Source organism: Pleurodeles waltl, chromosome 8 (genome assembly GCF_031143425.1).
Source record: "Pleurodeles waltl isolate 20211129_DDA chromosome 8, aPleWal1.hap1.20221129, whole genome shotgun sequence".
Classification (NCBI taxonomy): Eukaryota; Metazoa; Chordata; class Amphibia; order Caudata; family Salamandridae; genus Pleurodeles; species Pleurodeles waltl.
The window spans coordinates 111318381-112471813 of NC_090447.1; the positions used below are offsets into that span (position 1 = coordinate 111318381).

At 44.5% G+C, this 1153433-nt stretch overlaps 3 protein-coding genes across 15 annotated transcripts; all 3 read left to right on the forward strand.

Moving 5' to 3' along the window:
- The first annotated feature begins 28402 nt into the window (after window positions 1-28402).
- Window positions 28403-727805, forward strand: GDPD5 (glycerophosphodiester phosphodiesterase domain containing 5). 11 transcript variants are annotated; one of them, XM_069203861.1, is made up of 20 exons: window positions 28403-28829; window positions 37441-37573; window positions 40750-40831; window positions 50645-50728; window positions 244490-244663; window positions 481411-481514; window positions 529756-529849; window positions 542474-542533; window positions 589477-589575; window positions 591343-591436; window positions 596285-596430; window positions 677986-678068; window positions 683724-683874; window positions 686088-686309; window positions 691820-691977; window positions 692657-692804; window positions 699082-699164; window positions 708291-708305; window positions 717768-717880; window positions 725123-727805. In XM_069203861.1, the coding sequence occupies exons 5-20, from the start codon at window positions 244547-244549 to the stop codon at window positions 725245-725247; spliced, it is 1812 nt and encodes a 603-aa protein (XP_069059962.1). In that variant the 5' UTR covers window positions 28403-28829; window positions 37441-37573; window positions 40750-40831; window positions 50645-50728; window positions 244490-244546; the 3' UTR covers window positions 725248-727805. The 11 variants fall into 11 exon arrangements, with proteins under 11 accessions (XP_069059962.1, XP_069059959.1, XP_069059963.1 ...); XM_069203858.1 differs by lacking the exons at window positions 37441-37573; window positions 40750-40831 and adding an exon at window positions 48003-48241; XM_069203862.1 differs by lacking the exons at window positions 37441-37573; window positions 50645-50728.
- Window positions 727806-780111: 52306 nt separating this feature from the next.
- KLHL35 (kelch like family member 35) lies at window positions 780112-871199 on the forward strand. 3 transcript variants are annotated; one of them, XM_069203871.1, is made up of 8 exons: window positions 812679-812821; window positions 813453-813477; window positions 815436-816329; window positions 827401-827585; window positions 836463-836581; window positions 845670-845858; window positions 854577-854765; window positions 865953-870644. In XM_069203871.1, exons 3-8 carry the CDS (start codon window positions 815437-815439, stop codon window positions 866139-866141), a joined length of 1764 nt encoding a protein of 587 aa, XP_069059972.1. In that variant the 5' UTR covers window positions 812679-812821; window positions 813453-813477; window position 815436; the 3' UTR covers window positions 866142-870644. The 3 variants fall into 3 exon arrangements, with proteins under 3 accessions (XP_069059971.1, XP_069059972.1, XP_069059970.1); XM_069203870.1 differs by lacking the exons at window positions 812679-812821; window positions 813453-813477 and adding an exon at window positions 780112-780249 and having other exon boundaries at window positions 865953-871199; XM_069203869.1 differs by lacking the exon at window positions 813453-813477 and having other exon boundaries at window positions 812715-812821.
- Window positions 871200-1128953: 257754 nt separating this feature from the next.
- LOC138249783 (uncharacterized) lies at window positions 1128954-1130504 on the forward strand. The gene is made up of 2 exons (XM_069203872.1): window positions 1128954-1129697; window positions 1129799-1130504. Exons 1-2 carry the CDS (start codon window positions 1129143-1129145, stop codon window positions 1130426-1130428), a joined length of 1185 nt encoding a protein of 394 aa, XP_069059973.1. The 5' UTR covers window positions 1128954-1129142; the 3' UTR covers window positions 1130429-1130504.
- Window positions 1130505-1153433: the final 22929 nt, after the last annotated feature.

Sequence of the window (1153433 nt, forward strand, 5' to 3'; positions counted from 1 at the left end):
CGGTTGGTGCAAAGAAGCTCTTACTAGGCTGAAGAACTGTGAATACTGCAGAAACGACAAGGGCTAGAGTCTTCCCCTTTGGAGGATGGATCCCCCACGCCTTGGAGAGTCGTGCAGAAGTGTTTTCCCGCCGGATGGACGCCAACAAGCCTTGCTACACGCAAATCGTGCGTTTGGCGTTTTTGGACGCTGCTGGGGCCCAGGAGGGACCAGGAGGTCGCAAATTGGATCTGCAGAGAGAGGGGACGTCGAGCAAGACAAAGAGCCCTCACTGAAGCAGGTAGCACCCGGAGAAGTGCCAGAAACATGCACTACGAGGATGCGTGAAATGGTGCTCGCCGAAGTTGCACAAAGGAGTCCCACGTCGCCGGAGACCAACTTAGAAAGTCGTGCAATGCAGGTTAGAGTGCCGTGGACCCAGGCTTGGCTGTGCACGAAGGATTTCCGCCGGAAGTGCACAGGGGCCGGAGTAGCTTGCAAAGTCGCGGTTCCCAGCAATGCAGCCCAGCGAGGTGAGGCAAGGACTTACCTCCACCAAACTTGGGCTGAAGAGTCACTGGACTGTGGGGGTCACTTGGACGGTGTTGCTGGATTCGAGGGACCTCGCTCGTCGTGCTGAGAGGAGACCCAAAGGACCGGTAATGCAGCTTTTTGGTGCCTGCGGTTGCAGGGGGAAGATTCCGTCGACCCACGGGAGATTTCTTCGGAGCTTCTGGTGCAGAGAGGAGGCAGACTACCCCCACAGCATGCACAAGCAGGAAAACAGTCGAGAAGGCGGCAGGATCAGCGTTACAGAGTTGCAGTAGTCGTCTTTGCTACTATGTTGCAGGTTTGCAGGCTTCCAGCGCGGTCAGCGGTCGATTCCTTATCAGAAGGTGAAGAGGGAGATGCAGAGGAACTCGGCTGAGCTCATGCATTCGTTATCTGAAGTTTCCCCAGAGACAGAGACCCTAAATAGCCAGAAAAGAGGGTTTGGCTACCTAGGAGAGAGGAAAGGCTACTAACACCTGAAGGAGCCTATCAGCAGGAGTCTCTGACGTCACCTGGTGGCACTGGCCACTCAGAGCAGTCCAGTGTGCCAGCAGCACCTCTGTTTCCAAGATGGCAGAGGTCTGGAGCACACTGGAGGAGCTCTGGACACCTCCCAGGGGAGGTGCAGGTCAGGGGAGTGGTCACTCCCCTTTCTTTTGTCCAGTTTCGCGCCAGAGCAGGGGCTAAGGGGTCCCTGAACCGGTGTAGACTGGCTTATGCAGAATTGGGCACCTCTGTGCCCAACAAAGCATTTCCAGAGGCTGGGGGAGGCTACTCCTCCCCTGCCTTCACACCATTTTCCAAAGGGAGAGGGTGTCACACCCTCTCTCAGAGGAAGTTCTTTGTTCTGCCATCCTGGGCCAGGCCTGGCTGGACCCCAGGAGGGCAGCTGCCTGTCTGAGGGGTTGGCAGCAGCAGCAGCTGCAGTGAAACCCCAGGAAGGGCAGTCTGGCAGTACCAGGGTCTGTGCTACAGACCACTGGGATCATGGAATTGTACCAACAATGCCAGGATGGCATAGAGGGGGCAATTCCATGATCATAGACATGTTACATGGCCATATTCGGAGTTACCATGGAGAAGCTACATATAGGTAGTGACCTATATGTAGTGCACGCGTGTAATGGTGTCCCCGCACTCACAAAGTTCAGTGAATTGGCTCTGAACAATGTGGGGGCACCTTGGCTAGTGCCAGGGTGTCCTCACACTAAGTAACTTTGCACCTAACCTTTACCAGGTAAAGGTTAGACATATAGGTGACTTATAAGTTACTTAAGTGCAGTGTAAAATGGCTGTGAAATAACGTGGACGTTATTTCACTCAGGCTGCAGTGGCAGGCCTGTGTAAGAATTGTCAGAGCTCCCTATGGGTGGCAAAAGAAATGCTGCAGCCCATAGGGATCTCCTGGAACCCCAATACCCTGGGTACCTCAGTACCATATACTAGGGAATTATAAGGGTGTTCCAGTAAGCCAATGTAAATTGGTAAAAATGGTCACTAGCCTGTCAGTGACAATTTGGAAGTAATGAGAGATCATAACCACTGAGGTTCTGGTTAGCAGAGCCTCAGTGAGACAGTTAGGCACCACACAGGGAACATATACATGCACACCTATGAGCACTGGGGCCCTGTGTGACAGGGTCCCAGTGACACATACATATAGGCCACAAACCTATGAGCACTGGGGTCCTGACCAGCAGGATCCCAGTGACACATAACAAACATACTGAAAACATAGTGTTTTCACTATGAGCACTGAGGCCTGGCTATCAGGATCCCAGTGAGACAGTGAAAACAGTGACAAACACCCTGACATACACTCACAAACAGGCCAAAAGTGGGGGTAACAAGGCTAGAAAGAGGCTACCTTCTCACCCAACCCCCCCCCCCAAACGAAGGACAATAAGGCTAACCTTGGCCAGTTGAGACTTTATTGTCTAAGTGGTGATAAGTAGAGAGTAGCTCTGCAATAGACTGGTTACTCCCTTTATCATCCACTATATGGTTACTTCCCTGTGGGGATGTAAACCACCCTGTTTGAAGTTTTTTAGCTAACCAACAATGCGAAGATGTATTTTCAGAGTTTCTATCAGTAAGTTTTAGTTTAGAGCAGTGGGAATTATCCACTGAACCTATTTGTAATGATGGAAATGCCAGACAGGGATGCTGTCTCAGTAAAGCCATAGCTGGGCAAAAACTTTGTCCATTTGGCTGGAAGAGAGAACAGGGATGCTGTTTCTCTTGAGTTGGAGCAGGGCAGGGATGCTGTCCTATGAGCTCCACACTAGGGCAGGGATGCTGTCCTAAGTGTTGTGAGGCAGTACAGGGTTTCTGCACTAAAGTTTCTCTGGGAGGGTTGGAGGGATGCTCCATGTTAACTAAAATGGTGCTCTTTTTGTCACCAATGTTAGTTATTCCACAGAGAGGTACTTCTACCTCAGGGAGTCCAGCTATGCCAGCTGATGATTCCCTTGGAACAGGTGCCACCCCAGGAGAGGTTTCTCCCACCACAGGAATGGTATCCTGAATGGTAGGGTGGTTAGGGGATACTGTGATACCCTTTTTACCTGTTGATGGAGAGGGATCCTGAGTTTTCAGGCCTTCTCTCCTTTGCTTTTTCATTTCACTTGAAATGAGAGGGAACAATTCCTCAGGGATGCCCAGCATGGCTGCATGGGCATAAAACTCTACATCAGCCCAACCTGAGGCCTCTAGGTCATTACCTAAGAGACAGTCTACAGGTAAGCTAGGTGATACCACCACCTGCTTAGGGCCAGTAACTCCACCCCAACTAAACTGAATTATAGCTAAGGGAAGAAACTTAGTGGAGTTATGGACATCAATAATCTTATACTGTTGTCCAATGATGTGTTGTTCAGGAGGCACTAGGTTTTCAGTCACCAAAGTGAAACTGGCACCTGTGTCCCTGTAGGCCAAGGCCTCAACACCATTTATTGAAACTGTCTGCCTGTACTTATCCATTGTAAGGGGACAAGCAGCCAGTGTGGCAAGGCCAATGCCACTAGGTGTGACAGAAACTGTCTTGGGACTGATTACATCAGTTTCCACTATGGACCCATAAGTGAACCCAACTACACCCTTTGCTTGACTGTTGCCAGCAGTCCCACCACTAGTACCACTACTGCTAGGGGCACTAGAGCTTGATGTATTAGTGGTGGTAGGCTCAGGGGGTTTACCTGGACAGGACTTATCCCCTGGCCTATGGCCTCTGTTTTTACACACAAAGCACCAAGGCTTTTTAATGTGTGCAGGTTGGGAAGAAGAGGAAGAATTTGTTTTATCCCCACCCTCTGAAGAGTGTTTAAGATTTGAAGTGGGATCTTTGGTTTTACCCTTATCCCCATGCTTATCTTGAGATTTTTCACCATCTTTCTTCTTATTGCCATCTTTGTCACCCCCTGTATGAACTTTTCTGTTCACCCTTGTTCTGACCCATTTGTCTGCCTTCTTTCCCAATTCTTGGGGAGAGGTCAGATCAGAGTCTACCAGGTACTGGTGCAACAAATCAGACACACAATTATTAAGTATATGCTCTCTCAGGATTGTGTTATACAGGCTTTCATAATCAGTAACTTTACTGCCATGTAACCACCCCTCCAAGGCCTTCACTGAATGGTCAATGAAATCAACCCAGTCTTGTGAAGACTCCTTTTTGGTCTCTCTGAACTTTATCCTGTATTGTTCAGTGGTTAAGCCATAACCATCCAGGAGTGCATTCTTAAGAACTGTAAAATTATTGGCATCATTTTCTTTCACAGTAAGGAGTCTATCCCTACCCTTTCCACTAAATGATAGCCATAGGATAGCAGCCCACTGCTTTTGAGGAACATCCTGTACAGCACAGGCCCTCTCAAGTGCAGCAAACCACTTGTTAATGTCATCCCCCTCCTTATAAGGGGGAACTATCTTGTGCAGATTCCTGGAATCATGCTCTTTTGCAGGATGACTATGGGGAATACTGCTGCTGCCACCATGGGTATCTAAACCCAACTTCTGTCTTTCCTTCTCTAATTCTAGAGACTGTCTATCCAAATCCAGCTGTTGCTTCTTGAGCTTCAGTCTGGTTTGTTCCACTCTCAATCTATTGAGCTCCCTTTCTAACAATCTGTCATCAGGGTGGGTGGGAGGGACATTTCTAGATACAGAGGTATGATGGGAATGAACAGAAGGAGACCTGTCTCTTACAGAGGGCACCCTAACAGCTTGGCTAACAGTATAATGTGAGAGCACACCATCAGTATGGTGTGATTCAACCTCTGTACCAACTATGCTAGACTGTCTAGTAATGGGCAGGCTGAGAAGTTTCTTTCCTGAACCTTTTCCTGGGGGAGTCCCTGGATCAGATTGAGAACCATTAGCTACTTTTTCAACAGATTGGGCACTTATGGCCTTATCCTGTACTCTAAGCATGTTAATTAACAGTTCTAAGGAAGGATTCTTCCCTACACTCAAACCTCTCTCTATGCAGAGACTCCTTGCTCCTTTCCAGCTAAGGTGATCATATGCAAGTTTGGACAGTTCAACATTTTGGCCTGTGCCAGACATTTTTAGAGAGAGTTAAAGTGATAGAAAAAGAGAAAAAAGTTTTCAGAACTTTTTGGAAAGACAGAAAAAAACTTTTTAAACTTTTAAGAACTTTTTGAAAGTTTAGGAGTACTTTTCAGCACTTAGAAAAGAGTGAAAAGAGGAAATGCAAAACTTTTTGGCTATATGTATATACACTGACCTTGTTTTGTATATTTTTCTCTTATGAAAAGTACAATGACAAGAGTGGTAAGTAGTCTCAAGCACTTATCCCACCGCTGCACAACCAATGTAGGAGGCTGGACTGGCTTGTAGTGAGTACCAAGGGGTACTTGCACCTTGCACCAGGCCCAGTTATCCCTTATTAGTGTATAGGGTGTCTAGCAGCTTAGGCTGATAGATAATGGTAGCTTAGCAGAGCAGCTTAGGCTGAACTAGGAGACGTGTGAAGCTACTACAGTACCACTTAGTGTCATATGCACAATATCATAAGAAAACACAATACACAGTTATACTAAAAATAAAGGTACTTTATTTTTATGACAATATGCCAAAGTATCTTAGAGTGTACCCTCAGTGAGAGGATAGGAAATATACACAAGATATATATACACAATAGCAAAAATATGCAGTATAGTCTTAGAAAACAGTGCAAACAATGTATAGTTACAATAGGATGCAATGGGGAAACATAGGGATAGGGGCAACACAAACCATATACTCCAAAAGTGGAATGTGAACCACGAATGGACCCCAAACCTATGTGACCTTGTAGAGGGTCGCTGGGACTATTAGAAAATAGTGAGAGTTAGAAAAATAACCCTCCCCAAGACCCTGAAAAGTGAGTGCAAAGTGCACTAAAGTTCCCCTAAGGACAAAATAGTCGTGTTAGAGGAAAAATGCAAGGAAAACACAAATCAGCAATGCAACAACGATGGATTCCTGACTGAGGGTACCTGTGGAACAAGGGGACCAAGTCCAAAAGTCACAAGCAACTCGGAGATGGGCAGATGCCCAAGAAATGCCAGCGGTTGGTGCAAAGAAGCTCTTACTAGGCTGAAGAACTGTGAATACTGCAGGAACGACAAGGGCTAGAGACTTCCCCTTTGGAGGATGGATCCCCCACGCCTTGGAGAGTCGTGCAGAAGTGTTTTCCCGCCGGATGGACGCCAACAAGCCTTGCTACACGCAAATCGTGCGTTTGGCGTTTTTGGACGCTGCTGGGGCCCAGGAGGGACCAGGAGGTCGCAAATTGGACCTGCAGAGAGAGGGAACGTCGAGCAAGACAAAGAGCCCTCACTGAAGCAGGTAGCACCTGGAGAAGTGCCAGAAACAGGCACTACGAGGATGCGTGAAATGGTGCTCACCGAAGTTGCACAAAGGAGTCCCACGTCGCCGGAGACCAACTTAGAAAGTCGTGCAATGCAGGTTAGAGTGCCGTGGACCCAGGCTTGGCTGTGCACGAAGGATTTCCGCCGGAAGTGCACAGGGGCCGGAGTAGCTTGCAAAGTCGCGGTTCCCAGCAATGCAGCCCAGCGAGGTGAGGCAAGGACTTACCTCCACCAAACTTGGGCTGAAGAGTCACTGGACTGTGGGGGTCACTTGGACGGTGTCGCTGGATTCGAGGGACCTCGCTCGTCGTGCTGAGAGGAGACCCAAGGGACCGGTAATGCAGCTTTTTGGTGCCTGCGGTTGCAGGGGGAAGATTCCGTCGACCCACGGGAGATTTCTTCGGAGCTTCTGGTGCAGAGAGGAGGCAGACTACCCCCACAGCATGCACAAGCAGGAAAACAGTCGAGAAGGCGGCAGGATCAGCGTTACAGAGTTGCAGTAGTCGTCTTTGCTACTATGTTGCAGGTTTGCAGGCTTCCAGCGCGGTCAGCGGTCGATTCCTTATCAGAAGGTGAAGAGGGAGATGCAGAGGAACTCGGCTGAGCTCATGCATTCGTTATCTGAAGTTTCCCCAGAGACAGAGACCCTAAATAGCCAGAAAAGAGGGTTTGGCTACCTAGGAGAGAGGAAAGGCTACTAACACCTGAAGGAGCCTATCAGCAGGAGTCTCTGACGTCACCTGGTGGCACTGGCCACTCAGAGCAGTCCAGTGTGCCAGCAGCACCTCTGTTTCCAAGATGGCAGAGGTCTGGAGCACACTGGAGGAGCTCTGGACACCTCCCAGGGGAGGTGCAGGTCAGGGGAGTGGTCACTCCCCTTTCCTTTGTCCAGTTTCGCGCCAGAGCAGGGGCTAAGGGGTCCCTGAACCGGTGTAGACTGGCTTATGCAGAATTGGGCACCTCTGTGCCCAACAAAGCATTTCCAGAGGCTGGGGGAGGCTACTCCTCCCCTGCCTTCACACCATTTTCCAAAGGGAGAGGGTGTCACACCCTCTCTCAGAGGAAGTTCTTTGTTCTGCCATCCTGGGCCAGGCCTGGCTGGACCCCAGGAGGGCAGCTGCCTGTCTGAGGGGTTGGCAGCAGCAGCAGCTGCAGTGAAACCCCAGGAAGGGCAGTCTGGCAGTACCAGGGTCTGTGCTACAGACCACTGGGATCATGGAATTGTACCAACAATGCCAGGATGGCATAGAGGGGGCAATTCCATGATCATAGACATGTTACATGGCCATATTCGGAGTTACCATGGTGAAGCTACATATAGGTAGTGACCTATATGTAGTGCACGCGTGTAATGGTGTCCCCGCACTCACAAAGTTCAGTGAATTGGCTCTGAACAATGTGGGGGCACCTTGGCTAGTGCCAGGGTGTCCTCACACTAAGTAACTTTGCACCTAACCTTTACCAGGTAAAGGTTAGACATATAGGTGACTTATAAGTTACTTAAGTGCAGTGTAAAATGGCTGTGAAATAACGTGGACGTTATTTCACTCAGGCTGCAGTGGCAGGCCTGTGTAAGAATTGTCAGAGCTCCCTATGGGTGGCAAAAGAAATGCTGCAGCCCATAGGGATCTCCTGGAACCCCAATACCCTGGGTACCTCAGTACCATATACTAGGGAATTATAAGGGTGTTCCAGTAAGCCAATGTAAATTGGTAAAAATGGTCACTAGCCTGTCAGTGACAATTTGGAAGTAATGAGAGATCATAACCACTGAGGTTCTGGTTAGCAGAGCCTCAGTGAGACAGTTAGGCACCACACAGGGAACATATACATGCACACCTATGAGCACTGGGGCCCTGTGTGACAGGGTCCCAGTGACACATACATATAGGCCACAAACCTATGAGCACTGGGGTCCTGACCAGCAGGATCCCAGTGACACATAACAAACATACTGAAAACATAGTGTTTTCACTATGATGACTGAGGCCTTGCTATCAGGATCCCAGTGAGACAGTGAAAACAGTGACAAACACCCTGACATACACTTACAAACAGGCCAAAAGTGGGGGTAACAAGGCTAGAAAGAGGCTACCTTCTCACAGTACCTTCCCCCGTAGGTCGTTCCACCTCTTCCTGATGTCATCCCTTGTTCTGGTGTGCTGTCCCACGGCGTTGACCCTGTCCACGATTGTCTGCCATAGCTCCATCTTCCTAGCAATGGATGTCTGCTGCAACTGTGATCTGAATACCTGTGGCTCTACCCTGATGATTTCCTCCACCATGACCCTTAGCTCCTCCTGTGAGAACCTGGGTGTCTTTGTGGTGCCATGGGTGTAGTGTGAGTGGTGTGTGTGAGGGTGTGTGGGGTGATGTGTTGGGGTGTGTGCTGTAAGGTGCGTGGACGGTGTATGGGTAATGGTGTTTTGGGGCTCTGGTTCTGTGGGTGCTCTTGGTCTGTCTCTCTCAGTTGTCAATATTTTTGGGTTGTAAGGGGTTGTGGGTAGTGTGGGTGTGTGCTTTATTGTGGTGTGGGTGTGTGGGAGTGGTGTGTCTATGGGTATCAGGTGTATGTAGTTTGAATTGTCCAATGTGGTGTTGTTTTGTATGTGTGTGTATTTTGAGCACGGCAGTATGTACCGCCAATGGTTTACCGTGGTTGAATGTCTGCTGCGGTGATTCGTGGGTCATAATGCTGTGGGTGTAGTTCTGTTGGCGTAATGGTGTGGGTTTTAGTACTGCCAGTTTATCACTGACCTTTGGGCTGGCGGACTTGTGTGTGTGGCTGTATAGTGACGGATTGCTATGTGTGGGTAGCGGTAATCCGCAGCGCCGCAGTATGTTGGCAGCAGTCGGCATGGCGGTAAGCCGGACTTACCGCCAATGTCATAATGCGGGCCATAGTGTTTACATATGATTGCATTGTAGAGGTCAGTGGAAAGGAAATCTGACTCTTCCCTGACATTTAAAAAAAATACATATCTTTTAAAAGAGACAAAGCACAATCCAAAGTAATACACACAGAGGAAGTGCCATATTTTTCCGAGGATACTGAGTTAGAATGCAAAGTCCAAGCAGATAAAGTGGGTCAGCAGAGCGGAAGAACCCAAACAGAAGAAAGGCTCTGGCTTCTAGGTACCACAATAAAACATGGTACTATTGACCTTCTAGGTACCACAATAAAACATGGTACTATTGACCTTCTAGGTACCACAGTAAGACATGGTAACATTAACCTTCTAGGTACCACAATAAGACATGGTACTATTGACCTTGGAATGATGGATTCCTGTCAGCTTCACCAGACTCCCTGTTAAAAGATTTGAAGAATGGTGAAACTTCATTGTAATAAAGGAGTGCAAGGTTCGAACTGAGGATCTTCACTCTCAACTAGGTGGTGACTGGAGTGTTAGTATTAATGACTGAAGAGTGCTAATTCAGTGCTGACCTGTAGAGAACTACCGCAGGATTATCAGGAAATTGTTGCACGTTCAGATGCTTTAAGATGTGATACTGACTCACAGTACAAAAACATAAATAGCTCAAGCATGCAAACGTATTGACAAGTTTGGCTTTGCCGAACGTTGCTTCTCATTTCCTGGTCAACTTCAGACCCCTCCTTTAAGCATTGCATAAGAAACTCCCAAGCACAAAACACTAACCCAGTCTCAATGTTTCCAAGGAGGAAGGTGTGCCAGAGACATATGCTGCTGAAGTGCACCATGTATCTTGTAAATTCATGCCCCTGACAAATTTAATGGGCACTGAAAGAACCTCTTATGTTTACTCAAATATATATTCATTCTGAAGGTGAATGGTTTGTGATAAAAAAAACTCCTGTGTTCCGCTGAAGGTCTGGTGAGATCCTTGACTACCTTCTGTACATTAAGGAAAGTACTATAGGAAGCTAAGAATGAGCAGCACGGTTTGCTTGGGCAGTTTCTTGAATGTTTTCGTGATCCATGATGCTGAATATTAGCCTGTTATTCGGCTAGCGTCTTATCCGCAGGCTGAAGTTAGCCTCTCACTCAGCTACCATCTTATTCGTAGGCTGAAGTTAGCATCTTCTTCAGTAGGCACCTTATTCGCAGGCTGAAGTTAGCGTCTTATTTGCCCAGCATCTTTTTCACAGGCTGAAGTTAGCATCTTACGCGGCCAGCATCTTATTTGCAGGCAACATTTTATAAAAAAAATCCATTTACTAAACATGAAATAATTCCACCAACTTATCAAACGTTACATTGCCAAACTGAGTAGGTTGCTTTCCAATTAAAACACATACCGATATTTTGTCTATTAGGTTTTAAACCCTGATTTAGATGCTGTTGATATGTTCATTCTGTTGCAACGGCGACAAAGTATACATACCACCAAGATAATGGTCCGCCCACTAAACATAAAATCAGGAGGACCTTAGGTTTAATCATGGAGAAGACTACCCCATCTCTGTCATTATTGAAACCCTCCTGCAGGATAAGGGCTGCTAGAAACAGACCTCTAATTCTGCCCACTGAATTTAAATGAGCAGAATAAGAGCTTCATTTTCACTGCCCGCCACCACTTGGAAAACCCTGGCAGTAAGGGCCAGTGAAAACTGCTAATTGTTCTTCTTGCTAAAAGTGATGGGAGCATTTTCTTTTTTGTTTTCAAAAAGAAAATGCTGCTTCAGAATTTTCTTTTTGAAAATATGAAAGAAAACAGTTTGGTGATGGGCTCTGTCATGTTGACGGAGCCCAGCAGCAAATTGTTTACAGCATTGACAGGAACCACCATGACAGTGGTTCCTGCCAATGCTTTAGAAATTACCCCCAGCTTGGCAGTCGGTTCTAAATTTGGCCTAATTGGTGGGTTGAACACTTGGGAATTCTCCACCCGAGTTCTCAGGAAGAATCTCTCTTTAGCTTTTGGCACCTGGGGTTGTTGTGTGCAGTATGGTTGAACCCAGTCGCGGCTCGCTGGTGTTACAGTGGGCGGGGCGGCACGCAGGAGGTTTGGTGGGGTGGGGGAAATATTAATAAAATTCTAAATATAGTAAAATAAAAAACGTACCTCCGCTCCGCACTGTGCCGTGACTCCATCTCCTCAGCAGGCAGGCACAGGCTCCCAGCCTGCCCTGCAGCCAATCTTGACGCTGCTCAGAGCAGCGTTACAATTGGCTGGGAGGGCCCAGCCAGGGCGCTCCCAGACAGACTGGGAGCCTGTGCCTGGTCTCGACAACCCGGCAACACAGTGCCGGGCTGGAGAGAGCCCAGTGCACATGTGTGTTTGGGCAGCCCGAGACGGCCGGCCAAACATACTTGCGCACTGAGGGGAGTGCTCTGTGCACTTCCCTCCATGGCTGTCATCTCCAATGCAGTTTATTGTTTTGTAGTAAAAGGTTTGTAGCTGCTGCCGCTGGCGGTGGGCGACTCTCCTCCACCATAGCGCAGGAGCCGCCACTGGTTGAACCCTTATTCCTTGACTCTAGTCGAACGTCAGCATTTCCGGCTGAAGAGCACTCAACAGGATTATTAAAAATGCAAACCAATAGCCCTTGAATCACAGACTTTGCAAAGCAGAGGTCCCCCTGCATTAGATACATATAAAGGCTAAAACACACAAGCACACAGAACTAATTTATAGGTTTTTACACACAAGTGCCAATGGAGATAAGATGGCTGAAGCTTAAACAGAGCGCACTCCAGGTACAGACAGAACTCACGAGAGAGAGCACATTTGACCTTCAAAAGGAAACAAAAATGTAAGCTTTGCAGTGGTGAGAAAACTACTTGAGAATTGTTGCTTACTATTGCTATTGCTAAGCATAAGAGTGGGACTATATTTGTCAGCCGTGGTTCATTTTAAAAATGTATGTGCCAGGGCCCTGGGTGTTTCATACGGGTCCACTACAACTGCACAACCCACGTCGCTTTAAACCTCAAGTTCAAGTCCAAGTTTTGTAATTGTTTAAAGATTATTAAACAGTTAAATGCTCCAGTAATTAGCTTCCCACAGCACCACCATGTGGTGGATTCTCATAAAAATGTGTTGATGTTTACAAATAAACGCTGGTGCTGCGCACCGGAAAACACCAGTGCTAATTAAACACTGTCAGAAGCAGCACAGCTTAGTACTACGGTCAGCATGAGTTAGTAAAACTCTGGAATCTGGTCTCTTTGGTGCCCCTGAGGCCTCTAGACTGGTGCAGGATTTTATGACATGTGGGCCCTTATGGGAACAGATCAACCAACTTCATCTTTTTCATGGAGTTGGCAGATCCTGGCCTTTCTATTGTTATCGCCTGACACACTAGCTGTAGGGGTCACCTCTCTTCTTCATTTCTACTTGTCACAGTGGATGCATGCGGCCAATAACATTCTCTCATGCCCTGTCTGCAGATCCTAGACTATCAGAATATTCATTCTGCACAGCAGTGACAAAACCTGCCCACTCTGGCTCTAAATCCCACAATGGCTGTGGAGCCAGGACTTATTGTCTCTAAATTATATAGCAGAGGCCATTAACCTGCGATCTGCGACTATTTAGGGGGTCCATGGATCAGGAGCAACAAAAAAAGTGCCATGCTAGTGCCATGCTAGAGCCCAGCATATTCCTCTGTCTTTCAAAACTAAAACCAAATTTTAATAGGCTCTAACCTTCCAATTAAAATTTACATTTCTAGTTCTGTATGTTTTTGTTTGTCAGTTAAATAAAATATTTCATATTTTGTGTATCTGTTTCTTGCATATGTGTTTCTGTAATTGTGTTTATTGTTATGAAGCTCAATTCATATAACTTGCTTAAGTGGGAGTACCTGGCTTCCAGCAGTGATTCAGAAGGGGGGTCCAGAGGCGTCAGAAGCTTAAAAAACATATTCTTTAGCACTGGCTGCAGATGTGAGCTCTCTAGCATTACCCCCGCCCACTGGCTGCAGGGGCTGTCCTCCCTGTCGGTGCTGGAGTTTGTTCTGTGTTATCCCTGTTAATCATCTATATATGCAAACAGAAGTGTCTCAATATGCATTGCTAGGAATTGAAATAGAATGGTCATTGTGTATAGTCCGTAGGGCAGAGGGAGATAACTCTGAAGTGTTAGAGGCCACCAGGTTGCAGTGAACAGAAATCAACCTTTTAAGAAATTAATGTTATCTACACTTAACAAAAAAGGACGCAGCCGGAAAAAATGGAAATTCAGCATTCCACTTGGACCACCTCTTCAAAAGCACACAAGCATTCTCTCAAGAGCACTTAAGAAGCAGGGCTGAGGGTCACTCCCACAGCATCCATCAGAACTAAATGTGCCATGGTTTCCCTTCCTGAAATATAGTTTTATGGCAAGAAGCTGTGCGCGTGGGGAGTTGGCCGCCGGCAAGAGGTTGGCTCTAGGGTCCGAAGGCTGTGTGTCACAGGGCTAGGTCAAGTCAGGTATGGTAATAAAATATTACTTTAAGTTTTTTTTTTTTAACTTAGAAATTCACCGAACAAAAAAAAAAACAAAGGCTAAAGTTAGGGAACAAATAAATGTTTGTAGACAGATGTAGTGTCTGACTTTTTCTGTGTGGCTTCTTGATATATCCAACAGCTGCAGCAGTGTGGTTCGAGGACAAATAGACATTTCTATTGGGACTTGGGGCATGAGGGGAGGTGTCAAGAGCCAGGAGACATGGACAGGACCTTCTGCCTTCTCGTCATCCATGTCCTTACCGATGGCCCTGGCTTCTTAAGGAGGGATGGAGCCTGTAAAGCAAAACAAAATATAGAGCAACCTGCATAGCTTGACTCTGTGTTTAGTTTAATTATTAGTGAATTAACCAGTTGTATTCATGGTGTAATTACTTAATAGCATTGATTCAAAATACTTCGGCCCTCATTACAACTTTGGCAGGCGGCGGTTGTTGTATCCACCGTGCGGCCACCAATGCGGCCGCACTCCCGCGGTGGCCATTAAGACATCCCCGCTGGGCCATCGGGGATGTCGGCCGCAACACGGGAGCCGGCTCCAAATGGAGCCGGCGGTGTTGCGGCGGTGCGACGGGTGCAGTTGCACCCGTCGCGCTTTTCAATGTCTGCTATGCAGACAGTGAAAAGCTCCATGGGGCAGTGGCAGGGGGCCCCTGCACTGCCCATGCCAAAGGCAGTTCCTACCGTCATGAAAAGGCTGGCGGGAGGGGGACTTGTAATCCCCTGGGCAGCGCTGCAAGCAGCGCTGCCCTGGGGGATTACAACCGCCGGGACCAATGTGGCGGGAAACCGCCGGGACCAATGTGGTGGGAAACCGCCGGTCCCAGTGGTGCGACCGCGGTGCTTCCGCCGCAGTCGTAATCCCCGAGTTGGTACCGCCAGCCTGTTGGCAGTACAAATTCCAGAACAGCCCTGGCGGTCTTTGACCGCCAGGGATGTAATGAGGCCCTTCATCACTAAACATTTATTGAGTGATCAGATTGTGAACTGTCAAGGAAACATAAGTATGAGCAATTTCAAAACATAGTTTTCAAAACAGTCACTGTGCGCTTGTAATGCAACACAAAGGAGGAAGACATTCACCAATAAGTGAGTGTGAGGAATACTAGACGATGTTTGACATGAATCACATTTTCTTGAATATTGATGTCTTTCATTGATGAAGGGACCATTCCAATTAATACCAGTATGTGTAAATGTGTATAATGGGAAACTGATGTGTTTATTGTCATGCAAGGGGCTCCCTTCTTTCCCCAAACGCATGACAGGAGGGTGACGAACACATGATAGAAGGGTGAGGACAGTGGTTGGCCTGCCTTCAAAAAGGCGTCCTGCATATGTGATCGATAATGCCTCTTGGTTGGACCTTAAAGATCCTTCACCTCTGTTGTGGAATGTTGATGCGTTTCAACCCCTGCTTCTGTTAAGAGTGTATTTTGGACAGGGACCTGGCCTCATTTTTTCCAAAAAAACATGGGATAGTGTCTGTCGCCTAAGCATAACTTCCTGTAAATTCCTTGTGAAGTATTGAAAGTGACATGTCTTTTATGACTGTGGTACTCCAGGTTCTTCCATTCTTACTGTAGAAGTATTCTCCCTATGAACTTATTAGAGCGGGTCTCGCTTGGTATCCTCCTGCTGATGCTATGGAGACAGGAACCTGATTTAGCTATACAGCCTTAGAGCCATGGGCCAAGATCTACACTTGGAATGCAGGAGAACTGGCATCACCTGTAAATCAATCCCGGTTCCACTCGGGGGCGATGCTACCATTGGTGTAGTAGATGCAATGGCACTGGGGATCAGTGATCTGAGGAGCCCATTTAAAGCTGATAATTGCTGCATTTTAAAACTTTAACAGCAGTCAATGGGGCTGTTTTCCATGCTTCCACTAGGGCCCCTGGCATCCTTGCTATGCTACTCCACTGCGCAAAGTTTGAAAATAAGAAATTATGTTGTGCACAACCCCAGTGGAGGAGCAAGGGTTCCATGACCCCCAGGGCAAGGAATGAAAGTCCTCCCTAACTGTTGGTCAGGTAGTAAAATACAGCATTAATCAGGGCTCAATGGATCCCTCATGCTTCTGGGCCCTAATGCTACTTTATCTGCTGCACCACTGATATCTACTCCCCTGCCCCGTCCTGGCTGGGATCTAGCTGGAGCTTAACATCTTTGTGCCATTGCAGTAGAAGGAAGCTCAGACACTCAGGTTGTTGGCACTTCGCAAGTGCTTAAGAAACAAACTACTACTGCCAGTGAGGTTGTTGACTTTTCCAATCCATATATGTAAGAGATATGAATGCACTTTCAGAATTTCAGATGTATGTGTCTGAGTAAATTACTGTAAATTACATTAGTAACCATTTATATAGCACTTACTAATTATTATTTCCCAACATAGGATGGCAGAGTGTTTTAAATCACACAGACACACAGAGGCTCATACAAGTGTGTCAGTACAGAAAATGTCACATAGGGCAATGAGGGTTACAAGGTTATGAGTCACATGTCATCCATGCAGGTAGGCATTACTTGTTAAGGGAGTCCTTGTTCTGGAGAAGCACAAAGTCAGGACTCAGAATGTATATGAGGTCTATAAAACCCAGTGGTTGGAGTTGTCTGTACCGATAAGTCTTCATTACTATCCAAAGGAACCCTTTTTAGCAACCGTAAAATAACAAAACATTGAAAAAAAACACAAGATTCTAATGCTTTGCAGTTGGAATGCAGCTCCTTGATGCCGATTCATTACTCCCTATGCTATATGGCAAGAATTGTAACTTATGCCATGAGGTAACTCAGGGATCTCTGCGGCAAAAGAAGTAACCCGTTGCGCAATCTCCATAAAATGAAAACCCACTGATGTGCATGTTTAAAGTTGTCGTCGCTGCAGGTTCCATAACCCTCTGTGTTATTTTAGGATTAGTCAAAGGTATCCCTGGACCACACAGAGGTCTATTCAGCAGGCAGTGGTACTGCCTTCGAGGGGCTGAAGTGATACTGCCTCCTAGAAATAAAGGGCCTCTTTACAACCCTGGCGGTCGGTGATAAAGCAGCGGTAATACCGCCAACAGGCCGGCTGTAAAAGAAATGGAATTTTGACCACGGCGGAAACCGCCAACACAGACAGCCACTTTAACACACCGACCGCACGGCGGTAACAACAAGCACTGTGGCGGTAACCGCCAACAGCCAGGCGGAAGACAATATACTGCGCACTGTATTATGAGAGGCCAATCCGCCACCTTTCCCGGGGCGGTACCAACGCCATCAAAAGCACGGCGGAAACAGTACACAGAAGGGAAACGACTCACCTCTCGAAACTCAAGGAAGAACCACGACTCCATGGAGCCCGAGTTGCACATATTTCCCATACTGATCTACCTCCTCCTACACCAGGAACACAAACAGCGGCGAAGACGACCACGGTGAGTACCACACCTAGCACAGAAGGGAGGGGGGAGGAAACAGAGAGTGACACACACATGCAACACCCACACCTCCAACACCATACACACAAACAGATGCAACAACATTACATACCCACCTGTATCCCTCAGGAATAACACAAGGACAAAAGGTGTTAGTATAGCCAGTGTAATAATAAAAATGTAGATAAATAAGTCCTTAAAGCACAAAACAGTATCTACAATATACACAAATGATGGGACAATGCCCAGTCCAAAATGTCCGTGGCCCACAAAGCCATAACACATAGGCAAAGGCAACACTTGACTCCTGCCTCAATACGGAAAGAACACTGCTGGTCAAGTCGAAGATACACAGGCACCTCAGGGGGAAGGGGAACGGGGGGCACCTCAGCCGGAAGATGGTACAATGCCACTGCTCCTGCAGGCGGCTAAATGCCCACTGCGATGTCCGGGGGAGTGCAAAGCCACTGTCTCCCAAGTGGGTGGTTTGCCCACTGCTTAGTCCTGGGGAGTGCAAAGCCACAGTCTCTCTAGTGGGTGGTTTGCCCACTGCTTGGTCCTGGGGAGTGCAAAGCCACAGTCTCTCAAGTGGGTGGTTTGCCCACTGCTTGGTCCTGGGGAGTGCAAAGCCACAGTCTCTCTAGTGGGTGGTTTGCCCACTGCTTGGTCCTGGGGAGTGCAAAGCCACAGTCTCTCATGTGGGTGGTTTGCCCACTGCTTGGTCCTGGGGAGTGCAAAGCCACAGTCTCTCAAGTGGATGCCTTCTTCCACTGGTTCTGGAGGGGGCCTTGTACCCAGTGTGCTTCATCCTGGCAAGGAGGGGGTGAGTGGATGCCTTCTTCCACCGGTTCTGGAGGGGGCCTTGTGCCCTGTGATGCAGATCCTGGATGGTGCAAGGTCACAGTCTCTCACCTGGGTGTCACACCTACAGTTGTTGCAGGGGCCAGGACGCACTACAGCCCATGTAGTCATGACTGCACACTGCTTGCCGGCGGTGACGGCTGCTCAGTGGTGGCAGTTGCGGGGATGGCGGCGGTGCTGTCAGTGGTGGGGGGAGCCTCAAGCCCTTCCCCTGCAGCCTCAGGCGGCTGCCCACTGGGGCTGCTGCTGCTGGCAGTGGTGCTGCTGGCAGTTGTGCAAGTGGCGGTGTAGGTGGCGGTGCAGGTGGCGGTGCTGGGGGCGGTGCAGCCAGTGGTGAGGGGAGGCTCCAGCCCTTCCCCTGCAGCCTCGGACGGCTGCCCACTGGGACTGCTGCTGCTGGCAGAGGTGCAGGTGGCGGTGCAGGTGGCTGTGCTGGCGGCGGTGCAGGAGGCGGTGCTGCCAGTGGTGGGGGGAGGCTACAGCCCTTCCCTGCAGCCTCGGACGGCTGCCCACTGGGGCTGCTGCTGGCAGTGGTGCTGCTGGCAGTGGTGCAGGTGGCGGTGCTGGCGGCGGTGCAGGTGGCGGTGCAGGTGGCGGTGCTGCCAGTGGTGGGGGAAGGCTCCAGCCCTTCCCCTGCAGCCTCGGATGACTGAAGTGCAATGGCTGGTGTTGTTTGCCCAGATGCTGCTCCAGGGCACCAGCATCCATCCTGCCTGCGGCATCTGTTCCTTTTACATTGGCCTTGGCAGCTGTTGTTCCCTTCCTGTCCTTGGCAGCTGGTAGTGCCTCCTTGCTTCTGCCAGCTGGTGTTCCCTTTCTGCCCTTGCTAGCTGGTGGTGCCTCCTTGCTTCTGCCAGCTGGTGGTGCCTCCTTGCCCTTGCTAGCTGGTGGTGCATCCTTGCTAGCTGGTGGTGGCTCCTTGCCCTTGCTAGCTGTTGGTGCCTCCTTGCCCTTTCTAGCTGGTGGTGCCTCCTTGCCCTTGCTGGCTGGTGCTCCCTTCCTTCCCTTTCTAGCCGGCGGCCCCTTCTTGCCCTTGGCCGGTGGTGCAGGCACACTCGCAGTGCTGACGGGTGCCTCCCTGGAGCCCCTCACACATGCAGTAGCTGCAGAAACTATAGTGGCCGTGGGTGGACTGGGTGGCTGACGTGCTGGCCTGGGTTCTGCCCATCCTGGCCCGGAGTGAAGGACGGGGGGGGAGGGGCAGTGAATAGGTCAAGGGTGGAGAGGAAAAGCCTTTTAGGGACACTGGGGCTGGAAGAGGGTGAAGGTTTGGGAGTGGAGGAAGAGAGAGTGGTTGTAGGAGGTGTCTGTCTGCTGTGTTTGGGTGCAGGTGCATGGGCTGGATGCTGTCGTGAGGTGGATGGCTGTTGGGTGTCTGAGCGCTTGCGTTTGTGGACTTTGGGAGGAGGGGGCTCAGACACAGTGGGAGAGGACACAGGGGACGTGTGCATGGATGTGGGGGTGGTGACTGCCAGTGAGAGGCGTGTAGTGATAGGCGTACTGGTGATGGAGGTAGTGGATGAGGATGTAGTGCATGCAGGTGTGAGTGGAGACGCTACTGGGAGGGAGGTGGAGGACGAGGAGAAGGGGGACGCAGTGGAGGCAGTGGATGTTGGTGTGTCTGCATCTGGATGGTGCTGTGGTGTGTGTGCCTGTGGGATGAAGTGGGGTGCTTGTGTTTTCCTGAGCCACTCTTGTGTGTTTATTTGGGTGCATGCTGGTCTGAAGGTGTGCTTGGGATAGGCTGGGGTTGAGGGGAATGGGACTGGGTAGAGGAAGTTGGAGGGGGGAGGCTAGAGACAGGGACAATGGCTGCCATTAGTGAGTTGGCCAGAGCCTGGAATGATCTCTGTTGGGCCGCCACGCCAGAGTCAATGCCCTCCAGGAATGCATTTGTTTGTTGCAAATACCCTGCTAGACCCTGGATGGCATTTAGTATGGTTGACTGCCCAACAGAGATCAATAGCCTCCTCACTGAGGGAAGCAGGGCTGACTGGGGCAGGGCCTGAGGTACCTGGGGCAAAGGAGATGCCCACCCTCCTGGGTGAGTGGGCACAGGAAACTCGCTGAGGGCTGCTGGGAGGGCGGTGCTGGTACGGGGGGTGGCGGCTGTACCTGTAGTTGGGGTGGCCACAGAGATGTGTGCCGCCGCCAGGGAGCTTCCGCCGGAGGAGGTGTCGCTGTCAGAACTGGCCCCTCCTGTTTCAGCCGTGGTGCTCCCCTCACCCTCTGTCCCACTGGTGCCCTCACCATCGGTGGATCGGCCTCCAGGCCCGTGTGGGATGCAGCTCCCTCCGTCGCCGGTGCCACTGCTCCTCCGCCAGATGATGCTAATGCACACAAGGATAGGGTGGCAAAACAAAAAGGGGGGGGGAGAGACAGAGGATACACTTAGTCAATGCCAGCAACAACAACACCGTTGGCACACACAACTCACAGGGAACAGCCCTATGCACTAGGCCATGCACTACCAGTTACTATGCTAGTCACCAGGCCATGGGGTAAAATGCCTAATGCCATTAGTAGCTCACCTGAAACCCACAGGACCCTGCCCAGTAGTAGATGCCCACTAGTATTATTGGGGTTGCAGTCAATCTAAGCCTGCCTATCATGGAACCTACCCTGCCATGTTCGTCCTGGCCTAGGGGAACCCACATCCCCCACCCAGGTAACACCTCAACGCGCACAACTTCATGATTCTGAATCTGTACTCACCCCCTTGTGGCTGCTGTGATGCCTTCAAGCGCCCATCCAACTCCAGATAGGCCACCGACAGGATGCGGAACATCAGGGGGGTAAGGGTATGACGGGCACCCCTTCCTCGTTGGGAGGCCAGCCCCAGCTGGGCCTCCGCCGTCTTCCTTGCCCAGCGGTGCAGGTCCTCCCACCGTTTGCAACAGTGGGTGCTCTGCCTGTCAAAGACCCCCCAGGGTTTGCAGCTCCTTGGCGATGGCACGGCAAATACCCTTTTTCTGATGGGCGCTGACCTGCAGAAAAAGATACATTAGAAAAGGTACTAGTCATACCGTCCGCTCTGTTACACTCATGGCCCACCATATCCCTCCCATCCCCTTACGCACAGACATTGCCCACCAGACATGCAGCACTCTGCCCAGGCCCCCTCAGCCTCCCCCCCTACACGAGGCTTACACACACAGCACTCCATATATTCATGCCCCACGCATCGTGCTCACAGTGTACTCACCTGTTTGTCTGGAGGACCATAAAGTAAAGGCATATTTCTGTTGGCGTAACGGTGTTGGTTTGGATACCGCCAGTTTATCACTGACCTTTGGTGTGGCGGACTTGTGTGTGTCTGTATAGTGGCGGATTTCTATGTGTGGGTCATAATACGCGTAGAAGTATACCGCCTCAGTCGCGGTATGTTGGCGGCAGTCAGCATGGCGGTAAGCGGCACTTACCGCCAATGTCATAATGAGGGCCAAAGTGATGGAGTCACAGATCCCCAGAGATAAAAGGCTGGTGTTGCGCACAATCATTGTTGGCTGCAGAAGAAGACAATACAGCCTCACCGGGCATCCAGACTGTCACCTGACAAGCCACAGTAATCACAAAGAGATGTTGTATGATTTGGGCCAGCTTCCTAGAAGCTGTGACCAAAGGCAAAGATTTGTGGACACAGGAGGTTTATAGGCTGATGTCAGAGTTGCCATATATGACTTTTTGGTTGCACAACTGAGCTACTTTTTCAATTTGTGTAAAAATGTATGACTTGTGAAAGCGCTCAAATACTATTTCAAAAAATGACTTTATGCTTTTTTCATGTATTGGACTATGGCTTTGTGATTACATATAGGGGAGGGGGTCTCTTTGATGGTTCTCTATATACCTGAAGCTGGGATGTGATGAGCAGGTCACAGGCAGCCTTAGTAGGCATAGCCAATGATATGCTGCCCACGTTGAGCCTTTTTCCCAAAGTCTGTGTTTGGAACACCGGCTGGCCCACTTGCTCAAACTGTGTGATCCTGGGCAAGTACCATTGTACTTTTAAGCCTTAGTTCCCATGTCTTATTATGACTGCGCTGAAACAATTCAATAGTGCTCATTGAAAAAACATGCACTAAAAGTAAACATATTACAGACAAGCATTTGACAGTGACATAAGAATATATTCAAGAATGAAGTTGTCAGCACACATTGAATTGTTTTCAGAATATTAAACAGTGCATTTTATGACTTATAATTTTTCTTTATCACATCACATATGATTCACAGTCGCAGAAGGGTTTATTCATTTTTTTCCCTTCATATTGTTTCTAACATAAAAATTAAAGATATGGAAGTTTTTCAGTGCATTAGGAATTATTCTTTACTTGTTTTCTATTACTAAGGTTTCTGTTGTTTTGATTTTGCAAATAAGCTATTATTCTATATGATTGTTTTAGGGAGGTAGCTGTGAATGTTTTTGTGTATTTGGGGTTGCACTGCACATTTGATTTTATACATTGGGTGGTTCTGCTGCACATTTGTTTACTGACGGGAAAATGAACAACTGACTAGTTTACAAAGGTATAATTTCACAATATGTATACTGTCATTTAGATGTAGCGAAAGACATTGGTTGCTCCATACTCTCACAAGCACCCTCCCTATATGCATCACTCCACTACCTGATTCGTCCCAGGCATGTGTTGTGTATCGTCTTGAGACAGTCTGACATTTTAAACAATAAGACTACATTCTAGGGATTATAGTTAAACTGGTCTCTGCTATATGTATGTGCCTAAAAGGCCTATCATGCCAAGTGCTGTGGTAAATAAAGTTGAGAGTGAAATTTTTGTTACATCATTTTAACGGGTAACTGATGTACCAAAAAGTGAACACGTTTGTCATCGACTCCACCCTATTGTTCATCTTTATCAGGTATTTCTTTACAGTCGTCAACATTTGACATACACTGTCTCTTCTTTCCTGATCCTCTGCCTCCATTTTTTCTTCCATCTTTCCTTCGGACTATTTTCCTTTTCTATGTTATCTTCCTTCCTTAATCTCTCCACATGTGTAGAGCCTATTATCTTAGAAGAGCTTCTCTTTGTATATATTGTTACTTGCTGTGCCATTCAGAGTGTTTTCTTGGAATGCCAATAGGTTTATTAACCTGATAAAACGGCAGAGAATGCTGTCACATTTAGCTAAATACAATCCTGATTGTTAATGATATTCCCTTAATGGTTTGTAACATTTATGGCCCTACTCAAACATATTGCTCCTTCTGGCGTACCATTACCCAAAAAATGTTGCAATATGATGATGACTTTTTTATTTTAGTAAGGGACTATAATCAAATAATGGATACTTTTGTAGATCATCAGTCCCCAGTTAAATTCATACCTCATAAGATGCACAAGCAACTTCATTCATTCCTTAACCAACGCCTCCTTGTGGATTTATGGAGATTATGTAATCCATCCAACAGGGAATTTTCTTTTTTCTCTCCACCACATGGTTCCCTTTCTAGACTTGACCATATCTTTATCTCTAAATTGCTCTCCCAAAACCTTATCAGCTCCACTATTGGACCCACGGGGACCTCTGATCATGCCCCAGTTATTACAGATTTTGATTTGGTCATGGTATATTTAAAATCTAACAGATGGAGGTTTAATAACTCACTCTTGCTCGACCCTGCTTTTTCCTCATTTTTTAATACTTTCACTGAAGAATTCTTTAACATTCATGCAACTTCCGATATCTCCCCTCAATTACTATGGGATACTTTTAAATCTGCATCTCGTGGACACATTGTTGACTTTGTCTCCAAAAAGAAAAAAATCCTATAATAAACAACATCAATCCCTATTATCAAACATTAAACGCCTAGAGCACTAATATTATTCTCCCTCTTCTCCATCTGATCTACAAGAACTAATTCATGCAAAATTGCAGTTTAATGAAATCTCTATGGATAAGGCTTCTTCTATTTTTCTTCATAGTAGTGTCCGCTACTATGGTGGTCGCAAACTTCAGATAATTCAAAGGTCAGGACACAACACCACACACTAGACTCTATAACAACTGATACAAGTAGCTCTGTTTTAAAGGACAGTGAGATTTTGACTGAGTTTGTCAAGTATTACCAAACTCTTCACACTCCTGAATCACCAGCCAACCCATTTCAGATTGATGTCTATTTATATGAAGTTAAGAACCCTAAATATGGGCTAGTTGATCTGCCAGTGGTACCTTTCAGGGCGCTACTATCTGTCTTATCCATAACGAGGGCAAAGACCCAGCTTTCTGCAAGAACTACAGACCAATTTCTCTGGTTAAAGTACATTATAAAATATTTACCAAATTGTTAATTCTATGTCTGGATCCCTTTTTGCCTTTGACAATAGGTCAGGAGCAGTCTGGATTTCTCAAAGAAAGACTTGCATCTGATAACTAGATTATTCTTTAATGTACCGAACAAACTTTCTCTCTTTCGTATTCTCTAGCGGCAATTTCTGTAGATGCAGAAAAAGCGTTTGATCATATAGATAAAATCCTTGTCTTGGCAAGGACTGGGACCCCCACTTCATCTCTCTTATCTCTCTACTCTGTCAATCCCCCACAGCGTCTGTTCTAGTTAATGGGAAAATCTCCAGCTACTTTCCTTTAAGGCATAGCGTTCGTCAAGGCTGTCCATTATCCCCCCCTTTTATTTATACTGGCTCTTGAACCCTTTTTTATCCCATATTAGAAATAATACTGCAATTGATGGATTCTGTTATAGAGATAAACACTTGAAACTTTCTGCCTATGCTGACGATTTACTCCTCTTCATTTCTAATCCCAAAAGCTCTGGATCTGCCTTACTCCACGAGATGGCTGGATTTTCCTCGGTCTCAGGATACAAGATAAATTCAAATAAAACTGAAATTCCTCCCTTACTAAATTTTGTTTCAGACAGTTGTTTGTAGTCACAGGATTTCGTTGGAATATGACTAAGATAAAATATTTGTGTATTTGGTTTACTCCTTCAATTAAGGACCCTACTACTGTGAATACAGATAATTGTTTAGATAAGGTTGATAAACTCCTCTTGTCATAGAATCTTCTCTATCTTTCCTGGAGGGGTCGTCTTGACTCCATCAAAATGATGATTTTACCCATAATTTTATATATTTTATCCATTACTCCAATGTGTATATACACCAGTTACATTTTTTATAAAGCTGGATTCAAGATTATCTAAATTTCTTTGAAGCAATAAAAAGTCTAGAATGTATTTTTCTCATCTTCAGAAATCTAAGCAAGACGGTGGGGTTCATTTTTGCAGATTTCCAGTTATATCATAAAGCTTTCTGCTTAAACCAGGCTTCTAGGTGGGTTTCTTTGGTGCGATCTTCATTTACCCCTTTATGGGTGGACATTGAACACTATTTTCTTCTTTTGTTTTCGCCTAGAGAAGTTTTGACCTTTTCCTCTAACACCTCTATCACAACTTCTCCACTTCTTAAACATACTTGTGCCCTGTTAAACCTTATTATCAGTCACAAATCATAACTCCTAACTCTTTCCTACACTCTCCCTTTGGTATAATAATCTCATCACTATTAATAATAAGTCCTTATCTGTCTGGTGACAAAAGGGCATAATATGGGACACAGATTTATTTTCTAATGATATTCCTCTTTCTTTCTCACAATTCCAACAATTGTTTAATTGACCTCGCTCCTTTTTACCTAAATATCTTCTCCTCGTAAATATTCTTCAGGATGTTTTCTATTCGTTACCAACTCTTTCATCTTCCTCGACATTACAATCCTCTCTTTGTTCTATTGTTACTTCTATTCTGAAGGCTTTGCCTATCAACAAACTTCTTCATTCCTCCACTACGACAAGACCTAAAACTAAGGTAGAAATTCAATGGGAATCAGATTTGGCATATGCCTGGACTATTCCCTTCTGGAACAAGATATGGGATAGGATCCACAAGATTTCCAGAACAGCCTCTACTTCACTATCACTGTTCTTTTTATATCAATGACTTTATTGTACCAACTGCATCGTCACTAAATTTTCCATGACCTCAATCACGAATGTTTGTCATACTATTATCATAATAGGGATCTCATGCTTCTACTATTCCATTGCCCTTCTACTGCCTCTTTTTAGGAAAAGGTTTGGTTCCAACTCACATCAATCATTCGTTTCCAATACCAATTATCTCCCTTGACACTTTTTCTAGGTACTTTATCTGAAGACATCAACTCAGACTTTGATCATTTGAGGCCGTTAGATCTCATGTTAGCTTTAACCTTTCAACAAATGACCCTTGCTTGGAAATGTTCATCCAATGTTTCCTATAGAGCGTGGTGGTATAATGTTTGTCATTACCGTAGGTTAGAGACTGCCTTTGCTGCATTGTACTGTCATTCTGTTAATAGAGATTTATATGGGTTACCATTAACTTCTGTTTTAGATTCTGCTGTTTATAACATACCAATTGTATTTAATCTGAAAACTTTAAACTGCCATAAGATGTTTTATTTCTCTGTCGTTGTTTCTCAATATTGTTTCTCAATGTTAATATCTGTCATTTGACTTTTAAATTACTATTTTTATCTCTCATCATATATTGTGTAATGTTGTTACGCACTGGTCTTCTCTGTGATATCCTTCCCGCTCCCCTCGTTTATTCCCCAATAATCTAATAAAATATTTAAAAGATTTTTCTTCTTATTAAGGAATTTGTATGCTTCAATGTATCTTTGATTTATAGCACTGCTTATTGTCACTCCATATTGTATTATTTTTATTTCCAAATAAAGCTGGTTTACCTTAAAAAAAAAATAAGTGAGCAAGGTCACCTTTTATGATCTCACCTTCTTGTGTTTCTAGGCGGAATGTTTTTCCCTCTTAATTGAACACAAATATTAGACCATTAAGTTGGTTGTTAAAGCAATTTCAGAAACATTTATTTAGCAAAGGTGTGTGTGTGCTGTGTATTGGGGGGTGCAAATAAGTGCTGGATTTCTGCAAGGGTGGAGTAAGTGGTAGCAGTTTAAAGCTTCTGCGGCGTGTTACTGAACAGTGCTGTTTCAGGGATTTTTTTTGGCGTTGCAAAGGTTTAACAGCTCCTTTGCTCCTGCCCAGTGGCTTCCTCGTGCCTTTCGACTACTGGTGACATCAAATCCTAGGACACATCTGGTTATGTCATGGAGGTCAAAGGTCACGGCTTACAGCTCGGCACCCCCCAGGAAATTCTAAAGTTGATCGTCCTGCTAGCAGGTGTATTAACCAGCAGAGTTATTCAACTGTTATACAATGGAAATTGCTGGATAAACAAAGATCGCAGCAGTAGATGTATTTAACCCTCTAATATATAAAGCAGATGCCTTAGGTGCAATTTGTTTGTGACCAATTAAAAAAGTCAGAACAGACTCATTTGTCCTTGCTACTAATTTCCTCGTGACAGAGTGTAAAAGAGAAATAAGGATATAAGTTGGTTGTAAGATTCCAGCCATTGTGGCTTCACCCCATTTCTGCTGTCACACCTTGGCTCCCAATTTATAGCATGCGGGAGTAAAAGCTTACTGTTTCTAATATTGCATTGAAGTCCTACTTTTTCAATGTTTTCCTCAACCACTCACTATGAGTACCCTTTGCTGAGTTCAGGTCTTCTCTGGGAGAATTGGGTGGGTGATACTGATAATTGCCCCAAATCTCCAGAAACACGTTACTCTAAGAAAGATAGTCCCTGGGGCATAGCTAGCTACAATTGGTGCAGTAGGTGCCGTGCACCCGGACACAGAGCTGGAGGAGTCCAATGAACCCTGGTCATTTCTCTTATTTTGCTACCCAGCATAAGTGAAATGGGACATTTCCCTTGCTACACAACTGGTTGCCCAAAGAAAAGGCAAACTAATTGACGAAAGAAAGTTGCTTAAGAAAGTGCACATGGGCCTTTTGTTGCAGGAGGTGTTGTCGACGGCCTCGGCAAGGCTTTCACGCGAAAAGGGCCAGCACGAGAACACAGCTCGCCAGTGGTAGTAAGCGCTATATAAATACTATTACAGTCCGGGAAGAAGGAAAGCTATGCTAAAGAGGTAGGCGCGGCCGTTCGGTACGTAGTACTGATTGGTCAGTGTCAGGGATTATGCTGATAGCCTTGAGTTTATCCGTCCTGCGCAGGGTTCTCATTGGTCACGACCAGGATAAGGGGCGTGGCTATTGATATGACGGCCTTGAAGTGTCCATCAATGGGGCGGGGCCAGGCGAGCTTGGCGTGAATGGAGGGGCGGCCGTGGGCGGGTCTTCCCAGAAACACGCAGTGGGGCGCGCGTGTGCCCGCCCCCGATCCTCACGAGAGCCGCCCGGGGAGGAGCAGCTCCAGCGGCGGTGCTACAGCTCCAGCCTGCCTGAGTCCTGCTGCCGGGAGCACCGCACCCCCGGGGCTGCTGCTGCGGGAGCCGCTGACACCCGAGAGCCCGCGCCCGTCCCTGGCTACAGCCCGAGCCGTGGGTGCCCCGCACCTGCCCCCCTGGGGGCTCATCCGGAGGTCAGGAGGGTGCCCGTCCGCATTAAAGGACCGTTATCTTCTGCACTTTCGCTTTGCTGTCTGTGCTCCGGGCGTTTACTTGAGTTGCCGGAGCAGGGGAGCTGCACTCAGTGGAAGGATTAGTTGTTTGGTGGTCACACTCCGGGTGGACACCGGAGGCTGCTGGGAGGGCTCGGTGCTGAAGGTGAGTGTCTTGGCTGTCAGTCCTGCATGCGTTGTCACTCCTGTTATTGCACCTCAAACTGTGAAGAGACCAGTGCGCCTGTAGCGCCAAGAGCACAGTGCGCCCGCTGCCCGATGGGTGCTACATGTCCCATGCACGGTGAGGGGAGACTGATAGGGGCTACCTGTCCCATGCGCTGACACAAGGGACTGATGAAGGCTACCTGTCCCATGCGCTGACAGAGGCGACTGATGGGGTCTACCTGTCCCATGCGCTGAGAGAGGTCTATAGAGGCTCGTGAGGGTTTCTTGGCGCTATTTTGGTGCATGATGTACCACTGTATGACTGGCCGGCGAGGGTTAGTGCATCAAGGCTTCTTACTGGTGCACTGTGCACGACTACGTTTTAGATCAGTGTGTGAAGGGCACCTGCTGGTGACTATATAGTGAATAGCCGGTAATTGATAGATAAACACATCTGCCCCCCTTTAATTTTATTTCACACATTGTACCTGTCGATTAGTCGATATACGGTGCCTACTGCCTGACGCTCTGAGCACAGTAGTGAGCACATAGTTTTTGCAGGGAGTGTGTATAAAGCACCTCGATTTTCATTGAATTCACGCAGTTTATTGCACACATCGTGGTACCAACTAGTCCGTACATTTATGGCCTTGATGTGTGTATGTATTCATACATTGTGCGGTTTGGTTTGTACAAGTGCACACAATACCTGCTGGTACATACATGTTATATGACGGTTAGCGCTCGAAGGGTGCCTGCTGGTGCTCGCGTGGTACCCGGTGGTTAGTGTACACAGGTTACTTGATCCGTGTGCCCTTCTCCGTTAGTTCATGCAGGATATCAATGATGGAGAGTATACACGGTACATACTGGCTAATTCATGCAGAGTAACCAGGGTCTTAATGCGGGTACCTGAACCCCGTGGCCTAGCCCCACCCTATACCCTTAGGCTCTGATTTGTGGGTCTAGCGTCAGCCAACACCTTTTGTTTTTTACTAAAGTTATACGAATTGTACACTTTTAGGAGCTTTACGTCAGCCCTCTTCATTCATTGGCCTTTTGTTGCGTCAGTCACATTTTCCTGGGCTCCACTACAGCATACGACATGGGACAGTGGGTCAGCCCACTTCAGCCAGTGTCTAACTTCACTGCAAAGGGCGGCCGTCTCCTCTTTCCTAACATGCAATGTAATTCCTCTCAGTGCCAGGGACGACTAAGGCAATGTATGCGTTTTTGTTGTTGCTTTTAGCCAGTATTCTTTCTTTTTTTTTATTGATGATGGGTTGTCAGCTTCCCCAACAATACAGTGCCACAAAAACCGTAACAAACAAAACAAGCATTGGCAAAGCCAAAAGGCTGTAGCCAATGCCATATCTTTTGGCTTTGCCCAAGCTTGTTCCTAGAGGCAGCCAGCCTAAGTGATCTTGTAGGCACCCCTCACCACATTTTAAAGGGGGGGATACTTTTTTCTGGTACTACACTACGGTACCTGCAGTTTAGCACATAGAGGGGAGTTGTGGGCTACCGTGTACAAGGCACCAGGTAGGTTGCTGCACACAGGGTTACTGGGTAGTTGGTGTTTGCGAATATAGGTGAGTTGCAGGTTATTGTATACAGGTCACTTCCTAGTTCACAAAGGGGAGCTGCAGATTTCTCAATGAAGATCATTTATATTCTTTTTACGTTTTTTTCAGTTTTATTACATTAAAACAGGTGCTCCATGCCATTTTGACTGGATACCCACTTAAAATAAATTTACATGGAGTTAGTCTAGATGACCTTCCGTACACACTTGTTTATCCTGAAAATGTGGGGTGGATCCAGTTTTCACATACCTCTGTTGGGCACCCATTGGACTGATAGACTGATACTGTGGTGTTCACAATGAGTGTAGGATCCATGCCATTTTTTAAAGATATACGCAGGAGAGAAATTTACATAAAATGGATTTTCATTTTGCAGGGACATTTATGTCGCGTTTCATATCACTGACAAGCCTTCAAAGCGCCTTCTGTGCAAGGCTAACATGATACTTCATACGTTTTGGACTATGAGTGCGCGCTTACTGCAGAGATCTAAATGATTATCGTGTACACGCGTCATTGATGGGACCCCCATAGACCATCACAAGACACCAAGCGGGCCATTATGACTTTGGCAGATGGAAAGGCCTGTCCGCCGAAGTCCTGACAGGGGCAGGTGGCCACCTTCCAGTGGGTCCCATTAAGACTTTCCAGCTGGGTCAGTGGGCCCAGGAAACTGTCTACAGCATTGTCTCCGGGTCATAATAGAGCCAGCTGCAATGCTGTAGTGTGTAGGGTGCACCCGCACCCATTGAGATGTTCACTGTCTGCATGGCAGACAGTGAACATCGCAACAGGGCTGGCCAGGGGGACCCCTGCACTACTCATGCCAAGAGCATGGGCAGTGCAGGCCCCCCTCCCCCACCGGGGCACCCTGCACCCCGTCTCCGGCATCCTTTACATGGTGGTGCTACTGCCATGTAACCGCTGGTGGAGAGATGGGTCGTAATGCCCAGAGGGGTGCTGCTTGCAGTGCTGCCCTGGTGGATTAGGACCGCCAGACCCTCCTGTGGGGAGTGCTGGTGGTCCGACCGTGGCGCTACCGCCACGGTTGTAATGTGGCAGTCGGACTGCCGCATTGGCGGCGGTCCGACCGCCACTGCAGCCCTGGCATTCTTAAGGCCGACAGGGTCGTAATGACCCCTTAATCTCTGTTTATATATTTGGATCCGTGAAAACATTCGGATTCATTTCATCAGACCCTACATAGGTTTTTGAATGTGGCAGCATGCAAGTATTTATTTAGTGGTGGAACGTTAAGAGGGGCTATCCCTCTCAGTTAGTCTACTCCATTATCTGTAGAAGGGGCAGATGAGATGTAGTTAAAAAACCAAAACAAAAACAAGGGTCACGGCCTTCCCTGGCAGGCACCTATCTGTCATTTTTGAGTTTTAGTAGTCAGATTGTCCAGTTTACACTTCCTATGGCTGTCTCTATTTTTCTATTTTGACATTGTTCAACTAGATGTTTCTGTAATTATATTTTGTGCATTTGTTTGTATTTACATCCCTTCAGCAGAAGCAGTGAATTTTAAAGGGCTCGGATTTCTGCTTCACCCCACGCTGAGCACCTTCAGGAAACCACCGACAAACCGATGGGGCAACCCAGTGCTTGGGAGCGGGGATATTTCTTGCAAAACTTCGAGACTTGAGGAAGGAAGTTGCTTCATAGACACTTTTTGTTTCGTTTAGTCGTGTCATTGTTTCCCAAATGTGATGTCACATTATTGTTACAGATCGCACTCCACGCTGCCTTGGGGGTGGTGGGAGACGATGCTTCTCAGGACCAAGCTTTTTCCTTCTGTTGGCGTGATCTTTCCAAGACTGACCATTGTACGGACTTGTCAGAGGGTGGTCGCCCTGTAGGAGCCCATGCCCTATTGTATGTGCCTTTATGTGTTTGTGTAGACCATGTGCGGAAGTTGACTCATGAGATGGCACGGCCAGCCATGTGACTGTCTGCGGAAAGCCTTTCCAGGAGCCCACAAGCCAGTGGTAAGTCGGCTGAATCCTAGGTGTCGCCTGAGTGATGGAGAGGCTAAACAAATTAACCGCTTGGTGTTGTAAGAGGCAGATCCGTCTTGCTTTTGTTTTTGCTTTAGGGTATGCAGTTATGGCAGATACATTGTCGTAGTCGAATGACACTGTGGAAGGGAATTGGTGAATTAGAGTTCTTGTTTAACGCAGCTTCCTACTAGCTAAATTCAGTCTCACCTCGTGGGGATTCTTAGGAGCGGAGTGCGCAGCGTGGTTAGGGGGGGTTCGATTGGCTGGGGCACAGGAGGAATTAATAATAAAATTACATTAAAAAAAAAAACGTACCTCTACTCCCGTGCAGCGAGCCACTCCTCTCCTCGCCTTCCGCATGCTGCAGACACAGGCTCCCAGCCTGCCCTGTGGCCAATCCTGACACTGCTCAAAATAGCGTCAGGATTGGCAGGGCGCTGCCAGGCAGATTGGGAGCCTACTGCGCATGTATGTTTGGCCGGCCAGAGACGGTCGGCCAAACATACATGCACAGTGAAGGGGGGTGCACAGCACTCCCCCCTCACTGCACGTCACCCAGGTGGCCCCGACCCTTTCAAAGAAAAAGATAATAAACATAGTTTATTATCCTTTTGTTTGAAAGGTTTTTTGCAGCTGTCGTTGCTGGTGGGGGGTGACGATCCTCCGCCCTTACGGAGGACCCGCCCCTGGCTAAATTAGAACTATTGTTGGATTATTTTTAAGCATTCTTCAAAGTCTCGTAAAGTGAGGCTTCCCAGGGTTTTAAATTTGTATTTATTGTTTCGGTTTATGTAGCAAGAGCCAGCATCAGAGCTTTATTCATAAATATGAGGCCGTCCAAGGACTACTGATGAAATGGTCAACTCTGCAAAAGTACAATAACTTACATTTGGTAATATAGGCCGTGAGTGACAAAGTGTTTGTTGCACCTAAATTGAACTGAGAAAAGCACAATCAGTATTTAGTTAAGTCCTAATCAGAATTTGTGGAATTTTAAGTTAATAAGTAATTTTGTACATTTAGGATTTGGGCAGGATCCTAGGTATTCCTGGGTGAGACAGACTAAAAGAAAGGAGAATTAAAAAAAAAAAAAAAGAGAAGTATCCCAAACTTGTACATTTGAGAGTTGTCATACCTTTTGCAGACAGTTACCCATCCTGAAAAAACCCACGTTTGTTTTCGTTATAAGCGGGAGAAAGTGTGTTTCTAGGGAGGAAATTGGAGAAACCATCCCATTATTTAACAGGGGTGTAGACAGGAATGTAGAATTTTATATAATATGTACTTGTCCGAGGCACTGAATTCTTCAGAAATCCACCTGCCCTGTAAAACAAATTCACTTGCTCCTTTTGGTGGTATGCAGTAAGTTGAACTCTTGAGGCAGCCTTCATATTAAGCCAGAAGTCCAATTGTTACATCTCAAATTATGTTTAGTCTCTTATCAGGGTTTAGATTTTTGCTTAGTTCAAGGCTTCTTTTTGATGGTGCATATTGGTGCTTTAATTGAAGTGACCAATTGCCCATAATACTGTTTCTGTTCTTGGGCTGCTCCCACAAATCAAGCTAATGATACAAACTTAATTTTTATCTTCCAGTTGCAAATTCCTTCACATTCACAGAATGTTTTACAATTTTACACATATCGTTTTTATGTATATAAACTTTATTTTAAGTTTGAAAGGAAAGTTTATTAAAATTACATATCAATCCATAATAAGACATCACAGTGAAACAATCATAGAATCCGAAATATGGATAAACTTTATTAATCTACTAATGCTTAACTTTTAAACAGTCTGGGATCACCTGAGTAGCGCTGAGAACCCCCAGAGGCGCTTTGAGTGATGACTGTAGCACCAGCAGGCAAATAATGCGTGCACAGGACATTGGAATGGCTTTCTATGGCAGTGGTGGGTTACTTAAAATCTATACAAATCCACCTAAGTGGTATGACGCAGGTTACCAGAGTCTGATTTTTTAAATTTATTTTTTCCCCCTACTGGCTTCTTGTGAGGTGGTAATTAGTGATAATGACGCATAAAATAATTGTAGGTTTCCATAATCTTTGTGTAGTTATTTCAGTGGTTTTCTTAGAAAGCGTTTACTCGTCTTTTAAATTACAGGCTTTTCTGAAGACCTTTTGATGCTGGTGAGGGGAAAGATTATAGAGTCTCCCACTCGAATGGCGAGAAATCTACTGCGAATGGTTCAGAGACATTGCAGCATGAAACGGAGGCTACGATTCTGTGTACCAGTTGTGCTTAATTTGTGGCGGTTCCAGTAGGTTGTGGGATCTTGAACTTCTATTTTGGGGGGCCAGGACTTAATTGTTTACTATTAGACTTAGGCCTAGGTCGAAAGAGAGAAAGGCATAAGAGCAAGAAAGGGGGAGAAAGATAATAAAAGTGAGATATGGAGACAGCAACTTTGAAAAACAAACCGAGAGTAAGATAAAGAGATTTAGAGATGCAATTGTTTTCCTAAGCAAATTGATGTATTTAAGTCTGAGCTGTCTGTCCCAGGCTGCCTGGCCCTGCCTTGCTTTGAAGCAGCAGACGTAAGCCAGGCAGTAAAGCAACTCTTTGCAACGTGACGCACAAGGGCTTACCGTGCTAAAGCCATTTGTTGCCATTGTAGTCTATGGTGGTATCTACTGTAGGCCAGTGATGCTGTTAGGTTCATGGTATGGGACATCAGAGTCTGCATCCCTGCGTCAGGCCAGGCATCGGTCATTCACCTGCATATATCCCACCCTACATCCTTTGTCACACCTTAGGTCTGGATGCAAGCACGTGTGATTTGGCACCTTGCCCTCGGTAATGATGTTATAATGCTAATCTTCTGTTTTGTTAATTGTGCAGAAACCCCCTAGTAATGCCAGCTTCCCCCACTGCTCCAGGCCGTGGCTGCAGGATGCTGGCCCCTTTAGAAGTGGAGCTGCTGTATTTCTCCCCCCTCCCCCTGAAATTGATCCGGAAGACAAGCAGTGTTTTGTTACTTTGCAAGTTGATCCAAATATTCGAGTCAAGAGCAAAGAGAGAAATAAGCGCTTGTAGAAAAGACACTTTAGGGTTACAAAACTGAACTTATCTTCATGCCCTTAACAGGAATGTCAAAAACATGAATTGATTTATGAACAATGAATTTTAAAAATGTTAAGGTAATGCATGTCAGCAATCTACTTCTTCTTTTATTTCACGTTTTGCTTAATCTGACATTCCCCAAGCGTGTTGGCCGTTTCATCTTGCTGTGTTTCTGTATTTTGTGTGAATCTTATTACTCGCTCATATTGTATACTTTGAGTCGTGCGGGGGTTTAGCATGAAGGGCTTTGATTTGAGAACTCCAGGGCCGAGGAAGCAAGGTGCCTGTTAGTGGGTTGGCATCTGCAGAACACACAATGTTCATGGACTTCATCTGCAATTGAAATTCTGTGTAAACATGTATGAAGGGGGTTCACACATGTCAAAATATTTACAAGTCAAAAGTGAAAGAAAATAAAGTGCTTAAATGTGAGGGAGTGCAGTGCGTGTTTGGGGGTTGTGAAGTGAGAGAGATGCAAGGAAGTGAATTCGGGGAAGAGTGAATAGAGGGCACTGACACGGAAAGAGAAAACTGCACTGACACGGAAAGAGAAAACTGCACTGACACGGAAAGAGAAAACTGCACTGACACGGAAAGAGAAAACTGCACTGACACGGAAAGAGAAAACTGCACTGACACGGAAAGAGAAAACTGCACTGACTCGGAAAGAGAAAACTGCACTGACACGGAAAGAGAAAACTGCACTGACACGGAAAGAGAAAACTGCACTGACACGGAAAGAGAAAACTGCACTGACTCGGAAAGAGAAAACTGCACTGACACGGAAAGAGAAAACTGCACTGACACGGAAAGAGAAAACTGCACTGACACGGAAAGAGAAAACGTTGAAAATGTGCAGGTGGACGAGATGTGAAGAGAAATAGGGCAAACAGACCTAACATAAAGTGCACATAACTGAAGGCCAGTACTTTCACTGGCATCAATAACACTTAATTCACAGTCTCCCAATTTCAGAATTTAAACATTTCCAATCACTGTTGTTACTCATTTATCTTAACCAGCTAACAACCACTGATAAACCCAATAGTACTGGCAGGGTTTACGTGTATGTCAGTTGCGTTCGATATCTGGATGCAATAACATCTCAGAGAGAAACTAAAATACTGGTTGGGTGGCACACTTTTAGAGAGCCCTTACTTTTGTCATGCCACTTCAAGGCCTGTTTGCACATTTTTCTATATGATTGATTGCAGCCGCGGGTGCTTCCGAAGCCTGGTTAGAGTATTTTCTTCCAAAGTTGATGCCGCATACAGTGCAAGACACTGGATGGGCACACACTTTAAATGGTCAGAAGTTGTTGCGCTGTACAATTTGCACATTACAAAAACTGAACATATGAATAGAGTAAGATATGAGACAGTTTTTTTAATGTGTTAAATATTTCAAGACTATACGTTCCCACTGCTTTATAAACCTTGCTTTCTTACTAAATTCATTTGCTTTAAATGCACATATTCCCAATCATTTTTTTTTTCTTTTTTCTGGAGGACCCCCATTTTCCCCCTCCCCGACGCCATGTTTGTCCGTTTTGCTTACTCATTTGCTTGCTACATAAAAGCCATACCCAAACTATACGCCCCACATTTTTCAAATGTCACCAGTCGCCACTGCTTGACAGACCAGAATTCAGCTTCAATTTGGTTTAACTTTACTAGCATCAAATGTTTTAATAGTATTGCCAGCATTTATAGATGTCGTACAACTAATGAAGAAAACGGGAGTATCAGGGCATTGCTCCTTTTCTGTTTTGATACAAAGGTATAGGGTTGACATGGTCGAGTTTACATTTCATGTCTAATCTCAGAAGGATGTGACATCTCTTTTTTGGTGTCTCTTCATTTACTTAGAACGAATTCCAGTTTCTTGTTGATTTCTGTTTTTAATGTGAACTCGTTTTCCTTCTCGTATCACTTCAGGAAGTGTATACCTGTGAAATCCATTTATCCTGGATGGTACAGCACAAAATTAATCTCTGCGGTCACACTGTGTGCAAGCCTGTCGTCCCAAGGTTCCATTTCTGAATTTCCATCTCCAGCTTGGGGGCAAGTGGTGAGCGTCTTTTATTTGTTTTTTTTCTCCATTTCTCAAAGAGATGAGATGGTCTGCTGGGCTAGAATTACTATGTTCTAACCTCCTCCCATCCACTTAGAAGTTCTTCTGTGCCATTTGTAGTGGGTGATGTGTTGGCATTCTGGTGCTTGAAGTATTTTTTTTTTTTCTTTGTTTTTTTTAGGATAGACTTTTCTTGAGCTCTAATACTGATAAAATAGACCACGCTGGTGATGTCCTGGTACTCTGGCAGTGTTTCTTTGTACAACATATGCTGTTTTTGTGTGTTGCATTTTTTGTGTTCGTTGGGTGCTTCATGGTGTATTCAGTTTTTTGTTACTTTTTTTTTATTCAAGTGCAGCCAAAAAGTGAATGTGTCTTAATGGTCAACAACAGTAGAAACCTTCCTAGTTTAAGGTATGGATACGTTCCTTTATCGGTTTTATGTAGTCCATCAATTTTTTTGCATATACATAGTCTGATTTGGCAGACGTACCAATAAGGTGCTTTCAGGTTCTTTGCTCAAATATGAGCGCTTTTGTAGGAGATTTCACTCCCACTTGACATGATTGGTATTATTTTAGGTCAATCTTTTTTTTGTAGTTTTTGTTGGATGCTGGTTTTCACAGTTTGTTCCTTCTAGAGTGTTTTTCATTAGTGATTTCATAACTTGTTTACAGCTGTCAAGCAGCAGTAAATGATGTTCGCATAACTACTAAAGTCACTCAGCCCTGAAAAAGAAGGGCCTTTTCAGAGTTTTTTTTAGCTGCAGAGAGAATGCTCTGCTATTATCAAGGGGCCCAAAACAGAGAAGAAGGAACAAACCCCAGCTCGGCTGGTGGTCAATTTTTGGAAGTTTGACTGGTGATCTTTTATAACATTACGCCCGTCTCCTGCTTAAGCCTAGGATCGACTATATTGTTCCCGTAACTCATAGTTCTGTTGTCACTTTTGCTAGAAGATAATTGCCAGATCATTTTTACTTTTACTGGAAGCCAGTGCAACTTGATGCCTATATAGGTGGCTTTCTTAAAGCCTTGTAGGGTTAAATTTCCAAACCAGTATCCATATTTGAAATTACCTGTTATAGATATGCCGAACTTGAGGAGTAACGTGTAATCAAATTTTGAAGGAGGGATAAAACCATTAATAGTTCACAAAATGCTGATATAGAGCCATGGGGAGGTAATTTTGACTGATGACCAAAATATGACTGAACCCTAATTGGCTTATCCCGAGTCCTGCAATAATGATGATATCGGATACAGACGTTGTTTGCACCCGACTTCACATTCTCAGTTGAGCCCGTCGTTTTTCCCTTTCGTTCTGTTTTTGCACGCTTATTTAGCTCGCTCAGAACAAGGGGCGTGAGTAGAAGACGTGGTGTTGCAGAAGAGAGGATCAGCCCAGTGGTTCTCGCCGCCAGTCTGTATCCAGCATCCATGCACCCAGCTTGAATTGTCAGCGGATCGGAATTCTCTTCCCTGGCTCATCAGCCGCCTCTTTCTTACGTTCACTTACAGATTTTAGCTCATTCCTTAAATTTTGAACACCATTAGGTTTTTGTTTTGTTTTTTGGATCATTCCGTAGCATAAAGAAAACCTTTCTATATGTCGGATTAGTTCCATTTAGATAGCAGTTCTCCACTAATTGATTCAGTTGTCCATCTAGGACAAATGTGGTTCTAAAACATAAAGGCCACTGTAAAGCGGGATCCTTTTGAAATTTTGATTAGTCGATCATTGTTGTGGTCATCTATATCAATGGACGAAACCTTATCAAGGCACCTTTGATTGTTTCTAGGATTTTTGACTGGAAGTATGAACTTTCTGTGCAAGTTTCAAACTTATATAGGCAATTTTTGTACATATACATAATGCATTTGCAGAAATTAATGACAATCCTAGATTTCTAGGTGTATACCTGTTCATTCTAATCCTAGTCCGGTCGATCTTCTGCAGGTTGACAGCTTCCTCTTTTAGATTCACAGAAGGCGTGTGTTTTCACAGAATGTTGGTTCGTTTTTTATCTTTACATGAAAGACATTTTTCAATTTGGAGAAATTACTTTCCCTGGGCTTCCTGAAAACAATAGAATGATTGGATCACTTTCCTACCTTAAATGCACACTGGCTTAAAATGAGTTGGAACTACATTAATGCATGAATTTAGGGAAGGAGAACCCTTTTGGAAATGTTTGTGAATGGCTACAAAGTTGTGACTGCCGCCCCTTTCACCATTTGTGCACTTGGAATAGATATACAAACAATTCGGGACAGTGTCCGGCTCCTTTCTTTTAAGGAGGGAACCTTTCAGAGGCTAAAATTCAGGACTTCAGTTTTTGATCCGCTTAAGGTAAAGTACTTCTGTTGCACCAACCATGAATGGTGGTGAGGCAAGATGTTTAAGCATTGGCCGGGTTTGGGATTGAGTGGATTAAGTATTGATGGGTTGGCTACAGAGTTAGATGTCATTTACATACTAGTGGGATGACCTGTGAAGTTTTCAAATGATGTTGGTAGTTTTAGGAAGCAATTACATTAAAGGAGAGAAAGGGGCAGTGTTGGGGGACACCCTCTTATTCTGTAGTACAGATAAAGGGTATATGAATTCTCAGACTGATCTGCTGTTTCTTGTGTTTTAGGCATATTTTGATTTGGTTTACGGTGCTCTTTGCGGTGTATGACATAGATAATTAGTTGATGATAATCTCACGACCATTGCTGGATGCAGTCAACCGGTCAGAACTGCATGCTTGCTCTTGTTTAAGGCTGCAAGAAATTTTCTAATGACAACCAAGGTAATCTTAGTTCTGGGATGAGGATGATTCCAGGGTTTCATTCATTTGGTAGATTAGTGTGCAGCAGCACAGTTGAGTTTGAGGCTGTTGTTGGCTTGATGTAAGGATCCAGGGGTTCTAACTATAGCATATTTGAGGTAGGTTGAAATAAAACCCCATGCCACTGGATACATTAATGGTTTTAAAGAAGTAGGAAGCCTGAGTTCCTTCAGTGGATTTAATGAATTTTTCAGGGGTTGGATCAATAGTGAAAGAAAATGCCTCATTGATGTTACTGTACTTAGAATTTCTGACACTGCAATTGGTAAGACAGGAGTATTCAAATTGAAGAGTGCATTTTGAATGTGCTCTGAAGGCAGATTTTTTTTTCTTCTAGGATTTGGCCTTTAGTTTGCCATCTGCGTAGTCGGAGCCTCGGCCCAGCTTCAGATCATCCCCTGTATGTTGACCTACCACAAGTAAGAACTCTATTTATCATGCAACAAGTGAATTTGCCACCAAAGAAGATTGAGATCTGGCCCCACTCTGTGCCCCCTTACATGCTATTTCCTTTGTGTACCCAGTCAGTACCCTTCACTCCTGGATGCACTCATGGCTGGAAGGCATAGGTCTACAAATCCACCAATCATCGCATCACATTACACTCCAGCTGCTGAGAGATCTTCAGGGCAAGTATGGGATGATCCAAATCCTCGGCAGTCACTGAATAAACCACCCAATTGTTTTCAGCTTGTAGTACATCTGAAATCAGAGCCACTTTTTTGGTTAGCCAAGTCTTCACAATGACATAGTGGCCTTTTAAACAAAATAATTTTGCCATAGCAATAGGGCCAACATGGGACACAAAGGGAGCTCTGCACAATCTTGACCAGCTGTTGTACCAAGATTCCTGACTAACACCTCTCATTGGCTAAGGCTCTATCAGGGTCAGCGAATGAGGGGACGAGGGGAAGGATGTGGGCTGTGCAGGAGCAGATGGCAGCTGAGCGCCTGTCGGAGCAAGAAACTTCAGTGCCCAAACGGCTGGGTGTGGAACATGTGAATTTTAGGCAAACATGAAGACGACCCTACATTGACCTAAATCCCCTACACCAACAGAGGGGTGCGAAAGGAGGTGGGTGGAAAGTGATGATACAAGGGAGATTTTTATATGTTTTTTTTTTTTTTTTTTTTGTACTGGAGTGACACTGATAAACCTTTAATTAAGCTGCTTCATTTCCTTCCTATTCTTTGTAGACACGGAATATTGTGTTTTGCAACTCTTCCAAACTGGAAGGATGCCTTTATTCATAAGCAGTAAGAAGTCTGTGCATTGTGAATGTCGCATGGTCTGTAGTTTTTATGGTGATCCAGTGTCAAAGACACTAGTAGTTGATCATTTAAGTATCTTTCGTCATTGGTAATACAATAGCTTACTAACCACTGGTGACAGATTCCAGTGAAGAGTAAATGGGTTGCATTTGCCTTACTTTGTGCTGGAAGTTTTGATGAGAGAAGAGGTTCTGGAGCAGAAACCAATCAGTAGATGAATGTTTCCCCTGAGTAACAACTTGATGAACACCAGTGATTCTGTGGGGAGTTTTGATTCACTTATCAAGCCGCGCTAACTCCCCAGACCTACATAGCTCATAGCAAACACAAGATTGGATAACCAGTGAAAAATATGACGCACATTATCCTTGTCATCTGCTTATGACTATCAGCAGAGCGCCCAGAGGGATAATAGAATCAGCCTTGCGATGGAGCGTATTCCCTATTCATGAAGCAGTGCTTGTTATTTCTCTGGTTATTTGTGTAGCACAGCCTTACATATTACTTGGAGTCTAGGCACTTCTTTTCAGAAAGAATCAGCCTTCTGCTCCGACAGCTTGGAGAATCACAAAGAATCCTAGAAGTATTTTTCGAAACTTATGACAGTCTTAGATTTTCAAGAGTACTCACATTAGCAAATTTACTCATTAAAATGTAATACTAGGTGGAAAGTGTGCATGAGTAAGTCATGATGAAATGTACCCTTTTTGACAGTGGAGAAAATCCTTCTCCCCCTCTGAATTTGTTTTGATGGCGCCCTCTCCACTTACCAGCCTGAGAGACACATACACCTCGTCTTAACAGTTGTGTTTTTATGTTTGTTTTCAGGCTGTAATCTACCCACACAATGGTTGAGAAGATTAACAAACATAGGAATTGGTTGGTGTTTATTCCAGTTTATTAGGCCATCCACTCCACCATATTGCCCCCTTGTTCCACTGCTAACCCTAAATTTACTGTGGTGAAACATCCCTTATAACGTCAGATTGTCCACTGTCATAAGTGCACTTTGACCTGCAAAAATTCTACCAAGTCGTTTACACTTGTGTGCACAAAACCTTTGAGAATTAAACCTTTGAATAAGGGCCACCTCCAGTTACTGCCCTGCATCTTGCAGGAGGCAGGGGTGTTGGCGTTTTTATTCACTAAGGGCAAGAGTATAAAATATTGAGGAGTGAGAAGATTGCACTAAACTGCTACTTGACTTAAAGCTAATGCGTGTGTGCTGGTGGCGTGCGTGGTTAAAAATAATAATATGCTCGTTGGCAACAATGATTTCCGTTTGGAAGCTTTTTCCTGGACCAGCATCCTTTTCTAAAAAATGTTTTGTTTTTTGTTGCTGAGATTCAGTCTTGAAGAAAAATACTGCACCACTCAGCAGCTTTGTTTTGGTATTAAGGAGAAAGGCCAGGATGTTGTATTAATTTGAGCAGATATTTAAAAAGTGGTTAGTAATCCGATTTATAAGACTATTAATGCATGGAGAGCAATCATAGAAGGGGTTATTGTTCCGGGAGGATCAGTGGAATGAAGAGAAGACTACATTGGATATTCTAAGTAGGTTGGCCAACGTTGGGCCTGATCCAGGCCAGGTTTTCAGGATATCCACATATGACGAATTAGTATGTGATGGTTTGAAATGGAACTAATCCACAGACTGTGGTTATGCTGAAATATGGCATGGATCCAGCACTCCTGGACCTATGTAAGATAGCCCAGTTTTAAAGGCTAATCCTAACTCTTGCTAAGCATTGTGCCCAAATGTTACCCACCTCTGAATCGTTCTTTTTGACGCTTATCTTTTATGGCAGTACCAACCTTCTTGCAGTGGCGTTGATGAGATACCGTGTTTTTGCAGCATGTCTCAGATTTTGCTTTGAACAGTTTTGAGCTCCTCTTCTATTAAAGATTGTGGGTTAGGGGAGAACAGGGGAACGCCATAAGCACAGCAATTATGATGTCTTGCTCCCTTTTGTGGACGGACAGTGTATGTGTGCTGTACCAGGTTTCTGATATGTGAGGTTTCCTCTGTTCCCCTCTTGGTTCTGTAGGGGTTGTGCTTTGGTCTCACTTCTGCTAGCGCCATTGAGGTTGGGATTCTCTAGGAACAGGCGGTGGTAGCTGGTGTCTGAATGGATTTAATAGCAGAATTCAAGGTGATGTCTAAGAAATTTGGGTGAATGGGCTGAATGCTGGATATTTCCCTGCTTGAGAGTGAGTGAGTTAGTCTGCTTTTGGGGTGTGTTGTAGCAGCTGGCAAAACATGAAAGTTTGCATTTCAGCTGGATACTTCCAACATAGGGAATATCCTCCCTCACCTTCTTCCCACAAACCCTTCTCTGTTTGATCAAGTTTGCAGTACCACCTAAAAGTGGCACCGAAGATTTGCACAAAAAATACTAGTCTTTCCCTGAGATAGTGGTTCACAGTCGCTTAGGTAGATTCTGCCTAGTACAGCCCCTGTTTGGCTGGTGGTGACCTGGAACCTCTGCCTGGGACAGTGCGGGAGGAAGATAGTGCATGTCAGTAGATAATATGATGAGGGGGATCATGATCGCATAGCTGTAGTGAGTGTGTAAGTGGGCATGGAGACCCACTGTGATTCCCTGTCTATTACCCAGATGGGTCATAGCTCCACATGGCTTAAAGGCAGGCTAACTTATGGCCTAGATTTCTAGTCTGATGATACTGCCAACCTGTTAGTAGGACACCCCCATAAAATCCTATAAGAGTAGCCTACTTGTAGTGGATACATCCTACATCTCAGTGGGTGTTTAGTGTTCAGTCCCTACCTCTCCATTGCTGTGTGGTATGAAGACCTCTTCGTACGCATCACAGAGCCCAGGGAATAAATGTTTGAAGAAACTCCAATATATGTATGTTAGACTTGTAAGTTTGAATTTTTTCTAGAGTGCTCACGGAGAAGTAATCTTTCTGAAATTAATCCTCTAGTCTAAAGTACATTACTGATCTGAATAATATCCACTGATCATCTGCAGATTACCTTGGCACTTCGAATGAAGAGTCTGGTAGTTTTCGAGTACAGGAGTTTCCTGGATCTCTGTAGCTAAAGTGGAATCCCACCGCACTAGTTCTGATAAGGCTTGTGTCTGGATCACCCACAGTCCTCAACTTGAGTTTCAACTAGCCATCTGTCTCTCATCCTCGGTCAGACCTCTAGCTTTGTTTTGTCAATGTACCCAAGGCCTGCTGCCTCTACTTTACTGTACAAATCAACCCTCGTCATCTCCTAATACTTTCTATCTTTCCACTTCCAGGTCATTAGGAGTCTCACCTTGGGTTTGTAATTCTCACCTATGATACAGACACTACTGCTTCACTTGAACACCCCGCCCTTGATCTTGGAGCCAAGATTTCCATTGGCATCTTTAAAAATGCTCTAGTAACTGCTGCTTCTAGACTGGAGGATCCCTCACTGTGCCATCATCTCAGAACTCTAACTTGAATGTGTTCACCAAGTAACATCTGAGCTAATAGTCTTTTTATCTTGTGTACTGCTTTGTGTCTAACCTAACACCATTTTTCTGTGTCTCTGGGTATTCTAACTGTCCCACTTCATTGTTCTTTGTGCCATATTTTCTGGACTGATTTAGAAAGTTTCGTGACAAATGCGACGATACTTCATTAGCAACCCTACAGAAACATTGGCTTATGAGATGGTGGGTAGAACATAAGCAGCATGTCCTGCCCCTCTAGTTCTGTACTTTCTTGAGATTCCTTGCATCTTCACTGAACAAGCAACAGTTGCAATAGTGTGCATCATCGCTTCAATTTATGTGTTTATTAGGGTCGTGCGTGTGGACCTAGCCAGTGGGGAAATGGGGCGCTTCACACAAAATTAGAAATTGCATTATGGCATTCTGGTTTAACGTTGGGAACGGGAGAATAGCTTGGGGGTAGGAGTAAGAGAACATCAGATCCACGGCTAGTGGAACCGCTGCTGGCTTTGCTGGTGGGCTTCTTAATGCAGGAATCTGTCCATCACTGGGTCACCTTTCAGGCATCAGATGGTCTGCTGGAAGCCTACTTTTCCAGCCCAGGCCCGCCATGCAAGGCCCAGTTGTCACCAGCACTGGGATCAACTATTGGCCCATATGCACAGGTAGAAAACGTCCTCAATGTCGGGCCATTAATTATTAAAAATAAACCCCCAGGTTTGTTAGTTTCTGATACGTAAAAATGTATGCTAGACGGGCCACGTCAACGTGGTGGCCCATTTGGCCTTCAGCTGTAACGGAAGTGCATCTCTCAAACTGGTAGACGCCATTTTGTCACCAAGATTCTCAAACCCACTGGCAGGGAGGGGTCTCTAAGTAGTGTTGGATCTTCTGGTGGGAAGGGTGGGGTTTGCAGAAGAGAGCAGTGGCCTCTGTAAAAGTGACTTTTAAAGGTTAAACACACTGGGCCACAGACAAAGGTGTAAGCAAACACCCCTGCATGTGCATGTCAATAGACCTCATTCAGTCATGAGACCCACTATTTTTTAAGCCAAAAAATTGCTTTATTTTTTAATGTCTCCTGCCTAAAATTGACTCTCCTTCAAAAGAAGTCAGTGAGGAAATACATTTTCCTGATTTTTTTTTTTTTTTTTTTTTTTTTTTTTTTAATCTTCCACATTCCTCTTCCAAAATGTTGGCATGTATGCTGCTTTGCAGTGAAAGGTATTCATTCATGTGTGCTGCAGGTGCAGTATTTGTTATTCTGTACCGCCCTGGGCAGATTCCCAGCTGAGGTGGTGTAGCCAAAGGTAGGGGGCGTGCAGGGGAAGGGGCAAAGATAAATAGACCTATGGCACTGGCCCCCTCTTGAAACACCCGGAGAGTCGAGGACTTCTGTCCACCCTGCAGGCTGGTGGGCCAGGCAGAAACTCACTCTGGTAGTATTAAAGTTAGATCGTGACCAGGTGAGTGTTCACATTTTTTGGAAAGAGAGCAGGTTGGTGTTGAGCCGGAGATCCCACTGATATTGGACATTACATAGGAAGTCTCATTATGCAGAGGGAACAGTTTTTTTTCTGCTCTATCTCATGGCAACAGAGGAAAGACTTCATGAGGCACCGTTGGAACTCTTAAGTTCACCTGGGGTGTTTCTGCACTCAGCCTTCACTTTAAATAAAACAGAATAAAGTTTATTTTATAATACTGTCTGTTCCAGCAGAACTGCTCGACCAACTTTGCAGCGAGACAAAAAAGGTCTTGCAACTAAATTCAGTGAAGCGTTGAAAAGATGTATTATTTTTAGATGGGTTTAGGGCAGGCATCATCTTTGATGCTAACAGGAATCTATGTGGTGATCTTGTTAAGTTCAGTACCTCAGGCGGAAATTGAAGGGCGCGAGAGAAAAGAAGGGCCATCCCTGGTCAAGCATTTTTGTGCCTTAGACATGGAGGAGGTCTTTGAAGCGGTAACTTTGAAGTTCCGTAATTGGGCTGAATTTAAATGAGAAGGAACATTCGGAACAAACCAGACTGAGATGCTAAAGGGATATCTTTTCCAAGAGAAAAATTGGAGCCAACCTATTTTGTTCAGTGGAGCTTACTTAGCGATAGGGGCTCCTTTGTATGGTACCAGAATATTGTGGATTTAATATTACTGTGCAAAAATATTGCAGTCGGAATATCAACTACTCAAATATTGCCAGCTAAGAATATATAGGTAGGTATTGGTTTACCATACTTAGCTCCACATAGAAGTACCTTAATGATATATAGCTTCAAAGTATGTAAAGGCAGCGGATAGCGAATCTATACTTATTTATGCTTCGCTTCATAATATTCTGGTAATGATATTCTTGTAAACTATATTAATGCTCACAATATGATAAACACCCCTGTAATATTTAACAACCCTGTTAGTTACCCTCACAGTTGTTGTTTCACTCTTTTTTTTTTTTTTTTCTGTCCCATTTTTCTTCACCGTCTCTTCCATTTCAGTTGCCCTCTTTGTGTGTGCTTTTACCCCTTTGTTTTTTCTCCACATTTCCTTCTCTCGTTCAACCTTCCGTATTCATCCCTTACTGTTTGTCTTTTCTGTCCCCTCCTAGTGGTGAGATATAGTACTGATTTAATGCCCCAGCTTTCCATTACTGCATTCCGGCGTGCACTTCCTCAAGCCTTGGTGTTGCCCCTGGGCATGTGGTTCTGGGACTGGTCTGAATGTGTATGTGTTGGTCAATGATATATCTACGTATTCTGTCTCTGCTATTGGGCAGTCCTCTCCTGGTGCTAGCACGGTCTGCCCCCGATCAACCTTGCTCAGTTTCATGATGGCTGACTATGTCTTTTCCCTCTCTTTTTAGGGTCGAGCCTGGGAGTGCATGTGCTTGTGCATGCGTCTCGTATGCGAGACACTCTTGTGTCCTGTAACGGGCTTGGAGCCCACCTGTCACTCACCATTTGTTGTGCGTGACACTCGTCTTTGAAGCCTCATAATTCGTCAAGGCTCGTCTGGCATCATTTCCGTTGCTCTGTGTGGAGCAGGGATGAAGCTCTAATTAATTTCAACTTAATTAGTGCCCGTTTGCTGCTCCCGATTGAGGTACTAGTTTGTTCATTTTAACTTCACGTGCCCGCAAACAAAAGGCTTGTGACTGGCAAAAACATGCCCAGCAGGGCAAACAAAATTGCAAAGTTTTTTATTTTTTAAATCTATCTTTCTTTTGTTTTTGTTAAGTCGTCTTTTCTCAGTTTTCACTCATAATTTCTTTTGTTTTTGCTTGTGGGCGCTGCTGCCAAAAGATGACATTTGTTCGAAATATGCAAGACCTATTTCATTGCAAATGCTAGTTTTAAATTACAATAGCACCTAGAGTGAACCATTGGGAGTTGGCCAACCAATCAGAATACTCTGTTTGCGGTCTATAGCTAACGTTACAGTCCTGCAAAGGGAGAGATCTCTGCCTGCCAGTTCCCAGGGTGCCTCCTGTGTACGGTGGGCCCTGGGAGCTCCACGGGAGCTGCCTCCCACCTGAATAATTGGGTGAAAAAATGGCTCCATTCTCCCACTGCATCTCATCGGTGCCCTCAGAAGCAGCCGGTCCACACATGGCTATCTGTGTACCTCTCCTTGCTTTTGATGAGAGAGCAGTCCAATCATCGATGTTTGACTGATTGGCCTGCCCTCTCAGCAGCAGCAAAAGGATCTGCCCAGAGGGCCATGTGTGAACTGGCGGAGTCTGAAGAGGTTGAGAGTGCTGCTGGGGAACGGAACTCATTTTTTCACCCAGTCTTTCAAGTAGGAGACGGCTCCTCCCTGCTTTGGGTGGGGTGAAATGAGCTGTAATGCCCTTTCTGTAGGGCTGTTAATTACTCCCCTGATATGCGCCCTGCCTGCTGATTGGGCCCATAACTGCAGGGAGGGTAATTAATAGAATATAATTGTCGACCTATCCCCCCCCACCCCCCGATTGGGCCCATAACTGCAGGGAGGGTAATTAATAGAATAGAATTATAGACCCCCCCCCCCTCAGGTTTGGTCAATTATCCTTTAATTAAAACATTGGAATGTCAGTACTTGCAGCGGGGACAGTGGACTGGCGGAGGGCCAATAATGACTGGGATAGCCCTTCTGCCCCAACATTCCATTATTTGTTACTTTGTTTCTTCTTGTTTCGGTAATACCATTCTACTCTCAGTGGATGGATTGTTCTCATGGCTTTATAGCGCTTCTGCCTTGGACTATACTCTGCTATTAGCCCTCTCCCTCGCTATTGGCCTGCGGCTTGATCATATAACTTATGAGAGGGCCTGTAACGACTGGTAAAGTCCTCGGCAGCATTGAGGAATGCTGTAGTGGTTCATCTGTGTAGGACCAATTTTAAAAATGGTACAGCTATAAAGTTCCTAAACACGCTTTATGTATATTTCAAAATGACCTTATGAATACGTGAATATAATTTTTTAGGAATGTGGGATTCTGAGCTTGTATGATTTATTGTTCTGTTCGTGAATAAACGTGCATTGAATTCGACCAGCACGCAATTCTATCTGTGGCCAATGCCTCGTGCGTGAACCACTTTCGTGTCATTTCCAGGAAAGTTGCCACATTTCTACATAATTATTATTATTTTTGGCACTTGCATTGTTTGTTCCCTTTCCTGTTCCAGCGCAGTTTTTACAACCTGGTGACCTTGTATTTTTCCTTCCTTGGATCTGCCTGAAAATGTGAATATTTTTGCTGTAGCGGCGGCGGGCGTTCATCTCAGCCAGAAACCGCGGGGGGCGGAGCTCTTGCATTTCTTCACAGGATTCGGAGGGTGGAATCTACTGCTCTCAATAATTACACGAGCCCGGATGTATTTAATGATCTGTGATGAAACGCGTAGAGAAAGGCCTGGTCGCGGAAAGCGAATGCTGCTCATGGAAATAATGTACCTCGTGCAGTTGAGTTTTCTTGAATATTTGATTATCGTTCTGTGGATGTTGTTTTTGCCTTAATCCGACTGATAACTGCGCACTCTTCCGAGCGTGGCCTGCTTTCCACAGATGAAATATATGGGTCAAATCTTATTTCCATGTTCAAAGATTAAGGCCTTGTTCGTGGTAAATTAAACTATTTTCCAGACTCATTTCTGATTTGCCATTTAGTTATCCTTTTGTAACCAAGTTTTCTGCTTTTTTTTTTTTTTGTTGCTGCCTTTGTCCTTTTTGCAGTCACGTTTTCCCTTTTTCCGATACGTTTGACTGCGAGCGAACTTGTTTTTCCTTTTGTGTCCCTCCTTCGCGCTCATGGCGGCCGAGGGGCTGTGAATCGGCTCGCTTATGTCAACTGTTTTTACTTTTCATTTTCAATTTATGTGGCAAGAAAAGTCCAGTTAGGAATTTACAGCACCAATAGCTCTAACTCGAGCAAACGCGGGACCTATTGCATTGCAAATGCTTGTTAGTTCTGATGTAAAAGAGGCTGTTTGATTTTACTTAAATTATATATTCTACTTTATAGGGTCTTTCAGCCAGCCCTCTTCGTTCATTTGATGAACGAACAAGAGAGAGAGAAGTGGAAATGGGCGAAGAGAAAGAAGAAGAAGTAAGAGTCGGCAGAATACAAGCAGGGGAGGGGAGGGGTGCAAGGGAGATAATCAGAATGTTGGGAAGCTGGGATGAGTCCAGTGGGGTGGGAAGAAGAAAAGTACTAAGCAAAGGATATAGGCCGCGGAGGCCACATTATGAGACGCCCCACATCCCTTTTTTTAAAACTACTATTCTGAATTATATTCTCCTTTGAAAAGTACTGTTGACCTTTATGTAACATCTTAGTAAATCACCCAAAGTGTGCCTAGACCTCATACACAATAAAGAAGTCTGTAATCTTAAGAATATTTTTGTTTATTTCCTGTACATGCCTGGGTGGATTTTCTTTAAATTGAGTATTATTATTATTATTCAAATATATATATTTTTTTTTTTTTGCATAAGTGAATAAATTGACGACTTACTGTTTTTATGCGTCTGCAAAACTTTACCAGTTTGTGGTGGTTCTCCAGTTCGTGTGTGGGTGGGGAGGGTGAAAAAGCTCCAAATTTCCAAAACACTGACCAATTTTGCAGGATCAGCCTTGCAGAAATTTGCAATAAAGTATTAAGTTGTTCCACATGCAGCTAATTACACGTGTTTTGCTTTTCACTGGAATGTTTTGCCCACCACCACTCCTGTGGTGAGTTACAGAAGGCTGTGTAGTTGCCCTTGAATGTGTCTCATGTGCATTGTTGTATCTCTGTTTCACGCAACAAATACCGCTTATTTCTGTCTAAGCGCTATTCTTGCCAGTCTTGCTGGATGGCTGAGTGAGTAAATGCTCATCATTGAAATGCGCAGTGATCTCCAAATCAGGAAGAAGAATCTTGACAATGCACTTTCAGTCTTCCATCCCTTTGAGACCACTGAATCAAGTCCCCATATCTTGGGTAACAGTAACCCTTGTTAAATTCAGTTCTTAGAAGCTGCAGAAGTGTGATTTGAAATTATTATTACTTACCCCAACAAATGACATACGCGTTGCACCGAAAGTAAGCTGTTATCTTTTCTTCTCTCCTATCCCACTCTAACTATATTTAGTTTTACTCTTCATAGTTAGTTGTTTTGCAGGAGTAGGGTTTCTACCAATCCTATACAGTGACTTTTGGTCTGTGAACGTCTGTGTGCAGGTACGGATCTGTAGCCCTGCGTGTACTGTAGATCCCATTGGATCTTTCCGAGTGGGGCTTGCAGATTTTCCCACAGTAGCAAACGATCCTCCTCTCTAGGTATGTCCAAATCTAGGATAATGACCATGGCAACATTAGAGGCTTAAGCTAAGAGACTGCTAGGGATTTCTGGAGATCAGCAGGCCTCGTTGGATTTTACTGTGTTTGTGGAACAGGCGTTTATTTATTAATTTATATATTTACAGTTTTATATAGCGCAGCTTCGACCCTAGGGGTGTCGGAGCGCTTTACATGAGAACATTTTGAATACATAAGATCTTTTGTTTCCTTTTATTGCATTTTGTTTCAGACCATCTTAAAGTTGCAAGTACAAGGCACAATCAAAAGAGTAAAGTTACTTTGAGGTAGTTTGAGTGTAAGGGCTCTTATTTTAAGTATGTTGCCGCGTACAAACAGGAATCCAGCAGCATAACATTCCACACCCATCAAGGGTACACTGCTTTGTCAGTTTAATTGTAGCAAATAACAAGAAAATATGCATATAAATTGAAGAACCAGCGATATAGCACATTGGTTCTCTGCTAGTAAAACTATACTGTCCAGTTTTCAAATACTTTCTTTGCATAAGTGGAACTTTGAACGGCCCACTCCGCAGGGCTGCTATGTGGAAACTGGGAACATGGCCTTTAGGTCCCTGATCTAGGTTTGCTGAAAGAAGTATAGTTGCCTCACTGCGAACACCCCCTGTTCCTCTCCTTCAGTGCTGAGCTCTACAACTCTTCTTGTTTCCTCTTAATTCAAGATCTCCTCACAGGGAGCCTGGGGAGTGGAGGGGTGTCACCAGTACTGCCTACCGTCTCCATTAGTTGTATGTTGTTTTTTTGTTTTTTTTTAAACATTTGTTTGGCTTATTTTTCTTGGCTTTTAGTTTTTTAATACCATTTACATATCACTCATCCTACTCACCAAAAAGGTATTTAACGGATTGGGGCACGTATGTGGCCACCATCTGATATTTTGGCTCGTGTAGGAGTTAAATGTTATAGATGTTTTTGATTCTTAGAGCAATGGGAGATGTACACAATTGTGTGCAGGATTACGCAACCTAGTGAACCAGACGCTTCACACAAACAATGTGAATTTCAGAAGAGTGTTTTATATACTTTGGCTCTTTGCGACATTGGATACCTTTATCTGAACGTAGGCATCCTAGTTGCCTGTATGAGGCTTTTTAAGGTGTCTCAGAGCTGTGGTTCCCTTGTTAGAGTGTGCAAATCTACAGATTGTGAACACAGCCCCCTTCTCACCTTTTCATGTTATGCTACAATCATGACTGTGCAGATGGCCTTTACGACGTGGTCGAATAAGCTAAATTCAGGACTCTCCGGAGGGCCTTCATCACCTGGTCATGTTTGCTAGATTCAGGACTTGAGATGGCCTTCAATAATGTTATGTATGTTAGATTCAGGACTCTGCAGGTGGTGCTAAGTATTTGATTACATATTCTGTATCAGCGTTTCTCAAGCAGTTTGTGAAAGTCCAAGCAGTAAATAAAGATGCCTTTGAATTCATGATTATCTCGTCACATTTGCTGCGCATCAAAGACAGAGGTCAAACCTCAGGCTGTATTTTCTGGAAAACTGCTGATAATATTTGTAACATGGGGATTGGTGTTTAAAATCTCCTCTCACTTTTCAGTCAGAGAAAACAAAATAAAGTGAATTATGTCACAATCTTGCCTGGATTCAGGAAGTGTAAAGGAAAGGGAGTAGAATGGCATTTTTGTAACAAATGACAAAATGTAAATACATGTAAATGAACTCTACACACTTAGTCAGGAAAGAAACAAATTACAGTTTTGTTTGTAATTCTGAAGTGTCACAGATACAAGGATTTTAATAAGATCAAAACAAATCAAGACACTTTATTTGGTGATGCACAAATGATAAATATTTACTGAAACCAGATTTCCATACATTATCATTTGTGTACAGTATAGTTTTATCATTATAGCTGTATGTCTGTGCATATTTAGTGGTAATTTCAGTAGAAAATCTGCCTTCTGTAAATAATAGAGCACTACCGCACGGTGCTTTAGTTGTATAAAAAAATTGTCCTCTTCATGTCCATTAAAGCTAAGTGGGTCACAGAGGTTTGAGGTTCTAAAAATTTTGTCGTGGTTCCAAAAGGTTTGTGAAGCTCTGTGCTAGATAAAGGACTCTGCAGATGACCTCCAGTAATTGGCCAGGTTATGTTTTTCACGCCGTGTGAACCTTAAGATGGCACCATTAGCTTAGCTTGCGGATATACACATTCTAAAAGTTCAGTTGATTGATGTGAATTTAACCAAAGAGATTGAGTAACACTTCAGGTTTACTCTCTTCCCTCCATAATAAAGTTAGTGAGATCCTACCGTGGCATTCTGCAAAGCACCGCTTATGTTCCGGTCACGACTAACTCCCATCATCCCACTTTGCTTCCTGTGGGATCCTCTAGAGCTGAAATGTCTCAGATGGAGCGCATATCATGTGTAGACATGGTCAGGCTGGCTTGGATCCCCCAAGGTCTCAACACGGTAGAACAGCTCTTGTACAAAATGTGCTTTAAATTGTATTTCTTCATAGAGCTGCAACATTGTGGCTCATTGGGTTTGCTATTAACTCTTCCTTTACCTGGACCTAAAACATGATGACTCTGATTCCTCTAAAGGTTGGTAGGACTCCTAACAATATAGTAATAAAGATTGTGGTGTTTTCCACAATTGCAGGAGAGGGGCTTACAGTCACAAGAAGCAGACTACAATCTTGCAATCTGAGGCTTGATTTGAGAGATCTCAACTGAAGTGACTGCTCTTATGATGTGGGCACTGCCACAGGAATGCTGTCTCGTGGCGCAAGCGTTAATGGTCATCCATGTGGTCTAGGGAAGGAGCATTTCCTAGAGCCTTTGAAACTTAAAATGGCTGGGAGCGGCACAATTTAATTGGAAATGAGGTCCAGAAGCCAGATACCCCTTGACAAGAGAACACTACCACCCTTAGAAGGAAGTTTGAAATGAGGAGTTGTGAGAAGGTCAGGATCATTGCTATGTCTCTACAGAAGCATTGCTAGTAATGTTATTTCTGCTTAGGAGTCCGTTTGTTAAGGCCCTGATGTGGAGACTCCTGATTAGTCACACTGCAGCACTTTGCAAACACTGTGGCACACACATCTGGTATGGTGGATGACCTGTACACAGTGAGTGGCAATAGGCTTGCAAACAAATTGATGGTGGTACCAAGGACCAGAGCTCTTTGGTCCTGGGATAATTGGCGGACAATGAGCCTAAGTATACTGATGTCATGAAAACAGCTGCTGACCTGTGCTCCTACCTGGGTGTTAGGTGGTAGGTCAGCTTTGACTTTTTTTGAGGTAGCAAGCTCGTCAAAACCTCCTTGGCATACAGAGTGGACAAGTGAGTTTATTAATTACAGCCAGGGGTTATGAGCTCTGTTTTCAGTCTGTTGAATGTTGTTTTTGGCTATCCACTCCTCAGTTCTCCTTAGGACAATTTAGAGAGTGTCCATAGTGCTATTACACCTAGAAACTGTGATGTACAGATAAGTGTAATCAGAGTAGGATTGGACAAGGGCAGATTGGTGACAAAGATCTCAAAAGTTGGGACAGTTTAAAGGTATTGAAAATAGGTGCTACTTGTGCCCCTCTCTGTCACCAGAGGTAAAAGCCAGTTTCATAGATGTACTTTCCCAGTTTGTATGGCTAGGATTGAGTTTTCATGAAAAAGGGCATAAAATGTTAAAAGCAGCCTGAATAACAAAGGTCACCGTGAACAGTTTATCTAAAAAGAATGAAACATGGGGTTAATCGCTACAGAGTGGTCTGGGTACAGTCTCTTAGATTAGATCTAACACCATTCTCTGGGTATCATTCTAAATGACTACAAGGCACGACAGTCATGCACTGAAACCAAATAGGTAAAAGACAGAAGTTTTTGACAAAAAAATAATTCAACCCTTGCTCTGTTTGTGTCCCACGTATGATCTGGACTGATATTGTACACTATGGGCATGAGTTAGAACATGGGTACTTGCCAACATGTTCCTAAGGGCCAAAAGGTTTGGTCTGTGGTGTGACCAACGGCTGCATTGACGCAGCAGCATGGCGGGTGGGGGTTGTTGTGTCTGTAACATGAGTGTAGGGGAAACAAAGCATATATATCTAGTGACTGAATTACACAGTGTGAAACCAGAACATCTGGGATCAATCCTGGATTCCCCACTTGAACAAATTGTGTGATCCTAGGCAATTGTTTTATTTGACTTTCTCTTCTTTTTCTTCAGAATCACATATAAGAGGACCCTGAAATACATGAGTTCAGGATGTGTGCATGTGTTTGATTTAATAATCTATAAAGTCCATATATATATATATATGTGTGTGTGTGTGTGTGTATATGTATGTATGTATATATATATATATATTTATATATATATATATATATATTATATAGATATAAATATATATCTCACTATCTTAGGCGAATGGCTTCTAACGCAAACAGAGAGCAAAGCCCAGATACCACATGCAGTGTGTTACTACAGGTTATCCATAGCATCGAACCCCAAGGCATTCCAGCTCCAGGTTGTAAAGCATTGGACTCGCACCACCTACACAATGAGAACCATTTGAACTTTGGGCAGGGGCATAGCTTGGTCAGTATGATGGTGGGGGGGGGGGTGAAGAGTTGTGAGCTTGAGATTTCCCAACAATCACCCTGGGACATTTAGTTAAAACACATTATATAACAAGAAGGGCATAAAGTGGGATTAAGGGGCATTGGAAAGAGGGAGGAGTGTGGATTGTTAAGTGGTAGTTAAAACAATATTTTTCAAATTACTCAACATTTTGTAAGGCCTTCAAAACATAGAGGAGAGAGAGTGTGTGTGTGTTTTTGTCAGTGTGTGCATGTAAACATCACAGGTGAAATCTGACCGACACTTCACGTTACCTGACTGAAAGCACTTGTACCCAGCTAGTTAGTACAGAATACACCCCAAATACTCCTCCTGGGGCTATGCTCCTGATTTTGGGATTGGAAATTTAAAGTCACTGAACGAAAGACCTCCTTTGTGGTCTTGGGTGAATTTGACATATGGACAGCACAACAATTGCCGAGTGTAAGTGAGAAGAATCACGCAGAACACCTGGGAGACGGCAGAAAGCTGGATAACTTGATCTGACTTTAGAAACGAGGTAGGGCCTTTATACAGATCTCATAATGAAGACTGGAAGAAAATGAGGTCATTAACAATGTTGACCTTGTATGACAGTAAATTAAACGACTCAGCAGGCACAGTTTATGGAAGCAACTGTTAGAGATGGCACTGGTCTCTGTTCCTGCAGTGGAACCTTAGTCTACCATCATGGCCAGGTTCCTCATTACTGGTGTAAATATTGATGAAACATAGCGGCCAGCCAGAGCTGACATCCCAAAAAGTGATATTTGGTGGAAGAGAAGAATCTCATACGTGGTGGGATTCTGTGCTAAAATGTTTGATGACCATCATCTTTTAGGCTCAGGATCATATGTGTGTTAGAATTTGGGTCTCTAGTTGGAAGATATATACACCCTTGTCCAAGTAGGGACCACAATCCTAGACAGGATAAGTCGCAACACAATCCAAATTATCCTGTGCTCACCCTCTGGTAGTTTGGCACAGAGCAGGCAGCCTTAACTTAGAAGGCAATGTGTGAAGTATTTGTGCACAAATTCATAAAGTAACACAGTGAAAACACCACAAAGAGTACTGCACACCAATTTAGGAAAATAGATATTTATCTGAATAAAATTAGCCCAAAATTACAAAAATCCAATATGCACAAGTCAAGATACAACTTTTTAAAGGTTTAAATGAGTCTCAATCCCTAAGAATCAGCTGTTGCATCCTTCTAACACACGGTACCTGGAATGCGTAAAAAAATAATGAGGAGATGCGTTGAAAAATAAGGTGCTGCGTTGAATTTTCCAGTGCGCCACAGATGATGCATTGTTTCTTTCCACGATGCTAGGGGTTGCATTGCTTTCAAGGAGTGCAGCCCTGGTTCCTCACTGCGGTGCAGGGATATTCTGATGCCCAGGAACGATGTGTTGAAAATCCTTGATGCGCTGGTAAGAAGGAGCAGGCACTGTGTTAATCCAGTAGGCGCTGCCCTATTTTTTATTTTATTTTTAAGCTGCAAGGCAGGGTATGCATCGATTCGTTTGTGTTTTTTTTTTTTTTTTACCCGATGCACTGGGATTTTCTTCTCTTGGGTGAAGTCTTTGTAGCCCTGAGACTTCAGAACAGGAGGTAAACTCAATCCAAGCCCTTGGAGATTACTTGTGGAGAATGCAGAGTCCTTCCATCAGAGTCCGGGACCAGCTGGCAGGAAATAATTTTCCTACCTGCTTCGCTAGGTCTTGAGCTCGAATGATGCTGCTATGGAGGTATTATAAGCTGGTGGTACTCATAGAAATTTATCACTTCAAATCATCTTTATATGGATTAGGGGCAGCACGGATCCTTTCTTTAAAACCTACTTCCTTAGTATCAACTCTGCAGTATTTGTTGGATCAGAGTTGGATGCGCACCGACTGGCCTCTTGGCTGCTGCCATCTTGGAAGAGAACCATCTGTTGATGGTAGTACCGAAGTCATGGGCATCAATTCACCAAAATGCGAGCGGAAGTGACATCACACAACATTCCATCTTTACTTGCACTCACACAGCCATGCTTACACATACACACACATTCACTCATGCACACGCTCACTCGCACATAAACACACACTCACTCGCAAACATGCACACAACATACGTTTAAAAGTATTTTTTACTTACCTCAGCTACCAAGGAGGTTCACATACCAGCTAACTGTATTCCTTTTTATATTACACTAATAGTAAATAATATATTATTCACTATTACTCTAATAGAAAACTGATTGAAAGGAAGGAAGTGGGGCCCCAAGCAACGAGCTGCCTCTGTGTACCTGGCACTGGTGTTGCCATGTGTGAGGCCAGGGGTCGCAAGGGTCAAGTTAGGGGTGGCAGCTGCGACCCCTAAATGAAGTCCATGACCTAAGGCACAAATAATAGCATGCAAAAGAGTAACTGTATCAAGAGCTTCTAAAAGATGGAAGATGCCAACACGCCTTGCCTCTTCATCATCAACTGGACAGCAAGTCATTTTTGTTAGGCAGAACTTTTCGAGGGTGAGAACGTGCGATGCAGTATTTCAGCAGTTAGATTAATCACTTAACTCTATAAAACAGAATTAAAACTTATTCCACAGCCTAGCTTGCAGTAGAGATATGGACATTGCTAGAAATCATAAACTCAACATCCCTGTGAGGCCTGCAAAATAATACCCATGAAACTGAGGGTACCAGATGTCTCCAAGTAACCAAGGATGTACTATTCCTGTCCTCAGTTTTTGTTAAACAGCCTCTAGCATTCTGGGAGCTGAAGTCCTAGTCGACTCTAGGTGATCCAGTTGAGCTAGCATACCTTAATTAAAAAAAAAAAAAGATTTGCAAACGAAAACCCGGAGTCCCGTTTCTTCCAACCTTACATTTAAAAATGTACTTTTGTCCCTTTCTGCTAAGCATTTGTACAGCACAAGCACCATCTTAATATACTTTGGATTTTACACCCCACACAACTTTTAGTAAATGTGTGCAGTTTGTTGTGCCTCACCTTGGAACCTCTATTATGTTCTAATTACCAACTGTGTTTTACATCAGTGATCTCACACCATCTGTGCTACGATTCATAAGATCGTCATTATTGTATTTCCTTGATACTAAATTATTTTGGCCCTCTTAAACAAGCATTGGCAATCCCAACAGGGCTGATCTTAATTTTTCTTTTTGCCTAATGCCGGCATTAGGCAAAATAAACAGAAACATGTATAAAAATGAAGGAGTGGCCCAGCAGCTCAGGCTTGCCAGCCACTGAAGGCTCACTAGCCACTGAAGTGGCGTCTTTCCCGATAGCAGTGCAAATGTGGCCAGCACAAATAGTCACATCACAAGACATTCAAAAGATGGCCTGGGCTCACCCACTGCTTCAGGCTGTATGCTGATGTGGATGGACACAAAAATGTGGATGACAGTTGAACAGACCAATGGAAGAAGAGGCCTGACCGGAAGGCCTGATGTATGTATATGCATAGGCATTTTCACCAGGATTTGTTTGGAAAATATAAGGTTACCGAAACCGATAAAGCTCTCTCTGGGTAGACCTAAAAATAGATACAACTTGAAACACCGAGTCTCCCAGTAAGTGTCAGAAACAATATATTTCGCATCTCCGAATTCAATTTCCTAAACATGATTTAAAATTGTCCTCAACATTGTTTTATGTAAGAGAAACAAAAGTCATATATGTTACATCAGGGGTGTCCAACATTGATACAGGTGGATTGTATCCATGGAAAGATTTCAGGATAGACACTGACAATGTTTCGGTTTAGACCAATTGTAAGCAACCCTATTTTATGTTGATGCCACAGAAACCTGGCACAAATCATTCCTTTCTGTATCTACCTTCGATACATTGTGTGGTAGTGATTGGATATCTTGGTAGCCCATTTTAGCAGATTTTGCATTTGGTGCTGAACAGTGCATTAGAAACCAAAGGAAGGGGAGTACGGGCATGCTAGGAGCCGTAAATCACATGCAGTCATTAGAAATAATTTCAGAAGCCCAGAACTGCAACCCCCAGATACAAGTGGTAACAAACATTGTATACAAAATCGCCAGTATTATCAATATTGTTTTGATAGTGGTAGTTTATTCTCGCTCGTCTTGTGCGTTGTAAGCAAAAGTAATTTTTTTTAAAGTTAATTTATGCAGGTATGTATACCAAAAAATATTGTTTTGCACATTTTTTGCCAAGTATTGTTAAATGATTGTCAGAACTGTATTTTTTTTCTCTTGGTAGAAGACTGATGATAGGTTCCTCTATAGTTCTATAGGTTAAAGACGTTGTTTTTTATGAACTCATTGAAAGGGTGGAGTCAAAAGAAACTTTTTTAGGATATCCTAGCTTGCCCTCAGTATCTTCCAGGAAGTAAAGGAAGGATGCTGTGGATGAAAGAACATTCTAGTCTCCCTGCAGTCATTACAGCAGATTGCCCAAGTAGTTCTTTTTGCGCTGTTAAATTTTTTAAATATTGTTTGCATTACTTAAAATATGCAATATTTCGAAAAGAAATCTGTGCACTTTATTTTGTATAAAATGATTTTGTAGCTTCTGTGTTATTGCGATATTTGCATGCATGCAGCTGACGTCTTTAGCAGCCAACACGTAGGTTAAGAAAAGCTTTAACCTTGTAGCTTGACAGAAGCTCCCGCTCTTGTACTTGGAGTGGAAGAAAAAAGGGAATTTGATTTCCTGCGCTCCCCGTGGGGTAAGCTGATAACATCTTTCTGATGTGCTATTGATTTGGGGAATTGTAGCTTTATCCAGAACTGAGTGATGGAGCCAGTGCTCTGAGATGTATTGATTTCTGCTGATATGATATTGTGGGGGATGGGAAGTGACCTTGTGAGGACAGCATCAGTGATGTACTAGACATGTACCAGTAGGTGTTTAGCTCTTGAACGTTCTACATGGCAGCCAGCTTCATCCCAGGTGAATAGGAAATGTCCCTGGATCTGAAGTCAACAAGAGAACTATTGATTGACTTATCTGAATGATACTGTGAGTTTCCGGAGAGTTAATCATGGTTTATTATTGTTTTGTTTGTTAAAGGATTTGCAGCGGCTGCCGCTGGCGGGGCGGGCGACGCTCCTCCGCCCTAATAGACGAGCCGCAACTGGAGTTGATAGAACCAACCGAGATTGTGAATTGTCCAAGTAATGATCAGGTCTTCTAATAGGCAGTGCAGGAGATCATGGTAATTCATTAACAACTCATTCTGGACTGGCAGCAAGGGCGTGCATTCTTGAAGCATGGCTCTGGAGAGACGGGACATAGGAAGTCATCACCCCCTTCTTGTCCCTTGTTCTAGTGCAGGACCTCCGGCCCCTCTCTTCTGCGGACTGTCTCACCAGTGTCCACGCATTGGCTTTACCGGGGTGTGACCCAGGCTGGGCACAGCTGAAGAATGCAGGTTTTGATGGAGAGTGAACCATCACTGTAGGGCTTGTTTCCACTGCGCTCCAACCCTAGTGTAATTGATGTAGTACGCTGCCTACTACGTTGACGTAATTTCATTGTCACTGTATGTGTAGTTGCTCTTCCTCCTCACTGTTGTGTCTTCTCATCCTCTTCACTCCTTCATCATCACTTTCCTCGCCGGTTTTACTCACGGGGAACCCACATCTCTAGTGTCCCGCCTATATTCTGTCCAACACACTTCCCTTGATTAAGCTTTTTTAATCACCCTCTTCCAAGTTTAGTTGTACCTAATCGAAGCAAAATGTTGTCTTACCGCGATTTTTGTTTATTTTTCTTATATCGCACTCACTGTAGAACTCAGTTGCTTCTAGGCACTCGAGCACGGAATCAGTAGACTTATCAAAAAAGTGTAAGGATTAGTGCCAGGCTGTTCGGTTTTGGTTACATAGACCTTGTGTGGTTGGCATTGGCCGTGTACAGTTGGCACTGACGTGGACAGGTGTTTATGCAGGTGGGTGAGGTATGACGACAGTGGTCGGACCCTGTTCGTCGGAGTTGTGCCTTCGGTAGTCCTGGTTACCGTGGCAACTTTTTTTTGTTTTTTTTGTTTACAGTTCATAAGAGTCAGAGTTTGCAAGGTATCTTAAACAGCAGCACACAAGCGGGATGAATACATGGGGCTAGAACAGGCGTGTTTTGAGCTTTGTTCTGAACTGCATCGTTGATTGGTTGTGGCAGACTTACCTGCGTGGATGTTTCCAGAGATGTGGGGCCGCCACTGAGAAGCATCAGTCACAGCTGTATTTGCATATGGTCCCGCGGGTGAGGCTCTCCTACTGAGCACAGGTTGCCTGGCGGGTGCATTTTACATGTTTTTTCTTGTAGGCGTCTAGGCGCTGTGCCTTAAGTGCATTTGAACTTGAGGCAGAGAGTCGGGAATGTAATTTCTGTCTTTTACTGGTAGCAGGTGCACGCTTCTGAGGTGAGCGCTGTAAATCGATGACTTTTTAAACCAAAAACCAGCCTTACCGCTGCATTTTTCACCCTTTACCTTTGAAGGCATGGAGCCTCAAGAACGAGGCCTTACCATGGTTGTATGTGAAAATCTCGAAGGCAGAAATTGTGCTCTGAAAATATCAAGGCCTAAATATCGAAAACCAAAATATTGTGAATGCAAGTGCATCTAGATAGGTATAGATTTACTATTCTCGATCTACGTCTATGCACTTTGAATATATATATGCATATATCTTCAAGAAACATATATGTGAAGAGAAGTATAGTGAACCTAATCTTACAGTTAAATACTTAACTGTGCGATATATTTCTTCTCCACATTCAGGCCTCAGTGTTTTGGCCTACAATGTTTTTAGGGTCGAGCCTGCGTTGCATGCGCTCGCGCATGCGTACCGCAGCGAGACGCTTTAGTGTTTAGAAAAGGGCTCGGAACCCTGTCGACGTCATGTCCGTGTTTTTCATTGGTTCGTGGGCTTGCCTATTAAAATCTGCTTGCTTTCATTAGTCGAAGGCATGCATACGTCATACCTTTTCCGGTGGCTAGCCCTCCTCGAGGGCATCGACCAAGTACAGAAAACATGCGAGGCTCGCTGTTTTCTGTCCGGCTCGTGGACTACTTTTTCTCTAATTTATTAGCGCGATTTCGCTTGGCAGAAGTCGAGCACTTTACATGGTTAATTGCACTTTTTCGGGTTACGTGCATAAATGCACTTTTGCCGATAGGTGAAAAGTCGGGTGATGAGTTTACAACGCTATCAGCTCTAACATGAGCAACCGCAAGACCCGTTGCATTGCAAATGCTTGTTTTCTCTTGATATTCTGGTGGAAAACTGTTGCCGTATTCCAGATGTGAGTACCCACAGACTCACCCTACTACTGGTGGTGGTGCTGAGGGGGTATGGATCAAGAAACCGCTAGAGTAACTGTTCCCTCCTGCCCGTCCTAGTCATCAGCTGGACACCTTGTCCTCTTTCTACCTCTGCTCCAGCAACCTCCTTACCCCTTCCTCTGTTCCTCAGTCCTTTTGGGATGTACCCCTATGCCGTAGCGCAATACTTCTTAGCCAATAGGAGCAGCCGGCCATCCTGTCCATTCAGGGGACCAATGAGTGAAGTGACCCAGTAATGATAACATATAAGGCCCTTCTAGTTGATGTGGGTGTCAAATAAACTTGTTGGAAACTAACGGGACTACTCCTCACATTGTTTCTTCTAGTCACAAAAAGTGCACATTAATCAGAATTTATTTTTTTTAAAAAAAGTTCACTAAGTTTACATATGTATGAATACAGGTCATTCTCAAGCACAAAAAAATGTAAATTATTACACTTTACAGTCCTGTACACTGAAAATTCAGACATACATCTTTTGAACAGGAAATGTCCAGGATGTTAAAACGGAATGACTGTCATTCAATAAATCACCATGCTCCACTGATAAGAGGGCCCTGAAGCATGCAGGTTTCAACCTCATTCAGTCTCTCCATGCCAGCCTACAGGACAAAGGGCTTTAGCCGGAGCCTGTAAAAGCACAACTTAGCCACCTTCAATCTTGCTGTCACCACTCCGTCTTATGTGAGTGCTCCCTCCATGACCAAACGTACAACTTCTCTTTTTAGTCTCAGCGCCTCACACGTGAATCCAACCTCCTTTGTACGGCTTCTTTCTCACGAAGCCTTGTCTTTCTCAATTGTGTTCTCCTCTCCCCAAATCTATATGTAGACCCTATCCATCCCAAAATGTGAATAATAGGGATGAGACGTGTTACATCCCTAAGGACTCTCAGTGGGCCTGATGTACAAAGAAACAGGTCGCACATAGTCGTCTTGTGTAAACTACGAACTAATAGGTCGTACTGCAAAATCTCCAATCACAGCGAGTCACAGAACATTCTACCCAATGAGCAATAATGAGGGGGGAAGGTCCCTTTTATGTCTTGTCTTGTGATTGGGAACAAGTTGGTAAACCCATTTTGTGATTCAGATAGGCTTTACCGAATCACAAGCTGGCCTTAGCAAATAGCAAAATGGACTTATCAAAAAGCCATTTTGCTATTGCAAGCCCTGTGATTTTGCAGATTACAGGGTTTGCAGCTGAAAAATGGTTTGTACAGTAGGCCCCACCTTTTATGATTTCTTCCCATTTTCATGTGCGGCGCAACGGAGCAGAAGTTTGCAGTCTGACTAGTGGGTACTCTCAATACAGGAATACAACATGACTGTTTCCTATTTGATTTCTGCTTGTCATTGCCACACGTGGTTTCCAGTCGTGCGTGTACTAACCACACCGCTCTTCTGACCTGATTGGGCGATGCAGAGCTCCAGTGTGCAGCACAAGGGCAGGTGAAGGGTTATGACAAGAAAGGACACGATGTACACCAGATCAACCACCCCCCCCACCCCACACACACACACACACACAACCGCATAAAATCACATGGGAGGCCGCTCTATCTGATCATTTTCAGTGTACACCTGTCCAGTGGCCACTCCCATCGCAAGCGGCGTCCAGCGCCAAGAGGCCATCCCGTGGTGAACTTGCAGCTACCTAAAGATTCCGAACAGAGCATAAAATGACCTAGGTGCAGAAATTCCTTACACTTGTTGCAAGAATCAATGCCTTTTAAGAAGAAATGTCAAATCTCGGTTACACGTTTGTTTTAAGGGTCTATTTTTTTTTTTTAAACCAGAAATGTCCTCATATTTTAGAAAGCATAATGGCGACTGGTTCACTGACGGTTAAAAAGAGCTGTTCATCGGAGTTCGGCTTTCCTCCCGCACATTTTCATCATAGGAGAATTGAATGACTGAAGAAAACAAGATTGCTCGGCTTTGAGACGGGGCCATTAGCGCAGACACTATACAGACCGCCTGAGTGTCGTGACGAGCGCGCCTCGAGGAGCGCGTTCCAGGAATTGTCAGTTTTTTGTGTTCAACAATGTGCTAATAAGGTAAACCATTAGCGCGCGAGGTTGAGAGGACCTTGCGTCGAAGTGATGGTAAAATTGTGCTTTCTCTCGGCTTCTGGGCGGGGGGACGCAGGCACTGAGAGAATGTGCGTAAAGAAAACCTGGGAGAAGTCCTGGAAATCGGGGCCTGATCTGATTGGTTTAATAAAAGTGATTATTCAGTTCTAAACTGATGTATATGTATGTATTGTTGCATGGTTGCCTGTTTATTTGCCAGCTGGTCACGCCCTTCCTTGCATATTTACATTCCTGGTATGGCACTTTAGAACCTAATGCATTGTGGGAGTTGCAGTTTTTGTTTTGATTCCGGTGGGCCAATTTAAGTAATCCTTATGATACTAATGATTATTGAACTCCCAGGTCTGCAAACGCTGGATCTTCTCACTATCAATGGAAGTCATAACGCTAGACAAGCCCTTGCCCTTCCTCTTGTTTCTTATTCAAAGGCTTGCCTTACCCAGCTCTTGTCTGCTCTTCCCCCGAATGGTATCATCTTTACTTGGGTCCTTCCACAACTCCGTTTTTAGGCCACAGCCTACCAGACAAAACAGCTGTCTGGTTCGCTAAAGACATCTAGGGGACATTCAGAAAGCGGAGCTGGGAATGCATTCTGCCCTTTTCTTGCCATTGGCTTTGTGGTTTGTAACTCACATTTTCTTGCTTTCCGTTTGCTGGCTTTATTTGTTTTAGGCTGTCCAGCTTGAGTTTGTACCTTCCCTTGCCCAGACCGTATTTACAGTATCCTTCCAAGTGCTCCCTTTCTGTAAACAGGCCTGTAAATCTTGTTCTTATTGCGTCACATTTGTTGTGCATTCAAGCCTGAGGTCAAATGTCAGGCGCTGTCTTCTGAGGATGCTTCTTTACTTTTCTTTTTCTGACTTCAAAGTGAGAGGGTTTATGTGACAATTTTGCTGGGTACTGGGAGTAGGAAAGTGTTTTTTTTTAATCTAGCCCACAACAACATTTAAATGAACTGTGTAAGTATTTCAGAATATATCAGAATTAGGAACACAATGAAGCACATTTTTTGTTATTTCTGAAGTGTGTTGGGAACAAATACTTTACTGTGATTGAAACAAATCATTACACTAGGTGCTGCTCTTCCCACACATTTTCGTCTGTGCACTGTATAGTTTTATTAGTGAAACTGTATGTCTGTGCTAATGCAATGGTCATTTCAATTGAAAATGTGATGTCTGTAATGGTGCTACCACCCTATGAATATTCCACTGTACGCCACCCCACTCGATTCTGCACCACTCCACTTTACACCACAGCACCTCCATGCCACTTTACTCTGTGCCACTTCGCTCTGAATCTCAGTACTCATCCCTGTACCACTGTCCTCTATGCCAAAACACTCCTCGCCACTCTACACCACTGCACTCTTTGCCACTGCATTCTGCACCACTCCAGACTAGGCCACACCAATCTACTCTGCACAACTCCAGTCTATGCCATGGTACTCTATGCCACTGTGCGACACTGCACTCTATACCACTGCGCTCTGTGCCAATACACTCTATACCAGTGCACTTTACTCTGTAACACAACTCTATGCCGCTGCACCCTACACAAGTCCACTGTATGCCACTCTAATTTACTCTGCACCACTGCACTCTATGCCACTGCACTCTACTCTGAAACTATCTTCTCTACGCCACTTTTTCCTACTCCACTCTAAGCCACTGCACTCTACTCCACTCTACTCTTAACCACTTCATTCTACACCAGTACACTCTGCACAACTGCACTCTGTCACTGCACTCTACTCTGCATCACTGTAGTTTACACACTACTCTGTGTTACTCTACTTCACCCTACACCACTGAACTCTGACACTCTACTCTGCAGCACTGCACTCTCTGCCAGTGAACCCTACGCCTCTTTACTCTCAAGTACTCCACTCTACGCTATTCAGTCTATGCCACATCACTCTATGGCATTCTATTCTGCACTCTATGCCACTCAAATCTACTCTGCACTCCAAACCACTCCACTCTGTCGCTTGACTCTACTCTGTGCCACTGCCCTCTGCATCACTCAGCTCTGCGCCACTGCATTCTATGACACCTCATCATACATAGCTGAATTCAATGCCACTGCACTCTATGCCACTATACTGTGCAACACTCTACGCCAATGCACTCTACACCAGTCCACTCTACGCCGCTCTAGTGTCTGCTACTCTACATGACTCTACACTGTCACTCCAATACATGATGCTCTCTGCCAGTCTGCTTTACAACACTACTCCACTCTTTGCCATTCCACTCTGTGACCCTCCATGCCACTCTTCTCTATACCACTAACTTTTAGCCATGCAGAAAAGCAGCCACGTTGGTGTACAGCATAGCTAAAGACATTGGCAAAGCCAATGATTCTTGCATAGGCAAGACCTATTTACTTTGCCAATGCTTGTTTCTTTTCGATTTAGCAATCTATGAGAATGCATGTGTTTTCCAGCTGTCTTTCTTGTGTACTTCTCATCCTCCACCTGAGCTCTAATCACTGTCTGTTGACGTGTGCTTCTTCCCCCACGTTGCTCTCTGGTCCCCGTGTTTCTACCACCGCCCTCACTTCTTCCCCCCACTCCATGCCACTGAGGATAAACATCTTCAAGCCCTGTGCCTTGACTTCGCACCCTAGTGCATTCTGGGAGTTAAAGCCTCAATCCCTAGCAATGCAGTCTAATGGTGAAAACTCTCACCGTAGAATGTTTTGTGAAAAGATTAATAGCGTTGTGTGCTTGTTGACATGAAGTCCACCGGTAGGAAGTCTCACTAACACCACGGTCTGTGTCTGCTGTAAGCACCATAGATAACTGCTTTTACCAACTTGAGAAGGATGGAAGTCTCCTTTGTTCTTGCCCTCAGTCAAAGTTATGACCTGAAGTTCATCACAGCTTATTTCAGCGCCCAGTATGTAACTCACTGAGCCACCCGGCTCTTCAGGACAGTGGGCCTTGGGGGGCACTCCTGTAGTGTGGTTCCCAGAAACACAGAGCTGGCGTTCCTTTGTCCTACAGGCAAGTTATTGTGAGGCCGAGAAGGATGCGCTAGAGAGGTTTAGCGACCTGTGTAACAGGTTGCATGTTTTCAGAATGAAAGATGTTCGAGGCTGGTGGTCCTGATTATATGGAGGCTGGTAATAGGAAATGTTTCCTGTGTGGTCGACTACAAGGCGAGCAGTGACCTCAAAAACACAGTTTGGAGACATCTTTCTGCTTCATTCCCTTGCTATGAATCTTGTGCATCATTGCTCTTGGTTTGTGCTTCTCCAGTAAATCTTCGGTCACAGCATCACTGCGGGAGTGTTGAGGGACAAAGTCTGAATCCGGAGCTCGCTAGCTCATCCTTCCGCCAGAGAGCGGCCTGCATCATTTGATTGACAGGTCACCCTTGAGGAGTGTGGAAGGACACGATGGGGCGCAACCCACCAGGCTGTGAGGTAGTTATCTGACCGGGTTTCAGCTGCTTGCAAGAGCAATTTTATGGTGTTTGCAGACAGGACTCCCTTTGCCACGTGCAGTAAAACCTTGCAGCGTTTGCATTTTCTCTGCTCTGTTGTGGCTTCTGCCCAGTGCTGAGTAGGTCGTCCCTCGTAGGGATTTCCCTGAAGAATTGTAGGCTGAGCTAATTGGCGCTGTTGTTTGTCAATAAAAAAAATATAACTCTTGTAAAAAAAAAAAAAAAAAAAAGTGCATTCGCCATATACTTTTAACTTGATTTTCCATTAGGTCTGATGTTTGCTTTTTCAATGCTTGTTTTGTGTTAAGATTATTTTTAATTCTTTATTGTTGGGGGAGTTGCCAGGCCTTCACTAATAGATATTTTTTTTAAATAACTAGAAGCAAAAACATGTTCTTAGTTTCAAAAAGCGCACATTGCCATAGTTGTACCTGCACGGAGGGAAACTGGCTAGTTTGTGGTGGTGAACTCTGGGTAGTACCCAAGTTTAGGTGGAGAGCCGCTCCGGTATAGCGCACCCTGCAACACCAGTGATATTCCAAATCTGCTCCCTCAAATGTCTGTTTTTCTAGCAACATCTTTAAGCATTGCATTTGCACAGCGGCTTCCACGCCGAGCTAGAAAGGGGCAAAGTCTATTGCAGTTTCTGCAGCAAAGTCTTTAAGGATAGGATTAGCACACCGAGCTGTCAATGACAAAAGCCTTTTACCACTCCAACTGAGTGAAGGGGCTTGCTTTTATTTCCAGACTACGAAAGGGGGGTTGGGAGGACTCACATATTTCCAGAGACAGACTGACCCCAAAAATTGCATCTCTCTTCTCTGGCCAGAGACAGTCCCGATTCCGAGAGGAGATCTCTCTGTTCGGTTTCCCAAGACCGACCTGGGCTCCCAAGGGGAATTGCTTCTATTTCCAGAGACAGACTTGACTCCTCAAAGTGTATATGAGGCTCTTTTCTATTTCCAGAGAGAGCTCCGGCTCCCATAGCGGTGTCTCCCTCTTGTTTCAAAAATAGATTTGACACACTACTTCCATATCGCAGTCCATTACGCAACCACATATTGTTTTTTTCCTTTTTGACCTTTTCTTTTTGCCTTCTGGAGTTTTTGTGCAACTTCTAAGTTTCATACACTATCATGTCTCAGTCTGGTGAGCCAGCAGCAGTTGACGCATATTTGGTGTTTGAGCAGGAGTGGCTATACGGTGACTCAGCTCACTAGGTTCTGCAAAGAGTTCAGGTGTCCTCTTAAAGGCCTAACTAGAAAGGAGGATCTGGTAAAGGTGCAGAGGGCCTGGTTGGCAGTCAGGGAGGCTGGTGAGCACGCAGAGATGAACAGTGTGGATCTGCAGGAGCAGAGCCTACATGGTGATTTTGTGGCACAACAGGATCTGCCTGGAAGGGAAGGCACCATCCAGGGCAGAAAGCAGTGTTTCTTCCAAGGGTCTGACCCCCAGAGGAGCAGGAGGACAGGCGGGAAGCTAGTAGCACACTTCGTAGATTGAAAGGCTCTGGCTGGAAATGGGGGCAAAGAAATTTGCCATAGAGGAAAGGAAACTGATCTTGACTCATGAGCTGAGCTTAAAGGAGCCGGACTTGAAAAGCAAAGCTAGCACAGATGGTGGTAGTGTTTCATCGGTGTGGTCTGAGAGAAGGGTGCACATTCCCAAGACTCTATGGAAAGAGTACACTGAGGAGGATGGCATAAAAAGTGGTCTCCGTGCTATGAGGCAGCTCTGCACATGCATGGAGTCCCTGAGAATGATTGGGGGATGGGCTTGTGCAACTACTTCACAATGGAAGGGAGGGACACCTTATTGGCACTAGGGGCAGCTAGCAAGCTCATCTACACTACCATGAAGGGGGCCCTTATCATTAGGTATGGCATGACACCAGAGATGTACAGAAAAAAGTTCAAGGAGAGTAGCAAACATGATTCCCAGACCTAGCTTGAGTGTGTGGATTCCTCCTACAGAGGAATGGATGGTTGGGTGAAGGGCAAGAGATAACAGATTATCAGGGGTTGTACAATTTGTTTGCAGGGGAGCACTTGTATAGTCTGTGTTTTCCAGAACTGCGCCAGCAATTGATTGACAGCAGGCTTATGGACCCCAGGGAGCTTGCTCAGCAGGCGAACCGTTGGGTGACTACCACAGTCCACAAGAAGTTGTATGTGGGAGACTCAGCCAAGGGTGGGCAGGGTCCTCAACAGAAGAAGGGTTGAGGGGACAAGGAGAAAAGTAAGGAGTTCTCAAAAGGGCCCCAGACCAGTTCCCAGGGTAAGTATTCCCAGACCCCTGTTGAGAAGTAGTTGGTGCCCTTCAGGAAAGCCTGCAGGGAAGGGACCCCTGAAGTGTTTCGCCTGTGGGAAGGAAGGGCATTCCAGGGGGAGTCCCAGATGTCCTGTGGGCAGATACTAAGGTGGCAAGAGTAGAGCTTGGGGAGGAGTTGGCCCCAGTAGTTAGTGGTGGGGAGTCAGCTGAGTTGACCCTAGTCTCCCTGGGTGAGGGTGAGGTGGTCCAGAGCCCTGGGACACACAGGAGCCAGAATGACAACTGTCTGCCGTCATCTGGTGTCTCACGAGCAGATAGTCCCTAATGTGGTCTAACAGGTTGTAGCAGTAGACAACAGTGGCCGCCAATGCTTGGTAGCTCAGGTTCCCTTTGATGGGGGAGGGATGTCTCAGATTCCTTCAGGGTAGCTGAAGTCCATCCGTGCCAGTTGACTGCCTGCTAGGGAACAACCTTGAGCATACCGCCTGGAAGGAGATGGAGCTCAGGCCGCACTTGGAGATGTTGGGATTGCTAGAGTAGGCATGTACGACAACATGGACCATGGGCGCCAGAGAGGGTGATCGGAAGGACCTGGAGCCTGAAACGGTGGCCAGGTTTCGTGAGGCTGTTCACCAAGCTGAAGATTTCTTTAGCTGGGTTTTTACTGCTACTTATTTTACTAGTGTAGTATTCTGCCCTAGATTTCATGGTCAATTTAGGATAAGATTTAATAGCTAATATATATACAACTTTAAGAGCGGGTCATATGATCTCCTCCAGGAGCGTTCTAAAGCTGTGCAGTGTTTTTTCCGGGTTGAGGGTCTCAGTGAACCAGAGAAACTTTGTACTTGTATAGCGCACTACTCACCTGTTAGGGTCTCAAGGCGCTGTACGCATACTGCTGTGGAACCCCTCGTGGCTTTTCCCTGTGAGGCACCCACTCCTGGGCAACCCCCAGGGTGAAGCCAGGCATTCAAGCGCTGTCAGGGCCGTTGTGGAGATTAACCAAGCTATTGCCCAGAGTTACAGAGTGGGACCCATTAATTAGATTAGGCCCTGAGGCGAGAATTATCTGGTCCAAGGGAATTGAGCCCAAGACCCGCCGAGGCGGGAATTGAACCCTGGTCCCGGGCCAGATCTCTGCATCAGGGTCTGCCGTTCTAACCATTGTGCCACACTTCTCCAGAGGGCAGCAAGTCTTATCTTTGATGAGACTCGTCTACAATAAAAGCATTTCAGGTGGAAGTAAGCCCACCATCATAGTAGAGTTAGCATTCTCTGCATTGTGGGGCAGCAGAGGGCAGGTAGCTTTGATGAACTGGCCCAGTTTTTGAAGATAGAGCTTCTGCCACAGTCACTCAAAAAGTATTTGGAGGGCGGCGTAGTCTCCTTGCAGGGGAGGAGTAAGGTCAAAGAAATCATAAAGTAGTCGGTCCACAACATAGGTAGGGGAGTTGCAACATGTAGGGTGTTAAGGTTAGAGAACACCAGATCAAAACAATGACCGGTGGGTTGTGGGGGGCCTCCCACAAGCTGAACTAGCTGCATAGCACTAAGGTCATCAAAGAACTTGGCAGTATTTCTATCCTGGGTGGACTCTAGATGGAGATTGAGGTTCCCAAGGATGTTGAAATTTGCCAGTTTGACGACCACAGGAGTAATTAAGTTTAATAAGGCCTCATTGAAAGCTTTAGGTGGAAGATAAATTAACAGGCCGGAGAAAGTAAAACTGTTGCTCGGGGAGATGGTGAAGAGAGTGCTTTCACAATCGGTAATGGTACACTGCGGCAGCCTACAGGTGTACACATCTTTATAGAGCACGGCAGTGCTGCCTCTGCCACTTGTTCTAATAAAGTTCTTTTAGTGGTAACCAGAGAGAAGAGACAAAATAGGTTCTGCATCTTGAGTACTGGCCCAGCTAGGTCTCTGTGAGAAATAGAACATGCAGAGCCCTATCATGAATGAAATAGAAACTATTGGTATGGTGTTTCATCAGAGACCAGCAGTTAACATGATGGAGCTTATAATCTGTAGGCCTAGGACGTGGTGTAGATGGCTGGCAAGCTTGGAAAGATACCTTGCTAACCGACCCAGGTGGACCGCTTTTTAAACTACAGGGCCCGTAAGCGAACATAGGTTCTTCAAAGGCCTATTTATGAGAGAAGCAGGCTTGCGGAGAGACTCAGAGTTTGGAGTTCAAAGGAGGAAAATATTAAGCTACAGTATCCAGAAGGGGCAGAGTAACTGGCCCCCGGCACCACCCAGGCACGGACGGGTGCAGATGGGCTTGCCTTTGGCATGCCTGCTGTGCGCGTCCACTGTGAATCCTCACCGCAGACTTCATTAAGTAGCACGGGAGCTCTAATAGGCTTCTTCAGGCTCAACTTCTGATTGGTTCCCCCTGAGCCAATTGCTGTGCAGCAAATAATCAACTGGAAGAGGCAGTGGGAAGTGTGAACAAAGATGTTCTCACAAAAACTTAAAATTGTTAAAGATTCACAAGCGTGGCGGCAAACTAAAGTGCAGTCAAGCAGCAGCGACAGTAAATGAGGCCTTCGTGCTAATCATGGTATCTGATAGAGACTTCTAGTTGCAGATTCCTTACCTTAGAATTTCCCCCCAGGCGTCAGACTGGATCCGGAGATTTTTCTTCAAGCAATACCCTTGTGCGTCGGTATGTGGCGTTGGTCGACTCTGCAGGCGTCATAGTAGCCATGATGATGTCGGGAGTAGTACATAGACACCGCCCTCGTGCAGTGACGTCAGTTCTTTTCTTTCCGCGCCAAACGCTGTTTTGGAATCACTCTACCAGATATTTCATTACCGAAGGTAAGTAAATTGTACTTTAGGTCGACTTCTTCTTTTACAAGGGGATGTTCGTTTTTTTTGTATAGAAAGCCTTGGGTGCCCGCTAACTTCCCCCCAATTACATTTATACTTGATTCAAGAGTTGAATGCTTGGCTTTTTCCTATACAAATGTGGTTTGAAGAGAAATTCAGGTGATCATATTTTCTGGGAAAGTTCAGATAAAAATATTTATTTATAGTCAAATTTACAGTCATGGCTGAGGCAGCGGCTTAATCCATCAAAGAAACTTTGGCACGCTCAGGCACCTTTCTGCCGCACTAGGAGCTCTTTGAATTTCTGCATTAATTGAGCATATTTTAGCAATCTCTGTAGAGGTAATTTCTGAAGTGTAGCAATTACTCTTGCTAATATTGCTGGCACTGAATTTTGTAAGCAGACCAAATCTAGATAAGAAACCGGGCACTGCCTAAGCACAAACTGGAAGAAACCCCCAATGGCTTTAGGGGAGGTGGCCTTCTGTCACCAAGCCTCAAGAAAAAATATTTTCTATATTTTTAAATACTGATTATTTGTAAACCTCAATTAAATTGTTGCCAAAACAAATCACATAGTTTCATGAAAAAGAATATTGGCTTACTGTTTCAGCACCTATGTGCCTCATCTTTGTTTGGAAATTGTTTTGTTTAAAAGTTGGATGAGATTAAGCTCACCGCTTGCACTTTTTTGCAAAAAATTCTAAATTCTTGCATTATGGGTACTCTGCTTTCTGCATAATCAGCATGGATGTGCTGCATCCTTGGGCCATGGGAGTGGCTATTGTCTCTTGAACAGTACAGTTTGTGGCTACCTACTACTGAGCCAATTTGGTGGTGGATACCCCCCGCTTGGTGCAGGTGTAAAGACTTATCTTTTCTGTTAGTTCTTTCTGGCATTCAATCTGTGTCTAGAAATCTCAGGCAGTCATAGCACAAAGATGCCTTTTGGTGAGTGTTGCGCTGTACAACTACCCCATTACTCACTAATTTATATTTTCGCTGCTTCATCTTTGGGCATGTGCACGGTGAATACTTACGCATGGTGGTTACTTATCCTTTGAACATAATTATGGTGGATTCTTCGGAAAATTATATATAGTAATGTGTTCCTTAGGCACTTGCTTCATGGCTGTTTATTGTTGGATATACATGTAATTGCTTCTTGCTCATGGGAAGTACATGTGGTGGCTACGTTTACTAGAGCAACATGCATGATGGTAACTTGTGTGGAATGGATGCCTGGCGGTTACTTATTCTTAAGGTAAATGCATGCTGGCTATTTATTCTTTGACTACGTGGGTGATGACTGCTTATTCTTGGGCTGAGGGGGTGATGGCTTTGAAATCTGACTGGTGGTTGAGTGACTTCCTCATTAGAGGTTTTCTTTTTGGAGCCAAAATCCTTAAAAAAACATACTAGCCCTAAGTACTGATGCAAAACTTATTGTTCCACGCGGTTACCTATGTAACCACACTTCTCTAGGCCACGGTATATACATACCACTGCTCAGCACCAAAATACCCTCACGGGTGATAGTTTGCTTTACAGATACACATGATCTAACATGACATGAAATGACGTAACATGCACAGATGTGTTCTAGTGCCATCTCTTCGGTCTAGTAAGCTACAGCTTTTAAGTGGATTAGTTTGTATCCAGTAGTGGTGGGCCACCATTGAGGTGTCCCACAGTGCTGCGTGTTCCAAGAGCAGATTGGGTATTAATGCTTTGCCACGTGCCTATCTTAATAGGAACTTATTTGGGCGAACGCCCTTAGTGTGGTCCCCATCTGCAATAACGTGTAGCACTTCCTCAGTTTCTTGGCGGCTATGCACATGTGAAACTCCACCTGTGAAGGTAGGATGTGGGAATCCCAAAACCTTTAATATGTACCATGGCAAGTCTCCATAGTAACTTAACGATATTCACCCCACAAAGGCGAGGGAAAGTCCCCTAACAACATCCTCTGACCCACCTTTTCATGGCACTCACTTAGAGTTTACTCCTTCCAGATCCATTGCAATAGCAAGACAATTAGCAATGCAGATCCAATCTTGTACATTAGGAATGCCTCATGAGAGCTTGAGAAACCACATCACACCCCACATCCTCTGTCTTGGCCCCTGCTTCAGATCCGACCTGCCCTAGGTTCGATACGTGTCTGGTGAATTTCTGGCACATGTGGCGGCTTGCACTGAGGTTTCTGGTTTTTAAGGTGATGTGTTGTCTTACTTGGAGAGCGTCCTAGGCTTGAGACTACATAAACATGTGAAACTGTGCTTGCTGGGTTTGCTTGTTGTGAAGAAAAATTCTCCCAGCAAGTTCAGTTTTTGGCTCTGCAACTAGTTCTGGCCAAACGTAGAGCCGCCATGATGTGGGAGGGGCTGAGCCTCCACGTAACGGAAGTATGGCTCTTGGATATGGGCCAATGGGTTATCGCGGAAAGGGTGGCCGTTCAGGAGTCAGGTCCGGTAGACCATATGGTGCACGGTTCAAATGTTAGATGAATGATGGAGACTGGGGATAAAAGAAGAAGAGATGCTATTCGGAGACCACCTTAGGTGATTAGGGTATGGAAAATAAAAGGCAACACGGCGGGAGGCCAAAAGTCTAGCACATGTTTCATGCAAAAATAGTACCACAGCATCCACTCAAAATCAACCTGGAGCATATAACTCTACAATCTATTCAAATTACACAGACTTTCATACACTTTAATCAATATACAAGTCAATTGGAACATAAATGCAGAATAGAAACTGTTCCTTTAACTAAACTAACGAAGGAGCAGGATCTTCCCACGAGAAGAATGTGAGGAGTCCTTGAAACACAGATAGTGATGCAGAAACATACTGCTGAAGGTTTATCCCAGATACAATGTGGTTATATAGCGAGCAGGAAATTCTCTTTGTAATAATTGTATTGTCTTTGTATATGATACAGTACTCATGCCTCTTTAACGTACACTACATGGTCCTTTATGTTCTGGTCCTCCACCATGTAAAACATTGTACTTTATAAATCTGGCTTGGTTACCACCGTCTCAGACCCTTCTGGGCACTGATAAAGCATCCTGCAGCATTTAAAGCTACTCACTAGACGCTGTTTTATAAAAAACATTTTAAAGATATTGTTTAGAAAATAGACAATATCAGAGCTTTTAAAAAAAATGTGAAACAGAAAAAAAATACCACCCACAGTTTAAAAAAAAAAAAAGTGTTTCTTAACTAGATACCACAGAAATCCGAACAGCAAAAAATCTAGATTAAAAATAAGTTCAAGTGTGGCTGATAAAACTCTTAGGAATTAACCTTGGAGTCAATATTGCCAGTGTTAGCCCACTTGGGTTCTAAGGCTTTCCACCGGAGGATAGTCACTGATGCCCACTGAGCGCTGGTGACCGTAGCGTGATGAAATGTCTGCCAAACTCATTAGTATTTACTCCCCAGATTTGCTCCTACCTGTTCTTCCCCCTCCTTAAAACAGACACCCTTTTTTACCTGCTCTGTGCTGCTCTTTCCCTGAGTCCTTCCATTTCTCGAGGACAAGCGTCCAGTTTTGTTGTTACTTTGAATTCGATGATCCACGACCCAGATGTGAATCACTGTTGGCTTCTTCCCCTCCATTTTTTTAGGGTCGAGGCTGCGTCATTGCAGCGAGAAGCTTTAGGTATTAGAAAAGGGCTCGGAGCCCTGTCAACGTCACGTCAGTGTTTTTCATTGGTTCGTGGGCTTGCCTATTAAAATTTGCTTTCATTAGTCGAAGGCATGCATACGTCATACCTTTTCCGGTGGCTAGCCCTCCTCGAGCGCATCGACCGACATGCGAGGCTCACTGTTTTCTGTCCGGCTCGTGGACTACTTTTTCTCTATTTTCCTAGCGCGATCTCGCTTGGCAGAAGTCGAGCGCTTTACACAGTTAATTGCACTTTTTAGGGTTACGTACATAAATGCACTTTTGCCGATAGGTGAAAAGTCGGGTTAGGAGTTTACAACGCTATCAGCTCTAACATGAGCAAACATGAGACCCGTTGCATTGCAAATGCTTGTTTCCAATTGGAAGGAGTTCCGCTTTTCCTCCAACTTTGTTTTTCTCCACCTGCAGCTGTTACTTGGTGTAATCCTAGAGTGTAGCGCAGGTGGGGAATAGTCCATCGCGTAGAATATGTGGCTTCAAGTCTGCATAGGCCCAATTGAAAAGGTGCAACCTGAGAGAACCTACCCAGTATCCTAATAGGAATGTTAGCGGTACAAGTGACCCAGGTAGCACTGAGCTTTGGATGAACTCTTGTGGACTTGGCAAAAGGTGGTCTCTGTCGCTTGGAGCAAACACCAGTACAGAAGGGCGAGGCTGCAATGACTGGACATAATTCACCAGATACCCTTTGTGGGTGTCTGCACTGAAGAAGACAATCTTTAAGACAAAACCTGTAAGAGGGAAGATGTATCCTTCAACCTCATCTGATGGCCTTGCACAGTGCTTCATTTGTAAATATAAAGGTGCCGGTGCCCAAAGCCCTCTTCATAAACACGCGGCTGCTGCTGCAATTCAATGTGTGAACATGAAATACTGAGGCGGAGTAATCCTGAGGCCATCTCGGGCCTCTTCAGTCCATTTACAGCCACTCCCTGCCCCTTCAGCTCACTCTTGCAGCTTTCTGCTTTCTCCCATTGTGACACTTTCTAGTTTTTCTCTTCCTCCCTCTTTCCCATATGGGTCTTTTGCTTGCAGCAAATGCTTGAGGCAGAAGAATAAGCCCCGGCCCTCAAAAATAAGTGCCAGTGCTCCGCACTGGAAACACCAAGCACAAATTAAGCACTGGCCTCGCATCAGTAACTGGAGTATTCCTGCACCTCATTCTGAGCACCTTGCTGCAGTTGGGGCAGGCACGGTGACACTGGCGGTAGGGCCAGGCTCATGCACATTCCATAGTCTCGGTTGTAGGCGCTCATACTGCAAGGTGATCTTGAATTGCATTGTTTTTGGATGTAGGGATGCACTTCATCAATTTAGAGGGCTCGACTTTCTCCAAGATGGAACAACGTGACTTCTCCAAACTTTTTTTCCCCTGTAGTATTTTTGCGGCACGTGAGCTGCAGTATCCGTGCTACCTAAACAAAGTTTTTGAAATGTTAATGACTGGGCACACATCCTTTAATCTTGTGGTAACTTCTTCAGGGCCACAAGCACACACAGTTTCGGCAGCTCCAGAAATTGGAATCAACTGTTCTCAGCTTCAGGCGCTTTTGCAGCCTTGAGGTCTTCTGTTTGGAGGATCACATGCGGTGTACCAGTGCTAGGGTGACCCGATTTTGAGGGGCAAAAACCGGGACAGGTCAGACATAAAAGAAGGACTAAAGACTTTACACTCACTTTTATATCTGACCTGTCCCGTTTTTTTTTTTTTTTTGCGTAGCGTTGTGAATGTGTGCCTATACATGTGTGTGTTTACACACACACACACACTCTCTCTCTCTCGCGCTCGCTCTCTCTCTCTCTCTCTCGCGCTCGCTCTCTCTCTCTCGCGCTCGCTCGCTCTCTCTCTCTCTCTCTCTCTCAAGACTACACATATAAAATTAGGGACTTTTGTTTAAAATTAAGAGAGGCGCCGGGACGCCAGGGAAGTCCACTTAAAACCGGGACTGTCCGGGGAAATCCGGGATGCCTGGTCACCCTAACAGTGCGCGTGCTGTCCCCCACGTGCACCGTGCAGCTATGAAGGAAGTCACTTCGTTGTACGCACTCCTCGGAAACACCCATCAAGCCGCATTATTGCAACACTTGAAACCCAATCTGAAAAGTTATCCTGCCTGGGAGCATTGAAAATCTGTTTCGGAAACCACATGGCTCTGTGGGAAAGGCAGGCTTAGAAGGGGCCCCGCGCCCTCCGGGGAGAGGGCAGGTGCCGCGGCTGTTTATTGGGGGCGAGACACCGGCTTGTACCCCCGCCAGAGTCTCTGAGTGAGCAGAAAAAAAAAAAAACTTTCGGCTTGTTTTCATGTCTCCTCAGCCTGTGTATGTGACCGGTTGTGGAAATACTTAGCTGCGGTAGAGTTGAACCACACACCAGTGACGTAAGAAAGGCCCCCGCAGCCCCCTCTGAACAGTGACTTAGCACGAGAGTTCCTGAGTGAGTCCGCAGGGGGGCCCTCCATGTACTTTGCAAGGGACCCCCCACCCCCACCCTAAGCTTCGTTACGCCAGTGCCAGACACGCGTAGTTGTGAGAACCGCTCCGTGTTTACTCACTCTTTTGGCGGGGGACAAGCATATTACGTGAGAGACAAACTGCAGACTCGGCGTCTGAGTACGTCTGCGGTGTGTGTTTAAGTGTCTCCGGCTGCGCTGAACTAACGTCTGGAGCAGGCAGGTATGTGCCAGCCAATGGCTACAACCTGCCGACAGCGTAATCACCACCATTAATTTCTATATTAAGCTGCCTGCCCCACTTTCCTGCTGGTTCTAAGAGCATTAAATAAGAAGTGGTACCATTGCGTAATTTAATGGTACTCGTTTTACCGACCAGTGAAAGATGAGCGGTTGAGTTGGCCTTTCAGGGGTTGGAACTTGAGGTTGGCATTTCACAGCAGATGTGCGCACCAGGGCTTCAAACCACACTGTTGGAGGCCTACTCACGCAGGCTATTGTGAGTACGTAAAGTGGTGCTCTTGTACCACTGCGCTTTTACGCACTCTCACGTGCGTAAGTGAATTGGCCACAGACATGTGAAACGGAGTATTAAGGGATTGTTCACCTACACTTAATACAGATAGAGAGGACTGTCCACTTCCTGCCTGTTTACTAATCGGGAATTGGACATTTTCGGGCAGATTCACAGAGGAATGCAAGAGTTTGTGAAAAAAATACCCCCATAGAACTACTTCCTGTACTCCTAAAGGCTTTTGTGAATCAGTACCCTTGCACTGGTGTGACAGTGGTCCCTGCACGGTGCGTGGGCGGTAGTGGAGGGGAGCTTCAGGGGAGCCCCTCAGCACAATACACTGTGTCCCTGACCTGAAAGCTCCTGAGTCAGGGGGGGCCCTTCATGTGCTTTTTCATGAGGACCCCCTCAAGTTTCGCTACGCAACTGCACCATTCTGCTTTGTTAATGCTTATCCATACAGTCATGCAAAATTCAAAGAGCTCACCTGTCTAGGAAATCAAAACTCCCCATGGCGCAGATTCAAGATTGTGCTCCTGTATGTCGAGAACACGAGGAGCAGAGGGGTGGGAGAAGGGAAGCCTCCGCGTTAGGCCCTTTGTTCCTACAGGTGGGCCCGCCTGTCAGTCCCGAGGGCCTCTTGTGTCTGCGCGACAGCTGCTTACCGTGTAATGTCAGCTGGAGGGTAGCCAGTCGGCAGGGCATCCAAACCATGGTCTTCATTTGTTTTGAGAGGCGGTAATGACCTTTGCAATTTCCTAGGTGAATTCGAGTTGATTGACACTGGGATGGGTGTATTAGCTGCGGTTTTCTTTGACACTGGGATGGGTGTATTAGCTGAGGTTTTCTGTGACACTGGGGTGGGTGTATTAGCTGCGGTTTTCTTTGACACTGGGATGGGTGTATTAGCTGATGGTCTCTGTGACACTGGGATGGGTGTATTAGCTGAGGTTTCCTTTGACACTGGGATGGGTGTATTAGCTAAGGTTTTCTGTGACACTGGGATGGGTGTATTAGCTGAGGTTTTCTTTGACACTGGGATGGGTGTATTAGCTGAGGTTTCCTTTGACACTGGGATGGGTGTATTAGCTAAGGTTTTCTTTGACACTGGGATGGGTGTATTAGCTGAGGTTTTCTTTTACACTGGGATGGGTGTATTAGCTGAGGTTTTCTTTGACACTGGGATGGGTGTATTATGGGTGTATTAGCTGAGGTTTTCTGTGACACTGGGATGGGTGTATTAGCTGAGGTTTTCTTTGACACTGGGATGGGTGTATTAGCTGAGGTTTTCTGTGACACTGGGATGGGTGTATTAGCTGAGGTTCTCTGTGACACTGGGATGGGTGTATTAGCTGAGGTTTCCTGTGAGACTGGGATGGGTGTATTAGCTGAGGTTTTCTTTGACACTGGGATGGGTGTATTAGCTGAGGTTCTCTGTGACACTGGGATGGGTGTATTAGCTGAGGTTTTCTGTGACACTGGGATGGGTGTATTAGCTGAGGTTTTCTGTGACACTGGGATGGGTGTATTAGCTGAGGTTTTCTTCGACACTGAGATGGGTGTATTAGCTGAGGTTTTCTGTGACACTGGAATGGGTGTATTAGCTAAGGTTTTCTTTGGCACTGGGATGGGTGTATTAGCTGAGGTTTTCTTTGACACTGGGATGGGTGTATTAGCTGAGGTTTTCTTTGGCACTGGGATGGATGTATTAGCTAAGGTTTTCTTTGGCAGTGGGATGGGTGTATTAGCTGATGTTCTCTGTAACACTGGGATGGGTGTATTAGCTGCGTTTTTCTTTGACACTGGGTTGGGTGTATTAGCTGCGGTTCTCTGTGACACTGGGATGGGTGTATTAGCTGTGGTTCTCTGTGACACTGGGATGTGTGTATTAGCTGATGTTTTCTTTGACACTGGGTTGGGTGTATTAGCTGCGGTTCTCTGTGACACTGGGGTGGGTGTATTAGCTGAGGTTTTCTTTGACACTGGGTTGGGTGTATTAGCTGCGGTTCTCTGTGACACTGGGATGGGTGTATTAGCTGCAGTTTTCTTTGACACTGGGTTGGGTGTATTAGCTGCGGTTCTCTGTGACACTGGGATGGGTGTATCAGCCGCGGTTTTCTTCAACACTGGGATTGGTGTATTAGCTGAGGTTTTCTTTGGCACTGAGATGGGTGTATTAGCTGAGGTTTTCTTTAGCACTGGGATTGGTGTATTAGCTGAGGTTTTCTTTGGCACTGAGATGGGTGTATTAGCTGAGGTTTTCTTTGGCACTGAGATGGGTGTATTAGCTGAGGTTTTCTGTGACACTGGGATGGGTGTATTAGCTGAGGTTTTCTTTGGCACATGGATGGGTGTATTAGCTGCGGTTTTCTTCGACACTGAGATGGGTGTATTAGCTGAGGTTTTCTTTGACACCGGGATGGGTGTATTAGCTGAGGTTTTCTGTGACACTGGGATGGGTGTATTAGCTGCGGTTTTCTTCGACACTGAGATGGGTGTATTAGCTGAGGTTTTCTGTGACACTGGGATGGGTGTATTAGCTGAGGTTTTCTTTGGCACTGGGATGGGTGTATTAGCTGCGGTTTTCTTCGACACTGGGATGGGTGTATTAGCTGAGGTTTTCTTTGACACCGGGATGGGTGTATTATGGGTGTAATAGCTGAGGTTTTCTTTGACACTGGGATGGGTGTATTAGCTGAGGTGTTGCCCGCTGAGACATACCTAACAATGTATATGATGCTCCTGTCTCTGGACTACTGTGTACTACCTAGTGGGCGGTGCATCCAACTGCAACACAGCTTTCATTGGATCTTTGGCTCCCTTTATTCTAAAAGCCCCCCAGGTCAAAGGTGACTTTAATGTATGAGGGGCTACGTTGACCACCCGGATGGCCAGTCCCTTTTTAGGTGGAGCACGCAAGTGCTCTGATGTGTTGTAAGCTATCTATGGGTTTTTAACCACCGCACGCTCATCACTATTACTTCCCTTTCAAAAACCCTTTGTTATCATTGGTAGATGCTTTGTTTGTCTCCTCTTGGGGTGGTTTGGTTACCATCTCGGACACCAACCCTGTTACCTGGATAATTGCATGTTTGTCGATACGTTTGATTGCAAGCAAACTTTTTCCTTTTATGTCTCAGCTTCTCACTCATGCTACTGGCGGACATGGCGCTTTGAATCTGGTCGCTTATATCAACTGTTTTACTTTTCAATTTCAATTTAAGTCGGAAGCAAAGTCCAGTTACGAATTTACAACGTTAACAGCTCTAAGTCGAGCAAACGCAAGACCCATTGCATTGCAAATGGTTGTTGGTTTCAATGGCATCTTAGCCCTCAGGCAGTAGGCCTCATGGCTCACTCATCAGACTGGTTGAACGCTCCAGTTTTCCTGTTAAGATTGGAAGTTGTCACTTTCTATGGTGACTTCACTGCACCATTTTCTTTTCCTTCACAATTTCTAAAACAGCCAAGAAACCCCATGACAAATTAGGCTTTGGAATTAAGTTACCCAAATGACTTTTGATTCCACTGCAGTCATTTCATTCATGTAGTCTCCTCTGACCCACAATTTGCCTTCAAGCGGGTTTTATTAATGTTGATGCTATTAATGTTGTTGCCTGGCCTGATGGGCTCCACAACCAAAACGCCTAGTAATTAGGTTCACTCCCAAGCTAGGTTTTTTTTTCCCTTTTTTTAAAATGTTTTATAACCTTTATTTGTGATTTCTGCAATTTGACATTCTTGCACCAATAAGACTACAATGGTTTGTTCCGCCACCAGCACAGTGAGCGAGTACCTCCAGCTGTTGGCAACATTGTATCGTGCAGTAATACACAAATATCGTCTGTAAGCGGCATGACATACCACGCCCCACCCCCAGCTAGTCGCTGCCAATCTCTTGTTCCCACCCATTCCAGTTGTCTCTGTCATGCATACCCGCTCCCCCTGCCGTTTGTACTGTGGTTGGATGAACGGTCGTAATCTTCTGATAGTGACCGTCTAGCCCACAGTGCCCCCCTTCAGTATCGTTCCTATCACGTTGGCCCACCAGGCCAAACTAGTTATTCGTAACTGGATAATCCCTTAGTAAAGGCTCTGAGAGCCTGGCTCTCCACACTGCTCTATAATCTGGGTGAATCTTTTTGGTTTATTCCACTAGCGCCAAGACACCCTTTCGGGGCATGAAGCACTGTACCACTTCACTTACTCATTCATTCTGGCCATGCAGAAAAGTCCAACATGTAGACATTTGCTCAAACACTGATTGGGTGGTGCAAATGGGCTGTGTCCCAGGCAGAGTGTTTTGGTCCCACTGCACTTATATCTTCAAACCCTTGTGAATCCGATCCTAATACTCTAAAGAGTCCAGCTACATTGATTGAATGAATGAATGAAAAAAAAATTAAGCGAGAACGGCTGCTTCCAAAGGCTGTGTCCTGGCCCTAAGCAGGTAGATGAACACCAGGACGTGCACTCTACATCCATGAAAAATCAATTTGGCCTTGAAGGCTGGCTCTAAAACTGTACTTCGAAGCTGGTGCGGCAAAGAGTTCATAGGCCAGCTGCCTGGAAAATGCCTTCTGACCACTCCGCACTCGGGTATCCTAGGAATTAAAAAAGTGGATTTTGTCTAGCTGAGCGGAGCGCCCTCTTAGGTATACATCTTTTAGCCTTTTCCAGTATGTAAAGGAGACCATTTTTATGTAGAAGTTACTGTAGATCAGGGATACTCAAAGTACGGCCCGCGGGCCTCATGCGGCCCCTCTGACCTTTACATGCGGCCCCTGGGGCAACAGGAGCACTGGGCAGCTGTTTGCTCGACTCTGCACTAACAAAAATATTAAACACACACACAATAAATGCACACACAATCATTTATTTCAAACTTAATTGGTGCTAAAGAAAGGAAGTAACTAGGGACTCCTGCACTTAACTTTAGAAACGCCTTCATTTTTAAAGACATCTTGCAGCATAAGTGTAAAACTAAGACAGTCTCTTCAAAATTTAAAAAGTGTATTTAGTTAACATGCAGAACCTTTTCGTCTTAGTACAATTTATTTTATCAGTGCATTGGGATGTATTCATTTAAAAGTGATACTTTTCAAACATAAATTTGGAAACATTCATTAGTTCCCTTACCCTGAGAACACCACCAATAGTAAATTAAAGAGGCAAGTCATTTGGAATGTGCACTTTATGGGTGGCCTGGGTTCCTATCATACATAAACAACATTATAGTTTATTAAATCAAACATAGAAGCAGGTTTTGTGCAGCGCACACCATGAATCATGTATTTCGAAGTCATCTGAAATGTGATAATGCTGAAAAAGGAGGGAAAGTGACACTAAACAATTGCCTAGGATCACACAATTTGGAAAAGTGGGTAGGCCGGGATTAATTCCAGGTTTTCTGTTTTCCCATTGTTTATTTCAGCCACTAGATGTATATCCTTTGCTTCCCCTACCTTGCCACCAATCCTCCTAGCCACCCCACCCGACTGCCACTGCCCTGGCATCAATGCAGCCCCCAGGCACGTCACAGACCAAACCTTTTGGCCCCTGGGAAAATGTTTGTGAGTACCCATGCTATAGATGATCATTAAAGTACTAAACTTTATTCTTTGCTTAAGTGGTAGCCAGTTACTTTTTTTTTTTTTTTACTAAACACTACATACCAAATGTTTACCACCTGTAAGCACTGCAATTAGCGTTAATCAATATATTTGTGCCACTTTACTGAGCTTGGAAGAGTAGGAAGTCAAGTTGGCCTTGCTGGAATGCAAACTTGTCACCAGCAGATTACAGCAGATGTCGACAGCAAGCGTTTAACTGACTAATCCATCGCTTTATACGTATTACTTACTAGTTTTTCATGAAGTTAGTACTTACTCCTGCAGTCTTAGTTATGCTTTCTAATCTGTCCCATTTCACACTCAAATCAACCATCGTCCCAACACACAGGCCAGACTTTCAATGACTGCCTCTTCCAGGGCCTTCAGACATCTGACCCTATTCTTGAAACACTGTCCCAAAGCCCTTCACCTCCAGTCCGCCCTGTGAGCCTCTAGGACAGGACCCAGTACTCGCATGTTACCCCAGTACCACAACTGTCCGGGGTAGTTGGAGCCATTAGCCAGAAATACCCAGTGTGTCGGTTGACATCTCAAAACTAAGACTGGAACACAGAAGGGAGCATTTTGCAAAACTTGGCCACTGTTTGAAAAGATCTCCACGCTTCGATGTCCGCTTTCCCCGGACAGTCCCGGTTTTTAGAGGACTGTCCCGGTGTCCCGACGCTTCTCTTAATTTTAAATAAATGTCCCGGTCTTTGGTACATAGGTCAGATCATCTAGGGAAGCAAAAGTTCAAGACACCTACAAAGTATGAAATAATTAAAGTATTTTATCTCTTACTGTCAGGCAACACAGTCCCCTGTCTGCTCTCAGCAGAAAGACGAGTGGGGAGCAGAGAGAGGTGGGTGGGGGTTGATGGGTTGTTTCCAGGATGGGAGGTCAAGCCATAGCTAATTTTATATAGGTAGTCTTATAAATGTGTGTTTGTACAGGGAGTGCAGAATTATTAGGCAAATGAGTATTTTGACCACATCATCCTCTTTATGCATGTTGTCTGACTCCAAGCTGTATAGGTTCGAAAGCCTACTACCAATTAAGCATATTAGGTGATGTGCATCTCTGTAATGAGAAGGGGTGTGGTCTAATGACATCAACACCCTATATCAGGTGTGCATAATTATTAGGCAACTTCCTTTCCTTTGGCAAAATGGGTCAAAAGAAGGACTTGACAGGCTCAGAAAAGTCAAAAATAGTGAGATATCTTGCAGAGGGATGCAGCACTCTTAAAATTGCAAAGCTTCTGAAGCGTGATCATCGAACAATCAAGCGTTTCATTCAAAATAGTCAACAGGGTCGCAAGAAGCGTGTGGAAAAACCAAGGCGCAAAATAACTGCCCATGAACTGAGAAAAGTCAAGCGTGCAGCTGCCACGATGCCACTTGCCACCAGTTTGGCCATATTTGAGAGCTGCAACATCACTGGAGTGCCCAAAAGCACAAGGTGTGCAATACTCAGAGACATGGCCAAGGTAAGAAAGGCTGAAAGACGACCACCACTGAACAAGACACACAAGCTGAAACGTCAAGACTGGGCCAAGAAATATCTCAAGACTGATTTTTCTAAGGTTTTATGGACTGATGAAATGAGAGTGAGTCTTGATGGGCCAGATGGATGGGCCCGTGGCTGGATTGGTAAAGGGCAGAGAGCTCCAGTCCGACTCAGACGCCAGCAAGGTGGAGGTGGAGTACTGGTTTGGGCTGGTATCATCAAAGATGAGCTTGTGGGGCCTTTTCGGGTTGAGGATGGAGTCAAGCTCAACTCCCAGTCCTACTGTCAGTTCCTGGAAGACACCTTCTTCAAGCAGTGGTACAGGAAGAAGTCTGCATCCTTCAAGAAAAACATGATTTTCATGCAGGACAATGCTCCATCACACGCGTCCAAGTACTCCACAGCGTGGCTGGCAAGAAAGGGTATAAAAGAAGGAAATCTAATGACATGGCCTCCTTGTTCACCTGATCTGAACCCCATTGAGAACCTGTGGTCCATCATCAAATGTGAGATTTACAAGGAGGGAAAACAGTACACCTCTCTGAACAGTGTCTGGGAGGCTGTGGTTGCTGCTGCACGCAATGTTGATGGTGAACAGATCAAAACACTGACAGAATCCATGGATGGCAGGCTTTTGAGTGTCCTTGCAAAGAAAGGTGGCTATATTGGTCACGGATTTGTTTTTGTTTTGTTTTTGAATGTCAGAAATGTATATTTGTGAATGTTGAGATGTTATATTGGTTTCACTGGTAATAATAAATAATTGAAATGGGTATATATTTGTTTTTGTTAAGTTGCCTAATAATTATGCTCAGTAATAGTCACCTGCGCACACAGATATCCCCCTAACATAGCTAAAACTAAAAACAAACTAAAAACTACTTCCAAAAATATTCAGCTTTGATATTAATCAGTTTTTTGGGTTCATTGAGAACATGGTTGTTGTTCAATAATAAAATGAATCCTCAAAAATACAACTTGCCTAATAATTCTGCACTCCCTGTATGTATATATATTTTACATATATATATAACACACACATGTATAGGCACTCATTCACAAAGCTACGCAAAAAAACGGACAGGCCAGATATAAAAGTGAGTGTAAAGTTTTTAGTCCTTCTTTTATGTCTGACCTGGCATGGTTTTTGCTCCTCAAAATCTAGGCACCCTAATTAAGGGGAGGGGAGGGGGTCTTTCTCATATTGTTGTGGTTAGTGAATATTGTAATAGAATAGGTGTTTAATTTCATAAACAAACAAAAAAGTAATTGAGGCCTTCTCATGAGCATAGAATCCTCACACCTGTAGTTTTGCATGGGGGGGAGGGCGGGGCTAGGCGGGAGGGAAATGAGGGGTTGGTGGATTGCGGTATTGGAGACCCCGCTCAGGTTCACTGTGCCTCCCTCCACATGCCTACTTTGTAATAACGTTGTGTGTGTGTGTGTGTGTATATATATATATATATATATATATATATATATATATATATATATATATACCTTTTTTTTTTCTTCAGTTCGACTTTACCCATGTAAATACTCTTTCATGATGGCCATTAACCTTCCCTTCATCAGTTTTTGCTCCGTGCTCCCAGTAGCACACACTACCTTTGTTTTAGGAATGCTGTTACAAGGTCTGTGAGTGGGTAAGCCAGTATTACAGGTTGCGGATGCCTCTCTAGTATGCGTTTGGTATGGCTGTATCACCGAAGAGTATCGGTGTCACCCTTTTGGAATTCCGGACTGCTGCGTCACCCGGCGTCCGTGTACTTGGTAAATGTTTGAAAGATCACCTGTTCACCTTGTATCGATCCGGAACACACATTTAGGGGCACAAGGGCGCATAATACATCCAGTTTTAGTGGCACGACTGTCTCCAGGGACACAAACGTATGGTCCTGTAACAGGAAGGGGGTAACGTCCTAGATGCTGTTCCCAAGGACAATGACTTCAGAGCAAATTTTAACAAACATCGAAAAAGCCAATAGGTCGAGGTTTAATGTGTCAACGTGTGCAAACACAAGCATTCACCTAGGTTTTTGTGTTGCGCATATAAGTGCTGTTTTGCACAGTAAGGTGCTGGAAAACGTAGCAAAGATTTCTTTCTGTATGTAATGCATTTATGTGACAAATGATTGAATGTGATGAGCAGCGTGATGACTCGGTGTACGTTTCATATGTAAAATAGCCACTCATGCATTTCAGTGGAAGTATTTCCTAGACAGAGGAATGACGCGCCAAAAAGCCAGTAGCATGAGGTGAGCAAGAAATACTCCACTGGATTTAAGCCAATGCCCACTCCGTGATCATGCCAAATAATTGGTAACAGTATGTCATGCTTGGATGTTAAACCAGACTAAAATTAAATAAATAATTTACAAAAAAAAAAAAATCCCAGCAAAGGGGTCCACTTGCACGTTGACGGTTTTTTTTTTTTTGCACTTGTTAATATTACGGCTTTAAACTTTGTTGTTTTAGGATTTTCTGTCATATTTTAGATCAGATTATGTATTGTTAGTTTCATATAATCTCATAACGTGCTCTGGTGCCAACTCCTGCGCAAAAAAAAAAATGAAAATAAAGAGTTGGGGGGTTTTGAACACCTAGTTGCCCCAGCCGTCAAGCTTTTTGGAACAGAAGCTCAGTTGGCAAGTAAGCATGTTTAAACACACACGTGTACACACTCCATTTATTGTGTGACGTGAATAATGAAAGGCACAGGCCGCACGTGGCAATAATCTAGATGAATAGGCCCGCACTCAGTGAGTGACTCGCCCAGGCGTCGCTGCTGGCGGGCCTCTGCTCTGAGTGAGCTTCCTTGCAGTGGGGAATGATGCTGTCTTCCATCACAGGCTCATGGCTGCTCCCTAAACCGCTGACACTGGCCTGTGGGAAGAGTTAGCCTTGCAGACTGAAGACTGGCGCCATGTTGCTGTGTGAACCAGAGAGTGGTGGGTTGTCCTGTTTCACCACATGAATAAGATCTTGACAGGAGTATGTAAAACGTAAACTTCCTTCTTCCCAGCACTGCCTGGCACCTTCCACGCTTCATGCGGCATCGGGTGCTCGTTCTTTGTCAAATTACATTATTTGTCACAACACAGTGCGTGGTAGAGTGGCGAGTTATAGTTGGTGTTGTCTGGTTAGCGAGCTGAAAAGAGTGTAACAAGGTCGGCTACTCAAAATAATTTGAAGGTGGTGGATAATTTGTTAAAGAAACTTATATCTATAAGTTTAGAATTTTTAACATTTCTTTGTAGTTTAAACTTGTTTTTTAGAGGGAAAATAAGTTTTCCTAACTATAACTAAACTTTAACCTTTGTTTCTTCATTAAATATCACTGTTTTAAAAAAACAAAAAAAATGTTTTTCAAATTGTAGATTCCAGTGTCGCAAGTGGGGAGTTATGTGGAGTGTCTTACAGTACAGTGGAGGAGAGAGTTCTAAAGTCTATTGTCATAGACTTGAGTATTGTAGATTGGAATTGAGTAGAGTGTAGTAGTGTATCGTACAGTGTAGTAAAGTGTTACATACTGTGTGCCATGGTGTCTCATATAGTGCAGTCAAGTATCATAGACTGGAGCAGCGAGTTGTACAGTGGAATGGCATGACGAACGGTAGAGTAGGGTGTCGTAGAGTGTTTTAGAGTGGAGTAACGTGAAGTAGAGGGTCATAGTGGAGTGTCGTAGAATACAGTGGAGTGGTGTGTCGTAGAGTGACGTACCATGTCATATAGTGGAGTGGCGTATTAGAGAGAAGTTGAGTGACGTGTCATACAGTAGTACAGCGGCCTAGAGTGGATGAGCATAGAGTGAAGAGCATAGAGTGAAGAACAGTATTGTAAAGTGGAGCTGCATACAGTGGAGTAGAGTGCCGGAATGTGGAACAGCATAGAGTGGAGTATAGTAGAGTGGGATAAAGTGTAGTGCAGTGAAGTATACAGGAGTGGGATAGTGGAGTAAAGTGTCAAATTGGAGTGATGTGTCCTAGGTTATAGTGATGTAGAGTGGAGTGGCATAGCATGCAGTCGAGTAAAGTGTCAAAAATTGGAGTATGGTGAGTAAGTGATGTAGATTGCAGTAGAGTTGTGTGGCATATGGTCTAGCGCCTTGAGACACTCATGGGTGAGTAGTTGCGCTTTATAAAAACTGATTGATTGTTTGATTGATTGATAGTTGATTTTTTTTTTAGAGTGGAATGGTGTGCAGTACAGTGTTTTAGAGTTTAGTACAGTGGATTGGCATGCAGTGGTATGGAGTACAATGTCATTGAGTGGTGTAGAATGGTGTAGTGGAGTACTGAATCAAAGTAGAGTGGAGTAAAGTGGGGTTCAGTGGCATACACAGAGTTGTGTACCGTATACAGTCGTATAGAGGACCAGAGTACCATAGAGTAGAGTAGAGTGTTGTGTGAGTGGCATTCAGTATAGTACAATGTTGTACAGTGGAGTGAAGGGGTATAGACAGGAGTAAAGTGTTGCAGTGGCAAACAGTGTAGTAGAGTGTTGTAGAGTGGAGTTACATAGAGTACAGTAGGGTGTGAAACAGTGGAGCTGCATAGAGTGGATTGTTGTATAGTAGCGTAGAGTGAGGTAAAGTCTTGTACGGTCGAGTGAAGTGGTGTAACGTAGTGTGGAGTAAAGTACAACAGAGTGTATTGGTATGTCATAGTGGCGTGGACTGTACTGGGGTAGCATAGTAGTAAGTGGCGTGGACTGTACTGGGGTAGCATAGTAGTAAACTGTTTAAATTGGAGTGGGGTCTTGTAATGCTGTGTCATATAGAAAAGTGTTGTATAGTTGGTTGTATATTGGAGTGTACGGGCATAGAGTGAAATTGAGAGTTGGACAGTGGGATAGAGTGAAGTAGAATATCACAGAGTGCCATGAAGTGTGGTAGACTTTTATAGAGTGAAGTTATATTGAATGGATGAAAGTATCATACAGTGGAGAAATGCAGAGTGGAGTGGCGTACACTTTAGTGGCATAGAGTGAACCAACATAAAGTGGATTGGAATATAGTGACATAGCATATAGTGGAATACTGTAGAATGGGCTGGAATGGCATAGAGTGGAGTGGTGTACCATGGCGTAGCGTTGGGTGGAGTAGGGTACAAGGGGTTAGAATAGATTTGGTTGGCATACATTGAAGTGGTGCAGCTTACAGTCGAGAAAACTGTTATAAAGTGGAGAGGCGTCTCACACAGTAGAGTGGAGTGCTGTGTCGTACAGTGTTGGAAACTGTTGTAGAGTGTTGTACGATAGAGTGTATGGGCATTGAATTGAGTGCAAATTTGGACAGGAGTGTACAGGGGTAGAGTCTAGTAGAGTGGGTTTGAGTGTAGTAGAGTGGAGTTATGTAGACTAGAGGAGAGTACTCTAGAGTGGTGTAGAGTGGTATAGCATATAAATACAAGGGTTTTCCCAAATCTCTTAAAAAAGGAGCAGGACGGGGACACACCAAATATAGAAAACCTAGAACCCTCCTTCAAAGTCCACTCCAAGACAGGAAAAGAGCTGATAATTATAGGCCACTAAAACACATAAATACATCACACGCATATCTCAATTTTGAAATATTTTTTTTTTTTATTGTTTGATATTGAGATGTTTTCTATTTGTTATGTATTTATTTGTACATAGGTTTCCATTAGCATGTGACCACAAATGGATCTTTCAATGGTACATGTAGTAAATCTGAAACTTTACATATGCAGTCTAGAGTATTCTTTGGGATTCCTTCCTACTTTTAGTAGGATTGTGCTACATACGATGGCCAAAGTGAATGAAAGGCAATCATTGTTATTGTTATAAAAAATGAGATTATCTTTTCCTAGAGCCCAATTATCATGTCCCCCAAATAGTAGTTTGTGTGGCTCATCTCCAGGGCGGTTTTTCATTTCGTTGATTTGGGGTGCATAAGAAAGATGTTTTTTGTTTGGATTTTTGGGCTACATTTATTTTGTGAGCCAGGAAGCATGGAAAGAAAACTTATGTAGATTAACCCCTAGGGTGCCTGGAATGAGCTGGTCTCGTCCTTAGCCACGGTTGGCGTGTGCCGAGGACGAGCCCAGCTTGTCCTGCACCCAACCCATGGGGGGAGCGCTAGCGCTCCCCTGTGGGCCTTCCACCCACTCACCCGTCAGGGATGGAAGGGGAATCGATTCCCCTTCCACCCCTGATTTCTCCCCATCGCAATGTGATCGGGCTGCAGAAATGCCCACTAGGTACCAGGGCTATTATTTTTTTTGTGTGTGTTTCTACATAAGGGGAGCGGCCCCTTGGGCAAGGGCCGCTCCCCATGGGGGGAAATAATTATTAGGCCTTTTCTGCCCCACCGGGGGCAGATTGGCCTATATTGATTAGGCCGATCTGCCCCCCTGGGAGGGGAGGGCAGAAGCCACTAGACACAAGGACTTTTTTTTTTTTTTTTAATGAAATTAGCATAAGGTGGCAAGGGTCACTCCCCAGGGGACAGTTTTTTAATTAGGCCTTTTTTGCCTTCCCCCCCGGGGGCAGATCGGCCTATATTGATTAGGCCGCTCTGCACCTGACGGGGGCAGAAGCCACTAGACACCAGGGATTTTTAAAATTAATTGTTTACATTGATAAGGGGAGCAACCCCTTAGGCAAGGGTCGCTCCCCTGGGGGGGGGGGGTTGTTTTTATGCCATTTCTGCCCTCCTTGGGGGCAGATCAGCCTATTTGTATCAGGGCAGTCTGCCCCAAGGGGGGCAGAAACCACCATACACCAGGGATTTTTTTTTGCGCCAATTTCACGCAAGGTGAGCGACCCCTTAGGCAAGGGTCGCTCCCCTGGGAGGCAAATTCATTTTAGGCCATTTTTGCCCCCCTTGGGGGCAGATCGGCTTATTTTTGTAAGGCTCATCTGCCCTCCAGGGGGGCAGAAACCCCACCAGACACCAGGGAAGATTTATTTTTCAAAAAAGAGGGTGGAGGCATGGCCATACCCCCACCCCAAATAAATGGAGACAAAGTTGTTCTACCCACCGGTGGGCAGATGAGGCAATTACCCCTGATCCAGTCCCCGGGCGTGGGGACAGAAAACCTACTAGATGCCAGGGAGTTCAAAACAAATAAAAAATAGTGGGCTGATGGCTACCAACCAGTATGGGCATGGTTATGTCCCACACCCCAACTGAAGGGGGTAACAGTCTTTCAGCTCTCCCCTGCACACTAAAACATGTTATCCAACGGCAAGCAAGAGGACATTTGATTATTTTGGGTTTTGGTTTTACATTTGGACCATGAGAGCTTGGCTAACTCTCAAAATCGTCCCACTTGGAATGGTCAGGGCTGCACTTTTTGGACTTTGGGACACTGCCATGTAGAAAAATCCACAAGACCTAGACACATCTGAAAACTAAACATCTGGGTGAGTCCAGGGTGGATGCTTCACATGCATCCGCACCATTTTCTTAGCCACAATGCCCTGCAAACCTCCAATTTTGCTGGAAATCGCACATTTTTCCCACATTTTGTGACAGAACCTTCCGGAATCTGCAGGCATCCACAAAATTCCTACCACCCAGCATTGTCGCATCTATACCAATAAAAATTCTGCCCCACTTGTCAGCCTAAAAATATTTTTTCTCAAACTGCCCTTTTGGACCCGCTTTGGTTCCCCCTCAATTTCGACATGTTTTTGGCTCTTCCCTATCACAGGCACTTGGCCACCTACACAAGTGAGGTATTTTTTGTGTGCTAAATTTGAGTTTTGCTGATGATTCTGGGTAAGAAAACACTGGAGATCCACGCAAGTCACACCTCCCTGTACTCCCTCAGGTGTCTAGTTTTCAGAAATGTTTGGGTTTGGTAGGTTTCCCTGTATGGCTGCTGCGCCCAGGGCCAAAAACGCAGATGCCCCCGGCAAAAACAGGTAGTTTTGCATTTGATAATTTTGATGTGTCCAGATAGTGTTTTGGGGCATTTCCTTTCGCGGGCACTAGGCCTAACCACGCAAGTGAGGTACCATTTTTATTGGGAGACTTGGGGGAACGCTGGGTAGGAGGACATTTGTGGCTCCTCTCAGATTCCAGAACTTTCTGTCACCCAAATTTGAGGAAAAAGCATTTTTTTGGCCAAATTTTGAGGTTTGCAAAGGATTCTGGGTAACAGACCCTGGTGAGGGCCCCTCAAGTCACCCAATCTTGGATTCTCCTAGGTGTCTAGTTTTCAAAAATGCACAGGTTTGGTAGGTTTCCCTAGGTGCCGGCTGAGCTGGAGGCCAAAATCAGCTGTGTTTTCTCTGGGAAAATGTGATATGTCCATGTTGTGGTTTGGGGCATTTCCTGTCGTGGGCACTGGGCCTCCCCCACACAAGTGAGGTACCATTTTTATCGGGAGACTTGGGGGAACGCTGGGTAGAAGGACATTTGTGGCTCCTCTCATATTCTAGAACTTTCTGTCACCGAAATGTGAGGAAAAAGTTTGGGGTTTTTTTCTTTCTTTTTTGGGCCAAATTTTGAGGTTTGCAAAGGATTCTGGGTAACAGAACTGGGTGAGAGCCCCACAAGTAACTTCATCCTGGATTCCCATAGGTGTCTAGCTTTAAAAAATGCACAAGTTTGGTAGGTTTTCCTAGGTGCCGGATGAGCTAGAGATCAAAATCCACAGCTAGGCACTTTCCAAAAAACACATCAGTTTTCAATGTAAAATTGTGATGTGTCCATGTTGCATCTCCTGTCGCGGGCATAAGGCCTATCCACGCAAGTGAGGTACCATTTTTATTGGGAGATTTGGGGGAACACAATAGCAAAACAAGTGTTATTGGACCTTGTCTTTCTCTACATTTTTTCCTTCCAAATCTAAGACAGTGTGTAAAAAAAGACGTCTATTTGAGAAATGCCCTGTAATTCACATGCTAGTATGGGCACCCTGGAATTCAGAGATGTGCAAATAAACACTGCTTCTCAACACCTTATCTTGTGCCCATTTTGGAAACACAAAGGCTTCCTTGATACCTATTTGTCACTCTTTATATTTCAGCAAATGACTTGCTGTATACCCGGTATACAATGAAAACCCATTGCAAGATGCAGCTCATTTATTGGCTCTGTGCACCTAGGGTTCTTGATGAACCTACAAGCCCTAAATATCCCCACAACCAGAAGAGTCCAGCAGACGTAACGGTATATTGCTTTAAAAATATGACATTGCAGGAAAAAGTTACAGAGTAAAACATAAAAGAAAAATGGCTGTTGTTTTCAGCTCAATTTCAATATTTTTTTTATTTCAGCTGTTATTTTCTGTAGGAAAACCGTGTAGGATCTACACAAATGACCCCTTACTGAATTCCGAATTTTGTTTACTTTTCAGAAATGTTTAGCTGTCCGCGATCCAGCATTGGTTTCACACCCATTTCTGTGACTAACTGGAAGGAGGCTGAAAGCACAAAAAATAGTAACAATGGGGTATGTCCCAGTAAAATGCCAAATTTGTGTTGAACAATTTGGTTTTCTGATTCAAGTCTGCCTGTTCCTGCAAGCTGGGAAGATGGTGATTTTAGCACCACAAACGCTTTGTCGATGCCGTTTTCAGGGAAAAAACCTCAAGCCTTCTTCTACAGCCCTTTTTTCCCCATTTAAAAAAAAAATAAGAAATCGCTGTATTTTGGCTAATTCCTTGGTCTCCTCCAGGGGAAGTGTAAGGAAATGCCTCCTTGGCATGGTTGCCCCCTGACTTTTTGCCTTTGCTGATGCTATGTTTACAATTGAAAGTGTGCTGAGGCCTGCTAACCAGGCCCCAGCACCAGTGTTCTTTCCCTAACCTGTACTTTTGTATCCACAATTGGCAGACCCTGGCATCCAGATAAGTCCCTTGTAACTGGTACTTCTAGTACCAAGGGCCCTGATGCCAAGGAAGGTCTCTAAGGGATGCAGCATGTCTTATGCCACCCTGGAGACCTCTCACTCAGCACAGACACACTGCTTGCCAGCTTGTGTGTGCTAGTGAGGACAAAACGAGTAAGTCGACATGGCACTCCCCTCAGGGTGCCATGCCAGCCTCTCACTGCCTATGCAGTATAGGTAAGACACCCCTCTAGCAGGCCCTACAGCCCTAAGGCAGGGTGCACTATACCATAGGTGAGGGTACCAGTGCATGAGCATGGTACCCCTACAGTGTCTAAACAAAACCTTAGACATTGTAAGTGCAGGGTAGCCATAAGAGTATATGGTCTGGGAGTCTGTCAAACACGAACTCCACAGCACCATAATGGCTACACTGAAAACTGGGAAGTTTGGTATCAAACTTCTCAGCACAATAAATGCACACTGATGCCAGTGTACATTTTATTGTAAAATACACCACAGAGGGCACCTTAGAGGTGCCCCCTGAAACTTAACCGACTGTCTGTGTAGGCTGACTAGTTCCAGCAGCCTGCCACACCAGAGACATGTTGCTGGCCCCATGGGGAGAGTGCCTTTGTCACTCTGAGGCCAGTAACAAAGCCTGCACTGGGTGGAGATGCTAACACCTCCCCCAGGCAGGAGCTGTGACACCTGGCGGTGAGCCTCAAAGGCTCACCCCTTTGTCACAGCCCAGCAGGGCACTCCAGCTTAGTGGAGTTGCCCGCCCCCTCCGGCCACGGCCCCCACTTTTGGCGGCAAGGCTGGAGGGAACAAAGAAAGCAACAAGGAGGAGTCACTGGCCAGTCAGGACAGCCCCTAAGGTGTCCTGAGCTGAGGTGACTCTAACTTTTAGAAATCCTCCATCTTGCAGATGGAGGATTCCCCCAATAGGGTTAGGATTGTGACCCCCTCCCCTTGGGAGGAGGCACAAAGAGGGTGTACCCACCCTCAGGGCTAGTAGCCATTGGCTACTAACCCCCCAGACCTAAACACGCCCTTAAATTTAGTATTTAAGGGCTACCCTGAACCCTAGAAAATTAGATTCCTGCAACTACAAGAAGAAGGACTGCCTAGCTGAAAAACCCCTGCAGAGGAAGACCAGAAGACGACAACTGCCTTGGCTCCAGAAACTCACCGGCCTGTCTCCTGCCTTCCAAAGATCCTGCTCCAGCGACGCCTTCCAAAGGGACCAGCGACCTCGACATCCTCTGAGGACTGCCCCTGCTTCGAAAAGACAAGAAACTCCCGAGGACAGCGGACCTGCTCCAAAGAAAAGCTGCAACTTTGTTTCCAGCAGCTTTAAAGAACCCTGCAAGCTCCCCGCAAAAGGCGTGAGACTTGCAACACTGCACCCGGCGACCCCGACTCGGTTGGTGGCGATCCAACACCTCAGGAGGGACCCCAGGACTACTCTAAGACTGTGAGTACAAAAACCTGTCCCCCCTGAGCCCCCACAGCGCCGCCTGCAGAGGGAATCCCGAGGCTTCCCCTGACCGCGACTCTTTGAAACCAAAGTCCCGACACCTGGGAGAGACCCTGCACCCGCAGCCCCCAGGACCTGAAGGACCGGACTTTCACTGGAGGAGTGACCCCCAGGAGTCCCTCTCCCTTGCCCAAGTGGAGGTTTCCCCGAGGAACCCCCCCCTTGCCTGCCTGCAGCGCTGAAGAGATCCCTAGATCTCCCATTGACTTCCATTACAAACCCGACGCTTGTTTCTACACTGCACCCGGCCGCCCCCGCGCTGCTGAGGGTGAAATTTCTGTGTGGACTTGTGTCCCCCCCGGTGCCCTACAAAACCCCCCTGGTCTGCCCTCCGAAGACGCGGGTACTTACCTGCAAGCAGACCGGAACCGGGGCACCCCCTTCTCTCCATTCTAGCCTATGTGTTTTGGGCACCACTTTGAACTCTGCACCTGACCGGCCCTGAGCTGCTGGTGTGGTGACTTTGGGGTTGCTCTGAACCCCCAACGGTGGGCTACCTTGGACCAAGAACTGAACCCTGTAAGTGTCTTACTTACCTGGTAAAACTAACAAATACTTACCTCCCCTAGGAACTGTGAAAATTGCACTGTGTCCACTTTTAAAACAGCTATTTGTGAATAACTTGAAAAGTATACATGCAATTTTGATGATTTGAAGTTCCTAAAGTACTTACCTGCAATACCTTTCAAATGAGCTATTACATGTAGAATTTGAACCTGTGGTTCTTAAAATAAACTAAGAAAAGATATTTTTCTATATAAAAACCTATTGGCTGGATTTGTCTCTGAGTGTGTGTACCTCATTTATTGTCTATGTGTATGTACAACAAATGCTTAACACTACTCCTTGGATAAGCCTACTGCTCGACCACACTACCACAAAATAGAGCATTAGTATTATCTATTTTTACCACTATTTTACCTCTAAGGGGAACCCTTGGACTCTGTGCATGCTATTCCTTACTTTGAAATAGCACATACAGAGCCAACTTCCTACATTGGTGGATCAGCGGTGGGGTACAAGACTTTGCATTTGCTGGACTACTCAGCCAATACCTGATCACACGACAAATTCCAAAATTGTCATTAGAAATTGATTTTTGCAATTTGAAAAGTTTTCTAAATTCTTAAAAGACCTGCTAGGGCCTTGTGTTAGATCCTGTTTAGCATTTCTTTTAGAGTTTAAAAGTTTGTTAAAAGTTTGAATTAGATTCTAGAACCAGTTTTAGTTTCTTAAAAAGTATTCCAACTTTTAGAAGCATAATGTCTAGCACAGATGTGAATGTGGTGGAACTCGACACCACACCTTACCTCCATCTACAGATGAGAGAGCTAAGGTCACTCTGTAAACTAAAGAAAATAGCAATGGGCCCCAAACCTACCAAAGTACAGCTCCAGGAGCTTTTGGCAGAGTTTGAAAAGGCCAACCCCTCTGAGGATGGCAACTCAGAGGATGAAGATAGTGACTTGGAGGGAAATTCCCCCCCTCCAGTCCTACTTAGGGAGAGCAGGGCTTCTCAAGCCCTGACTCCACAAATAATAGTCAGAGATGCTGGTTCCCTCACAGGAGGGACCAACAACTCTGAAATCACTGAGGATAACTCCAGTGAAGAGGACATCCAGTTAGCCAGGATGGCCAAAAGATTGGCTTTGGAAAGACAGATCCTAGCCATAGAGAGGGAAAGACAAGAGATGGGCCTAGGACCCATCAATGGTGGCAGCAACATAAATAGGGTCAGAGATTCTCCTGACATGTTGAAAATCCCCAAAGGGATTGTAACTAAATATGAAGATGGTGATGACATCACCAAATGGTTCACAGCTTTTGAGAGGGCTTGTGTAACCAGAAAAGTGAACAGATCTCACTGGGGTGCTCTCCTTTGGGAAATGTTCACAGGAAAGTGTAGGGATAGACTCCTCACACTCTCTGGACAAGATGCAGAATCTTATGACCTCATGAAGGGTACCCTGATTGAGGGCTTTGGATTCTCCACTGAGGAGTACAGGATTAGGTTCAGGGGGGCTCAAAAATCCTCGAGCCAGACCTGGGTTGACTTTGTTGACTACTCAGTGAAAACACTAGATGGTTGGATTCAAGGCAGTGGTGTAAGTAATTATGATGGGCTGTACAATTTATTTGTGAAAGAACACCTGTTAAGTAATTGTTTCAATGATAAACTGCATCAGCATCTGGTAGACCTAGGACCAATTTCTCCCCAAGAATTGGGAAAGAAGGCGGACCATTGGGTCAAGACAAGGGTGTCCAAGACTTCAACAGGGGGTGACCAAAAGAAAGGGGTCACAAAGACTCCCCAGCAGAAGGGTGATGAGACAACCAAAACTAAAAATAGTAAAGAGTCTTCTACAGGCCCCCAAAAACCTGCACAGGAGGGTGGGCCCAGAGCCTCTTCACAAAACAATGGGTACAAGGGTAAAAACTTTGATCCCAAAAAGGCCTGGTGTCATAGCTGTAAACAGCATGGACACCAAACTGGAGACAAGGCCTGTCCCAAGAAAGGTTCCACTCCAAACTCCCATCCAGGTAACACTGGTATGGCTAGTCTCCAAGTGGGATCAACAGTGTGCCCAGAGCAAATCAGGGTCCACACTGAAGCTACTCTAGTTTCTGAGGGTGGGGTGGATTTAGCCACACTAGCTGTCTGGCCGCCTAACATGCAAAAATACAGACAGCAACTCTTAATTAATGGGACTAGAATAGAGGGCCTGAGGGATACAGGTGCCAGTGTCACCATGGTGACAGAGAAACTGGTTTCCCCTGGCCAATACCTGACTGGAAAAACTTACACAGTCACCAACGCTGACAATCAGAGAAAAGTACATCCCATGGCAATGGTTACTTTAGAATGGGGAGGGGTCAATGGCCTGAAACAGGTGGTGGTCTCCTCAAATATCCCAGTGGACTGTCTGCTTGGAAATGACCTGGAGTCCTCAGCATGGGCTGAGGTAGAGCTAAAAACCCATGCAGCAATGCTGGGTATCCCTGAACTGGTGTGTGTGAAAACAAGAGCACAATGCAAGGCACAGGGTGAAAAAGTAGAGCTGGAGTCTGGAAAAATGGCCCAGCCTACCAAGAGAACAGGAAAGTCAGTTGGGAAACCAACTGCAACACAGCAAAAGAAAGGGAACCTCTCTTCTCAGGAAGAAGTTCTGCCCTCTGAGGGAACTGAGCCTTTGGAGCTTGAACCTTATCAGGTTGAGCTCTTAGGCCCAGGGGGACCCTCAAGGGAGGAGCTGTGTAAGGGACAAGAAACCTGTCCCTCTCTTGAAGGCCTTAGGCAGCAAGCTGCTGAAGAGTCCAAAGGCAAGAAAAATGGGACACATAGGGTCTATTGGGAAGATGGGCTCCTGTACACTGAGGCCAGAGACCCCAAACCTGGTGCCACTAGGAGAGTGGTAGTGCCTCAGCTGTTCAGAGAGTTCATCCTAACATTGGCCCATGACATTCCCCTTGCTGGACATTTGGGACAAACCAAGACGTGGGAGAGGTTAGTCAACCACTTCTACTGGCCCAATATGTCCAACATGGTTAAGGAGTTTTGCCTCTCCTGCCCCACCTGTCAAGCCAGTGGTAAGACAGGTGGGCATCCAAAGGCCCCCCTCATTCCACTTCCTGTGGTGGGGGTGCCCTTTGAAAGAGTGGGTGTGGACATAGTTGGTCCACTGGAACCTCCCACAGCCTCAGGAAATATGTATATCCTGGTAGTAGTGGATCATGCTACCAGGTATCCTGAAGCTATTCCCCTTAGGTCGACTACTGCCCCTGCAGTAGCCAAGGCCCTCATTGGTATCTTTACCAGAGTGGGTTTCCCTAAGGAGGTGGTGTCTGACAGAGGTACCAACTTCATGTCAGCATACCTAAAGCACATGTGGAATGAGTGTGGAGTGACTTATAAATTCACTACACCTTACCATCCACAAACTAATGGCTTAGTTGAGAGATTCAACAAGACATTAAAGGGCATGATCATGGGGCTCCCAGAAAAACTCAAAAGGAGATGGGATGTCCTCCTGCCATGTCTGCTTTTCGCTTACAGGGAGGTACCACAGAAGGGAGTAGGGTTCTCACCCTTTGAACTTCTGTTTGGTCATCCTGTAAGGGGACCACTTGCCCTTGTTAAAGAAGGCTGGGAGAGACCTCTCCATGAGCCTAAACAGGACATAGTGGACTATGTACTTGGCCTTCGCTCTAGAATGGCAGAGTACATGGAAAAGGCAACCAAAAACCTTGAGGCCAGCCAACAACTCCAGAAGTTTTGGTATGACCAAAAGGCTGCACTGGTTGAGTTCCAACCAGGGCAGAAAGTCTGGGTTCTGGAGCCTGTGGCTCCCAGGGCACTCCAGGACAAATGGAGTGGCCCTTACCCAGTGCTAGAGAGGAAGAGTCAGGTCACCTACCTGGTGGACCTGGGCACAAGCAGGAGCCCCAAGAGGGTGATCCATGTGAACCGCCTTAAGCTCTTCCATGACAGGGCTGATGTGAATCTATTAATGGTAACAGATGAGGATCAGGAGGCAGAGAGTGAACCTCTCCCTGATCTTCTGTCATCAGACCCAAAAGATGGCACAGTAGATGGAGTGATCTACTCAGACACCCTCTCTGGCCAACAGCAGGCTGATTGTAGGAGAGTCCTACAACAGTTTCCTGAGCTTTTCTCCCTAACCCCTGGTCAGACACACCTGTGTACCCATGATGTGGACACAGGAGACAGCATGCCTGTCAAGAACAAAATCTTCAGACAGTCTGACCATGTTAAGGAAAGCATCAAGATGGAAGTCCACAAGATGCTGGAATTGGGAGTGATTGAGCGCTCTGACAGCCCTTGGGCTAGCCCAGTGGTCTTAGTCCCCAAACCTCACACCAAAGATGGAAAGAAAGAGATGAGGTTTTGTGTGGACTACAGAGGGCTCAACTCTGTCACCAAGACAGATGCCCATCCAATTCCAAGAGCTGATGAGCTCATTGACAAATTAGGTGCTGCCAAATTTCTAAGTACCTTTGACTTGACAGCAGGGTACTGGCAAATAAAAATGGCACCTGGAGCAAAAGAAAAGACAGCATTCTCCACACCTGATGGGCATTATCAGTTTACTGTTATGCCCTTTGGTTTAAAGAATGCCCCTGCCACCTTCCAAAGGTTGGTGAATCAAGTCCTTGCTGGCTTGGAGTCCTTTAGCACAGCTTATCTTGATGATATTGCTGTCTTTAGCTCCACCTGGCAGGATCACCTGGTCCACCTGAGGAAGGTTTTGAAGGCTCTGCAATCTGCAGGCCTCTCTATCAAGGCATCCAAATGCCAGATAGGGCAGAGAACTGTGGTTTACTTGGGACACCTTGTAGGTGGAGGCCAAGTTCAGCCACTCCAACCCAAGATCCAGACCATTCTGGACTGGGTAGCTCCAAAAACCCAGACTCAAGTCAGGGCATTCCTTGGCTTGACTGGGTACTACAGGAGGTTTGTGAAGGGATATGGATCCATTGTGACAGCCCTCACTGAGCTCACCTCCAAGAAAATGCCCAAGAAAGTGAACTGGACTGTGGACTGCCAACAGGCCTTTGACACCCTGAAACAAGCAATGTGCTCAGCACCAGTTCTCAAAGCTCCAGATTATTCTAAGCAGTTCATTGTGCAGACTGATGCCTCTGAACATGGGATAGGGGCAGTTTTGTCCCAAACAAATGATGATGGCCTTGACCAGCCTGTTGCTTTCATTAGCAGGAGGTTACTCCCCAGGGAGCAGCGTTGGAGTGCCATTGAGAGGGAGGCCTTTGCTGTGGTTTGGTCCCTGAAGAAGCTGAGACCATACCTCTTTGGGACTCACTTCCTAGTTCAAACTGACCACAGACCTCTCAAATGGCTGATGCAAATGAAAGGTGAAAATCCTAAACTGTTGAGGTGGTCCATCTCCCTACAGGGAATGGACTTTATAGTGGAACACAGACCTGGGACTGCCCATGCCAATGCAGATGGCCTTTCCAGGTTCTTCCACTTAGAAAATGAAGACCCTCTTGGGAAAGGTTAGTCTCATCCTCTTTCGTTTGGGGGGGGGTTGTGTAAGGAAATGCCTCCTTGGCATGGTTGCCCCCTGACTTTTTGCCTTTGCTGATGCTATGTTTACAATTGAAAGTGTGCTGAGGCCTGCTAACCAGGCCCCAGCACCAGTGTTCTTTCCCTAACCTGTACTTTTGTATCCACAATTGGCAGACCCTGGCATCCAGATAAGTCCCTTGTAACTGGTACTTCTAGTACCAAGGGCCCTGATGCCAAGGAAGGTCTCTAAGGGATGCAGCATGTCTTATGCCACCCTGGAGACCTCTCACTCAGCACAGACACACTGCTTGCCAGCTTGTGTGTGCTAGTGAGGACAAAACGAGTAAGTCGACATGGCACTCCCCTCAGGGTGCCATGCCAGCCTCTCACTGCCTATGCAGTATAGGTAAGACACCCCTCTAGCAGGCCCTACAGCCCTAAGGCAGGGTGCACTATACCATAGGTGAGGGTACCAGTGCATGAGCATGGTACCCCTACAGTGTCTAAACAAAACCTTAGACATTGTAAGTGCAGGGTAGCCATAAGAGTATATGGTCTGGGAGTCTGTCAAACACGAACTCCACAGCACCATAATGGCTACACTGAAAACTGGGAAGTTTGGTATCAAACTTCTCAGCACAATAAATGCACACTGATGCCAGTGTACATTTTATTGTAAAATACACCACAGAGGGCACCTTAGAGGTGCCCCCTGAAACTTAACCGACTGTCTGTGTAGGCTGACTAGTTCCAGCAGCCTGCCACACCAGAGACATGTTGCTGGCCCCATGGGGAGAGTGCCTTTGTCACTCTGAGGCCAGTAACAAAGCCTGCACTGGGTGGAGATGCTAACACCTCCCCCAGGCAGGAGCTGTGACACCTGGCGGTGAGCCTCAAAGGCTCACCCCTTTGTCACAGCCCAGCAGGGCACTCCAGCTTAGTGGAGTTGCCCGCCCCCTCCGGCCACGGCCCCCACTTTTGGCGGCAAGGCTGGAGGGAACAAAGAAAGCAACAAGGAGGAGTCACTGGCCAGTCAGGACAGCCCCTAAGGTGTCCTGAGCTGAGGTGACTCTAACTTTTAGAAATCCTCCATCTTGCAGATGGAGGATTCCCCCAATAGGGTTAGGATTGTGACCCCCTCCCCTTGGGAGGAGGCACAAAGAGGGTGTACCCACCCTCAGGGCTAGTAGCCATTGGCTACTAACCCCCCAGACCTAAACACGCCCTTAAATTTAGTATTTAAGGGCTACCCTGAACCCTAGAAAATTAGATTCCTGCAACTACAAGAAGAAGGACTGCCTAGCTGAAAAACCCCTGCAGAGGAAGACCAGAAGACGACAACTGCCTTGGCTCCAGAAACTCACCGGCCTGTCTCCTGCCTTCCAAAGATCCTGCTCCAGCGACGCCTTCCAAAGGGACCAGCGACCTCGACATCCTCTGAGGACTGCCCCTGCTTCGAAAAGACAAGAAACTCCCGAGGACAGCGGACCTGCTCCAAAGAAAAGCTGCAACTTTGTTTCCAGCAGCTTTAAAGAACCCTGCAAGCTCCCCGCAAAAGGCGTGAGACTTGCAACACTGCACCCGGCGACCCCGACTCGGTTGGTGGCGATCCAACACCTCAGGAGGGACCCCAGGACTACTCTAAGACTGTGAGTACAAAAACCTGTCCCCCCTGAGCCCCCACAGCGCCGCCTGCAGAGGGAATCCCGAGGCTTCCCCTGACCGCGACTCTTTGAAACCAAAGTCCCGACACCTGGGAGAGACCCTGCACCCGCAGCCCCCAGGACCTGAAGGACCGGACTTTCACTGGAGGAGTGACCCCCAGGAGTCCCTCTCCCTTGCCCAAGTGGAGGTTTCCCCGAGGAACCCCCCCCTTGCCTGCCTGCAGCGCTGAAGAGATCCCTAGATCTCCCATTGACTTCCATTACAAACCCGACGCTTGTTTCTACACTGCACCCGGCCGCCCCCGCGCTGCTGAGGGTGAAATTTCTGTGTGGACTTGTGTCCCCCCCGGTGCCCTACAAAACCCCCCTGGTCTGCCCTCCGAAGACGCGGGTACTTACCTGCAAGCAGACCGGAACCGGGGCACCCCCTTCTCTCCATTCTAGCCTATGTGTTTTGGGCACCACTTTGAACTCTGCACCTGACCGGCCCTGAGCTGCTGGTGTGGTGACTTTGGGGTTGCTCTGAACCCCCAACGGTGGGCTACCTTGGACCAAGAACTGAACCCTGTAAGTGTCTTACTTACCTGGTAAAACTAACAAATACTTACCTCCCCTAGGAACTGTGAAAATTGCACTAAGTGTCCACTTTTAAAACAGCTATTTGTGAATAACTTGAAAAGTATACATGCAATTTTGATGATTTGAAGTTCCTAAAGTACTTACCTGCAATACCTTTCAAATGAGCTATTACATGTAGAATTTGAACCTGTGGTTCTTAAAATAAACTAAGAAAAGATATTTTTCTATATAAAAACCTATTGGCTGGATTTGTCTCTGAGTGTGTGTACCTCATTTATTGTCTATGTGTATGTACAACAAATGCTTAACACTACTCCTTGGATAAGCCTACTGCTCGACCACACTACCACAAAATAGAGCATTAGTATTATCTATTTTTACCACTATTTTACCTCTAAGGGGAACCCTTGGACTCTGTGCATGCTATTCCTTACTTTGAAATAGCACATACAGAGCCAACTTCCTACAGGAACCCACAAAGTCTGGGTACCACTAGAATCCCTACGATGTTGGAAAAAAAGGACTCAAATTTGGCGTGGGTAGCTTGTGTGGACAAAAAGTTATGAGGGCCTAAGCACGAACTGCTCCAGATAGCAAAAAAAAAATGGCCTGGCACCTGAGAGGGAAAAGGCCTGGCAGCGAAGGGGTTAAGATGTGTTCAGTTTGTTAGGTATTTGTTTATAGGTTTCCATTAGGATGTGATCATAAATGGGACTTTCAGTTGTTCACGTTGTAAATCTGATACTTTACATATGCAGACTAGTTTATTTTTTGGGCTTCCTTGCTACTTTTAGCAGTATTGTGCTACGAGATAACACTACATTGAAATGCCTTACAAGTTAACAATTTGCTTACTCTACTTACCTGCCATACCTCACAGAATCCTCTGTGCCCCCAATATGTAGTACTGCCAAATTTCATAAATACCCATCTGATGGTTTTTAATCTATGCGAAATACAAACGTCTATGGAAAATGCACTGGATTTGAAGCCCGTTTTGGGACCCCCCTTTTTCCTTTGCACTCCCTTGACCAAACACCGCAAAACTTTCAGTCCTTCCAAAATGAAAAATGGGACAGCAGTTTTGCAAAGTTTCACACACATTCATCAGGGTGCAAAGTTATAAAGGGACGAAAATCCTAAAATGCCTACATCTATCTATCTATCTATCTATCTATCTATCTATCTATCTATCTATCTATCTATCTCTATATATATATATATATGTGTGTGTGTATATGTATATATATATATATATGTGTGTGTGTGTGTGTGTGTGTGTGTGTGTGTAAATAACCTCTACATGACTTTGCTGGTCCTAGAATCCAACACTATAGTCCCAATTTAAGACTCACACTTTATGGCTGGGTGTCATGCACAAGTATTTATAACCATGGTCCCTGACACAGAGTGGCCTCTCCTATAAGGGAGGTAGGGCATCTCCTTTCCTACTCCTTTCACTCTTGAATCCTTTCTTAGACAGTGTTCCCAGAACTTTTCTTTTATTGTGGCTGGTTATTTTAGCATCACCTTTGAGCCCTTTGACCTGGACGACCTTCATACTACCCATGAGGAGGACATAGTGTGGTATGTTCCTCTGTTGGACATTCCCCCTATCAATAAGTGGTCATAAGCTGTGGTCCAGTTAAAGGCCTTAATGATCAAGTTTGGGCCAAGGGCCCTGACTTCAAGGACAAGATCTGACCCAAAGGACTGTCACACGTACAAGATTGGCCATTCGAGCAGATTGGACTGTTGTCTAGTTGGCTTAAGGTTGTGGCCACAACTGCCTTTTACATGACAGTGTTAGAGAGAACATAGAGCGACCACAATCCGCTTTCAGTGCAAATACAAGCACTGTGTAGGGAGATTCTCACAGGCAAAGATTTTACCTCAAGTGTGAGGGAAATAACTTTGATTAATGATAAACGCCACCTAAAATGGCACCAGCTGGCTGTTCGTCCTGATATATTGAGTGCAGTGAATGCTGATCTTAAACATGTTCTTGTCTCTATAGAGCAGGATCATATCGTTACCCATGACCAGTTGTTAGCATCACATACCATCTTTTTAGAGAGTATAGCAGCTCATCTTACCACTGATAGTAAACCTGTAAATAATAAACCTAAAGGGAAGAATTCCTAGTTTAATAAGGAATGCCACGTTAAATTCGTCATTGGCTAAAGCTGTTAAATCCAAGAATACAGCTCTAATCCCTACACTCAGGAAATTTTATAAGGTGGCAATCCGTAAAGCCAAGAGAGATCGGATGACCAATGCTGGGCGATGTTGCTGGATGCATCTTTTTCTGAGATTGTTTTAAATTCTGGAAACTGGTCGCACAAGGCTCTGATAAGAGGGCACTGGATGTCACCACGAACATTGCTCCTGCAGACTGGGTGGACTATTTTAGCCATTTATATTCTCTTTATACCACAAGTCTGGTTCAGGAGCCGTGTTTGGCCTCGTTTGACCAACCTAACTCTTCTTATTCTTCATCTAATACCCCTTCTACACAGATGTTCGCTTTGTCGGACATTGTATATTCACTTGATGTGGTTCAGCGTGGACGGGCTCCTGGTCCGGACGGTGTCCCGGCTGATCTGTTTTTAATTAACAAGGAATCTTGGTCCAGACATATTCTTATTGTGGTGAACACAATAGCATCAGGGGCTCCTAGCCCCGATTCCGGGAAGGGTGCTACAGTTGTGCTGATAAACAAAAAGGGAGAAAGGTCTTTACATAGCAATTGCAGGCCTATAAGACTGATAGATTGCTTACAGAAGGTTTGCTGCCAGGGTCTTCTTGGTAAAATTCAGGATTGGATGTCTGATCATGACATCCTTCACCCATTACAAGCTGGATTTCGCAAGAAGACCTCTACTATAGATCAAGTGTTTCGTTTTTTGTTGTTTAGCAATTGGTAAGGGCAATCTTTATGTGCCATTCGTAGATCTAAAATCAGCTTTTGATCCAGTCACACGAGCTGATTTGTGGAAGGTCCTTTCCAAAATGGTAATGCCCTCTCATAACCACTTGTACGTTAACATGAGGGCAATTATGCATGTGTTATGTGGGGTGACCAAGGCCAGCTGACAAACAAGATACCTCTCTTTAGGGGAATTCCCCAAGGTTGTGTGCTGGTGCCTACCCTATTTTTGGTATTTATTAACAATATTGTCCATTTCCTGGCCCAGGTGGAGACTAAAGCCTCGTCCCTGGGGTGAAATAAAGTCCTGATACTTCTGTTTGCGCATGACACTCTGTTGATCTCCAAGACCCCAAGTGGTTTGCAGAAACTATTTGCGGATGACACTCTGTTGATCTCCAAGACCCCAAGTGGGTTGCAGAAACTCCTAACTCATTTCCAGGAGTTTTGTCACATTCGTGGGCTGAAGATCAACACATCTAAAACCTCACTAATGGCAGTTAATCCACAGAAGTCATTCAAAGGGAATATTGTCCTGGGAGGTTCCTCACTCTAAACTGGAGTTTTTCGCTTATCTCGGGATAACAATCTCTGATAGTATGTCATGGAAACCACACATTACAAAAGCGGCAATCAAATTAAAGTGAATTACAGGTGTGCTAACTACAGCACATTGTGGCCCTCATTCTAACATTGGCGGCATATACCGCCTACCACTGCGGCGACGGCCGCCAAAAGACCGTCGCCGCGGCTACCAGCCGTCAGCCGTATTATAACTTCAGCCGGATTTCCGCCAGAAGGATGGCAGAAATCCAGCTGTGGTCATGCCGTCGGATGGCAGTAAGGTGGCGCTGCCATGCCATTAGACCGCTGCAGACGTATCGTGACCCATGATACGGCCTGGCGGTGTTCTGCTGGCGGACGCTGCTGCTTGCAGCAGCGCCACGTCCCGTCTCCTGCCAGAGGATCCCCTCACAAAAGGTAAGTCAGGTGCTCCGACAGAGGAGGGTGGCGGGAGGTGTTGTGTGTGTGGGGGGGGGGGTGTGTGCATGTCTGTGCGTGCGTGAATGCGGGGGGGTGTTGCGTGTTGTATGTGTGTGCATGTATGGATGTGTGAGTGCGTGTATGTTGTGATATGTGAGTGCGTGTGTGTGGATGTGTGTGAATGGATGTCTGCATGCGTGGATGAATGTGGGAATGAGTGTGTGAATGAATATGCATGAGTGAAGGGGGGTCTGGAGAGGGAGGGTGGGTGGGGCGGAAACCAGGAGAAGAGGACTGGGGCGGAGAAGACCCCTATCAGTGACAGGGAAGGGATTCCTTGTCACTGTTAGTGCCTACCGCCATGGTTTTCATGGCGGTAAGGAAGCCACGAAAACCATGGCGGTAGGCGGGGTCATAATCCCACAGGCGGCCTAGTGATGGCCGCTGGGCTGAAGGCTAAAGTCTCCAGCCTGGCGGTCCTTACTGCTGTGGCGGATGGTGTGGTACATTGGCGGTTTGGCTTGAACCAAACCGCCAATGTCATAATATGGAGAAAAGTACCGCCAGCCTGTTGGCAGTACTCTTCTCCATTTTACCACCATCCGCCGGGGTCATAATGACCCCCTGTGTCTCTTACACAAAGCCAATCTGTCCGGCCCTACGGATCTACGAGGCTAAGGCTTCGGGTTCTGCCCTATATGACGTGGAACTTTTGGGTGTTCTCCATTACTTTGGAATTATCTCAAATAGAAAACAATTTTGTGAGGAACCTAGTTTATCTCCCACAAAGTACACAGCAGATCCCCCCTCTTTGTGGATCTGGGCAATAGAGGGCTGGCACGTAAAACTGGAGTGCGTCCTCTCTTGTACTGAAGGTGCCTTTGGTCCACTCCTGAGCTAGTTCATTATCTGGGAGCTCTTAAGGCTGTGTTAGAAGCTGATAGTTGCACTAGAGTACCCTGGTTCAGGTGTGTGAAAAACTTGTTGTACTCAATAAGGCTGCCTGAGTTGTGGGACTCTCCAGAGGCTGCTATTTTTCCTTCTTAGACTGGTTTGAAAAAAGAGCTACTGGGCAATGGTTGATGCTGAAAAAGCACAAATTGCTGCTGGCTATAGAAACTTGACTTTCAGTTTCAAATAGGTGCCTTGCCGCTAGGATCATTTACTTGCAAATGGTCATGTGGGGGATCCACGCTGTGTCCAGCCTGTAATATCTATAATGAGGACCTACCCCATGTCTATATGTCTGTCCAGTTTATGCACTCCCTCGCAAGAAGTGCCTAGCTCCAATATGCAGACTCGTAGGTGTTCGCAACTGCTCAGCTGCTCTACGCATTCTTAGGACGGACACTCGAATATCCCCGGTCACTTTGGTTGCCAAGTTCCTTGGCGCCATGTGGCTCCTCAGACCGAAAATTGTACGCTCTTTGGAGAAGTTTGAAGATGTTGGGTAACTGAATTGTTATTCTATTGTTTTATGTTCTGCTGGTAGGAAGTGAAACTGTACATTTGTGTTTTCCATGTTTTTAATGTCTACACCTTGTTGCATGAATTTGGTGTACACTAATATTTATTCTATCTTTCTCTTTTGTGGTGTTGTACTTTTATGTCCCTGGTGGCCGAAATAAAGCTTTTAAAGTTAGAGTGGCCTCAAATGGGCTGCCTCATTGGTTGTGGGGAAATACATATACAAAACAGGACCTACCAAGGCCATCCAGATAGCTCAGGTCAGGAGTTTCTCGGATGTGGTCATTACGGCAGAATGTTATCCCCAAACTAGCACACTTACCAAACATTTGCAAGAACCACTACCATAAGAGACTCCTTCCGAGTTGGACTGGCCTTTCAGGCACGGTCAATGCCAGATGGGCCAGTATGAAAGGGCCCCACTGGATGCCCTGGGAATGGAGCTAAGGCCTAGAAAAAGCATTCTTCGCCATCTAGAATGGATTGCCGAGTGACCACCTACTTCAGTTCTCTCTAAGCTAGTGGTAGATGCTGGCCCCAATGAGCTTGGTTCAGGTCTTGCCTAAAATCACCCCGGTAATTTCAGGAAGTATCCCCAGAATAGAGAGACTTTGGGCCTTGTGGCTCAGACCAAGTCCAGTCTCATAACCCAAAGAATTCTCCACATCACCTCGGCCTGTCTTACCCATTCGCCATGTTCAAAACATCCCAGCCACACCTTTGAGACTGTGGTGCTGTAAACATGTAGGAAAGTCAAAGGACATTCTCATGACTCCAAAAAGCTTTGATGTACGCTGAAGCATGGACCATGTAACTAGACCTAAAACTTTGCTGTTTAAGGTGTAACCTTTGTGCTAGGAAGAAGACTTCACCCTCAGCTGGAATATTCACAGATCGAACAAATCCCGCCCTCGCTTTGTAAATTCATTTTTATGGTTTTCGTTTTTGATTGAATGCATTCGATTCGTGGAACAAAATCACAGACTGAAGCAACCAGTCATTTTCTGCGTAAATAAAGACACGACATTCTGAAAGGAGTCTATATCAAAGGCACCTCTGATTGGGTTTTTCTTTATCGTGGTGCAGGTGTTGGTTCGTGGCCGTGTAATTGTCCTGAATAATTACATATAATTCCTGCTGGGGGGCTTGGAGATGGAAACCGAGCACAAGGGACAAAAAACTAATTTAATTGGGGGGGGAAGGGGGTTACTGAAACAAACCGCTGAAAAGTAAACGACCAAAAAATATTAATTTCAAAGCCTCGTCTGTCCCCCCCCCCCCAACAATTTTGTTCATTATGCATCGATTCTGTTTTAGAACATCCTCAGACCCTCTCTAAAAGCGATGGGAGTACTTTGCGAATCATATATATCCATGTAGAACCCATATCCATGTAGAACAATCTGAAAGTTCTGGGAATTGAAGCGAGACCCGGTTTCCCAGAGTTGTCCCGTTTACTAGTCTGACACCCCTAAAAGACCGCACATCTTGGTGGCGGGAGTGGGGCGAGGGGGCTTGTGGGCTGTGGGGGAGATCAGTGTTGTATTTTTTGTAGTTTTTTTTTATCGTTAATTTTGTTTTGACTGCATTCATTGTGAAAAGTGCCACAGACGTAAAGTTTACATGTATAATTCCATAATCTGTTAATTGTTTAGGGATGTGAGGTCGTGCTGTAACCACTTCTCAGAGCTGCAGATGTAATTTGGAAATCAAGGAAGGAATTTGGAAGGTGAACATAAAGACAATAATTGTAATAAAGTAAGGCTTCTCCACGGATTGAATAAGCAAGGATAGAGGGCATTATAGGTTCTCCCCGGGAAAAACTGAACTCCAAACCTGCTTCAGATCCATGGTACAAGCCTTGGTCCTCTTCCACCTGGATGACCCCACATTCTGCTGAACGGCCCCCGACTGCTCATTCGCGCTTGGGACGCAAGTCGTGTGCTTAGAAGCCCAGCCAATCCCAGACTGGAAAAAGCCAGGAGGCTGGGGTTCTCACTGCATGCACCCAGGATTTGCATCCAGGTCCCCATCCGCAGCAGAACTGGTCCCACCCTCCTGCAGCTCAGAAGGAATTGAAAGTGACCTATCTTCACAGAACATCTTCTCAGCTGCTAGGCACTCGCCTCCTTCCTCGCCACATGCGCACATTCTTAGACATGTCCCCTGGACTCGTGCTCCAAGCTCCTCAGCTAGGTTTCCACTATATAAGTACCCGACGACCTACAAATATACATATCAAAAAATATGCACGTGTCAACTAAGAAGGGATGGTACAACCCACCATCTGCAAGCACACAAGTTCTATGAAACAACTATTTAACCTTTTATAGTTTTAAATAGGTATAGGTTTTGAATAGATATAGGTTTTATAGAAAAAAAGGGCTTGGACAGCAATCTGTTTGTTCTTCATGCCAACATTGTGGCAGCGAGTGTCTTCTTTTAATTGTGCTGACTTGAAATAAGGCTTCTTTCCTCCTCTGATGTCTCGTAAGCAGAGGTCGAAGTGGGCGGGATCCATTGGGAATGATGTTTTTTTTTTAATTGTACAAAAACAGTTCCCAAACTTTTTGTCACTAAACACCCATTCTCGAACGGTTAATGTCCTGCCCTTGCTTTGAGTTGCTGCATGCTGAAAATGATGGGCAGGGCCCCATATACTGTGAAGTGAGAGGTGACAGCTGAAGAAGAAACAGGCCTTCTCTCCAGGATGCCTACTACCTGAAAGAAATGTAAATGTGTGCATTTCGTTATAGAGCAAAGCTAAAGGCGGTGTGGGAACCGCTTTAGGCTTTAATTGAGAGAATAATTTGAAGCTTTATGGTGACACAGAGTGATTCTTTTGAGAGAAACTGTAAAGGTTTTACCAGTTCTGGAATGTGTTCTTTTATTGGAAATCTATTGAAGAAAAGTTTGCACTAGGGACAGTCTGATTGTGTATCAGTAAAATGTAACTGTAAGCAGTTAAGCACTGAATTGATAGCACTTTTTGGGGCAACACATGATCTAGTACAACATGGTGGCCATCTTGTAAGAGTTCATCATGGCTGTAGTGTTGCGACACGCAAGGCCTCAAGCATCTTAAAAGTATTTTTACAAAAATTCTGACTTTTCAGTGTGACCACCGTGTGGGCACCACTCCATGTTGCATCATGTAAAGTGGTGGGCATATTGAAAGTCCAAGAAATAAACTTTCAGATGGACAGTCACCGCTATTGGCCTTGATAAAGCTGGCACATTTTAAAAAGCATCTGCTACTGCCAAATCCAGTTGCGGCTGACGCCATGGAGTGGGAGAGCGGCGGGAGATGGTGTGGAGACTGGGGAAGTAGAGCGCTGAAAAGTGCATAAAAGCGCTGCGAGACAAAATTTAGGACATCAGCAAGCCCACCATCCACTGCCTGGTGCACAGCTGAGAAGTTAAGCAAATCCCTGGCCTCAGTACGAGGCACAAGAAACTCCTGCGGGACAACATCCAGAGCATCACCAAAGCCAGCCGCCTTGCACCTGGGATGTCACTGAAATCTCAAGCACACCTCTGGTCTCAGAACTCAATTAGATATTAGAAGAGAGGAGGCTGGGTGAGAAGGGCTTGGGAAGAGCACAAGTGATACACACAAAGTGAGCGAAAGAATATGTGTTCTCTCTAAGCGCACAGAAAGGAACAGGATGCGCAGCACCCTAGAGTGCTATATATGAAATGAAACTTGAAAAAAAAGTAGGAGAAATAGTTACACTACTTCACCAGTGGAAGGATACAACTCAGCCAATCAAATGTGAGGGTAAATGGGTAATTTCTGTAGGGGCAAAACAAATACAAGATTAGGGAGTAATGCCTTCCTGTCAAGAGCATGAAACAGAGATAGACAAAGTCATCCAGTCCTGAGAAAGGGGTTGACCTGAGCTCCCCCCATATAGGATTAAAAGCAAAGTTCTCTGTGACAGACATTTGAAGCACTCTTGAGCAAGACCCAAAACAAATATTTGGCTTGACCCCTGCATGAATAATAAGTAGTTGGTGGTATTATTACTACTGTATTTTTAAATAGTTGCCCCTCTCTGTGTTTTTAGAAATCGATTTGATGGGTTTGTATATTTTTCACTCTAAAAAAGAAATATCACATTTTCTTGGGGTGGGAGGGGGACCCACGAGCACAGGTTTGATGGCCCTTGAAGGGCACCTGCTGCCATATTTCCTTACACACCGTACCGTGCTGTTCCTCCGCAGCTATTAAAGTGGTCTATTTCTGAGCTCTTGGGTGGGCAGGATGTCCTTTCACTTCCCCCCTCCCCACCCCCGCCGTGACACATATGTGCACTCCGCCTGCTTGGCGTGCAGACGGCACAGTGCGGATTTCAAGGGCGAGTTTGTTAATCACCAGCGTGTAAAATCCTCCAGGAATGTATGTGTCTGCATTAGTACCAGGGGGGGCTTCGTGTGAAGTGAGGGGCCGCATTTGTGTGTTGTGACATATAAACACGGTGCCTTGTATGGGATGAAGGCTCAGTGAGTAGAGCGCCTAAAAGGCACTTCTGCACTGGAAAGAAATGTTTTCCTATTGTAAATGAGGAGGTGTGTTTGCCTACACCTGATGTTTTAGCAAGCTAGAGGGGAGGAGTGTTGCTTATACTCCTAGGGGTGGGGGAGAGACCTGACTTGCACACTATGGTGTGTAAAACATTAATTGAAACTGTGTCCCTTTAGGATGCTGGTTTGAATCCCAGTGGGCTTGATTCGTTCTTTAATCTTTGCAAGGGGAAGACATGAGTACACATAGTTGGACTGACAGTAACTGTGCTTGACTTATAGTAAAGCTCCTGGATGCACTTAAAGGGAGAAACGCGTGAGTAAATTCTTAATGTCCCCAATACAACACGACCTTCACTCTAGCTCACAATAATCCTGATGAATTTATGTCCTAAAATGATCAACACGCCTGCCTGTTTATTGATTTCTTTTTTCAGTTAAGTGAATAAATAAATACTGGTGTGGAATCTTGCTGGAAGCAGTCATTCCTTTTCATTCCCTCAGGGCACCTTCAGGGTATCCACACAAGGATTTATTTGGTAGGGCTAATCGACCCATCTGGTGTGTACATTTTGTTTCCAATACAAAATCCTAAAGGTTTTGCTGTGTTCTGTGTATCCTTTAAGCCCATGGGGGGGGGGGGGAGGTGATCCTTGGATCTGCAGTGAAAGCTGTGTATGGGGAAATTGCTCTGCTGACTGATGGAATATATTTCAGTGTCGGTGAGAGTTGCTGCTTTCAACCGGAGACTGCCACAGGTTTCAGGAGGAGGTGAACTGACTGAGGAACAGTGTTAGCACCTGGTGGGAGGTGGAGATTGGTTGTAAAAATATTTAACATGAAAGACTTGGGGCCGGATTTACAGTTTGGCGGTGGGGTTACTCTGTCACAAAAGTGATGGCTGTCCCGGCCGCCATATTGCGATCCCATCATATCCTATGGGAATCGTAATGCGGCGGATGGGATTTCCATCACGTTTGTGATGGAGTAACCCGTCCGCCAGTCTCTAAATTGGGCCCTTAGCCCACACATATTTATTTAACCTGTTTATATGTATCTGGCAGCTTACACATGTTTACATGTATGCACCCAAATATCAAACTATTTTTATATTAGTTGAAGTGTTGTTTTAGATATTCCAATGTAAAATCTCAGTTCCCCCCATTACTTTAGAAGAGTATTACATCTCTGAATAGTTGAATGTCTAGGGAGATATTCACAGAGGCATTTTGCAGGACATTAATCAATAGTTATAGTTCTGTTTTACATACTCTTGCATGCCTTTGTGAACTGATCCAAAACATCTAAAAGGTGAATAAAGTGGTAATAGTCAAGGAATATTAAGATACAATTGGTACTAATTGAAAGAGCTGTTCCTTCTCTGCTCTTCTAACAGTAGGTAATTAGACATTTCGGAGCTAATTCACAAAAGCATTTAATTTGAAATAGACTGTACAGTGCACTCTTAAGAGAAATAGTATCTGGGTGCTGGACAATAAGAACTTGAGTGAGTTCACATAACTAGGCGGAGAAAAAAGACGTTTTTAGAACTTAATCAAAATGCAGCATGGTCTTTATAAGACAGAGATGCAAGGACAGAGAATTCCAGGCCCTAGCTGCTGAGAAAGTTCCACCTATTTGCGGGTGCAAAGAACTTGGGGGACGGCCAATGACATGCATTAGACGGTCTAAGCTTCCCTAGGATGGAAGAGTATGTAAACGAGTTCTCCTGTAGTACTGCTTCTGTACTCATAAATACTTTCATGAATCCGCCTTCAATACAATAGTCTAGCTCTCATGTTCGGGGTCCTAGTATTTAATGGGGTCATGGTGAAGCCATAGAATGAACCATTGTTGCGTTTGACCTACCGTTGAGGCCTATCAGTAAAGTACCACCAGGGACATCTTAAGGATATTTGGGACGCTGGGCCAAACATATTTTGGGTGCCCTGGTTCCGAACACCTTTGAATTTATGATCCGAATCCAGCTGTTTCAGTCCCTCTTTGGCCAGGTCACTGACAGTGCACAGGGCAAGCATGCAAATTATGAATGTGTTTATATCTAATTTAAGGGATATTGACCTGTTTTCAATATTGTAAAACATCTGCAGCTCACTAATATTACTTAATATAATCCCAGTTACACCTCCCATTTGTCATGTGAGGTCCTGTTTTGATGTAAAAGATACTTTTTAGGGGTGTTGCATGAAACATAAACACAACATTTATCTGCAGAATGTCTCTAATGGACTCTGACACATCACCCACATTAAAATAAAGGAAAACGGTATTTAAAACAAGCTGTTTAAGAAGTTTTCAAGGTCATCGGGGCAAGACTCTCTGCAGCACAGAGCTGGGTGTATCGTGTATCGTGGGGGCCCTGGAAGGCTGGGGCCCTGGGCCAGAGCCCACATTGCCCATACCTTAAAACATCTCCGAGTACCACGCAGGACAAACACTACCAAGCATGCACCACTCATCTGACTATCCAGGCGGGTGCCTGAGGACCACAACGGTGTCTTGAAGCACTCTGAAAATGCCATTCAGCACTATGTGCTAAGCGGCCCCTTTTTAGGGTCGAGCCTGCGTTGCAGGCGCGAGCGAGATGCTTTCGGTATTAGAAAGGGCTCGGAGCCCTGTCGACGTCACATCAGTGTTTTTCATTGGTTCGTGGGCTTGCCTAATAAAATCTGCTTGCTTTCATTAGTCGAAGGCATGCATACGTCATACCTTTTCCGGTGGCCAGCCCTCCTCGAGCGCATCGACCAAGTACAGAAAACCTGCAAGGCTCGCTGTTTTCTGTCCGGCTCGTGGGCTTCTTTTACTCTATTTTCCTATCACGATTTCGCTTGGCAGAAGTCGAGCGCTTTACACAGTTAATTGCACTTTTTCGGGTTACGTATATAAATGCACTTTTGCCGATAGGTGAAAAGTCGGGTTAGGAGTTTACAACGCTATCAGCTCTAACATGAGCAAACGCGAGACCCGTTGCATTGCAAATGCTTGTTCTTGGCTAGGAGTCGAGGAAACCTGAAAGGTCTCTGTAGGAACTTGCGGATGACAAAGGCTGCCAGTGAACAACAGGAAGGCCACGAGAGGCTGCACTTCCGGGAGTTCGCTAATCCTCTATTTAGTGTTATTGTTGGACTAATGGCCTTGTTTCCCCCACAGAGGTGTACAGGATAACTGCGCAATTAATTTAAGCCTGACGGCAGGCGCGCTTCCGCGCATTTATCGAGTTAATGGCGAAAGGGCGCTTTTCTCTGTGAAACCAGGCAAGCGGGAGGGGATTACTTCACAGAGCTCGGATTTCCAGTCGATTTTCATTCAGTGCGCTGCGTTAACTGGGAGTTTGTTTTGTTAGAAGTGAGCGCGCTGTTTGGCGCTGCTCGGTACACAGTGCAAGCGAACAGTACGGCCAGTACATACGGGTCCTTCGCTTCAAGAGATGGCCTGCATCAAGGTAATCAGGACAGATTAATTTAATTTGTGGCTGTCATCTCGCACCTTCTACCCAATTTGCAGCCAGTTGCCTCATATCCGGTACTACACTCCCCGGTACACCTTCTTTTTTTTTTTTTTTTTTTTTAAATCAATACCATTTGTATTCTGGGGTTTATGAGCCCCTTGTTCGCAAGGATAAATGCAAAACTAATGGGCCCAGAATGCAGCGTGCTTTTGGCTACAAACCAGGACTGGCCAATGATGTAACACATTACCCAGGACCAATGGACGGCTTTGCAGACTGCCATTTCCTCTCTTGGAAAGGAGTCTTGTGAATAATGTGCTCTTATCCGAGGCGCACATTGACAATGTGTGCTGAACTTGCAAAAATAGCTGTTTTCATATAGCGCTTCCTAATGAGTACCTTTCCTTTCAAAGCACCGTGAAGAGGACATGCTGCTGTTGTTATATTTAATCGTACTTATGTTATCATCCTCGAAAGGATAAAATGCCGAGTTGGCTTTGCCGGGATTCGAACTTGTGGCCTCTGGATGACACCACGTGCCAGCGGGAAGTGCTTAACTCACTGAGTTGTCCTGCCCTCTGAGGCTTCCTGAATGACTGCTTGGTCCGTCGTGGCTGGATATATACTCAGTGACGTGGGGTCCACCCCCCTCAGCTTCCCTGCTTGCACTTGCCGACAGGATATTGTGTGGGAAACTGTGATGGCTCTTTGAGATACATCATGTACACAAGACAACTTAAGATGCCATAAGTAGTAAGTTCCGTTTGGAGTAGTTTGGGAACACCCCCGTCCATGTATCGGTGAACTTGAAACAAGAAATAAAGTTGCAAACCCGAATTGTCTAGCACAGTGGGTCCCAACCTTTTGACTTCTGTGGAACCCCACTTTATCATTAATGGAACCCCCACTGAATCATCATTGGAATCCGGGGACCCCCTCTGAGTCATTACTGGAAGCTTGGGACCTAATTCGTCATCATTTGTTAATATTTTTTCATTTTCTAAGCAGTCGCGGACCCCCTGAGAAGGCTTTTCGGACCCCCAGGGGTCCCCGGACCACAGGTTGGTAACCACTGGTCTAGCACTTTTCCACCCGAGCCCTTCCTGCTTCTGGGTGTTTCTTCCCCCTCTCCTCCTGGCTCTTCGACTCATCTGCAACAAGGGCAGTCCGAAGGTCACCTTCAGCAGTGATGTGCTCTTGGCACTTATGCATTTCTGACTATACCCTGCAGTTTATTCAGGCTTTTTCAGGCCGTGGTTCCAGTGCTTGCAGAAGATGTTTTATTTCAGATTAGTTGCCACCCACACAACATTCCTCGCTCCTGGTGATGTCCATCGAAAGTGCATTAATTACCTTGTCCAAGGGCATTCGGAAGGTGACTCGCCCTGGCGTATGTAAGAGGTGCATTGTCCAAGGGAATTCAGGAGATGGATTGTTGTTCAGTCGCACCACAATGTGCCCTTGCCAAGCACATTCTGGAGATGTCCGGGCCGAGCTCCTTTAGTGGTACCTTGGCCAAGTATATTCAAAAATATGCCTTGGCCAAGTATATTCAGGGAGTGCCTTGGCCTAGCATATTCCAGAAGTACCTTGTTCAAACACATTTGGCCGATGCCTTCACCAAGTCATTCGGGGCGGGGGGAGCACACTCATTTTCCTGGCTAATGGACTACAGTGGGTTATACTAAGTTTTTCAAATAATACTATAGCACAATAGCTACTTCAGTTGTCTATAGTATTAAGTATTTAAACCATTTGGTAAAGATAGCGCCTTGTGTTCATGTGTCAACTGGAGTGGTCAGTGCGTGACCGAAATGGCACAGGCCCAAAGTCCGAAGGCCTCTCTCCACTCCAACATCAGTCTCCCTCCTAGGATTTTAAGACTAGCACCTCGGAACAATCAGAACACTGGCCTCCAGCACCTAGAAGCAATACTTGTGTGTTAGGAGCACTAGATAAGTGAGGTGATTATTGAAAACTGTGCATGTGTAAACATCATTTTACACCATCTCCCACTCCACTACCTTTCTCTTTTGGTGAGGAAGCAGTTCAAGATCTGCACATTGCATTGTATTCCCCACTGCTGGCTCTAAATATAAACAAAATAATAACAAATGCAACTGATAGGGACTCAGCCAACCATGTGGTCATTCTAGTTCTCCCCCTAAGATGTTCCCACCATCAGACTATCCTGGATTCTGGGCTTCCTTTGAGCATTACCTCCATCTAGAAAAGTCTTAAAAGTGAGGTGCATCTCCATCTGCAGCATGGGCGGATGTGCATGCCGGTGAGCACCCCCAGAGTGTAGTAATAATGAAAGTATTACGGAGGGAGTTCTTAGAGTATGGAAGTGTCTCCGTTGTCGTGGACTGTTCTGCCATTTGTGAAGACAAGTGAGCTTCTATGGCTGGGAAGACTACTTTGTGTAGCAATGAAGTTCATGCGCATTTGATGCCCACCTGCAGAAACCTGCTCCCTTATCATGAAAATACTAATTTACATTTTGCCACACATTCTTCTAGCCTTTAGGCAACGCCTGATCCAATCGCTGATTGTAAGCAGACTGAATCACTGCGACACCTGGTTTGTGGGACTTCCCCGCTACCTGATTTGGAGGCTACAACTCATCCAGAACGCGGCGGCTGGATTAGTACTGAACATCCCTGAATGTTCTTGCATTCTAACCATCGCAACATACTGCCTTGGCTCCCTTTTCAAAATGGCGCTGTGCCTCTGCCTTAAAGTGGTCCACTCGTCCATTCATAAAAACTGTCTTTGCTGTTCACCAGGTATCACCTCCCCTTCACGCCAAAGAGATCTGTGTTCTTCTACCTCTCACCTGGTCTCTGTTCTGAGTTTTTGCAGAGTTCAGCTTTTAGGACGAAGCTTCGGTGTGATTGCTGCTCGGCCCAGGGATGGCTCCCTCTTGCCATGTGCTTGGAACCAATTCTACTTAGATTCGCTCAAACCCCTGAAAACCCACCTCTTTCCATAACCTCCTTGGATTATTAATTTACAGTCTACGGTGCCAGGATTCCCCATGAGTATTAGCACACTCTACAAAACTCCAAATACAATCAAATTACCATTAAAATAATAATGTGCCCACTGATGAAAAGTTCTCTGTCACCCATTGGACTTATTCTGTGGTACATAAAACTGCTAATAAATAAATAGATACATATATGTTGTTTGCACCCTTTAATGAGAGAGCTGCTAAATGGCCAGTCATAACATGACCCTATTGTCCTTTGAAGATATCTATAAATCGCATTTCTTCAGTGAGAAAGGTGCAGCTCATGTATTCATACACACCACTAATTTATTTCAGGGCACTTTGCTTGCTGCAAATCAATGGAGCATTGTCAATATCAAACAGGCATTTGCAATGCAATGGGTCTCGCATTTGCATGAGTTAGAGCTATAAGCATTGTAAATTCCTAACTCGACTTTTCTTGTCACATAAACTGAAACTAAAAAGTAAAACAGTTGACATAAGCGAGCAGAATCAAAGCGCCGCCATGAGCACGAAAGACGGAGACAAAAAAAAAAAAGTTCGCTCGCAGTCAGTTATCGGCAAAAGTGGAATTATCCACGTAACGGGGTCGATGGCCAAGGCGGTAACAAAACCGCCCTAAGGAGGGTGAAACGTAAAGCAGTTCCTAACGAAAACAAAGGATTTGTGAAAGGCAAGCCCATGAACGAGTGATGGTGATGGGCGTGCAATGGGCGTGGTTAAAAGCCCAGATACATACCGACACGCGGAAAAGCAGCGCTTGCGCGCTGCTATACTCCACCTAAAACGGAGATCATGAACCAGAACTCTGCTATAAAATATATTCAAGAGAAGCCGCATTCGCTCCCGTTCGTTTGGCGAGCATGACCAACTTCTGTGGCAGTGACAGAGTCCCATGAGTACTGCAGGTTACAAAATGCATGCATGCGTAATTTCCACCAGGTGAACACTTGTGCAATCTTCAATGCAACCGCAATATGCATGTGCAGATTGTTTTTTTCCACAATATTTTTTTTTTCTTTGAGAAATCACTTGTTCTGCACCCCCATTTCCTCACCCTTCCCCATTTCCACCCTTGAAAAACACGTAATGCCTCTTTTGCCAGGGGTAAATGGCAAGCAATCTGAGGGTGTAAACTACCTCCAAAAGTTAAGCAACACCCAGAAAAGTATTCGCTTTTGAGTGTTCGACTTTTGCAAGTAGCCACATGTGGGACCACCAGTGCTTAATTTGTGCTTGTTGTTTCCGGTGCTGAGTACCGGCACTTATTTTTGAGGGCCGGTGCTTATGCTTCTGCCTCAAGCATTTGCTGCGAGCATGGACACATGGGAAAGACGGAGGAAGCTAAAAAAACGAAAAAGCGTTACAATGGGAGAAAGTAGAAAGTTGCAAGAGTGAGCTGAAGGGGCAGGGAGTGGCTGTAAATGGATTGAAGAGGCCCGAGATGGCTTCAGGATTACGCTGCGTCTGTATTCTGTGCTCTCACATTTAAATGCTGCAGCTGCATGTTTAAAAGGAATGCTTTGGGCACCAACACATTTTTATTTACAAATTAAGCACTGGGGACCACCCACAAATACACACTTCACTGTAAATTAACGAATTTAGGAAACCCACCAGTGTAGTGTAATTTCTGAATCCGTAAATCCATTTGTGATCCTGCAAATTCCGATTGGGAATGAACCATTTAGCAAAGGGTTACTTTTCTGGTCATCTAACCACACCTTAGGTGTTTACAAACATCTGCCTCTATCCTCCATGCTGGAAGAAATGAGGGACTGACTCGCGCTTGAATAATAGTATGAGATAACTGTGTGGGTGGGGGGTGGCACTGATTACTCTACATTCCTGCATAAAACAGCTACTCTTTTGCCTTAATGACTATTTCTGCTTCAAGTGTGGAGTGGTCCACAAGCAGAAACACTTCCTCTAGCTGCCTACTTGTGTTAGTCATTGATAATGCAAGATGTGTGTGTATTGTTGTATATGATGACGCGAGATGCATGTGTTGTAAGATATTAATAAACAAGGCATGTGTACTGCTGTAAATGATGCAAGATGTATGTATGCTTCTATAAACCATGCAGATGTATGTGGGATCCTATGAATGGTGCAAGATTATGGACGTCTCCATAAATGATACATATCCATGTTTCCATAAATGACGTATGTTTATTGCCGTAATGATGAGATGCATGTCTTGTGCTATGAATGGTGTATGCTGTATGAGTGCTGCTATAAAAGAAAGATGCTTTGTGTATGTGCCCTGCATCTCTCTGTGTATTGATATTATCATATAAATGTTTTATGGTGAATGTGTGCTGCTATAAATGATGCACGGTGTATGCGTGCTGCTATAAATGGTGTGTGCGCTGCAATAAATGTTGCATGGTGTGTGTCTGTGCTGCTATAAATGTTGCATGGTGTATGTGTGCTGCTATATTTAATGCACAATGTATTTGTGCTGCTCTAAATGATGTACGGTGTATTTCTATAAATGATGCACAGTGTGTCCTACGATTAATGATGCATGGTGTATGCTACAAATGAAGTATGATGTGTATGTGCGGTTATAAATGATGCACGGTGTATATGTGCTGCTACATATGACACATGGTGTATCTTATGTGTGCTGCTCTAAATGATTCATGGTGTATATATGCTGCTATAAGTGATGAACGGTGTGTGTGTTGCTATAAATGATGCATGGTGTGTATAGGTGCTCCTATAAATGATTGACAGTCTCCTATAAATGATGCATGGTTTTTGTGTGCTGCACCTGTATGTGTGCTGCTATAATGAGGCATGGTGTACATGTGCTGCTATAAATGATGCATGCAATATATATTATGATAGAAATGATGCATGGTGTACATGCACTGTATATATGATGCATGATATGTGTGTGCTACTATAAATGATACATGGTGTATATGTGCTGCAATGAATGATGCATGGTGTATATGTGCTGCTATATATGATACATGGTGTATTTATGTGTGCTGCTCTAAATGGTGCATGGTGTATATATGCTGCTATAAATGATGCACCGTGTATATATGTTGCTATAAATGATGTATATGTGCTGTTATAAATGATGCACGGTGTATGTGTGTTGCAATGAATGATGCATGGTGTATATGTGCTACTATGTATGATGCATAGTGTATGTATGTGTTCTGCCCTAAATGATGCACGGGGTATTTCTGTGTGCTGCTACAAATGGTGTATATATGCTGCTAAAATGCATTGTGTATATTTGCTGCTGTAAATGTCACATGGTGTATGTGTCTGGTATAAATAATGCACTTGTGTGTGTGTTCTGCTATAAATGATACAGTGTATGTGTGCTGCTGTAAATGAATCACGGTGTTTGTGCTGCTGTAAATGTTGCATGGTGTATGTGTGCTGGTATAAATGATGCATGTGTGCTGTTTTTAATGATTCTCAGACTGTGTGCTGCTGTAAACGATGCATGATGTACGTGTGCTGCTATAAATAATGCACGGTGTCTGTATGCTGCTATATATGAATCACGGTGTATGTATGCAGCTGTGAATGATGCACAGCAAATGTGTGCTGCTATAAATGATACATGGTGTATGTGTACTGTTATATATGAAGCATAGCGTATGTGTGCAGCTGTAAATGGTGTATGTGTGCTACAGTAAATGATGCGTTGTGTGTATGTACTGCTATATATAAAGCACTGTTTACATGTGCTGCTATAAATGATGCTTGGTTTATGTGTGCTGCACCTGTATGTGTATTTCTATAACGATCCCTGGTGTACATGTACTGGTATAAATGACGCATGTTATATTTGCTATGATATAAATGATGCACGGTGTATGTATGCTGCTATAAATGATGAATGGTGTATGTGTGCTGCACTTGTATGTGTATTGCTATAATAATCCCTAGTGTACATGTATTGGTATAAATTATGCATGCTGTATGTGTTGAGATATAAATGATGCACGGTGTATATGTTCTGCTAGACATGATACATGGTGTATGTGTGCTTCTATAAATGATGCATGGTGTATCTGTGGTACTGCTGTAACTGTTGCATGGTGTACGTGTTCTGCTATAAATGATGAAGTGTCTGTATGCTGCTATAAATAATGCATGATGTATGTGTGCTGCTATAAATGATGCACAGTGTAGATATGCTGCTATAAATGATGCACTTTTATGTGTGCTGCTATAAATGATGCATGGTGTGCGTGTGCATGGTATATTTGCTATGATATAAATGATGCATGGTGTATATGTGCTGCTGTGAATGATGCATGGTGTATAGTTGCTGCTGTAAATTATGCATGTTATATGTGTTACGATATAAACAATGCACAGTATGTATGTGCTGCTATAAATGATGCATGGTGCATAGTTGGTGCTGCTGTAAATGAAGCATGATGTATGTGCGCTGCTGTAAATGATGTGTACATACATATCTTGCTATAAGTGATGCATGGTGTATGTGTGCTGCTATAAATGAGGCACAGTGACTGTATACTGCTATAATTAATGCATAATGTATGTGTGCTGCTATAAATGATGCACGGTGTACGTGTGCTACTATAAATGATGCACAGTGTAGTGTGCTGCTGCTATAAATGATGCATGGTGTATGTGGTGCTGTTATAAATGATGCATGGTGTATGTATGCTGTTATAAGTGATGCATGGTGTATCTAGGCTACTGTAAATGATGCATGGTGTACATACATATCTTGCTATATGTGATGCATGGTGTATGTGTGCTGCTATAAATGATGCTTGTTCTGTGTGCTGCTATAAATGATGCACGGTGTCTGTATACTGCTATAAATAATGCATAATGTATGTGTGCTGCTATACATGATGCACAGTGTACGTGTGCTACTATAAATGATGCACAGTGTAGTGTGCTGCTATAAATTATGCAATTGTATGTGTGCTGTTATAAATGATGCAGGGTGTGTACTGCTATAAATGATGCACGGTGTGTGTGCTGCTATAAATGGTGCATGGTGTGTGTGCTGCTATAAATGATGCACAGTGTGTATGTGTGATGCTATAACTGATGCACAGTGTGTATGTGTGATGCTATAAATGACACACATGTATGTGTGCTGCTATAAAGCACGGTGTACATGTGCTGCTATCAATAAAGCATGGTGTATGTGTGCAGCTGTACATGATGCACAGTGTGTGTGCTACAATGAATGGTGCATTGTGTGTGTGCCTCTATAAATGATGCACGTTGTACGTGTGCTGCTATATATGGAGCATAGTGTATGTGTGCAGCTGTAAACGATGCATGGTGTATGTATTCCACAATAAATGATGCATTGTGTGTATGTGCTGCTATATATGAAGCACGGTTTACATTTGCTGCTATAAATTATGTTTAGTTTGTGTGCTGCACCTGTATGTGTATTGCTATAATGAGTCCTGGTGTACATGTATTGGCATAAATTATGCATCCTGTATGTGCCATTATATAAATGATGCATGGTGTGTAGGAGCTGCTATAAATGATGCATGTTATGTGTTATGATATAAATGCAGCACAGTGTATATGTGCTGATATATTTGATGCACGGTGTACGTGTGTTGCTATAAATGATGCACAGTGTATGTGTGCTGCACCTGTATGTGTATTGCTATAATGATCCCTGGTGTACATCTATTGCATAAATGATGCATGCTATGTGCACTGATATAAATGATGCATGGTCTATAGGAGCTGCTATAAATTATGCATGTTATGTGTTATGATATAAATGATGCACGGTGTATATGTTCTGCTAGACATGATACATGGTGTATGCATGCTGCTATAAATGATGCATGGTGTATATGTGGTACTGCTATAACTGATGCACAGTTTACGTGTGCTGCTGTAAATGATGCACGGTATATATGCTGTGTTATAACTGATGCATGTTGTGCGTTTGCATGGTATATTTGCTATGATATAAATGATGTGTGGTGTATAATTGCTGTAAATGATGCATAGTGTATGAGTGCTGCTGTAAATGATGCATGGTGAATATGTGATGCTGTAAATGATTCATGGTGTATGTATGATTCTGTAAATGATGCATGGTGTATGTGTGCTGCTAAAAATGATGCTTGTTCTGTGTGGTGCTGTAATGAGGCACAGTGTCTGTATGCTGCTTTAAATAATGCACAATGTGTATGTGCTGCTGTAAAAGATGCATGGTGTACGTGTGCTACTATAAATGAAGCACGGTGTATGTGGGCTGCTATTAATGATGCATGGTGTGTGTGCTGCACCTGTATGTGTATTGCTGTAATGATCCCTGGTGTACATATATTGGTATAAATGATGTATGCTATAAGTGCTATGATATATAAATGATGCGTGGTGTATATGTGCTGCTATAAACTATGCATGTTGCATAGGTGCTGATGTAAATGATGCATGGTATATGTGTGCATTATGATATAAATGACGCATGGTATATGTGTGCTGCTATAAATGATGTGTGGTGTATATTTGGTGCTGCTATAAATGATGCACAGTGTATGTGTGCTGCTATAAATGATGCATGATGCATGGTGTATGTGTGCTACAATAAATGATCCACAGTGCATGTGTGATACGATAAATGATGCTTGGTTTATGTGTGCTACAATAAATGATCCCCAGTGCATGTGTGATACGATAAATGATGCTTGGTTTATGTGTGCTACAATAAATGATGCACGGTGTACGTGTGCTGCTATAAATGATGCTTGGTTTATGTGTGCTGCACCTGTATGTTTATTGCTATAATGATCCCTGGTGTACATGTACTGGTATAAATGACGCATGCTATTTGTGCTATGATATAAATGATGCATGGTGTATATATCCTGCTATAAATGATGCATGGTGTATGAGTGCTGCTGTAATGATGCTTGTGTGTGCTGCTATAGCTGATGCACGGTGTGTATGTGTGATGCTATAAATTATGCACGGTGTATGTGTGCTGTTATAAATGATGCACGGTGCATGTGTGCTACAATAAATGATGCACGGTGTATGCGTGCTGTTATAAATGATGCACAGTGCATATGTGCTACAATAAATGATGCACTGTGTATGCGTGCTACTATAAATGATGCACGGTGCATGTGTGCTACAATAAATGATGCACGGTGTATGCGTGCTGTTATAAATGATGCACAGTGCATATGTGCTACAATAAATGATGCACTGTGTATGCGTGCTGTTATAAATGATTCACAGTGCATGTGTGCTACAATAAATGATGCATGTGTATGCGTGCTGCTATAAATGATGCACGGTGTATGCGTGCTGTTATAAATGATGCATGGTGTATGCGTGCTGTTATAAGTGATGCACGGTGTATGTGTGCTGTTATAAATGATGCTTGGTGTATATATCCTGCAATAAATGATGCACTGTGTATGCGTGCTACTATAAATTATGCACGGTGCATGTGTGCTACAATAAATGATGCACCGTGTATGCGTGCTGTTATAAATGATGCTTGTGTGTGCTGCTATAGCTGATGCATGGTGTGTATGCGTGATGCTAGAAATGATGCACGTGTATGCGTGCTGTTATAAATGATTCACAGTGCATGTGTGCTACAATAAATGATGCACGTGTATGCGTGCTGTTATAAATGATGCACAGTGTATGCGTGCTGTTATAAATGATGCATGGTGTATGCGTGCTGTTATAAGTGATGCACGGTGTATGTGTGCTGTTATAAATGATGCTTGGTGTATATATCCTGCAATAAATGATGCACTGTGTATGCGTGCTACTATAAATGATGCACGGTGCATGTGTGCTACAATAAATGATGCACCGTGTATGCGTGCTGTTATAAATGATGCTTGTGTGTGCTGCTATAGCTGATGCATGGTGTGTATGCGTGATGCTATAAATGATGCACGTGTATGCGTGCTGTTATAAATGATTCACAGTGCATGTGTGCTACAATAAATGATGCACGTGTATGCGTGCTGTTATAAATGATGCACGGTGTATGCGTGCTGTTATAAATGATGCACGGTGTATGTGTGCTGTTATAAATGATGCTTGGTGTATATATCCTGCTATAAATGATGCATGGTGTATGGGTGCTGCTATAAATGATGCTTGTTGTGTGTACTGCTATAGCTGATGTACGGTGTGTATGCGTGATGCTACAAATGATGCACGTGTATGTGTGATGCTACAAATGATGCACGTGTATGTGTGCTACAATAAATGATGCACGGTGTACGTTTTCTGCTATAAATGATGCCTGGTGTACGTATTATAATAAAATGATGCTTAATGCATATGTTCTAGAGCTGTGAGTGTATTGCTGCATATGACGAATGATGTTTTTGCCGCAGTAAGTAATGCAGGGTGTCCGTGTGCTGCTGTAAATAATGTTAGCTATCCCGGTAGAAACCTAATCAAGAGACCAGAAGCAGCAGCATCCTTCCAGCCCGTCCCCACAGAGCACTCCTGATGACTGTGCGAACCTTCCTACGCCGAGCAGCCTTACCATAAGGGCCAAGTACAAACTGCTAAAATAAGAGGGCAGCGTCGTCCAGGGCTTGGATAGCAGAAAACAGGAAGTGTGTCCTCCAAAAATAGAAGGCATTCTTGGGAGCGGGCGGCCGACGCATACTGATCCGGAGGCTGTTAATTTGGGCCGGAGCCAGCTTTAGAAATGTGCAGTGATTGCTGCTTTCAAAACAGGGGAGTCAAGGCACTCGTTATAGCAGAACACGCATTGAAGATGTTAGAGGCAAGTTGGGAACATGCTGTGACATTTAACGTATATTTTGGGCTAACACTTGTGGGAGGGGGCAGAGTCAGTGGTTGGGAAGAAGAGAACCATTCACATCTCTCAGTATGGCAAGCAAGCATTTCAGACCAGCAGCTAATCTTTTACTCCTGCTTAAGATCTGCTGGAGCCAAGATAATTGGCTGGACCACCCAATGCCCCCTCTCACCCGCCTCGGAGCCCCTCCTGTTTAGGTGTAACCCGACCTAGTAACAGAAGACGGGACAGAATCTCATCCCTCAACAGACAGCACCACCCTGAGCTCTTTGGGCTGGGAATGTGATGTGCTGGACAACGGTGGCAGCATTTTCGAGGCCCCAGGCACAATGCAGTTTTACCTCTGGTGTGCTCACCAAACACAGAAAAACTGTTTTTGGGGCTTTTGCTGTTATTTTTGGAATGTGTGATGGAACAACTAATTCGAGAACCACCCATGCCTGAACAACGCAGTCGGAACAACGACTGCATTGTTTCCACACATGCCTTTACCACGCATGCCTTTACAACTATTTTTCGTTGTAAAAGCATGCCTAGTAAAGGCATGTGTGGAACGGCATGCGTGGTTCTAGCATGCCACTCCTCCGCCCGCCCTAAAAACATAACTACCTGACCCCGCTTTCAAAACACAACTACCCGACCCCCCCACCCGCCCTAAAAACATAACTACTCACCCTAAAAACACAAGTACCCCAAACTCCCCACACCCACCCTAAAAACACTACTACCCTGACCCTCCCAATCGCTCTAAAAACATAACTGCCTCCACCTGCCCTAAAAACACAAGTACCCCATCCCCCCACCACCTGCTCTAAAAACACTACTACCCCGACTCCCCCAACCCTGCCCCAGCCCCACTTATCCTGACCGCGTCCTCTCCCGATGCACTCTCCTTTTTTCTCTGCCTTAACCACGCATGTGCGTTGTTCAGCACATGTGTGGTTAAGGCATAGGAACAGCCCTACGTTGTCTCGCCAGGCGTCGTTCGCTTCCAATGTAAGCAATGTTGTTTCAGACTCGTTGTTCTGGACGTTTCCCTGCTGCTACACAAGTAATAAAGTGTGATAAAGTAACTCACCTATCAAAAAATCTACTTTGAAATCTACATGCACATTTAGTATTATGCAAACTAAAATTCCCGACCTATGTTTTGGGAAAACTAATGCCCTTACTGCATTCTCACCCCTCTCTCAATCCTTGCCTCTTCCCCTTCTCCGCATCCGACGTAGATGTAGAGTCTCTTGCCCCGAGGAGGCAAAAAATACCATTGATATAGTCCTAATTCTTCCATGGTCTTTTAGGGCTTGTGAGGGATGAGACTGGAGCTCTGCCCAGCCCTTGTGCCAGGACCCAAGCTTACTTATGAATAAAGATATGCCCCGAAGTGCCCAATTAGGAACAAAATATGACACAGCACTACTCAAGTCTTTAGGATGAGCCATACAACAGCATAGAGTTCTGCCGCGGATCTCGAGCCTGCCTTCTCACCTTTTGTGTGTTTGATGTAACACCGTAAGAGGGATGGGTATGCCCAGACACGGGTCCCTTGCTCACTGTGCGCTAGAGCCAGGCTCCACCCAACTGAAGAGGCACAGTCAGGCCAAAACCAGCCTTGGGTTGCTTGTGTTCCGGTTCAGAGAGGTCCTGGCTTGCCAGTTTGGGCTTGGCTAAAGAACCAAGACTGGTTTCCATATGGCTGGGTCCCATCTAAGGTGTCATATTGGGCAACAGTATGAAGGACTAGAACGCTACCCTGACTAAATGCCAAGGTTTTTGACAGGATCCTCTCATCACTTTTTGTGTTGCTGATATTCTCACAGAGCATAACAGCAACTTGCAGACCTGCATATACAGAGCTTTATTGATAGGAATTTTTGCCAGGCACTGCTCCTCCGCTAGGGCGGAGGAGCGTCTCCCACCCCACCCCACCTCACCCTACCCCAGAGGTCTCCAAACTATTTAATGCTGCGCCCCCCCAGTTGAAAAATAAAAATCATTGGGCCCCCCTCAGAATTTTTCACAATTATTTTATAAACATGTCAATGTTTAAATATGTCTAAACCTATTTAAACACTGCAGTTAGGTACTGTTACCTTTTTAAAACTGCAATAACATCCTCCTGCTTAAAATAAAGGCCTGTTATCTGTATAATATTTATTTTGGACAGAATCTGGGCCCCTCCCTGGGATCACTTCAGGCCCCCCTAGGAGGGCCCTCCCCCCAGTTTGAAGAACTCTGCCCTACCCGCTAGCAGCAGCAGCTGCAAAACGTTTTATCAAAAAATTATAATAAACTATGTTTTTTATTGTTTTTTGATAAAAGGGGTGGGGCCACAGGCTTGACGAGCACAGCACTTCCCCTCACTGTGCATGTATGTTTGCCGTCTCAGGCTCTCCAAACACACATGCGCAGCCCCGAAAGCCAGACAGCTTCCATGCTTTTATTAGGATCCCTCTCATTGGACATTGTCAGTCTGTATGGTCATGCAGCTCCACCCCCTGGTGTTCAGCTGTCAATGCACAAACCTTGTGTTGTACATGCACTCATCCAGCGCTTCAATGCCTCATCAGGGTTGGAGGTGCTATATAAATACATATACAATCTAGTAAAACCTGGGTATGTAGGGAAATTGTACAGAAAACCCCATTTAATCAGCATATCCTGCATACTTCCCAAATGAGAAATAAATGATGCCTGCACACTTCTTCCCTGCCAACCGAGCCGCCGGCATGATGTGGCTCTAGCACCGTTGCATCTTCTGTGTCCACTCTGGTTCCAATAATTTACTACAGTGGTTCCCAGTCTGTGGTCTGGGGGCCCCTGGGGGTCTGTGAATACGCCTCAGGGGGTCCTCGACTTCTTGGAAAATTAAATAATATTAACGGATTAGGTCCCCGCCTTTCACTAATGACTCAGTGGGGGGGTCCCCGGATTCCAATGAAGATTCAGTGGGGGTCCCTGGGCTCCATTAATGAGAAAGTGCTGGTCCACAGAAGCCAAAATGTTGGGAATCACTGGTTTACTATATGCCCACCATGGTGCCACTCTGGTCAGAACTCCACATACTGATTGCCGGTCCTGTCTGCCCAGCTTGGAATCAGAAGTCAGTCTGAGACCGTGCGCTCCCCCCTCCAGTGATTTAAATGGGCAGGTGCTGTCCGGTACTAAGTACGTGCACTTCTTCAATTTGAATGGGAGAGTACCCCCACATCTCAGCACTGCTGCAAAAGATTTAATGGGAGAGAACTGGCACTTCTGAAGAGCAACCATGTCCTCTAAAGAGTGAGTACCTGCACTTGTATATTTCCATTTAAAGCACTTTCCCGCCCTTTACTACCAGCTGACAAACCCCCATACCCCAGCCCAGCTCTGTGTGCAGAAAAAGATTCTCAGAAGACTGGCAAAGCCTTCTTCACAGTGTTCCCCATTACACCCCCATCTTTTGGAAGCAAAGGCAAATTTACCCTATGAAGGGTGAGAAAGGGGTTCAGTCTTTTGAAGTCAAATAACCTCTGAAATTGGTGTTTGCATACTGATGGCTGCATGTTTTCAGACATATTCCCCCATTATGAGCGATTTGACCCAGATAGACACTGCCAGCTTCTCATGCATCAAAGCAATAGGTAATCCTGACTCCGCTGGTAACTCAGTTTACAGACTAAATTGTGGTTCAGTGTGTGTTACAGGATGTATTTAGTGTGAGTGTAACTGGCATGAATAGAGCACCGTGCATGGTAGTGGAACTAAAAATAGCCATTGATTTGCAGAGAGGCCTCAACCCAGATGCTGAGCTCCAGGTTATTAATGATATCCGAGAAATGATTCCCTAAAGAGATGGGTGTCAAGCTTCTGTTTGCAATTGTGCAACAAGAAGGCGAGTCTCATTTGTGGACGGTTGTTGTTCCGTTGCCTTGGGGTGCAAAGTGAGAGGACTTGTTTCCCATGATTTATTTTTTGGGGTGATTTTTTGATTTATAATCTTCTCCTTGTGCAGCAGTGCTATGGGTTTCCTTGGTCCTGTGCCCCATGAACCCTAAGGGTGCCATGTACAAATCCTTTTGTTTCTTGCAAAGACAGCGATTGGCAAACTCACTGGTTTGCAAATGCAAAAGGCATGTCAATGTGCAAAAGTGAAAACGGCTTACTGAAACGCGGCCCGTATTGAGATGCAAGGGCAGAGGGTGTGCAAAGGCCACGCCCACTCCATTGTGTCAATGGTTCATGACTACAGTTGCAAGCCATTGCTCACATAACTCTCTCAAAGGGGCTGGTATCTGTTTGGAAAGTGGAAGATGCACCTGGATCTGGGACGATTGCTGCTTTTTTTTGTCTCTAAATGCCTGCATTTTTGTTAAAGTTGCCCCATCCCATCAAGCGACAGGAGTTGCTTAAAAAAACTAAACTTAGGGCCTGATTACGACTTCGGCGGAGGGGATTACTCTGTCCCAAATGGGACGGATATCCCTCCCGCCGAGTTACGAGTCCATTATATCCTATGGAACTCGTAATACCGCGGGCGGGATATCCGTCACATTTGGGACTGGGAAATCCCCTCCGCCGAAGTCGTAATCAGGCCCTTAGTGTTCAGTGAATGTCAATGCAAGGATTGCGGTATGCTGTCCTTCGCAGGCTTCCGTCCCTGCAAGCGCAGGCATTCCCAGGCCTTCTCTCTGTCACTTATCAATGTGAGTGGAGTTTTTGGACCTCCTTGCAAACAGTGATTTTCTCATAGTGTTGCAGTACTTACCATTGTAGACATTGCCTCTGCTCAAATTTACCTTTGGGTTCTCTGTACCCTTTGCTCTCCTGTGACTGTTCTGCATGTAGCTCAGTTGAGTTTGGGTGACACACAGGGACCAGCAGTGATATGAAAGCCAATTGTAAACTTGAGAGGTCTCCCACCAAATCATACATCGTCCTTCAAATATGGCACCTGGTCTGTCTCATAGTATGTACACCTGGTAGACTGCAGCAGTGGGCAGTTCTGTTGTGTAGATATGCGTGGTGAAGGTAATCACCTGTGAGGGTATCGAGGTGCTGGAACAGGCACGCAGGTGTGGTACTAAAATGTTGGATGTCTGATCCTGCAGAAATTAGCTGAAGGACCAGGTCTTCAGCTTCTTGAAGAATTCAAGAAGTGAGGAGGAGGCCCTTATGTGTTGGGGGAAGGTTGTTCCAGGTCTTGGGTCCAATGTAGGACAATGCTCAACCTCCCATTCTGTTCTTGTGTATGTGACAATGTGTGCAAATGAGAGTTGGGTTAGCGCAGGTGTCTGGTTGGGTAGGTGGAAGAGCAGACGATTGTTCAGGTATGCGAGACCGACATTGTGCAGTGCTTTTTATGTATGCATGAGGAATTTGAATTGGCCGCGTTTGTGGATGGGGGACCCAGTGGAGCTCTCTGAGATATGGGTGTGTCGTGGGAGGTCAAGGATGAGTCTTGCTGCGCCGTTCTGGATGGTCTGTTGGTGGTGTAGGAGGTGGTTGGAGATGCCAGTGTAGAATGCATTACCATAGTCTAATCTGCCATTGATGGGGACTTGAGTAATGGTGCGTCTGGTGTCCAGGGTTAGTCATTTGAATATCTTGTGGAGCATGTGAAGAATGTGCTCTCCTCAGAGGCTCTCTCGATGTAGCTAACTGGACATTGTGCCTGGTGCAGATTGGTTGCACCATCTGTTGGTTCTGTTGCACACCTTTTTGAGGGTTGTGAGATCTTGGCACCTGGAGTGGACCCTGCGCAGCCGTCTTAGGTCTGGAACGGACAAGGGTTGGAATAGATGTCCTTTGTTGATTGAATGGATCTCCAACCTGAATGTTAATTTACCTAAATAAGTGAACTGGCTGGATATTTTCACTGCAACAGATATGTCGGTGGTTTACTAATAAGTGAGTATAAACTCAGAATTTGACCCTTAGGTTTTCGGGTTATTGAGATTTGTGACTTGGGTAGGAGGGCGGAAGTACCCCTAAATCATGATAATTCTTACTGGATGGCGTGGCTGGGATAGTCGTTGGCAGTAACTGCCCCAGGCTAGGTGGACCAGGCCATCAACAACCGCACCACTTTATTTTCATTTTTTTAGGTCGAGTGCACAAGTGCTCTGACGTGTTGTAATCCCTGTGGACTTTTAACCACCCCCACCATACGTCCATCACTATCACTCGTTCATGGGTTTGCCTTTCAAAAATCCTATGTTATCATTAGTAAATGCTTTACATTTGTCCCTCCTTGGGGAAGTTTTGTTACCACCTTGCAGACTGCCCCTGTTACATGGATAATTGCACGTTTGCCGATATGTTTGACTGAGAGTGAACTTCTTTTTCCTGTTGTGTCTCTCCTTCGTGCTCATGCCCGCCAAGGTGCTTTGAATTGGCTTGTTTATGTCAACTGTTTTACTTTTCATTTTAAATTTTTGGGGCAAGAAAAGTCCAGCTAGGAATTTACAACGCTAATAGCTCTAACTCCAGCAAACGCGAGACCCATTGCATTGCAAACGCTTGTTTTTTTCCCCCCCAAATTTGCCGCCTTACTTAATTTAACGACCTATACATGCTCCCTCTTTAAATTTAGGGACGGACCACCATTGCTTAGTGGCATGTCAGGCAGTGCCTGACGTGTGACTGACTCCCCACAACTCTGCCAGCCTTTAAGAGGCACCCGCCAGCTTCCGGTAGTTATTCTGGTTTGTATTTACGTGCCAGAGGTGTGAAGCAATCTATAATGTCTTCCTCCCCCTCAGCCAGCACGTAGTTTGGTACTTTTTTTTCTATTTCACTTAACTTGATTGATTTTGGGATTTATAGTGCGTCATACGTGTCGCCGCGTGCGAAAATGCCCCGTAGCGGCAATCGAAAACAAATTATTTTCAAGATCAGGAAAGGTAATATTACTGGTGACATTTCGTTCCACTAATAGAAATGAGAAACAACGAAAATGGGGACCGTGGATGTTTTACGTGTTTTTAATTAAGGCCTGTCCAAGTCCTGGAAAACGAATAGGGGCCGTGTACGGATGAGGGCCGCGCGGCCAAGCCCCTCGCAGAACATAATGGAATTAATGTATGTTTTACAGCTCCTAGACAAAAGCTTCCGTTTTCCTCGAGCGACATAGAAGTACCGTGGTATACTTCAACCAAAGACTAAATCGAGCATCTTCATAAAATCACATTAGTAATTTCCCAATCCGTTTTCAGATCTACTTGCGTCACACCCAGTGCGAATTCCTGAAGCCAGGAATGTTTGACATTGGCCGTGCATGCAGCATCATTCAAGGAAGCCAGGTACCGTTTGGCCAGTTTTACATTTATTTGGCTTTACGCGAGGTAGTATTGACTCGGGGACCCCTGGTTACCGCCGTCACTTGGCGTAGTGACTCAGTAAGTTAACACTCGCCACTGACATCTGCAATGATAGCAAGGTCTGAAGTTCGAACTCCTGAAAGCAGGACTCAACCTTTCTTTCCTGTGATGTAAGTAAATTGAGACTCATTAAACAGTTTAATGGTAACTCCTGTTATTTAAAGCGTTTAGACATTTTGTGTGTGGTGCCTGAAGCGCTTTTATACAAGCCGATAAATATGCATACAGCGTGCAGAATAAAGACTGCACGAGAGCTGCAAACCACCATAAACTTTGTGCTTCGTCGTGCAACCGATGTCCCAGGTCGGCCACGTGGAAGCCATTTTGGACATATCCACATAAGCGGACAGTCGAGCTAATGTGACGCGTTACTTTCATCGCCGCCAGATGTTTTATTTGTACCTTTATTTCAAGTGCACGCCCAATGTCAATCGGCCCATTTTCCCGCCTAAAGGTCGGAGGTTACAATTGGAACTCTCCATTGTGAGTCTAAAACACCAATACTCCGGCTCATAACATTTAGCACTCAAGCCGAGAACATTACTCAGGAAGTGAATTTTCTCCTAACTCGTAAATCAAGACTAGATTTGCAACTGTAACGGCATTTCATTTACTAGTCTGGATTATAAAGTGTCACAGCTTTCTGAGCTTCATGCTTCTAAGCACTAGCTAGATCCTCTGGAAAACAGTGATTCAGGAACACAGGAAGAATTTCAACTCCGCCCGCCTCTAGACTGTGCTTGTGGTGCTCTCCACTTCAAATGCTCTAATGGTCTTCGGTATTATGACAGGAAACTGGCTTGTTTAGTGTTGTCTCATATCCAGTGGCGTAATGAAACTTGAAGGGGGGTCCCTGCAAAGCACATGGAGGCCACCTCCCCTCCCCGGCCCACCGCCTACCACTTTTGCTGAGGAGGGCCCTGGAGCTCAGTTCCCTCCCCCCACACACACTGCGGGGACCTATGTTACACTACTGGTCTCATCCACACCTTATCACATGTTACCGATGTCTGGGTATACCAAAAGGGGATACTGAAAACATTAGACATGTTATAGCATCTGGTAGGACATTCGAAGGCATTCTACTATGTCATGCTAGTTCCAGTTGCATTCCAGCTTGAGTTTCCCTTTGGCAGATCTTTGCTACTTAAACATATAGGCTCTCAACCAATACAAATTACAGAAGCCAGTGATGCCCGGATAGACATTACTGACTGATGACCGCATCAAGATTCACCAATACACCGATGAGACACAACTCCACCGGAAACTCTCCTCCGTGGCTGGCATACAGTGACCTAACAGAGACAGAATGCGTCCTGATGTCAGGTTCTATCAAACATCTGATTCAAGCCTGGATAATGCACTCGAAACTAAGGGCCATATGTACGAACACATTTTCCCATTGACACAGATTGGGAAAAACCCTTTGCTACATATTTTCCCTATATGGCTTCAACCCCAGGTGAGAGCAAATGTGAAATCACTTGGATTCATCCTTGACACAAACATCTCCTTCCAGAAACACATCACTAAGAAAATCAAGACCGTGTGGTACCTGATGTGAAACCCGCCTGCCCACTTCAGATTAACAGTACAGTCATTGGTCCTCTCTGACCTTGAGGAAGACAATTCTCCAATCAAAAGCCTTGCTCTGCTTTGACTCCCCTAACAGGCATAGTTCATGCTCCAGCCGGCTTCATCAAGGGCCTGAACACATTGACCCACTTTGCCTGAACATTCACCTCCACAGTGGAACGTCAAGACAAGCTGTATCACCTACAAGGCCTTCAGAAACCACACCTCAGCATACCTGGGCAAGAAACTGCCTCAGGTGGACAACGCCACTAAGGATCCAGGACCCTGCTAGACCGTAAACTCAATGTATGAAAGAAAAGGCAGGCATTCTCAGCGTGCACACCTAGGTTCTGGAATAACATTTCATTGATTACAGTAGTGCTTCTGCATCTCTTCACAGAATACTTTTGCCTCATCCGTTCGGTACCTACCTTTTATTTGCATTATTCTAAACATACACCGTAGACTTTCAGCCCATTTAGTGCTCTATTGCTCTACACCAGGCTTCTCCAAAAAGTAGCTTGTGAGCTACTGGTAGCTCTCCAGCTACCTGTAAGTAGCTCTCCTGTGTCTACCCAGTGAACTAGATTAGAAGCTTGTGCTTGGTTTAGTTAATACATGTATACTAAAGCTGAAAAGATTATAATCACAGTGAAAATATGTGTATTTTCTGAATCCGTACACTAATCTTTAAGGAAAAGTGGTTTAATTTCCAAAATATATTTAAAGCTGATATTTGAGTGATAAATATCAAATTATGTTGGGCAGACTTAGCACCAATATTAACTTGGTGCAAGGGACATTGCAGCTGTGGCAGTTATATGTTACTCACGTAGAGGCATGCTGCATTGACAAAGCATTCTTTACAATCCTGTTGCATCCATGAATGCAGTGAGGTGATTACTTCTGGCATTCTTGCATGTGGTGGCCTCTAATATAATCTTGTTTTATGTGGTTACAAACACATTACTAAAATATTAGTAGCTCAGCATGACATTTGCTGAAAATAAGTAGCTCTTAATACAGAGAAGGTTGGAGATCCTTGCTTTTAAGCTGTGTTCCTCTTCATATACATGACATTGTGAGGGCATTTGTAGAGAAACACCTGAGATCAAGTAAAGACTGTAGTTAGTGACATGGACTGCTAGTCTGCAGAACAGGAGCTGTTGGAAAGAAACTCAGCAAGGTCAGAAGAAAAGACTATTCTCAATGATGGAAGGCATGAATACTGAAAAATAGGTCTCATGTGGAAGATTTGTCACACGGCTTGGTTGTCGCAAACAATTGGTGATATATGTGAGAATTGTCTTATGTGACATTAGACTCAATAGTAAAAAGTGAATTAAAGAGGAATCCGTTTTTGTTACAACGTATAGGCTTCATGGCACATCCAACATATGAACACTTCAAGAATATTATAGTTGGGTGTATGAATTGTGGCCTACCACCCTCCTCAGCCAAAAACAGCCAAATGTGTACCATTTAAGAAATGTGGAGAATCTTGTGATGAATGTAGGTAAAGTTGTAAATGTATAAGTGGTGAAAGAGGGGTTCGCCCTTAATGTTATTTAGACTATGCAATATGTATCAGTTTTAGTTTGTGGAATTTCTATTATTTGATTCTATTGACTGACATACACATTTGTAATGTTTGTTGATAGGAACCAACCCTGTGGACTGGGGCAGCTCTCTATAGCCAGAAAGTTTGTTGCAATATGCCTTTGTCATGGGCGACTGGGCCAATTTTAATTCAGCTGAGTTTCGGTCCCCACTGAAAGTTATTTTTTATGATGGTTTCACATAGTTACCCAGAAAAGCCAATTCAGTCTTCAAGATAATACAATTCGACCAAAGTTAAGACCATAAAAGGGCAAAAAAATGAGGATTCATAGAAGAGATTTTCTCCCCTTTCCTACCTATTAATAAAAAAAACCCTGTATTCATAAATCAATAGCTTGAAGGTTAAAAATGTAAATATTTAATCTTTGAAAATTAAAACAGTGGGGAAGCACTGCAGGGAAATGAGAGAAATGGTTAAATGAGAATCATACAATGTGGACTGAAAGTTGGTTTCCAGCTTCCTTTCTGGATTATTGAAATATGTGTGAGGACATAAAACAAAGCAGAATTTATTTTACCCGAATAAAACATTCTGTAAGTCCAAATGTAGGAAAGTAAGTCCAAGCAAAACCTCAATTCATCACTTCATATTGAGCTTCAGAATAAAAAAATAGAGAGTTTTCATAGAGGTGAATGAAGCCGGTGAAGTGAAGGCAGAAAATGCCCGACCCTATCTCGCACAGTAGAAATCAGTCACTCCATGCCCCACTCAGGCTCTGTTTGCAACCAAACAAACCATTTCTTCACAGTAGTCCCAGGCCCTCTCCTTGACACTTGGACACACGCCCTTTGTTGATGCCTCTGCTGGAACCTGCCTCTCTTCAGCTTTGGTGTGCATGTGAATATAGCTGTCTGGGGCTATGGCTGTGACTCACTCAGCTATTAGGAAAGAAGAGCAACGCCTGTTCCTGATAAGAGTATCTGTGTACTAATCAACATGGGGAATCTCACTGCAGCCAGACCTGGAATATTTACATCTGCTAGGACACAAGCAGACTGACCTTGAAGAATGTCTCCTCAGCAGGTATGAGCCTCATTGCTGCTGCATCCTGACCTAGGAAACGTCAAAATCACCAGGAAAATGGGGGGCAGGAAAGCGGGTGGTTTCTGTAGATAAATACTTAAATTTACTCATGTAAATTTACGATACCTCAAACAGGTTCCGCCTCTCCCTATTTACTCATGTTTTATGTTACGTCTATCTGTTCTAGCTCTTATGTACTGTTTTTTTTTTTTTACTCTACATATGGTTTCTCGTGGTAAGATGCTCTTCGCAGCTCAATACTAATACAAAATGCAACCACGTTGTATCAAGCCTACATGGGCGATGAGGTGTCTAGGCTTGTTTTCTTTCTTTCTTTATATTCTGGTACTGCAGGTTTGTCTGCTTCTTGTTTTGAATTCAGAACCACAAGTGCCGAGATTTAGAAGAAAAAACTGGATTGAATGGGTTTCCGAAACACAAACCTCACCGTGGCCATTTTTAGATAACCTTGTGTCTAATCTGTGCAGAAGATGTTTGTGAAGAGGAACCTCCATGGAGTAACTGGAGCTCATATGAGAATAAATGCATCAGCTACAAACCCCAAGAGCTTACTATTTTTAGTTTCTTTTTTAAATGTATGATGTGTATAAAATCCTGTTATCATTTATATTTTTTTAGTTGAGGTTCCAGGTAGTCGTTGACGTTTGCCAAGCTGTCAGTTCCCCTATTAGGGGAGCTTTATGTCCAGAACGACTGACTTCACCCTGATGTAGATCGCCCCTTGATGTCATGATGACTAACCTACAGATGCAACTATATCAGAGATAGTGTCTATACATTGTGTAGCAAAGCTCCAGAATGTGCCTAAATAGCTAGTAGGACTGAGCCTGGGAGGCAAAGCTCTGCATGAGCTCTGTACTTCCTATAGCGCAACAATCTCCGATGAGATGCAGTACCTTCTCTTGGCAGCACCATCTGCCCTTCAGCGGTGCCAAGGTTGGTTGTTCTTTATCCTCCTCCGCTAGATCTTGCACATCGTGCACTGTCACACAGCCCTGAAGCTGAAATTGCTGATCCGGCGAAGGTTAGCTTTCGGCGGTGTAGGTATCGTTGAACAGAGGGAGGTCTATATGTTATGGGCAGTAGTGGACCAATGTCTGTTCTTCTCTTCCCAGATGAATACAGCTGTGTTCTTTCCCTGCATCCCCTAGCAGTCTTTGAGTTGGGATTCATGAACTCTGACTGCTTTCGCACAGAGTCATCTCCACGATATGCCGATGTTCTCTTTAACATTATAGTACCCCCTACCTGGGCCACATTATGTGATGGTAAAATACTGGAGCTGATTTCATCAGATTACTTCAGGACCCTGTTATCCTGTTGTGTCCTGGGACATTTTAGTTGACTATTAGTCAAAACTCTTGAAAGATGGAGTGAGTTGGTTCCTTCTAGTGGTTCATTAAACGTTCTACACATGGGAAAATCCATGGGGGTTCCATTCCCTCTCATCCGAGTGAATTACACCACATTCAGAATTTTTGTGTGGGACCCAGTCACAGGAGGAATCCTTTCTCGAATAGTTTGCACTTCAGTCAATGTGACTGGCTAGTCTGTTAACTGTCTGAACTTTTCACCCAATCATAGCCAACATTGCATATGTTGGCAGTGTGTATCCCGCTCAGTGAAAGGAATGAAATGCTTAGAGGGTAAGAACAGAGCTGTTCTACTTTTTAGAGTGGCTTGACATCCTTGTATCGTTCCCTACTTCCTACAAGAGTCAATTCAGATCCTCGGATTGTCCCACGTTCATGAAGGACTGTGGTGTGGGACAAAACTTTCCCTTTTCGACCGGAGGCAGACCTATTCTTGTGTGCTTGCCTGTCATGGTATGCTTGGAAATGACTTGGGACCTTGCGTTGGGGGTGCGTTGTTTCCAAAATCTTAGGACAGCCAGAGGTGGTCCTTAAAGCAGAACTACAGTTATGGTCATTCTGAGAAATGGATGGCACCTTAAATAGTTCTTTGAAAAATGTTGCAGTGGAAGAAAGCGAGTTGTCGGTTTACCCCCTCTCCAGTTTGAAACATTATCATATTTGCAATGCTCCCACTCGTTGATGTAGAACAACTTTCAAAGTCGTGTAACATGATAGAGAAGGGGATCCACATTAGAACAACTTTCAAAGTCGTGTAACATGATAGAGAAGGGGATCCACATTAGAACAACTTTCAAAGTCGTGTAACATGATAGAGAAGGGGATCCACATTAGAACAACTTTCAAAGTTGTGTAACATGATAGACAAGGGGATCCACATTGACTTGTTTGCTGTGTTTAGCGTGGCCACCTATTTGGGTTGATACCTGAGTGATGCCACAGTGTTGGGTGTGAGGGGTGGCTATGAAAGAGGTTGGTAGGAATACCAACTTCTTCCTTCTTTTGTGATAGAGAGGTAATTCATTTTAGAATGTTTTAGCTTATTTTATAGATCTTAACTACATTTTGTTCCTGTAACTTTGCACATTGTAAGTGAGCCTCAGACAATGTGGGTTTTGATCTTGTGCTCGGGTTCCAGGACAAAACAGGCGCTATCAAAGTTGAAATGAAAACACACCTGCCCAGGGATGTTACCTGTTTTTGTAACAGATATGCTGTTGTGTCAACATGTGTGGTCTGTGAAGATGTCCTTTGTGTCATGAACATGAACATGTGGCAACCGCACCACACACCAACGAGACTGTAAATCAGATGCCACCCTGACAAGATAACGCAGGTGCCCCCTTGTGCCAACCACCGAGCATTTGTAGCTCGCAAACCTGAATTTCAAGAGCAGGATTTCAGGGAATTGTCCCCCCTAAGAAAAGCTGTGTAAAAACAATGATAAATGGTGCACTTTTCAGTGCAGTTCTTAAAATATTATGGAGATAATGATACTAGTGGTATGATGTGTGTCACACTTCCTGTATATAGAAAATATATGTAGAGACTGTATATAGCCTGCTCAACAGGTGAAGGCACTGTGCTACCAAACTAGTGTCAAAAGTGTGAGAAAAATTCCCACACCAACATGAACATAGAGTACACCCAGAACAGATCAAGTAATCCCAGAACAGCAAACGACCACCCAGTGAGCCGAGTTCAGTCCATGAGAAGACCGCAGTAATCCAGGGGTGAAGTTGGGGGGTTTATTTCCAGGGTGCCTGCCTGTTGGTGGAATAATCACCTCAACTTCACCACTGGATTACCACATTCTTGCTTAGTGACTGGACTCACCGGACGGTCTACTACTGTTCTAGGAATATTTGGCGAGCTCTGGGTGTACTTTATGTTCATTTCTTAAAATATAATAAATTAAAAGACATATCTCACAGAGGTAGCTCCTGTACTTAATGTTTGGTAACTGAACACAGACACAAATTTATGTAACTACTTTTGCTGCTCACATCTCCAGATTGCCCTCTAAAAACTAAGTGTGATTGCCTTTTTGTTTTCACATTGACGTGTGTAAAGCACCACAGCGCATAGCATGTCCACGTGGCTGTGTTTACATTGTCAAAAGCACTTCTATATGTCTGAATGTAAATGCTAGTTGCCAAAAGCTTTTCCACATTAGCCTGTATAAAACACACCTGTCACGTGCACTTCCCCTTAACCCCTGTGAACAAACACCCCATATCTTGTGTTTAAAACCCCTGTGGAGTGTTTCCACAATACTCCGTGTGTAATGCATATGTGCCAAGGGCTGTACCATTTAACAAATGTAATTACAATTGCACAGGCATCGAATTTTGGGGGGCATTGTGGATCCCTGGGGTGCTTTATGGGCTCCAGTGCCCGCCTGGGTGTCACCACTGGTCTTGCTGGTCACTCCCACAGTGAGAAAGGGAAGGAGGTGAGTTAACTGTAAGGAAGTCCTCCCGATCTCTTTAAAAAAAATGCATAGAGGGTGTGCAGTGATTCTGTGCATCAAACCTCCTGTTCTCATGCAGATGGAGTATGTCAGCAAACTGCACTAAGGCGACAAGGCCGGAGACTGCATTTTGAGGACCAGCATCTGGCTCTTTTTCATCAGCATCTTCCAGTTTATTTATTTATTTTAAGTTAGAGCCACTCATTTATTTACGAGAATTTACGTTAATCACTTTTAACCAACCATGGGACCTTTGAAGACTGTTCTAGAGAGGGGCGACCTGGGGACACAAAGCAGCGCTGGCAAAATTTTGTCAAGCCAGCCCCCATAGGTGCACATAACGAGTAACCCTAACCACTGCAATGCCCCCCCCCCCCCCAAAGAATATTCGGAAAAGTATAGCAAAAACAGTGCAATCACAACATACATGTTTTAATATGTATTCAGTTGTATTCGTTTTAAAGCGTGGTAAATTATGACCTTCCAGACCACCAGGATAGATCCGTCTTTATTGGGACTCTTTAAAGATAACTTCACCATCCACCTCTAACAGCGCCTTTCATCTCTCCACAGCCCCTCTCTTATATGCATTTCATTTGTTTTATAGCGCCTCAAGTGCTTAATTTGTAAATAAAAACGTGCTGGTGCCCAAAGCCCTCCTCTTAAATACGTGGGTGCTACAATTAAATGTGCGAACACGGAATACTCAGATGGCGTAATCATGAAGCCATAACGGGCCTCTTTAATCCATTTACATCCCCTCCCTGCCCCTACAGCTCACTCCTGCAGCTTTCTGGTCTATCCCTTTGTAACGCTTTTTTTGTTTTTCTCTTCCTATGCGTTTCCCAAATGTGTCTTTTGATCGCAATAAAAGCTTGAGGCAGAAAATTAAGCGCCGGCCCTCAAAAATAAGTGCCGGTGCTCCGCACCGGAAACAACAAGCACAAATTAAGCACTGAGCACCTCTCTACCAGCGTAGGGTGTTGGAGCACTTAAAATCACACAAATACAGAGACAATGAACCATACGAGTGTAAATCAGTGTATAAAATGTTTTATAAGAGAAAGGGGACTATAAGGAGTGGGATTCACATGTCATCCACACTGGTAGGCATTTTCTAAAAGCGCTTTGTCTGGGGAGCCATCAGTTCAGGATTCAGAACATACCACAGTGTTTAGGGTCGACTTTTCTAATAAGAATGTATTTCTATCCAAACAAACCTTTTTAACAAAATTAGGATAATCAAAGACTGGGGAAAAACATACCTTTCTAACCTGTACCATGCAGTTTTCATGCAGCTCTTTGATGGCAGTTCATAGCTCACTGTGCTGGATTATGATTGTAATTTATGAACTTCACAGTAAGAAAAGGAGCTCTGTGACCAAAGCATTAACCCGTTGAGCTATGTACGTAACATACTGTTCTGTAAGCTGCATAGTACACATACTTTGCAGCAGGCATATTAACCCTCTGTGCTACCTTAGATGAGTCAAAACCACCACTGGGCAGAACTCTCATCTCTCTCCACAGGTATATTAATCACCAGAGTTATGTTGGCCCTTTTATTGTTGCCTGGACATTGTTGGATATACAAGGAACTCTGCAGTGCTTCTAAAACTGCTGCACTGCTACAAAACAGCCCATCCTGAAACAAAAGCGTACCCCCCCCCTCCAGCCTCCTGGGCAAACACGGCCAGTTTGGTCTTAGTTTTAGATGGACCAAAGGAAAGCCCCCTCCTTTTCTTCTCCAGCTGGGCTTATTTTTTAGCTGGGGTTTAAACATTGACAAACAAATCAGTATCCTTTCCAGATTTTCAGGATAACTTCTGACCCATTTAACTACATTGCATGTAAATTTATCTCAAGTATGTCTTGAAAATCTGGCATGGATCTACCCTTCACAGACAAGCATTGGACAACACTGTGCTAGCGAGATCCTTCGAATGAGTACGTTTTGAACAACCTGCATTGTCTGACGATATTTTGAGATGCTGTAACACGCCGAGCGTCTTCAAGCAGATTGGCAGAAAATCAATGCGCTCGTCTGTCGTCAGCTCGTCAGGCAGCGGTGAAAGCTACATTGTTAGCGGATCTGATGGAAACCCGTTTTTAGCTCCTCTGTTTAGATGGGTGTTGAAAAACCACTGTTATGTTACCACTTTGCCGTGTCTGGCAGTCGTGCCGGTATTAAAGTTTTTACCATTGTTTCCCTTACCACCAGTATGCCATCCGGTAACCCTGCACTTTATAAAAATAAGTAACACAACATTGTAGAATGAATGGTTCCCTATGATTCATGCTATTTGCTTTTGAGCGACCGCAGCAAGTAGGTCATATATAAAGCTCCCAATTTTCTGTTTTTACTGATTTTTACAGTTAAAACAGACAGAAAACAATGTGTTTCTTATCTGTATTTATGAATTTTTATAAGTGGAATATTACTGAAAATTGTGCTTCTTGCAAGATACTCTCCATGCTGTATTTCATTAATTCCAGGCAAAAGCTGAGCAACTGACAACTTGGGGATTCAAACAAAAAAAACAGGATGAGATTTCCTTAAATACAGGCATATGTTAACATATTTGTAGTTCAACGCTAATATGTACCTCTGGGTGTAGTGTAGTGTTTTGTTTTATGTGGTGTCTTAATTTGCTAAAAATGACAGGCATGCACGTATGAGCGCAAGTCTAACAGTGAAATAAATGTGAAAATATACCATTTTACAAATCACGTTTATTCTCAGAACACAAAATAAATATGGATAAATACCAATAAAGTGGCCAAAAAATAAATATGGTAAAATACAAATGGAAATGTTAAAAAAAAAAAAAAAAACATAAAACAGGGAGCCCTAGTTATATATCACTACATAGTCGCCACTACATAGTGGGATGTGACATCATGTTAGGGGTTCGGTGAGGGGCCCCATGGATCCTACATTGTTTTATTAAATGTTGTTAACTTTAACCTATTTGTTCATTAATTAACCCTTCTCCTTAATATTTTCCGTAACATTTTATTATTTCTTAGATTTCACCATTGAATATCTCACGACGATGTGCATCGGATGTAGTGTACTCTGCAAGTGTGTTTTTATATATATATATATATATATATATATATATATATGTAGGTTGACACTGTGTCAAACCTATGCTTAAAGACTTTGCTGTACAAATGGCAAAAGACTTTGTCACTGTCTAGCTCGGCGAGGATAGCACTGTGCTGACCCTATGCTTAAAAACTATGCTAGATAAACAGACATTTGAGGTGAGCAAATCTAGAGTGTCGCTGGTGTTGCAGGGTGCTCCTTACTAGAGCTGCTCTCCACCTAAACGTGGGAACTACCCAGAGTTCTCTATTCTTTTTGCATAATTTATGCGTCACTCTAACCCTGAAAGGGATTTGTTTTGATATATATATTGTTAATTAAAGTAGCTTTACTCATCATATAACTGGTCTGATGCCAAGCCCAGGGACTATCTGTTGGTGGTCATCTACCGGTTCCAGATCACACCCAACGGCTGAGAATGCATGGTCGCCATCCCGTGCACAAGACTTTAGTTCTCAGAGTATTGGGCAGATTCTCTGGGAGCTATGGTGTTCTGTTTGAAGGCGCTCTCTCGTTGGGTGATGAGTCTATCTCTGAGGTAGAAGAGTCTCTGTTCTCTGCTCCAATTGTCTGCTTTCCTCTTCTGCGGTCTGGTCCAAGAGAGTCATCGGCTTGCCAGATCAAGTTCCACTCGGTGAAGGGAACACTGATACAAAACACTCCCAAATCACTCCGCTGACTACCTCTAATTTATGAGGAACACATGATCACACCCTCCATGCTTCATTAATTTGAATAAACATTTTATTTTGGTCTCCTTTTGAAGGACCACTGCTTCTAGCGAGGAAGTGAACAGCCTGATACCCTTTTCCAGTTGTACCACTCTATAGACAGCCAGCTGCACTTGAACTATAGTCCAGGAAGTCTCATTGAGAGGCGTGGCATTGCAATGAGATACTGTGTAGCAATCCGAAAATGGCCATCACCACTTGTCAGTAAATCGTGGGTGCTTAGTAACAGTATTTCTGGACCTCTTTCTATGCACCTATGTCCCCATGGTTTGGTCACACCAACCTAAGCTAAAATAAACCATACAATTTTTTATCATACATGAACATAAGCTGATTTGGTAAAGATCTCCAACCACGCCCCTTTATCATTTCTTCTCACTATAAGACAAATACGACCAGCTCAAGCTGACAAGAGACCGTACATGAGCCAAACACACAAACACACTTCCCCCCCATTCCCCCCCCCCCCCCAATGATTCAGTTCAAACACCTGAAGTCAGACTCTGGTTTGAGATGGAAACCTCAAAACCACAGCAGGAAGCCAGTTGAACCCCGGCAGTGCTGTGAGGTCATACTAATGAAAGAATGCACATGATAGAAATCTAACATTCTGCTGGGCCTATCTGTGAAATGGTAGGTGCGGTTCCCCTCCAGCAGCAGCAGCAGCAGCTGCTGCAAACCTTTTACCAAAAAATAATAATAAACTATGTTTATTGGTTTTTGGTAAAAGGGTCGGGCCACAGACTGTGACAAGCAGTGAAGGGGGAGTGCAGAGCACCCCCCCTCACTGCGCATGTATGTTTGGCTGGCCATCTCGGGCCGGCCAAACACACAATTGCAGTAAGCTCTCTCCAGCCCGGCATTGTGTTGCCGGGCTGGAGAGAGCCTGCACAGGCTCCCAGTCTGCCTGGGAGAACACTAGCTGGGCGCTGCCAGCCAATCCTAACGCTGCTTTGAACAACGATTCAGGTAGGTTAAAAAAAAAAAAAAAAAAATCCCCCCCATGCGCCCCCTCACCTGCGCGCCACCCCTCTTCAGTGCCGCGAGGTAAGTGATGGTGGGGGTAAGTGATGGTGGGGGTGACAAATGCAAAAAGAACAAGTGATGGACGGAATGTTGAACAATGTCAAACATTCACCCCCCAGTACAGAGATCTGGGCCTCAATCCATCGTTTTTTTGCCACCCATGCCATTCCAGTTTGGACCCAGCCATATGCAAATCAGTCTTGACTCTGTTCCCAATGGGAACAGTCCAGCCCAAACTCCAAGCCAGGTCCTCCCTGGACTAGAAACAAGCATCCTAGGACCGGTTTCAGGGTATCGCCCTTCATCAGCCAGGCTAGCTTGACTCCAGTGGCATGGGGAGCAAGGGACCCACGTCTGGGCATACCCTTCCCACTTGGGGCAACAAATGCAAAAAGAACAAGTGATGGACGGAATCCTTAACAATGTCAAACATTCACCCCCAGTACAGAGATCTGGGCCTAAATCCACAGTTTATTTGCCACCCATGCCATTCCAGTTTGGGCCCAGCCATATGCAAATCATTCTTGACCCTGTTCCCCATGAGAACAGTCCAGCCCGAACTGCTAAACTTTAGCGAACTGTGTTGCTAAAGTTGCCCTAAGTGGGAAGGGTATGCCCAGACGTGGGTCCCAATTGCCTGCTATGCCACCAGATTCAAGCTAGCCTGGCTGATGAAGGGTGATACCCTGAAACTGGTCCCAGAATGCTTGTTTCCGGTGCAGGGAGGACTTGGCTTGGCAGTTCGGGCGAAGTTGGGGGTGAAGTTTGGTAGGTTTAAGTTAAAGAACCAGGCTTGAATCTGGAGTAGTTTGGTACTGTTGACTGGCTGAAGCAGGGCATATAGCTGAAGCAGGTCATATGGTTTCTAGGGGAGGATTTGTGCAGTGATTGACAGCCTTGAAACGGGCTTTGCCTCTGCTGGGTGCCTGATTGTGGTCTTGTGGTAAAACACAATTAAAGCATCATTTGTTTTAGTCCAGTGCAATCATCTAGGAGTTTTGATCTTCCCCATTTCTTTTCCTATTTTGTGTGATTGGTTCATTTTTGTTAAGCTTTTTAATGTACCAGGGTGCTCAGGGCTTTGGCTTGATCAATCATGTTTTCAGTGGAGAATATCATTCCATAAGAGTTCTCATTGTCATGCTGTAGGTGTAAAGGTAATTCATGCATGAGTTGGGCTGGAAGTGTTCTAGTACATTTAGTTCTTCTTGGATTTCTTCCAGATGGATTTCTTTGATGAAGCAGAAGGTTGTTTTATACGACAGGAAGGGTTGGAGGAGTGGTCCATCTAGTCCATGTCTGTATGTGTCTGGCAGTGGATGTTTGGGAATGTTGATAGTGTGTGGTCAATTGTATTGCCTTTGTAGCAGGTTGGGTTATTGATGAGTTGTTTTATTTCCAGCCCGTTGAACTTTTTATAGAAAGCATTTTTCATACATTTCCTGTTGGTGTTTACAGGGAGGTTGAATTCTCAAAAGGAATGTCAGATGGGTGTGTTGGATAGAGGCAGAGCTGACGAAATCTGAGATTTCTTCCAAGAAGTGCTTGTTTGGCCCGTGTGATTTGCAGATCAGATGATAAGAGGCAGTTTTCGATGTTGAGAGAAGTAGCAGGCGAGGCGCTCGAAAGACTTTGGTACGGTGTAGTTTTTAAGAGGGCATGGTCAGAATGTTCTGTGCCTGACTGCAAGTTCCTTACCTCCTTTGTGTGTGCACTGTGAGTTGGATGCTTTAACCATTAAGGATGATGCTGTGCAGGTTGTGAACAAGGTTTCATTGATGAAGAGTGTATCTAGGGCAGTGGTTTTCAAACTTCTTAATGCCGCTCCCACCCCATCCCCCGCCTCTACCCTCCCCCCCCCCCACCCCCCCAGTGAGGAAAAAAAATCAATTATTCTTTTAAGTTGGCAATGTTTAAATATGTCTAGACTTATTTAAACATTGCAGTTAAGTTTTGTTACCTTTTTTAAAACTCAATAAATGTTTTTTTTCTGCTTTACAAAAAACCACGTATCTGCATAGTGCCTCTTTTGTCCAGAACTTAAACCCTGCGGGTTCAGGTAAGTAGTTAGAATTAAACTTTTGCTTCAATAGTTAGCCAATGTACTTTCCTGGTTTGAGTGTTGTCAGTTCTTCCATTGTCCCTTTTGCTGCGGCATTGTTATCTGTTTAAAGCTCTTGCGGCCAACCTTGGTTGTTCCCCCCACAACAGAATATTGTTATAACGTTTTGTAAATAAGTATCTTTGCCCATTCGTAAAGCATAATGTGATGGCCTTGATCCAAAGCATTGTTTGGTGAGAACCACTGGTCAGATGAGGGTGAAGAAGGGTACTGGGGATCTCTGTTTTTAGGGGGTCAAAGAGAAAGTCACAGGTCAATTTGGTAGTCCATTGAACGCAGGTGCAGTTCTTGGCCACACCCAATCTTAAAATGACGTCCGGGGGCGAAATTGGTTGTAGATATTGAGCAGCTGCATAAGCTAGCAAGGGTGAACTAATCCGCCCTAAAGAACAGTCTGCTGCGATTGGTGAATGACCACCTGTGATTGGTTGTCCGGACATTGCTTGAAGTCCAAAGACAGCCATTTGATTATGAAACTCATTGAAGTTGCACCGACAGGACCAGGGTCGAATAAAATGAGATTTTACCCTACTAATAATCGTAGATTATAATTTACCACTCTGAAATAGTTATATTCTGTTTCTGGAATGTGTGGAAATATGAATCCAGTTTATGAAAGACTTATAGGGGGGTTGGTAGTTGCAGTAGCTTCCAGAAATGGCAATGGCATTTTTTATAGTTTGGATTTTGAGAACACAGCGGTGGGACAGACTGATTTCCAACAATATAACCAGTGTGAGCTTTGAGCCCATCTCTTTAAACCATTGGCACTCTCTAACCAGCCTCTTTCAGGCTCTGGCTTGAGACTTTGTCAATCACATCTTATCTCAGCCCAGAAGAGTATACATCTCTGGAGTAATGTTACTGGCTGTTTGGGTCTATATTTCCGTCTTCACACAAGTGCTTGAATTGAACCACGTGAGCAAGTACCACTGTAGCCCTCTGTGCTCTCTCTTGCTGGCTTCCTCCCATATTTCTCGCCCTAATGTGTTAATGCTGCATGTGTTAGCACATTCAACCTTGACCTAGTGGTTTTGCCAATGCTTGTTTACACTGCCCTCGAAAAGCTGCAGTATCCGCTCGCACGCACTCTCTCATCTGTCTGTTTGCCTAATGACTAACCCTGCTGGGCACGTTTACCCCCTAGAGCCGAAAATCAATCTCTTTCACACAGGGCTGCAGTATTCTGTTGCCCCGGGGATGCACATGGTATGTGTTGTGATGCTGCTCTCCTGAGAGCCACATAAAGGTTAACTGACCCCCCTGCAGGGCGATGGACCTCACTTTTACTCCTGGTTAATTCTAATATATCTTAGGCAACCGGGCATTAACATTCTGTGGCCTCTTGTGAGTGCAGACCTCATCAAGAATTTGTTTTCTCATGTGGGAGCTGCTGATAAAGAGATTGAAAAGGCCTAGAAAGTCCTTCTGCCCAAGTGCATTTTTAGTTTTTTTATTGACATTGATCAAGACCAAGCCCTTGTCACTTACCGCTCGACTATACCCCAGTCGAAGCGGAATTCCCGTACTGAATTCTGTTCTGCCCAATCACACACAGCCTGGTGTTTTCGAACCCATCTTTCCCAAGTGCGGGAAAATTGAACCCATTTTTAATGGCAGAAATTCCCAGCAGTAAATTTGCTTAAGGCTTAGGCTGCAATAGCAGCCAAACCTCTTTGTCCAATGGCAGCTGACTTTTTTTTGTACAGTGAATGCAATTTTTCCCCACGGCCTTGATTCTTCTCCCCACCCCCCCTTATCCTGTCAGCCCTCCCCTGCCCCAAGTCAGCCCCCTGAGCAGAGATTAGAGCAGGTTGTAAATGTGTATGTTAAACCCCTTGGAAAAGGGAATACTGGCAGGAATTCTGCACTGTAACTCTGTTTCTGCACAGCGATCCCCCCTTAAAAGGAGTTCAACCTGTAATTTCATGGTACTGGCAGGGTGTTACCACATGGCAATAGTATTTACTGTAATTACCTGTGCTGAGTTTGCACCCCACTATTACTGTGCAACTCTTGTCCAAGGCCCTAGCATCCTATGTCTTATTAAAAAAACAGTCAGCAGCCCCAACAAAACTTGGTACAAAATGTATAATCTAATCTACATACCCTCTGCTCATTAATGCCGCCCAGTGCTGCCCTCCCAACACACAGCAGAAAAAAACACTACCTAGGTACGCCCACCGTTCATCCTTCTTCGCCACTTCATCGCCAAAGAAAACAACTAAAGGAGTTCCATTTCATTTCACAACTATAGTCCTTTAAAAATAAAAAATAAAAAAAAATTTGACAGCAGAAAACACGAAGGCAAATAAACCGGGATAATCAGATGACGGTCCATTGAAACCTTGTGCCATATCAGCCAGACCCCATCTTCTCAAAACCTAACGCCCTTTGTTGTGGACTCAGCAACATTCAGTGGCGATGGGTCATATTCTGACACCTGTGGATGTGTCTAGCTTCACTTCGTGATGCAGGGCCTGATTTAGAACTTATTGGACGAGTTACCATGACAACGGGGACGGGTATCCAGTCCACCGAACTCCAAATCACCTTATATCCTATTGGAATTAGATTGCGGCGTACGGGATTTACGTCACCCATGTGACGGAGTATCTCGTCCGCCAAGGCCCTTAATCTTCCCACTGTGTTGAGTCACAGGACTGGGCTCGTTGGTTGGTGGGGTTGTGTTTATTCTTTGGTTGTACAGTTATGCGTGTTCTCTGGAACAGTGAGGCTGTCTGCTGGCGCAATGTGCCATATTTTCTGGTGCATTGTGGGCCTTTTTTGCAACAATGCTGTAGTTGTTCTCGGTCTCTGTGTAACCTGTTCTCTGGCCAAGTGTGCATTACTGTCTGTCCTAGTGGTCCCTCTTCTCTGGCAGTGCGCATTATTCTCTGTCCCGCTATCAATTGCTCTCTGTCCCAGTGTTTCCTTTTCTGTCCCAGTGTGTCCTTTTCTGTGTTTGTGTACCATTTCCTGTGTCCCAGTGTGACCTATTTTCTGATCCAGTACGCCTTAATCTCCTTCCTGTTGTGCATTATTCCCTGTCGTAGTGCGCCCTGTTCTCTGGCAGTCTCCCTTACTCTCTACCCCATTGTCAATTGGTCTCTGTCCCAGTGTGTCCTTTTCTGTGTCTCTGTACCATTTTCTCTTTCCCAGTTTGACCTATTCTTTGACTTTGATCGAGTGCATCTTAATCCCTGTCCTGTTGTGAATCATTCCCTGCCGCGCCCTGTTCTTTTGCTGTGTGCCTTATCCTATGTCCCATTGTCAATTGGTCTCTGTCCCAGTGTGTCCTTTTCTGTGTCTCTGTACCATTTTCTCTTTCTCAGTGTGACCTATTCTTTGACTTTGATCGAGTGTGCCTTACTCTGTCCTGTTGTGCATTATTCCCTGCCCTGGTGCGCCCTGTTCTCTGGAAATCTCCCTTACTCTCTACCCCATTGTCATGTGTTCAGTATCCCCGTGTGCTCTGTTCTGTGTCTCAGTGTACAGTTTGATCTCTCTCAGTATCCCCTAGTCCCTTGCCCGGTGTACCTTACTCTCTGTCTCACTGTACATTATTCTTTGTTCTAGTGTTCCTTGTTCTCCTACACAGTGTATTATTCAGTGTCCCAGCTTGACTTCTTCTCTGTCTCCGAGGTTTTTATTCTTTGTATTTTTGTGCAATATTCTTTGGCAAATGTTGCCTGGTTCTCAGTCTGTTGGTACATTGCCCTCTGCCCCAGGGGCAATTTCTCTGGCACTTTGTTCCATGTTTTCGGGTGATGTTGGCCTCATTCGTTGACAAACTGTGCATAATTCCCACTCTGATGGTGCATCATTTTCTGTCTCTGTGTGAATTATTTTCTGACACTGTGGCTTATTCTCTGTCCAAATGTTCCTTATGTTAATTCCCAGTGTGCTTTGTTCTTTGTCCTGTTGTGTCTTATTTTCTTTCCCCACTGTGCTGTATTCTCTGTCCAGTTGTACCTTATTCTCTTTTCCAGTGTGCTTTATTTTCTGTTCCACTGTGCGTTATTGTCTGACTTCGTGCACCTTATTCTCTGGTGCGGTTTCTCTTCTTCTCTTACATTTTGCTTCATTCTCTGTCCGATATGAAAAGGTCTGATGTTTATCCCTATTTTGTCATTTGCCGAGAACTACAAACAAACAGTACAAACCTTGCTCAATGACATAAACCTTGATGGCTTCGAACCCCAACTTTCACCAAATGCTCTGTCACTTGAAATCACCTTGGACACCAATCTCACCCTGAAGGAACAAAAACACAACAGAGGGTTAACCGATGATATAGGCCCTGCACTAGTCAACCTATGAGGACATTAACCCTTCTTCCATACTCTTGACAAAATGTAATGGGTTTTCTCAGGGAGCTTGGAACATTACATAAAGGTACTCAAACCGTAAATGTTATCAATTCTTAATTTTCATTCAAAAATACCTTTTTTTTTTTTATAAGACCCACATAAATCACAAATCTCTTAAAGTTAATCCATAAACTCATTTTATCATGACGGTGTTGATATGAAGACAGTGACTCCTGTATATTATCAGTCATACTCACCATTTACTTCATGGATGTTACAGATGGACACATATTCCACAGTATAGATGATTCTCACAGGATACAGCCAACACGTTTCGCGGCTAAAATTCTCTTCCTCAGGTCTATTTTGTAAAGTATATTTCTATCAGTTTTTTTCTCTTGTAATTTATTTAGGAAACTGCACTTGACATTTTTATTCTAGTTCTGAAATGCCATCTCTTCATATTTCCCCAGGTAGATGCAAATGAAGATTACAAATCTTTCTCAATGACTCTTCTCACATATCGTGTTCGCAGCTATCTCTTATCCCCCCAAATTTCTCTTGCTAATTGTTCTACAGGGCAATGCACTCAAGCCATATATGCCATGTAGCCCTTGTCAGTGAAACACACCCTATAGGAACACATTGCCAACAAAACAAAGACGGACAGGTTCCCTGTCTCTTTTCTAAAGAAAGTGAAACTTTTCTTCCAGAAAGCGAACTGCTGTTCAAGCCCTCATAGTGTTGCATCTGGATGGTGGTAATGCCTTGCTCCATGGTCTTCCAGACTTCACACTGACAACCCTTAAGTGCATCCTGCATGCTGCACTGTGCCTCATTCAGGGCCTAAACAGATAGGATCACGTGACCCCTCATTCTGATGGAACTCAGTTAGCTCCCTTGCCAGCCCACACCATCTTCAAAACCAACTGCATTATTTACAAAGCGATCGCAGCCAGCACCCCTGCTTGTTTTGCTGCTGAGCTCATCATCTGTGGGGGTCCGCATATCCGCAGGTAGGGCACCATCAGACTACAGATTAAGGACTTTTAAAAATGAAACACAGATCGCAGCAAGCCTTTCCCATCTGTGCTCCCAGGATCCGGAACAACATCCTTGAATCCATCAGAACCTCCCGAACGCTGCTCCAATGTACAAAAGAGATGAAGATGCAAATATTTAAAGCACACTACATCACAATGCACCAACAGTCCAATACCCAGCCATCTCTCCAATCACTGGTTTACTTTATGCTCGTTGACCATCCCAATGGGTCCTTTCTATTCTCTGGTGTAATTAGTCTTAATCTCGGATCTTGTGTTCCTTATTCCCTATTGTCTTAGTCGCTGCCCTGGTCTCGGTGTGCTTTATTATTTAGCATGTTGCCATCCCAGCTACAATCAGCCTTATTCTCTGGGAATGTGGTTTATCTCTGGCATATTTAAGCTTTTGTCTGGCACATGTTGGGCATATTCTACAGCAAGGTGATGAGCATGTGCAAAGTCATAGCGGTGGACATTACTGTGCCACTTTCCTGCCCAGTATCAGTGAAAAATATACTTGTACATTGTGTATGTGTTAAATGAGATGTTTCTCCCGAACACTCACCTCTGTAGGCCAATCTGGTGCAAGGAAATCCTCCATGTTCATCACAAGAAAATATATGATATATTTTAATACATTGGCAAACGTCTTCATTGTGCCGGTGCGTGCATTTCCTAGTTTTGGATGCATGGGCGAGTGGGATGTCTCCTTGGCTGGTGGAATGATTTTGTTTTGTTCCATCCATGCAGCTTGAGTCCTTAGTGAATGTGAGCGTGGTCCACATGGAAAAACCTACCTCTGAAATGTGTATTTTGGAACGTTTTCTTGGTTTGCCTAAGGCAAATATTTCTTATATTTTTGATCCCTGAAATTTACACTGCCACCACTTGTGCCTTGAGTCTAGGTTGAAAATCCATGAGGAAGGGAGAATGTTTTTTTTTGTTTTTCTTTGCAGTAGATGTCTATTGTCATAATTTTGAAATACATTTGTTTTCTGGCATTTGTAATAGTAATTGTAGCTTGTTGATCTTTATATGAACTACGTACACAAGTTATCTTCAACTGAGCTCACAACTAATTAACATTTTATAAAACATCCGTAAATCTTGAAAAAACGCAGATGAGAACTTGCCCAAAAATAATAAACAAATATTCCCTTTCACCTGCATGCAAGGGGAACTGACACTACACCACACTACTAAACTATGAACTATTAAATAATGAACAGGGGCCCAGTTGATCCAACAGGCAGCACTAGCCTTGAACATTTGCAACATTATGAAAACGTCTCCACAGGCTTCCTTTAAAGCATGTTAACTGATACAATAGAAAAAAATACAAATTATCACATTTTTGTCAACTTTTAAAAGCCATGTTTCTCAGCGGTCAGTGCGGCCAGACCAAAAGCCCAGTAAATCAATTTTAAGGCCTACTTGTACTAACTTAAACATACGAAAATTAACATTCATCTTTAATAATAAATCTGCTCTAACATCTGAAAAGATACCAGTACAGTGGGTCCCAACCTTTTGACTTCTGTGGACCCCAACTTTATTATTACTGGAACCTGGGCCCCCCCACTGAATCATTGTGGGAATCCAGTGACCCCCTTCACTGAATCATTACTAAAAGCTGGAGACCTAATCTGTTAATATTACTTAATTTTCTTGGCAGTCGCGGACCCCCTGAGGAGGATCGCGGACCCCCAGGTGTCCCCAGATCAAAGGTTGGGAACCACTGTACTAGTATGTTACAACATACCTTGTTAGATCTACATATGTCCATTTTTCCTGGAGGGTCTTCAGTATATAGAGCTAACTGAGCATTGGGTATTTTTTTATTTTAAACTTAATCCATGTGATGCCTTCTACAGTCAACTGCAAAGTAGTATGATTGATACTTTGTATGTCCTACATCCGGCTTTTTCATATCTGAGATTCAGGACACATGAATAGGAAATAGAGCACAGTGCCATTTACTTTGTCCTTTCAATGCTGCGTCAATAAAACCAGAAAAAAGGTGCAGTACATAGGAGTCTACATCAGTTTCCTAGATTTGGTCCACCAGCAATCAGTGTAACAAGATTAGGTCCACCACCATGTGCAGTCAGTGCTTACTTTGTATACCAAAAAAAAGTGCTGGAGCCCAAAGTTTTCCTTAGGAACACACCACCGGCGCTGTTGAATGCTTAAATCCACCTTATACCGCTCTCTTCACCACCATACTCTCTTATCTCTATCTCACTGTTGCGGGTGCCTTTTCATCCCTATGTCCAGGTTTTTACCATGAAAAGGGCTGATGAGATGGATCGGGACTGTTTGAGTCCTAAGGGACAAGAACTCATGGTATAAATTACAAAAAAACACAGAGAACCCTCATAGGAAAGTCCACACTGGCTAAGGTTTGAGAACAAACCATGAAGATGAATTTAAAATTTGGAAATCGTTGCAGAGGGCGAAAGGCAATGGTTTGTCCATTAAATTCAAAACATTCAAAATGGAAATCACATAGGCAGGCTAAGCCAAGAAAAATTCTAGTCAATAGCCAGAAGCAAATACAGCCTAGAACAAGGCAAATAAAGAGAGCAAATAGTCATAGGGACGGCTCAATTTACGGCAGGAGAGAATCATGAAAATATTGCAAGTATTGATTCAGTAAGAAGACTGACATGAAGTCTGCCTTCAAGGGGAACCAGGGAAATACCCGACTCACTTCCCAAAACAATAGCTTTTATGACATTTTAGCTTCAGAGATTCAAGCTATCATCATGGTGTGAATTGGCACCATGGGTTGTACTCAGGAAGATAGATCAATATGAACAGATCATGAGTTTGCGGCTACACTACGTAAAACAAGCTCCCTCTAGAAAGTCTCCTAAACTTAATAAACAAGTAACATCTCTACCCTGCTTGCAAGTGCAAATGCCATTGCAGTGCTAGACAGTAGCTGCCTGACAATATGAATAGGGCACAGTTCTACTGATGAAGACATCAACCTTGAATGCTGAAACATAATGTGGGAGTCCCTACAGCAGCAGGCAGTGAGCTGGTAAATTGCTACAGCTCAAATACACATCTCTACAGAACAGAGCACATTTCAACTATTAAATGAAATAAAGAAAAATCACTGTATAAATGAAATCATGGACACAGTGTACAGTGAAACCTATCAAACTCACGTTTCCAATACAATCAGGCTGAGGCCTGATATTTTGCATCTTACTAATGGTAACTGATGCACAATGTATTAACTTTAAAAGAATGTTGTTACTGTGAGTTCACAATCAGAGAAATGGGTAAAACTCGTTTAAAATGAGCAGCGAATGCATCTCATCCATGTTAAACACATAACTGTATTCTTTCTGATTTTGCTCTCACACCTGCTTTCTTCCTTTGACACTATTTTCCTGCCTTTCTTCCCCCTCCCTTTTCTGCATTTGCCTCTCTTGCTTTCATGATGTATGATGATGAAAAATAAGTACCTGCGTCCAGCACCTGCACAAATTAAGCACTTCCTGCAGTGCTACAGCCCCATTCTCACCCACTGTTTTCTGGTCAACAATGTACTCTCCCTTGGCTGTGACCTATGGAGTGCTCGTAGTTCAAGCTCATAGTTCAGTGATGTCTGTAGGTGGTCTCCTGCTCCATCTGTATCGGTTCCCTCAGTCATACTGCAATCAGTCGCTGACTTTTGTTTATACATAATAATTCTATGGGGTTTCAAATAGTACTTTTGCCCCAGCCCCAAAAAGCATATGCTGCAGTCCTATGTTTCTCAATCACATTAACAGTCCTAATACGACCTTCCGAACAGCTTGCGTATTTTCTGTAAATATGCACATTTTGTTAGATTTGTATTTCATCCATCCCAGTTTCCAAATTTCTTGCAGTCTCATCCTGCTGTGTTTTATTGATGTGCTTGCTGTGCCTCTGGGGTGATGCACGGGGGTGGTCATGGCTGCCAGACCCAAGGCATCCCTTTCATAGCTAAGGAAAGTGACAAGTTGTCTTAGGCAGCATCCGAGTCTCAGAGAGCTGTCCATCACCGTGGCCCTCCTCTCACTCTAGCAGACGTTGTAGTTGTTACTGCATCTAGCTCCTCCTCTGCCATGGGCTTCTCCTCCTCTAGGACACTTCTCGTAGCATGCGACCTTGTGAATTTTCCTCCTGCGCTAACCCTTCCGGTGCTGATGTTCTCCATTCTGCCCTTTCATGCTGCAGTACATGATTCTCAGATCTTGTCGTAGTAGGTCACAGCCACTCATCTTTTCCTCCATAGGCTACCCCTTGCTTTTTTTGGCTCAGAAAAATATTCACTCCAAGTCCTAATGAACGTCAATTCACCAAAATGCCAGAGGTAGCGGAAGTGACATCACACGCCCTTTGACCTCCAGTTTCACTCACACAGTGGTTACGTATATACACCCTTTCATGCTTAAACACACACACACACACACACACACTCTCTCTCTCTCTTGAATAAATACACACACGCAAGCGTGCACCCAACTGATATTTAAAAGCATTTTTTTTTACTTACCTCAGCTGCCAGGGAGGGTCATATTCCAGGTAATAGTATTCCTTTTTTTTAATACACTAATAATGAATAATGAAACATTATTCACTATTAGCGTAATAAAAGCATTGAGAGAAAACTATGAGAGTGAAGCTACCCACTGACACCCATAAGGCCGAGCTGCCACTGTGTTCCTGGCTCTCATTTTACCTTCTCTGAGGCCTGGTGTTGCAAAGACAGCGATAAGGGTTGAGTCGGGGGTTGCAGGCGTGACCCCTTGCAATCCCTAAACGTCGTCCATGCAAGTCCTCCTCTGCCAGTACAGCTCCTGTCTCCTTCACGTAGTGAGCTGCCTCTTCTTAGACGTTTTGAGCTGTTTTGTGTTCCTTTCCAAGGGCATGCTCAAGTGTGATTTAGGATTATGGGGAGCCTTGGTTACCTTTGACTACAGTAATGCTATACCCAGTTTTGATGCTATCTTCCATCTCGCGCCACCCTCATATAGTGAAGCAGATTGTATTCTGCATGACACTAATTCCAGATGTCCAGTTGTATGACCTGGGTTATTGCACACACAAGTAATTTCCTAGCTGAGTCTAAGACGGCCACGATTACACTTCACCCATGAGTGGAATGCTTGGTTTAATCTCAGCCACTGGTGATTGCTCTAACTGCATTCCAGTCTATAATTTATATGCCTGCCATGCCACTCTAGACAGAGGCCTACTTTATGCAAATCAGTACTCATTCTGCTCCTCAGTGGAGGAGTGCGCTGGAACTGCCAGGCAAGACCCTATCCAAAAGGGAACATAAGCCACCCCAGACCGGTTTCTGCCTATTTGAGCCTCGTCAGTAGAGTGTAGCTCGAGTCCTATGTTACAGTGTGCACGGGTCCCACAAGTATAGTTTAACAGATTTTTAGAGCGCATGGCTGCCCGGAGGCTTCCCAGCGGTGTGCATACCCATCACACATAAAGCACCACCTGCAAAAAACAACAGGGAGATGAATAGAATGCGTGGAATCATATCTGCCACTAGCAGTTCCTTGGGCCATATTCCAGTCCACAATGTTTCACCCACCCTTCCACTTTACACAGAGGTCCTTATGCAGATCAGTATTGAACCTTCTCTCACTGGACAGTCCATCACAACCTGCCATACAAGGTCCCTTATAGAAGGAAACACAAGCAACCTCAGAAAGATTTTGCCCTATTCGGGTGTCCTCAGCCCATGTTTGACATCCTTTGCCCAGTACAACATTCACAGTCCATTATGGCCCTTCCAATCTGATGCTCCATACTGATCGTGGAACACCCCGGTGGTTGACCGAAACTGAGGAAATGTTAGTGCTGTTCAGGCTGCGAGAGTGCCCAGCCACGTAGTGAGTGTGGCATCCTACAGCACGCTGCCTGACTGCATAGGATGGGCATTATCTTTTTGGTTCTCACAAATTCTGTTAAGGTCTTGGCATAGATGTAAGACATTAAGAGACGGTGGTGTTCTTCTTTGGTGCTCATCACTTTGTCTCCTAAATTGGTTAATACAAATCTTTTAATGGTTAGGGAACTTTTAATTTCTATTCATTTTTCCTCTTCCTTGCTTGACCAAGCTTTTGGCACAATCTGCTTTCAACTAGGCTACTCTTGGAATACATTAATCTGCTTCCCTACTCTCTTCCGGTGTGCTGCCAGGACTGTGGGGAGGGCTTATTAGGCATTGTTATGGGGCAACAGTTCTTAAATTGATTCATAAGATGGTATAGTAAATTAAATGTATATTTTTTTACGAATTGGTTTATAAACATTATTTGAGATGACTAATGTGGTTTTGTTCTGCCTGTATACGATGTAATCCATATGGTAACAAAATTCCTTTTTGTCCTTAAAAAAAATTATTTGTTTTTTTTTTCGTTCAGACCATTGTTATATTTCATGCAAAACCTAGCACCAAAGCTGCGTCGGGATTGGTCTGAGTGGCTCGGACTGCCACTCAGACACAACCCCGGGGCCTGTGCAATTTCTCAAGCCCGGCTGTGTACAGAGCAGAGCTGGAGAAACCTAAGTGCGCCTGTGTGTTTGGCCTGCCCTCTTATGCCGGCCAAACACACATGCGCACTTAGTGCACTTGAGTTCTCAGCCGACCTCCCATGGCCCAGCCCCGCCCCTCACTTCACGTGCTGGCTAAGCTAGCAGCAGAAAAATAAAACAGTATTGAAGTATTGTTTTATTATTCTGCTTCTGGCTCTTAGCGAGGGGGCAGCGCTCCTCCGCCATTGCGGAGGAGCCGCACCTGCCTCCTGAGACCCATGCACATTTAGTAGTGGACCTATAGTGTGGGATTTTGTATGGAAGCAACCTTGGCCACAGAAACCTGGTCTAAGATTATCGTGGTCGTCTCCATAGCCCACTGAACAGCCACCACGTGGGAATGTCTTTCAACTACAGCCATCCTCTCAGCTCAACACCCTTTAGTCAATAAAGATTTAATGCTCTTTGACATAGCGAAAGGACTTCTGAGCCGTTAAGTCTTTTTTCCTGTTTTTCTTCCTGTTTGATAAAGGCAGAGTTTCCATTTTCCGGCCATATGGGCCTTCAGCACAAACAGAAATTTGTGTCTAGCCAGACACTGTAGGGGGCTGGAAAGGAAAGCTTAGGAATGCTGGCATGGAAAGCCACTTAATGTGACATGCATAGAAGTCATTCATGGCACCCACAGAAACAAAGGGAATGTGAAAGTGAACTCAGCAGGGGCCACCCATGATGGGACCTGTGACTATGGATATACTGGAAATTTTGACAAAAGCACATAACCATTTATTTTTCATTGCTTTTCTTTAAAGTTCACACATTTCCTGTTCTAGAAAGGAAATAAGCAGCTTGGAACCAGTGCCGGCTGCCACTGAACGGGGTAGATAAAAAAAAAAAAAAAGTAAACATTAAAACAAAAACATAAAACACACTTACCTAGTCAGGTCGGGAGACGCGTTAATCTCTTCCGCCCTCCTCGTCGCCCAGAAGCACACAGGTTTCCAGACTCCCCATAGCCAATCACAACGCTGCTGTCACCAGCATGACAGCAGCACAGTGATTGGTCTGAGCGGCCTAGTTCAGCGCTCATAGAGGGAGTGGCACCCTGTACACTTTCCTGTACCGGCTGTGAAATACAGTCGGGTGGAGAAATGCAAAGTGTGCATGTCTGTTTGGCTGGCCTAACAGACATGCTCACTTAAGATGCTCATACCACCAATCCTTCCTCCGGCCCTGACCCACCCTATCCTGGCTCAGCAAAAATTAAATGATAATAACAATTGTTATGTTATTATCATTTTATTTTTCTTCTGCTGAAAGCAGCGGGGTGACATTCCTCCGCTCCTGTTGAGAACGTGTTGCAGTTTTTACGAAAATAGCATTTGAGAACAATGACTTTTCTTGTCTCGGAGAGGAAACCTGCTCCCTTTAGCCTTTAAGCTCAGGCATTCCTGAATGATGCCAGCATCCTTACAAGAACTCATTTCCAGGGTGGAATCAACCCTTCAAGTGCTTCCAAGGCCTTCTTCTTCACTTGGTGTTTTCTCACAAATGCCCCAGTGCCTGCTCTATGAACAGAACAATTTAGCACCCGATCCCTCCTTGCACAGGGACCTGGTTCAGGAAGCCCTTGCCTGTTTCTCAGACAGCTCTCCCAACCACTGACCTTTCCAGAAAGACCTGTAATTGCTCAACCAAGACATATCTTGAAACTCTAGCATTCAACTGTGGTCCTAGCCACATTAGAGTCCCCCTCCACCATGCCTGACTGTAACCATTATCAGCAAGCATGATATTTTTGTGAACATGCCAAGCATGTACTTGGCTCTCCTGTCCCTCCTCTCTTGTACCAAAATGCCCCTGTACTTAAAGGCAACATAGCATTGTCAGGAGGTACCTTGATTGACATGCTTTAAATCACTGACCGCAAATAGAACAGAATGATGGCAAGCAATATCCTTAGCAAACCAAAACTTAACAGAAATGTGTAAAGGATTCCAAGTCAGGTCTTGCAGGTGATTCCTGCACATGCATATTTGATTTGATCCGTCCCTCTGCAGATCACACCACAGTCTCTAGGACATCCAGAAGCAGTCATCTGGCTCTCCCTGCTGCCTTCTCAAACAGTTTCAACAAGATAAGAAGATGCAGCGCTGTTCTGTAGGCCAGCAGATGCCAAAGCTTTCATGAATAGATGTCTTTGGTTTATGAAATAGTCAACGTCTTCCTTTTCGCGGATTGTGCATTGGCTGCACATATGTAGAAATGTGTTTGGTGAGCAGCCAGCTACCCCAGCTAGTGCTGGGTTAAGCAGAAAGACTGAAGCACCAAACTGGCACTAGCATGCAGGGTTGGAGTTCGACTAGTTGGAGACCTTGTCTCAAAGCTCCTGAGTATTCCCAGTAGCTATGAGACAAAAGATGGATAGTGACATTGTGACATCCTGATGATCCTCGGTGATCCTTAGGAAGTGTTCCTTATGTGAAGTCCAGTGGGCTGACGCTGCACATGGTGCGGAACTTAGATGATATACAAAGCAGTGACCAATCAGGAGAAAATAAATAGCAAATACACGAGATGAAGAAACTTAGTTTCCCAGTGAGCGGACATCATTCAAGGGTGCCATATTACAATCTTATTCAGCCTCGTGAAAACACAGCTTTGGAAATGTAGTGTTGCTATGCATCCCCGGCATGTCACTCTGACTTGCTCTCTGCCTGGTATGAATGATAAATTAAAGTGGAGAATAGGTGAACAGCTGACTACTACCATCCAATGCATGCTTGATGCCCTGCTCCATGGTCTTAAAGTACACCATATCTAGCCCATGAAACCTGTGAGCTTGAATTCTTGAACGCAAGGCTGTCAAGTGGGATCCAGGGTTTGAGCTGTAGTTGTTTCCAACTTTCATTATGGATCCGTGGAATATCAGGGACCCTTCTGCAAGCTATAAGTGGCAACCTGTGACAAGTGGTGACCTGCTGTAGAAGAGCTTGCCAAGTGAAGAAGAATGTGACGTCTCGCTGGACACGTGGGACTCGGCTAGGTTTGGAATAGTATCCTGCTAGGAGTCATATTTTTGCGAATACTTTGGCCATTTGTGTACCCTTACCTTGCATGGTTCATCAGACCTGCTGTGTGTGGCTGGTTGTCACCTTCTACCATGACAGTTTGGACACATGTCTCAGCCCACGTTTGAGAGCAGGGTTTTTTCTAATATTGTTAAATCAGTTACTATTGCAGTTTTTGCTTCAATATCTTAACTGATGTTGGCGGATATGAGGCGCAGGTAGCCATCTTAGCGTGTGGAGACTTACCACCAAGGCACTGAGGGAGAGCATGTTTATGTGTAAGTTGTACACCGAACTGAAGGTCCTGCTTCAGCTTTTCAAGCTAGTGCTCGTTTTACTTCAGTTTTTGAGAATTGTTTGGGGGAGAAAATCGGTCTCGCTTTTTGGGGAAGATATTTTCGATAGTCTTATGTTTGTGTACTTGGTCTAAGTGAGCTCCCTCTTTTTTTTTTTGTCTTTTCTTTTCTCCCTGTGTGGTATTTGAGCAGAACAGGAAGTATACTAGACTCTCAGGCTCTCATCGGAGGCATTTCCCAGATGTGGTAGTGAGGACCAGCGTAGAACATTGGAGTCAACCTTCTAGTGGGAGAAAGAATACCTATGTTGAGGGCCCTATAATGGGCGTGTTGTACAGGAAATGTGAAATGTGCTGTAAGCCTCGTAAGAGGTATATCTTTCTGCGTGGATGTAAGGACCAGAACAGAAGATGAGGTAGACATTGTTGAGTGCCTAATTGGAACTGTGTTAGTGTGTTTGGTAGTAAGAGCATGAGTTGGAAGTGAAGTGAACAAGGTTGATTGCTTGATGGTCGCGAAGGTCACGTAAGCGAGTGATCGGGACGGTGATCCTTTTGAGATATTCATTGCCCTGTGTTATACTGAGGACTAGAACAGGAGTCCAGGTTGAGCACAAATTAAAGGTATGTTCCTTGGATGGAGCAAAATTCATTATAGGAGTGATGTACACTTTCATGAATGCATCGAAGGGAGATCTTTACTTCACGCGGTGCAGTGCACCAGAACAGGAAGGGGGGTGGCCAGCTTATCATCTCCAGTTATATACAAACAACCAAATGGGGCTAACCTTATATCCTTCTGGGTTCTGCCCTAATCCTAAAATAAATAAAGCAAGGGCTTCTTAGGTGATTTAATTTAAAAAATCTATTTTTATTTTTTTTATATCTTTTGACTTTAGGACAACTTTCTTTATTGCAGGAAGCGGAAAATTTGACATTGTGGCAGTGGACTTTATTTTAAAAATTAAATGTCATATTTGCTTTTATGTTAAGGTCACTTTATTTAATTTCTTACATCCAAGATGGAAATACACCAAAACGGTAATTTAAGTGTGCGCTCTCTCTCTCTCTCTCTCTCTCTCTCTATATATATATATATATATATATATATATTTATATATATGTATATATTATTATTATTATTTTTTTTTTTTCTTTCAGTGAAAAAACCAAAGGTTACAGGTATGTTATAGTTAGGTTCTCAATTTACTTATACAAAACATAGAAATTCAGCAGTTATAGTTAGGTATTTCAATGAACTTTAACTCACGCCCTAAGGTAACTATAACTTGCGCACCCACCATGCACCGTTTTGTTTCTTCAGTAATTTGACTGCTAATGTTTCATTTATATTTTTAATTAATGACGTTATAGAAGTTGCCATGAGTGCTGTAGTATCTGGGGTAATTAGCAGTGCATGGCGCAGGTGCCATCTGAGTGGGTCTGTGAGTGGGTGCATCACTATCTGAGTGAGTCTGTGAGTGGGTGTGAGGGGGTCTGTGATTGTCGAGTGGGTCTGTGAGTGTGAGGGTCTGAGGGGGTCTGTGAGTGGGTGTGTGTGTGAGGGTATGAGTAGGTCTGTGAGTGGGTGCGCGAGGGTCTGAGTGGGTGTGAGTGTCAAGTGGGTCTGAGTGGGTGTGTCAGTGTCTGAGTGGGTCTGTGAGTGGGTGTGTGAGGGTATGTGCAGATCTGGGAGTGATTGCATGAGGGTCTGAGTGGGTTTGTGAGTAGGTGCTTGAGGGTCTGAGTGGGTCTGTGAGTATCTGAGTAGGTCTGTGAATGTGCGTCAGTGTCTGAGTGGGTCTGTGAGCGGGTGTGAGAGTGCTACTATCAGTGAATGAATTATTGTATGAATGACTCTTTGATTTTTTTTTTTTTTGTTTTTTTTTTTTTTGTTATCCTTGCTATTCGCCAATATGTCACGACTTTATACCGGGAAGAGGAGCGCTGAGTGTTGCGACGTATTTGTGAATATCGCGCCGCATGAAAAAAATATTTTTAAGGACATAATTTCACCCTCTTAGACCCCTGTATTACAGCGCTGGGGTCAGGGTACCTCCACCTTGACCCCTTATGCCACTTTTCGTTTTATTTATCAGCCTGAAATGAGTTTTCATTTTGCTTTTTTATGGATGTGTAATTTACAAATCTGGTAGCATGGTTCAATTTTGTAAACAGTTTCAGAATCCCTTAGTAAGCATCACAAATCCTGGGTCAAGACCCGCTGATCTATGTTGTGCTTCTTGAATGAATGTTGTTGCTCCCTTTGAATTAGTGTTTTATCTCAGTTGTTCTGCAATGTGTCTGGTCACTCTTCTTGTCTGCCCTGCCTGAGGTTATAGTCTTGTCCTGTTCCCTGTGCTGTGCAGTTGCTGACAGTTGGTAGATAGGGCTGAAGAGAAAAACTGCCAGCTTAACTGTGTCTTGTATGATAAGAGTAAAGAAGTTTTTGTACATTCTTTTCTTGGCAATATATATCACTAAACGTCCAAACTGTTATCTGTAAGTTAGGGCATGCACACAAGAAGAAAAACAAACAGCAACACCCTGAAACGAGGCTTTGTGGCGACACATGCAAGGAACACGTGGCATGTACATTGCAATAAATGAGTGCTCTGGAGTTTATTCATAACTATGCTAGGGGTGCTTGTATAGGAGCAGCAATGTCCTTTTGGTGTGATTGTCATTAATTAAACTTAATTTGCTGTTGTTTAATATTACTATCTGCAGCCACTTTATAGACAGCGGGCATTGTTTTGTAGACTAGGTTTCGAAAGGATGGATGGCAGACATATATTTAATTGTATTTATATAGTGCTTACTACCCCTGATGAGGCATCAAAGTGCTTTTTGGCAAGTAGCATGCTACTCCAGAACCCAAAAAAATGATTATTGGTGGATTAGTATAGGAAAATATGAGATAACTTGAGTGGTGGACTTATGCGAGTCTGTTAGTTGGAGTGAATAAGATATTTGAGGGATAGAAGAGGGAAGAGTCTAGAAAGTGTAATTTGGGAGATCATATTAGTAAAATGAGGTTTGAGATGAGTCAAAGGAGGGGTACATGAGGGAAGAATTTAGAAAGGGTTGTTTGGGAGATCGTAGTATTAAACTGAGGTTTGGTGCGAACCAAGGAGTGATAAACAAGGGAAGAGTCTAGGGTTACTTTAGAGATCAAAGTAGAATGTTGATATATATTATTGACCTTGTCTTTCTTGGCAATGATCCCCATGCTGCAGGATATACAGATGTGTGAGTGCCGTGTTAACCAAGAGAGCAGTCTGTCAGCTGCGATCACAACTGCATCCTCTTTGCAAATGAGCAATGCCCACACCTTGTTCTGTTATTTGGTGGCAAGATTTGGAGCTAAATGTGCATTTTTAATCACATCAGGGCTAATTCAGAAAAGCATTCATGAATACGTAAAGTAGTACTCGTGGAGTACTACTTTATGCACCCGTATAAGCCTTTATGATTTGGCCCAAAACTTCTAACATGGGAATAAAATGTGAATATTCAGGGAAAACTCATGTACAATTAATGAAAATAGGAAAGGGCGTGCACTGTTTACCCTTTTTCTAACAGGGAGTTGGACATTTCAGGGCTAGCTCACGAAGACATTTGAGTATGCGAAGTAGTACTTCTGTACTTAATATACGCATGAATGTGCTTTTGTGAACTGGCCCCATTTTTAATTTTTCAAAGTATTTTAAATGGTGTCACTTGCAGTATTTCATGTAGCGCCAACCAGAAAGAGATGCATTTCTAGCACGGTAGCACATCTGCTGTAGGGCTGCAGTAAGACAAAACGATGCATAGTTTAATTTTATATCAAATTCAAATTCAGAAACTTTATTCATCTCCGTTCATACAAGCCATAAAAATACATAAAATATATAATACATGAATTTAAAAAAAAATTCAATGTAGAAAAGAGTTAATTTGAGCCGCAAACTTAAAAACATATTCCTAGTCCCATGCGACTAACTCACTAATCAATACTCAACATTTTTCCAAAATAAATTGCATTACAAATATACGAGGCGACACAAAAACAAATTGCTGGAGTTTCCAAAGCAATCAGAAAGTGTGTAGCAGCTTTATACTCCCTGACCTGATATGCAATTAAAAAAGGCTTTAAAAATTGCTATCTTGGAATAACATAAAACCGACAAAAAAAGCATAAAATGTACCTGGCTTTGCATTGAGTTTCCATCACATGGGCACATATTAGATGTTAAGTTCCACTGATTAGTTCTAGGAAAAGAGGTAAGGTGGTGTACCATTCCTAATCACAACCTGGTCAAAACGTACCCATGTTTGGAATTAGTTATCCAGGTTAAGTAAGACTGAAAACCTAGTAAAAGAGAGTAGGGCTTGCATATTTGCACTGTGGATTCCCCCCATCCATCAAATCTTTTATTTGCCCTAGCATCAAGAAGAGCAGACTTCACCATTTTCTTTTCTGACATCTCAATCCGAATTGGATCTTCCAAAATAGAAAATCCAAAGATTGTCTTAAGAGAATTGTTAATGGAAGAAAGCCATGGAATTTTAAGAGCATGTTCCAAAGTAAAGCAGTCCTGCGCTTTTGTAAACTTGGTTTCTGATTTTGACCATACTGAGCACCATAAGAAGATTGGTTTAGATGTTAAGATGTCCTCCACGTGGGTTAAACCTACCTCTAGGTGTAAAATAGTGGAAGGCGCAGATGAAGGAGCGCTCAACAGGTGCCTAAGGAAATTATTTTCATCCACCTGGATTGGCTTGCTGGGCACATAGGCTCAGACACCTCCGTCGTATGTTACAGTGGATAGGGTCTTGGCGCTATAGATGGTTCTAATCTCTTTGATCAGCCGACTTCCTGGGTTTCTAGATTATCTAAATATTCCCTCCCAAATTCTTTTCATCGTTAGTCTTGTACTGTTAATGTGTTCGGCCCAGGTTCCACTCGATTAACTTTCCCAAATAGCAAAATAACGTAACACTATTTTTTTGGACACCTTCTAGGTACAATGTTTTTATACTCTTTGCAATTTTCCCACAAGTCGTTACTTATGTCTTTTCCTTATTCATTTTTTTGTTTCTTTGAATTCATGAAAGCTGCAAATGAGTCCATTAGTTTTTGCAAACTGTCCCCGATCCTTGAAAGAAAGGACCCCGTCATCGGCATAAAGGAGAACAGGTACTGGACGACTGTGTGTGTGTGTGTGTGTGTGTGTGTGTGGTTATGGAATGTTGATGAGTACCTGGTTGATGTGAATGGTCAGTTGATGAGAGTGGGCTGAGCAGCAAAGATGCTGCTCCTGGTGGGACATTACCTGTAATGTGTAACTAACCTGAATATACCTACATCTCACAACCTTCAAAGGATCAATCATTAATTACAAAACCCGGCGATGACTGGAGAAAGAATCTTAGCTTGGGAGGAAATTGAAGAGAAACTGAACCTACAGAAGAAATTAAAAGGAAGATTAGGAGAAAAGGAAATTTAAACCAGAAGTGGGAGAAATGCCCTGGAAGCCCCCCCAGTGTCTTTCTTTTCAGACAGCCTTCAGTTAACCAAAGGCTTGAGCGTTTGACTGGCTTAATTTTAAAAGTGCATTGGTGCCAGCATGGTTGGAGTTGGCATATACCGCATTTCATCGCTTTGGCAAGACATGCCAGTGGGGTGTGAACCGGCCACGCAGATTAAAAAAGAACTCAACATTTCTGATGTGAAGTTAACTGGCATCAGCCACTTGAGGAACTAAAGTGCAACTTTATTGGCATACGCTGTGCGTATGAACCAACACTTACCCAGCATGGAGCCAGCATTTGATAAAACATCACAGTGATGGTGTGTTTTGGAAGGATTTAACCCCATTATGCTGAGAGCTCATGCTGTTATGCGAGGGTTATTTTTCAAGAAATGCACTTAACTGGCATCTGTAAATAAGTTGCACGCTATTGAATTAAGGAGGAATTGCCTATTGGTCATTGAGGCTCAAGCTGCATGTAATGACTGCTGCGCTTGAGCGCCATCTTCTCTTTAAGGCAAATGCGCACAATGGAGCATGCGGTAGAGGTCATGCAGCATCTGAGAGCAATCACTTATCGAATCCGGCATTAAGTGATGGACACCATGCTGATTAGATAACCTCAGTTTACCTTGGAAAATGATGCAACACATCTGTGGCCATCTTCCTCAATTGGGATGTTTTCAGTATGCTACTATGGCCTATAAGGTATACTTTTAATACTATAGCAAAGCACCTGTCATCAGTTCTTCAAGGTTTGTGGCAGCGGCTACTGTCTAATCACGGTTCATGAGAAAGGAGTATGCCGTGATAGGCCTCCTTGGGACTTTGTGTCTATTATAATCAATTAACAGAAAACTTAACAGTGAATCATTTCTTACTTAAAAAATAGTTTTCAACATACTCACAAGTATACAGCTAACTGTCCAGTGTAAGCTACCCGATTGTAGAGTACAAACCTGTGTGCACCATTTTCCACAGGAAAGGCGATGCATACATTAGAAAAGTTCTAAAGTGTTCCTGAGAAGCTAAGTGTCAAAGTATTAAAGAGTGGAGAGCGGTTTCGGGTGAGAGGTTGCTCGCCGGGGACATTAAGTGTTACTGCTGGACATCATTCTGTGCATTCTATAATGTGTTTATAATGTCAGTCCAGTTTATCTCTCTGTACTGTTCTTAATTTACTGCCATGTTTTAATTTTCTCCCTAAGTGCATCTTGTTTAATGCAAGTCTGCATGTGTATATTTTTGGAATCCTCAGTTCCTTAGTGGAAGTGTCGCCATGCTGATTTTACTGTCTGACAGTATGGCCATCCATGCCATGCTGATTTTGCTGCCCGAGTGGATTTGATGCATGTGTAAATTGTTAGAATGCACAGTATTTGTCTGAGTGCTTTAATTTGAATTAACGTTGAGTTGCAGAGTCCAGCACCCTAATGGTGTGTTGCAGAGTCATGTACCCTAATGTTGCATTGCAGTGCTGTGTACTCTAGTGTTGCATTGATGGGTTGTGTAGCCTAGTGTTACATTACAGGGTTGTGTACCCTAGTGTTGCACTACAGGGTTGTGTACCCTAGTGTTGCAGGGTTGTGTACCCTAGTGTTGCGTTGCAGGGTTGAATACTCTAGTGATGCATTGCAGGATTGAGTACTCTAGTGTTGCAGGGTTGTGTACCCTAGTGTTGCGTTGCAGTGTTGTGTACCCTACTGTGCATTGCAGTGTTGTGTACCCTACTGTGCATTGCAGTGTTGTGTACCATAGTGTTGCATTGCAGATTTGAGTACCCCAATGTTGGATTGCAGGGTTGATGTGCTCTTGTGTTGCAGGGTTGTGCACCCTAGTGTTGTGTTGCAGGGTTGAGTACCCTAATGTGCGTTGCAGGGTTGAGTATCCTAGTGTTGCATTGCAGCGTTCTGTACCCTACTGTTGCGTTGATGTGTGGTGTTGTGTTAATGAGTAGTTGCACCTCTTATTATATTGTGCTGCAGATGGGGGTGAGTGTGGTGTTGTGTTGATGAGTATGTTGCACCTCCTTGTTCTAGTATGTACAGAATGGGGTGAGTGTAATTGAATTGCCTTATGTGATTATTACTATATCTGATATATTAGGACTGCTCATCATTTCTTTCCATCTTTAGTCCTTTTTATTTCCATCATTTGTTTTCTCCACGAAGAGGAAATGTGTTGTGACTTGAATTGTTGCTATGCATTCTCTCCTTATCTGGTCACAGAATGTTGATGAGTGCCTGGTTGGTGCGAATGGTCAGTTGGTGAGAGTGGGCTGAGCAGCAAGGATGCTGCTCCTGGTGGGGTGTTACCTGTAAAGAAGCTGAATAAACCTACATCTTTCAACCTACAAAGGATGAATCCTTAATTACAACAACGCTGCAACATTTCATCGACTCCCGTTTATAAATAATGAAAGTAGGAATGGCACCAAGACACATCCCTGACGTACTCCCCACCTAATTCTAAAGAAAGGCGATAATTCTCCGTTAGTGCCAAACCTTACATTAGCTGAGAGGTTCCTGTATAATTGTGCAAGAAGACTTACTGTCTCCACCGGCGCTTCGTAGTATCGCATGATCAACAAGGTCAAATGCACTAGTTAAATCAGCGAAGCACATGTGAAGTGTTCCTACCTTTACCCTACTATATTTCTCAATAATAAGTTCCAGATTTAAAGATTGCTCCTCGGTTCCTAAGCTCTTTCTGAATCCGTATTGATCTGTGGACAAAATGCGATTTGATTTTTCAATGTCCGGTCCTCCAATCTGTTTAGAATCACCCTTCCAAGAAGTTTAACTGAGGAATCTGAGTGAGATGGGTTGAAAACATTTTGGATCTGCTTCGTTCCCTTTCTCATAGATATGAACAATGATAGACTTAGCCCAGGAGGAAGGGGTTATACCCTGTGCTGCCGCATTGAAAACACGGGTAAGTATTGGTGTTCATAATGTCCCCAGTTCTATAAACGCATCAACAGGGACCCCAGGGGGCCCAGGAGCTTTTCACTTTGCACATTAGTGCAAGGCATTCTCTATTTCGTCTAGACTAAATGTCAGACATGTGGCTGTTGCTGAGCCAGAATTCTCCAGCAACTTATCCAAAGCTAATGCTGAGGACCTTGGCATGATTGAGTCGAAAACCCTCTCAAAATGCTCGACCCAGACCTGTGATGGTATCAAGGACGTAAGCACTGGACTTTGATCACCAGTCAAAAATGGACTATTCACAGTGGTCCAAAATAGTTGTGCATCTTTGGTTTCAGCAGCCTGTGCCAATTTCAGCCATGCTTTTTCACCCAGCTCCTCCTTTTTGGCTATTATGGATCCCTTATACTGCTTCCTTAGATTCTTAACCAGTGATTGGTCTCTGGGTACCTGGAAGCCTGAGTGCAGCCATGGTTAAACCATCCCTGGGGAAACACCCGGAACAACGAGTCGTCAACCACGAAGTCGTGTAAAACGAAAGCGAAACAACGTTTTCGTTTTCCATGACTTCCTTGTTTTAGGGCCTTAACCACGCATGTGTGAACCACGTACATGTGCGGTAAAGGCACAGAAGAAGGGAGTCGACGCGATCAAGGAGGAGGTAAGTTGGGCTGGGACTGGGGCAGGTTTTTTGGGGGTGGGGTGGGGGGCTTGGGGTGATTAGGGTTTAGGGGCGGGGTAGGGGTAGGGGTAGGGGGGGTTCAGGGTTTAGGTTTTAGTTGGGGGTTTGGGGTGCTTTAGGTTTTAGGGGTGGGGTTGGGGACTCGGGTATTTTTAGTTTTTGGGGGTGGGGGGCTCTGGGTGATTAGGGTTTAGGGGCGGGGAAGGGGGGTCAGGGTTTAGGTTTTAGGGGTGGGTTGGGGGTTTGGGGTGCTTTAGGTTTTAGGGGTGGGGATGGGGACTCTGGGTATTTTTAGTTTTTGGGGGTGGGGAGCTTGGGGTGATTAGGGTTTAGGGGCGGGGAGGGGTGAGGGTTTAGGTTTTAGGGGTGGGTTGGGGGGTTGGGGTGCTTTAGGTTTTAGGGGAGGGGGTTGGGGTTGTGGTAATTTTGGGGATTGGGGTGGTTGTGGGGGTGGGCGTGTTGCGGTAATTTTTAGGGGTGGGGGGACAGGGGGGGACACATGCTGGAACCATGCATGCTGATCACTAATGCCTTTACCAGGAATGCCTTTACAACGAAAAATCGTTAAGGCATTCGTGGTAAAGGCATTAGTGATAACAACGAGGTTGTTGTTCCGACCTCGTTGTTTAGGCATGGGTAGTTGCAGCACTCGTTGTTTCAACATATAACCTATCCCTGTCCACCCTCTGGCCTTACTTTCCCAGGTCGAGTCAATAGTGAATTGAGTGCTTCGGTAATCTGTTCAAAGACTAATATCAAATCACCATGGCCCACATCGTCGGCTAAACAGATCTCTGTGTGCCTTTGGGTCATCAATAATTGTAGGACACACCCTTGGTCAATCCCTGACCATTCAATGTGGGTACAATTTATACGACTTGGGGCTATAGATTGTATTCTATCATATTTCTCGGAGTGACTGCCTCGTAAAAAAATCAATAAAATCTGTGGATAATGGTCACTCAAAAGCATTTCTTTCACCCTAACATTAATAGCCAGCTGATCAAGACTCCAACTTATCATAAAATGGTAAATTGTGGAGTGGTGTCCCCCTCCCCAACAAATGCATGTGTCTGCCCGGTGCCCGAGGTCTTAGATTCTTCCAGCAATATTAAGTCATACTTATACAACATGTTATTCACACAATCCCCATACTCATGTGTTAAAGTGTGAGGTTTCATGACCAGCCCCGTTCATGAAACCACAGATCTGGTTAGCTGAAAGACAACATCTTTGTATGTTGAAATCTCCAGCCCAAATAATAGGGCAAACAGTCTTAAATGGTTACCAAAAATGCGTCAAGGTCTGCTTCCAGATATCTAATTACCTCCCCCCATGTGGAATCAAACACATTATTGTAATAGTTAGTTATAATCACATCAAAACTCCCCCTTGAATTTCAACTGCCCAAATTGATAATAGGGAGAGGATGTGACCGATCTTTTTAACCATAATGGGGAGTAAGTTGGAAATAAGCAGCTGAAGCCCACCGTTTGCCCTACCAGATGGTGACTGGGTGGCAGATGTCAACAGAGGGAAGAAACCTTCAATATAAAGGTGGGGGGGGCAGCCGCCAAGTTTCTTGGATACATAATATGTGTGTGTGTGTGTGTGACTATTAATGTTTATCCACTCTTACTCAGTTAACTTATTCCTCAGCCCTGCTACATTCCATTAAACCATAGTGCACAACCCTTTGTCGCTCTTTGGGGGAAGCGGGACAGTTAAAACAGGATGACCATTTTCCTTAGCCAGGGCCGTACTACTGTCATGAGCTGGGATGGGCACAGGAGTAGATGTACGACTTCATTATGTATCGTTTCACTCACTTGAGATTGAGTAGGCACCACATCCCCTTAAGGCTCAATCAGTCAGTCTATATCATGCAAATCACTCCGAGGCACAAGCCTGTTAGAAAGCATGGGGGTAGGTCTTTTGGTTGCCTGCTAGTGAATTTGGTAACGCACAAGGGGTTGTGCCAATATTAGAGTAGGGAGGGGGCCTATAAGAGAAACCAAGGGAAGAGAACTATATTTCCCTTTATCACTTTTGAAGAGGCGGTGTTATGTAAAAACCTTTCAACAAACCTAAAGTGTCTAAAATTAATAATGACACAATCCCCACCCAATGTTTTATTTGAGTGGCCGATCCGTCCCACCCTCCTTCTAAGCAGAATTTGATCTGCTTCTAAGAGAGAATACTGATCTTGTCTGCAACCAGTGTAGGACCTTATTCCTTAATTGGGTTGGTGATTCCCTTGTACCATCTACAAGAGGTGGTATGTTTGCCATAATTACCGCATGGGGCAACTTGAAGGGGGCAAATCAATCCTTTCTAAAATGGGGTCTACTGGACCTCTGTTTCTTTATTTCCTTGCATCTTCTGGCAGGTCGGACCCCCCAACATCTGATATTACTTGGGTGCACTTGCCTGTCTAGCTGCCGATATTATCATCCTCTTTAGTTGCGGAGTGTCGCAGTAGCGGCCCATCATCAGAGAATGAACCCATTCTCTGGGCTCCCTGCGAGTTAGTCCTCCCCCTGAGATTTCTCTTGTGTATACACGGGCAAGTTGTATTAGACTGGATACTAAATGCTCATAGATGGATATTGGACTGTAAGTTTCTATCGAGGGAGTGACACATTGATTCTGAGCCCCTATGGAATATTGCCCTTGATCACAAAGTTAAAGAGCTATGATTTAAGATCACCTACCCCTCCTTCTGGGACGACTTATTTACATGTGAAGAAATCAAGTCTGGGTTTAGCTGGGTTGGTCAAGGTCTTTTCCCTGCACCAGTCCCCAAAGGTCCCGAAATACATTGCTCCAGTTGCTCAATTTCTTTTTTCAAACCCCTCATTGATTGCTTGATGAACCCATCAATAGTTGCAGAAGAAGAGTCAGTTTTGGCTTGTACGGGCTGGGTTGTTATTTTCCATTTCCCCTTCTCCACTTAAAGTTAGGAACACCAGCTACCCGAAGCACCAGATAACCAGACTAAAAACCCTATTGATTTCCCTATTGGTTTCCGTCTTGTGAGGCTCAAACCTTCTTTTTTAATACATATGTTGCATCTAGGGTAGGCCCTGCATAGTCCAGAGGGCAGGGTGCCATGTATTTAAAAAGTAGGGCATGTACTCTTACATGTTCTGGTAGTGAAAAACTCTTAAGTTCATTTTTCACTACTGCAAGGCCTATGTCTCCCAAAGGATAGCATTGGAGTTGCCTTATTACATTTTTTTTATAAGTGTAATTTCCAAATGGGAAGAGATAAGCAGTTCATCTTTGGTGTCTCTGGGGAAAAAATTAAAATCTTAACCTATGGTGAAGTCGGATTTTAAATTGCAATTCCGAAAATGCCACTTTTAGGAAGTTGACACTTTACTGCCTTACCCATTTAGTGCCTGTAGCCTGTCTTTAGTCACATTAGTTGGTATAGCTGACAGTTGAATTTTGTGTATTTCTCCTCAACAAACTCACACAATAGGGAGCCTAGGTGCGCCATCACTAATAGGCTGGGTCCTGTCTCCACACAAAGGGTTGCATACCTCCTGTAGGTAATTTGGAGCAACGCAGGATGCCTGGAGACTTCAAAGGGAATCCCCTAGAAGCTTCTCACCTACTTCAAAGTCACAACTGGTATAAATACTGGACCTCAGGCACCAAATCTTCAGTACACTTCTGGCCTTGTGGCTACTCTGTCAGGAGGGACTGCTGTGCTGATGAAAAGACTTCTACTCTGAAGGAGCTACTGACCGGCTGCCCTCTTGCATGTGGAGAAAGAACTGGACCTGCAACTTCATCTTGAACCCAGGACCCAGAGCAAATCCGAGGGCTAGTCTGCTGGCCTCCTGATCTGAGCAACGGGACATAAAAGGCTCCCCAACAGCTCCTGAACCCACCTTCAGTGTGTTCCAGACACCCAAGTTGTGCCTCTCACGTCCTGTACCCTGTGGCTGACGGGCTCTTTAAATCAAGCTTTTGGCTCTTTGCAACCGTGAATGGTTCTGTTCGCATTGAAACCATGCTGCTCGCTCCGAAATTCAGCGCAAGCCAGCGCCAGCCTGTCTCTTCGCACAGCAGGCATCTATCACCTGCAGAGGACCGCCAACAAGAAGCACAGACTCGTCTGTCCACAGTGCCCAGCCTGCTCTGTGTGCCATGCCAGCCACCACCTGCGGTGCTTCCCTTACTCCCTGCAACTCTCTTCACCGTGAACGGGACTCGTGGCACAAAACTTGAGAAGGTAAACCTTAAGTGGAACTATCTGGGACTGTATCCGACCCGCAGTCCACTGCAGTCAGCCTGAACATTTGAGTTTTATCGGGTTGAGTCAACCAGATAGCCGCAGTTGGCAGTTTATGCTTTTAGGAACTATTTTACAGTTTAGTCTTTAAAATGTCCGATTCTACTGATTGGATTTTTGGCATTTTAGTCTTGTTTTACTTAAGCTATTTATCTAAGCTCTATTTATCTAACCTGGTGTGGAATCTTTTTGTGTGGTGTTTTCACTGTTTTGCTGTTTGAAGTGTTGCACAAATACTTTAAACATTACCTCTAAGTTAAGCCTGACTGCTCTATGCGAAGCTATCAGGGAGTTGAGCACAGGTCCTTTTGGGGTTTGCTTGTGCCTCACCTTGACAAGGATTGTGGTTGCTGCTCGACCAGGGCTCAGCAGTCAAGCACTAACCCAATTTCTTACAGTAAGTACAAAAAAAGTTATTTCTTTTTTCAGGTCTGTATGATCGTCAATGAAAATCAGCAGGTGTGTGTGTGTTTAAGAGTGCCATGGAGGGTGAAAGTGAGTGAGAATCAGTGAGAGAGAGAGAGAGTGTGAGGATGAATAAGTGAAATTGAGTGAATATGAGTGAATAGACAGCAGTGAGTGAAGGGAGCTTATGAAAGGGGCTGGAAGTGAGTCCGGGTCATAGCTATCAATGGTGCAGAAGGTGCAGTTTACCAGGGCCCATTGTCCTAAGGGCCCTACTTATAAATATTTATTAAAGCGCAGAGTGCCTGTACCGCAGGATGAGTCAGTGAGTGCCAATGGGTTAAAGTAAGTGTATTTGTAAGTAGTGAGTGTGACTATGTGTGTGAGTCACAATGAGTGAGAGAGTGTGAGTGAGTTGGAGTGAGTGAAGGGGAAACATGAATGAGAGAGGGAGTGAGTTAGAGTGCGAGTAAATAAGAGTATTTGTGTGTTGTGTTGTATGCTTGTGGGTTTGCGTTTGGCCGTGGCAAATTCAGTTTAATTCTGGGCTTATTGGAGCCCTCAAGGTAACATTCTGCCGCTGGCCAATTTGAGGTGATTGTAGTTCTTGGCAAAAGGGAGGGCACCCATGGTAAAATACAGGTGCTGATCTACTAGAAGTAATTTGCGGCATGGGGTACCCATGGAAAAATGCCGACGCTGGTATACTGGAGGAAATTCTTGGCATCAGAGAGGGCAGCCCAGGCATATTGGGCTGAATGATCGGGTTGGGTGAAGCAAACCATTATAAAATGTCAACTCTGAAATACTTAAGGTAATTTTTCACTTATCTGTCACACATAGTATGTGGGCAGTGTCCATGGCAACATTCTGGTCTTAAAATATTGTATGTAATTCTTCGCATAACTGGGTATCCATGACAAAATGCTGGCATCGGCACACTGGAGATAAGTATTAACGTATGGAGAACAACAACTTCTTTTGAAACAAAAAAAAAAGTGGACGAACTCTTGTCAAGTATTTTGCGTCAATGCTTTTGAACATCACCAGCCGCCACTGGGATCTCTAGTTTGAAATTCTGAAAGGGGTAAACTAAATTTAGAAAAAATCACAAATCAGCAAAGTGCGTGTTTGGAATACACATTGTGAAAGTAAATGTCTTTTCAGTGCAGACTGGGATTAAGAAATACGACATGCTGCCAACCTAGTGATCCCACTGCACTTCCTGGAAGAAACATCAACAAAGCAAGAACCATATACCAAGTAAAAAGAAGCCTGCCTTCACGCTCTAAAGCAGCGGTTATTGCAAGTTATAAAATAACACTAAGTGCCATTAATGTGAACTGGTGTTGTGCCTTTCAATGCCCCTCGGATTCCGGTGCTCGTCTGAGAACGTTTCACGCATGCGCACTGATTGGCAGGTATTTTAATCTCCCCGTTGCCGAGAGTACAGCAGTGCTCACAAGCATAGACTTCGCCAAATATAACATCAACACCACATCTCCTCCCATTGCACATTCCATTGTAGTTTATAATCCTGTAGTATTTGCCAGTGCTTAATTTGTGCCGGTGCAGGTCACCAGCACTCATTTTCAAAACCGTGACTGTTCTTTTTCACCATCAGACATTGTCCTAAAGCAAGAGAAGGGAGGGCCAAAAAGGAGGAAGGGAAAAATAGGGAGACCATGACAAGGGAGAAAGCAGGGGCGAAAACCTCCAAGAGTGAGATAAAGGCATGAAGTGTAGGGTGGTGCACACTAGGCATCCTTGGTGAGGGCTTTAAGTGGGCCGGGTTCCCTCGGGTCTCAGTCCTGGCAGTAATTAAAACCTGACTTTGAACGAGTCCCTATCAGGCCCTGTATTGATGTCCTTTACAGGGAAACACTGACTGAATTCTCCACAATGATTGAAGTTTCGTTACGCCACCGGTTAGCTCATCTTTACCTTCACGTTTTAATTTTTGGCTCTAGGAGTATTTGCTTTTCCAGGTTGCTGTTTTTCCGCATTTGTTTCATGCAGTATATTAATATTTTATTGTGCATACTGTGAACTGGGTTACCTGTAGGTGTCCATGCGAGCTGAGATTGTGGGTGGATGTTTAAAAGAGACCACGATTGACAGCTCTGGAGCTGAGGCTCAGTGCATTGCGAGATTCTCACAGTGCCTGTCAGTGGGTCAAAAAGATGGTCCGAATAAATGCTCATCCAATCCTTGGCCCCTCTGCAGAACATAGTGCACCCAGCAATTCACTTGTAATTGTGAATATATGCAAAAGTGTGTAAAGGGGGTGCAAAGCGGTTGAGTTATTGATACGGCCAAAGGAAATGAATCGGTTACATGAGTGCATATGGTGGGGGAGGTGCAACAAAGTATGTGCAGAAGGCGAGAGCGCTACTCTGGAACCCAAAAAGAATTAGTGGTGGATTAGTATAGGGAAATATGAGTTAATTTGATTTACAAATGAATCACTCCCTGGAGCATTCCCTGAAAATATGTTGTTTGCGTTTGTTGGAGAGCAAGGTGTCCAAGATTTTGACGCCTCCTGTGGTTTGCCCGCGCCCTGCGCTGACAGGCCCCGGGGTGCTGTAATCGGCTCGTTGATCCACCAGCATTACCACACTGCAGTCGGTGCTGCAAGGCACAGCTAAGAATAGAAGGCTTTGGGGGGCTTAAACGCCAGACTCTTGTGAACTGGATAAATCCAGGGTGAGCCTCCTGGCTCTTAATGTGTTTACGTGTGAAAGTGCGGTACACAATGACGAGCTCTGTTTGCACGGGAGTATCTGCCTAGATTAAAGTTATTTGGCAGACTGCGGAAAATCGCTACATTTTACCTCTGCTCCACAGATTATCCGCATAGCTAGCACAATCTTTAGTTGTGCCACACACAACCATCTGTAATCAGCTACTGAGCAATCAAAACAGACCAGCAGAGCCTTATTTGTGCTGGTGGTTGCATTTCTGGAGGGACACCAGGACTAATTTAGCATCTCCAGACTATGACAAAGAGAGAGAATGTGGAAGGGAAAGAAGGAAAACAGCAAAAGCAAGGATGAAAAAGAACCTGCAAGTGTGAGATCAAGAGACAGGAAGTGTTGGTTGGTGGAACAAAGAGGACCGAGGTTGAATCAAGACTAGGCAGCCTTGGTACTCAGTGACCCAGCACTCGAGAGCGCTGGTGGCAGGCTCCCGAGGAAAAACTTAAGGGTTCTACCACTTCTTTTTTTTCTATTTTATTTCATTTAATCTTATTTTTACAAATGAGGGACTAGAGAGCAGCCTCTTCCATGCATCTGTCCAGAATAGTGGCTTCTCCATGAAATTGTCATATCCTGAATCAATTAAATGTACAGATTTGTAGCCCAGTGCTTCAGCTGTCCACACATTTTTTGTCTCCCATTAGACTCAGTGTGAAATGATGGCTGCTCACAATCAGTGCTCCTTATTATCGTAACACTGCTTAAGTCACTATTGTAAGTTCTAGAATAGTGACGCAGTCCTTCTTCGGATCAGGGTGTTAGACTGGCTGCTTATAAGTTGTTCGGAAATGAGTCCAGGCTTGCAAAGGGTGCAGTTCAGGCTTTTTGGATGCAACCACTTTCTGGTGGGAAAGTGCGGGGGGCACTCAAGGGGCAACCGTTGCATGCCCCTTCAAGTGGTAGCTCAAGCAGGTTGCCTGGTTATTGATAGCTCTGCTGAGATCCCTAGAAGGGCTATACATGTGTGCAACTGAGACCCACTGTTAACCAGAGAGTAGTTTTTTTTTCAAAGCCTTGGGGTGGGGGCTAACAAACAGGGCGGTATCCAACATGTAGGGGGTCTGACACGAAGACATAGGGTCCTGGTTTACCGGTTGAAAATCTATAGGTACGTTCCTGCTTGGCACAGTACTTGTAAATCATCACATAGATGCAGGGAGCAGGCACGTGGCCTGAGCATCAGCCTTTTTCTCTGACGCCAATAAGGGCCTTAGGAAAGAAGAATGAAAGGGCAGAGTTGAGCATATTCGAGGGCGCACGTACACATACGTGTCTTCGATGCAGCATTGTAGTTTCACACGTGACCTGTTCTTTTACAGCGCCTCTGTCCAAGCAGCATCTGGTCCATGCTGATGAGTAGTCGCTCAGAAGGTGACCTTGGACAAGCTGCTTCTTTCTATGCAGAATGTGTGGGGGTGGAAGGACAGAGGACTTTGTTATAGTTTACTTACTTACTGTACATATTTATCATATGTTTCTGTTGTTCATGCGTTTTCCCTTTACGTCTTCTTGCTTGGCTTTCTTCTCAAGAGGGTTGATGCATGGAGCGTACTAGGAGCGGGCGTTTTTATTCCCAGCCCTTGGGAAGCAGAAGCAGATTCTTAGGCCAGTCTGCCCTCGCCAGGCTTAGTTTCCACGCCCGCCGTCAGACAAAAAAATGTCCTGGTGATACCTTGTGTCAAGCCAGAAGTTGCTGCGAGATAATCTTCCCACCCACCCATCTTGTCATGGACAATCTGTGCCCCAAAATGTGGCCTAGGACCCAGGCTGTCTTTTAGCGCGGGCGAGCTGGTCCCACGTCCAGGGCGGCGTCCTTCAGCGGGAGACACAGAACAGGCAGCAGTATCCTTCTCACCTGCTCCAGTGATTCAGCCCACGCTGCAACGCGTTATCAGGTTGTTTTTTGGGGTTCTACTTTTTTACAGGCTGCAGGTGCACCTGTTTAACATCTATTCCTCCTTCCATTTTGTTTACACTTTGACCTCCTAAAATTTGTCTCTGGCTTGAATGAACCGAGTTGTGGGTGAATCAGGTGATGATGTGGGGTGGAGTGGGTTTGGGTAATAAGCCAGAGCTTGGGTAATAATACGAAAGCCCCCCGTTGTCACATTTTACTTAGCAGCGGGGAGAAGACGAGGTGGGACGGGACAACAGGGAGCCAGGCAGTGAAGGGCTCAGCCAGGAGCAGCTGAATCCTAGCTACTAATTATTCATTTATAAACTAACCGAGCAGCAGGAACGTCAGTGGTTTTCGGGTGTTCACCCCTGTTTGGGAGGAATGCACTACTTTTCTTTTTCTTCTTAGATCTAGCATTAGCCAAGACCTTTTGATTTTACTAAAAGAATTCCAAAGAACACACAAGGTAGCTCTCTTCAGTTAGATATTCCTGTGGCAATGTTTTTAGTTAGTATTTTTTTTTTTAAATTGGCAAAAGCCCAGCAGCTCCCTTTTACCAAAACTGTAAAAAAAAAAAAAAAAAAAAAAAAGTGAAGAAAAAAAACTAATTGACAAAGCCAAAAGACAAAGACTGTCAGTCAGTGAAAGACCTGTTGGCTTTTCAGTAGTTGTTATTGTTTGCAGACAGACCTGAATTTGATTTTTTTTTTTTTTTTCAACCAGTGTCTGCTTTGTCTGTTTCAAATAGGGCAGATTGCATTCTGTTCACTTTTCAGTATCCATGTTCAACCATCCACAGAGCGTCCTTTATAAAGTATAAGATATTACTTGATCAACAGTTCTAATTCTTTCTGATATTATTCCTCTGAGCTAAAATAGTTAATATTTTTCTAAGCGGAACCGAGATGTGGCCTTACCATGTGGTAGGCATAAGTGGTCTATGCCAGAGATAGGTGTGGGCAGAAGTGTGATTGGTGGCACAGAGCAGCAAAATGTCCAACATAATGCTGTTTAGTGATATTCAGAACACAGTGGACTTTTACCCAAAAACGTGTGAGCAAAGCGCATTATTGGCCTCCTGCCCTGTGCTTGATCCAAGGACTCTGCATGGTGATGGTGATTTATCTGACCACAGGAGTCAATCAGATCAGCCAAAGGCCACTGAGTTTCGAACCGGTGCCATTGTCTGCTTTGCAAGCAACACAAGATAGACTTTTAGATTTTAGACTAATCTCACTGTAGCCCTCCCTTTGGCTGAGGTTCTCGTTGCCTTACTGGAGAGAATCGCTATTCCACAGATTCCTGTGGGGCTGCAACCACAGATTGAAGTACCAGCTAGTGGAAAGGCAAACTTGGCTAAAACACTTGTTTTGCCTTTCACTTAAAATATGAGCCCATTTATAGTGGGCAAAATTGTTGGCCCCTTAGCCAACCTCCCCTCCTAGAAAATGTACCCTACCAAAAGCTGCATTACACCTTTCTCACCTAAAGTAACCTTGTTGCTACTACCTACATCAGTGGTTCCCAACCTGTGGTCCAGGGACACCACGGGGTCCGCGAAGCTTCCTCAGGGGGTCCACCACTGCTTAGAAAATTAAATAATAACAGATTAGGTCCCCAGCTTTCAATAATGACTAAGTGGGGGGACCCTGGTTTCCATAATGGTTTAGTGGGAGTCCCCGGGTTACAGTAATGATGTAGTGAGGGGGTCCACAGAAGTCAAAAGGTTGTGAACCACTGACCTACACCATCTGCCTCCACTTATTATATGGAAGAACGGGCCCTTGTAACGATCAAAACCAGGAAATATCCCCATGTGGCGACCCGCTACTTAGTGCCTCTTGTACTAACTTGCAACGGTTTGTAACTTTGTATCTCTTGTAATCCAACCTGTTTTATTGTAAAGTACTCTAACACCTTTGGGTAATGCCTGTGCTATGTAAAAATGTATAAATAAATATTTCTACATCTTTAGTGAGATGGGCTTGGAAACGCTTCATTCCTTTTTTCTTCGGGGGCCATACAGCTGGATAGAAGAACATAAAAGAATGTGGATTATGGGGTGATTGACTATTTCCGAAGTGAGTAGTGGATGTGAACGTTTTCTATACTTTCTTAGTATATTTTTATCGGTTGCTCAAATAAATATTCCTGTGGCTTAAAATGAGGACCTGCCTAGCGTGCCTGGACTGATGAAGGAAGCCTGCCTGGCCTGTTGAAGGCAGCCCTAGCATCCCTGGCCTGTTGAAGGCAGCCCTAGCATCCCTGGCCTGTTGAAGGCAGCCCTAGCATCCCTGGCCTGATGAAGGAAGCCCTAGCATCCCTGGTCTGATGAAGGAAGCCCTAGCACGCCTGGCCTGTTGGAGGAAGCCCTAGCACGCCTGGCCTGATGGAGGAAGCCCTAGCACGCCTGGCCTGATGGAGGAAGCCCTAGCACGCCTGGCTTGATGGAGGAAGCCCCTAGCACGCCTGGCTTGATGGAGGAAGCCCCTAGCACGCCTGGCTTGATGGAGGAAGCCCCTAGCACGCCTGGCTTGATGGAGGAAGCCCCTAGCACGCCTGGCTTGATGGAGGAAGCCCCTAGCACGCCTGGCTTGATGGAGGAAGCCCCTAGCACGCCTGGCTTGATGGAGGAAGCCCCTAGCACGCCTGGCTTGATGGAGGAAGCCCCTAGCACGCCTGGCTTGATGGAGGAAGCCCTAGCACGCCTGGCCTGATGGAGGAAGCCCTAGCATGCCTGGCCTGTTGAAGGAAGCCCTAGCATGCCTGGCCTGATGAAGGAACTTTTGTTCTTTGAAAGGTTGACACTAGAGATGTGTGCTCCATATAGAAATATTTGGCAATGTCAACAGCAGTGTACATTGTCGGTGTTGTATTAATCTCACGCAGTTAAGCGCTGGATAGAACTTTGTTTTAAAGGGGCCTTTCAGAGTAGAGAAATAAACAGTTCCTTTTACCCAGTCTTACATCCCTAACAATCACCAAAAATACGATTTCTAGAATATTGCTATTGTTTGATGACCTTAGGTTTTGAGATGTATTCTGACATCATTCACTCAGTGGCCACTTAAAACTGCTTCTATAGCTGTAGAGACAAGCAGAAACCGGAAGCAGGCACAGACTGACTATAGAGGCCTCACTCCCGCTTTCTTTCTACGAATGCTGAGGAGGCCGCGAGCAGCTGTCTGCTCGGCTGCAAATTGAACCATCTTTGTCTTGGAGATTAGTTTTGTCAGACTGAACAAGAATTCAGATCTCATTTTTCCTTTAGATGTATTGGTTTCTAGTCTCAGTAGGCCTCTCTATCTAAGGGTTCTCCTTTCATTATTACAGTTCTTTCTTGGAGGCCCAGATTAGCCGCAGGAGTTTTCCTTATTGGTTAAAAGAAAACTAATAATGATGTGTTTGAGCTCTTTTTAAAAGGCATGGATTTTGTATTCTTATCTCGGGGGTGTTTTGCCGCCGTTTCATCTCCTGAATCCCTTTTAGACCTGCCAGTCTTTCTATTTGTTTACCAACCTACTAAATTCAGTGCAGTACATTTTAGTTAGGTGCTGTGTTCAGGGATAGTTTCATGAAAGATTTAAAATGTTATGACGAACTCTGAGCTTTTCTTTATTGTAGCATAGTGAAAAAGTCCAAAATAAGTTTAACTAGTGAATGTTCCCAAAGATTTTCTTTTCGGAGTTTTATTTACAAAAAAAGTCGTGTCACTTATTTTACTGACAAAAAATAATCTCAAATCGATTTGGTTTTATACTTTTCATGTTAAAAAAAGAAATCAAGGGCCATAGATACAGAATTTAGGGGTTGCAGTTTGCTAATGTACAAAAATCTACTCGTTGGAAATAGTGATTCCTGATGGGGTCGCAATAGACTTACCTCATTAGTATTAAAGAGGTAGGTCGCAATTTGCGACTGTTGGACTTTTGCTTTTGCAGGGTCATCCCCAGACTTTTTTGCCTCCTGCCTCCTATATTTTTCTGACATGTTGCTGTTGGCTTTTCAACTCTGAGCACTTTACCACTGCTAACCAGTGCTAAAGTGCATATGCTCTCCTGTTTAAATTGTATGTAAGTGGTTTATCCATGATTGGCATATTTGAATTACTAGTAAGTCCCTAGTAAGGTGCACTAGAGGTGCCAGGGCCTGTAAATCAAATGCTACTAGTGGGCCTGCAGCACTGGTTGTGCCACCCACATAAGTAGCTCTGTAATCATGTCTCAGACCTGCCACTGCAGTGTCTGTGTGTGTATTCTTACACTGTAAATTCGACTTGGCAAGTGTACCCACTTGCCAGGCCTAAACCTTCCCTTTCCTTACATGTAAGGCACCCCTAAGGTAGGCCCTAGGTAGCCCCAAGGGCAGGGTGCAGTGTATGGATAAGGTAGGACATATAGTAATGTGGTTTATATGTCCTAACAGTGAAATACTGCCAATTTCGTTTTCACTGTTGCAAGGTCTGTCTCTCTCTCATAGGATAATATGGGGGCTACCTTTAAATATGATTAAAGTGTAGATTCCCCTAGAGAGTAGATGGACAGGTGGAGTTTGGGATCCCTGAACTCACAATTTAAAAATACATCTTTTAGTAAAGTTGATTTTGAGATTGTGAGTTTGGAAATGCCACTTTTAGAAAGTGAGCATTTTCTTGCTTAAACCATTCTGTGACTCTGCCTTGTTTGTGGATTCCCTGTCTGGGTCAGTTTGACAGTTGGGTTGTTTTTCACCTCACACCAGACAGTGACACAAAGGGAGCCGGGGTGTGATCTGCATTTCCTGATTAGCCATCTCTGCTAGGAGGGAGGGGTGGAGTGGTCACTCTCATCTGAAAGGACTGTGCCTGCCTCTGACAATGCTGTCTCCAACCCCCTGGTGTGTGTCTGAGGCCTTGCCTGGGCAAGGCAGGATTTCACAAGAAGGTGTGAGTCCCCTTTGAAGGAAGGTGACTTCAAAGACTAAAATGGGTATAAGAAGGGCACCCAAATTTACAAACTTTAGAAACACTTCTGGAATCAAGGGGAACCTCTGCCTGGAGAAGAGCTGATCGCTGAGGAACAAGTGCTGCCCTGCCTGTGACTGTGCTTTGTGGAGCTTTCCTGCAGTGCTGCTTCTGCCTGAGTAAGAGGGCAAAGACTGGACTTTGTGTGCCTTCCATCTTGAAGAAGAAATCTCCAAGGGCTTGATGTAGAGCTTGCCTCCTGTTGTTGAAGTCTCAGGGATAGCAAAGACTTCTTCCTGCCAGCACCTGGAGTCTCTGGAGAGACCCCTACTCTGCTCTGTGGTGCCCTTCCAGTTCCTGGGACCCTGAAAGGAGAGGCTGGCAGCCTAAGGACAAAAATACACGCACCGAGCGCCGTGCGGAGAAAAGATCGACGCGAATCCGATCGCGGCTGAGAAAACGACGCGACGCCGGCTCCGCAGCTGAGAAACGACGCCGCAGGAAACGCGACCGAAGAATCGACGCCCGGAGCAGGAGAAACGACGCGCAGCATCGCTGACGAAGGCTGAGAGATCGCAACCTGCGCCGCGGGACTTTCGGACCGTCGCGTGGCTGGCTGTTTCGACGCGCATCGCCGTGCCGAGTTGTTTTCGACGCATATAACCGTGCAGGGTTATTTTCGACGCGCACAGCCCGTGCGGGGTTATTTTTGACGCAAACCAGGTACATTTACACGCTAGCAGCGCTAGTGTGTTGTTACAACTACCTAAAGACTCTTTTTATTTTAAACCTTTAAAAAAATCATAACTTGACTTGTGTATGTTGGATTTTTGTCGTTTTGGTCTTGTTTGGTCTAGATAAATATTTCCTATTTTTCTAAACTGGTGTTGTGTCATTTTGTAGTGTTTTCATTAAGTTACTGTGTGTGTTGGTACAAATACTTTACGCCCAGCACTCTGAGGTTAAGCCTACTGCTCTGCCAAGCTACCAAGGGGGTAAGCAGGGGTTAGCTGAGGGTGATTCTCTTTTATCCTAACTAGAGTGAGGGTCCTTGCTTGAACAGGGGGTAACCTGACTGTCAACCAAAGACCCCATTTCTAACATTGGTGACCAGCGGTCGGGATTGGACTTGTGTTTGTACTTGACATACAGTAATTGAGTGTACACTACTGTTTTTGATCTCAGACCACTACGTGACCACATACTACTTGTCTTGTGATTCTGCTTTTTGTTCTCTGATGTCCTCCTGGAAGTATTGCTAATATTTTTGGACTTTGGTTTTTGGTTGTGAAGCCTTTGCAGAAATGGAAGTCAATTTCTGGCACCTATCTATGTATAAAAAGTGGCAGCTTAAAGCATTCTGCATGGAAAGGGGACTGGCTGTGAACAAGGAATCCAGAAGGGAGGATCTTGAGTCAGCCCTGTTTCAGGATGAATTGAAACGTTGTCAGGCAACACCACCAAATGAGTCTGAGGAGGATAACTACTCTGAGGGGGAGGATTACTCCAAAGAGGAGGGCAGTGGCCCTGAGGAGGGAACAGAAAGAGATGATAGGCTCCTAGCTCGAATCCGGAGTCTGGAAGAGTTTAAGAGGGCCGAGGAGAAGAGAGCCTTAGCCCTGGCAGAAAGGAGGAGGGACTTAGAGATTAAAAAAATGATTTATGCTTACGAGCTTAAATTGAAAGAGCTGGAAGTCATGAGGGCTGAGTCCAGCTGGAATGGTGGCAGCAACAATTGTATATCCAGTGATGCTGCAGAAGTGCACATGCCCAGAGAGGTGGTGCCCTACTTGAAGGAGGGAGTTAACACACGCCAGGAGGTTCAGGGGTATGAGGTAGCTCCAGTGATGCACAGGGTCCCTGAGGTGGATTGGGGAACTGGCATGGGGAGTCATATTCCTACTGGTGGGAGGGACACTCTACTGACTCTAGTTGAGAGTGACAGGGAGAGGGGTTCCCCCCAGGTAGAAGTCCTGGTTATGGAGTGTGAAAACATCCCAGAAGAGTGTGGGTTGAGTGTCAGGGACAGTCAGGTACTGTCTCACCAGTCTCAGGAGGGTGATGTGGGGTGCTTTTTCAAAGCAGAGTCACTGGATGGTTGGGTGAAGGGTACTTTGGTTAATTCATGTGAGGGGCTGAGTGATGTAATTGCTGGAGAGCATATGTCTAGTCCTTATTTTCCAGAGCTATGCCAACACCAGGTGGAGTGTGAGTTCTCTGACCCCAGGGAGCTTACAATGGAGGCAGACTTCTGGGTGAGTACCAGAGAGTCTGAAGAGGCATTTGGGGGTGCTCCTGAGAGGAGTGGTCTAGGTAGTTCCCAACCAGGTGAGGTAGGGAAGGATTGTAGTGTCCCAGGTAGGTCCCAGTGTAGTGGGATGGGTGAGGGACCCCATGTCCAGTCTCAGAGGAGAGGGAATGGGGATGGGTTGAGGCCCAAGGTGCCCGAGATCCGGTCCCAGGTCCTGGAGGGTTCCCTGCGGGAACCCCAGGAGGGGAGCCTAGCCTGTACCATAGGGCCATCTGTTGAGGGAGACCCCACAGTGTCAGGAGAACTTGGGGGGGCGGCTGTAGCCAGCGTCCCACCAGTTCTGGTGTCTGGCAGTACCACTCCTAGTGAGGGGTTGCAGAAGTCCAGACAGAGGGTTGAGAGGGGGTTGCGGACCCCAGTGGAGAACCTGGAGGGTCAGGGGTCAGCTCTGAGTGCAGAGCCCCCCAGGAATGACCTTGGTGAGACCATTTCTGGGCTGGGGGGAATCCAGACTCTGGCAGATGGGCAGAGGTCAGGAGACCTGCGCCAGCCAGACTCTTGTATGGCCCTTGGGGAAAGTGTTTCCCTTGTGGGGGGTAGGTGTGCCCCCCAGGAAGTCCTGGTGCGCCAGGCAATGATTCAACCGTAGGATGGTGACTCTGGGTTGGATGATCAGGTTCAGGGGGTAAACTCTGACCTGATGGGGAGTACGTGTGCTCCCAAGAAAGTCCTGGTGCGCCAGGCAGTGGTTCAACCGCAGGGTGGTGACTCTGGGTTGAATAATCAGGTTCAGGGGGTAAACTCTGACCTGATGGGGGGTAAGTGTGCTCCCCAGGAAGTCCTGGTGTGCCAGGCAGTGGTTCAACCGCAGGGTGGTGACCCTGGGTTGGATGACCAGGTTCAGAGGGTAAACTCTGACCTGGTAGGGGGTAGGTATGCCCCCCAGGAAGTCCTGGGTTGCCAGGCAGTGATCCAGTCTGTGGGTACAGACCCTGGATTGGGAGGCCAGGTTAAGGGTGTCCCCCCTGACCTGGAGGAAGGGGCTACTGCTAACAGTGCCCCTACCATGTTGTCTTCTGGGGGGGCCGCTCCTAGTTGGGTGGTTCAGGACCCCAGAAGAGAGGGCAGGGGGAGGGAAGCCTCACCCCTAGCCCTGGTCCAACCTGAAGGTACAGACCCCAGGTTGGAGGATCAGTTGCAGGTTAACATCCCTGCACTGATGGAAGAATTGTGCAGGACTGCTTCTACAAGCACCCTGACAGTTTTGGACTCTGGGGGTGCCGCTTCTGCAGGGAGGGTACAGAGCCCCAGAGGGGAGGACCAGGGTCAGGTTGTCATCCCTGACCTGGTGGAAGAGAGAGTGGTCAAAGGGTGCCAGGCACCTGGGGCTACCACCCCCCACTCTCCACAGTCACAGTGGTTAGAGAGGCCTGAGGTCGGGCTCTCATCCCTGACAGTTGTCTGGGGCCACTGTGGCTTGCTGTCCTGGTGGACAGAGTTGCCCCTGGGGGGGGGAGGACGAGAGTCACACCCCGGGGGTGGAGTGGGCAACACCACTGTGTTGGCCCTGGTGGTACTATCTGCCCATTGCAATACATCTGTGAGCAAAGTAAAGTTAGGTGTTGCACAGATGGTGTCTGTAGATGTGGAGAAGGGTTCCCCATGGGTTAGCTTAGTGGGCCCTGAGAGTATGGACAGAGGGATCCAACTGGAGTCAGGAAGGCGTAGAACTGGAGCATGCCCCTGCTGTTGTGGGCCTGGGTCCCTGTTCTATCGCCCCAATCAGGGAAGTACATCAAGGTATTGATTGTTCTCCCCTGGCTTTAGGCTGGTAGGGGGTCGTGTTGGACTTTTGCTTTTGCAGGGTCATCCCCAGACTTTTTTGCCTCCTGCCTCCTATATTTTTCTGACATGTTGCTGTTGGCTTTTCAACTCTGAGCACTTTACCACTGCTAACCAGTGCTAAAGTGCATATGCTCTCCTGTTTAAATTGTATGTAAGTGGTTTATCCATGATTGGCATATTTGAATTACTAGTAAGTCCCTAGTAAGGTGCACTAGAGGTGCCAGGGCCTGTAAATCAAATGCTACTAGTGGGCCTGCAGCACTGGTTGTGCCACCCACATAAGTAGCTCTGTAATCATGTCTCAGACCTGCCACTGCAGTGTCTGTGTGTGTATTCTTACACTGTAAATTCGACTTGGCAAGTGTACCCACTTGCCAGGCCTAAACCTTCCCTTTCCTTACATGTAAGGCACCCCTAAGGTAGGCCCTAGGTAGCCCCAAGGGCAGGGTGCAGTGTATGGATAAGGTAGGACATATAGTAATGTGGTTTATATGTCCTAACAGTGAAATACTGCCAATTTCGTTTTCACTGTTGCAAGGTCTGTCTCTCTCTCATAGGATAATATGGGGGCTACCTTTAAATATGATTAAAGTGTAGATTCCCCTAGAGAGTAGATGGACAGGTGGAGTTTGGGATCCCTGAACTCACAATTTAAAAATACATCTTTTAGTAAAGTTGATTTTGAGATTGTGAGTTTGGAAATGCCACTTTTAGAAAGTGAGCATTTTCTTGCTTAAACCATTCTGTGACTCTGCCTTGTTTGTGGATTCCCTGTCTGGGTCAGTTTGACAGTTGGGTTGTTTTTCACCTCACACCAGACAGTGACACAAAGGGAGCCGGGGTGTGATCTGCATTTCCTGATTAGCCATCTCTGCTAGGAGGGAGGGGTGGAGTGGTCACTCTCATCTGAAAGGACTGTGCCTGCCTCTGACAATGCTGTCTCCAACCCCCTGGTGTGTGTCTGAGGCCTTGCCTGGGCAAGGCAGGATTTCACAAGAAGGTGTGAGTCCCCTTTGAAGGAAGGTGACTTCAAAGACTAAAATGGGTATAAGAAGGGCACCCAAACTTACAAACTTTAGAAACACTTCTGGAATCAAGGGGAACCTCTGCCTGGAGAAGAGCTGATCGCTGAGGAACAAGTGCTGCCCTGCCTGTGACTGTGCTTTGTGGAGCTTTCCTGCAGTGCTGCTTCTGCCTGAGTAAGAGGGCAAAGACTGGACTTTGTGTGCCTTCCATCTTGAAGAAGAAATCTCCAAGGGCTTGATGTAGAGCTTGCCTCCTGTTGTTGAAGTCTCAGGGATAGCAAAGACTTCTTCCTGCCAGCACCTGGAGTCTCTGGAGAGACCCCTACTCTGCTCTGTGGTGCCCTTCCAGTTCCTGGGACCCTGAAAGGAGAGGCTGGCAGCCTAAGGACAAAAATACACGCACCGAGCGCCGTGCGGAGAAAAGATCGACGCGAATCCGATCGCGGCTGAGAAAACGACGCGACGCCGGCTCCGCAGCTGAGAAACGACGCCGCAGGAAACGCGACCGAAGAATCGACGCCCGGAGCAGGAGAAACGACGCGCAGCATCGCTGACGAAGGCTGAGAGATCGCAACCTGCGCCGCGGGACTTTCGGACCGTCGCGTGGCTGGCTGTTTCGACGCGCATCGCCGTGCCGAGTTGTTTTCGACGCATATAACCGTGCAGGGTTATTTTCGACGCGCACAGCCCGTGCGGGGTTATTTTTGACGCAAACCAGGTACATTTACACGCTAGCAGCGCTAGTGTGTTGTTACAACTACCTAAAGACTCTTTTTATTTTAAACCTTTAAAAAAATCATAACTTGACTTGTGTATGTTGGATTTTTGTCGTTTTGGTCTTGTTTGGTCTAGATAAATATTTCCTATTTTTCTAAACTGGTGTTGTGTCATTTTGTAGTGTTTTCATTAAGTTACTGTGTGTGTTGGTACAAATACTTTACGCCCAGCACTCTGAGGTTAAGCCTACTGCTCTGCCAAGCTACCAAGGGGGTAAGCAGGGGTTAGCTGAGAGTGATTCTCTTTTATCCTAACTAGAGTGAGGGTCCTTGCTTGAACAGGGGGTAACCTGACTGTCAACCAAAGACCCCATTTCTAACAGCGACCCATTAGGAATTGCTGCCATCACAAGGATGGTGGCCTGCTGGGGTCAGCAGACCACCCTGGCTGTAATTGCTGTTTAATAAAGCACATTTTTTTTTTTTTTTTTTAAATGCAGCCCTTTTTTTTTTTTTTTTTACACAGCACTGCAATTTGATATTTGGAAGGGACACCCTAAACACGCCCCTCCCAAATACGGAATGGCTAAACACAAATTGCAATTCTGTAGCATGTTACCAAATCACTGTTTGTGCTCTGTACATATGGAAAAACATTTTTTTGTGGTGGGCATGGCCCATTCAGACCGCAAAAATGCTTTTGTATAAATGCTCAAATTTCAGAGAATTTTGCCAGAATCCTTTTGCAATTAAAAAAACAGATTTAAAGTTTCACTAAGTGTACAATTATAAATTCCAAACAATGTTGTCTCTATAATGAACATTTTGTGCACATTTACAACAGTTTGTGTGTTTTTTTAGATTTGGGAATGCACACAATGTACAGTTCATTTACATACTTTAACATATGCATATTTATATTCTCGTATCTCAAAGCAATACATTCATTATGGATGCAGAATGAATTATTTTAACAGATTACATAACAGTCTCTCTAAAAACCATTCATAATATTTCTGAATATTGAGAACTAAGCAGTATCTACAACACTGCTTAGAGAGCCTTTGTCTATTGTTGATTTCCCAGCACAGACTGGCAATATTGAGCCACAAATCTTTATACATTTTGCAAATCCCTTAAGACATTACTCTTCTCCTTCACCATTTTCTTGAGGTGCCATGTGAATGGTTTCCGATGAACATACGTATTCAGAATAGAACAAATCTTAGTGCCTGATTTAGAGTTTGGCAGACTGGTTACTCTGCGTGATGGATATCTGCCTGCCTTTTTGCAAGAGCCGTAGGATATAATGGGCTTGTAATAAAGTGAGCAGGATAATGCACTTCTAATAAGGCAGACAGGATGCCCGCCAAACTCTAAATCAAACCAATAGTCTTTGTGGATTCAATCGAAGTTGATTATCTGTAGAGCGAAAAGTTTACATGGATGCTAATGCAAATCTGTACATTAAGCTCTATCTGCAGTTTTACTCTAGGCACAGAGGAAGATCGGGCTACATGAGCCTTTTGTACCTTTGACCATTTCCAAAATCTTAGGGGCTGGTTCGGTTCATGATCTGAATCTCATAGCTTTTCAGAACTCAGACAAGCATTGATCTGAATTAACTTTGTACGTCAAGTCACTTTTGGTGTGGTTGCTGCCTAGTCCAGTATCCCCAGTGATTTCTGCACCAAATGTGTGCATTCAAATTTAATAGCAAAAAAGGCATGAGCAAAGCAGAAAATTAGGTGTTAAAAATTGACTAATAACTTCTAAATCGCTTAAGCCATCTAGCAGCTTTCATTAGCATAAGGAAGGTTTATATCACCCACTAGCCATGCTCATCTTAGGTCACGTGAGTTATTCCACCCTGATCAATCAGGATTCATTTCTGGCAGAAACATCTCGACAGATATCTGACAATTGTTCCATATACTAAATACTCAATTCTTGAGAGCAGCTCAACCAGTGGTAGTTGATTTTCCCCTTGGAAAAAGCACTGATATTTTTGACTGTGACAATGTATTTGTAGTACTGGACGAGGTGGGCTTCCGAAGCGAAACCGAAGCCTGGGTAGAGTTACTCTATACAGGCCTAGCAGCCCGAGCCCCATGCGGTGAGATAATATCTGAACCCTGATCTATATGAACAGAAGCAAGATAGGGGTGCCCACTCTCACCAATGTTGTTCGCACTAGCGCCCATGGCTTCTATATTTAGAAAAGAGGAATCAGCCTGAGGTGTAGCGCTACATGGACATACTCCTGTTGTGTCTTTATATGCCGATGATATACATCATTACCTCCAAAATTCAACCATCGACCTTAACCTACTCCTCAGCCAGTTAGAACATTTTCCGTCGCAGTTGGGCATAAAAATGAACAGGGGAAAATCATGCCTGTTCCTTCTAAAGTTCCATTGCAGGGTGCAAAGCTCCCCATATTTCCTCTAAAATGGACCTCAAGGTCTTTAGGATCCCGGTGGATCCAGGTGTTTCATGAAGCTGCAGACACAATAAAGGGAAACCTTGGCAGAGCACTGACACCTGCATAAGAATCAACTCCGTTCTGGCAAAAGCTTCCACAGTCCACATGGTTGCCTCATCTCCTGTATTTCTTTGCAAGCATACATATGGAAATTCCCACACAGGTATTTAAAATACTGAACAGAATGCTTTTGTACTTGGCATGGAGAGGGGCAGAAGCAAATTTGCTGAACGTAAACACCAATTGCCCCACTTCATGATGAGGTCTCGGAGCACCTGGTTAAGAAAATTATCACGCGGTGGCACAACTTCGGTAAATGGTGGGCTGATTTAGTGATCAACAAGCAGAGCAGCTGAGATACATAGTGGTCCAACCTACTGAGGCTCTGCACCTGCTGAACATCCCAGAATTAGTTAAGAATGCTGAATGCTGCCAGAATGTGATGGAAAATACCTCTCCTGCTCTAAAGTTGATGTGGCATACTCCACAGGGCTCCCCATGTAGACTTACCCCAAACTCTGCAAACTAGAATCTGTAACCAACACAGCAAACTGGCAAAGAGATGAACATCTTTGAAAGGGATAAACTACACAAATCCGACGAATTATGGCAAAGTATTACATTTCCTTTGGGACAGCTATGGAGCCCGGTCTCGACAAATGAGACTCACGTGGAAAAGTGGTGACGCAGAACCATTGACCATACAAAGCAACGGGCTGCACTTATACACGGCAGGGCTTGCAAGCAATCACTACACTCTACTGCTGAGCAGCCAAAGACTGACCTCACAAAACTAAGGGAAAAATGAGGAGATCTGAGTAGACAACTGGTGGATCCAGAGTGGGCAACAGTAATTTAATTTCAGAGTTCACCAGCAGGACCATTCTACATAAGTCTGAAACCTGCATCCTCAGAATATGAGACTCAAAGATGGTGACGCAAGGGAACAGATTTCTAGACCTAGCATGCTTACTGGCCAAGCGACAGATCGATCTGGCCTGGATTTCAGCACAAGCACTGGAAACAGAAATGAACTGAAGTGGAGAGCGATGCACTGACAGCGATGGAGACAAACCTTAGACCCTTTGACATAGCTGCCTGGGAAGAAATACTGTTTGCATGAAAGGGCGAAAGTGATGCCCGACCTCCTTAGGGGGAGCATTCTATTTGGCGGTTAGAAGATCGTCAATTGTTACACTAAGCCACTCTCTTCAAAACTTCATACCTTCATCCTTCTGTCGGCACTAACCATAACAGACATTTAAGAACCTAAATGGACAGTATACTTCTAATGCTCACACACTGTGCAAACCCAACTCAACAAGGCAATGCATTCCCTGCAGCACTCTGGCTGACGTGATATAACACACTGACTTATACCATTGGGACTTCGAAAACACTCACAGCTACCCGAATTATAATGAATGTATCCGTTTATGTGAAAATCAGTAAAAAATACATTTTTTAAAAAGATACCTCTGGACCGGTAGGGTTTAGCATCCAGTGCAGCGCCTTTATCTGAATTCTCTTCTTTTCGGGCTATCTTCATCCAGACCACCCATGTGAGCATGGCCTAGGCAGACAGCTGGGGTGGGCTACCTCTTACTTGGACAAGTGGCGAAATAGGACATACCGCCAATGATCTTCCACTGGTTCTCTGCTGGCAGAAGGCAACAGGGATAGACTGTCTGTGTGGCACGGATTTCTCCTACAGTCAGACCTCTGGCTGGCCGATTCATCAGACCTGGTATCCACCCCCATCCCCACAGCCGCCTTGCGGGCCGAGGCCACAACTGCAAAGCAGGATCGAAAAAAGATCTACCATGCAGTGCCTGAAGCATGATTCCATCAGGGATGGGTCTACTGAGTCAGGACAGCAGGGCTGTTCGTTGTCCTTCTGCAGGCAGATTATTCTGATTTCCAGGGGTTCCCCAGAGGCTTAACAGAGGCCAAAATAGATAATACCACTGCTCTTTTTTGTGGTAGTGTGGTCGAGCAGTAGGCTTATCAGAGGGTAGTGCAAAACATTTGTTGTACACACACAGTCAATAAATGAGGCACTCACTCAATGACTAACTCCTGGCCAATTGTTTTTATATAGCAAAAATATATTTTGTTACTTTATTTCTGTTATCTTGTTGCAGGTAAATACAGTTGTAAGTATGTATCAAGCATATGCATCAAACACATTTTGTTTAGATTTGGCAAAGAAAATGGTTTACAGGCAAGTAAAACTTTTCACTTTAAAAAGTTGACAGTGCAGTTTTCAACACAGTCCCGGGGACGGGGGAATGTTAGTACAGTTTAGTGGTAAGTACTCAACTTACAGTTCCAGTGTCTGGGGGTAGGATGTACACAGTTCAATGTTCAGTATCTTTTACAAGGGACTTAGTTGTGTGCCAGCGGTGTGCCAACTGTGAAACAATGGTACAGTTTTAGGGAAAGAACACAGGTTCTGGGGCCTGGTTAGCAGGATCCCAGCAGACACTCAGTCAAGTTAGCATCAGATAAAAGGCAAACATTGGGAGGTACTGCAAACCAGGGGCCAGTATCCTACACACATGCACTGTGATATTTCAGAGAATGTATACTCTAGTTTTTTTGCCTGAGTTTTTGCCACCAAAAAACATTGCCACTGCTCTATGACCATCCGATATACACCCTAACAAGTTCACATGATGGATAGAGCTTATGCATTGAGCCTCAATCTGGAATTAGTTAGCTTGCTTGAAAAGGTCCTCAAACTTGAGTGACCACAAAAGAAGTTAAAATAGAAAACTAGCCCCTGCAGAAGGAATCTCGCCTGCACCCCAGCAGAGAAAGGGTTAACAGACAAATTGAGCTGCATTCCCTCTCATTGGGAATGGCTTCCTAATAGTGCACTCAAAAGTGAGAGGTTTTTCAATAAAAATGAAAGTAAGACTACGTGACAGCAGAGAAAAAGCTATTGGCAAATTGTGTCAAGACATGAAAAGGGATTTCTTACCATTTGGGCTCCGGTTGTGCATATAGTAGCATAAGTGTAATATTTTTCAGTAAAAGGATGTTTGAAAATTGATGGCCCCGTCTGTGCAGTGTATCCTTGCACGTGGAAGAGAGCGTTTCAGATTAATCAGGCGAGGGTGAGCGGAAATTCAAGCTGTTCTGGTATATCCCGTAGTTCCCATGGGGCACCACAGGTGTACTCTAATGATCTTAAAATAGCGGATGTTGTAATTCCCAGATCTGCCACCACAGTTGTTTTCTGACTGTCTAAGTTTAGCGCAGCTTTATGTCTCGATGGCCTCTGGTTCACAAATAAGGAACGCTAGGTCATCACTTGTTTTTCTCAACGTAGAAATTAACCAGCTTGGATTACTTACTTGCTGCTTCTGTTTTTACTTATCCTAGTGACGTTCAGGAGGTCCCAGTGCTTAATTTGAACCGGTGGTTGCCGGTGGGGGGTGGGGAAGTAGCACCGGAATCTATTTTTGGGCACCGGCACTTGATATTTTACAAATAAAATTGGGAGGTTCCCAACAAAATTTGTGGTTGCATGCACTGTGGGCCGCCTTTCTCGTTTTAGTGGTATTGTGACGTACATTTTTCTCGGCTCTACACTGCTTTAGCTGCCTGTAGGTAGATCCATTGTTTCCAAAGCATTACATATACTAAGAGTGATCTCTGGGTCAGCTCTTTGCTCAATATTTGATCGGTTTACTATCTGTTGACTGTTCTTGATTCCATTACTTTCCTCTCTAGTCTTCGGTCTGTCCCTCTCTGGAATATTTTGATCCACATTGTTCTGAATGGATGAGTTGTATCCATCCACTACGTATCTAAGGGGACTCTTTTGTCTGTTTTTAAGCACTCAGCGCCCCGTGGGAGTGCACGTATTTCCTTGCTCTCTCTCCCTTGGCAAGGCAGTCTAAAAAAAACATTAGCAAAGTATATAAATAGGGAGCTAGCACAGTTTCTACGGTATCGAGAACTCCTGGACCTCTCTCAAAATGGGTTCAGGAGGGACCACTGCACTGAATCGGTGCTTAGATCGACGGCCGATTCTATCAGTGGCGGCCTGTCCTTTAGGGAAGAGGGGCCACGCCCCCCACCTTTTGCCCCTCATGAAGAGTGTCTGTCAGGCTGAACAAAGGTCAGCCTGACAGACACTCTCCATGTTCAGCTCAGGCAGCCCGGAGTAGACATGCGCAATTTGCGCAGACTCCTGGCTGCCTGAGCTGAACTTTGCTGGGCTGAGGAGGTCACAGCTCCTATGGGCGTGACCTCCTCGGCTAAGCAAAGGTGCCTCGAGGCACTCCCCTGGGTGACGAGGAAAGCGTCACCAATTGACACTCTCCCTGGGCGCTTCAGGTTTAAGCCCTGAAGTGCCCCGGGCGAGTGTCAATCAGTGACACTTCGTCACAGAGTGGGGTGGGGTCAGCAGTCTCACTGACTCCATCCCACTCTGTGACGAGGCTGGGACTGCTGCCTTCCCGCATTCCACCTAAGGTCAGCCAATGAGTGAAGGCAGCAGTCCCAACCCTCCTGGGACCTGGAGGTCGAAGGTAAGTGTGGGTGTGTGTGTGATGTTTTAAATTGAATGTTTGGTGCGCGCGTGCATGTTTGAGTGTTATGAGTGTTGTTAATGGATGTGCGTGCGTGTGTGTGTGAAAGAATGAGTGTGTGTGATGTTTTAAATTGAATGTTTGGTGCGCACGTGCATGTTTGAATGGTATGAGCGTTGTTAATGGATGTGCGTGCGTGCGTGTCTGTGTGTGAAAGAATGAGTGTGTGTGTCTGTATCCCGCCTGCCCCCCTCCCTCCTAAAGCTGCCGCCCGCCACTGGATTCTATTTGCAGGCAAGTGGACCAGGGAGGCGCAGTTATCTTAGTGCTGTTAGACCTGTCTGCATCCTTTGATGTCATATCTCCATCAATGTTGGTGCAATGGTTGCGTCAGGCTGGAGTGAGAGATAAGGCCCTCAACTTGATGGAATCATTTGTGACGGATAGGACTCTTGTGGTCAGTTGTGGGATATTTCAGAGCCACTTCTTTCCAGCTCCCTTGCAGGGTTTCACAAGGGTCTCCTTTAACTCTGACCCTATTTAATTTGTATGTGGCCCCCTTGGCAAAGCTAGTGCGATCTTTTGGTTTCTCATTGTCTTCCAATGCGGATGACACCCAGACCATTGTGTACATCCCGGAGGACTAGGAAGGTACGGCTGATATGTTCAGGAACTGCATGACTGAGATCAGTAGATGGATAAGGGCGAGCTGGCTTACAATGAACTGAGAGAAAACCGAAATTGTGGTCTTTGGAAGATATAGGTCCATCTGGAATAGCCATTGGTGGCCAGAAAGGTGTAGTTAGGTACCTATCCCTGCGGCTATGACCAAAAACCTGGGTGTGATTTTTGAAAACACCTTAACTTTTGACACCCTGTTGAACAGAATGGTGACTTGTTACTTCTGGACAATCAAGATCCTGAGGAAGATTCTTTGGTTTCTCACAAAAAGAGCTCAGGGTAGCAGTAGTGATTTCACTTATCACCTCACGTCTTGACTGCTGCTATGCCATGTTTTTAAATATCAACCAATTCTCCCTAAATCAACTTCAAACCATCCAAACTGCAGCTGCTGGCCTGCTCTTTGAGATACTGAAACATTGCTCAGCTAGGGAGGACTTGAGGTCTCGACACTGGCTACCTGTTCAGAAGTGGGTGGTGTTCAAAGCCCTCTGCCTGGTCTTCAAGGCACTCCATTTGCAGGAGTCATTCTATCCCACAATGGCCTTTAACTGGTATTCTCCTAAAAGAACCCTAAGATCTGTGGGTCGATGGAAAGTGGTTGTTCCCGGGTGGAGGAAAGCTAGGTAGGGTGAACAGGCTTTCATGGTGGCGGCTGCCAGGCTGTGGAATTGCCTTCCAGAACACATCAAGAGTTTAAAGGTGTAACTGATATTCGGTAGACAAGTGAAAACCTAGTTGTTTCTAATTAGTCTATCTGAGTTTCTGGCACTATGATATGGTGCTCCCTCACTTCTGGTCTCCACCTTTTTACTTGTAGTCCTTCAGCTAGTGCTTAGATGCCTTCTGTTTAGATGTGCTTTAAAAATACGTCAATACTTCAACAGCTCAGTCTCTTAAAGTTGAGACCAATCGGATTTACCAGTGCTTGTTTTGTTTGCCAAGGAGTTGTACTAGTGTATGCAGCTGAGCTGAGCACTTTATGACAATGCAGTTGGCACTTGATAAGAGCATAATTTTCAGTAGTTTGAATCGTAACATCTATTGGAAGTAGATTCTCCAAGAATCTGTGCTATTTAAAAAATATGCAAGGAATATTTGGGGGAAGGCAACCTGGGTTACTGAATAACTTTAGATTTGACACTACTAAAATGAAAAGAGACCACTTTATCACTGTTAAATGCATCGCTTAAGCTTGGCTGAGATATGGTCAAGTCCATGGTCAACAGAATCCCCATAGATCTCTGTTAATAAGATGTACCTTGGTTGGGAGTCACATTGGATGCAAATTGCGATTTTCTAAGCTTTCAGTGTGTTGGAAGTTGGCTCTGTATATACTATCTCGGAGTGAGAGATAGTGTGCACAGAGTCCAAGGGTTCCCCTTAGATGTTGATAGTGGCAAAATTAGATAATACTAATGCTCTATTTGTGGTCGTGTGGTCGAGCAGTAGACTTATCAGAGGGTAGTGCAAAGCATTTGTTGTACACACACAGGCAATAAATGAGAAGACACACTCAAAGACTTAACTCCGGGCCAATAGGTTTTTCTATAGAAAAATATTATTTTCTTAATTTATTTTAGAATCACAAGATTCAGAATTTGAGTAAGTACATAAATTGTAAGGTACTTCACACAGGTAAGTATGGAACTTTGAATTAAAACAGTAATGTACACAGTTTTGGCAAAAATTGGCAATAAGCTATTTTAAAAGTGGACACTGCAAAAATCAACAGTTCCTGGGGGAGATGAGCATTGGTTAGTTTCTCAGGTAAGCAAAGCACTTACAAGTTCAGTCTCCAGGGCATAGGCAGCCCACCGTTAGGGGTTCAAGTCAACCCCAAACACCCAGCAACTCAGGGCCGGTCAGGTGCAGGGGTCAAAGTAGGGCCCAAATAACATAGGCACCTACGGAGAACAGGGGTGCTCCGGTTCCAGTCTGCTAGCAGGTAAGTACCTGCGTCCTCAGGGAGCAGAACTGGTGTGTTTTGTAGAGCACTCGGGGGGTCCCAACCAGGCACACAAAATACACCCTCAGCGACACAGGGGCGGCCGGATGCAGTGTTCAAAGTAGGTGTCGGGTTGTAGATAGGAATCAATGGAGAGACCTGGGGGTCACTCTGGCGATGCATGCAGGGCAAGGGGGGGGAGGAGCTTCTCCGGCCAGCCACTGACTGGGCTAGCATGAGGGCCGCCTGCTGGTCACTCCATCACCGGTAGTTGGTTACTCTGAGTCCTGGGGGCTGCGGGTGCAGTGCTTCTTCCAGGCGTCGGGTTCCTTTGTTACTGGGCAGCCTCGGTCAGGGGGAGCCTCTGGATCCTCTCTGCAGGTGTCGCTGTGGGGGTGCAGGAAGGTCGTCTCAGGGTGTCCACATCATTGGAGTCGCCTGGGGGTCCTCTCTGCGGTGTTGGTTTCTCTGGACACGGGCAGGGGGCGTCGGGTGCAGAGTGTTGAAACTCAAGATTCCGGAGTATTAAAGATGGTTTCTTTGTTGCAGTTTTGAACAGAGCCTCTATCCTACTGGAGTTTCTTAGTCCTTTGGGTGCAGGTCAGTCCTCTGAGTCCTCAGAGGTCGCTGGTCCCGCTGGATGCATCACTGTGCAGGTTCTTTGAGTCTGGAGACCGGCCAGTAGGGCTGGGGCCAAGTCAGTTGTCGTCTCCGTCTTCTCTGCGGGGCTTTCAGGTCAGCAGTCCTTCTTATTTCAGGTTGCAGGAATCTGATTTCCTGGGTTAAGGGTAGTTCCTAAATACTCAATTTAGGGGTGTGTTTAGGTCTGCGGGGCAGTAGCCAATGGCTACTGTCCTGGAGGGTGGCTACACCCTCTTTGTGCCTCCTCCCTGTAGGGAGGGGGTTCACATCCCTAATCCTATTGGAGGAATCCTCCAAAACAAGAGGGAGGATTTCTTATGGCAGGGGTCACCTCAGCTCAGGACACCTGAGGGGCTCTCCTGACTGGTGGGTGACTCCTCCTTGTTTTTTCTCATTATCTCCTCTGGACTTGCCGCCAAAAGTGGAGGCTGTGTCTGGAGGGGCAGGCATCTTCACTAACTGGAGTGCCCTGGGTCGCCTTTGAGGCTCACCGCCAGGTGTTACAGTTCCTGCAGGGGGAGGTGAGAAGCACCTCCACCCAGTACAGGCTTTGTTTCTGGCCACAGAGTGACAAAGGCACTCACCTCATGTGGCCAGAAACCCGTCTGGATGTAGCAGGCTGGCAGAATCTGATCAGCCTAACACTAGCAATTGGACTGGTATACAGGGGGCATCTCTAAGATGCTCTCTGTGTGCATTTTTCAATAAATCCACACTGGCACCAGTGTGGATTTATTGTGCTGAGAAGTTTGATTCCAAACTTCCCAGAATTCAGTGTAGCCATTATGGAACTGTGGAGTTCGTATTTGACAGACTCCCAGACCATATACTCTTTATGGCTAGCCTGCACTTACAATGTCTAAGATTTGGCTTAGACACTGTAGGGGCATATTGCTCATGCAACCATGCCCTCACCTGTGGTATAATACACCCTGCCTTAGGGCTGTAAGGCCTGCTAGAGGGGTGACTTACCTATGCCACATGCAGTGGGTTGTGGGCATGGCACTCTGAGGGGAGTGCCATGTAGGCTTAGTCATTTTCTCCCCACCAGCACACACAAGCTGTGAGGCAGTGTGCATGTGCTGAGTGAGGGGTCCCCAGGGTGGCATAATACACGCTGCAGCCCTTAGAGACCTTCCCTGGCCACAGGGCCCTTGGTACCAGGGGTACCATTTACAAGGGACTTATCTATGGGCCAGGGCTGTGCCAGTTTTGGAAACAAAGGTACAGTTTAGGGAAAGAACACTGGTGCTGGGGCCTGGCTAGCAGGGTCCCAGCACACTTTCAAATCATAACTAGCATCAGCAAAAGGCAAAATGTTAGGGGGTAGCCATGCCGTGAGAGGCATTTTCCTTCACAGTATAATGAAAATTTCGAATTTATTAAATACATTGTAGGCTTGGATTATGTGCAGTCCCCTTTTAATGTCTCTCCAGCAAGCAGCAACAGTTCCCTAGCAACAGAACAAAGACTTCAGTAACATTCTAATCCTTCTCGAAATTAATGTCACTTTTCAAACTCCAAATTGAAGAACTTCATACAAAGAATGTGTATATAAACTGTTCCTTATAACGTCTACCATGTTGAACCTCCTTTAAACAACAGATTTCCAGATGCTAGTTTTTAAGCATTTTAAACTTTCACAGAGAATTGTTTTCTTAATAAAAATAAAAACTTCAAGATGTCAATAAAATCATTAGACATTTATCTTATCATATAGCTAAACAAACTAACATCCATCTTGGTGGCTAAAAAGAGTGGCATAATCGGAGCCTCTCGCCCTTTAATAAAATCTAGATTTTCATTGCACTAAAACCTTAGGAATTTCATGTCAAAGCTGTAGGCTCCGATTCTGTACAGGTAGAAATCCCATGCACCACACACTCCCAAGCATGCATAACTGGTTTTAAGTGAAGATTAGCAAATGTAGGATGTGAGGAAATGGGGTATATTATATGGTGTGTTTGTGCAACCTCACCGTGTAATACACTTACCAACACCTTTAGGTCTAGTAGGTTTAATCTGCAAATACCTCAGTTCAGCGAGGCTTAGTCAGGGGAACAAGTGTTGAACATTTAAATAGCACCAGAACAATTTAAGAAGAAATCACCACAACACTCAAAAAATCTGACACCAATTTATAAAAACAGGTTGTATTTTTAGAAGAATATAGACAATAGAACAAAAAAGATCCACTAGAGGGTTCAAGATATAGGTTTTACAAAAAAAATTAAATGAGTGCAATTTTCCCTATTTTGAAAAACGTATCTTATGTGGAAGCAAAGTCTGAATTGGCATTTCCACAAATTCCACTCTGTAACCCTCTACAGCCTGTTTAAAACCCACATATCTGAAGTTACCTTCAAATAAGCCTTCAAATGATGCCTTAATTGTCCTCCTACCTTTGGAAAGAAACAATTGGTAGATATTACACTCACTTGAGGTAATATCTGATATTTGTCTTCTGTGCCGATTATTCCTTGATCTGGTACCTCTCCGTCTTTGAGGATAGAACCCTCCATTTACCTGAAAACTTCCTGAAACCTCCTTGCTTTGTAGTAACACTACTGTTTCTGAAACACATTCTGAGGTCTGTATTGACCACTACCAGGGAGGCAACCTCTCATCTACAGGGCCTACCAAAGACACCAGTAGAAAATGACTGCATCATTCTGCTTGTTTTGGTTTATTGCAGTGTGCGGGACAGAAGGCAACATGGAGGACGGGGATTGTGGAGAAAGAGCAACAACTTGGAGAGTAGGTGGGATTGGTTGGGGAAGCGATAACACTGATTGCAGGTCGGTGCAAACAACAATAGGAGAGAGCGAGCAACAGCCGGGTGTTTGAGAGAGGACAAGCAACAACATGGAGGGGGACAAAACCACCTGGGGGAGGGAGAGAAGCACACAAAGGAGACGGCTTGCAAGCACATGCACTCTTATGGAGTGCTTCAACAAAAAGAAAATACTTGCTCTGAAAGCACGAGCAGTGGAATGACACAAGTACTTGGGTCGTGCTCCAAGGGAGTGCCGTACACAAGAACAGGAATTGAAGGCTGTGTATGCTGGCCAAAGAGAAGCAAGGGAATGAGTGACAGTGGTGCCAACCATTGATAAGCATTGGGTGGGCTTTAAGCCCACTGCATGCTGACACAATGTCTTGCAAGTGACAGTGCATGTGTTGCCTCAATTGAGACCTAAAGTGTGGACAGTGAACAAGAACTATGTTTAACTCTTTATCTGAGGGGTTTAAAATATTAAACAAGGCAGAGTACCAAAAGGAGTGTTGGGGCAGTGGAGGAAAGTCAGTAAGGGCAGAGAAAATAACAATGAATTAGAGAGGTATTTGGTAAAAGAGGGAGAGGTCACAAGTAATCAGGAAGAGGAATGACACCAGGGAAGAAGGCAGGAAAAAGAGAGGGACAGATGGGTGGATGAAAAATAGGTGGGACAAGCAGAAACGAACTTGGGATGTTCGGGATACGGGCTACGAGTAAGCAGGGAGGTAAAGTGGAGCAGGTGATAGGGTCACTGAAGACGGAGAGGCCAAAGGTAAGAGCAAAGATGTGGGTGTTGATTGTGGAGAGTTAGGCAGAGGAAGAGGATGGACGATTGGCTTAAAACATACTTGTGCTCTCTTGTGTGGGTGCAAACGAGTTGCAGAATTTCATTTTCCTGATTGACCTTCTTTGTATCCTGCATCCTCCCCTTGAATGACTGTATCTTACTCTCTGCCAACCCCTTGAATGACTGTATTTCTTTCTTCCTCAAACCCCTTGAGTGACTGACTTGTGTCCCCCATCCATTCCCTTGAATGACTCTTTATACCCGGCTCTGCCCCCTGATTGACTATACTTTGTCCTGCCACCATCTCCTTGCAAGACCTCCTTTTGTTCTCCTCTGTCCACTTGAATGATTGCCTTTGTCCCACCTCAATCCTCTTGAATGACTGTACTTTGTCCCTCCTCCATTCTCTAGAATGGCTGTGTTTTTGTCCCGCCTCCATCCCCTGCTGGACCGGTCAATCATCAGAGTTGATTAAGATATAAGAGCACTATCCCAATGGGTGTGTTGGCCCTCATCAGCACACTTCACAGAATGTCTCTTTCTGACGTGTGCTGATACGTTTGACTGCGAGCGAACTTCTTTTTCATTTTTTGTCTCCTTCACGCTCATGGCGGATGTGGGGCTTTGAATTGGAATTTACAATGCTAGTAGCACTAACTTGAGCAAACACGAGACCAGTTGCATTGCAAATGCTCGTTTCATCCTGTGGACCGAAACACACATATCCACGAACCCAGGTGCACATACTTGTTCAGAAACTTGGAATGTTACATTGGATCTAACCAATAGTCTTGGAGGAATGCAACTTTTGTCGACCTGAGGTTGAATATCAGTATCAAGTAAAGGGTTTTGTATTACTAGTATTAAAAAGTTCGATGTAGGGTCACACTGCGTGAGGCACTACGTGGCAACAAAGCTGACGCAACACCTTGTATACAAGTTCTCCACAGTTTGGTGGACATGCTGTGTTACTGTTAAAATCTTCCAATATTTATAGGTCGTGCTGAAGAAAATGCCTTGTAAAGAGCACATGGGAGTCACAACCTCAACACCTAGCAGTGGTACCGGAAATGTACTGGCAGACAAAAACTAGTAAAAAACTAAAAATGCAGTGCTAACCTTCTTCTCATGGTCTTTTCTCACTTTTCAGTGCAAACTACTAGATACACCGGCGATACCTCGTGATGATGGTATTATGATCACTGATCCTAGAGGATGTACTTACTGGCAACATCTAAGTGCTCAAATTTTCAGTCTCTGCGTCAGGAATACAGAATTGTAGAAGAATTATGAGAAAAGGTCTTTGGTTCAGTTTACTCTGAATATTTAGGAGTAGGCCTCATTATTAAAGCCTAATTCTAATTTTGAGAGCAGTGGATAAGTTTGCATTTCCTGACTGCTGAGTTGGGAAGAGAGCCTAATGACCACATCCCCAACCCCGGCACCTACTTCCACCCGCATCATCACTGACATCCTTGTTTTCACTTAGATAACAATTTCAAGTTTTAACCCACCATGTGTGCTGGCAGGGATATCCCTCCACAGGAACAAGCAGACATCCTATTCCACATGGCGTCCCTCTAGGATCCCCGAGTCCGCACACTCTGGATTTTAGATTGCACCATGGTGGCACACTGATCCAACACCGTTGTCTCAATCCAAACTTATATAATTGTTCAAAATGAAACTACTTTTAATATGAATGATCAACTTCAGTCCTTCTCTTCAGTCAAGCATGCGCATGGACTTTTTTTATGAAAACATCATGAAAATATGAATGGTTTCATCTTCATTATTCCAAGATTTGCGTACTGACACTTCTTCAGGGGGCAAAATTCCCTCCTGCATCACCCAGCAAAATGCTTGGTTGTTGGCCAACCTTAAAGGGACACATCCACCCACAACGATCTGTAAAATCCTCAGGTTTGTCCTCCCGGCACTGCATTATTTGTACATAGCTGTGGATTACATCTCGAGGCATGCCGTAATCCCCTTAGCAAAAAACATAATCCTGGGGTGTGCCCTCGTTGCTGCCGTGTTTATGGTTGGTTCTACTGAGGACATCCATGGGCTTCCTCTTATGTTTTGGATGGTTATAGACACTGAGGAAGTTAATTTGAGGCATTACTGAGACATCCAGGGTGCAAGAGTGAAGTACACACACCCACCTCCCCATGGTTCAGGTAGTCTACAAAATACCCTCTCCCTAGCTTGCTGCCATTGTGCAACTGGCTTTGCGAAGAGGATCCACAAAGACTTGACGTGCCAACAGACAGTGTTACTTGGGTGCACCTCAAGATCCGGCAGACTCCTAGCTGGCGGGCTTTATTGCCACACCAGCTCATGCAGTCTTGCCATCGTGCTGTCTCTTATTTGGATGGCAACTTGATGCGTTATTGATGTTTCCTTATCCACTTGGTAGACACCTCACCCCCACTGCCATTATGTAATTTGTTGCCCAACGCATTAGGAGGGACGATAGGGGAGAATTGCTTCTGCCACTCCAGTGCTTTATTTGTAAAGTAATAAGTGCGGGATGCCCAGAGTGCAGGTAAGACAGCCGCATTTGGCGCTATAAAATATCAGCGCGCAAGGGTACGAATATGTGAATACACCACTAGGCCTCTTTAAATCACTGCCATGGACTCCCCGCCCCATAATGTCACCCTTACATGTTTCTGCTTTCTCCTGGAATTCTTTTCCTCCGTCTTTTCGTTTTGTTTGTTTTTCCCCTCCTGTTGGTGGCGGGAAATGTCTGATGTGGAGAATTAAGTGCCAGTCCCCAAAAATAAGTGCCGAAACAGCCACCTCAAATTAAGCGCTTCTGCCACCCTTCATCACTCCCACTCTTACTTCCTAAAGAGCCGTGTGTCGGAGGGTGGGTAAACGCACCACAGATATGGTCGCCACCTGGCCGGTGTTCTACCGGAACCACTAGTATTTTGATCCCCCCGCAGGTACAAAGTAAGCAAAATCACATTAAGCCGGTAATTTTTAGCCCTTATCCGTACATAATTTAAACAGCAAATACAAATAGAAAGCACTTTTAAATGTGTTCTAGAGCTGCGGTAATGAGCCATGACTAATAATTAAACAAATACAGAAAAGCCACCTTACAAAGGAGTGCATACGATTTTGTTTAAAGTTCTATTAAGTATCAGTCCCGGCCTTTGCAGCCTCTTAAAACAATAACAAATGGCTGATATTTTTCTCTTTTAGAGGTGGCACCCTTATCCTCAGGCGGAGCCTCTCAATGCATATAATTTTCCTTTGACTTTTTTATGTTCTTTTTGCATCTTATGAATTCTTTTTTTTTTTTTAACTCTATTTCATTGAATTTATATTAAACAACTTAAAATAAATACAAAAACAAGCAGTGCATTTTCATATGAGATATCACAATGTCCATTGTTCTCCTGGGCGGAGGATGATGATACCTGTAGGCAAAAACATGGAACATATCCCATCAGAACAACAACAGCTAGCATCTTATGAATTCTAGCAGAATTGCTGTTGTCAATGGAAGGACCATCACTAATTTAATTAGTCATTATCGGCTACCATAAGCTCTTCTTCTACAGGATGTTTCTATTACATTATTGGACAACTATATTGATATATAATAATTTAGGGTTGTACTGGATCGCCAAAAATAAGTGATCCTTTGTTTTTGTAGAACAAAGGTTGCGGACTGTTCCTTTAGAATCCTGTCCTTTTCTTTTTGTTCCGGAGTTTTCGTTTGTTGTGTATTTTTGACCGAATGTATCTTGACCTGTATTTGTATATGTTTTATTTTCTGTACTTGCATTTATGGATTGCTCAGTCAACCCCAAACAGGCGTTTAGCAGGTTCGTCAGATCTTAAACTTCGTTTTTTTACTGAAATTGTAATTGTGTTTTCATTCATACCCACCTGATGAATGCCCATCCCCCAAGTGACTTAGAAACTGACAGTAGAAACTGAAACTGCATTTAATTTGTTATCAATATGCACATTATTCAAGAGCCTCAGATCGATTATCAATTGATGAGGAGAAATCATTTTCGTTTTGAGTTAGAGAAGAATATTTGTCCGAAACTAAAAGATTAATTTAAAAGGTTTTGAAAATGTTTTACAAGTGCCTAGAGAGCTTTCCGGTTCCAGCCCTAGCCCTTTAATAGAAAATGGATTATGGATGACTTTTTTGCATGTTCAGGATTAAGGAAATGCATTTATATTAAAATGCTCGCAATTACTTCTTGATCTCATACTGAGAGCCTGGGCAGCATTTATATTCGCTGCATTCTGCAGTGTGATTGGAAATGGATGATTCTCAGCACAACATCCTCAGAAGTTGATTGAGGTAAAACAAATGTGCACATAATAGATTAAAATTTGTGTTTCGTTGGGGATGTGAGCAGCGGTGGGGGTTGGGGGTGATATTAAATGTGTAATCATTTAGTTATGTCATGCAGCCAGTTACAACACAGGTCACAATACAAACTCTAACCAAAACACATTGGACAGACACCGCTCATACAACAGACCCCAGAACACAGTGGACAGACACCTCTCATACAAGAGACCCCCACAACACATTGGACAGACACCTGTCATACAAGAGACCCCCACAACACATTGGACAGACACCTGTCATACAACAGACCCCCACAACACATTGGACAGACAACTGTCATACAACAGACCCCCACAACACATTGGACAGACACCTGTCATACAACAGACCCCATGCCCTGTTGTTGGCTGTAATTCTGCTTACAGTACTACTTTTCACCATGTCAGGCCCCACTCTTACATATAAGAAAACACTTTGGAAGAACTAACATAGGGATAAGACAGTGTCAGCTAACTCAGAATATGGCCAGCATACAAAAACAAAACACATCATCACAGGATGAATTAGACTCCGGTCTGCGATTGTAACCACTGGAAACTACAGACACGGCAGGGAGGCCAAATAAAGGAGGGACCAGAAAATGAAAATACCCCCTTCCCTTTGAACCAAAGCTCTCATGGCACCAATCAAGCAAATCAAGATGGCCTTACACCCCCTAAAAGAGCTTCCTGGGCTCTTCCATCCAAGCATCTATCCATTCATCCTTTAACCCTGCCACCCACTTGTTGATAGCCTCCATCTGATCTTTACATCCGATCATCAATTCATTCTTTTATCCATCATTCACATCTTTGAAGAGAGGTTTCCTGGGGACAGGGTGACTAGACAAGAATTAGCAACATACAAGTTTCAAAAGATGTTGAAGTCAGTAGGTCAGCCCCTTCACAATCTCTCCTGCACTCTGTAGGTTTTTGTTGTCTGTTCTGTTTACTCGTATGTGTAGCACCGCACAGCTGCCCTACTTGGCGGCTTCTCTGGAAAATTCATCACCCACACAGCTACTCCTCTGCAGAAACATAGTCATTCACTTTGCAAACACTGCTTTGCTCAAGTTGCAAAATAAGTGACAGGTACAAAGCTTTGCTGAGAAGCCCCCAACCAGCGCTATGAAATGCCAGGCTGCTGAATACCAAGGCAGCGTTTCTTGATTCCACCTCATGCCTCTTTCATCCACCACCAGACACCACCCTGCCTCTTTATCGCACTCTCTCTGGTACTTTTCAACCCTGCTCTATCACCTTTGTCAATCTTGTTCTGTTTTTCTCTTCCTCCTTCTTTCCTGGTTTGTGTATTTCTCTTTCTATCTTTGGATCAAAGTCTGCTAAGGAAAAACAAGTGCCGGTCCCCAAAAACGAGTGCGGAGGGTCCCTGCCTGTAATGGGCTCAAATTAAGCAATGAAGCCCTGGCGGTCATAAACACCTTCATCTATTTCACTCTGCAGTTCCACCCTCTCTGCTGCTTATAGAGATAGAGACTATGTCCCCCCCATTTGGGCATAGATGTGCCATATCATCAAGCTCACCTATGAATTCAGTTCAGTGGTGGCTGCGGCAAATGTCAAGGGGGGAGCATGGGGGTGACAGCAGGGTCGGGCAAAACTGTGGGAAAAAAGCCACTTGCTGCCTCGCTTCTCTGCTCCTGATGGTGTCTCAGCATTCAATGGGGCACCAGCACAGGCTCCCCAGCAATCCTGGCACTGCTCTCATGCTAAACCTAGCATGAAAGCAGCATCAGGAATTGTCTGAGCGGCTTGGGCTGCTGCTCAGACAGTGCACTAGGTCTGTGCAGTTTCTCCGGTCTGGCTGTTCCACACAGCTGGGTTGGAGCAACCTAAGTGCGCATGTGTATTTGGCCGGCCTAAGACTGCTGACCAAACGCACATACGCACTTAGAGCACTACACTCCCCCTCCCCTTTCCCCTCGCGTGGCCCAGACCCACGCCTCCCTGCACTTGAAAAATAAAATAATAGTGAAATAGTGTTTTACTTTTTCATCTGCTGCTATTGTTTCATTTTTCATCTGCTTGCTCTTAGACGGGGGGCAATGCTCCTCCGCCATTGCGAAGGAGCCGCCCCTGATCACACTGCCACGGCCACACACAAAAATCAGATCTAGACTCCACAGCCTCGCTCACTCCCACCCGTGAGCAGAGTTCACTAGACATGTACTTGGGGGTCCTCATTTTTCTTACTTTTTCAGATAGAATGAAACCACTATCTGCCGTGGCGTAACATTAGTCCCTGTAGCGCCGGCGGTGCGGGGGTGGGCCCGAGGTCCGGGGGGACCGCTTCAGCAGCATGCAGTCACGCACCGTGCACAGGCAGGTACTGTGCACAGGCAGCGGGCCCCTGGCCTCAGACTGCGTCCGGGTAGGGGGGAGGCCCTCCATGTACTTTGCAGGAGGGCTCCCTCAAGCTTTAATATGCCACTGACTACATTTTATGTTGCCTCTTGCCTGTGTCTGTGGTTCCCAATGAGATGCATATTTAGTTCATCTCTTTCGCTAGCTGGTTCGGGTAGTGTTGGGCACATTCTTTCCTGTGGTCTTCAGTACTTGCCTACAGAACAGTTGTGTGACTTCTGTTGAGTTAGTCCCACTTCAGGTTATAGTCATAGTTTTGCTGGAGGGTTCAAGCACTGTAGTTTTGTCTTTAGGACACAGAAGCCACGGATGGCGTTGTGAGCATTTTATCACTTGGGTGAATTTTCCTGAAGTGTTGAATCCAATCGGAAGTGTTTTTGTTTGTGTGTTTCGTGTATTTCCTGTTTATACTGGACTGGTCTCGGCTGGTTTTCACTTATGACTGTTTCTGTACCATCATGATTTTGTTTTTTGTTTTTTGCTCGTGTCAATAGATTGTAGAGATTTTCAAGTGTGCAAAGGGTATTTTGTAGTCATTTTTTTGAGGATTTCCATCAGCATCCAAGCCTCGTCTCTCTCTGCCAGCGCCAGTTATTGGATCCTGAGGTTCAGTGGTGAGACTACACTGATCAGAAAGTTTTTTAAGTTATTTTGTGCTTTCTCGAAGCCTGTGACAAGTAGACATACAATCAGAAATAGTCACGTTCGCCCTAACAGTCTTCCCGAGTGCCTAGACAAAAGTCCGAGGTAATCATGGCACAGGGATAGAAATGATCTTCACAATGTGGCACAGCCTGGCAATAATGAGCCGGGTCCTGATGTGCTGAATTAACGCTCAGAATTTGTTAAAACTCAAAAGAGGTCCAGTGTCAGTCTAGCAGGCTCTTTGGTTCTCCTCGGCTTAGAAAATGAGGAGAGGTAATGTTTCTTGGCGCGGAGCCTTTAAAAAAAAAATCTAATGAAAGAAAATGAAAAGAAAAACGTCCATTCAATCTGACTTATGAGACTGAAACGTAATTTTGCATCTGGCGCGTGTGGGACATGATTGCCAGCTGCACATTTGAATTAATGGGAAATGTTCCCTGCGGCATTGCTGGCTTGATCTGTAATTGACGCGAGGCAGTCTGTCCTACATCTGAAGCACTCTGGAAGCTGGACCATGCTTGGATTAAAGAGCCGCCTCCCTGCCCCCGTCATTTGTGCTCTGGTCTCTGTCACCTGAATGAGAAAACATCGTGAGCGTTGTACACCCCAGTTGCCGTGTTAGACCCCAGGGACTCATTAGTGACGTGTTTCACTAGTCCTGACGTGTAATTGAGCTTGCCTGGTCGTTGGTCACTGGACTGACACATCCACTCCAGAAACCTGTGTTTGACATCATTGCTGCAGGTTAAATTCCTGGCAGCTCCAGAAAGCCTTTCAGCCTCCTGAGGTTGATAAAATAAGTAACAAGTTGGGTAAAAAATAAACACCTCTAATTTAGCGCCAAGGGGTGAAATGTGCTTCATGAATACTTACGTTAGCTGATGCGGCATTCACAGTGCACATATTGTTCTTTATACATCCTCTAAGGGGCTTTGGTTCAGTCTCCTTCAGTCGCTGGCTTCTTGGGCCCAGCATCTTCAGTGTTTGCCCCGAGACATTGCCAATTACATTCTGGATTAGGCTACAGGAGAATTTAGCTTCACCTGCTTACTGTTGGCTGTTCCGGTGTATCCTTCCACCACGCAGTGGTACACTGTCACCACGGGTATAGTTATTTGCCAAGTCCATGCATTATATACACAAAGCAAAGGTTTTTTTAATTATTATTTTGCAGTGCAGGAGGCATTGTTGCTTCTGTTCGAGTGCCTTGCTATGTTTGTTGAGTGAACTAGGAATCAGCCATAACACTTTCACGGATCACGCATTAAGTATTTCTGCTCAGCCAATCTGTTATAGGCTGAATTCCTATTTGGGTCAATCGAACATTGTCTCAGTTGTTCAAAAAAATCTTATTCCTTAAGGTGAACAAAACTCGTGTTACAGCGCAGGTCACTTTGTGGTGCTGGGCCTAGTTGACCAAAACTACATGATGTGTCAAGAGAAATAAGTACCAGGTGTAGCTACACTTCCTGCTTTGTTCAAGATCATCTGCAGTCCGTACTGGTCTGGATGTAATTTGGATGGGTTCCTTAATGCTGCCACTTCCAGAAGGAAAGATCTTTCTCTTATCCTCATTGCTTGAAAGACACTGACCACCACTGACCTCGCTTTCAAAGATCTTACATTTTTAGGTTCAGCTTATGGCTTAAATTTGCCAAGCTAAAAAAACAACAATGATGGTCGAGGATGGATCATCAGACATAAGTAATTCAGTTGTACAAACCTTTCGACTGGGAGTAACTGTAAGTAGCTTAAAATGGGACAATTGCTGGACCACTCTTATATTGGAAGTAATTTTTCAGTCACCGAGTCTTTTCATCCATTCTTGCATGGCAGGACGGTGTTAGGGGGGCCTATTAAAGTTTGGGATAGCAGGAGTCCTACCTTAAACCATCGGGGGTCCCAGTGTCAAACCTACAGTTGACCTCCCTGATTTAGAGTCGGGGGAACGGTTGGATTTCTCACATTGCTGTTGGAAATCTATGATCCAGTGGTCCATCCATCACAAGAGTACTGGGTATGTTTCTGTTCAGCTGGGGAAGAGCGTTTCCTTTGTGCCTTTGCCCATTCTGTTTGGATCTTCAAAGTTGTATTATCTGTTTTAATTTTTAAGCACTTGAAACTCAGGCCTGGTGACATCTGAGGTTGCCGTCCTCATTGTAGTAACAGCCTGGAGGGAAACGATAATTGAGTTGTGTTCTCCCTTCAATGGTAAAAGTTTGGACTTTGTGATGGGCATCATATGTCACATTCTGCTTGTATAATACAAAGGCATCGAAGTTGCTACTTGTGAAATTCCTAATAAGGCAAACAGGCATGGGTGCTTAGCATGCACACACGCACACACACACTGGAGGCTAATGCAGTAACTTTTCTAGAACACATTTAAATGGACTACAGTTCATTAGTTGAGTGGCCAAACCAAGCTTCTGAAGTGGAGTCACCGAACTGTGTTTAGAGATATTTGTGCCAGACCTGGATCTTCGGTGACGAATTATTTCCCGATCAGGATTTCTACGCACTTAAATGTCTTCCGATGCTTCTTGATGGAAAACTGTGTGATAAGAGTAATGCATGTTGTACGTGCTCCTCCTGGTTCCTTACATCATGCTCACATATTTTCTACCACATGTGATCCACAGACGTTTGGGGATCCCTTGTATTGTGTAATGCTGGGAGCAACAAAAAACTTCAGTTGACAACCAGGTTTTGATGGTCCACAATTTCTTCAAGATTCATGCATCCATCTCCCCCTCCTCTCCTGCAACCCCTCCCCCCCTTAAGTGGATCTAGAAAAATGTGTTCACTGGGCACACTTTCTTCATTTCTTTTTCAAATGTGATTGACTAATTCAGTAAATTGAATATGGCGCCTCTATCAGTATCTTAGTATTTTAGATTTAGACTCCATTTGACCCATTCTCATTTGGCCTTTTACTAAAACCACCAGAAAATACCAAATGGTTTTCCATCAAACAATCAAAGGTTTCTGCGTTAAAATGGGCAGCTTCATCCTATCCAAGTTTGGTCAAAATGCATCCAGAGGCTTTTGTTGTAGGTGAGACAGTTCTCCTTGTGAGAATTTAATATTGCTATTGCACGTTTGTGGTATAGCTTTAGCCCCTCCCCCTTAATGGACTTACACAGATTTCTCTAGGATTGAGTCAGCATGTCTAAATCGAATATAGGAATATTTAGGAATTTTGTGAAAAAGCACCAATTTTATTTGGGATGTAAAAATGAATTTCCTATATAGAGTGCAATGTACCCATAACTCCTGAGTCACTATTGACAACTCCGTTTCATATGTCAATATATGGATTACTGTTCGTTTCTGTAACAGGCATTTAAAAGCACATATAATAAAAGGCATATACAAGTTAGTATAGTTTTAAATATTTATCTAAACATTAAGAGAGTTGAAGGGATCAAGATCATATGAAGAAAATATGGTTGAAAAGGAGTCTCATTCTGCTCACGAAGCATTATGTACTGTGTGTTTAATACTTACTGACTGAAAAGCATGTTGTCATCTGGTTTGATGTATGTTGCTGATTCCTCTCTAGCTCTCCGCACTTACTCTTGGTGCACTAGGTAGCTGCACCACATGTGCAGCTGGAGTTCAGACAGTCTGGTTGCTGGTGCTCAGCATGGAAACTATTGTTGCCATTGTTTCTTGAACTCCATGAGAGTTGGAGTGTCTGATGTTTGATGTTCTCCATTTCAGGTGACAAGCAGGTCTCAAAATCTGTAGGTAGCACACAAATGAGTTGGTTCTTCTACTTTTGTTCTTTGGGTTAAGACCTGTACACTTGCCTTTCGAATCTAAGATTTCTTTTAAAACCTCTAGACCCAAATCAAGAGTTGTGTCTAAGTTATATGAAGCCACAGTTAGCGCCTTGAAGAAGCTTACAACACAGCAACTGTAAATTTTGGAATTAAAAACTTGATATTAAGAGGACTGAACCAATAGACATGAACATAGTTGAAAACATGGATTATTTTTTGGGTTAATGTGATGTGAAATATATTGCAAGTTGTGAATTTTATTTTCAGGCTAGGGTGTAGCCCAGCAAAGCTCTTTGTTTATGGATTCCTTTTACAGGGTGTAAAATTCAAAAACCATTTTGCAATTTTACACTTTAAACATATTCCTGGATGTTATGTCTCACTGTTGGGTGACTTTTCGCATTGATCTCAATTCCTGTTACATACTTTTGATGGAGTTTTTTTTATTAATGGTCATGTTTACTACTGCAACTGTTATGGTTTGTCAATTGACATACTCTCAATTTTGATTTTTTAATACTGTTTTATCAAAAGAGAATACAAATGTGACAGGGAAGCACACACGATAGATGAAAATCTGAAAGCACTAATGTTGGCTTCATTCTTCCTCGTAATCCATGTATTCTTATTTGATTCCTAGCTCTGCTTAATGGTATATCGCGTTGATGGTTTGCCTTCATGTGTATTCCCATCTATGACTGTAATCGGAACACAAGCACGTTTTTGATTTGTGTGGTAAATTTATTCTAAATGTTAACTTAAATTTCATATTTTATTTGCCCCTGTTTCATAAAAAATAATTTGTAGGTACTTAAACTAGTAACTATTTAATGTCACCGTGGGGTGCTCTCCACGATGTTCTGCCCCTGTCACCAAAGCGGGCAGATGACAAGGAGAAGTGGTATGAGTCAAACTAGCATAAATAATTTGTAAGCAAAAATAATTGAGTAAATGTTTGGCCTGTGTGGCAGAGTTTTATTGGCAGGTAGAGTTGTTGTGCCATACGCCAGTTTCGGGCTGGCAGAACTACTATTCTGCTTACGTAGGTTGGAGATATGCCCGTTGGAAGAAGTATTTTGGGTTGTGAACTAAAGATGGTGATTTGCATTGCCAAAGTGAATTTAGAACTGCAGAATAATGCATGTTTAGTTAACATGAGTGGGCTGTAAATAATATAACTGAACTATATTTTACATAACAACACTTTATAAGTTAAGATGAGTGGACCTCAAATTCACTTCCATTTATTATACTTTGCACATTTAAAAAATATATATATATCTTTTTTTGTTTCTCTCTCTGCTCAGCACTAGTTAATTGGGCCTTTTGCATTTTGTAAAATATGCAAAATGGAGAGATAGCAACAACAAAAGTACAGTTTCTTTCAGTCCAAATACCAAGGATGTCCAGAATTCTTTTTCAGATGTGTTCTTTATTATTCTACTAGTAAACGACATAAAACTCAGAAAGACAGCTGAAGCGTTTCGCTCCTAAATCACAACCTTCATCAGGGCTTATATGATGTAAATGAAATCCAGAGGAGGGGTGCTCTCTTTGGACAGCCAATAGATACATCGGTGTTGACACAGTGTTAGGCTGGCAGAACGTAGTTGTTTTGGTACTTTCAGGACGCCGAACGTGGCACAGCAGTGTAATGATGTATGCAGTTTCCTATTTAATGTTTATTCTTTTTTGGACTTAAAGGGGCTGTACTTTTGTAGTTGCCTCTTCATTTTGTATGATTTTGGAAGTGTGGATTTAGTAAAGGTGATCCAGGAAGATGACGGCACTCTTATCTTAGTCCTACTGAGAAGTCCTATCTTCACTTGGCCATTGAATCTACATTTAATACTCTGTGGGCACTTGGATGTCAGAGCGATGACTGTAGGCCCATAACACAGGTTTTTAACAAATAGGTTGCTTCAAGCATACATGCATACATAATTGTTTATAATTCGCTAAGTATTCAGTTCATCAATTACAAAAGACCTCATAAGAGCACTTTGTGTTCTAAATATAAAATATTTTTTTTTCTAAAAACAAAATAGCAGAATTTCAAATATCAATAAATACAATAAAAAACAGAGTTTTGTTCATAGATATAATATTCTGCTATGTAAAAATCAATAAACGTTAGGTAGTGGTGTGTGGAGACTGGAGAAGTCAATTATACCATCTTGGCCTTTAACCTCAGGTGCCCTGGTGACATCCCCTTCAATATTTAATCCGAGGAGATGAATCGTCATTGTTTACTACCATCAAAAAGTTATGTAGGTATTAAACTATTATTGAAAGATGGTTAACACTGTTCTAGCAGGCCTTGGGTGAAATTGAAGGGTAATTCGGGGCACTTTACATTTGTACTAGTTAAAATTAAGGTTATGTGCAATCATCTTCTACAGCAGGCACATTATCCAAACAAACTGTCATACCAGAACTGAATCCTGGCTCCTGTTAAAATAAAGAAAATCTCTGGATCAGGTACATAAACCCCACCAGTCTATATGTGCATAAACCCCACCAGTCTATATGTGCATAAACCCCACCAGTCTATATGTGCATAAACCCCACCAGTCTATATTTCAAAACAGTGCATGAGGCTGCAGGCTGTAACAGCTTGAGTCCCGTATATACATCTGACTTGTGAAGGATTCTGACACATCGCAAAAACCTACTCGGAAGACTATTGCATATGGAAATCTGGATATTTCCTGGTTGGACATTGCTTCTGAAAGACTGGTACGGTTCTGGTTGTGTCTGCTGTTGATGTATCCGGGATGGGGTAGGTCACACCAGTTGCTAGCTTAAGAACAACATGACTCAATGTGCACAATTGTGCAATCTTTTCTCAGTGTGAATCCTTGTTTGTCTTAACTTCTATGAGAGGTCAGAGGGAAGCTCTAAATATGTCCATTCAATGTTTGACCTCTCAGCTGTGACTGCTAACAAGGGCTGGTACTGTGTAATTAAGTAGAGCTGCCCTTTTCAGTGTTGGCACCAGGAATTGTAGGCCCGTGTAGAAAAAATGTTATCATCCTTACTGTTAAGTTCACATTTCTTCCCATTAAAATGTTATCTGTCAGGGCTAGAAGTACTCGTAAAGTATCCATAATTATACCAGGTCAGCTCAAACCTACTGGCGCAAATTTCCCTTAAAACATAATAGCAGCACCGCTGTTAGGTTCCTCCTCTGGCCATCAGTGTGGCCGTACCTATTCAGGAGCATGTAGTGAAGGGTGTGGACCACGAGAAGTAGTGTACTAGCTACAATCTTTGGCTTCACTTGCAGTGCTTAATTTGTGCTTGTTGTTTCAAGTGCTGAGCACCGGCACTTATTTTTTAGGGCCGGGGCTTATTCTTCTGCCTCAAGCATTTGCTGCGAGCAAAGACACACATGGGAAAGACGGATGAAGGGAAAAACGAAATCGCGTCATAAAGGGAGAAAATAGAAAGCTGCAGTGGCGTAGCGTGGTGGGTGCAGGGGGGGGCGGCCGCACCGGGCGCAACATCTGGGGGGGGGGGGGCGCGCTCGCACTCGCGAGTGCTAAAATCCACGGGTTAGGGGGCGCAAATTACTTGCCTTGCCCCGGGTGCTGACAACCCACGCTACGCCACTGGAAAGCTGTAAGAGTGAGCTGAAGAGGCAGGGACTGGCTTTAAGCGGATTGAAGAGGCCCAAGATGGCTTCAGGATTATGCGCCCCAGTGTTCAGACATTTAATTGCAGCTTCCGCGTGTTTAAGAGGAGGGCTTTGGGCACCGGCACCTTTTCATTTACAAATTAGGCACTGTTCACTTGCATTGCTTAAAAATAATAGAAATGTTCAGTTATCCATTGAGCGCGTCATGCTAGTCCATTTTAAGCCCTCCATCAGCCCAATTTGCAAAGTTGTTGGTGCACTTACGGTCAAAGTAGATGTGCAATGGCTTGATTTATGTGTGCAACCTATTCACAAAAGGTGAATCCATTTACTGATGCAGAATATCACTCCAGGGTGGCATAATATTGCACACTAGTTTTTAGATCTCATTTGTTTAGGAATATTTGCTAACTTTTCCCCAGCCTAATTGCATTCTAGAAATGGTTGGATATTTACTCCTATAAAGGGCAAGAGAAAATCCATTTTGAATGTGCGAATGGGTCTGGAATATTCGCAAAACTGGAGTGGTATAAGGGATGGAGTTTCTCCATGCAGAAAAATATTTTTCCGGGTGAAGGAAAAAAAACTTAACGATGGGCAAATACAATTTGTAAATTATAACAAAAAAGACAAATTGTTCTGTCAATTCTCGATTCTTTTAAATAAATACTGTTTTATGAAAAGATAAATCAAAAACATTAGTGAAGAACAGCTGTTGTATTTTTTGGGAGGTTAAATTGCATATATTAAAAGGTTTGTTTAAATAAACATTTTGTTAAGAAAGTCTGCTGCTTGGGGGGGGGGGGGGGGGGGGGGAATTATTTGTTTTTTTGCGGGGGAGTAGCTATTATTATTGGTTAGCCAGGCCCTGAAATGCCCCCTTGGCTATGGCCCTGCACTAGACCACACCTAAGATTGCCACCTTTCTTAGAAAATAATACTTGCCATGTGTTTACATTTTGGTGTTATGGAAAAGCCAGGCGCAGGTGTATGAAAAAGAATACTTGTATAATTGTCAGGATTTCTTTGTAACATAGCAATTATCCCTCTGTTTGCTACAATAACTCATTTGAAATGGCCTGGACTGGTCTCTAATACCTTTTAACACATTTCTTTGCTTGCTATTTTAGGTTTATTTTTCAGAAGGGAAAGAAATACCATGTTCAGCTAAAATTAAATGGCAGGCCGGTAAAACAAAACAAAAAAAAAAACATCCAGAGCCCGTATTTTGCATAGGGTGAAATGTGCGTGTGCAACAAGGCACACCTTTCAAAAAGTGCTCCTGGTACAGAACGTGAGAGTGCACCCTGTTATCAAGAATGGACCGCTCCCAAGGTATCCATACTCTGGGAGAAGCTCGTGCAGTAAAAAATTAAGCGGGTGCTTACAAGCTGCTCCATGTTTCACGGCGCAGGTGGCAGCTGACTGCACTTTAAAGGGAGGACAGCAATCCCCCAGCAGGAATGTGCAGTGAGGGACTTCACCCACCTGCAAGGGGATGTCTTGAAGGGCCAGGGGCCCTCATTTTGTCTTCCAGAGGGCTCCTGTCAGCAGGTGCATTGTCATTGTGCCTCCCTAGGGCCTGTTTCCCTCTCTGGAACTCGATGCAAGGGCAAAGTGATTCCCTCATCTGCATAGGGCCACGCCTCCATGCAAATGAGGGAACACCCTCTCACGATAGCGCTGGAGGTACTTGTGCACCAGCACCATCCCTATCATATATGGCACCGCACAAGTGTCTGCGACCCTTTCTGTAATACTACCACGTCCCGAGTCCACAAGAACTGACCGCAGATGCCTTTACTTGAACGGTTCAGTGTGGCGGTAATGAAGCCGCCTGTCACCAGTCCGCTAACACTTCCACTGTAATAGGAGACGTCGGGCTTCGCTAGGCAAATAATGCTGCGCAGGGCCCGCGTCCCTGATCCCGGGGCACCTGCGTCTTCCCTCCCCCGCACGATGGAAAAGAAAACACTGGGAGGTGAGCAGATGTTGCAATACCACAGGGAGGCGGCACAAGTGTGTGTTGCTCCCCTGGGGCAGTGTTTGGAACACAACCACAGGTGCAATCCCTGCTCCACACCCATCTTCAGCTGATAGAAAGGGCGGCACGTGACTTCCTGCAAAAGTAGGAGCCAAGTGTTTAAAAGGAGCTTTGGTTTGATTCTCTTGATCCAGGCTAATGTGGAGAAGGGCTCTTTCGGGGCATCGTGTGCACAGGAAACGAAGTGACTTTAGACACAGTACAGCCATGCCTGCAGGCCCCGCCCCTTCGAATTCCGCCGTCTACCCCACACAGGAAGCGGAACCCGAGCTGCACAAACAACATACCCGCGCGCGCTGCCAGCAGCAGATGTTGCACCTCCAGCCGCCATGCTGGCTGCTTGCTTTTGTTTTGTTTTGCTTGGCGCGTGGCTGCAATGACATCCCTCGTGCGGCCTTCCGGTGGCGTCGCCGCGTCCTCTGCTCACGTCCCGGTGTTTTCTTTTTCCATCTCGCGGGGAAGGGGGAGGGAAGTGGCGGGTGCCCCCGGGGTCAGGGACTCGAGCCCTGCACGACTTTATTTCCCTAGCTGAGCCCGGTGTCTCCGATTACAGTGGAAGTGTGAGGCGTGGTGACAGGTGGCTTCATTACTGAACCGTGCAAGTAAAGGCAAGCAAACAGTTAATTAGAACTGCCACTACGAAATACTAAAATGACAGTGAAGTAACACCATAAACTGGATTATTGTTTCTTCCTCCGTTGTTGGCATTTCTCAGTTGATGAGTAAAAGAACACCTGTAAACTTTTTTGAGGGTGAACTGTCTGAAAGTGCTTTATAAATATAAAGTGGTTACGCGCTTAGTTGAACAAAGTTGCCCCCTCCCAAATACAGGACCTGGGGCTATCACTCCAGCCATGGGCTCCCAGTATCAGCTGGGTAACCGTAGATTTAGGGTTGGGTCCAGTCATGTATTTGCACCATAATTACTCCAGAGCTGTAAAGTGTTTGAATGGATCCAGTGTTGGGGGTAGAGTTTCAGCCAAGGTGACAGAACTCGAATATATGGTGAATGGAAACAACACTTGTGCACACTGGATCTTTACGAGGTGTGATTTCAGTCCTACACTGTTGGAGCAAAAGTTTGCAGTTCTTTGAGTCTGTTGCAGGGTCAGGAACAGGTGGTTCCTTAGGTCCAGTTGCATCAGAAATGTCCATTCACCCCCAAATAAATACTTATCCGGTTTTGTACAGGCGCTCACCGGGCTACTTAAATGTGAGATTGAATGGGCTACCCAAGCTATAGGACAAAATCATTCTTGATGGTTCCATGAGCACCAAGTTCAATGTAACACGCTGGCCCCAGAGTGAAAGAGGCTCATATCATTGGGAAATGACGTAACCTAACAGGTGAAAGTTGGAAGCAGTTATACTTTCTTTAGACCTCCAAGTGTTCAGTATTCTGAATCCCTCACTTGCTTCAACAATAAACAACTGAAATTGAATAAAATATATTTGTGTTACATTTTTGTAAGATGAGTGACAATGTAGCAATATGGCAGCATGATTTGATCAATGATAGTCTGAACTGGTAAGATGTTAAACTAAAGCGTTCAAGCTACCTGGGATCTTCTGTACAGAGAGGAGGCTCTCCATAGCTAAATCATGCTTTTTGTACACTTTTGACCAAAAGTTTCAATTATGAAGGGAAATAATGCTGTAGGAATATCATTAAGGTCCTGAAAGTGTGTCATTTCCTCTGTGCAGTTTGGGTGTTGCCTAATATATGGACTGGAGGCATTGGACAGATGTAGTATTTTTAATTATCAAGAACAGACATCAGGACAAAAGGGTTGCAGGGTTTTCATAAATGTGCATCTAGATGTGAACTAAACCTTGTGAGTGTCGATCATCAGGGTCCTTCCTACCTCAGTCATTCTGAGTCACATCCATACCTTCTCAGCTGTAGATGGTACTTTCCCCGTGGCAAATGAGCCAGGCCTACAGCAGTTTCACATGTCCATAGTTGTAAAATGAGCTGGAAAGGCCAACCGTTGTTTGTCTGAGATATTATTTATTGCTACTAGACTTCAGCCTCTTAATATCACACATGTGAATGTGTAGATACCTCTTCAAGCAATGCTCAGCTGTGTCATTGCTGAAGAATCACATGCATGCACAGGAGCCATCCGTTTCCAAGCTTCTACCAGTAGGAATGCTTCAAACCTAAAAGGCAACTCTTTAAATATGAGTCCCTTTAATGAAACATCTATCTTTACCCTGACATGCATTAAACTTCGATGCCTGCAAGGTTGGAAGATAACATTTTGTGTAGATACTCGACAGTGGGTAGATGCTTCCACTCTTTTTCCATCAAAATGTTAATAGAATTTCAGAATGCCCCTCTAGACTGTTATGCAAACAGTATTTTCCTTTTTATAATCTTAATGCTTCATTTCCCTCAGTTTACTACAGTTAGCCTACAACGTCCAAAAGCAGCCATAATTTACCCTTTGTCATACCCTAGTACTTAGTTCTTTCTTTTACATATTAAGTGCCAGGGGTCTTGTCAGGTGGCCACTGCTGCTTGCACCACAAGTTGCCGCTACCGGTGACAGTACCATCACACTCATACAAGTGTGACAATGTGGACTTTAAATATACATTAAAAATGACTAATGCATCCACCCACGCTTTTCTTATAGCTTTGGGTGGCAGGTATTTGTGATTTTATTGTATATTTAATTATTAATCAACTGTTACATTCCTCGCAAAGTGATACAAATGGCGCCACCATGTGACAGGCTGTTAGAAGAGCCGGTGCCGACAATAATGTGCCGGTGCTAAGCCCTGGAAACCACTAGCACAAATTAAGCAATGCCCTACCCCATGTTACTTGTGGGCTAACACTACATACACTTCGCAGACTCTTGAGTTTTGCCATGTCACAGTAGCAACATGCATTACATAGGATGCTATTACTCCTGCTGTTTTAGAACCTATTCATTTTGCACCTGGGTAACTCTGAATATTGGGGTATTGGTTTAAAATGCGCCTCTCAAAGAAGGGGATCTTCAAACTGGAAGTGGATTTTCCTTGTAAACATTTTTGCATGCAAGCAATGATCTTAACTTGCACATTTTAACAATCTACAGAAATGAAAGGTTTTGACAATATATTTGGAATGGATGCTTCTAATGTGATTGTCTGTACAAGTTGAACCTTTTTGAGCTGCTTCACAGGGGGAATATATGGCTTGTTCACACATGGTTCTAGTCTAAACCCTTTTCTCAGTGGTCACCTCGGACACATATGTCCAGGTTGCACGTGGTCGTAGGTTAAAGCCTTTCCTGAAATGTCAGAGTGCGCATACGCCTTGGCTGCATGTGAAATTAGACTGAACCTTGTTGGGTCTTGCCCACAGACCGCTTTTAGCTATTTGTTTTCACAGACCTATTGTGGCCAATTCCAATACTTACAGTGAGCTTTGGGCCAAGCCATTACTTACCATTGGTTGGCTTTCTTGCCACTCTCGCTTGCTTCTTAATCAATGGCTTCCCCTCCTCTTCTTGGGCTGTCCCTTCCCTGGAGCATAACTTTTTTACCATATTTGATTGGATGGTTTGTGATGCTCACATTAGGAGTACTACTTTTTAGGTTCAAGCGCTCTAGCCTGTTGTAATCTCTCTCTGGGCTTTTAACCACTCCCACTCGTGCTATTTGTTTGTTGTGCTCATTTTAAATGCCTAATTTTTACTGGTGCATTTTGTGAAATGTCCCTCCTTTGTGTGCTGAGTTCCCTCCCAGGCGATTTCACTAAGTGAACATTTTTGTTGACCATCTCGTTACGTCACTCTTCCTCCTGTTACAGCGTGTGATGGCCCCGCCTCCGGTTTCCGTTTGCCTTTCAACCCAACCGCGATCCTTTCTAGACGGCCGTGGCGCTTTGAATCGGCTTGTTTTCAAATGTTACCCTTGCTTGTCAGAGACCTCGAAGCTGGGGGAGGGTTTAAGAGGGCAAGGGAGTCTATGTATCCCCATAGTGTGTGCCCAACTAGTGACTACGCAAGATTGATCTCTTTTGTTATTGTCTGTTCACCTTTATCTACAGTGCACACCTCCTCGGTCAATCAATCGCTTTATGTGCAGGGGTTTAACATGTGGGGGTGCTGGCCCCATTGCATAAGTGAACCCCTGGCCGTATCACCCTGTACTTCTGGTGGGGAGGAGGGGCCCTGTCGGGCACAGCTCCATATCCGTACTTGTGCAGTTGCTCCTTCTCAGGGCTCCTCTGCTTTAGTGCAGGCCGGCTACACGAGCTGTGATGTTGTTAGTGCAGCGGGTGCAGTAGCACCGGCCCCGCGGGGTGAGGGCCCCAGTGCTCACACAGTTATACCTGCCTTTCCCTACCCAACCAGGGGGCAGATGCTCATATTTCCCGCTTTCATTGGGGCATTTGAATGCAGCAAGGGGTTTATCCGGACATGCTGTGTGCCCACAGCATAGCAGCAGAGGTTTTGGGTGGTGTTCTGTGTGCACTCAGTGCTGTACATTGTGCAACAGGGAAGAGTTTAGCCAGACGTACAGAGTGTACACAGTGCTGTACACTAGAAAGCAGCCATGGTTTCAGTCAGGCATTGCAAAGTGCGGTCACAGTATACATAGTGCTGTACACTAGAAATCTGCTGGTTTTTTTTTTAGTCATGCACACAGAGTGCGCTCACACGGTGCACATTAATGTACACTGGAGAGCAACGGGGTTTCAGTCGGGTACAGATACTGCACTGAAAGTGTACAGTGCTGTACACGCGAGAGCAGCGGGGGTTCAGTCAGACGTACACAGTGTGCTCAAAGTGTACACAGAGCTCTACGCGAGAGAGCAGCGGGGTTCAGTCAGACATATACAGTGTGCTCAAAGTGTACACAGAGCTGTACACGAGAGAGCAGCAGGGGTTCAGTCAGACATACTGAGTGTGCTCAAAGTGTACACAGAGCTGTACACGAGAGAGCAGCAGGGGTTCAGTCAGACATACAGAGTGTGCCCAAAGTGTACAAAGAGCTGTACACGAGAGAGCAGTGGGGTTCAGCCAGGTATACAGTGTGCACTCAAAAAGTACACGGACCAGTACACTAAACAGCAGCATTTGATCACAGTGTGCAGAGTTCTGTACACTAGAGAGTAGCGGGGGTTCAGGTCAGATATGCAGAGTGCATTCAAAGTGTATACAGTGCTGTATACTGCAGAGCTGCGGAGGTCCGGCCTGTACACAGAGCGTGTTCACAATGTGAACAGTGCTGTACACTGCAGAGTAGCGGGGGTTCAGGTCAGATATGCAGAGTGCACTCAAAGTGTATACAGTGCTGTACACTGCAGAGCAGCGGGGGTCCGGCCTGTACACAGTGAACAGTGTTGTGCACTAGAGAGCACCGGAGGGTCAAACAACATATAGCTAGGCTCACTCACAGGTTACACAGAGCTGCACACTAACTCGTTGGTGGGCTGATCAGGATATTGTGGGCTGACATTACACTACAGATACATGTTCTTCCGCATTACAGATTCAGAGAGAGTACATGCAGGTATACTTGGTGTGCTCATAATGTATACAGGGCCGTGCACTAGTGAGCAGTGCTGGTGGAGGAAGCCATCATAAGCCAGCGAGAGTTCAGTCGGATGGAAGGTGAGGCCCTACATCTGGCTTTCCTCAGTCTCCTTCCACGTGTACATGATTGTAGGTGAACACCACCTGCAATCTTACACATTCTTACACAGGCGAACACATTCGCTGTACACGAGACAACAGTGAAATAGTCATTCCAAGGTTGTTCTCAGTGTGTACTCAGTTCTATACACCTTAGCATAGCTGAGATATTCACCCATACTGAGTGAGCTCGTTGGTACACTTCAATAGCATCAGATCTGTCACTCCTCGTGCTGTACTCCGGTGATCAGTCGCGCTGTATCCAACGCGACTGATTGTGCGCACCATGTACACGGTGCAGTACATTAAAGGGCAGTGAACATACCTTGCACATAGGCATACAGAGAGTGCTGCACGGTAAAGAGAAGCACGGATTTATCACAATACACTGGGAGTGCTTGTAGTGTATACAGTGCTGTACACTAGAGAGCTTTATATAGACATGCGTGCCCGTGTGTGCTTGTAACGTATATGGTGTATGCTTGAGCAAAGTACATGATGGATCCAGTTCACAGAGTGTGCTCGAGGCAGTGCGGCCCATCGTCACCGGGACTGGTGATGCACTCCAAGAACCTGGTGCAGACACGGATTGGTTCACCAGAGACTGGTGAACAAGGGGAGTGGCCGTCACAGTGATAGGTGCTCACATATGTTCGCGCAGTCACAGAGTGATGCTCGCACGTGACAGTGCTCTCTTAGAATGATGCTCGCGTGACTTTGTGCTCACAACAAATGGCCCTGCTGCAGGCCTGTGCGCATGTGCAATAGTGCTGGCACAAGTTTGTTCTTTCATAAATTCGTTCTCACACAGATTGGCACTTGCGTAGTTTGGCAATCAAATTCGGCTGTGCTCACATAAATTGGTACGTACATCTGTACTGTTGTTAACATACGTTTCTACTCACATAGATTGGTACTCGCATACTTTTGCGCTCACGTATATGGTGCTTACGTGGGGCTCACATACTTTGTCACATAGATTGGGGTTTATGTTGGTTGGTGCTCATATATCTTGGGGCTCACATACGTTTGAGCTCACATTGATTAGTGATCACGAATATTGCTGCTCACATTTGTTTATGCTCACAGATTGGTGCTCACGTTGGTTGTTGCACACGTGTACTGTTGCTCTCATACATTTGTGCTCACATAGATTCATGCTTACATATCTTGCTATGCACATGCATTTGTGGTCACATAAATTGGTGCTCACATATATTACTGTTCACATTTGTGCTCACATAGATTGATGCTCACGTTGGTTAGTGCTCACATATACTGGTGCTCACACGTTTGCGTCCACACAGATTGGTGGTCACCTTGGATGGTGCTCACATACATTGATGCTCATGTAGATTGATGCTCAAATATGTTTGTGCACCCATACATTGGTTCTTACGTATATTAGTGCTAACATACGTTTGTACTGAAAGTGGTACTCCTGTAGACTCGAGCTCATATATGTGTGGGCTCAGGTAGGTTAGTGCTCACATATATTTAGGTTCACATACGCTTGTGCTCACATAGAGTGGTGCTCACGTTGGTTGCCACACAACTATATAATGGTGCTCACGTTTAGCACTCACACAACAGTGCTCACATACATTCGTGAACCCACGTATTACTACTTGTGCGCTTTGATCTGTTGTAATCTACCTGTGGGCTTTTAACCACGCCTACCCCATCACTATCAGTTGTTAATAGGCTTGCCTTTCAACAATCCCTTGTTATCATTGGTAAATTCTTTACGTTTGCCGCTCCTTGGGGCGGTTTTGTTACTGCCTTGGACACCAACCTTGTTACATATGTAATTGCTCGTTTGATGATACGTTTGACTCCAAGCAAACTTCTTTTTCCTTTTGTGTCTCTCCTTCGCGCTCACGCTCATGGCGGCCGAGGCGCTTTGAATCGGCTCGCATATGTCAACTGGTCTACTTTTCATTTTCACTTTATGTGGCAAGAAAAGTTCAGTTAGGAACTTTCAACGCTAATAGCTCTAACTCTAGCAAACGCGAGACCCATTGTATTGCTAATACTTGTTCCTTTTGCTTTTAACACTCCATGGGAGTGCATGTGTTTTCTTGCTTTCCACTGGGTGTGCTGCTTCCAGCCTCAACTTCTCACCCCCTCTGCGTGCTCTGTGGTGCTCCTGCCTCCCCCTCCACAGCTTATCCATTGTTTCCTCCTCTCCCTCCCAGGTTGGTGCCTTCCCCCAAACCCCCCGGGGGCTTGCCAGTTTTTTGCTTGTATTTTTTAACTTTTCTCTTCCCTCCCTGCCACCAGCTCTTCTTTTGCCACCTGTGCTCTCACCCCCATACACATTACTCCATCTGCATTAACTTCATCCCCCATACACACTTCCATTGCATCCCGCCGCTTGCTCCAGTCTTCACATTCTTTAAAAAAAAAAAAAAAATCAAGAACAAACGTTGTGGGGGACCCGGCAGTTGCAGTTTGCTGATAATCCCCTTATTTTTCAAGACAAGCTTTTGTGAATATTTTTTTTGTATATATCTCTCGAAGACAGGAGTCTGCCATCTTGTAACTGTAAAACAAAATATATATATATATATATATATATATATATCAACAACATTCCATCTGTGGACGCTTTCTTAGTCACACATGAATATACGTCATCACTTTTGGGTGCTGTGGCGTCATGATGCAAACATGCAAGATATTGCAGCATCGCGCGTTTTTACATTTTTTTTTTTTTTTTTGCTGATGCTGAACAGCATCGGTAAAAGCTTTGGCAAAGCAGATAGGCTGCGTAGTCTTGTTTCCACCACTAGACTCTCCCTGCTTCTTTATCTCACTTTCGCACCTTCTTTGTCATTCCTGCTCTCTCCCATTGGCACTGTTTTTCCATCTTTCTCTTCCTCATTCTTTTCTTCCCTTTTGGTGTTTTTTCTGTCTTTCTGTAGATTAAAGTTTATTAAGGAAAAACAAGTGCTCCCCCCTCCCCCCCCCCCCCAAAAAAAATGAGAGCCGGTGGGCCCCACTTTCAACATCCGACTCAAATGAAGCACTTGAAGTGAATACATTCTCCAATGAGTGTTTGATGTTGCAAGTCTGAGCAGGTCATACGTCACAGTGGCCTCAGGAAATTACACAATGGGTGGATCTGTAAACAGACCACTTTAGTCAGCAAAATGACACCCACGGACGCACTTTTTGCGAACTGTGAAGAACTGAGATTCCTAATGAGTAGTAATGAAATGTGTCTCTTGATTCCTGAAAAGATGTTCCCACAAAAAGAGTTCCTTTGCCAAGAAGTCCATAATTGGCATCTATTATATTATGTGGGTTTGAAGTTCAGCCCTGGTTCATGTTCCTGCTTCAGAAAGTGCGTGAGTCATCCGGTTTGCAACACAGATCATATATTTAACCAACCTATTTTACTTGCCTAGTCATAAAAGTCAAGAGTTCTTAGAAGTTATACTGACTCTCAATTTACTTTAGTTTGTGTTTCTTTTGACTGCATCATGCGTGTCCTACAACCTGTCCCCTCCTAGAGTAAATCTTCACACTACTTCTTCACTACCCCTGTAGAGGGCCTGATTTTGAGTCTGGCAGACTGGTTACTGGATCACTGACATCCCACAGCACTTGTAATGAGGCAGATGGGATACCTGGCACATTTGTAATGATGTAACCCTCCGCCAAAATCACAATCAGGACTTAGTTATTGAATTAGACTGCAATAGTATTTCGATCCCTGTACTGCAGAGAAGTACTTTACATAGCAAAGGGGACACAAATACCTGACAAAACGAAAATATAAAACACAACATGGTGCAGTTGTTGAGTTGCAGGTTAGGTGATGGATTAGGTTGTTTTGTGCACAGGAGGTTGAAAATAATAGTATGTTGATAGAGATACATTTCCCGGCCTTGGTAGAATTACTGGTGAATAGACGGAGAAATTGTGTAAATATGTTTGTCTTGAATCCCTTCTAAGTTGCTGGATAGATAGATGGATGGAGGGAGGGAGTTCAATTTGAGATCAAGAGTTAAATTCAGAATGGTTCAGTGTCTAGATTAAGCTTGCTTTAAAGTGATGCAGTACATCTTTAACTTGATCCTTTCTGTGAGCTGAGCCTATGAAATGAATGAGGTGATGTGGTTGTATCTCTTTTGGCCAGAGATTGGTTCAGCAGCTCCATGGAGACCAGGCACGACAGGGATCAGGACAGAGAAGGACCAGTTAGGAGATCTTTTAGATTTAGTGTGCAAGAGTGCCAAACCTTGGGTGTTGGAACGAATGGCCGTGCATGGCACCTATTGCTTGATTTTACCAGCAGGAACCAGGCTAATACTTTTTGCTTACACCATCCTTGAACAGTCCTTAATTTGTAAATAAAACCGTGCCGGTGCCCAAAGCCCTCCTCTTAAACACGCGGCTTCAGCAATTAAATGTGAGATCAGGAAATACTGAGGCAGCTTAATCCTGAAGCCATCTCGGGCCTCTTCAATCCATTTACAGCCACTCCCTACCCCTTCAGCTCACTCTTGCAGCTTTCTCCTTTCTCCCTTTGTGACGCTTTTCATTTTTCTCTTCCTCCGTCTTTCCCATATGAGGCTTTTGCTCGCAGCAAACGCTTGAGGCAGAAGAATAAGCCCCGGACCTCAAAAACAAGTGCCGGTGCTCAGCACCAGAAACAACAAGCACAAATTAAGCACTGCCGTTGAAAGAAAGGATGGAATTCTTGAGTATGGCTTCTTTTGGTGAGGTTTAGCATCAGATAAATACTAAAAATGTATGTGAGGGTGTGGGTCTGACCCATAAAAAACTATTTTTATTTTACTTTTTAAACTGCGTTTTTTGGACTTAATCTGTGAGTAAGTCTCCCTCCTGGGGCCTCATCTCCTTTAACTGTTTGTTTAAAATGGTTTTGAGCTGTAACCCTCAGAGCCCACCTTTAAATAAAGTCAAATGCTGCATAGCTAGACTAAGAGGCCCTGCAGTGTTTACACGTGAACATGTGTGCATTTTGCAAGAAACTGAAAAAGTGGCTGTTCCAAAAGGCCATATTCGGGCAGCCTCCCCCTTCCCTGCTTATGCGGCTGTATACCGTCCTGGTGATATGCGCGTTATGTATATCATTGTAACGTAACGCGTATACAGGCTCAGTGAGGAAGTTAGCACTGTGGCAGATGGAACCTAAAATAATACTGTAAGGCTGAGTTCTTATAATGCAATTGGAAATCCAAAAATAAAAGTTCACTGTCTTTGTGGCTGAAGTGTAAAATCTGTCAAGTTTTGTTTTTACATTTTTTATATATTTGGCCAAATGATACATTTTATGAAGACAGTTGGTGTGTCCTTCTGTAGAAAAATGTATGTAGTGAATGTGTATCCAGGGTTAATTGTTTTCTATATGGGGTCAATTTGGGACTTTAAATTTTGAATACATCCCTGAGCCAGCCTTAATAGAATTCAGGGTTGGCGAAACCCCGCTGAGCCAAGTTAATTTATATTCTTAATTATTCTTACGTGACTGACGCTTCAAAGCTCCCACTGAGCAATGCATCCTCCCTCAGGGATTACTCCTCAGTGGCGGAAGAGGGGCGGGATATAATCCCCGTAAGGTACTCTGCGGTCACTGGCAGGGTGCTCACAGCGGGGGGCGAGGAGAGCGCAGCCAGACCTCTGGCATCTGTCACCATGGGGGCGTTTCTTTAATGTCTTGGAGGGTGGAAGTCGGCTATAACTGAAAGAAGTCTGGCTCAGAGGGGAGTTTCTCCCCCTCCTTCCCTCAAGCTGTCCTGTTGAATCTTCCCAGAATGCAGGGGTGGAGGCCAGGGGGTTAGGTGTTGGTCCATAGTATCCTTCCATGTAGTGATAGTCAGGTGTGGCAGTGTGGATAGGGTAGGAGGGACTCCTTCTTCTTTCTAGAACTCCACATATTTTTTTCATTCCTCATGCACATGGAAGAACCTTTGAAAAGAGGAGCAACAGAAGAGTAATGACACAGACCAGCATCAAGATGAACCTCCGCCTGGCGTGTGGGAGACACACTCTGGACTTACATCCTTAGATGTTTGATGGGCTTTGTCTCCAACGCTAGTGACATTAACTCCCCTCCTGATTGTTGTGATCAATAGAGGGTGGATTTGCTTGGGACTATGAAGGAAGGTAGACCCCTTGGACCTTTGTGTGGGAGAGGCCTGGCTCGGGGTGCCCTTGGAGTGCAACCTACATGCTTCTGCTGGACACCCAGGTAACCTGCAAGTGGTGGAAGGCCAGTGTTTCCAGCAGGTGTCATGTAGCAAATATGAACAGCTGCAACCTTTTTTTTTTTAACATATCCTCACGTGCCCAAGAAGGAAGACCAGGAGGATTGTTGGTGTTGTTGCACTTCTTTTAATACTCTCCACATTAGAGGTGGGGACCCCTAAGAAGGGGGCCAGAGAGCCCCCAAGCCTGAGCGCCTTGGTCTTCCTGTTGAAGAGAGGGGCTGCTTGGGCTCCTTGAGGGTTCAATACTTTCTGTCCCCGCGCTTGTTTGCGGTGATAGCAGGAGGCAGCCAGCTTCCCCAGCCGCCGCAGCAGGTGGGCGGAGAGTGAATACAGGGTAAGCAGACCGCCTTCGTGCCTGAAGGAAGTGTGCTGGGCAGCAATACCAGCCGGCCACTCTGTGCACAGTGGCCCTCTGAGGAAGCAGTGGTCCCTGCTCTAGCGCATCGAACAGAAAAGAAAAGGACACATTACCAACCTGCAGTGGCTGGATCAAAGCTTTAGCCGTGGCATGTTTACTGTATGTTTAGGGGCATTGTAGTTTGGGGAGTTAGGGTGAACTAGCACAAACTGTTTAAGGTGCCTCAGTCTTGCGAGTTGTAGTAGACATTCACAGGGTTATTTTAGTACTCTGATCTTTCCTTAATGTGCAACCCCGTACCTTGCAAGGCCCTTTTGAGAGTACTCTAGCAGCTTTTTCGCCTGGCATCTTGTACATATTTATAATTGTGTGTGTGGTTCTTAGTTTTGTGTGTATTAAAGTACTTTTCTTTCTTAAAGAAATAAAACCTGAGGGGACATTGATGTGTAGATTGCTACTTGTTGAGTTGCTGAGTTCTGAGCTTTTAGCTAAGCATGCCTTGGAGTGCTCTCTCCTGCTGCCCTGAGAGCAAAGTGCTTAGAGGGGTCCTCTGCCCCTAGTCTGGGGAGTCTACAGTTCTGGGGCCAGAGGAAGCAAAAGACAGTAGTTGTTGCAATTTGTAGCAATTAAGATCGAATTACCTGGGACCTCCAAACCAAATGTTTTAAAATTCAGTGAGGCCGGGTCTTGTTCATTTAAGTACTGAGTACTCTTTATTTTTTGTTGTAGAATGCCCCGCTCACATTCTTCAATCCTGAGATATCATCAATGGTGTGGATGTGCAATTCCTCAGGAGTTTATAGCCTGTAAACACACCTGATTGTAAACACACCTGATTGGTTGTTGTTTTGAAAGTGCTGAATGTTAAACTTCTTAATTTACAGCATAACTATTATATTTCATTTTAGATAGGTTATTGGATTCTGTAATTTTTTAAGTGTGAATTATATATGTTGAAAATGATAAGGCTCATTGAAAGAGAGTGTTAATATGAACAACTATTTTCTGTAATTCTTCACCCCTTTCCGCCTGAGTGACTCCACATTTTTAACAAAGTCTAGTAAATATTTACAGCCTGCTGTCAGTTACTTGATGTGGACTTTTACCTTCTGCTAACTCATCGGGGTGTTTTTGTTTAAAATCGCCACACAGGTATTCGCAAATTCATAGTTTGAGTGATATGGTGACAACGACACCCAAAGACCTTGTGTAAGAGTATGCATTTTGTAAATCAGACAGTATACACTTTTTGATCCTAAGCATGACAATTTGGTACTGGAGCCCCGCACCAATTGACTGATTCTTTGCTTCCAGGGTGTCGCTGGACCTGATGGGGTTTTGGTAGCCGAGCACTGAAGGGCTGGGGAGAGTATGGTCAAGCACCAGAAGCTCCAGTACTACGAGCCGCAGTTATGTTTGTCGTGTCTAACCGGGATCTATGGCTGCCGTTGGAAACGGTACCAGCGGTCGCAAGACGATACCACCAAGGTAAGTGCTCAGATCTTTCTTTACTCTGTAGGACAGAGAATCAGGCTGTTCACGACTGTTGTTTGATTGAACAATATTTTGTGGAAAGGTATTGGCGAAGAATAGAAAATAATAAAATAATATTTTAATTGCTGTAAAGATGAAAATAGTAGAACCAGCCTAATTCAGACCATTAGAAGCATGACATCCTCTCACCTTCCTTGCATTGTTTGATGTGGCAGATGCTACAGCTTTGATAGTCATTGTGGGTTTGTTCACTGACTGGGGCTGGAGGGTGTTGTGTGTTTTGGTTGTTATGGCCATGTTGTCCTCAGGCATTGGGTGCTTGATAGACTAAGCTACAGGTGGATTTTGGCCAGTTTTTCTGAAGATGCAGCCTGGCCGTGTTGGTCTTCAAGCTCTGTAGGGTTCTGAGTTATGCTAATTCATATATAACTGGTACTGTGTGCTAGAGGGCTTTAGGCCTTAGATGTATATCGTCACACGCTGTATCTTCCCAAAACAGGGTGGCACTCTCAAATGTTTGTGAAGGTGTGACATTTGTTTTGTGCAAGTGTATTGCTTTTCTTGGAACACAAGTTGCATACTTCTGGAACTTAAAGCTTGAGATGTAAAACAATGAAAAAATACATTTGACTGGACTATAATGCTGTAAGGTTTACACTGTATCTTGAGAATTTCCCCACAAAAATGTTATAGGAAACTTTTTTTCTGGAAAACTTCCAAAGTTAACTTTATCTTACTCAGTTCACAAAGTGCAAAGGTTGTCAGCTTGGTCAGTGGAGTTTGATTCTGCACACCACTATACACAGCAAGACCTTGCTGGGCTTTCTTAAATGAAGCCCGAGAAGAAAGGTTGGCTTAACTCTGAGCATTGGGTGTATATCTATCTCACAGTCTTAGTGTCTTTCTGAAAGGTTACCCTTCCCAGGTGGCTTTGCATTTGTGATGGAACTTGTTAAATTTTTACATGTACTTTTGTTTAGTATTGTGTAATGTTTACTGACGACCTTTAATAAAAGGGAGTCAAGAGGAATTTTTATATTAATTCCACAAAACAATACTGAGGTCAGAAAGGGCAGTGTTGGATAGTGCCTCACTTTACAGATCAAGAAACACCCATGAATGTTAAAATACAGACAAATGGTATCCTCAAATGTAGTCCTTAGCCACGCACCAGCAACCCATGTACCAGTAGTCTCTGCAGTTTTGCAGCCATTGGATTTATTTGCCGCCCCACTCGCTGCTGACCACAGGGTGCACCACATCATAGGTCCATAGTACGGCAAAGTGTGAAATTTGGCACGTTCCATGGACCGACCCCGCACCAGACCTGATGTGGCCGGCTGACCTGCAGTACACTCAGTCTGATGTAGCTTTGCATCATTACCGGCTTCTAGAAGACCTGTACTCTTGACACGGGGAATGCTTGGGGTAGGTCAACAGTCAGGTGTACATACAAAGAAGTATCATGAAACCAGATGGTCCCTCCACCTGAGGGCAGTGGTCAGCAGTGCGCTGGTATGTTAACCTCAGCCCAAGGAGTCCATGGTCCCTCTCTCTGCGCCGATTGCAGCCCTCCAATCAGAATGGCCAGAAACCTGGGATGTTCTGGGCACCATGCTGCTCCACCAAATGTCTACAAAGTCCTTCATATTTCACGAGTAGGCTACATTCAATGGTGAAATTGCTTCTATTCCGATGGTTATTAAAGGAGTGAAATACATTGAGTTTAAAGGGTTGTACAGAGAGCTTGCTTTTTAGCACATGGACGCACTGAAACAGATTCAACTTTGTGGGGCACAACACAGAATTCATGGCTCTTCATTCATATTGCATGAGGCTTCATAAGATTTGTACTGTCCATTGGAAGGGCTGGCGGGGTGGTCAGGAAATGTTTTAGGGCTCAGGCTGGGTTGGGGTTTTGGGGTAGTTTTGTTTTTAGGGGCAGGTGGGAGGTGTCGGGTAGTTTTGTTTTTAGGGGAGAGGGGTCAGGGTAGTTTTGTTTTTAGGGGTGGGGGATCAGGGTAGTTTGTTTTTTAGGTGCGTGGAGAGTATGCGGTCAGGTAAGTGGGGTTGGGGCAGGGTTGAGGGCAGTTTTTTAGAGGTGGGGAGTGGATTAAGGGCTTGGGGTGGGAGGGTCGGGTAGTTTTGTTTTTAGGGGCAGAGATGGGGGGTCGTTTGTTTTTAGGGCTGGTGGTGGTGGTCGGGGAAGGTTTTAGGGCTCAGGCTGGGTGGGGATGTAGGGTAGTTTTGTTTTTAGGGGCGGAGTGGGATTGTCGGTCGTTTTGTTTTTGGGGGCGGGTATTTCTTTTGTTTTTTGTTTTTTTAGGGGCAGGATCAGTTGTGTTTGTTCGGTGAAGGTTTTAGGGCTCAGTGTGGGTGTGGGGTATGGGGTTTTTAGGCGCACGGGTAGGGGAATCAGGGTAGTTGGGTTTTTAGGAGCAGGGTGTCGCTTGTTTTTAGGGTGGGTGGAGGGGTTGGGGAATGTTTTAGGGCTCAGTGTGAGTGGGGTATCGGATAGTTTTTTTTTTAGGGGTGGGGTATCGTGGTAGTTGGGTTTTTAGGGGCAGGGTGGTGGGTCGGTTGTTTTTAGGACGGGTGGGTGGGTCAGGGATGGCTTTAGGTCTCAGTGTGGGTGGGGATGTCAGGGTAGTTTTGTTTTTAGAGGCGGGAGTGGAGGGTTGGGGTAGTTTTGTTTTTAGAGGCGGGAGAGGAGGGTTGGGGTAGTTTTGTTTTTAGAGGCGGGATCAGGGTAGTTTTGTTTTTAGGGGTGTGGTGGGGGTCAGGGTTGTTTGTTTTTCAGGGGCTGGGGTTTTAGGGGCGGATGGACGGGCAGTTGTTTTTAGGGTGGGTGGGTGGGGTTGGGAAGATTTTACAGAGTGAAAGAAATGTCTTTATTCAAGAATGCAGTGCTGACCTAGGCGAGGAGCAACTAGATGGAGAAAATAAAACAAGACCGCAAATGTAGCTGTTATTAAAATAATATAGCAAAGCTAGAATAAAACATATCTAGGTTAAAGTGCAAAACGGCAGGCCTAGTTTGCTAAAATAACGTGTGTAAAGCTATAACTAAAATGGGTACACAACAGGAGGTTCCCAGATACCGCTGACTGCTGATAGAATTGCCCTGCAGCACGCTGACCAGCAGCTTGCTGTACTCATGAGATCTCTCCTGGACTCTTTTAATAAGTTCTGATGAAGGAACCAGTCGTATAGTCCACACTACATGTTATGATCATAAGACCTACGACGCAGCGCTCTTAATATTGGGCCCATGAGTCTCATAGACCAAACAGGGTTGCTCTTGCGACCAGCAACGCTGTACCACGGTGTAGAGTGATCTCTGGACATCTCAGCGCTCCTTTCAATCTGTAGCGAGACTGAAGTTGCTGCAATGTTTCTTTTACTAACTTTACTTTTTAATTGCTTGTCCATTTATTTGAAAGTGGCCGTCCGCTGAAGAAAAAAAACACAGGCAATCTTTGTAGCCCTGTATTTTTGTTTAGTTTTTCCTTTGCGCTGATTGCCTCGCGCAACGCTCCTCAGCAAACTGATAGAAGAATGCTGTATGTTAAAGGGAATGTTTTATCGTAACAATGATACCCACATTGATGAGGAGAAAAGGAAGAGGAGAACAAGGAGAAATACAACTGTTATACAGTGCCGGTGCACACATTGCTACTTCGAGGTTCTGGTTCAGCAAGAAGATGCTGGAGATGAGATGACCTAGGAAGAGGCTTGACAAAGAGGTCTGTCTTCAGAATTGTTTCTGAAAGGAAAGAAGGTTGGTTCATTGCTCAAACTGTGTAGAGGATGTTCCAGACTCTGAGGCTTAATTTAAGATTTGTGTGGTTTTAATTTGTTGTTTGAATTGTGGCAGAAAAGAAAAGGATCACCGGTTCTAGCAGGGTCACATCTGATGATGTGGTCTTGTAGGTAGGATGGTGGGCCTGATATGTAGACTGCACAATGAACCAAAGGACGAATTTTTTATTTAGTTTTTGTTCTCAGTTTTTTCTGTCTGCAGTGTTGAGGATAGAGTGGGGAATGCAGGCCTAGAGAGAGCTGCAATAACTAAGATCCGAAATAATAAAAAAAAAACACTAATAAAGGGTGAAGAACTTGTGTCTCCTATGGAGACAAGAGTATCTGGGCATGGTCTTAACCATTTCCCGTTGCCCCAATTCACGTCTGATCAATGCAGTAACAGGTGGTCATTGATTAGTAACATCTTCTAATAATACCTTTGGGATAAGCAGGCCTAACATGTCATCTATTTGAGTATCCTGTCTCAAAGGTCTTGACAATCTATCATTGGGTGTTTGGCAGAGCAAAAGAGGAACGAAAAGGACAAACTTACACAAATTAATTATTAGAAAATGATTTTGGTGAATTAAGTATTAAGATTTATGGAAACAAATGTACACAATTTAATTTAATATGAAACTGAGGGGGTGGAGATTTGATGGCATGTTTTTGCAGGTTCCCACCATCTTATGGTCCAGCGGACATATTGAGCGTCGTGTACTGCGTACCGCCTGATGCAGTACTTCTTGGGCACATGCATGCAAGCAGTGGTTTTGGAGCCCTACATGAGTTGTTATTTTTTCAGGACAATGTCCCTGTTGCTGTGTGGATATCCTAGAGCTTGCCCATCCTTTCCCTTATCTGCTGTGCCATTTGAATGAAGAGTTCCACTGCCTTGGTTACCGATTTAATCTAGTCACTGAGGACACAAGCAATCATTGTTTTCTGTTTCCTGACGCTTGAATGCTGCATTATTATCTTTGTATGTTCACCTTGTATCATCGAGTACCATTGTAGACTATCTGGACAGCTAGTTGTAAGCATGTGCTGCAAAAATATCATAGGCAGAATATCAAGGGCCAACACATTGTGAAGGTAAGTACACTGGTGTCTCCAGAGAGCCCATATGGGGACCATGCCACAGCTCTGGTGGTCCTGGCCCCCCTTTGGACCCCAATACTGCAGATGACTCTGCACCTTGCCACACACATTAATTTGTCCAGCTGCCTTTTACTGCAAAGATGCGTGGTTTTGTTTACAATGCCTTAATCTGCCTTTGTGTGTACATACACGTTTATATTATATATGCACACTCATATTTATATGTATGTATATTATATTCACTGAAAAAAACAGAGGTTACAGGGACTTTATAGTTGGGGAAATAGAATTTTAAAAAACCTTAGAAATTCACTTAAAACCAAAGTTTTCAGGGATATTATAGCCAGGCACACATTTCACATGGACAAAACCATGGAAATTCAACAGTTATAGTTACCTGAGATAACCAGAACTTGCACCCCCTGTAGTGCACCGTTTTTTACCTCATATATTACATCACTCATGGCATGGTCAGTGACATCACTGATGAAGTCTCAAATGACATCACTGATGACATCGTCCGCAGACCCACTCACACATCCACTCATACCCCTATTCAAACTCTTGTACATCCACAGAACTACACTCATACTCATTCACAGACCCATAAAACTACTGACACACCCACTTGTTCCCTCACCCAGCCACTGATAACCACGCACTCACCCATACAGCTCTAACTCAGCTATTCACACACTCATACAGCTACCAACACACCCTCTTACAGACCCATACAGTCACTCAAACACCCACTCATTTACCCATACAACCATTTACATACTCACACAGCCACTGACACACCCACTCACTCACCCATACAACCACTCACTCAGCCATACTGTGACTGACAGTCACTCACGTACCGATACCGTCACTTACACACCAAGTAACTCACCCCTAAAACCACTCACACACCCATACAGGCACTCACACACCCACCCACTCACTCACCAATAGTTACTCACAAATCCACTCACCCATAAAGTCACTGACTCACCCACCCACCCATACAGTCACTAACACACCTAGTCACTTACCCATACAAGCACTCACACACCCACTCACTCACCCGTACAGTCACTCACACACCCACTCAGTCAACCAATACAGCCACTCACACAACCACTTGCTCACCCATACAGCTACTTACACATCCACTCACTGTCCCATACAGCAACTGACTCAACCACTAACTCACTCACCCACCCATACAATCACTTACTGGTTGATGTGACTGACCATATCATGAGTGATGTAATAAACGAAGTCATAAGCAGTGCATTATGGGAGCTCAAGATACCGTTAGCTCAGTAAACTGCAACTACTGAATTTCTATGGTTTTGTACAAGTGAAATGTGAGCCTAACTAAAACGTCCCTGTAACCTTTGTTTTTTTAAGTATGTGTAATATATATATATAGTGTTTGTGTATTTATATAATGGATGTATAAGTGTGTATGTTCATATTTATATGTGTGTAAATATATATATATATATATATATATATATATATATATATATATATATATATATATATATATATATATATATGTTATATGTTTTGTGCAGTACCAGATTCTTAGGGTAAACACTCCTGTTGTACATTTGTTACCATGGAAGGCGGTACTCCAGGTCGTACATCTTGTACAGGTGCTGCAAACAAACGCACATAACCTGCTTTGCCCAGGGTCTTGGTCGCGTAATAAGTCCTACTTCTGTACAGACCCTCTCCCATTTCTATTGCACTGTGTTCTGGGATTTGTAGTTCTTTCCCAATCTACACTTCAAAGCCCGATTTATTCTCTTTAACAAAAAGTCAGTTCAGTGATCAAAGGAAGCTGAATGGTTATTATTACATACCACTTCACCGTTTTTTTTTTTTTTTTTTAATCTTTACATTTTAGCCACAATATTGCATCTCATTACATCGGGTATATCATTATACCAACAGACAAGTAAGATCCTTTCAGACTGCTCTCTAATGGGTCAAATAAGTTCTATATTTTGGCTCATCGGTGCAATAAGAGACATTGCATCACATTGTAAACTCAATGTTTCATCTCATTGTCAAATATAAAAACTGTAACGCCAGATAATCTTATGCCTTCCTGTGTTTGCTGCCCTCTAGTGGACAAATTAAACAGTGGAGATCAGTGCAGTCAACATCCTTATTTATTAGTGATATCATATATATGATCAACATAAGGACAAAAATGAAAGAATAGTGAACATAATAGACAACTACTGGAAAGACAGAACACATAGTCACACCATGAAGCACATCTTCATCCCCCATCAATATACGCTCATCAAACATAATAAGAATGGTATTTCATTCAATATGAAATACATGAAAACATTTACACAGATATGCAGAATTGTAGGTAGCCCCCTAGTTTTATCTGTGGCCTAATGTGTCCCCCTTAAAATTCACTTCTAAAGATGTCACTGACTAAGTATGTATAGTGAAGAACAAATGTGGTATTCTTAACTCCACATATACTGAAAATATAGGTATCTTCAAGGTATGCAGATGTGGAGTTAACCTTAGTAAAACTCTATTGACCTATATATACTTAGCTATACGCTACTTTGGTAATCGGTATTGCCCCTGTGATATTTTTATAGGACAATATTTTTGTGCTCGACATTCTGACTACAACCACCTTGAACAAGAGAATGTGGTAAAGGTCTTCTTTGATCTTCCATCGTAGTTGACTCTTTTTGCATTCTTGCCTCATCTATGAGCCTTGTCTGCAGAAAGGAGGCTACCAGGGTCACTTATTCAGTGCCCTTCTTAGATCTTCAGATATTCAACTGTTGCCTGATGTTTGGTGACCCTTAGAATATTCCTGACTGAGCAATGAACCCAGAATGAGCCATATTTTGTCCCAGTTGTGGTTTTACTTCCTTGTGTAGTAATCATCTACCTTTTGTTGCCTTGACACTACTGTGCATTCTGGATTTAACAACCAGGTAACCAGTTCCTTCAGAATTCCAACTTTGTCTGCTTCCACCTTGGGACTTGTCTTAGCTCTGGATTCTTGGACTAGTTATGTCCAGCAGATTTTTTAGGATGACAATGAACTTTTGAGGCTGCAATTTACATACAAAAACAACAAGTGATGGACGGAATGCTGAACATTGTCAAACATTCACCCCCAGTCACAGATCTGGGTTTAATCCATCGTTTTTTTGCCGCCCATGCCGTTCCAGTTTGGACCCAGTCATATGCAAATCAGTCTTGACCCTGTTCCCCATGGGAACAGTCCAGCCCGAACTGCTAGGCCAGGTCTTCCCTGGACTGGAAACAAGCATCCTGGGACCGGTTTCGGGGTTTCACCCCTCATCAGCCAGGCTAGCTTGAATCCAGTGGCATGGGAAGCACGGGACCCACGTCTGGGCATACCCTTCCCATTTAGGGCGAAAAATGCAAAAACAACAAGTGATGGACGGAATTCTGAACATTGTCAAACATTCACCCCCCAGTCACAGATCTGGGTTTAATCCATCGTTTTTTTGCCGCCCATGCCGTTCCAGTTTGGACCCAGTCATATGCAAATCAGTGCTTCCCATGCCACTGGATTCAAGCTAGCCTGGCTGATGAGGGGTGAAACCCCGAAACCGGTCCCAGGATGCTTGTTTCCGGTCCAGTGAGGACCTGGCTTGGCAGTTCGGTCTGGACTGTTCCCATGAGGAACAGGGTCAAGACTGATTTGCATATGGCTGGGTCCAAACTGGGGTGGCATGGTGAGCAAAAGAACGATGGATTAAACCCAGATCTATGACTGGGGGTGAGTGTTTGACAATGTTCAGCATTCCGTCCATCACTTGTTGTTTTTGCTTTGTCGCCCTAAGTGGGAAGGGTATGCCCAGACGTGGGTCCCGTGCTTCCCATGCCACTGGATTCAAGCTAGCCTGGCTGATGAGGGGTGAAACCCCGAAACCGGTCCCAGGATGCTTGTTTCCGGTCCAGTGAGGACCTGGCTTGGCAGTTCGGTCTGGACTGTTCCCATGAGGAACAGGGTCAAGACTGATTTGCATATGGCTGGGTCCAAACTGGGGTGGCATGGTGAGCAAAAGAACGATGGATTAAACCCAGATCTATGACTGGGGGTGAGTGTTTGACAATGTTCAGCATTCCGTCCATTACTTGTTGTTTTTGCTTTGTCGCCCTAAGTGGGAAGGGTATGCCCAGACATGGGTCCCGTGCTTCCCATGCCACTGGATTCAAGCTAGCCTGGCTGATGAGGGGTGAAACCCCGAAACCGGTCCCAGGATGCTTGTTTCCGGTCCAGTGAGGACCTGGCTTGGCAGTTCGGTCTGGACTGTTCCCATGAGGAACAGGGTCAAGACTGATTTACATATGGCTGGGTCCAAACTGGGGTGGCATGGTGAGCAAAAGAAGTGAGTGTTTGACAATGTTCAGCATTCCGTCCATCACTTGTTGTTTTTGCAATTTACATACAACTTCCTGGCTGCCAGGTCTAGAGGAAAGTTGCAGTAGCTGTGTGTTGTTGGATTTGCTGTTTTGCAGCCATGTTGTTTGATCTTGCACTCTTCTAACTTACACAAAAGAAAGCAAATAGTACAGGATAAAAACATTACTGAACCCCAATGGCCTAACAATCGGGCATAACTGAGTACAGAATACGGTTGCGTCAAATTGCAAAGCATGTACACGCTGTCTTTTGGTGAGTTTTTTTCAGGAGGGTGAAAGTCTGCCAGACCAAAGTGCTTGAGATCTCATGAGTTCCAGTAGTTGGCATGCTGGCTAACTGTCTTTACCTTATTTTTCAGTTCCTCGCCACTTTCCCCCTCATCCATGCTTCTACAGCATCACCGGCTGCCTGTCCACAGCTTTATCAACTCCGGAACCAAATCATAGATTCGTCTCCCACCTATGAGTCTTTGGGACATTAGCAGCTCAGTGCCATATGTTGCCCTACTGCACCGTTCAGGTTGGACTCTTACGGCCCTACCCAGATGTCCCTAAACTGCCCAACAGGAACCACCAATGCCACTCACTGAAGCATGTCCCAGGGCCTTGATCCTTCCATACCTGGGTATCTTCTGCATGCAGACCTCATTATATGGTCTAGTTCCACAGGTAGTTTCCTTGTGTGTGCCTGGGACTCCTAGTTTTGGTGCCAGCGCACATCACACATTATTATCCATGAAAGAGGTCTGTACCTCATATCTTGGGTTGAATCAACTATCCACCTCGATACCGCGCAGAGTGACAGTAGTTACTTCACCGGGTTGTTGCAGGGGCACCAGCTCATGGTGAAGTGAGTCACTTCTTTCTCACTGAATATAGAGCATCTAAGAGCAGTGAAGCCGTTCACAACTAAATAGACAGATTGCCCCATAGCATATGTTCATGACAATCTAGACAAGCATTGGCAAAGCCACTAGGCTTATCTGTGCCAAAGAATATAAACACAGGAATTCACAAATGCTGTTTACACCATTAAAGCCTGACCTGTTGGCTTTTCCGGGAAAAGGTATCAAAAAAGGATTGATTTCTATGTAGAATGCATGTCAAATATGAAGAGTTGAATTGAATGTCACAATCTTTCTCATGACTTAGATGTAAAATAATCCTTCATGCGCTTCAGTTGAAGCTTGTCCTGGAAAGCGGAATGATAAACCTATCAACCAATAGCATAATGTGAGAGATTAATACCTCTTTGGGTGGAACCAAAGCCCACTCTTTGTGTATTTTAAAGAACTAATATCAAAACATGTGTATAGCACTCCCCAGTCCTAAAGTACAGCTGTGCACACTCGGACACCCCGAGGCAGACGGTAGCAGATTAAAAAAAAAAAAAAAAAAATATATATATATATATATATATATATATATATATATATATATATATATATATATTATGTTTATCCTATGTATTAATATTCTATGTAATTTTGCTCTTGTAACCTGATCTTTTGTAAAACGTTGTGTGACAAAATGGTTCTGCTGGACGGCGCATAGAACTATCAACAAATCAGTAATGTGAAGCTGGTAATCAGTAATGTGAAGCGGGTGTGACATTTAAACCTATGGCCCCTGACTCCAGTCTCATGTGTTTAACACGTTTAGGGGAGACTGTGGCAGGACAGCCAGAGCTGCCAACTTTGGAACTGGGGAACCGGGTTCGAGTCTCGGCGTCGGCTCATCGTGCTGTGATTCTGGGCAAACCACTCAATCTCTCCCGCCTACAAAAATCAATGTGTCCTCAAGTACCTTAGGGTCGAGATCGCTCTATATAAAAAAAAATATATATATGAAGAAAAAAAACACGTGATTCCACTTCCACGTTTGTATTTTATAATTTTATATTTTAAATGCTTATCAACAGCGTAAATCTACATTGAACATGCTGGGCCTTGACATTCTTTCCACTGACTGACTGCAAGCCAAGGTGTCTGTACAGAAAGAGGCGGGGAGAGCACGAGAACTCGCCCCAGCTGGGAATTCGTAGCCTGCAGCTGGGAGATTTTACTAATCTATTTTTATGCTTCTGGGAGCTGCATCTGCGGCCTGCGTTGTGAAGAGGGGGGGCTGCACGTGCAGTTCTCGCGTTTTAACAGCAGTAGTGTGGCAAACACTAGTCAGTTTTGCTAGATTACTGTTGGAATGTTTCTTCTTTTTCTTGATTTTTTTTAAAGCGACAACATGTCGCCCGAGACCACTTCGCAGCGCTGCATGCCCCGCAGTGCGCCCAGTTCCAGTGCCTGGAAGAGCAGGGGTGCGTCTGTGTATAGCGCACTGGGCTTAGTCCTTCATGCTGGCTTCTGAGATTGGGAGGGGGGGAGGGGTTAGACCCAGACCCACTTTAGAGGACATGGGGTCAGCTGGCCTTAAGGTGTCGCTTTGTATGGTTTCCTCTTCAGGCTCTCGTTATGAGCATGGTAAGGTGGTCACCAGGGAGGATTCCTCGCCACCATGCTGCGCATTGCTCAATGTTTCTAGGCACTTGGATTATCAGGCCCGAAAACGTTTTCACGCTGTGCGCATCCACACCCAGTAAAACTGCTGGCGCTGTGGGTAGGAGCCTGGGCACAGACCCGGAGATGTTTTAAGGCATGGGTAATGTATGCTCTGTCCCAGGGCCCCAGCCTTTCAGGGGTGTCCCTGATCGAGCCAGTTCTGGTCTGTAAAGTCTTGCCCTGGTGACCTTGAATAATTGTTTAACAGATTGTTTTAAATACAGTTTCCTTTAATTTATTTTTATTGTGGGCGATGTGTGATAATCTATTACATACATTTTGCAGAGGAATGCCGTGTTTGTTTCATACAACATCCATAAAACAGTGTGTTAGATCAAAACAGAACCTCATATGAGAATTGGGAGGATGTAACAGATTATTTTCAGTAATATTAACGAGCTGCTTCTGTGTTACAATATTGAAAACACTCGGCACTACCCCTGAATACTGGATGTAAACACATATTGAATTTGGACGAGTTTGCCAGTGTCAGCGTCTCAGCCAAAGAGAGTATAAAACAACGGCCCCCCAAAAAACGTGTGGCACAGGGGCCCTAAAATCCTTAATATGTCCCTGCACAGACCTCCCTTCTCTGCCCAAAATCCTCTAACACTACAGGGACAAACAGCACTGCACCTGTCCTGCCTCAGAAAACCCTCCTGGCCCCATCGCCCCTCTGACCCTCACGTTGTCCGCTCAGATGTACCTTCTCCTTTGCGCACCAGTAGACCCTGAAGGGGACTACTTTTTTTTGCGGATGTGCACATTGTGCTAGGACGGAATGCCATCACAGTCAGATGAGCCAATGGCTGAACTGGGCTGACCGTCTGCCCTGTGGTGTTTGAATACCGGTGCAGCAGATCAATGGACTAAGCGGTCACACTGAAGATCCCTGTAGTTAAGTATTTAGTGGACATACATTTTTCATTTAAAATCAATTGTCTTTGTCAACAACAAACCTAACAAGCATTTGCAATGCACTAGGGTCTCGCATTCGTCGGAGTTACAGCTGTTCACAGTTGTAAACTCCCAACCGGATTTTTCTTGCATTAAAAGAAAAAAACAGCACGATCGCGCTGCTACAGTTCACACGTAATAATACCTATCGGCAAAAGTGCAATTATGAACGTAACCGGCAAAAGTGCAATTAACTGTGTAACAAGGTCGATAGTATGCTAAGCGCTTGACTTCTGCGCAGCGAGATCGCATTGCAAAAATAGAGAAAAGGTAGTCCACAAACCCAGCGAGCCTCGCATGTTTTCTGTACTTGGTCGCTGTGCTCGAGGAGGGCTAACCACCGGAAAAGGCATGACGTATGCGTGCCTTCCACTAATCAAAACAAGTGGATTCTAACAGGCAAGCCAACTTGCCAATGAAAGACACTGATGTGATGTCGACGGGGCTCCGAGCCCTTTTCTAATACCTAAAGCGTCTCGCTAGCGATATGCATGCGCGAGTCCATGCAACGCAGGATCGACCCTAAAAACGAATAAACAAGCCTTTTCCTTCTGTACATCCATGCTCTGAAACAAGCTGCTGACATACATGGAGAGTTCCAGAGGCGCTGCAATTCTCTCTCATGATTTATTCAGTCAATTTCATTTTCTCGAGAAATCAAAAAAATATGAAACATTCACACTTGAAATTGTGGGGAAGTGAAAATGCAATAAAGTCCAGAAACCCTCGTTGGATTGCTTTTATGTACTCGTGGCTAGCACTCCCAACGGCGAGTCCTCTTGAAATCCACTTCTCACATTTACTCGAAACTGAGCTTCTTGGTTCGTTTTTCAGAAACTCAGTGTAGCCAGCATTCTTCCCATGTCCCCTTTTAAACCTCTTAATCTCTCCTCCATTGGGTTTCTTCTACTCTCTTCCAGTGTCCTTCGCTCTGTATTTGTAAAGAGCATTGTCCTCGCCTAGTTGTCCTAGTTACTTTGCACACAGCACTAACCCCCATCTTGAGCAGGGATCTGTATGCAATCGATAAATAAACACATTTAAAGGCATTCAAATTATGTTTTGTTTTGTATTTTGTTTTTTGAGACATAGGATGTTATGTGCCTAATCCAGCTACAGTGACCTAATAATATGAACTCTTTAGCAAAGATTATTTACACCTTTCTACCCACAAAATAGTCAGGAATACTGAAGTGAAGAAGACTGGAGCCAGTGATTGGTCATTTAGGGCTGAACATGGAAGGTCACGCTTGGTTCTCTTTGTGAGAGGACATTCCCAGTGTTGTGCCTGGCAGATATTTCTTAGTAATACATGCATGCTACAAACAAAACCAGGCCTAGTTGTATGCCATCATGAAGGACCCGGACTCTTTAGAGCAGGGGTCTTTAAACTGCGGGGGCGGGCTCCCCAAGGGGGGGCCTCAAATGATCCGGGTGGGGGGTGCTAGGATCTGGCCAAAGGAAGCATTATACTGGTACCAGTGTTTTGTTTCAGTTTGCTGCTCTGTAATTGGCCATCATTCATATCTTTTGTCATTTATATCTTGGCAGAGAGAAGGTGTCAAAAGGGAAGGGACTTTAAATAGTCTTCAAACCCCTCACCCCAAATTTTAATAATCACATAGTGGATAGTTTTGCAAGTTAGTAAAGTCAGCCTGACCAGAATAATATTTTGTTTGGCAATCATGTATTTGTTTTCAGTAAACTTTACTGAAATGCTTAAATAAGTCTAGACATATTTAAACATTGCCAACTTAATAAAATAACATTTTTGAGGGGTGCGCCACGGGCGGGGGGCAGCATTAAATAGTTTGAAGACCACTGCTTTAGAGTACATAAGTGTTGGGATTAGTGTCTAGACAATTGATTTTCTGGATGATGGTGCTAGCCACCAGAGGGGGGGGGGGGGGGGGGGGCATCAACATATTACTTTAGCCACTGGTTAACATTAGTCGTGCTAACAATGACAACAGCCACACTGCAGAAAGGATATTCCATCCTCAGTACCGAGTAGTATCTCTAGTGATTAGCAACGCAAGGCCACCTGGCTCAGAGGGAAGTATTGACCACAAAGAACTCTGAACCTAGTGGTCTGGGGCTGCATCCACTCCAGAAGACCTGTGGGTTTGGAGCTCAAGAGTCTATGATGTTAGGCAGAGACCCGCCGCCCTGCGGGAATTTCCTGCTGACCCGTGGCATGCTAGAAAGTGCAGGGCAGACCTGACTTAACTTGGTTTTGGCCTTGTATTTCCCCATGTTTTTACGATTAATTTGTATGGCTGTGCTGTCACTTACTCCTCAAGAGTTCCTCTAAGGGTTGCATTGTAAATCTGGAGCTTGCTACCAGATGTGACCTAGAATAGACAAATAAGCTGGTCCTCACATCTTCAGGAATACGTATGGAATTTGGCAGCTATGCATGCAAGGTTTGTACGGTAATCTTACAACAACATGTTACTCAACTGCGTGCAGAATTAAGTGCCCAGTAGCCTCAATGAAATTGAAATCATAGGTACAGACGTTATGACTACATAAAATAAATTGTTTGCACTTTTTTCTGTCAAGCTGTATTTCAAATATCTGTAAGGTCATGCATCCTTTTAAGACTGTGATGACCGTGCATTCAAGCCAACACTTTGGCCCTTCATTATTTTAAGCATTGGCTGGGATAATACACTGTAATCTGCTGGGACCATAATTTTCACATTAAAGTACAAACTCCACAAGACTTTCTGATCACATCTACTACACATCGGAAAAAGGAAGGTCTTGTGTTTTCTAAATACCTGTTGTCCTATAATAAATAAAGGAAAGAAACACACCGCTTGTTCTGACTATGTGCTTGGTAAGAAATCCACATGTATTCTAATATTCTAAAAGGGCAAAAAACATAGAGGCTGCTGTGGGTTCAAGATTTATTCTTGTCAATTGTACTGGAAACTGTAAGGGAGTAAATGAAGAACTATCTTCCAAACACCCTTAGATGTCGGTGTCTCTGCCTTCCAGCTCTATGGCCATCCCAAACACATCTATACTGGAATCATCGCATTTCGAACTCGATCCCTCAATTTATAGTTTATTCATGGATTTTTGGGCTTCCGCACATTGCATTCTGGGACTTGACGTTTCACTGCTAACACTGTAAGTATGGGCTTAGTCTCCACATGCACAAGACTGGTTTAAAGGTGTCGCACACGAAATTGGGACATTTGACACTTCTGTTTGTCTAGGAGGAAAGGAGCAAATATTCTCAGGAAAATGTGTTATTGGCCTCATTTAGGGGTTTACAAGAAGTTGCTAAATCTTTACCAGTTTGTACATGTTGCAGCATTGTTGCATGATAGTTTTGTGTTGTGATATTTTTGCAGGGTCACAGGCACTTTGTTACCTTGTTTGCCCTCTCTTGGACTTTCCCCAGCAGCATGCAGCTCTCAGGGTCCTGGTCACACCATGTGAATTCACTGATCCTGCAGGCAAATTCCCCACAGTGGAAGTTCTGTTTGCTCATCTTAGGCATGGTATGAGGAAGTTTATCTCAAGATCCTGGTCACATTATTGACTAATTCCAAACGCACCTTCTGACGAGGAGCAGCAAACATGTTCAGCACCAAAGCCCTCTCAGCGCATTGAAATGACACAAAAGAGAATACCCAGAGAAGATCCCCCTCCCCCCACTCTTGCACACCACCCATGGAAACAAAATAAATCCAGATTCACCCAGGTGAAACACCTAAGTAATGAATGTAAACTGAGAGAAACATCCCACCGAGAAATGCAACCAAAAATCAAACTGAAATGCTGCACGCTTGAGAGGAAACGCAGTCTAATAAAAAAACCTGACCGTGGTACAGGAATCAAAACAAAGGCACTGATTACCAAGTACAGGGTTAGTGATCACATTCTAGAGATGAAGCAATTGAAAGAGGGCATTATTGACTAACCTGGAAAGCAGCACAAGACTGGATTTTGCAGTCCTTTTTTTCTATGTGAGTTGCAGTGGGTGTGGGCCTGGTTCTGCTGGTCAGGCGTCAAAGGTGTACTTTCAATGGAGCTCCAGTGCTTGTTTACAGAGTAGGAGGTGCGTGATTTCCATTGGACCTCGGTGCCACTCTAAGTAGTTTTTGGTAGGGATCCCCAGATGGTTAATCCAACAGTTGTAAACAGAGATTCAGAAGGGGCTGATGTAGGGTGACCAGATTTTGAGGAGCAAAAACCGGGACAGGTCAGACATAAAAGAAGGACTAAAGACTTTACTCTCTCTGTTATATCTGGCCTGTCCCGTTTTTGTTTGCGTAGCTTTGTGAATGTGTGCCTATACGTGTGTGTGTGTATATATACACACACACACACACACACACACACACTTACAAGACTACATATATAAAATTAGCTATGGCTTGCCCTCCCACCCTGCACCCCCAACCGACCCCCGTCCACCTCTCTCTGCTCCCAACTCCATCTCGCAGACCGGGAACTGTGTTGCCTGACAGCAACAGATACATTACTTTAATTATTGCATTCTTTACTTATGCTTCCCTACATGATCTGACCTTTGTCCCAAAAAACGAGACATTTATGTAACGATCTGACCTTTGTCCTAAAAACAGGGACATTTGTTTAAAATTAAGAGAAGCGTCGGTCGGGACAGACCTCTAAAAACCAGGATTGTCTGGGGAAATCCGGGACGTCTGGTCACCCCATTGATATGTCATAGTTTTGCTTTTTAGGCAAAGCATGCTTGTTATCAGCACTTGGAAGAGTGTACCCCGAGGACACCTTCCATATTCACCGATGGGACGAAGATGGCTGTGTGGAAGATGGGAAATACTGGGGCGGGCAGTCAGGAATATACTGAGAGAGCTGGCTAGGACAGCGGTGTTTACCCTTTTGACTTATGTCCCTGAATCGTTCCTGCAATCCAGGGACCCCCTCTGAATCAGAACTGCAATTCGTAGATGACCACTGAGTGGAAGCTGGGACCCTGACCTAAGCAATTTCTGTGATTTGAACCTTAAATGTATACACAAAAACAATGAAACAAGTACACAGCAAGCACATTCACAAATGATGAATTATTTAATTTAAATTATAAACAAAAATTTAAGAAATCACATTTGAATTAAAAGGTTAGAGTTTTTCTAAATTCGTTTTTAATTCCAAAAGAGAGAGAGATGCTAGACTCTAGGATATCAGTTAGTCTCTTTTGGTCCTAATACATGCACGCTTTTGTCAACCCTTCAATTGAGGTCGTTCATCATCCATTCGTTATTCTGTTTGCTGTACTTGGGCTAATCCTGTAAATCCAGCTAAGGATGCCAACGAAATGTAATCCTCTAACTTCAATTCCTTCACATTTATAGAAAAAATGTATATTTAAATTTTTACATTTTGCTTATTTATTTCAATGTATTTTATTAATCTGACAAAATTATTTAATTTTCTAAATCTTTGTTGTCCCCCGAGTTGGTAGCACCTTCTTGGACATCACAAACCACAAGTTAAGAACCACTGCTCTAGGACTGTTTTGTTGTTGGCTTTCTTTCTACGTTGGCTTAAAGTTCATTCACAATTGCACCGGGCCTACTGAAATTGTTCAGTTATCATTTTTCAATAACCTTTCACACAGGTAGAGGGGTCAAATCACTCCACTGACTTGTTCAATGCTTTAAGGTCAATTCTATTTTCTGTAGTTGTTTGGGGGGGGGGGGTGCCGGGAGGGGTAAAGTATCAAGGATGAGGAAGTTGAATGTTGCGCACGCCTCCGCTGTCCACAGGATCCTCGGAGACGCGGGTTGGGTTTGTAACCGTGGCTGCGCTATTGGCACCTGGCCAACCACATGTTCGTTGGGAGAAGACATCTACCATGGTCAGGACTGGATTGGCCATTGTGACCACAAGGAGCATCCCCACTTGCGAACAGGAGGCGGTTTCATGAAAGCAAGATTGTTGGGTGGTTCTTCGGTTACCATGTTGTCACTAACAGAATTGCGGCTTAATTTTGAGTCTCAATTATCATTCTTAAGGCAGAAGGGCAGACTGCAGTACGGTCCCATTGCTGCAGCAGGTGTGATACAAGCCCCTGCAATCCCTGCTGCACATGAGACCCCTCAACCCTTCAGAGGGCCCTAAACCCTTCAGAGGGCCAGATCTAGCCTAAATCCAATGAATAGCTGTAAAATATGGAAGACTAAAGGCACTTCAGAGGGTAAAAATACATTTTTGTGTCAAAATCCTAGAAGTGATCGATAAGAAATTGACATGCATTCGAAAACATAGGTTGTGTGTCGAAAACAGGGTTTTCCATATAAACAGGTTAAACTTCAACAGCAGAAACTGAGTGGAATTTATAAGTGCCTTTATTTAATGTGACACTGAGTGGTGGGCCAACGAAGTTGTTATTGGCCACTTTCACACAATTTGGCTGATTAGCACAGCCGGGATTAGAAGACAGGCCTCCAAGTTCCAAATATGACAAATGATCTATTAGCCCTTGAGTCAGTCCTAAGCATCATTCAGCATTCAAGTAAAGGAACACTAAGTGCATTTTAGGCTAAAATGTGGAAATCTGTACTTGTTGCCCCTGTCAGTGGGTTTGCATTTGACACGCAAAACAAAATTGTTTAGGGGTATGATGAAGAGGAATCTGGATAGGGGATGTTAGTTTTCTGCGCAATTGGAAACATTTGATTCCCTACATGAGCTGATTTCTCATGAACACATTTTCTTAATGCACCCATGCAGAATGGGTGCACCTCCGAAAACACTTCCAAGGTGCGGGTGGCCTCTGCTCAGGAACTTCACTCTGGAAGCTCCCCGATCTCCCAGATTGTTGCAGAAGCATATTGCACTGTTATAAATTTACCAACTTATCTAAACAGTGCGACTGAACTATCTTCCCAGGTGGTTTACCGGCTGAGTTTTTCTGCTGATAAAAGCACAGCACCAGAACCCTTATAATTGTGTGGCGCGGAATACCACACAAAAATTTGGCAGCGACTGCACCTGCCTGCAGGGGGTGTGATTGCATCCACCTGCATGGGGGTGGCAGTGATTGCGCCCACCTGCAGGGTGGTGTGACTGCATCCACCTGCATGGGGGTGGCAGTGACTGTACCTGCCTGCAGGGTGGTGTGACTGCATCCACCTGCATGGGGGTGGCAGTGACTGCACCTGCCTGCAGGAAGTTGTGACCGCACCTGCCTGCAGGGGGCTGTGACTGCATACACTAGCATTGGGGTGGCAGTGACTGCACATGCCTGCAGGGGTGTGTGACTGCATCCACCTGTTTGGGGGTGGCAGTGACTGCACCTGCCTGCAGGGGGGTGTGACTGCATCCACCTGCATGGGGGTGGCAGTGACTGCACCTGCCTGCAGAGGGTGTGACTGCATCCACCTGCATGGGGGTGGCAGTGACTGCACCTGCCTGCAGGGTGGTGTGACTGCATCCACCTGCATGGGGGTGGCAGTGACTGCACCTGTCTGCAGGAAGTTGTGACCACACCTGCCTGCAGGGGGCTGTGACTGCATACACCAGCATGGGGGTGGCAGTGACTGCACCTGCCTGCAGGGGTGTGTGACTGCATCCACCTGTATGGGGGTGGCAGTGATTGCACCCACCTGCTGGGGGGATGTCGGGGGGAGGGGATTCCTCATGGGGTGCACTTACAATTCTGACTGCTTCTTTGCCCTGGTGCTCACACTCATAATGCGACGCGGGCACAAAAGCAAAGAGGTTCCCAAATTTGAATGAGGGTGTGCCGCCATGCGAATGAGGGAATGCTCTCTTGAGATAGCCTGGCACTGCATTGCAGCAGCTATCTGTTTCACAGAAGTGTCGCATAAGCAGGCAGTTCTGTAATACCAGAGTGCCCTTGGGGCACCCAAAGTGGGTGCATGCCTGTAGCGCCCTGGGGCACTTTGTATAATACTGCCTCGGGTGCGTGTGGTGGTCAGATCCCAACCTTGCTTTTTGAACTGTGAGAGGATGCTCAACTTTGGCTGCAGCCTGTTAGTTTTACATGCATTGAAAAGACTGCAGGAAGGTTGTTTTTCTTGCTGCTTTGTCACAAAGAGAGGAAAATGCCCAAGGATGGGCCTCAAGCTGTGTTTTCAGCCAGAAAAAAAAAATGGTAAAAAAAAAAAAATCAAAACATGTGTTGGTATTTCTTCTTCTTCAAAAGAGCAGGCTGGTGCCGGTGTAGATGTCATTTAGGGCCAAAGCCACTAGAATTATTCAGCAATGGAGGATCAAATTATGCAGCAGGGTTGATGAAATTATGCGTCTTGGAAACGCAAATTATGGGGCGCAGTGCAATTTTATTTTGTTTTTGTTTTTTTGTCCTTTTAGCTCGTTAATAGCAGCTGAAAGGGGAAATAAGCAGATGAAACTTGACAAGTTAACCTTTACAAACTGTAACACTTTTTAGCATCTTTTTTCCCTTTGACCTAGAAACACTTTTTCTTGAAACCTGCAAATGATGTACCAGAATTTGGTCTGTGTGACAAATGCGGCAGCTGCAGAACTGCATAAAACCAGTGTGTATCCTCGTGTCTCTTTTAGTACCCGTGGGCATGTGTGAGTGTGGATGGATTTTTTTTTCGCGAATAAACGTACACAGATTTATAGCACTTCCATGGCACACAGGTGCACACATTACAGCGGTTTACAAGTGCTGATTCACCTTGTTATTCAATTAAAAGTAAATTTCCACTTAAAAATGGACTTGGACATAGAAAATTGTATTAGCATTTCTAAGGTTGTGTTGATATATCTCCTTACAATGTCGTTAGGTAAGGTTCTGTAGAGGGGACACCTACAAATCCACAAACTTGCAACGTCCTAATTATCTGCAGAACATTTTCAGGTGACTTCCAATTCCTAAAATGCTTTGACATATACTCAAGTAAAGAGTAAAAGTAAATAAGCTTTCTTGACGAGAAAGAAAAGGGAATATCCACAAAATTAGTCGGGGTGATGGAGAAAAGGTTTCTCCATGGTAGTATGTTTTGCATGTGGAGCAAATTCACTCATGAATTATTTTTCCCCGCTCTGCAATGCACGCTTTTTTACATTTTCAATTGTGTAGATAAGTGATTCCCAACCTTTTGACTTCTGTGGACCCCCCTCTTTATCATTACTGGAACTTGGGGACCCCCACTGAATCATTATTGGAATCCGGGGACTGAAGGCTGGGTACCTAACCTGTTAATATTATTTAATTTACTAAGCAGTCGCGGACTCCCTGAGGCAATATTCATGGACCCCAAGGGGCCCCCAGGCCACAGGTTGGGAACCACTGGTGTAGATGATGACTCGTGAGTAGCCCTGGGAAGGTGTGACACCTGAACATTTTCAAGGTTACTTTTCGAATTCTTACATTTTCTCCAAATGTCTGGGCTGAGACCTAGCAGTCAGCAGAGCAGCACACGCACGAACGCACGCCCTACACCACACCCACTGAAAAAGAGTGCTTGCATTAAAGTAGGCCTCGGTTTGTCATGGTGACAAGCCAGTGATCAAGGCAATATGCCTGATTGGTTTGTTGGGAAAGGTTATGCCAGATGCCATAGGTCTAACCTGTTTGTTATGAAAAGTTATGACAAAGGCAGTAGGCTTCACTTTTTTATTGCGAAAACATTTTTGAAAGGTAATAGACCTTTAAATGTGGGTAAACGTTATAGCCCGTTATTTTGATACATGAGATCCCACAGATTACTGAATTGGGAAGAATACTGAATTGGACAAGGACTTTGATGTTTGTTACCCCCTCTGACAAATTCTGGACATAAAATATTTGCAGCATGACAAACCTTGCTAGACTCACTTTAGAGGAGCTGTATATTGTTTTGTCAGCTATAAATGTGTATATTGGTAAATGTTTGCATATTAGATGTGTGCGCATTAGGTCTGGCCTGACAGCTTCAAGTATCCAATAATAATACTCCATAGGTATATATGCATACATAGATGGGCTTTGGGTCAGCCTTCTTCAGCCATTGGTCTCTTCAAGTGTCATCACAGTCTTACTTTGCCTGAGCTGTCACTTCTTAGAAGCAAACACTTATATCAGCGACGTTACAAATTGATAGTTCTGAGTGGTCTGATTTTGTTGGCAAATATTCAATCCGTATTTGCAGGAAAACGTGGGCAGTAAGCTCGGGCCACAGAGTTGGGCATCCAGCATTTAGCATCCCGTAGTAGAAGGATCTTGTGGTAGACGTCAGAGGGGTTCTCAGCCCGGGTCCATATTGGTTATGAAGTTCAGATACTGAAATCAGCTGAGGCCACTAAGCTATCCAACAGCGTTTACTAACCTATAAGACTTGAATGTGATTGATGATGTTTACAGTAGAGGTACAAAGCGTATTGTTGAATCATCCGCGATGAGCCCCCGCGACTCCAGGCTATATGCGCGCCAGAAGTATAGACAACTTGGAGAAAGAGCTTTAGTAGAGAGGTAATAGTGGCAATAAGAATAATTACGGTACAATAATACTATAATTTATGTAATAATAGATAACTACAAAAGTAAAATAATAGTATGAATAGAAAGAATAGTGGTCGCCGGAAAAAGACCATGTTCGGGCCATCTCCCCAGTAGTTGGCAGTGTATCCACCACTACTTGAGTGCCGGCCATTAGATTGCTTTCATAAGTTTAATGCATGGTCTACATGCGTGCAATGGTAGCCCCCGTCAGATTCCCCCAGACATTGCACATTTGCTAAGAGGGATGGGCAGAATCCCTTAGTACTCAGTTACACCTACAGTTAAATCCATGCGCAAGGTAGGATTTCATGAACTATCACTTGTAAACACCACCCAAGTGTCCCTAAATGAAGTGTTCTTAATCCAAAAAAGTATATTTAACTTAAGCCATTCCTGGATGAGGTCGAGGCTGCATTAGCAAAGGTTTTGTATGTCAAACTTATAGGTGGCGTTTTACCTATGAATGCTTTAACTATAAATGTGGTCCTTCAACAGAACAGATCAGATACTGCCATAACTGCACCAATTAGGTAAAGAAAGAGACTCATTTTTTGTTGTTGTGTCCAATGGATGCTGTTCCAAGGCCCAAATGTCTGCAAAACCTGATGAGAAATCTGGGCATCTGCAACAGCCAGCCTTTGAGATAGTTAGAGCAGATACCTCAAGACCTGTGGTCTTTGAAGCACATTACCTTTTGGTTGCTTGGACAATTAGACATTCTTTTATTGAGGTATGATATTTTTTGAATTAATTGAGTACCTATGTTTTTTATGAAACAGCTGTTTTATTGCATTTTACCTTAGTGTTAAGGGCTGTGACCCAAAACAAACTCACTACCAACTGACTGACATGGGCAGTGTGACTGCCAATGGAACCATAGGTTCTGTTGCCCTGTTATATATATTGAGTGAGTTTGAGTGCCGTGGCTGTTGGGCCAGTCCTTTAGTTTCTTCTTTTATGCATTTTCTCTCATTTTGGTCCTTCTCTTATTGGACAACTCGATTTGCCGCTCATTTAATCTCCAGTGCACAGCATCCTGCGCGGCCATTCTTTCTAAAGCAGGCCGCCATCTTGTAATGGTATTGTCCACGTCGTTGCTTAATTTGTAAAAATAAGTAAATAAAACAAAAATGAATAAGTGCCAGGGCCCTTGTCGGGAGGCCATTGCAGCTTGCAGCACCCATTGCCCCTGTCAGTTCTGCCGATAACAGTACTAACACACTAATAACCATCAAACTTCTACCAGTGTGCCAATTTTGACTATTTCAGGCCCCCAAAGCTATAGGGATTGCTTGTGTGACAGGTATTAGTCATTTTTAATATGTGTTGAAATAATAACCAACTGTTGTGTGATCATCTCTAAATTACAGAAACAGCACCACTATATGGCAGTCTGTCATAAGTGCTAGTGTTGACAATGAAGAGCCGTTGCTGAGAACTGAAAACCACCAGCTCAGTGTAAGCGCTAGTCCATATGTATCATTGAAGGCTGTCATATTTATAAGCAACACTTCAGCGTTCTCTGATTGGTCCAACAGTGATATACAGTTCAAGATGGCCATCTACTGCTATGTTTTTTTTATTGAAAGCTTATATCTTCCAAATTAAAGCAGCAGCATTTTCCCTTTTCGGTTTCGCCTGCACGCGCACTTGCGCACATGCTTGCAAAATCTTTTGTCAGTAAAAAAAATAAAAAGGGGCTTGGAACCCGCCCCTTACTTACCATTGGCTTACTCCAACGTTGGTTTGATTTACCTGCTTTGGATTGGGCAGCATGTCGTATTGACGTCACTTCCTGTTGTTGTCTTCATCTTCTTCGCCGATCTTGCTGTTGAGTTGCCTGTGGACCTATTACTCCTTCCGTTCACTTACTATTGGACACCGGTCAGTGTCCTTCCCTCTGGTTGCAACGCTGAAGATACTTCTTTTTTCTTCATGTGTGCAGTCTTCTTTCTTCTCTGACAACCTCTTTTTTTTATGCCTTCTTCTTGGTCTTCTTTCTTCGTTGCGGTCCATCTTCTTTTTTCTTTCTGCATTCTGTCTTCACTGTTTTCTTACTGCATGCTGTCATCTGTCTTCTCACATCTGCACTCTTCTCAAGTCTTTTGTCTTCTATAGTCTTCTTTCATGTACTGTCTTCTCTTTTCTTCAGTCTTCTGCCGCCTTCTGTCTGCTTCTGTGTTCTGTCTTCTGCTGTCTTCTGACTTCTTTCCCGCATGCCAGTACGTATCGCCTTTGTCTTTTTTTCTGTGTAACTGGCTTACAAATATTAGAAAAATGTTATAATACTGTTTGTTTTTAATTTAATAAAACAAACATTACTGTAACATTTCTCTAATATTTGTAAGCCAGTTACATAGAAAAAAAGACAAAGGTGAAACCTATTGGCTTTGCCAATGCTTGTTTCCTACATGCATTCTTTAAAATTACCCTTACATGTGTGTTATATTGTGGTTTGTTGAGTGGGTGAATAGAAGAATAAGTAAGTGGGTGGATGAATGGTACAACGATGATTGACAAAGTGTATATAGGATGAGGTATTGAGTGACTGAAGAGACACTATAACTGATGAGCCAAAACTAGTGGATGTGGAATTGCGGTTGTTCGTCCAGGTTGGTTTGGCTGAGCCTACCTGCTTGTGTGATGTCTGTGTTGTGGGTGTTTGCCTATTGAGAGTGGCTTTGAGCTGATGAAATTGGAGCCCAGACCTCCTAACGCCTTGGCCACATCCTTTGTGTGAGTGCTGAGATGGGAGTGAAAAGCAGATATCGCTCTGACATTATTGAGGCCCCTAAGAAAATAACAGGTTGGTGCCTCGGACTACTACGGGTTGGAGCCTTGATTGGTGAGGACATGATATACATTTATTAAATAATGCATTTAATGTTCTTACTTAGCCTGCTTGGTTTCTACACCTCCTCCTGACCTTCAGACAAAATAACTCAAGATGGAGTTCTGTTTGATAATGCGTCTTGAGGTCTTTGTTTATGCAAACAACAAGCAGCAAAGGGTGGGTAATGCTTAGTCTGGTGTTTGCACCTGTGTGACAACCACTTCCATTCATCACTAACAATTGTTCACAGATTTATTTGGTCACAATTGAGGCATCCGTAATTGTGAGGTTGATGGTCTGGTGGCTTCTTGGTTTACAGTCATGTCCAAGATCCACTTCTACATCAGTTCCTGGATGAGAGTAAATGTACCTTATCCCACGGTGAGAACCACAGACATGCTAAACTGATGACATGTATCACTATGTACGTGTACAAGGAGAAGGCGCTGTGGCCTTAGAGAGGGGAAATTACTTTGTTGAGTGTGGTTTTGACTGCCATGATCTGCCTAAGCAGCCACAGCTAGCCTCGCCCACAGCAATAATGATCTAGTCTGGCACCCCTCCCGCGAGACGTGGAGGTTTTATTTCATACGCCGCTGTGTAGAAAATTGATGCCCAAGTTGGAAACCTATTTTGCGAAGGAGTTTCTAGCTCCCCCTGTGGCTGTGCACCCTGTGGTTGCATGATGAAGCATTAAACCGTGTGCCACATGACGATACCGTGCGGGTTGTAGGCCTGGTCCCATCAGTGTGACTGCAGCCGAGTGAGTTTGCCTAGACCTCTGTGTCACAGCAGAAGCCGAGTGGGTGATGTGCTAGCATAAAATTAGCAGCAGCGTGGAGTGAGAGGCGTGAGGGTAACAATGCGGCATGTTCCTAGAGTAAGGGAGGCGTTGTCGCAGCCACAGGGACCAAAGCATCCTTAGTGCTGAAGATGTGTTACAATAGGAACCCACTGCCCTGTAATTACTGCATCCCAGTGACTGACACATTCATTGTCCCCAGAAGTGATCATTAGCCAGATTGGTGTCATTGGGCTGATGTTGTGACACAGGCATTGGGCTAGAGGCGGCTTCGGCTCAGCAACAGCACAATATGAGCGCTGACAAAACCAGTAGTTTGTGGCTTCAGTGTAGTGACATGGGTTTTTCTTTGTACTAGCTGTGCCTTGGTTTGGGGTCTTCAAGGCTTTACAGTTAGTAGGAGTATTAAGGGGGCGTTTGCTCTTAAATTATCAACATTGTGAGAGTTGTAGAAAGCAAGATGAATGCACTCTTTTTGCAGTGTAGTGGACATTGGGGTACAATGTGCATGAAAGGATGCTTTATTTTGCAAAGGGGTAAAGTGAAAATAGTTCACAAAAGCCCCTCAAACTGAAACTAAAAAAGATCTGCATTCAAGAGGATATCTGATTTTTACATGTTTGATCACATTTGATCAGTTGAAGTTAGGACAGAAGCAAGCCACTATTAACGAAGTGATGCGTCGCGGAACTCATCTCACGGGTGCAGTGGCGTATAGCGAGTACTGTTGGCGAGCAGTACCCCTCCAGAGAGGATCTGTCGTTGCACCTGCAGACGAGTCAGGAACCTAACAAGGGATGTCCAATATTGACATCTGTCCTCTTCGGGCAGTGGCTTAGAGGGATAAGAGTGTGAGACAATGAGATGGCTCCATTGTAACTCGTATTATTAGTAAAGAAATTAGACTTCGTGAAGAGATGACCTTGCAATCTCATATTGTACATTAGCAAGCGGAGAGTTTTGGCAGCTCCCTACAGCATCTCTGCCTCTCCTGGCCTCTATCATCAGCAGCTTCTGGAACAGATAGCGCATGGGTCCTGATGCTGCCTGGAAACACTGGTACCTTGTATCCAGATAATTTACATCTGATTTACAAAGTATAACTCAGATATTCATGGATGCGACAAGCAAAGGTGCAAAGGCTACTCACCCGTGCAAAGGCTTCATAGTCATAGATTTAATATAGCCTTCACCGGTGGGCATCCCCGAGGTTGTGTCAGAAAAGGGTTCCGCGAAATCCCATGTGGACACCCACACAGTCTGAGCTTAGGGGTGATTCACAAACATTTCCAAAAGCATTTCACTCAGTTTCCAGCAATCTCAGTTCTTGGTGTATATGTAGCTTCAACATTGGGAACGTGCATCGGTAACTGTATTTACTCCATAGGTGGGTCCAGGAAGGGAAGGCAAAAAAATAAAAAGTTAATACTGCAGTACTTCTGGTGTTCTCACACTAGAAATGGATTCTCTGTGCGATGTAAGCTACTAGGTCACAGAATAAATTATTTTTTGGGGAGATTACCATTCACTCGTACCTTTTTCCTCCAACATGTAGACTTGCACTTGAACAAGCTGATGGTGGTGTGAATTAGGTAATCATCTGTAAAGTATGATCCCGAGTATATACCTTGCACATTCCATATTTAATAGCTATTTGTGTGCATTTTGGCCATCAAGTTCAAGAATTATCTGTTTCTCATAGCCTACTATGGTTGGTGGCCCCAGCTACCTCAGCAAATATACAGTCAATATCCACCAGCTGAGCCATAAACCATCTGCATGAAGATTGGTTGAGGCTAAGGCCTTCATTTTGTGGCAGCCTAACCCCATGTACACCTGCACGAAGCTCGTCTTCTGGACGTCTAGAAGAGCATTTGAAACCTGCCACTTTTGTACTATTTGTGGGCCCTCCACATCTGAACTTCCTACCAGACTTGCCTTTGTCCCCCTTCTCTTGCTTCCCTTACGATATGAATATAAAAGTCTAAACTATAAAGTGCCCCCCCAGGCTCCTGATTCTCAAATAATAGATGGAAACTAACTGTTGCGGTTTGTGCCTTATGTTTGGGGTACATTTCTGACTTTCTCATTTTCCAGGGTTTCCAGGAGTACCTCTAGTAACCTACAATAGTTGGAGCTGTCCCTGCGATTTTCCTGGAAATCTGTGGTGAATTCCATTTGGCCATGAGCCCACATTTCTTTCTTTTTGCTCTATCTAGGTTGCCCTTGTTTGTTCTAAAATCTCTATGAAGTCAGCCTTCTCCCTTAACTTCCTCCCACCTAAAATATTGCGTTATGGCCCTCACATCAGTTTCCTCTATTCCACCGAATATTGGTAGTTCATCTCCAGCAGGAGCCATTGTCCCTAAAAGCTGGAATTATACCACGATTGTACCTCGGCTGAAGTAGCCCGCAGCTGACCCGGCTTCTTTAGTTGGCTTCCAACTTATTTCTCTTCTGCTTTTGGCTTCCCAGATTGAGATCTCTGTCAAACCCAAGCTCCCTGTGCTTGGTTATGTTCTCCTGGTTTGAAAACAGCAATTCCTGGTATTTTGAGAACTCTCGAACATATGACAAAGCAACTTCATACTGCTCAAAATACTATGGCTAGACTCCTTTGGATGTCGCTCGGTGTGAATCTAGGGCCATCTTTCTTGGTCTACAGGGACTCCCTGTTCATCAAATGATCATCTTTAGATGTTTCACCATGGACCAGATACAGTGCAGGACGTACCTTTAATCTGTTGTTCTTGGCTTTCTCTTTCACCCTGTCTGCTTGGTTTTTATTCTGCTTTACTTCTGAAGCTTTTGCTACATCTATAAGAGGGGTTGATCTTTTGCCTTTTACATTACAAAATGTTTATCTGTTTTCTTTTCATTCTCAGCTGTCAACCTAACAATGTAGCTTTCAGGAACCAAATGTAACTTGGCTGCTTAGTATTTTTATTCATGAATACTAACTTTCTTTACTTAGTGGGTTACTCTAGTCTTACTAAGGGTATGATATCTTTCAAGCTTGCAGTGTGCTCTATAAGTTACCTTGTTTTCATTCATTCACATATGCAGGTGTATATTTGCTCACATGAAAATTTACGATCAAGTTGTGTTTTTGTTTCTTTTTGTTATTGTTCTGGTATTTTAGGTTTGTGGGTGTGCAGAAACTTTTCCCTGGCTGGAATCCCCAGTCCTTGCCCCTGGGAGCAGATTTTGCCCCCACATAATATTAGCCCATATTGATGGAATGTTACTTGTGAGAGAATGCATTCATGAGTGTAAATTCACATTTCTGAGTACAAAATGTGAGTTTGCACTAATAATTCAAGCTATAAGCCTATATATGTTTATTACATGCACACACGGCTTTGTGAAGTAAGCAAAGGGATCTCCTATGAGGCCTTTGTTCAGACCGTCCTTGCTTGAGCCTATTGCATCATGTCCTGTGTTACTCGCCCAGATGATTCCGGCAGCTGCAAGTGGAGAGGCCCATTTCCTTTACTCACACTGTGCCCTGCCAGTCCTTTGAACTTGCCCGATGGCCCTAATGGCACATTCAGCCATAGCTCTTCCTTATATGACCAGGAGTTGTTCATTCTAATCACTATCCGCAGTAAGCGGCATCCACCAGAGTGAACCTAAAAGTGCCCCACTTAACGTCCAGACTGGATCCGCCTCCGACACAGTCTTCAGGGGCAGGTTTAACCATTAATGACTCCCATCTAATAACTCCTTTTAAGTAAAAATGCCAGTCTCAATCTCTCCCCGTACTGCTTCTGCAGTAGAAAGTGCGTGAATCTTAATCTCCACCATCCCTTTATCCTGGATCTGAGTTGCTGCCTCAATAATAAAGATTGATTCTTTTCCTGACATCTGATCCTTTTACCATTTCACCTCCCTCTGCACCCCTCCATCCCTGTGGTAGACGTATACCCTACTTCACACCTGCGATAACCGTTCCGTACGCACATCCCTCATCCAAAACAGCCTACACCAAGTGATGATTCCCTAGCAGGTCTTTTCCCGCTGTGTTTGCCAAATACAGATGTAATAGATGGGACGCAGCACAGGAGTAAAGGAGGCCACGCTTCAGCGCCTCTTTTATGGTTCTTCCACAGCCCCCCAAGTTCCAGAATCAAAAGAAGCCTAGCTGCCTCATCTGTGATACCCTCGTCCAGCTGCCACCTCAGAAGGTCAAAAAGAGACCAGACGTTCCAAATGACCAAAACATCTCCACCCAGACCAGTGTCATCTCTAGGAGTGAAAGAGGCTGAGTTCCTGCGTGTTTCCTATGTTCCTTCCCTGACCCACTCCAGAGATAAGAGAGTCCATGCTGCAGCACCTCTGTTGGAACCCTTCACAAGACCCAGGACCTGCAAGAACTTCAGACAAACGTGCAAGAGATCTACCACTGCCTCATGGAGAAAGCAAAACATATTAACGCACTTCTTTGACAGTTCTTTTCACACTTACTTCCACTAACTCCAGAGGAAAAAGTGGGAGAGTTATTATACATCATTTAAAGTTCTTTCCCACTTCAACGTCCTGGAGCATAATATGCCGAAATCTTCATGTCTTAACACATTTTCCAAAACCATCTCCAGCAACCAAATAGGCGGATGTCCTGCACCTCTTGTGTGGTCCACCACTCTGGCCGACACTTTTCAGCCAATTGGATACTGGCTTTTCCACTTCCTGCTGTCTCCAGATCTTCCTGGGGGTACCTCGTCTGTCTCTAGCAGAGCAGCACAAAAGGTCCATGTTATTCGCAGGTGGGTGCTTCCCTCCAAAGCCCTGCACGCGGGCTCATGCGCCACTAAATTCAGCCCTGTTGATGTTTGACAATTATCCGAGGTCTTGTATTCCCCATGGGTGATCTATTTCTGGCACGAGGCCTGCTGAAACTCAAGTAGATTAATTTCCTCTCGGTACATCCTCCGGGAGATCAGTTTCTGTGTCTGGGAGTTGTTTGCGCTTCATTGGCTCTTACCGAAAGTACATTTTGTTGTAAGACCTAGAAATTGGGTCAGGGTGGCGGTGTCTCTGATTTCTAACACGAGGCGAGGAGACGGGTACTTTTCCATTCGAGTGCTCCGTGCTCAGACTCTGCGAACTTGGACAGCGAGTTATATCGCCCTGCAGCCAAGAGGAGAGTAAGTCGATCCTTTGGGACACAGCAAGGGATCCTTTGTACGAGAAAGAACAAGGACGCCGCATTATCACCAGGTCTGCGAAGGATGCTGAGTAAAGGCCTGCGAATGAAGGACTCTATCTTCTCTTTGAGGATGGAGGGAGGTGAGGGGACTGATTTCAGTAACAAGCCACCAGTCCCCATGTTTGTAATGCTGCCACATGAAGCTGCATGTTGGGTGTACAATTGTACACTATTGATGCAATTTACGATAGGGACCACGTGCTAAAGAAAAACTAAGTTGATGGACTCTTACACAGTGTGGATACAGGAGGTGATGTCATTCCTATCATCATTCTGACTTTAAGGAGGATTGGTGGATTTGCAAATCTAAAACATTCCGTGTTTTCACTTGGGCATATGCTTGTATAGTCGCCAAATAGCACCGTGTTTGTGTCTCATAAACTCTTATATATTATATACTCCCAGCACTCTATCCTTAGATATGTCTTTTTTGTGAATTACCAGCCCAATACAATTGAACTATTCTTTTTTCCTTATGACAGTTGTTTATCCTGTCCAACACGAGTCACCACTTGTTTTTCCTGTTCTCTCTGCCTTGTTATTCATTTGTTTTCTTTCCCTCATAAAGCTCTGCAGTGGCCTCTAGGCGACTTGTAAGGTGTTTATGAAGCTCCTTCAGTAACTATTAGATAAATCCATTATTTGACGTGCATGAAGTACTTCTGAGCTCTGTGGGACCTCGAGGTTATGATTTCACGTCATTACATGACAGTCACATCTTTTCACGCTCCCAAGGCCAGTGTAGAGTGCCAGGTTTTACTGGTCCATTGAGTAAGTGATGACGAGGTCACTGTGCAGACAGGTGATAACGCCAAAGAGGGTTAAAGGGGCATCTGGGAGACCACGTTGAATGGGTCCATGAGAGCACGCGGTTGGATACTGCTTCTTTCTCCCTCAGCCAATAGGGGGCGACGTTCATTCCCTGAAAACAGTGCACCGCTGCTGTCCATTTAGAACCACCCTACGTTCTGCTTTGTTTTGTAATAAAACTGTGTTTTTCCATCCCTCGGGTGACATTCACTTGCTTTTGAAATTGTGCCACACACAGTGCTAAATGTTTGCAGGTGGTGGGTACCGGCACTCTTACGGGAGACCACGGCTCACTTCTCATCAGCCACGCATGCGTATTGGGTGAACGGGGTCTGCGCAGGAGTGAACAGTGCATCCCCCCCAGTGTGGAGGTTAATTTAGAAGCCACTGCTAGCTAGAAATGGTGTGAAGAGCTCTGCCGCCCCAGTGAACCAGCTCACATTGGCCTGTTGGTCTTTTGAGTCAATTGTACCTTTTTTGAGATGCCCTGGACCACAGTGTTGTCCTGTTAACTTTCCGGTGCCACCCAACTAATCTGTCTCTATCACCTGTCGATTCTTACTGAATGGTTATGTTCCCTGTAGTAAGTTGTTAGTTTGGTTAAACTCTTGCAACACACTGCTGATCTGTCCAGAACTCTGTACCACGCTGTTGATCAGTGCAGTCCCCTTCACCATGTTGGTGATGAGTCTATTGGCCTTTTAAATCCGGCTCAACAAAGTATCAATCCCTCCAGACCCCTGCATCCACTAGTAACCTGTCCATTCCCATGTTTCACACTACACTGTACAGAAACATGAGTCACACTGCTGATTCATCAAGACCCTGGTGCCCCATGACTGAGCCGCCCAGCCCCCGCAAGACCTGATTGAGCTGTCTGGAATCCTGTAGCAGACCACTGACCTCTGTCCTACCCCTGTGTCTCACTATCAATCCGTCCAGATCCTGCCCCAGGTACTGATCAGCACACTGCCCACTACATGCTGCTGAGGTGCCCTGCACCCTGTACATTGTGGATTGTTATAATAGAGTTCCTTCTGGATTTGTGGGGGACCTAGGAGATTAATCTGCAACCCCCCCATGTTATTTCAGGAAGCCCCCCAGTTAATATCGACGTTGTTTACCTGTACCACAAAATTAGATAAACAAAAGAAGTAATTCAAAGCAGAAAAAATTTCAGAGTAGTTAGTGATGAGTGTGAAATAGTACATATAGTTCAGACAGTATCAGAGAGCAGCCCGGTGTTATTTGCAATGACCAAGGCTCTTGTTATTCCTTAGGCTTGTTAGGTCATTGTGGGGCCAGGCCCTCTCATTAAATGTTGTTGTTCAGCACGTGACACTGACAGCTGACTCATCCTGTGGCTGCCTCAGCTCTGCTGACAGCACCAGAGTGTTTGCTTGTTTGGCTCCTACTGCCGCGGAAGGAAGCCATCCAAAGACTAGAACCAGACATGGAGGGAAGATCCAGAACCATTTACAATTGTATCCAGTTGTTAGGACCAACTTCTTGAAATTGCTTTCACATACATGTATCTAAATATCCATAAAGATATCCCCAGCATTTGATAGTCATTAAAGGGATGACCAGTGACTAGACAGGTTGGACTACATCATTTCCTCTGTTTTTTTTTTTTATATTTTGATAATACAGTGTCCTAAAGAAAGTTATGCTTTAAGACATTGTATGAAGCCGAAATGTCATAGACCTCGTTTTTTTAGTGAGAGGCCCGTTAGCATAACATTGAAAAGTACACATAAACATATTGAGATTCAGGCTCCTCGAACTTGTCAAGCCTCAGTTATATCAAACAAGCTGGAAGACGTTTTGTAAAACAGTTTTTACTATATATAAAATTTTGTGCACAATCTTTGTTGCACATGCATGGATTTGCCCTCACCACTTGCCAGATCCTGATTTTTAGGTTTCACCTGCATGGCCGTTTGCACGATGCTTGCAAAATGTATTGTTAATACAAAAAAAAAAAACTTAAAAGGGGCTTAGAACCAGCCCCTTATGTACCTAAACTTACCATTTGCTTACTTCAAAGTCTCTTTGATATACGTTCTTCTGATTGGTCAGCATGTCATCTGCACATCACTTCCTGTTGTTGATCTTGCTGTCGAGTTGCCTCTGGACCAAGCACTCCTTCTGGTCACTTGCCATTGGACACTGGCCAGTGTCCTTCCTCTGTGGCTATGACGCTGAAGGTAGTTTTTTTTATTTTCTGCATGCTGTCTTCTTTCTTCATTGCCGTCTTCATTTTATTTTCTGCATACTGTCAACTTTTATTGCTGTCTTCTTTACCACACGCACTCTTTTGTCTTCTTTCTTTCTTCGCTGCCGTCTTCTTTCTTCTTCACCGCAGACTGCCTTCTGTCTTATTTCTTTGCTGCCATCTTCTTTCTTCTGTGTTCTTTCATCTTTACACCATGCAGTCTTCTGTCTTTTTCTTCTTCACCACATGCCGTCTTCTGCCTTCTTTCTTTGCTGCCGTCTTCTGTCTTCTTTACCGCATGCCATCTTCTGTCTTCTTTCTTCGCTGCCATCTTGTCTTCTTTCTTCTTCACGAAATGCAGTCTTCTTTCTTCGCTGTTTTCTTTCATCTTTACCACATGCCGTCTTCTGTATTCTTTCTTCGCTGTCTTCTTTCTTTTTTTTTCTTCGCCACATGCCCTCATGCCAATAAATTTGCCTTTGTTTCTTCGTTCTGTCTAAATGGATTACATTTTAGAATCCAGTTAGATAGAATGAAAAAACAAAGGCGCAACCTATTGGCTTTGCCAGTGCTTGTTTAAGTATTTTTGTTGTTTAAACTGTGTACCTTTGGAAACATTGTGTGGGTGGGTATGGTACAAATAAACAGTGTAAAATTGACTTAGGGGGTTCATGATTTTCGACACACATTTGGGCCCCTTTGTTAATTTCCCTGGGACACGTATTTTGTAAGATATATGTAATTGTGGTTTTCATGGTTATGGGGTCACTTGTATTTCAGAAAGCTTTTTGCAGAGAAAGCTATACGATGCATGAACGCGAATTATACGATCCCCCCATCCATGCATAGCATCTGCGCCACGGTGTGTCCTGCATGTATTTTAAACTTTTCAGAATTTGTATTAAAATTGCTGATTTTACTTAACCTTGTAGCCAATGCCACAGTTCAGTCAGCTGCCACTAACTGTTAATGGTGGGCTCTACCGCTTGCAGAAGAGGGACCGTGCTATGCTGTGTTCATATATATAATTTTCCTTCCAGGCGTCTACGGATTTAAGACATTATGTCTATTGTGATAATTGGTCTGTGTCTGATTGTGAAGCTCTTTGTGTAATTTGGCCAGTTTATAAGCAGTCATTTAAGGAGTTCCAAAGACAGAGAACTGAAAGAATCAGCAAGCAGTGGGGCTTGTACTTGTCTATCACACATGAAATTCTCCATCATATTATTGCTCCTCTGATCTGCAGGTCTCCCAGTTTATCATCTTGTGAGACACACTAGTAGTTACTCAACATCAGTGGTTCCCAGTCTGTGGTCCGGGGACCCTGGGGGTCCGCAAAGCCTCCTCAGGGGGTCCGTGACTGCTTAGAAAATTAAATAATATTAACAGTTTAGATACCCAGCTTTCAGCAATGACTCAGAGGGGGGGGTCCCCAGATACCAATAATAATTCAGTAGGGGTCCTCTGGTTCCAGTAATGATGAAGTGGGGGTTCACAGAAGTCAAAAGGTTGGGAACCATTGCTCTACATTGTTTACCCCCTGGCTCTTGGGTTCTTTCTTACTTCCACACGGTCTGTTTTTATAGTTATTCGTAAAAGCTTTGATTTTCAGAAACCTTGCCCCGCCTTGAAGTAGTTGCGGTACCCCAGCAGTACTGCAGCAGAGTACCACTTCTAGTTGCCCATGATTTTGCTCAAGCTAATGCATATTGTCCACTGTCCCATCACAGCCACTCTGCACCGGAGCAGGCGTTGCTTCCTAGCTTTGCATGCTCACAACGTTTCTTGTGAGGTTGCTGGTGGCCATTGTGGCCCACATGTACTCTGAACTATGCTGCTGTCTCTGCGACTTGTCGAATTTGATGTCCCAGGGATATACTTTGTCACGGTTACATATTGGTTAAATTTGTGATTCTTGCAGGCGCTCAGGGGACGTATGATTCGGTTTCAAGTCTAGAAGCAATGCTTGCTGTCGCGTCCTCCCTTGTTCTGTGGAACCTGTTGCTTATAGCTTTTGAAACTAATGCATTCTGCATTGGACTAAAATGAAAACCCCTATTGCTCTTGTTTCCATTTTAGGGGCTTGATTCACAAAGGGCCTCCACGCTCAGGGCAGAATCGCCGCAGTGAGAATGCTCATTGCTGAGATTCCGCCCTAAGTGCAGAGACTCCACCACGACTGCGGGGCCTCTGCCCTGAGTATAGAGGCCCTTTGTGAATCAGGACCTAGATGTTTTAGATTACACCGCAACATTCTTCCAGAGACCCTACAGAGTACATGCACACGTAGATAGACCTGGCGTGCCGGAGGTCTAAAATGACATGCTGAAGAATTAGAAAGGCCACAGTGTTGTGAGAACTGATATACGTCAAAGATACTTGTTGGTTCTCCAGCTCTTCTTTACGGTGCACTACCATATCCTAGGAACCACTGTTAGTCTTTCTATGTGCCGAGCTCAATGGTCTGTGTCAAACGAAAGGCCAGACAGAGCCTCCAGCAGCAGTCGGGGCCCAGTAGTAGCCAAGGAGGGAGGCAAGGAAGAGAAAGCCCAGGAGGAGTCGTGGCTCAACCGTAGCAGTCTGAGAAAGCTGTTGTGAGCAGCTTCAGCCGCAGGAGACCATGCGGAGACCACCAGTACCAGAAGGCGCAGCAGCAGGAGTCAAAGGACAAGAGTCCTGCCAAACGCTTTGCTTGTGCAATGCTGGACCCTTAGATGAGAGGAATCAGCTGTGTAGCCTGGAGTATGTTGGTGGAGGTGGAAGGCAGCTTAGGTCCCTCTTCTAGCTCTGTTGGGGTGCAGGGCACTAATTCAGAGATCAGACTTCCCAACTGCAGGTCACAGTGTTGTGCTCCAGGGTAGCTTGAATGCGCCTTGTCCTCACTGATTTTACCGGTTGCACTGCAGATCACTATGCCATGGATAGGATCACCAGAAGGGGTGCTTGCTGACACAAGGTTGCCACACCATTACTGCAGCCCTTTAAACACAAGTAGGGTATAATGCTGGACTGGCATCGGGCGTTTCCTCAGGAGGCTGGAACAGTGGGGGTGTCACTTTTGTCATGGGGGGCAGCAGATTTAAAAGCACTGCAGAGTTCCTTGCGTATCAATTTTCAGGCAACAATAAAAGTGCCAAGAGATAGATCACTGCCGGCATTGGACCCTATCCTATGAGCCTTTAAGGAACTCTCTGGCTTTAAAAATAACCTGGCCAGATCTCAAGCCGTCAATCGGATGATCCCGCCATACATGCTGCCTTCCGTACAAGCCCTTATTCCATTTCAATGGGTCCAAGACCACATACAACACCTGGGCCTCGGACTTTACCCCTACTTCTTCAGTCTTCAACTGGACGGTCTGTAGGAAAGCCGTGCTAGATGAGCTCCAGAGATGGAACCCACTTTGGGTCACCTGGCTAGGCAGACTAAATGATGTCAAAATTAGCCTACTCCCTAAAATACTATATCTGTTTCAGAGCCTTCCCACACCCATCCCGCGGGAAGAGAGCACGTCTTCAGAGTGAGGTACGTTCCTTCATATGGGGAGGAAAACTCCCCTGCTTCTCTAACCGTATTCTGATGCTACCCCACACCAGAGGTGGACTCGGGTGCCCCAATCTTCTTGAATACTATTGGGCGGCTCACCTTTGTTTCATTTTGGAATGGGTGGTACACAAGAGTGACCGACACTGGTTCCACATGGACCATGCTGTGGCGTGCCGGCCTCTGTGGGACCTAGCATGGGACCCCGAAAATGCACAGCCCCACTGCGCAAATATGGGCACCCCCACAAGAACTGTCCTCGAGATCTGGGTCTCAGAAATGAGCACAAAAACGAGGCCTTACCACGTTCCCATCCCCGAACACACCCCAGGCGCGTAACCCAGACTTCCTACAGCCCAACTCCTATGGGTACTGGCGAGAAGCGGACTGTCATACCCTTCAGGACCTGTTCAAAGGAGCGTCTATCAAAACTTTCGTCCAGTGCAGGTAGGAATATAAAGTACCAGGAACAACAAGGCTTCAATACTACCAGCTCTGCCACTGGCCCTTCGTTCCGACAACAAACACGGGGCGACACGTAAGCTAACCATCTTTGAATCATTAGTCAGATCATATTCAGGGTCTTGGGGACTTATCTCTTGTACCTATCAAGTACTATGACATTCAAGCCCTGCCACCACCCATCCCTGCCATGACCAATGGCATCGAGATGTAGGCACAGACCACACTAGAGGGCAATGGGAACGACTCTGGGCAGACATCACTAAAAACTTAAAGCATCCCACAAAGGGAAACAGCCTATAAGTTCATGACACGCTGGTATCTTACTCCCACCTGCCTTCATGCAATATTCCCTTTATCACCCCCCCAGTGCTGGAGATGCAGTGCGCTCTTGGGTGACTTCCTTCACATATGGTGGACATGCCCAAACATAACTACTTGCTGGAAGGGAGGTACTTAGTCATATAAAAGGGACCATAGGATACCCTATTCCGGACACCCCTTTCATAACACTCCTAGGGCTCAGGCCCCACTCCTTGAACCAGACGACGAATAGGGAATGGCGGCTAATTTCCCACGTTAGGTGCGGCCAAACAACTCATAGCGCTCTATTGGAAGCAGATCAGCGCACCCCCTATTTTCTTATGGTTCACACGGCTGTAACTGATTGCCACCATGGAACACATTACCGATAAACTGACGCACACTGAAGGGGACTTTACTAGGATACGGTGGCCACTTATTCAATACTTCTCTAAATTGAAACACTTATGATTTACACCTCCACGCCTCAGGGCACTTCAACTCTTTGAGGTGACCCCAAATACTGGATTAGACACTTGAGGAACAGCCTCCCACACCCTACTCATACTAACGTGGCCGCGCCATGATATCCTTCCAGTACGGGTTGAACACCAGTAGAAATACGTCTTTTGACCATCACATCAATAGTGTGCACCTGTTATTTGTTATTATGTTTGTTCAGTTGTTTAAGACTTTGAGAGACTCTCTGTCGACGCAGGGCATCCCGACCTGGGCAAGGCACGCAGCCCATGAGCCTCTTGAAGCTCAGTTTGTTAATGAAACTGTGGTTAGAATGGGGGACGGCCCTTGCTGACTACATCGATTTTGTAGACCTTGCGGCGCATAAGGCGTAATTACTGTATCGTCTCACTCGGTCTAAAAATGTTAATAACGAAATTTAAAGAGAAAAGTGCCAAGATCATTCTGGTGATTAATGTAGCTGCTGGCGAGAGATCACGTATCACGCCATGTGATAAACATGATGATGGCCGCCAGAGGCAGTCGTCACCCACTGCCAAGCTCCCGCCGTCAGGCAGCCTGGCGGCGGGATGAAACACCATCCGCCAGGATAGCGGCGCTACCCTGCGGATAATGTTTCATTTCCCGCCAGAGTTTCGGGCAGTGATCTGCGTGACGGGTGCAACTGCAACTGCCGCACAGAGGCATTGCCGTCAATGTCCCGGCCGAGCCTTTCTGTGAGCCTCCGCCCGCCAGCTCTCAGGTTCATAATCTGGCCGACGGGGTTCTGGGGTTGCTGGCGGTCAGTGTTTTGACCGCCAGCATAAACACAGCGGTTGTTTCTACAGTGTTCATAATGACCCCCTATATTTCTAGGTCAAATGGTTCAAAAGTTTCTAAAAATGCAGTGACACATGTTGTCACGCACTGGAAGACCCCTTGAAAAGCTGGACCGGTCATCTTTTTGTTGCTTATTGCAATATTTGGGTATTAAAATTCTACCAGTGAGATGCAACTAATGCCCAGACAGTGTTACCAAGTTTAAAAAATGCTGAAATAATCAAGCACTGCTATTTCAAAATGTGGCGCATTATGCCACATAATTTGACTTTTCCTGCAGCGTAATGTACTCAAACGTGCCATATAATTTGGCCCTCTCCAGCCGCACAGTTCTAGTAGCCCTGCATATAGGTCTAGCTCTGCGGGATGAGCGTGCCTGTCATGCGTAATCTTCTAACACAGTGGTTCCCAACCTGTGGTCCGGGGACCCCTGGGGGTCCTCGAAGCCAAAAAATTAGCAGATTAGGTACCCAACTTTCAGTAATGACTCAGTGGTGGGGGTCCCCGGATTCCAGTAATGATTCAGTGGGGGCCCTTGGTTCCAGTAATGATAAAGTGGGGGTCAACAGAAGTCAAAAGGTTGGGGACCACTGTTCTAACAAATAGTTGTTGTAAAATCGCAGTGTAGGTCCGCAACACAACTGCCAGGAAGGCTGAATTCGTAAATAGACACCCAGGACAGGAAACTGGATGCTCCCCTGACACGGTGTCATAATAAATGTGATTCCTTTGGCCTTTTTAAATCCCTGGAAATACATTATGTGTCCCTTATTATCTTGATGTGTTTTACTCTGATGCTTTGTTTTTCATCTGCGGAGTTAATTGTGTTTGAAATGCACGTATGCCCAGGTCAGATTAGTAAACCCTCGTCAGTGAATGCCCTTCCCAGTATGCTGGGCCATGCTGACGTAACTTCCCTGATGCAAAATTAGAATGAAAACCCGGCTGGCACAGCGCCCATCTGTGCTGTGTAATAATCCCAGGCCGCGTCTCCCAGGGGTTGCGCCGCCAGACATCCCGGTGATAGGTTCTTAGCAGCAGCTCCGAGCAGCAGAAGCCCCGGGAGGGATGTCCCTGCCCCAGCCCAGTGTGCCCGTCCTCCAAGGGCTGCCTGCGGAGATATCACCGGCAGGAGAACTGAATAAACTGCGATCGGCGCCGATTTAGGAACATAGCACGCTTTAATATTTAAAAACCGCGCTCCCCCTGCGCGCGTCCGCGGGCGGTTCTTGTTTTCCAGGCTGGTTTTCACAATGCAAGAACATTTTTCTTTGCTCAGTTATAAGCTGAACACATTCAAGGTGCGTGTTTGGTTTGCACGTTTGTTCCAGATTCTCCTGTCACGTGACACTGACTCCTCTCAAAGACACTGACAGGCCTCGTGGCATTCCGTGAAGTGATCAATATGCCGGTTTCCCTGGGCGCAGCTACGAGCAACTAGATCGTAAACTTTAGCTTCTCCAATTAGTTGTGGACTTGTAGGAAAGTGGACAGAATAGTTGTTCGTCTTTAATTTACTAAATGCGGTCTGCGAAAACAATACAAACCCTGTATAAGCCAAAACCGATGTATCTGAGCTTTGACAATTTATACCTTCACTCCACAAACTGAATGCTGGCTTTCCCCAGCTCACTCTGACATTCACCCACCTGGATTACTTTTAGTTTTTTTTGTTTTTTTATTCCTAAGAAGCATGAAAGACTCGGGTGACCCTGCTTGGGTCTGGATGTGAGACCTGTATGTAACTCACCTATGTCAGCAGCCAGGGCATTAACCCACTGAGATAGGTTGTTGTGTAGCGGATATAATCAGCAGGTGCTCAGCAGCTTTTCCCATTCAGTCAGGAGAATAAAGGCCGAAGGGGGGCAGCCAACGCTTCCCTGCGTTAATCTCTGCTAGTCCAGACGCTACCACAACTGCTAATGTTTACATAATTTTCTGTGCGGCCTCCATGTTAGTCCACGTCCATTCTATTGAGCGGGGCCTTGGGGGGGAGGACCACATATTCTAGATATATTACTATCTCGGGAGCACAAAGCCCCGTTCAGAGAGTCCCTAATAAACCAGCCTAATCCCCGCTCTGTCTGAGCGTCTCCGATAACAGCCTCTCTGGACAGCAGCCAGAGACCTGAGAGCAGCATCCGAGCCTGCGTCTGCCCCGGCAGCCAGAGACCTGAGAGCAGCATCCGAGCCTGCGTCTGCCCCGGCAGCCAGAGACCTGAGAGCAGCCATGATTGGCCGATGGAAACGAGGCTCCCGGAAGAGGGGCTTGCCTGGCTTCTACGTCACCACAATAGTGACTCCTGTTTCACAGCCATTCCTCCACCCAACTCAGCACTTTTCAGATTTCCCAGCAGTGCTTAATTTGTGAAAAAATAAGTGCCGGGCCCTTGTCAGGTGGCCACTGCGGCTTGCACCTCCCACTGCCCCTGCCAGCACTAACAGTGACAGCGCCAACACAACCACTATCACACTACTAAGTGTGACAATTCAGACTATTTCGGCCCACCAAGACTATAAAAATGGCCTTGGCAGTAGGCATTAGTCATTTTAGGATATATTGAATTAACAAACAACTGTTATTGTGCTTGCCTCTAAATCAGACAAACAGCACCACCAGGTGACAGACTAGCATAAGTGCCAGTGTTGACAATTAAGTGCTGGTCCTGAGCACTGGAAACTACCGGCTCAAATTAAGCACTGGTTCCCAGCAGTTGGCCAAAGCTGAAATTTGGCAAGCAGAGCTCAGAAAGAGTCTTTACTGTGCTTAATTTGGGATGATGGTTACAGGTGGAGGCCCACCAGCACTCGATTCTGTGGACTGGCACTTTTTTTCCCATATGAGACTTTCATCGAGAACAAGCAAGAGAAAAATACAAAAGGGGAAAAAAGAAGATGAAAGACGGAGAAACTACAATAAAAGCAGAAAGCAGGGATTCTAAAGAACCAGGAAGAGTGGGATAAGTGGACCAGAAGTGCTTAGAAAGATGCATGAGCAGCACTCAAGACTACTCAGCTTAGTACTTGGCATCCCCGATATTTCATAGCGCTATCCGTGGGCTTTGGAGCAAAACGTTGCCCCAGCACTTACTGTTTTTCATGGTTTTTATAAAGCTCTAAGGCTAGTAGAAGTTATTGTACTACAAGTTGCTGTTGATGCTTACTCCAGAGATCCATGACTGTTTATAATATAAAGTTAATTATATTAGCAGTTTATTAAAGTACTTACACATAAAATGCAAAAATGTTATGCATCAGCCAGGCTAGCTTGAATCCAGAGGCACAGTGAGCACTGGATTCAAGCTAGCCTGGCTGATGAGGGGTGAAACCCCGAAACCGGTCCCAGGATGCTTGTTTCCAGTCCAGGGAAGACCTGGCCTAGCAGTTTGGGCTGGACTGTTCCCATTGGGAACAGGGTCAAGACTGATTTGCATATGGCTGGGTCCAAACTGGAATGGCATGGGCAGCAAAAAAACGATGGATTTAGGCCCAGATCACTGTACTGAGGGTGAATGTTTGACAATGTTCAGCATTCCGTCCATCACTTGTTGTTTTTGCCATGAACAATATCACCAGTTCAAAAGCTTCCTCCCTTAACACTTCTTCATATAAAAAGTCTCTTGTAACTGTGGTCCATGGGCAACCTGAATCCTCTATAATATTAAAGCTCTTCCTAAAAGAATCACTTTGCCTAGCGGCGGTTTCTAACAGTTGTTCATTACTGAAGACCTTCCTGGTTGGAGAGCTAGCACTACATCAGAACATTCCACTTCTTCTATTTTTCCACTTTAAATGTACTCCTGTCTTGGAAAAAAACACAGTCATATAGTTTTTTCAATGTTTCTTACCATCCTTGCACACACTAGCAAAATGACAAATCTTACTGCAATTTTTACACGTTGCCTGTTGTTGGGCATAATTTAAAGGATGATACATGAGAAAAAAAAACATACTTGTAACAGAACACTTCTTTCTCGAGTGTTTTCGAAGCACTATTCCCCTTTGCCAGACAGCTGTTTACACTACATACCCCTGACATCTATATTCACTTTTTCTCATTGACTGTGTTCATCCACTTTTGACTGTGCAATAGCCTTAGCCGTAGAAATAGTATCCTTAAGACTAGGGTCATCCAAAACCCACAATTGTTCTTGAATTTGCTTACTTTTAACATTAACAGTTATTTGATCCCTGATCATCTCATCTTCCATTTGTCCAAAATGGCAAGATATTGAAAGAGCACTCAATGAGGTTAAAAAACCATCCAACGTTTCACCCTCCTTCTGAAACCTATTACAGGACATATGCCTATCCAAAGATATACTTGTACCTACACTCTAGACGCAATAATGTGTCATCATGTTCATTAATTTCACCTTGTCCTTCTTGGTTAGTGGTCAAAACCACTTGTCCTTCAGACCACAAACGGTGCAACAGAATGTGTTTGCAACGTTCAACTGAGATTTTGTACCCTTCATTTGCCTTCATATATGTAAACAAAAATAACTAACATCCTCCTCATTCCATCATCCTGATGGAGTAGGGGGTCCCCCCTTATCCTGTAGGAACTTAGGTGGTGTTTCAAACTGCATGGTAATTTAAGTATTCGTAAACATTCATTAAAGGTGCAAAATCTTCTTCAATGATACTTTAAAGAATTATATATGTACAGATAACACCATCTAAGGATAGCTTGTGCTATGTAAAAGTGAATAATATCTGTATATAGTACAGTTGATCACTTTAGGGACCTAAGTCACACTGTAGTGTACAGAACACAGATTTGAAACGTGAGTGTGTCACTGAATAAGTACTAGTTTCTTAAGTTTCTGTGACAGGCACAATATAATTTTTTTAATTAAATTTGTGTGAATCACAAATTTCTAGTGTGCTGAAAGTCAAATGAAAGATAGTACTTCACTGTGTCTCTGCTACCAATTTCTGGAACCAGGAACACCTGGGATTCCTGGAGAAGGCTCTCACTATAGTTGGGTAATTCTTGGAGAAGGCTCACACAGCCAACCCAGAGAATCGTAGCCTCTTGCCCTAGGATTGCACATGTAGCCTCAATCTACATTACAGAGTGCTGTTCCTCGGTACACAGGCAGCGTTGGGATATGGAAAACCTGTCAGAGTCTCGGTCCTGTGCAATCGCGTAGATCAGTGGTTCCCATCCTGTGGTCCGGGGACCACTGGGGGTCAGTGAAACCTCCTCAGGGGGTCAGGACTGATTAGAAGATTAGATAATATTAGCAGATTAGGTCCCCAGCTTTCAGTAATGACTTAGTGGGGGGGTCCTAGGATTCCACTTATGATTCAGTGGGGGTCCCTGAGTTCCAGTAATGCTAAAGTGGGGGTCCATAGAAGTCAAAAGGTTGGGAACCACTGGTGTAGATTGCTTGATACAACCAGGAAACTAGTTGTTTTTTCGAAGGAAAATCTAGTCAGTCACAGGATAGTCTACTCGGGTGGAAGGTCACACTAACCCCCATGTCAAGAAGTGGTAAGGTGTGCTGAAACTCCTTGCCATTTTTTTGTATCAAGAAAATGTAAGGATGAGCTCTTTATTCAATACTGTGTTGTTCTGTCAACAGTACAGATATTCAAAACTGTTTTTATTACACACCAAACATTCTGTGTTCCATATTATACTAAAACTGCAAAAGATATACAAGTAGCTGTCTTCGTTATCACAAATATAACAAGGAGTTCAAGGGCCCTATTCCAAGCAAGAAAATGGCTCCCCTGTCACCAGAGTGGACAGTAAAATCCAGCCATGACTTATTCCATGATGGACAGCATTTGCCCTTTGAAGAGCAGCCAATGGGACAATTTAACATACACAAGGATCGTTTCCTAGCATTTAAAACAGGGGTCTCCAATGAGCAGCTTGTGAGCTACTAGTAGCTCTTGAGCTACCCAAAAGTAACTCTCCTCTTTGCAGCCCAGCCTACAAAAACTGAAAAGTTGATATTTAACACAAACATGTAAACTTATCTGATGTGGTCAGTGTTAAAATTCTAATAATCATAACTCTAGATGATTTTCAGCAACATACCTAGCTTTTACTACAAAAACGTTTGGAGGCCCTGATTAATCTCCCTTTCATTCCCTTCGCTCCTGAGCCATGTGGCCAATGCAACTTTCCTGTGAATTGTCTTTCTCGCTTTTATAAAGTTTCCACTGGTGATAGCTGCCCAGCCTTTGCTTGCTGCCGAAGGTTGTCAATTACCCAATTACCAGAACAAATACTTCCCAGTGTATGTATTGATTACCTCTTCCTTAGTCGTGCGGTGCAATAGCCCCTTACTCACTGAGCACAGGATTGATTGTCAAATATCTGTGCTCATGGGTATGCTGATGCTTTGGAACACAGTGTAAGTCGTGTTGACGGCTCAAATTGCTGCCATGTGTCTTATATTACAGAACTGTCGAGGTGGATGGTGTCCATAATTAGTGGAACGGTATTTTGATGGCTACACAATCGCGCACTGTGCAACATGTCATGAACTGTTTACATTGAAAAGCAATAAAAAAAGTTGATTTAGTGGGTCCCTAAACTCCCTGGTCCTGGTGTCACTGAACCCGCTGCACCTCTGATAGATCTATCCCTTCAGCGTGTTCCTGTGGCCCGTTCTTGGCATGGCATGCAGTTCTGGGGACGTGCGCGCGCCATAACCCCGGCAGAAGGCTGCGCGCGGAACCCATGCAAGTGTGCGCCCCTTAATCAGAGGCAATCTGCTTTGTTCTTTGATTCACATAAAATTAAAGCATTCGGAGTTCTGCCGGATTTAGATGATTCTCAGAATCCGGCGAGCGAATATTTTAACAGCGTGACTAATCTGCTCAGATTGAATCATCATTTACAGCAGGATTGGGGGGGGAGGGGTCGTTGGCAACTATTGCAATGAACCCGAGTGGCTGCATAGCTTGCTTTGAAGCCGGAAGGGCCATCTAACTCTGCCTGCAGGATACTCACTCTGGGATGGTACTTGCACAGGGACACCTTAGACCAGCGGTTACTTGCCCTTTGACTTCTGTGGACCCCCACTTAATCATTACTGGAATCCGGGGACCCTCCCCGAATCACAGTCATTGGAATTCGGGACCCCAACTGAATCATGCCTGGAAGATGGGGACCCTGGCCTATGCAATTTTGATGATTTGAACCAGAAAACGATGTAGAAAATGCAGAATCCAGAATTCATCAAACAAATACACAAAGGAGTAGGGTCCATATGTACTAAAGCTTTTTCTCATAGGCACAACATGCGTAAAACCCTTTCATGCATCTGGCCCAATTGTTTTATTTAATTTACAAACATGAAAAAAAATCAAAATTCTAAATTCAATGGGAAGTTTGTCACTTTTCTAAATTCATTTGAGGCCACCCATTGTCCATGCCATATTCTGTTTGCCACACATGCACTGCTCCCGCAAATCAATCTGAGAATACCAGCATCATTTTGATCCTCCAATTTCCTTCAGATTTACAGAATGTTTTAAAAATTGTAATTGGACATTTTGCTTCTTTATTTTGTACACTTTAATAACCTGTTAATATTATTTAATTTTCTAAGTGTGCATTGTGACCCCCCAAGGGTCCCCTGATCACGGGTTAAGAACCGCTACCTTGGACAATACACATAACTACAGGTTCCACATTGCACTTGCTGACAAGGTGGAAGGGAGCTGTAAAAGCTAAAAGGCCAAACCTGAGTGGTCTCAATGCTGGATTGTTGGAGAGCCCCCGCATTGTGCTTTGTACATGAGATGATGGAGAACTTTGCCCAGCTATGGGTGGCCGCCTCCCTAATGAGAGACCACATCTTGGTCCTCCACCTGGGAGTTCACAACTAAAAGTTTGCATGTTGAGTTAAGATTTCAGCATTTTTAGCACATTTCTGCCGTTCATTTGCCTTCATAGTGCTCTCAGCAGTCCAGGGCGTTCCTACGTAAATCTCACTACCTCACCTAACAGACCCAGAGTGGTCTGCCATCATTTTGTTGGGTCTCTCCAACAATGGGTCTGTTCGGTGTAGGCACATTATGTTAAGGGTTTTTATATAATGTATGTCTGCTAATTACTTGGTCTCTTAGTGCTTTTCCTTGCAGATCTGTGTGGTTGTCGGCATGCCGACGGAGTGTAGGCCATGCCTAGTATAGCAAGGGCAGTGTTTGTGTTGAATGTTGGATTTTCCTTGCGGTTGTGTTGTGAAGAGGGGGCAGGCCACTTCAACCTGTAATAAAAACCTGCATGTAGATGAGGTGTTTTTTAAGGTGTCTCTGCGGGGTGTACCACAGCAGGGGTGCGGGTAATTTCACCCGCTTCCAAACCAGTGTCGGGTGTACCGGTTACTCTGCCTGCTTGGGGATTTGGTTGACTTTGTGCTGTAGCAGAGTGTGACTATGCTCTCCTGGATGTTAGTTGGTTGTTTGTGTGAGTGGGTGTGTGGGGTGTATGAGGCTGAGTTGCTGGGGGTGTTTAAGTCGATTCTAATGTCGGTCTTCTGGTCCCTGTGACCCGATAGTAACGGTTTCAGTTTGGCGTATATGGGACGAAGTAGGGAAGTTTGTCTGTAGTTGGGGTTTGTTTGGGGCAGCCCTATTGCTCTGTGCCCCCTGTTCTCTCGTCACCCCTCACTTGTGTCTCTATCAGGCATCCATTCTCGAGAATGCTTACTGATGGTCCCTTTGGGTTCCATGCCCCCACTGCCCCTGTGGAAATTAAGTCCATTGATCCCTGGTAACTGGAACTACTTTGTGTTTTATCATTATTATTTATGGAAGTCGTTGCCTATGGTCAGTAACTGGATTTTCCCCACAATAATGATCGCGCACATTGGAACAAGTTTGTATGTAGTATAGCCAATAGCGAGCTGTAGGTGCTATTCCACATATTAAATGCCTGGTCAATATTACAGACCCTAGCCGAAGATGAGGGCCTTTAACAAAGGAGCGGGCTTTTAATGGCCAATATAGCTTGCTGTGGTGGGCTACAAAGTTATTAGAACATTCTGCCCCATGATGGCAGGGTATCTTATATGGGGAAAGGAACCAGCCTGTGGGAAAGTGCAGGGGGTTTATGTAGGAGGCTGGACTGGCTTGTAGTGAGTACCTTGCACCAGGCCCAGTTATCCCTTATTAGTGTATAGGGTGTCTAGCAGCTTAGGCTGATAGATAATGGTAGCTTAGCAGAGCAGCTTAGGCTGAACTAGGAGACGTGTGAAGCTACTACAGTACCACAAGTGTCACTTGCACAATATCATAAGAAAACACAATACACAGTTATACTAAAAATAAAGGTACTTTATTTTTATGACAATATGCCAAAGTATCTTAGAGTGTACCCTCAGTGAGAGGATAGGAAATATACACAAGATATATATACACAATAGCAAAAATATGCAGTATAGTCTTAGAAAACAGTGCAAACAATGTATAGTTACAATAGGATGCAATGGGGACACATAGGGATGGGGCAACACAAACCATATACTCCAAAAGTGGAATGCGAACCACGAATGGACCCCAAACCTATGTGACCTTGTAGAGGGTCGCTGGGACTATTAGAAAATAGTGAGAGTTAGAAAATTAGCCCTCCCCAAGACCCTGAAAAGTGAGTGCAAAGTGCACTAAAGTTCCCCCAAAGACAAAGAAGTCGTGATAGAGGAATAATGCAGGAAAGACACAAACCAACAATGCAACAACTGTGGATTTCCAATCTAGGGTACCTGTGGAACAAGGGGACCAAGTCCAAAAGTCACAAGCAAGTCGGAGATGGGCATATGCCCAGGAAATGCCAGCTGTGGATGCAAAGAAGCTTCTACTGGACAGAAGAAGATGAGGTTTCTGCAGGAACGAAAAGGGCTAGAGACTTCCCCTTTGGTGGACGGATCCCTCTCGCCGTGGAGAGTCGTGCAGAAGTGTTTTCCCGCCGAAAAAACGCCAACAAGCCTTGCTAGCTGCAAATCGTGCGGTTAGCGTTTTTGGACGCTGCTGTGGCCCTGGAGGGACCAGGAGGTCGCAAATTGGACCAGGAGAGAGAGGGGACGTCGAGCAAGACAAGTAGCCCTCTCAGCAGCAGGTAGCACCCGGAGAAGTGCCAGAAACAGGCACTACGAGGATGCGTGAAACGGTGCTTACCCGAAGTTATACAAAGGAGTCCCACGTCGCCGGAGACCAACTTAGAAAGTCGTGCAATGCAGGTTAGAGTGCCGTGGACCCAGGCTTGGCTGTGCACGAAGGATTTCCGCCGGAAGTGCACAGGGGCCGGAGTAGCTGCAAAAGTCGCGGTTCCCAGCAATGCAGCCCAGCGAGGTGAGGCAAGGACTTACCTCCACCAAACTTGGACTGAAGAGTCACTGGACTGTGGGAGTCACTTGGACAGAGTTGCTGGATTCGAGGGACCTCGCTCGTCGTGCTGAGAGGAGACCCAAGGGCCCGGTAATGCAGCTTTTTGGTGCCTGCGGTTGCAGGGGGAAGATTCCGTCGACCCACAGGAGATTTCTTCAGAGCTTCTAGTGCAGAGAGGAGCCAGACTACCCCCACAGCATGCACCACCAGGAAAACAGTCGAGAAGGCGGCAGGATCAGCGTTACATAGTTGCAGTAGTCGTCTTTGCTACTTTGTTGCAGTGTTGCAGGCTTCCAGCGCGGTCAGCAGTCGATTCCTTGGCAGAAGGTGAAGAGAGAGATGCAGAGGAACTCGGATGAGCTCTTGCATTCGTTATCTAAAGTTTCCCCACAGACAGAGACCCTAAATAGCCAGAAAAGAGGGTTTGGCTACCTAGGAGAGAGGATAGGCTAGTAACACCTGAAGGAGCCTATCACAAGGAGTCTCTGACGTCACCTGGTGGCACTGGCCACTCAGAGCAGTCCAGTGTGCCATCAGCACCTCTGTTTCCAAGATGGCAGAGGTCTGGAGCACACTGGAGGAGCTCTGGACACCTCCCAGGGGAGGTGCAGGTCAGGGGAGTGGTCACTCCCCTTTCCTTTGTCCAGTTTCGCGCCAGAGCAGGGCTAGGGGGCCCTGAACCGGTGTAGACTGGCTTATGCAGAATTGGGCACATCTGTGCCCAAGAAAGCATTTCCAGAGGCTGGGGGAGGCTACTCCTCCCCTGCCTTCACACCATTTTCCAAAGGGAGAGGGTGTAACACCCTCTCTTAGAGGAAGTCCTTTGTTCTGCCATCCTGGGACAAGCCTGGCTTGACCCCAGGGGGGCAGAAACCTGTCTGAGGGGTTGGCAGCAGCAGCAGCTGTAGTGAAACCCCAGGAAAGGCAGTTTGGCAGTACCAGGGTCTGTGCTACAGACCACTGGGATCATGGGATTGTGCCAACTATGCTAGGATGGCATAGAGGGGGCAATTCCATGATCATAGACATGTTACATGGCCATATTCGGAGTTACCATTGTGAAGCTACATATAGGTAGTGACCTATATGTAGTGCACGCGTGTAATGGTGTCCCCGCACTCACAAAGTTCAGGGAATTGGCCCTGAACAATGTGGGGGCACCTTGGCTAGTGCCAGGGTGCCCTCACACTAAGTAACTTTGCACCTAACCTTTACCAGGTAAAGGTTAGACATATAGGTGACTTATAAGTTACTTAAGTGCAGTGTAAAATGGCTGTGAAATAACGTGGACGTTATTTCACTCAGGCTGCAGTGGCAGGCCTGTGTAAGAATTGTCTGAGCTCCCTATGGGTGGCAAAAGAAATGCTGCAGCCCATAGGGATCTCCTGGAACCCCAATACCCTGGGTACCTCAGTACCATATACTAGGGAATTATAAGGGTGTTCCAGTAAGCCAATGTAAATTGGTAAAATTGGTCACTAGCCTGTTAGTGACAATTTGTAAGAAATGAGAGAGCATAACCATTGAGGTTCTGATTAGCAGAGCCTCAGTGAGACAGTTAGGCACCACACAGGGAACACATACATATAGGCCACAAACTTATGAGCACTGGGGTCCTGACTAGCAGGGTCCCAGTGACACATAACAAACATACTGAAAACATAGGGTTTTCACTATGAGCACTGGGCCCTGGCTAGCAGGATCCCAGTGAGACCGTGAAAACACCCTGACATACACTCACAAACAGGCCAAAAGTGGGGGTAACAAGGCTAGAAAGAGGCTACTTTCTCACAGTTTACAACTCCTTGCACCCCCTAAGCTCCAGTTCCTTCCATAGCGCTTGTTGTAGGTGTGCCTATAGTTACTAGCAAGCGAACACAGCAGGAGCTGTGAAAGTGGGCAGCAGTCGGCACTTGATTCTCTTTTTTTCCTGTTTGGCAGAGCCAAGTTGAGTAGAATTCCCCCCCCCCCCCCACTCCCTTGTCCACAGCCTGTGGCTCGCTCACTCCAGTGTGCAATCCACGTGCCTGTAGAGTGGGAGAGTTATAGGGTGTGAATTAGGACATTGGAAGATGGACAGTGTTCATAGCCTGCTGCTGCCTATTGTCTTCAATAGCTCTAGCACCATGAAAGTGTTCTAATTATCATCACAGGACTCCTTGTTACGCCTGTAGGATACCGCATAGATCATCTCAAGCATGCCTTATCTTGAAAGGTGAAAGTAAGATGGAGAAGAAATCCCACTCCCACGTTGTCTTCCTGACGCTTGTTGCTCTGACCCCAGGGTGTACCTGGAGAGGAATACACAGAAGTTCACACCAGGGCATAACCCTTGAGTGTGTGCCAGTGTGGTGTCATATAAACTGGAGTCCCTACAGCACATTTTTGGAGAAGGATACTGAGTCCTGAATGTGCAACTTGAGATAGATCCACAGGCATAAAAGCACTATTTATATGGAGTTCTGCCAACATTTATTCGTGGAGTAGGTACTTGGGTTTGTTTCATCATTACTGTGGTAGAGATCTTGCATTGGCACATTGTGCTGTTTTCTATAAGTGAGCTGCAGAGTTTAAATCTAAAGTAATAAGGCAAATTAGTTGAGAGTAAACAAATTACCCCTCCTACCCTTGCACCGCTAAAAATCCCCGCAGTCGGTCTGTGTAAGAGACGCTGTTGTGTACACCCTGTGGCCAAGAAGGAAAACAAACGAAAGGATTTTTGCAGGCAGTACACAAGTCAAAACTGAACTCCATCATGGGATTTTGCTTGGTCATTTCCTCATGAGAATCCTATTATGAAAGTGATGCTCTGCTTCACTTGCAAGCGCACACACATTTCCCCCTACACTTGATTTGATGAAACAAATAGTTTTGTAAAATTCCATTTTACAAGAAAGAACAAGCTGCAAATATGAAGATGTAGGTTGACTAAGCTGTCAAGCGCTCTCTGGCATGATCGTCTTTCTTAAAGGGCACACATAAGTCAATGGATACAAACTGGAGATTTCATTGACAGAACACTTTGAGGTCATACTCATACTTATTACTACATCAATTTGGAGTTAGATCCAGAATTCCCAAAGTTTGAGGCAGTTTCTGATTCAAAATCCCATCAATGACCACAGAAAATCTGCCAGTGGGAAGGGATTATGGATATTCCCAGAGGAGCAAAGCAGGGGAGTGACTATTGAGAAGGTGGTCAGCTACCAAACTTTTAAGTGAGTGTGTATTTATTAACATGCCAAATTAGATTTTACACACAATTTACATACCCAATATAGTGTTTAAAGATCCTTGTATTAGTATGCAAATTGGTATGAAACTGCCTCGAAGACCCCTAGTTGTAGGGATTCAAGGATAACAGCTGCCTCCAAATGGAAATAAGGTTCCACATAAAAGTTAGTTCGTTTGCACATTAAGACTAACCGAAAACTAATAACTATTCCACCAGCATAATTGACACCAGGTAAGGCTTATGCATGGAGAGCTGTGACTTTAGTAGATTTCCATGCATAAAGAAGGTGATTTTTATGAATCACTATTTGGCTCAGAGCCATTGTTTTATGCCCATTTTTGCCTAGTTTTATAACTATTGTCTTACGACACGATCCCTATACATGCAGAGTAGCAGTCATTACCTCCCACTACCATTGTACAGTGCCACCAAATCTCTCACTTCTGGCCCACGTTTATGCAATTCCTACCTAAAGCCACATTTCATATCACCATCAGTCTTATTCAGCCTGCAGTAAACATGGTAACTCCTCTTTCTTGGACTAGTGACTAGGCCATTTACCCCTACCTTTGTGGTCTTGCCTTACCTTCCCAAATCCTACCACCATAATCTTCCCTTCTTCCGCTCTTTACACAGCAAGTCTTTGGTACTGATTTCTTGCCCGTGGTGCTATGTTCCATCTGGATCTGCCGGTGTAAATGTCCACAGAAGATGATTTCTGGAATAGCGCGTGGGGTTTAATCTAGCAGATGGATATATTTTTGCACGCCCTTACGTTGGAGAAAGAAAAAGGTCCCAAAAACGGTTGTGCATCAGGCCCACCGTGTTTGTCAGCTGGTTATTAATATTCGAGGTTTCATCCAATGATGTGCCTTGCTCTTGCAAATAGAAGCTCTGACCTGCCTGGAGCATAATTGTAAGTAAAACTGAGTGGTATTCACTGAATGTATTAATTACAGTGATTTGCAGTGGATAGATCTGTCTGTCAGTCTTAATGATGTTACTTGTCAATTCAATTTATTTATTTATTTTCATGATTTGGAACTCTGCAGAGGTCCACGTGCAAACAGTAAGCAAATCAATAAAATATATAATAAGATATATAATTCCTAAAACTACATTCATTCCGTACAATCAATTTCTAAGTACTGTATAAAAGAGTTCCTCCACTCCCATTACAACAGTTACAACACCAGATTCTCAGCACCAAGAGAGCTTACATAGAGTAAAACAACTCAATAAAATATATAATAATACATTTCCTAAAACTAAATGAATTCCTTATAATTAATTTTGTAAGTACATATAAGAGCGTTCCTCCACTCCCCTTACAAAAGTTACAACACCAAATTCTCATCATTAAGGAAGCCTGCTCTTCTCTTGAACGGACAAATTGCCTTGACAATGTTACTTGTCAGAAAATATTGGTTCTCTAATATTTTACAAAAGTAGATTGTTCTGTATCGGAAATGTCTCGAGTCTTCACTTGTTGGGTATTTGCGCTCTTTAACTACATTGTTTGGATACATCAAATGTTTTTCTGGCATAATCGATAGGGAGGACATCAGAGCTTCATTGCCGTCAGGAGGTCCTGCACCATGCTTTGCGTATATGTTTGAAGGTCGGTGCTGTCTGCACTGCAGGTGAGCTCCTGCTGTCTTCCAGCTGTTATCAGGCACCTTGATGAATGAGCCAGCATCAGTGGAGGACTGTACATTTATTTCAGAAATTAACAGAAGAAGTTGTCTGGTGGATCAACACTTGCTGTTGTAGTGGAGAAATGCCATCTAATAGGAGAGCTGGAAGAAGTATAGTAAATATAGTGGAGTGATTGAAGGCTGAACATTGTAAGGTAGAATTCAGTTAGTGTTGTGGTTTATGTGGACAGCCGCTGCTAAGATCCTTTTCACAATATTTTCTCTCTATCACTTTCCTTACTTCCTACTATCCTAATATTTCCTGCATTCTTATTTGCTCATTAGATATTCGTTTTTTAGCATAACAATGTAATAATTGATGATGTAGTCTATCTATACCTCCGAACAGCCTTCAGTACCCTATATATTTCCCCAGTAATTCTTTCCTGTCTTCTCATGCATTGCCCACTCTGTATTCATACTCTGCATGTCCAGTGCTCTGAAGTCCTCCATCGGTGACATTTAGGCACTAAAGAAAACACCTAACTAAAGAAGTAAATTAATATACACCATGCAGTTTTAGATCCTTGTCTGAACAGAATGTATTGGTGCATGTCTTGGGCAGAGATCTTAGACATGAGTCTCATGTGGATAGGGCGTTTTTCAGAAATTACTTTTGAGTGCAAGGGTATAGTAGAATGATGTTACAAAAAAAACATTATTGTAGTCAGACCTCTTGCTGGAACGGTATTATTTATGGCCGCTTGCACGTTTGTACATGGAGGGTGACCATTTTGTAATGGTTTTTCTTATTTTTATGAAAACACATAACAAGATGGCCACTGATTTTGCGTACACATGCACATGGGCTCTTTTGTAATGTTGACTCCTCTGTTCTTCCTGTGCCTTTGGCTGTTATGATTCAGACCCTGTTTCCATCAGGGCTGTCTGGGTCTCGCAGGACACTATGTAGGGCCCGTGCTATACAACAAAGCACGCTCGGAGGCAGCACACAGGGTCTGATCATATGTTCAGGTGGCCACAAGTTCTGGATGTACTAGTTTCTTTGGTGGATGCACCAGACCTCGGAAAACATACTGGACAACAAGGATTCAGGTTTGATACGGAATGTATTGGATGCTCGGTTCGCAATATGAATAAGAATATGACTGTTTAATACGCATTGAATTTGTGGCCCTGAAGAAGTCCTCTGTATGGACGAAACGCGTTGGCTGTGGCTGTCTTTTATTGTGATGTCTGGCTCATTTTAAACAGATAAGAAGAATAAAGAGAAGATTCAAAATGGACTGATATTAATGAATTGGACTTTTTGCATATTGTTTAGGGTGGTGCACCGTTAGCAATTGATTTGTTCACATACACTATGTAGCCCACTCTCTATGCCGCAGAGCAAGTGACACCACTGTCCTGTCACACATGCTGTACTAAAGGATGCGCGACTTAAACCTATTAACCATAATTGTATCCTGGCTAAATTGGCATCCACAGTCCATCATAGAATCCCTAGATCACCAAAACGTTTTTATAATTAGGAAGAACAGACAAATGAAACTTGTAGGTGGAACTGCAGTCATTCATAAATATACTGTAAAATGTTCACAAGACACAACTCCATCCTTACTTCCATTTGGAAGTCTCAAGATGGCCACCTATATTTGACCAACCTACACCTACAACCTGCACACCACATTTATCATGCACTCAGGTTAAAGGCCAAATCAAAATACAGATAGCTGAATACATATCTTTCAGCCAACTATCATCTTCCAACAACACCTTCCTGGGTGACTTTAATATTGATTGGTAAAATGAGATATTAAAATTATTCAGTTGTGAACTCTCTGATATAACTGCTAAATCTACACCAGTTCTCATCCTTACAAACTCACAACAAAGGTTGCATCCTTGATCGTATACAGTGCATCCATAAATGTGGATTGGTTCAATCACTATTAAAAATGTGAAAAACACTCCTTACACCCAATGTCATTGAAAAACATTACTCCGAAATATCACAATTACTTACATAATACATGTACAAAATTATGTGATACAAACTTATAAGAACTGCATAGCACTAGAGGTAGACACTTTTGCACCACTGATACTGAAAATAGAATAACAAATCCCTGGCCAAATATGGTTTTCAACTAAAAAAGAAAATCGCATTTTAGAAGCTGCTTGGAGATCACCAATTCTCACAAAACTCAAATTAGTAAGGAAAAACTGCAGGGAATCAATGATGAGAGACACCGATAACTTTTTACAAACAATAATAGACCAGCCTTCAAATCCAGCTAGAACTCTTGTTCAATTTATTCACGTCAGAATGTCACCAACTTGTAAAGTTCTCCTCAACTGCACAGCATTCAGCATTAAAAAAAGCTTTTGTGTCAATATGCCGATGACCCATCAATTTACTTCCTAACATCTACTGACCAAGGCATTATCGCTCTCCAATCTGTGCTCACACAAATAAAGTCTTCAGTGGTTGAAATATTCCTCTGAGGCAATCACAAAAATATATAACTTTTTCTCCTTTCTTCTAACTTGAAAACTGAACCTTGTTGAATTCTCCACATCATGTTCACCCACTGTTACTTTTCTTGGGGTTGCTCAGGATCCATCTCTATGATCCTGCACCCAAACAAAGTTTCCGGAATGGCGAACGTCCATCTTAGAAAATCAAATTGTTTCTGGCTCCTAATCAACTGAAAACTGTTGCACATGCGCTGATCCTGATTTGGAAATGCTGTACTAGTCGGTCTCCTGCACTGTTTGCCAAACCCAGTTTGAGTAGTTCTGCTTTCCACGGCTGGGTTTCCTTCATCCTCAGTAAAGTCACCACATCACCCAGATTCTCATCGACTTACGTTGGCTTTCCATTGAGGCCAGTATAAAGTTCAAAATCATGATGCTTGACTTACAAAGCATTACATCTCAACTTACAGCTCCAACCCCCTCCAGATTTTAGGTGGCAAAAAAAGACTCAGAGGCAAAAACAGTCTACTGGTGGAAAGCCCAAGCTTCAAGATGACCTGCACTGAGCATAAATCCTTCTAAGGAGCAGCAACTTTACAGTGGAACTCACCCCCGTCGACCTCAGAACCAGTCCTTCTTTACTGTCTTCCCAGCAGCTGCTAAAGGCTCACCTCTTCAGACTCTGTCTAAGGCACAAATCCTAGCCTCGAAAACTTCCTTTTGCCCACTCTTGGATCACGTGCTGTTCTTCAGAGCCTTTTAGTACAGTGGTTCCCAACCTTTTGATTTCTGTGGACCCCCACTTTAATATTAATGGAACCCAGGGACCCCCACTGAATCATCATGGGAATCCGGGGACCCCCGCCTGAGTCATTACTGGAAGCTGGGGACGTAATTTGTCAATATTTGTTAATATATTTAAATTTTCTAGGCTGTCGCGGACCCCCTGAGAAGGCTTTGCGGACCCCCAGGGGTCCCCGGACCACAGGTTGGGAACCACTGCTTTAGTACATCTGACTCTGATCTAGTTTTCTCCCCTTGTTTTTTCTGCATTCATTGTTTGCATGCACTTACTGAAGCCAGCTCTCCAACTTGCCCAGCCTTGTCTCTCTCTACACCTAACCTACTGCTTCTGATTCTATTCCACCTCCTCTTACGTTTTCTGTGCTCACACTTTAACCGTCTCTATAATTTTCTTGGATGGAATTACACAAAAGGTTCTCAGAGCTCAAAATCCTTTGCTTAAAATTAAATTTTACCTGACATTATTATATGCAAAGTGCCCTCATTCCACCTGGGCGCACTAAAAAAAACTGTTCATTAATAAAATAATCAAAAAGGTGAGACTCGTTGGTTTTGCCAATGCTTGTTAAACTAGCCGCAGATAAGGGGCATTGTCTGCGATATGACCAGGCAGGGATTACCCCCAGTGCTGTGTCGGTGCACTCCCTTCTAGGGCTGGCAGATGCAGGCATGTTGACTGCCAAACAGTACCTGCGCTAAGGACTCAATGAGCAAGGTAGTGGGCTGGCTGAGTGCGGTAACACGCTTGCTGCTGTGGTCTGTTTGACCTGCAGCCAGTGACTGAAACCTAGGTTTTCCGTGACACTCAGTCAGGCCACACTATATTATTGTTTTCATGCATTTTATTCAGTTTGTTATGAAGCTAACAATTATTGGTGAGAACCATCCAAATACTCTAATTATTAGCCCACCATCTTTTTAAATTAATATTATAGTTGTTAGGCAGCAGGCAGATACCATGATATTATGTGCACATTACTATAAAGATTGCAATTAGTTAAGTACCATACAACCACTTTATTATTTAACTATAAATAAAACCACGAACTTGTGGTGCAAGGGAAATATTTGTGCCAAGAGTAGGGGTGCTAAAAAATTGAAGCTTCACGTTGATTTCATAAAGGGGTGTTTTCCTTGTGTCTCCAAACAAAAGTAGCTCAATCTACCTGAGAGTTACCTAGTGGCAATCAATCAGTGCTTGTAAAGCGCAGCTACTCACCCGTTAGGGTCTCAAGGCGCTTGGGGGGAGGGGAGGTGTCTGAAAGCTCTTATGGTCGCCAAAGTGCCCTAATTAAAGATGTCCTGGAGAGCCGCACGCAGAAGGACTCGTTTGCAATAAAAACTGAACCCGAATCACTCGAGGATAGAGCGGCCTGAGTGGGTGTCACGGAGGTGCCCAGTGGCACAGGGTGGGCATTCGGCGCGCGCAGTGAACAGGTGTAACTTGAGCCCGGGGCTGCGGGCGCTGAAGAGTTAACCCGGCCCGGGGCGCAGACGGCCTAAGACTCTCAAGGGATTAGAGGCAGGTCAGGGTTCAAGGCAACGGGGAGCGCCGGAGACCGGAAACGAACGGTTGTGACGAGCGCTCTTTGACCACACACGGCTTCCGGTGGAAATTATTGCCAGTCATGCAAAGATCCAAGTCCAGAATGCAACAAAAATGGTATTTTCAAGTCTTCTGCTCTGCCGTCTGTCCCTCCTAGGGTTGGCACGCGACCGATTTTCTGACAGCAGCACCGGCATTTTAATGTCCCAGTCGGCCTGTACAAAAAAAATGAAAAATAAACTAAAGTCGGTATTTTTAGTTCTTACCTGTTATTGTGCTTAATTTGAGCCGGTGGTGGGCACCAGCATTTACTTTTTCTGCCTCAGTCATTTACTGAGAGCAAAATGACGTGGGAAAGACGGAGAAAGAGAAAAACGAAAAACCATCACAGAGGGAGAAAGCCGAAAGCTGCAAGGGTGAACTGAAGGGGCAGGGAGTGGCTGTAAATGGATTGAAGAGACCCCAGATGGCCTCGGGATTACGCTGCCTCAGTATTCTGTACTCTTACATTTAATTGGAGCAGCCGCGTGTTTCAGAGGAGAGCTTTGGGCACCGGGACGTTTTTATTTACAAACTAGGCACTGTGCATGTGCAAACTACAAACAGCAAATACAGACAAAGCGCTTTTAAATTCAAATGTTTTCTGGAGCTGCGCTAACGATCACTTCCTCCAAAATAATTAAAGTATACAAAGACAGAAAAGTCATATCACATATGAATACACACGATTGTGTACAGTCATCTTTAGTGTCGCGTGCAGGCTTTTGCCGTGGTCAGTTTCTTTTTCTTGGAAACGTGAAACCCTAGTCCCGCCTCTAACAAGCATCCTCAATGCCGTTTTTTTTTTTTTTTTTTTGTACCCTGACCACGTCACACACCCATTTCTTTGCCCCCTTCTGGTTTCTCTCCGCTGCACTTTGCCCTATGACAGTAATATGTGGATCCCAGCGTCATGCTCGCACTCACTCAGATCTCTCCCCTTTGTATAATTTTGTAAACATCACTTTGCTCCTAAGTAGTGCTTAATTTCTAAAATAAGAAGCACCGATGCCCAAATTTTGCTCAGAAGCCCCACTGCTGCGAATGTACCCGAGTGGGCTGGTACCGAATACCAGGGTGCGTAGATTTGATTCCACCTCAATCCTCTTTTGCCCCCCACCAACCACTCCCTCAACCCTTTATCTCACTCTTCCTTTTAGTCCTGCTTTCTCCCTTTATCAATGTTTTCCGTCTTTCTCTTCTTCTTTATTGCCCCCTTTTGTGTTTTTTCTCCCTTCCTCTGGATCAAAGTCTAATGACAAAAAAATGCCACCAAAAATGAGTGTTGGTGTGCCCCACCGGCTCAAATTAAGCACTGTTCCTGGTTCCAAATTATGAGCTGGTGGGTACATTTTAATCCCGCGCAGGCAGTCGTTTGCGTAGGGCATATATTCCAGTAGACCCAAGTCAGGCAGGAGGGTCACGATTTTTGTTTGATTTGGCTTTCTCCCGCCTTAAGTTATTCACACTTCAATACCAGTCAATGGATAAAAAAAATCCCCCCAGTTTTTTTCTTAACAATTTCTCTGAATTCTAAATGTACGACATAGGGGTCTGTGCTCCGAGTAATACAGTACTTGCTGCACCCCATCCCTTCGAACATTTCCCCTGGCAGACTTTGGCAGGCCGAAACTGCTGAAATATATCAAGAAAAAAAGTGCATTACATTCCAATGCATGTAGAATTTGTTGCAGAACCGGATTCTGTGTGTCGTTCCCTATTTTTTGACAGAAAATGTTTCCGATGAATACAACCCTCTGGCATATTAGTATGTACTAGCTGCGGTACACAATTTGCCATTTCCCAGCCCCTTGTGGGCGGGGCCTAAAACTTTGCCCCGCAAACCTACTTCCATCAGAAATTACAAAAAGTCAGTGACGAATTGTGCGACAAAGCAATGACATTAACATCCAACACAACACCGGTGACGAATCCCATTACAAAAAAGTAATCACTAATAAGGAAAAGAATTATCGACGAAGCAGGGTGAATATCTGGGAAGCAGAACCCGATGTACCAGAACAAAGCCCAGGGATCGGACTGCTGAAACCCATTGCGCCTCAGACAGGATTACCACTTTTTCCAGCGAAAAGTACCCTTTATCCTTTCACATTTTAGGATTTTGCAAAGGCCCGGACATGATTCTTAAATAAAACCTTATATGCGGTTGTCTGGGTTCATGTTTAACACCCTTTTTGCCTTTGTTTACCTTAATTATTAGGCAGGGGCATTTTGGTAGCTACAGAACGCATTTTAAAATGTTTTCTTATAACATTTCCTGATTCAAGGATGTACGAGAAGATGCAAAAATTCGGGATTTGGGTGAATTTTCTTTTTTTTTTTCTACCGTCAGGGACATTGAAATACCGGTCATGCCGATATAAAACCGGTCAGGTGGCAACCCCTCTCACAGAGCTGCACAGCCAGGCATGCCACCATGAGGATTCTCATGAGACAATATTGGAAAGGGAAATTGTGAGACCATAAGTATGTGACAGCGAAGTCACTGCAATTTATTTTAGAAAGGCACTTGCAAGGCATAACCTGCATCAGAAAAACATAAGGTATGCCTACATGAGCAACAAATAGGGTACAGTAAGAGAAACGATGGGAAGTGGGGAAAGGAGCCTGGAAGGTTACTGGATGCAGAATACTTTAAAAATGATATCAGACACTTTGTGAGGCAGTTTTTTTCCGGCTATTCCTTGCCCTCTTTTGATGTCAACTTTGCCTTACAAACGCTCAATGTATGCATTATTGATACTTGCAAAGCAGGCTATAGATGGGGAGTAACAGAGCGCTGAGCAAACGGCAAGAGCTGGCATATGATTTAAGATCATTTACATAAGGCAGGTAACATGTAGAAATCAACAAGATAAGGACCTTCTTCACGCCGGACCCTACATGTTGGAACATAAAGTTAACCTTCAATGGGAATCCTTCCACTCTGCAAGCCATTCATCCTTTTTGGCCTCTAAAACTTCACATTCCTTTGCTGTCTTTAATTGGGGAGCACTTGTGCCCTCAAATTCTTTCAACATCTGCCATTATGACTCTCAAGGGAAAGGCTTTTAAAATCAGAGTATTTTCACAGTATGACATATGTCAACCATATGTAGTGATCATGTTTTTTGAGAAACAGTTTTCCAACCATTCCTTGATTGATGCTTCGTTACCTTTTTTTCCCCTGTTATTCCCAAAACACCATCTCCAATTCAAACCGCTTCAGATGTAAATGATTTGCAATTGTTACTGTCATGCTAGGAGGATGAAACTGTTAGTATAGAAACATTTGTGAACAGATAAGACATTGTTGAGAATGTTAATAATGACAGTGGGCTTAGAACTCAATCCAAGTTTGTTCCCTCTTGCATTCATCATCACAACATAAATATTTTTAATGATAGTTAGGTTAGAACTGTATATCAGATTCATGAACCTACGAAATTGCGTGCACATCGCAGGTACAATCTAACGTTGGCTGCGAAATGGGCTCTTTGGAGATTACATCAGGACAGATGCATAGACATGGAAGCTTATCAGGAAGCTGATAAGAGTGGCAATGTTGTCGTCATGAATCCAATCATTTGAAAATGAGACGATAGTCCTTGTTATGAATGAGTAGAATCCAATCTAAGGAAGGATATGAACATATCTTTTAATATGAAGCTGAATGATTGGAAGGACAGATGCTTGCTTTCAGATGATGAGTTTAAATACTCCTAGATTCCCATGCATTTATTTACTCCCCAAGATCCACAAAAAGGGGGGGGGGGGGGTTTCCACCTCGAAGACCCATCATGTCGGGTATAGGATCTCAAACAGAAAGTTTATCAGAATATGTGGATATTTATCTCCAGAGTTTTCTTAGTAACTTCCCTTCTTATATTCAGGGTGAAAAGGACATTTTAAATACATTTAATTATATTTCATGGTCAGAACAGCTAATGTATGTGACATTTGATGTAACCAGTCTGTATACTTGCATTCGGAAAGAGTTTACACTTGGGCGATGAAGACATTCTTATATACTAGAAAAGCTGACGGTTATGACCAAAACTTGATGATCATGGAGATGATTGACATACTGTTTAAAAAATTTCATGAATGATGGACATGGGTTCTGTCAATTAAAGGGTACTGCGATAGGCACTAGGTTTGCTCCCTCTTATACCAGCCTTTTTATAGGCTGGTGTGAGCACGAGCATTCCTGAGGTTGATGGGACTCCCCATAGAATGACCATATAGTTTTTTTCTGGGAGGTACATTGATGATATCATTGTGTTGTGAACAGGCTCAGTTGACCAATTACACGAATACTACGGATATCTCGATGACAGTCACTTTGACACCAAATTAAGTGACTTTCAACAAGGAGAAATTTGATTATCTAGATATGCAATTTTAGTGTAAAGCATAGTATTGTTCAGCGCACAGTGTTCAGGAAGACAACTGTGTGCTTATAGTGTCCATCTGAAATTCGTGGTCATTAATTTCCCGTATGGGGAAATGGTCCGTATAAGACAGTTTTGAAGTGAGCAGATCATGTTTGACGCCAATATAGAGAGTGCCAAGAGCAAGTTTATGAAAAGAAGCTATGATGTGAGTATATTAAAAAAAAGCTGGGACAAAAATTCGTAAAGTTACTAGGCAACGCATTTTGAAAAAGGAGGTACATTTTAGAAATACAAAGCAGGAAGGGATAGCCTTCATTACTCAATGCACCACATCTAGTGACAGATTTTAGAAGATTCTCAAGAAGCATTGGTACCTCTTAGTCCCTAGGTTAAGGGATGATTTTACCGGGGATCCCAAAGTGATCTGTAGGAGGGGTAGGTGCCTGAAGGATCTATTGTGTCCTAGTTATGTGGCCCACACGCAAGGACATGAGAATTAGGTGCCATCAAAACCCTATTTTTTTTTTTTTACATGTAACATCTGCAATGTGTGTGTGAACTGAGTAAGAATACGATTAAGAGCTTTAGGTATTTTACTTCCCAGGAGTACAAAATAAGACACTTTATCAGCTGTAACACACCGTTTATCATATATGCCATTGGTTATCCATAGAGCAACAGGTGCAATGGCACCGGGGCCCAGAGACCTATGGACCTCACTTAACTCTAATTACCGCTGTATTTTCCTACTGAAATTTCAGTCAACCATTTTCCTATCATACTCCATGGCCTATGACACCGTTACTATGCTACTTGTCCTCTCCATTTTTCTCCCTACTCCCTCTTTCCTTTCACCCTCCAATCTTATATTTTTGTAACCTAATATACGTGGCGAGTACGCTTATTGAAATCCTGGATTCAGGAACACTCCAGGGCATTTAAAAAATACAATGGTGATACAAAATACCATATGACAGAGCATTATAATGCAAAGCATCGAGACAGTCCCGATTGTTGTGTCATGGGATTGACCATATCCCATTAAATATACAGGATGGTGATAGGGAATTGCTTCGGAGACCGACTAAGGCGAAATGGATCTTTCACTTGAGAGCCATAGAAGTGGGTCATAACACAGAACGTGAATTTCACAATTTTTTGTCTGTACCATTGGAGATTAATTTCGTCATTGTTTGTGAACATTAGTAGAGATAGTGTTGAATTCTGAGGTATAAGAATCGGAATACGGATTTCCACATATCGGATGCAATTGGGAGCAACCGATGACACTATTGTTTAGGTCCATTGTACTGTTTTTTGGCATGGATCCTATTGTCTATTTATAGGACAGCACTTATATGATCATATTAGTGGTTATGGGAAATTGGGGGAGCTTGTTGGTAATACTGGCTGAACTGTAGTCATTATGAGGATGATAGCTGGAATATGGTGTGTATGATGAGGCACTGACTCTGGATGCTGATAAACTATCTGAACGTATTCTAATTGTCGGACGCGAGAGTTTGATGGATGGCTAAGTGAGATGCAGGATGAGACATTTGATTTCGACTTGATAATTAATGAGACCGTATTTTATTTAATTACTATGTGACGACATGGAGTCAATTAACCTTGAATAAGTGGAAGTATAATAACTATCTGAGATTGAAATTGTAACACGAGGATGGAATACAATAGGAAGTGACCTTGAGTCGTCATTATGAGATGCTCATTTTCATGAAACTCTTTGGATCAATTGAGAAATAAGGATTATTTAAAGGAATCGATATGTGGGAGTTATTATAAAGGATGGTCTCCTATACTAAAACAATCTTTGATTTTGAGTGTGGCAATAGTACAAGGGAAACTTTGCCCTCTCTGATGCGTAACACCACTTTTCGTTTAAAACATGTTTGCTGTATCATTTGACAGGGTTTCATGCTTTGTCTGATTTGGGAGTTTCTGCACTGAGACCTTATTATGTACCACTTTGGTCGATTTCTCTTTTTAACTTACACATGATGTGGGAGATATGGGTCTGGGGTACTAATTGTACAATTGTGTTGTTTTTAATGTGCATATATGGTTTTGATGAAAAAGGATTATATATGTGGTTTTTATATATTGTATTGCAGCCCTGAAGACGTTCGTTGTATGAACTAAATGTGTTTGCTGATGCTGTGAAGACTATTTATGGATATGGAATAAAGGATGTTGGAGAAAAAATAAAGAAGATATAAGAACGAAAGCTTTTGATTTTTGGACTTCCTGTGGGTGCACCACCAAATGTGTGATTTTACATTGATCTGCTCTTGCAGTAGTATCATCTAGTGGCTGATACTAGGGATTGTGTGCACCGAGTGTACTGTTGGGGGAGAGGGTAGGAAGTGCCATCCAATCTGTCCGGCCACTGATCGTGGATTTGTTTTACCTTAATTTCTCCCTTTACAGTGTATGATAATAGTTTGGATTGATGGCTGAACTATCGAAGAGTTATTGTGCAGACCATAGAGTTAGAATTTAAGCTGCAAAAGTTGAATTTGTTATCTAGCTGTGCTCTTTTTTAATAATACCTATTCTTCAGTGTTTGATGTATCTTAGAAGAACCTTTTTCCTCTCAGAGTTTATTTGAAATCCTCCATTTCTAGAAAACATTTTTTTAAAGCGCAACAGTATTTCTTGACATGTCCCTTGGGGAGCGAATGTCTGAGTTTCATTATTTGATTGGTGTATATTCAGTGAACAAGCCCTAGGCTCATCCTTCATAGGCTAGTCTCTCCTCGCTTTCTATCTCAAGGTGCTCCAGCGGGTTTCTTATCTGGGAGTGGCTAGACCACACTGAACTGAAGTTAAAGACATCTCATCATCAGATCCTGGTCAGAGCTTCCCCGGTTATATACTGATTCTCGTGCAGTTCTCCCTGGACTGTGTGTCTGTCCTTAATATTATTAAAGGTGGTAAGCGAGTGTGCTTAAGAAGAGAAGATGTACACATGTTGAGCAGCCTACAAGTTGCTGCCTCCCATAAGCTTGGGTGGGTTGTGGCAAAGAAGTAGGTATTGCTTTGTATTTCTTGTGACCACGTCTCATCTGCTGGATTTCATCCCTCTACCCCTCCCATGTAGTAGAAAAAAACACAAATACACAATAGATGGAGAACTAGCTCTTCCGCAGAAAAGAATGGGTCAAACTGTAAGAGTCTTGGAAATGAGCTAGAACTTTTGGAGGCTACATCTTACTTCATAATGGTCTCCCTGCTGAGATAAGGAGGTGGTAGGCATGTAAGAATATTTAGAAGTTGTAGATGTATGTTTAAATCTTCTTTATTACAAGGTTATGATTTGGTGCACTGATTACTGAATGGGAAACGGCACCTTCAGCAATTGTGACTAAGTTCAAAGTGGAAGTTGTCATGGAGGAATTTAGAGAAGGGGAAGGATGACACTTCCTAGTTAAGTTAAAAAGAGTGGGGGATCTCTGGGATCTAAGAAAAAGCATTTGGCCTCAGAAGCAGTAACGACAGAAGGGGAATACAGAATGAACCGATTCATTCTTGTGCTGTCAGGGCAGAAACTTGTAAGCGCTTTGTCTCTCACCCTGGCTCGTGCAGGGTACCACAGCGACCAGTGTCTGAGCCATGAACCAACTAGGACTTGCCTGACTGGTGCTAGCACCTTTGGGAGCCATTGGAAGCATGCAGTGATCTAGATTCACAAGCCCCTGCTCAAAATTGTGGCCTCTTTGGGACCAGCAGGAGTGGATGGAATCGAAGTCTTCCAAAGTTTGTGAAATTTCTGATCGGAATAACAAGCGTGATTTTCTTTTCCTCTTCCTTCCTCATTCATATGCTTTATTTTTATGGTAGCAGGCAGTATTGCAGCCTTTAAAAAGGTGCATAGCTACTGCTCGCGTCTCTAACTCCCATTCAAGTCCCTTTGGCTTCATTGTACTCATTTGACAACATGAAGGAGGCGTGATCATCTGAACTTTGTACTGGGCATGTTGGCACATGGAATACTGGCCTCTGATTATTCCCTCCTTTTGGTGTCTGTGCACACAGGACCCCGCTGTCCCTCTGGGTGGGTTGATGCAGCGTAGTGGCCTCTATGTTTTAGTCCCCCGTTGTTTTGTGCAACTGGATCTTCTGAAACACAGACTATCCAGGTACAGTCCTGCTTCTAGCGTAATAAAAAGCATGAAACATACCACAGGACCCGCAGTGGAAATTATTACAGCCGGCTACTTACAATTATATATTGTGCCCTTAACTCTCACTCCTCTTCCTCCATAACTACTAGGTGCTGCACCCTAGGACAAAATAAGAGCTCTTCTGTGGTCACTCGTGCCTTACACCAAAACACTTTCCACAGAGAATCACCACGAATGTACCACTTTTCCAACCAAGCGTTTCTGTCCTGTGGCGTGTGCTACACATCTGAAAATGCACTTCTGCATACTGCGGTGGGGTATGAAGCATTGTGTAACTGCACCAGCACTATACACTAATGATGCCCATGGGTCCTCCTTGGCCCTGGCCTGGCTCTGCTTCTGGTTGACTGTCCCCACTCTTCTCACTTTTGACAATTTTCTCTGGAGGTTTTTAGATGTTTTCAGATGGTTCATCCCTTTTCTAATGCCTGTCAGTTGGCCCTTGTGCATTGTGTAAATATTTAAAGGTGATGGTCTGTCTCGTCTCATGCTAGCCTATAGGCTCTGATGATTTATAAAAGCTTTCCTTCTGATTCTTCTGATTCCCTGAACCTTTTGTGCTGCTGCCAGCAAAAACTGGAATACACATTAGAAGATGCTTAAAAAAGCAAAACCATTGTAACACACAGTACTGCTGAGCACAGGCAATGAGACGCTCATATAATGTAGGCTGCTGTTATCCACAATTACCAAAATTGGCCCCAGCCAAACTATTTACTTAGCTATACCTTTCTTACGTTTTAGGATGTGTTCTGCCCTTTCTTAATGTTCATATACCTTGCAGATTGTCCACATTTGCGATTGTAACATTTTCTGAGAGAATTCTACTTTTCCCCACCATGAGTGTTGAGAATCAAACTCTGTTCCCAGAATCCCCTGCTTGGACAGCTCACCCCTGTTTGTGGCTTACCAAGCAGGCCACAATTGCCGAGTTCTTACTTGCAATATTATATTTTGTTAGTAAAGCCTATCAGACAGCTACATTCATAAAACATGAACTTTATTCTTGGTTTTATTGTGTACCTGTGGCATCCATGCACCAAGGAAATTATTTTTATGACATCCAGTTAAGCAGACAGTGTGGTTATCTACGAGCTGTTCTTTCCGCTTGATGGTTTCACTTCTGGGATTGGTATCACTGTAGAAATCCGTTCTCGTACATAATTTATGATGCTCATTGGTGGTATGTCCACTTCCCTGCACCATCTAATCCATATTTATAAATTTCCCAAATGCTGTAAAACCATGTGAATTAAGGAGTGCTGGTGCGCAGCGTAAGCCGCGCGGTTCTGATATCTACGTCGTCGCTTGCTTGATGGATTCCATTTCAGTCCCTGGAGCTAGAATGAGTGTGGAGTAATAATGATGTGGTTTAGACAATTTCCAGGAAGAAAGTCAAAACTCTAAATGATGTCTTGTGAAGACTGTTTAAATGGAGAGTAGATGAAGGTCAGGTAATGTGAATGTAATATTATTATTTCTGCCAGGATATTAAACATCAGATATTACTGTGGGCTACTGGAGAAGTTGTGTTGGTGGCTAAAAAAAATGTCTTAGCTCAGAGAGTTTCAGTTTGGAGAGATAAACGAGGGTGCAAATACTTACTGGAAACCATACAAATCATACCCATTGAGTGTTTGCTAAAGAGTCCGCTAATGTACGAAGCCGCCCCTTATTTGAACAAAGCCCATATTTAAAAACACTGATTTGGTGGGCCCGCGTGTCCACGGTGAGGAAGGGAGTTGAAAATTGTGCAGCCATCTCATTACCATTGATCCATATCTTGAATCAGTTGTTGGCTTTGTAGTGGGTATCGACAGGACCTGGCTCTGTGCAACCCCATGCAATCAATCAATAATTTATAAAGCGCGCTATGTACCCGTTAGGGTTTCGAGGCGCTGGGGGGGGGGGGGGGGGGCTGCTGCTATCGTTCGAAGTGCAATGTCTTGAGGAGTCTCCTGAAGGTGAGGAGGTCCTGGGTCTGGCGCAGTGAGGTCGGGAGTGAGTTCCAGGTTTTGGTGGCGAGGTAGGAGAAGGATCTGCCGCCAGAGGTCTTGCGCTGGATTCGGGGGACGAGGGCAAGGTTGGCAGAGCGTAGTTGTCGTGAGGGAAGGTGGAAGTTGAGTTTGGTGTTCAGGTAGGCGGGTCCGGTGTCGTGTAGAGCCTTGTGTGTGTGGGTGAGGAGTTTAAAGGTGATCCTCTTGTTCACGGGGAGCCAGTGGAGGTCCTTCAGGTGAGGGGAGATGTGACATCGGCGGGGTATGTCGAGGATCAGTCGGGCGGATGCGTTCTGGATGCGTTGGAGTCGTTTGATGTCTTTTCTTGGGATGCCTGTGTAGAGTGCGTTGCCGTAGTCGAGTCTGCTACTGACGAGGTCTTGGGTCACTGTCTTTCTGGTTCCTGTTGGAATCCACTTGAAGATCCTGCGGAGCATTCGGAGGGTGTTAAAACAGCAATGGCCGTCCAGTTCTACAGCCAGGTTTGCCTTATTTCTAAACTCTGCTCTTGAAGCACCTTAGCTATCCTGAGAAGGCTTGCTACTTACAGAACAGTCACTCTCAGCCAAGGGGGTGTCCGTGCACTTTGACAAAGCCTGGGCTCCAGCTGCGGCATGCTGGTTCTTGCTGCTTTGCAGCTTTTGTATGACACCACTTTCAGTAGCCAGAGACGATCATTCTGGAAAGGAGAAATAGGTCTTTTGTAGTCAGAAATGCTTTCTCTAGATGTTAGTGAAACTCGGTTTGGAATGGCTTGTTTCAAAGAAGGGTTCTTATTCTGTTCAAATAGGTGCACTCCATAATGATTTAGTATTCAGAATCCAATGAACAGGTCACCAAAAAGGCCTTATCCTCAGTTGCCATCAGGCAATCAAAACCCAGCGTCTGCTCAAGGTAAAATTTAGTTTATTTGGTTCGGAAAGGGCTCAACTCTAGAACTCAATCTGATCTGGAGTAAAACATACTCATTCACCCATGTTCCTCATCTCAAAAAGTTAGCTCTCAAAGTTGGGCTGGTTTCTCATGAACTCTGCGTTATGCTGATCTCGGATGGTCTCATTAACATTCATAACTATCTTACAATGGAAGCCCAAGTGATGGTGGCTTTACTTTCTGCAGCTTGAAAAGTGTTCAGCGACTCTTAAATCAGACGTGCAGACACTGCACAAGTGACTCCTCTCTGCACAGTTGTATGTCCACAGCTGTTCATGAGAGAGACGCATAAAAGCATGTTGTTCGAACTACCAGTGTTTTAAGGATAGTGACAAGCTTGGTGTTGGAAGTGACAACTAGAGATTAAGTTCCCTTGTACCGATTAAATTAAGCTGGTGCCTAATATCCCCCGAAGATAATTGTAAGTTTTCCTGTCCTAGATTATTACATGTATGTGATGTTTAGGATGCATTGCAAGCTGGATGTTACTGATTAAGTAGAAGTGGCTTGTTAAATCGGTGGCGCGAACCAGTGGCAGTAAATTATCACCTCAATGTGCGGGTCTTCGGGGTCACATGAAGCAGAGGAAGTATAACCCTAGATTTAGGGCAAACGTCTTGGGCGTTGCAACTTTAGGGCCAGAGGATGGCAAACAAATGGGCATCCCTGTGTCATACCCTCGCAGAAAAGCCCATCTAGTGGTCAAATAGATGTATTTAGGTAGCTTTTTTTTAATGTCGGTCTAGTCTCTGTAACACTGTCACCATGAGCTGCTGATGCTTCTCTGGTCTCTGGGCTCATTAAGTCTGAGTGTAGCAGTGACACAGGTACCATGATGGACATATTGGCTGTCACCATATTTGTGACAGTCTTTAGAACTGCTAATACTGGATGGTTGGATGAATGAATTGATTGTAGCATGCGTACAGTGCTTAATTTGTGCTTGTTGTTTCCGGTGCTGAGCACCGGCACTTATTTTTGAGGTCCGGGGCTTATTCTTCTGCCTCAAGCATTTGCATCGAGCAAAAGACACATATGGGAAAAACGGAGGAAGAGAAAAACGAAAAAGCATCACAAAGGGAGAAAGTAAAAAGCTGAAGGGGCGGGGAGTGGCCTTATATAGATTGCGGAGGCCCGAGATGGCTTCAGGGTTACCCCGGCTCAGTATTCAGTGTTTGCACATTTAAATGCAGCAGCCGCGTGTTTGAGAGGAGGGCTTTGGGCACCAGCACCTTTTCATTTACAAATTAAGCACTGCATGCATATAACATGAGTTATGACAAGCAAACATGGTGCTGTGTCATAGTTTTTCGAAGGAACTTGATTTCTCTACTGTCAAAAAATGTTTGCTGAACTCCTATGTTTGTTTTGCTTTTTGTGAGCGGAAGGGGCGGTGCTTGACATCCCACTCCAGTGATAGTAGAGGATTATGGCCATAATTTGTTTTCTCTGTGATGTTAATTTAAAAATGTCTTTTTTCTGGTATCAGTACCAGCACATTAGTCCTGTTTCATGGTGAGTAAGACACCTCCGCTGGTCCTCTAAAGAAGTCTCTAAACTTTGAAATTCACTTTATACATTGGAAAGGACGGATGGCCGATCTTACTGAGACGCATCTTAACATTTGTCAGTTCATTTTTTCGAAGGAAGAGTGCCTTCCAGAGCTAAATTTTACACTCATCAGCAGTGGTCAAGCAAGAGGTGGCTCAGAACTAACTAAAACATATTCTTACAGAAAATGTATTGAATGCAAGGCTGAGCCTCCCAGAGAAACAGTGGGGATGCAAATTGCGGAGCAGTGGCCACCGTTAAGGGCTGAGGTGCCCTGCCCCCTCCACCTTTTTCCAGCAGCTGAAGCCTGTCTGTCAGGCGGAGCAAGGGTCAGCCTGACTGATGCTCCTTATGTTTGGGTCAGATATCCAGGCACTGTATATGCACTAAAGGTGCAGGCGCCTGACTGCCTGAGTTCAAATGTGCCAGGCTGAAGGTTTCACAACCTGGTGGGCACGACCTCAGCCCGACAAACCTTCGGTGAGCCTCCCCACCAAGATGAAGGGGAACATCACTGATAACATCGGACCTGGGTGCTTTAGTTTTAAACTATGAAGTGCCAAGGGCTGATTGTCCATCAGTGATGCTCGTAATAGAGTGGGGTGCCAATGAAAGGAAGTAGCAGTCCCAACCATCCAGGAACCACCAAGGCATCCCTCCAGCTACCTGAGATGTGTAATGTTGGGTGGGTGGGTGTGCGTGTGTGTATGTATGAATGTTTGTATGTGCATGCTTTGAATGGGTGTGTGCGTGTTAATTAGCTGGGTGAGTATGTGTGTGAAAGACGATGTGCGTGTGTTTGTACCCGCCCAACCCCTGCTGCACATTACGGGCAGCCACTGAAACTTCACACAAAGTAAAATTACCAGCATTGGCAATGCCAGTTGCTGTAAAGGAATTGTAGGAAGTTGGCTCTGTATGTGCTATTTCAAAGTAAGGAATAGCATGCACAGAGTCCAAGGGTTCCCCTTAGAGGTAAAATAGTGGTAAAAAGAGATAATACTAATGCTCTATTTTGTGGTAGTGTGGTCGAGCAGTAGGCTTATCCAAGGAGTAGTGTTAAGCATTTGTTGTACATACACATAGACAATAAATGAGGTACACACACTCAGAGACAAATCCAGCCAATAGGTTTTGTATAGAAAAATATCTTTTCTTAGTTTATTTTAAGAACCACAGGTTCAAATTTAACATGTAATATCTTGTTTGAAAGGTATTGCAGGTAAGTACATTAGGAACTTTGAATCATTTCAATTGCATGTATACTTTTCAAGTTATTGACAAATAGCTACTTTAAAAGTGGACACAGTGCAATTTTCACAGTTCCTGGGGGAGGTAAGTTTTTGTTAGTTTTACCAGGTAAGTAAGACACTTACAGGGTTCAGTTCTTGGTCCAAGGTAGCCCACCGTTGGGGGTTCAGAGCAACCCCAAAGTCACCACACCAGCAGCTCAGGGCCGGTCAGGTGCAGAGTTCAAAGTGGTGCCCAAAACGCATAGGCTAGAATGGAGAGAAGGGGGTGCCCCGGTTCCGGTCTGCTTGCAGGTAAGTACCCGCGTCTTCGGAGGGCAGACCAGGGGGGTTTTGTAGGGCACCGGGGGGGGACACAAGCCCACACAGAAATTTCACCCTCAGCAGCGCGGGGGGCGGCCGGGTGCAGTGTAGAAACAAGCGTCGGGTTTTCAATGTTAGTCTATGAGAGATCAACGGATCTCTTCAGCGCTGCAGGCAGGCAAGGGGGGGCTTCCTCGGGGAAACCTCCACTTGGGCAAGGGAGAGGGACTCCTGGGGGTCACTTCTCCAGTGAAAGTCCGGTCCTTCAGGTCCTGGGGGCTGCGGGTGCAGGGTCTTTTCCAGGCGTCGGGACTTAGGTTTCAGAGAGTCGCGGTCAGGGGAAGCCTCGGGATTCCCTCTGCAGGCGGCGCTGTGGGGGCTCAGGGGGGACAGGTTTTGGTACTCACAGTCGGAGAGTAGTCCGGGGGTCCTCCCTGAGGTGTTGGTTCTCCACCAGCCGAGTCGGGGTCGCCGGGTGCAGTGTTGCAAGTCTCACGCTTCTTGCGAGGAGTTGCAGGGTTCTTTAAAGCTGCTTCTGGAAACAAAGTTGCAGTTTTTTTTGAGCAGGTCCGCTGTCCTCGGGAGTTTCTTGTCGTCGTCGAAGCAGGGCAGTCCTCAGAGGATTCAGAGGTCGCTGGTCCCTTTGGAAGGCGTCGCTGGAGCAGAGTTCTTTGGAAGGCAGGAGACAGGCCGGTGAGTTTCTGGAGCCAAGGCAGTTGTTGTCTTCTGGTCTTCCTCTGCAGGGGTTTTCAGCTAGGCAGTCCTTCTTGTTGTTGTTGCAGGAATCTAATCTTCTAGGGTTCAGGGTAGCCCTTAAATACTAAATTTAAGGGCGTGTTTAGGTCTGGGGGGTTAGTAGCCAATGGCTACTAGCCCTGAGGGTGGGTACACCCTCTTTGTGCCTCCTCCCAAGGGGAGGGGGTCACAATCCTAACCCTATTGGGGGAATCCTCCATCTGCAAGATGGAGGATTTCTAAAAGTTAGAGTCACCTCAGCTCAGGACACCTTAGGGGCTGTCCTGACTGGCCAGTGACTCCTCCTTGTTATTCTCATTATTTTCTCCGGCCTTGCCGCCAAAAGTGGGGGCCGGGGCCGGAGGGGGCGGGCAACTCCACTAGCTGGAGTGTCCTGCGGTGCTGTGACAAAGGGGTGAGCCTTTGAGGCTCACCGCCAGGTGTTACAGCTCCTGCCTGGGGGAGGTGTTAGCATCTCCACCCAGTGCAGGCTTTGTTACTGGCCTCAGAGTGACAAAGGCACTCTCCCCATGGGGCCAGCAACATGTCTCTAGTGTGGCAGGCTGCTGGAACTAGTCAGCCTACACAGATAGTCGGTTAAGTTTCAGGGGGCACCTCTAAGGTGCCCTCTGGGGTGTATTTTGCAATAAAATGTACACTGGCATCAGTGTGCATTTATTGTGCTGAGAAGTTTGATACCAAACTTCCCAGTTTTCAGTGTAGCCATTATGGTGCTGTGGAGTTCGTGTTTGACAAACTCCCAGACCATATACTCTTATGGCTACCCTGCACTTACAATGTCTAAGGTTTTGTTTAGACACTGTAGGGGTACCATGCTCATGCACTGGTACCCTCACCTATGGTATAGTGCACCCTGCCTTAGGGCTGTAAGGCCTGCTAGAGGGGTGTCTTACCTATACTGCATAGGCAGTGAGAGGCTGGCATGGCACCCTGAGGGGAGTGCCATGTCGACTTACTCGTTTTGTCCTCACTAGCACACACAAGCTGGCAAGCAGTGTGTCTGTGCTGAGTGAGAGGTCTCCAGGGTGGCATAAGACATGCTGCAGCCCTTAGAGACCTTCCTTGGCATCAGGGCCCTTGGTACTAGCAGTACCAGTTACAAGGGACTTATCTGGATGCCAGGGTCTGCCAATTGTGGATACAAAAGTACAGGTTAGGGAAAGAACACTGGTGCTGGGGCCTGGTTAGCAGGCCTCAGCACACTTTCAATTGTAAACATAGCATCAGCAAAGGCAAAAAGTCAGGGGGCAACCATGCCAAGGAGGCATTTCCTTACAGGAATGTTTTATGGTAATGTGAAGCTTTACTAGTAAATGGCATAGGAAGAAATTTGTATTTGTGCAGAAGCAAAGATCTGTAGAATTAGATTGGTATAGGTGAAAAGGGCAGGTGACAGTCGAACTGTCAATCTAGGTCTAAAAATCCATGTGGGTTAATGATTGCCCACCTCCCATCTGTGCTGCTGCCCGAGAAAGACAACATGAATTATCTAGTTATCTAACACACTTTAATCAATCAAGTGCCATGTGTGTGCGCCCCTGGAAGTTCTAGCTTAGGCAGCTGGATGAATAAAAGTAAAAAACGTACCACAGCTGTGTGGAGGGGAAGTACTTTTTTGTGAAAGCTCACAATGTCTGCCCAATCAAACATACTCCTGGCTCCCAACATATGGACGGAGCCAACGCCCCTCTCTAGTGATGCTCATGTAATTGTATGGCGACAGCTGTGCTGTAAAGCCCGGACCTTAAAAAAGGACCTAGGCAGACAACAGAAGAGGTAGTGCTGAGGAAGCATGGGGAAAGCTGGAGGCCATTTTGGGTTGAAGTTAAATGAACGCTAGTGGTCGCTATGATCTTTATCATTCCCATATTCTCTGTGCCATGCACAAACTCAGTGGCCCTTTATTGACACAATCCCCAAGAATGCGTCCTGAAGGCCTCTAAATGGGCTGCAGGGGTTAAAATGTTGGGGATTGTTTTATGTTCCTTTTTAAGCCCAAGCGTTTAACATGTACTGTACGGTAGGTATTTTCACAATAAAATGTTTTCATTATTCACAAGAATATTGCCCAACCTCCCATTTCGCAATAACTCTGGCTGGTTTCCCGCGACTGTTCTCCGCGGCCCGGAGACATGCCGAAAGGTTAAACAAATAAGTTAAACTGGCTCCGCTCTCTTTTTGCTGGTGTGCCAGTGATAAACGAGACTCCTGGTCGGGTCCAGAGTTTGATATCGGGAGGCTAACAATGTGCCCCTTCTAGTTCTAAACTTCAGACACAAAGGCCCCTTCATCAGAAGCGCAGGGTGACTACCTATGACGTCACGGTGACAGCGCGTACTCGAAGCGGCGCCAACCTTGGGAATGCTGATCTGTACCTACTTGGATTTGATAAGCCCCATTTCAGTGCTCAGAATTTATTGATTTATTTCTGAATTCTTTTATAGCGTGGAGAAGGCCCCAAAGGGTATCTGAGTGCTTTACATAAGGACAGTTACTACTGCATACGAGCAGTTTATAGGAAAGCACTTGGATAGGATACATTACAAAAAAATGAATATAGGGTTACAAGGTAAAAGAAAATCTATCACAGGGGGATCCGGGTTGTGCTAAAGTATATGTAATGACAAAGACAAAGAATTTATGGGCTGGTGAATTCTGCTTGCCGTTCTGTTGTGTTATGTGTATTTGTAAAATGCGCCATCACCCGTGACGGTGTCCTTTGCGCTCCTTTGTGATACATTTAAACACCAACATGGCTGCCGCCCAGGCAGGGTCTGCAGTTTACTCATTGAGCTCAAAACATGGCAAGTATTGTCCAACAGTGAGCCACTCCCCTGATTGCCAAAAAAGACAGCAACATTGCACTTGTTTTGCCTGGCGCTGATTAACAAATGGTGTTGATAGTGGACCCCAAACTTCGAGCACTTTATAGCTTTGTATCTGTACTGCCTGCAAAGAGGAACATGTTCTGACCAAATCTGAGGTTACCCTGCCTTTGTTTTGAAAGATTTTTAGATAGGTATTTTTTGTTGCTTTTAAGCAAAAAATGAACCAAGAATTTGTTTTGAGGATGATTGTAACTCTGATTCTTGGTTCAATAGTGACAGACGTGGGTAGATTAAACCACAACACGAAATGTGGATATGTCATAGTACATAGGTGAAACATGAGAGTATTGGCATGCCCTGCAATATTAGTGAAAGGAAACGTGAGGCCCCCAGTATGTATGGTCCTGAAGTTGCTATTTCAGCAGCATCAGTTTCCTACCCTTCAAATGTCCAAGCTGAATCACAGCAACCTTTAAAGATTAGTTACTACCTGTCAGTACCATAATGGTCACTTTTTTTTTTTTTTTTTTTCAAATACCCAACATTTAAATGGCCCAGGACAGCAATGCCTTAATAATTAACATTCTAGATACCCCGTGTTTCCATGTTATTGTTAACAGTTCTAGTCCTTACTCTTTCTGGTTCTATTTCTGCAATATGTCATCTCTCAGGTAGTCCGCATTTGTTGCCCTTGCTCTGGGTACATAGTACAGCTGTTCTGAGTGAAAAAGGACCTTTCTGTAACCACTTCTACAATAACTCGAGTGGTGTGAACCTTTAGTTAGTTTACCCTCACAAAGATGGTTGGCAAGTTCAGGTGGACCCTCTCCAAAGTTGACCACCATGCGTATGCAGAGAATAAAGTAATGGGGAATAGCAGGAGCTGCCCATCCCCCTCGCAGCCCCAGGATCACCACCTCCCTGGGGCGAAAATGTACATGTGTGCAGGGGGTGGAGATGTGCCCCCCCACAGCCCCAGGGACCACCACCACCTCCCTAGGGCTTTGTAGAAAATGCATGTGGGGGGCAGTGGGGGTGTGGACCAGCCCTGAGGCACGTGGACTGCCACCTCCCCAGGACATAAGTTTAAATCCAGTGCGGGGGTGCCTGGCTCCCCTGCAGCCCCTGATACCGCCATCTCCTTGGGGCTTTGTAGAGACTGGATGTGGGGTCCTCCCCTGCAGCCCCAGGGACCACCACCTCCCCGGGTGAATATTTAGTTCTGTGGAGTGTTCCCCCCACCAGTCCCGGGACTACCACCTTCCTGGGGCTAAACTACAATAATGAGGGGGGGTCCGTTTCGGACCCCCAGGGACCACCACCTCCCCAGGGCAGTAGTCTTTGGAGGAGGGAGTGTGGCCCCCCTAGAGGAGCCAATGATGGCCCTGGGGACCGCCACCCATAGGGCCACCTCCTAATATGATATCCTTGGGTGGCCACCCCCGGGGCATAACTGCTTGCTAAGCAAACAAAGTCCACTTTCTGCCAGCAGGAGCTGTCAAGCAGCTCCTGCTGGCAGAAAGCGGAGTTTTCATCTGTTTCCCTGTTCATAAATATGCGTACAGGGAAACAAATGAAAACATTTCTCCCACAAGCCATGCACAGTTTTTTCATAAAAATGACTGCAAATATTTCATTGATATAATTAATGATGTTATGAAAGATGTCATGAGTGCTGTAATTTGAGGGGTAATTAGCAGTGAATGGGGAGGGAACGAGTTACAGTTACTTGAGATACCTCTAACTATAACTGGTGATTTTTTTCGGTTTTGTATGTTTAAAATGTGAGCCGAACTATAATGTCCCTGTAACTTTTTTTTTTTTTTTTTACAGAATTTCGATTTTAATGTTTTAAATTCTATTTCCTAACTATAACGTCCCTGCAACCTATGTTTTTTTTTCATGTATAGTAATTTTCATTACTGTAACTTAATCCAACCACCGCGGCGCACAGCCTTTGGCCGTGCACGGCGGCAGTTGGCCACTGGGCCTGGCCTGCAGCCACGCCCTGAGGCCAACCCCTTACAGGCACCCAATCTTGCACCGTGCATGGCCTTCGCCCGTGCGCAGCTGGGGTTGTCCGCAAGGCCTGGCCTACAGCCAGTTCCTGCAGCCAACCACCCAACTCTACTCTGCACACGGCATTTTGGCTGTGCACGGCGGTGGTTGGCTGCAACCTATCTCTCTGGGTGTGAGAATAGGTGTAAGAGGTTGTATCTGGGTATGAAAATGGCTGTGAGTCTCTGTCTGGGTGCGAGAACGTGTGCATCACTGTCTTAGTGGGTGTGTCAGTGTTTGCACAGGTCTGTGAGTCGCTGCATGAAGGTGGTAGTGGGTCTGTGAGCGAGTGTGTGAGAGTCTGAGTGGGTCTGCCAGTGGGTGCGTGAGTGGGTCTATGAGTGGGTGCGTGATGATCTGACTGGGCCTGTGAGTGGGTCCGTGAGTGTGTGAGTGGGGCTGTGACTGGGTGCATGAGTGTCTGAGTGGGTTTGTGAGTGGGTGCGTGAGTATCTGAGTGGATCTGTGAGTGGATGCATAAGGGTCTGGGTGGGTGTGAGAGGGAGAGAGCTAGAGAGTTTTTTTTTTAGGTTTTGATGGATGATATGTTTACAATGAGATATTTCTGCACAAATTGAAAAGAAAAATGTATTTGTCATTTAAAAAGAGTGAGATCACATTTCAGTATGAGCCTTAAACATGTGAATTTAAAAGAAAAAAAGAGGGAAATGACCAGGGACACAACTGGATTCTAACCCTCAACGCTCATGTTAAGGTCTGCGACCTTCACGCTCAGCTATTTAATTTTTTCCCTCATCATTTATTTTAGCCCTTCACGGGCTATCTAGGACCACGGAGGAAGCCTCAAGGCCTTCCCCCCGGCCCCTGTCTTTTTTTAAAATTTGTTTTTTATAAGCCCTTTACGGCCAATCTTGGCCCGCGGGGGGAGCCTCAAGGCCTTCCCCGCAGTCCACGACTTTAATTTTTTAAATTTTTTTATAAGCCCTTTACGGACCATCTGGAACCACCAGGGAGCCTCATGGCCTCCCCCGCTGTCCCATTGCCTCAGCAAGCAAGGAGCTGCTTTTAACAATCGTTCGTGAAGGAAGCAGAGATGAAAACTCCACTTTTTGACAGGCACCGCTGTCAAAAAGCGGAGCGTTTGCTGTGACTTAGCTGCAGCTGCCAAAGCTGCAGCCAAGCCTCAGCAAACAGCTATGTCCCATGGGTGGGCACCCTGGGACACAGAAGGAGCTGTCCCTGGGGGGTGGCAGTCCCCAGGGCCTTCAATGGCTTCATGAGTTGGACCACGTGGCCGCCCTCCAACATGTGTAGCCCTGGGAAGGTGGTGGTCCCCGGGACTAACTGGGGCCGAAATGGACCCCAATAATTATTTCTAATATAGCCCCAGGGAGGTGGTGATCTCTGGGGCTGTGGGTAAGCCGTAGGACCCCGCACCTTATCGGTTAACTGCCCCGGGGAGGTGGTGTTTCCCGGAGCTGCAGAGGGGCCCACGCACCCCCGGACCAAATTCTGTTATACCCCAGGGAGTGGTGGTCCCCGGGGCACAGGTGGGGGCGTGTGACCCCTGCACAATTTTAATACATCGCCCCATGGAGATGGTGGTCCCTGGGGCTGTTAGGGAGGCCATCGGGCCCCCCCTTTCTAAAAGCATTTTGCCCCAGGGGAGTAGTGGTCCATGGGACTGTGGAGGAGCCAATTCCCCCCGTTAAAAAGAAAACAGTACCCAGGGGACCTGGCTCACCGCCTGTTTTTCAAATATTATTTTTACTGCAGATTCACGACCCCATCGTGATTTGGTGGTAAAAAAAAGTTTTTAAAAAATGCTTTTAGCCCTGGGGTGATCTTTTGGGACCCCAACACCAGAGTTAAGGTGTCAGGGTGTTCATACCCTGGCCCCTTGAAGCTGAGTACCAATATGGCTGCCAACACTTCCTTGTTGAAGTGTTGGCAGCCAATCAGCAGAGGGGTCATGAATCATCTGTGTCCCTAGATGTACAAATTTGGATTTCCTTAAATTTCTCAAAAACTACTAAACAGATTTACACCAAATAAAACAAGCATTTGCAATGCAATAGGTCACATGTTTACTCAAGTTAGAGCTATTATCATTGTAAAATCCTAACTTACTTTTCATTTTCAACTTACGTAGCAAGAAAAGCCCAAACAGTTGACCTAAGAGAGACGATTCAAAGCGCCAGGGCCGCCATGAGCATGAGCGCAAAGGAGAGACACAAAAGATGCAATGGATCTCGCATTTTCTTGAGTTAGAGCTGTTGGCATTCTAAATATCAGAACTAGACCTTTCTTGACACATACATTGGTCAACCCTGTCTCATATTTTCATCTTTTCCTGCCATGTTTTGGTGGGCACTGGTGGCTACTGACATCAGAAATCACAAGCCCTTGAGGAGAGACAAGAAGATGACTTCACTTCGCGCTGTGTAAACGTCTGAACAGAAACTGGAAAATATGGCGGCAGGAAGGGACTCTGGAGAGAGAAAGACTTCAGATGTGATGTGAGGCTAAGCAATTTTCACATAGTTGCTTCTAGGTTTAGCTACATTCTACCAGAAAGAGCTTGTTGTGGCTTTCGTGAGCAGTGAGCTAAACGACCAGGTTTTCTTTTGTAAAATAAGCTTATTTTAGGAGCCAGAGGTAAACGAGGACAGCACTGGAATAAAGCCAAAAAGAATGTCAGCGACATGGGAGGAGATCGGAGGAACAGAATGCTGCAATAAAACACAGGCAGCTACCAGCCCAAAACACCCACAGTGAAAGGGGAGCACCAAAGAAATAACAAAAATAGTGTCACAGCAACAGATAAAGAAACCATAGTGGAGTAATTAAATAGTTGGTCACTGCTCTGAAACAGAAAAATGAGGGAGAAAAAGGTAGAACTGACCACTAGTGAGCAAGAATTTTTAAAGGACACTGCAACCAACAAATGAAATCTATTCGAGCCATAAGAAGTATACTAAAAGTATACACGAGGTCGAACATTTACAACCTAAAAACAGGCTCTTTCTGGACCAAGAGGTACCTTTCTGTCACATTTGGTGTAATTTCGTCCAGTAGTTTTTGCACTATCGCTGTTCAGTTTTTCCTATGTGAATTAACATTGGAAATGCTCTAAATTTCACCCCCTTTATCTTGGCACCCCTGCTTGACGGATCACCCTGAAACTTTCCAGACAGCAACTCATGTGACTATGGAATTTTTTGGGAAGATTTCATGAAGATTCGTCAAGCAGTGCCAAAGATATAGGCAAGCAAAAAACAGCTTTTTCTATCGAAACTAGGTCCTTACTATAACTACCTAGTGGCGACCAGTACTAGATAAAATATATATGGTTACAGTAATGTTATAGTTAGGTGAAATTTTCAGTAACAATGTAACGTTTTAAACTAAAAAAAAAAACACAGAAAATCTCCAGTTATAGTTCTCCCAAGTAACTATAACTCATGCTCTAAGATAACTATACCTCTCACCCCATCATGCAGTTTTCTCATTAATATTTTCGCTGCAAATGTTGCAGTGATATTATCAATGATGTCATAGAAGATGTCATGAATGATGTAATATGAGAGGTAATTAGAAGTGCATGCCAAGCTTGCGAGTTATAGTTGGGGGCCTGAAGAGGGGGCACGTGAACCCCAGTCCCTAAAAAATAAATGCCCACCCCTCCCAGGCCCTGGCCCACCTTAGGAGGGGGAGAGATTTATTATACCGTCACACTATTATGCCCTGATCCATCTGATGCTTGTACTGTGTCTAAAGTAGCTCAGTGTGGAGCCCTCCGTTTGCTGCTTTCCATATTTACATTGTGTATTGATGAAGAAGAACAACCTTTACTTTCAGATTAATTTTGGTTACATTTTTGAAGGTTGCGTTTGAGGATCTGAATACAGGAACTTAGCATGATGTTGAGTTGCTGTAGATAGCGGTTAGGCTGCAGTAAATTGTGGATTTTCTTTTAGTTGGAGTTTGCTATTGTAGAGTGCAGTGACCGCTTTTAGGCATAACTGGGTTGCTGCAAAGTGTACTTCTACTGCAAATGTATGGCTTGGCTACTGTAGGCTATGGTTTGACTGCTGTGGGATATGACTTTGCTGCTGCAGGGTGTGTCTTTGCTGCTGCAGGGTGTATTTTTTGTGTTGTATCGTCAGCTAGGATGCTGAAGAGAACCGTTGGGAAGCTGAAATGTATGTTTCCTGGTGAAATGTTGTGATTCATCTCTTTTTGCATGTAAGTGCTTTAGGCTGTGGTTAGGCTACCAAAGTGAGTGGTTTGGTTTCTGTCTGGTGAGCTATGGCTTTTGTAGGGTGTGGGTGACGGCGCGGGTTGCTCTAGGATCTGGTTGTGCTAGAATAAGGTTGTGTTGCGAGTGGGCTTGAAGGTGTGTGAGGTGAACCAGTGTGTGAGGTTGGTGTAGTTTTTGAAGCCTGATGATATCAGAATTGTTCACTTGGAGGTTGTGTTCCATTTTGTGATGCTGCTGTAAATCCTGTGTCTTCCTGAAGAAAGAATATCCCTTCTGTGATGAGAGGAAGTGCCTCATTTGACAGTGAGTTTCTCGACAGTGCCGTCTGCTGTCTAAAGGGTTTCTTTATAGTAATTATCTTGTTCCTTGGGGATTACTGCTGGTTCATGAAAATATCTAATGACATGGTACAGTACGAACAGGCGCCTGCTCCAGTGCTCTTGTCATTGCAATGCGAGATGGCAATTGCATGAAACACAAAGGAGATGAATTATGTGTGGTGTAAAACATATTAGTGCTATTGTTACTACTCCTAGGCGTGTGATCACAATCAAATGTAACATCCCTGCTAATAACATATCTTCAAAGATGCTGAGAAATGTGAAAGACATTAGTGGCATTCTGAGGCATTCTTTTATTAACTTATAAAGAAAGGTGTAATTTTGCTCTGGTAGAGTACATTTTAGTCTTATGAATAAATCATATGCATACTGTTAGGCCCATGTTTGCTTGTCTCTAGTATAAGAAATGCCAAGACTACCTGTGTGAGGATACATCACTCTCCTGCCGCCCTTCCTTTCAACATCTGCAAACATTGTGCCCAAGTTCCATTCTCTTCCTTCTTCTCGGTTTTGGGGCTCTGTATTTACAGTTACAAAGTTAGTTTATTCCAATAAAGTTTTATATACTGCAGGTGGCACCCTAATTGTCAAGAACTGGATGTAGTGAAGTTCTCCCTAGTTTCCTTCTAGAATGCCCAAGGAAAGAGATAACTGTTCCTAGTGGTCATGGTGACACTATGTACTGTCTTCTACACGGGAAAGAGCCAAGTATCTCCTTAAATTGCCCTTTTTAGAAGGAAAAAGCCTCAAAGGGCAGAAAAAACTCATTGGCAATGATTGAATGAAGATAATGCATGCATTCCTGGAGTTGATGATCAATTCACCAAAACCATCCTGAATCTGGAATGAAAAAAGCCCAGCAAAGGACTTCCTAAAATGAGCAGATCCAGAAGCAATCCTGCTGAAGAAAACTTAGCGCAAAAATCGGGGGCAAAAAAACAGCAGGGAGGGCGATGAACGCAACAAAACATTGTGCAACAAATGTGTTCTGACACATCCATCTCGAGGCAGTGCCTCCTTATGTGTTATTCAAGCTGAAGATAACATCACTTTTAGAGGTTAGCTCAATCTTGGACTGTGAACTTAAGGCAACTATCGCTGAAAACCAACCATGTTTGAGAGATTTATACATAGGGCTAGCTTTACCTACGTCTTTAGGGATATGTGTCTATGAAATGCAACAAAAAAAAAGCCCTATGCTTGTCATTCTTCAAGCCTATACTCCTAAGAAGCCGCCTTCTTTCTGCATGAGCCACAGAACACTCCTCTGGGTGGCAGTGGAAACCCAACCACTCACCGAGAAGCATACAGAGAAGAAAAAGGGTAGTGGTGGTGAAATGGGTGCACTTCCTCTAAGTTATAGAAGTACAATCAATGATAGCTCGTGTTGAAGTTAGTGCAAAGTAGGATAGAGCATGGTGCTGGGTGGTGATGTAAGCTCCACTACCCAAAAGCATAAAATAGTGTTCACAAGAGACACTATGCATATATTAATGAATACACCGCAGCACTCCAAATAGTTCATAATCAACAAGTCACCCAGAAGAGATTGGTTGTAGTAGGTTCCATTTATGTATTTTTCTGTTACACTAGCGGGCCAGGCGGCGTTGTGGCGGTTTGGCTTCCGTCAAACCCCACAACTTGTAATGCGGCGGCTTTTACCGCCGGGTCTGCAGCGGTAAGACCGCCACAGCAAGGCTGGCGGTCTGATGACCACCAGCCTCTTAATGAGGGCCTTATTGTATGTGACCTCCCAGTCAGATGGAGGAGAGTTTTAGTCCTCATCGAACTGTAATTTCCACTCATGGATGCCACATGAGCAGGTCACAAATACTCACATATGGAATGTCCTTACATGAACGTTGGTGCCATTGATATCCGTAGACGAACATCACAAAACGGTTGCCCCAAAATGACATCAAGGAATGGTCTACTATGGAAGAGCATTAAAAAATCTAGCAGGAAGTGTAAAACAAAATAATGTAAACATCTCACTGAAGCATATACCAGTACTCCAGATGTTAATATCTTTGCTCCAGATCACACATTCAGCGGCAAGACCAGTCTTCCCACACACAGAGACAACAGAAATCTGCCTCCCAAGATAGATGTATGAAAAATCTGGGTAACACAGTCTAAAAATAGTTAACTCTAGTTCACGCCCCACATATGATTTAGTCTTCTCAGTGGCAAATGCCAAGGTACAAATATAGGCAAATGTGTGTAGAAAAATACAGCATTTTGATCCCTTTTTTAAAAATTCAAACAAATAAGCACAACTGCACTTTCAATTTGCATGTTGCCGTTGTATAAGGAATGTAGTGCTATTAATACTGTTATTATTCTGTAGTCTTACCTTCAACTTCAGACACTTGAAGTGGCCAGACCATATTTTCTTTAAAACTGAGAACTTCCGTGCGCTGGCAACAGGCCGGAGCATAAGCCGGAGGTCTGATGCTGATAACACTGAGGCCACTTGCGGCTCATGCGGGATTCCAGGGGGCAGGGTGGAGCGGGGGGAATTGGGGGTTGCATAATAATTAACATTTAAAAAAAAATGAAATTTAAAAAAAACAACTTCGCCTCCTGTGCCGCTCCGCACTCCTCTTCAGGCTGCAGGCACAGGCTCCCAGCCTGCCCTGCGGCCAATCCTGACACTGCTCAAAGCAGCATCAGGACTGGCTGGGATCCTGTGCAGGCTCTCTCCAGCCTGGCAACTGTGTTGCTCAAAATCAGTCTCCAGACATCGGCAGCAGGTTCCAGTCCTGTTGTCATACAAATGATGTGCAGCAAGCCACAGTCTGGTTGCAATAAAACAATGTTTTTGGGTGGTTCGGGAAGGGTCATGTGCTCATTGCATTTTTTTTTTTTTTGCAGCCCGCACCCTTTCTCTGTGTGCAGGCAGTGGTGATAAAAAATAAGAAGGGTTCGAAAGTCACTATAGGAATCTCTGTAACAGGCTCTGAACCACTCCAGCTCTCAAGTGTTTAAAGGAGGAAACAAATAAACTACACTAGTTTTCTGTGTGCGTTCTACATTTAATAGATAAATCATTTTATGCATCAATTATTTAACAGTTTTGTATATAGCACCGAACACCGAGAGTGATGCGAATGTACAGTAAACATAGACCAGATGGTCAAAAAGTGTATCCGAATATTTGTTATGTCTTTTCTTATTTTTAAGTCGTTTTAACAGCTTTACTTGTTAAGATGCTCTGATCAGCCTTGCAATCATTTCCTGGCTGTGTGATGTCCTGTCTTTGCAGTGGAGGCAGGTAACGATCTGCGTTTGGTATTGCAATTGTCAGAGTTAATTATTCATACATTGGGGCTTGTTCTGTACGTGTCTGAGCCTGCCCAGGCCACCCCCTGCTGCCTGTGTGGAGGGAGGCATCTGTAAAGATGCAGTCTTGTGCTCACAGCCTTACACACCGGTATGAATGTCCTCATTGCACCTCGCTGTTACTCACTGGCTAATAAATAGTTAAACCTAGGCAGAAGGGTTAAATCTGGGCAGCGATATAAAATCTCGGCGCACAAAGGCACCTGAAAGCACGTGAAATAGGCTCTGTTTACATGGCTGAATTTCAAGAGGGACCCCATCACTGTCGCAATATTGCCAACACCCCTCCTAGCTGAGACTGGCTCCAACATAGAACTCAATAGTAACATGCGCACATTGAGCGAGACTTAAGCCTGGTTAGAAATCGTTGGATCACATCAGCCCTGTACTGAAATCTCAACTGGATTAACTTGCCTGGAGCATCTTGACTATGCTTCATTTTAAATTCACTTACACAGTTCAGTTTTTACCTTACCTCTCCCTTTAAGATCCTGATGCGGAATCCTGAGGAGTCCAAATAGTCTAAAACTTAAAACCATCAAACTCAATTTACACCTGGTTTACCTGGGTGAAGTGAGTGCTGTGGAATTGTCTCCCTGAAAACATATGATAGAAAGAAAATCTTTAGTTTATTAGAAAACTAAAATGCTGTTAGCGTAACAGACCGTAAACCCACCTCTCTGTTTCATGTGCACTCGGCCATCTTCCTTCAAAACACAAGAGACTCTACTCCGCTCACCAGCTCAAACGCTGTAATCTCAGTCCTTTCTCCCTCCCACCCTCCTCCTGAAATTGACTTTTCTCCCCTCCCATTTAATTGAATTGTACATTGTATTGTAGAGAGAACTAGTTTCCTCTATGGTGGTAGAAGGACACTAATACCGGTTTAACAGGTAGAGCAGTGCTATAAAAAGTTTTTAAAAAGTAAGTAAATAAATAAGTATGGAGCTTTCTTGTGTTTTCTGCATAATTAAGGATTTGCTGCTCTTCAGACATATTCCACATCTGCTGCATGATTTATCACTTTCAACAAAAAAATGTAACCCGTAGCGGATCAAAATGTTAGAAACATTCTGCAAGTTGCTCTACTGTCGGTCCCAATAGTCTTGTGAATTTTGCCCTGAATTATACTTCTTTGGAAGCTGAAATCTCCAGCCGCTTCCTATATATTGATCTTAAAGTTCAGCTGGATGTGAATCACAATCGAATATTCCACCGTGATGGACAATTTAAAAAATGAAAGAGAAATCCTGAAAATAAATTTGAGCTGCAACTGCAACCCAATAAACCAACCACAAACTGAGATGTACATTTTTAAGATTTTTCTGCAGGTGGCTTCAGTTTTTTTTATAACTTCAACAAAAACAGTGCCACATTATTCTGGCCTTGATCCAACTATCGGTTAGTGTGAATTCCATATGTGACCCTGAGGTTTATGACTTATCACCCTTGCTCCCTGGAAAAGTAACATGACATGGTGTATGTCCATTGTTTTGTGAGTTCATGATGTTTTGTATGTCTGGATGTATGCCATGTGTTTATTATTATAACTAATGCTTTTAGTGAGCAGTAATTTACATAGGTTTGCATTGTGCCTTAAAACATGGACAGTTCAGACACCATGTTTCCTCGTGCAAATTGGTCACTCCATTTTCCAGTACACAGCTTGGGAAGCAAGAACACCCTTCACATGTTTTTATTCATTGAAATATTGCATGAAAATCCTATGTTCTCATTGCTAGTTTTAGAGGACGTCTCTGTGCCAGAAGGCGCTCTGAAGGAGAGACAAGCTGATGGAGTTAGACACCTGACACCAGGAGGGTTGCAATCCTTCCTCTTTAGCTAGAGGAATGGCATACTGGTATTTGGTCCAGGGTCATCACCTGGGGTGGGAGGCTGAGCTGCAAGAAAGGTTCATTTCTTCATGTCCCTTCCTAACGTCTTTTTCAAACTCCTAGCCCCTAACCAAATCAACTATAAATTCAAACAGGAACTAAACAAAGACTTGGCCTCTCAATAGAAAGGCATGCCCCATTTGTTTTTTAGGAGGAAGATGTTCGACCCTTAAATACAGTTGAGTGTGGGACCTTTATCATGTGTTGGGACTTTGACTCATAATGTGACCCCCACTTCCCCACCTTGCCCCCCCCCCCCTCCGAGCACTAATAAAAGATGCTACTCACACATTTTGTTTTTGTCGGGCCTCAATTTTCAAGTGCTACAACAAACCTTTGCCTTCTTGCCAGTGGCATAACAAAGGCCCCTCAACCCCTGCACCGTGGGTGGGTCCCCGAGCTCCATGGGCCCCCTCAGCACAGTACCCTGGCCTGAGAGCACCTGAGTGAGCCCAGAGGGGGGCACCTCCTTGTACTTTGCAAGGGGGCCCCCTCAAGTTTTGTTACTCCACAGCTTCTTGCTCTTCATCACAGAGTGAACATCTCAGTAGGATAATCCTTAACTGCAGGTTGTTGGCCGTGGGTCTGTAAATGCTGAGGGGAACAACATATGGGCCTGATTTAGTGTTTGGCGGACTGGTTACTGCGTCACAAACGTGATGGATATCCTGTCAGCCTTATTACGATTCCCATACAGTATAATGGGATCGTAATATGATGAAGTGGAAATTCATCAAGTTTATGACAAGTAACGGCATCTGCCAATCTCTAAATCAGGCCCATAATCTTATAGGAAATTGAAAGTTTAGAGACCGTTGCGTCTAAAAAGGGAAATTTATCTGGAGGTAGCTGTTAGGACTTTAACCTGTTGTCCACTGTGGAAGCTCCACCTTCACATGTGCTCCTACCTGTAAATTTACATACGTTGTTATATTACGTATATTTGTGTAGTATATTTCTATGATATGCGTGGTTGCCTAGCACATTCTGGATCTCGGTCACTGTTTACAATTGTTATATTCTAGTTGCTCAAAATCAAAATGGTCGACGGACATTTTTATTTGTTCATATGTGTGAAAAAGGTTTGCAACTGTTCAAACCCATTGCATGACCACTTCCCCTGACATTCCCCCTTGCACACTGAATTCCCCGTTCCTCATTGTCACTTATAATTCTCGGGCAATTCCTTTTGGGGTAAGTCCCTGAGTTGCAGATGACATCTGCATCCCTAAGAACCTGCAAATCTTGATTTTCTGAACTGAGACGCAAAGTTTCCGTGCAGATCTTAGAAGTTTATAGCAATAACACAAACCCCCCCCCCTTGCTAGGTAAAGAAGAGTTCTTTTAACCATAACTTTTGTGGGCATCTGATGCCTAGTTGGGATATTGAGACCTTTTCGTCGCTATGGGTGGTACTGAGAGAGCACTTGCCAGGTTTCCACACACTATTACCACTTCCCCTTATTAGGTGTACAAGTTGTTTGCTACAAGTGCATAACTTGAGCTCCATTCCTGCCTTCTGCATTATTTACGCTCTGCGGCTCAGAAAGCCCTGCCTTCTTGATGGTGTATCCTTTTCAGTAGAGCCCCTTAGGTTTCCTCTCATGTTTCACTGCGCTAGGTGTTATTCTGCCACACAGCGCCATCATTATTGGCTCCACAGAGCACACCTTGTGATTTGACAAGACAATACCTTGGCAGTAAAGTCAGCATTCGACCCAAAAATTGGCCTCGAACTCCCAGGGCTGTCCCAGCCAATTAAAAATAAAGGCTGTGCATAGTGTCAGAGTACTGACTGCTTCTCGTAGCACTCTTCTTATGTTAGGAGGACTTATGGAGCACAAAACAAAGAAAGTCTGTTAGTGCTGTCTGAGCAAAAAAATATTTGCAGTGCAGTAACTCTAAAATCTAATGATGAAATAACTACAAACATTTCTGCACGAAATCCAAACCAGGAAGTGAACCCCCTGGGGTATTAGCTGAACAAATGTTTTCTGAGAGTTGTCACCTTTTTCCCCGCTTTTAAATATTATTCCTGGTTGTGAACTCTTGATTCCTTGTGCAGGAAGAAAATGTGTCCAAGACTGGGCGAAGATGATGCATTTCCATGCATATGTCTAACCCTAAGTTGATGGATTTTCCGTAGATAGAAAATATTCTGGTTTTCAGCGAGGCTTAATGCATACATATCGCCAGGGATGTTACATACAGGGGCAGAGAACTATGCATTGTTTTAGAAATAGGGTAGGGTACTCCATATTTGGCACTGTTCAGGCAAAATGCCTACATAAAGGGGTCCTTAAAATACTCTATTAATTGTTATTCGTCCTTCGCTGAGATTGCCTTGGCAGTCTAAGAGTCAGATAGATGCATTGGAGGTCAGCGTGGATTGCATTCTGTACTTTCTCAGCCTCTCTTTTATTGTGTCATTGATGTCAATTCGAAGGATGAGACCGCTTGACGCACCCAAGGACAACACTTAGCCTAATGCACAAAAAGTAGTCAAACGGTTACTCCTTTATGTTACTTAACTTGTTAAGATTAGATTTCCAGCTACCAAGAAATTCAAGAAGGATACTACACCCCCTAGAAGATGCAAGTCCAGATTTCCATGAGAAGTTTTAGAACTTTTCATGAAGTTTTTACAGAGATTTTTAGTTTTTAGGGTCGAGCCTGCGTTGCATGCGCTCGCGCATTCGTATCGCCGCGAGACGCTTTAGTGTTTAGAAAAGGGCTCGGAGCTCTGTCAACGTCACGTCAGTGTTTTTTATTGGTTCGTGGGCTTGCCTAATAAAATCTGCTTGCTTTCATTAGTCGAAGGCACGCACACGTCATGCCTTTTCCGGTGGCTAGCCCTCCTCCAGCGCAGCGACCAAGTACAGAAAACATGCGAGGCTCGCTGTTTTCCATCGGGCTCGTGGACTTCTTTTTCTCTCATTTACGAGCGCGATCTCGCTTGGCAGAAGTCGAGCGCTTTACATAATTAATTTCACTTTTTCGGGTTATGTACATAAATGCACTTTTGCCCGATAGGTGAAAAGTCGGGTTAGGAGTTTACAACGCGATCAGCTCTAACATGAGCAAACGCGAGACCCGTTGCATTGCAAATGCTTGCTTATATATTCTAACCTACCCCATACCATTAAAAGCAGCTGCAAATGGCCTTTGACACTGTGCAGGCACTGTGCTGCACAGGGCCTACACTAGATCTCATCCCACTCAAACTCAGCAGGCCTTGTGCCCAGGCTCTATACCAGCAATCTCTAAGCACCAGCTATGCACCCAGAGCCAGTCGCACCCAAACCGGCTGTGCATAACCTTTGATCCTATTAATAATTCAGGCCCTGTGCCCAGCCTGGCCTACAAATTCAAAATAAAATGATGGTTTACAAGATTCGGTGATCTGCAGATCCTGCTACAAATGCAACACTTTTTTTTGCATTTTTGAGAAAGGATCTGCCCCACTGGGAGTGAGTGAGAGAGGGAGGGACGCACACACGCACACTCTCTCTCCCACATTCAGGATTGAGTGACCTGCAGTGGGCCAAGGGAAGAAAAATGTTTTAACCCAATCAATTTCCCTTACTGTTTAAACTTTGCATTGTTTGACTTGACAAATCCAATAGTTAGGACGGCCATAGATCATGTTTAATTTAATTTGACCCTAGTTGCTCGGATTTTTGGCATAAACTGTTGAGTAGAAAAATGGCCAGGAGTTGGACCAGGCTCCTTCACCTCAACCAGTTGTGGTGAGTATCCGTACAGCAGTTTTGTCTCTAGCTTCAAATGAAATTCCTACATCAAATTAAGATTGGGATTAGTACTTTTGTGAACTCCACTCTTCAATAACATTTGCACCCCAGGTGAGTGCTTCCAAGTTTGAGTCAATGTTGACAAATCAGAGTTTATGAAACTTTCGAATGTTAAACAGATACGTTTTAAAGATTGCAAAATTAAAAAAATGACATTCCTGTTTAGAGAGACATATAGCGATAACGGCATAGTTTTTATCTCTTGCTCTCTATTCACTGAAAAAACAGCTAAAGTGCAGTGATGGTCACAAAACAAAAACACAGATAATTACCAGTTGTGGGGAGTGTTAGAAACGGGGTCTGTAGGTGGCAGTCGGTTTGCACCCTGTCCAAGTAGGGACCCTCACTCTAGGCAGGATAAGGGAGATACTCACTCAGATAACCCCTGCTCACCCCCTTGGTAGCGTGGCACGAGCAGTCAGGCTTATCTCAGAAGCAATGTGTAAAGCATTTGCACATAACACACAGTAATAAGTGAAAACACTACAAAAGGACACCACACCAGTTTTAGAAAAGTAGCCAATATTTATCTATATAAAACAAGACCAAATACAATAACAATCCAACATACAGAAATAAAAATATGAATTCTGCAAGATTTACTCAAAAATGCAGTACCTTGAAGTCGATAGCTCCACCTGGGGCTATCACGGTGTCGTGATCAGCAAAACAAACAGTTCAGGCCGGCCGCAGCGTTGCGGGCCAGCTACGGTGTCGGGAAGACCCACAAACAGTACCTTGGATTTGCAGGGCGCCATGATCCTCGCGGTTAGCTCAGGAGAGCAGCGTCACAGTGTCGGTTCTGCAGTCGGTGCACTAGTCTTCGGGCCCTTGAGGTGACACGCGTTGTGGATCGAACTCCAGGCTGGTGAAGTCAGGTTCACCGCCGTGGATGGCGTCGGGGCTGCGGTGCGAAGCAGGATGATGCAACGTGCGGTGCCCACAGGTCACGGTGCAGGCGTCGTCGTCGTTGCTGAAGCGCTGTCATCGGTAGGCCCAAGCCAGCGGTGCGGGACTGAACGGTGCTTCGTGACCCCTGCGAGCGGTGTCCACAGGCCACGGTGCAGGCAGGATGCCTGGTGATGACACAGGAGTCGATGGTGCTGGCGCCAGTGTCCGCAGGAGCAGTGTCGGCGTGGATTCCCAGGCTGCGGTGTGAGCAGGCGATGCCGGAGTGCGGGGCCCACAGGTCGCGGTTCGAGCAGCTGTTTGGTGAAGTCGTCCGATGATGGCGTCGGGGAGACCAGGGTTGCGGTGCGAAGCAGGGCAATGCGACTCCGTGTGGCGTCGGCAGGTCACGGTGCAGGCCAGCAGCATTGTTGGCGGCGTCGTCGTGGTTTCTCCTCTTGAACAGCACAAAACACACAGTTCCCAGTGCTACAGGTTGAGGAAACTAAAGTCCTTGGTGTCCCTGAGACTTCCAACAGGAGGCAAGCTGTACTCCAAGCCCTTGGAGAATTTTCTCAAGCAGGGCACACAGCAAAGTTCAACCTTTGCACTCTTTTCAGGCAAAAGCAGCAACTGCAGGCCAGTCCAGCAAAGCAGCAAAGGGACAGTACTCCTCCTTCAGCTCTTCTTCTTGCAGAGGTTTCTCTTGATTCCAGAAAGATTCTAAAAGTCTGGGGTTTTGGGTCTTCTTCTTATACCCAGTTCTGCCTTTGAAGTTGGCAAACTTAAAAGCAAAGTCTCAAGTGTTTGCAAGATCCTCCCTTGTCCAGGCCAGGCCCCAGACACTCATCAGGGGATCGGAGATGGTATTGTGTGAGGGCAGGCACAGTCCTTTCAGGTGTGAACGACCACTCTTCCCTCCCCTCTAGCTCAGATGTCTCATCAGGATATGCAGGCTACACCCCCACCCCCCTTTTGTGTCACTGTCTAGAGAACAGGTGTGAGCAGCTTAACTGTCAAACTGACCCAGACGGGGAATCCACAAACAGGGAGAGTCACAGAATGGTTTAAGCAAGAAAATGCCTACTTTCTAAAAGTGGCATTTTCAAACAGACAATTTAAAAACCAACTTCAATAAAAGATGTATTTTTACATTGTGAGTTCGGAGACCCTAAACTCCATATTTTTATCTGCTCTCAAGGAGAATCTGCACTTTAAGGATATTTAAAGGCAGCCCCCATGTTAAGCTATGAGAGAGATAGGCCTTGCACAGTGGAATCTGAATTTGGCAGTATTTCACTGATAGGACACATACAACATACTAGTATATGTCCTACCTTAAACATACATGGCACCCTGCCCCTGGGGCTACCTAGGGCCTACCTTAGGGGTGCCTGACGTAGTAAAAGGGAAGGTTTAGGCCTGACAAGTGGGTACACTTGCCAAGTTGAATTGGCAGTTTAAAACTGCGCACACAGACACTGCAGTGTCAGGTCTGAGCCATGGTTACAGGCTACTAATGTGGGTGGCACAACCAGTGCGGCAGGCCCACTAGTAGTATTTGATTTACAGGCCCTGGGCACCTCTAGTGCACCTTACTAGGGACTTACCAGTAAATCAAATATGCCAATCATGGATAAACCAATCAACAGTACAATTTATATAGGGAGCACTTGCACTTTAGCACTGATTAGCAGTGGTAAAGAACGCAGAGACAATAAACCAGCAAAAACAGACCTGAAAAAATAGGAGGAAGAAGGCAAAAAGTTTTGGTATAACCCTGTAAAAAGGGCCATTTCCAACAGGTAGGTAAGGTTACCATAGTTCATGCTGCCATCATGCACTGCGCACTACCTCACACAATGAAGAACAATTTATAAAGCTCAAGCAGCTGCTCCAGAGAAGCATCCAGGCACTAAGCTAACTGAAGTAAATGACTCAGCTACATCTCTCTGAAGAGGAAGATCTTCAGGCCAGATTTAAATACAGATTCCACTTCCATCCCCCATAACTGATTTGGCGCAGAATTCCACAGCCTAACCACCCAGATGGGGCAGGATTTTTCTGCTGCTCTAGTTCTGCTGACATTAGGAATACATAAAAGCCTCTGGCTAGTGGACTTAAGGGCCCTACTAAGTTCATAAACTTTGACATTTTCCTGTGGGTAGATGAGGGCCTTTTTTGTGCAGCTCTCATAGGAAGTGTTAGTTAGGACTCTAAATGTTACTCTTTGCCTGATAGGAGGCCAATGCCGTACCTTCAAAACCCTGCGGATAGACTGCCTTCTAGTGGTGGTCAGGATTAAGTGTGCTGTTGCATTCTGCATCCGCTGGAGCTCATTTAGTAGTTCCACTGGCGCCTCCCAGATAATTGGCATTATTTAATCTGGCTGTAATAAGTGCCTGAATGATGTCTTTCGGGTTGTGCACAAGGAGAAATTTGATGTTTTTTGTTTTTTTGTTTTACGATTTCAGGACTGAAAAACAAGTGCCTGTCAAAGCCAAATATAAGATAAATCCTTGTCAAAATTGATCCTCATGTTTCTGGCTGCCAGTGCTAAAACTGGAGGCCCCCCTGTCCAACAGGCCATAGTGTCACTGAAGAATAATCTCAGATTTATCTGAGTTTAGTTTAAGACAACTATTGTACGTGTGGTTAGCAACAGCAGTGTCACAGCCCTGAATGTTTACTACTACAGTGTCAGACAGGGTACACCCAGGTCCACCCTGGAATGCCTTCTGCTCTGCTCCTCCTCAAAATGTGAATATGTTCTTTCCACTTTCTCTTAAATTAAAAGAGAGAGAGGTCATTGCCAAGAATTTGCAAAGCTGGAATTGTTTGTTGGTCAGCTTCAGGTTTAAAAAAAAGACCTAGCTACCCAAAACATTGCTCGGGGGCATTATCGGCAGCTGCAATGTCCATACCAAAGACATCCTCTTTTGATTTTTTTTAATGTTTGACATCAAACAAGGCGTGTTAAATGATATAATTGACAACCTCATTCAGGACAGCATTCAAAGGTACCAGTACTCTGCCTTTTGCCATGTAGAGTGGGAATTAGCCACAGGACGAATCCTTGAGACCAAGCTACACTTGGCATGACCTTCGGCGATGGGCAGCAGGGTCTTGCTGTTGGACCTGGCCTTCTATGGACAACCCGGCACAGGCAGGTGACTTCCAGTGTTTATGGCTTTCAGCTGTTCACAGCGAGAGCTGGCTGCGAGGCTGGACCTACACCCAGGTCCTGAGCCCAACCCACTATTGTTTGCCAACCTCTGCTGCACATGGCCTTTAGCTATTCACCGCAAGGATTGGAAGCAGGTTTTGGCCTCTGGCTAGACCCTGTGTCCAACATTCCACGAGCGACCAGCCATTGCTACACAAGGGCCTTTTGGCTGTCATAATGGTGGTTGGTCCCAGTGCCTCAACTGCGGCCAGGGCTCACTGCTCACAACCTTCATCTGTGCACATCAGTAGCTGACAGCAGGGCCTGGCTTTCAGTGAGGACCTACACCGAAATGTTCGTGAGCAGCCAACTACCATGTTGCACAGCTTCAGCCATGCATAATGGAGGTGGATAGTTCCTGGGCCTGGCCGTCAGGCCCTGCACATAACTCTGTGCGGGCATCTAACCCCCACTTTGTATGGGGTCCAACTGTAGCCATACGCAGTGGGGTTGGCTGCTGAGTGCTGGTCATACAACAGGCCCTGCGCTCATTCCTCTGGAAAGTCAACTCCTGATGCAATTGGCTATAGACCTCTTTTTGTCATGTTTTTTCCAGCTCAGATTCTAATGTCAACAGCAGTGTCTTAGATAATGTCATCAATGGTGTCATTTGAGATGTCATCAGTGATTCCATTTAACATGGCATGAGTAATGTAAGCTTAGAAGCAGTGCGTGAGGAGGGTGGGAGGTAGGTTAGTTTACTTATAGACTACGTGGCGAATTGCAGTACTTTTATTTTTAATCATAACTGTACTTCACATATTTTTTAAAGTGGTAAACATGCATTAACATCTTATAGACAAAGCTAACCCTAACTTCTCTTTAACATTTGTGTGAGTTTCTGGGGTTTTATAACATATGCAATTGTTCCTTGTGCTTAACCTCCTATTTACTGCCAATCCTGCAGAGAACAGTCTTTGGCCACATAGTGATTCCCACCACGGACAAACTTTGGCCGTAATTCTAAAAACTGTTGCAGTTGCATATACGAATTACAGAAAAACACAAGTTCTGATTGTAATAGCCCATATTAATTTGCAGATACAGCATTTTAAGGATTTTTTTTTTTCATTTCTTTTTAGATAAGTCAACATTTTTGACTTCCCCTTTCCAATTTAACATAGAGAGACGCCACAGTTGGGGTGCAGATCTCCCTACAATAAGGTATAGGGAAAAGTAAAATAGTTTATTAAACTTTATAACAAATTTGTACAGATAGTTTTATGCCAAATATTACTGTACATTAATTTGTGTATTTATTGTAAATGTAGAACAAAAAATTGCTTCAACGCTAATAATTTAGTTTTTAATTAAATCTTTCATTAATTAACAAATATTAAACTAAATACACTTTTTTTCCTGAAGTTTAAATTAAAACATAAATTCCCACCTAGAGGAAAAAAGTAAAATACAGATGCATTAATAAATATTAAAAGTGGTGTATAGAATTAATAAAAAGTAGTTTAAGTATACTTTAGTGTTGCATTAATTTATAAATTCAATTATAAATATTCTTTAACTGTTTTAAATACTGTATTCTTTTCTGTGCGAGGGTGTTGCAGTATTAATCAGTTGCGGCTCGCTGCCCTCTGAAGAGGCGGGGTGGGTGCAGCAAGCGGGTGGGGGATTAATATTTTTTTTAAAAACGTACCTCCTCAATCGCGCCGCACCGCTCCACTTCCCTTTGTCGCAGGCTGCAGACACAGGCTCCCAGCCTGCCCAGCCTTCAATCCTGACGGTGCTCAAAGCAGCATCCGGATTGACTGGGAGCGCCCAGTCAGGGCGCTCCCAGGCACACCTGGAGCCTGTGCACGCTCTCTCCGGCCCGGCAACAATGTTGCCGGGCTGGAGAGCGCCTACTGCGGCATGTGTGTTTGGCTGGCCTGAGACGGCCGGCCAAACATACATGCGCACTGAGGGGAGTGCAAGTGCACTCCTCATCGTTGTGATCCCCAGTGCCCCACCCCTTTAACAAACGAAACGATAATAACCATAGTTTATTATTGTTTCGCTTGGTAATGGTAATTTGCAGCAGCCGCTGCTGGGTGGGTGGAGGAGGGTGAGGAGGTAGGCAGGCGATACTCCTCCACCCTAACGGAGGAGCCGCCCCTGGTATTAATAGTTGGCCATGTGCTGTGCTGGATTTACTACGGTTTCATTTTTGGCAGTGGTAACTTGCACTTGTAAATTTGGCTCCACTCCCATTTTCTGAGGGTGGAGACGCCCAAGTCTTCACTTTTTAGAATCCTTACTTTGTGAATAACTAAAAGTATTTAAAGTTAGGAAAACGGCTGAGAGTAAATTGCACATGTAAATTACTCACAAGGGTAAGTTCCCTTTGTAAACAGCTCCCATAAGTTTGGTGAGAGGGCAAACGGTGCCACTGGCCAGGCATAGAACATATATATGCCAATTGTTAGACCCAGTGCATCATTGCACACAGACACAGTGTGACTTTTCCAGAATGGTGAATCTTCGCATTAACATCTATAAAAAAAAAGCTCCACCGAAAACTTTTTCGTGGCATCAATACGTATTTTGAGGCCTTAAAGTAAAAGCTCTGCGAACCTGATCCGTGAAGTTAGAAATAATTAATTGTTTTTCCGTGTAGCGTCTGTTATATGATATTTAGCTTGACAGGATGTGTTATCTGTTCTACTCTAATTAGTCCGGGCTGAGGCTCACAGCCCAAAAGACTTGTAATGTTCAAATGTTCACAGACGGTCTGTTTTTTTCCTTCAATTTTGAGTGCCTCACCCTTTCTGGAAACATACTTGGCGCCTGATTTATAGATCCTGCAGTTTAATCAGTCATATGATGTAAGTTAGCTTATGCCAAGTAATCAGAGTGTACTTATGGAAACTTCTTCCTGTCTTTCCAGGCGTTTGGGCGACTTAAAACAAGTATTGGCAGTGCCAGTAGGTCAGACTTATGAATAAAAGTGTCTTTTGCATCATTGAAGGTTTTAGGGACTAGGTAAGTCATCATAAATCCACTCTATCACTCATCTTTGCAATGAAGCATCAATTCATTTATCCATTAACTCATTCTTGCTTTCACACTCTGATGCATCCACAGTAAAACACACATAAACTCAACAGCATACGAAAGGTAAATTAAAATAATACAGGTAGAAAAAATAAATAATTCTGTTTTTTAAACACACTAAACTGTACTTGCAATACTGACACTAAACATAGCAGTAGATGTTCGTCTTGCAGTGTTATTGTGCATAGTCTATTGCAGTGGTTCCCAACCTTTTGACTTCTGTGGACCCCCACTTTATCATTACTGGAATCCGGGACCCCCACTGAACTTTATTGGACTCCGGGGACCCCCCCACTGAGTAATTACTGAAAGCTGAAGACATAACATAATCTATTAATATTATTTAATTTTCTATGCAGTCGCGGACCCCCTGAGGAGGCTTCGCGGACCCCCACGGGTCCCCGGACCACAGGTTGGGAACCAATGGTCTATTGTTTTAAACAAACAGCATGGCTGCCACGATTAGCTCCAACGCGACGGCCATCTTGGAAGGGTAAAACAATGTTTTACAGTAAGCGGCCACATGGGATGTGGTTCGTTACAGATTAAATGAGTGGCAAGCAAGCGGCATGGTAGCAAAGACTGGGGAGCTGTAACACCTTCCTAAGAAAAAATAAAATATAAAGGCAAGAAATGAAGGGGGAACTATTGTAATTTGTACTTTAAAATGAAAAGGTCTGACCAACCAACTCAGACACTGCAGCATACGTTAGGTGGTAGTGCACATCTTCAACTTTGCATGCACAGAACTGAATCTTTCCCCACCCGTGCGAACTCACAGTTCCAGCTTTCCCATGTGTACACACACAGTCAACTGTCATTCTCCCCCATAATGTACAGACCTACACATTCTACTTATATACACAGATCTTTATTTAGCCTTACACCCATACACAGTCATGCAGCCTCACTGCTATAGGAACATCCGCAACATCCTAATTAATGCCAGATCACACCCTCTCACGTCCTCGCATGCACACATCTGTATCCTTTTCCCCATTTAGGCACAGTTATACACCCTTCTCCACTCGCACATGCACAGATCAATAGCTTCCAAAAACATGCACAAATGCAGCTTTACACACATTCCTGCACCTTCCTCACACATGCACTGATCTTCAGCCTCGACCAGACTTCTGTACTTTCCGAGTGATAAATGCACAAATCTGTAGTTCTTGCGCAGATCTGCACCAATCAAGAGTATTCGCTACCCTTCAGTACACCCATCTACATCCAACACATGTATTCAGTGACCTACAGCACTTGACCATTTTTTTACATATGGTCACATCTGTAGCTTTCCCATACATGAACAGGTCTCCAGCATCCCCCGCCATACCACACTAATGTACACCCACTTTCCTCCACACATGCATGCTGTCCCCACACATACCTGATCCACAGAGCCTTGACGTACACTGATGTATCGTCAGCCTCCGCACCCTTGCACAGACCAGCAGCCTTTCCACTCCTTTATACACAAACTTGCACTCTTCCCAGAAGTATACATGCACATACCTGTGAAATACCCATCATACCTGCAGAGGTATGCTCCTAACACTTTATGCTGGAACTTATCTAGCCTTCTCTGCCTTTAAATGTACAAATCTTCAATTTTCAGAACGTAAATGCGTGCATATGTGCCGTCTGCGCCATATATACCAAACAAGCTTCCTATCTCTACCTGCAGATTGTGGAGCTAAACCTTGACCAGACTCAAAATCTGAAATCTCTCAAGGAAAGGCTAGATCCCTGCACCTCCCCCACGAACTCTGTAAAAAGCTCCTTTGTCACATGGGGACAAATTCAAAAATCCTACTGATATGCAAAAGGCTTGACTCCCAAAAAGTGGATTTGCACTGGTTAATCCATGTATTACACAATATTGCCCCACCTCATCGTATTATTGCCCATACTTGCCACTCCAGGGCATTCTAGGGCGATGATGCCCTGGAAAGGTAACAGACGCTCGCAAACATTATTCCAACTCATTCACAGTCTAAATGGTTGTAGATTTCCTCCTATCAAGGGAAGCATAAACCCTTTTCCCAGAATGGAAATAGGAACAGAACAAATGTAAAATCCTTGTTGCAGGCAAAGAGTTCACATCTGCAAAACCTACTTTCCACATGGAAATTAACTATAATTGCACACATTAGAAGTTAGTTTCTTGTACACAGCACACATTTCTGACACTTAGGGCCTGATTCTAACTTTGGAGGACGGTGTTAAACCGTCCCAAAAGTGGCGGATATACCACCTACCGTATTACGAGTCCATTATATCCTATGGAACTCGTAATACGGTAGGTGGTATATCCGCCACTTTTGGGACGGTTTAACACCGTCCTCCAAAGTTAGAATCAGGCCCTTAGTGCTGTTGCATGATTGTTAGCTGTCCCCAGTGTGATGGGAAGCTGTGCTCTATTCCGTGACGGGCATTGTTACCCTAGGGCACCAAGGGCCACTTTCCATTCCCTCTGTATTTCTTTACACCATCAACTTAATTTCTGTTGAGTGTGGGGCGTGGCAGCGACTTGCTAGAAGGGGGGCCTCTAGTGCAAGGGTCTCCAACCTTTTGTGTAATAAGAGCTATTTATGTTCAATGAAAATCATCACGAGCTACTAATATTATTAGTGTTGTAATAGTGACCACATGGGCAAAGATTTAATTAGTGGCTACCCAATGGAAGATTACCAGTGGTCATCTCATTGCATTAGGCAGAGCAGCTAGCAGTAATGTAAAAAAAAAAAAAAAAATGGTTTTGCCAATTTGGGATTCCTCTTCATAGTGACGACATTCTAGCCACAGCTGCAGCGCCACAAGCACCAACGTGATAACGTCAGTAATACCCCCCACATGATTTATCACTCAAAAATCAGTTTTAAATACATTTTGGAAATTCAGATTTTTTTGCTCCACACATCAGCTTCTGAGTTCTTAAAATACATACACTTTCGTCTTGAGTACACGTTTTTGGCTTAAATAAATTAGTTCAACCAAGCAAAATGTTCCAAGTTAGTAGGTTGAGATGTGTTGGAGTGTGTCTTTTAAAATTAATATTAACATGAAAAGCTTGCAATATATTCTGTAATGAAGCTGCATAGAAAATGTGTTAACGTAGAAAATAATGCACACGTTTGAAATGCGCCCACGGGGAGTGGCTACCAATGTATACGTAGACTAATGAAACTTATTAGTGATGAATTAATGATGTACTAATGTTTTGAATTTGTATTAGCATATTATAATTAGAGTCATGTATTAGGGGTTTGTTAACTTAACCACTAGGCCTTAGTTTAGCAAGGGTCTGGGCCTAGCTGCCTGGTCTCATATTAAACTGTGTTTTTCCTAACGTGCAATGTGCTGCTTTCCTGAAGGACACAGAACTGTACTTTTCCAGAAGCTAGAGATGTGTATGTAGCCATAGTAAATTCTTTCTCATGAGACCCAACTTGCTCAAGGAGACATTCTTGTTGAATGCAACAGTGTAATTTGTAACAGGTGCAAGGCTGCCTGGAGTAGGAGAAAACAATAGAGCTACTGACTGGAGCGTAAAGTGTAACTTTTCTTACTTGACATTCCAACCGATGAAGGCGTCAATAACATGGGCCAATCAACGATATGAGAACCGTGGTTTATGGAAAATTCTAGTGAAATGCATGGAGAATTATTGGACAGAGATAACGATGCGCAAATTATTATCCATTGAGGAATTAGGAGCAGATTAGGCAATATTGATTTAACCGCTTGACCCGAGGAGGAAACAGCAATTATTGTACATTCCACTCCAGGCCATTTTTTTGCCATTTTACTGAGGCATTTAGGCCATTCTTTTGAGTCGTTGCCGTTTATTCTTCCTGATACTTTAACCATCCTCTATTCGTTCTTACCTGATACTTACTTCTCCTTCATATGAGGGAACAGTCCTATTCCTTAGCTAATGCTATGCTGCGATTTTCCCCATCCTATCTTTGCTGATGGTGAATCGACTGATGTCCTGAGGACGAAGACTGACGCTGTTTGCTGATTCGTTGGATGGGTAACTATCTGATGAAAATTGTAATTGTCTGTTTGCCTTTCTCTCTAGGTACCAACCGCGCTTTTGATAGAGTCCATAGTTAGATGTTTTCCAAATTTGTGTTTGCTAAATTGTTTTGCATGAAGCCCTACATGCTGTTGCTAATTCGAGGTTAGTTAAGGTGTTCACTAATATCTGACGCAAATAGACAAATGACTGAGTTCTTGCCTTGTTGAATCATGTATTACTGAGACTTTGCTAAGCTGCTTCTTATTAATGACGTGTTAATGCGAAATGAATATTCTCTATGTATTGATTAATTGTGTTCTAATTAAAATCTGAGGAGTTACTAATGAGATGAATTGCTAATGAGGTTAACGGAAATGACTTTAAATTGTAATGAATAGAGAAATAAATATCCTAACACTTAACTAAATTGGTGTGGTTATTCATGACTGAAAGGTCATTGTGTGTTCACTTTATTGATTCCTATTAATGTTATTGATTAACTTGTTGATTAGTTGCTGTGAATATTGATTGGGTTATTGATATATTGATTTTGTGATGCCAAAAAGATATCGCGTACTGGGAAGTCCCTGAACGTGGTCCAAAGGTTCATCGACCTAGGCGTGTCTCCTTGTACGTTTACTTATCAAGGTTCTGACGCGCTATCAGATGTGCAAGAGAGTTACTTATAGGTATCAGGTGCCACTCGGTGGAGAGGCCTGTTCTAACAGATCATGCTGCTACCCCTAACCTTAGCACTAGTATTGAATATCATGTTATACCATGACGTTTTTTCATTTGTGTAATAAATGCCATATTACTCCATGCTGGTTATCTATGGTTTATGCCATGATGGTTTTTTTGTGTGATAAAAAATATGTTACTCCCTGTGAAGCTATATGATGGTTTATGCAATGAAGGTGTTAACGCGTCCTTCTATGTCAATTTATACACATTAGGACTTGTTTTAGGCCGATGAATCTTTTGACCCAGTGGTGAGACACCGTAAGACGAGGTAACTGATCAATATGTCAAGCAATATATCAATAATATCATCAACATATATCACCACAATATATCTCAATTTAGACATTGATTAAAACTGTCGGCGCAACCATGACCTTTCTGTCATGAATAACCACACCTTATTGAAGTTTTGTGAATTTTATTCCCTATTGATTACAATCTAATAGCCGATGTATTAGTCTCAAAACCAAAAGGCAATAGAGCATAGTCACGATATGGCAATTGTGATAAGATTTTGACAATGTGAAAATGACAAACATTAAGCCACTAATATATGATATATGCACAAATCAAATATGTAGAACAGCATATACGTCTCAGTTCAGCATAGCACAATGTCAGTCATGTCTCGTCGCGTCAGTCAAGGTGAACCCTAGCCTAACCACTAATTAGCATCAGCATGTTGGACTTCCTGCAAAAACAATTTAGAACATCGATTTGGAAAACATCTAACTAAGGTCTCTAATCAAAAATACAGCAGTTGGTACCTAGAAAGGAAAAGCCAATAGACAAATTACTTGAGCAACTGTCATAATTACCCTCCTCGGAATGAGTCAGCATACAGGATCAGTCTTCGTCTTCAGGACATCAGTTGAATCGCCGTCAGTCTATCTAGTCTAAGGGCAGGGGACACTTCCCTCATAAGGAAGAAAGTGTAATGGGGCAACTAAGGGTGAGGATGGTTTTATTAAGTCTCAAGTCACCAAACAGAGTGACAGAGTTTCTGGATGCAATCAAAATCATTCCCTACCTAGTTCTCTCGAGTCTTGTGTGTCATGGGTTTTTATCCCCTTTTGGCAATACCTTCCCCCAAAATTCTATTGGATAATCATTTCACCCCACTATCTGTAACCTATCAAATTATACATTAAGTAATGCACTTGTCACTTCATAATAAATTATAATATTTTGATTGGTCTTCATAATTGACGTTTTCCTTAGGTGGCACATCCGGGGTTACTTCATTCTTTGGCACACTCTTCAGGTCAAAAGTTCTCTTTTCCATGGTAGAATGTCCTTGAAAGTTTCCATATTTTGTTGCAAATCGTATAAACTTATACTAAAGCAGCTAGCATGCGGATGAGAAAAACTAGCATTGTTGCAAAAACGAAGAAGAGAACAAATGCTGGGTCATGGCCCTTTTGCAAGTCAGCACACTGGAGAAACAGAAAAATATGCTTTAATATGGGAGCTACACAGCGAATTCTTCGACTCACGCTAACTTAAGGCTTATGGATTCTAATAAATGCAATCTTCGTACGTGTTAACATATTCAATTAATCACAATACAAGTAATCATTTCTTATAATTGATATTAGTATATGCATACGATAATTCTCCACATTCAAATACGTTTCAATGAATAATATTATTAATGCAGCATTGTTAAATATAAGCATTTCACATCTAAAATAAGTCATGTTTAGATTACGCTCTCTCAAAGGCATCTCATGTGTGTAATAAACTGATGTTACTCCCTTCAGCTCTGCATGCAAGGTTTATGCTATAATGGGTTTCCCTGTGTAAGATAATCTCATATTACCCCCTGCAGATCTGCATGAATGGTTTGTGCCATAGTAGTTTTTCATGTGTATTATGAACTCCCAGTACTCTCTGACGGTATGCCTGCATGGTTTGTGCTATTTTCGTTCTTATTATTAAATATTGTTATTATTGCTAATTAATATAACTCCCTGTGGACCTTCATACTGGGTCTACGCCACAATGGTTTTTCATGTCTATAATTAACAGCACATCACACATTGTGGAGTTGCATGCATACTTTGTGCCACAAATGTTTTTTCCTGTTAAGTAGAAATAAACAAAGACATTTAACCAATGGACGGGTTTAAATCCCTGCAGTGAATTAACATAGTATTACAGATGCTTTAAGCAGATAGGCTCACTTGTTTTCCCCTGTAAAATAAATAATTTTAACATGAACCCTACAAGTCTGTAAACAGTGATTTCGGAAGTTGTATGATGGGGCAATAACATGGAATTTCTTCGGTGCACTATTATGGAAAATGTGTGAATATGTGTATCACTATACGTGTTCCCAAAAAATATTTGTCGGCTCTCATTTACTTTCACTGACATACATGTAGATTTACTCATTTACACATGCATCCGCCCGCCTTCAAGATCTCGATTCCACCTAGTGCGACCAAGACACAGGGCTCATCGTTATCTCCAGTTGGGTAGTATAGTACAGTCATGATTGGGTCTGCATGGTTCCCGGTGCCACTGCACCTGCTGCACTGTTAATATCTATGCCCCGTCCCCACCCACCAACAGCGACCACTCATAGAAGGAAGTGCGCATTGAGGTTCATCTTGTTTCTCATTTCAGACCTAGAATGGCTGAACCCATGCAGCGAACACGTGTCGGGTCATCTTCACGAACAGCTGTAGGTAGGTGACCTTCCTCAGGGGGTCGTCCATCACAAGGGCTCTGTTGGTTCTTTTTCTCTTCTAGTTTGTCAGCATTTCCTGCTCGCAGTACTGGTTTGACACAGGGTATAAATAGCTGTGCTGGAGAACATGATTAAGTTTCCCTGAAATCAGATTTGACAGCAGCATGCTACCGAAGTTCCATCTTTCCTTGAGATGTAGTTGTAATTACTTTTACAGCAGCAGGGGAGCACGTTGTTATTTCCCTGTGTGCTTGGTTTGGACGGACATTTGTGTAGCAATTACCTAGTCCTTCACAGTTAATTTTCTTTACTTTTGTTGAGGAGGTAGCCTGCCTTTAGCCACAAAACGTTCAGCCTCTTCTCCAGTGAGGGCGCTTTGCATGCAGATAGCTTGGCCTTTGGTCATTTGTGTGCTTTCCAGGCACTGTATCACCTATTCAGCTTACATGGGTGACTGTGGGCCTGTGCCATCCACCTGAAGACCGATGCTATGGAAAAGCCATACCAGGCAGCACGTGATGCAAGGGTGCCATCAGCCTTAATGCAAGGAAGGAAACTGCTCCACCCCTTGTTTAGCAGTAAAAAATCTCAAAATTGGTGTGAAGTAGGACTCTGTCACCCTTGTGCCAGGGGCACCATTGATGGTTACACCAGAGGTGTAACATAAGCCCCCATGGTTCGGGAGGGCCCCTGATCTCCAGGGGGCCCTCAGCAAAAGTGGTAGGTGGTGGGCCAGGAAGGGGGAGCTCAAGTTCTGCTACGCCTCTGAGTTACACCTTTGCTAGGTATTCGCCGAGTATACTATCCAGGCTGCTCCTAAAAGCAGAAAATATGGCCCTTATGCTGGGGGTGAAGAGTGGTCAAATGTCAGTCCACCTAGGATGCCATTCTTGAGAATGGAGTAAAAATGAATGGTATGAAGCACAAGAGCAACCTAACCAAGGTATCACCAAACTAGAGACCTTGGTAGAAGCACAACAGAAATGCAGGCACTCCATTGTTGTGCCGGCGTGATGGAAGCACACAGCAAGTGTGGAGGTTTTGTCCACTGTATTAGGCAGGAGTACTGTCGCTGCCCTAGCCAGGCTAGCCCAAGTCCGCCTCTTGGAGGAGCGCCACAATCTCTCGATGACTGCTTTTGGACAAAGGCTTGCCATAGGCTACACGCCTGTGTGACAGTCTTTGCTAAGTTATGGTACCTTTTAGTCCACGCCTGGTTTGTGCATTAATTTACGTGTCCTCACTACGGTAGCACGTGAGCCAAGCACAATGATTGCCCTCGCTCAGTCATGTTAGAAGAAGAGAAAGTGCCTTTCCCAGTTGACTCTGTAGTGAGGTTACCCATAGCATCCTATTTTAGTGGGCTGAATGGCTTACTAACTTAATGCTTGCTGATAATATATGTTAGGGCGTGAAAAACACAAATTTGTAGCTGGCAAGGCAGACTCAGCTGTTCGCGCCTCTGATGTTGGTGATATGGGTAATAGTTGCATATCCTATAGACTGACCATAGAAACTGCAGGAGTGCAACGTTAAGTACAAAATAAAATACAAGTTGTTGATTCTAAAGACTCGTAACCCAGCCGTGTGGGAGGTGAAGCTTCCATCACAAGCAAGATAAGGGTTCTCTAGTTCAGTGGTTCCCAACCTGTGGTCCGGGGACCCCTGGGGGTCCACGAAGCCTCCTCAGGGGGTCCGTGACGGCTCAGAAAATTAAATAATATAAACAGTTTAGGTCCCCAATGACCCATTGGGGGTGTCCCTGGATTCCAGTAATGATTCAGTGGGGGTCCCCGGGTTCTAGTAATGATACAATGGGGGTCCACAGAAGTCAAAAGGTTGGGAACCACTGCTCCAGTTGTTTGATAGTGCATCTGTCAGTCTCCCTTATGGACTGTACTGCAAACCTTTTGGTGCTGTCCCTTGTGGCTCCCAGTGTCACCTCACACCCCAAAGCTTTTGAAGATTTTTGAGTAAGAGACAGAGTAAGCTTCAAACAGGTCCAAAGAAAATACCCAGTGGCTGTTAAGAAGTACTATCTGGTACATCTCACTCTCCCACTGCAAAGCCCTTATCTGATAGAGACTTATAGCCGCAGATTCATTAACTTAGAATCTTCCCCAGGCGCCACCCTGGACCCAGTAAGTTTTTTCCCCTAGTACATCTGGGTTTTGCGCAACTCCGTAATGCTGTCATCCACTGTATGTGATGTCAACGTAGTCCATAAAACACCCCCGCCGACGTGCTTATGTCAGTTCCTTCTATTCCTTGCTTGCAGTGCGCATCCGGAGACTGTTGTGCTGGCTGTTTTTTGGCCTCCTTCAACGTTTTCATCGTCTTGGAGCAGTGTGCTTCCCATGTCTTTGGGGTTTAAACCCTGTGGGTCCTGTGGATTGTAAATGTCGGCTCTGGACCCACATTCAGTGTGCATGTGGTGCCTGGGTGAGCACCATGACACAGAGGACTGCGGCTACTGTCCGCGACTTTGGCCGAAAGCTCTGCAAGAGCTTTCGATGAAGTTTTAGAGCAGATGTCAGAATCTCGGTCTTCCTGTTGCATGAAGTCCCCTTCTCGGTCTGATGTCCGTTCGCGGGGCCGTTTGAGAAGTCGCTGTTGTGGATGCCATTCTCCGTTAACGGTAAGTCTCACAAGCGGTCGAAGCCTTGGCAATTACCGACCTCACAGCATTCGACCTCCTGTCCTTCCTTGGCCGAGGAGATGGCGTCATGGTCCGCCCCGCATCTTTCTCCCTTTCCGGGAGTTGAGGCGACTCTTGACCAGATGCGTGCATATTATTCTTCCCTCCATACAATCTTCGGTCAGACACTTCCAGCTGGAGCGCCTGTTGGTCCTAAGGATGTGTGAAGTGCCTTAACTGTGTCCACAGCGGTGGATTCACCCTTGGCTTGGCTTTCAGAGTCAGTTGGTGCAGCTGTCACGGCACCGGTGCACAGCCCTTCAGGGTTCCCATCTTTGGTGCCGGTGTCTGATCAGCTGACTCCGGCGGCTTTGCTGGTGGAGCCGATCGAAGTCGATTCCCTCCCTGCGTCTGACGTTGATGCTGATGCCAAGGTATCACCTTCTCAACGCTGGTCGACAGCATGAATGGTGCTGATCATATCTCCACAAGCCTCTTCTCCTGTTTTTCCTATTGCAGGTGATGGTGGAGAGGCGGTATCAGAGTCTGCTCCTCTAGAAAGGACAGTAGGTTGTCTGATCTGGCTAGAGCTAGTGCCTTGGATTCTTCTCCAGCCTCAGGCATCCTTTCACCTCCGGTACTTGTACGGTAGCGAGTTTCTCTTTTGTGGACATGCTAAAGAAGGTTGCAGAGGTGTTAGGTCTAACCCTTCCCTTAATGGAGTTGACTTCATATCCCTTAATCGATGTACTCCATCAAAGCTAGACCAGGGTTGAGGTGGTGCTTCCTTATAGCGAGGAACTACATGTCTTGTTGGGTGCTTGGGCTAAGTCTGCTTTAGGGGCCCCTGGTGACCGGGATATATCCCACGGGCTCTGTCCTGCCCCTGGTGATCCACCTTGTTTAATTAGGCATCCTACTCCTTACAGTTTAGTAGTACAGGCTGCTCTCAATTCCCCTGATATAGAGTCCCTCCCCCATACTCCTCCTAATAGAGAGTCCAGGGGTCTAGATGTCCAGGGGTCTAGATGTCCAGGGGTCTAGATGTATTTTTCCCTCCACAAGTTCTGCTCTACGTTCTATGAACACATCTTGTCGTCTTGGACACTTCTCTCATTCATTATGGGACTCTTTAGTGAACACTTTACCCTAGCTTCCAGATAATGTCAGGAGCACTCTTACGACTATAATTCAGGATGGAGCTAAATTGATCATTCGCTGACTATGGATTCCAGTGACTCTGTGGGTCGAGCTATGACTTTCTCAGCTGCGTTCCATTGCCATGCCTGGTTATGTACCGCAGGGTTCTTAGAACCAATCCAATTTCTACATTACTGGACATGCCTTTTGATGGTGCCCATTTGTCTGATAACGTAGGGTGGCTCGGCCTAGAGACGTTTCGGAGACAGTAGGGTTGGAGCAATGAAATACCTTTTTTTCTTTTTCCATCCTTTGGCTTCTTCATCAGTACTGTGCTGTTACTTGTTTTTCAGTGTTACTCACGTCGGTGTTGCTTCTGCAGGGCAGTGAGACTTTTAGTTAGCCCGTTATCCTACATAGGAATGCCCAGTGGGCGTGTTCCTTCTTACCAGGTGCTGAGTTTCCCTGGCTTGTCATTGCAATAATGTGGTGCTCTGACACCCTATGGACTTTTTCATGCCTGATGGTTAAGGCTTCTTTCTTTATCATCATTACTTGATGTAAAGTGATGATTTCTGCTTCTGTTAGAGGTTATCATTTATAGTACACTTGACATAAGATGATATTGTTTGCTTTATTTTAAAGACAAGCTTATGCTTAAGAGTTGTTACCTGTCTGGTATATTTCATAATCTAAGTTGAGTATTTACATCCTATGCTAGTATGCTCAAGCATATTAATACCTGGTTTCACCTTTAATGGGTGCGTTTTCCCATTTTTCCCCTGGCAGACAGTTTTTCTAACTCTTGCATTTATACTATTTTACTCCTATCCCTTATAGGGAACAGGGGATCTTACCAGCTCTCTGGGTTTTCTATACCAATGAGAGTATTGGTTACTACGTTCCCTTGTACTGCCAAATAGGTTAGCTGCTGTGCTTAACTTTTTGACGGGTACATTTATCTTTTTCCTGTGGTATCACTCTTCTTCAGGAGTTTTAGACCTTCCTTGTTTTGGTCTTATAGGGTTCTATTACATATTCCTTGCAGTTTATGTATTTTCTACACATTAGTGTAGACTTTTCTATAGTGTCAAAATGTTCTTTGGACATTCTTATTTGTTTTTCTGACTTCGGTCAGTCCATAACACATCTTCATAGAGATGTATCTCTTTGTCAATTTTGCTTAGTCTGTACTGTACACTTCTTGTTATTGAACTCTTTTGGAGTTCCTTTACATTTGTTGCGCTTGTGTGCACGACTTCCTTCCTTTTGGAAGGATTTTACCCCTTTTCAGGGGTGCTTCATCTCCTCTATGAGAAAATTATATTTGCCATATTTGTTCAGGTTTATTATTGATACCTCATATATGTACAGTTGCTTACATTTTACATGACTCTATTGTAGTTGAGTTCACACTTGGAGGTGTGTTGTTTAAGGATGTATTCATTTCATTCCAACTGATTCTTTTCCTAAGAATCTAGTCAGTTTTATAGTTTTCATCATTGAGGTCTTTTCTACTACATCCTTTGTTCCTATATTGACCTCTGTTTCCACTTCTATCCAAGCCCCTTCTTGCCCTTTAAAAACAAAAGGTTTATTCAGATTAAGTGACAAACATAAATACATCTTTGGGTGTTATATATTTGTATGTATTTGTGCACATGTTTATATCTGTACATATCTGCTTGGTACTACATAGGCGTTGGTTCTTCCCTCCTATGTCTGTAGTGTATTTTACGCATCTTAATTATATTTGCTATGTTTCCTGGGAGTAAAGTTATAATTTTGATGTTATATCTATTAACAATTGTGGATACCATGGAAGGATTAGCTTTATTGTGACTAGATAATGGATCTGGAATATGCTTAAAGGTTCTATGTCAGGTTTTCATTATCTTCGTTTGATTATCATTTTTGTATTTTTTTGCCTCCTTTTTTCCTATTTACTTCATCCTTATAAAAGATTACTTCATTTTACATTGCATGAATGGGGTGTGTATGTTGTAATTTATTGTTTTGTAAAGGCCAGGTATCCGTGGAGGTGCTGCTGGAACAGCACATTTTGTAGTTCTGTCGTAAAAGTTTCAAAAGTCAGAGTTGTCTTGATGGCTGGCAAAGTGTCAAACTTCTGGTGTATTCCCACAGAAAGATTGCTTACTTTTTTTCTTTCTTAAGGACTGGTGTTTCTAGAATATAGGTGCTCACATTCCACAGAGGTCATTGGCTGCCCAAGATGGACGACTTGTGGGTGAGAGATCTTGCTTTGAGAGCTTTGTGCTTGCGATAGCTTCTCGTGTCAACGGAAGGCCGATCCGGGTGATGTAAACAGGTGTGAGTGATGAAGTTGTTTCCCTATTCACATGGGTAGCCTGCATGCAGTTGTACATTCTTGCTCTTGTGGCCAACTCTTAAATTAATTTATATATTAAAAAATTCATTGGTACACATACTGTAAAACTCTTTTGGAACATGCAGCTGTTTATAATCCTTCTGGTTACGTATTTCACAAGGTGCATGTCTTGTATAAATCTAGCATTTGATATTGGTGACCTCCTAAGAAAGATTTAAGTGCTGAAGATATCCAGGGTTATTTGATGATATTGAGTGACGTTAGCTTCAGAAAGAGCTTCCTTTGAACTACATTCACAGTTTGGTCATGAATGAAAGGTCATCTGAAGCACTGCACCACTTTGGCCACACAATTTTGGTGATTGTTGTCACAGGTTACCTCCAGGAGAAACCTAAAAAGATTGCTAATTCCATATCTTTCTTTTTAGACTGGACATGTTGACATCCTATAGCAGATGCTTTTGCAAAGTTTTCTTTTCTTATTAGCTGTGAAAATGTGTAAAAACATGCTTTGGATGATGATCGTGTACAAAAAACATTTTCTACTAGAGGATTTCGCCCACAGGCAAAGTATTAGGTAAATGAGAGAGTTCCCAGTTTTGAGCAATTCTGAAGTTTGTCACTTTTGGAAAGCTTTGTAGCGCCATTATGATTTCTCACACCACCTATTTTCAATGTCATTTCAGAAAGTTATTTGTCTTTTTTAAATGAACACCAGCTAATTTCTTAAAGAACGCACACAAAGGGCATCATTACAGGTGTCTAAGTATATTAGCACTATACCATTGCATGGGAACTTGGCAGTACTGCAGGGTGTAGTATTTACCTGGTCGAGATTGTTGGGTGATTCTGAATTAGGGAGTGTGGAACGAGGCATGTGTGAGTGTGTAGGTCAAATGAACCCATGTTGTGTTTCTTTCCAATTTACTTTTTCCTGAACAAGTATTACCAGATTTTTCCTGGTGAAATTTGCACCGAGAAAACTACTCTCAGTTTGTAACATTCCACTATTTAGAGTTCTGATGTGGGTGAGACTCCTATTTGTGCCCGACTGGAAGTCACATGTATGACGGAGGAACCCATCCGCCAACCTCCAAATCAGGCCAATTTATACCGAAAGAAAAATATCAGAACCAGATGTTGGAGATGTGGGGCCAAATGCCAACATTTCCTGAGGCACCAATGCACGAAAAGGTGGCACAACCACATATTGGGGCTAGAGCGAGACAATGCAGTTTTCAATAGCATGGCAGCTTTGTAGCAGAATTAGTTGTGCAGCAGCTATAAGAACTCGTTGAAGCTAATTTCATGGAGAATTGTGCACCGACTATAAAAGGTAAATGGAAAAACGCTATTTCATCTACAGGTTCAGACAAAGCTTGTATGGAAATTCACACCCACCACTGTTGGAAAGCTGAGGATTGTGCTCAAAATGACTTCAATGCCTGCCAAAGAATCCTCTCCGGCCTTGTTTGTAATTAAATATAAGCCAATCCAATTGTTTCCTGTACACCGCCTTCCCTACATTGCTTTGTATTACTGTTTATCAAGAAGGAAGGTAGAAAAATAACATTTTCTTGTATTTCATGAATTTCTTGTGGAGACAGAACATAGCTTGTACCTGTTGAAGGGAATACAACACATGCAGTTTATTGTGTTTGCTGCATACAGTAGTGAAGCTTGCTTAAAGACAAATAGGACCAATATGGCTATTTTTTTTATTTATTTATTTTTACAATAGCAATATATCAAATTGTAGTTTGGCTTCTGAACAACAGGTGTGCCGTTACAGAGTTCTGTGCTTCTTACTTTCTCATCAGTGAAAGGTTGAACGCAAAATTTAAATTTAAATTTTTGCGGATTCTTTGTAGGGTTTTTTCGTATTGGTATTTCTTTAAAAGCGTATTTGTAATTCAATCGCGGAGCCCTGTGAATAAGGATTGGTTTATGCCAATGTCAATGCCGTGCTCGAATGACATCTTAGTCCCAGCAATGCGCATGTTGAAGAGCATATTTTTAAAGTTGCCTCAGAGGTTGACTCTGTTGACAGAGTATGCTCTGCTGATGTTGCTCTTTGTGGTATAAAAGTGGTAGTTTTTTATGTTCCATGGTATTCCAATAGCCTAAACTCTGGTGACGGGGAGGTCTGCTAGTGTTGTTCTGTGTGATATTAAAGTGGAAGTTATTTTGTGTTTCTTGATGCCTCTATTGTCTAAACTCTGCTTACTGGGACCCTTGTGGATTTTGCTCTGAGTGATAATTAAGTGGTTCTTTTTTGTGTTTCTTGATGCCTCAGTAGACTAAGGTCTGCCGACTGTCAGCTTTATGGAAATTGATGTGGCTGATATTAAAGTGGTATTTTTTTCTGTTCCTTGATGGTTCAGTAGCCTAAACTCTGCTGACTCGGAGCTTTGTGGATGTTGCTGTGGGTGATATTAATGAGGTGGTACTTTTTTGTGTTTCTCGATGCGTCAGTAGACTAAAGTCTGCCGACTGTTAGCTTTATGGATCTTGCTGTGGCTGATATTAAAGTGGTAGTTTTTTCTGTTCCTTGATGGTTCAGTAGCCTTAACTCTGCTGACTCGGAGCTTTGTGGATGTTGCTGTGGGTGATACTAATGCAGTGGTAGTGTTTTCTGTGTTTCTTGATGCCTCTGTAGCCTAAACTCTGCTGACTCGGAGCTTTGTGGATGTTGCTGTGGGTGATACTAATGCAGTGGTAGTGTTTTTTGTGTTTCTTGATGCCTCAGTAGCCTAAAGTCTGCTGCCTGGGAGCTTTATGGATGTTGCTGTGGGTGATATTAAAGTGGTAGCTTTTTGTGTTTCTTGATGCTTCAACAGCCTAAACTTTGCAGACTGACCTTTGTGGTTGTTGCTGTGGGTGATATTAAAGTGGTAGTTTTGTGTGTTCCTTGGTGGTTCAGTAGCCTAAACCCCTTTGCTGTTGTAGCCTTCATGCTCACATGGTGTAATATTTGATGATGTACCCTCCAATCTTTAATAACAAATATAACCATTATTATGATGAATATAATCTATTGGTGTGGTTTTTGTTATAATTATCATTGTTATTATTGGTGGCAGCATAATTATTACTTTTAGAAGTAGTTGCATCTTTATTAGTATCATGGCTGTTATTGCTGTTCTTATTATGGCCGTCATTAACATTATTGATGTTACCGTTATTACTAATGATGTTATTAATATTACTTTTTTGTTATAGTTTTATGGTATTATGTGCAAATAAAGATCAGTAGTTTAAACTAAATGTGTGTCTCTCCTCCAGTCATTTTCTTTGGGTTTTATCTCTTCCCACATGTTTGTTGTTAGATTCGTGCTTTCCTTTTGTTGTGTTTTGTGCACATTTGAAAAATTCCAATAGAATCCCGTTAAATCCAGCGGAAGCCAGAAATCCCTGCAGCAACTGGCCGCCATGGCGGCACGTGATGATTACTGCTGTGTTTTTAAGCGAAAATGACTCGCTTCACCGCAGTATCCATGGCGCCTTTAGGAGTCCCACTCCTGGCAGGCCCTAATTTAATTACTCAGCCGTCAGACTGCTAATTAACCTCAATCCGAGATTTAGCAGACTTCATTGTCGAGGCAGGCGTTTTATACTTCTCAGCTCTCTTTCTCTCTGTGCTCTTTCATGTGTCTTGTGCTACTGGCCCCTGTGTTCATCGCGCCCTTTCTGCTATTTCAGTTCTAATTGATGTTTGATTGTGCTATAAAAATACAAAATATCACCTGCAGTACGTTGAGTTTTGGGGGGTTTGGTGTTAAAAAGGTGAGCTGTGAAACAGGTAAAAGTTAAATTGATGAGTTTCTCCTTTCTTTTAAAACAGTGGTTCCCAACCTTTTGACTTCTGTGGACCGCCACTTTATCATTACTGGAACCCAGGGACCCCCAATGAATCATTATTAAATACGGGGACCCCCCACTCCGTCATTAATGGAAGCTTGGGACCCCGGCCTAAACATTGTTGATGATTTGAAATGCAAAACAATACACAAAGAATACAGAAACGGCATTTATAAATCACATACACAAATGATAACACATTTGATCACATTTGAAAACTAATATGAATAAAAAAATGTATTTTAATAGCAAGGGTGGAGCTTTTCTAAATTCAATTGAAGCCACACATTGTCCAAACTATATTCTGTTTGAATCTGCTCTGGTCCCATGAATCAATCTGAGGTTACTAATTTACATTTTTAGCCTCCAATTTCAAATTCCTTGACATTTACAGTATGTTTTAAAATGTTCAGATGTACATTTAGCTACTTTATTTAGATACACTTTATTAATCTATTAATATTATTTAATTTTCTAAGCAGTCACAGACTTTCTGAGGAGGCTTCGCAGACCACCCCCCCCCCAGGGGTCCCCCGGACCACAGGTTGGGAACCACTGTTTTAAAATATTACTGTATTTTGTATTAGGGGTATAAGTAAAATTCAGCAGTCAATAAAGAATACATTATATAATGGGAGTGGGCCATGAATTCAAACTGGCTTCCTATGATGTCCTTCTAATTCAACGTATGATTAGTCATCTTTTTTGACTGATTAGGAGATATTTCAGCTGCCATGATTTTGATAGATTAAACTCTGGGGCAAAATGAGTATTTACTCGGGGAATTGGACACCGAATTTCTGATTCCCCCTGTAATTCCTCATTTCTAAGGTTACTGTCATGGTCCACCCTGTGATCCCCATTATTTCTTCCCATGGGCTTACCAGTAATTCCATGGGGTGGATATAACAGGCTTCCTTATAATGAGGCCCTTAAAATGTTCTTTGGACTTTGTCATAGTGGAAACAATGTAACAGATGTTTCATTTTAGTTAAAATGCAGCAGCTGCAAACCTTTAACAATAAAACGATAACTATTGTTTTATTATTAAAGGGGCGGGCCATGGGGCATGACAGGGACAGAGAGGGAGCGCACAGCACTCCCCTTAGTGGGCATTTGTGTTTGGCCGGCTGTCTTGGGCCGGAAAAACACACATGCGCACTAAGCTCTCTCCAACCCGGCACTGTGTTGCCGGGTTGGTGACAGCAGGCAGAGGCTCCCGGGCTGCATCGGAGCACCAAGCCAGGGCCATCCAGCCAATCCTAACGCTGCTTTCATGCTGCCAGCAGCATGAGAGCAGTGCTAGGATTGGCCGCATGGCAGGCTGGGAGGCTGTGCCTGCAAGTGGAGCCAGAGGAGCGGCACGGCGACTCGCAGTAAGGTTTTTATTTTCCTATTTAATGTTGTCCCATTTGTTTTGTGTCCAGACCCGCCATGCCCATGCACGACCCTGCCCATTTACCGCACGACGAGCCGGGACTGCTCTTTAGGCTCTACCATCAAACTCCTACCAAGGGTATAGCTCCTTTTTCCATTCTCCCCTTGGCCTTCCTTCATCCTCTCACTGGGTGAAGTTTCACTTATTTTAATTGCTGTTCACTCTCACCTTCCTTCATCATTTTTTAAAATTAATTTATTGTACTTTCTCATCTTCCTTTTATTTTATGTTTTTTTTAGATATGGACTTTCTTGCCTCACTCGTTCTCTAAACTCTTTCTACCCTGCCTCCCGCTTCCATTGCCTCCCGCTTCCATTGCCTCTTTATCTTCTCTTCTGCTTTCATATCAAAACTATGTTCTCTCAGCAGAATTTACTGTTTGGTACCTCTGATTACCCCATAGTACCATTTTAATTACTCATAGTAAATTATTATAATTATTATTATTTTTTTAAATTATTTTTTACCAGGCCTTTTTTCTTTTGATTTGTGTCAAGCTCAGTAATAACGATGGTGCGCAACGACTGAACAAATAATACTGACTCGCAGAAAGATGGGTAGACATATACCTTCTGAGACTAAGGATGTGGTTTGAAAGATGAAGTATTTGGATTTTTTGTTGATTTATAAAAAAATATACAAGGGAGGCTAGAACAGATTAAAAGAATATGGCATTTAAATGTAAAACAAATCAAGATATTAAACACATTTTCTACTAAGTGTTTCTGATTATTAGGTGATTGTTTTCAACGAGGCAGCCAAGCTCAGTATGTAGTTGGTGTGATATGTAGCACAGATTATCAAACTGCATAGAGATTTAGAGGGAATGTTTGCTTAGTTACTGCACACAGTTTGCTTGTTGGAGGTACTAATCTTGTTATTTGGTGGGATCAGGAACATTTAGTTGGAATTTACAAGGTTCTTCTCCCCAAGGGTGTGTTTGCAAGACTGGGTCCTCAGACCTGGCAACTTGTGAAAGTTTTTCACTGCGTGAGGAGGGGTGGGGCCTTGGAGGGGCAGAGCTCAGTGCCAAGCACAGCCCGAGGTACTTTTAAATTCACTGCTGTTAACGCTGAATCACTGATGAGTTTTAATAATGAATATTCATGTATTTTGAGTGTTGGATTAACGTAGAAAATGTATTAACTTACAGAAAAATAATGCACGCGTTTGAGGGTGCGCCCACCAGCGTGTCCGCCAGTGTTCACGAAGTGCACTTATTAATAGCTTATTAATGTAAAATGTTGAGCTTATGTTTAATTAATGTAGTAGTATGCCATATTAAGGGTTATGTATTTTGTATTAGGTTTATTAAATGTAGGCCTTAACTTAGCGAGGTCTTGGCCTAGTTGCACCGCCTCATGTCAAGCTGCATTTCTTAATCGACTTATGGAATGAATACTTAGAGAATTAAATTGTGATTTTCCACTGTACTGACCATGTGCTCGTAGCTGAAGTTAGTTCTCATGAGAAACTGCTTGCTAGAAGACGCTGTACTTGCTAGTGAAATAATGTTTAATGTAATGTGTGTAAGACTGTCCTTCCCAGGAGAAGACAGTGGAAGCACTGACTGGAGTATAAGCTGCAACAATATTGATACCTGTTGGACCTCGCCATTTTAGCACGGTCATCCCCAATCTTTTTGCCTCCTTCCTCCTATTTTTTTTTTACCTGTTTCTGTTGGCTTTAGAACTCTGAGCACTTGACCACTGCTAACCAGTGCTAAAGTGCATATGCTCTCTGTGTAAATTGTATGGTTGATTGGTTTATCCATGATTGGCATATTTGATTTACTGGTAAGTCCCTAGTACAGTGCACTAGAGGTGCCCAGGGCCTGTAAATCAAATGCCGCTAGTGGGCCTGCAGCACTGGTTGTGCCACCCACATAAGTAGCTCTGTAATCATGTCTCAGACCTGCCACTGCAGTGTCTGTGTGTGCAGCTTTTAACTGCCAGTTCGACTTGGCAAGTGTACCCACTTGCCAGGCCTAAACCTTCCCTTTTCTTACATGTAAGGCACCCCTAAGGTAGTCCCTAGGTATCCCCAGGGTCAGGGTGCAGTGTATGTTTAAGGTAGGACGTACTAATGTGTTTTACATGTCCTAATAGTGAAATATTGCCAAATTCGTTTTTTACTGTTGCAAGGCCTGTCCCTCTCATAGGTTAACATGGGGGCTACCTTTAAATATGATTAAAGCGTAGATTCCCTTTGGGAGCGGATAGACTTGTGGAGTTTGGGGTCTCTGAGCTCACAACTTAAAAATACATCTTTTAGTAAAGTTGACTTTTAGATTGTGTGTTTGAAAATGCCACTTTTAGAAAGTGAGCATTTTCTTGCTTAAACCATTCTGTGACTCTGCCTGTTTGTGGATTCCCTGTCTGGGTCAGTTTGACAGTTGGACTGTTTGCACCTCTCTCTAGACGGTGACACAAAGGGGGCGGGGGTGTAGCCTGCATATTCTGATGAGCCATCTGTGCTAGGAAGGGGATGAGTGGTCACTCACACCTGAAAGGGCTGTGTCTGCCCTCACACAATGCAGTCTCCAACCCCCTGGTGTGAGTGTCTTGGGCCTGGCCTGGGCAAGGCAGGATTTCACAAACAAGAGAGACTTTCCTTTGAAGTAAGCGTACTCATTCTGTAGGGAGACCCTTCCCATCTGATTCTTTAAATAGTTCTCTAGACAAAGATTGTCCTTTATTAACTCATTTCCAACCACTTCCACCAGAAAGTATTAAAGAGATTTTGTTGGGAATTAGGTCAGGTTCCCCCAGGGATCCTAGCCTCCCTCATATTTTACATCAGGTCCCTGACCTAGTTTCCACAGCCCTTGCTCTGATTTTTCAGGAGGTCTTAACGGCGGGAGTTTTTCCTCAATCCTGGAAAGAAGTGACGGTGGTCCCTTTCAAAAAGAAACCAGATAGAGAAGTACATGATCTTAGAAATCTGCGACCTATTGCCTTACTCCCTGTTCAGACAAAGATCTTTGAGAAACATATTAATATAGAGCAAGCCAACTTTCTTCAGAATTCGGGAAAACTAGACTTCCCTCGACATGGTTTCAGGAAAACCCATAATACGGAATCCGCTCTCATCACCACTTCAGATACTATTCGTAGATTGATGGATGAGGGGCAAGGAGCAGTATTAGTTCTATTAGATTTATCTGCTGCTTTTGATACTATTTCTCCTCAGATTATGTTGTCTCGTCTCTACCATGCTGGAATTAGAGACACAGCATTAAAGATCCTGGAATCCATTTTGGGAGGAAGACCCATTACGGTGTGCTGTGGAGACTTTAGGGTACCGGCATATCAATTGCCATGTGGTGTCCCACAAGGCTCCTCACTCAGCCCCATTTGATTTAATTTGTATGTCGCCCCACTGGCCAAACGTATTCGTTTGTTTGGCTTTATGTCCACCTCCTATGCTGATGATACCCAATTGATTATTCCAGTCTCCAAGAACTGGGAGGAAGTGGCAGATCACTTACACAATTGTATACGGGAAGTCAATAGGTGGATGAGCCTGAACTGGCTAAAGATGAACGGTGACAAAACTGAGATTTTGTTTTTTGGCTCCAGCAAGGAATTGTGGAGTTCACGCTGGTGGCCATTAGAGTGTGGCGAATTGCCTGCTCCTAATACTGCCACTAGAAACTTGGGAGTTATTTTCGATAACTGTCTCTCTTTTAAGCCCCTGGTAAATTCCATCACCAAATCTGGCTTTTGGACTTTGAAATTGCTGAAATTTGTTTTTCCCTCTCTACAAAAGGAGCTTAGAATAACAGTCATGTTGGCATTAGTAATGTCCAGATTAGACTTCTGTAATGCCTTGATGCTTAATCTCAACACCTCTTCACTTAGGAAGCTCCAGCTGATTCAAAACACTGCTGCTCGTTTTAGAATAAATCTTCCCAGCTCGGCATCAGCTAGCAGTAACCTGAAAGAATTACATTGGCTACCTGTTACAAAGCGCATTACTTTTAAAACTCTGTCTGACCTATAAGTCTTTACATAGATGTGGAGCTGAATATTTGTCCTCAAGGCTACGATGGTACACGCTGTGCTGTCAACTTAGATCATTAGGAGCAAAATGTTATGATCTTCAGGAGGTTGGTAAAAACGTGGCTCTTTCCTCAGTAGCTGCTTTCTCTCTCTCGTTGTGCTCTCATTTCTCTGACACTTGCTCTTCCTATTTTCAGCACTTCAATGCCTTGGCTGGAATGCGCTTTATAAATGCTAAAATACAAATACAAAGGCCAAAATGGGTATAAGAAGGGCACCCAAAATCACAGACTTTAAATCACTTCTGGACATCAAGTGCTGCCCTGCCTGTGACTGTGCTTTGTGGAGCTATCCTGCATTTGCTGCTTCTGCCTGGTGAAAGGGGACAAAGACTGGACTTTGTTGTGAATTTCTGCTTGTGAAGAAATCTCCAAGGGCTTGTCCTGAAATTGCCTCGTGTAGTTGAGGTCTCAGGGCCACCGAAGACTTGCCCTGCCAGCACCTGGACTCTCTGCTGAGACTCCTGCCCTGTCAAGTGGTGCCCTATCCAGTTCCTGGGGTCTTGAAAGGTGAAGCTGGCAGATCAAGAGTGAAAATCCACGCACTGACAGCCGTGCGTGGAAATATTCTGACGCAACCTCTGAGACACAGCTGAAGAAATGACGTGCCACCGGCTCTGCGGCTAAAATCGACACAGCGCTTGCAGCACGGCTGGAAGATCGGCGCTCCCGGCTGGAGAAATGACGCGCTGCATTGCTAATGGAGGCTGGTAACATCGCTACCCACGAAGTGCGATTTTGCTATCACCGTGCAGCAGGATTTTCGACATAAACCTTGCTGGGCACGGGAAAACAACGCAATGCCTGCCCGGACCAGAGTGCTGGCCGGATCGACGCATCGCTCTCCTGCGGAGAGGAAAACAGACGTATGCCAACTCGACCAGAGAAGAAGAAACGACGCACGATCTCGCTTTCGGGTGAGAAATCGATGCTCCGCTTACATTTATCGACGCACAATCACCTGTGTGTGTTATTTTGACCCTACCCAGGTACTTTTCAACGCTAACAGTGTTTTACCTGTTAACAAAAGGATTTAAGACTCTTTTGCTTTTAAAATTAATAACTTGACTTGTGTATGTTGGATTTTTGTCGTTTTGCTCTTGTTTTGTTTAGATAAATATTTTCTATTTTTCTAAACCTGTGTTGTGTCATTTTGTAGTATTTTCATTAAGTTACGGTGTGTGTTGGTACAAATACTTTACACCTAGAACTCTAAAGTCAAGCCTGCCTGCTCGTGCCAAGCTACCAAGGGGGTAAGTGGGGTTTAGCTGAGGGTGATTCTCCTTTACCCTGAGTAGAGTGAGGGTCCTTGCTTGGACCCTCAACTAAAGACCCCAACTAAAGACCCCATTTCTAACAATACCTGACAAGCCGAATGACGGGAGCAGGAGAAGAGGAACCAATCGTCGACATGTTAACCATGTAGTAGTAAAATTGTAGATTTGAAGTTTTGGTTTCATTGGACTAAGAGTAAACATGCGATTCCTCGACCAATTAGAATCTGGGAAGTAGTTTTTGGAAATCTAATTTAGCCAGACTGCACCGGGAGGAGAGAAGCCATTCTCCCTATTCTTCTTGAGAGTTTAGGCCATTAGCTATTTTCTTCCTAACGATCCTGAGAGGCCATTCTGCGATATTCTTCTTAACTGTCTTGAGAGCTTAACTGTATTCTTTCAAACTGCTTAGAGAAACTTTACTTTTTCTGAACTTTGATGCTGAATCCTGATGTATTGCTGACTGAACTGATGTCCTATTGACGAAGACTGTCACAGCTTGCTGAACCATATTGAAGACAGGTATACTGAACATGTTACTTATTGTTATGTCTATTTGCTTTGTTTCTAGGTACCAACTGCTGTTTTGATAGAGCCATAGTTAGATGTTTTTTCCAAATTTGTGTGACTAAATTGTTTTGCATGAAGTCCAAGCGTGCTATTCTAATCTGATGTTAGTAAGGGTTCTCTACATATAATAACAGTTGATGTCTTTTCTTTGCTGAAGCTAAATGTATATCATATAATTTTCTAAATTATTCGTGCTATTAATTTGTACTGTAACTTTAGAATGTGTAGTGGCTCAAGCTATGATTAGATTGCGGTTCTTTCGCTGCTTTGGTCAGCCAGTATTGTTTCTGTGTGTTTATCACTTTTACATAAAGGTGTGGTTATTAATGACTGCAAGGTCATGGTGTGTAGACATTACTGACTCCTATTGATTATTGATGTCATTGATTGTTGTTGCTATTGATGGGTATTTGTACGGGGTCCGTGGTGGGAAAAACTCAAAGCGCAGTCTAAAGGTCCATCGACCTATTCGCATCTTCCTTGTAAGTTTACTTAATAAGGTCTGACACGCTAACACTGCCTCTATGCCCACCCCTAACAGATCCCCACTCCTCCCTTCCAGTACAAAAAAACAAGAGTTTTCAGGCTGCCGCCCACGTCCTGGATGGTTGCACACATCGTAATGGGCATCGGCTGAGCCGAACTTTCAAACACTTAGCTGGAAACCTCCTCTCTGCAGGGGTTTCTAGGTAATTGTTTGTACGCTCTGTGACTTTGGCTCCTCACCGGTTGACGTGTGATGGAAGCCACTATTGTTTGACATACTGTGGCACCATGTGAGTTGGAAAGTCTGGGTCATTCCTTTTGTGCACCTCAGTTGGGGAGTGCTCTGGGTGTACTGCAGTAAACCTATATTTAGGCCAATGAAAATGTGCATATAAAAATGCACCTTCTGTGGTCTTTCCTCTGACTCATTTCCCAAACCTATTAAGAAGATAAAAAATGGAATACCAGAATGAAACCTTTAGCCTGCGGTCTGTTAAGCACAAATCGTTGTCTTGTGATTGAGGTGTTGGGTCTGTGAAGTATTCATGTTGTCAATCAGCCACTGCATTGTGTTATCATTTCGGAGACTGTCTTAGGATCTGGGATTCAGATGTTGTCTGTGCCTCTGCTTCAAATGACCCGTCAAACTTGGGGCGGTCTAGGAAAATAACAATAAGGAGTTAGTTTTGGTGCAGTGAGGACAGATCAGAGACAGTGAGGTGTCTCTGCTCGGGTAGTTCATCTTGTAGCAGGATGAGAGAAATTACTGTTAAGTATTTTAGCTCTGGAACCCTTTTCCCTCCATGAGGTTCTGGAGCTCATAGGTTGACCTCTGAGGACTCTTTTCCCAACTTTCATTAAAGTGGAAGAATTATTGGGGTGGAGCTCTTTTGGAAACCTTGAAACCACATTGTTGAGAATCCTGAATTTCTATCCTTTTCTAAAAATGTGTTACAAACTCAGTGAGCTGCACGGTGTGAAAAGATGGTATTGTTTTTTAAAAATATTTTTTACATTTCCATGCAAAATTACACAAAAGTACATGGTTGTGTTTTCATAGTGAAATGGGGTTTTCTGTTTTTTCACATGACTTTTTTAAAGCGAGTGTGCATACCGTGTGAAGAGGTCTCATGGGCTACTGGCAGGAAATTGTTTGAGCAGAAACTGTCTCTTGGCATGATTTTTCTGTACGAACCACAGGCTTCTTTATGTGAGGTGCACTCTCGCTTAAAGAACATTGAAACTGCATGATGTGAGATTTAGAAAAAAATGTGCCTAGTACAAAATCCACGAATTTAGTCTTCATAATTAAAATTTCACCCAGGACTACTCCACACCCCTTAAAAAATCTGAGATCTGTGTAACATTTGTGTTGCAGGCTTTAATTCCACCTCAGCTTTCCATCCTTCTTCTGAGGTTTCCAAAGTAAGTGCTAGAGGGAGGGGCTTGGAGTATGCTCTGTTGTTACAGTGCTTAGAAACAGGAGTGAGTTGGTATCAGGTGCCATAAAAAGATATTATCATTCACCTGTGAAAACACTCAGGTTATGTCCAAAGAGCAGATCTTCAAGCAGTGGCAGAAAAACTGGCATCATGTGTTGACTCTGGTAGATTAGTGTAACGCAGACATCCCACCTTTAGCATGAACTGGATATTAGAAGCAGTGTGGTGTGACTTGTTTTTAGTCAGTTCTTTTTCCTTCTTTACAATATAATGGAAATAAACAAATATTGTGATGCACTACACACCCCAAATGTGCCTGCATTGGATGCTAAATTTCATAGTGTTTTTCATTCTATCTGCAACCTCCTGCAGAACCTTCACAGCATCATTGAATTGCCGAACACACATTTTGTTGTGTCGTGAAAAAAAGTTGGAATAATAAATTAAAAAGTGTTTTCTCATCTTAGCTGCCAGGATGTCATTAAGGAGCCTTGTTACTCTGAGCCTTGAACTGTTAATTACTTTATCACATTCTGATGCCTCCCAGAGGATAAAGCCAAGTTGGCACCACTCTCAGCTGTTTGAAATTAATCCTTCTTTGCTCCTCTGCTTCGGGGTTTTACTGTGTGTAGCCAAAACAAACTGACCCTACTTGGTGATGTTTAAGTGCTTAAATCAGGTGTTATTTAACAGGTGTAGGGGCGTGGACATTGTATCTGTGCTAGTATAGGGATCAGGGATTAACCTATACGTCTGTCACTCACAGCTGCTTGTCACTCCTGACTGTCAGTTTGTGCTGGGTGTTCCCCAGTGGGACTCACTCTTAGTATAGATTCAGCAGATTGGGTGACTGGTGCTGGATCTGGAGGAATGGGTATGTTAGCTTTATAACAAGGTGCCTGGTGACTGCACTGGGAGTAGGTCAAGATAAACTCTAAATATTCACCTGAATCTCTCTCTACAGATGCAGCTCTCTTTAAGGAGCGAAATATCAGCGAGCACCTGGACCCGTATTCCGTACAGGCTGCCCTGCCCCTGTTTCTGCCGCGGTGCGAGCACAGGCCGGGACAGTGTGCCCTGTTGCAGTAAAGGTTCTGTCCCTAGTCGTGAACTTCTGCCTTCACTGGGGACGCAGCGCATTAGCCAATGGTGGACTGGCTGTTTGAAGGTGCTGTCTGCCTTTCTCTGTATAGGCAGCAACGCAGCCTGCTCTTGAAAGTGGGGCAGAGGCCCCCCTGCAGGCAGATGTGGAGTGACTGCACCCGACTGCAAGGGGGATTTCTGGGGAGTTCATGAGATCCCTTTTCCCCCTCACAACCATTGCAAAGCGCACTAATCGTGTGCTACTTCTGTGTGGCGCACAGTCAGTGCACCTTCTGACGGCCTCTTTGCCGGATCCAGTAATATGGCAAGGGGCCATATGCAAATGAGGGGACGCCCCCTAGTGATCTCACCTACGCGATCTGTGTGATAGAAGGGGCCGCACAAGCATCTGTGGCCCCCTCTGTAACACCTAGGTGCCCAGAGGCGCAAGAAGCGCGTGCAAACACCCTTTAAACCCCTGGAGCGTTCACTGTACTATAGGCCATTGTGCAGAATGGATGGGAATAACTTATGCATCTTTGTGGTGGAGGAAATTATAAACTTCTTGAAGGAAGGATGAGGGATAGAGAAGTGCTTTCAATGCGGAAGTGCAGAGGAACCTGAGAGTTTTAGTCTTGTCGGTTCCCGGGCTGGTCAGCCATCTCCTCTTCCCAGACAAGCCGCAAGAGAGGCCCAATTGCTCAGAAACGTAATACAACTCTTACTGAATAAGACAGGTAGCAGGGAGTGAGATCCGACCTGGGTTTAAGGGCTGATGCAGTAGTGCGGCCGTAGGACCACTGCAGAGAGAGGGCTCAGAGCCATGGCATAGGTAGGCACAGGCCCGCCGCAGAGCACAGACACAGAACCAGGCCTGGCGGAAGCGCTGGTGGGTCCCAGCCTAAAACATTCTTCCTCTCATACAACGAAATGTATAGTCACATATGTGAATAAGTGAGCGTTTTCAAATATATTTGAGTGTTTGAGGGCTCTCCAGTCAGAAGCACATCATTGAACTTGCAGCTTGCTCATATGAGTAAGACTAGGGCGCATCGTCCAGCCTGTTACACTATGGCAGAAGCCGAGGCAACCCAACCCCCGCACCCCCAAAACCTTCACCCCACCACAGACACAGCAGCCATAGCAGGAGCCGCATCACATATGCTGTTCATGACAGACCAAGACGGGTATGGGCAGCAGAAGTGCAGGGTCTCCTCATACACAAAGCTGCAGTGTGTGTGATAGCAGTGCAAGCTTCCATCACAAAGAACAGGCATGGGGTGTGGGCAGAAAGGCAAGCTGTACTGCAACTCAGACCACTGCAGAACAAAGCAGCAGTGATACAAGATTCACAGGTACCACTGAGCAGGAGCCCGGTAATCTCCTCCCTACCTTGTCCCCCGGTGCAGCAGGGGGAACAAAAGAGCAAGCGTTCCGCACATGTGCACACAGGGCAGGTGTAGCACACCAGGAGCAGTTACTGTCTCACCCACGTTTCAGAGACACATGGTTCAGCCAATGAAAACACTACCTAACATTTTCCTCCTCCCCACACTCTGAAATAAACATAATTCACCACAGCCAAGGCAAGAGTAACACCCAGACTGCAGAACAGCAGGAGCAGTGATGACCAGCCTACGTCGCTTTGCTTCAGCCAATGGGAAAACGCCTAAATTTGCCTGCCTCCCCTAATTCTCTCAGACACTTAAGGCCTAAAACTGAGTCAAGAGGAGCGGTTTCTCTTGGGGAAAAAGGACACTGGATGATTCTGTTTGGTACAGTCTTTACGGACCCAGGATTACGAGGTCAGAAAATAATGGGGCCCAGGAATTTCATGACCGCAAACAGTTTCACCACAGGTGTGCATCTGCCCCCACTAAAATCGCAGACACAAACTGTAGGCAGAATTAAAACCTTGCCCCACTGGACCCCAGCAGCACCCGAGGGTAGTAGACAGCACACTCCCAGCACACCCCCAGCACCGACCTAACATGACCTCCCTGTACATGACCAGTAACAATTCTCCGCCATCATTTACCACCTCTTGAAAGAAGGTGGCGATTGGCAGCATAGGGGTGCTTGTTATTTGTCCCAGAATTTGTCCCAGAATGGGCTAATTCATGTAGGAGAAAACTGGCATTCTTGAGTCCGTGTGGTATTCACCATTCTAGCGATACCATCCAGAAAAGGGGATTCTGACCCTCGGTGTTTCTGCACCAAATAACAGGCAACTTGTAATGAGACCCCCTAGGGTGACCCTCCGTCGGATCGTCTATGGCATAGAGGGAATGAAGAAAAGGGCACCGCCTGTTTGGCCCTGCTTGTGCCTGGTGGGGCCTAGGACCTAAATGCATGTTCTATTGCAGGAGCAGCAAGCCACTGCAAGGTAATACTACATAATTTGCTTCATCTGGTGCCCGCTACTGCCCATCTCCACAATCACACCCAAACCTAGGCCAGAGCGATATTCATGTCACACCCATAACAAAATACATCCAACCTCATACACATCCCACTAACCATCATGTACCCACAACAAAGACAACTCCAACTCGTGCAAAAATAAATCGTCGGATGCCTGCTGAAGATCTCATAGATGACAACCACGTGTCAATGTGTAGACCACACATCACACCTGCCAAAGTCAATTCTATGCTAATGCCATTCATGAAGGAGGCAACTGGACCAAAAGGCTTTTGGAGACAGTTGAGCATTGCATCAGCACCCCCCCACCCCCCACCCACAAATCAATGTATTCCTTGTATAATGCAATACCATCAACCTCTTCTTTGGTGAAAAACGACAGAAGATCCAACAGCGCATCGCCAGAACCATGCCTGCTAACCCCTTCACCCCTCAAAATCTGCCCTTTCATGCAATATTTGTAATGTTCATTCTCCAAAGTAATCGCTCCCACAGACCTTACCAACACTCAATACACCATGGAAGCCTCTTCTTACTACGGCATTTTTTTTTTAAACCTTATTCTTCTTAAAGCCCCTCGCTGGAAAAGCTTGTGACCTGTCACATATCTACCCTTTAATGGCAAAATCATAAAAAACAGTGCACGCACAAAACCAACATCACAATAACGCCCCACATATTTTCCACAACTACCATTGTGGCTTGAAATCAAGTTGCAGTACTTATAAATAGATGGTGTCCTTGTCAGCAGAAAGATGACACTGCAAATTAATAGTGTTGCACTTCTTAGCAGGCTTCTACACCCAGAAAACTTATATTTTGGTAGTGCCCTTCGCTGGTTGCATCACCAGACCCTAGAAGCTCCCTGCCACTTGCGGAATCTTGCAGGGATCCACTCTACTCCCCATCAGTTTTAACTTGTACATGGAACTGCTTGAGCCCTACCCTGCAACAACAGTAGTAAAATTAATCGATATGCCAATGAAACATGAGCAATGCCTGCACCTTGTTCAGACCTAAATGTCAATGACTTACCAGAAAACTAACTCCACCACAACTGAATTCTGCCTGTTCCCCAACCATAAGCAACATGTAGTCCAAATCTAGCTAAACTAGATGAAACTGGACAGAATGACCCCACAGCTATCACTCAGTGCCAAGTTACTCGGATTAATCCTCAGCCCCCACCTCACCCTCAAATAATTCATCACCAAGAAAACCAGGACATCCTGGTACCCAATCTCTTAACAAAATGAAACAGTTCTTCTCAAAGAATGACTTCAGAATTGCCATCCACACCCTTGAACTCTTGCCTCTTGATGATGGCAGTGTCCTGCTCCACTGCCTTCCAGTGCCCACTGGTCACATCTGAAAGGCGTCCTACATGCCACAGTAAGCCTCAAGGGCCTGAAGACAGTAGACTGAATCCTTTCCAACCCAGTGGAACTCCACCGGCTCCCGTTACCAGACCCGATTGCTTTGTTCGTTAGGCTGTTTAATGTGATATGCCTCTCATTCATAGCTGCTGTGCTTGGGATCAAAGCTTGTGTGAGACAATTGGGTATGCAAACTATACTGCATACTATAGCCAATGCTGAGCTTTTCTGGAGTGACTGACTGTAAAGGAAATACTTCTTTAATGGGCAAAGAATCCAGTAATGAGGTAATCTGTTGATGGATAAACGCTCCGATGAATCCAGAGGCTGGCCTCATATGATGGAGGATACACCCGCAGCAGGGAGTGAGCTTCCTCTCATTGGTGGTCACAATGATTGCTCAAAGGAAATGCATATGGTGAAACTCAGTCACACCCCAAAAGCGATTTGTATAATGTAGCAAAGCATTGGCACCGGAAAGCTCTTTCAGAAATGAAAAAGTATTGTCATTTCAGAAATAAAAAAGACAGAGTGGCCTGTAAGCGTGCAGCGTACTCTGCCACCATTAGTAAACTAGTGTTGAAGAAATCAGTGGGAACAATCATTAGAAAAGCCAATGAATCTAGTTTCTGTGTGGTAAAGTGAAAGTGTTAAAGATGTGTTGTATGCGTAAATGTTGTAGACCACGTTAAAGCTTGTCCTTTGACATTGCAGCCTCACAAAAGAATTGTTTTCTGTCTGATATGGGAGATGAATAATTGAATGAGGCAATCATTCTGACAGCTGAATGTGCTTTTCATATGCAAAATAGTCCCTTGTGCATTGCAATGAAAGTGCTTCCTTGAAAGCTGAATGATACACAAATAGACAATATCCTGGAACCACAGCCCAGTCTATCTATATTGTTAAGGACTGGTAACAAGAATGTTGCAGGCAACACACGTTGTTAAGCCATACCTAAAAAAGGGAGGACTTTACCACATTATTATTGACATTATAATTTATGCGTAGTTGTTAAGTGTCTGGTTCTGAAAGTGTTGGTAAAGTCTGACTGAGTCACACAATCTGAGTGAGAACCGACTACACTACTATGGACACGGGACCCAGAATACTTTTTGGAAGTTTTAAATCTTTTAAAGTTGTATTTGGTAAATATTTTAATGCAGAGACATGTAATTTGTGTATTTGATATAAGGTAGTCTCTTCTGTACGGGCAGGGTCAGATACATGGATCTGTATGGTGCATTTAACACAGCACTATTGGTCCTGTGTAAGATGTATTTGAATTTTTTTTGTAAGGAGACAAATGCTGCCAGTATTAGGCAAAGAAATCTGTTTACACGGGGAAAATCATCTTGTATGTCTAAATGGACTTATGAGATATTTATCAGATTCTAAAAATGCTGTGTTTTGATTAAATTATTTTTAAATTTATTTTAATATTTGTATGTATTTATTCGCTGTGACTACGTAAACACAGTTTAGGTTTTTTAGAATAGGTACCACAATGAAATAATTGTGTAAATTGTTTGTGTCTTTATTTCCCTTATGCAGTAACAAACTTGATAAAGATATTTACCACCTCCCTCTGGGTCATGACAACACTTCTTCAATTCCTGGATTTATGGCTGATAACCTAATGTATTTAGGGTGTTGTAGTCTTATTTGTTTTTCTTTGAAGTAATTAGACTAACACACTTAAAGACAGTGAGTTGAAGGTGAAACACTCAGCACTGGAAACAGTGTCTCTAATGCCCTGGAGTAAGACGGTCCACCAACACAAAACTTTATTGTGGGGCCAGTCCAATCCGGCAGTTTTAGTATATACTTACTGGCAGTCATGACTGGGCAGTGGCGGGGGAATAAAATAAAAAAAAAATATATATAAAAAAATAAAAAAAAACTTACCTAAAGCTCACTGCCGCAACGCTGCTCACTGCCTCACTCAAGGCACAGGCTCCCAGCCTGCCCTGCGGCCAACCATGATGCTGCTCAGAGCAGCGTTATGATTGACTGGAGCCCCTGCTTACTTGAGTTATTGTAAGTTATTAGTTTGACCCTGTTGGTTTTTTAGAATTGCATAACGATGCCAAGAAACCTGTAGCAGCAAGATGGCTGTCATTTGCACCACACCACATCACTTCCTCCACTTGTACGTTCTTTCCCCTTAACTCACTGAAGTATGTAACCAGCTTACATACGACGCTCTTTAAAGGTATTGCTATGACGTCAACTGGCTTGCAAACACTAGACTGCATTCCTCTTATAAGCCGATTACATATTCCCTTTGGTTTAAGTTTAAAGCACCGTGGCTCTTTTATTAAAGTGTTGGGAGTTGCATTTACTTGGACTTGCTTCATAAACTGATGTAGCTGTCGTAGAACAGGCAAAGAAAACAGATTTTGTGCAACAGAAAGAAGCAGGTTGTCTAGTATAACACTAGGGGCCAGATGTAGCAAAGGGTTTTTCCCATTCTGTGTCAATGGGAAAATGTGTTCGTACATATGGCCCGACGTGTCTAATTCTCCCACGATTTGCGGATTTTATTTCTACATGTTTAGGCTTCTCAGGGATTTTGCTGTGTGCTCTTTTCTGTGTTGGATTTTAATCCAGCAACACTCTGCTGCTTAGCCCTAATCCAGTCCCTCGTGCCAGTTGTTGGACTCTCGGTGATTAATTTCTGAAGACAAATGCAAAGGGAGGCAACGACAAGCCCGCCTGGCCAGATTTCTGCTGTTAAAATCTCGGCCACCCCTCTAGTTAACAAAATCAGTAGTGGGTGGATCAAAAAATCATGTGTTTGAGATGTTATTACAGAAGAATTTTTTAAAAGATCGATGGGGTATTGGAAGCAGCTTCTGAACGATGGATTTGCTTGAAATGTCCAAACTGTGTGACCAGAATCTGGAATGACACAGGCATTCCATGCCCTGCTGGAGCCAACCTGGTATTGAGAGGGCTGGAGGGTCCAAGGGCGTGACAGACCCCTGCGGGTGCCCGCTGCGCCTTTCTCAGCCCAGAGACTGCTCATTTAGGCTCCGCTTGCCTATTGTGTGTCGGCCTCTGAATATCCACAGCGCCTGCCGATCACGTGGAAGTCGGTGACACTGATTTAATTTGAATGTGGTGCTCACAAATACTGAGATGTAGGAAAAAACATTCACATACGAGCCGGACCATGTATTTGTTTAATTTCTGGGAGACCAGAATGAACATTTTATTGCACAAGTTAATCTCGCATATCTGCATATAGGGTATTGTGTATTTTGCTTACCTTTTTCCCATTTTTCCATTTTTTATTCTTTTTTTACACTTTTTATTGTATTTTTTTTTTCTACTGGAGTTTTTCTACTGGAGACTTGTTTGAGGAGAAAACGTCTTTTTGGAACTGTTTAACTGATATGTGATATGGCTGCCTCCCATTTTCTTTTCGATCGACCTTTCTTCCCTGTTTTTTTTTTACAAAATGTTGCCCTTGAATTCAGTTTCCACACAAGATACTGACCAGGTGCATTTTCCATGATGCACATCATTTTTGCAAAAAAAATAATCTACGTATCAAGCAAGGGTAAAATAAAAATGCAAATTTGCCCACCCTTTCTCAGTCCATTGTTCCGTTGTTTTTAAACAATTCTTACGTGCTCCGTTCACTGACGAGCCCTGGAATACAGAACAGAAAGAGCAAGGAAGGTAACTATATACTGACATCTATTTGCAAAATGTCCTATCCCAGGATCTGAGCAGCAACGCATGTGGAGGATGCAGTTGCATCAAGCACATTATGGAATGCATTAATGCCCATAGGGCCTTAGACTAGGCCATTGCAAGCTTTGGGGTGCCAGTGATATATGAACTTGATCAGACGGTAGTAAATTAATATTACCTGTGAAGTTTCTAGAAATAATGACATGCAATGTGAATTAAAATAAAACCTTGCATGCCCACACATTTGCATTTAAGAATCTAAATGTCACAATTGATTTAGTATTTCTTCATACCCCGCACTAAACGTTCGAGTGTATTGATTCGGGGAAGGCAGCGACACAGAGGGCCTCATTAAGACTACAACGGTCCTTTCATAGGACCGCCGAAGCTGCGGCAGGCAAAAGACCGCCAGTAATGGAGGTCTTTTGCCCGCCACATTAGGAGATTTCCGTTGGGCCAGCGGGAGAAAACAGCGTCGCGCCCGCTGGCCCAGCGGAAAACTCACCACAATATTGATGCCGGCTCGTAACTGAGCCGGCGGCAATGTTGTGTTGCGTCGGGTGCGACAGCATCCATCGCGCATTTCACTGCCCGTAATTTGGGCAGTGAAATGTGCAACGGGGCTGCCCATGGGGGCCTCAGACGCCCCCTTTCCGCCAGCCTTTGCATGACTGACAGTAAAGGGACTTGTAATCCCCAGGACAGAGCTGCTTGCAGCGCTGCCCTGGCAGATTGCGACCACCGAGATGCCAGGCTGTTGACAGGCGACAGGCGGCAACCTGGCAATGCCGGCAGTCGGACCGTGGCCCATCTGCCACGGTCATAATAGGGCAGTCGGACCGCCCGGTCTTGCGACAGCCACACTCGTAATGAGGGCCAGAGTATTTTCCCCCATTGTAAAACCACTTTCTGTATACTTTTCGGCATATTTCTTACAAATTTACACACTGAAATTTTTTAAAAGTCGTAAATTTGTGGAACCACCTGCAGATTGTTGGTAAATCTCCGCAAAGTTGTGGGTTAATGGATGTTGACAATGTTGATGGTGGATTCCAGATATAAATGATCAAACATTCTGTCACTAGAGCTGCTAGAGTGATAGTTCCACCTGTTGGACATATTTCCCTGTGTCTGGACCCTACTTTCAAATGTTAAATATTTCCATTATTTTTCAGGGAACCAGAAATGGAATTTTGTCTTCGGAAATATTTGTGCACCGGAGTTGAGAAAGGACATTTAAAATCAAATCGGATTTCTATTTCGTAGCTAATTTAATAACCTTTTCGTGGCGCACATTTAGAGTGCGTTATTAATTAATTGTCCTGAGATGGCTATATTGATCTTGATTACAGTTCAGCAAGTTAACTTTTAACATTTTGCAAAACTGTTCGTTTGCACCACTGGGGGCCAGTTACCCTACAATTATATTTCCGTAATTGTCTGTCCATTTTTTTATATGGAGTTTAAGCAGTCAGAGATCTTTCACACAGTAGAAGGCTGCGCACAGTTTAAATAATCTTTCGCAAAATGTACAAAAAGATTGTTTAAATGTTTACAGTGCTTTCAAAAGTTATCTTTGAGTAAGACATTAACTGTACCCAAAGTAAACTTTTTTTATAGGTTTCCAATAAAAGGACCACCTCCAGCAGTGGCAGCTGGTAAATTTAGGAGGGAGGTGGACACATGCACACTCATTCATTCATTCATTCACACACACATGCACGCACACACACATGCGTGCGCACACACATCCATTCACAGCACTCATTATCAAATACTGCAAACATACACGCATCAAACATTCATTTAAAAAAACGCAAACTTACCTTCAGCTCTGCCTCGGAGGTCCCAGGAGGGTTGGGACTGCTGCCTTCCCTCATTGGCTGGCCAATGAGGGAAGGCAGCAGTCCCAGCTTCGTCACAGAGTGAGATGGGGTCAGTGAGACTTCTGACCCCACCCCACTCTGTGACGAGGTGTCATTGATTGACACTCGCCCTGGGCGCTTCAGGGCTTAAACATGAAGCCCCCAGGTCGGAGTCAATGGGTGACGCTTCCCCTCGTCACCGAGGAGGAGTGCCTCAAGGCACCTTTGCTGAACTGAGGAGGTAACACCCATAGGAGCTGTCACCTCTTCAGCCCAGCAGAGTTCAGCTCAGGCAGCCAGGACCATGTGCAAATCGCGCATGTCTGCTCGTGGCTGCCTGACCTGAAGATGAAGAGTGTCTGTCAGGCTGACTTTTGCTCAGCCTGACAAACACTCTTCTTGAGGGGCAAAAGGTGGGGGGCGTGGCCCCTCCGCCCCAATGGACAGGCCACGGCTGAACACCAGATTCTATTAATTAAATCCTGTCCTGCCGCCCATGTAGCCTTTTTACTTGCTGATTGACCAGTTGCACACACTTGCATTTCTTTCACGGAGCAGGCTCTGGAGAGAAGGCAGGTTTCTTTTTCAGCTGCCACTCCCTTTTCTCACTTCACAGCAGAGTAGATCCTTCTTCTTGTCTTTCAGCCTGAAGGAAACTCAACTCAGGGCCAGTTATTTCTTTTGATAAAAAGTATGGGAACTGTTAAGATCAAATGATTAAAGCTTGGGTACGCCGTTCCACTGCCCACTTCGACCTCTGTTTAAATTGTTTATAAAGCCTGATGGATGACAGCTCTGGGGAGTAGGGTATTAATTACTGTGGCAATAGTCATCTTAAGGGCTGTTAGGCCAGGGTTGATGGTTTTGGCATCAGTGATATCCCATAGAGGTGTAGGATGGCGCAAACAAGGCCCCAGGAGAGGTGGTGATAATGAGAGACCTTAGGATGTCAGTTTATTACTAAATGATTACAGAAGAATGTTAGTGATGTCTGTGAGGGATGCTATCAACCTAGGAGGTGAGCTGGGGGAGCCCTTCTCCTTACAGAGATAGACAACTCCCAGATGAATGATAATGTCCACAGCAGTCACTATAGAAGAGTTGGTCACGTCAAGGGGCAGTTTGGTTGAGGCCATTGACTGGGCACCAGTGCAGGATTAAAGCTTTGTGGACTGGGCACTATATGTGAGATGGTTATTATTTTTAGGCTCTTTTTTTTCTTTTCAGTCAGAATTTTGAGAACAAGCTCCTTGGCATGGATGCTCCTTGGCACCACTTTCAGCTCAGCATCTCTGCTAGTTCCTAGCAGCTTGGCTAGTCTCTGCAAATATCTAATTGCATGGGTTTGGGCAGAGGTCAGGATTCATATAGTGGCGATGTTCTTCTGGATGATTTGGAACTTGTAGAATCTGAAGAAAGCAGCGTTTGTGGCAAAGATGGGAGGATAGAAAAAGGCCCAGCTGGAGACAGTGGTACACCAGCAGACAGAAGGCTTTTTGAGATCATGTGTGGTATGCAGTTCTGGTTTAGTCAAGAGGTTCCCTCAAAGGTCCACGGTGGCTGTATCTATACCAGCTTTTCAGGACATGCACAAATCTACATTAATTTACAAATAATCTCACCCTGCTATACTTCTAGTGAAAAATCCTAACTTCCACATCTAACCCCAAGCAGTGACACATTATGCTTTCTTTCATTCACTGTCTTCAGTGAGCCCATCCAAAAATGATGCCATGAGGCACACGCGGTGTTTTTTGGTTATATTTCTTAGATTTATGAAGCAAGCAGTTTACATGTGATTTTTCAATGTAAATAGTTTCTTACAATAATAAAAGTTCACATAAATATAATGATGCTTAGTACGTCACAATTACCGATCACATAAGCGTGTGGTAAATGGTCTACAGGGTGGTAATTACCAGGCAGAGATGGAAACAATAATCCTTCTGTGGGCTGGAGAGCAAACGTGCTGAGGGTCTAATTGTCATCCTTGTGATACCTGTGCTTTGCTCCACAAGAGCTCTGGGTCGGACAAACACCGGCAATGAGAGTCAGGCTTTTTTGTATAACCCATGGAGGGGGCCGTCTTAACCCCCCCCATTCTTGGTAGGTGTGGTTTGGCTCACTGACCCTAACACACAAGTGAATAATAGATCGTGGTGGGCCCAGCACAAGGTCAAATGACCACCTCCGTTGACAGAGGGTGGAGACCTTGGCCAACTGGAAATCCTGATTCATCTGCCCAGTGGTTCATAGGAAACAAACTAGAACAGAACTCACACTCCAGACCTGTGGATGAGTCACTCATATGTTATTGTTATGGTTTTAATTAACTAAACAATAATCTATTCTGATTCACTCACACAATAGTTTTCTGTAGCACCAGCGAACTGGTGCTACACTTTCAAGCTAACCTCCTTGCAAACGAACTTAGAAAAACAGGAACGTGCCATAAACATCTGGTGACTAATTAGCATATGCTTTATGTCACTTAATGATAAGTGGGGCTGCCACAACTTTAATCTATCAGAATTACCATTCTGTACCCTACCAGTAAGACATCTGAGTGCTGTGTTAGAAAACTATGCCATGCTGGTGCCCTTTATATCTGGAACTCATTGATTTGTTATCCGTGATACCGCATTGTCAAATGCACTCTCTATGTGGTATTGTAAAAAAATGTGTCAATGGACCATAATGTAGCTTAACATGAAGGCATTTGAGAGGATTGTGATCATGTTGTGTTTTTATTAGTACTCTCAAGCAGCCTCCTAACTGTGCGAGCAATGAGTAAAAAAAATCAAAGAACTAGGAATGATTAGAAATGGAAATGTAAAAAAACATTTTAAAATAATTTTATTTTCTGTAAATTACATGCATCTATAAATTTGTGAAGGAGTAGTGCACAGTTTAGATGACTAACAATTCTATCTTGTAAAAGAAAGGGGATGTATCTTCCTTAATACATTTAATAGGGCAATTTGTGAAGGATAAAACACCACTTCCGCATTTAATGCTATAATGCTTTGGTAGTAATGGTTGCATTAGTGAGAAATGACGTCATTCACATCTTTATGCACGTCTCAGACTCCCCAATCCCTTTTACATATGTGAATCATTGTATTTAACAACTGGTGTCAGAAAGCAGGTACTAGGCAATACCTGGATAGGACAGCGAAGGTAGTAGATCAAGACCTGACCCTTGGCCTCCATATCCTGAATTATTGGTGGGCCTCAGGACCCACGAGCCCTTAAGTTGGCAGCAATGCTAGTGCCAGCCGGCCTCTCCGAGACCCAGCAGAGCTCCCGGAGCACACCACCCATCTCCCATATTAAGACCAGCTCCCTCCGGCATCTTAATGGGGTTCATCCACACCGACTGGAGCCTCCACCCTCCACCAGGCTTTCTGGAACAGTTGTCAGCATTATTTTTGTGTGTGCCTGGGCATTTGCAAGCACAAAGCTAGCTGGGAAAGGTTGAATAGCATTACCAGTCTCACAAATACCTAAACTACATTTACACACAATTACCACCATTGCAGCTGAACTAAGTAGAGTAAGATAACTAGGCGTAAGAGTAGGAAAACGGTAAGAGCACTAGGTTATAGGTTTAGGGTAATGTTATGGGACAGATTCATAGTTAGAGAAAGAGTAATGGTAAGAGAAAGTTTTAGGGTAAAGATTGGGTTAGGGTCGTGTTGTGTAGCCATTTTCAGCCATAGTTTTATGCATGTTATTTTAGCAAACTAGGCCTGCCGCTGTGCACGTTAACCTAGATATATTTTATTCAGCTTTGTTTTTATTATTTTAACAAAAGCCACATTTGCAGTCTTGTTTTATTTTCTCTATCTAGCTGTTCTTTGCCTAGGCCAGCACTGCGTTCTTAAACAAGACATTTCTTTCACTCTGTTTTTCTCAAGGCTGCAGTAAGATAGGTTGCCGGCAAAAGTGGTACGCTTTGTCTCTAATGTTCACAGAAACACACACACTCTTACATAGGGATCCTTTCTTGGAACATCAGCTGTTTTATTATAAAACACTACTTTGACCCATGTACGTTAGATGGAGATTCCAGCTAGATGACCACAACTGTATGCTGATTGCTTTGCTGCAGCTGCTTATGTAGACTACAGGCCTCTCACTCTGGTATGAGGGATGATGTCTTCCCAGGGGAACCTAAAGGGGAGAATTAGAGCTTTACATGATGTGCTCTAACATAGTCTAGGTAGGAACTAATCTTAAAAACAGTAGTGACAACATGGTAACGTAAGTTTTGTGTTTTACTCTCCTTGTCACAATTTTAATCCTGTCATACTTCATCGTCCTAGTTATTGCAATACATGCTTTATTATCTAAGATGCAGTTACTTCAATAAAACCTTATTGAACTATACTCTGCCTCTGATTGTCCTTGTGTATATGAGACTAATGTAACTGAGAGAAACAGATGAGATCTGAGTGACCAAAATTTCCCTGAGGAGTCATTTGTGTCATGCGCTCGGTTGCCCAATCATCCCTACTCTTGGGTGGAGATGAGGTACTGCTAGTTAGCCGGAACAAAACCCGGATTAAGCCAACAGGTGTCACCTGTTGTGGGATCAGACTCAGTCCCCCGCAATACAAGTGATTCTGCTGCCCGAATCCAGTAGTCTCATTAGGATAATGAGAACCTACGCAACAGTAGTGGTTAGGGTTAGTGCCTGGTCCTGTTCGGTGGTGTTAGTGCGTCAGTCCTTATTTGGTCTTTTAGTGTTACTGTATACGGGGACGAGTTAGAGGTTTCGATAGACCTTTTGACTACGCTTAGAGTGATTCCACCAAAAGTCCTAAATTAATACAAATACAACATCATAATCAATAAACATCAACAAATATATTTCCTAACCCAATAATTTTCACGCACCACAACCCATTTAGTTATGAATAACCACAGCTTTTAATAAAAGTTAAAATGTTTATTTCCCTAGGTTAACAATACTAATATCACATAAATTAGTCTTAAAACCAAATGATATACATACGCAAACAACACTGATTGACCAAATCTTTTAAAGACTCTCAATTTAGCTAAAGCATTGACTATTAGACATTCAAAAATCACAGTACAAATTAAGAGCAAGAATAATTGTGCATTAGAAAAGGTATACATCTGGATTCAGCAAATGAACAACATCAACTCTTATTAATAATTTGTTAACATCTCCAGTGTCTCCTTTACGAACCTTTTGATTAGAATAGCATGTTTGGTCTTCATGAAAAACAAATTTTAGTAGAAAGTTAATTTGGAAAAACATCTAACTATGGCTCTAACAAAATGAGCGGGTGGTACATAGAAACAAAGAACAAAAATCTACAACCAAGACAACAGCATTTTGTTATACCTCTCCTCAATATGGATCGGCAAGTTGCGATTCTCTTCGTCAGTTGGACATCCGTCTGGTCGTCTTCAGCAAAAGGCAATGAAAGGGAACAGTTCAGACACAGGGGACTCTAAGCAATCCAAACCATCTAAGAACAATCGCTAAGGGACAGCATCCACCATTTGCCACAAGCTATAGAGTTGAAGTTTAGAAATAGTAATCATTAACTATTCAGCTCCTCTAGGGAGGAAATCAAAATAGGAAAGTCGCCCTTCTGCTCTGTGCAGTCAGGCTAAGTTAGAATCACCTAAAGGACTTCCTACGTTGCAATTGGTCAGAAAATCATACATTTACAGTCAATTCAATAATAATTAAACCCCATATCTAAGATATAACTAAACTGTCTTTTACACGCCGATGATTGACAATGGGAACAGAAGAGGAGCCAGACTCGTCAGGTAACTTTCTTGTATCCATCCGTACTCCAGTTAGTGTATCCATTGTTGGTTCCTGGGAACATTGCTGTCTCAGGCCTCAAACTCTACAATGTAACGACTGCTAGTAAAAGACATTCTAGCAAGCAGATCTCGTGAGAAAGTTAAAGAAATCTGGTAAACCTTTGGTCAACACAGTGTGAACAATAAAAGCATTAGTTTTCTGGACATACATTCCCACGATTTTATTCAGACATTGCAGTTTAACATGAGGCTGTGCAAACTAGGCCAAACCTCGCTAACTTAAGGCCTATGATTAATAAGCAAATACCTAACATCAAACCATTAATATAACACACTACTCCAATTTCTCTACACATACACCATGAATAATAATTAATATGCATTTACTAAATGTATTACTTATTTAATGGCGGCTACTCCTACTACTGGGCATATTTTCCAAGTCTCACATTATTTTCTCTATTTATCTAATTCTATGCAAATTCATAACTCATAATATATAAAGTTCATTAGTAATAAATTCAGCGTTCACAGTGGAACCACGGGGTAGGCAGGGACAATGAAGGCCTCACTCTGAAGCTGGGTTGTATGCATGCCTCTGATGTCCCAGGATCCAACCTAATGTGGTTCTGCTAACTGAACAACCCCTTCAGCACTTGGCTGTCAGTAACAGCGAAGGCGAGCAGTCACAGGCTTCTCACAGAGCTTAGCACTCAGCACATTAACTAGTAAGCTTTTGCCTTGCTCAGTACTTGGCTTTCAGGAAGAAAACTGCTTCATTGCACACTAAATCTACACAAATAATATAAGCAAAATGCAATTTGGTGTCCTTGGAGCTGAGTTTGGCTTGCGCCCCTTCTGGTCTAGGCGGTCCCTCCCAAGGTCAAAGTAATAGTGAACAGGGTCAGGTGTAGTTCTGCATCTATACAAATGTGAACTCAGTCTTTCAGAGTTCACGTTTATAGTTCTCACCGGGTGAGGCTTGATTGCTTAGTCCGTGGTTGATTCGGTGAAATCAGGAAGCCATCTGGATTCATTTCCATGTGTCCTCTCTCCGCTTCTGGGAGGGTGTAAAGACTAGCTGTTCTAGCAGGTTTCCTTCTGTGGCTGCAAGTGCCTACTAGGCGGATGTGTATTTGGCGAGGTTGCTGCTTCAAGTTTCCAATGACGGTAGGACAGCGGATCCAGCAGAAATCTGGAACACTAGGGATAATCTTGTCCTGGCCATATGCAGACAGGTCCCTGCTGGCCAACAAGGCCACTCACCAGTCTTGCATGACAGCTTGGTTCAGGCCATAAGTTCTTCTGCTGTGGTGGCTAGGGTGAATCTGCAATTTTTCTGACAGGGCAGCTAAGGTCAAGCCACTATTTCTTTTAGTACAGTGGCTAAGGTCAAGCCGCATTTACTTCTGGACACTGGCCGGTTATACTCCATTGATCACCTGGCACAACAGTGGTGCAGGCCATGCCGACTCAGATCATAGCTCCAACTGGGCTTTGATAATATTTGGTTTGTGTTGCCGTGCTTCCTGCGAGAAACTGAAGGTGGAGAGTCTGTTACCCGCTGACCACATCTTACTCTCCACAGTCCTCTTCTTGCAGACCGGACCTGCACCAGGGTCATGCTGCATATTGTTTCTCCTGGGAAGTCACTCCTCCTGCATGGTTTGCAGTCTCCTTCCCATTGTCAGCAGGCAGGCTGGCTTCTAGCCCTTCTAGTCAGATAAACAGCTCTTCCAGCAAGGGGTAGACTAAGGTGATACCCTCTCACCTCTGGGATTCTGGCTTTTTCACCAACACCAACTTTGGTTGCACAGACGTTCATTGAGTACTCTGCAGAGCCCTCCTTTCCTTGGTAATACAGAGCTTGGAACTGGAACAGTAACTGAGTAGTGGGGTTCCACTTTTACACAGTAACATCAAACAGGAGTGTCAGCACTTTCAGAGCCACTTTGCGGTAGTTCTCCTTTCAAGTTTCCTCTTCAGACAGCCTTTGTGTAGAACAGTGCTTCTCACAGCAGGGTTGTCTCCAGCATGGAGTGCCTCCAGGTGATGCACAGAGAGGTGGGAGCTTTATACACCTGGCTGTCATCCGTCGAACTGAAAGAGTGATCAGAAAAGGACAAATGGCTGGCACTTACCTAAAGGGTCCCCCTCACTCTTCGCTTTGCTCATCAAGGTCTGTAGTCCTACCTTTTACGCTTACAACAGTCCATCAAGCAGCAATGCTTCAGTGAGATTAATCAGTTTCCCCAGGCTTAATAAATGGCCTAATCAGATTTCTAAAGGAGCCCTACCTCCTATTCCCCACTTGTAGGCCACCTCCCTCCAGCATCAGGAATGTGAGCAATACACTTCCACTGTCTGGGAAAAGAATCACAACCTCCATCTTGTGCAAAAGGCCAAGTATAGGGTAATCAAAATGGATCCCACAGGTCTTCATTACTCTAGTTCACTCACGCACAATATGCATATAACACGCAGGCTCCACACACAGATGTGCACAGCATACATTTATAATGGTAACGCTAGGAGTTGGGTAACTGCATAAAAGTGGATCTTTACATAAGTGGTCTAATAGGCCTACAGTCCAGTGACACAGAGGTCTGGCCATGGCTGTGGACTTGCAAAACATCCTATTCTGCCACCACCGCTCCATGTCCCATACTCATCACGAGAACAGTAGTCCACTGTCTGTCATTGAGGTTGTGCCAGGTCCCAGGTGTGGTTCATGACCTTATTCATATAAAGGGACAGCCCTAGGCCTCTGTACACATGCTTAGTTAGAACAACTTCGGGGTTTGAATTAAAAGACAAGAATACATAAACACATGTGCTTAGGGCAGGGGAACACAACTGGACATCATGCAGGGTACATTCCCATCCCAGCAGTTGCATTTTGATCAAGAGGCTGTCATACACCACAGAATGGACAAAATATAGACTGAATTGTTTTTTTCTTCTTCTTTTTTCTTCAGGCAGCTTCAGGACTGATTTGCTTTTATTTAACATTTAACTTCATACCGGCTAATGCCCCTGGAGTACTTTATAACATAATTATCTGAGAGTTGTTCCTAGTCTATTTCTAGAACAACAGCGGTCTTGAGGTTTAAAGATTAATGTGCTTAGCTGGCCATTAAATTCAATCATCTCCAAAGACATTTTTATGTACTTCAATGGATAATCATTTCATATTGAGAAGATGGTTTGGAGAGATTCAGGGCTGGAGCTAATGGCTGGTGAGGAGATTTTGCACAAGTCTTTTCAAAGTTCCTGCATGCAGAAGTATTTTAAAAGATGCGCACTTCTGAACTCTTCTTAGGTGATTTTTGTTGTTGTTCTGTCATTGCCTCTCTAGGGAATACTGCATGCTTTGTGGTGCTTTTTGGCCAAAGCCTTGAAATGTGAGAAGCCGTATGTAATAATAACCTACTGATATTTTCCTTCCAGTTAAAAATAAATTAATTTTTTGTGACCACTGAACCCACTTTTGAACTTTGTTGAGAAATAAATATTGTTATAAAAAGGAACATATGCATAAAGCTTATACATACCAACCATTCCAGCACAATAATAATATGAAATAATCTCTTCAAACACTCAATATTCTGGAAATCAGTCACCACATCACCGAACCCACCCTCTCTAAATCCAATAGGTTTGATCTCATACTTTCAGCTTCTCCTGCAATCCACTGCTAGCCCAGTTTTCCTGGGCTGGGTGGATTCTTTAGCCACCCCCTTCTCTCTTATTCACACTAAGTCTTTCCTTAGAAGTGAACGTAAAAGAGTAAACACTAGCATTATGCTCCTTTAAACCTCGCTATGGATGTGTTGGACTTGGCCCTTTCTACCAGGTTATCCGCAACCCGTTCTTGCTGGCCGTAGGACTCTACACTTTACAACTGCTAACCAGTGCTAAAGTTCTTCTGCTCTCTCCTTAAAACCTGATAGTTTGACTTATACCCAATCAGCATATCTAATTTACTTGTAAGTCCCTAGTAAAATGCCACTACCTGTGCCCAGAACCTGTAAATTAAATGCTGCTACTGGGCCTTCAGCACTGATTGTGCCACACACTTAATTAGCACTTTAAACATGTCTCAAGCCTGCCTTTGCAGTTTGTGTGTGTACAGTTTAAACTGCCATATCAACCTGAGAAAGTAAACCTTTTGCCAGGCAAAGACCTTCCATTTTAATACATATAAGTTGCCCCCAGGTAGGACCTTGACAACTCCAAGAGCAGTGTGTAATGTATTTAAAGAATAGGATCTGTACCTTTGTTTTACCTGCCCTGTTAGTGAAAAACTGATAAATTCCCTTTTCACTACTGCAAAGCCAGCCTCTCCCATAGGACAACATTGGAGTTAACTTATTACATTTCATAAGTGTAACTTTCAAATGGGACCGGATAATCGTTTCATGTATGGTGTCTCTGGAATTGTAATTTAAAATCCTAATTTATGGTGAAGTCTGATTATAAATTACAGTTTTGAAAATGCCACTTTAAGAAAGTTGTCATTTTCATCTCTTAGCCATTTTGTGCCTGTAGCCTGTCTCTGGGTCACATGACTGGGTGTGGGTGACAATTGGGCTTTGTGTATTCCTCCAAGACAATCACACACAATAGTGAGATTGCATGTGATTGGATGAGTCATCACTGCAGGATGGGGGGGAGGAACTGGGCCCAGCCTCACTTACACTTAAATGGGCTGTGTCCTGTCTCCACACAAAGGGCTTCTTGCCCCTTGTAGTTAGTTGGATGCAGGTCCAGGAAGGCAGGGCGCTTGTGCACTTCAAAAGCATGCATTTAGAAGCTTCTCCCCACTTCAGAGGCACAACTGGGTATAAATACTGGACCTCAGACACCCACTCTTCAGTACACTTCTGGACCTGTGGATACTCTGCCAGGAAGAAGGACTGCTGTGCTGCGTAAAGGACTGCCACTCTGCTGTACTGCTGCTCGGAAGCAGCTGCTGCCCTGCTGTGCTGACCTCCTGCCTTCTTGCCTGAGTGAGAAGGACCTGCATCTCGTGAACCCACACCCCAGAATGACTCTGGCCTTCTGATCTGAAACCTCAGGGACACAACAGGATTCCCACAACCTTGCACCTGGACTCTGCCATCTATGAGTCTACCCTGCCAAGTGGTGCCACTCCAGTCCTTGACCCTAGGAATTGGGGTTAAGGTGCTCTGTCAACATCTGTAGATCTAGCAGAACTGACGCATCTGCTCTGCAGCATGGAGCAAACCCGAGCAGAACCAACTCATCACCACTGTTGTGTGGATTGATCCTGTCACAAAGACCTGCATCACATTGCAGCCCATTTGAACCACTGCTGGTTGATGCATTCTCGGGCAGGCCCTCGCATCCTTTGTCATGCCAGACTCCGCCTTGCAGGCTTGCAGCTCCTTTGAACTGATGCATCGCCCTGACTGCACACTGCATCGTTGATGCTGGATTGCCCATCGCAAGCCCCATCAATGGGATCTTCGACGATGATGCAGGCCATTGCATCACAGCCTCACCACATGTCAGAACCAATGCATTGCTTCAGCTGCATGACGCATCTTCAGAGCAGATCTTCGCAGCACTCTGCAAACCAGACATTAAGATACTGTGTCAGCGTGCTTAATTGGGCCCCTGTAAATGGCCTGCGCTCCATTACAGTTGGCCTGAGTTTATACCTTTGTACCGGTCCGCGGTGACCAGATATACACAGTTGGCACTTTGTGATTTTTTTTGTGCTATTTTTACTAAAATCTTTAAGCATGAATATCTTCAGTTGTGCTGACTGGATTTTTGTCGTTTTGATCTTGTTTTATTTATTAAAACAAAATCTGTTTTTCTACGTTGGTGGGATGATTTTACTTTATTACTGTCTGAAGTGTTACACAGATATTTTACACATTGCCTCTAAGTTAAGCCTGACTGCTCTGTGCCAGGTTACCAGAGGGTTGAGCACAGGTTAATTTAGGGTCAGCTTGTGCCTCACCCTGACAAGGATTGTGATTGCTGCTTGACCAGAGCTTATCCCCCAGTAAACCAACAATCCGATTTTCTCACATGATTCCTACCAAGAAGAACTCATTCAGCCTGGGAAACTTTCTCCAGCCCATAATAGATGGCAACACATTCTTCAGCATCCACAACACAATTCTGAAAAACCAGGCACGGGCACAATTTCCCCTGAAAACATGATCCACCCAAACCAAAAACTCCAGCTCTGCACTACATCCAAGAACTCATCAAGACCAAACAAGTCATATGCAGGCAAGAAAAAAATATGAAGACAAACCAATTTCCCAGACACCGTAACTGTATAAACAGACTATTTTTTGTGAGGTGTACCACCATATTTTGCACTTTATTTTTGCTGGCTTTAGAACTCTGTGCACTTTTCCTCTACCAGTATTGTCTGTCTCCTCTCTAAACGTGGTCGAATTTACATACTACCAACTGGTATATTTAACTTGATTATAAGTTCATATTATGTGGTTCAAAATTTACCTACGGCCTGAAAGTGAAATGCCACTACTGGACTACAGCAACTAATGTGCCATTCACTGCTGTGGCAGTGGAAACATGGTTTCAGGCCTACTTTTGCAATTTTAAAGTAGCAATATAAAATCTGTTGGACCTGTCAAAATCAACCCTTTTGACAGGTCATAACCTCCCTATAGATATTAAAAGGTCACTCCACAAGGAAGGGTGCATGATATCTAAAAGAACATGTTGCAATGCAGTGTTAACATGTCCTCACATTGACTAGCACCCAAAAACTATTTTAACTATGGCATGCCTGGTTGTCCTATGTTGAATACCAGAGTACAGATTAAAGTACTAATATTCTGTCTCAGAAAGGGATCAGCTAGAAAACAAATTAAGCCAATTTTTACAGTTACTAAAAATCCAATTCAATGGTAAGGTCAGAGTTGTAATAAATAATAAGGAAAAGTGACTTTTAGAAAGTTACCTTTTCCCTTTCTGAAGTTTTCTAAGCCTAATTAACATACTCCTCAGCTTGCAGTGATTAATCTTAAATAGGTGTGAAATAGGAGGACTTGAATAGGCAGAAATTACTCCTATCAACTCCACAGACTATGCAGGAAGTGGCTGTGGGCCTCCTTTTGACAGCACAGTACCAAATGCTTCTTGATGTGTCTGCTAAGCTGCATGTAGTACTTTAAAAGAAGGGAACAGGATGCCAAGACAATTCTTGTGTATCCACTATCTGCTACATTTTCCCATCAGACATCTGTTGCTTGGTTTGTTGTGGGCACAGTGGCTGCCTTAAACTGGATTTTAGTGTTAGAGGTGGGAGGACACTAGGATTACCTTAGTACATTCTCCACATGCACCCCCAGCCCACAGAGCCCACGTTTATTGTGTCTGGACATTTTCATTATCTTGAAAATGCCAAACACCCATTGATTAGGGGGGTGCCCAGGCAAAAGGCATAAATGTGATGCCCCCAGGCACCCACTTTGGAACAATTTGTGGACTGGAGGAAGAACAGGAGAGGCCAGGACCTGCAGTCTGTGACCTGCAGTGAGTCCTGAAGGACTAGAGCTGATCCCTCTTGTACCCAGGACAAAGAAGTGGAGTCCAATGGGCATAAGGCTGACCTCCTGTTCAAGCGACAGGTACACAACTAGCTACTCAGTCTTTCCTGCAACTGCACAGCTGCACAATGACATTCCTACTGTTGGCTTCTGCCTAACGTAATGTAACTCTCTAAGCGCCTCCGTTAACGACCTGCAAGGCTTTAAAAGTGTACCCTTGTAGTGGACTGGGACTTAAAGGACTAAATCATAAGGTAGAATCTTTAACCAGGATGTACCACATTGGTGGTCCTGACTCTCACTCCATTGCAGTTGGCATCGAACTGCGCTTCAGCCCAGGCTACTGCAACCATTGACTATCATTGGCACTTTGTATTTCCCTAATTGGAGTTTCTGTCATTTAGTTGATTAAGTTTTACTGTAGTTTTTTCATTCGGTTTCGAATTTTTATTGTTTTATATTTTGACTTTGTTACTGTTTTGATACTGCACAAATACACATTTCCCCAAGTTAAGCCTGTATGCTCTGTGCCATAGCGTTAAACACAGGAGGGTTAAACTCAGGTTAATTTAGTGACTTTGAGGGTTCACCCTAATAAAGATTGTGACTGTTCCTTGAGATGGGTAGTCACCCACCACAACTGATGACCCAATTTCTTACACTAACCAGCACAAAGCACTGCACTCTCATCACAGATCCTGCATTACCCCATCTAAAGCCAACTTCTACAACTACAGTGACAAATTACTACTTAAGGCCATCAAGCACTGTACTAGTCCACTCCCACACTCTAAAGCCCCTTCATGTAGGGCACATGCAGCACTATCAACCACTTCTTCACTGAGAAGGTCAACTAAATCAGATCCTGAATCAATAACACAGAAATTCACTTATCACCCATCACCCTACCCCTGGTTGATTTCCAATTACATCCCAAAGTGATTCTATCCTTCAACTGAAAAATAATGGGAAAAAAGCAGTCTTCACCAACCTACATGAACGGATAAGCAAGAACAGTTTTCTACAAGAGTACCAATGTGACTTCAGGCCATTGTGCTGCAAAAACAATAACTTGATGGAAGGAATACTTTAATCTCTGCCACGGGTAGTTCCGTCTGACTACATTCCAGACCACCATTGTTTGTCAGTCTAGACAGAGACCCATTTTGCACAAATTAGTCTTGGTCCTGCCTTAGTAGGAGCAGTCCAGCCCGAACCATCAGGCCAGAAGGTCCCTTCTAGCTACAAGCAACCCCAGACCTATTCCTGTCTGAATGTCTCTCCAACACGCTCGAACTTTGATAGCATCGCCTACTGTTTTTCAAGAAACATAATGTAGGACTGCCTCTGATGGTATGCAAGTTTCAATTGACAATTTCAATCTGTCTTCATTTCTACCTTCCACTTCCTTTCATTTTCATAATCCCATCCAAGTAGATTTTTATTTTATAGTATGATTGAGGACTTGATTGGCATGGATCCGATAATCTCAGAAGAGGGAGGACTTATTCATTACATTCAACGGGCACAGATCACAGACTTCTTGCAAGTTGAGACTGCAGATGTATATATATGGTTATACCATGTTTACAGGCTCCAAACTACACAAGCAGTGATGATGATAATGACAAAAGTTTTTTTCAATTAAGACAATGAGGCAGGCTCATATTCTAATCCCATTATTGCTTACCCCGGCGGCAGCAAACGAGGGGTGAAAAGTAAACAAGAGGTAGGCACACCCAGAAACCTCTTTTATTGCTGCTCCTCACAACAGATAGGTTCAGTGCTTTACATACTTCTGAAAATGACTTTATTCTCACACTGTTTTTTGCGGCTCCTCTGCTAAGGCAGAGGAGCATCGCCCCACTGCTTGCAGCAGAAGGAAGAATAAAATGATAATAACAGAGTGTTATTATCATTTTATTTTTAAATAAGCAAGGTTAGGGTGGGTGGGACTGAAGGAGGAGTGCACCATAGGTGCGCATTTTTGTTTGGCCGGCCGTGTTGAGCCGGCCAAACAGATGTGTGCACTTTGCATTTCTCCACCCGGCTGTATTGCACACTCCCTGTGTGAGCGCCAAAGCTGGCCGGTCACACCAAGCACAATGCTGCTGTCATGCTGGTGACAGCAGCATTGTGATTGGCTGAGGGGAGTCTGGGAGCCTATGTGCTTCCAAATGAGGAAGTAGGAGACAAACCCGTATCCGTATGGAGCAGGTGTCTTTTTCATTTTTATTTGTAATTTCTTTTTAATCCTCACCCACCCCTTCCCGGCCACCCCCGTTCAGTATCAGCTGCCACTGTTTGCTGTTCTTCTCCCTCTGGAGGAATTTCTACTTATAAATGTCCATTTATTCCCTTAATTGGTTAGTAAATGTTTGCTTATTAGTGGAATCTAATTAATAATTTTGCACTCACTTCTAATTTATAATGGGTTTTACTTTAAAGGCTTTTTACTATGACACATCTCCAAATAAAATCGAAAACTTTGTAAATCAAGCTAAGTATTCCTGAGTCATATTTGGAGGATTTTCTTCTTGTACCTTTCTGTTTTTTCCTTTCTTGCTTAGTAAAGGTTTGCTTTCCTAGTATCTTACCCATTACTGTGTTAACCTGGAAGGCTTTACAGCACTGCTTCTGTTACATCACTTTGGCAGATCTAAGAAACATACACGTCTAGCAATTCAGCTTGGTGTCTAAAGTAAGGTCTGTGACGTATGTCTGCACCTTTGTGCTACATGCTGTTGCTGCATTTGCACATTTCCATACCTAAGTTGCCTCTTAGTCTATTGCATCACACGTTTGTGCAGCCAGTGAGCATAAATTAACCCACTTTGTTGGCCACACCTAGTTTGGTTTCCCAATTTAATAAAATAAGGCATTCTATACCCTCAATCTGCTTAAACCTGTGAATTAACAGTATGTAAATGAGGTCACACTACTTTGGAAGTCATTTCACAATTCAGTCTATATGTGTGTATTACTATTACTTGCTCCGCACTTGATACACATGTGTGTGTTAACACAGAGTTATTGCAATTGAAACAGTATTGTTATGATGTGCCTTAGTGTGTTTCTGGCTTAAGCTAACTAGGCCTCAGGCTTCGACTCCATCTTCATAAAATAGCTACCATCTCATGATGCTTATTGTGTATTTATATTTTCTCTTTTGACACCACATGCAGCAAGATGTGCCCTGTTTATTTTGCATGACAAACTGTTCCTGAAAAACTCGCTGGAGAAAGTCTTTTGCTACTTTCCTAAGCTCTTCCGGCTAGCATTCTGTGTTGCATTCATCCACAGCGGTTTTCTTTTGTTTATTGAACTAGTTTCTTCTGCTTCCTCCCGATGACATTAACCCATTCTGACTTAATCAATAAACAGGGAGGGAGTTAGCACTAACATGGTAGGGTTAATTGACATTTCAGAATACTGCAATGTGATTTGTTTAAATTACGAAACCTTTGCTCACACCATAATGACTACAGTTTACATCATTTTCTATGCTGAAATGCTATAAACCTCTGGATTTGTGGATGAGTAAGAGATTCTTTGGTATCTTTTAGGGATTCTGTCTGTTGCTCTGTTGGTTTGCTTCACATTTGAGATTTAGTATATTTTTGCTTACTATTGTATCATTCCTGCAACTGATTGCCTTCTTGGCAATTGTTTTCTATGTATCTTTACTGAATTGAGAGTGCTCCTGCTTTTGCATTTTTCCTAATTTCTGTACTGCGCTTTAAAATTTAATAAACCTTCATGGTTTCCAAATTTCTGATCTCGAACTCCCTTTTTGAGTCAGTCCTTACTTCATACTTCTTGACCTCAACACCGTCCCCAACCTCGCAAAGTAGGCACCACCATCATACAGATTACTTAAGCGATAGTGCGCCCACAGTACTAAGTTCATGGAGTTGTTCCTCTGACTGTCCTATTAAAATGATGCAGGGAGCAAGGAAAATGGGAAGGAGAAGAGCTGTAGTTGATTTGTTTATGCTAAAAAGATGGCCAAGTTGATTTAAAAAGTTGAAGCATGCTAGGTATGCCACAATTGAATTTAAGCCAAAGCTTGGTGCTGTTCCCTCAAACGGAACTGTATGAGGCTTTTTTGTATCATATTTAATGTGGTTGGTGTAATGCCTGCTTTTGTTTCCCCAGGTGAAGCTGTAATCAGAATTTCCCTGCTCCCCAGTCACTGCTAGGCCTGGTGAACTCTACCACTTGGGAAGTAGCCTCTGCCTGACATCCTTCCCTCTTGGTTACCCCTCTCTGCGCTTGTCCCCTAGCAGGTCAGCTGACCTGAAAAAGATGGTTGTGATAAAATACCCCTAGTAAAGAGGAATTGGGCACTGTTAATTCTTCAAAAAGGCCTGGTAATGAATATTAAAGAATGTCTGAGGAGACCCCCAACCAACCCCCAAGACCTTTATGAGGAAGCATAATATTAACGAGGAATCCCTTTTACAGAGACTCCACCTTCGAGCAATGGCAATACTGGATATGCCATTTTTTCGAGAAACATTTGGCATGCTGTTTCATTCTAGTTTTGTCTCATCTGTCCGGTCCTCTTCTTATATTCTAGATCCCACTAGGCAAGCTGATGCCCGATCTGCCAGGCGAAGACATCTTAACTCCCTTGGCCTCATAGATTCCTCTCACATCAGCACCCACATTATTCTTGACCTGGAGTAGTCTCACCTTTCTTCTCTGGATAGATCTGCATAAATCAACACTTTCTCTTCTGCCCTTTTGAAAGTGCTCAGTTACTTGTCTTCTAAGACATTGATTGTGAGTTAAAACATGGTGCAAGACCAGGCTTTTGATGTCTGTATTTTATTATCGTAAAGTACCAGCTTGCCATTTTGATCATGTACTAACTTGTAATACAGCCAGTCGTTGATATACTGTGCCTCAATTGTAGCGTATTAAACTCAGATGCAAAGGATGCTCATTAAAATTTAGTGGTACCCACTAAATGTTGGGATATACAGTTTTGCCGGACCATTCATGTGAAACAGTTGGTGGCCACCATAATCCAGTAGAAGCAGTGTGCCTTTGATAACCACCACTATATCTGAAATGGTAAAAATACATGGGTCATTAAATGTCATGCCCACCATTATCGCTAAAGGTCCCACTAAGTGTCAGGGGGGAACCTCATACAAGGGCCACCATAAAGCCTAGAATTTGGCATCCTATTCGGTAAAGGTCCTCTTTATCCAAGATCCACTATAATGCCTACCTTGTGTACACTATCAAAAGGCAGGTCCATTTAGGTCTGTGTCGCCATGATAAAATAGAATTTGCACAATATTCATTATGGAGCCATCCGGCCCATGAAAGGACCAGTGCTCATGAGCGGATGAAGGGATGCATGAGTGCATGGATGAGTAACTGAGTGCATGGATAATGTATGACTATCTAGCTGGATGGACGAATGGATTAGTGAGCACATGGGAGTAGGCATCCATTTCTCCACAAGTTGCCTCTCTTGCGTACAAACACTCATGCATGCACAATACCAAAAAAAGCACCAATCAATGAAGCAACACTTTGATGTAAGCCATATCTGTTTACTTTAGGCTTGCTTATTTTTAATGGCCTTTCACCTAAGTGGGAAGGGTATTCCCAGACGTGGGTCCCGGTCTCATTGCGCCACTGGATTCAAGCTAGCCTGGCTGATGAAGGGTGATACCCTGAAACCGGTCCCAGGATGCTTGTTTCCGGTCCAGGGAGGACCTGGCTTGGCAGTTCGGGCTGGACTATTCCCAAGGAGAACATGTTCAAGACTGATTTGCAGGTTTTATTAACCTGTTATGTTTTTTTAACCTAGTGCCAGCCAGTCCTGCAGGTTTTGCAAGGCCAGACATTCAGACTGAACTCACTGCAGAACGCGGAGTAAAAATTTTATATCAAGCGATGGTATCAGCTCTTTCATTTTACTGTTAATAATGTTGCTCAGGTAGGTGCATGTTGTTGTTTTGATTGTCCTCGTGTAGCATTGATTTTGTGATTTTATCTTTCAGTTTGCCCTGCAGACAATGAAACTGTGAATCCAAAGCCGCAATGCAAGCAGCAAACTACTCAATGAACAATTCTTCACCAGTTCAGCCAGTGTCAGAATTGAGGCAATAAGTGTGCCCAGATTACCGTGGAACAGCACCGCCTCTGCTGGGCCTGTGCAGTCGCCACAAGGCACTCCACAGTGTAGGACGTGCAGAGATGTCAAACCCGCCATTGAATCTGAGAGCTCCTACACTAATCCTTCCCAAATACCGCAAGAGTTAGACGGGCATTACAACTTGATCCATGCTGGGGATTACGCCTGAGAAAAATATCTTTATGTTAAAACAAAATTGTGCATTAATTTGCCTGCAAATTGAACATGAGGGCCTACATCGTGTTCAGGAGTCATTTTAGCCAAAAAAGGATACGTTAAGCAGAAAAAGTCTCCAGCAAAACATTTTCTGCTTGATTCAGTCTTTCATGGAACAAAGTTGTGTGAAATTCCGCGAAATCTAAAAAGTTTGTTAGCGTAATAAATATTTCGTACAGGCCTAGTCTGGGCATGCTTGCAATTCTCATAAGGATGTTCTCTTCCCGCCTTTAGTTCCTCCCCTGCGTTACAACGGATCTCAGCATGCATCTGAACATCTGTTTCCAAGGCAACCCCCACCGTTGGTTCAGGATTCACCAGGGAACATGAAAGATGTCGTCGGTTTCTACTATCAAACTGTCCAGGTGGAGGGATATGTTAACAAAGTTGAGCTCTATCAGTCTCAAGCCTTTGAAAAGGAAGCACGCTTACCAGCAGCACTGTGTTGTAGCAGCAAGACTAGACTACCTCTCGGATGCTCCTTATCCGCTTCTCCCTAAGCTTTCTACGTTGGACACCCAGCAACCAGGTGCTCTTCCAACCATGCACCCTCCCAACAACCATACTAGCCCAGGCTAACAGCAAACTGGACAAGGTTCAAGCGGTTCTATAAAGCCCTAGAAGTGATAACTCAATACAGATGCAAAATACAACGCCAAAGGCTACGGCATGTGCTGAGTGACTGAGTGCCCAATGTGTACCGACAACCACCCACTGAGTTTCAGTGATTGTCTCCGGGTTACCTAGAGTTTGACCATTAATGCAGCACATGCATGCAAAGAATACTAGCAATTCACAGTGGTTTCAGTGCATACCAGCATCATCTGTTCACTTTCACTTGCAACATTTCCAGTCAGATGAAGTTATTGAAATGCTAGCAGTAAGTCCCCCATTGGCCGAACGCTAGTCAGCCAATCGCCCTCTCACCAATGGCTCTTGCTCTTTGAGCAGGGGCAGTGCAGGATGTCATAGCTCTTTGTTTTTTTTCTGCCTGAGGTTTGTTTTTGGCCGCTCCCTCTGGCTTGTCTAGTTTGCATGTTCTGCACCAGTGGAGCTGTTTCTATGATCTCTGGGACGAGCAGTCACAAATGAAAAATGCTCGAGTAAATGCGCTGAGGCTGGGCGGGTTGTGCGCTCACTCTCAATGGTTTGTAAGTGATCGGACTGCTGACTGAACGCCCAAGTGAGGGGAATCCAGCTCAGACAATAGTCAGGTCACTTGTGTCTCCTTAGCGTCAATTCTCAAGAATTGGAACCTCAAGATGTGAGAACACTGACCAGGTTTTGCTTAAAATCATGTTGTATGTCTTCATATAATTGTAGCTATCATTTGAATTTTTTGTCCATAAAAATTCATAGTTTTTCAACTCAAGTGGTGGGCGATGGTACCATAACGTTCTGTATTTATACATCTCCTAAAGCTCTACGAAGTTGTCGTGTGCTGACATGTTGGCTCTGTGATGCTGTGAACTAATAAAGACCTAAGTGGTGAAGGAGGAAGATGGGAGAGACCATATCAAGTAGAAAGATATACCTGTGACGCACAGTGTTCCAAAGCATCACATTTGCTCCCCTACTTTTAAGCAAGTATGGATGTAGGCCAGCAAGATTAAAAGTTTTTACCGCTTGTTGAATTTAACTGATTTTAGGACCAAGAGTGTACACAGAGTGCATAACTTTGTATTAGCTTTTCACATTTTTGAATATATTTCCAACCTGAAGATGCATTTTTTGATGTACGATATCTGGCTCAAACCTAGCTCCAAAGATCTCTACAGCAGTGGTTCCCAACCTTTTGACTTCTGTAGACCACCACTTCATCATTACTGGAACCCGGGGACCCCCACTGAATCATTATTGGAATCTGGGGACCCTCCCCCACTGAGTCATTACTGAAAGTTGGGGACCTAATCTGTTAAAATTATTTACATTTCTAAGCAGTCACGGACCCCCTGAAGAGGCTTTGTGGACCCCCAGGGGTCCCCGGACCACAGGTTGGGAACCACTGCTCTACAGAATGCCTCGATGTATTATAGCCATGGCATAACAAACATGAGGCACTGCACGTAGAAAAGTACAGAGGTGTCTGGTCCTGTTATAACTGAATTTTATAATGTACTAAGTTGACTGCGATGTGATGATGAAGCAGAAGGGAACATTTGCGTTTTACGGTACTACACAGCACACTCCTCAGTGGTAGGTTGTGGAATGCTGGGAATCCAGGTCCGACGATTGAACCAAACTATATGGTCTACAGGAAAAGTCTGAAATTACAGATCACCATCCACTGGGTTGGGTTGCTTTGATTACAAATGAAGAACATTGGATTGGTGTCTCCTCTTAAAGCTAAATAATTTGGCTTACGGAGGGATGAATGTATTTTCCCAACCGTATTAGAATTTAGGTCTCCTTGTTTTAAGGTCAGAAACACAGTGCTTAGGCTATATATGCATATACATATACGTGGAGTGTTATACAGTTTACTGTCGTAGAATGTAGTGTGGTAGTGGATTGGCATAGCAAAGATAGAATAAAGTGTCATAGAGTGAAGCATTGTGTTGTGCAGTGGAGTGGAGAGGCGTAGCGTTAAGTCTAGTAAACTGGCATAAATTGGAGTGGTGTCTTGTGCAGTACAGTGAAGTAATGTGTTGTAGAGTGTTGGAAAGTGTCATAGGCCAGAGTAGAGTGTTGTGTAATGTAGGGGCATAGATTGGAGTAGAGGTTTGTACAGTGTGGTGTAGGGGCATAGAGTGGTGTGCAGTGTGGTATGGTGCCACAGAGGGTAGTACAGTCTTCTAAATTGGTGTTACATAGAATGTAGGGCTGTGTGATAGAGGGGGGGTGCACAGTGGAGTAGCAGTTGCACTGTGGTGAGGAGTAGAGTGGAATAGCGTAGCATATAGTGGAGTAAAGTGTCATAGAGTGGAGTGAAATGAAATGCCACAGAGTGGGTGACCGTTTTGTACGGTGGAGTGGCATGGAGTAGAGTGTGGTAGAGTGGAGTGGCATAGACTGTCTTGGGGTTGAGTAGCATAGAGCAGAGTACCCTGGAGTGCTGTAGAGTTCAGCAGCAGAGTACAGTGGAGTAGTGTCTCATAGTTTAGACTATAGTAAAGTGGGGCAGAGGAGCATAGAGGGAGTTGCGTAGTGTCGTAGACTGGAGTAGAGTCGTACAGTGGCATAGAGTAAAGGAGAGTGCTGTAGACTTGCATTGACAGGAGTGCATTGTTGGACAGTGGAGTGCTATAGAGTGGAGTACAGTGTGGTAGACTGTCGTGGAGTCGAGTACAGTAGTGACATGTGGAGTGAGTTGGGTAGAAGCTTGGCTGTAGCCTCCCGCCCTTTTATCCAGCTCCTTTATTTCACATGAACGATTAGCCAATAATAAACCTCAATGCGCTGTCTTCTTTGATGCAAAATGAGCTTGCTGACATTAGACACCCCCGAGGGGACATTTTTATTCTAAGCTTTAAGGATGCATTTCCCCGGATAAAACAATACATAAACTTTTAATGGCTGGCTATAATGGCTTTGTAAATGTGTTTGTGAAATTGCATTCCTTGTACAGGCCCATGTTTTATGTGTGTTAATACCCTTTGTGGAGTGACTACCGGTGTTTCTGTGAGTGATGCTGCTTATTAAAAGCTAAAGCACAATATGAGGAAATACACACAAGGCTACATCTTGAAACACAAAGAAGGAAGTGTAATTCTGTAAAATAACTGTCCTGCTAATAAACAAACAAGCAAATCCCCCTTTGTAATCTTTCATTGTCCTTTGTGCACATTTAAGGAGCGGTGTACTTTTTTAAAGATTCCTTTTACCTGTCTTAGAAGGGTGGCAATGAATCCTGTTTATCTGTGGAACTAGAAAAGTGAAAACATTCACAGAAACCGTAAGCCACGCCTCCGCATCTCAGGTGCTGTTTCCACCTCCCTAGGCTGCTGCAAAAGGCCCAATAGCAACATACATGTGGAATTGTGCATGTATCCACACAACGAAGGTTTCCTAGGAAGGGTTCCTTAGTGACACACAGACCTTGGGAGCGGAGCGGACCTTCCAGTGCCACACAGGACACCAAGTCCCTTCCTCGCCTTCTTCATCTTTCCCCACCACCAGCAAAGTAAGGATGTGGTGCCCTGGACCAGCCAGAAATAGTAGAAATACCAGGTGTCGGCAGTCACTCTCCACAAAAACCTTATCATGGTCGCCACAATAATATGCCTGAGTTCTTGGTTCCGGATCTCACTTCCGTCAGTGTGCCGCCCCTTTAAAACATAAACTCACAACTTGGACTCCTGCAGCAATTTCTCACTATCTTCGGGGTTCTAAGTCTTCTCCCCTCCCCACCACTCCCCAACTTTATCTGGTCTCTCCCATCTCCTGCAAGCGTGGTAACATCACACCAGGATACAATCAATTTCCTGATTACTGATGTCACATCATCAGCAAATCTAATATTTGGTATAACGTCTGTCTGATGAAAAGCGTGAGTTTTGCATCTTGATTTGAGATTGTCGCAAATGCGTTTTCAAAAACATTTGAACTATTCCTCCCATAAACAGCATGGTATTTCAATCTTGGTAGAAGTAAGAGTTGTGGAGTGGGCCACCCACCACACTGGCCGGTCTTGGTGCCACTCACTTGGGAGTGCTGCAGGGTAGAGGGTGGCCCTGGTCTGTATTTCTCCTTTGCTGAGGTTGTTTACCTTGGTCCCTCTGGGCTCTCCATTATTGGTTATTATCCATGCAGTGTTGGGATTGTGATTAGCTCCGGTGCTATTTATTGGATGGCAACGTATTCGGTTATTTCCGCGTCATGCGTCAGTACCACCACCAGTTCCTCAACATTTATGTGATATGTTTTCAGTATATGCTGAGTCTGTTTTTGCCGTCTACGCTGTAGCAATCTGTGCTTTCACATTTAACTTTTCAAACTTTTTTTTGTACACATCTTTTTATTGCAATCATCCCAAATAAGAAGACTAGAAAAAGAAAAACATTTAGTAGCATACGTTTCTCGTCCAGATAAAGCCTTTCCTCTCACCTCTCATTCATCTTCTAAACTTCCAAGATCCCCCTCCCATCATTCACCTAAGTGCGCCAGTGTGTTGGAAGAATTATTAATCAGCTTTTGCTTGGTAAAGGAAATGGCTTTACGGGGAATGTGGTCCGTCAGCAGCCTATCTTCTAGTGGCAAGGACTCGGGAAGGTCCTCCCCTTTGTTAGCACATTATGCAAAGTGCATCTTATTTGCAAATCATGGTAAGTTTTAGCGTGTGCCAGATGGTAGTCACTTTGCAGTGTGGTGAATAGGATCACACCATCGTCAGTCCACATAGCTCCCACCTGAGACAGGCCGGTCAAATCCCATTTATCAAAGCCAGGCTAGGTTCCCAAAGTACCTAGTGTTTCCACGTCCCACAAGAGGGTAGCCTGCATGATCTTATCATGGTTGCCTAGGGCCGCTAGTGCCATTTGCCATAGGTGTGATTGTGGTTGCCGTTGGGTGGGGTAAAGTTTGCCGGTGTGGTCTACTATAAAGAGATCACCTGTATCCACCTGGATGCAGGACTTGATGGTCCATTTGATATGCTGGTTCCCCGGGGGGCAAATGGACCCATTGGTTGATTGTAGTGAGCTGTGCCGCCAAGTAATATTATTGGACATTGGGCAGAGCCATTACCCCCCTCCTCATGCTGGCTCCTTGTGAGCTTCGTGGTAGCTGGGCCAACTTCCCAAAAGCAAGGTTCCGGCCTCACTCTCAATAGCCTTAAAGTAGGAGGGCAGGACTGGGTACTGTGTATTTTAGAGTGCATAGAGGAAGCGGTCAATGCCATCATTTTAAACAACGCCACTCTTTCAAGGAGCGACAGGGGCAGAGTTCCCCAGGATCTGGCGTTCCACCTCAGGTGTGCAAACGGTGGTTCTAAATTATTAATGTAAAATAGAGTCGGATCAGTTGTCACATAAATCCCCAGGTATCGAAACCAGTCTGGGACAATGCGGGCCGCACAATGCCAGGGGAGACATGGTGCAGCTCCAAGGAGGAGGTAAATGAGTGACTTATGGCAGTTGATGGTATAGCCATAATAGCAGCTATATGTGATGAGTATTTGCATGATCCTTTCAAGGGTAAAGATTGGCTCGGAGACACAGAGTAAAATGTCATCCGCATAAGGAGAGACTTTGTCTTCCCAGTCTGTGGACCACTGTAAGCCTCATTTGAGGGGATCTTGCCCGATCCTGGCCGCCAGTGGCTGTAGGACCAGGGCAAAAATCAAGGGAGACAACATCCTGGTTCCGCGCTGAAGTTGCAGTGTTTTGGATGTGCCTCCAGTAACTATCACTTGGGCCAGTCGGTATAGGGGAGGTGAACCCATGCCATAAGGCGCAGTCCAAACCCCACCTTGGCTAGTACTTCAAACATAAAGGGCCATTTACCATATTGAATGCCATGCGTGCATTGAGTGAGAATACCAAGGCCTCTTCATTCAGTTCTGCCGCAAAACCCAGCACGCCATAAGGGTGTTGTAAATTGAAAGGCGTATTACGACCAGGCATAAAGCCAGATTGATCAGGATGAATTAGCATCTTAATGACTCATATTAGTCTTGACATCAGCAGCTTCACTAGGATTTTGACTTTAGTGTTCAGTAGAGATAAAGGCCTGAAAGAGGCTCAGTCAGCTGCCGGTTTGCCAGCTTTATGAATAACGACGATGATTGCTAGTCTTTGGGCTCTTGGCAGAGCTTCCACGTCTCGGCTAGTCTGAAACAATTGCAATAGGTGTGGGGCTATTATAGGGGTAGTAAGTTTATATAGTTCGATAGGGAGACCATTGAGACACGTGGCCTTACCTGAATTTTGCACCATCCCCTCCTCTGTGGGTTCCTGCTTTAGGATCGCTCTATCGGCTTATGATAGATTGGGGTGGGAAATGTCTGCGAGAAACTTGTGTGACTCCTCTTCTAGGGCTACACATGCTGTGGAGTATAGGCGGTCACAATAAGCAGCAAAAGCATTTGCCACTGCTAATCTATCGCTTGCCTGTTCTCCTTTATCCTTTACAATTTCAGAGACCCCATCCGGCTTGTCCCTTCTCTCTTGTGAAGCCAGGCAAGGAGCTTGCCTGCTTTGTCTCCCTCCTCGTATAGCTGGTGTTGTGTAGCACAGTAGTGGGTTTTTGCAGCTTCAGAGGCTACATCTCTGTATTCTTTCTGTGTTATCGCCAGGGTGTGGTGGGAGGCTTTCTTATCGGGGTCAGTTAGTATGGTTTCTAGGTGCTGAATTTCTCACTCGAAGCCGACTGACCCACATTCTCCTCAACATAACCCTCTGTGACTTCACGGTGCAAAGTACAGATAAAGGGAATCTTGGGGTACCAAGGGCTTATCGTTGTGTCTGTGGTCGCGGTGGTCTAGATTGCCATACACTGATCAGATTGGGGAATGGTCGGTGAGACCCCTGGCCAAGTGCCGAACCTCCCTAATAAGAGGTAGTTGATGCCCTAAGATGAAGATGAAATCAATACGCGATAGACTTCTATGGGTGCCTGAATGAAAGGTGTACTGCTGGAGCGAGGGATTAAGGGTGCACCAGATGTCCATGAGGCCCAGAGACGTGAGGAAGTCTGCCTGCAGGAGGGACCCACTCATCTAGGGGGGTAGTGATCTACAGTGGGACAGAGTGCCAAATTAAAGTCTCCTCACAGTAAAAGGTCTTCATTAGGCAGAAAGAGTAGAAAGGGGGCTGAGATCGGCAAGTACAGCTTCATGTAGGCATGGAGGATATATACAGAGACAATTTTAATCAAGTGACCCTCCCACAACACAGAAAGCACTATGTATCTGCCCAGGGTATCATGCCAGACATTGTGTGTAGTGGGTGGGAGCCATTTATGCACTAATATGCCCACCCCTCTGGAGTCTGTGGTACATCCTGCGCGGGCTACCATTTTGCAGCCCCACCTATCTAGTGCTTGGTAAGTGTTTCCTTGGAGATGGGTCTCCTGAAGAAAAACTAAAGCTGGGGAGTGACATTTGAGATATTGCAGAACCATTCCTCTGTGTATTTAGTCTGGCGGCCATGGGGATTTGTAAGTCACTATCCATAGGTGTGTTTCAAGCATATCCGATGAGGTCGAGGGAGAGGCCACATACCTCAAACAGTGGGCGAGAGGTTGTGTCAACATGTGCGTGCTAGAATAACTGTCAAGGAAAACAATATAACAGTAACAAGTCCCTCATTCTGTCTTCCTGCATAGCGGACCTAGAATTGCCCTCCCTCCCAACTTTGCAGCTTGCCCATCACCCTTGAACAACATGGTCAACTGTAGGTGGGTAAGGCCAGTGCCTTGAGGTCTCCATCACCCCCCTCCCCCGGAAGAATATTTTACCGCTGCACAGTTTCTTACACTAAAGTCTTTCCACTGATCATAGCAATTACGAAACTGAATATAATGAACAACAGAAGAATCTGTGCACTACTATGACCTCAGAATTGTCATGGAGAGGAAACCATTAGGTAGGGTATTATTGGATCCCCTTTGCGGTTTGGCGAGTGTGTGGAAGCTATAGTTGGGTGACCCTCAGGAGTGTGAGGCAGAGGGGAGTGGCTCTGAGGCTGCAGTTGCTGGACATCCTCTGCTCAGTAGAGTTGTTCCGCTGATACTTGGATTGCGATCAAGGACCAGATCCACAATTTGTCCTCCAACCCTCTAACCAGTCCCATGCCTCTCAGGGCTCGAAAAATCCACTTGACCACTCACATTAGTCTTATTTGATCAGGTCGAGCTATTTTTAATACTTACTGGTCCCTTCTGGGAGTTGACATTGAACAGTTGTTCTGTTCAGTTGAAAAGTGGAGGGGCAATAAAAGATGCCTTTAAATCTTGTTCTTATGTCACATTTGCTCTGTGTTCACAGACAGAGGTCAAAAGTCAGTTTTTCTTACAATTAATTTTCCTTCTGACTGCAGAGCTCCAGGACTTTGTAAGGTGAACTGTGTGACCTGCTGCTTAGGATGTAAAATAAAAAGATAAGGTGTCAGGTTTTTTCCTAACACACATTTAAATGACTAAGTCAAATGTGCAAACATTTCAAAATATATTTCAGTACTTGTGAAAGCCCTTTTTTATATTTCTGTGTGATGAAAAAATCTTTTAATAGGATGAAAACAAATCAGAATACTTTACATGTCTATGTGCAATGGATATGTTTTCTGAAGCCTAATTTTCACAGATTGTTAATACACTATATCACTGGTTCCCAACCTGTGGTCCAGGGACCTCTAGGGGTCTGCAAAGCCTCCTCAGGGGGTCCGCTGCTGCTTAGAAACTAAAGTAATATTAACAGATTAGGGGCCATATGTAAGAACACATTTTCCCATAGACAAAGAATGGGCAAAGCTGCTTGCTACATCTGGCCCTAGGTCACCAGCTTTCAGTAAAGACTCAGTAGGGGGTCCCCGATTCCAATAATGATTCAGTGGGGGGTCCCCGGATTCCAGTAATGATAAAGGCGGGCTACACAGATGTCAAAAGGTTGGGAACCACTGCACTATATAGTTTTATCAGTAAAGCTGCAAGTTAGTGGAGAGGTTTTTGGACATTTCTTAGAAAGTTACTGTGTGTAGATGACAATGTTACCACATTATGGTTTAGTGATATAGTTATTAAATGTGAGTGTTTAAACACACTGAGAAACACTTCTGCCCTGATGGCAATGTTGTTAGTAAAATTAAAGAAGTCCTAGGTTATGTGTGCTAGATTCTTGTGATGTATGCAGCAAACTTTAGTCTACTTAATAAAAAAAAAAAAGGTTTCTTGTACTGCAGAAATGTTGAGCTCACATATTTGAAGGTGCAATCATATGTGAAAATTAAGAAAAAGGCGACTCTATAAACAATTTGTTTAGGATCACACAATTTGAGACCCGTTTACAAGTACATTACAGTTAAGTTGAGTAGATTATTTAAGTTCCTCGAACTGCAGGTCTAGTAAAATTTTTATGATTTTCGGAGCCAGGACTCTGCTGGGTTTGTAAAGTACCTAGGCCTCCCCTCCACAGCCACTACATTTTGCCAGAAACAACATGGAATATTTATGGCCTCTGTCTCCCAATGCTTGTTTTTAACTTTCCAAACTTTTGTTTTTTTTCAATCCATGCTGTTTACAGAAGCCGTAGGTGACTCAACAGGTGCTTTACTCTGCATTAAGTGACGCTTTTAAGTTTAAAAGTGTGGTAGTCTCTTGAATGCATATTTTATTAAATCACGTTTAGTTCGCTTAGAGTTAAAAGGTGCGTTTATTAGATTCTACTGCATGGAGTACATTGATTCATGACTGTATGATCTCATGTTATGCTCACTTATAAGTAAGTGTTACAAGGGAGGTGAATATTGATTTTGCTCAGTGGAGTCTGTTTTCACTCAAGGGTGTTTTCATTTCGAAGAACAAGTGTTACTTTTTTTCTTAGCGAAGTGACCATATTTTACTAAAAAAAATAAGTTTGCTGAAGTGGGTGTGACTGGCTCTCAACAGTAAAAAACTGGTTATTTAATACTACGATCCAGGACATTAGAACCTACAGGGTGACGTTGTTGCATTTGTATTTTTTTTACAAATGAATATTTTTCTTAGCAATGAAACAGATTTTATAATGTGGTATAATGTGAATAGCATTTTTAAACCCAGATTTCTTTACATTTCTTGCTGCATGTGTTTTTGAGTTGTATATTGCCACATAGTTCAATGTGATGTATACAGTCTTCCCTGACTTCCTTGGAGTACTCAAAATATTGATGTTACATGTGTTTTATTTTGTTTGCCCCACAGCTATGAACAAACATTTGTCAATTTTTTATTTTTTATTTAGTGGCAGGGCGAGAGGAGAAAGCAATAGGGGGCGGGAAGGTTAGAGATGCAACTAGCAACTAGCAGCGCAGCAGGCCCCGCTGGTTAAGTAAAATGAATAACAATATAATAAAGTTAGAAAAAAATAGCACAGTGATGTGGCGAGTGCTTTTTTGTTATGCCGGTGGGGGCCGACCAACACAGAAAGAGGGCAGGCGTGGGCAAGCAACATGAGGGACAGCCGGAGCAGGGCGGGATAAGTCCAGGAGGACATCGGACAGTGAGTGGAGGGGGGGTAGCAGGCTGATGAACAGTGGGAGGTGGGCAGAAGGGCCACGCAACACAAGGAACCGTGGGATGAGGGTGAGAGGGGGCAAGAAATAGCATGGACAGCAAAAGGGACACCACAGACATTGGGAGAAGTACCACAGACAGCCAGAGGTACAGGAAAAGCAGCAAAGCGCATAGGGAAAGCAACCAGTCGCGGCTCGCAGCGCATAAAAGGGGCGGGGGTGCGGCGCGACAGGGAAGGGGAGCAGAGAGGGGGGGAAAGTACATTAAATTATAATAAATAAAAATATAATTGAAAAACTTACCTCATCTGACCCTCTCCGCTCCTTTCCAACATCGCTGCAGGCACAGGCTCCCAGCCTGCCCTGTGCCAATCCTGACGCTGCTTAAAGCAGCGTCAGGATTGGTGCAGGGTGGGCTGGGAGCCTGTGCAGGCTCTCTCCAGCCCAGCAACTGTGTTGTTGGGCTTGAGACATCCTACTGCACATGTGTGTTTGGCCGGCCCAAGCACTCTGTGGGACTCTCCCTCAGTGCACGTCACCCCCATGGCCCTGCCCCTTTTCTGAAACAAAAGGATAATAAACATAGTTTATTATCCTTTTGTCCCTGAAGGTTTTGCAGCTTCTGCTGCTGGCCAGGTTGGGGGAGGTGACACTCCTCCACACTTATGAAGGAGCCACCCCTGCAAGCAACAGCGACAGGAAAGCAGTGACAACAGGGCAAGCACTTAAAATAAAACTTACGTCTGAAAGCATGAGCAGTGGAAAGACACACAGTTGAACAAAAAAGCAATACTTTGTTAAAGATCCAGGGGAGGGAGAAACGCATGAAGACAAACTGAATCCATCAAGAGCTGACCAAGGAGAAGCAAATAAATAAGAATGACATTGAAGCCAACCAATGGTAACCAATGGCCGGGCCCTAAGCTCCCCCCTGTAAGCAAACAAAATATCTCATCTTATAAATGACAGAGCATGCACAGTTTCAAACGAGACATATACAGAACCACAGAGTGCAAATTCAGAAAGGAAAATAGAGGAGTAACTCAAGCTTTAACACTGTCCCACCCTGTCAGTCACATCATTCTGATTGGCTCCAAATAGGGCAAAGCATGTTTAAGGTTCTTGGACGTGTCTGAGAGATGTAGCTGTATGACTACCTGTTGTGTTTAAAGCTGCACTTCCTTTAGATTTTGGTAGCATTCCAATATTTAAAAAAAGGAACCAGCAGTAAAAAAACAAAAAAAAACAAAATAGGAAAAACAAGTGAGACATTACGTGGTCAGCACGTGTTGCTAGCTGATGCTTTTGCCATTGCTGTGGGATAAATTCCAATGAAAGATTTCACCATGGTAGCTAAAACAAAAGACCGTGGGACGTGTCACGTAAACCGTTTTGTTTTGTGGGATTTGAATTTGTTGGATATTTTTAGGGGTCGAGCGCAAAGCCCTCCGTCCCTCTTCTAATCTCTCTTTAGGGGGATTTTAACCACGCCCATGTCACGCCTGTCACTTTCATTGGTTCATGGGCTGGTCTTTTAAAATCCACGTATTTTCATTCGTGAAAGGCATGCATACGTCATGTCTTTTCCGGTGTTTAGCCGTTCCTCGAGAGCACCGGCAAACTACTGGAAACATACGAGACTCCATGTTTTCCGTATGGTTTCTGGACTACTTTTTCTCTTTATTTTGCAGCGCGATCGCGTTGTGTTTTACACAGCGCGATTGCGCTTGTTTTTTTTCCATTTAATGTGGCAAGAAAAGTCTGGTTAGGAGTTTACATCTCTCAGAGCTCTAACTCGACGTAACGCGAGACCCCTTGAATTGCAAATGCTTGTTACTGTATTTTATTAACAGCTCTGCACCAACAGTATTTCACTTTGTTTGTTATAAAAGCTGTTGGTGTTATTTTAACTTTTTGTTCACTATGTCATTTAGTGACATACCTTTTGATAACAATGAAAAGCACCTTGCTTGATGCTGATAGTGCTTAGACTCTTACAGCAACCACTACCTATTTTATTGCTTATGGCAGACCTCGAGTAGATTAAAATACCACTGACACACATCTGCGCGCTGCGTCCCAATGGGTCCACACCACAGCAGCAGATGCTGTGATATGATGCAATAAAGATGTTCGGATGAAAGGATGTTTTGACTTTTTGCAAAGAGCAGAATGTTCTGCGACACCTTGTTCTCTGTGCGGGAGAATGGGAAGAGATGTCTTCGTGTCAGTGAAATGTCGACTGTCACTGTGTGTGAAAGGTCCCGCCCCTTCACCCGCGCGCTCCATCCTCCCCTGCCGCTAGTGCTCAGAACCTGTCATGTAAGAAGGAAATGTCTTAAAGTAATGCTCTGTTGATTTTAGGAGGGAGACATATCCCTGACACTGTTCCAAATCCCCTCCCTCGTGCCCCCCTTCTGTTCTGTCCTACTGACTCAGAGGTCCACTTCAAAGAACATTGCAACAACCAATCGCAGATAAAATCCACTGGTGAGAAATAAAAATATATTTTACCTTATTATTCTGTATTACTATTTACGTACATGCACAGTTAATAAAAAACATTGCATACAAAAATATATTAAAAGTAGTGCAATAGCTTATGTCAGTGCAACTCATGGAGCTACGTAAATTATATTTACCTAGTGGCAGTGGTTTTCACCACAATACCCATTTCCTAAGGATCGGTTCTATTCCGCTCTCTCTGTGGGTGGGACACTAGGACCCTGCGATAATGTTATTCCAAACAAACAGCGGGGACAAACCTTTGCTCTCACGCCTAAGCAGGGCCCTAACCTTCCCCTGCCATGTGCCACTCTCCAGTTAATTTGTAGGTCTGACCTTAGAGACAGCTTTAGCTGTGTTGCTAGGCTATTTTTTTAAAAACATACATAGTATACATACACAGAGGGGTTGTTGGCCAGTCTGCTTAATCCATTGGTCCATTAAATTGTCATTCACATTTTTCTCATATCTGCCGCTACATACAGCATGGGGCAATGGACCCACCTACTTTGCCCAGTGGCTCCTATTACTGAGAGTTACTGCACAAAGCCTCTGCAAATTGTTCATATCTATCTAAAACGATTCCTTTCTCTTTGTTGACAAATTTGGTTCTGTATTTTATTTATTATTCTTTTCTATTAACTTATATTTGTTTTGCCAGCATTTCAGATGCCTAATAAGATGGTGATTTATTTTTCTCTTGTTTTTAAGGCTGGCTTGACAGCACACCTGTCGCCTGATGTAATTGGATCAGCTTAAAGGGCTTGCAGAAATACTACTGAGTGGAGCTTTGGCTCCACCCACATGTTGATAGCCAGGAATACATTTTGGGACTGGGCAGAAGTTGTCTGCCTCCATTGACAATTGGTGCTTCTCCGTCATGCAGCTGTGATTATTTTGTTTATTCTGCATCCAGGTGAATGAGCCAGCAGCAGCATGCCTGCCTGAGTCTGAACATTTAGGAACACATGCATAACATTTTAATGCTGTTAAAGTGTTTTAGATAACTAGATAATGTAAGTGTTTGTTTCTCTGGCAGCTGTACAGATGGCAGGAGGTCAGTCTTGATGAATGTTTTGCAGTTCTAACACCCGCCCCTTCCATCATTCACTTTAGACAGGGAGCGCAGTTTGTGTTTGAGATCAGTGTGGAACGCCCAGGGCTACACCAATCTACATGGATTGTTAGGTCTGGTCTTGACAGTGTAACTGCCGCCTCACCTTATATGATTAAAAAAAAGAGCTTTCATAGTACTATGGACAGATCTTCTTAGGCTCCACCCACATGTTGGTTTCCTGAGTAGACTTGATTGGGCGGAATTTGTGTTCTTACCCTAAAGACAGCTTGTATTGCACTTTTGTGGCTTGTTGCAAATATTATACTTGATTTCAGCAGGACTGGGCTTGTTATGACGGCAAGCCAGTGATCAGAACTATAGGCCTGATCTCTTTATTATGAAATGTTATGGTAAAAGTGTTAGACCTGACATCCTTGGCGTGGTCTCCCCTGTCTTTTTTGCCTCTGCTTCCCATGTTTTGACTGTGTGCTGGACTCTGTTTTTCCTGTTTTTGGTACTCTGGGCACTTTACCACTGCTGACCAGTGCTAAAGTGCAAGTGCTCCTGTGTAAATTGTATGTGTAATTGACTTACTCCTGATTGGCATATTTGATTTACTAGTAGGTCCCTAGTAAAGTGCACTAAAGGTGCCTAGGGCCTGTAAACCAAATGCTACTAGAGGACCTGCAGCACTGGTTGTGCCACCCACATAAGTAACCGTGTAAAACATGGCTCAGACCTGCCACTGCTGTGTGTGTGTGCAGTTTTAAACTGCCAATTCGACCTGACAAGTGTACCCACTTGCCAGGCCTAAACCTTCCCTTTTTCTACATGTAAGGTACCCCTAAGGTAGACCATAGGTAGCCCCGTGGGCAGGGTGCAGTGTATGTTAAAGGTGGGACATGTACTGGTGTGTTTTACATATCCTAACAGTGAAATACTGCTAAACTCAGCTTTCACTGTTGCAAGGCCACAGGTTAACATGGGGTCTGCCTTTAAATAACTTAAGTACAGATTTCCTTTGGGAGCCGATAGAAATATGGAGTTTGGTGTCTCTGAACTCACAATTTAAAGATACATCTTTTGGTGAAGTTGGTTTTTAAATTGTCAGTTTGAAAATGCCACTTTTAGAAAGTGAGCATTTTCTTGCTTAAACCATTCTGTGACTCTGCCTGTTTGTGGATTCCCTGTCTGGGTCAGACTGACAGTTGGGCTGTTGTGAATTCCCTCTATAAAGTGAGACAAAAGGAATTGGGGAGTAGCCTGCATATCCTGATGGGGCATCTTAACTAGAGTGGAGGGAGGAGCGGTCACTTACACCTGAATTGGCTGTGCCTGCCCTCTCACAATGCAGTCTCCAACCCCCTAGTGTGAGTCTGGAGCCTGGCCTGGGCAAGGCAGGGTCTTGTGAACAACAGAGACATTCCTGTGACATTTTCCAACTCTAAAGGCAGAAAGGGGTATATGTATTGGACCCAAACCCCCTGAAAATCAGATTTCTTCAAGGATTCAAAAGGAACCTTTGCCAAGGAGAAGAACCGAAGAGCTGAGGAGAAGTACTGCCCCTGCCTGTGACTGTGCTTTGTTGGGCTATCCTGCAGTTACTGATTCTGCCTGTGAAAGGGGACAAAGACTGGACTTTGTTGTGCATTCCTGCTTGAGAAGCATCTCCAAGGGCTTGAGTAAAGCTTGCCTCCTGTTGTTGAAGTCTCAGGGCCATCTGTAGGAGGCTGGCCTGGCTTGTAGTGGGTACCAGAGGTACTTACACCCTGTGCCAGGTCCAGTTATCCCATATTAGTGTAGAAGAGGTGTTTCTAGCAGCTTAGACTGATAGAAGGTAGCTATGGCAAAGCAGCTTAGGCTGAACTAGGAGACATGTAAAGCTCCTACTATACCACTGGTGTCATATCATAAGAAAACACAATACACATTGTTACTAAAAATAAAGGTACTTTATTTATATGACAATATGCCAAAAGTATATCAGTGAGTACCCTCAGTATGAGGATAAGATATATACACACGATATATGTACACAAACCAAAATTATGCAGGTAATAGCAAGAAAAGTAATGCAAGCAGTGTAAAGTTACAATAGATTGCAATAGGAGCACATAGGTATAGGGGCAACACAAACCATATACTCCAAAAGGGGAATGCGAACCACGAATGGACCCCAAACCTATGTGAGCTCGTAGAGGGTCGCTGGGACTGTAAGAAAACAGTGAGGGTTAGAAAAATAGCCCACCCCAAGACCCTGAAAGGTAGGTGTAAAATGCACCTACTACCGCCAGAGAGCACAGAAGTCGTGATAAGGGGATTCTGCAGGAAGAACAAACACCAGCAATGCAACAACAGTGGATTTCCGGACCTGAGTACCTGTAAGACAAGGGGACCAAGTCCAATAGTCGCAACAGTGTCGAGAGTGGGCAGGAGCCCAGGAAATGCCAGCTGAGGGTGCAAGGAAGCTGCCGCCAGTTGGAAGAAGCTTGGAGTTCTGCGAGAAAGAAGAGGACTAGGAACTTCCCCTTTGGAGTATGGATGTCCCACGTCGTGTAGAAGCTTGCAGAGGTATTCCCATGCAGAAAGACTGCAAACAAGCCTTGCTAGCTGCAAGGTTCGTGGTTAGGGTTTTTGGATGCTGCTGTGGCCCAGGAGGGACCAGGATGTCGCCACTTGGATGAGAAGACAGAGGGGGCGCCCAGCAAGTCAGGGAGCCCTCATAGAAGCAGGCAGCACCCCAGAAGTACCTGAACAGGCACTTGGAAGAAGAGTGAACCGGAGTCCACGCAAAGTCACAAAAGGGAGTCCCACGACGTCAGAGGACAACTCAGAAGGTTGTGCACTGCAGGTTAGAGTGTCGGGGACCCAGGCTTGGCTGTGCACGGAGGAAATCCTGGAAGAGTGCACAGGAGCCGGAGCAGCTGCAAATCACGCGGTACCCAGCAATGCAGTCTAGCGTGGGGAGGCAAGGACTTACCTCCACCAAACTTGGAATGAAGAGTCACTGGACTGTGGGAGTCACTTGGACAGAGTTGCTGAGTTCCAGGGACCACGCTCATCGTGCTGAGAGGGGACTCAGAGGACCGGTGATGCAGTCTTTTGTTGCCTGTGGTTGCAGAGGGAAGATTCCGTCGACCCACGGGAGATTTCTTCAGAGCTCCTGGTGCAGAGAGGAGGCAGGCTACCCCAAGAGCATGCACCACCTGGAAACAGTCGAGAAAGCCGGCAGGATGAAGCGATACAAGGTTGCTAGTAGTCGTCTTTGCTACTTTGTTGCGGTTTTGCAGGCGTCCTGAGCAGTCAGCGGTCGATCCTTTGGTAGAAGGTGAAGAGGGAGATGCAGAGGAACTCTGATGAGCTCTTGCATTCGTTATCTGGTGAGATCCCCAAAGCAGAGACCCTAAATAGCCAGAAAAGGAGGTTTGGCTATCTAGGAAGGAGGATTGGCTACCAAGAGAGGTAAAAGCCTATCAGAAGGAGCCTCTGACGTCACCTGCTGGCACTGGCCACTCAGAGCAGTCCAGTGTGCCACAGACACCTCTGTTTCCAAGATGGCAGAGGTCTGGGACACACTGGAGGAGCTCTGGGCACCTCCCCTGGGAGGTGCAGGTCAGGGGAGTGGTCACTCCCCTTTCCTTTGTCCAGTTTCATGCCAGAGCAGGGCTGGGGGATCCCTGAACCGGTGTAGACTGGCTTATGCAGAGACAGGCACCATCTGTGCCCATCAAAGCATTTCCAGAGGCTGGGGGAGGCTACTCCTCCCCAGCCTTCACACCTATTTCCAAAGGGAGAGGGTGTTACACCCTCTCTCAGAGGAAGTCCTTTGTTCTGCCTTCCTGGGCCAGGGCTGCCTGGACCCCAGGAGGGCAGAAACCTGTCTGAGGGGTTGGCAGCAGCAGCAGCTGCAGTGGAGACCCCGGAAAGGCAGTTTGGCAGTACCCGGGTTCTGTGCTAGAGACCCAAGGGATCATGGAATTGTCCACCCAATGCCAGAATGGCATTGGGGTGACAATTCCATGATCTTAGACATGCTATATGGCCATGTTCGGAGTTACCATTGTGACGCTGTACATAGGTAGTGACCTATGTACAGTGCACGCGTGTAATGGTGTCCCCGCACTCACAAAGTCCGGGGAATTTGCCCTGAACGATGTGGGAGCACCTTGGCTAGTGCCAGGGTGCCCACACACTAAGTAACTTTGCACCCGACCTTCACTAGCTGAAGGTTAGACATATAGGTGACTTATAAGTTACTTAAGTGCAGTGGTAAATGGCCGTGAAATAACGTGGACATTATTTCACTCAGGCTGCACTGGCAGGCCTGTGTAAGAATAGTCAGATCTCCCTATGGGTGGCAAAAGAAATGCTGCAGCCCATAGGGATCTCCTGGAACCCCAATACCCTAGGTACCTCAGTACCATATACTAGGGAATTATATGGGTGTACCAGTATGCCAATGTGAATTGGTAAATTCAGTCACTAGCCTGTTGGTGACAAATTTGGAAAGCAGAGAGAGCATAACCACTGAGGTTCTGGTTAGCAGAGCCTCAGTGAGACAGTTAGGCATCACACAAGGAACACATACAGGGCACATACTTATGACCACTGGGGCCCTGCCTGGCAGGGTCCCAGTGACACATAGACTAAAACAACATATATACAGTGAAATATGGGGGTAACATGCCAGGCAAGGTGGTACTTTCCTACACCATCAAAGACTTCCATTGCCAGCACCTGGATTCTCTAGTGAGACTCCTTCCCTGCCAAGTGGTGCCCCATCCAGTCCCTGGGCCCTTGAAAGGTGAAGCTGGTGGAAAAGGACTGAAATTCATGCAAAGACCGCTATGCGGGGACATTTTTGATGCACCATCTGCAACGTGGCTGATAAACGACGCGCCACCGGCCTACTGGATGAAAGATCGTTGCATCGCGGCTGGAGAAACGACACGCAACACCCACTAGCGGTGTTAATAACAACGCAAACCCCATGCTGCGCGGTTTCCTGACACTGTGCAACCAGATTTCAACGCAACATCGCTGGGCGTGAAAAATCGACACAAAGCTGCCCGTACCCAACGTGCCAGTCCCGAAATACATGCATCGATCTCTTGCGAGGGATAAAAATGACGCATCGCAGACCAGACTGGAGAAGGAAACGACGCACGGCCTCCCTTGCAAGGAATCGACGCATCGCTGACTTCTGCGACACATGCTCGCCCGTGTGGTTTTATTTTTGACACAAACCAGGTACTTTTGTATAACGACCGCATTCTCATTGTTTTCTAAGGATTATGACTCTTATTCTTTTTAAAATTCATAACTTGTGTATGTTGGATTTTTGTTGTTTTTGTCTTGTTTGATTTAGATAAATATTACCTATTTTTCTAAACTGGTGTGGTGCCTATCTTATAGTGTTTTCACTGTATTACTGTGTGTGTTGGTACAAATACTTTACACGTTGCTTCTGGGGTTAAGCCTTTAAGCTCATGCCAAGCTACCAAGGGGCTGAGCGGGGTTAACTAGGTGTGTTTCTCCTTTACCCTGAATAGAGTGAGGGTCCCTGCTTGGACAGAGTGCAAACTGACTGCCAACCAGAGACCCCATTTCTAACAATAAGGATGTTTTGTCTAGCATTAGAGTGTGAGCAATGGAGCATTCCAGGTGACAGAGTGGGAAAAGAAGGTTGGGGAAATGGGGTTCTGAGGGAGACAGTTGCTGGTTGTGAAGGTGAACGGAGGCACGGTTGCTGTTGCTGCTCATTCTAATAAAGTACACCAACTTAACTTTGCTTTGGAGTCGTACTTTACAAATTGATGACAGGGTGTGAACAGCACAACAACAAACCACTGTACCAGCCCCTTCGTATTCAAGCCTTTTTCCTGAGATGTGTTGCAAGGCATTCAGAAGAAATTCGGATGTACCCTGGAGCAGTGTATTCTCCTGCCCGGCTTTGAACTCTTTTATAGAGACTGTAACACATACACTTTGACACAGTGAGTAGGAACAAGTATTGAGTTTTTTATTTATTGTGTTGGCTGCTAAAGGGGAAGCTTCATCGGTCTCACGCTTGTTTTTGCGCCCTTGCCTGACTGTTTTTGCATCACACATCCTCACTTCAAGATGAAACAGACGTGAAGCTGCCATATTTGTTTGGGCAGCCCATGCTATGCTTTTCTAGCCACCCTGTCATCACTTCAAGATGGCACCAAATTGAACGGCCATGACTGCTTGGGCAGCTGTCAAGTCAACTTGGAGCTGCTAATCGTGTACACAATCTCACTGCATAAGCGTTACGCATATTTTGCCGCCGCCTTAGTTTGGAACTCACACTAAGCACTTTCTTTACCAGCGACACACCACCTGTTGTACTTCTTGTTAGAGTGTGAAAGTCAAGACATGCAAAGTGCTGTGGAATGCTGATTCACTAAGCTACAAACTATTTTTCCATTACAGCAAAATACATACCCACATGCACAGTAAAAAAAAAATATATATTTTGAATACAATTTGTGAATCTTCCAGGAGGCACCTTGTGCGCATCTCAAAACATTTTGCTAACTCCTCCACAGGCATCTCTACCTGAGCCAGGTAAACTTGTGGTGAAGTGGCCTGAAAATTACATTTCAACTCTTACAGATGAAAATTAAGAGGAGTTCTCTGCGGTAAGAAAGAAAAAAATCCTAAACAAGGAAGTGCTATCACTGTGATAGTACTGAACATCTTGCTTATGGTAAAAGGTGCCCAGCTACTAAGCAGAGATGTTCCCATTGTTAGATTATAGGCCATTTTTCTAGAGTGTGCAAAAGGAAATTATTTACAGTTAAGATTAAACATGTGAATGAGGACTGAGAGCCTGGGACAATGAAGTGTCTCATGATTTTGTTTTGTGTGTTGACTCTGAAGTGTCAAATGTTGATCCTTGTTCTAGGAACAAGCATGTTTGTGAAATAAATGTTGGTGGAGTTACTGTAAATATGGTAGCGGAGTCTGGGTCACCCTAGACCATCATCAATAAAACCTTGTGGGAGGAAAAACTTGTTGACACCTTGGGTACATATTTATTGCCATTTGGTATCCACCCAGAAGGTTTTACGGAGGCGCCTATTCCCGCCAGAGGGTACAAGTTGTTAACCTTTCAATTTGAAAACAGGAAGGGCAATCGGAAACAGTACATTGCAGAGTTTGGATCTTCAGTTTTGGGTTGGAACGACCAACGAGCCCTAGGCATCAAACTGGACCATTACCGTTCCAAAACATGTGTTACTGGTAACATTCCTTTTCCAGCCGGGGGTGAAGTTGAAAAGGAACTCAACAAGTTAGAAGAGGAAAACATAATTAAACCAATTGAATCATCTGAATGGTTGGCACCTTTGGTAGTTGCAAGATGCCAGAATGGAAAAATAAGGTTGTGCATCGATCTGAGAGACAAGAATAACAATATGCAAATTTACAGGTTTCCCCTGCCAAACATTGGGGAATTGCTAACAATGAGCAAAGGCGTAAAGTGGTTTACCACGTTTGATGTTAAATCATCGTACCACCAAGTTTCCCTCCACCTTGAAAATAAAGCATTGACTGCTTTCATTACACCATTTGGTTGCTACCAATTCCTCTGAATGCCCTTCGGTTTAGCGCCAGCCGCAGCTGTGTTTCAACGTTTAATGTTCAAGATATTTAAGGGGTTAGAAGGCCTTGTTTTCTTTGAAAATGACATCTTAATTATGTAGAAGATTAGGAAAGAGCGTGATGTGAAAACGAAGGTGGTACTGAAATGTTTTAAATAGAGAGGGCCAACAGCAGATTTCGTGAAATGCAAATTTATGCCAGAGTCTGTTACCTATTTAGAGCATGTGGTATGTGACAAAGGCATTCTTCCCAAGCCTGAGCTGGTGGCTATTACCAATTTGCGTCCCCCCAACTAATAAAGATAATATCAGGTCCTTTTTAAGCTTAGGAGAGCTTTATGCAAAATGTGTTCCAAATTTTGCAGAAAGAAAGAAGAGTCAGACAACCTTTGGAGAAAAATGCCTATTTCAAATGGAAACGTGATCTACACTCTGATGTCGATGATATTAAATCTAGCATATGCAAAGGGATGCCTTTGAGTGGTTTCGACCCTAATCTGTAAATTGTCATCACTACCGAAGAAAGTAGTAAGGCTCTGGGTGCTGTATTGTCCCAAGTAGAAGGCAATGGTAAATAAGTAACTATAGCTTGTGCTTCTATGTCACTCAACAACTGAGAAGAAAAACTATATGTAATCCAAATAGAGGTCTTAGCATGTGTATGGGGAGTAAATTACTACAGGCAGTTTGCTTGGGGTACTATGTTCACACTCGGAACAGGTCACAAACCATTAATCAAACTCCTTACCTCAAGTGGATTATAAAAAGCAACACTACGGATTGCAAGAATGTCATTGTAGTTAATGTATTTTAGTTACAATGTTATGTATTTACCAGATGTCAAGAATTGTGCTGCTGATTTTTAATCAGGTCTCCAGTAAACTCTACTAATGATAAGGACGTGGTGGAGAATGAGTACTGTGTTGTGGAAGTTTAATTGCGTAAAGCCATTAGTACGGAAGATTGGGAAGTTGCTTGTAACACCAGGGTTATTCTATGTGGAGTCAAGAACAAAATAACAACCTCATGGTTAAGGAAGGAGAATGTTCACAATGACTTGAAGGGCTTTTGGGAAATCAGAGATGAGTTATCTGTGAATGAGGCTGGCCATGTGTTGTGTGGCTTTCACATTGTTTCTCCTGCCATGTTGAGGAAGAGGATTCTAGATATTAACCATGAGGGACATTTAAGTATTGTAAAGACCAAAAGGAGAGTTAAGGAAATGTATTTGTGTCCTAGTATGGATATCGATATTGAGACATGTGTGAGAGTTTGTTGATTGCGCAGGTAGCAGGCAATCCAAAGGAAACGATTTGCATTGATGTTCTAGGTCTTATTGCAAATTCAGGAGAGAACAGCAAGTTTATTATGGTTTTGGTTGACACGTTTTCAAAGTGGCCTGATATTAAAGTTGCAACAAATGTAGGTGCCTTGTATGTAATACATTTTATGGATGGTGCATTTGTCAAGGAAGGGTTGCCAAAGAGATTGATCACAGATAATGGACCACAATTTACCTCCAAAGAAGTAAAAGAATTTTTGAACAGGCATGGAGTGAAGCACAGTTTCACATAATTGTACCATCTCCCTGGTAATGGAAGTGTTGAACATTTTAATAGAGTGATCATGCAGAAGCTTGGCATTTTAATCAGGAAAGACGCCTCATGGCAATTGGAACGGCAAAGTTACTGTGGGCCTATCGCATTATACCAACGGTAACTGTTTTTTCTCCATTTAGGATTTTGAGAGGGTGGGAGCCAGACACCAGTGACAATCTCTCTTTGATGTCAAAGCATAGGTACAGAGGGTTGTCACAAGAGGCAGTCCGGTCTAATATCAGGAACACACAGCACGTTTGTAAGAGTTATTATGAACTGAAACGTGGAGCAACCAGGGTGGGAGACATGGTCAAGTTACCAAAGTAGTCTCTAAAGGCAGAAACAAATTCATAGACCTCTTAAAAGTGATAGAGGTACATAACAGTGCAGCAAGATAAAGTGATGGAAAAGCCTGGCATTTCAGCAGGTTGTCCAAATGCAACACTGGTTATATTGTACTTGAACATAAGAGTTGTACAGGGAGTGATTTTTGCCCGTTTGGTTTTGGAGTGGCAGGGGCTGAGGTGCCTGATGCAAGTGCAAGTAATCTGTATAGTGATGATGGAGGAATGTGTGATGGATGAGAAGATAATGAGTGGTGAGAAGTGTTTAAGTGATGGTGAGAAGATAAGGAGTGGAAATCTATGAGATTGCCAAACACCTTTAAGGATTTCCATTATTGAACACCTACATTTCACCTTCTTAGAACTGTGTTATTGTAGTATAACATTATGCTATATATCATCTTGGATGTACAGTCATTGTATACTACACACCTTGTAGGAAAGTGCCCCTGTTTGACATGGTAACCCCCCCACTTTTTGCCTGGTATTTTATGCAGTTTTGAACAAAAGGGTACTGGGTTCCTGATAACCAGCTCCACAATGCCAGATCTCTTTCCCTAAAACTGTACAATTGTTCCCCAGTCTGCAATACTTTTGGCCCTTCCTGTAAGTCCCTAGTAGACAGTACCCCTGGTACCTGGAGCCTGGGCAACAAAGAGGGTTCCCAAGTGCTGCAGCATGCATTGTGCCACCCGCTGGGACCGCTCACCTAACACATACAGACTGCCATTGCAGGCTGTGCGTCTTGGGGCAGCTAAAAGTGAAAAGAGGACATAGCACACCGCCTGTGTGCCACGTCCCCTAATACTGTGTGCAATATATGTAAGACACTGCTACCGCAGGCTGTACAGCCCAAAGGCAGGGTGCAGTACATTGGATGTGGGGACATATCCGCTCGAGCAGATATGCCTCTGCTATGTCTTTCTCGATTCTCAGACATAGTGAGTGAGCAGGGGAGCTATTTTAAGTATCGAGGTCAATAAGAGTTCCTGGGCTACATGATGGCTTCACTGAAAATAAGGATGTTTGGTATCAAATCTCTCATATTAATATACCCTTACTGGTGCAAGTGATGTTTTTTTTTTTAGTACATGCACCCGGAGGGCACCTTTGAGGTGCCTCCTGAAAACTTACCAACTTCCTGTGTGGGGACTGACAAGTTTTAGCTGGCCTGCCGCCACCAGACAAGAGTTTGACCTCCCAAGGTGAGGGCCTGTTCTCTTGGGCAGTTAATGACAAAGCCTGCTCTGAGAAAGGTGTTTTACACACCCCACCCAAAAGGATGACCTGTAAATCTGCATTCCAGAGCGGGGGACTTCAAAGAGGTCCACCACTCTTGGTATGCAGATCTGGCTTCACCCACAGGAGAGATGCCGACCACCTACCTCAGGGCCCATTTGGCACTTGGACAGGTGAGAAATTTAGTATTCAGAGAGGTGTGTCCAACCGCTCAAGCAGTCCCACCAGTTCCCCTCGGTGAGCTGCCTGATGCGGACATAATTTTTTAAAATCTGCCTTCTTGGTGTTGGCAGATTTAGGAGCTGTGGGACAGGGTTATGCCTGCTTCCCACAGGACCCCAGGGGTAATTAGCCCATTGGCTACTACCCTATGCTCCCTGAAACACCCCTTATTGCAATATTTATTGGTGCCCCTGGCACCAGAAAATCAGATTCCTGCTGACCTAAGTAGAAGGACACTTAAGTGCTGCAAAAGCAAAGGAGGAAGCACCTGACCTGGACCCAGCTGCCCCTGCCGCATTGCACCGGAGTCATCTCATCCTGCAGCTGTTGTGCCTCCAAAGCCTGGGAGGAATGCCTCCCTTTAATAAAGACCGAGGATCTCCCGTGGAGCAGCGGAACTGCTTCCCTGCATCTTGCAGGCACTCCAAGACAAACTCAGAACTGCCAAAAACCTGACACCGGAAGGCACCAATGCACCCGTGCAGCACAGCCCGAGCTGAAGTGGGCCAAGGGTGCAAGCATGGTCTGCCAGCCCCCCCCAGAGACAAAGCCTTCCTTGGACTTGCTCACTGTGGACCCCTAGACATCGTCTGCAGCCTCTGCATGCAGGCTATCTCAACCACGAATGCTTCAGTGGAGAAAGCTCGACGCCTCAAAGCAGCTCTGGACCTGTAGCCCATGGAGAAGAGGACCTGAAGTATCCCGCCAACCCCAGACAATGAAAGAGTGGAATCCCCTTATTGGTTCCTCCTTACTGGATCCCCAGTGCTCACCTGCAGCATCTTCTCAACTGTACTGATCACCATTGAGTAACATTTGGCAACCAACGTCGACTGTGTATCTGATTGCTGCCATATGGAAAAGTTTACGCTCCAAACTGTAGGCCGGAGTTGCTTATGCTGATAAGCTGTAGGCCTGATTGGCGCACTTGAAAGCGTTGGGTCCGATGCCATAGATCAGGTCTGCTTATTATTAAACATTACGAAAAAGGGGGTTTGTCTAGCTTATTAATTGTGAAAAGCATTTGTTAAAGCCAGTAAGCCTTTAACAGTTAATTGCTATCACATTGTGTTATAGACCAGCATGTTTGTTATTTATAATCTCACATATTGCTGTGGTAGGGAAGGGTTTGTTGTTAGCTACCGAATGACGGGTTGGCAAGTCCTTTTGTTTACATTTTTCTCTTTTTTACAGTTTCTCTTCTCTTTTTATCTTAATGTTTCTTAAGATGATACTACAGCTCTCCAGACAGTGCTAACAGGTTGCTTGCTTGCTGCTCATTTAATCTTCAGAGCGCGACATCCGACTTGGCCACTTACCTACACCTGGAGACTATTGTGGAGTGCAGTGTAGAATTGTTTTACTATTCCAGAATGGCCAACACGTTGGTTCCAAATGTGGATGCCATGCTGGAACTTTAAAACAACGATAGGTTGAGTACAATAACTCTGCAAGACGGACATCCACTGCTATGTTTATTTTCGTTATTGCAAGCATATGCCCACCATGTTTAGATAGCACCATGTGTTTTTCTACTTGAATTTTATTAATTGATCTTGCATAAGCTGTTGTATATGTTTTTTTTTTATTGCGGTGGTGTCAGAGGGTGAACGCAAGAAGGATTCAGTGGATGGATGAATGGATGCATGAGTGCCTAGATGAATGACAGAGTCCATGTGTGATGAGCTAGATATTGGTGCCTAAACCCACTAGTGATACAAAAGACACTTTCATTGATAAAGCCAGACCTATTGGCATTGCCAGAGCTTGATAAGGTTGCTGTTATAAAGTCTTTCAGTGACTGTGACTATGTAGCTGCCCGCAATCAGAGCACTAGCTGACGTTGTATTCATTTCTTCATCGCAAATAATAATAATAAAATGCATGGCACAACTGAAAAGCCTGTTATTTAAAAAAAAATCACTAGCAGAACTGCAGTCCTCGTACGTTTTTTAAATGTTTTAAATATTTATTGGAAGTACATGGACCATATATTTAGGTGGCTGCATGTTTTCTTCTATTGTGTTTGCTTCCAATTAAAAAACAAAAAAGTAACCCTTGCCAAGACCAGCCCTATTGGTTTGTCAGTGCTTGCTTTATTCAGAGGTGTGCCAGCTGCTCGTTGGGCTCTCTTGCCTAGTTTTCAGGATGGCATATTGTGTTGTATGCTGGTAGTTTTGAATAGTGATATTTTATCTCCAGAGAGGGACTGAATTTTTTTTTAGAAGGATTCTGTTTCGAACTACACACTCAAAATATGTCACTATTCTTCTATGTCCCAACTCCCAGTCAAATGTGTGGTCAAAGCCAAACCATAGTCATTTGTGGTTCATTCTGTAAATACATATAACCACTTAAGAATATGGGTAGCTTGTTTTATTTGTGGAAAGTCCCTGTATTATAGGAGGGTGGATTGCTAACACTACAGAGACTTCCTCTTTCTTGTGCAATTTCCCATTAATGTTTTCATTTCGCTAGTTGTCCCTTCCAAGCTTTTCTATTCCTCGCATTTTCCAAATTGTGGATTATTAAATCAGGCATCACACGTCTGACCCTTTGGTATTGATTGAATAACTGGCAAGTTTGAGGTCTTTGCCCCCACCTTGTCCATCTGCAGCCCTTGTTTGACCCTTCATCTGATGTTCCCTGTCGCCTTTTAACTCTTTGCCCAATACCTGTTGATTTTAGGCCATTCACCAGTGCCGGAAATCTATTTACAGTGAAACAAATATTGCACGGATTATTTCAAACCTGTATTGAAAAGATGAGGTTTGCCACGGTCTTTGCAATATCCCCCCTTCATAAATATCCAACAGTATTTGAACTTTGTCAGCCTGCTGCTTGCAATCTTTATGTTGACGGGGCTCCTACCCATCTTCCCTGATAAATATTTTATTGAATGAAAAATCGAGTGCATTTGTCTGCTATGGATTTTCATTCCCGTGCCCCCTGCAGATAAGAGCTCCAGCCGCGTGGGGTTTGCACGGTCCTAGAAGCTGGGAGGTGGTGGGGGTACCTCCCAGGGACATTTGAAGTTCCTAGAGAAGGGGAAGAGGAGTCCCTTAATTAAAGTGTATTATTTCGGTAGCGGTGGAAAACAAGCTTTTTGTGGCACTCTTTGTGCCCTAGTTTGAAATATACCGTCAGTGATAATCTCCTGCGTTCAGTGCGACATCCATGTGCAACACTTTGTTGTATTAGACTGAGGCCCTTGCATTGTGTCTGTTAGAGTTCATAGTGAACACAATATTGTGCAGTTTACAAATGGCGGCCCCGTTGAGCCTAACAAGTGGACGAGCCACGAGCCAGTGAGACTGGGCACCTGACACAGACTGAGGACATTCCGGGAATGATGGAGAGGAGGCCGCTGGGACGGCGCGGCGGGGATTGTGATGTTATTCGGCTGCTTGGCCCGTGCTTTCTCTGGCAGTGGCACCGGGGCGTGCTGGTTAAGGTTGCCAGCAGCTTCCGGGAACAGGGTGCGCGCGCGTTCCAAGAGCCAGGCCTTGCCCAAGGAGGGCGTGCCACTGCAAAGTCATGGCTGAGGTGTGAGCGAGATGATGAGTTGAGAGAGCCGGAAAAGGCTGGTGGTGGTCGTCGTGCTGCAAACGCACTAGTGCGCAGTGCTTAATTTGTAAGAAATAATCTGTGCCAGGGCCCTTTGCCGCCGACATTGCTGCCAATCACAGTACCAACACAACTATAAGCATCACATTCGTACAGGTGTGACAATTAAGAATATCAAGGCCCCTAAAGCTATAGAAATAGCTTGGGACGCAGATATTATTCATTCTGAATGCATATTTTGTTAAAAAAACAACTATTGTGCTGATCTGTAAATGGGACAAACAGCGCCATCATGTGGCAGACTGTCATAAATGCTGGTGTTGGAAAATTAAGTGGTGGTGTCGAGCATCGGAAACCACATGCTCAAATTAAGCACTGCGTGTTGTGGCAGCATTAGAAATGCCTTCCGGTGGCAATATGCATCCGCAGGAATGTTTGTAAATACTCTCACTAAATTGAAAAACCGTAGCTATGATCATTTCCCACTGTGTTGAGTGATTTATTTACACATGCATTTCAACAGTCTTAGTTAACTTTCATTGGCTTTTCACTTGTTTATTTTTTTTCTTTCATTATTAGTTTATTTTAGTTCACTCACAAAGCTTGTTTTTAGTTCTGTTGTATCTTTGCTCGAATCATGACCCCCAGTCGCACTCCATCTTAGATGTTAGGAATTGTACATTCCAGGATATAGTTGTAACGGTTCTTCTTAAGGATGCATCAAAGAGTAATTTCCAGAGGACAGGAATTTTAATTCACGTCCCAGTGTATGCATTCTGTGCATTTCCATCTTAGATTCATTTGGAATTTGGTCTAATCAATCAAGACTTAGCACAAAAAGACTCAATATTAAAATATATGTCATTACTGAGAATAGCAGACCAGGATAAACAGATCTCCTACCAAGGCCATTTACCCCTGAGCACATGGGACATGGAATGGAGCCCCCTCTGGCGAAATCAGCAGCAGAGGAGCAGAGTTTGAAACTTTGGAAATACAGATCGAGAAAAACCAAAATGGCGGCCCCGCCCGGAGTTGGAGTGGTGTTCCTCCAGTAAGCAGAGACAGAACTCAGCCAACGGGGAAAGGATACTTGTGGGGAGCACACTTGGTGGTAGAAAAGTGAGTGGCGATTACCCCGTCCCCAACAATGCGAACCAGAGATGAGTAGTGGGGGAGGGGGAAATATACAGTGATGAACGAGGGAGAGCTTTGTTGCGAGCTGACGGAACCGCAGAATAAACACGAGTCGCTGGCCGTGGTAACAGTGAATCGGGAAGTAACAAAGCCCGACGGGATTGCCCTCTTTCCCTAAGACCTATTCTGAACAAAATGATGCTGAGATAGTGACTTTAAAACATGGTACACAGTGACTGGAACTCACTGACATCAGTGACTCAGAGTAGAGACCAGGGGAATTACAAGAGCTGGTAGAACCAGACCCAACCATCAGCGGCCATTGTATGGGAAGCTAACTGAGAGAAAGAAGATAACTTGCCACCCCAATAGAACAGACACCTAATGCAACTTTGCACCCTGGAGGTCTCTCCTGAGTCTGTTAAGATCATCGAATTTGCTCTGGTTCACATTTAGACTCTTAAATCTACATGTGACTGTAGGTGATACTTACCTGTAATGTTTATTGTTTAAACAAACACCTGTGGAGAAAAAGAAAAAAGGGCCGCTGCAACCAGCCTTTCAATATCTGAAAAAAACAATTGAAGTTGTAACACAATGGTAAAACCAAAAAAGCAAGAAACCCAGGACCCAGAGGAGTCAAATATGACTAAACCCCTGAACAAATTCCTAATTTAAGACTACCCAATAATACGCAGATACAAGAGACCACGCTGGATACGATACTTCAAGCCATTAGGGAGTCACGCGAAGCCCTAGAACAGAAAATAGACAATCTCACGGTGGATCTCTCGTTGTTAAGAGATGATCATCGTAGGCTAATGGAAAGAGTGGTGTTGAATGCAAAAAAACGCTCGAACAAATAACCCCTATTCAGAAAACCTTATCGACGGACGTCACTGGACTTACCTCCTGGGTAAAACTGCTGGAAGCTAGAGCAGAAGATGCAGAAAACCGCGTTCGTAGGAACAACCTCAGACTTGTGGGTCTACCCGAAAAAGTGGAATCATCAGCAGCAAGTATGGAAACCTTTTTGGAGCAGTGGATAAAGGAAGCAGTGGCACCAGAGGGTCTCTCACCCTTCTTTGTAATTGAAAGAGTTCACAGAGTACCAAATAGACCCCCCCCAGGAGCAAGACCCGCCCAATAGTTGCGCAATTGCTTCACTTCAAAGTTAGAGACTTTATTTTAACACAAGCAAGACTTAAGAGGGAAATAAGGCTGGAAAATCAATGAATTATGATCTTCCCGGATTTTACCAAAGAGACACAATTGCAAAGAGCCTCCTTTAAAGACACAAAACGCCTGCTTCGTGAACGTGGACTCCAATATGCAATGCTCTTCCCGGCCAAACTGCGAGTAGAATATGAGGGCAAAGCTCTTTTTTTTTACTTCACCACAACTAGTATGGGACTGGCTGGAAACACTGGACTCAACATCTTTTAAACCATAGAGAAAGGAAAACCGTACATCACAAAGGAAACGCAGCAGACCCGAGAAACGTGGAGTGGAAACAGCGTCCCGAGACATCAAACACTGCAAGAAGTGCGCGAAGCGGTGAATACGGCAGCAGCTTTGAGTAGCGGGAACCTACCTTTGACTCAATCTTTGGGGACTATGTCTGATCATGACTCAAGCTGCAGGAGCTCTTCTGTCTCCTCACAGGACACTTCAGTCAGCATGCCCAAAATAACCCCAAGATCTTCAGAAGAGCTTATTTGAATATTAGTAACTTACGGGACCGTGAGTACTATTGAGCAAACTTATTGCCAATCATTTTTGTTGATATCTCTTGGAGGGGCCCAGGATTTAGAAGGCATAGTAAATGTTTTAAGAAGGGGATGAAAGAAAATTGAAAGATTGTAATGGTTGTGCCGTAGGGGCTGTTATATGAATATATAATGTTTATAACAAGAGTAAACCTGAAAAATGATTGAGTAACAACCCTACCACTTGTTGACATACTTTGATAGAGCCCTGGGGGTGGACCGGGACATAGGCTCTCAGCTTCTGGCATGTCACCCTACCTATAGGATGTTAGTCGTAGTTTTAATAGTTTGGACGGGGATAGTTGTAGATACCGGTCCTGTGGAGAGGGAGTTGGGAGTGTGGAATGTTAGTTATATGTGTTACAAAAGTTTTACACCCACCACCATGGTATTCACTGTCCTTCACACTAAAGAAACATTGTTGCGTTTCAAGCCTAGACGCCCTGGAGGACACATACATAAAGAATACACCACAATAGACTCTCATGAGTGCTTCCTTAAATTATAAAATAGCTTCTTGGAACGTTAAAGGTTTAAATAGCATGGCTAAGAGATAAAAGGTTTATAACCAGCTTAAACAACGGGTGTAGCCAGGCATCCAAGCGCTGTTGGGGCCGTTGTGGAGATTAAGCAAGCTATTGCCCAGAGTTGCAGAGTGGGACCCATTAATTAGATTAGGCACCGAGGCGAGAATTATCTGGTCCAAGGGAATTGAGCCCAAGACCTGCCGAAGCGGGACTTGAACCCTGGTCTTGAGCCAGATCTCTGCTTCAGGGTCTGCTGCTCTAACCATTGTGCCACACTTCTCCATATACTGAATTGTATAGCAGATATAACAAAGGATAGATCTCACCCTCCCCTACTACATTCTCAGACCATAAAAACAGCCAAATCATTTACGGAATGGCAACAACGGTGGCGAGTTGGAGACAGTTGGAGACAGCTCCACCCACATATTCAAGATTATTCCTTTTACTCCGCACTGCATGACTTACACGTTCGTCTTGATACCTTTCTGGCCTCTCCCGAAATACAAAGCAAAGTAATAACAGCTGAATACCTATGTTGTACTATATCAGATCACAACCCTCTGCTTATAACGCTGACTTGGGGTAAGGATAGACCGTGCGTACCAACATGGCGTCTTAGAGCAGAAATGCTAGAAGATGAGGCTTTCAGACACCTATTACTCACAACAATCGGCGAGTTCTTTACCCTTAACTCAGGAACTACTTCTTTCAGGGCAATTGAATGGGAGACTTTTAAAACAGTAATTAGAGGAATTTGTATTAATGAAAATATAGGGGTCCAACGGTCATTAGAACTTGAAATCCGGAGACTTGAGGACTCCCTTAGAGATATAGAACGTAGGAGACCGGATTGTCCAAACCTGACCCCCCTTCTGTTAGAAATCAAAGAGAAAATAGCTGAAGTAACTACTAGACTGAGCCGCTTTGATTATAAAAAAAATACCTAGCTAGACAACACGCGGAGGGAGATAAGGCAGGTGCACTTCTTGCTTGGCTTGCTACTCCACTGAAACAGCATTCAGTAATAGTAGAAATTGAAGATGCCAATGGCAGCCATATCTTTGGTCAGAAAGGAATAAATAAAAGATTTGCTAATTATTATTCCAAACTGTATGCCACTCCAACTACACTGTTAACTCCCTCCCAGATCGAGGATTTGGAGGAACTTGACCTCCCTCGATTGGAGGAGGTGGATAGACTGGCCCTAGCTGAACCCATCTCGATAACGGATATCAAAAACGCAATCCAAAGTATGGCACGGGGTAAGGTCCCAGGGGCGGATGGACTCCCTGTAGAGTTTTATAATGCGTATCAAGACCAATTGGCCCCACATCTATGCACGGTTTATTCTGAAGCATGGGAAAAGGGGCACCTACCTCAATCTACAAACGAAGCTGTCATGATACCGCTACTGAAACCGGAAAGACCCCCGGGTGACGTCCAATCCTGTAGACCGTTGCGTTGTCCATGCTTAACATGGATTATAAAATACTGAGTTGGATACTTGCTACCCGACTGTTACCTCACATGTCACTGATACACTGAGACCAATCTGGCTTTATCCCTCAGCGTAGTACCACACAAAATATTAGGCAACTGATTTCTATCCTTCATGCAGCTCCTTCGACACTCATACATGCAGCAATTATATCAGTTGATATTGAAAAAGCGTTAAATGGGACTATTTAGAAAACGTACTCCTGAAGTTGGGCATTGGACAAGGCTTCGTCCGTTGGACACAACTGATATAAACAAACTGCACAGCGAGGGTCCGAACGGGTGGAACTATTTCGGCCTCGTTCCAAATTGGTAGGGGTACTAGACAGGGATGTCCCTTACCTCCTCTACTATTTGCGTTAGCTGTGGAACCGCTGGCCCAAATGGCCAGATCTGGCATGTACTATAGAGGTATACTAGTGGGACAGCAGACTCACCATATTGCATTATACGCAGACGATATGCTGCTCTTCATCCACAATACAGAGACTGATTTACCAGGTGCAATAAATATGATGGAGAGTTTTGGAGGGGCCTCGGGTCTCCGAATTAACTGGCAGAAATCTGTTATCTTCCCGCTGATCGAAGGATCCCCAAAGATTATTGACACACGGGGACTGCTGTGGACACCCATTACATTTAAATACCTAGGAGTGAATATATATCACAAATTAGAGGATTTGATGGAGGGGAATATACATGGAGCGTTACGGAATATTAGATCTAATATACGTTTTTGAGAAACTTTACCTCTGACAGTTACGGGGAGAGTAGCATTACTGAAAATGAATAGTGCTGCCGAGACTGCTGTACTATTTTTCTATGCTACCTCTGATTATCCCGAGATCAGTGTTTAAAGATATTAATTCCACGATCGCGAGTTTTATCTGGGAAGCAGGTCTGCACAGGATTGCATTGCACACTCTTCAAAGACCAACTGTAGAAGGAGGCCTAGCGGCACCAGATATGGAAATGTATTATTGGGCAGGTCAGTTACAGTGGTTAGCGAGATCAATTGGTAAAACTCCAACACCCCTGAATTCACAAAACACCCCAGGCAGTTCACTAGAAGACATCCTAAGTCTTATACTGAACCCTAGGGGGAAACGTCAGCAACTACCATTGGAATGGAATTCGATAAGACTATGCCGGGAGAAATTTTTAAGGCGCACACACACAACAGTCCCTTATGCTCCAGAGGTACCACTAATTTGTTTGAAACACGTGGCAGGGAATTTAGTCCTGGCAGGGATAAAAAAACTAGCCGGAACTGGTATAACTGTGTTGGGAGACTGGTTTAGTAACGGAAGATTACGCACTTTAGCAGAGCTGCAAGAACAGTTCAATGTTCCTTCAGGAATGTTTATTACATATAATGCAATTACTAGAATTATACAAAAGACATGGAAAAATGGCACACAAGAACCTCCAGTACACGAAGGATTTAGGCTTATTTGCTCACTAGGGGAACAAAGATGGGTGATATCAGCAATTTATCAAACATTACACAAAAGCACATACACACCTTTAAATAAGCTGAAACTGAAATGGCAGTCAGAATTGGGCATCACCATAGAAGGACAACAGTGGGCTAAGATTACCACCTATATATACCCTGTCTCCAGAAACACACGTTTTAAATTAATTAACCTCTATTTATATCACCGAGCCTACCTAACTCCACAAGACATTGCAAAGATGTTTGATACAGGAGGGGGAGATTGGCCCAGATGTTCAGAACCAGCAGCTGGACTAGAGCATATGTTATGGAGTTGCCCACAGGTAAAACCCTACTGGGAAGAAATATTTAAGCATCTATCGGTAATTACCGAAAGAAACTTGACACCCTCCCGTTTAATAGCGCTCTTGGGAGATTGCCCTCGCCCTTCAGCGAAAAAAACTACTACTAAATTGATCGATCTGGTTCTCCTTCTGGCTAAGAGGGAAATCACATCCCACTGGAAAGATGTAAGGGGCCCTCGAGTTCCAAGGTGCTTAGAAGCAATTATAAAATGGGCGGACGCGGAGAGTACTACATTGCACTTAGAAGCAGCACGAGGACAGGAGTCAAAGCACATAGCAAAGCAATGGGATACAGTACTAGAATGTATGAAACATCCGGATAATCCAGGGTCAGAAGATTCAAGCGCGACATTAGAATCCGAAACAGAAGACACTTCTAACACTTAAATACATGAATAATAGTATACGTGAAGGACAGAAATGTTATATTGGAAATGTTATGTTTATGTAAAATTCACCATGGTTGGATGGGTTGCTTGAACGGGGGGAGGTTTGGGTATTAAGGTTAAGTTGAAATAGGGATAATCTTGTATTATTCATCGTATTGTTGTGAAATGAATAAAAGACATTTCAAAAGAAAACAAAACAGCAACTTGAGCCCCCTTTACTAGGAACTGTCAAGCAGTGAGATTCACACACATCCCAGTATCTTGTAATTGCTCTTTGACTTTGACAGCACCATTAAGGAAACATGGTGTGATATAAGCACTTGCATCTGTGTGCATCTAGTACAGCAGTACATTGAATACTATGAACTATTGTTACAGTTTATGTATGAAAATCATTTTACACCATACAAACTAAACATGTAAACACTCGCCAACTTAATGTATTACAAGGCAGTTGATAAGCATGTTGTAGCAATCATCATGTGTAAATTCAGTGCACTGAGCCCACAGGCCACACACCACGGTCTGCACAATGGATGTGTATTGTGGTCGCACCATGACTCCCCCAGCATTCTCCTTGCCTCATAGTGCATGTTATTCCCAATGCAATGGCATCACTTGGTAGCCTTTCCACACAGCCCAGGTTAACAGTCAGAACAAGTGCTCCTCAAGCTTCACACAATAGCATACTAAAAGCATACTGGTCGCTGGGGTGGGGACGGGGTGCAACTTGGTGCAACTTTACGGTGACCAGGCATCCCGGATTTGCCAGGACTGTTCTGGTTTTCCACCAGCTGTCCTGGCAGATTTGGGGAAATTTAGCTCATGACCCAGTTTTTAGAGAGGGACAACTGAAATCGATGGGAGGTGCCTTTTTATGTTTTCCAAAGCAGAGATAGTTAGCAGCTGTTTAACGGGCATGATACTGGCTTTAAAAATAGATTTTATTTTCTCATACCTCTGCCGTAATTCAGCGATGGTGGGCGCTGTCAGTATGCGCGCTCGGTTGAAGTAAAACTAGTTATTTTTCTATTTTTATGAAATGTCCAGTTTTTTTACTTTCAAATTCTGGTCACCCTATGTAACTTAGGCGAAATCCATTTTATTTTCCAAAATCCACTGCTTTCTCACAACCTTGTAATCTTGCTGTCATCATTAAGGACTGCAGATATTAGAATGCATCTGGTCCAGACACAAAGGGCAAAATTCACAAAAACTGATTTTTACAATGTCTTTTCTCGTTTTTTTCCTAGTCAAGATAATCCCAAGAGTATCCCTGGAAAGCTGTGCCAGGCGCAGGTTTGCAGGCGTACTCCTGGGAAGGTCATGTGGCATTCCATGAAGCCCCTACTCCATTCCCATTGTATGTGGTTCTCTAGTGTGGAGAACTCTGCTGAGTGGGAATAGAATACCTTGTGCAGATGCTTGTTTTTTTTCTTCTCTCACTCGGGGAAAATATTCTTCTTTTTAGAGGAAGCCCTTCCACTACTGCCCCAGAACATATAATATGCTATTCATTCCCCTTCCCACCTGAAAATAGGAGTTATGCCAACAGTTGAATGGAGTAAATTTGAGACCTTTTCTAGGGTGGAAATGGGAGAGAGGAGAATTTGGGAATGGCCACAAATGCACGAATCTGAAGGTGCTCCCAGCCTTCCAAGGCAAATGCTATCTTCCCACCCCTTGAGTGGGATTTACAATTTTGTGGGATCTCCAACCCCTTAAATGTATTTCCGGCTGCCAGGATTCCCTTTGTGAATTCCTACTGGGGTACAAAAGAAAACTTGTGTCATAAACTATTCACAGAAAGCTCTAGACAATGTGGCTTAATTACTGAACCTGAGTCCATTATCATAGAACACATCTGTTTCTGACTTTGTTTATCTTGTACACAACGGTTTCCTGCTCGACATTTTGGAAAATATATTCTTTATATCAATAGTGCCCTTATTATCGCAATCAATTTTTAATTTATTTAAACAAGATTTTATTTCCATGTGCCACTGGGAGGGCCGTGCTCGCATTTCCCTTCACCTCTGACTTTGCTCTTATCTGTAAGACTGTGGTTTCCTGAAGCCCTGGGTTGTCCTTCATAATAATTGCTGCTCCTGGCTGTCTATAGATGGAAACAGCTAAAAATCTATCAACAGGAAGCCTCCACCCCGTGAGCCGCACAGCCATGCAAGATGTTTGTTAATAAGCCAGCAATGGGTCTATTCATCAAGGCAGAAACTCCCATCTGCCTCCCGGTCTACGAGCCCACCAGGAATACAGAACAATTTGGAAGCCTTCTGTTCAATTAGAAAGGTCAAATGAGACTGGAGTTTCAGCTCATTTACTTGTATAATCATGATTTTTAAAGGGGCAGAGGCCCTCTGCTGAATGCTCTTAAATTGACCTAACAAAGAGCATCCACTGCATTTCCATTGGTTCTGCTTGGTTGGTGCAGTGGCTGCTGATATAAAAAGCTTTGGACATGTAGGTTTGCAAACCTTTTCTGAATTTGATGACATTCTGATTAAACACGAGGTACAGTAGAATGAAGTTCTAGAATTTGGAACCGTGACGATATATACAACTCCCGGAAAAACTTTTACGTTTGGTGGGCTGGTCAACTGGTACTTTTGGAAGGTCTTGGCTTGGTGATTTGGAGGCCTCCCATGGACAATGTCTGATTTTCAAATGTGTAGTGTTCTTCTGCATGTATGTAGCACAGGGGAAGGAATTGGAGCTCTGCATATTTCTGATAAGCCTGATGTCTAGTTTTGACCCATTTTCCACGTGGCGAGATCCACAGTTTAGAACTTTGTAAGACAGCTCTGGCCAGGGCTGGGCTGGACACTAAAGTCAGCTCTGTCAAAAATGTTCAAACTAGCCCAACTCGGAAGGCGTGTGCTCTAGAATGGAGCCATGGTTGGGTCGTGGAGTCGCAGAATCGCAATTTAGCATTCTGACCTTTAGTTTGTTAAATTCGTGCCTGTTGCTCCCTTAAAATCCCAGTTGCTTTTTAGTGATATAGAAGTCGTTTCCGGCACTACAATAAATAAATAAGCAAAATAAGTGAATAATCATGAATAATAATTGACTAAAAATGTATTTTAAACTTCCTTTTACAACTTTTACTCGTACCATGAGTATACTTGCTGGGTCCACCAATTTCAGAATCAAGGAAGTTATTTATATGGATTGTTGTTTGTCATCTGTATTTATTTTTTACTTTTTGTTTTGTTTTTTTTACAGCCTAAGGGCATTAGAGTGCTTTATGGGAGCACCAAATTACATTACAGAAGGTCAGATATTTATTTTTTTAAGCCATGGGGACATTAATAGGTTTAGATGTTGAGCGGACCCCAGGGCTCGAGTCTGGTCCCCGGTTCCAGAGCTGGCAGTTTTGACCGCTAGGCCACATCTCCATCCCACCCACCCCCTTCCCCATCCAGCATTCATATATCACTTGGTCGAGTCCACGTTTTTTTTTCTAGAGCTGTTCTCATTGTATAATACATGACCTCAGGTTTATCCTGAAGAAGTTGAAAATTATTATTCAGCTCTCACTTAACTGGGTAGCTCCTTGGTTTCCCTACTCGGTAACAAGGATTGTTGGTCCCTCTTGCTTCAGATACTGTCCTTCTCCCTCTTACATCTCCACTCAGACCCTGGGGGTACTCCTTTTCATGCAATTTTACATTTGAAGCTTGGTGTTTGTATCGTTATTTGCTTAAGACTCAGGTCACACATTTTTTGTTAAATGTAAAGCACAGTAACAATTTCTGGGGGGGGAGAATAAATCTGTACAAAAACTATAAAGAAATGAACCGTCAGTCTGTCCAAGTTAATCCAGGATGAATAGAGTTAACTTTGGGCACATAGGGAGCATTTTACACACAGCCATCAGTAGTGAGGAGAGGATTTGTGGAAAAATGTGGCAACGCAAAAAGCTCAGAATTGGTCACCAAGTTATGGAGGTGCTATCTCCATTTTTGTTTGTTGGTTGGTGGGTGTGAAGAACCTAGAGGCCATTCAAGAACCGATGGCCCTAGGAGTGAGGAGTGCAGGTAAGGCATTGGAGGAGGAAGGACATTGATGGCACAGCAAGTGACAGACGTTTCGGGTCCTCACGCACTGAGCCTTCTTCAGGTTAACAATATGTGTGTAAACATGCCTATGACTAAAAGTTCCTTCAGCTTATGAAAGCCTTTTTAGCACATTTGTGTCCTGCTGAAATGTAATTTACAGCCATGCAAGTCTTTTGACTCTCAGTTGTGACATCAATGTGCCCATTAGTCTGCCACGTTTTATCACATTTTCCTCTTTCCATTCTTGATTTATACAGCATATTTCTTGCTGCTAGTCTGTGATTGTATCCTTAGCATATGCGGATGTTGCAGTCACCTCAACCCTTACATTTCAGTGCTGTATGTGCTGTGTTTATACTTGTTAATAAAATTATGTGGCATTGTTAAATGCTTATACCGTTACATATGAACATTCTAATGTTTTCTTTGTAAGTAGGTACTTGGAGCTGTTTCTGGTTGGTTTAATGCACCCAGATGTACCATTTCATAACCTGTATTGTAAAGCATATAATCACCCCATGAGGTCATCTTGGTGCTGAAGAACACCGATGTTTATAGTTATTCAACTCATTGGTACTAATGTTATTGGCTGCAGAAGGATGAAAAGCTGAGTGGGCCAGTGGGAATCACACCTATCCCCAGGAGATCCAACAGAGACTCCTGTGGTGGGTTTATTAGTTTAATGAGCTGTGAAAATCCTCGTTTGAATTGATGTATATTGCAGACCTGCTATAATGATGGAATTAAGTACGAGCTAATAGTAGAAATTAAGAGCGGAAGTGGGCAGCCTCTGGCTTGCTACTGAACTCTGTGCTGCTTGTGCCCCGTAACTCTTCAGATCATGTAGTCGGCGTACCAAACTGTGTGCACCACAATTCACATAGAGGCCAGAAATTGCCTGCCAGTTTGTAGCGTGAACTGTAGTTCTACCACTATTGATTATTCCACGGTCATGTGCTCCTGTGGGAAAATGCCTCTGTGAATGTACACAAAGTGAGCATAGGCCCCACTCCGTTGCTGGCTGTTTGTGTCCAAATGTTGGTGTTGTGTTTAATGTGTAGCTGGTCCTACTGGCTTGTGTCTCATTAGCAGACGCAGTCCACATGCAAACCATGGTGGTCCTCTGCCCTTGCGGTCCTGAATCGTTCACTGTTTGGTTACAACCACTGGAAAAAGGGAGTCCAAAGTTGGTCCAGAAGGGTTGTATCCATGTCATATTGATTACATAAATGATTTTCTTTGGATTTATTTATGTGATTTTGACTCATGCGGATAGCCTGAAAGTCTTGCATGGGTCCAGCCCTTGGGCGCCAGTGCGTACATCCCAGAGAGGTCATTGGCAGATGCCTGACTGACAGTCTTGTGGGCCTACATGCACCTTGCTCTTTTCTTCCAGAAGCAGCCAAACTGGAGCCTTGAGGCTAATGCATCCTCCGCAGGGATCTTTGTTTGAGCTCATGGTTACAGGTTCAAATATCGATTGGGTCCTCTCATCCTCTCCCAGGTTAATCAAAATAAGTTCCATTGAGTTGGGTAACAAGGCACCTCTAGCGTATCAGCTTCAAGATACCTTTCTTAGTAAATATGTACCTTACAAATACATGCTCATCTGTGCTAGTTTCCCAGGTGCTTTCATCTGTGTGACTCGGCGGTAGTTCTACAGTGACCCTAATGCTCCTACCTATGTTCCAGATTTGCTTAACTAAAAGGAAGGCAGTTCCTTGCTTGTCAGTCATTGCGATTTCTCATCTACAGCACATCATCTAGGATATAAACCTGCAGTAGCCAAAGGATTAAACAAATACCAGGCGATGTTTGCATCGAGCCTCTTTTCAAGGGGCCAAAGCACAACACTGCCTCCCCCACTTGCTTCATGGCTTGAGCCACAAAGTTCCAGATTGGAAAGTCTGAAATTTCCTCCTGTCCTTCTCTCAGTAAGATGAGTAAATTTCCACCTTCTTAGAATACGGTCTCAGATTTCTAATCGTTCTTAAAGGTGAAAGCTTTTATGTATACATGAATATAGCAGGCCTGAGTATCAAAATATGGAATTTTAAAATTGCAGTACATTTGCGCTCTCTCGCTTTTTTTGCTTCTCCACGTGAAGAACAGAAGCTCCTTCTGCACCCACCAGTGTTGCAGGACACTCCATCTTCTTTTCCTTCCCTGAAAATGTATTTAATCCGCCCTTCACAGGAGTACATTTCCAGAGTTTGGTTTTATGATAGAAAACTACAAGCAGACATTTTGTAGATGCCCACAAACTTGTGGGTTTATTGATGTTCATCTCCTTTTGTCAGCCCCCCTGCCCTGGAACTGTCACCTCCCCACCCCGTGAGCAGTTTAATCTCATGATAGGAGTAAATCCATTTAATGGGGAAACATCACACCTGAGAACAGGTGTTTCCCTCTTTATTTAGACTCTTTGCACAAAGCAGTTAGGTTTAGATGTGAAAATAGTATGGTGAATCTAACTCCTATGTTAAGTGCTTCACACCATTCCAAAACAGGATCTGGCCTGACACTAACTAATATAATCCATCACTAAACCATGAACTCGTGTGTTCTAATCTTGCCCCCACCATCCAATACAATTTGCTTCTAAACTATAGGAAACGTAACAAAACTCAGTCCTAACACATCATTTTGACTCTGTTCAACCAGTGCCACAAACCCACTGCTGGAGCACATAAACAGTATAAGCTCTACACAGTGGAGACCATACTAATGGCAAAGCAGCCTTAACACAAGTTAAGAATCTGCAACTCCTCAGCCCCTTGAACAGGGGTTGGCTGCGAACTGCATTCTTGAGCCATAAAGTGAGACGTGCATATGAAAAACCTGCTCCATAGAAGAGATGGGCAGTTACAGCAGGCTATTTCTGATTTATGTGTTTCAAAACATTTTGTTCTAGACCACGCATTCCTGTCAGACAGTGGTACAAGGGCATGCTGTGGCTTTTTTTTTTTTTTTTTAATTCAGGAGGCAAAACGCCAGGCTTCCAGCGTTCTCTGCGAAGAAGGAACTTCAGGCTGCACACAAAAGAGGGCTCAGATAATAGGAGCCGAGGGTCATATTTTTGCTGGCAGCGCACTTGAAAGGGCTGGAGCGCACCCGACTCTATGGCAGGTCGTGGCCACCTCTCTTCTCACTTATGGTGACATCAGTCGCTGTTGGTGCCTCAAACAAGGCTTGTCGATCATGCTGCGTTGTGCATTGCATCACAGCTGCTAAGTGACCCATGTCATGTGTGACGCTGTCACTCAGCCTTGGCATTGTAGGCCAAAGGTGCTTTGCATGCTGGGTAATGACGCCTAGGAGAGCTAAACAGAAGTAGTAGCTGCTGCCTCTGGATTGCTTATTTGTGTCCTTGGATCTTACTTGTCTACCCCTCCTCTCAGGGGCATGAAAGAAGTTGCAGGAAAGGAAAGGAAACTGGGATTTAAAAAGTCGGCTACTTTCTGTAGATGCTTGTTGACCCTCCCCTTGGTCCTTCCGCAGTAAATAGGAACAAAGGCCAGTAGTTCTATCATGTGATGTCATCAGCTGCCAGACTGAGCAGGGCTTCACTGCCAGTACTCCTGGTATTTTGGTGAAGTGACATCCACGGAGGTGTGATTTTTAAGCCCATTCTTCTAATGCTAACTTCAAAAGCTTGTTCACCACTGGTCTTTATTTCTTCCAAGATGGTACTCGTCGTGATTGCACAGGTATAGCGGTTGCAGAGCTTCCTTTCTTATGCACAGCCAGCTACAGAGTCCTGCACAAATTGCATCGACTTATAAGTCCACCTGCTAGATCTGCCGATTTTCCCTTTTCTGATAAGCACTCGGAGTGTCCTGCATTTGTCCTCCGGTAAGTTATCATCACAAGGCTGCTCCCTTCAATAGTACCCAAACAAATAGGACAGATGAACCCCAACCTCAGAGGTGAACTTCACAGTCCTGTGCCAGCTTACTAGTTGGTAGTGGGCTGCTGGTGAGTATGTCAAAGTGAGCTAGACAACAGGGTATGGTGAGTGATATAAGGTAGTGCATTGCATTTGTATCAAGAGGTCTTCTTTCAATGCCCAGGTATGCTGCAATTGCTTGAGCACGCAAGTATAGAGCGTGGGAGGATGTGCGGTGTAAGGGAGAGAGGTTTGACAGGTGAACGGTTGCGGAGAGCTGGGAGAATTGATTTGAGAAATAACGCCTCCGCTTTTTGTAATGGAATATACTTACCTTTCAGTTGACCCATCGGTGTGTGCTGCCTGCTAATTACACCACAATGTACAGTGAGTTTATTTGTAGCTACAGGCCACGTATAAGATTGAAATACTTTGTAACACTAAACCCCACCAGGAGCTGTTGATGGTTCCATTCTATACACACATAACATTCCACTCTCCGGAACCCTCAGCTGTGGCACCCCGACGCACAGGATGCTGCAAACTGGGAGGATTCCTGCACCTCTTTGGTTATATCCTTTCAAGACCCTTACATTCCTCTACTATCAGGCAACCTCTCCGCCTAAGGGTATGTTTTTAGGTGTGTTCTCATCCTCAAGCCTATTTGTTACAACACTGATCATGGTTCGGAGATCTACCTCCTAGAAAGGGTGAGGACTTGGTCAACATAATAGTTGAAGCACGCAGTTTCAGCAGTTCTTTAATGGAACATCTGGTGAAAAAAATATGTTTTGGTAAGAACAGCCCCTTGTTACTCATCTGCGTCACATTCACTTGCAATCCTCAGGCCTGCAACACCGAAGCTTGCTCCAGAGGGTGTCAACACTTCCTCTGGAGGTAGAAATGCCCTAGAGATGTGTGGCTTTTGGAAGGTGTATACTTTGAGAAAGCACGGCTAGGGTGCTTGCTTCAGTGCGGCATGGAGGCACCGTTAGGTTTCTGTCGCAGCTGTGTACTCTGTACAGTGAAAGCAAGACACTTCTAGTCCTGAACTCCTGTTTTTTAACCCAGAGGTCCATCCTTAAGCTTTACAATTGTAAAGTGGTTGTGATGTGTGTCAATTGCCTATGGCCATTAGCTATGTGAATTAGAGGAGACCCACTCCTACCTTTTCTGTAGCTGACCATGCCTTTGTGTTAATGGATCTTGCCATTTAAATCTACCACTAGTCTTGTGTAGTATTAAAGTGAAGGCCTCTAAACTTTAGCATATTTATATTTCACAGTAATATCACTGGTGCATCCTTTCCTTTGATCACACAATACACTGATTTTACAAAATAGGTTCTCAACTTTGTTGAGTGGTTTTTGGTGGACCCTTTGCCCACCTGCCCAATTCTGATTTCAGTATGTAGCAGGAGTAGTCTACTTGGCCTCTTTCCCTATACTCATGCCTGTGTGACCAAGGGCACACCTATCATTGCACAGTGTGTGCAACTGGTTATTCCAGCAGCCCCGGCTGCCCATCATCTGTCAGACCAGAAGCCATCTAGGGAGGTTGGGAAGCAGCACTCCAAACCACCTGCATTTGGTAAGGAGATTTCAGAGTTTCTCAGGGCCAGACTGGGACAGAAAATAGGCCCGGCCACTAAAATAAAAGTGCCCTCCATTAGTGAATTAGAAAGCTAAAAAAAAAAAAGTGTCCCATTTTGCAAATTGGGAAAGTTCTTAACTTGCAAGGCCACTCTGCAAAAATGTTTTGCAATGTATTGAAAACTGCAGGGATTTGAGTTTGCTGCAGGCAATGTTTGTTTTAATAACAGGGGAATCAACAGGAAAATTCGGCCCACAAGACCGTACAACAGACCCACAAAAAACCGGCCCAGAAACTGACCTGTCAGATCAGCCTGTCGGGCACTGCCTGATTGCCTTTTGGGCCAGTCCGATCCTGGAGGTGCTGTCTTACAGTCGCCATTCCAAAAGCGGCCCCTTGGCTACTTCCTACAGCAGAAAACCGAGCAGTGAACGAGGATGGAATTTTTTGACCATTTGAGAAATAGTTTTTGTGCCCAAATTAAACGCATCCTTGCCAAACGAGGACAGTCTGAACGACGTTCGGAATTATATATTTTTGTGTTCTAAATTAGATTTTTTTTCACCCTAAAGATATAACATCTTTTGGCTAATATTCCTCTCACAGCAGACAGATTGTTTTTTTATATCCGAAATGAAACTTCGTCTTTTCTTCTAAAAAAACATTTTTTCTAACTCCTCTGCGAAGAAGTCATTCTTCTTGTATGTTGTATAAGATGAGCATTGTTTCTTATAATTACAATTGAACTACAGTTTGTTTTTTGTGTTCCAGCAGTGGGAACATTTTTTTCTACAATAAAATGGAATTTTGTAGCACAACCCCCCCTCCAGTATAAATATACAGCATACTGGAATTCTTAGTGTTTCATTTTCTATTTTGCTGACAAGTTGAGTAGTGTACAGCGCGTAAAAAAATGAATATTTAATAAGTATGCCATTTATCTCACCTGCCATCCTCTGATTCTCGCTTTTAACAGCACCCGTCTGATTTGCAGCTCCCCAACTTGTTCGTCCTATTTGAGATGCCGCTCCCGAGGCATGAAATGGCAGAGGGGGTTTAATTCACCCTGCGATCACATAAACATCCGCTCGTGAAATGTCTTGTCAGGAGAGACGACATGAAATGCCATTAATATTGCACTGTGCATTATAATGAGCCCGTCTGCGTTTTCCACACAGTTCTTCACAGTTCTCACTGCCAGACGTTTCAACAGGGCTGTGCAAAGGGCAATAGTGGAGACAATGTGCCATTTTAGGTGCCCAGTTCTCTGGCAATGGGGTGGTTCTTAATTCTTCTAGGTGCGACCTAGCGCCTCTATGCTGGCTGCACCCTAGGCAGCTGCCTAGCATTGCTTTTACAATGCACCAGCGTTGGCTGCAGTGGTCGATGTGAAATGTTTCACCCAATCTGTTCAATTTCTTTGGTTTTACCTGGGAAAGAGGTACCCACACTGTGGATAAAGGCTAATCCCACCACCATACCTGCACACTTCTTGGCTATCTTCCCGTCTGACAAGATATCATTGTACCTTTGCGCTTTGAAGCTTGAGTTATCTGAAATATATGCGCTATATAAATAAATAAACAAAACGAAACCTTGAATTTGGCATAGAACCTGGTTCGCCTGTGCGCTTTTATTCATTCCTGTGCTCTGTTTTTGCCGCCTGGCTCCCAGTTATGTGACCTATGTAATCAAAGGCCTGGATTGTCAGTCCTGTGGGTGAGACCCAATGGAGTCAGCAGTACTCTACACTGGGCCTGCCATATCAGTCTCTTGTTAGCCACCGCCTGCTATGTACTGTCAGCATCAGGCTGGCCGTGTGACACACTGTGGAAAGCTCAGGTATTAAGGTGTCTGGTGACCCCCTTTTAGGCCAGTGGGCTGGGCTGATGGAGCAGCACTTGTCCCTTCCTAAGCGCACACCTGTCCAGCTGTGCTGTTGATGGTTACCACATCAGCAGAGCCACGGGGAGGGCCGCATTGTGGCCTAACGTGGCTATGTATACAACATACCAGTACAACACTGCTGCTTCCTCTACAGGCTTTTCCGCACCTGTGACAGGCTTTACCTAGTGTGTGCTCGCTGCAGGACATGGCTGTGGTCTGCACAGGCGGCACTGCGTGGATGCTGGGCTAGGTGAGCCCTGCCTTGGCTCTCTCTGCTCTGGGCTGGATCCCCCCCCCCCTCTTCTCTGCTTCTGCCAGCACCCCAGGCCGGGCAGGCGGGGGTAGGACAGGAGCCTGTCTTCGGTGTGCACCCACTTGTGCACCCACGTGATGGATATGCCGCATGCCATTTTACATGTTCTATAGGATATAATGGAACTTGTAATACAGGCAGGATATCCGTCATGTTTGTGATGGAGTATCCCATCCACCAAGGTTGTAAACAGGCCCTAAGTGTCAGCTTCTTCTATCTACCTAGCTCAGGAAGGCCCATCAGCCTGGTGATGGGCCATCAGGATGTCACGCCCAAGCTTCATTTGTGTGTGACTGTCTAGAGGGAATGCAGAAAGCCCTGCCGTCAACAACCCCAGATGTGTACTCTGAGACGAGCAGCGGCACAGAACGATTCTAGTAAGAAAATGCCAGCTTTCTAAAAGTGGCATTTTCAGACTTGAAATTTAACCATAAGTTGTAGTTTTAAATTGTGAGTCCATGGATACCAAACTCTTACCCTTAAAATATGTTTTGTGGTAGCCTTAAGGTTGTCCTGTGAAGAGAGAGGCCTTGCAATAGTGAAAAAGGAATTTCTCACCTTTTCACTACCAGGAAATGCTAAACTAAAAAGTACACGTCTAACATTTTAAATACACTGCACCCTGTCCTTGGGGCTAACTAGGGCCTACCTTAGGGGTGACATACATGTAATAAAAAGGAAGATTTGGGCCTGGCAAGTGCGTGCACTTGCCAGGTTGAAATGGTAGTTTAAAACTACATACACACTCTCTGCAGTGTGTCTTGAGGCATGTTTGAAAGGCTACTGTTGTGTGTGGCACAATAGTGCTACAGGCCTACTAGTCACATTTAATTTAAGGCCCTGGGCACATATAGCACACTCTGCTAGGGATGTACTAGTAAATTTAATATGCTAATTGTGAAGAATCCAATGTTTCCATGTTTGGAGTACAAAACACGTGCACTTTAGCACAGGTCAGCAGTGACAAAGTGCCAAGACTCCTGAAAGCCAGCAAGAATGGATCAGAAAAGCAGGAGGTCAGGGGACAAAAAGTAAGGGGGAACCACACCAAGGATAGCAGCTCTACCATAGCAGAAGCAATCTACAGGGGGGAGGGAGCGCGTGCATGAACTGTGGAGATGGTGCATAGTGAAGTACAATAGGGATGAGGACCCCAGGGGTCTCCAGAGAGACCTGGCCATTCTGAGACCAACTCTGAGGAGCAAAGGCACAGAGGTCAGGAATGGGGGGGACTGGTATCGAATTGTTGTGTCGTATGTTATTCCCCAACCTAGGGACATGTCAAAAATTCAATAGAATGCTGTCCAAAAATAAGCCCTGTGGCCATCTGAGTAGCCTAGTAACCTTGCACTGTAAAGCTATTGCTGCCAGGCTGAATATTACCTTGTTATTTTATATTAGGTTCCTCTGGCCACATATCCCTTGCATTCCTTCTTTAAACATGTTAAAATCATGCTAAGCTAGGTGCTCAAACTACCGCACAATAGTAGGTCAGATCTCTGGCAAATCACTATTAGGGCTTGCCTTATAGATAACAAGCACATTGTCTCTCGAAGCAGCTATAAATAGCCCTTTGCCTGGGACTGGATTGTGAATTAGGATGCAAATTGCACTTTTGCCAATAGTTGCAGAATCCCTTCTAAGGTAGATCTGGAAATGATTAAGCAGCAGCCGTACCTGCATTAGATGAAAATATGCCCTGCGCATGTAACATTGATTTATGGCCTGCAACACAGAATCTAGATTTTCTATAAATTGAATATTTCACACACACCCCCAGTCAGTTTTTTTTCCAATGGGCATGTTTGCCAATTTAAATGAAAAACTCCCTCGAGAGGGTAGCAGAAAACGGTCTGTGGAACCCGTATTTAGCCTTCAGACCGTGTAATGAGCATCACTGGCCCAAAGGGATAGTCTGCCAAGCGGGCAATCAAAGAAGTGAGGTGAAAACGTACGTGTATATATTTTACTTGTTATATAAGAGGATCCTGGAGCATAACAAGCATATATAATAATTTCCTTTATCCATCAGTTTACTAGATTAGTCCATTTATGGAAGAATCAGAAGCATTGAAATCCCAGCTCAAGGCATACAGTAGCTGTCAGCCGACACATGTTTTGTCTTCAAATTGACTTTTTCAAGGCTTTAATGTAGTCCAGTACACAGAACCAAAGATCGAGGCATGTCTATTCTCCTAAGAGGTATTCCTCTGCCAATCTAGTATGATAATCTGACTGTATTGAATGATAGATCTGTAATTAGTTCATATTGCACCTAAAAATATGTGTAACCGCTAGGTAAGCTCTCAGACTCTCGTTCATAGTCAATTGATATCAGCGGGGATGATATTAAGCAGAGGCCATGATATGCCTCATTTTCATGCTGAACCCCTTGTAACGTAGAGCACTGCCAAATGTGACTTACATTTTGGGTTTCAAGGGGTTCAAAAAAAGTTTAAATTTCATAAGTTAGTTATTTCTAGTAAATACAGCTTGCACCCTAAGTTAACTATAACTCTTATCCCCATCAGGCACAGTCTTGTCATCAGATGTTGCAATTATATTATCAATGATATCATAGAAGATATTCTGAGTGATATAATATTTTGAAACCCATTTTGCAATTGTGTTACCAGTCACTGGGTTTAGTTTATAACAGCCACCATTCTGCAGTTGTATACCCTTTGATTTTGCGAATCACAGGCTTTGGGACCATAAAATTGCTTTGTACATCAGGTCCTAGAATAAAAAATAGCTCATACCCAGAGAATTTGTTTTTATTTGTTTTTTTAACGCATCTGTGATGCACTTACCTTACCATAAAAGACAGCAGAGCGCCCATTTATTGTACATGCTAGACTTCTCTTATGCAAAGCAAGGAAGATCTAAGCCATGCTAGCCCACTAGCTGGTCTTCACCAGTTTATAAAGTTGGATTATAGTTCATTTGTAGGAGAAGTGGCCTGCCGGATGTGAAACTTGCATTGCCAGGCACCCGGAAGGCATAATTGCATAGGAGTGGGCTTCTTCAGGAGCAGAGGTGACACTATTTACTTTGTTAAAAAAAAATTAATAAGTAATAAGGCCCAAAGGTTTTTGGTAGGAGCACGACTCTAATGGTGCCGGGTACCAGCGTGCTGAGCATCAACGCTGCCTCGTTTTGATTCTGCTTTATATCTTTGTTTCACCACCCTACAGTTCCTGTCTCTGTATCTCTCTTACAGTTTCTTTTTGTGTTCTTACCTTCACCCTGCTCCTTTCTCCCTTGTTTACGTGTCTCTCTCTTTCATTGGGTCAAAATCTGATGATGAAAAATAAGCCCCGCCCCAAATATGAGTGCTAGTGCACCCCACCTGCAACCACCGAGGACAAATTAAGTCCTGTAGGAAAAGGGGTTAGCACTGATTACATCAGGAGGAAGGGAAAGGGAGGAGGGGGCTTGTACTTTCGTTCTCATTTCTGCAAGAACTGGGTCACATTGAATCATAACAGCTGCCAGGATGGAGCTTTATGTAGAGGTTGGACATGTGAGTACCAGTGCCCCGAGTATTGCTCTTGTGTATATCAAAGAATGCGCATTTCCTGTTTATTGTTGCAGTCCTGGTGCTGCTGTGTGGAGAGAGCTTTTGCAATCTCAGCTGAGAGCCGAGTGCTAAAATATACCTCCAATAACAACTGCACGAGGGAAAAAGAAGGCAGGCCCGGAAAAAGAGAGATGTCCTTCCGCTGACCCTTGGCCCGAGCCTTTGAAAACATTTAACTAATCATCTAGTGCTGAAAGGCGGGAGATGAGAAATATTACCAATTTGCCCGGGGCGACAGCTATTATTACTCTGCACCAGTCGAAACAGAAAGGCTCTGTTATTACTGTAATACTTTCTAAAATGTCCGGTGACATTAAGAATGTAATAGAACCAAACGGGCTAATGCACCTGGTCGAGGGGCCTAATGACCACAAGTTTCAAATTATGTCACTTTGACTCAACGTTTTATCTTTCGATGGGGATAGAATGAAACTCCTTTCTCGATATCAGTAGCATCCACTGCTTGCATTTTTTTTACACAGCACTTTGGTAGGAAGTGCTACACCAAAGTGAAACATTACAGCTCTTACAGACATCTTGAAAAATTGTATTTTCTGGAATAATCTTGAATGGACGTTATGGCACTTGATGTTTTCCTGTATTCCTGCAAACCAGAACATGCAATAAATTTAGCAAGCTTCCCACTGCCAGCACCTGTGCTACAGCCATCACCCGCATGCTGCTGGTCCTTCAAGTAAGAGTGGTATAGATGCAGAGTTATAAGGAGGCGGGTGTATTGGGGGGAACCAGGGGACAGGGGATTAAAAAACATAGTTGAGGGACGAGGGTGGTCTGGCGCAGGGCTAGGAAGAAGGATGAAGAGAGACAAAGAGAAAATAGACACGACAGATGGGCGTTCTGGAAGAAGCTTTGGTTGGAGGTGGGGCTGGTTTGTAATAGGAAGACAGCCTGGGTAAAAAAGGACAATGGTGATTTTTTCCAACATAAGACATTTACAAGGATGTTTGAATAGGCACTTGTCCATCGCTTGGCGGGGTAAGGTTTAAGGTTGCGTCTATGGAGACGTGCCCACCCTCCCCCTATAATACAGCTTTTACCTTACCACCGCCCCCTTGCGTGTATGTGTGGATAGTGGGAGCAGAAACCCCACGTTCTATTGTTACTATGTATGTGCGTTGACCAAAGACTCAGAAGTAGCTACTAGAAAGGCACACTGTGTTGAACAAAACATGATTAAAGAAATAGATTTAATCTCTGGAGAGAGCAGTCTATAATTTGTAGTCCACGGGTTCGAATCCAGGCATGCCTGACCAAGTGCCTAATTCTTTCAAGGTTCTTAACATGAGGACTGTTGAGTTGGGCAAACTCTATGTACTAGTAAAAATTAAAGCAGACTATGGTGTTGGCCACGTCATCTCATATTTCTGCCATCCCTTGCAGCCAGTGATGGGCTACCAGGAGCCGACTTCCCAAACGCAATGTGTTGGAACAGCCGGAACATAGTCAACATGGTGTGACGCAAGCACATGCTGCAGAGTGACCTGTTTGCAGAGCACAACATTTCATAGCAAATTGGAGCATAAAGGTGCTGACTTGAGATTTTTGGAAACTGAAGCTGTAACCCTGTATTATTTAAAACCTGTCTGCGGAGGTGTGCAGACCAAAAAATGAACAAGAAGACAAGGTTGATCTTGGCTACAAGAGCGTGTGCACGAGCCAAGCCTTGAAAATATTTGGCATGAAAATCAATGTGAGGAGCATCATATAAAAATATGCTAGTCTCTTCAAAACTAAAAGAAAAAGTGTATTTCTGTAGCTTGCAGAATGGTTCACCTTAGTACATCAGATTATATCACTGCATTGAGAAGCATTTACCAAAAGTGAAAGTTTTAAACACAAATTTAGAAACATTCCTGTCACCTCCTCCAATGCCATTGGTGAACTAAGAGGCAGTCACTTTTAATGTGTACTTTATATATGGCTTAAGATCTTATTATAGTTGGAACTAAACTATTGTCTACTAAACACAAGTTTTTTTTGTGCAGCGCACATCCTGAGCTCACTTATTTTCATGTGCTCTCATTTGTGATGCAAAAAGGATGATCCCAGGTTTTCTGGTTTTACTTTGTGCAATTCAGCCACCAGATGGTTATCTCTTTCTCTCTCCTTTTCACATCAAAGGTCAATGCCTTTGTCTTTAATTCTTGACTCAAAAGGTTGGAGTGTGGGAGGCAGGCAGAAGCTACAACAAGTCTCAACAAGTTTGGGGCTCGAGAGGGTCTCTAGCTGAACCAGAACCAGGCTTGACCACCTCTACCTTTGTGTTGAGAGAGTCTGAAGGAGGTTGTCTTCGGGTTGATCCTCTGTGAACTGCCACAAATGTCTGCATTTTCAGTGGGTGCATGGTCCACTAAGAGAATCTGCCCTTAAAAAGTTTTTAGTTTGCATGCCAGACCTGCAGGTTGACGTCATCTCTGGTTGTATATCCCTGTTTAACTTTTCCACATAGAAACATTTGTCCGTAAAGCAGTGGCATGATGGTGAATCCCGAAGCCCTGCGGTGAGGGGCCCCTGAGGTCCCCACATCTCTCAAATATTCATAGACCTTAGGCTCAATGGGTCCCCCTTGAGGGTGGGGACCCACCTGTGCCGTCACACCTGTGTCTTACAAGCCATCTGTACCTTGCTGTTTCTTGAATTGTGTCAGAAGTACACGCCACATTTCCTTGACGAGCACCAGGATAATCTAGATATAATCTTGATATTTTTCTTTAAGGGATTAGTGACCGTGCCATAGAGTTATCTATTAAGGGTATTAAGAGACCATCAGTTTAAGCTGTGTTGCACTACTGCACGCCCCGTGGTTGTCCTGGCGGCAATCATTCATATGGAGTTCATCGCATGCATCATTAAAGAACACTTCATAAGCAGGGCCACGGGTAATATTCTACAGCATTTTCCACATATTTATGGATTCGCTGCATTTGGCAATTAATCCACCGTCTGCTGTACAGCTTGCATATTTCACCCAAAAAATGTTTGTAGCTCGCACAGTTCAAAGTTTTCTAGAAACAACTGCCAAAGTTGGTTTTGCAGAATGGCAATCTGTTTGCCAAGGTTCCGATTGTTTATTACTGTATTCAGGTGTTAGGCAGGATCTAATGGTGAGGTGGAACCAGAGGTGTAGCTTAATCATTGAGATGCAGGGGGTGTGAATTTTAAATTTCCCAATTAAAAAACAGTGGGCCGCATGGTAGAGGGGTGAAATACCATGGTTTGTCATGGAATATTCCCACGAGGAACAGGGTCCGTAAAGATTTACATTAGGGTGGCCTCTATCTTGAGTGGCACAGGAGATGAAAATCGATGGATTGGAAAGCTACTGAAAGGGATTGCTAATGGTTAAACTATTTGCAAGCATTTGTCCCATCACCTTTTTGGGTGTTTGATTGCCAGTAGTATGGCTAAAAACATGAAACTATTATACAAATTGATGCATCAACGAAAAAATAAACTGATCACTGGTAATGTCATAACTCTTTTAGGTTACACCTTTGTCGGAGAAGTTCTTTAAATAAGAAATATGATCAGTAATTTTTGGGACTCACACTGAATAGCAGAGGACAAGAGTGTCCACGTTGTGTGATTCATCGGTGAACTATCTCCTACGGGGACTGTTCTTGAAAGGAGATTTACAGTCACACTACATGAACTATATTGGAAGACTGGAGTTAAGCTGGTTTTGCCACAGTTTACTGCTTCAGCCTGAAGTTGGCAAATTTGTTGTTTTGTCACATGGTCTTTTATGTATGTTATGTGGTTGTAAAAGTTAACATGACTGCTTCAAACATTGTCGGGTGTTAATACACTGAGATATAGATTATTGTGCTATTTAACATAATAAAATAATTCTTTCCTAAAGGATTTATGACATTACCAGTGATCAATTTATGTTTTCACTGATGCAACAATTTGCTTAATATTTTCCCCTACTATATGCCACTTTGTGTTGTATATTATGTTTGTTTGTCCAGGTATAGTGGGGTCACAAGGGCATACGCATGATATTGATAATGAAAACATGAAACTGGCATAGCCTTCCAAGCCTACTACTGCCAATGTTTGTGAATTCCAAATGTTGGAAGTTTGCACCCAATTAAGGGGTGCTTCAATGGGTGCAGCTTTACTTCTTATTTAGTAAACTGGTCGCTATATACAATTAATATCACGTTCCAAAAAAATGAACAAGTTAAAACCTCTTAGTGGAGTGAGAACAATGAGAAAAACGGAAGCAATCATTGCATACCCAACTTGGGGCTCCCAGACACAACTCCCAAGACAAGAAGACAGTTGTATGGGAAGGTATCAAATTCCAAACCCTCCCCCCCTCATGAAACTATACCACTGGCTGGAACGTTGCCCCAACTGTATTATAAGGTGTTAAGTTTACAAAATGGCAAAATTACAAAATAACAAAATCATTTGTCACAGATTGCAATAGCGAAGGGCCACATCATTTCCTTTTCCTTGCCACATAATTTTGTGAACCCTGGCTTATAATTTGACCCTACTGCATACTTTTCATGGCACTGATTATAAGCATTGTATTGTTTTCTATTTTTCCATGTCGCCTACTGGGAGGCTGTGTCAATTCCAGGATTATTCAAATAGAAAATCTCTTGTAGGCTGAATATTGTCAGCATGAACTGTTTGTGGAGACACTTATTTCCATGAGTAATTTGCAAATTCTAATTTTGTTTTTAAACAGCTCCTGTCGGTTCTCTGGACTAGACAATAAAGTGGTCTTGGCACGATTGTCCAAGCAATTTCTTTAAACCAATACTATAAATACTTCAGGCCTTCACAGGAAATCCATTAAATGAAAAATACCAATATACATGTCAATGTAAAAGAAAAAGTAATACACTTATAAAGAATAAAAAGCATTGGCGATACAAAAAACCCAATGTGATGTACTGTGGGGGGAGCGGCGGGGTGGGCAGTGTGCTCTGCCTTTCATGGAGTGGTTGCTTCAGATCTCCATGGCTGAGACCTGGTTGATTGGTAAGGGCTACAGGGTAAGGACTACAGAGTAGGAATCGCATAGTCAGCAGTGAGGTGTACTGAGGCAGTATATTTAGAAGAGGCGAGTCTTAAGTTTACTCATGAAGTTGAGATGATAACTGATGCATTTGATGCTGGCAAGAAGAGTTTCAGAACTTTGAGCCACACACAATACTTTTTCCTTCATCTCTCCTTATGTTCTGAACCTTAGTTGTGAGTGTAAGATTAGCTTGTTAGACCAGACGACACTGAACGGACGGGAGCTGAACTGGGCTGGCGCATTGTTCCAGATTACATCGTGGATGCTGCAGAACATCTTGAATAGTATGAGCGCTGCAGTGTAGTCCACTGAAGGCGTTTCAAGACAAGCTGCAGGAATGGCACCTTAAGTGAAAGAATCATGATAGAAGGTGAAATGCGGTGAACTGGCCTTGGGTAAGAGGAAATCTCTCATGAGACTGAGATTGATGGATTTTGTGAAAGCACAATTCTGGTGAGAGACATTTAACAAGATTGAAAGAAATTGTGTACTACAGCCTAGGCAAAATAAGGAAAGTGAGTTCTTGCAGCTATTTCCTTCAGACAGCACAATAGCTATTGTAGGAAAATTAATGATCTCAAATCATCTAAATGTAAATGAATCTAAATAAATAAATTAAAAAAGTTTGAAATAACAAAATAAATGCAGAGTATGGCACAAAAAAAAAGCCTGATTATGCATATTTATTTATTTAGAAAGTTTTATATAGCATGAACATGACGCATGTGGGTATCCGAGCGCTTTACAAATGGTCAGACGAAATGAAACAGGTAAAGCAAACACCAACATACTCAAGAACGGTACAGGGTACAGCAGCTCCGAAGGTGAGGGCACAGACCACCTCAAGGTTGTATAGAAACTGATGATGTGGGGTTGTGAAGCTTAAGATCGTCCACGAAAAACTAAATTGATATGTTTAAGGAACCATGGAGAATATCAGGAGACTGAAAACCATCCAGTTGTTAAGAGCAAAAACCTAGCATGTCTTTACTTTAGCAAGGAGGGTGGTATATGGTGGATGAGCCTGCTCCCCCGTTTTCCACTTAAAAACAAGGATCTGAGAATAATTAACAAAATCCCCATTTGTAGATCACAGGTGTTAAGCTAGAATACACGGGCATCCTGTGGATTTCTTTAATAAGTTTTAAGAAAGATTGATTATTTTTCTGCACTTGAAGTGGTTACGTTGATGATGACAGATGGCTTTGGTTTTAACAAGACGGGGAGTGTCGGGGGTGGTTGGGTCACCATGGAGCCCACCACCATGTGAAAGTCCATGAGAGTAAGGGGAGGCTGGTGTTTCCAAAACCTGAAATAAATGAAGGAGTTCCTAAAGTCTTCTCAACTTTCAAAATGTATACTAACCCCAGTGTTCCAGTAAGTAGAGTTTTGCATTTTATACAGTGGGAATACCAGACCAAGGAAGCAGGCGGTAGACACAACTTAAATTGTTTCTGCAGTTATCACATATTGCAATAACAGGCTTTGGACCAATTTAGTCATATACTTGTGAATCAGGGCTGCTGGGCAGGCTTGCCTAAGTATTGTCAATCTCAGTATAACTTTAGGGGCTAAGGATCCATGTGAGATTCATTGTTAAGTTCCAAGAATCAGTTCCCCTTTGTTTGCATCCTGCTATTGACAGGCTGTTGTCTCGAAAGTAGGGTAATATTTGCATTTTCATGTCTTCATGCACCTTTGTGTCACAATAACTTTTAAAGAATATGGAAGATCTTGTCTATGATGTACACTGTTCTGTTGATAACATATTTACTCAGCAAAACAAAGAGTAGCTTGTCAAGATCAAATTAGACGTGCTCTAAAATGTACATTAACATGGTAAGTTATTGCCAGAGCTTCCAAGCATCCAACCATCAGAAATGCTATAGAGTGACAGGAGAACCCTGGGACTGGTGATTGCAACCTCTGACGTGCGTTTAATGGGATTCTTCCTAGCGGTGTTAACGAAAACCCCAAAGGAAAATAAATGATCAACCTCATGGAGTCTATGTACATGTTATTAGATTTTAATATCGCGCTGCTATGGATTGTTCTGAATTTAGAAGAGGCTGGTCTTTTCTCCAGAGCAACCACTCTTTATTAATATTTCCGCCCCAAGGAAAGAACGAACCAATATTGAAATGCATTCAATCTTTCTACTTTGCTTCTGCAGTTGCAGGGCACCTAATCCCTCACTTATATATTACACGATGTGTATTACACATCCTTCACCTTCAAATAGAGGTATGTGGCCAGACCGCCCACATCCCTGTTGTGAGTACGCTTCTTCAACCACGTGCATTCCCCTTCAATCCCTACAGAGCAGACGGAACCCCTTCTCCCAAATCCTACATTGAATGTGTGTGGTGAACTTACACCCCCTTGCTTACTTTACACCCTGTTCTCTTTCAGCTATTGAAAACAGATTCCCCTGTTACTGCACTCCGTCCGGTACAGAACCTCCATCACCACCTCCTAATGCATATGGTATTTGACATTTGCATCGCAGGATAGTAAAGTGACACCTCTGAGACTTCGACTTGAAGTGTATTTCCTCCATGAACCATCACATAAGTGTATTAAGCCAAACTGTCCACATTTCTCTTGGTAATGTCCTGTCTCTATTTGTCTCGTCCTGATAAGAGCATCATGAAATAGGTGATCTGTTCCCGCCTAAAAAGGATCCATGTGTCCGATCAAATTCCATTTGCCTCCTTACTTTTAGACTTTGGTTGATTTTCTGGCACTTTAATGGAAGGAAAACTGTTAGTGGGATCCATGCCTTCGCTCCTACCTCCCTCCCACTGAGAGCAGTAAACCACTTCACTGAAGCTAATGCAGAAATGACCAGTCATCCGCATTCTTCACGGTGACACCCCGTGCTTGCCTACCACCACCACCACCACCACCACCACCACCGCTGTTCTCTTGACAACACTGGTAGACCACACTCATCTTCTCCTGAATTTCACAACTCCATTAGATGTGCAACTTTCAGTTCCTGTCTGAGTGAAATGGACCTTCACCGTTATGTGGAGGACTTCTCGAGGAAGTGAAATCCCGATGCGCTTGAACAGACTCATGCCCTGTTTGTGCACCCTTTTACACATGGCCTGATAAATAACATCAGCTTTAATTCACTGCTTCCTATTGTTCTTAAGTAATGGGTTTATTTTCCAATATCTATATCCCATTTATGTGGCTGTCTGATCCATTGCCCAGCTTTCCAAGAAACCTGATATTTATACTCCTGTATGTTCAGCACCTTGATGCCCACAGTGACTTAATCCGCAGTGGCCCATTTAAAGAAATTACTGTAGATTATAATTGTGAATTATAAAGCTCATTTGCAATTCACTAGTGAATATTTCATTTACTTCCTCCTCTAAGAAATTAGGTGATAAGTTTTTTGTTATCTTCAAAGGATCTAAGTCGTTAATAAGAATGATTTGGCTTCTGGGCACACGATTGAGAGACTGCTCATGTCATTTTGTCCCTTGAGAAGACCGTCAGTGGTTGTTGTCACCCTTTATATAGAGATTTTAAGTCAAAATGCTATTTTACAACAATCTGATTTTGCAAATAGACCTGTTCTCACTACCGGAGAGAGACCCTGTTATCAGCTTAGAATACCTGATAAAGATGATCCTCAAAAGATGCCTTCTCACTAATTTACACAAGACACAGGAAAATGCTTAGTTTATAATGTTGGTGAGGAGAAAGAACCGAAGCCTTTAGTTATGCAAGTGGAGTACACGCATGGAGTACCCAAACAAAGGGCCTGATTTTGATCATGGTGGAGGGATCACTCGATATCTCGTCCGCTGGATTACGATCTCCATAAAATATTATAGGATCGCAGTACAGCGGACGGGATATCCGTCACAGAGACATCACCACCGCCAGAATCTAAATCTGCCCCAAAGTTTTTATTATCTGAATGAGCTGATGGAAGGGGGCACACCTATATTTATTTTTCCTACAACAGACGTGAATGTGGCTGTAAGTAATTTATCATAACATATTTCTTGGTACATTCTCTTTGAGAAAGAAGGACATAGGTTCAAGGAAATATGACTGACTTATTCCATAGGTTATTCCACTTCTGAATATTTAAATCATTTTGCTAATTTGTGCACTTCATGACAATACTGGAGTAAATTGCTGAGGATTACAGAAATAACGCGCTCGGGCTACCGGCCCTGCTGCAAGTTTTCAGCAGGCGAACTGGACAGGCAAAAGTAACTCACGTTGATTTTTTTGGTATTTTTGCTTAGAAAGGGAGCCACACTTTAAAAAATAACTTGTTTGTGAAAGGGAAACAAATGGTGCTAAAGTTACTAATTCAGGAAAAAAACAAAAAATATATTACCGACTTCTTGCATCACCTTTGCCATGATACGTCCCTGCCCTGTGGAGGTTCAAAGAAGAGTGCTTACCTACAAGCGCAAACAGTAGCAGATATTGTGCTCCAGAACCTCAACCCTGCTTTGCTCTTTCCTCCTTTGCTAGTGTGAATCACCATGGGCACTCCTAGATATGGTGCATGATCTTCTTGGATATTCCCTGAGGTGTGTCCTTCTTTTCATTTAAGCCCAAGTTCTGCTTTAACTTCTGGATGTAATTTGCACTTCAGTTTATCAGGCAGACTTCTGAACATATTATGCAATACATTTTCTTTTTATTTTTAAGAAAATAGCACCTGTGTCATTTGGTAGGCACACGCATGAGTGATATGCATACCTACATAACTACATGGCTGCCACAGGCTAGTCATGGTGCCTTTTTATGTTTTTCTGGTTAGCCATGCTGCATAGCATCAGTGATGATGTACAGCATGGCTAACAAAGGTGAGACCTATTAGCTTTTTTGGAAGAGGTTCCAAAAGTGAGACCTATTAGCTTTGACAATGCCTGTTAGTTAGCACCTTCAGATTCAGGCTATGTGGTAAGTGCAGCGTGCGAAGGTGGAGAACATCCCTTTCTGTTTTCTTAGGGATAACCGTGCATTAAGGCAGTGTTCCTCTTAATGACATGCAATACACATGCTCTGGTAGGGCAGTACTAAAGTTGTGGTGAAACCAAGTGTCTGGCTTTTGTGGTGTCAGTGCAGCCCCAGGGCAGCTACCTAATAAAGGGTCTAGTAAAATAAGGTAGATGAGGGTGTTGTCCCACCCTGTTTCAGTGACACATATCTGCCAACTGGTCCCACATAGTAGCCGCACCACAATAGTAAATAGAAGGACCTTTGCTATACTAGCCTTTGAAACAACAGGCAACTTGCAATTCCAACATTAAGTACCTATATATTTTTTTTTTTATATTAGGCACATCTCTGCCACCAACAGTCAACTCAGAGCTGTTTTACAATATTTAAATATATAACACTCTCAGAAAGTAACCATTGAAATAGTCCACAGTAAAATTATTTGCATTAGTGAACAAACAAGAGCTTAAGACTTTCCTTTTTCTAACTGCACCTATTTGTCTCTGCATCCCTCCAACCTGGACTCCTTATGTTGAACATCCCTTCATGATCATTTTCCTTAGGTTTGCTCCGACCATACACCTTACTACTGTGATGGTTAGGTAATCAGACTAAAATAATGGAGTCTTTAAACACAAAATGTGCAGTCAGGCAAAAGGAGTTATTTGTTTTAAAGTAGAAGTGGTAGTAACACGTTGTAGTGTGGCACTGATGCTGCAGTGTACCTGGCAAATTATGCATGTGGTCCCATGCTCACTGCGCCACTGGATTCATCCTTTACTGGCTAATGAAGGGGTGATATCCTGAAACTGGTCCCGGAATGCTTGTCTCCGGTCCAGGGAGGACCTGGCCTGGCAGTTCGGGGTGGACTGTTCCCACAGGCAACAGGGTCAAGACTGATTTGCATATGACTGGGTCCAAACTCAGGTGGCATGGGGAGCAAAAAACAATGGATTTAACCCAGATCTGTATCTGGGGGGAGTGTTTGTAAAGTTTCAGCACTCCGCCCATCAACCTTTTGGGTTGCTAAAGTTGTCTTAAGTGGGAAGGGTATGTGCAGACGTGGGTCCCGTGTTCACTGTGCCACTGGATTCATGGTAGTCTGGCTGATGAAGGGTGATACCCTGAAACCGGTTCCAGGATGCTTGTTTCAGGTCCTGGAAGGACGTGGCCTGGCAGTTTGGACTGGACTGTTTCCAAAGGGAACAGTGTCAAGACTGATTTGCATATTGCTGGGTCCGAACTGGAGTGGCATGGTGAGCAAAAGAACAATGGATTTAACCCAGATCTGTGACTGGGGGTGAGTGTTTCAAAAGTTTCAGCACTCCGTCTCTCATCCTTTTGGGTTGCTAAAGTTATCCTATGTGGGGATGTTGTGCCCACATGTAGGTCCCGGGCTCTCTTTGCCACTGGATTCAAGCTAGCCTGGCTGGTGAAGGGTGATGCCCTGAAACTGGTCCCAGGATGCTTGTTTCCGGTCCAGGGAAGACCTGTTCTGGCTGGACTGTTCCCATAGTGAAGAGGGTCAAGACTGATTTGCATATGTCTGCGTCCAGACTGGGGTGGCATGGCAAGCAAAAGAACAATGGGTTTAACCGAGATCTGTGACTGGGGGTGAGTGTTTGAAATGTTTCAGCCTTCGTCCATCATCCTTTTGTTTGGATAGTCAACTTAGGCTGGATAACCAGATTAATACAGTGACCTCCTGCTTCTTTGGCCTCTTAATAACCCTCAGGAAAATTCTTTGGCTCCTGTCAGCTTCCACTCAAAATACCATAATGTCTGCCCTGATTAGTTCTTGCCTCGATTACGTCGATGTGCTGTATTTGAGATTACCTTGGCCCCTTAAAAAAACTGCACGTGATCCAAAACGTGCCGCTCACCTTTTAGGTCATAATTCCAAGTACTCTTCCAGGATTGCTAGCCGAAGGGATTGCATTGTTTACCTATTGCAGGGCGCATCCAATGTAAGGCTGTCTGCTTCAGCTATAGAGCTCTGAACCAAAAGGGATTTTGTTATCTTCAGTGAATGGTTCGTTCCTTATCTTTCCACCAGATCTCTACGTTCAGCCAATCGCAGACTGGCTCAGGTTCCTCTGATATGGTCTGTGAGACAGGGAGGTGCTCTTTCAGATATCTGGGACTCTGTTACTTTACAACTCAGTCTGAGTCCCCCGAAAGCCATCTTCCGGGACCACCACAAAACTTGGCTATACTAACAAGTCATACTCAGGGTCTGGGTCGGTTTCTTTGAGACTGATTTGTGTTTCTTCTGCAGCGTTGGCAAGCCTTACTTGGGTAGCCATGCACTTTACAAATCATATAAAGAGGAAGAAATGACCTCAGGTGAAGCTGTAACCACGCACAGCATAAACTAATTATTCAGTGTGGCTCTCACTGGGGAAAGGCGCTGCATGAGTTGTTACACTGCATCTTTGTACTGTAATGCATGCCCTTAGTCACTCTTATTTCCTCTCAGGAAGAGATCAGCTAGAACAGTGGTTTCCAACCTTTTGCCTTCTGTGGACCCCCACTTTATCATTACCGGATCCCGGGGACCCCACTGAATCTTTATGGGAATTTGGGGACCCCCCCACTGAGTCATTACTGAAAGCTGGGGACCCAATCTGGTAATATTATTTAAGTTTCTGAGTAGTCCTGGACCCCCTGAGGAGGCTTCGTGGACCCCACTGTAGGTCCACAGACCACAGTTTGGGAACCACTGAGCTCGAATATTCCTTCAGTATGGAAACATAAACTGTCTGTACAGAGGTTTGTTCAGTATACTTTCCATACATGCTTTGATCACCAGGCACTAGGCAATACCACTTAATGTTGTAATTTGTGTAATATCTGTAAAGGCACCGTACTGTAGTTGTTTCTGGTCCCTCTCTGGTGGTGGGTGGGTGATGTGCATAAAGACCAGAGCAGAGTAGGACTTCCTCAGTGCTCCCATTACCTGCTGGCCCATGCATGGAGCAGGTGGGCAGAGAGAGAATTGGGTAGTGTCAAAAAACTGTCTTGCCAGCCAAAACCGCCTGCCTAGCATGAGACCGTGAGGAAGTGACGGAATCGATGTTCTTGGGTGACATGCAGGCCAAGCTTGCAAGTGCCACCATGATGCCATGCCTACACACACTGGTTCAAAGCAAAGCCTGGGTCCTATATCTGCTCTGCTGTGCACAACCAAGCAAGACCTAAAATGCAGAATATGCAGCACTAACAGCCGCAACCTGTAATACTGTCACCCTTGGCAGCAGCACTTCCACTTGCACAAGTGACCCCACCCCACCCCACCCGCCACAGACACACAGCTCTATCCATCTACTCTATCCTACCCCGTCTGCCTGCATGTCTGTCTCTTACTTGTCCGGTTGGAGTAGACAGGCCTGGTGCTCGAGCTTTCATCCACCTGCAGTAGGAATAGCCATAACTTGTGCCCCTGCAGTCGTTTTTGGGTTCTAGGACTTCTGTTTTCCCCCATCAGTCTTTGACCCAGAGAGAAAGGGAGACATGAGAAAAAGACTAGAAAACAGTGACAAAGGGAGAAAGCAGGGATGAAAATACCCTGAAATAGTGAGATAAAGAGATGCAGTGTAGGGTTGGGGGGACCAAAGGGGCCTAGGGTGAACAGTGGCATAGCCAGTGTATCCTGGGGTCCTAGTGCAACAAAGGAAATGGCCCACTGGATGCTGTCTGAATTACAAATTGCAGCAATGATCAGGCTTCACTGGGCCCCTCAAGCCTCTGGTCCCCGGTGCACTGCACCAGCAGCACCAATGGAAGTCACAACCCTGAAGGGGGAATCAAAACTGCACAGCCTTGTTATTGGTATTCAGCAGCCCAAGCTGGGGCTCTGAAGGAAACCTTTCAGCTCCTGCACAAATTAATCACTGTCTTGTTGGATCATACACTTCCATACCCACCTTTTGAACAAGTCTTCTCTTACACAATGATAAACGCCAAGAATAGGTAATGTTCCATCATTAAAAACTTTAAAACACACAGTGTACTATAAGTCCCTCATTGACCTCTAAGCCTTCGAGAAGTGTCAAAGCTTTAGAACATTTTAAATGGGTATTATCTTTTATGCAGGCATATAAATGAGTGACAGCAGAGCACGCTGCTGTAAAGCAATGCTTTGTCCAATTATTTTAGAGCTAATTGCAGATTCTTTTCCCGATGAAAATGGTCTGTAGATGTAATCATAATAATTATGGCCACTTGAAATTATATAAAGGAGTTTGCTCCTATTGTTAATCAAACCTCGGTGTTTTGCAGAGTGCTGGTTTTCAGAAAAGTCAGGTGAGGTGGAATTTTTATTTGTGATAAAAGAAATGTACATTGTATTATGTTTATTCAAATGCATAGCTGTGGTGTTGCATCACAATACACATAATTACTACTCAAAACGCGTAGGCGGGCATTGTTCCATTGATGGAGTTAAATGCCGGAGTTCCTTGGTAAAGTTAAACACTTTACACAATAATAGGATGAGCATCTCCTTGTATCAAAACTAGAATGGGACCTCAAAACAAGCTTCAATCTGGCCTTCTCAAGAACGTTTAACAGGTCTGCTCACCCTATGAATTAACAAATCACCAAGACCCGTGGCACTTTTAGCCCAGATTTTGACCAGCAACAGGTTGGGCTTCTCCTAGAAGTTTGTGTCTTGACATCACTGCCTCTGTATTTCCACACGGTATCACGCCATTGAAGGAGTTGGACCTCGCGTCACCACCACACCTCATCAACCAGTAGACCTCACAGTGAGGTGCACCAGTGGAAAATATTATTATATGTGGTCCAGTAGACTCACTTTTTAATGTGAGGTTTTTCTCCATGTGGTCTTTGTAGGTGTCTAAACCCAGGTCATTTTAAAATGTAGTGAAGATTAGAGACCTAGTGAGAATACACACCATGGAGGAGTGTGGACCCATAGAACCCACACTCAATGGTCCACAATAAAAAAAAAAGTATAGGGATAGTTAGCTATGATGTGAATTCCAAAACCTTAAACTATTATTTGTTCCTAACCATACCACAGTCAAATCGTTTATTCCAGTCATTATACTAAGGTGCAGACAAGGAACAATTGTAGGTCAAATTAGGACAAGAGAGGTACATTGCACCTCAAGGATTTTATCACTCAAGGATAGAACTACTGTGTTCTGTTTTTGAGACATTGAAAGGAGCCTTTGTTGGACTCTCGTATGAAAGGCAACCAAGAGTGTGGTCCTGTCTACTGTGCACGATGCCAAGGTTTTTGCTTGTTTTGAAGTGTTTTCTTTTTCCGACTTAAAATAATAAAAAGATATATAAGAAAAAGAGTGCGGACTTTAGGGGAAGGAATACATTCTTTTATCCTTTAAGCAGCCCCCGATGTGTAATAAAGTGATGGATTCCGGTTCGGTAATTTTGCAAGGAGATTCTTAGCTCTCTTCATGCAGTCACTAGTCACAGGATCGGTGGGTGGCATGAGTTCAAGGATCAGTATATTAGGTTTGAAGTACTGGGACTAGTTCATGCTAATGTACGCAATATGAAACCGAAATGTGCATTTAATGCATGTTGTAGACCAGTAAATTGAGCAACACTAGGTCCAACACTAGGTTTAGTGATCCATCCATTTAAAACACCAGGTAATCGTTGTTCCCTCTAATGATATCTCTTTGTATTTCAATGTGCCTGTTAGACTTTTCACCCTTGGCGTGGTCTCCCTTAACTTTATTGCCTCTGTTCCCCAGGTTGTTGATTTGTGCTGGACTCTGATTTTGCTGTTTTTGTTACTCTGGGCACTTTACCACTGCTAACCAGTGCTAAAGTGCAAGTGCTCCTTTACAAAATGTATATGTAATTGGCTTATCCATGGTTGGCATATTTGATTTGCTAGTAAGTCCCTGGTAAAGTGCACTGGAGGTGCCAGGGCCTGTAAATCAAATGCTGCTAGTGGGCCTGCAGCACTGGTTGTGCCACCCACATAAGTAGCTCTGTAATTATGTATCAGACCTGCCACTGCAGTGTCTGTGTGTGCAGTTTTAACTGTAAATTCGACTTGGCAAGGGTACCCACTTGCCAGGCGTAAACATTCTCTTTTCTTACATGTCAGACACCCCTAAGGTAGGTTCTAGGTAGCCCCAAGGGCAGGGTGCAGTGTATGGTTAAGGTAGGACATATAGCAATGTGTATTTTATGTCCTGACAGTGAAATATTGCAAAATTCGTTTTTCACTGTTGCAAGTCCTGTCCCTCTCATAGGTTAACATGGGGGCTATCTTTAAATCTGATTAAAGTGTAGATTCCCTTTGGGAGCGGATGGACATGTGGAGTTTGGGGTCTCTGAGCTCACAATTTAAAAATACATCTTTTAGTAAAGTTGATTTTAAGATTGTGTGTTTGAAAATGCCACTTTTAGAAAGTGAGAATTTTCTTGCTGATACCATCTCTGTGACTCTGCCTGTTTGTGGATTCCCTGTCTGGGCCAGTTTGACAGTTGGGCTGGTTGCACCTCACACTAGACAGTGACACAAAGGGAGCTGGGGTGTAGTCTGCCTTTCCTGATGGGCCAGCTGTGCTAGGAGGTAGGGGAGGAGTGGTCATTCACACCTGAAAGAGCTGTGCCTGTCCTCACACAATGCAGTCTCCAACCCCCTGGTGAGTGTCTGGGGCCTGGCCTGGGCAAGGCTGGATTTCACATTCAAAAGAGACTTTACTTTGAAGTAGGCCTACTTCAAGGAGAAATTGGGTATAAGAAGGGCACCCAAAACCACAGACTTTAGAAAGACTTCTGGAAACAAGAGGAACCTCTGCCTGGAGAAGAGCTGATGAAGAAGAGCTGCCATGCCTGTGACTGTGCTTTGTGGAGCTATCCTGCAGTTGCTGCTTCTGCCAGAGTAAGAGGGCAAAGGATGGTCTTTGAGTGCCTTCCATCTTGAGAAGAAATCTCCAAGGGCTTGATTTAGAGCTTGCCTCCTGTTGTTTGAAGTCTCAGGGACAGCAAACACTTCTCTCTGCCAGCAACTGAAGTCTCTGGAGAGGCTCCTACTCTGCCCTGTGGTGCCCATCCAGTTCCTAGGACCCTGAAAGGAGAAGCTGGCAGCCTAAGAGGAAGAAATCCACGCACAGAGCGCCGTGTGGGGAAAAGATCAACGCAACTCCGATCTGCGGCTGAAGAAACGGCGCGCCACCGGCTCCGCAGCTGAGAATCGGCGCTCGCAGGAAATGCGACCGAAGAATTGACGCACAGGGCAGGAGAAACAACACGCAGCATTGCTGACGGAGGCTGAGAGATCACAACCCGCGCTGTGGGTTTTCGGATCATCGTGCATCTGGATTTCCGACTCAAGGACGGCTGGGCGTGGAAAAACAACGCAAGACCTGCCCGGACCCGAGAGTGCTGACCGGAACGACGCATCGCTCTCCTGCGGAGAGAAGAAACAACACGCCCAACCCGGCGAAAGGAGAAACGATGCAAGGTCCCGCTCGTGAGTGGAATCAACGCATCGCACGCCCTTTTTGATGCGCACTCGCCCATGCGGGGTTATTTTTCACGCACCCAAGGTACTTTTTCGCACTGACCGCGTTAGTGTGTGTTTAAACTACTTAAAGACTCTTTTTGATTTTTAAATTGCTAACTTGACTTGTGTATTGTGGATTTTTGTCGTTTTAGTCTTGTTTTGTTTAGATAAATATTTCCTATTTTTCTAAACCTGTGTTGTCATTTTGTAGTGTTTTCATTAAGTTACTGTGTGTGTTGGTACAAATACTTTACACGTAGCACTCTGAAGTTAAGCCTACTGCTCTGCCAAGCTACCAAGGGGGTAAGCAAGGGTTAGCTGAGGGTGATTCTCTTTTACCCTGACTAGAGTGAGGGTCCTTGGTTGAACAGGGGCTAACCCAACTGTCAACCAAAGACCCCATTTATAACATTGGTGATCAGCGGTTGGGATTTGGACTTGTATTTGTACTTGACATACAGTAACTAAGTGTACACTACTGTTTTGAGTGCAGACCACTACGTGACCACATACTACTTGTTTGGTGATCTTTGATTTTTTCTTTTTTGCTTGGATTTTTCCCTACATCCATTTTTGTGGTAAAATTTGATTGACTTCTGAACTTCATTTGGGAACTTTTCTGCTTTTTGGAACTTTGAACGTTCGTTGACTTTACATCATGTCTCAATCTGGAGATGCATCAGTTGGAGCTGCTTTTGACCTGGAGAAATTGGATAGGTATACCAGGGCTCAGCTAAAGTAGTTCTGTAAAAGTTTTGACTGTCCCATTAAGAGCTCATCTAAGAAGGAGGAGCTGCAAAAGTCGCTGAGGGCCTGGGTGACAGCCAAGAGCACCGAAGGACACACAGAGGGTGAGGAAGATGAGGAGGAGGAAGTGTAGTCCATACACAGTGGTATTGTGGATGGGCCTGTTATGTCCAGGGAGAGGGTCTCCAGGGCAGGTAGCAGTGTCTCATCTAAGGGTCAGGACAGACAGGCAGAGAGGGAGCACCAGAGAGAGTTGGAGAAAATGAGGATGGCCTTTGAAGAGAGACAGTTGGCTCATGAGCTTAGCTTGAGGGAGCTTGATCAGAGGAGCCAGTCCAGTAGGGATGGTGGCCAGCCACATCACAGTGCAGCCTGAAAGGAGGGTACACATTCCTAAGGATCTTGTGAATGATTATAAATGGGAGGACAACATATACTTGTGGTTTAAGGGGTATGAGTCTGCTCTCCATATGAATCTTCTTATAACTACAATTAAATTTTTACAATCTGGCACAATAAGAATGCAGTCTGGATAGATAATTAGAAATCACAGGTTAAATATGAACAAATCTGGAGCGTTGTTTGGTCCTTATGCCAAGAGTGTGGCTTATTTTGTCACACCTGTATCCCCTGCCACTTTCTTTTCTGCCTGATTCCCTTAACTTGGATTCTTTTATGATCAGTGGACTTAAGGCCTGGAAATCCAGCTCCGAACTGCTTGAAGTGCAGGTGTTGAGTTGTGGATCTCCACTCGTGGCACATTTTAGCAAGCCATTGAAAGAGTAGACAGCAGTCACTTTCCTGGATCTCCCATAGTGTTGATCCTCACCCACGCATGCCGGGACACATCCTGCTGGTTTGCAGGAGCAGTGGTGCTTTTAGTTCCATTACTGTTTGTGGAAATAGAAGTAGGACAGCCAGGGCACCAGATGGTTAGAGATCAGTATGCTGGCAGTCTTTCTTCTATTTCTAGATCCCTTTGTGAAATTTAAAGAACTGACCCGGCCTTCTTCCGCTGCTCTGAAGCAAAGGCTGCTGCATTGTGATTTTTCCTACGCTGCATCTTCTGAAGGGTGTACACTGTACCCATTCTAGGTGTTTGGCAAATTTAGTGTGGCTTTCTGTTGCCTACTTTCTTGTAGGACGGTCTGCCATGTCTTAAAAACAAAATCATGGGGCTGAGCACCAGCGTGCCCAGGCCTAAATTAAGCATTATCTGTAGGTACATTTCTGCTTACTCTTGGGAGTTTGTACTCGGAACTGACTGTACTGAGGGAATGACCCTTGCTCTGTAATACCATACCTTATATAGATCTTGCCCTACCCTTTCCCATCTCATGTATACATTAAAGAGCTTGCATGATGTCCTGCATCCTCCTTGTTATTGCATCGCTGTGTCTCTCTCAGCCAACATCTCATATTATGTCTTTTAGAAGTACTGTTACAATAATCAATGCTCCCCTTATACTCAGTTTGTTCCCTTCAGAAAGGTAGATTGTCTGCAGCTCCATCATGTCCAGCACAGTTATATTAAGGATCAGACTGATCTCCTGGCCTTTAATCCGCTTGAGGACAAGCTTCTGAAGGGAGATATGGGCCAGAAAAAGATTTTGTCCCTGTACCGCCCATTGGTTATTAATACACATGATACCGTAGTCTTGCTCCGATCCGCTTGGGATAGAGGAGTGGATGGAGTCACAGATGCAGGGTGGCCCCCTGAGAAGTGGCTGTGATGCCCAGTTTTGAATAATTCTGCTGCAATTCCTCCACAATTCATTTTAAACTCTGGCACTTTTAGAGGACCTTGTCTCCCAGCTGTCTCGGATGTAGAAATTTGACTGGGTACTTCCTTCACACAACATGGTCATGCCTGGCACTACAGCGCTTCTGGACAGGTGTGTTATCCACCCTTGGAAAGGTATTGGGATGGACTCTAGACCCAGACCCCAGACTCACTCTAGTGTAAAGGCTGATGTGGACATCAGCAGATTTAAAGCAACCCTCCTGCACATAGGCCTGGTAGTCGCTAAATAGGAGATTGGCACTGGAGACGCCAGTATAAGAATCCAGTGGGTCCCCACACAAACATATAAGATAAGGGGTGAGTGGCAGGCCGTTAGGCAGGCGTTCTGGGCTTCAGGGGTGACTCGGTGGTTTAACACTTATTATGTTGAGAGCACTTGATATGTTTAGTGTTAATGCAGATTTGAAAAGACTCCTCTGTTTAACTTCTTTTTTGTCACTGTCATTGTGATGCACCTTTTTAGGGTTGAGCTTACGAGTGCTTGCGCATGCATCTCACATGCGAGACGCTGTTGTAGTCAGTAAAGGGGTTGTAGCCCGCCTGTCGCTCACCATTTGTCAGATTGCGTGGCACTCTTCTTTGCAGCCTCGTAATTCATCAAGGCATGTCTGGCATAATTTACGTTCCTCGGTGTGTAGCAGGGATCAAGCACTAATTGATTCAACTTAATTAGTGCCTGTCCACCACTGCCGACGTTATTGAGGTACTATTTTGTTCGAACTTCTAGCGCCCCGTAAACAGAAGGCTTGTGACTGGCAAAAACGTGCCTAGCAGGACAAACAAAATTGCAAAGTTTTATTTTGTAAAGCTAACTTTATTTTATTTTGTTAAGGAGTCTTTTCTCAGTTTCCATTCATGTTTTATTTTGTTGTTTTTGCTCATGGGTGCTGTTGTCAAAAGATGACAATTAACTTGTTTAAAATATGTGAGACCCATTGCATTGCAAATACTTGTTTTTTAAAATTTGTATTGAGCTTTTAATACTTTGTGGCAGGTGTGGAAATTTCAAACAGGCATGTTATAAAATAGAAAGATGGCGGGAGGATGTACAAACATGGCACTTGTGGGAAGGGGGGCGTGAAACCGCTGACGTTGACGGGTAGTGGCAGGACATTGTCACAGGGAATCATGGGAAAGGAAGGGGTCTTCTCAAATCAGTTCTCAAAATTGGGTAAGCATAGCATCCCATGCAGCTGCAGTTGGGCATTTCCGGAGGTCACGGGCCTCTTCCCAATGCATGGCTGTGCTTTTGGCCTCTCCCCAGCGGAGGAACGTTCTATGTCACTGGGAAAACATTGGGGGATGCTGGGCTCTCTAGTGCATGGTGAGGTGAATCTCGGCCAACAGTAAGGTGAAGTTGGCAAATCGTGCTCGTACTGTTTGGTTATTTCTCCTTCGGAAGATTCCTAAAGCTGTTGCCTCCCAAGCGTTCAGAGTTGTGAGTTCAGTAATGGTGGCTAGGGTGTTGTGTATCGTATGCCAGTAGACAGTGATATTGTGGCATGACCAAAGCGTATGCTGGAGGTCAGCTGGCTGGGCCTGACACCTGAGGGCACAAAAGGTGGGCTGTGGAAAAAATATGATTTAGTCGAGAGGGTGTAAGGTATGCCCTATGCAGCACCATATATTGAATGTTTTAAAAGCGTGCATTATGGGGTATATTCTGGGAGGATTCCAGGGCTTTGGCCCATTCAGTGTTGTGAAGGGGGCACACCAGATCTTCCTTCCAGATGTGTCAGGGGAGTTCCTGTGTCTTCTCTTATGCCCTTGTACATCCACGTCACCTGATGTCGTCCGTCCCCCATAGTGTGTAGTGTGTGTATGACAGCGTGAGTGAGGTGCTACTCATCTGTTGTGTGCCGTAGGGCCCGAATCATTGCCAGTAGCGTCCCATGTAGTAGGAACTGGCCTGCGGGGATGCTGTGATCTTGGAGCAATTGGCCAAATGTAATACAGTGGCTGTTCTGAAAGAGGTCACCCACCGTCTCTAAGGAGCATTCATGCCATGTAGTAAACTAGTCGGCAGTGAAGGGTCCAAGAGATCATGACATCCCCTGAAAGGGAATAACAGAGGAGTAGAGTTGCACCTGTCCTGTGAGTTGGGTGATCCTGGCAAGGCATTTCTGGGCAATCCAAACATTGAGGGACTAGGAGTGATGCAGTCTTATGGTACGGTGTAACAGTTGGTGAAGGATATCTTGGGTGAGGGGGCCTTGCCCAGGACGGGTCACATATAGATTCTTTACGGCTAACCATCACGATACCCACTGGAGCTGCGCTGCCAGGTAGTAGGACTGAAAAGATGGAGCACCTAGTTCAACCTCTCCCACCGGCAACTGGAGCTTGTTCACCACCCGTCTTTGTTTGCTATCCCAAAGAATCTGGTCTAGGTTCTGGAAGAATTGCTGGTGGGGGTACACTGGTACACAGAAGGAATAATATAGGAGGCAGGCAGGATGATCATTTTCGAGAGAGCAGTTTTACCCATGAGGGTGAGCGCAGGTGCTGTGAGGATCGTGTTTAGGAGCTGAGGGCTGTGCATGTCCGTTTTAAGTTTCCTTCAAATAGATCCTGTTGCGAGTGATACAGCCAAATGTTAAGGTCGGGGACTGCTGCTGTTGTCCATTTTAGTGACTTCCCTCCCAGGAGTCCCATTGGAATGAGAGACGTGTGATTTCCCCTAATTCACCTCGAGACCTGCAGCCTTCTCGAATTAACAAAAAGTCATGGATATTGACTGTTTCAGCCGCTGCATCCCAAAGGTACAAAAGCAGGTTATCTGCATATAATGACACGGCATAAGTTACAACTCAACACGATTGGATGCCATCATAGGGATGGTGGCATGCTGGGGTCAACAGACCATCATCTGTCTGCATAGCTCCCAAGTTTTCAGGCACCTTATGTGTGCCATTTATATGGTTTCTATGTGTGTCCAAGTGACAAATGTGCCAAATGTACAACACTTCGAGTGACCCTTTCTTGTGAGTAAACCAAGGACCATATTTGGATACCTCTCAGAAGATTTTCTAGATGTACCACACTACAATGAACATACACCAACTATAAACCAGACCTGTTGGTACTGTCAGTGCTTGTTAGCAGTATAAACCGAATAGTTAAAAAACAATGATTTTGTAGTGAGGAATTAGGCAGGCGAGGTGAGGCGTTGGTTCCCTGTAGTTGCAGGGGAGGTGATTCGGAGGCAAGGCGTCAGTTCCTTGCGACCTGGTGGGGTCGATGAATCTAGCAGGACATGATGAGGGATGTCAACTTTGCGATGTCATGATCACACCACGGGGCCACAGGTGCTGCAGCGGAGTCGGAGTCGGGTGTCACGGATGTTGGTGACACAGCACTCGGGACTCACACTGTGGCGGAAATTCGGAGGCACTGCAGCAGTCTCAGGCCAGTGTTGCAGGTCGCGGTGATTGAACTCAGTGGGGACCGCAGCTCTGGTGCAGGCGGCGGCGTGAAGTCCGAGTGCTGCGCCGTTTCTGGAGTCGATGTACTTCGTTTCTTTTTAGTTGCACCAGAGCTCACTTCCAAGGGCCCAGGAACTGGATTTGGCACCACTTGGCAAGTCGAGACTCTCAGCAAGAGAGCCCAGGTGCTGGTAGATGAAGTCTTTGATGGCCCTGGGACTTCTTAGCAGGAGGCAAGCTCAGTTCAAGCCCTTGGAGAACTGTGGAAAGCAGGATGTAGAAAGCAAAGTCCAATCCTTTCACTCCCAGGCCAGACGCAGCAAGCAGCAGGCCAGCACAACAAAGCAACAGACAGAGTGGCAGTCCCTCCTACAGCATCCAGCTCTTCTTCCTGACAGAATGTCCTCAGTTTAGAAGGATTCTAACTATGTGGTGTCAGAGGTCCAGTACGTATACCAATTTCTGTCTTTGAAGTAGGCAAACTTCAAGGAGAAGTCTTTGTAGTGCACAAGACCCTACTTTACCTGCCCTGGCACCAGAGACACTCCAGGGGGTTGGAGACTGCTTTGTATGAGGACAGGCACAGCCCTATTTAGGGGCAAGTGTCAGCTTCTCCCACTACTCTGGCTCAGGAAGACCCATCAGCTTGGTGATGGGCCATCTGGATATGCAGGGCACATGCAACTCCCTTTGTGTGACTGTCTAAAGTGAATACACAAACTGCACAACTGTCATTCTGACCCAGACGTGTATTTCACAGACAGGCAGAGGCACAGAATGGTTAAAAATGAAAATGTCCACTTTGTAAAAGTAGCATTTTCAAACCTACAATTCAAAAACCAACCTCACCAAAAGATATATTTTTAAATTATGGGTTCAGATACCCCAAACTCCATATCTCTATCTGCGCCCAATGGGAAATTACATGGAAAAGATATTTCAAGGAAATCCCCATGTTACTCTAAGGGAGAGATAGGCCTTGCAATAGTGAAAACCGAATGTAGCAGTATTTCACAATTTGACATTTAAAACACTCCAATACAAGTCCTACCTTTTAAATACACTGCATGGGGCTGCCTTGGGTCTACTTTAGGGGTTACTTACATGTAGTTAAAGCAAAGGTTTTGGCCTGGCAAGTGGGTGCCCTTGCCAGGTCGAAATGGCAGTTGAAAACTGCACACCCAGGCACTGCAATGGCAGGCCTGAGACATGTTTAAAGGGCTACCCATGTGGGTGGCCCAATCAGTGCTGCAGGCCCACTAGTCGAATTTGATTCACAGGCCCTGGGCACATATGGTGCACTATACTTGGGATTTGCTAGTAAATCAAATTATCCAATCGTTGATAAACCAATCAATAATGCAATTTAGACAGAGAGCACTTGCACTTTAGCACTGGTCAGCAGTGGTAAAGTGCCCAGAGTCCTAAAGCCAGCGAAAACTAAATTCAGCATAGGATCAAAAACAGGAGGTCAGAAGGAAAAAGACAGGGAAAACCACACCAAGAGCTGACGGGTCTAACACCATCCTACTTAATACTTTTTAAAATGATTAATTTGTAAATTTTAAATAATTATTTCACACTTGAACTGATGTTCCCACTGACTGGTACACCTAACATTGTCCTGGTGTTTCCTTGTTCAGTAAAATCCACAAGATGATGTCATAAAACTGCTACGCTAAATCTTGTGCTGGAAGTGACTGTGCTCTGTTAGCTGGTTATGACATACACTCACTACATCAGTCGGGCTTCATCAGTGACCAGTAAATCTACTAAGATACTTAGTGCTATTCAACAAAGAGTAAGGATTAATTAAAATGTTTTAAAATATTACGACATGCTTTTTAATTAAATTACAGTAACAATAGGTGTGTTGGGCTCCCGTGATTTTTGAAGGAGTATTTACTAGTAGTATTATTCGGCTAAGAATGACAAATGTAATTTTTAAATTTTAATTAGACTATTTAAGGTATAGAGTTTGAGTTAGTTTTATGGTTAGGTGAAGAACATTAAATAAAATTTTATGAACACTATGCATTTTCTTCCTTATTGGGCTAGTATTAGGACAAAGAATACATGATGATTAACATATTTGTAATTGATATTAATTTCAGGATTAGGATAACGCCCACTAATAAAATAAATGTATTAAACAAGATTGAGGATAAGGTCTAAAGATGATGGTAGTAATTGGGTAAAACAAAAAGTCATTTACAATAAAAAAGGTTAGCCTGACAACTAAAGAAAAAATGATGAGTACAAAGAATTGAAAATAAAAAGGGACAATAGATGTAGGGATGGTGTAGGATTTATGTTGTGGAGCCAGGATAGTTGTAAAATACATTCTAAACTGGTCTTTAAGATGCAGTGGTCATTGATGATGTTGTTGATCTAGTTGTATGTTGATTAACTTGAAGTAGATGTAGTAACATACAACCGCTTGTTGCTGAACGTCTTCTGACCCTGTGTCTACTTTTCTCCACAGTGGGAACGTTTCTGGTTCTTGATACTCTTGCTGACCTTCCTAATGACCTTGGTCTGGTTCTATTTCTGGTGGGAAGTCCAGAACGACTACGATGAATTCAACTGGTGAGTGGCTGTCAACTAAACGTATTACAGTGTATTTCATTTGTAGACATGTGACAACATTTGTGATATCATAGTTTGGTCAAGCATGCATTAGAAAGGGTGTAGTGGTGGGATGGGCATATCAATCGTTTGCGTTTTTACATAGCATTTGCTGCCAAAGTTTGTGCCATTCCATGTCGCTGTAAAGGATGTGGTACATACCACAAAATTCATAATCCCGATTTGTTACCAACATGAATCGTATAATGTACCTGTGATGTACTGGTTACACACGGACCTCCAGTAGATGGACTATAATGATTTTTCGAGCTCTGGCAACATTTAATATTTGTCTCTTTGGTTCTCCATCTCCAATAGTAATCTTCTTCCAGATCTTTAGTTGTAGTATAGTACATCAGTGTGGAGGTGCCTTAGCTGCACAGTATCTATTTTATGAATCTTGCCATCATCTCAGATATAAGTGCATAACTCGTTCAGTATGTTTGCTCACTGAAACTCAGGTTTTTGTAGGGGAATGTATTAAGGCAACTGATTTCATTCTGTAAAGTAATTGTTATGTTAAGCCGTGGCCACACTGGTATTTCTCTATAGTACAGTATGTGTTTGCCATAGCGCAGGCGTACTCCCACGGTTGACCTACTGATGCATGTACTGAAGGATAATTGTGGCATAGGCAGCACTAAGAAGGGTAGAATATAATTGTTTTTTGGCCTAAATTATTTTTATCAACACCAATTACTGCAAAGCACCAGACTGCATTGGAATAGTCCCAAGGAAATCAGGTTCCTAACAATTACTTATATAGTATATCTATGAAATATATTCCTCCATTTCTCAGCTATTACACGCTTTTCGGGAATAAGGTGTGTATTGGCAATTTCCACTATAAAGGAAATTATTAGCTGATCCATGCACTTACCTCAAGTTTAGATACAAAGTTTGGCAGAACAGAAATATATTTTGCTTCTGCCTCTAGAAACATCCAAGATATATCTTGTCTGTGAAAAAGGCACCACAAAAATAGTTGATTCAGTAACACTTTAACATAGCTGCCTCTGAAAATGATAAAGCAAACAACATGGAAAACTCAAAGTAGGTATATAGTTACAATAAAGCAAGAAGTCCTTCCTTTTTCAGTAGGAATTACAAAGAACACCAAAGAGACCTTTTGATCAAAATATTGAATTATTGTATTGCATTATACTTCACAAATTGAATGTGCAAAGGAGATACTATAGACAATGCTGTGCTCAATTGCAAGTGAAACAGTAACAAACAAAACAGCGAGTGAAGCCAATTTTTAGACAATTATTTTGGCCCATATATATACACAAGTAGCACAAGAATTATATGGCCACAGGACCAAGTACAGCCATGAAAATAAGTCTGGGAAACACGAGGAAGTCAGTTGCATCATGTAGACATTTTGACCTAGTAGACATCAGTAAGGAAGTCATCTTCAGTATTAAACCATTTCCAGTATTTAAGTTAGTTGTAAAAATAATGCAAAGGAGTCATGGAACACTGTTCATCTATGAAGAAAAAAAAGGAACTTACAAAATAGGACCACAAACTAAAAAAAAAAAAAACAAGCACTTATATTGGTAGTTGATTATATCAGGCAGCATGTGTTGAATTACATGCTGATATCCAGCGATTTATCAATGTCCAGCTGTGCTTATTTTGTAAAAGAAAGTGGGCTGGTGCTCAAAGCTCGAAGCCCATGGCTGGGTTATTTAAATGTCAGTGCACCAAGTATCAAGGCTTGTAGTCTTAAGTTACTTCATGCCTCTTTAATACACCAGCAGACACTTCTTACCCCTTTTATCTTACTCTTCCGGGTTCCGGCTTTCTTACTAGCGAAGCTTTTGCTGTCTGTCTCTCCCTTCATCTTTCCGGTTAGTGTGTTTTTCCCTTTCTTGCACTGCGTAAATACCTGATACAAAAAAAAATGGGTGCAGGTCCCCAAAAATAAGTGCCAGTGTCTTCCACCAGCAACCACTAGCACAAGCATTGATGACAACAGATCTGCATAAACAGAGAAATTTAAAAAACTAATAAGATATGCTGTACTGAATATGCAAAAAAGAAAAAAATGGTTTAGTTTGTAAAGGTCCTAGAATTTTGCTACTGGTGGTGCCAATTGTTTTGCAAGGGTGAATGTAAAGTCTCTCTCACAAATGGTGTGCTTATTCCCTTCCCATGAAGGGCCAAATGAGAGGAAGCAACCATTACTCTCCTACTTTCTTTTCAAGTATGAGCGTGCGAGAGTGCAACTTGACTCATATATGGCTGACATCCCGTATCAGAACGAAGTAGAAGGAAACATTGCATACACTGTATGCAAAAGGTTGGAATTAACACTCAATGTGAAAATATGTAACAATGACAAAAATTGACTCATTAATACCCACAATGACGTTTTTTGTTGTTTTGTTGTAAAACTCGAAGAACATTAAATGGTGGGCGTAGACGAAAAACTAAATGGAACTAAGATTAATATTGTTGATAATATTACAAAAATTTCTGGAACACACGTTTAATATTAAAAAAATCTTCTGTAGTATTTGATTGTTCGAAAAAGTAAAAGAAAAACGTCAGAAAAAAAATGAAAGCAGCCAGGAGATATAGAAAAAAGATTGGATTTGTTGTAAATATAGATAATACAATTTTGAAAAAATGTAGAACATTGTTGAAAAATTGGGCCAATCAAACATACCATTTAAGTTGTTCATTTTGAGAATGAAAATATCATCTGCATTATATTTAATGGAGAAGAAACTGTGCAACATATTACACAGACCATACAGGAAAATAAACCAGAGCTTTCAAGTATAGATAATACAATGAAATTCTTTCATTCCACTAAATCCATTAGTAACTGAGTTTAATCTGTCCATCCAGATGCATTCCCTCTTATTTAACAGTGGAGCAGCATCTCCTTTTGACAGGTTCTGTATCACATGAACCAATAGCCAAATTAACTCACCCCTCTTCTCTCCTGCTTCGGTGTAGTTTGTGACCATTGCGGCATCTTGGGTCGTGAAGCGAATCCTGTTGCATTGTTGAAAAATCTTCTCTTGCACCCGTTGGGTGGTTTGACCTACATATGCCAGTTGACAAGGACGCAAAACATTATATAGGACATTATCACTGTTGCAGGGCGAATGAAAATTCAGAACATTAGACTTCCATTCATTATTAGGTTTTAAATGAAAAAGCCCAGACAACAGTTGTCATGCTTGAAACGACCTAAGTCCTCATTGCGCAGTGATAGAATCATTGGTTGTTGGAAAGCGATTGACTCATACCAAATGATCACTTATGTTTCAAATGTGTTTAAACTCAAATATGTAATACAGGAATATTGATATCACTAGCTAACAAAACATGCCAGTTTTTTAAATATTTTTTCTAACTTTATTAGGGACTAGACTGAAAGTGGATACACATTAGTTCATTAGTTTGTTTGCCTGTGTTTATTCAGGTTTCGGAATGAGCCAAGGGTCATATGGGGAAAACTGTGCCCTTTTATTGCATGCCCTATGAGCCATTTTTGATAACCCCTATCAGTAAGATTAATAAATTTGGTGCTCAGAATTCAAGCTCTCTTCTAAAAAAAAAAAAAATATTTATATATGCTAAAGTTAACAGTTTCCACGGATTGTGGGGAACTGACCATATAGATTATTATCTCTCAGGGTCCATGGGTGCGGAACTCTGGTACCCAAGGAGAAAATTACACTTACGTGGTTGTCTGCATAGGCTAGTTGTTAGTTTCCAAACAGTAACTTTAAAATAAGATGAAGGTTGTTTGGCATTAATTTAATTGGCTTCGTGTGTAAAAAAAAAAAAAAAAAAAATGCATTGGTTTGTCCAAACAGAAATAGCTCTTAATGATTGGCTCGTGCCTGACCAGATGACAACCGCTTCATCGTCTAGACATAGTCAGCATCAAATATAAGAGTGGAAAAGATTCATTGTGGGAAAATGAATTATTTTTCAGAATGATCTTAATAGAGGTCTGGTAATTTGAGGAACAAAAGAAGCTCCGAGTACAATCCCTTTTATTTGTAAATAGATTTTGTTTGTGGAAAATTAACTAGTTTTGGCTTAGTGCTAATATGGTCAGTTTCACAGTGACATCAGCTAGAAACTGTAATAATCATGTGCTGGTGAAAGGGCTGTTAAAGCTCAGAGTACTGCATATGTTTTAACATTGCCATGGAACGCTAGTACACATGGATAAAGTACATGAGGAATCACTTGTGCTTGTAGGATGCAGGCCTCTCCACCCTGTGTTCCTGTGGGGGATCTCTTTAAAGTACACGTTACCTTGGAACACCGGTATAAAGAATAACCTACTAAAAGTTTCACTAGATTTTGATGATCTCATTCTGCTGTAATTTTGGAAGTTCAATAGTTAGGCAAATGTTCTTATATAATATACACTTTATCTGTAAATAGCAGAAGCAATCTAGTTTCTGTAAAGGCAGTGTTGGCTCACCTTTGGTAGTTTGGCTTTGAAAGCAAGACTATCCTCAGATAAAGCCTGTGAGGTGGTGGGCGAGGCAAATTGAATAGCCAGCAATCCAGTTGAACATATAAAGAACCTGAAGCCCGCATCAAATTTAAATAAGGAGAAAATACATTTAATAAAGACAATGAAATGGACTGTGAAAGAAAGGACTTGGTGTTAAAAACTTAGGTAAAAAGTTGCCTATTGAAAACTGCTGCAAATATACCCTATTTTGAAAGTCATTTTTAGAGCGCGCACGCAAGCGCTTTGACCTGTTATAAGTATTGTGGGCTTTTAACCATGCCCACCTCACACCCATCACTATCACTCGTTCATGGACTTGCCTTTCAAAAATCCTTTGTTACCCTAGGTTAATGCTTTACGTTTGCCCCTCCTTGGCGTGGTTTTGTTACCGCCTTGGACACTGACCCTGTTACATGGCCAATTGCATGTTTGCCGATACGTTTGACTGCGAGCAAACTTCTTTTTCCTTTTGTGTCTCTCCTTTGCGCTCACGCTCATGTTAGCCATGGGGCTTTGAATCGGCTCCCTTATGTCAACTGTTTTACTTTTAATTTTCAATTAATGGGGCAAGAAAAGTTCAGTTAGGAATTTACAACGCTAATAGCTCTAACTCGTGCAAATGCGAGACCCATTGCATTGCAAATGCTTGTTAAACTAAATTAATAGCAGAAACATACATGTGTTCTCCAGAGGTCTTACTGAATCAAAGCAGCCCGAGAGACTGAACTCTAAGTTTACAAAGCCAGTTTGGAGCGAGTAGTTGAACACAATTAGGAGTTCTTCCTTTGAACATAAAACACGTTTTAGGGTTAGGAGAACTCAGATGGGACCAGCCTTTAGATTGTATTTGAGCAGGACTGCAAGGGTCATTGGGTGGACAGATCCATGATATTGGAATTCTGTGCAAAAGTCAGATTCTTGGTGGTAAAACCTCCAGGCAGGACAGTGAGACATAGAAAGGTGAATCAGAGAGCACATACATCTAGTGTTGATGCCTGGTGAAGAGTTACTAGAGAAAGGGGTACAGTGAGATGACGCTTGAGGCTGTATACCACCCTGGAGATTTGGAAGTTGTGTGCCACAAAATAACACTTTTGAGCCAAATTATCTTTTCAGCAGATTTTTTGTACTGTGTTCTTCATTACTGCCCTCAGTATTCAGTTCTGTTGCAATGGTAGGGACTTCTGTTTATGTATGTTCTTAAGTCTCCTCATGAAGTACACAAGTTAAGAGTGAACTGTGTGACACTCTTTTAAGAGTCCTGTGGCAGGCAGCATGGATTCTTCACAGCAGGCAAGCCCTGAGTTTGGCTTATCAGAAAATATCCCCCATACCTTCACAAATATCCCATACTCTCTAGTTCGCATATTTTGATTTCAGAATTATGCGCTCTCTGCAAGCCCTTTGCAGAGAAGTCCAACAGGATGGAATTACCTGATTTACAGTTCCATGTACGACATTGATGTGATGGGTAGGGGGGGCCTGCACGTCAGCTGTGCCTTATAGTAGGCTAACTAATGACACCATCATGTCCCAGTTTCAGCCTGGGGCCTGCCACAATAACACAGCAGACCAATTGAAGTGAAGGATGCAGTCGGAGAAAAGAGGTACATCTTAATAACAGCACGTGAGGCTGAAGCGTCCTTAGAAGCTGAAGTTGTATCACATCTTTCAACACTTCTTTTAAGTAGATGTTCAACTCAGACTTCCATCAGTCGTGCAAGCGGCTGCGATTAGGCACATTGGTGAAACATGGCTTCACATGTCTTCAGCCCTCCCTCACTTATAAGTGCCTGCCAAACAGAAGACAGAATTTTGATGCCCAAATCTATGAATTTAGATTTGATTGCTTTGAAATCTAGCGGGGTTTCCCTGCCTAGCCACCATCCTTATTTAAATGCCTCTTTCACCACAGTTATCAGACCCTCTGCTCCTCCTAGGAAGCAGGATTTGCTTTTAGAAAGAGATGGTGCAAGGAAAGCAAAGGATAAAGAAACTCTTATTTTGCTTAGGATTCAGATCCTTTCTGCATCCAAATTTTATTTGTTTCACTGACTTTCCATGACAACTGGGAGAGTATACTCTGTGCAGCTGTCAAATGCTGACAGCATCCAGGCACTCCCTGAAGACATCACATGCAGCCCTGAGCCAGCTATATATTCATTGTGCAGCAAAGTAAAAGCTCCAGAGCTTGTTCCCCGTCAGCATGCCTCAGTTCAGTCCTGGCAGATCACCCACGTCACAAAGGTATTGAAATATTTGCCTTTAGACCATGCTTGAATCTTAAATAGGCAATTTGTTCTCGCAGGGAGCTCAGCATATATACCGCCTACCAGAAACTGCTGCGAAGATGTACGCATCACTTTTCAGACTGGGGCTGTGCCATTGCAGAACATTATCTAGTGCATCGAAGAAAGAAGGTCTCTGACAATTTCTCTACTACATTCTAAATTCAAGCTATGGTTCCTGGGAAGCTAGTCAAGGTCAAATGTGTTGGGTACAGGCAGAGAAAGATTGAATGCATACATTTCAGCCTTCCAAGAGAAATAGGATCTATTCATAGTATCTAGAAGGTGTTTTATAGAAAACACTGGTACTGACTACTTTGCCATTTTGAAACACTGTAAGCAAGAGCTATTACTGTTTTCAAATTAATAGTTCTCAATTTCTATCCCACTGAAAAAGGGAGGGCTAAGTTGGCCTTGGCAGCATTTGAACCTGTATCTCACCACGGGTCTGCTGCATGGTCACCTGTCTATGAGCAGTTGTTCCCCTTAGGACTTTTGTGCTACACAACTCCTCACTTTGGAAGAATTTCCTCCACCATTGTGTAACAGAACACATAAGTTGTAAGGCATCAAGTAAAACTCTATATGTAAATATATACCTTCATATAAAGATCTGTTGAACCCAGCCATGAGCCAAGGCAAATAATGTATTGCTTGCATTGTATGAAGCTATTTATGGTGCAGCTAATAAATTATTCCGTGATTTAACTTCTGGTAAAGCTATTTCTTTAGTTAGGTGATTGGAATATTGTTTTCTAGAGTGCAGCTGAGACCCAGAAGGACTTCAGAGCACTCCTGTGGAAAAATATTGAAAAGAGTCGTTCCTAAAGCAGCACGCTCATCAAACCCTGACCTTAGCAACCTCGACTGGACCAATCTGCAAATCCACTAATAATGAGTAAACAGTAAGAAAATATCATGGATGCGTACAATACTAATAAGGCAATGTTGAGAATAAAGTTTAGAAATAATAATCATATTTGGCAACTAGGGTCCAGGGGCCGAACTGGGATCCTGAAGTAGCCCTGGCAAAATGTAGTTAGAGCAGCCCCCCCACGGTGCGTATCGAGCCAGCACAGCAAGTGATACTCACTACTACAATAGGGAATGGGTGGGAGTTCCCCCAAGAAAATTTGGGGGCAAAATGGCAAAATGGTGCATTCTACAACACATTTTTCATGATATATTCAATTGTATTAATTTTGAAGCAGTAAATGCCTTACAGTGATACCGCAATGACTTTTGGCGTCCTTCGCTGACTCCCTCAGTATGACCCCCCCAACAGAGCCCCTCTTCTCTCCATAACACCTTTCTCACATGTATTTCGTTTGCCCCTCAGATCACTGTAGGATGATGGATCACTTTACGTCACACACCACATATAGGACAGTGTTTCATGCGTGTGTAAGTCAGCGCATAGAAAATGTTGCATAAGAGAAAAGGGAATACCAGGTGTAGGATTTGCATGCCATTTCTACCCAAACAAACCAGTTTTAGGAACATTAGGATAATGAAGGAGGGGGGGGGGGGGACATACCTTGCATGCAGCTCTTTGATGGCAGTTCATAGCTCATTGTGCTAGATTATGATTGTAACTTATAAACTGTAAGTTACAAAAGGCTCTCTGTGACAAAAGCAGTAACCCGCTGAACTTTGCACATTAAATATAGTTCTGTGGTCTGCATGGTGCACGTTCTTCACAGAAGGCATAATAACCCCCCTGCGCTACTTTATATGAGCCAAAGCTTCGAATAGGAAGATCAATCACCGGAGATATTAACCTTGACATTTTTATTGTTGCCTGAAAACTGCTGGACATACGAACTCTGCAGCAGAGTGAGTGATTATTCTTGCCCGGCCTGCCGATTTTGTTACTGGAGGCTGATATTACAGCACTGCTGCACAACTGGCCCCCAGTAACAAAACTGTAAGTCTCCTGATGTCATTCCTATAGAACCCAAGTTAGTACTTACACTAGCTCTAGAACAGGTAGTACACACATTACCCCTACGAACTCACCTAATACTGCTGCTACTACTCTTGGCAACATTATTCCAATATTACTGTTACTACTACCAGTAGTAGTTCCAAAACTAATTCTAATAAGATATTACCACTAGTACTATTGCTCTGACTGCAGAAACTAGTATTAATGTGATGCTGCTAGGCAATTCTACTTCGTGGAAGTATTTCTGCCAACACAATTAATACTATTACTAGAGCCTTTACCACTACTACGTATAGTAGCATTAGGTTTGTTTTTACTATTGCTACTGCTATTACGAGTTAGCACTTCCTATAATGGTGTTTCTTCTACTAGTATTAATGTTAGCAATATTACAGAATCATTCACTGCTTTTACTAGTAGTGTCAGAAGGAGGCATCAGTGGAGGGGGTGTTTTAAGTGGCTAACTAGGGGAAAAATACAGTTATCTTTACTCAGTCATTCATACCTAACAATAAGGATATTACAATGTCCATTTCATTGATTGGTTGAGTGTGATACCTGTTTGGTCATCATTCTGTAGGTGGTGCTTTTAGTGATGCTTTTAGGGAAAGAAACAAGTGTGGAGTAGGTTTTCACTGCAATACAGTGATTTGCATTGGGCGCTGCTGTGACATCCCTGAGGTAGAAATAGGTTTTCCACCCCCCTGCTGCTTCCATTATCTTATGTAAGACCACCATGGATGGTAAGAGTTTTTATTGTAAGCCATGTTGGTAATGCATCACCCGGCACACTGTCTCTAACCCTGGTTTAGGCAACTTGATCTTATGCCATTGTTTGGCAGTAGAACAGGTGTTCTCAAATTGAAATGGGTTGCTCCCATCTAAAAGGATTAAAGAACATAATTCCAAGGGATTAGTTCATCTTCTTACAAAGAAGACTCCCCTTTTACCCCCTTCCTTCCTGCCCCATTTAAACATTTGTTTCAATGAAGGTATGCCATTGGAGTAGATTACTCCCATCTCTCCATCCATTTTGTTCTGATTGGCTCATTGTAATTTGAAAATCAGGTAAGGCCTGGCAACGTACCTCTTTGCAGTAGGAAAAAGTTGTGCAAGTTGTCACTAAATTGATGTATTTAATAAAAAAGTGTCCTAAAGACCGCTTTTATAAATTTTCCTAGATTTGACACTCTTATAATACTTGCAGTTCAACTTACATGTGTGCCAGGGCATCTTTGTAGCTCTCCATGTTTCCTTTCTATAAAATTGGTTATGTGCTTTGCTTGGGGTCATGTGCCCAGTTGAAAAAACATTTTCAGTGATTTTGTGACACGCGATCTGCAGGGGCCCCATTCTTAGTTCTATGCCAGTAGCATGAATACGTTTACCATAGCCCCTTTCATATCTAAGAATTAAATGCTCCCTTTTGGTGTAGATAACTTTAAACTATATAGTATGCATGAAATGAAGAGATCTCTTTTTCAAACCTTGTTTTTGTTTCTGAGCAATATAAACATTTTGAAGTCTTTCTCCACTATTAGAAATATAGCACGAAATGTCAGGAAGTCCAAAATCCAACTTGTGTTTAATGTAAAATAGCAAGCAGGAGAGCAAAAAAACATAAAATACATTGTAATTTCAACTAACCAGAGCTTTCGCTAGACAAGGGTCAACTGGAAAGTAATACTAAAACATATAAAATTTAGGACATAAAGGCCCTCATCACAACCCTGGCGGTCGGTGTTAAAGTGGCGGTAAAAAAATGAATTCACGACCACGGCGGAAACCGCCAACATAGATAGCCACTTTAACACTCCGACCGCCACGGTGGTAGAACCAAACAGCGCGGCGGTAACCGCCAACAGACAGGCGGAAGACAATGTACCGCCCACCCTATCACAACCCGGCAATCCGCCACCTTTTCCAGGGCGGAACGAACGCGAATAAAAACACGGCAGAAACAGTACACAGAAGGGAAAATCACTCACCTCTCCACAACCCACGAGGAACCAGGACGCCATGGAGCCAGAACTGCAGATCCTGCCGGTGATGGTCTTCCTGCTCCTCTATCAGGAGCTCCAACGATGGTGGCGACAACCACGGTGAGTACTGCACCTACAACACAGGGGGGGGGGGAAGAGAGTGACACACACACGCAACACGCAACACCCCCATCCCCATCCCCACCTTCACCCACAACACCATACACACAAATACATTCTGCAACATTACATATACACTCCCCCTACCCCCTGGAAGAACACAAGGACAAAAGGAAATGATTTGAACGATTGTAATCAATAAATCTCCAGTAGTCAAAACTCCAAATCCAGTATATACAATTATGTACACCAACTACACAAGTCCGGATAGTGCACCAATCATTGTCCGTGGACCACTGGGCCCAAAATGCATGGGCGAGGCCCACACTAGATACCTGACTACAAACGGAGAGAACACTGCTGGGGCATCAGACTGAAAATATACAGGCAGCTTAGGGGGAGGGGGGGGCACCTCAGCCTGATGAACGCACAACGCCACTGCTCCACGAGGGGGCTCCCTCCATGCCCATTGATGTATTCTGGGGAGTACAAAGTCACAGTCTCAAGTCTCTCCAGTGGGTGGGTTGCCCACTGCTTTATCCTGGGGAGTGCAAATCCACAGTCTCTCAAGTATTTTCAGTGGGTGGGTTGCCCACTGCATTATCCTGGGGAGTGCAAAGCCACAGTCTCTCAAGTCTCTCCAGTGGGTGGGTTGCCCACTGCTTTATCCTGGGGAGTGCAAAGCCACAGTCTCTCAAGTCTCTCCAGTGGGTGGGTTGCCCACTGCTTTATCCTGGGGTGTGCAAAGCCACAGTCTCGCAAGTGGATAACAGTCTCCACTGGTTCTGGAGGGGGCTTTGTGCCCAGAGTGCTTCATCCTGCAAAGGACTGAGGTAGTGGATGCCTTTATCCACTGAAAGTGATGCTTCATGGAAGCTGCCCAGGATCCTGGAGCTCACCACCAGCCTCGGACAACTGACCACTGGGGATGGCAGCCATGTCTGCGGTGGTGCCACTGGCTCAGGATGTCGCGGGGCCGCTGGCGGTGCTTGCAGCGGTGTCAGTTCCGGAAGTGCTTGCGCGGTGTCAGTCGCGGCGGTCTCTGTGGCAGCGGTGCTTGCGGTGGGCTCTGTGGTGGCGGTGCTGGTTACGGGCTGTGTGGCGGCGGTGCTGGTTGCAGGCTCTGTGGCGGCGGTGCTGGTTGCGGTCTCTGTGGCGGCGGTGCCGGTTGCGGTCTCTGTGGCGGCGGTGCTGGTTGATGTCTCTGTGGCGGCGGTGCTGGTTGATGTCTCTGTGGCGGCGGTGCTGGTTGATGTCTCTGTGGCGGCGGTGCTGGTTGCGGGCTCTGTGGCGGCGGTGCTGGTTGCGGGCTCTGTGGCGGCGGTGCTGGTTGTGGGCTCTGTGGCGGCGGTGCTGGCGGCGGGCTATGTGGGAGCAGTGCTGGCTCTGTGGCGGCGGTGCTGGCAGCTGTCTGTGTGGCGGCAGTGCAGGTGGCGGTCTTCTCCGCCCTACAGGTTGGCGTCGACGTGGAAAGAAGGTGTGACATTGGTGCAGCAAACGTTTTTTAGACACACTGGGACGGGTAGATTGGGGGGGTTTGGGAGTGGAGGAAGAGGTAGTGGTTGTAGGAGGTGTACGTCTGCTGAATTTGGGTGAAGGTTCATGGGCTGGAGGCAGTTGTCAGGTGGATGGCTGTTCGGTGGGTGTGTGCCTGCGTTTGTGTACTTTGGGAGGAGGGCTCACTGACACACTGGGAGAGGACACAGGGGATGTGTGAATGGTAGTGGGCGTGGGGAGTGCATGTGAGCGGTGTGTGGTGATGGGCGTGCTGGTGATGGAGTTAGTGGCTGAAGATGTAGTGCATGCAGGTGTGAGTGGAGATGAGACTGGGAGGGAGGAGGGAGACGTGGAGGAGGGGGACACAGTGGAGGCATTGGATGTTGGTATGTGTGCATGGGTATGATGCTTGTGTGAGTGCCTGTAGGATGTGTGGTGCTTATGTTTGCCTGAGCCACTTTTGTGTGTTAAGGTGTGTGCATGCTGGTCTGATGATGTGCTTGGGATAGGCTGAGGTACAGAGGATTGGGTCTGGGTGGAGAAAGTTGGAGGGGAGAGGCTGGACACAGGGACAATGGTTGCCATCAGTGCTGAGGCCAGAGCCTGATATGCTCTCTGTTGGGCTGCCTGGCCAGAATGAATGCCCTCCAGGTATGCATTTGTTTGTTGCAAATGCCTCTCAACACCCTGGATGGCATTCAGAATGGTAGACTGCCCTACAGTGAGGGGTCTCAGGAGGTCAGTAGCCTCCTCACTGAGGGCAGCAGGGCTGACTGGGGCCTGAGGTGCCTGGGGCGAAGGAGATGCCCACCCTCCTGGGTGAGCGGGCACGGGACACACGCTGAGGGGCTGCTGGGAGGGCGGTGCTGGTGGGGGGGGGGTGGCAGCTGTGTCTGTTGATGCGGGGGGCACAGAGGGGCCTGCCACCGCAAGGGAGCTCCCATCAAAGGAGGAGTCGCTGTCACTGCTGTCCCCGACGTGGAGTTCCCCTCGCCCTCCGTCCCAATGGTGGCTTCTGACTCCGTTGTTTCGCCCTCCAGGGCCAAGTGGGATGCAGCTCCCTCCTGCTCCGGTGCCACTGCTCCTCCGCCTGATGATGCTATTTCACACAAGAACAGGGAGACCACAGAAAGGAGGGCCGGAGACAGAAGAAAGACATGTTCAGTGCATGCAACACCACTACAGTTGGCGGACACTACAGACACAGCAGCCCTCTGCACTACGCCATGCACTTATTGTTCCTAGATTATTCACATGTCCATGGGGTACAAGGCCTAAACCCGATTGCTGCACACATGGAAGTCACAGGAGCCTGACTAAGTGTAGATGGCACTAACCACTAGTGGGGTTGGGGTTCCACTGAACCTGCCTCTCAAGGGACCTTGCCTACCAAGCTCGCCCTGGCCTACGGGAACCTACTGCCCACCTCCCCACCCAGACACCCCGTAATGAGCGTCAGATGAATGTGACTGTACTCACCCCCTTGTGGCTGCTGTGATGCCCTCAAGCGCCCATCCAACTCCGGATACGCCAACGCCAGGATCCGGAACATCAGGGGGGGTCATGGTGCGACGGGCACCCCTCCCACGTTGGGAGGCCATCCCCAGCTGGGCCTCCGCCGTCTTCTTGCTCCAGCGGCGAATGTCCTCCCATCTTTTACGGCAGTGGATGCTCTGTCTGTGGTGGACCCCCCAGGGTCTGGACGTCCCTGGCGATGGCACGCCAAATATCATTCTTCTGGTGGGCGCTGACCTAGAAGAATAGTACAGGGGAAAAGGAAGATCTTTACTCGTCCGGACCATCATAATCATTGGCCCACGTTCCCACCCTTGCCCTGACGCACATACACTCACCGTCCGCTCATGCAGGCCTCACTCCCCCCCCTCCCCCCACAACGTATCTTCCATCCACACCACTCCAAACAGGCATTGCCCATGCAGCATGCTCACAGTGTACTCACCTGTGTGTCTGGAGGACCGTACAGTTGTGTGTACTGGGGGAGGACCCCATCCACTAATTTCTCCAACTCCTCCGAAGTGAAGGCAGGGGCCCTTTCCCCAGACACATGAGCCATCGTCGCTTCCAGACTGAGGTCACAGCAGCACTTGCAGTGAAGGTCCTCTCCTGTTGAAGGTCAGGTATCAAGTGAGTGAACAGACAGAAAATGGCGGTCACGTCCGCGGCCGTGCGTACCGTCACCGCTGGCGTACATCGTCTTGGGCTCCTCGGACCCATAGGGTCCAATGTTAACCAATGCAGGATTGCGCTGCGGTCTTCGACCGCCTACCGCGCCGGTGTAGAACGCCAGCACAGTTACCTCATATCCCATCCCCTTGTCCCACTTTACAGGTCAGGCAGCTGCCATTTCAGGAGGCCACATGGCATTAATAATAACTGCGTCACACCTATCTGGGCTTTGCATACACACAGTAACAGGCACATTGCTGATTAATAAATGTGTGCAAATGACATTTTGTGATACCTCAGTGTAGGATGACTCTCTGCTCGCTGTTCTCCTCCATAGGTGACGTCTGCTGGGGCAGTTGATGAGATGGCGGCATTCTCTGGTGTACAGACCGCTGGTAGACCTTTTGACAATGGAAGAGCGACATGTAATAGTCACCTACAGACTTGATCGTGCAACAATCCATGAATTGTGTGCCCAGTTGGAGCCAGACCTGATGTCAGCTATCCGCCATCCCGCAGGGATACCCCCTCTAGTGCAGGTCCGGTCAGTACTCCATTTCCTGGCAAGTGGGTCTTTTCAAACAACAGTGGCCATTGCATCAGGGATGTCCCAGTCAATGTTCTCTAACGTGCTGTCCAGAGTGTTGTCTGCCCTGCTGAAACACATGCGCAGCTACATCGTCTTCCCTCGGGTGGAGGATTTGCCTACAGTGAAAGGTGACTTCTATGCCCTGGGACATATCCCCAACATCATAGGTGCCATTGATGGGACACATGTGTCCTTGGTAGCCCCACGCAGGAGTGAACAGGTGTACAGAAACCGGAAAAGCTATCATTCGATGAATGTGCAGATGGTGTGTTTGGCTAACCAGTACATCGCCCATGTGAATGCCAAATTTCCTAGCTCAGTGCATGACGCTTACATTCTGAGGAATAGCAGCATCCCTTATGTGATGGGGCAACTCCAGAGGCACCGTGTGTGCTAATAGGTGAGGACAAGGACACTATACAGTGTGAATAGGTGTCTGGGTATGGGGTTGTCCCTACGGGTTAGTGTGTGTCTAACAGTTGTCCCTCAAAATTTGCAGGTGACTCTGGGTACCCCAACCTGTCATGGCTACTGACCCCAGTGAGAAATCCCAGGACAAGGGCAGAGGAACGCTACAATGAGGCACATGGGCGAACTAGGAGGGTGATCGAACGGACCTTCGGCCTCCTGATGGCCAGGTTCTGGTGCCTCCATATGACAGGTTGTTCTCTCTACTACTCACCAAAGAAGGTGTGCCAGATCATAGTGGCCTGCTGTATGCTGCACAACCTGGCTTTGCGACGACAGGTGCCTTTTCTGCAGGAGGATGGTCCAGCTGGAGGTCTTGTGGCAGCTGTGGAGCCTGTGGACAGTGAAGAAGAGGAGGCAGAAGAAGAGGATATAGACAACAGAAACAATGTTATCCAGCAATACTTCCAGTGAGACACAGGTAAAAAGAGGTCACTGCCTCACACATCTCATACTATTGTTTGAGCTATCAGAAGTCTGTCATTTTCACCCAGTGTATGGACCCTGACTTGTCACTTTGACTTTCCATTTACCAGATGTGGGTCCCACTTTGTGCCCTCTGCTATATTTCCTCCAGACCTACAGCTGTGTTTCATCAGTATGTGGACAATTAAATTGACATTGCTATATAAGAAGAAAAATGATAATTCCGTTATGTAGGAATCTGTCACTTACAGACCGAATCAATGACCTTAAGATCTGTAAGAGCGACACAGCTCAAGTGTTAGTGGTGTCAGTCTCCCAAATTCCTTTTTACAGCTTGGGCCATCAGACAAAAGTATTATTGAAATTCTAGTGGCTGTTGCTCCGGAATTAAGAGTGATTTTATGTATGCATATTACTGATTTTAGAGATTTCTTTAACTTATTCTGTTTTATAAAATTTTTAACCATGACAGAGATTTTATGTAGCTTTTTATTACCATTTAAAGTTTTTAAATCAGTGTATATAATAATTGAATTCTATGGTGAATTGTTTTATTTGCTGTATGACAATGAAATAATATTTCGATCTGTCAGTAAACTTTGAATTATACTCAAATATTATGTTTGGGAAGTAACTAAGAAGTGCAATTTACAGCTGACAAAATGTATTAAAAAATAGTGACATTGCAGTATAATTGTACAAAAATCAATTTATTTTGGGAGCCAGTCATGTCATTGCTGAAGCAGTGACTTAGCTCAGATAACTAACCTGCTCATTTACGCCCTTTACTCCACTTTCCATTCCTCTTTCCCCCACCCTTCTTTCTGCCATTATATGTAATGTTGAGAGTTGAGAGGGTCGGATACTGCCATATGCAGATATGTGGGTTTTACTAGCTAAGTAGGATGGCGCACAATCAGAAAAATACATCTTTTTTTGAAAGACAAATGAGGGGTAGATGAGGTTCCACAAAAACACAAGTGTTTTGGACTAACATGGTATGTATGCACTGGGTTTAGGTTTTGCCAACGTGGATGGAAATTAAGTGTTGTTCCGATATACATAGGTTGCATTGGGGGAGAATAGGTAAAATTTCCATCTGTGTTTCAATCCAAGGATATGCCCAGACATGGGTACAGTGGTCACTGGAAACAAGCTGCACCCGACCAGAAACTTGGGTTGCTCATGTTCTTCTTCAGAGAAGACTTGGCTTGGCAGTTTGGGCTAGACTGTTCCTGTTGGAAAAGGGTCAAGACTTGTGCATATGAATGGGCATGTTGGACAGAAAAACGATTGGTTGAAATGCTACTTGAGTGATTGGCAGTGGTTAGACTATTCGTACGCATTCCTCTCATCACTTTTTTGTTTGTTTAATGTCTCAACTATGGGAAATTAAAAGACATTTGAGGAGAATTAAGTAGGGTTGGCTAGCCATGCACATAGAATGGACTGAACAGTTGACAATATGGATTTGAGGAAGGGAATTGAAGGCAATTGTCATATACTAGACTTATCGGAAAGTGAAAAGGGAATTCAGAAGATTCTACACTGACTGATGTTGTGAGGTCTTCGTATGAGGAAATAAAGTATGAGGAATAAATGCTGTGTGACGGGCCGGACTGGGCCGACCCGCACACCGCACCGACTTGTTCTGCCGCTGCCTCTAGTGAACTGAATGCGCCTTCTACTTCCTCCAATCACAACCTCCCAGAGCTGTCCCGGCGGGAACCCAGGTGTTTAAAGGGACCGCCGATTCTTCCTGGGTTGTTGGCGTCCGGGAGTGTTGCAGAGGAGAGGAAGACGGCCGACAGAGAAAAGAAGGAAGGTGAGGACGACAGGGAATCCAGAGCCGTATCCAGCGGCTCCTCGAGCTGGGCAGAGGCGACCGCACCATCAGCTGATTACAGCCAAAAGGAAAACACCAAGAAGCCGGTGGTCCCATCCAGGGATGAAGGAGACAGCCTTGGGGAAGCAGGACGCAAGTGCCAGCCACGCTTCAGGAGAAGCGTGGCAGACGCAGGTGCTTGGGGTTTTCTGGGGTAGGGCTAGGGAGGACGGGAGGAGACGTAAACAAAAGGGTGAAGGGCACATGTACACCGATACTGCACGAGGGAGGGTAAACAGGGGAGCAAGAGAGAGAGAGAGAGTAAAGGACCAGAGGGAAAGTGAATAAGCACAAAAGACTGAAAACAGGAAAGAGAGAAAAAAAAGAGACATAGAAAAGCAAGGAGAAATTACAGTTACAAAAGGAAAAGGAAAGGTAACAAAGAAACGAGAACAACAGTCAGTCAATAGGACAACGAAATAGCGAAACCAAAGAAGGGAAAATTAAGGACAGAGAAGAAAGCACAAAATCTCCTCTCCTAGGAAGGGAAAAGGAAAACAGAGGTAGGGCGAACAGACAACCACAGGAAAGGAAAGGAGGCACAAAGACCAAGAGATAACAGAGTGTGACTCAGGGAAAGACAGCGGCAGGAAGAGACAGGAAAGGAAAAACACAAAACACTTACCGGGTGTATTCTTCTTTCCACATGTGCTTCCCGAGAGACCTAGAGGAAAAGTAAAGAAGAAGACGAAGTTCATAAAGACAGCCAGAAGACAAGTCCCGGAGAGCACGAATACAACAAACAAACCCAACCAACCATCACAAACTGTACTATACCGTCAATAAAAAGCCCACTTACGTATAGATTTGACGAGTACCGAGTGATCATTGGCGTCCATCCTGTAACATGCTGTTTAGAGAAAACTTGGATTCATTTGTTGTACAGGCACATTTAATCTGATGGCGCTACAGAGGAGGTGACTTTGGTTGGGTTTGGGTGTTTCATGGTTGGACAAGGAAACTCCTGGGGGTGGCGTTGGGAGGAATTGCTGAGAGCAGAATTTGGGGTAATTCAGGTTAAGACAGTCCAAAATGGTTGGAAGTGTTCCATATTGGACAGGCCAACCTGGGAGTGGGCTTGGCTTTTGAAGTCGTTGTGGGGGGGTGTAATCTCAGGAGGACGGGTATGAGAATAGGTACTACGCAGAAAAGCATTAGGAATGTGGTATGCCAGAAATTTGAGGGTTGTGGTAAGATTAGGTTGAGCTATGTGAACCATCAAATTAGTCTGTAGATCTATTGAGCAGATCTCTCACATTAAAGCAGCCAGTTACACACCACTTTTGGTCTAGGAGATATTATGTGACCCCACCAAATGTGGGCCCCTTTTCTGGGTGGGAGTGAGCCTCATCTCACTCCTGCTAGGGTTTAATATCTGCTCAGACTGCATGGACTGGTAAACATGCATGTATGTGTTTGTATTTGTAGAGCACCAATCTAGCTTGAGACCATGGCCTTCTGGATTCCCCAGTAGAAGTTACTTCCACTGGGGAAGGTGAATCGTAGACTCTCGGGTCAGGGGTCATGAGACAAGGTTGGAAAGTCAGTAATCATATAGCGGTTGGGAGCCTGTAGTCCCTATGACTGGGTTTTATATGAAGTGACGGGTTTACAAGAATTTCTGAATTAGTTTGTCATTCAAGTTGGCCTGTAAAGCGATGTGGGTGGAAGTAGGAACTCTTGAATGCACAGACCCATCATTCACTTGAATCTGTTGTGGATTGCTTGATCTCACCTAGTGCAACATTGCACAAACCCTCACAGTTCTATTCCAAGTGGACACATTGCCCTTAATAATGATCGGTAGCTTTGGGCAGGTTTATTTTGGTTCCTCATAGATGACACATCAGTAAACCTGACATTGTATTTAATCTGAGAAATTACCCACCAGAGTTTAACAGATCAAACTTGTCTATCACTAGGAAAGCTTCATATTTCCAAAAAAAGGTATAAAAATTATGTCCAGATGTTCAGAAATGGTCATCCTGTTTTACATCAGACTGGAGTGACCCCGTGGAAGGGCTCTGAGTTAGAGTAAATAGTTGTTAAATGTAAGTCACTGTCAAGTCTAGAGACCATATTAAATAAGTTTTGCGCTGGTGCTAGAGCAGGGCAACTCCTTAGTTAATTGCTCATGCATCATTTCACACGTGTGATAGGAGGTTGAACAAAGAAATGATGATCCACAAATAAACTTTACAAATAAAGAGCAAAATAATGTCACACTTTATTGTTGCTTGTGTTTAAGGTTATTTTTTTATTCCTTGGTACAATAGATACATATAAATTATGCATGGTAGAAAGTGCAGGTGTTGGCAAGAGAACATTTAAAGGGCAATATTTCAGAAAGTATTCAGCTTACAAAAGCAGTACATATTTTGGATAATGCGGTATAAAAGGAAAAATGAAAAAATGTAAAAATGTAGTTATTAATGAGATCAGAGGACTGAGTAGGACCGAGCACTTGAGGAGTGCATTCAAGAAATGCAGCACACTGATGCTACAACGTGAGACAGGCAACTGGTGCCACCTGACTACCCCCGCTGCCTCCAGACATTTCCCTCCAAGTGAAGCACTGCTTGGGGTTTACAGAAAAGCTTGGGTTTCAATGAGCTTAAAAAAAAGCAAGAAGGACTTTGCAAGGTAGTTTGGAGTTGGCTGTGGACGGACTTCGCAATAACCTTTTTTGACCAAATGCTTGTTACGTTATTGTAGAAAATGGGGTTATTGGCTGAGGGGGTGCAACCAATCCTAAACAGCAAACACAGTCTCTGGCAGGGTGAAACAGAAGCAAACCTCAAACTACCCTGTGCTTAACCCTCAGTTAGCAGGACACAAATGCAGTCAGGTTTAACTTGGAGCTAATGTGTGAAGTACTTATTCAGCGCTTCAAACAGTAATAAAGTGACGACAAAAGAAAAGAAAAATCCCTTATCAATTTTGAACAATAGAGTACAATTTGATCAATTATTTGAGACCAAAACAACAAAAATCCAATCAGTACCACTGGAGTTATGTGATTTCAAAGTGTTGAGTACAAACAGTGCCTAGAAGCAGAAAGCACCTACTGTGGCTATTTGGTTGTGCTGGACCAGGACGAAGTCACAAGTTCAGGCCAACAGTGATGTAACGTATGCTGGATACGGGGACCAAGTTAGACCCACTGAGCAAAGTATCTAAAATTCTTTTTGCAGAGCATTCCGAGATCCTGCGACAAGGGTGTGTTGCACAGCAAGGGTTCCGAGGAGCTGCGGGTCTGCGATGCAGACTCCTACATAGTCGTCGAGCATGCCATTGGAAAGGGGCTTGCGTTGTGCTGACCACTATCGAGGATGCGTCGCGCAGCTGTGGTTCCAAAGAAGATGCGGGTCTGCGATACGAAGACCTGCATCGTTGTCGAAGATGTGAACGAAGAGGGGCTTGTGATGCAAAAGCATGTGTTGAGGATGCATTGTGCAACTGCTGTTCTAAGGAGGCTGCAATGTGAGGTCCTGTGTCAGGGATGAGCTGCTCATCGGCAGTTCCAAGTGGAGCTGCAGGAGATACATGGTGTTGCATCAGCTCTGACCACAGGACCACAGCTGGGTTGGCAGAGCACCTTCAGACCCACTTCCAGAGGTCCAGGACTGGGGTAGCACCACATGGGTGGTAGGACTCACAGCAGACAGAATCCAGGTGCTAGGTTCAAGGTTGTGGGAGCCTTTTCTGTCCCTCTGGCTCTGATCTGGAGACCAGCAAACTAGCCCTTGGAGTCACTCTGGTAGTCCTAGGTTCAAGATGCAGGTCCAGTCCTTGTCACACAGGCAGCAGGGCAACAAAGTAGCAGTCCTTCTGAGTATTCCGCAGGTCCAGAGTTGTACTAAAGAGTTGGGTCTGAGGGTTCAATATTTATACCTGGTGCCCACTTTGAAGTAGGAGAAGTTTCTAGAGGCCTTCACCCCCAGAGGTGCTTGGAATTTTCTGCCTCCCTGCCTGGACCCAGCTTGTCTGAGGACACAAAAGACTAGTGTCAAACCTGTTGCAAGTGTCCTCACAGGCTTTGTGATATTGTAGGAGGCTGGCCTGGTTTGTAGTGGGTACCTACTTACACCTTATGTCAGGTCCAGTTATCCCTTATTAGTGAAATGTAGACAGTGTCTAGAAACCAGGCTCTCTAGGGGTAGTGTGGATGAGCAGCCAAGGCCTAATTAGGAGACATGCAAAGCTCATGCAATACCACTGTAGTCACACAGTACTCACACACATGAAAGAAAATACTCAGTGTTACAAAAATAAAGGTACTTTATTTTGGTGACACAAATGCCAAAAAATACCATAGATACTCTACTCCCTTGGGAGGTAAGTAACACACAAGCTATATATACTAGTATGCAGAAATAGCTGTAAAACAGTTAGAAAACAGTGCAAATAGTGAAAATCACAATAGTTAGAAATGGGCCTAGGGGGAACACAAACCATATACTAAGAAAGTAGAATGCAAATGTCGGTTTCCCACCTAGGCAAGTGTAGTGTGTAGTAGTAGAACCCACCCCAGAACCCAGGTAAGCAGGAGTAAATCACAGTAACTTTCCTAGAACACACAAGAACACGGGAAAGAAGATTATGCAAGAACCAGAAGAGACTGCAAGACACCAACGATGGATTCCTGGACCTGAAGACTTGTGAAAGAAGGGGACCAAGTCCAAGAAGCACTGAAGAGTCCAGGGAGAACAGGAGCCCCTTTTAACCTAGATGAAGGTGCAAAAGAGAAACCACTGGTGAGGAAAAACAGTTAGTATTGCACCTAATAAGACAGATGCTGGTTCCTGGTTGGTGCAGAAGATGTCCCACGCTGGATGTATGAATGCAGTCTGGTTTGCATCACTGGATTTCGGCAACAAGCCTTGGCACACACAAAGCACGCGGTTAGCGGAAAATAGCACTGCCCGGGACCACCGGTCATCGCTGCAGAGGGGTGCATGCTGAAGCAGGGAAGTGACTCCTTCACTTCAAGGGAGATTCCTTCGTTCTTCTGGTGCAGGCTGAAGACAGGCAGTCCTCGGAGGATGCACAACCTGGAAACAGTTGTAGTTGTTGGCAGGAGCTGTAGATACAATGTTGCAGAAGTCACCTTTGCTTCTTTGTTGCAGTTTGTAGAGTTCCTGGAGGGTCCAGATGCAGTTTCTTTAGTAAGAAGGTGAAGTAAAGGATGCAGAGGATTCCTGCTGGAGTCTTGAAGTCCAAATCTGAAGAACCACCCAAGAGAGAGAGAGAGAGCCTAAATAGCCCTGAAAGGGGAATTGGGCAGGTAAGCACCAATCAGGGGAGGGCTCTGATGTCACGTGCTGGCACTGGCCAGTCAGATGCTCCCAGAGTGCCCTGCCAACTTCAAATCCAAGATGGCAGAACCCAGAGATAATTTGGAGGAGCTCTGAGCACCACCCCTGTGGTGGTGATGGACAGGTGAGTGGTCACTCCCCTTTCCTTTGCCCAGTTTCGCACCAGAGCAGGGACTGGGGGTCCCTGGACCGGTGTAGACTGGATTATCCAAGGAGGGCACCATCGGTGCCCTTCAAAGCATTTCCAGAGGCTCTGGGAGGCTACCCCTCCCATGCCTGTAACACCTATTTCCAAAGGGAGAGGGTGTAACACCCCTCTCCTAAAGGAAATTCTTTGTTCTGCCTTCCTGGGCTCGAGCTGCTTGAGCAACAGGAGGGCAGAAACCTGTCTATGAGGTGGCAGCAGCTGGGGCTGCCTGGAAAACCTCAGAAGGCTGTAATGGCAGTACTGGGGGGTCCTTGAAGGAGCCCCCAGAGTGCATGGAATCATACAACCAATGCTTGCAAAGGCCTTGGGGTATGATTCCAACATGTTTGATACCATATTCGGAGTTACCATTGTGAAGCTGGACATAGGTAGTGACCTATGTCCAGTGAACGTGTAAAATGGCGTCCCCGTACTCACAAAGTCTAGAAAAATGGTTCTGGAGGTCATGGGGGCACCTCTGCTAGTGCAGGGGTGCCCTCACACACAGGTACTCTGCACCTAGCCTTCAGGGCAAGAAGGTCTAATATATGGGTGACTTATAAGTGATCTGGTGCAGTGTAAATGGCAGTGAAAGGGTGCATGCACCATTCACACAGGCTGCAATGACAGTCCAGTATACACCTTTAAATGGGCTTCCTATGGGTGGCAAAAGAAATGCTGCAGCCCATAGGGATCCCCTGGACCTCCAATACCCTGGGTACCTAGGTACCATATACTAGGGACTTATAAGGGGGGGGCCCAGTATGCCAATTGTGGGTGAAATACTGGGTTACCATTATGCAGTGACAAAATTTAGAGGAGAGAGAGCTTAATCACTGGGGTCCTGGTTAGCAGGATCCCAGTGAACACAGTCAAAGACACTGACATCAGGCAGAAATAGGGGGTAAGATGCCAAAAAAGAGTGTACCTTCCTACAGATATGCAAGTGTGGTAGGTGACAGCTCCTCCCCCTCATGTCATAGTTAGCCCACCCTGCCAACACCTGTTCCCCCTTTGTATCACTGTCCTGGTGAAGTACACAATAACCAACTGCCGGCTACTCCTAGTCATGTAACCCATGATACATGCTGCAGGCACCAAATGTTTGAGACAAATAAATGCTAACTTTCTGAAAGTGGCATTTTCAGAATTGTGATTTAAAAATCTGACTTTGCCAATAAAGAGGGTTTTAAATTCTAATAATTTAGACACCAAACTCAACATTCCAACTTGCTCCCAATTGAAAGTTATCACTTATTAAACGTAATAAGCTAACTCAATATTATCCTCTGGGAGAGGTAGGCCTTACACTAGTGAAAAACACATTTAGGAGTTTTTCATTACCAGGACATGTAAAATGTAAAAGTACATGTCCAGCTTTTTAATTACACTGCATCCCGCCCTCGGGCTGTGTAGGCTCTAGGGATGACTTATATTTACGAAAAAGGGAGGTTTGGGCCTGGCAACAAGTTTATCTTGCCAGGTCAAGATGGCAGTTCAAAACTCTACAGACGGTGGCAGGTCGGAGACATGTTTAAAAGGCTACTTAAGAGGGTGGCACAATGAGTGCTGCAGGCTCACTAGTACCATTTAATTTATAGGCCTGGGGTACATGTAGTAACACTTTACAAGGGACTTACAAGTAAATTAAGTGTGCCAATTAGGTGTAAGCCAATTTCGTCATGTTTCAAGGAGAGAGCACAAGCACTTTAGCACTGGTAAATTGTGCAGAGTCCTAAAAGCCAAAATAAACAGGTTCAGAAAACAGGAGGATGAAGGCAAAAGGTTTGGGCATGACCCTGTAGAAGTGGCCAAGTCCAGCATGACCTGCTCCAGCCAAAAGCCAAGGAAAACCAATCTACCTTGATGGGTTTCCCTGCTTTGACAAAAGAACATTGACAAAGGCCCTATTAGGTAGTTCTGTGCATTTCTGAACTCAGTTGCATCTCTCTGTCTACACTCTCCTGATCCACTGGACTGACACAGGAGGAACTCTTCTCCTCATTTGTGGAACCCACCTATCCGGCACCCAGCATTAACTTGCTTACAGATACCCCCCAGTAGATAATATCACCTTGGCCAACAAAGTGATGGGGCCCATTTCACCCCTTGGATCAGACTTCTGTCACTGAGGAAAACTATTCCTGTAAGGACATCAACTAAGAGAGCCCATTGAGAGCTGTGAGTGTTAAGAGCCAGGCTCCAGGCCATCCAAGTTTCTTTGACCTCTGAGGTTTTTCAGAGTGGTGTGGGGGGGGGGGGGGTTCGGCACACTTCTTTCACTCCCCTTCCCTCCAGTTCAGGGGTGGTAACATGAGACTGGCCACTCAGCCCAGGGTCTGTACCCTAAAGGCTGAACAGGGGTGAGACCTCCCTGACCCTGTCCCACTACCTGGGCTCCTGTACTCCAATTAAAAGTGGTATTCATAGAAAATTGAACTATCGGGGCACTCTGGGTGGCTGCCTCTCCCGGCTCTCCTGACACCAGGGACAACTCATTCCCTAAGAGGCTGTCTATGAGCATCTGGGGACTAACTATGATCCTTCTCTGGGTCACCTTCCCACCCCACTGCAAAGATATAAGGGCCACGGGGTAAAAAAGTCCTATCCCTGGACCTGAGTTACCCTACACACCTGGCTGGGGAAACCTGCCTTTCCGCGACCTGTTCTGGTTGCCCTAGTGTTCCTCAGAGGAGTGAGAGTGATCCCATTCACTTCAGCCTGGTGGAAGTGATGACTCCCACCTCCAGGGATCACCAGCTCACCCTATGATTTTGCGATCCAACTAAGGGAGATCATGCAAAGATCTATGACCTGCTCCTGGGGACTACTTTCCCTCAAGGTCATATTGGCCACAGCAGTAGAATTCCCACCAATGGGTGGTTTCTTAGGACAGACCGTGTTCCCCTGCTTGTTTCCTAGATGGGAACAGTCAAAGCACTGGTGTTGGAAATGTGGAGCCCTGGGCCACCGCCCACCAGACCTCCTTCCTGTTTCTCAGAAGGGGCATGGGAACCCTTCCTTCACCATATTCTGGGACCTATCTGTGTCTCCCTGGACGCCCCCCCTCTTTCTGCTGTGGGGGGGAGCGCAGCTGAACCACCCTTATTGGGGTCACTTCCAGGTATTTTCTTATGAACCCTGGTTCTGAGCCAGAGGTCTGCCTCCTTAACAAGTCCCCTGGGGGTCAGTAAGCTGGCTATAGTCCAGGTGTTGGTGCAGCTTTGCGAAATAAAGACTTATCATGAGCTCTATTGCTATCAAATTGTACATCTCCTGGTATTATTTTACTTCAGAGCCCTTAATTCAACTATCCAGTGCCTTGCAAAAGGAATCAACACAGTCCACCTGCTGGCTGTCCCTAAACTTCTCCAATACTTTACTGGGCTGAGGTCATACTTACTGACAAGGATGTCCTCTTATGGGGTGGTGGGGGTTACCCTTTCCTGCCCCCCCTCCTCTAGGGCCAGCAGGGCATCCATCTCTTTACTAGGTATGTGCCTAGACTGGCCCCAATCATCCTCTGGGATCCTCTTAATTGCCAGTGCACCCTCATGGGTTTCAAACTACTTGTTATCTCCCCTAACAAAGGTAGACACCAGATCCTTTCGAATGTGTACTATTCTGTCTCCAGAGGGCACCAAGCATAAGCTGCCACTATTGTTGCTGGGCTCTGCTTTCCTGGCTCTGATGTCCAGCTCTCTGAGGCTCCTTTCATGAGCCAGTCTCTCCAAAGAAAGGTTTTCCTCCATCGCCAGTTTCTTTTTAGCTAAAGCTATTTCAACCTCAGCCTTTCTCTCCTCTGCCTCCAACTTGAGGTTGACCAGCTGCAGTTTAAGCTCTCTCTCAGCCTTCCTGTCCTCCAGTTCCTCTCGGATAGGCCATTGGAAGATATGCTAATCTCTTGCATGTAAGGAGGGCAGGGGCACCACCCCTGTGGACAGTGCTGCAAATCAAGACTTGTGGCTAGGTCCTCTCCTTGCCATTCCACATATTCATCATCATCGTGGTTCTCTGCTGTTGCCAGTACTTGGGGGGGACTCCGCCCAGGCACTTAAGGCCTTCTGGAGTTCTAGTTTCCTGGTATTCTTCTTGACTGGAAGTCCCCTCACTTTATGCAACTGCTTGAGCTCAACCACAGTGTAGTGATCCAGGTTGGTGAGCTCAGATTCCATTCTAGCAGCTGTAGCCACAGACAATCAGGGGGAATGTTAAAAACTCAAAATGGTATCAAATTATTTATCTGGGATTTTGGTGTAACACACAATCGCAGTATGCCACTGCAGAAACACGTCCTAATCTCACAGCTGAACACCACTGTGGGAAACTGGGGTTACTGGTTGAGGGGGTGAACCCCTGCTCAATCAGCAACCACAATCTCTGTTAGTTTGACACACAAACACACTCCAAATTAAACTGTGCTTAACCCTCTGGAAGCTTGACACAAAAGCAGTCAGGCTTAACCTAAAGGCAATGTGTGAAGCTTTTATATAGCATTTCAAGCAGTCATAAAGTGAAAATCCAACATAAGAAAAATCCCACACTAGTTTGTAAAATAGGTAGAATTTAATAAATCATTTGAGACCGAAACTACAAAAATCCAACCAGCAGACCTGAAGTTATGCAATTTCAAAGTTTTGAGTAAAAATAGTGCCCAGAAGCACAAAGCCCCAACAGTGTTTATCTGGTTATGCCGCACCGGGACAGAGTCACAAGTTCAGGTTGACCATGATGGAGCGTGGGCCAGGACCAAATTAGTCCTGCTGAGCAAAGTACCTTAAATCCTTGTTGTGTAGCATTGTGAGATCTTGCTTTGAGGACGCGTTGCTCAGCAGAGGTTCCTAAGAAGCTGCAGGGCTGCGATCTGAAGTCCTACATTATCAAGGATTCTGTAGACAATGGGCTGGCGGTGTGAATTCCTGCATCTGGGATGTGTAGAGCAGTGCCAGTTCCAAGGAGGCTGGCGGCTGCAATGAGAGGTCTGGTGTCAAGGATGCATTATGCAGCAGCAGCAGTGACGAGGAGCCTGCGGGCTGTGATGCAAGGTTGGGTGTTGAAGATTTGTTGTGCAGCAGCAGGTCTGAAGAACCTGCGGGACTGCCATGATAAGTCCTGTGTCATCATTGAAGATGGCGTCCATGAGGGGCTGTAATGCGAAGGCCTGCGTCAAGGATGCGTCATGCTGCAGCGGTTCAGAGGAGCTGCTGGATGCAGTACGGAATCCTGCATGGTCATCAAGCATTCCGTCGATAAGGGGCTTGCAATGCAAAGTCTGGCATCGAAGATACATCTTGGATACTTTGCGATTCCAAAGGCACTGCAATGCAAAGTACTGAGTAGTCATTGAGGACGCTGTCTAGAGGGTTTGCTATGTGAAGGCCTGCATCGAGGATGTGTCTTGCAGTGGCAATTATGAGGAGGCTATGGGCTGTGATTCAAAGTCGGGCGTCAGGGGGTGTTGCGCATCAGCAGTTCAGAAGTGGAGCTGTAAGGAGGTATGTCTTGTTGCGTTTGTTCTGCCTATAGCTGGGCTGGAACAGCATCTTCAGACCGACTTCCAAGAATCCAGGACTGGGATGCACACTTGGGGGTAGAACTCACAATCAGACAGAGAGTGCAGGTGCTGGGTTCAAGGTAATTTAAGCTTTTCTGTCCATGAGGTTCTGATCAGAAGGCCGGTCAACTAGCCCTTGTTGTGACTCTGGCAGTCCTGGTTTCATGATGCAGGTCCAGTCCTTTTCACTTAGGCAGCAGGGCATCAGAGTAGAAGTCTTTCTTACAGAACAGCACAGCAGTTCTTCCGAGTCTTCCACAGGTCCAGAGGTGTACTGAAGAGTTGGGACTGATGGTCCAATATTTATTCCCGGTGCACACTGTGAAGCAGGAGGCGTTTATAGAGGCTTCTACCCCTAGAGGTGCTTGGAATTTCCTGCCTCCCCGCTTGGCACAAGCATATCAGGGGACACAAACGACTAGTGTCAAACCCTTTGTGAGTGTACTCAGACAAAGGCTTTGTGATGTGCAAGTATGGTAGGTGACAGCTCCTCCCCTTATCAAGTCAGAGATGGCCCATCCTGCCAATACCTGTTCTTCCTTTGTCTTACTGTCTAGGAGCAATACATAAAGACTACCTGCTGGCTACACCTAGTCCAGTATACAAGCTGCAGCCTCAAATGGTTGAGACAAGAAAATTCCAACTTTCTAAAAGTGGCATTTTCAGAATTGTAACTTAAAATCCAACTTTACCTTTAAATAGAGTTTTAAATTACAATTCTTTAGACACCAAGTTCGACATTACAACTTATTACCAATTGAAAGTTATTCCTTAGTAAATGTAATAAGTTAACTCAATGTTATCCTATGGACAGGTAGGCCAAGGAGTGGTGAAAAGCAGATGTAGACGTTTTTCTTTCTTAGGACATGTAAAACCTAAACATACATGTCCAGCTTTTTAAATACGCTGCTCCCTGGTCTCTGGGCTGTCTAGGGCCTACCCTTAGGAAGACGTATATGTATTAAAAAGGAAGATTTGAGCCTGGCAAGAGGTTTATCCTGCCAGGTTGAGATGGCAGTTTAAAACTGCACACACGAGCTGGAGGCATGCTTAAAGTGCTACTTAAGTGGGTGGCACAGTGAGTGCTGCAGGCCCACTAGTAGCATTTAATTTACAGGCCCTGGGTATGTATAGTACTACTTTATTAAGGACTGACAAGTAGATTAAATGTGCCAGTTGGTTATAAGTCAATTCCATCATGTTTAAAGGAGAGAGCACAAGAACTGGTTAGCAGTGGTAAAGTGAGCAGAGTCCTAAAAGCCACAAAAACGGGTTCAGAAAACAGGAGAGTGAAGGCAAAAAAGTTTGGGGATGACCTTGCAGACAGGGGGCCAAGTCCAACAGCTATAATATGCTATCAACATTTGGTTAGGGCATTTTTACCATTTTGTGGAATCTAGACCACCTTTCAGCATGATAGTGCGATTTCTTATTGACCTAAGTCACGGTGGTTTAGTGCTTAGCAATGCTGTGGGGCTCACACTGTTATTTAGGGTGTAGTGGGTACCTTGGTGGGATTGGCTTAGGACACTTTTGTTTAATTTATACTGTGAGATTCAATGGTTGTCCATTACACTAGCCATAAGTACTTTTTCTATTAAGGGGGTTGTTTGATAGTTGCGAAGCGTCAGAGCTGTCGTGTGTTTGTGTCGCTTGCTTTAGCTCCCCTCTTCTGCTGATTGTGTGAGGAGTGGTGTTTGCTGGCACCCCACACATGTCTTAACATCCCACCATACAGGAACCCTTTGTGCTATACGTCCAGCCAGAGGGGGGGAGCTGGTCAAGAGTCGTGAGATCGTAACTGCGAGCCATTTTAGGTGAGGGGGCTGGGGCGAGGCTACGACTGTGAGATCAGGCAGTGCACTACAAATGCAGGCATGAGCAACACTTCTCCGATCCCTCTCCTCTGTGCAGAAAGGTGAGGTTTATAAGGTGTATAGCTAAGTATTTAACCAGAAACTTGGAGGTTCAGATTCGCTTGAGAGCTCATGGTTCGGAGCACCGTCTCTTAGCAGCCAGACGCTCTTGCGATTGTATAAAAGTTTGCTTTGTAGCGTACAAAGTTTTCTGCACTCTTAGTACACAAGCTGAAACAACAGTACAAATGGATTTGCTGTTTCTTTGAGCCTGTGGAAACTAATCTACTCCAGATCTATTTCATAAGATCTACCACTTGAAATAGAGATACACCACATCCAATTATTTAGTTAATGACCAATGCTGAGTTACACTGATGGACGTTGAGGGCGCTGCTTTAATTTTGGTGATAGTATTGTTTGTAAAACCTATTTGAAGAATGGGTAAACCCCCTTCACTTTTAAGAAACTTTATATGATCCGCTCCCCACCTAAGTGCAAATGTATAAAGGTGTCTCACTGCTCCAACGAGCTCCTTGGTCTACTTATGGAACTGCTTGGCCAGCTTTTGCTTTGTCATCCAAATTTTTTAGTCCTTGGTGACTTTAGCCTGCACATTGATGACCCAAGCTGCCCCAGTGCCAAGCAGTTTGTGAGCACGCTGGAGGAGTTTAATCTGGAACAACATGTAAACAGCCCCACCCATAAGGCAGGGCATACTTTGGACCTTATTTTCTGTCATTCATTGAATGTTTGCATGAGTTTGGCCTACAACTTAATTTGGTCCAACCACTTTCTGCTTTCTTTTAGGATTGTAGCCAACCAGCCCAAAACTCATCTGACCGTCGTCAGAAATCCGTCAGACCGTGACGGCAAATATCGCAACCTCTCTTGGCGGAGGCACTGCAAGTGACCCCTCTAGTATTCTCAAACCCTGTTGTTCTGGATTTAGAACGGGAGGAAAATTTGGTTTCCGAAGACTTTGATAGTATTGCTCCAATGGAATCGAGATCTCAGAACTGATCTAGGCCGTCTGTCCCATGGTTTTTGGAGGCCTTAAAAGAAGAGGGAGCATATTGTAAAGCACTGGACGAAACTGGTGCAAATCCTATGATAGGGCTGCAAAACTGGTGTATGAAAAAGTCACTTCTGAGTTTTCGTAAAGCCTCCTGCAAGGTTCATAAGGAATTTATTGCCTCAGCCATTGATACAAACCTCAGTAACTTTTTGGGATTGGGAACTCTGTTATCACCCAGGACTATTGAAAATCCTCTCACTCCTTCTGCTCACCTGTGCGAGGAGCTTGCTGACATCTGCTCCAGTAAAATGAATGCAATTTATGACCAGTTCCCTAAGCAGGGCGTGTGAGTAGTAAGTACAGATAGAGACTGTTCCTCCGGCCATGTGCTGCCTATTCCTTTGCAGGCCGTGGGGTTGTTGCCGGGCAGTTACAAATCTGGTTCGTCCCTCGATTGTTGCCCTCCTGATATTTTGAAATTAGTCTCGCTGCGTGTCAACCCAATTTTGAACAAGTTAATGAATGTTTCTCTGGAGTCCACCTTAGTCCCAAGGGGTGGGAACAAGCCCTCCTGTTACCCTTGCTAAAGAAAACAGATTCTGACCCCCAAGGATCTTAGCAACTTCAGACCAATCTCACTTCTACATGCAGTAGCCAAAGTGCTGGAAAAGGTGCTTAACAGACAACTTTACATTTTTCTGGAATCTATTTCTCTTCTTCATGATACACTATGTGGCTTCCGAGCAGGGTACAGTACAGAGTCCGCCTTAATGGCGGTCTCCAAAATTATTAAGACTAATCTTGATCGGGGTGCATCAGCAGTGGTTGTACTCTTGTAGTTGTCATCAGAGTGTGACATGGTCTCTCACCCTAGCTAATTGAATAGGCTGATGAATATTGGAATCCAAGGGAAAGCTTAGACCTGGCTTACATGATATATCTTGAGGATAGTTCTCAAGCGGTATTTCTTGCCCCTTTTACTTCGGGTGCGAAGCCTCTTGAATGTGGGGTTCCCCAGGGCTCCACCTTCAGTCCTACTCTTTTTAATGTTTATCTGAAACCCTTGGCGAGCCTGGTCGAATCTAGAGGCCCGAAAGTGAGTTGTTATGCAGATGACACCCAGCTTCTTCTGTCTTTCCACGAAAGGGCATCTGACACTTTCCATTCCTTCAAGAAGTGCTTGAAATCAGTGGGTGACTGGATGAGTGAGAGTTGCCTTCAACTAAATTCCGACAAAACAGAAATTCTGTTTTTTGGCACTAGCCAGTACCATGATTATCTCAATTGGTGGCCTTCGGGGCTTGACGCGCCTCCTATTCCATCCATCTGCAAGAGAAACCTGGGCTTCAACTTTGAGTCCTCCTTGTATTTTGAACCAGAGTTCAAAGCGGTCTCGGCTAGCTGCTTTGCAGCCTTGAAGTCTCTCAGGAGGATGTTTCACCTGGTTCCGGTTGCAGCTCGTGAGACCATTGTCAATGCATTGGTCCCCTCTTAATTGGACTATGCAAATAGTCTGCATCTTTGCTTACCAACCTGCCCACTGCAACGTTTGCAGTTCATTCAAAATGCAGTGGCACGCCTTGTTCTTAAAGTCCGAGTATGGCAATCTGTCTGTGCCTATCTCTGTCAGCTGCACTGGCTACGGTCACTAGCCTCATCAGATCTAGAGAGCCCTGGAGCATAAGAATCCGCTGTACTTCAGAAGCAGAGTTAACGCCTACTGTCAGGGCAGATCCCCGAAGTCTAACTCCTTGAAACTCTAGCATACCCCTGGAGTCCGCAAGCCTAGGTGGGGTGGAAGATCCTTCGCGTTTCTAACGGCAAAACTTTGTAACTCGTTTTCGACTGCTCTTCGTTTTGCCCCTTCATAGACTGCCCTTAGGAAAAGTTTGAAGACTCATCTTTTTAATGCTTAGTCCGGTGGCCAAGGGATGGGTATCTGTCTTTTATGTGGTCCTGCTCATAGCCCCGATGGCCAAGGGATGGGTATCTCTTTTTTGTGGTCCTGCTGATAGCGCCGGGTGCTTTACACATGTCTATTGTATTGTATTGTGCCACCGTCGAGCATACTGCACAAACCCTTGTCTATTCCTTTAGTGAGTTTCTCATTTACGCACCAAAGTAGTGACCCCTCACCCCTGCAGTCTCCCTTTCAACAAGGCTCACCATCCATCCTCACCTGTTCCCTGTCTCACCCTAGAGGGTTGCAGGAAATGCCCATTGCACATGTTGGTTTCAGACTGAGGAATCTGATGCTTCTAATGGCATGTTTCTGACACGACGTGCTGCACAGATACATAAGGGGTATCATGCTGCATCACAGGGGGCTGATGGGTAAATGTTAACAGCATGAGGTCAGAGGCAAAGCCCTGCAGCGGATGCACCAGTCTACTGAACCAACAGACAGCATTGAATAATAGGAGGGCTGAGCACTTCGTGCCATCTCCATAGCCCATTCGTGAAACAATTAACTTTGATATTAGTTTTCCTCTACATTCCCTGCAGTATGCCCCGCCTACAAAGCCTGCGTGATGTGCGCGACTTATGTCCTTGATTGACTGTACTTTCCTTGTATTTGGTTTCCGCAGGTGTCGCCTACAGAGCTTCACATTAAGCGCCGTTAAACATCACAGGAAAATGACAACTGCATTTCTGAGCAATCCCGAGCCAGGTGTCCTCACATTCATTGAAATGAAAGCACACTCTGCAAGCCACAATTATGATTTTATGAGTTGGAAAACAAGGCTGCTTTTATATTTTTAGTCATTTTAATTTGAGGATCTGCAATAACCTGCTAATGAACAAAGGAGGCGCATCTCTCAAGCTGGCATCCAATCTGTTATATTCCTAAAAGAGCTAGGATGAGAATTATACATATGGTGCGTGGAGCAAGTTCCCAGAAGTTGTGGGTGAGGGATAAATAGTACATACCTTGTGGAAAGGCCTGAACCATGCATTGAGAAGTGCCATAGGGTGGAGGTGGTACAGCTAGGCTCTAACTGGGGACTCTGTGCGAGATAGGCAGGAGGAGGGGGCACAGAGTGGCCCTTCCTGCTTTTCTAAATGACCTGAATGGACAGAGGATTTAGTTGTAATTTGCGATCTCCAGTCTCTGCTCGTTGCGCTTTGAAGGGGCGGGGCAGCGCGTGGGAGGGCAAAATAAACATTAAATTAAAAAAAAAAAAAAACGTACCTGCCTCGCTGCTGCTGCTCCATCTTCCGCCTCACGGGAGGCACAGGCTCCCAGCCTGCCCTGCGGCCAATCCTAAAGCTTCATGAAAGCTTAGTTTCTTGGTTGTTGAAGATGAGGTTTATTAGTTACCTGTACAACTTCCACCTTGCACAATAGTTTAGCTCTAGTAATCGGTTTATAAATTGTAATTAAGGAATTTGATGAAGTGTAATAGAATGTTTTTGTATATTTTTATATATATTGTTAACAGCCTTAAAAGTCCTGAAGAAGTCAAGGGGAGATTTAACCCTGATGAAACACGTGTTGACTTGGCTGGAGCATAAAAGAAAAAGAAATAAAGAAGATTAATCTGTAACATATTGTGGGACTATCAATTAAGTGTTTGTATATATGGAATTACAAGTGCTCTTGGTTTTCGTGGTTTAGAGAGTGCAAGATGTCTGTGTTTCGTGTCCAGCTAATTCATAGGACCTTCATCTGACTTACACTGAGAATACACCACTGGTTGGTGGTGTCCCAGTGGATTCTATTTAATTCTATTTGTGTAGTCCACAAGTCATTTTACTGAAAGGGACCACTTTCTCTGAGAACTTCAAACACCATGTTCGTGGGTGCTTGCCCTCACGGATCTTCATTCTACAGCTTCTGTACCTCAATGGGTCAAAAAACGAAGAGTTACTTATATATAAGCTGATACCACGTTAACTACCTGTTCAGTGGTTTAGATTCAAGGAGCCACTCTGAAGTCAGCGACCAAAGTGAGAGACCTGGCAGTTTGTTTGAGTGCTCTCTTCTGTTCTGAATGCGATAACCACAAGCACGCTCTTCCAGCTTCACTTGTTGAGCTGAGTGGCTCCCCTGCTTAGCTTTCAACACGAGATGGACCTGTTTCTGGTGCATGCCATATTGCTTTACTTGATTGGCTACTCAGAGGAGTATACTGTGGCCTCCTGAAAAAGATAAAAGTGCATTTTGTAGATGGGTTTGAGAGTGGAGAAATGACACTTTCATGGAGAAGGAGATGGGCCTGGATGGTGACAATTAGTCCAAATTAGGCGGGCTGTATAATTACCTACAAAGGAACAGCACAACACTAGCAAGGGGATGAGCCATTGCTTAATTTGCAAAGAAAATAATTAAAATAAGAGCCGGGGTCCCACCAGGAAGCCACTGCAGCTTGCACAAACCTTTGCCCCTGCTAGTGCTGCCAGTGTTACAGGTCCACAATGTTATCAGAATAGCTTTGGCTGCAGGTATGAATAATTTTTAATGTGTATTAGTTTAGTAAACACTGTTGTTCGTATCTTTAAATCAGACAAACAGCACCACCATGTGGCAGACTGTCATAAGTGCTGGCGTTGACAATTAAGTGCAGGGGCCGAGCATCGGAAACCACTGGCTCAAGTTAAACACTGGGATGAGCACTGTGTTGTGACATTACAGGAAAAGGAACATATAGAGTTACTACGGTGAGCTTCGAAAAAAATGGGGATATTTCGCTATTGGATCATCACATCTTTTGTTTTCTGTTGTCAGTACCATAACTGTCGAAAAAAGGAACATTTTACAAAAGATACAAAAGCAACTTAGGAGTCGTGGATTATGGCCGGTGTTCTTTTTCTAGCTAGATTGATGGTGGCCATGGGTGGATGACAAAGCCCCTATGCACATGAACTAACACTACAAGATGCCTTAAAGATGGACAAGAGACGATCCCTGATCTGCGCTTGATATGCACTGAATCAACTGTACTGCGTTTGGGGGGATTGGCTGGGACGTCCTGGACCACCCGTTTCATTAGTCCTGCTACTAGGTTTGGATCATGTTAGTTGGCTGGTAGCGCTGTTTGTTTTGAGGAGATCTCTGCAAGAAAAGTCTATGCCCTTCCACATACTCTGTGGCGGGGGTTCCTCATGATCTTGGGTGGACTAAATATGTTTCTTTACTTGTGGGGTCTGCGCTAAGATCGCTTTGTCTGTTTCTAGAGCATGTGTGACTATTGATAATGGTTTTTCACCGTTTCGAGGTGTATACCTCTGTTGAGTACTTATCCATTTTCTAATCTAGGCATACTAGGCAGCCTTAATAGTCAGCACCACCGGCAGCTGCTGTGGGGGTGAGGGTCGTGGGCTCATAAACTTTGGGCCTCAGCACTATATTTGTTTTACTTACAAATTAAGCACGATTGAACGCTCATAAAACTACTGAGGCTGGTGCTGTGTCTGACAGTGAGAGCCTAATGCATCCCTTGCTCATGAAAGCCAAATTGAAATGTTACTCCCACAGCCTCCTGAAGCTGCGTTCCTCATAAAATGGAGTAAAAGAGACAGATACATCATGCTTAGGATGCTGCAAACAGGGGCACCTTCCTTCTACTACATTCATTCTGCTGCATTTTTTGTCATTGACACTGTTGTGTATTTAAGAAGAGGTGCCATAAAACATCATTTCCCGTTGAACTTTTGATAGCTGGACCCAGAAAATGACAATGTAAAAACCCATATTATCACAGTTTATAAACCATGGGCCTGATTTAGAGGTTGGCAAACAGGTTACTCCATCAGAAATGTGAAGGATATCCCATCCGCAGTATCACGATGTCCATAGGCTATAATGTGATTGTAATTCGGCAGACAGGATTTCCGTCACCGAGTAACCCGCCTCCGTCCACCTCAGTGCTTTGAGCACAAAAAAGCAAATGACCACCAAAGCTGCTATTTTTAATGTCTGACTTGGAAACAGCTTTAGAAGTGCCAGCGGGCTATTGATTTTTCAAATAATCCCTACATATATATTGCTGAGTGGGCTTCTGGTCAGTGGCTTCATCCATTGGTCTATTTGCTTGTCATGCAGACTTAGCTTACACCCACCACAGCATACGAATGGGACAATGAGTCAGACAACTTTACCCTTTAGCGCCTTTCACTCTGAGTGTCTACACAAACTTGTGCACAGTATTCACATCCAAAAAAATAGTTACTTGGTTTTCAGTGACAAAGCTGCTTCAAAGTGTGCTTTCTGATTTTATTTGTTAAGTTTATGGTATAATACTAAATACTGACTATTTATTTTGTCAACACTTGGGTTACCCAGTTAAATTGTGATTTATTTTCTGCCTCCTTTTTAAAGGCCTTCTTATGAAGTGTTTAAATAGCATTGTGCTTGAGAGTAGGAAGGCTGGATAGATAAGCATACGAGGGAGACAGATAAGTAAAACCTACTTTGAAGGAGTGCTTCAGGAAAAAGACAAAAGGTGTGGCTAAAAACGAAGCACTCGTGGTAGAACAGAAGGAGCCAGTCAGAGCAGTAGTAAAGAGGCTATGCTCCATGAGAGGAGTCAAGACATGTTGGACGGGCAAAAACAAATAGAGCCAGTGAACACAAGGCAAGCAACTGTGAGCATTTAAACACAAAGCCATCGGTAAGCAGTGGGTGGAATGCATTCCTAGGTAAGCTTTGAGCATATCCCCAATATTTCTTAGGCGTCGACCTAAAGAGTAGAATAAAGTGCTCCTAGAGGTAGCATTTGTTGCTGCATTCCCACCAAACTCCGAGCAAGCACCTAAGCACCTCTGTGCTCTTTACAACACGGTTTGATCAGTGTTGCTTATCCAAATGTTGTTGAAGTGCAACATTTTCTTCTAAATTTCTTATGAAGAACATCCAAACTACACCGATTTTTAACCAATTGCATTAGCCTAATGCGCTAAGAAACGCTGTATGGCTCCAACGTTTCCAGAATTCCTTTGGAGAGAGTATCCTAAGCCCACTCAAAGTTGCATATCAATGGTACCTGCCCTACATACTCCAGATGCACCATCTGTCAGTATATTTTCATTGATTTGTTATCACTTTGAATCATGGGAGATACTTGCTGTGTCAAGCACGCATAAGGAGACTACAAATGCAAGTCAAAGGTAAAGACAGTGACAGATCCACAATTGTGGCTATCGCTACACCATGGGTACAACAATACACTACTTTTCCTTCCATCCCTTCCTGCACCCTAACCATCTATATCCGATATTACCCTATACAGCGCTTCAAACAGCGTACGGACCTAAAAAGTTCTCCATGCCTTCATTATGTCGCGAATAGAGCTGTACGAAATGGCTGAATCTCAGATTTGTTTTTCCTGTCTAGCTTTAAATAGCATTGTTTGATTTTGACAGATTATACTTATGTTCTCATTTACATGTATGTAAATTGAGATCTAAAAATAACACCCTTGAGGAAAGAACATTATTGTGTATTTGGCATCGAGTTAACCAAGGCATGGAAAATGAGGAAAGATGCAAAATGTGTTTTGTGCATCTTTTCTGGACTTTAATAACCCCCTGTGAACTGTTTTGCTAGAGCAATTACAAGCTGGGAGGGATTGCACAGAAATGAGAGTGTGACTTGCAATCATCTCTTCATTGTGATAGTATTTAAACTATTGCAAATGCATTCTGGACCTTATTTATGGTCTGACCTGACAGCGCAGCTGTTGTCGGACAGTTACGCGAGCATCACTAGAGGAGGACTTTTGTTCAGCCCACCTGTTGGGAGGCAAAAGTATATGTTTTGATTGGGCAGGCATTGAGTGCTTCCACAAAAAAAATGCTTGCCATCAATGTAACTTGTTATTTATCCATCTGCCTAAACTTGAACTTTCAGGGGCACACATATGACATTGGAATCCTATTAAAGTGTTCTAGACAACTAGATCAGTGGTTCCCAAACTTTTGACTTCTGTGGACCCCCACTTTATCATTACTGGAGCCCGGGGACCCCCCTGACTCTTTATTGGAATCCGGGGACCCCCCCACTGAGCCATTACTGAAAGTTGGGGACCTAATCTATTAATATTATTTAACTTTTTAAGCAGCCACGGACCCCCTGAGGAGGCTTTGCGGAGCCTCTGGGGTCCCCGGACCACAGTTTGGGAACCACTGAACTAGATAATTTATGTATTTTTTTCTCTGGCAGCGGCACAGACAGAATGAGGGTAGACATTAACCAACATAGACGTTTAGGTCTGCCTGGACAGTACAACCTAATAAGTATAACAGTGACCGTGGAATGTTTGACTTAATCCCAGTGACTGGTAATCACTCGGGCCGCATCCCAATCTATTGTTAATTTGGACACCATGCTACATCAGTTTGGGCCCAACTATGTGCAAACTGGTCTTGACCATGCCCCATCAGGAACAGTCAGGCTCGAACTGCAAAGGCAGGTCCTCCCTGAACTGGAACACAAGCAATCCAGGACCGATTTCACCCTAGTTATGGCTCATCAGCCAGGTACAGCTTGGTTCTAATGACACACTGCGCATGGGACCCACGTCTGGGCATACCCTTCCCACTTAGGATGACACAACAAATATACAAAACAGTGATGGATTGAATGCTTGAATTAACCAAGCTGTATCCAACTGAAGAGCCCCTTGGCACAGGTATATCCCAGACACAAGTCAAGTGTGTCTCCTAATTCATTTTCCAGAGCTTCTCTAAGACACTCACTAGCTTCATTTTCTAAAATATCTCAGGTGTGTACGCCACCTCGAATTTCTCGGTACTTTACCTGCCTGATATGACAGAGGGGGAGCCAACAAAACTTGCAGTATTACCTGATAAGTGGTTGGCTAACGGGGTTTACAAAGGGCTAGAACAGCATAGTTCGAAGCCAAATGGGAAGAAGGCCTCTCCACAGACCGGTCCCAAACCAGAGGGTAGAATGTACAGAAAGTCTGACCAGGTTCAGGGATGGATTAAGGCAGAAGTTGCCCGAAGAAGGCACTATGCATATCACTGGTGCTGAAAGCACCTGACTCCACTCAGCCTTTTATTGTACAGTTGGATGGCTCAGAAAAAGGAGTTGGAGCAGTCTTAGCTTAACTGGATGACAATGGTAGTCTTTATTACTAGGAGATTACTACCCAGAGAGCAAAAGTGGGTGGCTATTGAGAAGTAGTGTTTTGCAAAAGGGTAGGCCTTGCATAAGTTCTGCCCATATTTGTTTGACACTAAATTTGTGATCCAAACAGATCATAAGCCACTGAAATGGGTGATGGTCATGAAACAAGAGAACCCCGAGTTGTTGAGAGGTTTTAGTACTTTGCAAGTGTTAGACTTTGTGGTGGAGCACAGAGCCGGATTGAGCCATAGGAATGCTGACGGACTTTCCCCACGGTTTTACTGATCTGACCACCCATCCTTTCCAGGTTAGGAGTTTATTTTGGGATGTTCTGATCTGAAAGGGGCATCTGTTGGGACAGAATGGTCCGGTGCTTGGTAAAGCCTTGAGTGCCTAACTGTACGGTTGTCTGGATTCTTAATGGTGATATTTTTTTTTGTGGGCCATAGGAGAACATGGATCATGTGTGTGCGCCATGACATAGGCCTGTCTCACAGATTGAAGACTTGGTGGGATGCACACAGCGCTCTGCTCGTAGTGGAGGAAGCCTACTGCCTTCACATGGAGTTAGGCAGCACAAACACGGTGGCAGCAGCATACCATGTAGTGATCAGTAGTAGAGAATAGGACTGCTTTACTTTTGTTACTGGAGTGAGGCCTACAGGCTCCCTCACCTTGTTAAAAGCTCCTCTGCTGTGTGCCTAACTCTCCCTATATCAGGTAAATGTGGAGTGCTGCATAGTGCAGGAGTGGTGACTCTGCATTAGTTGTATGTGTGCCTTGGAAGAGTACATTACAAGGATGGAACATTACTGTACAGTGCGTGTAGTTCGTACATGTGCGGGGGGCCTGAGATGTAGTGCTGTGCAGGTGTGGATAAAGCATATGCTGAGTGTAGGTCTGCTTGTGTGAAGTACTACACATGAAGGGTGAAGTGTTGTGCAGCACGTACATAGTATGCGTGTGCTGGCAGTATGTGTGAGAGCACACCCTGGTTAAATATAGAAAAGCTTCAATGCTGAACAGTGTCCGCAGACTGAGTGTGTGTGCTGGATGCATGTGTACATGTAAGGGTGCAATGAATAGACCTATGAGTGCTGAACAGAAAGTGTGCTATGAATGTACACTGAGTGAGTGTGACTGCAATGGTACATTGTATGAAGGACCCTAGGTTTCATTTTGGGAAGCCCAGGCCTGCCTGTTAAAAACATGAGGAGGAGAGGAATCCTCCCAGGCGGAGCTGTGTATTGTTGCTGCATTCCTTTGAGCTCAGTGGGAGCACACTTGAGTGAAGGAAGAGACTCCCTTTGCATCTTAAAAGTCTGCTCTTGGATTCAGTAATAGCTCACTAGCACGCATCACAGGAAGGGAGATCGGACTGACAAGAAAATCATAAAGGGCGGGCTGGGGGTCTGGGATTAACCGTTTGATGTTCATATCATTGTGACGGACATCCAGGTGTACACTCGGGTCACTCCAAATTATAATGTGGACAATGAGTTTCAGTCTCATGCCTGCTGTGGCAGACCTCTTTCATGAGGGACCATGACAAGCGGTCACTTCAAAAGAAGCAGAACCCCAGCATAAAGCTTAAAAGACCCAGACATGTAAGTACATTTGGTGTAAGGAAAACAGCTATAAGAAGGGGATGTTATGTCCCCCAAAACTGGTCATCTGCCCAGTAGCTAGACGGTTTGTGTGGGAAGGGTATGCTCTGCAAGACTTCTGCTTGTGACCTGGACTTGGGGGCAAGGGATGCTAGTCTCACAGCTGAGTGAGGGACATCACCCAGGGAAACCAAGTCCATCTGCCTGGAGCAACCCTGCTTGCCAAGACCAGTGTGCTCTGTGAGGAAGAGGAGAGCGTTGGAGGGAGCATGGACCAGTGGGGATTTCCTACAGTGAGGACTCCCCGTGCAACGTATAAGGATTCTGTTGAGCACCGATCAGGCCATCGCCTGTATGCAGGATTGTTTTTGTAGTCCCCTGTATGCCAGGAGAGGGCTGCATGTTGACAGACTGAGCTGTGCGTTGAGCGCCATGCAGGTCTTGCTATAGCCGTACTGCCATGCTGAGGTGACCGCATATGCCAGAGGGCGACATTGGTAAAGTATTTCCAGGAGTAGCAAGACTTGCGACTGTTCGGGCCGGGGCATGGTGGCTGGAGAGCCCTCTCCTATATCACCACATGGTGCAGCAACCCTTTATGCCTGGAGGGGCTCCAGGTACCAGCATTGCCAAAGGAATCAGGTTGCCACCTGAAGGCGAGACTAAGGCAATGGCTTGCTCTTTGGACCCACGCTAGAACTGCCCCTGACTCACCACAGAGGACTGCTGGAGAAGTCATATATGATGTTGCATCCTCACTGGCTCCAGTCGGGAGCTGGAGAAAGAATTCTCTTCCCCCTGATGAACAAAGTCAACTTACCGCTTCTTTGCAAGCAGGGAACGCTCCGACATCTGGGAGCCAGCCTGTGCCATAGAGTGCTGCTGTGAAGGCAGCGAGCAGCCGAACCTCTCCAAACTGAGCAGGACTTGCAGGTGTGCACATGAAGGCGCCTGCTGAACCCCTGAACTGTTCAGGGCTGCAAGAGCAGGTAAGATGAGAACTGGGTCAGTTGGTCCCTGGGGGAACTCGCTGCAAACAGTGTTGCAGCACAGTAGACACTTTTGACTAAGTTCCTAAATGGTTAGAAGGGAGACTCCTTGAGTACAGCCTAACAGTTCACATTCCCTGATTCAACCACCAGTGAATGGTGAGTAACCATGCGCACGCTACGCGAATGAGGGTGGGACAGTTATGCGCCTGCCAACTACTAGACCCCCATCCTCAAGGGGATTGTGTAGTTGCATTTGAATGTCGCATTTCATTGTCTGCAGAGTTAAAAATAAGATGCAATTTTTCTTATAAAAGCATGCATTTGGCTAGACATTTATTTATTGTTCTTATTGTTTGCACTTTGAGTTATGAGTCGTGTTCAGTGACCTGTATCTGGTCCTGACAAGTGCGTTATTATTGTTATAATTATAACATTTTTAGGTTGATCAAAGGACCTCCTGTTAGTGTATTGCAATCTGTAAAAAACCAAAATAGTAGCTTTTCTATTTAGAACATCAGGATTTCAGGCCCATTTGAGCCTATTGTGTGTTGCTGGCTATCTAGTTCATTTGAATGGCCCCTCGGTGAGTCATCCAATTGATGAAAGGGGTTAAGAGATAATTACAGCACTGGCCACTAGGTCCAAGGTGCCTGACCTACATTATATCTCTCAGATGCAATTAACAGATGGGGGCTTCATTAAAACTCGAGCATGCAGCATCTCTAATGTGTAGGCACCTTAATTACATAGCTGCAGCTCCCATAAGCATTGTATCATTCTGCCATCTATTCACAGGGGTTTTGAAATGCACAGGTAAGTAAAGATGCTGCCGCGTGGCCTCAGTGTAGTTGGTGTTAACCATATACTGTGTTCATTGTCTTTATAGAAGTAGTCCTTGGTGATGGGCAGGTTAAAGAATGGCGCCTTCCTTTGGTTTATCATCAGTGCACTGAAGCGACCAGGAAGCTTTTCTTCTACAATTACAGCCTGTCATGATATGTAAATGGTTTGTAATTGTCTGCTGAGGGAACTGATGGCACTTTGGCTCCCGTGGGGAGGAGGGAAGTGAAATTATTGAGTGACCCGGTGCCGTTTTCCATTTAAAGTTAAGATGGATGAGGCTCAGATGAGGAACATTATGTGGAGCTTTCCAGAGAGTTGGGATCCACAGAGTTGTGTCTACACACCTGTGTTTGATTAAGGAAATTCCTTAGATTCCTGTTCAGATGGCAAGTCCACAAGATGTAACATAAGAAGTACAGTGAATAGTACAATCACACGCGTACACAGTGCTTAATTGGAGCTGGTGGTTGCGAGTGGGGTCCACCGGCGGTGATTTCTGAGGAGCAGCACTTATGTTTTCTCAACAGACTGATCAAGAGCAACAGAGACAAAAACACCCACAGAGGAAAGGAGGAAGCGAAAGACAGAAAAACAGTGACAAAGGGAAAAAGTAGGGATGACAAAGAACCTACAAGAGTGGATGAAAGAGGCATGAGGTGGGCTCAAGACTTCCACCCTCCAGCACCCTGACCTTCTATAGCACCAGCCACAGGCTTCTGAGCAAAGATTCAGACCCCTGCACTTATTCTTGTATAAATTGGTCTGCACATGTTGCAAGTCCAGCCTAACGTGTCTCTGGAAGAGACAACCTTTGACCAGAGGCCACCTCAGCCCCTGAATTTCTGGGATCTCACCACTCCTTGACTGGGGTCAACATTTGTAGGTGCAGTGAAAACAGAACACATCCCATTATGATGATGTTGCCTGTTGTCAAATTGTGATACTTTAGAGATTGCAGAACACTGCTACCTGATTGTTATCTGGACTGAAGAGAGCTCATCACATCTTCTATCCTCCACCCACTGATCTGGCTCGCAGCGGCCCCAGGTATTGAATTCAAGGTGCTGTGAGTTGCCAAACAAACTTTTAAGAGCAGAAGACCCGCGTTTGTTGGATAAATCGTTGAATTTCACTCGGGTCTTTGAGGCCGGTTGATGCTTGCCTAGTGACTACTTCAGAAACAACTAAAGCAGGTATGAACTGGCGGAAGACCCGTTTCAGTCCGAGCAACCCGAGGGCACAGTTCTGTGGTTTGAGAGCCATTGAGGAGGACCCCTGACTCACTGTTGGCTACATAGGACGAAGATTGTTGTGGCATCTGATGGCCTGTTGACTCTGCACCCTGGATGGGAGATGAGTATTGTCAGACAGTTCCATGGGAAGGAATGAGATTAGACATTGCAGCGTAGAACAGCATCTAGTGAAATGCAAGATTGAAATGCATGCAACTGAACTACTTCCTTACCTACCACCAACCTCACACCCCACAGACTGAACCTCATGTTTCACAGAGCTGATTTGCGATGTTTCAGGTGTGATATTGTTGATGCAAATTTCACCCACATGGTGTCAAGCTGTCCGGTGATAACACAATATTGGCAACAGGTGGAGCTGGAGACAACCATGTATTGGCAATCTCTGCACACAGTAGAGATTTGCTTATTTGGTCTAAATAGTAGATGGGCTGAGAGGAAAGCGGGCAACAGATTTCTGGACCAGGCCCCCAGAGTAGCCGGTAGGAACATTGCACTACATGGAAATCCCTGGAAGGCCACCGCACAATAGGTGGACGGTAGAGGATGGGAGCTGGCTGCTAGCGGAAGGTGCTGTACTGCGCCTAGAAGAATGCAGAGCTTTCATACACAACCCTTGGCAGACCAGTGGATGGAGGTCACGTTTGACTTCACTGATACAGAAACGTGGGAATCCAACGTGGCGAACCACCACATTAATGGTGTGGCTTTGATCTCCAACCCCTTCCCCCGCAGTAAACTCTTAATTTGTGGGGGATAGAAGTTTCTCCTGATGTCTGCTCTTAGCTTGCCCTTCCCCCGCTGGACCTTTGCTATCATGTTAATAACTGTCAGGTACACAGGTAGCACCGGGAGCCCTTCTTTTATTTAATGCACGATTAAGTTTGATATTTTTCCCGTTTTTTCCTATTTGATTTCGCCAAATACTTCATTATATTCTACATTTGAATTTGCCAAACGCATGCTGGTTTGGAATTACAATGTATGCACTTGAAAAAAGCACTCATTGGTGCCTCTGACTTGCATTTGTATACTATGTAAACACATTTGGGATTAGGAATGGCAATGCTCTCTTTTCTCATTTCTTGACAAAACAATAAAGACATCTAAAAAAGACTTGAGTTCCATAATTTGAAAGTCATTGGGCAGTAGAAAGAGACAAAGAAAATGCTTAATAAATTCCTTCGTAAATAGCTAACACTGTTGAGAGAAATGTGAGTAATAAAAACAGGTGATGTGAATAAACTTTCGGTGAGCTATACATATTATTGAAATAGAAATACTGATTTGGAGGAAAGTATTGATAAATCATTTATATTAAATAAAATGTTAATAGCGTATTTCAGTCAATTGTCCTAAAGAAATGTGATCAATACTTGAAATTCTTCACACTGAGTATTTATTATACAATCTGGAGGTAAAAAGTATTTTGTAGAGACACCGGTGGGTCGGTGGCCAAAATTTGCAATCTTACTTTCTTGTAGATGCCAATAGACAGTCTTGAATTTGGGACCCATAGAGTTGAGGGTTAGTCTTAGTTGTTGATAACGTAGTTGGGCATGGGTGTGCGATATTAAAGCCATGAATGCAAGATATGAAGCCATGAAAGCAATCTTGGAGATGCAAGTAAACATAAAAGCCCCAAATTGTAATAGTCCGTATTAGTTGTTTGTTGGGCAGTGAGGTAAGCTGTATCGGTACGGATGACTGTCTGTGTCTTGCTTAAATCAGTCAGACTATAGACTGAAGAGACAAGGTCTAGTTTCAGACTTCTCTGGAACTTTGGGAAATCCGTCTGTCTCCGGGCTAGAGGGCGGTCCACCTTAAAAATGGAGCTCATAGAGATGTGCTACCAAATTATTTGACCTCATGGGAGTGGATTTCCAGTAGAATCGGGGAAGGTGACTGTAGATACCTCATTGAATGGTGGGCTGAAACACTTTTGTAAGTTTCCCTGGAGCCCCGCCATCTGCAGACGTACGAGCTAGGCAGCAGGTGTTGCATAGAAGTATCTGCGTGAGCCTGAGTCAATGTTGTGTCCGTACGCCTTAAGCCACAGATGCGTTATGTGGCTCAAATCTGAACCATTTGCTTCTTGGGGATCCCCATGTGTTGTTGTATTCAAAGCAGTTCAGGTGGGATATCACCACAGCAAGAGCAAGTGATTTTTCAGTGTGTAAATGCAGGGGGGGACGAGACCTTGTAGCAGATGCTTCTCAGTGTGAACAATGAACGAGAGGCCACGTGCAGCTCTGAGATAGAACCAAGTCACCCAAATCCACAATGGCAACTCTCTCAGGTCACTCTTCCATGGATATACCATCTCTACCAGGGAGTTTTCAATCTGGTACTTACCGTTGCATCAGGATACTAAACAAAGACCTAAAAGTATTTTACAGTCTAAACACTGTCTAAACTCCAGAGATTGTCTGGATTCTGCCCAGCAGCTGCTTTAAGGGCTGAAGCATGCAGCCCAAGGTCATTGCAGATTCATTAAAAAACCAGTGCTTTTCTATTTGTTTTTCTGTCAGATTTAACAAGGCAGTGAGTCCCCTTTTAATCATTATTTTCTTATTCTTTCCCCAGGTTATTGTACAACAGAACAGGTTATTGGAGTGACTGGTCCATTCCAATTTTTGTAACAACTGCTACTGGGTTCATATATATTACAATACTATTGGTAAGTATCAACACAACCGAACATCACGAACTACTGTGAAAGCTTGACAGATCAGCATACCTGTGCTCAAAGAAATGCACTGGTTAATTTGTTAAAGGATGCTAGTTTATAGAACGGGGTGGCTGTGGGATTTCCACTGCATGCTTTCATGTAGTATTGTCACCCTTCCATCCTTGTACCTTATTGTCTCACAGTTGTCTTAACCAGCTCACTTGTACTCCTTGGACATCCGTCCACATATGTATAATGTTCATCTCTCTTTTGTTGTCTTAGTTCTCGCAGTATCAAACTGTATACGTAAATAACTAATTAAAACTTACTAACTTCTTATAGCATATTTTATTAAATTCCAACAAGTTACTTACCTTCGGTAACAATGTATCTGGTAGAGACAGGATCTAGTCGCAGATTCCTTAACTTAGAATCTTACCCAGGTGCCAGCCTGGATTCGGAATTTTTTTCCCCCTTAGTATGTCCGCACATTGGTAGAGGGCGTTGCACGACCCTGTTATGACGTCATCTCTGGGATGTGATGTCAACGGAGTCCATATAACTTACCCGCCGATGCCCTGAAAGCAGTTTCTTTTGTGACTATTTTCTCTGTTTAAAACATGGAGCCACATATAGAAACTGCACTGGAGACCGTGTGCTTCAAACAAAGACACCCCTGTGTCAATAATCATCTAAGCTTTAATTGTAGGTAAGTAATTCCACCAAGGAAATATTTTGAGACAACAGAGAAGCTCAGTTCACAAAGTGGGGAGGACGTGAGGGTCGTTAAAGAATCCACAGCTAGATCCTGTCTCTACCAGGTACATCATTACCGAAGGTAAGTAACTTGTTCATTTGATAGAGACATCTAGCCGCAGATGCCTTTACTTAGAATCGGCTACCAAAGCATAGAAACCCCAGGGGACGAACTTGAACTGAGACCCAGAAAGACTGAAAGTTTTGTTAAACCGGTCAATAACAAGAGTAAAATACCGGAGAAGAAGAAAACATGATGGAGAATAATAATATATTGTACGACATCTCAACCTATGGAGTCAACCACAGGTAACATACGCCATCAAACAGGAAAATATAGAAATACGCTCATCCATGTTAGAGCATAGAAAAATGCTAATGCAATCTAGCGTGTCAATGTTGTGTCATAAGCGACTGAACCACAGTGAAAACCTTTTTGACAGAAGAAAAACTGATTAGTACTGGAGAAATAGACAATGTACTCGGAGAAATACCTATAAGGAAGAACATCCTCATGAGGAAAAAGAACTGGAGAAAAGACCACTGTAATAAAAAGGGATACAGAAAACGGTCAGAACATGGATAAAACCTCACCCATAATCGATCCAATTAAAATTATGTTTGATACCAGTAAAATGATGTTTGAAGAACACAAGCGGTCCAGAAAAGGGTAAAAGAGACCGCCATACACAAGAATGTATGTGATCCTTAACATATTGCAGTACTGAGGACTCCTCAGAGGAACCACCGAGTATGAGTCAACAACAAAATGTGTTGAGCAAGACCGTGAGGTCGAAACGCGTTGGTGGTGGTACCGTTTAAAGTACACTTCTGGATAAAGCAATACAATCTCCTGGAGTGCAACGAGTCAATTGCTTGGCAATTGTTTGTTTTGGACATACACATGTATATACATATGTATGTATATACATTCACAAACATGTATGTATGTGTGTGTTTGTGTTTGTGTATACATATACATAAACACACACAGGCATAAGGAAATATATACGTCCCTAAAAGTGATTTAATTTTATTTTTTTAAACGTATATGACTCTTAAAATGAAAGAGGCATCATAGGATGTACTAAAAAGTCCCTCAATTATTAAAACTACAAAACTGACCAGATTCTAAGAAAATAATCTAAGTTTGATGAATACATTCAATGGCAACACACCTCTAAGTGTGAATTGAACTACAACAAATAGTCATGTAAATGAAAGCAAGTATACCTATAAGATGTATCAATAATTAATCTTATCAAACCTGAAGGATATAATACCCTCATAAAGAACAAGAAGAAGAAGAACTCCGGTGTCAAGAAGGTGATACCTCGACATTGACATCAGACTCCGAGAGTGAGTCGACTTCGATTGGCACCGCTAGCGAAGTCGCCGGAGTCAGCTGACTGGACACCGACACCTAAAGGTGTGAACCCTGAAGGGCTGTGCACCAGTGCCGTAACAGTTGTGTGAACCAACTCTGCAGGCTGGAACAAAGCCAAGGGCGAGTGCGCCGGCGTGGACACAGTTAAGGCACTTTGCACCTCCGTGGGACCATCAGGCACTCCAGAGGGAGATGATTGGCCAAAGATTGCATGACTGGAATAATAATAATAATATGCATCCATCTGGTCCAGAGTCGCCCCGATTCCCGGAAAGGGAGGAAGATACGGAGCGGACCCCGACCACGTCTCCTCGGCCGATGAATGATGGGAGGCCGAATGCGGTGAGGTTGATAACTGCCGAGGCCGCTACTGCTTGTGAGACATACCTTTGGACATCGGAGAACAGCATCCATGATAATGACTCCTCGAATTACCACGTTTAAGGATGAGGACTGAGAAGGAGACTTCATGCGACGAGGAAGACTAATATTCTGACATCTGCGCCACAACAAGCTTTATCCAAAGCTTTCGCAGAGCCTTTAGGCAAAGTCGCTGACAGGAGCGGCAGTCCTCAGCAACTATGTTTGTGTTTAAATCCTAGGTGCAGGCTGAACTTGTGGAGTTTCACGCCGTGGAATTCTGCAGAGTTACAGAAAAACGGAACTCAGCCAACGGGTGGAAAATATGCAGCTTGCGCTGCAAGTTAAGTCTGCTAGCGCGAACACAGCTGCAAATCAGCGTGAATGGTACCATGCTTGCATGAGAGCGTACAGCCATCTGACTTGATTTTGCTGCTGCTCGAGTAGAAAATCTCTCTGACCGTGAATGCCGACGACCTCCCATGTTAGAAAACCACAGTATTGGGTTCCAAATCTCACTTACACTATCATATTTGGGGGGCCTCACAGGAGAAAAATTCCCCCACATGGCATTCGGCGTAGTTTGGCCAGAACTCCAGCATTAAAGAGTAGCGCAGAGAGGCCAAAATTTTCTCAATCCCGCAGGCGTAGCGGAATATTTCGCCCATCCCTATTGTATACCAAATAATTTTCCTCTCCGAAGAAAATACAGAATGTTATTGGATATTGCCCATAGCTTTTAGCAAATACTAAGCTGCATCATTTGACCAAGTATTAGTATGTGATAAATTTGTTATCTATCTAATATGGTGCTATTAGTAGGGAGCCAAAGCCACACCAGGATATTCTTGTCACCTTAACAATAGAGTACACAATAAGGCCTCAATGGCTTTACAAGCATAATGAAACAACCACTGTAAAGCTCGGAGTAGTCAGATTTTCCGAAGGAACCCAGCTCAATTTAGCAAAATACATCAGGGTTGGTTTAGAACCTGGATCTCTGAAATTCCACCCGTCATTGTGGCAAATACCCACCTTCAACGCAGGGAAAGTAAATGCACCACTTTTAGAGTTTTTCAAGAGGGCAGTGGTGGTGTCACCAATAAAGTGGTTATATCTGTCAAAGAAGGAGACACTTTTTATGCATTTCTAGAGCAAAACCTACTGCTGTACCAGATTGAGAAATTTATAATACCAATCGTGGATGCTAGTAATGGACGCACAAAATAAGGTGCATTTTTGGTGCCCATACATCTAGTGTTTCTGATATGCTCAAGTGCTTTCCCACATGTTAAAGACACCACTCAACCTTTATGAAAGTCTTTCACCGGATCCATGGCAGCTTTTCAATCAGTCAAAGCTTTTGTAAAGCGCATTACTCACCTGTGAGGGTCTCAAGGCGCTGGGGGGGGGCTGCTACTGCTCGAACAGCCAAGTCTTGAGGTGTCTCCTGAAGGTAAGTAGGTCCTGTGTCTGTCGCAGGTGGGTGGGAAGAGTGTTCCACGTCTTGGCGGCGAGGTGGAGAACGAGCTGCCACCGGCAGTAGTTTTGTGGATGCGTGGGACGGTGGCTAGGGCAAGGTCAGTGGAGCGAAGCTGTCGGGCCGGGGTGTAGAAGGAGAGCCATCTGTTGAGGTATTCTTTTCACAGAAGCCGTAGATTAGCTACTCTAGGTCTAGATATATTCTGTTAGCACTGCAAAGGGTGAATTCAGTTGTTTCACAGCAGGATGGTTGATATCACCCACCTGTGAATCGGGTTATTTTATTATTTAAAACTCATGTAGGAGATTAAATTCTAATTAAATTAACTGATTCAGTAATATTGATTCAACACTTAAATAGTGATGTTAGGTTATAGTTTATGTGAACGGGCCACGAAAAATGTAATTTTGTGTGCGTTTCTTAGTTTTCTAGACTATTTGAGTTGTAAAACACCTTAAAAATGGTCTCTTGCACACACATTGATCCTTTCTCCATCATCTTCATGGTTGATTTGCAGAACTTGAGATGATCAGTTGCTGAGTGGACTCGAAATTCAGTACTTTAGTGTGAATGTGTGGTCCTTTATTGAGGTGGCCTGGAATGTGGTCTGGATGTTGGCTTTGATCAGAACCTTTGATATGAATAGCTCTGAGTGTAACTTTTTCTGGCAACCTGAGTCTGCCTGGAATCTTATTATTGATATCATAAATGATTTAATATGGTAGAAAAGAACATGTGAGGTTATTAAGCGTCCACAACAAAAGTCAGGGCACTCGTGAATAAAAGTTCAATCAATCATATGATCCGTGTCTTGGTATCTTGTTTTCAATCGTCCAGCAAAAGTCTGACCAGGATATAAGCAAAGAAAGTTCCGTTTATTCTTGAGATGAAGTGTCAATTTAGAGCAAAAATAACCATGGGGTGTCCATTTAGAACAACAACAGCCAACACGTGTTTTGTCTTATGAGGAAATTAATCCCAAAAAGACTTCATCAGGGCTTATGCTAATATTGTATGAGACCACAGCTCCTGAGGTTTTATAAACAACTCTCCTGGCAATCTATTGGCATACATCCCATAAAGTCACGTCCATACTCAAGCACCTATTCCCAAACGGTGTGTGTATACACCCATAATTAGTTGCAGAAATTGAAAGGTAAAGGATCCCCGTTCCTTGTCTCCTATGGCGCTCTCATGTATCATGAAGATTACATACAATATTAGCATAAGCCCTGATGAAGTCTTTTTGGGATTCATTTCCTCATAAGACGAGTACCACAAGTTTAATGAAGACAGTCGTTCACAGTGGTGTCTTTGCCCTCATAGGGGGATCGAAGTTGGCACAGCCTGTGTTGAAAAACAGTATTTAGGGCCAGTGTACCAAAGAGTTTTACACATTCTGTGTCTATGGGAAAATGTGTTTGTACATGTTGCCCTTAGTTTCTTATGCCTGAGCTAATAACTGTGTTAAATGCCCTGTGTGTCTTGTCTCCAATAAACATACTCCTGGTTTCTCCACATGGGCTTTAGCAGTACGTTAACTGCATTACCTTTCCCCTACTTGAATTTAGACACCAATGCTATATGCCAGACTCCTTAACTGAGTTCACACGGGTGGTCCTGTTTTGCACTCTCATGCAGAAATAGAGGAAATCCATTTTGGGTGGTTGTGGCAAACCTAGAGTTTCCATAACATGTTTGTAGTCATACAATAGAATTGCTGACTTTAGCGTGTCCTCTGCTGTACTCTAACTTTTGTAGTGTTGCTGTCTTTTTGAGGGGGAGTCACCCAGCACCCCGTCTTGTATTGCTGGAGAACCTAGTCAGTAGAAGTTTCAAAAACATTTATGACATTTAAACGAAAGGTCAATGAGTTTTTTTCATTAGCACCTTTTTTCATGTTCCATCTTCAGTGACAGGCCTATTTTTATAGGTCCAGTACCATTGGTAATGAGGTCTTGATTAGCGGCAGATGGCGCTTACTTACAATGGGGGGGTTAGGAGGGGGTTACAATAATAATAAAAGAAAAAAAAAAGGCACTTACCTTTGGACGGATGTCCTCCTCTCAACGTCTTTCCTTCTCTCCTGGGTTTATTGCACGACGGAACCCAGGAAACTGCACTAGCCAATCCTGGCGCTGCTAACGAGCATGAAAGCAGCGTCAGGATTGGTGGGAGAGGGCTCTCTCAGTGCCCAATAGAGACACTAAGACAGCTGGGATAGAGATGTTTAAAGTGCACATGTCTGGCTGGCTGTCGCAAGAGGGCGGCCAAAGGGATATGCACACTTTAAACAAGTGCACAACTCCCTGCTGCCACTCAGCAGCAATTGCCACGCCCGTGCTGACACTCGGTTCAGGACGGGGTGCTGAAAAATAAAATGGTAATAAACAAAGTGTATTGCAATTTTATTTTTCTGTCCTGGGGACATTTTTCTAAGTGGGGCGACGCTCCTCCACCCACGTGGAGGGGCCACCCCTGGTCTTGATACATTAGCAGTTCCCCCTCAGCTGTTACTTTGCCTTTGTTAAATAACCTACAGTACTTCTAAGTATGATCTGTGAGCAGGTGTAGCGTGAAGCTCGCCATGATGGTGTTGGCTAACCAGCGGGAAACCCTCCCCATAGTTGATACATTTTATTTCTCTCGGAATTAGGCCATTTAGATGCCTGTCTATATAGGAAGATTAGGCTTCTGGGAGGCAGCCATGAGCACCACAAACTGAGCAGAGAGGTTTCCAGAAACAATGACGGGGCGGTATGTGGGTTGCCTGGTATGTTTTGTGTGCCTGTTTCTAAAATTATTTGTTTAGCAGGCACCTCCCTAGGAAACAACGGAGTAGTGAACAATGAACAAGCTGCATTGTTCAGTTCATGACAGAGAAGCAGATAGAGTACCTGTAGTTTTGAAAGTAGTCTTCCTTGAAGAAGTGAGTTTTCACATTTTTGAATTACAAGAGGGTTACACAGATCTGACATTGTTGGGCTGCTGTTCCAGATCCTGCAGGAATAGAATGAAAAGGTCTTACTCTTGTTTTTTTCATTTTGCACATTTTCATCCACCGTCTGGACATGTCCTGGGTCCTGGTATAATGTAGCCTGGATGAGGTGGTTAGTTTTGTTTGGCGATATGTTGTAGTATTGGTCCAGACGGCTTTGTAGGTGATAGATGCAGCTGGTCTTGAAGACGATACTGGCCTGTAAGGAATTCAGTTTATTTTCTTCAGTTTTGGGGTGGTGTGATTGAATTTTTCTTGACAAGATGTGTCACAACATGTAAGATGCTATTTATGGATGTCAGATTGATTTATCATAAGCCATTTGAGCAGAGACAGCATTGTCTCCTTCCAAGTATGGGAGGAACATACACAGTTCCAGGGTTTGAACTATTGATCGCCTTGATACACTGTGGTCTGAAGCCATATTGATAGTCCTACAGAAGACTGTTCCTGTTGATTTGCTGATGTGTTTGGATGGAGGATGCTTTTATAATGCTTTCATTTATAAAGGGTAGGTGAGTGATGGGGCAGAAGTTAGTGGGATACCCTAGGTGCAAGGATAGTTTCTTCAGTAGGAAGGGCTTTATCTATTTTTAAGGCATCCAAGAAGATTCTTCGTCTTTATACAGACTTTACAATGTTGAGGAGAGATGTGAGGACATCCCCTCAAAGAGATTTCATGAAGTAGTAGGATGTCATCTTCATTGAGGTGGCCTGGAATGTGGTCTGGATGTTGGCTTTGATCAGAACCTTTGATATGAATAGCTCTGAGTGTAACTTTTTCTGGCAACCCGAGTCTCCCTGGAATCTTATTATTGATATCATAAATGATTTAATATGGTAGAAAAGAACATGTGAGGTTATTAAGCGTCAACAACAAAAGTCAGGGCACTCGTGAATAAAAGTTAAATCAATCATATGATCCCTGTCTTGGTATCTTGTTTTCAATCGTCCAGCAAAAGTCGGACCAGGATACAAGTAAAGAAAGTTCAGTTTATTCTTGAGATGAAGTGTCCATTTAGAGCAAAAATAACCATGAGGTGTCCATTTAAAACAACAACAGCCAACACGTGTTTTGTCTTATGAGGAAATTAATCCCAAAAAGACTTCATCAGGGCTTACGCTAATATTGTATGAGACCACAGCTCCTGAGGTTTTATAAACAACTCTCCTGGCAATCTATTGGCATACATCCCATAAAGTCACGTCCATACTCAAGCACCTAGTTGCAGAAATTGAAAGGTAAAGGATCCCCGTTCCTTGTCTCCTATGGCGCTCTCATGTATCATGAAGATTACATACAATATTAGCATAAGCCCTGATGAAGTCTTTTTGGGATTCATTTCCTCATAAGACGAAACACGTGTTGGCTGTTGTTGCTCTAAATGGACACCTCATGGTTATTTTTGCTCTAAATGGACACTTCATCTCAAGAATAAACGGAACTTTCTTTACTTATATCCTGGTCCGACTTTTGCTGGACGATTGAAAACAAGATACCAAGACAGGGATCATATGATTGATTGAACTTTTATTCACGAGTGCCCTGACTTTTGTTTTTGAGAGTTGTTTCCTATGAAACTTGGGAGGAGTTTGGGGGATCCTCCTGTCATGAGCACCGTGCATGTACATAGTTAGTGTCATTACTGTCAATTTGGTGACTTACTGTGAGCTCTGACTCCTATGTTGTTTCTCCCATTGTGTATTTCTTTTTTCTGAGGTTATTAAGCATGCATAGTTCTCCTCCTGTGAGGGTAGTAAGCCAAGATGGTGACAAATGTGCCCTTCATTTGCCATTGCAGGAGAGTCAGTATATGGATGGGCAATACTTTTACAAGAATGATTCCTTGTTTGAGTGCCGTTCTTGTGCTCCCTGGTACTGGCATTATGGACTGTTGTCAGCTTTGCTTTGTCTGTGATTTTATGAGAATATCAAGATTGATTGGAGCCTTACCTCTTCCTGATGACCATGCTGAAGTTTCTGGGAGTTGGACCGGAAGAGGCAGCAAGTTGACCAGGTTTGCTTGCAGTGGTTCCAGAAGTGCTGGGAGAGGTAGAGCATAAAGTATGAGGAGTTGAATTGTGATGGCATTGACCTGGGAAGAAACAAATCCTGAAATTGTCCTAACCTTCAGCTTGACAGTCCTTGTATCCAAAATGTGCCTTAAGCTACAACAAATGCCAGCACGCTGGTGAGTGACGACATCCAGTTTTTGCAGGGTCCAAAAATTGGATATGACAAAACAGGGCAGAATAATTAAATTTAAGGACCAGCTGTTTGTAACTCAACAGCTGTAAGAGAGTCCTGACCAGTCCGCGATGGAGTTGTTTCCAGAGAGTTGGACTACCATTACAGTGACCGGTAACAGTGAAACCATGTGAGAAATTGGGTTATTGGTTGAAGGAAGTGAAGCCCTACTCAAGCAGCAAATACAGTCCCTCTCTAGGTGAATCATAAAAATACACTAAATTATCCTATGCTCAGCCCTTTGGCACAGAAGCAGCCAGGCTTAACTTAAAGGCACTGTGTAAAGTTGTTATGCTGGATACAAACAGTAACAAAGTGAAACCATAACAAGAAAAATCCCACACCTATTTGGAAGAATAGAGTAACATTTTATAAATTATTTAACACCAAAACATTAACAATCCAATCAGTAGAACCAGAAAAATGCAATTTCAAGGATTTAAATAGGCATAGTGCTGAAAAGCACAAAGTGCCACTCCCGGTCATCTGGTCATGATAAACCGAGGAAAAGTCACAAGTTCAGGCTGGCCGCGATGAAGTGTGAGCCGTATGTAGAGACCAGGTTAGTCCTGCTGAAAAAGTTACCTTCTCAAAGTCCAGTGTGAAAAGTCCAGTTCCTGGTGGAGGAGGGTGTGAGGAGGAGTGAGAGCGTCACAGATGGTAATCACTGTCGTACGCAGGCTGGGCTGACAGTAGTTGCTGGAGCGCGAAGATCCTGTCTGGCGTCACCGACGGCTATTGCTGGAGCTTTGCATTCCTGGTCACTGTGGACTGTCGATGTTGTAGCACAAGTGTCAGATCCCGCTTTGACGGTCATCACTGACCTTCACTGTAGCTCAAAGCGTCAAGTTCACCGGACAGGTTCATGTTGGTGAAAGCAGCAAGATCTTGGCACAAACTGGCCTTTGCGGAGTCACGAAGAGCCCAAAATTTCAGGATTTCTCATTTTTCAAAGGTGGAGCTCAACTAATGCCAGCTAGGGGTCAGGACCTGGGGTAGCAACTCTTGGGATTCAGGGACTCACTCCAGCAGAGGCCAGCAGGGCTCAGCAGGTCCAATTGAGCAGGTCAGCTGGGCAGTTTCAGAGAGGCCTCTGGAACTTGTTGTGTTCCTGTAGCTCAGCTTTTGGGTCACTCAGGTAGCCTGGGATGAAGGGAGCAGGTGCACTCTTCCTTCTCAGACAGTGGGACAACGCTCTAGCTACAGGTCTGTCCTCTGACAGCAGGACAGTCCTTCTTCTGTATTGTTCATATATCGAGGAGGGTACTGAAGAGTGGGTGTGATGGTCCTATTTTTATACTTGGTGTCAGCTTTGAAGTGGAGGAAACTGCTGTAACCCCTCACCCCCCTCTCAGCCCCTGCAAAGAAGTCTCTGTAATTTCCAGGCCTTTCTCAGCCTGGTGGCAAAATAGGCAAGTGTTCTTTGTGTGTGCTGAGGTAGTGTCTTTGAAGTGCAAGTCAATGGTATACAGCTGTGCCCCATCCTGGTTTTATGGCCCCACCTACCAGCACCCAGTTCCCCTATTGTGTGGCTGTCTTGGAGGAATGCACAAAGGCCATCTGTCAGCTGCACCTAGTCATGTCACCTGGGAAACAGATTGCAGTCACCAAATGGTTAGGACAAAAAAATTCCAACTTTCTAAAAGTGGCATTATCAGAATTTTGATTTAAAATCCAAGTTTACCATTGAAGAGGATTATAAATGACAAGTCCTTAGACACCAAACATGACATTTCTACCTGCTCCCAACCAAAAGTTATCACTTATTAAATGTAAAAAGGTATGCTATCCTATGGGAGAGGTAGGCCTCATAGTAGTGAAAACAGTTTTTTTCATGACCAGGACATGTAAAACGTAAACGTGCATGTCCAACTTTTTGAAATACAGTGCAGCACACCATATGGGATGTTTAGGGTCTACATTAGGGATGGCATATATATATATATATATATATATATATATATATATATATATATATATATATAAAAGATTGAGTTTTGAGGCTTGGCAGTTGTTTATTTTGCAAAGTCGAATTGGCAATTTAAAATTGCAAACTGGCTGCATTGGCAGGCCTGAGACATGTTTTAAAGGGCTACATAAGTGGGTGGCACAATAAGAGCTACGGGCACATTAGTAACATCTAATTAACCAGCCCTGGGTATATGGTATTCAACTTTACTGTGGACTTAGAAGTAAACTAAATATGCCGATCCGGTGTAAGCCTATTTTATCATGTTTTAGGTAGTGAGCACAAACACTTTAGCACTGGATAGCAGTGGTAAAGTGCATAGAGTCGTAAAGCCAACAACAACGGATTCAACAAAACAGGAAGGGAGAAGGCAAAAGGTTTGGGGCACTACTGCCCAAGTGTTTGAGGTCTAACAACCCCTGAGAAGATGAACCACTTTTACTTGCTGTTATCCCAAGGGCTGCCCTCAGAGGCACATGACATGGCTTTCCTAAATCTTACAACTAGATTTAGCTGAAAGGAGGAAAATCAATGTGTTGCCAGGCTCTTTAACATATGTTTATTTATACCATTGGCATAGTTCTAGTGAGAACTACCTCCACGTGGGAGTAATGGCATCCTGCACAAGCTATTTTGCCACCTCACCTATTATAGCAGTGTTCCTAGTTGTGCTTGGTTTAAAAGCCCCTCTAATAATCTTTCAGTGTTCTGTTTGATGATGACATGTCTCCTGTGGGACAGGAAAAACAAACTGATAACACACTGAGTGTAGGAGTTCTGCAAATAACTATTCCACAAAATGTATATTCAGACACTATTGTATCAAATGCAGCCAAATGCTGTTGCTGTAAATCTGCAGTGTCCCAGCATCAGCTACTTGTGCTGAAAATGTTCAGAGAACAAAAGGGCAGTCCTTGCTTAGGAAGTTGATGAGCTTTATCACTGAATACGAGATAAGTAAGGTCAGATCAATAGATGTACAAAATGAAATTGGTGAAGAAGCCCATCGGGAAAAGTGCTTCCTGCACTCGACAACATGTTTAGTATCTGATAAATATATTTTCTGGTCCCAGTTCTAGAAAGCATTGTACTCACACATTCACAATAGGCCGTGGCCTTGATGTAGAAAGACCAATGTTACTGGTTAACAACAAATTCTTTGACAGCAGCAGAGAGAAACATTAAATTCTCCTTTGTCCCATTCATTTGTTTACAGGACTTAATCTTTATTCCTTGCCCCAATATTTCTCTTGCCTAAAAGAATTTTAGCAATGCTCACTAACAATATTGAACTGCCAGAATGTCAAAAAAGAGTTACAGTAATATGTATTGCTTGTTTGTGTGTAAGTCAGAACCAAGGGTTGCTTGTTCTGGATTGTGGCTGCCAGGTGTGTGACTTAAACTTCTAACTATTATTTGCATTTTCTTTCAGATATTAGCACTATGTCATATAGGTGTGACACAGCAGCTGAACCTGCACTGGCTCCACAAGGTAAGGTACACTCAAGCTCTGTCTCAGGTCTTAAGAATGGAGGTTATAATGCAATGTCTCTTATTGACACCAAGTGCTCTTAGAATTGCAGAAAATACTACACTTTGTAAAATGTTGTTTTGCAAGTATGGCAGCTAACATTAAACAGTCACAATCTGTGTGTCTGTTCTAAGGTACACTTAAGAGTACAAAATTTGCATTTAGTGAGGTAAATCTAAATCATTAGGAAATTTTGGAACTATAATTTGTTTTTACGGGTATGTAAATTCTGCAGTCATATGTGTACGTGTAGGTGTGGGCACATGGATGTTTGCCACGGAGGGACAGATGCTGACTACTAAGAGTTGGTGCCCCTAATGAAGTAAGACCATACCAAATGTACTTGTCATTCGATTGGTTCTGAATTAATTAATTGAACCTCCCACTGCTAAGCTTTTTGTTTGCTCATGTTCGGTAGCCTACTATGTTTTCCTTGTCTGTAGAAAAAAAAATATGTTTCATTGCTGCTAAAGCTGCTTTATCTCATTCTCAATTGTATGTTTGGTATTTGCTGTTTTTGCCTTGCCTCGTGGTGTTGTTGAAAGCATTACACTCTGTTTATTTGCTCATCTTAGTTAACAGATGTCCAACTTTGAGCCATACTTTCAGGATAACAACTGCTACATCAGTGATCGTCATTAAGATGCATTGCATCTACATTTATCCTGTCTGTCAGCTGGAACAGCAAGCTAAGGCAGACTGGTATTTATGTAAAGTCATTAAATCTCCCTCTGTTCTGGACATAATAACCTAAGGAGGAAGAAGATAATTGCAATACTACTAAGGGTTTGAATGGGAGATCCAAATGACACCCTGGCATACCATTTAGTTGGCATTCTGACCAAGATTGCCTGGAAGTAGCAGCTCTTCTAAATGGTGACTGTAGGAGCTGTTCAAACTGTGATGAAATCCTTGGTTGATGGTCCATGTTGTTTCTAGTACATGGCAGGTGACAGGGGCAGAAGGGAAGACGAGGCTCAAGTCCACATAAAAGGTTATAGACCAAATGCTGAAAGTCCAAGAGCAGACCATGCAATAGTTCCCTACCACTGAGTTGAACAAGAATATGACCATGTACCTTCCTAAGAAATTAAGAGAATAAAGGCTTTGATGCAAGAAATAGACTTTGGTAGATAAGTAGGCACAAATCGGCCTCAAAATACAATTTAGGTGGCACTTAATAATTCCAGATTGGTATTATATTGGAGTCGCCGTACTTGCCCTAGGACTTACCCTGCGTTCTCTTGTGGAATGGAAGTTTAATCTTGCATCCTTTTGCATATGCCGTATATTGATATTTAGACTTATGAGAGAAAGTCCCTATTTACTACGTCCACTATTACTTATGCACTTTGCATTATTCCTCATTCTTGCACTGTGAACTTTTTCTATGGACTATTTCTCCATTTTAGTGTAACTTCAGTTGTGTATTTTAAAATTTGCAAAGAATGTTACACAATTTTGGGTTAGTTGTCAGGTACTCTTGTCCCTTGCAAGAGTCACCTGGTACACAAGATTTTTTTACCTACTGAATATTGTTTTATTCATTAGGGCAAGTAAGTACCCAAATATCTTCTGGGATTAACACAACACTTTTAAAGGTATTCAGTGGTAAGTCATTTACTGAAAATAGGGTCCTGACTCAAAGGTTACTTAATTCTTTTAAGAAGCTACGTCACCAACGTTCAAAGATTCATATTTTCCATTTCAGTCTCTTTTTATGTTTTCTCAGTTCAGTTAGACTTGAGTGTTTCTCTTGATCTCTCTTTCAAAAGTAGATAGGGAACTTTTTCAACTGAGAAATAGAGGTTTCTCAGGTGAAGATTGGTCCAGACCTATTCTGCATCCTTAACTTCTAAATTCCTCCATGGCTTTATAGTGATTGGCTCCTCTTTCTGTGTTTCCCAACTCCTCTTCCCAGGTATTCATTGGTCGCGCCCACCCCTGTTCACCACCTTATCTCCTCCCTCCTGTTCCTATTGGTTCCTGCATCCTTAGACTCAAACAGCTGTGAACCTGCATATTCCCCTGACACTGGAGTCAGGGAATGTTCAATACAATGTCCCTTTCCACGCATGTAGAGCCACCATGCAGATCACAAGAGCCTCTGCCTTTCCTCTAGGCGCTCGTTGTTGGGGGCGACTCCATGGTCTTTGGGTATATACCCTTGTGCACCTCCTTAGAACACCCTTTAAGGTTTGTTGAAAAGTAGTAATGTTGTTTATCTTCATAGCTGAAGGACTTGCCCCCTTTCCCCTATGCCATTCTTGTCCTCGGAGTGAAGTTTCAAACACATGGACAGATTGCAGAGCAGCTTGTGTGCTAGCTCCTCATCCTAGTGGAGTTTCATCAAATTACCTGCAGCAAGGCTTTAAATGCCTCTTGCATTAAACGCATTGCATTATTAATGCTTGGTTTCCTTGGGTTTGGCAGACCGAATGTCAGAAATCTTCTGCATACTTGTGTAAGTCAATGTTTATTTGGGTCATATGACTCTGGAGATGTATCTTGGGCCGTCGTTCAAGAGCCTAGGAATCAGCTGTTAACAGTGACTAGAAGGTAGATGGCATTCTCGTAGATTTGGAAAGAGGATGGGTCAGAACGCATGCATATTCTTGCACAAGGTTTGTTCAATTGCAGAAGGAGGTGTATATAAACCTGTATGTGTGCATGTGCTACTTTACAGCGCCTTGTACCTTGTTGAATGGCCCTGAAGTACTGTACAGAGTGGGAGGTAAACTTACAGGCAATGAGGGAATAGATGGAAAGCTGATTGAAGAGGACTGCTACTGGGCTGAAGATTGGACGGTAACATTACGACCCTGGTGGTCAGACCACTAGGGTACCACGTCACCTCTGGGAACATGGTTCCCGACCGGCTGATGGTGGGCAGACACGTGGTCAGCCACAGCAGCGCTGAAGTTGGCACCGCCGTGCTGATCACGACTCCCGTTTCCGCCAGCCTTTCCATGGTGGGGACCCGGCCATGGAAAAGCTTGCAGAAACACAGTAAAGGGCCCCCCCTGCCAGCACCCTCGGAATGCGCACTGTCTGCTTTGCTGACAGCATGCCTTCCAAGGGTGGTGTTGTGCTACGGTATTGGCCTCGGCTCACCTAAGGGAGTCGAGAACAGTACTGTAGCACTGTTCGCGCTGGTCTGACCGGCTGGAATGTCATATTACGACCAGGGAGTAGGCAACTGGTATGATGGCTGCCTCCTCCCCCTGGCTTTGGCGGTCAGGCTATTCCGAACACCAAAGTTGTAATGAGGCCCTTAGTGTTCTTTAAAGAGGTATATCTTGAGCTCTTTTCTTAATTTTGAGTAGATTTTGGAATGGGAAGGTCCTGATGGTTCCCAGAATGTCATTACAGATCTTGGGTGCATCAACTAAGAATAACCTCATGAAGGAACTAGTGGTTTACTTCACTGAATTTTTCATGATTATATTGAGCATGTTGTAGCCATAGTAGGGGCCTGCAAAGTGTTTCATAAAAATAGTTCTATATTACCTACATCTTTCCTTAGCATGCCTAGCGTTGTAAACATTCAAAGAGGAAGAGACACTACTGGCAGTGGTTATCTTTTTGACTAGCTTTGATTTGAACCATGCTTGGGCTAAGGTTTTACAAGGTCTGAACATGCAGTGTAAAATGCTAGCTGTAGGTTGAGAGAAATGTCAGAGCATTGAGTTGGAAACGTGTGTAGAGATGGCAAGGTTTAATCACTTACAGTGCAGAAGGGGGTTTATCAGTAAACACAGGCAGTGGCCAAACAGTGGTTTTTCAGAAAAATTCAAAGTGAGAGCACACTAGACAACCGTGGACAAGACTTTGACCAGAAAAGCTCCAGTCCCTGTTGCCAGCCTACACTCCTATTTGCAGCCAGAGATCTATCCACTCAAGGAAATCTGCTTGTTCTAGCCAGATTTCACTTAAGGACCGATGGTGGAAAGAAAATCTGTATTTTAAGAGCTAATCTCTGGAATTCTGCTGCTCTGAAGTTTAAGAATAAACCTAATCTAGCTACTTTTTAAAAAACACCAGAAAACAGTCTTATTCTAAAAAGCCCTCCCAACCATTCTTGTACCAATTGGGCTACCCTTTCTCCACAAAGAAGGGACATATGTATCCATCCTTCCTCCCCCTGAAGATCAGAGCTGAAAGTTCTACCTTCATGACTGACCTCCACAACTTTGGAAGCCTGCAGTATCATGAGCGCTATGAAGTGGTAAAACGTCACAAGCCAGTACTTTACTGAACAAATAAATCCAATTGCAGTATCACTATTCTGTTTAGCAAACCTCCCTTCAAGACTGATCTAATCTACGCCAGCAGGGCGCTGCAGCCCTGCAGTCTATTTTTGGTGGAAAATGAATGAAAATATACTTACGTTAGCATAAGCTTGATCATTTTGTGTAAATATTGGATGTTTGAATTTCATCTCACACAAAGTTGTCATGTAGCTTAAGAGGTCTAGCTTCCTGTGTATCTGGAGTAAATAAACTCAGCGAGCAAAGAGAAAGTAAACATTGGGCACCATTGCCAAACGTAAATAGTAGGTTGCTGTAATAGTGGGTTGCTTTCTGAAGCTACCTATCAGTCATCATGGTTTGTGTTTATTAGGGAATTGTAGCGTTTCTATCACAGAATCTGTGCATGCTTAATAGTTGGGACATAAGGACAGTACCATCTTGGGTGAGTCCATGGTAGAGGTATTGGTGATACAATGGCTGGGCAAAAGGCAATTTCAGAGATTGTAACTAGGTTCAACGGCCAGCCACAAGAATGTTGCAAAAGAGTGGAACAGATTTGAAACTAAACCATGTGAGCTTTCAGGGCAACTTGAATAAGTATAAGATCAGCATCATCAATTAATCATCGTAGACTAACATGTTGTGAGTTCCAGTGGATAGGCCCTCGAAAGATTGAACATGATTGTTTGGTAAAAGTTTCAAGGCCTGAAAGTATTCCGATAGTCATTTCATTGGGAATAGAGTATTTTCTCATGGATGTCTTTAAAAACTAATATCAGTAGTTTAATTAGGGCCCTGCTTTTTGTAAAAGGCTGCAATACCTGGTGAAATTAAGAGGTAGTGGTGGTGGATGTGTTCCTTGAGAGGTGAAAGAGGATTAACATAATGAAGTTTATTACTTTGTGTAGAGGCACAACAAGTGCACGGATAGACCCACCAGGACTCTATTGGGATAGCAGATGCTTAATGAGGTCTCTAGGGCTATGCCCACACACCCTTAGTCTTTCATTAGGATTTGAGAGTAAGGATCTGCACAAGTCTGAATGAACTTCTGCACTGTTCAATGGGAAGGCCGCCCGTGCTGTGATCTGACTCTACTGCACAAGTGGAGAGAGAGATAGCAGTAAAGATTGTTCAACCTGCCAATCCCCAATAAAAGCACCAGTGAGGACAGCACAAAACCACTCCAGGTGCAGGGCTCACCAGCCTTGATGGAGTCTGTAGGAGGAGCCCGCCTTTTATTCAATTTCTTCTTATATCATAGGCTCATGCTGGGATCAGATTTCCATGTTCCCACCCACTGCTTTTAATAGGATGATAAGGTGTGGAATCAGAAGTTTCTACCTTCATTGTATTTCAGCCTGTAGCTGACTAGGGGTTCGACTGGCAAATCTGACACCATCTCAGTTTGTGACATTAGGCGAAAGATTCCTAGTCTGTGAAAAGATTGGGATGGAAACCAGTCCACTGTCACTATTGGTCTAGTGCCCCTTCTTAAGAAAACTAGACCAATGACGCACTGTAAAGTAAGGTTGGTGACAGCACCAAGGTGCTGCATGGATGTTGCGCAGTGGTCCAAATCTCCAGCGCTGTTGTAGGGCTGCCAGCTGAGGTTATGAGATGAAGTAGAAGCCTTTGTACAGCCAATGCGCTTTCTATCTCATGCTGTTTCAGGAAGCAACTGGCTTGCCCAGCCACATTATTGTTTTATCTGCAGGAGTCGCACCAGATTGCTGGTGAGGATAATGGGGTCATATAAGTGGTGGAGGAGGCTATGAAAGAAGTTGAAAGGCTGCTAGGCAAAAATATTTGACAAAAAAATGAAAATATCTCTTCTGGTGCTCATTAAGGAATGCAGTTTACAGTGGTAGCTGCCGCAAATGTTAAGGGGGGGCGGCGGGAGGACGACAGGGTAAACATTTTTTTTAATAAAAACACTTACCTTTTTTTGCTGCCGCCTCCCTCCTGCTTTTCTCGTATCTCAGCATTCACTGGGACACCAGCCCAGGCTCCCCATCAATCCCAGTGCTGCTCTCATGCTATGCCAAGCTTGAGAGCAGCGTCAAGATTGGTCTGAGAGGGTTTGCCTGCCGCTCACAGTGCACTGGGGGTCTATGCAGTTTCTCCAGCCCGGCTTTGCAACACAGCTAGGTTGGAGAAACCTATGTGCACATGTGTGTTCGTAGGCAAAACACACATGCGCACTTAGTGCATTCCACTCCTCCTCCCCCCCTCACCTCCCATGGCCTTACCCCGCCCTTCACATGCTGGCTGAGCCAGCAGCAGAAAACTATAACGATAATGAAATATAGTTTTATTTTTCTGATGCTGGCTCTTAGCCAGTGGGGTGACGCTCCTCCGCCACTGCGGAGGAGCTGCCCCTGCCGATTTCTGTCCTTTACAGATTAGGGGTAAACCGTATCCCTTTTGCTTTAAATTGCTGCAAATCGAAGGCATTGAGCAGCAACATAACTCCCTGAACCTTGTTCTGAACCTGCCCTAGTCTCAGTCCACAGTCTTGAGCCCTATTAACAGAAAAGGAGGGAGCATCAGAGTGTGTGTGTAAGGGGAAGGGAGGGAGAAAGTGTGCTAAGGACAAAGAGGCACGAATAGAGGTAGACAGTGGGTGTAAGAGAGAAGAGCAAGCAGGTCGTGGAAAAGAAATGAGACAGTGATAGGAAGAGATGAGAGGGAAAAATGTGAGACATAGAAAGAAGAGGTTACGTAAGGGAAGAGAAGGAGAAAGTAAAGGGAATGCATATTAAAATACTGGAAGAAGGAGGGAAGGGGCTGGAAGGTAGATGATGGTAAAGGGGTATGAAATGAGAGTTAGAGGGATAGATAGAAGCCATAGGATAGTGTGTAAGAGGCAGTGATGAGATAAATGTGAAAAAGAAAAAATGGGCAAGAGATAAATTGAGAGACAGACAAAAAGTTTACAAAAGATATAGGTTAGAGGCAGGAAGTGAGAGGTGGGAGGGAGATAGAAGGGAAATATAGAGGGGAGGAAGGAGAGAGTGGCAGGCTGAAACAAAAGTCAGACAGAGAGTAAGAGAATGCAAGAGGGAAAGATAGGAAGAGAGACAGGGTGAAAGATGGGAGGCCGACAGGAGGGTCAGTTTTTCGCTTGACACCCTATAAAAGTTTTGGAATATTTTCACAAATGCCCTGTCAGGGTTGTCTGTATATCTGGTGATAGTTGTATTTGAAAATTATAGTGTAAAATGCACTGTTTGGCTTCTTTTTTTAGGGTCGAGCGCGCAAAGCGCTGTGTCCCTGGTGTAATCTCTATGTGGGCTTTTAACCACGCCCAAAAGTTTGGTTGGTTCGTGGGCTTGCCTTTTAAAGTTCGCTTCATTTTATTAGTGAAAGGCATCCATACGTCATGCCTTTTCCAGTGTTTAGCCCTCCTCGAGCGCATCGGCCAACTACTGAAAATATACGAGGCTCCATGTTTTCCATATGGTTTCTGGACTACTTTTTCTTGTTATGTCGTAGGCAGCGCAATATCGCTGGGCAGTAGTCGAGCGCTTTGCATGACATCGACCCTGCTACATGGATAATTGCACTTTTGCCAGTTACATGGATAATTGTACTTTTGGTGATATGTTTCACTGGGAGCTAACTTCTGTTTCCTTTTGTGTGTCTGCTTTGCGCTCATGGCGGCTGTTGGCTCGCTTATGTCAAACTCTTTTACTTTTCAGTTTATGTGGCAAGAAAAGTCCAGTTACGAGTTTAAAACATTAATAGCTGTAACTGGAGCAAATGCGAGACCGATTGCATTGCAAATGGTTATCGTATTTTCTTTAGTGGAAAGAACCATTCACACCCTCCTAGTGGGAATCATGCTCCTTTGTTCCAAGTACTTTTGATCACTGTTTCAGAGATCGCCAGCCCCCACTGCCATAGTATGGTTTCTAATGACTACAGTGGTAATGAATGCTTTGACAGTATCTGTGGTATAAGATGAACGATTTTAACCTCCGACAGATTTGAAATCAGGTGACTAAGGCTATACTTTTAAAAATTGTCGGAAGAGTTTAACTGCAGTGTCTCCTGCAAGATTACACGTTTGCCTCTGTACAAACATAATCTTCATTGAGTCAGGAACTATTAAGTTACCACTTTAATCGTGCAAAACCATGAAATAGAGAAGCTAAGTAGATGATGATGCTACAAAAATGTAGCGAACTTTCTGGCTGTATTCTGTCTTTCTGAGGGAGGGAAATAATTTTATATCAACGAAATCCACTGTAGCCCCTTCAGAAGGTAGTAGAGACCATTTTTGAAGCTTAAGGTGTCCCCAGAAGCTTTGCTTTTCACCATATTATGTACTTTCACCATATTATTATGGCTTCCATAAGATGGGAATGGTAATATGTTTTTAACACAAACTGGGCTTCCATCTGTAGTGGAGCTACAAGTGTATGTGTTTTTGTTGACAGGCAGGTTGTTTCAAAGTTTAATGTTCGTGGCATTTGTAGCTGTTGATATGCCTGCTGTGCATACGTCTGCCATCTAGTGTTGGACTCGGACATGCACAACTTGTTTTTCTTCTAAATAAGTCTTTTTGAGTCACAGGACCTAGTAACTTCACCTGCTAGTGAAGGCCATAGGCATCGATTTCATTGTTAAATTGTTTTTTTCCCGCACGGAGGACGAGATTGGAGGAGTATACAGGCTAGTAAAAATAACCATGCAAAGCAAAGTTTTGAAGAAAACAAAAGGGAAGAAATGATCTGCAACAATCACAGGCAACCAGGGAGGAGGGCGGGTGCATGTGAATCTACAGCATTACATACAAATGACAGATGCTTACATGGTTAGTGACGTTTTCCGCTTGTGGCATGTATAGCGGCAGATACACATGCTGTGCGTAGACTGTAAAGCAGTTCTCAATAGAATGTGGTGGCTTACTCTGAGGATGTTGCATTATACTGCAAAATTATATGTAGGACATCCTGGCCCACTCTAGCCTGTTGTCTGGCCAGGACATCCACACAGTAGTGTTTGGTAAATGTATGGGGGGTGGACCCAGTAGCTGCCTTACAGATAGATGTCAGCTAATGGGATATTACCTAAGCAGGCCATAGAACACCCCTTTCTTCTATGCCCATTCAGATGGGACTTATTGTCATGAATTGACTGTGCTGGAGATTGTGGGAGGAGGGGTTATAACCACTGGGCAGCCCACATGTAACAGCCACAATCCTCCTCAACATGACTGCTGTCACTCAGAACAGATGACAGCTGGAGTGGCAATGCCATGAGCAAGGCCTAGAAAGGCCGCAAATAATGACCAGGAGCGGGCGGTGGTGAGAGTTGTGGTGAACACCTATGGCAGGCCATGGAATTACATCTTTTCGTGTTGATGTATTTTGGCCAATAATACTGTACGGGAGTCCAAAGGACAACCCCACAAGAACCAAGTTAAGTTACAGTGTCTCTTATGTACAGAGATCATCATACTCTTCTGTTCTCTTATATCACTGGCAGGCACACTTTCCTGTAGTTTGTAGCTTTACTACATAACCTTTCTTCTTAACTGTACCAGGAAAAAAGTTATTCAGCCATATTGTGCAGGCAGCATTTCTATGCTTATTCTTGGAAAGGTAGTGTTTTATAGACAGTTTGTCAATGCAGGCTGTTCAGTGTTTTCTCCTTCTATGAGTTCAACCTGTTCCCTCATAGTTTGTGCATGACTTTCTGAATTCTGAAATACTGTTTGTGTCCAAAGCTTTATGCCCTTGTAGGTAGATTTCCCTTATCCCTGAGAACCCAATTAATAGAATATAGGCCTGCAGAGCTAGGAATAGAGACCGGGGGTTCACTTGTCCATCCGTGAGCTGTGTCACACAGGTAGGTCTGTATGAAGTTGGCTTCAGATCTGGCAGAGGCATCAGCGGAGTGATTTGTTTAATTGAGGCTCCACTTATTCCTGGGAAGCTAGTAATTACAACAATGGTATTGGTACAAAGCTTTATTACACAGTAACCTGGAGCATAAAACAATGAATTGCAAATATAGTAGTAATTAGAGCACCAACAAAATCAATTCACATGAAAAAGAATGTACAAATGATATCACAACTAACAAAATCCTGATTTGTATATGATACTGATCCGTAGAAATGTGTCTGAATCCATTCATACGTTTATTTCCTTTCATCTGAAATGAGTACTGCCCTCATGTTGTCAGACATCCAAGTCCATGGGTGTAACATTGAGATGTTCCTTCAGAGTGTCCACATGTTTTATAGTCTTTCACTGAATAAAAAAAGGGTCAGGTCTGTATATCTCCCGTACGGAGACGCGGACCCGGGTAGGTGACCCGCCGGCAGGCTGTGCTAATATCAAGGAGATATACAGCCCTGACCATTGGTCCGCTCTGTCCCAGGTAGCCCGCTCCACAATGGGGACGAGGGCGACAGACAGAAAGAGCAATTTCATATTAGTGTGAGTGACTGGATACAGTTTGTCCTGACAATTTCAGGTATAAGTTTACTAGTACTTTACGTAAATAGGAGACACATAGCTCATATATATTTTTGGTCCTGAAGAAGCGTCACTGGACCCTTTTGGGCCTCTTTTAGACGCGAAACATGTTGACCTTAATAGGGGATGACGTGGAAATTCCCCACCCCTCTCTAGAGTGATTGACCATTAACTCTGTTTCACTCTTATGTTTAGTTTTAACCTTGGCCTCTGACCTATATATTCTGATTAAATAGATTTGTCTTTATGGTACAGTGAGCCAATTTTAGATTCCTATTTTTTGATCTCCTTTCTTCATGCACACAATAAGGGTCTGGGCATCATCACAGATAAGAACTCCGGCAAAGAGCCCCCCCATCTGAGGTGGAGCCCGTCAGACATTGCAGCGCCAGTCTGACGAGGAGCAACTCCGATGATGAAGCATGACACCTATTTGGGTGTGTGAGGTTTTTGCTCCTAAATAGGACCCTCCCATTGTTACTGACTTTCTCCCTCACAGGAACAGTGTACTTTTCTTGACTTACTTAGGATTTCAACCTACGTGTATGGAAATCAAAAACTTAGGGGAATTCAGATGCATTTTAACATACTGTTTTCCTTGTTCTCAATTTTTCACGCTCCTCTGGAATTACATGTCCCATACTTTCCATATTAGTTGGCTCTATTACCAATGCATTGTATAAAAATGACATACAGGGACCAAATACATGTAGCATATACCTCTTGTATTGCTCCATATTCTGGATAGCAGGAAACACGCAAGCGTTACTTACCAAGTCACTAGCCTGGCCAAAGGCCATTCTGTTCCTGAAGTTCTTGGAAGGTTAGTAGAGTTTTATGTACCTAGAGACGCAGTATCTCCAGACCCAATCCCCTCCATTCTCCTCGGTACTTCCATCAAGTAAGGCCAACCACTAACCGGAGTGCCAAAAGCCTTCTCAATATCGAGAGGAGCCATGCATAGCAGCGTCGCTTATGGGTTTTCTTCAGTCAGACCCCTTAGATTTAGGAATGTGTTTCTTCTTGGGATGAAACCATTCTGGTCTTGGTGGACCAATGTGAAGAGGCAGAGAAGCTGTCTCTTTGTAATTACCCTACCAAGGATCTTGTAATCCGTACTTAGGAGGGAGGGCAGTCTGTAAAAGCGCACCTCCAGTGAGTCCTTACCCAGCTTGCGGAGGACTATGATTATTGCTTCTCCCATGGTCACAGGGAGGATGTCTTTGTCTCTTGCCAATTGGTACATCTGGTGCAATTTAGGTGGGAGGGTCGTGTTGTAGGTGGAATAGATTTCCACTGGGAGTCAATCCATCAAAGGAGTTTTGTTTTGTGCTATCTAGTCAATTGCAAGACTAATTTACTCCATGGACAGAGCCTTGTCTAAGGCATGGTGCTGTAGAGGGTCAAGGCTTGGGATCGGCAGCTTTTCCAAGTAATTCCATAGAGTGGGGTCCTCACAGTCCACCGCCGCTCTGTAGAGTGGGGTGTAGTAATCAAAGAAGACCCGATTGATATTGCCCTGTGTTCACCACATGTTCTGCCGGGGGATCTGGTAGTGGTCATGGGGGCTCTAGGGACCGCCGGCCTCAGTGACCATGCCAGTATATATCCAACCATATGTCCTTCTGCGTGTTACCTGACAACATATTCCGCATAGTCTAACATCCCAAGTCAAGCAACTGCTGCTCTATGATCCCTTCTGAAAGTTGGGGGGGAGGGGAGATCACCTCATCATCGTTCACTGCATCATTTCCTACCCTTATCTCCACCTCCCGTATGGCTCATTCAGCTTCGAGAATCTGTGTCTACAGTACATTTTTTACCCCGTATAAGGGTTTGATGAACAGGCCCTGTGTAACAGTTCTAAAGCGTCCTACTCAACCCCTGTACTGGTGGCAGTTGCCTCATTTTCAGTGAAGGAATCAGTTACGTGTGCTCAGAGTGTTGCTAAAAACTCTGTCTTTTATTGCTGGACTGTACAATTTCCAAGTGAATATCGGTGAGCACTGTCTGCCCCACTGTATTATCATTTTAAGGGGGTTTTGATTAGAAAGTGTGCCTCCCAAGTACTCACTAGCTATGGCTTGGGATGCCTTGTGAGAGTTATATATGTAGTTGGTGGTCTGGGGAGAAGAATGAGTACTCCCTTGGATTGACATGCATGGAGTGCCCCATGTCAATCAGTTGTCCATGTCCTGTCCTAGGTGTCGATGTTCCCTGCAGGGGAGGTAAGGACCTGTCCAAGGTGATATCGTGGACAGTACTGAAATCCCCTGCCCATGTATCAGGTGTTATCAGGTCATTTATCATTGTGGAGTGAGGCTTGCTATGAATTGCTTCTGGTTACTGTAAGCTGCGTAAAGCATCAGCAGGGTGATCGGAGCCCCATCCAGTGTCCCCTCCACCACCACATACCTGCACCCGCACGGGTGAGTAGCGCGCTTTATAAATGTTAATGATTTGATTTGATTTGGGATTTACCACTGTGTGTGTGGTTTGCTATTGGTGGATGAGGACACCAACCTACCCCTCTTCCCTCATCCCCCCCCCCCAACAGCGTAAGAAGTGCCAAACATTTGGCATCTACTTAGCAGTTTTTGTAGTTGTGTGGCAGTCGTGTGTGTTTCATGTAGGTATGCAGGGTCTGTCTACGTTGCAGTAGGAATATATCAGATAGCACTCTCTAGGGATGGCCATTCCCCGCACATTCCATGTGATAATGTTATGTAAGAAATGTCTTGGCTAGATACCCATAAAAAATGATTAAGCAAACATTTTTTAAAAAAAGTTAAACGCACCAAATCTATTTTAGAGTAAATGTATATGTTAGAAATGCGTTCTTTAAATAGTCTTCTGTACCATATTTTTCACCCGTGTCACTCCTGTTGTCAATGAGGTCTTGTACTCATGGTTTGTACTGTTATGTTACGTTATGTCAGATTATGTTATTTTGCATCAGATGTACAAAGCATTTTTCCGGTCACAAATGACAGTTTGAGACTGTAAAAATGCTTTTTGCCATGTACCAAAGGCAAAACACGACTTGGTAACTTGTTACTGAATTGCATTTTGCCTGTGTGATTCGGTATTAAGAAGGGGCATGTTTAGGGTGTAAGACGTCCCTTCCTAATAACCAATCGCACTTGCATGTATGAATGTTTTACAAACAGAATGCTGTCACAAAAAACATTCATATTTCACAGACTCCATAGAGGTTGTGGTACCCCATGGCTAACAGGAAGGGGTCCCAAAGGGAAGCCTTCGCGATTTGGGCGCCAACATTTTATAAAAGCAGACCGTGGTTCCACAGACCACTGCCTGCTCTTAAAAAATGAAAATTCAACTTTTCATTTTTGTTTTTGTAATGCATCCCCTCTTCCTTTAAGGGAAACGGGCTGCATTACAAAAAAATAAATTACTTTATTTAAAAAACAATCCGATATGGTGATCTCCTGACTCCAGCAGGTCACCATCTTTGTGATTGTGGCTCTTCCGAATGGGTCGCAAATTGCGACCTGCCTCATGAATATTGATGAGGCAGGTGACTTGTGACCCATGTGGGAATCGCAAACCGTGTCTGAGACACTGTTGTACATCACACTTTGTAATTTCCTAATTGCGAATCTCAAAGATATGCAATTAGGAAATTGCAAACTGGAATCTTAGTACATCTGGCCATTTGTGTTATGTTATGTTGTATAATGTGTGTATTTGTATAGCGCACAGCTCTCCCAGGAGGGTATCCTGGAGCTGAAGCCAGAGCTGCACGGGCGAAGCCAAAGTCGGGGCAAGGGGGAAGAGCCAGGCCTTCAGATTCTTACAGAATTCAAGCGCTGAGAAGGCAGCTCCGATGTGCAGGGGCAGGTTGTTCCAGACTTTAGAAGTGAGGTAGGAGAAGGCACGACCACTGAACCTGATTCTGCATGTGAGGGGGTGGGCGTAAAGGTAGGATTCAGCCAAGCGGAGATGTCTGGTAGGTTGTGGAAGTTTATGCGGTTGTTGAGATATGTGGGTCCTGTGTCCTCAGGCCTTGAAAAATCAACTCACCCACTCACTATGTCAAGTGTCATTTTATCAGGCCAAGCTATTTTTAGGACCTACTCCCCCTTCAAGAACAGGGTGTTCTGTTCAGTCAGAAAGTGAAGGAGGAATAAAGTCACCTTTAAATCATGTTCTTGTCACATTTGCTCTGTGTTTAGGAACAGAGGTCAAAAGTCAGTTTGTCTTTTTTCATTCTGACTGCAGAGTTCCATGGTTTTGTAAGGTAAACTTTCTGACCTGTTGTAAAACGTGTGAAATGAAAGGCTTTAGGGTGGCAGGTTTTTCCTAACTCACAACATTCAAACAACTAAGTACAATGTACACACATTTCAAAATATGGCAGTTTTTCTGAAAGACCATTTTTTGTTCTTCAGTGTGATAAAAAATATTTGAACAGGATGAAAACACATCAGAACACTTAACTTGATGATGTGAAAATTATAAATAAGTTTTCTTAACCCACTTTTCACAGATTATTGTTAATATTCGAAATAGTTTTATCAGTAACTGTAAGTTAATGGGAACGTTTTTGGACATTTACTGTCAGTAAATGGCAGTGTGCTATCAATTCATGCTTTAGTGATATATTTATTAAAAGTAAGTGTTTAAAAATAAACTGAGAAACACTCTCTCCCTGATGGCAATGCTGTTACTAAACTAGGAGAAGTCATGGATCATGTGTACCCTGTATGTGGGCTAGATTCTAAATATACATGGAACAAAGGTTTAGTCTATTTACTCAAACAAAAGAGTTTTGTTTGTGCAGCAGAAATGCTGAACTCCTATATTTGAAGGTGCACTCATATGAGAATGAGGAAAAAGGTGACTGTTAAATAAAATATTTGCCTTGGATCAGACAATGTGAGATCTGTTTATGAGTCAATTACATTACAGTTAGGTCAAGTAGATTATTCAAGTTACTGTGTGTGTGTGTGTGTGTGTGTGTGTGTGTGTGTAAGGTTGGCATCAGTAGGAGTTAACACAACAAAACATAGCCAGGTCAAATGATCACAGTCTTTTATATTGGTAATACAAAACTGGATATGCAGACAAAATAAAAATACTTAATAAAAATGGATTATTTTTATGTTGCACACATGGCTGATCCGCATTTCGAATTTGGATCGACTGCTCCCCCATCAGCAAAAGTGCCATAGAAACCAGAGTACATACCCGCAGTCTGTAAGATGCTGCAGACAAAAGGCAAACAGTCATGAAGGCCTGAAGCTTGAAAAATTATTCACACTAACAACATTAAGAAATGGGTTGAATCGTAGACTCAAAGCTGCCATCTTGTAGTCCGCAATTAGACCCGCAATATTAACATTAGAACAATAAAACAATTCACTGATGCAAATAAATTAAACCTTGTAGCAAGGGAACTATGCAAAGCAGTAAACTTGATGCAAATCATTGAAAAGGACCCTGCTATCAATAGGCTCAGCTACCCGCTTTAATAATGCAGGTTATCAAACCTCGTTTAATAGTGAGTTAATCATAGGCATGGGAAAATACTAATTTGGAGCTGGAAGTTGCAAAACTTGTGTTTTAACTTCTTGAACAAATGAGTAGTGCATTGCTGGGAATAATTCAGAGCTTACATTCATGTAATATTTTGTCAAGTGGCCTTATTACTTTCAGGCAGCTCATATTTTCTTGGGTGAGCACTGTACAGATGTTTACAATAAACTGTTGGAGGGGAAGCCAGCCTAGATAATATTGGTGAATTGTAGGAAACACATGCGTTTTTCCTATTACTGATTCTGAAAAGGCTGGCGGAAAGGCAGTGCTGGGGAAAATGGGGGGCCCCTGCACTGCCCACAACCATGTTGTGGGCAGTGCAGTTGCTCCCCTGCCCAGCACTGTCAGAATGTGCACAATCTACTATGGCAGACAGTGCACATTCCGAGGGAACTGGGGCACTCTCTGTGCGAGGGCATTGGCCTCGGCTCCCTGAGAAGCCAAGTCCAATGCCGTGCACTGGGCTGACTGGCAGAAACCTCCTGATTCATATAAGAACAGTGTTACAAGACCTTAATGATTATCAGAAACATTATGCAACCACATCTCACAGAACTGCAAAGCAGCAACATGTGCATTAGACAAGAGGGTAAGTGAGGCAGCCAGCATGACATTCCAGTGACGGTAATGGGGTAAAGAGGCACCATGTTCCTGTCTTCCTGATAAGTCTACCTCTCTTGGTCCCTGAATCCTACTAAGGCTTCCACGAGAACATACAATGTTATCAACTTTTCATATTTTTTCCTGTAAACTAAAATTGAATGCCTGTTCCCATTATTCTCCATGGGGATGGTCTTTGAACCTCATATCAGTTTTTATTAATGTCTGTGATATTTTCCCATATTTAAAATGTCACTTATTTAATTACCTAATGTTTTTCTTTGGTTTGTTGCACGCAACGCTTTACTTATATTTCACCCGGAACAGCGTTGGGGTTCAGACTTAGCTGCATATGGTGTACCATGTTTACCCCACGGGAAAACTAGTTAATGTGTGGTCATCCTATTTCAACATATGGGAGCTTGGTCCAGCTTCATTTCTCCCCTATAGCTGGATTATCTTCCTTTTTATTTTACAGCAGGTGATTTATTTTCACTTCCACAAGGCAAGCTTTTTTTTCTAGTGTAGTTTGTGAAATTGCGGGACTAAATTAATCAGGATGAAAAGAACGGGACAGCGCCACCTCTGCAAATTGGTCAGGACAAGAGGATCCTAATGAGCCCTCTGACATGTGCAATGACACGCCTACAACATACTAACTTAAGAGTAACTTTCAGAGTATTTGGAAAAGGTTTAGCAGCATGGTCATCAGTCCATGGAGTTGTCTCTGTGCAATGATGTTTTCATACTTTTGGTAAATGGATGTGGGCAGACGTATGAGGAGGGGTGATAATTAAGGTATAAGGGGACAGGGGAGGATTTGGGTTGGTGAGGTGTAAGCATTGCCTGCTCTCATGTTCTGTGGCAGAGGGTTGGGTGTGGACCAGGCTCTTGCAGCCCAAACATAAAGTGATTTCAACTGCTGGATTTTCCATCATTTATATCAGTTCCAGTGTTTCCACACCAGGAGACCCAGGCCAGTTACAATTTGGCACATCAGTATCCCCCTAGGGGATACAGGCACTCCCAGTTTGTAATTGAGGCCTGTGCCTAGACAAATGAGCAATGCCAATTTTCAGAAGCAACCAATGCAAGACTACAGAATGATCAGCTCTAGGTGTTTTTTCACCAATATCTCCTACGGCTAAAAGCATCCACGTACTCTGCATTTCAGAAGGAATTTTGAAAGAACCCCTTTGATAGAAATAGGAATGCAAATAGATAACTCAGGTTTTATTTGGTGGTATTGAAGTCCTGGTAGGAAAGCACTACTAAAATTACGTGACAACCATTACTCATGTAAAAGAATAAACCAAAACCGTTAACCAGGAAAAAACAAAATAATGAGAAAATAAGATTGTATCAAATGTTTTCCTTTTGTGTATGTGTAATTTGCCTTGCAAAATGGAGCAGAAAATAGGAGCAGAACAACCCATAGCTTTATGAACTTATATTCTTCTGTCATTAACTCAGCATTTATAATGTTCCACTCAATAAGGCATCGGAGGCCACCAAGGATAGTGTTCTTAAGATGCTACTGTTGTACAGCAGGAGTACTGCCCAAAAGGTGATTGAAGTTCGAGATCAGAAAAATTAAGGCAGTTTAATGAAACTGGAGAGGCAAACACACTTGAGGATATATCCCTAATTAAATCTGGGGATATATATTGCCTAACTCGATACACATACTCCAGGTTGAGTTGGACTTTTTATGTGTGTTGACATTTTTATCAGGTAATCTAAAGATAAAGGGGGTCATTTTGACCGCCAGGGCCGCGAATGGAGGAAGCACTGCCAACAGGCTGGCGGTGCTTCCCTGCCCATTCTCACTGCGGCGGTAAAGCCGCGGTCAGAAAACCGGGTCTGGCGGTTTCCTGCCGGATTTCCCCCGGCTGGGCAAATCCGCCAGGGCAGTGCTGCAAGCACCGCTGCCCAGGGGATTCTGACCCCCTTCCTGCCAGCCTGTTTCTGGCGGTTTACACCGCCAGGAAGAGGCTGGCGAGAACGGGTGTCCTGGGGGCCCCTGCACTGCCCATGCCACTGGCATGGGCAGTGCAGGGGCCCCCTAACAGGGCCCCAGCCTGCTTTTCACTGTCTGCCTAGCAGACAGTGAAAAGCGCGACGGGTGCAACTGCACCCGTCGCACACCTGCAACACCGCCGGCTCCATTCGGAGCCGGCTTCAATGTTGCAGGCCCCCTTCCCGCTGGGCCGGCGGGCGCTGGCCCAGCGGGAAGGTCGGAATGCCGCCAGCGGTCTTTTGACCGCAGAGCGGTCAAATGGCGGTTCCCGCCAGGCAGGCGGCGACCGCTGCCCACCGGGGTCAGAATGACCCCCAAAGTGCCTACGCAGGATCGGGCGGTGTTATGCTAAAAAATATATGAGGAAATTTGCACCTAAATAGATTTACGTTTATTAATGACACAAACAGTAAGATCAGTTCAGTAAGATTTCTTTAGTCGGATATAAGTTAGAAACCACAAAGGTTTGCTCAAATTTAGGATCGTTGCTGAAGCAAAATCATAAGTCGTTCGCAGGAAATTAGTATAAAGCTCAGTCAAATGCTGCACGAGTGCCACAAATCTGATCCCTAGAGCAGGCAGAAGACCCTGGCTCACCTCCAGAATGTGCCCTACCTTGAAGCAAAATATACAGTAAAAATCATACAGTCCGCATAAGGTGAGTAAAGTGATAGATAAGCTCAGCAAATCTTGATACGGAATAAAACGCAACAATACCTATCCCGATCCTCTCAGTTAATAATGCTTAGCTCCCGTTTGCCCTGAAATCATTGGATGTGACAGTACAAGTCTAGCTACACAGAAAACAATGGCAGACTTTTTAAATGAATAGGATCACTCTGCTTCAGGCAGGAAGAACCTTGAACATTTTAGAGGAAAGTCTTCCTCCTGAGCGTGCCAAGAACAAGATCTCATTCAAGTGAAATAATGGAATCACAGTTTCATTTAATAATGTTTCAGTGCACATTGTGCTGCGTATGGAGGCAGTAGGAACATGACCCATTTTCAATTTCAGAATGGAGTTGGAGCCTAGTTTGGCCAAGTTAAGGAAGACACAGTCCTACAGTGTGGAGTAAGTTGGTTACAAATGGAAATCATTCATTGCACTAAATAGTTATTGTTGGACCTGGCTTTTTGACGGGGACATCCCCAAACTTTTTGCCTCCTTCCTCCTATTTTTTCTGACCTGTTGTTGTTGGCTTTTGACCTCTGAGCACTTTACCACTGCTAACCAGTGCTAAAGTGCATATGCTCTCTGTGTAAATTGTACTATTGATTGGTTTATCCATGATTGACTATTTAATTTACCTGTAAGTCCCTATTAGAGTGCACTACATGTGCCTAGGGCATGTAGATTAAATGCTACTAGTGGGCCTGCAGCACTGGTTGTGCCACCCACCTCAGTAGCCCCTTAACCTTGTCTCAGGCCTGCCATTGCAAGGCCTGTGTGTGCAGTTTCACTGCCACTTCGACTTGGCATTTAAAAGTACTTGCCAAGCCTAGAACTCCCCTTTTTCTACATATAAGTCATCCCTAATGTGTGCCCTAGGTAACCCCTAGAGCAGGGTGCTGTGTAGGTAAAAGGCAGGACATGTACCTGTGTAGTTATATGTCCTGGTAGTGTAAAACTCCTAAATTCGTTTTTACACTACTGTGAGGCCTGCTCCCTTCATAGGCTAACATTGGGGCTGCCCTCATACACTGTTGAAGTGGCAGCTGCTGATCTGAAAGGAGCAGGAAGGTCATATTTAGTATGGCCAGAATGGTAATATAAAGTCCTGCTGACTGGTGAAGTCGGATTTAATATTACTATTCTAGAAATGCCACTTTTAGAAAGTGAGCATTTCTTTGCACTAAAAACTTGTTGTGCCCTTCAATCCACGTCTGGCTAGGTTTAGTTGACAGCTCCTTGTGCATTCACTCAGACACACCCCAAACACAGGGTACTCAGCCTCACTTGCATACATCTGCATTTTGAATGGGTCTTCCTGGGCTGGGAGGGTGGAGGGCCTGCCCTCACACAAAGGACTGCCACACCCCCTACTGGGACTCTGGCAGACAGGATTGAGCTGAAAGGGAACTTGGTGCATTTCTTAGAGACTCTTTGAAATCACCCCCACTTCAAAGGCACAACTTAGTATAAAACAGGGCCTCTGCCCTACCTCATCAGACACTTGCTGGAGAAGAAACCTGAACCAGAAACTACATCCTGCCAAGAAGAACTGCCTGGCTGCTCAAAGGACTCACCTGTCTGCTTTCTCCAAAGGACTGCTGTCTTGCTGTTGCCCTGCTGCCTTGCTGAACTCTTGTCTGGCTGTGAAAGTGCTCTCCAAGGGCTTGGATAGAGCTTGCCTCCTGTTCCTTGAAGTCTCAGGACCAAAAAGACTTCTTCCTTTCACGTGGACGCTCCGTGCGCCGAAAATTTCGACGCACAGCTTGTTTCGCGGCGAGAAAAACGCCGCACACCGACGCTGATCAACGCGACGCCCTCGGGACGATCGAGACTTCGACGCACAACCTCGCAAGAACAAAGCCGCCCGACTTCCAAGGAGAAATCGACGCGACGCCTACCGTGAGTGCGAAACTTTGACGCACGGCCTCGCAAGGACAACGCCGCCCGACTTCCAAGGAGAAATCGACGCGACGCCTGCCGTGAGACCAAAATTTCGACACACGGCCTCGCAAGGACAACGCCGCCCGACTTCCAAGGAGAAATCGACGCGACGCCTACCGTGAGATCGAAACTTCGACGCGCAGCCCCGCAGAACGACGCGCAGCCGGAAAATAAGCAGGAGAATCCCCGCACAGACCCGGGACATCTGGTAATCCTCGCGATCCACAAAAAGAGACTGTCTGCGCGCCGGAAAACGACGCCCGACTTCCCCGCGTGGAAAAGAACGACGCAAGTCTGTGTGTGCTGAGCGGAAAACGACGCACACACCCCTTTTTCCACGCATCTCTTCTCCTGTGGCCCTCTGAGGAGATTTCCCACCAGGAACCAGGTACTCTGTGCTTGAAAGACACTTTATTGCTTTTTAAAGACTTAAAGACTCTTAATATCACTTTTCAGTGATATCTTTACAAATTCGTATTGCAACTTTGATCGTTTTGACCTACAATTATCCAGATAAATATTCTATATTTTTCTTAAACACTGTGTGGTGTATTTTTGTGGGGTTATACTATGGTGTTGTATGATTTATTGCACAAATGCTTTACACATTGCCTTCTAAGTTAAGCCTGACTGCTCGTGCCAAGCTACCGGAGGGTGAGCACAGGCTGATTTTGGATTGTGTGTGACTTACCCTGACTAGAGTGAGGGTTCTTGCTTGGACAGAGGGCAACCTATCTGCCAACCAAAAACCCCATTTCTAACATTGGTGATCAGCGGTGAGGATAGGACTTGTGTTTGTGCAGTGACATACAGTAGCTAAGTATTTCACTACCTACCCACAGTTGAAGGTCAACTTGATTTTTCATCTTTTTTGGCTTTTTGTTCTCTGATGTCCTCCTGGATATACTAGTGATATTTTGGACTTTGGATTTTGGTTTTTGCTGATAAGATCTTATCAGAATGGGATTGCTTACCAACTCATGCTTTGTTCGTACTGACCACCTCACTAAGGCTGACCTAAGGAAGCTTTGCAGACAATGGGGCCTTCCTGTAGCAAGGAGATCTACTAAAGCGGAGATGCTCCATCACTACATAGTCTGGGGGGAGGAAAGATGGGCAGAGAGAGAGGCAGCAAGAAACCAAATGACTAAGTACCCCTCAGATGAGGAGGAAGACTACTCAGATGAGGAGGAGGGCTACTCAGAGTTGGACAGTGACCCAGAAATAGATGAATGGCTCCGAAGTCAAAGGCGACAGGAGCAACAATTAGAGGAGTATCTTGCAGAGGTTGAGGCAAAAAGACTTTTAGCCCTGGAAGAAGAAAAGATTGCAGCTCAAGAGCTGAGCGGTAAAGAGCTGAAACTGGAGGCCGGAAGGGCTGAGTCCAGTTCAGATGGTGGCAGCAAAAATCTTGCATCTAGTACTGCTGAAGAAGGGCACAAGCCCAGAGATGTGGTGCCCAACTTGAAGAAGGGAGTTGACACACCCCAGGTAGTTCAAGGGTATGAGGTAGTTCCCGTTATGCACAGGGTCCCTGAGAAGGATTGGGGAACTGGCACAGGGAGTCATATTCCTACTGGGGGGAGGGACACTTTACTGACTCTAGCAGAGAGTGACAGAGAAAAGGGTTCCCCCCTGGTGGACGTCCTGGATATAGAGTGTAGAGACATCCCAGAAGAGTATGGGTTGAGTGTCAGGGACAGGCAGATACTGTCTCACCAGTCTCAAGAGGGTGACATAGAGTGCTTTTCCAAGGCTGAGTTACTGGGTGGTTGGGTGAAGGGTACTGTGGTTAATACATGTGAAGGGCAGAGTGATGTAATTGCTGGAGAGCATATGTCTAGTCCTTATTTTCCAGAGCTACGCCAACACCAGGTGGAGTGTGAGTTCTCTGACCCAAGGGAACTTACAGTGGAGGCAGACTTTTGGGTGAGTACCAGAGAGTCTGAAGAGGCATTTGGGGGTGCTCCTGAAGGGAGTGGTCTAGGTGGTTCCCGACCAAGTGAGGTGGGAGAGGATTGTAGTGTCCCAGGTAGGTCTCAGAGCCTAACCTGTACCGTAGGGCCACCTTTTGAGGGAAGCCCCGCAGTGTCAGAAGAACTTGGGGGGATGACTGTAGACAGCATCCCAACAGTTCTGGTGTCTGGCAGTACCACTCCTAGTGAGGGGGTGCAGAAGTCCAGACATAGGGTTGAGAGGGGGTGGCAGACCCCAGTGGAGGATCTTGAAAGTCAGGGGTCAGCTCTGAGAGCAGAGCCCCCCAGGAATGACCCAGGTGAGACCGTTTCTGGTTTGGGGGAAACCCAGACTCTGCCGGATGGGCAGAGGTCGGGAGACCTGCGCCAACCAGACTCTTGTGTGGCCCTTGGGGACGGCGTGTCCCTTGTGGGGGGTGAGAGTGCCCCCCAGGAAGTCCTGGCATGCCAGGCAAGGATTCAACCTCAGGGTGGTGACTCTGGGTTGGATAACCGGGTTCAGAGGTTAAACTTTGACCTGGTGGGGGGTAGATGTGCCCCCCAGAAAGTCCTGGAATGCCAGGCAATGGCTCAACCTCAGGGTGGTGACTCTGGGTTGGCTTACCAGGTGAAGAGGTCAAACTCTGACCTGGTGGGGGGTAGGTGTGCCCCCCAGAAAGTCCTGGCGTGCCAGGCAGTTGTCCAACCTCAGGGTGTCGACTCTGGGTTGGATGGCCAGGTTCAGAGGTTAAACTCTGACCTGGTGGGAGGTAGGTGTGCCTCCCAGAAAGTCCTGGGGTGCCGGGCAATTGCCCAACCTCAGGGTGGTGACTCTGGGTTGGCTAACCCGGTTCAGAGGTCAAACTCTGACCTGGTGGGGGGTAGGTGTGCCCCCCAGAAAGTCCTGGTATACCAGGCAATGGTTCAACCTCAGGGTGGTGACCCTGGGTTGGAGAACCAGGCTCAGAGGTTAAACTCTGACCTGGTGGGAGGTAGGTGTGCCTCCCTGAAAGTCCTGGCCTGCCAGGCAATGGTTCAACCTCAGGGTGGTGACTCTGGGTTGGATATCCAGGTTCAGAGGTTAACCTCTGACCTGGTGGGGGGTAGGTGTGCCCCCCAGAAAGCCCTGGTGTACCAGGCAGTTGTCCAACCTCAGGATGGTGACCCTAGGTTGGAGAACCAGGTTCAGAGGTTAAACTCTGACCTGGTGGAGGGTCAGTGTGCCCTCCAGGAAGTCCTGGCGTGCCAGGCGATTGTTCTACTTCAGGGTGGTAACTCTGAGTTGAATGGCCCAGTTCAGAGGTTAAACTCTGACCTGGTGGAGGGTCAGTGTGCCCTCCAGAAAGTCCTGGCGTGCCAGGCAATTGTTCAACCTCAGAGTGCTGACTCTGGGTTGGATACCCAGGTTCAGAGGTTAAACTCTGACCTGGTGGGAGGTAGGTGTGCCTCCCAAGAAGCCCTGCTGTGCCAGGCAATTGTCCAACCTCAGGGTGTTGACTCTGGGTTGGATGACCAGGTTCAGAGGTTAAACTCTGACCTGGTGGGGGGTAGGTGTGCCCCCCAGAAAGTCCTGGCGTGCCAGGCAATTGCCCAACCTCAGGGTGGTGACCCTGGGTTGGGGAACCAGGCTCAGAGGTTAAACTCTGACCTGGTGGGAGGTAGGTGTGCCTCCCAGAAAGTCCTGGTGCGCCAGGCAACTGTTCAACTTCAGGGTGGTGACTCTGAGTTGAATGGTCAGGTGCAGAGGTTAAACTCTGACCTGGTGGAGGGTCAGTGTGCCCTCCAGGAAGTCCTGGTGTGCCAGGCAATTGTTCAACTTCAGGGTGGTGACTCTGAGTTGAATGGTCAGGTGCAGAGGTTAAACTCTGACCTGGTGGAGGGTCAGTGTGCCCTCCAGGAAGTCCTGGCGTGCCAGGCAATTGTTCAACTTCAGGGTGGTGACTCTGAGTTGAATGGGCAGGTGCCGAGGTTAAACTCTGACCTGGTGGGGGGTAGGTGTGCCTCCCAGGAAGTCCTGGTTTGCCAGGCGGTGATCCAGTCTGAGGGTACAGACCCTGGGCTGGAAGACCAGGTTCAGGGTGTCCCCCCGGACCTGGAGGGAGGGGCTACTGATAACAGTGCCCCTACCATGTTGTCTTCTGAGGAGGCCACTCCTAGTTGGAGGGTGCTGGACCCCAGAAGGGAGGGCAGGGGGAGGGAAGCCTCACCCCGGGCCCTAGTCCAACCTGAAGGTACAGACCCCAGGTTGGAGGGCCAGTGGCAGGTTAACAGCCCTGCACTGGTGGAGGGATGGTACAGGGCGACTTCTGTAAGCCCCCTGGCCATGTTGGACTCTGGGGGTACCGCTCCAGGAAGGAGGGTACAAAGCCCCAGAGGGGAGGACCAGGTTCAGGCTGTCATCCCTGACCTGGTGGAAGGGAGAGTGGTTAAAGGGTGCCCAGCACCTGGGGCTACCGCCCCCCACTCTCCACAGCCACAGTGGTTGGAGAGCTTTGAGAGGCCTGGGGCCTGGCTCTCATCCCTGGCAGCTGTCAGTAATCACTGTGGCTTGCTGTCCGGGTGGACAGAGTTATCCCTGGGGAGGGGACAAGTGTCACACCCCAGGGGTAGAGTGGGCAACACCACTATGTTGGTCATGGGGGTACTATCCTGCTCCTGGGATACATCTGTGAGCAAAGTAAGGTTAGGTGCTGCACAGATGGGATCCACAGGAAAGGAGAAAGGTTCCCCATGGATGGGCTTAGTGGGCCCTGAGAGTATGGACAGAGGGATCCAATTGGAGTCAGGAAGGCGAAGAACTGGAGCATGCCCCTGCTGTTGTGGGCCTGGGTCCTTGTTCTGTCGCCTCAAACAGGGACGTACATCAGGATAGTGATTGTTCTCCCCTGGCTTTAGGCTGGTGGGGGGTCATGTTGGACCTGGCTTTTTGACGGGGACATCCCCAAACTTTTTGCCTCCTTCCTCCTATTTTTTCTGACCTGTTGTTGTTGGCTTTTGACCTCTGAGCACTTTACCACTGCTAACCAGTGCTAAAGTGCATATGCTCTCTGTGTAAATTGTACTATTGATTGGTTTATCCATGATTGACTATTTAATTTACCTGTAAGTCCCTATTAGAGTGCACTACATGTGCCTAGGGCATGTAGATTAAATGCTACTAGTGGGCCTGCAGCACTGGTTGTGCCACCCACCTCAGTAGCCCCTTAACCTTGTCTCAGGCCTGCCATTGCAAGGCCTGTGTGTGCAGTTTCACTGCCACTTCGACTTGGCATTTAAAAGTACTTGCCAAGCCTAGAACTCCCCTTTTTCTACATATAAGTCATCCCTAATGTGTGCCCTAGGTAACCCCTAGAGCAGGGTGCTGTGTAGGTAAAAGGCAGGACATGTACCTGTGTAGTTATATGTCCTGGTAGTGTAAAACTCCTAAATTCGTTTTTACACTACTGTGAGGCCTGCTCCCTTCATAGGCTAACATTGGGGCTGCCCTCATACACTGTTGAAGTGGCAGCTGCTGATCTGAAAGGAGCAGGAAGGTCATATTTAGTATGGCCAGAATGGTAATATAAAGTCCTGCTGACTGGTGAAGTCGGATTTAATATTACTATTCTAGAAATGCCACTTTTAGAAAGTGAGCATTTCTTTGCACTAAAAACTTGTTGTGCCCTTCAATCCACGTCTGGCTAGGTTTAGTTGACAGCTCCTTGTGCATTCACTCAGACACACCCCAAACACAGGGTACTCAGCCTCACTTGCATACATCTGCATTTTGAATGGGTCTTCCTGGGCTGGGAGGGTGGAGGGCCTGCCCTCACACAAAGGACTGCCACACCCCCTACTGGGACTCTGGCAGACAGGATTGAGCTGAAAGGGAACTTGGTGCATTTCTTAGAGACTCTTTGAAATCACCCCCACTTCAAAGGCACAACTTAGTATAAAACAGGGCCTCTGCCCTACCTCATCAGACACTTGCTGGAGAAGAAACCTGAACCAGAAACTACATCCTGCCAAGAAGAACTGCCTGGCTGCTCAAAGGACTCACCTGTCTGCTTTCTCCAAAGGACTGCTGTCTTGCTGTTGCCCTGCTGCCTTGCTGAACTCTTGTCTGGCTGTGAAAGTGCTCTCCAAGGGCTTGGATAGAGCTTGCCTCCTGTTCCTTGAAGTCTCAGGACCAAAAAGACTTCTTCCTTTCACGTGGACGCTCCGTGCGCCGAAAATTTCGACGCACAGCTTGTTTCGCGGCGAGAAAAACGCCGCACACCGACGCTGATCAACGCGACGCCCTCGGGACGATCGAGACTTCGACGCACAACCTCGCAAGGACAAAGCCGCCCGACTTCCAAGGAGAAATCGACGCGACGCCTACCGTGAGTGCGAAACTTTGACGCACGGCCTCGCAAGGACAACGCCGCCCGACTTCCAAGGAGAAATCGACGCGACGCCTGCCGTGAGACCAAAATTTCGACGCACGGCCTCGCAAGGACAACGCCGCCCGACTTCCAAGGAGAAATCGACGCGACGCCTACCGTGAGATCGAAACTTCGACGCGCAGCCCCGCAGAACGACGCGCAGCCGGAAAATAAGCAGGAGAATCCCCGCACAGACCCGGGACATCTGGTAATCCTCGCGATCCACAAAAAGAGACTGTCTGCGCGCCGGAAAACGACGCCCGACTTCCCCGCGTGGAAAAGAACGACGCAAGTCTGTGTGTGCTTAGCGGAAAACGACGCACACACCCCTTTTTCCACGCATCTCTTCTCCTGTGGCCCTCTGAGGAGATTTCCCACCAGGAACCAGGTACTCTGTGCTTGAAAGACACTTTATTGCTTTTTAAAGACTTAAAGACTCTTAATATCACTTTTCAGTGATATCTTTACAAATTCGTATTGCAACTTTGATCGTTTTGACCTACAATTATCCAGATAAATATTCTATATTTTTCTAAAACACTGTGTGGTGTATTTTTGTGGGGTTATACTATGGTGTTGTATGATTTATTGCACAAATGCTTTACACATTGCCTTCTAAGTTAAGCCTGACTGCTCGTGCCAAGCTACCGGAGGGTGAGCACAGGCTGATTTTGGATTGTGTGTGACTTACCCTGACTAGAGTGAGGGTTCTTGCTTGGACAGAGGGCAACCTATCTGCCAACCAAAAACCCCATTTCTAACAGTTATTATGTATTAATTAAGAATTTGCTGTAACACATGCTTCTTTTCTACCTTCAGTATCATGATTATTTGTAGACTTGGCATTTGCCAAGGCCTTTTGTTTTTACAAAATTAATGTGTACAATATACTTACTTATAGGTGCTTTCAGCAATTACCCTGTTTCTGAAATGTGAAAGCCCCTATTTAGCCACAAAAGAAGGATTCAGATGAGCGGGAGCAGGACATCACACTTTTAGATCACACCTAGGACCTGGAAAAATGAGTAATAAATAGCATTCATGAAATGGAAACGTACATTTGCAGTAATCTACTTTTTCCTTCAGCAGGCTGGAGGAGTTTGAATAATCTGGGCAACAAGAGGCCTCTAAGACTAGTAATATGTATTTTTGCCACGCTGGCTAGAGTCTTTTGGTGATTGAATAGGTAGAGGATGTGAAATTTGAATTTTCAGATATACCAGTGAGATATGATTTAGGAAAAATGCTGTGTACCAAATTCCCAGATATTCCTGCCTTCAGATTCTCTACTTGTATGTAGTTTGATCCATCAAGCATCCGTTGCACCTGAGAATGCCTACTGTTCAGACCCAGTCAATTAGAAGCTGTGGATTTCACTAAATTGGGCACATGCAGCATATACTTCCCACTTCATGATCTGACTCTATTTCAAATTATTCAGAGAGAAAATGAGTTTCAGTGCTTGGGCGGCATGGACCACCAGACAAAGTTGCTATTAGACCTAGATGAGATTTACTTGGAAGAAGTAAAATCTTGTTTGTCCATTCCTGTGAGATGGCATGTATGGGAGGTCACATTGAAAATGGATAATTCAAAGAAAATTTGCTTACACCATCTTACCTTTGTGGGACTAAAATTGTTCAAACAGCTGCAAAATGAGATCATAGATATTAGAGGGCAACAGGTCAGTATTTCCATTTTGGTAGACTGCCTCCACAGGACATTCTGTTGTGCCATTGCAGGCCAGGAATAGCCTGACCTCATACTAGGAGCCAGGGAGCCCTTTCCAGGAAAGACAGAGGTCATGGGATCTTCCGATCAAAGAAATCCTAGACTCATCCCCCAACACTGAGGACCTTTTCCAAGGATTTTCGGGGGAGCGTGACCTCCTCAATTTTTTTATTGAGTAGTCGGTTACCGATGAATGGGTCCTGGAGGCGATGCAGCATGGTTACACAATAGAATTAAGCATGTTTCTATAATTAGATTACTTCAGGTAACCTCTCATGCAGAGGAATCCACAGAAATACAAGGCTGTTCGTCGTGATGTGGAAACCTTATTTCAGTAGGCTGCTATAAAGATGATTCCCACCCGGAAGATGGGGAAATGCCTTGATTAGCGATAATGTAGCAGGTACTGGATACAAGATTTAAAAGGACCCAAGTTAGTAGACATATTGATTTAAATTGTGATTCATTAAACTACCTCTGAATACAGATATTTACAGCACATCCCAAATAGTTTGCATCCATAACTGAGTTTGCTTATTCATTCATTCATTGAATGACTTGATTTGAAAAAGTACTATCATTAATGGCTAGGAGCTTGTGATGTATAAAATTAGCTATGACACAGAAAATAAGAGACGACAAATCATCTGATACAGAACCATACTAGACTTTTTATTGTTGTGATCTGGCTCTGCAGCTGCTGTGCGTTCAAGTTGCCGTGGAGTTTGAAAAGTACCTTATTTTTCCCTATTTACTTGAGCAACAGAATATACTTGACAAATGAGCACTCATAATTTAAAGGTTTAAAGATCCACATTAGCATTCAACTTGTAGACCCTAAACTACAGTCAAGCACTTCAAAGCAGCCTATGCACGCACAGTAGTCATATTACCATAAACAAGGCTTGCACTTTATGTAAAATCACATAAACACTTAAAAAAATCACTGCCACAGAACTCAAACCAGACACAAGAGAATTTTTTAAGGTGAGTGGGCTGCCTACCGCCACGTCAGCATCCCTTACCACCACCTGCATGCTGGGCATCCACCAGCATAAGTTAGAGACATCCACTATCTTGTTGCAGATTGTTTGATTATTGGGTTTCTGCTGATGTGGCTAGACCATTTTATTTTTTTTGCAGAAATGAGTGCTGACTAGCTGCCACGAAAAAATACACCATCAGTAGCCTCAAGTATTGTGTATTTTTAAAGTGCACCACCACCGCACGGATATCCTGGTGCTGAGCAGGTGTGTGTGGCTAGCCTTGCCGATGGTAGGTTCGTTAATTGAAAAGCCAGGTCTTATATGCACTAAGAATTTGCTCCATAGGAATGGGAGTATTGATCATTTTCCTATGGCAGGCAGGAAAACATGTGTTGGAAGACCCTCCATTAATATGCCAGGCCTTCCAATGCATCCTCCCCTGGATCCTGTGGAGGATGCGCGCCGGCTGACCGGTTTCCACCTCTGGAGCCACATGAGCGTCTGCCATTGTTAACTTCACAGTTCCTTCACCTCCAAAAGAAGCAGGAGGCCCAAGGGTGGGGCACAGCAGGACCCACAATGATCCATGGTAAGGTCCCTGCTCTGTTGAATCTTAAATGAGGGATCAAGTCTTAAAGAGAGTGAGGAAAAAGAGAAAGGGCCTCTGCAAGGACTCCCAGATTCTAGTATCCCCAGATTTGAGTGCCTCGATTGAAGGGACAAAACTAGCTGGTGAGGCAGATGAAGCTAAATGTAATTGGTATATCATTTAAAGCCCATGAAAGCTAGTTTCTCGATTTTGCAGCTCCGTCTAAAAGCGGGCCAAGTTCCTCCACTCATAATACCCCTTAACAATTAGAGGAAAGCACTGACTCACAGAAGATAATTGGCTAATATTTATCATGTCCACTGCTTCTCATTATCATATTTCTTAATACCTTTGCGGGTAGTGATGATACAATATTGACAAACCCAGATGAACTAGCGCATTGCTACACTGGAAAAAGCTGGTCTTGAGGAAGTGAAATTGAACCATTTGATGAGAGAGAAAAGAAAGAGAAAGTGAAAGCAGGATTTTTCTTCCCTTCAAAAGCTGAACATTATTCACAAAGATGACCTGTACATTTTCTGTGATGCAGTGTTGACAGAATGCTATGGATTTGGGGCTGCACTTGGGACTGAAGAAGAGACAACATCATCTATGGCATGATTCATACCCTAAAAGGCCTCTCGGGCAGTTTTTAATTTCAATGTTTGCTGTCAGAGTCTGCTTTAACTGGTTAGAGCTGGTCCCTGTGACGGAAACTGGTGGGGGACAATGACCTGATAGCAATGTCAACATTACTTGTTCATTATTAGATATTAAAAATGAGAGGGGTGGAGTTTACCTCAGTGTTTATGTATTTTGCTTACTTAAATGTTAAAAAAAAATATTTGGTAAAAAAGAAAGGTTTTTTGGTTTGAGGAAACAATTTTATTTCTAAAATATTTGCAAACGGAAATCAGAATGAGTGAATACAATTTGGAGCATTCTGGACCTCCTATCTTGTGGTGTGGCAAGGAAGTCTAGGATTTGGACTAATAAATATTGCTCATAGTTAATTCCAGCATTACAATGTGTTGTCCATTATAAAGATTTGGGATACAAGTAGAATAAATTGAACTAAATGTATAAAGATTTTGCACAAACAACTAGATCTAGGGGGCTCAAATATTGATTTGGGGCAGATATTCCTTGTTCCTAATTCAGAGAATCTGGAGGAGTGGTCCTTCAAGCACACAAATCAAATTTACATAATTTAATTACCAAAAATACATAAATCTTTCCCCATTAGAATCCTAAATTTATGATGCGTAGATTCACTTATATTTTTGCAAAGCTGACCCATTTTGTCTGGAAATATAGAACGTTTTTTACGGCTCCAATAGTACTGTGAAGCTTGATTAATTGACAAACTATGGTAAGGCATACTGTGGGAAAAGAAAGCTTTCAACATGAAACTCATCACTGCTCTAAGAAATCTTGTTTGGAACCAATAGTTTTAATAGCCACGTTTTGTGTTCCTCAATTTTAGATGTGAGTATATGAGGGTTGACTTTTTTCATTAGATTTTTAAATCTTATTTGATTTTTGAATCTGGAGGATTGAATTGTTTATTTGATTTCTAAATCTGGTGGCATTTCATAGATGTACTATGGTTGTAGCGTTAGCGGACTTTTGTAAATTAGGTAAATTCAAGCTTTATTAATTAATTGTTTGTACGTCACCCAAGTCATTATGCATTCTTTTTTATTAGATCCTTTTTTTAAAGTGGATATATTTGAACTGTGAATAAGGTGATTCTGTTTTGTTATGATACCAAATTGGTCGATATTGATTTTATAGTTTTTCATTTTTTGTTGAGAATATTTTGGTTAAGGATATTGTATGTTAACTGCCCGGGTCTGCTGGGAAATTCTGGATTTGTTTTTATATAAATAAATAAAAATATCAAGAGAATTTAAAAGCTGTGGTCGAAACCATGATTGTCTTGTGGCATTTTCACTGCCAAAATAAAAGAATCTGAAGAACCAGAGTTAACCTTCTCAAAATGAGAGCTATCAGCTTTGACCATTGGATACGAAATTGTCAGCTCGCTCTACTTATTAGTCGTCATGTAAATGGTTGTTTCCAACCACCCAGTGTGGATTCCTGTCTTCAGTTGAATCAGGGAATTTGCCATTTTAGTTCATTGACTGATGCTCCTATGTCCCGGGACAATCCAAACATTATGACGTTTGCCATTGATGAAGTTTTTAACTATTTTTTCATGCAACAGATTTGTCCCCTGCCTCTGCATCCAGTGCCAAAAGGTAAAATTTACCTCCAAACCCAAAACTGATGATGATGCGCCTGTTCCCTATAAAACGTCGCAATAGCTGGTAATCTTTCAGTTATGCTTAGTTACGGTTGTCCTTTTTGGTAAGCGATTTCTTTAATAGAATGTTAATGAATCCAGCGATGAAGTACTCATGGAAGAGATTTGTGCGGTCACAGCAGAAGGCTGAACATAGAGAACAGCTCCATGCCAATAGGAAACCAAGATCTTCAGCTACAGTTTTTGATCTGAAGAAGTAGGTGTGTGCTGAATACTGGAGCAAAGAGTAACAAGGAATAAGGAAAATTGGTGTTGATGTAAACAATTGATTAGTTCCAGCACACTCCTATGTTTTTCATGGGTGATACATTGGCAGGGTCCAAATGGAATACCTGTTTTTTTTTTTTTTTTGTTTCAGTGGCATTGGAGAGGAAGAGACAGAGCAAGCAGTGTCCTTATATACTCTTGTGACGAGCATGTGATGTGAGTGAGGCGGTTCAGGTGACATCGCTGCACGGATGTGAGATTCCCATTCTTCCAGAACAAAAGGCAGATGATGTAAAGTGCTTTTTCCCTGCCACACACTGGTTGACCTGAAAGAAGCCCCAGCGAAAGGTGTAAAAACTGCCGCTGACTCTTTCTAGTAGCTAGGCAGAAACTGAAGAGAGTCCTGGAACAGATTTCTGCAAAGAACTAGAGACACTTTTAGCACAGTTTCCAACACAGAAGTGCTGAGACAGGCCTCGTACCAAATCAGGGACAGGAGTGAACAAGGAGAGAAAGGCATGGGCCACTTCGGTATAGCCAGAGACAGAAATTGGTCAAAATCTTGAAATTACATCTAGAATGGCCCACAGTTCGAAACTAAAAGTTTAAGAAAATTAATTGTAAAGCAAAAAAAGTAAGAAAATAACATTCACTTTGGAACATTGATAAGGGCTAGGGCCATAGTGTGGCTCAGAGTTAGTATAAGGGTTAGGGAAAGTTTTTAGCATTGTGTTCTCATTGTTAGGATAAAGATTACCTTTGGGGTAAGGGCTTGTGTTAGGTGAGGTTTAGGTCTTGGGCCATGGTTAGCGAAAGTGTAAGGGATAAAATGAGGCTTAGATGGGAGATAGGGATGGGTTGGGGTTTATGGCAAATGGGTGAGGGCAGTTCTGGAAAGTATGGTGATCCCACCGGATCCTGGATCAAGCAGCTATTTCTGGGCAGGATCTGGGATCTGGCCGACCAAGGGAAACATGCTGAGTTTGGCCCGGTGTGATTTTCCGACACTGGGACATAATTCAGCACCACATGGAAGTTGTCGGCATTCACTTAGGAGCAGCAACCAGCAGGTAGCCGCCTTATTTTAACATTCAGCATTGCCAAAAACAAACTCCTGACTGAAAGGGCCATCAGCTCTCCTTTTGTTCAAGTATCATCTCCGGTATGTGCCATCTGGTGCCTAACACTGCCAGTGCAGTGGAAGGACACAAAGTCCCAAGACTTGCCATAACTTCACAAGTACTTGAGAAAGGCTACTGTGGGCATGTTTTTAACGTTGTTCACCTTCCTGTGTAAGACATGTGCTTGCAGTGTGAAGATGCAAGATTTACCCATCTGCATGAGTAATACAAGAAAACTTGATTTAAATGGCACCTTTTTCTTTTTATTTGTTTCATACATCTACGCATCTCAGTGTAAGATGTCAGAGCACAGAGGCACAGTAAATTATACACTTGTATACATCATTGCATAGGAAATGTTACATAAGACAATGAGGGTTGAAAAATGTAGGAAAATAATATCTTCTTTACTTGTAGACATATGTTAAGAGTAAATGGCGAGAACAGTGTCAGGGTATAAAAAGCATTTCAGTGATTGTGTTTGCACTAACAAGATTTTATTACTTCTCAAATAAACTCTTGTTTGCAATCTTAGAATAACAATAGATTGAGAAAAATCAATATGGATCTAAAACCCATGACTTTTGTAGCACCTTGATGCTAATAAATAAATCACTGTGCTATATTAGAGGGCTTTCAATTTATAAACTGGAAGTAACAAAATGATCTGTCAACTACAGCAGCCCACTTACCTCTCTAAATAAATTACAAATCTCTGATCTGCATGTTTCAAGATGTGCAGGCACATTTACCCTCTATGCTACTTTGAGTTAAAACTAACTGGACAAACCACAGATAATCTCCCAGAATTCTGTTGACCACACGAGTTATCTAACAGCTATATAATACCTTTAGAATTGCTGGGTACACAATGATCTCTACAACTGATCTAACCCTGCAAGCTATTTTAAAATGCAGCATTTTGTCACCAATTAAGTAATCTAGAACAGATTTACTGCTACATGTGTCCTTGTTGACAATTTCTTTGCAGCTTTTTTTTTCTTTTTTAATAAACATATAAGTTGACTGTTGGACTCCTCTTTCCAAATTTCACCCCCTTTCCAGTGCATCATGTTGACCCCCAATTTATGAACCCAGAGTAAATTATTTCCAATTCCAGCACTGGGTGAGATTAATAATAAGAACAACCTTTTTCTTTAGCACATAAGAGTGGAGTACCTTTCAGCATGGGTAAGAACCTAGTAAGAAGTAATGTACAAGTTTTAACAGATGCCAGTTATGTAGAAAAAATATGATTTGTAATTAATTGTTGCAAACGTTTTAACTTGCTCACTGTGCCCCTGGATTCAAGCTAGCCCGGCTGATGAAGGGTGATTCCCTGAAACCGGTCCCAGGATGCTTGTTTCCGGTCCAGGGAGGACCTGGCCTGGTAATTCGGGCTGGACTGTTACCATGGGGAACAGGGTCAAGACTGATTTGCATATGGCTGGGTCCAAACTGGGGTGGCATGGTGAGCAAAAGAACAGTGGATTAAACCCGGATCTGTGACTAGTGTTGAGTGGTTGAAAAGCTTCAGCACTCCGTCCATCATCCTTTTGTGTTGGCAAATTTTTTTTATATCATTTTTTGGCTTTCAAATATTTATTTTTAAACATTGAACCTCGATTTGCCATGAATTACCTTTTTGTGTGAGGAGGTAGGACAACCACGAGTTTTTGACGAAGATGGCAGCAACTTGTGTTTTGTTTTAAGTTGATGAATATAGATCCATCTATTGTCAGTCACATTTGTATTCTGGCAACCCACCATGTAGGTAGTTGTTGGAATCGTGTTTGTAATTGATTGGAGTCTCGCCCACTCTCGAGTGTATTTAATAGATGAAGGGAGGCAAACTCTACAAAGCTGCTTCCCCTAAAATAAGTTTTTTTACTACTTATATGGCATAACTTTTTTTAAAGTCAGAAATGACCATATACGTATATGTTCCTCTGTGACTGATGGAGATCTGGCTGTTATCTCCTGTACAAAAACTTCAGATGCAAGACTGGGAAATTTCAGCTTTTCAAAGATTCTCTGGAGTACACCCGTTTGCCTCACCATACATATATAACTTTGTTTGCACAGCAAAATCCCTCGGTGTCAGGTTAGCGTTCTGTGAATTTGTCCTTTCTTTTTTTCTGCACCAAATATTTTATTTACCCTGTGAAGAGAGCCCATACTTACACCAAACAATGGTGGCTTTGCATGCATTTTCCCACACTTATTGAACCAATTATGCCTAGTCTTTTTAGGTATGTTTGGAAGTGGAGGTACATGTCTGCGTGGGAGTTGACACCATGTGAATTGTTTCCTTTGGAAACACTTATCGTCCCGCCTCTTGGTGTAATATACAACTGCAGAATAATCCACACACCTACTGAATTTACTGCACGCACCCCATTGCATTTAGAGCAATTAACAGATAGTGAATCAGAACATGGATTTTGCATATACTTTTGTAATGTTTTCTTGTTTGGTAGTGACAGTTGCGTATAGAAAATCTTTGGTGCCCAACTTTCACCTAGAGCAGTGGTTCCGCACCTGTGGTCCGGGGACCCCCGGAGGTCTGCAAAACCTCCTCAGGGATCCGTGACTGCTTAGAAAATTAAATATTAATAGATTAGGTCCCCAGCTTTCATTAATGACTCAGTTGGGGGTCCCGGATTCCAATAATGATTCAGCGGGGGTCCCCGGGTTCCATTAATGATAAAGTGGGGGTCCACAGAAGTCAAAAGGTTGGGAACCACTGACCTAAAAGTCCCCGTTAGAGCCTCCTTTTGATACAGGCAGAATGCATGGTTCAGGAGGCTCTGCTTACATGGCTTTAAACGAAAATTTGGGGTACAGGGGTATTTATCTTGCACGGATCTACCACATAGGGAATGAAATGCTTCAGTTGGAACAATGAGGTACAGCAGCCGAGATATAAGAAAATGTAATTAACTTTTGATGCCATTAGGGATCATTCTTGCAGGTGTGTCCTGAATGGGGGATTTGCAAGGTCTGTGCAGGAGGGGAGCAATTTAGGGTTGCGTCTGAGATCATCAAGTAAGTTGTTCCCTATTTTTGTTTTAGGTTTTCTGGATTTTGATCACTAGGTTTATTTCATTCGAGTGTTTCTTTATTCAGTGATACAGAGGTTGCCTGTAGGTAGCTAGTTAGACCAAGATGTAGGGAATCTGGAGTGATCAATGTCCGGAACCTCAAGGATGATGAACAGTACTGTTTTCTGATGTATTCATGGCAGTCTGTATTTGTAATCTGGGCAGAAGTTTGCTCTTCACTGAATCTGCCAGGATGGCATTTTTCCAGGGCATGTTTTTGTGCAGTCTCTAATCCAGTTATGCAGGCAACCTTGATCTCTGCGTGTTTTATGTGCACAGATAGAAGCGTTTTCATACCTGTTGTCTGTAGTGATGACATTGCAGAGCCCAGTAGTGTCAATACAAGAGAAAGAATGTTTTGCCCAATAATTGAATATTCAGATGGATTTAGTGTGTTGATTGTGCGTGGCTTGGAGTTTGCATACTGCCAAGGATGCACTTAGCTAAAGCTAAGGGCCTAGAGGATGTTACCTTTTGTGAAGCACATGGCCACGGTAGGCGTCGAAATTTTCTCGCAAAGTGAAGAGTGTTTTTGACTCATCAGACATGTAACATACCATAATCCTTTCTCTGATCTGACATCTAGCAGTAGGCTGAATGCTGGCCTGGAGTCCCGGCAGGAAGACTTTCCCAAGGCCAATAAAATGAGTACCACTGAGTTGGGTAATAATAATCCACCTATTATTACAAGCACCAATGCATAACTCAAGCACCAAGGATCATCGAGACTAGGGGTGTTTTTTAGGCATTATGTAAATATAACATGAAAAGTTGGGGACAGGGATTCAAGTAATTGTAAGGGGCGGGCGGGACACGTCCATGCCCTGACAGATTGTAGGAGCCGCTCGTGGGCAGTTGTTTTGGGGGTGACAACTTCAGAGATGCCGAAGGGTCCCGGTTTTGGGTGTTGAGCAGCTGGTCCACAAAGTAAAGTTTCACGAGGGGAGGTTGGCTATAGGGGTTGCGGTATGGTGTCCCTCGGCTGGGGGTGCCTCTATAGTACTCTCAAAACGAGGGGATGAAGTGTAGGGAGAAATTATTGTGGCAGTTTCTCTGCAAGAAAGATGACAACACGAGGTCCTCGCTTCCAGCATTGGGCAGATTAGTGAATAATGCCTGCAACTTCAGCTACAAATAGACCCAACATTAGGAAGATATAACACCTTGATTAAGGATGTATTCGTTCTGAGCCTCCTGTGTGCTACTGATGGGCTGGGAGGAGGGCAATATGCGAAAACTTCGGGAAGGAAGCATAGCTCTGCCTCTGGCCTTGTGAGCCTGGGCACCGGGGTGGCAAGGGCAATGTTAAGGGTACCAAAGGCCAAGACAGAGGGAGGAGGGGTGTATGACAGAACCACGCATGGCTTAACAACGCAGGGGGAACCACAACCATGTTTTTACCACGTATTTCTTCACCACTCATGCCTTTACAACAAAGCATGCTTAGTAAAGATATATGTGGTATCGCCATGTGTGGTTGTGTAATACAACGCCCAACCCCCTTGCCCCCAGCCTAAACCCTAAAACCTACCCTCTCCTAAAAACTACCCCACCATGTCCTAAAGACTACCCGACCGCCGCCTTAAGTCCTAAAACCGACTGTGTCCTGAAAACTAGCCTGACCCCCTGCCCCCACCCTAAACCTTAAAAGCTACCCTGCCCATCCTAAAACTTAGCCCCCTGTCCTAAAAGCTACCTGACACCCCCACCCTAAGCCCAAACATACATGCGCAGAATGCTGTCTCCAGCCTGGCAACACAGTTGCCGAGCTGGAGAGAGCCTGCACAGCCTCAGGATTGGACGCAGGGCAGGCTGGGAGCCTGTGCCTGCAGCAGCAAGACAGGAGAGGAGCAGCGCGAGCACGGCGAGGAACAAGGTAAGTGTTTTATTTAAAAAAAAATATATTTTAATGTTTATTTCTTGCCCGTCCCCACTAACCCCCTCCCACGCGCAGCCCTGCCCCATCTGAGAACCACAAGCAGCTCCTGCAATTGGGATACATTTCTTAGTCAGCCACTGAAAAACAAGTATTTTCCACCAGAGACACAGTTTCAGGCTATCATTCCTCACGATGGTCATGTGACCAAGGTTTTAGGGCCAGCACCACTGCAGTGCATTTTGGGACAACAAACCTAAAGGATGGCACTTTCTATGACTGTGTTGTCAGAGATCATTGCTTGTTCTATATCATGTTATCTACCTGAACAGTCATGTCTCCTTCCTCCAACCACCCAGACTCCACAGCAGGACTCCTACTCGCACATATCGCATGCATTTGAGAGGATGGGTGTTTGCTTACATCGCTCCTAAAGCATGGAACCCTCTTCATATCAGAGCCTCCTCCTCTCTTGAATTCCACAGGAAGCTGAAGAGCTGGCTTTTCAACTAACCAACCTACCCTAGGCAGTGCTAGGCACACACAGATTCTCAGCACCAGGTTTCCTTGCGGCTGATAGAGCACTTCACACATACACTTAAACATAACATAACATAACATATTGGAACATCATCATCGGCTTTTTGAATTGATTACTCACAATATTTGTAGTGCCAATAAAACCTTATCTTTTTAGTCATTAAAAAAAAAAAAACTTGAGAGTAAAATATAACGTTTTGCCACCATTCTGCCAAGTTTTTTTTTGGAGGGGTTATCTCCCTGGTACCTCCGGGGAGAGTCGGATTGTTTGCTGCGCCATGAAAGTAGTGGAATATTTCTCGAAGGCCCCTTCTGGGCAGCCTGTAAATCTTGTGACATTTTCAACAATTCATGTGAAACTTATGCTGTAAGACGCCCATCGTATCCTCATTTTCTTTTCTCTTTCCGTGGGTGTAGAATGTTGCCAAACCACCATCTGTGTTGCTTGGACCAGCATAGGACGTTATGTTACTGCTTTGTAAAGAACAACAAATACCCCAAAAGCATCCTGGCGCTTAGGTGCTAGCTTGAAAGTAGCAGGTAAAAAATGAGTGTGTTAGTTAAAAGGCCATGTTTTGAGATTCTTCCTGAAGATTGGAGTAGATCTGATGGGGGAGTTCTAGTGTTTGGCAGCTAAACATGAGAAAGAGTGGCCACCAGTTTGGGACTATTTGATAGAAGTGCACGGACTAAAGGAGCTGATGGTGGGCACAGAATGTGAGAGAGTTGATATTTGAAGCTTATGCTCACTGAAAATAGATGCAGCGAGTGCTCTTCATGGGCAGGGCATAAAGATTTTAAAATTGAGTACTTTAGGTGGGTAGCCAATGCTGATCTTCCAGCTTGGATGCTACAGATTAGATGAGATAGGAGCAAAGGTAAGTATGAGTCTGGCTGCTGCATGCTGACCTACGTGAAGAGGATGAGTCAGCAATGCCTAGTAAAGGTATGAAGGTGGTGAAGTCTACAGATAATTTGGGTTGAGCAACAGTCTTACATGTAAAGTCGAGAAGGTAGGGAATGCGCTTTCTTTGCATCCTAAGAAGGGCTGCAACTAGTTTTACTTGGTTGGGAAAAAGTTAAAGGAAAATTAAAAAGCCAGTGCTTCTGGCTGATTCTCCCAGTAATGGGGCTGGGCCAAGTTGTGAATACTACATAGGTGGTCACCATGGCATCAGTGGCTTGCTGAAGGTGAGAACTTCAATTTTTCTCACTGTTAAGTTTGTTGCAATTTTCCCTCTTCCGAGTGGCCACCACAGTCATAAAGGAACAAAGTTTAGTTTGCTAGATAGGCCATGAGATGGAGATGATAATCTGTTTGTCATCTACATATGACATAGTGTCTAAGTCAACAGATCATACACGAGAAGCAAGAGAGTGAATGTAAATGTTGGAGAGTGAGAGGCTGAGTGAGGGGACCTGTGGAACACCAAAGACGAGGGGGTGGTTTTTAGAGTGAAAGAGAGAGAGAGGGAGAATAATTTGACTATGTTCTCGAGAACAAGAAACAACCAAGCCAATTTAGAGCATCTTTGAAAAGGCTGGATATTAATATGACAGAAGGGCATACCACCCTATCAAATACTGTCATAGACCACGCAGGATCAGAGCTTTGCTGCCATGACTAGGAGTATTCTTAGATTGTCTATGTCTGATAGGATTGCTGGTGCAGTGCTATCAGCAGGGCAGAACCCTTCTGGGGCTTCATTCAGTAAGTAGTTGTAATCAAGATAGGTGAAAAGTTGTTTATTCACTACTTTTGTAAGAATGCAAGGGAATGCAAAAGATAACTCAGTAATTTCTAAGTATACTGGGCTTAGCTGAAGGTTTTTTTTAAAGGGGCAAATGATGCTTGTTTTCACAATTGAGGAGCAGTGTGGAATTGAAAAGACCGACTGCAAATGTCGATTAGGATTGAACATAGAGTGTCTGACGTAAGGGAAAAGATATCAGGTGGACAGGGATGTAGTGGTGAGCCCGATTTTATGGTTTGGAGAAGATCATAAACAATCAGGTTGTTGAGCTCTGAAAAATTTACAAGAGCAGGGTTATTGGTGGATTTGGAAACAAGATCTATGAAAAATATGGTGTCCAGAGGAAATTGCAGGCTAAATGTAGTTCTAAATGGAATAAAGTTCCACTGAATGTGGAATCGGACTCTACAAACTTCAGGTTGGAGAAAACCTTTAAGAGGGGAAAATAAGGTCCACTGAGAATTTGAGAAGGTTTCAATTTTGTGACCAAATAAGAGGTTGAAGAAACACAAATAGAGGGGTGATACATTATTAGAGCTGCTTTGTACTCTTCTTGGGTCTTGGTATCACGAGATATATGCCAACAATATTCCAGACGTTTGCAGTGACACTTAGCAGCACACACCACATCGGAGTACTACAACACCATCCAAATTTTTTAAGCGGGACTCCCAAGTTTGGGTAGAACTAAGGAGTCTCTAGCCTCAGATATCCATTTGTTAAAGTGTTCAACAAGGGAACAGTCTGATATTTTTAATGGACACATCCACATGAGTGTAAAGGAGTTGAAAGCTTGGACGTCAGTGAAGTCAGAAAAGATGGGATCAAGTAAATTGCCATCATGATGCGTAGGGGTTGGTAAATCTTTTGCTAACCCTAAAGTGTTGGTAGAGGCTGCCAAGAAGAATGTGGTTATTTTTGAAAGATCCTCAAGATGAAAGTTTAGGTCCCCTTGGATGGTAAAATTTGTAATTTTGAGGCTGTAAGGTGTAAAGTAGTCAGTTCTGCAATAAAGTTAGGCCTGGAGCCTTGGGGATGATAAAGCAAGACTCAAAAAAAAAAAAGAGCAGGAGCTAAGCTTTAGTTTAAATATTGCAGCCTCACTTGGAGGTGATAATGATAGTTCTGGTGGGAGAGCATAAGAAAAAATACCAATAAACGATTAAAGCCCCCTTCTCAGTTTTTACAGGCCATCATGATGCAACCTAGAGTAACTAGGTGGAATTGCAGAAGTAATGTCTGGGTTAGATGTGTCTTGAAGCCATGTCTCTGTAAAGGACAAGGTGTCCGGTTGATAGGAAGTACATTAATGGTTATGCAAAGATCAACAATTTATAAGGAAGCAGTGTGCTACACTGAAAACAGGGTAATTAGAATGAGGGGATGCCAGTCCGTACCATCTTCAAAACCAGTGGCATCATTTACAAAGCCATCACGACCAGCACCCCTGTTATCTTTTCGACAAGTTCACCATCTCTGGTGGCTTCTAAGACACCCTCAACTAGGAGTCCAGCAGACTAAGAAGGGTAAAAAAGAAAAAACACAAGCCAGCAGGCTTACTCTATCTTCACACCCAGGACTGGGAACAACATCCCCACATCTATCAGGACTGACCCAACCACTGCTTCAATGTAAGAAAGAGTTGAAGATTCACTTCTTCAAATAACTCTACATCACAATGCATTTACTCTCCACAGACCAGTTTCCTCTCCTATTACTTGTTGACTTTGTGCTTGAACTTGACCATATGCTGCACTCCACCGACTTTTGGCTAGGTTTGCTCTATAGGAAAAACCATATTTATATACATGCATGCAAGTGTAGAAGTCACGTGGGTGACAGTGGAAATACATAGTATGAAAATAAATGTAGCTCAAAATGCAATCCACTGAGATAAGGCTGTGGATACCTTACTTGCCTCTTTCATTGAACGAATGCAGTTCGACAGTACTATAACTATGGGCCTTATTACGAGTGTGGCGGTCTATAGACTGCCACACTCGTGGAGACAGTCTGGGCTGCCACATTACAACCCTGGCGGTCGATCTGCCAGATCCACTAGGATCTCAGATCCCAGCATTCTAGAGCAGTGCTCCCCAACCTTTTTATCGCCGCGGACCGGTAAATGTTTGATAATTTTTCCGTGGCCCGCTTGTTTTGATTGCAATGCTCTGCGCCTCGGCCGCCCGCCACAGTGAAATGATTTGAAGTTCCTCGGGCGGCGCGGTGCCGATTGATCCACGGACCGGCACCGGTCCGCGGCCCGGGGGTTGGGGAACACTGGTCTAGAGGATGGTGGTGGTCCTAATCCACCAGGGTAGCGCTGCCCTGGGGATTCCGACCCCCTTCTCTGCAAGCGGTTTCATGGCAGTAGCACCGCCATGAAAAGGCTGGTGGAGAACGGGTGCGGGTACCCCAGGAAGGCCCCTGCATTGCCCATGCACTTGGCATGGGCACTGCAGGGCCCCCCTGGCTAGCACCCTCACAATGTTCACTGTCTGCTTTGCAGACAGTGAACATTGCGACGGGTGCTGGTGCACCCTGCAGGCCACAGCATTGCCGCTGGCTCGATTACGAGCTGGAAACAATGCTGTAGCCTGTTTGCCAATAGTCCAGCGGGCAGAAACTTAGGTTTCCGCCCGCCGAGCTAGCAGGAGACCCATAATAACTCCAGCAGGGAGGTCGCCGCGTAGGCCACCCTGTCGGGATTTTGGCGGATGGAATTTTCCATCAGCCAAACTCATAATGGGGATCTAGGTTTGGTGGGCAGCATTTTACATGGAAGGAGGGGACACGTCCTTGCACCAGTGGTGGCTTTGGAGCTGCGTCGGCTACATAGCCCCCATTCAGCAGAGGGGTTGTACCCTGCTTTGCACCGAAGAGTGTAGTAAGAGCTGGGAAAAGTAAAATCTCAACTGGAGCCCATCTACTCGTGGTGGGCTTCTAATCTCCTTTAGCAGGCACACCTACTGGGAGACAGAAGAATAATTCAAACAAAAGTGAGAAGAGTCAAGCCAAAAAAACATTAAAAATAAACCTGAACAGGGATGCATTTCCCGTAGCTCTGTAGGGAGCCTTTTGCATATAGAGGAGTAGCCTAGCTGGCAAGGGCGGATATGCACTAATGCACATAATGGAAAAAAACATTTGATACAGATGTCTACCTTAATTTCACAGTTCACCATCTTTCACTCTATTTTAGTTTGTGCTGGAGCAATTGTTTCCAGTGTCGTGCAAATCAAATTGTGAATAGGAAACCTAGAATTTATAAACAATTAGAAACTATAGGGTGTGATTGTACCTAAGTAAGCATAGAAGCATGTTTTTTAATTAAAATAAGTATCTACTAAATGTGTAATAAATATGCATGGGCATCTTATAGTGCACTGTATAAGTGTTGCTTTGGTCTGCAGTAGTGTCAAGCATCCTTTCACTTAGGTGATTGATTAAGTCTTCTTTGGTGGTTTGGCAGGAGTAGGTTGTAGCTGAGCTATCAAAGAGCTGGCACTTTTCTTTGAATCCTGCCAGGCTCAGGGCGCGAGCACGCAGCGGGGAAGCAGCACCATTTTGAAGTTATTGATGTTTTTTCCCACGCATCGCCCCTTTGACGAACTAGACATGTGGAAATGGACTTTGTAAATAACATCTGACTGCCTGTATGAGAACCTGTGAGACTGGCGATGGCATATCAGAATACTGATAAAGACGGCTATCTGTAAGACAGTTCTTTCAAGACCCCTCCATGTGTGTACTAAACACAAGTTATAGCCTGCTATGCATTTTGCTTCTTATGTGACCATGCAAGGCATTTACAACTGCATAACAAGCTGAATATACGTTGGCACTTATATAATAGCTGTGTCAATTCCCAGCTCAGTGGTACTTGCTTATTGACTTCCATAATTAGGGAAGAGTAAACCTGCTTGCTGGGTTTCAAGTCTGTGAATTTCTCTTCAGATAGTAACCCCAAGAAACGAAATTGTATCTCAGTTCTCAAGAGCACTGATGTACACAACTTTAGGTCATACAAAAATCAAAGTGAGGCCATCACTGAGTCTTACATGTATTAATGGAGTGGAAGGCCAATGGACAGTAGCGCTGTCTGTACAGAACTGGGTTCATAGGTGTACAGAAAGAACAGGATGGCCTGGTTGGCATTGAAGCATTTGATACATTAGGCATCGAGGAGCTATATCATGAACACACTTGCCTCAATATTCTACAGGTAACACTTGATTGGACAAGATGTCAATAAAATGACTTAAGCACACAGTGAAAGGACTCTGGTGTAAAAATGCCACATATTAGGTGCCTTACAGCTTTCTACACCCTTTTCAAAGGCGTAGTCTGGCGGGTAGGTAAGCATGTATAGAGCAGTAGCCTGTGCCATTTGAGCACAGTATAATTATCTTCAGCATTAAACCCACTCGTCCAGGATTCAGACAAGATCTGTGATTACAACTAGTCCTTGTAGGCGGATATAGATTTAGGTTCATCGGAGTGCCCAAAGATCCTTGGAGCGGGCACCTCTCGGCTTCCTAGCTTACCTTGTGTCCAGTGACTGTGCATGGTATTGTGCACAAAATCACTGTGGGAGGCAAAGAGCTTACATTTCTAGAGATGGGTGGAATGCTTTCCTTTATCACTTGCCACAAACAAGATGCTTGTTTTGTTTAACCTGTTTTTGAGGAAACCTAAATCTTGAAGGACCAACCTGCAAGGCTGGATTGCTTCTTCTAACCCCTTCCTCCTTTCTGCCTTAGATTGGACTGGTCGTCATCTTCATCGCTACTATAGTAGCCATGGCCTCCATAGAACAGGTCTGGGGAGAAGAATGGGATATCCTTATCCTGTCATTCCAGGTGAGTTTCCGTGTGTTCGTAAGTGGGAATCTTTAAGGAGTTGTTTTTGGTGTGTTAATGAAAAACTCCTAATAAACAGTCCTACATATTTAAATATAGCTGTGCTTAAAGTTAATAAAATAAATGGTTTATACCCTCTCTTTTAGCCAGACTGTGACGTAAGCGCTCAGAAAAGGGGACTATTTTAATGTTCATGGATACCCTATCATTGTCCATGTTTCATGCACATTAATCCATGGAGGATTATGATTCACCCGTGTGTTGACTATGAGTTTGGCTAGAGCAGCAAACCACCACTGAGCACATATATGGAAAAAGTAAATTCCAATTGAAGGTGAATGATGATAGCTGACGAGTGTCATAGACTTCATTGTCGAAGGCTGGTGTTGTGGTCATAGCTACAAGGGTTGTAATTGCTACCCTTAGGTAGCTGTCGGAGTGACTTAGGGTTTCTCTACAACCCTAATAATTTAACCACTCTTGCTGATGAGCTTCACAAAGTAAAGTGCATCTGTATCTTAACACTGATTCAGTAGCTAGTGTTGACATCAGTAGAGCAGAGCAGGATATAGAGATGAAGGTTTCGGAAGGGCACGGGTGAGGAGTGATCTGCTTTCATAGTATCAATGTTACATGACATTACGCACTTGCATTATTTGGTATCTGGTTTTCCACATGTAAAGTTAGATTGTTTGAACTCCCTGTTATATAGAACTTCATATCTGTCATTACATGGCTTTGCCAGATTACCCTTTGTGTTTCTTCTTTCAGATAATTATGCCCCATCTTATTGACTGTATTAGAGCCGCAATGTCAATGTATTATGAGCACAGTATTTGGGGACCCTTTTGGTACATAATGTGGTAACACTTTCAGTGGGATCAGAGATTATAGTATTCATTTTCGGCTCATTCTCAATGAAATTTAGATTTTTTTTTTACCATCTTCATTTTTGTAGAAATGAGTTATTCACTTCTATGATGTCACTTCAGCTGTACTCATGGGCAACGGCCATGTGATGTAATTTCAAGATGGTCTAATTTTCTGATGTGCCTTCCTTTAATGTGCCTAAAATAACCCAGTCTTGATTTCTTAGGCTTTGCCAAATTTCTTAGGTTACTTAAGGCTAGCTGTTGTTACCTAGTTATGTGAGAAACATTTAGACGTTCATGATCAAAACCTAAAAATATGTTTCCTCAATGTGAGTGCAAGGAGATAAGGCTGAAATTCTCTTTAAAACTTCATAGACATATATTTGGAAACAAAGTGATTTTCAAACGTGTGCATTAAAATAGCAGACAGCATCCCACCAAGTCCCCAGCCTATAGAATTTGCATTAATTGAAAAGATTGGATTTGAGTCCGGTTAAACCAATGACATAAATGGGTCCGCCTTATTTGTGTGGCCAGGAAATGTGTATTTATAACTGTAAATCAGGGATAGGGAAAATATTCAGGTTGAGGGAGAGGCTTTTTTTTTCTCTGTTGTGGAAAGGATCAAATTAGGGGATGCCCTTTAACATTTCTTCTTTACTTGCTTTTTAATTTTTAAAATATTCTCCTAACTACGCAGATGTCATTTGTGATACATACATTGCTTTACTGGTTTTCCCACTGATATTAAATCTATCAAAGTTTTGTGACACAGTCTGTGCTTTTTATATTTGTCCTCTGCGGTTGCCTTGTTGATTTGAGGTGTTAGAGAAAATACCCAAAGAATGGAATAAAAAGTATCTGGAAAATAAAAATTTTGTTTGCTCTTTTCCAGGCCACTGCTCCTTTCCTCCACATAGGAGCGATAGTTTTAGTCAGTATGCTGGCTTGGCTGATTGCAGGCCAGTTTGCAAGATCAGAAAAAGCACGTAAGTACAAGTATGCTTATTCTATTTGTGACAATTCTGAGCTAACGCAAATGTATTCTTTTCAGATTTTAGAGCACTGCCTAATTTGTGCCAGTGTTTGCTGGTGCTAGGCATCAGCACTTAGATTCTCAACATTGACACGTATTTACGAAAGTCTTCCACATGATGGCACTGCTTGTCTATGTTTGAGTGGAACACTTCACCAATTCAGTTTAGCAAATCAATATACACAAAAAGAATAATACTAACACGTCAAAGCCATTCTTACAGCCTGAAATAGCCCAAATAGTTACATTTGTATGAATGTGATGTTAGTAGGTAGGTCTGGTCCTGGCATATGGCATGAGCAGTGAATGGTGCAGTCTGCGATGTCTTCCTGAGCAACACCTTGTGTCCTGAAATCACTGTGCTCGTGGGAACATACCTATGTGTTTGGAGCATGGTAATGTCTTCTCTTGTTAATATTTTTGTAGTTAGGCTAGAGGCATGTATTCGCATCACTTGGACTCTTTTGCTTGGGTCAGTAAAACTGCAGAGTAGGTTACAGGCCTGCTGCAGAGATGTATACATACTCCAAGGGTGAGCTGTTCACATGCAAGCAATGCATACTCTATCTTCCATACTTCTGAGGTCCATTGAGTTGGGTACAGCAAAACTGGTGATCGCAGGGCAAAGAGGCATTTATGTTTAACATGTACCTTCAATAAATATCCACTATTATTACGATTATAATTTACCATTCGAAACGTTTGAAAGTGACTTGTAGTTCTATTTCCACTTTAAGGGCCATAAAGGCTGCAAGATGTCAAAACCACAAGCCTCTTCTTTTTTTTCTTCAACAAACTCAGCTTGCAATGGAAAGCAAAGAATGACATTGGACTTGATTTTATTACACCTGTAGTTCTTGCATGTCCATTCACCACACATCGAAGCATCCCTTTCCATAGTGATACCAGGAGAGTGGGATGTGATCTCTGCTTCCCACTGCTGCTCCCTTTCCAACTTCATCACCATCCTTTCACTCTACGTCATTTGCTAATCAAGAGTAGCTCTGGACTTGCCAGTCTTCACCCTCCCTATTTCCCTGTTTCTGTTTTTTTCAGATAGTAATCTGTTTTTCTGTAGAAAATTATTCCTGAGACTCATGCCCTCACTTTTTCTTCATTTACCTTAAATACCTGTTCCTTGAACATTGCTTTTGTTTCCACCGTGTTGTGATTTGCAAGTCATGCTGTATTTTTCAGGCTCCAGGTTGTGACCTGGTAGTGGCCTGTTTTCATGACACCATTTGTAAGGGCCCTTCATTTACAACTGTAGAAGAATGCACTTTAAAATAGGTACTCATCATGATTCATGCTTCATGCTCAGGCAATTATATGAGTAAGTACTCCTTTAAGCTGAAATAGTGTTCGGTGGGTCCCTTTATCCTCAAACCAGCTACCTAGGTAGTTATAGGGCCTGGCCTGATCCAATTGGTGGTATGTACCATTAATATAATTTCTTCCAATGGCCAAATGCCATAACATTCATCTTAGTCGAATTAGCAAGCAACTTTATATGATTGTACAACTCTAAGCCCTTAACAGGCTTTTGCACCCCTGCTCCAGTTTGGTTCAGGATAACAGTGGTGTCTGCATAGTGCAGATTCAAAACTTATGCTCCACCAAACTTGAGATGTAAGTCTCTCCTTTGCTAACTCCCCCTAGCCAGTGTGTACAGGTCATATATCAGGTTGCAAGAATGTACTCCTGCTTAAGGCTCGTTTGTTATATATCTTTCTGGATAGGTGTGAATTTTGACCCAATTTGACCATAAACTAGCCTGAACATACACAGCCCTTATAGGATATAGTATACCGTCAGTAATCCCCCCTTTTTGTAAGTTTGCTCCAGAACGAGATCCGCACCATTGAATGCAGCTTTATAATCAGTTAAGAACGCCAGAATGCATTTAGTAGTACTTTTAAAATGTGGGCAGCTGTTATTCCCAAAAGTGCGAGAGTCCTAATATGTTCTGGTGTAGAACAATTGGGCCATTTGAAAAAGGGGCAGCAAACTAGTTGATTTTACTCCAGCAATCAGCCTATAATTTCTAGCCATGTGTTTAATGCATTTTTAAACGTCACACAGCCTAGGACTGTACCATCAGCATATCAGCTCTTTGCAAGCATGCATTGTATAATGGTGTTGACCAAATTGTCAAATATCTCTCTCTCTCTCTCTCTCTCTATATATATATATATATATATTGACAGGAAGGCCATGAGTGTGTAAGGACCCTTTATCAAGCATTCATTATTCACCCGGAAGCTGTTAAAAGTTCACCAGTAGATAAAGATGGTTCTTATGTTAGAAGAAATAGCTCCATACACAGCTGAAAAATATGGCTGACTCATTTCTTCTGGTTCCCAGTGTTGCCTTTGAATTCAACAGTTTGCTTATTAATTTTACTGATAAATGGCCAAAACTATTTTGAGTCAGCAACACAACAGATGTCACTGATTTCTGTCCTATTCAGCTCATCAACAGCTTACCAACCCTGCCAGATCACTTTTTCCTAACCCTCTGTTTTTGTTATTTGGTCTCTTTCGACTGGGGTTACTTAGATAATCATCTAAGAATGTTATTGCTTGATTTCTTAATATGCCTAGGAGTTGAAGTGAACCCGATTTCATCTGCTTTGAGCTTAACTCAAGATGCCTTTCTTCTAGGTGAATCTCTAATAATGAGAAAATGGTTGAGAAGCAAATTGATTAATTCCTCCCTTACCTGTTATTGGAATGTGCCTTAGCTGACAATACCTCAGCAACCTTGGCTGCACTTTATCATCACAACTTCAGACCTGAAATGCACTATGATTTTTGCTTCCCACTTAAGTCTTTCTAAACCTTCCAACCCCATCTACAGAGGTTGACCTCCTTGTACCTTGTAAGAAACGGTTTCCCAACAGGGACAAATGATCACTAACTCAAAAAGGTACTGTAACTTATACCACAATCTAAATTAAATCTCCCATTCACAGTACATAAATTAAAAAATGGCGAGAACTCTAAAAGTTGGTCATGTATGCTTTCTCTTCATTGCACTGAAAAGGATACATGAAGGATCTCCCCACATTCTTCCTAATGATGCATATATATTAATTCTGAATCAGTGTATGTATGATTAATCCATGTGGGTCTTTTGTACCTACAGTGTATTATGGATTCCTGCATCCAGTATACAACTGATCACTTTTCTTTCTGCACCATATATTCACTGTAGATTCTGCTTCTCACCATGCAATATGTTCTCAGAAGAGACTTGCCTTTGACTAAATAAATTGATTTTATCATCCAACCCCCCCGGCCAGTAGTTACTGACTTCCAGGCAGTAACTGAGTTAGTTATATACGACTGCTTAAATATTAACATATGTGAGCTCTACCATGTCATTTGTTATGATATCATAGCAAGGGTTTATAAAGTTTTACTACAAGTGTGAAACTGATACCTGTACATCTTTATCCAGTCACAGAACATGATAAAAGGTTGCAATAGAATTTCAGATGGTGAGCCTAGTCTTTGGCATTCCAAAGCAAGGTGCCACTAATTGCCACACGTAACAGCTAAAGTGTCACATAATGCTTGCCATCACTTCCAAGGTCGCTTCCTTCGTGGTTCTTGCCAGGCAGTGCCCCAGAACACTTGTTTCTCCATTCATTTGTGGTTTAGAGGGAGAGAGTGTTATTCTTCTGAAAATGAGTAGTCTGCGGAGATGTAGGGCTGTATATACACCATACTGAAACACTTTTAATCAGTCTAACCCAGTGGTTCCCAACCTGTGGTCCAGGGACCCTTGGGGGTCAGCGAAGCCTTCTCAGGGGGTCTGTGAATTCTTATAAAATTAAATAAACTTAACAGATTAGGTCCCCAGCTTTATGTAATGACTTAGTAGAGGGGGTCCCCGGATACCAATAATAATTCAGTAGGGGTCCCCGGGTTCCAGTAATGATAAAGTGGGGGTCCACCGAAGTCAAAAGGTTGGGAACCACTGGTCTAACCCTTAAAAAAATAATCTATTCTATTGAAATGTGCCACACGATCAGTGTGAAAGTGCAGAATCACTGATATCTATGAAATGCATCACAATGTCAGAGTTCTGTGACAATTATTAGAACACAGTCTTTTAAACACTTCTGAATGAATGGCTCATTCATGGTGTAGAAAACCACACCAACGGTTTTTATTAGGAGAATACACTTAATGGGCCTACATTTAGCCCATAGGAATGGGTATTCCCCACCGTTTAACTAGTATATCAGTTTCGAAGTATTAAACAACAATTATGTTTAAGAATGGTATTCATTTCTCTCTTATGAAGAATACTAACTGACTTTACATCATAATATAGAACGCAAAATATGTACATTATAGCAATACAAAATAAACACTAACTTGTGTATAATTATTGACCTTACCAATGTATTAACCTAAAAGAATATTGAAATCATATAAATTCCCGAATACCAACCAGAATCACTTGTCATTGTCCTACTAGTGGAATTACTGTTCTATTTCTAGTGCTAAGGCATTTGGGATAGGTTATTGATTGGGGATTTTTATGCATGAAAATATTCTGTAGTCTGCTTTTGTTTTCTTTAGAGTCACTTTTTCATTGGTTGCTTTACTTAGTTATTTTATACAGGTTCAAGCATAGTAGTTCAGTTCCCATGGAATTGTACAGGCATTAATGAGCATCATTTTTGCTGTAAATAATTTATTCTGTAAGAAAACCTTTTTTTCTTGAGTGATGTAGCTACCTGTACCATTATTATGTTGCCTAATACTATTACTTGTTTCCTCTACAGTGTTTCAAGTTTTTATTTTCATCACATATGTAGCAGTTGTAGTTGCACTTTTCCTGCTTCCTCTGACCATCTCCTCCCCTTGCATCATGGAGAAGAACGATCTGGGTCCAAGACCAAAGATCATTGGCCATCGAGGAGCCCCAATGGTAAGCATCTTCGCTTTGTTCTGATTTTCTCATAATCTAGTGTTGTAGGTTAATAAACAATATACAGATCATATTTATGATATAATGTTTGTTTTTAGAATGCTACATTTATGGCAGTCTGCCAAATGTATTAATTTACATAACAGTGTTAAAATAAGATGTTGTCTGATGTTTCTTCAATAGGCATTCTTTTCACTGTGATACGATAGAAAGCAAAAACAATTCTTTGAAAATATTGTTAGTAGTTTTAAAGAAATATAGATAATAGAGTGTGAATTTGAGCTTATTCTGGAAATATATTGGTAAACCTTACAATCTTTGTTAACTTCACAAAGTTTCCAAAAGTAAAAAAAAAATAGTGGTAAAACATCGGCTAATTATTGGTTTGTAGCAGAACAAAAACTCTGTTGAAAGAAAACCTTTTTGTGTGAAAATGTCTTATTTATTGAAGTTGAGTGATGATGAGCAGCTCTGCTAACTATGAAAAATGGCAACTTTGACACCCGCAACCAAGTTTCATATGTTTAATACTTTATTACTGACAATCTCGCTCACAGGCTTCAAACCTTTTAAATAAGAGCCAGAGTTAAAATGCCATAATGGATCCCACTTATTTGTTTTTCACATGGAACCATGAATGCGCCATTTTTAAGATATCCAAAAATGCTTTGCCCTCTGTCACACATCAATCACCAATTAAGTTGTCTCTGTTCATTTATTGTTTAACATCATCTAATGATTGCAATATTTCTGCCTGTATGTTTCTTGATTCAGTACCAAGGCACTCATCTCTAATACTTTCTGCAGCTATCTATAGCAGTGATTTCTTGCAGTGTATCTAGAAAGCAAATTGAATGGGAATTTCTGTGATTGGACTGAGAATATATACTACAACCAAATAAGAGCATAGTTGGATTTGCTAGACCTCCACTCCATTTTTCCAAGCATAACTTAAAGTAATACTTGCTTCGTATCCTAACCCCAACATCTTTGGTTTATTTGGCAACTCAACCTGCAGAGGTCTGATCTGCTAGGAAGGGGGCATTGTGGCATGCTGACATCTTAGTGGACTAACACTAGACATAAATTAAAGGCAGTGCATCAGGCTAGCCTAATTTTTTTGAAATTCAAACAATGGCCTTAAGTGTATCTCTCATCATGATTGTACCAAACTCTATGCTGTAATACAGAAACTCTTTCCCACTTGTCTTATTCTCATGTGATAATATTGGTGCCCCTGTTGTGTTCCCTGGCACGTTGTCCTATTCCATGTCTGAATTGTGTGTTGTCTTGCTCTCAGCTTCATATTGATCAGAAAGTGTTTATATCTGTTTATGATTAAAATTACTTGATTTACACTATTTTCATATTGATTACTTCACACCAAATCTGTTTAAATATCTTGTAATAGCGTCTTATTTAAGACCACGGTGGAGTCTCAATGTTTCAGATCACTCATCCAATCTCTTGTAAGAGTGGTTCTTCCATACCTGTGTACATGCATCACAAACACAACCACCAGCTGCAAAAAGATGTATATTGTAATTTGATTCCTTCGCCATAATGGAATTATGGCAGCCTTATGTCATCTGGCTGACGTTCTTCAGTAGGGAAATTCGCCAAATGCATAGATGCTAAAAAAAAAAAAAAACTCTACTGATATTAATCTTGAATTCTAATGAATTGGGTTCTCTTTGATGCATTCACACATCTGATCATATTCCAAACATTCCAAAATGTAAAACTATTTTTTGTTTATGAACAATAAACTTGCTTTAGTCAATGGTACCACCTCTGCTCTTAGGAGGCTAGTTACAGAGCCCTGAAAACTACACATTTTGAAAATTAGTAGCTGCATAGACATGCACATTCAAATTAAATACAATTTACTCTTCACTGATGTAGCCAAACTAAATGGAAAATTAACTCATAAATTGCAATAGAAAATGAAAACAACTCAGCACAGATCGTTACAAAGTAGCTCAAACACAACAAATGTATAAAGGTATTTATTTCTGGAATATTATCCAAGGCAAGTATTGGGATTGCAATAAAACTGCATTGCAATAAGTGAAACATGGGCTTCATTACATATACCGTAATTGTCATGTTCTAAATTTACACAGAAGTGGCATATTTTATTTCAAGCCTGCAGTAGATGGATACAAATGACTCATTCTAGGTACATTGTGTTACTAAAGTTATTTCTGAAAGTTTAACAGTAACCTCAGCTGTTAATGTGTTCTCTTTATAAAGCTTGTTCGTGTTTGATCTGATCCAGTTGACAGCGAAGTCACTGTGGTAATTAAGGTGTTCGTCTAAGGCCATGTGTTGTTTTGTACTGTTTAATTATCTCTGGCAAGTCAGTTATGTTTGACTGGAATTCAGAAACTCACCAACGTCTGGTTTGTTTTCACATGCCACGTGTCAGAACTCTTTTATTTTTAAATTGTTAGTATCTGAAAACATAGGAAGATCCTTCTCTTTATATAATTCCGACTTCAAGTTCTAAAGGGAAATCAGAAAACATCACAAAAAAACTATTGTTTGAAGACAAAGTTTAAGAAAGAACAGAGTGAAGTCGCCTCTTATAGTATAAAATGTTTGTGTGGAAGAAAAATTAGAAAAGGATTGGAACAAATTAGTTTAACTGTACTTTGGTTTTAATTTTGTGGGTTTAGAGTGATGCTAGACCAAGTTAATTATTTAGTTAAATGTCTGTTAATCCACAATATCCCCCCCCAAAGTCACATTGCAACACTTGATTTCTGAGTCACAAAATATATCGCTGGAAAGGTCCACAGGTTAGGAGTAGTATACTGAAGATATACCTGAGATCGAGCCTGGTGAAAATGAGGCGGCGTCCTGAGATTATGGACTCTTGGTGCCCAGCCCCTTATTACAGGGGATTGTGGGGTCCAAAGATGTACTGATTATGGTTGGTGGTCTCCCCATGAAAGGACTAGTTTTCATAGGTGGGGCTGACATTGTTGAAGAGTTGTGATCCTTAAACTCTGATGATTTTTCCTCTGTATTTCTCGCCATTGTATCTGGGCTACGAGGTAGAGTACCTTCTCCGATGTCATTTTGCAACTTGGGTATTAAATTAGTGCTCAACATTGTGAATGTAATCCTCTTGTAGGGAAGCTCTTAAAGACCAGGTATTGTGGTCTGAATTCTTATGTTTTTGTTCTTTGCATTGTGCCTTAGATTAACTCTCTGACAATTGACCTTAGATATTGTCAGAGAGCAAGTGGTTCTTCAGGAGCAGAACCCTCAAAATGCCCACCTTTGGGCAGCACCGATTCTGTAGTACAGAAGTAAACAAAAGTTCGGAGTGGCCAGTCGAGGGAAAGAGTTTTAGGGAGTTACTGCGGGGAGGGAGACCTGGAAGGAGATGGGATCCGGGTTAGACAACTCAGCGTGCCGATAACGCTCTGTAGCTGTATGAATCTCATTATACTGTCTAAGTATGAATTACTTGTGATACTTACCTGTGAATAAAAGGTTAAATGCTGTATACTGCACTGTTCCAATCAAACGTGCAGTCATTGCTCATGATGGATGCTGCACTGTTGCAATCACACATGTAGGTATTGCTCACGCTGTATACTGCACGCCTCCAATCACACATGCAGTTATTGCTCAATATTGTATTCTGCTCACAGGTCCAGTTGCTTTGCAGAGTTAGTTAACCAACCCAAACTATAAATATTGCTCAGTGTAAAGTGCTTTTGTCTTTTCAATATAGATTTAGACCAATTGGCTTAGCCTTTAATTAATTCCTGTAAACTTGATGCAGTCCCTTGTGCTTTAAACAAATATTTATAACAATAGCCAGCAGTATTCTATCATATCAAGAGCGTCTTGCTTGGTAATGTGATGAAATCCTAAGAATACATGAGTATGGCTTTGTATCATAAATGTCTTGAATCTGCCCAGAATGCGAATACAACAGATCAGCCTTTCATTCGCACTGAAATGAAGCATCTGAGCGAGTTAACACTTGTCTCATGCACCCTGTACGCAGAATGACTGCTGCCAAAAACACAACGGAATTGAGGCTTACCGTCATTCACCTAGTCTGCATGATGCAAACCCAAACCTCTCGCTTGCTCGTGCCCACGTCAGGAAGGCCAGCGGGCCGACAGGATCCTTGGAACTGCTCTGGCGTCTAACCGCTGCTTTGGAAATTGGCAATTATGAGCAGAGAGCATTGGATGGGGCTGATATTTATAAAACTAGCCACACCAAAGATGGTGACCAGGATTTACCTCTAGTCTTGCAGGGTCTCTACCTTTGCCGTACAGTCCTACAATAATAGTGTAGTGTCTGATGTCCATAGTGTTCTTCATTGTGCATATTATCCAGTCTATGCTACTGCAAAGGGTTATGATGCATATTGTCTATAGCATTGTGAAGCATTATGGAGCATGTTGTCTATGGCATTATAAAAACATATCTGGTTCTCAAACATTGCAATACCACAATACCCTATAGATTGAGCAATACAGGCAGTCAGCCGAATACCACACGTCACAGTGGACATGGCAGAGGATACCTTGACGAGAAGTCATGATAGATGGAACCCGGATGGGATCCGATGATAGGGAAACCATGAGAAACGATAACAGATATTTAGCTTTTGTTAATTTATATATATTACCATTATCCTATTCATCAAATTGCGTGCAAAATTATTTTGTTCTATTCTGATGGCATTTGTCTGCTTTAGTAGGGATGTTCTTGTGTGCATTTGTATGTGTGTACCTGTAGTGGTTGATGGCACTATCACCAAGTCCTAAATTTAACAAAGAGAAGGGGTGTGAAATGGTGTAATGGAAACAGCTGCAAATGAAACAATACTATTGAAATGAAACGTGAGGATCCAAAGTATACAGATAGGTAATGTTGGACCTGGCCCTATGAGGGGTTGCGTAGGTATGTTTGGTATGGTTATAATGCTAGTGAGAAATGCTGCTTACTGGTGTAGGTGGATTTTTTATTACCATCATAGAAATGCCACTTCTAGAAAGTGAGCATTTCTTTGTGCTTATGACTCTGGTGTTTTGCAGCTGGACTCCAATCCACATCTGGGGCAGAGTGACAGCTGGGCTTTGCCCATACTTTTCAGACAGCCTGTACACAGGCAGGGTGGAGGTATCACAGAGGTGCATCTACATTTTGAATGGTCTTTCTGGGCTGAGAGAAGGGGAGGCATTGTTAAAGGCTGTGCTTTGGCCTCACACAAAGGGGTCATTTACCCCCAACTGGTGTCTGGAGCCTGTGCTGGAGGAGAGAGGGGACACTCCTAGAACAGTTATAACTGTTTGGAACACCTTCTCCCCCACTTTGAAAGTGCTTTGCAAAACTGAGTATAAGTACAGGGGATTTTTCCCATGAGAAATACACAAGAAATATCTTGAAGAAATGGACACAGAATGCTGCTGGAGGGACTCGCCAGGAACTGCCTTGGACTGCTGCTGCTGTGGTGACCTGTGACCTGCTGGGTCACTCGGAGAAACTGCCACTGACTGCATCCCCCTTGTGCTGGCCTGTTATTGGGTCCTGCTGCCCTGCGTTTCACTGGTGTTCCCAGGGGCTGGGTGCTGGGTCCCCTGCTCCCCTGGTATTACTTGTTTTCAGCGCAAGGATAGCACTGCACCTAAAGGCTCCTGTAGTGGAGCAGAGTGCCTGTGGAGCACTTCCCTTTATTTGATTAGAGCGCTACCTTTGTCGTGCTTTGAGAGCACTTTTCTGTATCTCCCCAAGGGGAAATCACGGCCACGGCCTGGGCAGGCTGCAGTGTCACATCGTGTCCGAAACGCACTCATTGAGGTGCCCCCGGGACACGAGCAGAGGAAAAATAGAGGGAGCACATTGTTGTTGTGCCCCCGGGCGACTGGGGCGCTTTGAGGAGAGCCCCCGAGGCACAGGCAGACATCCACTTTGATGCCTTCACTGCTGCGGCCCGGGAGGGCTGGAGGAGGCTCGGGCACCACGTCGGGTGCAGGTGCATTGCCAGGGCGGGGTGGAAGCCTCATCGGAGGCCCCCGCTCCACTAGGTCCACATTTCTGTTGTGAGGCTCGCAGGCGAGTAGGAAACCTAAACAGAGGTCCCCTGTTCCCACTGAGCGCCCTCTTCTCATGTTTTGTGGATCACGGGTGGGGTGAAAGCCTCATCAGAGGCCCCCTGCTCCACCGGGCCCTATCCCCCAGTATAGCGCAAGGGGTGGCGATTGAGGCACTTGTGCCAAATAACATGCATTTCTGCTATGGTGTTAGGTGCATTCATGCTGATGTTGTTGCTGTATGCCACGAGCTTTTGCTACCGTGTCATACTATGCGCAGTCATGATAATGTCTTGGCAATGCTGATTCTGCCTTTGTGGTGATAAGTTTTGCTGAATTGCCATGTATTTTCTTATGTTCTGGTTGTGGGCATTTATGGTATGTTTACTAGGGCAAGTGCATTTGTAGTAATGTGTTTACTGTGACCGTATGTTTTTCTGGTATTATGTGCTTTTACCCTGATATGTGTATTTTGGGAATGTTTACTTGACTTCTGCTCATGTTGCAGAATAATCAGTGACCTATGTGTTCTATGTGACTACTGGTGGCTTTAGCAAGGTGATAGTACTGTGTAATGTTCTGACAACTGCTTGGGTAGCAGGGTATTACTGACATGTTGTGTTTGGTGTAATGATGGTGTGTACAATACAGATTATTTGTATATAATTTGGTGTTGTGTTTCCCTTGTGGTGGGGATAATGCGTCACATGGGACAGGCCTGACTGCTCGTGCCAAGTTACCAGGAGGGGTGAGCAGGGGTTATCATGGGTGTGTACCTCCCTCTCCATGACTAGAGCGGGGTGGGTTCTGCCTGGCTTAGGTGCATACCCTAGCCAACCAGAAACCCCATTTCTAACAGGTAACCCGATAATAATTGTTTTACCTGCACTTCCTGTGAAAGGTATATCAAATTTTGGTAGGCCTAGCAATCATTTAAGATTAGACTGTGGTAGTGACCAAGGATGCTATATTTTAGAAACATGAAGATGGTGACCAAGTGGGGTGGTACATTTTGGAAACATGACGATGGTTGCCAAGTGGGGGAAAAAGTTGTTTCTTTTCTTAGCCAAATGTTCTTACATTTTTGGCATGGACAGTAAAAAAAAAAGAAAACATCTGAGTGTGTTTTACTAGAAGTGCCAAGTAAATCATCTGCTGGTAATGTTGGTAGAGAAGTTTTACAAGAACCTGCAAGTGTGAATAATGTGAATTTGCATTTACAGAAGGCTCCTTATTTGCTGAGTCCCTTAGTGACAGGAGTGAGAGATGGGCTGACAGGGTCAAGAACGACGCAAAGGGAAGAAAGCCCTCGCGAAAAACTGTTTTAGTAATTGCCTCCTATTCTGTTAATATATGTTTGTTCCAGAAGGACTGTTGTTCGTGTGTGCTGGTGGGTGTATTTTTAAGTGGTGTTCGCTTTCTTTTCTAGTCTTCTTCCCACCTTTAACTTAATTCGAATTTTCTCTGACCTAACATCTTTGTACCTCTGTGGCCTCATTATTCTATGTTTATAATAATTTTAGGAATTGTAGTTACTCCGAGATCAGAGTCCTGCTGAATGGGCCTCTATGCACTCTCTAATAAAGTTCTCCCTTCGTGTGCTGTATGCCATTTTATCACTGGAAGTCATGTGAGATCCATATTGGTATTTTCCATCAGGCCTGTTGGAGCGAGCGTGTCCATAAAAACTTTTCAAATGATGCTAAGTCCTATGAGACACCTCCTCATTACCACCGTTTACATCTTTTTTTTTTTTTTTTTTTTTTTAAGAGTTTGGTGGACACAGTACTCAAAATGTGACAGATGCCCCGTCTGCTCTATTTATTGTGTCATTGACTATATATATATCTATATATATATAGAGCACTTATAATACCGCTTAAAGCGAATCCGCCACATTTTTTGACGGGAGTATTTGGTTTTCCAAACTCTAAATAAGGCACTTACTTTTCCAGCAATTTGAAATAGTTGGCCCGCATCCAAAAACAATCTTGCTCTGTAGACTCTTGCCGCCATTTGGAGTAAATTTCTGATATTTTTAAAAAAAATTACAGAATTTCAGAAGTACTTTTAGGGGCCCAGGACTGCTGCAAATTCTCAGACGTGCACTCAGTGTGTAAACTGTTTACCCGTAAAGAAATGCAGCGAGTGTGTAAAGGTAACCAGTAACCTTTTTTGTTTCTCTATGTGGATAGTATTTTGTCTTGAGGAGAAAACACTTCCCCTACCGTCCGAACAATTTTGGGGGTGTTACCTCCACTGTTCCACTCTGGAAAATGAGTTACCCTTGCGTTTCAAAGAGATAAATCTGCCACCACTTCTAGAGTAGGAAACTATTCATATTGTTTTTCAAATGTGTACACCATAGTGCACCCATAAAATGCTCCTATGATTCACTTGCATATAAAATCACACCTGACTGGTGCCACGTTGAGTGCTGTAGATTCATGTTTTTGTGAACCATAACATCTTTGTACTGTAAGTGACACAGTCTTCACACTGAGCCTAGGTTTTACTTTAGTGTGCATATATATCAAGTTTAATGTCTAGGTTTGCACACATGCCTAGTCTGAGAAACCAAAATTACCTAAAACATAGGTGAAGCATAACCATTCTACCATTGTATTTTTAAACTATGTGCAAATACAAACAATGTTTCCAAAGGAAAAGTATTTATTTTAGCCATTCAAATAATGTGTCAGTGCAGAATCATATTATAATACTTACAAATGTATTTTAACTAAACCTACAGTTATCCTGAGCCTCTACCGCTTGTAACTGCTTCCAGTGTGATATTGCATATGCCTCTTTGGAACTTGCTGGTAATTTTACAAAGGATTTGTTACTTTACCATGCATGAAACGTTCCTTAAGTCATGTCATAAAAACATTCATCACATCATGCCTTTAATTTTCCTCTACTCACCCCCAACTTCATATATGAATACTTTCTCTCATCCACCTTAAGAAATAATTGTTTTTATTTTTGTTAGTTCTCAAGTTACTATAAGTCATGTACCACAAAATACTAACATCTATTAACTAATGGATATCAACAAATAAAATGGCATATTAATTCCCAGACTGCATTAAATGTATGTGTTCTGTTCATAGGCTTAATCTATGTGTAATATGATGTAGTTTAGAGGGATGCCAGCTTGTGGATTAAGGGCCTGATTCAGATCTTGGTGAAGGGAAATACTCCGTCACAACGTGACGGATATTCCGTCTTCTGTATTACGATCCTATTATATCCTATGGCGATCGTAATACGGCTGACTGATCTCCGTCACGTTTGTGACGCAGTATTCCATCCGCCAAGATCTAAATCAGGCCCTAAATCTTTCAAATTAGACAATCCGTTTTTATGTCTGGATACATATGCTTTGGCTATTTAGCAGACATTGGCCCTCATTACAACCCTGGCGGTCTTGGACCGCCAGGGTTGTTGTGGCGGATTTCACCACCAGCAGGCTGGCGGTGAAATCCCTAGTATTCTGACCGCAGTGAAAGCGCCGCGGTCGCACTGCCAGGACCGGCGGTTTCCCGCCACATTGGTCCCAGCGGTTTCAATCCCCCAGGGCAGCGCTGCCCAGGGGATTACGAGTCCCCCCTACCGCCAGCCTTTTCCTGATGGTTTGAACCGCCAGGAAAAGGCTGGTGGTACGGGGAGTCTGCTGTGCAGACAGTGAAAAGTGCGACGGGTGCAACTGCACCCGTCGCACGGCTGCAACACCGCCGGCTCAATTTGGAGCCAGCTCCTGTGTTGCGGCCGAGATCCCCGCTGGGCCGGCGGGCGGAAACCAGGTTTCCGCCCGCCGGCCCAGCGGGGATCTCCTGATGGCCGCGGCGGGAGTGCAGCTGCATTGGCGGCCGCCCGGCGGTCGCAATGAGGGCCATTGTGTTACACATTCTTCAACATATACATATATGGGTTGTCTGGTCATGACCACAGAAGTACTACATTCTCACCGAATGTTATTGTCTGTTATCTTTTGGGCTCCAATCAAGTGCATGCACTGCATTGTATGAAGGACCTTTTTATATGTAAAAAGTCACCACACAGGTGTGTGTCATGCATGCGTATAAAGCAATCCCTTTTTTGATTTTTTTTTTTTTTTTTCACTGCAACAACACTAAATGTTTGACCAGTCTCTACTTACTTTAATACGTCCATGTTCCAGGGTAGCAGCAAACACATTTAGAGGAACACAAGCCATCACACTCTGACCAAAGAGACTAAAGGGAATGAAAGTGGAACCAGTGGAAAGCAATGGGTGGTCTGTAAGCCCCCTGTGTGTCTATGCGTGACATGACACAGTGCATACTTTGTCTCAGCAATTATTTTCTGGAGCAGTTCTTTCACACTGTTTGATTCTGGTGTTTGGGTTTGTTTCTGGAAATAGTAGTCCCTTTCTGTGCACCAAGAAGACTCTCCACCTATCGCCTAGAAGACCTGCTCTTGACAGAAAACCCCTCCAGTAACCTGTCAGTCAGAGCCTATCTCTTCAGTACCACCCCAACATTCTTGAAAGACCTGAATGGTAGCTGTTTGGACACAAAGAGTAGGAGCAGATAGACCCCAGGAAAACCCCTGTTGTAGAAGCCACAGACTCACTCTGGGATCAATGACAAGATCTGTACTTCTTAGAATTACAACAAGAAATGAATGGACACCAATTATGACTATGGGCCTAATTAGGAGTTCAGTGGAAGGGAACACCCGTCCATCAAACTTCTGACGGGAAAGTTTCCACCAGACTGGTTACCTCCCCGCCAGACCCATTAAGACTTTCCCGCTAAGCTGACTGTGCCCTGACCTGAGAGACTTTCTAAAGTTGCCACCCAACCAACTCCAGAGGCATCTGTTCTGAGAATGGCAGGATCAGAATGAACTAAGTAAACATCCCTTGACAGTTTTCTGGGAATCATCCACCACTGTAGTTCTCTACCCATCTTTGCTGTAAGGGAAATTGGATATTCTAGTAGGAGAGACATGAAGTTCAAGTGCTTCAGAATGTGTCTTCATAAAATGCCTAGATGCAGTTTCCAGCCAAACCTTGGAGTAAGTCAAGCACCATATATGGCCAGCTACTGCTACTGCAACACACTTCCACCGAAAGCATTGGAGACCGGGAATAACATTCACACTAAATAAAATACAGGAACATATGTTACTTAAAATAAAATAAATTATATTATTTCAATTAAAATTTTTAAAATATTTTCAATGTTAGAGTTTTTTTAAATAAAATGTTTTATTGTATTTTATATTTTTCAAAACATTAAAATATATTCTAATGTAATTGAAATGAAATGATAACTTAAGTAAAGAATATTAACATAAAAACGTAACTTTTAACCAGGCTTGTAATGCGTTCAGTACACCGAGGTGGAGGAGTAAACATACTTAATCTAAATATATATTAAAAATCAATATAAAATATTGATTTAAAATACAAATAAATAGAATGTAAAATATATAAGCCGTTGAGTGTTTTTAATGTGACAGCCCTAAGTGAATTGTAAAAAACATTTTGTAGCACAGTTTAATATTTTTACCTATTACTTTCCACATAAAGGTCTGTGCCCAGTGAGAGATATGCACAAACAGGCAGAAAGTTACTTTTAGTAACTTCATGGTCATAAAGTTGGTCATAATGCTTTCCACTCCCTCATTTCAGGGAGTGGTGACTTGTAAAGCGAATGGCTTTATAAGGTAAGGGTTCATGCGGAGATCCCCACAAGTGGAGATTTTTATCTACACCCAGGTGTAGCTCTAATCTTGGATGGAATTCACTGTTTCTGTGCATAGATCTCCACCCAGATTAGATGTGTGCATGTCCACCCCATAGAATGAGGGAGTTAAGGCTCGTAACGCTGATTTTGTGACCATAAAGTCACTTTTAGTAACATTACAACTGTGTGTGGAGCACGTTGCTGCTGTAGGGGTGGAGTTGTCTTTAGAACAAGTGATAGAGAAGTACAAGAAAATTCATTTTACATTGGAAAAAAAGAAAATTAATGTCGTTCAAAAAGAGTAAAACATGTCTCCTTATCACCTATTCATCTTGGAGTACTGCAATAACAAGTGAACAAGGGATAGCACACCTGTGATAATGTGAAGCTATTTTTACGTCAAGTGTTCCAATTTTTAATGCTTAAATTATTTTAAATTTCATTAAAAATAATTTTAATTTTACCTCCTCCACCTCTCATAACATCACTTCTGTTGAATGTCTTACAATCGTGGATCCAAATTATGTATTATTATGCTTGCTGTTTAAGAGTTTAAAAAGTCAGTCATCATTAAAAGTACATTTTATTAAAATGTTATTATGTATATTAAAAAATAAATATATATCAATAGAATGAATTAAATTACAGTTTAATTATAACATTAATTAAATTTAGTTAATATTTTTCCTTGTTCTTCCATGCTTTCAGTGCTGGTGGTTGACCACGTATGGTGCTTAACTTGCCCCAGGGTTGAGTCGCAGTACGTTTAAGCCTGTTTTGCCAGTGTTACTGCTGGTGTGTACTTTGTGAAGGGGGATTGTCTTACTCTTTTGTGGGTGTTTTTTTTTTTTTTTATGTGCCTTCCTAAACCCCTCATTTAATTTCATAAACGCCACCCATTTTGTATTTATTATTCCACATTTTCCCACCGCTCCCTCTTAGCTGTCCCACATTCACTACTAACACCAACACATCTGTTTGTGGAGATTTCCTACAGAAACATTTGGAGGGGAGAGGTAGAGATCTCTAGCACAGGGGTTTGTGAGCTGCAAAATGGCTTTTGTGAATAGGGTGGCGGTCTCCTCATGTGTGCTGTGAATTCTGTCCATCAGGAAATCTCTGCCTAGTTTTACATGGAGACTCAACGTTTGGGAGAACTTCCCATGCAAATTTACCTTTGTGGAGAAAGTCCATTGATCCGAATGATAAATTATACTGAGTTTACCGCACCTGGTGTACGTTTGGTCCAATTTCCTCCAAGTACTTTTTAGAAGGTCACTCTTACCGAAGTATGCTTGGGGGAATTGTGAAGAAAATAAAAGCCATGTGAAGTTTGGTTCAGAAAAAAATCAAACTCTGCATGTTGTGCGTGTTATGTTCCCTTATTAGGGTCAAGTTAGGTAACTGTAGCAAAACTAGTTATTTACTGCCCCAAATAAGTTCTGGACACCTGGAAGTCTGATTTTCCCGGGTGTGATAAATATTGCAGACCCCTCCTGGGCCCACCTGATAATGTGCACATATTATATTTGAAGCCATAGTGTCAGCCGAGTGCAAGCTTTGTGAGAGGATAAATACGTCCTTTATAGAGCAGAGCATAATGTTTCTGGAAGGACATTATAAGAAGGGAGCTATTCACTTTGCAGACTCCCGCAGAGCTTATTTTTGTACCTTTCCATCCTTACTGAGCTAGACTTCGAGGGCAGCCACATCACAATGGGCATTTACAGCGAGTGGGTGTACCAGGAAAAGCAAGAATTAACCACTGATGTTGTGCTTGTAAAGGGCACCTACCCGGCTGCATAGAAAAGAGCACTCCTTTTCAATGGTATCTAAATCTCAGCACGTTCAGAGCCAAATCACAGCCTTCTCACTTTGCTTATTTATTTATTTGTTTGTTTATCCTGGCATGCATAGTTCAGTTCTGTGTGGAGCACCTCTGGGGGGCAGAAGTCTCTGCTCTGTCATGCTGTTCCACCTCTCTGCCTCCATAAACTATTTATCAGTGTTTACTTTATAAATAATGCGGGTATTCTTATATGTTATTTTGGGGCAGTCTCGCATCATTTTCCGCATAAGATGCATGCAGGCGTGAATTCGCTTGCAATGGCACATGGTAATAGATCACATGTTAAATATGAGGTTAAACCAGGTATGATCATAACCTTGTAGGAGGTCAACGCTGGTTGTCGATGGTCGTTTTATATTACATTTGGATGCCAAAAGTACTAAGATCCAGAAATGTCTTCTTTTTTTTTTGTAAATTTGCTTCATGCAGGTGTGTTATTTGAGCAGGGGATTAGATGGTTTTAAATGTATAAATATAAAAATGGCATTTGTGCAAAAAATAAAGAATGGAGCTGCCAGGGTGGTCTGGCTAATAGCAGTGCATCCACAAACTACAAAGGGATGCAGTACATTAGCACACCTCCCATTCCAACTTTGCATTACCCTTGTGGTAGAGCTAGTGTATTTCACACCCATATGAGGTTGCTGCTTATTTTTGAGTGCTTGCCATTCCTACTCTGACGCCCTCTCTATGTATGTACTGTTTTTATCCCTCCGCCCACTCCCTCTTTGGGGGGTGTGAAGTAGTAAAATAAATATTTGTGGATGCTGAAAAATTAGGAGGAACACCCCCCTTAAGTAATGATACACCACATAGCCAATAGCATGAAGTGTTGGGTAATACTCCTCTGGGTAGAGCCAAAGCCCACTTTATGTGTATTTAAAAAAAATGGTAATAATAGGTCTTCCAGACCACTCTGATCTTAGGCCATACCTAGAAATGGAATCAAAAATGTTGTTGAAATTAAGGCAAACTCCAGGCTGTATTAGGTTGCCTATTCCTTCATTTCATTGTGCATTGACTCGAATCAGGACAAAATGAGATGTATTTTTTAAGTACCGTATTTATCGGCGTATAACACGCACTTTTTCTCCCTGAAAATAGGGGGCAAATGATGTGTGCGTGTTATACGCCGATATAATGTTAAGGTTTTTTTTTCTGAAATGTCCTCTTAAAATGAGGTGCGTGTTATACGCCGGTGCGTGTTATACGCCGATAAATACGGTATACATTCAGTGCAATTTGTGGGCTGGCTTGATCATTTATGGTATTCCCTCACGTGGACTGAAACCCACACACTAGTCACTATATAGTAAAAGAGTTTGCCTCGTTCTATCAGTGTTTCTTCTCTTTTCAGTGGGAAGACCGTGCAGCCAATCTCACAAGAGCCCCTCCCTCTCTATTGCCAAAGGGCATGTTGGCAAGAAAGTGACATCTTGAAGCCTTATTACTTCATTCATTCAATGAGTGGGCAATTTCCTGCATCTGACTTCTCTTTCTGCTGTGTACCTCTTACGATAAGCAACTTGTGGCCTGATTTAGAGTTGGGGGGGGGGGATCCAGGGGTGGGTGTTACTCTGTCACAAACACAATATCCTATGGAAATCGTAATACAGCGGACGGGATATCTGTCACATTTGTGATGGAGTAACCCGTCTGCCTACCTCTAAATAAGCCCTAAGAATTCAAGTGTCACATTGTGCCCCTAGATTTCTAGATCAGTCAGAGGCCTGTGATATATTCTGGCCTTGTTTACACCCAGATTCTTACACACATTGGAATGTGGACTTACAAGGTGTGTGCTTATCTGTCTGCATACATTCATTTTTGGTCATTTGAGACTGTCCAATGCTGTCTCATATAATTTATTTTCAGACTGGGCTAGCCCATTTCCAGCTACCCTTCCTCAGTAGATGAAAGGCAGCAAAGCATGTGTGTCCATCCGTGATCCTTTACGCAGATCCCAGTACAAGCGGACAGGACAGTTACCATAGCTGTTACTGTGCCCTATCAACGTTGACAAATACATTTCGAGGAACTACATCTCACATGAGGCTGATAGCCACTGGACACAGTAGCCAAGAAGAATATAATACTAATCCTGCCTGACACAGACATAAATCAAGAGATTTGAAAGTAAGCAAATCTCAGATCTGCACGATTTGTTTGCAATATGAAGCAATGAAATGACACGGGGTGACAATTTGGGGTTAATTCTTAGAAAAAAAACTGTGATTCTTCAAAAGTAATTAAAGGACTACTGAATAACAGAGTACCATAACTTTTGAGTGATCTTTCTGTTAAGAGTGAAGAAATTATTTTAATGTTTGATGAAAACGTTGTTAGTGCATCTGAAAAGTATCTGGTATTCTGAATCAGCTTAGTGAAAAGCAAATCATTACACAACTAGATATCCCTGTTGAGAAGCACCAGTCTAACTCATTATGCCGTATACTGCACAACTTCGAGGGGGTTCCCAAAAATTATCTTTCCAACCATTTTAGAACCCAGAACCACGTGGCCTAAAATTGTACTTGGTCCAAAAACTGTTGGTGCTCAGCTGCACGCCTAGCTATCTGTCCAAGAGCTCCCAGCTATATTGACCTTCACAATAATAGAGGTTACTTTCCCAGCGTGCACTAATAAGCCAGAAAGAAATGATGTATGACCAGACTGGTCCATGCACCAGGATCTACAATGTGTAACAACCTGTCTTGACACTAACATGAGATAAAACTCGTGTTCTGAAGAGGTCTGAACTTACCTTTCTTCTGATCTACGTATCACTAATGAAAGTACATTAGTCCTGGACTTTCCAGGAAGCTTCCTGGAAGAATCAAGGAGTATCAAGTCTACCAGACCCTCTTCAGCACCATGATGGTTAGAGATTGACCAGCTTTGTTTCAACTGAGGCTATTCCATCATATCCATTGTGATTACTTGGAGTACCAGCAGCTTCCAGGAGTGTCTTGGCTATTTTTGAGATATTCTTATACACCTACCTTCCCTTTCGAATCTCCTTAAATGCTTCAAGGCAGCTCCTAGCTGACTGAGGGGCTTGGAATACACTAAAATAAATCATGTATGTGCTCATTTACAGTTAATTATTGTCCTGATACTCACACGCAGACACTCAGCGGGGTGTTTCAGCATCTTTTCTTTCAAACATTCATACTGTGTTTGAATCGGTGTATGTCATGTAACATTAAGAACAGGCAATCGACAGCTGTCAAGTGAGTACACAGGGGACAAAGACAGTTCTGCAAAGAATAAAAAAAAAATCATATATAGTAAGGTGCAGAAAACAGTTAAATATGTGTCTGAAAAATCTAACAAAATTACCTTGCAGCTGTATATTGATTCTCAAAATATAAAGACTCATTGGCAGCTCTCGGCTGTAGCAAAGTGAGGTAGAAGGATCTTGCAACTTAGCCTGACCTTGGTTTCCAACCGAGGGTGTCTTTGTCGAGAGTAGGACTTCCTGCTTGAGGACCATGATTCAGTTCAAGAGTGTAACCAGCTCTTTCCGATGGTCTTTGGCAGGCACCTGAGTACTGATGCCTAGTTACATAGGACTAGGGCGCTACAATAGAAGTGTACAATTGGGCCATCATGGAAGTAAGTCACAGTTGCAAAACTGTGTGAAAAGAAAGCAAAATGTATCACTTTATGATTTGTGCTACTGAATATCGACACCAACCATTTAACAGCATACTAACATCAAGAACCGAAAACCAAGGGACAAACATTGAAAGGTAATTACATATAGGTAAGTTTAGATTTACTATTCCTAACTCCAGGTATACATACCTTGAAAATATATGTACAGCTTAGGTACCTATATGTGGAGTTAGATTTCGAAAATCTAGAGATACTTACCATGTCGATATTTTATTTTCGATCATCTGTCCTCTGGATTGTGTCCCAAGGATGTTGTTGTTTGATGTTTAAGGGGCACATCCAATTGTGGAATACAAATCAGTGGAACCTAGTTGAAGAAAGTGATGCATGTAATTAACTATCAAATCATATGACTACCAGTCCAATGCAAAGGTGGAGTTTACAGACAGAAAAGTGAGAAAATACAAGATGGAGAACATGTGATTGAAAAAGATAAAGCAGGTTGTTCGCCAGAGGCAGTACTTGAGTGCAATGCCTACAAAGAGAGAACAGTCCTCAATGTTATGTGAGAATATATGTTGGGACCAATGTCCGCAATTGCAGTACCATTGCAGAGATGTACATTTAGTCAGCCAGAAGTCTGAGGTTCAGTAATTGGTATTGGGTTTCTTCTGCAGTGTTTGTTTGACTGTATTCAAGTGAAATAACCAGTCACTCGTGCATGTTGGTGAAAATCCACATGCGAGTGTAGCTAACAGTGGGCAACATTTGAGTTTACCTGTGGCTCAGGGGGTTTGCAGTCACCCTTGGACTTAGGGTGTCGGTAAATCATGTAATTTACCCAGTTGGTGACAGGGAACATATCGCTGAGGGTGCATGGAGAGTTGATGCTCCCCAGTAAGTTATCGGATCCCTCCAGACAACAGGCAAATGTTCAATTAAGTTATGGAAATTCCAATGGAAATTCTAATGTCCCCTAGTGTATGAAGAGGGTATATTTATCCTCGAGAGGAAAGTTAACTAAGTAGGGCTTATTGTTTTTGACTTCCTACGATATTTATGTAAATGTTTTGTGTTTTAATAACTTTGTGCAACAGTCTTGCACCTTTTGATGCTTGGCTGCTCTAACTCAAAGCTAGGACATATACTAGCTAGAAGAAGAGTGGTGGCAAATATTGTGGGGCATATTTATACTCCGTTTGCGCCGAAATTGCGTGGTTTTTTTTGACGCAATTTCGACGCAAAACTAACTCCGTATTTATACTTTGGCGTTAGACGCGTCTAGCGCCAAAGTCCATGGAGTTTGCGTCATTTTTTTGCGTGGACACCTACTTTGCGTTAATTATATGCAAGGTAGGTGTTCCCGTCTAAAAAATCGACTCCGAGGCATGTGCGTGGGATTTATACTCCCGGGCAAAAATCACGCCCGGGAGTGGGCGGGTCAAAAAAAATGACGTACGGCCGCTTTTGCGCCTGCAAAAGGCAGGCGTTAAGGGACCTGTGGGCTCTGAAGGAGCCCAGAGGTGCCCCCCCATGCCCCCAGGGACACCCCCTGTCCCCCATGCCCACCCCAGGAGGACACCCAAGGCTGGAGGGACCCATCCCAGGGACATTAAGGTAAGTTCAGGTAAGTGTTTTTAAAAAAAAAAAATTGTGGCATGGGGGGCCTGATTTGTGCCCCCCTACTTGCCACTATGCCCAATGACCATGCCCAGGGGACAGAAGTCCCCTGGGCATGGCCATTGGGCAAGGGGGCATGACTCCTGTCTTTGCTAAGACAGGAGTAATTTCTATGGGGGTTGGGAGTGAAAAAAAATGGCGCAAATCGGGTTGAGGCGAAAAAATTGCCTCAACCTGACTTGCCCCATTTCTTGACGCCCAAGCTCCATACCCCCCTACGCCGGCGCTGCCTGGTGTATGTCGTTTTTTTTTAACGCACACCAGACGGCGCCGGCGGCTAACGCTGGCTAACGTCATTCAATAAATACGGCGCCCGCATGGCGCTTCAGAATGGCGTTAGCCGGCGCTAATTTTTTTGACGCAAAACTGCGTTGGCGCAGTTTTGCGTCAAAAAGTATAAATATGGGCCTGTATGCTTTGTTTTCTCAACGAAGCAGTAATCGCAGTGTGCCTTCTCCCTCAAGTGTGGGGACTTATGGGACATTACACTGCCCACCAGTGGATTAATAACTTGCAGACATTGTAACATATTTGTGAGAAGTATGTTATTGCTCATAAGCACCTAACACATTTTGTGTGAAAGGATGTCCTAACTAGTCCTAATGAAGCCTTTTGCAGATGGTTACTGTAATTTTGTGTGAGGGGATGTCCTAACTAGTCCTAATGAAGCCTTTTGCAGATGGTTACTGTAATTTTGTGTGAGAGGATGTCCTAACTAGTCCTAATGAAGCCTTTTGCAGATGGTTACTGTAATTTTGTGTGAGAGGATGTCCTAACTAGTCCTAATGAAGCCTTTTGCAGATGGTTACTGTAATGCAGTGAGACAGCAGGGTCTTCCTTCTTATAGCACTGGGACTACATCTGTGTTACCTCTTGTTTCTGCATTTCTCATAAGTAAAACGAATGCATCACTAGAGAGAAATTTGCCTCTCATTGCTCAGTGTGGTTATTAAGCTACGCTCTGATGCAACCTACTCACATTTCATACATTTAGAAATGTATCGTGTAATGTTTCATTACAGAAGAGTAGTTGAAATGAATGAAATTGAGAGTGGTAATGATCTTTAATTGAATGACTCAGCTACAGCTCAGAAGCCTGTCTTCTTTGTAATGGTAGATTTTTATCATAGCTAGCCATGTTCCCTGCTTAGTTTAGTATAACTGGGCTTCAGATTCTTCTGCTGGCTCCTAAAGTTACTGAGATAAATCCCTGGCACAAGGAGCCTCTGTGCCAGGCTTTGCACAGCCTCTGGACTTGCACATCTGGCCATTCTGAACACCACTACAAGAAGCTGAACTGTTCTTGTAAGTGTTGTGTCTAGGTTACGAGAATGACATTGTCATTATATCGAGGTTGGTTGACACGTGTACATGCGCCGGTTAGTTGGAAGTGCTTCACCGCTCCAATTTAGGAAAGAGTTGCAGATTCACCTCTTCAAAGAACACAACCTCACAAAGCATTAACTGTCCCCTGGCTGAGCGTCCTCTCCTATGACTTGCTGACTGTAAGCTTGCCTTTGACCATGTACAGTGCTCTGCTACCTTTTGGCTAGGTTTGCGCTATAGAAATCAGGGTGGTGGCTTGATGGATTGTATGAATAGAACATGTCTGACAGTATGCATAGGGCAAGAGTGTGATTGGCCACATGGATGGATGGGTGTGGCTGATGTCTGCCTGAGGGAAAGTCTTCTGCGCGGGGAGAGAGTCTGTGATGGAGTGCCTGTGAATGAGAAAGCAGCCTGGGGGAAACCTCTTTAAGCTCCTCCCAGGACAGGGTTCTGCAAAGTCGGTCCTGGAGAGCAGGGTCCATGATAGATTTTTAGAATATCCACATTTAGAAACAAGATGTTTCAGAAACCTACATTTTTCTAAATGTGGATATGCTAAAAATCTGGCATGGACTCGGCTCTCCAGGGCCGACTTTGCAGAACCCTGTCCTGGGATGCTCCTGAGACCAAAGACTGGTTCTGGCTGCTTCATATTGGCCTCATCTGTCTAAACAAAATCCTTTTGAGGCCTCATGTGAGTGCAACCATCAACCACTTTGGACTACACTGTAATGGAATGCGACAACAGCACCAGTGTTTCTCTGCTAATTTTGGGGGTGGTAAGGCATTGCAGTTCCCGGGTTGCTAAAAACAGGTGGAGACACTAATAAAATGTCCGGAAAGGAACACTGTGCTTTGTACATTGCCTTTAGCCTCACTCAGACATAGGGCACTCACTGTTGGAAGGCATCTCATGTTGGGCCAACCTAGGCCGGGCATATGGAGACAGGTTGGCACTCGGCCTGTGGTCCTCATTCCATTTACAGGAAAGGCACTAAAGGCCTAAACATTGTAATACTGACCCCACAACCCTCCTCTGCTTTAGCTTAGATTTGCTGAAACTGCATTTTGAATATTCTGAACTTGCTATTGTTCACACATCTGAGATCAGATTCTGGTATTTAAGGAATGCTAAATACGTATTTGATATACCTTTGCCAATTTTTTTGTTTGTTTTACAGCTGACCTGCTAGATAGCACGTTATCTAGAATTTGCCAGATGTCCCATCTGCCCTATTTAGTGCATGGGAGGCCCTATGTGCTCTTAATAAGGTGGACAAAACACCAGACAGGTATCCCACATCTGACAAATCCTAAATAAGGCCTCAGTCTATTAGAAAAAGAATTGTTTCCAAATTTTAAATTAACACTTCTGCAATCCATCTACATTTTTTCTTTTTGCCCACCTGGATATTGGATCTCTGCTGGGAGTCTCACGGGATCTCACAAGAGTAAGCCCTAATAGGATCTATTTGGGTGTGAACTGCCTCCTCCTGCCTTCTAAAATTAGGTCTGGTGCTGTGTATCCGAGAGAAGAGGCTAAGTGCATCTTAAATGTGATCACATTTGCACATGTGTGTACACCAGGGTGCAGGCCAAGTGCATCGGACCACTGTCTAACTCAGGCTGCTGTCTGCTCACAGGTAGACTGTATTGCTCTGCTGTTACCCTGAGAGTTACGTGCTAAAAAGAGGAACTTGTTTCTCAGTTGGAAGTGGGGGAATCCGTAGTACAGGAGCGCCAAGAGGACAACTGTGAAAGACCCCAGTTGTTACAGTTGCCCTCCAATTCGTATATTTGTTCATCTGCCACTTTTTAAATGATGTCTCACACCTGTCAAACTCTAAATGAGCTAACAGTCTCCTAGCTCAACAATTGCCTCTATGTTGGAAGGATGATATGAAACAGCTAGTTGGAATTCCTTGAGGTTTAGGGCAGGTTGCATTCTTTTTGATTTTTTTGTTCTCGTCTAGAAGATTGATACTTAGGAAAACTGTGAGAGGGAGAGAAGAGTTTGATAAGTTGCACTTTGCTCAATAAGACCGGCCACCTTCTTATTTGCTGTTTGTTTTCTTGTGATTTTTAATGGGTTATGGGAATAATTGCTGAAAATGAGCAGAGTAAAACTCTGTTAGACATCCCCTATAAAACTTGCTCAAGGATTCTGTTATTTTCTCACATTTTTGTGAACCATAGCTCCTCTTCCTCCAATGTATAGAGGGCCAGTGGATTATACTCTTACCTCCAGAGAGGTCTCCTGTCACGACCTGAACTCTTCTTACCGCTGTAATCTGCCAGTCTCTGGGCACCACAAGGTTTCTTGCTTGTTCTGGATTGACCAAGGTAGGGGCGACCCTTTCCAGTAGCCACGGTGCTGCTGATAATAGAACACCAAGCAGGCCGTAACATCCAGAAGGAGTCACAGAGGAAAATACCCAACTTGGGAAAAACCTCAGATCAAGGAACTCCTGAAAAAGATATAAAGAAAAGAAAAATAATGAGGCAAAAAAGTCTGCAACAAAAACTGCAGCTAGGGAAAAGCAGGTGAAGTCCAAAATCACAGGATACAGGAGCGAGGAGCACAACCGGAACGGGAGTGTTTGCAACGCAAGGAACAGAAGGCCAACTGTGCTTATATACTGACAAACAGGAAGTGACATGCAGGAAGTAATGAAAACACAATCTTGGATTGGGAAAAGCCACATTAAAGTAAATGGAAAAATAGCCGTAGTATAAAAAGTAGCGAACAAGGCATGCAGGGAAGGAAACACAGACTCCTGGGAAAGAGAAAATATGGCCACGAAGAAACAAAAAAGAAGTAAAACAGTAAGAAACAGGTAAGTAAAACTAGGGGGGTAAAAGGTGGGCGCAGCGTGAAACAGAGCCCGAAGGGAAAGATTCAGGTCGCGCTGCGGCCCAAAAAACAGGTTGTGAACTGAAAAGCGACCCGCAGCGGGAACGGCCGCCCGAAACGTGCTTGCCGATCCGACTGTGGTCCGCATGTGGGACGCCGCCAGTCTTCGCTGCGTCACATCTCCTCTCCTATCTCCTCTCAACTTCAAATACAAACATCATCCCCTCAGGTGAACGGACTTGGGGATTGTAGTCTTGGGGGATAAGTATAGATCTTTGGAAGTGTCAACGGAGAGCGCAGTTAAATTGGTATCAGCCAATGGAGGGGTCTCTGCTTCTACTAAACCTGTCAACAATTCTAGGTCCGAAAACCCTTTTCTAAAGAGGCATGGATTATTTTTTGTCCAGTGACACAGACATGTAGGCTCCGTGTTTCTTCAATGAGATTATTTACAAATGACAATATTTGTCCTTAGGGCCTGCTCGTGAAGATGCTACAGCTTATGATTTCTTTAAAGTGAAAGGCCTTTGCATCACAAGTGATTGAAGAGTATTTCTGTTCCACGAAAAGCATATTGCACATTGTTTCTAATTGGGCAATACATCAAGACCAACCTGAGACTCACCAACTCAAACATCTTTGCCTATATTCAGAATCTTAGCCAGTGGTCCAACAACATTCAGAAGTTTGTCCTGGCATGAAGATCAGGTACAGCCTTTGGCATTTTCTTGCCTCTCTGCTGTATATAGAAAAGAAGCGGAACATTATGACCTCAGTTAGTTATGAAGTAGTTTATCTAAAGGGAGCCTTACCTGACATAGATAAAAATATAACTATATTCTGTTTGTGTCCATTCTGAAAAGTTAGGGGGCAAAAAACGTTTTTTTTCTGGAAGACTCAAGGCTTCATGCATTTTCTGAATCAGTAACATTGTCATAGTTACTTGTGCAAAAATTATCTTCTTCGTTCTGTGTAGCACGTTTGCTGAATTGCCTCCTTCTCAGCCTGAAGGTGGTGGTAGCTCCCGACCACGGTCAACATACGAAGAACCATCGTGAATAGTATCACCAACAGTAGTGGCACTGAAAAGCATGGAAACCAAGTTAGAAAACTGACCATTGGCTGCATTATCCAGAAGCACAAAATAACCAGCATTTATTGTGCTAAATGTATTTGTATCCACGGAATTCTAGAAAGATTCTGTTACCACAAGCAGATTTTCCACCGAGGACTCTTCAGTTTCTTTTAAACTAGACGTCTTCAAGCATGACATACCCTGGGAAACTGAGAAAGAGGGAGAAGACTGAAACATAGATTACCCCAAAAATCTGTTCCTCATCATTCTGTTACAACACTCCAAAGAGAATTCAATTTCTTTTGAGAAATTATAACTTTTTGTGTAGATTAAATAAATATTGCTGGTGGTTGCCATGTGTGTCACTCAAAAGAAATCAGATATTTAAAAAGAATAGAGCACCCGAGAAGGCAAAAAACTAAAATAGCCTTCATCATGCCACCTGCGATCTAATTCAATATAGATAGACCTTCTCCATTAACCTCAGTAACAAGTGAAAATAAACGTGCATGCTGAGCTTAGCAGGGGCAGACGCAGGGACCACGGATCAGAGTTCAAAGGAGATACCTTTATCCTATCACTCTAAACCAAGAGTCTCCAACCTGTTTTGTAGTAAAAGCTACTTCTGTTGATGAAAATCATCCAGAGCTTATTAGAATTTTAATACTGACCACATAGGGCAAGTTTACATGTTTGTTTTTAATATAAACTTTTCAGTTTCTATAGACTGGGCTACACACAGGAGTGCTACTTATGGGTAGCTCATGAGCTACTGGTAGCTCATGAGCTACTCGTTGCAGTCTAATTGGCTCTATTCAACCTTACAAAACCCCACCCCGATATTCATGTTAAGAACCACAAGGGAATATAACATAAAAACATATAACCACTACAGCTGGAATTGTAAGTAGAATTTAAGAGGAGGTTGAGGTGTCTGAGCAGAGTAAGAGGGCTGCCATTCTGATGCCAATCGCATAAATTCTCAAGGCTTTCATTTCTTATCTTTAATATCTGCTCTGTTGGCTGGGTACTGAACCTCAACTTCTCCATCCGAAATTGAGGGCTGGCATTTTACTTAGTGTCTAGTGAAATGACACCCTCAACATTTGATTGCTGTACTGTGCTGTCACTTGCTAAAGTTTGGTGTGGATGGCGCTTGTCTATGTAGCATTTATAGCACAAACCTAACCGAAAGGCACCAGTGCTTATTTGTGGGGTGAGGACTTATTTTTCATTATCAAACGTAGACACAGAGAGGAATTGTACAAAAGGAGGAAGAGACGAATAGGAAAACAGTGACAAAGTGAGAAAGCAGGAAGAAGAAAACCTGCAAGGGTGAGATGAGACAGGCAGTGAAGGCTGGTGGGAGAAAGAAGCTTAAGGTGGAATCAGCTTTATGTGCCCCCTTGCATTTAGCAAACCCTGCACATTTGGCCGGGGGCTTCTAAGAAAAACTTTGGACCTCTGACCTCTTTAAATTTGACAACTAATTGATTGATTTTGTGTTACTTCCATAACCATTAATTAACCATTGACTTCATGAAGCAAGGTCACCAGAAACACAAATGCAACACCTGAAGAGGATCCAAAGAGGAAAGCTTCAAAGCTGTGACAGAAAACTCTGGAAAACATAAAAAAAAAAAGCAAAATGTGCTGTTTGTGTTGGAACGTGGGTGGCTACTAACATGCCCATCTGGTGCTTGTACATGGCTGCTGAGAGTCGGAATTAATATTTCACGCTGCTACCAATTTCAGCTGCAAATCCGTGTCTTCTGCAGCTTGTGATCCATCAAGAAGTCATCTTCCCACACACCGGGCACTTCTCCATCCACGTGCCAGAATAATTGACAGCACTGTACCACGAGGCAATCTGCTCCCTCCCGCCTGCCTCCTGAGAGGAGCTCTGAAGTCCTGTTCATCTCTGTGGTGGCGTCAGAAACCGAGTGACAAAAAGTTAAACACTCCTGCCCTTTATTTCACGGACGAGTTGATGGTCATCAACCCAGTCCTGGGCCCAGCTCTCCCCGTGCTGCTGCATTGCTCCTGTCTTCTCCATGCCCCCTCCCCCTTTGGGTGCCTTCTCCTCACTTTTTCCTCATTCTCTGTGCTTTTTCCTTGCTTTTCCCTCGTTTCACTGCTTTCTCCTTGCTTTTTCACCCATTTTTGTGCAGCCTTCGCACGCACCTGCGGACGATCACCTCACTTCTGGAACTATGAAGGGCCCTGAAGACCTGGCTGTTGCAATGAGCCAGCAGGATCTGCAAGCGCCTGGATACCCTGTCGGATGATTAGCCACGCTTTACAAATCTTGATTGATTGATCAACTAATCCAGTAGTGGGTTTCGTGAAAATCTGCCATGGATTGGGTGTGCTCTACCTATATTGCACATGCATGCTCCACATCTTGCAGATTTCTGAGGCTCAGTCCCCTTCAGGAAAGCCCTGCAGGTCTTGGCTGTTTTCAGGCAATTTCTTTCTCCTCTATTTCAACTTCAGTATGCTGTGTCAGTGTTGTCTGTTTGTCAGCGTTGTTTAATGTATGCCAGAAAGCACTGAACCAGTAAATTGTTAATAAAAACGTGCTGGTGCCCAAAGTTCTCCTCTGAAACAAGCTGCTGCCGCAATTAAATGTTCCAGCATGGAATATGGAGGCAGTGTAATCCTGAAGCCATCTCGGGCCCCTTCAATCCATTTACAGCCGCTGCCTGCCCTTCAGCTCACTCTTGCCGCTTTCTCCCTTTGTGCATTTTTCCTTTATTCTCTTCCTCCGTTTTTCTCATATGTGTCTTTTGCTCGCAGTAAATGCCTGATGTAGAAAAGTAAGTACCGGCCCTCAAAAATAAGTGCTGTTGCCCAGCACCGGGAGCCACCGGCTCAAATTAAGCACTGCTCTGAACATAGGTCAGTCTTCTGGAGCCATACGTCTTTGGATTGCAGCCTGATGGGAACCAAATCATTCATGTCAATATATGGATTTCCTCAGCTTGTAAACTTCTGTTGGCGCTAGAAATGCTCATACACACCGTGAACCTTTACTGAACTTCAACATCTTGCAGAATCTTACAGTAAAGAAAAAAAAAAGTTCAACAAAACCATTGATCCTAGTACAACATGGATGTCACTGATTTAGTGAGTAAAATCTTTTTAAGTGGCAGGAAGGAGCTTTCCCCCGAGTTTGTCCTGCTTTCAAAAGAGTACCCGAGTGCGGTGTCCAGCTGCACGGGTAATGACGAAAACCAGAAAAGGTCACCTTGTCCAGCCTCATTGCTCGAACCGACGTGACACTTTGTCGTTTTGAAACTAATATTTAAAACTTCTCATTCGAATTTATAGCTCAACCAGAAGTCAGGAGACGCACACCTATTTCTACGGACGTTAACAGCAGATGGAAAGATGCTGTTTATTGGGAGACTTGCTACTCAAAGACAAAGTGACATCTTTAAACGTAAATGAGATGGAAATATTCTGAGAACAATCCACCTTGTGCATAGAACAGAAAAACAAAATCCTCCCGCAGCCCTTTGTTAACAACTGAGTCGTGGGTTGTTCAAGCACAGACCAAAGAAAGTATAACCTTCAGGTGATGGAGGCCATGGAATCACAGCTTCAACATCACTTCCTGTATCCAATGTCACACGCCAGCATCCACCGTCAAACATCCACATGTCTACTGCATTGGTACTTTTTGAATCAAAGAAGTACCATCTGGTCTCTCCTCCTTTACTCATTGATGCAAGGACCAATTCACAGCATGATAGCATGACTTACACTCATTTAAAACGATCTGCTGGTTGTAGGCAATACTTTGTTATCCAGGAAATTTAAATGTTATTTAAGAAGCAATTAAAAAAATATATACCCCCTCTCACTTGCCGCCTTGTTTTAAAGGTGAAGAGCGTCACGCACATATCACATTGTGGTATCTACCTAAGTAAATATAAGCCAGGTAGAGAGGAAGGGGTGAGGGTGTCAGGCAGGTGGGAAAGCAAAGGGCGGGGGGGCTTTTCTAGTAGGTGGGAAGCATGAAGCGCCTTGAGGACTTGCTTGAAGAGATGGATCTTCAGCTCTGGATAAGAGGTGTAGATCAGCCGAAGGCCTGGTTTCACTATCTTGGCACATTGGGTGTCACAAAAAGGCCATCGCTTGGATCTCGGGTAGGGATGTGCAAAATTATGCGAGAGGCACTTGCTGGTATCTTTTGTGAGATCTGAATGATGGGACATACCTTACATTCAAAAGTCGTGCGAAGCTTCAACAGGAGACCAGTTCGAGAAGAATATTTCTCCAGCAATCATTTTCTGCTCAAATCAGTGGTCTCAGAATACAAATTAAGTGGTATTTCGCACCTACAAAAACTCTCTGGCGTAAAAAGAACTGCCTAGGCCTGACGTCATCTAATATGAATGTCATTAATGTTAAAAATTACATTATACTAATTCCAAATTGGATGTTGGAGTTAATGAACCATAAAAGCGGCAACATCTTTAATTACAGATGTAAAAATGACCACCGTCTGTTTCAAAATGATGCTATGTCACTAACGTTAATATTAAATAATTGCAAACGTGGGTTCAACGAGTCACTTACCTCAATAAACATGTTTGAATTTTTCTGTTTTCACATAGTTGTTTATAATACGAGCACCATTTGACCAAGAGAAAAATGTGGCACGAGTTTTAGGCACAATGAAGAAAAGGCACGTCCTCCTAGATGATGACATTTTGTGTTTCTTAATCAGTTATATGAATCTAGAAAAAACATGTTCTTGAATACATCGACCTTGTTTTGGTGTCTGAATGGTATTTGCTACAGTGTTGCTAGTCCACCAATTTCCGTTTGCTAGGACCAATTTCCTCACTGTCACATCATCTCTGATGGTAATCATGTTCACATTTTATGCTGTCGGTTGTGTTCCTTCAACGTTTCTTGTTGCCAAACACGTCAGCATTTTTTTCCTTGTTTTTATTAATAATTCTGATTATGATCTCTTGTCCAGCATACTCAAAATTGTCCCAAGACCCTGTGAATAATATATCACCAAAGATCATTTACACACTGGAGACCTTTTCCTCCTCCTCTTCCTCCCACACAGCTGCGGAACAGTGGGGAGATTCCTGCAGAATTAACACACATACAACGTTGTGTAGTTCATCATGTATAGGCATCTCCGTGTAGGTCAGCATGTGTAGGCATCTCTGTAGGTCAGCATGTGTAGGCATCTCTGTAGGTCAGCATGTGTAGGCATCTCTGTAGGTCACCATGTGTAGGCATCTCTGTGTAGGTCACCATGTGTAGGCATCTCTGTAGGTCACCATGTGTAGGCATCTCTGTAGGTCACCATGTGTAGGCATCTCTGTGTAGGTCACCATGTGTAGGCATCTCTGTGTAGGTCACCATGTGTAGGCATCTCTGTAGGTCACCATGTGTAGGCATCTCTGTAGGTCACCATGTGTAGGCATCTCTGTAGGTCACCATGTGTAGGCATCTCTTTGTAGATCATAATGTGTAGACATTCCTGTGTAGATTACCATGCGTCAGCATCTTTATGTAGATCACCATGTGCAGACATCTTTGTGTAGACCACCATATATAGGCCTTTGTTTGTGTAGACGTCTTCTTCTAGATCACCATGTGTAGCCATCTTTGTGTAGATCACCATGCGCAGAAATCTCAGTGTAGATCACCGTACATAGGCATCTCTATGTAGGTCACCATGTGTAGGCATCTCTGTGTACGTCACAATGTGTAGGCATCTCTGTGTAGTTCACCTTACCTAGTCATCTCTCTTGATCACCAGATGTTGGCATCTTACTGTTGATCATCATGAAGAATGCCTTTTGTTTCTCTGCCCATTACAGAGGGCGTTTTTTCGTGTCTTTGTGGGCATCTTACATTGGGAAGTTTATTAGTAATGGTGAACAGTATTAGTGGCTTGTTTGATGTCTTCACTCTAATTCCTGATGCAGGTGACCACAGTTACTATAAAATACACAAGAAGAGACTGGAAAAATGCTTGCAGTAAGTCTTCAACACTTGCACTTGCTAGCCACCTTAGTTTAGAGTAGGACCAAGGCTGATATGCATGTGGTTGGGTCTAATCTGAGATGGCATAGTGGGCAAAAGACCGATGGGTTTGAATGTTACACTGAATGATTGCCAGTGAGTAGACTATTTTAAGCATCCCCCATCACATTTTGCGTGTTTGACCACAGCTACTAGACAAGACACACTGCTCACATGGTGTACATTCACTTTGTAAAGTAGTCCAATTGAACAACAAATAAAGACAAAAACATATCAATTCAGGTAAGGTGTTAAGAACATCATTCAAAATGGGTCTGGGATCTAGATTAAAGATGTTAACATTTGAGGCTGAAGGTGATCGCCTCACTCAAACGTCTGCTGAGCCTGCAATCTAGATCTTGCAGCCTACAGTGGTGGCTCTCAACAATTTGAGCAAGTCCACCACCATGGCTGGGATCCCATGGAGTGTGCATTTAAATTTTTTTCAAGGAGTTTGGCATGTGTACGCCTGAGTTGAGCACAGTTAATTAGGGTATGACTGGGCTGCTGCAAGTGAGGCTTACTAACAGAAGCTAAACAATTTACTTGGTTAGTTAATATTTTATTTGAAATTGCGATCCTTAGTAGTATCAAATTGTGCTTAGTTTAGCTGCCTACAAACACAGCCCTATGTGACAGAGTAATTGGTTTACATTTCTTTAGCACATGTAAATAGGTAGAATATTATAGGGTTAGTACAAATTCCTCAATTTTCTTTGCTGTCCTGCAAAGGGTTTGCTCCGCAGATATCCACAGCAGGTCCTGTACCAAGTGTGGCTGAATTGAGGAAAAACCCAATGTTTTTTTCCAGTGCAAGGTTGAAGAAAATGGTAACATAGGAGACACAGTCATGGCTGGAGTCTGTCTTAGTGTGAAACAGAAAGTGAGAAATGCAGGCGAGAAAGATTAAAGAACCTGGAAGAAGTGTAGGAAGATTGTCCCTGGCAAGGTCAAGTAAGGGGAGGAAATTAAAAGGAAAGCATATGTTAGAGAAGGAAAAGCATTTAAGGGAATAGTTTTAGTGATGTATTAGGGAGAGAATATGTGTTGAGAAGGAGTGCATAACAAGAATGTGTGGGAGAGAGGAGTCTAGTGTAAGGCTATAAAAAAGCTACAAGATATTGAAAGAAAGTGGTGAGAGAGTCGGCTGGAAGGCACCATGGTGTGCGTGGGTGGAGGGTATGATGAACCTGCGTGGGAGTAGAGGAGTCAGAATGAATGAGAGAAGAGAGTTTACAGATAGGAAAGAAGAGCATCAGAGGAAGGCGTGAAATATAGGAAAGGACAACCTTTATGATGGGAAAAGGAGTAACCGGAGGGTCAACAGAAAATGGAGGCGAGCAAGGCCATTTTTATAGCAGGTGGAGTGCTGCCTCCCAACCAGTAATCCAAGAGCAGGGTGCTCCTACATCATTAATGTAATCAAGACTGGAAATGTCCTTGTGAGACCTCATAACCTTAGGGTGGGCCTCCCCTAAACTTTTTGCTGATCTGTTTTTCTTGGGCTTAGGACTCTAGGCACTTTACTGCTAACCAGTGCCAAAGTCCATGTGCTCACTCCCCCAAAGTATGGTAACATTGGTGCATCCACAATAGTCCTATTTAATTTATGTGTAAGTCTGTAGTAAAGGGCACTATATGTGCCCAACGCCTGTAAATTAAATGCTACTAGTTGGACTACAGCACTGATTGTGCCACCCACTTAAGTAGCCCTTTACATGTCTCAGCCCTGCCACTACAAAAGCCCATGTGTGCAGTTTCACCGCCATGTCGACTTGACATTTAAAACCCTTGCCAAGCCTTAAAGTCCTCTGTTATTACACATAAGACACCCCTAAGGTAGGCCCTAGGTAGTATATTGGGCAGTTGCGGTGTAAGTAAAAGGCTGCACATATACTTTTTAGTTTTTGCAAATCTTGGAAGTGAAAAATTCCCACATTTGTTTTTCACTAGTGTGAGACCTACCCTATCAGAGGATAACACTGGGGATTGCTTAATAAATTTAAGTGTAATTCCTATTTTGAGAAGAAGTAGGACTGTTGTGTTTGGTACCTATGGACTTGTAATAATCAATTCTCTTTAATGGTAATGTTGGATTTATGATTACAACTTTAAAAATGCCACTTTTAGAAAGTTAGCACTTTTCTGCTCTTAAGCCCTGTGTGCCTTCTGCCTTCCTTTATTACACGTCTGGGTTGGGTGACAGCACGGCTTTGTACATTCCCTGTAGAAACTCGGACTCAAAGGGACCTGAGGTGTACCATTTACATACTGATGGCCCATCACCAGGCTGATGGGCCTTCCTGAGCAAGATGTGAGGGGAGGAGCTGACACTTGCACTTGAATAGGGCTGCACCTGTCCCCGCAGACAGAACTGCCTACCCCCTGTGGTGTGTCTGGAGCCAGGGCAGGAAACGGAGAACCTGTATGCAAAGCCCCTCTTTGAAGTCACCCCCACCTCAAAGGCACCAGTGGTTATAAGAACTGGACTTCTGACCCTGTCAAATCAGTATACTTCTGGACCTGGGGATACTGTGCCAGGAAGGAGGACTGCTGTGCTGCCCAAAGGACTGCCACTCTGCTGTAACTCTGCTGGACGTTGCTGGACTCCTGCTTTGCTATACCTGCCCTGCGGCCCTCTTTTTCTGGGAGTGAGAAGGACTGGACTTGCATCTCTTCATCCCCAGACCCAAGTGAGTCTAAGGACTTGCTCCCTGTTCTGCATTCTCAATGACATCAAAGACTGTCTGCATCTCTCCTACAGGACCTGGACTCTGCCACCTATGAGTCTTGCCCTGCCAAGTGCTGCCAATCCAGTCATGGGCCCTCGGAAGTGGGCTTTTCTGTGCTGTCACCATCGAAGTGGCTGCATCACCACCGTTGCGCTGATTGGAACTGCTGCATCCCTCCTCAACACGAATGCATCACTGCTGAGGATGAGGACTTTACATCGCTGATTGCGCGGCTTAGGATCAACCCATCACCATCAACACTAGCACATCCCCTTTGCATCGCCAGCTGTGCAGCTTGACAACAGCCCATCACCTTCATCGCAAAAGGTTCTACCCTGTACCCCAAGGACATCAAATCAACAACTGCACGGCTCAACGACACATCCCCTGACTGCGCAGTTCAGACCTGATGCATCACCCTTGCATCGCCTCCTCAACATCGACGCAACCTTCCATCCAAGGTACTGTTTTAGTGATACAAGGTTGGTCCAGGTAGCTGGTCCATGCTCCATTGTGGTCAGTTTGAGCTTTGGATTTACCTCAGTCTAGTGCAACCAGGTAGCCCCAGTTGGCGCTTTAAGCTTCTGAACACTACAATTGCAGATATTCTTTAAAAATTAATATCTCAACTTCTATTTATTGGATACTTGTTGTTTTGTTGTGGATCATTTTTGTGTGGTGTTTTCACAGTTTCCTGTTTTAAATCTTACCCAAATAGTTAACACATTGCCTCAAGTTAAGCCTGACTGCTCTGTGCCAAGCTACCAGAGATGAGCATAGGTTAATTTAGGGTGTATATCTTACTTACTCTGACTAGGATTTTGGTACCTACTTGGACAGGGTGCATAACTCTGACAGGTAGAGACCCAATTTCTAACGGTCCTTGAGTGGCATAAGAAAAGATAATTAGGGTTTCATTACAAGTTTGTCTGTAATTGTGACAGTGTTACTATTGGGGCTATCAGGGTCTCACTGTACTATTCCCATAAATAAATCAGCTGTTCATGTGCTGCTCTTTCCCCGCCCTTTCCAAATACCTCCTCGTGATGAGACTCCTAGCGTTTGTGCACTAGATATTCTGTCCTCACACCCCCATTGCACATTATAGATGTTATTTGAAATGCCCTCAGTTTTAGCCAGACCTCTTTTAAGGCTATTCCATTCTCTTTGATTGAAATCATTCAAAGAGTAAGTGGCATGTAGTGATTAAAGTGCTACATGTACTTAAGCCAAGGGGACCTATTTAGGTTAGACTTAATCGTGTTCCATCTGAGTTGATGGATCAAGGTGTAGTTTGCCTTGCAAGTTTGTGAACACTTACAAATGTATGAGCTTGTGGCCATTCACAAACTCCTCTCTGACATTTTCACACCCTGGCAATTGTTGGTGATTTACTTGAGCAAAGGGCTGAGTAAAATCCCCTTCCAGGGATGGAAAGGGAAGGAAGCGTACTCAAAAGTGTGTGGAAGTTTGGGAGCAGGGTCTTAAACACAGTGAAAATGTTTTTCATGTACCGAAACGAAAATGAAAGAAATGTGCATTTGTATTGAGAGGACTGGTTTCCCCAAAGCAGAATTCTTACTGAGCCTTTAGCTCCACATATAGTAAGGTAGGAACTGTAGAGAGAATTATTACATGACATTGCAAGTAGTACTCCAGGAAACATGTGACTGGAGCAGCTTTCCAGCCATGCAACTAGGAATGTATTTTGGTTCCCAAAAGGTGTCCAGCCTCACCTGTGTGTAGCAGCACCTACATGGGTGTAGATTAATGAATATTCTTTGTGAATCGGGTTCTTTTGTCGTTCCTTTTTAGGATCAGGCAATTTCCTTAAATGACCGAGGATCCCTTAAAGAATATTTCCGGGCTTCACACTCCTGTAAGAGCGGGAGAGTCCTATGTGGATGAGTTGGAGTCCATTGCCTTCATCGGGGCACATCATGGTGCCCACACAGGAGCCATTCTGCTGCTGCTGGGGGGGGGGGGGGGGCAGGGTTCTGCATAGAAGTGTACTTTCACTTAATTGGCAAAAATCTTTCCATTGGTGCTAAGAGGAGAAGATGGTAGTAGTAGATAAGAGGGAGGAGGTGGGGTCAGCAAGATGAAGGTGAGAAAAAGGAAGTGACGTGTGTGACAAAGTAGTTTTACAAGAAGGACGAGAGAGAAGGCCGAAAGAGAATCGGGTGTTCTGTGAGAAGAAGTGAGTAACAAGAGTGTGTAAATAGAGTTGAATGTGAAATGAGAAGAGAGTGTGAGAGATGGGAGATTGTGGAGAAAGAGATATGTGGGCTGAGGGGGATGAACAGAAGATAGGGAAAGTAGGCGAAAAGGAGAGGGGATGGAGAAACCAGAATGTCAGAAAGGAACAACAAGGAGAAAATAAGTAGTGGGAGTCGAGAGGCGTTCTCTTAGTGAAAGGTGGTCTGACTGTTTGAAGGAGCCGGTCCAACTTTCGCAGTGTAGGTGGCACTGCCTTTCAAAGGGGTATAGTGTTCCACCTGCAGGAGGGTGCAGTGAGTGACTACAGCCACTTGCAGGGGGATGTCCGGAAAGTTTCATAGGACCACTTTGCCTTCCTATCTCCAGGGGCCTCTATGTAAATGCAGAAACGCCCCCTTGAAATCCCACCGGTGTGATCTGTATTGCAGAAGGGGTCGCACAAGGGTTTGCTGACCTTTATGTAAAACCAAAGTGCTCCAGACATGCAGAAAGTTGGCGCACAAGCCCACTGCGCTTCTGGGCACTTTGTGTAGTTTGGCCCCAGAGGCATACCTTAGTCAGAGTACCTTTATACTGACTTCTACAATGAATGGTATCACAATACTAAAACATTTCATCTTACAATGTGCCTCCGTTCTGACCTGCACCATGCACCAACACCCCAGAACACAGACATCCTGAGAGTCATAGGGGACAAAAGGACACAGGTAAAAAAAGTAACCTATCAGACCCAGTTTCTGGTGGCCAAGTTTCGTTTGTCTTTGGAGAGTAATGGAATAGCTCTGACTGCTGCTGGTCTTCAAAACAGGGACTCATCTTCTGGTTTGCAGGAAGTTACCTATGAAATCTGAAAGTCTTAATATTTGATATTATTGGCCCTCTGAGCAGAAAAAGTAAAAGTAACATATTTTAGGTTTTGGTGAGATGTTCCCAAGATCTCCATGACCATTAGTTACCACCCTAGTGCCTGAGCTCATTGGTCAACAAACCACGGGTATCCCTTGGTGACCTGCACTATGTGCCAAGTGGTCTTCCTGTCCTAGGACTCTGGTTTGTTACGTACCCTTAAACACTGCCTAATGAGCTTCATTAGGCAAATTCTCCTTGAGCACCATGGGCAGACCTGTGATTTATGCCCCTTCCCAGCACTTTACATGCGCTCCTCGTGCGCTCTTCCCACCTGCTCCCTGTGCCTCATATTTTTCTGCTCACCCGTCACCTCCCTGAATTTGTCACTCAGCAATGGTACTGCAGGTATTTGCTGGTGATGTAGCATAGAGCCTTGTACCCAGTGTTTTGTGTGTGTATATATATATATATATATATATATATATATATATATATATATATATAAACTACTAGAAGGTGAAGGATCACAAGAAAACAACAACAAGCCAGGGCAAAAATCTGGATCCAATGAGTAATATCCAAGAAAGAAGTGACTCAAACAGATTGTCTTGCCAAAGAACACAAATATATTTCCACTACAAAGTTTCAGCTTCTGCCTTTGTCAGGTAGTACAAGATGGTTTGCTCAGTGGCTGCACAGCTGACACTGCTGGATTTTCAAAAAGCATCCTGAGTGAAGATTCCAGTTGGAATGTGGAATCAGTGCAGACCTGAGAACTCTTCAGATATGCAGACATCATGTGGTATTGTCAGTGATGTTCAGTCCATGTGGATGCATTGATTTCAAACAGTACATCCAGAAGTTTTCTCTGATGTCCAGTAGTTCTTCCTTTAACCCCTTCGCTGTCAGGCCTTTTCCCCTCCTGTGCCAAGCCATTTTTTGGCTATTTGGGGCAGTTCGCGGTTAGGCCCTCATAACTTTTTGTTCACAGAAGCTACCCACGCCAAATTTGCGTCCTTTTTTTCCCAACATCATAGGGATTTTAGAGGTACCCAGACTTTGTGGGTTCCCCTGAAGGAGACCAAGAAATTAGCCAAAATACAGTGAAAATTTAGTTTAAAAAAAAATAAAAAATTAGACAAAAGGGCTGCAGAAGGCGGCTCGTGGTTTTTTCCTTTAAACTGGTATCAACAAAGGGTTTATGGTGGCAAGATCACCATCTTCCCAGATTTCAGCAACGGGCAGACTTGAATTGGAAAACCCAATTTTTCAATACAATTTTGACATTTTACTGGGACATACCCCATTTTTACTATTTTTTGTGCTTTCAGCCTCCTTCCAGTTAGTGACCAAAATGGGTGAGAAACCAATGCTGGATCCTAGAAAGCTAAACATGTCTGAAAAGTAGACAAAATTCTGAATTCAGCAAGGGGTCATATGTGTAGATCCTACAAGTGCTTCCTACAGAAAATAACAGCTGAAATAAACAAATATTGAAATTAAGGTGAAAAAAAACAGCCATTTTTCTCCACGTTTTACTCTGTAACTTTTTCCTGCAATGTCAGATTTTTGAAAGCAATATACCGTTACGTCAGCTGGACTCTTCTGGTTGAGGGGATATATATAGGGTTCATCAAGAACCCTAGGTACTCAGAGCCAATAAATGAGCTGCACCTTGCAATGGGCTTTTATTCTATAACGGGTATACAGCAATTCATTTGCTGAAATATAAAAAGTGAAAAATAGGTATCAAGAAAACCTTTGTATTTCCAGAATGGCCACAAGATAAGGTGTTGAGAAGCAGTGGTTATTTGCACATATCTGAATTCCGGGGTGCCCATACTAGCATGTGAATCACAGGGCATTTCTCAAATAGACGTCTTTTTTACACACTGCCTTACATTTGGAAGGAAAAAATGTAGAGAAAAACAAGGGGCAATAACACTTGTTTTGCTATTCTGTATTCCCCCAAGTCTCCCGATAAAAATGGTACCTCACTTGTGTGGGTAGGCCTATCGCCCACAAAAGGAAATGGCCCAAAACACAACGTGGCCACATCACATTTTTTCACAGAAAATAGTTTTTTTTTTTTTTACAAAGTGCCTACCTGTGGATTGTGGCCTCTAGCTCAGCCGTCACCTGGGGAAACCTAGCAAACCAGCGCATTTTTTAAAACTAGACACCTAGGGGAATCCAAGATGGGGTGACTTGTGGGGCTCTGACCAGGTTCTGTTACCCAGAATCCTTTGCAAACCTCAAAATTTGGCCCCAAAACACTTTTTCCTCTCATTTCAGTGACAGAAAGTTATAGAATCTGAGAGGAGCCACAAATTTCCTTCCACCCAGCGTTCCCCCAAGTCTCCCGATTAAAATAGTCCCTCACTTTTGTGGGTGGACCTACTGCCCGCGAAAGGAAATGCCCCAAAACACTATCTGGACACATCAAAATTATCAAATACAAAACTACCTGTTTATGCAGGGGGGGCACCTGCGTTTTTGGTCCTGGGCTCAGCAGCCTTCTAGGGAAACCTACCAAACCCAGACATTTCTGAAAACTAGACACCCGAGGGAGTCCAGTGAGGTGTGACTTGAGTGGATCCCCCAATGTTTTCTTACCCAGAATCCTCAGCAAATCTCAAATTTAGCTAAAAAATGACATGTTCCCACATTTCTGTGTGGGATCACCGCACTGGGACACATTTCATACCACCCAATGTTCCCCTCAGTCTCCCGGTAAAAATTATACCTCATTTGTGTAGGTGGGCCAAGTGCTTGTGAAAGGGAAGAGCCAAAAACATGTTGATATTGAGGGGGAACCAAAGGGGGTCCAAAAGGGCAGTTTGCAAAAAAACATTTTTAGGCTGACAAGTGCAGCAGAATTTTTATCGGTATAGATGAGACAATGCTGGGTGGTAGGAATTTTGTGGATTCCTGCAGATTCCCAGAAGGTTCCATCATAAAAACGTAGGAAAAATGTGTGATTTCCAGCAAAGTTGGAGGTTTGCAGGGGATAGTGGGTACAAAAATGGTGCGGGTGCATGTGAAACACACCACCCTGGAATCACCCAGATGTTTAGTTTTCAGATGTGTCTAGGTCTTGTGGATTTTTCTACATGGCGGCGTCCCAAAGTCCATAAAGTGCAGCCCTCACCATTCCAAGTGGGACAATTTTGAGAATAAGCCAAGCTCTCATGGCCCAAATGTAAAACCAAAACCCAAAATAATCAAATGTCTTCTTGCTTGCTGTGGGATAAGATGTTTTAGAGTGCAGGGGAGAGCTGAAAGACTGTTACCCCCTTCAGTTGAGGTGGGGGCGTAACCAGGCCCATACTGGTTGGTAGCCACCACCCAATATTTGTTGTGTTTTTTTAATTCCCTGGCATCTAGTACACTTTCTGTCCCCCCCGGGTGTAGATCAGGGGTAATTGCCCCATCTGCCCACTGGTGGGCAGAACAACTTTGGCCCCATTTATTTGGGGTGGGTGAAATGGCCTAAAATATATTTACCACTCTGCCCCCTTTCCCCCCCCCCCCCCACCCCGCCCGGGGAGCGACCCTTGCCTAAGGGGTCACTCCCCTTGCGTGACATTGGCGCAAAAAAAAAAAAAAAAGTGCCTAGTGGTTTCTGCCCCCCTTGGGGGCAGATTGACCTAAAATCGTCCGGTCTGCCCCCAAGGGGGGCTGAAATGGTCTAAATACAATTTGCCCCCCAGGGGAGCGACCCTTGCCTAAAAAAAAAAAAAAAAAATTGCCCTGATGCCTAGAGGTTTCTGCCTCCCCTGGGGGCAGATCGGCCTAATAACAATAGGCCGATCTGCCCTCGGGGGGGGCAGAAAAGGCCTAAAATAAATTTGCCAACCCCAGCCCCCCCACTCCACCCGGGAAGCGACTCTTGCCTACGGGGTCGCTCCCCTTGTGTGACATTGACCCAAAAAAATAGAACCCCATTGACCTAAAATCGCCAGATCTGCCCCCAAGTGGGGCAGAAATGGCCTAAATACAATTTGCCCCACCAAGGGAGCGACCCTTGCCTAAGGGGTCGCTCCCCATCTGTAAAACAACAACAACAAAAATCCCTGGTGCCTAGTGGTTTCTGCCCCCTTGGGGGCAGATCAGCCTAATTAAAATAGGCAAAAATTTCTGGGGGGCAGAAATGGCCTAAAATAAATGTGCCCCCCAGGGGAGCGACCCTTGCCCAAGGGGTCGCTCCCCTTGTGTGAAATTCACCCAAAAAAAAAACTCCCTGGTGTCTAGTGGTTTCTGTCCCCCTTGGGGGCAGATTGCCCTCATAAAAATAGGCCAATCTGCCCCGAGGGGGCAGAAATGGCCTAAATATAATTTGCCCCCTAGGGGAGCGACCCTTGCCTAAGAGGTCACTCCCCACCTCTTAAAAAAAAAAACTAATCCAAAAAAGAAAAAAGATCCCTGGTGCCTAGAGGGCAGAAAAGGCCTTAAAAAAAAAATGCCCCGCTGGGGAGCGACCCTTGCCCAAGGGGTCGCTCTCCTTATGCCAATTTCTTACAGAAAATAAATCCCTGGTGTCTAGTGGGCATTTTAGCAGCTGGATTGCTTCACAATCTGGCTGCTAAAACGCTCAGAGAGTCTTTAAAGCGAAGGAAATTCCTTTCCTTCCCTTTGAAGCCTCTCAGGCCTCCTCCACGTGATCGGAAGAGAAATGCTGAGCATTTCTCTTCCGATCGCGATGGGAGGAGGCCTCTGTGATAACACGGGGGTGGATTGGGGGGTTGGAGGGGCTGTCGGAGTGGAAGGGGAAGGGCTTCCCCTTCCATCCCTGCCTTTGGGGGGTGGGAGGGAAGAACACAGAGGGAGCACTAGTGCTCCCTCTGGGCGCTGTGCCCAGGACATAATGGTTACGTCCTGGGCACACGAGCACTGTGCTGCAGGACGTAACCATTACGTCCGCGGCACAGAAGGGGTTAAGACATGTGAAAATCTTCAAATCTGATAGTAAATGATCCACAAGGTTAAAATGATTGGCTACAGGCAGCATGAAAGCAACTGTAGGATTGGACGGAGGGCCCTGGCTGGGCGCTCCGAGGCAGAGTGGGAGTCTCTGCCTGCTCTCTCCAATCCGGCACTGCAGTGCTGCGTTGGACGGAGCCCACTGCGCATATATGTTTAGCTGGCCTGAGACAGCCGGCCAAACATACATGCGCACTGAGGGAGAGTGCTGTGCATGCCTCCTCTGTCCCTGTCACGCTTCTGGCCCGCCTGTTTTGCAGTAAAAATGTAATAAACATAGTTTGTTATGTTTTTACTGTAAACGTTTTGCAGCTGCTTCTGGGGGTGAGGGGGGTTGGGGGGAGATCCTCCGCCATGGCGGTGGAGCTGCCACTGCTCATTTCCCAGAAGCTAGTCCTGCACTGAAATGTATGCTAGAGTAGCTGACATCGCCAATGCTTGTTTTTAAAAATCTTGTTTTAGTTCCCCTCTAGAATGTAAAAAAAATATATATATATATTTGCTCTTTCCCTACTTTGCATCTTTAAACTTTGGATGAGAAACTGTCCCAGTAATCCAGAGCAACATTCTCTTTTAAAACACATTATTTTCATGTCTATGTCTGAAAAGCAATTATCACAGCCAATTTGCACAATAATACTCGTCTGCCTTCATACTGCGTTCACTTTCTAAAATCCGGTTGAACATGTCGGTTTCAATAGTGTTTTTGTTACTGAAAAGACAATAAGTAACTACCTAGGAGTTTAGACTGGCTTATTTATGCGGGAATTCATTGTAGTTATTTTTATCTACAGGGTAAAATATCTTCGCAGAATTGTTTGCTTAATATCTTCTCTCGTAGCAATGTCTTGCCTTATTCAGATGCACACCGCTGTCTACCACCGATGCCTTTGCCTCCAGTGGGGTGCTTCACTGGTCGTAGTCGACAACAAGCATTGGCTAAGCCAATAAGTCTGAATTTCATGCCCGTCACATGCAGCACTAGCTCTTGGAGTGAGACGTACGAGCGGGGACCGCACGAGCGGACTCAGACGGTTATAGCTGTAAAGTAGTCCCTCATGCAGCCGCGTGCACGCTGTGGCGTAGAGGCATAGGGTGACCACCCGTCCGTAAATTTCACAGACTGCCCGTAATTTCGCCCTGCCCTCCTTTGTCCGTGATGAAAGGCTTAACGGATGGCATTTGTCTGTAATTTTAGTCTTTTCCCAAAAAGACAGAGCAGGGCGAAATTACAGGCAGATCAGTTTTCCCAGCTGGAATGAAAGGCAGGGAGTCGTTCTGTGCTCTGAGGGGAGGGAGGAGCAAACAGATAAGAAAAGGCCTTCTTGCCAGGGTGTCTCCTTCCCTAAAGAAATGCAAATGTGGGCAACTGGTAAATCTGCAAATGCAAAGGGGCTTGAAAACCTGCATTGACTTTAACCAAAGGAGTCACTTGAAGCTTTCTGATGGCAAAGATATTTTCTTTTAGAGATGTATTGCAATGGTGTTCCAAGGTGAGCTGTGGAGTGTGTGGTTTTAATGGAGTGTTATAAAAAATGTTAGTACTAGGTATAAACTGTATATTATTCAAATCTGAATTTGAGAAGCACTTTTTTGAATTTAACCGAAATGTATTTGCGCATTTTGTAGCAGCCTATATTATGATATAATTGTATTTATACAGCGCTTTTTTACCCCTGATGAAGCATCAAATGCATGTTTCAAATAAGGACTTACACATTCACAGTTCTTTCAGGGACCTCGGAACCTCATAGTACTAACAAACATTGGCAAAGCCAATAGGTCTCGTCCACGTAAGAGTTATTGGCTTTGCCAATGTGTTTTAGCCATGTTATACAACAGAGTGGCTGCTGTTTAGCATGGCTAAAAGTTAGTGGCATAGTGGTGTGGAGTAGAGTAAAGTGGCATAGGAGCAGTGGCGTAGAGCCCAGTGGTGCAGGTACAGTGTAGTTGTTTAGTGTGCGGTGGTTCAGAGTGCAGTGGCATGGAGTGGCATGGGACAGAGTAGAGTGGCATAGAGTGCAGTGGAGTAGAGTGGCATACAATAGAGTGGCGGAGAGTGCAGTAGTGTAGATGGTGCAGTGTCATAGAGTGCAGAGTAGACTCGCATGGCAGAGAGTGCAGTGGTGTGTAGAGTGGTGCAGTGCAGAGTAGAGTATAGTGCTGTAGTGTGCAGTTGCGTAGAGTGGAGTGATGCAGAGTAGAGTGCAGTGGCATAGAGTGCAGTGGCGTAGAGTAGATTGGTGTACAGTACAGTGGCGGAGAGTGCAATGTTGCAGAGTAGAGTGTCAGTGCAGTGATGTAGAGTGGAGTAGAGTGGCACAGAGAGCAGTGGCATAGAGTACAGTGGTGCAGACTAAAGGGTAGTGGCATACAGTGTAGTTGCTTAGAGTGCACTGGTGTAGAGTGCACTGGCATGGGGCAGAGTAGAGTGGCATAAAGTGCAGTGGAATAGAGTGTATTGGTGCAGAATGTAGTAGTACAGAGTAGAGTGGTGTGGAGTATAGTGGTGGCCAGTGCAGTGTTGCAGAGTAGAGTGTCAGCGTGCAGTGCTGTAGAGTGCACTGAACTAGAGTGCAGTTGTCAGAGTGGTGTTTCAGACGAGTGCAATTACATAGAGGGGACAGGTGCAGAGTAGAGTGGAGTGGCATAGAATGCAGTGGCACAGAGTGCAGTGGTGTAAAGAATATTGTTTCACAGTAGAGTGAAGTGGTTTAGAGTGGAGAGGTGCAGGGTAGAGTGGAGTGGCATAGAATGTGATGGCATAGAATAAAGTTGTGTAGAGTGCCGTGGCATAGAGTGCAGAGATGCAGAGTAGATTAGAGTGATGTACAGTGTATTGATGTAGAGTGCAGGGGCATAGAGTTGAGTGTTACAGAGTAAAGTGCACTAGCATAGAGTGCATTAGCTTAGAGTGCAGTGGTGTACAGTGCAGTGTTGCAGAGTGGCATAGAGTGGAGTTGTGCAGACTAGATTGGCGTTGCCTAGACTGGAGTGGTATTGCGTGCAGAGGAGCAGAGCGCAGTGGTGTAGAGAGGCGTAAAGTGCATTGGCATAGAGTAGAGTAGTACAGAGTAGAGTAGAGAGGCATAGTGTGAAGTAGCATAGAGTGCAGTGGCATAATGTGGAGTGGTTCAGAATGGAGAAGAGTGCAGTGGCATGGAGGGCCGTAAAGTGGAGTGATAGAGAGTAGGGTGCAGTGGTGCGGAGTAGAGTATGCATGGTGTGGTAACCGACTGCCATTACAGACAACACATTTTTGATTGAACTGGCCGTTACATTTGCACAGATATACAGTTTTTAATCATCAAACCATACTGTGCACAGACGATGATGTGTGGAAATTGCATCACCTAATGCAATGATTTTTTTTAATCATATAAAGGTATTTGTTTCCAGCACAGTTAAGAATTAACAAAAATGTGTTTCATTTGTACTCCTGATTCTGATATATCCTGGAGTTTATTTAAATGTTGTCATGTGATCGAAAAAACTCTTTCCTAACTGTAGGAGGCTGGACTGGCTTGTAGTGAGTACCAAGGGGTACTTACACCTTGCACCAGGCCCAGGTATCCCTTATTAGTGTAGAGGGGTGTCTAGCAGCTTAGGCTGATAGAAAAGGTAGCTTAGCAGAGCAGCTTAGGCTGAACTAGGAGACGAGTGAAGCTCCTTCAGTACCACTAGTGTCATATGCACAATATCATAAGAAAACACAATACACAGATATACTCAAAATAAAGGTAATTTATTTTTATGACAATATGCCAAAAGTATCTCAGTGAGTACCCTCAGTATGAGGATAGCAAATATCCACAAGATATATGTACACAATACCAAAATATGCAGTAATAGCAATAGAAAACAGTGCAAACACTGTATAGTCACAATAGAATGCAATGGGGGCACATAGGGATAGGGGCAACACAAACCATATACTCTAGAAGTGGAATGCGAACCACAAATGGACCCCAAACCTATGTGACCTTGTAGAGGGTCACTGGGACTGTAAGAAAACAGTGAGGGTTAGAAAAATAGCCCACCCCAAGACCCTGAAAAGTGGGTGCAAAGTGCACCTAAGTTCCCCAAAGAGCACAGAAGTCGTGATAGGGGAATTCTGCAGGAAAGACCAACACCAGCAATGCAACAACGATGGATTTCCAGACGAGGGTACCTGTGGAACAAGAGGACCAAGTCCAAAAGTCACGATCAAGTCGGGAGTGGGCAAATGCCCAGGAAATGCCAGCTGGGGGTGCAAAGAAGCTGCCACCGGATGGTAGAAGCTCTGGATTCTGCAAGAACGACAAGGGCTAGAAACTTCCCCTTTGGAGGATGGATGTCCCACGTCGTGAAAAGAGTCGTGCAGAAGTGTTTTCCCGCAGAAAGACCGCAAACAAGCCTTGCTACCTGCAAGGGTCGCGGTTAGGGTTTTTGGATGCTGCTGTGGCCCAGGAGGGACCAGGATGTCGCCAATTGTGTGAGGAGACAGAGGGGGCGTCCAGCAAGACAAAGAGCCCACTCAGAAGCAAGCAGCACCCGCAGAAGTGCCGGAACAGGCACTACGAAGTGGAGTGAACCGGAGCTCACCGGAAGTTGCACAAGAGAGTCCCACGATGCTGGCGGCCAACTCAGGAGGTTGTGCAATGCAGGTTAGAGTGCCGGGGACCCAGGCTTGGCTGTGCACAAAGGAAATCCTCGAAGAGTGCACAGGAGCCGGAGTAGCTGCAAAACACGCGGTTCCCAGCAATGCAGTCTAGCGTGGGGAGGCAAGGACTTACCTCCACCAAACTTGGACTGAAGAGTCACTGGACTGTGGGAGTCACTTGGACAGAGTTGCTGAGTTCAAGGGACCTCGCTCGTCGTGCTGAGAGGAGACCCAGAGGACCGGTGATGCAGTTCTTTGGTGCCTGCGGTTGCAGGGGGAAGATTCCGTCGACCCACTGGAGATTTCTTTGGAGCTTCTAGTGCAGAGAGGAGGCAGACTACCCCCACAGCATGCACCACCAGGAAAACAGTCGAGAAGGTGGCAGGATCAGCGTTACAAGGTCGCAGTAGTCGTCTTTGCTACTTTGTTGCAGTTTTGCAGGCTTCCAGCGCGGTCAGCAGTCGATTCCTTGGCAGAAGGTGAAGAGAGAGATGCAGAGGAACTCTGATGAGCTCTTGCATTCGTTATCTAAGGAATTCCCCAAAGCAGAGACCCTAAATAGCCAGAAAAGGAGGTTTGGCTACTTAGGAGAGAGGATAGGCTAGCAACACCTGAAGGAGCCTATCAGAAGGAGTCTCTGACGTCACCTGCTGGCACTGGCCACTCAGAGCAGTCCAGTGTGCCAGCAGCACCTCTGTTTCCAAGATGGCAGAGGTCTGGAGCAAACTGGAGGAGCTCTGGGCACCTCCCAGGGGAGGTGCAGGTCAGGGGAGTGGTCACCCCCCTTTCCTTTGTCCAGTTTCGCGCCAGAGCAGGGCTGAGGGATCCCTGAACTGGTGCAGACTGGCTTATGCAGAGATGGGCACCATCTGTGCCCATCAGAGCATTTCCAGAGGCTGGGGGAGGCTACTCCTCCCCAGCCTTGACACCTTTTTCCAAAGGGAGAGGGTGTAACACCCTCTCTCTGAGGAAGTCCTTTGTTCTGCCTTCCTGGGCCAAGCCTGGCTGGACCCCAGGAGGGCAGAAACCTGTCTGAGGGGTTGGCAGCAGCAGCAGCTGCAGTGAAACCCCGGGAAAGGCAGTTTGGCAGTACCCGGGTCTCAGCTAGAGACTCTGGGGATCATGGAATGGCATTGGGGTGACAATTCCATGATCTTAGACATGTTACATGGTCATGTTCGGAGTTACCATTGTGACGCTATACATATGTCGTGACATATGTATAGTGCACGCGTGTAATGGTGTCCCCGCACTCACAAAGTCCGGGGAATTTGCCCTGAACAATGTGGGAGCACCTTGGCTAGTGCCAGGGTGCCCACACACTAAGTAACTTAGCACCCAACCTTTACCAGGTAAAGGTTAGACATATAGGTGACTTATAAGTTACTTAAGTTCAGTGGTAAATGGCTGTGAAATAACGTGGACGTTATTTCACTCAGGCTGCACTGGCAGGCCTGTGTAAGAATTGTCAGATCTCCCTATGGGTGGCAAAAGAAATGCTGCAGCCCATAGGGATCTCCTGGAACCCCAATACCCTGGGTACCTCAGTACCATATACTAGGGAATTATAAGGGTGTTCCAGTATGCCAATGTAAATGGGTGAAATTGGTCACTAGCCTGTTAGTGACCATTTGGAAAGAAAATGAGAGAGCATAACCACTGAGGTTCTGGATAGCAGAGCCTCAGTGATACAGTTAGTCATAACACAGGGAACACTTTCAGGCACACTTATGAGCACTGGGGCCCTGGCTGGCAGGATCCCAGTGACACATACAACTAAAACAACATATATACAGTGAAAAATGGGGGTAACATGCCAGGCAAGATGGTACTTTCCTACACTAACCCCAGTATCCAGCAAGATTGTCGCATAAATCCTCTCACTTTGAAGTCAGAGAAGGAAAAGTAAATGCTAAGTTCCCACCGAAGACAGAGCCTGACATTTGACTTTGTTCTTTGAATGCACAGCAGATGTGATGAGATAAAAACAGGATTTACGGGTCTGTTTACAGAAAGGGAGCACTTGGAAGGATACTGTAAATAATGTTTGGGCAAAGAAAGGAACAAGCTCAAGCTGCATAGCGTAAACAAATAAAGCCAGCAAATTGAAAGCAACAAAATGTGATTTACAAACCACAAGGCCAATGGCAAGCAACGGGCAGAATGACTTCCTAAGGAAGCACTATGAATGTACTTAAAGTGACAGCCGTGGGATACTTTGTGGGGGAAAGTCCAGTATTTTAGTCCAGTCCGTATCTAGGCAGATGGTTGGCCAAATCAATCACCCAGGTAGTATGATGAGAAGACCTGGAGTGGTTTCCATGTTGCAGGAAAGGTCTGTACACCCATTCTATCAGTTTGCCGCCAGTTCCTATGGAGTTGAGCTTCTGGCACACCTCTTGTAGGGTTACTGCTAGGTGGCAGAAATGAAGTATGACATTTATTTAAGGTGGTTGTAAGTAGTTGACCTGAGTGAAGATGGTAGTCTGCCACAAGGGTTTGGAAATTTAGTAGCTAGCCGTCCAGAAACAAATCCCCCAATTTTAAGATACCTACAGCATGCCACTGATGGAGTTGCTCTGGACACAGCCTTCCTGTGCGAGTGGGAAGGCCTAGCAAAGGTAGTGCAGGAGCTTAGGGTTTCTTTGTGTCAGTGAGTGTACAGGTTCTAGCAAGGCAAGAGAAAGCTGTGCATGATAACTCCGGATGGTGATCCGTAGAGTAGTCAGTAGGAAACAATGAGCAGTGCATTAAGCCTTCCTTAAAAGTCTTCACTGGTAAACCCCATCTCATGCAGGGAGGTGGGCAGAAAGCCAGCGAGCCACCTATTGACCTGTGCTGCTGAATAATTGCATTCTAAGTCCAGAAGACCTAATCCACCCAGAGTCACAGGTAGCTTTAAAGTGGAAAGAGCTACTCGACGGCACCGCAGCGATCAAATCAGATGTGTGGCATGTCTGAAGAAGGAGTGAAGGATGAGCAGGGGAAGGTTAGCAAAATAATGCTATCATTGGGGTAGCACACCATCTTCACTAGTGCCACATGGCCTCTACAGAAAACAGAAGAGAAGACCAAAAAGCACACTGGGCTTGGAGGGACCATGACACTCTGCCGAGATTTCCATCCTGCAAATCAGTGGGAGAATGGTAAATATTAATCACTAGGTATCGAAAGGTAAATGGTTCCCTGTTCAATCTGAGATCTAATTGTATATAAAGGGGAAAACAGTGCCATATGTTAAAAAAACACTAATTACATTTTTTTTTTTTTTACATTTTGTTTGTGCAATTTACAACCCAAATATTTTGGAGATTTTATGTGTACTTGACACTTTGGGATAACCCAGATCACTTGTTTGGCTTTTACTCAATTTCAAAAACATTTAAAGACATGGACAAAGCGGGCAATTGCCTTGAACAACCTTGCAAGAGGTCTGGCCCCTGCTCACACTTCACAAGCACAAACAGCGGACCATTGCACCAGAACAGTTTGTCAAGGTGGGTGGGTGTTGCTTGACAACCACTTGACAGTGCCTCTTCTGTTTCTCTCCTGTGTGCAGAGACAACTCCTCAGGTACCCAATACCTTCCGATAGTCTTGGTGGACCCATCTTGTCCAATTTTAGGAATTGTCCCACCTTGTTCTTCTCTTCCTTATTTATCCAGTTCTTAGCAACAACCCTTTGAATCACTAGCCGTGGATCTCCCATTTGATCTCAATTTCATCCTCCTCTTTTATTATCTTTGATTGGTAGTCCGCGCTCCCACTTCTGAGATAAATGTAGAGTCCCAGACATACACTCTAGTGCAGTGAGACTATAGACAAGTTATGTGTGCCTCACATCCTGACATTAGGTGCGAGACTGTCGGCCACACCATCTGTTCTGCCTCATTACATTTATTTTAGGATGAAAATCCACTGGCAGTTGGGGTAAGCCAGATGTTTTTGTTCAATTTGTTTAAACTAGCATAAGGTTAATTACTTTAATGTTTCCCAAACTGTTTGCCAGGGGTTTTAAAATGTTCAGAAACATGATCAAAATGTTGCTGTTACTTTCTCTTCAAGAAAGATTGGGTAGATTTGGGTAGGGGTGATGGCCTTGACGCAGTACTGAAGGGCATTAATTTACTACTAAACAAGGAAGTAATATGATACCTGAATGTAGCATATGACGCAATCACAAAAAGACCACAGTGAATAAATAGTGCTATGTTAAAAAAAAAGAGTAAATAAATGCACTGACAACATAGTGAAGCATGGCCTTTCTTCTGTGTGTCTGTTAAACTGATGTTTGTTCTTGAATTTTTGTCCTGAATTTTGACCCTTTGTCCTGAATTTTGAGCCCTTGTCCTGAATGTTTTACACTCCTGTCCAGAATTTGCCTCAATGCCATGTGGTGACCCTATACAGGCAGAAGCTATTAACTTGTGGTAAAAGATGAATTCTCCACTTGGGTGAGCCAAGGTGTCCCTGACAAAATCTCCAGCCAATGAGTGAAACAGGCTGAGTGATGAAACACAATGGTTTACTGGCCCTCCCTATCTCTATCATATTATTATTAATAGGTCTATTTGACAGTTGTGCTGTCAAAGCTCAGATCTCATAAAGGAGGAATTCCAACCCAGCACCCCTACCCAGTGCTTAATTTGTCAATAAAAAGGTGCCGGTGCCCAAAGCCGTCCTCTGAAACATGCGGCTGCTGCAATTAAATGTGCGAACACAGAATACTGAGGCAGCGTAATCCTAAAGCCATCTCGGGCCTCTTCAATCCATTTACAGTCAATCCTTGCCCCTCCAGTTCACTCCTGCAGCTTTCTGCTTTCTCCCATTGTGACACTTTTTTGCTTTTCCGCTTTTCTTTTCCTCTGTCTTTCCCATATGTCTTTTGCTTGCAGTAATTGCTTAAGGCAGAAAAATAAGTGCTGGTTCTTCGCACCGAAACAACAAGCACAAATTAAGCACTGCCGCCACCACACCCACCCTCAGTGTCCAGGGGCAATTCAAATAAGCCCATAAAATCAATACGTATTCAGAGAAACAAAATGTCATGATTCAGAACAGCATAGGCACATCTATTTTAGGAAAGCAAAATAGTGATGCACAAAGGTGACAGCCACTCGGTATCTCAGGATGCTTTATAACATGAAAATAGTCTGTGGATGCCACCAAAAGTACACCCTTGATGCTAGGCATGCTTTCTATGTACTTGTGGTTTTAGGGCACTTTTTGTAAAATGTGGATTAATTATAATGGACTCCCCAAATTTGGACTTTGGTCCCAGGCTTCTCCTAAGTAGATTTTGTTATGATGATAATTTTTTTTTTATATTTTACAAGCCTGACAAATGTGCTTGCAGTCTGTGGACTAGTTTTCTCTCCTGTAGATTCTGCATACTCGTTGTGGCCCCAGCGTTCTACGGCCTTGAGAAGTGGACTGTGAACCTCATACTCATAGGGTGGTGACTATGGTCTGTTCTTTACTTTTCAAGGCTGCCGGCTATGTGCATCATTTTGTTTTTTTATTGAGCCTGCTGCCAAGTTTTCAGCCCGCCGGATCCCAACCGCCATTTTAGGTATGTGAAGTCTGCAGCCTGAAAAGGTAATCTGCAGACTATCACACATGGACCATTATTTCTCAATTCAATTTTTTATTTTTTTGGGAGGTGGGCTTTTCAAGGTTTCACCCTGCTATGTTTTGGGTTGCCGGGACCATGCCCCACATCCTGTAATGGCAGCCGCAGCAGTATTTTTTTTTCTCTTGCATGCAGCCAATCACTGATTGGAACAGACTTCCGCTCAGCTGACCTGAAAAACTCATAAGGGAAAAAAGTTTTTTTGTTTAATGAGAAACCTTTACTTTTTTATTTTTAGTACGCAGAGGTCATCCTCGAACCTCTGCTAAGTAAAACAACCAAGATATATAAAAGTATTACCCTTCCAGTGCCCCATGACACTATGCTGAGACCTCATAACCTACTGAATAGATTTTTACCAATCTAACAAAAGCACACTTTCTGAGTAAAGTTGTACTTTAATGCAAAGCTTCATGTAAATCTGTTAAGTGATTCTGACTGTAGGCACGGGGCAAACTATGGGAGCCAAAATAGGAAATCACTAGGCGGCCCTGCGTGTAAGTTGGCATGCCAGACTGTAGCTGGCCATGTCAAGTGTTTGCCAAATGTGGTATGGATTTGTCCAGTGGGATCAAAAATTATAGCCAAACAAAAAAAAATCAAAAAAAATCAATGGAAACCTGAGCTATGACAACATAGCGGCAAGTGCCGCCTAATCATGTCTTGACAAAAACAATGAGGCTTATTCTGTTTTGGGTGGAAACTCCTGTTTTTGTGGTACTTCACTTTGTGCTACTTGAGCATGTTTCTGCCTGTGCACACGTTGCGCACTGTTCCATTTGTTCACACATTTGCAGCAGGTAGGTTCTGTTGTGTGTAGCATAGTGCAAAGGATGAGGTGTCTAGTGAAAGATCTCCAGTACACGACAAGAGACCTGTAAATATTCATGACCGTGAATTGTGAAAATGCTCCTTCCAAGGCCACCAGATTTTCTTGTGTTTCTGTGTTCATTCCTCTAAACCACTCTTCCATTGGGGCGCCATGGCAAGCCTTCGAGCTGGACAACATCTCTCCAGGCTCGCAAACATCCCAGTCCTTTCAATTACAAACTCCGCTGGCTTCCCGTTGAAGCCTTGGGTCTTTACAAAATGGCCTGCGTCACTCAGTGCCACTCACGCCTCCTCGTTACTTGGCCACCAAATTCAAATTTATCTAGTGGGTCAAGACCACCACAAAATGCTGACTCTTTGGCTATGGAAACCTGTCAATCAAAAAGATTGATTTGTGATTCAGTCTTTCCCAGAAAGAGCAACCAGAATCTGGGACTCTTTACCTCTGGGCTTACCCACCTCTGCCTCACTATCTTTAAATGCAAAATGAAAGCCATTCGTTTTGAAAGATATTTGAGTTATTCTCTCTTCTACCGACAAACAATGATTGACTTGATTTTGCACTGTCTCCTGCATTGAGGCTTACCTCTCTACCTATATTGTACAATACTTTCTTGAGTTTGTTTTCACCCTGTTACTCAATATTTGTTACTATTGTTATTACTGAGTCTTATGTAATGTTCTACTTCTTATGGAAAGCACTCTAACACAGTCTGGTAATACCCACACTATATAAAACTTCATAAAAAATGATATTAATAATTTTGATCACTTGTAATTGCGTTTATATATCGCTTATAACTCCTGATCAGGCATTGAAGCACTTTACGCTGGGCAGCACGCTGCTCCGGCACCCAAGGTTAGTGGCTCGTCCAGTGTTATTGGTTACTATTGGTTATTGGGTTTAGTCTAGTGCGCTCAAAGCAAACAATTCCATGCAGTTATTTCATTTTCTTTATGGTGGACTAAATTAATAGTGGTTAGTTGTGATCATTAGTGGGGGGGATGGGCGGGGGGTGAGCACAGGGAAACATCCGGAACAACGAATACGGGAGCAACGCAAGTGTGTCTATTTCTCTGCCTTAACCACGCATGTGCTGAACAACGCCTATGCATGCTTAAGGCAGAGAAAAAAGGCAGAGTGAATCAGGAGAGGACGTGGTCAGGTAAGTGGGGTTTGGGCAGGGTTGGGGGTCGTTTTTAGGGGTGGGGGTGGATTAAGGGTTTGGGGCGGGGTGGGAGGGGCGAGGTAGTTTGTTTTTTAGGGGCGCAGTGGGGGATCGGGATAGTTCTGGTTTTTAAGAGCAGGGGGATCAGGGTAGTTCTGTTTTTAGGGTGGGGTGGGGAGATCGGGGTAGTTCTGTTTTCAGGGGTGGGGGGTCAGTGTACTTTTGTTTTTGGGGTGGGGCGATCAGGGTAGTTTGGTTTTTGGGGATGGGGTTCGGGTTACTTTGTTTTTTTGGGGGTGGGGCAGTCGGGGTAGTTTGGTTTTTGGGGGTGGGGGATTGTGGTACTTTGGTTTTTTGGGGGCAGGGGAGTTGGGTAGTTTGTTTTTTAGGGGCGGGGTCGGTTGTTTTTAGGGCAGGTGGGGGAGGTCCGGGAAGGGTTTAGGGCTCAGGTTGGGTAGGAGTTATCTAGGGTAGTTTTGTTTTAGGGGTGGGGGTAGGGGTAGTTTTAGTATTAGGGGTGGGGTACTTCTGGGCCTTAGGGCAGGGAGGGGGTCGCATGCCAGAACCATGCATGCCTTTACTAGACATGCTTTTACAACGAACAATTGTAGTAAAGGCATGCGTGGTAAAGGCATTTGTGGTAACAACACGGCCGTTGTTCAGGCTTGCGTGGTTCCAGCTTTCGTTGTTCCATCATACATTTTCATGCACACGATTGGTTCAATTAATAGATGAGATGGAGGAGATTTGGTGGTGTTAGGCTGCATAGGTATGACTTTCAGAGGAAGGAGGAGAGATTGGGATCTTGTAAACGTGGGAAATTTGCAGAAATACAATAATAAAGAATAGACAAAATGCATGTGACAGAGGAGGTTGTGCTCAGAGAGAGGAGGCATGCAGAGGATGAAAGGGAAGGAGATGGACATTTGAAACAGATACGAAAAAAACAAGTTTTAGCTAAAGGTGAGTTTTAATGCTGTATTTAAGGAATGTAGAGAATATTTTTGAGACCACTTGCATAATATTGGCTCTCCCCTTGAAAACCATCCACATCTTCCTTGATGGTCTGAATTAGTATCTTAGGACACTAGTCTACAGCCCACCATAGCACCATGTGAGAGTGCATGAAATACATTGCCAATGTTGTTGGAGTACCCCACCTGAAAGAAGTTTCCTACCAATATATGACGTTGATGGGAGTCTGAGGGTTGAGCCCAACCAATCTGCCTCAGTTGCTTTGGCGTATAATAGACTCTATGAAGGTATTTGAATGTACTAATCATAGTTTGAATGATAAGGCCACCTTTCAGAGTGTCATTCTCTCGTCCCTCCTTTCGTATTCCTACAACTGCACTAGGTCATATTCTTAATGAGATCGCAGCTCAGCAAATCATTATGTACATTAGTCTCTAGTGGGTGTTATATTTGGGAGATTTCCCCCTTTTAGTGAGTTAAAAACCATCACTTCCTCCCTCTAAGTCAATAAATTCAGGAATGGCCAAAATGTCTGTTCACTATACAGCTCAGGTGTGTCTCACCTTCAGATATTTATAAAAGTTGGATTGATGAAGGTTGAGTTCTTCACTTAGGACCTGTTTTAGAGTTTGGCGGACGGGTTATTCCGTCACAATGGTGATGGATATCCCATCCGTCGAAATATAAATCCCGTTATTTCTTATGAGATTTATATTTCAGTGGATGGGATATCCACCACTGTTATGATGGAGTAACCCGTCCGCCGCACTCTAAGTCAGGCCTTTAGTTGTGTAAATGACTTCATGTGGCCCATCTCCAAAAAATGGCCTGCAGAGTGCACTAGACATATTCCCTTAAATTGTGGTGCATCATTTTACCAGTCCCACCCCATCCAGCACAAACCTTTGTGTGTGCAGTCCATAACCACTTTAGTGACATGGGGAGAAAACTGCTACTGGGGCACCACAGAGAAACCCAAGTTTGGTCAAAAACATAAAGAAAGTCTGGTTCAAGACAGAAGCAACGCCATCTCTGCATCCATATAGCTAGTCATTCACAAAGGTCAACTGGGACTCTGAATAATAAAGGTGCATGTCTGCCATACCCTGTCTCCATCGTGAACAGACGGAGTTCATTTATCAAACACAACTCATGGTGGTTTGCCCCCCAGTTAGGGGCTGCTGGAACTAATACAGGTATTGTTTAAAAAATGTGTGAGATTATCCTAAGTGTAGTTCTGCAAAGAATAGAGCATCCTTTTGTGTTCAATCATGTAAAATAAGTACCATGCCCGTGAGGTTAATGGGCAGGACATTGTAACATGCTGAGATACCAACACAAAAGGGGTCAACACCCAGGTATTTATACCTGTCTGAGTGAATGACTATCAAGCCCAATGCCGCCCAAAAGGCATCCAGATTTGAATATAGGGGTTGGACAAAGGCTGTAAAATGTTGGCCAAAATTAATCTTGTGGAGAACCTGGAGAAGGAAAATCCAATTTAAGGAGTTGAGTGCCTTCTTAAAGTCTTCTTAAATCAGGGCATTGGGACCAGTGATCTTGTACCTGCACTTGAGCCGTCTTTGCCCGCCAAACACAGTATTTCATATCATATCCTAGTATAAAGCTATTCTGCAAGTGAACCAGGGGGGTGATGTCATGCATTATTCTGTTTGCCACATTCTTGGCAAGGATCTTGGTCTTAGTAAATATTTGAGGATGGGGAGGTCAAAGATTGACTGGGAAGAGAGGCACCTATACTTGCAATGCTTCACCGCTGGCACTGCCTTTATATATGATTGTTTGGTCTGAATGAGGCCAAAAGTGAGTGATTAATCACTTTATTTTTTCTAAGTAATTTAAAGTTTAAGAGAATGGGTTTCTTCTAAACTGAATGGGAGAGTTATTACCTTTCTTTCCATATTGTTTTGCAGATAACACGTGTTTCACAACAGTAATCCCAAGTCTCTTCTTCAGGACAAAACCTTGATACATGATTCCTTGCATATCGCTATTATTACATTAACTCTGAAATTAAAGTGCTAAAATATATCTGAGCACTTTGTCTCAAGGCAATCATATTAAAAAAGAATCACACCATTTCATGTATGCTAAGTGCCCTTCCAACTTTTTATGAGTCTAACAAATCCTCCTTTGCTATTGCTATCCCACATTATATACGAAGTGCCTAGTTGTACTAAGGTTATGAGGTATGGCAGCCCATGGTGCCGCTGGAACAATTTGGTGTCCTGGCTATCATACCCAGTAACACTTTGTAATATATTGCACTTTGTGACCTGGATCCAGTATGTAAAAGTGCATGCTGCGGTTTGTGAAATAGGCCACAAGTGAACTGAGTTACAGGCAGAAAGTGATTCATCCAAGATCACGCAGTATGTTCAAGACGTTAACTCAGAATTTAAACCCAGATCTCTTGGCTTCCAAAGTTTGCAACTTAGCCCCTAGAAAATATCCTCCTCTTATAATTTATGAGACCGCAAGGTCGGTTCCTGAACAATTTAATTGGGATCCGTTTTTAGAAAAAGGAAAACCAATGTCATAGATAGTTGTCTTCTAATGAACAGTGAACATGTTTACACTTTTGCCGTCAAAGGCTGCTGTGGTGTTCTTCACGGTCCTGAGCAGCAAAAAAGACAGGTTGGCATTGCTCTTGACAGGCCACCCTCAAAGAAAATGTTTCTCATGGCAAAGTCAACACTGGCTCTACCTTCAGGATCACTGACATCCTCCAATCTTAAATTGAGCCGGGGGATGCAGACAGTGGGCAGAGGAGACCCCTGATAATTTTTGGTGGCTGTCCCATTACCTCCCATCCTTCAATGAGGGTTAGTCTTATAGCCCCTTCTTTGGTAGAGGGGTACCCAGAATAACTTTGCATTAGGGATAACCTTTCTAACAACATTTAAAAAATATGACTGCGGCAAACTTAAGAGCCTAGCTAACTGCAGCGATACAAATTAGGAGGACATTTTGACAATCAACATAGATTAGGTTCATTTTTCCACAGAAGCATGGCGTTTGCCACTTCACTGATGTCAGAGAAACAAAAGTATTGTTTGGAAGGGACAGCAAGACGTGTGGCTCATATTCTCTTGATTTTTATTAAAAGCAGAGGATCCAGATCTTTTCACAGTCGGTGAGATGTTCAGCTTCCATCCCCTGTGAGGCTGGCTCAATTTTTATTTTTTATGATTATTGAAAATTTATGCAATAATTGACAAAATAAATCGTAGTTTTTTGAAGACACAACCAATGCAAAGATCAGTGGTAATGAAAAATTAGTTTTTCTGGTGTAACTATAAAATACCCCACTATTTTCAAAAGCTGTTACGTTGCTGGTTTTTTTTGTGATGCTATCAGCCTACTGACAATTTGGCTTTGTAAAGCCTTGTTGCGCGACAGGCTGGGATATAGGTTATATACAGCATATGTCAACGGAGGAGGGACCTCCAGGGAGAAGTTGTCAAGTACGGATTCATGGAGACACTGTCACTTATGGCGGATTTAATGAATATTTAGAAGAATATATTTGACGTGGTAGCGTCACAGTGGACCCTTCTACACACAGGATGTATCTATCTGATTTAGGGGTGTTCTGATTTAGCCTACGGTCCCCTACTGCTTTGGCACTGTCCGCTTGTGGACCATGGCAACCCAAAAATAGGGTGAAGCGGACAACCTCAAACTGGAGGAAGGAAGCCCGCCTCTTTATCTGATGCAGGTAACATTGAACGTATACTTAACATGCATTCATTGCAGGGTGGGGATCCTGGTCTTCAGTTTTCCAAGCTGTTCATTAAGTCCACCAGTGTCGATGAAATATTCATAAAATGATTCTTCATTCAATTCTCTAATTAAGTATATCCAAAAGAAAAATACAGCTGACGCTGTTCGTTACGGGAACTGGAACTTCTTCAGAGCTCTCCTAATGCAATTATTCTGTCTGATTTCTGGCTTTTGAGTTTCTTGCTGTGCTGTAGTCCAAATGTTCAGTCATCTGTCTCCATCTATAAAGCTTCCTTCACTATGTGTGTGCCTGCTGGGTATGTCGGAAGAACCCAAGACTTGTATCAAAACAGGTGTGCAAGCAGTGCCTGTCGACCCATGGTTGTGCAGTGTGAATATGAATATATTCATTAATTAAAGTCTACCTACATGCATAAGTATGAATTTAGGCACATTCTACTAATATTGGAACCGAAGGAACTGTATGGGTGCGGAGGGGCTGGGCTCACCCACTCCTGCCATGCATGGCATATTCATTCACTCTACTGTGCCCAACTCTAAGCCTTATCACTTCACGTTTACTTGCTAGTACTCCAAAAGAAGCCAGGGTAACACTTTTCAGTCTGCATCTGTGTCAGGAGGCAGGTGACCGCTTCAGTCTGATTTCACTCTCCGTCTCTTGGGAAGCGATGCACCTCGCCATGGGGAAGATAGTCTACGTACTCGTCCTCTAACCCTGTGCTGAAGATTAGAGTAATCCTTTGCTTTGGTCTGGTCATCATATTCCCCATGCTTTTGGCATATTTTGTAATTTAAATGTTTTCTTTTGAAAAAGAGCAGCATGGCATTGAGCTGTCACCCTGGGCAAAAAAACCTTATTTAATATCACCGTTTTTGGCCGGAGCTCGCGCCCCTGCGCCGGCAGCACCACCTTGCTGTGCCATTTCCCCAACCCCCGCCCACGCGGCTGATCGCGTGTTTGCGGCCCTCCTCCACCCGCAGGCACCCGCCTGCGCCTCATCCCTGGTGTCTAGTGGGCGCTGGTAAGCGTTACTAGACTGTGCATTGTACTGGATTTGTATTTGTGCGTCTTCCACTGTTTTTCACCGTATCTATTCTCATCTGTTTGCCGTAAGCGTTACTAGACTGTGCTTTGTATGTAGATTCATATTTGTACGTCTTCAACAGTTTTTCACCGTATCTATTCTCATCTGTTTGCCGTATTTTGGGCCATTTTGACCCTTGTGCGCTCCCCCGGCTTCTGCTTTCCCCGCCGCTGCGTCCCTGCAGCCCCGCCCCCTCCCCCCCCATTCGCTCTCCCGTTCCCGCCTCCCACCTCCCAGCTGCTCCTCCCTCCCACCTCCCCCTCTTAATGGCGGTCTCGTGCAGAGGGCGCGCTGCTGGCGCGCCAAAGGCAAGCCCGTCTGTGCCTATCTGCGCCCGCCCGTGCCTGGACCGCGCCCAGCGCCAGTCCCCCTAGCCCACCTAGCCAAACCCCCCCCCACACAACACTACCACCCCCACTCCCTCAACCCCGGAGCTCGTCCCACCTGCATTCAAACCAGCCCCACACACTCACAGGGCCCCTTCACCTGCTGCACCTGCATATTCTCCTGCTCCACCTCCCACGCACCCTACACCAACACCAAACGCAACAGCCTCCACACAACAACATCCGCACCCACCAAAAAACCCACAATCTGCACATGCCCCACGCCAATACCACCTCAACCCACAGCAACACCACAAGCACCCCTGCCAACACAATTACACATCACAACAACCACACCACTCGCAACCATCTCAGTTGCCTGCTACTAAACACCCGTTCCCTACACAAACATGCCATAGAACTCTGGGACCTCATCACATCACACTCACCTGACATCGTCTTCCTCACAGAAACCTGGACAAACCTCTCATCCGAGCCAGATATAGCCACATCCACCCCGGAGGGCTACAAACTCCAACGCAAAGACCGCCTTAACAAACCAGGAGGCGGCACCGCCATCCTTCACAGAGACACCATCAAGGTCACCACCAACACCCTCGACACCCTCATCAACGCAGAACACATGCACTTCCTTATCCACATCAACAACACCACCACCCTCAGAGGCACACTCGTATACAGACCTCCAGGATCACGCCCCCCCTACTGTGACACCATCGCTGACACCATCAGCACACACGCTCTCATTTCCACAGACTATATACTCCTTGGCGACTTCAACTTTCACCTGGAAAACCCTCACGACCACAACTCCTCCTCCCTCCTAGATAACCTCACCAACCTTGGACTCAAACAACTGGTCACAGCCCCCACCCACTCGGCTGGACACACTCAACGCAATTTTCACCTCAAGCCAACACGTCACCCACACCACCAAACTCCAATGGACGGACCACCATTGTGTCCACTTCTCCTACAACAAACCATCCACACACCACCACCAACCCACCACCCCCTACCGCATGGGGGACAAGATCCCTACAGACCGCCTGAACTCCCAACTGACTCAAACCCCCCCAACACCACCGACCCCAACACCGCCGCACACAACCTCAACAAATGGATCACCACCTGCGCAGACTCTCTCGCGCCCCTCAGAAAAAACATCACCACCCGCAACATCAAGAACGCCACATTGTTCACCGCTGAACTCCAAGAGTCCAAACGCAAATGCCGCGAAGCAGAGAAAACTTGGAGACAAGAACCCTCCACCACAAACTTCTCCGTCCTCAAAACCACCACACGCAACCACCACCAACTCATACGCACCACCAAAAGAGCACTCTACAAGGAACGTATTGACAACAGCTCCCAAAACAGCAAAGAACTCTTTACCATCATCAAAGAGCTCTCCAAACCCAAAGCCAGCAACCTAGACCCCACGCACACACAAACCATCTGCAACTCCCTCTCAAATCATTTTCACCGCAAAATCCAGGACATACACAACAGCTTCATACCACACACACCCTCCACACGCAACCTCCACCCGCCCAACACAAACCCACCACACACACCCCCCAACCTACTCACCACCTGGGCCCCCACCACTGACGAAGAAACTGAAAAGACAATGAACTCCATTCACTCTGGCTCCCCCTCCGACCCCTGCCCCCATCGAATATATAACAAAGCCAGCCCCACCATCGCCCCCAAACTGCGAGCCACAATCAACACCTCATTCGAAACCGCCACCTTCCCAGACCCCTGGAAACACGCGGAAGTCACCGCTCTCCTAAAAAAGCCCAAAGCCGACCCAGACGACCTCTCCAACTACCGCCCCATCTCCCTCCTCCCTTTGCCAGCCAAGGTCGCGGAGAAACTAGTCAACTCCCGCCTATCCCACTTCCTCGAGGCAAACCACACACTCGACCCCTCCCAATCTGGGTTCCGCATGAACCACAACACGGAAACCGCTCTCATCGCATGTACCGACGAAATCAGATCCAGAGTCAACATGGGCGAGACCGTTGCACTCATACTCCTGGACCTCTCCGCAGCCTTTGACACTGTCTGCCACCATACACTCCGCACACGCCTTCACAACGCTGGGATCCGCCACAAAGCCCTAGACTGTCTCACCTCCTTCCTCACCGACAGAACCCAAAAAGTCTGTCTCCCACCCTTCCAATCCTCCGCCACCAAAATCACCTGCGGAGTCCCACAAGGCTCCTCCCTCAGCCCCACACTCTTCAACATTTACATGACCCCACTAGCCAACATCCTCAAACCTCACGGTATCTCCATCCTCTCATACGCTGATGACACACAACTCATCTTCTCCCTCACCCGCAACCCCACCACCACCAAAACCAACCTACATGCTGCAATCCTTGACACCGCTGCCTGGATGACAGCCAACCACCTCAAACTCAACTCCAACAAAACCGAGATAATCATTTTTGGCCCACACAAAAACACTTGGGACTCCTCCTGGTGGCTCACCACTTTAGGCCCTGCACCCACCCCCGCAAACCACGCACGCAACCTCGGCATTATCCTGGATCCCTCCCTCTCAATGGCCCAAAAATCAACGCCGTCACCTCCTTATGTTTTAACACACTCCACACACTGAAAAAAACATTCAAATGGATCCCCACAGAGACCAGAAAGACCGTCACCCACGCACTCATCAGCAGCAGGCTAGACTACGGCAGCGCCCTCTACGCCGGCACCACACTCAAACTCAAGCGCAAACTACAGCGAATCCAGAACTCAGCAGCACGCCTCATCCTCGACCTCCCCCACCATGAACACATCTCACCACACCTCAAATCCCTCCACTGGCTCCCCATAGACAAAAGGATCACCTTTAAGATCCTCATCCACGCACACAAATCCCTCCACAACACCGGCCCAACCTACCTCAACGAAAGGGTGACCTTCCACACGCCACCTCCGCTCCGCTGACCTCTCTCTCACCACAGGTTCCCCGCATCAAACACACCACCACTGGAGGCAGATCTTTCTCCTATCTGGCACCCAAAGCCTGGTACTCCCTCCCCACCCACCTCCACAAGACCCAGGACCTCCTACTCTTCAGGAAGGGCCTTAAAACCTGGCTTTTCGAACAGTGATCTCCCATCCCCCCCCCCCCCCAGCACCTTGAGACCCTCACGGGTGAGTAGCGTGCTCTATAAGTTTCTTTGATTGATTGATTGACCATTGAAAACCTTAAAATGATTTTCATTGTACCACACTTTGAATACTCTAGAACCAATTAGGATAAGCCTGTTACACTCTGGGAGGGGGAGGGAAAGAAAAAGCAGATTGATTAAAGGGAATGTTCACTTTTAGAACAGCCACCTAACAGGAAAAAACACTTTCGAAGGGCTAAAAAAGCCAGGCAGACAGGATCCGGCCGGTGTCCCACGCAGCGATGGAAGAATCCTTCAAGTTCCAATCCTGAAGTAAGGTCAAGTCAGAGAAGAAACCAAGAGGAATGGGGAGTTGTCACCCAGGCGTGGTACATGCTCTGAGGTCTCACTGGAAGTCTCGGTATGCAACCAGCCCTCGGGCCCATAGAGAATGAGTTCCCCAGGAATGTCAGAGGAGCAGTCCATGGAGAGTAAGACACCACACCTACAAGGGACTGTGGTGTCCACGCAGGAGCAATGACTGCACATCCCAACAATGTGAGTGATATTCAGGAACTGAATATACAGGAAGTAACACTCAGTGATTGTGGAAAGAAATGCATTAAGTTTCAGAGCAAGCTGAGGGTGAGATTTGGGGAGGTATGTGAGTGGGACACTCAGGCAGTGGTTCTGGCCCTAGCCCCCACCCAAATGAGGAAGACAGCTTTATCCTGATAGATTATGAAGGGGTGAAGCTGCAGGGATGGACAGACAAGTAACTACCTGGTCACCCATGGTATACCTGGCAGCATCAGAGACACAGACTTGGGGGGGGGGGGGGGGTACCATTTTATAAAGGGAATGAGAAGAGGAGGAAGGAAAGGGGAAGTCAGGTGCTCAAAATCCCAAATAACACTTGCTGTACATTTGTGAGTAGGCAAAATTGCAGTGGCAGCTGGTAACCTGCAGAAGAAGTGAGGAGGGCACCCACACGCACACTCAATTTCACCCATCCAAAAGTACACACACCCATCCATTAACAGCAAACACACTCACATTCTCATACCCATCCATTCACAAGCACACATAGAAATACACTCACACTGACATATTCCCAAATGAGCACACACTCACACAGTTATACTTGCCTATTCACAGCACACATGCCTTCATACATACACACAGTCAGCTGCCCCATATCTCAAGGGGGGAGCGGAGTTACGACGGGGGAAACATTTTTTTTAAAAAAAAGAGAGAGAGAGAAATCACTTACCTCCGCCGCCCATCTTCAGCCGTCTCCTGTGGCCTTCCTGCTCTTATGGTGTCCCAGCATTCGCTGGGACACCAGCACAGGTTCCCCAGCAATCCTGTTGCTGCTTACATGCTAAGCATAGCATGTAAGCAGCATCAGGATTGGTCTGAGCGGCAGTCACTGCCTCTCAGACACAAGCCTAGGGTCTGTGCTGTTTCTCCATCCCAGATGTGTATACAGCCAGGTTGGAGAAACCTAAGTGCACATGTGTGTTTGGCCGGCCTGAGACGGCCGGCCGAAAACACATGTGCACTTAGGCCACTCTCCCCTTCTACCCCCTCCCACCTCCCCATGGCTCAGCCCCACTCCTCCCTGCACATGCTGGCTGAGACAGCAGATGAAAAATGAAAAATATAATGATATCAAACTATCGTTTTATTTTTCATCTGCTGGCTTAGCCATAGAGGCAACACCCCTCCACCACTGCAAAGGAGCTGCCCCTGCACACAGGCACCCAAACATTCAATAAGGCACTTTCAGGGCCACATCAGTGATAACAGGTCCAATGGGTGGTGGGAGAGAAGCATGTTGGCCCATTGGAGGATTCAGGAGGGAAAGCAAAAAAACTGAAGATCCTCCTGCCTCCTCTCATTGGTTAACCTTGTCAAGGGTTACCCAATGAGAAGAGAATCTCCGATAACTTGTCACTGAATGGGGTGTGTCAGTGAGACTTGCTGATCCCACTGCATTCTCGGATGAGATAGGGAAGGGTGATTTGATGCTCTTCCTCATCAGGAGCCAGAGGATCCTTGCAGATTTTGCAGGGCTGATGATGTGACTGCTGTCAGGGCTGTGAAATCTTCAGCCTATCAAAACGTGCCCTAGGCTGCCAGGCACCTGTGCGTTAGTGCATGTAAAACGCCTGGCTGCCTGACTCTGGCATGGTGAGTGCCTTTCATGCTGACCTTTTCCTAGAACCAGCTTTAGGGCTGTGCAACATGTGCGACCGCACTGGGTGCTGACATGAAGGGGGGAGGGGGGCACTGACCTCAAGGGGGGCACTGTGTTTAGTAATAACATGATTTAAAAGCACCTGCTGGCGAGTTCCTTGTGTATCCAGCATTCAGGCAGCAATAAAAATGTCAAGATAACACCTGTGATTAATGTTCCTGCTGGAGAGGGACATAGAAGTATTGCCTAATGGCAGTTTTGACTCACCATAAAGGAGCCCAGAGGGCTAATATTCCTACTGCAAAGAACAGATCTGCACTTTATGTGGCTAGCTGAGTGGAATAGTAAAGTCAGCCTTTGCCAGCACTTTAAAACAAATGAAATGTATGTGAGAGGGCGGCTATGGAGAGATGAGGGGCACTTCTGCTGGGTGGTAGCGAGGGACTCCGAGGAGAAGGTCATGTAGGGACACTAAAAAAGATTGTCGCCCTGGGCGCCACCAGTGTCAGCCTGACAAACACTCATGCTTTGATGAAGGGGGTGGAGCCCCTGCACCAGTAATGACAGGCAGCCTCTGGGAAATTGATTTTAAAGAAACATCAAGTCTCAAACAAAGCAATTTCAGCAATCAACCTTCAGTCTGGGATAAAAACAAGTATAGATGGCATCTGTGCACGGGTGCTACAGTAAGGCTTCATTAAAAATGTAGTGCAGAACCTTGTGGCAGTGTTCATTTTGTGTGCCTGGTGGAAGTCGCAGCTTGCGGAGATAAGGCACCAGTTCAGCTCTGCTGGGCTGTAGACCACCAGCCATACCAGGTGGGCATTAGGATCTTGTAGTAGAATAGTGTCCTGAATCCATCTCTTTCAGGGACCTTGGCAACAGCTGCAGCACCTCTACCTGGTAAACTTTGGTCAAAAATAAGCACGCTTGCGAGCTATTGTGGAGGAGTGAAAGACCAAGGGGCCAATTCTGACTATGGCAGGCACACCACCAGCCCACGGCGGAGGGGAACAGGCCGCCAAGCTGGCGGTTTCCCGACTGCCGAATTCTGATTTCCCCGCGGGGCTGGCTGTGTGTTGGTGCCACAGTCATGACGGCAGCACGCTTCAGCTCTAGTAAGAGCCAGAAGCCCATGCCAGCCAGGCTGCGGTGCCGCCAGCCAGTCGGGGGCACTGTGTCCCCAGGAAGTGACAGGGTGCACGCACCTGACCAGCCAGCATTGGGAGTGGGGGAATCCAGTGAGCAACAGCTCACATTTGTGGAGGGCATAATCGCTCTAGGGCCGTTGTTGTGGCCCTTTCCATGCCTTTAGGCCAATCTTCACCTTGCGGGGACCCCGCCAGGTGAAGGTCGGCAGAAAGGCAGCTCCTAATCAGCCTGGCGGCTGATGTTACGGTTCCGCCTCAGTTCACCACCTCTGCTACCACCGCCGCCACTGCGGTAGCAGTAATGTTCGCGGTAGTGGCGGTCCTGAGGTCGTTTCACCACCAAACTCCTGATCGTGCCCAAAATTCGACAGTGGTACAGTGCGCGCCAGTCAGAATCGGTCCCCAAGTGTCTCACAGAGAGGGGTGAGGACAGAAAGGCAGCAATCTTCCAAGCACTTTGCCTCTCACCCTCGCTTGGATAGGGTGCCAACCTGGCTAGGTCTAATCCATGACCTGGCTGCGGCCTCTCCATCTGGTGCTTTTCTGAATTTGGGAGCATAAAAGAGCCTTTGGGTGTGGACCCCGCTCTACACTTTGACTTTCTTTGCCCTAGTTGAAATAGGCGGAATTTGGAACTTTTAAAGATTGTGTAATATTTGCTCAGGTTGCCAACCTTGACCGCTCATCTTTCTTCATTCTGCGGTGTGTTTATACAGAAGTATCTTTACCTTTAACAATGGTAGACAGCTATTGGTCATGCCTCAACCCCTATTCTTTCCCATTTAGTGGGGCTTTGTTTATTTGACAGCATCCATGTAGATTACTAGGACTTCTCTGATTTACTCCCTTTTCTGTGTCCATGTCTGCAGCACCCAGCTGCCCCTCTGGCTGGGATGGTGATATTTTGCTGCCTATATGTTTTTACTTCTAACTAAAATTATAATTTGACTTTAGTCTCCAGTCTTTCCGCTCTTCCCCGTTTCATGCAGCTATTTATCCAGCTGAGGGTAAAATATTTGTTCAATCATAACTCATCCATGCTGTCCGCTTGCTCCTGCGTCACAGGGCTTTGAGTTCAGTAATGAAAAGTTCTTATCAAAAAAGCTACCAGTCCTTCTGTTCAGTAAACGCTGGAAACTCATAGAAGTTCTTGTCTCAGATTAAAAAGTTGATTGCATTGCCAAAGGCTTTTTGTGAACATAAACCACCGACAAAAAAATCCTTGCTCATTTGTTATCTTCTATAATTAAGTGCATCTGCCTTTCCTTGCTAATGGTTCCCTGACGCGAGATTGTGGATTTCGTAAAAAAGATAGAGAAATGGGCTGGCAAAATTTAATTGAGTTTTCATTTGCTATATTCTAATTTTCCGAGGTCTGAAAGGAATAAAACAAAGTGTCCGTGTGAGCCTGTGCGGTCTGATGCTTTGTGAAGTGGCAATCATGGGAATTTGTTACACATTGTTCTCGAGCTCAGGGCAATCACTCGGAATTACTTTTTTTTATTAAGACTCAGTTTGGAAAATATGAAGGGGACTTGGAAGTCAAACGTGTTCTTTTTATTCAGAATTCTGACTCTGAGCCCGAGTAGGATAAACAAGCGATGGCTTTGGAAAATAAATCAGCTGTGAAATAGACATTAATAGAATATGTTTACATTCTAGAACAGTGGTTCCCAACCTTTTGACTTCTGTGGGCCCCCATTTTATCACTACTTGAACCTGGGGACCCCCAACTGAGTCATTACTGGAAGCCTTTGACTCCGGCCTAAACATTGTGGATGATTTGAAACTCGAAACAATACACAGAAAATACAGAAACGAGCATTCATCAAACACATACACAAATGATAATATATTTTATTTCATTTGTAAACAAATATAAATAAATAAATAAAATAATTTTAATAGGAGGAATGAGCCTTTATAAATTCAATTGAAACCACACCTTGTCCATACTATATTCTTTTTGATGCACCGGCTCTGCTCCCACGATTCAATCTGAGGCTGCCAGTTTAATTTTTCGTCTCCAATTTCAAATTCGTTGACAATTACAGTATGTTTAAAAATCTTCAATTGTAAATTTAGCCACTTTATCTATACTCAGTTTATTACTCTGTTCATATTATTTAATTTTGTAAGCAGTTGTGGACCCCCTGAGGATGCTTTGCTGACCCCCAGCGGTCCCTGGACCACAGGTTGGGAACCACTGATCTAGAACTTCTAGAAACTATTACAAAGATAGACCCATTTAGGCATTTACAATGTACAGAGCACAGTGCGGTGGCCCTGTAAATGCCTGGAATGTACATGTCACTGAAAATAATAAATATTGAAAATTGTAACTAAAAATTGGCCCTTAAGGGAGGGAGATGAAGTAGAGAACAGAATCGCTCTCAAGCTCCCTGAGGTTTGTAATCTTTATTGTGATCGCAATTTAGAGGGGTCCCTTTTACCACAGGTCTGTGTGCTAACGTCATATTAAGGGGGGGCGTTTTACACCCCATTGGTCTGTTTCACAGTGCCTTATGCCCATTAAAGGTCAATTTGCACACACAAATGGCTGAAACTGTTTGTAAGGCATTCACGATACATAAAAGTGCTCTTAACTAATTAATTTACTTCCGCGTACTATTAACCTGAGAAGATGTCATAGTACAGATGGGTAAATCCTACCTTAGACTTAGAAAGTGGGGATTCCTGGACCAGGGAGCAGTGCAAAGTTTTGGGAACACCACAATCTTGAGAATTTCCTGGTATTCACAAACTGTTTTCAGACTTGTATATAAGTGGATTTTCAATAGTACAAACCTAGGTAAAAGGCAGAGGAGCTCTGAACATGGTCAAACACAAGTGCAAGTCAACAAGTGAGACGAGAGAAGGCTGGGTTTTTGGTGGTTATGCGTTGTGATGTAGTGTAATTAGGTGAGGTGAGCCTGGGTGTTGTGTGGCTATTGCATTGTGATGAAGTGTAGTGAGGTGAGTCTGGGTCTTGTGTGGTTATTGCATTGTGAAGTAGTGTAGTGAGGTGAGTCTGGGTCTTGGGTGGTTATTGCATTGTGATGTAGTGTAGTGAGGTGAGTCTGGGTCTTGTGTGGTTATTGCATTGTGAAGTAGTGTAGTGAGGTGAGTCTGGGTCTTGGGTGGTTATTGCATTGTGATGTAGTGTTGTGAGGTGAATCAGGGTTTTGGATCGTTATTGTGTTGTGATATGGTGTAGTGTCGTAAGGTGAGTCTGGGTTTTGGGTGGTTATTGCACTGTGACGTAGTGTTGTGAGGCGAGTATGGGTTTTGGGTGGTTATTGTGATGTAGTTTGGTGTTGTGAGATTAATCTGGGTTTTGGGTGGTTATTCTATTGTGATGAAGTGTAGTGAGGTGAGTCTGGTTTTTGGGTGGTTATTGTGATGTAGTTTGGTATTGTGAGATGAATCTGGGTTTTGGGTGGTTCTTGTGTTAGAGTGTCGTGAGGCGAGTCTGGCTTTTGGTTGGTTATTCCCTTGTGATGAAGTGTTGTGAGGTGAGTCTGGGTTTTGGGTGGTTACTGGATTGTGAGGTAGTGTAGTTCAGTGAGGTGAGTCTTCAGCTCTTTCCTGAACTGGAGCAGCATTGGTGGATACACAGATGTGGTTCCAGATCCTGAGTGTACGGATAGAAAAGGCTTGCTGTCTTGTTTTCTCTTTTACACTTCTTATTCTGCAGTCTGCTGGTGCCCTGGCTGTGGGTCTACTGAGAACCACAAATGGTGATGCCCTTGAGTGAAATCTGAGCAGGAGTGGTGGTTGTGGTGGCTCATTTCCACTCTGGAAACTGTTGCAGATTTACTGAAGACAAGGGCGGGAACAAATCCCTTCCTACAGTGGAAATGGGAATTCACCCCAAAAAGAGGTTTCTCATGGGTGAAAAATATTTTTCCATGGAGAAAAGAGAAAATATACGGCATTGCACACCTAGGCAATGTAGTAAGTGGGATTAGAGCAGGGGAATCTGGATATTCAGACTTTTTTCTTAGAATGCTATTGGAAATATGTAAGATGGTCTGTGTAAGAAATTGGGTTTTTAATTGAGGAGCTGAAACCATTCTCAAGCAACAATCGTAATCCTTGACAGGGTAAACCACAGAGGTCATTATTTTATCCTGTGCTTAACTCTCCGGTAGTTTGGCACAAAAGAAGTCCTTCTTAAATTAGAGGCACTGTGTTAAAAATGTATGTAGCACACAAACAGCAATTTAGAACTTAGAAAAATACAGTAAAATTAAGTAAAACGAGACCAAAACAACAAAAATCCAATCAGTAGAATTGGAGATATGCAGATTTAGGTGACAATAGCAGCTTAAAGCACAAATCGCCACTTGTCGTCATCTGGTTGCTGTAGACCAGGAGAAAGTCACAAGTTCAGGTTGACCGTGGTGAAGCACGGGCCGGATACAGAGACCAGGGTAGTCCTGCTGAAAAACTCCCTTTATAAAGTCCAGCGCGAAACGTTCCATTCGTGGTGGAAGAGGCTGCGAGAAGCAGTGACAGGGCCGCAGATGGTCATTACTGTAGCGCAAAGAGCACGCCTGGCATCGCAGATGTCGTCGCTGTAGTTTGAAGATCCTGTTGGGCATAGCAGACAGTCACTGCTGGAGCTTCACACTGGCAATCACTGCAGGCTGTCGTTGCTGTAGCGAGAAGAGCAGATCTTGTGTTGCCGGTTGTCGCTGGCAGTCTCTGTAGCACAAAGCGTCATGTTCACCATTGCTTTTTGATGGTGGTTCCCATAGACAGAAAGATCGCAGTGCAAACTGGCCCGTTCGTGGTTGTGAAGAGTCTTAAACATCAGGATTTTGCCTTTCTTCCCAGAGGAGAAGCCAGCTATGGGTCCAGAACCTGGAGATGCATCTGTTGGGGATCATGAACTCACTTTAGCAGAGGCCAGCAAGGCTCAGGCAGATCCATTTACAGGTCTACATGCAGCAGGTCAGCTGGGCCGTTGCAGGGAGGCATCTGAGCTCCAGGGACACAATAAGTTTCAGAACAGGAGATCAGCCAACTGGCCCTTGGAGTCACTCTGATAGTCCTGGGTTAAAGGAGATGATCCTCTCGCCTTTAAACAGCAGGTCAGACCTTAATTAGCAGGGCATTTCTCCAAAGAACAAGGCAGTCCTCAAGTAGCATGGCAGTCCTCTAATAGAGCAGGGAAGTCCGCTGAGAACCAAGGATGGCTTCTTACAGCAGGGCAGTCCTCTGAGTACAAGGCAGTCCTGAAGTCTTCCGCAAGTCCAGGAGTATACTGAAGAGTTGGTCTGAGAGTCCCATATTAATACCTGCTGCCAGCCTTTGAAGTGGGGAAAAAGTTCTGTACTTCCCCCTCCCCCAGATCTCATTCTGGAAATTTCCTTCCTCCATCTGCCCAGGCTCCAAAGGCTTTGAGGTGACAAAAGACATGTGCCAGGTTCTTTGTGTGTGTGCGCTGGAGGCAGCCACTTTGAAATGTATGTGGGACACTGCTCTGACCCTCCCAAACTAGCAGGATGGCCCATCCTGCCAACACCTAGTCCCCATTTGTCTGGGAGGAGTACACAAAGGCCAACTGCCAACTACACTCAATCATGTGACCCAGAATATAGGTTGCAGCCACCAAATGGTTAGGACACGAAAATGTCAACTAGTCATGTGACCCAGAATATAGGTTGCAGCCACCAAATGGTTAGGACACGAAAATGTCAACTAGTCATGTGACCCAGAATATAGGTTGCAGGCACCAAATGGTTAGGACCATTAAATGCCAACTTTCAAAAAGTGGCCTTTTCAGAATTGTGACTTAAATCTGACTTTACCATTAAAGAGGATTATACATTTCAATTCGTTTGAGGCCAGATATGACTTTCTACCTGCTCCCAATCAGATGTTAGCACTTAATATATGTAACAAGGTTAACTGTATGTTATCCTACAGGAGAGGTGGGCCTTGCAGTAGTGAAAAACAAATGTAGGAGTTTTTCACTTCTAGGACATGTAAAACTTAAAAGTGCATGTCTAACTTTTTCAGCACTCTTCACCCTGCTCTTGGGGCTACCCTTGGATGACTTGTATGTTTTAAAAAGAAAGATTTAGGCCTTCTAAAAGATGTATTTTACCAGATCAAAATGGAAGTTTAAAACTGTACTGCTGGCTGCAATGCCCGGACTGAGACATGTTTTAAAAGGCTACTTTAGTGAACAGCACAAGTACTGCTGCAGGCTCACTAGCAGTATTTAATTTCCGGGCCCTGTGTACATGTAGTACCACCTTTGTAGGGAATTATAAGTAAATTTGATGTACCTATTGGGTGTAAGCAAAATTTACCATGTTTAAGGGAGAGAGCACAAGCACTTTAGCACTGGTTAGTAATGGTAGAGTGCGCAGAGTCCTGAAAGCCAAAAAATTAGTTCAGAAAACAGGAGGGGTGACGGGAAAAGGTTTGGGGGATGACCCTGCAGAGACTGCCAAGTTCAACAGTCAGCGACATAGTTGTGGATAACATTGCAGCACGTGGCAGAATGTCTCATGAGGAGTATGGATTTTAGGAGCCTATGTGGATGACAAGGTCCATTAACAACAGACAAATGACGGTAACAGGGTGCAAGATGACAAGGAGAAAACTTATTTTTACTTTCTGAAAATTAGTTACTACCAAACTTTTTTTATTTCTTTAATTTGTTTCTATTGTGCAACTGCACCAAACATAGAAGTAGCAAGTAGAACATTAGACTGAAAGCATGAAGAGCACACAGCATTCCAGAACAAAATGGGAGAAGCCGCTGCTGGTAAATAAAGGTCCCTGTGTTGACATCAGTTCAACAGAGACCAATGGAGTTAATTTAGATGGATCTGGGAAAGTAGTGTTATGGTCCTTTTCTGAAGCAGAGGAAGGTGGGCTGTGTCTTGGATGTATGGTGGCTATCCTATCGAAAAATTGCTTCAAGGCTTGAGTTGTTTTAAATTTTATAGTCTCAAGGAGAAAGTCCTTGCTCGTCAGATGCCTTTGACCTCCTGAGACAGCCAGAGGTTAGGTGGGCTTTTCTTGTGAATTATATTTAATGTCAGAAAGCCAATTCTATATTTAATCCTGTCTTTGAAGGAAAATCAATGCATGTTTTTCAGGGTTAGTTAAAGGTGACTGAATTTACTCTTGAACACATCTAGTCTGGATATTGCATAAAAGATGTTTTCAATGGGGCTATGGATGATTGCGGTTGTCGGTATAGAGTTGCCAGAGTCTTGTTGGAAAATGATAAAAGCATGAACTGCACTTTCACTTGGCTTGGGGAAATGAACCACACCTTTGTGTACCTTGGGAAAAGAAGCTTCACTTTCACTTGCCTTGGGTAAAGGAGCTGCACTTTCACTTGCCTTGTGTAAAGGAGCTGCACTTTCATATGGGATGGGGGAAGGAGCTGCTTTTTTCACTTAGCTTGGGGGAAGAAGCTGCACTTTCACTTGTCTTGGGGAAAGGAGCTGCACTTTCACTTGGCTCGGGGGAAGAAGCTGCACTTTCACTTGTCTTGAGGAAGGGAGCTGCACTTTCACTTGGCTTGGGGGAAGAAGCTGCACTTTCACTTGTCTTGGGGAAAGGAGTTGCACTTTCACTTGGCTTGGGGAAGAAGCTGCACTTTCACTTGTCTTGGGGAAAGGAGCTTCACTTTCATGTGACATGGGGGAAGGAAGGAGCTGCTTTTTTCACTTGGCTTGGAGAAAGGAGGTGCACTTTCGTTTGGCTTTGGGAAAAGAGCTGCATTTTCCTCTGGGTTGGAGAAAGTAGATGCAGTTTCACTTGCTTGGGTTATTGAGCTGCACTTTCACTTGCTTCCGGTATTAACCTGCACTTTCACTTGGCTTGTGGAAAAGAGCTGCAGTTTCACTTGGCTTGTGGAAAGGAGCTGCAGTTTCACTTGGCTTAGGGAAGAGCTGAATTTTCACTTGGCTTGGAGAAGGGAGCTGAACTTTCATTTGGCTTGGTTAAAAGGAGCTGCACTTTCACTTGTCATGGAGAAGGAGCTGCACTTTAATTTGTCTTGGGAAGAGGAGCTGCACTTTCTTTTGGCTTTGGAAAAAGAGTTGCACTCATGGCATAGGAAAGGAGCTGGGCTTTCCCTTGGCTTTGGGGAAAGGAACTGCACTTTTATTGGTTTGGGAAAAGGGACTGCACTCTCACTTGGCTTGGGGAAATGAGCTGTGCTTTCATTTGGCTTAGGAAAAGGAGCTGTACTTTCACTTAGCTTTGGGGAAGGAAGCTGCACTTTCATTTGGCTTGGAAAAAGGAGCTGCACTTTCACTTGCCTTGGAGAAAGCAACTGCACTTTCACTTACGTGGGGTAGGGAGCTGCACTTTCACTTGGCTTGGGGTACGGAGCCGCAGTGTCACTTGGCTTGGGGTACGGAGCCACGGGGTGCATAGCAAGTGAGCCTGACCAGTGCAGTGGCGTTAAGGGGGTTCTCCCCTCCCCCCAAGAAAATCTTGGAAAAGGCAATAATAGTGCATTCTACTACACATTTTTCATTATGTATTCAATTGTATTAGTTTTTAAACCATAGTAAATGATGACCTTACACTGCACCAGGATTTGGCAACCTTTATTGGGGTCCTTCAATGATTCCCTCACCACCGCCTTCTAACAGCCCCTCTCATATCTCCGTAGCCCCTCTGCCACATGTATTTTATTCGTTTTATAGCATCTCTCTTACAAGCGTTGGGCGCTGGTTGCACTTTACACACAGAGACAATGAATCATACATGTGTAAATAAGTGTACAGCAGTGGTTCCCAGCCTGTGGTGCGGAGACCCATGGGGGTCAGTGAAGCCGCCTCAGGGGGTCCTCGACTTCTTCAAAAATTAAATAATATTAACAGATTAGGTCCCCACCATTCACTAATGACTCAGTGGGGGTTCCCCGGATTCCAATGAAGATTCAGTGGGGGTCCCCGGGCTCCCTTAGTGAGAAAGTGGGGGTCCACAGAAGTCAAAAGGTTGGGAACCGCTGGTGTACAGAAAATGTTGACCAAGGGAACTACAAGGTGTAGGATTCACGTGCCATCCATACTGGTAGGCATTTTTAAGAGTGCTTGGCCTGGGGAAGCATAAACTCAGGATTCAGAACGTAACATAGTAGTTAGGTTTGACTTTACTAATATCAATTTATTTGTACCCAAACAAACCCTTTTCAGTTAAATTAGGATAATCAAAGACTAGAAAAGACATAACTTTTCAACCCGTACCATGCAGTTTTCATGCAGCTCTTTGATGGCAGTTCATAGCTCACTGTGCTGGATTATGATTGTAACTTATGCCCTGCACAGCAACAAAAGGATCCCTGTGAAAAAAGCAGTAACACACTGTGCTATGCACATAAAGTACTGTTGTGTGATCTGCATTGTACACATTCTTTGCCTCAGGCATATTAACCCTCTACGCTACCTTGGAGGAGTCAAAACTGCTCCTAGACAATACGTGATCTCTCTCCAGCAGCTACAGTAATCACCAGTTATCTTGGCACTTTTGTTGTTGGCAGGTCATATCTTCGAGGAGACGGGGTTGTTTGGGGTGTTCTACCCCCCTAAAAATGTATTATGCTGTTAATGTGAACTTACTTTCAGTTGGGTAGGGTGGGGTGTATGTTGGATTTCACCTGGTATTTTTACATACACATAGACAAGAACAAGCACATGCAATCTCGTTTGTTTTGAAGGTCTTAAAAAAATATTGGATAGTTTGAAAAATATTGTTTCTAACAATACCAGCTGTCCCTTAAGCCCTCCACGTGCCCTTCTTGGTCGTTGGGGAATCTGAAGTTCACCCATCCCCCGGTCTTACTAACCAAGCTACGCCCCTGGCTGTTGCCTGAAAACTGTTTGATACACAAGGAACTCTGCTGTATTTTTAAAACCGTTGCACTGCTACAATAGTGGACCCCCCTCCCCCCCCTAACAAAACCGGACCCCACCCTTCCAGCCTCCCGGGGAAATGCCCGATGCCCGGTCCGGCCAGTCCGGCCTTGATGTTGGGTGTCTGATTACTTGATGTGGAGTAGGTTGTCTTTCTCTGCCAGGGGTAGGTGGTCTCGTGGGAGTTGCCATGTGGTTGTGGTTGCAGCCACACATGGCCATGGTTTAATATTATTCACCAGCTCTAGAAATATAGGTTTTTATCTGTTGGCACTGAGGTTGTAGTTTGAGATGGGCCCTAAGTCAGTCGTAACATTCTTGTTCATTCCCGGCCCAAAAGATTCAGTACATTTTCCAGCACTTCACCGAATTAGACAGTGCTTCAGTTGTTGTTACAGCTAGAAGTTAGCGCCTAGAAGCCGTCCTGTGGCCGTAGTGTGCACTATCTCCCTTCGAGGCCTCTTTGTGAGTTTGTTCAGATTCCTGGCAGACCCCGGCTCTCGTTGACTCTTCACAAACGTGAAAGTTAAGTGACCGAAGAGCATGAAACTTAATCTGAAGTGGGAGATAAACAGCTCATGTTCAGCTTTGTTCGTGTTGATGGAAGTGAATCTGCTCCGAGGTGAGCGCCAGCAGTTGGCTTTCTGCCCTCGAAGAGTTCCCTTGTCGCCTGTTTGCTGCCCCCTTGTGGCACGTGTGGTGGGAGGTTAACGCAGTGTCATGTTATTTGGTTTTCTCGCACGCGAGACTTTCTATCAGTGCGTTTCACCCCAGAATCTAAGCGAATTATTGAGGCGGGTGTATGTGTATTTCCAAGAAGGGACAGCTATTTTCAAGCTTCAAAAGCTGAAAGGAAACGAGCAGTATAAACTAGGACTCTAGAGGCAGTGTGACCTTATATGGCGTCGTCAGGTTAACCCAGACATTTATCAGAATTGAACATGCAAATATAACTAAATAACCGTGGGCTTCGCAGCTACCGTACGTACATTTTTTAGAGTCCCAGGTAAAATTATGTTTTGCTGTTTGGACGCTCCTTCTTCAACCGTAGGCTTCGCAGCTACCGTACGTAAATTTTTTTTAGAGTCCCGCGTAAAATGATGTTTTGCTGTTTGGACGCTCCTTCTCCATAATGGCACGACCATGTTGGACATTTCTCGCTATCTTGCACCCTCTCGTGGCCATTTATGGCAGTGCTTTTCTTTAGACCAGTGCTCTGGCCTCTCACTAGCTCTGTGGTGAATGAGCTGCCAGTTTGATAGTAAGATTAAACAGCATTAGATCATCTATTGGGTTAAGAGCCCTGCGTTCCTACTCTGCCCTGCGCCCCCGCTTCCTTACCTCGCCTGACCGGTACCTCACGGTCCTCTAGGAGCGGTCCACCGCGGGAATGCGTCAGTGCCTGCTCGCCTTTACATGTGGTCGGTTTTGGACCGCTGCCCAGTAATAATTAGAAATAAATCTTCACTGCACTGACCCTTCTTATTATCCAGCAATTTTCCCAGCTCCAACTCTGGCCTTAAAAGGGGGTTTGGTCTCTTCCTCCGTTGCAAAAAGGCATCTATTTGTCCCATAGTTCGTGTTTTCCCAATTCTGTTCTGCCTACCAAGGTCCTGGATAAAGTTACAGGTGGGCAACTTTCCCGTTTCCGTAAACATTCAACTGTGTTGATCCTGTATCGTGGAATCAGATGTAGTGGTTTGGTGGTGGTCCCTAATGGCCTTCAGGGAGCACTGGATTGGGGGACGGAGGTTCCTCCACGCGTCTGAACCCTTCGGCCACTGTTGCCACCCCATCGTTTTGCCAGACTCCATGGATTGGGTGTCCAGGAGATGCTGCTGTTCTGAAGTGCAGCCCCCCCTTGTTACTTGATATCAGACAGTTTTAACCCGGCTTGCGTTCCTCAACTTCACCGTGGTGGTCTGCAGGGCTGGGCCGTGAGCCCGGCTCTTGTTAGGGCCTCTTTGACTCCCTGGCTTCTTCCATTTACACTTTATATTTCATTCTTTGCCTGTGCTGAGCGCCACGTTTCACGGTGACTTAGGAAAAGACCCTATCTGTTCCATTTCACGTTGGGTCGTCATCGGTGTCGTATAACCTAACACAGGTGGAACCGAGGTACCTAATATTTGGGTTCCCCCATAAGTATGTCCCTTGACCTGGTGGTCCTTTGAACTTTGAGAGCCTTCTGTCCTGATAGGAATGTGCAGAATGTCCGCTTACTGTTTGACATGCTGCTGTCCACGCCTAAAATCAATTAGGCAAATATGCGGTTAGATTCCAAAGAAAACTTTATCCACAACAGCGTGGAGCGCCGGGGCGCCCTGCTCTTATCTCCTCAAACAACATCTTACGTAGGTTTTTGTGCATTTCAGTACGTCTTGCTGAAGATACGTAGCCAATCAGCGCTTAAGCAGCGTACCACATTCCTGCACATGCTACCAATCATTTATGAGCTCTAAGGATTTGACTCTATATTGATATCGACTTATGAAACCATGTCAGGTAAAGCAGCCGTGTGTCACACGTACTTGGGATTTCCTCATTTCTCGACGCCTTTTGGTCATTGTGCGTTAGCCCGGGACAGCTGACCTTTAAGCGTTCTGCATCCTCACGTTAAGTGACACAAAATGGAACCTGAAATCAGATGGTTTATACACTGCCCTCCCACCCCCCCTCCACATCCTTGTTTCTTCCTCCTGAAGCCTCTTAGCAGGATCCTTCCCCCACCTAGCCGCAGAATTGTGATTTGACTCGGAATCCTGCCCCACCTTCCCTATGGTGACGAGTGATACCCTGAGCTCCCTAAATCTTTACTGTCTGCCCCCCAGAACATTCAGAACTGGACTTCCAATACTCCCTTGGCCTGATCGACCAGGCTCATATTTCTGACTTCATCTCATAAAGCTCCCTTGGCTTACATCACCAAATGGTCCGTCTTTGAATTTTGATGGCTGAGGTTTGGTGCCTTCCACGGCACGGGACCAGACCTTTTTCAGTACAGTTTCAAACGTCATTCCCATTCCCGCTCGCTGTTTACCTTCTTTGACATTCATTTTTCCTCCCCGAGTCGTCTGAGCACATCTTAGTGGACGGCCATATGAATGCCCTGCGATGGAACCCCCTTATTCCTGGGCTGCCGGAGTAATACCTCGACACCTGGCTGCTTGCCTCTTCATCCTGAGATTGACTGGCTTCAAGGTTGGAAATGTTATTAGCCCCCCTCCTGTCCTTCCGAAAAGTTACTTGTGTAGTGCATGAGCTGCAGATGAGGGCCAGGCCTGGCAAATGTGACAGTATTTCCAGGAATTGAATCGGCGCCCCCTCCCCCACTCACGAGTAATCATCTAATTCCGGTTCTAGGCTGTGAAATGTTGGGGCATGGGTACCAACACATTTACACGTAAACACAGAGTGGGCAAAACCCTTGATACGTCACATTCTTAGTGGATTCTACTATCTGTGGTTCTTTCTTTTAAAGGAATGGGACAGTCCACAGAGCTTGAGCAGTGAACCTAGGAACTATGGTGATTAATGTACTGCCATACCTTTACGTCTTTATGGGGCTGAATACATATTTTTCCCTGCACAGTATCTCCATTAAGGTCTTTGGTGGTAACACAACACTACTTCGCTCACCTGTGTCTGCATGAATTCCCTACCCCGGTTAACATAACTGTTCACTGTAGATAATGAGAGACTCAGTGAAATGCATGCTGTTCTCCTGATCAGACCACTTCTCCATCACAGGGCTAGCTATTACTCCTTTTCATTTATGTTTGTTCTTTACCATGAAATAGGGTATGTCTGAGCACTGTACGCGTGTGAAAGCCTGAAACAATCTATTACATGAGCAGCTTGGTACAGTTACCAAGAACATTGTGCCACAGGGCGCCAGAGACTATAGATCACCGAGATTAGAGTATCCAAGCTGGAACAAACATGGCATTCTAGGCTGCAAGGTGCCCAGATGATAAGGTTATAAAGATAATGTACAAGCCACAATCCGTAGAGGTCGTGTCTGTTGAGGAAACATAATTGCAGGTAGCCAAGGTGAGCTAACTCAAGAAAGTGTGGCAAAACCTGGATCATGCATGATGGAGCATGACCATACCTAGGCAAAGCATGGCTTAGTGAGTAATAGAATTAAACATGATAAAGTATAGAAAGTGAAAAGGCTTTGGTAAAGTATTATCCTTCCTGGAAATGAGGTACACTTCTTTGTAGGTGGATGTGCACAGGTGATCAGAAAAATGCACGGTGCACGTGAACCGGTGGCTAAAGTGGGCTGATTAACTCCCCATGCTTTATGTTGTGGTGCACAGTAATTTGCAGGGGCAGCTCCTCCGCTATGGTGGAGAAGCGCCCCCCCTCGCCAGCAAAAGGAGCTGCAAACCTTTAAAAATAAAACTATAATAAACAATGTTTATTATCGCTTTATTTGTAAAGGGGACGGCGCTATGGGTGTGACGAGCACTGAGGGTAGTGCACAGACCACTCCCCTCAGTGCGCATTGTATGTTTGGCCGGCTGTCTTGGGCCGGCCAAACACACAGGCGCACAAGGGCTCTCTCCAACCCGGCACTGTGTTGCCGGTTTCGAGTGAGCAAGCCCAGGCTCCCAGTCTGCGTTGGAGCGCCCAGCCAGGGAGCTCCACCCAATCATAACGCTGCTTTGAGCAGCATCATGATTGGCCGCAGGGCAGGCTGGGTGCCTGGAGGGCGGCAGTGCGGTCGCAAAGTTCAGGTACGTTTTTAAAAAATTTTTTGTTTTATTACCCCCGCCACTTTTCTCAATCGCCAGCCACGACTGGTAATTTGTGAAAGACAGTTGAACCCACCAATGGATGAATAGGTCTGATCCAAAGCCTCTCTCTACGTATATGTGGATGTATTTCTATTTTTTTAATTACATGATACTGGTGAGAGAGCTTAAGCTTTCTCATGGCCAGGCCCAAGTAGGGATTTTACTCCTATAGAAAATTGAAATCAATGTTAGCACGCAATGTGGAACAATGAAATAGAGTATCTGTTTATATGCATACCTCAGAGAAGTAGTCAGGCCATTGCTTATACACATCTCAGCTCAGAACGGATGTGGGGTAGAAAGTGTCCATAGCCAAAGGAGATGGCTCACAATTCATTGCATCCCAAGAACATGCAGTGTAGTGGCAGCTTTTAATATCCATCTCCAAATCTATATGTGGCAGAATATTAAGAGACATGCATATCGTAGGGGCTATTGATTTACAGTTCACTGAAGCCTGGAGTTTTGCGATTAATGTTATGAATACAAGTTCAAATTGAAAATGGAAGCCAGGATTAGACGGGCAGTGTTTCTATCTTTGTTGTTGTATCATGGAACTGGTTCTTGGGTGAAAGTCCTACCTTTTGCTGAGAAAGATGCTACAAAATTCAAGGGATGGATATTTTGTGGTCCGGCCCAGTACTGGCTGCTGCATTAAATATAAACAGCGACCTCCTAGACCATGTTTTCTAAAACTTCTTCCATTATCACTGATGAAAAGGAAGAAATGCCCAAAGGTCTCCCTTCCACAAGTGTTTCCTCTAGATGAATAAACTTCATGAGGATCATTTGCACAGGACCATTTGAGGTGATCATATCGTTAATTGTTTGCTTCTCTGTTTTAGCTTGCACCAGAGCACACGTTGATGTCCTTCCAAAGAGCCGTGGAGCAGAAGGTCTATGGCATACAGGCAGACGTGATGATAAGGCAAGTCTTGAGTGCCTAGAAGCCAATTTAATGGGTTTAATCTTCGTCGGTTGTCAACTCTGCTTCTCCTGTTCCCACTCTTGTACAATGCTTAGTCTTTTGGAAATTGGTGGCCTATGGTATAGGCAATGTGCAAGACCATTAATTTATATTTATTGGACATGAGGGAGGATTCGGAGCAGTTGGCGATCATTTATGCAGACAATTCGCTGTCTTTTGGCATCAATTCTTATGCTCTGTCATGAAAAAGCTCTAAATAAATTCACACATAAATGTTTGTTTAACATACACCCATTTAGGTTTCGTTCAACCTAGAGCAGCGTTAATATGATTTAAAGTCGCCTACCCCGGTGCAAAAATATGCTGATGTCATCGCAATAGAAAGAAAATGACCGAGGATTAGAGATCCTCATTAGGAGTCAAGTCTATCCCAGCTATATTAGTTTCACACCTGCGGCTGAGTGTGGCCCAGTATAGGACAGCCAATGGGTTCCATGAAAACAGGAGAAAGTGTCATTAGAAGCCTAAGTTCATTTATGAAATCATTACATTGAAAACAACTCTAGTAAGATCACTAAATTTAACTACTCAAACGTTTTATGAGGTGGGGCATTTTATCAGTCCAAACAGCAGTTTTGAAACAACCTTGACATAATCAAAGTCTTCAACTCTGCATCTGTTAAAAGCAGGGGTACCCATGGAATACGATAATGGTTTGAATTGATGGAAGCATTAAATAATTATTTTTACTAACAACCATACGAGTATCAATTGGTTGTCCACACTGTAGGAGTGGTGCTTAGTGAGGTGTACTTTTGGTACTAAATTTTTCTGAAGATGGCCCATCAGTATTCTTTTAGGCCGAAACATATAGGGCCTGATTCTAACTTTGGAGGACGGTGTTAAACCGTCCCAAAAGTGGCGGATTTACCACCTACCGTATTACGAGTCCATTATATCCTATGGAACTCGTAATACGGTAGGTGGTATATCCGCCACTTTTGGGACGGTTTAACACCGTCCTCCAAAGTTAGAATCAGGCCCATAATGTCTTGACAAAGACCGCAAAGAAGAATCCCAAGAACCAATAGTGTACCTAATGGTATATCGTCTCTCGGTGCTGGAAATGTACTTGTTTCAGTTTAAATGCTTAAACCACAAGAATAATGATGCCAGCAAATTTTTGTTTCACTTTTAGTGCAATATTGTTACTTTAACAATATTGACTGACAGTACTTTATTTTGTTACTGTGTAAATTGTTTTCACATGGTACATTTGAATGAAATTCTTCCATTATAGTTGAGCTAGGCTCTCAATTTTCTGCCTTTATTTAACAAGTTGTTAACTCGTTTCATCTGTTGTCCCTACTATGTTGGATGGACACGACATTGATTATCGACTCATTGAGTTTCCATGAGGTACACTTCACCTGGCTTCCGTTTGCTGTACCAGGTTACATTGCACTGTAAACCTGAACTTGATTTTAGATGATTCTGAATATGTGCCAGATTTGACCCCTACACAATTATTTTGTAATTTTATAGGACTCTGTGAACTTCTAAATTCCACTCTATCTTACGTTAGTTGTCTTTCTGTGGTTTGTTCCAAACCATTCTACCAAGAGTTTGTCTGCTTGTTGGAAACCAGTATGAAAACTTTAGAAATCCATACATGCATAGTTACAGGCTTCTTGTATTGTATAATGGTGCCTCAGGATGGTGCTTGGTGTTCTCCCCCATGTTGGGATATGAACCTTCATGTAATTGTTGAGTGATTAGTTTATAATGGTGTATACTACTGTTAGTGAAGCGTTTTTGGACGCCTTTTCTTCAATGTTTTTGTTACTCTGCTCTTCAGACCCAACCATACACCACTGAACCCACTTCCCCGGACATCACCCTCAACAACTGGACCCACATCAACACGGAAGAAACCAAATCCATCATGAACTCTATCCACTCCGGCGCCCCTTCGGACCCCTGCCCGCACTTCATCTTTAACAAAGCCGACGACATCATCGCCCCGCACCTCCAGACCGTCATCAACTCTTCTTTCTCTTCTGCTACCTTCCCCGAATGCTGGAAGCACGCTGAAGTCAACGCCCTACTAAAGAAACCTACGGCTGACCCAAGCGACCTGAAAAACTTCCGCCCCATCTCTCTTCTACCTTTCCCAGCCAAGGTAATAGAAAAGACCGTCAACAAACAGCTGACCACCTTCCTGGAAGACAACAACCTGCTCGACCCTTCACAAACCGGATTCCGAACCAACCACAGCACGGAAACCGCCCTCATCTCAGTCACAGACGACATCAGAACCCTGATGGACAACGGTGAAACAGTCGCCCTCATTCTCCTCGACCTCTCGGCTGCCTTTGACACCGTCTGTCACCGCACCCTAATCACCCGCCTACGCTCCACCGGGATCCAAGGCCAGGCCCTGGACTGGATCGCCTCCTTCCTCGCTAACCGCTCCCAAAGAGTTTACCTCCCTCCGTTTCGCTCAGAACCCACCAAGATCATCTGCGGCGTACCTCAAGGCTCATCGCTCAGCCCGACACTCTTCAATGTCTACATGAGCCCCCTCGCCGACATCGTACGCAAGCACGACATCATCATCACCTCCTACGCCGACGACACCCAACTTGTACTCTCCCTCACCAAGGACCCCGCCAGCGCCAAGACCAACCTACAAGAGGGTATGAAGGACGTCGCAGATTGGATGAGGCTCAGCCGCCTAAAGCTGAACTCTGAAAAAATGGAAGTCCTCATCCTCGGCAACACCCCGTCCGCCTGGGACGACTCCTGGTGGCCCACGGCCCTCGGCACCGCACCGACCCCCGCAGACCACGCCCGCAACCTCGGCTTCATCTTGGACCCTCTTCTCACCATGACCAAGCAAGTCAACGCCGTGTCCTCCGCCTGCTTCTTCACTCTCCGCATGCTCCGCAAGATCTTCCGCTGGATCCCCGCCGACACCAGAAAAACCGTGACCCACGCCCTTGTCACGAGTCGCCTGGACTACGGCAACACCCTCTACGCCGGGACCACCGCCAAACTCCAAAACCGCCTGCAACGCATCCAAAACGCCTCGGCCCGCCTCATCCTCGACGTACCCCGCAACAGCCACATCTCCGCACACCTGAGACACCTGCATTGGCTCCCAGTCAGCAAAAGGATCACCTTCCGTCTTCTCACCCACGCACACAAAGCCCTCCACAACAAGGGACCGGAATACCTCAACAGACGCCTCAGCTTCTACGTCCCCACCCGCCCCCTCCGCTCCGCTGGCCTCGCACTTGCTGCCGTCCCTCGCACCCGCCGCTCCACGGCGGGTGGGAGATCTTTCTCCTTCCTGGCGGCCAAGACCTGGAACTCCCTCCCCACCAGCCTCAGGACCACCCAGGACCACTCCGCTTTCCGGAGACTCCTAAAGACTTGGCTGTTCGAGCAGCGATAACCCCCCCTTTCCCCCCTAGCGCCTTGAGACCCGCACGGGTGAGTAGCGCGCTTTATAAATGTTAATGATTTGATTTGATTCATCAGTGCTGAATTTTAATAGTGTTTAAGCGCCACCTGCTGGTGCTGAGGAATGCCGCGGTTACTGAATACCAAGGCTGCATCTTTCTTCGGCTCTTACAAATTCTGTTTGTTTTTGTCAGTCTTGCAGGTTATTTTTCACCCCTGTATCTCCCATCTCCCTTTCTCATTCCCTGTCCCCCTTTCTACCTCTTTCTCTTTTCCTCTCAGTTAAAACAATGGGAAACAAGTTCTGGGCCACAAAAACTGAGTGTGGGTACCCACTACCTGCAAACACCGGCACAAATTAAGCAGCTTCCCTTGTTAGTGATAACTCTGCTCTATCTAGTGTGTGCCACTGTACTAATGATTGCATCAAATGGTAATTCTGAAATGGCAATACGACTACAGAAATACTGATTCATGATTGTTGTGGTCTTTTGACCTCTTCCTTTATACTATAATCAGGCAGACCTTTGAGCATATGACAGTTCTCCAAAAACTCTTAGGCATTGCACATCAGAATAGTTACAATAAATAGATATATCCGGGTATTGCTCGTCTCAATCGGCATTTCTCTGTATAAAACATTATTTTTTTCTGATAGTAGCCGAATTTATTTAAAAGTTATACCAAGTTTGCTATTTTCAAACGGATTAGACTGCAACACGCGAGCACCTTGTCATACAAACGCTGAGGTTGGTGCAGAACCCTGGAAGATAAGGAGCATCCTTCACCCTTGCATGTGACCTTCAGAAGGGCGCTCCATGGAACCCCTGCTGTGCATTCTTCATCTGAGCTCAAGGCGACCAGGAGGGGAGGACACACAGGAATCTGAAATAAATTGGCAATTTGTCACATTTTTCTTGATGCGGAACAGAAGGTCGCCTGTATGGAAATGCGCCTCTTTGTGTTTGAATGTGACATTCAGCACGAGGCCACACGAAGCGCACAGCACTTAATTTCCTGCCTGTTATACAAAAAGGGAGACTGACTGTTACATCATTTGCTGTAATGTCAAATGTGTTAACTTAAACAGCTGCTACTTCGCATTTAACCAGCACAAATTATATATACACGACTGGAGCAATGTAGAATTCCATATGTAGTCATCTGAAGGGAGCTGCTCAAAATTATATTTTCAGAATGAGTTCAGAACATAAATTAGTATGTTCTGGTGCTGTTGGCCAAGGGTAGTACTGTTTGAAATACTTTTAAGATGCTCATGTTCACAGCACAAACATTGTTTATGGATAGATGAAAAATATTGGCCCTATCCATAACCCTTACAAAGAAATTGTGAATAAGGTTGGTGGTGTGCCGGCGGCATGCTGGGCATTGGGGCAGCTGACTGGAGACCAATTCCTCTTTTGTGTTTTATTTTTTAACTCTGTGGCTTCCAATAAATAGTGAACTTGATGCTGTATTACAAGTGATTTTTGCTAGGACAATTTTCTGGGTTTGAATCATCAACTTGTGTTACAAAATTCAAAGGTCCGTTAGAGGAACTGTGAAACTTTACATTTAAGAAATAATATCTTCCCATGCCAGGTCCTTGTTAACATTTGTCCTGAGGATGTCCAGAAATTGCATATGGGCCAAAACGCATTGCCAGTTCTTGTGGTGGCCAAACACGACTCACTATAAAGCGACTTTGGCCAGCCAATTAGGAAGGCAAAATGTGTATTCTCCAAACCAGAAAGAATCCTTCTCTAGCAAATTGGACAAATCACGTTAAAAATACAGGGATGTATTGCTTTTCTTCATAAATATGAAAGGACACAGAGAATGTAAAATAGATGCAAATGTATAATTGCATATTTTCTGAAATAAATTGTGGGATGAAATATTGAAGTAGCTAATGAACATTTTACGGTTTCATATTCTTGGCACAGGGCATTGATGGTATTAGAATTAATCTTGTAACCTGTGTGTGCGTATATGTAGATAGATAGATATGGGTTATGGGACCCACCCTTTATATAATTAAAGCTGCCATTTTGGGGACATGCTTGTGGCGTGTGAGCTGCATGTCGGCGACATACTTGCAACTTGATGGTTGGTTGCTGGTAGTGGGCTTGTGAGATCTCTGTATCACATCTTGGAGACTAATCCCACTTGTTGAATCCTTTGCAGTTATGACGGCGTGCCGTTTTTGATGCACGACAGAACACTGAAGCGGACAACCAATGTCGAGGAGGTGTTTCCACAGCTGGCTCGGGAGCATCCCTCCATGTTCAACTGGACAGAGCTGGAGAGGCTGAACGCTGGGACATGGTTCCTCAAAGTATGCTGTTCCACCTGCATGACACCTCCTGTAAATGGGGCTTCCAAACCTGTGGTTGTGACAGATTGCAATCTCTAAAGCAGTACGGTTTCCTGCTTGACCATCGTGTACCAACCCAACAGTGCAAATCAAAAAATGCTAATGCCATAAGTTTCACTCCTTTGCAAAATATGATGTATTTTAATTTTACATCTACTGAGGATAGCATTTCCATTAAAGAAGTAATTTTTTTTAATTTTTTAAGTGAATGGGTTTTTGCAAGGTTCAGGCAGGCACACTCAAATGTAATTGCCAGATAGGGGGACTTCGATGTTTTAGTGTGACATAATGAGTATTAAAACATTGGAATGTTGGGAGCTCCATTAAAAACTATGGCGGGCTCCGGGCCTCTAATGCCTGGTAGAAGGCCGGAGCGCCAACATTCCAATGTTTATCTCACAGCAACAGCTATGATCAAAGGCTCCAGGAAGCCCGAGGGGATTTCAGTCCCCTCAGGCTCCGTGAGGCCTGTGTTTTATTTAATAGAACATTCTGCCCTCTAGAGATATATAACAGTTTGTTCAAACACAATTACCTAGAACAACTATATGTCTATTGGAAGAAATTAGCAATAAACCAGATTCTTTGCTGCTCCGATGTAGGAACAATGGAAAACAAGTTCTGTAAGACATGTGGAACAGAACCTGAAATATGATTCCGAAGACTGCTGTGGTGGACACCAGAACTCCACCACCACCAGGCCCCCAAACACCCAAATGAGGTATTGGTGACAATATTCCACCACCTCTCCATGCTACCCTTGATTGGAAGGACAAGGTGTGTGAAAGCGCAGGTGCCATGACCTAACCCCTCACCCATAGGTCCACAAATGTTGGTGGATTTCTTTCTAGGTTGGTGGCGTCTCTCATGGAGAAAATGGAGTGCACGGCCCTCAGGCTGAGTAGGAAAGACCCAGAGACATGAGGGAGTGCGGCATGCCATGTAGGATCCAGTCTCTTTAATTGATGAATGCCATTTTCTTCTTATATATTAGATTAGTATCACCAGTTTTAATCACGTAAAACCAGTCCTTCATATGTCAAATAGCTCCTGCGACGCGGCTACATGGATTACGATGTGTCATGGTCCTCGGTCACATTTCAATTATCCTGTATTAAGGCTTGGGATGCTTGTCACAACTTGCTTCCTTGGATTAATAATGAGTGGTCATCTGGGTATTTCACCACTGAAGCGCATTCCAAAGAACTTTGTCATGTGAGCAGCGACTTTGATGTGGATGCTTCTATTATGCTGTCTGCCGCAGTTAATTTGGCTACTGGTTGCCTTGAAAAAGTCACGTCTTGACGAAACATGTGTTGGCTGTCGATCAGCTATTCGACATATGAAGGACTGGTTTTACCTGATTGAAACTGGTGATAGTAATCGAATGTATAAGAAGAAAATGGCATTCATCAATCAAAGAGACTGGATCAGACTGTAATTTTTGTGACTTTATCACTATTAATTTTACTACATTGGAACTATACTGAGTGCTTTGGTTCTGCCTTGATTATTGTTCTATATGTACTGTGTTGAGTACATGGTACTGACTTGGGTAGTATGGCATTGGTAAACATTCAGCACCATCCCTGGAATTTTCTTGAATATACCAGACTCTATATATCACTTATCTACTGAGACTATATAGGATGTGCACTTAGTACACTACTACAACCTGCTTGCCTGTGAATTGCATGCCATGTATGTTTCGGTGGCAGGGATGGCTACTGAGCCTAGTGATGGAGAATGACATGACATCAAGTATTATAAATGAATAGGTGGACGTTAGAAGGATGGGCAGTTTGGAGGTTGACGGGACACAAAGTATATTTGTGTGTTTTGAGGATAGTTTGTTGTGGGCGATTAGGGTGTTAAGGCATAGGCTATTCATTAATTCCTTAGAGGGCTAGCTGTCAACTCAGGATTTAAAGTGGCATCATAGACAACTCCAGCTTCTCTCTTTGTCTATAAAGTAAGTAGGAAACTATTGCTGTAAAACAAGTTTGTTATTGACAGTGCCCGTCCGTAATTCTTTGTGTCATTGTAAATTCATATTGAGTTATGTTTTTCAAAAATTGGATCAGTGTCTTCAGACCATCATGTGATGCTAGTACTTGGCCTGCTATGTGCTGAGGCATGTTGCCACACAGTAAACTCTGCCTTCCTTGTTTCAGACTAACCCCTTCTGGACCACCCATTCCTTCTCCGACACTGCTCGTATCGAAGCGGGGAACCAGTCTCTCTGCAAATTGACCGACCTGCTGCAGATAGCGATGGACAACAACACAGCGCTGCTGTTGAACGTTCCGTTGCCACAAGCAGAGCATCCCTATCGTGGCACTTACATCAACGTCACCTTGCAGACCATCTTGAGGTCCCGGATTCCACAGCGTCTCGTGAGTTATTTGCACCACTTTGGTAGGAATGAATGATTGATTCAAGGCTTGTTAGCAACACGATGGAACAGATAGAGGAGGCAATGGTCTTGTTGCTTTTATGCTTGATATATTGATTATAAAAATCAGTTATCTTTTTCAAATAGTCTATTAGCATGATCCTATAATGAGCAGATGATCTACTTTTTGGGCAGATTTAGACTTTTCTGAATGTTTATATCTTTCCTTGGGAATCAAGCCACTCCTGTGAGCTGATGCATGGAGAAGCAGCATGGGCTTAGAACACAAGGAGCGAGGAAACTTCTTTTTACTTTTCTGTCCTTTTTCATTTGGAGCAGGGCCCCATCCTCCTACTTGTTATGGGCAGAAGGCTAGTGCAGGGGATTTCTGGAGGTGGCCATCTTTGCATTGACCTGGGCATATAAGATGGGCAGTCTGTGAAGACACCAGTGGTGCAAAACCTGTCAAGCTGACCGGTGAGGCAACAAGAACCCACAGGATGAGCAGAAGGACGGGGAGTGGGCTAGACATCTGTCTCTGCCACTCCCATGCCCATCTCATGGGGATGCTCAGATCCGTTGTCCTGATGAGGTCAATGTCTAGGAGGCAGTCAGGGACCTCTGAACTGGCAAGTGTTATGTAAAGAGAAGGTAGGAGGACACAACATAGATCAGCCTTTGGGTGGTATAACAGGGCACACTACAGACCACCTCATTGTGTGTAACATTTCTGTGGCCTTCTCCTGTTTATTCTTGATTATGTCTGCTGCCGCCAGCAACCCTCATCGTAAGTCATTCATATAGTTTGTGAGACACTTAAGCAGTGTACTTCTTTTTCCTGTTCAACGTGGCACATTATCCTATTTTATTACTGATCTTTTTTTTTTTTTTTTTTAACTCTGCTTTTGGGGTGTGACATAGTTTCACTTAGTGAAAGATAATAGCCAGCCTGTTATGCAAATCTCTGCACTTGATTTGCTGAAAGCCAATTCCCTTATTACAACAAGACGTGAGAGTACATTTATTATGCAAGTAGAGCATCCCTGATATATGCATTTTTGAGCAGCTCTTGGCTACAAGCCACGCTTATGTCTTTGGTTTGCTGCAAGGACATCCACTGATTGTGTATGCTGTTGACAGACCCAATGGTCGATAAGTAGACATGAAAACGTATGAGTGCTTTCAATTAGTGTTTTACCTTTCAGCCCAGAATACGGGGGACGTGCACAGAATAAAGCGATGTAGGAATAATAATTAAGCAAATAGGCAATGACTGAATTTAGAACGCGTCAGTAGGTCAGTGCATGATGACGCACCCTTCTGCCCAGGAGACCTTCCAGCAGAGACTATACATCACGACCTGGACACCATCACATCAACCAAGGCAATCATTTGACTGGTTAGATATTCAAATCTCAGTCCTTGCAATTTGGACGCCCAGGCTAAGTCAGTAGTGTGACAAGTGAAGGTAGTGATTACGGTAGATGACGTTGTCTTTGATGCAACAGGATGGACAGTGTTTGGAGCAGGTTGACTGAGGTTGAGGCTCTTGGACTTGGCCCTCTCTGCAGTCACCTCCAAACCTTTGGCCTTCACGCCTCCTATTCTTGCGGAATTCGTTTTTGTTGGCCTTGAAGCTCCATGCACTTTAGCTCTGCTAACATGCTTGTGCTCACTACCTAAAATGTGGTAACATTGGCTTACATTTAATTGGCATATTTAATTTACTTATAAGTCATTAGCAAAGTGGCATACCATGTACCCAGAAACTGTAAATTAAATACTGCTATTGGGCCTGCAGCTCTTATTGTGCCACACACTTAAGTAGCCCCTAAAACATGGCCCATGTCTACCACTGCCGCCTGAATGCAGTTTTAAGCTGCAATTCGACTTGGCAAAATAACCTAGTTGCCAAACCGTAAACTCCCCTTTTATTACAAATACGTTACCCTTAAGGTAGGCCCTAGTTAGCCCATAGGGCAGCGGGCACTGTAATTAAAAGGTTGGACATGTACTTTTACGTTTTACATGTTCTGGTAGCGAAAAACGCCTACATTTGTTTCTCACTATTGTGAGGCTTACCTCTCTATAGGATAACATGAGTTGCTTTATTGCATTTACTAAGTGCTGATGTTTGTTTTGGAACAGGTGAACATTTATGTTTGGTATATGAGAAAGTGTAATTTAAAATCCTCTTGAATGTTAAAGTTGAATTTTAAGTAGTAATTTTGAAAGTACCACTTTAAAAATGTTGGCATTTTCCTCTCTTAGGGCCAGATGTAGCAAAGGTTTTTACCCATTCTGTGTCTATGGGAAAAAGTGTTTGTACATATGGCCCTTAGCTGTTTGGTGCCTGAGGTCTGTCTCTAAGTCATAAGGCTGGGTGTAGTTGGACCTGGTGTATTCGTCCCAGACAGATGCACATTAGAGGGGTTATAGGTGTGCCTGTATGGACTGGCAGGATGGAAGGTGGAGCAGTGCACAACCCCGCTTGCACCTGAATATGTGCCCTGCCCCCACACAAAGGACTTGTTGCCAGTATACTGCTGCCAGTTTGGATGCAGGAAAACTCAAGGACTTCAAAGGAAGATATCTAGAAATATCTCCTACTTTGCAGAAGGCACCAGGTGTATACATAGGACCCTTAGACCCACTCTTCAGTTCACTTTCTTGACCTGTGGAGGATTCACAGAGTACTGCCTGCAGCTGTGGCCTGCTGTGTACTTCAGAGGACTGTGTTGCTGACCTGGTAGGGCTGCTCTGAACCCTGAAGCCTACCTTGAACCCTGAAAAGCCTACCCTGCTCTTTGAGCCCTGCGTCTCTTCTTGAACCCAGGACTAACAGAGTGACTCAAAGGGCTAGTTGGCTGGCCTCCTGACCAGAACTTCAGGGAAATAAAAGGCTCCAACCATCTTGTATCCATCCGCGCTCCTAGATGTCCACGGTTGGGGCTTTGATGTTTTAGGCGCTAGATTTTAATTTAAACTTTAAAAATCCACGACTCCAGTTCTACTGATTGGATTTTTATCGTTTTGCTGTCAAATGACTTAAAGTTTGCTCTATTTTTCCGAATTGATGTGGGATTTTTCTTGTGTTGTGTTTTCATTTTACTACTGTTAATGTGCCTCATAAATACTTTACACATTGCATCTGAGTTAAGCCTGACTGCTTTTGTACCATACTATCACACGGTAATTTAGTGGTTCATCCTGACAGGGATTGTGGCTGTTGCTTGAGCAGGGGTGCTCCCCACTCAACCAACAACCCATTTTCTCACAGAGGCCTTCATAGGACATGTGGTCTAAGGGAGAATTAATGTGCCCAAACATAGCCTTTCTTCATTGAAAACTCCTAAAAAGGTAACAAAGTAGATAAATTTAATTGAGTCTCATGTGAGAAAAATAAATGTGAAAACAAGGAAATTCATGAAAGTGAATGAAGACACAGTTGTTTCCTCTCATGAAATGCTATGGCGAGGGAGCACCATACAGTTCTCGAACATTTGACTTACATCTTACAGCACAGTTAGTTCATTGCCTCAGGCCGTAATGCCCAGAACAACATATTTTGAATGAATGAAAGAAAATAATATTGCTTGATTCAAGAAACACTGTAGGGTTTTGAAAATTGTATGTGAATGGGCGCAAGGCTTTGTACTTACCTGCTTCATGGTCCTGACCGTAAATCCTATAGGAAGTCAGTGGGGCTTATTTGTTTATATAGTGTTTTTTATGTAGTGTCTCCTCTTCCAAAGACATCAGAGACCTTTATGTAGAAGAGTCAAAAACAAAACTAAAGAGAGAAAGGAACCGTAGTTTAGTTAGTTGGAAGTATAGAGAAAAGGAGAAGCAGCGATACCTCTGTAGTTATATTAAGCTGTAATAACAAAGAGGTGGATGTTTAAGTCAATTTTCTAGCAATGGAGAGTAGAATCAGGGGGAAAAAAGGGGACTGGAATTCAACAGTTGTTGGTGTTTGGGGGAGTTCCAGAGTCTCAGAGCAGCAGCACCGCACACCTGGATGCAGGCTTCGGATGCCTTGATGATGGCTGCTTCAAGTGGAAGAGCTTTGGTCTGCCGATTGCTACTTGAGACGAAGACTAAAACTATATGACTGTGGCCTGGTGGGTCTGTGAAATTTAAACCTAGAAGCAATGGAGTTCTTTTATAGGTCCAAAACCCAGGTTAAAAGTCAGGAGTTATATAAAACCCTTTATGTTGTCCGGCTTCCTAACCATCCCGACTCTTTGCGAAGTCTCCAAGCTGCCGTTCCAATTTCCATTCTATGGCAAATACAAGAAGAAAATAAGTGAACAGGACCGTTTATGATGCATAGGACGTACAAGAAACCTACCTATGTGGATGTTGAGCCAGGCCTTGCTCCCAAAGATGATATTCTGGTGATATCTCAGGGGAATCATTTTAGCCCCTCCCCCAGGCTGTGCCTCATTTGTCATGATCTCTTGGGCAAATGTGTTAAAACTCTACGACTCTGTGGATAGCATTAATACTGGGATCATATGCAGTGGATCATCCAGAAATAAATTTGGAAATTGATTCTGTAGATTTGCAATAAATTGATTCACCCTGCCAGGTGATATTAGGGATATTAATGTATAAAACCCAAATGGATGTGGAATAGAATTGCATACATTTGTGATTTCTTAGATTTCTTTTTATTTGTAAATATTTATCTTGTGCAGCAGTAAACAATATATGTGGCATCATCACTATCAAAAGGACTTGTTAACCTTTTCTTATTTTAAACCATTTCATTTTGAATGCGTAGGACTTTAGGGTGAAATTGTAGGTAGCTGAAAAGAAACACCCAGCTTGGCCATTTCATAGTTGTCCACTGTTGTAAGCGAAGTGTTTTGAGCTGTTTGATTGGGCTATGTTCTTGGAAGTCTGGTTTAAAGGGGATTATACCTGCTCCCACTTTGCTCAGAAACCAGCCTTCCTCCCTCTTTCTGCCTTATTTAGTTGTGTAACTCAGCAGTGAATCTTTGTGCTTGTTGTGATGTGTTTTTCCACTGCAGGTTGCTGGTACCAAGAACCTATTTATTTGAATGCTGTATTGTTTAGGTAGAGGGTATTTGATCCTTTCCTCTTTTCATCCTGTCTTTAGTTTTGCTGTCCTCCAGAATAGTGCATTAAATAGTGGCAGGTTGGGGGTTGTTCGCAGAAGATGACCCATAGTGCTGCTTTACTATGAACATTTTTGACCAGAGAGTCCTCAAGGAATCACTGGCTAAGGCCATTGTTGCTCAGTCTGGGTCACAAGGATGGGTGTCGGAAGGGCCTATAATTTTCACAGGTGATCAGCAACAAGTTATATTTATGAATTGTGATTGGTCGGAGAACGATCTTCAATGCAATTATGTGTATAGTTTCTTGTAAGAGATTATTTTGCTAAAAGTGTAAATATACAAAAGTCGTTGGTAGGACTTAGACCACATCACAGAACGAGGGACAAGACCTGCTATCATTGATTTTGTTGTGTGCCTGCAGGTCATCTGGCTCTCAGACTCTGAAAGACAGTGGGTGAGGGAGATAGCTCCAGGCTTACAGCAAGCCACGGGTACCAAGATGGATGTCAAGCATTTAAAAGAGCGGGGGATTACCGAATTGAACCTGAGGTACACACAAGCCAGCAGCGAGGACATCAGGTACGAACACTGGATGTGATGTGGATTTGATTGTAACAAGTGCTTAAATGATAACTCTGAGCTTTCCGCATTCTCTCGTTAGTATTCTGCCTGCGCTTGTTTCTTTTCTAGTAAAACCATAAACCTGCTTACCTCGTGCCTGTTTTATGCAATAAATGAATGCTTTCTTGGTTTATGAGCAGAGACACTGGATTGATGTGATTCTGTGGCCCCGACATTTTCGCAATAATTGTGGATTTGCCACATAATCCATCCTCTTCTGCATACTTTTCAGATTAGTATTAAAGATCCTAGGCTGTCTCTTCCTTTTAAAGGGAAAGAGTCTCCCGCTCCCATTTGTACACATGTTAATGTCAGAATTGTTTTGTTTTACCGTGCATTTCCATTGGTTTTCCTATGTTAGAGGTCTATGGAAGTCCATAGAAAGAGAAAGAAAGGGAGAGCAGGCCTGCATTCATATTCTTTCAGGAGATGGCTCCTTCCAGCTTAGCTTTGTTCGTCTGAGCTTTTAGTTTTGTTATTGAGAACAACATTTCTCAGCATCTTCCAGCGTTCAGAGTGTAGTGCGGTATATTGGCCTATGACATTTCATTTTTGTAATTACATTTACATTTTGCCTTTGGAGGTAATACATAGTTTTTCTTCATTATATTTGTTTAACATTGATTTATTTTGGCAGAAAATACACCTCAGGGAATCTAAGCACTAATCTGTACAACGTGAACGAGCCGTGGCTTTTCTCGGTGCTGTGGTGCACAGGGGTGCAGTCTGTGACGTCGGATGCGCCTGATATTCTCAGCAAGATGTCCTACCCGGTCTGGATAATGGTAAGTGGCACCTAGGTGAACACTGATGGAAGTAGTGCCACAAAGGTCAGCCTGACCTTGTTGTGTGGCAGATCCGTGGGACACTCATCCTGCTACCACTACCTGTTCTCTGCCTATACCTTCGCGCTATTAAAAAGCCATCTCTGGGCTTTGTCAGTATTTGAATGAGTGAATGCATGAAGTAAATGAGTGTGCACCCTCACAAAATATGTAAGTAGAATTTAAGTTTGGTTTTCCATGTGAAAATAGGCAGAGTTTTCAGAATGGAGACCAATTTGTAAAATTGTATAGCATAATTGCCAAGTGGTTCCATGGCACACGGGACACCTCCACCTAGCCCTGGCTTTTTAACCATCATGTTGCATGCTGACTTTTTTCGGCCAGGATGACCGTGTTAAAAAAACAAACATGCCTCACAAAGCAATATGCAGTTGAATGGTGAGCCAGGACTTGGCTAATGGTGTAATTTTCATCTAATTGCTCAGCAGCCTTGTGATTTTTTTTTTCTCCATTGCAAGTGTTACTTACAAAGAGCTCTTTGATGTATGTTTGTGTAAGACCTCTTGTGGACCCAGAGACGGCTGCTCCGCAATGGCATAGCAGCGTCGCCCCGCCTGGCTAAGAGCTAGAAGATGAAAAATAAAACGAAAGCTTGCTTGCGGGAGGAGGAGAGAGTGCACCTAAGTGCACATTTGTGTTTGGCCGGCCAAACACACATGCGCACTTAGGTTTCTGCAGCCCGGCTGTGTTTAACACCGTAAGATCTGCTGCCACATTGTCGATCATGGCTTCCAAAGACGTACAAGTTTGTTCAATAGCTGCTAGTACGATGTCCAATTTGTCCTCCAATAACATGGAGTGAGCAGGAGGTTCCGACAGGGAAGCGTCCTTAGTAGACACAGCAGGGACTGACAACAGGCGCAATGGTGTGCCTTGAACGGTATCACATTGGCGTCCCAATTTTGGTGAGTATATCTAGAAGTCACCTCAATCCATTGAGGTTGACATAGGTCAGCTACTCATGCAAAGGAAGAAGGGCACCTGAACTTACAGTTAGCTGGGGCTACCAAGAGGATGCTCTAGCCAGACTCTGCCCCACCCTTGATGATTGGTCCCCTCCTCTTGCTACACCATCTCAAAGTCTTTAGGAATCTAATTGAATCATAAGTTATTCTCCCACTTGTGTAAAGTATGTTTCAGTGAGTAATTCTGTGTAAAGCACCACAATAACATCCGTCAAGGGGGGCAAATTTTCCGCAGCTAAAAAGCTATTCATTTCAAATGTACAGTTTTTATGTAGTTATTCGTTAGAACTCTTTTCAAGGATGAACTATGTGGAATTTATGAAAACATCTCTTAAGATAATGCATGCTTGTATAATTCAGTAATTCTTGAACAACTGAATATCCTCTTGTTTTCAGCTTAGAAGCTGTCTGGGAAGGCATCTTTTTTGTGATTCATATTGTGTTTGTGGAGCACAAACATTCTCTGTCAAGGGTGTGTGCACCTACATGTTAACAACCTTATCTCTGCCACCACATGTTTACACCCTCATCTCTGCAACAGAAGACTTACACCTTGTACCTACAAGATTCTATCATCATTGCACTGGTAGGGTTGCACCCCTGTCTCTGCAGCTGCAGAGCCACACCATATGTCTGTGCCTGCCAGAATACACACTCATGCAACTGGCAGGTTTGCACCATTATCTCTGCGGACGTGGAGACACCCCTTGCCTCTGCATGTGCAGGATTACACGCTCATTGAACTGGCAGGTTTGCACTATCCCCTCGGTCGTTGAGATACAGTCCCCTTACCCCGACACTTGTAGAATTACACACTCATTGAACAGGCAAGTTTGCACATTCATCTCTGTGGTCCTGGAGATACCCCTTTCCCCCGGTCTCTGCACCTGCAGGATTTCACATTCATTGAACTGTCAGGTTTGCACAGATACTCCCTCTACGTGCACTTGCAGGAATACAGACATTGAAATTACTGATTTACACCTTCATCTCTGCAACTGAAGATTTACACCCTGTATCCACACCTGCAAAATTCCATACTCATTGCACTGGCAAGTTTGCACTCTTGCCTTTACATGTACAGGTTTAGACCCTCACATCGGTACAGAATGACATACTTAAGGAATTCCTCAACCTTTCCAAGAGTGCTCTGGGAACATGTGACATCTGTATACTTCCAAGAGTACTCTTATGAATGATCTGTGAATTCTCAATTAAAGCAACGTGAAGGGACATCTGCATGGGTAGTAAATGAGTTTGCATTGCTACAAGTACCGTTTTTTTCTTTTGTTTTTTGCTTCAAGGTAAGAATATTATATCCTATGGAAAACTGTATGTGAAAATATTTTTGTGCCTTCTGAATACCAAATGGCCCTCATTGAATTGAATATCAAGAGGAGAAGGGACTTTCGCAAAGATGGGTCAGGGACCAGTCAATCATCTTATAGAGCACATGGCTACCCCCGTAAGACCTTATGCCAAGATATTTTCCAGAGAGCCTAAAGTTTCGGGGCTGTATACGATAAAAGGGCGACCCATTGCCAACTGGAACGCGGGTATTTAAGCAAAATAGGAGAAGACAATTGTTCCACACTCACATATTTAGAGAACACGTTTATAATTGTGTATGCAACAATGATTTGGTAAATATGAAAATATGAACATTGAATGCAACATCAGCAAGACAAACACAAGGATCTGGCCACAAAGATAGAATGACTCGGTGTATCCAACCCATATGGATTCATATGGAGCGGCACTGAGGCGACTTTCTGCGTTGGTGAAAACAACAGTGTGACTGTTGAGAAAAGCACACAATAAAAAAGAATCAATTCCCTAGTTTGACACACGTGGTGAGTGATTTTACAGGGCAACATGCACACAAGAATGTCTGTCTGTACATTGATCCAGAAGTTTTTGTTAAACTTTTGTGGCAAGTCTACATTTTGACCCTGTCATGTTGACCCGCTGGTCATATTCAGGATTGTGGGGTTGTTTACTGTGCATCGGAAGATAATATTTGAGGTGGAGTCCATACAGGTCTTTTCAGGCAAGGAGGTCCTAGATTAAACCCACTTCTTTGCAATCTATTGGCTGCATAATGATGTCAGGCCTACAACCAGCATCTCACAGCTCACAGATGTCTCCAGTGACCATCAGCATACTTGAGGGAATTCATGGCAGTCGAAACCACTGCCATTGTGGTGCTTTGTACAGAATACAACATATGTCTATGCTCAGCAGTGTCTGGCCTTTGTATCCCAACCAAGCAGAACCGAAAAAATGTGGTTTGTGCTTTTATCCAAAAACCGATAATACAACAACAGTCAACTGATCTTGTACCAACCACCTTATACTAGCCAAGATCACCCAATTGCCTTCAGTTTCTCACTTATACAGGGAGTGCAGAATTATTAGGCAAATTAGTATTTTGACCACATCATCCTTTTTAATGCATGTTGTCTTACTCCAAGCTGTATAGGCTCGAAAGCCTACTACCAATTAAGCATATGAGGTGATGTGCATCTCTGTAATGAGAAGGGGTGTGGTCTAATGACATCAACACCCTATATCAGGTGTGCATAATTATTAGGCAACTTCCTTTCCTTTGGCAAAATGGGTCAAAAGAAGGACTTGACAGGCTCAGAAAAGTAAAAAATAGTGAGATATCTTGCAGAGGGATGCAGCACTCTTAAAATTGCAAAGCTTCTGAAGCGTGATCATCGAACAATCAAGCGTTTCATTCAAAATAGTCAACAGGGTCGCAAGAAGCGTGTGGAAAAACCAAGGCGCAAAATAACTGCCCATGAACTGAGAAAAGTCAAGCGTGCAGCTGCCACAATGCCACTTGCCACCAGTTTGGCCATATTTCAGAGCTGCAACATCACTGGAGTGCCCAAAAGCACAAGGTGTGCAATACTCAGAGACATGGCCAAGGTAAGAAAGGCTGAAAGACGACCACCACTGAACAAGACACACAAGCTGAAACGTCAAGACTGGGCCAAGAAATATCTCAAGACTGATTTTTCTAAGGTTTTATGGACTGATGAAATGAGAGTGAGTCTTGATGGGCCAGATGGATGGGCCCGTGGCTGGATTGGTAAAGGGCAGAGAGCTCCAGTCCGACTCAGACGCCAGCAAGGTGGAGGTGGAGTACTGGTTTGGGCTGGTATCATCAAAGATGAGCTTGTGGGGCCTTTTCGGGTTGAGGATGGAGTCAAGCTCAACTCCCAGTCCTACTGCCAGTTCCTGGAAGACACCTTCTTCAAGCAGTGGTACAGGAAGAAGTCTGCATCCTTCAAGAAAAACATGATTTTCATGCAGGACAATGCTCCATCACACGCGTCCAAGTACTCCACAGCGTGGCTGGCAAGAAAGGGTATAAAAGAAGGAAATCTAATGACATGGCCTCCTTGTTCACCTGATTTGAACCCCATTGAGAACCTGTGGTCCATCATCAAATGTGAGATTTACAAGGAGGGAAAACAGTACACCTCTCTGAACAGTGTCTGGGAGGCTGTGGTTGCTGCTGCACGCAATGTTGATGGTGAACAGATCAAAACACTGACAGAATCCATGGATGGCAGGCTTTTGAGTGTCCTTGCAAAGAAAGGTGGCTATATTGGTCACTGATTTGTTTTTGTTTTGTTTTTGAATGTCAGAAATGTATATTTGTGAATGTTGAGATGTTATATTGGTTTCACTGGTAATGATAAATAATTGAAATGGGTATATTTTTTTTTTGTTAAGTTGCCTAATAATTATGCACAGTGATAGTCACCTGCACACACAGATATCCCCCTAACATAGCTAAAACTAAAAACAAACTAAAAACTACTTCCAAAAATATTCAGTTTTGATATTAATGAGTTTTTTGGGTTCATTGAGAACATGGTTGTTGTTCAATAATAAAATTAATCCTCAAAAATACAACTTGCCTAATAATTCTGCACTCCCTGTACTGGACTTGATCGTTTGACCATGGTAGCAATAATTCTCAAAGCCAATACAGATCACTTCAACAGCTTCGTTTTTGGCTTAATTAACAATTAAAATAGTTCCAGGGTAACAGCATCATAAAGCACATCAGGTCTCACAACACATTATCTCCAAGGGAAGTTTTGGGTGGTTGATTTGGCTCGCTTTAAAAGGAGTACTCACACTGTGAGTAATTTCTTTTTTTTTAAATCGACAAAGACAGCAGACACAGCCATTCAACTACCCTTAGATTCTCTGATTTCTACCAACTAGTCACCAGAATCAAATTCAGAGTCCTTTTTCTTGAACACACGCCCATCCGAGTCTTCTCACAATTTTAAAGGAAGGCTGAATATGTACAAACCATCCCATCAGTTGATTTGTATTTTGCTCTTCCCTGATACAGTAGAAGTTCACTGTCAGTGTGACTTGTCTTAATATCCCCCTCAAAAGCCTGTAAAAAACTACCCCTTGATCATTAAGGAGAACCTTCAGTCTCCAGCATCAGTAAAATAAAAAAAAATCTTTATTGTTCTGGTCCAGTCTTTTCCAGCTACTGGCCTTCTCCCTGCATCTTCATCTGTCTTGCTGCAGTTGATTCTTTGGATTGCAAGGCTCCGTGTAGCGCTCAATCAAAAAGTGCTGCCCATACCACTTATGGAATTTAGAGGTTAAGCGGGTTTAGAGAGTTCGTTGTCACTTCTTGCCCTAATGGTTTTAACTTGAAGAAGACTAACCGTGTTGATTGCTGCTGCAAGGTCCACCTACAGCTAATAAAGCTATTTTTTGTTTGTATATTTAATAAGTTGCGATTTGTCAGCACACTATTACCTGCCTATTTCATGGCGCTAGAAACAACTTGTGCTGCAGGGAGGGTATAAAAGCTTGGTTGATTGTTTAGGGCGCTGATGTCCAGGGGAAGCAAATTCCAAAGCTTATGGGATCAAATACCTGAAATACATGAAAGAGCATCTTCCAGTGTGTCCCTTGTTCACATGGGGGTGCAGTGAGAAGTAGCTTATGGGTATATCTTAGAAGTACAGTCTGCGTTCAGTGTATGAGCAGCAGAAGCGATGGCCTTCCAGTGATGGAGTAAGCAGGAAACAGTCATTGGGCTCAGTGTTTGTCTCTAGACCCTTTGTCTGTAGATACCTGCTTTCCTCTGCTGGCCATTGAAAGCAATTGAAAGTACCATAAAGGCATTCTCTGTGTTTAAAGAGACAGCATAGACCTGTATCCTACGCATTTACACCTCCTTTTCTCTTCTCTTGCAGACTCCTGACGAGTACTATCTCATCTGGATCACCGCGGATCTCATTTCATTTACGGTCATCTTGGGAGTTTTCATACTGCAGAAGTAAGTCTTGCAATTGCCTTGGCTTTCTTGAGAAATGGCCTTTAATTCAGCTTGGTGACGTTGGGAAAAGGTGATGGTGCCAGCCAGCTCTTTTTGAATTTCTCTTCAAATAATATAAGTGAAAAATGACGCCCCCGCGTGTAGGGTATTGTTTATGGGACGGTTTGAGAAAAGTAAGATCTGTAAACGGAGATACCCTGCACGCCTCTTTAAAGCATCACTAGTGTGTTTCTAACTCATTATCTATGTGAGGTGTTGGCGATAATTTTCACTGTGTTGGATCATAATGCGAGTGATCCCAAATTCATATAAGTACATGTGAAAATAAAAACTCCCTGTTGTAGTAGGTAACTCACATGCCAATCTTTTACAGGTTCTTTGCCTGCTTTAAACACAAGTGGTTGATCAAGGGGAAACTTCTGCACTGCTGGGTTGCAAATGTGAAATTTGTGTTTAAAATACTGATTTGTGACCTTCCATGGCCAAAACCATGGGCTAAATCAATTTCTTATTTGGATTCCAAATTCTCTGTACAGTCACAATCCCTTAAAAATATTTTCCAGTAAGATGTTCTGCTGCAATAGTGAATGGTCCAGAAGAGATATATTGTGTTCTGCAATGTGATTATCATTTGTTAAGCTGGAGTATTTGCCACTAATAGCCTTGTTTTGCTGTAGACAGTGCAAACATTTAATGGCTTAGTCAAGTGTTGTGTATTTGTAAAGCGCACTATTGCCCACGAGGGTATCTAGGCACTAGAACAACTTTGTCTCTGCTGGAAGAGGAGGGGATTCTCCACTGATATGTCATAGGGATATCCATTCTATAGTGATATGGTACGGACAGTAAATTCATGGCCCTCAGAACCATAATTTTTGCATTAAGGATACATTAGAAGATCAAAGTGGGTGGTGGGGTGCACAACACTTCAGATTTCTTTTGAGACACTATGGTCCACATGGTTGTACGTGGAGCCAATGAAGGGAGATCAGACTGGTGGCAGTGATGAGCGACGAGCTGCTTCAAAGGATTATCTTGGAGGCTGAGATAGAAGATGTTGGAGTATTGAAATTTCAAAAATACTAGGGCCACCCACAAAGGCCTCAACTACTGCATTTTGTCCTGAACAGCAAACACAGGTAACTGTTAGAGAGGAAGGTGGATTACTTACTTGCACAAGAGTATTCAACGCATATTATAAAGAGTTATTAATAACCATTCTACCTGTGTCCCAACCACAGAACATAAGTATCCGCTGCAGGAACATTTTCACCTCTTATGCTATGCCGAGTATGACAATTCATGGGGATTTTGTCCATTTAATATATATTGTTTGCTCATTCGCCCACTGCAGTACAATTTCATTTTCTCTTAGAGCAGTAGTAGATGGCAAAAGACCAAGTTACATGTATTCGAGCGTGTTCTCAGGAAAAATAGATAGATGGAAGCACTTGAATCTGGCCTTGGCCGCTGTCTACCTCATGATGGAAGGAGGCAGTCCTTGTCTTACCTGAAACTGCTAGATGGTGTCACCCCTGAGGAGGAACACAACCAACTCTTGGCATGTTTCAGATTTGGGTCTCATCAGTGGGGTGCGGCTTGAGCCCCGGCGGCATAGCAAACACTTGACCAGTCCTTGGGCAGAACGCTTCATCTTACAAATCCTCACAAAGCAAAAATGTGTTGGACTGAATTGGGTTGGTAGCTTTGCACAGATATCACAGTTCTCTGTCCTAGAGGTAGTGTCCTTTGGTGGTTGCCACCACCAAAGCTTGCTGTTGGGACAGAAACATCTTCTACCTGGTAATGGTGGCACACCCCCGCCCTTTGTGCCAACTGTACAGATGTCTGGATCCCTAAAGCTGATATATGTTGTCATAGGCGAACACAGATCATGTGTGTGCTCCATGAGATAGGACTGACTCACAAATTACGGTCTTGTTGGACCGGGAGTGGTGCCAAAAGCGCTACCCTCATTTGGAGGAAGGCTACTGCCTTCGCCATGAGTAAAGCAGTGCGGGCGCGGTGGTGGCAGCATAACTTGTAGTGTCTATCAGTAGGAGTGAACGAGTCCTTTTTAATCTGGGTCACTAGAGTGGGGCCTACAGGCTCACTCACTTTTAAAAGTTCTGCTGCTCTGTGCTTAACTTATCCTTGCCTACTTCAGAATGGTGTGAAGAGCTGTGCCGTGTAGAAGGTGTATCGCCCTGGGTGTATGTGTGAGCTAGGGAAGGGTGCCATAAGGCGCAAATGCAGTACAGAGTAGTGTGTGCATGGTGTATGCATGTGCTGGAGATGATTGTGCCTGAGAGTGGTTCAGTATCTGAAGGATGTGGTTCAGTGCAGTGCGTGCAGGATAAGTGCATGCCCTGAATGTATGAGTACCTAAGAGTGGTACAATGTATGAAGAGTGCAGTGTGTGCAGGACAAGTGCATGTGCTGGGTGTATGTATGTGTACATGTGAGTGGTACGGGACATGAAGAATGCTGTGTGTGCTGGATAAGTGCATTTGCTGGGTGTATGTATACCTGTGAAAGGTGCAATGCATGAAGGAAGCAGTGTGTGGATAATAAGTGCAAACGTTGGGTGTATGAGCGCCTATGAGTGGTACAGTACATGAAGAATACTGTGTGTGCTGGATAAGTGCATGTGCTGTGAGAATGTGTACCTGTGAAAGGTGCAATGCATGAAGGAAGCAGTGTGTGCATAATAAGTGCAAATGTTGGGTGTATGAGCACCTATGAGTGGTACAGTACATAAAGGATACAGTGCTGGGCATGTTGAATATAAGTGCTGGATGTATTTGTGTCTCTGAATGGTACAGAACATGGAGGATATGTTACTGTGCAGTGTGTGCACTGTGCGTGTATATTGTATACATGTACTGGTTGTATGTGTGCCTGTGAATGATGCAGTACATGGAGGGTCTTAGGTTCCATTTTGGGAGACCCAGACTTGCATGGTGAAATATGAAGTGGAGGTAGAGTGATCACCCCAGACAGATGTGCGGATGACTGCATTCTTATAAGCTGGGTGGGACATGCACTGGGGAGGGAAGGACCAGGCCTCCCCTGTACACTTCAAAGGGCGCTCTTTGATTCAGTGAGAAGTCACTAGGAAAGAGCCTGGGCACATCTCAGGAAAGAGTTGGGCCTGATAAGAGAATCATAAAGAATAGGGCTGGGAATTCTGGGCTAACCTTCTCACGTGCATATCACTGTGGCTGACATCCAGGTGTAACTCTAGTCACTCCCATGACCTGTGTTGTGGAACGATCAGCTTTGGAGACATCCCAGGTGTGACAGACTGCTTTTTAAGAGGAAGAGGGAGCAGAGAAGCATGCACATCAAAAGAAGCAGAACCCCATCATAAAACTTCAAGCACTCTGACCCTAAATCACATTTGGTGTCTGTAAATGGACTATAAGAACAGGCATTTGAGACCCTAAAAATTGTCACATCCCAAGTAGCCAGATGGGCTGTGTGAGAAGAGGAAGTTCTGTGCAACTTCTGCCTATGACCATGGCTGGGTGCCAAAGCCTGCTAGTCCGCTGCTGGATGAGGGGACATCACACAGGGATTCGAAGACTACCTGCCCTGGAGACTGGAGCACCAGCACTGCCTGCTTTCCAAGACTGGTGTGCCCTTCAATGAAGAGGAGAGCGTTGGAGGGAACAAAGCCGTGTGGGGAGCTCTATAGAGTTGAATCCCTGTGCTTGGTGTGAGGAAATAGCTGTTGCACTGATCAGGTCGTTGCCATGTCCAGGACTGAGTTGGCGACCACCGTATGCCAAGAGAGGGTCGCCGTGAAGATAATTTTGTGAAAGACTGTAAGCAGTATGGGCCAAAGCTTTGACCAGTAGTGGTATAGCGACCACATATGCCAGGAGGGGTACATTGGATAACTTTACAGCATTCACTTGCCTGGAGCCTGTGGTGACCCCATGTGTCGGAGGAGGTCACCGGAAGCACCAAGAACTGTGACTTGTTCTACCCTATTAAAGAAGTGAAGACGCCATAGGAGCATCGTCATCCAAGCATGGTACCCAGAACAGGATTGTCTTGTCCATCCCCCCCACTTACCCCACAGGAGAAGCCACATGAAACCTGATTGCTGCAGGAGCACGACTGCAAAGGGCAGAGCCTGTACCCACTCAGTACTGCCAATGAGTCCATGTGCAGCTGACTCACCTGACTTGGATTAAAGCCACTGCGAGTGCCCACAGATGGGGCACATTCCCGGACTACGAATGCTTCTCTCCTGCCAGTGCGGGTAAGACTTGCATTAGGTCTGACAGCGCCAGGGGAACTTGCTGCTAATTCGAGCGTGCGTCCACTGGAACGCGGTTGACTTTAAATCAGAGTTGTAATGGACCCTTGAGATTCTGACCTACCCTGGATGCTGCCGGTAGTGAATGGGGAATAACCACAATCCCTAACGTAAGGAGTGAGTGGGACAGGAACCGCCAGAGAGACACTAGAGCCCTGACCTCATGGGAGGACTGTGAAATTGTTTGTGAATGTCGTATTCTTCCTTTGTGTGGTTAGCAGTAGAAATAAATTACTTCTTTATTTTAATTTAATTTTTTTATAAAAGTGAGTATATGACTGGACAATGATTTATTGCTGCTAACTGCATTTTAAGTTCTGAGCCTGTGTTCACTGATCTGTATCCATACCCCCGAGAAATCTTTGGACTACTCGAACCACGCATTCCCTGAGAGTCAAGTGCAGAAGAGGGAATTGCCCAGTTACTCAGAATCCTTAGTTAGTTGGCCACTGGGACATCAGGAGTAAAAGGCCTCTGTCCCCATCGAGCAACATCTGTGTGCCACGTAGACCTATGAAAGGGGTCCAGACACACGCTGATCTACTAACCACTGCAGGGGTGGGATATTTACACAGGTTGGTGTAAGGCTTCCAACTTCAGCAACTGTTTTCCTTCATTCTTACATATTAATTTCAATTGTTTATTTCCAATAAGGTGCAAAAAAAAAAGCACAGAGCGAGGCGCTACACTTTAGTAAGCAAAAGTAGACTTCAACACTGAACCTCAAGCACATATTTTCCCGCAGACTATTAAGTATGGGACATAGCCTGCTGATCTTTCACGGGGGTAGATGAAGAAAGAGAGAGAATTGTTTGAATAGTAATCGTGGGCAAGTACATAGGTAGATACTTAGGCACTTATATAAATTATGCATCACGTTGACCAGTCAGTGGAACACCTTACTTTTTTTTCACTACAGTGCAACTTTACTGAAAGCTTTTTTCAAGTTTTGAACGAGGTATAAGGATGGTTAGTCCCCATAGTAAAAGATGAAGTTGATATTTAGTGATGTCTTCAAGATCTGATACTACCACACTCTAAGACTGCCAGTCCTCCATGCCCCAGTGTGTCTGCCTTCTCTCTGTGTCAAACCTCTTCAGGAGCTGTAGGGTCTGTTCTTGGCTTCAGTGGAACCATTGATTGGGCCACAGTATGAGGCTTTAAAGCCATGTTTTGAAATCAGGACCAGAGCTCCGTATCCCCTTGATAAAATGTGGTGATAAGGCATTAAAGACTGGAATACTCTCCCCTTTTGCACGAGTATGAATTGAATCTTCTTTTACTCTGTAAGTTGATTGTAACTTCTCCTTTCAATTAATGAGATTTAGCTAACTTCATGTCTCTGTTTTTTATTTGTATAATGCCAAGAAACCTTGCTGAACATGTTTTCTAAAATTGACATTTAACGTAACATAGAAATTGATGCTTTGTGCAATGCAGTGCAATCCTTCCTATTAGCATGGCAGAGCACTTTCCATCCCTTGAGGCGCACGTGCAGACTCTCCCATCTTCCATTAGATTTTGTGATAAGATGTGTTCAGTATCCCCATCAGGAGTGCTCTGTGCTGAATGGCAGCCAATTTTCTCCACTTGCATGTTGCCTGATCCCTAACCACCTTCCTAGGCCCCGCCTTCCTCAGGCGCGTCTGCTTTCATGGCACGCGTCTGCCACGCTCGCGGAAGCCTTTCCGGAGGAGGAGCTTGTAATTACCAAGTCTCGAGATGTGGCAGACACGCGCCAGCAGCTGTTGGGAACAATGCCACTTTGATTTGATTAAATCCTGAAAATTAAGGAAAATGATGTAGACAGAGCTTTGAAAATATGTCCTGGTGCAATTAATGTGGCATTTAAGAATAGCAATTGCTCTGTAAAATTAGCACACTTACATTGCTATAATGTCCTTCTGTTAGGAAGACTGTTTACCAAAAATAACATCTTTGTAGCGTTTCATCCAGCAGGGCGTGGAGATAGATGTTGGAAAAAGGGAAACCTGAACAAAATATATTTGAAACAGAGATATTAGAATTTAGTGAAAAGAGTAAAGAACAAAAGAGCGTGTTAGTTCCACTCCTTTTGCTGGTTGTTCCATTCCTCGGTTGTTTGCCTCACACCACTGTGGAGCAGGGCTGGCTCTAGGGTGGTGCGACCGGTGCCACCGCACCGGGCACTGACTTTAAGCATGTGTGCAAATATATTATGGTGCTAAAGGCATCTGTGCAGTAACTTGTCTCCAGCAATAGAAATGTCAAGATAACTGGTGATTAGTGTCCTCCCTGGAGAGAGATCTTTTTGTCTAGTGGACGTTTTGACTCATCCTAAGGTAGCGCAGAGGGTTAATATGCCGGCTGCAAAGAACGTGTACCATGCAGATCAAAAAGTGCCTATAATGTAAATAGGTCAGGGAGTTACTCCCTTTGTCAGAGAGATCCTTTTGGTACTTGCAGTTTATAAGTTAAAATCCTAATATTGAACAGTTAGAACAGTGAGCTATTCCCTGTCATTAAAGAGCTGCAGGCAAACTGCACGGTATAGTTTAGAGCGTTATGTTTTATTTCCCCTGTCTTTCAGTACCCGAATGTTGCAAAATGGGTTTATTTCGGTAGAAATAATTTCTTATTATTAAAGTGAACCCCCAACCCTATTGTTACGTTTTAAATTCTGAGTTTGTGCTTTTCCAGGCCAGGCACTCTTAATCTATACTGCCTGCCAGTATGGATCACCTTTGACCTCTACACCTTGTAGTATTTTGCATTACGTAACATTTCCTTCATACTGATTTACACACTTATGATGGATTGTCTCTGTGCTCTGACACCCTACGCTGGTATGATGGCGCTATAAAACGAATTAAATGCATCTATGAAAGAGTGGGTATTGAGACTTGAGGAATACTATTAGAGGGTGGTAGTGAGGGAATCCGTGGCAGAGGTGGTCCTTGAGGGGGCGCCAACAAACACTGTCGCAACGGGTGCCACCAGGGCTAAAGCTGGCCCTGCTGTTGAGTGTCACACATCTATGTTCAGTGCCATACATCCTCATTGAGTTCCATCCTCTGTTGAGTGCCACCCACCTTTGTTGAATGCCAGGCCCCTTTGTTGAGTTCCCTCATATTCTGTTGAGTGTCCTCGTCGTCTGTTGAGTGCCCATTTCCTCTGTTGAGTGAAACACTCCTCTGTGGAGACTCCTACTCATTTGTTGACTGCCCTGTTATCACACACCCATGTTGAGTTCCATATTAATATTGAGTGCTATACTTATCTGTTGACTGCCACGCATCACTGTTGAGTGAACTTCTCTTCTGTTGGATTTCCCTTGTCCTCTGTTGAGTGCCATCCACTTCTGTTCATTACCACACACCTCTGTTTAGTGCCATACTTCTCTGAGGAAATCAAACGAGGAACAGGATGATTAAGGGAGGAGTGGTACAATCGAGGTATGCGATCAACAGTCTTGAGTTGATTGTTACACTTCCTGTGTAGATCCATTCCTTTCTTGATTGCTATACTTCTTTGTTGAATGCCACACTCCTTTGTGGGCTGCAACATTCCTTTTTTTGATTGCCACACTCCTTTTTTTGATTGCCACACTCCTTTTTTTGATTTCCACACTCCTTTGTTGATTGCCACACTCCTTTGTTGATTGCCTCCCTCCTTTGTTGATTGCAACATTCTTTTGTTGATTGCAACATTCTTTTGTTGATTGCAACATTCTTTTGTTGATTGCAACATTCTTTTGTTGCTTGCCACACTCCTTTGTTGCTTGCCACACTCCTTTGTTGACTGAAGCATTCCTTTGTTGATAATTCTATTCCGAATTAAACATCATCATTTGTGTCCGTGATTGTGACAATAATCAGTTCTCCATTGTGGTCAAGATATTCATTACCCAAATATATTTTCTGCTCCGTTATGCACAATTCCAGATGCATGTGACATCACTTGAAAAAATACTTTTAGAATGCCTTTCAAACTTTTTTGTTGGGAGCCTGTCATCTATGCTGTGTTTTCATGAATATGTTATTTACAAAATTGGTCTTTTTGCAGTAACCATGTCTTTTTTTGAACTGTTAAAAGGGTTTAACTCTGTATGCGATAGTAATGCACATCCCACAATCTGTTCATGCTTTCCTAGAGAAGAGCATTCTGTAAGAAAGCTGAAGTCTCAGTAACTCCAAGAAACATTTGTTGCATGCTTGTCCTAATGTCTGGCTTTGGGTTGAAACCTACAAGTCAGTGTCACTTATCAAAACAGTGTATGTAGGCCATGAACGAAATTATATATACCGTCATCGACGAAGAAGAAGACAGGAGGCGGCTAGAGTAATGTCCAAGAGAACAGCCACCTTGAGGTTTCCAAGGAAATTCAGAAAATTAGATTAAGGGGTGAGGTGGGCTGGTGGATAAAGAAGCAAGACTGGAATTAGGAGAAGAGGCAGCACTCCTCATCTCTTGTGTCTCAAATTTTCCAGGAGACCTTTCTGTTGAGAGAGTCAACACAAACCAGGAGTTCCAAAGATGTGGTGCATGAGATCTCTTTACAGTAGTCCCACAATGTGTCATCCCATCCATTCTCAAATGAACCTAACTTCTGTGACAGTTTTTGTTATAATAGTATTTAATCACTGATGGAACTCTATGAAGTTGTTACTCTTATTTCTCATGTTTTTGGCAAGTTGGAGGGATGTATTGAATGTGATGATCTTTTTGCATTCTTGATGTGTGTCTTTACCCGATTGCTCTGACTGGTGCACATGTTCCTCCTCTTTGTCTCTCTGCTGCATTCTGGCTTCTCACAGCTATCACTTGATCAGGTAAATCTGTTAACCCTGTCCACCTTCTCTTCCTCTCTCCATTCCACCCTTCTCCTTTTCTCTCGCACTTCTATGCTCACAGACTGGATCTTGCTTTTAGGGGACAATATTTGGGACTACCCAAAGCAGATGATTTTTTTATCGATGAACTGAGTCCACTGGGCGCCTGGCTGGATAGCTGAAGATGCTGCTCAGTCGTCCACTCGTAGTTTGTTCTTGTCAAGTGGACCGGCCTAGGAATCCCTCAGGAACTTCAGCTTGAGGGGCTTCAGATTTTGAACTAGGTGACACCAGCCGGAACCGAGTGGCCTTATCTTAGAAGATCTAAGAACCTTATTCGTAGAAGGGCACAGGCTTACATGAAGATATCCGAAAAGTTGGATTGTGCTATTAATATATCTTGAATATGGAACCAAGAAGAAGCAAAACGTATCAAAACACAATCCTATGTAATTGAAACCCACTGCTATGCTATTAGTAGTCTGAAATATGTTACTTCATCCACGTATTAGAAGCCATGTTTCACGAATGTTCATTCGCCTAGAGTCTAGTTTGTGGTGAGTAATTGAGCCAATGCAAAGATTGTCTCAGTGGCATTTTGAAGAACTAGCAGTGTGGCTCCATATGTACAAATACTATTTTTAATCATTCCCAGAACTCCAATGAAGCTCCTAGACCACTTTCATTTTCAAATAAGATGGTATTGCCTCTTTATAGTTGTGGTTTACAGTTTAAGTTATCCCACTCCAGTGCCTCCACTGAAGGTATTAAGGTCCCCATCTATGAAAAACAAAAAATGTGTTTGCAGGTGCATCAGAGTAAATAGGTTGCAATTGTGGATATACTAACATCTACAGAAGATACAAATGCAGATAAGCTATTGTTACAGATAAGTAACCTCTTCTTCCCCATCACTGCATCTTCCATGGACATGTGAGGTGGGAACTGAGGGAAGCATGCATAGAGGTGTGAACTGACACACAAAGAGCTTTAGAAAACCGACTTGGCCAACATCTGTGTCACGTTTGGAGTTTAAGAAAAGACAATGGTCCCCGCCGAACATACGCCAGCCATTGTGCCCACATGCCCATTCTTGTGGCACTGCTGACTATGAAGAGGCTGGTGGGTCTTCTGATAGTGGAACTTGCTGTACTTAATCAAACTACTTGGCAACACCTTACTTTAGAGATAGTTACTCTTTGCAAGAAAAACACCAAAGACATTCAAAACTGCAGCCCTACTAACATAGCTAGAAAAAAACTATCCTAAGATCAACAGAATGTACAGCCTCCTCTGCTTTTATCTGCTTGTTCTGTATATTCGAAGTAAGGGCTCCATGTTACCATGCTGTGGCTGCTGCTGTAGACCTGATTTGTCTCTGCTCCACCAAGAATAGTCCTGATGTGGGTATAATTGAGGATATCATGGGAGCCAAGTAGTAAGTCCACTTGGCTTATTGGTTTGTTGGTGTGTTTTCTCGACCTTAAATCATGGAATGGATGGTTCCTCTCACCACAGTCAGTAATTGAAGATTTGTCAACTGTTTGATGATTTTTAGAATTTGTGAATTCTTCATGGGGGTCCAGTAGAAGTTGTTTGAGAGTGATGTGACTTGTGTCTTTAGTGGCTTTCTGTTGTGTGGGCAAGTCGCCCTCTCACATCCCAACTAAAGCTCATTGCCTCTTACCTGGTTTTGCTCTAAGTAAATTCTCAAACATATATGCATAGATATATTTCATCTTCTGCCTTATTTTCTTTTGGTGGATTACGCTGACATATCTAGCCCTGGGGTGTCTGGCTTGTTGGTAATGATGTGGCACTTTTTACAATAATGTTGGTCTTCTGAAGGCCTGTTGGATGATGAGAATACAGGACTCTGAACCTGATTTTTATTTTTTTTTGCCTCATCTTGAACCATTGCATCTCCATCAGGCTGAGCGGTTTCATTGTCCTGCATCTCAAGGATGAAGCAAAACGTAGCCTTCTTGTAGTGGTGTCTGGTTTACGACTTTATGCCTTTAGTTACTTGTTAAATATACGGTTTTGTGGAATGCTGTTCTTTGTCTTTGTCAGTGCAGCATGCGGTGGTTACTGCGATGAATGAGGGATGGTGAGAATAGTTCAGTATTCTTCATTAAGTCCTTGGCTACGAGAATTTCAGTCGAAAATAAGCCAGATGACTTCAGTTTGCAGGCCGTCCATCAAGTGCATGTAATTGGGCTCTGCCCCCAGGCTTGGCTCAGTGTGCCACAGTCTAGGCCTCTGAAGATCCAAGGTCATGTCCTTGTGAGGGACAAGAATGGACACTGTTTGGGTGAGTAGGTGTGCAGATGCATGATGCAAAGTCCTGTTAGGCATGAAAAATGATGTGTGTCCTTGGAGGCATGTTAGGCCTTTGCCGCAGAAGGCCTTGTTGAAGACATAGACTATTTTATGATGTATCCTAATGTTTGCTCGGAGCCAGTTTGTCGCTTCAAATGCTGGGTTTGTCTTTGGTTATCCTGAGGCAGAGTCTGACTGCCTGTCTTTGCAGCAGTATCTTTGTGCAGTAGTTCTAGTGCACTAATGACAGGTCTTCCTGGGCAGATTTTATGTATGTTCCACCCTTCACTGCTGTGTTGACCATGGGGTGAAGGATTGATAAGATTCTGTGACCGTTCCTGTGCTTGGTGTTTTTAAATGAATGAAAGTGCATAAGTCTAAAGGCATGTATGATACTCCAGGCCCCACCCCTATTTGTCTGCATAGGTGACAGCAGTGGGATGTGATGGTTTACACCAATGAGGACTGACATGAGCTCGGTATCTATGGGAAGGGGCTAAGGCCCTTGCCTTGTTGATGCTGGATTCTGATGATGTTATCCTGACTTGTTGACTATTGTTAGAGAGGAAGGCTCTCATCCATTCAAGCATTAAGGAAATCTGTATCTCTCTGTGGTCCTGGGTAGGTGGTATCTCGTGATCCACTGCACTTTACGAAGCAAAGTTCCTGGAGGTAATGGGCAGCTGGTTGCAGGGCCGGCCTTTAGCATGGGCGAGCTGGGCCCAGGCAGCCAATTTTTTGAGAGCGCATGGAGCTGTGTGCATTAAGGTTACGCCAACAGCCACGCCCTTCTCATCTGTCTCCAACCTTGTCCTTGTGCCTGCCTGTTCGTTTCTGTCTGATTTGCCAGTTTAAATTGGTTTTATTCCTTGATTAGCATACCGCAGGCGATGTTTTTCACCGCCCCTCCAGCCCCCTACCTTGTCCTCCCTTCACACTCTGACCACTGCTGACACATCACCAAGCTATCGGTGACTTCGGTGAGCCGGGGGAGGTCTGGGGGTGTTTGTGTTCGGGGGCCAGTCACTGCTCATCCAGATACTAACCAGTGAAAACTAAAAGAATCCCCCGCTGCCTCATTTAATTCACTAGCATCATTAAGGACCCCAATTTTCTCTCCGGTCACGCCCAGGGGGCTATCTTAGCAAAGGCCAGCTCTGGGTGGGTGGTTTTCATTCAAGAAAGCGAGGCCGTCTAAAGCAGCAATCTGTGGCCCAGAGAAATATATGTCAAGTATTAAAGCAGCATAATATAGTACTAAAGATGGAAAACCAAACGGAAAAAATAAATAAGCAAAATTACACAAAATGAGCATCCTTGTTGGTCTGTATGTCGTAGTAAAAATCGCCACCAGGGGTCACCCTTACTTCGAAAGAAATAGGAAAACGTTATTAACAATCTATATTGCTTAGCAGCAGCCAGGAGGTCGGGGTCAGCCATTTACCTCCCAGGCAGGTACATTCTAATATTGTTCATATTTCTCAGGTGGCAGGATAACATACAAGACTTCCTAACAGCTGGAGAGGCTTCCACCGTCCAGGTCACACCAGGAGTCCAAGGAAGTGGTATCAACCTCTTATGTGTTCAGTTCCAACATTTCCAGAATTGTAAAACTGTAAAAGTTATGTTTAATTGCCTTTAATGCCTCTGTGCAGTTGAATAATTCTATGCCCCTCGGGCTATGGAAAATTTAAGTCCTCCTTCTATGTTTATGGAATGACTCGGTCTTTGGCTTTAAAGATCCGGACACCCTATCATTAGCATGTAGAGAGTCGTAGAGAGGGTAGGGCCACTGAGAGGGGGGCGTGGCTTCAGCAGCCTTTCCTACTCTCCCCTCCCCCCACAAAATATACTAATAAATACTTTTGAAGCAGCATCCCATGTCCTGAGGTGAATTCAAAAGCTGTGAGGGTTTTATAGTGGTGCAGAACACCCAAAAATGAGCTGGAAACCCACTGTGTGTAAAGGTTTCTAGTGCATCTTCTTTTCAATGTCTGATTTCGGTTCTTCACCCAGTCACTGGGTGATGGGAGACAATAAAACTGTGTGACACAGCGTAGTGCCGTGTAAGTTTTGGGGTTAGGCGTAACTCATGTAATTCTATGTAGTCTAATCATGCAGAATTACCTACAAATTCCCAAGATTATGCATATTTATCTGAGAAGATTACTTCTGTGCTTAGTGCTATTTCTTAATGCAAAAAAGCCCCCTTGCATCCAAAATGTGAGCAAGCATGCATTTTCTGCTAAGAAATAGTGCAGAATGCAGCATAACACCAATAGGAAGTGCAAGCTAGATGTGCTCTTGGGGTAATATTTTCACCCAATTTACCCCTGGCATTTAGCTCTATTTTTTTAATCACAAAATTCACACCCTCATGTCCAAAATGGGAATAGAAAGCACTTTATGTTGAGAAATAGTGCTAAATGTGCTTTTGGGGTAGAATTGTCCTCCCAACGTACTCTTAGCATGTAGCGCTATTTTCGTAGCTCAAAATGCACCATCCAGTCCAAAATGGACTCAAGGATGCATTTGCATTGAGAAATAGCACTAAATGCAGCAGAACACAAGTAATGAGTGCGAGCGGCCGCTCATAGTTGCTAAATATGCTCTTTCGGTGGGCTTATTTCCCCCCAAATTACTCAATGTGTGAGCAGGCGTAATCACATTATTATCGGTAATTCCACGTCAAAGAGTATTGGGAAATTACCCCGATTACACGAGCATAATTAAAATTACGCCCGGGGCTAGTATGTTGGTCGACCGGGGCCATTCAGACACCAAAAGTCAGCCCCTAGTCAACCGTTTTACAGTATTCTTAACCTCCTGAGCGTGGTCTCACCATTTCCAGCTCTCTCTTGTCCTATGCTAGTCCAAAGACATTTCTAGCGGCATTGGGCAATGAATCTCCATTGTTTTTTATTACTGGCTACTGAATATTTGTGGCAGTTTCCCATATGTTAATCATTTTTGCTACGTAAAACATTTTCGAAAAACAATTGACGTCTAAAATACTCAAATCTGATGTAATAGTCATCTGATCTGTATAACCGCGTATATCCACACGGTGGCGCCAAAGGCATTGAAATAAATTTGTTAGTGTTTCTACGCCCAACCTTTGCGATTTACACAGTCACAGGGTCAGGCAGGGCGTTACCATATTTTATAGGTTCTTTCCTGTGAGCTAATTGTGTTCCTGGTGGCATATAGTAATGTAACTTTCTGAAAGGGGAAGTTCTAAAATTCCTTGCTTTCAGTGTTAAAAGTCATTTCACTTTTTTAGAAGTATAAATGCTTCTAGGTTTATAATTTTGGCAGTAAATTACTTCAGAGGCAAGACCATGTATGGCGAGAGTTGTGAGAAAACAGGTGAAATCTGTCTGATTTATCATTTTCTGTCGTAAGCGAAACAAAAAGCAGCTTAGTTAAAGGGATTTATGGAACTCAAAGTCTGGACACATGGAGTGAAAGAATGGCTGAGTGAGACATTAATGGGTAACAAACTGGACTAAATACAGTGCACAAAAGTGCTTGTTTTCACTGCACTTTAACATGCCCGAAAAGGGCACAGGTAAAAACTGGCTGATGCACCGGGTAGGATGAATATAGTTAAATGATTAGGTTTATTGGTTATAGTGCTCATTACAGAAGTCATTTGCCTCCAGGCACTTGAGGGATTTCCAGGAGCCTCAGCCTCGTTTGCGGTGCTGTCCAAACAATTATAGCATTTACATTGACAAGCATTTCTTAGTTTATCGATTGGTGTCCGGAGAATGTGGTTGCTTTGATTTCCCCGCTGCATTGCAGATGACCTTGGCTTGTTGAAATGTCCTTCACATTGTGGTGTTTTTTTATTTTTTATTAGTTCTTTAAGGGCCGGGGGTTGTGGTTACACAGATCTCCTGGTCCAAGTATGGACTTAGTATGTTAAAGGCTGATATTATACAGCATCCTCTCTGGTGACGTCATGATGGTTGACATTATTTGGTATATCATTAGAGTGTGGCCTGGACCTTCTGGTAGTCATTCGCTTCAGTAGTTGTACATTCTTTGTTTAGTTTTTGTCCTGTGCGCGGTCTCCAGGGAGGTGGGGTTTTAGTTTCCTTTCGGGGAGCACGGAGGTGATTGCTTTGCAAATGTCTCCGTGTAAAATACTACAGACCCGAGGAAGTATTGTTGACAATGATGTGTGACCCTTTGATTCCAGTCTTGTTTGGGGGTCACCAGTGGTTCGTTTTCCCCTGATCAAAAGGTTGAGTTGGGTGAAGAGACTGGTACCTTTCATCTTGTTTTAGATGTTTACTCACTAAAATCCTTCGAGGGATTTGCATGTGTGACAAATAGATTTGAATGTGACTTCTCTCCTTATTGGAAGCCTATTAGTTCTGTTCAGAGCTTGCTTTAGGGCGGTGCGACTGGTGCAGTCACACCTGGCGCTGAACTATGGGGCGGAGCGCTGTGTTTAAAAATAACTTATGCATTTAAAATCACGTGAATGTCTTTGTGATTTCATCAGTTTTCAGGCAACAACAAAACTGTCATGATAACTCTGGTGATCAGTGTTATTGCTGGATCAGAATTTGGCTAGTGCAGTTTATACTCCTCATAAAGTAGCGCAGAGGGATAATGTGCCTGCTGCACAGAACGTGTACCTTGCAGATCGCAAAACTGAGTATGAGTGAACCATGAGTAGCGCTTTAAAAAATGAAATGTATGTCAGTGGAAGGCAGTGGAGAGACAAAGTGCAGTGCTGGAGAGTGCCAGTGTGGGGATTTGTGGAGAAGGTCATGGGGGGCGCCAAAACGGACTGTCACACCAGGCGCCACCAGCGCTAAGGCCGACCCTGGTTTGGTTCATAGTTCTTAAATGCAGGGGATTTGGTACATATTGTTTTTTTTTGTCTTTTAATTTGGGGTGTAGGGTTACGCATGCATGGCGTTTGTGCACACAAAACGCGAGTTGACTGGTGCACCTCCTGCTTTTCAGGAGCAGTGAGTGGCAGTGATGTTTCCTGGAAGAAGGCTGGTTTTACATCCTCTCCAGATTAGGTGTTTAGGCGGAGGCAGCTTCCCATGTGACTCCTTGGTTTCTTAGTTTAGGTCTGATAAGGGATGTGTGTGTGAAGAAGGTGTTGGGTGGGTGAAGCAGGGGGATTCTTTGAAGCCCTAGAATGTTCTTGAGTTCTGAGCTGGTGACTGATACTTCTCTGGATGGTTCTTCCTCCCTAGGAACACTTACTATATTTCTGTGTCATCGGTGTGGGGTGTGCGTCTAGGTGGCGTTTTAGAACCTACATGAAGTACTTGATAACAAAAAAATGACTATCAAGAGGGAAGAAAGGTGTGTGATACTTCAGAAGGGACTGGACTGGGTGGGGATACAAGGGTGAGTTGTTTTTCTGGCTGCATTCGTACTGAAATGTTTTGAATAATATCAAAGCTTGCGCGAAGGTGCCAGGCACCGATTGGAGGTCGTTGCGAATGATTTGTGACCTACCATGTCGAGTACGACCGACAAGTCAAGGAGGACTAGTCAGTTGTTGATTATTTCTTCCATAATGGTGATAAGGGCAGTCTCTGTGCCTTTCCAGGCTGAAGCATTATTCATGGTTAGCCTGGATTTCTTCTTTAAATTAATTATTTTTCATGTTCTTTTTTTGTAGCTATTATCCTTTGTTTGTCCGAGGCTGATCATCATTGGCGTTAAGGTCTTGCTTGTGTGCGGGTCCCACAGGTTAAGACCCAGTGTCATTTAGTAAAGCTAGGCTGTCCACCCATCAGGTGTTTCTCTGTAGTTGGCTTTCACCCACTTCCAGAGCTGTCTTTGATCTGCCATGAAAGCTGCAGACGTTGTCTCCTTCAGTAAGCTGCCAGAGCTGTCTTTAGTTCCACCATTGTGTCACGGTGCAGCAGGTGATTACGGCTGGGAGGAGCAGATGGTGATGAGGCAGAATAACTCCACCACTGCTTGTGGATTTCTTGTTAGCAGTGTGAGCCCAAACTTCAGAAAAGACCACAGCATCCTTCCCCCACATTCCCAGACCCTCAGGGATCTGTCTCGCACCCCTTGGTGACGGCACCAGTGTTGGGTTGAAGAGTTTTCCCTCCATACCCTGCATGCCCCAAACATCTTCAGTGGAAATATGCTAGTGAGTTGATTTTCTCATCCGTGAAGCTGTGTTAAAAAGGGATTTCAAGTGTGTTTGCTCCCCTGCTAAACCCCATGCTTTGCAAACATCTGCTCTAGGAAGCTTGGCGGGTGGAGGGAAGGAGTGTTTCTTATTTGGATGCTGGATTTCCATGATAGGTGTTCTGCAAATCTCTTTTCGGGGTTCAGATAATTGTATTTCACCTCTCAAAGGAGTCCTTAAGAATCCTGCTAGATGGTCACTGAACATTTCTACCAGGTACTGTCTTGTAAAATCCTTGCTGTGTTTGATATCAGTGGATCACCATAGCCTGAGTTTTGTTTCTCACCAAGCTCAGAGTGTGCAGTCCACGCAAGGATGATCTCCGACTTTGCATTTAACAACAGGGATGGGCATCATACGAGTCTGCTGTGCTGAGCAGTTCTCCAGCTGCCTTTGGTTTTTTGACTCATTGTGCCATTAAGTCCATGTGTTTTCTCAGTGCCTGAAGTGTTTTCCTTTCTCCTGCATAGACTTGGAAATTATATTTTTGACACATCTAACCATGTGTTATAGAAGATATAATCTTCCATTCCTGCCTGATTGTCATGTGAGCACAGTGGGCCTCATTACCGTCCCTAAAATTTGCTTTTTCCCTGTTATTTAAGACTCTAGCTGCTGCGTCCCAACCTCACTTCTACTGTAATCCTGTTTCCTATTGTGTTTGCTTTGGGAGCGCTGATGTCCCAAGTACAAAACTTGTCTTAAAGGTTTTGTCCACCCTTGGATTGTGGTTTTTCCCACCACCCTGAGCAACTTATTGTTTGAAAGTGTAGTTGTTTTTTATTTATCCCTGTTTTAGTGTGAATTTCACCACCCCGTCGTAATTTTTTTATCAAAATGGCTTCTATAACGTTCTTCTATACTGTTCAAGAATGTTTTGCGTTTGTTGCCAGTGTGTCGGAAAACAGTTCACAGCACTAACTATTCTTGTACTGTGTCGTTCTCTTTAGGTGGCGTCTCGGAAACATAAGAACTTACAACCCTGAGCAGATCATGCTAAACGCTGCCGTCCGCCGGACCAGCCGTGAAGTCAATATCATGAAGGAAAAACTGATCTTTTCAGGTACAGCAAGTCCATGGAAAGTGGAGCGGGTATACTGTCCAGTTAAAGTGCCAAATGGGAAACTTGCCTTAAATAATGTTGAGTGAAACTTTAAGTGCTCATAGTTCTGTATCTGATGCCATTGAAATGTAAAGACTGATTTCTATTGTTGGACTGGCCGGAAAAGCAGCCACTGAAGATCTGGCTGGTCTCTCTATAAGCTTTTCTTCTGACCACAGTCTATAGTGTAGCGACAGGATGCTGCCTGTGAGAGAGCACTTTCCAAAAAAAACAAAAAACCTTTGAGTGTGCGTAGGAGGAGTTCATGGTCCTCTGGTTGAGAGGACACAGGTATATCTAAAAGAATGGAAAGGTAGTTTTCATTATTGTTGAAAATTCGTAGAGTGTCATCTAACATAGTCACCCTACAGGTTTCGGTGCTTCGGCCTAAGAGGAGTCTTGATAATAAAAAAAAATAATCAAGGCATATGTTTACTTGAAAAATTCTTTGAGTTGAGAAACATTAACGTTTGCAACTATTTTCATGTCATGTTGTACTAGAGGTAACATTTTCGAGGCAGTTCGGATCTTCTGGCTCTTTTTTGAGTAGAAGCGTGACATGTTTAATTTTTGAGGTGTCGGGACCAATGCAATGATCAGGAGATCAGTTTGTGTGTTCTTTCAGTTTGATATGAATATTTTACCTTTTTAAGCTAGTCTAAGAGGAATTGTCAGCCTTACAACTGCAGGAATTTGAGATGTTAACAATATTTCTGAGTCAACCTTCTGACAATTGATTGAAATGGATCCTTCAGGTTTTAGATATACTGTAGGTATATTTTCCTAGTGAATGGGTCTAATTTCTGTCTTGTAGAATTTATTTTACTATGCGAGAAATGGACAACTTAATCAGATGTTCGTCCAACTGATCCCATGTATACAAAGTTTTTGGCAGATATCCCATCCACCAGAGTTTGATTGACATCAGTGCACTTATAATACAATAGATGGATTATCTGCCACTTTTTGGTGCTTTCCACATCAGGCAAACTCCAAATAACCTCTTATGTCTATGTTATATTCTCTCTTCCTTTTTCTCAAAAAATGCAGTTAAGAATTAGTCGTGTGAATAAAGATGATCATCGTGTCTGTGCTATTGAATGTCTCTTTAGGAGGACTTTGTATACATTTGTGTAATCGTTTAACCACACATCTGGTAAGTATCTCACTATTCAGTACTACTCTTAGAGGCCTCTAAGGGACTGGTACCATCTTTGAGAATGACAGTAATGTTCATGTGACTTCTGCTCAGCAGTATTAGGTCTGTCATCCAATTAGAGTGGGTTAAAAATTGGGAGATGGCCTGTAGCAGCATCGCAGGCTCAGCTAGGTAGATACACGCCATACCATCTGAGTGTCTTTCTTTTAGTATCAAGAATCACCCTTTTACCTAAACATCTACCTGTAACACTACTAACATGAGTTCTTCATACAAAGCAATCTAAGGATTATTTACTTGGTGGGAATGTCCTTGTGGGCCTCACCCTGCCTTACGGTAATTCTCTCATATATTGTATTGTGATGGGATTAATCTTAAATGATTAATCCTCTCACTGGCAAGATTCCCGTTATTTACAGAAGCTACCAACCCTGATGAACTTCTATAAAAATGTAGCCAGACTTTAAGATAGCTTCTCATCAGCCTGCCTCTGTAGATCCCAACTGGGTGAGATGGTTGGAAAAACCGTAACTGGTTTACTACTAATTTAACAAGCTTGACTTCGAGGGATAGGCAGTTGGAAATGTCTTGTGCCATTCTTGGTTAGAATTCAATGGGGAAGGCCAAGGCAGTCTATTGAAGACATTGAAGAGCTACAGAAATAACAACTTTTTGGTCATGATCATTCAAACTTCACAATCTCATAGAGTAAAGATCTTAGAGAGTTTTGCCTTGTTAGGCAATAAGGGAAGAAAATGCCATGCAAGATAATTGCTCTACCCTAGTTTACTTCCTCTTCACCCTCCTCTTCATACAATGCTTTTTCCCTCTTCCTTCACTTATAGAGACAGAAGTAATACTCCTGTGACAGGGTATGAAGTCAGGTTTTCCAATGGACTCTGTTCCCGTGGTGTTTTCTTTTCAACAATACATTTTGTAGGTTATAGTTGAAGGTAAGTTGCATCACTTGTGTCTGGCTTGGTCCATCAGTGTGTTACAAAGGTGTCAGTCACCCACTATAGATGAAACTTTCCCTTAATGTGGAAGATTGTACTTTAGACCTCAGCCTTCTTTAAAGATAAACATGAAAAAATAGAGCTCATTGCTCAAATACTGCATAGAATCAAAAATTCTGAAGACCACAAACTGCATTTTGTTTATTAAGGATACCGAACCGGCATTGTTGACTATATTGAACAGTCTCCTTCAGTTTACAGATGTCCTTCAGTCCTCTTTGCAGCATTCAGTCTTGTTGCTCATTCAGCATTATCAAACAGTTAGCTTCTGTAGCTTTGCATAGCACATTCCTTGTGTGGTTTTGCTCCTAAAATCTGAGCCGTTACTGCCATTTTATTGTGGCTTTTATGCTGCTTCCTGTGGCTTCCCTCAGTGCTTCTTCCTTTCATAGATTGCAACATTAGCATTCCTCATCCCCTCGGTTTGGTTCCAGTATTGCGTTTGTGCCACTGACACCCAGATCCTGCCCCACCTGGATCAGGGCAATTGAGTTGCAGATTCCAAGTTCACAGAATAGTCATTAATAGTCCAAAAATGGAATGGAAAGTATTTGACAAAATTGAAATACTTTCCAATCACTTTTAAAGAAACCCGGATTACAATTTGATAAAATTCTTATTTTGTACATCCAAATAAATCTATTATTATCTTCATGCTTCTTTGGACTGACAATACATTACTTATTTTATCCCCAATAGTAACCTTGAGGTTGTCAAGAATGTCTGCCTGCCTGACTTACAACAAAACCCTCTCTCCAGAGGTTCCAACCATGCAAATTAGAGAGTGGCAACCAGGGTAGAATTTAGTATTCTTTCTAATGTGTGTTCCAAAGAAATTTGATCAAGTCAAGTTTGTCGAGGGATCCATTGACATTTGCTTTAAAGTACTTTGTACTGTCCATTAGCCATGGTAGCAGATGGGTTCTCCTTTCCCAGTGGAGAAGATATAATTATGAATGCCTCTTCAGTGTGTGTGATCTGGCACAATCCTGTTTGTTGGAGGTGCCTTTTCTGTTCAGGCACCCCCTTCTGGAATGGACTGTCAATTACATAACTATCTGCTCTTGAGGAAGGTTACAGAATTTCAGAATCATACAACAAGATGAAGGGGATTCTTACAGAGCCTGTGCAATACGTGGTGGTCATTGGGTACCAGGTAAATACAAATACCGTGGCAGGTAGTATTTAAGAGGTGCACACTTACCAAATAAGTCTGAGTTTTGGACATCATTGCAAGAAACATTGACAAGGTCCATGGTGGGGAAACTTGGAATGAATGAAGTTTGCCTGTAAGAATTTAAAATCTTTTCGTTGCAAAATTCTTGCAGACAAACAACTGTATGTTCCCAAATAAGCACAAAACACAGAATCTAAATTCAGACACAAATATCAGCTTGTATCTGATTCTTGATTGCCACGGTTCCTAAAATGAAGGCCTTAGTGTGCAACTGGATCTGCACTAGTGGTGCACTCCAGAATTCCCTTACTTGCATTAATGACTTCACTGTGCAAATGATGGACTCTCTCCCACTGACCCCATGTATATATACAATTAAAGACTTCTGGAGAGTCTTCAGGTTTCACTGCTTCAGCACCCTGAGATAGAGCATGCTCGATCCCCCTAACATATGCAGGTATGCAGTCCCATTTTAGAGATCCATTTAGCAAGGCCAGGGCTTTGCCACCTGTTTCTTCTCCAACATCTTTGCTGTTGACATTTCCAAAAAGCTTTGTAGATGTGATGGATATTAGTTTTGGTACAGCCATTGATTCTGAGGCCTACAGAATCACAAATAAGAACACTAACCAAGGTTGGTCCCATCTTTGACATGAGTTCTACCACAACTGACTCTTCAGCACAATTAATCTTACGAAGAAGGTGTTGCTTTGCTCAGATGTAACCACATATGGCACTACTGTAGAACAATCTATGAATATCACAGTGACAAGAGACACAGACAGTCATTCAATGACAGATATATACTCACATACAGGAGGGATCTAACATTGCTCATAGATATGTTTCATCCTTTTTCAATAATACCCGTAGTTGAAATACGTTTGTTTAAATCAGAACTAGAGAGTCATTTTTAACTGATATCATACAAAGATCTCATGATAACATGAGAGTATCACAAATAAGAGACCCATGACACAAAAGCTGGATGCTAATATGCCGAACTCTCGAAAAGAATTTGTATGTAAAAGATTCAATTTATAAGTATCAACGCATTCTTCCCCCAGTTGAGCTAATTTGTTGGTAGTGAGGAGTCAAATGGATGTGAACGCGCGAATAACACAGTAATATACAAACAAAGGAATCTGAAAGGATTGTTTTAATCCATCCTCTAATGGGATATCTTGTTGGTAGTGAGCGGTCTTGTGGATAACAACTCTTTGACATAATATGATTAACCCTGCAATGATGCCATACGCAGTGGAGTAACAAAACTTGAGGGGGCCCCCCTGAAAGTACAAGGAGGGCCCCCCTTTCGAACTCACTCATCAGCTCTCAGGCCCGAGTACTGAGCTGAGGGCCCCCCTGGAGCTCGTGGGTCCCCCCACACCACAAAGGTGGCGGGGCTCTTTGTTACGCCACTGGACATAAGCATACAGCAAGCCCTGAAGCATTTAAAAGATGTCCCCTGGGCATCAACCACACTAAAAGAGGGCAGACAAAATGACTACTTAGGTGAAATGCTCTGTTTAACAATGAACAGGGCATTTTATACAGGTATATACAGTGAGTAGACCTACTATGGTGCCAAGGGAAGAGTCTCCTTTCCTTATGTTACAGAATCTGTCTCACTTAGATTACCTAATTAAATGCAGTTTAGCTAAGGGCTGTGCTTTTAGTATAGGAAGTACCTGTTGAAACATTGTTACCATTAACTATCGGACTCCTTTATTCTCGAGTTAGAGTGAGCACCTATGTGGTGTTTCTCTAGCACAAACCTAGCAAGAGGCAGTGAAGCACTATACAGAGACAAAGGCAAACACGAAGACAATGAGTGACCGGAGAGGTTGCTGGTTTGTGGACTGTTGATGCCTTTAGATGTAGTGTTCTTTAAAGGGGTGCATATTCCACTCTTTCTAAGTCGGAGCGTCCGTCGGGACCTGACGGATATGGGGATGTTTTCCAAGATCTTGGGTGCATAGACAGAAAAGGCATCCTGCATTGTTTTTTTATTTTTTTTGCTTATTAAAACTTTCCAATATGAAGTCTGATGACGTTTTGACTGTATGTGTGTCGAGAACCAACAGAGATGGTAACAATGTCTGTAAGGAGAGCCAGTCACTGGTCTTGTTGAGTTTGTAAATGCATAGCTGGTTAGTGCATGCTGCACATGACTAGAACAACAGCAGGTCTCGCGTATACACACGAGTGTTGTTCTGCATTCACGAAGTGTATCGGTGCAATAGACTTTATGAGGATGATGGGAGGTGACTGTGTACAATGCAGTCCTCTATGGGCTCAAAACATTTGCCCCAAAATTATTACATAAAACAGATGTTAATAAACATTGTTTTTCCATAATCAATACAGGTATTTCAATATTGCTGAACAAGAAATCTGTTTTAATATTACGTTATGGTTCAACACATACTCTTCTTAGACACCACTACACACACACTCTAACTAGGGCACATAGTTTTTGCATACAAATGAATCATGGTACCCCTGTCCTTAAAAAAGAAGTCGCAGGTTGGGCTTTTAGAATCACGTCGGCTAGAAAAATGAATACAGGAGAAAATAATAACTCTTGGTGTTCAACTATTTATTTTTAAAGAAAATGTTAGTAGTAATCTCATGTAGGTTCAATACACACATATTTCAAATTGAAAAAGAAAAACAAGGAAATGAAGGAGAGAGAATACATAATTCACGTTTTGAGCTACTTATCCAAACAGTTGGCTACTAGACCTCTTTCTCCCCTCAGCTTACCCTTAACTCCCGCCCCACCACTTACCCCCACCTCCCTCGGTGGCGAGACAGTATATCTTATACCATTTGGTGGAGACCTTCACATCTCTACCATCAACCGAGTCACTCCTTCCCAATCTGTGTTACCTAGGAGCAGTGCTTTAAATGGAAACATAGAAGTGCAGGTACTCTGTACCAGAGTACCTGCTTGTTTCTGAGAAGTGCCGGTACTCTCTAATTAAAAGTATTACGTTTTTCTTGAGATGTGCCGGTACTCTCCCTCTCAAAATAAAAAAGTGCTGGTACTCAGTACCGGAGAGTACCGGCCCATTTAAAGCACTGCCTAGGAGAACAGACCTAGTGCCTTCCACCACTGGAGGAGCATCCTTGTTGGATTGCCCAAGAAAACCTGCCCCATCAACTAGTTTTCAACATTATCATTGGCAGAGTGCAATAATATACTCTGGTCTACCTGCAGGTAATTATAAACCACATGTAGCGGTCCTTGCAGTTCTTTGATATATATTCAAGGGTAATTAGCAAGTGCATCAACGCAGCGACTGACATTTCACCAAGTCTGCTGCAAAGAGCTTCTATTTGTGACCTTGTCCTGGATGAATTGTACTATACAGGGTAAGGGGCATTCCCGCTGATAAAGCATACCACCTCTGTGGGGGAAGGTTCCAGCATCCTTAAAAAGAAGAGCCTTGATCTAATTGCATGTATAATTGTATACTAGGAGAAAACATAGATACCCTTCTTTCCGGTCCCTTTGTGTTAAATTATTACTTCAAAATACATCAGAAGGATTTAGCACACTGCTAATGTGTTTTACCATCAACAGAAAGTCCCAAGAGGGTTATTAATGCTGTGTGTGCAGTCACAAATTCAAAGACATTTTAGAAACTTGTGTATTTGCAGTCTCATCGCTTGTTTGAACCAATTGTACTAATGCATTTGACTGCAGTTATATGAGAGAGGTAGGTCCAAGGCTTTAAACTTTGTTTCCCAGTGAGAGGGAGTGATGTGGCAGCCCCAGTGACTGAATAGATGTATCTCCTATTGATGCAACTTGCCCTAACCATGATTGTTCTCTTTTGCAGAAATAAGTAACGGCATGGATAACTCGGAGGAGCTATCCATGTATTCTGAACACGGGTATGATGGCTACTCCAACGAGGCCGTCACCCCAATAGACCACCCGAACACCAACGTATGCCGGACCTAGGACAGCACCTACAGAAGCAATAGTGAAAGAACAATCTTCCTTTTTATACTAAAACTGGAAAAAAGACTCCTGCTGTTGACGCGAGAATATGCTACAATACTACTACTGAAATGTACAAGCACTTGTTTATTGCGATTTTTGGTTTGTTTTCCTTATGGGGGACCTGTAGAGCCCCTTCCCGGACTATGCTGGTGTAAATATCTACTAGTCAGCAGTTTCCCCCGGTGTATGTGCAGTTGTCAGTGTTTGCGTGAGTAGGTCATGACTTTCGCAAGCATTTTACTGTGTTGTGAATCGGCTGAGCTGAAGACGTATTAAAACCCGACTATGAACATCCCCGCATTTCCCTGCAGGTGGCGACAAACCATGAACTCCTTCAGCCTTCTTCCAAAGCCCACCTGGAGAATCTGGATATTAATTTACTTTGTCATCAGTATGTACATACATATGGCTTCATTCAGATTTTCTTATGTTAAATGTGGAGCTTAAAGAAAACAAGTTTTATGGATGCAAAAAGATCCTTCACTTGGTCCAAAATAAAGTCCATGTAGGAAATGTATATTGCTCACATTAAAATGGGAAAAAGTGAGTTGTGTGCATATCACCTTTTAATGATGTATGACAAGTGAGATAGTTTCCAGATTGCAAGGAAATGGCGTTCCTGTGAATTTCTGATTTTAGCAAATTGGAATTCTAAAATAAATTTAAGATGTTTTGAGAACGCATGCCTGTTTGGGCATTATGGTCCACAAATGTCATTTCTTGGTTTTGTTGACACACAAAACGCCTTATGCCTCGTTTTTCGTATAATGTAAGCAGAACTCCTCTATCACATTCTAGGACTGTAATAATTTGATACTCTTTATGTCTCATCTGCATGTAACATAATTATGGTGTTTAATTTGATGTTTTGCAATGCCCTGAACCCAAACATCACAAGGACTGGGTCATTCCCTTGAACTAATATGATTGTGTAAGCATTGAGAAGTATGAAAAACACAAACAGTCAGATCATATACTTAAAAAATGCATGACTGGTAATATCTGTTTTGCATTGATGCCCATCTCAGAGTTCCAGTGACATTTACAAGCCAGTCAGCCTTTGATCTTATGGTTCAAAATCTCACTGAAACCCCTAGAGATAAATATAATATTCATACAAGCACTGTTGTAATTTGAGTAGGATCTGGTGGGTGGGGAATCAAGAGCTAGTTATTGGGGAGGGGGAAAGTGGGAACCATTCATCTGTGCATAGATCACACTGCAAGGCAGTCTTAGATTATCTGCAGGTAACGTGCAGCTCAATTCATCGTCTTAAAGATCCAGGCTGCAAGCAGGCTTCTTTGACTTGTTTGTGGAAATGTGCCTTTTAGCTCACCATTTGAGTTGTCTGACTTTGATGAAAAGTGTGATTGATGGCCTAAAAGGCAACATGGTGTATTGGATAAAAATAATTCCTAAATTAGCATACACCCTCAGACGATACTAAATATGCACACAGGAAAAAGCCACACATCTTATGTACAAGTGCCTCAATGTATCTTAAAGAGTTTCATTTCCTTGAGCCACCAAAATGTTAAAACTTCGATTTTTTGTTTGTTCTAAATCAAAGTGTTGCTGTGGAAAGAGAATGGAAAATTTGACTGGAGATTGATCCTTGATAGTATGTCTAAACGCATATGTCTGTGTCTCATTCTGTGCACTGCTATGGAATTCATCTGTAATTTGAGATTTCCCAAAGAAAAATCCCCAAGCATTTATTGCCTTCTCCCTCCATCTTGTTTTCCCCTGTCCCCAGAGAAACCTAACCTAACACTCAGACCCTCATTACGAGTTTGTGCTAAATCCCAGTTTGTCCGGTAACAGACGTGTCCACCCTGATCATGAGTCTTACTTTTTATCGCGACATATTTTGCGAGTGAAGAGGAGGTACAATCTGTCTGAGGAACAGTTCTTCAAATGAGTGACAAATGTGTGGAAATCGATCTGCAAACACTAAGTCCCATGGTTATTCCTCCTGATACGCGTCAGAACTTGCAATGGTGTAGTGATACCACACCCAGTAATTACCGGGCTCGCACTTTAAATGTAAATCTTCAAGATATTTGTATGCTTGTATTTTTTCGCAGGTCATCTAGACCACAGTTTTGGAAATTAGTACAACTATTCTCCTTCATGACCAGCAAACTTACATTTTGCAGTCCATTTTGTGACTCAATATCTGGTATATTGTGTCAGGCAGGTCCTTGACAGTATGTTCTCAATATGTTCAAGTTTGCGCCAGAGGTCTTGATGTAGGGGAAGAGACTTTTGAAGGAAAACGCAAGACCTGCTCAAAGCGCATCTTTAATGTACAGTTTAGCCTATTTGGATCATGGCAAAGTTTTTTTTAGTATTCGAAAGGTATGTTGGCCCTGGAAAGATTGTCTGTGCTTTGGACTGCAGCTGACAAAGAACAACATTGTTTTGCTGTTTTTTTAAGACTTCTCTCGTTATTTTATACTTGGTTGGTGCAACATAACTTGCAACTAAAAACAAATAAAATCTTGTTAAAAGCTTTTTGTGAGAATGATTTGGTATTTGAAAATGGGAATCTGTGCTCCATAATAATCTAGTAAGCCCATTCCTCGGCTCTCCAAATACTGAATAATTACCTATTTTATCCCAACAAGAGCAATGTTGTCCAGTATTAGAACTGAATTGCTGCTGCTGTGCCTCAGTTGGGTCGCTGCTTAAACGTTTTTGATGTGTGATAGAGAGATTTAGCTCACTGCTGACATAAAGAGCGCTAGATATTATCTCCAGACAGTCTGCCACCCATTGCAGTGCTGTCACCATAGCAGCTGGCTTCTTTCCCCAAAGTGTCACTTTGATCTGTGTTTGACTACACTCCATGCACATTATGAAATAAAATAGTGATATTTTGTCAAGTCTCTTGGCATACCTCCGGTGCACAAACCTGGAGGTTCAGGATACTATTCAGCTGTGCCTTAATTGTATCTTACTTTCGATATTCAGTTGAAGGCAAGTTTTTCTTCTCTAAATAGCATTATAATTCGAAATTCTCAGTGGAAAAATACGGGTAAATATTGGGTTTTAAGTGTTGGGTTACCAAGGTACTAAATATAAATTACAATTAGGGATTAATAAAAAAAAAAAAGAAAATGACGGTACTAGGAGCCCTTGTTAATTAAATGAATAAATCATTCAAAATTAAGCGAGAAGGGAATAATACATTTAAGAAAGGGAAACTGCGTGAAGGGGTAAGATAAGTGCTGGGACAGGATACTTCTGAGAATTGTAAATGGACGTGTTCCCTTGTACTGAGTGCCCAACTGCATGAATCTGGTATTTTGAATTTGTATTTTGGTCCTGTGTCATGCTATTTTTAAGTGTGTGCACAGTAGCCCAGGCCTGCCCTGATTGTGAGAGGTCTTGTGACCTGGAGGGGTGCAACAAGCAACACTTTTTTTGACAGTGGACTGCTGGCCCTTTCATAGGTTCAGTACATAGAGCGGTGGTAGCGTCTTGCTGTGTTGAAGAAATTGATAATGTGACGAGTCCATTTTATGTGGTTCACTGCGATAGAAGCCTACTGTAAAGTTCCGCTTCTGAGCACTTCCCCAGTCCCGTATGGTAACATCATGAGTTTGTGTGTAGCAGAGGTATGGTGTATGATTGAGCCTGAGTAATGGAGGCCAGTGGGATCCATTTGGAATACCCCTACCAGACCTTGTGCAAGATGAAAGTTGAGGACAATTACCAAACCGTAGAAGTGTACTCCGTACATTCCTGCCGCCGGAGGCAGAATACCTAGGCACTGAAGTCAAGGGAGAGGAGATGGGGCTCCTTTGTATACTCTATTAGGACTTTTGGTTAGCAAGGAGATGCTGATGGGTCTTCCTGAGCCCTGCCATTTTGTGGACACTGGGAATGTGAGGTAGGACTGCAGACTCTGTTGTCAAAGGTTATGAAGTCTCTAGGTGATTGCATTTTTGTTTTTTGCTGTTTGCTTCTTGAGCTGGTCTGATAACAACCATGCACAAACATCACTCCTCTTTGTGCCTCTGCTGTGGGTGTGCCAGTATGGAGACAGCGCTGCTGTGAAAATCATCACCCTACACAAAGGTTGGGTCTGGAGAACAGACTGGAAAGTACACTTGAAAGAAGATCTACCCCAAAAACGTTCTACAGTTTAAGACGGTAGATTTGCGTCACCTGTCTGGAAGTAGTGTATAAACGCGAGTGCCAAACCACCTCACTTTGTTCCAGTTCCAAGTGCAAAGGAAAGGAGGGTTCTGTAGAATACTCAGAGTTGCTGTGTACCAGGCCTGGATGCCAGTCTCTCAGCGGTTAGGGGACATCACCTGAAGTCTAGACTACCTGCCCTGCAGTGCTAGAAGCCTGTCTGCCTGCTGAGAGAAGGAAGGGTCCTGTCTGGCTCTGCAGGAGGAGAGACTGTCCAGCGTGTCCCCCGTGGCTATGGGGTGCCCAGAAGAAACTGAGTACATAAGAGCTATCCGGGAGGAGCCTAGTGTCCGTGGGCCCAACAGAACGTCACCTCCATCTGTGACACTCTGAAGGTGCGGTTAGCGTTGCAGTTGTGTGACCTTAGAAGGAGTGAGTGGTTCTGCGTCTAGTGATGTGCCGAAGGCCTGAGTGGGGCTGCATCTGCCGATCTGCTGGAGGTCCAGAGTGGTATGGGGTATCTCCAACGATGAATTAAACCTCACATTTTAAACGAACACAAATGTCAAGAGTAAACTCAAAATTGCTGAAAGTGATGCTTGAGGGTAAAGCTCAGAGTGAATAATGACCGAGGAATAAACTCATGGTGCTCTCCAAATCGTCACCTGGAGAAATTCAGAGGCAACTATTGGGTCCGAAGATTATACAACGCCGGTAAATTTGTGGTAATTAAGTGCTGTGTGTGTAATAAAGACCAAGTGGAGGAGGATTACAAAGTGCATTCAGTTTTGGTTACACACACACTGATTGGCACATCATTTCCACTCCGGCATTTTGTATTAGTTCTAACCTAATCAGAAAACCATTTGAGTGAGAAAACACAATTCAAATACCTTTACTGCAGGGTTTTGAGAGAGTGAATGCAAATGTATTGCAATATGTATCCTGTAACATTGCTAGGAGGCTGTAACAGTTTGTTAGTGTGCAATATTGTTTCCAATGCAGATAACACAGATAATGTCCTCAGGTTCATGTTGAAAACAAGTACCACTAAAGGTGTTTTTTTAAAATGTATTTATGGGTCTGTGTTTGCAACATGGCCTTTCTTGAGACACTGCGAATTATCAGAACTGAAAGACAGGTTGTCAAGCCAACTTTGAACTTATGGCCAAAATTTTAGATAGTGGTTCTGAGCAATGCACCTCTGAGTACTTGTTTTTCCCCTGGTTCAAATGGCAAAGTGTTTTCCTGTGGGTGCCCTACCCAACGGGGAACAGGAAATTAAATGAATCCTGTGGAGCTCTGCGGCAAAGGATATGCCTTCTACTTACAAGCTTGCGTGCTATCTTTGAAGGACTGCTATTCTTCTTTCAAATTTTATTTTAGGCACAAGACTGACACCTTACACCAGACAAAATTGGTCTGCTATTTGAATACCTAGAGCGACTTTGTAGGGACTTTTACAGTTTTAGGTCTCACCTACTAGACAGCTTTTGCTGTCTATGAAAGACCCATTGAAGACCATATCAAAAACTTACAGTGGGCTGAGAACCTGCCCACTGCTTACAATTGCTTGACTTTATTGTCACTCTCATTTGCATTTTTCTTATTCAGTAGTTGGCTATCCCCTAGAGCACCGTCTCTTTACCATCTTTTTGATTGAATGACTTGTATTCTTCCATTATTGACATTCCGTAAACGCATTTTTTCTTTATCTTTTAGCACTTAGTGAGAGTGCACATTTTCTACCACATTCCCTCATGTGCTTCTCCTTCTGGAGTGCTCTGTGTTGCTCCTTCATCTCTCCCCAAATTCTTCCAGTGTTTTACCCGCCCTATCCTGGTGTTTCTTTTTATATATTATTTGTTCTTCATAGGACCAGTCTCCAACCTCTCCATTGCTCCTCGTTCCCTGCCCACAAAGCTCCGTCTTGCCCATCGGCCTTCCCCACCCTTTCCTCCATTTCGCCGCCAACCTTACGGTTCTTTACATATATCTTTGTTTTTGGGGGGCTGGGGTGGGGGGGGGGGGACGGGTGAAAAGGCTGCTGCCATATTGTTCCAGGCCACTCCACAGGGCAAAAAGCAACTTCACCATTTTTTTATTTACAGATTCAAATGGCTTGCTAAATAAACCGAAAAAATAAGTAATTTCCTAGACGCATTTATGAGTGATGTGCCACCCACTTAAGTAGCCCTTCAACCATGTCTAGGGCCTGCCATTGCAGCCTGGGTGCGCAGTTTTAAACTAGCATTTTGACCTGGCAAACTAAACCCTTTGCCAAGTCCGAACCATCCTTTTAAATGCATATGTCATCCCCATGGCCATAACTATCCCATAGTGCAGGGTGCAATGTATTTAAAACGTTGGACCTGTACTTATGTGCTGGTGAAAAACTCCTCAATTTTCACTACTACAAGGTCTACTTCTCCAAAAGGATAATATTAGAGTTACCTTATTACATTTAACAAGTGATAATCTCCGAATGAGGGCAGGTAAGCACTTCATGTTTGGTGTTTTGTACACCAAATGAAAATTCTCCTCTTATAGTAAACTCAGATTTTTTTTATTTTTTAAAAGAACCTTTTAGAATGTTGACTTGTTCTTGCCTTAGCCATTTAGTGCCTGCAGCCTGGCTCTGGGTCACATGTCTAGGTGTAGTTGGAAGTTGGGTATTGTGTATTCCTCCCAGACAGTTACAAACAATAGAGTGCTTAGATGTGCCTGGATGGACTTAACTAGCATAATGGGAGGGCAAAGCTGGACTCACAAATGGCTGCATACCACTTATAGTTAGTCTGGAGTCATGGTAGGGAAGGCAGTAAGCCTCTGGACTTCAAGGGGAAACCTTTAGAAGCTTCTCCCACTTTGAAGGCAAAACTGGATATAAATATTGGACCTTAGACACCAACTCTTCCATACTCTTCTGGACCTTTTGGTGGTGGTCTCAGGTTCTCTAAAAGTAGGTGTGAGCCCTGCCATGCTTGTAGATGGTCTGTTGGACAATGACCTGGAGCAAACTGTCCGGAAGGAGGTGGAGCTCAGGTTACACTTGGTAATGTTGGGACTGCCTGAATGGGTCTGGATAACCACAAGGTCCATAGCTCCTGGAACGGGAACCTGGAACAATGGCCTAGGCAGCTGCCAAGAAGAATGAGTGCAAGGGACATGGAAAACAAACCCTTTTGAAGTTCCTGGGGTCTAGGTTGACATGGCACCTGAAGAGGATGCCCCTGAGCCTACTGGGGAGGACATTGCTGCCCAAGGTGACCTGCCTGAGTTTGTGGGATCGCTAGCTAAGGGTGGAACCACCAGGGAGAAATTCTGCCAAGCACAGAAAGAGTGCCCCACTCTAGAGGGCTTGAGATGGCAAGCGGAGGCAAAGCCAGCCGCTGATAGCTCTGGAAGATCACCTTATCAATTGGGACAATGACATTTTTTAAAGTGAACCTAAGTTTCCTGGGCCTGGGACATCACATGTGTTGATGGTCCCACAGTGTTACAGTGCCTTCCTAGTGGGGTTGGCTCATGATATCCCCTTTCAGGACACCTGGGGCAAGACAAGAACCTCTGCAGGCTTGTTGCCCACTTCCTCTGGCCGCAGTTGAAGACAGCCATATCTGCGTTCTGTAGGTCATGTCCCACTTGCCAGGCCAGAAGGAAGTTCAGGAGAAAGCTCAGGGCTCCCCTGACCCCATTATCTGTGTTTGGCACTCCCTTTGAAAGGCTGGGCATCAACATTGTTCATTCCTGAGACAGCTTTAGGCAACAGGTTCATCCTGATCTTGGTGGACCATCCTACTCGCTCCCCAAAGGCCATCCCTCTGAGTTTGGTGACTTCACCTGCAGTGGCCAGGGCCTTCATGGGGATTTTTACATGTGTGAGGCTCCCGAAAGACGTAGTGTCTGACAGAGGCACCAAATTGATGTCAGCATACATGGAGTTCATGTAGGATGAGTTTAGAGTGACTTACAAGTTCTCCACATCCTGGCACTCCTGAACCAATGGGCTTGTGGAGAGATTCACCAAGACCATTAAAGGCGTAAAAATGGGCCTACCTGAGCCCACGAGGCATAAGTGGGATGTCCTCGAGCCATGACTTGTATTTGACTACAGGAAGGTGCCACAGAAGGGACTTGGATGTAGCCCCTTCATATTTCTTTAAAGCCACCCAATTAAGGGACCTCTCAGCCTTGTGAGAGAGGGGTGGGAGTTAGCTCCTGGGAAACCTCTTCAGGATAAAGTCAGCTACACGCAGCACTTCTGGAAAAAGGCAAAAAAGCAATCTTGAGGCCAGCCAGGAAGTCATGAAACTCTGGTACAACCAGACGGACACTCTGATAGTTTCAACCTGGCCTGAAGATGTGGGATATGGACCCTGTGGGGCCCAGAGCTCTCAAGGATCGCTGAACTGGCCTATATGAGGTAAAGGGGGAATCTACCTGTCTGGTGGATCGCAAGACTCCTAGTAACCTCTTAAGAGTTCTCCACATAAACGATCTCAAACCCCACTGTCAGAAGTCTGAACTCAACATGCTCCTGGTATCAGAAGAAGGGGTGGGAGAGGAGAGGGAGCCTCTCCCTGACCTCCTGTAGGCCCAAGAGCACAATTGGTCAGTAGAGGGCATCAGCCTCTCCCCCCTACTCTGACCACAGAACAGCAGGGTGATTGCGTCTGGTTTCTGGAGCAGTTTTCCTCTCTGTTCTCCCTCACTCCTGGGCTTACACATTTTTGTACCCATAACATAAATACTGGAGACAATATTCCTGTCAAAAATAAAATGTATAGACTGGCAGACAAGATTAGGGCCAGTATCATAGATGAGGTCTCCACAATTCTGCTTTTTGGAGTGATTGAGCCCTCCAACAGTCCCTGGTCCAGCCCTGTGGTGCTGGTACCCAAGGTTGCCCCACCGGGCACAACTCCAGAACTGAGGACTCAATTCAGTCCGAAGATTGATGCACACCCTATATAGCTCATAGACAGGCTGGGCTACACTGAGTTCCTCAGTATCTCTGATCTCACATCAGGGTAATGGCAGATTGCTCTGACTGAGGAGTCAAGCAAGAGGTTTGCATTCCCGACCCCAGAGGGCCACTTTCAGTTTAGGGTTGTTAAACCTGACAGCATTAGGATGGTCTTCCCCCAATGTTTTGCCTGCCTCCCTCTATTTTCTGATCTTGTTTTTGCTGGTATTAGGACTCTGCACTTTACCACTGGTAAGCAGTGGTAAAGTGCTTGTGTTCTCTCCCTTAAATCATGGTAACATTGGCCTAACCCCAATTGGCATATTTAATATATTTGTAAATCAATGTTAAAGTGTACTGCATATGCCCAGGGCCTTTAATTTAAATGTTACTAGTGGGCCTGCCGCACCCATTTTGCTACCCACTCAAGTAACCCCTTACCATGGCTCACGCCCACCATTGCAGAGCCTGTGTGTGCAGTCGTACCCCTACTTTGACTTGGCATTTAAAATCCATGCCAAACCTCAAACTCACCTTTAATTACACGTCACCCCCTATGATAGGCCCTAGATAGCCCATAGGACAGGGTGCTGTGCAAGCAAAAGGCAGGGAATGTCCTTTCAGGTTTTGAATGTCCTGGTAGTGAAAAACTCCTAAATTTGTATTCCACTGATGTGAGGCCTGCCCCTCTCATAAGTTAACATTGGGAAATCCGTATTACCCTTTAAGCTGTAATTTCTGATTGAGAAGAAGTAGCTATGTCATGTTTCATATCATTGGAAGGGAAATGATAAATCCTCTTTTCTGGTAAAGTTGGACTTAACATTACTATTCTAGAACTGCCACTTTTAGAAAGTGGACATTGTTTCTGCTTGTTTCTGCTGTTACCACTCTGTGCACCTGCAGCCTGCCTCCAATAAAAGTCTGGGGTGGGTGACAGCTACACTTTGTACATTCCCTCTAGTCAGCCACAAGCATAGGAAAGTTAGGCGTGTCTAAGCACTCATAAGCATCCTGATGGTTCTTCCTCGGCTGGAAGGTAGAGGAGGGCGGACACTTACACCTAAATAGGCAGTGCCTGTCTCCACACAAAGGGATAATTACCCCCTACTGGTAGTTTGGAGCCAGGGCTAGAAAGAAAGGACCTTTGTGCTCTTCAAAGACCCTTCTTTGAAGTCAGCCCCACTCAAAGGCACAACTGGGCGTACGTAATCAGTACGCTTCTGGACCTGTGAAGACTCTGCCAGGAAGAAGGACTGTAGTGCACTTTAAAGGACTGCTACTCTGCTGGATCCCTGCCTTGCTGGACTCCTGCCTTACTGAGCTACACTGCTGCCTGCTGTTCCCCTGCCTGGGTGAGGAGGACTGGACCTGCATCACTTGAACCCAGTGTGACTTCAGGGGCTTGCCTCCTGTTTTCTGAAGTCTCAGGGGCACGAAAGGCTTCCAGCAATCCTGCTACAGCCTGTAGAATCTGCTGTGAGTCCTGCCCTGCCAAGCAGTGCCAACCCTATCCTGGGCACTTGGATGTGTTTTATTTTCTGGCTGCCCCTGCAAAGAACCCAGTATCCGGCTTGTGTGCCAATTAGAACCGACACATCACTTTTGCCTTGGATGCTTCACTACTGCATTACCACTGCTGTGAGGATCGAGAACACCACATCGCCGTTGACGACAGCGCACCACTGCTGTGAGAATTGGAGCACCGCACTGCCATGTGTGCAACGCATCATCCCCTCTGCGTGGCCTGGAAATAATGCATCGCCTTCATCCTCTGGAATGACGCCGACACATCACTTCACTGCTTTTTTCTTCACAGACCCAGAACCAACACATCTCAAGGACCAGGGTACACTTGCTCAGCGGGCCCTACGTGGATCTTGCAACCGACCTGTGCTCCATCGCGGTCAGCCTAAATTTTTGACTTAGGCCCGGTCTAGCATGACCAGATAGCTCCTGTTGGCACTGTCTGCATCTAAGCACTTCAGTTTCATGTATTCTTTATCAATTCATGTCTCAACTTCTATTTATTAGGTTTTTGTCGTTTTGGTAAATTAACCTTTATATTTTTAACCCGATGAGACTTCTCTTTGTGTAGTGTTTCACTATTTTACTGAACCTGATGAGGCTTCTCTTTGTGTAGTGCTTCATTGTTTTAGTGCTTGAAGTGTTGCACAAATACTTTACACATTGCCTATTGAGTTAAGCCTGACTGCTCTGTGCCAAGCTACGACAGTGTGAGCACAGGTTAACTTTAAGCGTGTCTCTGACTTACCCTGACTACTACGATTGTGGTTCCTGCTTGGACAAGGTGCACGTCTCTGCCAACCTAAAACTCAGAGATTGGTCAACAGGGTCTTTGCTGGGAAGGAGGCATACAGTGCAACCTACTTAGACGACATACCTGTGTTCAACTAAAGCTGGGAGGAACACCTGTATCACCGTCAGGAAGTGCTTCAGGCCCTGCAGCAGGTGGGCCCGACTATCAAGGCTATTAAGTCCCAGATAGGGCAGGGTTCCGAGGTATATCTGGGCCACAAGGTGGGTGAGGGCAAGATGCAGAATCGTCAGGCCAAGATTGAGACCATCCTGGCCTGGCAAGCCCATAAAGCACAGAATGAGGTGAGGGCCTTTCTGTGCCTCACATGATACTATAGGAGGTTTGTTAAGGGATATGGCACCTTTGTTGTCCCCTTAACATAGCTAACTTCTAGGACGCATCCCAGAAAGGTGATCTGGATAGAGGTCTGCCAGAAAGCCTTTGACATCCTCAAGATTGCTATGTTTACAGCATCCTCAAGATTGCTATGTTTACAGCATCCTCAAGATTGCTATGTTTACAGCTGCTCTGCTGCAAGGACTGCTTTTATGTGGCCCTGTTATGTTGCTGCCTGTGTGAAAAGGACTGGGCCTACATCTTGAACACAGGACCACCTGAGTGACTCCAAAGGCTAATTGACAGGCCTCCTGATCTGAGTCTCATGGACCGGAAAGGTTCCAGCTCGCTTGAATCTTGCACCTGGACTCTGCCCACTGTGAGTTCTAACCCTCCAAGTGGTGCTCCTTCCAGTCCTGGGCCCTTGAAGTGGGAATAGTGGTGCTTTGCCACCCCAGCTAGTGCAAATCCCTGCAATGCTTTGCCGCACAGCTACAGACTTCATCTGAACTGATGCCAAGTGACGTCAAGCCCCAGAGTTCCTCACTGCACAGCTGCCAGCCTCAACAGAATCAACTGTGACCATGGCAAAGGCTTGCCATGCCTCGCTGCCCAGCTACCAGCATATCTGAACTGACGTGATTCAGCGTGAAGCCGTGCAAAACCGTGCCGCACAGCTTCACTGGAACTGATGCAGCCCGATGCAGGACCTCGCATTGCGGACTTCTCAAAGCGATGCTGCGCAGACCACGCATCAGGATTTAGGGCACTTTGTTCAGCAGCCCTAACATGGTCCCTATATCGGCTCACGCTCCATCGTGGTCGGCCTGAACTTGTGACTTTGTCTCGGTCCAGCGCAACCAGATAACCTCAGTTGCCACTTTTTAGTACTATTTTTATGTTAACCTTTAAAAATGCTTATCTCTCGCTCTACTAATTGGATTTTTGTCATTTTGGTCTCAAATAATCTATTACATTTTAGTCTATTTTCCTAAATTGGTGTCGGATTTTTCTTGTGTTGTGTTTTTACATTATTATTGTTTGTGTGGTGCATAAATGCTTTACACATTGTCTATAAGTTAAACATGACGTCTTTTGTGCCAAGCTACCAGAGGGTTCAGCACAGGTTAAATTGAGGTTTATGTGTGTTTCACCTTGACAAGAATGATGGTTGCTGCAGGAGTAGGGTTTCATCCCCCTCAACCAGTAATCCTACACTGCTCTTTTTAAACTGTACCCCTCAGAGTCATATGTATGCATAGTTACTTGAGTAATTTCTCCACAATTGTAAATGAAACCAACCTACTTCTATTGCTCATATCTTCCCAAGATGTTAATTGGGAGATGTACTATCTTACTATCATTAACCTAACATTATAACATCTCACTATATTCACAGTGCATGCTTCTCAGAGCCGGAAGGGCTGTGCTGAAGCCTTCAGGTGGGCAGAGCATGACGCTGTCCACAAACAAGACCTTGTGTACCCTGTCTTCAAAAGGGATCACCCTAATCATCTCTTGGTCCAAGTTCCACAGTTAGTGCAAATATCATTGGGAAAAGAAGGCACCTTCGTCTGCCAGCCATGCTGTGCGTGGTGGGAAGGATACATTCACTGCAATTTCAAATGTCTTTGCTGTTTAATGCACCATTACCAAAACTCTTAAGTCCTCTTCCAATCCAAACTTTTCTATTATGCCCCTTATGGAGATCTATCTAAACCTGCCAAATGCCTTCTCCATATCCAAAGTAATTAGTGCTGCCTTTTTACTATGCTTCGTCACCGTTTGAGCATGGTGTGTTGTCTTCCAAATATTGTCAAACATCTCTCTGCCCCTGAAGAACTTAGACTCTTCTGAGTGGACCAGTCCTGGCAGCGCCTGTTCCAGCCCGTTAGACAGAATTTTTCCATGGATTGTAACATCAATATTTAGCAGTATAATACTCCTGCGTGAAGAGCAGTTAGTCATGTCTCCATCCTGTCTGTTCATCATTGCTGTATCTGCTTTGGACATTGTTGGTGTAACTGCACCGGTGGATCCAAATGAATTGATCATATCCCTCAAATTGTACATAGTTACTGTCTCAAACACCTTGAAATGTATGTTTGAGAATCTGTCACTGCAGTGAGACTGATTCATTTTCAACCCTTTAATTGCCAAACACGCCTACCTGAAAAATCAGGGCAGCCAGTGTGACATGTTCTGGCAATGTCATTGTCAGACTCCCCCACTACTAGTAGAAAGGTACTTGTAGAAGACCTCTAATTGCTCAGTTTACCTTCTATTCACTGATACAACTTCACCAATAGGACCAACATATTTCCAATATATGACTTACTTGCTTTGGCCTTCAGTTTCAAGGCTAGAATAACAGGGGCATGATCACATTTTGTGTTACTTTTTAAATGAAGAACCAACAGGGCCCATCTTAGACATATTAAAAAGCAGAGAATTAATTTGCCCTCTGGCCTTCTTCATTACTGTATAATCTTTACCAGCATCTTTAACCTTGTACTCCCCTTCGTCATGGGCCAGGTTCCTTTCCAGCTCTTCTTGGACTAGAGATTTCTCCTGCATAGCCACTAATGCAAAGGTTCTGCTAGTGTCTCCTTGCTGCCTTAAAGGCACCTCATGCTGTCATCATGTTCAAATTCAGACATTACTTAAAAGCCTTCCTAGTTTTGGCTATATAGGGTGCACCTTATAGGATTCACCTTAGCTCCACCTTCTGTCCCTAAAGGTCTGTGCTCTGAGACCGAAAGGCACTGTTACGGTCTAGATTACAGTTTACACATTATGTGGTGTATCATGGAGAAGGAACTGTGTGAAAAAAAATGAATAGTCCAACTCCCCTTTGTCCTCCAAACATCCACCACCCCACAACATCTCTCCCTGAATGCCTCAGATACCATTTGGTAAAACAATAAATGGATAAGCCAATGACCTGAGAGGAAAATATAAATTAGACATCTGCAGAAGAGCCCCAAGGTGCTCATCCATCCATCAGGGGCCTACCAACCCAGCCCTCCAGGCTTCTCTTCAGCAAAAGGAGATGGTAGAAATCTGGTCCCAATCTCCTGACCACAAAGTGAACATTCAATGCTGCAATCCACTTGTGGTAAAAGGGACCATCACTTTGACATCTTTGTATCCAAAAATGATCCAGAGAATGGTGGGATCATGAACACCACACAGATCTTGCAAAGAATCAAGGTCATTGGTTATGAAGGAGTCTGTATTATATATGCAGTTTATGTTGTTTTACAAGGTACTGTTTCATACATCAATCTTCAGTTTGTGTTGGTATCCTACAAATCGAGTATTTCTTTCAGTAAAACAATGCTCCATCTGGGTGTAACACTGGATGAACTTTCTCAAGGCTCATGAAAGTAAAATATGAAATTCATAGCTATATTTATATATATGTAGAACTGAAAGCAGAGTGTCTTCTTAAGTTGCAGAACGTCATAAAGTTGTGTCAGTCACAAAGTATTTGGTCTCAAATCAACCTGGAATCTATAATCAGTCTGCATATAGTAATGTGGTGAACTTTTGTGGTGGCGTTTTAGAACCTGAAGAGCAACACTTACGACGATAACTTAGTAGTGTCTTAATACATCAAGCTAAAGACCCTCTCTTGCATTAGACATGTCTTCAGGCCACCCCATCACCACAGAGGAAATAAGGAGGAAGCAATAGTCATGGCATTGTCCGCTGTCACCCTTGTGGCCTCCCCGCCCCCAAACAGTCTGATGAATGGCCAACCCAGATGGAAAACATCACCAGCAATGCGGTCAGTGCAACACTATGCATTGACCACGCTGCCTTTACCACGCATATGTGTTTACTACACATGCCTTTACCACGCATATGAGGGGTAACAGCACAGAGGGCAGTCTGGGTGGAACAGGAAGGAGTAGCGACCAGAGGAGAGAGAGAGGTAAGTATGGCCCGGTTTTGGGAGGGGGGGTGGGTCAGTTTTTAGGACAGGGTCAGAGGGTCGGGTAGTTTTTAGGAAAGGGTGTGAAAGGTTTTAGGGTTCTCTGTTGGGGTAGTTTTTAGGACAGGTTAGCTTTTAGGATTGAGGGTGGGGGTGGAGGGGTTAGGGTAGCTTTTAGGACAGGGCAGGGTAGGGTTTAGGGTGGGGTATCGGGGTAGTTCTTAGGACAGGGTGGGGTAGTTTTTAGGACAAGGTAGGTTTTAGGGTTTAAGGCTGGGGAGGGGTAGATTTAAGGACAGGGTGGGGTAGGTTGTAGGACAGGGTTGGGTAGCTATTAGAGCGCAGGCAGGGGGTAGGTTTTCGGACAGGGAGGGGTAGATTTTAGGGTTTAGTATGGGGGCAGGGTAGTTTTTAGGACAGGGCGGGGTAGGTTTTAGGACAGGGCAGGGGGAATAGTAGTTTTAGGGCAGGGCAGGGTAGGTGTTAGGGTTTAGGGTAGGGTGGGTAGTTTTTAGGACAGGGTGGAGTAGGTTTTAGGGCAGTGTGGATTTTAGGGTTTAGGGCAGGGGGGGTCGGGGTAGTTTTTATGACAGGGCAAGGTAGTTTTTAGGACAGGATAGGTTTCAGGGTTGAGGGCAGGGTGTTGAGGTAGTTTTTAGGACAGAGCGGGTAGGTTTTAGGACAGGGCAGATTAGCTTTTAGGGTTCAGGGCGGGGTAGGTTTTAGGACAGGGCAGGGTCAGTCTTAGAGTTTAGGGTGGGGGGGTTGGGTAGTTTTTAGGACAGTGCGGGGTACGTTTTAGGGCAGGGGTCCGGGTAGTTTCTAGGAGAGGGAGGGGTTATTTTTAGGACAGGGTAGGTTTTATGGTTTAGGGTGGGGGTTGAGGTTGTTTTTAGGACTTGGTGGGGTAAGTTTTAGGAGAGGGCAGGGTAGCTTTTAGGGTGGGGGGGTCCGGTTTTTAGAACAGGGCAGGGTAGGTTTTAGGGTTTAGGGAGGGGGTTGGGTTAGTTTTTAGGACAGGGCGGGGTAGGTTTTAGGACAGGGTAGGTTATAGGGTTTAGGGTGAGGGTTGGGATAGTTTTTAAGACAGGGTGGGGTAGGTTTTAGGACAGGGTGGGGTAGCTTTTAGGGTTTAGGGTGGAGGCAGGGGGTTCGGGGTAGTTTTTAGGACAGGGCACGGTAGGGTGGGGGGGTTAGGGCTCAGGGCACGGGGCGGAAGGGGCAGTTTCAAGAGCTTGGGCGGGTGGAGTATGGTGTCAGGTGTCTGGTGCGGGGGGATTTACCACACATGTTCCTTTACCAAACATGCTTTTACAATGAATTTCGTTGTAAATGCATGCGTTGTAAAGACACGGTCGTTGTGGAGACCGTGTTGTAAAGGCATGCATGATATACGCATGGGTTATTCCATTATATATCCATCCAGACATCAAAGCTTCACTCAAATACCATTTTTTTTATTGGGTTGCTGCAGTCTATAACAACCACCATAGCCTACTGTCTAAATTTTGCAGTTTGTAAATGTGCATGACAGATGCACCTTAGAGATCACCTTTTGTTTGTGTTTCATGAACAGCATCACCTGCTTGACTGCTAGTGTATATTCTTGGGGGGGGGGGATGGATCAACCTCCAGGTGTGCCTGGCCCAACCTCATTCATGTTCATCACACAAAGGCTTTTCTCGAGGGATGCCATTGTGGTTCACCTAGGCAATCAAATCTCCAAGGTAAAGTCTCCTTAAGAAGTTTTTCCTTTTGGTAAGGACCGATTGTGGGGATTTTCTTTTAAGAAATGTCCTCTGCACCGGGTCTTCTAGTAAGAGAAGTTGACCATCAGGTCTTGTAGTTCTGATGAAACAAGATTTCCACCAGAAAATCCCTTGTTCACCTGTTTGTTTAAGATTTCCAGGATCGGATTCTATGCACACATTCTGTTTCTACCTCTTCTCTCCCCTTCAGTTCACAAAATGTAAGAATATGAGACTGACCTAACCCATAAAGTAATTTTCTTCTGTTTCCTCTTTGATGTGACAGAATGTGACATTGTCCCTCTTTGTCCTAGTCTCCATATCTTTAAACTTTAGATGGAGCATCTCAATTTGGAATTTGAAGCTGCATCTCAATTTGGAATTTGGAAGCTCTTTTCAATGATTCAACATTTTTGCCTGCTTCATCCACCTCTGCAGTTTTTCATCCATCTGCACTGATTTTGTCCTATCTTCTCAATATCTGACCGCAGGGTGAGCATTGCTTCTGAGAACCCCTTCCACACGCACTCCAACTCCTTCTTGAGATCCTTAAACACCCTCTTGATGTCCTGTAGCAGGTGTTGATATATGCCTACGAAACAGGAGCGACATTTGCTATAAATGTCACATTGTGGATCACAGTGTTGTGTGTCGGTTGCTAGTCACTTCATTGCTTGCATGGATCAGGTGTACAGTAATAACTTTCCAAACCCAGTAGATCGTTAACGCGTCTTCACAGGAATCCACAATCGCTCACATTTGGGAACCATGCCTGTCCACCATTAGTGCTTCTGTGTCGTATACAACACACCGATATCTCAAACACTACCGTCATGCAATGTGTGTAGCTATATATCAGCAATGACCTAGTACTTAACAACAGGCTTGGCTGTGCCACCTCATCCAGGTGAAAGTCTTAGTGGGCTCCACATGTGTTCCCTACCCCCAGTTCTGGTCAAAAGGCATCTTTGCACCTCACCCATTGAACAGACACCTAACAAGCCTCCTACGAGTTTGAGCAGGGAGGCAAGCAGCGGCGGCTCCTCCGTTTGGGCGGAGGAGCGTCGCCCCCCCCGCCAGCAGCGGTAGCTGCAAAACCTTTTAAAGAAAACGATACTAAACTATATTTATTATGTTTTTTTTTTTTAAGGGGGCGGGGCCACGGGGGTGACGAGCAATAAGGGGGAGTGCTCAGCACTCCCTCTTCCCAGCGCCTGTGTGTTTGGCTGGCCGTCTTGGGCCGACCAAACACATATATGCGAACAAGGCTCTCTCTGTTGCCGGGCTGGAGAGAGCAGGCACAGGCTCCCATTCTGCCTGGGAGCTCCCTGGCTGGGCGCTCCCAGCCAATACTGACGCTGCTCGGAGCAGCGTCAGGATTGGCGCAGGGCAGGCTGGGAGCCTGTGCCTGCAGAGCGGCGCGTCGAGGGATGGAGGAGAAGCGGAGGAGGCAAGTGATTTTTTTTTCATTAAATACTGGAGGCAAGTCACAATGATGCCCAGAGTTGTTTGTCTGCAGCCTTTCATATTCAGACCTTACACACATTTGAGTCTCCACTTTCTGCCATGTGGGGTCTCCTTTTCTATCATGCCGTGCTAAACAGTGCCGGAGTAAATCACCTATGGGACAGAAGGGGGGGGGGGGTGTCAAATGTCGTTCCATCCTCATGGTGTTGACAGGCCACCATGTGTTGAATGTCACAGATTTTAGCACACATAACATTTACCACAGTGGTTCTACATTGCTGTAATATTAGATCTGCAGTCTTTACATTCCAAGATATTATATAGCGAGTCCTTACTTTGCAAGCAGATAAGTGAGTTTTGTATGAATTCTGTGTCCTTGTTTTAGAGTACAGGATCTCAAGCTAATTTTGGGGCATTTTAATGCCAGTAAGTGAGTTGGGTAAGTCGTTTATTAATTCTGGGACTTTTTTAATGTTCTTGGTGTCTGTGTTGTTTAGGTTTTAGGTTAGAGTTGCATTTTTTTTAGGGAGTAATTATTTGTTAAAGAATAATTAACAGGTTATGGGACATACAGGGTTCAAGGGTAAATAGTGTATTCATTCATTTTAGGGCAGTTTTTAGGGTTCTGGATGGCTGAGTAGTTCACGTTTTAGGGTACAGGTTTAATTTTTTTAGGAATGGGTAACAGGGTATACAGGGATATGGGTGAGTGTGTAGTTTTTATTTTAGGGGATATATTTTTTTTAAGATTTAGCGAGATGTTTTTGGGGATACCTTATAGGGCATACAGAGGTTGTGGTTGGGTAGTGTATTAATATGGGATATTGTTTTCACGGTACAATGTGTTTATGTAGTTTACTTTTTAGGGTGAATTTTGTTTATTTTTAAGGTTTATGGATAGTTTTTTTGTGGACGGGTTTGGGCATATAGGGGTTATGGGAGGGCAGTGTAATAACTGAGGGGGCTTATAAAACGTTCCGGGTGTCTGGGTAGTTTAGTTTTGTATGGAAAATATTAACTTTAAGAGTATAGGCATAGAGTTTAGCCACCGGGTATAGGGTAAGCAGGGGTTATGGGTGGGCGGTGTATCGAATTTGGTACAATTTCTTCAAAGTACAGGATGCCTGGGTTGTTTAGTGTGCCATTTATTTTTAGGATTCAGGCCTACTTTTCATGATTTGGTTACAGGTGTGTAGGGGTTGTGGATTGGTGGTGCGTTATATTTCTTTAGGTTTCAGGGTGTCTGGGTTATTCATATTTTTGGGTGCAGTTTCATTTATTTACATAAACGCCCCTGACCTGAGACTGCCAAGCAAAAACTCAATCCAAACTCAGGCTCAAGTACTTCATCTCACCTGTCTTTTGCTTTGTGATTGCTCTCACCTTGCTGTTTCATTTGTTTGCATCTCTTGGATGGATGTAAAGCGCCCTGATACCTCATGGTTAAGGAGCGCTATATAAATCTAGACAATAGAAAAATAAAAATAGAGACTTAAACACATCATGTAGTTGCACCCTACAGTGCATGGCATTTATTACCAACAAAAGAATGATGAGACAGGAACATCAACACATGAGACATGGGCACAAGGCATGTGCTGTTCCTACTACACATGTAGCTACAATTAGCTACACACAAGATTAGGCTGTACGAGGTGCACTGCAGCTGCCACCTAAGTCCATCACTAGACAAAAAGCCAAGTCCTCCCAGTTTCACCTGAACACAATGTACTTCTAACAGGTAAACTTGTATACTACAAACATACATATGTGTAAACCTACATACATGTGCCTAACATCCATTTAATACCATCAGGCTCTGCACAGTTCATACCCCTGCACACTAGGCTGATACCTCTCTTTAAACTCATAACAGCTGGCCTAGATAACTATCTTTTTGTACACATTATCCACGCATTGCTCCTGTGCAACAGCCAGTGCTTAATTTGTGCTTCTGTTTTCTGGTGCTCAACACCAGCACTTATTTCTAAACACTGGTACCTGTCATGGGATCACACCACAAGGTGGCACTGTGTGTCTATTCTTTTGATGAACTGATCAGTGCAGTGTCTATTTAAACTGATAAATCTAGCGCATATGTATTGTAGGTTCTGGTAACCGGCAGCAGTGGCAAGGCTGTTGGCACCAGCTGGAGTGGACTCCAATGAAGTGCCTTGAGCCCTGGCACTTAATGTTCCACACATTAAGCACTAGCAACAGTCCATTGTTCAGACAGCTCAATATTCTGTAAGCAGGAACCATTGCAATCATGACAAATAATACCTATTCTTCTGCATCATGCACACATGGATACAGTTGTTTACCTTAAAAGTTGCCTGCTAGAAACTTTGAACAGTTGCCCAATTATATCATGTAGTGTTTAACGTTTTTCTGTTCAGAGACAGGTAAGATGAAAGCTTTCCAAACATGACTCATATTTCATAAAGAAATCTTGGACCTTTAGCACATGTACTTTTAGCCAACTGCACACAGAGTTCACCAACATTCCAGGCATTGTAAAACAGGACCACTAGATTGGACATAAGCAGAGTCCTCATACTTTTACAGCAAACCCATTACTTATCTTTCATATGAATGAGTATACAAGAGTACGTACTAAGCAGTTTCTGCTAACAGCCATGTAATCGCATAATTTGGAGTCTGGTTTCTGAATATGGAGGGTAGGTTTAGGCCACTTTGACAGCATGATTATCAGGACTCTGGATTGCCAAGGAGAACTTCTGCTACTCATAAGAACAGATTAACAAATGCTGGAAACTGAGACCTGTTGAATAACGGCCTATTTATAGCACTGCCTATGCACCAGACAATCAATGTGAGCTAACCTGGCTGTCCCACAAACTTTTGGAGGCCCTCATCACCAGCCGGCTGGACTACAGCAACACACGCTACGCAGGCCCCACCACCAAAGTCATGCAAAGACTCCAGACAATCCAGAACACAGCTGCCAGACTGATCCTCAACCTGTCCAAGAGAACCCGCATCACCCAGTACGTCAAGGACCTCCATTGGCTCCCGATCCAGAAAAAACGCCACTTCCAGCTCCTGACCCATGCCTACAAAGCCATCCATAACCAAGGACCAGCCTACCTGAACCACCGCCTTCACCTCCATCAACCGACCAGGAACCTCCGTTTTGCACACATCACCCACGCAAATATACCACACTGCTGCGCGGGAGGACGCTCCTTCTCCTACCTCACCGCCAAAGCCTGGAACACCCTCCACCTCCGCACCACACCCTCACTGACCCACTTCAGAAAGGGACTGAAAAGACGGCTTTTTGAATAAACACCTGCAGCAAGTGCCTGGAAACCCACTTAGGTGACAAGCCATGCTACACAACTAACACATGATTGATTGTTCGGAGGGAGTTCTATCCCAAAAAGGTTTTGGGACAAACGGGCTTAAATCTTATGCTTACTGCACAATTTTCCAAATATCTTGTCAAAATGTTGACATTTTTATAGACTGTTTTGAAAACAAACTCATGAAATATTCCAATAGTTTGATTCCTAGCTGTTAGACCTGACAGCCTTAGGGTAGTCACCCCTAACTTTTTGCCTGCCTCCCTCCACTTTGTGGACACTGTTTTTGCTGGTTTATAGATTCTGCGCACTTTACCCCTGCTAACCAGGGCTAAAGTGCATATGCTCTCTCCCCTAAAACATGGTAACCTGGAATCATACCTGATTGGACTATTTAATCTACTTATAAGTCCCTAGTAATGTGCACTACATGTGCCTAGGGCCTGTAGATTAAATGCTACTAGTGGACCTGCAGCACTAGTTGTGCCACCCACTTAAGTAGCCCCCTTAACCTTGTCTCAGGCTTGCCATGGCAAGGCCTGTGTGTGCAGTTTCACCGCCACCTCGACTTGGCATTTAAAAGTACTTGCCAAGCCTAGAACTCCCCTTTTTCTACATATAAGTCACCCTTAATGTGTGCCCTAGGTAACTCCTAGAGCAGGGTGCTGTGTAGGTAAAAGGCAGGACATGTACCTGTGTAGTTATATGTCCTGGTAGTGTAAAGCTCCTAAATTCGTTTTTACACTACTGTGAGGCCTGCTCCCTTCATAGGCTAACATTGGGGCTGCCCTCATACACTGTTGGAGTGGCAGCTGCTGATCTGAAAGGAGCAGGGAGGTCATATTTAGTATGGCCAGAATGGTAATACAAAATCCTGCTGACTGGTGAAGTCGGATTTAATGTTACTATTCTAGAAATGCCACTTTTAGAAAGTGAGCATTTCTTTGCACTTAAATCTTTCTGTGCCTTACAATCCACGTCTGGCTGGGCTTGGTTGACAGCTCCTTGTGCATTCACTCAGACACACCCCAAACACAGGGTACTCAGCCTCACTTGCATACATCTGCATTTTGAATGGGTCTTCCTGGGCTGGGAGGGTGGAGGGCCTGCTCTCACACAAAGGACTGCCACACCCCCTACTGGGACCCTGGCAGACAGGATTGAACTGAAAGGGGACCTGGTGCACTTCTTAGCCACTCTTTGAAGTCTCCCCCACTTCAAAGGCACATTTGGGTATAAAACAGGGCCTCTGCCCTACCTCATCAGACACTTGCTGGAGAAGAAACCTGAACCAGAAACTACATCCTGCCAAGAAGAACTGCCTGGCTGCTCAAAGGACTCACCTGTCTGCTTTCTACAAAGGACTGCTGCCTTGCTGTTGCCCTGCTTCCTTGCTGAACTCTTGTCTGGCTGTGAAAGTGCTCTCCAAGGGCTTGGATAGAGCTTGCCTCCTGTTCCTTGAAGTCTCAGGACCAAAAAGGCTTCCCTCTATTACTTGGACGCTCCGTGCGCCGAAAATTTCGACGCACAGCTTGTCTCGCGGCGAGAAAAACGCCGCACTCCGACGCTGATCGACGCGACGCTCTTGGGACGATCGAAGATCCGACGCACGGCCTCGCAAGGACAACGCCGCCCGACCTCTAGAGGAGAAATCGACGCGACGCCTGCCGTGAGATCGTAATTTCAGCGCGCAGCCCCGCAGATCGAAGTCTAGAGGAGAAATCGACGCGAAGCCTGCCGTGAGATCGTAATTTCGACGCGCAGCCCCGCAGACCGACGCGCAGCCGGAGAACAAGCAGGAAAATCCACGCACAGACCCGGGACATCTGGTAATCCCCGCGATCCACAGAAAGAGACTGTCCGAGCGCCGGAAAACGACGCCGACTTCCCCGCGTGGAAAATAACGACGCAAGTCCGTGTGTGCCGGGGAGAAATCGACGCACACACCCTTTTTCCACGCACCTCTTCTCTTGTGGCCCTCTGAGGAGATTTTTCCACTTCCAACCAGGTACTTGTGCTTAAAAGAGACTTTGTTTACATTCTAAAGACTTAAGACGCTTTATATCACTGTCCTGTGATATTTCTACAATTTTCCATTGCAACTTTATTCTTCCTGACCTACAATTATCCTGATAAATATTATATATTTTTCTAAATACTGTGTGGTGTATTTTTGTGGTGCTATATGGTGGTATTGTATGATTTATTGCACAAATACTTTACACATTGCCTTCTAAGTTAAGCCTGACTGCTCGTGCCAAGCTACCAGAGGGTGGGCACAGGATAATCTTGGATAGTGTGTGACTTACCCTGACTAGAGTGAGGGCTTTTTGCTTGGACAGAGGGTAACCTGACTGCCAACCAAAAACCCCATTTCTAACATTGGTGATCAGCGGTGAGGATAGGACTTGTATTTGTGCAGTGACATACAGTAGCTAAGTATTTCACTACCTACCCACAGTTGAAGGTCAACTTGTTTTTTATCTCTTTTTGAAAACCCGATTCGTTTCCTGACAATTTTCAAAAACTAAATCCTCACTCAACATGTCTCTGACTGGGTCTCAGACAGGGGACTTTGACCTAGTCCAGTTGGATGCATATACGGTCAAACAACTAAGAGGATTCTGCAGGGCATTGAGGGTACCCACCCAAGGGGCCTCCAGAAAGGAGGACTTTCAAGTGGCGCTGAGGGCCTGGGCAGAAGCCCATTTAGAGGATGATGAGGAAGAGGAGCCAGAACATGGTCCCTCAGAGGAATTTTCACTATCAGTAGATGGTGTTACCACTGCAATTGTGCACCCTTCCAGACCAGGGAGTAGTGTCTCCATGCAAATCCTGACCGCAGAGGAAAGGAGAGAGGAAAGGGAGTTCCAATTGCAAATGGCAAAACTGAAAATTGAGGCTCAACAGGAGGAGAGGAGGGCAGAGAGAGAAGCCAAACAAGCTGAGGCTGAAAGGGCAGCCAAACAGATTGAAGCTGAAAGAACAGCCAAACAAATTCAAGCAGAAGCTGAAAGGGCAGCCAAACAAGCGGAAGCTGAAAGAGCAGCCAAACAAGTGGAAGCTGAAAGAGCTTTGGCTGAAAAGAAACTATTGTTGGCTCATGAACTGAGTCTCAAGGAGCTGGAGATCAAGGCAAGACAGTCTGAATCCAGCAATAATGGTGGCAGCATACAGACAGGACCTGCTGGAGAAAAGAAGGTTCGTATACCCAAAAATGTGGTGCCCAGTTTTGTGGTGGGAGATGACATAGATAAATGGTTAGCTGCTTATGAAGTTGCACTAAGGGCTCATGAGGTTCCTGAAGGGCAATGGGGGGTAGCTATGTGGGGTTATGTGCCGCCATTGGGGAGGGACACACTTCTCACATTGGATACACCGGATCAAAACACATACCCACTTCAGAAAGCCACTTTACTTGCCAAGTTTGGGCTGACCCCTGAGGGATACCGTCAGAGGTTCAGGGACAGCACCAAACAGACCACACAAACATGGGTAGATTTCTTTGATTTCTCCAGTAAGGCACTGAATGGATGGGTGCGGGGCAACAAAGTAGCAGATTATAAAGGTTTATATGACTTGATTCTGAGAGAGCATATGCTTAATGTTACTTATACAGATTTGCGCCAGCACCTAGTGGATAGTAAGCTGACTGATCCCAGGAAGCTTGCTGAGGAGGTGGACCTCTGGGTTAGCACCAGAGTGTCCAAGAAGGTACCTGGGGGGGACTCCCACAAAGGTGGTCAGGGTTCCCAACAGAAGAAAGAGGGGGGAGATAAACTTGCAGATAAGGAACTCTCTAAAGGCCCCCAAAAGAATTCCCAGGGAGGGGGTGGCAACCCTTCCTTTTCTAAATTTGGGAAAAAGCCAGGGACATATGACAAGTCAGGGAAATCTAGCCCCAAATGCATGGAGTGTTACCAATATGGTCACTACAAAGGCGATCCACAGTGCCCCAAGAGGGCACCGTCCACTACCGGACAGGCACCTGGGTTGACTAGTGTAGCGCTCGGGGGGAGATGGACCCAACTAGCTTTGGGGAGCAGGTAGAGATTTCCCTAGTGTCCCTGGGAGAAGGAGAAATGGTGCCCAAGGCCCACATGCCCAGGAATACTTCCAAGTACCGGCAGTGGGTCACCATTGATGGGCAGAAGGTGGAGGCTCTGCGTGACACAGGAGCCAGTATGACTACTATCAAGAGTCAGCTGGTGTCAACAGAGCAGATAGTACCTAATACATTCCACCAGGTCAGAGTCGCTGACAATCGCGAGAGTCACCTACCGGTGGCTCTGGTTCCCTTTGAGTGGGGGGGGGTCTCTGGTACTCTGAAAGTAGCTGTGAGTCCTGCCATGCCTGTAGATTGTCTGTTAGGCAATGACCTTGAGCACACTGCTTGGAAAGAAGTGGAGCTCAGGTCTCACCTGGAGATGTTAGGGTTACCTGAGTGGGTCTGCATGACCACACGCTCCATGGCTGACCGAGAGGGAAGTCAAGGGCATCTGGAGCCTGGAACGATGGCCCAGAGAGCTGCCAGGAGGAGGGACCTGGGGTGCGGGAAACCGGCCCCAGCTGTTCCCACAGTGGCTGACGGGGCTCCTGAGGAGGAGGCTCCCGAGCCAACTGGGGAAGACATTGCCGCCCTAGGTGACTTACCTGAGCTTGCTGGCTGGCAAGTTGAGGGTGGACCCACCAGGGAGGAATTCTGCAAGGCGCAGAAAGAATGTCCCACTCTGGAAGGTTTGAGGAAACAAGCCTCAAACCAGGCAGCAGGCGACGCCTCTGGCGATCACCACCTATATTGGGAGAATGAACTCCTCTACAGTGAGCCTAAGGTTCCGGGCTTTGGGGCAGCACGTATGCTGGTGGTCCCCCAATGTTACCGAACCTTCCTACTGGGTCTGGCTCACAACATTCCCCTGGCAGGACATTTGGGGCAGGGCAAGACCTTTAACAGGCTTGTCACCCACTTTTATTGGCCCAAAATGAGGACACACTCAGACAAGTTCTGCATATCCTGTCCTACCTGCCAGGCCAGTGGTAAAGCAGGAAAAAGGGTTAAAACCCCCCTGATTCCACTTCCTGTCGTTGGCACCCCCTTTGAAAGGGTGGGCATCGACATTGTTGGTCCCTTGGACCCCAAAACTGCCTTAGGCAACAGGTTCATCCTGGTTTTGGTGGACCATGCCACTCGTTACCCAGAGGCAATTCCTCTGAGGACAGTAACTGCACAGGTGGTGGCCAGAACCCTGATGGGGATATTTACCCGTGTGGGATTCCCCAAGGAAATAGTGTCTGACAGAGGCACTAACTTCATGTCTGCATACATGAAGTCTCTGTGGGATGCGTGTGGTGTAACTTACAAGTTCACCACACCCTATCACCCCCAGTCGAATGGTCTTGTGGAGAGATTCAACAAGACCCTGAAAGGCATGATTGGTGGCCTCCCTGAGGCCATGAGGCGTAAGTGGGACGTCCTCTTACCATGCCTTCTCTTTGCTTACAGAGAGGTCCCCCAGAGAGGGGTAGGGTTCAGTCCCTTTGAACTTCTCTACGGGTACCCTGTCAGGGGACCCTTAAGCATTGTCCAGGAGGGATTGGAGAAAGCTCCAAAGACACCCCCTCAGGATGTGGTCAGCTATATGTTGGCCCTCCGCAACCAGATGACCCGCTTCTGGAAAGAAGCCCAAGATAACCTTGAGGCCAGTCAAGAGGTGATGAAACAATGGTATGACCAGAAGGCCACCCTGGTAGAGTTTCAACCTGGAGACAAAGTGTGGGTAATGGAGCGAGTAGAGCCCAGAGCTCTCCAGGACCGCTGGTCTGGCCCATTTGAAATAAAGGAGCGGAAAGGGGAGGCCACTTACCTAGTGGACCTCAAAACCCCTAGGAATCCCCTAAGGGTGCTCCATGTGAACCGACTAAAAGCTCATTTTGAGAGGTCGGAGATCAACATGCTTCTGGTCACAGATGAAGGAACGGAAGAGGAGAGTGAACCTCTCCCCGACCTCCTCTCTGCCCAAGAAGGTGATGGGTCAGTAAGCGGGGTCATTCTGTCTGACTCCCTGACTCTAAATCAGAAAGGTGACTGCTATGAGCTGTTGGAGCAGTTCTCCCCCCTGTTCTCCCTTACTCCTGGACTGACCCACCTCTGTGTTCATGATATTGACGCTGGTGACAGTCTCCCTGTGAAAAACAAAATTTACAGGTTGTCGGATAAGGTGAAGGCCAGCATCAAGGAGGAGGTCTCCAAGATGTTGACTCTAGGGGTTATTGAGAAATCCAGTAGTCCCTGGGCCAGCCCAGTGGTATTGGTACCTAAGGCTACTGCCCCAGGTGCGAAGCCAGAACTCCGGTTCTGTGTGGACTACCGGGGTCTCAACTCCGTCACACGGACTGATGCTCACCCCATCCCCCGAGCTGATGAGCTCGTGGACAGGCTAGGCGCTGCCAAGTTCCTGAGTACGTTTGATCTTACTTCAGGGTACTGGCAGATCGCCCTAACTGAGGGGGCCAAGGAAAGATCCGCATTTTCAACCCCGGATGGTCATTACCACTTCCGGGTGATGCCGTTTGGGTTGAAAAATGCCCCCGCTACCTTCCAACGGTTGGTTAACGGGGTCCTAGCTGGCAAGGATGCCTTCTGTGCAGCCTACCTGGATGACATAGCTGTCTACAGTTCCAGCTGGGAGGAACACCTGCTTCACCTCAAGGAGGTGCTTCAGGCCCTGCAACAGGCAGGCCTGACCAACAAGGCCAGTAAGTGCCAGATTGGGCAGGGTTCCGTGGTGTACTTGGGACACCTAGTGGGTGGTGGCAAGGTGCAGCCACTCCAGGCCAAGATTGAAACTATCAAGGCCTGGCAACCACCCCGAACGCAGACTGAGGTGAGAGCCTTTCTAGGCCTCACAGGATACTACCGCCGATTTGTCAAGGGCTATGGTACCATTGTAACACCCTTGACAGAACTCACTTCCAAGAAACAACCTAGGTTGGTGAATTGGACAGAGGCTTGTCAGAAAGCCTTTGACGCCCTGAAGGAAGCCATGTGCACGGCCCCCGTACTCATGGCCCCTGACTACTCCCAGGAATTTATCGTGCAGACAGACGCTTCAGAGCATGGCATAGGGGCAGTCCTAGCACAGCTAAATGAGGAGGGCAGAGATCAACCGGTAGTCTTTATTAGCAGAAGGCTATTACCACGGGAACAGAGGTGGAGTGCTATTGAACGAGAAGCTTTTGCTGTGGTCTGGGCACTGAAGAAGCTAAGACCCTACCTGTTTGGGACTCACTTCCGGGTTCAGACAGACCACAGGCCCCTCAGATGGCTCATGCAGATGAGGGGTGAGAATCCAAAACTCTTGAGGTGGTCCATTTCCCTACAGGGGATGGACTTTACGGTGGAACATCGCCCAGGGGTTGACCACGCCAATGCTGATGGTCTCTCCAGGTACTTCCGCCTTAGCGATGAGAGCTCCCAGGAGGTCGGGTAGCTCTCCCCACTTTCAGCTGGGGGGGACACATGTTAGACCTGACAGCCTTAGGGTAGTCACCCCTAACTTTTTGCCTGCCTCCCTTCACTTTGTGGACACTGTTTTTGCTGGTTTATAGATTCTGCGCACTTTACCCCTGCTAACCAGGGCTAAAGTGCATATGCTCTCTCCCCTAAAACATGGTAACCTGGAATCATACCTGATTGGACTATTTAATCTACTTATAAGTCCCTAGTAATGTGCACTACATGTGCCTAGGGCCTGTAGATTAAATGCTACTAGTGGACCTGCAGCACTAGTTGTGCCACCCACTTAAGTAGCCCCCTTAACCTTGTCTCAGGCTTGCCATTGCAAGGCCTGTGTGTGCAGTTTCACTGCCACCTCGACTTGGCATTTAAAAGTACTTGCCAAGCCTAGAACTCCCCTTTTTCTACATATAAGTCACCCTTAATGTGTGCCCTAGGTAACTCCTAGAGCAGGGTGCTGTGTAGGTAAAAGGCAGGACATGTACCTGTGTAGTTATATGTCCTGGTAGTGTAAAGCTCCTAAATTCGTTTTTACACTACTGTGAGGCCTGCTCCCTTCATAGGCTAACATTGGGGCTGCCCTCATACACTGTTGGAGTGGCAGCAGCTGATCTGAAAGGAGCAGGGAGGTCATATTTAGTATGGCCAGAATGGTAATACAAAATCCTGCTGACTGGTGAAGTCGGATTTAATGTTACTATTCTAGAAATGCCACTTTTAGAAAGTGAGCATTTCTTTGCACTTAAATCTTTCTGTGCCTTATAATCCACGTCTGGCTGGGCTTGGTTGACAGCTCCTTGTGCATTCACTCAGACACACCCCAAACACAGGGTACTCAGCCTCACTTGCATACATCTGCATTTTGAATGGGTCTTCCTGGGCTGGGAGGGTGGAGGGCCTGCTCTCACACAAAGGACTGCCACACCCCCTACTGGGACCCTGGCAGACAGGATTGAACTGAAAGGGGACCTGGTGCACTTCTTAGCCACTCTTTGAAGTCTCCCCCACTTCAAAGGCACATTTGGGTATAAAACAGGGCCTCTGCCCTACCTCATCAGACACTTGCTGGAGAAGAAACCTGAACCAGAAACTACATCCTGCCAAGAAGAACTGCCTGGCTGCTCAAAGGACTCACCTGTCTGCTTTCTACAAAGGACTGCTGCCTTGCTGTTGCCCTGCTGCCTTGCTGAACTCTTGTCTGGCTGTGAAAGTGCTCTCCAAGGGCTTGGATAGAGCTTGCCTCCTGTTCCTTGAAGTCTCAGGACCAAAAAGACTTCCCTCTTTTACTTGGACGCTCCGTGCGCCGAAAATTTCGACGCACAGCTTGTCTCGCGGCGAGAAAAATGCCGCACTCCGACGCTGATCGACGCGACGCTCTTGGGACGATCGAAGATCCGACGCACGGCCTCGCAAGGACAACGCCGCCCGACCTCTAGAGGAGAAATCGACGCGACGCCTGCCGTGAGATCGTAATTTCAACGTGCAGCCCCGCAGATCGAAGTCTAGAGGAGAAATCGACGCGACGCCTGCCGTGAGATCGTAATTTCGACGCGCAGCCCCGCAGACCGACGCGCAGCCGGAGAACAAGCAGGAAAATCCACGCACAGACCCGGGACATCTGGTAATCCCCGCGATCCACAGAAAGAGACTGTCCGAGCGCCGGAAAACGACGCCGACTTCCCCGCGTGGAAAATAACGACGCAAGTCCGTGTGTGCCGGGGAGAAATCGACGCACACACCCTTTTTCCACGCACCTCTTCTCTTGTGGCCCTCTGAGGAGATTTTTCCACTTCCAACCAGGTACTTGTGCTTAAAAGAGACTTTGTTTACATTCTAAAGACTTAAGACGCTTTATATCACTGTCCTGTGATATTTCTACAATTTTCCATTGCAACTTTATTCTTCCTGACCTACAATTATCCTGATAAATATTATATATTTTTCTAAATACTGTGTGGTGTATTTTTGTGGTGCTATATGGTGGTATTGTATGATTTATTGCACAAATAATTTACACATTGCCTTCTAAGTTAAGCCTGACTGCTCGTGCCAAGCTACCAGAGGGTGGGCACAGGATAATCTTGGATAGTGTGTGACTTACCCTGACTAGAGTGAGGGCTTTTTGCTTGGACAGAGGGTAACCTGACTGCCAACCAAAAACCCCATTTCTAACACTAGCACATTACAGAGAAACATTATTTCTATGCGTTAGCAAATCATGTAAAATTTGTACTAAGCTCCTTCTACACTTGACTCTCTCCTCTAGATGCAAAGTTCACACAGGGCCAACACAAGGGGAGGTCAGATGGAGCATATTGTCTCACGCTCCGATATTCACCAGGGCCTTGCCCTTAAATTATAGACTTTAAAGCAAGCTTCTCGGTTCATTAATGACTGAGCAGCTAAATGCAGTCATACCACTAGATGGCAGCAGATACTGAAGCTGCTATTATTTTTCTTATTTCCCTGTAGGATACTTTTATTAAACACTGAGTGGCAAATTATTCACCAGTTTGAGTTGCTGCAAAGTATTTAATATGGAACTTAAGTTGCCTATTTTGTAGCACAGATAGAACTGTGCTGCATTGTGTCAGGAGGGCCTTTATGGGTAGTATTAGGGCATTCCAACACTACAGTGCTTAATTTGTAAATAAAAACGTGCCGGTGCCCAAAGATCTCCTTTTAAACACGCGGCTGCTGCAATTAAATATGGTAACACGGAATACTGAGGAGGCGTAAACCTGAAGCCATCTCGGCCGTCTTCAATCCATATAAAGCCACTCCCTGCCCCTTCACTCTTGCAGCTTTCTACTTTCTCCCTTTGTGACGCTTTTTCTCATCCTCTGTCTTTCCCATATGTGTCTTTTACTCGCAACAAATGCCTGAGGCAGAAGAATAAGCCCCGGCCCTCCAAAATAAGTGCTGGTGCTCAGCACCGGAAACAACAAGCACAAATTAAGCACTGAAACACTACCACCCATGGTTCTTGATACAAAACCAGATTTGCAAAGATAGCGAGACCCAGCTTTGCATAAAAAAATAAACACCTCTATGAGATAAGCAACAATTTTGAAAATGTTTTAACTTTGCCTAACATTTTTTCACATTTTATGTGTGCTGTGAACCCACATTCAATTCGCGAAATAAAAAAAAATGTGTAAGCGTAGGACTTTGTACTGGACACGTGCCCTTCCAGTACAAAACCTATGCAAGACAGCAGCCACACACCGTTGCACTATGGTGCAAAGATGCGTTCATGGTGCCAGGCAGCCTGTTTGGGCGCCAGTGCAGGGGAAGAGAGCAGCAACTGCCCATATTTAGTAAATACAGCTCCGTGCAGCTCTCCCCCAATAGTGCAACTCACCACAGCATCTATAGTTGCTGCGCTGCACTATTTGTTTTGAAACTATGCCCCTCAGAAGCAAGTTCCCCTGGCCCTGCATAGACATGCCTGGGTCCACCATGAAAGAGTTCAAGCCCTGCTGCTGGTAGAGTTCGAGGGTCTAGGAAACTGCAAATAAATCTGCCCAGTACTGCTGACACCATCGTCAACGAATTATATCTATTTACTATTCCATCTCTTTATAAAACTTCATGCTGAGCAGAATAATATACATTTTCTGCGTACAAACTATTTTATCCACGCCCTTCAAGAGATAAATTGTCTTTCAAGCAATGAACTTGCACTTCGTAAAGAAAATGCGTGAGGGACCTGTCGTGACAAACAGATCCGTGAGCCTTTGCAACACTTCTAAGCCTTTTTTCCCCAAAAATATTGAATTCCATAAATCACTGATTTCATTAACTCTTTAAAGAACGATAGCCAGATAATAAGCAACTTCTGATAAGCACGCCACGGTTTTGTTCATATTCAAATATTCATATTTCCTGTTAAATAAAACCATTAGTGCAGAGCAAGTGAAACACACAAGTCAAAACAGCAAATCAGTTCATGATAAGATCTTAAAATGCTTCAATCTTCTTTTTTTTTTGCTTTCAGGCTTTCATGTAGAATATCGCACAATTTTCACTGGCAGAGTCAACTTTATCGGGACACCAGCTCCACCTCCAGGACAAGGAAGGAATGTGTGAAACAGTTCATTTGCACTGTGAGGAATTTGGGAATCCCTTTCACCACAAGGGGTGGGGGCTGGTCGGATCCACTCAGCTGACTATACATCCACGCTTCCATCTATCCATCCACTCTTCCATCTATCATCCATTCTGCCAACCATCCATTAATCCACCCATTAATCCACTCATCCACTCTTTCACACATCCATTCTGCCATCCATCCACTCTACCATCCATCAAATCATCCACTCTGTCATGCATCAATCCACTCTGCCTACCATTGATCCATTCACTCTGCCATCCATCCATCTATCCATTCTGCCATCCATCCACTCTGCCATACATCCATTTGTCAGCTGTGCCATCCATCCTGCCATCCAACTACTCTGCCATCCATCCATGATCCACCCTTCCACTCTGCCTTCCATCTACCCGCTCTACCATCTAGTCACTCATATTTTCACCCACTCATCCAACCCTTTACTCTGTCATCCTTTAACCTGTTCGTCCACCCATCCATTTTCTCTGTCACCCTTTTACCTGTCCCTTCATCTATCCATTCACTCACCCATCCCTTTATTTTTGCATAATTTTCCCTGTCAAACTACCGACCCTTCACTCATCCTTTCACCCACTTGTTAATTCAGATACTCATTCATCCACCTACTCATTCATCCATACTTCCTTCTTTTCACCCTTCCTTCCAATATTCCTTTTTTCTTTCCCTGTTCTATTTATCCAGCTGTATTTTTCTTTGCTCCTGCTTGTTCTGCTGACGCTGTATTCCAGCATTCAGGATGAGCCTCTGTCTGCCGAGTTCCAGACAAAAGAGGCCCATAAAGAGCACCACCCCCTGCAGCTGCTAAAGAGGGGGGTAAGGACACCCTGGCTTACTGCTCAGCATGGGTCAAGCTCAGGGAAGCAACACTGTTAACCCTCTCGTGTTGTTTCTTTCAGGGAAGGAAAGACTGGTGGTTATTACAGAGTGTCAGCACTTTCCAGACTCAGGCTGTACGTGGGCAGATTGTGCTATGTGGCCCCAATCTTACAATGAACTACATTCCCAACAGCAATGAAATATTTTTGATTCTGAGACATCTGCCATCTTGGAGATCTGGGTACAACGTCTCTTGCGGACCAGAGCATCTAAGTTAGGCAATAGTGATAAAATTGTGCTGTAGCAGGAGCTCACTACATGGGTCTCAGATTTCTGGACCAAGTCCTAGTGCTACCTATGGATTTGTACTAACAGGCCTTGGGAGTACATAAAAGTACTCAGAAAATCATGTTGATTAAAAGGAACGTTGAACTGCTTCTAAGTGTAGGAACACAAAAGTATGATGGCCGGAGTGCTGAAACTTTTCACTCACTGCCAGTCACAGGTCTGCGTAAACCCATCATTCACTTGCTCACCATGCTGCCCCAGTTTGGACCCAGCCATATGCCAATCAGTCTTGACTCTACTACCCATGGGAACATGCAGCCCGAATTGCCAGGCCAGGTTCTCTCTGGGCTGGAAACAAGCATCCTGGGACCGATTTCGAGATATCACCCCTCATCAGCCAGGATAGCTTGAATACACTGGCACAGTGAGCAAGGGACCCACGTCTGTGCATACCATTCAGATCTTAACATGAGATCTGTTGGTTCTACGGAGGATCTGTGTTCCCGGATATTCAATTTTGTTTTTTCTGTAATTGCTCAAACACTACTGAACAGATGTACACCAAATCACAAAAAAGGGTTCTTTCGGGACCAAGAACCAGCTTTCTGCCAAATTTGGTGTAATTCTGTCCAGCGGTTCGGGCTGTAGCGTGTCTAAAATCCGTATGGGAAATTGCATGGGACAACATGTTTTCGCATCCCCCCCCATTTTTCTCAGACCCCACTTAACAAATCATCACAAAACTTTCAAAACAGCAGCTGAACTCAGGTGCCTACTAGTGTTGAAAGTTTTGTGGCGATTCGTCAAATGGCACCAAAGTTATTGGCAAAACAAAAAATGCTTTTCTGATGAAAACTAGGTCCTAACTAAAACTACGTACTGGCGACATCCAGTACTTAATATAAAGCAGAGAAATACATATATGTATGTTTGTATTATTCGTATATGTGTATATTTGCAATTATGTTAACATTTAAGCCTGTATTTTATACGCTAATATTGTTAGGTGGTGAGAGGATTGTACAATGATTAGTTTTGATCACCTCAATATATATTCTGAGGTTGTCTTAGACTATATTTCTTTTATGTTGTAAATGTCTTCAATTTTCCCAGTAAGGGTTGCACCTGGTGTATTTATATGAATTCCAAAATGGCGTTGCTCATTGTCACCAAGGATTTGTTGAAGCCGAAATGCGTAAATGTGTTCACCTTGGAGACAACAATAAATTGACTTATGCAGACCACTTATTGGGTGTCGGTATATCTTGCACGGGTGAGCAAGAGTGTTGGGAGTTTTTTTAGCGTTAAGATGGTCCTTCTTCCTACTGGGCACCATAGACTAACAGAGGACCAGTTTAAAAAGGCAACAGCGGGCCAAGGGAAAGGCGACTAAAGGGTAGATGTGCTGTGGTTCACTGCATGGCCACTCCCTCTGCCCCAGACCACGATGACCATCAGAACTTTGCCTTTTCTAAGGTCTATTATTAGGTGGTGTAACGAAACTGGAGGGGTCCCCTTGCAGAGAACATGGAGGGGACCTCCCTCTGGACTCAGTCAGGCCAGGTACTGTGCTAAGGGGGCCCCATGGAGCTTGGTGCCCCCCCTCGCACTTCGGGGGCTGTGGGGGCCTTTGTTATGCCCCTGACCCTCTCACTCTCTCTCAGACACACACACTTTTCCCCTCTCTCTGTGTCCTCGACAGAACTTGAAGGGGCCACATTGTGCGTGTGATTCGCTATTCTTTAGAATCCACTGACTATACTCGAGAAAGAACTCTCTGTGCCTAATGTATGAGGTTGGGATCCAGCGCTTAATTTGTGCCAGGGGCTGCAGGTGGTGGGCACCGGAGTTTTTTTGTTGTTGGGTACTGGGACTTTTTTCATCGTTCAGACCTTCATCTAAGAAAAACTGAGAGCGAAAGGAAGAAGAGAAAGATAGGAAAACAGAGAGAAAGTGAGAATGTAGTGATTAAACGAAACTGCAAAAGTGAGATAAAAAGAAGGAATTGTGAGGTGGGGGGGCAAGAGGTGGGAACAAGACTAGACAGCTTTGGTATAAGGAACTGCAGCGTTAGGCAATGCCGTGATGGACCTGCACGGAAAATGAAGAGCCCATTTGCTTTCATTTTCACAAATGAAGCCCTCCTGGCATCTGGTTGGAGTGGAGCTCCATCCCCCACACTGAACCAGCTGTTGCTGTTTTTTTCTTTCCTGATCTGGACAAGCCAGTTGGGTTAGTGTGCAAGAAGCGTCTTGTTAAACCGCTCTCTCTTCGGCTAAGTTTCAATATGACATCATATAACAGGTTTCTGGGCAAATTCTCTTCTCTTTGTGTACAGCTAAATAGGCGTAATGAAAAACACATGTACAAATAAAATAACATATATAATGCATTGGTCAGTACTGCCAAATGTTAGGTTTGTGTCTTTTTTTTTTTAGCAACTTACATCTATTGTTGTGACTGACTGTACCCAAACACTCTTTATTGATCTGTTTACATTTACCTCTTGTTTGAGATGTCCCTGCAACATAAAAATGTCATTCAATCTTACCTATGACCGGTCAGACTCATGAACAAGAAATCTTGAAAAGAGCCCTTACTTATTGAAGTTTTGTGAAGAGTTGTGGGAATAAGCAAACACTTTGTATGTGTTCTCCTACCTTGGAAGTGCATGGAAATCTACTTCTGTGAAAGGCAGGAGTAAGCACATTTAGGGGGTGAAAAAAAGAGGGCAAACTCCTTATATTTTATAGTGGAGCCTGTTCCTCTTTCCATAGGTAAAAATCGTTATGTCCAGGAGTGAAACAAATCGGCTTGAAATTTCAGTTTCTGGGAGGTTTACTCGGGTGGATACTGTATAGCACACTGGTAGATTGCCAGCGAACAGTAGGAATTCTTTGTGACCCCCCAAAACTTAGAAAATTGACTTTAAACTTAGGAAAAGCCTGGGAAAGTGGCTTTCCAACTTATCAAATCCACAATTTGTAAATCATATCCTATTCGCTTTAGTAGGGGTTAGCAAATGTCTTTCGACAGTAAACGCGTGCCGCATGATGTTTACTGGTTAGAATGTGGCAGGGCAGTCACAATTTTAACTTTCTGGGGTGGATCAAATAAACGCTACTGTGTGTGGTAATACTAGGACGTTATTTAGAATTATACAAAAACAGAGACTCCGGTTGTTGTAGGAACGTCTCTGTAATTTAGCATTTTTCATACATGCTGCCTTTTATCAACACCTCTTTTCCGTGTTTTGAACCCAGAATAACGACGCAGGACGTTAGTGTATTTAGGGCGCACATAACCCCAGGCGGAATGTGCCATTCTGCACCAATCGCAAGCTGTGCCTGTATAGTTCCAAAGGCCCACACATCTGTCCCTAGGAACATGATCCGGAGGAAGGGGCGGGACTTGCCCTTTTGATCTCTGCAGTAACATTCACAGAAGACATATGTTTGTTGAAAAAATGGTACCGCTGCTGAAAGTGAAACATCACAAGAAAAGCTACAGTCGCATATACCTGAATGCAGTGCTTATTTAGTAAACAAGCATTTGCAATGCAACGGGTCTCGCATTTGTTCGAGTTAGAGCTATTAACGTTGTAAACTCCTAACCGAACTTATCTTGCACATAAATTGAAAATGAAAAGTAAAACCGTTTCTCATTAGCGAGCCGAGTTAACGCACCACGGCATCAGCGTGAAGCACCACACAAAAGGAAAAAGAAGTTCGCTCGCAGCCAAACTTATCGGCAAAAGTGCAATTAGCCATGTAACAGGGGCGATGTCCAAGGCGGTAACTAAACCACCCCAAGGAAGGACAAACATAGAGCATTTACCAACGAAAATAATGGATTTTTGAAGGGCAAGCCCATGAACGAGTGATAGTGATGGGCTTGCGGTGGGCGTGGTTAAAAGCCCAGACACATACCAACACGTCAGAAAAGGATACTCAACCTAAAAAGGGAGGTCCAGGGCCCTTCTCAGGGGCCACTTCTGGCTTGCTTACAACAGCCGTTGCCCTGCCAGCACAACTACCAGCCACCACACTTCTGTAAGTGTGATAATTCAGACTATCCCAGTCGACCTAAAATAAAAAGAATGGCCTGGGCCGCAGACACTTTTTGAAAAAATATTATTATATTATTAAACACTCTAGGGGCAAGAACTCTCAGAATTAGATGAACAACATCTCTGCGTGGTGGACAGTCATAAGTACAGGGAACTACCGGCTCAAATTAAGCACTGTCTGGATGTTTTTCTGCAGATGTGGCCTCCATTTTGCTTTTTGCTGGTTATGAAGAGACACTCTTACACTAGGAAGACAGGATCTTGTGAACCAAAAACCAGCACATTTTGTAGAACTATAAGAAGGACTACAATTTTACATCAATGGAGTGGCTCAGAACGACAGCTCTCTTCAACATAGGTTCACAGAAGAGGCACTAAGAAAATAAATAAAATGTAACGTTTAAAACCAACATCATATCCGTTAATTAAATTCCTTACCTATAACAGCTTTTAACTAGCACAGCTTTAGAATACCTTTAAAAGTGTCTCTCGCTGTTTTCCATCGTCCCCCTCTACAAAATGGGTCATGAGCCGGATCTGATGAAATCTGCAGGAATAGCTGGCGAAAAACAGGACTTTCCAGGCAAATCTGTGACGCCTGTCACCCCATCTTACACTAAAGGTGTGCTTAGGGTGTAAGCACTCGGGCTGGGCTCAATAACCCTTAACGCTGGTTAATAAAATCAAATCAGTTTTCCTCAATTAATGAATCTAAGGCAGATTTACAAATCTTGAATTTCAGTGAGGTTTATTTTCATAGCTTTTAGTCAATCTGAAAACCTGAGTGTGTTACTTACAAGCCAAGCCCTAGTGATAACAAGGTAGTTTAGACCATACGTCTAGTGCACGAATGAGCGCAGGCAGTATGGGCACCCGTTCTGGTGATAAAGTTGAGACCAACTTGTGCTCCCTCGTGTTTTGCACTGATGTTTCACTATTGGTAATAGGGTGTAAAAGCATATGAAATGGAGGCGACATTCACAAATACAGTCGGTGAGCATTATTCTCCATTATGTGGGGCAGATTTTTCAGACTTTGTCCCTCCTCAAAGTCACACAATGTGCAAGCTTTTTTCCAACGCAGGCAGTTGTCAGCAGTCACGACCGTTCGCACTGGAAAAGCTGCATCTAAAGGAGAAAATCTACTTGAGCCGCAGCAAAACCAACACAAGCAGCAGTGCCCTCTGGCATTCACACTGACTTCCCAGCTCAGAACAAGCTCTCTGTGCTAAAATCAGCAAATCAACCTGTTCCAGGATGTTTGTTTCCAGTCCAGGAAGGACCTGGCCTGGCAGTTCGGGCTGGACTGTTCCAATGGGAGCACGGTAAATACTGATTTACACATGGCTAGGTCCAAACTGGGGTGGTGTGGTGAGCAAAACAACTGATGGGATAAACCCAGATCTGTGACTGGGGGATGAATGTTTGATTTGTTCTGGATTCCATCCATCATCTATTCTTTTTGCTTTTGTCACCCTAAGTGGGAAGGGTATGCCCAGACGTGGCTCCCATGCTCACTGTGCCACTCTATTTAAGGTAGCCTCGCTGATATGGAGTGATACCTAGAAACTGGTCCCTGGATGCTTGTTTCTGGTCCCGGGAGGACCTGGCCTTACAGTTCTTGCTGGACTGTTCCCATAGCGAGCAGGTTCAAGACTGATTTGGATATGGCTGGGTCCAAATTGGGGTGGCACTGGGAGCAAAAAAAACTGATGGATTAACCCCAGATCTTTGTGACTGAGGGTGAATGTTTGATTTGTTTCGCATTCCGTCCATCATCTGTTCTTTTTGCTTTTGTCGCCCTAAGTGGGAAGGGTATGCCCAAACATGGGTCCTGTGGTCACTGTGCCACTGGATTCAAGCTAGCGTGGCGGATGAGGGGTGATAGCCTGAAACTGGTCCTAGGATGTTTGTTTCCAGTCCAGAGAGGACCTGGCCTGGCAGTTCTTGCTGGACTGTTTCCATATGGAGCAAGGCCAAGACTGATTTGCATATGGCTGGGTCCAAACTAGGGTGACCTGGTGGGCAAAAAAACTGATGGATTAAACCAAGATCTGTGACTGGGGGTGAATGGTTGATTTGTTCCGCATTCCGTCCATCATCTGTTCTTTTTGCTAAAATCAGCTCAGGCAGCACAAAGTACCAATTTCCGCCCACTCGTGGGACTTCACAGAGTTTCGCAGAGTTCTTATATAACTCCACAGAATTCCACAGAGTGAAACTTCACGGGTTCCTTCCTCCCCAAGTCAAAAGTAGTTTTAATAGAAAACCAGGGTCTAATCCAGCTGCCTGGTGATGGACACTGGACTTAGCTGCACTCTCAAAAAATAGAGTCCAGAGGGCAAAGATATAAATAGTAATGCTAAATCAGAGTGTAGCAGCACAATAAAATCCTATTCGATGAGGAAGTAATAATTCCTCTGTTGAAGGGTTCTCTGGCACTAGAAAATCCCCTTGTGGCATTGCGTCAACCATAAGAGTTCTATTGAGGGGCCATTCTACCTAGGATTCCCAAGACGTTTTGCTATTTGGGTCCCTCTTCCTACCTGGGACATTGGCGTTTGGCCACAGGATGTCCCTCCTTAACTCCCCCCAGCCACCGTAGAGTATAATCTGGGTGTGAAATAGGATAATACCTCATGCTTTGCGCCTCAGGTGGCAGGGGTAGTAGGTACCGATTTTGGCCTGCTAAAAATGCGAAGAAACATTCTGTATTTGCTTCCCCTTGCACAGCGAAAAACAGTGATCGAGGCTTTGAACACTTCTAGGTTGGACTTTTCCAACTCACTCTATTGGAGGCTGCCTGCCTACCACCTGAGGAGATTGCAGCTAGTGCAGAATGCCGCTGCTTGACTCTTGCTGCGTCTCCCATGAGAGCTGACATTCAGCCAGCTCTAAAACACCTGCACTGGCTGCCTGTGAAAGGATGGGTGAGGTTCAAATGCGGGGTCCTAGCTCATGGAGCTATTTATCGTAAAGGCCATCCGTACCTCTCCAGCCAAATTATTCTGTATCAACCAGTCAGGGCACTTCAGTCCTCTAATCCCTTGTAGGTGGTCATCCCTCGAATTAATAGGGAAAAATGGGGTGGTAGCTTTTATTCTTATCTGGCTGCCAAGAAGTTGAATTCTCTTCCACTACAACTCCGTGCCACTGGGGACATTTTGCTTTTCAAGAAATTTCTCAAGACTTGGCTTTTTGGTTTTATTAGTTGGGGCTAGATTTTACTGTTAGCACTGGGACACTTTTTGAGTAGCTGTTGCACTGTACAAATCATTTCTTTTAAATGTAAAAAAGAAAAAGTAAAGATAGCGTGCCTTTTCTAAATGTTGTTGATGCCAGTAATGTCTGGGAAAATGAAATAGTCACTCAATATAAATTGATGAGTGAGACACAAATTACAGTAATATCAAGCTCTACCTTCAGCTTTAGGACGAATAAGCTTAATTCAAATGATTGATGGTTTGACAGAGATTGTTGGCGTGTCAATGCTTTTCTATGATGAAGTGAACAGAAAAATAGATAAGGATGAATGTATTAGGAAGACTTTACGATATCAGCCCATATTTATACTTTTTTAGCGCTGCATTTGCATCATTTTGTGATGCAAAAGTGGTGCAAACTTGCAAAATACAATTGGGGCATATTTATACTCCGTTTGCGCCGAAATTGCGTCGTTTTTTTCGACGCAATTTCGACGCAAAACTAACTCCATATTTATACTTTGGCGTTAGACGTGTCTAGCGCCAAAGTTCATGGAGTTAGCGTCATTTTTGGGCGTGAACACCTTCCTTGCGTTAATGAAATGCAAGGGAGGCGTTCCCGTCTAAAAAACTGACTCCCAGGCATGTGCGTGGTATTTATACTCCCGGGCAAAAATCACGCCCGGGAGTGGGTGGGGCAAAAAAACCCGCATTTGCGCCTGAATTTAACGCCTGGGTCAGGGCAGGCGTTAAGGGACCTGTGGGCTCAAAATGAGCCCATAGCTGCCCTCCCATGCCCCCAGGGACCCCCCCTGCCACCCTTGCCCACCCCAGGAGGACACCCAAGGATGGAGGGACCCATCCCAGGGACATTCAGGTAAGTTCAGGTAAGTATATATATTTTTTTTAAATATTTTTTTTTGGCATAGGGGGGCCTGATTTGTGCCCCCCTACATGCCACAATGCCCAATGACCATGCCCAGGGGACAGAAGTCCCCTGGGCATGGCCATTGGGCAAGGGGGCATGACTCCTGTCTTTACTAAGACAGGAGTCATGTTAATGGCGTCTGGGTGTCGTAAAAAAATGGCGCAAATCAGGTTAAGTCGATTTTTTTGACTCAGCCTGACTTGCCCCATTTTAAGACGCCCATACGCCATTTTCCCCAACGCCGGCGCTGCCTGGTGTACGTGGTTTTTTTCCACGCACACCAGGCAGCGTTGGTCGGCTAACGCCGGCTAACGTCATTCTATAAATACGGCGCCCGCATGGCGCTTCAGAATGGCGTTAGCCGGCGCTAATTTTTTTGACACAAAACTGCGTTGGCGCAGTTTTGCGTCAAAAAGTATAAATATGGGCCAATTGTATTTTGTAAGTTTGCACCGTTTTTGCGTCAAAAAGCGGCGTAAATGTGGCGCTAAAAAGTATAAATATGGGTCATTGTGTTTAACAAAGAATGGGCTGCAATATATACAACATGGAACGTCTTAGGGATGCCACTGTCAGTAAAAACAAGAGATTTTTGTTGGGGTATTATAGCTAAAGGATATTTTGCATGCAAAAGTTGGCCAGAGAGTTTGATCAATGCAGAGCACTGCTGTAATTATGCTGCACTGTGAATCTGGAAATGGTGGAAATATAGGATAATAGATGCAGTTTTGATCATTTAGGAGCTTTGGTTTTGGTAGATGATATGACGGTGAGCACCCTACTTTATGTGGAGGAAGTTTTAATGTTCATTGAAAAGGCGAAAAGGGGAAAAAAACCAATTTCCTGACTTTATCCCAAAAGAGCTGTCTAAGAATATTCTCGAGCTGTAAGCTCCAGTTTGAACTATGTTGTTTAATGCTATCGTTCCCTTTCTGAAAAGTGCCTAAATTAGGGAAAGATGTGGAACCAATATTTACAAAATGTATCTGGACTAATTTGGCACGCTACTCACCAACTTCACAATTGTTCTCCCAGGCCAAACTCTGGGTCTGCATTTACCCAAGACTTCTTGATTGGATAAAGGAAAAGACTATTTTGGCACCTAATCAATATTTGCTCAGGAGAAAAAGCACATGGTAGATAAATTCTTGAATTCACATCTTCTTACATCACGGGCAATGCAAGTGAAGGACAGAAGACGTTTTAGCCTTCATTGTTATGCAAATAGCCTTTGATTCAGTCAACAGAAGGGGATGATTTGTTCAGACGATGTAAGATGGGACAAAGATCTGGCTACTCAGAGGCTTGTATTGACAGCTGAAGTGAGTGGATTGAAATGGCTCAACCACATACACAGCAGTTGTACCTTGAGCCACTAGTCATTCAGGATAAGTTAATTCCTCAGGCTCTCTATGGAGCGCAGGTGTTTCCAATGGATGGACGGGTACATGGGAGGGATCAGAGGGTAGCATTTTGAAATCACTCTTTGATTTACCAACAAATGCAATAATTCAAGCCATAAGGAGTGCTCTAGGGGATGCAAGAGCACTGTGATTTTATTTTTTTATTAAAAAAGGGATTCCCCTGTGATAAATTATCAGTGTTAATTCTCCTTCAGGTAATATAAATTTTCCCTGCAAAGAGGAATCCAGTTACAGTAATGTTGGAGCGCCTAGGAGTCCCAGATATGCACCTCAAAGAGGGAGAAGTGAAACGAATTAGTCAAATAAAGAGCACTCTTAGGCACTGTGCTGAGGAAACTAGATGGAATGAAGACCTGTAGTACTTGAGGAAGAAGAGATCTAATTTCCCAGGAGAGCATCAACCTATTTCCACATCTATACAGAATCCCAGATAGGATTTTGCAAAATTAAATTTTGTGGCTGAGGGTTGGAATTGACCCGGGATGGCAGGTGCCCGGGGCTGAAAGTGGAAATAGCTCAGACTCATGGTCAGTGGCCATTTAAGTGGGGCAAAAATACTCAGTGAGCCACCTGCTGGTGTATTGTGTATTTTTCCGAGAGGAAAAAAGAAGATTCTACGTCCTATTTTTAAAAAATATGAGATTTAGTCGAGAGAAATGGGTTTAAACCTGACCCGTGGTTTGAGACATCAGGATGTAGCTATTGCGATCATGCAATATTTGTGCAATATTCTATCATTCCATGCTAGGATTTCACCTCTTGAGCTGTCCTAGACGGGCGCTGGTATTCCGTTTACAGTTACAAGGATGTCTCCTGAACTATTAGAAGTTGATGCAGACCAAGTTAGGAGGATGCCCTGGTTCTGACATTGGCCATGAAATTGGATAAATAGGGTCCTTTAGTGAGGCCAGACTGGTTACGATTTTGAGAATTGTGATAATTACGGCCCTACACAATGCACATTACTTGTTATAATGGATTTTTGCCTATGCTTCAATAGGTCCAACTGAGGCTTTTGTTTTTAGACTTCTCTATGGTGCCCTTTCAGAAGGGATTGTTTATATGGACCATTGATACTCAAAGTACGGCCTAGGGGCCGCATGCGGCCCCTCTGACCTTTACCATGCGGCCCCCAGGTCAAGAGCAGCACTGGGCTGCTGTTTTCTTGAATCAGCACTAACATTAACGAAGAAGTTAAATAAAGAAACAAGCCTTTATGTAAAGGTTAACTGAAGTTAAAGAAAAAAAGTAACTAGGTTATCCTGCACTGTTTAACTTCAGAAACACCTTTATTTTTAAAGACCTCTTGCATCAAAAATGTAAAAATATGATAAAATCTATTTAAAATTCAGAAAGTGTATTTCATTAACATATATTCCGTTTCACCTTCGTACATCACGTTATTGGAGCCTTGATAACAATTTTTTTTAAGCGACAGTTTTCAAACATGAATTTACATTCATTTTTTCCCCACCGTGACAACAGTGTCACTAGTGAGCTAAGATGCAAGTCACTTGTTAAGTGCACTCTTTGGGCTGGGCTCCTCTTATACACGAACAACATTATAGCTTATTAAATCGAACACAGGAGGTTTTGCACATCTTGAAGTCATGTATGTCAGCATCCTTTTATATGTGATAATGAAGGGGAAAAAAAGGGAAAGTGGAACAAAACAATTGTCTAGGATCACACAATTTTGTAAAGTGGGGAAACTGGGATTAATTCCAGGTGTTCTGGTTTCACATTGTGCAGTTCAGTGGCTGTATATGCTTTGCTTCCAGTACACCCACCTTACTGGCACCACCCCGTGGAACTTTCTCCTCCTGAGTGCCACGCTGCTAGCATTAATGCGGCCCTCGGTCACATCATAGACAAAACATTTTGGCCCCCGAGAAAATGTTTGTGAGTACCCATGATATGGACTCTCTCTGTCGGTGTACGCTATGTTGGCCTGCACAGCGCTCTTTTGTTGCCTAAACACATGAAATTAGTCTTGTATGTTGTTGGTTAAAATGATGCACTTTCAAACATTTTGATATGTGTGGGAAAATGGGCTGCAGATCCCCCAGTGGCGTAATTTAGTGAGAAGACATTTTATATACCATTTCATATTTGCTTTAGATTACTGCTATATGCAAGTTGTATTGCTATAATTAAGTATTATTTTATGTTTTTTGTAATTGTATTATGTAAATGAAGTGGGCAATGTGTTATATTTCTGTAAGAATGTATTGCTTGAACATAAAAAGAAAGTGAATTTTAGTAAACTGAAGAAAAGTGTGGGAAATCCTAGATGATTTGCTGATTTCCAAAGGTCTATTCAATTGTTTAATGTTAGTCTACAGTAGTCACAGAGCTTTTGTCTGCATAAGTAAAATTGGTAAGAGGACAGATGAGTTTGAAGTGGTAGCAGTGTATGCCAATGGTTAGTTTAAACCCCACTTTTATTTATTTATTTTTGGATATCAGTTTCGTTTGTTTGATTTTAGCAGTGGAAGACACACATTTCATTTAATGTGTTTACACTCTCAGAATTCCCGTATGAGTTGATGTTGGTTGCAAAAACATAGAATGCATAGCGAATCGAACGGTGAATAAACTTTAGATCAGCTATTTCAGCTCGACATTCCCTTACAGACTTATAGAAGGTAAACCTATTGGAGAGCATCCGTTACTTTTCAAGCTTTTGAGGGGTATTCGTCTCTCTAAACCCCCAAAACCTAAATATTCTGCTTTATGGGATGTTAACATTGTATTAAAATTCTTAGATTCTTGGCCTGCTATTAGGTATTTGTTCCGTAAACAGATTTCGGCTAAGCTGACCATGCTCTTATGTCTTATCTCTTGCAAAAGAGTTTCAGACGTCAGAGCTTTGGATTTAGCTGGTAGAACTTTTTCTCCAGAGGGTGTCACTTTTACCGTGACAAGAAGGACTGAAACAAATTACAGGTCAGTATCATATCCAATATACACTGAAAATTCAAAGCTATGTGTAGGTCAATGTTTAAAGGATTCGAGGCAGTCACTGCAGAGTTTAGACAAGATGTTAAGGGTCAATTATTAATTTCTTTGCAAAAACCTTTCAAACCAGTGACCTCAGCCACTTTGGCCAGATGGATGAGATGGTTGATGAGTGAAGCAGGTATTGATACCTCTGTATTTGGAGCCCATTCGGCTAGAGGAGCTATGGCTTCAAAATCTTTTGCCTTGGGTTCACGATTGGAAGACATTATGAAGGCAGCAGATTGGTCTTCAGAGAATACTTTTCGTAAATTTTATCACAAACCTGTATTGGATGTAGCTACTGTGGTAATAGAACAGCTTTAAACTAGCATAATCGGAGCCTCCGGTCCTGACATAGAATAAAAAAATTTGTAACTATCGCGTCAAGAATTTTCAATTCTATTAACGACACGGAGGTTGATGATTATCCCTCCCTTTCTATTTAAAAACACAATGAATATGGAATATCAATTATATGAATATATGGGTTATTGTTATTATCCCTCCCTTTTTAGTATCATTTACAGAAACATGAAGTTTATTTGAGACATTCTCAATTATGTTGAGATATTTCCTGCCTGTTTGTTTTACCTCCGTTGAGGCTCCATGGTTAAGTTTTTCCAGAAGAAGGAGATCCAGAAAGAGAAGATGTTCATATCTCCAGACTTCGGGATGGCGTAAGAAGTTTTGTTTTCAAGTTGATCTTATCTGTTCTGACCAAAGAAAGAGGAAGTGACATCAAGGGTCAAAGGACTTGTTACAGAGGACATGGATAGTGATTGGACCATGTGATAGGATGTTATGGCATCATGGGATGTGTAGTCTTTTCTTTTACTTGTATTTGATTGGCTGCTGTTTAAGTCAGTAAAGAAAGAGAAAGCATAATCGGAGCCTCCGGTCCTGACATAGAATTGGATTTAGGCTTTTCGTCTGACTCTGTAACATTGGGTTAGAATTTGGACTAGGAAAGTCCCATCTTGGATGTTTTAATTAATTAAGGAATTACACGGATATGAAAAGAGGGGCTGCGCCCTCTGATTTGCTTTCCTTTAACAGTTTTTGAGGACTTGCAACTGACGCATTGGTTTTCCAACCCCATGAACCTTGATAGTGGAGTTAATGGTACACTAAAATCTACCTCTGTGAATTTTATTTTAGATAAGAGATTAATTTAAAGAGTTGGGAAAATCTTAGTGCAATGGGGCATAGCTATCTCAAATACTAAAGATATGAAACCATATGTGTAGTAGATCCCAAGCACAAAATATCCTTGATCAGCAAACTGAAGCTACATCAGCTGCCATGATCAGTGAATCATGTACTATCGTACAGGAGAAAACACTACTTTTAATTTAATATGCCCTTGTGGCATTGGATAACCTGAAGAAAATGCCCAGTTTCTTTGTAATGGGTACAAAAAAGAAGGTTGAGCTATGTCTACCAATGCTCAATGAGATGGGTTCTCAGATTATAAAAGTTCATTGATAATTCTTTTAGCTGCTTATGATCTAAATTCTCTTTATAAATGTGGTGCAATTGTAAAAAAACGCATTAAGGATGAGAAAATGTATGATTACTTTTTTAGTGTTTGTTTATATATGATATATGAATTCATATTGCATATTAAGATCTGCTTTGAGGTGATAGCACCCTTCTTGTGAATAATGATCTATTGTTAGATGCAATTTATAAGGATGCAAGCGCCTTTTATTTTGCGTTTTGTTGTAACTACTGTACCACCTGAGGACAGATATAGACAGGACCCCTTTGTGATAAAGTATTATGGCTCTGCCATGCTTTGTATGTCTCCACAATTTAATATGTACTGCATTCCAGGTCTTGACATAGGCCTTGATTACCGGGGTCTGGAAAAGGGTGTGATATTTAACTATTTGGACACCTAGAAAGACTGTAATATATTGGGTTTGATAAATAGTACCCAGTTACAATTATTGCCTGAAAAATTGGCATGAGAATTGGATTTTTGTGCTTTTTGACAACATTTGAATGTCCCATTATTTAGCGGGCATTTTCCCTGGTTAATTTCAGGAAGTCATGCAATGTGTGTCGTGCTGACTGCTCAAATCATAATTGCAATACTTGTAATTGCATTAGTTTTTGCACATATTGGGGTTCAGAGTATAGAATATAACTGTGCTTTTTTATTACCAAATGTACTGTATGATTTTTTTTTTTGTTTTAGCCAAAATGTTTTATATCATAGAATACTTTTAATACTTTTATGGACATATATATATATATATATATATATATATATATATATATATATATATATATATATATATATATATCTCCACTGAACAAAACAAAGGTTACAGGGACATTATAGGTAGGTTCAGATTTTACACACAAGAAACTATAGAAATTAAGCAGTTAGTTATAGTTATCTCAAGTAACTATAAATCGCGCTTTAAGGTAACTATAATTCATGCCCCCGCAATGCACAGTTTTCTCATCAATAATTTCACTGCAAATGTTGCAGTGATATTATCAATGATGTCATCAGTGATGTAATATGTGGGGTAATTAGTAGTGCATGGCGAGGGAACGAGTTATAGTTACCTTAGGACATGAGTTATAGTTACTTGAGATAACTATAACTGCTGAATTTCTGTGGTTGTGTGTGTAAAATCTGAACCTAATTGTAATGCCCCTGTAACCCTTGTTTTTGTCAGTGAATTTTTAAGGTTTTTTTAATTTTATTTTCTAATGATAATGTCCCTTTAACCTTTGCTTTTTTTAGTCAATTTCTGTTTTTTAATGCTATTTTCTAACTAAAACGTCCCTGTAACCTGTGTGAGTGGTTGTATGGGTGTGTAGGGGATGTGTGAGTATGTGGTGGATGTGTTAGTGCATGTGTGACTGGCTGTGTGAGTCTCTAAGTGGGTGTGTGAGTAGCTGTGTGGGTATGTGAGTGGTTTTGTGGGCCTCTGAGTGGGTGTGTGAGGGCTGTGTGGGTCTGTGAGTGATTTTGTGGGTCTGTGAGTGGGTTTGTGAGTGGCTGTATAGGTGTGTGAGTAGTTGTGTGGGTGTATAAGTGGGTGTGTGAAAGAGTGTGTGAATGGGTGTATGGGCCTGTGAGTGGTGCATGTTTTTTTTAATTGGGGTCTGGATTCGCAGATCAACCCTAATCTACCCAAATCCAGGAGGATCCAGGAGGATCGGGGTGGATCAGTGGATCCTCACATGCCCAAAAAAATGTTTTGGGCAATTTTTTGCTGTTGAGAAATCTCCACTAGTTCCATGGGCCCTCTACCCTGGTCACTTCTATCACTTTTAAATGTCATTTTTCCCACTGAGAATTTAGTCCAAATGAACAAAATGGCGGCTGCAACTTTCCTCTGAGGTTGCGGCGAGACAATCATGGCATTGCTGTTGGAGCTTGGATCTCAGAATCCACCCGGATCTGTGGAGAATCCGCGACAGATCAATGTCTCTAGAAATACATACATCTTTTTACTTTAATGACTTTAAAACTACTGAATGGATTTACACCAAATTACAAAAAGCACTCTTTCTGGACCAAGATCTAGCTTTCTGTCGAATTTGGTGTAACTCTGTATAAGCGGTTCAGGCTGTAGTCGTCTCTCAAATCCCTATTGGAAATTGCATGGGAAAAACGCATTTTGGGACCCCACCTTTTTCTCAGCTACTGCTTGATGGATCACCCCAAAACTTTCCAGACAGCAAGTGAGGTGACTGACAAACTAGTTTTGACAATTTTGTGAAGATTGATCAAACAGCGCCAAAGTTATTAGAACAAAAATACTTTTTGTATGGAAAGTAGGTCCCCTAACTATAATTACCTAGAAGCAATATATATATATATATATATATATATACATATATATATATATATACATACTTACATACATACATACATACATACATACATATACATATATTAATTACCTACTGGCGGTCGCCAGTATGTAGTTATAGTTAGGACCATGTTTCCATAGAAAAAGTGTTTTTTGGCTTGCCTATATCTTTGGAACCGTTTGACGAATCTTCATGAAATTTTTCAAAAAAAACTGCCCGGGTGATTCTTGTTGCACACGGAAACTTTTGATGTGATCTGTCAAACGAGGGCCGTGAAAAAAAGGAGGGGGGGTCAAAAAAGTTTTGTTTCTCATGTTAATTCCCATAGGACATTTAGACACGACTACAGCCTGAACTTCTGGACGGAATGGCACGAAATTTGGCAGAAAGTTAGCTTTCGGTATGCAGGTTACATTTTAGCTTATTTGGTGTAAATCTGTTCAGTAGTTTAGGAGATATTAAAGGGAAAATAAATTTGTATATCTAGGGACTCAGATTCTTCCCGACGACTTCACAAATAATGATGAGCTCATGCAGGGAAATGCACAGCTCTGATTGGCTGCCAACACTTCAACTAGGAAGTGTTGGCAGACATCTTGGGGCTTGGCTTCAGCCGAGTCCTACTAAAACACAAAAAAAGAAAAAGGGGCCAAGGTTGGTACCCTGCCTGAGCAAAAAAGCACTTAAAAAAAAAATTGCAGCAAATATGGGGCAAATCTGTGAATTTGGGGCAAAAAGAAAAAACAAGTATGGGCTCCTGCGCTTGTTCTATGAAGTCCTCCCAGGTGGGCCAGGTCCCAGGGGCATGTTCAAAATATGGAGGGGTGCACATGACTGGGCTCCTAGGGCATTTTATGCCCCAGGGACTGCCACCTCCCCGGGGGACGTCTTCTAAAAAATAATGAGGGGTGCTGCCCGCCCCCCCCCGCAGCCCTGGGGACCGCAACCTCCCCAGGGCACATGTTGTAAATCTAATACGAGGGCGCTCGACCCCCACAGCCCCAGGGACTGCCATCTCCCCGGGGCAGAAGTAGAAATCAAATGCAGGAGGGCTGCTCAGCCCCCCAGTAGCACCGGGGACCACCACCTACCAGGGGCAGAAATTTTAATTAAACGCAGGGGTGCCTGGCCCCCACAGCCCCAGGGATCACCACCTCCCCAGGGCACATGTTGTAATTCTAATGTGGAGGGGCCACCTGGGCAGATTTTGAAAAAAGATATGGGCTCCCTTTCGGGCCCTGGGGACCACCACCTCCCCAGGGCTATTCATTGGAGGGGGGCCACGCAGCCCCCCTCACGGAGCCACTGATGGCCCTGGGGACCGCCATCCCCCAGAGCCGGCTCCTGCTATGTCCCCGGGTGCCCACCTCCGGGACATAGCTGTTTGCTGTGGCTTGTCGGCAGCTTTACAGCTGCTGCTAAGTCACAGCATACACTCTCCTCGCAGTGAGGGAGAGCTGTCAAACAGCTCTCTTCTGCGGTGAGCGGAGGTTTCTTCTCTCTCCCTGCCTGCAGAGATGCAGGCAAGGAGACAGAGGAAACATTGCTCTTACAGAGAGGGAGCTCCCTCTCTGTGACAGCAATGCTTGCTCCCACAGGAGGCGGGGAGCCAGCTGGGACCGTGGGGGCCTTCAGGCTCCCCCTGTGGTCCCCAACTTTGTCACTGGGTGACCTGGGGGGCACCCATGTCACATGGCCGGGCCCTGGGGTCCCTTGGGCGGAAATCGGCCTTGAGGAGGTGGGCCGTGGCACCCCCCAAAATTATTATTTAGGTCAGGCCCCGGGGAATGGGGTCACTGGGGACGAGAGCAGCCTAGGGGAGTGTGGGGGGCAAGCAGTCCTTCTCCCCCAAAAAAATTAAATATTTAGGCTAGGCCTTGTGGGATGGAGTCCCTGGGCCGAGATTGGCCTGGGGAAGGGGACCGCGTGGCCCCGCTCCCAAAAAAAAGTCAAATATTTAGGCTGGGCTCCAGGGGATGGGGTCCCGGGCAGAGATCTGCCTGGGAGGGGTGCTGCACTGCAAAAAAATCAATTTTAGATGGCCGGTCCTCGGGGATGTGTTCCTCAGGGCCAAAATCAGCCGGGGACGGAGGGCATGCGGACCTAGAGCCAACTACAGCTGTGCATGGCCAAAGGCTGGGTGCAGCAAGGGATTAAGTGGTTAGGGGTGATGGCTGCAGGCTTTGGCCGCAGGCCAGGTCTTGCGTTCAACCCCACTGCACATGGCAGAAGTCACAAGGTTCTGTGGGTATAGGGGATTGGCAGGCCTTGTGGCCAACTGCTGCCACCCACATCCAGAGGCCATGTGTGGCAGTGGTTGGATTTGCATATAGTAAAGTAAATTACTTTGCGTTAAAAAAAAAAAAAAAAAACATAGAAATTCACTGAAAAACCAAAGGACACAGGGACGTTATGGTTGGGAAATAGAATATAAAAAAAACCATAGAAATTCACTAACAAAAACAAAGGTTACTGGGATGCTCTACTTAGACTCACATTTTAAACATACAAAACCATAGAAATTCACCTGTTATAGTTAGAATTAACTCAAGTAACCATTATTCGTGCCCTAAGATAACTATAACTCACACCCTTGCCATGCACTGCTAATTACGCCACAAAGTACGGCACTCATGGCATCTTTGGTAACATCATTGATGATATCAATGTAATAAATGCAGTATCATTTTTTACGAAACCTCCCTCCCCAGGTTTTGAACGTTTAAAATGTGAGCCTAACTAGAACGTCCCTGTAACCTTTTTTTTTTTTATTATATATATATATCTATATACATATATATATGTGTGTGTGTGTGTGTGTGTGTATATATATATATATAAAAAAAACTATATCATGGTTGTGTCTTTTCTGTTCCTTTCTTCCTATGAACCTCTGGGAATTTATGGAATGCAGTCATTTTTGCGACCACTTATTAATTTTGTATAGGTGATCTAGGCGGTGCCCTGGGGGGCAAATGTAATTGTGGCATAAATTCGAGGGAAAATCAAATATTAAAATATTACAATTAAAACGATCGCGCCGCTGAGTTGCGCCGCGGTTGCAGCTAGTCTCCCAGAGTGCTTTGTCTTTTGAGCCAAGGACAAACAAAGCAGAATACAAAAAACAGGCACTGGAAGTGGTTTGCGCGCACCTTGTCAACAGCGCTCACAGCCAGGCGTGCACGTGTGGACCAGGCGGTTCCTCTCAGGTGAGGGCTCTGTCTGTGTTGTGTGCCCCGGGCATTAACCGGCAGAGACATCCTCCCTGCAGCCGGCTGATGTCAGGCCCCTCCCTGCCAGGCTGCGGTGACAGCTGAGGCAGGTTCCCCCTGGGGGCGTCTCCTGCAGCAGGGGAACAAAAGCGGTCCTTCCCTGCCCATCTCGGAAGAAGGGCAGGCTTTTGTCATCTGCACACGAGCGGACCTCCAGAGGCAGACAGCAGCCGACCGGCCGGGAGGGGGGAGACCGACCCGGGAGCCAGGTATGTGCGTCCGTGGACTGGCCACCGACCACCAGCCACCGGCTTCTGGTAACACTGGTGGACATGGCAAAGTCCGACCACCGCTGGCTGTGCGAGGAGCGACCCTTTACCATGTATATCCATTTATTTAGCGCTCTATAACACCTCAAGCCTAGGTTGTCTAAGCGCTTTCTATTTGTTAACGTGTTGTAGAACTTACATACCTTAGGACTGTAGCGCCTTACAAAATAGAGTGCATGTGCTTATTATTAGTTGTAGCATTGAGAATATTAACATATTGTTATTATTATAAATATTTATTGTTTTTTATATTATTATTTTTCATGTCTCTGTGAAACCTGCCGGCTCTCCTTTTGTGTTCCTGCGTGTGTGCACGTGCTGCGCGCGTGTCTGCTCGTTAGTGTTTGAGAGCATGTCTGTATGAATGAAAATGAAATGAATGAGTGTGAGAGTGAGCGCGCACGCTGTTAACGTGTCAGTCCAGGTGAGAGCCTGGCAGATGTGCGCCAGACAGATGCTGATAACGTGTCTCGGGACTGTCATTGAGTGCGTGTGTCTCTGAGAGTGACTGCCGTGGGTTTGTGTCCGGGGGACTGTGAGGTTACGCGCGCGTGCATGTAATTAGTGCCAAAAGTCTAGGATGCTAGGCCGTCCCCATTGTTATGAAAGCAGTACTCGCGCCAGACTCTGGTGACGCGCAGATGTTGTAAAAGGATGTGACGTCGGAGTGAAATTTCTAGTATGACACAAGGGTTTATCTAGCAAGAGGATATGTCTGTGCGAACCCCGCGTATTTTAACGTCCCGTTTTGCGGCGTGCAGACCGGACATGTTTCAACACACTGCTCGCGCTGCACAGGGTACCAACTACGTCAGCGGAAGATAATTCTGACTGGGGCTCGATGTCACGCATTGTGCGGGTGAAGGAGCCCTATCAGTGCAAAATATAATTTCATCAGGTGCAAATATTCTTACAGTGGCTGGTTAATAAAAATGGCACTTTTAATTGGTAGCAGTGCAAATTATGGTGCAAAATAGTCCCACATTCAGTGCTGAAAATGGAAAAAAGTGTACTCTGGTTAACCATAAATTCGTTCAAGCATGAAGTGGAGGCGGAGTCACGAGGATTCCTGGAGCCAATGAGACTCCGCCTGTGCATTATTCTTGCAAACTATGCCGCCCAAAGACATTTTTAACAAGGAAAATGTAATGGCAAAACTCTACTGGGTTAGTTAGTTAGATACAAATAAACTGTATTTTTCCATAGCTCAATGGGTTAAGTAGGACTTTAAGGTTCGCAAAAAGTTGGGGGCCTGTGTCTAAAGGGACTGTGGCGTACGAGAGTAGCTCAGACTAGTTAATAAGAGGTGTCTTCACTATACGGGGGCATGTTTTATACACGAGGCCTGCAGTTCCATTGGCATCCTCTTTCTCTTGCCCCAGGTCCTCCTCTTCATCCTACTGGTCTCCCCCAGTCTTCCCTCACTCTTGTCCTCCTTCTCCTGGTACTGGTTCTACTCCTGATCGCGACCTGGCTCTCCCGTTCCACCAGCTCCTAGCATTTCTGGCCTTCTTTGTTCTGCTTTTCCTAATCTCAGTTTTAGTCCTTTTGTTCCTGGTCTTCCTCCTCCTGTTCCTGGCTCCCCCGGACATGGTCCCTCCAGTCGTCTGACCCTGGTCTTCATTGTCCTCCCTGTGTGGAGACCCCTGGCCAGTGCTTAATTTGGAAAAGAATAAACGCCAGCGCCAAAGGTATGCTCAGAACCCCACAGGCGGTGCTATCAAGTTTTCCCCCTTCAAATAGTAGTGAGGAGGCAATTAATCCTGCCCCATCTGCCACTATATTGGCTTTTCCCCATCTCCATTAAAAAAGTTAAAGAGCTTCTCCTGCAGTTAAAATTCACGTCTCCGGATGACCCCTGACCTCCCAGAATTCCTCAACTGGCTCCAGATTAGATTGCCTCCTTTCTTGAAAACGTTTTTAACCAAATTCTTAGTACTTGGATCTTTCCCCCCTCTTGGAAGGAGGCAGTAGGCACCCCTACGAAGAAGAAACCCAATGGAAACCCGGAGGACCTTAGCAACTTGCATCCTATTTCCCTGCTGCCTGCGCCTGTGAAGATCGATGAAAAATACACAAATCAGGTGCTGATGGACTTCCTGATTACTGAAGATCTCTTGGGTCCTTCACAGAAAGGTTTTCGGAGAGGCCTCAGCACAGAATCTTCCCTGCTGTGGCTACTGATGCTATACGCTGGTATGCGGATCAGGGAAGATGTGCTTTATTGGTATTATTGGATCTCTCAGCAGCATTTGCTACGGTATCCCCCGCCAATTTGGTACATAGATTGCGCCTGGCAGGTTTGAGGGACTCTGCTCTGTCCCTGTTGGAGTCTTTTATCACGAATAGGACTTATACAGTGAGCTGTGAGAAGTTCAGGTCAGAATCGTACCAGATACCTTGTGGGGTTCCACAGGGCTCCTCGCTCAGACCCACTTTGTAAAATCTGTACGTTGCCCCTTTGGCGAAACTGATAAAATCCTTTGGGTTTCAAGTTTTGTAATATGCGGATGGCACCCATGAGCGAGAACTGGCTTAAACTTCATGATGATAAAACTGAGATATTTGGTCTTTGGGGAGCAAAGATCGGTATAGTCTGAACTAGTGGCCCGTTACCATGCCCGCTCACCGAAGCCAAATATCTAGGAGTTATCTTTGACAGTACCCTCTCCTTCCACTCTCAGGCCAAGAAGACACTGAGCGCCTGCTGTGTATCATTAGAATCTTGAAAAAGATCTTTCCTTTCATTCCTGTTGAGCTTTGGGTTGCAGTGGTTATCGCCCTGATCACTTCTCAGTTGGACTACTGCAATTCGCTGTATTTAAATATCAATAAACTTACTATCAACAAACTTCAGATTGTTCAAAATGCAGCTGCTCGCTTTTTTCTGGATGTCCCTAAATGTTGTTCGGTTAGGGATGGCATTCAGTCCCTTCATTGGCTGCTAATTTACACACATGTGATGTTTAAAGCTTTGTGTCTGGTTCACGCTGCCCTGCACCTGCAGTGCCCACTTGCCTTGAGGTCTTATTTCCAAAGGTATATTCCTTACAGACCGTTGAGATTGTCCTCTCATAGGGAGGTGAATACTCCTAGATTTTGTAAAGTCAGATGGGGAGGATGGACCTTCTCTGTAGCTGCATCTAGGCTGTGGAATGAGTTACCTCCCGACATTGCTAGTATCACCTACCATGCATTTTTCCATAAGAAATTCAAAACCTGGCTTTTCTCCCTTCCGTGATGACTTGTGATGTTTCCTTCATGTTTATTGCTTCTTCTATCTCTGCTAGTGCTTTGACACCCTTGGGTATAACACGCTTTGTTAATCTCAAATACAAAGTACAATACAAATGTTGGGGGTGCCGTATTCCTGGGTTGATTCCAACTCCACGCCTCTTTCATCCACATAAGACTCTCCTTGCCCCTTTTATCACTCTTGCAGGTTCCTTTTCATCACTGTTATCTTTTTTTGTCACTGTTTTTCTTTCTTGCTCTTCCTTCTCCTTTCCTCTTTTGTGTTGTTCTCTATCTTACTCTGGGACAAAGTCTGTTGAGGAAAAATAAATCCCAGTCCCCAAAAATAAGTGCTGGTGGATCTCACCGGAAACAGCAGCTCAAAGGAAGCACCACTTCTGGCCTTGATTCTCCTGGTCTGGCACCTCTGAACTGCCAGGTCTTCTTTCTCCTGGCCCTTGCTCACCTGGTGTCCTTCTGCTCATCCCCATGGTTATTGCTCTTTTGGTCTTGGTCGTTTTGGATGTGGTTCCCAGACTCCGGCCCTCCTGGTCCTTTTGGTCCTAGTTGCACTGCCCCCTGGTCCTAGATCTCCTGCCCCCGGAAGTCTTCCTCCTCCAGGTCCTGGTCCGACTCTCAGTTGTTCTGGCTCTGCTTCTGTTTTAGAGCCCCCTAAGTCTGGTCCTGTTTCTCTCCATCTTGTCCTAATCCTCCTGGTGAGTTCACCCACCGTCCTGTTTCTCCTGACACTAGTGCACCTACTCCTGGGACACCTAGCTCCCTCTTGCTTGACCTCCAGAACCCCTCCAAGTCTTGTCCTTCTGGTCTTAGTCCTCTGGGCCCTGGTCCTTGTGTTATTTCTGGTCTTGTTCATCTTGGCCCGCTGGACTGGTCCAGGGTTTCTTGGTCGTAGTCCTCCTTATTGCATAGTGGTACTAGCACTGCTCCCAGTAGTGACTCATACAAGTGCTGTGAGCCACCAGGAGCTGCCAGATGAAACATGGTGTCTTCAGGGACCTGATGCACAGATCTTTGTGTTCCCAGCAGATTTCAGAGCACAACAGAGGTACGGAAACTCTTGGAGTTAATGCACTTGCTGGAGAAATATGTGTTCCATGGTCTCAGGTTTAAAGCATCATAAGATAACACAGAGGGTTACGTGCCTGCTTCTGGGGACAGGGTGTGAGGTGTAAGTCATCAATTTGGGTTTTCAAATAAGACACCTCAGTTGTAGGGCTTTAAGTGGGCCGGGTCCTTCCGGGTCTTAAACCTGGGCGTAACTTAAACCAGGCATCGAAACGAGACCATCTCGGGCCCTATAGTCATGTTTTTAATTTTACTGGCAAAGTCAATGTAAAGCGTGTTAGAGCAGTGGTTCCCAACCTGTGGTCCGGGGACCCCTGGGGGTCCACAAAGCCTTCTCAGGGGGTCCGTGAGAGCCTAGAAAATTAAAAAATATTAACAAATATTGGCAAATTAGGTCCCCAGCTTCCAGTAAAGACTGAGGCAGAGGTCCCCGGATTCCCATGAGGATTAAGTGGGGGTCCCTGGGTTCCATTAATGCTAATGTGGGGGTCCACAGAAATCAAAAGGTTGGGAACCACTGTGTTAGAGTAATCCTTGGCAGTGAGTGATTTAGTTCCTGTTTATATTTCACATTCCAGCTCCAATTGTGAACCTGTGTGCGCATGTCTGTGAAGGAGGTACTTTTGCCAAAATATTGACAAAGCACAAGTAAAATAAATTGTTGCTATTAATTTATCTTACGCAGCTAACGACCATTGACAAAGCCAATAGTCCCGGCTTAATTTAGGTGTCCTAGAGGTTGTGTTATATATCTGGATGCAACCCACAGACAGCACAGAGAGGAACCAGTCAGATGAAACACTATGGGAATCACTGAAATGTAGATGCATTTTTAAACTACGCTTTTAATAACATAGACCATGCACCATTCAGAGACCATTCACCACTTTTTTCACCCCACGTAAAGCTCTGTCAGTTGCCGACCTCCAGGTCGCTAGTTACAATTTTGGTAAATCTAGCTGTATAAGCACCAGGGACACTTTGTGGTCCGGGGACCCCTGGGGTCCACGAAGCCTCCTAAGGGGGTCTGTGATAGCTTAGAAAATTAACTAATATTTACAGATTAGTAAAGTGTATATAAATAAAGTGGCTAAATGTACAATTGAAAAGTGCAAAACATACTGTAAATGACAATGAATTTGAAATTGCAGGCTACAAATTAAATCTGTATCCTCAGATCAATATGTGGGAGCAGCGCAGGAGCATTAAACAGAATATAAGATAGACCATGCGTGGCTTTAATTGAATTTAGAAAAGCCCAACCTCCCTATTCAAATAATACTTGTTTGCAAAATAAATAAAATCTGTTATCATTTGTGTAAGTTTATGAAGGAATGCTTGGTTTTGTATTTTTTGTGTATTGGTTTGCGGTTCAGATCAGGGCTTTCAGTAGTGACTCAATGGGGGGGTTCCCATAATCCAATAATGATTCAGTGGGGGTCCCCGGGTTTCAGTAATGATAAAGTGGGGGTCCACATAAGTCAAAAGGATGGTAGCCACCTCTTTGAAGAACTCCTTGTATTTACAAAGTGTAAACTAGAAATCTTTCAGCTTTTAACTCCAGCTGGGTTTATTCCAAAATCGACAAAACATTTTCCTTGGGCGCTACTAAGCACTATTAAGTAGCAAAGTATGTAGTCTGTATAGTAAGCTTCATAAATGGTAATTATGTGTGCACTTACACGTGCCATTCTCACAGAGCAGAGCAACACCCATAGCTGGCGAAAGTATAAAAAAACCTTCTGATCTCCATTGTATCTGTTGCCTGCTCGTGAATTGACACTCGAGTGTCTCGTAAAGTGGCAGGAAGGGCTGGGCCTGGGTTCCGGATGAGCCCCACCTCCGGGCACCACTCACACAGGAGTGGGCGGTCTGGTGGGGGAGACGCTGCAGCTTCCCTGCAGGTGCAGCAGAGCACACAGTGAGTCCTGGCAGCCCTGTGTCCTGGTGTGCGCACCCTCTCCGGGGGCACAGGCGGGACGGTTCGTTAGGAGTAGCCCGGATACCGGATGCTGCCCGAGCATAGTTCCCGGATCCCACATCCGGCAGCCCCCCCACCCCGCCATTTCCAGCACTGCCTCACTTGTGTAAAGTGGCGCACTTAGTGGTGGTGCAAGGCATGCGTTTCACCTGATGCAGCTGAGGGGGCTGCGCGTCCTTGAAGGTGACGGCAGAACCGACTCAGTCTTTCATCTTTGCAAGGTGGATACAACGAACGCCAATGAGGTGGTCTGTGAGAACACGTATCCCACGCATGGTTTGCAGAATTAACGACTATGAGACACTTCCGCTAACAGTGTGCGTTGTAGACATTGAAGATATTAAAACGAGGCGCGCTCGGTGCCTTTCACAACAACGTGAAGTAAGCAGCAGATAATGCGAACAGGCCGATTGTCTGTCACTGCAAGTCTCACCTCCACTTTCAGCTTGAGAGCGCGTGAGCTGCTTCTGTGCACTGCTCACTACGTGCTCACCAGGACTGCAGCCTTTACACGACCAGCTTCCTCCCTTCTCTGCTCACCTCCCTCCTTTATCTCTCTTCCATTTTCTGTAACCTCGTTTATTTCCCCAAACCAACCAACTCCCTTCCCATTTCCCTTCCACCTCTCCCTTTTTCTTTTCTTTTCTTTTCCTTTCTTTTCTTTTCTTTTCCTTTCTTTTCTTTTCTTTTCCTGTTTTTTTTCTTTTCTCTCTTCTTTCCTTTCCTTTTCCTTTCTTTTCTTTTCCACTTTTCCCCTTTTCCCTTTTCACTTTCTCCTTCCCCTCCCACTTTCGTCCCTCTTCCATTGCCCTCATGTTGCAGGATAAGCAGACGAGAGAAAGGGGGCGAAGGAGTGATTAGGAGAAAGAAGAATGCTCGAGGGGAAAGAGGGGGTGGAAGTCAGCGGACCTTGAAATATTGTTTTATCTGATACTCAGAATAGCCCCAGCTCATTACCTTCACAGAAAGGGCAGCAAGACCCAGCTGTACAATTATAAGTTCCATAAGCACCGCGCTCTAGGTGGACCAGGGCCTGCAGGAATGAGTCCTGGTAAAGCAAATGATAGAATTTACACACGGTCAGTGGGCGTATCCTGGCCCTTTAAATCACAACTCTGGGTGTGTTGTTTCCTTTGATGGCAGAGATTTTTGGACTCGCTTTTGAGAAATAATTGGTTCTATGTCTACGTTGAGGGGAGCTACAGTATGGATGGGAACATATGATAATGGCATACTGTCTGAATGCTGCCTTGAGAAAGTCACTAGGTGACGAAACACGTGTTGGCTGTCGAGCAATAAACTGAAACGAGGAATTGCCTCGGAATATGAATGAGGGTGACAATTCACAATTAAGAAGAATTTGGCCTACAAGAAGGATTGGACTGGGACTCATATGACCTTATGATTGTAAGTCTCGTTGAACTGAGGGTTGTGGTTGTAATGTTTAGATTTACCATGTATCTGTAAATACATGTTTCTTCCTTCAGGTAGTAAGGTATCCGACCACATAACACCAATGGTAGACGTACTGAAATAAGTCTGTCCTACCGTCATACTGTTCGACACATATAGGAGGTGCATTTGTTTTACCACTACTACCCTTTATTGGAAGACAATCACATACATGGTGATCTGCGGACCGTTGGAGTCTACCATCCCCGCCATTGTGGCCAGATTGAGTCATAGTTAGTAACCTACCTCATGAATATTTATGAAGAAGGTTGGATAGCGACACAGTCTGATTCAGAAGCATGTGAACTAGTTGTAAATAGGTCGGCTCGTGAAAGTCTAGGCTAGTCACGAAAATAATGGTCCCAAACTGTGACCAGTTTTTGCAGGAAGTGTGTTCTTACATGGGGCCCTAGATCCCGGAGAGCCCCGAAATTAATTGCTGAAGACAAAGGTTTTGTCCTGCTCAAAGTAACAATAGACAATAACTCAAGCGTGGAAAGCATTTAAAAGCATTTTTTAAGAATATATCACAAGTTATTTAAGGAATAAATGTAACAAAAAACCCCAACGTTTATGAACTATAAAAACCCTGGAGTAAAGTTTTCTTTCCAGTGAGGAACAGAGTGTTTGTTGATTTTTCACCCTCTCACGTGATAAGGTTGCGGTAATGCCACATGACATCAGCCCATGCCCCCCCTCTGCCTCATCCCCTGGAACAGGTATCTGGTCTCTTGCTGTTTACAATGTGCAGCACAACCAGGGTATAATGCCCTTGAAGGCTCAATGTTAAACTCATTTTGACTCTGTTAATGCATGTGCTCCTCTGGAGGGTCTCCATAGGATATCTGAGCAATCTCCTTCACTAAGTGATGGCCAATTACAGCTCCTGAGAGGTGTGACAGCTCCAAGTAGAAGATCTTTCAGCTGCATGCATAACCTATTCCCCTAGAAACGAGATGCCCATCATTACTGGCCATAGGCCTCAGTCACTTGAAGTCTCCTGGCCTAATAAAGGGGTGAACATCGTCCTAAAAGAAGGAGTGATGTGAAAGGAAACACACCCCTTGTTGACTGAGTTGGTCATGTTCATCCCAGTGCTTAATTTGTGCTTGTTGTTTCCGGTGCTGAGCACCAGAACTTATTTGTGAGGGCTGGGGCATATTCTTAGGCCTCAAGCATTTGCTGCGAGCAAAAGACACATATGGGAAAGACGGAAGAAGGAAAAACTAAAAAGCATCATAAAGGGAGAAAGTAGAAAGTTGCAGGATGAGCTGAAGGGGCAGGGGTGGCCGTAAATGGATTGAAGAGGCCAGAGATGGCTTCAGGATTACGCTGCCTCAGTATTCAGTGCTGGCAGATTTAATTACAGCAGCCTCGTGTTTAAGAGAAAGGCTTTGAGCACCGGCACCTCTTTATTTACAAATTAAGCACTGGTTCATCCCTGACAATTAGTGCAACTCTGTACGAGAAAAGCTCCATCACTGCGTAGTTAGGCCCAGATTTATGAAAAGTGGCCCTGCATCTAGTGCAGCACCACTTTTCTTGCTCCACTTAGTGCCCCCCTAATGCCACAATGGTAGGGCTGTATTTAAAATACCGATCACCATGGTGGTAGTCAGGGGGACTAGCGTCATAATTTTTTTCGATAGTCCGGCGGTTTTTAGGACTAGGGTCAAAAACTTTAACGCTGATCCTGCAAAGCACCCAGAGGCCCTTTGAAAACAATGGGAGCCTCTTTTTAATGCCTGCACTTGGCAGCAGTTACAAAAAATGCTGATAAAAATGGCACAAAGGAATCTCATAGATTCCTTTGTGACTTTTTAATGGTCCCCTTAGCGCCGGAACGCCCCCCTTGCATACATTATGCCTGGCCAGGTGAAAATGGTTACAAAGTAGCGCAATGCACACATTGCGCTGCTTTGTAAATATGGTGCAGCGTTTTTGCCTTTCCAACGCCATATTGGCGTATAAAAAATTACGCTAATGTGGCATTGAAATGGCGCTAGGCCACCATAAATCTGGGCCTAAGTGTTAATTTGGTTATCCCACGACTGATAAAGAACAATGATTGTTCAACAGAATTCCTCTGCCAGTAAACACAGGTTCAGCTTTGTGAGATGATCATTAAATGAGGATAAACCAGGGCCCTCTCGTGCATACCTCTCATTCCATCATGAGCCTTGTATGAAGTGATGCTGGAGCTTGCATTCTGAACAAGGCCCTCACTCAAAACTGACACACTGATGGGGAGATTGATGAAGCTGGCACTATCACTGCGGAAATCACTCTCCAGTGTTCTAAATTCAGCCTCTTTTTGAGCTTTTAATAACACAAACTATTCCAAGCAATAGAATTTGCAGTCTTGTTATGCAACTAAACATCCTCTTTGTTTGGTATTGCTTGTGGCAGCTAGTTCATTGTTTATATCGATGCTCTGTGTATTTGTTTGTTTTAGACAGCGTTAATCTTCCTTTTCACTGAACACCCGTCTTCCACGCTCATCTGATGCTAACCATGAGGGATTGACGATCAAGATACAGAAGAAGCACCCCAGCACTTAAACTATACACTACCCACTTCACCCCCCCAAACACCCAGATGAGAATAAAACACACAGAAGAAAAAAAACTGAAATGCAGCAGAATAATAAAAGAATGAGAGATCAGAATGAAAAATAGAGGAACCAGAATTCACACACTCAAAATACAAGAACTTTAATTTAGTACATCACTTTCTAACTGTGCATAGGTTCTCCTTTTTTAAATACTGAGATTGAACATAACTATTCTACCTCACTTCAATCACAGCACTACCTCAATGTGACTTAAGTTTACAGTTCACTATCATTCTTCTGTTGTATAATTTATCTAAACCATGAGTATACAGTGCATCTCTATTCGTTGACGCATCCAGGGTCTTTGAACCATTGTCTATGCCATTCGGGGCACACACTCCTTTTATCTCCTCGCCAATGGCATCATATCTCCATTGTCTTCTCATCTGAAACAGTTCACTGAGCCAGCATCTTTGTAGCAACTTAACCATCATCTGAACTCCACTTCTAACAGTGACTTATTTCCAGAGAGGTCAGTGCTCTGTTGTTGTTTAGTTGTGTCCTCTTCACCGTGGGTCTTTTTAAACATTTACTTTTTCCTCAACTTCACGCTTTCTCAACTATGATGGGTGCAACCCAGAACTAGCAGTCTACTTCCAATGCAAGACAAGGGTCACTGTATTACCACGATACCCATGTGAACTCAACACTTTTTTTGCAACATTTTCATGGTTTCCCAGCAATTCATTCAGCTTCTTCAAGGTGTGATCTAGGTGTCCATTATGCGTATTTGTTTCCTTACTCCTTTTATTAATACTACTACTACTTGTAAAGCAAACCATTTACCTGTCGGCAAAATATGGATTCCATACACATCTCTTCCTCAATTTTGCAAAATAGTTGAACCTGCACTTGTTAATTTTTCTTGATTAGCCAACTTCCTACTACATGTCAGAATCATCCCTGTATCATCCTTTGTAGCACCCCGTCTCCCCTCTTTGGCTAACACTCCTTTATTAATGTCCAGTATATCCCAAATTGATTGCACCGGGGTCTCTAGCAATCTAGATATTCTATGTTTTGAATTCAAATTCACAGGATGAAATCAAATGATCAATAAAGAAATTAAGACTATAGAAAGATGAGAAGATGATGTTTAAAAATGTAAATATTGAGGCCCATATTTATACTTTTTAGCGCCGCATTTGCGTCATTTTTTGATGCAAAAGCAGCGCAAACTTACAAAATACAATTGTCAAAAAGTGGCACAAATGCGGCGCTAAAACAGTATAAATATGGGCCTGAATATTTCCAAGTGTTCATACTCCACGCCGTTGTGCTGGGCATTTCCCCACACGTTTTGGTGCTTTGTTGGCAATCTAGATAGACTGTGTGATTGCTTGATCTTCGGCCATCATCGTGTTCTTTCAAGTAGGCCTCACAGTTTTCTAAGTACGATGGAGCTGGAACTTTTACAGTAACTTCTTGCTTCGAAGTCCTGATAAAAGACGTGGTTAGTAGAGAGAGCAAGACATCTGTGTCAATATCTATATAGAAATATGCCATTTTCCAAGCGAAATGTATCATTTTCTTCCCAGATAGTTCCCGCTACTCAGCAAATTGCAAGTGTACATCAGTCCCACCCAGTCTGTCTTTCTATGAGAACATGGCACCTGGGTGGCAAGACCCGGCATCAGCCGTAATGAAAATGCATTTTTAGCATTAATGTATTTCAAAATTAAGGGCTTTTACATTGCCTTCTAAATATACTTGAATTATGCCTAGTATAAAACTTTTGAACACACTCATCTTTAGTTCTTAATAATTTGTTAACATAGTTTCTTTTAATAGAACCATTACAGCTCCCATCTTGGAGTAAGCAATGTACATGTGCTGGTTTAGTGTGAGCTTTCTACTGCCCAGCCTGCATTTTTATTGTTACATTGTTCAATAAGTTTGATTCTTGAACAGTTCTTCTCCAAACCTAATAGAATCAGGAGATGCCACTGACTATTTCAAAGTGGCTACAAACTCTTCTGTAGTTTCACTTGGTCCATTGTGTTCTTTTTGTAGTGTAACTCTAACCCTACTTTACTCCCTTCGCCATCTGTTGCTGTAGGCAGGAAACTGAAATACTGTGGCCTCTGTTACCCAAAGCATTAACCTGACTCGCCTTTCTACCTTAGACTGACAGTCTAACACTTTCATGTATTCTATTGTATTGTATTGTAATCGTATTTATATAACGCTTACTACCCCTGACGAGGCGTCGAAGCGCTTTTGTAATTCTCTTAACTCGATTACAGAACCATTTGCGTCGGTGAGGGCAAGATTCTGCATTATTAACCCGGCATTTCATCTAATGCTTTACATATGCCGTTGCAGCGCACGTTCCAAATGTACGGATGTGGCATAACCACTGCTAGGTAAATCCACAACAATAATTTGCCACTTATTATTCCACCCTTTATTCCAAGGTTCAGATCAAGCTACGCCGAATAACACAAAATATGTGTCCGGGAAAGGATCCCGAAATGCGCAATAAACCAGATATAGTTCTAAGTTTTTTACTAACTTTCTTGCCACTTACGGATATTCGTAGTGGTGCAGGGTTACCAGACCCGCCTCTTTCTTTTCTTAGGCACATCCTGTGAGCAGACAGCGTAGATGCCCATATATGGAGTTGTACAGATGAACACTATCAGCCCCGGTCCTTTCTGAGGCACATATTGTGCGGTGACAACATAGCGACCACGGACAGGTCCTGCTAAGCAGAGTTTCTCTGGTAGGTCTCGTCTGCTCACTCTCATTAGTCCCTCCTTTATCTCTGTTCCCACGGCATCCCTTTAGCGGATGTACTCTCACACTGATAGCACATTTCCCAAAATATATACACATAACCGTGGAAAGGGGACCGTGTCCAATTGCAACCACCATCCATGAAGAAGTGATTTCTGCCCAGTAACCAGTGCTTCCCTATTGACACCAGCGAAAATAGAAGCTCAAAAAGGCAATCCCAATTACAGGGCTGTGCTCCTGACAAATGGGGCTTGCAGGTCTGGATTCATTATCCTCGTGTCTGACCAGAGCATCACTGTGCTCCTTTAGAGACCTATGGGCTACGGCCTGAGCCCCCCAGTTCTCTCATGGCCACACAAGCACACTTTAAATCCACACACAGGGGTCTGGCCCTACCTCCCTCCTATCGTGAATTGAACGTGAGGTCTGGGTGGGGGAAAAAGTGTCTAGTGAGTCAAACTGGCCCACAGTGAACATATGAAGTGAATGATTGGTAGATGGTTCAGTGAAGTGATATACACACAATCCGATAGTGGCACTCTGGTGGTGTGGCCTTGCTTTGATGCCCATATGCCTTAGCCGTCCCTGACCATACAGGACCAGAACCTTCAGAGCCAATCATTTACAGCCCCTCCCCGCAGGAACCCAGGGAAGCTGGTGGGCACTCTGAATTGATCTGGAGTGTCCTGGTGGGGAAGGTAGGGTGGACTCAGCAGCATACCGGGGTCTGTTTGATGTTCTGATGGAGCTATTGTGTTTCTAAGTGCTATACTACATTTAGGGCCTGATTTAGAGATTTGTCGGACGAGTTACTCTATCACAACAATGGCAGATATCCTGTCTGCCAATATCTAAATCCAATAGGATATAATAGGATTCATATATTAGCGGACAGGGTATACTTCACCGTTGTGATGCAGTAAGTCGTCCGTCAATATCTAAATCAGGCCCTTAATTTTTGAAAATTCATATCTATCCATTCCGGATCACCAACCGACCCATGCCCCCACCACGTCTTCAACAAGGCCGACTCCGTCATCGCACCCCATCTCCGGGACATCATCAATTGCTCCTTCAACACCGCCACCTACCCGGAGAGCTGGAAGCATGCCGAACTCAGCGCCCTCCTGAAGAAACCATCAGCAGACCCCACCGACCTCAAGAACTACCGCCCCATCTCGCTCCTCCCGTTTCCTGCCAAAGTCATCGAGAAGACCGTCAACAGACAGCTGGCCGCCTTCCTCGAGACTAATGGATCCCTCGACCACTCGCAGTCCGGCTTCCGAGCCAACCACAGCACCGAGACCGCCCTCATCGCAGCCACTGACGACATCCGAGCCCTGCTCGACAACGGGGAAACAGCGGCCCTCATCCTCCTGGACCTCTCCGCAGCGTTCGACACTGTCTGCCACCGCACTCTAGTGCAGCGCCTCAGCAACATCGGAATTCAAGAGAAGGCACTAGAGTGGATCATCTCGTTCCTCACCGGAAGAACCCAGAGAGTCCGCCTCCCCCCGTTCAGATCCGAGGCCACCGAAGTCATCTGCGGCGTACCAAGGATCATCACTCAGCCCCACCCTCTTCAACGTCTACATGAGCCCCCTCGCAGCCATCGCACGCCATCACAACCTCAACATCATCTCCTACGCCGACGACACCCAGTTGATCCTCTCCCTCACCAACGACCCAGCCACCGCCAGAACCAACCTGCACGAAGGGATGAAAGACGTAGCCGAGTGGATGATGAACAACCGCCTGAAACTGAACTCAGACAAGACGGAAGTCCTCATCCTTGGATCATCACCCTCTGCCTGGGACGACTCCTGGTGGCCCCCTGCCCTGGGCAGCGCACCCAAACCAACGGACCACGCACGCAACCTGGGCTTCATCCTGGACTCCTCCCTCTCGATGACCAGACAAGTCAACGCCGTCTCATCATCATGCTTCAACATCCTACGCATGCTCCGAAAGATCTTCCGATGGATCCCCACCGAAACCAGGAAGACGGTCACGCAGGCACTCGTCACCAGCCGACTGGACTACGGTAACACCCTCTACACCGGAACCACGGCCAAACTACAGAAAAGACTCCAACGCATCCAGAACGCCTCCGCACGCCTCATCCTTGACATCCCCCGACACAGCCACATCTCCGGACACCTGAGAGACTTGAACTGGCTCCCCGTCACCAAGAGAATCACGTTCCGCCTCCTCACCCACGCACACAAGGCCCTCCACGACCTGGGCCCCAGGTACCTCAACAACCGCCTGACCTTCTACACTCCCACCCGCCAGCTACGATCGACCAGCCACGCCCTCGCCGCCGTGCCACGCATTAGAAAAGCCACCATGGGAGGAAGATCCTTCTCCTACCTGGCAGCCAAGACTTGGAACTCCCTCCCCATCCACCTCCGTCTGACCCAAGACCACCTCTCCTTCAGGAAGCAACTCAAGACCTGGCTGTTTGAGCAGTAGCGGTCCCCCCTCCCCCAGCGCCTTGAGACCCTCCGGGTGAGTAGCGCGCTATACACATTTCTTGATTGATTGATTGATTGATGTTGGATTTCTGTTGTTTTTGTCTTGTTTTACACAGATACATATTGGCTATTTTTCTAAACTGGTGTGGAGTACTTTTGTGGTGTTTTCACTGTGTTACTGTGTGTGTGTGTGTCCATGTTACCCTATGGGCTGTTGCCAGTAGATAGTTATAGTTATGACCTACTTTCTATAGGAAAAGCATTTTTTATTGTGTCAATAACTTTGGCACAGTTTGACAAATCTTCACAACATTTTTTAAATTAGTACCCCACTTACTTCAGCTGCTGTCTGGAAAGTTTCACTGTGATTTATCAAGTGGGGGCCAAGAAAAAAGGGGGGTGGCAAAATGTGTTTTCCCCATGCAATTTCCCATAGGTTCTTTAGACACAACTACAGCCCCAACCGCTGAACGAAATTACACCAAATGTGGCAAGAAGCTAGATCTTGGTGCACGGATCATGCTTTTTGTTACTTGGTGTAAATCAGTTCAGTAGTTTTGGAATTATTAAAAGAAAAATAAATTTGTATATTTAGGGACACGAAGGCCCCACGGATCCCACAGATCGCATGCAGAGATCTGATTGGCTGCCAAGACTTCAACCAGGAAGTGATGGCAGCCATTTTGGGACTTGGACTCAGAGGAGTCCCCAAAAAAAGTTAGAAAAAAGAAAAGGTGGCAGAGTAGGAATACCCTGACCGCCTAGCCCTGGTGCTGGAGTCCCCCTGGGACCTACCAAGGTAGAAAAGCATTTTTCTTTACATTTTTCACTGAAAATCGTGGATCATCTGTGAATCCAGCAGGGAAAAAAAAAAGTGCTGGTTCAAGTGCTTGTTAATTATAGAGCACCTGGGTAACCAGGTCCAGGGGTCATGCAGGATATTATCAAAAAGGAGGACATGGTGCATATGGTGCCCTCCTCAGGCTCCATTGAGCCCCGGGAACCACCACCTCTCTGGGGCTTTATTTGTGTATTGGAGGGGGAGCTGTGTGGACCCCCCCAAAGGCTCAAGGGAGCCCCAGGGACCACTACCTCCCTCAGGTTTTGTCTAAGTAATGGAGGGGGGCTGCGTGGACCCCCTCCTGTTTCTGGGGTAGCCCCAGGGACCACCACCTCCAGGGGTCTACTTGATTGTTTAGGAGGGGGGTCCCATGGCCCAACTCCTGGGCCATATACAGCCCAGGGACCACTACCACATTTCTGGGGCATGGCCAACTCGTACAAAGGAAGGGGAGCGTGTGGCACCCTTCACAGGTTGTTTTCTGCCCCTGGGACCACCACTTCACCAGGGCTGGCCCTTAGGAATGAAGGAGGGGGCCCCTGAGGCCCCCCTCCTGGAAGGACTAATGGCCCGGGGTACCGCCAAACACCACAGTGGGCTCCTGCTATCTCCCAAGTTTCCCACCCTCGGGAGATAGCAGTTTACTTTCGCTTGCTGGGAGCTTTGACAGCTTCCACTAAGCAAGAGCAAACAGTAAATCTGCTCCCAGCAAGCGGGAGCAGGAAAACAGCTCCCTCTCACTGAAAGCAGAGTTTTTATCTGTTTCCCTGCCCGCTGACAAGTGACAGTCACATTGCCAAAATTAGGTACACACAAGGTAATTGGAGACATTACCTTGGGATCTTTACGCAGCTGTAGTGTGGAAAATGCACTATATATTTACCCAACGATAAAGCACTTACTAATTAGCCAGTAGAAAGTATTCATGTTGGGTAGATATTTTGCACAAAATGGTGGCCCCTTCATGGATAAATAAGCAGGCCAGGATGCATTCTGTCACTGATGCTCATTTTACAGAAAATATACTTGAACCCCACCCCCAGAGTGCTTAGGAGGGGTAGGCCGCAGGGCCTGGCTTGTGTCCAGGCCCTGCGGCAAACCTCTCTATGCACAGCTGAAAGCTGCGTGTTGCGTGAGGTTGGATGCATGTGGGGAGTTAACTGCAGGGCCTGGCCGGTGGCCAGGCCCTGCAGCCAACTCCCACTGCCATGGCTGAAGGCCATGCATGGTGTGGTGTTGGATGGCTATGGGGTGGGGGTTGGCCACAGCCCTGCAGATAGGCCCTGCAGCCAACTCCCACCGTACACAGACGAAGCCATGTATGGCGTGAGGTTAGATGCATATGGGGGTTGGCTGCAGGGCCATTTGCTCATTAATTTCCTCACCCCCATTTCAGCATGTATTGATCTTTTATGGATCTTTGATCTCCTTTACTCCTTTGTTGCTGAACCGGATACCACTTTAGCCTGCGATCCAAGTGTGCATAGATTGTCTATCATAGTGAGATTCCTACTTCCACCCGTAGTCTCATCCAGCTTAGCCCAATGTAGCAATTGTGTCAATAATAAAGTATCTACTCCCTCCAGGTGAAGATCTTCCACACAGCCCCCTCTGTCCTTCTGGCTCCTATAACATTTAAAATAAAGATGATGAAAAGTTTGAGTGGCTGTTTTACATACTGATTCACCAAAGCTTTCACGAGAATAGTAACTAGTGCCCGAGGAGTAGATGTTTGCATACTCATGCATGTCTTTGTAAATGTACCCAGAAACATTAAGGGCCAGATGTAGCAAAGTTTTTACCCATTCTGTGTCTATGGGAAAAAGTGTTCGTACATATGGCCCTAAACTCCTTATTAGCAAAAGTGCAAAGAGGGGAAAGTCCTTTCCATTTGTACTAATTTTCCATTAACATTTCCTAAATATTCACATTTTATTTCCATCTTAGGTGTTTTGGGATATTTCACAAAGGCTTGTAAGAGTACTTAAAAAAGCACAGAGAGAGCAAATGTTACACACTTCAAGATGTTTTTGTCAGTACAGCCAAGGGTCATTTTGTGGAGATTGTGAGATATCAGTATTCACTCTTTCCTGATATACATCAGAGTAAACGAGCTCGAATCAGATGCACTAATGGTCCGCAAGAGCATATTGAGTTTCATGGGGGGAGGATAGGTTCATCTCGTTCTGTTACTTATGGTAAACAGTCAAGGACAGTGAAATAGTTGGTTCTGTCTACAAGAGCGGCTTGCGGGGCGTGGAAGGGGCAGGGCAGCGTGAGCGGGGGAAATAAACATGAAAATAAATTCAATTTAAAAAAAAAACACTTACCTCGCTCCTCGCCGGGCCGCTCCTCTACTCCACTCACTGCAGTCACAGGCTCCCAGCCTGCCCTGTGGCCAATCCTGATGCTGCTCAAAGCAGCGTCAGGATTGGCTGGGAGTGCCCTGCCTGGGCGCTCCCAGTCAGACTGGGAGCCTGTGCAGGCTCTCTCTAGCCCGGCAACTGTGTTGACGGAGAGAGCACACTTCGCATGTATGTTTGGCGGGCCCGAGACGGCTGGCCAAACATACATGCGCTCTGAGGGGGAGTGCTGTGCAACCCCCCCTCCCTCCCCCCACTGCTCGACACCCCGTGTCCCGCCCCTTTAAAAGAAAAGGATAATAAACAAACTTTATTATCCTTTTCTTTCAAAGGTTTTGCAGCAGCCACTGCTGGAGGGAGTGAGGGGGAGGTGGGGGATGGGGGGGTAACGCTCCTCCGCCCTAATGGAGGAGCCACCCCTGTCTGTCTATATAAAAGCAGACGGTATCTATGAAAAGCTAAGTGAACGATTATGAACTCTCTTTACTGGTACAATTCAAGGGAATGCACACAGGGATGCTAACACGTGTTGACAGGCACCTGCTAGGATCCCACCGAACAGTCCCAACACTCTCTTGTATGGAATAACTGTGATGTTTGCAGGTTATGTGCAGACCATTGTAAGCTCAGACAACCCTTTCATTCCCAGAAACTCTCAGAGCTCTCTGCTTCCTGAACTTTGACCCAACAGGAGATGCTTTTTCAAGTCCCTGAGGCTCACACATGTAGAGTGCTCTGTGGGTCAACCTCAGGGGCAGCATCCAGTGCAAAGCAGAGAAAACACATTCAGCTTCCTTTACAAAGCAGCGGTAATAGTTAAAATATGCTTATATTTTCTTTATCATTCTTGGATATTGCGGTTTCCCTAAATTAACTCAAATTTAAAATTAGTTGGAGAGTACAGAATTGATATTAAGTCACTTTTCTTTCTCCACCTGAGTTTGAGTAATGTGATAGTACCACAATACTCAAACACTGCGAAAAGTTCTCTGCAGAAAGCTGGTGGTAACAACATGCAAATAAATGTGCAAACATGTGTACCAGCATTATTCCCTCAAGTTAATCCCCATTCATGCTCATCGAACCCTAAACCTAGGATTTATACTTTACCGCTCAATCTCCATATGTTTGCTGCATCAATGTGCTACAAACGAATTTACCTCAAGCACTCAGTGAACATAAAATTAGCAGAACAGGAAATAGCAGCAAAAGTCTAGACTGGATGATACTCTGAGAATTGGCATTATTTCGAAGCTCCCATTCAGCATAACGCTTGACTGCCCGGCGTTAATATTACTTTTGGTCCCTCCATTACAGTAAAAGTCACTCTCAGTCTACCTGAGGAGATGGACTCTTTCTGATTGGTTGGCATCTTCCTTCACGCTTATGAGTTACATCCTCCTGAAATGCACTTACTTCCATATGACCTTCTTGAAAAATATTACGTTTGCTTAAAACTCTACGAAATAGCTAAATCCTTCTATACCTACCTGATAAATGTAGGAAGGGATGTAATTGTTTTGGCGGCAATTCACAAAGCCATCTTTGAACACTTGAAGTAGAACCATTTCATGCACTTTTTAATGCAATTCACCAAGGTGCAAGTCGACATTTCCACCTGCACTATACATAGAGGCTATTCACAAAGACGTTCTCTTGTAGGACTCATGAATTCCAGGAGTAAAGCATGAGTAAGCCAAGAGTACGTGAAATACAACTACTTAAGTAGTACTTTTCACATGCTCAGAAATGCCTTTGAGAAACAGCAGGATGAATTCCCTGGTTCACTAAAGTTACATCCAAAGTTACTCCAGCAATATTACGTCACAAACAGGTGTAAATATACTCCTTTATGTTTTTTATAGCATTTATTTGTATTGGGAACATTAAAGAGTTTTACAGATGATATTGGCAGGGGGCGTACTTTCAGGGGGGGGTGTTTGGGGGTGTTACGTTCGCGATAAATGTATTTTCTGATAAATAGTTGGGTGCAGGTGCTTTCAGTCGGGTGCGGTGAGGTGTCTGTCGGATTCAGCAGGAGTTTTTACATGCACACAGACAAAACGTACACACACTCTCTTTCCCTCTGTTTTGAAATTCCTCAGAAATGTTGGTTATTTTACAAAATATTGTGTTTTCTCTCACTTAGTGCCCATACCAATCCGCATTCCTCTCCCTTTCCACTGCCCCTCAGGTCCCTTTTATGCACCCTGCTTGTCTTATAACGCATTTTGACATTATATGCCAGTGTGATTGTTGGAAAATCTGAAGCTCCCCCCACACCCCCCCCTATCTTACTTACCAAGCTATGCCACTGGATGGATGGGAGACGATATGTAGAAGGGTCCTGATTCACAAAGATTTTGCTGTGACTTTGAAAGTTATTTAGGGCCAGATGTAGCAAAGGTTTTTATCCATTCTGTGTCTATGGGAAAAAGTGTTCGTACATATGGCCCTTAGAGTTTGCCGAATACAGGACATCTGTCAAAAGCTGGTAGCCGTGCCCTGGTTGCCATATTTAGAATGTGTATTTCCACTCTAAGAATGGTGGATGGGACATCTGCCATTTTTTGTAGGATGTCAGGCATCTGGCAAACATTCAGTAACCCCTCCCCATGTCACTGTTCTAGTGCTACTGAATTTGAGAGGTAAGCCAGGGTTACTACAAGTCAGTTACACACAGGGTCGGATTCGGATGGCGGGCAGACGGGCATTGGCCCAGTGCCTCAGGGTCACCTTTGAGCTGTTTTTTTTAGGGCTTCTGTAAACCATCCCACAGAGACATATTGTCTTCCCTGGTCCCCCCCAGACATAATGTGTCTCTGGTATCATGGGCACTCCCCTGCCATGCTGTCAAACTGAGGCTGGGGGCAGGTGTTCTTCTGGCCTTTGGGGCATTCTCAACTCAGGCCTCCTGTGGCCAGCCTGGCACAGAAGCAGTGCCGTTCCGCCGCTGGGTCCATCACTTTCAGTCGATGGTGGGCATGGGGGGGGGGGGGTGAGAGTATGCAATGTCCCCGCAGGGGGGCCGGTCTCACCTGTTCCCCCTGGAGTAGCTGCAGCAGCCATGTGTTTTTCTGGACCCCTTCCTGTGCCAGGTCATACCCTGAGGCTACAGTGGGTTGGGGAGGGGGTGAGTAACCTAAAGTGGCCTCACCAGGGGCCAGGTGTTGTCACACCAGTCCCAGTGTATTTTAGTCCTTGGTAGAGCAGTGGGGGGGGGGGGGTTGTTTGCACAAGCATCCCTGTGAGGTCACCTTTCCTAGTAAAAAGAAAACCTAGGATATAGCTTATGGTCTGAGAGCTACTGACGTACGTTCGAGTTCCAGCATCAATTCAAAATCCAGTGATTTTGAGCAAATCCCCTAATCTCCCTACCTAAAATAAAAATAAATGTGATCTTGTGCAATGCAGCTGGTGTTCATGGTGATTCCTTCAAAGCCTTTTGGATGCGATCTCGCTACAAAAAAATATTAACGATTTGGGAATGTGGGCCACTTTGTTTTTAGTGCCACGGCCTTTTGTGATCCCAATGCGACCCTGGTCACACCCACTCAGCAAATTAACATTTAACTCATTCTTGATAAAACAATTAGAGAGGATAGAGACGTTCTGGGGGCAATAGAGTTCCAAATGTTCTTTGTGCAGCCGGAGAAGGATTGCTTGAAGGTCTGCTGCATTTTCTTTAATGCAGCATAGCTTATTAAAAAACAAGTCACTTAAAATTGCCATCAAAGTTAAATGCATGATACGAAATAGGTTTTTGCACCCTTCTGCTATGTTATCCCTACAATGCATTTCCCAAGGGCCTGCAGTGGTGAAGACATGCTTTGGAGATGCTTCTCGAAGTATGGTCAGCCCGGCTGACACTCAAAGAGGACCCGGCGCGTCTCCCTAGCCAAGGTTTTCACAGTAAACACCCAGGCTGCAGGTCTCATTAATATTCAGAGCAGAGGTTTCTGCACTGATTCGTCTGAGAGAAAAACATCACGAGAGGACGGGGGGGGGGGGGGGGGGGGCAGCTGATCCAAAGAGTACAAGCCCTGGGGCTGGAATGGAAGAAAGACTAATGGCTTGAAAATGCTAATTCTATTATCTGTGGTACTTAGCAATGAGCCTGCGCTGTTCTGCTTTGTTGCCGTGATTACTGTATCTTCGGGAGGCCTGTTTTCGCTGATTATCTGTTCCGGAGCTTGTGCTTCTCGTCTCCGGACGGCTCTTGGTTTTCACGTGTGTTTGAAAGAGTTATTACGCTCACATAGCGCCCAATGTGGATACAAGATCCACTTCTAGGCGCCGAACACTGAATAGTCATGTCGCCCAGAACACATTAAGGCCCTGATAACAAAGCGGGGGTTGTAAACAGGTATACGTTGCAGTTTATAAGTACCGTTTTCCGGTGGTGCGGTATGTATTGTTTGCTGTAAAATGCATTATTTTCTGAGTTTTCTTCTGCATAATGAGGAATTACCAAATTGAATCAGTTTTTGCTGCAGCAAAGGGCCTGATTACTAGTATAGATGGTATTTATCATACACAATAAATAACAATACCACGGGGTACATTATTTATCGGGTGGGCAGCAGCGGGAGCTCCTCCCTTATGGCGGAGGAGCACCCCCCCCCCATGCTGAGAGTCAGCAGAGGGAAAAGTGAAAAATAAAATGATAATAAAACCATTTTATTATAATTTTATTTTTCGTAGGGCACTAGATCCAGCTGAGTCTAGGGCAGGGTGGGGCCATGATGGCAGCAGGAGGACGAGGAGTTGTGCGCACTGTAAGTGCGCATGTCGGTTTTGCCGGTTGGCCAAGGACGGCCAAACCAACATGCGCACGTAGATCTCTCCACCTGGCTGTGCGGCACAGCCAGGTAGAAAAGAGGCAAAGGCTACCAGGCCCAGGCACACCCTCCTGTTTACATTTATTTGCACAGACAACCATTCAAGGGTGAATCATGCAATATGTGTCATTAATAGAAAAATACCATGCATTTCATGTTGAAATATAGCACAATTTTCGCTTGCCCAGTGCTTGCTCCTGTTTTCATTAGCACCAGTAGGGCCTGCAAACCCAGGTTGTATAACTTTGTTTAACTGTAGTTGCTTTGGCTTTGTGCGGGGTCCTAGTGGTGTTTGTGCTGATCCTGACCCTTTATGCCCTGTTCTCATGCATTATATGGGGTTTTATAGTGCCATTTCAATCTGCACTCATGTAAACTTTAGGAACAGAAATCCATTTTTGCTCAGTTGTTGATTGATGCTATTGTCTTCGTTAGCGAAAAAGCATTGTGCAAGTGTTAAATAAAACCAATTTAGGCCTCATACTCCAGAGCTCTGAGCCAGCTTTAGCTTGCTTGCCCACCTTTTGATAGACCTCCATATACATTGGGTTGAGGTAGTCTATAATAGAATTTACAGTGGAGACTACCACAACATGTTGTTAGCAACTGGATAAGAAACAAACAATATTTTTTACTTCTTGCAGATAGAACAGGAGTCTGGATTCTGTTCCTTACCTGCTTTGCCTGAGTCGTGATAGTACGGGTATCATCGAGAGACTGTGAATCATTTTCATTAGTTGTTGAAGAAAGTGATTATGATTCTATGTGAGCTTTGAAAACGTAGGGGGTCATTATGAGTTTGGCGGACCGAAAGGGCTGTCCGCCAAACTTCAGCGGTCAGATTACTGCCAGTGCGGTCCCCTTCCCGCGGGCCCCATTATGAGTTTTCCGCTAGGTCGGCAGGAAACCGCCCACAACATTGATGCCGGCCCATAATTGAGCTGGCAGCAATGCTGCGTGCGTAGGGTGCACCAGCACCCGTCGCAGTTTTCACTGTCTGCAAAGCAAACAGTGAAAAGCGCAACGGGGCTGTCCATGGGGCACCTGCACTGCCCATGCCAAGTGCTGCTCTGGTGGATTAGGACTGCCAGCACTGCCAGTCCCTCCAATGGAGGAGAAGTGGCGGTTCTGGAGGTCCAACTGTGGCGCAACTGCCATGGTCATAATGTGGCTGTCAGACTGCTACATTGGCGGTGGTCTTACCGCCACCGCGGCCCTGGCGGTCTTAAGACATAGGCCCTCATTCGGACCTTGGCGGGCGGCGGAGGCCGCCCGCCAAAGTCCCGCCGTCAAAATACCATACCGCGGTCGCAAGACCGCGGCGGGTATTTTGACTTTTCCCCTGGGCTGGCGGGCGGCCGCCGAAAGGCCGCCCGCCAGCCCAGGGGAAAACAACCTTCCCACGATGAAGCCGGCTCGTAATCGAGCCGGCGGAGTGGGAAGGTGCGACGGGTGCTACTGCACCCGTCGCGTATTTCACTGTCTGCTATGCAGACAGTGAAATACAAGCGGGGCCCTCTTACGGGGCCCCTGCAGTGCCCATGCCATTGGCATAGGCACTGCAGGGGCCCCCAGGGGCCCCGCGACACCCCCTACCGCCATCCTGTTCCTGGCAGGCGAACCACCAGGAACAGGATGGCGGTAGGGGGTGTCAGAATCCCCAAGGCGGCGCAGCAAGCTGCGCCGCCTTGGAGGATTCCAACGGGCAGCGGAAAACCGGCGGGAGACCGCCGGTTTTCCTGCACTGACCGCGGCCAAAGCGCCACGGTCAGAATGCCCTGCGGGGCACCGCCGGGCTGTCGGCGGTGCTCCCGCCAACCGCGAACCTGGCGGTCACAGACCGCCAGGCTCGTAATGAGGGCCATAGTCCCATAGGCCCCAGGAGGGTAGAGGGGATTCCGGTCATGACTCTCCTTGGACACGTACCACACGACAGACAGCTTTGCTGATCTTGGTGCTGACTCTTCAGCTTCCCGAGATGATCGCCAGCCAGACAAGAGGCAGACCCCTGATATTCTATTCAGGTAAGGGGCTGTGGCTGATCCCTTAGGTTGGGCCAGGCAAAAGAATTGCAACCACTTTCCTCTCAGATTTAGACAAACGGTTTTTGGTAGGAATCCATGTACTCTCTAGAATTACAAAACATGGTGGCGTTGTTCATCTTCTTCACTTTCACTGTAATGTTGATTACTGTTTCATCAGCCTTATTATCCCAGCCCATGCTTTTACATTAGGATGCAGTTGCTTCAATAAATACACTGAAATCCAGTCTGCATCTTGTATCTTGCCTTGGCATGAGTGAGTAACTCAGTGAAAGGAGTATGATCTGTTTACAAGACTTCCCAGAGGAGTAGGAGTGTCAGGTTCAGGTTGCTACAAATCACCTTTCACACCGACAGGCTTGGAGGTTTGGGTGAGATGCTGCAAGCTTGCCAGGAGTTAGGCCGACAACTGCCTAGTGGTGTGTGGTTGACTCAGTCTCCTGCACTCGGTGGTGCCGTCCTAAACGTGAAGTCTTATTACCAAAATAGGAACCGTATAACATGAGGGCTTGCTAACTCTGCTCAACATCATAGTGCATCCACCAGCCCATCTACAGTTTCTAGCCCTCCACCATATTTTGCAGAGATATCTCTATGATGTGTGGCAGATATTCTTGGAAAGGTGACCACTGAGCACCTAGCATGCTTGAAACTCCATTCAGCATGTTTGGGAGACAAAACATAGGGCCTGACAATGCATCTGCACTTTAGGTTTACATGTCCATTGATCAAATTGATAGAATTTCCATCATGCTTTACAGTCATTTGTCAAACTAACGCCAGATGCATGCCCCTAACGTTCCTTCTACCTTGACTGAGACAGAAACTTTGGAGGGTAAGCCTCAGCCACCATGGTGAATAGGTGTTGCAACAGTTTTATACAAAGGTTTATGTGTCTCTGATGATGTCTTAAGCTGACATGTACTCTGCAGTCATGGCTGTCAGTTCTGGGATGTCTCAGAACTTGTGATGACAGTGATCATAAAGGAAACTTCCCCATGGTAGAAATCCTATATTACCTCATATCTGGCCAGCGTATGTGGAAGTGTCACCCTGTTGACAAATCCAGGATAGCACTGTCTGTATAGGTCAGCCTGTGTGACCTGTCAATCTGCGTCTGTGTCTAGACACTCATCAGTTTCCTGCGTTTGGAGTACTTGACTGTGGTTTGATATTCTGCTTAACTGTGCACCCTATCCAGTATTCTGTAGCATTTAATTTTGCTTTGTGTCTGTTTCTGTGTTTTACAGTGAGTTTTATTTTTTTTGTTCAGCCTATGTTGCTAGAACATTTAGGGAGTGTGATTCTGGATTTCTGTTTTTGTCTGTAGGGAGGTTGTATCTCAGTGTTTGGTGTGTGAAGAACCTCTGGGACTGGATATGGAGTTGTTGACTTATTTTGCAGGTTTTACTAGGTTTAAAGACTTGTTGTTGCTTGCTGGAGGTGCACCTGTATTTGGAAGTCTCATGCTCGGCAGACTTTGTTATAGTTACCGAATGTTGTTAAATATGTTTGTGGGCCTTGAGGTAAAAATATTTGGTACCCCCTAATGACTGTCACGTCTCCAGGCTGGAACATTAAAGTGGTCACAATCAGCACTAGGGCTTGTGTTTTAAAGGTGCCCACTTTGCCCCAGTGAGATATAGCTGCCAACTGCTCCACAAAGACAGTGAACCCCAATCCTAACCTGTAGAATCCATGGTACATCAGACCTAGGATCCACAAACAACTTTGATGATATACACCTCAGACCTGATCTGAATCACCAGTGGCCATTTCTGAACTTTTCCACACACACAATCCTCAAACAATGTAGCATATTCAGACTTACAGCACTCCAACTGTTTTTATACATCGACCTACACAATGCATGTGTACCCCAATACTAACTTATAGTATCTCTTGCTATTCCTATATCAAGGCCTAGACACAGTAACGCTAATGTGCCTTATTCTTGATCAGTACTAGGCTTCCAGTTCCAGATAGGAAACACGCACATAGCTCAGCAAGTGGACCTCAACTCAGAGCTGAAGTACCAGTAGCTATCTCTTTGGAAAAGTAGTGGTACAGCGGAGGAGGGGATGGGGGGCTCAATTAAAAAATAAATAAATAAATAAAAGTTCACTTACTTGTGAACGGCCGCCGCCTCTCCTCGTCTTCTTCTCTTCCTGGCAGCACGGAAGCAGGCAGGTTCCCGGACTCCCCTAAGCCAATCACAACGCTGCTGCCACCAGCATGACAGCAGCCTTATGATTGGTCTGAGCGGCCTGGTTCAGGGCTAAGATAGGGAGCCTGTGCATGTTCTCCACCCAGCTGTGCAGCCGGGTGGAGAAATGCTAATTGCGCATGTCTATTTGGCTGGCCCAAGACAGCCAGCCGACCCGTCATGTGCACTTTTAGTGCACCTACCACTCCTCCCTGTGACACAGCCCAGCCCTACCCTAACCTAGCTCTGCACTGAAAAATAAAATGATAATAATACTATGTTATTATCATTTTATTTTTCCTTGTTTGCACTGCTCAAAGCAGTAGGGTGACACTCCTCCACCATAACTGAGGAGCCGCTGCTGCGAAGTACCACGTCATACACCGTTACTGAATCCCACACATAGCACAGCCAATTCAGGTCAATGCACCACTGATTTGCAATATTTAAATAACAAAGAATCCCAGAATGTGTCAATCCCAACTTACATTGTGCAATGATAAAACTAACTTTGCTTTGCTGTACAAGGAATATTTTAAGTGTTCCATTATGTTATGCTGAATTCCTGCATTTGCACAGGGCCCTTGGACCATCTGCCTTGTCTACTCTGAATGTATGCCTTGCCTATATGCCCTCTACTTCCCATCCCTGGGATTTGCAGGGACTCCGTTTGAGGTAATGCAGTGTATGAACAACATTACAAGTTGGCTGAAACTCCTGTTATGGCCATAAACTCCTGTTTTTGGTCAAAATGGGAATTACAAGTTTGAGGTATGTCTGGCTATACATTTGTCTGCTAAAAGCAAGTTGACATGTGGCCAGAAAATAATCCACAATGAGGGAAAACATGTAAAAACTGAGCAAGTAATACCAATACATGCATGTTTCTGCAATTTCATATGGGCCTTCTTGGGATAACTCAACAGTCCCCCTGTGTTTCTGTGCCCTGGTAATAATTGTTGTTACTGACAACACTGGTATTAGTAATCCTTGTTCATGTATTAGGCCACAAGTTCCATCACACACCATTGAAAGGTTACAGACTCCTCCAAGGAGGTGGTAGCCATTCACAACCCCAGACCACTCCTGTTGGGACCCCTTCCTGTTTGTGAATATAAAAAATAAGTTTGCTGATGTGTAGGCAGCGTTCCAGGGGATCGCGGGCAACTCTCAAACAAACTTGGCAAAAAAACATGAACTTCTTTTTTTAAAGCAGCCCCATTAGGAAAACTGGCTACATTAAAACACTTTAAAAAAAAAGTTTACTTTATTTCAATGAGGTCGGAGACATGGTGGTTTGCTGACCCAGCAGGTCACCTCCCCTTGTTGGCATCTAACTGGAGTAGTCACAATTTGTGACCTACCTCAGTAGTCATGAGTGTATGCTGGATTGAGACCCGCTCCGAAGGGGGATTTTGAGAACCGACTGAATAGTATAGCGGCCAGTTGGCAAGACCTCATTGAATTCACAAATAGCTGGTGCGGAATTTGCGACCACATTTGGTGAAGGCATTGTTAGTACATCTGTGCTCAGTTCTTAGCATGTCCATGCTTAGAGGTGCCTCTAACTGGAGAAGTCAAACCCTGTGACTTAATATGAACTAAGCAAACCAAGTGAGACCTGGGGAAAAAGGAAGCAGAACTGAAGCTGGAAGTGAGAATGGAGAAACTGTAGAGACTTGGACACTAACATGTTGCTCAATGTTAACCGCCGCTGAGCCCTGCAAAGTGTTACATTGAATTGGAAGCGCATTATTGTGCAGAGGAACTGAAATCACCTGATTCAGAGAAACCAAGAATAGTTTGCACTTTTAGAGGTACAATGATGAGAAACTGAAGTGTGCAAAGGGCACTGAATGCAAAATAAATGTATATGCTATGTGGTCTGCATTGCAGAATCGTACTTGTACTCCTGTTTAAATTAGAAGAAAGCAACTATTCACAACCAACCATTGAGTTATGTATGAAAAATGTAGGGACCAGGCGCAAAATCAAATGCCAAGGGGCAAGATTACAGATAGTATTCCAGGGTACAACGGTGTGACTAAGTGCCTGCTTTTTACACCCCCAGGGCAATATGGTATTACACGCCGCATCCCTATGGTAAACGAGCAGCACTTTGTCAGAAGACATTGCTGACACTTGAACTCACAGAAAATGCCACAAGATAAACACACAAACTTTAAAAGCATTTTTATGGTTCTGAATTCCTGCAAGGTTATTTTGTGGGTGCTGTAGCACCCACACATCCTTACTTCCAGATCTCCCCACCCCGGGTTCTCTATAGTGTAGAACTCCACAGAGAGGGAATGGATCCTCTTGGTACAGATGTGCATTGAGAAGACAGTACATCTCTGACCATGTGCAGGGTGGAAGGGGATCACAGAGGAGTTTGGGAATAACAACAAATGTACACGTTTTTGTGTGTTAACAAACTCCCAATGCATACCACTCTTGGCCCTTTTCCCAAGCCCCCTTTGAAAAAAAAACAAAACTTTTTTTATTGTTTTTTTGTACGGAACAATGAAACAAATAGCATTGCAGTGCAATTCGAAAAAAATACATGACATTTCACTATAATTGCGACATCCTGAGTGCTGATCTCCATGAACTCTGACAAGTAAAGGTAGTGGATTGTGAGGCACATAGGGTACACAAAGAAATCTGTATGAGACATATCACAAAAGTGCATCCAGAGTAGCTTTCCAGCATAAGAGCACCCAGAACTCCTCCCCCGACAGCAACCCTTGACATGGATGGCATCTGTTGGTGACTGCTCGGCAATTGCTCGGATCTATCAGACTACAGGAAACACGCCAAAACACTATCCACAAAACTACTGGAGAAGAACTATCCAGAGCACCTCATCAGGAGAGCAGATAAGAGAGCACGAAACAATAATAGAGACCAGCTGTTAGAAGCTCCACAAACAGAACAGATTGTTTGTGTCACAACTTTCAACCCCCTTTTAAACAAAATCCAGAAAATAATAAGGGAGGATTGGAAGATTCTGACTTCAGGTGGCCTTCTGTTTGAACAACCACTACATGCTTACAAGAGAGCAACTAATATATGAGATGTAGTGTTCCACACACGACCCCTTATGAAGACATCTCCCAACGATCAAACAACACTGTGGCAATTACCACCTTTAACATGCCATTACCCCTGTGGGAAATGCAGCGTATGTCAATTCATGGGCAAAAACTCCACAGTGGATTTAGGCCTTAAGACACCTTGGACATTGAAATCTTTCACAAATTGCAATAGCAGGAATGTGGTTTGTATGATCAAATGTCCTTGTCAACTAAAGTACATTGGTAAGACCAGGAGGGTGGGAACTCGTATCTGTGAACACAGAATTACCATCTGATGCAAACGGGATGCCACGAAACTCACCAGCCATTTCATCAGGAGTAACCATTTGCCGGATGATCTGGAATGGACCGTATTAGACAAGCTGTCTCCTACAATAAATGACATGAACCAGAAACTGCTCTACTATGAACAGAGATGGGTCTGGAGATTGCACACAGACACCACCGGACTGAATGATGAAGTACCTTGGTCATTGTTAACCAAGTGATAGGACGTACACAGTGCCCTTTAGTCCTCCGGAACTATTAGCCCATGTAGTAACCGCCCACTTCTATCTTTTTTCTTCTTTTTTCTTTCTTCTCTCCTTTCCTGTTTTCTTTTCTTTTTTCCTCTCTTCTTCTTTTTTCCTCCCTTTCCTTTACCTTGGTCATTCTTCTCTTCTCTTCTTTTCTACCTTCTACCTGCTCCTCTACTCCCTTTCACTTTCAGTTTTTTCCTTGTCTCCCCTCTCCCACCTTTGTGGTTCCCTTTCCGCTATCTCCCTTGTCCACCACCCCTCACCCCCTACCCCTTATCTCCTTCTCTCGCCTTCTCCTTCCCTTTTATTCTGTTTTTTTTCTTTTTTGTCCCCCATTTATCCCCCCCTTCTCTCCTTCTCTCTCCCCCTGTTTCCTTTGGTATTTTCCCCCTTGTCTCCCCTGCAAACCCTCCCCCCCTTTTCTCTCTTTCTTCATGCCCCTTTTCTTTTTATGTCTTGTGTATTTTTATTTTTCAATTTTTGCACTATGTTTCTTGTTCTGTCTTTTAATTTCATTTTTATTTTTATTTTTATTTTTAGCAGTATTTATTTATTTTTGATTATATTTTTAATTTGTATATACTTTCTATTCTTCTTTCCCCTTTCCATCTGCCTCGTCTTTTCTTTCAGTCTTTCTGTTCATTTCCTCTTTATCCCCCTTGTTTCTGGTTCCCTTCCCTCCCTCTCATCATCTGACCACCCCCCCACCCCTTTCGGGGTTCCCCGGAACCCGTTCCCTGGTTCCCGTGACTCAGAGGAATGACATGGCCACGCTTTACCTGTCCCTGCCACCTGTGCAAGTCTGATGCGGGCATCGTGCAGGGTAGATAGGGGACTACTGATCCCATGCTCCCCTGAGGCTTTAGAGCAAGACCACTCCCCACGCCTTACGCGATCCGGACGACACAGCTATCGATCCGGTCCGCGCCGGCTTTTGCACGTTCTCCCACCGACCGATTACCACAAGCGGTCGGAGAGGGGAACGGAGTAGGTGCCAAAGCGAGCGCTTTCTTTGGAGTAGTGAGTCCTTCACTATCCTGCATTGTGCTGCGCCAATTATGCCCGCACCAGTGGCACAGATAAGACTTGCTTTTAGTTGCTGCATGTATGGCTGAGCGCGTGTACTCTTAGGTGCTTGTATACCGCTATGATCAGGACTCAAGAATTTTATATCTTGAGCTGCACTATACGTATACGTGCCTCCACATTTATTCTTTTGCTGGTTACGTTCACTAACCTCAGGGTTTATACTTAGCTAGCTACGCCCCACCACCGGGCTTTACCATAGCATTGTGACTATTGCACTCCTTTTGTCTATGTGCTGTAGAGCTTCAAAAGTCTGTCAGGGCTTGCGCCATCCCTTCTTTGGAATTCATTGTTGTTTTTCTGTACCCTGTTTTGCCTTCTTTTCTGGCTCTAGTGTGTGACTATAAGAGGGCACTCCCCCTCCGATAGACCTGGGGCTAATTGCCCTACAGAATTAGGGTAAGAGATCCCTTTCTTATCTTTGGAAAACGTACCCATTTTTAGTATTTCTTCTTCACGCTCATATTGCATGACTTTGTGTTTGCTGGGTCACTTTTTTGTGTGCTGTGGTTTGCTGTTTTACATACGAAACAGTATAATACAGTATTGTTTTTGTTTCATTTAGGCCTCCGTGGTTTGACCTTCCAAAGGTAAGCCCTCTCCTTCTTATTAGCATCATAGCTCCTCCTATTGAGGTAGCCTTCTGTGGTGCATGATTTTGAGGGATCCTAGGCCCTGAAAAATGCCCCTAGACCTACTTTGGCTCGTAGCAGTGGGCAGAAACATGTCAGCCATTAATTGATAGATAGGTGGCATGTTGAGTCATTAATCTCAAATAGGTGTCCCAACATTTGTTCTTAATCTCACTAGCAGTCACCACGAAGAAAGGTGTACTATTACACAGGTCACTGACTAGATGTTTTTATTATTCCCGTAGCATAACTGGATCCCACATCTATCCAGATAACTTTAATTCCTGCACTCCCTCCGAGTTCTTTAAACAGTGAGGTTGAGTCCGTCCAGGTGGCATTGTCCTACCCAGATGGGGCTAGGTGGTCATATGATGAAGCAAGACACTATATAGTGTGTGAGACCACCTAGTCTGTAAAGGAAATTTCCCCCACCACATAGCTTTAAGCAGCACGCAAAACAAATCTCAAAATCCGAGATACTAGGGTCCAAGGTAAAATTTGTTGCTAGTGGGTCCCACACAAATACCCCATACTTCCTGTGTATATGGTTCTGTTTCTGGGGAGACAGTATGGGTTGTTAGTCTTTCTTCTCTCCCCGACTCTCTGTTTGTGTTAAGATCTGTTGGTGATGGCCAGTGGATGCCCCCGCTATTCAGTATCAGATCTGTCTGAAGTACTATCATTGCCTTCGGCAATAAAGTTATTAAGGACCAGGCTCCATGCTTCTGCCTTGCCATTGGTGTGGGCCTCCTCTGCCGCTCCCCACTCACTGACATCTCCCTGACATGACCTCAGTTGCGGTATTCTCACACTTATCCACCTAATCGCCAAACTCTGCTTCGCTAGAAGGAGGGTAAGTTGAGCAATCTTATAAGGGATCTTGGGCCCCGGGGTTTCTTAATAATTCCCAACAAGCAGACTACTGGCGTATCGGGGACGTCTATGCCGAATGCCCATTCTACGATAGACACAACTTCCTTTCAATAGTTCTGAATATCAGCGCACACCCATGCCACATGAATAAATGAGGCCCCATGTTCCCCGCATCTTATGAAACCAGCATCTCTCTTAGGGTCAATCCTGTTTAGCTGTCTAGGGGTTACATAGGTGTGATGCAAGAAGTTAAAATGTGGTAATTTAAATCTGTGGTTGCAGGATACTCTCCTCACCCACCCACAAGCCTGGGCCCAGTTTGCATCGGCTATAGATTCCCCTAAATCGCCATCCCAGGCTGCACGGACTGCAAATGGGCGATTCTTCATATCGCTTCGGATCGTCTACCCCACCCCCTTGAATGTGATTTACTACAGTGGATTTCTCTACACTCATGTTAGGGAAATCCAAGAAAAAGTCAATTGCACATTTGAAGTTGTTGGTAAGTGTGCAAATGATTTTGTAAGTCGGACCCTATCTTGGAAGGGGTTCAGATATATGCATTCAGGCAAACATTGTAAAACTGTGTGAAATAAAAAAGAAGGAAGATATGCATATACTCCATTATCTATGTAACATTGTGTCTACATGATGACCTTCGCACACCTATGTGCAAACACATCATCATTATAAGTAGCAAAGACAGACAGCCATAGGTCTCTTCCTCTATGTCTGCAATATACTGCAAGGATCTAATAATTTTACAGCCACTGCCAGCAGGTCGTTTTGTAGCATTACTTTTCTCTTCTTCCTTCCTCTATTGATTGGCATGACATTGACTGCAAAAATCTCCCAAATGCTTGTTTTGCTTTCAATATTATTTTCATCACTCTCCTCACATAATTCCTCAGTAGCAATCCACAGATATGCTGTCTATAGTAGGATCTGGTTACATTTCCCCTGGCAAAAGTAGTAGAACATTAAAAAACAAATTATTTGATGTCTTTCATTGATTGACACCCTTCTTCGTTCTTATTTTCCAGCATGCACCGCTCAATGGATGGCGAGCGCTCCGCCTACAGAATAAATGATCTTGAAAACACACCTCAAGAGGAGAAAGAGGAGAAGGTGCACTTGAAGCTTTGCAGTGGATCATGTCACGCAGAGGAGATCTTGCAGACGTTAAATGCATACAGACAAAGTGGTATTCTGACCGACGTGGTGCTTTCAGTTGGTGGACAGGAGTTCCCCTGTCACAGAGCAGCCTTGTCAGCCAACAGCGCATATTTCCGGGCAATGTTCAGCAGCAACTTGAAGGAAGGTCGCCAAAATGTTATCAGCATCCAGAAGATTGCAGCCCCTGCGATGAGCCTCCTCCTTGACTACATGTATGGAGGAAACCTGGTGATACAAGAGGACAATGTTGAAAGTGTTATGGAAGCCTCTGATCTTCTTCAGATCCCCAGACTTCGAGACGCTTGCATCAGATTCCTTGAAGACCAGCTCCACCCTTGCAATTGTGTGGGCATCTTGAAGTTTGCTGACTCTTTTTCAATCACCTCGCTGTCGGAAAAAAGCAAGAAGTTTATGCTGGAGGGATTTTCGGAAGTGTCTTGTCATGAGGAATTCCTGGATTTAAGCCACGCCGAGTTGATTGAGTATCTGTCCAACGAAGAGCTGGTGGTTATGAAGGAAGAGGTGGTCTATGAGGCAGTGATGCGGTGGGTACGGCATGACGCTAAGACCAGGAAGAAGGTTCTCAGAGACATCCTGGAGCACGTGCGCCTTCCTCTCCTTGATCCGACTTACTTCCTAGAAAAGGTGGAAATGGAAGCAATCATTCAAGACTCCCCAGAGTGCTTCCCTTTATTGCACGAGGCACGGAAGTACTACATTCTGGGAAACGAGTTGGACTCAAAAAGGGCAAGACCTAGAAAGTAAGTCTGCATCACTAAAATGTGAGCTATAATATAAAACTTAAAATACGATTACTTATATTCTGAAAGGCACCCCACAGAAAAGAAACATTCCTTGCATGGAAAAAAATGATTTCCTAGTGTTGCGTTTTCTGCAGGAGGTATGGCTGGAACTATGAGTCTCCCTTTTTTGGTTTTAGCTCTGTTCTGTCTCCGTGTGTGTATGTGTGTGAGTGTGTGTGTGTGTGTGTGTGTGTATATATATTCACATATACAGTGCTTTAAATGGGCCAGTACTGTCCAGTACTGAGTACCAGCACTTTTTATTTTGAGAGGGAGAGTACCGGCACATCTCAAGAAAACCGTAATACTTTTAATTAGAGAGTACCAGCACTTCTCAGAAGCAAGCAGGTACTCTGGCACAGAGTACCTGCACTTTAATTTTTCCATTTCAAGCACTGCACACATATTTATCTATCAATATCTATTCACTGGGAAAAAACATGGTTAAAGTGAAGTTATTGATGGCATTGTTTTACCAACTTAACATATGTTCAAAAGTACCAGAGCTATTCAGCTGATAAGCCACAGTTAAGCCCAGTTATCGTTACAAAATAAAATTAAAAAAACTGCAATTCACAAGTTATGGTTAGGACAATAATAAACCACATCAAAGAGTTCCTTGCACTCCACCTTCAACCAATGTCCAACCCCACAGTGCGTGGTCTTTGGCCTGCTCTGCAGGGGTGGCCGCAGGGCCTGGCACCTGGAGAGACTCTTTGCCCAACCATTTGTGCATGGCCTGCACAATGACAGCTGTTTTTAAAATATTTCAGTGACAGTGGTCTATTTCAATGGAAATTGACTATTGTTGAGTTACGGGAAAGGTAACAGCTCTCTTGAGCTGTGACCCCCCTCCACTCTCAACAATAGTAATAAATACCATATTAATTTTTAAACTTTATGCATAAACATCTATATACACACACACACACACATATATTTTATCCCATCTAAACTGCTCCAAGACCTTTTTGTTATGAGAATCTCCCAAACTTTACACCAAAAAAAGCAGTTTATTGCCAGCATCAAATAACTAATGGCGCTAATCATCTTCCTCTTAGTACTCAATAATCTAAGAACTTGAAATACTGCAAGAGTGTCACCAGTTTGGTCTATATAGTATTTTTCAGATCTTTTATGCCCATCCTAACTATCTTTGTTTCTATTCCTAAGATTGCAGTGTCTCCCAAGTGCTGACTACCTTGGACGATTGACAATATTGCTGACCAGAGATGATTGTGAATCCCTTGAGGTGTTCACTAGCACAGAGGTCATTGAGACACAACATGGGGAGGGAATTTTTGAGAGCCACAATTGGAGAACCAATGCAAGTTCTTGAAATGTGCCACTGCAGCATCTCATCTTCAAACAAAATCTGCCCAGGCACAGAATAGCCTTATGCAGGGACAGTGGGAAGAGCGTCTCCTCAGTTTCTGCAAATGTGTTCTCAGAAAACAAATGAAAGACATGAGATAAAACAGTTGTCTAACACTAGGCTAGATACACACCGAAGAAAAGCTTTCTTCGCTGTTTGTCTAACCCTAATGGTGGTGTATTGACTATCACCCGAAGCTCAGGCTGAATATTAAATGTAAATGGAAACAACAAAAGAGGTGGGTGAGGTTTATACCTCACACAGAGGAGTTCATAGGCTCCATGACTTTGTAGAACATGTTGTGCACACGTAATACTTTTTCAAGATCTTCAAAACTTCCAGATTGTAAGTTGGGGAAGGCCACAGACCAAGATAGCTGTGTTTTCTTGGTCTTTCTGTAAGCCGCCACAATCTTTTCCACCAGGCTTGCTCAAGAGCCAGTCAAGTCAGAGAATGAAATGAGAATGCAGTGAGGGCAATAGAGGTGGTGCATCTGTGGAGTGAGTAGGCTGTGTCCTTCTTCATCTCTACCCCAATGCTACTGCAGGTGGTGTGCAGGGCAAACATGTTGGAAGGGAGTGGCATTCACCATTTTGATTTCCATTGGTGAGATTCTCAGCCATACTGGGGAGGTTCATGAGTTTTCAACTGAGGGGATGAGGAAGACGTACTGCATGCTGCTTCGTGTGCTGTAGATGCACCCAAGTGGTGGCCTTTAAAGGTGGTTCCCAGTGGTCTGGCATGCAGGAGGTCCCACAATGTAAGGGGATGCCCTCACTCCCTAATGGACTGAGATCTGCTGTAACAAATGACACTGCTGGAGGTGGGTGTTTTGCAGGGCTCAGCCTCCGTTCACAGTGCTGGTCACCATGCAATTTTCTTTCCTGACCACACTAGGTGGTGTCCCTACAGCAGCAATGTTGAATCAGAAGAGATGGAAACTTTTGGAGGAATGTCTAGAAAGGAGTAGAAGAGGCATATGATGAACTGGTTGGTGAGGCTGTACTTTCATCTTGGAGAAGTCTCTCATGAGAGCATTAGTGGTGCAGTACCCTGACATTCCCAACAAGAATGCAGCCTTTGAGATTGCAGTGGAGTTTAACTTTGATGGCTTCATTGGCAAAGTGCAGGCTGTAGGGTGAGACCATGGGAAAGCGTCAAAGAAAATGCAATTGGAGGAGACTCATTCAGCCAAGGTTGATGCCAAAATGCATGACCTGATGGCCTTCCAAAGGCAATGCGATGGATGGCATGTTGCTGCTAGACTCCAAGATTGAACGGCTGGATAATGTGCGTAGGGCACCTCTTCTGCAGATTCTAAGGATTCCTATGATGATGAAATCAGTCTTTTTTTCTAATGAAGGGTCCAAAATATTGGATTGCTGACTTTGGAGGGGTCCTATTGAGCATGAGGTTTTGAGTTTGTAGCGGCTTCCCTCCAGGAAAAGAGGAAAGAGTTATAAGACAAGTGGCACTGTTACCGTGACACATCAGCCAGCAGGCTGGCTTGATAAGATAAAGGAAGTGGCAGCTAAAAAGATAGTGCAGATGGGGGAGAAATGACTTGTACTCTTTCCTGACATCAGTACTGAAATGCTGAACAGGAAGAGAGACCTGTTGTATATTTAGAAAATTCTGGTTTTAAGAGGCCTTAAGTAATCCTTATTGTCTGGTAGTAGAGTATAAAGGGAGGTGCTTCGCTTCTTCCCAGGTGGACTCTTCTGTGGCCTTCCTCAGTAACTTGCCCTGGGACTCTGTGCAACACAGCATAGCTTGAAAACAGTGATGTCAAGATTTGTCCTGGATTCTCACTTGAGACTTTCTCAGTATGTTGGACTGGGAGCGCCGTCATAGTAGAGGGAATGGGAGTATTAGAAAACTTTTTCAATGTTCCTATTCCTTTTGATATTTGTCTCTATGCTCCCCTCTTTCCCTCCATTCAGTGACTGCGTAGGTCCCAGTGCTATATTTTTCGTGTTTATTTTGTGCAGTAACTTACTGCTTATAATGTGAAATGGTTTACTGGGAGAATGTAGTGAATAATGTGCACAGGATATCCGTCATGTTTGTGATGGAGTAACCCATCTGCCAATCTCTAAACAAGGAAAAAAGTGTATTTTAGCTGAGCAGTAACCCAACCAAGCCCTGGTAACGCTGTACTATTACTTTTTACACAGCTGCAAAGATCAGAACTATTCTGTATGATAAACCTGATTTTGGTTGCCCTGTAGGTTATGAGGAAAATACGTCTGTTGCCTCCAAAATAATGAATATCGCTGACATTGACCACAAATCACATGAAAAACTCTAGAATAGCATTTTATTGGTTTAATATTGCAATTCATGTGTGTAAGTTCACAGAATATTACTTAAGTGTAACAATGTATACAATAACACACGATCCTACAAATAACAGTAAACAGAATAAGACAAATGAAGAGAAGCTGGAGGTTACCTTTTGCCCATCATGGTTCAAAACATAAAGTGTCCTCCTTCTAGAGTTTGTAACATTGTACCATGTCTGATGCATTGCCACGTCATGGTAAATGTCCACATACAATCCAGTGCGCACGTCAGATGGGAATATGCGTGTTTTGCTTTTTTCCACATTAGGGAATGTTGAAAGACAGCTTATGCTTTTCCACCAGAAATTTGGAAGTGGAAACTCCTCATTTCCACCCTGGAAGTATAGGTACCACTAACCTCTTTAGAAGTTACTTTAAAATAGTTTTCCAAATAGGAATGGACATGTAAAGTACTTCAACCTTTTCTGTATCTGTACATCAGAAGCTGCAGTTTTTAATATTAAATGTCTATTTTTGCACTTATTGCTCCTGACAAACCTCCTGAAGGAAATGCTCCACACAATGTCAAGATGAGGAGAGGTGGGTGAAGCAAAGATCGCATTCTGGACGTTTTAGATCTAGTGGAGTCCTTAAAGTTATGTTATACATACATACATACACTCTTCATATTATGCGCTTGGTGTGGCCTCTCAGCACCTTTTGGGTTCTGTACATTGACAGTGAGGATTCCACAGACAGAACTTGGTGTTTGTCACTCAGTGCTTAATTTGTAAAACAAGAAGTGCCAGGGCCCTCATCAGAGCCCACTGCAGCTTGCACCAGCCATTGCTTCTGCCAGTGCTGCCAACAACAGTACCTACATAACTACTAACCATCGCACAGCTACTAATGTGACAACTGACACCATAGCAGACCCCAAAGCTATATGAACACCCTTGGCAGGAGGTCTTAGTCATAGTTGATGTATATTGAAATCATAAACTTTTGTTGTTCTGCTCATCTCTAAATTACACAAACAGCTCCACCTTGTGGCAAACTGTCCTAAGTGCCAGTGTCGACAATTAAGTCAGAAACCACCAGCTCAAATAGAGGAGCAGTGTTGTCACTGAGCTGTGGGAGGTAGCAGGCAGTGTGAGAGTATTCAATATTTTGCTGTAAATAGATGTGTCATAGGTTTGCTGGGTGTGGCTGGTGCTTCAGCCTGGATACCTAAAACTAACCTAGATTATTTGGTTTGCAAATAGCTGAGTTTCCTGCACTGTTTGGGTGGGTTTTATGAGTTATGTCTAGTTTTGTGCCATTGTATGGGGCGGTTAAATGTGCTAGCTTATGTTCCTCTAATTGGTTTATTTGTGCAGAATGTGAGAGAGGTGCACCGTCACATACATTTTATTGGAGGTGTTGTTTGTACATCACAGAGAAATGTGGGAGAGAAATAATGATAGAACATAGGGCCTGATTACAACTTTGGAGGACGGTGTTAATCCGTCCCAAATGTGACGGATATACCACCTACTGTATTACAAGTCCATTATATCCTATGGAACTCGTAATACGGTAGGTGGTATATCCATCACATTTGGGACGGATTAACACCGTCCTCCAAAGTTGTAATCAGGCCCATTGTCTTAAACAAGCATTTGCAATGCAATGGGTCTCGCATTTCTCCGAGTTAGAGCTATTAGCAGTTGTAAACTCCCAACCGTACTTTTCTTGCCTCAATAAATGGAGAAAAAAAGAGCGCGATTGCGCTGCTACAGTTCACTCGTAGTGAAACCTATCGGCAAAAGTGCAATTATCTACATAACCGGCAAAAGTGCAATTAACTATGTAACAGGGTCGTCTGCAAAGTGAGATCACGCTGTGAAAAAAGAAGTCCACAAACCTGACGGGAAACAGTGAGCCTCGTATCTTTTCAGTACTTGGTCGCTGCGCTCGAGGAGGGCTAACCACCAGAAAAGGCACGACGTATGCATGCCTTCCACTTATGAAAGCAAGCAGATTTTAAAAGGCAAGCCCACCGACCAATGAAAGACACTGACGTGACATGGGCGGGGCTTTGAGCCCTTTTCTAACTACTACAGCATCTCGTAAGCGATACGCATGTGCAAGCGCATGCTAGCGCAAGCTCGACCCTAAAAAGGGGGACAGAACTATTATTTCAATTGCTGGAACAAAAGCACAAACATGACTGTGATCGGAGAATGAGAATGTGAACCTCTCTTGTAAAATCATAACACAAAAGAATACACTGATTGCCACCACAGGCATTTAGAATGGGAGCCTGTTGGGAGGGGCCCTTCACTAACCCAGGACCACAGCTCTGCAAAGAGCACTGTTACTGCTGCATTCATGCTGAGATGTTGGCTCATGAATCCTGTCAAGCTATGTATGTTAAATGAGCACTGAGGTAAACCAGAAGCATTAGTGCACTGCTGCCCCATCCCTGTGTGTTTCCTGTCAGCTCTCCTCTTGTCCACAATGGAATAAATACAGTTATATTTATATGTTCTCTGTTTTTTGTTTATATGTAAGCCTTAAGGTTTTTACAGGGCGTAGGGATTGTGATAGTGTCTCATCATCTAATGTTATTAGGTTTTAGGTTTTTTGCTTATTTTGACCATTGCTCTTCGCTGCAGTGTTACCAAGTGCATTGCCTGCAGTAGTTATTGTAATCTCTTTCCTCTGCCTGTGCTTTTCATCACGAGTTATGGGGACAGCTGTACACTTTCCATAGCTTCACAGGCATCCGTTCATAACGATGATTCTCCCATCCAGTGCTCCATCAACATGTCTTGCCATTTCACTATTAACGATCTGCCTTTAAAAACAGATCTCCACAAAGCAGAATCATTTCATTTTCAATGACTGAAACTTTGCAGTGCAGAATAATCTAATTACTCTCATGAGCTGTTTCCTCATCCCGCCCTCACTGAAGACGTAATCCGGTATCCACACAGGCATTTACCATCTAAATCTGCAAGGTTACCCTTTTGTCTACTAATTGCTTTCTGTTTACCTCCTAGAGGCCTTTAAATGGACTGACAAGCCCATGATCCTCCCCTGGTTTTGTCTGTCTGGTCTGATTTACTAGTTTGGCCCAGGTAAGCTGGGGTTCAGCGACGCAGAGCGCAGGAGCTTTGGAGAGATTTATGGGTTCCAGGCTGGCAGTGTCACCTTAAGAATGTTTAGGGCCCTGGGCCAAACATACTTCGAGGATCCAGTTCAGAAAAAACTGAATTGTATTACCTCTTTTCTGCCAATTCAAGCCTTTATAAAAGAAGCAATATAGAACAATTGATAACGGTGAGCTCGAGTGATATAAAAATCACATTACCCGGGGGTCCCGAGGAAGGTGGGGGTCCTGGGCAATTGGCCACTTTACCCGTGCCTTAAAACGCCTCTGTAGGCTGGGAGGCTAGCACCCCGCAAGTGAGGTACAATTTTATTAGTATAAAGAATTCGCCTGGTGTAGTGGCATGGGGGTCCTTGTGGAGTAAATGACAGTATTGCTCTTGTGCTGCTGATAGGCAGTGGCAAAACAGATACCTATGCAGGAATAGGGAAGCAGACAGCTGCCAGCTTCTGACTCCAGGAAACACCCCAATAACACAGCGAAAAGGGCATCCTAAGGCCAAGTCACTAACACCTCCCAATCCCAAGATAGGAGAGTTATACTAGTCCATGATGAAGGGAACCCTCAGGTGTTTCTCTCGGATTCTACGACAAGGCAGAAGAAGTGATTACATAAGAAGCTGAGGGAATCTCATACATCTTAAGATCTGTAGAAGGATGTGAAAGTAACATATTTTCAAGAGGAGGCTTTGGGTAAGGTTTTAAAATACCTGGTAGGCAATCTATGCCTTTCTGAGGCAGAAGCAGCCCCCGTGGAGGCCTGTTACAGCACTTTCAGAGGCTTTCCAATCCCAGACTCACAATTCACCAATTCATCAAGTCCCTAATTGAGAGGGAATGGCAGTGGCATAACACAAAATGATGGGGCCTCCCTGCAGAATGTTATGAGGCACCCCTGAGCCTCCCATTTCATACGGATATTCACTGGTCTTTGGCTCAAAGGAGGCCCCCTGAAGGGTGGGAAGCCCCCTAAGGTGTTTGGGGGGGATGTGTTGCGCCTCAGGGGCTGCAAGGGCCTGCGTTATGCTCCCAGGGAAGGGAGAAACCTGGGGAGAACAGAAATTGCTCTGTTACTTTGAAACATCAGAGAAAGAGATGCTTCATTCAGGAGAAACAGATACTTTGACCATGAACCTATCTGCCAAAGCACGGATCTGCCAATGAGCCTTCAAGAGTATGAAACATGGCAAGTGCCTGCGTGCAGGGCCTCACACCTTGAAATGCCATGATCCTAAGCCGAGCAGTATAACTAAAGCATGTGCACTTCAGGAAATACCCCAAAACCACACTATTTAAGCTCACCTGTTCCCCGTGCAGTTGAGAGGATGCATATGAACAGCTTTGGACTGGAGCTTCACATAAATCTTACTTGAAGATAATCAATCCCACTGCTGCAGTCACAAAGACCATGTCAAATAGAAAACAGGGCACTTTGGAATGTCCAGGTGGTGATACGCAGCACTGTAAGATTGCCCCACGTAAATAAATATTCTGAAATGAAATGTTTTTGATCAAGGTTACTCAAAGATTTCACCTAGTCTAGGAACTAAAGGAAGGATAGTGGATATTGTGAGAAGGGTGTGTTATATGATTGCTACTATGATAATAGGACTTCATATTTAGGATGGCAGAACTTCAGAATGTGGACAACTGAGTACTTGCACACCTTTGGAAACTGTCACCCCAAGTCTTGGCTAGCGCACAGTGCCTCACCTGAACCCCTAACCTGACCGAGCTGGAAGGTGATTACTGGCAACCTGAACATGACACTCTGACTCCCCAGGGAAGTCGTGGAAACAGATCTCACCCTTTCATTGTATTTCTCATGCACACCCAAGCAAAACACAAGGGAGAGACGATACAATACATTTATTGAAACAATTGTAATGTTGCATAAACAGAATGAGCTGCAATAATTAGGCAGTTGAAACAAATGAAAGTTACCAGCATAATGAACATGGTCAAGATAATGAACAATCCAACCATGGTAAATAGTTTCGATAGGTTCTAGAGTTTCCCACCTAATTCTAAGACTATACTGAGAGCATAGGGGATGGACCCTTCTGCCTGCACAGTGTATAGATTTAGCCTTAACCCCAAGAGTCAGCCTGTAGTGTGGATGGCAAACCTTTCTGGAAGCTGGTAGATTAACACCAGCAAAGTTGCATGTTGAACACAGCGTTCATCCCAGGTTGGTCACAGCTGGAATGGCCCTCTGCCGCTTCTGGGTCTGTGCATCATTTATATTATAAGACCACACTGTGTTAGAAGCATAGCACTGATGTAATGCATTGTTTAGATGTTAAAAACTGTCTCTTGAATGGGCAATGCAAGCATTAAGATATTGTGCACAGTGTTCCTAGCCTTGGACATAATGTACTGATTACATGTCGAGTAAAGGCTAACTAAAACAAGCAACTCATAATATATTCCTCAAACAATAGCATGCAAGTGTAGTGTGTAAAATGTCATTGCTAGAAGCGATGCAGCAAAAATGTGCAAAATTTGAAATCTAAAATGAAGCCAAGAAAAGGGGAAACCAGAGTGACAGAGTGTGAAAATGTCCTGACTCTGCCCACTTCTCCAAAACTGAAGTTTTAGCGTCTGATTCACAAAGGTAAACTTACCTTTTTGTGTACGTTTACTCATTTTTTGGTATTCACAAACTATGAGTTTAGTTTTACTAATAGTAATTTTACAACTGTAGAGACTCTGCACATAAGATATGACAGTATCTCTCAGCTTTCATTCACAATAGACTGTCTCTCTGTCGATAGAATGTGACACAATACTTGTTTTTCAAAAACATCCTAAAAGCCTTTCTGTTTTCTGAAACATGTCCTTTCTTCAGGTAGTTACATTTTGTTCTGCTTTTTCTTAGCATCATAAGAACACTTCTTGCAGTAGGAGCGTGCTGTATAAGAGTTCAATAACCCAATCAATCGATTAATCAATCAAGGTTACATTGATATCCCCATAAAGGAATTCTGCTACAATATTAACTTTGTTCCAGTGTCAATATAAAGAAATAAAATTGAAGCCATTTTGCAGCAGATACTCAACAGAGACAGCCTGTAAATTTTATTGTTTGCTCTGCATTGTGATAAGGGCTAGAAGTCCAGATTTACAGCTGGAACACATCCATCATCATCTATATAATGAAACTAATAGATAGGTAAGCCTGCTTTGCTCATCTCTTCTAGAAATGTTCCTACAACAGGCATCCTTTGATAAACTTGTGTTCAAGAGATACTTTAGAACATAACTGGTGGTTGATATAACAGTCCAAAAATATGAAATGCCCTTCAAAAACCACCACAAACAGAGACTACCAAACAGTTCTCCAGAAAACGATTCCAAGGAAGTTGAAGTGTGAAAAATGAAGCTTTGAACTTGTGAGCGGCAGAGTAGGGGACGGGAAGTTAGGTTGCCATGTGGGGAGGACACTGCAATACCAGTTACAAAAAGAGAGGATGAAGGACCCTGAGAATGGTGTAGATAAGATCAAAGGACTAGATTGGGGCTTTATAGAGTGCCCTCATTTTGTGTTCATGGCTGATACAGAATTAACTATAGGTGTCTCCTAGCTCAGCAGGGGCAAAATTGAAACAATTACCTTCATAGTATCAAGTACAATTGTACAAGAGAAGTATGCTTTAAGTACAAAAAGAATTGCAACAGTGGCAAACGATTAATAAAAAGAATTAGGAGAATTATTGAGCATTAGAAATAAAACTGAGTGGAACCGGGTTCCTGGAAGCTCCAGCTCGCTTTAAACTCTGTGCCGTAACATTCCTTCTTTGAAAAGACTAGAACTAGTGCTAGCATGTTTATGGAATAAAGTATAAATCTAACTAAATAAATAAGGTACACTGTTCCATAGGGAATAAAGTAAACATGTTTTAAATCCTCATTTCAAGTATTATAGCCAGTGCTTTAATATATGCTCATATTCGAACAAGTAACAGAATTATTTAATTCCCAAAAGGGCATCAGCTTGTTCAAAGGAGAGACTATGTCTGGGCAAGGCTTGTTAGATAAATATATGACACATATGCAAGTCTAAGAGGTAACATTTTAATTAATATAGTAACGAACAGGACAATTTATGGTTGTCATCACAGCTATTTGTGATTGAAGCTTAGTGTTGAACAGAATAGTTTGTGGTCACCCTTCCTTTTTCATTTAATTTAACCAGTGTTTTCCCTTTTAGGTTCATGGATTTAGCGGAGGTCATCGTAGTCATAGGTGGTTGCGACAAGAAGGGTCTTCTGAAGCTACCCTTTACAGATCGATACCATCCCAAGACCAAGGAGTGGACGGCACTTGCGAGTGTGCCCGGATACACCAAGTCTGAGTTTGCTGCCTGTACCCTAAAGAATGATATATATGTCTCAGGTGAGAGTGCCACTCTCCATGCCATCCTAATTTTCTGACAGGTGCCAGCCTAAAGTGTAACTGCATTAAATGTATAATATGCTAATTCTGCCAGATTCTGATGTGTCAACCAAAGGCACTTCTATATGTCGGTGGTGACACTTGTACTGTTTGGGCGTCTGATGATGTAGTGGATCTGTACAAACAGACGTGAGACAGTGGTCTGAGGACCAGGTGCTGGCAGGGACTGAAGGGAAGTGACGCCAGTTCCTGCTTGTGTGTGCAAAATGATATCCTCTAAGAAGAAAGAAAACAGTTTTCATATATGTCTGCAAAGGTCACCTTTTTACATTAAATTAACTGGAAAAATGTAGAGCCTTAAAGCCTTCTAAAGGCTAATTTGGAGATGGTAGATAGAGAGACATGTAACAAAAAGGAGCAGATGTTCAGTTCTCCCACTTTGTTGTTTCCCTACCTTATTTTAAAGATGAAGAAATTGCTGTTTTGCAACTCCATAGGGAAACTGGCAGTGATCTCTCACTAAGGGTGGGTTAAATGCACTGTCCTACTTGGACCTGTCTGATGCCATTCTCAGCCTTTGCATTCCTGCACAAGACTGCTGTCCAGCATGGAAGTCCCAGACAGCGAAACAATGTCCCTCCCTTGCTGGGGAAAACTCCCACCACATGAGGGACATTGATGTTTTGTTTTCAGTTAACCAGTCCCAGGACACCTTTCTTAAGGTGTGCACTTACACACTTTATAAATACCCTTCATCATCATCAGCATCACCATCACTTTGGGAAGGTGTTTTTGTTTTCAATCGGTTTGTCATGCCAGCTTGTTGCGCATTAAGCAGTTTCACCAGAAGTGCTCCCACAGTGTCACCAGGAGCAATTTTGGCAAATTTCCTCTACCTTTTTGGTGGGAAAATCTGATTTTGGTGGGTGTTCTCTGTGCAGAGAAGCCGCTCTTGACAAGGGGTGACCTCAGATGGATATTTCTTCTTCCTAAAAACTGTAAATGCGTATCTCCCTTAGTGGCAGCCATCACCTGTCTCACAAAGAAATGTTAATACACTAATGTTTTACCTTAATTTATTCTATAATTGCTGTTGGAAATTACCATCTTTTGTGTGCTATTCCCCCAGGTTTTTTGCCTTCTTTTACTGAACCTGTTTGTAGGCCTTTATACTCTGCACACTTTATTCTTGCTAACCAGTGGGAAAGTGCTAGTGCTCTCCCTGCTAAACCTGGTAAAATTGGTATATGCCTGATTGGGTTAGTTAATTTTCTCATTAGTCCCTAGTATATGGTACTAAATGAAACCAGGGACTATAAGGTAAATTCCGCAAGAGGGCTACAGCATTCATTGTGCCACCCACTAAAGTAGAGCTATAAAACATGTCACCAGGCATGTCCCTGCAGTGTACACTGCCAGTTTGACCTGCCAAAAAAACCCTTGCCATGTCTAAATCTTACTTTGTGATACTTATAAATCACCCCTTAGGTAGGCCGTAAATACCCATATGGTAGTGCTCATGGCATTTAAAAAGCAAGTCATGTATATCTAATGTTTTACCTGCCCCGGCAGTAAAAAAATCTCCAGAGTTGTTTTTCACTGTGACACGGCTGCGACTCCCATAGGAGAACACTGAGTTACATTATGACAATTTGTAATCAGCAACCTGCCGTCATCGAGCCCCGCTTTGGATCCAGCTTACAGCCTACCCTCCCAACGACTCGTCGACGACCCCTTTTTGTGCACAAAAGTTTCAAAGTCAGAGGGGCATTTTTCTGCCGGGACAAGCCTCGTTCCTGTATCTGACCCCCACTCCATTGTGGTTGGCTTTAACCTTTGACTTTGATGCGGTCTATTGTGACCAGATAACCGCGACTGGTGCATTGTGCTTTCTGTAGCTATTTTAAGTCAAACTTTACAAAGACATATCTCTGGTTCTAGTTATTGGATTTATTTTTACATTTTGGTGCCATTTTATTTATTATAACAAACTCAATTTTTCTAAATTAGTTTGATTCTCTTGTGTTGTGTTTTCACGTTATTACTGCTTGAGTGCTGCATATATACTTTACATTTTGCCTCTTAGTTAAGTCTGACTGCTTTGTGCCAAGCTACCTAAGGTTTAAGCACAGGTTTATTTAGTGACTTTTGTGGTTTACCCTAACGAGGATTGTGATTATTATTTTAAGTGAGCTTCCCCCCTTCAGAAAATAATCCAACTTCATACAGTAATGAAAAAGTATCAGTATCCTTTTGCATCTAAAGTGCATTGACGTGTTCTTAGTGTAGACTATGTTTGTGCTAATGAAAAATAAATACAGAAATAAATAGTTTAAAACTAGAAATACATTAAAAAAATTAAGTTTAAAACTAGAAATCAATAAAATCATATTAATTCTAAATGAGGTGGTGCAAGTTTTCTGTTGTTTATATTGGTCACTGTGGTTTGCGATGCTTAATATGATATGTGAACAAATAAAGGCAGTAGGAAGTTGTTGGCTAATGAAAAAACACCACAGAAGTCACTAATAAGAGAGAGAGTTAGATAATTGGAAAATGTGATGTATAGTGACATCACAAACCATTTGACCCCCTCCGAATTTCTTTTTCAAAAATCTTAATTGAAAGTCTGTATTATATTAGTAACGAGAGACTGTGTTGTGACTTGAATTGTTGCTATGCATTCTCTCCTTAGTGACCAGTTCTTTGCTGCTCAGCCAGTGAGTGTGTGAGGTCATGGAATGTTGATGAGTGCCTGGTTGGTGGGAATGGTCAGTTGATGGGAGCGGGCTGAGCAACAAGGATGCTGCTCCTATTGGGGCGCTACTTGTAGCCTTTCACTAAGCTGAATAAACCTACATTTTATAATCTACAAAGGATCTTTGCTTAATTACAACAGACTGATTTTAGGTACAATGAGCCAGCTATTAAAATGGAAAAAACATAAATACATACTTTTTTTTAAATGATCCCTGTTCAGGCTTGTTACATCACAGGTATCATGAAACAGTGTACACGGTTTGCCGGCATCAAAATTGGGACAGCAACAGCTTCTACTATTTACTCCTAATTGTAGCCCCTGAGTAGAGGTTGTGACCCTAGGTGCAATGAAATCTTCTTAGTATTTACACAAGAATCCAGTGAAATGGAGCTCCCCTGAGCAAGAAGGCAACCACAGGCATAGGCCTCCATAAACAAACCTTCAAATGTGGGTAAAATGAAATGGAAAAAAAAGTTTATATTTCCTAAAAAGCCAGTCAATTTAGCATCATCTCACAGTATGTACTACAACCGAAATATTCCTTTTCTGTTCTACAATTCATTTCTTCTGTTTTAATTTTGATTAACACTGTTGTAAATTACATCAAGGTTTATGTATTGTATTGCATTGTATTGTAATTACATTTAAATATTGCTTCCTGCAATACCTTGGAAAGGTTGTAGTAGCAGGCTACTCCATGGGAGTGGTATGGTGGAAGAGTGTGTGTTTGTTTTGAGAGCTACCTGGGCATTGTAAGAAGTTCTGTGTGATGGCCAGAGATATGCTCATTTTATTTTTCTTTCTGTGCTTATAAGTCACTCTGAGTCAAAAAAGGAATAGGGGATAGGACAAGTAACATCATTATTGCAGGAGTTACATTTTATGCTGGAGGTGCTGACTACACAGTGCCATGCCACAGTCTTGATCAGTTCTATGTCATTATTCCTGGTTCCCATCTTTGCTAGAAGAGCGCTTCCTAGCTTACCTGCTTGTGAAGGGTAGGTGATCCCACCAGTGCAGTGCTTGGTATGGGCAGACAATACCTGGTCTGGGTACATATTGGAGTGGGACGTGCTCTTCTGTGATTCTTCTTGAGATTTACTTGGATGAAAACTTGGCCTCTGCTGACCATGATAGGGATTGGGCTACCTCTGATTGGTCACTGAGGGCTTCAATGGGCTTAAATATGCCCTGCAGTGTCCATCCAGAGAAACAGAAGCATCTTAATTTCTGCTTACAATTTTGTCCTTGTAATATCATCTTGAGAAGAGCCGGGTCTTCACAGCCTTTCTTAATACTATGCAGATGATTTTCAGGGATTCTTATCTTTCCTGGAAGAGACTTTAATAGTTTACTCACTTGTACAGCCATAAGATCTCATCAATATACTATGTCATGTATGGGTGGTCAGCTAAGGTGCCAACCTGAAGTGGAGTGTTGTCCTCTTCTAATATATCTTTTGAGATTTGATATTCACAGGGATGCTAACTGAACCTTTGCAAATGATGGCACAATATGTGAAGCACAAGAGCTTTAAAGATGACCGTCTGCCAGGGAGTAGCCAGCAAAGTGCTTCTAAGGCCAGTGAATCTTGAAAATGGATGTGTAGCAATTGCCTCGCTGTGACATTCTGAAATCATTGTAGTAACTGCAATAATGGGTGTGAGACCCACAAAATAAGCTCTGTTTGCAAAGCCAAGATGAGACAGAATTGGGGGGTGGCCACCTGGAGTGGCTGTGGGAATCACACATGTGGGGAAATCCTTCTTGTAACAGAAAATTCAATTAATCTTAGGGTACCAATGGTGCAAAAGGTCCTTCTCTGAGCCCAGGTTACATGCAACGTAGGAATAGGTAGGAATACATATTCACTCACAGGTGTCTAGCATCTGTTGATGCTGGCAGTGCTCTAAGTCCCTAGAGACAGACTAACGGACTGATGAGGGATGGCAGTTCGTGTATTCTCTGTGTGTCAAGATCTCCATTTTCGAAGACTTAGGATGAAGGTGGTTAGCCAACATCCATTGGTTGATTGATTTGAGACATTGGTCTAGTGCTGTTCTACTAAGATCCCTTGGAAATCTGTCAGTTGAATGCAAATCACCATCATCTCTGGTAGTTTATAGCAGGGCCACTGGAATTATGCGGCAGGGTTGACTATATCTATATCATGCAGCAAGAAAAGGCAAATTATGTTGTTTAATGTGGCACATCTTGTGATAGTATTACATCAATATTTTGTAATTCTTACTCATGTTAACAGTATAAGATTTCATCTCACCCTGTTACATCACTAAGGTATTGAAAGGTGACCAGTCAATCTTTGTGAAGAATGTTCCACTGCACGGCAACATGTGCTACTTCGTTTTTAGTAACTTTTGATCCATTTGAGCTACAAACCTGCAGATTTTGCAGCAGTGGATGGATTATGTGGCAAATGATTAATTATGTGTAAATTTCAGCAGCCACGGAATCACATAATTCCAGTTGCCCTGCTTGTAGGAAAACGAGAACATTCTTGCAGTGCCAACACCTTGAAACTTCACTTCTCCAAACCGGAGCAGGGGTGAGCTATAGAGTGGTCCAATGCACCTGTGCTGGGGGCTGGGGCAGTGTGGTCTACAATACTCTGATGTACATATGTGCATGAAGCTTGTCTGTGCCCATCCACAGGAGCAGCTCCATATTAGAAGAGAACCTATCAATGCTCTTAATGTTATCGCTAAGGAAATATTGCTGGGCACTTTAGTTCGCATTGGAAATTCAGACTGAGGATATTGGGATGATCAATCATGCGAACAATGTCAGTCCCAGGGGCCCAGAAAGGGCACAGCTACACAAGACAACTCTTCTTTTTTGTTGCAAGTTTTAATTTAAAGGACATAACTAACTTTGAAGAGGCTTACCCTGTCAAGACAGATGAAGGACTACACATGCTGTTGAGACCTGTGAAGAAACATGAATGACAAGACCTGCTCCCACCTGTACCCACGATAAAGATGTGGACTCCAACGGTCATTTTTCTGACCTCCTTTTAAGCTATATAGACAAAACAAGCTGCCAGAAGCCCTTTTCCTGAAGAGTCATGCTTTGGACCCTGCTATTGGCTATTGCTGAAGTGAGCCTTGACTCCTAAGTGCTGTTCCTGAGGTCCTGGGATGCTTGGTCGCCTAACATCTTAAGAAATCTGAAACTTTTTAGCTCCAAAGTCCTCTGGATGCCCTGAACAAACCTGCCAAGTCAAGCTTGTGAATGCGCACTGCTGCTGGGCAAAGATTCAGATTGCTTCCGCTGACAGCTTTTACGAAGCAGCACATCCATTTCAGGAGGATGTAGTGAAGAGGATATCTGGCCTTGTGAAGCCCTGTTTGGCTCCAGCTTGCAGCCTTGCCCTGCTGGAGAAATTCGAACACCAAAAAGAGTGACTAACTCCAAAAGAAGAAATCTTCAGTGGATAAAGGCACCAAAAGTATCTAGTTGGCAAGGGCCACCTTATAGACACAAATTTTAAATTTCTCCACCTCGCAGCTTTCCTACTAAAAGTCAACGGCTTCACCCGGACCCCATCTGACAGCTATATGGCCTTGTGGAACCCTTCTTGGCCTTAGCCTGCTGCCTAGCCCTGCTGTCTTTTCAACTCCCATATCAGAGACTAAGGGCCTCATTACGTCCCACAGTGCCGGTCGGACTGCCACAGTCCAGGCAATCCGACTGCCACATTACGACCCTGGCGGTTGGATGGCCAGGGGACCGCCATCATCATCAGGAAAATGGTTGCTTGCCTCATGGCAGCAGTCGGAGTCGTGGTCAACCACGGCGGTGCTGAGTTCAGCACCGCCATGCTGATCACGAGTCCAGTTTCCACCAGCTTTTTCATGGCAGTGACCAGGTCAAGAAAAGGCTGGTGGAAACACAGTGCTGAGGGCCAAAGGTGGGCCCCTGCACTGCCCACAACCATGCTGAAGGCAGTGCAGGGGCCCCCGTGCCCAGCACCTTTGGAATGCGCACTGCCTGCTGGGGGCACCTTCTCTGCGACGGCATTGGCCTTGCCTCCCTGAGGAGCCGATGCCAATGCTGCCACATGGTTTCTACAGGGCTGACCAGTGGAAACCTCTGATTTCGGAGGTTTCTGCTAGTCAGCCCAGTGGAAACCTCGTAATCGGCCTGGGGGGGGGGGCGGGACCGCCAGCTCTGCAGAGCTTTCCTTTCCACAGGAGTGGTCGCCTGCAAGCCTTGTAATGAGGTCCTAAGTCACAAGGTAATACTTCTAACTGGACTTAATTCGGTTCCTGTATTTGCCCTGCGCTCCATCACTGTCGGCCTTAAAACATGCCTCGGTATCGGTCAAGTGCAACCATATGACTGTGGTTCATGTTTGATGCATTTTGGCACTATTTTAATTTAAAGATTCATGAATTTATGTTTCCAGTTCCCTTATTGGATATTTGTCATTAAGGTGTCATGTTGTTCATTAAATTATTCTCTAGTGTTATAAACTGGAGTGGGATTTTTATTGTGTTTTCAACTTTTTAGCTGTTTCAGTAATTCCAAATGGTTTACACATTTTCTTAAGTTAAGCCTCTCTGTTTTGTGCCATAACTACCAGGAGTTGAGATTGGGTTTAAATTACTGACGTTACTGAAACTAACAAGAAAGTGAGATTATTACACCCCAACTAAGAATCCACTTTCTCACACATTAATTTCTTCTCAAGCCTTGTGGTCAAACCCGTAACTAACTACTGGGACTGTAGCCAACACTCCAGAACCATCTCAGTATCTCCTTTACTGTGATTCCTTTAGTTGTTCTCCTCATTAAAACCTTGAACATTAAAAGTCTGCTTGTTAACAATCAGCATACTCTTGCTGTGACCCCTCACAATATCTGTGGAACATTATAATGAAGGTAGCTGAGCGCATGGTTATACCAAAGCAATATTTGTTTTGATCAGAACTCTACATATTCATGGTCAAGATGCCGACTGCAGTAAAATTGGCTGTGCTAGTTAGGTACACATGGTTGGGAAATTTGCCACTGGCAATTGGTCCTGGAATAAAGCTTTTATAGCCTTTATTTGTGCAGATAGATGCAAAGGGTATTGGACAATCTATCAGGTCATATTATCATGAACCAGATATGCTCTTTATTGTTAAGCAAGTTCCTTTTATTTATATCTTTTGTCTGGCATATCAGCTTGTCACTGCTGGTCCCTGCTAGGGGTGGTGATATCAGCAGAGCTGCCATAAGTATTTGCAGCAAATATTTCTGTCTTAACCCCTTTTTAGCATGGATTCGCACTAGTTCAAGGTGCCAATTCATACTGGTTCAGCAGAGATGAATTGCCCAAGTTGATTCCCAACTCTCCACATCACACCACTTTCCTTCACTAAGTGTACATCTGTTGCTTATCCAGTATGAACAAATCCCACCTCTTCTGTGTATTGACTGTTTGGAGTGAGCTGTTGGCTTTTGGGTATACTTCATCATGGCAACTCAAGTTTTATTGAGACCTCTGCATGTGCTGTGGTGGTCTTGGTGACAGGCTGCCTTCTTGTGGTTATATATTTTGGACTTTGTCCCTGAAAAAGACTGAAAATTTGATTGAGCTATTGCTACCATACCAATATTGGAATTCTTTATAGTACACTGGGTGGTGCTGGTCATGATATCCATTTATCCCCCACGCCTGTCTAGGGTTTAATTTAAAGTTATATCCCCTCCCATAATCCTGGCCTTCTCAGCAAATGTCTCTCTATTTTAATTTTTAGTGTAATGAGTGTTACAAATACAACGTCTCAATAAAGTTGTTTTTCCCCATCTTGGTATACCTCTCTGGCAAATATCTCTTTCTGTTTTTAAAATGTCACAAAATTGTTGTTGGTGATAAATGTTTCCTAATGCAAGAATCTTTGCAAAGTAACATCTCTCTGGTGCTTTTGTGTCAGAAAATTCATGTACATAATAATGTTCCATTCCCTTTTCATTTTAATGTTAATTCTATTTAATTAAACTGTTAATCAGGTTTTGAATATTGTTTGTATTTTGACAGAAGGAGAAGCCAAACAACTGACCTTTTATTATTTGTCTGTCCTGTCCACCAACCTGTTATTTTACAGGAGGTCACATAAATAGCCGTGATGTGTGGATGTTCAGCTCTCAGTTGAAAGTGTGGATAAAGATTGCCTCTCTGCACAAGGGAAGGTGGAGACACAAACTTGTAAATCTCCATGGCAAGGTTTGTAGTTTTTTTCTAGATCCCCTTTATGTATGACTTTGGTACAGAACCCTAAATGTTTTGTAAATACACTATTCTATTAACTTTGGATTAACATTGATGTTTTGGAGATTGAAGCAATTAGACACAAGTTTCAAAGTCTACTAAAACAGTAGTTATGTCTTATATTTCGAAACTTTATGGAAAGCATATTTTCTCAAAATAACACAAGTTGACTATGAGCTACAATCATGTTATTTTAGAGGGCTTTTTAAAAGTATATTTTTATTTCAATCTATTGATTATTTATGACATACTGGAAAAAAAGCAATACAACATTTTGAGTGCCTTGTTCAGCAACCCATATTCTCTCTTACCGAGAATACTTAAACCCCCGGCAGTAGAGAAAAAGAAAGTCAGTGCTAACAAATCCAGTCCGTCCCATGGTGAAGAGAATGAAATACTCTGACTACTTTCTGGAAATCTTCATTATTCTGAGTACAAGTTTTCTTCATCGGTGAGACAGGCAGCAGAATTGCCCCCAACCTCAAATCTTTACTACTAAATTATTTTCTAAAGACCTTTTTGTCTCTTCTTTACCACCCATAACTCCTTGCACTGTCCACAAACAGACTGAAACATGGGAAACGTCCTGAACAACGCGTTAGGAACAACGCTGATGTTTCCCACACAAGCGTAAGCAGGCTTGCCGGAACAACGCATGGCTTTTTCTCTGCCTTCACCATGCATGTGCTGAACTACGGATATGCGTGGTTGAGGCGGAGAGTAAGGCAGAGTGGATCGGGAGAGGACTTGGTCAGGTAAGTGGGATTGGGGCAGCGTTGAGGGGTAGTTTTTAGGGGTGGGAAGTGGATAAAGGGCTTGGGGTGGGGGTTGGGCTATTTTTTTTTAGGGGTGGTGGGATGTTTGGGATTGTTTTTAAGGGTAGGGCTTAGGGTGGGGGTTGCGCAGGGTTGGATGGTAGTTTTTAGGGGTGGGGTGGATAAAGGGCTTGGGGTGGTATTGGTGGGGTTGGGCTATTTTATTTTTAGGGGCGTGATGTTTTTTTTTTTAGGGTGGATCGGGAGAGGGTTTGGTCAGGTAAGTGGGGCTGGGGGTAGTTTTTGGGGTGGGGATGGATTAAGGGCTTGGTGTGGGGGATTTGGCTTTTTTTTTAGGGGTCGGGGTAATTTTGTCTTTAGGGCGGGTGGGGGTCATGGTAGTTTTGTTTTTAGGAGTGGGGGTGGGGGGTCTGGGTAGTTTTGTTTTTAGGGGTGGTGTAGTTTTGTTTTTATTGGTCGGGGTGGGGGGGTTGGGTAGTTTTGTCTTTAGGGCGGATCAGTTGTATTTAAGGTGCGGGGGCGGGGAAGGTTTTAGGGCTCAGGGTGGGTGGGGATGTCAGGGTAGCTTTGTTTTTAGAGGCTGCGGTGCAGGTGTCAGGGTAGTTTTGTTTTTAAGAGCGGGTGAGGGTGTCGGGGTAGTTTTGTTTTTAGGGCGGGCGGGTGGGGGGTCGGGCTAGTTTTGTTTTCAGGGTGGGTGGGGGTCGGGGTAGTTTTGTTTTTAGGGGTGGAGTGGTGGTTGTCGGGTAGTTTTGTTTTTTAGGGCGGGTGGGGGCGGTCGAAGTAGTTTAAGTATTAGGGGTGGGGTACTTTTGGGCCTTAGGGCGGGTTGGGGGGTCAGCGTAGTTTTGTTTATAGGGATGGGGGTTGGGGTAGATTTGTTTTTAGGACAGCTGGGGGGGTCGGGTAGTTGAAGTATTAGGGGTGGGGTACTTTTAGGCCTTAGGGCGGGTGGGGGGGGTAGCATAATAAAACCATGCATGCCGCTCCCACACATGCCTTTACTAGGCATGCTTTTACAACAAAAAATCGTTGTAAAGGCATGCGTGGTAACAATGTGGTCGTTGTTCCGACCACGTTGCTAAGGCATGCGCGGTTCCCGCATGTGTTGATTCATCATACATTCCTGGCAGCATGCTGAGGTACAGGCGAGGAGGGTTCCTGAACTGGGATGACGGGGACATGGGCTCAGAGCAGTGAAGATTACCGATAAAGAATAGGAGCATTACCTCCTTGTCCCTTCTTCCTGGTCACAATCCTGACCATGTGAGAATCTATCAAGCACAACCAGAGCCTGCAAGCTGCCAAGCCAGTGGAAACCAATGAAAATCCACAGCCAGCAACACAAAGCACCAAGAGCAATGCAGACAAAACACCAAAGAATGGAGGAGGGAACCTGATCTTGAAACCAAGAATGGGCACGAGGGGCACCTGTAAGAAGGTTTAAATCACTCAGAAAAATCACAGACACTCAGAAAGGCAATATTACCCAGGCTAACTTAACTTGTGGGTGGCACAATCCAAAGTGGTCAGTGTACAGGAAGACTGGGCTGAAGCACAACAAGAACTTCATCTTCTGATTGGTGTAATCAGGGGATGTGGCTAGTGCAAGATGTATTGGTCCCAACCTGTCCGACCTGAGATGTACAGAAGTCCATGGTGGCACTACTGGGACTCAGCACATGAAAAACAACAGAGGCGAGCAAGAGGCAGAAAGAAAACTGACACCTGGGACACAAAAGTATGACTGCCACAGAGCCAGATACATAAAACAGGTTATGCTTAGTAGAGACGTCCCTAGAGCAACTAGTAACTGAACTGATCATTAAGCAGATAGAGGAATACTGTGAGAGCAAGACTGGAGCTGATACACCTGATAGTCAGAGACATGAATTAATAGACCGTGAATGATACTCCCTCAAACAGCCTTGACAACATAGGATCAGTAAAATAGCAGGACGGGCACTGTCAACATACAGAGAGAGGAGCGCTAACCCCATCCAACAAGCCATGAGTTAGTCCAGTACCATCATGCACGAACAATCACCTCAAGCGACACAGATGCCAGAGTCTCCTCAGAAGAGTGAGAGAGGGCCCTAGCTCTCTTTCCCAGTTTTCTATCCTTTTCAATACAATATACATTTGTGATCATTGGGCAGAATTTTAAGTTTTTTCGATGTGGTGATAGTCTTATATGAAGAGGACACCCATTTGATGCTTCATTCTGCCAGGCCTCTGTCTGACCTTCAGTGGTATCTTCAGATCTGTTTATTGCCTACATGGACCAGGACAGGCAGTAATTTTTTGTAGCTTAATAGTAACAAAATGAAATTGCTAATTCTCGGGAAGAACATCTTGTCAACTCCTTCCATGTGATCAGTTTGAAATGGGGCTTCTCACTTCCCTGGTTTCCATGGTCAAACCCTTGACATCCTTTCTGACATGGATGCCCCGCTGAAGAAGATGAATGCTGTTGTCTCTTTTTGGTTTGATCAGATGAGACAAAATACTGCCACTTATTCCTCCTGCAATCCCCAGTGGCAGGGATTCTGTTGAGACTCAATCACTTCTGGGTCTAGATCTCATTGATGGACCTACCCATGGGTTGTTGTGTGTACACAATACAGCATTGTGGCTATTATATAACCTATTAAATTGTAATAGGCCTCAGAGGCTCATCATGAGTTGCACTAGGTTCATATTGATATCACTGAGCAAATCTAGGTAAAGATTCTTTTCTTTGCTTTCTGTGCTCTTTCAGGTTTTGGATCAACGTATATTAACAGGAAAACCACCGGCGCCATGCCCGCCTATGTAGCCACAATTCAGGTGCACCTTTGTAGTTGTCTGCGATTTAAGCATGCCTGCCTTTGCTGCAGCTCCTATTTAGGTCTGGTCCAGAGGTTTGTAATCAGCTGGTCGTTTCCATTCATCTTTTGCCAGGGCAGTGCTAGAGCCAAGATGTTTTTTGGGACAAGTTGCACTAAAGAATAAAGTGAAAACTTGTTTCTAAGGTAATTCTTATGAGGTTAACCTATAGACATTACTTAAGCCACTTGTGAGTATTGCATGCTGAAGTTCTAACACCCAGGAAGGTTTGTTAAGAAATAAAATACATAAATGTGGGAATGAGCCCAAAGTGCAATGTGCCATTCTGCCAGTGACCAGAGAAGGGTCCGCATTCTAAGGGCATCACATGGGAACCTTCCATTGCATTAAATTAAAGATTAGAGTTGTCTGAAGAGGAGCAAAGAAGAATAAAGTGAAAACTTGTTTCCAAGGTAATTCTTATGAGGTTAACCTATAAACATTACTTAAGCCACTTGTGAGTATTGCATGCTGAAGTTCTAACACCCAGGAAGGTTTGTTAAGAAATAAAATACATAAATGTGGGAATGAGCCCAAAGTGCAATGTGCCATTCTGCCAGTGACCAGAGAAGGGTCCTCATTCTAAGGGCATCACATGGGAACCTTTCATTGCATCAAATTAAAGATTAGAGTTGTCTGAAGAGGAGCAAAGAAGAGAAGACAAAGCCCTCTATTTTCTTGTAAATTAGGAAGATTAATTAGGAAGAGCTTTAGCATGTCTTTGGCTTTTGAAGACTTTTATGTTAGCGATCAATGCTGTTGAATTTTATTTAAATAGTTAAACGTTGTTTCCTCCAGATTTCCTTTATCAGTTTACTTCAAGCTTTTGTAATGGTTACTATATGTGTCCGTCCTAGGAATCAACTTTAACTCTATCTTCTTTATTCTTTTAATTGCATTGCTTAATGAATTGTTGATTAATTGCCCCCTACTCTACACCAGCGCCCCCTTCATTCAACAAGCATTTGCAATGCAATAGGGCTCGCGTTTGCTTGAGTTAGAGCTAGTGGCGTTGTAAATGCACAACTGGACTTTTCCTGCCACATAAATTGGTGAACTCTGCCGCATAATTTGGTCCTCTCTGCCACATAATTCCAGTGGCTCTGCATATAACTAAAGTACTTCCAGTTACCTTCTTCCTCTATCCTGTGCACAAAATGAAAATATTGGCTTTATTATATTTTTTACATTATTATTTTGGGGTCCTCCCAACCTTAGTGTGGGGACTCAGAGATGACCTAGACAGAAAGAGCAGGTCATGGAGTGAGTTATCAGCAAAAATATTGTGTAAAAGGAGTGCAGCGAATATTGTAGTATATTGTAATGCTCAGAACAGCCCCGAAAAAATAGAATTTGTAAGAAACATGGTCATGCAATCATGTAGTCAGCCCCTAGAGGGCATAACTACATCAATACAGAATAGCAGATATTAATGCAGTATAACCAACCATATATGCAGCCTCTAGAGAGTGTAATACCTTACACATTTTCAGGACTTGCAAACTTACTGCAATACTATTACAAACAAGGCCCTTAAAACACAAGCTACTCCCAGCTAGAAAGCACAAAAGTTCAAGCCATGAGAAAGCTTAAAAAGACATTGAATGGTGTGAGAGGTTACTATTTTGGAGTCCCCCCCCCCCACCTAGGGTGGGGACCCAGAGATGAACTAGACAGAAATTGAGCTTTGTGCTGAACGGTTTAGTGGTGGTCCCATTGTCGAGGATCACCACAGGCTGATGCATGGGCAAATATGTTTTGAAAAAGAAATGCCCCCAAAAAATTATGGGGCGAGTTTCCTGAGTGCAGTGACTATTGTAGTATTGGCTCTTCTGCTGTGCCGGGAGAGCCGCTTTGAGACTTTGAGGTGTATATTTCTGTTTTGAATTCTCCACGTTGTATATTTTTCTGCTGCTAAACTTATAAAGTGGTCCTCATGCTATATGAAACTTCACAGAGTTATGTGAAGCACTCCTCCGATTGAGTTTGCGCTTAATGAACTTCAGGGCTCCTCCGATTGAGTTTGCACTATATGAACCTTTTTAAAAAAAATTATTAAATATATTAAAAAGAACCCCCTCGAGCTTGCAGCGTTTGTGCACACACATCACAAAGAAACAGCAGTATCCCCAAAACAAGGAAGAGGAAGGAACAACATACGGCCAAGCAACATGAAGCGGATAGGCAAAAGAAAAAATAGTGCGCCACACCAAGGTATCTGGTCGATCGTGCAATAATCCATGCTACAGGGTCGGTCTGCAAAGCGTAACAAAGCAACCTCAAGGCGGGAGAAACATAAAGCATTTACCTATCTAAATCAAGGGAACTTTAAAAGGCAGGCCAAGGAACGATTGTAAGTGATGGGCGTGAGATGGGTGTGGTTAAAGCCCACAGAGTAGATTGCAACAGTGGAAGAGCAGCACTTATGTGCTGCTAAGGTCGACCTAAAAAAGTATCTCACCTCAGGCACCCTAAGGAGATTTGTGATTTACTTCTAAGGGGCCCCCTGGGGAGGTTGTTGGTGAACCTCGGATAGAGGACAGGCAGAATTGTTACCCACTCTCCTGCATCTGTCATAATTTTAAGACATCTTGAGGTTTTTATTCCAGCATTTTTCTATTCTGCTTCAAGATGTCGAAGGGCTATAAACTGTACAGGAAATGTTTTATACCAGAGACATTCTCTACAAATATCCGGGGCATCTGTTTATTGACTTGATACAATCAATAAATTCTCACATTCAGATTTTTGGACACTATGATAAGCCTATGGTGAATTTTATTTTCAAATTATCTGTCACAGTTTTGGCCTGTTCTATTTCCAAGAGCAATTTTGATGATTTTACAGCTTTTTGCATAAAAGTTAGAAAACATGAGAGACAAGCATGAGAGGAGAGTAAAAACTGTTTCGACCTTAAACATGAACAATGCTCCTAATGAGTAAAGTATTTCTACAGTATAGAAGTGAGCAATAAAACACCAGGGAGTTTTAGAATAGGGGCCATATTTATGACCCAGTTAGTGTCGCTCTTCCATCATTCAATGTGGAGCAAGCTCGACACAAACCTTAAGTCAGATTTTTGAAGCCTTGCAAAGCCATTTTGCGTGGCTCTGAGTGGCTTCTAAAATTAGGAGTGAGGCAATGCGGGCCAAATCACTGCGTTGCCTTACTCTGTAAGTGAGGTTTTACATGGGTGTTGCGTGAGGATTCCCACGCAAATCCCATGGATTTTGACGCATCCCCAGATGTACAAAAACTTGTAAACCTGGGGGTGTGCCAAAATCTTACGCCTCCCCAGGGGAGGCGTAGTGAGGAGAAATAGCTCTATTTCTCCTCGTTTCTTCCTCTTTCTGCAGCACACACACAGAAAGAGGAATATGCCTCCCAACTATTGTTTTTGTGCAGGAAGGTGTCACTTCCTGCACAAAAACAATCCTGCATGAAACGCAGGCCCCCTTGCACCATGGTGCAAGGGGGCCTGCGTAGGCGATAGGCAGTCCATCGTGCTCCAGCGCAAGGGGAAAGTTCGGGGATGTGCCCTATGTCTTAAATAAAGAACATTCCTGCCCTTTACCATGCTGTGCAGCACAGTACACTGGCTGCGCTGCCCTGCATGACAATCCGATAAATATTCCCCCAGGTGTTTACGGATATCCAAAGTCCATGGTGGCGTCTTCAGCAATACAATGGTATCCTTAGCAAAGTTGAGCAGGTCTGTGCTCTGTTATCTTCCTTGAACACAAGTAGAGTTCTAGGTGTAAATTAAAGTATGTCATTTTACAGCACTCGGAAGAGACATACATGTTTTACATACTCTCTGGACTTACTGTTTGAAAGGTCTAAACTCTTGGTTCATTTGTTAGAAGAAGAAAAAGTTATATTTCTTCAGGACCTGTGTTATATAGTGGCCAGAAATTACGCAGGGCTGGGTTCCACTGAACTGTATATTGCAATGTTCCAATGGTTAGAAAGAGGGACTTCTCAAAACTTGTCTCACCAATGTCCTGCTCTATATGGAATCATAAGCAAGTGTCACAGCACTGACTCATGTTATAATTTTGGCTTATTATGTAATCAGACTGTTCTTAGATCACACTCGACAGGCCCTTCTGGTAACATTAACCAGCCACATCAATAATTAATAACTATTATGTAATGCTCATTTGACATTTTGATCACCCTTTCATGTCAAAGATGCCACAACCCAATGTGATACTTTGAGCACCATAGGGTAATTGATAAATTGTCATTTTAAGAGTAATTGTTTGTGTCAGGATTAGGGTTGATATGAAATGCCCACAGGGTAGAGTCAACAGTCCCAATAGTCCTGCTGTTCCAATCAAAGTACATAATAATAATACATTGGTTAGGACCCTGAGGAAAAATGGGGGAAAGTGTAAGACACTGGACATACTGGTTCAAAGTGACATCAAAAACAGCCAGGATTGTCTCAGAGCCACGATTAGTAATCTTGATAAAACACAGAGACATACGATAACTATCAGACGTCTGTAAGTAACATGACTTAACATATCAAACAAGAGGCAGTGCCTATCTGCTTACACCTTGCTCATCTGCCAAATGCTGTGACTAGCCCAGGTGCTATCTATCAGGATAAAGGCCTAGAGCTGAAGATGCGGAGGAGGGCAGCATATGTCGTAGGCAGTACAATGGAGCAGGGAATGCAGGTAAGGTTAAACACAAAGAGTATGGAGGAAGGAGGCAAGGGAACCAAGAAGAAATGGGCACATGTGTCAGGAGGAACAAAAATTCGAAAAAAGGGAGAAAACAGTAAATTGCAAGGGTGCAATGTCAGTGGTGTAATGAAACTTGAAGGGCCCCCCTGCTGGCCACATGGAGGGCCCCCCTTTGAACTTACTCAGGAGCTCTCAGGCCAGGTTGCTGTGCTGAGGGGGGCCTGAAGCTTGGGGGGGCCCACACCGTGGAGGTTGTGGTGGCCTTTGTTAAACCACTAATGACTAACTAATCTTACGTGGAGCAACCTGAAAACAACAGGGATATGTGACCAGGCACCTTCCCAGTACCTATGTGGTGTTATATAGCAAATCTACCATAGTGCCCCGGAATTCTCACATATAACCTGGAAGTAAGGATCATATAGATCTCTTACTAGTTTCCAAGTCCTTGTTCTCCACATTTTCTATGCCTGCCATCTTCTGATCTTGAATGAATGTCAGATCACAGAAGCTCAAACTGTACATACTCCACCTTCCTTCATATTCCTGTTCCTTAGAGTTTGGTGTAGAAAACATTATGCTGAATTATTTCTTCTGTATAACATAGTTCATTGTAAGTGCCTCATGAATTCAACGCAAAGCAATAAGAAAATGATCATCCACAAAGCTCATATTTTCACAACTGGTGTCCTTCCTCTCTTTTAGCTCTATGCTGTGGGAGGCTTTGATGGCTTCCACAGGTTGTCCACTGTGGAGTGCTACGATACGTTCTCGAACAGCTGGACACTCGTCGACGCCATGTTGGAAGCCGTGAGTTCAGCAGCCGTCACGCCCTGCATGAACAAGCTCTATGTGATTGGTGGGGCAATGGATGATTACGCCAACACAGACAAGGTATGGACAGGCAGAGCATATGTTTACAGTATGATTATGGAATGTGAACTAGTTTTCTGAAATTGACTTCCATAAACAGCCAAAATGATCCTTGATAATCCTCCTCATAGGTTTGGAAATATGTGGTCATATTTTTGTTGTGTGATCTTGCATTGTTGGTTGATTTTCTGTCGTAATGAAGAGTGTTTCCATAACTTGCAAACATACAGGCATGCATATGTGCATGTATTACTAAGAAAGTATAACTAAACACATGTAATTTCTACGTCCCTCACCAACAATATTTTTTAAACTTTAACTTACTAGAGTTTTAATCCAAAGTCTTGCCCAAAACAAAATCAGTCCTAAAATATTGGAACACAAAATTTGATATGCTAGACAGAGAAGCTAGCCTTTGAGTTATTTCTTGGGACTGGCCAATCAGTAAGAGTTATCCAAGTGCTGTAAGCTCATTTGGGAGATTTGGAATGGAAGGAGGCACTGATAAAATAGAAACACATAGATACACATTTCTTTTAAAATTACAGACAGATACATATTTCTTTTAAAACTAGCATTCACTTAGGCACAGAGGAAATGGAAATTCATAGATCATTCAGGCCTTACGACGTGAGGAAAAAATTACACAGAAGTATTAAAAAAGGCAAGATTTATTTAACAATTATTTAAGTGGATCAAATAAGGGAAGAAAAATGGCATTTGAAAGTTGAACAAACAAGAAATACAAATATTTACAGATAGCATCCCTTTATACTAGACAATCTATTCTTATACCAGCACACCTGGAGCTACACTATCTCAGCGGTTAAATGGACTGACCCTCCATCATTTTGCAAGTCAACACAAGGCTATTTTAACCCAAATACAACAGCCACTAAACAATATGGATGACTTGTCTCTCTGAATACACCATCAAAACCGCCAATAGCAAAGCTCTAGATGCTGCTCACTTGACTCTGACCCTCAACATCATTGCATCTGGAGGAATGTTTAATGCCTGAGCCATACAAAACCCACTCAGCTCCAAGCTTCTCAACTCTTCTGCACCAAGGCATGCACACTGAATAGCTCCACATGGCTACAAGGCATTCTAATTAATGAATGAACCTGGAAAAATACCTGGTCCAAAACCACCCATCATCCTAGGAGGAGGAGGAAGGAATTTAAATTATTTGTCGGAGTAAATGAAGATTTCTAGAGTGTCACACCTGGCCACAGAACTAGAAAAACAGAATAGAGTTTTTACAAGAACCCGACATTTATCAGTGAGGCAAGTCTAGACACAGTAAACTCCTTTAATATTTGGGGCCTGATTTAGATCTTGGCGTACAGGGTAACTCTGTCACAAACATGACAGATATCCCATCCGCCGTATTACGTTTCCATTATACCCAATGGAAATTGTAATACGGCGGATGGAATAGCCCTTGCGTTTGTGACAGAGTAGCCCATCCGCCAAGATGTAAATCAGACCCAAAATAAACAATTAATAAGAAACCCAAAATCTATGAATACAGAGTAGACTACAAGTCCACGCAGTAGGTATCATCTGCATTGCTCTTGCATTGCATTGTCTAACTTCAAAACAGTCACTGAGGTGTTCTTTGATCCTAAATGACCTATGTACATGTGAATCAGATAACTCCAAACTTTGTGGTTCGGCCAAAATATGGACTGGGCACTCCAACATTATTCCACAGTATGGAGGAGGTGGATGAGCCACTGAAGGCTCGAGCCAGCCTCAAACTAGATGCTTGGACGTGGGTCAGCTCAAGGACATCTTGGACCTGTGAGCCACAAACAAGCCGCGCCTATTTGTAGCTTCTGCCACCCACCCTCTTACCTCGGTCACAAAGCTCTCCCGCTGCTCCTGCCACAGAGGATGCAAAGGGCTGATAATGCAAACCCTACAGGCTGCTGTGAAAGTGCCTGGAGTCGGGTAATATGTTAATGAGTTTTGTACGAGCACTTTCACGGCACTCCGCAGGGTCTTCATGGTGGGCTCATTAGAATTGCCACACCCGCCCAATCGGGCATAAAAACCTGCAAAAAGCCTGCACAATGTGTGGCCAGTGTGCAAAGTCAGCTCTACACTTCACTTGTGTCGTGTGTAGTCCGTAGACTCTCATAGACCTTTTTTTGTTTTGCTAATCCATGTGATTACCTTCACTGGATGGGATGATCCTCTTCTGAAATCTCCTGAAATCAGTCTCTTTTTTAAATCTGGGGAAGCAGGAAATATCAATACAAAAATAGAGTTCCCTCTCTTGCCTTAGCGTTGTGAGTGTTCTAGAAATACTCCTTGTTTTATCTCGATTTAACATTTAATATGTGCATTTATTTAACACAGGGTATTGATGCAGCTCCCCAAAATTTGCCTTTAACGTTTGGTGTAAAACAGGAGTGAGAAAGAGATACTCATCAAGTTGGCGAATTGCACAGCGTGAAAGCAGGAAACCTGGAGTCAATCATGGCTTCCCCACTTCTCCAAATTGTGTGATTGCAGGCATTTACCTTATGTCTTTATGCCTCTTCTTTCCTTTATCATTTGAGGGTTCCTTGAAATACATCAGATGTAGGTGTGCGCTGTACAGAAGCCTCACTTGTATGTGTTTGAATAGGGTAAAATGTTGCTTCATCTATAGTGGCATCCTGTTCCATGCACAGGGTGCATATAGCAGTAGACCTGCTTCTTAGCTCACTAACGGCATCATTGATATGGCAGTAGGGTGGAAGTCCATGAATATTTGTAGATTTATGTTTGGAAACTAGCGCATTGTCCCCTTCCTCTGCAGACATTGAGATGAGATATGTCATCAAAATCACACCCTTGTTTACCTAGTAAAAATGGCCCACTTGCAGTGGCTTCCAGACGTGGCCCAGTTATAGCTACCACCACTGCTGGAAGCCGCTATTGAATGAACTGCTTGCCTGATGCCGATGACCCAGGTTGACAGTACTTTCACTTTGTGATAGACACTCTGGTTCAATTGTCAGCTTTTGTGGAAAAAAACTCAGATCAGGGCAATTCTACCTGACTACAGTTGTGATATACCAATTGTGCAATGATATACTGTATGTGTGGAATTTGTCTCAAGGAATCCTTCCTTCACCACAGCCACTGATGATTTTACAGCCTATGCTGGCCCAGAACAGAGAATGTCTCCCAAACTTGTCTCATCCACAGCATTAAGTGGGTGCTTGACTTCATAGTCTGCTGTAGAACTGTAGATACTTACTTACCAGTAAGTTTCCAACTTTACTGGAACTCCATTAAGTGACGAAATATAAAAACTCGTAACAATGTCCTTTAATATCTGTGGAGAAATGTATCACTGGGAGGAGTAGAGAATCCCATGGATTTACTATGAGATATTCCATAATTCTGGACTTGCGCAGCACGAGGCTTGAAAACGACACTCAGTGTAAGTCATAGTTGTATTCATGTTATAGTCATTCTGATACAGAAGCAAGGTTAGTACATCAGAATCCCTTGCTTGCATTCCAGGAAATGTATTGTGGAACAGCTCCACTGAAAAAATGTGAGCCTTTTTGTGATGATGAATTCACACCTTTCATAAACCAAGTTTCCATTTAGATCCACATGCCACCAATGTGCCAGAATTACTTATTTTTTTCAATCTCACAACATCTGAGACAGGCTGCTAATATCCCCACTGCCTACATTCTTGGATAAAGTGTGACAATGTTAAAACACTTTAGAAAAGACCCAAACTGTACCCACTTAATCTTTCCAACTACCACTCTACCTCCATTCTTGCTTACATAGCTGTGCTATTGGACAGGGTGGTAATACAGCCCCGGCAAACTTCAATGCAGTCTAACAATGTCTTGGAAAACAATTACGGTGGATTTTACTTTATGTAGGAGACCACAGTCACATCCATTCTGAACAAAGATAGGACTGACCCTGATGAAAAGAGTGTCAGAGCTGTTGTGTTCAAGTCACACAAGCTTTATTCGGTCTAATTAAACCATCAAAGCAATAACTTACAACAGTAAAACCATGATCTATATACAATAAATATATAATAACAAGATTAAAAAGTAAATAATGAGGATAAGATAAAGATAAAATGAGAGATCTGCGAATGTACAAAGGACAAAGGAGAAAAAATAGATATAAATCTTCACATGTGTCTCCCATTCTATATATGAGGGGGAAACAACAGAATTCCTTTTTGTTGGCTGCCTTGACATCCTCATCAATAATTTTATAAAAAATTCAATGAATAAAACTGTTGGATTAAATAAATTAGAATCAAGGTTCAATTAATAACAAATCACTGTGATCTTTTAAAAAATGTGTACGTATATGCCAGGCGGACGCAAGGAACTTGCTGACCGCACAAGTTAGGAAGGAGGAGCAATCTCTCAACATCAACCTTAGGGCATCTTTACACGTTCTCAACCCCATATTCCTGCAAGCGGGGCGGAGCCATTTCTGCCGGGCAGTGCCATAGGCAGGACAAATAAACATAAAGTGCACTACGGTTTCCACAGAACCGTTACAGCTTGGACATTGATTAGATAGCGGGGTAGAGCACCATGAACTGGAAAAGGACTTCAGAGGGAGGCATCCATACCTGAACCGAACATACAAGCTTTTACTTAGTTGATCAGTAAGTAAATCCAAGAAGGGTTCGAAGTGGGGAAACCACTTGTAATCAAGAAATTGAGACGTCAGCCTACCATGTGAAGTACATAACAGATAATTTTCCCTAACATGGGACCAATAAACTGATTTTAAGTGGACCTTGTGAACTCTCCTTAGATTATTAGGCTGGCTCCAGAAATCACTGAGTCCAAAGGTATGGAACCATTCCGAAATGTACTTGAACCAAGGGATAGAAAGTAAGTTTGGTCTATCCAATAAGTCTTGCAAAGACTCCTTGTATATGACTAATTCAGGGGTAGTCCAGATTCGAACCCAGAAAGTTAAAGGCCTTAAAGCTATTACATCAGAAATGTGGGGGAACCCTAGGTCCAAAAACACTGGAACTAAGGGCGTGCTACGAGGACATGCCAAGAGCGATCTTACAAAATGATTTTCCCCCACAGATAACTTGCTAGTTTTGGAACAACCCCAGACCTCAGCGCCATAGACTGCGGCACTCTGAGCCTTGGCTAGATAAATTTTAATAGCTGGGGAAACAACTTTCACGGTATTAGACATTTGGAAACGCAAAATTGACCCTGACCTGTGTGCTAAGAGAGCTAGGCTTTTTCCTACCTGGGCCTGCCAGTTCATATCATTGCTGATTCTCACCCCTAAATAATCAATGGAGCATACCTTGCTCAGAGGAACCTCGTTGTATAAGATGTTATATCGTTTTGTGCAACCAGGACCGAAGATCATAAGTTTTGTTTTACTAGAATTAAGTTCCAATCCATGGTCTGCACAAAACACACTGAACCTATCCAGGAGGACCTGGAGGCCCATAGGTGTTTTAGAGATCAGGAGGGAGTCATCAGCAAATAAAAGAATAGGAACTTTTGAATTGTTCAATGAAGGGGCATCGTTTTGACAATCTGTTACAACTTGCACCACTTCATTAATGAACAGCGAAAAAAGAGTAGGTGCCAGGACACAGCCCTGGCGTACCCCCCGCCTGATATTAATGCGATCAGTAAGTTCCCCCTGACTACCCCATCTTACTCGAGCATAGGTGTTCTTCTGCAATCTTTGAATTAGGTGCACCAAATTCATCGGGACGCCAATTTTCTTTAGGACTTCCCACAATTTCTGTCTTGGAACAAGATCGAAAGCGGACTTTAGGTCAACAAAAGCAACATACAAGTTTTGTTTGGCCAAAGTAACGTATTTCCAGAGTAACAGAAAAAATCTAAAAACTTGGTCCATAGTGCTAATTCTTGAATGAAAACCAGCCTCCAGGTCCATTAGCCTGTCTAGGACTTGCTTAGAGAAAATCTTTTGAAGATTATCAATGAGACTAATTGGGCGGTAATTGGCGGGCAGTCCCACATCTCCTTTTTTATAAATAGGGATAATTTCGGCCCGAGCCACGAGTCCGGAATGAGGCCACCTGCTGCGATAGCGTTTGATAAAGTATTAATATACCACGCCCAAATAACGGGTTCTGACTTAAACAGGTCCCCCGGTATCTTATCAGGACCAGGAGCCTTAGCGGGTTTCAGAGAACTAATAGCTGCTGTGGTTTCAGCAATTGTAAAAACGATGTCCTCTGTAGGGCCTTCAATAAGAGGTCTGCGTTCGACACCCCTATGGTCCTCATGGTCCTGTTGCATGGAGAGCTGTTGTGTTAGTACACAGTAAGATTTGCCCAGGCCTTTTTGAATATCTAGTGCAACATGCTCAACACCTGGGTTGGAGGGAATACATGACGTGTTCCCTTGACACTGCGCTGGCTGCTGCCCTATCAGAAGATGATGTGTAAGAAACTTTAAGATTTATGAGCAAAACTAAGGGCCTGATTACAACTTTGGAGGAAGGTGTTACTCCGTCCCAAAAGTGACAGATATACCACCAGCCGTATTACGAGTACACTATATCCTATGGAACTCGTAATACTGCTGGTGGTATATCTGTCACATTTGGGACGGATTAACACCTCCTCCAAAGTTGTAATCAGGCCCAGAGTGTCTTAGTCTCTTTTTGCACAGCAATTGTTTTGCAACCTGTGGCTTATTTAGCACTGCAAAGGTTATAGGGACCTGTTCCCGTACAAAATAGATTGTTTGTGAATTCTGCCAAAAAAAGACTGGGCACGGAGGAACAGAGAATTGTGGGAGACAAAAGGTTTTCATATTCTAACTCAAAATTGCAAAATGTCATTGTTCTTATGCAGCCCTGTCCCTTATGATTGTCAATGAAATGCAAGGTGGAGTAAAAAGTACAACAGTAAGCTATCAATGCAAAGTCGAAGTACAAATGCTGTGCCATTGAATTAATTTTGACCTGAATCAAAGAGAGAAGAATTAAACATACATGTGAAAAGGCAGGCAAAGTAGCCTAGATATCTGTTAATAAAATTACCCTTGGGTGCCCACAGAAGATAACATAAGGCGTAATTTAGAGTTTGGCGGATGGCGTTACTTCATCACAACCGTGACGGGCCCAAAGTGTTCCATTACTTGCTTAATAGTGATTGCATTGCAATCATTACAAAAGGAATTTCTTCAGGAGGTTATGCCCTCTGAAAGTGAACTCACATGTGACTGGCCTTTTTAAGTGTCGCCTATCAGACAGCTATTGACTGTTTTAGGCAAAAACCTATTGTGGACCATACCCAGAACTTACAGGGGCCCACTGATTGCTTATCATTGGTTGGTTGTATTATCTCACCATTTGCTTGCTTCTTATTCAATCACTTGCTTTCTTCTTCTTGTGCTTGTCCCTCCCCTGGAGCATAGCCTCTTTGGCATCTTTTTGATTGCATGACTTAAATGCTTCCACTGCTCACATTCAGTGAGCCATATTTTTACTTTTTCTTTCAGCACCTCCTGAGAGTGCACATGTTTTCTTGCTCTCTTCCTTGAATACTGCTTCCCACCCCTGTAGACTCTGTACAGTATTGCTCCCTCATCCATCCTCCAGAGCTCTCTTTTGTTTTCCTCATCCCTCCCTACCTTCTTTTTTTACCATTTGCATCCTTCTTCAGACCCAGCCTCAGGATCCTCTGTTTCTCCTCTGTCCCCACCCACTTCCACTTGCCACTCGACCCAAATATCTCATGGTCCCTATAATTTTATGTATTTCTTTTTTTTCAAAGGGCCGGAAGCTGCTGTTTGCTGCAGGACCACTCCGCAGTGTAAAAAGTGCTTGCTTTTGTGCAACTAAAATTATTAATTTTTTTAATGTACCCATCCAAATGGCACGTACCTTCTCGGATCTGTAAGTTAAAAAAAAGTGCCTGCACCATTCCTGAGGCACATGCATGCATGGTGACTCATGCTCGTGCATACATCCTCACGCATCCATGTGCCCCGGGAATGACGAGGCCATCAGCAAGAGCTGCGTTCTTGCTCCTGTTTCTTATTCTCTTCTCCTTTTTTTTTGTTTTTTTTTTTTGCTGATGCTACGCAGCATATTCAAAAGACATTTGTCTTTTTGCCGATGCTGCTTAGCATTGTCAAAATGCATTGGCAATTCCAATATATTTGAAGAGTGAGACCTATTGGCTTTGCCAAGGCTTGTTGTGTCATTAATCTGTCACACTTAATTTGTTTTGCACCTTATCACTGCATACTCTGAGATAAGGGAACAAAAGGGTATCTATAGAGCGCTGGACGAGAAAGAGTGAACCCTAAGGGTCTGCAGGGGTCTGAGGCACTGGATCTGATAATGAAATGGTGTGATTATATTAATTGTGCTTTCTTTCTATACCCAATGGCTATGTTACCAAGTACTCTGTAATTAAGAGAAAAGTCACATTAAATGCCTGTATGGACTATAAACGTCTTGTGAATGTTGGAGGGCCTGATTTACATCTCGGCGGATGGAATACTCCGTCACAAACGTGATGGATATCCCATCCGCTGTATTACAATCTCCATAGGTATTAATGGGATCATAATTGTGAGTATTCCCCTCCGTCAAGATCTAAATCAGGAACTAAGATTCTACAAGAAGTGAAGCAAAGTTAGGCATCAGTAAATGCATGGCTTAAATACATGAACATATGATGAACTGTTCCATACATGTCATTCCTGCAGGTCCAGTGTTATGATCCAGAAGAAGGCAAGTGGACATTAGTCTCCTCCACACCATTCTGCCAGCGATGCATTAATGCTGTCACACTGAACAACACCATTTATGTCATTGGTGGACTCTTGATGAATATCTTCAGCTACAATCCTTGCCAGAACATCTGGATGGAAGTTGCATCTCTTCCTGGACCTCTGGTAAGATGCTGAATTGATCTGTGCATTTTGTTGAACATACCTATGTGAACTTATTTTGTGCCAAACCTTTTTAGGAACACTTCAGAAACCTGATACACAGTCTAAGATGAATAGGTTCGTGGGACGTCAGACTCAGCTTGCAGAAGGACCTCCATGTGCAGCCAATGATTGGCAGCATTTTCATAGAACGCACGCTGCTCACTACACCTCCACCACAATCTCAGATCATATAATTCCTTGATTAACAGCTATGTCATATAAACAAATCAACAACATAGATTTTATGAATAAGAGAAGCACAACTTACACAAACAGCAAAACTAATTTATTGATAATTCAGATTCTAACTTTAATATCAATGGAAACTATCTGCTGATTGTAAAATGATTGAATGCAGCCTATCTTTGCAGACATGATCCAGCATTTAAAGACACACACTATGAATGAACAACAATCCAGATGCTGCATGTTTCAGATTGCAAGCTTCAAACTATGAACTTGTCTCCCCCCTGCCAAAATGCTCCCGTCACCTGCAGGAAGCCCAAGTTGAAGAAAGTAGGGAGAGATTCTGCCAGCTTCTGTTGGTCAAATAGTTCCCCTCCCCACAGAACTGCCAGTATCATCATGTCACAGTTTTCATGATGTGCAGTTGTCTTTTTGCTTAACTTTAGCCATGGCAATTACAGCAGTCAACAGGCTGAGGAGAGGCTTGGACATAGCCAGCTGTGAGCTGCTAGCAGCCTTGCCATCCCTCCTGGGCCTCAAGAAATGTTGGAATTTTGGAAGTTCTATGTAGAAATTAGTACGCTTGGTAGACTGGAGCTTGCTCTTAGGATTCACCTGGAATTACTTTCCTCATGGAGTGCTCCCTCAACACCATCAGGAGCATCCTTTGGAGTTTTATTTGTTGTGCTGCTATTTACTGGTAGCCCCATTGTAATCTAAGGAATACCACCATGTTTATGGAGCATACATCGAGGGGTACACAATCCATAGGATTATGCATGTCCTCACTGCGCTCCCTGCTCCAAAGTAGCTGCAAATGTATGACAGTGCAACAATCCTTCCGAAGCGAGTGGGCCGCTACAGTTGGCCACCAAAAGGCACTATTATGACAAGCTCTACAGCCATGCTGATTCCTGCTCTGCTGATGCCTGCCATTGCACACCAGACTTACAAACCGAAAGGCTTCTGTGCCATGACCTCTGTTAGAAGGTGGAAGCAAGTGGTTAGCATGGGAGCTTGAGAGGAGGTGGACCTTAGCTCTGTTGGTTAATTTTGCATGTTCTGTCATCATTCCCAACACTTGGAGGGGGAGGATACGTGGCCCAGTGGGTCGGCGATGATAACTTGCCACTCTCCCCTCACAAATTACCTGATGATGGCGTAACATACATCCTTGTAGAGACGGTATAAAGAGGACATTTCTCGAATGACTGCATTTTCCCATTGAGCTCATGTGTCAATGTGACTAAAGCAATATAAATGTGCTTAACAGCAAGAGAACATACAAGCTAATCCTATGTAATGATTTTTTTTTAAAAGGTGCCCCAGCTTGTACAACATGTGAGTAACTGAGTGAGTTTGCATTTTCACTTGTAAGCAGGTGATAGGCAATAAGCCTAGTAAGCTGCTTGCTTGTTTTTAGGTTTATGAACAAACTACTGCTCCATTTGTAAAAAAATAAAAACAAGTATGAGTGCCAGAGGCCAAGGTTTTAAAAGGCTGCAGTGACAGCTGCCCACTGGCATGACCGGCTACTGCTACTTCCACCCAGTGGCAAAGCACGCGAATCATGGGCCCCAGTGCAAAAAATTAAAAAGGATCCAACTGTCAGCTAGTACAGTAGGAAAATCCTGCCATAAATTGTGTTCTGTGGACCTTTAAGTGTTCTGGGCCTGGGTGCCACTGCACCTGCTGCACCAGTGATAGCTATCCCACTGCTACTACCACCCATTCATTCCACGGCCACCGCCTTTGATCCCAGCTCAATCCTCGCTGCAAGTTGGCTGATCTTGTGGGTCACATTGAAGGGTTGCTGTTCTTAACCCGGGGTCTGTGATGCCTACTCAGGGGTTCCTGCAGTGTTTAGAAAAATAATATTAGCATATTGATATATTATATATACATAAAAAAGAAAAATGTGAAGAATGAACATTTTAAATTTTATATTGGGGACTGACAACTTCAGTGGGTGTTCTTAGCTGGAGTCATGGGCGCTGCACAAGTGCAGAAAATGGAATCAAGTTTGGACCATTAGTGGCCTCCACTGAAGCACTGGTATGAGGTCTGACAAAAGGGGAGCATCATTAGGAGCAGTAAAAACACAGTGATCTGCTAGACTATCTCATATCATTTAATCTTTTATTGGTAAAACTACATTTTGAAATACTCCAACCTTCCACTTAAAATTAATATTTCATTTTTTGGATATTTTTTGGTTTGTGAATGCAATCAAATACTTAATCATTTGTGTATTTGTTTGGTGTATACTTGTTTCTGTATCATTGTGTATTGCTTTGAGGCCTAAATGGTAGAAACTGCTTAGGCTCAGCTTCCACTAGTGATTCATCGGGGGCCCACAGGGGGAGACAAAATGTCAAGGACTACTGGCCAGGAGGACAGGCGTGAAGAGGTGTATTGTGCTTTAAATGGTTACCTTAGAATCTCTTGTGCAAATATTTTAAACAGCAAGTTATTATTGAGCTAAAGGTGGCAAATACAAAGCAAAATACTAATAAACAAAATTGTTCAAGGCCAGCAAAAAGACTTAAACAGGATAGGCTTGAAAGAAAGTACCAGGTTGAGTAAGCTTTTGTGCTTTGGTGTATAACAGTGCATTGGTTACAAAAATGCCTTTAACTTTAAATATTATGAAAACAAATCTACTTTAATAATTGTACATTGTACCCATTTGTGCCATAAAATGACTTTATTCAAAATTAATGCAACTGCTTTTGAAATTAGCCATAAGCGTCTTTAAACATGCTGCAAAGCACTTCCTCCATGACTTTATTCGGTCCTCTGTTGTTTTCCAAAGCCTACAATTCCGATGATCAAAGGGAAATATATACTAATTCCTTTTGACAGCCTAAAGGTGGCAGCAGAGCTTCTTCAATCGTCTCTATTGTAAATTTAGGACCAACAATGTCATGTATACCAGATCTTTCAAAAACCCTGCCAAATTTCTTTCCCAGGTCCATGTGGGGCTATCTGTGCACTCCAGGTTTTTTCTATGCTTTATGGGATTTGTACTGTAATAAAGAGTAATGGCACACGTGCAATAAATCAACTCTAAGTAGATTAAAAAAAAACAATATCATGAATCAAAACATTAAACAAATTGATCTATCTAGAAAACACCAAAATGTGTCATTATAAGAATTTATTACTCTCATTTGAGATTCTGGAATATACAAAATCATAAACCCTATGTACAATCATCAATGGGTGTCCATTGCAAAACCTATATATAATCTTCGAAACACCAAATAAGATAAGAAAAAAACCTATATATGCATAACATAGTTCATATAACTTAACTTACGCATAACATATTACTGTTATGCGTCCTATTTAAACGCCTCGGACGCTACGAAGAGAAAGTTAAAATAGAAATAGAAAGCGGACTATCGCGAACCCAACTGGCTCTGCTGTAAACATAAAAGATGCACTTGCATCTTGCGATCTACCTTCTCCAATTAACAACACAGGATACTAAACATCAAAAAACGGACTACATTAACTAAAGATAAGTCCAAGGAGAAAAACAACTCCTTAATCTAATGATTATAATATGCTTGGAGCCAGTTCCATATTTGTTTGGATATTTGCATGGCTCTCACCATCTCACAGGAATGTTTTTGTGGTAATTTGAAGTCTATAATAAGGGTTTGGATAAATAATAAAAATGATAACTGATTTGTGTTATTTGGTAATATTGTTTTTAGGAAATATTGGATGGATCTTTATTTAATAAGGAAGTCCTGAGGAAATCCTAGGGGCACTTCCCCGGATGAAACACGTGTTGACAACGGATTATATGAACTATGTTATGCATATATAGGTTTTTTTCTTATCTTATTTGGTGTTTCGAAGATTATATATAGGTTTTGCAATGGACACCCATTTATGATTGTACATAGGGTTTATGATTTTGTATATTCCAGAATCTCAAATGAGAGTAATAAATTCTTATAATGACACATTTTGGTGTTTTCTAGATAGATCAATTTGTTTAATGTTTTGATTCATGATATTGTTTTTTTTTAATCTACTTAGAGTTGATTTATTGCACGTGTGCCATTACTCTTTATTACAGTATTAGGATATCCCATTGAGATATCGTGGAGGTAACTTTTGGAGGGTGGTTACCTGAGTTTTTGGGCACCGTGGTAGTGGAGTTACTTGAAATTCCAATTGTTAGAAGTAGGAGCGCCATTTACTCACCATTTCACCCTCGTCTTTTGGATTATATTATTTTATGGGATTTGTAGGCTTCTATGAACCATGATGAACCAGTCCTACAAATACGGGAATACAAGAGAAACACTTGCCCAGACCAGCTACCCTTATTGCTCTAAATGTGGCTGCTACACACTTGTGCACTTTATCTATGGAACTACTCAACCCGTATATGATGTGTTGGTAGTCCTCAGCAGTACATGCATCAGAGGGCTCTCAGGTTTCCTAGACAAATGGAGTAGCTTCTCCGCTTCAGGTTTCTTCTTTGCATTGTAGGACTTGTGGTCCTGATTTTATATTAGAATAAGCAGGACTAGAAGTTCCAAAATGCAATGCAAAAACCTTGGCTAGATGAGCTACTTATGTGTGGACCTGAGAAACATGAGAGCTTTGGTATCACTGATCCCACAAATATGGGCCCAGGCCTTAATGACACAAAGCTTTTAGCAGCCCTGTGGTACTCCTTCAGTATCCCTCCCATTAGTGTAGCTCCTCACCTCACTCTTGGCCCACGCTGCCAGAGCTGCAGCACAACAGATCACAAGTGGCAGGGTGCTTGGTGTGCATCTTCAGGGCTGGTCCAGCGTGGACACCGAGGTTTCAGCTTCATTGAAGAAAAGTTATTAGTCTATATTAGGACTGCGATACCTGGAGTATATTTTCATTATTCTTAGATGTGATTGAGCCACTGAAGGCTCAAGCCAGATTAATGGGTCAGGCTCAGCTCAAGGTCCTCTTGGATCTTCGACCCCAAAACGACTTGAGCTTCTGACTTTCACCTATGCTGTAACCTCATACACCAAGAATTAAACACAATTAGCCTTTGATGTAAGACTGCTGAGAGAAAGAATTATCCATCTAGCAGATGAATTGCACAAATTGAAGCCAGAAAACCTGGGATCAGTCCCTGCTTCCCTGATTGACCAAACAGTGTGATCCTTGGCAAATATTTTGTTTCCCTTTCCCTCCTTTTTCTTCAATAATACATATGAGATCACCTTGAAATATGTGAGGTCAGTATGTGTGCTGTGCAAAATCATCTCTTGCTTTTGATTTAATAAACTATAATATTGCTCTATGGATATTAGAAATGTAGGCCACAAATAGGATGCATATGATAAGTAGCTTGCCTCTTAGTTCAGTTGTGCCATTCTCGTCAGGGTAGGGGGCATGAATATTTCTAAGTTCATATTTAAGAACTACCTTTTTAATAGGAACCTGTAGTTTGTAATTCTTCATTATATGACGTCGCTGGTCCTACTTAGGTGCCGCCCAGGGGCATCAATGTCAGTTCTTTTCTTTCCATGCCAGCACAATGCTACTGCTTGCATGATTTACATTCCAAACACTTCCATGGCTCAGGTCATGCACAAGCTCTTAGAGCCTAGCCCATCTTATCTGTGGCTCATCTCTCCGGATTGATTTGTTGGATCCTCCACCACCTCTGAACATCCTTGGTATTGAAGACAAGTGATAGACACACGGGTAGTATTGGGTGAATCCACTGGGCTTCTTCAAGAAACTGACTGTAATGCGGTAGGTCAATCAAACAATCAATCAAACAGGATTTGTAAAGCACAACTCAAAAACTTGAATATGCACCTCTTCTGCACGGGGAGCCAGTGAAGTTGCCTGAGCTGTGGTGTGACATGGGATTGTCAGGGAAGGTTGAGGATGAGTCTGGCTGAGGCATTCTGTATGGTCTGAAGTCTCTGTAAGAGTTGCAAGGCGATTCCTACGTAGAGGGTTTTGCCGTAGTCCAGTCAACTGGTGATGAGGGCCTGTGTCATGGTGCATTTTATGCACGGGGGTAGCCACTTGAAGATCTTACGTATCATGCACATAGTGAAGAAGCAGGCGAAGGAGACAGTGCTAATCTGTGATTCTACCGTGAGACTGTTGTCAATGATGATTCCGAGGTTTCTGGCATGTTCTGAGGGAGTGGACGCAGGTCCTAGTTCTGAAGGCCACCAGGAGTTGTTTCATGAATAGGTACACAGCCACTCAGTATATATGGGTCAGTACTCTCTACAGTGCGAATTAAGGAGATGGCAGCTAGTCCGGTCTCCATAAAACACTGAAGGCCAATGGGGCAGACTAAGCCAGATTTGCATGAGATCTCACTCTAAAAATACCTCACCTGTCAGTGAGCTGCAAGGAGCACTGCCACCTGGTTGCAAATAGTCAGCTTTATTTTCTCTTAGCTGCTGCCTACAGAAGCTCTGCCATGTGGCAGGCATTTGCCTGGTAATCTCCAATCCTTGCGGGAATGCTGAGACAGTAATAGTCAGCATTAGTTTAATAGTTCAATGTGTGATGCGTGGCACTTGGCAGAGCTCTGTGCAGGCCAAACTGCAGGAGCAGAGCACTGCACTGGTGCCCGTGTGCATCCATTTTCCAAGCCAGGAGACAGCTGTTCCTGTGGCAGCGATCCAAATCCATCTGATTTTAATATGGCTGGTTCCTGTCTGTGTTTGGAATGGTAGTCACAAAAGTGATAGCCTAGATTGCCTTCCCAGAGTAATTACCAGTGGCAGAGTTTCATTGGGGCAGTTCACTCACCACATTTTATTGTCCTCAATGGAACTTTCTATGTGCTACTCTATTCCCACATATAAGTCCTTTGCTCACTGTTCTTTTGGACGCAAGGTGCACACTACTGACAAGGCCCAAATAGGCTGAAACCGATTTGAAGTTGCTTTTATTCCCATCCCAGAAGGGAAATGGCCAAGCAGTTTAGGCTGGACAGGACCATGATTGATTTACATATGGTTGGTGCAAAAATATGGATTGTGGCCCAGAGTAACTACCAGTGGTTTATCTTAATTCAAGTAATCCACACACCAAATATTTGTTGTCATAATCTTTATTGTGACAATAACTTTAATGCTTACTTTAGCCCAATCCCTAGACCTTACTTCAAACCTAAACCAGAGAACTCAAACCACAAGTGTAATCCCAACCCTAACAGTAGATTTAAAATTTAACGTAAACCTAACCCTAAACTTGAACACAACCGTAACCACCTACAACCTTTAGTTTTATGGTGTAGTATACCTATCTCTAACCCTAATACAATACTTAACCTCAACCCTTATCCTAACGTTAATACTAAATGTAAGCATAAACCAAAAGTCAGACAGAGCCCTATACACTGCATTAACATAATCACAACACTTAACTTTATACTAAATCTTAAAACAACTCTAAACTTAAACCCAGCCACAAATTTAAAAATCACAAAACCCTAACCCCTGATATATAGTAATTGCTTTTCTTGATAGTTGAGGTGTTCTGAGCAATGACCTGCACATTGCAAGTTTCTTTAGAGTTGATGTTGTTTGTTGGGCTTCATAGTATTGGATCCTGTAAAAGATTTCAAATGCAGTGCTTAATTTATATTTTGTTGCAGGCCTGCTGGGCCTAGGCCAGAATTCTGAATACTATCCTTAAGTGGTGACTTTCAGTATTTCTGAGAAATAGAATGCATTATTTTACACTTTTTGAAAGAATACAAATGCACACAGTTGATTAGCATCAAGTGGTGCACTTCATAGGTATCAGGCGCCCTCGTAATTGGGCAAAAAGCATCATTGCACATTACTTGTGCATTATTACCTACTTTCAGATTGTGGACTGTTTATGGTGCTCTTGGCGTGAAAGTACTGGTGCAAGGGATCCAACACTGATCGTTCAACTCATGTGGATTATGATCCCTAGAATCCCTGGCATGTGATTGACACATTGTGTCACTTCCGGTTGTGATGAAGAAACCAGACTTCACTGCTCCATACCTGCTAAAGGGACTCATGCCCTAAATCTACTTCCTAGTAAGTGGTTTCTGGGGTAGTTCCTTTTCTGTAATTCCATCCTTATTGCTGCCAATCCTGACTGTTTCCATGAGTCTTATTCTATTGGTGTTGATACTAAAGTACTCTGCTTTGGGTGCATGCTGGGTCCTTTGCCTACTTCATTGAGTTGCCCATCTTCCTCATTGTATTTTCAAATGGTTGTTCTCTTGCCCTCACTTACTGCAGCCAAACTAACTGTAGTAAGTGTTTAGGTAAACTCAATTACTTATAGTTAGATTTTGGTTGATAAACTGATATGAACTGATGTTGTCAATTAATGTATATGAACCCTGATATAATAGGTAGTGTAACCACACTTAAATCAACTTATATGGACTCCTGTCCTCACAATAGCTTTGAATTCAAGTAGTTATTGAGTGTAACACTTCACATTAGTGTACAATTTAGATTGTTGGCTACATCTCATCTGACCATTACCAGCTGTACTCTGCCTGCCTCTGACACAGGTTCCAGATAAATCCCTATCACCTTGCCCCATTTTCCATTTTTCTTCTGCAACATTCTTCATTATGTACACATAGCACAGTGCATTACATGGCTTGTTCACAATTGGTCTGCATAGTGGATGTTTTTCATAGCTGAGTTTGACCCGGTGAAAACTGCATGTTGGGGAAAAAATGCCAGAGGTTCTTCTTGTCATTGAGGTTTGTATCAATGGGCTAGAGTCCCACTCAAGTCCAGAAATTAAAACATTTATAGGTTTCCATCTCCCTGGGCAGGTACAAAAAAGTGTTACAGGCACACACATCCCAAAAGATATGTCTAGGATAATGCAAATCACATTTGGGGCCATAAATATTTACAAAATCTATCATACTCTTTTGAGGAGCATTGTGTTGAGAGCGCACAGTGAAGTAAATGGCATTCAGTTAGTAAAGTTGTCAAAGATTTTTCCCCATTGGTCATATGGATCTTTGTTAGCTGACATGAAGCATTGAAAGGGAGTTGACATCAATAATACATTTCAGACTTGTTAAGACAGTGTGACTCCACAATAAGGACCAGGAATCACCAAATGAAGTTAACAAAGGCTTTACTGCAGGTTATTGATCAATCCAGTATACAGGCATGCCAATAATATATTCAAAAGATACAACAATACAGCTGGCAAGATGAAATATCTCAATAGGTTCAACCGTAACAAGATCAAGTACAGAATAAACACAGCCACAGCAATACAGAAATGGAGAATAAGAAATAGATGTTCCATAAAGAACCTTCTCTTCTTTCTCCTAAACATAGGAAACTTACACCGTAATCAAATCGAGGCTGTAATGTGGGAGCAAGGAATGTTAGGAAGGTCTCAGGAAGGTGTCCGCATCATATCTTTTTCCACACCACCAGGAACCAATCATTTAATTTCTAATGATGTGCAATTGCAATATCATTTAGGTTTCCCATCCCAGCCAAAACTTAGACAGTTACTGGAACCTTGAACATCTCTCGTTCCTGGTACACGATGAACAGGAAGCTTCTTCTGTTTGTTAAGTCTCCAAGGTCCATTCCAATTTTTTCTCTTCCCAAGCCTCACCATCAACAGTCTAATACAAACAATACTCCTTTTCCTTCACTAAAGAAAATCATACAAATGCTCCTGCAGACAAAGAACATGCTAACACAGGAAAATGCATTTCAAAATGACGCCTGTAGTCAGGCTACTTTAACTAAGCATTTGATATGCACTTTGAATTCATGATTATCCATGCATGTGTGTAACTTTCAAAATAAATGTAAAATGTTAATAATAAAATAAATACATGATTACATAAGTAAATATAACTTGATGTATAAGTGTAAAACATGAATAAAGAATACATGTAAATATATTTCAATTAAATATTAGTGCACAAGTGTATAAATATTTAGGAACATATGTACAAGCCCATGCGCTGCTAATGCGTCAATTTTCTTGACGATCCGGCAGCGCATAGTGCAGGACCATATCCATGAGGCAAAGCAAAGCCTCTTTGCTTGGCTTTACATGGCCTCATAGATATGCACAAGTCACTGCCTTGCCTTACTCTGCATCAGGGGGCGTTCCAAGAGTGTTGCAGTGGGTTTTCCCATGCAACATCCATAGATTTTGACGCTGCCTCAGATTTACTAAATGACGTAAACCTGGGACAGTAACAAAACCATACGCCTCCACAGGGGTGACGTAACAAGGAGAAATATGAGATATCCCTTCCTGCACAAAACTATCCTGCATGCAACACAGACACCCTTGCACCATGGTGCATTGGCACTAGACACCAAATTATGCTCCGGCACTGGGTGAAAGGACAGGAATGGACCGTATTTCATGAATAAGGCATAGGGCAGGGCAGAAAAAAGACTTGAGGCGCTGCTGTGTGTCAATATGTTGTAAATATACCCCTTAGTTTCTACAATAATTACATTTCATTAGCATGTTTAACTGTTTCACGCATGTTAATATGATTAAGGCGCACAATGAGTATGATGTCAAATATGAATGCATAATTGCACACTTGGACGTGTAAAGAATGAAGTCTAAATTGCGTTACTCCAATGTCTGGGCATGTGCTTGTTCTCTGGCAGTCACAATCTAATGGATCAGGATCAAGTTACTACCTAGAATCAAATGTGTGTGCAGCCAGGCACTCTTGTCTCATATGCAACAATCCTATATCTTCGACCTTCATATGTTTTAATCACGTCAGCTCGATGACACCAGATAGGCTACCACCAGATAGGCTACTCTTCGCAAAAGAAGGATACCATTATAAAAGCCACGGCTCTGTAAATTGGTGGCAGAATGAAATACCAGATTTTTTAAATAAATTCAGTGATGTTTGTGCAACCAGTAATTATGGCCTCTTCTTGCTTGCAGGAAAGTTCTGGTGTGACGGTGTGTGGTGGTAAAATCTACATCCTGGGCGGAAGAGATGAGAATGGTGAAGGCACTGATACAGCTTTCACTTTCAACCCCGCAGTCGGGAAACTCGAAGACGAGCCGCCTCTGCAGCGCTGTATCAGCTACCACGGATGTGTGACCATCCTCCAGGGTGCCGGGCGGTGACCACTCCCATGGCGCTGTCACATGATCAGAGATACTGTTTAAAACTGTGCCATATGTGTCTACGGAGGGCCATTGCCCCTCTTTCTTTCAAGCTGTAGTAAGCTGAACAAAGACCAGCAGGTTTTAGCCAAATTAGGACACCCATGACAAAAGAGACGTTGGGTGTTTCTATATTTTTAATTTCTTAGGAAACTTCAACTACAAACTACATGTTTAATGTGGGAAAATCAGTACTAGTGCTCTCTCAGAAAAACTCATTTTATTGACCTCCTACTACAGTATAAAGGTAATGGGATTGGTTTTAACTTTGTGGTTATACTTTGCCCTCTCAAAAGTTTGAATTCCAGTTCCATCCTGGAAATGTATGTGGTGCTGAGGAAATCTTTTCCCTCCCTGAGCTGCAGCTCAAAAGAAGTCCATTTAAGCAATTTGTGGTCTGACATCCACTACTGCTTAATGTTTGGTGATCCCTTTAAGCTGGTATTTGACACTCTGGGAACAGTATAATTTAGATTTGGTGCCTGACTTCTCTCGTAGTCCTGTTGTGTGTATGACAGAGCACTGAGGATCAGCCAACCAACTCAGGTCAGACATTTCAAGGACTAGGTGTGGTGGCTATGTAGACATTGCGGGGAGGGGAGAGCATACTGGACCTCCTTCAAAAATCTTATCATAAGAAAGCAGAAAAAGGTCACATATAATTGCAAAGGAGAAGAGATTATCTCTTATTTCAAAAACTATGTTTTATTGGAATTTCCTTGAAATCAGAGAGCAGACTAGTCAATTGTGTACTTTCTTACACTTCATTGTGCAATCATTTTTAAAATCCACAAATAAAAAGGAGTACTAAGGTAGTCCAAAGAAATGTCCGTGAGTGTTCAAAAAATCCAGTAATACTAAAAATTTCTAATCATATAAAAATAAGTCTTTCTTAACAATCCAATGAAGCGGAAGCCGTGATATTGTATTAGAATCCAAAATTGTTTCTTTATCCTTTTAATGATCATTCAGCATCAGCCCAGCCAACAAGTTTTGGACCCTAGACGGGACTTCATCAGGGTTCATCAGGGATTCTTCTTCTATAGCACGCCAAACAACGTCATGTTTCCTTTTCTGCAGTGGGTCCTGTGTATGTTTCAAAGAAGGGGAGGCTCTGCAGAGAGGAGATATCATGTCCTTCTTTGCAACATGCACAGGTCCCACTGCCGAAAAGGAAACATGAGTGATGTTTGTCATGTGCTATAGAAAAAGATTCATCTAAGAAACAGTAAAAAGTGAGTAAAAAACCCTAATGAAGTCATGTATAGGGCATGAGACGTGTTGGCTGGGCTGATGCTGAATGATCATTAAAGAAATAAAGAAACAATTTTGGATTGAAACAAAATATCATGGCTTCCGCTTCTCTGGATTTTTAGGAAAGGCTGGATTTTTATACAATAATACTTATAAGAAATGTTCTAGTATTATTGGATTTTTTTGAACACTCAAGGAAATTTCTTTGGACTACCCTAGCACTCTCTTTTATGTATGGATTTTGGTATTGGGTATATGGTCTCTGAACAATAGGACCATTTGGAGGTAGAGTGCTGTATCCTTTCACTCTAAGCACTAACACATGTGCAGCTGCTTGGTGGCCAATATTGCTCTTTCATTAGTTTTTTTTAGTAATTTCTATTCAGTGTTACTGATAATGTCAGCAAGAAATACTACAGTATTTATTAATACAAGGTGTACATGGGACCATAGCGTCCAAGGTAGATGTTTGCATGTGAAGCCAGGTGGGAATTAGGGGTGAGGTCAAGTTTTATGAAGGCACGAGCAAAACATATTTTGTTGTTTACCCCGCTACCTTTCCACTAGCATCAATCATTTGTTTTTCGTTACCTACTTGAAGTCTTTTGCCTTCATGTTTTCCACTAGTGGTGACACTCAAGGGCAGCTGCCTTACACTTGTCTTAATGCGACATCAAACACATTTGTACCACTGCCTCTGGTACTCCGTTCAATATCACTAAATATAGCTGCTATGAAATCCTTAGGTAGAGTGACTTTCATCAATGTATACCCCTCAGTTTAAGCGGTTCATTAATATAGATTTATCTCTGGCTTCCCCATTGAATGAATCATTAATATGTTACACTACTACCCAATCAAAGCATCTTTCATACGTGCCAAAGCACCCATCATACCTTGTGAATCAAGAGTCCAATATTCCAAAGGTAGGAATAAGACAGAGTTACTAATGGAGCAAAATGTTGGGATTCACAAAACGTTTTAGCGTATTAAGCACTGAGGAAATCACAATACACTTGTTTTACTCTTGGAAATACATGAGCAGGTCACATCTAAGACTGGAATGAGAAACAACTATTCTGAGAAAATGTTTTGTGAATCAGATCTGGAAATCCAGATGTAATTGATCCCCAAGTCAGGAGTAGAACACATCATCTCACAGAATAGGCTTTGCAAATGGAGCCTAGGGTGTCAGGGATGTGTAGGGCCTGTGATTAAAACACAAGTGACAGAAACAGACTTTTAATTCGTGTAGCAGGGCAAATAGCATAGTCGGTTCATGGCAGCATATCTGCTGACCTACAGAATAAGGGAACTCAAAGGATGTGTTCACCTTCTCCTGATTTTATCGAATTTTTTAACTACATTGCTTGCCAGGCACTTGTTAGCCTACCCCTGAATGGAATTAAAAATATCTAGAAAATTAAGCAATGTAAGAGACTGGACATTACATCAGGTGGTGTGAACAAGAATCTACTGTCATATAGCTATGATCCACAAAGTTATTTTGTGCAACTCTTTATAACACCATGAAGCGTGTGTAAGTTCTAACACTTCTATGTCATGAAGTAGAACAGTTGGTCCATGGGCATTATTTTCTTAAATGTTTGTCTGAGTGAAGAAAAATCAGGGAATATATATATAAACTCACCCCTTTACATTAAATTCCCTATTCTACTCAGTATTCAAAATATTCAATTGTTATGTAGCATATACGCTAATTACAAAGTAATAGGAAAGATTTGAAGGGCTATCAATGAAGCACTGCTCAACATTTTCTTCTTATCTTTTCATTGTTGAAAGGCAAGATGTTATGGAGCCATTGTGACCAATGACCCACCCTTCTGCTTATAGTTGAACTGGCATGGTGTCAATTTAACGAGATAGCTCACATTGGAAGCTACATCACTCCAAGAGACTTGGGTCTTACATTAGAAAAGATCACAAAAAGAGCTACTGCAATAGCAGGTAATTGACCTTGCCAGTATATCTGATGTTACATCAGCAATTCTTTTAGTATACCAATGTATTATTTGTACTGGGCTTGCAATGAAACAAATCAGTCGGTTCGAATTAACATCTGGTATGACTCTTGGACTTATTCTCCGTTGTAGGTGTTGACTTGCTGAATGCTGATTGGCTACTCCTAGAAGCTCTCTATGTAACTTGTTGCTCTCATTCATTACATTTTGAAACAGTGCACTTTATAACACTCTGGGGTCATTTTCCACAATATATAGTTTAGTAAACTCTTCACTATTCACTCAGTCCTTCAGAACATCTTTCTCTCACTCAGGCCATATTTAAACTTTTTTAGCGCTGTATTTGCATCATTTTTTGACGCAAACTTCCAAAATATAATTGTATTTTGGAAGTTTGTGACGTTTTTGCGTCAAAAAGAGGTGCAAATGCGGCGCTAAAAAAGTATAAATACGGGCCTCCGTTTTTTGAGCTGATCTTCTTTGCCTCCCCATTCATGAGTCCCCTGTATATATCTACATGTTTTATTTTACAGTCGCTCACTCATTGGTGAATGTGAATCTTTAGGTCTGGCTTGACTGCGTTACCAATTCTTCAAACAAGCAATGGAATATTTAAGAGGTCTGGCTTGCATTTTGAGCAATGACTAAAAAGGTGTTAAAAAAACACTTGCAGCGAAACAAGACAAAATAAAAAATGGTTGCTTTCTGTTTAAAATACACCTATGAAATAAAAAAGTCTATGTATAATAATGATTTGCCCTTTTGAAATGTGAAATAATCACTGAGGCATTCCAGTGCCTGTACTCCTTAGTAGGGAGAGTGATACTCCAAACAGCCAACAGCATGGAGAGAGTGCAGTACTCCTCTGGGGGGAGCCAGAACTCACTCCATGGATGTGTTAAATAATTGGTAACAGTACGTCTTGTAGACAGCTGTAGTGTAAAGCAGGACCTAAATATACACACATATTGCTCCACCTAAAGCAGTATTACTCTGCCACCCAGTGCTATTGCTGGTAGGCATATCTCTCTGACTTCCATGAAATACTTCAAAGCGAATCCATGAGAGACTGAAAAGTATTTGAGAAATGCACTCAGTCATCAGGCTGTTTTTCACATTAATTCCTTTATTTCCTGTATCAAATCTTGTTCCACACTGGACAATGGGAAGGTCTGTAGAGTTCGATTTTTAACTCCCAGACAAGTTCATCTTTAAAAAGGCCCCAATTAAAAGGAAAAGAAAACACAAGGAATAAAAAACATCTGGCAATTGATTAAAGATGAGCATACATACAGAAGTGTTTACCAAGGTACTAAACTTCTCCTGACATCAGGAAGGAGACAAGAAACAAGCAAAGTGTTACAGAAGCAGAATCCAGTAGATGATCCTACTGCTAGAAGTCAAAATCAGGGACAAATGTAGAAGCAAGGGAGTGAAGGACACAATGAAATATATAAGAACACACATGTTGAGGTGCATCCATCACTTGGAAATGCTTCCTTCTTCATAATTCATCCAGTTATTGGCAGCACAGAAAAATACTCTACTTCTTGAATTACGAAGCTTGACAACCGTCCTCTGAACAGACTCTCATTTTGTTAAGGGCCGCTACAGAGGCTTGTCGATGCTCATTTCCTGAAAACCAGGACATTCTTTTGGTACACAATGAAGCCGTTCAAGATTTGCATCCTTTGCCCAATGCTGAATTCTGTAGACCCTCTGTCGCCCTTTGTGCCTGTACAGTGGCGGCTGGCTTATGTTTACAGCAGGGGGCAGGGGACACAATAATAATAATAAAAAATAAAAAAAGTTGCTTACCTGCAGGCGTCTTCCTCGCGGCGTCCTGCTCCTGGAAGCTCCATAGCTCGGGACCAGGAAACACCACTAACCAATCCTGACGCTGCTTTCATGCTGGCTACCAGCATGAAAGCAGCATCAGTATTGGTCGAGCGGGTTCTTTCGGTACTCACAAGAGCAGTGGAGGCCTGTGCATGTGTGGCTGGCCATTGAAAGGCAGCCGGCCAAAGGGACATGTTCACTTTAAACAAGTGCACAGCTTCCTGCTGCCACTCTGCAGCAATTGCCATGCCCCGACCTGAGACTCGGTTCAGGACGGGGCGCTGAAAAATAAAATGGTAATAAACAAAGTTTTTTTATCATTTTATTTTTCCATTATGGGGGGATTTGTTTGGCAGGGCGAAGCTCCTCCACCCACATGGAGGAGCCGCCCCTGTGCCTGTATCTCTGGCCAGATCATGGAACAGCCTAGGTCACCACAAGTTTAAAGACATTAGATTGGCCTAGGCGGCACAGATGTATAGCCATTTATTGAGTACTGCATCTAACAACAAGCTGTTGATCATTGTGGTAAGCACTCCCTCCTCTCCTGAATGCATGTACCTTTTGGAAAATTCCTGGCACACCTCTTCCCACAGGTGCAACACTTCTATACAGAAAGCAATTCCTGTTTTATACTTTTTCAGCATTGACAAAGTCAACAGGGCAGGCTTTGATGAGATAAACTGCATTTGTCCTTGCAGCGCCTGTAAACAGCTTGTATGAATGTGTGTGTTTATATACATAAGCGCATTAAGGTCAGACATATTGGTTTTACCAGTGCTTGTTTTATTCCTGGTGCCGTGTTCAACAGACATTTCAGTGTCCGCTGAACAGGTAGTCATACAAGAAAAATCTGTCGCAGCTTACTCAACAACTTAGAAAAGATCAACTATGCAGAGGCTTTTTTGCTTAAGTGGTGGCCTCAGCACCGCCTCTAACATGAAACTCTTCTTTTGTTTCAAAATCTCCTAACCTTTAAGACGGTGGCATGTTTTCTTTTTTGCAAACTGTGAGACGTGCCTCAAATTCATCACAGAGCATACATGACATGAATTTATTTTAACAGCTCTTGGTTTTTTATATATTACATTAATATCATTATTAGATGGTTTCCCAAAATGCTAAAACTACCCATAGATTCATTGTTATTGCTGAAGCAAAGAAGATGGCCGTGTTTGAGGGTGAGATGCAGCAGAGGAGGTTGAATGCAAGATGGAGAAGAGAGGTTTAGCAACCTGGAATCTGCAGGCAGCACAGAACAGGCAGATTTTGTGTCTCTTTTGTAAAAAACTGTGAAATACTAGGGGTGGAATGCAATTATTGCTCTACAAAGCTCAAACAAATTGCATTACCTGCAGCCATGTTCCATCTTAAATATTGAATGTTATCTTCCAATGATTCTTTTTTTCACCAGTGTTATTTTAGGATATGTTGTTATGTTACTTGTATTTTCAAATGTGCTTTACGGGTCCAGAAGGCTGTGCCAGATGTTAGTGTACTTTAACATGCCACTTGAGATAAAACATTATGACAGTACATGTGTCATGAGAGGTAAGGCCTCCTTACACATTTGCAGTGTTATCAAAAACTCAAATCTCTGTTGCTTTTTATAGACCAGATTCTCCAACATACCTTTGGATGACATGATCTGTGCTACATTCCCAGGGTAGCCACAGGCTAAATGAGTTCCATTTAGATTAATTATATCTAGATTTAACTTGAGTAGCTATCCTGAAAAGGTGGCATGGATGTGCCACTCCTGCATCTATGTTACAGAACCCAGCATGAGCCCATGTTATTATTTATGACCAATTACTGTGAAACATTGTGTTCTATGAAAGCTATTTCCAGCAATAAGGGGAAAGAGGAGTGTGTTTTATGTGACACTTCTGCCTTCACTTTGAAGGGGCATAACATTTCCAGGAGTGCTCAACATTGGTTTAATTTTCAGGATAACCCATCAAAACGTAAACGAGTGTCACTGAGATTCACTGGAGGTACATTCGTCCTTTGCCAAAATCTTGAAGGCCTCACAAATACAACCCTTTTTGACAAACGTTGGGAACCCATGGCTTAGCCTGCGTGGTCATTTTATGACTTAATTTATTCCTGTGAAAATTCATATTGAAGAGAAGTTTGTGTAAGCGACTAGAGTTTCTGTGCCAAACAGATCAACAAACCTCATGTTTCAAATTCTTTTTGAGAATAGAAAAGTTAGTAGGTTGAATAGGATTTAACTGTGAAACTGTGTTCTGAATTTTATATTTGTATATCAGTTAATTTATGGGTTTTGTGTGGTTTGGTGTATTGTAGGATGACTTCTGCAGATTGTTTTTCCTATTTAAACTCTTTCAACGTGTGTACGTATTTTTGCTTCAAATATGTTTAAATAAAACATGAATTAATACTATACATTTTATAATGTTTTGATAACTTTGTAACTTATTGATGAGCACTTTCTTCAAATAAATGTTTGTGATGCACTGTTTTGTTACCTATTTCTTTCATATTAAGGATTATGTTTTAGACATATTTTAACTTTGGTTTGGTGCTCAAAAGGGTAATGAGATTCAAAATCAAACCTCAAGGACACCAAATCATAATGTGATCTGCTGGTAGTCAATGCATTCTAACCACATGAACAAATAGTGTTCAGGGTTGCGGTGTTACACTACATCCTGTTCCTGTAGCCCAATGGGGGGCTGTTGATTAGTAGTACTAGATATTTTTGTATTAATCAAAATGTTACAATAAAAACAAAATATTGAAGGGAACATGGTGGCTGGCGAGGAGGCGGGTCGCTGAGTGCGCGGGCAGAGGAGCCTGTCCAGAGGGTGTGAGAAGGAGTGAGAGGTGTTTGTATGTGCCCGCTTATCTGGGGCACAGATTAGAGCGCGGCCAGCTCCAGAACTATGGCGCTCTGGACCCGTGCAGTCCCGGTGCTTCAGAAGTGCCTCTCGGCTGCTGCACGCTTCCCTCTCCAAGGAGGTTGAATCGGCTGCAGAGTCAGCACAAGCAGGCTGCTGACTCAGAAGGAAGGTTCTGTGGCTGGATCGGTTGCTGCTGGGGTGAGAGGAGGGTTTTTTTCTGGCCAAGCCTCACAGGCACAAGAGGAGGAGATTGTAGGCACGGCTGGAGGTAGGAGGAAGGGTGGAGAAACAAACCCCGGGAGGAAAAAGTCGTTTATATTATGGGGGAGGTGAACAGTACTAAAGGTAAGAGTGGAGACTGCAGGGGGTGCTTGGAGAGTATGTAGAAGAGACTCTGGTGGAAAAGACACAACGTGGAACCCCAAAGGAAGAAGGGTGCAAGTTGGGGAAAAGTAAATTGGGAGCAAAGTCGAGTAAGAAAGGGAAAGCGAAGTTCCTGTCTTTGGGAGGTCAAGAATTACTCCCTTGCTAAGGTCCTATTTCAAAATTCTCCCCTCAATGACTTTAAGTAACTCCTGCAGTCTCATGGAGGAGGGGGGAGAAGAGAAAAGTCTTTCGCCAAAATAGTGTTGGGTAAGGAGGGAACTGAGGTACAAAAAGTAGAGACAGTAGCGGTGGATAAGGGCGTGAAAACTAAAGAGCAGTTCTCTGCCCGAATATAAATTTAGAAGATCAAGGTGAACGGTCCAGAGAGTCCCCATCTGTAGGGAGCCCCCCAGGCTGTGTCAAAGCACAGGAAAATAACATTGCACCAAGTCAACCGTGGATTTTGAGGATGGAGTAAGGGGCGGATACTCAAATGAGCTCTCTTATAGAAGCGATGATAGCAAAATTATCGGAGGAGATTAAAAAGGGGTTTTCGGTGTTCGAGGCAAATCAACCTCGTATAAGAGAGACCTGCGAAATATTGGAAACAAAATTTGACTTGTTGGCCAAAAGAACACAGGTATTGGAAGAGGCAGTGAAAGTTCTGAAAGGAGAGGTAGTGTTAATTAAGCAGGTCTTGTGGCAATTGAAAGTTAACAAACAAAATTTACAAGATAAGTTGGAACGGCTAGAGGATGCGGCAAGGAGGAACAACTTGAGAATTTTAAATAGACCAGAGGGGGTGGAAGTAGATGATATTAAGTCATACATAGCCTCACTCATCAAGAGTGCTCTGCAGTTGGAGGAGACGGATATGGTAATTGCTGCAGATATTCAGAGGATTCATAGGGACCCATTAGGAGAGATCCTGGTAAAAAAAAAAACGGCATAAGAGTTTGGTAAATTTAAAGTCCTATGCACTGAAGGAGAAGATTTTGTCAAAAGCAATAAAACAAAAAACTTAAGGGAGAAGGATTTCTCTTTTGAAGTTAGGTCAGATCTGGTCAGAAGTACTCTTAACAAACTGTGGGAACTAGGTAAACGTCTTGAGGACTTCAAGAAATTAGGTGCTATAGCGCAACTCAAATTCCCAGCCCTCTTGTGTGTGATATATAATACCAAGATGTATAATGTGATGGATCAAAAAACAGCAGATGAACTATTAGAGACTGTTAGGAATGGAATATCGTAGATAAGAAGGTTGGGTTCACTTTCTCACAATCCTCTGGCCAGGTCTCCCAGAGGCGCTCTTAAATCTGGGCACACTATCCAGCCCATAAGGAGACAGGGACGGGTTCCCCTTGGGTTGGGTAGAGGGGGAAAATAGGGTGGGGAGCATTAGGGAGAAAAGGGAGAAAAAAAACTAATTCACCCCAGGCATACTAAGTGGCAATACAACTCAGAAAAAGGAGAAGAAAATGGGTACTGATGATATGAAATTGGGAGGATATAGCAGCATGTTGCGAGTTATGACATGGAACGTGAACAGGTTGAGAATTAGAGGGAAAAAAATGGAACCCTGCAATACTTGAGGGATACTCCAGCGCATATTATAATTTTGCAGGAGACCCACTTGACGGGAAGGGAATGTTTAAAACTGTTTAAAGCTCAAAATTGGGTTTATTATTTGGTGTGCACAGAAAATGGCTCTAATATTAGGGGGGTGGCAATAATAATTAGGCAGCAGATTAATGCAGTAGTTTTGAAGTCAGTTTCAGAAAATACAGGACGTTGGTCTATCACCAATCTTCAGGCATATGACACAGTACTAACAGCGGTTGGGTTTTAGGGGCCAAACTCCGATGATTTCGAAACGGTGAGGAAGATGTTTTTTGCCCTTTTAGATTTTTCCAACCCGGTCATTATGGCATGGGATTTCAATGTATTGTTGGATAATAATCCGGATAGATCATCAGGTGTGAGGTCCACAGTCATGCCAAAATCTCAGAGTTTCCTGAAGACAAAAGTGAGAGAATTTGGTTTGTGCGATATCTGAAGAGTAAGAGCAGGGGACCAGCAAGTTTTCTCATTTAGGAATAAGAAATATGGCCATGCTTCTAGGAGAGACTATTTTTTGATAGATCAAGGGCTAGTGGAGGCGGTTGACAAATTAGAGTATATGGCTGTACATTTATCGGAAAATTCGGCAGTGGCTTTAACAATTAAATTTACCACAAAAAGGGAGATAAGGAGGTGGACACTAGACCGATCTTTGTTGTTGGAGAATGATGTTGTGACACAACTGTTTTTCGAGACAGAAGAGTTCTTCAAATTTATTATTGGTTCCGCACCAATAAGTGTGGTGTGGGATATGTTTAAGGTGTTTATGAGAGGTAAAATAACGACCCTTATATTGTCAGGAGTAGAAAGTACAAGATGGAAATGAGTACATTGGAAGCAGAATTGGCTGAGTGTGACCTTTTAGAAAAGGATGGGGTGGAATCTTTGGACAAGTTGGAAGTTACGAGGAGACATTTGAGAACACAATTGGAGGAGTTGCTACAGATAAGGCTAAAAATAAAGGTGGGATGCTAGCAAATTAGCCCAGTTCGAATACGGAGAGAATGCAGGGAAATTGTTAGCATGGAAAGCTAAGACAGATATAACCAAAAACGATATTAGAGAGATTTTCGATCGAATGGTTGTGAAAAGGACAAATAGTAATGATATAAAGAAGGCTTTCCAACTGTTCTATTCAGAGCTTTACAAGGATGATATAGTGGTAACAACAGAAGGGGTAAGAAGTTGTGTAGGTGCAGATATACTTCCCAAAATTATAAGCATAGAGAAAGATTCTATGAATAAAAAAATTACTATGGGAGTGATTATGTCTGCGCTCAGGTTAGGCAAAGGAGGGCAAGCGGCAGGCCCAGATAGCATCCCAATAGAAGTGTATAAAGTATTGGGGGAAGCAATTGTTCCAGTTATGTTAGTTTTGTTTGAAGAGATTTATGACAAGGGTGAGAGACTTCCCGATTCTTGGAATGATGCAATAATAACTTTGGTTTTGAAGCCTGGCAAAAATCCATCTAGATGTGAGTCCTATAGACCGATTTCACTATTGAAAGCAGAATATAAGATTTTTGCTAAGGTGTTGGCGGGGAGGTTAAATAGTGTGGTAGGTGGGCTTCTTCATAAGGATCAGAAGGGCTTCATTAAGGGTAGGCACCTTTATGAGCTAACTTCCAGCCTAATAGGGGCTATTGATTTGGCAACAACGTTTAGCCTCCCCTTAGCAGCTGTAACATTAGATGCTTCAAAGTCTTTTGATAGAGTGAATTGGGTCTATTTAATAACTATATTAAAGGAGCACGGATTTGGGGACAAATTCTGCCGGACGTTGAGCCAAATCTATTTGAATCCCACAGCTAGGGTTCTGGTAAATGGGAGTCTGACTTCTGCTTTCAAAATATTAAGGGGTACGAGACAGGGTTGTCCGCTCTCTCTCCGATACTGTTTAATCTATACATTGAGCCTTTATCCAGAAGAATAAGGCAGGATCAAAGGATTTTACCCTTTTCGTATGGTGGATGGGAAAATAGGTCTCTCTATATGCCGATGATCTGCTGCTGTGTACACCGGTCCTACATACAGCATTGCTGGCAGTTTCGGATATAGTTGAGGAGTTTGAAAGAGTGTCTGGTTATCAGGTCAACGCTGAGAAGACAGAAATAATGGTGTGGAATCAGAAGACAGAGAGCCCGCTAACAAAAACTGAACTGAGATACTTAGGTGTTAAGATTGTGCAAGACATTGAGCAGATTTCAGGTGTTAACCTTAAAAAAGTGCGTGCGGATTGCTGCAATTTGATGAAAGGGTGGATGTATTTACCTCTGTCAATTTTGGGTACAGTGTACTTGGTAAAGATGATAATTCTGCCTAAGGTTCGTTTTTTATTTAATTCAATCCTGTTGCAATTTGATAAAACGCTGGTAGGTAAGATGCAACTGCACATGTAACTCATTTATATGGACACAGAAGGGAATGACAATTTTGTGGAAGAAGCTACGCAGAAGATGGGAGAAAGGGGGATTAGCCTTGCCTGATTTGCAGCTATACGGTTGGGCCTTCCAACTTAAAAACGCTAGAATGCTTTTCTCCGCCCCCAACACCATGGATGTGGGATGCATGTTTAAGGCTATGCAAGGGGAAGTGAAGGGGGGTTCAAATCATATTCTGTTTAAATTCTGGGATCTTAAATTTTAATGAAAAATCAAACTAAAGGTGTTGAAAGATGCAGCACAATTATGGTATGGTGTAAGGTGTATGTGCAAGCTAGAGTACCTTAGTTACTGGGCACCTATTTGGGATTCACCAGGCACGCCAGATTGCCTTAAAGACACGCTGGCCACTCCAATCAAGAACACAGGGTTTAAAAGCTGCGGTGATTTAGTCACAGAAGGCAGCCTACTCCCATTGGAGGAAATCTGGGTAGAGACAGGTGGGGACATATCAAAATTAAAGTACCTTCAATTGAAAGGGTGGGCACAGAAGATGGGTGGGAGTCTTGGCTCGAAGTATCAGATAGAGGAAAACATAGTGGAAGAACCCCCCCCCCACACAAAAAGTAGTGGCTACTTGGTATTGGGAGTTGGTTGATGTAATGTATGGTGAATTTAAGTTAGCCAATCATCTGTGGAGAAATTTATTTCCGGAAGTACAGTTGCAGGATGTGTGTCAGGCGTCTCTGCGTACTTTGTACTCTGTGGTTAAACCAGCCCCTTTACAGAAGAAACCATCTGTATTCAATACACAGGGCATATTTGTCAATTTATAAACTGTCAGAAATGGGGAAGGGAGGGGTGGCAAAATGTGGAAAGTGCAGAATGGAAAAGGTTACGGATGTCCACATATTCGTGGAATGTCTGGAAATTCAACCTTTTTGGGAGGCAGTGTGGATCAGGATCTCACATGTTTGGGAGTTGAGATTAGGATTAACCTTTTCTTAGTTATCTTTGGTAGATTGGAACATATAGGAAACCTTACAAGTGAATCATAGAAACTGCTGTTGTATGCTATCTTGTTAGCCAGGCCAGAAATCTGCAGGAAATGGGTAGGCAAGGTACCCCCTTCTTATCTAGAGTGGCTGGACCAACTGAAATTCGTGTTTAAAATGGACACGGCAATAGGGATCATCAAGGCGAAGAAATGTTGGTTATTGTTTAAAGTTTGGATGGGGAAACACATGGTGACGAAATACTATTTTGTCCTGTGATTACTCTTCTTCCCGAAGCTGTTTAATCCAGTTGGGTATATCAACCCCCGTGTGGGGTATGATGAGAGAGAGGAAGGCCCTCCCAGTTAAGGCAGCAGGTTGGTTACAAAGTGTGAGGAAAGACCTGGAGCCTAGGGTTAATGAGGACAAAAAAAATGAAAAAATAAAATAAAATAAAAACAAAATATAACAATTGGTGCAGATATTCATTATAGCCTTAGAACCCGCCGTAGCGGGCTCTACCGGCCATTAAAGGTCCGCTCCCGTTCGGCTCGGGCCTTTAACAAGGGAGAGGGCCTCTAATGGCCGGTAGAGCCCGCTACGGCGGGTTCAAAGGCTATTAGAACATTCTGCCACTCGGGGGCAGAATGTTCTATTAAATAAAACAAATTCCTCACGAAGCCCGAGAGGATTAAAATTCCCTCGGACTCCGTGAGGCTTTGTTCACAGCTGTTGCTTTGAACAAAGAGAACATCGGAATGTTGGCTCCGGGCTTTTACCGGCCAGTTAAAGCCCAGAGCACTCCATTGTCTGCAATGGAGATCTGAACTTTCCAATGTTCTAATTATCCTTATAACTGCACTATTATCTCTGACACTAAAGCAATATCTAACAACCTCAACTGTCAATCTTATTTTTGCTTTGTTAATAATCGGTCATAAGTAAAGTTTTCTCAAATATAAAAATCTGGGGAAGATAAACGTAATATGCAATCAGGTTTCCAATGTATGCATGCAGAGTCGACAGGCAGTTTTTCCTTCAAGCCTAGGGTTCTATTTCCCCACAAATTCATAGATTGGGATGTAAAACAGTCTAAATCTTAGGATTTTAATTTTAACATAGCCATGCAGATTTGACCCTAGATATATTTGTCTCTGTGAGGCGAAGGTATCAGAAACTAGGTCCATATGTTTATATTGTTGTGACGTGGCCAAGTCATTATTCCTATGTCTGCTGGTTAAAATTCCTCGGAGTAGCATTTTCCGAGCTGGTCGGTTTAAGTTTGCCAGCGACTCTAGGTTGAGTAAATTGATTAGATTAGATCACCTTTTTGTTTCTTCAAGGGCACAGTTAAAGTAGCACAAGGGATACTAGATTTGATTTGATAATTAATTTGGAAAATCATTAAAGGCTTGGATCATGTGCATAGATACCAAGACACAGTAAAACATGTTTAATTCTGAATGATAAAGGGCACTGCCTTAACAATGGACAATTGCCCCTGTACAATAACATCCACAGTGTGAAGATATTTTTGATTTCCGGAGATTCAGCAATGGAAGTATACCTGCAAAACAGTAGCAATTGCTTTTGTCCAGGAACAGTCACATGCATATTACCTATGCATGTATAATTTCCACCAGGTGTAAAATTTTACATATGGAAACATGATGTAAATGTGCATTTGTATGTTAAAATTATCTTTTTTACCTTCTCTCTAATGGGAAAAACTTTATCTTGTGGATAAAATTCCTTGCCTCACGTTTCCATTAAATGTAAGGGTGTTCATTCTCCACTACCACCAATGAAGCACATTAATGTCTGCAAGAGGAAATGTGTATGTATTTCATGGAGGGGGAAACTACCTGTGAGGAGTACAGGAATATCCACAAACCTTTGATTTAGTGTCTGGTCACCTATGGTAGTACGTGAAGTGTCCACAAGCTTGCCCCTACCCCACATTTGTTAAATATTGGAGGAATTTCCACATTTGCAGTCTGGTATTAGGCAAGACTTTTTGATAAAAAAAAAAAAAAGTATATGTACAGTGTACTTATCCAAAGGGGCTTTCAACCAGATTTCTTCCTCCGTTGATATTTCTGTATGTCGTTCACATTTTTCTTCCACCCACTTCATCATACAGCATGGAGCAAGAGGTCAGCCCCTCTCAGCCGCAGGATATCTTTACTTTGAGTGACTGTGTTGTATTCACGCACGTGAATGGAATGAGTGGAATTGTCAGCACGCAAATGGAATTGTCATTGCATGCTCTGTGATGACAATGACATTCCGGAGGGGAGGGGGATTGGAGGAGAGGCAGTTGAGAGAGATGGTTGAGGACGGAGACGCTGGTGTAACCTTCGCAGCGTGTTTGTATTGTACTTCTGATCTGGAATAAATCGAGTTAAAGACTCTTCACGTTATCGGTCTTTACTTACACTACAACATATTTATGGCGACGAGTGACGAACACCAGCGATCTGGAAAAGAACTTCAAACAAACACGGGCGAGAGGTGATTACCGGATCCACAGCATACAACTTACTGATTAGGTGTTGGAAGGTACTGTTCAGTAATTATTTTGTAAACCTTGGCGTTGTGAATTGTGGCATGAGGACCTCACCCTGCGTTAACAACCCTGGCACCAGGCTTAACGTGCACGCGTACCTTCATTGAGGCATTGGTTGCTGGGATACTATGTGACGCTAAGCAACGTTAGAGACGCGCTTCCTGCACGGGGAACTGTTGCTAGGAAACAAGACGCCTAGCAAACAACGAGAAAGCTTTCAGCACGCGTGTGTTGCGTGACGAACATATTACTGAACGGATCTTGTTTATTGGAATAAAATAAATTGGTAGAGAATTACTCCACTTATCTCAGAATGGCCACGAATAACCAAAGCATAATACCGCCACCACAATTTTTATCACAACCAGGATCTCCATGCATCCCATGGGAAGAGTGGATCGACATTTTTGAAAACTATTTGGTGGCACTTGATGGACAAGACTTAAGACCTACTAGAAAGAAAGCAATTTTACTCAGTGCCTTAGGTCAAGAAGGTCAATGTATATTTAACTACTTACCTTCCATAGTTCAGCAAGAAGATCAACAACAGATGGATGTTTTCACGGAAGCAGTGAAGAGATTGGAAAAACATTTTGCGAAAGAATTCAGTGTTGTTATGACTAGACATAAATTTTATACACAACCGCAACAGTTGGGAGAAAGTATTGACGATTTTGTTTCCAGATTGAGGGAACTAGCTACGAAGTGCCAATTTGGAACAATGACTGATGAGTTAATTCGTGACCAATTAATTGTACAATGTCGCAGTAAAAAAACGCAAGAGAGACTGTGGGCAGCGAAAAATCCCACCCTACGAGATGCTATAGAAATTGCTAAAGTAGTTGAACAATCTGAGTATTGTATGAGAGAAATGGAGAGGAGGGAAAAAATAGATGCTACCAACATGAGTGCTAATGTTAATGTGAATGCGGTGAACAAAGTAGTTTATGAGGATAATGAAGTATTAGCGGGTGCAAGCTCTACACGCAAAAATATGAGCAACACCGGTATGGGTGGGAAATTTGAAAATAGACCGTGTACGAGATGCGGTAGCAAATATCATAACTCTGAATGTAAATCTTGTTTTGCAATAGGAAAAGACTGTATGAAGTGTGGGAAGAAAGGCCATTTTGCACGTATGTGTAAGACCATGTCCAACAAATATAACGTAGGTGTGGTGAGGAATGATGCTGTTTGTGAAGAAGGACGTGATAGAGTATTAGCATTGGGTGATAGTGTGGCATCACATAAGGATAAGCCTCCGAGACCTACAGCGAATTTTATGATAAGAGGCAAAGGAGTACAGCTGATGATTGATTCTGGGTCACTATATACTATTTTACCTAAAAAACTATTTTTACAAGAGTGGCCAGCTGTCAGTCTTTTGCCCAAAGATATTAGTCCAGGCGGCTATCAGGGAGAGAAAATTTACATCCTGGGATATATGTGGGCTAAAATTGAGTTTGGGGAAAGGCATATCAATGGGAAAGTATATATAGCCGACAGTGGTCCACCAATCTTGGGGTGGCATCATCAGTATGACCTTGATATTAAGATTGATCCACGAGCCCAGGAGAATGTTATGTTGGTGAGTAGTGATAGTGTGGATAGAATTTTGGAGGATTACAAGGAAGTTTTTAAAGATACCTTAGGAGAACTTCATGGCTATGTACATAAGATTAAGGTGAAGAAAGATGCTATCCCAGTTCAACATAGGTTGAGATGAGTACCAGTTTTGGCTCGTCAAGAAGTGGGGAGGATGATTTCTAAAATGGTACAGGAGGGTATTATTGAGCCAATAGAAACTTCCAGTTGGATTTCTCCGGTTGTAATTACTGGAAAATCGGATGGAAGTCTCAGATTTTGTGTTGATCTCCGCACACTCAATCAGAACATCGTAGTGGACAATTATCCATTACCCAATATCAATGAGTTAATTTTGTTGCTGCAAGGAGGGAAGCATTTCTCCAAGCTTGATCTTAGAAGCGCGTATCATCAGATTAAATTGCATACGGAGTCTAAAGAGCTTACGGCTTTCATTACTATGGAAGGAATTTTCCAATTTACGAGGATGCCGTTTGGCCTTGCATCGGCTGCAGGAGTCTTCCAAAGGTTGATGACAGGATTGTTTAAAGGGGTAGAGAATGTTATATATTTCCAGGATGACATTCTGGTATTTGGAGACTCAATAGATAGGCATAATGAGGTTTTGAGGTGTGTGTTGGATAAGATCAAGAGTTCTGGGTTAACATTGAAGAAGGAGAAATGCAGATTTTTAGTGAATGAGATTGAGTATTTGGGGTATACATTGTCTGAACAAGGTGTTAAACCAAAGAAAAATTTGCTGGATGCTATTGGAAATGCACCCCCCCCCCCTCAGGATAAAGATCAACTCAGGTCATTCCTTGGTCTAATAGAGTACTATTCAAAGTTCATACAAAATTTTGCGGACAAGACAGAGGAATTAAGAAAATTGTTACGTAAGGGACAAAAGTTTGTGTGGGGTGTGGAACAAAATATTGCATTTCTGAATATTAAGAAAGAGATGTGTGAGGCGCAAGTTTTGGTTCCATTTGATGTTAATGCTAAAACATTGATTACGGTTGATGCGAGTGCCATTGGTTTGGGTGTAGTGTTGTCACAAATGCATGGCAATGCAGAGAGGACGGTGGCATTTGCTTCCAGATCATTAACCCTCTCGGAACGTAATTATTCCGTCATCGAGAAAGAAACTTTAGCTGCAACCTGGGCGATGGAGTACTTTAGAACATGTGTGTGGGGGCGCAAGATTATTCTTCGCACCGACCATAAACCTCTATTGAGGATATTGCTACCAGGAGGGGTGGGCAAAGTGTCAGCTAGACTGGCCAGGTTGGCATCACGGTTACAGGAGTATCAGCTTGAGCTACAGTATATTCAAGGTTGGCGTAATGTTAGAGCGGATTGTTTGTCTCGCTTGCCACAAGATTGGCAGGTGGTGGATAAGGAAGGTGTGCAAGAACGTGAGGAAGAAGGGGCAGTGGTGAGTATTGAGGATGCGATGGAGTGTTCTCAAGGTGCAATTTCCCAACAGGAATGGTGTAAGTGTATGGAGAGTGACATCGCCATGAAGGGGGTGGTTAAGTTGATCAAAGAGGGTGGTATGAAAGAAAGTGCTCTTAATGTTCGTATTCGCCCTTTTGTGAAGGTGTTGGAAGAATTATCATTGACTAAGGATGGGTTTGTTTTGAGAGGGGACAAGTTTGTGCCTCCTGAAGAGTTAAGGATTAAACTATTTAGGTTAGCCCACGAAGGCCATTTGGGTCGGACATTAACTAAGAAAAGGTTGAGGGAGCAATTCTGGTGGCCTGGGCTAGATGCTGATGTAGACATATGGGTTGAGAACTGTAGTGATTGCAAAGAGGGTGAAAAGAGACTTAAAGTAGGGAAACAAAGTGTGGTTGGGTCGATACCTGACCCTGGGAAAGGGTGGCACACAGTGTGCATGGACTTCATTGGCCCACTTGGGGGAGTCAGTCAGGATGTTAGGTGTGCCTTGGTCATGGTAGATGTGCATTCACGTTGGTTGGTTGTAAAGTTTTTAAGGGATATTACCACCACAAACACAATTAAGGCAATGAAAGAAGTGTTTTTGGAAGAGGGGTGTCCTGCAAAAGTCATCACTGACAACGGTACGCAATTGACGTTGTTTGAAATGGAACATTTCTTAAGGTCATGTGGTATTGACCATTCTTGCACCTCCTTGTACAACCCCCAAGCAAATGGAATGGTGGAAAGGTGTAACCGTATGGTGAAAGGCATTATTCAGATGGCATTGAATAGCAGGAAAAATGTACAAGAAATGGTCAATGATCTAGTTTGGGCCTATAGAACAACTGTGAATGGAGGAACGGGGGAAACACCTTTTGTGTTAATGAGAGGCAGAGAAGCTGGGACAAAATTGAACCCTGTATGGATGAATGAATTATTTAGGAAAGTTGAAACACATGTGGATGTTTCACTTCCTGTACAAAAAAATGTGAAGGTGATTGAAGTTGGGGATTTGGTGAAAATACGATCAGGACGTGTGTGTGGGGGTCTTACAAAATTTCGAGGACCTTGGAAGGTGAAGGAAGTTCATGATTTCCATGTAGTATTGGAGAATGGTCAACGTTGGAACAAAAGGAGAATAGCCTTATATTGCAAGGCTGGTGGAAGCCATGGTCCTGAATGGGGAAATGGAAATGTGGGGGGCTGTAATAGTTTCTTGTTTATGTCAGATGAGGAATTGACGAGGAGTGATTGTATGCATGATGACGAACAATTATCGAATGGTTTGCATAGGCCCCCTACTGTTGATTTGCATAGGCCCACTTCCGCCATTAACACTGCCATTAGTGATGGTTCCCACACACGGGGGCTGGGTCCCAGATGCCGGAGGATTCCGGCTTATTTAAATGAATATGTCATGTATTGTGATGATATCTAGTGTGAAATCAAATGCACTATAATAGGGTGTATCATTTTTATTCGTATCATTTTTATTCGTTTTCATCTTTATTGTAGTTTGCTTTAACATTTGTTATTGTAGTTGTATTGCGTTTTCTCTTTTGTTTTGTGTAAAGGGAGTGGATATGTTGTATTCACGCACGTGAATGGAATGAGTGGAATTGTCAGCACGCGAATGGAATTGTCATCGCATGCTCTGTGATGACAATGACATTTCGGAGGGGAGGGGGATTGGAGGAGAGGCAGTTGAGAGAGATGGTTGAGGACGGAGATGCTGGTGTAACCTTCGCAGCGTGTTTGTATTGTACTTCTGATCTGGAATAAATCGAGTTAAAGACTCGTCACGTTATCGGTCTTTACTTACACTACAACAGACTGCATTTTGCTTGTTCCATGGAGCACATTCGCACACAAACTAGTTCCATTCTGTGCCAATGCTTTGGTTTCTAATTTTTTAACTGATGTTCCCTTTGTGTTTAGAGTCTGCTGTGACAGCGGGATGCTTTAAACCAGAGAAGCATGTGATAGCACATTCCACACTTTATGAGTTCCTGTCTCTGATTGTTGTAAATTCCTTTTTGAATGTCCTTTATCTGACTGCTGGCATTTCACAGCATAACAGATTGTGTCTATTTGAAACTGTGCTATATTAAATTCTCCAACCCTTCAATATTATACATGTGAATACATAAGCAGACAATTCTTCAGCACACTTTTATTCCGGGTTCAATTTCACTAAGGGTTCTTTAATAAACAAAGCCAAGGATGAAAATCAGCATTTATTGTGTTTAATTTGTGATTTTTGTATTTAATTTGCAGTACTTCGAACACTTTCTTTATTTCTTTGTTTGTTTATTTCTTTCTTTTCTTTCACTTATTCCTTACTTTTTTCCTTTGTCTTTCATTCCTTCTTCTTTTTTATTCCTTCATTCATGTGTTCCTTTTTCTTTCATTCTTTTGTTCATTCTTCCCTTCTTTCTTGATTTCCTTTTTATTCCTTATTTGATTCCTACTTTCTTTCCTTTTTTATTTAATTATTTTATTTCTTCTTTCCTTGTTTCTTGATTTCCCTTTTCTTTCATTCCTTCTACTCTTCCCTCTTGCTTTCCTTTTTTCTTTTGTTCTTTCTTTCCTTCCTTTTATGCTTTCTTGTTTATTCCATTCCTTCTTTCTTTCTCTCTAGCCCTTTCTTGATTTCATATCTTTTTCCTTCTTTCTTGCTTTCATTCCATCATTTCTTCCCACTCTTATCTTCTTTCCTTTCTTCTTTTTCCCTTCTGTTTTCATTCCTCCTTTCTTTCCTTTTTCCTTCATTCTTGTATTACTTTTTTCTTTGTTTTCTTTCATTTATTCCTACTTTCATTTTTGCTTTCATTCCTTCTTTCTTTATTTTTTCATTCCTTCATTTTCTGTCCTTTTTCAAGTCTTTGTTCCTTCTTTCCTTTTTTAATTTCTTTGTTCCTTTTTTCTTTCCTTTTACATTCATTCTTTCTTTCATTCATTCCTTTTTTCTTTACTTTTTCTTTCATTCTTTTCTTTCTTCTTTCCTTGTTTCTTTATTTACATTTTCTTTCATTTCTTCTTTCCTTCTTTCTTGCTTTCCTTTTTTCCTTCCTTGTTTTGCTTTCTTGTTTATTTCATTCCTTCTTTCCTTCACTCTTGCCTTCTTTCTTTTTTGTTGCTTTCTTTCTTTTCTTTCTGTTTCTCTTTGTTTCTGTCAATTCAATTATTTACTATCATGATTTGGAACTCCAAAGAGGTCCACATGTATAAATGGTACATAACAGTAAAATTATATAATACAATTCCTGAAGAAAACAAAATTCAGTCCTTGCCGTTGCATCTTCTAAATGATATAAAAAAAAAAAAAAAACTCCACCCCTCCCATTATTTACAATATACTTCACACATTACAACACGACATTCTATATGCAAAGAAAACATACCCTTCCAGTAGTCAGTCATATTACCTTCTCCAAACATGGCATAAATTTAGCCTCCGTAAGCTGGACAAAATCAAGTGAAATGGCTCCCCACCAAGGGAGACCAGTACTCAACTACCTCCCTTCCGTCATCTGGCCAATCAATACATGTATACAGGACAAATTTATAATCTCTTAGGCCATTGGAAGACCGTTCTTCCTTAGTTACTGAAGGGGGTCCTCTGCAATGCACCTACAATTACCACAATGTGTTGTTTCCACAATGGTCTACATGGTACTTCCCGACCACAAGGAATCAATATAACTTTAGAAAAGATTGAGAAAATGTAAAAGTCCTAATACAGAACATTTCATTAGAGGGATTATAGAAAGAGTCTAAAGCCTCCCCAGCAGATCTAATATTTAGCCACAAATAGAGAGGTTTCACCATATTTTCGGCAGGGCGGCTAGGGCTGGGCAGACGAATAATATATGCTTGAAATTCTGCACCCCCCATTGGCACAAGTCACAAGTGTTAGTGGTGCCATCCCATTTACAAGTTAGTTCACTAATTGGCACTCTATCTAGTCTGATCAAGACAAAGAGACGCCTCACCCCATGGGGGAGATCCCATGTCAGTTAAGACTGATCCACTTTAGAAGTCACTGACTTAATTAGTTTAGCAAGGCCTCTTTTAGAGAGGCACGACTCATGATCCATTATAAAACCTTTGGACCATGTCACCTCCTTCAAGGTCTTTTTGAGAATAATGAGTGGAATCGATGTAATAAGGTCTGGGTCCAGCTCTAGCAGCTGGACAGCAAGAGTATAATTTCTGAAAAACCAGAATTTTCCTCTCAGACTGCTAAAGATTTCTTTAAAATCCAGGTTTCTCAGTGTAGATTCCTCGCTATGTGCTAGGCAATGAACCCTCTGGATCACCGTCACCAGGCCCTGCACAAAGGTATTCTTAATGCCAAATTCAAGCCTTTGAGCTGCCACCGAGGCTAAGTTATTACAGGGGGCTAAGCGTCTTAGGATCCGGCCTTCTATCTTATCGAGAATGTCCCAATTAGCGATGTCTATACATTCTATCGCATACAAGAGGGTGGCTGGAATCCTTGCTTGAGACACGGTCAATAAATGAGAAAAATGGTGCTGACCAACTGCATTAAAGAATGCCGCTAAGCCTTGTACTTGGGAAAGAGCCTTGCTGATATTATTGTGAATATGATCTTGATCGCTAAGAGCGTCTGAGAAGATTTTACCTAAAAAGCCCTAGGAACGAATAATTTTTTTTTCCGGCTTTTTTCCCTCAGAAGCATACCACATGAGACTTAGATGTATTAATTTTCAAGTGGTGCTACGTAGAATAGGAATTTGGAGCGGCCAAGCGTTGATTTAGACCCTTCGGAGTAAGATCAAACACAACTATGTCATCCGCATATAGTAGGCAGGCGATGAATCGATCACCCACTATAGGCACATAACCATCAGCCTTCCATAGGGTGCTAGGAAGGTCATGAATATATAAAGAGAAAGCAGTGAAGCCAATAGGCAACCCTGCTTCAGACCATTATTTGTGGGAAATTTTGAAGACAAGCCCTGCACTCCTCCCATAAGGACTTTGCACCAGGTAGATTAATGCAATGCTAAAACCAGGCGCAGCAAGGAAGACGTGACACCCAGCTTGTGCAGTTTCCTCCACAGGATCTTCCTATCCACCATATCAAACGCGGTAGACTAATCTATGAACACAGCATATACTGCTCCACCCCTGATCTGAACATAATTTTCAATTATTGTTTGCAATATTAAGATGTTACCTAGAGTGTTATGAGCCTTTCTAAAGCCTGCCTATTCCACCGGGAGTATAGCATTTTCCTCCACCAAATCAGTTAAATGCATTAGTATACTTTTCGAAAAAATCTTGCCTGTTGCATCCAACAGAGAAATTTACTGGTAATTTAAGGGTGCCGCTCTGTCTCCCTTTTTGTAAAGGGGAGTATAATGCTCCCAGTCCATGAGTCCGGGATTTTACCTTGTAAATAGAAAGCGAGGAAGATCGGGTGGAGAATTCTTGCCCATAGCTGAGGCTCCTGTTTATGACATCAGGACCTCATCAGGACCCATGGCACCAAATGCCCACATTAAGCTTATGATCCCCTCCATCTTGGGCGCAGAGGATGAGCCACCGTTAACCGCTTCCCTGTCCCTACTTAATGCCGGCGCCACTTTCCCTGGATTCATATCCCGTTTTTCTGCACAAAGGGCCAGAATACACACCCTCTAGTCTTTCTCTGCTATCAGGGGAGCAATGGGGAGTTTGCGATTTCCACACCCATCAGAAATAATGGCCCAAAATTTACTAGGGTTTCTCGCTACAGCAGCTTCCCTTAATGCGATCCACCTGTGAGCCGCCTCTTTCTTTCAGATGGCCAATTTCAACCGCGCTCTTCTTCTCTTTAGGAGAGATATTTTCCTACTTCTTTCCATGGACTCCCGGTCAAGCTGCCACCTTACCAATTTATTAATTTCTCTATTCAGCTTTTAAGATGGAAAACTGTACTTTCTTTGGGGGTGGGGGGGTTTAATACGCTCAGGCTGGTTACTACCAATAATATATCCCATGAGTTTGGGAAAATATTTTAAGGAGTCCCTGCTCCAAACATTAATATGTCTCACCTTGTTTTCGAGTAATACTTTCGCAGTTAATATTTTAGCTGGTGACCAATACTTTCTCCCATTAATGCTGATGTTCTAACCTTTTAGGCTCCAAGATTCTATCGAAGGTAGCTGAATTCTTAAATTTAGTTTAAGGATCTTGTGGTCACTAAGCGGGGTATCAATGATTATCATATCCTCGACTGTTTGGGCAGTGTTATAGGAAGCCAAAAAATAGTCTATACTGGAGCTACTCAATGGGGACTTATCAGTGTAAGTTGCGGGAGAATCTGAGTGAAAGAACCCATTTAGGATAATACCACTAAGATTCCTCAGGCCTTTCAATAGGATATATCCCCTTTTATGTGTCCCAATTCTGGGAGGGAATAGAATAGGCGGGATTTTGAGAGCCATGTCCCTCTCTATGTCACAGTAAATAGAGATCGATGAATTCGAAATTTTACAATTGTTCCCCATTATCACTAAATCAGAAACATTTCCTATAGCACAGATTTGGTTGAACATCTGTTGTAAGATTATATCGAATTGCTTATCAGGAGGAATATAGGCATTTACAATTACCAAGGGAGTTTTCCTGCCCTTCTCCACTCTTAGATGGACTCTCACTATTTGATAAAGGTTGGATGGGGCAGGAAGGCTGACAAATTCCCATTTATGCCTGTTCTTAGTAGCATAGCAATACACCCTTTTGCATGCCCTTTTTTAAAGGGCTGAGCTTTTATACTAAGGACCGTATAGCCAGGGCTGGAAAAATCGGATGCACTCCATGTCTTGAATGCATATCAAGTCAGTCTTTAGTGAACAAATAAAATGTAGTTTTCCTAAGTATTTCCCTATTCCTGCAGCATTCCATGAGACCATAGAGATATCAGGGTTAGGGGTTAGGTTGAACAGTCTGTCTCTTTGCCCAGGTGCTGTTTAAGGCCCCCGCCAACCAACTCCAATTTTCTTGTTCTGGACCTGTGACATGGAGGTGAGAACCTTCCATAAACTACACCGCCCTTACACCCTGAGACAGGGAAACTTGCACAATTTTGCCGGAGGATGAAGAACAATTCCCCTAACGGAAGAGATTACTATCGGTGGGGACTGGATCGCAGAAAGGCTGCTGCCCACTAAGAGGCATTTCATTATCCCAAACTGGGATCAAATCTAAGCCTCTATGCTGTAATTGCGCACAATTAACCAAGATCAGGTTTAAAACTGTTTTAGAAAAATGCCAGACTTTTGCCTTAAACCCACCAATGCTCTGGTCAAGAAAGACCCGCACAATATCACTACTCTCAAGCAATTTGAGTTCCTTTATTTCACTGAAGCATGAGAGTAGAAATGATCGATTTAAAGTTAAGTTTGTATCAGATATGGCCAAGAACTCAAGACAATCAGGAGATTCCTTAAGTCAATTATAATCATTCTCCCTTCTGGTTACTTCCCTACCTTTCTAAAATTCAAGTGTGGTGCTCAGAACAGGAGCCTTTAAATTCAATTTACATGGCTTAATAGCGCATGGATTTGGATCAAGCACACCACTTGGCAACACCAGAGGATTGTTCTGTTGCTGTCCTTGGAAGATATCCGTACCTGGTGCTCGCTGTGTAAAGGCTAGGCCATCTGCTCTCCTGTTCTTGAAGTTCTCCTTTATATGGACCGGTTCACAGTCTTCTGGAGTTTCCTCGTATTCCGTCTCCTCAAACTTGACCTTTCTTGCCATCTTTTTAGTAATTCGCCGATTCCTCTTTTTCCCCACCTTTCTTCCTCTTTTCTTACTCATTTTCTTCATTTTAATGGCCTTTTCTGCCTGGATCCCGTTCAACTCTATCAACTTTGAGGTAGAGTGATCTTTAGGGAGAAAAATTGGAAATGGGGCCACCCGAGAATTTAAGGCATTTTCCCTATCCGTAGATTCAGAGACTACTGAGGGGGGATTACTTGCTGCAGTGGGGCTAGAAAAAAGGTTGTCCAATCAATACACAATGCTCCCTTGGATAGCAGGAATCGATAAAATTGGAACGTCTTTGTGCAGCTGTGGCTTTCCCACCTAGGTTCATTGTTTGGAAAGGGTGGGCGCGGCACCTGTATTTGCCAGATCCCCATAGACCAGCGAGTGTAGAATTGAACTATTAATGTTTAGTTCCAATGTTTGATATGACCCCTTTGCGGTCCTCGTAGCGATATCGTCTACAGATAGGTTCATATTTTTTTGATCTAAAAGGGCCTTCAATATGGATAGTAAAATGTCTTGGGTATGATCAGAATTTGTTATTGATTTTTCAAGGAGATCCAGAATCGACAAGAGGATTCTTTCAAGACACTTGAAGGATTCTGAGAGTACTATGTGTTGATCAGGGGGACCACTTAAAAAGTTCACAGAACAGGCAACATCCAGAGTTTCCGAGGTCCTTAAGTCCGAGAGGAAGTGATCCGAAGGAGTGCTACTAAAAAGTTTTAGAACAGGGGAGCAGGATTTAGGTTGAACAACCTTGGGCGTCATTGGGTAGGTAGCGGGAGAGTTCCTTGTGCCGTGCACCACATTCGGATCAATGTTGGGGAAGGGTGAAGTCCCGTATTTCAGCTTGACCATCCCCAATTGTGGTGGGGGGGGCACAGGAGGAGTGTTGTCCTCTGAACCCACCCCCCCCCCCAGTGGCCACGAGATGACCCTTCATAGGATTTGGTTCCTTACCTTCATCTTTTCCTTGTGGGTCATCGTTGTTAGTGCCATAGTAATTTCCTACCTTACAATCCGATGCCTCATGTAGATCCTTTTGGACAGAGGAAGGATAGTATTTAAGCTTTTTATATTCAGATGGGGAATACCCTTATTTCTTAGGGGATTGGATTTGTTTTTTTAACATGCCCGATTAAGGAAAGACCTGCTCCTTCGCATGCGTTTGGTGGTCATCTTTATTGAATGCAGTCCTTTTTCCCCTTTTTTCCCCACTTTACTCCTTGCTCCCTACTCCAGTCGGTCTTGAAAACACTTAAATGTCTTTGAACTTATAGGGCTTCACCCTTTGAACATGAAGGACTTCAGTGCGCCTACCGCTGGACGGGGTTCTTTTCCACCAATGTAGTGCTTGGGGGGATCCAAAGGGGGATCCAAGGGGGATCCAAGGGGGATCAGGCTGCAAGTGTGCTGGTAGAGGTCATAACTGCTCAATACTGACCCCCTCTATCACCAGGGGAGAAGGGGACAGAGAGACTGATGAGTTAAAAAAAAAGGCTAGGGGGCTCACAGAGCCAGGAGGCTGGTAAACCCCTTACGAGACTCCACACCAATCTCCCCTGTTTGGCGTACGACCTCACCCTTTTTCCGTGGCTCGCACCCTTTCTATAGGCGAAGTAGTCCAGACCTCATATGCGCACGCCGTTTCCACTTTCTTCAGACTTGGCAGCTGGTGCTGAGCTCCACGGGCTCTACAGACTCCGTGGCCCCACTGTATCTGCTGGTCTATAGGCGGCTGGCAAGAGGTTACACCGTCACGAAACCACGTCCCGTGCTTGTGGCTTCCTTTCCGCCATGCACCCCGTGCCTCCCGCCGACCTCTCGATGCAGCTCTCAATGCAGCTTTCTTTCTGTCTTTCTTTCCTGCTTTTATTCCTTCCTTCCTTTTTTCCTGCTTTCATTCATTGTTTTCTTTTTTGTTGTGTTCTCTATTTCTATCTTTTCATTCTTTCCTTCCTTTTCTCTGACTGTCTTTCTTTCTTTCTGTCTTGCTGTTTTTCTTTCCATCTTTCTAGTGTCCGTCCCTTCTTTCTTGCCTTCTTTCTTGTCATCCTTATTCCTTGTCTTCTTTGTTACTTGCCTTCTTTCTTTCCTTGTTTTTTTCATTCTTTCCTTTGTTTCTTCTTTCTTGCCTTCCCCTTTTCTCATCCCCTGTCTTCTGCTTTCTTTCCTTTCTTTCTTTCCTCCTTTCTTCCTCAAAGACAACAGGCTGGCAGCCAGTGACACAGCAACTGGCTTTGCTTAAGTCTGTTTTAGCCAAGATATTTTGGTTTTACTAAAATGATATGTCTGATATAGTTACTTTTGAGGGTTTTCAGCCACACTTCATCCATTTGTCTGTGGTTATGTCATTCACACATTTCGCCAACCCACTCGAGAATGCCTCGGGGGCAAAATGTCACCCCAATTCATCCATTGGCTAGGCTCTCTATGAGTTACGGCTTGCTGCCTGTCTTGTCGTGCACTCACGGCGCGGCTGCACACGCAGGTTGCTTCAATACTCACACTGAGACCGATACTGCGTCATTGGCCGTGAGGAAACTTTCCCCGGCCTTTTTATTAACTCTGATTAAACATCACCGGCTCTACCACTATCCTTTCAAAACCCGGGGGAGACTAACGCCATCTCCCTCTATCTGTGTACGTCATTGGCGTGCCTATGACGAACACAACACTGCCCTTTCATAAGGAGCACATGCACGCAGAAAGTAGTTCTCTTTAGTGCCATGGAGTACTATGGTAAAGTGTGCTTTTTTGAGACCAAAACCTTTTTTTGCCTTTAATCAATGTTTTTTTTTTTTTTAATTGACAAACACCTGGCAGCTTTGCAAACAATAAAGTTTTGCATGAGCCATGAAAAAAAAAAAACAAGAATTACAAAAAGGCTGGTGGGTGATGAAATACGGTTTGGCTTTGCCAATGCTTGTTGATGGTCAAATTTCAGTCATGATTCTTTGAATCAGGATTGGTATTTGATCCTCCCAATTGGATTTTTTTGTGAACCTAGTTTAAACGTAGGTGTGCAAAATGCTTTGATTGGGCTAATTGAAATTTAAGGGCCAGATGTACAGACACCCATTTGCAGGCAAGCCTGTGCAATTTGCACATTGACTGGTTTGTGAATCTGGGCGCGTCTGCAAATACTGGCCCATATTTATACTTTTTTAGCGCTGCGTTTGCGCCGCTTTTTTACGCAAAACAGTGCAAACTTACTAAATACAATTGTATTTTGCATGTTTGCGCTGCTTTTGCGTCAAAAAATTACGCAAATGCGGCGCTAAAAAAGTATAAATATTGGCCACTGTGTATTAACAGGTCGCATCTCAAACTGTCCAGTCTCAAGGTGTTGCAAAATGAGCTGCATAATAAATAATAATTAGGCAGGTCACAATTTCCGACCCTATGTAATGTAGATTTTCCTAGTAATTTATCAAGGAAAGTCTTAATTTTATTAAAGACACGGAGGCGAGTATTATGCAATAGTCTTTTCTTTATTTCTAATAGCAGCTTCCAGTCAAGAAAAACTACCACTCCCATAAGGCAAACGACAAGTAGCCAATGGGAAAACAAAAGTAGTTTACAACAATAATGCACCAATCACCGCCGTATCCATGGAATAATACCCCTCTTGACTGAAGACAGCCCTCTTTTCTTGTGCGAAACTCAATGAGAAGTAAACAAAGGAATAATAACACAACAAATACAGAACGCCAAACAGAGTGAGAAAACTTCTTGTAGATAGAATAAAAGTCTCTGAAGGAAGACCGGCAGGTTTTGATGACTCGTCTCTTGACAATCCCTGAAAGGAAACACCGGAGGGGTCGCCGTACACAAACGATTCCTATGAAGAGGTTTGCTGTGTTGAAGTAGAAGCTAAAAGGGAGGGTAACAAAACACAGAGTTAGAATTTGTAGCGGCGGGATAATACTCATGTCCGTGTCTTTAATAAAATTAAGACTTTCCTTCATAAATTACTAGGAAAATCTACATTTTATGGCAAGACCGGAGGCTCCTATTATGCAATTTTAAAGCGATTCAATCACATTTAAAGAGGCATGCTGAATTGGTTTACAATAAAATACTTTGAATACATTATCATTAGACCAGTCAGCCGACCTGAGAATATCCTCTAAACGAGAACCGGCCCAAAAAGCTTTGGACGCCATGGCTCCTCTCGCTGAATGTGCTCCAAAAGCAGAAGTATCTATACCAGCCAAAGACATAATCCCCCGAACCCAACGGGCCAACGTAGGAGAGGAAACAGGGTTGTAAGGCTTCCTAAAAGAGATTAATAATTGGGTAGAAGAGGAGTTTCTCAGATCGGCTGTCCGTTGTTCATAAGTCTTCAAACATTGACCCACACAGAGTTTAGGATGATCTGGAAAAAAAGGATAAAAAACTGAAGAGAGGTTAGTTTTGGTACGCCTTGCCACATTAAACAGGACCCCGGAGGGGGTAAAATAACGAGCGGTAACATCGAGAGCTCTAACATCAGATAACCGTTTGAAAGAAACCAAACATAAAAGCATAGCCAGCTTAGATGACAACTGTTTTAAAGATAACAAAGAATTGTCAGGCCAAGAAACAAACAATTTTAGCACCGCATTAACATCCCATAAAGAACTGTATTTAGGTTTAGGCAGATTAGAAAATGTTACTCCCTTTAAAAGACGACAAACCAATGGGTGTTCCCCAATAGGTTTTCCTTGAAAATAAACATGAGCTGAAGAAATCGCAGACCTATACAAATTAATAGTACGGAAGGACTTACCTTTACTAGCTTCCGACGCTAGAAAGTTGACCATCAGAGACACATCCGCTGTAAAGGGATCAATCTGTCTTCCCACACACCAGCTACACCAGAGAGACCAAGCTGATCTATAAGCCTTCTTTGTCCCAGGAGCTGTAGCCCGGTCAATGAAGGCTGCAGCTTCTGCCGAAATTGAAATGTTAGATCGGGATTCCCCGAAATTTTCCACGCCGATAAGATCAGGGACTCTTGTAGAACCAGACTGTGACGAAGGCCTTGATGATTGGTCAAAAGATCTGGAAAGGAGGGTATCAGGATCGGGGATTCGAATGACAGTTCCAGGAGGGAAGGAAACCACACCTGGGAGTGCCAATAAGGTACTATGAGGACCAGAGAAGCTAGTTGACACCTGACTTGTGAAAGAACTCTGGGAATCAAGATAAAAGGAGGAAAGGCGTAATTGAGGGAAGTCGACCAATCCTGAGTAAACGCGTCGAAGGCTAGAGCTAGAGGGTCTGGAAGCCAACTGAAAAATCGTGGAAGTTGAGCGTTTAGCCGTGAAGCAAAGAGATCTATGTGGAAGGGTCCCCACTTGTGAAGTAGGGCGTTGAACACCTGCTGGTTGAGCATCCGGTCGCTGGAATCCCGAAAGAAACGGGAGTACCAGTCCGCTACCAGATTGAGGTTGCCCGGAAGATACTCGGCTTGAACAGAGATTTTGTTTTGAAGACAGAATTCCCAAAACCCTTTCGCTAATTCCGCTAAAGGTTTGGATTTGGTGCCTCCGAGTCGATTGATGTAACGCACCGCCGAAATGTTGTCCATTCTGAGCAGAACTGAACAAGAAATCCTGTCTCTTGCAAGGCTCCTGATTGCAAAGGAGCCGGCAAGCATCTCTAAACAATTTATGTGCAATTTTGACTCCTCTAGAGACCATGAACCTCCAGTCGAGATTGCACCACACCGGGCTCCCCAACCTGACAGACTTGCATCTGATTCTAATACAAGATCTGGGGCTGATGCGAAGATAGTCCTGCCGTTCCATGCGTCTAAATGGTCTATCCACCACTGGAGTTCTGCACGTGAATCTTGGTCTAGAGCTATAATATCTGAATAAGCGAGACCTTTTTGTATATGACGAATCTTCAACCTTTGTAACGCCCGATAATGCAGGGGGCCCGGAAAAATCGCTTGAATTGAGGAGGAAAGCCGACCTACAATCCTTGCTAGAGATCTGAGGGATATGAAAGAACTGCGAAGAATCATAAGAATCTCGGACTTTATGGATTTGATCTTCGATGATGGGAGAAGGAGAGTAGCCGATACCGAATCCACTAGGAAACCTAGAAACTCTATCTGTTGAACCGGATCTAAGGAGGATTTTTCGTAATTTACAACAAAACCCAGATCCTCCAACAGAGTGCAAGCAAGACGAACCTGAGACAGTAGCAAGGTGCGACTCTGACTCATGATTAAAATGTCGTCTAAGTAAATCACTAGGCGGATGCCTCGCGCTCTGAGAAAAGCCGCCACAGGCTTCATTAGTTTCGTGAAGCACCAAGGGGCGGAGGAGAGGCCGAATGGAAGAGAGGTGAAACGAAAGTACTGACCTGCCCAGTGGAACTGGAGAAACTTCTGCGAAGCGGGATGGATGGGAACCGAAAGATAAGCATCCCGAAGGTCCAACCTTACCAACCAATCTCCTAGAAGAAGAGTATCTCTGAGATGGAGAATGGTCTCCATCTTGAAATGTCGATAAAGAACAAATTGATTGAACTGTTTCAAATTGATAACTGGACGCATTTTTTTGTTCTTTTTCTGGACTAGGAAAACAGAACTGAGGAAACCTGAAGAGTCTAGTGAACAAGGAGTAATAGCCTGTTTTTGCAGAAGAGACTGGACCTTTAACGAAATTAAATTTGACATTTGGTTTGAAAATTGAAGAGGAGGAGGAAAAATCTCTTGAAAAGGTTCTGAAAAGAGTTCTATAACATAACCTTGTACTGTGTTTAAAACCCAAGGATCTTTTGTAAGATCCTCCCATTTTGACAGACACTGCGCAATGCGACCTCCCACCACAGGAGTAAAAGAAGTCGGACTTACCGAGTTGTGAAGAGCCTCTGGGATTACGGCCTCCCTTGGCCCTGAAGCCCCTGCTCCTTTGGGGATAGAATTGGGGCCTGTAATCTTGATAGGTGCTCTGAGAGGGACCGCGGGAACCTTGATTAGCGTAGGCTCGGCTGGTAAAGCGGTTCCTACCTCTACCGGCCCTGGAGAAAACCCGAGAAGCAAACACCTTTTTTTAAAGATTGTTGCGCCTTGTCCAACGAGGAAAAGGTAGTCACGTATTTGCTTAGCTCTCTGATGAAAGAATCACCAAACAACAAACCTTCCGCTTTCACACCCGGATCTGACCCAGCTAAATTAACCAACTTTGGATCCAACTTGAGTAGGAGACCTTTCCTCCTTTCGTGAGTAATGGAGGAATTAGCATTCCCCAACAGGCATACCGCACGCTGCGCCCATAAAGAGAGTTCTTCAGGATCAATGGCCACCTTATCCAACCGAGCTGATTCCGCTATATCGAATATGCGAGTCAAGGGACCCACAATGTCCAAAAGCTTATCTTGGCACGTGGACCAAGCTTTATCTACCCCTTTACGGGGGTCTTTGCCGTACTTGGTAAAGAACGTCAGGAGTGAAGAGTCAATAGCTGGTGTCACTGCTATTTTAGAAGATAAAGCAGGGCGGGAACACTCTGATTTTAATTTCGCCCGAACTTGCTTATCCAGAGGGGTCCGGAGTCTGGCAGTGACATAGTCCGCCACATGATCTGAGGGAAGCCACTCTGTGGAATTTGGGTGCTGAATGTCCCCAGGATCAAACATAGGAACCCCTTCTGAATCCAGAACCACGGTGGACCCTGAAGAATGTTTGGCTTTCTTAATTGGAGGAGGAAAGTACAAATCTCCAACGTCCTCATCAGAACTGACCGCATCCGAATTCGGGTCGTTCGCCTCATCATCTGTGTCCAAAATTTTAGTTATTTTAATAGGGGACGATATATGTTTAGTTTTCACCATGCATTTTCTTAAAGACTTAGCAATTAACCCCTCCTTATTAGGAGGTCCTTGAGGAACCGCGTCCTCCGCCTTGTGTGAAACACAGTCACTTCCAATTAGCGTCGCTTTTGTATCTTTTAAAGAGGTTTGACGCTTTCTGCTTTCCCCCGCAGAATGGGCCAGCATGGTTTTGGACACAATATTTACCACAGAATTCTCCAAATTTTTTGAAAGTTTTTGCCAAGAGGCAACCATAGCCTGATCCACTGAAGATTGGATAAAATCATTCAAATGTTCCTTTAAAGCATCATCCTCCTCCTCATGAGAAACCTGTGCCTGAGAGCTGTCCATGGTACTGAAGCAAACAAGCCCTCCCAAACAGGTAGGAAAGGGTTAACCTCTCTCTAAGAGAGGAGAAAAAAGTATCCGGCTCCGCCTACGGGCGGGGATAAATCCTGAGAGAAAACCAAGCCGGGAGCTCGGCCAGCGGAAATCCAGATGATCGCCCTGTGCCGATCGGTTTGTGTAAATAAACACAACTGGAGCGTCCCAGAGGAGAGCTGAGGTAACGCGGGGAGCTTACCAACGCACGAAGGCTGAAATAAGCCTTCGCGCGCTGCAGAGACACAAACGGTCACGAAGACCGTTACAAACAGCGCGCGCGCTAGGGGAAAACCAAAGAATGCGGCTGACAAGCCGGCTGTAAAACTACAAACGCAATTACCATATAAACACCTGGTGCATATTAATAACGCGCTACGATCAGAAAAAAACGGAAACGAATAATACTTATCTTGACTGAAGAGCAGCAAGAAAAGAGGGCTGTCTTCAGTCAAGAGGGGTATTATTCCATGGATACGGCGGTGATTGGTGCATTATTGTTGTAAACTACTTTTGTTTTCCCATTGGCTACTTGTCGTTTGCCTTATGGGAGTGGTAGTTTTTCTTGACTGGAAGCTGCTATTAGAAATAAAGAAAAGACTATTGCATAATAGGAGCCTCCGGTCTTGCCATAAAATTTACCATGACTGCAGGGATGGTGGTCTGCAAGAGATCTCGGACCTCAATGCCTGCTTTTGCATTCTCAGATGGGAAACATTTCTGGATACATTTTTTTTAATCAGACCATGTTTCTTAAAGGCAGCTGGCGCTTTTTTTAAAACTAAATATTTTTATTTTGGAAAATATCGGCTGGAGCAGGCTCATGTTTCATCAATAAATAGTACTGAGTTAGTTACTCAGTGCAGGAACCAATCCATGCGAATAGGTAGAGTGTGGCTGTAACGGCGCGTGCGGGACGCAGGGAGCCTAGAAGGGCCTTTTGGAGCAGCTGATGTGTGCGGGACTGATTTAATAACTATAACTGCTCCCCACTTTTATCTGTTTTACATACCAGCTATTTTATTATATTGCCTTCTTTTTTCATTTTCGTAGAAAGGAGTCTCATTTGCACATATATCAATTTTTAACTACCCGGCTGAAAAACACCAAAGCTCCCGCGTACATAGCTGGGAGGCCCTAAAATCAGCCCCCAGGGAGCCCCCGGTTTCAGGCTGGCAGCTGGTGCTGGGTGATAGGGAGCCGGAGGGAGCTCCCCGGGGGGCGTGTCCCCGCTGATGATCCGGCTGCCCCTGATTTACACAGATTACTGCGCACTGCCGCCACCTGGGCCCGCATGCAGGGGGGAATTAATTGCATAGCTGACCCTTTTTATAGTAAACAGAATAAACACGCGATCGGTCAAAAATGAATATAATACATGATTTTTTAAACGAATTGTAGATATTTCACACACAAATGTCACAAACAAGCATTCCGACGCGGTGGCATTTTAAAATGTATCACGATATGCTTTTGTCGAATGCACGAGGTTTTACATAATTTTAGAGTGTCGTTTTTAATCAAATTTTGTATTATTACGCAGTATGAGTTTAGGTCCGAGCGGGACAAAGTGACATTTCAAAAGCACAGCGAGCAATATATAGCAGAGGCATATGCAAAAGATGTATTTATTGTTATGCGTGTCTCCAAGTCACTGACATAAAAGAGCTTCGCACGTGCCGCCGCCACTGACACCATGTGTGGGAGGTGACTTCACGTGCTGGCATGTTTTCCCACGAGACTTCCACGGACAGTAAGATCAACACAGCCAGTAGGGGCCTTGACATTCCCGAATACGTCACGTGCACGTCACGTAGCCGTGCCCATTCTAACAGACTATCAGCCCTGCATGAACTATTACACAAACTCCATAAAAATGCAGAGAATCCATGCACACCGGCCAACAGAATAGAATAAAAGACAAAACAAGTGTCCAGGCACGTAGACACATAGACATAGGCGAGTCCAGCACATAGATCAACATAGAAACTGGCAAACGTGCGGGTGCAAAGAGATGAACAGATATGGAGGTATTTATGCGCACAGGCCAGTGGCGTAACTCGAAATGATGCCCCTCCCACGCGGCAGAATATGACCAAGGGCTCCTAAGACTCTCATACCTCGCAGATGTTTCTTGGCCTAAATTTGGGGCGCCCTATACCGCAGGGTGTTCAGGGGTTTTTGTTACGCCCTGGACATGGGCTGGCATACATTTGGGCACCCGCTTGCGCAGACAAGAAACTTACAGGTACCCACTATGCACACCTTCAGCACGCATTCAGTCACCCATATAGTCTGAGACACAGAAACACATGCCCAGGTAAAACCAACCCTGGGGTAGGGGGTTGGAGAAAAACACACACGCACACACACATTCTCTCTCTCTCTCTCTCTGTCTCTCTCGTACACAGGCCAACAAATATACAGGCCTCGGCACACACACCAGTAGATATAAAAGTCTGTGAGCTAACCACCGGGCTACTCGTATAGCCACAGATGGATACACACAGGCACAGATACACAGAGCACATATAAATCACACACATTACCCTACAGTCACATACAGTCACAAAGCCATTATCAACACGCACAGGCCCACATGGATGGGCAGGCAGGGGGGCTGACAAACCGACAGACATATATGCGCACATAGACATCCACACTTACACACACATCCATGCACACAAACAAACCGACATACATGCTCCCTTACACACAGACAGACAGATATTCAGCCATTCAAAAACCCAAAGCAAATAGCAAATAACCACCTATGCCTCCCGAAGTTTTATTTATGTACAGCTCTGCACAAAACCCAACAACGATGCTTATAGGCTTACATCAACTTGTACAAGGGACACACACACACACAGAAAACACGCACAGAGACCACATACACAGTTACAGAAAACACACAGATCGTCACCGATATAGCTTGAGAATGTGGCATTGATGGTGGGTGTCCCCTGTACGCCAGCCACACCCTTCCTGAAGAATATCTTCTTTCTTCATGTCCAGCTCCTGCTATCAATGTGACTTTTTAAGGTACTGTACTGCCATTTGTTAAATTTTGTTTTGACCAATGACTTTGTGTTTCACCACTGCGCATATTAGTTGCTCAATGTTCACCAGTAGCACATGGTATGTTTTGTTCAGTTGAGCTGCCTATGGGCTTTGACATGGCATTAGCCATTACTTTCTGTATTCAGTTTAGCCGCCTATGGGCTTTGACATTGCATTAGTCATTACATTCTGTATTCTGCCTATTGGCTTTGACATGGCATTAGCCATTACTTTCTGTATTCAGTTGAGCCGCCTATGGGCTTTGACATTGCATTAGCCATTACATTCTGTATTCTGCCTATTGGCTTTGACATGCTGTATCCAGTCTAGCCGCCTATTGGCTTTGACATTGCATTCCTATTGGCTTTGACATGATATTATATATTGCATTTTGTATTCAGCTCCGCTGCCTATTGGCTTTGGCATGATATTATACATTGCATTTTGTATTCAGCTCAGCTGCCTATGGGCTTTGATATGATATAAGACATTGCATTTTGTATTCAGCTTAGATGCTTATTGGCTTTGACATGACACTAGACATTGCATTTGATACTTAGGTTAGCTGCCTATTGCCTTTAACGTGAAGTTAGACATTGCAGTTGAGAATCCAAGCTGTATTTTTCCAAGCTGTGTTTATGAACCAAGATGTTTTTCTCACAGTAGACTAGACCTGATAAGAGAGGGTACATGGGTGTTGTTTTTCTTCGCTTGAGCTTGGGAACAGGAGTAGTCTTGGAGACCTGGCCAGTCTCCAAAAGGCTTGCTCAGTTTCCCAGGTCTGAGAGGAGGGGGCACACCTTTGTAACGAATGTAACAGGCTGCAGAGATTCAGATTCAAATCTGCCGGACCTCGTGCTGGAGCTTGGCGCCAGCTGCCAGCAATCCCGTGTGGGTAGATGAATCTCTTTCTCGCGGCTGACAGGGGGTCATCAGCTTGCAGACCTTAGAAAGATGAAGCTGTAAATAGTTTCCCACACGGTGAAGTATTTGTTTTGCTTTGCATTCAATATCTTATAAATATAACCTGCTGTGTATATTGCAAACTGATATATTTTGTTTGATTAACGCGGGCTTGAAAGCTACTAATTCGTCATACATAAAAATTGTGGTTGGGGAAGAATTAACAACAATAAAAGTCTTCTTTGAACTCAGAAGTGTATTTCTGGTGGTTTACGTATGTGCTTAGAAACTAGATAAGAGGAAAGCACTACAATTGGTACCAGAAGTGGGGTCGGTCATTAAGAGGTGATTAAGAGGGTGTTGACGAGTTGGTAGATTTCTAAGTGCACACTTTAAAAGTGTAATTGTTTTTTTGTTGTTTGGAGAATTACAGAAATTGTTTTTTTTTGTCTGGAGAATCACAGTAGCACGGCAGACCATGTCTGAGAATGCATGTGTTGGTAAACTGCCCGATGGTGCTCGGAAAAACTGTGAATTGTTTTTTTGGAGAATCACAGTAGCACGGCAGACCATGTCTGAGAATGCATGTGTTGTTAAACTGCCTGATAGTGCTTGGATAAATAATTCCTGTTGTACATATGTAGAAAATGTGTCTTTTGGAAGTAATGATGACAGAAAGGTCTGGATACCTTTATCTGCTTACAGAGAAATGCAGGAGAAATGTAGGCAGTTGGAACATGAACATAGGAATTTACGTGAGCAAATTAGCCAGGATACAATAATTCGAAATAAGACTGAAAGTTATAAAACTGCTGTTGTAGAAGAATCTTTCTTTTCCCATTCCAGTAATGAGGGGGTTAAGACAGCTCCGAGCTGCACTGAGCTTTCGTGTGAGCCAGGGTTTTTGGCAGTGAAAGCGCATTCCTTAACTGATAAGATGGACGAGAGAGACCAGAATGTGATTTACGAGTTACCGTTGCAAAATGCACAAGTTAAACGAAGGATTTTAGAGCAAGACACCCCGAGTTTCATTAGCTTGTTTGATTTTTGGAAAAAGAATAGCTCTCATTTGAGAGAAATCCTAACACTTTTGTATATGGTCACTGTGAAAAATAATATGCAGCTGCGCGCTTGTGATTTGGCAAATGAAATAATGCAGACTTTAGGTTTCTGCGCAGTGGAAGAAGAAAAAACTGATGTACATGTAACTCAAGAACAAGGAAAGAAAATAGTGCCCCTAGCTAGAATCATACAATGGATCTGGTACTTGCAAGACAGGGCTAGAGTACCACAGGTAAAAAAGTTATCAATGAAGTTGTGTGCACCATTTGAATTCGTGTCTACTGAAGATAAAAAGCATGTTTGTTTTACTAATGATTCATTGACTGAAATGTTGCTTTCTGGCACAGTAGAAGGAACAGCGTTGTATAATGTGTGTCAGATTTTAAAGCAAGAGCTACGTGAGATGTGTCATTTTTACGCTGATTTTTGGTTCATTGCTAATGTTTTAGCACCTAACTGGGTCAATTACCTTGCAGATGTTAATGAGAAAAATTCAGAGAGAGAAGTGTACACCCAGAATTCTGCCTTAGTGGGGATGGCTAACTGGGTGCCCCAGAAATGTGAACAGCTGAGAGAAAAAGCCACTTACAGGTGGGCAGAGATGAGAGAGATGCCCATTCCCCTAGATTTGATAAAAACTGTGCAGCACGCACAAAAGCAATCTGTCATGCAAGCAGTCACAGAGCAGTTGGGGAGAGGAAAGTTACCAGGACAGAAATGGCAAATTGATCAGGTTTTAGGGAGAGTGATTGCTGCAAATTACCAAGGAAAAATCGAAATTATGCTGATACCTAGAAAAAAATCTGATTCATTCAAACAAATTGGAGACAGAATGGCCCAAATTGGCAAAAGTGCAGTGAATGGAGGTTTGGTAAAGAATGAGTCTGCCCCAGCCCTTCTGACAGTGCAAGAAAAGGGAAGCTGTGGTGCAGCAGATAAAAACCTCAGTGCTGATGTGTGGGCTGAAGCCCTAAGTGACCCTCCAGAACCTGCAGAAAATATAACAAAGGGCCCCAAAAACGTCCTGCTGATTATAAAACAGGGAAAGAAAGAGGAAGGGTGCAGTTTAAATGAAAAATGTTATTTGCAAGAAAAGTCATACTTGTTTCTTTTGCAGATCCTACCACGTTTCGCCACTGTCCCTGAGTGTGCTGTGTGGTCCCCCTTCCGGTGTGTGCGTGTGGGGTCGGGGAAGGGTCCGAATCCCCAACCTGAACCTGGCTGAGTAAAGTGCCAGCACCATGGATCCATTTTGCGCAAACTGCGCCTTCAGTTCAAGTTCAACTTGTTTGATTGCATTCTTCCACTGGAACTAAGCTGTGTTTTTTTTTTTTTTTCCCTCTCGTATGGAACTCTGACTTTTGCTTACCTTCCAGCAAACCTTTCAGGTGGACCGTGCATCTTTTACATGAGCAGAACTCATGCCACATCAAATTGCTAACACTGTTGAATTAGAGACTCATTCAGAGTATAAAAATTGCCCAGTCTTTTCTATGTAGATGTATCTGATGTGAAAGGTTATGAAATCAATGTGTTAATTCACTTCTATTGCTTTACAGGGATTGCTTTGATCATTCAAATCTGACTTGCTGATAATGTTTTTTTTTTTTGTGCTGATGTTTTTTTTTGTTTTTTGTTTTTGTTTGAAACAAGAGATATGTGAAACAAAAATTCATTGGTCAAAGGGCGGAATGTACTGCCATTTGTTAAATTTTGTTTTGACCAATGACTTTGTGTTTCACCATATTAGTTGCTCAATGTTCACCAGTAGCACATGGTATGTTTTGTTCAGTTGAGCCGCCTATGGGCTTTGACATGGCATTAGCCATTACTTTCTGTATTCAGTTTAGCCGCCTATGGGCTTTGACATTGCATTAGTCATTACATTCTGTATTCTGCCTATTGGCTTTGACATGGCATTAGCCATTACTTCCTGTATTCAGTTGAGCCGCCTATGGGCTTTGACATTGCATTAGCCATTACATTCTGTATTCTGCCTATTGGCTTTGACATGCTGTATCCAGTCTAGCCGCCTATTGGCTTTGACATTGCATTCCTATTGGCTTTGACATGATATTATATATTGCATTTTGTATTCAGCTCCGCTGCCTATTGGCTTTGGCATGATATTATACATTGCATTTTGTATTCAGCTCAGCTGCCTATGGGCTTTGACATGATATAAGACATTGCATTTTGTATTCAGCTTAGATGCTTATTGGCTTTGACATGACACTAGACATTGCATTTGATACTTAGGTTAGCTGCCTATTGCCTTTAACGTGAAGTTAGACATTGCAGTTGAGAATCCAAGCTGTATTTTTCCAAGCTGTGTTTATGAACCAAGATGTTTTTCTCACAGTAGACTAGACCTGATAAGAGAGGGTACATGGGTGTTGTTTTTCTTCGCTTGAGCTTGGGAACAGGAGTAGTCTTGGAGACCTGGCCAGTCTCCAAAAGGCTTGCTCAGTTTCCCAGGTCTGAGAGGAGGGGGCACACCTTTGTAACGAATGTAACAGGCTGCAGAGATTCAGATTCAAATCTGCCGGACCTCGTGCTGGAGCTTGGCGCCAGCTGCCAGCAATCCCGTGTGGGTAGATGAATCTCTTTCTCGCGGCTGACAGGGGGTCATCAGCTTGCAGACCTTAGAAAGATGAAGCTGTAAATAGTTTCCCACACGGTGAAGTATTTGTTTTGCTTTGCATTCAATATCTTATAAATATAACCTGCTGTGTATATTGCAAACTGATATATTTTGTTTGATTAACGCGGGCTTGAAAGCTACTAATTCGTCATACATAAAAATTGTGGTTGGGGAAGAATTAACAACAATAAAAGTCTTCTTTGAACTCAGAAGTGTATTTCTGGTGGTTTACGTATGTGCTTAGAAACTATATAAGAGGAAAGCACTACAGGTACCCACACACAAAGCACTCTGAAGCCAACAGAGGGTGGTTAGTAGTGTTTAAAATTGAGCTATAAGCTGCATTTTATTTTAGTGGGCAATTCCCGCCCTCGTGGCAGGGCTCAATTCACTGCCCCCTCCACAAGAAGGTGCATGCAATATCTGTGCAAACTATCCCATGATTGTTCTGCGAGGTGTAGAGGCTGAACAATACACCTTCCTGCCTTTGAATGAGTTAAAGAGATGGTCCCATGAAATCAACCAGGCTTCAGGGACACTCACAGCGCTATGGAGAACATCAGAGCATTGTCAATACTTGTAAGGAAAAACCTAGCGCCATTGACAGAGGATCTCTTGGCCTGTTCCCTTGACCCACATATGGGATTTGATACAATTAACTGGAATGTCCTTTGGTGCAAATTAAAAAGGTGGGAAATGGATCCCAGCCTGTTAAAAGCTCTCCAGGTATCATACACCAGTACTTGGGACAAAGTGGCACTGGGCAAAGGGAAATCCTTGTCCAAGAGGTTCTGGACAACTAAGGGCCTCAGTTAAAGCTGTGCTTTATTCCCACTGCTTTTTAATCTTCACGCTTCTGACATTGTAACCAACTTGTATAAACAAAGAGCTTGTTCCATGACAATTGGAGGGAGGACAATCCAGCTATTAATGTATGCAGACAACTCTCTAAACGTGCTGCGCAAAGAACTACATAACAGTAAACTACAATAAATCAAATGTTCTACATTCCGGAAGGAGAGAAGGCAAAATAGGCAGATGGTACGCAAATGATCAAAAATCACGTCAGTTAATTCATGCAGCTATTTGGGCCTGTGGATCAATACTATCGGCTCATTCATAAAGCACAAGTAGGAGTTGAATATTAAAGTGATCAACCTTACATACACATTGCTAAAACTTGCCATCACCCTTACATATGCATTGCTAAAACTTGCCATCACCCTTACATACACATTGCTAAAACATGCCACCATCCTTACATATACATTGCTAAAACTTGCCATCACACTTATATATCCATTGCTAAAACTTGTCATCACACTTACTTATGCATTGGTAAACTTACCATCATCCTTGTATATGCATTGCTAAAACTTGCCACCACCCTTACATATGCATTGCTAAAACTTGCCATCACCCTTACATATCCATTGCTAAAACTTGCCATCAACCTTATCTATATGCATTGCTAAAACGTACCATCACCCTTACATATGCATTGCTAAAACTTGCCATCACCCTTCCGTATGCATTACTAAAACTTGCCATCACTCTTTCAAATGCATTGCTAAAACTTGCCATCACTCTTGTGTATGCATTGCTAAACTTACCATCACCCTTACGTATGCATTACTAAAACTTGCCATCAACCCTACATAGGCATTGCTAAAACTTGCCATCACCCTTACATATGCATTGCTAATACTTGCCATCACCCTTACATACACATTGCTAAAACATGCCACCATCCTTACATATGCATTGCTAAAACTTGCCATCACACTTATATATCCATTGCTAAAACTTGTCATCACACTTACTTATGCATTGGTAAACTTACCATCATCCTTGTATATGCATTGCTAAAACTTGCCATCACCCTTACATATCCATTGCTAAAACTTGCCATCAACCTTATCTATATGCATTGCTAAAACGTACCATCACCCTTACATATGCATTGCTAAAACTTGCCATCACCCTTCCGTATGCATTACTAAAACTTGCCATCACTCTTTCAAATGCATTGCTAAAACTTGCCATCACTCTTTCAAATGCATTGCTAAACTTACCATCACCCTTACGTATGCATTACTAAAACTTGCCATCAACCCTACATATGCATTGCTAAAACTTGCCATCATCCTTACATACACATTGCTAAAACTTGCAATGATCCTTACATATGCATTGCTAAAACTTGCCATCACACATATATCCATTGCTAAAACTTGCCACCACCTTTACATATGCATTTCCAAAACTTACCATCACCCTTACATATGCATTGCTAAAACTTGCCATCACCATTACATCTGCATTACTAAAACTTGTCATTACCCTTACAAATGCATTGCTAAAACTTCCAAGAAAATAATCTGTTGGGCCATCGTTGAAGCCATCGTTAATGTGATCAAAGTTAAATTCATGGCAGCTTTAAGATATGGCAGTGAAATCTTTGAAGATCATACAACCAGGAAACTAGAACTGTGGCACTACAATCTGTTCAGACAGCGTTTCACTCTGCCGACACCTAAACTACAAGCACACAGTTGTTTATAATTTAATCTAATGAATCAGTCTGCATATCGAGCTGGTCGCATTTTAAATTTCTAGAATAACTGCAATTCAGCCCACCGGGGTACGCTCAGGGCATCTATATGGAATTAAGTTCTTTCTTGCATGGAGATACATGAAAGCCATCTTAGGAGGATACAGAATTCACTTGATCTTCTAATGATACCAGAATCATCGAAAATTTCACTCACTGTTTAAAGCTAGTGAAATAACAACTTTTATGCTCCTTTGATTCAAAACAGTCTCAATGCACTTCAAGAAAGCACATTGTAACTCTATTGTCCCCTTGACAAAATGCAACCTCATTTTGGGCCAGAAGTACAAAGCTTTTTAATGGTCATAAACTGTCCGATTTACAGAATGGGTTTGCGATTCGGTATTAGCAGGGGCTTGTTAAGGAAGTTCCTCCTTAATAGCGACTCGCAGTGGTATGTGTCAATATTTTGTGACCGAAATTCAGCTGAAGAACATTCACATTTTATCGACTCCTTGAAGGAGGTGGTAAAACATTCGCAAATGGGAAAATTTTTGATGCTAATCCTGCAAAGCTCCGAACTAGCGTAAAAAATGTTGATGCTAGTTCCCCTAACTACCACCGTGGTGCTCCGCTAAGGGGCACAAAAGAAGGGGGGCTGTACTGGGTGCAGCGCCACTTTTCTTAAATCAGGTCCGGTGTTTGTTTATTTAGAGAGATGTGGTAACCAAAGCTGCACTGAAGTCTGCATATATCCATTTTACAAAGTTGGACTTCTACTCAAACCTTATATTTGACAATAATGACTGACAATTTACGCACTTCTGTTTTCATGATTCAGAGGAATTACTTGTATTTCCTGTTGCAGTTTTCCACAGTGCAGATTAAAAAACGTACAAACCTGTTACATTAATTCATTAACTCTGTGTGCCTCTATATAGTTCCCACTAGCGCGTGTCTACTTTCCCTTGCAGAATTGAGGGTCCCAAGCATCAGTGGGATTATTTAGAGTTGGATGGTAATACAGATTCCAGATGTTTCCCAGAGAATGCGGACCGGTGGTCATAACACTCCTTGACTATGCGTACTACACTTGGGACAACGTGGTGCAGTGGATTTGATCCTGATAAGATCCTGACATCAGGTTTTAGCTTTACATTATTATTGCACCTCTTGCAACATCAAAGTAGGGTTTTGGTGTTAAAGAGTGGAACAGAGGGGAGTCATACAGCCTCTGATATAAGTGGCCCCCAGACAGAAGCTGAAACATGTTGACTATTAAAGTCAAGTTTGATCCAAAAAGCTCATCTCACCTCTTTTAAGCTTGTGGTAGATAGGCAACAATACATTCTTCCCAACCTACCAACACACATTTTAACAGTTATTGTACCTCTAGAGGAGAAGGCCCCTTCCTAGTTTTACAATCATTATGTCACTAGGATGAGGAATCTGCTACATCTTTGCTAAGAACTGTGCGGATACCAAGGGCTGTCCTAGGAATTACATGAGTTTATACACACATAAAAGAAGAAGGAGCTTTTCCAGGCAGCACATTTCTGAATGCCTCGCTCAGTTTGAGAATAAACACCCGCACCACCTAGATTGCACGGACAACTCCTCGCTCTCGGTCACCCCGAGGAGTGTTGAACAAGCTGCATGGAGCACCAGGCATGAAGGTTGCCTACATTGGATAAAGAATGTCAAACTTGGCTTCATCTTGTGTGCCAAATGGATGTCAAGAGTTTCAGGAAAGACGCATTGCCGGGCCTCATTAACCGCCATTCCAAGATGGTATCCCCGGCATGCTATCCATGGTGCCCAGACCGAGCTGAAAGAGACTTTTCCTGTGATATCAGTTCCTGTTTGAATCAAATGGAAGGAGGCTTTTCCAAGTGATGGATGCATTACAATGCATTAGTTCTCTTGTGTTTCTCATCACATTCTTCATCTGCTTCCTACTACTTTTGTCCCTTCGTTTTGCAGCAGTTCGTGCGTTTAATGGAACTACTTCTATATACTTTGTGTTTGCTCCTTCTCTTACTAATGTAAGGTGGTGTTTGATGCCTTTGCTAACAACGCCATTATTAATCCTTATCTTTAATCAAGAACTGAACGATTATCTTTTTTTTTTTTTTGACCCTAAGTGTTTTCCTCCTACCTGAAACCCTCTCAAGGAGACACATAACTCCTTTCACTAGTACTATTCAGTGCAAGGAGGCACAGTTGGTACTGGGAGGAGCTGCCCTTGTCTCGGGTAATCAAGAAGTGGACTCAACTTTCTCATCATCAAGTACTTGACAGAGTCTCCCACAAAATAACTTTGGCAAAAAGAACTTGTGGTGAGCTTGCCTGGGAACATCAGTGCTAATGTGGAGTGATCTCAATGATGAGGGATGCTACAGTGTGTTGGTCAGGGGTCAGCATCCTTTAAGAATTTAATCCCAGCTGGAAGGGAAGAATCAGATGCTTAAAATAAGAAGAAGTTAGGAAATAACAGCTAATTTCCAATGGGTAATAGTACTTGATGTTAGTTATTGGGTATGTTGGAAGGATGTTCTCTAGTTGTATAACCCATCTTGCTCCCCTTGCTAGTAGGTAACAGTGGTAGCAGAGTTGTCAACAGTTGTTAGAGTGGGGAGAGGTGAGCGACTGCTTGATTGGTGACACCAAGAGCTCTGTGGTGTTTCAGCGCTACAAAGGATTCACCCTTGGTATTTTGATGGGGGTGTGTTAACAGATGCAGTGACCCTGTTTTACCCCACTGCGATGTGACCTAAGGGAAAGAAGAAGCAAGGATCTGATCAGAGGGTGGCTGTTCCCTTTACTCTTGAAGGCCAGAGTGGCTCTTGATGGGAACTTGTGCGTTGTGATTGTGCAAAGTCCAGACTCACTTGTTCACGGTCTCCAGGGAAGACGATTCCATCGGAAAGAATTACATACACTTCTCATTTTCTAGGCGGGAATATTGAGAAACCATTTAGAATTTGCGCTGCTCTTTAAAATGTATAAGGAGGAAGGACACGTTCCCCTGCTGGATTTAGGGTCATATTTATACTTGTTTTGTGCCAAATTTGCATCACTTTTTACACATATTCGGTGCAAAAATAACTCCATATTTATACTTTGGCGCTAGGCCAGTCTAGGGCCAAAAATTATGGAGTTAAAGGCATTTTTGGAACGTGGAAACCTACCTTGTGTCAATGAGATGCAAGGTAGGTGTTCTCGTGCAAAAAATGATTCTATGGCCTTAGCGCCATATTTATCCCCCGTGCTAAAATCATGCATGGGGGAGGAGGGGTCAAATAATGGTGCAAAGCTTGCTTTGCACCATTATTTAATTCCTGGGTCAGGGCAGGCATTAGGGGACCTGTGGGCCTATTTCCATGGTGGAACAGCATGGAATAAGCCCACAGGGGCCCTCCCCAGGCCCCAGGGACACCCCCACCCACACCAAAGGGACAGCGGAGGATGAGGGACCCCATCCCAGGTAAGTATAGGTAAGTACAGGTAAGTATATTTTTTTTTAAGTGCCATTGGGGGCCCTGAAATGGGCCCCCCCTACATGGCACTGGGTGCAATGGCTATGCCCATGGGACCCTAGTCCCTTGTGCTGGCCATTGGGGTGGTGGGCATGACTCTTGTCTTTTCTAAGACAGGAGTCATGTGGTATGGATGGTTTTGTGTCAGAAAATGACGCTAGGATGGTTAGAGGCATTTTTTTCACTCTAACCTGCCTACCGTCATTTTGTGGTGCAAATCCTCCTTCTTCCAAACCGCCAGCCCCACCTGGCTAACGTCATTTATTTTTACGATAACCTACCCTTTGCACTGGCTTGCACCATTCCATAAATATGATGCCTGGCTGGCGCTTAAGAATGGTGCAAGCCGGTGCAAAACTTTTTGATGCAAAACTGTGTTAGTGCAGTTTTGCACCAAAAAGTATAAATGCGTCCCTTATAGTGAAGCAGGCATTCCCCAGAGACAGAGACATTCAGGGCCTAATTTTACAAAACAACCTGACTGCACCTTGGTGTCACAAGCCGTGCTACTCAATGGTAATTAAACGTTAAAACATGAGTCAGTGAGATAAAAAAAAAAAAAAAAAAAAAAACTACAGACATATGGGAATGTTAAAATAGGCTCTGGTTCCATAGTTGAGATGATATAAAGGGGGAATAGATGCCATGATGCTGCATGGGATATTTATTAAGTTTAATGGAGCCCTCCTAGGCTGTCAGCGCATAAATCATCAACCTTGATTAATAATGACATCATACAACATAAGATGAGACATTTCCTTTAAAGGAGGATCATACATAAGGACATCCTATCAGTTCCGGGTATTCAGTTCATATTCAGTGCTGTGTCTTAAATATAGGTGGTGTATTGTAATTGCATTTATATAGTGCCTATTACACCTGATGTGGTGTTGAAGCACTTTACGCCAGCATCCTGCTCTGAAACCCGAGGTTAGTGGTTAGTCCAGTTGTTATTGTTTTTTTTAAACAGTTTTGAATTTTATACCCATGTGAAACCCAATACACCAGAGGATTTCGCCCAAAGGTAGTAGCACCATTCTAAAATTAGTTGTAGATAGTCGAGAGATAGCAGAATGAACGTCAGGTCTGTTTGTAGCTTTGAACATGGCTTCACTATTTCCTTGAAGCACTCAACTCATAACATCTGAATGAACAGGTTAGAAAGTGACCATGGTGAATATAGACAACCCTGTCCCCCAAACCCAATGTTGGGCATGTAGTGGGCTCTTGGTGGTCTGAGCGCCAGTGTATTTGGATTGCATTCCTCATTCAGGCATACTGAAAAAAGCACCCCCTTTCGAGTTAATATTACTCCACCAGGCCCTGGATGTTACACAGGGTGACCTCTGTGAATAAATCACACCCTGTGTGAATCCCTTCATGGTCCCAAGGGATGTGGGTCTAGTCTAAGGATACCCCTTCCAGTGGGAAGACCCAGGAGGGGCGTATAGCTGATCAGATTTTGGGTATGTTAGTCTTCAGTGAAGGCAGCTCACGTTTGGAGTTCTGACCTGGAGGGAACAAAGTATAATGTAGTGATCCTGTCATTATACTTCTTTGTGGTATGTAAGTTTCATTCAGGTGGTGACCGGCTAACCAGTAGGTCGGCCATTGTAGTGGGGCAGCCTAATAATAACTCTGGGAGTCAGGTACCCCTGTCTCTCATCTGCAGTGGGAAGTTTCAACTTCACCAAGGCCATGCCCCATTTTCCTTTTTCTCAGATTAGTTCTCCCAGAAGAGTATCTAACTCCACGAAGGTATTCAACAGGATCAATACCAATATATTCACACCTATACTCAGGGCCACTGGAATTATGCAATTGTGCAGCTGCAGTGATTTTTGCATAATTATAGATTTGTCACATTTGCCACATAATCCATAATCTGCTGCATAATCTGCAGATGATAACAAAAAAAATGTTTTTAGCTGAAAACAACAAAAAATTCAGTGATACGTGCTGCTGCACAATGGAATGCCCTTTACAAAGCTGAGCTGGTGATCTTTCTGTTGCTTATTGCTACATTTGGGTGTCAAACTAGTACTAATGAGGTACAACCAATGACCATACACAGTTTAAAAATGATGAAATAATGAAGTAATATTGTAGGAAAATGGCTCCCTGTTGCAGTTGCCCCCCACTTTTTGCCTGATATTGATGCTGACTTGACTGAGAAGTGTGCTGGGACCCTGCTAACCAGGCCCCAGCACCAGTGTTCTTTCACCTAAAATGTACCATTGTTTCCACAATTGGCACACCCCTGGCACACAGATAAGTCCCTTGTAAACGGTACCAGTGGTACCAAGGGCCCTGTGACCAAGGAAGGTCCCTAAGGGCTGCAGCATGTGTTGTGCCACCCTAAGGGACCCCTCACCTACCACATGCACACTGCAATTGCAGATTGTGTGTGTTGGTGGGGAGAAAAAGGCAAAGTCGACATGGCATCCCCCTCAGGATGCCATGCACACAAAATACTGGCTGTGGCATAGTGGCATAGGTATGTCACCCCCTCTAGCAGGCCATAAAGCCCTAAGGCAGGGTGCACTATACCACAGGTGATGGCATAGCTGCATGAGCAATATGCCCCTACAGTGTCTAAGTCTATTCTTAGACATTGTAAGTACAGTGTGGCCATATTAAGTATATGGTCTGGGAGTTTGTCAAAATGAACTCCACAGTTCCATAATGGCTACACTGAACACTGGGAAGTTTGGTATCAAACTTCTCAGAATAATAAACCCACACTGTTGCCAGTGCTGGATTTATTTAAAAAAATGCACACAGAGAGCATCGTAGAGATGTCCCCTGTATTTTACCCAATCCTTCAGTGCAGGACTGACTGGTCTGTGCCAGCCTGCCACTGAGACAAGTTTCTGACTCCCTTGGGTGAGAGCCTTTGTGCTCTCTGGGGCCAGAAACAAAGCCTGCACTGGGTGGAGATGCTTCACACCTCCCCCCTGCAGGAACTGTAACACCTAGAAGTGAGCCTCAAAGGCTAAGGCTTCATGTTACAATGCCCCAAGGCACTCCAGCTACTGGAGATGCCCACCCCCCGGACACAGCCCCCACTTTTGGCGGCAAGTCCGGAGGAAATAATGAGAAAAACAAGAAGGAGTCACCTTCCAGCCAGGACAGCCCCTAAGGTGTTCTGTGCTGAGGTGACCCCTGTCTTAGGAAATCCTCCATCTTGTTTTGGAGGACTCCCACTAATAGGATTAGGGATGCACTCCCCTCCCCACAAGGAGGAGGCACAAAGAGGGTGTAGCCACCCTCAAGGACAGTAACCATTGGATACTGCCCCCCAGACCTAAACACCCCCCTAAATTGAGTATTTAGGGGCGACCTTGAACCCAGGAAAACACATTCCTGCAATCTGAAACTAGAAGAAGGACGGCTGACCTGAAAGCCCCGCAGAGACGATGGAGACGACAACAGACTTGGCCCCAGCCCCACTGACCTGTCTCCAGACTCCAAAAATCTGCACAGCGACGCATCCATTGGGACCAGCGACCTCTGAGGACTCAGAGGACTGACCTGCACCTAAAAGACCAAGAAACTCCAGTGGACAGCGGCTCTGTCCAAGAAACCAAGAAACAACCATCTTTAAAGGGACTCCAGTCTCACTCCGGAAGCGTGAGTCCCCAACACTCTGCACCCGACACCCCCGGCTCGTGTCCAGAAGAACCAACACTGTAGAGAGGATCCCCAGGCAACTCCAACGACGTGGACACCCTAAGTCGACCTCTCTGCACGCCCACAGCGATGCCTGCAGAGAGGATCAAGAGGCTCCCCCTGACCGCGACTGCCCGGTAACAAAGGAACCCAACGCCTGGAAGAAGCACTGCACCCGCAGCCCCCCCAGGTCCGAGAGGAACCAACTACCGGTGCAGGAGTGACCAGCAGGCGTCCCTCATCCGTGCCCAGTTGGTGGCTGGCTCAAGAAGCCCCGCCTGCATTGCCAGAGTGACCCCCGGGTCTCTCCATTGATTCCTATCTACAACCCGATGCCTACTTTGCACACTGCACCCGGCCGCCCCTATGCCACTGAGGGTTTATTTTGTGTGACTGTTTGACACTCCCCCAGTGCTCTACAAACCCCCCCTGGTCTGCTTCCAGAGGACGCAGGTACTTACCTGCTAGCAGACTGGAACCGGAGCACCCCTGTTCTTTATAGGCACCTATGTTGTTTGGGCCCTACCTTGTCCTCTGCACCTCACGGCCCTGTGTTGCTGGTGCTGGGATTTTGGGGTTGACTTGAACCCCCAATGATGGGCTGCCTATGCGCAGGAGACTGAACTTGTAAGTGCTTTACTTACCTGAGAAACTAACCAATACTTACCTCCCCCAGGAATTGTTGATTTTTGCAGTGTCCACTTTTAAAATAGTTATTGCCATTGTTGCCAAAACTGTGTACATTACTGTTTTAATTCAAAGTTCCCCACTTACCTGTGTCAAGTACCTTGCAATATATGTACTTACCTAAAATCTGAATCTTGTGGTTCTAAAATAAATTAAGAAAATAATATTTTTCTATATAAAAACCTTTTGTCCTGGAGTTAAGTCTTCGAGTGTGTGTTCTCATTTATTGCCTGTCTGTGTACAACAAATGCTTAACAATACCCTCTGATAAGCCTACTGCTCGACCACACTCCCACAAAATAGAGCATTAGTATTATCTAATTTTGCTACTACCAACCTGTAAGGGGAACCCTTGGACTCTGTGCACACTATCTCTCACTTTGAGATAGTATATACAGAGCCAACTTCCTACAAATATTATTACAAAAAGTGGCGCATTATGCCACAGAATTTGCCTTTTCTTGCTGCATAATTTAAGCCTTAGTCTTAAATTTATTGATTGATCGAAATAAATTATTTCATCACCACACACAGTAAAAGAAAAACATATAGATCCGATACATAAAAAAAACGTAGTATTTAAAAAATACAAGGTATCAGAATAAAAAACATCCCTGAGTTAAAATTATTGATATGGACTTTCTTTAAAATCCCCAATATAGGGTAAACAATATTCCACATAAGAACAGTGCATTGTGGTCATTGGGTAAAATAAATGAAAATTACAGTACTTCTCCAGACTTCAGACTAAAGCCCACAGTTCTTTGTGTCTGATAGTCCAAGCTGCATAATTTACTCAACCCTACCGCATATTTTGGCCTTCTCCGACACATAATTACAGGACCCTGCCTATATTCGTACGGCTACAAACACCCCTCACCACTGTGTTCAAAGCTTCCCATTCTTTTGCTGTAGTGGTGGCAGTGCCTGTGTTTTCCTGAAAGTAATTGATTAATGCTTCATCCAGTGTCCCCTTAAAGTCCCCGTCCTTAAGCCACACTGGTTGTAGGCATCAGAGGAGAGAACCGTGCCCAAGGCAACACTCAGCTCCAGTGGATTATGATCTGGAGGGGTTTACCCAAGATAGGTGTGGTGGGGCATCTGTGTCTGTAGTGTAGTTGAGCAGAGCATGTGATCGAGTTTGTGATATAAAGCATGTGGGGGCGAAGAAAAGGAATATTCTCTCATGATAGGATTCTAGGATCTCCATGCATCTACCAGTGGCTATTTCTGCAGTCATTCCCTCAATGCGGCTGCACTCTGGATCGCAGGTGTCCCCGTGGGACTGCAGGGTACTAGGCGGTATACAGTCACTCAAGTGTGTTATCCAGTAGCGTGTTAAAGTTCCCTCCAACACCATCCAGGTAGTCCTTCACCAAAATGTTTCAACCCTCAGAGTCTATACAGCTGTCATCAGCTGTGAACAGGGCTTCAACCCTCACCTAGATGGAGGCACTTCTAGCATGCAATGAGTAGGGTGTGCTAAATAATTGAACTCTCCATTTGCACTTTAAAGGACCCAGTTCTCTTTTAATTAGAGGTGTTTCTTGCAGGAAAGCCACCTGCCTCATCAAATTAATTTAGCTCAGAATATTTAGCACTCGCTCGTGGATCCATCCTCCTGACATTCCAGGTTGTTAGTGTATGTTTATCCTGTATCCTAGTGGTGGGTATGGAACAGTGCAGTGTATCAAGAGTGGTTGGGCAGTGCTTCTGGTGGGTGGAGGTTAGAGTACCATATATCCAGGTGGGAAGAGCTAAACAGAGTTGTGGGATCCCCAGATATTCTACCCAAGCCCCCAAAATAACTCACCCCCCCAAAGAAACTCACAAAAAAGGCTATATACCATCATCAAGAACACCGCATCCAGATTGGTGCTCAACCACCCACATAAGTGTCATATCACACACAATGGAAACTCCACTGGGCCCCAAAACACAAACATGCACAGTTCAAGCTTCTCACCCACATGTACAAATCAGTACTGAGCACAAGGTGAGTGTACCTGAACAGCCACCTCCACCTCCATCAACCCTCCAGGCACCTCCACTCAGCGGAACTATCACTAGCACACGTTCCACTCATACAAAACCTTCCACACCACATCTGAGCCTCCTCGTCTCTTCTTTCTTTCATATGTTTTCATTCTCCTTACCTTAATTACCTTTACATTTTTCCTCTAATATTTTCTTTCCTTTGTTTGTTGTACCAGTGTTCAACTTTCTTACTACTAAACTGTTTAAGCCTGTAGCCCGTACTTTTACGCATTGGGTTTCACTATTACCAGGTAGTTTCAACGTGTTTAAATATGGCCGCCACTATTCCCCCTTGTTTGCATTGTATGGTGTGTCCCTTCTCTGTTTCGCTGTCCGCGAGGCAGAGAAGGGACGCGCAGCTATGAAAACCACATTAGCTGCCCGTCGGAGTTTAAGCGATTTACCGCGGGACGCGCCGGTGACTTCACGGCATTTTTCCTTGATTTCCTAACACCGAACCAGGTAAAAATCATTTTCGTTCAGCTGTATTCTAAGAGTTTCCCCTTACAGGGAGACTGGGTTTTTGATACTGTGTCAGAAAGTAAAAAATGCTCGCTAGACCAAGAGCTTTACTTTCGATCAAAGTATAGATTGAAGTTCATTTCTAGCCTGCCGTTTTACAATCATACTTTTTTCTGTCACATTAAGACATTCCTGTCCCTTCCCTGTTGTACAAAAGAAATTCAAATATTATAGACTTACCGTTTAGTGATATGTTGCAAGGTGGCAAACCTGAGCTCTCAGATTTTTGCACGTTTTTCAATTTGTGTCTTTTGGTATATATTGTTTCTACTTGTATGTTTGCTTAATATATTGTACATAACTTCATGTCTAGATTCCTACCTTCAACTGCGACAATTTAATGTCTGAAGTTCTTTGCATATTGTTTTGAATTGGGTACGTTCTTCCATTTTTCAAAGTTCTTTTTTGATCAATATCTATCACAGTACGTATTAGGTAATTTTCACTCACGTGTATTTCTTCTCAATATATATTAACAGCATGAGAGTGCCAGCACACATCTTTTTGGGCTTACTCTTAGTCTTACTTATTTTTTAGTAGAACACTACTAATATATTTTTGTCTAATAGAATATTTACAAGTAGTAGATTATAAGCACTTGACCCTATCACTTTAACCTTTGGATCACACTTCAGATCATGGTATGGGTTTTCTCTTAATGCTCACTGGTTCCCCTAAAGGGAGCATTAATTGCACCACACAGTTTGCACCGGAAGCATGCTATCACACTTGACAGCATTTGCCTGATTGATGACTTACTTTGTCTATATATATTTTCTTCAGCCTTGAGAAAGCCCCCGCTTACTCGCTTAAGGGGCGAAACACGTGTTGGCTGTTACACCATCGTACACCTCTACCTGACCTTTTTTCCAACCCTTCGGACTGGATTATCAATTTTGCTGATCAATGAAGCACTCTTTATTTTCAATTTCGTCTTTATTTAATTGGACTAAATTCCTTTGGAACTGAATTTCTATCTTACAATGGAATAAAATAATTTTTGAAGCATTTTGCTCATGACTTTTTAAAAATCTTTGATGTGGGAAGTCACCTTTTCATTAATGTAGGACTGTAACTATTGGGAGGCTTAGGGTCCAGGCCCCCCGGTTTGAATTTCCCAGATCTCGTTTAATAAATTCATTATTTCAATTACAAAATAGGCATTTTAAGGAAGTCGACTGGCTGGACTCTTCTTCTTTTCTCAGGATCCCTGGGTGATCTGCGTGATGACACATGCTGGTACTCATCCATCCAGCTCATGGCCTCTTCGGGTTTCATGAAGAATGATTTTGTTCCTAATATGATTTTCATTTGCCTAGAAACAGCAGTCCATTTTTTAGATCCCGTCCTCCTATCTACTTCTTAGCTGCAATGAAAAATGTTTGACAGCTCTGAACGTCCAGTGTAAAATTGGGAAATATCATAATTTGGAGGAGGTCATCATTACGGAATCCTTGGTTTTGGCCTTGTGAAGGAAGAGAGCTCTATACTGATAATTTAGAATCTTCACCACCATGCGCCTTGGGGAGCTCCAGGGGACGACTTCATGGCTGGAACCCGGGTGACCCGCTCTGTTGTGATAATTGCTGAGAGAACCTGGGTGGCTGTCTCCAACTCCAGCCAAATTTCCATGAGTAACATTGTATTAAGGCCGCGATTTATACTTGTTTTGCGCCGCATTTGCATCACTTTTTGACGCAAAAGTGGCGTAAACTTACAAAATACAATTATATTTTTTAAGTTTGAGCCACTTTTGCATCACAAAATGACGCAAATGCAGCGCAAAAACAGTATAAAGATGGGCCTAAGTCCTTCTATATTCACCAACATACACATGCTTTTTAAATTATTCTGCTGGGATCAGCCCTCAATGTCTTCATCTTGGGCTTCTAGGAATCTTATTCTGTCTGTAAGTTCAAAGATTTGCTCTGCCATTTCCGTGTTCTGTGGGCGAATGTCCCCAATCGAGGTGTGATTGTGGAGTTTATTTGAGTTTCTTTGTGTGTATGTTGATACTCTCTTAGTAAGTTGAGGTCAATTGTCACAGCCCGATTTTGATTCCATTGCAGTTCTGATGTTGTCAATAGCAGAATAATCTAGTTTAGCTTGTTTTACGATGGGTCCCCAGTGGTCAAATGAGTGTGGGGAAGTCATCCAACATACAGGGGGTCGCCCGCTGGGATGCCTTCCTGTGCACTGGAATCTAAATGCGGCATTGAATTAGGACCCTGGGGTGCCTCATTGGTCCTACATATTGAAGGGAGCTGAGGCTAAATGGTACACCTGTAATGATGGGACTCGGGGGGGATCAGCACGCCACTCCCCCAAACCCCCTGTCCTCCAAGCAGGATAGTATTGAAACAGGTGAGTCAGCACAAGCTGCTGTTGAGAGGTCCTGCAATTATTGGAGTAGCTTGAAGAGTAATGGCTGCTGAAATTAAGGGAAGAGCATTGTGATAGGTTGTATCGAACAGACAGTTCACTGTCCACTATTGTGTTTTGAGGCAAGGCCTGCCAGTCACCCTAGGACCACTCTCCCCCAAGGAGGCCCTCATCAGGAGGGAATCTCAAGTAGCAGTTTGAGGGAAGTGTCTTGTTTGATAATTAGGCCTCCATTGGTGGGCAGATGGGCCTCAACTCCATTATCTAAATTTAAGAAGAAGGAAAACTGTTTACTGCATAATGCTTGTATTGTTGCAGGTAGTGTGGCCGCTTGCTTGATTGTTGAAGGGCATTGCAGTGCTACAGGGAGGAGGGTGCTCTGCCGTTGGGCCCACAGAGTGACCCAGCTCGATTGGGACCTTACTGCCGATCAGAATCCACCAGACATCTTCCCAAGACTCATCCAGCAGGGTGGTTGGCAGGAGCCGGCAAAAGGAGGCAAATGGAGCAGGTTGATGAGCAGGAAAAGAGGGAAGAGAGCTTACTCTGCATCCTGTACCACCTCAGTCCACCGCTCAGTGCTGTCCACCATAACCAGTCAGGAAGGACCGAGCGCAGCGGTCAAAAGCCGGCCCACTGTTAGGCCACATCAGAATAATGGGCTTGGAGGATGCCTATCACCAGTTGAGGGTCGCAGATAACCTGCTTGCGGCCCCAGAGGAGGAGTGATTTGTGGGAGCCAGGATTTAAGGATGGTCCAATCAGGAGTCAAGATCAGGCAGGGGGATTAGGGGCCCACACACTATGGCAGACCCCTGCTCCGCTCCCAATTTATTGTTCCTCTGCTGCTCAGGGCCCCATGCGAGAGCTGCCTGGTCAGGCAGGGACAAATGGGACTGGAGCACTGTGGTGAGCGCCCTACCGCAAGGCCCAACAGGAGGAGTCAGCCGCACAAGGGCGGCAATGTCACTCTCAAAGGGCTCCTCATTGAGTGGACAGAAGAAACCCAGCCAGTGCGGAAGCAGTCCCTGATCCCCATTTTGTCAGAAGTGGTGGGCTGAGCACAGAGCTGTTTCAAAGCTAGTCCACCATCTTGCGCAGTTGGACATGCTCCCCCAGTCCAGTGTTTGTTGTTGGTTATTTGAATTTATCTTGTGTGCTCTCAAGGAAACCATTCCACACATTTTCTCCACTTTGTTTGTGAGAGATTCATTTTGTAGGATTGAGGTGTGATTATTAGTGAGGGTCTGGGGTATGAGGAAGTATGTGAATTTATGCAGATGGTTTGTGGGATTAATAGATGAGATAGAATAGATTGCTAATTTGCAGGGATAGGATTTTCAAAGCATGAGAGGTTGTGATCTTTGAAATGAGGTGTGGGCAGTTTGCAGCAATACAATAATAAAGATTAATGCAAACAAGCAAGTATTTAGAGCAACCTGTGCTCAGAGACAGTAGATGAATGCAGAGGGTGGAAAGGAAGGGAAGAGTTATTTGAAATAAAAGGTAGGCAACATGTGTAAATTTTAACTCAATGTCAGTTTTCCACGTCAGATTGTAGGAATATTAAGAAGGTTTTTGCAGATAGCATGCAATCTGAGAATGCAAAACTATAGAAAGAAACATTATTTGTATGTAAGATAGTACTAGAATGGATATTATTTGGGAGGCACTTGAATCAGGTGAACAATCTGCCCACTGCTAACCTACCACTAGGCCACTTCTCAGCATGGAGAGCTGATCAGCTCAGGGACTGGAAGTGGAAAATAATGGCTGGTTGCATATCTAGGAGAACGTTCAGCTGCATTTGAAGAAAGCAATAGCCCCATGATCATAGCAATGTGAGAGAATACATGGGGTAAATAATTCAACCATTGAAAAGGAGATTCTGCAAATGTTGGAGGGGATGTCTTTGGATGTTTAAAGTTTGGCTAATAGTATAAATTAAAAAAGTAAAGTGGGATTTATTTTGCATGCCCCTGGATAAGCATGTCTTTAGCTGGGGGTGAAGATAGCTTCCCAGACAGTGGAAATGTGTTGCTTGCAATCCTGTATTTGGAGGGAGGAGACCCAGACACTGACATGAAAGGTAACAACCTCTAGATATTCTATGAGACATTTTGGTTAGCAAGGAGATGCTGCTTAGTCTTCCTGAGCACTGCCACTATGTGAATGGTAGTGGCTGGGGTGGGTTTGCAGGCCCTAATTGTGAAAGATGAAGAAAGCTTTAAGTGAGGGTTGCCTATTTGTCTTTTCCTGATTATTGCTCCAGAGAGGTTGATGAAAATAAGATGCAGAAAATCACATCTCTTTATTGCCTCTGTTGTGGGTGCGTCAACATGGAGACAGTTCAGCGGTAAGAATCACTTTACACAAAGGCTGTGTCTGGCCAGCAGCCTGAAAAGTTTTCACAACAACTTTCTTTGCCTGGCTTTGTAATTTGTAATAAGTAGATGTCAATGTTTCTCTAAGATGTAGAATGTTTTGAAAAAAGTAAATAATAAGATTTTTGGGGAACCGGAGCACATGGGCATGTATCCGACCTGCTAGCATTAAAAGTGGTAAGTAGGGAGTGTCTGAAAATGCATTCCCGAAAAAGTGCCAAAAATCATCGACACATGGGAGACTGTACAACAGTATGAAGAAAACATCCATAGCAAGGTTGAAATATTCTACAATCTCACTTTCTGTAAAAAAATATGATGCCAGTGAAATTACTTGAGGGGCTGTGGAACAAAGATTGAATGCTTCTAGTACTTAGAAAAATTCTGGTCCTCATTTACAAGAATCTGACGCATTGGCCCGATGTGTCAGATTTCTTGCGCTGCCCTACGATCCCCTAACGATGCCATGGATGCGCTGTATTTACAATACAGTGCTCCATGGTGCACGTTTTCACAGATTTGTCAGAAATTCTGATGCATCTGTTGGCGCTAAACTCACGCATTGCTGGACTAGTGTCGAAAAAATGACTCTACTCCAGCAATGTGAGGAGGCTCCCATAGAGAAAAGCCCTGTGTCAATTTTACGCCTGCTTTGAGCGAGCAGTAAAATTTTGACGCAGTGAAGTCACAGAAATACGCAGTGAAATGTAAATTTCACTGCGTCAGTTCTGCGTGGCTTTTCCTGTGGGAACGCCTTCCCTGCATACATTATACCTGGCACAGGTATAATGTGACGCAAGGGTTTACAAACTGATGCATTGGGCGCAATGCATCAGTTTGTAAATCTGGAGCAGTGTAGAGCACTGCTAGCGCCACCGCTGTGTCAAAAATATGCAACGGTGGTGCAAAGGCCTTGTAAATGAGGCCCTCTGTGCATCCAAAATGACCACTGTGGGCTGAACTTCAGGTGACTGGCCTAGAGCACAGGAAAGTATGTGGAATGAAATATTGCTGTGTGGAGATTTTTTAATTCGGGTAAGTCCCAATGTTATGCAAGTGTCTGTAGAGGAATGAACAAAGCACCTTTATGTATGGGCAATAAAACATACTTTCTTGCAAATGTAAGTGAAATGTGGGGTCTATGATCAGTACTTCTGACTTTGTGAATCAGAGATTACTTCTCTGATCACAACTTCATCTTTTTTGTGCACCTAGGCGACCAAGGGCTTGATTTAGAGTGTTGCGCAGGGGAGGAAGGAAGGATATCCCATCCGCCGTATTATGATCCTATAATAGCCTATAGAGATCGTAATACAGTGGACAGGATATCCGTCACGTTTGTGACAGAGTAACCCATCCACCAAACTTTAAGGTCCTGATTTAGATTTCGGCGGACCAGGCACTGCGTGACAACAGTGACGCATAGCCCGTTTGCCGAAATCTAAATCCCATAAGATAGAATGGGATTTAGATTTCAGCGGATGGGCTGTCCATCACCGTTGTGACGAAGTCTAGATCAGGCCCTTAAAAAGGCCCTAAGTTACGGAAGCCCTTTTTTATCAGGCCCTAAGCAAAGTATGCGTGCAGGGAGCATGCATTACCCAACTCAGTGGTGCCCAGTGGTGCTCAGAAGGTTGAAAAGCTGAGACTGGCCCACCAGAGCAGAAATGGGTGACCACACGGTTAACCACAGGCCTCTGCAGTGTGTCACCCGGCCAGCATAAATTATATAGGACACAACAAACGCATATGTAATACATTACTTTGTAATAATCTATGCAATAAATGTTAAACACATTTTGAGAAGTTGTTTTGTTTTGTATGCTAGTTCACAAATGTGAAATGCATGTTTTGCATGCAGCGTTTGCATATTCCATACTATACCGCCTCAACCTCTTCCTGAAAAACTGGATTAATAAGGCTCTTGTTGAAAAACTGCAGTGAAAATTCAATAGTTGACCTGGCACAAGTATTTACACATGCAACTTTTTTTGGTGAACAAATGTATTTTGTGGCAGTGGTTTTAGACGGAAAAGAGACACATTAGTTGTATTTGATTTGTAAATGTGTAGATGTAAATGTGTTATTATAATTAGAGCTGGCTTTAGAGCAGTGCGAGTGGTGCAGCCGCACTGGGCGCTGACCTTGAGGGGGGACACTGACCCAGGGGGGTGCTGTGTTGAGCAATAACTTAACATTTAAAAGCACATCCTGCAGTGTTCCTTGTGCTTCCAGTTTTCAGGCAGCATAAAAAATGTCAAGATTCCTCTCGTGATTAATGTTCCCGCTAGAGAGAGAGAGATGGGAGTTCTGTCTAGTGGCAGCTTTGACTTGCCATAAAGTAGCACAGTGGGTTAATATGCCTGCTGCAAAGAACAGATCTGTATTTTATGTTCATCGCTGAGTGGATTAGTAAAGCCAGCCTTTACCAGTGCTTTAAAACAAATGAAAACTATGTTAGAGAGGAGCTATGGAGAAATGAGGGTCACTTTTGCAGGGTGATAGTGAGGGAATCCGAGAAGGAGCGGGGGGTGAAGGGGTGCTAAAGAAGATCGTCACTCTGGGTGCCACCAGCGCTAAAGCCGTCACTGATTAAAAATCTACAGTACACTATGGCCCTCATTATGACTTTGACGGTCTTTTCAACAGGGGGTGTCGGGGTGCGAGTGAGTAGGTGTGTGTATTGGGATGCATACAAGTGGGGGTGCATGTGTGCAAGTCTGCAAGTGAGTGGGGGTGTCTGGGGGTCTCTGTTAATGCACGCGGATGAGGGGAGGTGTGCAAGTGTGTGGATGAGGGGGGGTGCGTGTGCCGGCGACAGGAATGGAGATTTCTGTCGCCAGGTGCGTGGCCACCAGGGTTTTCGTGTCGGTGCGACCACAACGGAAAGCCCAGCGGTGTGCCGACTCAAAATACCGCCGGTGCCATAAACTACCCTTGACTGAGGAGAGGAATTATGCCAGCCAACATTGATTGTCATCTTGAAAGTTTGGTAGGGCATAGAAGACTTTAAAGTCTTTAGGTCTAACTGTGGACTGAACCCTCCTGACAACGTCTATACAGGAAAGATCTTTGAGTAAACACTGGTCTTTCTCTGATTCACCAGGACAGGTACAATTGCTGCTTTTGACAACAGAGTTTGATCTCCATCCTACAACGCTCCTAGCATTCTGCCTCCCGAGGAAATGGAGTTTTGATGAACCTCTGTACAGGAACTTGTTGAAAACTTATCTGACCGAAATGTGGCCATTCCAATTGTTTAGAAAAACTGTAGACTACCCCTAACTTGTGCCGGAGCGCTATCGGCATAGTCATGCTTTTTGAGGGTCCTGGCATGGAGGTAGGCTCTGCCGACTGGGACTAGTATTTGTCTGAAAGAGGAGTCCTCTGACTGCGACACCTTCCCTGAAAGGGCTGAGAATCTCATTTGATTGTTGGACAAAAAGGTTTCTTGTATGAAGTGCCTCCCGGTCTGAATGCCAACACTGGCTGTAGTAATTCACAGTCTTCTGCCAATTTCTTAACAAGGTCCTCAAGTTGAGAGATGAAAAATATGGAACTAGAAAAAGGTAAGTGCATAAACAAAGATTTCTGAGAAGCCTTGGACTTCCAGGACTGCATCCATAAGTGACATCTGGCTGCGATTGCTACTCCAGAAGCAGATGCGGCTGAACATAGTAGATCAAATGAAATATCAGGGAGAAAATTAACCTGCAGTTCCATGACAGATAAAGTCGAAGAGAAATCTGAACTACTTTGAACCAACTCTGCCAAGGTATGAAAAACATTTAACAAAGACTGAACTGTATAATTGGCTATGTACTTGTTCTAACTACAAAGTTGGGGGGGGGGGGGTCAGTGTAAGATCTTTTAATTGTGACTTTTAACTTTTTGTCAATCGGTTCAAGAAAAAACAATTCCTCTGAAATTATCACTCCTTGTGTAGAGCGAGTCGCCATAAGAGAATCCACTTTAATAGAAAGTGGAAATTCTTCTGAGCTAGCAACAGACCCAACCATGGTAACGCAAACGTATGTCTCTTTAAATGTTCCCAGATGAAGACACCAAGCGTTTGATACTGGAAATGATCTACTGAGAGATAAACAGAACTGAGATGGGTTAGATCGGTCTCTGCCCACAACCCTATCTCCTGATCTATCTGTAACAGCTCTGGTGACCCTATGCCCCCGTTGGTGACTTATCGGGTGATCTGGCTACCATATTGTCTGTCCTGATACAAACTGATTGACCCATCAACATGTGAGAAAAATGTCTCACAGCTATAAGGACTGCTTATAGTTCCTTCCAGTTGGATGACCTAGAATGCTCTTGGACATTCCACTTTCCTTGGAGTGCCAAAGAATATAGGGTTACTCCCCAACCTTTCCCACTTGCATCTGTTGTCACTACTTTGGGCTAATAAATGTTAAAAGGACCACCTTTGGACAGGTTGTCTACCTCTAGCCATCATTAAAGGGCTGTTGAAATTTGTGGTGTAATATGGCTGAGATGCTCATACCCCTGGGATACAGGATGCCAGTGATCTAACAGGTGTCTCACTAAGGGGTACTTAGTGAGGATATCTCCGCACCCAGAACTTTGGAAAAGACTGGCAATTAACCCATTTCCATTCAGTAGTCAGACCATTCCTTATTGCCATGCATAAGGGTAGGGACTCTGGTTCCTTGCAATGATAGTGGCAAAAAAAATCACCTCTGCGGGCACCTCTGAGACATCTGGAAAGCTAGATTCTTGTGCAGATGCACTAGCAAATAAATTAAATCTTGTCGCTGTGCAAAACAACCTTTAATCTCCTCATCAACAGCTGCATCCTGAGAGTCCTCAATGAAATATGGGGGCAGTTTGGACTATTTTAGGCAGAGAAGGCATTTCTCTAGCCAAAAATATGGGTTTAACAGAAGGAGGAAATTCTTCTGAGAATGCCTGCAAAGGAAATCTCTGCACCAAGGACCTTGCAAAAGACTGGCGATCGTCCTCTTTCTTTCAGTAGCAAGAACATTCTTTATCGCTGTGCGCAAGGGTAGGGATCTGGTTCCTTGCGATTACAGTGGCTAAAAAAATCACATCTGTAGGCATCTCTGGGGCATCTGGAAAAGCTAGATTCTTACTCATATGCACTAGCAAATCAAAGAAATTCTGCCTCTGCACAAAACACCCTTTAATGTCCTTATCATTAGCTGCATCCTGAGAGTTCTCAATATAATCTGGGGATGTTTTTGTGCTGATGAAAGCTCTTCCTCTAGCCAAAAATGTAGTTTCAACAGCATTGTCTATCATTTTCTGGATTGCTGCCAGAGAAGCTGTGTCCTGCTGCAGAGGAGCAGGCTCTATCTCAACCTCTTCTTAAGATGAGCTCTCCTCAAGCTTTCTCTTAGCTGATACTTTCTCCATTGTGAGCAATGAGAAAGTCAATCTGACATCCTTAAATACTTGTTGCTCAGTAATGGAGTCTTGTTTCAAACGAGATAATATCAGATAAAAGAATGTAGGCAGCATAGAAAACCAAATCATGTGCACGAGAAAAAGAGAGTTTGACTGCTGCAGCTCTGTGATAGCTGGGCTGCGAGGACCTAATGGCCCTGCCCGATGCTGGAGAAGGGATCTCAGTTAAGTTATTGATTTACAAGAAATACCACTGATTAGGGAGAATCCCCACTTTTCTCACTCTGTCTGGTCAATGGATCTTTGACGTTGGCTAAGATTATGCAACACAAAAAGATGATGGACAGAATGCCGATCATTGTCCAACATTCACCCCCAGTCACTGGTCTGGGTTTAATCCATCGTTATTTTGCTCGCCCCGCCATTGTAGTTTGACCCAGTCATGTGCAAATCAGCTTTGACTCTGCTCCCCATGGGAACAGCCCAGCTCGAAATGCCAGGCCAGGTCCTCCCTGGACTGCAATAGAAGCATCCTAGGATCAGTTTCGGGGTATCACCCCTCATTAGCTAGGATAGCTTGAAACCAGTGGCGTAGTGAGCACGGGACCCAAACTGAAGTGACATGGCAAGCACAATAACAATGGATTAAACAATAATCTGTGACTGAGGGTGAGTGTAAAGTTTCAGCATTCAGGCCATCATTTTTATTTTGTAGTCTTGGATGAGATTAACCAGGAGTTGTACAGCACATTAATCAATAATGAGAGTTTCGTATAAATTAAAAGGTTTTATTTTCAAATCTTTTCATAGATCATCTTTATTCAGATTCAGGATGAAATCTTATTAGTCTTTAATAATTAGAGATAAGTTTAAATCAAATAATTAATAAGTCATAATAAAATGGAATGTGCATGTTCAATAAAGGAAAGAATCCCAATTCTAGGTATCGGAATGAAAAGGTGTCAGCTCCAAAACCCATAAAGAGTTCTGGTTCAAGAGAAAGAGATCATAAGCATAAAGCTTCAGCATCAGAGGTCAGCTCGATAGTTCAATATCATTCAAAGTGAAACTTCTCATGAAGAGAAATCCAAGAAAATCCAGTTGAGTCTCAAGCAATCTACAGCCAGTACCTACTCTAGGAACACGCACTATTATAAACACACAACATTCAATGTTGCAGTTTGTTGTTTATTTTCTTCAGTTGACAAATCCGCTTTCAGAACGTCCATGGGAGCAGGATCACTCCTCGTCTTCTCACCAGGACACAATGAACCTTAGATACCAGTGTCAAATGAAACAATATCTTATCAAATAACATGTCTTTCCTTTTTACACTTTCTCATGATTCACTCCTTTACAAATGTGGCATCCCGTGTGAGAATGTCTTCATTACTTCACTAAATACAAGTCGCTATTCATTAGTTAACTGTGATCTTTTTGTAAATAGAAACGCCTGCAGAATCGGAAAAAAACATTCTATGACATTACAATTCATTATGAAAAACATGTCCATGGAAAGGTCAAGAAATAAACATTTTATGCAATGCAAGTATTCTTTAGTCATGTCAGCTTGCCAAACAATATTTCTTTAACCATTCAGGCCTAATACAATTAAATATGGTTGCCTACTACAATTTTGCTTATATTTTTCATTACAGCTCACACATTAATTCTGCACGTGATCATAATACTGCATTATCTCTGGACATTTTTAAAACACTTTCTCAGCATTGTTAGCTGGCGTAAGTAGGACGCAGAGGGCGGCCATGTTTGTAATTTTTTAAATAATAATGAAGTAGCTCGTCAGCATTCGGCCCGGTAGCAGAAGGGCTCCAAAACTGAGGACTAGGATGAGGAAGGCATGCCTGGAGGTAATATGTTATTGTGAGATCTCTGAGAGGAGGATGTGCAGAGCTGGGCTGGCATTTTATTATATTGGGCATTTCCCAGGTGGGCTGGAGCCAGGAGTCGGTTTTTAAAACACTGGGCCGCTGTTGTAGTCTCTGTCACTTTCCTCAGATCACAAAGTTTTTTTCTTTTGCAGCAGGCATGGCGTCCCTTTAATAGAGAGAGTGAGAAAGAGAGAGCTGGAGAGAAAGAAATCAGTGATGGAAAAAGAGAGGAGAGTAGGAGAGAGAGAGAGAGCGAATGGATGAATGGAAAGAGAGATAGGACCAAATGTACAAAGGAGTTTTCTGGTTGCAAATGGCCTGATTCATAGAATTGGGCTGTTTGCAACCAGAAAAATGATTTTTGGTATGTGCCAAGCCCTATTTGTGATTCAGTAGCCTCTAACGGAATTGCTAATTGGGTTTACGATTCAGCATTAGGAGGGGCATGTTTAGGGTGTCCCTTCCTAATACCGAATTGCAGTGGTATGTATGAATGTGTTGTGACCTTAATGCGATCGGAAACATTCACATTTCACCACCAACTTCAAGTTGGTGGTTATTCATTCGCACATGGATCCCCAAAGGAATGGTTCTTAACATGTTTTTTAAAAGCATTCAGTAGTCCCTCAAACTTTTCATTTGTCTTTTTGAAATGCATCCCATTTTCCTTAAGCAAAACGGGCTGCATTAAAAAAAAAGATTGCTTTATAGAAAAGCAATCACAGACATGGCAGTCTGCTGACCCTAGCAGGCCACCATCCTTGTGATTTTTGCCATTTCCAATGGGTCGCAAACAGAGACCTACCTCAATAATATTGTTGCGGTAGGTCATTTGTGTCCCACCGGGATCACAAAAAGTGTTAAACTCACCTTAGTACATGTGTTTGCGTTTCCCAAATAGCAAATTGCAAAAATGTGCTATTCTGTAATCGCAAACACTAACATTTACACATTTGGCCCATGGAGTGTAAAGCAAGAGGGAACAGGACAGCTTTGAGCATTATTTGTTTCCTCGTTCGACCCTGAGGATGAATAACATATAAGAAGTATGTTTTTTTCCAGGAACAGGAAATTACCCCAAAAAGAGGATACCGCGATGAGACCACCGAGCTTTTTCAGAGCCCCACAGGCAAAAACAGAGGTGGGAGTACTTCGCTGATTGTTAGGTGTTCTTTGGCACCCATGGTCACAGTAAGCAGTGGAAGAACAGGAAGCCTGACATAATGTTTGTATTCACCTTTTACAAACATTTGCACAAGCCATTACAAGTATAAAAACAATAAAAATATAATGCTGCCATCTAAAGGTGGAACACGCAGTCTTGCCAAAAAAAACAAAAAAAACCTTCAAATAAATGTCCCATTACAAAAATACATTTTAAAGCCCATTATATTAAAGCAGATATAAAAACACTGAAATTGACAACTTTTTAGGCAGATGTGCAATTGAGCGCAAGAAAAAAAGGCCTCAATCTCGAAGGGCGCCAACGACTGAATTAGGTTGAACCATTGCCCCATGTTTTATAATGTGGTGGACAGAAGCAAAATATGGATGGCACGAGGACAAATCACTTAACGAAGAGTGTTGACCGAAAGCCCCTGTACGCATATGTTTGCATTTTAATATATGCATTTAAATATGAAGCTGGCAAGAAAGCTGCATCTGTTTTCAGGCCAGACCTAAGAAGTGCTACAAGAGCTATGTTTACTCTACCTATTCTACACACAGCCCTTGGCAGCAATAACAAGGCTGCAGAGTCCCAAAACAAAACGGGTCTTAATTCCCGAGGCTATGCTGCCATCTGGTGGAACTTTAAATAGATACACTGGATCTGTGCATTTCAGCAGCAATATGTATTGCACAGCTGTTTCGTCGGTATCGTGGTTTTCATTGTGTATCAAAAAGATGGGAAGCTCGCTCATTTCCTGTTTTTGGCGCAAACAGGAGCCGCCCCAATAAATGACAAATGCCAGGTATAAGATTGTCTTTTTCTAATTTCTATACATTAAATGTAAAATGCCACGTGTACTGTTGTTGCTAATCATAACATAGCCTTCCCAACTCGAGCATCAATAGAGCCAGAAGCTACAGCGGAAATGCCAAATGTCACCCTGATTTTAAGACATAATTGCATAATCAAACTTTATAATTTATACTATTTCGGTTAACCTTAAGCAAAAAATTCATTCAAAGATATACAAAGAAATATGACTGTACTTTAACAGCAACCTTTGAATGTAACAATAATTTAGGAATAAAAATAGGGGAATGAGGATATTTCCATACATAAAGTAAATGTGTGTCTTCAGTGTCTAAGAAGAAATGGATGATCCTCTAATTTCTAGAATAAGTTCCAAATCAGGAGGGGAATCCACCACTAGAATTGTTCCACTATATAGACAAAATAGTGGAGGAAATTTCACCCGTGGGTTTTCTTTCTTCACCAAGACACCATAGGGCAGAGGTATTTAAACTGGGGGGCGGGCCCCCCTAGGGGAGCCTCAAGTGATCCCAGGGGGTCGCCAGCCTCTAGCCAAAAGAAGCATTATACGGAAATCAGGGCTTTGTTTTATGCAGAAGCATGGTATTGCATCTTTAAAAAGATCTTTAAAAAGCTAACAGTACATAACTGCAATGTTTAAATAGGTCTAGACATATTTAAACATTGCCATCTTTATAAAATAATTGTGAAAAATTCTGAGGGGGGCCCAATGATTTTTATTTTTCAACTGGGGGTGGGGGGCGGCATTAAAAAGTTTGGAGACCCCTGCTATAGGGTTATTCTACTGGACTAATTTCCATCCGTGGACTCTCCCCTACACCTAGCACTTTTTCCAGAAATCGTAGAATTTTCCATTACCACTGAGACCCTCAGTAACTGAGAAAAAATGGGACATCAGTCCCATTTAGGGGCAACTATCAGGATTTCATCAAGGAACATACAGTGAAAGAAAAACAGGTGTAATGCTGTGTGACTGTGAGAAAGGCACAAATGACAGGGAATAAATGGAGGCATTGGAGGACTGCCTCTAGCTCACACAGACACAGAGGATGAAGCACAGACAGTTCCAGTAAGGGCCAGCAGAGGGAGCACAGCACCTCTCTCTTACTATAAAAGGGCTGTAAACTAGCAAAATGGAGTCTGGCAACTTTCTGTTTGTTTATAGCTCCACGTTCACTTAATTTGTCACCGGATTGTTTTCCTTCCACTTTTGTTGTTTTGTTCCCGTCCCCAATTTGTCTTTCCACTGGTCTCTTGTTGCTTTACCTTCTTTCTACCTTTAGACTCATAGACTCCATGACAGGTTGACAATTGGGTCCATTGTTACAGCTGCCTTGCCTGGGTGTCTGCTGGGCGCTTCCGGGGCTCCAGGTGTTTCCTGGTGTGTTTGGGGCTTGTTATTGCCACCCCCTTTGAAGTACTCAGTGAGTCCAAACTGTGCTCCTTTCCTGTGTATGCTTTCAGGTGTGTTTCCCTTATTCATAGCCACTCTTTATTACAGGGCCTTCCACCCAACGCTGAAATTGTTCATTATGAGGGCATCTACCATGGGGGTTCAGAGGGGATCTCCTGTGACATGTCCAAGCTGGCGTGGTGCATTTCCCTCTCACCTTCCCTTACCCTTATACCCCTTTCCCCCTGTTCTGGACTGATCTGTATAGTTGCCCTACTGTACTATAGCTCTCTAGAAATCCTTATGGGAAATTGGTGGATTCTTGTCTGAGACAATGGTCTGGCGTTCCCACATGGAAATGGCTGCACTGCTCACAGCAACCCCTGTTAGAGAAACTCAGGTTGCAGAATGGCACCTCCTTCCAATGCATTATTTCACATTTGATGTGTAATGGTTCTTGTGCCATTCATGGCGAACATATTCTGTTCTATGTATAGGACAGGGGACTTTGGTTCTGCCTCCCCCAGCCATTGGTTTATCTGAATAAGGAACTTCGAGGCATATTTATACTCTGTTTGCACCGAATTAGTGTCATTTTTTTTTACTCTAATTCGGTGCAAAACTAACTCCATATTTGTACTTTAGTGCTAGACCCCTCTAGCACCAAATTTATGGAGTTAAAGTCATTTTTTGAAAGTGGAGACCTACTTTGCCTTAATGAGATGCAAGGTAGGCGTTCCCGTGCAAAAAATGACTCTATGGCCTTAACGCCATATTTAGGGGCATATTTATACTCTGCGGCATATTTATACTCTGTTTGCACCAAATTAGCCTCATTTTTTTTTACTCTAATTCGGTGCAAATCTAACTCCATATTTATACTTTGGTGCTAGACCCATCTAGCACTGAGGCCCTGATTTAAACTTTTTTTGCACCGCATTAACGTCATTTTATGATGCAAAAGTGGCGCAAACTTACAAAATATTGGCCCTTATTTATACTTTTTGCTGCAAAACTGCACTAACTCAGTTTTGCACCAAAATGTTTAGCACCGGCTTGCACCATTTCTGTGCACCAGCCGGGCACCATATTTATGGAATGGTGCAAGTCGGTGCAAAGGGTAGGCTAGAGTAAAAAAAAATGACTTTAGTCGGGTGGGGCTGGCAGTATAGAAGAAGAGGGTTTAGCACCAAAAAATTACTTTAGGCAGGTTAGAGTAAAAAAAAAATAACTCTAACCAGATTAGCGTCATTTTATGGTGCTAAACCTACCATGCCCATTTCAGGGCCCCCTATGGCACTTTAAAAAAAATAAATAAATAAATACAATCTTACCTGTACTTACCTGGGATAGGGTCCCCCATCCTCCGCAGTCCCTATGGTGTGGGTGGGGGTGCACCTGGGGCCTGGGGAGGGCACCTGTGGGCTTATTCCATGGTGTTCCACCATGGAAATAGGCCCACAGGTCCCCTAACCCCTGCCCTGACCCAGGTCTTAAAAAATGGGGCAAAGCTTGCTTTGCCCCATTTTTTGACCCCTCCTCCCTCCCTTGTACCATTTTTACATGGGAGTATAAATATGGTGTTAAGGCCATAGAGTGATTTTTTTGCACGGGAACGCCTACCTTGCATCTCATTAAGGCAAGGTAGGTTTCCACTTCCAAAAAATGACTTTAACTCCATAAATTTGGCGCTAGACGGGTCTAGCACCAAAGTATAAATATGGAGTTAGTTTTGCACTGAATTAGAGTAAAAAAAAACTGACGCTAATTCAGTGCAAACAGAGTATAAGTATGCCCCTTAGCATCAAAAAATGATGCTCATCTGGTCAGATTCTTTATTTTGACTCAAAACTGCCTAACGTCATTTTTTTTAAGCTAGCCTACCCTTTGCACCGGCTTGCACCATTCCATAAATATGGTGCCCAGCTGGTGCTAAAAAATGGTGCAAGCTGGTGCAAAACGTTTTGGGGCAAAACTGCCTTAGTGCAGTTTTGCACCAAAAAGTATAAATAAGGCCCTTCATCTTTGGTTTGAGAGATTGTCAGTCATGTGTCAGTCACGTCTTGAGACAGCCCACAGGAGTATATTAGTCTCACCCTCTTTATATCATATACTTTACCATGCCAGCAAGAGGTATGGGATGTCCTAGTACAATAGCACCTTTCAATTTGAAGTAACCATGTTGAGTGACAGGAAGCAGTAGGTCAAAAGCCTATGTGTTTTTCTGCTCACTGTCCCACTGGATTCACCTAGCCTAGCTGATGAAGGGTGATACCCTGAAACCGGTCCCAGGATGCTTCCGGTCCAGGGATGACCTAGCCTGACAGTTCGGGCTAGACTGTTCCCCTGGGGATCAGGGTCAAGACTGATTTTCATATAGCTGGGACGAAACTGGGGTTGCATGGCCAGCAAAAGAAAAATAGATTAAACCCAGATCTGTGACTGGGGGTGAGTGTTTGAAAAGTTTCAGCACTACATTCATCACCTTGTTTGTTTTGCTATGTTTGCCCTAAGTGGCAAGGGTATGCCCAGATGTGACTTTCTCACTGTGTCACTGAATTCAAGCTACTCTGACTGATGAGGGGAGATACCGTGAAGCTGGTCCTTGGATGCTTGTTTCCATCCAAGTGAGGACCTGGCCTGGCAGTCTGGGCTGGTCTGTTCCCATGGGAACAGGTTCAAGACTGATTAGCATATGGCTTGGTCCAAAAAGGGTGGTATGGTGAGAGGAAAAGAACAACGGATTAAACCCATATTTGTGACTGGTGGTGAGTTTTTGAAAAGTTTCAGCACTCCTTCCATCATCTTGTGTTGCTATGTTCGCCCTAAGTTGCAAGGGTATTCCCAGATGTGGGTTCCTTGCTCACTGTGACACTGGATTCAAGCTAGTCTGGATGATGAGGAATGATACCCCAAAACTGGTCCTAGGATGCTTGTTTCCGGTCCAGGGAGGCCCTGGCCTAGCAGTTCAGGCTGGACTGTTCCATGGGGAACAGGGTCAAGGCTGATTTCCATATGGCTGGGTCCAAACTGGTGCGGCATGGTGACCAAAAGAACAATGGATTAAGGCCAGATCTGTGACTGGGGTGAGCTTTTAAAAAGTTTCAGCACTACATTCATCATCTTGTTGTGTTGCTATGTTCACTCTAAGTGGCAAGGGCATGCCCAGACCTGGTTCCCTAGCTCACTGTGCCACTGGATTCAAGCTAGTCTGGCTGATGAGGGGTGATAGCACAAACCAGTCCTAAGATGCTTGTTTCCAGACCAGGGATGGCTTGGCCTGGCAGTTTGGGTCGGACTGTTCCCATTGGGAACTGGGTCAAGACTGATTTGTATATGGCTGGGTCCAAACTGGGGTGGCATGAAAGAACGGTGGATTAAACCCAGATCTGTGATTGAGGTAAATTGTTTAAAAAGTTTCAGCACTCTATCCATCATCTTGTTGTGTTGCTATGTTTGCCTTACGTGGTATGCCCAGACGTAGGTCCCTTGTTCGCTGTGCCACTAGATTCAAGTTAGTCCGGCTGATGAGTGGTGATACCCTGAAACTGGTCCTAGGATGCTTGTTTCCAGTCCAGGGAGGACCTGGCCTGGCAGTTCAGGCTGGACTGTTTCCAGGGAACAGGGTCAAGATTGATTTGCATATGGCTGGTTCCAAACTGGGGTGTCATGGTGAGCAATAGAACAATGGATTAAACCCAGATCTGTGACTGGGGGTGAGTGTTTGAAAAGTTTCAGCACTCCTTTCATCATCTTGTTGTGTTACTATGTTTGACCTAAGTGGCAAGGGTATGCCCGGACATAGGTACCTTGCTTACTGTGCCACTAGATTCGAGGTAGTCCGGCTGATGAAGATTGATACCCTGAAACCAGACTTAGGGTGCTTGTTTCCAGTCCAGGGAGGACCTGGCCTTGCAGTTCGGGCTGGACTGTTTCCACGGGGAACAGGGCCAAGACTGATTTGCATATGGGTACGTCCAAACTGGGGTGTCATGGTGAGCAAAAGAACAATGGATTAAACCCAGATCTGTGACTGGGGTGAGTGTTTGAAAAGTTTCAGCACTCAGTCCATCATCTTGTTATGTTGCTATTATTCACTGTACCTTGTTCTTTAACTTCCTGCTCAATGATTTCTCTCCTCCAACCCTTCATCAAGGTAAATACGACTCAACTGTTGAGCAATTGTGTTCACAGAACCCTTCAAGGCATTTGTGAGGACTTGGGTACCACATCCATAGTACAGGATATTGCCTCCATTGTTGAGCCGATCAATGAAATGGAAGGTGACCAATTGTTTTTAAACTATTTTAATACTTCTTCCTCCGTACATGAATTCATTGTAATTGTTGCAAGGCTCAGGCCTCTTTTTTTGGCCTCGGCTGAGACAATTCATGCACTGTCACTAGTGAAACATTTTGTTTAGAGCCCACATCATTGGTTGTCTCCATCGTCACTCTCATTTAGCGGCATGCGCTTTGGTTAGTGCATGCAGGCTTCACTTCCTCTTTGTGGGTTATCCCTTTCCCGGAAGCATGACCCAAGTATTGCTTCCTTGCACAGGGTTCCTCCCCTGCTCGTGCTTTTGATGCTCCTTTTTTCTTTTAGTTGCAGCACTCTATTAGAGTGCATGTGTTTGCAGGTCATCTCCCTGGTCCTGATCTGCATTGTTACTTTCCCATCTCTCCTGTCCCCGCATTGTTGCTTGCCATGTTCTTTCAGCCCCCCCTGTGTTGCTGTTTGCCCCATCATTGCTACTTGACCTATCATTGCTTGCCCTGGTACTCTGTCAGCCACTCACATTGTTGCTTGCATCATCACTCCCACCTCTCCCGCATTGTTGCTTGCCCTACTCCTCTTGCATTGTTCCTTGCCATGTCCCTCCTGCTCCCAATCCCTCATTATTACTCTCATGTTCTTCCTCCCATATTGCTGCTTGCCCAGTTATTACTTGCCCAGTCCCCCATGCATTGTTGTTTGCCCCATCACGCCTGCATTATCACTTGCCCTGTCCCTGCCCCCCCCTTGCCTAATTCTCGCATTCCCTCCTGCTTTGTTACTTGTTTCATCCTTCCCGCCCATTAGTGCATTGTTGCTAGCTCTGTCTCTTCCACTCCCTTCCCACGTTATTGCTTACCGCCCTTCACTATTGTTGCTTGCTCTTTCCCTCCTACCTCCACCCATGTTTTTAGCCAACATCATAGTGCCTTTGCTTCTTAACTTTCAGCCATGATGCATGGTGGATGACTGTTGTCCAACATGACTAAAAGACATTGACAAAGCCAATAGCTCTTGTATAAGTGAGACCTACTGGCTTTTTAAAAAGGTTTCTAAGAGTATGTAAGGTTTTAGATTTTATTTTGTTTCATTTTCTATTGTTAGCATCAGCTTTTATCCATTTCTAATGGTGGGTGATTGACTGTACTCCTGACGGGTATTTTTAAATGTAGCTTGGGTCATATTTCTATATTAGTGATACTGATATGGCTGGCAAAGAAGATAATGTGACTGTGATGCCAACCTCTCCAGGTCTTAACAGTGTTGTATTGTTTATTATTCGACATATGCACATAAATTCCTGGGGCTCAGCTACTAAGTGCTGCAAAGATTGAAACATATATAACTAATATAAATAGCAAAAATACATGAAAGCATAATGAGACAGAGTAAATTGTAATGATTAACAGGAAATTAATGTAGCAAAACTGTAATTCAAGTTAGAAAGGATTTCAAGCAAATGTATCTAATTTATAATGAACAAGTAAACCCACAGCAGTGCTTAATTTGAGCTAGTGGTTTCCTGTGCGGGCACCAGCACTTATTTTTAAGGGCCGGTACTTATTTTTCTGCCTTAATCATTTACCACGAGCAAAAGACACATGAGAAAGAGAAAAATGAAAAAGAGTCACAAAGGGAGAAAGCAGAAATCTGCAACAGTGAGCAGAAGGGGCAGGGAGTGGCTGTAAATGGATTAAAGAGGCCCAAGATGGCTTATGGTTTACCCAGTCTCAGTATTCCCTGCTTGTGCATTCATTAGCAGCAGCCGCGTGTTTCAGAGGAGAGCTTTGGGCAGCATCACATTTTTATTGACAAATTAAGCACTGACCCACAGGGAGGTATTGCAGGGAGAACTCCACATGCAGAGTAAGAGCTAGTGATAGATAACGTGATCTAGTTAGTCACATGAACAGCTTTTGCAGATTCTGTTTTAGTTTAAGCGCAAAACTGGTGAAGTTGTTCACTAGCATTGGGTTTTTGGGAAGATTGTGCCAGAGATTCACCTCTGCCAGTTTTAATAATGTTCCTCCATATTTGGACAAGTGTCATTTTGGGATGAACCTTTATTCAAGCAGCGGAGGAGCATTGCAGTGTGGCCGCTTGGTGGAAATGAAAGAGACATGGCAGGTGTGTTGGGCCTTTCCAAACTAGGCATAGAACTCTGCATTGAATCTGGAGATCACCTAAGTCAGCTGAGAAGTCCTGGCTAATACTTGATCACTTTTCGTCAGATCATAAATTATATTTAGTAGCTTATTTACAAGCCCCTTGAGCCCCCGGTGTGTAACTTTTTCCCATATAAAAAACGATGCACGGGCGGCGCAAGGGGATTGTAAATTAGCCCCTTATTTTTCTTTTTTGTGTCTCCTGCATTTTTATTATATTTGTTTTTTCAACATTTTCAGTGTTTTCAGAAACTGTGTGAAGAACAGTCAATAAATCCAGATTCAATGACACTGAAATACTTGTTGGTGAATGCAGCCGGCATTGCCTTCTATGATCAAGATATTGTAACCATAATCCGGACATCCCTGATAAAGTTTAAACATCTCCATCGGGCATCATAAAGGTCAGTAGCCAACCATACCACACTCAGCTAAGAAAGGGCCAGATTCACAAAGGCTTTTTGCGATTGCGAAAGGTCTGCATCGCAGAATCTGGCTGTTTGCAACCCCCAAAATTTTTTTTTGTATGTAAGAAACCCAAATTGCTATTCAGTAACATGTTACCAAATCACAATTTGGGTTTGCGACTACATACTGAATCGGTATTTGGAAAGTGCGTGTTTTGGGCTTCCCTTCCAAATACCAATTCGGAATAGTATGCATTAATATTTTGCAACCAAAATCTGGTTGAAAAACATTAATAGTTTACAGACTACTGAGTAATAAGGCATTCTCAAACAGGAAGGGGGTTGCTAAGTCACTCCTTCTCCCTTGTGAATGTTCACAAAAACATCTTTTAAGACTACACGCTGGTCCTGTGGACCTTAAAATTGGGTCAGTTTCAATTCTTAAAAAATGTTTGTATAACCATTCACTTTCTTCAAATGCATCTTATTTTCCTGTAAGGAAAAGGGGCAACATTTTAAAAAAGATATGCTTTATTAAAAAGCAATCACAGACATGATGGTCTCCGTGATGGCAGTGAATCGTAGCTGGTAGCAATTTACAACCTACTTCATTAATATTCATGTGGAGGGTCGATCTCCAATCCACTACAATTCTATTTTTTGTGAACTGACTTATTTGTACATAGGTCAGTTTGCTAAATTTGAGACCACTTTCAACCGCATTCATTCTACATCTGGCCCTTAAGGTTTAGATGGGATCATGGAAACTCTTACAGGAGCCCAAATCCTATTAAATTTGTTAGTGTAACCCTTTTACTCATAGATATATGTTTATGCAGCAATAGACCAATCCACATAGGATTGCTACTCATCGACAGCAAAAGGATTTATAAAACTCCACAGTCTGGAAATATCAATATGCACTAACCTCAGACCCGAAATAACATATTATTTAGGGTATTTATTGGAGTTTTATTTTTCAGATGTTTATTAGCATACTGTTGGAAAGGGCCCTTTTTGCAGGGTTATCCCCAAACTTTTTGCCTTCTCCTCTTATTTTTTCAGGTCTGTTTTTGCTAGTTTATTGTCTCTGCACACTTTACCACTGCTAATCAGTGCTAAAGTGCAAGTGCTCCCTAGGTAAATTGTATTGGTGATTGGTATATCCACGATTGGCATATTTGATTTACTAGTACAGTGCACTAGAGGTGCCCAGGGCCTGTAAATCAAATACTACTAGTGGGCCTGCTGCACTGGTTGTGCCATCCACATTAGTATCCCTGTAAACATGGCTCAGACCTGCCACTGCAGTGTCTGTGTGTGCAGTTCTAAACTGCCAATTCGACTTGGCAAGTGTACCCACTTGCCAGGCCTAAATCTTCCCTTTTTATACATATAAGGCATCCCTAAGGGAGGCCATAGGTAGCCCCATGGGCAGGTGCAGTGTATTTAAAAGGTAGAACATGTACTGGTGTGTTTTACATGTCCTAACAGTGAAATACCACCAAATTCGGGGTTTACTGTTGCAAGGCTTATCTCTCTCATAGGTTAACATGGTGCTACCTTTAAATACCTTTAAAGCGCATATTCCCTTTGAGAGGAGATCAAAATTTGGAGTTTAGTGTCTCTGAACTCACAATTTAAAAATACATCTTTTAGTGAAGTTGTTTTTTGGATTGTGAGTTTGAAAATGCCACTTTTAGAAAGTAGGCATTTTCTTGCTTAAACCATTCTGTGACTCTGGCTGTTTGTGGATTCCTTGCCTGGGTCAGTTTGACAGTTGGGCTGTTTACACCTCTCCTCTAGACAGCGACACAAAGGGAGCTGGGGTATAGTCTGCATATCCTGATGAGCCATCTGAGCTAGAGTGGAGGGAGGAGTGATCACTTGCACCTGAAAGGACTGTGCCTGTCCTCACACAATGCAGTCTACATCCCCCTGGTGTGTGGCTGGGGCATGGCCTGGACAAGGAAGGATCTTGCAAAACACTTGAGACTTTTCTTTGAAGTTTGCCAACTTCAAAGGCAGAAAGTGGTATAAGAAGAGGACCCAAAACCCCAGACTTGCAGAATTTTTCTGGAATCAAGAGGAACCTCTGTCAAGGAGAAGAGCTGAATAGCTGAAGGAGGAGTACTGCCCCTTTGCTGTGTTGCTTTTCTGGACTGGTCTGCAGTTGCTGCTTCTGCCTGAAAAGATTGCAAAGGCTGAACTTTGCTGTGTGCCTTGCTTGAAAAAGTTCTCCAAGGGCTTGGAGTAGAGCTAGCCTCCTGTTGGAAGTCTCAGGGACACCAAAGACTTCAGTTTCCTCGACCTGCAGCACTGGAACTGTGTGTTGTGTGCTGTTCAAGAGGAGAAACCACTGCACTGCTACCAACAAAGCCGATGGCCTACACCGTGACCTCCCGACACCGCATGGAGTCACATTCCCCCACTTCACACCACGACCCTGGTCTCACCGATGCTGTCATCGGACGACTTCTCCGAGCCGCTGCTCGTACTGCGACCTGTGGGCCCTGCACTCTGGCATTGCCTGCTCACACCACAGCCTGAGCATTCCCGATGACACTGCTCCTGCTGACACCAGCGCCGCTGCCTGCACCATGGCCTGTGGACAGCACTCGTGAAGTACACAAAGCACAGTCCCGCACTGCAGCCCCAGTCCACCAACGCCAGCACTATCGACTCCAGTGTCGTCACCAGGCATCCCTGCCCGCACCGTGGCCTGTGGACACCACTTGTGAGGGTCATGAACAACCATCCAAACGTGCACCGCTGGCTTGGGTCTACCGACGACAACGCTTCAGCAATGACGATGCCGCTGCCTGCGCCGTTACCTGGTGACGCCACACGTCCCACTGCCCTGCTTCAAATCACAGCCCTGGTCTCACTGATGCCTCTGGACACCGTCACTGAGCCGTCGCCTGCACCGTGACCTGTGGGCACCGCACGTTGCATTGTTCCACTTCACACCGCAACCCCGATGACATCCATGCCAGCCCTCCTGTCTTGTAGCCAACGGACACCTTCCTGCACAAAAAACAATCTTCAATGGCTGTTTTGCTCTTACTAGGTGTGCTTCAGTATGCAGCACACATAGAAAGAGCAAAAAACGATGAGAAATGACAGCATTTCTCCTCATTGCGCATGCTAATGCCACCCATGGTGTTTTGGCACTGCTTCAGGTTTATGAAAACCCGTAAATCTGTGGCAGCGTCAAAATGCAATGGGTATTGCTGTAGCATGCCCACAGCAACACCTATTGTACACCCCTTACACGAAAAGTGCTGCGTGTGAAGGGGCCGTATTTACAAGGTGGGGGGGGAGAGTTGTGTGAATGTAGGTATGCACCTGGGGGAGAGGTGGGAGTGAATGCATGCATGAGTGCGGTGTTTGTGTATGTATGTTAGTGTGAATGGGGGTGTATGATGCGAGTGCATGGGTGAGTGGGGGGGTGTTTTTGTGTGGGAGCATGTGGGTGCATATGTGTGGGTATGTGGACGTGTGTGCAGGAGTATCCCGGCAACAGGAATGAAGATTCCTGTCACCAGTATACAAGACCACCAGCTTTTTCTGGGGGTGCAACCGTCAGCAAAATGCTGACAGTCTTCCGTGTCGTAATACCACTAGCTTACCTCCAGCCCAGCAGACCACGAAAAAGCAGCGGGACGGGTAGAGTATAAGCGGTTTGGCTTAGGCCAAACCGCCAAACTCGGAATTTGGCTGACAGGCCAGTAGTGAGACCGCTACCGCGGGTCTGGCGGTCTTAAGACTGCCACACTCGTAATGAGGGCCAGAATCTCCTTCATGGACAGATTAGGATCCTCTCCTGGTTGCCCGATTTGTGCATCTAGGCTGTTGACATTTCTTGCCCACTCTGCAAAGGTTTTTAAGTAAATCAATTTGTCCATTAGACTTTGAATCCTCACCCCCTGGCCAGCCCATGACTATGGTGAATGATGTGAGCTCCTAAGCATGAAGGAGTTAGGAGCGGGGAGGTCACTCTTCATCTGCTACCTCAAAAAACACAGGTAGCATCAATTGTAGTTTCACAATTATCACTTTTTTTTAGGCAATAATTAATGCAAGCATGTCTTAACCAGTGCTTCATCTAGTAGATGCAGGTGACTCAAAAGTCTTGCTTGATAAGCTAAACCTACATAATAATAGCACATTTTCAGTCTTGTTGCCCACACATCCATCACTTTTGTATGGATGAAATAAAAACCTTCACTGAGACCATTCTTCCTAAAATGGAAATATTTTTAATGTTCTTCGTTGAAATGAAACAATTTCTGAACTACTAGCCCCCTTGAGAAAACATCCACTGATTTTTTTTTAAGGGTGGGGGTAGAGGTACTTCTGTTTTTAGGGTGGGGGTGGCATGCGACATCCACGCATGCCGTTTCCACGCATGCCGTTACTAGGCATGCCTTTACCATGAATAATCGTGGTAAAGGCATGCGTGGTAATGGCATAAGGGCAAACAACAAGTTTGTTGTTCCAACCGCATTGTGCAGGCATGTGTGGTTGCCACATGCGTGGTTCCATCATACAACCTACTGGACATGCTACCAGGGGGCATATTTAAACTCTGTTTGCGCTAAATTAGCGTCATTGTTTTTTACGGCGCAAACTCAATGCCATATTTATATTTTGCCGCTAGAACAGTCTAGCAGCAAAATATTGGTGTTAACGTGGTTTTTCGGATGTGCGAAACATCCTTGCATCAATGAGATGCAAGGTAGCCGTTCACGCCAAAAAATAACTCAAACCCACTAGCGCCATATTTATCCACCCAGGCACAAAAGACGCACGGGTGGGAGGCAGGCCCAAAAATTATGTTAACACCGATTTATGTCCAAATTTAACACCTGGGTCGGGTCAGAGGAGGCGTTAAAATCAGGCAAACTCATCATTATTTAAGGAGAACACACAGAAGCAACATTACCAACCCACAGGAGAAGATGGAGGTGATACTGATCCATCTTGGGAGATGATTCAGAGGAGAGCAACAGCTACAGCAATCACCAGCACTACAACGCGGCCAACAAAGGCAATGCAGAAGGCAGGCGAGGGTCTTCAGAACCAGGACAACCCTCCTTGGGCTCAGGGACCAGGACATCATTAGGGCCTACTGACTGAACAGGCAAGCCATACTACACCTGTTGCACCACATCTGCTGCTCATTGAGCCACAAATTACAGCCAGCCGGCAGACCCCACACAACATACCACCTGTGACAAAGCTGCTAGCTGTCCTGCACATGCTGGCAACTGTATCCTTCCAAACAACGGGTGTCCTGGTTGCTGGTGTCTCACAGCCGTCGTGCTAAGCATTCCTGCCAAAGGTGTTAGACACTATTATCTCCCTGACACCCCGCCACATCAGCTTCCCCAACACCCAGCAAAAACAACAGGCGAACAAACAGGGTTCTATCAAATCCATGGCTTCCCGCATGTGCTTGGTGCAATTGACTGCACCCATATCCGGCTCGTACCACCTGCAGCAACTGAGCACTTATACCTGAATCGCAAGCACACGCATTCTATCAATGTACAGGCCATAGTGGACCACTGGGGACTATTCATAAACATTTTGGCCAAGTATCCTGGGAGTGTCCATGATGCCTGCATATTCCGGCACAGCACGATCAATGAACAATTTCAGGATGGGCTATATGGAAATTGTCTACTTGTGGGTAAGTCAACAAACCTAGCAATATACACACAACACACCAACCCTGTAGGATACACAAGACATAGACCACTACATTAACCCATGGCCAGGGTAACACAGATGTGCAGGTAACAGCACATATGCACCATGCAGTACAGCACAATCAGTGCACACCACAAACACATACAGCCATATGTACGTAATACACCCACAACTTGACAGGCACATCACGTGAAGGACAGGTGCAGACATGTACCCTTTGCTAATAGAAGAACTACACAGACTACAAGTGCCCACAGGTTGCCTTCTACGTACACTTCACACACAGTACACCAAACAAAGAATAGCACAGCCATGTAAATGGCATACACCTTTCCCACATCATGTAAGTTCCTCAAGTCATGCCGTGCAAATCACTGCCAGAACAAACATCAAATACCAGACAACTGCTGCCTATACCAACTACATCCCATCAACACATACCTGACTTACCCGTAGTGTGCACAGACATCTGCCTGATGCATTGGCTCACCCACATAGGAATACAAGATCAATGCCCATCACATACCATGTGCCAGATGTGTGATAAGTGGTACCACACCTACTATAGCGCCACCTCACATGCAACACTTACTGACTCACAACACCATCATGTCTGTACCAGATACAATAAATGGCCCACCATGTGGCAGAGTCACTGTCAGACAGTGCAGATCATGGATACCATAGTGGGACCCTGTAGGAGAAAACAGGACATCACTGACCTCACATGCACTGGGCCAAGGGACACATTTGCTAAGTAGCTGAGCTCCAGCCCATAGCCTGCACTGTGCATGTGTCGACAGTATAAATGCTGATCCATGTGTTGGAAGATGGAAGAGACACTGGTACAAACATTAGCTGCCACTCTGGATCACCAAGGGACTTATGTAAAAGCCCACAGTGCCATTGTCATGGCCTGCACTGTATGTACAACTTGGCAGAAGAACCTTTCATAATGACTTGAAGCCACATTGTAAATCAGCCACCCTCCCATGCTGTATATAGTGTGGAAACGGGATGCAATGTGTGTCTTTGTAGGTCTGCCACCACAAGATACATAGCAAGATGATGCAGACTCAGATGTAGCTGTCACCTAAAACCTGAGGCAGTGCCAACAACAAGCGCCACCCCAGGGGTGCAGTATGCAGGTTGCAATAAGGAAGTAGACTGTGCTTTGAACTCAGATGATTGTGCCACCAATGCATGCTGCATACTGCTGCACACATAGAAAGAGCCAATTGGCCATCAAAACAGCATATGTATAGGGCGGTGTCCCTTCCAGCACAGATACATCCACCGCCACAAGGCAGCTAGCCAATTACCCTGGTGCAAAGTAGGTAGTGTAGGTGCTCGGCTGCATATGAGCAGGTGGTGCGGGGACACCAAAGGGTTGCCTAGTAACATTTCACACACGGGGCATTCTTGCATAGTCTAAATGTTGCAGGACAGTGCAGCCAATTTTGGCGATTTGTTGTGCATTGTCACTTACCAATTTCAAAGGCCCTATGTGTCGCACATCATCTGCAATGACACATGTCAAAATATATGGGATGTCCAGGCTTTGTAGTGCTACCATGTTTCCACCACATCTGATCCCATTGTGTTGTGAGGATGTGTCATGTCCCCTCTAGTGATAGCACACTGAGACAAAGGTGCACTACACAACGCATGGTACATAGATTATGACCATCAGTTTTGAATCCAAATCATATGTCCCAGGTCCTTGAGCCAAACACAAGATTGTCATGTCCAACAACCCGGTCCTGAGGAAACATTATACAAGGATAGGAACTCACAGCATACCACAAACACAAACGAGTCACAACCAACTCAAAATATCAACTGCCATGCTACATGACAAACCTGTTGCAAGCCCTAACAACAACTTACTCCTTTAATCTTTTGCAGAAGATCATGGTTATGGCATACAGCCATGGATAATGACCCCATTTCCCAAGCACAGTACAGCACAGCACAGCAGCAGAGCTTGCATATAATGAGGGACATTGGAGGACACAGACTCTTTTGGAGAGGACATTTGGCATCCCGAAGTCCAGATTCAGGTGCCTGGACATCACAGGAGGCAGCCTCCTATATGCCCCACACATCGTCTGCAAGATTATAATGACATGTGCTATCCTACACAACATATGGGTGCAGATGAACGTCCCCTTATATGAGCAGGTTGATGACCTGCCTGAGGAGGAGGAGGAGGAGGATTGGGGAGAAGAAAATGAGTGGGAACAGCACAACACACATGCTGGGATATGCCACAGATTGCACATCGTTGAGAACTTCACTTAATAATCATGTAACTCAACTTGTACATTTTGTCAATAAACACCTCACTTAATCACACAATCTGGCTTTGGTCTCTTCAGTCTCCACAACATATACCTCAGGATTGTGAGTCTAACCTCAGGGAGCATGTTACAAACACTAATCTGAAGAGTACTGTAGTAACATCACATGTGACGCGTAAGATTGAACTGCTACCATCACACACATCACAAATAGCCTCATTACTTGAATGTGACAAGTGAAGGACACAATCTCTGGACCACAACATATTATTTACATCCACGTTGCCAATTTGTACAACAATAGCTCATTACACACAACTACAACATATCCAAATAGGAGGTAAACAATAGCCCCACACATGAGGCAGTGGATGTCAAAATATGGTGAGACTGTAATGTTTGAACAGACCACTGATACAACTCAGTGTGAGAGTTGCAATGACTGCATGGAGCACGTGTGACAAGGGGGGACATCATTGGTGATAATGGTTATCATGATTAGCCCAGGTCTGACAAGCAATGGAAGAAGTTGGGCCTGTGCAGAACATCCATGGAAATCAGTCCTGCCACTGCCATGGGGCCGAATCCTGACACAGGGTACACATGACCTCACACTTTGCATGGGCACGTATGAGGAATGCACATCAGAATGAATGAGAATATATGCAGCTAGGGCTGCAGGCCCACTACACAAAAACAACAACCATTGCTAAATGTAATGACTTTAATCTGACTATTGTGATATGGGTGGAATGTAGGCAGAGTGTGTCAATCACAGTATGTACCAAATATGTACACATGTCAGACATTTGTGTAGTCCACACACAAGTCACCCTAAACTCAAGATCAACATATGGAGACAGTTGCCGGGTAACATTTCCTAGATAGCATTCATCACCCATCATCACCAATGCTCAAGCAGTGTATGTCATCTAAAATGTTATGCTCTGTAAGACCACTACACACATCACATAAGTAAACACAATTCACAATCACATACCATAACTGTTACATAGTACTGACTGCCATACATATGTGGATACACTGTTGTCACACATTCATACATACGCATGAAGTGCAAATATTTGCATGCTGTTGAATCTGTAACACACACATCGGTGTAACAGACCAATCACGCCCAAATCACATTGTTCATGGACTACCACATGTGGCCATACACAAAATGCCACACTGCAGCCCAGCCCATTCCATTTGTATGTTGGTACAGGGTGCATCCATAGACAATGGAACAAAATCACGCAATCAGGAATAGAGTAAACAAAAATTTGCAAATGTGTTGAAAACATCCCCAAATGCAAAGTATTTGACCCATAGGCCATTAGTGTGAATTCCACCTGTGCACTCATCTCAGTGCTGATTTACTGTTAAATCGACGCATATAGGTAATGCGTCAAAATAAAAGACGCACGTAGGTCATGCGTCTGAAATACTCACCCAAAGATCACATGTGTCAAATAAATACATGCATAACAGAATACTTGATGCACGGGGACAGGAAGTGATGTAATAGGAAATCCTGTTTACAGGCATGGTACAGTGGGTGAACTTTCACTTTCTCTTTGCAGTCTGTGCCTCTTTTGATGGTGTGGGTGTGTCCTGGAGTTGGTGGTGGGTACTTGCTCTGTATTGTATCTTGTGGTGTCCCTCCTGTTGTGTTTTTTGTATTTTTGATTGTACTTTGTCCCAGTGTTTGTAAATGTGTGTGTTTTTTGTATCTATCATTGTACTTGTACTGTGGGGTGTCTTTCTGGGATAGTTGTTAAGTTGGGTTAGTTTGGATTATTTTTTTGGGCCTTAAGTTTCCTTTATTTTAATTTTGTTTATATTCATTATTGTTGTCAACCTGTATCTGAGAGATATGTCCGGTAGGGGGAGGCTGACAAGGATGGGGAGGAGGAGCTGGGAGGCTTTGTGTGTTTGGTAGCCCACTACCTGCCATTAATGTTGGAGATGAGGGGCCGTGTGATCCAGGGCTACCAGACGGAGGCGAGGTGGCTGTGGTGGGGCAAGGTGTTCCACCACCTGCATAGGGTGTTCTGCAGCAGCTGCAACAAGCACCAGCTGAAGCATCTCTGGGCAGATCTGGTGGCCAGGGAGCAGGATCTGCTTGACCATCTTGCTGTGGTGATCGGTGGCCCTGTTGGTGAGTCTCCTATTGGCAAACTATTTACTGTTCACTGCTCTTGAATGACAGTAGCAGATGTGTTGGAGTGCTTCACGCAATACTTGTGGACAGGGTGCATACAACCAGAATGAAGTGTAACTACGCCAGTCTAGACATGGAGTTCACATGTCGTACCATTTTACCAATGCAGGTCAGATGTTTGGTGAGTCATGCACAACCATCACTAAGTCACACATTTCAGGGGCCATGGCAACACCTCTTCCCCAGCATAGTGTCATGTATGATAAGCCAAGACACCACCATCATACCATATGTAACTGGATTGTGATAACAAAGTAGGGCAATCCATGTATAGCACTACATTGTCATATTTTCACACACATTATCCCTGGCATTATGTTAGCAAAGGGGGCATACCTGCCTTTGGGGGCACTGGCAATGGGGCATTTGATACCATCAGACAACTTTGACACATTAGTCATGGATTACTCAATGCATGATCATTGCAGACTAAAGATTGAGCCGCTTGTCCATCACAAAGTGCCTCTGTGTGCCTTGCAGGACACGCCAGAATACCTGAGTCAGTTGTCTTCCAGAGTACCAGGGTAGTGTCATGTATCTGACATCCAACTCCCCCTCATACCATGGAGTTCCATCTTCTATAGATTGCCCAAATATGGTTGTTGCAGGATGTAGCACCACATGAGTCTCACGCCCAGTGTAAGTGTGCAGATGTGTGGCTCTCACTCACCTGAGTGTCAGTTTCATCGTGAGTTTGCAGTGGTGTGTCTGTTGCACTGTCTTCAACCTAAATAATTGTCTCACTCCTCTAAAATAGTACACACTGTAATATGTTGTCCACTAGTAGTGACAGTGATATGACACAAAGCATGGTTTTCCACCTATATCTTACAGGTGGACCTGCCCCCTACACCATTGGCAAAGTGGCAAGATTTGAGGACCTAGATGTATCCAGGAGGTTTGATAATATCTGTCCTGTGTAGTGATTGAGGCTTTTGTGTGAGTGAGTCATGGGTGTTGCACACAAAGCTAGAAGTGATGAGCTGTCAAATGATCAGATATCAAAGTAGGCTGGATGGTAAAATTGTGTCCCATTTAAGGGTCCCCCATGCACGAGCAGAGAGTCACATCTTGTGAGGATTGTGGTGCTCAATTGGCAGCATTGTGTAAACAAGTTGATGACAAGCCACATGTAGGCCCATAAGTGACTTAGAAGTGCACCGCTGTGAGAATAATAGCACTGGGACACACCGTCATTCTCACAACACAGTGATGCAACATTTTGAACATAACTTGGTGCATCCTTGTATTGTAATGTACATGTAGGACTGGGTGGGCAATTGCCCACCAGCATGGTGCCCGATATTTTGTACTCCATTTACGTGACACTTATGTGGAATGTAATAGGCGTGCATGCAGGTCAAGGCCAGATGTGTGCTGGCATGGATATAGGTGTGTAAGCAATAGTATTGGCAGATCAGGTATTGATGGGTGTCTACACCTGGACACATAAATGTAGATGTGAAAGACCTTTGGATACCAGCTTCCTAATTGGCAGCCCTGCTAACATATGGTTCACTCCCTGACTCCATGTATGAGTGGGCATGCCTTGGTGGATGACCTGGAGAGCCGAGATGATGGATTGCATGGCCATTCCCCCTGAGGCACAGGGGATGAGGAACAACAAATTTGCAGGTAGATGTGATGCTCATAGTGTAGGTGACAGTCATTTTGATCAGGCTTGCATGTGTACCTATCAACACTGACCCCTTATGGTTACCAACTGCATCCCACACTCCCAATAACAGATTAAAGTTACTGGTGATGTATGGTTGAAAATTGACACATATGATGAGGAATAGTGGCCCTTACCTATGTGAAGTTGATGCTGCATTTGCATTGTTACACATGGCACAAAATCAATGCACACCTAATTTGGTTTGGTTCCTAATCTTGTTGTGAGTCGCTTTGGTGTCAATGAAATGATGCTAAGGCAGTGTTGCCTTTTCATTCATCAGGGCCATTGTTTTATCTGGAATGTGAGTTGGAGTGCAAGTGTAATTAGATGTAGAGTCTAAGTTAATAATCTGTACATACTCCACACAATGCTGGCACTGATGGTTGCCTGTCTCAATTTAACAGCTGCCATCATGAACAATGAGGAACTGCTGGCTTTTCAGAAGAGGGCAGTCTGCTGTAGGCACATCCTGGCAATGGAATCTGGGTTCTGGAGGATGGCACGCCGCTATCGCACGGAGTGATCTACCGGGGAATGGCGGGCATTCACCCAAGGGGGACCCATACTGCCCACACAGAGAGGACCAAGCACCACAGCTGTGTAGGGGGGCACAGCTGCCACCATCACAACTGCCCCAGCTGCTACACCCTCAACATCTGTGCCGTAGCCCACCCCACCTGCTGCCATGGACATGAGTGCAATAAAGGACCTACAGAGGGCTGTGACACTGGTCCTCAAAAAGTTGTACAGTATTGAGAAGGAGGTAGAGAAGAACACTAAGGCCCATATTTATACTTTTTTAGCGCCGCGTTTGCGTCATTTTGTGACGCAAAAACGGCGCAAACCTGCAAAATACAATTGTATTTTGTAAGTTTGCGCTGTTTTTGCGTCAAAAAGCGGCGCAAATGCGGCGCTACAAGAAGTATAAAATGGGCCTAAGAGACTGAAGTTCATCAAGAGGAAACTCAAGAGGGCCAATCTGTGATTGGCTTAATGACCCCCACCCCCAGGTCAGTCCCCTCCCTCCCCATTTGTTTTAATGTTTTATTATGGGTTTTAGGGGGTTAGTGTCTGGTTATATTAGGTTAGTAGTTTAGTTAAGATAAGTAGGTTTGGGAGGTGGGTTTTCTACTTTTTACATGTTACTTTGTGGGTTGACGTTGGGATGTTTATGTGTTGTATTAAAAAATATATATATAAAAATAAAAAAACAAAAATATGAAAAAAATATATTTGTTTAGATATAAGTAGTATATGTGTAGTTTAGTATATGTTGTCCTGTATGTGTCGCGTGATCTAAAGGGGGTAGGGGGCCAATGTTTAGAGTGTGTTGTAATATGTGTTAGGTACCTTAAGCATAGATTAGTTAGGGTCAGTTGTTGATTATGTATAGTTAGGATAGGTTAGGTTAGGCTAGGATAGGTGTTCTTCATTCTTTTTAGTTTAATTTAATTCCAATTAAAAATCTTTGGGTACTCCCTTACTTCATGTGTCATATGCTTGGGTCTCAGGGTCTTCCCATGGGTGTACAGTGAAAATTGTTTGTTGGCCTAGGGATTCCGTCCTGCTCCAGATCCCTGTCTTGACATGTTCATCACCTTCCTACAACTGAGCTGTCACATTGGCAGCTACAACACATCTACTTGTCTGTGCATCTGCCATCCTGTGTACCCACCACTCAAGGTGACTATGTTAACCATGTATTGGACGGGTAGGTGTGGTAATTCAGCTGTCATTGTTTGGGTCATGTGTCGGAATGTTGGGCACTGTGGGACATCTGACAACAGCCTATTTCTATACTGCTAAACTGACCAGTGCCAATTACAGATGAGGTTAAGTACCTCTGTTTCACACCAATGTATTCTACTGGTACTCCCAGCTGATGATATTGCCCGAGAACTGTTTCACAGCCATTCCTGCCATATGTAGTGGGTGAAGCATACATGTGTCCAACATTTTTGACATACTCAGTGAATTGCATGTAGGGGATGAGACCAGCATCGACGTTCATCATGTAGGCACCTTGTACGTAGATATGTGCCCCCATATTCCTGCACCCTTGTACTGACACTCTGTGACTAATGACATGTTACACACATCACAATTCCTAAGCGTAGTAGATGTGTCACAATACACAAATACATGCTGGTTGTGTAGGTGGTGTTTAATTACAAGTGTCGTAGTGCAATATTTAAAATGTCCAGGTCTGTGACCCCATTAGTGGAATCCATCCAATTGTGACACAGCACAAGTCCAGGGTTGAGGGCCATGTCATGGGACATGCTTGGGTAAAGTGTCTTTCAGTGCAGGGAAACGTAAATTGCCAATTGAAAAGTGAGAGACAATTGCAGTCCATAGCAGAAAGGTCAACAGGGTGTCAGTGAAGAGTGCATATCTGCAACAGTGCTAACACTGGCATGATGTCAGGCAGAGGACAAAGGAAGACACTGCCCATGTGGCATGGGCTAGTGCTACCGGGAACTCCGACGGGTGAAGATGATCTGTTCCACATCTTCATCCTCCAATGTGTGTGGTGTCTCCGCTGCCCTTGATGGTGGTAGTGGGAAGGTAGAGGGGGCCACACACACTTCAGTGAATGGAGATGTGGACTCCCAATTCCCAGCAGCTGCCATCTGTGGAACTACATATGGCATCACTGCAGCAAGGAGGAGCTGCTGATTTTTGAGGCTCATTGTCATCTTAGGGCCAGTTTTATGGAAAAGTGGTGCAGCGCTGTGCTGTGGCAAAATTTGCAGTGTTGCATCCCTTTAGAAATGCAGGGATTTGCCGTATTTAAGTGAATACAGTGCACCTCTGTGTTGTCCTCTGCGCTGGCGCTAAATTCAGCTGTCAGCGCCAATGAAGGCATCCTTGCACCATCGTGCAAGGATGTCTGTGTTGAGGGGTGTGATTGTTTATGTGCGGGAAGATGTCCCTTCCTGCACATAAACAATCACTAAATGCAGCGCGCAAAATGCAGCACGCATAGGAAAATCAAAAAAGAAAGAGGAATAAAAGTATTCCTCCCCGTTGCGCCCTGCTAATGCCACCCCTGGGGGTGGTGTTAGATTTTGGCGCTGCCTCACGTTTTCTAAATTTCATGAATCTGAGGCAACGCCAAAATGCAATGGGTGTTGCTGTGCTCATGCCACTGCACCACATATGGCAATTTTCACCTTTCACAGTATTACATGTTTAACATACACCCCTGCGGTGCTGAGACCTTGCACCACCCCAGGGATGACATTGCCAGGACACTATGCTCTTGTTACCATTGATGGCTCCTCATTTTGTTGTTTGTGTATGTGTGCTACATTACATGACATTCATGGTCCTGGCAGAGTTCAATTTCATCTTCTGTCTGTGCAGGTGTGTTTGCCTTCCTACACACCTATGTCCTCCCCCTCGATGCAGCCCTCCTTGCACTATGATACATGAGTGCAGCATGGTGGCAGTGCAGCTAATGTGACACAAGCACAGGGTTAGACCCAGGGATGACCAGCATGGGTATGACATTTCTGCTGTGTACATCATTCTGTATGTGGCAGTGCCTGATGGTAAATGAGTCTATGGACATAGCCAGTTAACAGGAGTTGTACTTAGGTCAGGGCCTGAAGCTAGTTTGAGGTGATTCTGCAGGTAGTCATACTGGTCACTCATTTCAAGTGTGTCAGTCCTATGGGCACCTGACTGCATTGTGTATTTGACCACCCCCAACAGCACAGGTGGTAGTGGCAACTGTTGTCAATGTCCTGGCATTGGCAGGTTTCCAGCAACTTACGAACTGGCAATGCCATCTGTCCTGTGACACCAGTCCAGTATTACGTTCAACACTACCCTCCAGGTCTGTTCCCGCATTTCCACCAGCCTTTGCATGGCGGCAAAACCCCCATGCAAAGATTGTTGGTGATGTGGTGTGGTGTGGCCCTGGGTGCCCCTGCATAGGCCATGCACTTCACATGGGCAGTGCAGGGGCTCCCATGCCCTGCCCTTTTGCCCTTTCCACTTCCTGATTTGCAGGGCTGAGTGCAGTATGGTCTGTCACACCCAATGCACCCCAAAACTGGCACTGAGTCTATTTGATCTATCAAGAATGTTTTACTAAGTTCCCCACAGAGCTACCACAAGGAGACAAATTTCCAGCTGCCATCCCAACGTGTAACCCATACTGGCAACCACAAAGGGTACACTGCACTGGTAGTCTTCCAAACAACAGACTTGCTCATGCACCACCCCCCACACGTCGATGTGGAATTACACACCATTATGTTCACAGTCATACCCCATGTGTTGTATGTGGGTGTTAATTTCCCCATTTACATGTGTCTGACATGGTTGTGTAAGAGTAGTTGTGGTCTCAGCCTGTGACTGTTGTGACCTACTGTTTGTTATCTGTGGTACATGTTTTCTGTAGTGGCACAATTCAGTTCAGCATCAAGATGTGTGGTTCAACACTACTGCAGTTTAGTTGGTCTGGGTAGTGGCATGTTACAAATGATACAGGTCTAGCCTGCTATTCCCCAGCGCCTGTTCAGTTCATTGTTCCCTGCACCCAGGGGGCACCCTGACTGCATGATGGGATGGTGGCTGCCTCGTGTGGATGTGTTGTCAATGCGCAGTGTGGTGGTTCTACAGGCACATGTCTGAGTACTGTTGGGACAGTTGCAATGACTTGTGTGCTGTGAGATGCAGCACATGTGAGTTTGGGCAATGAGGCAAAGCAGTAACAAGGTGTTACTGCAAGGAACACCACTATGACGTAACCCCAGGAATGGTATTGACTGACTACCTTGTCTCAGTGGTCTTGGTCGTGCTGGTAGTGTTGATATCACTATATCCACGGGATGTTGTGATGACACAACTAGTGGCACAGTGATTATACATGCCATCCATCCCAGGTGCTGCATATGTACATGTAATAGGCTTGGTGTTCAACATATGCCCAGGTTGTGGATGTGTTATGGTGCATGGCACTACCAAAGCGTAGGTACATGTGTAGCTTACGTCAGCATGGTGCAACTTGCATAATGTGCATTGTATCCCTCTGCCCTCCTTTGACATCCATTGTGTGAGTCCTATGTGCCTCCTCCTTCTTGCACTTGACATTTTAGCATAAATTTCCCCCATGCAACTTACCCTGAATTTGTGGTGTTTCCTGGTAGTCTGCACTGTCCTGTTCTGGGATTTCTGTGACGATTACCTCCGGGATGACCGCTGAAAACCATCTCCTCCATCTCGTCCAAGTCCTCTTGTGGTGCTGGACTCCCACCTCCAGTTTGCAGTGTTGCCTTCCTGTTCCTTGCCATTTTTTCCTTTGTCCTTTGCTTCAGTCATGCCAGCGTTTCTTGCACTCAGGTACAGTTCTCCTGACCTCTGCCACACTGTTAATCTTATCCACTAGCTGCTGGCAAATAGCCTCTCTCCTTCCAATTGGCAATTTTGAGGTGACGAAGAGTTGATTTTGATGCTCCGTCACCTCTCTCACCAGTATTTCGTGATCCTCTGCGCTGACATGACACTTTCTCTTTTTCTTCTCCCTCCCCTGGGTCTTGTCTGTGTCTGTGTGGTTGAATAAGTTCTCCCTGGGGTCTCTCCTGGCATCCTGTCTCCATGTTGCCTCTCCTTTGCACTGTTTTCTCTGTTAGCATCTGTATTTGACACTATTGCGGGCAAAAATGGTGCATTTCCGTTTTGCAACATGTTTACATGTCGTAAAATGGATTAGAGTAATTTTTCCTCTGTTAACGTCATTTTGCCTTACGACGAGGTGCAATGGTTAACATCGGGAAAAATGACTCTAACCAATTTTTAGCGCCACCCAGTGTCATAGTATAAATATGACGCCCGGGTGGTGTTAATAAATGGCGCTAGTTAGCGCTACATTTTTTGACGCAAAACTGCATTAGCGCAGTTTTATATCATAAAGTAAAAATCAGGGCCCAGGTTTGTACAATGAAGTAACTCAATAGCGATCGCTTTCCTGAACCAGCCTGAGCCAGTCCAGTGCCTGACACGCTTCTGCACACAGCCCCAGGTTGTGCAAGCAGGTTTTGCCGCTGCAACTCACTTAAAGTGAAACAAGTTTTGGAGCGGGAGGTGCAGGAAGGATGGAGGGGTTTAGTGTGGCAAATAGCGACAGTGGGTGGTGGTGGGAGAAGGCACAGGCAGGCATTGAGGACACAAGGAGGAAACTATTAACAACAAGCATTTGCAATGCAATGGGCCTCGCGTTTGCTTGAGTTAGAGCTATTAGCGTTGTAAACTTCTAACCGGACTTTTCTTGTCACATAGACTGAAAATAAAAAGATAACAGTTTCATATAAGCGAGCCCACAGCCGCGAAGCAAACACACAAAAGTAAACAGAAGTTAGCTCACAGTGAAACCTATCGGCAAAAGTGTAATTATACATGTAACCAGCAAAAGTGCAATTATCTAGGTAACAGGATCGATGTTATACAAAGTGCGCGACTACTGCCCAGTGAGATCGCACTACCTATGAAACAAAGAGAAAAAGTAGTCCGGAAACCATACAGAAAACATTGAGCCTCGTATGTTTCAGTAGTTGGCCGGTGCGTTCGAGGAGGTCTAAACACCGGAAAAGGCATGACGTATGCATGCCTTTCACTAATGGAATTAAGCGAATTGTGAAAGGCAAGCCCACAAACCAACCAAACTGATGGGCAGGAAATGGGCGTGGTTACACGCCCGTAGAGAGATAAAAACAGGGACAGAGCGCTTTGCACTCGACCCAAAAAACAAGTCAAAATACTTTCAAGCAGTGCCCTTTTGTGGCGACAAACGAGGCAGATCATTTTAAACATATCAGATAAGAGAGGGGCGGTCTGGTCTGAAGCAGCTGGCTGTTTCCAATAAAAGGGTGCTCCAAGTCAGTCCCTCCCCAGGTGACTTTCGATGACGTTTTGTAATCTTTGCTGCTGCAGCACAAGCGTCGTACGAACCGTTTTGTTTTCTTCCCCCCCCCTCTGCCCCCCTTTTTTTCACCCCTATTCTTAGTAAAAAGACTACATAGATCTTTCAGAGTGTGGTTTTAGGAGACTGTTTTTTAATCTGTTTGTGTGATTTAAATTGTGCTTAAAAGCTGTCTGCCCCCCTGTATTTTTTGCCTTAAAAAAGCCCGATTTTAGAGTGTGCGCCCAGAACTATTGCAGTGTTTGTCTCTTAAACAATCTCCCCCTTACCTGAAAAGTAGACTCTGCTAGCTTGGAAGTGTGGATTCAGCCTGTCTGTATCCAAGGAGATACTGAATAGAGCACCAGTAGCCTCCACCCAGGCCCCAGGGACTAGACTTAGCTGATTGGCTCCCTGAGTCTCTGCTGCACCTGAGACCCGCCCCCCCCCCCCCCCCACCTGCTCTGGCTCCTTAAGTTTGTGGAGGGAAGGCCAAAGACAGGCACCTCCATTTTGTGTTCCTCTGTGCACTCTCTCCTGTGTCCTGATACAGCTCAGTGTTCAAGGATTGCAAAGAGACCTAGGTAAGGAGCCCAAAGATATTTTCTAGTCAAATAGTATTAATTGTTCAAAAAGTGTTTGTTTTACTTTGGACTCTCTGTGTTTTCAGGCAGCCTGGCCTCTTTTAAAGTGGTGTTTGTTTCAAAATAGTTTTTGCTGTGACTGTGTGAATTCCCTTGCTAGTTTGTGGCTCCCCCCCCTTTCTTCCCCCCCTCTGCCCCCCTTTTTTTCACCCCTATTCTTAGTAAAAAGACTACATAGATCTTTCAGAGTGTGGTTTTAGGAGACTGTTTTTTAATCTGTTTGTGTGATTTAAATTGTGCTTAAAAGCTGTCTGCCCCCCTGTATTTTTTGCCTTAAAAAAGCCCGATTTTAGAGTGTGCGCCCAGAACTATTGCAGTGTTTGTCTCTTAAACAATCTCCCCCTTACCTGAAAAGTAGACTCTGCTAGCTTGGAAGTGTGGATTCAGCCTGTCTGTATCCAAGGAGATACTGAATAGAGCACCAGTAGCCTCCCCCCAGGCCCCAGGGACTGGACTTAGCTGATTGGCTCCCTGAGTCTCTGCTGCACCTGAGACCCCCCCCCCCACCTGCTCTGGCTCCTTAAGTTTGTGGAGGGAAGGCCAAAGACAGGCACCTCCATTTTGTGTTCCTCTGTGCACTCTCTCCTGTGTCCTGATACAGCCCAGTGTTCAAGGATTGCAAAGAGACCTAGGTAAGGAGCCCAAAGATATTTTCTAGTCAAATAGTATTAATTGTTCAAAAAGTGTTTGTTTTACTGTGGACTCTCTGTGTTTTCAGGCAGCCTGGCCTCTTTTAAAGTGGTGTTTGTTTCAAAATCGTTTTTGCTGTGACTGTGTGAATTCCCTTGCTAGTTTGTGGCTCCCCCACCCTTTTTCCCCCCCCTCTGCCCCCCTTTTTTTCACCCCTATTTCTTAGTAAAAAGACTGCATAGATCTTTCAGAGTGTGGTTTTAGGAGACTGTTTTTTAATCTGTTTGTGTGATTTAAATTGTGCTTAAAAGCTGTCTGCCCCCCTGTATTTTTTGCCTTAAAAAAGCCCGATTTTAGAGTGTGCGCCCAGAACTATTGCAGTGTTTGTCTCTTAAACAATCTCCCCCTTACCTGAAAAGTAGACTCTGCTAGTTTGGAAGTGTGGATTCAGCCTGTCTGTATCCAAGGAGATACTGAATAGAGCACCAGTAGCCTCCCCCCAGGCCCCAGGGACTGGACTTAGCTGATTGGCTCCCTGAGTCTCTGCTGCACCTGAGACCCGCCCCCCCCCCCCCCCCCCCACCTGCTCTGGCTCCTGAAGTTTGTGGAGGGAAGGCCAAAGACAGGCACCTCCATTTTGTGTTCCTCTGTGCACTCTCTCCTGTGTCCTGATACATCCCAGTGTTCAAGGATTGCAAAGAGACCTAGGTAAGGAGCCCAAAGATATTTTCTAGTCAAATAGTATTAATTGTTCAAAAAGTGTTTGTTTTACTGTGGACTCTCTGTGTTTTCAGGCAGCCTGGCCTCTTTTAAAGTGGTGTTTGTTTCAAAATCGTTTTTGCTGTGACTGTGTGAAGTCCCTTGCTAGTTTGTGGCTCCTCCCCCCTTCCCCCCCCCCCTCTGCCCCCCTTTTTTTTCACCCCTATTCTTAGTAAAAAGACTACATAGATCTTTCAGAGTGTGGTTTTAGGAGACTGTTTTTTAATCTGTTTGTGTGATTTAAATTGTGCTTAAAAGCTGTCTGCCCCCTTGTATTTTTTGCCTTAAAAAAGCCAGATTTTAGAGTGTGCGCCCAGAACTATTGCAGTGTTTGTCTCTTAAACAATCTCCCCCTTACCTGAAAAGTAGACTCTGCTAGCTTGGAAGTGTGGATTCAGCCTGTCTGTATCCAAGGAGATACTGAATAGAGCACCAGTAGCCTCCCCCCAGGCCCCAGGGACTGGACTTAGCTGATTGGCTCCCTGAGTCTCTGCTGCACCTGAGACCCGCCCCCCCCCCCCCCACCTGCTCTGGCTCCTTAAGTTTGTGGAGGGAAGGCCAAAGACAGGCACCTCCATTTTGTGTTCCTCTGTGCACTCTCTCTTGTGTCCTGATACAGCCCAGTGTTCAAGGATTGCAAAGAGACCTAGGTAAGGAGCCCAAAGATATTTTCTAGTCAAATAGTATTAATTGTTCAAAAAGTGTTTGTTTTACTGTGGACTCTCTGTGTTTTCAGGCAGCCTGGCCTCTTTTAAAGTGGTGTTTGTTTCAAAATCGTTTTTGCTGTGACTGTGTGAATTCCCTTGCTAGTTTCTGGCTACCCCCCCTTTTTCCCCCCCCCTCTGCCCCCCTTTTTTTCACCCCTATTCTTAGTAAAAAGACTACATAGATCTTTCAGAGTGTGGTTTTAGGAGACTGTTTTTTAATCTGTTTGTGTGATTTAAATTGTGCTTAAAAGCTGTCTGCCCCCCTGTATTTTGTGCCTTAAAAAAGCCCGATTTTAGAGTGTGCGCCCAGAACTATTGCAGTGTTTGTCTCTTAAACAATCTCCCCCTTACCTGAAAAGTAGACTCTGCTAGCTTGGAAGTGTGGATTCAGCCTGTCTGTATCCAAGTAGATACTGAATAGAGCACCAGTAGCCTCCCCCCAGGCCCCAGGGACTGGACTTAGCTGATTGGCTCCTTGAGTCTCTGCTGCACCTGAGACCCGCCCCCCCCCCCCCACCTGCTCTGGCTCCTTAAGTTTGTGGAGCGAAGGCCAAAGACAGGCACCTCCATTTTGTGTTCCTCTGTGCACTCTCTCCTGTGTCCTGATACAGCCCAGTGTTCAAGGATTGCAAAGAGACCTAGGTAAGGAGCCCAAAGATATTTTCTAGTCAAATAGTATTAATTGTTCAAAAAGTGTTTGTTTTACTGTGGACTCTCTGTGTTTTCAGGCAGCCTGGCCTCTTTTAAAGTGGTGTTTGTTTCAAAATCGTTTTTGCTGTGACTGTGTGAATTCCCTTGCTAGTTTGTGGCTCCCCCCCCCCTTCCCCCCCCCCTCTGCCCCCCTTTTTTTTCACCCCTATTCTTAGTAAAAAGACTACATAGATCTTTCAGAGTGTGGTTTTAGGAGACTGTTTTTTAATCTGTTTGTGTGATTTAAATTGTGCTTAAAAGCTGTCTGCCCCCCTGTATTTTTTGCCTTAAAAAAGCCCGATTTTAGAGTGTGCGCCCAGAACTATTGCAGTGTTTGTCTCTTAAACAATCTCCCCCTTACCTGAAAAGTAGACTCTGCTAGCTTGGAAGTGTGGATTCAGCCTGTCTGTATCCAAGGAGATACTGAATAGAGCACCAGTAGCCTCCCCCCAGGCCCCAGGGACTGGACTTAGCTGATTGGCTCCCTGAGTCTCTGCTGCACCTGAGACCCCCCCCCCCCCCACCTGCTCTGGCTCCTTAAGTTTGTGGAGGGAAGGCCAAAGACAGGCACCTCCATTTTGTGTTCCTCTGTGCACTCTCTCTTGTGTCCTGATACAGCCCAGTGTTCAAGGATTGCAAAGAGACCTAGGTAAGGAGCCCAAAGATATTTTCTAGTCAAATAGTATTAATTGTTCAAAAAGTGTTTGTTTTACTGTGGACTCTCTGTGTTTTCAGGCAGCCTGGCCTCTTTTAAAGTGGTGTTTGTTTCAAAATCGTTTTTGCTGTGACTGTGTGAATTCCCTTGCTAGTTTCTGGCTACCCCCACTTTCCCCCCCCCCCCCTCTGCCCCCCTTTTTTTCACCCCTATTCTTAGTAAAAAGACTACATAGATCTTTCAGAGTGTGGTTTTAGGAGACTGTTTTTTAATCTGTTTGTGTGATTTAAATTGTGCTTAAAAGCTGTCTGCCCCCCTGTATTTTTTGCCTTAAAAAAGCCCGATTTTAGAGTGTGCGCCCAGAACTATTGCAGTGTTTGTCTCTTAAACAATCTCCCCCTTACCTGAAAAGTAGACTCTGCTAGCTTGGAAGTGTGGATTCAGCCTGTCTGTATCCAAGGAGATACTGAATAGAGCACCAGTAGCCTCCCCCCAGGCCCCAGGGACTGGACTTAGCTGATTGGCTCCCTGAGTCTCTGCTGCACCTGAGACCCCCCAAACCCCCCCCCCCCCCCACCTGCTCTGGCTCCTTAAGTTTGTGGAGGGAAGGCCAAAGACAGGCACCTCCATTTTGTGTTCCTCTGTGCACTCTCTCCTGTGTCCTGATACAGCCCAGTGTTCAAGGATTGCAAAGAGACCTAGGTAAGGAGCCCAAAGATATTTTCTAGTCAAATAGTATTAATTGTTCAAAAAGTGTTTGTTTTACTGTGGACTCTCTGTGTTTTCAGGCAGCCTGGCCTCTTTTAAAGTGGTGTTTGTTTCAAAATCGTTTTTGCTGTGACTGTGTGAATTCCCTTGCTAGTTTGTGGCTCCCCCCCCTTTCTTCCCCCCCCTCTGCCCCCCTTTTTTTCACCCCTATTCTTAGTAAAAAGACTACATAGATCTTTCAGAGTGTGGTTTTAGGAGACTGTTTTTTAATCTGTTTGTGTGATTTAAATTGTGCTTAAAAGCTGTCTGCCCCCCTGTATTTTTTGCCTTAAAAAAGCCCGATTTTAGAGTGTGCGCCCAGAACTATTGCAGTGTTTGTCTCTTAAACAATCTCCCCCTTACCTGAAAAGTAGACTCTGCTAGCTTGGAAGTGTGGATTCGGCCTGTCTGTATCCAAGCAGATACTGAATAGAGCCCCAGTAGCCTCCCCCCAGGCCCCAGGGACTGGACTTAGCTGATTGGCTCCCTGAGTCTCTGCTGCACCTGAGACCCGCCCCCCCCACCTGCTCTGGCTCCTTAAGTTTGTGGAGGGAAGGCCAAAGACAGGCACCTCCATTTTGTGTTCCTCTGTGCACTCTCTCCTGTGTCCTGATACAGCCCAGTGTTCAAGGATTGCAAAGAGACCTAGGTAAGGAGCCCAAAGATATTTTCTAGTCAAATAGTATTAATTGTTCAAAAAGTGTTTGTTTTACTGTGGACTCTCTGTGTTTTCAGGCAGCCTGGCCTCTTTTAAAGTGGTGTTTGTTTCAAAATCGTTTTTGCTGTGACTGTGTGAATTCCCTTGCTAGTTTGTGGCTCCCCCACCCTTTTTCCCCCCCCTCTGCCCCCCTTTTTTTCACCCCTATTTCTTAGTAAAAAGACTGCATAGATCTTTCAGAGTGTGGTTTTAGGAGACTGTTTTTTAATCTGTTTGTGTGATTCAAATTGTGCTTAAAAGCTGTCTGCCCCCCTGTATTTTTTGCCTTAAAAAAGCCAGATTTTAGAGTGTGCGCCCAGAACTATTGCAGTGTTTGTATCTTAAACAATCTCCCCCTTACCTGAAAAGTAGACTCTGCTAGTTTGGAAGTGTGGATTCAGCCTGTCTGTATCCAAGGAGATACTGAATAGAGCACCAGTAGCCTCCCCCCAGGCCCCAGGGACTGGACTTAGCTGATTGGCTCCCTGAGTCTCTTCTGCACCTGAGACCCGCCCCCCCCCCCCCACCTGCTCTGGCTCCTGAAGTTTGTGGAGGGAAGGCCAAAGACAGGCACCTCCATTTTGTGTTCCTCTGTGCACTCTCTCCTGTGTCCTGATACAGCCCAGTGTTGAAGGATTGCAAAGAGACCTAGGTAAGGAGCCCAAAGATATTTTCTAGTCAAATAGTATTAATTGTTCAAAAAGTGTTTGTTTTACTGTGGACTCTCTGTGTTTTCAGGCAGCCTGGCCTCTTTTAAAGTGGTGTTTGTTTCAAAATCGTTTTTGCTGTGACTGTGTGAAGTCCCTTGCTAGTTTGTGGCTCCCCCCCCTTCCCCCCCTCTGCCCCCCTTTTTTTTCACCCCTATTCTTAGTAAAAAGACTACATAGATCTTTCAGAGTGTGGTTTTAGGAGACTGTTTTTTAATCTGTTTGTGTGATTTAAATTGTGCTTAAAAGCTGTCTGCCCCCCTGTATTTTTTGCCTTAAAAAAGCCCGATTTTAGAGTGTGCGCCCAGAACTATTGCAGTGTTTGTCTCTTAAACAATCTCCCCCTTACCTGAAAAGTAGACTCTGCTAGCTTGGAAGTGTGGATTCAGCCTGTCTGTATCCAAGGAGATACTGAATAGAGCACCAGTAGCCTCCCCCCAGGCCCCAGGGACTGGACTTAGCTGATTGGCTCCCTGAGTCTCTGCTGCACCATAGACCCGCCCCCCCCCCCACCTGCTCTGGCTCCTTAAGTTTGTGGAGGGAAGGCCAAAGACAGGCACCTCCATTTTGTGTTCCTCTGTGCACTCTCTCTTGTGTCCTGATACAGCCCAGTGTTGAAGGATTGCAAAGAGACCTAGGTAAGGAGCCCAAAGATATTTTCTAGTCAAATAGTATTAATTGTTCAAAAAGTGTTTGTTTTACTGTGGACTCTCTGTGTTTTCAGGCAGCCTGGCCTCTTTTAAAGTGGTGTTTGTTTCAAAATCGTTTTTGCTGTGACTGTGTGAATTCCCTTGCTAGTTTCTGGCTACCCCCCCTTTTCCCCCCCCCTCTGCCCCCCTTTTTTTCACCCCTATTCTTAGTAAAAAGACTACATAGATCTTTCAGAGTGTGGTTTTAGGAGACTGTTTTTTAATCTGTTTGTGTGATTTAAATTGTGCTTAAAAGCTGTCTGCCCCCCTGTATTTTTTGCCTTAAAAAAGCCCGATTTTAGAGTGTGCGCCCAGAACTATTGCAGTGTTTGTCTCTTAAACAATCTCCCCCTTACCTGAAAAGTAGACTCTGCTAGCTTGGAAGTGTGGATTCAGCCTGTCTGTATCCAAGGAGATACTGAATAGAGCACCAGTAGCCTCCCCCCAGGCCCCAGGGACTGGACTTAGCTGATTGGCTCCCTGAGTCTCTGCTGCACCTGAGACCCGCCCCCCCCCCCCCACCTGCTCTGGCTCCTTAAGTTTGTGGAGCGAAGGCCAAAGACAGGCACCTCCATTTTGTGTTCCTCTGTGCACTCTCTCCTGTGTCCTGATACAGCCCAGTGTTCAAGGATTGCAAAGAGACCTAGGTAAGGAGCCCAAAGATATTTTCTAGTCAAATAGTATTAATTGTTCAAAAAGTGTTTGTTTTACTGTGGACTCTCTGTGTTTTCAGGCAGCCTGGCCTTTTTAAAGTGGTGTTTGTTTCAAAATCGTTTTTGCTGTGAGTGTGTGAATTCCCTTGCTAGTTTGTGGCTCCCCCCCCCCCTTCCCCCCCCCCCTCTGCCCCCCTTTTTTTTCACCCCTATTCTTAGTAAAAAGACTACATAGATCTTTCAGAGTGTGGTTTTAGGAGACTGTTTTTTAATCTGTTTGTGTGATTTAAATTGTGCTTAAAAGCTGTCTGCCCCCCTGTATTTTTTGCCTTAAAAAAGCCCGATTTTAGAGTGTGCGCCCAGAACTATTGCAGTGTTTGTCTCTTAAACAATCTCCCCCTTACCTGAAAAGTAGACTCTGCTAGCTTGGAAGTGTGGATTCAGCCTGTCTGTATCCAAGGAGATACTGAATAGAGCACCAGTAGCCTCCCCCCAGGCCCCAGGGACTGGACTTAGCTGATTGGCTCCCTGAGTCTCTGCTGCACCTGAGACCCGCCCCCCCCCCCACCTGCTCTGGCTCCTTAAGTTTGTGGAGGGAAGGCCAAAGACAGGCACCTCCATTTTGTGTTCCTCTGTGCACTCTCTCTTGTGTCCTGATACAGCCCAGTGTTCAAGGATTGCAAAGAGACCTAGGTAAGGAGCCCAAAGATATTTTCTAGTCAAATAGTATTAATTGTTCAAAAAGTGTTTGTTTTACTGTGGACTCTCTGTGTTTTCAGGCAGCCTGGCCTCTTTTAAAGTGGTGTTTGTTTCAAAATCGTTTTTGCTGTGACTGTGTGAATTCCCTTGCTAGTTTGTGGCTACCCCCCCCTTCCCCCCCCCTCTGCCCCCCTTTTTTTCACCCCTATTCTTAGTAAAAAGACTACATAGATCTTTCAGAGTGTGGTTTTAGGAGACTGTTTTTTAATCTGTTTGTGTGATTTAAATTGTGCTTAAAAGCTGTCTGCCCCCCTGTATTTTTTGCCTTAAAAAAGCCCGATTTTAGAGTGTGCGCCCAGAACTATTGCAGTGTTTGTCTCTTAAACAATCTCCCCCTTACCTGAAAAGTAGACTCTGCTAGCTTGGAAGTGTGGATTCAGCCTGTCTGTATCCAAGGAGATACTGAATAGAGCACCAGTAGCCTCCCCCTAGGCCCCAGGGACTGGACTTAGCTGATTGGCTCCCTGAGTCTCTGCTGCACCTGAGACCCGCCCCCCCCCCCCCCCCCACCTGCTCTGGCTCCTTAAGTTTGTGGAGGGAAGGCAAAAGACAGGCACCTCCATTTTGTGTTCCTCTGTGCACTCTCTCCTGTGTCCTGATACAGCCCAGTGTTCAAGGATTGCAAAGAGACCTAGGTAAGGAGCCCAAAGATATTTTCTAGTCAAATAGTATTAATTGTTCAAAAAGTGTTTGTTTTACTGTGGACTCTCTGTGTTTTCAGGCAGCCTGGCCTCTTTTAAAGTGGTGTTTGTTTCAAAATCGTTTTTGCTGTGACTGTGTGAATTCCCTTGCTAGTTTGTGGCTCCCCCCCCCCTTCCCCCCCCCCCCCTCTGCCCCCCTTTTTTTTCACCCCTATTCTTAGTAAAAAGACTACATAGATCTTTCAGAGTGTGGTTTTAGGAGACTGTTTTTTAATCTGTTTGTGTGATTTAAATTGTGCTTAAAAGCTGTCTGCCCCCCTGTATTTTTTGCCTTAAAAAAGCCCGATTTTAGAGTGTGCGCCCAGAACTATTGCAGTGTTTGTCTCTTAAACAATCTCCCCCTTACCTGAAAAGTAGACTCTGCTAGCTTGGAAGTGTGGATTCAGCCTGTCTGTATCCAAGCAGATACTGAATAGAGCACCAGTAGCCTCCCCCCAGGCCCCAGGGACTGGACTTAGCTGATTGGCTCCCTGAGTCTCTGCTGCACCTGAGACCCGCCCCCCCCACCTGCTCTGGCTCCTTAAGTTTGTGGAGGGAAGGCCAAAGACAGGCACCTCCATTTTGTGTTCCTCTGTGCACTCTCTCCTGTGTCCTGATACAGCCCAGTGTTCAAGGATTGCAAAGAGACCTAGGTAAGGAGCCCAAAGATATTTTCTAGTCAAATAGTATTAATTGTTCAAAAAGTGTTTGTTTTACTGTGGACTCTCTGTGTTTTCAGGCAGCCTGGCCTCTTTTAAAGTGGTGTTTGTTTCAAAATCGTTTTTGCTGTGACTGTGTGAATTCCCTTGCTAGTTTGTGGCTCCCCCCCCCTTCCCCCCCCCCCTCTGCCCCCCTTTTTTTTCACCCCTATTCTTAGTAAAAAGACTACATAGATCTTTCAGAGTGTGGTTTTAGGAGACTGTTTTTTAATCTGTTTGTGTGATTTAAATTGTGCTTAAAAGCTGTCTGCCCCCCTGTATTTTTTGCCTTAAAAAAGCCCGATTTTAGAGTGTGCGCCCAGAACTATTGCAGTGTTTGTCTCTTAAACAATCTCCCCCTTACCTGAAAAGTAGACTCTGCTAGCTTGGAAGTGTGGATTCAGCCTGTCTGTATCCAAGGAGATACTGAATAGAGCACCAGTAGCCTCCCCCCAGGCCCCAGGGACTGGACTTAGCTGATTGGCTCCCTGAGTCTCTGCTGCACCTGAGACCCGCCCCCCCCCACCTGCTCTGGCTCCTTAAGTTTGTGGAGGGAAGGCCAAAGACAGGCACCTCCATTTTGTGTTCCTCTGTGCACTCTCTCCTGTGTCCTGATACAGCCCAGTGTTCAAGGATTGCAAAGAGACCTAGGTAAGGAGCCCAAAGATATTTTCTAGTCAAATAGTATTAATTGTTCAAAAAGTGTTTGTTTTACTGTGGACTCTCTGTGTTTTCAGGCAGCCTGGCCTCTTTTAAAGTGGTGTTTGTTTCAAAATCGTTTTTGCTGTGACTGTGTGAATTCCCTTGCTAGTTTGTGGCTCCCCCCCCCCTTTCCCCCCCCCCCTCTGCCCCCCTTTTTTTTCACCCCTATTCTTAGTAAAAAGACTACATAGATCTTTCAGAGTGTGGTTTTAGGAGACTGTTTTTTAATCTGTTTGTGTGATTTAAATTGTGCTTAAAAGCTGTCTGCCCCCCTGTATTTTTTGCCTTAAAAAATCCCGATTTTAGAGTGTGCGCCCAGAACTATTGCAGTGTTTGTCTCTTAAACAATCTCCCCCTTACCTGAAAAGTAGACTCTGCTAGCTTGGAAGTGTGGATTCAGCCTGTCTGTATCCAAGGAGATACTGAATAGAGCACCAGTAGCCTCCCCCCAGGCCCCAGGGACTGGACTTAGCTGATTGGCTCCCTGAGTCTCTGCTGCACCATAGACCCGCCCCCCCCCACCTGCTCTGGCTCCTTAAGTTTGTGGAGGGAAGGCCAAAGACAGGCACCTCCATTTTGTGTTCCTCTGTGCACTCTCTCTTGTGTCCTGATACAGCCCAGTGTTCAAGGATTGCAAAGAGACCTAGGTAAGGAGCCCAAAGATATTTTCTAGTCAAATAGTATTAATTGTTCAAAAAGTGTTTGTTTTACTGTGGACTCTCTGTGTTTTCAGGCAGCCTGGCCTCTTTTAAAGTGGTGTTTGTTTCAAAATCGTTTTTGCTGTGACTGTGTGAATTCCCTAGCTAGTTTGTGGCTACCCCCCTTTCCCCCCCCCCTGCCCCCCTTTTTTTCACCCCTATTCTTAGTAAAAAGACTACATAGATCTTTCAGAGTGTGGTTTTAGGAGACTGTTTTTTAATCTGTTTGTGTGATTTAAATTGTGCTTAAAAGCTGTCTGCCCCCCTGTATTTTTTGCCTTAAAAAAGCCCGATTTTAGAGTGTGCGCCCAGAACTATTGCAGTGTTTGTCTCTTAAACAATCTCCCCCTTACCTGAAAAGTAGACTCTGCTAGCTTGGAAGTGTGGATTCAGCCTGTCTGTATCCAAGGAGATACTGAATAGAGCACCAGTAGCCTCCCCCCAGGCCACAGGGACTGGACCTTAGTTAACTTGCTCCTTATATAGGTTCCTCGTGGTTGTTGCATATGCTGTTATGATAGGTTTTTTTGGGAGATGGTGTTTCATTGGTTGCTAGCTCCAGGGACGCATTTATGATTGGTGGATAGGGCTGGGATTCTGATTGGCTGTTGGTTCTAGGGCTGTGATTGGTGGATAGGGCTAGGATTCTGATTGGCTGTTGGTTTCTAGGGCTGTGATTGGTGGATAGGGCCAGGATTCTGATTGGCTGTTGGTTCTAGGGCTGTGATTGGTGGATAGGGCCGGGATTCTGATTGGCTGTTGGTTTCTAGGGCTGTGATTGGTGGATAGGGCTAGGATTCTGATTGGCTGTTGGTTCTAGGGCTGTGATTGGTGGATAGGGCTGGGATTCTGATTGGCTGTTGGTTTCTAGGGCTGTGATTGGTGGATAGGGCTAGGATTCTGATTGGCTGTTGGTTCTAGGGCTATGATTGGTGGATAGGGCTGGGATTCTGATTGGCTGTTGGTTCTAGGGCTGTGATTGGTGGATAGGGCTGGGATTCTGATTGGCTGTTGGTTTTAGGGCTGGGGCTGTGATTGGGGGTCAGGAAATAGGGCTGTGACTGGTGATTAGTGCTGGGTCTCCCATTAATTGGCTAAATCAGGGTTTAAAATCGGATTGGCTAGGGTTAGGACCAGCTTCTTATTGGCCAGTAGGGCTATAAAAGGCTAGGATTCAGGGCGTCTGAGCCCGGGCGTCGAGGCAATGGGCGGAGAGGACAAGGGCAGCTGTCTGTTTGGGTCTGTTCGGGACAGGTAGGGACTAGGGCCAGAAATGCTGCCCAATTCCCATTCCACCAGGAATGGTTTCTGCCCCAACACATCCCTCAACATGCAAACACATTATCTGCAAAGATATCCAACTAATGCATCACAAACTGACCACAGACATATTGCATTGCCCCACCACCCAACACAATACCCTACATACAACACATATACACATACACCCCATTACTACTACAGTCAAACACCTTCATACTCACAGCAAACACTACTCTGTCCCCTCCCACTAACACTACCTGCCACCGCCCACACAATACAAAACTACAACATACAATTCTCTCAGTTTCAGTCTCCCAGATACACACTCTCTACACATACTAACCAAAAACACTATCCGCTGTTCGCTTCACACAGACCGCCTGAACTCATAACAATGCCAAAACCCTGCCTTCAAACACATCATCTACACACACTCTTCCCCTCTGCTCACCAATTACACACAACCATACAATCCCCACATTTCACTCCACCACACATATTACCTCTTCCAGTCATCTCAACTAATACTTATCTCCCTGACACACATCCATCACCTCATATACACCTCATACATTCATCTCCAAAACACATCAACACCCCATCTAACACTCAAATTCCACTTAACAGCACTAACTCACATACAAGTCCCTCACCAAAAACAACTACACCAATAGCCCCTCTCATTATTCCACAAAAACAATACCAACCACAAACATCAGCACATCAAAGCAACACAAACCTACATTACACTCATCATCATACCCACTCTCACCCCCAAGACTACACAAAGGATACAAATTCCACCCTATCTCCACCCCTACCCCCCCACTCTTCACAAACACCTACCACAAGCACCCCATCCCAGCAACCTTCATTCACTCGCCTCTCCTCCATTGCACAATTTAGAGCCTTACATCATGATCCACATGCTCCTCCACCACCCCTAACCCATACTCCATCCACACTAAACAAACGCAAACAATATAAAAAACATGCCACTCATAGCAACCTCGCATCCCCTTGTTTGTTTCATAATAAAACTACCCTACAAAAAACACTACACTCCTCATGGCTCTCTCAGCCACCAAGTTCACCACCCACACACACAGACCCAACAAAATGCCTCCTTAACCTGCTGGAAGAGGAACACTATGTTGAAAAGCAAGACTATTGTGAGCCTCAAACAGTTAACACAACTAGCAACACTCCTGCTTCAAGCTCACATTATACTACTTACCCTTCTACTAAACAAAACAACACTACCACTAACACACCCTATCTAAACTGCCAGCTCATAAATGCTCGATCACTCTCAAAAAACAAGCACCACATCTACGACCTTCTCACAGACACACAACCTGACTTACTATTCATTACAGAAACCTGGTTGGGAGATGACATGGCACCAGTATTGCACGAAGCCCTTCCTCCAGGCTATCAAACCATCACACAAAACCGTATAGGCAAGAGAGGAGGTGGACTAGCTATTATATTCAAACAGGCAATAAACCTCAGTAAAACAGACAACATCTCCATACAAGGTTGTGAAGCCCTCCTTACCAGATGCCACCCTACTCCAACTTCCACCTGAAACGTTCTCCTCCTTTACAGACCTCCACCTAACAACTCCACTTTACCAGATGCCTTTCTTGACATAGTCTCAAACCTTATTACACTATACTCCAACCTATGCATTCTTGGGGATCTAAACATTTGGTTTGACAAACCTAATATGCCCCATCCAAAAGCTATCACCACTGGCCTACTCGCATTGAATCTACATCAGATTGTATACAATCCCACACACATCGCTGGTCACATCCTAGATGTAATTTTTGCTAAGCCTGAACTTGTTACTATTCATAGCATCACACCAACCACCTGGTCAGACCACCATCTGATAACTTTCCGACAGACAACTCCACAAATCAACACACCCCACAACCACTTACATACATACACCTATCGACCATGGAGAAAACTCAATTTGGATCACTTAGAAACACAACTAACAGCAAACACAGATCTAGATACAATCAATTCTGTACCTAAACTTTATGAGTGGCTACAGGAAGCTTTTGATGTCCTAATACCACTCAGAAAAACTAAACATGACAAAAGAAAACCAACACCTTGGAGAACCACAGAACTTAAAAAGATAAAGAAACAAATCAGAAAGTTGCAGCGGACCTGGCTCAAAACAAACAACAGTCAAGACAAACTGCAGCTACACAAATTTAACAGGATATACAAATCATCAATCAAAAAAGCTAAAAAAAGATACTACTCAGACAGAATTCTAAATGCTCAATCTACAACCAAGGAATTTTACAAAATTCTCAATGAATTTCGAAAACCCACATGCATGGAAGGAAGTCATCCCACCACTCAAGATTTCACAAACAAATTGGCAACTCACTACACAACCAAGGCAGACACATTGGACTCCTACTTAAAACAGAAGAAAACCATCAGCTCCAACCCCTTTACTAAAATACCCTTTAAGAATAAACCATCCCAACCTCTACAGTCCTTCAAACAAATATCCCAGGATGAATTTATGGATTTGGTCAAAGCAAGCAGACCTTCTGGTTGCCCTTCTGACCCTTGCCCACCACAGATCTTCAAGAACATCCTGCTATCTACTTCCGCTGCCACACCTGTAAGAAGAATCATCAACAACTCTTTAACTTCAGGAACTTTTCCTACAGACCTGAAAAAGGCATAAATACGACCATTATTAAAGAAAACAAATCTAGACCCGCAAGACCCCAACAACTACAGACCTATCACAAATGGACCTTTCCTGGGCAAATTGATAGAAAGAGCAGCATTCGCCCAGATGTCACAATTCATTGAAGACAATTCTATACTTTCAGACTTCCAAACTGGATTCCGCCCAGGAAGAGGCACTGAATCGGCACTCATGACAATCTGGGACGATCTTAAAAACACAGTTGACCGAAATGGAGCTGCTGCACTACTTCTCTTGGACCTCTCAGCTGCCTTTGATACGGTTGACCATGACACTCTAACTCAAAGACTCCACGAAGCCGGCATACAAGGGATTGCGCTCGACTGGATTACTTCCTATCTCCAAAAAAGAGCAAATATCATCCACTCACACCCCTTCTCATCCGAACCTTACCTCACAAAAACAGGGGTCCCCCAAGGGTCAATCATCACACCTTTGCTTTTTAACATCTACATGATATCTTTACCAGAACTGATCAATGATTTCCATCTCACATGCTACAACTATGCAGATGACACACAAATACTACTTCAATTAGAAGACCCCAAAAACATTGAAAACTCTCAAATCTTCAGTTGCCTCAGAGCCGTTGATCAGTGGATGACCTGGAGCCATCTCAAACTAAATACCTCCAAAACTGAAATACTCATATGTGGTGACTGGAAACATTATGACCCTCTGTGCGTCTGGCCTGACGATCTCGGACCACCTCCTCAATTATCCAAGGAAGTGAAAAACCTAGGAATCACCATGGACTCCAAACTAACTATGAATGCCCAAGTAGACAAATTAGCACGCACAAGCTTCATCACCTTAAAGACTTTACGACGCATTTTCCCTCACCTCGGATTTCCACACAAGGTGCAAGCTACTATCTCACTTGTATTATCCAAACTGGATTATGCCAATAGCCTCTACCATGGATCATCTCTATCTGTTATGAAAAAACTACAACGTATCCAGAATTCCGCAGCCAGGCTACTACTACATATAAAGCCGCAAGCCCACATCTCCCCTGCCTTGAGAGCACTACACTGGTTACCCGTTGCCAGAAGATGCACTTTCAAGCTGCTTTGTATCACCCACAAAGCTATACATGGAACAGGACCGCTTTACATCAGAAAGAAAATTACCAAATACATCTAACAAAGAACCCTCCGCTCAAGACTGGCACCCCGCCTTAGAACACCACCATACAAGAAAAAGACTGTAGGTGGTACATCCTTCTCCGTCCAAGCAGCCAAACTATGGAATTCATTACCCCCAACTATAAGAGCCACAGATAACTTTCTTGTTTTCAGGAAACTACTCAAGAGTTGGCTCTTTCCTTCATAACCACCTTTTTCAAACAACTATGAACTGCATATGCCTACGTGGATAATTATTTTTTCAGATTATATGTATATTTCTATTTATTTATAGTTTCTTTGGAAACTAAAGCAAGGCTGTGCGCTCAGAGATCCCATAGAAGAAAAAGATCTAGAATCCATCCTGGAGGTGAACTGATGATGTACTGGAGCGTAATCTGTATCTGACTGAGACGCGCGGGTTCTATCTTCCTCTGCTGGAGACACAGAGTAGAAGGTTTCTCCCTTTATAAAGCACCTGTAAGCTCCTCCCGCTGAGCCACGCCCCGTCCACCCTCGAAGTAGGTAAAGGAATTCCCGCCTTTTTACCAGGATGATGGACAGCTTTCCAAAACGACCCCAATGCGTTTACCGCCGATTCCGGTGGTGCGTTGTTGATGCTCAGAAGCACAAGGACATCTCCACAAAGACACACTAGTAACAATCACATTGCCAAAGGCACACAAGGTTGCTGGAGACGTTTACCCCGTGGCCCATCACGTACCCTTAGTGTACAATATAAACGGGGCGTATAAAACATGCTAGGTAACGCTTACTGACATACTCGTAGAAAATACTTCGGTTGGGTAGGCCACAATGCTCATTTTACAGAAACTAAACCTCAAAGGAAGCACTTCCAAATATAAACGTAGCAGGTGCCGCATTTGAAGCTCAGCTTCTGGAAAGGACAAGCCACCCTAACTCTTGGGCTTGGCAAAGATAAAGCAAGGCTGTGCGCTCAGAGATCCCATAGCAGAAAGATCTAGAATCCTTCCTGGAGGTGAACTGATGATGTACTGGAGCGTAAGCTGTATCTGACTGTGACGCGCGGGTTCTATCTTCCTCTGCTGGAGACACAGAGTAGAAGGTTCGCCCTTTATAAAGCACCTGTAAGCTCCGCCCGCTGAGCCATGCCCGTCCACCCTCGAAGTAGGTAAAGGAATTCCCGCCTTTTTACCAGGATGATGGACAGCTTTCCAAAACGACCCCAATGCGTTTTACCGCCGATTCCGGTGGTGCGTTGTTGATGCTCAGAAGCACGAGGACATCTCCACAAAGACGCACTAGTAACAATCACATTGCCAAAGGAACACAAGGTTGCTGGAGACGTTTACCCTGTGGCCCATCAAGTACCCTTAGTGTACAATATAAACGGGGTGTATAAAACATGCTAGGTTACGCTTACTGACATACTCGTAGAAAATACTACACCCTCGAAGTAGGTAAAGGAACTCCCGCCTTTCACCAGGATGATGGACAGCTTTCCAAAACGACCCCAATGCGTTTTACCGCCGATTCCGGTGGTGCGTTTGTTGATGCTCAGAAGCACGAGGACATCTCCACAAAGACGCACTAGTAACAATCATATTGCCAAAGGAACACAAGGTTGCTGGAGACGTTTACCCCGTGGCCCATCACGTACCCTTAGTGTACAATATAAACGGGGCGTATAAAACATGCTAGGCTACGCTTACTGACATGCTTGTAGAAAATACTCCACCCTCGAAGTAGGTAAAGGAACTCCCGCCTTTTTACCAGGATGATGGACAGCTTTCCAAAACGACCCCAATGCGTTTACCGCCGATTCCGGTGGTGCGTTGTTGATGCTCAGAAGCACGAGGACATCTCCACAAAGACGCACTAGTAACAATCACATTGCCAAAGGCACACAAGGTTGCTGGAGACGTTTACCCCGTGGCCCATCACGTACCCTTAGTGTACAATATAAACGGGGCGTATAAAACACGCTAGGTAACGCTTACTGACATACTCGTAGAAAATACTCCGGTTGGGTAGGCCACGATGCTCATTTTACAGAAACTAAACCTCAAAGGAAGCACTTCCAAATATAAACGTAGCAGGTGCTGCAGTTGAAGCTCAGCTTCTGGAAAGGACAAGCCACCCTAACTCTTGGGCTTGGCAAAGATAAAGCAAGGCTGTGCGCTCAGAGATCCCATAGCAGAAAAAGATCTAGAATCCTTCCTGGAGGTGAACTGATGATGTACTGGAGCGTAAGCTGTATCTGACTGTGACGCGCGGGTTCTATCTTCCTCTGCTGGAGACACAGAGTAGAAGGTTCGCCCTTTATAAAGCACCTGTAAGCTCCGCCCGCTGAGCCACGCCCGTCCACCCTCGAAGTAGGTAAAGGAATTTCCGCTTTTTACCAGGATGATGGACAGCTTTCCAAAACGACCCCAATGCGTTTACCGCCGATTCCGGTGGTGCGTTGTTGATGCTCAGAAGCACGAGGACATCTCCACAAAGACGCACTAGTAACAATCACATTGCCAAAGGAACACAAGGTTGCTGGAGACGTTTACCCCGTGGCCCATCACGTACCCTTAGTGTACAATATAAACGGGGCGTATAAAACATGCTAGGTTACGCTTACTGACATACTCGTAGAAAATACTCCGGTTGGGTAGGCCACGATGCTCATTTTACTGAAACTAAACCTCAAAGGAAGCACTTACAATTATAATCGTAGCAGGTGCCGCAGTTGAAGCTCAGCTTCTGGAAAGGACAAGCCACCTTAACTCTTGGGCTTGGCAAAGATAGCGCACGGCTGTGCGCTCAGAGATCCCATAGCAGAAAAGATCTAGAATCCTTCCTGGAGGTGAACTGATGATGTACTGGAGCGTAATCTGTATCTGACTGTGACGCGCGGGTTTCTATCTTCCTCTCCTGGAGACACAGAGTAGAAGGTTCTCCCTTCATAAAGCACCTGTAAGCTCCGCCCGCTGAGCCACCCCCCGTCCACCCTCGAAGTAGGTAAAGGAAATTCCCGCCTCTTACCAGGATGATGGACAGCTTTCCAAAACGACTCCACTGCGTTTACCGCCGATTCACGTGGTGCTTTGTTGATGCACAGAAGCACGAGGACATCTCCACAAAGACGCACTAGTAACAATAACATTGCCAAAGGCACACAAGGTTGCTGGAGACGTTTACCCCGTGGCCCATCACGTACCCCTAGTGTACAATATAAACGTAGCAGGTGCTGCAGTTGAAGCTCAGCTTCTGGAAAGGACAAGCCACCCTAACTCTTGGGCTTGGCAAAGATAAAGCAAGGCTGTGCGCTCAGAGATCTCATAGCAGAAAAAGATCTAGAATCCTTCCTGGAGGTGAACTGATGATGTACTGGAGTGTAAGCTGTATCTGACTGTGACGCGCGGGTTCTATCTTCCTCTGCTGGAGACACAGAGTAGAAGGTTCGCACTTTATAAAGCACCTGTAAGCTCCGCCCGCTGAGCCACGCCCGTCCACCCTCGAAGTAGGTAAAGGAATTCTCTCCTTTTACCGGGATGATGGACAGCTTTCCAAAACAACCCCAATGCGTTTACCGCCGATTTCCGGTGGTGCGTTGTTGATGCTCAGAAGCACGAGGACATCTCCACAAAGACGCACTAGTAACAATCACATTGCCAAAGGAACACAAGGTTGCTGGAGACGTTTACCCCGTGGCCCATCACGTACCCTTAGTGTACAATATAAACGGGGCGTATAAAACATGCTAGGTTACGCTTACTGACATACTCTTAGAAAATACTCCGGTTGGGTAGGCCACGATGCTCATTTTACAGAAACTAAACCTCAAAGGAAGCACTTCCAAATATAAACGTAGCAGGTGCCGCAGTTGAAGCTCAGCTTCTGGAAAGGACAAGCCACCCTAACTCTTGGGCTTGGCAAAGATAAAGCAAGGCTGTGCGCTCAGAGATCCCATAGCAGAAAAAGATCTAGAATCCTTCCTGGAGGTGAACTGATGATGTACTGGAGCGTAAGCTGTATCTGACTGTGACGCGCGGGTTCTATCTTCCTCTGCTGGAGACACAGAGTAGAAGGTTCGCCCTTTATAAAGCACCTGTAAGCTCCGCCCGCTGAGCCACGCCCGTCCACCCTCGAAGTAGGTACAGGAATTCCCGCTTTTTACCAGGATGATGGACAGCTTTCCAAAACGACCCCAATGCGTTTACCGCCGATTCCGGTGGTGCGTTGTTGATGCTCAGAAGTAGAGGACATCTCCACAAAGACGCACTAGTAACAATCACATTGCCAAAGGAACACAAGGTTGCTGGAGACGTTTACCCCGTGGCCCATCACGTACCCTTAGTGTACAATATAAACGGGGCGTATAAAACATGCTAGGTTACGCTTACTGACATACTCGTAGAAAATACTCCGGTTGGGTAGGCCACGATGCTCATTTTACTGAAACTAAACCTCAAAGGAAGCACTTACAATTATAATCGTAGCAGGTGCCGCAGTTGAAGCTCAGCTTCTGGAAAGGACAATCCACCCTAACTCTTGGGCTTGGCAAAGATAAAGCACGGCTGTGCGCTCAGAGATCCCATAGCAGAAAAGATCTAGGCCCATATTTATACTTTTTGACGCTAAACTGCGCTAACGCAGTTTAGCGCCAAAAAGTTTAGCGCCGGCTAACGCCATTCTGAAGCGCCATGCGGGCGCCGTATTTATGGAATGGCGTTAGCCGGCGCTAGCAGACCGGCGCTGCCTGGTGTGCGTGGAAAAAAACCACGTACACCAGGCAGCGCCGGCGTTGGGGAAAATGGCGTTAGGGCGTCTTAAAATGGGGCAAGTCAGGTTGAGGCAAAAAAATCGCCTCAACCCGATTTGCGCCATTTTTTATGACGCCCAGACGCCATTTAAATGACTCCTGTCTTAGTAAAGACAGGAGTCATGCCCCCTTGCCCAATGGCCATGCCCAGGGGACTCATGTCCCCTGGGCATGGTCATTGGGCATAGTGGCATGTAGGGGGGCACAAATCAGGCCCCCCTATGCCACAAAAAAATATTTAATAAAAAAAAAAAATACTTACCTGAACTTTCCTGAATGTCCCTGGGATGGGTCCCTCCATCCTTGGGGTCCTCCTGGGGTGGGCAAGGGTGGCAGGGGGGGTCCCTGGGGGCAGGGGAGGGCAGCTGTGGGCTCATTTTGAGCCCACAGGCCCCTTAACGCCTGCCCTGACCCAGGCGTTAAAAAGAGGCGCAAATGCGGGGTTTTTTGCCCCGCCCACTCCCGGGCGTGATTTTTGCCCGGGAGTATAAATACGACGCATTTGCGTCGCAGTCATTTTTTTAGACGGGAACGCCTACCTTGCATCTCATTAACGCAAGGAAGGCGTTCACGCAAAAAAATGACGCTCATTGCTCATACTTTGGCGCTAGACGCGTCTAACGCCAAAGTATAAATATGGCGTTAGTTTTGCGCCGAATTTGCGTCGAAAAAAACGACGCAAATTCGGCGCAAACGAAGTATAAATATGCCCCCTAGAATCCTTCCTGGAGGTGAACTGATGATGTACTGGAGCGTTATCTGTATCTGACTGTGACGCGCGGGTTTCTATCTTCCTCTCCTGGAGACACAGAGTAGAAGGTTCTCCCTTCATAAAGCACCTGTAAGCTCCGCCCGCTGAGCCACCCCCCGTCCACCCTCGAAGTAGGTAAATGAAATTCCCGCCTCTTACCAGGATGATGGACAGCTTTCCAAAACGACCCCACTGCGTTTACCGCCGATTCACGTGGTGCGTTGTTGATGCGCAGAAGCACGAGGACATCTCCACAAAGACGCACTAGTAACAATAACATTGCCAAAGGCACACAAGGTTGCTGGAGATGTTTACCCCGTGGCCCATCACGTACCCCTAGTGTACAATATAAACGTAGCAGGTGCCGCAGTTGAAGCTCAGCTTCTGGAAAGGACAAGCCACCCTAACTCTTGGGATTGGCAAAGATAAAGCAAGGCTGTGCGCTCAGAGATCCCATAGCAAAAAAAGATCTAGAATCCTTCCTGGAGGTGAACTGATGATGTACTGGAGTGTAAGCTGTATCTGACTGTGACGCGCGGGTTCTATCTTCCTCTGCTGGAGACACAGAGTAGAAGTTTCGCCCTTTATAAAGCACCTGTAAGCTCCGCCCGCTGAGCCACGCCCGTCCACCCTCGAAGTAGGTAAAGGAATTCCCGCCTTTTACCAGGATGATGGACAGCTTTCCAAAACGACCCCAATGCGTTTACCGCTGATTTCCGGTGGTGCATTGTTGATGCTCAGAAGCACGAGGACATCTCCACAAAGACGCACTAGTAACAATCACATTGCCAAAGGAACACAAGGTTGCTGGAGACGTTTACCCCGTGGCCCATCACGTACCCTTAGTGTACAATATAAACGGGGCGTATAAAACATGCTAGGTTACGCTTACTGACATACTCGTAGAAAATACTCCGGTTGGGTAGGCCACGATGCTCATTTTACAAAAACTAAACCTCAAAGGAAGCACTTCCAAATATAAACGTAGCAGGTGCCGCAGTTGAAGCTCAGCTTCTGGAAAGGACAAGCCACCCTAACTCTTGGGCTTGCCAAAGATAAAGCACGGCTGTGCGCTCAGAGATCCCATAGCAGAAAAGATCTAGAATCCTTCCTGGAGGTGAACTGATGATGTACTGGAGCGTAATCTGTATCTGACTGTGACGCGCAGGTTTCTATCTTCCTCTCCTGGAGACACAGAGTAGAAGGTTCTCCCTTCATAAAGCACCTGCAAGCTCCGCCCGCTGAGCCACCCCCCGTCCACCCTCGAAGTAGGTAAAGGAAATTCCCGCCTCTTACCAGGATGATGGACAGCTTTCCAAAACGACCCCACTGCGTTTACCGCCGATTCACGTGGTGCGTTGTTGATGCGCAGAAGCACGAGGACATCTCCACAAAGACGCACTAGTAACAATAACATTGCCAAAGGCACACAAGGTTGCTGGAGACGTTTACCCCGTGGCCCATCACGTACCCCTAGTGTACAATATAAACGTAGCAGGTGCCGCAGTTGAAGCTCAGCTTCTGGAAAGGACAAGCCACCCTAACTCTTGGGCTCGGCAAAGATAAAGCAAGGCTGTGCGCTCAGAGATCCCATAGCAGAAAAAGATCTAGAATCCTTCCTGGAGGTGAACTGATGATGTACTGGAGCGTAAGCTGTATCTGACTGTGACGCGCGGGTTCTATCTTCCTCTGCTGGAGACACAGAGTAGAAGGTTCGCCCTTTATAAAGCACCTGTAAGCTCCGCCCGCTGAGCCACGCCCGTCCACCCTCGAAGTAGGTAAAGGAATTCCCGCCTTTTACCAGGATGATGGACAGCTTTCCAAAACGACCCCAATGCGTTTACCGCCGATTTCCGGTGGTGCGTTGTTGATGCTCAGAAGCACGAGGACATCTCCACAAAGACAAACTAGTAACAATCACATTGCCAAAGGAACACAAGGTTGCTGGAGACGTTTACCCCGTGGCCCATCACGTACCCTTAGTGTACAATATAAACGGGGCGTATAAAACATGCTAGGTTACGCTTACTGACATACTCGTAGAAAATACTCCGGTTGGGTAGGCCACGATGCTCATTTTACAGAAACTAAACCTCAAAGGAAGCACTTACAATTATAATCGTAGCAGGTGCCGCAGTTGAAGCTCAGCTTCTGGAAAGGACAAGCCACCCTAACTCTTGGGCTTGGCAAAGATAAAGCACGGCTGTGCGCTCAGAGATCCCATAGCAGAAAAGATCTAGAATCCTTCCTGGAGGTGAACTGATGATGTACTGGAGCGTAATCTGTATCTGACTGTGATGCGCGGGTTCTATCTTCCTCTCCTGGAGACACAGAGTAGAAGGTTCTCCCTTCATAAAGCACCTGTAAGCTCCGCCCGCTGAGCGACGCCCCGTCCACCCTCGAAGTAGGTAAAGGAAATTCCCGCCTCTTACCAGGATGATGGACAGCTTTCCAAAACGACCCCACTGCGTTTACCGCCGATTCACGTGGTGCGCTGTTGATGCGCAGAAGCACGAGGACATCTCCACAAAGACGCACTAGTAACAATCACATTGCCAAAAGCACACAAGGTTGCTGGAGACGTTTACCCCGTAGCCCATCACGTACCCCTAGTGTACAATATAAACGTAGCAGGTGCCGCAGTTGAAGCTCAGCTTCTGGAAAGGACAAGCCACCCTAACTCTTGGGCTTGGCAAAGATAAAGCAAGGCTGTGCGCTCAGAGATCCCATAGCAGAAAAAGATCTAGAATCCATCCTGGAGGTGAACTGATGATGTACTGGAGCGTAATCTGTATCTGACTGAGACGCGCGGGTTCTATCTTCCTCTGCTGGAGACACAGAGTAGAAGGTTTCTCCCTTTATAAAGCACCTGTAAGCTCCGCCCGCTGAGCCACACCCCGCCCACCCTCGAAGTAGGTAAAGGAATTCCCGCCTTTTACCAGGATGATGGACAGCTTTCCAAAACGACCCCAATGCGTTTACCGCCGATTTCCGGTGGTGCGTTGTTGATGCTCAGAAGCACAAGGACATCTCCACAAAGACGCACTAGTAACAATCACATTGCCAAAGGCACACAAGGTTGCTGGAGACGTTTACCCCGTGGCCCATCACGTACCCTTAGTGTACAATATAAACGGGGCGTATAAAACATGCTAGGTAACGCTTACTGACATACTCGTAGAAAATATCCGGTTGGGTAGGCCACGATGCTCATTTTACAGAAACTAAACCAATAACAATAAAATACACACACACTCTTTTAAACCTGTCTGACTAAGTATTTTTACCCATGTTTCTAATTATGTATTGTATGTGCATATGTGTGTGTATTCATGTGTGTGTGTGTGTGTATAAATATATATATATATGTGTATGTATGTGTATATGTTGTTTCTGTGCCTGGCATGTTTGTGGATCATTGCATGGCTCCTGGTTTTTGGGTTGTTATACTAGATATCTATGAATTTCTTCTCTCTTTTTATCACACTTATCTACTCATCACTCTTATGTCATGTCTCTATCAAACTCAAATCCCTTCGACCACTTTCATCTCCTAAATATCTCTGCCTAAGCTCTTCCCTCCACCTCCACATCTAACTCACCAAACCTCACTCTACCTCTGTGACCTCCCACACAACCCTACTAAATTCTCCTGCATTCATCTCACCCTGCTACTATGCTCTCCATAACCCTTCCACATCCTCTTTCCCCTCCGCTCCCCTTTTATTCATCTCAAACCTTTGGATTGAGTAAATGAAGGATAAACTCCCAATTAACACTTCTGGATTTCTTTCCTCCTCCACCCCTCCATTACTCCAGTCAATCTAACTAACAAACTCTCATATCCGCAACTCAAATTAACTCATAATAATACTAAAACTGTACTCCTTATTAAATTATACTAATCCATCACTAATTCTTGTTGGGTACCGGAGTAGCGTGCTACTCATCGAAAAGCGCTTCGACGCCTCGTCAGGGGTAGTAAGCGCTATATAAATACGATTACAATACAATACAATACAATCTATTAAATTTTATGACTCCGCCTCAAAAAATATATAAAGAAAACTAATCTAAAACCTTTTTACAATTCAAAGTGCTGTAAAAATGGCTACATTTCAGAATTTTTTAATCCGTAAACACATTACAAACTTACTCAGATACTACAAACATAGGGCCTCATTACAACCCTGGCGGTCGGTGTTAAAGCGGCGGTAATACCGCAAACAGGCTGGCGGAAAAAAAAATGGGATTATGACCGTGGCGGAAACCGCCAACATAGACAGCCACTTTAACACTCCGACCACCACGGCGGTAGAAACAAACAGCGCGGCGGACACCGCCAACAGACAGGTGGGAGACAAAGTACCACCTACTGTATTACAAGAGGCCTATCTGCCACCTTTTCCGGGGCGGAACCAATGCTATCAAAAGCACGGCGGAATCAGTACACAGAAGGGAAAACACTCAACTCTCGACACCCAACAAGGAACCAGGATGCCATGGAGCCCGAACTACATGTACTGCCCATGTTGGTTTACCTCCTCTCATACCAGGAGTACGAACAGCGGCGGCGGCGACCATGGTGAGTACTGCACCTACAACACAGGGGAGGGGGGAGGAAAGAGAGTGACACACACACGCAACACACAACACCCCCACCCTCACACACACCAACATACACACAAATACATGCAGCAACATTACATGTACACCCCCCACCCCCTGGAAGAACGCAAGGACAAAAGGAAATGATTGTAACCATTGTAATCATTAAAAATCCATTAGTCAAAAGTCAAAATTCAGTATATACAAATATGTACACCAACTACACAAGTCCGGATAGTGTACTAATCATTGTCCGTGGACCACTGGGCCCAAAATGCATGGGCGAGGCCCACCCATGATACCTGACTGGAAACGGAGAGAACACTGCTGGGGCATCTGATCGAAAATATATAGGCACCTCAGGGGGAGAGGGGGCACCTCAGCCTGATGAACGCGCAATGCCACTGCTGCACGAGGGGGCTCCATGCCAATTGATGTATCCTGGGGAGTGCAAAGCCACAGTCTCTCAAATCTCTCCAGTGGGTGGCTTGCCCACTGCTTTATCCTGGGGAGTGCAAAGCCACAGTCTTTCAAGTGGATGCCTTTCTCCACTGGTTCTGGAGGGGGCCTGGTGCCCAGAGTGCTTCATCCTGCCAAGGACTGAGGTAGTGGATGCCTTTCTCCACTGATTCTTGAGGTGACCTGGTGCCCAGAGTGCTTCATCCTGCCAAGGACTGAGGTAGTGGATGCATTTCTCCACTGATTCTGGAGGGGGCCTGGTGCCCAGAGTGCTTCATCCTGCCAAGGACTGAGGTAGTGGATGTACTCTCCACTGGTTCTGGAGGGGGCCTGGTGCCCAGAGTGCTTCATCCTGCCAAGGACAGAGGTAGTGGATGCCTTTCCCCACTGGTTCTGGAGGGGGCCTGGTGCCCAGAGTGCTCCATGTGCAGTGTGGCCAGTACAATTCCCTCACCTGGGTGTGTGTGCCACGAGATTTGCGAGGTTCTGGTAGCATTATACGCCATGGAGGCAGCAACATACCCTACACTGCTCCGGCTGTGCCTTCCACCTGCAGGTGTAAACAGTGATGGAAGAAATGCCTCATGGAAGCTGCCCAGGGTCCAGGAACTCTCCTCCAGCCTCAGACGACTGACCACTGGGGATGGTAGCCAGGTCAGCGGTGGTGCCTGTGTCTGAGGACGCCGCGGGGCTGGTGGCGGTGCTTGTGGTGGTGTCTGTTGTGGCAGTGCTTGCGGCGGTGCTGGCGGCGGGGCTGGCGTCGGTGCATGGGTCAGCACCTGCAGAGGGACACAGCAGGACGTTTCCTGCAGCCTCGGGTGGCTGCCCACTGGGGAAGAGACTGGGGACTGCCGCTGAGGTAGTAGACGTGCCGGGGGCGGTGCAGGTAGCAGTGCTTGCGGCAGTGTCTGTCGCAGCGGTGCTTGCGGCGATGTCTGTTGCGGCGGTGCTGGTGGCGGTGCATGGGTCAGCACCTGCTGAGGGCCACAGCAGGATGTCTCCTGCAGCCTCGGATGGCTGCCCACTGGGTAAGAGGCTGGGGACTGTCATTGAGGCTGTAGACATGCTGGGGCGGTGCAGGTGGTGGTTGTGGTGGCGGGGCAGCTAGCGGTGTTTGCTGCCATACAGGTTGGTCGTGGACAGAAAGTGTGACACTGGTCCCTCAGTCGGTGCCACCATGCCCTCTCCTGACCTGCTCTTCAGCTTTTGGCCCTTTCCCAGCTTTGATGGTGCTGCTGTTGTCTTGCCACTATCCCCTTTGGTTTTTGCTGAGGCCTTGGTGGCTAGTACTTTCGGTTTCTCCCTCCGGGATGTGGGCACCTTTTTCACCTTGGGAGGTGGAGGAATGTCCTTGCCCTCACTACGTGGCACACTGGCAGCCCTGATGTGTGGTGCACTCAATGACCCCGCAGTTGCCGGCACCACTGTGCCTGAGGATTTGGTGGCTGAGGTGCTGGGCTGGGACCTGGAAAGACTGGCCCTAGGGGAAGGATGGGGGGAGGTGAAGGGAAGAGGTCAAAGTTAGCCAGGAAAAGTTTTATAGACACACTGGGTCAGGAAGATGGAGGGGGTTTGGGAGTAGAGGTAGAGGTAGTGTTGTAGGAGGTGTACGTCTGCTGAATTTGGGTGAAGGTGCATGGGTCGGAGGCTGTTGTGAGGTGGATGGCTGTTGGGTGGGTGTGTGCCTGCGTTTGTGTACTTTGGGAGGAGGGCTCACTGACACACTGGGAGGGGACACTGGGGATGTGTGAATGGCAGTGGGGGTGGTGAGTACACGTGAGCGGTGTGTGGTGATGGGTGTGCTGGTGATGGAGGCTGTGGCTGAGGATGTAGTGCATGCAGGTGTGAGTGGAGATGAGACAGGGAGGGAGGAGGAGAACGTGGAGGAGGGGGACACAGTGGAGGCAGTGGATGTTGCTGTGTCTGCATGGGGATGGTGCTTGTGTGAGTGCCTGTGGGATGTGTGGTGCTTATGTCTGCCTGAGCTACTCTTGTGTGTTGATGAGTGTGCATGCTGGTCTGATGGTGTGCTTGGGATAGGCTGAGGTATAGGGGATTGGGTATGGGTGGAGGAAGTTGGAGGGGGGAGGCTGGACACAGGGACAATGGTTGCCATCAGTGCTGAGGCCAGAGCCTGAAATTCTCTCTGTTGGGCTGCCTGGCCAGAATGAATGCCCTCCAGGTATGCATTTGTTTGTTGCAAATGCCTCTCTACACCCTGGATGGCATTCACAATGGGAGATTGCCCAACAGTGAGGGATCTCAGGAGGTCAATAGCCTCCTCACTGAGGGCAGCAGGGCTGACTGGGGCAGGGCCTGAGGTGCCTGGGGCGAAGGAGATGCCCACCCTCCTGAGTGAGCGGGCATGGGACGCACGCTGAGGGGCTGCTGGGAGGGCAGTGCTGGTAAGGGGTGTGGCAGCTGTACCTGTTGATGCGGTGGGCACATAGGTGCCCGCCACCGCAAGGGAGCGCCCATCAGAGGAGGAGTCGCTGTCACTGCTGTCTGCTCCTGTTCCCGCTGTGGAGCTCCCCTCGCTCTCCGTCACATTGGTGGCTTCAGACTCCGTTGTTTCGCCCTCCAGGGCCAAGTGGGTTGCAGCGCCCTCCTGCTCCGGTGCCAATGCTCCTCCGCCTGATGATGCTATTGCACACAAGAACAGGGAGACCACAAAAGGGGGGGGGAGACAGAAGAAAAACATGTTCAGTGCATGCAACACCACTACCGTTGGCGGACAAAACACACAGGGAGCAGCCCTCTGCACTACGCCATGCACTAACAGTTCCTAGAAATTTCAGCTGACCATGGGGTACGAGGCCTAAGACCAATTGCTGGCACCTGGAAGTCACAGGAGCCTGACTAGGTGTAGATGGCTGTTACCACTGGTGGGGTTGGGGTGCCACATAGCCTGCCTCACAAGTGACCTTGCCTACCAAGTTCGCCCTGGCCTAGGGGAACCCACTGCCCACCTCCCCCACCCAGACACCTTGTAATGCGTGCAGAGTCAGCTGAATGAGAGTGTACTCACCCCCTTGTGGCTGCTGTGATGCCCTCAAGCGCCCATCCAACTCCGGATAGGCCACTGCCAGGATCCGGAACATCAGGGGGGTCATGGTGGGGTGGGCACCCGTCCCACATTGGGAGGCCATCCCCAGCTGGCCCTCTGCCGTCTTCTTGCTCCAGCGGGGCAGGTCCTCCCATCTTTTACGGCAGTGGGTGCTCCCTCTGTGGTAGACCCCCAGGGTCCGGACGTCCTTGGCGATGGCACGCCAAATACCCTTCTTCTGGTGGGTGCTGACCTAGAGGAATGGTACAGGGGGAAAGGAATTTAGTTACCCGTCTGGACCATCATACTCATTGCCCCCCCCAGTTCCCACCCTTGCCCTGATGCACATACACTCACCATCCGCACATGCAGGCCTCAGCCCCCCCATGTATCTTCCATCCACACCACTCGAAACAGGCATTGCCCATGCAGCATGCTTACAGTGTACTCACCTGTTTGTCTGGAGGACCGTACAGTTGCGTGTACTGGGGGAGGACCCCTTCCACTAGTTTCTCCAACTCCTCCAAAGTGAAGGCAGGGGCCCTTTCCCCAGACACATGAGGCATCGTCGCTTCCAGACTGAGGTCACAGCATCACTTGCAGTGTAGGTCCTCTCCTGTTGAAGGTCAGGTATCAAGTGAGTAAACAGACAGAAAATGGCGGTCACGTCCTCAGCGGTGGGTACCGTCACCGCCGGCGTACATCGTCATTGGCTCCTGCGACCCATAGGGCCCAATGTTAACCAATTCACAATTGCGCTGCGGTCTTTGACCGCCCACCACGACGGTGTACAACACCAGCGCAGTTACCTAATTTCCCCTTTTCCCACCTTACAGTTCAGGCAGCCGCCATTTCAGGAGGCCACATGGGATGGATGTTAACTGTGTCACACCTATCTAGGCCGGGAATATAGACAGGTACCAGCACATTGCGGATTAATAACGTTTCTGAAAATAAGACATTGTGATACCTCCGTGTTGGGTGAGTCTCTGCTCGCTGTTCACCTCCATAGGGCACGCCTGCTGCTACAGGTGATGAGATGGCGGCATCCTCCGGTGTACAGACCCCTGGTGGACCTGTCGACAATGGAAGAGAGACACATCCTGGTCACATACAGATTTGATCGTGCAACAATCCAGGAACTGTGTGCCCAGTTGGAGCCGGACCTGATGTCAGCTATCCGCCATCCCACAGTAATCCCCCATCTAGTGCAGGTCCTGTCTGTACTCCATTTCCTGCCAAGTGGGTCTTTTCAAACAACAGTGGCCATGGCATCAGGGATGTCCCAGCCAATGTTCTCTAACGTGTTGTCCAGAGTGTTGTCTGCCCTGCTGAAACACATGCGCAGCTACATAGTGTTCCCTCAGATGGAGGATTTGCCCACAGTGAAAGGTGACTTTTATGTCCTGGGACATATCCCCAACATAGTTGGTGCTATTGATGGTACACATGTGGCATTTGTACCCCCCGCAGAAATGAACAGGTGTACAGAAACCGGAAGAGCTACCATTCTATGAATGTGCAGATGGTGTGTTTGGCAGACCAGTACATCTCCCATGTGAATGCCAAGTATCCTGGCTCTGTGCATGACGCTTACATTTTGAGGAATAGCAGCATCCCTTATGTGATGGGCCAACTCCAGAGGCACCGTGTGTGGCTAATAGGTGAGGCCAAGGTCCCAATACAGTTGACATAGGAGTCTCGGTATGGGGCTGTCCCTAAGGGTTAGTGTGTGTCTAACAGTTGTCCCTCGACATTTGCAGGGGACTCTGGTTACCCCAACCTGTCATGGCTACTGACCCCAGTGAGGAATCCCAGGACAAGGGCAGAGGAACGCTACAATGAGGCACATGGATGAACTAGGAGGGTGATTGAAGGCCAGATTCTGGTGCCTCCATCTGACAGGTGGCTCCCTATACTACTCACCGAAGGTGTGCCAGATAATCGTGGCCTGCTGTATGCTGCACAACCTGGCTTTGCAACGCCAGGTGCCTTTTCTGTAGGAGGATGGGCCAGATGGTGGTCTTGTGGCAGCTGTGGAGCCTGTGGACAGTGAAGAAGAGGAGGCAGAAGAAGAGGATATCAACAACCGAAACAACATCATCATGCAATACTTCCAGTGAGACACAGGTAAGAAGATGCCACTGCTTCCCACATCTCATTCTATTGTTGGAACTAGCATAAATGTGTCATTTTCATTTAGTTTATGGACCCTGACTTGTCACTTTTAATTTCCATTTCACAGATCTGGGTCTCACTTTGTGCCTTCTGCTATGTTTACTGCAGTAAATTGACATTGCTATATTCCATAGTTACTGCAATTACACATTTGTGAAAGCACAGATTGTTTTGTGATTGAAGTGTGTTTACTCCTGTGCTAATAAGTGGAGGGGGTTGTAAACTGGGCTGGGTGGATGGTGAAGGAATGTCCATGGCAGAGTCCAGTCTATTTGTTTCACAGGTGCATTGTCCAAAGGGGCATAGGAAGTGGAGCAAAGGCAGTTTAAGGATGGACAGGGTGACGTAGTGGGACAGAAGGGTGACATTCAGGGGGGTCTCATTTCCTGGCCGGGGTCTTGGCAATGTTCTCTGTCTTGTTCCTGGATCTCAGGGACCGTTTGCGGGGAGGGGCGCTGGTGTCCTGTTGTTCCTGTGGCAGTGCCTCCTGTCCACTAGCGCTGGCGGAGGTGGAGGGCTGTTCATCGTCCAGGCTAGTGTCAGGGGCCCCTTGTTGTGCCACTGTGTCCCTCCTGGTGTTGACAAGGTCTGCCAGCATCCCTGCAATGGTGACCAGGGTGGTGTTAATGGACTTCAGGTCCTCCCTGATCCCAAGGTAGTGTTCCTCCTGCAGCCGCTGGGTCTCCTGAAACTTGGCCAGTACCGTTGCCATCGTCTCCTGGGAATGATGGTAAGCTCCCATGATGTTGGAGAGTGCCTCATGGAGAGTGGGTTCCCTGGGCCTGTCCTCCCCCGTCACACACCAGTCCTCCCAGTTTCCCTGTTATGCTGTGCCTCTGTCCCCTGAACCGTGTGCCCACTGCCACTGCCCCCAGGTCCCATATTTTCTTGGGTTGGTGGGTTTGCCTGGGTTCCCTTTAGTGATGGACACACTGCTGATTGACGTGTCCTGGGGACAGAGGGATGGGCCCGCTGGGTGGGTGCTGTGCTGGTGTTTCCTGAGGGGGGAGGCTCTGTGGTGGCTTGTGACAGTGCCAGGGGAACCGACTGTCCCGAGGTCCCAGATGGGCCGGGCTGGTCATCTTGATCCAGGCATGCAGAGCTTCTGTCATCACTGTGGGCCTCTTCTGTGGGGGGACTGGATATGTCTGGCACCTCCTGTCCAGTGACGTTGGGTAGGGGTCCTGTTGGGGTGTAAATGCATAATTATTGTTTCTGTGTGCGCCATCATGTGCAATGGGTGGTTGACCCTTTACTCCAGTGCTTGCATTATTGGCTTGGTCCTTGTGTGATTGGCGATTTTGGGGCATGAGTGAGTCTCTGTAGTTGATATGCTTGGGTGATGGGTGTCCATGCATTGGTGTTACATGCAGGGCTTGGTTTTGGGATGTGTGGGTTATGTTGGTGGGGTAACTGTGGGTTGTTGGGGTGATGGGTGTGAGGGTAAGGGTGGGAGTATGTGATGGCATGCAGGTGGGGTGGGGGGATAAGGTAGTAAAGATTTGCCTTACCAGAGTCCAGTCCTCCTGCTACTCCTGCCAGGCCCTCAAGATGCAGTATTGCCAAGACTTGCTCCTCCCATGTTGTTAGTTGTGGGGGAGGAAGTGGGGGTCCACCGCCAGTTCACTGTACAGCAATCTGGTGTCTGGAGACCACGGAACGCACCTTCCCCCGTAGGTCGTTCCACCTCTTTCTGATGTCACCCCTAGTTCTTGGATGCTGTCCCACTGCGTTGACCCTGTCGACAATTCTGCGCCATATCTCCATCTTCCTTGCAATGGACGTCTGCTGCACCTGTGATCCGAATAGCTGTGGCTCTACCAGGACGATTTCCTCCACGATGACCCTGAGCTCCTCCTCAGAGAACCTGGGGTGTCATTGAGGTGCCATGATGTGGTGTGGGTGATGTGTGAGGTGGTGTCTGTTGTGATGTGTGAGGGAGTGTGTTGGTGTGTGTTGTTTGAGGTGCGTGGATGTTGTGTAAGTGATGGTGTTGTGTGTCTGTGGATGCTGGTGTTGTTTTAGGTAGTGTCTCTCTCTGGCGTGCTTTCACAATTCTGGTAGTAAGGGTTTGTGGGTGATGTGGGTGTGTGCTTTATATTGTATTGGGTGTGTGGGTGTGGTGTGTGTATGTGTATCAGGTGTGTGTATTTCGAATTGTCCAATGTGGTTGTGTTTTGTATATGTGTGTGTATTTTGAGCACGTGGGTCGTGATACTGTGGGCGTATTCCTGTTGGCGTGACAGTGTAGGTTTTGTCATCGCCAGTTTATCACTGACCTTTGGTGTGGCGGACTTGTGTGGGTGTCTGTATTGTGGCGGATTCCGAGCTGTGGGTCGTAATACCTGTAGCGGAATTCTGCGGCAGCAGCGGTATGTTGGCAGTCTTCTGCACGGCGGTAAGCGGGATTTACCGACAGGGTTGGAATGAGGGCCATAATGTCTTCCCTGCAGTTCTAATTTAAGAATTTCCCATGAGAAATGATCTTTGATTTAGTTCTCATGCCTGTCTATTGTTCAAAGGCATTTCTCTTTTTTTTAATCTAACCAGCATCATCAACTAGAAACGGCATGAATGAAAATTCATACACGTACATATTTATGCGCTAAGCTAACCCTCTCCTACCAGGTAGTGCTCTTTAGTGGCAGGGCTGGCAGCCTAATCTCTCCATTTTTACACTATTGATCCCATTTGCTATTTAATTCTGGCCTAACTTTTTACAAATTTTTATTTCAAACACATGCCCATCACCTTTATATGGTTAGATGGTATTTTTTTATTGTTTTACTTTTAGTATTAACATTTTGATGTCAAGTACATGTGCCTGCAAAAATGTTGCAGGCTATCCAACTGATGTCTTTAAAAAGTTATTATTCCCACATTTTACCAGTAGGAAAGAGTCACATATTAATATTAACTAACCCTTCCTGTTGCTATAACTTACAAAACACCTAGAGCCTCATTATGAGGCTGGCGGTCCTCAGACCACCAGCCCAGTGGTAGTGGTCAGGACCGCTGCGACGGTCCAACTGCCACATAAAGACCCTGGCCAGGGTTCCGTCTGCACCGCCGGGTTCGGTGATCCCGATGGCCTGTCGGTGGGAGAGATTATAATCCGCCAGGGCAGCTCTGCATGGACCGCTGCCCTGAGGAATACTACCTCATTCTCCCAAGCCTTTTTACTTACACCAGTTCCACCGTCATGAAAAGGCTGGCAGAGAACGGGTGCGGGGCCATAGGAGGGCTCCAGCACTTCCCATGCACCTGACATGGGCAGTGCAGGGGTCCCCCTGCCCAGCACCACCACAATGTTCACTGTCTGCTCTGCACAAAGCGAGGGTGCTGGTGCACCCTGCGGGCTACAGCTTTGCCACTGGCCCGGTAATGAGCCGAAGACAATGCTGTAGCCTGTTTCCCGCTAGGCAGGCGGACGGAAACTGAGGTTTCCACCGGCCTAGTGGGAAACTCCTAATAGGTCGAGCGGCGTGGTTGCCACTAAAGAGGCAGCCACCCTGTCGGGAGTTTGGCGAACGGCTTTCCTATCCGCCAAACTCATAATGAGGGCCGTAGTCTGATAACAGATGTTGCAAATACTCACTCTTGCTCTCAATTAGGATTGTGCGCTTAATCGAGGTAATGCTATCATTTACTAGTAATATAACAGCATGTGATAGCCGCTCAATTTGCCAATTTGTGCAAATCACAATGAAGACTACCTCCTTCTGGCGATAACAATGCTGCACAAGGGTTTTCTCCATGAATTTTGATTTATGTTATCCTTGATATGCAGTAATTGTGCTGTACAACAAATTCTTGGAATCTTGATAAATATGTTATACTTGGAATAATGCACACTTTTCAGGTTTTCTGCAAAGCCGTGAATGAGTCCAGCTGTGATATTTGTTCTGTAAACCTCACAAGGATGGAAGGCAGTGTTGTTGAAATTCAGAAAAGTGAATTGAAAGTTTTGCACACATTCTTGCAACTGGTTATAGTTGTATGCCAAAATTTCATGAAAAAATAGTGTGACACAAAATCATTGTGTCAAAAATACTGTGAAAAAATATTGAGTTTATATACTTTATATGTAAACTACCCAAATATTGAGGGAAAAATGTGGAACAGAATATTGTCAGAAAAGCTAAGGCTATTGAAATATACACATATATGGCAGTGTATGTAACTTATTTAAAATATTAAACTACAAAATAACATTATAATAAAAAATAGTTTGAATTTGTTATGTAAATAAAAATAAATATTTATATATGTATATATACTTTAAAAATATAAAAACAATATTTAAACAATTTCTTTTAATATTAGATTAAGTATTTACAATAATTTGAAAATTAAAACTAACAATAATTTATATAAGAAAACCATATATCAAACTTAATAAATATAATACAAAATCAACAGCATTAACATTACAGTAAAACATTTAAAAAGAATTAATACAATAAATACAAAATATAAATAATAAAAACAATGATAATTACCAAAAGCAAACATCACTAGAGACATTTTTGGACTTTGAAGAAGTCAGATTTACTATTCTAACTGCAGCATAAGCACCGCAGGGAAAGTATTGGACTTTGGAGGGGTTACCTTTACTATTCCCACTCCAATGTAAGCAAAAGCAGGGAACGTGTTGGACTTTGGAGGGGTTATCTTCACTATTCCCACTCCAATGTAAGCAAAAGCACAGAAAGGATTTAGATTTACTGTTCCCTCTCCAACATACACAAAATCAGGGAAGGTGCTGGACTTTGGTAGGGGTAAAGTTACTATTCCCACTTCAATCTGAACAACAGTAGGAACAATGTTGGGTTTTGGAGGGGTTTCATCTACTAATCCTTCTCCATGGTAAATGAAAGCAGGGAACATTTTGGACTTTGGAAAGATTAGCTCTACTATCCCCATTCCAATCTAAGCACCAGCACGCAAAGTGCTGGACTATGAAGGGGTTAGATTTACTATTCCCACTTCAATCTTAGCAACAGTGGGGAAAGTGTTGTAATTTGGAGGGGTTAGGTATAACATTTGAACTCATAAACATTTTTAATAGCAAAAATAGCAAAATGTTTCAAAATAAAACTTATACTCATTGTAGGTCAATTAAATTAAATTAAATTAAAAAATAACTTTCATGTTACAAAATGAATCTAAAAAATATTTATTATCAATGCGCCTCACTCCCTACTACCCCATGTTCACTTTATTAATCAGAATAATTAAAGTAAAAACAATAACATTTCATAATAATATCTTTAAATACATTTACTAACAAACATTTTGAAATCAAACAGCAAATTCTACATTTAATCAATTAAATAATTTACAATAAATCATTTAATGTACATACAAATAGTTACAATAAAAGAACAATTTATATTTTAAATAACCTCCCACTCTAATCCAATACAAAGCCAACAATCCACTACTATATAAAAAAACTACTTACATTTTACATTTTTTAACTACACATTAAAAATGCAAATTATACTAAAAAATAAACAAACATTTATTATCATAATATAAATACTTTATAACAATATAGCTGATATATTTTGACTTAATCAAAAACAGTATTTTAACACAATTACGTTAAAGTCAATAATGTTATATACAACAATATTTGAAAAATATATATTTTATATCTAGAAAATGCTATTCTTACCTTAAATAGTCTGTCCCACATGCATTGGCAGGGAACATTGCAGACAGTGAACAATGCGACCGGTGCTGGTGCACCTTACGCACTACAACATTGCCATTGGGTCTATTACATATCAGAGATAATGCTGTATGGCAGACTGTTTCCCACTGGGCGAGCCGGCAGAAACTTTGTTTCTGCCCGCTGACCCAGTGGGAAACTTGTAATGGGGCCGACTGGGAGGCAGCGGCACTGGCGGCAACCTGCCTGTCAGGACTTCAGCGGACTGGCTTTTCAATTCGCCATAGTCCTAATGACTCCCTGTATGTTAAGAGAGGAGACCATGTGTGATATTTGATGTATTTTCATGTTCTTTTAATAAAGGCTTGAGTCTGGTTGGAGGGTGCATGTTCCTTTGCAAGTTTCCTCTCTCCCTCCACTTGCTTTTCCTAATTCCTTGCTCCTGAAAAATTCCACTTTCGGATTCCGGATTGTTGGTTTTCCTTCAGTCCTTTGATCCAGAAAGGGTTATTATTTTACACCTGTGGCTTTTTCCTCCTGAGAATATGACAGGTTCTTGGGGGCACTTGCCTCCCATATATTAAAGGGTGTGGTAACATAAGGGCTTCTGGAGATAGTCACGCATACATCGCACAGTGAAAGACCCGGCTCGGATTACGAGTAAGCATCCAGATCTGAACAAGTTGTGATGCTAAAACAAAATCTTAGTGTTTCTGGAATGGATCCTGGGGTAGACCTGGCAGCTGTCTTTCATTAACAAACCCTGCAAATGGACCAGTTAAAGAACAAGAATGCTGCCCTTTGCCAAGTAATCCATTCCAAATCTAGCAACCTTCCTGCCATCAGTCCTTCAGTTTCTTAATATTGCGGAGATTGTACAAGATTAAAGGAGTTTTTAAACAGCCTGGTGGTTTATTTTGCCTTTTAACCTGGACTATTTTCTTCTGACAGATCCAAACAGGGGAATCTTATTGACCGGTGCAACTCTCGCTTGGCAACTCCCTTAGTTGTCACCAAAGACCCATTTTTGAGCAATTATGCCAATGTCTTGGCAAACTTCAAGATGTTTGAGAGAGCCCACCTGAAGCTTTCGCAGAGGATGCCTTATGAAGGTTATCCCAGAGAAATTCTGATTTACTGTCCTACTGCTCACAATTATGAACATGCAGCTGAAATCACACGGGTGGAAAGCACTAAGATGACATTATTTGGAAGAGGATTAAAAAAGAGGTAAAGGATGAGTTTGCAAGAGTTCCCAAAGCTTTCTCATCTGCTAAACTCCTGTTCAAGTTCTCTTGATTAAACACACACGTAAAAAAGGAAAATGGAAATAAGGAGAAACCAAAGTTTCACTTCTCCTCTTCACCACGATTTTTAGCGTGTCTAAGCTTACTACTGAGCCTACTAATCCTTCACCTGAAGTGTCTGATGAACCAATGCAGTTTGGGTCTGCCAGAGGTCCATTGTCTAAGGTAAAAAGGGATTGAAGAAGTAAAGGAGGGTTGTGTCTCTATTGCGTAAGCCCAAGTCACCTGATGTGAGACTGTACTGTTCAACCCTCCAGGCCACAGGAAAAATGGGCAGAAGACTATAATCTCCCTAAAGTTTTCAGCTTCTCTGGTAGGTTAAGTTCATGCTTCTTTGTATTAGATGGAATTCTTCAAGTCCATCTTGGCAAGTCATTCTTTGTTCAGCCTTGTGAGATTTTGGTGCCTCTGGAATACATGTGGACTTGAGTTGCTCCCAGAAATTCCGGTCAGAAAGAAGTGTTTGATCAGGTACAAATAATCAATGGATCACCTTTGACTTCAGATCTAGTGACTTCTATCATGGTTCCTCTATTAGTGTCTTCAGGCAATCTTGGAAGATTCACCCTACTTTCTATGACTCCCAGATGAAGACTCTTGTGCCTGACCCTTTTCATCAGAGTTCTTCTCCCTCATTACGAGATCTGTGATTCTCTGATTTTTAGTGGCTGCTTACAGTTCACTTTAAGGGCTCTCCTGTGAGCATCCATGGATTCCTGCCTCTTCAGTCCATGCCCTTAGATTAGTTGGTCATTTTTGTGGGCTTTCCTGACATGCCTGGATGCCTCATGTGTGGGGTATACTGTTGCACCCACTATGTCTCAGTTGCCTTGGCATGCATGGTTCTGTGGTTCCCAGGTCAAAGGAAATGGCACATGAAGCCTGCAGCTATGTGCTTAGTTTCACTCATCTGGGGCTGTCTTTTCCCGTGTTCTTGGGATCCCCGCTGCGCCTCTTAGCTCCTCCATCACCAACATGGCAATCACCTGCCTGAGGGTTTGCAGCTGTCTTTTTTATAGCTGCTCCTCAGCTAACCTGTTTCTTTCCCTTTTCCATCATGGCTGTTTCTTCCTTGATTCCTTTCTGGTTTTCCCAATCATTAGTTTTACCTGCTGTGTGATGTTTGCTGTAATTTCCTGTTCCTTTTCTTATACCATATGAAAGCAGTCTGTTCGGAGGGTGCTTCTTAACAAAGCCATATTCCTTTGCTTGTTTCCTCGCTCACTCCACTTGCTAATCCAAACTCCTAACTCCTGAAGAATTCCACAGATTGATTCTGTACTCCTGGCATTCTTCAGTCCTCTGAATTCTTTGTCCAGCAAGTACGGTTTTTGTGCCTTTTTTCCTTCTGAAAAGGTACCAGCTTCTCATGAACACTTGCCTACCATATATTCCCATGATAGTGACATTGTGGCCTCCAGAATCAATCACCCATACATTGTACAGCAGAAGACCCGGACCCAATTACAGGTTTGCATCCAGACCTGAAAAACTATGCGAAGAAACAATACAGCTAGGTCATCGTATCCTATGAAGGTGGCTAAGGTAACAGGAAATTATGTGGTACTTGGGGATGGCAAGCGATGGAATGTGAGGAAAGTCACGAGGTGCTGTGATTTGGAGAAGAGTGTGTAAATTAAAGGTGTAGCCTGGATTTAAGAGAATGCGTAGAATTCCCTTAGAGGACCAGTGGTGGGGGAGAAGACCTTAGCGGTTGAATGAAACCTGTCTGATGGCAGGTTCCTTGCCCTCGAAACACATCCGTATTGCCTTGCCTATTTTGTGTTCAGTTTGGAAACTCATCCTTACTGCTCTTGAGTAGTATAAAAGTATCTTTCATGTGGATTTATTGGTCCTTATCTTCTATTTTCATCAGTGCCTCTTTCCACCATTTATGCTCCTTGTGTGATTCTTATTTACCGTCATACCCATGCTTTTATATTTGTGCTTTGCATGTGTTCTCTTGCTTCTAGCTTATATAAGGGTAGATGATGTGTTGTATTTTGTTTTTCTTTAAGATCTTATGGATCTGCGGTGTTTCCAGAATGATAAGGGACGTTGCCGGTGGTGTACTGTGGCTATCATGGTTGGTCCTTATGAACAGCGTGCTCACTACATTGGAACATTTTAATCAGTTGGCCACTGCTCTCTGCTCTTTGGTAATATACTAATTATCTATAGGCGTTGGAATGGCAAGCAGCTTCTAGAAGAGTATCTTTACGCTAGTAACATCCTCCCCACCCCCAAATGTGAAGCTCCTTTAAAATCAAAGTATCTGCTCGGAGCTGTAAGTACCCATAGATGGGCACAGCCTTGGCACACTAACTCTTAGGCTGAGATCCACAGAGAGCATGACAGCTGCCCATCATGGAACAGTTCAGTAATATCTGTGGAATATAATTTGCAAAATTAAAAACTCTTGGCTGAAAGTAGACACAATGGTTGATTTGATTTTAGTCAACCTGTGTCTAGGTGGTATGGCAGGTGAGTTCTTGGCTAGCCGTACCCACAGCAGCATCAGCCACAACAGTGTTGAGAGTGGAGTCTGGTTGAGGCCAGGATACATAATTTAGGAAGCTATGGGGAGGGAAGAGACAACCTATAAATGTTTCAATCTTTCAACCAAGTCATAAAGTAATTTGCTCAGAATCACACAATTTTTCAGACGGGTCTATACTGGGATTATAACCCATGGTATAAAGGTTCCAAAGTCACTATTTTTGTCAGCAGACTAGTGGCAGCTGCCACAAATCTCAAGGGGGGGGGAGCAGCGATGGGGGACAGGGGAGTACAATAAAATAAGATATATATGTTTTAAAAAATTACCTGTTCGCCGCTGCCTTGCTCCTCTCCCGATGGTGCTGGTGTCCGAGCAGACCCTGGGACACTACCACAGGCTCCTCATGTAATCCTGGTGCTGCTCTCATGGTATACCCAGCATGAGAGCAGCGTCAGGATTGGTCTGAGCGGCTTGATCTGCCACTCAGATAGTGCACTAGAGTCTGTGCTGCTTCTCCAACCTGGCTGTGCAACACAGCCAGGTTGGAGAAACCTAAGTGTGGATGTCAGTTTGGCCATCCTAAGACAGCCGGCCAAACTGACATGCGAATTTGGGTGCACTCACTCCAATTCTCCTCCCCTTTCCATGGTTTTATTTTTCAGTTGCTGGCTCTGAGCCAGTGGGGTGAAGCTCCTTCGCCATTGCGGAGGAGCCACCCCTGCACTAGGCCCCATCATTTTCCCCTGGAAAGCCACCAACATACCACTAACACCCTCTCTCCTGGGTAAAATGAGTACTACTTTAAAAAGCTGGATACCAGAACCTCTTTTTATACAGATGACCACGTGTCTTTAGTTTCTCACATTTAACTTGTTATTTTTTCATAATACTTATCTCTTGCTTTAGTCACATTTCTAAAAACTATGCTTCGCTGGAAGAACACACATACGTTTATCATGGAGACCATCAGCGCCCCTTCTATCAGTTCTCTTAAATGTAAAGGTGGTGCAATTGGCCTGGCCCACAGAGGGGTGGTGTTATGTGCTCGGCTACTGGCTATTGTGCTACTTGTCTGTGATGCAAATCCATGGGCCGGATACAAGCAAAATGAACCCTTTCATGTTGTATATGTCCCCCGTGAGATCAGCCTGGCCATCTGTCCCGTAATAGCTATTTAATTCAGAAGACCAACATCCATTCATCTTGATCACCTGCAGGGACCTCTTCCAGAGAAAAGTGCATGATTACCCATCCTAGCATCTAATTACAGGGTGTAAGGCGATTTATGGAGCTCAAATGAACGTACATGGTGAACAATACTCTCTTTTCACACACTCTCACAGTTGTTTCCCGGTGCCACAGAACATTTTCTTTGGACCGCCTACAACCGTGTAGGCGGTCCAAAGAAAATGTTCTGTGCAGTGCTTAATATGGAATAAAAAAATATGTCAGTGTTGGCCCCTGGAGCCCGCCGCCGTCAGTGTCGAATACCAGGGTGGCAGAACACCGAGGCTGTCTAGCCCTGCCTCCACCTTCTGCGTCTCTCTTCCACCACCCTACATCACCTGCCTGTTATCTCACTGTTGTTAGTACTTTTTCGTCCCCGCTTTCTTATATTTTTTACCGTTTTCCTTTCTTTCGCTTCCTCTCCTTCCTTCTCCTGTCTCTGCCTTTCTCTTTCTACAAGTCTGATACTGAAAAACACATTGAGGTCTCCAAAAACTACTCACAGCAGTGGCGAACTGGCCTATGGGGCATCCTATCAGTGCGTATTGGCCTTGTCTGACAGGTCAGTTTGTGAGATGGCTTTGTGGCTGTGTGTGGGCTGGTTCTGAGGTGTGGTGGGTCGGTTTTGTGGCTGTGTGCGGGCTGGTTCTGTGGTGTGGTGGGTCGGTTGTCGGTTTTGTGGCTGTGTGTGGGCTGGTTCCGTGGTGTGGTGGGTCGGTTTTGTGGCTGTGTGTGGGCTGGTTCTGTGGTGTGGTGGGTCGATTTTGTGGCTGTGTGTGGGCTGGTTCTGTGGTGTGGTGGGTCGGTTTTGTGGCTGTGTGCGGGCTGGCTCTGTGGTGTGGTGGGTCGGTGATCGGTTTTGTGGCTGTGTGTGGGCTGGTTCCATGGTGTGGTGGGTCGGTTTTGTGGCTGTGTGTGGGCTGGTTCTGTGGTGTGGTGGGTCGATTTTGTGGCTGTGTGCGGGCTGGTTCTGTGGTGTGGTGGGTCGGTTGTCGGTTTAGTGGCTGTGTGTGGGCTGGTTCCGTGGTGTGGTGGGTCGGTTTTGTGGCTGTGTGTGGGCTGGTTCTGTGGTGTGGTGGGTCAGTTTTGTGGCCATGTGTGGCCTGTTGTAAAAATATTTAAGGCAGTAGCAAACAACACTATGAAGGTGTTATGTCATCGCAAGCAGTGTGGATGGACCAATCACACTTTGTGGGTAGAAAATCAGTGACATCTCAATGTTTTTATCTTTTTGATAGGGAAGGAACATATTCGATCTAACACTACAACACACATTGCCAGCAGAAAGCACAAATATCAGTGGTCCACCACATCTCGACACCCAGACAGTATGCCTTAAAAAGTCCAGAGTTGGTTAACTTAAAAATGTGGTCCACTTTTTCAATAGACATTTCTTAAATGTGGGCCATTTTTATTTTTGTGCCTGAGCTTATTTTGTACCGCAGCCCAACCCTGACTCACAGCTAATACATGTTGAATCAGACCAAGATTTTCTGGTGCAACTCATATTGAAGGCAGGTGTAAGACACAACTACTCATACAAAAAGCTTTAAAAATCATGCATATGATGTTCCTTAATATGTTGTGAATTCTTTATGTGGACTATGAGTCGAATTAAACATACTGTTATCATTGCCTATGGCATGCAGAAGATTATTGATGGAAAGGATGACAAAACTTTTATTTGAAATAAGACCTTTGTCGAAAAAATAAATCTCCCCAGAAACCTTTGTCACCTTCTATTGTTCACTGCCAATCTCACCATAAAAGAACTGGCCTTCATTTAGTATTTTGCCTGCCCTGTGTTGAACCCCCTCATCCCAATTTAGAGATGTCTGCTATCTCGTCAGGGAATTTACTCCCATTTACAGGTTGGGAACACTTTCAGTAAAATGGCAATGCCATTTGTGCTGGCATGGCTGTGCGGGCTGGCCATTTGTTTAAGAAATAAACTACTACTGGCTCGACAGTACACTGTTTTTAGAATAAGATTTGACTTCATATCCTAGAAGATATTATGGCCTCTTTGTTTGGTGAATGATCATTGTTTTCTTTTTTTTGTAATTGTGTACACAACGAACAATGCATCGTGATACTGGTCGCAAAAAGTGAGCGTAATTTGCCACCAGCATCAAATTATGGAAACCAACATATATACTAATAGCTCGGTTTGCAAAATTCTGATTTGGAGTGGGTCACAGTTCGACCTACCTCATGAATATTCATTAGTCATGTTGTAAATGGTAACTCCATCTGAATTGCCAGTCACAGGGATGGTGGCCTGCGAGGGTCAGCACCTTACCATCCCTGTGATTGCTTTTGAAAACAGGTATTTTTAAAGCATCCTGGTTTCCATAAAGGAAATAGGCCGGCTCTTAAAAGTTTCAGTGCTAATTAACAGTGGTTGCCTGGATGCCTGCTGACTCCCTCTGAAACTTGCACCCCACTTCACAAATGGGAAAGGGACCAAAGAGGACTCCTTCTCTTTTTTCAAATAAGTTAAGCTGAAGGGGTTTCAGTTTCTTATCTGACTCTCTTTGAATTTTCTGGCCATTTTGCAGAGCCATGTATCTTATTAGCAGACAATGTGGTTGACTTAATTTGGTAGCTGTGTTCTATGTTGATACCTGATCAAATAATGAGTGGTAACCTGATTATGGAATGCAAGCAGCCGTAGTTCAGGTTTACTAGGCAAGAGTAATTAATAAGGCAAGGCGTGTGGAGGATGAAAGATCGAATGAGCTTATAGTTCACTTCAAGCTTCCAGAGTAGAAGGTCATCCACCTAGGTATCCATTACTACTGTGTGTGCATGTGCATGTCAGGGCACACCACACAAGTGAGCATGTCAGTGACAGCTGAGAAGTCAAGTGGTGTGTACTGTAGAGAAATTAGTTCTGCCCATTTAATCCACCCGGATTTTACACTTTTGGATCACCTGGCTTTGGACTATTTTTCTTGAGTGAGCCTCACAATTGGTGTCTCACCCACGGCAGTCACACAGTAAGTGGACTGTGCTTGCTTACCGCCAGCCTCTGCCTTTAAAGATAAGGCCACTGCAAAGCAGCAAGAGTAAGGGGCATGTGTCTGGTTACACATGTGAGGGCTGAACATATGAGACTGATGTCCTGCGCAGCCCGGTAACTGTGCACGGGTATCCTGGCACACAGGGGACTCTGCAGGGTCAGATATTGACCAGGGGTGAGCCTCATAATATTAGTGGGCAATCACTGATTAAGTCAGTATGTTTTATTGTTTTGCCTGCTGGGTCTATTTATGAAACACATGGTGGAAATGTGCCTTACAGTGCAGTTTCGCTTATCCCATCTCCAGGCACCCGGCACACAGGAATCTGAGGGAATACCTTTGTACACCCCCCAAATCAAGAGAAGAGGGGCCTGGGGCTCCACCTCTGGGACGTCAACACACAGGAGGCCAGGGAGCACCATCTCCAGGCCTCCACAGAACAAGAAGAGTGTAAGGTCACCTGGAGCCGTTGTGCTCTCCCACAATTGTGGTGGGCTCACCCCCACTCCCATGTCCAAGGCGAGCGGGACAGCCACAATGAAGAGGACACCCTGCCCACACACGAGGTGGGCAGGGGAGAAGCATGTTGCTGGCTCACACAAAGGCAGAGGAGGGTGGCTGCAGGGCGAGCAAGGGGTGGGCTCCCTAAGCTACACCCATCCCCATGATGTGTTGGGATGCCCAGGTGGAACTGGGTACCCCAGCTAAAAAAAGAAAGAAGAAAACAAAAAGCATCCATGCTGCACATGGCTGTGTGGCAGAAAAGAAATGTGTCCGGATCCGCCAAATTAAAATTCATTCTCCTGTGAGGGAACACCTCATAATGCCCTGCAGGGCTGAATTTTGCCCAAAGCTTTCTGTGATGTGGTGGTCCCAGGATGGCAGGGTCACCACCAATGAGAAAAAGAGAGTGTTGGGGAGAAAGGTTTGTAGGAGTGCAGCAGCTTCTCCCCAAGGATATCCTTAAAAAGTACTGACCCTAAGTTAAAAGATTAAAAGATATTAAGACCCCCGCGCCTTTTTTTTTTGCCAAAAGTTAAGCACTTCTCAGGTTGGAACTTTTGTTCCACAGCCTGGGAGTGTAGCGACCACTATTGGTGGGTTCTATGGCTGCATGTTTTGTGGCCTGTAGTAGTTAAAAGAAGAATACAGGCACATGTGCTGTTGTTTTGTTGAAATGTGATGGTTAAAATGACAATGCTTTGTTCTAATATATTGCTGATTGTAATGATTTTTCATGAGTGTCTGCCAAAACGTTATTATATTAATTATAATGAATGCAGATGGATTAGGGTTACTCAGGTCAGCAATAGAGTGATGCATTATGATATGTATTACTTGGTCTGGAAATGTGGTAATATTGATAAAGCCAATGGGTCCTGCGGATTTAAAGTGACACTTCCCCAGAAGGTTATATGCTATATTGTATAGGAGCGGGTACTGTGATTTTTGAGGTGATGACCATTTAGGGGTCAAATGTAATGTCATCAAAAGTATTTCCACCTGCCTTATGTATATTTGTAATTTTCTGCCTAGTATTAAGTAGTGTGTGTGATAAATGTACGTTAAGTTGTCTAAAGAAAATTCACAGACCAGACAATTATTTTTTGAGTATTATCATTGCCTGCCAGTGAATGGTGATTACTAGCCCACACCACCTCCCGGATAGGCCTTGGACTGCTCTGCTTGGCAGCCTAGGAGAGACAAGTGGTACAATGGGATGCTTGGTTTCCAGTGAGGAGAAAATGTGAACACATTACTTGTGAATGCCTCACAAGTAACGGCAAAAGCCCTTATAGGTACCTTGAGGATTCTCATGGCAACATACAGCACTGTGAAGACATTTATGAGAAGACCCCAGATTGGAAGTATGTTGGTAGACCAATATGTGATTTGACCTGCTTATAACTCCTACATTACATGTAGGATTAATATAATATTTTTAAAAAGCTACTAAAGCAGATGAAATGGCATTTAGATATCAAACACAAACTTGGTTCCTGCAATATATGCCCAGTTTAGTCCCATTGCCCACTATGTGGGTTCAGATTACATACAAGTTATATGTAAGAGCATGCACGCTCCTTATAATTAAGGACGTGCACCTTCTGATTACAGATAACAAAAGCAGAACACAGTTATTCCCACTGTGCCTAGCTCAGTTGATACTAATCGGCACCTTCTCACCAGAAGCATTAAGCTACGTGTATTAGTTCGGTTTACCTACTGTTATTAGTTATTAGTTGTGATCAAGATGATCAAAATCAGTTATATAGAGTGAGAAGTGATCCTGTAATGGGACAGTCAGAAGTATGGGTCTGCAGGATGCCCATGAAATTGGGGTCTTATGGTCTTATGGTCAATCAGACATTGACATCCATGAAGGCTGTAGAACTTCCCCCCATAAATTTGCGATATGCTTTCTAGTTGCTCCACCCAGATAGCAGCCCAATCAGCGGTAGCCCAGCTCTCCACCACACTTTTCTATCTAATATGGGGTGGGCCTTTTGCTGACCACCAGTGTCACACTATGGCCCTCATTCTGACCCTGGCGGTCGGTGATAAAGCGCCGGCCAAGCCGCCAACAGGCCGGCGGTCTAAAATATGCAATTCTGACCCTGGCGGGAACCGCAAACACAGCCCGCCAACTTAACACTCCGCCCGCCACAGCGGTACAAACAAACAGCGCGGCGGTTCCCGCCAACAGCCAGGCAGCAGACAATGTACCGCCCACCCTATTACGACCCACCAATCTGCCACCTTTTCCGGGGCGGGAGCACCGCCGATAAGAACACGGCGGAAACAGACTACGAACGGGAAAACGCTCACCTCTACGCACTCCACGCGAGATTCCGGCAGTATGGAACCAGAGTTGCAGGTCATCCCCGCACTCCTATTCCTGCTCATATACCAGGAGCACGCCCGGCGGCGCGGAAGACATCGGTGAGTACTACACCTACGACACAGGGGAGGGAAAAGATTACCGGCACACACCCACCCACCCACACCCACTACAACACACACATCAATGCATTCCCACAGATCACTGTCACAACCCACAAACCACCCCCCTCCGAAATAATGCAAAGACCAAAATAAGAGATCATAAACGGGCAGATATATTGAAATATGTACACCAGTAATCCCAATAAATAAATAAACTATGTACAAAATATATACAGCTACTAAATGTAGTCCAACCACTGTCCGTGGATCACAGGGGTCCTGTGCAAAGGGGCAAGGCCCAGTCCCACGACAAGAACTCCACGGAGAGAACACTGCAGGGGCATCAGAAAGAAAATAGGACAGGCACCTCAGGGGGAAGGGAAGGGGGGGCACCTCAGCCACTTGAGTACACGACGCCAGATCCACGAGGGGACTCCATGACCACTGGCCCATCCTGGGGAGAGCAAAGCCACAGTCCAAACAGTCCATACAGTGGGTGGCCTGCCCACTGGGCCATCCTGGGGAGAGCAAAGCCACAGTCCAAACAGTCCATACAGTGGGTGGCCTGCCCACTGGGCCATCCTGGGGAGAGCAAAGCCACAGTCCATACAGTCCATACAGTGGGTGGCCTGCCCACTGGGCCATCCTGGGGAGAGCAAAGCCGCAGTCCATACAGTCCATACAGTGGGTGGCCTGCCCACTGGGCCATCCTGGGGAGAGCAAAGCCACAGTCCATACAGTCCATACAGTGGGTGGCCTGCCCACTGGGCCATCCTGGGGAGAGCAAAGCCACAGTCCATACAGTCCATACAGTGGGTGGCCTGCCCACTGGGCCATCCAGGGGAGAGCAAAGCCACAGTCCATACAGTCCATACAGTGGGTGGCCTGCCCACTGGGCCATCCTGGGGAGAGCAAAGCCACAGTCCATACAGTCCATAACAGACCCCACTGCCACTGGAGGAGGCAAGTTGGCCAGAGGACATCCTGCAGCCCTGCCCGAGATAGATCCTGCCCTGCCACGTCTGCCAAAGGGCCAGCGGTTCTTGCCTTGAAGGGCCCAGTTCAGCGGTTCCTGAGACGGCGGGGCCCAGTTCAGCGGTCCTTGCCCTGAAGGGCCCAGTTCAGCGGTTCCTGAGACGGCGGGGCCCAGTTCAGCGGTCCTTGCCCTGAAGGGCCCAGTTAAGCGGTTCTTGAGACGGCGGGGCCCAGCGGAGCGGTGCGTGAGACGGCGGGCCCAGCGGAGCGGTTCTTGAGACGGCGGGGCCCAGCGGAGCGGTGCTTCAGACGGCGGGGCCCAGTTCAGCGGTTCTGGAGACGGCGGGGCCCAGCGGAGCGGTGCTTGAGACGGCGGGCCCAGTTCAGCGGTTCTGGAGACGGCGGGGCCCAGTTCAGCGGTTCTGGAGACGGCGGCCGGTCTATGGCCAACTGCTCATTGCCTGGTGGTGCCCTCCTGGGCAGCGGGGATGGTGCTCCTTCAATGCCCACCTGGGCTGTGGGTGGTGGGGCCCTCCTGGCCAGCTGGGCTGGGTCCTCCCTGGGCAGCGGCTATGGGGGTGGTGGGCTCTCCCGGGGCAGCTGTGCCGGTTCCTCCCGGGGCAGCGGCTATGGGGGTTGTGGGCTCCTCCTGGGCAGCAGGCCTGCTGCCTGACCTCTCCGACTTGCTGCCCTTGCCCTCCTTAGTCGTGGGCCTGTGGCCCTTTCCTCCCTTTGGAGCTGTGGCTGGTGAATGTCTCTGGGTGGTGTCCGGGGGGGATGTAGAAGGCGGGCTCCTGCGGCGCCCCTTCCGCCTTCTGCTCCTCTTCCCAGGGGGTGGGCTGGCTGTCCCCTTGCTGCTGGGCGAAGATCCAGACATGCGGGCTGGCGGGCTCCAATACCCCTGCACCCTTGTCAAGGGGGCTGCAGGGCTGGTGGTGGCTGAGGTGCTCTTCTTACCCCGACGAGAAGGAGGGGGGGGCTCAGGGTCAGGAAAGAAGTTAGTAGTGGCGAGGAAGAGCTTCTTGGGACAATGGAGAGTGGTAGGTACAGTGGGAATGGGAGTGGAGGGAGAGGATGTGGTTGTAGGTGAGTCACGTTTGCTGTCTTTGGGTGCAGGTGCAGGAGGGATAGGCTGTCGTGAGGTGGATGGCTGTTGGGTGGGTGGGTGGCTGCGTTTGTGTGGTGTGGAAGAGGGGGTGACAGACACAGTGGGAGAGGACACAGGGGACGTGTAAATGGCAGTGGGGGTGGTGACTGCACGTGTGCGGACTGGAGTGGAGGGTGTGCTGGTGATGGAAACACTGGCTGATGGTGAGGTGAATGGAGGTGTGAGTGTAGACGTCACAGGGAGGGAGGAGGGAGACGAGGAGGTGGGGGTCACAGAGGTGGTAGTGACTGTTGGCATGTCTGCATCGGAATGTTGCGTGTGTGAATGTCTGCGTGATCTGTGGTGCTTATGTTTGGATGAGCTTCTCTTGGGTGTTGAGGTGTGTGCAGGCTGGTCTGATGGTGTGGGTGGGACAGGCAGAGGAACAGGAGACTGGGAGGAGGGAGTTAGTAGAGGCAGGCAGGAGACAGGGACAATGGCTGCCGTCAGTGCTGAGGCCAGAGCCTGGAACGATCGCTGATGGGCAGCCTGACCCGAATGAATGCCCTCCAGGTACGCATTGCTGCGATGAACCTCCCTCTCCACCCCCTGGATGGCATTCAAAAGGGTAGTCTGCCCAACAATGAGCGTTCGGAGGAGGTCAATGACCTCCTCACTGAGGGCAGCGGGGGTAACAGGGGCAGGGCCTGAGGTGCCTGGGGCGAAGGAGATGCCCGGCTTCCTGGCAGAGTGGGCACGGGGCGAACGCTGAGGGGCTGCTGGGAGGGCGGAGATGGTGCGCTGGGTGGCGGCTGTACCTGTAATGGCGGGGGGCACGGATGGTGCCACCCCCGCAAGGGAGCCCCCTTCCGAGGACGTGTCCGTGTCGCTGCAGGGTCCAGTCGTCCCCGTCGTGGAGCTCCCCTCGCCCTCCGTCTCACTGGTCCAGTCTGACTCTGTGGCATGGCCCTCCTGGGCCATGTGAGATGCAGCTCCCTCCTGCCCCGATGCCACTTCTCCTCCGCCTGATGATGCTGATGCACACGAGCACAGAAAGACAAACAAAAAGGGGGGGGGAGAGAGAAATAAAGGGATATTGAGTACATGGATCTCCGGTACAGTTAGCGGACATGACAGACACAGATGCCCCCTGCACTAAGTTGCGCACTTGGGGTCCGCTACGCATTCCGTGGAACATGCCCTACACGCCTAGAGTTGACAACTGCACCCATGGAGGACACGGCCCAGGGATGGCTGTACTGACAAACTACTGAGGGTGGTGGCTGGGGACACAGGGGCTTACGGGGGTGCCCAGCCTACAGATATCGCCCTGGCCTAGGGGGACCCCCAGCCCTCCTCCCCCACCCAGACACCTCCACTGCGCGACAACAGAGTAGATAATGCTTGTACTCACCCCCTTGTGTCTGCTGTGCTGCCCTCACGCGCCCATCCAAATCAGGGTAGGCCACCGCCAGGATCCGGAACATCAGGGGGCTCAGTTGACGGCAGGCACCCCGCCTACGTTGGGAGGCCATCCCCAGCAGAGACTCGGCGGTCTTCTTGGTCCCGCGGCGGATGTCCTCCCACCTCTTGCGGCAGTGGGTGCCCCGTCGATGGTGGACCCCCAGGGTCCGGACTTCCTTGGCGATGGCACGCCAAATCCCGATCTTCTCATGGGCGCGGACCTATGTGACACGTACAGGGAGGGAGAAATACCACGTTCAAGTTTGTCAGCATTTTCCTTTCCAGTGGCCCAACGCCCCCCATCCCCGCCAGGCCCCCCCGCCATGCCCCCCGCCTGGCCCAACGCCCCCCATCCCCGCCAGGCCCCCCGCCATGCCCCCCGCCAGGCCCAACATGCCCCCCATCCCCGCCAGGCCCCCCGCCAGGACCCCCGCCAGGCCCAACATGCCCCCCATCCCCGCCAGGCCCCCCGCCAGGCCCAACATGCCCCCCATCCCCGCCAGGCCCCCCGCCATGCCCCCCGCCAGGCCCAACATGCCCCCCATCCCCGCCAGGCCCCCCGCTAGGACCCCCGCCAGGCCCAACATGCCCCCCATCCCCGCCAGGCCCCCCGCCAGGCCCAACATGCCCCCCATCCCCGCCAGGCCCCCCGCCATGCCCCCCGCCAGGCCCAACATGCCCCCCATCCCCGCCAGGCCCCCCGCCAGGACCCCCGCCAGGCCCAACATGCCCCCCATCCCCGCCAGGCCCCCCGCCAGGCCCAACATGCCCCCCATCCCCGCCAGGCCCCCCGCCAGGCCCAACATGCCCCCCATCCCCGCCAGGCCCCCCGCCAGGCCCAACATGCCCCCCATCCCCGCCAGGCCCCCCGCCAGGACCCCCGCCAGGCCCAACATGCCCCCCATCCCCGCCAGGCCCCCCGCCAGGCCCAACATGCCCCCCATCCCCGCCAGGCCCCCCGCCATGCCCCCCGCCAGGCCCAACATGCCCCCCATCCCCGCCAGGCCCCCCGCCAGGACCCCCGCCAGGCCCAACATGCCCCCCATCCCCGCCAGGCCCCCCGCCAGGCCCAACATGCCCCCCATCCCCGCCAGGACCCCCGCCATGCCCCCCGCCAGGCCCAACATGCCCCCCATCCCCGCCAGGCCCCCCGCCAGGCCCAACATGCCCCCCATCCCCGCCAGGCCCCCCGCCAGGCCCCCAAGCCAGCCAGTGGCCCCAAATCCATATTGAATTAAACTCACTTGTTGGTCTGGAGGACCGTAGAGTAGCGCATACTGGGGGAGGACCCCATCCACAAGTTTCTCCAACTCCTCTCCAGTGAAGGCAGGGGCCCTTTCCCCAGGCGCAGCAGCCATTGTCCCTTCCAGACCGAGGTCACAGCAACACTTGCAGTATAGGTCCTCTCCTGTGAAAGTTCAAGTCGCAAGTGGATAAGTAGATAGAAAATGGCGGTGACGTCCGCGGCGGTGCGTACCGCGGCGGTGCGTCCCGCCACCGCCGGCGCCCTTCGCCATTGGCTCCTGAAACCCATAGGCTTCAATGTTAACCAATGCGGCTTTGCGCCGCGGTCTTCGCCCGCCGCCCGCCGCGGTGTGCCACGCCAGCGCATTGACCTCACATCCCATTGTCACACTTCACAGGTCAGGCAGCCGCCATTTCCAGGGCCCACATGGCTCAATTTCAACTGCGTCACACAGGCCTAGGCCTTGCATAGCCACTCAGACACGCCATTCACTGCATAGAGAATCGTATACTGTGCTAGCTGTGAGTACGTACCTGTGGGTTGCTTGACTGTGTGCTCCATGTTGTCCTTCCTAGGCACCGTCCACTGGGTTGGGCGAGGAGACGGATGAATCCTCCCGTGTACCGACCGCTGGTGGACCTGTCGACAATGGAAGAACGCCACATTATCCTGACCTACCGTCTTAACCGTGCCACTATCCATGAACTGTGTGCCCAGCTGGAGCCCGACCTGATGTCCCCCATCCGCCAACCCACAGGGATTCCCCCTCTGGTGCAGGTCATGTCAGTACTCCATTTCTTGGCAAGTGGGTCATTTCAGACAACCGTGGGAATTGCTTCTGGGATGTCTCAGCCCATGTTTTCGAAGGTGTTATCCAGAGTGTTGTCTGCCCTGATGAAATCCGTGAGGAGCTACATAATTTTCCCTGAGGTGGGCGAATTGGCTACAGTGAAGGGTGATTTCTACGCCCTTGGACATATTCCCAACGTAATTGGTACCATTGATGGGACCCATGTGGCTTTGGTTCCCCCAAGAGACAGGGAGCAGGTGTACAGGAACAGAAAAAATTACCATTCAATGAACATCCAGGTGGTGTGTTTGGCTGACCAGTACATCTCGCATGTAAATGCCAAATTCCCAGGGTCAGTGCATGACGCCTACATCCTCAGGAATAGCAGCATCCCTTACGTGATGGAACAGCTACAGAGACACCGTGTATGGCTAGTGGGGGACTCTGGGTACCCCAACCTGTCGTGGCTACTGACCCCAGTAAGGAATCCCCGGACCAGGGCAGAGGAACGGTACAATGAGGCCCATGGGCGTACTAGGAGGGTGATCGAACGCACCTTTGGCCTCCTAAAGGCCAGGTTTCGGTGCCTGCATATGACAGGTGGATCCCTAATGTACTCACCTAAGAAGGTGTGTCACATCATCGTGGCCTGCTGCATGCTTCACAACCTGGCTTTGCGCCGCCAGGTGCCTTTCCTGCAGGAGGATGGTCGAGACGGTGGTGTTGTGGCAGCGGTGGAACCTGAGGAGAGTGACGAGGAGGAAGACGACGGGGCTGAAACAGACAACAGGGACAGAATCATTGAACAGTACTTCCAATAGGACACAGGTAACATTTCAAAGATAATTTAGTAAATGTTAACTACTCTCCAGCATCTCTGCTGACTGTCTATTTGCCCCAGTGTATGATGACTGAGTTTTGACTTTTCCCTCCCTATTTCAGATCTGGGGTCCCCACTACGAGTCCTGTGCTTCGTTTCCCCATGGACTACAGCTTTGTGGCAGCTGTTTGTTGACTTCACCATGTACAAGGACATATTTGCACTGTCATGTCAATTACAATCTATTGAAATCACAGCCAGACTCCAGATATTTTGGTGCAAAATAGGTGTTTATTTAAGTGCTCAAAATGGGATGGGTGGTTTCAAGTGGGTGGGGGCTATGGTGAAGGAATGTCCATGGCAGAGTCCAGAGTAACAGTCACACAGGTGCATTGTCCAGAGGCCTGTGGAGAGATGGAGCATGGGCAGTTCAAGGATGGACAGGGTGACAATGTGGGACAGTGGGATGACATCAGGTGGTATCCATTGCTGGCGGGGGTCTTGACATCCTACTCTGTCTTCTTGCGAGATCTCAGGGCCCTCTTGCGGGGTGGTTCTTCTCCTGCAGGAGGTGGGGGTCTGGTGGGCTGCTGCTGTGCGGGGGCCTCCTGTCCACTAGCGCCGGCGGAGGTGGTTGGCTGTTCTTGGTCCAGGCTAGTGGCAGGGGCCCTTGGGTGTTGTTCAGTGTCCGCCCTGTTGTTGACGAGGTCCTGCAGCAGCCCTACCATGGTAACCAGGGTGGTGTTGATGGCTCTGATGTCCTCCCTGTACCCCCGATAGTGTTCCTCCTGCAGTACCTGGATCTCCTGGAACCGGGCCAGTACCGTCGCCATTGTCTCCTGGGAGCGGTTGTATGCTCCCATGATGGTGGTGAGGACCTCGTGGAGAGTGGGTTCCCTGGGCCTCTCCTCCCCCCCCCTGTCGCACAGCTGCCGAGTTCCCCTGTTTCCCTGGGCCTCTGCCCCCTGGCCGGTGTGCCCACTACCACTGCCCCCAGGTCCCTGTTGTTGTTGGGGTGGTGGGTTATCCTGGGTGCCCTGTAGTGGTAGACACACCGCAGATTGACGCGCCCTGGAGACAGAGGCATGGGCCCGCTGGGTGGGAGCTGTGCTGGTGTTCCCAGAGGGGTTTGGGTCTGTAGTGGCCTGGGCCTGTGTGAGGGGAACCGACTGTCCAGAGGTCCCCGATGGTCCGGGCTGGTCATCGGTGTCCAGGTCGACAGAGCTGCTGTCATCGCTGACGGCCTCTTGGGTGGGGGGTGTGGAGAATTCTGGCCCCTCCGCCGCGGTGTGTTGACGGTCGGGTCCTGCAGGGGTATAGAGGTATGGTTATAGTTTCAATGTGTGGCATATGGGTGTATCTGTGGGTTCTCGTGTCCCCAAGTGCTGGCATTCGTGTGTGGGGGCTTTGGTGAGGGTGGCTTGTGGGGGGGATGTGTATATGCATTGGGCATGCTTTGGTGATGGGTGTCCATGCTTAGTGGACGCATGCAGGCTAGGTTTTGGGATGTGTGGGTTGTGATGGTGAGACATTGGCGGGGAATAGGTGTGCTGGGGGTGGGGGTGAGGATGGTGGTGGGGGTGAGGATGGTGGTGGGGGTGAGGATGGTGGTGGGGGTGAGGGTGGGGGTGAGGATGGGGGTGGGGGTGAGGGTGGGGTTCGAGGATGGGGGTGAGGGTTGGGGTCTGATTTGGCATGCAGGTGGGGGGGAAGCAGTATTGAAGCTTCAACTTACCAGTATCCATTCCTCCGCCGACTCCTGCGAGGCCGTCAGGATGCAGGATGTTCAAGACTTCCTCCTCCCATGATGTGAATTGTGGGGGTTGAGGTGGGGGTCCTCCGCCAGTCTTCTGCACGGCGATGTTGTGCCTGGATACCATGGAACGCACCTTCCCCCGTAGGTCATTCCATCGCTTCCTGATGTCTTCCCGATTTCTGGGGTGCTGTCCCACTGCGTTCACCCTGTCGACAATCCTCTGCCATAGCTCCGTCCTCCGGGCAATGCTGGTGTATTGTATCTGTGTGCCGAACAGCTGGGGCTCTACACGAACGATTTCCTCCACCATGACCCTGAGTTCTTCGTCTGTGAAGCGGGGTTGTCTTTGGGGTGCCATGGGGTGGTGTGTATGATGTGTGGGGTGGAGTATGTGTATTTAAGTGAGTTGAGTGTGGTGGTGTGTGTTGTTTTGTGTGTGGATAGTGTGTGGGTGATGGTGTTGAGTGGCTGTGGCTGTTATTTTTTGGATGCTGGTGTCTCGCTCTTGCCTTCTTTACGAATTTTTTAGCGTAGGGGTTTGTGGGTGATGTGGGTGGGTGTTTTATATTGTATTGTGTGTGTGGGAGTGGTGTGTGTATGTGTATCAGGTGTGTGGGATTCAAATCGTCCAATGTGGCTGAGTTTTGTTCGTTTGTGTGTATTCTGACCGCGGCGGTGTGTCCCGCCAATGGAATACCGCGTTTGAATGACCGCCGCGTGGATTCGTGGGTCGTAATGGCATGGGCGTATTTCTGTTGGCGTGACGGTGGAGGTTTTGTCACCTCCACCTTTCCGCCGACCGCTGGTCTGGCGGTCTGTTGTGGCGGTCGGATTTTCGGAGGTTTGCCTTCTGCGGGTCAGAATGACCGTGGCGGGTTTCCGCGACCGCGGCGGGATTATGGAGGATTTCTGACCGGCGGTAGGCGCCTTTTACCGCCGAGGTCAGAATGACCACCTATGTCTCTACAGGCAATGACTAAGGCCAACTCAAGGAACCTGTTGCCAACTTTCTTCCTTGTCTGATGTAGGTATGTGCCTAGTATACATATCTCCAGGGTACACAAATCTCGTCTGTCCAGTGTCAGTAATGATGGTTAACAGAGTAACAGTTATTTCTGTAGTAGTCATGAGTAGCTCTTAGAATAATATATGTTTGTTTAAAACTTTCAAATGCTTTTGACAACATTAGCCATGTTTAGGCATCTGCGTGCTTTCTTTTTTCTACTATTAGCCTTTTACTTTATTGGGTATATGCTGTTGAGTTTGCAAGTGTTAGTTTTATTATGCCTGAGTAAGTGTGTGAACGCAAGAATGAGTCGGGTGGTAGATGAATGGATACACGAGGGCAAGGATGAATGACAGAGTGCATGCGTGATGACATTGTGAGTGGCTAAACATATCAATGATGGAAGAGGAACTTTCATTTATAAGCTAGACCTGTTGGCATTGCCAATGCTTGTTAATGTCTTTTGATTTTTTCCCCTTGTATTATGCATTTTCATTATTAATTATGTTCATAGATATTCAATTTTTGATATTTTGCTTCTTTTCGGTTACAAATTTGTAGATTTGGGGAAATACATCACCACTTTTTCAGCCCTGGATAAGACAAGGACGTTGATGAACAATATGTTCAGTGAAGGCCTTTATACCAGGGCCAGACGCTTTCGGGGTAGAGCGCCAGGCTGTGGATCATATCAGACCTCATGAGGTTATCCCCGTGCCAGAGAAGGTTACCAGTCTTGTTCAAGTTTCTACCCCACCAGAGCCATGAGGGATCGTGGACACACCTATAGAGGAGGCAACCGAGGCAGATTCAACGCATTAGACACTGCTTTAACAGGTGAGAGCCCTTCCCTTTTCCGAAGTGATTTTAGCGGGGAGGATACAATGGCACTTTGGGCGTGGGAACATATATCTCAGGATCCATGGATACTGCAGACGGTTCGAGGCTACAGGCTGGAGTTCTACTTCCACCCCACAACAAGTGGCTCGTCCTCGTCCCATATCTTTTACCCAAACAGAGAGCAGTTTTATAGATGACTAGATTGCTTCTCTAATCAACAAACAAGCGGTTGTCGGTACAGATCCCCATGCAGGGGGTTTCGTGGGTACGATATTCGTAGCACAGAAAAAAGGCGGGGGATCTTGTTTGGTTCTCAATCTAAAATCTTTCAGTTCATGGATATTGTATTGTCACTTCAGGATGGAGGGTATCCATCTGTTGCGAGACCTTTTACAGGAAAGCGTTTGGCTAGTGCGACTAGACCTAAAAGAAGCTTATTTAACAGTTCCCATATATCCTCCTCATTGATGGTTTCTACAAATCCGTTGGTGAAATCAAGGGTTCAAGTTTACTGCCCTACCATTTGGTCTTTCATCAGCCCCTTGGGCTTTACCAAGCTCTTACGGCCAGTAGTACAGTTCCCAAGGGAAAAGTGTGTCTAGACGATGTCTTAATCATGGCATAAAGCAAAGAGATGGTGCAGTTGCACCTGTCTTGGGCGATCCAGATTCTTCGTGATTTAGGGTTTATGATCAATTTGGACAAATCCAGCTTGATTCCGTCCCAAGCCGTAGAGTTCTCAGGTTTTTCAGGTGGATTCTCTGCAGGCTCAGTTGAAACTTCTCCTCCCCAAGCGGAATTCAATCAAGAAAGAGTTTCCTCTCCGACTATATCATTGAGGACGTTTGCTTGCCTAGTCGGTCTTTTGGCATCATCAATTCAGGCAATATTTCCAGGGCCCCTTTATTATCAGGCCCTTCAACGTCTGAAGATATTACACCTTCGCTAGCTTTTTCGGAACAGGTTCCGCTGTCGAAAGAGGCTTGAGCAGAGATAACTTGATGGCTGGATCATATGGAAGTGTGGAATGGCAAGGTCATTTTTGCATCCTCTCTACACTTGATGATAGAATCAGATGCCAGTCGCTGGGATTTTGGAGCGCATTGCGGATCAGTGCAGACAGGAGTTCGCTGGTCTGCGGAAGAGTTGAGCCTCCACATCCATTGTCTGAAGCTTCTAGCGGGGACCTTTGCGATTCGGTCAGTATCCCCCCGCAAGGTGAGTTGTTGTATCCTATTGCACATGGACAACATCTCAGCGGTCCGTTATATCAATCGCCTTGGGGGTATGAGATCTTGTGTTCTGGCAGAAATTGCCAGAGAGCTTTGGGAATTTTGCCTTCAACATCACATCAGAGTCACAGCGGAGTACATCCTGGGATGGTCCAATATGATAGCGGATTGGAATTTGCGATTCCTGAGAGATGGCAGTGATTGGAGGCTAGATCCCCAAATGTTTCACAAGATCAATCAGAGGTGGGGTCTGTGTGCGATCGACCTTTTTGCATCTCATCTGAACTCCCACTATTTTACAGTTGGAGACCAGATCTGATGGCAGCAGGATCCTCTATGCTTTTCCCCCATTCTCCTTGATTCAGAGATTACTCTCTCAGGTACAGAGGAAGTCATCAGAAATAGTCTTGGTGACCCCTCTTTGGAAGGATTAACCCTGGCTCCCAGTGGCGACGTTGTTAGCATGCGCCCTTCCAGTCCAAATCCCGTCCTATCAGTCTCTACTTTTGGATCCATTGGATCTTCCCCATCCGCTTATCCTTCTTGGCGTGGAAACTTTCCGGCGACGCTGGCAAGTGCTGGGAGTTTCTGAAGAAGCTATGTTTTTCTTGTCCCAATCCTGGGCCCCTTCCACTCATAAGAGATACGAGTCTGCATGGAAGAGATGGGTTGGTTGGTGTAGAGAACGGTGTGTTGATCCCTTGGGGACCACCGTTAATATGATTGTCAACTTCCTTTCCAATCTAGCATCACAGGGATTGGCATACAGGGCCATTAATAATTTCAGGTCAGCGATTTCGGTGGGCCATATACATTTGGAAGATAAACCAGTTGGGGAGCATCCTTTGGTTTGTAAACTTCTTAGAGGTATAAGAATGGTTAATCCTCCTCAAACTAAATATGCTTCTCTATGGGATGTTGATGTAGTCTTATGGTTTGTATGGGCGTGGCCGTGCGATGAAGATTTGTCATGTAAACAATTATCTGCTAAGCTTACTCTCCTTTTGTGCCTAATATCTTGCACACATGTTTCAGATGTTCAGAACACTGGATTTATCAGGTAGAGTATTTACTCCCTCAGGAGTTTCTTTTACTATTTCGAGATGTACCAAAACTGCCTCATGTTGTATTTCATATCCAGCTTTTCCCCATAATAAAAATGAATGTGTGGAACAATATTTGAAAGCTTACGAGACTTCAGCTAGAGAGTTTTGTAGGGACTCCAAGGGTCAGTTATTAATTTCTCTACAGAGTCTGCATAAGCCAGTGTCAGCAGCCACTTTGGCAAGATGGGTCAAGTGGTTATTAGTGGAAGCTGGAATTGACATTACTAAGTTTGGAGCACATTCTGTTAGAGGGGCCATTACCTTGAAATCCTTTTGTGTAGGTTCCCTACTGGAAGACATTTGGGCCGCAGCAGATTGGTCTTCTGATTTTACCTTTAAGGTATTTTATCATAAACCAATTGCTGATGTGGCTTCGGCAGTGGTGAATCAGATTTAAACGAGCATAATCCGAACCCTCTGGCCCGCTATAGAATAAAAAAGTTTCTAGCTATTGCGTCAAGAATTTTCATTTCTATTAAGGACACGGAGGTGAGGATTATCCCACCCATAGGAGTCATATACATACGTATGCAATGTTATCAATATATGATGCTTCTAAAGTTTTTCTCTGATGAGTTTAAATTAAAAATACCCACCTGTTTGTTTTATTATTATTGAGTGCTGTAGTATTAGCATGTCTCTTTGTTCCTAGGGTCTGACAATAAATGAAGATGTGAGAGTTTCACACGAGGACAGAAGTTTCTTACTGAGATATGGATCCAAATTGAGCCTGTTTCGTTGCAGTACTGCGCTGCGGTTCCAGTTTGGTTGGAGTTTCAAGGTGTTAGAGTTCTGATGGTTTACAAAGAAAGAGGAAGGGCAGTGTGTTCAGGGACATATACACAGTTGGGCTGACATGGGATTGGTTTGTGTAAGGACTACTATGTTTCTGGGAAGTGTAGTTTGATGTTTAACAGTTTTGATTGGCTGCTGTGAATTTTAGTAAAGAAAGAGAAAGGAAAATCCTGGCCTCCATGTCCTTAATAGAATTGAAAATTCTTGATGCAATAGTTAGAAATGTTTTTACTCTACAAGTTTTCTATATTTTCTTAGACACCAACCTCCAAAGCACCTCTGCCATCTCTATATATTAGAGACTACAGTGGGACATGGCCAGATTTCACTACACGCTTCAGCAAATCAGTTTTAACTGTATCTATCAAATTAACCTTTCCTGCCACATTTGCTGTCACAAAAGGACATAGGTGCATATCTACAAGCCCCTTGTGCCTTCTTGCGCCGCTCTAGTGTCATTTTGTTTTCTCGCAAAGGAGGCCCCCACCGTGCGCCATATTTACAAAGTGGTGCAATGCATTAATCACGCCCCTTTGTAACCAATTGCACCACATTATACCTGCACCAAGTATAATGTATGCAAGGGGACGTTCCCACATAGGGAGGCCCATAATAATGACACATTGAAATTTACAAGATTTCACTGCGCCATTTTTTCTGTAATTTTTAACGCCTGCTCAAGGCAGGCATTAAAGTAAAGCTCTCATAATAACCTATGGGCCTCCCTGTGCCATAATTTATGGTGCTAATCCACCAAAGCACCACAATAGCATCATAAATTATTGCTATTATGTTAATGTGCGTCATGGTGCACTGTATATTAAATACAGCGCTATCATGGTGATGTTAGGGGGCGCAGGGCAACACAGAGCTGATGTGCCACTTTCTTGTAAATATGTCCCATAATAACTAGCCTGGGAGAACCCAGAAAAGAAGTGTCTGGCATGGGAATTCTCACTTGAAGATTATGTTAATAAAATGTTGATGACCAGTAAACATTATGCTGCTTCACAATGTTTCCCACTCCATGTTATATTGTAGCCAGAAATGGTGTAGCTTCCAGTACAGATCTTTTCCTATTTAGGGGCATATTTACAAGCCCCTTGCGCCTCCTTGCGCTGCCTTAGGGTCATTATTTTTACACTAAGGAGGTGCTAAAGAGGCCCTCCCTTGTGCACCGTATTTACAAAGTAGTGCAATGCATGCATTGCGCCACTTTGTAATCCCTTGTGCCACATTATACCTGCGCCAGGTATAATGTATGCAAGGGGGTGTTACCCCGCAGAAAGGCCCAAAAAAATGGCACAGTGAAATATACAAGATTTCACTGCACCATTTTTTCTGTCATTTCCGGCGTTAAAGTGACGCTGCCATTATACCATATAAGCCTCCCTGAGCGTTGCTGGACTAGTGTCAAAATTGTTGATGCTAGTCCAGCAAAGCGCCACAATAGCGTCAAAAATATTGACGCTATTGTCCTAACGTGTGCCATGTATAGTGAATACAACGCTACTTTGGTGACGTTAGGGCAGGGAGAAGCAAGAACATATGGCCCTTAGTTTGATCTAAGAATGTTTGTTAATATGGCATAAAGGTCCAGCAACAACAATGCCTTCCCACACATCCAATCAAAACCTTTGTATGACTCATTGTGCAAATATTTGATGCTGTCGGTTTTCACATAGGTGTTCTGGTGTGAGAAACAAAAGGGAAGTCATTAGATGGGCGATGGTAATTGTGTGCTTTACTGGAGGTCAAGACAAGCCTTGTGTTGCACCCAGGGGACGGGGAGCTGAGGAGCTGAGATAAAAGCAGATTTTACGAAGGAAAGATCAGTGAGTGCCATTATTTGTTTTTTATATGATTGACCGAAGTGGTGCTCTGGGAACTCAACCCATTCTCCCCCCCCTCCCTCCCGACCCCCTCTCCCCCCCCCCCCCCCCTCTCCCCAATCACCTCCCAGCGAAGATGTGGCCTTAGCATCAGGTCTGGACTCCTGCTGAGAAGAGTCCTCAGATTAAAACCTCCATTTTTGTTTCTGCATTTCATAATACTATTTACTTGTTATTTATTTGTTATACACACTTCCTCAAAAGGAAAAAAGGTACAAAATACACTCACAGACTCATAAATTGGAACACACTGTCGAATAATATTGATCGAGGGACATCTCATAATAGGTATCTAGGTACACGAAAATAATTAACAATGTATACAATTGATAGCAAGTATTGTTTCTGACCTGAAGTAAAATGCAATTGCTTTTTCAAAGAACTAATGCGTTTCCTCTTTAGTACTGGTGACAGAAAATATACTTTAAAAATATCTAAATCTGGATTCATTAATACAACGTGAACTATATCCTGAAGTGGGCAACAACATAAGGTACATGTTTTGTTATAATTCCCTCTAAGCTATGCAAAATCTCAAATCGAAAAGTAATGTAAAATCTTCCATAAATATGGTCTATTGCGTGTGGTCTGAAGCTACTGTGTGAGTAAAAGAAATGCCTAATATTTTGGCGATTATTCCGTTTTTCATATTACCCACAGAACTTTACGGTTGTCTTCAACCATACATTAAAAGATGGATTATTTTCAGTCACATCTTCACATACGGTCCACACCTAATTTTAGGTGAGTACATTTTTCCAGTTGAGAAAAAGCAAATGGCTGTTTGTGTCGGAGATAAGCTCTTTCAAATGTAAACTGCGTAATGTATTGGGACTGGCGTGACGAAGTGCATTGAATACCATAAAATCTGAGTATAGCTCCAGAAACGTAACTCCACCATGACCAACGCTATTTGAGTTGCTTTCACAGCCAATGTTTTCTCAATGGCAAAAATGCTTTCCATAAGCGGCGAACAATTGTCCTGATTAATTAAACTGTTTCACAGTTGTACTTTCTATTCTGTATAGGGCAGGAGTCTTTTTTTTTACCCTGTTTTACATATGCCTGCGCAGCACACACCTATATAATGTAGCCAAATCCTGGTCTTTTTACATGGTCTTCTAATGACCCTACGGTACGAGATAAACAAACTATCATACATTACCTTCTAAAGATGGATATCAGTGAGGTCCACAATTAGCCAGAATGATTTTAAATTGTATTACTGCAAACGTTTTTAAAAAGAAAGTCATTAAAACGAGAGTTTTACAAAGTTCAAAATGCAGTGTATCAAATTCATATTAATAAAGATTAAATACATATCTGCAGTCAATACAGGTAGTGCCTATGGGCTACATGAAATGCATTAATACCTGCACAATCTGTTCTCCAATGCAATAATCTCAAAAAGGAAACCACCAATAATTCAAGAATCATTTGTCTCCAAGTGAGGGATGTTCTTTGACGTGTCAGTACTCTGGTTTACAAGGAGTCTTCTTCATCAGGACAATCAACCACATAATTTAGCATTTGTAATTATCCATGCTCATTTCTGAGAATAACTTTAACAGGCCAAATCCCATGGCATTAATACTCTGATTTTCTATACATCATGTAGCTGGTTCTGAAATAGTACACCACAATACGGATACTCTTTGACCTCCTCAGAGTGAATTAGCTATAATCAATTTCCAGGGTGGTTTTGGTTGTCCTCTACTAAATATCATTAGTTTTCTTTTGTTGGAATCCTTTTTTAAGTTGTGTCAAGTCTTAAAAGTATGTGCTGCAGTGAGTAGAGGCTGTATCCCTACTAAGGTTTTGCCAATAAGGACTGTATCTTCTGCATACTAGTTAGTGGGAATCGGTGTTGTGGCGATGTGGTGACCAGGAAGCACCTGTGTTATTAGAATGGATCTCTCTATGGCTCTAGCGATGTCTATTGTTTCTGATAGGGTAGGATTTTTGCAGGTCAAAAGACGTGCTTGGACTTTCTTTGAATAACAATTGAAGACAAATTGGTCCCTGATGTAGATATCCACATTATTTTCAAATTCACATCTGGATGCTAATACCCTTAGGGTAGCAATGAACTCCTCCACCGACTCATCGCTGGCTTGCTTGGCTTTGAAGAAATTGTGTCTTTCCAAAAGAACACTAGGGGGCATATTTATACTCTGTTTGCACCGAATTAGTGTCATTTTTTTTTACTCTAATTCGGTGCAAAACTAACTCCATATTTATACTTTGGTGCTAGACCCCTCTAGCACCAAATTTATGGAGTTAAAGTCATTTTTTGAAAGTGGAGACCTACTTTGCCTTAATGAGATGCAGGGTAGGCGTTCCCGTGCAAAAAATGACTCTATGGCCTTAACGCCATATTTAGGGGCATATTTATACTCTGCAGCATATTTATCCTCTGTTTGCACCAAATTAGTGTCATTTTTTTTTACTCTAATTCGGTGCAAAACTAACTCCATATTTATACTTTGGTGCTAGACCCATCTAGCACCAAGGCCCTGATTTAAACTTTTTTTGCACCGCATTAACGTCATTTTATGACGCAAAAGTGGCGCAAACTTACAAAATATTGGCCCTTATTTATACTTTTTGCTGCAAAACTGCACTAACTCAGTTTTGCACCAAAAAGTTTAACACCAGCTTGCACCATTTCTGTGCACCAGCCGGGCACCATATTTATGGAATGGTGCAAGCCGGTGCAAAGGGTAGGCTAGAGTTGGCTTTAGGCAGGTTAGAGTAAAAAAAAATGACTCTAACCAGATTAGCGTCATTTTATGGTGCTAAACCTACCATGCCACAAGACTCCTGCCTTAGAAAAGGCAGGAGTCATGCCCACCACCCCAGTGGCCAGCACAGAGGACAGGGGTCCCCTGGGCATGGCCATTGCACCCTGTGCCATGTATGGGGGCCCATTTCAGGGCCCCCTATGGCACTTTCAAAAATAAAATGCACTTACCTGTACTTACCTGGGATGGGGTCCCCCATCCTCGCAGTCCCTCTAGTGTGGGTGGGGGTGCCCCTAGGGCCTAGGGAGGGCACCTCTGGGCTTATTCCATGGTGTTCCAGCATGGAAATAGGGCCACAGGTCACCTAACGCCTGCCCTGACCCTGGTCTTAAAAAATGGGGCAAAGCAAGCTTTGCCCCATTTTTTGACCCCTCCTCCCTCCCTTGCACCATTTTTACATGGGAGTATAAATATGGTGTTAGGGCCTTAGAGTCATTTTTTTGCAGGGGAATGCCTTCCTTGCATCTCATTAAGGCAAGGTAGGTTTCCACTTCCAAAAAATGACTTTAACTCCATAAATTTGGTGCTAGACGGGTCTAGCACCAAAGTATAAATATGGAGTTAGTTTTGCACTGAATTAGAGTAAAAAAAAAGTTACGCTAAGTCAGTGCAAACAGAGTATAAATATGCCCCTTAGCGTCAAAAAATGATGCTAATCTGGTCAGAATCATTTATTTTGACTCAAAACTGGCTAACGTCATTTTTTTTTAAAGCTAGCCTACCCTTTGCACCGGCTTGCACCATTCCATAAATATGGTGCCCAGCTGGTGCTAAAAAATGGTGCAAGCCTGTGCAAAACTTTTTGGGGCAAAACTGCCTTAGTGCAGTTTTGCACCAAAAAGTATAAATAAGGCCCTAGGTTCTTCTGTATATTGCTTGCCCATACGAGTTTTTGCTTCCAGATAAACATTCCAAGCAGTGTCATCACCATCTGGCCTAGGGACAATTGGCAGATTGTCAAATACCCTTTGTCCAGCAACACCTAAATGGTTGAATAGTAATGCCATTTTCCTAGCTGGTAAATAGTTAGAAGCATCAATGGCCGCCAGAAAATTCTCAAATATTCAGAGCCATTCCTTCCACTTAATCTCAGGTTTGCCAGCATTCCGCAAAAAGGAAGGTGGTTGTACAGCTCCTTGTACTGTAGCCATTGGTGAAAGCACAGAGCGTATGATGAGCTAAGGATCTCCATAATGTGGAGCGTATGATGAGCTAAGGATCTCCACAATGTGACAAGGATAATATTAGAACCTCTATAAATCTATTTTTTTTTCTGTAAAAGTGTCCAAAACCTGAAAGCGGAACACATTAGTCTCAAGCAGCGTCAGACACAGTATTAAGTAATGCTCTCTCTGAAAACTCCAAATTCCAGCGTGAAGACTGCAGTCACTGGTAGCTTGGAAGCGTTGCCACGAAGCTTCCAGCAACCTGTGAAATCCTTTGAAAGCTGCTTTGTTTCAGCGAGATGACTGCCATCAACAGTTGCTAGGAAGAGTAAGACTGCCATCACTAGTTGCTAGGGAGACTTTCAGCAATGCGTGGAATCCTTCAGAGGCTTGTTCAAAGACAGAGCAACAGTGTGTTACTAGGCAACAAGGCTTCAGGGAGCCTACGTGCGTGCATGAAATAACGTTGAAATCGAAGCCCGCCGTCTTTAGGAGCAAAATATTTTTCCTGCTATTAAAATTAGCCTCACTGATAGGCGATGCCCGCCAGGGCCGGTTCCTTTCCTCCATAGCAGAAATGTTCCCTCGTCTTGCAGCGATAGCCGATGCCTGTTAGAGGTGGCCTCCTTCCTTCGTCAGTGGGTTCAGGAAAACTTAGCCCCACTCCTGGTGCCAAAAATGTGGCGATGTGGTTAAGTGATACAAATTAGACAAACAGATGAAAGACTGTTTGTGTCTTTTATTTCTGGAAGTAGAAGAACCCACGACATGAAGCATCCAGCTGGCAGCCAGTCTCCAGTCCCCTCCAGCACTTGACGACCAACTGCCTGCCCGATGTTCCATGGAACCCCATGACACATTTAGAACACGGTGACAACTCAGTTAAAGACACATCATAAAAAAATACTTGCTACAACAATACTACAGGTGTGGTTCCAATGTTGGTGGATTGCAACCACAATTGATTAAAGAGTCTGAGAGGTCTGTCAGGTATAATGAAAATGAAAATGAAGAAAACACACATCCTTGTTTGAATTAGTTTTGTGTTGAAAATTTGGTAGCTTATTCATTTTGTGATCTAAGTAAGACTAGCACTGAAGTACTGGCATGTACTCCCGTTAGTAATTTTAGCAGCCCATTGGGGATTTCCAAGGTGAACGTTTAGCCCTAACACAATCTGGCCAATTTTATCAAATGTAGAGTTATGAAGTCAATGAAGCCCCATAAAGGCCTTCTGATTCTGCCTTATTTCCCATTCAACTACCACCTTCAGAGCTGTGTCAATTATTGTATTGTTTTGTATTGTATTAGTATTTATATAGCGCTTACTTCCCCTGATGAGGTGTTGAAGCGCTTTTCGGAGAGTAGCACGCTACTCTGGAACTCAAGAGCAATTAGTGGTGGATTGGTATAGGACAGGGTTCTGCAAAGTCGGTCCTGGAGACCCGGGTCCATGCCACATTTTTAGCATATCCACATTTAGAAAAATGTAGATTTCTGAAACATATTCTTTCTAAATGTGGATATGCAAAAAATCTGGCATGGACCTGGCTCTCCAGGACCGACTTTGCAGAACCCTGGTATAGGGAAATATGAGTTCAGTTTTAATATTTTTATGAGTTAATTTGAGTAGAGGATATGTGAGTTTATTAGTTGGCTTGACTAGAGCAATGGAGGGATAGAGGAGAAAAGAATCCAGAAGTGTTAATTGGGAGTTTATAATAATATGATGATGCTTGGGATGAGTAAAGGAGAGATGGAGGATGGAAGAGTCTGTGGAAAGGGTTAGGGAGATCATAGTAGCAGGAGGGGTTTTGGATGAGTCAAGGTGAGATAAATGAGGGAGAATGTATAAGGGTTGTTTGGGAGATCATGGTAGTAAAGTGAGGTTTGCGTGAGCTTGATGTGGAAGAGGAGGGAAGAGCTTAGGCAGGGTTATTTTGGAAATTAAAGTAGTAGAATGGGTTTGGGATGAGTCGGAGTGGGGATGGAGGATAGATTGATAGAAGCATGACATATGGTGATGGATAGACACAGTAAAGCTTACAAGAGAGTACATTTATATTATGCTTATTTATTTATAATTTTAATTATATATATACACATTTTTTTATTATTATTTTATTTTTCTTTAATTTATATATTCATTATTAATATTGTGTATTTATTTAATTTTGTTTAACTTTAATTTACTTATTTATAATTTGAGTTTTATTTATAGATTTTATTTTATTCATTTTTATTTATACACATATAGGCAGTAATTCTATACAGGCAACCTTGATCAACCAATGCTTTAATGGAAAGGATATGAAGACTACTTTGGTAACTTGAAGTTCTAACAATAGAACACGGTGCATAAAAACCACAAGATGGGGGGCCACTTTAGCTGGGTCACCAGGAAAGTCCACAGTTCTGGATCACAAGGATGGCTGCAGTTATCTATAGGTTGAGGCACCGAAAGAAACTCTGTCTTGACTTGTTTCAAACTGACTGATTTCCACCAAACTGTGGGCAGGATGGTAAGGAGTAGTTTTGTCTTGGCTGAACAGGGAAAACCAAAGATGAACAGAGCATCACCCGAGTATGAATAAAACCCAAAGCCCTGATGGTGAAGTGAGGCAAGGGGCATAAGGACTGAACAAAAAAATTGAACAAAGTAGACCACTAAGGAATTAAGCAGGTAAGCAGATTTATTTCTGAATAAAAGGAAAGGAACACTACTGGTTGATTTCTGTCAGTCATGAAGGTTTTATTCCAGTGTAAAACTTTACTTGAATCTATCTTCTTCCAAATTATAGAGTAGAATGTTAGAGTAAAATGTTATCAACTATCCTGAAAACTGTATGTAGATCTAATGGAGTCAGCATTTTCACTTTTCCAGTATCAACATGGTTTCTTAGATCACCTAGGTTAGACAGTACCTCTACTACTTCGAGTCTATTGTAATTAAAACAGGACAAATGTATTCTATTAATTTGCCAACATAAGGGAGAAAAGAAATTAGGCAAAAAGGTTTTAAAACATAATCCAGAGTAGCAAAGATACCTTGAGAGAAAGTCAACATTGTTCAAAATCACTGGAATTTTGTCTTTAAAAAAAGGAGGTTTTGTCATTGCACAATTGATTAGATGAAGAAAAATAAATTCGGTTGGCATTTGGATCTTGCAACTGAGAATTGTGAATACTCCTCAACTAAATTTGGCACTGTACTTGACATTCTGGAAGAGGCTTGATTGGCATATTGTTTTTAGTTTATAACTAGATGTTTCACCCTAGGCAGATGGAAGGTTGGGGTAATAATGTCTGCCACTGCAGTTCTGCCCTCTGAACTTTAAATGTAAGTATTTCATGCATGCAGTTGTTACAGTCTCATTTCAAAACATCAGAACAGGCAGCTTGAGAACTTAATGTAACTTGGACTTGAATGGTAACATGTACAGTAAGATTGTCTGTCCAATGAAAGGGACTGGAAGGCTCGGTCATAAAGAGATTGAGTAGAGAAAATATAAAAATCCAAGAGATTGTCAGCTATACAATTGGAATCAGAGTTCTGGAGTCTCAGATTTTAAACAGAAATGTCAGATGGGCCCATTTGATTTCAAACCACACTTCAAAATCCTCCAGGGGAATAGATTTCTCATATGATGGGCAAACAGCAATTTCTTCTGCCAATGTTGGAAAATAACCAGGTGAGGAATCCTGTGGTGTATAGAGTTCAATAAAAATCACCTGTCCAGCTGCAACCTTGAGACCTATTGATACAAATTAACAACCAGAGCTGGGACAAATGGAACATGGTTTAGTTGGTAATTGTGTGAATGAGTAATTATTACAATCCCTCCCACTTTGTCTATCCTGTCTTGTCTGAAAAATTTGAAAATATCTGGTGCTAAGTACTCAATAACTGGGGCATTATCCTGCGACAACCATGTCTTGTGAGAACCAGTTTTTGAAAAAAGCGAGTAATCATGAAGATATTTAATAACAGCGCGCAATTTGCAGGGCATGGCCTTTAACACACTGGATTGAGCTAGTCTTCCCAATCACTCTTTCCTTGGCTTTTTCCCCATACAGGGAGTGCAGAATTATTAGGCAAATGAGTATTTTGACCACATCATCCTCTTTATGCATGTTGTCTTACTCCAAGCTGTATAGGCTCGAAAGCCTACTACCAATTAAGCATATTAGGTGATGTGCATCTCTGTAATGAGAAGGGGTGTGGTCTAATGACATCAACACCCTATATCAGGTGTGCATAATTATTAGGCAACTTCCTTTCCTTTGGCAAAATGGGTCAAAAGAAGGACTTGACAGGCTCAGAAAAGTCAAAAATAGTGAGATATCTTGCAGAGGGATGCAGCACTCTTAAAATTGCAAAGCTTCTGAAGCGTGATCATCGAACAATCAAGCGTTTCATTCAAAATAGTCAACAGGGTCGCAAGAATCGTGTGGAAAAACCAAGGCGCAAAATAACTGCCCATGAACTGAGAAAAGTCAAGCGTGCAGCTGCCACGATGCCACTTGCCACCAGTTTGGCCATATTTCAGAGCTGCAACATCACTGGAGTGCCCAAAAGCACAAGGTGTGCAATACTCAGAGACATGGCCAAGGTAAGAAAGGCTGAAAGACGACCACCACTGAACAAGACACACAAGCTGAAATGTCAAGACTGGGCCAAGAAATATCTCAAGACTGATTTTTCTAAGGTTTTATGGACTGATGAAATGAGAGTGAGTCTTGATGGGCCAGATGGATGGGCCCGTGGCTGGATTGGTAAAGGGCAGAGAGCTCCAGTCCGACTCAGACGCCAGCAAGGTGGAGGTGGAGTACTGGTTTGGGCTGGTATCATCAAAGATGAGCTTGTGGGGCCTTTTCGGGTTGAGGATGGAGTCAAGCTCAACTCCCAGTCCTACTGCCAGTTCCTGGAAGACACCTTCTTCAAGCAGTGGTACAGGAAGAAGTCTGCATCCTTCAAGAAAAACATGATTTTCATGCAGGACAATGCTCCATCACACGCGTCCAAGTACTCCACAGCGTGGCTGGCAAGAAAGGGTATAAAAGAAGGAAATCTAATGACATGGCCTCCTTGTTCACCTGATCTGAACCCCATTGAGAACCTGTGGTCCATCATCAAATGTGAGATTTACAGGGAGGGAAAACAGTACACCTCTCTGAACAGTGTCTGGGAGGCTGTGGTTGCTGCTGCACGCAATGTTGATGGTGAACAGATCAAAACACTGACAGAATCCATGGATGGCAGGCTTTTGAGTGTCCTTGCAAAGAAAGGTGGCTATATTGGTCGCTGATTTGTTTTTGTTTTGTTTTTGAATGTCAGAAATGTATATTTGTGAATGTTGAGATGTTATATTGGTTTCACTGGTAATAATAAATAATTGAAATGGGTATATATTTGTTTTTTGTTAAGTTGCCTAATAATTATGCACAGTAATAGTCTCCTGCACACACAGATATCCCCCTAACATAGCTAAAACTAAAAACAAACTAAAAACTACTTCCAAAAATATTCAGCTTTGATATTAATGAGTTTTTTGGGTTCATTGAGAACATGGTTGTTGTTCAATAATAAAATTAATCCTCAAAAATACAACTTGCCTAATAATTCTGCACTCCCTGTACACTAGTGATGTCCTGAGTTGGTTTAAAGGAAACTCAATGGACGATTACATTTCATGGCTGGTTGTGTGTAAAGAGAAAAGAGATTTAAAAACTCCCCAGGATGTTTTTTCAACCTACTGCCCTTCTCTCAATGAAGGAATTACAAACAGTGGATTCCCTTAGTCTCCTATAAGAAAATAAAGGCAACCATGGCTGGATTGGCTTAATCTCAGACTAAAACAAGTAAATGTTTATTGTTCTTCTAATTGTTCCTCCTGCTTTAAGATTGGCCTCAGATAAACTAGCAACTTGCTGACTATGCCCAGGCAAATATGGTCTCCTATAAACTTTTGTCACAACAGTTACCAAATTATTTGGTCTAGTACCAATACATCTCGTAGCCCAGAAAAAAACAAACTGCTTTTGAAATAGTAAAGTTGGGGCAAATCCAAGTTTCTAAATAATTTGAAAAGGCCACCAGGCAATTTTCAGTGTTTAACCTTGGAAAATCACAACTTTCAGCACAAATACTTGCACTTTCCACACAAACTCAACAGTAATTCACAACTTAAGGGTTAGCACCACATATACTTTTCAGGATGGGATTTCTAGCAGAAAATAATAAATTACTAAATCACCAATTTATTTGTAGAGGCCCATGGGACAAAAGGGCTTGTGAGTGAGTGCATCCCGAGTAGAATAAACATGCATGCCAGGACACTTCTGATGGAGTAAATTTATATTCAGTATAACCGTTCATGTTTATTAACCAAATGCTTGTGTTAAAAATACACCAATCAATGTAATCAAACTTTAAAAATCCTTCCAAGGTTCAGGGTTACTAAATACAGATAACAATGGGTACAAATCATATTTCCAAATATTTTGTTTACAGACAACCAGGTCTTCAGGACCCTGTAAAAGTGGGCAAAGAGTGCAATGTTGATTTAAAAAAAAAACTATATATATATATATATATATATATATATATATATATATCTTTGCAGAAATAGCACTTTATTTAGATCAGTGTGGCGAATGGCTTGAAGATGTCCTCCACACCAGTCCTCGTGTGCTGAGGTCAGCTCCAGGCCGTCCTGGCACCCGAGGCACTACGAGCACCAAAGGGATTTCCTTTCACTTAAATAGCCTCAGGAGGTGGGGATATTTGTGGGACAATCTGCCCCAAAGCAGAGCAGAAAACCACTAGACACCAGGGATAATTATTTTAAGTGTTACGGAGTGGTCCCTTGGGCAAGGGCCGCTCCCCATTATTGGGGAAGTTTTTTGGCAGTGTCCCCCACGGGGAGTAGATCAGCCAGTTTTCTTAGTCCAATCTGCCTCCCAAAAACCACTAGACATCAGGGAATAAGTTTCTGTGTGTGTATGAACTGGAGTTTGGCTGTCGGTTTGTGCATGGACCGGCGCTTGGCTGACCATGTGTAGAGACTGATGCTTGGCTGGCAGTGTGCAGAAACTGGTGCTTGGATGGCAGTGTGTGCTTATGTTATAAAGAGCAGTGAGTCACTACAGACACACACCACCACCGAAACGCCAGTCCACACATTCCCCCAGTTTCCAGGTGGGTGTCTATTGTCTCTGAATGGCATATGGCTGGTGGTGTGTGTGGGCTGGCTGTGTGTTTGTGGCTGCTCGCCAGTACGAGCACTGACTTGCTTGAGGTGTGTTTGTACGTTGTCTGAGGCTTGGGTGTATGGTGGTGTGATTAGTGTTAGTCCTGTTGGTGTATGAGAGTGAAGGGCGCTTGAATGGCGATGTTTGAAAGTATAAGGGTTGTAATATGTTTGGCCCGCAGTCAGCAGTGTGAACAGTTTTGTGTCTGACGCATGTCAGGCAAGTAAATGGACTGTAAAGCAGTTGGGGCCGGATGTAGGAAAATCCTGCATTGCACTGCCTGCTCTGAAAAAATGTTTTCAATGCCGTTCACAAAGGGGAAGGGGTGCCATGGGGACCCCTTCCCTTTTGAGAATGGGTTACCACCAGTGTGATACTGGTGGTAACTGCGATTGCTTTGCGACCGCGTTTGCGGTCAAAGCAATCCTGCATTGCGCTGCGACTCGCAAATAGGAAGGGGAACACCCCTTCCTATTTGTGACTCGCAGTCCAGTTTTGCGAGTCGGTAACCAGGTTACCGACTCGCAAAATGGGAATAGGGCATCGCGATGTGGGTTTTGCGAGTCGCAAACAGCGGAAATCGCTGTTTGCGGTGCGTAAAACCGTTAGTACATCTGGCCCTTGGTGCCTTGAGGTGGCTTTGCAGCTCACAAGCTATAAGTCAGTTGTTCTCTAGTCTGATGTTAAAATTATTAACAATGACTTTTGCAGATTTTTATTCTGCAAAGTCAATGGTGAATATTTTATTTAATGAAGCATTTGCTAACCCTCGTGCCAAATCCAACACGAATGCCTGTGATTGACTAGTGGATGGGTCTGCAATAATGTGTTGCTGTTTTTTTTTGCTACAACTGGCTCGCAGACCAATTTGAGGGAGCTGAATTATTTGTCCTTTATTTACCCAATGTTGTAAATATTGTAGGATGTTCTTTACAACGATTTGCAGTGATGGAACTAGGAGTGTTGTGGGACAATACCTGGAAGCCTGATTGCTCAGTCCCCTTTTTATAAATGGGGATGATAAAAGTACCATTCCAAGACATAAGAATGTAGAGGGAAGAGAAATGATCTTCGGATTATTGCGAGATGATTTTTGCCGACCACAAAGGTAAGGACTGACACAAGTACCCTTTGTAACCTTGGGCTGGTGTTACATATTGGCAATTATGTGTCTTCTGGAGACACATGATAGGACATTCAGGGTACATCAGAGCAGTTTTATCCACAGTTTATCCAGTTTTATGTGACTTTTGATTAAATCCGAACCGAGTTTAAAAATCGGTGGGCCATTTGTATTCATTTAAGGAACTTGAGTTCTTAGATTGACTTTTACCTACATTCATCCAGAGAGACCACATGCTAACTGTATGCATAAAACCTTAGGCTTATCATTCCAATATTAGGCTTCAGATGATTCCTGAAAACATTTCCTAGATAAATTCGGTAAAATACCAATATTCTGTTTTCTAATTTCCTCATATTTCCACCTTTGGCACATTGATTTATAGAATGCTATACTGTAATCATTTCTAAAATAGATCTTTTTTTATCAACCTAAACCACCAGTCAAAGATGCCATTATATAAAGTGTTCAAATAAGTTTCAGCAAACAGCAGGAAAGATGACAAGTCGATTTCTACTTTGTGGTGGGTCGAGTGATGGATTGTTTATGGCACACTAGTTCCCCAACCTGTGAAATCCTTTGAAAGCTGCTTTGTTTCAGCGAGATGACTGCCGTCAGCAGTTGCTAGGAAGAGTAACACTGCCATCACTAGTTGCTAGGGAGACTTTCAGCAATGCGTGGAATCCTTCAAAGGCTTGTTCAAAGACAAAGCAACAGCGCGTTACTGGGCAACGAGGCTTCAGGCAGCCTACGCGCGTGCATAAAATAACGTTGAAATCGAAGGAAAACAAGTCCACTGTCTTTAAGAACAAAATAGTTTTCCTGCTATTAAAATTAGCCCTACCGATAGGCGATGCCCGCCAGGGCCGGTTCCTTTCCTCTAAAGCAGAAATGTTCCCTCGTCTTGCAGCGATAGCCGATGCCTGTCAGAGGTGGCCTCCTTCCTTCGTCGGTGGGTTCAGGAAAACTTAGCCCCACTCCAGGTACCAAAAATGTGGCGATGTGGTTACGTGATACAAAGTAGATAAACAGATGAAAGACTGTTTGTGTCTTTTATTTCTGGAAGTAGAAGAACCCACGGCATGAAGCATCCAGCTAGCAACCAGTCTCTAGTCCCCTCCAGCACTTGACGACCAACTGCCTCCCAGATGTTCCATGGAACCCCATGACACATTTGGAACACGGTGCCAACTCAGTTAAAGACACAGCATAAAAAAATACTTGCTACATCAATACTACAGGTGTGGTTCCAATGTTGGTGGATTGCAACCACAATTGATTAAAGAGTCAGAGAGGTCTGTCAGGTATATTGAAAATGAAAATGAAGAAAGCACACATCCTTGTTTGAATAAGTTTTGTGTTGAAAATTTGGTAGCTTATTCATTTTGTGATCTAAGTAAGACTAGCACCGAAATACTGGCATGTACTCCCATTAGTAATTTTAGCAGCCCATTGGGGATTTCCAAGGAGAACGTTAAGCCCTAACACAATCTGGCCAATTTTATCAAATGTTGAGTTCTGAAGTCAATGAAGCCCCATAAAGGCCTTCTGATTCTGCCTTATTTCCCATTCAACTATCCCCTTCAGAGCTGTGTCAATTATTGTATTGTATTGTATTGTATTGTATTGTATTAGTATTTATATAGCGCTTACTACCCCTGATGAGGTGTTGCCCTGAAGTTATTCCCACCTTGTATATTTCTGAAACATATTTTTCTAAATGTGGATATTCAAAAAATCTGGCATGGACCCGGCTCTCCAGGACCGACTTTGCAGAAACCTGGTATAGGGAAATATGAGTTCAGTTTTAGTATTTTTATGAGTTAATTTGAGTAGAGGATATATGAGTTTATTAGTTGGCTTTACTAGAGCAATGGAGGGATAGAGGAGAAAAGAATCCAGAAGTGTTAATTGGGAGTTTATAGTAATAGGATGAGGCTTGGGATGAGTAAAGGAGAGATGGAGGAGGGAAGACTCTGGGGAAAGGGTTAGGGAGATCGTAGTAGCAGGAGGGGTTTTGGATGAGTCAAGGTGAGATAACTGAGGGAGAATGTATTAGGGTTGTTTGGGAGATCATGGTAGTAAAGTGAGGTTTGGATGAGCTAGATGTGGAAGAGGAGGGAAGAGCTTAGGCAGGGTTATTTTGGAGATGAAAGTAGTAGAATGGGTTTGGGATGAGTCAGAGTGGGGATGGAGGATAGACTGATAGAGGCATGACATATGGGGATGGATAGACACAGTAAAGCGTACAAGAGAGTACATTTATATTATGCTTATTTATTTATAATTTTATTTATATATATACATGTTTTAATCATTATTTTATTTTTCTTTAATTTATGTATTCATTATTAATATTATTTATTTATTTAATTTTGTTTAACTTTAATTTACTTATTTATAATTTGAGTTTTTTTTATAGATTTTATTTTATTTATTTTTATCTATACACACATAGGCAGTAATTCTATACAGGCAACCTTGATCAACCAATACTTTAATGGAAAGGATATGAAGACTACTTTGGTAACTTGAAGTTCTAACAATAGAACACAGTGCATAAAAACCACAAGATGGCGGGCCACTTTAGCTGGGTCACCAGGAAAGTCCACAGTTCTGGTTCACAAAGATGGCTTCAGTTATCTATAGGTTGAGGCACCGAAAGAAATTCTGCCTTGACTTGTTTCAAACTGACTGATATCCACCAAACTGTGGGCAGGAAGTTAAGGAGTAGTTTTATCGTGGCTGATATTGTCCTGCAGAAGAGGGAAAACCAAAGATGAACGGAGCATCACCCGAGTATGAATAAAACCCAAAGCCCTAATGGTGAAGTGAGGCAAGGGGCATAAGGACTGAACAAAAAAAGGGAACAAAGTAGACCACTAAGGAATTAAGCAGGTAAGCAGCTTTATTTCTGAATAAAAGGAAAGGAACACTACTGGTTGATTTCTGTCAGCCATGAAGGTGTTATTCAAGTGTAAAACCTTACTTGAATCTATCTTCTTCCAAATTATAGAGTAGAATGTTAGAGTAGAATGTTATCAACTATCTTGAAAACTGCATATAGATCTAACGGGGTCAGCATTTTCACTTTTCCAGTATCAACATGGTTTCTTAGATCACTTAGGTTAGACAGTACCCCCACTACGTCGAGTCTATTGTAATTAAACCAGGACAAATGTATTCTATTAATTTGCCAATGTAAGGGAGAAAGAAAATAAATTAGGTAAAAAGGTTTTACAACATAATCCAGAGTAGCAAAGATACCTTGAGAGAAAGTCAACATTGTTCAAAAGAAGATATTCCATTAGTCTCACCAGGACAACATCAAATGGGGAGCTGGAAGTTCTGCTATTCTGACCACTTTAGAAATCATAATGTGTGATTGACATAAGGAAGTCATACAATGTTTATGCATGGCCAATTGTGGATCGCCAACTTTGATATTAGGATCCAGGCATACTCTCCGCAGTGACAAATTCTATGATCACTGGAATTTTGTCTTTTAAAAAAGGAGGTTTTGTCATTGCACAATTGATTAGATGAAGAAAAATAAATAAATTGGGTTGGCTTTTAGATCTTGCAACTGAGAATTGTGAATTCTCCTCAACTAAATTTGGCACTGTACTTGACATTCTGGAAGAGGCTTGATTGGCATATTGTTTTTAGTTTATAACTAGATGTTTCACCCTAGGCAGATGGAAGGTTGGGGTCATAATGTCTGCCACTGCAGTTCTGCCCTCTGAACTTTAAATGTAAGTATTTCATGCATGCAGTTGTTACAGTCTCATTTCAAAACATCAGAACAGGCAGCTTGAGAACTTAATGTAACTTGGACTTGAATGGTAACATGTACAGTAAGATTGTCTGTCCAATGAAAGGGACTGGAAGGCTCGGTCATAAAGAGATTGAGTAGAGAAAATATTAAAATCCAAGAGATTGTCAGCTATACAATTGGAATCAGAGTTCTGGAGTCTCAGATTTTAAACAGAAATGTCAGATGGGCCCATTTGATTTCAAACCACACTTCAAAATCCTCCAGGGGAATAGGTTTCTCATATGATGGGCAAACAGCAATTTCTTCTGCCAATGTTGGAAAATAACCAGGTGAGGAATCCGGTGGTCTATAGAGTTCAATAAAAATCACCTGTCCAGCTGCAACCTTGAGACCTATTGATACAAATTAACAACCAGAGCTGGGACAAATGGAGCATGGTTTAGTTGGTAATTGTGAATGAGTAATTATTACAAACCCTCCCACTTTGTCTATCCTGTCTTGTCTGAAAATTTTGAAAATATCTGGTGCTAAGTACTCAATAACTGGGGCATTATCCTGCGACAACCAAGTCTTGTGAGAACCAGTGTTTGAAAAAAGCGAGTAATCATGAAGATATTTAATAACAGCGCACAATTTGCAGGGCATGGCCTTTAACACACTGGATTGAGCTAGTCTTCCCAATCACTCTTTCCTTGGCTTTTTCCCCATACACTAGTGATGTCCTGAGTTGGTTTAAAGGAAACTCAATGGACGATTACATTTCATGGCTGGTTGTGTGTAAAGAGAAAAGAGATTTAAAAACTCCCCAGGATGTTTTTTCAACCTACTGCCCTTCTCTCAATGAAGGAATTACAAACAGTGGATTCCCTTAGTCTCCTATAAGAAAATAAAGGCAACCATGGCTGGATTGGCTTAATCTCAGACTAAAACAAGTAAATGTTTATTGTTCTTCTAATTGTTCCTCCTGCTTTAAGATTGGCCTCAGATAAACTAGCAACTTGCTGACTATGCCCAGGCAAATATGGTCTCCTAGAAACTTTTGTCACAACAGTTATCAAATTATTTGGTCTAGTACCAATACATCTCGTAGCCCAGAAAAAAAAAACTGCTTTTGAAATAGTAAAGTTGGGGCAAATCCACCAAGTTTCTAAATAATTTGAAAAGGCCACCAGGCAATTTTCAGTGTTTAACCTTGAAAAATCACAACTTTCAGCACAAATACTTGCACTTTCCACACAAACTCAACAGGAATTCACAACTTAAGGGTTAGCCCACATATACTTTTCAGGATGGGATTTCTAGCAGAAAATAATAAATTACTAAATCACCAATTTATTTGTAGAGGCCCATGGGACAAAAGGGCTTGTGAGTGAGTGCATCCCGAGTAGAATAAACATGCATGCCAGGACACTTCTGATGGAGTAAATTTATTTTAAGTATAACCGTTCATGTTTATTAACCAAATGCTTGTGTTAAAAATACACCAATCAATATAAGCAAACTTAAAAAATCCTTCCAAGGTTCAGGGTTACTAAATACAGATAACAATGGGTACAAATCATATTTCCAAATATTTTGTTTATAGCTAACCAGGTCTTCAGGACCCTGTAAAAGTGGGCAAAGAGTGCAATGTTGATTTAAAAAAAAAAACCTATATAAATATATATATATATATATATATATATCTTTGCAGAAATAGCACTTTATTTAGATCAGTGTGGCGAATGGCTTGAAGATGTCCTCCACACCAGTCCTCGTGTGCTGAGGTCAGCTCCAGGCCGTCCTGGCGCCCGAGGCACTACGAGCACCAAAGGGATTTCCTTTCACTTAAATAGCCTCAGGAGCTGGGGATATTTGTGGGCCAATCTGCCCCAAAGCAGAGCAGAAAACCACTAGACACCAGGGATAATTATTTTAAGTGTTACGGAGTGGTCCCTTGGGCAAGGGCCGCTCCCCATTATTGGGGACGTTTTTTGGCAGTGTCACCCACGGGGAGTAGATCAGCCAGTTTTCTTAGTCCAATCTGCCTCCCAAAAACCACTAGACATCAGGGTATAAGTTTCTGTGTGTGTGTGAACTGGAGTTTGGCTGTCGGTCTGTGCATTGACCGGCGCTTGGCTGACAGTCTGTGTAGAGACCCGCGCTTGGCTGTCGGTCTGTGCAGAGACCGGCGCTTGGCTGACCATGTGCAGAGACTGATGCTTGGCTGGCAGTGTGCAGAGACTGGTGCTTGGATGGCAGTGTGTGCTTATGTTATAAAGAGCAGTGAGTCACTACAGACACACACCACCACCGAAACGCCAGTCCACACAATCCCCCAGCTTCCAGGTGGGTGTCTATTGTCTCCGAATGGCATATGGCTGGTGGTGTGTGTGGGTTGGCAGTGTGTTGGTGGCTGCTAGCCAGTACGAGTACTGACTTGCTTGAGGTGTGTTTGTACGTTGTCTGAGGCTTGGGTGTATGGTAGTGTGATTAGTGTTAGTCCTGTTGGCGTATGAGAGTGAAGGGCACTTGAATGGCACTGTTTTAAAGTATAAGTGTTGTAATATGTTCGGCCCACAGTCAGCAGTGTGAACAGTTTTGTGTCTGACGCATGTCAGGCATGTAAATGGACTGTAAAGCAGTTGGGGCCAGATGTAGGAAAATCCTGCATTGCGACTCGCAAATTGTGAGTCTGAGCGACTCACAATTTGCGAGTCGCAATGCAGGATGCAGGATGGTGTCCCTGACACCATCTGCGAGTCGCAAGGGGTCGCAGAGGCCCACCTCATTAATATTAATGAGGTGGGTAGCAATTTGCGACCCCCCCTGCGATTTGCAGCACTCACAGGGATGGTGGCCTGCTGGAGACAGCAGACCACCATGTCTGTGACTGCTTTTAAATAAAGCAGTTATTTTTTTGTAATGCAGCCCGTTTTCCTTAAAGGAAAACGAGATGCATTACAAAATGAAAAAATGAAACGTGGCACTTTCATTTTTTCAGAGCAGGATCTGCCTGCTCTGAAAATGTTTTTCAATACCATTCACAAATGCGAATGGGTTACCACCAGTGTGATACTGGTGGTAACTGCGATTGCTTTGCGACCGCGTTCGCGGTCACAAACCAATCCTACATTGCGCTGTCACTCGCAAATAGGAAGGGGAACTCCGCTTCCTATTTGCGACTTGCAGTCCCATTTTGCGAGTCGGTAACTAGGTTACTGACTCGCAAAATGGGAATAGGGCATTGCAATGTGGGTTTTGCGAGTCGCAAACTGCGAAAATCGCTATTTGTGACGCATAAAACCGTTGGTACATCTGGCCCTTGGTGCCTTGAGGTGGCTTTGCAGCTCACAAGCTATAAATCAGTTGTTCTCTAGTCTGATGTTAAAATTATTAACAATGACTTTTGCAGATTTTTATTCTGTAAAGTCAATGGTGAATATTTTTTTTAATGAAGCATTTGCTCACCCTTGTGCCAAATCCAACACGTATGCCTGTGATTGACTAGTGGATGAGTCTGCAAAAATGTGTTGCTGTTTTTTTTTTTGCTGCAACTGGCTCGCAGACCAATTTGAGGGAGCTGAATTATTTGTCTTTTATTTACCCAATGTTGTAAATGTTGTAGGATGTTCTTTACAACAATTTTCAGTGATGGAACTAGGAGTGTTGTGGGACAATAACTGGAAGCCTGATTTCTCAGTCCCCTTTTTATAAATGGGGATGATAAAAGTACCATTCCAAGACATAAGAATTGAGAGGGATGAGAAATGAGCTTCGAAATATTGTGAGACGATTTTTGCCGACCACAAAGGTAAGGACTGACATACAGTCACAAGTACCCTATTGTAACCTTGGGCTGGTATTACACATTGGCAATTAGGTGTCTTCTGGAGACACATGACAGGACATTCGGGGTACATCAGTGCAGTTTTATCCACAGTTTATCCAGTTTTATGTGACTTGAATAAATCCGAACAGAGTTTAAAAATCGGTGGGCCATTTGTATTCATTTAAGGAACTTGAGTTCTTAGATTGACTTTTACCCACAATCATCCAGAAAGACCACATGCAAATTTTATGCATAAAACCTTAGGCTTATCATGCCAATATTAGGCTCCAGATGATTTCTGAATACATTTCCTAGATAAATTCGGTAAAATACCAATATTCTGTTTTCTAATTTCCTCATATTTCCACCTTTGGCATATTGTTTTATAGAAGGCTATACTATAATCATTTCTAAAATAGATTTTTTTTATCAACCTAAACCACCAGTCAAAGATGCCATTATATAAAGTGTTCAAATAAGTCTCAGCAAGCAGCAGGAAAGATGACAAGTCGATTTCTACTTTGTGGTGGGTCGAGTGATGGATTGTTTATGGCACACTAGTTCCCCAAAGGGTGTTGGCATATGTTTTAGACCATGATTTGTGAAACTGAACTGTACACTTATTGGCAATTGATCACTTAAGGTGGTTTGTAGTAATTCCACATTCAACACTCCCGTAACCAATGATGGTTGAGAGGCACAATACCGATGGGGCCTGCCGATTAAAACAACTAAATTCATGATAGAGACGCAGTTTAACAATTGACGACTATGCAGCTCGTGCAAATCACTTCGCTGGTTACATGTTCAGGGATTGTCTATTCCCATGCCTCATTTAGTGCCTTAAGCTTGCTTGAAAGTATAGAAGGGATTTATCCTGGGCATTGAGGCTCCCTAAATACAAACTAGGCACTGTAGGTATAGTATGTGAAGATCTTGAAAAACTTTGACGGTGTGATCATATAAACCCGAGTTCTTAATACTTGGTGGAATATATACATTTAGTAGGAGCAACCCTAGATGTGCTGTATCTTTAAAATATAATTACATTTTTAATGCCAGCATTTCATAATCATCAACGTTTACATCTACAGCCTTCCAGTTTAAGTTGGCTCTTAGCAAAATGCCACTCCCCTTGTGTGTCCTTTTGAACTTGGTACCGCTGAACGGCGGTACATCTGATAACCATATCAAGCTCCTAGGTCATCCAGATTTCTTGAAAGTAAAGATTGTAAGCATATCAGCAACTAAGATGTGAGAACAACCAACAATATTCGAGTTAATTAAGGAAAAGACACCTTTATGCATTCAGGAAGGTTGCCTTTGTGTTAGGGATGTGCAAAGCTGTCATGGTCAGACTCCTTGAGTCTGTCCCATTCTAAGAAACATGTAGAGGGTGTAAGGTAGCCTGATGAACATTTTACAAAATATGTTGCCCAATAGGGTCTTCATAAAGGAAACCAATTTTATGTGGACCACACCGCAGACAACATGACCGCCCTCAAGAACGCTACACGCGAACACCACCACCTGATCCGCACTGCCAAAAGGAACTTTTTCACCGACAGACTAGACAAAAACAGCCACAACAGCAGAGAACTCTTCAGCATCGTCAAAGAGTTCTCCAACCCCAGCGCCAGCGCCAACGCCGTCACGCCCTCACAGGATTTGTGCGAATCCCTCGCCACTTTCTTCCATCGCAAGATCAGCGACCTCCACGACAGCTTCGGACACCAGACCCAACCATACACCACTGAACCCGCTTCCCCGGACATCACCCTCAACAACTGGACCCACATCAACACGGAAGAAACCAAATCCATCATGAACTCTATCCACTCCGGCGCCCCTTCGGACCCCTGCCCGCACTTCATCTTTAACAAAGCCGACGACATCATCGCCCCGCACCTCCAGACCGTCATCAACTCTTCTTTTTCTTCTGCTACCTTCCCCGAATGCTGGAAGCACGCTGAAGTCAACGCCCTACTAAAGAAACCTACGGCTGACCCAAGCGACCTGAAAAACTTCCGCCCCATCTCTCTTCTACCTTTCCCAGCCAAGGTAATAGAAAAGACCGTCAACAAACAGCTGACCACCTTCCTGGAAGACAACAACCTGCTCGACCCTTCACAAACCGGATTCCGAACCAACCACAGCACGGAAACCGCCCTCATCTCAGTCACAGACGACATCAGAACCCTGATGGACAACGGTGAAACAGTCGCCCTCATTCTCCTCGACCTCTCGGCTGCCTTTGACACCGTCTGTCACCGCACCCTAATCACCCGCCTACGCTCCACCGGGATCCAAGGCCAGGCCCTGGACTGGATCGCCTCCTTCCTCGCTAACCGCTCCCAAAGAGTTTACCTCCCTCCGTTTCGCTCAGAACCCACCAAGATCATCTGCGGCGTACCTCAAGGCTCATCGCTCAGCCCGACACTCTTCAATGTCTACATGAGCCCCCTCGCCGACATCGTACGCAAGCACAACATCATCATCACCTCCTACGCCGACGACACCCAACTTGTACTCTCCCTCACCAAGGACCCCGCCAGCGCCAAGACCAACCTACAAGAGGGTATGAAGGACGTCGCAGATTGGATGAGGCTCAGCCGCCTAAAGCTGAACTCTGAAAAAACGGAAGTCCTCATCCTCGGCAACACCCCGTCCGCCTGGGACGACTCCTGGTGGCCCACGGCCCTCGGCACCGCACCGACCCCCGCAGACCACGCCCGCAACCTCGGCTTCATCTTGGACCCTCTTCTCACCATGACCAAGCAAGTCAACGCCGTGTCCTCCGCCTGCTTCCTCACTCTCCGCATGCTCCGCAAGATCTTCCGCTGGATCCCCGCCGACACCAGAAAAACCGCGACCCACGCCCTTGTCACGAGTCGCCTGGACTACGGCAACACCCTCTACGCCGGGACCACCGCCAAACTCCAAAACCGCCTGCAACGCATCCAAAACGCCTCGGCCCGCCTCATCCTCGACGTACCCCGCAACAGCCACATCTCCGCACACCTGAGACACCTGCATTGGCTCCCAGTCAGCAAAAGGATCACCTTCCGTCTTCTCACCCACGCACACAAAGCCCTCCACAACAAGGGACCGGAATACCTCAACAGACGCCTCAGCTTCTACGTCCCCACCCGCCCCCTCCGCTCCGCTGGCCTCGCACTTGCTGCCGTCCCTCGCACCCGCCGCTCCACGGCAGGTGGGAGATCTTTCTCCTTCCTGGCGGCCAAGACCTGGAACTCCCTCCCCACCAGCCTCAGGACCACCCAGGACCACTCCGCTTTCCGGAGACTCCTAAAGACTTGGCTGTTCGAGCAGCGATAACCCCCCCTTTCCCCCCTAGCGCCTTGAGACCCGCACGGGTGAGTAGCGCGCTTTATAAATGTTAATGATTTGATTTGATTTGATTTGATTTGGTGTGAACAAATCAATTTTAAATTCTATATGAAGTGAAATGTATTTAACAAATGCCCTCCTCCCATTCAGTGGCAGTTGTTTCGGGCCCTCTTGAAAAATGTTTATGAGTATTAATTTAGTTTTAAAAAGGGGAGTTAATTGTGGATATAATTCATGAGGAAAATACAAAGGCACAATGATATCAGTACGCTGAGGGAAGCGTACCTTGGTACAAAATTTCTTTTTGTAATGTGTCAAGTCTCTGACCTCATAAGTGCTTGCTCTTCAATGTTCCCTTTAGATCGCTTGTGCGACCCAAACTTTCTAACTTTTGCTCTTCGATAGTTGGGGTTGCAGATAAAAAAAAAATACAACAGTTTTTTTCCCTCACTACCATACAGCTATCCACCTTTTGATAACTTTTTATATTGCTTGATGTAAAAGGAGAGCAATATAACACCATGATTTGTCGCTTGGTACCAGACAGTATCACCCTCCTTTACTAATGTATAAACATTAGTTATATTACCCATTAGAGGTTGTGATTATTCGAATGTTCTTGTTTTAAGAAGTAATTTTTGAAATAATACATTTTGGTTTATACATCAACGGACCCATTATTGTATTTAAAATGTATGAAAAAATACTTAGTGAATGGTCTTGGTTCACCATTTGCTGAGTCAGCATAGTTTAATCATTGACTCTACCTGTATGGATGGAGCCCATCATTGCTTGTATGGTGGGCCTCATCTGTGACTTGGTGAATAGGGGCGGGCAGAAAGACTGCTTTGTCATTGGTGGGAGGGCACTGTCCCTTGCCCAAAGGGCCTCTCCCTCTTGAAAAAAGGAATCCCGGTGTCTAGTGTGCTTTCTACTCCACTTCGTAATACAAAGACAGAACCACAATACTTGCCAGTGCTGGGTACCGTCGGCACATGGTGGTGCGAGCCGCATTCTGCACTGGAAAGCAGACACGCCCCTTTCATAGACATAGAGTGACGCAGTGGCAAATAGAAACCCCATGAAATCCTCCATGAAATGCCCAGGCTTTAAGGACCGCCCACCCAGCCAATACAAACTCTTCAAAACTGGCAACAGCCAATGGCTGAAAGGGTTTGAACAAAAAAGCCACGCTGTACTGAATGTAAGTATGTATTTATGTCATACTTCATTGGAAACATGACTTCTCTGACAGACACCTACAGTTGTCTGTAGGAGAGACCTACAAAGGAAGAAGACAAGGGGGAGAAGGGAGAGGTGCAGATGGGAAAAAGGAAAATTTGTAAATGTGATTGAAAAAACTCTCAGTTATAGGAATTTTGGGGTTTCTCCAAAGAAGGAAATGACACAGGACAATAGTGCAGTCATTGAGGGAAAGAAAAAAGAAAAGAAGGAACCAGCGTCACATCCCTCTGTAGGTCCTTTATTGCACTCATGTCCATGGCAGCAGGTGGGGTGGGCTGTGGCACAGATATTGATGGTGAAGCAGCTGGGGCTGTTGTGATGGTGGCAGCTGTGCCCCCCTGCTCAGCTGTGGTACTTGGTCCTCTCTGGGTGGGCAGTGTGGGCCACCCTTGGGTGAATGCTCGCCATTCCCACGGCTGGAGTGGACATTTTGAGATGCAACCTGATAAACACAGTATTTGCAGACACGCCCAGATTCACAAACCAGTCAATGTGCAAATTGCGCAGTGCTAGGCACCTGACCTGGAGCATGGACGAAGCCTGGGACCCAGGGCACTGGCCACCATGGGCAGACAGAAGCTGACCAGGAACTAGTTCAGGCCACCCTCACCGATATCCAATTCCCCCAACTGCAGCAAGTGGAGAGACTCCTCGCAATCACAGTACTTTGCCACCAAACTAGATGCAATACTACAAGCCATCAAAATGACCCGCTCAGCCGTTAGAACATATTTGAGTGGATTTTAGCTTCAGTGGGAAAATCAGAGAAAACTGTTATCAACAGTTACCGAAACTGAGTGCAGCATAATGGACATACAACCACAACTGGAGGACCAGGCGTGGACCACTTGAGACCGCCTTGACTCCTTGAAAGGGTACAATGAATGGAACACCAAGGGGAGGGCACTTAGGGGAGAGAACGTCGGAATAACGTTCTCATGGTGGGCTTACCAGAAGGCGCCTGATCAATGAACGATGTTCTGGAAGAATGGATCAAGTCTTTCACCCCAATCCAATCCTCTCACCCCATTTCTCCATGGAGACAGCGCACTGAGTAGCGGCCCGCTGACCCCCACCAGGGCTGTCCCCTCACCCAGTGGTAGCAAAACTCCTCCACTACAAGGACATGGACAAAATACTACAGGTGGCCTGAAAGGCAGCTCCTTTCTAATATGAAAACTGCAGAATCTTGATTTGCCTAGACTTAACGTTGCAGACTCAGCACCAGTGCTCCTCCTTTTTGGCAGTGAAACGACGCCTCAGAGACCTCAATGTTCAATATTCCCTGTTGTATCCTGTGAAATTGAGGATAATCCATGACCAACAAACTCACTTTTTCATGGAACGAGACTTGGCATGGGACGGGTGGAATCACATTTTGAGGGAGTCATCGTCCCCCGATGTCCCAAAGTAGCATACCCTATCCTGTTAAGCGCAGAGCTGATAGGTGCCGGAAAAGAAATAAAGCCAGAGACACTGTCAGGGCTCCCTCCCCATAAGCACTGCAACAAAACCAACAGTCAACCATTGATACGGAGTTTGCACTCAGACAATCCTCACTCCTCCACATACGGCCAGACCCACGGTTACACTACTGACAGCGGACGACCTACTCTGACCTACTCTGACCTCGTACACCAAGACCATTGGAAAGATTCCGCAACAGGACACAATTCATCTAGAACTCATTGCCGCAACCAGAACATATGGCTAATGACTGGATCCATCTTTCTTCATGATCTTTCCTCATTTCCTCTCCCATCTTGATTCCTGAGGTTCCCTTTTGGCCACCAGACCTCCTGAAGAATTGAAAGAGGGCCAGTCTCCAGACTGGGACACGCTTACGATTGCACCACTGCAGCCAAACAGTTCCCTCTCTTTACCTCTCACCAGAAGTCTGCCTCCACCCCCTTACATGGTCTGGCTTAATGAGCATATGTTTGAGCATGTGATTCCCAATCGCAGGCTCCAGTTCTTGTTAAAATGTTCTTGCATGTTGTTCCCTGTTCCCTTCATGTAGCACAGGCAACACACTTCTTCCCCTCCTAGGGACACGAGCGAGTGACTAGAGCAGGCAACCCCCTCACACCTTTTCTTCCTCCCCTACATTGTCTCTCTACCATCACATGGCAACTTAATGGGCCACCACATTCCTCACACTAAACGTTAATGGGATACACATGGCACACCACCGGTATTCAATTTATGCATTAAGAGGCAACAGGCCCACATTAGCTTCTTACAAGAGGCACATCTCACCACTACTGAACTCCAGCAGCTCAGTAAGTGTGGTGAGGCATAGTCTATGGCATGGTATACTCTTCATATGCCCAGAGAGCACTACTCTGAATCCACAGAGGCTCCCCCTTTCAAGTTCATGGCACAGTAATTGACAAGGAAGGAAAATATGTATTTGCGGCGGGCGGCAGGACAGGTACCAAGTTCTCTTGGGTAGCATATATGACCCTAATTTGGACCAGGCATCATTCTGGGCCACATTTTCAGGGGTATTGACCCGATGGTTGGGACTTCCCTGGATACTAGGCGTAGACTATAACAAAGTGCTTGACATCTCCCTTGACCCCTCCAACCTTCACTACTCCAAGCCCCCTCCCGCCAACACAAGGCAATTTTATCAATATGTCCAGCAATGGTCCCTCCTTGATACCTGGAGATCACATAACTCTCATCAGTGCTTGTAAGCTCACTATTTGGCCCCCATGATCTGCATGTCTACTTGGACCGATTCCTGTGCTCCCTGGAACTGATCCCCGACACACACTTAGACTACCTGGGCCGCATACTGTCAGACCATGCTGCTCACACAATGGACATTGAATGGGGTGCACCACACCCTCCGGCCCCCTCCTGACAGCTGTCTAAGGTCACACTGGATGACGAGGTCTTCTGTGATACACAACAAACTCACCTTTCCTAATATTTCGAAGTGAACCAGGGCACAACCACCTCTCGGGCTATCAAATGGGATACCCTCAAAGTAGTCACACAACGATTCTACATTCAACATATAACTGGGGTGCACAGGGAATTAACCAATGCTCTCCAAAGAGCTGAGGTCAAGGTAGCACTTGTTAATCGCCCCCTCCCAGATGACACCACATGCCAGGCTCTTACGGAGGACAAGGCGAGCTACACCACTCTCTTGGAGTGCCTACATTGTTTTTATTATATGGAGTACACAACCAGACTCCACGTAGCCGGCCCGCCAAGACAAACAGGACCCCCCCAATCACAGAAATAGCCAAAGCCACAGGTCCCCTCCTACGATCACACATGGCTATACTCCAAGTCTTTGACCCCTACTACACTAAACTCTACATGGCACCCCCTACCCCACCCACCAATGCCATCACATGCTTTTTATCCCCACTTCCTCTGCCCACCATAACCACCCTAGCATGTACAGAAATAGACAAGTTGATAACAAAAGAGGAGGTCAAAAAGGCAATACATGACTTAGCCCGCAATAAGGCTCCCAGGCTGGACATCCTCCCACTGAGATATTACAAATGCTTCTCAACCCATCTGCTCCCGAAATTGGTTGACATTTACAACAAGGCCCTTAGGGCCAGATTTAAAGAAAAGTGGCGCAGCGCAGTGCTGCGCCAAAATTGGCAGCGACGTGCTGCGTCATTTTAGACACGCAGGGATGCACCGTATTTAAGGGAATACGGCCCACCCCTGAGTTTACCCCTACCCTGGCGCTAAATTTAGCTGCCAACGCAGGCATCCTTGCATCATCCTGCAAGGATATCTGCACATTACCAATCACTAATGGTGCTTTGGCACTTCTGTGTGTGCTGCAAAATGCAGCACACACAGAAGTGCTAAAGCGTCATTTTCAAATGATTGTTTATGTGCAGGAAGGGACACCTTCCCGCACATAAACAATCATTTCTGGCATTTTGCTTTTTCTTTGTGTGCGGCAGAATGCATCACGCATAGAAAAAGCAAAAAACGAGGAGGAATAAAAGTATTCCTCCTCGTTGCGCGCTGCCTCAGGTTTACAAATTTCATAAATCTGAGGCAGCATCAAAATGCAATGGGTGTTGCTGTGGCACACCCACGCACAGTGCTGTGTGGGAAGGGGCCGTATTTAGAAGGTGGCGTTAAGCCACAAAAAGTGTCTTAACACCACCTAGTAAATTCAGCGCTGTCCTTAGCGCCACAGGAGTGTCACTAAAAGTAACACTCCTGTGAGCTAGGGGCTTATACATACAGCCCAAAGTGCTGGTACCCTCCCTCCTTTCCTCGAGGAGTCCCTGCTTGTCTCCATATTAAAATTGGACAGGAAACCCACACACCTAGCTTCTTACAGACCTGTAGCTATACTGGGTGCAGATTATAAAATTCTGGGCAAGATACTTGTGGACCGATACCTACAGATAATCCCCGCATTAGTTCACCCTGAACAGAACAGCTTTGTTCCAGGTCACAATACGTTCAACAACATAAGGCACCACTTTCATATTATGCACCAAGCATCACTGCATTATCCTTAAGCGGCATGCCTTACATTAGCTCTTGAGAAAGCCTTTGATTCCCTCTCCTGAGATTACCTCTTCAACGTCATCTGAATGGTTGGAATAGGACCACGACTACTGACATAAAAACAAAACTTCTATACTGTACATAGGCCTGACCTCTCGGGTAGGAGTAGGGCGTCTCATCTCAGCCCCCTTCCTGATGGCCGTGGCACAAGACAGGGCTGTCCCCTCTTCCTGAACCTGTTCATGATTGCCATGGAGCCACAAGCTCACCGGCTTTGCCTGGAGGGATGGCAATGGGGTATTTCCATTGATGGGACTACACATGTCGTATCACTCCTATGGTGACACTGTCCTTTCTAAACGTATGAGACTGATTGGTGGTGGTAGCCCCCATATTGGAGGCCTTTTTCGAGACTTCAAAGAGGTTTCATGCCTCCGTGTGAACATGGGGGAAATCCTGCATTTTCCAACTTTACAGTGATCTTGACAGATCACCACTTGCATGGAAGGAGGCCGCCGTCTGCTACCTGGGAATCAGTCTCTACCACTTACAACAGGACCAGTTTGAAGGTAATCTGCAACGGGTAGTTACAACCCTTAAATCTCAAATGAGTTTTCAACAGTGGCTACCACTCGCCCTAACGGTCAGAGTAGTCGTTTCCAAAATGATAGTCCTTCCCAGATAATTATGCTACTTTCCCAATGCCCTGGTGTTGCTCGGCCGATACTTTTTCCGGGATCCAAACCAGATGCTAGGAGAGTTGCTATTGGATAGTGGGAAGAGATGAGTAGCCCTCAATAAAATCCAGCTGCCGGCTGGCCGAGGAAGCCTTGAAGTGCCATCTTTTGGGGCCTACTGCCTGGAGGCCCAACTACAAAAGGGATCCTGATGGCTGGTAGGAAAGAATCTTTACAAGAAAAGAACAGGGGAAGGTCCTCTTCCCCACTACATACTATGCTAATTCCTTCACCAAAATACTAAAAAACACCGATACTGGTCCCTCCACATATTGGTTGCTAGGACATGTTTTGTCCCGATTGCTCAATTGACAAAATGCATACCTTCCTTTTGATTCCGTGATGCTCCTTCAGGGTCTCCCTACCCCCTAGAACTTTTTACCACCGATTAATAGTCAGTCTGATGAGAACACTACCTGGACACAGTAGGTGACCGCTTCCAAAATGCCAAACTTCTCACATTTGACCAATTACAACAAGACTATGGTATTCCCCCAGGACAATTCCTCCTATATGGACAACTACTAGTGCCATTATGGTCACTATGGGGCCTGATACATGACAGACCATCTACCCATGTGATAATAAATATGTTGTACATTAGGGGGGAAGGGTGTCATTTAATAACATGGCTCTGCAGAGCCATAAGAGAGCATGCTGGGCCTGCACTGGCACATCATCGACAACTCGGGAAGATTTAGCTAGACTACTACATGACACAGAATGGTCAAAAGCCCTGGAATCTCCCCAATCCGTTTCCAGAAATGCGTGCTTCAAAAATATTCAATATATGGTGCTACGCAGGGCAACCCTTACTCCTTCCCATATATAGCAAATGTTTCCAATGGCGAGCCTAGTGTGCCCCAAACGCTAGGTCCAGATGGCTGACCTCAAACATATGCTTTGGTCCTGTCCTGCCTTGACCAACTACTGGCAAGCCGCACACAACACACTAGCCACAGTCACTGAATTAATGACATTAAACATCTGGGAGGCGAAAGCTCTGTGTCTCCTTCGCAGGGGGGAAAAAATAGGACCCAAGCGTGCTTCGCTAATCCTCACCTTCTACGGGCAAAACGCTTGTTAACTCTACACTAGAGAGCCCAACATTACCCAACCCTGCCCCGGTGGCATAGAGCAATGTTTCGTTGGGCAGAGGCAGAAAGTTCGGCATTATAATGGGAAAAGGCCAGATGACTTCGTAAGCGCCCCATCGCAGCAGCTAGTACACCATGCTCAGGCAAGTTGGGGACCTCACCACCGACAAGCCCTCCCACCTTCCTAGACTACATAGCCTCATAATTGCTCCTCTCCTGGAGAAACAGGAGATACTAGTGGATACTAAACAAGATGTGTGAGGACCTATTGGACCCGAGATGGTCACTCCTGTTTTAGCTTTGCTTTAGAGGTCATATTTTATTTGTTTTAGTAAGGCTGCTTTTAGCAATGATTTTTACATATTTTTATGAGCTTGCTTTAATTCTAGGAATATAAAGAACACGCTATTTGGTTAGTTAGCCTTTGCATGACATGTAATCAATACTTTCTGTCCAAGGCTAAGAACACTGTACATGATATGCTACTTTGTGTTACCCGTTCAGGAGACAGCTTCTAACACCTAGACACAGCATTGCATCAGGACTGTACTTCCAACACCGTATGGTTTATTAAATAAACAGTGCACTGACATGGAAGGGGCAAAGGGCATTCGGACTATGACCATCCTGGAATGCATGCTGTGCGACATGCAGCTTGCTGGTGCAAAGCTACCAGCCTCTTGAGATAACTGCCATCGACACCACAGGCCGAGTCCTGCAACTGTTTCCAGGAATGGTTTTGGGGCTAATCCCTTAGATTGGGCCAGGCAGAAGGGTACACCCACTATGTTCTCAGTGTCTACTTAGGGTTAGATAGCAACTTCTAGAATCTCGAGAACATCTATAACCACACACACCATGATTGGATTGTTCATCTTCATTACCATGTTTGTCATGCTGATAACTTTGCTTTCTTTCATCTGCCTAATTATCGGAGCTCACTCTCTATTTACCAGATTGCAAATGTTTCAATAAATGTATTGAAAACTTATCTTGCATCTTTTTGTGACTCGCCTTGGCATGCTTGAGTAATATCACAACAGGGTAAGATATGTTTCCACGTTTCTCTGGGGAGTCAGTGTTTGTTGTTCAGGTTACCATAATCACCTTCCACCCCAGTAGATTTGGGAGTTCGAGTGAGGCACTGTGAGCTAGCCAGACGTTGAGACGGCAGTTACTGATGGTATGGATGGACTCAGTCACCCACATTCTGAAGTTCTGCCATCCTAAATACACAGCCCTATTATCTAAGTAAGAACCATATAACAGATGTTGCACAATGGCACAAAAGTGAGTTTGCACTACCTTGTGTGAGATTTGTACACAATATTTCCCTTCCAGCACGACCATTGAAATGTCAGCTGCATAAAAGGCCATATGTACAAACCACTTTTGTGCTCTGAAATGGTCTCTGCTGACGCATTTAATTCTCCTTCTCAGGATTTAAAAAATACTTCACCGAGGTCGATGGGATCTTCGGACCCTGTGAGGAGTGTGGTTAACCATACAGAATCATTTTAATCTCAAGCACAACCTCAACAAATTTAAGCACCATGACCAATTTGGCCACGGAAACAATATTCCAATCTGAGAAAAGTTTCAGAGCTTTCTTTATAACCACAAAGCTAATGTCACGTAAATCATCAAATTGTGTGCAGAATCAAATTGTAGAGATAAAGAAAAAACATAGGCTAGCGAAATCTATGAGACAGATTTAGGCCCGTATTTATACTCCGTTTGCGCCGAATTTGCGTCGTTTTTTTCGACGCAAATTCGACGCTAAACTAACGCCAACTAACGCCATATTTATACTATGGCGTTAGAGGCGTCTAGCGCCAAAGTTCCCGGAATGTGCGTCATTTTTTAGCGTGAACCCCTTCCTTGCGTTAATGATATGCAAGGGAGGCGTTCCCGTCTTAAAAAATGACTCCCAGGCCTTTACGTGGTATTTATACTCCCGGGCAAAAGAGACGCCCGGGAGTGGGCGTGGCTAAAAACGGCGCATTTGCGCCGCTTTTTAACGCCTGGGTCAGGCATGGCGTTAAGGGACAAGTGGGCTCAAAATGAGCCCAGAGTGCCCTCCCCTGCCCCCAGGGACCCCCCCTGCCACCCTTGCCCACCCCAGGAGGACACCCAAGGACGGAGGGACCCATCCCATGGACATTAAGGTAAGTTCAGGTAAGTATTTTTTTTTTAATTTTTTGTGGCATAGGGGGGCCTGATTTGTGCCCCCCTACATGCCACTATGCCCAATGACCATGCCCAGGGGACAGAAGTCCCCTGGGCATGGCCATTGGGCAAGGGGGCATGACTCCTATCTTTACAATGATAGGAGTCATGTTGATGGGGGATGGGCGTCGAAAAAAAATGGCGCAAGTCGGGTTACGACGATTTTTTCGACGTAACCTGACTTGCCCCATTTTAAGACGCCCATACGCCATTTTCCCCCTACGCCGGCGCTGTCTGGTCTACGTGGTTTTTTCCCACGCAAACCAGGCAGCGCCGGTCTGATTGCGCCGTCTAACGCCATTCCATAAATACGGCGCCCGCATGGCGCTAGACGGCGCAAAATTTTTTGACGCTAAACTGCGTTAGCGCAGTTTAGCGTCAAAAAGTATAAATATGGGCCTTAATGTACTCAATATCATCACCATTAAACATTCAAGAAGAAGAATACAGATGAGTAAAGAGATTATCTGAGATACAGACACATTTCAAATCAGGCTGCAGAGACATTAGTCAAATCAAATTGCACAGATTTAGTATATTAAAATTGGGGATAAGGTTGTCCCTACTACTAACACAAATTAAGAGAAGTATGTGTGGGGTTAGGCTAACACATGCAGACAGCAGGTAAACAAAGGAGAAAAATAATTTGGTAAAATCATGTATCTGGGGCTAGGTTAAACTAACTAAAAATAAAACAGGGATGTGTCAGCATACTAACTCTCTTTGGGAAAAACTGGTTAAGGGGACGTTTAGCATTGCAATTAAATATACCTCTCCTGGGATCAGCATTCAATTCAGGTTCATCGATAAATAAAGTAGATCATCAGCAAATTCCACTAGGCACCATCAGGGGAAAGGTGCAGACACGGGCTGCAAATGGAACAGCAAAAAGACAACTGCTCAGGGCAAAAGCCAGGAGGGGGCTCTCGGGAACAACTAAACAGTCTGAACAACCTGGGAATAACTGAGCAACTGAACTAAAACTTACGAAGTCCAATACCTAAAGTAAAAACCTACAACATCTTAATTAGTTAATGCGCAAAAGTGGCAATGTCCAACTAAATTGTGATTCCATGTCACTGGGCAACATGGAACAGATTTCACAAGCTTAGGATGAAGTCACTTAGGATGAAGTCACTTATCAGACACTTATAACACCGGCAATAACTTGCAATTTTGTGCACCACTTGATAGATTCCAACAGTTTCCCATAACACACGATGAGTCTAACAGTTCTCATGAGAAAGTTTCAGTTAAACAATGGTAAATTGTCTAAGCTTCCAATCTCCAGGTCTCACTGTACCACACTCAAGGTCACTGAAAGAAAAACTTGCACATAGGACAATAGGACTCTCTACTATTCACGAGAAATAACCTAATGGAAAAAATTATTTTAGAGGGGAAGAATGATTCATCACATTTTGTATATGCCTGCAGATATGAAGTCTTCAGGCCTTGTTTTGCTAACACAAGAAACAGAAATGCATTAACATTGCAGTTAATTAAACATGCATAACATTCAAATGTATACATTCAGCATTAATAATATATCATCAAAATATGCAAAAGCTTTCATTAATAATTGCAATCTTTGTTAAAACGCCACTTTAGATAGGACAGAGAACTGCATTTTATTCTAGCACACATGTATCTGTATACTAATAAATCTCACTAATCGTCATAAATCAAACTCATTTCACTCCTGCTAGTTATTCTAAGATATATAATATGTTTACAATGTTCATTTAGTCCTGTTAGCACATTGTCTGTTCTGGTAGGCACCATGTCCACCATATTAATAAAATGTGAACGCTTTTAAAATGTGTGTTAGTGCAGGTTTTTCTCTACATTAGGCCTTTAAACATGAATACAAAATTACCAAATGCTGACTTCTGGGTCACTAAAATCATTATCAAAACTTTCCTCTCCAACATTTCCAACCGCAAAAAAGCTTTTACATATGTACAAAACACAAATTGTGATTCAGTAACATGTTACTGAATCACATTTTGTGTCTGTGATTTGGTGTTTGGAAGGGGTGTGCTTAGGGGGGTCCCTTCCATATACTGAATCTGAATAGGATGTATGAATGTTTTGCAACCAAATAACGGTCGAAAAACATTCATATTTTATGAATTCTTAAAGGAGGTGGGAACCTACTTGCAAATGGGAGTGGTTCCCAAGGGACCCCTTTGACTTTGAAAACAGAAAACAAATATTTTTTAGGAGCGGGTAGTAGTCCCAAGGACCACTGCTTACTCTTAAAAAAATGAAACTTCAAATTTTCATTTGCTTTTTTAAACGCATCCAGTTTTCCTTTAAGGATAACGGGCTGCATTTTTTTTTTTAATTGTTTTATTAAAAAGCAATCACAGACATGGTGGTCAGCTGACCTCAGAAGCCCACTATCTCTGTGATGGTTATCATTCCTAATAGTTGCAAATTGCGACCTACCTCATTAATATACATGAGGTAAGTCCACTTGCGACCCTTGAGGAATGGCTGTTGAAAACTCAAAAGTTTTCTTACATTACAAATTTTGATTTCCTAATTGCTATTCGGTAAGAATCACAATTAGGAAATCGCATTTATTAAATGTTGTACATGTGGCCCATAATGTGTAATTTCACAACAATATACTGGGAGATTCAGCTTGCCACTTGTCTGCGCCTGGCATCCGCTGGCGTTAGGATCTCACACAAGGCCAAGTCACATCGTTTTAGTAGATATGGCGTTTCATGAAATCTTATGGGTGTTCTCTCTGCTCCCGAAGATATGCCTCCTTTATAGAGATCACAGGATAGCAAATAGCGTTTGCACACAGACGTTGGTCAGGATGCTGTTGGCGCGCGGTTTTGTCTGAGGATGCACCACTCCAGCACCCACAGAGACACAGTAAATCTGGGTCTGAGACTTACTCTGCCTCGACCTTCATGCAACATTTTGTCAACGTGAAACTATATATTTCTTTTTTTTTAAACAAAATTTGCATCGTTCTGCCTTTCCAAAACACACACTATTATGCAAAGTGATACTTTGTCTATATAATAGACCATTTATCTCGGTAAACAGCCTCCTGTTACGTTCTGTTCCAAGTTTGGATAATGTCTCTGAGATGCATTAGGAAATGATGTTAGGAGTTTATCACTGAGGCAGACATGCACTGAATTAAATTCACAGGTCGCTGAAGTCGACAGAGCGAAGGCCAGAACAAGCAGACATAATGCTGCCAGCTATGAGCCAGGATCTGGGTACGATGCCACTGTAAACAGCCGGGCATAAGGTTCACCCTGCTGCTGCTTTCCAACGCCCTCTTTGTGGGCACAGGTGCAAGCAGCAACGAGTGCAATGCAACACAAGGGATAACGGAACATGTCAGCTACACCTGAGCATCCTTCACAGGCAGCCAGGCCACACTGTACATCTAACAATAGCAGAAAGAAGGCGATCATTGTTTGAAGCAGATGAGAATACCGCAGTCACAAGGTTTTAATCTGTCCCCCCCGCAGCCTGCATGGAACGTTTTTCTTCTGTGTGCACTGGCCAGCTCATCTCCCACCAACAAATAAATTCATTTTATGTGTCAATAGCGATTAATACACAGGGCTTGGCCCTGGCAGGGAGCTTTTAAGGATCATATTTGACTGGTCAGAATCGTTGTGGGAAAATGAAAAGCAGGCAGGGCTTGTTGGCCCTTCGAATTGTCAAATCCAGCGCAGTTTCCGGGATATCCAAAATAAATATATATGAGACCAATTTATATGCGGTTAGGCCCATCCAGGATTATGTGCATTGTGAAAAAACTACTGGATTTTGGTACCTGATTGCTTGCGAAACCCAGTCTGTATATAACAAATTATGCAGCTGTCCTAATTAGTGCCACCAAGAAGTATCATTGCACCTGCTGTTTTATACCAATCCTGTCTTATTAGCAAAGACCTCTACACATTGTGGGACTCGTAGTTGTCATTTATTCCAGTATAAATGAAGGTCAATAGGTCCCAGCAAACAATATGCGTTTGGATAGATAGCCTGGAGTGGCTGACAGTGTTACACACATTTGGTTATTTAATGAAAGTTATAGGAGATTGGGTTTTTGATTGCGGGGAGGACTGAAGACCCTTCTAAAGCAACAACCACAATCCTTGTCAGGGTGAACCACAAAAGCCACTAAATGTGCAAATGCTTAACCCTCTGGAAGCTTGGCACAAAAGCAGTCAGGCTTAATTTAGAGGCAATATATAAAGTATTTAGGCAGCACTTAAACAGTAATGAAGTAAAAACACCACACAAAAAATCTCACACCAATTTAGAAAAATAGGGTAAAATGTAATAAATAATTTGGGACCAAAATGATTATAATCCAATCTGTAGAAACAGAACTATGAACTTTTACATTTTCAAGTAATTATAGTGCCTAAAAGCACAAAGCACCACTTGCAGTTATCTGGTCTTTCTAGACTGGGGGAAAGTTACAGGTTCAGGTTGACCACGATGGAGCGTAGGCCAGATACAAGGACCAGGTTAGTCCTGCTGAAGAAGTTCCTGCCTCAAAATTCAGCATGAAGAGTCCAGTTCATCGTGGAGGAGGCCACGAGGAGCAGAGAGAACATCTAAGATGCTCATTGCTGTAGCGCAAAGAGCAGGCAAGCATTGCGAATAGTCATCACTGTAGCCCAGAGCAGGCGGTCAGCCACTTGACCCTTGGAGTCACTTTGCCTGGGATGAAGGGAGCAGTTCGCTCTTCCTTCTCAGAGAGCAGGGCAGGCCTCAAGCAGCAGGGCAGTCCTCTGGCAGCAGTACAGTCTTTCTTCTGTCTTACTCACAGGCCCAGGAGTGTACTGAAGAGATAGTCTGAGGGTCCAATATTTGTACTTGGTGCTAGCATATAAGTGTGAGAAACATCTAGACTCCAACCCCCTCCCCCAAATCTGGTTCTGGAATTTCTTTCCCTCCTCTCTCCGGGCTCCAAGGAGTCTGGGGTGACAATAGCCTTGTGTCAAGTTCCTTGTGAGTGTGCTGGAGGCAACCCCTTTGAAATGTAATTGGGACAGGGCACAGCTCTGCCCTTCTGATCCAGGTAGGATGACCCATCCCGCCATTACCTAGCCCCCATTTGGGAGGAATACATAAAGGTTAACTGCCAACTACACCATGTCATGTGGCCCAGGAAATAGGCTGCAGGCACCAAAAGGTTTGGGCAAGAAAAAGCTGAAAGTGGTATTTTCAAAACTGTGACTTAAATTCCGACCTGACTATTACAGAAGATTATAGATTACAATCAATTCTTTTGAGACCAAACGTGACTTTTCTACATGTTCCAAACCAAAAGTTAGCACTTATTACATGTAATAGGGCAACTCACTGTATCATACAGGTGAGGTAGACCTCACAGTAGAAAAAACCCAATTTAGGAGTTATTCAATACCAGGACACGTAAAACATCATAACATATGTCCTACTTTTTCAGTACAATGCACCCTACTGTCTGGGCTGTTTAGGGCCTACCTTGGGAGTGGCATATATGTATTAAAAGGTGAGGTTTAGGCCTGGCAATAGGTTGATTTTTCAGGTCGAATTGGCAGTTCAAAACAGCACACAGGCTGCAATGGCAGGCCTGAGAAATGTTTCAAAGGGCTCTTTAAGTGGGTGGCACAATAAGCTCTTCAGGACCACTAGAATGACTTAATTTACAAGTCCCACGTACATGTTGTACCATTTTACTAGGGGCTTATAAGCAAATTAAATGTGCCAATTGGGTGTAAGCCAATTTTACCTTGTTTAGAGAGAACACAAGCACTTTATCACAGATTAGCAGTGGTAAAGTGCACATAGCCCTAAAAGCCAACAAGAGTGGGTTCGAAAAACAGGAGGGGTGAAGGAAAAACATTTAAGGGTGAACCTACAGAGAGGACCAACTAGAACAAAAGCCCAGCACTCATACATAACTCTCATGAAATGGAATCACTAGTAGCCTTATTCAATTAGCTTGAGTGCCACAGATCCATTCCTAATCGCGTCTGTTGGCTCAACAGCTAGAACTTTAATCATATCCACCTCTGAAACTTCAGTAGACGGAAACACCAATCGTGAGACAGTCTGATATCCATTAAGGACACATAACGTGGATTTTGCTGTAAAGACTCTTGACCTGTTATCGAGCAGAAAAGGCGGTTCACAGTGACTAAAGCTGGATGAGTTTTAACATGCTAAGGTAGTAAAACCCTTCACTTCTCTTGTAGCTGATACTAGCAAATGAAAGGTAAATTACCTTCAATCCAAAAGTAAAAAATAAAACACAAAAAAAATCTGAAAAAGTCAGAAGCACAGGTATCAACTTTTAAGCTACTTCAATTTCAATTGTGAAGGAAGAAGCCTTTCTCTTGTGCTTTTTATGCAGTCCCAGTTTTATTCAGTCATTCCTTGTTTGGCCCTTTAATAAGACAGGAATGGGGAGTTAAAACCTGGTGATTAACTGATACTGCCTCCCTGTTTTAAGGACAAAATAGCATTATTTTCTGCTCACCACTCCTCTGAGAAGGACTAGATCAGGAACAAAGGGCAGAAGAAATTTCTGCAGCAGGATGGTGAAATTATGTGACTGTGAACCATGAAGTCAGAGATCCAATTTGTATATTAGCACATTGATGCCCCCGCAGTCATCATGCTTTGGGCACTATGTGTACCTCCAGGCAGTTATTTCCTCAGTAGAGGAATCAACTACCTGGAGGTACACACTTTCCCCCACCAGCCCACACAAAGTCACCTTGGCTTGATATCAGCACTTAGGAGGTACCTTGTGCAGGACAGGGGAGAGCATGCTTCTTCCGCGTACACTTCCTAAGCCTCCTAGTTCGACCTGTGGTACCACACGTACCCCATATTCTCCTCTAAACATTCTTTATTATATATCTAGCTTCAAGGTATGTTGATGTGGAGTTAAGACAATTAAATCATTAAATCAATCTATCTATCTATCTATCTATCTATCTATCTATCTATCTATCTATCTATCTATCTATCTATCTATCTATCTATTGTGATAGTCAATATTGTGGTAGTCAATATTCCGGATATATTACTTAAGGAAGATATGTTGTCACCTGACATTGTGGCACACATCGCAATTTGGAGGTGGGAATTGTGCTGGGTGTAATGTTTCCTGAATTGATGAAGCTGGGGATGAATTTACCACATCCGTTAGGAATTGCCAGCCTTTACACTTCCTCCTGCTATCAAATCAGACCAACAAAGACCCACCAACAAGAAAGAATATTTGTATGGATGGCTCAATGGGTCCCAACTATTGAAAAACCCCTTCCACAGCAAGATTGACTTTTTTTCAAGGAAAATAATTAGAGGTCAAAAATATATAAAGTCTTGGCATGTGAATTCTAAGTAATGCATGCTCTAAAATAGAAGGATATATGCCATTCTTCGAACTGATTGATTTATCTGTAGCCTGAGCCCTTGTCCCTTCTGGGTTGTGAAACATAAAATTTCAGCTTTTAAGGCAAGTAGTCGAATTAATAAATATGGAATATAGCACAACACAAACATTATCATCTCAAATATCCTTCTTGAAGCCCGGCCTTACATCACCATGAGACATCATTTTTTCTAACCACAAAATTGTATTTTTGGCATGCTCAAACACATTTTCAAACTGTGGCACACAGGCAGTGGAGCTGTCAGTCGTGGACACTGGCAGACCCCCACAAAGCAATGAGGAGACTCAGACAGGTGACAGAGAGACACTGACACTTGGACAGACAAACACAGATGAGAAGACTAGAAGACATGGGGACATATTTATACTTTTTGACGCAGAACTGCGCTGGCGCAGTTGTACGTCAAAAATATTACCGCCGGCTAACGCCATTTTGGTGCACCGTGCGGGCGTCAAATTTATACTTTGACGCACGCCGGCGCAAACCACAGGTGTAAGTCATTTTTTTTACGCACACCGCAGCGTCAAGTCGTAAAGCAAAATGGTGTTAACGTGGCGGAAATGACTGAGGGTCGATTTACGACACCCCAAACCGGATACGCAGCGTTTTTTGATGCAATAGCGTCAAAATTCCCCGCAAACACAGCCATTTCAGCAGATGAGAGCCAAAATGGATCCCAGATGCTTGCACAGACCCCAGGAAGATGACAACAGACCAGGAACCAGCCAGGAGGACCCACACAAGACCAAGGACAGTTTGAAGAAGAAAAGAAAGTGTTGCTTCGGTGCAGAGGAGCAGGAAATTCTGGTTAAAGAGGTGATGGAACACCATCACCAACAGTTTGTCACCTCAAAGTTGCCAATCAGTAGGAGAGAGGCAATAGGGCAACAAATTGTTGACAAGATAAACAGTGTGGCAGAAGTACGCACAACAGTCCTTGAGTGCAAGAAACGCTGGCATGACTGCAAGCGCAGGACCAAGGAAAAGATGGCCAGGAACAGGAAGGCAGCACTGCAGACTGGAGGTGGGAGTCCAGCACACCAGGAGCCCCTGGACCACATGGAGGAGATGGTCACAGCCGTCATCCCTGAAGAGATCGTCACAGGGATTCAAGGACAGGACAGCGCAGACTACCAGGAGACAACACACATGTAGGGTAAATCGCATGGGGAATTAAAATGCACAAATGTCAACTACAACCGAGGGGGGGAAACCGACTACAAAATGCATGGAAGTCATCAAATACATGGAGTGGCATGGGTAAAGGGGTACGGCACGGGGGCATGGCCTGTACAGAGAGAAGATGGATCACACCATAACACAACACCAACAACAGTTCCATGGGGGTACGCGCCATGCCAACGATGTAGCAAAGTAAAGCCACGCCAGGAGGGAAGGGCACAATGTCAAACTGACATCCTGTCACACGTCAGCCACTATACCCCCTACATTAACCAGGGCCCAATTAACAACCTTTAGCCATACCGACAACTGGAATGTAACAGTGACAACAGTTGCCACTACCACCTCCGCTGTGTGTGCAGCTCAAGTAGCCAATGGCAGTAATGTCCCCATGGATCATACACACCTAAATTAGTGGGTTGAGGTTGACAACTTTAACAATCCCCTGAAACAAGACAAATGTTCCAGTCCAGTCCTGTCAATTGTGAATGCCCATAGTTGCTGCAAACATCAGCCAATGTCATCATTAGGAGCTACACAGCACTAAGGTCACACCCATGCTGCATATGCCAGGGTCTATCCTGTGCCTGGGTCACAATGCAACATCCCAAATGTCATACTGCTCAGACAACAGCATTGAGGGGGAGGACACATGTAACTAGTCACTGCAATACACCTGCACAGTCAGAGGAGGAAATAGGACACTGCTACGACTATCAGGGCAATCCAATGTCCACACATTTCCCAACATCAGCTGTACACATTACCAATGCTAACATCCATATCGTGCCATAACAATGCTATGCATAGGATACGCTACATTTCAACTACATATAAGTTGATCTGAAAGATCAGAGACTGGGGCAGGTCCAGATTGTTGAGTGTGCTGCTAGTGCCATCAGCGCACCCACAGCCAGTGAAAGGTCTCACCATGAGAAAGGATGTAGACGGAGGGTTGAGTAGGACAAGAAGGTGGCAATTCACTATTTGGCCTAAACCAACACCTAGAGAAGATGATGCTGACAAGTCATAAAACTTACCACAATACATGTGACGTGCAGGTGGGGGCTAGGCCTGGGAGAATGCCCATATGAAAGACTGGATCAATGAACAGGAACCAAGATCACAATGTGAAAATCATCACAAGGCAGGCATGTCACATCACTAATGCCACAACACAGATACACTAATTGTACCCTATTTCATTGCAGAGGACGATGGATCTCCTGCGGATATGCCTGTCCAGGACTACCCTGATGGCATGGATGACGAGCTGACAAACATCAGCCAGCAGACCCTCCAAGATGTCCTTGGAACCCTCCAGACTCCACCTTCAGTAACAAAGAGGAGCACAGAACAAGCAGCCATAACAGAGGACCCACCCACAACCCCAATTGTAAGACCTGCCAGCTCCAACACAGCTGAGGACTCAGATGACACAGGCACCAGCTTTGAGAGAACTGTAGTCGTAGTACAGCGGGAGCTGGCCAATGAGGTGCGAGTGGGGTTGCAAACTATGACAGCCAGCCTAGAGAGGTGCGTTTGTGAATGATGTCATCTGCAGATCAGGCAGTAGCCATGCAAGCGCTAACATCCATCCTGCAAGGACTACAACAAACTGTAAAGGAATTCACCACTGCAGTAAGGGAGTTGCCACAACACCTCGCACCCCAAACCTTCCACTGCATGCACGAATGCAATCATGACCCCCTCAGGGCCGACCTGGCTGCCTACCATTGTGATGTGGCTGCTATTCTTAAGAACCAGCAGATCCTCCTTGCAGCAGTACTGCCCTTAAGACCCTCACAGGTAGCAGCGACCGGGATGTCTGACTCCACGTCTTCAAACACTGAGGTGTGTGTTGCCCCTTCACAACCACCACCACACATCAGAAGAAGAAGACATGGAACAGATCACCTTCACACGTAAAAGTACCCGGAATCACTAGTCCCTGCCACATGGCCACCTATTACCAAGGTCCTGCACTTTTTAACATGCCAGTCTTGCAACAAGTGTACTCAAGCACTGTTCTGCAAACCACTGCCTTGTGATTGTCTCTCACTTACTTATTGGCAAATCCTGTCCCTCTGCACTGTCTGACACATCACCCCAGCATGTCAAATGCATTTTCCTGTAGCACTTGTGTAGGATCACAATGGAAGATGTCACTATAATGGACTCACAATCATGGACAATGTACATATAGCACTATAGCACTTTTCAATAAATAACACGCACACAACCAAATTGTCTCTGTGTAATGTGACACATCAACTGTGCAGTGGATCACAGAATTTTGCCTCCTGTCAAATTACATAGCTTGCCAATTCAACTGTCCTGAAATAATGTAGTCTGATAACCATGCACAGTGGCCTGGATTGCACCATACTCTGCCCTTCCTGAGGGTATTATCTGATGAAAAGAGAAACCATACACCATAATGCTGTGTTGGACAGAATAATGCTTCCTCAAGGGATATCTAAGCCATTAAATAGTGGCAGCAAAATGTTGCCTCCATGCAATACTAACACATATAACATTGCCCACAAATTTAAGCAGTCAACAAACTGCATGAATGAAGGTGTCTGAGTTTACATCCAAATAAGTAATCATGCTGAACAGTGTCACAAATGATCTATGTGAGTCATGAACACGATACTACAAGAGTGCTTACTACCACTCAGCTAATAAGGGTTTCCTTGAACATCACACTGCAGTCAGACATAACACAGTGTCCCCAATACCAAATCTGGAAGCACAGTATGTGACATTGAAAACATACTTATTGAAAAAAACACGTTGGGATTTATAGTAACTGTGATTGGTGGTTGCAATGAATGGTCAAACCTTTGCAAGGTAGCTTTGTGGTAGCTGCTAATGTTACCGCTAATTTGGGATTTGTTAGTAGCATAGGAAACAAATGTAATACAAAAGAAATCATGTACACTCATGCCAAGGCCCTGATCTACAAGCATTTTACACATACTGTAAAGGGTTTACTACATATTTATTAAACTGTAAAAACAGAAGAGAAAACTCGGGGAAAAGCCTTACCTACCTTAATCTACCCTAACTACTCATTACCCACAACTGTCCCTAACTAACCTAAGCTAAACTTAATTATCACATGTAAAGAAACTTTCTAAACATCAATCCCCCACCCTCCTTATGAGACGGGTCACATGGAGGACAACAGATACTAACCTAAACACATACTATCCTATACTAAACAAATATATATATATATATTTTTTTTTATTTTATAATGTTTTTTTTGTTTTTTTCAAAACACGCAAGAACCCCAACATTGCCCCCCACCCACCCACCCACACACTCAAAAAGAAACAGTAGAAATAATCAGGACCCCCCCACCCACTAACACTAACTAAACTAACAGTCTATACTAACCTAACACTAAGCCCCCTAAACCCACAAAGTATAAGAATAAGGAAAGAGGAGGGAGGGGAGGGAATAATGTTCATCTAAATGTCTAGAGGTTGGCCCTCCGGAGGGTCCGCTTAATGGGCCGCACCCGCCGTTTAATATGGCAAACACCCTGCCGCAGGCGACTCATTTTTCTGAGGACACGGTCCATTTTACGCTGCATGTCCACAAAAGCAGCAGGGTCAATAGCAGCAGCTGGGGTGGTCTGTGTGCCAGCTGAGGAAGTGTAGGGCCGTGTAGGGTCAATGTCTGTGGGCTGCCCTGCAGGTGGTCCTGTGCTAGGGCTTGGAGCACTTGCAGATGTTGTTGCCACAACGGTCACAGCTGTTGGTGGTGCCACATGGGTGGTAGTGGTGGTGGTGCTGGTGGTGGCTGTGGTGGGCAAAGAAGGGCCACCCTGTGCGAATGCCCTTCAGGCTTCGGAGGCCCGTTCGTGTCTGTATAAACTTTGTACTTGTATAGCACACTACTCACCCGTTAGGGTCTCAAGGCGCTGTACGCATACCGCTGTGAAACCCTTCCTGGCTTTTCCCTGTGAGGTGCCCACTTCTAGGCAACCTCCAAGATGAAGCCAGGCATCCCAGCGCTGTTGGGGCCGTTGTGGAGATTAAGCAAGCTATTGCCCAGAGTTACAGAGTGGGACCCATGAATTAGATAAGGCACTGATGCGAGAATTATCAGGTCCGAGGAAATTGAGCCCAAGACCTGCCGAGGCGGGAACTGAACCCTGGTCCCGGGCCAGATTTCTGCATCAGGGTCTGCTGCTCTAACCATTGAGTCTGTATCTGCAGGCCATTGTTCGGTACCCCGACTCTACCTGCAGTATATGCTGGTACCGCATTGCCCGCCTTTGGAATTTGCGCACCTGGATGGGTGTCATATTAGCAGCTGTGAAGACAAATGAAAAAAATTACATTAGGAACTGCATTGTGTGAAAAGGCACAGGAAGTAAATCAGACAATACATCTACTGTACTTGTAACAGCTCATATCATCATACAGATCATAGAATCCCTAACTAAGACAAGAGGATAAGCATTGGCCAAAATCTAAAATGGTGAGAAAATGAAATCCCACTAATGGAACAAGACAAATGATGGGCCAGCGCATCACACCTTGCTATTTGTTCAACACACAGGAGTCCATCACACATCACCAGCAAACACAACACATAACAGACACATCAACACTTACTGGAGTTGTCGGGGTCCTTGAATGAAGCCACATCGCCCACAGTGTAGGATGCGGGTCCACCTGTAAGGCATGGAAGGGAGAAATGTGCTCAAATTCTGTGCACTGTCCAACAATTCCAAATACAAATACTATGGCCCTCATTCTGACCCTGGCGGTCGGCGGAGAGACGGCGGTCGGACCGCGAACAGACCGGCGGTATTAAAAATGGCATTCTGACCGCGGCGGTCCCCGCCGCGACCGACCGCTACTTCTCCACTCCGACCGCCACGGCGGTCATGACCGCGGGGCTGGAGTTTGCGCACTCCGGCCCGGCGGTCGTCCCAAGACCGCCAAGGGTATTATGACCCTGCCTACCGCCGCGGTTTCTTGCGGGCGGGAACCGCCGTGCGAACCATGGCGGTAAGCACTATCGGGGCCAGGGAATTCCTTCCCTGGCACTGATAGGGGTCTCCCCCACCCCCCACTACCCACCCGAGTCCTCCCCCCACACCCTCCACCCCCCTGCCACCCCCCAGAGGTGGTACGAACCCCCTCCCCATCCCCACCCCCACATGCACATACATGTACCCCGACATGCACACACCCCCAACATGCACATATACACACCCCCTACACACACATACACAACGGGGACACATACCCGCACACATACATGCCGACATGCGCACCTGCCGAACAGCACACATTACCCATAGACACAGCAGCACCCCCCGCCCGCATACACGCACTCACACACCCCCTCTACACACTCACACGCACACCCCCATGCACGCCCACATCACACAACACCCCCCCACCCCCTCCCCTCACGGACGATCAACTTACCTTGTGCGTTGGTCCTCCGGGAGGCGACGGGAGCCATAGGGACGTGACCGCCAACAGAAGACCGCCAACAGAAGACCGCCACACAGAAATGTGGGTCGTAATTCTGTGGGCGGTGTTCTGCTGGCGTGGCGGTGGAGGTTGACCAGTCTCCACTTTCCCGCCGACCGCCAGTGTGGCTGCTGGCGGTTTTCCGGCGGAACGCTCCCAGCGGTCAGAATGCGCACAGCGGCACACCGCCGCGGTCGGCGGTCTTCACCGCGGCGGTAACTCAGCGGTCTTGCGAAAAGACCGCCAAGGTCAGAATGAGGGCCTATGTGTAAGATTACATAAGTAAGTAAAGCCACTCAGACATGATGATACTGCAAGCGATATAGCACAGCTAGCATGTACATACCATGGGTCTCCAGTGAAATCTACACACATATCTGCACACATGCAGTGGCCCTAACTATCATGTGGTGGCAAACATGCTCCTTCATTAGTGAGCAGACATAATAATGGAGTGTATTCGTCTCATCATGTGTATCCCAGAGAGACATCCAAAGCCACTTTCCTTGAGGTGTGCATTACCATTCAACCAGACACTGTGGCCATGACATATTTATGACACACAGGTACAATGTACAGAGGGGCAGGGACAGTTGTAAGCCCTCATGTTGTTACAATTTCTTCATTTGATGTGGCCCAGATATGATGAGTTGCACCAACCATAGAGATATGAACCCATGTGCATACCTTTGGCCAGCCATCCCTAAACGAAAGGTGGAACAACAAACACCAAATACCAGTCTAAGATGTTAGCTGAGGCACCTTGCACTTTTTCCCTATGTCTCCAAATCCAGATATGACATGTATCCGAAATGACGAAGGACCACAATAATCCCTAACATATATAGAACTTCCATGATCGCTTGCCTGACACACTCACCAGACACACATGAGACATATGTTTGGCCCACATTGCTATCATCAATTGACGTGAAGCCTGCACTCATTTTCAGCATTATGTAGTGTTTCAAAAGTCAGTCTAGCTGTTGCATCAACAAATGTTGGTAATGATTTTGAAAATCTATACCTCACAGGCAAATGTGACCTATATATACATAATGGCTTGTGATGTGTGTTGCTGTTTGCACAAAGGCAGCACCAACTTACATTAGGCAAAAGTTTGCAGAGCACTTGCTTCCTGACAGCTAGCAATTGTGGTCCTTAACATAGTCCATCAATGACCCTGTATGTTTCCAAAGCATTCCACACACTCAACAACATTGCCAGCAGATATTGTCAAATCATCTGATGTCACTACATAGCATTTAATGGTGCATATTTACATGATTTTTACTCACCAACAGGGCCACCAATCACAATTCCCAGGTGGTCCAGCAGATCTTGCTCCCTGGAGATGAGGTCAGCCCAGCGGTGCTTCAGCTGGTGGTCATTCCTCTGGCTCCGATATACGCGCTGCAAGTGATGCAGAACCTTTCCCCACCGGAGCCTCCGTGCCTCGGTGTGATACCCCTGTATCACCCACCCACCTGCCTCAATCCTAAGGGGGAGGAAATGGCACACCAGCCATATGAACCCCCGAGCTCCTCCTCACCCATTTTGCCAAGACGTGGCCTACCCAACATCTTAGCACAAAAAAGGGTAATAGGAGATAAAGGAGAACAAAGGCGAATAAGGCGAAAGTAGAAATAGATAAACGTAAACTAAACAACTAAAAGAGCCCAACTATCCCCAAACTATCACTAACCACAACAGTCTCCCAAAAACAACAAAGACACCACAATACTAGACAATAGTACACAATAAACACTCAGACAGGATACAACAACAATATTTTATTCACAAACTGACAAGTAATGGACCACACAGGAGACAAAAGCACAATTTCACTAGACAAAACTCTGAACACAGCCACACAGTCTAGAAGAATCACAGACTGCAAAGTGAAGGTACACCCACTGTACAGAATCTGTAAACAGGATATCCTACTACATCACTTCCTGCATAAAATGGGCGCCGTTTTTATTATTATGCGTTAAAAAAAATTGACGCATACAGTCTGGGTGTAATTTTTTTCGACGCACAGGAGTAAAAATGAGGCCGCATCCATATATTTTGAAATAGTCTAACACTTAACCAATTTTCAGGGCATAATGCGTCATTTTTCGGGCATAAGCGTAATTTTTTTACGCTTGTGCGTCATTTTTTGACGTGTATGCGTCAACATTTCAGGGCATTAACTGGGTTTGGGTCATTTTACCATTTTAATGTAATGTTACATTTGTGACACAACTGAGATAGGCTGATTGTACCCACTTTGGTCTTGACGGTGTATGGGCATATGTGAGACATCATACTGCTGCGGACCATGATCCGCTACTTCCTTAACATGATTTTCACTCTTGGCTGACGCACTAGATGGCCATATGTGTGGCCTACATATATGTATTGCACAAATTGGGCATGTTTGGCGTCAGGAGAGGATAGCAAGGTGACGCACATAAGTACAATACCTCAATGCCTATGGCTCAATGTGTGTGCATTGGCTACTAATGTAGTTGTTGATCCAGTGTGTGTGCATCACAAGATGCATTATTGAAAATATGCTTGTATGAATGTGAAGTCAATGTTTTCAAACCTTAGATGCAAGTCAGTGTGGAAATGAGGGAGGACATGTGTTAGTCATACATGTAGCAACATATGTTGTGTACACTTCTAAGATTTTGGGTAACGTAGACACCACAAATGACAAAGCATGCACCGCATAGATGGCAGACGCTTGTTCATGTCAATGGTCCAAAAGTTGCCCATCCCATGTCCTGGAAATTTGGAAACTGCTTCCTAGGCACTTGTTGGTGAACCCACCGTGAGTCAGGCACATGTACAGACTAAGTGGGTACTATGTTATTGGCACAGACAGCCAAAGGTGACCCACAACTGTAATATCACCCCACAGTTGTGGTCATATGACTGAGCCACAACTCTCCAGTGGCAGTGGTGGACCAGCAGACGAGGCAGCACGTGGCCCCATATTTCCAGTGATCAATTGCACAGAGGTGTCTGGTTCATGTGTGTGGTCCAATGTAAATCCTGTATATTTTTAGGAGTCTATGTTGTCACAATTACGTCCAGTTCTCATCATGAGTTAGTGGCGGCTATTCCTGTGTCTACTGAGTATCCTTCGGAGATCAATGGAAGTAAAGTAGATGAGGACATGAGAACATACATGGGAATGGTCCCACCCTGTCACTGCAGACGTGTTATGAGACTGTCAACAGGGCAACCTTGGTGTGCTGAGTGAGATCATATCTCAGGAGTCATGTTCCAGCAGGTGTCATTACAACATTTGTACACAGGTTGGCCTGTAAAATTCCCATTGCTTCTGGGAACATCATAGCCTCTGTGTTGATTAATCTTGCAGCTATTCAGCATGCACAGCCCATCAATATGTTGTGAGCAATGTGATTCAGCGTGTGAACTGTCAGGGTCCTAACATGTGTGGACTTTTCATGCACATTATCACAGGTTGCTCGTTCTGCTGGGGGCACCATACCCAAGGTTTAGCAATGCATAACAGTGTATTTGACAAAATGGCAACTTCTATGCTGTTCCAAGCATCTGCAGGGACAGTGCATGTTCAAAATGGGTGGTCTGCATGGAGGTGATCACAGGTGTGTGCTGCATCAGTTTATCACAAGTCCTGTAGGTGAGATTCCAGTTCAAATGGCCAACAGTACCTTTCACATGGGAAGCAGTCTACAGGTGATAACAGGGCTTAGAAACTACAAGCCTGTGTATTAATTGACCTGACGTCCATGCAGTCAGATGTACTATGACAATGGCATACCATAGGAAAGGGTGTAGCACACTGGATTACTATTGTTAGTCTGTGTGTGGAGAGGAGGGAATATCTGGGGACACATATTACCATTCCAGGGACCTCTTCAGACAGGTGGGGTGAGACCAGGAGCCTGGGTGTGTCAGGAGTCAGTTAAAGGGCTGACATGTACATAGAATGTCATGTGTGCAATGCTTGTCATAGGTGTGGCACTTGTGCTGTCTATGTTCTGGTTATATGGAACTCTAGTCACAGATAGTCCTTGTAAAGGTAGGTGCTGTCCGACTTACTGCTGTCAAGGGTCTGGTCATACATTCTTGTTACCAATGCAATAGCACATCCACTGCCTCGTGTATGAGGCATTTTTTCTCTTATAGACTGATGGTGTCTTAGTTGTGTGCCATACGCTGCGATGAACCATGTTGCCAACATGTATGTGTGAAGCAGGTGTGGTCCTCTGCTATTGCCCTTCAAAGGTGAAATGTACAGGATATATGTCTTTTACAGTGTGTGTATGTGACTGTTGAATAATACGCATCACAATTGCTTTGGAATGTCTGTGTCCTGATCGGTATATCAGCAATGCTCCATGAGGCTACACTGTTTTTCTGATAGTTAGAGATAAAGGTGAGCAAAAATGATTACCCAGACCATGATATGGTGCTTATTTTCGGTGTTTATTTACATATCTTGCTACAGTGGTGATGGTGAGTTGTTTTAAAAGAAATTGTTCACAATATGTTGGCGCCTACGCAATCCAGCAGCTGTGTTTTGTTGTTCCCCCTCATGTTGCAGGCCAGCATCCTCCTCTTCCTCCTCTTCAGGCATTTGTGGCTCTGGTTCTAATAGGGGAATGTTCCTTTGTATACAAATGTTGTGCAGGATGGCACATGTTAAAATGATCTTACAGACCATTTCTGGTGAAAATAGGAGGCTGCCACCAGTGATGTCGAGGCACCTGAATCTCGACTTGAGGATGCCGAAGGTCCTCTCCACTATGGTGCGTGTTTTCCTATGTACCTCATTGTAGGCACGCTCTGCTGCAGTGCTTGGGTTGCCAAATGGTGTCATAATCCATGGCTGGATCCCATACCCCTGATCAGCTGAAAAAGAAAATGATTGGGATCATGATGATGTAGCTTGCAGGCTTCTAGGATGTTCCATCTGCATTGGGTTGTTTCCTTGGTTGAACGAGTGTTTGCCTGCTGACCGGTTGTCAGCAGTATGTTTGAGTATTTGCAGTACAGTGTCCATTCCGTAGCATTGTGACTTGTGATACAGGTGTCCCTGTGTCTTCACTGGGGGTGAGATGATAGTTCCATACACAGATTCAAATTGACAGTGGTGGTAACACGTTAGCATCTATGTACCCTGGACATCCCATACCTTTAGATATATGCAATGGATTAATTTAAACATCAGTGAGACGCTTGCATTTTGCAAGGTAACAAATAGCCAAACCTCTCGATACGTTGTGATCATTGATGTCTTAACATTTGACTGTACACTAATTTCAGATGTGTGACAGGTTCACTGCAGACCTATCAAACATGGCTAGCGATGTCACAACCTCAGTATGTTCCTGTCCACATGTTGCTGTCGTAGTGTATGTGTTGTGTGTCCTAGAGGGTTGCTGTGCAGTGTATATATAAATAGGTTTTTGTACTTACCAACAAGTAGTCCATTGCCATATCGTCCATCCTGGAAGTGTTGATTGATGGTACAGTGACGGAAGATGAATTAGTCATGGACACTCCCAGGATACTTTGCCACGATGTTGGTGAACAATCCTTGGTGATCGACAATGGCCTGCACATTGATGGAATGTGTGTGCTTCCTGTTGCTGTAGAGGTGTTCAGTTGCAGCAGGTGGGACAAGGCGTACATGTGTGCAGTTGATGGCATTAATCCATTAATGAGGTAAAACCCCTGTTTTGTCTCCTGCTGCTTCTGCTGTGTGTTTGGGAAGCAGATGTGGCAGGGTGTGAGTCCAATGATGGCATCCAGTACTTTGGGCAAGAAGGCAGAGAATGATGGCTCTGATATTCCGGCAACCAGGGCACCAGTGCTTAGAAAGGAGCCACTTGCCAACATGTGAAGTACAGCTAGCAGCTTGGTTTCTGTTGGGATGGTGCGGGGTGTCAGCAAGGTGGGTGCCAACTGTGGCTCTACGTTGCGCAGCAGCTGCTGAATGGCCTGCCAATTCAACCTGTACCTCTGGATGATGTCATGTTCCCTGAGGCCATGAAGGGTTGTCCTGGTGCGGAATATCCTCTCCTGCCTTCTGCGCTGCCTTTGGGGTCCCTGCTGGCTTTGTGGTAGCTGCTGTTGTTGTGGCTGGGCTCTGCGTCTGCATGCACGCTAGATGAGAATCACCTCCATGTCTCCCTTTTGCTGCTCTGCTGTTGCTTCTGTGTGTTCTGATTAAATACAGGTGTGTTTGCCCCATTTTAACGCCTGCCCTGACCCAGGAGTTAATTTTTGACGCAAATCGGGTTGTGCGTCATTTTCCGACTCCGCCTCTCGGCCGTGCAGGATTTTTGCCCGGAAGCATAAATACGACGCACGGCCGATTAAGTCATTTTTTGGACATGGTTGCTGTGTCTACCTGTCTTAGTGTCTGTGCCTAAAGAATCACCTTGAAGATCCTCACCCATGCACACAAAGCCCTCCACAACACCGGACCAGCATACCTGAACCAGCGACTCAACCTCTGTATACCCCACAGGGCCCTACGCTCAGCCCAGCACTCTCTCACAGAAGTACCCTGCATTAGGAAAACCAGAACAGGAGGACGTTCTTCTTTCTATCTCACAGCCACCGCCTGGAAAGTCCTTTCTCTCCACCTCAGACAAACCCCCTTCCTCCTCAGCTTCACGAAGGAACTGAATACATGGCTTTTCTAATAACCACCTCACTGGTATATGTTACTCCTTCCCCCCCTACCCCCCCCCCCAGTGCCTTAAGACCCTTTCGGGTGAGTAGTTGCGCTTTACAAGCACTGATTGATTGATTGATTGATATGAGGTCACAGTAAAGCTAATTGTAGGTCGGAAAACCAAAAATCATTTACTCTTCAACCTTCATGTTTAATGCTGCACATTTCCTTTTAAATAGGCTCTAAACTGCAGAAATCATCAACTGTACCAAAGAAGGGATCAGAGAAAACCAATAGTGAAGTGCCAAGGTTTAAAGCACAAGGTGGTGGTGGGGGTGACAAGGTGGCCAACATGGTAGAAGCTAATTTTTAAGCCCATGTTTAGCTCCTGGAATACCAGGGTATAAAGTGGCGCTGGTGTGTCATATATCCTGCGATGAGCACCCCCAGTCTGCAGAAACCCTGAAGGGATTGGCACTGGTCTACACGAAAGCAGCGCAGCTGACTAAAATGCTTGCCACTGAGACAGTGGCTCTGGCCAAAGACCAATGTGACAGGTATGAGGAGGGAATGGCAGGAGCTGAGTGGATATGCTGGGTGGCAGGGAAAGAGAGGGTATGCCAAGTAACTGGACCTGAGACAGTGGGTCTGACGTGTGGTGCCAAGTTGTGGTCTGGGTACAGATCATTGTGGCCATTGGAGGAGCCCACCACAACCACCGGGCAGGGATCTTGGCTCTGGGTCTGATATGAAGCCCCCCAGAAGGGCCCTTGCTGGGCAATAAGCCCTAATTGGGGGTCAGGCAGCATGACTTCTACCAGGGCACCCCTACCTTGACAGCAGGGGAGTGAAAAGTCCACAGAGGTGCAGGACAACAGCGGAGGCTGGAAGGGTACAACATGACCTCCCATTCCTGGATCTCCATCCGAGGGCCTGTGGACTCATTTGTTCAGCACATATCCCAGAGGGGCAGGGTGCTCAGCTGCATATTGAGCAGTGTGGAAGGTGGGCCAAAAACTGTGCTGCTCCCAACTTATAAAGAATTTCCAGCAACACTGGTCACCACAGGGAGCCCCACCGGAAACCCAAGACCGAAATGGAGCATGAAAAAAAAACTTGTGACCCCAGCCCAGGTCCGGATCAGTAGGTTCATGCCACCAACTGAAGGCTAGTGGGGATCTAGTGGTGGGAAGCTTCCAAATGACCACACACTGAGAGCAGGGGACACCACTGTGATTTTGCAAACCATACAAGACTCATGTTCTGCCCTCAAATCTAAGATTGGGGAGGCACAGATGGACATGGCCCTCCTGTGACAAGACCTCTGCAACACCTCAGCTAGGGTATTGAAGCAGAGATACGCATCTCTGAACTGGAAGACACAGTTCGAGAGCTCAAGACAGAGGTCTTCAGCAGGTCAGGACTCTCTCTCTGATCGGGCTGAAGGTGCAGAAAACAGAGCCTGCAGAAGCAATCTTCATTTCGCTGGATTTCCTGAGGGTGTAGAAGTATTTGTGCCTGGGTTGTTCTTGAAATAATGGATTACAACATAGATTGACAATATGCTCATCTCAACATGCTTTGTTGAAAGTGCACATAGGTCGCTGGCCCAAAAGCCTCCTCTGAGGGCCCACATGCTAGAGATACCTTCCTATGTGGAGCAAGGGCAAAGGGGCAACTGGCTGATGGAGCAACGACCACCACAGACCAACTTAACTTTATAAAGAGAGGTTGCATCATTGGCCTTGATAACTCTCTGCACACCAGCACCACTGTATCCTCAAATATAGTCCCTGAAACCAGGTGACCTTGGAGAGAGAATTGGGAGAAGGTGTGAGACACAGCCTAGTTAAATGTGGGGAATTGTATTCAGGTGACAGATGCTTAAACAGGGGGGAAGTATAGGGAGGAGTGGAGCTGGGGGGAGACATCACTTAATCCTACTCACTGGTTTCCGTATAGACTGCCATGTCCAACATTACTGCCATGACATGGAATGTAAATGGTTTCCTGGACATAATTTTACATGGGGCTGTCCAGAAATTTTACACCAACACACCCCTCAGATAGTGATGTTGCAGGAGATCCATCTCCTTGGACCAACTGTGTCTTCCTAGCCAGATATGGCTATTACAAAATGTACCATGTGGGATTCACCAGGAGCTCTAGGGGAGTGGCATTTATGCAGCATAAATCTCTACCACTAGTGGTCTCACAGGTCACCCATGATACATGAGGGAAAAACTTCTCGGTAGAGGGCTCTATGAAGGGAATAGACTACAGTCTGCTCACTGTCTATGTTCCTCTGTGAATAGGCTCACCTTACTGCAGATGATCAGAGACTTGGGATACTCTGGGAGGCATGTAAGGCTGCTATGAGAGGGGAGGCACGATCCTACATTCAAGGTAAATCCCATGAGGCATATGCTTGCATCTCCGAATTGGAAACTTCCATCCTGACTCAAGAACTGAAGACGGGGTGTTCTAATGGAAATAATGGGCCATTATCTGGCAGTGGCAAAGGTCGCCCTGCACCAACTACGCCTGGATGAGACTCGCTAGTGCTGGGAAGCCTCAATTAGAAGAGCATGCGAGTGAAGTGATAAATCCAGCAAGCTCCTGCACTAGCTTGCCGGTAGAGATAAGGGAACAGATGTACAAAGAGTTTTTGTGTTTGCAAACAGGCCGATTCGCAGAATCAGCATTTTTGAAAACACAAAAAGGCTTTTTAAATGTATAAAGACCTATCTTTGATTCAGTAACCTACTATTGAATTGCAAATTGGGTTTGCAATTCGGTATTAGGAAGGGTATGTTTAGGGGGGTCCCTTCCTAATACTAAATCGCAGTGGTATGTGTGAAGGTTTTGCGACCGAAATGCATCGCAAAATATTCTCATTTTACCACCAACTTCAAATAGGTTGTACACAATTCTCAAATGGGAAGAGGACCCCAAGGGACTCCTTCCTCTTTGTGAATGTTTGTGAAACATTTTTAACAGCAGGCAGTGGTCTCGCGGACCACTGCCTCCTCTTAAAAAATGAAAAGAAAACATTTTTTTTTTTTAAACGCATCTGGGTTTCCTTTAGGGAAAACAGTCTGCATTTAAAAAAATAGATTGCTTTATTTGAAAGCAATCACAGCCACCATCTCTGTGATTTTAGTGATTCCCAAATGGGTCACAAAGCGAGACCTACCTTATTAATATTCATGAGGTAGGTCTATTTGCAACCCACTGTGAATCACAAAATGTGCAAAACACACATTTGTACATAGATGTTTGCGATTACCAAACAACAAATTAAAAAAATGTGCTATTTTGTAATCACAAATGATTACTTACGTACATCTGGTCCCTGGAGTCCAGGGTGGTGCCCAGCATTGCAAAACTAAACCGGGGGGGGGGACTAGCTGGATCTGTCCCAAGATAGCCTTCATATTCTCAGGAATACTATGATTCCCTCTATGCTGATTGTACCCACTCCACGCATGAACAGTATACCTCTTCCTCACTGACATCCCACTGCCCAGACTGACTACTGCAGAACTGGAAGACCTAGACTAGCCGCTGACTTTTGGGCAGGACCCTTAGGGCCAGAAGTATTCCTGACCGAATGCTACCGTTGATTATGCCAAACCATCATGCCCCCATCCTTGATGTGTAAGTTGAAGCCATCACTTGAGGTCATTCCCCTACAGACTTGGCAGTGGTGCTCCCGGAACACAACAAGCCACTGGACCACTGTGCCTCCTACCGGCCTATCCCTTATAAACAGGGAGCTCAAACTATTCACCAAGTTCCCGGCCTAATCCATGTAATGAGACACTTGGATCACCCAGACCAATGCAGCTTCATTCCCCATCGCAGCACAAGACATTGTATCCAAGGGGGCCATATGGCCGTGGCCTGCTTCTGGAAACTCCAGTGCTCTACAGCACTTATGCTTCTTGACTTTGAGAAGGCCTTCGATTCTTTGATGTCAGCATTTTTGCGTGTGGTATTAGGCAAACTAGGTCTTGGCGAATGTTTTTAATCTTATGTTCGTGTTTATATGCTAAGCTACAGGCTCCAGTGCTGATGAATGGGGCGACATTCCACAGATTTCCGATCCAATCAGCTACCAGACAGGGATTCCCCCTGTGCTCGCTTCTTTTCACCCTGGTGATGGAACCATTGGCATTCTGTGTATGTTGTGACACCTAGGTCTAGGTCTTCGACTATGGACTGGCAATAGAGGACAGAATTGCCCTTTATGCTGACAGTGGCTCGACCGGCTATAACAGGTACTTGTCTTATCAATATCCTTGATACTTTTGAGTCCACCTCTGGATTGACAGGGAACTAGTCCAAATCTCTTTTGGTCTCTCAGAGAGGTGACTGAGGGGATGCCCTCCTCATCCGATCCCTGAGTTTCTTGTATTTGATTATCCACTTGGCCTGGGAGCCAGAGCCAGCCTGGAGCCTTAACATCCATCTCTAACTTGTACAATTCAAGATGACCATATGAAAGCTTTTTCTACCCTTCAAAAAGAATTCTTCCTACATAAATCCTAACCTTCTCGCTTTCTGCACCTTGGACATGCTCTGTCAGGATACATGCCTGCACTTGCCATGCCTCCAGACTACCACCCTCATGGGCCTACTGGGTAAAGGAGGCATCTCCCAGCTATACTGGGCATTGATCAGTAAGTCTCCCTACATATTATCGAGCCTGATTGAATGGTGGGAGGGGTGGCTGGGCCCCCTGATGGAGGTAGAATGGAAGGAGACATGCATGCCACTTTGTACCCAAGCGATATCAGCCATCTGCACCTCTTCCAACTTAACTTCGTTCACTTCACATACTTCACACCCTGGAAAGCTCAGAGAATACCCGAGCCAAATTGTTCCAGATGCTGGAAAGAAATAGGAGACTTTTCCATATGATGTGGGGACACTCAATTATCCAGCTTTATTGGCTGAACATATTTAGGTTACACTCAAAAGTGTTGGGTCAGACATTGGAGGCCTCTCCCAAAATTGCCCTACTTGGTATACTAGATGATATGGGAGGCCCTATGAAGTGACAGAACTTTGGTGGGCCTAGGATCTCTACTGGCAAAAAGGTACATTGCTAGATACTAGAAAGCTCCAGATGCCCTCCCACTGTGGGAATCGAGGGCAGATATGGACCGATGTGCGAAACTAGAAGACCCATCTACTCACATTCAGATGCCCCAGAAAACACTCCAGAATTTGAAGTAAATGGTGTGCGTATTAGGGACTGAATGGGAGGAACTAATGAAGTAGGTGGGTAGGGACCGAATAAACAAAGGGAATATTGTAACTGGTTCCAGGGAGTCCCCTCCAAGGGACTGCAAAGGATGTGTTGTATGTGTGCTAGTCTTCTCAAAAGCAATATTATGTTATTATAAAAAATATTTAAAGCATAAAGTGCCAGATATACAAGGCATTTTTCCAGTCGCTAGCGGCCCAAGTCGCAGAACCGGCCATTTGTGAATGGAAAAAGGCTTTCTCAAATGTACAAAATGCAAAATGTGATCCTGTAACTTGGTACCGAATCGCAATTTACATTTGTGATTAGGTATTTGGAAGGTCATGTTTTGAGCAGCTGCGACACATCTCAAGGGGAGGGGTGGGGCGAGGGACGGGGGGATAAATAAAAAAAAATACATAACAAAAAAAAATGTACCTTTTCACGTCGCTGCTGCTGCATCCTGACACATTGCTCCTCTGTACTTCTTGTGGTGTCCCAGCATAAACTTAGCATGAAAGCAGCATCAGATTTGGTCTGAGCGGCTTTGACTGCCGCTCAGACACACCCCTGGGGTCTGTGTAGTTGCTCCAGCTCGGCTGTTTGACACAGCCGGGCTGGAGAAACCTAAGTGCGCCTGTGTGTTTGGCCAGCCTGAGATGGCCAGCCAAACACACATGCACGCTTAGGGCAGTCCATTTCTCCCCCTCCCATGGCCCATCCTGAACACGCTGCAGGCTGAGCCAGCAGATGAAAGATAAAACAATAATTAAATATTGTTTTATCTTTCAGCTCCTGGCTTAACCAGGGGGGTGATGCTCCCTTGCTATTGTGAATGAGCTGCCCCTGGTTTTCAGCGTCCCTTCCAAATACCAAATCGATCTGGTATGTTATTACTGTTTTGCGACCGGATTGTGGTGGCAAAACAGTAATCCTTTACCACCATTTTAAATGGTAGTAACTCATTCGCAAATGAGAAGGGGTCTCCTGGAGGCCCTTTCCCCTTTGAGAATGTTAATAAAAAAAAATTTAAGAGCAGACGGCAGCCCCGTGGACCACTGCCTACATTTAAAAAATGAAACTTCAAAATATAATTTCTTTCTTTCTACACACATCCCATTTTCCGTTACAGAAAATGAGCTGCATTTTTAAAAAAATTGCTTTATTGAAAAGCAGTCACAGACATGGTGGTCTGCTGATCTCAGCAGACATCAATTCCTGTGATGGGTGCAATTCTTAATGGGTCACAAATTGCAACCTACTTCATTATTCATGAGGTAGGTTGATTTACGACCTGCTTGGAATCGCTATTTGAGAATATAAAAATTCATACATTAGGAGCACCAACTTCCTAATTGTGATTCGAAGATAATTGCAATTAGGAAATCAGTATTGCTCATGTTTGTACATCTTGCCTAAAGTTCACACTGCTATTACACAAGCCATTATGCACAAATGTGCCGTGCTCTTTCATTGAGTGGCCTCTGCAGTAGCACTTAATTTGTAACTAAAAACATGCTGGTGCCCAAAGCTCTCCTCTGAAACATGCAGCTGCTGTGTGAGCACGGAATACTGGGGCAGCGTAATCCTGAAGCCATCTTGAAACTCTTTAATCCATTTACAGGCACTTCCTGTCCCTACAGCTCACTCTTGCAGCTTTGTACTTTCTTTCTTTGTGACACTTTCTTGTTTTTCTCTTCCTTCATCTTTCCCATATGTATCTTTTGTTTGCAGTAAATGCTTGAGGCAGAAAAATAAGTGCTGGTCCTCAAAAATAAGTACCGGTGTCCTGCACCGGAAACCACCAGCTCAAACTAAATGCAAGAATTGAATTTCTAGGTTAATTATTTATACCAGATTGTTTATGTGCAATGCGTATGCTTATTTTCTGCTGTAAACAATGACAAACTCATCTTTAACTTAACTTTTTCATTGACAATTCAATAAAAGAGATGGTTAAAATATTACAGGCTCAGATAAAATGCAAAGTTTTATGGTGACTTAATCACAGCACATAATATCTTCTGAATGCTTCAGAAGGAGAGGATTAGGGCGCAGTTGCAGAAAGCTCTTGATGTCTGACAGCAGTGCATTTGGGATACCCCAGTGATGTCTCCTAGCACTGCCTCATTACTTACCATGCCCCCTTCTTGCCTTACACAAGACAGCGTCCCTTCAAAACAGAGGAGTAGATTGGTCAGAATGATTGGGTGGGGGGTGGTGTGAGCTTCAGATTTCCCGACAATCACGCTGGCACATGATGTTGAAATACATTATATGACAAGCAGGGTACAGGAGAGGTGCTTAAGGGGCAGTGGAAAGGGAGAGGAATGTGTATTGGTAGCAAGGCTCAAGTCGAGGCTATGCATGGGTACATGGCATCCACCCACACATATCCTCGACTTGAGCCCTGCTACCAATACACGGGGGGGTGCCGTGGGCCCCACTGAAATATGCTGAACTTGTCCCGATGTAGTTTTCAGACACCAGGACACATTCAGCAGCGCCTGCACCTAATCTCCTTTGTTTTCGAGCAGCAACGTGCAGGCGGGGAGGAGGCTTTCATATTTCATTCTCGAGCTGGGCCCATAACAAAGGCCAAACTTGAGGGGCCATCAGGTCTCCTTTTGTTCCATTATCCTAACTGGGATCTATCTGAGCCTCACACCTAGATGCAAATGCAAGGGAGGGGAAACAAAGCCACACAGCTTGCTGTTATCACTTCACAAATACTTGAGAGGTATATTCTTTACCTTGTTCAATCCCTGTGTATAAGAGCTTTTTATGCACTGTAAGAATGTCAAATTTGTTGGTATGTTCCAGTATTTACACGAAGAACAATTTAGACACCACTATTTTTTTATTTTTTTTATTTTATAGCCCCAGTTGCGGCTTGCAGGGTTTACAAGGGGCAGGGCGGCACACAGTGGGGTGGAGAAATATTAATAATAAAAAAATAACAGTTAAAAAAAAACTTACCTGTGCACCGCCTCTCAACATCCTCTTAGCAGCCACAGGCTCCCAGCCTTCCCTGCGGCCAATCCTGACACAGTTCAGAGTAGCGTTAAGATTGGCTAGAAGTGCCTAGCCAGGGTGCTCGCAGGCAGACTAGGAGCCTGTGCCTTTTCTTTCCAGCCTGGATACACAGTGCCAGGCTGGAGAGAGCACAGTGCGCATGTGTGTTTGGCTGGCCCGAGATGGCCGGCCGAACACACATGCACACTGAGGGGAGTGCACAGTGCACTCCCTTCATCGACCATGGCTCTGCCATAGTCTATTACCTTATAAACATAGTTTATTACCTTTTCATTGTTAAAGGTTTGCAGCGGCTGCTGCTGGTGGGGGGCAACGCTCCTCTGCCATAGAGGAGGAGCAACCGCTGTAAAGCTCTACTCATCTAGTGCAATTTGTGAGAGCACTTTACATCACACATACACACTATACATTGACAATAAATCCTATAAATGTGTAATCAATGAACAAAGTGTGTTGCATAAGACAGTGAAGGTTACAAGGTATAGGAGTCACATGTCCTTCATAGCTCACTGTGATTTATTAGAAGGATTACAATTTATGAACTGTAACAAAAGGATCTTTGTGTTAAAAGCAGTTACTTACTTACCTAGCTACATATAATAAAAATATGTAACTTGCATGTTAGATAATGTGCTTTGCAAAAGACACATTAACTCTCTATGCTACTTTGATTCAAAACTGGGGCTAGAGAAAACACAGGTTTCTCCAGCAAATGCTCTATCCTCTTAAGTTATCTTACCATTATTATTATTCCCTGAGGTTTACTGGGCACACAAAGATCTCTTCAGCAGGTGCCTTAACCCCATAAGATATTTTAAAATGCAGACTTTGCACCAATTAAGCAGAACAGATATATTGCCATATATTTCCTTGTTGCTCATTTCTGTGGGGCAGGGTTTTTAAAAAATAAATGTATAAATTGAGGCCCAGATTTTGCATTGGGATTGTGTCACTTTCTTGGCAAACCCTGATGCAAATTCTAATTTGCTAAATACTGTAATGCGCTCAAATGTAGTCTTAGTAGATCTGCTAAACCTGTGTGAGGTCTTAAGATCTGATGATACTTCTTGTGAGGGCATGGGTTGTGACGCCACTTCCTGTGAGGCTACATGCGATGCCACGCGCTGTGATGTCACTCTCTGTGATGTCACGCACCATGATGTCACTTGCATACTGCCTAGCTCTGCTAGTCCCCCCCCACTTCTTTTTTTAGGACTTGGGCCCTGATTGGTAGGTGTACTAAGTAAGAGGAAACACATTATTTTGTGAAATAGCCAACATTTTTTAAGTCTTTCCAAACAGAGAAAGGGAGCAGGTTTATGTGCGTTTTGGTCTGTAACAATTCCTGTTGAAATCCGACAGACACCTCACCCTACCCGACTGAAAGCACCTGCACCCAACTATTAATCACAAAATACATTTGTTAGGGAGGTGTAACACCCCCCATACATCCCTGAAGCTAGGCCCCTGTGAATAGAAGCTCGCCGAGTGTCCCAATCATTCCTAAGCAAATACCACTGAGCATCATGGCATCTGCAGTCTCTGTTTGGAGAGCGCCAAACGGATGCCTCTCCAGATGGCATCAGGAGGGCAGCATCTGTCGATGCTTCCTGTGAGAATCATACATGACCTCATATGCAGGCTCCCTGATGGGTTAGATTGCTGGATATGTGTCCTGTGGTCTTCGGTGCATCCCAGATGTATATACAATGTATACCAGACAGTGACGTGTGAGGAGGAAGCGGGCTCACGCGGAAAAATCTCAAAGAACCAGGGACATGGTGCACCTTTTGGCATCTGTTTCCTCATGAACTGGCTGAAATCCTCGAAGCAATTCTAATCAACATGAAGACACCTCAACAGCTGGCACTTGTGGTTTCTTGCCATTCCGAAAGGCAGTAGATAAAGACAGATGCATCATTTGTTTCTTTTTTCTAGCATCAGCTAGAAAAACTAGCGCTGACATGATGAAAATAAATGGAAGCGCTTGGTGGTGCCAGATTTAAACCCCACTGTGCTTGCCAAGGTTCACTAGTCTTGGGTTTTGACTTCCATGGCTCGTTGTCGCTGCCAGTGCTTGATTAGTGCTGACTTGCTTTTGCCGTTGAGGGGCAGAAGCATTCATCATTGACAATAAGGAAATATTTGTCATCATCAGATTTTTACCAAGGGCAAGAGAAAGGGATAAAAAAAAGGAGAAAGAAGGAGGAAATGAAAGACTGGAAAACAGTGGCAAAGGGAGAATGCAGACATGAAAAAGAACATGAAGGAGTGACATAAAAAGGCAGAAGGTGTAGGATTGTAGTAGAAAGAGGTGGGCGGTGGAATCGAGAGTGGGCATCCTCGGCATCTACCAACCCCTGCATTCGGAAGTAACAGAGGCTGGCTCATGCAAAAACAAATTATGGCCCTCATTACGACCCTGGCGGTTGGCGGATAAGTGGCGGTCTTACCGCCAACAGGCTGGCGGTAAAAAAAATGGAATTATGACCATGGCGGTTACCGCCATGGTCATCCGCCACTTCTCCGTTCTGACCGCCAGGGCGGAGACGACCGCTGGGCTGGAGGCTTGGGTCTCCAGCCTGGCGGCCGTCACAAGCCCGCTGGCGGTATCACGACCCGGCTGACCGCCATGAATTTCATGGGGTTGGGAACCGCCATGAAATCCATGGCGGTAAGCACTATCAGTGCCAGGGAATTCCTTCCCTGGCACTGATAGGGGTCTCCCCCACCCCACCCCCACCCCGAGTCCTCTCCCTACAGCTCCCACTCCCCTGCCACCCCCCGAAGGTGGCAGGACCCCCCTCCCCAGCCCTACCCCCAACATCGCAACCCAGACACCCACCGTACACGCATGCAGACACCACCAACACACATACCCGCACACATATCAACAAACATGCCAGCAGCCACACACACAGACATACACACACACATCCATTCAGACATACATACAGACACGCACACATTTCCAAACACAACACCCCCGCATGCATACACACACTCACACACCCCGCTACATACTCACACGGACACCTCCATGCATGCACACAACACACAACACCCCCCCTCCCCTAACAGACGATCAACCTACCTGGTCCGTTGATCCTCCAGGAGGGAACGTGATCCATGGGGGCTGCTCCGCCGCCAGCACCCCGTCAACAGAACACCACCACGCCGAATCACGGAACGTGATTCGGTGGGCGGTGTTCTGTTGATGGGCGGTGGAGGTGGAGCAACCTCCACTTCCCCGCCGACCGCCAGCATGGCTGCTGGCGGCTCTCCGTCCAGAAAAGGACCGAGGGCTGCCAGCAGTCATAATTGGCCGAGCGGAAAACCGCCTGCAGTGGCGGTCTTCAGCACGGCGGTCCCTCGGGGGACTTGCAAAAAGACCGCTGAGGTTGTAATGACCACCCATGTCCCTGGATTTATGTTTACTTGTAAATTAAGGGTGGCCAACCCCAAGAGGGAGGTTGACAGCCTTCGTGCTCTTGTGAACATATCATTCATTGTGAGACAGGTACAGCTTTCCAGTGCAAGGTGTAAGGGGACTGATTCACAAAGGTAACTTACACTTTTAAGTAATTTATACTTTCAAGTAAGTTTACTACTTTTTTTTATTCACAAAATCCGAGTGTAAGTTACTACTTAGAAAAAAACAGTAGTGAGTCTAGCATCACATATGTCCAGCAATGGGGACTGGAGATGGGCCAGCCAATAAATTAAATGGGAGAGCCCAGCCAGAGCCGATCCAAAGCTCTGGCTTGGCTCCAAGAGCCCGTGCACAAGCCGAGCCCTGAACATATTTGGGATGTGAATAATGCAACAAACATCTTGTAAAAATATTGAAACATCTCTTCAAAACCTATTCTAAAGTGTATTTGTTTAACGTGCAAAAGTGTGTAATTTTAGTACACCAGATTATATCACTGCATTAAGAAGGAAATTATTAAAAGTGATCATTTATAAACATAAAATTCAAAACATTTATGTCTCTGCCCTGAGGACAATGCCACTAGTGAACTAAGAGGCATACCCTACATGTGGCCTAGATTCCTATTGTACATGAAGCAATATTCTATGTTATTAAATCAAATACAAGATGTGTTTGTACATTGCACATCCCGAAACAACATATTTGAATGTACTTGCACATGTGACAAGATGAAGGAGCCTCAGCTAAACAAAATACTGTCAGGGATCTCGCAATTAAATCAAGTCGGAAGGCCAGGATTTTCTGGTTTTAGATTCTGAAATTCAGCCACTAGATGGCTTACTTTTTGTCTCCTTTTTCACATCAAAGATATTTATTCTTCATTCTCAGAGTATGAGTTTAGAATGTGCTGGCAGGCAGAAACCACATGACAGCTCATCTTGTTGTGGACTCCAGGGTCCAAGAGGACCTCCAGCTGAGCCTGGGTTGAGCCTTCAGTGGCTCGCCCACCTCCACCGGGTACTGCAACACCCTCCCATAGAAAATAATGGAGGTGGGAAATTAAAATAAAACAGCATAGGAAATAATGCTATGTAAATTAAATTATTTAAAATAGATTAAAAAATCTAAATATATTTTAATGTAAAAATATAAAAAATTGCATGCTTATTAATTAATCATACATTGTTTAAATGCCCTATTTTGAGTGTAAAAATGATAATAACAATATGTTTTATTTAAAATATACCTAATTGAATTGCGCTAATTCTATACATCACTTTTAATAAGTATTAATACATAATAAAATATTTTTACTTAAGTTGACAATTTTTTATTTACTCATCAAAAATGATTTACATTTAATTTACTATTTTTCCAATACTTAAAAATGTATTATTGAATTAATAGTGCTGAAGTAGTTTCTGTATTTCTACATTTAAAATAAATACATGAAATGTATTTGCATTAATAGTTAACATAAACATATTTCTGCTATTTATTTTCGTGTTTATTAATTGTTATTCGTTCTTCCTGTACTTTAACATGTGGAGATCTCCATCCTGACTGTGAAGTCTCTCTTAGGTCAAGTCAAGTCAAACAGTCTTTATTCGGCGCACAGCCACAAAAGCAACAATTAATTTAAAACTTACAATAGTCTACACAGGGTATATTACAATTAAAAGGGCAATTGCGACGATAAAACCATAAGATTAATTAAATTCATAAAAAGACTAGTGCAATTTATTTATATAAAAAGGATCTTTGTTGTTCGTACATACATTAACCTAATGGTATCTCTCTGTATCGCTTCCATATTAATAGCGCCAATTTACTCAAATGTAATTCATCTTTGTAACAATGCTAAGCCCATTTGATATCTTCTGACCTTTGAATTACACCACATAGGAACCAAGGAGGATTTTCGTGGACCTGAATATAAACGACACCACATACTAAGGTGGCACATGCTTTGTTTTGCAATGGTATTACAACGGCATGGGGGCAAATCATGGAACAAAAAAATTGGTGTTGGAAAAGCCACCTTAAAGTGCAAAATAATTAACCTAAAAAGAGTTCAATAATGGCTCTGAATTGGATGTTCTACCCAACACAAATATGGCTCAAGGTACGTTGTCGTTGACACCGGGACATATTTCAAAATTGTGTTTAAGTCACGTGCTCTTTCCATTCTAATTCCCCTACTCCTCTCATGATATCAGTATTTAATAGTTTCATCATATTTGAGATTAAATTCTTGTGGGTCTCTAAATACCTCTGCCACGCCTAATTTACTGCAAATATTCCGCATATATGTGATCCAGGGAATTCTGTAGGTGCCATCTAATGCCAAACAGTCTGTCATGCAGGATCTCTCTAAGGTTGCCTCAGGATTCCCCCAGCACTTAAACCATAACAGTAAATTAACTAAACCTATTTGGTCTTCAATCCTTGGAAATTCTAGCTCCTCGTGGGGAAAGGAGGTTGCTATGTTTTTCGGTAGTACCTGTAATCTGCGGGCAAAGGCATTTTATAATCGCTGGATTGGCCCTGCGTTACCATATCTCCAAACACTGCCCCATGTAGTCCAGCAATGGAACATTTACTTTTATACAAGCTAAGCATCTCTTTAATGGGTTTGTTTCTCAGTTTCCGGGCAAATCTGAAAATTGCCTCTGTGCTCCTTCCCAGTTGCTGTGCTTTTACAGTAAGGGGTGCATTCCAGCAAAGAAATGCGCTAAAAGTAGTGCCTAAATAATTAAAACTATTCATCTTCTCCAAGCAATTTCCCCCCATAGTAAAATACTTTGTTTTCATGTTTCGTTTCCCACCAGACATAACATATGTTTTAGTAAAACTAACTTTGAAATCTAAAGAATCCACATGATGCAAGAAAAAAATCCAACACTATCTGTAGACTATTTGCTGTGTGTGACATTAGAAATGGGTGATCTGCGTAAAGCAGAATGGGTATATGTTGGTTCTCCATCTTTGGCATATCCTTACCTGTTCCTAAATGGTGGTTACTAACCCCATTTATATAATTTAGGAACAGGAAGGGTGCTAAGATGCACCCCTCTCTGACGCCCCGTACTGAACTAATCTGAGTAGCCCTTTCTCCCTGTGGGCCATAACAAATTGGTATTGTTAGATCATGATGTAAGTGCTTGATAAGCTCTCACACAATAGGATCCACTCCCAGGTTTTCCTTCCTATGCCATAGCTTTTCCTTGTTTACCATATCAAAAGCACTTCTAAGATCTATGAATGCCATATGGAGGATAACCTTCTTGACGAAAATGTACTTCCATACTATGCCGTATAGATTCAGCGTTTGCTAAACTGTGCCAATGCCTTGCCTGAAATAAACTGGAACTCCGATAGAATAAGGTCACACTCCCCAAAATCTTAACACTAGAATCTATTAAGCAGATCTGTCTATAGCATGAGGTTAGGGCGCTACCTCTTTTGTTTAAAGAAGGGAATGACTATGACTATCCTCCAAGAAGCTGGCATGGGCCCCATCACAGAGCTCCTCACTACGTTAGTTAGCAAGGGGGTTCACAGGTGTATATTAGATTTCTATATATTGGCGGGGGCCCCATCTGGCCCTGGTGCTTTCCCTGAATCACATTGTTTAATGGTCAGAGGGACATCACTTAGTTAAACGGGGGGAAAAAGTTGCAGATTTTTCTAGCCGCAACATTCTCACCCTTTGGAGGCTCAGTAATACGTGGAACACTGTTTTCAGTCTGAAAAATGTTCGGAAAGTGCGAGACACCCACTGTTCAGCCGTGATCACACCTTCCACCCTCAGGGCCTTGGCATCAGAAAAGAAAGAGTGGTTGACAACAGCCCAAAATTTAACGCTATCTCTGGTATTTGCAGCCAGTGTAGTATCTTCCCATGCTTTGCTCCTGATCTCAGTTTTCCTTCCCTCTAAGGCCTTCTTCTAAGAGCCCTCACTTCTCTTGCCTGTTCCACTGTATGGGGTTTTACTTTCAAGGAAGTTTTTAAATGTTTATAAGCAATGGTGCAAGCTTTGCTAAACCATCTGCATGGTTTGGGGTCCAATCTGGACTGATTGGTAAGCAAGTTATTTGCAATAGATCTGCACAAACTATCATATCCCGCTATTAGGCAAAGATGGTCAGAATCGTCTTTTAGACAATTTAAGACTAGATTCAAGATTTCCTTCACAATTGTCTGATTAAAATCAGTGGGGGCAACTTTTGACCATTTGATTCTCATAACTTTATTTCTTGAAAAGGCTATATCCTATTTTTTACCCCCTGAGATTTTCCCTGGATGGAAGTTTAGAACACTGGTGAGTGGGTTGTGGTCACTGTCACACTTAGATATGATTGTAAACTCTGCAAGGAACGCAGAGTATTCAGCTGATATTATGATGACATCAATTTTTCTACTACCACAGTTACCTACAGAAGTAGGAAGGTCATTTCGTGGCCTATCAAATAGATATCCCACAAATATACGGTCATATTGCTTAATACAAGCATTGAGTGCTTCCCCGAGCACTGTGTGTCTAAAATATGACTGTTCTTCCTCCGTTCGTAGGAAACCACATACTTGTTTCCCGCTGAACTGGCATAATGAGATGTTAAAATCACCAACCCAAACTACCAAGACTTTGTGGATCATCTGTGAGCTAAAGCCCTCTATGAAGCTGTCTAGCTCACCTATCACATCACACACTCTTTGGATGAAGATGTTATAATAAAAGTTTCTTACAAGAATATCGGATTCCGAGGGGCATGCTGATAGGATTGCCAGAAAAAAAGGGGACAACCTTAGAAGGGCAAGTTTCATGCCTGTGAGTTGAATAGACACAAAAGTGACAAGAACCCTTTTACTGGATGGGTGAGCGGGCTGCGCCAGTGAGCTGTAATCATCAATGTGGCCTGGGTCTGTTGCTCAAGTTTCTTGGCAGCAACCAATCAGGGTTGTGTAAATTGGAAAGAGGCCCTGTAATATTCCAGGAGATCCGGCTTAAATATTTATGTTTCCCAGGTACAGTGGCTATAGTTAGAACCTATTGGGGCCCATGTTTTATTAAGGGGACATCAGTGGGAGGGGCCCCATCCCCTATTTGCTGACTAGGCAACCCTGACAGACACATTCAATCAATCATATCTAGGTTGCTTACTGGATCAAAATGAGAGTTCATAGGAACGTTATACTCCCTACGTGGGTCTACAGAAGGGATGCTATCTTAGCTTAAGCTTGAGGGCACAAATAGGTTTAGGTTTATAAAAATGGCCAAGTGGGGGTGCACAAATGCCCTCCTGATTGTTGAGGAATGGTGTTAGACGCTTTAGCAAAAATCGCACAGTTTCTGGGTCTCTGAAATTAACAATTACACAGTCTCCCGTTTAGTGTTTGGGCATAATGCCAATCCAGTCCACCCTTCGGGTATATTAATTTTGTTATTCAGATCCATATGGACCCCTGACTTATTCCTAAGCCAATGTGCAGCCTTCCGTCCTAGTGGCTCGTCACCCTCGCGTACCCCCTGCCTCAGTGGGGGAACAGTCTCTAATACAATTACACATGGGCAGCAGGCAGGTGGAAGTTGGAGGTGTTCTTGACTGGGCCATGCTGGCTGACTAGTGGGCTCGTAGTCTGATTCAGTGGCATTTTAATTTTTGCTGTAAATGAACATTCCCTCGGGTGTGGGCATCTCTCTGATCCTGGCAGGGGGCTGCGACCTGAAAAGTCTTTATCATGTATGTAGATTCCCTGTGCTGGGAACAGAGAGTTTGTATCAAGCTGGCCCGCTTTCTGGGCTGACCCTGTGAGTTCATCTCTGCTCAAAGGCTCATTATCAGAGGAGTGGGGGGGAGGTCTAATCAGGTGTTCCAACTCTTTCTTACTTAAAGATGTTAATTTAAGTTCAAGTTTAATGTCTCTATTTTGGATAGAAATTGCTTGGGCGATTCACGCACAGAAGTGTCATATTCTTTATCTAACTCCGTTGCTGAATCTGTGCTCTTGGTAGATCTTTTTGGCACTCCCAAATGACTGCCTATATGCCTGCAGTGGCTCCATTTTAAGGCGGGTCTGTGCCTTAATTCCCTTATTAGGTCGAGTGCGCAAGCGCTTTGACCTGTTGTAAGTATTGTGGGCTTTTAACCACATCCGCCGCACATCCATCACTGTCACATGTTCCTGGGCTTACCTTTCAAAATCCTTTGTTATCATTGGTAAATGCTTTCTGTTTGTCCCTCCTTGGGTCCTTGGGGCGGTTTTGTTACCACCTTGCAGACTGCCCCTGTCACATGGATAATTGCACGATTGCCAATACGTTTGACTGTGAGCGAACTTCTTTTTATTTTTGTGTCTCTGCTTCACGCTAATACTCATGGCGGCCATGGCGCTTTGAATCGGCTCGCTTATGTCAACAGTTTTACTTTTTATTTTCAATTTAAGGGGCAAGAAAAGTCTAGTTAGGAATTTACAATGCTAATTGCTTTAACTCGAGTAAACACCAGACCCATTGCATTGCAAATGCTTGTTTTTGACAGCAGTGGTCGCTGAGACAGGGGATTCCTCCCCCCACCCCAAAGACTCCTCACCAACAGATCGTGATTCTGTGTCAGGGAGGGATCCGTCACAGGTGAGGAGGCCTCCCCTTCATTTTGGTGCACGTCTGGTTCCAAAGGTGGTTTATGGGCCCTACTTCTGCACCGCGTCAATACATTCGTCTACCTGCTCGAGTTATGACATGATTGCCCCCATAACAGAAGACAGGTAGTTAGTTATGACTGACTTTGAAGCTGAGAGACCATTTCCCCAGCCGTTAGGGTATACTGATTTTCTTTTCCCAATATTTCAAGCGCAAAAACTGTCCTACCTTTTATCTGGACTGTACCTGCTTCTCACAGGCCCCCAAAGTAGCTTTCACAGTGTTAGTAGGCCAAGATGGGTGGCCCGGCCTGGCCTCTTCAGTCCAATGACGGGCAAGGATGGGCTCGCTCTTGGCCTGGTGTGATTGATCACACATTTGTATCGCATCTGGTGGAGATCTTGCAGGGCATGTCCACCTGTAAGCACAGCAGGCTGGGGGGACGATGGCCCAACCCAGCCCACATTCTCTGGCAGGCAAAAGCTGGTTTTAGCACATCCCATGTTCTGGGTGAGTGATCACACCTATATAGCTCTCTTAGGTAAAGTAAAGGGACAATTAAAAATAAAATTGCCCTGAAAATCTCAACATTAATATAAAAAAATATTAACTAAAAAGTTGAATGTTTTATAAAAACTGTTGACAACCACAAAATGTTCTAAATTACTTACAAAACCCAAAATATTGTAATTGTATTTATATAGCACTTATTACCCCTAATGAGGAATTTGAGCACTTTTGGCGAGTAGCATACTACTCCAGAACCCAAAAAGGATTACTGGTGGATTAGTATTGAGAAATATGAATTTGCATGGCGGACATGCAAGTCTGTTAGTTGGATTGAATAGGGTAATGGAGAGTTAGAGGAAGGAAGAGTCTAGGCAGTGCTATTTGTAGATCATAGTAGTAACATGAGATTTGGGATGAGTGAAAGGTAAGATGGAGGAGGGAAGAGTCCAGAAAGGGATTAGGGAGATCATAGTAGTAGAATGAGGTTTGGGATGAGTCAAAGGGGGGATACATGAGGGAAGAATCTAGAAAGGGTTAGTTGGGAGATCATAATAGTAGAATGCGGTTTGGGATGAGTCAGAGAGAAGATATATTGAGAGAGGTATAGAATGAGACATAGAGTATTGCATAGGAGACAGGCAAAGTTTTTTTAGTTTGTTTTTTCTTCCACAGTGGGAATAAAGTGATAGATATATAGATACATAACTACATAGAGGGGTATACATGTATAAGGAAGTTAATATTCAAGATATAAAGTTTTTTTGTGTAAATGCAGACTTACAACTGTTGCTGTACCTTAAGCTAGCTAATTTCTTTGTGAATTTTTGATATTTAAATGTTTTAATTGAACTTTATATTTTCCTCAATATTTAAATCACAAAGCACTTGTAGATACAATTGTTCTGACAATATTTACTTATTGTGATAGCTAAATAAAACAGAGACCAATGCGCATCTAATCAAATAACGTATATGGAAACTCTTAAGCAACTTATATACATGTGAAGCATGAAATTATATATATTATATATATATATATATATATATATTATATATATAATATTCACTTGAAAATTAAGGTTACAGGGACATTATAGTTAGGTTTTGAATGTACTCACACAAAACCATAGAAATTCAACAGTTAGAGCTATTTCAAGTAACTATAACTCGTGACCTAAGTTAACTGTAACTCGCGCCCCCGCAATGCACAATTTTCATTGATAATTGTATTGGCGTTATAAAAGTTTTCATAAGTGCTGTAATATCGGGGGTAATTAGCAGTGCATGGTGAGGGCGCGAGTTAAAGTTACCTTAAAGCGCAAGTTATAGTTACTTGAAATAACTCTAGCTATAACGGCTATATTTCTATGGTTTTGTGCAGGTAAATTCAGAACCTAACTATAACGTCCCTGGAACCTTTGGTTTTTTAGGTGAATTTCTGAGGTTTTTAAAAATTATATTTCCGAACTATAACATCCCTGTAACCTTTTCTTTTTTCAAATAATTTCTATGTTTTTTTGACCGTAAAGTAATTTTCATTACTTTCCGTTAATCTAACCACAGCCACCCACAGCCAGTCTCTGCGGCCAATCCTCCCTAACCCCCCAACCCACACTGCGCATGGCCTTTGGATGTGCCTGGTGGGGGTTGGCCACAGGGACTGGCCTGCCCCCCTAACCACCAACCCTTTGGCCATGTGCAGTGGGAGCTAGCCTCAGAGCCTGTCTCTCTATGTGTGAGAATAGGTGTGAGAGGGTGTCTCTGGGTGTCAGAGTGGCTGTGAGAGTGGCTGCTAGGTCTGAGAGTGGGCGTGAGAGGGTTTATGTGGGTGTGAGAGTGGGTGTGAGAATGTCTGATTGCGCTCCAATAGATGAAAGATGCATTCGCCTCCACAAATAATTTCATATTGTTTTTCAATATGGAATCACCGAGTAAGCACACTGGCTTTACATTTGCCAAGCCCAGGAGTTAGGATTATTTGTCCTTTCTAGAAGTGGAGGTTCAACTGGGACACATGCTACGTTTATATTTGTAAGTGCTTTCTGTTGAGGTTTAATTTCTGTGAAATTAACATCATGGACAGAACGCAAGCCCATCTGCTTGTTAACCAACAAGAGTCCACAGTTTTGCACAAAATGTCGATGGAGCACTTTCTACTGGTTAGGTAGTAGGTACTACCTCGTTGGGCAAATGTCCATTGCTGCTTGAGGGGACCACATCGCCCCCACTCCCCAGGCCAATTTTGGGCCTGGGGACCCCATCCCCCAGAGACCACTAAAATTCCATGGGGGCGCTGCTTTCTCCCCCCAGTCAATTTCAACCCCAAGGACACAATCCCCTGGGGCCTGGCCTTTTATTTATTTTTTGGGGGGGGAGTTGAGCTGCGCATCCCCCACCCCCGGGCTGATTTCGGCCCCATGGTCCCCATCCCCTTTGGCTTGGCCCGGCCATCACTCCTGGGTGTTCTCCAGGCCACCCAGTGTGCAGTGAGGCTGCGGGGGGAGCCTGAAGGACCCTGTGATCCCATCTGGTTCCCCACCTCCTGCGGGAGCCAACATTGCTGTCACACAGAGGGAGCTGCTAAAGATAAAGCTTCCTCTCTATGAGAGCAATTGTTTCCTTTGATAACCTGCGCGCATCTCTGCAGGCAGGGAAACAGAGGAAACCTACCACTTCCAGAAGACGAAAGCTGTTTGTCAGCTCTCACTTGCTGGAACCGGAGTGCTCTGACTTGACAGGAGCTGTCAAAGCTCCTGCCAAGTCAGGGCAAACAGGTATGTACCGGGGGTGGGCACCCCGGGACAAAGCAGGAGCCTGCCATTATTGGCTCCTTGAGGGTGGCCACGCAGCCCTCTCCAACCATGGAGGATTTGTCCCAGGGAGGTGGCAAGAGCTGCCGATATCATTTTCTAATTCATTAGCCAAGATGCTCCTTTTGGGCATTTTACTTTCTAGGTGTAGCAAAGTTGAGCAGTGCCAGCATCATCTAGGGAGTGGCAAGGTTACATACAGAACTATAAAAAACACAAAGCAATCTTACAATAAGTTGCATCATGTACAAAAAGGAGACTTTGGAGTAGTTAAAATAAAATGTATTTATAAAAGAAAATGATACAACCCTATAGTGTTCACGCTAGAGTTTCAGATAACACTGTCATTCTATTAGGTGTTGGGTGTTCTCTGAAACACTTTAGGACTTCTACAGGTTTGTAAACACAATTTCCTCAATGGGAGAAAGGTTGCAGACACCATGATACAAGGATACACAGATGGTTACTATAAGATTTTGGGTGTATTATATGGTATGGTTGGGAGGCCTTATCATGCAGTACATTTGCAAATACCATTTTGGGTCCAGTCAAGTATATTTACTTAACCTTGTCAACTCTGCGGAGCTGTGGCTGCGAGCTGTAAAGCTTAGCAAAGGAACAATGTGTAAAGCATTTAACTGCACCAAACCACAAAATAAGAAAGTCACATGACACAAAAGAAACAAGACACCAATTAATAATTAGGGTTCTAGAATTGCAAATTTTAAAAGCAGTATCCATGGGTGTTGTGTGGGTGTACGTATTGCGTAGAGTGAGCCCAGGTGTTACCAGATGACTGGATCACTTTTGCTCTTCACTCGAACGATGAGATCTCTTCTGCTCTGCACTCAGCTGCATATTTGAGAGACCGCATGTCACAGATGGAAATACTTTTTTTCCCTTGGCAATGCTTCCTTTTACTGAGACCAGCAATAACCATGCATTCCCTATCTTCTGTCCACAATATTGTTTCTTTGCCAGCAAGAGTCGTTCTCCCATGGGCTGGCACAGTACATTCTGTATTGGCTTCATACCACTTATGAAGAGTTAAGAATATGCCTCAAGTTTTAGAAACTGATTATGAGCGTTTCAAGACCCTCTTCAAATTTCACAATATAGTTCTTCAGGTAGCGGAATACTGAAATTTGTTCAGCGAGTTGTGATTGGGTCAGATTTGATTTGTAGACTTGAGTGTGGTTTGTGGCGGTCTGATCAATTTGTAAACAACTGACAACTATGTGGATTGGTCAGTAGAGTTCGGGTAATTTGTGTCCACTTGCATCCTGATTCTGAAGTGAAATCCTGCTTGCCAATAGACAATTTCAGAGCTTCTGATAGAGGCTTGGCTAATTGATAAATTCTTCTGGCGAGATAGTAGTTTTTTCTCTCTATAGATGCCAAATTATCCTAACATCTTTGTAATCCATAGTGGACCTTGGTAGCATTTTGTAACTCAACACTTTCACTGCTGCACTTGAACATATTTTGCTTGGGTCTCATGTTTTCCTTCTGATGGATGATTTTTTATTACTTCTTTCTTTCTTTTTTTGTTTGTTTGTTTGTTTCTTTCTTATTAACAGATGGTCTATTTTAGCTAATAACGCAGCAAAATCCATTCATTTGTACAGCCGTGTATCCAGAGACCGTAAAACAGAGGAACAAACATATTGTACTTGTAAGGAAATGCCTCTTTTTACATGTTCACCTCCCCCCCCCCATTTTTGGACTGATGCTGCTGGTTTTTCAACTCTGAAAGTGCACCGATGCCTGCTGACCAGAACTCTGTGCCAGTGTTTTAACCCTGCACAAATTGAATGTCATATTGGATACACTCAATTGGCAAGGCCTGACTTACTTGTAAGTCCCCAGTATGTGGAACCAAGCCAGAGTGTCCACTCAGGGCTGTAGCCCTGTTTGTGCCACCCTTCGTGTGACAAGGTACAAAATGGCTCCCAGCCTGCCACTGCTGACTGGAAGGAGTGTTTTCACTGACAGTCTGACTTTGCCATTTAAACCAATGGCAAAGCCACCCTTTCACATAACATTATATGTAAGTTTCCCATAAGGAAGGCCTATGGAGTCCTATGGCAGGGAGCTGTATTTTGTTAAGTAAAACATATGTTTTCCAAAATGTCTTAGCAACACTTACAAATTGTCATTTTGTTGTGGGTAAAGTTAGAAGGCCCATTGGTTAACACAGACTTACTGGGTGGCATCCCAACCTGGCTAACTTCTGAATGGGACAACCTCACTTGCTCATGTCAGGTATCAAGTCAATCGTGGCATTAAATATGACCTGATGGCCAGGTTGAAATTAATGTCACTATTTAAGGTAGCCAACTTTTAGAAAGTCATCCAGTAGATTCACAAAGGGACACACACACATACAGCTTTCTGTCTTCCTGGGGAGATGTGTGAGTAACACCCAACCTCAGGACCAAAGGCAGTAGCGTAGTAGCGAGGTGTAACTCGGGGGATTAGCCCAGAAGTGAGATTCAAAGGGGAAGCAGCCTCCGATCGGCTGCCTGGCCCAACATCCCTGAGCAGGATGCATTTTATTCCTGTAAAGAGCATGGAGACAGGGCCAGAAAGGAGAAACTTGGCCCCAAACTAGTTTTACTGTGGCCATGTAGCACTCAGGTAGCCACACCTCTAGCGTAGGCTACCAAGCTCCTGATGACTGAGGAAGGGTCATGCTATCTTGAAAGGGTCAAGGACGTGGCATTCTGGGGTAGCCAGATGCCACACATCACAGAAACCTCATCACTAGGTAGGAGAGGACCCAATAGCCCGTTGACTAGAGACTGCGTGGTTCCCTCAGGGCACTTTCCTGGGATAAATATGGAATCGCTGGCACACACACCATCAGTTCACAATGGAATCAGAGAAAGGACGGAACAAGGACTGCCCAGCTGCCCTTGGACCCGCACAAATAGAGGCAGTATTCTCTGAAGAACTGCTCCTTCTGCACTTTGACCTAGCAAAGTTTGGACGGTGCCTCCGACTCCTGGCTCAGGGAAAAGTTGATCCCTGACATCCAACAACAGCTGTGACTCCTAGGATCACTCAGCTGATCTCCTGGAACCGGTTCCAGAGACACAAGGGCTGAAAGAGCCCAAACAGACTAGTTGGGAGCCACCGCAGAAGTTTTTCTGCTACCAGTCCCTGGGCTCCAAGGGGACAAATTTGAGATATCCAAAACCTGCAACCATGTGTGCTGAACCTGACAGTGCTATCCAGGACTGGTTTTGTCGTACCCAAGGCACACTTGCCCCCACCGAAGGATTTTGCCCTAAGTGTGGTGCAGATTGATCCGCAGTCCATCATTGGCTGGCCCACTACTGCAAAGTAGAGAACTTCTTGGGACCAAAACCTCTGTGGCCGAGTTCGCCCCACTTTACCTGTGGACCGAGGAGCACACACAAAGGCACCCCCGTCAACCGCACCACAACCAGAGCATTCTTTGAGCATCTTCTTGACTGCATCCCTTACCATCAGGAGCACTCCGTTGATGTCTAAGATGGTCGTCCTGTAAAGTTTGGAACTTACTTTAAAAAATCTCTGGTGGCAGGTAACTGTCCAAAGTATCCTTTGTGGTCCCCTGGACCTCTGTCAGGCCAGACTTGGTTGCCCAACTCAGGCCGGAGTTGCCAAACTAATTATTTCAAACTTTTCAAATGTTTACAAACTTTTTTGTTGGCCAGTGCTTGCTTGCTGTTCTCCTTCCTGCACAAAAAAACAATCCTGCATGGTGCCTGCACTGGCAGTAGGCAGCCAAAACAGTGCCACTACAATGGGAAAGAACAGGAATGCACCGTATTGCATAAATACGGTGCATTCCTGCTCTTTCCTTTTGACGCAGGGCAGCGCAGCAAGGTGACTTGTAGCGCTGCCCTGCATCAAAAGCCCAAAGTCCATAAATCTGGGCCTAAGTGAGCACCTATGTAAATAACATGTAAACACAGAACAAGGAAAGGAGATAAATTTCACGATCTAACCCAGCCGACTACCACCGACAAAGGTCCTTCAACCCGCATTCCGTGGTGACACCCTATGCAATCCATGTTTAATCAGACACTGACTGTCTTGTGAACTATTCAAGTCAACTTTTTGAAAAGTGTGAATGTGAATCAGTTCACCAAGTCATCATTACAACTAAGAGCTTTACCTGTTATCCACACCAGTAGGCGTGCTTTTCGCTTATGAGAGATGGATCCTACTACTAAATATTGACCCTAAGAACATCGTGGTAAATGAATGGCAAGAAAATAATATTGAGGGACACAATATTGAACGGTAAGTGCATACTGGGAAGTATTGATTATTCCTAATCATACACCTACATACCTTTAATATATATGTACCACATAGGTACATATATCTGGATTTAGATATAGAAAATCTAGACTTACTTACCTGTCGATTTCTTTTCAATGTTTTCTCCTAGATATTCTGGAGTTGATACCTGTCCTTACTTGCCAGTTCTTTGGCATCTGAAATGAAGGACTAGTCTAAAATGTACGGTGCGACTGAGTTTTCTCAAGATATAAACTCTTGTATATTAACATGTGGCTTTCATGAAAGAGTAGAACATTACACTCCGGTTTATATCTCCATGGAATGTGACATGGGACTCTGGGATCTGTGGCTAGCCTCTGATGTGTGATGAAGCTGTGTTTACTCATTAGTTCCTGCATAAGCAATGAGCCAGCTCTGATGATCAATGTCAGGAGATGGGACTTTTGAAAGAGAAAAATGATGCCAGAAATTAAGGCTGCCTTTTGGAGAGGCAACGCTAATGTTCCATGCTGAACGTAACTGTAGCATTAATGTAAAAATGCTCATAATTAATGGGTACTTTGGACTTGTGCAACGTGTTTTATTCTAATTATATAGTTATTCTCCGTTGTCTTCACCAACAGCGATGACATTACAAAAATGGGATAAGGTGTGCAGAGGTAATTTTTCAATCTCAGCAGAAAAGGCAAACCAAGGGCGTCATTGAGAGTTTGTAAGGCACAGAAAATCCCTCAATTTCTTAAGGGGCCTGTATGTGCCTGATTCAAAGATGTAAATTACACTTTTGAGTAATTTAAACTTTGGAGTAAATTTACTCATTTTTGGTATTTACAAACTCTGAGTGTAAGTTTACTTCAAATGCATGTTACTTGCCTCCATCCCAGAGAATAGCATTTGGCTTCCTCTTTAGTGGGTGGGTGACGTCTCTCCCTAAACCACTCCCTGACTCTCCGTAAACCCCTCTTACTCCTCCTAATCCCATCCCCCTTTGGAGTAAGTCTACCCCTTTTAAAAGCCTCTCCCCAGTGTCCCACTCATATTTACTACCAGAACGTATACTTAAGTGTGCGGGGACTCCACAGATGGGGCAGAGAACTCTGCACACATAAGAAGAGCTAGTTGTGGAGGGGTAAACTCCACATGTAGTTTGTGAATATCACTGTGTAATATGTTTTGTAGTAGCAAAAAGTGCAGTTTGTGAATCAGGTGCTAAGTATAGATTAGAATTCACCAGATGGAATTATTGTCATCCAGGAAACTCAGCCAGTAGAGTCTACTCTGTATTTAGTTTTTCCTTTGAAAACTGGTGCGCTTTCAGTTCCCGCGAGACAGTACATGAGACCCTTAGTATTGGGTAGCTCAACCATCCTAACTTTGGGAATACCTCGAAGCATTGTTAGAATGACTGGTTAAGGTAGTTTTGGTAAACGCAATGGTGCTTTTTAGATGACACCTTATTTATTATATTGTTACAATTGTTCACTTAAACAATATTGCTGGATAAGGGTGATTGTTAATCTTCACTCCTATTGGGATCATAACTTGGTGCTTTGGCTCGGAAATTAGATTATTCTGGAGAACGAAATAATATCTCCACTTTTAGCCCTTATGGTGGACATATATCTAAGGTTCAGTAAAAATTCGCACCATTCATAATAGCCATCTTTTCCTCCTCCGAGGTATATTAAGATAAGAGTTGCAGGAGGGCTTTTTGGTTTTCCATAAGGCAACTAGGATAATTTTGGAATTTGAAAGCAGGGCTTGCAGGGCTGTTAAGTGGGGATCTGTAGAGAACATAGCTAGCATGGAATGGGCTCGACTGGCCATGCGGGACACATGGAACACAGTCAGTAAGCTGGGGAACTAGGCCTACATTCAGCCATAATCAACTCAGTCCATCAGTCTGTAAAAGCAGACCCGATAGAGTGTAACACAGGTTTCCTGAAAGGCACACATACTCCATACAATTTCCTACTGTGAAGGAGTGATGCTTCTGGGAGCTGACCCAGACCCTGAAGTTTACCAATATTTCACCAGATTTAGTTTAGAAATGCCTGCAAAATCCAAGCAGAGCCCTGGTGGGCTGTTGCCCATGGAGCCTGGCTTTGAAAGCCCAGTTCCTCTCCTGGTGCCTCTGTCACTTTACTCAGCTTGTGGAGGTGACTTGCAGCAGATACAGAGAGGCTTCAAGAGAGAGAGAAAGTGAGAGAGGAGGGGGGAGGTAGAGAGAAAGTGATCAGAGAAAGGCAGGAGGGAGAGGGGAGAAGAGAGAGAGAGAGAATGGATAGATGGGAGTAGGGTGATAGACCAGTTGCAGGGTCTGCTTCTAGTTCCCCAGTCCAGCCCTGGATCCAAGTAGTGTTTTTTCCAATCCAGGTGGAAACAGTGCTTTTAAAGGAATTGTATGGCTGTACTATGTAAGATCTTTCGTGGAGAAGAGAAACTCTAGACCTTCTGGAAGAGGGCTGGGCTCTCTTGTTGTGCTCATTCACTCCTGCAATATGAAGCTGGTGTTAATAAATATTGCAGGTTTTTTTAGGTCCAGGTCTGCCCTGGATCAGGAGTTATAAAGAGAGTAGGTTGGCAACATTTCTCTGAAAAAAGGTTAGTACATTAATACCAGTTTGTGTAGAATCCTCTGTATTCTTTTTAACACTGGAGTTCTGTCCCTGCTTTAATGATCATTTGGGAGTAGCATAGACTGCATTAACATTCTTTTGTCGTGTTTGCATCTTGAATGTAGTGCTTTAAAGTTATATTTTTATGCAGAAAAAAATAATTTTATGTTTTTCCAGATTTTATTGATTGTCTTGCCATGAAAATGCTGGCCAGGACAGTAAAATACATAAGAGGTGGTAAGCCTACCATAGAGCAGGAGGCTGGCTATTAGAGACCAGATTTACATCATTATACTAGTGTTGTATATCCCAGTTTTTGTATGGAACAAGAGTCTGTTGAATTCAATTCAGCAGGAAATGTTCAGCATTTAAGACAATCAGAGTCTGGTAAGTCAGTGGGGTAACATAAGCCTCCGCAGCCCACACAGTGCGGGGGGAGGGCGACCTCTAGGGGTCCCCACATCAAAAGTGGTAGATGGTGTGCCAGGGATGTGGGGTCCCGTCCATGTACTCTGCAGGGGGGAGGCTCAGGCTTCATTACACCACTTGTCTAAGAGGTACTGGTCTGGATGTTTCCTGATCCATCTGCCCCTCAGCCTTTTCAGGACACTTAGAAGGTCAGTAGTTGGTCATTGGCAACCACTGGATTATAGATGCCATGCTTCTAAAGGAGTGCCGTTCTCCCATAACACAGAATCCTAGCACCATAACATGAATCTCAAGTATTGCAGGAATTAATGAAGATTGGAGAAGCAATGACTGAACCATATCTGCATGCTCAGGAATCCACGGCAGAAACAATGTTCTTGGTGACGGCACCGTTACAAGTCAAGGCTTTGGTGCACCCTATTCTATGCAGTTCGAAATTGGAATGAAGAAACGTCAAACAGACGGTACAGGTGACTCTTTGGATAGGGGCTCTGCTTCGATTGTGGCTGGATAGTTGCAACCAAGAATCAGGTATTCCATTTGATGCTGCATGTCTAAGGACTATCGTGACGGATGCTATTGCAACAAATTGGTGTACCCTACAGGAAGTAAAGGCAGTGCAGGAAGAGTGGTGCTGGAGACAGATCACAAATCATGCACCTAGAGTGAATTTGAAGTTTGCCAGAAATGAATCCTTACATTTGGCTTCCAGATCAGGGAATTTGAAGTCTTGATGTGGACAGAACAAATGGTGGAAAGTGACCAGATGGGAAAAGACGCCCTATTTGAAATCCTTGGCATCGAGTTTTTACAGTGGTTATAGAAGCATCTACTCTTACATTAAAAGGAAGTGAACAACCAGCTTGTAGATATGGTGAGCTGCTGTTCACTCCCTCATGAATCTTCATCATAGTTAGAGGAATAAGTTTATGTTTCTAGCAGGCTCCTCTAAAGACCAAGACCATTCTACAAGATGGCCTTACTGATCATAAGACCAGCTTACCCTTTTGAATGGACTTCTTTAGTTGTCCTTTGAAGCACAATTCCCCTTTATATGACATTGATCACAGACAAGCAAGTCAACCTCAGCTTATCCACCTACCTGAGGGATAGACTGTAGTACAGGAGTTACAAAAAACAAAATATGAAAATCTGGATAACTCCTAGAAATCCCAATAATTAAAGCTAAACAAATCTCTCCCCAAATCTTTCTCTCGGCAATCTCCAAGACTGTGAAGGAATCTACACAAAAATATCAGACACAATCGAAGCCTACCATTCTTCTGTTAAGACACAAAGACTGCGGAGTGCAGTGAATGTAGTGAGCATCCTGAGACCTCAGTCAGACACATACAAGTTAATCAGGAGTGAGTAATGGAAACTTGATCTGGCAGATAAAGACTCCCTTCTTTATAGCTCATCTTAAAAATGAGTTTGCTCCACCTTTGTTATTAACTATTCCACCTTTCTATGTTGCCACAATGTCACATTCTAATATTGTTACTTGTAACTCTCGTGGCTGCCTGATAGTCCGTGGTATTTAAATAGAACTACTGCAGATGCACAGATTCCAAGAGAGGGTTGATTCTATACAAAGAGTGAAAATGTGGTATACAATTGCACATAAAACATAACATAACATAGCAAAATGTTTATGCAGTGGGTGAAGTCAACCAGAGGAGCGAGAGGGGATGCAGAATATAGTTTGGGTTTGAAGAGTTTGGACTTAGCCCAATTCATGTTTGGTCTGGAACATCTTCCAAACCGGAATATCTCACAAAGGATCAGGGGAGGTTGTTCACCGGGTGGCGAACAAATAGCAACATATCATCTGCATAAACATTAGCCGACACAATGCCAGTCGCTTCAGTAACACTAGATGCCTCCTTTCCAAAAAGGAGATGTTGTGTTGGCTGAAAGCTTTTGAAAATGATTGTATCCTTCTGAGCCTCAGTTCCTGCATCATGATTCTGGGGTATAAATGATGAAGGCCGTATAAAAATGTACTATACATTCAGAATTTGCTTAATTATGCAATGTGCATCTTAATAGTACAGTGTACTCCAGCATCTGCCATCATGGTTCTTCACTCTGTCTAATGTGGGCCACACATTGCTTTGTCATGCTACAAACAACTAACAAGCTGCTGGTACACTAGTAGCATGCAGTTTAGAGTCAATCATATAATCAGAATCAAATTATGTACAAAGTTAATTCTCCCATAATTAATAGCAAGTTGCGTATAATGTAAAATCAATTACAAAAGTGTTGCGATATTTCTGAAAGATGTGCAGAACATAAAAATTGAAGAAATTGAATGAAGCGTGTGTAATGTTGGTATTTCTAAGTAAGAACAGAGGGTTGTGTCATAGTAGTCAATTAAATCATTTTCATAGTTTTTATGTTTTAGTTATTGATACTTCTTATCAAACAGGAACTGCAGTTAGCTTTTATTTATGAGGTGGAACATTTCCAAATTGCCCTCCTGTAACCCCTCCACATGCAGTGTTTTTAAAATATAAAACTAACCTTTTGTCCACATTATGCAACATTGTAACTATGTAGAGTTAGCACAACTCCTTGATTTGAAGCTTTGGTAACTGCAAGAATCATCTAAAGGTCAGACTAAAGCTGCTCAAGGATATGCAGGAACACGACGTGCATTGATTAGAACTCTTTCTGAAATGTTTCTTTGATAGTGACATTTTTGCCTATTGATTTTTTTATTGAACCAAAGAACTGAGGTTAGCTTTTATTCCTAATGCAAACATTTGCCAATGCGCCTCCCATAGCTCCACTTTTAGTGCTTTTATAATGTTAACGCGATTTTCTGGCCACAATATGGGATATAGGCCCTCATTACGACCCTGGCGGTCGGTGGTAAAGCAGCAGTAAGACAACTAACAGGCCGGCGGAAAAAAAAATTGAATTATGGTCATCAGCCACTTCACCATTCCGACTGCCATGGCGGTGAAGAGCCCTGGGCTGGAGATTGCGGTCTCCAGCCCGGCGGTCGTCACTAGACCGCCGGCGGTATCAGGACCCTGCATACCGCCATGGATCTCGGGTGGTTGTGAACCGCCATGAGATCCATGGCGGTAGGCACTATCAGTGCCAGGGAATTCCTTCCCTGGCACTGATAGGGGTCTCCCCCACCCCCGCTACCCCCCACGAATCCTCCCCCCACCCCCCTGCCACCCCCCAAAGGTGGCACAACCCCCCTCCCCACCCCGACCCTGAACATGCACATATACACACCCCTACACACACACACACCCAACATGCACATATACACCCCGACAACACTTATCTGCACACATACACACAGACATGCACACCGTCCAACCCGCACACATTTCCCATACACACAACACCCCCCGCAGGCATACACTCACTCACTCACCCCCTCTACACTCCCACACTCACACCCCCATGCACGCACACAACACACAACACCCCCATCCCCTTCCCTAATGGCCGATCAACTTACCTTGTCTGTTGATCCTCCGGGAGGGGACAGGATCTATGGGGGCAGCTCTGCCACCAGAACATCGTCACCAGAACACTGCCACAGCGAATCATGGGACGTGATTCAGTGGGCGGTGTTCTGTTGACGTGGCGGTGGAGGTTGAGCAACCTCCACTTTCCCACCGTCCGCCAGTATGGCTGCTGGTGGCTTTCCGTACGAAAAAGGACGGCGGCCTGCCAGCGGTCATAATATGCAGCGCGGAAGACCACCACCACTGGCGGTCTTCAGCACGGCGGTACCTCGGCGGTCTTGCGAAAAGACCGCCGAGGTCGTAATGACCCCCATAATGTTTATTAAGAGAGTTTGAAAGTCAAAGTGAAAAAGTTGGGCAGACTCTCCTAAGCTAGTGAACTATGCTAATTTAGCTGTACCTAGTGGGAGCGATACTTCTTGACATGGTCCTGGCCTGCTATGCAATCCCTGAAAATCACTGGTTGCTGATCTTTTAAGAGAGTTTTTTTTTACTTTTGCTAAATTTACTAGCTGGTTGGAACGGCTTTGTCACCGTCGCTATTCATTAAAATGCTGCAAAAAAATTATTTCGGTTCATATGATTTTTTTTAAATAACATGTGCCCCAACGTGGTGGTCAGACGTTCTGTGAAATTACATCCTGCGGTATCAGCAGGAGTAAAAGCGTATATATCTTCCACTACTCTAATGTTTTTTGGAAGTTACACCTCTGGGAATCACAGTCAATTTTACCTGGGAGTCCTCGGGTGTATGACTCACTCAGCCTAAAGGATCATATTTTGTACAGGAAATGTTCTGATTTTATGTGATGGTCGCTCAAATGAGCTTCCAAAGTCCCTCATAACCATGTAATCTAATGTATTGTTTAGGTCGTGTATAGCACACATACGCTGATGGGGGTTTCTTGGAGCTCGCCACTTAATAGTAAATGGTACACATATCCCAGATATAATACTGATTGCTCTCATTTATAATCAAGTGCAATGTTAATTTTCTTTAGCTCTATGTAAGACTTGTAGAACAATTAATATTTATATGTATCTCTGTTTCTTCCCCTGCATTTGTATGAATTAAATCAAATCTTAGAATAAGATTTAAATGAAGTAAGAAATGCTGGTTTAATAAAAAGGAGAGACCTTCCATATTCGTAAAAATGACACAGTGATCTAAGGTCTCGTGGGTTAATGTACTCCATTATGCTAAGAGGCACTCACCACCATCATAATGTGCAGTCCTCTTCCCATTCAGTGGCTTGACGGTACAGTATTTCACATCAGATGTCTCACTGAAGATGGAGCCTCGGCTGGAGTGTTCCTATGTAATTTATGAGGCAGGCAGAACACGAGGCTGGCTTATGCAGGCCTTCATTGAATCATCTCAGCCGGGAAAGGGAAATAATTAAGGATATGATGGCTGACTCGTAAAAGTAATCACAATAAATTACAAACAAATAGCAGTGTCATGGGCTGAAAGAGCCTCAAGAAGGGCTGTGTTGTTTCTGTGTCATCAGGAGTGGGGGTTGTGATGAAACAGAATGAATGTTCTGTAAACATGATGTGCACCGAGCACCACACATGACCACAGAAAGATGCATTAGTGCTTAAGGTTATTCAGTAGTCCTGTAGAACTCTCATCACCTGAACAGTACAGTCCAGCCTGGATGAGGAAGCCTCACCTACACAATTGTGTGACTTTTCATCATAGACAACCCCATCCCAGACTGATAAGGCAACAACAGTGTAGTCTGTTTTTGAGGAGTTGGGTGATTTCACACTGGCATCAAGGGTGTACCTATGCTTAATTTGGCATGGCACTGAAATGTGTGGTTAAAAAGGCACCATCAGCCAAGGAATAGATGACGGAAAGTTAAGCAGCAATATGATTTGCTTCAAAACAACGGGAAGAAGGGTGTGCCATTAGCCTCCCGGCTATGGTTACTAAATGTAGGGTGGAGTCCACTGGTGCCACACCCAGCCCTCTCAGGTAGCAAAGATCCCACTAAAGCAATTGGCCGCTTGGTGCATGTTTAATGGTACAGGTTTAACTCTGTCTGTGTGTGGACACATGAGTGAACGGGACACTTCAAGAAGTCATGGCTGAGGACCAGTTTGCATGTTATGATAGTGTGCATGCTGTCACACAGAAAAGGTGTACTAGTGTTACAGGAGATAAGAGTCCTCGTGGAGATGTGCATTGTCACCAGGCATTACTGTAGGGCCAATTGGTAGTGGGTTGGATTGCAGCTCCTCAACATGTGATGTGATGGCACAGATAGGTGCTTTCATTATCAATACTCAGAGGCCTTTAAGAGCCCCTGGCGCCTCCTTGTGACGCATTAACGTCATTTTGTTAACGCAAATGTGGCCCAACAAGGCCAAAATCACTGCACCAATTTTACAAACTGGTGCAATGTCTGAGCCAGGCATAACATATGCAAGGGGGGAGTTCTAAGAGATTTCCTTGCATCAATTTTTTTGGCACTTTTTTTTTTTATATAAAGATTTTTATTCATTTTGTCTGAATGGAACAGCATGAACACGTTACAACAGTAAGGGGGGGGGAGAAAAAAAAAATAAAAAAAGGGGGGGGGGAAGAAAAAGGGGAAAGAATAAATATCAACAGTTACCGACAAATTGACACAATTTTAAGATAAACCATCTTCTGCATATTAAGTGTTCCTCTTAGCGGTCTTAGTGACTTTAATAATCTTGATGGCCCTGTCCAGTTCCTTTGGTCTCGGACATGGATTATAGTCTGTGCTCGGTCCTATCACTCGAGTGTGGGGGCTACAGACTTCGCTACTACCTTCTTTTTTAGGGTTCCGCTTTGCCATCGCACCACTCTTTGTGGGTCTCGTCCCTCTTTTGTCACTGATCAGGGTGTGCAGCCCGCTACGTCTCTTCTCCCAGGGTTAAACGGTTTGACCAGGGGTTCTCTGGGGGTTCTGCTCTAACAGGTTATTCAACTGTCTAGTTGATTGTCCCAGTTCCCCCATATTTTGTTGTATTTGTCTGGGCATCCCCTCACTTCATATATCAGCTTTTCGCATCTTGCGCACCAGTCCATTCCTCGTCTTCATTTGGCGAGGGTCGGAGCTTTTGCAGCCTTCCATTCTGACATGATGTCCCTTTTTGCCACCAAACAGGCTCTCCCTAGGAAAGTGCGATTCGCTCTGCCCAGCCCCAATCCGTCCATGGCCCCCAGCAAAATCGGGATCGGGGATGCCTCTATTCTAGACTGTAGGGTTTCAGAGATCTCTCCCAGGACTGACCCCCAGTATGACTCTATAACTGGACAGGCCCAGATCATATGGAAGAAATCAGCGCCCGTCTGAAGGCATCGGGGGCACTCATCTGTGGGGCGGAGGTTAGCTTGATGGAGCCTTTTAGGGGTGAGGTAGGCTGTGTGTAAGTAGAGGGTTTGTAGCGCTTGAAATCGCGTAGATATGGCCAGTGCTCGGGGTGCGGCCAGCGCATCTCTCCAGTCTAGTTCTTCCAGGGGGCCCACCCAACCCTCCCATTTCCGGCGAAGCTTCTCAAGGGGGGGAGAGGTGTTTGTTAGGATGACTCGATATACCTGGGAGATCCCTCCTTTTTTTATGTGTCCCATCATTACCTTTGCTTCGAGAGGGCTGTGCTCCGGAATTTTGTCCCCCGGTTGCAGGTGTACTGCTAGGGCGTGCCTTAGTTGAAGGTATTTGTGAAATTGGGTCTTATTCAGATTGTGTGACCTCTGAAGCTCCTCAAAAGTTCGGATTTGTGAGTCTCCCCAGATATCACCCAGTGTGGATATCCCTATGATGTCCCACTTCCGGAATCCCGCCAGCGTGGAAACCTCCCTCAGCCACCTCCCCTGCCAGAGAGGTGTTTGTTGCGTTAGTCGGGGCCACCACCCCATAGTCTTCTGTGTCGCTCGCCACCCCTTCAACACCATACCAGTGACTTCAGGGACAGTTTGTGGTATCGTTCCCCCATATAGCGCGTCAAAAACCCCATTGTAGCCCAGTGCTTGGAGCTCTAGTCTATATGCGGGGTCCGTCCAGCCCCCCGATAACCAGTCATTTATCACCTGTATTCGCATGGCTAGGTAATAAAAATAAATGTTGGACATCCCTAGGCCCCCTTCATATGTGTCCCTTTGACACGTGGCAAGGGATAATTTGGTACGGGAGCCGTACCATAGGTATTGGCGCACAGTCGATTCAACTTCACTAAACCATTTCCGGGGGATTGGGTGTGGGAAGTTCTGTAGTTGTTATAAAAAACTAGGGAGTATCATCATCTTATACAATGCGATTCTTCCCAGTATATTGAGTGGCAAATCTCGCCAGCGTTGAAGTTCTTTTTTGGTCTTTTTAAGAAGTGGTGTGATATTAATCTCCCACGTTAGTTCGGGAAGCAGCGCTATATGGACTCCTAGATATTTAAAACTGTTACGACGGATTGGGATGTTTTCCTGCCAGTTTATGCAATCTCTAGAGGGGTGTAGGGGGATCAGCAAGGATTTACTAGGATTTAGGGTTAGACCCAAAGCTTGTGAGAAGAGTTCCAGGAGTTCCAAGACACGGGGGCCACTCCTCGCTGGGTTGGAGAGGTAGAGGAGAACGTCGTCAGCGTACAATGCCACACGGTCTTTCGGGCTCTCTGGCCATGCCCAGCCCGTCACCAGTGGGTCCTCTCTCACCATTGTGGCCAGTGGTTCGATTGCTAGAGCGAAGAGCAGCGGTGACAGCGGGCATCCTTGCCGCGTCCCGCGACGGATGGGGAATGGATCAGAGGTCACACCGTTTATCTGAACACGGGCTGTTGGATTGGAGTAAAGTAGTTTAACAAGGCTGCGGAACTTGGGCCCAAAACCGTTTTTTATAAAGACTTGCTCTAAGTACGACCAGTCCACCGTATCGAAGGCTTTTTCAAAGTCTATCAGGAGGAGAGCAAGGGGGGATCCAGTCAGGGTGCTACGTTGAGCCATCGCAACATGCAATCTCTTTATGCAGTGTCTCGTGCTGCGGGAGGGCATGAAGCCGCACTGATCTGGGTGTATCAGTGTGGGAAGTACCGCTTTCAGTCTTGTGGCAAGTATTGTTGATAGTACTTTGATCTCCGCATTTAGCAGGGAGATTGGTCTGTAGACTGATCTATTCGGTGATGGCGGTTGTGACTTTGGGATCACCACTATAGTGGCTTGGTCTATCCCAGCGGGGAAGTGGCCAGCCCTCTCTGCTTCATCAAACATGTTGAGTAGGTGGGGGGCTAGGATATCTCTGCATCTTTTATAGAGTTCAGCCGGAAAGCCATCTGGTCCGGGTGTTTTACCCGATGTCAGGGCAGCTATTGCCGTTGTAATTTCGGCCAGGTTTATGGCTTCATCTAGGCTCATTCTGGTCGTGTGCGAGATCCTAGGGAGAGTAATATCGTTCAAGAGTGGGGACTCCCTTTCAGCTAGTGGGCGATGACGCACCTCATATAACTTAGCATAATAGGAGGCAAAGCTCCTCGCAATTCCACTAGGGGTTCTCTCAACCAGGCCTGTCTCATCCACTACCTCGGGGACAACTCTGTTGGCCAAGGGGCTCGAGGCCAGCCAATGAAGGAGTTTGCCGTTTTTGTCACCCCATCCATAGACACGGGCCGCCGATGCCCTCCAAGCGTGTTTCGCGGCTTCAAGTACCGTCTGCTTTATTTCCTCCCTAGTTGCCGTTAGGCGTCTCAGAACTGAAGCCGAAGCGGCAGTGGTCATAGATCGTTCTAGAGCGAGGGCTCTTATCTCGAGGTCTGTCACTCATTGATCCCGAGCTCTCTCTCGGGCGCGAACGCGATGCTTCGCGTAGCCTCTAAGCGTGGCTTTACATGCCGCCCAGATCGTGCCCGGAGATTGAACTGAGCCCACGTTGTGCTCAAAATATTGGGTAAGGTGCTCCCTTATTTCGGAGGTGTAGTCCTCGTCCTGCAGATACCATGCATTCATGCGCCACGTAGAACGCTGATTGGGGGTTGCGCTCCCCAATCGGATGCGTATTGGGGAGTGATCTGAGACTCCTCTAGCCAATATCTCTGCGCCAGTGACTCTGGAGAAGTCCAGTGCGGGCATGAACACCATGTCAATTCTTGCCTGAGAGTGGTGAGCCGCCGAGGTGTGGGTGTATTGTCGTGCCCTAGGGTGCCATGTCCTCCATACCTCACAGAGTCCCATTTTAGTAGCCCATCCGTTTAAACTGGATGCTCTCCCAATTCTGACAGAGGAGACGGGACCGGAAACATCTAGGTTGGGGTCTAAGACAGAGTTGAAGTCTCCCCCTATGAGCGTGAGTCCCTGTGGGAGGTCAGTAAGCGTCCGGCGTAGTTTTAACAAGTAGTTGTCAAAACCAACTGGGGGGGCGTAAGTACACACCAAGTTAATTGTCGATCCGTGTAATGTTCCAGTCACCGTTACGAATCTACCCTGCGGGTCTGACGTGGTAGATGTGATTACTATTGGAAGTGAGCGATGAAGTAGGATGGCCACCCCCCTAGAACCTCTAGTGAATCCCGCGTGGAAAACCTTGTCAAAACCCCCTCGTGCTAGGAAGGGGCATTTGGTTCCAAGTAGGTGGGTCTCCTGCAGGAGGACCACCTTCGGGGCGTATCTGCGCAGCGTGCTATACACTGCGGATCTTTTGATCCTGTCTAGAAGGCCGTTAACATTCCAGGATAGGATCTGTGTCAGTGGGGGACCAGTTTGTGCCATGTCTGCGTGGTAGGGATTAAAGGACTTGACCTGGGAACCAGAGATGGGCCTGTTGCCTGAGGAGAGTTTATACAGTAGGTGTCGGCGTTGTTACGGTAACTTATCTTAACCACTATGCTAAGCCCTAACGTGAGCTTTAAACATCCCAACTTCCCCCCACCCCATACTTCTACCCTTGAAGCATCTGTCGCCCTAGAGCCCAACTGGGGCAATACAGTTGCGTCGACTGCCATTGAGTGGAGTGGTGGACCCCTCCTGTGTGTCGGATCAGTTGCAATTAGTTAGTGCGAAACCCCCACCTTTGATAACGTGTCCGGGGTGTACAACAAGTTTGGAAACTTTGTGCCCCCTTGTCTCATTGATGTGGGGCGGCGTCCGAGATTTCCGGTAGGTCCAAGCAAGCCGGAGCTCGGTACATGCGGGGGCGCCATCAGCCAAGTTCAGGGGATTGGCTCAAACGATCCTCCAGTTTGTCCTCTCCCCCAGCTCCGTCGCTTGGGCAATCAATCGGGTCTCCCCCTGGCGAGGGCTTTCGGTTAAGATGCGGTTCCTCTTCTACTCGGTGGCTGGGGCTTCCAGGCCTACCCCGTCTGGATCTGGTTCGCTTCCGACCCCTTCTCGTGTTCATCCGGGTAATCGGTTGTGTCCCACCCGGGTTCCTTGGCTGGTCGGTTGGGCCCCGTCGGTTTCCCAAACCCTCCTCCGTCAGCCAGTCCCATGCCTGCTCGGGTGACTCGAAGAAATGCGCCCTGCCCGCTAGGATTACCTTCAGGCGTGCTGGGAAGAGTAGCATGTATGTGAGCTGCATCGCTCTCAGTTTCTGTTTCACTTGTTCATACGAGCGGCGTTTCGTTTGGACTTCACGGGTGTAGTCCGGGAAGACCAAGATTCTCTGGTTGTCCCAAAGGAGGTTGGGTGTGCGTCTGGATTCTCTGAGAACGGCATCTCGATCTTTAAAGTTAAAGAAGCGTGCAATCATGGGTCTTCGAGGGCCCCCAGGCGGGGGTCTCGGGGCCAAGGCCCTGTGTGCTCGCTCTATTGCAAACCACGGCGAGAGAGAGTTCTCCGGCATCCAGGATTTAATCCATGCTTCTAGGAATTCGGCGGGCTTGCCATCCTCCGCTCCCTCTTGTACTCCTACAAAGCGTAGGTTGTTGCGTCTGGAGCGGTTCTCGGCATCTTCGGCTCTTCGGTGGAGTTCTCCAGTCCGCGTCTGCAACTGGGCCACTTTGGTTCTTAGATCCGCCAGTTCATCTTCGGTTTGCAAGACACGGGCCTCCACCTCTGTGATGCGGCCCACCGCATTTCTAAGGTCTTGCCTCACCAGGCCCATTTCTTCCTTCACCTCTCCAATTTTGGATTCCACTGCCCGCTGTGAGGTTTGAATCGCAAGTAGGATGGTGCTGACTCCTTCTGTGGTCTGGTCAGAGGACGCGGTGTCACCTCCGGCCCGGGGAGCCGCCGGCGTGGTAAACTGGTCTATTTTCTGTTGGGATGCTTGCGTTTGCCTGGAGGCTCTGTCTTTCCCCATGCTGCCTATTCTGAGGAGTTACGCCTTTATGTGGGTGAAGTTCAGTTGTCTCGGGGGTTTTCGCGTCTCTTCTTTCCACGGCCGCTTCGGGTCTATATGATCACCTGTGTGGGGGACTTGGTCGGCAGGGGGCTCGTTAGTCGGATTCCATCCAGTGACTTTAAGTTTCCCGCTAGTCCATTTGAGGGGTACCTCTCTCCTCGCTGCTCCGTCGGCCCCAGGAGCTCCCGGTCGGCAATGCTCGCCCACCCGCAAGGGCGTGCTCCGGTCCGGAGCGCCAGACTCCTCCTCTCCGCCGCGCGGCCTGGAGTCCGCGTCAGTCTCTTTTCTCGCACCAAGCCGGCGTCCTCGGATCTCGGACTCGGACCCTCGGGGTTCGGAAAGGACCCCCACCGCCCCCGGGTCTCGGCTGAAGACTCGAGGGGGTCAGTTATGGTGGCAGGATTCGGGCGGATGACGGAGGGGTCCCGAGCACTCTTAGAGTGCGACCGCCATCTTGACGCCCGTGGCCACGCCTCTTTTTGGCACTTTTAACACCTGCTCAGAGGCACATCATTGTTTACAATGGGCCTCAATGTGCTTTGCAGGATTAGCATAAAATATTTTGACACTAATACTGCAAAGCTCCAAACTCGGAGCACCATATCTTCTATACAGCGCACACATGGTGGCATTAGGGGGGCGCTAAGGGGCGCAAGAAAAGTGGCGCTGCACTTGGTGCAGCACCACTTTTCTTAAATCAGGCCCTCAGTGTGTAATGAAATGAAATATTCTGTGCACTTCGAAGTCAATCTTGTGTGTCTCAGTCATGTATGACTTTGTGAAACTCTTGTAACGATACCAGAGCTCACCTTTTGTGGCTCTAACAACTTTTCTTTACAGGGAATGCAATTGAAATAGCTTTGCTGTGCTGTGCCCCTCCCTCTTTCTAGGACCCTGGAAATCACTCAGTTCCGTCCACTCTTCCTTACCTCTTGATGACCCCTCTTGTCAGTTTTTGCTTTTGACCCCCCATTTGTCTGACAGAGCTTTACCTCCATACTAGAGGTCTTGTATGTATCCTCACTACAACCAACAAACCATTTTTTGGGAAATTTGGCAATGAATATTGGCTTTTTTGATGGACTCCTATTATTTGGGCCTAATAGGTGATGTCCCCTTTCATTGGTATTTAAACTGATCATCTAACTAATATGCTGGCTCTTAATTCCATGATACAAAACAAATTTGATCTGGTGTGATCACATGCCTATGTTACCTGACATGGCCATCGGCACATCTGTGCACTGGTGGGCAAATGCAACTTTTTTGTAATACGTGATTGCTCATGGCCGGGCATTATTGTTAACAGGGAGCAGAGGGTTGTAGGTAAGCACACCTAAACAGCATTGCAACGCACACAGTAAGATGGCAGATTTAAGACTTACACCACCGACTATTAAAGCAGAAAGAAATCACAACCTTCAGAATGTCCCATGCCTGAATGAAATTTGTCAGTTGGTATATGTTCAAACATCAAGAAGAGAAAATAAATGCAAAACAATAAAAGAATTCTGGCATGCTGCAGCTCATGCATTTCTGACAAACAGTGGCCTTCCTTTCAATGCATTTATTTTGATGTATTTGTAGATGTTTTGTAAGTTGCTGTAATTCACTGTGTAGCACTGATGCAGACTAAAAAGGGAGCTTACACAAAAAACACTCCTCCTACCACAACAAAGATGGGTACAAGCCAGAGCTTGGTCAAGATCAGCTGAAGGTCATTCGCATGCAGTCTTCCTCAGTGGTAGTTGTGCATTTTTCATTTTATGTAGCCCTGTGTCTCAGTGGCTGCTAGTGAACTTTAAAAGTGGTGGGCGTAATCCTTGGTTCGAATGCCAATGAGCTTTTTCTGTAAGGGTTCTCTTGCACTTTCTTGCACTAAGGGCCTCAATTGCAAAAATGTAGCTTAAGGCCAGGAATGCACCTTAGCTACAAGTTATGGTGCATTTTGGTCCTTTCAGCCACCGCCGGTGAATAACTTGGTGCCGAACGCCAACGCAGGCACTCTTGTTCTGTGTTGTTGGCAGGATTGTTTTTGTGCAGGAAGGGACACCTTCCTGCACAAAAACAGTAAATGGAAGTGTATGTATTTTACACATTGCCTTTAAGTTAAGCCTGAGTTCTTTTGTGCCAAGCTACCAGAGGGTTGAGAGCAGGTTAATTTGGGGTTTGGTTGTGGCTCACCCTGACAGCGATTGTGGTTGCTGGTTGAGCAGGGTTTCCCCCTCTCAACCAGTAACCCAATTTCCTACAATTCCATAATATAATACAGCAGATTAACATAGCACATGATGAGCATTCATATTACAGCTTTAACATACCATTAAAGAACAATGCATAGTATCATAACCTGTAATTTCATCAGGGACGCAGCTACCATTGGTGGAAACGCTGAAATGCACCGGGCCCAGATATAAGAGGGGGCCAGTATGCCTTGACCACAGTGCTAACACTGCACAACACCATCGTCTGTGTAGCCTGTCACAATCAGATACTTCCTGAGGGTCGCATAAAGGGGCCCGTCCATGGTACTTTTTATGGCTCAAGTGGTCCGTTTTTATTCTGCTCCTGGGAGTGGCCATACAGGCTGACAAGATTGCAGAGCACTAAACGCAAAATGTTACCAGGCAACTGAGGTGGGGCAACAACACCCACGAAAATGCCCTGCGACCTGCCCACATTGCCGTAGGTAGGCGGAGCAGTGAGTGCACAGAATTGATCTTTTTTTAAAGATTTGCACTCTACTGTTTATCCAATCAGCAGCTCTTGCGCCACTGTTGTTGCACTAGAGTTGCTGATTGATTTCTCTCTTTGGCCCATGGACCATGCTGGGCCAAGTGACACCAGCCAATGGTGCGCTTGTCAACACGTGGCCACTTTCTTGTGTAATCCCCACAGGAGAAGGATATAGTGAAAAAAGCCCTGGCATTTGTAGCCTGTAGGCCGGGCGGAGCGTGCGTATAATGATTATTAAAAGTAATAAAATGTTTGCGTGCTGGGCATTTTACATAATTCAAACCTTAATCATCTTGAAAGGGGCCCACTGCCTGCTTAATTCTGGTCCTTGTTGCAGCTGGTAGCCAGGGGAGTAGCTTGGTCAATATGATTGTGGGGATGTGAGCTTCAAATTTCCCAGCAATCACGCTCGGACATCTTGTTAAAACCCATTATCCATTATATGAGAAGCTGCACAAGCCAGGGGCGGCTCCTCCGCTGTGGCAAAGGAGCTCCCCCCCACCTACCAGCAGCACCAGCAGCAGCTGCAAAACTATGTTTATGATGGTTTTATGGTAAAAGGGGCGGGCCATAGGGGTGACAAGGACAGAGGGGGAGTGCTGTGCACCTGCAACTGCGATGCGTCATATGGCAGTACGCATGTATGTTTGGCCGGCCGTTTCTGGCCTGGCCAAACATCCAGGCACACTAGGCTTTCTCCAACCCGGCACTCTGTGGCCAGGTAGGAGAGAGCAGGTAGAGACTATCACTCTGCTTCGGGCACCCGGGCTGGGCGCTCCCTCCAATCCTAATGCTGCTTTCATGCCGGAAGCGGGGCAGGCTGGGAGCCTGTGCCTGCAGTGGAAGACAGGCGAGAATGGTAAGTGTATTTTTTATTATTATATTTTTTTTTGTTCCCCCTGCCACGCCCTACCCCTTTTTCCTCCCCTGAGCCGTAACTGGCACCAGAAGAGGGGTTAAGGGACAGTGGAAAGAGAGGAGGTCGGATTATCAGGGGTACTCAACAGACAATTTTTCTCAAACTTACCAGCATTTTTAAGGCCTTCAAAGGATAGACAAGACAAAGGGAGTGTGTTTTTGTCAGTGTGGGCATGTAAAAATCCTAGGTGACATCAGACATATACTTCCCATTACCCAACTAAAAGCACTTATACCCAACTATTTACCAAATAATACCATTTTAGGGGGGTGTAACTCCCCCCCCAAGAGCTATGCCCTTGATGGCAGCTGCCTGCCCTATGACATTTTGCAGTTGGAGTTAAGTCAGCATTCGTATATAGCATCGACTCAACCCCTAGGTGCTCCATGCATTTAACTAAGTGGACGAGCCAAATTAACATGGAGAACATACAAGTGAGCCAAGGCCCCAACACTGGCACTTGGAGGCTGTCTATGAGCCGAGCATTGATAATATTTGTAATACATGTCAATTATGCAACAAAGATCATGTCAGAATAGCATCTCGAGACCCTCGACCGGGTGATTTGTCATGCTCTATAAATGTTAGATTGATTGACTGAATATGATAAGGCGGTATCTTCTAATTGTAAAATAACATCTATTAACAGACAGAAGCGTTTCACCTTACTAGTACATCATTTTATTGGAGAACTATGTGTATTTATTAAATATGAGAGTTTTTAAACATTCAATCAATCAATATTTGTAAAGCGCGGCTACTCACCCATCCAAAGAGCCACGTCTTTAGGTTCTTCCTGAAGATGGTGAGTGACGGGCTTTCTCTGAGGTGCAGGGGGAGGTTGTTCCAGCTCTTTGCTGCAGTGCAGGTGAAAGATTGTCCTCGTGCAGTGGTTTTACAGATGCGAGGGACAGTGGCCAGGGCCATCTGGGTGGAGTGGAGGGATCTGGCGCGGTGTGGAAGGAGACGCAGTGGTTCAGGTAGGCTGGTACTGCATTGTGTATGGCCTTGTACGTGTGGGTGAGAAGCTTGAAGGTGATTCGCTTCTCGACCGGTAGCCAGTGGAGGGTCCCAGGTGTTGGAGATGTGTTCTTGGAGAGGGAGGTCCAGAATGAGTCTGGCGGCTGCATTCTGGTTGAGTTGAAGTTTTTTGATGTTCCTAGTTGAGGTGCCAGCGTAGAGGGCATTGCCTTAGTCGAGCTTGCTCATGACTAAGGTGTGGGTGATTGTCCTGCAACAGTCTGCTGGGATCCATCTGCAGATCTTCCGAAGTTTGCGGAGTGTGTGCCAGCAGAAGGAGGCGACAGATTTTACCTGGCGGGTCATGGATAGGCAGGAACTGAGAAACATTCCTGCGCCCACCATGACGGCGCTTCTGTTGGTGAACTGAGAAGCATGTTGGGAGTCATCATATACATCCTATATGAGGCCTAGGGTCTTATTACAGATAAGCAACATACAGTGTGAATCTTGAATTCACCTATTTGAAGGTGCTGTGAGCTCTCATAAATAATGAGCAAAAAAAAGAAGGCTTGTTGAAATAAAGTAGTTGCTACGCATTACACAATTTTGACAAGCATGAAAGCCGAGATTATCCATGAGGGCACAGTGCTGTTCTGCCAGTAAATAGGTATCTTCTTCTGACATCAATGACGAAGGCTTTATCTTTAATTCTTGAAGGATTTGAATGGAGGTGGGTGATAGTGTTAACATTTTTTGGGTAGTTTCACATAAGGTGAATCTTGCCCGAAGGACATAAGTTTGCTTCACCAGGGGTGCAGCTTCCACTGGTCCAGCAGGTGCAGTGGCACCTGGGCCCAGGGGCTTGATGAGCCCACCAAATACTGATTATTGACATATTTTACAATTGAAACAGCGTCTGGAGGCCCATTTCTTTCCTTACACTAGGACCTATGGCACAGTGGCTAAACCCCTGAATTTCATATGGTACAATTTGTATTCCCTAGCACAACACAGTTCATAGTTGTATAATATGATCTATACTTGTTTGTTTTTATTGATAAGCATGAAATTTTACATTGCAGTCACTATTTCTTCATAATAGGATCACTACATGGAGTGATAGTGAACTGATATCCCCCGGCTTGCCCGGGCACTCAGACAACAAGCATTTGCAAAGCAATGGGTCTCGCGTTTGCTCCAGTTAGAGCCATTAGTGTTGTAAATTCCTAACTGGATTTTTCTTGCCACATAAATTGAAAATGAAGAGTAACACAGTTGACATAAGTGATCCGATTCAAAGCACCACGGCTGCCATGAGTGTGAAGCAGAGACACAAAAGGAAAAAAAAAAACGTTTTCTGTTTGCAGTCAAACACATGGCAAATGTGCAATTATCCATGTAACAGGGTCAATGGCGAAGCCAGTAACAAAACTGCTCCAAGGAGTGACAAACGTAAAGCATTTACCAATGATAACAAAGGATTTTGAAAGGCAAGCCCATGAATGAGTGATAGTGATGGGCACGCAGTGAGCGCAGTTAAAAGCCCACAAATATATTACAACAGGCCACAGCGCTTGCGCGCTGGACCTAAAAATGAGAGAGTATTTAAGCACGGGGCCTCAGAGCTGCCCCATCCATCACACTAACAGGCCTGCTTGCTCAGCAGTCCCCGGGGACGACGGCCACTGCCCTGTCTTTCAAGAGCTTGTTAATAATTTATGCAAAGAAGCGGTCCTTGGTTTTCTATCAGGCTCTCTAGCACGCAATACAGAGGAGCTTTCCCTTCCCATTAGCTCGGTTCAGTGCGCGCAGACTTCATTTTGAGAAGCTGGGTGTTTTTCCCACACCGCGGACCGGAAGTTCCCTGCCGCTTTTAATTGAAGGCTCTGAAGGGAAAAGCTGCTCGGCGAGGCGAGGTCTGCCAAGGTCAGGAGCAGAAAACGCGTCACTCGAGGTGAACACAGTCCCTTTTGGAAGAGGGAAGACGACTGAACTTCTGCTAAGAGAAATGCAGGAATGGATAATCGCAAATGAGCTGCTACCGCAATGAGACTTTCCTTATAACCCCTCCTTGAAAAGTGCAAGTACTCTCCCTCTAAAAATAAAAAAGTGCCGGTACTCCGTACAGGACAGTACCGGCCCATTTAAAGCAGATTATTAGCAGAAGAGACACCACCTGGCCACACCAGGGCGCACGCCTCCGACATGCTCCATGCCTCCAGGAGGACAAAGTGAATTGTGATGGACAGCGCCCAGCAAAGGGACATTGAACTGACCATCAGACATGTGTCTATCTGTTCTTGGCTTAGCAAACAGCATCAGAAAATCAAACCAGAACATTCAGCTCCACAATGCTCCCTGGAGGGATAGACGAACAAGGCAGTAAATTGCAAACTGCCAGAAACTGTCCCAACAGACCTAATTTCCGTAAAAGTTGCACACACAGACCACAAACAAGCACTATAATTTGACTACAAGCTACACATTCTATCATGAAGGTTGATCAGATGCAAAACATTGCATTGTTTGCCGAAGCTCAATCAGGGACTTCATTCAGGCTGCAACCCCTGGCTTGCGCTTTGCGACTCCTGACCTCAGAGGTTGCAAAATCAGCGTCAGGAACACAGGGGCGGCTCTTTCTCATGGAGTAGGTTGGGGCTTCACTTTTTGTCTTCTGTCACTTTTTTATTACACCAATAGTGAATAATATTACATTCTTCATTATTAGTATAATACAAACGGAGAACAATTAGCTAGAATATGATCTTTTCTGGGAGCCGAGGTAAGTAAACAATATATTTTAAATGTATTTTGTGTGAGTGAGAGTGTGTTTATGAGAGGGAGAGAGTGAATGTGTGTGTCTATTTCAGAATATGTGTGAGTAGTAGGAAGGGATACCTTTAATCACCATATTAAAAGTGACAGTTGTCCCGCCCCGGAAATGACGTCATATCCGGTGGCTGGGACTTCCGGTGTCCCAGAAAGCCCTCCCCGGAAGTGACGTGCATGGGGGTGTCACATTGTTTGTGAACACGTGTTGTTGGCTGGTAGAGCCACCCTTTTTTTTTTTTTTTTTTTTGAAATGCTGCATATAAGGAGCTGGTTAGAACCGGCTGTCAAACCGCAAACCAGGGCTGAATCAGTTTGCCAAGGCGCTATGAAGAGATACAATCCGATCGCCAGAAAAGCCGTCTCCTCAGGGGCCCTGAACACTATTGGTAGATATTACCGGACCCTCGCCCCTCGTACGATGGATGAGAATGCACAACAGGGTTTCCCAGACACCCGGGATACCGATGTTACAGGTTTTCAAGAGGAACTTTGCCATCGGCTTGAAAAGCTTGACCTCAAGGATGTGTCGCCCTTGATATCCCCTATTAAGGGGTCCGGCAGTGACAGCGATGTCTCGAAAGATGGATTAAGCGGGGCATCTAACATCGTAGACATTGAAGTTGAAGAATGTGTACCACCCCCGAATTCGCCCGTCTATGAAGACATGGGCTTCCAGGAGGACCCCGATGCAGAAGCCTTTATTTTACAACCATCAGGTGTGAGTTCAGGCGCTGTTTCTGTCCCAATGGACCTCTGCGACTCCCAAGATTTCAGAGGAGCCGCTGAGTGTGAAGCGAATGCTGAGGTTAGTAAAGACATTTTTTATTTTATTTTTTTTATGCCTGTATACTCTAATGTCATACTTTTAACTAATAATGTGTCTTGTGCTTTCTGTTTGAACCCTAGAACATAACAGAAGAAAGAGAGCCTCTAGAAGGGTCAGCTCCAAAGGTTAACACCGTAAATTTTTTCTGCTTATGCTGTTCCAGACAGTCTGAAAGTATTACAAGCCAGAACAAAGAGCCTCGTAAGAAATGTGTTTGCACCTACACTAGCCACGATCTTGAAAAGGAAGCTCCGGGCGTCCCCTGTGACAACATATGGCCGGTTAAAGGCTTTGCAGCTGCCGTTGTGAACGCGTGTGTTAAAAGGGATTATTATGACCTTTGCTACGGGCATAAAATTAATGACCCTCAACAGGAGGCTCACGAATGTCTATACGATGCATACACTGCAAGAACAATTCGTCACGTTTGTAACCGGATAGACACTTATCGGGTATATAAGCTGTTAAGGGTTGTGTATGGGCTGTCTGCTGTGAAGAAAAGTGTCCACTGTGACATGATGAAGGTCTTGGCTGCGGCTGTCCTTGAGATCCGATACGCTGCAGAGCCATGCTCAAAACTCGACCGCATGCACGGGTTGTGTCCCCCCTTTGACAAACGTATGGTAGAACGGGTTATAGAAAGACGAATGTGTGACATTTATTATAAAAACAGAAGAATGTTGTCTTTAGCCCCTCGAAAACTGTTTTAAATAAATAAATAAAAAAATAAATAAAAAATAAATTAAAAAAAAAAAAAAAAAAAAAAAAAAAGTAGACCATAAATATGTTACTTAACGCTCCATACTTACTCACTTTTAGGAGGGGATTCCGGGTATCGAGGTGCAAGATGTCTATGAGTTACAACCGGGCTACATCTGTATCGGGAGATTGATTTTTGTGCTGGTTAAAGAAAGAATAGCTGAAATACAGCCTGTGACTCTGCGATGTCTGAACATTTCGGAACCTTCTGCCTTGTTGCAATGTAACTGCCATGAGTGTATCGCCAAGTGGTGTATCAATGGCCGGCTAAACGCATCTGTTAAATGCTGGGCCTTGGACAAAGACCACAAGCGCAAGTTAAGACTTTCACCTGAGACGGGGGTGCATGAGGCTTTGGAGAACATGACTGTAGATTATCTCACAAATAAAGGTTCTGCATTGTCCTATCTAGAACTGTATGAACTGTTGAATTATATCAGTATCCTGAGCGTTCAGAGTTATAGACGTGGGGAACGGGAAGTCATGTCTAGAGCTATTGAGAGTATAGCTATAAAAATATCAATGTTTGTGTCGCTTAGGGTTTGTAAAGGAACATGCTCTGAGTAACATGTGTAGTGGATGTTGTACTATGTATACGTTTGTAAAAAAAAAAAAAAAAAAAAAGCCACATTGGATCCGGGTTTTGACATTTATAAGCTATGTAGCACAAAATGTCAAATACACGCTGGTTGTATACCCCAGCCGCACATGTATGTTTTTTATGTTTAATAAAATGACCTTACACAAAACAGGTGTCTTTCATTTCGGGGTGTTGATGTGAGACAGCATGACGGATGCTGATTTAAGGAAGCTTTATTACGATAAACAGGGGGTTGGAAGTTTCGGAGGCTCCGAAGCTCTATTTAGAAGGGCTCGAGCTGAAAATGAATCTGTAAAACGTGCCAGTGTGAAGACTTGGTTAGCTGGGGAAGAGGCTTATTCGCTGCACAAACCTGCCAGGAGGCGCTTTAAGAGGCGGGCCACCGTTGTTAACGCACAGCTCGATTATCAGTGGCAGGCCGACATAATCAGTCTTCAAGATCTAGCAAAACATAACGATGGAGCCATGTATATATTAACCGTCATAGACGTCTTGTCCAAATACGCATATGCAGAGGCGTTAAACGATAAAAGTGGTACCAGCGTTACAGCTGCTTTTAAAGACATCTTCGCGAGCGGGCGTGTGCCCCAGAAACTACAAACAGACGCCGGAAAGGAATTTTTAAACAAACATTTCCAAAAATTATTAGACCTGCACGCTGTTCAACATTTTGTAACGCACACAGAGGTAAAGGCTGCTGTTGTAGAGCGTTTTAACCGTACTTTAAAGTCGAAGATGTGGCGATATTTCACCGCCAACAACACCTACAGATACGTGGATGTTCTAAAGGCTTTTATAGATGTTTATAACGCCACCTACCACAGGACAATCAAAATGGCCCCTGTTAAGGTAACAAGGGATAATTCGTTAATGGTGTGGAGAACGGTGTACGGTAGGCGTCTCACACAGAAGGTCAATAAACCGGATTTAAAAGAAGGGGCTCATGTCAGGGTTTCAAAGTTGAAGGGGGTCTTCACCAAAGGCTACCAACAAACATTCAGCGATGAGATATTCATAGTGGAAAGTGTGCATCTTAAAGAAGGGGTATATATTTACAGGTTAAAGGACTACGCTGGGGAAGAGGTATCGGGTGTCTTTTACACAGAAGAGTTACAAGAGGTGCCCTACGACCCGAACAGGGTGTACAGGGTTGAAAAGGTTCTGAAAAGAAAAGGGAGCGGAGCACGGCGACAGGCGTTGGTCAAATGGCGCGGGTGGCCCGAGAAATTTAACAGTTGGGTTCTGGCCAGCTCGTTGCACGGTGTGTGAGGTATAGCTGTAAACGCTATGATGGAGAACTCCCCTTTTTATATCACGCTGCCATCCAACGCTTCGAAGGACATGTTCCCAGACAATCAGATTTCGAGTTATACGGTGAAACTTGCAAAGCCAGTGGATTTGAAAGGCCCGTGGGAGGTGGCACTAACGGAAATACAGTACCCTAGAACTTGGAATACCTTTACAAAGGCCGATGTTAAATTTCATATAAAGCGACCTCAGGATGCACTGACCTATAACTTGTCTTTCCCGCACGGCTATTACCCTACCGTCGCAACGGTGGTCGATGCCATCAACAAGTCTATAGCCAGCACTGAAGCGTATGCTAATATATATCTGGTATTGGATCACGTTAGAAGAAAGGTGGTTCTTAAAGCCCCAGAGTTCAGTACAGTGTTTAAATGTAGTGGTAAATTACAAAGGGTTTTAGGGACCGTACAGCATCACCAAAGGCAGATGGATCCAGACCCTACATGCCCCGATATTAACGGCGGTTTTTATACACTCTACGTTTATAGCGACATTGTAGAGCCGCAGAGGGTCGGGGATAGTTATTCCCCTTTGTTGAGGTGGGTCCCGGTGCAGGGTGAAAATAACGCAATGGTTAATATACAACATCACAAACTCGACTATGTTGCAATTTCTAAAAACCATTTTGACACTATAACCATCATGGTGTACAACGATCAGTCGGAGCCGGTCGCCTTTAAATACGGGAAAGTTATTGTTAAGCTTCATTTAAGGCCACGGCGCGAAGGTGACTATTAGACAGCTGCAATGGTCACCATGAAAACCTACGGGGATCCCTCGATGTACAGGGACTATTATAGAGTTCAGGCCGGGTATGGCGGTCCCCAACCCTACTTTCAAGGGGCTCCGGTTATGTATGGGGCGGGATTGGGGGGTTTCTTCCGAAGCATGTTTAGACGTGCCATGCCCTTTTTGAGAAGAGGGTTCGAAATTGCAAAACCTCATGTTAAAGCGGCAGCTACAAACATAGCCCAGGACGTTGTGGGCAGTGTAACGTCTGCGGTAGCAGAGCGCATGAATAGACAGCCCCAAGAAGGAGCGGGGTTGCTGTATAAAGCGCATGGTTTTGTTAAAAGGAAGCGAAGGGCATCGCTGCGTAGGGGGCCGCCAAGGCCCTATAAGAAGCGCCGGACTACTTCAAAAGGCCCTCACAAAAGAAGAGTCATAAGACGGAAGAGATCAACCAAGAAGAAGAGAACTCGTTCTAGTGCGAATATTTTTTAAAACATCGATCATGGCCTTCGTACACTGTGCATCGGGTGAATGCGCCAAATCTGAGTTAGATCTGTTTTCTCTCAAACCCACACAGACAAGCATTGAAAACAGTTTTTTCATGGAAGTGTCACCGATGGCCGCTCTGACACCCCTTGCACCGATAGAGTTTTATGTGTCGGGATCCACGGATATGTACCTTGATCTCAACAATACTCTCCTGCACCTCGTCTGTAAAATAACCAAAGCGAACGGTGACAACATCGAGGATGATGCTAGAGTGGCCCCTATAGCCTATCCCATCGCAACAATGTTTAATCAAGTGGACATTAACCTAGGCGATCGCCTCGTCACACAGAGTGATAACATGTATGCCTACAGGGCCTACATAGAGAGTATTCTAAATTATAGTCGTGATGCGCTGGACACACATCTTTCAGCGGGGCTCTTCTACCGAGATACCGAAGCGCATTTGGAGAACACAGCTTTGGACGGAGACAACGAGGGTTTTAAAAAAAGAGCCAGCTTCGTCGCCGGCAGTAGGCAGTTTGACCTCCTGGGGCGCGTACATTCAGACCTTTTCTTCCAAGACAAACTGTTAGTCAACGGTATTGATCTTAAGATCAAACTCAATCGTAACAAGGACTCTTTCTGTCTCAACAGCGGTGATGCAGAGCAGTATAAACTGGTTATATTGTCAGCGAGCCTGTTTGTAAAGAGAGTGAAAGTGTCCCCAAGTGTCAGACTAGCCCATGCTGAAGCTTTACAATTATCGAACGCCAAGTATGCCATTGAAAGAGTTGCTCTGAAGATATTCAGCATCCCCGCCGGAACCCGATTAACGCAGCAGCAGAATCTATTTCTGGGGCAGTTACCGAAACTCATCATCATAGGGTTTGTGGACAATACCGCTTTTAGTGGCGCCTACAACTCAAACCCTTTCAACTTCAAACACTATGATATCAACTATGCCGCTTTGGTTCACGAGGGTGCTGTGATCCCCGCAAAACCTTTCACGCCGAATTTTGGAACATCAAATTTTGTCCGGGAATATCTAGGGCTGGTCTCGATAACGGGGAAACAGCTGCGGGACTCAGGAGTAGTTGTTTCAAGGGAAGGGTATGCTGCAGGCTACACGCTGTTTGCGTTCGACCTGACGCCGGACATGGAAGATGGCGACCATTACAACCTGATCAAAAACGGAAATCTAAAAGCGGAAATACGTTTTACACAGGCACTGGCGGCCAATGTGAACATGGTTGTGTTCTCTGTATTCGACAGTGTTATTCAGATCAACCACGCCCGTCAGCTCATGTTTGACTACCATTGAAAAAGTGTAAAATAAAAATTAAAAATTTGTTTTTATTTTTTAAAAAAAAATATATAAAATGGACACTACTGAGATACGTGACTTCTTAAGTAGACATAAATATGCTAAGAAATACTTTCTAGGGGTATACCCTAGCGATGGACTACCTGAAAAGATAGGTCCGGAAAGGCCCCGTACCCTCGTCTTTAACACCGATCCCCATTACAAGGGTGGGGCACATTGGGCGGCACTGTTTCTGGATGTGGACAAGGTTATAGTGTTTGATAGTTTAGCTGAATTCCCTAAGCATAGTATTTATACAAAGCCGATATTCAAATATGTAAAAAAAGCATCACCCACTGTTGTGTATAATAAACTGCGGGTACAGGATCCTATGGCCATCACATGTGGGGAACATTGTATATACTTTATTAGTAAAATGTCTGAAGGTATAACGTTTAGAAATTTTTTAAATCTATACTCAGACGATTTAGTAAACAACGATGATGTTGTTATGAAATATGTGAATGAAAACTACAGGACAATGTCACACGTTGTTAAAACAGACTCGGGTCTCTGTCAAAAGTGTAAGGTCTTGTAAAGCTGTTATTTGTACTTGTGAGTGTCTAAAATAAAAAACATCTTAAACAAGCTTTCATCCTAGGCATTTTTTTTTTTTAATCCGTACTGTGTACATTTTCAAACCATTCATAAATAAAAAGATGGCATACTCTGGCTGAAAATTTAAAAGTGTTTATTACAAGCATGTTTCAACACGAACATTTACACGGTTAAACATATAAAATGAAGCACATTTTTTCGAACCGTAAAAACTTTTAACAAAAAAAACTATACATGTGTGCAAAATTAGATCGGTAGCCATGTGTTCATTTTGAATAGTCTCTTTTTAGGCCCCATAGGAAGATCAGCACGGTCCCGAGCGGGTGTTAGTTGTGGAAAGAAAGGCGATGTCGATATAGCGGGGCTCCTTGTAAAAATAGCAGGGGCAGGGTCTTTTAAACTTTCAAGCTTACGGCGATTCTCGGCATTTCCGATGATCGTGGAGGGAATGTTGAGTTCCGCAGCTGCATTTAGGAACTGTTCCCAGCCTCTAGGAGCTTCTCGTGTTGTTAGGGTTTTACCGTGTGTGAGACCCCGGACCAGATCATACATATGGGAACCAGCAACCGGCTGCCCTTTGTAAACGAATTCACCCCGGGCGTTCCAAGTGGTCAAATCTTTAGTAGTACTCATTTTACTGAGTAACATTTGCGCAGCCCCTCTATATTTCTGACTGATATTTTTTAAAAGGTCTAAGACAAAGGCATCAGTTGTGGGTGTGGGACCTATGTCATGAGCCTGCGTAGAGGGTCCAGGCGGCTGTTCAGCATCTGGGGTGTACAGCGTCAGTTTGGTTTTTTCAGAGGTGAGTTGCTTGTAGTATTGTAGAAAGTTTTGAAGGGCTCCTGAGTAAAGCCCTGCCTTGTCGTGGGGTTTTAAATCAGTCCGGTTCAAAATGGCTTTGATTTCCGCATCGAGACGATGTGTTTCGTTTTTGCGTATGTCCCAGACGTCCGTGTTAGAAGGGGACAGATGATCCACCTGTTGCCGGGGCACGAGGTACATTTTGTGGGCGTGCTCCATCAGGATCGCGACAGTAGCCCTGTGATTAGGGGTATAGCTATACCTAACAACGACCCTATAAAGCCTCCTGACTGTTTGAACAGTTTTCTTTTGGAAAGGAGTGAAGCCCTCTTATTGCTGAGCTTCTTAATAATGTGGCGTTTCTTCTTCAGAACCCGGAACTGGCGCGTTGATATAGGGACATTACCTTTTAGGGTGTTTAGGGCTATTTCTGAAATGGCGGCCACTAAATCATCCGTGGCAGCGCAGAGGATGGCTTTTCTTCTCGCGGGGCTAGCCGTGATCAACATTTTTAGAAGTCCTAAATTACGTCGTAACCGAGCCGACATTGTGGGGACCTTATATTACAAGGTTTAGAGTGTAAATGTTATAAGCAGCTTTTTACTTGTTCTTTTTATAGTTTTTGGACACTGTTTTAGGCGTGTAGGCGACTGGGAAGTCCGGGGGTATTATACCGGATCGTAGTCTGTAGTCTTCAAAAGTGTTGGGTTTCAAATCCACCAGTAAGTAGCCGTGGGGTTTTGCTGTAGCATCGTTAAAGGCATCCATGAAAAACTGGGTGTTGCCGGGGTACATTTGTTTAGCTATAATTGAGATTTGAAGTTTGTCTCTAGGGTTTTTAAATAAGACCAGGTATGAGGCGTTGAGAGTTATGGACCGGCTGCTCTTGCCCTTGTAAAACAGGTTCTGCACTATATAGCATATGCTCAGATTGCGGTGGTGTGAATATTGCGTAAAAGCCCGCTCAAGCTCGGGGTGGTCCCCTCCTTCACGCATGAGGTCATCCACCACGACCATGTTTACAAGGTGTTTTGGTAGCAAGTCATCGTCGTTGAGATTATCGGGGATACCCTCTATAAATCGAATGTGGGGAAATTTTAGGGTGAGCTCAGTGTAAAGATCCTGCCAGCATGAATAAAGCCACACGATGTTGTTGGGGGTCTGAGATAAAACACCGGGAGCGTTTTCTAACAGTTTCTTTATAAAAAAACTTTTACCGCTATTGGAGGGCCCCGCTAAAACGCAGGAGAATGGGTGCTGCAGTCTGGTGTCCATATCTGGGCGATGTTCAAACCTCTAATGGCTTTTAGTAACCGTAAGGCAGTGTTTTGTAGTCCGTTGTGAGGACCCGTTTGTCAAACACTACTCTTAAGGTTTTAAACATAGGCTGTGTTGTAATTTCCCATTTTTTCTTGGACCTGACTATGCTCGGATGGTTTACAACAATGGCTTTGCTATTTTTGTGATCGCTCGATGCAGAGTATTCGTGCACCAGGCCCTTCAGACTGTCAAAGTTTATTTTAATCGTATTGTTGACGTTTAAAGTGATACCTTTGACTTTCATGCAAACCTTGTTGCTTGAGGTCTTATAACTGTACGTCTTAGGGCCTGATGAGGTAAATTCCTGTATATACTCCCCCTTTTCGAGCTCGCTGGTCAAATCCCCTAGATAATCACCCAGCGGAGGATCTTCATCACCCTCTTTACTCACAAAGATAACAGAGTCTGTGTCATGGTACAAACACCGTTCCTGAAGCTGGTCCAACAGCCTGTAAAGCTCTAACCTGGCGTGAGCGGTTGTGAAGCATGCTATAAAGATGTTTATATTGTTACACGTTGTGGGGTACTCTTTGGCGTATTTCCAGCATAGAACGGCCGTCTCGTCGTCAATAAATTCACAACTGGATACGTCATAAACAGGTGTGAATATGTACTTAAAAAGCTCATCCGGATCTGTGACGATGGATGTGTTTGACAAATTGGTCCGCTGTGCGAACTTTCCCCACAAGGAGTTGAGACAGAGCTTAGCTAACTGCCGGCGGGCGGGGTTAACCTTAATGAACGCAGGTCTCAGTTTAATACCCTCGCGCGCTTTGTAATCAGCGATATACTTTTTCTTTGAGGGCTCATCGACACACCATTCTGGATACCCCGAGGCCTCCTGCTTGTCTCTAAGAAACAAGTTTATGTACTCAGAAAAGAGCTGTGTTGTTGTATTTGGAAAGTGCCAGACTTCCAGGATTTTACCAAGCCGATACCCTTTCTCTAGGGCCGTCTGCACCTCAATGGTACACCACGTCCCTTCCAGCAGCCTCTGCTCATCACTATGCCGACATTCGCTAAGCTGTTTACTTTCAGCGCAGGTACGGCATAGGGGGAACATTAGCTTACCGTCGACTCTATAAGGGAGCACCGGAAAGTAAAGTTTCCGCGGAGGGTGAATCTGACACTTAATGATTCCAAAGTACTCTTTGAGAGGTTTAAAGTTCCTGTATACAATTGTAGGGTGGCCCACAGGGTACAACTTCACCTTGTTCACAAATGGATACAGACTAGTGAAGTCGTAGTAATGTATTTTCTCACCAGGGCCAGCTACACGGTACAATTGAATGGCGTTTGTACGGCCGCCGAATAAGGCGTCACGGGGCTCCAGCGGTGAAGGTAGCTGCTGGCTCTTAATAAAAGTGCTCAGTGCGCCATCTTTCGATAGCTCAGTTACCCAATCATGTTCCCAGAGAGTTCTCAGAACAAACCCACAACTCTCAATATACTGCGCCTTTGCCAGAGTCCGGCGGTACAGATGTTCAAACGTGGTGCCCTGCAGTCTATTAAATTCATGGGGTTTGTAACACTGAGGGCAACCGTGGTAAAAACACCCGTTGAACTCAAAGGCCGTTGGAACACCGTTAATTAATGCATACCCGTCTAGATAGTAGCGGCCTAGACGGTATTCGCCGCCCTGCAAAGCGTGCTGAATGAAGATACTCTCATTCGCAGAGACGTACATGAGCCACTGAATAGAAGGTGTGGAGTAACGTTTCTGCTTGCCGTTATAGAGGTCAGGTGGTATTAAGGCGATAGTTTCAGACCTTAAAAACATGTGTTTATAAATAGACATGCACATTGAAGCCAGAGTAATGTTTTGAAATGGGTCCAGGTATACAGTTATTTTTTTTTCACGCTCGCACGGATCTGTTTCAATAAACACGACCCGCTTCGTCATAGCCACCACAACATCTCTGAATAGGTTGCATGCTTTTCGCAATATCATAACGTCCGCCTGACAGTATGCTCTCAATTCAGTTTGGAAATGAAACCGTTTTTCACGGTTTTCATCGTACCACTGTAGAAAACTCTCTTTTTCAGAGGGCATCATATAATCGCAACCATAACTGTCGGGCGGAGGCATAGGCCCGAAGTAATTCTGATTAGCCCATGTGTTAAAAAAGTGTGGGAAATAACCTTTACAGCCTTCAAACCCAAAGGCTTTTGGCAGTTTGCTCAACTTCATGGGCAGAAAATTCAAGGTGTCTATGAACCGAATGTCAAAAGGCACAACCTTAAGCAGCATTAGTTTGGAACCTTGGGTTATGAGACTAACGGGAAGCTTTTCATGTATCAGGTCCCTGATAATGAAAAAAGAATCATATGCTTTGGAGTTGTGAGCCAGAAATGTATAATCCTGGTCTCGGGGTTGCATAAATGTGAGGAGGAAATCATTCACGCAAGCCCTACCTTCAAACTCCCAGCTCCCATCACCGGTTAGATGGTGGGCGTAAATATAGTTTGGTTGGTGCACCCCCGTCTCTTGCGTACACTCTATGTCAAATACGATATAGTCTTCTGTTTTTTTCTGGTAGTGACTTCTGAGCATGTAACACTCATGGGTTGTTCCGGCTATAAAAGGAGCTGTACACCTAGGGCACTGCATACCTTCACATTTGTGATCGACAGGTTTATAACGGCCGCAAGTCCCACAGTCGGCTTTAAGAACACATTGGGCGAGGCCTATGTGCGTGTTTAAGCAGTCTTGCGACCGACAAAACAGCTTGCACGTTGGACAGTTCACTTTCAGAGCATTGTCATTGACACAACCGTCCCTCTGACACATTTTACAGTGTAATTCACACTGGTGTTTGGTCCGGTTGTTGTATATGTGATCGCAATGCTCACACACATACTTGGCGCCTAGAAAACCCTTCAGGTTCAAGACACCGTAAAAGTGGTTTTCATGGTGTAGCACATACACGGTCTTGTTTTTCACACCTTCATTGGTAGTGAAGTACTTCCAAGAACCTGCATGGTATAGAACTTTAACCGTCACGGCGAAGTGATTCTCAAAAAGTCCCAGATCCCCAAAACCGACCATTTTGTCAGTCGGTATCTGAAGCGCCTCATGTGCTGCTACAGCCATCGCCATAATGACGGCGTCTGGGGTAGAGCGGTCCATCAATAAGCCTGCAATGCTTGCGGCCAGACACATGTTGGTAGCTCCGGTATTAAAATCGAGCAACCATCGTGATTTCTTGTCAATGATTTTACTGTACATAACGCTCTTTAAGGCTCTGGAAGCACCCCCCTCGCGCCCCCTAACAACGAGGGAGATGATTCTAAAGGACCCGTACGCCAGTAATTCAGCCTTGCTCTGTAAAAGTTTAGATAGGTTTTCTAAAAACGTTACAGCGTCAAACACATCCCGAGATGACCGTCTGGTGAACAGGGGACTATTGAGACCCTGTCCCTGAAAACGCATCTGAAAGAAATCATTAGGACCCACATCGTGTAACAATCGTTCGATCAGCGTTTGCACAGCCTGATGTATAGCTATGATGCCATGATCTGAGGAGTGTAGGCGATCTAGGTTAACGAACCTAAACTCCTCATAGTGTTCTGTAGCGTTAAACCGCTCTACAACACGACTATACCGTCTCACACTTTCCATAAAAACTGGTTCTGAAGCCTCAGTTTGAGAATTACTGGTTGTTGGAGAGCTCCCAGGGGTGTGGTTAGATGTAGGTGTGTTTTTAGACCTTCTGGTGACGCAGAGTCTGGCTTTCTTTAACTTTTTTATTACCAGCTTGCGTTTTCTAGAGCTACCAAGCCACTCTGGCTTCTTATGGGCCCATCTGGTTTTTGGTAAACGACCCCCGCCGATCTGAACAATGTCTGGCTTGTTTACAAATGGTGACACTGACACTACACCGACTTCGGACGGGGCTCCTCCAGACTGCTTAAGGCTGAGACGGCTCGGACCGCCACCCCCAGACGGCCTGTAAAGACCAGCAGCACCTCCTAACTCTATATTTTGAGGTCTTATGGGTGCAGGGCTTGGGGGTTGACATGACCTCTGACTATTGAGCGCTCGTAAAACTCTTAGAGCTCTACTAAGCAGGTGCTGGGGCTTCTTTTCATATTTAGACCTATGGCCCCCTGTACTGGTAAATGTAGTTCTAACATTCCCCGGGTATGTATGCTCACCTAGTCATGACGGGATGTTACCCATGGCCACAATTGTTGAAGCGCAAGTTTGGGCCATTGTGTTTCTACACCGAGCCATCAGCTGTTTTAAAGCCTTTATGCTAGCTCTGGATGCCCCTCTATTACCGTCGTTCTTACATAGTTTTAAAGTTTTTAGATGGAGTTGGCATTTTAACTGTCTGAACGAATGATGGATTTCTTTAACGTAGTTGTCTAGAACTCTAGCCCGGCTTGAAAGGTTTGTTTCAAGGCCAGTACTTGTGACACTAGAGGGGTGATTGCCAACTCCCTGAGCATCCCCAGTTATAGGACAGCGGCCGTTGTTATCACCCCCAATCACGGCTGAGGGATCAGAGCGGGACGTAAAAACAGGATTCCAGTGTGAACATCCAGGAGTTTGAGAGCCCTGATCATCGCTCGAGGGTGTTCCAAAACTCTGATTTTGCGTTCCGCTACACCCTATACTGCTGTCGGGGTATATTGATGATGATGGTGAAGACCATTGCGCACGGGCACTTGGCGCAGGACTGGTGGGGTCGTATGCCCCCGGGGGTGTATCGGGGGACATCAGACATGGGGATGCCGGGGCTTCAGAACTTTGGGTAGTACCAGCTAGAGCCTTAAGAAGCTCTATACAGTGGGAGTAGGGATCCTCTGCAGGGTGATCATTTTCCATGGAGGGGTCACATAACACAGCGGGGATAGTTGTACACCCTGGAGAGGTTAGGTCGAGGCCAGGCACGCCGGTATTAGAACTCTGGACCCTAGGGGGAGCCGGTTGTACCTCAACAAAATTTTTAAAAGACAGGTCTAGAGGCCCAGATTGTTGCTCAGGGTTCTGGAACTTCTTCCTACGATTCTTTAAGGACAGCCGATTTATTTTAGGGTTGCTGCACTGTTTTGGGGACCCTCCAGAGGCTTCACAAGGTGCAATCAGTTGGGCGCTTGGCGTTGTAAGAACGATAATGTCCGGATGGTCACACCCCAAACCCTGGATAGTTGTTGCAGAAGTGCCCGCTGTACTAGGTATTCCCTTTATGATGGATGATGTGGTGTCGTTATGAGTTGTACCTGGTCCAGGAGCGACGGATGTGGAGATGTTGCAGGGCGGGTCTCGGTGCTCGGGTTGGCTCACTAGTACCGATGACTTTGTGGGGTTTTGAACAGTCCCAGTGTAGACCTTTAAAGATGACATCCGCGGCTTAGGCTGAGGGCAGGCGTCTCCGGAGCTCTGGTGTGATGATTCTAGGACGTAAAGATAGCAAAATATAGATTAGGGCTAGTTAGAGCGGCTATACCTATGGGTCGGAAAGACGTTTAGACACACGCTGCACTGTATACACCAAACTCTACATTTTCTTAAACTCACCATGGTTTTTCCGGCTTGAGGGTCCCTTCTTAATGGGCGGGCCGTCCTTAGAACCAGGGGACTTCCTTTTGCGGGGCTGCTTTTTAAGCTTTCCATCCATATCCCGGCTCGCTTCATCCATAGGAGCCCCTCGGGATAAAAAACATAAAAAAATAATGTAACACATACAATATAATACATAGACTATACGAACTCACTGAGATGACCAAATATAGGTCTGATTGTTAGACCCTGTTAGGTTTTCAATGGGGGTACAAAAAGACCCCTAATATATACCTGCAGAAACGTTATCCTGTGACAAGGTGCTTGACCCCTCTTGAACATGGAGAATTTGTTGGAGAGAGGCAATCGCGCACCTGAGTTCTGCATCATAACCTATGCAAACACATGGGTGCCCATTAGAAGTAAAATAAAAAATAACATTCCTGACAACGTCGTTCAGAACGACCAAGGTCCTGTAACTCACCTTGCTGCACGGTCTCCATTTGCACAGGGGGGTTCCCCAGACTCTTGACAGTCCTGTGTACAAGAGAGACAGATTTACCTTTAAACATACCACAATTCATCTTCTACGTCCGAACCCTTCATAAAAGCACAACAAGGGTAGGACAAAAAGAAAAAAAAAAAAAAAATTTAAAAAAAAATTTAAAAAAATAATAATAAATAAAAAAAAAAAAAAAATTATAAATAAAAAAAAAATTTTTTAAAAAAAAAAAAAAAAATGTATCTATCAAGATTCAAATTGTTGAATCCCTATGTTCTGTAAGTATAAATACATATTGACAACTGTAAAACTTTTCTCAAAAACTATACAAGGTTTAATAAACAAATTCCACATGGTGGCGCTCTTGCATAATACTACCTCTAGGACTGTCTCTATAAGACATAGACTGGAAAGTGGATCCTAGGATCCAGGCCTGGTTTTCACCTTAGCTGAACAAGGCTGTGAACCATGTGTGGGGGCGGAGCTCAGTCTAAACTCCTAGCTGAGCCAATTCCAACACCACACAGTCTTTGTTTTAAAAGAAAAAGAAAATGGCCGGATGTGGATGCAGCATGTGTGAGGTCCTGGGTTTTTTCAAGGCAACAAAATCAGATCCAAAGCCATCCTGAACTAAGGTGAGTGGGCTGTGGTACTTGAGGGGTCTGAAAAGCTTTTAACAGGGATAGTTATTTTTTAATCATTATTATTTTAATTTAATTCAATATTTTTTTTTTATTTATATGCTTTTAAAAAAAAACGACCTTGTAGGCCCCTAAACCCCTGTCCACACTTGCCACACAAACACACACAGATATATATATATATATATATATATAAATATATATATATATTTTTTTTTTTTAAAAAGGCTGTCACATGATGGCCTGGGGGTCTCTGAGCCCTGTGCTCAGGGACCTCATATTTGTATTTGTATTTTTTTTTTTTTTTAAATGCTGCCCTAAGGGGCCTTGGGGGCCCCAATCCCAAGGCCCCCAAAACGCTATTCATTTTTATTTCTTTTTTTTTTATATTTGTATGGGCCCTACGGCCCTAGCGCGCGAGGTCAGGGCCCACAGACCTGGCCTCGCGCCATTACTATTTTTTTTTTTTTTTTTTTTTTTTAAAACAAACAAATGCCGCACTCTGGCGGCAAGCGATCGGATCCCCGAGACCATGGGAACCCCACGAGGTCTTGGGGATCCGATCGGATGGTTTAATTAGAGAGAATACCGCGCTGAAACACGCACGGCATTCTCTCTAATTAAACTTTCAACGCGGCTCTCAGAAGCCGCTGGGGTGTTCCCCAGCGGCTTCTGAGAGCCGCGTTGTTAATAAGCCCATTTAAAAAAAAAAAACTGCCGGCAGAGGTCTCCGAGGCTGTAAACGCTCGGAGACCTCGTTATCAAGTTAGGAGATCTCTTCACGGAGGCAACGCGACCTCCGAGAAGAGATCTCCTAACTTGATAACGCTGTCTCCGGGCTTTTACAGCCTCTGGAGACACGCGCTATTAACTTAACAAAGCGGATCCCGGAGACCTGCAGGTCTCTGGGAGCCGTTTTGTTAAGTTAATAACGCGGGTCCCCAGAGTCCAGGACGGCTTTGGGGACCCTCGTTATTAACTTAACAAAGCGGCTCCCAGAGACCTGCAGGTCTCTGGGAGCCGCTTTGTTAAGTTAATAACGCGGGTCCCCAGAGCCCAGGACGGTTTTGGGGACCGGCGTTATTAACTTAACAAAGCGGCTCTCAGAGACCTGCAGGTCTCTGGGAGCCGTTTTGTTAAGTTAATAACGCGGGTCCCCAGAGCCCAGGACGGCTTTGGGGACCGGCGTTATTAACTTAACAAAGCGGCTCTCAGAGACCTGCAGGTCTCCGGGACCAGTTTTGCTAAGTTAATAACGCCGGTCCCCAGAGCCCAGGACGGGTTTGGGGACCTGCGTTATTAGCCTAGCACAGCTGCTTTCAGAGACCAGCAGGTCTCTGAAAGCAGTTGTGCTAGGTTAATAACGCCGGTCCCCAGAGCACAGACCGGCTCTGGGAACCACGAGTTATTAACCTAGCAAAGCTGCTTTCAGAGACCTGCAGGTCTCTGGGAGCAGTTTTGCTGTGTTAATTACTCGAGCCCCAGAGCGCAGTATGGCTCTGGGAACCTAGTGATTAACTTAACAAAACAGCTTTCAGAGACCTAGTGGCCTCTGAGACCAGTTTTGCTAAGTTAATCACAAGGGCCCCAGAGCTCAGGCCGGCTCTGGGGGGCCCTTGCTATGAACATTTTGGCGCTGCTCTCAAAAGGCCACGCGGTCTCTTGAGAGCCACGCCGCAAAAGTTCATAACCTGGGCACCCCAGAGCTATGGTTGACCCCTTGGAGCGTAGTTATTAATTTTAGAGCTCTGCACCCCGGAACTCATTACGCTGAGCTCTAAAATTAACAACTAGGCCACCCCCAAAAGCTCACCACTTAAACACACTATTGCGGCCATATAATACTGGCCCATACCATAAAATACACATAAAAAAATACATAAAGAGCCCCATAACATTTCCTGTACAAATTAAATACAGCCCCACCACTAATACCCTTAGCTACACAACCCCCTGAACCATGACGTACACAATAAGCCCACCAAACTGCCATCAAAATAAGTGCAACCCCACAAAAATACAGGCCCCTACATAGTCCCAGAACCAATATGTACATATTAAGCAGTCCAAATACACCCCACATCGTAAGTGCACTCGCCCTGAAATACATGCCTATACATTGCACATTAACCCACAAGTACCAATTAAACAACCCCTAGCCCCACAAAACAAGTGCAGACTTTAAAAAATACCGACAGATACACAGCCCCAGAATCAGCAAGTACACATTAAAAGAACACCATCCCACAAAATGAGTGCAGATTTTCAAAAATACATGTCCATACACAGGTCTAGAACCAGCAGGTACAAGTTAAGCAGTACCAATACAATCCCCAAAATAATTGCACCCCCATAAAAATACAGACAAATACATAGCACAAGACCCTACTAGTACCATTTAAACAAAATCACCCCACAAAGTAATTACAGTATCTCAAAAATACACTAATAGCAGCTTTTACATTTTTTATTTTTTATTTATTTTTTAAAAGCAGGCATTTTACATCTCTATGTATAGTTAAACAGATTGGTGCTAATGTCATTGTTAAACTTTAGTAAAACACATACACACATCACACTGTTACAGACCTTAAGTAGAAGATGTTCAGCATCACCAGTCTGAGCTCTGCCCTTCATGTTTCCAGCCATTATGTCCTGATGCGTCCCTGCTTGCCACAAATGTCAGTATGTAGTTCAGAAAAAAAGAGGCCTGTGAAGTTGGGGGGTTCTTATACTAGGATCACAGTGGTAATTATGCCTGGGCTCTGTGATTGGTGGGACCTGGAAATAGGCATCTGTTATAGGTTAGCAATATTTGGCCTTTGTTGTGTTTCAACTTTTAATTACTATGTCTGTTTTCTAATTTAACCCCACCTCTGTCACCCCTGGAAAGAATGTAAGCCCATCTCTGTTTTAGATTAGCCATGCCACAACAACCTCTGTTGTGTTTCAAACTTTTAATTACAGGGTCAGTTCTGGGAACCCCTGAAAGAATGTAGGCCCATCTCTGTTTTAAATCAGCCATGCCCCTCAACCTCTGTTGTGTTTCAAACTTTTAATTACAGGGTCAGTTCTGGGAACCCCTGAAAGAATGTAGGCCCATCTCTGTTTTAAATCAGCCATGCCCCTCAACCTCTGTGGTGTTTCAAACTTTTAATTACAGGGTCAGTTCTGGGAACCCCTGAAAGAATGTAGGCCCATCTCTGTTTTAAATCAGCCATGCCCCTCAACCTCTGTTGTGTTTCAAACTTTTAATTACCGTGTCAGTTCTGGGAACCCCTGAAAGAATGTAGGCCCATCTCTGTTTTAAATCAGCCATGCCCCTCAACCTCTGTTGTGTTTCAAACTTTTAATTACCGTGTCAGTTTCTAATTTAACCCCACCTCTGTCACCCCTGGAAAGAATGTAGGCCCATCTCTGTTTTAGATCAGCCATGCCCCTCAACCTCTGTGGTGTTTCAAACTTTTAATTACCGTGTCAGTTTCTAATTTAACCCCACCTCTGTCACCCCTGGAAAGAATGTAGGCCCATCTCTGTTTTAGATCAGCCATGCCCCTCAACCTCTGTGGTGTTTCAAACTTTTAATTACTGGGACGGTTCTGGGAACCCCTGAAAGAATGCAGACATGTCTCTGTTTTAGATTAGCCATGCCACAACAACCTCTGGGGTGTTTCAAACTTTTAATTACAGGGTCAGTTTTCTAATTTAAACCATCTGGGAACCCATGAAAGAATGCAGGCCCACCTCTGTTTTAGATTTACCTCTCTACATTGATAGGCTGGCTCTAACATAAGCAGCATTTGACCATTCCCACTTTATTTATTTTTTGGATTAGCCAACAGTGTGGAGGTTTGACCAGACCGCCCACTTTGCAGCCCTGTGCAGAGGCCCCCTAACTGGCACTTGGGCATGAATGTCTGACATGTCCAGACCTGTCCCTCTCAGGCTCTGAAACCACTTGCACAGCACTAAGTCATACTTTTTTTTTTTTTTTTTACACAACTCATAGGCCAAAACCCAGGGGCTAGGACCCAGACACAGGGCTAACACATGACACCACGTGTTCACAAACAATGTGACACCCCCATGCACGTCACTTCCGGGGAGGGCTTTCTGGGACACCGGAAGTCCCAGCCACCGGATATGACGTCATTTCCGGGGCGGGACAACTGTCACTTTTAATATGGTGATTAAAGGTATCCCTTCCTACTACTTGTGTGTAAGTGAAAGTGAATGTCAAAGGGCATGTGATGTCACTTCCGCTACCACTGGCATTCTGATGAAATGTTGTGCATGAGCGAAACTGCTGCCCCCAATCATAAACTGGGTGATATGAGCCAGTTCCTCTTTGACAAACACAGCTAAAAAGGGATGGAACCACGACCAGGTCAAATACCCCACTGACACTCTTATTACACCCCTTACACTCACCTGGGGCCAGATGCACAATGCTTTTTTCCTGGTCGCAAACGGCGTGATTCACAGAATCAGGTCGTTTGCGACCAGGAAAAAAGCATTTCTGGATGCACAGACCCCATTTTACGATTCGGTAATCCATTACCGAATCGCAAAATGTTTTTACAAGTTACCATTAGGAAGGGGCATGCCAAAGGCACCCCTTACTAATAGTGAGTTGCAGGGCCTTAAACAATCGCTGTTACCACCAACTTTAAGTTGGTGATATCCCATTCGCAAACTGGAAGTGGTCCCTGTGGGACCCCTTCCTCTTTGTGAATGCAAAGGGAAAATATTTTTTTAGAGCAGGTAGTGGTTCCACGGACCACTGGCAACTCTGACAAAATGAGAAGAAAATGTAATTTTTAGGGTCGAGCCTGCCAAGTGCATGCTCTGGCGCGTGCGTCTCACTTGCAAGACTCTGTTGTGTGCAGTAAAGGGCTTGGAGCCCGTCTGTGGCTCACCATTTGTTGGCCTGCTTGGCACTCTTCTTTACAGCCTGGTAATTCGTCAAGGCACTCCTGGCATCCTGGAGCAGGGATCAAGCACTAAATGATTCAACGTAATTAGTGCCCATCCTCCGCTCCTGATGTGATCAAGGTACCATTTTGTTCTTGTTCATTTCTAGTGCCCCTCAAACAGAAGGCTTGTGACTGCCAAAAACGTGCCCAGCAGGACAAACAAAATTGCACAGTTTTATTTTTTAAAGCTAGCTTTCTTTCATTTTGTCCAGTCGCCTTTTCTCACTTTCCACTCATGTTTTCTTTTTTTTTTGCTTGTGGGCACTGTTCTAAATAGATGACAATTAACTTGTTCGGAATATTGCAAAGCAACAGTGTTTCTTTATTATGTGTAATCTCTGAAATGATTATTTAACACATAATCATGCAGTACACACCAGTCCACCCCACTCAAACCTGCCCCACTACTATCCACCCCAATCCAACCCAATTTACCCCACACCAATCCACCCAACCCCAATGCAGGCCACTCCTACCCACCCCACTTCAGTCACCTAAAACCACCTCAATCTATTCTGCCCTAATCCAGCTGACCCCCTCTAATAAAAACAATCTGCACCACTCCAAAGCAATCTGCCCCAACCACTCCAATCAAAACAATCTGCACCATTCCAATCTACCCTACTTCAATCCAAAACAATATGCCCCACTCCAATCCAAAACAATCTGCCCGCTCCAGCACAAAACAATCTGCCCCACTCCAGTCTGCCCAATGCAAAACAATCTTCCCACTGCAATCTGCTGCACTCCAAACCAAAACCATCTGCCCAACTCCAATCTGCACTATTGCAATCCAAAACAATCTGCCCCACCCCAGTCCAAAACAATCTGCCCTACTCCAAATCGCCACACTCCAGTTTGCCCCACTCCAATCAAAAACAGTCTGCCCCACTGCAACCCAAAACAATATGCCCCACTGCAATCCATTCATCCCAATCCACACCACCCCAATCCACCTAACTCCCATCCAGTCAACCACACACCAACCCAATCCACCCTAATACAATCTGCTCCAATCCAATCCAAAATAATCTGCCCACTCCAATCCAAAACAATCTGTCTCACTCCAATCCGGCCCACTCCAATCTGCCCCATTCCGTTCCACTACACCCCAATCTGCCCCACTGCAATCCAAAACAATCGTCACCACTCCAATCCAAAACAATGTGCCCCACTTCAATCCAAAACAATGTGCCCCACTTCAAACCATTTCAACCTGCCCCACTCCAATCTGTCCCACTTCATTCCAAAACAACCTGCCCCACTACAATGCCAAACAACCCACTCCAATCCAAAACAATCTGCCCCACTCCAATCCAATCCTTCTCACTTTACCCCAATCCAGCCCACTTAATCCCAATTCACCCCACTCCAATCCACCCCATTAGAACCAAGTCCAACCCACACCATTCCAATCCAATCCACCCCATCCAGCCCAGTACAATCTACTCCACTCCAATCCAATGCATCTCACCACAATCCACCACACCGCAGTCCAGTCCACCCCACCCCATTCCAGTCACATCCACCCCATTGCAGTCCGATCCACCTTACTCAAATCCAACCCACCACAGCCCACTCCAATCCAACCCACCCCACTCCATTCATTCCCACCCACTCCAATCCCACCAAGTCCAATACAATCCAACCCACAGTACTCTGATCCAACCCACCTCACCCCACTTCAATCCACCCCACTTCAATCAAGTCCACCACTACCTAATCCACCTCAGTCAAATACAATCCACCCCACTCCCATACAACCCACTTTAACCCACCCCACTCAGTCCAGTCTAGTCCACATTATTTCACCCTACAGTCGAATCCACCCCACCCCAAATCACCTAACTCTACCACACTTCAATCTAGTGCAACACTCTCCAATCAATCCACCCCACTCCAATCCAATTCACTCCACTCTAGTCTAATTCACCACAATCCACTCCAACCCAATCCACCCCAATCCAGTCCACTCCACCCCTATCAAATCCACCACACTCAATCCAATCCACCCCATCACACCCTATTCCACCCCACTCAGTCCTCACGCCACTCCACTCCACTCTGATACACCCAACTCCTGTCCACCCCACTGCAGTCCACCTCACCCCATGCCAATCCAATCTACCTCACCTCAGTGCAGTCCACCCCAGTCCAATCCATCCCAGTCCAGTCCACCCACCCCAATCCAATCCACATCCTCCACTCAACCCCACCCAAATCCACCCCACCCATTCAATCCACTCCAATCCACCCCTCTCCAATTCACTTCACTCCACTCCAATCCACCACACTCTACCCCAATCCAGCCCACCCTATCCCAGTTCAGTCCACTGCAATCAAATCCAATCCATCTGCCTACCCCACTCCAATCCACCCTACTCCAACACAATCCACTCCAATTCACCTAACTACAATCCATCCCAGCCCAATCCACCCCACCCTATCCCAGTTCAGTCCAACCTACTCCAATCCATTCACCCAACACACTCCAATCCATTCCACCTTTATGCAATCCACCCCACCCCACTCCAACCCAACACACCCACCCAGTCCAATCCACCCCACCCCAATCCACCCCAGCCCTATCACTCCAATCCAAACCAACCACCCAATCCAATCTACCCCACTAAAATCTACCCCAATTTCATCCACTTTACCACATTTAAATCCACCCCACTCCACCGAGCCATTCCATTCTACTCCAATCCAATCCAGCCCACTACCTCAATCCAGTCTAACCCACTCCACCCTATTCCACCCCACTCCACTTCACAACACTCCCTGCCGTTGAATCCTACTCCCCTCTATTCCTCCTACTCCACTCTACAATATTCAGACAAATCCACTCTACGACAGTCTACTCACCCACTCCATTCTGACACTCCATGCTACTAACCTTTAACCATACTGAACAAGAGCCACACTGGTGTACAACATGGCAAATCAAAGCCAACAGGTCTTGTATAGGCGAGAACTATTGGCTTTGGCAATGCTTGTTTTGTTTGAAATGCATCCCATTTTCCATTAAGGAAAACAAACTGCATTTAAAAACAATTGCTTTATTTAAAAAGCAGTCACAGAGATGGTGGTCTGCTGTCCCCAGCAGGACACCATCCCTGTGAGTACAGCCATTCCCAATGGGGTTGTAAATTGCGACCTCCCTCATGAATATTGATGAGGTAGGTTTTTGCGACCCCATTGGAAATTGCTAAATGTGTCTGAGACACATTTGTACATTTCATTTTGCGAGCCTCTAATTGCGGCTCAACAAAAGGTGCAATTATAGACTTGCAAATGAAATGGTCATACATTAGGCCCCTGGTGCTTTATTTCCACCTGGTGCTCCATAGCTTCACTTACTTTAGAAAAGCTTGTTGGCTTCCTAGCCTCCTTTCAGGACACATTGTATGACGTCACATTTTATCCTCCTCCGTCAATAAGCCATTACTCAAAGAAGCACTCCTTCCCCCTTCCTATCCAACATAAGCAATATATGTCTTGCCATTGAAACACTTCCCACGTCTCCAAACCAACTCAAATCTAACCTTACAAAACAAAATGCATATCTTTACTCTATCTCCACAACAATTGCTCCAAAACCACATTGAATGCAACAATTGTCTACACTCGCTGTTACACCCGATGCAATACCTGGAATGTCACAGTCAGGTTATTGGTGGCGCCCTTCACTTGACTCGTGCATCCCTTACCAACTGCATACTTGTGTGGCTAGACCTCTTTGCTGCTTTCTATACCATTGACTGCCATGTACTCCCTGCCATTCAAATTGGCATCACCCAGGCTGTCCTGCCACAGCTCCCCTCTTTCCTCTCTGAATGCCCACAATGAACACACAAGACCTCCACAGAGTTCAGTGTGTATGGAAGTGATTGTGTTACTCTAGGTTACCCAAATATCATGATCCACCAATACACAAACAGCACCCGTCTCTACTCATGATGCGCACCATCTCCACTCCTCAGTGCCCACCGCATGCCTCGAATTAGACCAAACAAAACAGAATTGCACCACTCTAATGAGGAAACACAAGTAAACCAGATCCAATTGTAGGGTCTCAGATAAAGACATTGATGGATTTACCGCTTCTCTCACCCTTCCAGTACAAAATGCATGCTTTAAAACCTTTCCC

Coding starts and splice junctions, on each gene's coding strand:
- KLHL35 (XM_069203870.1), top strand. CDS start 815,437: ATGCACCGCTCAATGGATGGCGAGCGCTCCGCCTACAGAATAAATGAT. Junction 816,330..827,400: donor AAAAGGGCAAGACCTAGAAA/GTAAGTCTGCAT, acceptor TTTCCCTTTTAG/GTTCATGGATTTAGCGGAGG. Junction 836,582..845,669: donor TTGTAAATCTCCATGGCAAG/GTTTGTAGTTTT, acceptor CCTCTCTTTTAG/CTCTATGCTGTGGGAGGCTT.
- LOC138249783 (XM_069203872.1), top strand. CDS start 1,129,143: ATGCTGCATATAAGGAGCTGGTTAGAACCGGCTGTCAAACCGCAAACC. Junction 1,129,698..1,129,798: donor AGTGTGAAGCGAATGCTGAG/GTTAGTAAAGAC, acceptor TTTGAACCCTAG/AACATAACAGAAGAAAGAGA.
- GDPD5 (XM_069203861.1), top strand. CDS start 244,547: ATGGTCAAGCACCAGAAGCTCCAGTACTACGAGCCGCAGTTATGTTTG. Junction 529,850..542,473: donor TATATATTACAATACTATTG/GTAAGTATCAAC, acceptor ATTTTCTTTCAG/ATATTAGCACTATGTCATAT. Junction 691,978..692,656: donor GCCAGCAGCGAGGACATCAG/GTACGAACACTG, acceptor TTATTTTGGCAG/AAAATACACCTCAGGGAATC.